The sequence below is a fragment of the Schistocerca nitens genome, chromosome 1, assembly GCF_023898315.1.
Source record: "Schistocerca nitens isolate TAMUIC-IGC-003100 chromosome 1, iqSchNite1.1, whole genome shotgun sequence".
NCBI classification, from domain to species: domain Eukaryota; kingdom Metazoa; phylum Arthropoda; class Insecta; order Orthoptera; family Acrididae; genus Schistocerca; species Schistocerca nitens.
This window is the reverse complement of record NC_064614.1, coordinates 222,797,541-223,907,038: the sequence shown is the minus strand read 5'-3', so window position 1 is coordinate 223,907,038 and position 1,109,498 is coordinate 222,797,541. Positions and strand designations below refer to the sequence as shown.

Below are 1,109,498 nucleotides of genomic sequence, written 5' to 3'. Positions count from 1 at the left end.
GGATAGCCTTAACAATCCAACATAATGGACAACATATCGAGCGATTCCTATGACTGTTGGTGGTCTCTCGGGACTGTGTAACATTGGCGTAATGTCTCTTCAGCAATAACACACATGCTGCCGAGCGTCCCACCGCTGCCACATGTAACTGGCTATAACCCGAGAATGAATAAAGCTATGTTTAAAATAACAACGCCATTGTTTTTCTGGTGAAATTCTCTATCTGTTTGATATGTCACATGACCACATTCCCATTTGAAACTTTGGAGTTGAATGCAAGATGGCGGCTTTCAAGATGGCCGTCATGTTGGTGGCATATCCTATAAAGTTTCCCCCTTCCCGTCCCTCGTGGGTAGGGACTCTGTTTCCTTGTTTGGTACTCCATTTGAATTTTATGATGGTGTTTCCTTATCTGCGAAACGATAACGAAGTGGTAACTTAATGTCCGCAGCTCGTGGTCATGCTGTAGCGTTCTCGCTTCCCGCGCCGGGGTTCCCGGGTTCGATTCCCGGCGGGGTCAGAGATTTTCTCTGCCTCGTGATGACTGGGTGTTGTGTGATGTCCTTAGGTTAGTTAGGTTTAAGTAGTTCTAAGTTCTAGGGGACTGATGACCATAGATGTTAAGTCCCATAGTGCTCAGAGCCCTTTGAACCCCCCCCCCCCCTTTTGGTAACTTAACACCATTCATGTTCGAGCCCTGGCATTTCGCTACCTACCTGAAGATCAACCGATCATCGTCAGAATCCTTAGAGCACATTCCAGAGGTTCCATGAGTGTATTTCTGAATCGCAGCAAATACAACAGCAATCGTTCATGCACATGACAAGGCATTTGACTAACTTAAGACCACCCAGTCACCAACCAAATCTTATAGAAAATTCAAAGTGTCTCATGAGTGTATTCTCAAATCAGTCTCTAGTGTGGCATCCATTACCGTTCGTGACGAGGTATTTAGCTACCTTAAGATCGTCAGATCGCCGAAAAACCATTACAGCAAATTCCCGGAGAATTACCATCTTCAAAATTTCGTGTCAAAACACTCGAGATTGCGGCCTGTTGCGCGGTGTGCAATCATGTCCCTGAACAGGATTTTTGCTATCGTGCGATCCAGTAATTGCTGTCAAAATGTATCCTGCGAATTTCGGATGTTTCACAAGCCTACTTTCAAAATTTCAAACAAAAAGCCCCAATATTGCTCTGTATCGAGCGTTATGCAGCCATAATCGTGAACAGCAATTTGGCGACCTTACGATCGCCCAATAACCATCAAAATCTGACAGCTTGTTGCAGGTTTTTTGTAACTATTTTCAAAATTTCAAGTCGAAAGATCAAAAATTGCACCATTTTTAACTTCCATTACACTCGTGACTATACACTGATCAGTCATAACATTATGACCACCGGCCTCCTATCGATATAAACTCTTCCAGGCGATAGCAGCGTCACCTGACAAGGAATGACTACTATTCAGACACATGCACGGTGCATGTAGTATGTGATCGAGCTGTCCATGTGGGGAAGGCTTGCAATCTATCTGAGTTTGACCAAGGGCAGATTGTGATGGCCTGGAGCCTCAGCACAAGCATTTCAGGCACTGTACGATTTGTCTGGTGTTTGAGGATTGCTGTGGTGAGTGTCTTCAGTACATGGTAAAGCCAAGATGAAACCAAGTCCAGACATCATGGGGCTGGGTGGGCACCCCTCATTACAGGTGTCAGATGTTGTAGGCTGTGCAGACTGGTAAACCAGGACAGGTGGCGAACTGTGGCGGAACTAACATCAGAGCTGGACAGAGTACACGTGTGTCTGAACACACAGTACACCAAATATAGCTAATGATGGGCCTCCACAGCTGACGACTCATGCGTGTGCCATGACAGTGGCAACTACAATTGAGATGAGCACGTGACCAATGGCAGTGAACATTGACACAGTGGCAGAGCATTGCATAGTCTAATGAATCCTGATACCTTCTTCATCATGCTGATGGGAGTTCACAAATCCGTCGTCTTACAGGGGAACAGCTCCTTGACACTTGTACTGTGGCAATGAGGCAAGCTGGAGGCAGCTCAATTACGCTCTGGGCAACATTCATGTGAGCATCCATAGGTCCAGTGGAGGTCATGCAAAGCACTATGACGGCCAAGGAGTATCGTACACTGTTTGTAGAACATGTACAACCCTTCATGACAATCATGGTTCCTGATGGAAGTGCTATTTTTCAAAAAGATAATGTGCCACAAGTCACAAGGCCAGAATGTTTGGTAGAGTGGTTCAAGGAACACAGTAGCGAGTTCTAGTTGATGTGCTGTCCTCCAAACTTTCCAGATCTGAAAAAAAAAAAAATGGTTCAAATGGCTCTGAGCACTATGGGACTTAACTTCTGAGGTCACCAGTCCCCTAGAACTTAGAACTACTTAAACCTAACTAACCTAAGGACATCACACACATCCATGCCCGAGGCAGGATTGGAACCTGCGACCGTAGCGGTCGCGCGGCCCCAGACTGTAGCGCCTAGAAACGCTCGGCCACACCGGCCAGCTCCAGATCTGAACCTGACCAAACATGTCTGGGATGTGATCGAATGTGGCATCAGAGCTCATCGCTCCCTCCCCAGAATTTACGGGAATTAGGTGACTTGTGTGTGCTGATGTCATGTTATCTCCCTCTAGCGACCTACCAAGGCCTCTTTGCTCCGACGGCATGATGCATCACTGCTGTTATCCGTGCCAAAGGTGGACCATGAGGTAGGTGGTCGTAATGTTCTGGCTGATTGGTGTATACATATATAGTCACCAATTGGGAAAGAGGGAAGCTCAGGTTGGTTCACGGCACTTAATCGCAATCTGTAGAAATAAGAAAGATAGAATGGCATTGAATGTTATCTCAGTTTTTTCATCCCCACTCGATTTGAACTTGGTTTACACAAACTTTCAAATCGGTTAACTCGGTTTGGTGTAAACCTGAGCTGGTTCAACGCTATCTCAAACCATCTATGAAATATGAGAAATGTTGTATACATATATTTCACTCAGGCCTTATCGCTGGAGTGCGCGATCGCAAATGAGAGTGCTACATCAGATCAATGTTCTTAAGATTGATGAAAGATAGAGACCTCCGCCCACTTCTAAAGGAATATTCAATACGTTCGCTAAATTTCATATGCAGCAACATAGTATGTAATATGCAACAAACGTAAAATCATAACGACCCCTAGTTTTCATTGCAAAGTTTTGCGAATGTTGGACAGTGTGCTACTCCCATGCTACTATGACCATTGACAGAATGATGTGCACATCATCATGAAGTTGACATATAAAGCTACAAGTAACCCAAAAACGAAATTTTTTTACAGTATAGTTTCTGAGAAATCGTTTGAGAAAGATTGCAGGGCGTGCGCTTCGATTCTGTAATCGCTGACGAAACGGGGTAAACACTGTCGGCCTCCCCTTCCAAACAAACCAATGAACACATCCAGCCTTTTGGAAGAAAAGAGGTCATTGCGCATCGGCCACTGTACACTCCACTGACTCTACCCGTTAAGGATTCTTCAATGGAGTAAGAACCAATCACATAGTCTCCAATAATTCGCATCAAATGTTTACAATCCGCTACTGTTGATGTTCAAGCTGGCTCAGCCACTTTGTATTCCCAGTGGCTCAATAATATGAATTTCTTATTGCACGTGCATATCAAGTTGACTGCTACAGAAGAACGCTTAAGATTAGATGGATAGATCACATAAGTAATGAGGAAGTATTGAGTAGGATTGGGGAGAAGTTTGTGGCACAACTTGACTAGAAGAAGGGATCGGTTGACAGGACATGTTCTGAGGCATCAAGGGATCACCAATTTAGTATTGGAGGGCAGCGTGGAGGGTAAAAATCGTAGAGGGAGACCAAGAGGTGAATACACTAAGCAGATTCAGAAGGATGTACGTTGCAGTAGGTACTGGGAGATGAAGAAGCTTGCACAGGACAGAGTAGCATGGAGAGCTGCATCAAACCAGTCTCAGGACTGAAGACCACAACAACAACAACATCAAGTTGACACTCGATGCGGTGGCTGATGGAAGCAACGGTAAATGGGATGCGTTATTAACGGTTGTTCCCATCAGCCGCCTTTTATAGCTTTGGTCAGGCGTATTGGCGGGTGGCTGTTAGTGCGATGTTGCCAGACCATGAGTCAAAACGCACTTCATAGTCACATGCACCTTTTTTACTCGTAGAAACAATTTTTCCTTTGGTCAAAAGCAATATAATTACGTTTTTGTAGTGAAATAATGATTTAGGCTACGTCAGTCACAGCATTTCGTAAGCAATTGAAAAACGTTTTAAGAGCCTTGCCATTCAATTTGTTATTTGCAGACTACAGTGGTTAAAGTTATTATGGATAACATCAGGTATTATATGTTTGTATGAAGTGTAAATGTACGTAAATCATGACAAAAATTCATATCACGGTAAAAAATATAACTTACGGAATTCAAGCAAATTATCATGCTAACTAAAATGCATAATGGGTCAAACTTAGCTTTGTTCACTTCCAAACACTAACCTTCTGACTTTTTTTTTTTTTTTTGCTACATCTGTAAACTAATTTACTTTCCTTAAGAAAACCAGTCTTCGTAGTGACCCAACAAGGACATCGATCAATCTGGCCCGTTTCCCAACAGGTACCTTAAGGATCCCACTTTGGTTGAATTCAGCCAGATGCACTTCAGTGAATGGTTTGAGTAACCCAAGTTTCATCCAAATGGAATATATGACTGATGAATAAAAACAAATGAAATCCATACCTTTTTAGCTGCTTACAGGCATTGATGAATATCAACGGGGAGAGTTGAAAATGTGTGCCCCGATCTGGACTCGAAACTGGGATCTCCTGCTTATATGGCAAACTCTCTATCCAACTGAGCCATCGAGGATACCGAAAATAGTTCGACTGAAGGGACTCATTTCTGGCACGCTCCACATGAGACCCACATTTCCAACTTATTGTTCATACAATACATCAGTCGGATAGAGCGTCTGCCAAGTAAGCACGAGATCCTGGGTTCGAGTCCTATTCAGGTCACACATTTCCAACTGCCCTAGTTGATATTCATCAACGCCTGTAAGCAACTACAAAGGTCTGGATTTCACTATCATTTCATTCTCCGAGAGCTGCAAGAGCACCAATGGTATCTGTTGTTTTGGACATGCCCGAAAGGACAGATAACATCTTCATATAGATAAGGCTTACCAGCCAATGACATTCTTCAGTGTGGATGCACTCACATTGCCCAAACCCCTACCAGAATTGTCGGATTGACTGCTGTGAGTAATGAGTATAATGGCCACAGGCACTACCAATATAGTGTGTGGACAGTAAGTTGGAAATGTGGGTCTCACAGGGAGCATGCCCGAGATAAGTATCTACAGTCACACTATCCCCTATGTCTAGAATGAAATTTTCACTCTACAGCGGAGTGTGCGCTGATATGAAACTTCCTGGCAGATTAAAACTGTGTGCCGGACCGAGACTCGAACTCGGGACCTTTGCCTCACTGATACATGGGACCGAATACATGGTGATCAACCTGGATATACGTATGTCACCAGTCATTCAGCAAGTCCTCTTGACTGTGCCTACGTTTCCAAAGGAATCGTAACTACAACACTTGACACTGAGTTATGGCCTACCGCCTTCTCCGACCACATCGCCTACATTTGCACTCTTTCGCTCCAGAGGCAAAAGGTGTGGCGCGGTCGAGGTCTGTGGAAGCTGAATGTCACCCATCTCAAGGATCTGGAATGCTGGCAAGTCGTAGAGACGACGAGGAGCAACTGTGGGAGACGCCTTCCAGCGTATCCTTCAACACTCCAGTGGTGGCTCGATTGCACTAAGCCTGTTTTACTTTGTTCGATGATGAATTACGGTCACGACAAAATACTGTGGCAATGACATACCATGGAACACTATTTCACAATTCTCTGGGAACTCTCAAACCATGCCCCCTCTGTTCAACGAAATTCAACGGATTAAGGTGAAGATAATTTCTCTTACGCGTCACCGCCTTGAAGGCACAATAGTACGCACAAGATGTCATGATTGTGTACTAGGAGAACCCCCGTCCATGCATTATACTGTCCGAGAGAAGCAGAGGTGTCGGAGAAAGCTGGTCAGCCGGCCGAAGTGGCCGTGCGGTTAAAGGCGCTGCAGTCTGGAACCGCAAGACCGCTACGGTCGCAGGTTCGAATCCTGCCTCGGGCATGGATGTTTGTGATGTCCTTAGGTTAGTTAGGTTTAACTAGTTCTAAGTTCTAGGGGACTAATGACCTCAGCAGTTGAGTCCCATAGTGCTCAGAGCCATTTGAACCATTTTTGAACCAGAACATGGCGGTAACGACAGATGCCCTCTGTTCCTTGACATGCACCCTTGACTGGGCTGCTGTGGAGATTCTCACAGCGACAACTACGGCTGACGACGTCGCTGATGTTCTTCATAAGGGAGCAGTGAACGAAGCCCCAGGTCCCAACAGGTTTCCGTTGGAGTTTTACCGCACATTCCACGACATCATGGGCTCACACTGGACTGCGATGAATGAAGAACTGATGAATCCTGATCTTCCCCTCCCACCCGAGTTCGTAGAAGGCTTGCTTTCACGGTCCCCAAGCCATCGGGAGTCAGGGAGTTGGACATTATCGGCCGTTGACCATGTTAAACTGTGACTTCAATATTTTTACCAGGATTCTTGTGAGTCGCCTTCGGCGCGTCATCCCTCAAGTCATTTCTCTGGATAAAACGTGCTTTGGTGGTGACAGTAACATTCAGACGGCACTCAGCGATTACTGTGACGTCATAGCCCTGGCCAGGACCTGCCGCAGTCGCGGTGCCTTAGTGACAGTGGACTTCGACCATACCTTTGATAGAGTGAGTTATGACTTTCTAGGAAACATAGGCCGACAGATGGCCTTCCCTCACAGGTTTATACAGATCGTCTTGCAGCTCCTCTGAGTTGCCACGTCGCGAGTGGTAGTCAATGGCCGTGTGGTGGTTCCTATTAATGTCATGTGGTCGGTCCGTCAAGGATGTCCGCTGTCGATGATCCTTTTCGCCATCGCCCTTGAGCCACTGTTACACGGTTTGAGGCGCTGGCTGACAGGGATAACGATGAGGGGGAATGCTTTCATCTGCCGCACCTAAGCAGATGATGTGGTGTTCTTGGTTCTATCGAAGGATGAAGTGTGAGAGGCACTGACTTGGATCATCCAGTACGGGACTGCTGTGAGCAGCCATGTGAACCTGACGAAATCTAGTGCTATATTCGTCGGTAGAAGCATTCCAGCAGGGGGTGTGACTCCATTGCCATTAGTGGACAAGCTCAAATGTTTGGGGATCACCATCTCACGTGATAATGCGCACGATCTCGTTTAACTATAAACGCCTGCTTCAAGCTATCAGCACGAACGTTCGTGGTAATCTCCTGAGAGGATTGGGCATGTTACAACGGGTGGATTTTGTTCACTCATCTGGTCTCGCGACTACCCCATTTAACACAGATTTTGCCGATGCCAAAGGCAATGGCCCACAGACTTCAGGCAGCGTTCGGCTACTTTGTAAGCGCGGGTCTTACCTTCCAAATCCGCTACGACACGCTGACAGTTCCTCCTCGAGATGGCGGCCTCGGCCTTGTCAACGTCCAAGGGAGAGCAGCTGCCCTTTATGTAAGTACGATGATTAGATCGTGGACCCGCCGCCGAACCGGATTATCGGGAAGCCTGATTGACGAACTGACCCCACCCTCTCGAGTGACACCCGTTCCAGTTGCCCAAATTTCTTCCTCTCTCTCACATGTCAGGACCTCGTTCATCGAATACAGTTACGTCCATGCCGACTTGCCTAGTACCAGGAACCCTACGGAACGTGATGTTTACCGCTGAATGATGAGAAATCATTCACTGAATGTTGTGGAAAGCTGATATCCTACGATTGCGTGACCCATGCTTTGGCGTTCTGTGCACCATGTCCTCCTCGACATGAGCGCTCGTGCGACCTGGTATCTGGTCGTTAATGGAAAATACATGACACAACTTCGTCTGCATGCCATAAACATGACAGATTCGCCACTGTGTCCTCGTTGTCACACGCTTGATACGGACGAACAACGACTGATATGTAGATCTTCTGCAGAGGTGTGTCAGCTGATTCAGAAGATGCTTGCCTTTCTTCTACGTATGTACGGCTCCCCATGCTATTACACCAAAATCATTTCTGTTCCCAAATGAGACATACATCCCACGTACGAAGACCAATGCTGTGATCTGGATAAAAGGCCTCTCGATCTCTTATTTGTTCCACGAAGGTGATAAGAGTGTTCTTGATTTTTGGACGTTCCTGCAAGATCGCTTTACTTATCTCTTGCACCATCCGCGATACCGTCAGTACTATGCCAACTTTTAGGGTGGTGCCTTCTTCGATCCTCCCTACAGGTGGGGTGTCCCAGGTATGAGAAGGTGATTTCAGTGTGATTGTGAAATACCAGAAATAGGTCCAATGTACCGGCAAAATGAAATATTCTTCGTGAAGACGTGCCTGGAACATGCCTGACTGCCTTCGGATTCAGAGTACGTCTACCCTCAAGTTGGCGGGACACGGATGCCATTTCGTTTGTTCTGCCAGGAGGGCGTTTTCCTTAATTTCTTTAATTCCCTTTATGTTTTGTTATTGATGGTAATTACACATCATTACTTTTCGCCTGGAGGGCGTCCTATGTGATCTCAACAAATACAAAAATTGTATAAAAAAAATTGGTATGATACATGATCTGAAAAAAAACTTATGTTGAAAGAGTATACTTATTTACCTTTTCAAGAAATATATTTTTTAATTTTATGAAGAAGACCGTCATTTATTTTAGTACACCAGAGATTTTTATTTGCTTTGTCATTATCTAAGACATTTTACTCACCAAGTAGGAAAAAAAAGGAAGTGGGTAGGGCAAAAGAAATTTAAAAAAAGGGTGGCACGGCGGCCGGTCGTTATTGTTGGGCATTCACGGCCTGCTCGGATAGTGTGTGTTTGTTTTCGTATATCGCTAATTTATACACCAATGTTCGTTCCTATTGAAGAAACTTCAGAGTTGGTTCGGAACTACACTCCTGGAAATGGAAAAAAGAACACATTGACACCGGTGTGTCAGACCCACCATACTTGCTCCGGACACTGCGAGAGGGCTGTACAAGCAATGATCACACGCACGGCACAGCGGACACACCAGGAACCGCGGTGTTGGCCGTCGAATGGCGCTAGCTGCGCAGCATTTGTGCACCGCCGCCGTCAGTGTCAGCCAGTTTGCCGTGGCATACGGAGCTCCATCGCAGTCTTTAACACTGGTAGCATGCCGCGACAGCGTGGACGTGAACCGTATGTGCAGTTGACGGACTTGGAGCGAGGGCGTATAGTGGGCATGCGGGAGGCCGAGTGGACGTGCCGCCGAATTGCTCAACACGTGGGGCGTGAGGTCTCCACAGTACATCGATGTTGTCGCCAGTGGTCGGCGGAAGGTGCACGTGCCCGTCGACCTGGGACCGGACCGCAGCGACGCACGGATGCACGCCAAGACCGTAGGATCCTACGCAGTGCCGTAGGGGACCGCACCGCCACTTCCCAGCAAATTAGGGACACTGTTGCTCCTGGGGTATGGGCGAGGACCATTCGCAACCGTCTCCATGAAGCTGGGCTACGGTCCCGCACACCGTTAGGCCGTCTTCCGCTCACGCCCCAACATCGTGCAGCCCGCCTCCAGTGGTGTCGCGACAGGCGTGAATGGAGGGACGAATGGAGACGTGTCGTCTTCAGCGATGAGAGTCGCTTCTGCCTTGGTGCCAATGATGGTCGTATGCGTGTTTGGCGCCGTGCAGGTGAGCGCCACAATCAGGACTGCATACGACCGAGGCACACAGGGCCAACACCCGGCATCATGGTGTGGGGAGCGATCTCCTACACTGGCCGTACACCACTGGTGATCGTCGAGGGGACACTGAATAGTGCACGGTACATCCAAACCGTCATCGAACCCATCGTTCTACCATTCCTAGACCGGCAAGGGAACTTGCTGTTCCAACAGGACAATGCACGTCCGCATGTATCCCGTGCCACCCAACGTGCTCTAGAAGGTGTAAGTCAACTACCCTGGCCAGCAAGATCTCCGGATCTGTCCCCCATTGAGCATGTTTGGGACTGGATGAAGCGTCGTCTCACGCGGTCTGCACGTCCAGCACGAACGCTGGTCCAACTGAGGCGCCAGGTGGAAATGGCATGGCAAGCCGTTCCACAGGACTACATCCAGCATCTCTACGATCGTCTCCATGGGAGAATAGCAGCTTGCATTGCTGCGAAAGGTGGATATACACTGTACTAGTGCCGACATTGTGCATGCTCTGTTGCCTGTGTCTATGTGCCTGTGGTTCTGTCAGTGTGATCATGTGATGTATCTGACCCCAGGAATGTGTCAATAAAGTTTCCCCTTCCTGGGACAATGAATTCTCGGTGTTCTTATTTCAATTTCCAGGAGTGTATCTTATTTTCTGTAACAAAACAGATTTATCATTGGGGAATGAATTTATTGACCTAGTAGGCCTATCTCTTTCATTTGATTATTTTTCCTTGAATGGACATATTTTTTGTCAAAATGACGGCTTGGCAGTGGGCTCTTGCCTTTAAAAAAAAAAAGTCCTGGTCAGGGCACACATTTTCAACTGTCCCCGTTGATATTCATCATCAACGCCTGTAAGCAGCTACAAAGGTCTGGATTTCACTGTAATTTCATTCTTCGAGAGCTGCAAGATCCCAATGGTGTCTGTTCTTTCAGACACCATATTCATATAAATGGCATATAGGTCGCATGTCCCCTGAAGTACACGACAAATTCATCGAGCGCAAAAATTTAATTCTGAAGGCCACTATGTCGTTGTGGTCAATCTGACGCTTGTGTTCAAATCCTATATCGTTTCACAAGCACTTCTCAGGTCTAGCAGATGCAGTAAAATTCGTGCCATGTAAGCAGGAGATCCCGGGTTCGAGGCCCCGTCGGGGCGCACATTTTCAGCTGTCCCCAGCGAGGTATATTAACAACACCTGTCGGCAGTTAAGGGTTTCAATTAATTATCATTTATTCTAGAAAAGATGCACGGTCATCAATGGTATCTGTTCTTTCGAGAACAGTTACTATCTTTATATAGTTAAAGGCTACCCAGCCATTTACCTTCGTCTGTGCGAATGCACACAGGTTGCCCGAACTCTTACGGGAATCGCCAACGTGTGCGCGAGTAATGAGTGGATAGCCAAATATCTATTACGTACATTACATATGTAGAATTGTGGACAGTTGGGAGTGTGGATCTCACGGGAAGCGTGCAAGGGATAAGTCCCTGCAGTCGCGCTATTCATCTGTGTTCTCGATAACTCAGATGGATAGAGCGTCTGCCATGTAAGCGGGAGATCCCGGGTTCGAGTCCCGGTCGGCGCACACATTTTCAGCTGTCCCCAACGAGGTATATCAACAACACCTGTCGGCAGCTGAGGGTTTCAATTAATTATCATTTATTCTAAAGAAGCTGCACGGTCATCAATGGTATCCGTTCTTTCGAGAACAGTTACTATCTTTATACAAAATTCATTTGTTCAATTAACTTTTTTCTCAGTTTTTCTGATGTTGGGTACTCGGCATTGTCGAAAAATTCACAGACTGTCCGCCTTACAACGTCTATAGCAAAGTCTTTTAGTTTGGTTAAGAGCTGTTTTGTTTAATATTTTTCCTTCGAGAATTGCTCGTTGGGGTTTTTTCTAACAAAGATTGTTTTTCTCTGTAAGATATTACTGCATTTCTTGGTATCATCGCTATTGAATATGTCTCACTTCTGCAAATATTTCCTAATGAGCGAGCATGTACAGGGTAACAATTCATCATCGTTGTCTTCAAGAAGTTATAAATATTTATGGACAATGTGGATTATGGATTTGCTTTGCCTCTGTTACTCAGTTGCCTTTTTCAGTCGCATTCTTCCTGCAGTGAAACTCGTCTTGTTGCAGTTGTTTGGAAACCTGACCCACACGGCACATCGAAAATCTCTCTCTCTTCCTGCTTTTCTATTTTCAACTTACACAAACACTTACGGTCAGTAAAAAAATTGCACAGTCAATACCGCAAGATACAGATTTTTACTTCGAGTACAACTCCCAAAACTAATAACTCTACGTCCACATCTATTATCTGCAAACCACCGTGAGGTGCATGGCAGAGGGTACGTACCACTGTTCCAGTTATTAAGGTTTCTCCCTGTTCCATTCACGATGGAGCACGGCAATTATGGTTATTCGAATGCATCTGTGCATGCAGTAATTACACACATCAAAAAAAGTTTTGCATCACCTCGGTTCCAAAAGTTCCGGAACCTGTACAGAAAATTGGAATAGATATCACCATAAACATCATTTCCGCCCTTTTTATTGGTCACGAAAACCACACATTCCATGTTGTACCACCATACAGCGAGACCTCCAGAGGTGGTGGTACAGATTGCTGTACACACCGGTACCTCTAACACTCAGCAGCACGTTCTCTTGCATTGATGTATGCCTGTATTCGTCGTGGCATACTATCCACAAGTTCATCAAGGCACTGTTGGTCCAGATTGTCCCATTCCTAAACGGCTATTCGGCGTAGATCCCTCAGAATGGTTGGTGGGTCACATCGTCCATAAACAGCCCTTTCCAATCTACCCCAAGCATGTTCGATGGGGTTCACGTCTGGAGAACATGCTGGCCACTCTAGTTGATCGATGTCGTCATCGCCGGCCGCGGTGGCCTAGCGGTTCTAGGCACTTCAGTCCGGAACCACGCGGCTGCTACGGTCGCACGTTCGAATCCTGCCTCGGGCATGGATGTGTATGATGTCCTTAGGTTAGTTAGGTTTACTTAGTTCTAAGTCTAGGGGGACTGATGACCTCAGATGTTAAGTCCCATAGTGCTTAGAGCCATTTGAACCATTTTTGATGTCGTCATCCTGAAGGAAGTCATTCACAAGATGTGCACAATGTGGGCGGGAATTGTCCATGAAGATGAATGCCTCGCCAATATGCTGCCGATATGGTTGCACTATCGGTCGGAGGATGGCATTCACGTATTGAACAGCCTTTACGACGCCTTCCATGACCACCAACGGCGTATGTCGGCCCCACATAATGCCACCCCAAAACATCAGGGAACCTACACCTTGCTGCACTCGATGGACAGTGTGTCTAAGGCGTTCAGCCTGACCGGGGTGCCTCCAAACTCGCCTCCGACGATTGTCTGGTTGAGGGCATATGCCACACTCATCGGTGAAGAGAACGTGATGCCAAACCTGAACGGTCAATTCGGCATGATGTTGGGCCCATCTGTACCGTGCTGCATGGTGTCGTGTTTGCAAAGATGGACCTCGCCATGGACGTCGGGAGTGAAGTTGCCCATCATGCAGCCTATTGCGCACAGTTTGAGTCGTAACATGACGTCCTGTGGCCGCACGAAAAGCATTATTCAACATGGTGGCGTTGCTGTCAGGGTTCCTCCGAGCCATAATCCGTAGGTAGCGGTCATCCACTGCAGTACTAGCCCTTGTGTGGCCTGAGCGAGGCATGTCATCGACAGTTCCTATCTCTCTGTTTCTCCTCCATGTCCGAAGAACATCGCTTGGTTTCACTCTGAAATGCTTCGACACTTCCCTTGTTGAGGACCCTTCCTGGCACACAGTAACAATGAGGAGTCAATCGAACCGCGGAACTGACTGTCTAGGCATGGTTGAACTACAGACAACACGAGCCATGTACCTCCTTCCTGGTGAAATGACTGGAACTGATCGGCTGTCGGAACCCCTCCGTGTAATAGACGATGCTCATGCATGGTTGTTTACATCTTTGGGCGAGTTTAGTGACATCTCTGAACACTCAAAGGGACTGTGTCTGTGATACATTATCCACAGTCAACGTCTATCTTCAGGAATTCTAGGAAACAGGATGATGCAAAACTTTTATTGATGTGTGTATTTTAATCTTATCCTCATGATCTCTACGTGAGCGATACATTGGGGATTGTAGAATATTCCTAGAGACATCATTTAAAGTCGGTTCTTCAAACTTTGTAAACAGATCGTTTACGCGTATGTTCAAGAGTCTTCCAGTTCGATTCTCTGTGACACTTCTCACGGATTAAAGAGACCTGTGACCATTCGTGCTATCCTTTCAGTATCCCCTGTTAGTCCTGTCTGGTACGGGTCCCACACACTTGAGCAACATTCTAGAACCGGTCGCACAAGTGATTTGTAAGCAATCTCCTTAGTCAAATCAAATGGCTCTGAGCACTATGGGACTTAACTACTGTGGTCATCAGTCCCCTAGAACTTAGAACTACTTAAACCTAACTAACCTAAGGACATCACACACATCCATGCCCGAGGCAGGATTCGAACCTGCGACCGTAGCAGTTTCGCGGTTCCGGACTGCGCGCCTAGAACCGCTAGACCACCGCGGCCGGCTCTCCTTAGTCGACTGACTGCTCTTCCCCAGTATTCTACCAATAAACATAAGCCTGCAACCTGCTTTACCCAAGGCTGAACCCATGTGATCATTCATTTTCATATTCCTAAAAAATGTTGCAGCCAGGTATTTATATGAGTTGGCAGAATCCAACAGTGACTAGGATACTACGTTTTTTCATTTTGTGAAGTGCAAAATTTAGCACTTCTGAACATTAAGAGGAAGTTGCCAACCTCTGCACCACGTTGAAATCTTTTCAAGAGCTGACTGAATGTTTATGCAGCTCCTTTCAGATAGATTACTATAGATAACTTCATAATCTGCAAAAAGCCTGATTTTATTATTGTAACTCAGTATGGAATGGAGTACAAAAACTGCGAAAATCTACAAGCCATCTCGCTACTGACGCTCAACTAGCTCTCGAATTTGGGCAACTACGGACGATCGGCGTTGCCATTTTCGAATATGTGTGTGTGTGTGTGTGTGTGTGTGTGTGTGTGTGTGTGTGTGACAGAGAGAGAGAGAGAGAGAGAGAGAGAGAGAGAGAGAGCTGCGTGAGACTATTACCCATTTCATAATGACTGACTCCTGACCACATCACGTGACGAACATCGATGTTTTATACCTTGCCGGAATCTTGGCAATATCTACTTTTATTTGTTGTGTCAATTTTTTGGCTAGTGTCAAAAATTTATGAGTCGTAGAAAGCAGACCGCAATTACGAGAAAAATTTCCTTTGCACAGTTTAAAGATATAACTATACTCAACTTCCAGACGAACTGTCGTTGCTTTCCAATTAGTCGTTATGTTCTAATAATGGTGGGCGTAGACTGCTGCAATTCCCTAATGGTGATACAAGACAGAGAGTATAAATGCAAGCTCTGTTGTTGCCTTTCACGGCTGTTATGTTTTTATGCACGTAAATCTACATAAAGCGCTAATCTCAAATCTTTGCTTTTGCATTTCTGTGCGTTGCGTGTGCTATGTTGCCGGACCTCCGGACAGTATTTCCATTTCATTGTTCATTGCCGTAGTGTCACATCTCGGCTTCCCATCGTATTAGAAAAAATCGTGCTCCCATACGTCGTTGTGTAGTTGTGCGGAACAGCGCTCATAAGATAATTAGTTGCCTTATACTTGTGTGAAAGCATGCATTATTTACGAAGTTGTGAAAAGTCTATGGTGATCAGTGCACGTGCTTACTTTGAGGCCGAAAAAGAACAGGGCGCGAGCAGTTCCGTATCATCGCGAGTAAAGAGAACTGAATGTCTCATGTCTCGTATCACCAAAAACTAGTTCTGACAGGCGACAGAAGTTTGTATTGGACGAGTTTACATAGGGGGTCTTAAGAAGACAAATCCTGTGCTGGTGAAAAATAACCAAGAAGCAAGAAAAAGGGACCAGTTGCCAGCCGGAGTGGCCGAGCGGTTCTAGGCGCTACAGTCTGGAACCGTGCGACCGCAACGGCGCTGGTTCGAATCCTGCCTCGGGCATGGATGTGTGTGATGTCCTTAGGTTAGTTAGGTTTAAGTAGTTCTAAGTTCTAGGGGACTGATGACCTCAGAAGTTACGTCCCATAGTGCTCAGAGCCATTTGAACCATTTTGAGGTACCAGGTATTGTAAGAAATAAAGACATTCGCGCAACAATCGATGGATTATTTATAGTAGAGTCTCGATTATCCGACCTAAACCGGCCGCGGCAAGGTCGGATAAGCGGGGAGGTCGGATAACACGGAAAATAATACAAAAAACACAAAAATTAAACTAAAGTAGGCAAAATGTATTTCAACATTTAATACAATACAAATCAAATTAGACTAAATAGATATTTACTGTTTGAAGAAGTTAGTAATTGTCTTTTGTTTGCCCGCTGTTTGCCGGGTTTTTTTTTTTTTTTTTTTTTTTTTTTTTTTTTTTTTTTTTTTTTTGCCGCCAAATCACGTAGTCTCTTAAGAAGTAAAACCTCGGTAGACGATGATTCCTCCAGTTTCTCTACATATTTTAAAGCAGTATCTAAGGCCTTGTGTCCTTCGTTGTGAGAAATCTTGGGCGCACATTCCTCCGCTACATCCGCTTCTTCGTCTTCTTCTTTTTCGTTTACCATGTTGACTATTTCTTCATGTGTCACTTCAAATTCTTCATCTTGAACAACCGATTCATTTATGTCATCTTCTGAGGCATCAGCACATCCCGGAACTTTTCGTAATAATGAAAGCAGGGTAGTATTTTCTGGTTCGGTCTGCTGCTGTACATTTTCATTCATCTGGAGAATTTTCTTGATTTTCCTGTAGCAACATTTTCCAGGATTTTGCAATTGTATTTGCTCCAACACTCTCCCAAGATTGGGCCACGTCATGAGCTACGTCTTTCAAATTAATACGGCGCAACTGCTCTAGCAGTCTTCTCCCTTGTTCATAGCATTAAAGAGGAAAGCAAGTTTCTGCGGTAGTTTCTCTTCACTGTCTCTAAGGTCCCTTGGTCCATAGGGTGACATAAGGATGTGACATTTGGAGGCAAAAACATGGCCTTTATATCTTGATCTTGAAGTTTATCTTTATTAGGATGACAAGTGGCATTGTCTAGAAGCAACAGTGCTTTGCGGGGCAAGTTGTTGGCTTTCAAAAACTTTTCAGTTTGTGGCACGAACTCGTTATAAAACCATTCTTTAAAAATGTCTGAGCTCATCCAAGCATTTTTTTGGTTGTAATATTTCCACGGTAAAGCATTTTTAGATACTTTTTTAAATGCTCTCGGTTTTGTTGGCTTACCTATCATAGACAGTTTCATTTTCAAATTTGCTGTGGCGTTACTGCATGCAAGAATTGTCACTCTTTCTTTGGTACGTTTGTAGCCTGGCGCTGCCTTTTCGGCCTCTGACACTAATGCTTTTTCCGGTAACATTTTGTAATTGAAATCAGTCTCGTCGCAGTTAAAAATTTGATCGCCTGTTAAGTTTTCCTTGTCCAGTACCTTATGAAGTTTATTCCTAAACAATTGAACAGCTTCAAAATTTGCTGAAAACCTTTCACCACAGACATTAAGTTGCTGAATTCCGTATCATTTCTTCCATCTGTCGAGCCAGCCTACACTAGCTGTGAAATCAGGTTCACCTTCGTTTAGTTTCGTTACGAAACTTTAAGGCTTTTTCCTGCAAAATAGGTCCCGACATGGGTACACCTTTATCTCTATGTTGCGTAAGCCACAGGAACAAAGCTTCACTTACTTTCTCATAATCACAATTTTTTCATGGTTTTCCGATCTTCCAAAACAGCCGAGCTTGCTCGCTTAGAACACCACTTCTCAATTTCATTGCGGTTCCTTTTCCAGTCTCCAACAGCTGTTTTCCCGACGTTATAATCTTGCTCCACTTTTAATAAAGTTTCACCATTGTCCATCATTTTTAAAGCTTTAAGTTTTTCTTCCATTGAAACGACCACCTTTTTCCGTTTTGAAGTCATCACCACAAATTTTTACAATAAACAAAGTGCAACACGTCCACTCCACAACAGATCTAAGTTAGCACTGAGGAGTGAGGAGTAGCAGACGGCGAGAGTGAACTGAGTATCAACAAACAACACGCTAGTCACTGACCTGTCGTCGGCTGGCGCACGGCCGGCACGGTGAAAGGGTTGGATAACACAGAAGGTCGGATAACCGAAGATCGGATAATCGAGACTCTACTGTATTACACTGATGAAAGTTGGCGTGGTGCAAATCATTCCAGTATGTTTGGTTGGCAGGAACAAAAAATGCCTTGTTGTTGTCGTGGTCTTCAGTCCTGAGACTGGTTTGATGCAGCTCTCTATGCTACTCTATCCTGTGCAAGCTTCCTCATCACCCAGTACTTACTGCAACCTACATCCTTTTGAATGTATTCATCTCTTGGCATCCCTCTAAGATTTTTACCCTCCATGCTGGCCTCCAATGCTAAATTTGTGATCCCTTGATGCCTCAGAACATGTCCTACCAACCGGCCCTTCTTCTAGTCAAGTTGTGCCACAAACTCCTCTTCTCCCCTATTCTATTCAGTACCCCCTCATTAGTTACGTGATCTACCCATCTAATCTTCAGCACTCTTCTGTAGCACCACATTTCGAAAGCTTCTATTCTCTTCTTGTCCAAACTATTTATCGTCCATGTTTCATTTCCATACATGGCTACACTCCATACAAATACTTTGCATGGGGGCTTAATTATATAAATGTGAAAAATGCAATTATTTTAGTCGCTGTGTGTCCGGTTACGAAGTCTTGCAACCGGTTGGCCCTGACTAGTATTAGTACGTAATCTGACTGCATAAAATGACAATAAAGAATGAAAGGAAATTTCCGTTAACACGATTAATTAAGTCCCCAGCGCTATAAAAGCTACGAAACAACAAAGCACAAGTGTAACTGTTCTGTGTGTGGAAGTGTGATTCAACGTACACGTATCTGGCACGGTTCTTCCTCAATACGACAAGATATCACCATTTACAATGAAGTAATTAAAAAAACCAGAAATACTATAATTGCACACAGAAACCAGAATTACAGTCTAATACATGAACACGAACCAGATGCTTTGTTGACTGGACCTGTGACCAAGAGGCAGTGTTATTTAGGAAATTTGAAATAAAAATTTTTTTGTTACCTTCATATATATTGACGAAAAATACAGTGTGATCATTGCAACATCTTCCATCTATACATTACACCAACCGAACAGCATCTGCTGTCTCGCCCAACAGAACAACTGCACACAACATGCTCTCAACCAGTACTGCTCTCGACATCCTCTCAACAAGCACTGCCCACGGCAACCTCTGAACTACAACTGCCCTCGACATTCTCTGAACCCGTGTTGCCAACTCTAAAAAACCCAAGTCGCTAGATTCAATATCAAAAGTCGCTAAAACTGATTTTACTAGGGGTCTACTGAAAATTCGTGCTATGAATGGTGCAGTAAGCCAGTGGGGGGGGGGGGGGGAGGAGGTAATAAAATATTAATAAAAATTGTCTCATACGTAATTGCTATATTGTCTTAATTAAATGACGCATCGCTTGCAACAACATACATATAAAATATGCTAACGTTTAATTAAACATGTTATCATAATTGACGCAACACATAAATTGTTGTTTCAATCACACTAGTCAAATACACAACTATATTTGTAACAAAAGAAAGCAAGAACTCAAATTAGGTTACAAAATATATACATACTGGTATGTGAGGTATTCATCGTCGTCACTCAGAAGATCGAATAACTTCTGTTTCATGCTCTGACAGAACTGTAGTTGATGTAGAGGGGTGAATGTCGCTCAAAAGATGATGTTGCAGTCCGACTGGTTTTGTCGCAAAAGAATAACTTTTGTTCGTTACAATAAGCTTCAATACGTCTGACGGTATGTCAAAAGATGCACAATCTTTATTTTGATCATACAATGTAAACTTTCACGGCCGGTATTGTCTTTACTTAAAACTTCCGGGCTGATAGGCCGTGGTCGAAGTATAAAACTGTCTCCTAACGTTTCGTCTCCGACTGCGGGAGACATCTTCGGAGGTAAAGCGGGGAACTGGCAGTTCGCCGCTTTACCTCCGAAGATGTCTCCCGCAGTCGGAGACGAAACGTTAGGAGACAGTTTTATACTTGACCACGGTCTATCAGCCCGGAAGTTTTAAGTAAAGAATCTTTATTTTGTTTCTTCAGCTGGTCTCTCAATATGATCAAAGCATTAATTGTCTTTAACGATAATCTGTTACGTTGTTTAGTTTTTATAATGTTCATAGAACTGAATATTCTTTCCACTTCTGCATTTGAATGCGGTAGGTATAGAACAGTCATTGCTAGCTGTGAAATCAAAGAAAATGGCTTCTCCCCTGCGGCATTTTTGTACTGCAAAACCCCACTCCAAAATCGAACAGTGTTAGTAGTGTTATTCCACCTAATGAAGTTGATATTATGCCATTCTTGCAGCATACCGTCTATGAAATCGCAACTAAAACCCAATTCTTTGGCTACATCCGCTACAGCATTATTTTTATTCACTTTTAGTGTTTCTTCAACATTCAGCATTGACATTTTTTTTTCAGGATCGTAACGTTACTTGGCACTCTTTGTAGAATTTCTTTTATGAGCTTCAGACTAAACTGAATGCATCTGTTCTTCAAATAAACTTTATTTTCTTCAGACAAACTTGACTCAGACAATTTCTGTTGAAACATAAAGCCAAGGTTCGGATTTGCGTACATACATTCGCTTGGAACTGGTGTTGTCAACAAATCAACAGTTGGAAAAACTATGTTTTGTCCGAGTGACTGCATGAGAAATTCAAGTGTGTCTAATAATTTAGTGGGGTCATTGTCTTCTCCTTCAAAAGCTTTTATTGCTATTTGCGCGTCTTTTAAAGCATGTTTAAGGTAAAACATGTAAAGATGATTTGAGTCGCCACAATACATCTTGTACAAAAGATCGGCAGTGTAACAATTGTCTTGAACCATGGCAAGTGAAAAATGTAGCTTTAGTTCTTTCCACTGCTCCAGAATTCTTTGTATTGCTGGTTCAATTGAAAGCCAACGTGTTGCACAGACCTTCAAATTTTTTAGTGGCTGTTTTCCACAATTTATTGTCTCATAAACCTTTTTATATTCCCCTTGTCTTTTGGGTGAAATGGAGAACCAATTGTAGGTTACCCGTACAAGAAACTCTATGTTTCTAGGCACGGTATTCACTGAGGCGTGTGAAACGGCAAGCTGAAGAGTGACAAATGCAACGGATCAATACCAAATGCTTCAAACCATATTCTCTCCTGAGTTTTTCGAAAAGCCCATTGTTTATTCCAACCATTGCAGAAGCATTATCTGTGCCAATTCCTACACACAGCTTTACGCCTCGCCTGGGCCAGCCAACACCGACATTGGACTGTTGGTAACTGGAAACATGTTGCCTGGTCGGACAAGTCTCGTTTCAAATTGTATTGAGCTGATGGACGTGTACGGGTATGGAAGTTTGAGATCTTTCAAAGAATTCACAAGAACAGCAGCAAGATTTCTTGCATCTGCAGTTTCTACTACAGCGAGTTTGAGAAATGCTGATCTAATGGTTTGGTTGTTTACACGATAGTACCGCATAACGATACCTAACAAAAATGGTTCAAATGGCTCTGAGCACTATGGGACTTAACATCTGTGGTCATCAGTCCCCTAGAACTTAGAACTACTTAAACCTAACTAACCTAAGGACATCACACACATCCATGCCCGAGGCAGGATTCGAACCTGCGACCGTAGCAGTCGCGCGGTTCCGGACTGCGTGCCTAGAACCGCTAGACCACCGCGGCCGGCGATACCTAACATTTTAGATATTTATACAGCTGTGGATTCATCTATTAGTACACTGTATTTTTGGTTACCTATATCTTTAACCAATGATTGTGTAAAATATGGAGCCAAAAATTCAGTTATAATGTTAGTGCATTTTGTACGATGTAATTGCATGCTTTTAGCGCCCTCATCACCGGAAAACACCTTCTGGCACAGTATTCCTAAATGATCTACAGCTAAAATGTTCAGCAATAAATAAAGAGGGGCGCCTTCCGCTCTGCTTGCTATTCTAACTGTAGTTTTCGGGACAATTTTCACAGGTAAGGTGGTTTGTGTTTTTTTTTAAATCAATTTTTTGTTTATGCTTAATAGTTTCCGAATGCTTTCTAATGTCACACATTTAGTATAAAACCCTGTTGTACATACTTGACATCTTGCCTTGGATAAGTCTCCAACGACTGGTTTCAGCCACCCATTGAATTCAGGTTCTGATTCGCACGCATCCCGATATTTTTGAGCGTAAGCCACCACAACATAAGTTTCACCAATTTATATTCACTGAAAATACATTAAAACTCAGGCGAACTAGAGGTCATGAAACAATCTACTCACTCGGTAACTCGATATCAGTCCTATTGTTCATTGTTTAAAATGTAATAATACCCCCACCGAATTGTTCTTGCATTACCACTGTGCATGTGGTAATAATTTGACTGCGAGTTAACATTGCGAAAAATTAGAGGTTGCTGGACAGAAATGTATTTTATTATATATAATATTACGTATGCTTTTGAAAATTCGAAAAATTAAGGGAGTTCAAAAGTTGAAGAATTATAAATCGATACGCTATCGACGATAACAGGCTAGTGGGTAATGAATAACGAATTTTCTATAGTCAAGATTTTCTTACTCTGTAGGCAATTCCCACATTCAGGGTTACTAAATGCTGAACAATGCTACATGATCTGCTAAGAACTTAATTTAACGTAAATCTAGAACTAAGTCAGTGTAGTACTCATTCTATAGTTAAAATCTTAGTTTTGTTAATGAAAATACTGGCCCAAAATAGTTGTACTTCAAAAGTCGTCAGTACTCCAAAAGTCGCCAGATAAGTCGCTAAATAATTTTTGTCGCTAAAATGTTTTTTTTTGTCGCTAAGACGAAGGCAAAAGTCGCCATTTCTAGCGACAAAGTCGCTAAATTGGCAACACTGCTGTGAACACTGCCAGTGGAGGCGGCGGAATAATAAATACTCTTTGGCGCAACCTCTGGCGCCGTGACTCAGTGTAGCCACCCTTCAACTTTCAGAAACGACTTCCTGACACTTAAACCTATACTTGATGTTAGCAAATTCCTCTTCTTCAGAAACGCTTTCCTTGCCATTGCCAGTCTACATTTTATATCCTCTCTACTTCGACCATCATCAGTTGTTTTGCTCCCCAAATAGCAAAACTCCTTTACTACTTTAAGTGTCTCAATTCCTAATCTAATTCCCTCAGCATCACCCGACTTAATTCGACTACATTCCATTATCCTCGTTTTGCTTTTGTTGATGTTCATCTTATATCTTCCTTTCAAGACACTGTCCATTCCGTTCAACTGCTCTTCCAAGTCCTTTGCTGTCTCTGAAAGAATTACAATTTCATCGGTAAACCTAAAAGTTTTTATTTCTTCTCCATGGATTTTAATACCTACTCCGAATTTTTCTTTTGTTTCCTTTACTGCTTGCTCAATATACAGATTGAATAACATTGGGGAGAGGCTACAACCCTGTCTCACTTCCTTCCCAACCACTACTTCTCTTTCATGCCCCTCGACTCTTTATAACTACCATCTGGTTTCTGTACAAATTGTAAATAGCCTTTCGCTCCCTGTAATTTTACCCCTGCCACCTTTAGAATTTGAAAGAGAGTATTCCAGTCAACAAAAATGCCTTATGCATCAAAAAATTCTAGAGGAAATGTTCAACAGTGGAATGACTGGAAAGGAGGAATTTAAACACTGTCCGGTTCTGGAAAGAAGATTATAGTGTGCCACATTGGGAACGCGGATGGGTTCGTGCAGTATGCTTGCGTATGTTTTATCGGCAAAAAGGAGGTGCACATTATCATTCTGAAATGAATGCCAGACACTATGAAGAGTGGTTTAGGAGCTTCTCGAAAAATCACCGAACAGATCTGCGATTGTTTTAGATCAGGCTCCATATCACACGGTGATAAATCCAGTACGACAAAATCCACCTACGAAATGTAGAAAGTATTTTATTGTTGAATTGAAGCTGGTCTACTTGAACACGCACGACCGCACATCAGGGTGCGGGAATACCTTTTCGGAAGTGTATTGCGATCAGTGAACAAGGAAATTAAACTTCTGAGTTGCGAGTAGCGCACCGCGAACTGAATACCATTGAACTTATTTGGGCATTTGTCAAGAACAAGTTAGCAAAAGAGAACAAGAGTTTTAAAATAAATGATACTTTATAGTTGTGTCAGTCTTGCTATATTGAACAGACGGGGAGGTCTGTCTGCACCAAACTTAAAGAATAATACTGAACCTGGAGACTGAAGAAATCTGATTCAGCCTTTGCGGAACATTGCTTGAACAATAACCACAAATTCATAATAGATGTACAAGTCTTACACGCAGAGGAAAAGGCGGCTAAACTCAACCAATTAGAAATTTTAGAAATTCAAAAACAGTTGTGTACACCGCCACACCTAGTATTGGCTCTGAGGACTATGGGACTTAACAGCTATGGTCATCAGTCCCCTAGAACTTAGAACTACTTAAACCTAACTAACCTAAGGACATCACACAACACCCAGTCATCACGAGGCAGAGAAAACACCTAGTATTAAACGATCAAACCCAGTTCAGTTATTCACCTCTTTTAGATGCCATCTTCAAAACGTTTAAGGCTAACCGGCTGATGACCTTCTTCAGTGCGGATGCACACGATTTGCCTGAACTCTTACGGGACTCGGTGGATTGTCTACCGCGAGTAATGGGTATAATGGCAGGGACACTACGAATGTAGTGTGTGGACTATAAGTTGAGAATGTGGGTCTCACGGGGAGCGTGCCAGCAATAAATCCCTGCAGTCGCTCTATGCTCTGTGCCCTTGGTGGCTCAGATGGTTGCCGGCACGGTAGCTCAGCGTGTTCGGTCAGAGAGCTTCTTGGACTCTGTAATAAAATAACTGAGTGAAAGGATCAACAACGAACTTGAACGGATGTCATGTGACGTCCGCAACCACCAAACATAACGATCAACAATGAAAAAAAAAAGAAGATGGTTAGAGCGCCTGTCATGTGAGCAGAAGATCCTGGGTTCGAGTCCCGGTCGGGGCACACATTTTCAACTGTCCCCGTTGATGTATATCAACGCCCGTCAGCTGCTAATGGTATTGATTTAATTGCAGTTCTATTCTTTTAGATGAGATCACAATCCTAGGATAGAAGCAAAACTTTGGACCTCAATCCATCAGTAGGCAAAAAGTTCTTGGCTGATGCATAACTTTAGTCCTGTCATATTAGTGTAATTGCTGAATTGTGTAAATATATATGTAATATGTTAAAAATGGTCACTGACGTACTTTTACATTCAGCTGTGGACTGATACCTTAACAAGTTGAGATGATTATCTTTGCCTTATCATCATGTTTATCTGCATATTATCATCTTTGGGAATCAGTAATGTGCCTGACAATGGGCTTATAAACCAATACCTAGGTTGTGCAGTAAAATCAATAATAAAATTTGTGAACAAGGCAAAAAACGGTATTTCTTTAGTTAATTTACACTGTTTCACAGTTGATTCAATTAAAATGAAATGTTCAATTATTGTGATCTGTTTCTATTCGAGCATTTATTTGCAGTTTCCAATATTATTTCCCTCTACTAACAATAACTGAACGCGGTAATGCTGTACTGGAATGCGAGTACGAAGCTGCCGTTCGTCGCTGATGAACAGTCAGTCGCTTATGGCATATTACAACAATGGCGGCCCGCTAGTGTGACTACCACGCTCCACCACAGCCTCACATATGTACCGGGTGATCAAAAAGTCAGTATAAATTTGAAAACTTAATAAACCACGGAATAATGTAGATAGGTAAAAATTGACACACATGCTTGGAATGACATGGGGTTTTATTAGAACCAAAAAAAAAAAAAAAGTATTGCCAGACGCGTGTAAGATCTCTTGCGCGCGTCGTTTGGTGATGATCGTGTGCTCAGCCGCCACTTTCGTCATGCTTGGCCTCCCAGGTCCCCAGACCTCAGTCCGTGCGATTATTGGCTTTGGGGTTACCTGAAGTCGCAAGTGTATCGTAATCGACCGAAACCTCTAGGGATGCTGAAAGACAACATCCGACGCCAATGCCTCACCATAACTCCGGACATGCTTTACAGTGCTGTTCACAACATTATTCCTCGACTACAGCTATTGTTGAGGAACGATGGTGGACATATTGAGCATTTTCTGTAAAGAACGTCATCTTTACTTTGTCTTACTTTGTTATGCTAATTATTGCTATTCTGATCAGACGAAGCGCCATCTGTCGGGCATTTTTTGAACTGTTGTATTTTTTTGGTTCTAGTAAAACCCCATGTTATTCCAAGCATGTGTGTCAATTTGTACCTCTCTATCTACATTATTCCGTAATTTATTCAGTTTTCCAATTTATACTGACTTTTTGATCACCCGGTATATTGCAGCTGCTAACGCAGTTGCTTTACAAAATGTCGCAACAGTTACAAGGTAAGCTAAATCGCGCAGACTTGCGTTTGACATCACAGCGGTGAAACGAGTAACCAGAAAATAACGAAATTCGCCTAAATGGAAGAAGGTTGTATCTTTAAACTATGCAAAGGAATTTTTTTCCTAATTACCCTCCGATTTTTATGCCTCCTTTAACTTGACAATCGCCGAAAAGAGCTAGAAAAGAATGGTTTGTCTTAAATATTAACTCGTGTGTCGCCCCCAATGTAATATTCTTACACTAAATAAAAGTAGACATTTCCACGATTCTTGCAAGGTATGACACATCGATGTTCGTATTACAATGTGACCAGAATATGAGCTCAAAGTCTGGAGTCAATCATTATAAAACGACTAATAGACACGAGTACTGCATGGGTGCGCTTGCAGGCACACGCCGCTAAGCCTGACCAGAGCTATAGTGCTGTGCAAATCAAATTTCGAATGGCAGTAAATAGTACTGCTCTAAAACCGGTACAAGAGCACATTTAGAGCAGCGTTTACGAAATTTGGCACTGGTGATGTCTTCGAAATAATGAAGGCGAAACGCATACTGCGCGGAAAACAATTTTTTCAGTTGTAATTGGACAGATTAAAAGTGATGATTATCAACACAATATTACAAGAAACTGGGGCAAGAAAAGTTAACCCTTAACTCATGAGGTGACTTTTCTGTAATGTATACTGCACGTTGGGTTCTCTGGGACCCCTACATTTAAATCAAGTTCTGAGATGCAAATCATTTGAAATTTTTAATTTAAGTTACATAACATTTATTTTTACAATTATTTATGTATTGTTTAAATACTTCTTGTTGATTTTAATGTACAAAAAAAGCCTGCAGTATTGTACTCTTTATCAAACAACATCAGAGACTTTTGTGCGGTTTTTTAAATAGTACACATAAACAAACTGATACAGAATTGAATTTTACGTTCTGAAAATTATAGTATCTCTGTAGCCAGCAAACTGTTACATAAAACTAAATTCCAGGGTTTAAACTTCACATAAAAAGTGTCCACGGTAGGTACAAAAAGAATGTCTGCAAAATTAACGTTCAGTGCTGTGATGCACATTTTTCTTTATCATTGCTCAGAGCTTAAAAATTTTATTAGATAAACAGAAAGATCCGCATCCCGAGAGTGCTGAAGTTCTTCCTCTGAATTATCCTCCGCCAGCAGAACTGTGGCCACTGACTACTATAAAATCACCGTCTTGTTCGTCTGTTTCTGACTTATACCACTGGCATCTTCCTCCATCCCCTCATTAATAATTCCATCAAACTTAGGACCTTTGAAACCGTCACATTCCAACGAACACGTTTTGTACTGTACTGAAGAAACCAGATACGTAGTTCATGAGGGTCTAGGGGACCCCAAACGTGCCAGTAACGCGTATCAGCAACAAACAGAGAAAGCGATAATGCAACCGACAACAAAACGTTGTAGGGTTGGCAATTTAATGAGGTAAAGGGGGAAGCGGATACCGAGCGTACCGCCAGAACTGACCTTGGAGAGCGAGCACAAAAATTTTACCGCGGTTCGTGAAACCACACACGTCGGGAGTGAAGGGTTAAAAATGTAACTCAACAGCTGTCTTCGCGTTTCTTCTGCTGTCTCCATAAAGACGTTTCTCTTATTCTGTGAAAGCCACTTATGTTTTCTAAATAACCAGCAGTCGACACATGAACGACACAGACAGAATGAAAGCTACATTTCCTCTGTTCCCGTATTATACGGGTATCGTGACGGTGCAACATCGTTTCTTCCTTATACGATGTGACGTATTTCTTATTTGGGTATAGAATCACGAACTCCCGTATAAGACAGCAGTCGGTTTCGTGTTAAGTTCCAAATACTGTAATTTCTCCGAAATTGTTTCTCGGAATTGAAGAATGAAACTCATTTGAATTTGTCTCTTTAACAACTACGATACTAGCAACAGAAATTACCATTGTTGTATTTGAAAACGTGAAGTTGATGCTGGTATTTCTGTAATTAATACAAAAATGTAAAGAAAGTAAACGCCGTTTCGTGATAGCTTTCTTACTGTTAATCTCGGTTAAAACGGTATTACAACGTCTCTGGAAATATTTGAGGTCAACAGTGTAGCTGAATCACTTTATATAAGCCGGCCGAAGTGGCCGTGCGGTTAAAGGCGCTGCAGTCTGGAACCGCAAGACCGCCACGGTCGCCGGTTCGAATCCTGCCTCGGGCATGGATGTTTGTGATGTCCGTAGGTTAGTTAGGTTTAACTAGTTCTAAGTTCTAGGGGACTAATGACCTCAGCAGTTGAGTCCCATAGTGCTCAGAGCCATTTGAACCATTTTTTTCACTTTATATAGCGATTTCCGAGGGGGTAGTTGAGGTTTGGACCAAGGGCGCCAATACCTGGGGACAAGGGAGAGTCGACCCTTCTCCCGTCCCCCAGCTCTCAGGGAAATGAAACCATATAATCAGGTGTTGTTCTTTCAAGACATTGATTTAAAATCGGTACGTCAGTTTTTAACAGGGTCGTAACGGGAAATTTTTTTTATGCTTACTTACAAGTCGCCAACCGTCTTTGAAAATTTTAAAAACACTCCATACTCCCACGTCTCCCCCTCCCCTACAAACCATCCTAAAAGGGCCCTTGGTTGGTGCCAGTCAGCACAGCTAAACATGAACTGCAAGTTTTGCTCAGTATCATGTCCTGCACAATTTACCGCTATTTCATTATACCGCCTGTATCTATATACTAAAAAACGTATCGTCATGATAACTTTCATCTAATGCCATTCTCTCATTGATTCCGCCATCTTATGTATTCAGTGTGTTACCAACTGTCATTCCGAAATTCGCGTATGTTTTTCTTCTTTTTTATTTATTATTATCGTACGTATGGAAAGTATCATGATTTCAGTGATAAGACATACTTCTTGTCTACAGTTTAATGTCGCATACATTTATATCATGCAATTTTTTTGGACAACTGCTAAAGTTTTACCGCATTCGAAATACAAATAAGCTTGTATGCGAACTTAAGACTTCATAAGTATTACAAATATTTCTCATAAGAGTCACACACTAAACTATTTTCGAAAGAGTTTAAATTTGGTTCTGCTCGATATCTCTCTGATTTGATACCTTCTGCCTGTATTGTTGGTGCATGTTCGATGCTACATAAGTGTATGATTTGATGTAGTGGTAGTCTCCTGGGTTTTCATCCTAACAAAAGACTTGTAGAAGTACTAAATGAGATGGTCTTTGAGTTCCTACCTTCTATAACCGGCGCATGTTCACTGGAAGCTGACCACGGATTACACAGTTTCCAAAAACACGTCATACCTTCCAGGATTTTGCAGCCGACAACCTCTGTTCATTTGTCTCTGCTTCAACTTCCGCCTTATCATTTGTTTCAGCCGTACTTGTAATTCTAGCCATATTTTTAGTTACACATTATAATTATGGTAAATACGAAACTTTTTTTAGTTCTAGGAACAAAAAATAATTATTTGTAACATCGGCGACAGTTTGCAGTGAAAAGGTTCTTGAAACTAGTGTTCTCCGCAGACCGGAAGTACCGATAGCATTATATAAATATCCTTCGAAAATACAGTTTGTCTGGCTATGATTTAGTTACATTTTCTTCATTTTCTCGTTATCGGTTTTATTTCACTGTATATGACATTTTGTTTCGCTTCTAGTATGAAAGTGTAAATTAGTAATGTCTCAGGTTTATGAGTAACTTCTGAGGTTGCTTTGAATGGACTGAATCTGCAAGGGAAGAAAGTGCAAGCAATGGTTTGCCGGAGAAAAGTACATTGTAAAATTTTTCCGTACAATATACAAACAGCCTAAACAACCGTAAAAGCGAGTACCGAAACTTTGTTTCGTTCTTTCACTATTGGATAAGGTCATCCGCTTGTCCACAAGTGATACTGAAAATAAATGTGAATCGGAAATGTTTCTTTCTCGTGCTGCTGTGAAAACCATTATCTACTATTTGCACGGTTTTTATGTTGATTTCTCAAGCGCTATCTACGCAATAACCTGTATATTGGTGAATTTCCGTCAAACATAAACATCATGCAATGAGGTAGAGTAATATCAGTTTTTGCCAATCCGATTTACCATCGATGAGACGTTAAAGTAGAAGAAAGATGTAGCGCATGGGTTTATACTTCCTTGAAACTTACGCTAACTTGTGATTCAGATAATCTTTGGATATTTTCATGAAGGTAGGTGTTTATTCCATGTAAGACAGTGTTTCTGTTTAACGTTATTTTGTGAAATATTTCAAGAAAAGAACAAAGTAAATAAACCTTCGAATACCACGTGTATTTACGTATAATTACGACTGACTTTACGGTCGACAGAAAAATGGAACGACGACAAGAACGTCATCACAAAACCTCACCAGGGGGGGTTGGCGCTGTTAATGTAGAAATATCGCATGACGAAAACCAGAGGCCGAAGAAAAAATGGTATCTACGACTGCTTGGTACGTATTTCATGTCTTTCGGCACACACTGTAGTCCGTAGTTTGCTCAAAACTATTTTCTGTGACTAATGAGGACAGGTATAAAAGTCTTCGCTACTGCATTCCTTTTAATGGAAAGTTTATAGTGCACAAGATTTCCAACAAACGACACTTTTATTTACGTAACAGTCACGATTGTCATTCAAAGGTAGCTTTTTTTTACTTTTTTAGTTTATTTTACTTGCCAATTGGAAGATAAACACCATAAAGTCATACAAATTACAAGGACCATACACATCGACCAGTTACCAATATTTCTGAAATATTCATTTCCTGAAACCTGAGTATCTATGCATTACGCGTAAGAGCCGTAAAGGATGTTGGTATAAACATGAGGCAGACGGACACCTACTTCTCTCAAATCTTACATAAAAACCTGTCGTCAACACTGTGTTTAGAACAGGTGAAGAAAGTATGATTCAAATCAGCATAGGATATACCATCACGTTCACAATAGAGAGAATTCAAGATTCGTAGTCGGTTAAGATGTTATGGAATTTATAGATCATTAAAAGTACACTGGTGTGCCAAACTTTAAGATGAAAGTGCTTTTTGGGGGATGTGTCAATGCCAAGTAACATAGCTCGATGAAACTTGGACCATACGTAGAAAGAACTGCTACAGTATAGTGCAGAAGGTCACTCAAAGGAATACGCAATGAGACGAACAGAAATTAAGTTTTATTCAAAGACAAGACAAAAGTACACTGAAGTCACCGTGATTTTTGATGCTCCTTTGGACGCCATAAAAGGAGGGGCATGTTTGTTAATAGGGTATGTGGCCACCATGGATAGTAGGAAATGCGTGTTCTGCAACGTGCTCCATTTTGGCCACAAAGAGTTCTTATGGTACGGCGTTCATTATTTCACCAGCGCTGTTGACAACTGGCGGACGCTCGTTGGTGCATGTCGATATGCTGCGAAGTGATAACTGAAATGCGTCAGGCCGACGTCAAAGAAACGTCAAACAAAAATTTTTAAATATGCGTAACATACACTATGTGGGAAATAGAAAAATGAGAGATAGCAAGAGCAGTGGAACGAATAAAGACAGTGCAAGTATTTTAGTACTAATAAAGTATTTTATAATATAACTTTTGCCAAAAATTATTTTTAGTACATTTTTTTGTGACTGTCAAATGCAGCAAGGGGTCAACAGAAAGGTCCGATCTTACTCGTCGGCTTTGACCCGTGACGTAAGCGTGTTGTGGTGTGTGACGTCATTACGGCGCGGAAAACCTAATACATGGTTTGATGTACTCTTGTTTAAAGAACATGTATACGTAATATGAAGCAATTTGATGAACATATTGATCTGTAGCGTAGCCCACTTGAGGTTAGGTTGGGAGTTTTTTTTTTGGAATGCGGCCGCGGCAGCGGCCGCCTATGATTCGAAAATATTGATTTGACACTAATGAAGCCTGTGGGGGGATGGGGGGGGCACTGTAGACTCCCCCCACCGCATAACGACATATTTAGTTTCTCCCCACCCAAAAACCCCCAATTTCCCACGCTTGTCCCGTTACAGTCATTAGGCTTTTTGTGAAACTTGTGTATTTCAGTGTTTACAATACGTATTCGATGTTTTTATATCCGCCATATTGGAATTGTTGTTTATGGTCGTTTCCGCGGTATTTGTGACGTCATGGGTCAAAGCCGACGGGTAAGATCAGACGCTTCTGTATTTCCGCAGCAAGTGTACTAAACCTCTACCAGTTCAAGCCACCAAGGAAGGCGTCACGTGAATTTTTATCTGCTTTTTTTTAAATAGATACGTTTTGCGTTTATGTTGGGTAGGCTTGGATGTTACGTTATTCAGTCTTGTTAAAACGACCTTGTGGTCACTAATTCCTTTATCCGCCGTGATGCTATTTGCTCAGGACTGATTGTTGCTAAGAGGTCAAGTATGTATGTCATTCATTATAGTTCGAGTGGGCTTGGCAACTAATTGTTCAAAAAATTTTCGAAGAAAGCATTCAGTAAGATTTAGGACGACATTTAGTGGCCACCACCGAATTTAAATATGCATTTTCGCGAGAATACCGAGGATAGGTTGAAGTCACCGCCAACTATAATTCTGTGAGTGCGGTGCCTATTGGAAATGTCACACATGTTTTCTTTGAACTGTTCATGGACCATATCATCTGAGTTGGGGCTCAGAACCAGTTACTAATTTATTACCGTCCTCAAGTATAACTTCAACCCACATTAACTTTCAGGAACTGCCTTTTTCAATTTCACTATAAAATAAACTACTTTTAACAGCAACAAACTCGCCACCGCCAACTCTGTTTAATCGACCCTTCCTGGACGCCGGTATGTCCTTTGTAAAAATTTCGACTGAACTTATCTCCGGGTTTAGCCAGTCTTCAGCATTTACAACGATCTGAGCTCCAGTGGTCTGTATTAGCACTTGGTTCTCTATTTCTTTCACACACATCTATATTTTACAACTACAGTACCAATTGTTGCTAGGTCTACCATCGTCCTGCGTTTGACCTGCACCCTTCGAGACTGAACCTCTTTCTGCAGTTTCCCTAGACCATCTAACCTAAAAGAACAACCAGTCCACGCCATACATCCCCCGCTACTGGTGTAGCAGCCTCCTTTGTTTAACGGACCCCTGACTTATTAAGCAGAATCCGAAACTGCACCACCCTATGGCACAAGACGAGGAATCTGCAGCCTACAAGGTCGCAGAACCGTCTGAGCCTCCGTTTCATATCCTCCATTCGGTTCTGTACCAAAGGTCCACAATTAGTTCTGTCACGATGCTACAGATGGTGAGCTCTGCTTTCATCTAGCAAGTAAGACTGGCAGTCTTTACAACTTCAGATAGCCACCCGAAACGAGAAAGAATATCTTCCGATCCAAAGGGACACATCATTAGTGCCGACATGAGCCATCACAACCATCACCTGCAGTTCACTGCAACTTTCGCTGTTCATGGCATCCAGCAGGATCCGTTCCACATCTCGAATGCTCACTGGATTTCTCCCTGTCCTTGGCTGACATGTCCCTAAGGCGACCCACTACAAGCCTAGCAGTGGATCTCCCAACTACCAGTAATCATACACTCTGTGAATGCCTGGAACATGCAGGCAGAGAGGCTTCCTCAGAAACAGGACAAGCGAATTCATCTGGATCATGAGCTTTGTCAGCCACAGATAGCGCCTGAGACCTGCTTAACAGATGAACTGGGGGGGGGGGGGGGGGGTGGAGATTTTCAGTTACCTCCTCCACCCCACCCCCCTCCATAAAGTCGTTCGCTACCAACCACGCTTTGGAACGATATCCCACTTGCGCATGGGTGAGGAGTCTACTTTAGTACAGGCAGTAATCAGGTGAGCCACACAGTGGACCAATAGGGAGCCACGAGGGACATACTGGGTATCCCCTATATGCCCACACCTGGATCCCCCACACAGTGATACCCATTGGCAACATTCTCAAGCTGCATGACTGAAGCCAGCACACATCGAGCTGTGAGCAAAGGGTCACAGACACAGCTACTGCAGTCTCCATCCATACTAAAGATGGAGGAACTATACACTACACAGGAAGACCCTACCCGAAGTTTCTACTTTATAGGTGTCATTTCGCCAGGTTTTGAGCTGTGTAATACTTTTGATGTCCTCCTTGAAATATCCATTGCTCCTCAGAATACATCCCAAGTGTTTTTTCTTTTTACCTTGCATCCAAGATGCTGCAGCTCACATATAAGTGTACTAATCGTGCTCCTCTTTTGGTTTGTATGTTGATTCGTAAGGTTAGGTAACTATCAACCTATAAGTGTCACCATTCCTAGTGACTATCAACTGAAGGAAATGTAGCCATTTGTGCTTCTCTGCTTTCATGTGAGACTAAATGCTGGTATGAAGTAGTAACTTCCTCCTCTTAAGGATAAGTTGAAATTTCATTGAAATGTCATACTGCATCTAATCTTTCGCCAATGTAGAGTCTCAAGGGATAACAGTAAGCCGGCCGTTGTGGCCGAGCGGTTCTAGGCGCTTCAGTCCGGAACCGCGCTGCTGGTACAGTCGCAGTTTCGAATCCTGCCTCGGGCATGGATGTGTGTGATGTCCTTAAGTTAGTTAGGTTTAAGTAGTTCTAAGTCTAGGGGACTGATAATCTCAGATGTTAAGTCCCATAGTGCTCAGAGCCATTTGAACCATTTGATAACAGTAAACAACAGCAGTGAATGGGCATTTGAATATAATTAACGAAGTGAGTGATAATTAAGAATCGATACAACTAGTGGAACAAAGAGAGTTCGTTCTCAGATTGCACTGTTGCCAGATCTCCCCCTTCCTTCTAGGCCAATTCCCTTAGGTATATACGGCGGGAAATTCAAAACTGGAGATGGGGTGTTGTCCCATTAGTCTCAGATTCAAAATTGGAGATGGGCTGTTGTCCTGTACACCTCACATACTGGCACAACCTGAATGATTACGAGATTTCCCATTTATATTTAGACCGTTATCACTATAATTTATGATGACTGCCTCTATCTTTATGTCACCCTTAATTTTATTATTATAATTTATTGTCCAAGATGACCACCTCTATAGATTTATGTCACCCTTTCTTTATCGCTATAACTTATGACATAGCCACCACAATGAAAACATGGATGCCCAAGATGTTAAAACACGTTACAGGCATCATCAGCTCTGTATTTAAGAAAATACTGTTCAGGGCCTCTACTGCTCCACTGACCATGCACTGACAGATGGCTTCATGTACGGTCGAGCGCCACCATTACTGGTTAAAAGTAACAACATGTTGAATGCACTACACTGCTCAGCCTACAGCGAGCGAAAGCACACACCATGTTGTATCTAGTTGGATGGCTAGCCTGTATTGACTCTTAACAGCGTGATCTGCCGGCAACACTTGTGCATAAATGCACATGAATTACCACATTGCGTCCAATGCCAGGAGGAGATAATACATGTCCCTGAACTAGTTATTGCCAACACTCGCACTGCCCAGCCCTGTATCAAGCCTTCTGAGATGAATATTACTGCGAAGAAACAAGTAGTGTATTAAGCTGACTCTGCCTGCCAACTGCTTCATAACCACGAACTGCAAGGTTCCAGTGAAGTTCTGGTTTCAATCACTGTCATGTGTAATTCTCTAAAAATACATCTTTTCTCAACACATCTAATGTTAAGTATGTATTAAACAATCTTAGGTTACAGAGCACCATATTATTAAGCAATCGTGAGCTGCAGACGAATTCTACCACTTTGTTATATGCAGAGCATTCCCACCCTGACTATGATTCCATGGCTTGACGAATCCTCACATGCTCAATATTTATTGCACAATACTGAATCCAGAAAAGGACTGCAGAGCTTTAAAAACATTGACACCCGCTCAATATATAATGCAGTGTACCTGTATTGTACCATGTGAGGCTAGTACTGTACAATAAATATCAGTTCCCGCCATGATCTAAAAAAATTGAATTCGCTCCAAACGAGTTTCCACAAAGAAGTGAAAAAAGTAAACGATAAAACGTCAGGAAATGTGCTGGAGGATGTATACAAGAATACCATGTGTTACTTTGAGAAATGAAAGTCTTGACTGTTTATTAAACACTCAATACCTTCTCTACAATAGCAGAGAAAACTGAAGATCATGGTGTCATGACAGTAAACAGAAATGTTTATTTTACTTGCAGCATTTTTCAAGGTTGGCAAAAAAGATCTGGTCAGCCGTCTAGTGAGCATACATGTTAATTTTTTCCTAGCAACAGTCGTCAATCACTGACTTGAGACCAAGTAAGCTGTCAATCCATAATTAGTAAATAATTGTTTTAGTTAGTTTGCAGCACTTGTTACAGTAGAGAAATCATAGCAAACAGTACATGCACACGATAAATTACATTGTTAAATTGTTTAATTTCAAATTAGTTGTTGTTGTTTACAAATCTGTCCTGCAGTGAACGAGGCCCTGGTCAACTGAAATGTTTACTGGAAACTATGCAGTTATTTCGTCCATTCCGCATATAGGTTTTCAGCTAGGAGTAGCCAATTGACACATGTGCATTGCCAAAGAAAATCGTGGCTGGCAAGGCTGAGACATAGATGTGGGATTTGCGACCATTTGTCTGGTTCACTGGTCGTGTACACGTTCTGTTTTCTTTGATTTCTCTACTGTGACAAATACTGCAAACTAACTAAAACAATTATTTACTAATTACGGATTGAAGGCTTACATGGTCTTAAGTCAGTGGTGTGACAACTGCTGCAAGAAAAAAATAAACATGGATGCACACTGGACGGCCAAGCAGATCTCTTTTGCCAATCCTGAAAACTGCTACAAGTAAAATAAACATTTCTGCTTACTGCCATGACATCATGATCTTCAGTTTCCTCTGCTATTGTGGACAAGGTAGTGGGTGATTCCTAAACAGTCAAGACTTTCATTTATTCGAACACACACATATGCAGGTTTCTCATCTCAGCATTATAAATGGTATTCTAGACAATTTAAGTATTTTGTTTAGATGTAGGGTGGTGTAATATTCTCGGGGATTCTCTTGGAATCTCATCACGATGCAATAGTACCATTCCATCAGATAGAAAACTGACTATGTAGATTGATGTCAAAACAAGAAAATGAAATTCTAAAACTACATATATAACTCACTGATTCCGTAGAAAAGGGAATGAACGATTTGCCTCACTACCTTTACCTAATCAGTGCTTCCATCCTCCTCTCTTCTGTTTACAATAGGCAACATTAGAAGCTCCATGTACAGTATGACTGCCATAATACCAGTCCCACATATACAGTACAGATAACAGAACAAAGCCACACCAAACACGTGGAACACATCACGAATAAATGGAATAATACATAAACAACGCACTTGAAAATCGGAATAATTTCCCAAAACTTATCATAAAAATGATAAATAAAAAGAAAATCATGACTAGTTTTACGAAAAAAAGCTATTTTATAAACATGCCCATTAATTACATTTTATTCCGAAGATGAAAGTTGTGCTACATCAATCATTTGACCTCTGTCCCTGTTCCGTTCGCGAATGGCATGTGGAAAGAATGAGTGTCGGTAAACCTCTAATTCTTAGGATTTTCTCGTTGTGGTCATTTTCCGAGACATATTACGGAGGGAGCAACATGTTGCCTGGAGTGCACTCTCTCTGATTTTCTACAGTAAACCTTAATGTGATGTACAACGCCTCTCTTGAAGTGCCTACCACTGGAGTTTATTTGGCAGCTCTATAATGACCCCATGCATGCTACTCCACTTTGGATTTTGTTTACCTCTCCTATTAATCCAGCCTCATGAAGGTCGCAAAAGGATGAGTAATACTCAAAAAATCGGTCAGATAAATGCTTTGTAAACTGCTTCTTTCATGGATGGCTTACAATTCCTTAAGATTCCTTCAGTGTGGCACTCTGTTTTATGTAGTCACTCCACTTTAGGTCACTCCACATAGCTACTTCCAGGTATTTTACGATTGTTACTGTTTCTAGTGATTCGTCGTCAATATTGGAACTGTACAGTACTGGATTTCTAGGACTATTTATGTGCACTGAGCTACATTTATATACATTCTGTGGTGTCACCGCCAGACACCACACTTGCTAGGTGGTAGCTTAAATCGGCCGCGGTCCATTAGTACATGTCGGACCCGCGTGTCGCCACTGTCAGGATCGCAGACCGAGCGCCACCACAAGGCAGGTCTCGAGAGACTTACTAGCACTCGCCCCAGTTGTACGACGACGTTGCTAGCGACTACACTGACGAAGCCTTTCTCTCATTTGCCGAGAGACAGTTAGAATAGCCTTCAGCTAAGTTAATGGCTACGACCTAGCAAGGCGCCATTTGTACCATTGCATGTATCTCAAGATAGTCTCACTTGTATCATCAAGAATGTATAAAGGCACATTTGCATGCCGAGCGTGAGTTTCCGCGGAAACGCGAAATATTAATTAAATAAATAATCAGTGACTAATAAATAAAGCCTATGGCACACAACTGCAGCGCTGTGTCGCTGATAAAGACAAAAGAATAATTACGTTACTCTTATGTTTGATTAAGAAAGGGGAGAGCTCAGGTAGAAGTGGTGCGAGAAGCACGTATTTTTTTTTATTGTCTGGCACACCGCCATATTTTCATGTTATAGAAGAATACTGCGAGTTGCAACCACACTAGGCACTCGATTCTGTAATGAATTTATATTTATAAAAGTAAGTAGGATTATGAACTGTAGGCTATTTCATTGAATATATCTGATTTAACTAACTGTGTAACTTTTTTATGTTTAGTAGACAATCACCTCTGTACGACGTATTGGCATGGCTGGCAAATCATTGTAATATTGAGATTAGATCATGAGTCCGTACCTACCGCAGCAGTCTTTGGAAATGATTTAATTACGAAGTCCGATTATTTCAGTTTTCTTTCACGGTCAACTATGAGTTACATTGCCTTTTCCAAATAGCCATTGTCAAGCGTCTGATACCGAATAATTAAACGTCCACGTTCCAGATAAGCAAATACCAATTACAACCAATCATCATACATACAGAATAATTAATCATTAATATTTTATTCCATTTTATTTTTATTTATTTTATATTGGCGACCGAACTTGTAAACTTGTACATCCTAGACTATCACGATGGGCAGTTACACTTCAGAACTACTCTTTTGAAATTAAGTACATAAAAGGTAAGGACAACACCATTGCCGACGCTTTGTCTAGACTTCCACAAGGTATGAATGAAACCAACAGTGACTTAGAAAATATAAATGACTACAGGATTCTCTTAATGCAAGACAAGCAGTATCACCAATATTATATTGATATGTGCAGAAACATGGCTAAATTACAAAAATCTGATCCTCACTGGTATAAGATAATAACATTACAGGTAGAAAAACACAATCATCCTTTGACTAAGTATTACAAGTTACACAATGATGTGTTACTTTATCGCCGACATTCAAATGCTACTAACTGGTGTGTATGCATTCCCAAAGAGTCTGAACGTAATCTAATTTGGCACACACACTTAGTTTGGGGTCATTATGGGACGAAGAAGTGTTTAGCAAAGCTCAGCACATACTGTTATTTTAGCAATATGAGAAGAAAAATTTACAGGGAACTGAAAACATGTGTCATATGTCAAAAATCAACACCTCAGAATTTATCCACAAAGACAGATTTACATTCTATTTTACCCAGTAAACCCCTGGAAATTCTGTGTACTGACATCAGTGGACCGCATCCAGCAAGCTCTGGAGGCGTCAAATATATCTTGGCTTTTTACGATATATTTTCTAAACATGTAAAACTTTATGCTTTAAAATCCGCCACTGCAAGTGCTATAATACGAAGATTCTCAAGTGATTACCTGACGCACGTGGGAAAACCTAAAGCAATTCTGTCAGATAATGCAGCATACTACTCTGGGTACAAATGGACAAATTTCTTGAAGGACAATAACATTAGAAGTATATCTATTTCAAAGTTTAGTCCACAATGTAACGCGACTGAGAGACTTTTCCGAGAATTAAACCGATTCATGAGGACCTATATTTCATCAAAACATACTAATTGGGTGTCCTACCTAAGTCTTTTCGAAGACGTACACAATAACTTAAATATTTACGATACAAATTACACACCTAACGAGATCATGTTCAATTGCAAACAGAACGATCAGTGGATAGAACCATTACCTAAGTTGTCAGACAAGGAAATCACACCTGAACAGAAAATAAAAGAAGTTTTGACTACGCTGACACATCACGCACAGATACGAAACAAACATCACAGAAACATAATAAAAAGAAAACAAAAATTCGAGGTAGGAATGCTTGTACTACTTCGTACTCATCATAAATCTGTAGCACTCAAACGACGCAACGCTAAGTGGCGTCTGCTATATGAAGGACCTTATATAATTGTTAACATACCGCATCCTGGTGCGTATTTGTTACAACATCGTAGAACTAACAAAATTATTGGGCTATACGCACACCGAGATCTTAGAGCATTTCATGCGGAATAATGTCAAAGTCACATCCATCAAAACATTGCTAAGCAACTCCAAAAAACTCTGTTGCTACAACACAGTAAGTAGTATAGAAAATTTCATTTCAGCGGTTCCAGTGACGCAGTTGAAGGCAGAAGAACTCTTCTTTCAGCGCGCGCCACCACCTGGAAGACGGAATATTAAAATAAAATTTATGTTTACGTAGCAGTGAATGATATATTAATTTTTTCACGGAACATTTGTGACTGTAGGTATCACTGACTTGGTGTGACACCTGACGAACCGACAGACGTCATCTGTGAAGCGAACTTTTACTTTGAGAAATAGATTAGACGCACATCTCTCAACACGAAAAGCATCTATCAGTAGTCAAGGCCACACAGACACTATACACACACGCACAAAACGCGAGGAATCAAACATTTTCTCTCTTACTATTTTGAATATTTATTGAGTAGTGAAAATGCCTGGTCTTGCCTACTGATGTAATGAATGTTGTGTCTAACCTATCTTAATTTCAGATGACATCACAAAATAAACATCGATAAAATCCCAGCAAAACCCTTAAAGAGGACGTAATTATCTGCAATTCATGTAATCAAATGTGACACAATGTAATAACCCATAGCTATGTAATAATGATGTAAACATGTTTATGTGCAACTGTATTATATTTATGCTAAGAAAATATGTGACGTGTGTATGTATGATTACTTATATTTTTTTTCTTCTCTTTCAATGATGTATAATGTAACTGTTACTATGTAAAAGAAATTTGAACAAAACGAGTGCCAAAAGGACATTGCATAGTGAACCATTGAACACGGACATTAATGAACATTACTAACTCTGCAACTACGCAGAAACCTATGTGAAAGAAACTGTTAATGACATTCATTATGCATCGTACCTATGTAAACGCGATGAACCATTTCTTTGATTAATAACTACGAACATTTAGGTGAGCTATATTCAGCAAAAAACTGAAAATGTGAAGTGCATAATTCGTGCATCGTCTAGTGACAATACTACAGTACCTAACTTCAAGATGTCAACTGGATTAAACGGACACAAAGTGCCTGTCCAGAAAACAACACGACGGGTGGAAGAATTTTGGTTGGAACTTCAGGGAATGAAATGTTCTTGAAATGTGACGGACACTCTTACCTGGACTGTCCAAGGATCCACGCCAGCTATGTGCCGTCCGAGGTTCTGCAACCAAGCTTCCACGGAATGTAAAAAACGAACTGCACGTGGACCAATTACTAACGGGTCACGTCAAATCTGTAATAAACAATGTTTTTTTGTCACAACGAACTGCATCACAACGACTATAATGGAAATGGAAATGGACACGCTTATGTTTTAATCACGTTGTTATACAACGATGATACTAACCTGTGAAAAAATTATTGTGCAGCAGATGAATATGAACTGTAATAACGACACGATGTGAATAGGTCGACGCACCTGAAACATACGGACATTTTTCTTTGAAGTATTTCAAAACAATACTATGTAACTAAGAACATTCAACAATCTGAGTTGTATTGTGATATAACAAATATTGTAAATTTAAAACTAAGTTACCTGTTATAGAATGTAGTCTTCATATGTAATCTTGGTTGAATATTTTCTTTGTGCAACGACTAAGATACGCGCGCACACGAACAATATGAACTGCATTACTGTGCCGCGTGATCTAACTGTATGATATAACGGCACTGCCGGAGTCACACAGACGCTTCTGCGCATGCGCGCACTCTATCTGCCAGCATAAGAACTTTTACGACGCACCCGCATCATTCAAATTTTGTATATAATGTGTATAATGTGTGTAATGTAAGTCATGTGAATAGTTGTAGATAACTTAGATTTTCTTGTGCCTTTAGGTGAATTGCTCGCCTGCAGGTGTGTCCTTTCGCCTCGCAATTCAGGGGGCAATATAAAGGCACATTTGCATGCCGAGCGTGAGTTTCCGCGGAAACGCGAAATATTAATTAAATAAATAATCAGTGACTAATAAATAAAGCCTATGGCACACAACTGCAGCGCTGTGTCGCTGATAAAGACAAAAGAATAATTACGTTACTCTTATGTTTGATTAAGAAAGGGGAGAGCTCAGGTAGAAGTGGTGCGAGAAGCACGTATTTTTTTTTTATTGTCTGGCACACCGCCATATTTTCATGTTATAGAAGAATACTGCGAGTTGCAACCACACTAGGCACTCGATTCTGTAATGAATTTATATTTATAAAAGTAAGTAGGATTATGAACTGTAGGCTATTTCATTGAATATATCTGATTTAACTAACTGTGTAACTTTTTATGTTTAGTAGACAATCACCTCTGTACGACGTATTGGCATGGCTGGCAAATCATTGTAATATTGAGATTAGATCATGAGTCCGTACCTACCGCAGCAGTCTTTGGAAACGATTTAATTACGAAGTCCGATTATTTCAGTTTTCTTTCACGGTCAACTACGAGTTACATTGCCTTTTCCAAATAGCCATTGTCAAGCGTCTGATACCGAATAATTAAACGTCCACGTTCCAGATAAGCAAATACCAATTACAACCAATCATCATACATACAGAATAATTAATCATTAATATTTTATTCCATTTTATTTTTATTTATTTTATAAATGCTGTATACCAAAGGACGATATAAAAGTTAAGTGTTCTAGTAACTACGTTCTTTTCTTTATCACATTCATTACGAATCCTGTTCCAGACTTCGCGCCAGTCGGCGTGAGTGTACGTGTGCCCTTTCGGCTACCCGTCTCTGTGGACTGGCTGCCTTGTCAGCCCACTACATTGGCGACGAGTCTCCAAAGGGACTTTAGCGTTCGTATTGTCTTAATTTGCTTGTGTCATGGCTTCGCCACATTCTCCAGATGTACTGTCCGAATTTTATCGCTTGCAGAATCAGCAGACGCAGGCCTTACTGGATGCCCTTGGACAGCTCGTCCAGGGTCACCGTGCACTGCACACCGATGCGGCCGCCGCCGCTTCACCGCTACCGCCGCCACAACATGCCGTTGCACCCCCGTTTCGTGGCTTTGATGCAGCCCTTGAATCTTGGACGGAATGGTCCCGACAGTTTGGATTTCATCTCGCCGCCTACAGAATTCAAGGTAATGAGCGGCAGCCGTTTTTGCTTTCGTGTGTAGGTGTGTTCACCTACCGTGTGATAGTGAAATTGTTTCCCCGACGCGACGTAGCAACTCTATCCTATGAAGAAATTTTGTCGGCGTTAGATGCCTATTTCAAGGAAACAGTCAATTTCGTTGCAAAACGGTATACGTTCTTTCGTACAAAATGTACGGCCGGTCAGACAAATAGGGAGTGGGTTGCAACTTTGCAAGGACTTACTAGGGAGTGTGCATTTGAATGTGACTGTGGACTCCCTTATTCAGATACTATGGTGCGTGATGCAATAGCACAGAACGTTTCCGATGTTCGCATACGGGAACAGATTTTGAAACTAGTTAATCCCTCCCTTCAGCAAGTGATAGACATATTAGATAGGCAAGACACACTTGACTTTGCTCAGGAATCATTTGCAACTTCGCCAGCCGTGTGTCACATTAACCGGCCCGCCGGGCCCGCTGCACGGAACGCTAACCTGCCCTCGCGCACGTCCGCGCAGCCACGTGTCCCGCGCAAGCAAGCAAATGCAGTGAAATCATGCCCGTGGTGTGCAACTAGACATTCGTGTGAGAATTGCCCGTCACGCCAAGCTATTTGCTTTTTCTGTCATAAGAAAGGGCATGTTCAAAGTGTTTGCCAGAAAAAGCTCAGATCAGACAATCACAACCATTCCAGGCCCTTTGCTTCGCGCCGGATTCGAACCAAGGACACTCAGGCTCGGGAACCTTCGCCCATGGACATTCATGTAGTTAATTCCACCCCGTCCGGTGCCACTATCTCACACAGTGACTGTGTTCGTCCCACAAAAAGTGTGCGTCGACGTCGACGCAAATCCCGTCACGTCGCACGTGATTCTGTACCAGTGTCTGTTCACGTTGCACAAACCAGTCGCTCTTGTCGTCAGCAGGACAATAAACTTTTTGTAGATTTGGACTTTGCCGGACAAGTGATACCGTTCCAGCTCGATACCGGAGCTGCAGTTTCATTGCTCAATCACGCCACGTACAAACAACTGGGCGCACCTCCATTGCGTGGCGCAAATGTTCAGTTAAATAGTTATTCCGGACAAGCTATCCCTGTATTAGGACAGTGCACTCTTCTTGCCACATACAAGGGACAAACAAAACTTGTGTCTTTTTACGTCCTTCGTTCTTCTTCTGCAGTGAACTTGTTTGGTTTAGATTTATTTCAGTTGTTTAACATGTCTATAGTAAATCGGGTACTATCAGTGAACCAGACTGTGCCTTCCGCCAGTGTTTCTAGTCTATATGCAGAATTTGCAGACATTTTTGCACCGGGCCTTGGTTGCGCTACGAACTATGCAGCACATTTGGAAATGACAGTAAACGCGCAACCGCAATTTTTCAGAGCGTGCAATGTTCCCCACGCATTGCGTGATGAGGTCGCCAGCCGCTACATCTTGTATCGGTCCACTGCTAAGCACGGCAACGCTGATGCGTTGTCCCGTTTGCCTGTTGCTGAGGATAGAGCATTCGATTCTTCCGAACTTGCTTGCATGTTCATTGACTCGGAAACCGGTGACGTGGTCGAATCGTTTCCGATTGATTTTCGTCGTGTAGCTACAGCCACAGCTTCTGACCCCGTCCTTGCTACCGTTTTGCGTTTTGTTGCTACGCAATGGCTCTTGTCGAAGTCACGGATCGAGGATCCGCTGGTTCACCGATTTTTTGCTCACAAGGAGAGACTTTTTGTACGACGTGGTGTTTTGTTGTTGCGTTCTGATAATGATCAGTCCAGAGTCTTGGTCCCACGTTCGTTACAGTCCTCTGTCTTTCGGCTCCTTCACCAAGGACATTGGGGTATAGTGCGCACGAAACAACTTGCTCGTCAGCACTGTACTTGGTTCGGAATCGATGCTGCGATTACGAATATGTGCTCTTCTTGCATGGCGTGTGCCGAACAACAATCCGCACCACCACGGAAATTCTTTGCGTGGCCAAAAGCCACTTCCCCTTGGCAACGCTTACATATCGATTTTGCTGGTCCCTTCTGGAATGCTCGATGGTTGGTTGTTGTCGATTCCTTCAGTAATTTTCCATTTGTTGTCCGGATGTCTTCCACGACGTCTTCTGCCACCATCCAAGCATTATCCGCTATTTTTTGCATTGAAGGTCTTCCGCAGGCTATTGTTTCCGACAATGGCCCACAATTCATGTCCGCAGAATTTCAGTCCTTCTGCAAGGCCAATGGTATTCAACATCTGACATCCGCGCCGTTTTCGCCTCAGTCAAACGGTGCCGCTGAACGATTGGTCCGGACTTTCAAGTCACACATGTTGAAATTGAAAGAGTCGCATTCTCGGGAGGACGCGTTGTTGCTCTTTTTGTCTTCGTATCGCTCTCAGCCCCGCGATGGTCGCTCGCCGGCTGAGTTGCTCCACGGTCGTCCTCATCGAACCTTGATGTCTTTGCTGCGTCCGCCGCATCAGGTTCCTGTGCAGCGGCAGACTCCTGCTTTTGCTCCTGGCGACGTTGTCTTCTATCGCAACTTTCGAGGTTCACGGCGTTGGCTCGCAGGGCGCATTCTTCGCTGCCTCGGCCGCGCGATGTATTTGGTTTTGGGGGCCTCTGGTGAGGTGCGTCGGCATCTCAATCTGCTGCGCCTCTGTCGTCGCCTGGGTTCTGCCGCTCCCCGTCTGCTTTCAGCGACGGTGCCATCCGGTCAGCGCCCTGGGGACCCATCTACTGGCTCGCCTCATCCCCAGGTGTTACCGACGCTGCCTTCCAGTTTGCCCCATGGCGACGCGCCGCCGCCGCCCGTTCTCCCGCCGGCGCCGCCCGCAGCGGATGCGTCGCTGCTGCCGCCGGGCGCCTCCCTGGGTCACGCGCCGCCGATCGCTTCCCGTGACCAGCCGTCATCCGCCATGAAACTATTGCCCGCTCCGGACCAGATGTCGTCTTCGCCCGTCGGGTGCCCCGACCGCATGGAGGTCGACCCTTCGGCCCCTCCTGTCTCATTACGGGCGCATACACCGCATGTTGACGTGCACCCTGAACTAGGTTTTCAGGCGTTTCCTAGCTCCCCTCGGACCAAATGGCAGGGTGCGGGTGGCACAGCCTCGCCTGTTGTTAGGCTCCCCACCTCATCGCATACGTCAACATGGGGTCGTCCCCACGGCGGGTGGAAGCCTTATCACACGACCGTTCGCCGATTTGCGGGGGTGGAATGTGGTGTCACCGCCAGACACCACACTTGCTAGGTGGTAGCTTAAATCGGCCGCGGTCCATTAGTACATGTCGGACCCGCATGTCGCCACTGTCAGGATCACAGACCGAGCGCCACCACAAGGCAGGTCTCGAGAGACTTACTAGCACTCGCCCCAGTTGTACGACGACGTTGCTAGCGACTACACTGACGAAGCCTTTCTCTCATTTGCCGAGAGACAGTTAGAATAGCCTTCAGCTAAGTTAATGGCTACGACCTAGCAAGGCGCCATTTGTACCATTGCATGTATCTCAAGATAGTCTCACTTGTATCATCAAGAATGCTGTATACCAAAGGACGATATAAAAGTTAAGTGTTCTAGTAGCTACGTTCTTTTCTTTATCACATTCATTACGAATCCTGTTCCAGACTTCGCGCCAGTCGGCGTGAGTGTACGTGTGCCCTTTCGGCTACCCGTCTCTGTGGACTGGCTGCCTTGTCAGCCCACTACACATTCACTGTCAACTTCAGTTCCTATACCGATCATCAATCCTCTACAGGTCTTCCTGCAATTCGCTACAGTCTTCTGGCGTTGTTGTCTTCTTTTCATAGTGAACCACATCGTCTGTGGCCAGCACCATGGAGCTTCTGACATTAGCCACTGCATCATTTACATTGATTCAGTGGCTTCGCGGATCAGCCACAATCAATCAACCCTGCAACAAGATTTTTGGCAGTACCAATACGTGACCTTTGAATATTTTTTCTGTTGAAGAATAATGAAGATACAACAGCAGCATGACTAGTACATTTTGATAAATAACAATATAAGCAATTTTTATTTTAGCACATGATCGACTATTTCCGTTTGTGATCGGAGATCTGTAATAATACTTGCACATTACGAACAACTTTAGTTGGAAAGACCACATAGATAATATTGTGAGGAAGGCGAGCCAAAGGTTGCGTTTCATTGGCAGGAAACTTAGAAGATGCAACAAGTCCACTAAAGAGACAGCTTACACTACACAAGTTCGTCCTCTGTTAGAATATTGCTGCGCGGTGTGGGATCCTTACCAGGTGGGATTGACGGAGGACATCGAAAGGGTGCAAAAAAGGCCAGCTCGTTTTGTATTATCACGTAATAGGGAAGAGAGTGTGGCAGATATGATACGCGAGTTGGGATGAAAGTCATTAAAGCAAAGACGTTTTTCGTCGCGGCGAGATCTATTTACGAAATTTCAGTCACCAACTTTCTCTTCCGAATGCGAAAATATTTTGTTGAGCCCAACCTACATAGGTAGGAATGATCATCAAAATAAAATAAGAGAAATCAGAGCTCGAACAGAAAGGTTTAGGTGTTTGTTTTTCCCGTGCGCTGTTCGGGAGTGAAATGGTAGAGAGATAGTATTATTGTGGTTCGATGAACCCTCTGCCAAGCACTTAAATGTGAATTGCAGAGTAGTCATGTAGATGTAGATAAGCAACTTACCTCTGTTTTGTACACATGTTGTTACTCTCCACCCAAAAACACCTCCTTAATTAGAAAATTTAACAATTTAGATATGTTAAAGTGACACTTTCATTGTAAATTGATAGCATGATTGTGGAGCAAAGCGATACATAATGCAAAGTCCCAATATAGTGAAACGTTTCGATGATTGTGATCCCATACAGCAATCATTGTCTAGTAGATGAAATGTCCACAAATGTTACAGCTATTACAAAATGCGTGCTGTGTGGAGGTCTGCGTCATAGAGCCATATTGTAGATTACGTAGCATATTTAAAAAATCTTGTACTGTAAAATGCCCTTTCCTTACAAGAATCGAAGTAAACTACTCTCACTTTATTATCTATCGAACACTGCCACATTGCCACTGATCGCTTGCTTATAGAAACAGCTCTTTACCTACTTTCAGCCAGGAAATTCAAAATAGTATTCCTCCCTGCCACTCCACAGTGATGTGGGGCCTCATGACTGGTAGACAACAACTGATGCGGGAGGGGCTGGGGTGTACAAATCCCATCAGGTCGCCCATCTACTTAGCTGTAGAAGCGATGTTGCTTTTCATAGGTAAATTTTATTTGACCACTTGCGGATCGAAACACATTAATGTTGGAATGGCGTCAGACATCAAGTTTTCCATCGTAAATTGAAGTAGAGATTGTGCAAGAATGCACAGCTGATTAGTCAAGCCAAACAGAGTGGAGAAACTTGTCCTAGAATTTGCCATACATCAAGAGCCAACTCTTCCCCCGATACAACCCATATGGGGTCATAATTATTATATCTAGCAACAGGAGCAGCGACTCCACCAGAAGCTGCTACATTATTGCCTCAGTAGTAACTGATTTTGGTGGTACTATGCTGAACTCGTATGCAACTAGGTAGTACAACAGTGACTGATAATATTCTTGTAGATAGCGCTCAGTCGGAAAGAATTAACGTGTACCCAGTAGTCAATGGGCTATCTGCTCATGCTGCACAATTAATAGAAATAAAAAATATAGAACCGTGCAGCACTGTGGGATGTTGATGCAATGCAGTGAGGCTTATTAATGAGAACAGGACACAATGTTTTAAGAGTAAGATAAAAGAGGTGATATAATATCAAATTCAATTTATTCCATTATAAATCAGTATCAATATTTCAAAGAGGTTTTCCTAAAAAGTTGTCCAGAAAATAGAACTAAAAAGCAGTGGGTCATGATAACTAAGGGAATTAAAATCTAATGTAAGAGGAACAGGGAAATTTATATATAGGCCAGAGTAAGTCAAGATCCAGCATAACTCATATACCACAAAAAATATTGTAATATTTTAAGGAAAGCCATTAAAACGTCAAGATATAGGTACATCTCAACCGAAATTAATGACTCAGAAAATAAGATAAAAACTATATGGCATATTGTCAAATGGGATATAGAACAGCCAGTCGGTGTACAAGATACCATGTCAGTTAAACTAAATGACAATGGTGTCACTGAAAATTCACACATTGCAAGTACTTCTAACTACCACTTTTTAAATGTAGCAGCAAAAATAAGATTAAATAGTTCAGCTGAGGCAGCAAGAGAATATATTAAAAATCTCATTACAGAAAACTTTAAGGAACTGGAAACAGAACCATCATCTTTCACTGAAATTAATAGAACTATAAAAACTGTAAAAAAAAGCTCAAGTGATGTTGATGGAATTTAAAAGATAATTTTGGAAAGTTGTTATAACTTAATAAAAAATGTCCGAGTGAAATATACAATGTATCACTGGTACAGGACATTTTTCCAGACTGATTGAAATGTACAGTTGTTAAACCTCTTCATAAGAAAGGTCACAGGAAAAACTTAAATAATGGGAACTTCATGACAGATTAAAAACTGTGTGCCGCACCGAGACTCAACCTCGGGACCTTTGCCTTCCGCAGGCAAGTGCTCTACCAACTGACCTACCCAAGCACGACTCACGCCCCATCCTCACAGCTTCACTCTGCCAGTACCTCGTCTCCTATCTTCCAAACTTTACAGAAGCTCTCCTGGTTCATGTTATTATTAAACTAAGACAAGGGTGCCAACTCTTGAACGGTCCACTAGCAGGATCAAATAGTTATTCTGCATTGGTTTATATCTGTTGTGTGGCAGAAGCGGAGCTCAAGGGGGGGGGGGGCAACAGTGTCTTTCAGTATTCTGATACAGTTTTTTTCGAAATTAGGAGAACTCTACACCTCTCCACCCCAGCACCTCACACAAAATGGCGACCCTACCATTCATGTCACTGGTTGACACTGAGAGTCAGTCATTTTAATTCATTAAAATTGGCAATTTTTTGATCCTTTTACTTTCGTGGTAGAATAAGCTGTAAGCGCGAATTTACTAACTTGTCTTCTTTCCAATTTCATTTAATTATCTTTTTTTCTTCAAGTCTATTTAGTTTCTGTACCACATTTCATTTTTTTGCGCTGATAACTGGAGTAACCAACAGTGTTGTTGTCTAATTTTGGAGGGGATATCAATCACTTGTACTGAAATTGTATAAAGACATGTTTGTCAGACAGGAAAAGTATAAGTTTTCCTTTTTTTCACGTTATTTACTAGATATCATGCATGGATTTTTTTGCATGAATGTTAACACATAGTAAGGCGGGAGTGTTACAAAGTAGGTCTCAGTTTTAGAAGGAGCTAGTATGATTGACTTCGTGCTGGACAGTGATAGAAATGAGTCAGAGGATGAGATGGTATGTTTTCCCTTGGAGCAGGGAAAATAGTAGAAAAAAAAGAATTTACTTACAGATTGTGATGGTTCGGATGAAATACGCGGTATGAGTGAGGAAGAAGACACGGTCTAACGTGAAATGCAAACTGATGTTAGTGTCCACACCAGTAATGACATAAACGAAAGAGAATATTATACAATCCTGCCATGTCGGAGCAGTAGCGCACATGAAATGCATGTCGTGTCACCAGAATGAGGGACACAGCACAAGCAGGAGCCGAATTTACTGTTTCAAATTCTGAGTGGAATGAATGTTGCTGAAACATACAGAAAGTGTATAGGAAGTACGAAATGCAGGAATTAAAAAGGAAACATTAGTAAGAAATACACGAATTACAAAGGAAATGTAAGCAGGAAATGCAGGAATTAGAAACTTAATGTGAGGAAGTAGCAATGAAACGTGAGCAGGGAATGCAGGAATCAGAAAGGAAACTAGAGGAGGCAGAAAAGAAATGTGAGCAGGAAGTGCAGGAATTAGAAAGGAACTGTGAAGAGGGAAAGCGATTGAAGGAACACACAGAAGAGACGATTAATGTACTGAACAAAATTAATGAGTACATAACCCAAGTAGGGAGGATCAGCATTAAAGTGAGGCACACTCCTTTAGTTGCGAAGAAGAGTAGAAGCAGCAGGTGCCAGGAAAACAGCGGGCATGGCAAATAATCGTGCCAGACTAGTCAGATGTACTGCAAACAGCAATAAATGTGCTATTACAGAAGGGACAGAAGGCAATGATGGGGAACTCACAAAGGTTCGATAGGATGGAGGAAAGGCTTTTTTAACTGTAACAGGAGTTCCACAAGGTCACCTCACATTCAGATGAAATCAAAGCAGCACATAGAAGCTCGCCATGCACAGTGTCGGCACAAGGTAACAGACCACAGGGCACATCCTCCAAGATGTAAACCAATCTCTCGCATAATTGCAGCCCAGACAGGAGGTACAATGTGGATTTCCAGTACCACCACAATGATGCAGCAATTGTTGGTCAAAGTACTCGACATGAAATCCCAGGACATGTGGAGAATACTAGAGTGTCTGATTCTGGATCAACTACGAGCCAGAGAAGTGAACTGGCGTTTGATTACAAGCATTTTCACTCAGTGCTAAAATTCCATAATTTTTGCGAGAATAAAAATCCACTTCACCCCAACATCTGGCTGTCGCATTTTAGTCATTCATTGCCTGCATCATGGCCATTGGGGGCAAAGTTATAATTTATGTGTGGACATATTGAGAGCCCAACAACAGAAAGAATGCGTGGAGTAGTGGCAACCTGCCGTTTATATCAAGAATTCAATGACGCATTTCTCGGGGTATGCTGGTTGCAAGAAATGCAGAAGAGAATAAAACAGGAAAAAAATCTTTCTGGTTCTTGTATCATTGGGACACAAGAGCTCCACAAAGTTATTTGAATGACTCATTAAAGGGAACCAGTTCTTAGATGTGCCCTATGGTGAGAGCGAGATAATTAGATTTTGCTCCTCGTAACTACCAAGTAATTACCATCCATTACTGATAGGAATATGTGGGACAACATCGAGTCATTTAAGAGCCTACTTCATGAGCTCGGGCTTATATCTGAGACACAATCTGCGCGAAATCGAAAGGCAGGAAGTCAAATTCTTGACAGTAATGTATGTAACCTGTTAGTTCAGATTTCTTTTGTGTGAATATCACACTATCCCTAATCTGAGTGAGTCAATCATATAAAAAAATAATCTATTGTGAGTGAGGGGGGGGGGGCATGAAAGACGAAAAGGCCTCACTCACTGACTTGTCGGCTTCCATTTTTTTTCTTTTTTTCAATGTGACTGACACCCACTCGAAACGTTCCCATTGGGAGCAGGTCGTGTAAGGTCACACAGTAACTTGTGATTGGATAATGAGAGCTCTAATTTCGTTTGCTCTCATCAAATTACTTGGGTCATAGCACTTGTTTCTTTCCTATATTTTCGTCTGTGGGTACTTCTGGTGACTCTGAAGGCAGTAGCACGCTGACGAAGGTCGTAGCAGTTCAAGCAATGCGTTCTTCCTCGAACTACCAGACGCTGTGAATACCGAGTCGTCGATAAAGGCTGTCCCTAGGGACCCTCCTGCGCCACGCCATCATATCTGGCTGCATGGACGTCACACGCAGTCAGCACATGTGAAGACGATTCGCTGGCCCCTCACAGTAGCTTTACTGCCGACAACAATTCGCTGGCCGCCGGTTGGGTGCTCAGTGGTTGCATTGTGAGGGCGGCTTTCTCAGATTTAGATGTCTGCCTCAGCGGGAGCTCCGTCCGTCTGGCGCCCACATACACATGCCGTTACTTCCATTTCTCAGGTGCAGTTCTCAAGCTATTGGAGCAGAATTGTTTGTGTCATTTTGGTGGGGTCGTCCAGCATACTGCACGAAATTTGATTGGTGTGTCATTCCATGCACAACCACAATTGCAGTGCGACCATGTGCACAAAGCTGTCTACTCATGAGCCGATCTCACAGTTCGTAAAATATTTGCTGCAATGGCAAAGTGTGTGCTCTCAGCAGACAGAAGAAGTGGACAGTGCTAAATTCTTGGGATTATAGTTTGATAATAAATTGATAATAAATTCAACTGGGAGGAGCACACCACAGAATTGCTGAAGCGTCTTAACAAATCTCTATTTGCAATGCGAATTGTGTCAGGATACAAAAATGAAAAAGCTGGCATACTATACTTACTTTCGTTCCATAATGTCATATGGGATTATTTTTTGGGGCAATTCACCAAGCCAAGTTTAAGTTTTCCGGGCATATATACAATATAACTTCTGCACAATTTCAGTGCAGTAATGTGTTCATTGCAAATAAGTGTATATATATATATATATATATATATATATATATATATATATATATATATATATATATATATGTGTGTGTGTGTGTGTGTGTGTGTGTGTGTGTAAGTACAATCTAACTTCTGCACCAGTTCAGTGGAGTAAAGTGTTCACAGTAAATAAGTATTTAGTAGTTTTATTACACATTTATTACCTTATAAATAAATAAAAAACCTTTTTTTATTTTAAATTCAGTGCATTAGTATTTGTAAAATGATTATTTCATATGGTGTTCATTAAAAAATGACGACCATGCCACTTGGGACCTGTGGAATGGTACATTAGCTTATTTGCTTAAGTTGTAAAAATCCTCACTATGGATCAATTGTTATGAAAGTAAATCTAATCTAATTTAATCAACAACATGTACATACACTTCGCCACCACAGCAAGCACCATTCGCGTGTTGATTACCATTCGCTAGCTACCCTATCACTGTTGTGTAATAGAATCCATGTTCATTCTCTTAGCAAATTTTCTCAAACTCACAAAAAAGCAATAGGTGCCATAATTATATCGTAGGACTCCATTTTTACTTAGGCAGTAGCTCATGCTATTAACTCCCTGTGCTTGTATTTTATATTCAGCTATAGGGTCATATGGTGAAGTATTTTAAAAAGCTCAAGTGAATAAATATAATTGTTATACCAAAATTCCTCTATCATTTCTATGCTTACAACATCCACATTTAATATCTAGTCCTTAACATATAATTTTGAGAGATATCAATTACTCGTTGTATTATTAAATTATTAAATTTTGACAAGAGTGCCAAATCTTGAACTGTCCACCAGCAGGGCCAAATAGTTTTTCTGCATTAGTTTTTATCTGTTGCATTATAGGAAGAGTGGCAGTTCAAGGGAGGAGGGTAATATATATCTGTATGCTGATACAGATTCTTTGGAAATTAGGTGAACTTTACATCTTTCCAACACAGCACCGCACATACTCTTCTGTTTTGCATATAACAATGGTTATTGGTAGGTTGTATATATATTAGTTGATGGGGTTGTATAGATTCACTTTCTTTAATGGTTGGTCGTGTTTTACATTCTTCTGGTTTATTAAATATTATTTATGAACCTTTAGGTTGGTGAAGATTATTAATTAATAATGCCACATTTAATCTTATATGTAGTATGACACTTTGATGATTCCTTGTAAGACAATCAATTATAGCAGCTCTTAATTCTTTAAATTTACTAGGTGAAAGTTTGACCACTAGAATTATCTCTTGATCTTGTTTTAGATTTCTGATATTAGTTTTCTTGTCTTTTGTTAGGTCGGTTTAAGCATTATAATATTATGTTTATTAATCTAAACATAGATCTAATTGTGCTGGTTTGTGTACTTGTTCTATTAGATATTTGCATGAATATCACCTCTTATTTTTACATTGATTACTTTTAAATCATCTTTGTTTAAAGGTGAAAAGTTATTTCATTAATTTTGCCTAATTACTTTGATAAAAAATATCGTTATGTGGGGTCAGTGATAAGAAGTTTTTCATCTTAGGCCAAGTATTATTTCTGTTTGTTCATTATGATTTTTTATTTTTATCATGAATTTAAATCCTTATTTTAGATATTTACTATTTGATGGTTAATTATAGAGTCTTGGTTAAGTGAGAACTTTTTAATTTGAGTGTTATAGAATGTTTATCTCTTATTTTTGTATGTTTTGTTGCATATACCTCTTCTTTATCTATTTATTACAGAGAAGCATGTATGTCTCACGAAAATAAGATAAAGCGTTTTATTATTATTGATTTAATGTTTATTCTTTCAATAAACTTTTTAGTTATTAGTTCAGATTTTATTAGAATAGTACATAGCTGAGGTGGGGTAGGATTAGTTATGTATTGTTTTGTTATTTATTTTCCAAATGTAACATCTTGTAGTGCAGGTACATTAACTGCTTCATCAAATCATATTGGTGATGCTAGTATTTTAATTTCGAAATAGTAGAATGGATGTCTTTGTCTTGGTCAGCAGCTACAGCAATACATATGCATATAAAACTTTCTATTTGTGGTCACACTTTATTATTACCGATTTAGATTATGCATTTCAGCTAACTTCCATTGTAGGATCTAGCATGAGGGAAAAGGCAGTTGAATAATTTATGTTCTTGTGTGTGACTGTGTCGCCACCAGTATGTGCCTACTCTTCTTACAAGTATGTGCTGTTCATCGATTTGTTTTGTACCGACATTTTACAGTATTTGGTATGTATTATACATGTACATTACTATATGTGTATGGTATAATTATGAGTACTTTTCATTTTGTGATCTACTGAAATAATTTGTATCCTATGGTTATTCCTTTCCCCGTGAAGGTAAAAATATTCTTGTAGTAATCACAATGAGCAAAGGAATTTTATATCTGATGTTTATACTTTTTGTCTCATGACAGAGCTGATGATGGCAATTAGCCAAAATGCATTATCTAAATCAGAAATAATAAATTTGGGTGAAGGCTGAAAAATTTTGTGTACTTGTGCTTTTCAATTTCTACAGCTTGGATGCTAAATACAGGGTTATTACAAATGATTGAAGCGATTTCACAGCTCTACAATAACTTTATTATTTGAGATATTATCACAATACTTTCCACACACATACAAACCTCAAAAAGTTTTTTTAGGCATTCACAAATGTTCGATATGTGCCCCTTTAGTGATTCGGCAGACATCAAGCCGATAATCAAGTTTCTCCCACACTCGGCGCAGCATGTCCCCATCAGTGAGTTCGAAAGCATCGTTGATGCAAGCTCGCAGTTCCGGCACGTTTCTTGGCAGAGGTTAAACACTGAATCTTTCACATAACCCCACACAAAGAAATCGCATGGGGTTAAGTCGGGAGAGCGTGGAGGCCATGACATGAATTGCTGATCATGATCTCCACCACGACCGATCCATCGGTTTTCCAATATCCTGTTTAAGAAATGCCGAACATCATGATGGAAGTGCGGTGGAGCACCATCCTATTGAAAGATGAAGTCGGCGCTGTCGGTCTCCAGTTGTGGCATGAGCCAATTTTCCAGCATGTCCAGATACACGTGTCCTGTAACGTTTTTTTCGCAGAAGAAAAAGGTGCCGTAAACTTTAAACCGTGAGATTGCACAAAACACGTTAACTTTTGGTGAATTGCGAATTTGCTGCACAAATGCGTGAGGATTCTCTACCGCCCAGATTCGCACATTGTGTCTGTTCACTTCACCATTAAGAAAAAATGTTGCCTCATCACTGAAAACAAGTTTCGCACTGAATGCATCCTCTTCCATTAGCTGTTGCAACCGCGCCGAAAATTCAAAGCGTTTGACTTTGTCATCGGGTGTTAGGGCTTGTAGTAATTGTAAACGGTAAGGCTTCTGCTTTAGCCTTTTCCGTAAGATTTTCCAAACCGTCGGCTGTGGTACATTTAGCTCCCTGCTTGCTTTATTCGTCGACTTCTGCAGGCTACGCATGAAACTTGCCCGCACACGTTCAACCGTTTCTTCGCTCACTGCAGGCCGACACGTTGATTTCCCCTTACAGAGGCATCCAGAAGCTTTAAACTGCGCATACCATCGCCGAATGGAGTTAGCAGTTGGTGGATATTTGTTGAACTTCGTCCTGAAGTGTCGTTGCACTGTTATGACTGACTGATGTGAGTGCATTTCAAACAAGACATACGCTTTCTCGGCTCCTGTCGCCATTTTGTCTCACTGCGCTCTCGAGCGCTCTGGCGGTAGAAACTTGAAGTGCGGCTTCAGCCGAACAAAACTTTATGAGTTTTTCTACATATCTGTAGTGTGTCGTGACCATATGTCAGTGAATGGAGCTACAGTGAATTTATGAAATCACTTCAATCATTTGTAATAGCCCTGTATATTATATAGTTATATTTATTATTATTGTGATGTTATTTCTAATTCTTTTGGAACAATACTTATTAGTGTGTTGCTTGCTTTGCAGTTGTAGCTATGAGAGCTCACATTCCTTTTTCTTCTTGAGTTCCTGCAGCTATAAGGTGTCTTACTTCTATATCTGCTTTGGTTCATTCATCTACTCTTGTTACTGCTAGTGTTTATTTATTAATTTGTTTTACTTGATACTTACAATTGTTGTTGACTTTTATTATTAACTAACTGTTTACTATATTTATAACTGATCTTGAAGCAGTTTTGAATTTGACGTGAAGAAGAGTTTAGCTTCTTTTATGACAAGTCAGCTTGGATTAATGAAAAGGCTTGTGGCAAATGTTTATCCAAAACTAGGCTTTCTCCATTCATTGACGGATGCGTTATGTAAGGCGTTATAATTTATATGTGCAGCCCAGCAGTCCATAATTTAAAGGATTCACAAGATCTCGTTTTGTGGGCACTATTCTGAATTTTATGCCTTTATCTTCTGTTTGCTTTAATGTTTCTAGATTTTCTTTATGTGGAATGCCTTTTTTGGCTGAGTTTTTTATTCAAAGTATAAGTTCTTGAACTGATTTGTTTGATATGAATTACTTGTTTAATATTTTTAATTTCTTTCCTACTCGTTTAATAGCTTCATATTCATTTTATTTCATTTACAACATCCAGTGATAACAATTTTTATTGAAGCTTTTCTTTTCATGATGAGAGTTATTATATTCCTATTGCCACAATTGGTTTATTATTTGTTGCCATTTTTATGATAGACTTTTATTTTGCTTAGTTTTTCCTACTACTCCCATGATTCCTTTACCATATCATTTAAAGTATTTAACTATTACCATGTTCATTGGAGGTTCTCATTTAGTTTACCTTATTTCTAAATTTGATTTATCTCACAATTTATTTTCTTTAAATGTAAGGTCTTTTGTTACTTTTGCTGGTTCTGTATGATTATTCCTTTTCTTTCAAAAATGTTTATCAAGTAATTACATTTAAAAATGGGTTATTATTCATCAGAGTCTTTTGATTGTAGGTTAGGTGAATTATTATGTGGTCATGATTTATATTGCTTGTTTACTTATATAATTAGTTATATCTAAGGACGATATTACTCAAATTTTAAGATTTATCTTTTAACATTTATCTTTTGAATATTTATTTTAATTATATTATTTTTCTTAGAATACCTAAATTAGAGTGTATCGCTGAAGATTTTAACGAAATATTCTTATATTTGATGTATTTATAAATATAAATAAATTATTTTTATAGTGGAAATATGTTTTTCAAACAATGTAATTATTAGAAATGTTAACAAATTTAATCACTAATACAAAAATTTAGCAGCTTTTGTAATCTTTTCATGTCCTTAATTGGAACTTAATACTTCATTTAAATTATTAACAGTAATACTCCTTTCTTTTTCTTCAGTTAATAGAGAATAAGGCTATAGTTACCAGACATTCAGGTCAGAACTAACTGCTATAATTCACTTCTTATTCAATGTAAAGTTGGCTGACTCCATACCTTTTGAATGCAACCCAAATGTTACAGTTAACAAAAACACTTTATTCTGCTCATGGAAGAGCTCCTTGATTTCATTCATGGTATAGTCCTCCTAAAAGGACTAAGATAAACAGGGTTACTGATATTGTTCAGATTCTATTTATTGATGTTTCATAAGAATTGGTAGAATTGATGCAATTTGTAAATCAAATCTTATGAAAATTATTGCAATTCAGAAGAATCAAAGATGGAATGTTATTGAGGCTGAACTTTTTGGTCAGATCCATATTTGAATGATAATCTTTTTGCTCAGCCATTAATTAATTTTTTTGGTAGATGATGGCTAGTAGTATAACATTTATTGTTACAATAAATCTAATAAAAAGTCTTGTAGATAGAATTATAATTGTTTTTGTTGATTAGTAACCAAGCTTTTTCAATAGACGTCGAGTGTACTACTTACACAAGAAAATAAATTGTCTCCATGATTAGTGAACTGAAATATATGGGAACAATAATACTATATTTACAAAATGTCCATATCATGCAGCAGCTTCAAATCGAAACCATAAACCTTTTATAAAAAACTATAAGAATGTGCATGATAAGGAACAAATTGGGCGACTTTCAGTCATTAGTGACGATTTGGTGCAGGATGTCTATAAAAAAAGAGATTGAGTACTACACAGGAGAGAAGCTGATGACAGTTTTAAACTTTCATGTCATCATTCATAAATAACTAATTACACAAGAACTCATTTGCATACACGTTTTTCTGTTCCAATGCACATTGAATAATAGAGAAAATGTAATCTTAATGAATGTCATGAGGTTGTGGATTACAAACGTAACTGTTTCATAATTAAAATTGTCAACAGAGATTACAGAGATTACTTTTATAGTGATAGATTAAGGAGTTACTTGCGCGTCATCTGGAATCAGTTGTGTACTGGCAAATGGGCTTACAACCCAACCTAGGCTATTTGAAAATCAAGTTTTGTAAAGCAAGAGAAAAAATTATTAACTTATAGAACATACAATGTGTCACCAAGAACCCACAGCTGAATCAACTTAAATTGTAGAGTATGATTTATTTAAAGGGAGATACATTTTTGTCAGAATAATATGAAGATATGAAGCCATTGAGACTTTATCTTAACCACAATCATTATTTCTTGCACCTCTTAGAAATGACAGTAACATCAATTTTTCTGTGCCTGATGTATTTTTGCTAATACATTCAGCGACTGATTTACAGTAAAAAAGATTCTTTAAAAATTGTCTGTTATTTGCTCATTTTCCAGACTTATGGACAACAAGGCAAATAGCTAAAAAACGAGGGAAAGAAGCCGAGGTAAAAGCAACAATCAGAGAATTCTTCATTTACCTATCATTTTTAGTGACTGTGCATTTTGGTAAGTATTTGTTTTATTAGGACATAAGTTAAATGTGATACTATGCATCATCACTGTTTTTATATTTACATGATTATGTCGTGTGCAAGAAATAAAACTAAAACATACATACAGAGGGTGAAATTGATGTCTCAGACAATCATTTAGCCTACAAGGAAAAGAAACAGTAAAATGATGTTGCAATGTGCTCTCATCGTAACCCACATATGTATAAACTGAAAAAGAAGATAACAAAAGTACAAAACAAATGCCAAAAAACTTGCTGTATAAGGATTAATAGAAAAATTCACATATTGTGCTGTCATAAAATGGAGTTACTATAACGCCTTTCACTGCTGTTAAGCAAAGTCATTGTTTTTTTATTTGGCAAAATCATTAAACTGAGGTGTACATGCTGTTATGGTGCCAGGATGGTTTGATAGGTATTAATACTGTAAATGACAGGATGGTGTCTCAGGATGGTGAGGTGGGCATTAGGTGTGAAGAACCAGTATCTTGGTGGTCGTGGAATCAGAACTGCAGCAGTATCAACATCATATATTAAACTCCGCCCTAACAAGCCATGAAGGCCCAATGGTGCCGATCGGCCGCCGTGTCATCCTCAGCCCACAGGCGCCACTGGATACGGATTGGAGGATCATGTGATCAGCACACGGCTCTCCTAGTCAATTTTCGAGACTGGAGCCGCTACGTCTCAATCAAGTAGCTCCTCAGTTTGCCTCACAAGGGCTGAGTGCATCCCGCTTGCTTACAGTGCTCGGCAGACCAGATGGTCATCCATCCAAGCACTATCGCAGCCCAACAGTGCTTAACTTCAGTGATCTGATGGGAACCTTTGTTACCATTGCGACAATGCCGTTGGCTAACATCATGTATTATTCAGCCAAAACTCATACAACTGCTGAAGATGGCATCTCGGTGGTGTGTGTTGACCTTGGGAAGCTGAGTTTGCCTTAGCAAAATACACAGTAGCGCATCAGAGTGCAAGTGTGACAGTCAGACCACAGCTCACAGTAGGTCAGGTGCCAGATGCACCTGGGCACAGACAGTGAACTGAGGAGCCCACTGTAGGACACCAGTTCAAGCCTCGGCAGCATCAGATCAAGGTGGGGGGTGCACAGCCCAGCGGCTAGCAGAGGATGGATGGCCCACATTGGGTTGACATCTGGAATGGGGTAGTTACTCCTGCAGGCAGCAGTCGAAAACACATATTGTTGGGCTGGAGTGGACAGTATTTATACTCACTTGGCTAGGTTCTATTACGATAAGGCGCCTTTTCTGGACCCACCAAGGGGCCAGGATAGTGGAGCTTGAGGTGATACAGCGCTCCACTGCGATGGGCTGGAGGCTTACATCAGGTCGTTTCAGCCCTTTTCCAGCCTTTACATCAGGTTTATGCAGGCAGCACACTGGCCTGTCTGCCCCTCAAGGAAGGTGTTGACACAACAACTTTCTGCACTGCTCAAAGTTAATCTGTACTTACATATGAATCTGGAATATATCAGAGCTTCATATGCATCTACACGCAACTGTATGAGTTGCCTCTGACATCATTAGCCCTTTGGTTACTCTTCTGGATAAAGGTATCCCTTGGACTTTTTCATGCATTACAATCTGCAACTATTTGCATCCATAATCCTCTACATAATTTAAAATATCATGAACTCTTCTTTCCCATCAGCATTGCCTTGGTCCATGTATTAACCAAGCACCTGGCTACATGTACTACGCACTTCAGTTCTCTTTTATTTACATCTTCCTCTCCTGGATGCTGTCTGATCAAGATGATTATTTTCCTAATTTTCTTACTAATTCCAAACGCGCATCTCTCCTATTCTTGCTGAGTGACCTTTATTTTTTGAATGATTTTCTCTTTAAAAGCCCGAGACTCCCTGTCAGAATCAGATCATAAACTTTCCTTTTCAATACATTGGTACATTCGTTTCCAAACTCAATTTAGTTTACCAGATACATGTTAGACCAGTTACCAAGTGAGGTGGCGCAATAGTAAGACACTGGAGCTGTACTTTAGAGGACGGTGGTTCACACCCCCGTCCTGTAATTCAACTTTATCCTTTCCGTGGTTTCCCTAAATGGCAAATGGCAAATGTCGAGATGGCTCACTTCAAAAGAACATTGCCATTTTACTTCTCTATACTTTACCAATCCAAGTACATATATCAAAAAAAGTTTTGCATCACCCCAGTTCCCAGACCTCCTAAAGATAGACGATGAATGTAGATATTGTATCACAGACACAGTCCCTTTGACTGTTCAGAGATGTCACTAAACCCGCCCAAAGATGTAAACAACCATGCATGACCAGCGCCTATTAGATGGAGGGGATCCAGCAGCCAATCAGTTCCAGTCATTCCACCAGGAAGGAGGTACACCGCTCGTGTTGTCTGTAGTTCAACCATGCCTAGACGGTCAATACCGCGGTTCGTTCGCGTCCGCATTGTTACTTTGTGCCAGGAAGGGCTCTCAACAAGGGAAGTGTCCAGGCGTCTCAGAGTGAACCAAAGCGACGTTGTGCGGACATGGAGAAGATAAAGAGAGACAGAAACTGTCGATGACATGCCTCGCTCAGGCCAAGGGCTACTAGTGCAGTAAATGACAGCTACCTATGGATTATGGCTCGGAGGACGTCGTGTTACGACTCAAACTGTGTGCAATAGGCTGCATGATGGACAATTTCACTCCCGCCGTCCATAGCGAGGTCCATCTTTACAACCACGACACCATGCAGCGCGGTACAGAGGGGCCCAACAACATGCCGAATTGACCGCTCAGGATTGTCATCACGTTCTCTTCACTGATGAGCGTCGCATATACCTTCAACCAGACAATAATCTGAGACGTGTTTGGAGGCAGCCCGGTCAGGCTTGAACGTCTTAGACATACTGTCCATCGAGTGCAGCAAGGTGGAGGTTCCCTGCTGTTTCGGGTGGCATTATATGGGGCCGACGTACATCGTTGGTGGTCATTGAAGGCGCCGTAACGGCTATACGATACGCGAATGCCATCCTCTGACCAATAGTTCAACCATATCGGCAGCATATTGGCGAGGCATTCGTCTTCATGGACGACAATTCGCGCCCCAATCGTGCACGTCTTGAGAATGACTTCCTTCAGGATATCGACTTCGCTCGACTAGAGTGGTCAGCATGTTCTTGAGACATGAACCATATCGAACATCCCTGGGATAGTCTGAAAAGGGCTATTTATGGACGACGTGACCCACCAACCACTCTTGAGGGATCTACGCCAAATTGCCGTTGAGGAATGGGACAATCTGGACCAACAGTGCCTTGATGAACTTGTGGATAGTATGCCACGACGAATACAGGCATGCAACAAAGCAAGAGGACGTGCTACTGGGTAATAGAGATACCGGTGAGTACAGCAATCTGGACCTCCACCTCTGAAGGTCTCGCTGTATGGTGGTACAACATGCAGTGTGTGGTTTTCATGAGCAATTAAGAGGGCGGAAACGATGTTTATGTTGATCTCTATTCGATTTTCTGTACAGGTCCCGGAACTCTCTGAACCGAGGTGATGCAACACTTTGTTTGATGAGCGTATATTCTCCATCTCCAACGGCCTCATCGTCCTTAAGTTCTGAGCTTCCTTCCTTTTATGTAATTTTTACCATTTTGTTTACATGAGGTACATTCAATAATTAGAGTGTCAAGCTGACACAGAAATGTAACAGTTTGTAGGAGGAGTTTTGTACTTGGCATCACTGAAATACTAGAGCTAACAGCCGTTAATAGCGTGTCAAATGCAAATTTGAACCATCAGCTGTTTTTATTTTAAACCCAAATTCTACCGGGTTTGGCCTAGGACCAGCTTCACGTGTGAAGGGTTAAAATGGTTTAAGCCGCCATAATGCATTAGCCATTACTTAAAACGAGTAGTGCGATTCATGAATATAAATATATGACATAGGACTTTAAAAGCAAACATCCAAATACAAATTGTGTACAGAGCAGTACTGTCAAGGAATTTGTGGAAAAGTGGCTCAGACAACAAGAAAAAGACTTCTTTCCATCAATTATTAAAAAACAAGTTCTTTGTTGAAAAAAGTGAGTTAATATTGGTGGGGATTCTGTTGAGAAGTAGTAAGAATCTCGTTTTGTAAAACACACAGTTTTTTCCTACATCAGTTTGTACCTTTAATTAATGAATGTCACACGTATATTCTGTCATAAGTAGTTACCGATAACCGAAAGAATTTATAAAAATAAAGAGAGTAAATCCCTACCATATTGCAGCGAGAAAGTAAAAAATACCACTTTAGAAATCAAGTGAAGTGTAGTTACCTCAGATCACAGGTAACTCCACATCTATCCCTTGGCAATGTTGCAAACGAACAAGACCAGAAAGACCCCTCTCTCCAGTAGATCGCTACCTGTTGCCGCTCAAGGCTGGGAGTGTGTGCGGTTGTGGGACGCGCATTATGGAAATTAACGAGCGGGACGAAAGTACATATTATGTGATTACGGTTATTTATGTTGTTGTTGTGCAGATGAGGAAAAAGTCCACCTTTAAGTGAGGTGCAGGGCTTTTTAAGTGCATGATAAGTGGTGACACCAAAGCAAGTGTCATGGAGCAGGTACAACAGGAACAAGAACAACTGGAACGACTACAGCAACAACTAAGCACCAGGAACAAGTGGTACAACAGCAGCAGCAACTACTGTGACATCAGCAGCATCAGCGCGTGGAAGATATGGCCGCCTCCAACAGTGAAATCTGCAGCAGCTACGAACACGGCCAGAAGCAGAGGGATCGCCTACGGTGAAACTGCTAGAGCTGCCGCAGTCACACAGATAGGAATGTATGTATCCAGGTACCCCGTCGTCACTTACTAACTGCCCGTCAAGGATAGCATCACCCTACAAATGCAACGGGCGTAAACATGCAGCCAGAATTCTGGCGAGTCTTTATTACCTGTCACCACCCCACGGGACTGTCACAGCAGTGCAGGCGAACGGTGCGGCATTTAATGCACAAGTCTTCTGGGTACATCGTCTCTTACTTTCGTCCACAATCATCGGAAACCATTTTGTCACCACCGGAATAACTCAAGACTCGATCAAAAATGCACATGCGATGACACTATTAGCCGCACCGCCAGTTAGGTTAGCAACATTATGACAGAACCACCTGCCACAGGAAAGTACAAGTTACTAAAACGCTTTCCTTCATTAACATGCAGAGCTTAGGAAATTGTTGCACAGGGAGAAAACTGCCAACAGGAAGCCGTCACACTTTCGCACCTTGGCCGTATCGGACGTCCCCGACACATTCCTACGTCTAACCTCTTTCTTCTTTCTTTTAGTGTTCCACCCTGAGGTTGGTTTGCAGCAGAGCGCCATTCCTCTCTTCTGTATGCCTTCCTCTTCATTTTCCCGTATGTGTTACATCCAACGCCATTCATGATGTATGATATCCTTGGTCGCTCCCGCCGATTCCTTCCCTCAATAGCTCCTTCTGCTATTGTTCCAATGATGTTGTTGTGTCGTAGGATGTGCCCTACAAGTTTGTCTCTTCTTGTTTGGTTGTGCCTCCACAGGGATCTGGTTTCCTGTACTCTTCTAAGCACCTCTTCATTTGGTACTTTGTCTCTCCAGCTGATATTCATCATCCTTCTATAGCACCACATCTCCAGGGCCTCTAGCCGTCTCCTCTCTTCTCTTCCAATTGTCCAAGTTTCACGTCCGTATAGGGCCACACCCCAAACGAAATCTTTTATGATACGTTTCCTTATTTTCAGACAGATGTTGCTGCTGGCGAGTAAGTTCCTTCTCCGATTAAATGCAATTTTGGCCTTTTGTATTCTGGTCGCAATTTCTTTCCGGCTTCTACCATCTCTTGCGATTTTGCTTCCCAGGTACTCTACCACTTCCAGCTCCTCTCTTCCAATTCTCATTCTCAGAGGTTCATATTCTGCTCCTGTACTGCTTACCTCTACTTTAGTCTTTTCTTGTTTGTACTCATTCCATACTGATTTCATATAATTATTTCCATTGTTATGAGGACTTCCTCTAGATCTTCTTTTGTCTCCGTGACTATAGCAATATCATCAGCATGACGTAGCATGTCTATCTTCTGCCCATTAATTTTGATCCCCACCTCAGTAGATTCTCGAACTTTGTCTATAGCTTCCGGATGTAAGCATTGAATATAAGAGGAGAGAGAGCACATCCTTACCTTACCCCTTTTCTAATATTTGCTTCTTGTTGCTGGTGACAGTTCCTTATTACTGCCACCTCATTCTTATAGAAAATGAGTATCACGCGGATGTCTTTGTACTTTATTCCACTTTTTCTCAGCACTCTGAACATCTCTTGCCAGATAACGTTATCAAATACCTTTTACATGTCTACAAAGGCAATATAAGTTGGTTTATTTTTCTGAAATTGCTTTTAGATAACGAGTCTCAGTGCCAGAATCGCCTCTCTTGTTCCCAATCCCCTTCTGAAACCAAACTGATCTTCACTCAGCATATCCTCCACCTTCTTTTCAGTTATCTTCAGAACTATTTTTATGAGAATTTTTGATGTATGTGATATTAGGTTTAGAGTTCGGTACTGTTCACATTTTGCAGCTTCTGCCTTCTTTGGTATAGGAACAATTATACATTTCTGGAAGTCTGTCGGTATCTCGCCTGTGGTATAGATGGACCTAATAAGTTTAAGCAGCATCATTTTCATGCTGTCACCAGCATTCTTTATTAGTTCTGCAGGAATGTCATCAATACCCGTTGTTTTGTTGTGCCGTAGTTCTTTTAGAGCTCTGTCAAATTCTTCATTCAGAATGTCATCTCCCTTGTCATCTTCGTCTACTTGCGTTTCTCTTCCTATTACTTCCTCCGAAAGAGGTGTTCTGGCGTACAACTCCTCTATGTGTTCTTTCCATCTCTTCACCATGTCTTCATCGTTTCCCCTTCATTTTCTATTGTGCCTGAGAGTGCTGTTTCACATTTGTTAAAAAGATTGATTTCCTGTTCTGTAGGCTAAATCAGTTCTTCCGTTTTGCATATTTTCTTCCACTTCTCTGTAAATTTCTTCAAGAAAATTTTCTTTTGCTTTCCTAGCTTCTCTATTAACTAAGTTCCTTAGTCTTCTGTATTCAGCTTTTCCTTGTTCATCAGTTGAATTTTTGTATAATCTCCTGTTTTCTATAAGCTCAATAATATCTGCTGTAATCCATTTCCTCTTGTTTTTGGGTTCAGTTCTTCCAACTGTCTTTTCTGATGCTTTGTATATACAAGATTTAATTTGATCCCAGTCTTCATTTACTCCACCATGTTGAAAATTCTTAGCTAGGTTGTCTGCTTCATGAGCATAGCGTTTTGGCCGTCCCTCAGTTTCTAGTTTTTCTAGTTCCCATTTAAGTTTTACTGGCTTCTTCTTCAAACGTTTGAATCTCAGTGAACTTTTCATCAGGACCAGTTTAGGATCACTGCCTACGTCTGCAGATGGATAGCTCCTGCAATCTTTTATCTGCTTCCTAAAACGTGCTTTCACTAGAATGTAATCAATCTGTTGTCTCCTCAGGTCTCCAGGGGCCATCCATGTGTATCTTATTCGTTTGAGATGTTGGAAAAGTGTGTTTGCAACAACCAGTTGGTTCCTCGAGCAGAACGTCTGACCTGCCGGAGATATATTGCGCGCTGCTTTCGGTAGCGCAAGATGCGAACTTGAGCAAGCTGGCAGAGATAGTGGACTAAACATCCGAGGACGCCGCTCTGCAGGTGTTTACTACAACGCAAATCAGAGACAGGCGAGACCACATCACCTATTTGTCTCGACTAGTTGACACGGCAGGTCAACAATCGATGAGACTGCACAACACCACGCAGCGAGCACTCGCCGCCCTTGCCTGACAGGAATCAGCGTTTTTACCATCGGCGTTTTGGTGACAGTGCACTTAAAGACGTTCCTCTGCGAGAAACGCGAACGGCAGACTCCCACGCCCAGCAGGTAAATCCGCCAGAAGCACCAGCATCAGCCAACGTGACGTTCAGTAATAACAGACAGGGCCACTAATGTGCAGTTTCTCTGGGTAACGGCTCTGACTTGAGTGTGTTTCGCAGGTGCCTGCTGTGGCAACCACGACAGCGCGCAGATTATGACTGCAAGTGGAGGCGACGACTTTATGATCTCATATTTACTTCAAACTTTGTACACCTTCAGTAGGCCATTAAAACAACATAATATACAATTAGTAAGGTGCACTACTCTGACAGTTCCGTAAAAATCGGAAGAGAAGTTCTACGTGTCAGTTACGTAACTGATGTATCCCTACATAGTGGACTGGCGTCAGTTCATCGTGCTCAAGAGATGCCGGCACGGTTGCTCAGCGTTTCGGTCACAGGGCTGTGCGCCCTCTGTAATAAAACAAACTGAGTAAAGGAATCAACGATCAACTTGAACGGATGTCTTGTGACGTCCGCCCAGACCAAACGCTATGAACGAAGAGTGATTAGTGTTCGAGCTATGTAGAACAAAGTGTACGAGGCGACGATTCGATTCCTGCTTAAGCATAATTTTTAATCCATATTTTTTTCATCACTGCTCATACTGTGACATTTAAGAGGTAATATAATTTTAAAAAACCACCCGCCAGGATAGCCGAGAGCGCTAACGCGCTGCTTCCTGGACTCGGGTAGGCGCGTCGGCCCCAGATCGAATCCGTCCGGCAGATTTAACGACGACGGCCGGTGAGCCGGCCAGACTGGATGTGGTTTTTAGGCGGTTTTCCACATCCTCCTAGGTGAATACCGGGCTGGTCCCCACATCCCGCCTCACTTACACTACTCGCAGACATTTGAAACACATTCACACTATTTCACGATTTACACTAGACGCAGACAGCTGGGATACACTACTTCCATCCTGGGGGGTATGGGGTGGCGGCAGGAAGGGCATCCGGCCACCCCTTAAAAACTTAACCATGCCCATTCCGTACTTAACCCTGCCGACCCTGCGCACAATGCGGGATACAGGAAGTAGCAAAAGAAAGAAAGAAAGATAATTTTAAAAAACCATATGTATTTGCATGCAGATTTAGCAAATTTTCGTGTTCTTTGACTACTTACCATTTTTAATTAATTTTAATTATTGAACAAACATATTTATAATTTTTGGCAAGTAAAGCGTATAGAGTTTTCCTGAAAATGTGTTCTTGTCATGATTCGCGAAATCTCTTATACATGCCATCTAGTAACGTACATGGAACTTCAAATGGTTCAAATGGCTCTGAGCACTATGGGACTCAACATCTTAGGTCATAAGTCCCCTAGAACTTAGAACTACTTAAACCTAACTAACCTAAGGACATCACTCATACCCATGCCCGAGGCAGGATTCGAACCTGCGACCGTAGCAGTCCCGCGGTTCCGGACTGCAGCGCCAGAACCGCTAGACCACTACATGGAACTACTTTTCATCTCGACGCTTTGAGCTGCGGACACATAGGCAGGCCCCATTTGGTGTGGCAGTGAGACGTTACTATGTAACAAGAACAAACAGTGTAGGTGCAAAATTTTTCAGTATCATAGTTTTTACACTTGTACTACAAAAGTGAAGGTTTGAGTGGAAGTCGAACCACAGCCTCATACACGCGCGTCTCACGGACGTCGAACACTAACCACTGGACCACCATAAACTCTGACGTCCACTACCTACGCACAGATATATGAGTTGCGTAATAGACGCGTAAAACTTCTCTTGCTATTTTCTCGGAATTTCCAGAATAGTGCATATTTCTACTTGTAAATTTTGTTGTTTTAATGGCCTACTAAAGGTGTACAAAGTTTGAAAAATCCGTGATCCTAACATTGTGGCTCCCCTCCTTAGTAACTCATAGCTACAGATGCGCTCATGACTTTAAATTTGAACACTGGTTTACGGATGTCATTCAAGTGGCGATTTACAGTCGCAGATGTGATCCACTCTGTCATCGAGATAAATTTCCTGTCCTCCTATGATCTCATTCTGCATGTGAGGAACACTACCATTTCGGACCCCGTCACATCATCGAAGGTTGCATGCCAGCCCATACAATACAGCGTCTTCTAAACGAGTTCCCATCACCGACGCGACATATTTGAGTGATGCCACCCTGTTGCTCAACAGTGCATAACATCAGGACGACGCCCGATACTACTGCTTTCTCGTAGCCTGGACAGCTGGCCCCCAACAAACTCCGCACTGCAGTGACTGAAGCAGGCATGGAATAACCGTCAGAGAGCAACTGGGTTTTCTCCCCTTCATCAGGTACCAAAGAAACCGAATGACTGTCTACCTTGTGGCGAATTAGAGGACTTAGTGCCCGGAAAATTGTCGACCGGTATCCTATTCGCCCTATCGGGGATTTTTGCATGCTACATGGTGTGGCATACCATTTTCTCGACGTCGGACGTAGTAAAACCCTATAACAAAATACCTATGGCAACAGGGGACCTCCATAAAACTCCAATAACTACTACCTTTGGACTACTTGAATTCCCATATGTGCCATATGACCTACAGAATGCAGTAAAGACTTTTCACCACTTTATTGATGAAATTTTGCGTGGACTAGACTTCTGCTTGGCTTACGTCGATGATATGTTGGTGGCATCGTCATCCTGAAACAAACACGTACGAGGTCAACGCATGTTTCTCCAAAGTTTGATGACTGTAGAATCCTCAAAAATCCAGCTAAATATGTCAACGGTACTAACAAAGTGTCGTTCCTAGGATTTTGTATGCTGCAGTTGAGTGAGTGCATTGCCGCACTTGCAACTGACAGTCTGAAAGTAAATTTGTCATTGCTTCTAAAAGAGAATATGGTTCCCCATGTGACACATATGAATGCCATATGAATCCACACCCGTTGGTGATTCAACGACAGAAGAAGTGTCAGCAGAGGAGAAATGACGAATACACAGGGCGCTCAGGAAGAGAGAATAACAGCAGGTTGGCGTGCTCAAGGTTATTTGTGTATGCATCATGACGGCAGATGAATGTGTACTGACAGTGTGGTCCCCAATGGAAGTGAATGAATTGGCACATAAGACTAGTGTGTCCGTTATCCTTGAATGCCTATAGCGTGTGTATGGTGAAAAGGTCATTTCTGATCACATGGTGTAGTGCCCCCAGAATTTTACGAACGTCTGGAGACACTTGTGTTCCAGCCGTTTCGAACACGCGTTATTTTAAAGCAGGGCGTAAGGATGAGCATGGGATACTGCAGTTGGGTTGTTTGGGGAAGGAGACCAGACAGCGAGGTCATCGGTCTCATCGGATTAGGGAAGGATGGGGAAGGAAGTCGGCCGTGCCCTTTGAGAAGAACCATCCCGGCATTTGCCTGGAGTGATTTAGGGAAATCACGGAAAACCTAAATCAGGATGGCCGGACGCGGGATTGAATGGGATACTGCACCCATTTATTGTTTGTGCAGGCGAAACTGGGAGGGAGATAATTCACTGGCGCTGGCAAGTGTTCAGCGCGACCTGCCAAGAATAATCAAATACGGCCCGGAAGCTCCTTGGCCGGCTGCAAAGAGTAATGTAGTTTTGTATTGTTGAAAAACAAATGGAGTGACTCGAGATAGTGACTGCTGTTGAGAGTACGTGGACTGGACGTGGATAGTCAGCCACGATAAAAGCTTATGTATTAATTGTGTTCAAAAATGTGTAATTAACTGCTTCTGGGTGCCCGGTAATGTGTGGGCTTACGTCATAAAGTTTAGTTGTTTTTTTGTACAAAGTGGAAATAAATATGTTCTGCTGCATTGAATGATATTCCAAGAGTAGCGTATTTTTTAAATAAGAAGAGAGAGAGAGAGCGAGAGATCGAAAATTTCCCCTTCCTAGCAGTGAAATCTTCGGAGAAGCGTCCGGTGCTAGCAGAAGACATCGACGCTGCAAGAAAGCAGAACCAGCATTCTTCGACAAGTAAGTCCACGAAAACGCTTAAGCTGAATAGAGAGAGCTTAACATTACATTGGGCCACCGCAATGGTTGGTCGCTGGTGTTGCGTGTTCAGAGATGGAAGGCAGAGTGTGGAGAATGAAGGTCCAAGTGAGCGTCTAGCCATAGCCACAAATGAAAACAACATTGCTAGCGTACAGGACATGGCGTTATTGGAAGGTTCGTTAGGGTGTCCGACTTGGCATCCACACAGTGTACTGGCGATGCTCAGGCCCACCACATGCTTCATGGTAATTTGGGTTACTAAAACGTGTCTGCAATATTGGTGTTGAGTAACCTAACCCTGGATCATAAGAGTGCAAGAATGGGAATCAGCATTGATCACTTGATGTGGTACATGCAAGAGGGAAATGAGTCAGAATCATCACAGGCAATGTGACATGGGTGCACCTCTTTACTCCAGAAACCAAGGCCACCTCAATAATGTGGAAGCAACCAGTTTACCATTGAGGAAAAATTTCTAACTGTCACCTTCCAAAGAAAAGATTATAGCCACAGTGTCCTGGGATGCGAAAGGCGTGATTCTCCTTGATTTCTTCCATCAAGGCACCATCAATGTGGGGCGCTACTGTGACAACCTCACCAAACTCAGGTCTGCTATTCTACGAAACAAACCTGGGCTGTTAAGTGAAGGTGATGTGCCCTTGGATGACAATACAAAACCACACACAGCAAGAGTTCGAGTCTCGGTCGGGCACACAGTTTTAATCTGCCAGGAAAGTTTCATATCAGCGCACACTCCGCTGCAGAGTGAAAATCTCATTCTGGAAACATCCCCCAGGCTGTGGCTAAGCCATGTCTCCGCAATATCCTTTCTTTCAGGAGTGCTAGTTCTGCAAGTTTCGCAGGAGAGCTTCTGTAAAGTTTGGAAGGTAGGAGACGAGGTACTGGCAGAAGTAAAGTTGTGTGTACCGGGCGTGAGTCGTGCTTCGGTAGCTCAGTTGGTAGAGCACTTGCCCGCGAAAGGCAAAGGTCCGAGAAATTTAGCACTGATGCTGTGGCAGTTTTATGTACCGGTATTTTTAGCAAGTTATTAGTAAAAAATAAAAATAAAATATTATAACCGAGATCAAACAAATACGGACTATTCCGAACCAAAATGCCGGGTATCGGTTTTAACCAGTCAGTTTTTCTCATCCCTAACGAAAACTTACGTACAGAAAGTGCAATTCTGTTTCGAGCGGCAGGCATGTCGTAGCTCAAATTAGTTAATTTTTTTTCTTTGCCTTATGGAAGTGTTTTGTAGCTACCTCAGTTTGCAGGTTGCTCCACACATCTCCACTAGCAGCTTCGCAGACGACCAGTACCGTAACGAACCCGCTCTCCAGCTCACAGTATATTGGTACTATCTCATCGCGCGGACCGGAGTGTGTGTGGTTGCTGGACATGCATTACGGACAGTAACTGGCGGCACGATAATACAAGGTGTATCAAGAACCATCGTCCCATTGCACGTCTATACTTCCGAAACTAATAACTATATACAGAGAATTTCGTTTTTTGATGAACAGGAACTCAAAAAGTTTTTTTTATACCTTTTCATAGGTGTTCAATATCCCCCCCTTGAGATGCACGGCATATGTCAATGCGGTATTCAGATGCTTCACAAATTGCAATTGAGCTACAGCTTCCACAGCTGCTGCCATGAGATGTCTCAGTTCATTCATTGTTGTTGGTAATGAAGGCACATAAACAGAGTCTTTTATGAACCTCCACAAGAAATAATCACATACAGCCAGGTTCTGTGACCTTGGAGGCCAGTAATGTAAAGCAGTATCATTTGGTCCAGTGTGACCGATCCATCGTTCAGTAATCCTTTGGTTTAAAAATTCCCGCACTTCCATATGCCGGTGTGGCGGTGCCCCATCCTGTTGGTAAATGAAGTCTTTCGAATCAGTCTCCAACTGTAGGAAAAGTAAGTTCTCAAGCATATCGAGATACGTTCTCGGCAAAGAAACATGGACCATACGCCTTTTCCCGTGAAACTGCACAAAACATATTAAATTTTGGAGAGTCCCTCGCATGTTGTTCAATTTCAAGTGGCTGTTCCGTATCCCATATTCTCACATTATAACGGTTCACCTTTCCATTTAAATATAATTTTGCCTCGTCTCCAAACATTAAGCATGGGAGAAAACTGTCATCCTCCATCTTGTCATGAACGAAATTACAAAACTCCACGTGTTGTTGTTTGTCACCTTCACGAAGAGCTCGCAGTAGCTGAATTTAAAAAGGACGACTGATCGCTGAAATCTATAATTTACAAGTCAATATAACAGTCGCTGAGTGCAACAGCTTTCCCAATGGAAGCTAACATGATGAAAATTTGTGACTGAAATTTCATGAGAAGATCCCGTCACAACGAAAAATGCTTTTGTTCTAATGACTGCCATCCCGATCCGCATATCAACTGACCTCCTTTGAAATTTTTCGAACTCGGTATTCGCACTGGTCGGGATTACACGACTGTCGCGTGAATACAGAATCGATGTGTTGATGAGGGCCATACTCAATCCTAAGCAACATGTCAATTGCCGCACACAACTAACGCCCGAGAGAACGACATATTGTGCGAGCGGCTGTGTGGGATTGTGCAGCCGTATCACGTACCTTGTGTCAGGAAATGAGCTTGTTTGCAGTAAGACAAATATCCACAAGACGAGAGCGATGGTGTGTGGAGCACCACGGACTGTCAGCATGGTGTCCATTGTTGCAGCTTTCTCTGGCGCAGCAGCAGGGAGGAGCGCCTAAAATGATGCGTTCCACGACAGCTCTGGACATATAGAGTGGCACCACTTCGTCTTTGAAGATGAGTCGGGGTTCTTCTCACAACACACTACGGATCTATCCGTGTATGGAGCCTCCGAGGAGAATGAATAGATTACAAGTTTGGGTCAGGTGATGAAGGATGTAGGTTCACTTTGCAAAGACTTCACAAAGGAAGACAATAAGGTAATAGTGGATGGGACGGGCAACAGCATAGATAGGGACTCTAATTATTCAATTGATGGTGACCAAGTACAGATAGCTTCAGCAATGAGACATACTGGTATTGGGCTTGTGTCTGTTCCAAGGCACCATGAGTGGCCTCATTTAAAACCATCTGTCGGGATGGTCAATTTAGAGACAATTTAGAGATGGAACAGCTGCTTGGATCTGGTATGGAATCTCATATTGGTGTGGTTCCTGTTGACTTTATCAGTAGGTGGGACTATACTAGGCATGGCCTTCGCCTCAACAAAAAGGGAAGAGAAAACTGTCTGGCTAACAGCAAATAACTTATGGGGGGGAGGGGGGGGCATCATCACATGTGGTAAAGAACCAGTGATTACAAGTGACAGAACAGCACTTTTTAGGGTTGGCAGGGCAGAAATAAAAGATTTTCAGATACAGGCTGAAAATGACATTCACATTTAACAGGCTGCCAGAAAGCAAATTTTAATGTACACAGTTCAGACAAACATCCCCTGATTGAAACCTGAGATTTGTAATTCAGCCAATGCACAAAATCAGTTATCCTTAGTGCATCAGAATCAGAGGACTTGAGGGGTAATCTTAATGAGTTGCTTATTTGTGTTGAAGAATTAGAGGCGAGCAAACCAGCTGATATGCTCTGCCTCTCTGATCATCATGTGACCACCGGTATAGATATGTTAAATGTTACAGGATTCAAGTCAGTCTCTTACTTCTGTAGAGAAAATATGAAGAAAGGAGGAGTTGCCACATTTGTCAGAAACTGTTTTAATTTCAAGAATATTGATATTAATAAGTCTTGCTCAGAACAGGACTTAGAATCTTGCGCAACAGAAATAATATTTCGTAATAAGTATATGTAGAGCACCTTCAGGAAATTTTAAACTCTTCATAAAAAAGTGGAAGCTCTGTTGTCCCATATCCCAGTAAAAAAACAAGGAAATAGTGACAGCTGGTGATTTCAATGTCAGTGAATAATTATTGATATGAGTAACACTGTCATTCAGTTTAATTCCTACTGCGAGATTTTCAACTAGAGTAGATGCTCTGAGACTGCTGTTTATAACATCTTTGTAGACAAATATAGGGTAAAAAATCATACCACCAAACCAATATTCTATGGAATATCTGATCATGACATGCAGCAACTTGTGATAATGTTGAACCTTGTCAGGATAAAAAATCTATTAAGTCCAAGTACAGGGGAGTAGTAATCAGTCAAAAATTGAGAATTTTAGGAGATTGCTCAAAGACATGAATTGGATACATGTTTACAATACTTCTGACTCAAATGAGAAATGTTGTCGTTGTTGTGGTCTTCAGTTCAAAGACTAGTTTGATGCAGCTCTCCACACTGCTCTATACTGTGCAAGCCTCTTCATCTCCGAGTAACTACTGCAACCTATATCCTTCTGAATCTGCTTAGTGTATTCATCTCTTGGTCTCCCTCTACGATTTTTACCCTGCACGCTGCCCTCCAATACTAAATTAGTGATCCCTGATGCCTCAGAACGTGTCCTACCAACCGATCCCTTCTTTTTGTCTAGTTGTGTCACAAATTCCTCTTCTCCCCAAGTCTGTTAAGTACCTCCTCATTAGTTACGTGATCTTCAACATTCTTCTGCAGCACATTTCAAAATCTTCTACTTTCTTCTTGTCTAAACTGTTTATCATCCATGTTTCACATACATACATGGCTACACTCCATACATATACTTTCAGAAAAGAATTCCTTGCATTTAAATCTATGCTCGATGTTAACACAGTTCTCTTTTTCAGAAAGGCATTCCATGCCATCACCAGTCTACATTTTCTATCGTCTCTACTTCGAACATCATCAGTTATTTTGTTCCCCAAATAGCAAAATTCATCTATTGCTTTAAGTGTCTCATATCCTAATCTAATTACCTCAGCACCACCTGATTTGATTCAACTACATTCCATTATCCTCGATTTGCTTTTGTTGATGTTCATCTTATATCCTCCTTTCAAAAGACTGTCCACCCTGTTCAGTTGTTCTTCCAATCCTTTTGCTGTCTCTGACAGAATTACAATGTCATCGGCAAACCTCAAGCTTTTTATTTCTTCTCCATGGATTTTAATTCCTACTCCACATTTTTCTTTGGTTTCCTTTCCTGCTTTTTCAGTATATAGATCGAATAAAAATCAGGGATAGGCTACAACCCTGTGTCACTCCCTTCTCAACCACTGCTTCCCTTTCGTGCCCCTCGACTCTTTATTACTGCCATCTGGTTTTTGTACCAATTGTAAATAGCCTTTCGCTCCCTGTATTTTACCCCCATCAACTTCAGAATTTTAAGGAGAGTATTCCAGCCAACATTGTCAAAAGCTTTCTCTATGCCTATAAATGCTAGAAACGTAGGTTTGCCTTTCCTTGATGTATCTTCTAAGATAAGTCGTAGAGTCAGTATTGCCTCACGTGTTTCAACATGTCTACTGAATCCAAACTGATCTTCCCTGAGGTCGGCTTCTAACAGTTTTTCCATTCGCCTGTAAAGAATTCATGTGAGTATTTTTCAGTAGAGCTCACATCTCCCAAAGAAGTAGCATCCATCATAAAATCCTTAGGTATTGTAGTGGTTATGGTTAAAATATCAACGAAGTTAATCAAAGAGTGCTCATGCGAGTTGAGTACTATCTTAAGTTATTTGTCTGGCCAGTCTCTTATCAGCAGAACATATCGAGACTGGTTAAAGTATGCTGAATTTAACCACCTTTACGAGGATGAGGATAAAGAAATACTACAATCAAACTACTGACCAGTTTCACTCTTGCTGCCTTTTTCAAAAATATTTGAAAGATTGTGTTCAAGTGTCTCCTTAACCATCTGACTGCAAATAATATATTTTCCAAGTCACAGTTGGGGTTCATTAAGTGTTCCGATATAGAGGAAGGTATTTATACTTACAATGAGAATGTACTTAATTCATTAGATAACAAATTAGAGGCTACCGGCATTTTCTGTGACCTGGCAAAAGCCTTTGACTGTGTGAATCACAGCAGTTTCTTAAGTAAATTAGAATATTATGGTGTAACTGGAAGTACTGCGAAATGGTGCGAGTCTTACATAATTAACAGGAAACAACGGACGTCGTTGCGAAGTACTTGTGCAGTAAGCAGTCAGTCTTCATCTGGGTGGGAATTAATTACGCATGGTTTTCAAGTTTCCATCTTGGATATGTTGCTTTTTCTTGTATACATTAATGACCTCTCGTCTGTTACACTGCCAGATAGAAAGTTTGTTTTGTTTGCAGATGATCCAAACATTTCAATAAGTAGCAAGTCAAGTACATATTTAGAAATGGATGCTAATCAAATTTTGACTGACAATAATAAATGATTTACAGCGGATTCACTGTCATTTAACTTCGAAAAGGCCCACCATATGCAGTTCAGAACCTTTAAGAGATTTCCTTCCAACATGTGTATGAAAGTGTTAGATTTCTGGGATTACAACTCGATAATAAATTCAGTTTGGAAGGGCATATAACCGAACAGCTGGAGCACGTAAACAAGTCTGTACTTGCAGTGACGATGATGCTAGATGTAGAAGATATAAATATAAAATAAACTTGCTTACTTTCATTCAATTATGTTACATGGAGATCGTATTCTGGGGTAACTCATCAAACCAAGCAAAGGTTTTTAGCGTGCAAAAACATGTAAAAAGACTCGTTTGTGTTGTAAATTCAAAAACATCATGTGGGAATCTGTTCAAGGAACATTGTATTCTAACCACTGTTTCTCAGTTTATTTGTCCCTTAATGAAATTTGTTGCAAGTAATATATCTCTGTTTCCAAGCAATCTTCTGTGGCAATCGTACTTCACAGACCATAACACAGTGACTTTTATTGTTATTCATTAATACCGTTAAACAGTAAAATGTAGAATCTTCAAAGTATTTCAAGACCCTCTTATTCGGTAATTATTAGCTTTATACAACGACTACAGTAAGGGATTTTCTCATATAAATGTGGCGATTAGCGATGCTGAAGTATTCATAAAATTATTTCGTAGACTGAACTGTAGTAAGTGAATGCAAAATCACCTAACATTTTTTGCCTAAAGAATGAATAACAATCCTGCATGCAGATCAATATGAAATGGATCTTCTGTCGGTCTGCCAGTTGTTGATACCAATTTAGTTTATTATCCATATAGAGCAAGATATTTTACGTTTGGCGTGTTTTAGTGCAAGACCAGTAATATCTGTTTCTATAATCTTTAAGTCACTATCAGTTGTTTTTGATTACAGAATGTTTATTTTTATAAGTTTAAGAGTTTGTGTTAGCAGTAAAGAACTTACAAATATATTCAGCTATCAGATTAGTTGTGTTTCATGTGATCAATTTTGATTCAATGGTCTGTATATCAACTCTGTCATCGTGTATTAGTTTTTAGAAATTTCCAGTATCGTCTTTCGTACATGACTTAGATATTTTTATTGTTTTATTAAATGCAGCTGTAGTTGCACCAAGATGTTTTACGTGACCGATTTCGGCTCTTTGGCCATTCTCAAACATTCACAGCTGAACAACAGGAGTCCTTTTACCAATTGGCGTTCTCAAGACACACTCATTTACGTATGTCAAGAACATTAAATCTAAAACTGCTACTCTGAGTTTACTTTTATTCCAGAGGAACGGTTTGTATTTGATTATCTGACTATCTGTTCAGTATTTTCGGAGTGTTCCCCTTGCTAGTATTTATGATACAGTATGAAAAGCTGTGATTACCTGTGGCTGTGTTATTTACTTGGACACATTAACCGCAAGATATTTTCGTTTAGTATTTAGTAGATAAAAATTTTATAGTATAAATAAGCTCACTGGACAAAATGTTAGTTACCCCCCTTAACAGAGCACACTGTTCGCTTTTGGGTGCTGTAGATGGGCCATAACTGACACAAGACAGTCATAGGACCCGCCAACGTTGGTGTAAGTCATGGTAACGAAGCGGTGTGTATGTGCCAGTCGGTTGTATGTAATCAATGGAGTAAGATGGGTCAAAGTGGAGACGTGACAGAACAGCAGAAACATGCTATCGTGTTTAAACAAGTCCAAGATGTTTTGGTTTGTGGGGCGCTCAACTGCATGGTTATCACCACAAAGTCCCAATTTTTACACAGTTCAGTTTTTACACAGTCCAATCTAGTCTCTGTCACGAATAATGATGATGATGAAATGATGAAGACAACACAAACACCCAGTCCCTGGGCAGAGAAAATCCCCATCCCCGCCAGGAACCGAACCTGGGACCCCGTGATTCAGAGGCAGCAGCCCTAGCCACTAGACCACGAGCTGCGGACTAAATGTGTCCATGATCATACTGTTAATGAAATGGGCCGGTAGGTTAATGTATTAAAGCGGACTACCAAACGAGTCCACAAGGCATTGCCTTACAGCCATGTAAGATGACATCACAGCAGCAGTCCAAAAAGACTTTAACCAGTAGGGAATGGAGACGAGTGTCACGCATTGTCAATGACAATTGGTTTCAAACCCAACAGCAGTTGCTCCTCTCAGTAAATGCAAGTCCGTCTCAACAAAACACTGCGAAGGGAACTGTATGCAGTTGACATCTAGGGTCAGCTATCCACCATAATGCCATTGTTCACAGCAGTACGTCTCCATTGGGTCCGACAACACAGACCACTGGACAGTAGCTGATTGAAGGCTTGTAGTGTGATCTAAAGGGTCATGCTTCAAATAATGATAATAATGATAATAATAATAATAATAATAATGATAATAATGATAATAATAATAATAATAATAATCCAGTGACTAAATGCGACTCTTTCAATTGGACGCCACTTCAGCGACTTGTGTGTTCCTATCTATCACCCTTATTTAACCGGGGAAAGGGACCTATATTTTTTAACGTGGAATCCGAATTACATGCTGTACCTGGAGACTAACCTCATGGTTGAGACGTGAAGGCTAGACTTAAGGCAGCCTGAAATTTTCCTTAGTCCGGCCGAGTTTCTATCCCATGCCTTCTCAGTTACCAGACACGCACTTTACCACTAGACCATAAGATTCAACAGACTTTTGTCAAATGTAAGATGTCGAGTGCACTGACTGTCCAATAAGTCTTCTAGCCCGATGTGTGTAGACGGTTTAGTTCAGGCCTGATGTGGTTGTGTGATGTTTTGGAAGCACCACGCAGGCCTTAACACAGAAGGTGGAAGACAACTTCCCAGTGGTGGCATCGGACAAGGAGTAGGTCGAACTAGTGACGGTAGGGCTCGCGTGGCACAGATACGTCGTTCACCACACGAGGATCGTGTAAACACCAACACACAACCACCTATCGCCATCAGCAACGATAGAAGAGTGGTGCCACTATGCGGTCAAGGAGCTCCATCAGCGCAGCTACGAAGCTGCCATGTCAGCCAAACCTGGGCCTTCTGCTGCGCCCAGTCACGACTCATACAACACATCGGAGGGAGAAGGTGGGGAGGGGGGGGGGGGGAGGCACAGTAGCTATTGACACTGCGGCTCAGATTCTGACAGACACCTCATTTCATCCAGGGACCGTACAATACATTGCCCAAAGGTTTTAATGGCGTTAGCTGCATTTGGGGATTGCAATGAATCAATGGTAACATTTGAAAATTTGTGCAGGAGCGGGACACAAACTTGGATTTCTCGCTTAAGTCGAGCAGTCACCTTAACCAACTCGGCCATCAAAACACACTTGCCATCTGACCCAAATTACTACCTATTACAAACTACTCCTGAACCCTTTACTCATAGTTCCTGATTTCCTTAAGAGATCGGTCATGATGTGCATAGGCACTGGAAGACAGGACAACTGGTCATCGACACCCTATTGATATACAGGGTGGTCCATTGATAGTGACCGGGGCAAATATCTCACGAAATAAGCATCAAACGAAAAAAACTACAAAGAACGAAACTCGTCTAGCTAGAAGGGGGAAACCAGATGGCGCTATGATTGACCCGCTAGATGGCGCTGTCATAGGTCAAACGGATATCAACTGGGTTTTTTAAAATAGGAACCCCCATTTTTATTACATATTCGTGTATTACGTAAAGAAATATGAATGTTTTAGTTGGACCACTTTTTTCGCTTTGTGATAGATGGCGCTGTAATAGTCACAAACGTAGAAGTACATGGTATCACGTAACATTCCGCCAGTGCGGACGGTATTTGCTTCGTGATACATTACCCGTGATACGAGGTGCATTCAAGTTCTAAGGCCTCCGATTTTTTTTTCTAATTAACTACTCACCCGAAATCTATGAAACTGGCGTTACTTCTCGACGTAATCGCCCTGCAGACGTACACATTTTTCACAACGCTGAGGCCATGATTCCATGGCAGCGGCGAAGGCTTCTTTAGGAGTCTGTTTTGACCACTGAAAAATCGCTGAGGCAATAGCAGCACGGCTGGTGAATGTGCGGCCACGGAGAGTGTCTTTCATTGTTGGAAAAGGCCAAAAGTCACTAGGAGCCAGGTCAGGTGAGTAGGGAGCATGAGGAATCACTTCAAAGTTGTTATCACGAAGAAACTGTTGCGTAACGTTAGCTCGATGTGCGGGTGCGTTGTTTTGGTGAAACAGCACACACGCAGCCCTTCCCGGACGTTTTTGTTGCAGTGCAGGAAGGAATTTGTTCTTCAAAACATTTTCGTAGGATGCACCTGTTACCGTAGTGCCCTTTGGAACGCGATGGGTAAGTATTACGCCCTCGCTGTCCCAGAACATGGACACCATCATTTTTTCAGCACTGGCGGTTACCCGAAATTTTTTTGGTAGCGGTGAATCTGTGTGCTTCCATTGAGCTGACTGGCGCTTTGTTTCTGGATTGAAAAATGGCATCCACGTCTCATCATTTGTCACAACCGACGAAAAGAAAGTCCCATTCATGCTGTCGTTGCGCATCAACATTGCTTGGCAACATGCCACACGGGCAACCATGTGGTCCTCGGTCAGCATTCATGGCACCCACCTGGATGACACTTTTCACATTTTCAGGTCGTCATGCAGGATTGTGTGCACAGAACCCACAGAAATGCCAACTCTGGAGGCGATCTGTTCAACAGTCATTCGGCAATCCCCCAAAACAATTCTCTCCACTTTCTCGATCGTGTCGTCAGACCGGCTTGTGCGAGTCCGAGGTTGTTTCGGTTTGTTGTCACACGATGTTCTGCCTTCATTAAACTGTCGCACCCACGAACGCACATTCAACACATCCATAACTCCATCACCACATGTCTCCTTCAACTGTCGATGAATTTCAATTAGTTTCACACCACGCAAATTCAGAAAACGAATGATTGCACGCTGTTCAAGTAAGGAAAACGTCGCCATTTTAAGTATTTAAAACAGTTCTCATTCTCGCCGCTGGCGGTAAAATTCCATCTGCCGTATAGTGCTGCCATCTCTGGGACTTATTGGCAATGAACGCAGCCTCATTTTAAAACAATGTGCATGTTTCTATCTCTTTCCAGTCCGGAGAAAAAAAATCGGAGGCCTTAGAACTTGAATACACCTCGTAAAATGGACCGTTTTCCAATTGCGAAAAAGGTCGATATCGTGTTCATATATGGCTATTGTGATCAAAATGCCCAAAGGGCGTGTGCTACGTATGCTGCACGGTATCCTGGACGACATCATCCAAGTGTCCGGACCGTTCGCCGGATAATTACGTTATTTAAGGAAACAGGAAGCGTTCAGCCACATGTGAAAAGTCAACTACGACCTGCAACAAATGATGATGCCCAAGTAAGTGTTTTAGCTGCTGTCGCGGCTAATCCGCACATCAGTAGCAGACAAATTGGGCGAGAATCGGGAATCTTAAAAAAGTCGGTGTTGAGAATGCTACATCAACATCGACTGCACCCGTACCATATTTCTATGCACCAGGAATTGCATGGCGACGACTTTGAACGTCGTGTACAGTTCTCCCATGGGCACAAGAGAAGTTACGGGACGATGATAGACTTTTTGCACGCGCTCTATTTAGCGACGATGCGTCATTCACCAACAGCGGTAACGTAAGCCGGCATAATATGGACTGTTGGGCAACGGAAAATCCACGATGGCTGCGACAAGTGGAATATCAGTGACCTTGGCAGGTTAATGTATGGTGCGGCACTATGGGAGGAAGGATAGTTGGCCCACAATTTATCGATGGCAATCTAAATGGTGCAATGTATGCTGATTTCCTACGTAATGTTCTACCGATGTTACTACAAGATGTTTCACTGCATGACAGAATGGCGATGTACTTCCAACATGATGAATGTCCGGCACATAGCTCGCTTGCGGTTGAAGAGGTATTGAATAGCATATTTCATGACTGGTGGATTGGTCGTCGAAGCACCATACCATGGTCCGCACGTTCACCGGATCTGACGTCCCCGGATTTCTTTCTGTGGGGAAAGTTGAAGGACACTTGCTATCGTAATCCGCCGACAACGCCTGATAACATGCGTCAGCGAATTGTCAATGCATGTGCGAACATTACGGAAGGCGAATTACTCGCTGTTGAGTCGAATGTCGTTACACGTATTGCCAAATGCATTGAGGTTGACGGACATCATTTTGAGCATTTATTGCATTAATGTGGTATTTACAGGTAATCACGCTGTAACAGCATGCGTTCACAGAAATGATAAGTTCACAAAGGCACATGTATCTCATTGGAACAACCGATATAAAATGTTCAAACGTACCTACGTTCTGTATTTTAATTTAAAAAACCTTCCTGTTGCCAACTGTTCGTCTAAAATTGTGAGCCATATGTTTGTGACTATTACAGCGCCATCTATTACAAAGCGAAAAAAGTGGTCCAACTAAAACATTCATATTTCTTTGCGTACCACACGAATATGTAATAAAAAATGGGGGTTCGTATTTTTAAAAAAACGCAGTTGATATCCGTTTGACCTATGACAGCGCCACCTAGCGGGCCAACCATAGCGCTATCTGGTTTCCCCCTTCAAGCTAGACAAGTTTCGTTCTTTGTAGTTTTTTCGTTTTACGCTTATTTCGTGTGATATTTGGCCCGGTCACGATCATTGGACCACCCTGAATGTATGTTGCGTCTGTTCCTTTGGCATTACCGAAAGAACAGATACCTTGTTTGATCCAGAGGCCACGCAAATAATACCGCAATTAGGAACTGAAATAAATCAATGACATGTGAAAATTGTGCCAGACCGATATTCGAAATCGGACCTTCCGCGTAGCGCGAGGGGTCGCTTCGGCCATCAGAGCACACTTCCCATCTTAGCAGAATTCCCACCTACCCACGAACGCTTCACTCGCCATTTCGGACTCCCGCAAGAGATTTGGCTTGGTGTGCATCTGCACTGAAATAATGGATCTTTGGTCGTTGCACTTCGTGTGTGTGTGTGTGTGTGTGTGTGTGTGTGTGTGTGTGTCATGAAAACCTTTGAATGGTATTTGTGTGGCAGCTGGATCACGTAAGGTGTCTGTTCTCCCGGATTTATAAAGTGAGACGAACAAAGATCCACACCAAGACCCATCTCCCGTGGCAACCTGAAATGTCAAGTGAGGGGTTCGTGAGTAGGTGTGCAACAGGCTGGGAATTTGGGCCGAATTGAAAGTGTGCACAGATATCCGAAATTGTGAAGCCGACCGCTCGCGTTAATCGGGAAATCTAGATTTGATTCCCGGTCTGGCACATTTTTTCACTTTTACCATTTATTCATTTCTATGTGCAAATGCGCCTAACATTATTAAAACCTTTGAGCAATGACCTCTTTATGACAAGCAGCAGGCTGTGACACTGGTATCGAGCTGTATGATACCCGCTACTAACATAATCTATCCTTGCATGATTTGTCACAGATGGCATGCAAGAAGACTACTATCCTTAATACCCATCTACACTGTCGCAGAGGGTTTTTTCCCACGGCGCTTCCATGGCACATTTTCCCTATCCCCTAAACCCACGATTTCTTCGTATGTTTATGTCCACTATTATCTTCTGATGGGCCCATATCAGTCGGTATTCTCAACCAGACTTATGGACCCACAATTTCTTTGATGTTTATGTCCACTATTATCTTCTGATGGGCCCATATCAGTCGGTATTCTCAACCAGACTTATGGACAGCATTACAGTTCCACCTCCTGTGATCTCCATGATTCGAATAACTAACAAATGCGGAGGTGAAAGCAGAAATTTTTGTGGTCAACGTGCTAGTGTGGGCGTGGCGGACGTCTCTCGCCATCTATAACAAAATGCTGGTTTTCGTGCACTCGTTTAGAATACCGTGAACATGAACCAGGATGTTTCCGGAATCATATTTTCACTCTGCAGCGGAGTGTGCGCTGATATGAAACTTCCTGGCAGATTAAAACTGTGTGCCCGACCGGGACTCAAACTCGGGACCTTTGCCTTCCGCGGGCAAGTGCTCTACCAACTGAACTACCCAAGCACGACGCACGGCCCGTCCTCACTGCTTCAATTCTGCCAGTACCTCGCCTCCTACCTTCCAAACTTCACAGAAGCTCTTCTGCAAACCTTGCAGAACTAGAGCACTTGCCCGCGAAAGGCAAAGGTCCCGCGTTCGAGTCCCGGTCGGGCACACAGTTTTAATCTGTCAGGAAGTTTCGTGAACCAGGATGTTTACTTCAACATTTTCGTTGACCAAGTTCTGCCTTTTCTTCTACATTTTCATGATGATTATGCTGTGGACATTCCCATCTTCCAAGATGACAACAGTCATGTACACAGTGTTGCGTTTCTTGTTTGACGAACACTTGGGCACCCTGTTGCTCCTCGGCTGGCCATTTAAATCACACGATGTTAATTCCATAAAAAAACTAGGACTATTTGGTAACAATCAACATCGTAGCTTGATATTTCTAGGTGTCTAATCATCAATGAAACGTTTCCGCTCGGAATTACTAACTCGAGAAACTTGTGAACTCTGTTGTTCGGTGTTACACAGCATTAACAAGATGCCTCGCGGGGTGACTAATTCTTTGTTCGGTGTGCTTATATTTATATGTATTATGAATAAATAACAGTTCTTTAATTACCTCCTACTTCTAGTGACGATCGGTGCTGTGAATCGGTCAGCGTACTATTACACGGAGCTTCTGTCACTTCTGTTTCTACAGACTCCATTTTCAGTAGGGAACAATACAAGAATAGTTACATTTGATGGCGTGTCAACAATGCGTCATTTTTGGGGGGTAAGGAAAATCCTTTCAACATAACAGTAGCTACAAATACTCACTAATCGTTGCTAATCAAGAAATTCTTATGTTTCAAGTTTCTGGAAAACCCAATGATTGAAGGCCTCTACAGGAGTTCCGTAATTACCACAACGAAAGCAGAAATAGCAGGGCAAGACAGAAAGGTGTTAAACGAAAATAAGGTGCTTGGAGTGCCACGCCTCAGACAGGTAACAATGTTGCATAAAATACATTAGTTTCAAACCTGCCATACATTGCTTTGGTTACCAGTCAGTTGAAACGATCAACAATAGTATGATTAGGAACCTTTTTTTCACTTTCTTAGCGACATTTATTCTATGAGATTCCTCAGAAACAATATTCACAACGACGTAAATACGGAAAATGTCGTTCAAGGCCGGTCATTAACGGAACTGTTGATTTTCAAAGGGCAACAATGTGAATTCAAGGCAGTTCATAACAATGTCCTAGCTAACTGGGCGAATATGTTCAAAACAAGGTTGTCTGGGAAATTTCGTAATTTTCCGATCTCCGTGGTTAATGTGTAATGAAAACTCTTTTTGGGTGACAGTGCGTGAAAGGGTTTGAAGAATCGATATTATATAATTATAATCATGTAATTAAAAACCCGTGACACTCGCGCATTTCGTGTAAAAGGAGGGCTTCTCATGCGTCACTTGAGTTTTCTGTTGTGTTAAAGTGATTGTAGTACACTGTGTACTGCTTCTACGGTGTGGTAACAAAGACGAGCAGCATGAAAACGATGCTTACGAAATTTGAAAAAGCTTTGGTCTCCATACTACAAAGTAAACGAACAGATAACAAAGACTGCTTAACACATGATGGGTCCAATGAACACATAAAATTAGTAAAAGAATCAATGGAAGACATAAACTTTATGACTAATGAAAATGAAGACCGATAATGTACTAATAATTACTAGTTTGCAATGTCTGTTGCTCACGACAGATGACTAGGTTCTATGGACCCATACGTTCAGTACATGCAGAGTTTTTAATATGAAGACTTAAGTGCATTTGAAAATGTATAATCAAATCGCGAAAGGCAGTTCCAACTAGGACTGTTGTTATCTTTAAAAATATCGCGAATTCGGTATACCTATATTTAAATAATGACATATCGACCGTCATTTCATCGAAGAAATATATTGATATGTCGATGGAAAAAATATCTACTTACCTGCCTATACAAATATCGGCTGTACATTGTAAATATATTGCCGTTTTTAGAGCTGTATACTTAGGTATTGATTTATTATTAGAGATGCTGTACATCAGCGGTAGCTGCCTTCTTATTCATCTTAGAGCGAGGATTGAAAGGAAAACGATGCACGTTCACGCTTGGCAATAACCACTTTTCTAACAATGGTAACTGCATGTAAGTGGCACAATATAACGTGTCCGATGGGTCAGTCGTTCTGTTTCGTCACAAATCCGATTTGTCCGGAACACTTCACGTCGACTTCTCTATTTTTTTTCATTTCTGAAACGTCAACGAAGTAGCAGTTGTGTGAAAATTACATGGTGAAGTTAAACGTTGCAGTTTTTGTTGGTAGCGCCGAGCGCCGATTACGTCAGCGATTCCTCTCACACGTTTCCGTCCACCGCAAAGGCTAATCTGTGTCACTTGGATTATTAATCATCATTTTCAACAGCTATTTTTGAAGAAAATCAATGTGAAGAAATAGCGCACTAGTTACCTCAAAAACTGTTTTTGACGCAACTGGTATGCTATTTCTTCACATCGGAAATCTTGTTACTACATTCACGCTGCCACCCAATCCCTCATCCCACCAGTACAATCGGACTTCTTTGTACCACGTATACTTGCTTCACACGATCAAAGAGAAAGATTAGACGTAATGGAAGCTCAAAAAATAGTAAGACTTCTTTACCCAGTGAAAGAAAAATTACTTTCTACTATAATTTCAAAAGAACGATTTCAAATGTTGTTGTGGTCTTCAGTCCTGAGACTGGTTTGATGCAGCTCCCCATGCTACTCTATCCTGTGCAAGCTGCTTCATCTCCCAGTAACAACTGCAACCTAAATCCTTCTGAATCTGCTTAGTGTATTCATCTCTTGGTCTGCCTCTACGATTTTTACCCTCCACGCTGCCCTCCAATACTAAATTGGTGAATCCTTGATGCCTCAGAACATGTCCTACCAACCGATCCCTTCTTCTAGTCAAGTTGTGCCCCAAATTTCTCTTCTCCCCAATCCTATTCAGTACCTCCTCATTAGTTATGTGATCTACCCATCTAATCTTCAGCATTCTTCTGTAGAACCACATTTCAAAAGCTTCTATTCCCTTCTTGTCCAAACTATTTATCGTCCATGTTTCACTTCCATACATGGCTACACTCCATACAAATACTTTCAGAAATGACTTCCTGACACTTCAATCTATACTCGATGTTAACAAATTTCTCTTCTTCAGAAACGCTTTCCTTGTCATTGCCAGTACACATTTTATATCCTCTCTACTTCGACCATCATCAGTTATTTTCTCCCCAAATAGCAAAACTCCTTTACTACTTTAAGTGTCTCATTTCCTAATCTAATTCCCTCAGCATCACCCGACTTAATTCGACTACATTCCATTATCCTCGTTTTACTTTTGTTGATGTTCATCTTATATCCACCTTTCACGACACTGTCCATTCCGTTCAACTGCTCTTCCAAGTCCTTTGCTGTCTCTGACAGCATTACAATGTCATCGGCAAACCTCAAAGTTTTTATTTCTTCTCCATAGGTTTTAATACCTACTCCGAATTTTTCTTTTGTTTCCTTCACTGTTTGCTCAATATACAGATTGAATAACATCGGGGAGAGGCTACAACCCTGTCTCACTCCCTTCTCAATCACTGTACAAGTTGTAAATAGCCTTTCGCTCCCTGTATTTTACCCCTGCCACCTTCAGAATTTAAAAGAGAGTATTCCAGTCAACATTGTCAAAAGCTTTCTCTAAGTCTACAAATGCTAGAAACGTAGATTTGCCTTTCCTTAATCTAGCTTCTAAGATAAGTCGTAGGGTCAATATTGCCTCACGTTTTCCTATATTTCTACGGAATCCAAACTGATCTTCCCCGAGGTCGGCTTCTACTAGTTTTTCCATTCATCTGTAAAGAATTCGTGTTAGTATTTTGCAGCTGTGACTTATCAAACTGATAGTTCGGTAATTTTCACATCTGTCAACACCTGCTTTTTTTGGGATTGGAATTATTATATTCTTCTTGAAGTCTGAGGGTATTTCGCCTGTCTCATATATCTTGCTCACCGGATGGTAGAGTTTTGTCAGGACTGGCTCTCCCAAGGCTGTCAGTAGTTCTAATGGAATGTTGTCTACTCCCGGGGCCTTGTTTCGACTCAGGTCTCTCAGTGCTCTGTCAAACTCTTCACGCAGTATCATATCTCCCATTTCATCTTCATCTACATCCTCTTCCATTTCCACAATATTGTCCTCAAGTACATCGCCCTTGTATAGACCCTCTATGTACTCCTTCCACCTTTCTGCTTTCCCTTCATTGCTTAGAACTGGGTTTCCATCTGAGCTCTTGATATTCATACAAGTGGTGCTTTTTTCTCCAAAGGTCTCTTTAATTTTCGTGTAGGCAGTATCTATCTTACCCCTGGTGAGACAAGCCTCTACATCCTTACATTTGTCCTCTAGCCATGTCTGCTTAGCCATTTTGCACTTCATGTCGATCTCATTTTTGAGACGTTTGTATTCCTTTTTGCCTGCTTCATTTACTGCATTTTTATATTTTCTCCTTTGATCAATTAGGTTCAATATTTCTTGTGTTACCCAAGGATTTCTACTAGCCCTCGTCTTTTTACCTACGTTATCCTCTGCTGCCTACACTACTTCATCCCTCAAAGCTACCCATTCTTCTTCTACTGTATTTCTTTCCCCCATTCCTTTCAATTGTTCCCTTATGCTCTCCTTGAAACTCTCTACAACCTCTGCTTCTTTCAGGTTATCCAGGTCCCATCTCCTTAAATTCCCACCTTTTTGCAGTTTCTTCAGTTTTAATCTACAGTTCATAACCAACAGATTGTGGCCAGAGTCCACATCTGCCCCTGGAAACGTCTTACAATTTAAAACCTGGTTCCTAAATCTCTGTCTTACCATTATATAATCTATTGGAAACCTGTCAGTATCTCCAGGCTTCTTCCATGTATACAGCCTTCTTTTATGATTCTTGAACCAAGTGTTAGCTATCATTAAGTTCTGCTCTGTGCAAAATTCTACCAGACGGCTTCCTCTTTCATTTCTTCCCCCCCAATCCATATTCACCTACTACGTTTCCCTCTCTTCCTTTTCCTACTACCAAATTCCAGTCTCCCATGACTATTAAATTTTCGTCTCCCTTCACTATCTGAATAATTTCTTTTATTTCATCATACATTTCTTCAATTTCTTCGTCATCTGTAGAGCTAGTTGTCATATAAACTTGTACTACTGTAGTAGGCGTGGGCTTCGTGTCTATCTTGGCCACAATAATGCGTGCACTATGCTGTTTGTAGTAGCTTATCCGCACTCCTATTTTTTTATTCATTATTAAACCTACTCCTGCATTCCCCCGTTTTGATTTTGTATTTATAACCCTGTATTCGCCTGACCAGAAGTCTTGTTTCTCCTGCCACCGAACTTCACTAATTCCCACTATATCTAACTTTAACCTATCCATTTCCCTTTTTAAATTTTCTAACCTACCTGCCCGATTAAGGGATCTGACATTCCACGCTCCGATCCGTAGAACGCCAGTTTTCTGTCTCCTGATAACAACATCCTCCTGAGTAGTCCCCGCCCGGAGATCCGAATGGGGGACTATTTTACCTCCGGAATATTTTACCCAAGAGGACGCCATCATCATTTAACCATACAGTAAAGCTGCATGCCCTCGGGAAAAATTACGGCTGTAGTTTCCCCTTGCTTTCAGCCGTTCGCAGTACCAGCACTGCAAGGCCGTTTTGGTTAGTGTTACAAGGCCAGATCAGTCAATCATCCAGACTGTTGCCCCTGCAACTACTGAAAAGGCTGCTGCCCCTCTTCAGGACCCATATGTTTGTCTGGCCTCTCAACAGATACCCCTCCGTTGTGGTTGCACCTACGGTACGGCTATCTGTATCGCTGAGGCACGCAAGCCTCCCCACCAACGGCAAGGTTCATGGTTCATGGGGGCGGGATTTCAAAAATTTACCGAAAATTGCGAAGAAAATGTTGTTGCGGTCTTCAGTCCAGAGACTGGTTTTATGCAGCCCTTCATGCTACTCTACCCTGTGCAATCTTACTCATCTCATCTCTTGGTATCCCTCTATGCTGTTTACCCTTCACACTGCCCTCCAATACTAAATTAGGGACACCTTGATGCCTCAGAACATGTCCTACGAACCGAACCCTTTTCCTAGTCAATGTGTGCCACAAATTCCTCTTCTCCCCTATTCTATTCAGGACCTCCTCATTAGTTATGGGATCTACCCATCTAATTTTCAGGATTCTTCTGAAGCACCACATTTCGAAAACTTCTATTCTCTTCTTGTCTAAGCCGTTTACCATCCACGTTTCACATCTATACATCGCTACACTCCATAAAAATACGTTCAGAAATGACTTTCTGACACTTAAAAGTCCGCAGCTCGTGGTCGTGCGGTAGCGTTCTCGCTTCCCACGCCCGGGTTCCCGGGTTCGATTCCCGGCGGGGTCAGGGATTTTCTCTGCCTCGTGATGACTGGGTGTTGTGTGATGTCCTTAGGTTACTTAGGTTTAAGTAGTTGTAAGTTCTAGGGGACTGATGACCATAGATGTTAAGTCCCATAGTGCTCAGAGCCATTTGAACCATTTTTTTTTTTGACACTTAAATCTATACTCGATGTTAACAAATTTCTCTTCTTCAGGAACGATTTCCTTGCCATTGGCAGTCTACATTTTATATCCTCTCTACTTCGACCATCATCAGTTATTTTGCTCCTCAAATAAAAAACTCCTCTGCTACCTTAAGTATCTCATTTCCTAATCTAATCCCCTCAGCATCAACTGATTTAATTCGACTACGTTCCATTATCTTCGTTTTGTTTTTGTTGATGTTCATCTCATATCCTCCTTTCTAAACACTGTCCATTCCATTAAATTGCTCTTCCAGGTTCTTTGCTGTCTCTGACAGAATTACAATGTCATCGGCAAATCGCAAAGCTTTTATTTCTTCTCCATGGATTTTAATTTCTACTCCACATTTTTCTTTTGTTTCCTTTACTGCTTGCTCAATATACAGATTGAATACCATCGGGGATTGACTACAACCCTGTCTCACTCCCTTCCCAACCACTGATTCCCTTTCATGCCCCTCAACTCTTATAACTGCCATCTGGTTTCTGTACAAATTGTAAATTGCCTTTCGCTTCCTCTATTTGACCCCTGCCATCTTTAGAATTTGAGAGTAATCCAATCAACATTGTCAAAAGCCTTTTCTGAGTCCACAAATGCTCACTAGTGGGTGTTCCAACACTTCTACTGAATCCAAACTGATCTTCCCCGAGGTCGGCTTCTACCAGTTTTTCCATTCGCTTGTAAAGAATTCGTGTTAGTATTTTTCAGCTATGACTTATTAAACTGATAGTTCGGTAATTTTCACATCTGTCAACACCTGCTTTCTTTGGGATTGGAATTATATTCTCCTTGAAGTCTGAGGGTATTTCGCCTGTCTCATACATCTTGCTCACCAGATGGTAGAGTTGTCAGGACTAGCTCTCCCAAGGCTATCAGTAGTTCTAATGGAATGTTGTCTACTCTCGGGGCCTTGTTTCGACTTAGGTCTTTCAGTGCTCTGTCAAACTCTTCACGCAGTATCATATCTCCCATTTAATCTTCATCTAACGTCTTCTTCCATTTCCATAATATCACCCTCAAGTACATCGCCCTTGTATAGACCCTCTATATATTCCTTCCACCTTTCTGCTTTCCCTTCTTTGCTTAGAACTGGTTTTCCATCTGAGCTCTTGATATTCATGCAAGTGGCTCTCTTTTCTCCAAAGGTCTCTTTAATTTTCCTGTAGCCAGTATCTATCTTACTCCTAGTGAGATAAGTCTCTACATCCTTACATTTGTCCTCTAGCCATCCCTGCTTAGCCATTTGCACTTCCTGTCGATCTCATTTTTGTGACGTTTGTATTCCTTTTTGCCTACTTCATTTACTGCATTTTTGTATTTTCTCGTTTCATCAATTAAATTCAATATCTCTTCTGTTACCCAAGGATTTCTACTAGCTCTCGTCTTTTTACCTAATTGATTCTCTGCTGCCTTCACTACTTCATCCCTCAGAGCTACCCATTCTTCTTCTACTGTACTTCTTTCCCCCATTTCTGTCAATTGTTCCTTTATGCTCCCCCTGAAACTATGTACAACCTCTGGTTCTTTCAGTTTATCCAGGTCCCATCTCCTTAAATTCCCACCTTTTTGCAGTTTCTTCAGTTTTAATCTACAGTTCATAACCAATAGATTGTGGTCAGAGTCCACATCTGCCCCTGGAAATGTCTTACAATTTAAAACCTGGTTCCTAAATCTCTGTCTTACCATTATATAATCTATCTGATACCTATTAGTATCTCCAGAATTCTTCCCCGTATACAGCCTTCTTTCATGATTTTTAACGAAGTGTTAGATATGATTAAGTTATGCTCTGTGCAAAATGCTACCAGGCGGCTTCCTTTTTCATTCATTACCCCCATTCCATATTCACGTACTACTTTTCCTTCTCTTCCTTTCCCTACTATCGAATTCTAGTCCCCCCATGACTATTAAATTCTCGTCTCCATCCACTGTATGAATAATTTCTTTAATCTCATTACATATTTCTTCAATCTCATCGTCATCTGCCCAACTAGTTGCCATATAAACTTGTATTACTGTGGTAGGCGTAGGCTTCGTGTCTATCTTGGCTACAGTAATGCGTTCACTGCGTTGTTCGTCGTAGCTTACCCGCGCTCCAATTTTTTTATTCATTACTAAAGCCACTCATGCATTACCCGTATTTGATTTTGTACTTTCAACTCTGTATTCACCTGACCAGATGTCTTGTTCCTCTTGCCACCGAACTTCACTAATTCCCACCATATCTAACTTTAACCTATCCATTTCCTTTTTTAAGTTTTCTAACCTACCTACACGATTAAGGGATCTGACATTTCACGCTCCGATCCATAGAATGCCAGTTTTGTTTCCCCTGATAACGACGTCCTCCTGAGTAGGCCTTGCCCGGAGATCCGAATGGGGGACTATTTTACCTCAGGAATATTTTCCCCAAGAACTGTTTCCCCTTGCTTTCAGCCTTTCGCAGTACCAGCACAGCAATGCCGTTTTGGTTAATGTTACAAGGCCAGATCAGTCAGTCATCTACTCTGTTGCCTCTCAACAGATACCCCTCCATTGTGGTTGCACCTGCGGTATTGCTATCTGTATCGCTGAGGCATGCAAGCCTCCCCACCAGCGGCAAGGTTCATGGTTCAAGGGTGGGGGGGGGGGAGATCATACAAAATAAAAATATCGGCACTCGACATTGCCATTTCGATATCGATATGTCGGTGAATTAAACATCGCCCATATGGATCAATATTTTTTGTAAAAAATATTCATATTTCGATATTTTATCAACTGCCCTAGTTTCAATCAATAAACTATGTGGCTAAGACAATTTGAAATTTTGAGTGCACATGGCCGGTAGGTTTCATACTGAATTTTTGCAGATCATTTAAATTTCACTGGCAGGTGACGCTCGTATAAGGGGAGCGTCGTGCATCATGCAAAGATTTATCGATAAAATACAGAGGAAGTACCTTCCAAGAAGTCAGGCAACTTCTTACTTCGTTCTACGCATTTCAAAGAAATTCGAGCTTAACCCACCACCACGCATCCTAAAACGACTGTCGAAGTATAAATGTATACATAGACTAAAGTCAACTGCTGTCTTTTTAAAACAATTATTTAACCAAAAAATGATCTGAATTATAGGTAATTGGTTTCAGTAATTTATCCAGCAACTAGTGAAAAATGCATTTGCCTTTATAATAGCCCATCAGATCAAACACTTTCGAGACTGATTTAATAAAATAATAGAGAAACGTTAAGAATGCGGTTTCAATGCTTTAGGTGTTCTACGTAATCTCCCCCCCCCCCCCCCCCTTGAGTATAACGCACAGGACGTTCATACACAAGCGTGGGAAAATCCAGTAAAGCCTTTCTTTGTGACGTTCAACCCTTCATGTGGATTTCTGCACTTCGTCGTTGTGCAGTAGGTTCGTATTGATAACTTCAAATGCTGTCACCCACCAAGATTTTTTTCAAAAAAAGGTTGTCCACATTTTAAGTTTTGGTCATGTTGCGGTAAGCGCCCACTCGTCATGTTTGTTCAGGAGTCAAGGAATGTAAGACAAACTTTACACACCAATATCTGTTCTTAAAAACACTATGGAGAATATCTTGAACGCTTGATTTAGAGATGTTGCTCCATTGTGATTTGTGATGTAACAGTGTTGGATAACTGCGCCCGACGATCACTACATAATACTGCCTGTTCACAACTGGTCGAATGCACATTCGTTGTTTACAATTGTTGGTTCAAGCTGTCATCATAATTACTTCACTCACGTCACTTATACACCAGGAATAAAATCAGCCGCGGAATTTTTGGACGGACGGTGTAGCCGGCCCTGTGGCCGAGCGGCTCTAGGCGCGTCAGTCTGGAACCGCGCGACCGCTACGGTCAGGTTAGAATCCTGCCTCGAGCATGGATGTGTGTGCTGTCCTTAGGTTAGTTGGGTTTAAGTAGTTCTACGTTCTAGGGGACTGATGACCTCAGATGTTGAGTCCCATAGTGCTCAGAGCCATTTGAACCATTTGAACCGACGGTGTAATTAACAACAGTTAACCATCGGAAGCGGACAGCAAAACAGACGCATTTATCGCAGAGAGAAATAACTATTCAGTACGGCAAGAGGGATAAGTGGAACTAAGGGGCTGCAAAGATTATAAAACTCTTCGCGTAATGGAATTCGCCTTATAGACAATCGTCCGTGCAATGCACGTGTTTGTACTGTTTGTATAGTCTGAATGAAACAACTGTGAACCGTAGTTAAACGCAAAAACCCTGAACTCTACACACTAAAGACAGCTTTTCTCTGAACATTCGATAAAAGTTGATCTGCCGCATGTGCTGGCGGTGCTGCTGAAGTCGTCGTTACTCTGATGTACAAGTGCTAACCCAGAAATGCTGGAAAATCACGTAATATACACTGAGGTGTCAAAAGCCTTGCGATAGCGGTATGCACACAAGGTATAAAAGAGCAGCGCATAGACGGAGCTGTCATTTATAATCAGGTAATTCATGTGTTGGGTTGCCATATCTAACTGGGACCTCGACGGGACACACTGAGGTGTAGAAATGAAGTAAAAATTTTATTCAGTATAACTGATTTTTATTTAGAACAAAATTACAAGGAACTTGTTACGACGTAAGTAGTTTGTACTCCATATTGTTCGGAAGATTTCACTTTTTTAAGAAGTCTTTTTTCTCTTTTATAAAACTCCATGCGTGTCAGCTTGAAGTTAAACTGGCACTGTAAGATTGATTCCACAGTCCCTGGCAGCAGTCGATTCCTTTCAATAGTCGACTGGTCCGACTTCAGCGAAAATACTCTTTCCACAGTACCGTTGTGTGCGGGAATAGAAAACAAACGCTCGTATAATTTTAGCAGTTGTCATTTGTCTTCCACGGAATGTTTAGACTTCCATTCTACCAAATCACGCTTAGCTTCTAAAATTCTCTTCAGTTACATATTTTCCTGAAAGTAATTGCCTGAAATCTTCACACCATTTTTCGTCAGACATTTACTAGTATTCTCAATCATCACCCAATCTGGGCTTTCAGATAGCGTCATACAATCAAATACTTGATATTTGTTAAAGAATAGCTCATTTCTTTAAGTAGTCAAAGCCTATGGTGCAGAAAGCCATTGTCTTTTTCTCAGCTTTCGAAATCAAATTAATGATTTCTTAGTTAAGGTTCTCATTCTTTAATTTGTTCAGATTCATCTTGGTTTGCGTGCCAATAAAATTGGCAGCTTCCCTTTTGTGCAGACATCTTTGGATGTCAAGTAATACACTTATTATTTCAATTATTGAGAGTTTAATCTTCCCCATGCCTTTTATTATTATTTTTTTTTAAACAGAGCCACGTTTGACTTCAGAAACGTGATTTCAATTTCACTGATCGGACTATAGAACAAATAAAATTATTTTAGGTGGCCTGTCTTCGGCGTCAAAGAATTGTTTTAATGTTACCCAAAGTTTAAGAATTCCCTCAACTACGGTCATTAACGACAGACATCTTGTTTTTGAGTGTGGTGGAATAGTCTGATGATTGACGTCAACGTATAAGCAGAACTACTTCAGTTTCTCTGTCCTACCCGTGTATATTGAAAAATAAGTAAATATTTTCTTGACGATTATTTCAGTGTCGACAGTTAACCCTTCAGAGCGTTGAACATAGTACTGAGAAAAATATGGGCAGGGCATCCAATTCCTTCTACATTTTTTCCTAGTTCTTATTTAATCCTCTATATACTCCTTCCACCTTTCTGCTTTCGCTTCTTTACTTAGAACTGGGCTTCCATCTGAGCTCTTGATATTCATGCATGTGGTTCTCTTTTCTCCAAAGGTCTCTTTAATTTTCCTGTAGGCAGTATCTATCTTGTTGTTGTGGTCTTCAGTCCTGAGACTGGTTTGATGCAGTTCTCCATGCTACTTACCCCTACTTTATCTTACCCCTAGTGATATGCGCCTCTACATCCTTACATTTGTCCTGTAGCCGTCCCTGCTTAGCCATTTTGCACTTCCTGTCGATCTCATTTTTGAGACGTTTGTATTCCTTTTTGCCTGCTTCATTAACTGCATTTTTATATTTTCTCCTTTCATCAATTAAATTCAATATCTCTTCTGTTACCCAAGGATTTCTATTAGCCCTCGTCTTTTTACCTACTTGATCCTCTGCTACCTTCACTAATCCATCTCTCAAAGCTACACATTCTTCTTCTACTGTGTTTCTTTCCCCCATTCTTGTCAATCGTGCCCTAATGCTCTCCCTGAATCTCTCTACAACCTCTGGTTCTTTCAGTTTATCCAGGTCCCATCTCCTCAAATTCCCACCTTTTTGCAGCAATGATAAGGTAAGTTTATTATACGATACGGTTAACAATAACACTTTAGTCATCGAAGTACACTTCACGGCTTATAGACCTGCAGTAAACACTTCAAACATTACCAACTTGCACTCGTTGTTCGTATTACGTTTGGAAAGACTCGTCTTATCAGATTGGCTACTTGAACAGTTCCAGCTACGTACTCCTGGAGAAGTCTGGTATTTTCTCGAATGATGGCGCTAGATCTAGAAGGTGCTTGCATCACTGATAGAGGATACGCAGCTTGCAACTTCATCTGTGAGACGACCTTGTCAAAATACACTTGTCGACACAAGCCGGCCGATGTGGCCGAGGAGTTCCAGGCGCTTTAGTCTGCAACTGCGCGACCACTACGGTCGCAGGTTCGAATCCTGCCTCGGGCATGGATGTGTGTGATGTCCTTAGGTTAGTTAGGTTTAAGTAGTTCTAAGTTCTAGGGCGCTGATGACCTCATATGTTGAGTCCCATAGTGCTCAGAGCCATTTGAACCATCTGAACCATTTGTCGACACAAAGAAAACTAATTGGGGCTGCCTTTATATGTTGCGGTAACAGGTGATGTTACTTCAGTACTTGAGCCAATCTCATTACAGTATTTTGCAAAACCAGGACAAAGCTGGGTCTTGTCGGGCTGTCGGGACGAGAAGGTCCATAATGGTGATGGTCCCGATACATTTGGACGGATGGCAACCCTATTCACGTGAAAAGGTTTTCGACGTGATTATGGCCGCATGACGGGAATAACAGACTGTAAATGCGTAACGGTAGTTGGAGCTAGATGCTTGGGACATTCCATTTCAGAAATTGTTAGGGAATTCAGTATTCCGAGATCCACAGTGTAAAGAGTGTGCCGAGAATACCAAGTTTCAGGCATGTTCTCTCGCAGCTGCCGACGGGCTTCGCTTAGCGACCGAAAGCAGGGACGTTTGCATAGAGTAGTAGTAGTATGGTATCCTGCCTTACGGCAGGTCTTGTCAAGGGTTAAGCCTCTTCCACTTTTGTCTGTTCATAGCCAGTCTTTTCATTTCTGAATATTTGCCTCCTTTGATACCGTCCAGCATTTGATATCTTCTTTTTCCTTTCCCCTTTTTCCTTCCACCTTTCCTTCTATTCCTTCCTTCAATAAACAATCCCTCCTCAAACAATGTCCAATCCAGTTCCGTTTTCTCTTTCTGATGACTTTGAGCATGTTTCTTTCTTCTCCAACTCTTCTTAATACTTCTTCATTCCTTACTCGGTCTTCCCATTTCACTTTTTCCATTCTTCTCCATATCCACATCTCTAGTGCCTCCAATCTTCTTCCATCTTGAAACTTCCTGGCAGATTAAAACCGCGTGCCGGACCGAGACTCGAACTCGGGACCTTTGCCTTTCGCGGGCAAGTGCTCTACCATCTGAGCTATCCAAGCATGACTCACTCCCCGTCCTCACAGCTTTACTTCCGCCAGTACCTCGTCTCCTACTTTCCAAACTTCACAGAAGCTCTCCTGCGAACTTTGCAGAACTAGCACTCCTGGAAGAAAGGATACCGCGGAGACATGACTTAGTCACAGCCTGGGGGATGTTTCCAGAATGAGATTTTCACTCTGCAGCGGAGTGTGCGCTGATATGAAACTTCCTTCCTCAATGTCCAGGTCTGTTCACCATATAGAGCAACGCTCCAGATGTAACTTTTGACTAGTCTTTTCCTCAGATCTTTGTTTAGTGGTCCGCAAAGTAATTTCTGTTCCCTCTTGAATCCTTCTTTTTCCATTGCAATTCTTTTCCTAATTTCTGTTGAGCAATACATATCATCCATTATTACACTTCCCAAGTAATTGAAGTTATTCACTTGCTCCATTTCCTCTCCCACTATTTTCACACGGCATTTTCTCCCCTTTCCTCCAATTACCATGTTTTTCGCTTTCTTCTTGTTAATTTTCATTCCACATTCTTCTAATTTTGTGTTGAAATCATCTAACATTTGTTCCATCTCACTTACACTCTCTGCCATCACAACCATGTCGTCTGCAAATCTTGTACACTCCACTCTCCGATCCCCTATACAAACTCCTCTCCTTCCATCAAAATTTTCACTAATAATTTCCTCCAGGTATATATTGAACAGCCAGCCGGAGTGGCCGAGAGATTCTAGGCGCTACAGTCTGGAACCGCGCGACCGCTACGGTCGCAGGTTCGAATCCTGCCTCGGGCATGGATGTGTGTGATGTTCTTAGGTTAGTTAGGTTTAAGTAGTTCTAAGTTCTAGGGGACTGATGACCTCAGCAGTTAAGTCCCATAGTTCTCAGAGCCATTTGAACCATATATTGAACAGTGTTGGTGATAAACAACAACCTTGTCTTACATAGAGTAGTCAGGTGTTAACATAAAAGGAGCATTGCGTGAAATAATCGCAGAAATCAATATGGAACATACGACGAATCCATACGTTGGGACAGTGCGGTGACATTTGGCGTTAATGGGCTGTGTCAGCAAACTATCGACGGGAGTGTCTTTGCTAACAGTATGACATCGCCTACAGTACCTCTCCTGGGCTTGTGACCATATCAGTTGAACCACAGACTTTTGGAAAACTGTAGCGTGCTCGGATGACTCTCAATTTACCCAAGTTGTCAACAGGGCACTGTGCAAGCTGTTGGTTGCTCCATAATGGCGTGGACTGTGTTCACACGGAATGGACTCTGGTTCATTTGAACCTACCATTGACTGTTCCCAAACAACGATGGAATTTTTATGGATGACAGTGCGCCATGTCACCGGGCCACAATTGTTCGAGGTTTGTTTGAAGAAAATTCTGGATAATTCGAGCGAAAGATTTGGGCAGCCACATCGCCCAACATGAATCCCATCGAACATTTATGAGACATAATCGAGAGGCCAGTTCAGGCACGAAATTCTACACCAGCAACGCTTTCGCATTTATGGGCGGCTGTGGAGGGAGCGCAGATCAATATTTCTACAGGGAACTTGCAACGAGTTGTTGAGTGCATGTCACGTCGAGTTGCTCCAGTAAGTCAAGGAGGGCCGGTACGATATTAAAAGGTATCCCATGACTTTTGTCATCTCATTGCAGAGGCGGCTCTACCGAGGGGTGCTAGAGGTGCACCGCATCCGGGCGTCGGTTCCAGGGGAGTGCCGCATGCTGAACGATCGATCGATCACCCGGCTAGTTACTAATTTGTACTCTCAGGCATCTAAACACCTGTGGCGCATATACGAGAGTCACTCCAAAAGAAATGCACACTATTTTTGTAAAAATACAGTTTTCATTCTGCATGTGTGAAAGTTTTACAGTGTGTAGATACATCCTTCCCGCTTGTTTTCAAACTTAGTTCAACCTGTTCCCTTGAGTGGCTCCGTCACAGCATGTCTTCAAGATGGCTGTTACACTTGACGTTCGTCAGAAGCAACGTGCTGTCATACAATTCCTGTGCTGTGAAAACGAGACAGTCGGAAACATCCACAAGAGATTGAAAAAGGTGTATGGAGATGCTGCTGTCGATCGCAGTACAGTTAGTCTGTGGGCAAGCAGGTTACGTGATGAAAGCGGGCACGACAATATTAAGGACTGTCCTCGCAGCGGCAGGCCTCGTACTGCACACACTCCAGACAATGTGCAGAGAGTTAACGAATTAGTGACTGCTGACAGACGCATCACAGTGAACGAACTGTCACGCTACGTTGGGTTAGGGGAAGGAAGTGCTTGCGGAATACTGAAAGTGTTGGCGTTAAAAAAGGCTTGTGCCAGGTGGGTTCCCAGGATGTTGACAGTGGCTCACAAAGAAACAAGAAAAACGGTATGCAGCGAACTTTTGGAACAGTGCGAGAATGGTGGAGATGAATTTCTTGGAAGAATTGTGACAGGTGATGAAACATGGCTCCATCATTTTTCACCAGAGACGAAGAGGCAATCAATGGAGTGGCATCATGCAAATTCACCCAAGAAAAAAAATTCAAAACCACACCTTATGCTGGAAAACGTATGGCTACGGTGTTTTTCGATTCCGAAGGGCTTTTGCTTGTGGACATCATGCCAAGTGGAACCACCATAAATTCTGATGCATATGTGACGACACTGAAGAAACTTCAAGCTCGACTGAGTCGTGTTCGACCACATCGGCAAAAGCAGGATGTTTTGCTGTTGCACTACAATGCACGGCCACATGTCAGTCAAAAAACCATGGAAGGGATCACAAAACTCGAATGGACAACACTGAAACACCCGCCTTACAGTCCTGACCTGGCTCCATGTGACTATCATCTCTTTGGGAAACTGAAAGACTCTCTTCGTGGAACAAGGTTTGAAGATGATGACTTCCTTGTGCACGCTGCCAAACAGTGGCTCCAACAGGTTGGTCCAGAATTTTACCGTGCGGGCATACAGGCGCTGGTTCCAAGATGGAGTAAGGCAGTTGAGAGGGATGGAAATTATGTGGAGAAATGAAAATATTGTCCTAAAGGATGTATCTACACCCTGTAAAACTTTCAAACATGTAGAATAAAAGATGGATTTAAAAAAAAAAGTGTACTTCTTTTGGAGTGACCCTCGTATTTATTTGGGCCTTCCTGAAAATACTCGTCTTCTGCACTGGATACAGCCTCCAGTTTTGTACGGAGAGGGTGGGAAACGGCCGTTGGGTCGAGCCAGCAGAAACCGGCGCCGGGCTGTGGACTTCATCCGACAAACCTGCATTGTTTCCGGGTTCCGGTCAAGGTGACACGTGAGCATCGGCGTCCGTAGTGGTATGAGGGTTGTCAAACGTACGAGGTTTCTCGTACACATGCGACATTTGTGGTCTGCTGTACGAGCTACGAAGACACGGGTAGGCTAGAACAGTTATGTACGAGATTCCGACATAGGAAACTTTAGAACATGATTTTTTACTGTGGGTAATAATTTATAGCGTAAATGGGTCTTTACACTTTGGCTACATTGAGTGTGAAACATGAAAAGTAGACGCATTGGGAATATTCACGGATTTTTTTCATTTTAATGTACCTTTTGAAGTTTTCCTAGTTCGAAATTGTTTAGGCTTTCGTGGCCACTTGTTGACAAACTGCCTATTGGCTTATGTCTCGGGTTCTTCGGCCGACGTTCATCTGATGATTTTACTGACGTTTCGCCAGCACGAGTGGCTGGCATTGTCAAAGCTTCACCCTCCATTGCCGGTGGTGAACTGGAGCCGAGCTCGTGGCCGCCAATGCCAGCCACTCGTGCTGGCGAAACGTCAGTAAAATCATCAGATGAACGTCGGCCGAAGAACCCGAGACAGAAGCCAACAGGCAGTTTTTCCTAGTTCCCTCAGCTCCCTCAGTTTTCCTCAGAGCTCGTCGGAAGAGACCGGAATGTACCGTAGTTTTAAGCACTGCTGCCAACGAATGCGATATGCAGTGTGCAGCACAACAATGAACAGAAGTTCAGAGTGCAGTGGACGCGAAAATGTTAATGATGATGATAATGATGATGATGTCACTGAAATCTAGAGTCCAGAAGAATGCGGTGCCTGTGACTGACTTGTTAAAGATTGCTCTAACTACACACTGCCCCTACCTCATACAAATGCTGATTACGAGCGCGTTTTCTGTAAGGTAAATTTGATAAAAACAGACATAAGAAACCGGCTAACTGTGGAAAGTGTGAACGGGACACTTCTTGCTGCAGAGAGCGTGAAAGGACCAACACGTACTGGAAACTACGTCAATTTAGAACTGTAAAAGACATGTATAGACGTATGACTATGGAAAAATTATACGGCAACATAAGAACGATGTCCGTGAGACTAAGGACGTACCTGATACTATATTTGGAGACATAAACTAAGACTAGAAAATACCACAAAAAATTTCATAGTTGTACGCAAATGTAGTTTAGATGGCGGCACAGTTGAGTGATCTGTGGCGGTGTCGTGGCCTAAGTCGCTCCTCTCATGGCAGAGCAGGAACAAAAAACACTTCAACGTCACCAAACATTCGCCAAAGCAACGAAGAGGTTTTTCCCGCCAATGAGAGGGGAATATAATCCAGTCAGCTAACAACACAGTTAACTAAAGTACCTTAATGGCTCTGAGCACTATGGGACTTAACATCTGAGGTCATCAGTCCCCTAGAACTTAGAACTACTTAAACCTAACTAACCTAAGGACATCACACACATCCATGCCCGAGGCAGGATTCGAACCTGCTACCGTATCAGTCGCGCTGTTCCGGACTGAATCGCCTAGAACCGCACGGCCACCTAATTGTTGTATCTCGTGGGAAAATTATTTTTTGATATGCGCTGATGTGCATTCTCATTTAACCTCAATGTATAATGCGCTTTTGCGAATCCTTGTTACTCTGTTCCAGTACGTCTCATCTCACATCTGTTCGACGTCCCTTCTTGAAAACGGGGATGACCTGTGCCCTTTTCCAATCCTTTGGAACGCTACGCTCTTCTAGAGACCTACGGTACACCGCTGCAAGAAGGGGGGCAAGTTCCTTCGCGTACTCTGTGTAAAATCGAACTGGTCCCACGACACTCCCCTGCGGCACACCTGAAATCACTCTTACTTCGGAAGACTTCTCTCCATTGAGAATGACATGCTGCGTTCTGTTATCTAGGAACTCTTCAATCCAATCACACAATTGGTCTGATAGTCCACATGCTCTTACTTTGCTCATTAAACGACTGTGGGGAACTGTATCGAACGTCTTGCGGAAGTCAAGAACACGGCATCTACCTGGGAAACCGTTCAGATGGTTCAAATGGCTCTGAGCACTATGGGACTCAACTGCTGTGGTCATTAGTCCCCTAGAACTTAGAACTACTTAAACCTAACTAACCTAAGGACATCACACACATCCATGCCCGAGGCAGGATTCGAACCTGCGACCGTAGCAGTCGCACGGTTCCGGACTGCGCGCCTAGAACCAAGAGACCACCGCGGCCGGCTGGGAACCCGTGTCTATGGCCCTCTGAGTCTCGTGGACGAATAGCGCGAGCTGGGTTTCACACGACCGTCTTTTTCGAAACCCATGCTGATTCGTACAGAGTAGATTTCTAGTCTCCAGAAAAGTCATTATACTCGAACATAATACGTGTTCCAAAATTCTACAACTGATCGACGTCTATAGTTCTGCACATCTGTTCGACGTCCCTTCCTGAAAACAGGGATGACCTGTGCCCTTTTCCAATCCTTTGGAACGCTACGCTCTTCTAGAGACCTACGGTACACCGCTGCAAGAAGGGGGGCAAGTTCTTTCGCGTACTCTGTGTAAAATCGAACTGGTATCCCATCAGGTCCAGCTGCCTATCCTCTTTTGAGCGATTTTAATTGTTTTTCTATCCTCTGTCATCTATTTCGATATCTACCATTTTGCAACAGCAAAATGATGATGTGCAAATGGTAGCATGTACTTTGTTTTTAACATACACTAAATTTAATTGTGCAAGTAAGCCTTGAACCAATTACAGACGCAAGGGCAAAGTGAAGTCAATAGTGGCATTTTTCAAAAGAAGTCCTCAGGCACTTGAGAAATTACACAATATTCAGAAGCAAACGGGCTTTCCTATTTTAATACAGATTGCCTTACGAGATGGAATTCCACGTACGAATGTTTGACAAGCTTTTGAATATCAGAGAGCCTTTTTAAAGCACCCTCACCATCCTCAGTGTGGATTCACAAACAAAACTGTCCAATGAAGACTGGTCAGTTATTGAAAAATCTTGTGAAATACCATCTAACTTCGAGCAAGTCACAACAGAAATTAGCAGTGAAAGAAATGTAACCTTGTCTTATTAAGCAAACGCTTACAAAGTCATTGTCTGCGACTGAAAAACTCAGATTACAGCAATGAAGCCATTAACACAGTAACTGCTAAACTTGAGGATGGAATCTGTACCCGCCTCGTTCAAAACTTTCCAGATAAACCAATTGTTTGTGAAGCAACATTATTGAGTTCTCGCTTCAGGGAGAAAATATTTCCAAAAACTGGGCATCGATTAAAAGAAACAAAGGAGGCCATAATTATTTCAAGGGCCACAAGGGGGATAGGTGAAAAAAGTTAAATAATAGTGATTCAGCTTTTGACTTGTGAGCTGACTCAAGGTTCTTTGGTAGGTGCATTTCATGTCTTTAATATTTTCATTGTGCTGTGACTGTTTTTGCGAACATAGTCCAAACAGTGCAGTGCAATACAATAGAAATCCACTCAGTGTTCTACAGACAATCCACCACCAGCCAAACCAGTTGTGGTGAGCACATCGAACTCCAGCAGTAGGAACATTTGGCAAGATTTTTCCATGGTGTAGGAGGCTTGATCCAAAGTGTAGACAATCCACCTGCTGCAAGTATAGTCGAGCTTTATAAATATATGAAGATGCCACTGATACACAGATCACAAGATCTATTGCTGTGGTGGAAAGAAAATCATATTTTGTTTCCCATTTTGTTTGAAATAATGAAACGACGTCTTTGTACTATGGGCACCTCTGTCGCAAGTAGGCGCCTATTTTCAAAGCATGGGTAAACAATAACAGATAGACGATCCCGTCTCCCAAGTGAAAAAGTATCAAAAATGATATTTCTAAACTACTACTTAGAACAGGTACAGTTGATCTACTCAGAAATGAAACAGTGATATTTCAACTGATATTGTTCTCATCTCGACAAAGTTCACTGATTTAGTATTTGACTGTATTTTGTTTAGTCCACAAAATCTTACTTGTAGTTGCCTTACAAGAACATTTTTCTCAAATTTGTTGTACACAGAACATACTTATGTTTTTGTTCAGCATTCAGTGAGTTTAATTTTTTGAATGTGTTATTTATTTAAGTGTTTGAGAATAATTATCTGATTTATGTATGTACACTCCTGGAAATGGAAAAAAGAACACATTGACACCGGTGTGTCAGACCCACCATACTTGCTCCGGACACTGCGAGAGGGCTGTACAAGCAATGATCACACGCACGGCACAGCGGACACACCAGGAACCGCGGTGTTGGCCGTCGAATGGCGCTAGCTGCGCAGCATTTGTGCACCGCCGCCGTCAGTGTCAGCCAGTTTGCCGTGGCATACGTAGCTCCATCGCAGTCTTTAACACTGGTAGCATGCCGCGACAGCGTGGACGTGAACCGTATGTGCAGTTGACGGACTTTGAGCGAGGGCGTATAGTGGGCATGCGGGAGGCCGGGTGGACGTACCGCCGAATTGCTCAACACGTGGGGCGTGAGGTCTCCACAGTACATCGATGTTGTCGCCAGTCGTCGGCGGAAGGTGCACGTGCCCGTCGACCTGGGACCGGACCGCAGCGACGCACGGATGCACGCCAAGACCGTAGGATCCTACGCAGTGCCGTAGGGGACCGCACCGCCGCTTCCCAGCAAATTAGGGACACTGTTGCTCCTGGGATATCGGCGAGGACCATTCGCAACCGTCTCCATGAAGCTGGGCTACGGTCCCGCACACCGTTAGGCCGTCTTCCGCTCACGCCCCAACATCGTGCAGCCCGCCTCCAGTGGTGTCGCGACAGGCGTGAATGGAGGGACGAATGGAGACGTGTCGTCTTCAGCGATGAGAGTCGCTTCTGCCTTGGTGCCAATGATGGTCGTATGCGTGTTTGGCGCCGTGCAGGTGAGCGCCACAATCAGGACTGCATACGACCGAGGCACACAGGGCCAACACCCGGCATCATGGTGTGGGGAGCGATCTCCTACACTGGCCGTACACCACTGGTGATCGTCGAGGGGACACTGAATAGTGCACGGTACATCCAAACCGTCATCGAACCCATCGTTCTACCATTCCTAGACCGGCAAGGGAACTTGCTGTTCCAACAGGACAATGCACGTCCGCATGTATCCCGTGCCACCCAACGTGCTCTAGAAGGTGTAAGTCAACTACCCTGGCCAGCAAGATCTCCGGATCTGTCCCCCATTGAGCATGTTTGGGACTGGATGAAGCGTCGTCTCACGCGGTCTGCACGTCCAGCACGAACGCTGGTCCAACTGAGGCGCCAGGTGGAAATGGCATGGCAAGCCGTTCCACAGGACTACATCCAGCATCTCTACGATCGTCTCCATGGGAGAATAGCAGCCTGCATTGCTGCGAAAGGTGGATATACACTGTACTAGTGCCGACATTGTGCATGCTCTGTTGCCTGTGTCTATGTGCCTGTGGTTCTGTCAGTGTGATCATGTGATGTATCTGACCCCAGGAATGTGTCAATAAAGTTTCCCCTTCCTGGGACAATGAATGCACGGTGTTCTTATTTCAATTTCCAGGAGTGTATATGTTTGTGTGTTTAATTTTGTACATGTGCTATGTTTGCTTATTACACATCTTAAGACTTGTGTATCATAAATAGTTCTCAGGTAAATCAACAATGATACTTTTGATTTTGGCGTTCAGATATTGTGGTAGAAATCGCATTTCAACAGCAACTTAACTTCATTTCTGATTTCCTGGGGAAGTTTATGATAAAATGATAATATATCTGCTTGCTGTGAGTACTTGAGGGAACTCCATATACCTGTAGGTCATACAAACTTGTTTAGCAAGAACGGTATGTGGTGTAAAGCCAGATCAGCCATGACGTACGTACCACAAAGGCATTACGCTGTATGAACTGTTTTCAATTTTAGTCTGGATTTTTTACTTCAGGGAAACATACCGAACTCTGCATTTCAGTTACCTTGAAATGTTAAACATGTTTTCCAGTTCTATCAAGTGTTCATTCTATGAGCTTTATCCACCTGACTTGTGAATGTTAGATGAAAAACTGCCATACTTGACAATTGTGTAATACGCACCAGTCGGTAATTTTTTGATCAGTCACTTTGTAGTCCTGCTCTGTGTGACAAACAATGAAAAATTTAACTGTGTGAGAGTGGCACAATCATAAATATTAATTCGGTGCCTCGCTTCCCAGAACGCAATCACAGCAAATTATATCTCATGATACGCCTTTTCAAGAGCACATACAGATTATCCCACATAAAACCTATCAAAATTGGGAACTAGAATACAGGGAAACTAGTTTGGCAAAATCTGTTATGTCAAACATACAAAGTCTGTCCCCTGCCAATTGGAAAGTTTGAAAGTGACAAAGTGAAAGTTTCATACTTTTTGCAGTATGACCGGCGCTCTCGCACCTCATTTGTTTTTATGACAATATTTATGCACCAGACACTCAAGATGATATAATGTGAAGGCATCACGATTACACAACAAAAACTATTCCATTGTTAAGAAAAAAATCACCTTATTTGCTTTTATTCGAATATTCATGCAGCAAACGCTCAGGGTAATATAATGCGAAGGCCGTTACAAACAGAACCTATATCATTATCAAAACCCGGCCATATCATTAAATTCATTTAAATTTTATGATGCTGACAACGTAGTCCGCATCATACAAAAATTTTATAGGACTGACAATGCAAAAGGACATTCTCAGAGTTGAAGTTGCGGTATATAACAAATACATTAGCAAGTGCGTTGCTGGGAGTGAAGTATTCTCTTCACAAATTGTCAGCAGATATGGACACTTATTCCAATTTACATAAGCATCTGGAAATAAGTAAGTGATATCGATAAGGAGATATCTCTTACTCTCAGTATTTTCCTGCTGAATTACTTATTGCGATATCCAATACTCAGCTGATGCGTGCTGCACTGCTGCTCGGTGTCGCCGACAGATGTCAGTTCTACACGCTTCCGGGAAAACATCGCAGTTGGCCATCATTTTAACCCCGTCTCTTGCTGCTGTCTGTAGTTCGTGACTACCTGAACTCGAGTCACAGAGTATGTGCAGCCACATTGACCGTACTCAGAGTGTTAACTTTTAAAACCTCCGTATGTGATCAAGTAATTTGTCAACCTTCGCTATTTAAGCCAAACATTTGACAGTATACGGAGTTATTTGACGTTTTCGTCAAAGATCGCGTTTGAAGTGTTTTCCGAGAAATTTTGACTGACAGAGTGTGACAGAATGGCAGACGTTGTTCGTATCGGTGTTTCACCACATATGTTTAGTGTAAAATAGTATATACACGAATCAGAGGGTTGGATTCCCTCATTCGAAGGCGCCGGATTCCAAAGCCTGGGCTACTCTCTGGTTGGAATCTTCGCTTTCGAAGATTGTGTCTGTCTGTCTGTCTGTCTGTCTGTCAGCCCGCCGCTTACTGTTGTAGCTGTTCGTCCGTCCGTCCGTCCGTCCGTCCGTCTGCATGCCTGCCTGCCTGCCTGCCTGCTCGCTGTCCGTCTCGCCTGCTGTCCGTCCGTCCGTCCGTCTGTTCGCCGCCGCCGCCGCTCCGCCAGCCGGTGCTCGCCGCCGCCGTCGCCGCCAGCCGGTGCTCGCCGCCGCCGCCGTCGCCGCCAGCCGGTGCTCGCCGCCGCCAGCCGGTGCTCGCCGCCGCCGCCAGCCGGTGCTCGCCGCCGCCGTCGCCGCCGCCGTCCGCCCTGGTCTGCGTCCGTCTGCGTCTTCGCCGATCTTCGTCCATCTGCGTCGTCGCCGTTTCCCAGTTTGTGTCCTTTCCTTTTCGTGCTGTGCGTTTTTTCTTCCTGTCGTCATGTCCGCCCCCACCACCACCGTCACTACTACCACCACCGCCATCGTCTATACATCCCCTTCCGCCGCTTCCACCACTATAACTTGGTGTGCCCAGTCCCACCCCCCTCCTTCCATCCCGCCTCTCCTCACTCTCCCTTCACCCTCTATCTTTGTCGCCCCCTCTCCCGCTTCTTCCTCTCGCTCCTCTCGTTCTGATCCTTTCCCCCCACTCCCCCAGCCTGTCACTGCAGCTCCGGCTAGGGTGGTGGCCCGTCGGGCCACTGCCCACGCCCAGCTCTCCCCGTCCCCTTCGCCATCACCGCCACCACCATCTTCATCGTCGCCGTTTCCATCGCCGTCACCCTCGCCTGCACCGTCACCGTCACCATCTCCGGCGCCGACTGCTGCGTCTACACCGGGACCTGTCCCTTCCCACCACTTCCCCGTCGCTCCCGTCCCTCCTGTCACCACCCGCCCTTCTGCCGCCATCAAACGCCCTAGTGGCACCCCCGCTTCCTCCGCCCCCAAAAAGGCCCCACCCCGACCTCTATCCCCACCCCAGGGTGCCATGGATGTCTCCCCACCAGACCCCACTCCCCCCTCCTCCTCCTCCTCCCCACCCGGTTTATACAAATATCTCCTGTCCCGCCCCGATCCTTCCTTTCTCGAGGCCCGGAATCTCTCCCTCCTCCTCCGCCAACATTTCCCTGGTGCCCCCATCTCTCTCCTTACCCCCAGACGGGACTCTGTTCTCATCTCCTCCCCCAGCCCAACCCTCCATTCTGACATCCTCTCCCGCCTCCCCATCACCCGTTTTGGTCCTAACGCCTCCCTTACCCCTGCTCCTTCTCCGTCTCCTACCCGCCAACCCCAACCCCCGCGTCGCCCGCCGACCCTCACCGCCGTGATCACTCGGCTCAGCCCGTCGATCACGGAGGAGGAGGTGTTGGCGGAGCTCAAGGCCCATCCCACGCTGGAGGTGCGGGCGGTCCGCTGCATTTTCAACGCGGCCGGTCCCACCCGACTTATGCGGGTTTTCTCTGAGGACGCCCCCTCCATTGACCGACTCCTGAAGGAGGGTGCCCTCCTCTTCAATCAGCGGTACAAGGTCGACCCCTCCCGTTCCCCTCCTCAATCCCTGCGCTGCCAGAGGTGTCTGCGCTATAATGCGCATCCAACAGCTGAATGCCGCGAGGCCCCCACCTGCCCGCATTGTCGGCAAGCGCACTTCCTCCGGCAGTGCCCTAATCTCCAATCCCCTCCCTCCTGCAATACCTGCAACCTCCCCCATCCCACGTACTCCCAAAAATGTAAAGCCCGACCCCCTCCCACCACTCCTGAACTCACCGTCCCTGTCCGTCCCCTGGACGCCCCCACCCCTCCTGGCAATTCCCTTCGTCCCCCCCCCCCCACTGCTGAGGACATCATCAGGTTCCTCACCATCGTCCTCCAGAATGTCCATCCCTTTCAGCGCCCCCACACCCTACAACAGATCTCCCTCGCCGCCCGTTCCATATTCCACCTTAAAATGTTCGCCACCTATTCCAATAACCAGGCCCATTTCACCTTCTCCCGCCTTGACACCCTCGTTTAAATCCTTGTCATGGCGCGACAGCATCGTATCCTTTTCAACAACATCCGCTCCCTCCCTGCCAACAAGAACCTCTTTCTCCATACCCTTGCCTCCCACCGCGTGGATGCCTTCATCCTTAATGAAACCTTCCTCCAACCCCACCACACCGTCCACACTTCGCCCTACCTCCTCCACCGCTCCGACAATCCCCTCCCCATTGCGCGTGGCGGAGTTGCCATTGGGCACCATCGCCAGATCCCCGTTCGGCTCCAACCTCTCCTTCCCGACCCCACCGAACACCTGATCCTTAGTCTCTTCTTCCCTGGCCTTACCGTACCTGCGCCACCATCTATGTCCGCCCTAACGCCCCTATTCCCTTCGACTTTCTCTCCCACATTGACCGTACCTTCTCCTCCTACGTGATCGCCGCCGACCTCAACATCCATAGTCGTTCTGCCGCCCAGTTACGGCGGTGGCATCGGTTCCTCTCCTCCCTTCAAGGCGACCTCATTCCCATCCCCCAGCACACCCGTCCCGAATCCAACTCCACTCCTGATGTTATCCTCTCCTCCCCCAACCTCCTTGGCCGCATAACGGTGGATGTCCTGGAGCCTATTGGTAGCGACCATCTCCCTGTCCTCCTCACCGTTTCAGACGGTCGTCGCCCTCGCCCCGACCCTCATACTGACCCTCCCCCTAAGTATGTCCACGACTATTCCCGCGCTGACTGGAATGCCTACCGGGATACCCTTTCCGCCCAGGTCGATAGCCACCCTCTCTCCTACCACCACCCGGACGATGTCACCCAAGCCGCCTCCTTTCTCCAGCAGACCTTGTCTGAGGCCGTGGAAGCCCACGTCCCTACTGTCGCCATCCACCCCCACCCCCACCGTCCTACCTTGCCCCCACAGGCCGTTCTCCTCCTCCGTGAATCCCGTCGTCTCTACCGTGCCTTCCTCCGCACACGTGACCCGGACACACTACGACGCCACCGGCAACTCCAGCGACACATTCGTAATTTGCTCGCGGCTACGAAACGCCGGGACTGGCGGCAGACATGCACCCGGTTAAATGCTACCCTACTAATCAACTCGTCCAAGTTCTGGTCGGCCTTCCGTCGCCTTACCGGAACTAAACCCTCCCCCTATTATCCTCTTCTCCATGATGATCACCCTTTCCCTGACTCCCTTAGTAAGGCCAATCTCTTTGCCTCCTACCTCTCCGATGTATTTTCCATCCCCGATGATCCCCAGTTCGATTACTCCCTCTTCCCGGATATCCGTGATCGAACTGACACCTCTTCCCCTCCCCTCGCTCCTGGTTTCCAGTACTTGGACAACATTGCACACACGGAACTCAATGCCCCTATCACTACACAGGATCTCATTGCTACACTCCGCACGAAACGCAACACCGCTCCTGGTCACGATCGTGTCACCTACCGTCACCTTCGTGAAGCTCCTGTCTCTTTCCTCTCCACCCTGGCCAGGCTCTACAATGTAGTCCTGTCCACCGGTTACTACCCCGACCTGTGGAAAACCTCCCGTATCCTCATGTTCCTTAAACCCGGCAAACCACCGTCCGCCGTCTCCTCCTACCGCCCCATCAGCCTTACCTCGGTCTTCAGCAAGGTCCTGGAATCTATCCTCACCCGCCGCATCCACCAGCATCTCCGCCAGCACCGCCTTCTTCCCGTTACCCAGTGTGGCTTTCGGCCGTCCTTCTCTTCCAACGACCTTCTCCTTCACCTCACTCATCTCCTTTCCGAACAGCTTAATTCCCGTCGCTCCGCAATCTTCCTCTCCCTGGACCTCGAACGTGCCTATGACCGCGTATGGCATTCCGGTCTCCTCTTCAAGCTCCAAACCTTCGCCCTTCCTATTAACTACGTCCGTCTGATCGGCTCCTTTCTCTCCCGCCGTCCTTCCTATGTCACCATCCATAACGCAGATTCCTACACCTTTTTCCCCTCTGCCGGTGTGCCCCAAGGCTCCGTCCTCTCCCCCCTTCTGTACCTTTTGTACACAGCGGACATGCCGCCGCCGCCAGCCCCCGTCCACCTTCTCCAGTTTGCCGATGACACCGCCTTCCTTGCCCTTGCCCCCACCCTGCAACGCTCCCAACACCTTCTCCAATCCCATCTTGACCGGTTCACCGCTTGGTGCAACCAGTGGTTGCTCAAGGTCAATCCCTCCAAAACCCAGGCGATCATTGTAGGCAACACCACCCCTTCCTTCCGCCTCCTTGATTTCTACATCACCATCTATGGCCGTCCTATCGCCCTCACTCCCACCCTTAAGTACCTTGGCGTCACCCTCGACCGTCGCCTCTCCTGGACTCCCCACCTCCGGACAATCCAAGCCAAGGCACGCTCCCGACTCAGTCTCCTCAAGCTCCTCTCCGGCCATACGTGGGGTCTGGACCCCTCCACCATCCTCCACACCTATAAATCCCTCATCCGCCCTATCCTTTGTTATGCCCATCCGGCTTGGATCTCCGCCCCCCCTCCCTTTTATAAATCCCTCCAAATCCTTGAACGCCATGCTCTCCGCCTCGCCTATCGCATCCGTCTCCCCTCCCCCACGCGGATCCTGTATGATCTCATCCCCTTCCCCCACCTCCTCCTTTTCCTTGAAAGGATACGTATCCTGTACACCTCCCGTAAACTCGACCCTCCTCACCCGCTCGTCTCCCCGATCCTCTCACACCCCCGCCCGCTGCCGCGCCGGTATTCCCACGTCCCGCCCGGTCTCCATCTGTCCACCCTCCTTACCCTCTCCCAAGGTGGCTTCCGCCAGCTCCCCCTCCCTGATGATGCCCTCCTCCCCTCCATCTACCCCTCCTACCAACTTTGATCCTCCCGCCCTCCTCCTGTGCTTGCTCCTCTGGGCACCCTCCTCTCCCTCCCTCCTCCTTCTCTCCCCCCTCCTCCCCCGGGCCTCCCCTCCCCTGTCCCTCTCCTCCTGCCCCCGTCTCCTCCGCCATTGGCATCCTTTTTCCCCCCTCTCCCCCACCTCACCCCTGTTCCCCTCTTGGCAGGTCCCCGGACTCGCACACGCTAAGTGGACATTCGCGCGCCGGAGATCACCGTCATCAGTGTTTCGTGTGTGCCGTCGTGTTTAGTGTTCAGTGTTCCCCGTCACACTCCCTCGTTCACCAGTGCCATCGTCATCTTCAGTGTTTGTGCGTCGTCTCATCAGTTAGCAGTGTGGTTTATCGACGAGTGTGAACGGCTCCGTGTTTGTCTCTCTGTGTCTCCTGTTTTATTGCCCACCATTCTGTAACTTATGTGTCTTCACCTGTTTACTGCTTGTATATTCTATGGCTGAAGAGCAGCGCAGTGTGCTGCTGACAGCCTGCCTGTTGTCCGGGCTTTAAAATAACAATAAAGTAAAAAAAAAACAAAAAAAATAGTTTATATTTTACCTAACTGTGTCGTAGTGGCGGCCACTGGAGCATGAAATTGGTGGTGGAGGAGAAACACTTTCGTTCGTTAGCACCAGTAGCATTAGGAAATTTCTGTTAATAATTCCATAATATATTTATCAAATGAAATGCTATGGAAACAGAAAAAAACACTTATTACAGCGGCGCGCTTCTCATGTGCAGTAAGAGTTTCGCATTCCTGGAGAAGATGATGGGGAGCGTTTGTATACGATTCCGAAAAGAGAGCGAGGTATGGTGGGCGGGAGTTTGCTTTACTATCTTTTTCTCGCGTCTACCTGAGAAATAAAACATAATTTTCTTTCTTTATTGTAATTTCATCCCCCTGCCCCCTGGACAGGTGAGGGCTGGCAGCAGCACAGTCCAGCGCTCTTCAGCCAAACAGTTTTACAAAAAACATGAAAGGGGAACTATTACAAAAAAAGGGGGATGAAAGGGGGACGTAAAAAACAGAGTAGATGGAGATGATGGGAGTTAAAATATACACCAATATGGGGACATGCATTGGGGGACAGTTAAAACGTCGACATAAAGTTAAAAGAACACAGTTGGCAATTTCTTGCGCACTTAAAATCACAGGAGTCAGACACAAGTTAAAAGTCCGTCACAGTATGAAGATACACAGAGCGAGATGCTTAAAAAAAAAAAAGACAACTGGAAGCGACAGAACACTCACAAAGAATAAAAACCGCTGGTAGGGACCTGCCGAGAGACTGGAGATCAGAGAGGAGGGAAAAAGAGGGGAGGGGGAGGGGGGTGGGAGGAAGAGGAAAAGGGGCGCACCAAGAGGCAGGAGATGGGCAGGGTGGGAGATGAAGAGGGAAGACAAGGCAGGAGGGAGTGCAGAGACACAGAAGGGGGCATAGGAGAAGGAGGGGGTGTAGGAGGGGGTAAGCTGCTCAGGGGAAGGGAGGGGGAGGAGAGGGAGGCCTGAAGAGGAGGGAGGTCAAAGGTGGGGTTATAGTTGGCAGGAGGGGTAGATGTCAGGATGAAGCTCATCATCTGAGGGGGGTAGGTGCAGGAAGTTGCATTGGGAAAGGAGGTGAAGGGTGTGGAGATGGAGAGAGGGTGGGATACAAAGGTAAAGCCACGGCAATGGGCTGGGGGTGGAGAGGAAGGTGGACACCAGGGGGTGGGGGGGGATCGAGTCAGCAGATGGTATACAGGGTGCGGATGTGTTCGAGGACAAGGAGAAGGTGGGAGAAGGGGATGAGGTCATAGAGGATGCGCGTGAGGGACAGAAGACGGATATGGAAGGCGAGGCGGAGTGCATGGCGTTCTAGGATTTGGAGGGCCTTTTAGAACCTGGGAGGGGCGGAAATCCAAGTGACACTGGCATAACAGAGGATGGGGCGGACCATGGATTTGTAGGTGTGAAGGATGGTGGAGGGATGCAGTCCCCATGTCCAGCCGGACAGGGGTTTCAGGAGGTAGAGTCTGTTGTGGGCTTTGTGTTGGATTGTAAGGAAATGGGGAGTCCAGGTAGGTAGAGGGCAAGGGTGAGGTTAAGGTATTTGAGGGTAGGAGTGAGGTGGATAGGACAGCCAAACATGGTTAGGGAGAAATGATGGAGACAGAAGGAGCAGGTGGTGTGGCCTATGATGATCACCTGGGTCTCAGAGGGGTTGATACGAAGGAACCACTGGTTGCACCAAGTCGTGAACTGGTCGAAGTGGGTTTGGAGGGTATGTTGGGACCATTTAAGGGTAGGACAAAGGACCAATAAGGTGGTGTCATTAGAAAAATGGAGGAGATGAACAGGTGCGGGAGATCTGGACATATCAGCAGTGTACAGGAGGAAGAGGAGAGGGGAAAGCGTGGAGCAATGAGGCATGCTGGCAGAGTGATAGAAGGTACAGAAGTTGGAATTGTGGATAGTTACATAGGAGGGATGACGGGAGAGGAAGGAAGCAACGAGATGGACGAAATTGATAGGGAGAGCATAGGTCTGCAGTTTGAAGAGGAGCCTGGGATGCCAGACACAGTCATAGGCATTCTGGAGGTCAAGGGAAATAAAGACAGTGGAGCGATGGGAGTTAAGATGGAGGGAAAGAAGACTGGTAAGGTTAAGGAGCTGGTCGTCAGCTGAGAAGGAAGGTTGGAAGCCACACTGGGTAAGGGGAAGGAGGTGGTGCTGATTAAGGTGGTGGTGAATACAGTGGGAGTGGATGGTCTCGAAGACCTTACTGAACAGAGGTGAGACAGATGGGACGATAGGAAGAAGTATCAGAGGGGGTTTGTTGGGCTTAGGGAACAGCAGGACATGGGATGTCTTACACAGGTTGGGGTAAAAGCCAGTGGCGAGCAGGACGTTGTACAGGGTAGCAAGGACAGCAAGGAGGATGGGGGGGGGGGGATTCTTTTAGGTAGTGGTAGGTGATGCAAACATGACCTTGGGCAGTGTTGAATTTGGAGCGGAGGACGAATGTTATGTCGAGTGCGGTGATGAGAGTGTTGATGTCTGAGAGGGGTAACTGATCCAAGTACTGGAAACTAGTAGCGAGCGGTGGAACATAGGTATCAGTGCGGTCAAGGATGGTGGGGAAGAGGGAGTAATCAAAATGGGGATCGTCAGGAATGGAGAAGACCTCAGAGAGGTGGGAAGCAAAATGGTTAGCCTTACTGAGGTTGTCAGGGAAGGGACGATTGTCGTGAAGAATAGGGTAATGCGTGGTGGGATTGCTACCAGTAAGGCGCTGGAAGGCTGACCAGTACTTGGAGGAGCTGATAGGGAGGGTGGAGTTGAGGCGTGTGCATGTCTGGCGCCAGTCCTGGCGGTTCTTTGTTGTAAGGAGGCTCTGGATTTGTCGTTGTAATTGCTGGTGGTAGATGAGTGTATTCCAGTCACGGGTGCAGAGGAAGGAGCGGTAGAGCCTGCGGGATTTGCAAAGAAGAAGGACGGCCTGTGGAGGAAGCGTAGGGCGGTGAGGGTGGATGAGTTTAGTAGGGACGTGGGCCACCACAGCGTCACAATAAAACTTAACAGCAAATCCTAAAATCTATCTCGTACAAACAAATGAACACGCTTGGGCTGTGTTCACAGTGGCGCCGACAACGGTCGTCAGATGCCGTCATCAAAAGGTAGCCCGATATCGTCGGCCAACAGATCAGTAACAGTGCGTCCGATCTCATTCGTCAGTTTTTGCTGTGTCCAGGAAGTTAGGTTAGTTTAGGTTATAATCTATTTTGTGTGTGAAGTAGTTTAAATTTTAGCCTTTTGGGGTGTGATGGGTGCCACGATGTCCCTGCGCTTGGAGACGAGTGCTACAATGCGGCGGTTGCTATTAAAGAGGTGCCTGATGCGTGTAAATGAGTTATGTTTGTCTCGAAGAGAACGTGGCCAGTCTGTACACTCCGTCCCCAGTTACTGGAATTACCAGACAGGTTTCACGAATACATGAGATGAAGAGAAAAACGCCATGCTACAAAAGTTACTAACGCTTTAACTTTGTGACGCCACTTTCCTCCTCTCACCATCGATTAGCGTCAGAAGCTAACAACATGCCGTAAGTAATCTTTGATTTATTTATTACATAAATAAGTAGCAGATATATGGTTTCACGGCAGCTACATCTACATCTATACTGTGCAAACCACCGTGGGGTGCATGGCAGAGACTGCATCCTATAGTACCAGTTATTATGGTCTCTTCCCATTCGTTTCACACAAGGAGTGAGGGAAGAACGCTTGTCTGAAACCGTCTGTGCGTGCTGTAATTATTCTAATCTTATCTTCACGATCCCTATGTGAGTGACACTTAGGGGGTTGTAATACGAAGGTCTTTTTTAACTTCAGAACCGATTTGTAATGGACTACGAGAAACTTTATTTATCAACGTAAATTGCATCACAAACTACAATGTACGCATTTTTTCACTTTTCATAAAAGACACCGTGAATATTTAATTATTTGTCAAGTCGTGGACATAGAGTAAATATCTCTGGAGTGAGCATTCACATCGCAGAACAGATTTTGTGTTGTCAACATACATTGCCGGCCTGGTCACGTGTTCTCGGGACGTCGTGTGTTTGTCCTTATAGCGCCCTGTATATTTAGAATGTCACTACATCCCTAGTACAGACGGATTCTTTTCGTATGTGTCGTGGATTATTTATGTATGTTGCGCAGACATTTTAACAGTATCCATTTGATACAGGGAATAAACCACCTATGTAACTTTTAAGGGCAAGTGATATTACTTCCTGCTCCTTTGCAATAGGTGTCACAGTTCAGATGCACTCGAGTTTTGGTAGTTTTCGGTATGATACGGCACTCCCATGAACCATGGACCTTGCCGTTGGTGGGGAGGCTTGCGTGCCTCAGCGATACAGATAGCCGTACCGTAGGTACAACCACAACGGAGGGGTATCTGTTGAGAGGCCAGACAAACGTGTGATTCCTGAAGAGGGGCAGCAGCCTTTTCAGTAGTTGCAAGGGCAACAGTCTGGATTATTGACTGATCTGGCCTTGTAACAATAACCAAAACGGCCTTGCTGTGCTGGTACTGCGAACGGCTGAAAGCAAGGGGAAACTACGGCCGTAATTTTTCCCGAGGGCATGCAGCTTTACTGTATGATTAAATGATGATGGCGTCCTCTTGGGTAAAATATTCCGGAGGTAAAATAGTCCCCCATTCGGATCTCCGGGCGGGGACTACTCAAGAGGATGTCGTTATCAGGAGAAAGAAAACTGGCGTTCTACGGATCGGAGCGTGGAATGTCAGGTCCCTTAATCGGGCAGGTAGGTTAGAAAATTTGAAAAGGGAAATGGATAGGTTAAAGTTAGATATAGTGGGAATTAGTGAAGTTCGGTGGCAGGAGGAACAAGACTTCTGGTCAGGTGACTACAGGATTATGAACACAAAGTCAAATATAGGTAATGCAGGAGTAGGTTTAATAATGAATAGGAAAATAGGAACGCTGGTAAGCTACTACAAACAGCTTAGTGAACGCATTATTGTGGCCAAGATAGATACGAAGCCCACACCTACTACAGTAGTACAAGTTTATATGCCAACTAGCTCTGCAGATGACGAAGAAATTGAAGAAATGTATGATGAAATAAAAGAAATTATTCAGATAGTGAAGGGAGACGAAAATTTAATAGTCATGGGTGACTGGAATTCGAGTGTAGGAAAAGGGAGAGAAGGAAACGTAGTAGGTGAATATGGATTGGGGCTAAGAAATGAAAGAGGAAGCCGCCTGGTAGAATTTTGCACAGAGCACAACTTAATCATAGCTAACACTTTGTTTAAGAATCATGATAGAAGGTTGTATACATGGAAGAAGCCTGGAGATACTAAAAGGTATCAGATAGATTATATAATGGTAAGACAGAGATTTAGGAACCAGGTTTTAAATTGTAAGACATTTCCAGGGGCAGATGTGGACTCTGACCACAATCTATTGGTTATGACCTGTAGATTAAAACTGAAGAAACTGCAATAAGGTGGGAATTTAAGGAGATGGGACCTGGATAAACTGAAAGAACCAGAGGTTCTACAGAGTTTCAGGGAGAGCATAAGGGAACAATTGACAGGAATGGGGGAAATAAATACAGTAGAAGAAGAATGGGTAGCTTTGAGGGATGAAGTAGTGAAGGCAGCAGAGGATCAAGTAGGTAAAAAGACGAGGGCTAGTAGAAATCCTTGGGTAACAGAAGAAATATTGAATTTAATTGATGAAAGGAGAAAATATAAAAATGCAGTAAATGAAGCAGGCAAAAAGGAATACAAACGTCTCAAAAATGAGATCGACAGGAAGTGCAAATTGGCTAAGCAGGGATGGCTAGAGGACAAATGTAAGGATGTAGAGGCTTATCTCACGAGGGGTAAGATAGATACTGCCTACAGGAAAATTAAAGAGACCTTTGGAGAAAAGAGAACCACTTCTATGAACATCAAGAGCTCAGATGGAAACCCAGTTCTAAGCAAAGACGGGAAAGCAGAACGGTGGAAGGAGTATATAGAGGGTCTATACAAGGGCGATGCACTTGAGGACAATATTATGGAAATGGAAGAGGATGTAGATGAAGATGAAATGGGAGATACGATACTGCGTGAAGAGTTTGACAGAGCACTTATAGACCTGCAGTAAACACTTCAAACATTACCAACTTGCACTCGTTGTTCGTATTACGTGTGGAAAGACTCGTCTTATCAGATCGCTATTGAAATGGGACCTGCCCGAGTCTTACGCGTGTGGCTACTTGAACAGTTCCAGCTACGTACTCCTGGAGAAGTCTGGTATTTTCTCGAATGATGGCGCTAGATCTAGAAGGTGCTTGCATCACTGATAGAGGATACGCAGCTTGCAACTTCATCTGTGAGACGACCTTGTCAAAATACACTTGTCGACACAAGCCGGCCGATGTGGCCGAGGAGTTCCAGGCGCTTTAGTCTGCAACTGCGCGACCACTACGGTCGCAGGTTCGAATCCTGCCTCGGGCATGGATGTGTGTGATGTCCTTAGGTTAGTTAGGTTTAAGTAGTTCTAAGTTCTAGGGGGCTGGTGACCTCATATGTTGAGTCCCATAGTGCTCAGAGCCATTTGAACCATCTGAACCATTTGTCGACACAAAGAAAACTAATTGGGGCTGCCTTTATATGTTGCGGTAACAGGTGATGTTACTTCAGTACTTGAGCCAAGCTCATTACAGTATTTTGCAAAACCAGGACAAAGCTGGGTCTTGTCGGGCTGTCGGGACGAGAAGGTCCATAATGGTGATGGTCCCGATACATTTGGACGGATGGCAACCCTATTCACGTGAAAAGGTTTTCGACGTGATTATGGCCGCATGACGGGAATAACAGACTGTAAATGCGTAACGGTAGTTGGAGCTAGATGCTTGGGACATTCCATTTCAGAAATTGTTAGGGAATTCAGTATTCCGAGATCCACAGTGTAAAGAGTGTGCCGAGAATACCAAGTTTCAGGCACGTTCTCTCGCAGCTGCCGACGGGCTTCGCTTAGCGACCGAAAGCAGGGACGTTTGCATAGAGTAGTAGTAGTATGGTATCCTGCCTTACGGCAGGTCTTGTCAAGGGTTAGCCTCTTCCACTTTTGTCTGTTCATAGCCAGTCTTTTCATTTCTGAATATTTGCCTCCTTTGATACCGTCCAGCATTTGATATCTTCTTTTTCCTTTCCCCTTTTTCCTTCCACCTTTCCTTCTATTCCTTCCTTCAATAAACAATCCCTCCTCAAACAATGTCCAATCCAGTTCCGTTTTCTCTTTCTGATGACTTTGAGCATGTTTCTTTCTTCTCCAACTCTTCTTAATACTTCTTCATTCCTTACTCGGTCTTCCCATTTCACTTTTTCCATTCTTCTCCATATCCACATCTCTAGTGCCTCCAATCTTCTTCCATCTTGAAACTTCCTGGCAGATTAAAACCGCGTGCCGGACCGAGACTCGAACTCGGGACCTTTGCCTTTCGCGGGCAAGTGCTCTACCATCTGAGCTACCCAAGCATGACTCACTCCCCGTCCTCACAGCTTTACTTCCGCCAGTACCTCGTCTCCTACTTTCCAAACTTCACAGAAGCTCTCCTGCGAACTTTGCAGAACTAGCACTCCTGGAAGAAAGGATACCGCGGAGACATGGCTTAGCCACAGCCTGGGGGATGTTTCCAGAGTGAGATTTTCACTCTGCAGCGGAGTGTGCGCTGATATGAAACTTCCTTCCTCAATGTCCAGGTCTGTTCACCATATAGAGCAACGCTCCAGATGTAACTTTTGACTAGTCTTTTCCTCAGATCTTTGTTTAGTGGTCCGCAAAGTAATTTCTGTTTCCTCTTGAATCCTTCTTTTTCCATTGCAATTCTTTTCCTAATTTCTGTTGAGCAATACATATCATCCATTATTACACTTCCCAAGTAATTGAAGTTATTCACTTGCTCCATTTCCTCTCCCACTATTTTCACACGGCATTTTCTCCCCTTTCCTCCAATTACCATGTTTTTCGCTTTCTTCTTGTTAATTTTCATTCCACATTCTTCTAATTTTGTGTTGAAATCATCTAACATTTGTTCCATCTCACTTACACTCTCTGCCATCACAACCATGTCGTCTGCAAATCTTGTACACTCCACTCTCCGATCCCCTATACAAACTCCTCTCCTTCCATCAAAATTTTCACTAATAATTTCCTCCAGGTATATATTGAACAGCCAGCCGGAGTGGCCGAGAGATTCTAGGCGCTACAGTCTGGAACCGCGCGACCGCTACGGTCGCAGGTTCGAATCCTGCCTCGGGCATGGATGTGTGTGATGTTCTTAGGTTAGTTAGGTTTAAGTAGTTCTAAGTTCTAGGGGACTGATGACCTCAGCAGTTAAGTCCCATAGTTCTCAGAGCCATTTGAACCATATATTGAACAGTGTTGGTGATAAACAACAACCTTGTCTTACATAGAGTAGTCAGGTGTTAACATAAAAGGAGCACTGCGTGAAATAATCGCAGAAATCAATATGGAACATACGACGAATCCATACGTTGGGACAGTGCGGTGACATTTGGCGTTAATGGGCTGTGTCAGCAAACTATCGACGGGAGTGTCTTTGCTAACAGTATGACATCGCCTACAGTACCTCTCCTGGGCTTGTGACCATATCAGTTGAACCACAGACTTCTGGAAAACTGTGGCGTGCTCGGATGACTCTCAATTTACCCAAGTTGTCAACAGGGCACTGTTCAAGCTGTTGGTGGCTCCATAATGGCGTGGACTGTGTTCACACGGAATGGACTCTGGTTCATTTGAACCTACCATTGACTGTTCCCAAACAACGATGGAATTTTTATGGATGACAGTGCGCCATGTCACCGGGCCACAATTGTTCGAGGTTGGTTTGAAGAAAATTCTGGATAATTCGAGCGAAAGATTTGGGCAGCCACATCGCCCAACATGAATCCCATCGAACATTTATGAGACATAATCGAGAGGCCAGTTCAGGCACGAAATTCTACACCAGCAACGCTTTCACATTTATGGGCGGCTGTGGAGGGAGCGCAGATCAATATTTCTACAGGGAACTTGCAACGAGTTGTTGAGTGCATGTCACGTCGAGTTGCTCCAGTAAGTCAAGGAGGGCCGGTACGATATTAAAAGGTATCCCACGACTTTTGTCATCTCATTGCAGAGGCGGCTCTACCGGGGGGTGCTAGAGGTGCACCGCATCCGGGCGTCGGTTCCAGGGGAGTGCCGCATGCTGAACGATCGATCGATCACCCGGCTAGTTACTAATTTGTACTCTCAGGCATCTAAACACCTGTGGCGCATATACGAGAGTCACTCCAAAAGAAATGCACACTATTTTTGTAAAAATACAGTTTTCATTCTGCATGTGTGAAAGTTTTACAGTGTGTAGATACATCCTTCCCGCTTGTTTTCAAACTTAGTTCAACCTGTTCCCTTGAGTGGCTCCGTCACAGCATGTCTTCAAGATGGCTGTTACACTTGACGTTCGTCAGAAGCAACGTGCTGTCATACAATTCCTGTGCTGTGAAAACGAGACAGTCGGAAACATCCACAAGAGATTGAAAAAGGTGTATGGAGATGCTGCTGTCGATCGCAGTACAGTTAGTCTGTGGGCAAGCAGGTTACGTGATGAAAGCGGGCACGACAATATTAAGGACTGTCCTCGCAGCGGCAGGCCTCGTACTGCACACTCTCCAGACAATGTGCAGAGAGTTAACGAATTAGTGACTGCTGACAGACGCAACACAGTGAACGAATTGTCACGCTACGTTGGGTTAGGGGAAGGAAGTGCTTGCGGAATACTGAAAGTGTTGGCGTTAAAAAAGGCTTGTGCCAGGTGGGTTCCCAGGATGTTGACAGTGGCTCACAAAGAAACAAGAAAAACGGTATGCAGCGAACTTTTGGAACAGTGCGAGAATGGTGGAGATGAATTTCTTGGAAGAATTGTGACAGGTGATGAAACATGGCTCCATCATTTTTCACCAGAGACGAAGAGGCAATCAATGGAGTGGAATCATGCAAATTCACCCAAGAAAAAAAATTCAAAACCACACCTTATGCTGGAAAACGTATGGCTACGGTGTTTTTCGATTCCGAAGGGCTTTTGCTTGTGGACATCATGCCAAGTGGAACCACCATAAATTCTGATGCATATGTGACGACACTGAAGAAACTTCAAGCTCGACTGAGTCGTGTTCGACCACATCGGCAAAAGCAGGATGTTTTGCTGTTGCACTACAATGCACGGCCACATGTCAGTCAAAAAACCATGGAAGGGATCACAAAACTCGAATGGACAACACTGAAACACCCGCCTTACAGTCCTGACCTGGCTCCATGTGACTATCATCTCTTTGGGAAACTGAAAGACTCTCTTCGTGGAACAAGGTTTGAAGATGATGACTTCCTTGTGCACGCTGCCAAACAGTGGCTCCAACAGGTTGGTCCAGAATTTTACCGTGCGGGCATACAGGCGCTGGTTCCAAGATGGAGTAAGGCAGTTGAGAGGGATGGAAATTATGTGGAGAAATGAAAATATTGTCCTAAAGGATGTATCTACACCCTGTAAAACTTTCAAACATGTAGAATAAAAGATGGATTTAAAAAAAATTGTGTATTTCTTTTGGAGTGACCCTCGTATTTATTTGGGCTTTCCTGAAAATACTCGTCTTCTGCACTGGATACAGCCTCCAGTTTTGTACGGAGAGGGTGGGAAACGGCCGTTGGGTCGAGCCAGCAGAAACCGGCGCCGGGCTGTGGACTTCATCCGACAAACCTGCATTGTTTCCGGGTTCCGGTCAAGGTGACACGTGAGCATCGGCGTCCGTAGTGGTATGAGGGTTGTCAAACGTACGAGGTTTCTCGTACACATGCGACATTTGTGGTCTGCTGTACGAGCTACGAAGACACGGGTAGGCTAGAACAGTTATGTACGAAATTCCGACATAGGAAACTTTAGAACATGATTTTTTACTGTGGGTAATAATTTATAGCGTAAATGGGTCTTTACACTTTGGCTACATTGAGTGTGAAACATGAAAAGTAGACGCATTGGGAATATTCACGGATTTTTTCATTTTAATGTACCTTTTGAAGTTTTCCTAGTTCGAAATTGTTTAGGCTTTCGTGGCCACTTGTTGACAAACTGCCTATTGGCTTATGTCTCGGGTTCTTCGGCCGACGTTCATCTGATGATTTTACTGACGTTTCGCCAGCACGAGTGGCTGGCATTGTCAAAGCTTCACCCTCCATTGCCGGTGGTGAACTGGAGCCGAGGTCGTGGCCGCCAATGCCAGCCAGTCGTGCTGGCGAAACGTCAGTAAAATCATCAGATGAACGTCGGCCGAAGAACCCGAGACAGAAGCCAACAGGCAGTTTTTCCTAGTTCCCTCAGGTCCCTCAGTTTTCCTCAGAGCTCGTCGGAAGAGACCGGAATGTACCGTAGTTTTAAGCACTGCTGCCAACGAATGCGATATGCAGTGTGCAGCACAACAATGAACAGAAGTTCAGTGTGCAGTGGACGCGAAAATGTTAATGATGATGATAATGATGATGATGTCACTGAAATCTAGAGTCCAGAAGAATGCGGTGCCTGTGACTGACTTGTTAAAGATTGCTCTAACTACACACTGCCCCTACCTCATACAAATGCTGATTACGAGCGCGTTTTCTGTAAGGTAAATTTGATAAAAACAGACATAAGAAACCGGCTAACTGTGGAAAGTGTGAACGGGACACTTCTTGCTGCAGAGAGCGTGAAAGGACCAACACGTACTGGAAACTACGTCAATTTAGAACTGTAAAAGACATGTATAGACGTATGACTATGGAAAAATTATACGGCAACATAAGAACGATGTCCGTGAGACTGAGGACGTACCTGATATTATATTTGGAGACATAAACTAAGACTAGAAAATACCACAAAAAATTTCATAGTTGTACTCAAATGTAGTTTAGATGGCGGCACAGTTGAGTGATCTGTGGCGGTGCCGTGGCCTAAGTCGCTCCTCTCATGGCAGAGCAGGAACAAAAAACACTTCAACGTCACCAAACATTCGCCAAAGCAACGAAGAGGTTTTTCCCGCCAATGAGAGGGGAATATAATCCAGTCAGCTAACAACACAGTTAACTAAAGTACCTTAATGGCTCTGAGCACTATGGGACTTAACATCTGAGGTCATCAGTCCCCTAGAACTTAGAACTACTTAAACCTAACTAACCTAAGGACATCACACACATCCATGCCCGAGGCAGGATTCGAACCTGCTACCGTATCAGTCGCGCTGTTCCGGACTGAATCGCCTAGAACCGCACGGCCACCTAATTGTTGTATCTCGTGGGAAAATTATTTTTTGATATGCACTGATGTGCATTCTCATTTAACCTCAATGTATAATGCGCTTTTGCGAATCCTTGTTACTCTGTTCCAGTACGTCTCATCTCACATCTGTTCGACGTCCCTTCTTGAAAACGGGGATGACCTGTGCCCTTTTCCAATCCTTTGGAACGCTACGCTCTTCTAGAGACCTACGGTACACCGCTGCAAGAAGGGGGGCAAGTTCCTTCGCGTACTCTGTGTAAAATCGAACTGGTCCCACGACACCCCCCCGGCGGCACACCTGAAATCACTCTTACTTCGGAAGACTTCTCTCCATTGAGAATGACATGCTGCGTTCTGTTATCTAGGAACTCTTCAATCCAATCACACAATTGGTCTGATAGTCCACATGCTCTTACTTTGCTCATTAAACGACTGTGGGGAACTGTATCGAACGTCTTGCGGAAGTCAAGAACACGGCATCTACCTGGGAAACCGTTCAGATGGTTCAAATGGCTCTGAGCACTATGGGACTCAACTGCTGTGGTCATTAGTCCCCTAGAACTTAGAACTACTTAAACCTAACTAACCTAAGGACATCACACACATCCATGCCCGAGGCAGGATTCGAACCTGCGACCGTAGCAGTCGCACGGTTCCGGACTGCGCGCCTAGAACCAAGAGACCACCGCGGCCGGCTGGGAACCCGTGTCTATGGCCCTCTGAGTCTCGTGGACGAATAGCGCGAGCTGGGTTTCACACGACCGTCTTTTTCGAAACCCATGCTGATTCGTACAGAGTAGATTTCTAGTCTCCAGAAAAGTCATTATACTCGAACATAATACGTGTTCCAAAATTCTACAACTGATCGACGTCTATAGTTCTGCACATCTGTTCGACGTCCCTTCCTGAAAACAGGGATGACCTGTGCCCTTTTCCAATCCTTTGGAACGCTACGCTCTTCTAGAGACCTACGGTACACCGCTGCAAGAAGGGGGGCAAGTTCTTTCGCGTACTCTGTGTAAAATCGAACTGGTATCCCATCAGGTCCAGCTGCCTATCCTCTTTTGAGCGATTTTAATTGTTTTTCTATCCTCTGTCATCTATTTCGATATCTACCATTTTGCAACAGCAAAATGATGATGTGCAAATGGTAGCATGTACTTTGTTTTTAACATACACTAAATTTAATTGTGCAAGTAAGCCTTGAACCAATTACAGACGCAAGGGCAAAATGAAGTCAATAGTGGCATTTTTCAAAAGAAGTCCTCAGGCACTTGAGAAATTACACAATATTCAGAAGCAAACGGGCTTTCCTATTTTAATACAGATTGCCTTACGAGATGGAATTCCACGTACGAATGTTTGACAAGCTTTTGAATATCAGAGAGCCTTTTTAAAGCACCCTCACCATCCTCAGTGTGGATTCACAAACAAAACTGTCCAATGAAGACTGGTCAGTTATTGAAAAATCTTGTGAAATACCATCTAACTTCGAGCAAGTCACAACAGAAATTAGCAGTGAAAGAAATGTAACCTTGTCTTATTAAGCAAACGCTTACAAAGTCACTGTCTGCGACTGAAAAACTCAGATTACAGCAATGAAGCCATTAACACAGTAACTGCTAAACTTGAGGATGGAATCTGTACCCGCCTCGTTCAAAACTTTCCAGATAAACCAATTGTTTGTGAAGCAACATTATTGAGTTCTCGCTTCAGGGAGAAAATATTTCCAAAAACTGGGCATCGATTAAAAGAAACAAAGGAGGCCATAATTATTTCAAGGGCCACAAGGGGGATAGGTGAAAAAAGTTAAATAATAGTGATTCAGCTTTTGACTTGTGAGCTGACTCAAAGTTTTTTGGTAGGTGCATTTCATGTCTTTAATATTTTCATTGTGCTGTGACTGTTTTTGCGAACATAGTCCAAACAGTGCAGTGCAATACAATAGAAATCCACTCAGTGTTCTACAGACAATCCACCACCAGCCAAACCAGTTGTGGTGAGCACATCGAACTCCAGCAGTAGGAACATTTGGCAAGATTTTTCCATGGTGTAGGAGGCTTGATCCAAAGTGTAGACAATCCACCTGCTGCAAGTATAGTCGAGCTTTATAAATATATGAAGATGCCACTGATACACAGATCACAAGATCTATTGCTGTGGTGGAAAGAAAATCATATTTTGTTTCCCATTTTGTTTGAAATAATGAAACGACGTCTTTGTATTATGGGCACCTCTGTCGCAAGTAGGCGCCTATTTTCAAAGCATGGGTAAACAATAACAGATAGACGATCCCGTCTCCCAAGTGAAAAAGTATCAAAAATGATATTTCTAAACTACTACTTAGAACAGGTACAGTTGATCTACTCAGAAATGAAACAGTGATATTTCAACTGATATTGTTCTCATCTCAACAAAGTTCACTGATTTAGTATTTGACTGTATTTTGTTTAGTCCACAAAGTCTTACTTGTAGCTGCCTTACAAGAACATTTTTCTCAAATTTGTTGTACACAGAACATACTTATGTTTTTGTTCAGCATTCAGTGAGTTTAATTTTTTGAATGTGTTATTTATTTAAGTGTTTGAGAATAATTATCTGATTTATGTATGTACACTCCTGGAAATGGAAAAAAGAACACATTGACACCGGTGTGTCAGACCCACCATACTTGCTCCGGACACTGCGAGAGGGCTGTACAAGCAATGATCACACGCACGGCACAGCGGACACACCAGGAACCGCGGTGTTGGCCGTCGAATGGCGCTAGCTGCGCAGCATTTGTGCACCGCCGCCGTCAGTGTCAGCCAGTTTGCCGTGGCATACGTAGCTCCATCGCAGTCTTTAACACTGGTAGCATGCCGCGACAGCGTGGACGTGAACCGTATGTGCAGTTGACGGACTTTGAGCGAGGGCGTATAGTGGGCATGCGGGAGGCCGGGTGGACGTACCGCCGAATTGCTCAACACGTGGGGCGTGAGGTCTCCACAGTACATCGATGTTGTCGCCAGTCGTCGGCGGAAGGTGCACGTGCCCGTCGACCTGGGACCGGACCGCAGCGACGCACGGATGCACGCCAAGACCGTAGGATCCTACGCAGTGCCGTAGGGGACCGCACCGCCGCTTCCCAGCAAATTAGGGACACTGTTGCTCCTGGGATATCGGCGAGGACCATTCGCAACCGTCTCCATGAAGCTGGGCTACGGTCCCGCACACCGTTAGGCCGTCTTCCGCTCACGCCCCAACATCGTGCAGCCCGCCTCCAGTGGTGTCGCGACAGGCGTGAATGGAGGGACGAATGGAGACGTGTCGTCTTCAGCGATGAGAGTCGCTTCTGCCTTGGTGCCAATGATGGTCGTATGCGTGTTTGGCGCCGTGCAGGTGAGCGCCACAATCAGGACTGCATACGACCGAGGCACACAGGGCCAACACCCGGCATCATGGTGTGGGGAGCGATCTCCTACACTGGCCGTACACCACTGGTGATCGTCGAGGGGACACTGAATAGTGCACGGTACATCCAAACCGTCATCGAACCCATCGTTCTACCATTCCTAGACCGGCAAGGGAACTTGCTGTTCCAACAGGACAATGCACGTCCGCATGTATCCCGTGCCACCCAACGTGCTCTAGAAGGTGTAAGTCAACTACCCTGGCCAGCAAGATCTCCGGATCTGTCCCCCATTGAGCATGTTTGGGACTGGATGAAGCGTCGTCTCACGCGGTCTGCACGTCCAGCACGAACGCTGGTCCAACTGAGGCGCCAGGTGGAAATGGCATGGCAAGCCGTTCCACAGGACTACATCCAGCATCTCTACGATCGTCTCCATGGGAGAATAGCAGCCTGCATTGCTGCGAAAGGTGGATATACACTGTACTAGTGCCGACATTGTGCATGCTCTGTTGCCTGTGTCTATGTGCCTGTGGTTCTGTCAGTGTGATCATGTGATGTATCTGACCCCAGGAATGTGTCAATAAAGTTTCCCCTTCCTGGGACAATGAATGCACGGTGTTCTTATTTCAATTTCCAGGAGTGTATATGTTTGTGTGTTTAATTTTGTACATGTGCTATGTTTGCTTATTACACATCTTAAGACTTGTGTATCATAAATAGTTCTCAGGTAAATCAACAATGATACTTTTGATTTTGGCGTTCAGATATTGTGGTAGAAATCGCATTTCAACAGCAACTTAACTTCATTTCTGATTTCCTGGGGAAGTTTATGATAAAATGATAATATATCTGCTTGCTGTGAGTACTTGAGGGAACTCCATATACCTGTAGGTCATACAAACTTGTTTAGCAAGAACGGTATGTGGTGTAAAGCCAGATCAGCCATGACGTACGTACCACAAAGGCATTACGCTGTATGAACTGTTTTCAATTTTAGTCTGGATTTTTTACTTCAGGGAAACATACCGAACTCTGCATTTCAGTTACCTTGAAATGTTAAACATGTTTTCCAGTTCTATCAAGTGTTCATTCTATGAGCTTTATCCACCTGACTTGTGAATGTTAGATGAAAAACTGCCATACTTGACAATTGTGTAATACGCACCAGTCGGTAATTTTTTGATCAGTCACTTTGTAGTCCTGCTCTGTGTGACAAACAATGAAAAATTTAACTGTGTGAGAGTGGCACAATCATAAATATTAATTCGGTGCCTCGCTTCCCAGAACGCAATCACAGCAAATTATATCTCATGATACGCCTTTTCAAGAGCACATACAGATTATCCCACATAAAACCTATCAAAATTGGGAACTAGAATACAGGGAAACTAGTTTGGCAAAATCTGTTATGTCAAACATACAAAGTCTGTCCCCTGCCAATTGGAAAGTTTGAAAGTGACAAAGTGAAAGTTTCATACTTTTTGCAGTATGACCGGCGCTCTCGCACCTCATTTGTTTTTATGACAATATTTATGCACCAGACACTCAAGATGATATAATGTGAAGGCATCACGATTACACAACAAAAACTATTCCATTGTTAAGAAAAAAATCACCTTATTTGCTTTTATTCGAATATTCATGCAGCAAACGCTCAGGGTAATATAATGCGAAGGCCGTTACAAACAGAACCTATATCATTATCAAAACCCGGCCATATCATTAAATTCATTTAAATTTTATGATGCTGACAACGTAGTCCGCATCATACAAAAATTTTATAGGACTGACAATGCAAAAGGACATTCTCAGAGTTGAAGTTGCGGTATATAACAAATACATTAGCAAGTGCGTTGCTGGGAGTGAAGTATTCTCTTCACAAATTGTCAGCAGATATGGACACTTATTCCAATTTACATAAGCATCTGGAAATAAGTAAGTGATATCGATAAGGAGATATCTCTTACTCTCAGTATTTTCCTGCTGAATTACTTATTGCGATATCCAATACACAGCTGATGCGTGCTGCACTGCTGCTCGGTGTCGCCGACAGATGTCAGTTCTACACGCTTCCGGGAAAACATCGCAGTTGGCCATCATTTTAACCCCGTCTCTTGCTGCTGTCTGTAGTTCGTGACTACCTGAACTCGAGTCACAGAGTATGTGCAGCCACATTGACCGTACTCAGAGTGTTAACTTTTAAAACCTCCGTATGTGATCAAGTAATTTGTCAACCTTCACTATTTATGCCAAACATTTGACAGTATACGGAGTTATTTGACGTTTTCGTCAAAGATCGCGTTTGAAGTGTTTTCCGAGAAATTTTGACTGACAGAGTGTGACAGAATGGCAGACGTTGTTCGTATCGGTGTTTCACCACATATGTTTAGTGTAAAATAGTTTATATTTTACCTAACTGTGTCGTAGTGGCGGCCACTGGAGCATGAAATTGGTGGTGGAGGAGAAACACTTTCGTTCGTTAGCACCAGTAGCATTAGGAAATTTCTGTTAATAATTCCATAATATATTTATCAAATGAAATGCTATGGAAACAGAAAAAAACACTTATTACAGCGGCGCGCTTCTCATGTGCAGTAAGAGTTTCGCATTCCTGGAGAAGATGATGGGGAGCGTTTGTATACGATTCCGAAAAGAGAGCAAGGTATGGTGGGCGGGAGTTTGCTTTACTATCTTTTTCTCGCGTCTACCTGAGAAATAAAACATAATTTTCTTTCTTTATTGTAATTTCATCCCCCTGCCCCCTGGACAGGGGAGGGCTGGCAGCAGCACAGTCCAGCGCTCTTCAGCCAAACAGTTTTACAAAAAACATGAAAGGGGAACTATTACAAAAAAAGGGGGATGAAAGGGGGACGTAAAAAACAGAGTAGATGGAGATGATGGGAGTTAAAATATACACCAATATGGGGACATGCATTGGGGGACAGTTAAAACGTCGACATAAAGTTAAAAGAACACAGTTGGCAATTTCTTGCGCACTTAAAATCACAGGAGTCAGACACAAGTTAAAAGTCCGTCACAGTATGAAGATACACAGAACGAGATGCTTAAAAAAAAAAAAAAGACAACTGGAAGCGACAGAACACTCACAAAGAATAAAAACCGCTGGTAGGGACCTGCCGAGAGACTGGAGATCAGAGAGGAGGGAAAAAGAGGGGAGGGGGGGGTGGGAGGAAGAGGAAAAGGGGTGCACCAAGAGGCAGGAGATGGGCAGGGTGGGAGATGAAGAGGGAAGACAAGGCAGGAGGGAGTGCAGAGACACAGAAGGGGGCATAGGAGAAGGAGGGGGTGTAGGAGGGGGTAAGCTGCTCAGGGGAAGGGAGGGGGAGGAGAGGGAGGCCTGAAGAGGAGGGAGGTCAAAGGTGGGGTTATAGTTGGCAGGAGGGGTAGATGTCAGGATGAAGCTCATCATCTGAGGGGGGTAGGTGCAGGAAGTTGCATTGGGAAAGGAGGTGAAGGGTGTGGAGATGGAGAGAGGGTGGGATACAAAGGTAAAGCCACGGCAATGGGCTGGGGGTGGAGAGGAAGGTGGACACCAGGGGGTGGGGGGGGATCGAGTCAGCAGATGGTATACAGGGTGCGGATGTGTTCGAGGACAAGGAGAAGGTGGGAGAAGGGGATGAGGTCATAGAGGATGCGCGTGAGGGACAGAAGACGGATATGGAAGGCGAGGCGGAGTGCATGGCGTTCTAGGATTTGGAGGGCCTTTTAGAACCTGGGAGGGGCGGAAATCCAAGTGACACTGGCATAACAGAGGATGGGGCGGACCATGGATTTGTAGGTGTGAAGGATGGTGGAGGGATGCAGTCCCCATGTCCAGCCGGACAGGGGTTTCAGGAGGTAGAGTCTGTTGTGGGCTTTGTGTTGGATTGTAAGGAGATGGGGAGTCCAGGTAGGTAGAGGGCAAGGGTGAGGTTAAGGTATTTGAGGGTAGGAGTGAGGTGGATAGGACAGCCAAACATGGTTAGGGAGAAATGATGGAGACAGAAGGAGCAGGTGGTGTGGCCTATGATGATCACCTGGGTCTCAGAGGGGTTGATACGAAGGAACCACTGGTTGCACCAAGTCGTGAACTGGTCGAAGTGGGTTTGGAGGGTATGTTGGGACCATTTAAGGGTAGGACAAAGGACCAATAAGGTGGTGTCATTAGAAAAATGGAGGAGATGAACAGGTGCGGGAGATCTGGACATATCAGCAGTGTACAGGAGGAAGAGGAGAGGGGAAAGTGTGGAGCAATGAGGCATGCTGACAGAGTGATAGAAGGTACAGAAGTTGGAATTGTGGATAGTTACATAGGAGGGATGACGGGAGAGGAAGGAAGCAACGAGATGGACGAAATTGATAGGGAGAGCATAGGTCTGCAGTTTGAAGAGGAGCCTGGGATGCCAGACACAGTCATAGGCATTCTGGAGGTCAAGGGAAATAAAGACAGTGGAGCGATGGGAGTTAAGATGGAGGGAAAGAAGACTGGTAAGGTTAAGGAGCTGGTCGTCAGCTGAGAAGGAAGGTTGGAAGCCACACTGGGTAAGGGGAAGGAGGTGGTGCTGATTAAGGTGGTGGTGAATACAGTGGGAGTGGATGGTCTCGAAGACCTTACTGAACAGAGGTGAGACAGATGGGACGATAGGAAGAAGTATCAGAGGGGGTTTGTTGGGCTTAGGGAACAGCAGGACATGGGATGTCTTACACAGGTTGGGGTAAAAGCCAGTGGCGAGCAGGACGTTGTACAGGGTAGCAAGGACAGCAAGGAGGATGGGGGGGGGGGGATTCTTTTAGGTAGTGGTAGGTGATGCAAACATGACCTTGGGCAGTGTTGAATTTGGAGCGGAGGACGAATGTTATGTCGAGTGCGGTGATGAGAGTGTTGATGTCTGAGAGGGGTAACTGATCCAAGTACTGGAAACTAGTAGCGAGCGGTGGAACATAGGTATCAGTGCGGTCAAGGATGGTGGGGAAGAGGGAGTAATCAAAATGGGGATCGTCAGGAATGGAGAAGACCTCAGAGAGGTGGGAAGCAAAATGGTTAGCCTTACTGAGGTTGTCAGGGAAGGGACGATTGTCGTGAAGAATAGGGTAATGCGTGGTGGGATTGCTACCAGTAAGGCGCTGGAAGGCTGACCAGTACTTGGAGGAGCTGATAGGGAGGGTGGAGTTGAGGCGTGTGCATGTCTGGCGCCAGTCCTGGCGGTTCTTTGTTGTAAGGAGGCTCTGGATTTGTCGTTGTAATTGCTGGTGGTAGATGAGTGTATTCCAGTCACGGGTGCAGAGGAAGGAGCGGTAGAGCCTGCGGGATTTGCAAAGAAGAAGGACAGCCTGTGGAGGAAGCGTAGGGCGGTGAGGGTGGATGAGTTTAGTAGGGACGTGGGCCACCACAGCGTCACAATAAAACTTAACAGCAAATCCTAAAATCTATCTCGTACAAACAAATGAACACGCTTGGGCTGTGTTCACAGTGGCGCCGACAACGGTCGTCAGATGCCGTCATCAAAAGGTAGCCCGATATCGTCGGCCAACAGATCAGTAACAGTGCGTCCGATCTCATTCGTCAGTTTTTGCTGTGTCCAGGAAGTTAGGTTAGTTTAGGTTATAATCTATTTTGTGTGTGAAGTAGTTTAAATTTTAGCCTTTTGGGGTGTGATGGGTGCTACGATGTCCCTGCGCTTGGAGACGAGTGCTACAATGCGGCGGTTGCTATTAAAGAGGTGCCTGATGCGTGTAAATGAGTTATGTTTGTCTCGAAGAGAACGTGGCCAGTCTGTACACTCCGTCCCCAGTTACTGGAATTACCAGACAGGTTTCACGAATACATGAGATGAAGAGAAAAACGCCATGCTACAAAAGTTACTAACGCTTTAACTTTGTGACGCCACTTTCCTCCTCTCACCATCGATTAGCGTCAGAAGCTAACAACATGCCGTACGTAATCTTTGATTTATTTATTACATAAATAAGTAGCTTCAGTGACACATCACATTAAGGTTCTCTCCCGAACAGCATTATTCAGAGTATGGTTAATTATTTTAGAATAGCAGGATGTACTACTTCAGTGTACGGTATAAAGGTTTTGCCAATGAGGTTACGAGCACATAATCGTTAATTTATGTGGTGAAAGAGGGATGTTTCTATTATATGATGCATGGATAAATTTGTGTGTGAGTAAGCAGATATATGGTTTCACGGCAGCTACATCTACATCTATACTGTGCAAACCACCGTGGGGTGCATGGCAGAGACTGCATCCTATAGTACCAGTTATTATGGTCTCTTCCCATTCGTTTCATACAAGGAGTGAGGGAAGAACGCTTGTCTGAAACCGTCTGTGCGTGCTGTAATTATTCTAATCTTATCTTCACGATCCCTATGTGAGTGACACTTAGGGGGTTGTAATACGAAGGTCTTTTTTAACTTCAGAACCGATTTGTAATGGACTACGAGAAACTTTATTTATCAACGTAAATTGCATCACAAACTACAATGTACGCATTTTTTCATTTTTCATAAAAGACACCGTGAATATTTAATTATTTGTCAAGTCGTGGACATAGAGTAAATATCTCTGGAGTGAGCATTCACATCGCAGAACAGATTTTGTGTTGTCAACATACATTGCCGGCCTGGTCACGTGTTCTCGGGACGTCGTGTGTTTGTCCGTATAGCGCCCTGTATATTTAGAATGTCACTACATCCCTAGTACAGACGGATTCTTTTCGTATGTGTCGTGGATTATTTATGTATGTTGCGCAGACATTTTAACAGTATCCATTTGATACAGGGAATAAACCACCTATGTAACTTTTAAGGGCAAGTGATATTACTTCCTGCTCCTTTGCAATAGGTGTCACAGTTCAGATGCACTCGAGTTTTGGTAGTTTTCGGTATGATACGGCACTTTATAGCATTACAGAGCCTGACGTACATTTTTGCAGTGGTAGTCTTGCAAAACGACTTGACAGTCCGCTATTACTTTTGCAAGTGTCCGAAAAACACCCAATTTGCCACACATTAGCAATTATATCCCTGCTAATTCGTCCTTTTTTTCTGCTATTTCTGCGTATTCATTTTCTCGTTTTTGCGACCTAAAGCACAATTTTTATTACTGGTGACACTTTGAAGTATTTATTTAACGCATTTTACGTACTTGCTCCCAGTTTATTAAATAAATAGTAGACTGAGTAATCTATATACATAATCGACATGTCACTGATAAATGCATGGAGGATAGTATTTGCTGAAACAACTAACCATTCCCTTTCCTGTTCCACTAGCAAATTTGCGAGAGGAAGCGATTGTTTGTAAGCTTTTGTAAGAGCCGTAATATCTATTATATATTCATAAAATCGTAGAAAAAAAAGGTCTACAGAATCAAGCCTTAATTATAATGCGTCTCGAAATTTTTAAACATATAAAGTGTCTCTTACTAATATGATGACTATAATTAGAGCAACATGGTATGTACCCATGAAAAGTTACTATCCCTCCTTTCACATATTTTTCTTTGCATCCGTAGCAACAACAGTAATTCACCATCGCTATTACACTATCAACAAACGGTGAAACACAACAAAAACTCTTGATATTATGAACTTCAAACGCTGCAGAAAGCACACACATACACAGCGAAGTCCCGAAAACACGTGACAATCCTGGTTTTAATGTTGACAACATGCGCAGACTCTATGGTCGTGGCACCAGCTTTTGGATCCCAGAATCACAGAACTCTGCGCCTGGGCGTTAAATCAACTAATAACAGTTTCTTTCAACATCTCATCACTTTCGTTTAGTTCAAGAAACAGATGAAATTCAAATGGTGCTTAGTCAGGGCTATATCGTGGAGATCGAGTCAGGGTTGCCAACTATAGAACTTTCTTCCTCGTACATAAACAACTAAAAATATCGTACCTTGGCTTTCAAACCTCGTACATTTATCAAACCTTTGAAATGTCATATAACAAAAAATAAGAACTATTAAATGAGTATGAGTTTAGCAGGCATTTGTTAATTTAAAAATTTTGAGTTAACGTAATAAAATGTTACGGTGGCCATATTTTCAAGACCCAAATTCTGAACACTCGTCTCGGGTGTTGAGGCGGTTAGATGAGACATACTGAAATGCGGTGAGTGCTTACTTAATATCGATTAACAACTATGATATCATTTTATTTCACTCTCGGAAGAAACAAGGATTCGCAAAAGCGCATTATAATTGAGGTTAAATGAGAACGCACATTCATAAATAATTTCACCACGAGGTATAACAATTAGGTGATAATTCATTAGTTTATGAAATTACACAGATACATGATATATTATTATTAGTTAGACGATCTTTAAGGCATTTTAGGTAACTGTGTTGTTGGCTGCCTGGAATATACTCCCCTCTCATTAGCCATAAAAACCTCTTAGTTGCTTTGGCAAATGTTTGGTGACGTTGAAGCGTTTTTCCTGTCTGGTCTGTTATTAGAGATGCGACTTAGACCACGACAACACCACAGATCACTCAACCGTTGCACCATCTAACCTACATTTGTATACACCTTTGAAAATTTTTGTTGTATTTTGTAGTCTTAGTTTATGTCTCCAGATAAAATATCAGGTACAGACTCAGCCTTACTGACATCGTTCTTATTTATTTTGCCGTTTAATTTTTCGCTAGTCATACGGCTATACATGTCTTTTCAAAATGGACGCAGTTTCCAAAACGTGTTAGCCCTTTCACGCTCTCTGCATCAAGAAGTGACCCGTTCACACTTTTCACAGTCTGTTTTTATCAAATTAACCTTACTGAAAACTCGCTCGCTGTTGACAATGAAAGCCATCTTGTCTGAGATGGCTTAAGAATTTTGTGGGGCTCCACTTCAACAAACGACTGGAAGTTACAAAAATCAAAACTGGCATTTATCACTGTGTTTAAAAAAAGTTATAAATATCACGAGCTAGTTGCTCTAAACTTTTAGGTAAATGTTTACATGCTTCGCTGGCACACAAATGGGCTGAGTGACAAACACATTTCACTATTGTGATTCCTTTAAAAATCACATTTTTACCGGGTCGTTTTCACTCATCATGACGTTACATCCATCTGAAACAAAGCCTATAACATTTTTCAGTGAGACATTATAGCTGGTGAATGGATCGATAAGAGATCTGCATAAACTCTCGGCACTGCCTGTGGGAATATCATCAGCATTGGCTCTTTCCTTGTAAACGTTGTGCAACTCCCAAAATGTGCTACATATTTTTTGAGCTTCTTGATCAAAATACTTTACCACAACGCAAGTAGTTTTGACCGTCGAAATGTCGATTATCTCGTCCTTTATGACCGAAACTATATTTTTTGTAGATTTTGGGCTAATTCTGCTTTATGATCTTCTTCAAGAACGTTCTTTACCACTGCCATTGCCTCAGTTCGTTTGAGCGCTATTTCCTTAATTAATTTAGTGTCCGTCACACCTTCTTTTAATAAAGGTATCCAGTGGTTAGCAACCGAAAATGCAATGTTATGAAAAAAAACAGCATGTTTAATTTCTGCACGTGCTTTTTCTTTATTTTGTGGAGTTATACCTTTTTGGAATCCAAGGGATTTTAATGTTTGCGTTTTTACGCTAGAACCGGGTTTGTTGTTTATATGCTTTTTGGTAATGGCGTGAGTTTTCAAATTAGATATTTCAGCTAGCATCGATGTTCCCGGGCAAAATGCACACTTAGCTTTAGTTGAATCATTGGTGTCTGGCATAAGCCAGTCCTTAAAAGGCAGATTCTTTAACCGCTGATGTCTAAAATTTTGTGAGCGATGCTGCGATGATTGTTCGTTCCTTTTTTCTTGTCTAGCCGCCTTTTCTGGGTATTTTTCTTGGTGGAGTATAGGAGTACACGAACAGTCGCTGTCTTCCTCACAATCCCTTATAATTGTAGGTAAGTAGATAGCACAACACCACACAATACTACACGTATGGAACAGAGAAAAGTAGATACTACATACGGAGGCGGGCTAGTGGCAGTGCCGGAAACACACCTGCGCTGAACTGTTGATGCACTGTGAGCTCAGAGCGCCGTAGCGATCGCCTGATTTCGTTACAGAGCGTTGCATATGTGTTCATTTTAAAATGTGTAGCTATTATCAAATACCTACTGAAATCATACCGCATCACGCATTGTTAGACTGCATATGTAGCCGGCCGAAGTGGCCGAGCGGTTCTAGGCGCTACAGTCCGGAACCGCGCGACCGCTACGGTCGCAGGCTCGAACCCTGCCTCGGGCATGGCTGTGTGTGATGTCCTTAGGTTAGTTGGGTTTAAGTAGTTCTAATTTCTAGGGGACTGATGACCTCAGCAGTTGAGTCCCATAGTGCTCAGAGCCATTTGAACTGCATATGTTGGCAGCGCTACGATTTCAGTTCGGTAATTGTCGGTAAGCATCGGAGGAAGGGGCCCTCTATTCTTGGCTGAGTGTCGCTTTTGTGATAGTCTGAGACGACAAATACTAAGAACGGAATTTGTTCCTCGCGGATTCTCGGCTAACCAATCATAAAGTACACTGCTTCTCTTTTTAAATGATGACATATTTATTTAGGGATACGATTGCAAGTGTTACGTCAATTTTTGTGTGACTGAAGGCCATTGAAAGGAAAATTAATATCAATGAGAAAAAAATTATTTTACTTTCGTTGGACTTTCTCGTGCTCATTGTCATGTACTTTGGTGTGCAAAATTCGAAACGTACACTCCTGGAAATGGAAAACAGAACACATTGACACCGGTGTGTCAGACCCACCATACTTGCTCCGGACACTGCGAGAGGGCTGTACAAGCAATGATCACACGCACGGCACAGCGGACACACCAGGAACCGCGGTGTTGGCCGTCGAATGGCGCTAGCTGCGCAGCATTTGTGCACCGCCGCCGTCAGTGTCAGCCAGTTTGCCGTGGCATACGGAGCTCCATCGCAGTCTTTAACACTGGTAGCATGCCGCGACAGCGTGGACGTGAACCGTATGTGCAGTTGACGGACTTTGAGCGAGGGCGTATAGTGGGCATGCGGGAGGCCGGGTGGACGTACCGCCGAATTGCTCAACACGTGGGGCGTGAGGTCTCCACAGTACATCGATGTTGTCGCCAGTGGTCGGCGGAAGGTGCACGTGCCCGTCGACCTGGGACCGGACCGCAGCGACGCACGGATGCACGCCAAGACCGTAGGATCCTACGCAGTGCCGTAGGGGACCGCACCGCCACTTCCCAGCAAATTAGGGACACTGTTGCTCCTGGGGTATCGGCGAGGACCATTCGCAACCGTCTCCATGAAGCTGGGCTACGGTCCCGCACACCGTTAGGCCGTCTTCCGCTCACGCCCCAACATCGTGCAGCCCGCCTCCAGTGGTGTCGCGACAGGCGTGAATGGAGGGACGAATGGAGACGTGTCGTCTTCAGCGATGAGAGTCGCTTCTGCCTTGGTGCCAATGATGGTCGTATGCGTGTTTGGCGCCGTGCAGGTGAGCGCCACAATCAGGACTGCATACGACCGAGGCTCACAGGGCCAACACCGGCATCATGGTGTGGGGAGCGATCTCCTACACTGGCCGTACACCACTGGTGATCGTCGAGGGGACACTGAATAGTGCACGGTACATCCAAACCGTCATCGAACCCATCGTTCTACCATTCCTAGACCGGCAAGGGAACTTGCTGTTCCAACAGGACAATGCACGTCCGCATGTATCCTGTGCCACCCAACGTGCTCTAGAAGGTGTAAGTCAACTACCCTGGCCAGCAAGATCTCCGGATCTGTCCCCCATTGAGCATGTTTGGGACTGGATGAAGCGTCGTCTCACGCGGTCTGCACGTCCAGCACGAACGCTGGTCCAACTGAGGCGCCAGGTGGAAATGGCATGGCAAGCCGTTCCACAGGACTACATCCAGCATCTCTACGGTCGTCTCCATGGGAGAATAGCAGCCTGCATTGCTGCGAAAGGTGGATATACACAGTACTAGTGCCGACATTGTGCATGCTCTGTTGCCTGTGTCTATGTGCCTGTGGTTCTGTCAGTGTGATCATGTGATGTATCTGACCCCAGGAATGTGTCAATAAAGTTTCCCCTTCCTGGGACAATGAATTCACGGTGTTCTTATTTCAGTTTCCAGGAGTGTAGTTAAAATGAAATCCAGGGAAGGCTTTATCAACTATTTTTTGTGAATTGCAAATAAATAAAGATTGATTAATGCCATTATTACAATAAAAACTTTAATTTTTTTAGTAATAGGGAAGTTACAGGCATGTTGTGTTTATGTCAAAATTTTAGAAATTTAAATTGTAACTAAAAAGTACAAAAATCTACCAACAGAAGCGCTAATTTTAGATAACACTGCGCCATATTTAGGATATGAACGAGTCTAATGTATTACCATGGAGACTAGATCTATTCTCCTTGAGTATTACATTCAACAGTTTTTGAATTGCTGAGTAACAATTTGTTTTACATGTGTAATTCCCATGCAAATTAGAAGTAAAACTTATAATACGCATGGTCATGGGCCACTATTCCTTGTAAAGTTTTTCTAGTTTCCTGGGATGAGGGGGAAGCGCGGCAAGAAGGAACGAAAGGAAAAGCCAACGCATAACAGTGGAAAGGTTTCTTCGCAGTAGTGCCAACGGGCACGCAGTCCTCGCTTATTGTGGTGGAAAGAGCACGAAAGTAAACACATTTGCTGAAAGAGCGTATTTGTGCACGTTCATAATAAGTTACGGTTCTTTTTTATATCAATGAATATGAAATACAGAAAAAAGTAAATCACGATGTGACACAGTTATTCAATGAGCGAGATATGAATTACATTGAAAATCATATACAAATTTATTTTAATACTCAGAACAGATATAATCATTAACAAGTCAGTCGTAGGCACTGCTTTCTACTGGACTCTAGATTTCAGTGTCATCATCATCATATCATCCCCATTAACACTACCGCGTCTGTTCATTGAAGTGCTGCACATTGCGAATCGCATTCGTTGGCAGCAGTGCGTTAAACTACGGAACGTTCCGGACTCTGCCGACGAGCTCCGAGGAAGACTGAGGGAGTTCTAGCAGGAAAGCTTGTGTGAAGTTTGTAAGGTCTGAGACGAGGCACTGGCCGAATTACAGCGGTGAGGACGGGTCGTGAGTCGTGCTTTGGGAGCTGAGTCGAGCATCTGCCGCCGGCAGTGCTGCGAGGCGGTCACGCGCCAGAGCGCTGCGGGCGAGACGCGCACGGTGTGTTTGTGTTTACTTCGGCCGCTGTAAGTGCCGCTTTTCCTTCTAGACCACCATGGCGCACAACTATCGGAAAAAGACATTGCGTTTCAACTTTTGTTCCGACTTCGCCCGACCCAAGGTCCTGGAGGTAGAGCGATTTATTCGCGACGAAGTTAAAATACTAATTGGTATCCACCTGTCTATAGTTAGCAGTACCGTATACGTCAAAACGATGCGGCGTGCGACGAGGTGCTTCAAGAGGCAAAACGTGGCCCGCGTTTCTGTCATTCCGACGGCAACGTCGGACCCGTTACCGTCTCGGCACACGAACGATAAGGATCTTCGAACTGCCGTTCGAACTACCTGCAGACGTCGTCATCGCGGCGCTTCGTCCCTATGGCAACGTTCTGGAACATTTCGCCAAACGATGGGTACAATTTCAAACCTATCCCGTTTTAAACGGTGTCAGACAGGTCTGCATCGAGTTGCAGAAAACGTGCCTTCCTATGTATCGGAGGCTGCCGTGCCATTATAATGTACGACGGCCAACCTCGCACCTGTTCCGGCTGCGGGAAAGAAGGTCATTTACGGTCTGAATGCATTCAACGACGTGTCGCGCAGCTCCCGTTGTCGGAAGCGTCCGTCACACCCGTGATGACCAACCTACCTGTCACTTAACGCAGCTGCTCTCGCCACTTGTACAGTTTCGTCCAGCCCGTCGCCCGGTCCCTCCGATCGGCACGTCCCACTGTCCCATTCACCTACGTAAGGTGCAGACGTCCCACTTGATAACTTTGCCGCTCAACAGGCTCCCGCACAGGACGCTGAGGAGACCAGTACTTCTTCACAACACCTGTTTGACAATTTGATTGTACCCACCGACGCCTTCGAACCAGGTTGACGCTCCTCCTTGCCGTCGTCCGACACTGAGGAACACGTACTCAAACGTCTGGAACCGCGCGACCGCAACGGTCGCAAGTTCGAATCCTGCCTCGGGCATGGATGTGTGTGATGTCCTTAGGTTAGTTAGGTTTAAGTAGTTTTTAGTTCTAGGGGACTGATGACCACAGATGTGAAGTCCCATAGTGCTCAGAGCCATTTTTTGAACGTACTCAAACAACGCTCGCCACGTAGGCGCAAACGCCGCCGCCGTTGCCCCACGGGCTATCAAAGCGTCGCCACCCCAGACAACGAAGAGGACACCCAACCAGCTGACATTTCCACACAGAGGTCGGCGGACAGCTTTCACAATGAACAAGACGTTTCGCAGGACGGGATCACCATGGAGGTCGCCACGCACAATGAAACGATCGGAGCGCAGGTTGAGACGCCTGTCTCCCCGCCGACAGCTCCAGATCTCTCTCACCACGATGTCATTCCCGTGGACATTGGACAGACCCACGGCACAGGAGAATGGGCCGACGACGTTGAGGAAGGTACGCCTCCTCCTCCGGATGAGTTGCCTCCCCAGGACGAGGCTGCCTGTTAACATCAAAAGCGAGGCACTGCAGATGATGGGACGGGTCTTCCAGTCGGTGCCATCCTTGTACTCCCCTTGGTGATAGTAGATGTATATCCACCGCCACTGAAACAAACGTACCGGTTTGCCACACTGAACATCAACATGATCGGCACTGCACCCAATCTGCAGTTCTTATGTGACATGCTTCGGGCCTCTGACGTCGACGTCGCCCTTCTTCAGCAAGTTCGCTTTGCCACACTACCACCGGTCTACGGCTACGACTCATACACGTCCGCCGGCCGAGGTGGTCAAGAGGTTAAAGGCGCTACAGTCTGGAACTGCGTGACCGCTACGGTCGCAGGTTCGAATCCTGCCTCGGGCATGGATGTGAGTGATGTCCTTAGGTTAGTTACGTTTAAGTAGTTCTAAGGGACTGATGACCTTAGAAGTTAAGTCCCATAGTGCTCAGAGCCATTTGAACAATTTCTCATACACGTCCACATGTGATCAATCAGGGCGTGGAGTGGCTTTCTACATATGCGAAGGAATCCCACTCACGGACACGACAATCCTTCCCTCTGGTAGGGGCATGACTGTTTCCATCTTCGACACGCGCGTCATCAATATCTACGCTCCGTCTGGCTCCTCGAACTGTCTGCAGCGGTCCACTTCTTTTGGACATGACGTGACGCCCCTGTTTTCTGGGCGCTATGATCGCCTTATCATGGGAGGCGATTTCAACTGCGTCCTCCATCCGCAGGACCAAATGTCTGGTTATTCGCCATCCCCGGCGAAGATTTTCATCTAGTGGACGTTTGGGAGAAAATTCATGGCAATCCCCCGGTTTTACCCACTATACAGCACATTCTGCGAGTAGACTGGACCGGTTTTATGTCTCTGCCCACCTTGGCAACGACGTCTCCCAAGCAGAAAGCTGCCCCCTTGCATTTTCGGACCATTGGGCCGTTATTTGCTCCCTGGCTTTGCCACAGTCAGTATGCCGCAGCAGAGGTTACTGGAAGCTTAATACCTCCCTCCTTAATGATCCACACTGCCGATAATGTATTGCCACTACATGGACGTCTTGCGAACGACGCCTTCCGCAGTACACATCCACTTTTCATTGGTGGCTCAAATGTGCCAAGCCTGCGATCAGAAAGGTCTTCATGCAGTGTGGCAAGGAAGTAGCAGAATGGCATCGAGACACCACAAATTTTCACTACGCCGTCTCCGTGAGCTCGATGCGCTCCCTCCATCACCTGAAACCCATAGGCAACAATAGCGTACTAAAGCTCGTCTCGTCTCTCTCCAACGTGCACGACTGTATGGGGTTGTGGTGAGTTCCTGACGACAGGACTACCTCCACGACGAAACACCATCCAAAATACATGCCGCATCCGACCATCGTCGTTGACGTCGACTTTTCGTCCCCACGAGGCACAACACAGGCAGCAATGGTGTCTGTCTTTGCTGAACATTATAGCCAATTTTATTACGACGAACCCATGGCAACGCCAATTCCTGATGATCTTCATCCTCCTCCTGATCGGACCCTCACCGTAGTGGAGTCAACGTCCATGCTGTCTGCAATCACCGCAGAAGAGGTGATAGATGCGATCAACAAGGGGACCAAGAACACATCACCAGGACCGGATGGTCTCCCCGTGGAGTTTTACCGGGCGTTCACCACGTTAATGCTTCCTCACTGGATGGAAATGATTCCAACTGTATTCGTCACTGGCATTCTTCTACCTGTGCCTAAGGCGAAGAGAGGGTCTCATGTCTCTGCATATCGCCCCCTTACATTAATGAATGCAGACTATAAAATCTATGCACGCCTCTTAGCAGCGCCCATACGCACCGTCTTGCCTACAGTCCTTTCACCAGAGCAAACTGCACGTGGTTGTGGGGCCACCCTACAAACAGCCCTAGGAGAATGCCGTGACCTCATCGCGCTGGCGGCAGTTTGTCGCCTTCGTGCAGTACTGGTATCCAACGATTTCACGAGCGCCTTTCATCGTGTTCGACATCCATTCCTCCTCATGGTGGCGACACGTATGGGGTTCCCATTACTCTTTGTCAGTGCCATTCGCCGGTTACTACTTCCCGCGGTTTCTATGGTACAAATCAGTGGGAGGCTTGTAGGACCGATTCCTATACGCCAGTCTGTGCATCAAGGATGCCCTATGTCTACTTTACTATACGCCATTGCACTTGAGCCCCTCATCACTGGTCTTACTTTTAGACTGCAGGGTCTCACTTTAATGACTGCACCTTTCACTGCAGTGTTTATGCGGACGACCTCCTCTTTCTCATCTGCTCCTCCACGGAACTCAGTGACGCCATCCAATGGATACTCCAGTATGGACGTATTTCGGGTAGCATTCTTAATGTCCGCAAATCGACTGTGATGCACATTGGGCGTGGCCTGAGGTTATGGTGCCGACCCCACTCCCAGTCAGCACCACCCTTCGTTACTTGGGTATCGAATTTACGGGCTCCATACACCGCACAGTGGCTCTCGCCTACCGGCGGCTTTTGCAGTCGATTCGACACCATGTTCGCGGTCAAGTGCACCGTAACTTAAACCAACTCCAACCTGTGTCTCATGTCAACATGTATGTCGCTCCTAAACTGGTACACGTCGCCCAGATCCTACCAATGCAGTTACACCTTGGCCGCTGCATCCAATCAGCCTTTCGATATTTCGTGTCAGCAGGGGCACTTTTCAAAGTCCGCTACAAAACTCTAACACTGCCTCCAGCAAAAGGTGGCCTCGGACTCGTCAACGTGCGAGCACGATCTTCTGCACTCTTTTTCCATAGTATGTTGTGGCACTGGCGGGGGCCGGTCCCGTCCTTAACACTCAGTTTCTTAGATATCCTCCGACCACCTTCTCTCGATCCACCGATCAATGTGGCACCTATTTCTCCATTATTGTACCATGTAGCCAATTGTTTCATAGAACTCAGCTACGTTCGGGCCGATCTTCCAATCACCCGTCCTCCCTGTACAAAAGACTATTATCGTTTGTTTACGCTGTCCAACCCTTGCGACCCCATGGTGCTACAGCACCCTGACATTAACTGGCGAACGGCTTGGTGGTGTGTGCATGCGCCCTTTTTACCGTTGTCTGTGTCTGCGCTCTGGTATGTTTTAGTTTATGGCAAATTCCCGACTAATAGTCGACTTTATCGCATAGGACTGGCCACCTCCCCACTCTGCCCTGACTGTCAGCTCGAAGACACCGACGAGCACCGTCTTAAGTACCCCCTAAAACGAAACGTATGGCTTCTCATCCAACGAATCGTTGGCTTTTACCTCCGTGCACCGCCAACGACGGTAACCCCAGATTTTTTGTTGTTGCCCAGACACTTCACTACCCTCTTGATAAGCACCATACACTCACCTGGTTTCGAGGACAGGCTTTAGAATACCTCTTTCAGAGTGGTCCGCATACGGTCCTCGACTTCTGGTACAAAGTTGTGACTGCGCATAGCACCCTCACCCGAAAACCGTCTTACCGACAAACTTTTGCCGGTTATCTCCACAGCGTCTTCCTTGAACCCCTCAAAGTTGGGGTGTGCCACGCATACCCGTCACGTGATGCAACACCCTTATCTACGTTCTTATACATCGACAAATAAAAAAAGAAGACACAATGTGTTATATTTTGTTGTATTTAATGTTTTTCTAATATTTTTGTTTAACTAAAAATCATTTGTATATGTTTAAATTGTACCTTGAAGAACTGTTGCATTGTAAATGTATATGTACTGTTAATTTGTTCAATCTATTCTGAAGAGAGACTAGAGTACACTATTAAAAAAAAAGTCGGTAGAACACTTGCACGCAAAGGCAACGGGCCCGAGTTCGAGTCTCCGTCCGGCACACAGTTTTGATCTACCAGGAAGTTTCAATGTGTGGAATATTGTTCATTTAAACAATTTACAGGACACAATTTGGCGTATGGAATATAGTTTATTTACAGAATTTGTCAGGAAATCGTATGTAGCACGTGGAATATTTAAAAAACTGCGGCGCTTTTTCATTCTAATCGCGTAAGGAAACACATAATTACACTGTCACAGATCGAAAGATCGCTTAACACTAGAAGTAACCTGTGGGTCATTTTTTACCCACGATGGTTTTTCGAGGGTTGTAGCCCCCTCCATAATCATTGCAGGACCAAACGCTCCCGTCGCTTTTCATCATTTGTAGGGTTGTACAAAAATGGCTCTGAGCACTATGGGACTTAACTGCCGAGGTCATCAGTCCCCTAGACCTTAGAACTACTTAAACCTAACTAACCTAGCGACATCACACACAGCCAAGCCCGAGGCAGGATTCGAACCTGCGACCGTAGCGGTCACGCGGTTCCAGACTGCAGCGCCTAGAGCCGCACGGCCACACCGGCCGGCTAGGGTTGTACAACGCACCAAAATTTCATCCCCCTAGCTGACTAAGAAGTATGAAAAATTAACCTGTTGTACCAGTACTACCATATGGGTAATTTTTCAGCCATACATTTTAATGCAATTTGATATCAGTAACACCGGTTTTCAGACACTAAATGGTTTCTGGGCGTGCCTCGACGATACTCATGACGGATTTTATGATACTTTGGGGCAAAAATAACGTGAAATACGAAGTATTAGGAGGTGTAAGATACTTTACACAGCGCGGCTTTCAGTTTTCTATGGACTGGCGGCATGCAGACCTACGCAGTGACATGCGGAAGCTACAGAATAACATATTATACAGTTTGGAATCCCCCCGTCCCCTTCTAAACTGCTGTCAGGGGCAATGCTAACAGTTCTCTTTACACAACAGCAGATTGCAGGCGCGTCGCCCTTACATAACGTCATGACTGACAACTTCTTCACCTCCGTGAAAGTTGCAGATGAGCTGAAACAAAATGGAAGAAGTTTAGTTGGCACTCTTCGGAGATCACTCAAGGAGGTCCTTCCTGCAGCACGAAGTGGAGACGACACATGGTATGCAACACACTTACAACTCAGGTGACAATCTTCTCACAGTGTACTAAGGGAAAAAGAAAAAAAAATCCGTGTCCTGAGGAACATGGAATAGGAATTAAAATACATGTAGGAGAAATAAAGACTTTGAGGTTTTCCGACATCACTGTAATCCTGTCAGAGACAGCAAAGGACCCGGAAGAGCAGCTGAACGGAATGGACAGTGTCTTGAAAGGAGGATAAAGATGGACGTCAACTAAAGCAAACCGAGGATAATAGAATGTAGTCGAATTAACTCAGGTGATGCCGAGGGAATTAGATTAAGAAATGAGACATTTGAAGTAGTAAATGAGTTTTGCTATTTGGAGAGCAAAATAAGTGATGTAGACTGGCTATGGCAAGGAAAGCGTTTCTGAAGAAGAGAAATTTGTTAACATCGGGTATAGATTTAGGTGTCAGGAATTCTTTCTGAAAGTATTTACATGGAGGGTAGCAATATATTGAAGTGAAACATGGACGATAAACATTTTACACAAGAAGAGAATAGAAGCTTTCGAAATGTGGTGGTACAGAAGAACGCAGAAGATTAGATGGGTAGACCACGTAACTAATGAGGAGGTACTGAATAGAATTGGAGAGAAGAGGAATTTGTGCCAAAATTCGAACAGAAGAAGGGATCGGTTGATAGAACGCGTTCTGAGGCACCAAGGGATCACCAATTTAGTACTGGAGGGAAGCGTGGAGGGTAAAAATCGTAGAGGGAGACCAAGAGATGAATACACTAAGCAGATTCAGAAGGATGTAGGTTGCTGTAGTTATTCGGAGATGAAGATCCTTGCACAGGATAGAGTAACATGGAGAGCTGCAACAAACCAGTCTCTGGACTGAAGACCACAACAAACAGCAGCAGTTTGCCAGAATGTTGCACTCAACCCCATGGTTTGACAAAGTTCCAATATAGTTTTGTTAAAAATATTTGTTAGAATCATTGTCCCAAAGTCATTTGCCGATCAGAAGTTCCCTGCTCATTTCGTTAAATGTAAATTTTGTGTCACTCTGTATGGTCAAAAGATCATAGTGAGTGGTGTTACGACATTCTTGCAGTGTCATATAAAAGTAACTTCCAATAATTATTGTTTACTTTCAAACTAAAGGAATAAGAAGTTTGGTCGTTTCGATATATCATTGTACATTTCAATTTAATGAGATTTCTTACCTTTAAAATTGCTTCATCAGAGCATTAACTTTACATAATTACTCAACTTAAAGATGGCAGCCATTAAGCCACGTAAGAATACCTCAATCTACATCTACATCTACATTTATACTCCGCAAGCCAGCCAACGGTGTGTGGCGGAGGGGACTTTATGTGCCACTGTCATTACCTCCCTTTCCTGTTCCAGTCGCGTATGGTTCGCGGGAAGAACGATTGCCGGAAAGCCTCCGTGCGTGCTCGAATCGCTCTAATTTTACATTCGTGATCTCCTCGGGAGGTATAAGTAGGGGGAAGCAATATATTCGATACCTCATCCAGAAACGCACCCTCTCGAAACCGTGGACAGCAAGCTACACCGCGATGCAGAGCGCCTCTCTTGCACAGTCTGCCACTTGAGTTTGCTAAACATCTCCGTAACGCTATCACGCTTACCAAATAACCCTATGACGAAACGCACCGCTCTTCTTTGGATCTTCTCTATCTCCTCCGTCAACCCGACCTGGTACGGATCCCACACTGATGAGCAATACTCGAGTATAGGTCGAACGAGTGTTTTGTAAGAAACCTCCTTTGTTGATGGACTACATTTTCTAAGGACTCTCCCAATGCATCTCAACCTGGTACCCGCCTTACCAACAATTAATTTTATATGATCATTCCACTTCAAATCGTTCCGCACGCACACTCCCAGATATTTTACAGAAGTAACGGCTACCAGTGTATGTTCCGCTATCATATAATCATACAATAAAGGATCCTTCTTTCTATGTATTCGCAGTACATTACTTTTGTCTATGTTAAGGGTCAGTTGCCACTCCCTGCACCAAGTGCCTATCCGCTGCAGATCTTCCTGTATTTATCTGCAATTTTCTTGCTGCAGCTTCTCTGTATACTACAGCATCATCCGCGAAAAGCCGCATGGAACTTCCGACACTGTCTACTAGGTTATTTATACAGGGTTATTACAAATGATTGAAGCGATTTCACAGCTCTACAATAACTTTATTATTTGAGATATTTTCAAAATGCTTTGCACACACATACAAAAACTCAAAAAGTTTTTTGAGGCATTCACAAATGTTCGATATGTGCCCCTTTAGTGATTCGGCAGACATCAAGCCGATAATCAAGTTCCTCTCACACTCGGCACAGCATGTCCCCATCAATGAGTTCGAAAGCATCGTTGATGCGAGCTCGCAGTTCTGGCACGTTTCTTGGTAGAGGAGGTTTAAACACTGAATCTTTCACATAACCCCACAGAAAGTAATCGCATGAGGTTAAGTCGGGAGAGTGTGGAGGCCATGACATGAATTGCTGATCATGATCTCCACTACGACCGATCCATCGGTTTTCCAATCTCCTGTTTAAGAAATGCCGAACATCATGATGGAAGTGCGGTGGAGCACCATCCTGTTGAAAGATGAAGTCGGCGCTGTCGGTCTCCAGTTGTGGCATGAGCCAATTTTCCTCGGGCTACGCGTGAAACTTGCCCGCACGCGTTCATCCGTTTCTTCGCTCACTGCAGGCCGACCAGTTGATTTCCCCTTACAGAGGCATCCAGAAGCTTTAAACTGCGCATATAATCGCCGAATGGAGTTAGCAGTTGGTGGATCTTTGTTGAACTTCGTCCTGAAGTGTCGTTGCACTGTTATGACTGACTGATGTGAGTGCATTTCAAGCACGACATACGCTTTCTCGGCTCCTGTCGCCATTTTGTCTCACTGCGCTCTCGAGCGCTCTGACGGCAGAAACCTGAAGTGCGGCTTCAGCCGAACAAAACTTTATGAGTTTTTCTACGTATCTGTAGTGTGTCACGACCATATGTCAATGAATGGAGCTACAGTGAATTTATGAAATCGCTTCAATCATTTGTAATAGCCCTGTATATATTGTGAAAAGCAATGGTCCCATAACGCTCCCCTGTGGCTCGCCAGAGGTTACTTTAACGCCTGTAGACGTCTCTCCATTGAGAACAACATGCTCTGTTCTGTTTGCTAAAACCTCTTCAATCCAGCCACACAGCTGGTCTGATATTCCGTAGGCTCTTACTTTGTTTATCAGGCGACAGTGCGGAACTGTATCGAACGCCTTCCGGAAGTCAAGGAAAATGGCATCTACCTGGGAGCCTGTATCTAATAGTTTCTGGGTCTCATGAACAAACAAAGCGAGTTGGATCTCACACGATCACTGTTTCCGGAATCCATGTTGATTCCTACAGAGCAGATTCTGGGTTTCCAGAAACGACATGATACGTGAGCAAAAAACATGTTCTATAATACTACAACAGTCGATGTTAGAGATATAGGCCTATAGTTTTGCGCATCTGCTCGACGACACTTCTTGAAAACTGGAACTACCTGTGCTCTTTTCCAATCATTTGGAACCCTCCGTTCCTCCAGAGACCTGTGGTACACGGCTGTTAGAAGGGGGGCAAGTTCTTTCGCGTACTCTGTGTAGAATCGAATTGGTATCCCGTCAGGTCCAGTGGACTTTCCTCTGTTGAGTGATTTCAGTTGCTTTTGTATTCCTTGGACACTTATTTCGAAGTCAGCCATTTTTTCGTTTGTGCGAGGATTTAGAGAAGGAACTGCAGTGCGGTCTTTCTCTGTGAAACAGCATTGGAAAAAGGTGTTTAGTATTTCAGCTTCATGCGTGTCATCCTCTGTTTCAATGCCATCATCATCCCGGAGTGTCTGGATATGCTGTTTCGAGCCACTTACTGATTTAACGTAAGACCATAACTTCCTAGGATTTTCTGTCAAGTCAGTACATAGAATTTTACTTTCGAATTCACTGAACGCTTCACGCATAGCCCTCCTTACGCTAACTTTTACATCGGTTAGCTTCTGTTTGTCTGAGAGGTTTTGGCTGCGTTTAAACTTGCAGTAAAGCTGTCTTTTTGCTTTCGCAGTAGTTTCCTAACTTTGTTGTTGAACCACGGTGGGTTTTTCCCATTCCTCACAGTTTTACTCGGCACGTACGTGTCTAAAACGCATTTTATGATTGCCTTGAGCTTTTTCCATAAACACTCAACATTGTCCATCTCGGAACAGAAATTTTCGTTTTGATCTGTTAGGCAGTCTGAAATCTGCCTTCTATTACTCTTGCTAAACAGATAAACCTTCCTCCCATTTTTTATATTCCTATTTAGTTCCATATTCAGGGATGCTGCAACGGCCTTATGATCACTGATTCCCTGTTCTGCGCTTACTGAGTCGAAAAGTTCGGGTCTGTTTGTTATCAGTAGGTCCAAGATGTTATCTCCACGAGTCGGTTCTCTGTTTAATTGTTCGAGGTAATTTTCGGATAGTGCACTCAATATAATGTCACTCGATGCTCTGTCCCTACCACCCGTCCTAAACATCTGAGTGTCCCAGTCTGTTGTTGTTGTTGTGGTCTTCCGTCCTGAGACTGGTTTGATGCAGCTCTCCATGCTACTCTATCATGTGCAAGCTTCTTCATCTCCCAGTACCTACTGCAACCTACATCCTTCTGAATCTGCTTAGTGTATTCATCTCTTGGTCTCCCTCTACGATTTTTACCCTCCACGCTGCCCTCCAATGCTAAATTTGTGATCCCTTGATGCCTCAGGACATGTCCTACCAACCGATCCCTTCTTCTAGTCAAGTTGTGCCACAAACTTCTCTTCTCCCCAATCCTATTCAGTACCTCCTCATTAGTTATGTGATCTACCCACCTTATCTTCAGCATTCTTCTGTAGCACCACATTTCGAAAGCTTCTATTCTCTTCTTGTCCAAACTAGTTATCGTCCATGTTTCACTTCCATATATGGCTACACTCCATACAAATACTTTCAGAAACGACTTCCTGACACTTAAATCTATACTCGATGTTAACAAATTTCTCTTCTTCAGAAACGATTTCCTTGCCATTGCCAGTCTACATTTTATATCCTCTCTACTTCGACCATCATCAGTTATTTTACTCCCTAAATAGCAAAACTCCTTTACTACTTTAAGTGTCTCATTTCCTAATCTAATTCCCTCAGCATCACCAGATTTAATTTGACTACATTCCATTATCCTCGTTTTGCTTTTGTTGATGTTCATCTTATATCCTTCTTTCAAGACACTGTCCATTCCGTTCAACTGCTCTTCCAAGTCCATTGCTGTCTCTGATAGAATTACAATGTCATCGGCAAACCTCAAAGTTTTTACTTCTTCTCCATGAATTTTAATACCTACTCCGAATTTTTCTTTTGTTTCCTTTACTGCTTGCTCAATATACAGATTGAATAACATTGGGGAGAGGCTACAACCCTGTCTCACTCCTTTCCCAACCACTGCTTCCCTTTCATGCCCCTCGACTCTTATAACTGCCATCTGGTTTCTGTACAAATTGTAAATAGCCTTCCGCTCCCTGTATTTTACCCCTGCCACCTTCAGAATTTGAAAGAGAGTATTCCAGTTAACATTGTCAAAAGCTTTCTCTAAGTCTACAAATGCTAGAAACGTAGGTTTGCCTTTTCTTAATCTAGCTTCTAAGATAAGTCGTATGGGTAGTATTGCCTCACGTGTTCCAACATTTCTACGGAATCCAAACCGATCTTCCCCGAGGTCCGCTTCTACCAGTTTTTCCATTCGTCTGTAAAGAATTCGCGTTAGTATTTTGCAACTGTGACTTATTAAACTGATAGTTCGGTAATTTTCACATCTGTCAACACCTGCTTTCTTTGGGATTGGAATTATTATATTCTTCTTGAAGTCTGAGGGTATTTCGCCTGTCTCATACATCTTGCTCACCAGATGGTAGAGTTTTGTCATGACTGGTTCTCCCAAGGCCATCAGTAGTTCTAATGGAATTTTGTCTACTCCCGGGGCCTTGTTTCGACTCAGGTCTTTCAGTGCTCTGTCAAACTCTTCACGCAGTATCTTATCTCCCATTTCGTCTTCATCTACATCCTCTTCCATTTCTATAATATTGTCCTCAAGTACATCGCCCTTGTATAAACCCTCTATATACTCCTTCCACCTTTCTGCCTTCCCTTCTTTGCTTAGAACTGGGTTGCCATCTGAGCTCTTGACATTCATACAAGTGGTTCTCTTCTCTCCAAAGGTCTCTTTAACTTTCCTGTAGGCAGTATCTATCTTGCCCCTAATGAGACAGGCCTCTACATCCCTACATTTGTCCTCTAGCCATCCCTGCTTAGTCATTTTGCACTTCTTGTCGATCTTATTTTTGAGACGTTTGTATTCCTTTTTGCCTGCTTCATTTACTGCATTTTTATATTTTCTCCTTTCATCAATTAAATTCAATATTTCTTCTGTTACCCAAGGATTTCTATTAGCCCTCGTCTTTATACCTACTTGATCGTCTGCTGCTTTCACTACTTCATCCCTCAGAGCTACCCATTCTTCTTCTACTGTATTTCTTTCCCCCATTCCTGTCAATTGTTCCCTTATGCTCTCCCTGAAACTCTCTACAACTTCTGGTTCTTTCAGTTTATCCAGGTCCCATCCCCTTAAATTCTCACCTTTTTGCAGTTTCTTCAGTTCAATCTGCAGTTCATAACCAATAGATTGTGGTCAGAATCCACATCTGCCCCTGGAAATGTCTTACAATTTAAAACCTGGTTCCTAAATCTCTGTCTTACCATTATATAATCTATCTGATACCTTTTAGTATCTCCAGGATTCTTCCAGGTATACAACCTTCTTTTATGATTCTTGAACCAAGTGTTAGCTATGATTAAGTTATGCTCTGCGCAAAATTCTACAAGGCGGCTTCCTCTTTCATTTCTTCCCCCCAATCCATATTCACCTACTATGTTTCCTTCTCTCCCTTTTCCTACTGACGAATTCCAGTCACCCATGACTATTAAATTTTCGTCTCCCTTCACTACCTGAATAATTTCTTTTATCTCGTCATACATTTCATCAATTTCTTCATCATCTGCAGAGCTAGTTGGCATATAAACTTGTACTACTGTAGTAGGCATGGGCTTTGTGTCTATCTTGCCCACAATAATGCGTTCACTATGCTGTTTGTAGTAGCTAACCCGCACTCCTATTTTTTTATTCATTATTAAACCTACTCTATATCTGGTAAATTGAAATCTCCACCTAAGACTATAACATGCTGAGGAAATTTATGTGAAATGTATTCCAGATTTTCTCTCAGTTGTTCTGCCACTAATGCTGCTGAGTCGGGAGGTCGCTAAAAGGAGCCAATTATTAACCTATTCGGTTGTTGAGTTGTAACGTGCGCGTGGGGCACACAATACTCCTTAAAGCCTGTACTATGGTAAGTGAACGGGCTTCACCTTATGAGAAAGGATTTTCGTATAGATATCGACCGCGTGTACCTGAATTGTGGCAAATCAGACTTACACCCACTCTGTAATATCAATGATCCGTCAAGTAAGTTCAAAATGCAATTACACGTCAGTATGGAACAAAAGTAACACTGAAGATGCTACCAATTTGATAATAATACGGTCGCCAGCCTAATTAGGCATTAACTGAGTTTCTTCCCTGTACAAGTTGGTGTATATTCATGCAAAACGACACGTAGTAACACTGCATAATGTAGTAGAATTTTAGAACCAGAAAATCTATTGAACTGATAGTTTCACGTTCTGTACTGATATGGAAAAACCATAAATACATAACACTACACTATAATGTATACTACAAAACTTCGTACTATCTATTGATCTGATTAAAATCGGGCATAGGTTACCCTAAAAATAGAACTTTCGGATCACACACACAATGTCAATTTTGATAAAGATAAAACACTGATAAATTTTGGCTTTTATATTGACTTTAACTTTTGCTGGTCAAATCAATTTAGAACACTTCAGAATTCAAATGAATAAAAAAAAGGGGGGACCCTGAAACTGTTATGATCACTGTATTAAAAAAATTGATTACTGAAATTATTATATTTCCAGTATATGAGTTACTACTCTTTTTATCTTATTTCCTGCTCATTTAAATACCATTATATCTGTCTCGAAATAATTGAACTTCATTACTATATCAATATTAAAGTTATCTTTCAACTTCGTTAGACCTTCGTTATTCATTTACTGGTTCATTAACAAAATAGTTCTTTAAACACCATTCTAACATAGTTAGGTCTGCAAGTAATTATTATTAACACAAAATTTAATGTTTCATTTCGGGACACTCGGATTGCACAACATTTGTAAAGGACCCTGTCTAGGTTAGTTGTGAGGATAATTAAATGATGGGAAAGTTCTGGTATAATTTTGGTTGTTATTGAATAGTTCACTCTCTGGTCCTTATGAATACAATACTAAAAGTTTCAACCTGCTTGTATCGATGCGGCAGTTGGCGGGCGGCGAGATGGCGAGGCACAGAGCACACATACAACCACAGCTATGGCTCTTGACGTATCGGCACTTTATTTCTTCATAGCGTCGCAATACTTTTCCATTTAGTGCCTATGGAATTTTGCCGTGTTGTGTGGGCGTTGGAACGGCATACCCGAGGCTCAGTGAAACTACGTCTTCCAGGAGAGCCTCCTCGCTCCAGAAGGTGTTGCTCAAACCAGTGCCAAACTCCAACTACTACTGCTGAGCCCGTTGTGCCGTACAACGCCCGCGTGCATTTTCCCGCGCTCGCCTGCCATCCACCTTTTACCGCTCCCTTACAGACAGGGTATTCACCCGAGGTTTTGCATTCTACATATCCTAACCCATTGCCTACGTATGGACCAGACGCACAGTTACAATTTTGAACCTCTTACAACAGTTTCAACATTTGTTACATTTCAATTCTATTACAATATTGCTTGACATTTGACATAAACATTAATTTTCACATTGAAACTCGATTACTGTTTTCTTAACACAATGGCATGAAACAAAAAAGAAATGAAAGCAGAACATCAATTACTCAAGTTTATCGAAAAATCAGAAGGAAAAAAAATTACTTATTTGTACAATAGTACAGCGTTGTTGTTGTTACAGAGTGTAGCCTCCACCCATAATACACTCCTTGAAATTGAAATAAGAACACCGTGAATTCATTGTCCCAGGAAGGGGAAACTTTATTGACACATTCCTGGGGTCAGATACATCACATGATCACACTGACAGAACCACAGGCACATAGACACAGGCAACAGAGCATGCACAATGTCGGCACTAGTACAGTGTATATCCACCTTTCGCAGCAATGCAGGCTGCTATTCTCCCATGGAGACGATCGTAGAGATGCTGGATGTAGTTATTAACAGAAATTTCCTAATGCTACTGGTGCTAACGAACGAAAGTGTTTCTCCTCCACCACCAATTTCATGCTCCAGTGACCGCCACTACGACACAGTTAGGTAAAATATAAACTATTTTACACTAAACATATGTGGTGAAACACCGATACGAACAACGTCTGCCATTCTGTCACACTCTGTCAGTCAAAATTTCTCGGAAAACACTTCAAACGCGATCTTTGACGAAAACGTCAAATAACTCCGTATACTGTCAAATGTTTGGCATAAATAGTGAAGGTTGACAAATTACTTGATCACATACGGAGGTTTTAAAAGTTAACACTCTGAGTACGGTCAATGTGGCTGCACATACTCTGTGACTCGAGTTCAGGTAGTCACGAACTACAGACAGCAGCAAGAGACGGGGTTAAAATGATGGCCAACTGCGATGTTTTCCCGGAAGCGTGTAGAACTGACATCTGTCGGCGACACCAAGCAGCAGTGCAGCACGCATCAGCTGTGTATTGGATATCGCAATAAGTAATTCAGCAGGAAAATACTGAGAGTAAGAGATATCTCCTTATCGATATCACTTACTTATTTCCAGATGCTTATGTAAATTGGAATAAGTGTCCATATCTGCTGACAATTTGTGAAGAGAATACTTCACTCCCAGCAACGCACTTGCTAATGTATTTGTTATATACCGCAACTTCAACTCTGAGAATGTCCTTTTGCATTGTCAGTCCTATAAAATTTTTGTATGATGCGGACTACGTTGTCAGCATCATAAAGTTTAAATGAATTTAATGATATGGCCGGGTTTTGATAATGATATAGGTTCTGTTTGTAACGGCCTTCGCATTATATTACCCTGAGCGTTTGCTGCATGAATATTCGAATAAAAGCAAATAAGGTGATTTTTTTCTTAACAATGGAATAGTTTTTGTTGTGTAATCGTGATGCCTTCACATTATATCATCTTGAGTGTCTGGTGCATAAATATTGTCATAAAAACAAATGAGGTGCGAGAGCGCCGGTCATACTGCAAAAAGTATGAAACTTTCACTTTGTCACTTTCAAACTTTCCAATTGGCAGGGGACAGACTTTGTATGTTTGACATAACAGATTTTGCCAAACTAGTTTCCCTGTATTCTAGTTCCCAATTTTGATAGGTTTTATGTGGGATAATCTGTATGTGCTCTTGAAAACGCGTATCATGAGATATAATTTGCTGTGATTGCGTTCTGGGAAGCGAGGCACCGAATTAATATTTATGATTGTGCCACTCTCACACAGTTAAATTTTTCATTGTTTGTCACACAGAGCAGGACTACAAAGTGACTGATCAAAAAATTACCGACTGGTGCGTATTACACAATTGTCAAGTATGGCAGTTTTTCATCTAACATTCACAAGTCAGGTGGATAAAGCTCATAGAATGAGCACTTGATAGAACTGGAAAACATGTTTAACATTTCAAGGTAACTGAAATGCAGAGTTCGGTATGTTTCCCTGAAGTAAAAAATCCAGACTAAAATTGAAAACAGTTCATACAGCGTAATGCCTTTGTGGTACGTACGTCATGGCTGATCTGGCTTTACACCACATACCGTTCTTGCTAAACAAGTTTGTATGACCTACAGGTATATGGAGTTCCCTCAAGTACTCACAGCAAGCAGATATATTATCATTTTATCATAAACTTCCCCAGGAAATCAGAAATGAAGTTAAGTTGCTGTTGAAATGCGATTTCTACCACAATATCTGAACGCCAAAATCAAAAGTATCATTGTTGATTTACCTGAGAACTATTTATGATACACAAGTCTTAAGATGTGTAATAAGCAAACATAGCACATGTACAAAATTAAACACACAAACATATACACTCCTGGAAATTGAAATAAGAACACCGTGAATTCATTGTCCCAGGAAGGGGAAACTTTATTGACACATTCCTGGGGTCAGATACATCACATGATCACACTGACAGAACCACAGGCACATAGACACAGGCAACAGAGCATGCACAATGTCGGCACTAGTACAGTGTATATCCACCTTTCGCAGCAATGCAGGCTGCTATTCTCCCATGGAGACGATCGTAGAGATGCTGGATGTAGTCCTGTGGAACGGCTTGCCATGCCATTTCCACCTGGCGCCTCAGTTGGACCAGCGTTCGTGCTGGACGTGCAGACCGCGTGAGACGACGCTTCATCCAGTCCCAAACATGCTCAATGGGGGACAGATCCGGAGATCTTGCTGGCCAGGGTAGTTGACTTACACCTTCTAGAGCACGTTGGGTGGCACGGGATACATGCGGACGTGCATTGTCCTGTTGGAACAGCAAGTTCCCTTGCCGGTCTAGGAATGGTAGAACGATGGGTTCGATGACGGTTTGGATGTACCGTGCACTATTCAGTGTCCCCTCGACGATCACCAGTGGTGTACGGCCAGTGTAGGAGATCGCTCCCCACACCATGATGCCGGGTGTTGGCCCTGTGTGCCTCGGTCGTATGCAGTCCTGATTGTGGCGCTCACCTGCACGGCGCCAAACACGCATACGACCATCATTGGCACCAAGGCAGAAGCGACTCTCATCGCTGAAGACGACACGTCTCCATTCGTCCCTCCATTCACGCCTGTCGCGACACCACTGGAGGCGGGCTGCACGATGTTGGGGCGTGAGCGGAAGACGGCCTAACGGTGTGCGGGACCGTAGCCCAGCTTCATGGAGACGGTTGCGAATGGTCCTCGCCGATACCCCAGGAGCAACAGTGTCCCTAATGTGCTGGGAAGTGGCGGTGCGGTCCCCTACGGCACTGCGTAGGATCCTACGGTCTTGGCGTGCACCCGTGCGTCGCTGCGGTCCGGTCCCAGGTCGACGGGCACGTGCACCTTCCGCCGACCACTGGCGACAACATCGATGTACTGTGGAGACCTCACGCCCCACGTGTTGAGCAATTCGGCGGTACGTCCACCCGGCCTCCCGCATGCCCACTATACGCCCTCGCTCAAGGTCCGTCAACTGCACATACGGTTCACGTCCACGCTGTCGCGGCATGCTACCAGTGTTAAAGACTGCGATGGAGCTCCGTATGCCACGGCAAACTGGCTGACACTGACGGCGGCGGTGCACAAATGCTGCGCAGCTAGCGCCATTCGACGGCCAACACCGCGGTTCCTGGTGTGTCCGCTGTGCCGTGCGTGTGATCATTGCTTGTACAGCCCTCTCGCAGTGTCCGGAGCAAGTATGGTGGGTCTGACACACCGGTGTCAATGTGTTCTTTTTTCCATTTCCAGGAGTGTAATTCACAGGAACTATCCACATCTACTTCAGTACAGGATAAACTACTACTAACAGCGACAAACACGCCACCTCCGGTTGCATGCAATCTATCCTTTCTAAACACCGTCTGTGCCTTTGTAAAAATTTCGGCAGAATTTATCTCTGGCTTCAGTCAGCTTTCCGTACCTATAACGATTTCAGCTTCGGTGCTTTCTATCAGGGCTTGAAGTTCTGGTACTTCACCAATGCAGCTTCGACATTTTACAATTACAATACCGATTGCTGCTTGGTCCCCGCATGTCCTGACTTTGCCCCACACCCTTTGAGGCTGTTGCCCTTTCTATATTTGCCCGAGGCCATCTAACCCAAAAAACCGCCCAGTCCACGCCATACAACCCCTGCTACCCGTGTAGCCGCCTGCTGTGTGTAGTGGACTCCTGACCTATCCAGCGGAACCCGAAACCCCACCACCCTATGGCGCAAGTCGAGGAATCTGCAGCCCACACGGTCGCAGAACGGTCTCAGCCTCTGATTCAGACCCTCCACTCGGCTCTGTACCAAAGGTCCGCAGTCAGTCCTGTCGACAATGCTGCAGATGGTGAGCTCTGCTTTCATCCCACTAGCGAGACTGGCAGTCTTCACCAAATCAGATAGCTGCCGGTAGCCAGAGAGGATTTCCTCCGATCCATAGCGACACACATCGTTGGTGCTGACATGAGCGACCACCTGCAGATGGGTGCACCCTTTACCCTTCGTGGCATCCGGAAGGACCCTTTCCGCATCTTGAATGACTCCCAGCGGTATGCACACGGAGTGCACATTGGTTTTCTTCCCCTCTCTTGCTGCCATTTCCATAAGGGGCTCCATTACGCACCTGACGTTGGAGCTCCCAACTACCAGTAAGCCCACCCTCTGTGACCGCCCGGATCTTGCAGACTGAGGGGCAACCTCTGGAACAGGACAAGCAGCCATGTCCGGCCGAAGATCAGTATCAGCCGGAAACAGAGCCTGAAACCGGTTCGTCAGACAAACTGGAGAGGCCTTCCGTTCAGCCCTCCGGAATGTCTTTCGACCCCTGCCACACCTCGAGACGACCTCCCACTCTACCACAGGTGAGGGATCAGCCTCAATGCGGGCAGTATCCCGGGCAGCCGCAGCCGTAGTCCGATCGGGGGATGTGTGGGACGAGCTGGCCGTCCCCGACAAACCCCCATCCGGACTCCCACAGTGATGCCCATTGGCAACAGCCTCAAGCTGTGTGACCGAAGCCAACACTGCCTGAAGCTGGGAGCGAAGGGATGCCAACTCAGCCTGCATCCGAACACAGCAGTTGCAGTCCCTATCCATGCTAAAAACTGTTGTGCAAAGAACGTCTGAACTAATCTACAGAGAGCACAAACAATTCGACACAAAATTTAAACGGTTATTAAAATACAAGATTGCCTAGTAAATGCAGTAATGCTGCTACTTGCGCACTGCTGACACACTGCTCGGCGGCAGAAGGAGACTACGCGATTTTACACTATTCAGGTACTAAACGCGATGCTACAACTCTCAAATACTATAATACGCCCGAAATTTATGAATTAAACAATGCAAGTACCCAAAAACAGGCAAAGAAATTAAGAATTGGTCCCCCCGTGAACCATGGACCTTGCCGTTGGTGGGGAGGCTTGCGTGCCTCAACGATACAGATAGCCGTACAGTAGGTGCAACCACCATAGAGGGGTATCTGTTGAGAGGCCAGGCAAACGTGTGGTTCCTGAAGAGGGGCAGCAGCCTTTCCAATAGTTGCAGGGGCAACAGTCTGGATGATTGACTGATCTGGCCCTGTAACACTAACCAAAACGGCCTTGCTGTTTTGGTACTGCGAACTGCTGAAAGCAAGGGGAAACTACAGCTGTAATTTTTCCCGAGGGCATGCAGTTTTGCTGTATGCATGGAGAGCTGCATCAAACCAGTCTCAGGACTGAAGACCACAACAACAACAACAACAAATAAGTGAGCTAAGAGTATACGACTTGCTGCTGGCAGCTGCTTATCCAGCGGCGGCAGGGAGTACACTGACTGTGACCTCCCTCTTGTTCGCATGTAAAATTGTTGCCTCAAAAACTGTTAAAGTAAATTTATTTCTGGTACTTTAAAGATAAACTGGCATAAAGTACTGAAATTGCTCCTTCAGAACTGGATAATTTGCCCTCCCATTCTATAATGGGTAATTCGCCCTCCATTTTTAGCAGAAGCACGTTTTTAACGATTCTCATTATTTATGACGTTGGATCTCCTGAACTGTTTGCTGTGCAGTGATATGGTGCTACAGGTGCATTCAGTGATATATGTAGATACTGTATAAGAAATGTGTTGCGAATAGCATTAGTAGTAAAGAAGTAATAAATTGAAACGTCATGGCAGATGTTGAAGTTTTACTGTACGCCATTGTAAACATAAGTTACATTTTGATGTGTGTAAGTGTCTATCATTTCATACCCTCTGAACTATGTGCCATACAGTGATAAAATTTTGCAGGTGTGTTCAGTGATATAAGTAGATACTAAATGGAAAATATGTTGCGAATAGCATTGGTTACAAAGAAGTAATAGATGTAGGCGTCATGGCAGATGCGGAAGCGTGATCGCATGAACGGCCAAAATGTAGTAACCGATGAACTTTTTCCTTCCATCATTTTGTGGAGGGTGTCAGCGACAAAAGTCTCGTGAAGGTTTGAAATTATTGTGAATTTTGTTGGAAGTCGCTACGTTTTATCATTTTTGAGTAATGGATGAACAAAGTTGGAATAACATCTTGGGTTGTCGGATGTTCTGCCGGATATCAGTGTCGAACTTGCACGATATTTCGGTAACGTAGCTCGTTACCTTCATCTGGTGCGACCTGAGACTGGACCAGGTCCACTCGAGTAATAGTCTCAGGTCACACCTGATGAGGGTAATGGGCTACGTTACCGAAATATCGTGCAAGTACGACGCTGATACCCGGCAGAACACCCGGCAACCCAAGATGTCATTAGATCTCCGGGAAAGCCTGAAGAATTAGAAAGTTGGAATATTTGAGTGCAGTTAGCTTCACACAAATACACAGTTTCTAATTGTGATACTTGTTGTGCCGGCCGAAGTGGCCGTGCGGTTAAAGGCGCTGCAGTCTGGAACCGCAGGACCGCTACGGTCGCAGGTTCAAATCCTGCCTCGGGCATGGATGTTTGTGATGTCCTTAGGTTAGTTAGGTTTAACTAGTTCTAAGTTCTAGGGGACTGATGACCTCAGCAGTTGAGTCCCATAGTGCTCAGAGCCATTTTTTGTGATACTTGTCTTATCGTGTTAATCGTAACACAACATTTTAGCTATTAATTTGAAGATTGTGACAGGATGTTAAATTCTTAAATTCGACCAATAATTAGGCGAAATATTGCCTCTGGAATCCGCTAGACAAGCCACGAGTGTCATGACATACACGTTCACGACACACCAAAAAACGGGTTTCTATTGCAGATAGTATAGAATATATTCAGTAGAGCATGAACATATAAAATTTAATGTTTATAGATGGCTGAAAGTGATCGGAAAGAGAAACTTTCTGATGCACAGAACAGAAAAAAAAACTGGAGAAAGATGAGAATTTAAAGAAGGTTACTAGTTTCATAGAAAGATTTCTTCACTCCTGTGAGTTACCCTATAATTTAATCGACTACATTCTGCTTAATGCCTACGTTTCCTGGCTTCCGACTGTAATTTTGAGTTACGTGTGGCTGTGCATTTTTTGTATTTAATAATTTACCTAGACACCAATTTGGTGACAATAAGGGTCTGTACAGTATATTACCGAATCTATTTGCTTTTATGTCTGTAATAGGCTCGTCTTCTACTTCCGAAGATCTGAAAGATCTGGTTAAAGAGGACAATCAAAAATTTACTTCTTCAATGTCGCCGGTAATTGTTGGAACTGATTTCTGTGAAAGTGGTGATGAGTAATCTGGAGAGCTGATCAGTTTTCATGCAATGACTGATGCTGCGTTATGGCCTCAAGCGATAGCAGATAACTTCAGGATGTGTTTAGTAGACCATGGACCAGTACAGATAAATAAATTTGACTATCCAGCCAATACTATTCAAGGAAGTTATCAAATAACGAAGCCGTTAAAAGAGACTGCCATATATATTCAATATCACTTGATTCCGCTTATTGTTTTCACTATAAACTTTTTAATGTCAATGTCACTGCTTTCCATGACAAAACGGGTTACAAAGATTGGCAGCACTTGTCTAGAAGCATAGAACGCCAAGAAAAAAGTATAGGACGTCTGTTGAGCATCAAAAAACGCCTGGATTTGAAAATTGATATTTTTAAAGGAAGGAATGTAGATTCCATGACCCAGTCTGAAAGTGAACGCGAGAAAATAAGATGGATGGCTATAATAGAAAGGATAATTCATCTAATTTACATTTTAGCACTACAATGTATACCGCTAAGAGGGAAGTCAGAAAAACTTTCCCAGCCTGATAATGGATTTTTTTTTTTTAAACTGATTGAATGTGTTTCTAATTTCGATGAAGTGTTAGACGATCACGTCGCTCGCTCCAAAAAGCTGAGTCCTGAATTAAACATTATCTCGGTCATAAATTCCAAAATGGAATTATTTATTAATTGGGAGAAAGAATGAAAAGCACTGTTATTTTTAACTGAAAACAATCAAAATATTTTTCTATTATTTTACATTGCACACTCGACCTAGTACACGAAGAACGGATTTCAATACTGTTTAGATTCGTTTTCCTTAGTTACTTTACAAAAAAAGCTGATGTAAAGGAACATTTTTTAGGATTTTTTGCTATCACATGATCTACCGGCCAGGGGCTAACTACATTTCTGTTAGATTTCTTATCGATATGTAATATTGATTTACAAGATATTAGCGGTCAGGGTTACGATAACGCCGCGAATATGAGAGTTAAAAATATTAGTCTTCAGAAAAGAATACTAGACCTTAACCCACGTGCATTTTACATCCCTTGCGCGGCAAACAGTCTCAATTTAGTAGTGAATGACGCTACAAGTTCACTAGAAATAAAAGCTTTTTTCCCTAGAGTTCAAGAAATCTGTGTGATTTTGGCCGCGTCCATAGCACGTTGGCAAATACTTATTAGCGAAGTTGCTGATTTGACTTTAAAGCCGTAGTCCACTACCCAATAGGAGAGGAGAGTCGACGCGTTGAAAGCACTTCGTTTCAACACAGTAAAGATCTGTAACGCTTTGTATAAAATTTACTCTGATGGTAATACAGGTACTGAAACCAGAAACATGACCAATTCTTTAATAGCAGAGATAAAGTCGTTTAATTTAATCTACTCCAAAGTTATCTGGTACGACATACTGTCCAAAATTGGGAAGCAAAGCTTTTCAAAAATCAACCTCTGTTGTTTCAGAAGCGGACAAAATGATATCGCAAGGCCGGCCGGGGTGACCGAGCGGTCCTAGGCGATACAGTCCTTAGGTTAGTTACGATTAAGTGGTTCTAAGTTCTAGGGGACTGATGACCTTAGAAGTTCAGTCCCATAGCGCTCAGAGCTATTTTTGATATCGCAAGCTAGAAACGAATCGCTCGCAGTTCGGAATGAATCCGCGTCCAGAGAAATGATCAGTAATTCAAAAGAGGTATGGTAACTGAAGAGCTTGAAGTCGGGACAAAATTTTCCGCACCGACTCGTCCCCGTCCCAGGAAAAATTATTTTATCTATAAGTGTACAGATGAGCCAATAGTAGACCCAGAAACATATTTCAATACACATTTTTACTATTACCTGCTGTACACCGTTATAACAAAATTTGACGAACGTTGCGAACTTTTAAATGAAAACCACGCAGCTTTTTCCTGTCCAGAAAACTTATGTCATTGGAGAAAATTAGAATGAGAAGAAAGAGGAGGCTATGTTCAAGTTTAAAAAATAAACTGAGTAGCAGCTTACATTCTAAGATTGATGAAAATGATCTGTTAAATGAAACAGAACTTTTACAGTTATTCGTAGGGACATGAAAAGGAAGCAGTGACTGGGAAGGGTGTGAGACAGGGCTGTAGCCTATCCCTGATGTTATTCAATCTGTATGTTGAGCAAGCAGTAAAGGAAACAAAAGAAAAATTCGGAGTAGGAATTAAAACCCATGGAGAAGAAATAAAAACTTTGAGGTTCGCCGATGACATTGTAATTCTGTCGGAGACAGCAAAGGACCTGGAAGAGCAGCTGAACGGAATGAAAGGAGGATATAAGATGAACATCAAAAAAAGCAAAACGAGGATAATGGAATGTAGTCGAATTAAGTCGAGTGATGCTGAGGGAATTAGATTAGGAAATGAGACACTTAAAGTAGTAAAAGAGTTTTGCTATTTGGGGAGCAAAATAACTGATGATGGTCGAAGTGGAGAGGATATAAAATGTAGACTGGCAATGGCAAGGAAAGCGTTTCTGAAGAACAGAAATTTGTTGTCATCGAGTATAGAGTTAAGTGTCAGGAAGTCGTTTCTGGAAGTGTTTGCATGGAGTGTAGCCATGTATGGAAGTGAAACGTGGACGATAAATAGTTTAGACAAGTAGAGAATAGAAGCTTTCGAAATGTGGTGCTACAGAAGAATGCTGAAGATTAGATGGGTAGATCACACAACTAATGAAGAGGTATTGAATAAAATTGGGGAGAAAAGAAATTTGTGGCACAACTTGACTAGAAGAAGAAGTATGTCGGTTGCAGTAGGTACTGGGAGATGAAGAAGCTTGCACAGGATAGACTAGCACGGAGAGCTGCATGAAACCAGTCTCAGGACTGAAGAGCACAACAACAACAATTGCACAACTCCATTGGACATATTAAGTTACTTATTTTCCAACAGTTTAATTCCTGTAAGATGAACATCAACAAAAAGCAAAACGATAATAATGGAATGTAGTCAAATTAAATCGGGTGATGCTGAGGGAATTAGATTAGGAAATGAGACACTTAAAGTAGTAAAGGAGTTTTGCTATTTAGGGAGTAAAATAACTGATGATGGTCGAAGTAGAGAGGATATAAAATGTAGACTGGCAATGGCAAGGAAATCGTTTCTGAAGAAGAGAAATTTGTTAACATCGGGTATAGATTTAATTGTCAGGAAGTCGTTTCTGAAAGTATTTGTATGGAGTGTAGCCATGTATGGAAGTGAAACATGGACGATAACTAGTTTGGACAAGAAGAGAATAGAAGCTTTCGAAATATGGTGCTACAGAAGAATGCTGAAGATAAGGTGGGTAGATCACATAACTAATGAGGAGGTATTGAATAGGATTGGGGAGAAGAGAAGTTTGTGGCACAACTTGACTAGAAGAAGGGATCGGTTGGTAGGACATGTTTTGAGGCATCAATGAATCACAAATTTAGCATTGGAGGGCAGTGTGGAGGGTAAAAATCGTAGAGATAGACCAAGAGATGAATACACTAAGCAGATTCAGAAGGATGTAGGCTGCAGTAGGTACTGGGAGATGAAGAAGATTGCACAGGATAGAGTAGCATGGAGAGCTGCATCAAACCAGTCTCAGGACTGAAGACCACAACAACAACATTTCCGAATTTCTCTACAGCACTTAGAATTTATCAGACATAACCAGTCACAGTACCCCACAGTGAAAGAGCTTTTTCTAAATTAAATATAATAAAAAAATTACCTCAGGTCGATGTTGTCGCAATGTAGACTAACCTATTTATCTTTAATTAGTATTGAACATAATATCAGTGTTGAAATCAGTGGCTTTGTCAACGATTTTGCGAAAACAAAAGTCCGGAAACTGGATTTTCTGTAGATTTTTATTGTTGTTCTCTTTTTAAATTGAAAAAGCAATACTGCTTTTGTTTTGTATGTGAGATAATAAATGAAGATTCAGTAATATGTGTTTTCCCTAAATCCTAAAACGAAATTGTGCCACTAATTTTTTGAGTAGTAGAAGTGAATTAGAAGCCCCGCTAGTCAACTTAACCATCTGATGGGGTGGAGAGGGGAGGGCACCATGATAATGCTCGCACCCCGGCGACGGATACGCTAGGGCCGCCTATATCTCAGTGTGTAATAGTATTCATGTTGTTATGAAATATATGTACTAGGCATTTATGAGTGCCGGTACAATTAAACAGGGGATGTAATCACTGTGTGGTCTGTTGCAGACCATCAGTTAATATTGTTTTATTGTGAGTATTGTGAGTTTAAAACATTGTGCTTCAGTAATGGGGTAGGCAAGCCACAGGACTGAGAGGACTGTCTGTTGCGAACACGTCATAAAGGAAAGAAATTAGATTGTGTTATCGTTAAAATAACTCGGATGCTGTTTTAATAAGCTACTTTCACTCCAACGTAACTGAAATTATATTCACGGCGTGTCTAAGCGCGTTATTCTTTTTCAAGCAGATCAAGGCCCACAATGGTGTATCCTGATGTGTGATTTTCTTTTCCTGTTGCAGCTAAGGGTTCGAAATGATTCTTGTGAAGTACCAGCTATATTCACCAGAACTTTTTCTACCTGTTACGATGCATACTCTTCTGCTGCAGAAGAAAAGGAGCCATTCGGGCCGAGGGACACTACAGCGTAGGTGACAATGTCTGTCTTTAAAACACTTTTACATGTTTTTACTGCCACTGTACTTATTTCTCATAACCAGTCCGTCACCTGTCATTGTTCTCCTAACCCAATTTCCATATTGTGCATTTTCAGCTGGAGATACACCTCTAGTGAAGAATTAGATGGTATCAGTTATATGGGAACTATTTCAAATTATCACGGAGGAGGCTATTATCAGGATCTGTCCATTGTACCAAATGAGACAGTAAATATTGTGGCAAGTTTGAAAAAGAATCTATGGATTAACCGATCAACCCGAGCTGTATTTTTGGATTTTACCGTATATAACGCAAACATCAATTTATTCTGCGTAATAAAGTAAGAGGCTTCAGACCGCACAAGCCTTCCTAACACATTACAATTGTTACTAAAATCTGATATTTGTATTTTATTATGTTTCCAGGCTGCTCTTTGAATTCCCGCCGACGGGTGGTGTCCTGAGCTCTCATGACTTCACAAGCATGAAGTTAATACGTTATGTTGAACCATTAGATTACGCTGCAATGGGCTTTGAATTTTTATTTCTATTTTTTGTCCTTTTCTTCACTATGGAAGAAGTGATAGAAATGATGTTTTTCAAATTACAATACCTCTTTCACTTCTGGAATTACATAGATTTGGTGATTTTACTGGTATGTATTAATGCTTAACAAACGTTACCTTAAGTAGTGTAAACAAGGAGGAGAGAAGAGGGATACGCCAGAATTTGAATGTTCTTGTTATGGTCTTTGTTGTGGATTGGCAGGAGAGCCAACCCAGGATTATAGAGGAAGCCGAAAGGCACGCGTTTTAGCTCACGCAGGCTGGCGTGAGGTCTGGAACAGGACAAGGAATTTAGACTTTTAAAAAAAAGGATGCAGCTGGTGGAATACTTAACTTTAATCCATTAATGTTGAACGTAGCTCTTGTCTGTACATTATTTACAATATCAATAGTAACTGAACATGGCGCCTTGCTAGGTCGTAGCAAATGACGTAGCTGAAGGCTATGCTAACTATCGTCTCGGCAAATGAGAGCGTATTTTGTCAGTGAACCATCGCTAGCAAAGTCGGTTGTACAACTGGGCGAGTGCTAGGAAGTCTCTCTAGACCTGCCGTGTGGCGGCGCTCGGTCTGCAATCACTGATAGTGGCGACACGCGGGTCCGACGTATACTAACGGACCGCGGCCGATTTAAAGGCTACCAACTAGCAAGTGTCGTGCCTGGCGGTGACACCACAATCTTTAATCCGGAGACTGATTTGATGCAGCTCTTCACACTAGTCTAATCTGGACAAGCTTATATGTGTCTGAGCAACTGCCGGTACTGGACCCTACAGTTGAGTCGATGCAAGCTGATCCCTGACAATTACAGTGGACTGGGCACCGCAGCTTCGCGCGCATTCCTCAACCAATCACGTAAAGTGATTTTGTGAACGCCTCTATAGCAACGCCACAGTGTTGCCACAGCTATATAGACGACTATTGTTTTCACCTGTAGCCGTTAGCGCTAGGCAGATGAAATCTAGCAGCAGCGCTGTCAGCTGTCAGGGTTCATTTTATACCGACTCGACTGTGCACCCATTTGAATCCGCTCGCTGCACTCACTCTACAATTTCAACCCATCACGTTTCCCTCGATTGACTTTTTTTTCTATTTATTGGCTATCGGGAGATGCCCTTTTATCCAGCCCAACAACGGAAGATCAATTATAACGAAACGAATTTAAGAACAACAAACCCCCAGTCCCCGAGCGGAGAAAATCTCCGACCAGTCGGGGATCGAACCCAGGCCCTTTCGCTTGGCAATCCGCAACTGCCAAAGTACAGGGTGACCATAATTAAAGTTAAATTTTCAAAACGTTTTAGAAATAACACCATTGGTCAGAATGACGTCAATTTGAAACGGAATATTATCAGAGAAGGGGGCAAACGTATGGCAGAAGACAAAAAATAGTGAGAAAGTTGATCAATAGATAGCGCTGTATGTGTCAGAATACGTAAATGAAAACACCTGCCATGCGCACGACCCATTGAAGTTGGTATAACACGCAGGGTACACGGCTTTTCCTACTTTCGCGTCTGCGACGTTCGCCATGACTATCTCAATGCAGGATCGCGCTCTGCTTGTAATGCTGTATTACAGGAATGATGGCTATGCACAAGTCGCTCTGCAGAAGTTCCAGACACTGTAGGGTTTGAAAAGAGGCGTTGGTCCAATGACTGTCTTGGGTCTGGAGAAAATGGTTCGGAAATTCGAAAAGATGGATTCTTTTGGTGTGCAATCTGGTAGGGGGAAGAAACGAATTGATTCGACGTCAGTGGAAGCAGTGGCCACAGCAATGCAGTTGGAGAAGAATGGTGGTTTGCAAACGTAGTGCATGGATGCATGGAGAATTGTCCGAACTTTGGACATACCAGTGAACACGGTGCGTAAAATCCTTCGAAACATCCTTCATTGTTATCCATTCAAAATTACCCATGTGCATAAGTTGCTTCCTGTTAACCTGCCAGCAAGAGAGATCTTTGCTTTAGAATTTCTTGCCCGCATTGAGGTGGACAATGATTGGTCATGGAAGATTTTGTGGACAGACGAAGCCCACTTCCATCTGATAGGATATGTCAATACTCAGACCTGTCGAATATGGGAATCGGAAAATCCACACGCAAATCAACCAGTACCACTTCATCCTGAAAAGGTCATTGTGTGGTGCAGGTTTATGGCATCATTTATCGTAGGGCCATATTTTTTCGAAGAGACAGGTGCTTCCGGTCCTGTTACATATACTGGCACTGGTAAGCGCTATGAGTGTCTTTTGTGCAACCACGTCATTCCAGTTCTCCAACAGCGTGGATGTGAGGATGGGATCATTTTTATGCAAGATAGCGCCCCTCCAAACATTGCAAATTGAGTTCAGCAGCTGCTGAAGCGCCATTTCGGAAATGCTAGAATTATCAGCCGTCATTTCCCTACAGCCTGGCCGTTTCGATCATCTGAGGTTAATCCGTGGTACTTTTGGCTGTGGGCCTGTCTGAAAGATGTGTTCAGTGTTCCGATTGTAAACTTAGGTGCTTTGAAGGCACGCATTGCGCAACACAGAAAGTCTTCGATCAGTTGTGGAACATGCCTTTTCTCGATTTCAACTTGTTGCAGAAAACGGTGGACAACATACTGAACATGTTTTTACGCCAGTCACACGGAAATTAATAATCCGATTTGATTTTGATTGATGCTTTCTATGCAGTTTTTGGCCTCAGGACAATTAAAAAACCGATGTGATTGATGCTTTTTATGCGATTTTTGGCCTTAGGACACTTAAAAACCAATGTTTTTTATGCGGTTTTTAGCCTCAGGACAATTAAAAACTGATTTTTCCCATCCGATGTGATATGACCTTGCTGTGATGGATGGGCTTACCTAAGTAACACTGTCACACCTGTACACCCATGCACACTGAGTAGCACAGTTTTTTAACATCAAACTTACACCTTAGGAATTGTTGTATGATTCATTTGTCATTTGTAGTCGAGTACTATTAAATTATGTTGTTGTTGTTGTTGTGGTCTTCAGTCCTGAGACTGGTTTGATGAAGCTCTCCATGCTACTCTATCCTGTGCAAGCTTCTTCATCTCCCAGTACCTACTGCAACCGACACCCTTCTGAATCTGCTTAGTGTATTCAACTCTTGGTCTCCCTCTACGATTTTTACCCTCCACGCTGCTCTCCAATACTAAATTGGTGATCTCTTGATGCCTCAGAACATGTCCTACCAACCGATCCCTTCTTCTAGTCAAGTTGTGCCACAAACTCTTCTTCTCCCCAATTCTATTCAATACCTTCTCATTAGTTATGTGATCTACCCATCTAATCTTCAGCATTCTTCTGTAGCGCCAAATTTCGAAAGCTTCTATTCTCTTCTTGTCCATACTATTTATCGTCCATGTTTCACTTCCATACACGGCTACACTCCATACAAAAAATTTCAGAAACGACTTCCTGACACTTAAATCTATACTCGATGTTAACAAATTATGTAGAGAGCCTATATAGGGAGAGAGTGGCCAATCGGCCCGTGGCCGCCATGTTTTTACCATATTGCGCGCGGGACATGCAATTTGGTAGCGACGCAAGGAGAAAGCTAGCCAAAATTGGTTCAAATGGCTCTGAGCACTATGGGACTTAACTTCTGAGGTCATTAGTCCCCTAGAACTTAGAACTACTTAAACCTAACTAACCTAAGGACATCACACACATCCATACCCGAGGCAGGATTCGAAAGTGCGACCGTAGCGGTCACGCGGTTTCAAACTGAAGCACCTAGAACCGCACGGCCACATCGGCCAAAAGCTAGCCACTTCACGAGTGAAATAAGGCATGTGTTTGACGCATGAGACCAAAGCAGATATTGTCGCTTAATACTCGGTACATGATTAAAACAAATGCCATTCGTCTATGTTTATATAGGCCTAATAAATTTGTGAACAAATGGAAGCATCGTGAAGCAGTGTGTATGTCTGCCGAATTAATTTCTCGGTTGATTTTCGCTGTCCACTGTTTACGTCTTTCTTCATTGCTCGGGAAAACTAGCATCATATATCCATCTTCTCTTCGATTTTTGCACCCAACAGCGGAGCAATGCATTCCTCTTGACTGTCCTTGATGATTTTGTAATTCATATTATTAGTGACACTCAGTAAACCATTTTAAATAAAAATTTTGTCTCTAAAATTGCAGTGAAGTTGTAAAAGTATTGTCATAGATCCGACCAACAAAGTGGCTGTAAGGTAATTTACGTAAATAGAACCGACAGAGAACATGCAAAAGTCCTTCAGTACCTACCGTATTACAACCTGTACATAATTGTACAATGGAATTGGCGTTCGAAGCGTTGGAGAGAACCAATAATACAGAATCACACACAGTATCTATTTATATTCGTACCAAGTCAGCGTCAGTTTGTTCTCAGCCAATCAGCGACGCTATCACCCTGGCCACTCTCTCTCTCTCTATATATAGGCTCTCTAAAATTATGATGCTTACGGCGCCTTCTACTGCTACATTTTGTAACCATTTATTTTTCTTATGCCATAAGTTTTCCCCCTTCTCCGTTGCAATTTGGCGCCATTCTGACCAGTGGTATGATTTCTACAGCGGTTTGAAAGTTTAATTATAATCACCCTTTAAGTATTTGTTTGTGCATTAGAGTGTGCCCTATCAATCGCTCCCTTTTTTAGTCAAGTCGTGCCATAAATTTCTTTCCTCCCCAACTCGATTCTGTACCTCGTAATAAGATCTATCCTTCCAATTTTCAGCATTTTTCTGTAGCAGTACTACATTTCAAGAACTTACATTCTCTTCTTTAAAATTGCATAATAAAATACATAGCTGTACCACACTTTATTACTGAACACAATCGATTCGGTCCAACATCAAAGCAAATAAGCTAAGCATTTTCTCAGTTGCGCCACCACATGTAACTTGTAGACTGTTCCTTTACCATTATTAACTATCTCCTGGCAACATCATAGATAGATCTTGCAGCCAGAGATGGTTGTCAAACCATCTCTGATTCTGACAAGACATGAAGATTGCGAATAGACGGTAATAGTAATGGAGCAGTTTATAAAGTACAGGATATTGCAGCTCTGAGAGAGTTCATAGCTGAGTTGCTTTTGAGACCCCAAGATGGTCTGATGTTGGACGAAATCGATTGTCTACAATAAAAAATATTGGTACAGCTGCATAATTTCTTCGTAAAAGCTAGTCAACACCGTCTATGCAATATTTCTTCTTCTCGTCTTGCCTGTGCTATTTACGTCCACTTTTCACTCTCGTATGTTACATTCCAGACAAATATTTTCAGCAAATACTTCCTAACACTTCACTTCTAACAAATGTGAAGCTCTCTGGCAGATTAAAACTGTGTGCCAGGCAGGATGGTTCAGTCGCTAAGGTTCTTAGTCGCGAAAGGCAAAGGTCCCGGTGTCGAATCTTTGTCCAGTACAGTTTTAATTTGCCAGAAAGTTTCTTTTTCAGAAACAAGTTTCTTGTCATTACCAGTCTGCATTTTAGATCCTCTCTACTTGCGCCATCGCCAGTTATTTTGCTACCTAAATAACAGAATTCGCCTAGTATTTTCAGTGTCTCGTTTTCTGAACTAATTACTTCAGCGTCACCCAATTTAATTCGACTACATGAAATAAACCTTTTTAGGGTTCCGTAAGTAAATCGGTGAAAACGGGATAGGATCACAACGTTGTCTGTCTGTCTTTCTGTCAGGACCCATTTTGCTGAGGAACAAGTAGAGATATCAAGTTAAAATTTACGTCAATACTAAGGTCTACGGTCCCTTGGCGGTGTGAAACATTTAAGCTTCTAAGTCAATGCAGTCAAAAGATAGGACCATTTACACTACTGGACATTAAAATTGCTACACCAAGAAGAAACGCAGATGATAAACGGGTCCTTAGGTTAGTTAGGTTTAAGTAGTTCTAAGTTCTAGGGGACTAATGACTTCAGATGTTAAGTCCCATAGTGCTCAGAGCCATTTGAACCAATAATTCGCTTGGAGCGTTTCTATATTTTCTCATTTCTTCAGTTCAATGCTGAATCTCATGTTTTACCTAAGGATTTCTATTGGGCCTCGTCGTTTTGCCCAATGGTTCCTGCTGCGCTCACTATTCCATCTCTCAAGTCTACACATGTGTCTTCTGTTGTGTCCCTTTCCCCTCTTTCAATCCGTAGCTGCCTAAAGCTCCCTTTAAACTCTCAACAAACTCTGATTCTTTCAACTTATCCATTTTCCATTCTTCAATCTTATATCTTGAAGGATTTTCGGTTTCAATCTATAATCCATAATCAAAAAATTGTGGTCAGAGTCCACATCTACGCCTTTATGTGTTTTACCGTTTAAAATCTTGTTTCGACATTTCTGCCTTACCATTAAACAACACAGGCCAACGAAATTTAAAAAAAAATTTTTTTTTTCCTTTGATAGATGATCTTTCTAGATTTTTATGAGCTGAATCCAAATCTAGCTTTAGTTTTCTTTGCATCACCCATAGTTTTCGAGCAATATACTTTTTATTATATAGTGTAAAAATCCTATGCTATATAGTAAATGGGGAAATTAATCAAATGCTTTGTTACAACATAAGCATGGTTTGTATTTACAGTAAGCTACTTAAAACAATGATATGTGTGAATAGAGCCTTGGTAGCGTTTTTCCATCACTTTAATGTCCTGGTGAAAACGCTCTCCTTGCTCCTCACTAACATCTCCCATATTGTCTGGGAAGTAATCAAGGTGACTGTTCAGAAAGTGAAATTTCAGGCTCATTAAACATCCTAATGTTTTAAACTTCTTTAACAATGTAGCTATAACAGAAACATATTCTGGGTCTTTTTTATGTCCTAAGACCTTTGTAACGACTTGCTTGAATGATACCCTTACTTCTTTCTCATTTAAGGTCATTGTGGATTCAAAGTTAACATCAAACATCAGTTTTCTAATGTCACGTTTGACAAAGACGCCTTCTTTTAGTTTAGCTTCTGAAAGGTGTGGAAACGTTTGGCAGAGCTACTTAAACATGGTCCATCTTTAGGCAAAGCCTTTACAAACTGTTGCATTAGGTCAAACTTTATATGTAAAGGTGGTAGGAGTACGTTTTTTGGATCTACAAGATTTTTGCTTAGAATATTCTTCTCGCCAGGTTTTAAAGACTCCCTCACAGGCTAGTTCTTTCTGCACCAGTGTTGATCCCTAGCCCTACTGTCCCATTCACACACGAAACATGTTAATTTGGTAAAGCTAACTTGCTGACCAAGGAGCATGCATGTTGCTTTTAGATCGCCACATATCATCCAGCCATGAGCAGAATAGCTTATTTTATTTAGCACTATTTCTATGTTTTCATAGCTTTCTTTCATATGTACAGAATGTCCAACATGTATAGATGCATACATGTTACCACTGTGTAATAAAACAGCCTTTAAACTAGTTTTGGATGAATCAATAAACAGCCTCTAGTCTTTCTTTTTGTATTCAGTACCAAACTCATTCATCAGACCTGGAATGTTTGAGCAGTACACTAAATCACCTTCTTTTTGAAGAAACTTGGAAAATTGCTGCTCTCTCTTTCTATACATGTATATGCTGGTTCCAACTGACAATAAGTTCTTTTCTTTTATCTAGAGCCAAGCAGTTCAGATTTTTCTTTCGTTAAGTCCAGATCCCTAACAAAATCGTTAAGCTCTGTCTGAGTAAACAATTTGGGCTCTAGACTTTCTGTATTACAATGGAATTGATCATCATATGGTTCATCTAAATCACGCTGTACATCAGAAAATACTTCTGTTGGAATAGAATTTCAATCATCCGGTGGTTCAGGAACCAGTAAATCTACACCATGCCCTACTGGTTGAATGGCAGATGGAAGGTTAGGGTAGCTTATTACCTTCTTTGTTTTCGAATTATGACCAGTAATATCAATACAGTAAAAGTAGCAATCATCAGAATGATTTCTTGGATCCCTCCATATCATAAGAACAGCAAATCTAAAGGCTTTTTTTCTCCTTTTCGGACCATTTTCTCAGATCTTCAACACACACATAACATACCTTACGCGGCTCCCAACATTTATCTTGATCACCAAGTTTAGATCCAAAGTATGATAGATAAACCTTTTTCACAAAGTCTGTAATGTTTCTTTGGTGTTTTTTAATCACGAATTCACCAAAAATATAACAAAAACTGTCAGCAGAGTTTTTACAAACACGATTAGACATTGTACTGAACACATGTACAGGAAACAGGAAATTGAGGATAGGTTGACAGTAAACAAAACACCACCTGCTAACACAAAAATAGAATCGACCTTTTTTTGCCAACAAATGTTTTCCAGCAGTGCTACCATCGTCATCTACAGTCATTACACCTCCTTTTTTAATTATTTTAACTATATAAAAACTGTTAAATTCTTTAAAAATCGCTTAATTTAATAAATTTATCTGTAAAATGTGAAGAAATAGTAGGTGATACAGTTTTTTAAGTATCATATTTGGATTTCCTTCCCTAAAAAACGTATGAATAAGGTATTTTCAGCAAAGAAGTTTTTCCATCATTGGCCTGTGTAATCTATCTGAAACCTTCTGGTGTCTCCAATTTGCTTACACATACACAATCCTCTTTTATGACTCTTGCACTGACAAAAATTAATTTTAGCCTCTCTTAACTATTTTAATAAGTTAGTTAAGCTCATCTTGCATTATTTCAGTCTCTATATCTTGTGGAGCTAATTGCCAAATGTAGTTGTTTGACTATTGTGGGTCTAGGCTTTGTGTCTGTCTCTATTGTGATAACTCTTTCACTGAACTGTTTGTAGCAGTTCTCCCACATTACAGTTTTCTTATTCGTTGGTAGACTTATCCCTATTTCACTTTGTGTTGACAACACTTTACCTGCCTGACCAGAAACAAAGCTCTAGCAGCCACCACACTGTACTAACAAGGGAACCTCCCCATCGCACCCCCCTCAGATTTAGTTATAACTTGGCACAGTGGATAGGCCTTGATAAACTGAACATAGATCAATTGAGAAAACAGGAAGAAGTTGTGTGGAACTGTGAAAAAATGAGCAAAATATACAAACTGAGTAGTCCATGGGCCACATAGGCAACATCAAGGAGATCGTGAGCCCAGGAGTGCCGTGGTCCTGTGGTAGCGTGAGCAGCTGCAGAACGAGAGGTCCTTGGTTCAAGTTTACCCACGAGTGAAAATTTTACTTTCTTTATTTTTGTATAGTTTTTATCTGTCCGTTCGTTCATTGGCGTCTCTGTTCACTGTAATAAGTTTAGTGTCTGTGTTTTGCGACCGCATCGCAAAACCGTGCGATTAGTAGACGAAAGGACGTGCCTCTCCAATCGGAACCGAAAACATTTGATCGCAAGGTCATAGGTCAACCGATTCCTCCACAGGAAAACACATCTCAGATATTCTATACGACACTGTTCACGACATGTGCGTCACATGACAGGAATATGTTGTCGACCCACCTAACTTGTACACTTGGCGTATGGGTAAAAAGATTCTTCTACCTTGCCCGATTTAGGTTTTCTTGTGGATGTGATAATCACGTCCAAAAAAGTGATGAAAACATAAGAGTTTGTCACATAAACTGAAAATAAAAAATTAAAGTTTTCACTCGATGGAAGATTTGAACCAAGGACCTTTCGTTCCGCAGTTGCTCACGTTACCACGAGACCACGGTGCTCCTGTGGGCCCATTGTTCTTGATGTTGCCTATCTTCCCATGAACTACTCAGTTTGTATATTTTGCTTATTTTTTCACAGTTCCACACAACTTCTTCCTGTTTTCTCAATTGATCTGTGTTCAGTTTTTCAAGGCCTATCCACTGTGCCAACTTATAACTAAATCTGAGGGGGGTGCGATGGGGAGGTTCCCTTGTAAGTACTTCTAGACCTAACTTCAACCTACTCATTTCTCTTTTAAAATATCTATCCCATGTAACTGATTAAGTGATCTAACATTCCATGTGCTAACCTATATAACATCAGATTTGTTATAAAAGTAACGAAAGCAGTCTTCTGTCTATAAACACCTTTGCTCATATACAGTTTTCGTCAAAGTGCCGGGCGAGTTCATTCGTCTGTTCGAAGGGGAGGCCGACATCGTTTGCCCGCTTTCAGCCAGTCAGCTACGTGCTGCAATGACAGAACAAAGGATTTTTAAAAAAAACTATTTGGCGAAAAAAAATTATTTTTGCGTTACTTATAGTTTTTATGTCAGCTTCATGTTGACATGTCCATCATTTCGTTAATGGTGATAGTTACTGTGATATTTGCATATAAATAAGACACTAAGTAAAATTCGAAAAAGTTTGCGATGAAAAACAGGGGGCGCTATGATTTTGCTTTCGGTGTACAATACATCACATGTAGCTGCGTATGAAATTTAGCTAAAGTATTGAATTTTTCTGTATACTTGGGTGGAGGTCCCTATTCGTCACCAGTCTCAAGAAAATCGATGTGATGTAGCACACTCATTTGTCGACATGCACACCAGCGATACAGCGATAATGAAATATCCACAACATTCCTCATATTTTGTAAACGGTTTTAGATATCAAAATGAAAACTTGGCAAATGATAACACGTAAAAAGGACAATATTTTGCCATATAGTTCCTATACAAAAATTGACTACCTACTAAGTTACGGTATTCCACTAACTAGAGACTATTTCGATGAAAGTATGTAGTGTTTAAGGACCATCGATACATGGCGAAATGAGAAATTTGGTGAGTTTTGGAACAGCATAAGTGAAGACATTACACGTTTACTTTCTACCAAGGATGTGCTTTTCATAAGCTATAGACCTTACCTTTCCTCAGTTCCTCACTTGATAAATCATGGTTTCAAATTTCTCTCACAACAGCGTCTGCACTGCATGTTAGTGAGGTTGCATTGTGTAAACTCCACAGTGTGTGTTTGTGTGTGTGTGTGTGTTTTTTTTTTTTTTTTTTTTTTTTTTTCAAAAGAACAGATTTTAATATGGCAACAAGAGAAATGTAGGTTTTACTCAGAATTCACCATTCATGACGCTTCTCTCAAAGTTACCACTGGTTAACAAGCCAGGCGAAAATAAATCACTGCTTTTGTTGCATTTTCAAAGGAATTCTTTTTAGATACCAACCAAAGTAGAGATGACAGATCTTTTCCTTTTAGAATGGTCACCGTGCACATGTTGGCTGGGAGGGGTTCCAGATAATATTTACAAAAAATTTGTGAGCATGGGCTTCAGTTTAGAATGGCATTTCCCTCCAGCGCTCGGCGTTTTCCCTTCAGTGCCTGCACCTCTGCACTCCCCACGCTTGCCCTGCCGATTGCGCATCTACCGGCTGCGTTATTCTGTGCACACACTACATTTAGTGTTGAGTTTGGCTTTTGATATGAACTCAGATCAGGAGCTGGCAGAAGTGTACTTCATGTACGGTAAGGCAGCGCCGCACTGACTCGTCGTTTGTGCAAAGAGAGGTAGCCGCAGCGAAGATGTTCAGATTGGCAAACATTTGAATGTCTCTGTCGCCGTCTTTGTGCTCATGAGAAGTTTATGTCTCCTGCTTTGGAAAGGGGACGACCGAGATCTACAAGTCCATACACAGAAGATGAGATTCTGAATTCTATGGACGATTCCTTCTATCAGCATACGAAGGACAGTGATGCAAGTGAATTTCCTCATACAACTGTCTGGAGACTGTTGCTTTCGCAACAGTTGTATCCTAACCATTTAGAAGATGTACAAGCCAAGACATCAGCAGATTAAGCTGCATGAGTTATGTACTGCCAGTGGTTCTTTCAGCAGTGTGTTGCAGATCTGAACTTCTCTGCCTAAGCATTATTCACAGATGAAGCACAGACACATGAGATCGCATTAAAAAAATTCCACAATCAGTTTGCAGTGGCACTATCTGCGGGAAGACAAACATTCAGTGAATCCCACTGTTTTGAAGGCCATAATTCGGAAACCAAATACACTACTGGCCATTAAAATTGCTACACCAAGAAGAAATGCAGATGATAAACGGGTATTCATTGGAAAAATATATTATACTAGAACTGACATGTGATTACATTTTCACGCTATTTGAGTAAATAGATCTTGAGAAATCAGTACCCAGAACAACCAGTAATGGCCGTAATAACGGCCTTGATACGCCTGGGCATTGAGTCAAACAGAGCTTGGGTGGCGTGTACAGGTACAAGCAGCTTCAACACAATACCACAGTTCATCAAGAGTAGTGACTGGCGTATTGTGACGAGCCAGTTGCTCGGCCACCATTGACCGGACGTTTTCAATTGGTGAGAGATCTGGAGAATGTGCTGGCCAGGGCAGCAGTCGAACATTTTCTCTATCCAGAAAGGCCCGTACAGGACCCGCAACATGCGGTCGTGCATTATCTTGCTGAAATGTAGGGTTTCGCAGGGGTCGAATGAAGGGTAGAGCCACGGCTCGTAACACATCTGAAATGTAACGTCCACTGTTCAAAGTGCCGTCAATGCGAACAAGAGGTGACCGAGACGTGTAACCAATGACACCCCATACCATCACGCCGGGTGATACGCCAGTATGGCGATGACGAATACACGCTTCCAATGTGCGTTCACCGCGATGTCGCCAAACACGGATGCGACCATCATGATGCTGTAAACAGAACCTGGATTCATCCGAAAAAATGACGTTTTGCCATTCGTGCACCCAGGTTCGTCGTTGAGTACACCATTGCAGGCGTTTCTGTCTGTGATGCAGCGTCAAGGGTAACCGCAACCATGGTCTCCTAGCTGATAGTCCATGCTGCTGCAAACGTCGTCGAACTGTTCGTGCAGATGGTTGTGGTCTTGCGAACGTCCCCATCTGTTGACTCAGGGATCGAGACGTGGCTGCACGATCCGTTACAGCCATGCGGATAAGATGCCTGTCATCTCGACTGCTAGTGATACGAGGCCGTTGGGATCAAGCACGGCGTTCCGTATTACCCTCCTGAACCCACCGATTCCATATTCTGCTAACAGTCATTGGATCTCGACCAACGCGACCAGCAATGTCGCGATACGATAAACTGCAATCGCGATAGGCTACAATCCGACGTTTATCAAAGTCGGAAACGTGATGGTACGCATTTCTCCTCCTTACACGAGGCATCACAACAACGTTTCACCAGACAACGCCTGTCAACTGCTGTTTGTGTATGAGAAATCGGTTGGAAACTTTCCTCATGTCAGCACGTTGTAGGTGTCGCCACCGGCGCCAACCTTGTGTGAATGCTCTGAAAAGCTAATCATTTGCATATCACAGCATCTTCATCCTGTGGGGTAAATTTCGCGTCTGTAGCACGTCATCTTCGTGGTGTAGCAATTTTAATGGCCAGTAGTGTATTTACGGACACGTTGAAATGAACATTTTTATTGGAGGATACATACTTGAAATTATGCCTTCAATTTTTCGAACATCCTGTATATTGCCTTTATTTTTTTACATGTTCAAAAGTCATGTTACTTCACTGCGTATTACGTTACATTATTCAAATAGCTGTTACAGCATCGTACAACATTTATTTCTTGTGTTACTCAGCTTTTTCGCCCATCTGCACTAAAAGCAGCAAATATTCTGTAAGGTATTTGCAAAATGGATTGCCCTTTCTTATTGGTGTAACATTTAGTGACTGTTACATCATTCAAAAGTCGCCACCTTTATGAAAATTAATCTTATTCTGATTGTATGATTTCTCTCAAAAGGAATCTGAGCTTACGCTCTCTTTCCACTGATCTCGTGGTTGGTGGAATGTTAAACCATAATCTTCCTTCCTTCATTTGATATTTTACATAAAAGTTTCACCACGAACTTGTAAATGATGATTATTTTCTCAATAGACTGAATGATTATGCAATATAACAATTTCCATATAACACTTTAATGTAGTGTTTTGTAGTGCAATCTGCAATCTACCGCAGCGAATTTTATCCAGTATGTACATACTGGGGTGGAAAACTTCAAGATAAAAGAATTTTCGTATGATATGTTGCTGTCAAGTAACATTGGTTGACGCAACTTGGACCATGCATCTACATCTACATCTACATCTATACTTCGCAAGCAACCTGACTGTGTGTGGCGGAGGGTACCTTCAGTACCTCTGTCGGTTCTCCCTTCTATTCCAGTCTCGTATTGTTCATGGGAAGAAGTATTGTCGGCATGCCTCTGTGTGGGCTCTATCTCTCTGATTTTATCCTCATGGTCTCTTCACGAAATATATGTAGGAGGGAGCAATATACTGCTTGACTCCTCGGTGAAGGTCTGTTCTCGAAACTTCAACAAAAGCCCGTATCGAGCTACTGACCATCTCTCTTGCAGAGTCTTCCACTGGAGTTTATCTATCATCTCCGTAACGCTTTCGCGATTACTAAATGATCCTGTAACGAAGCGCGCTGCTCTCCGCTGGATCTTCTCTATCTTTTTTACCACCCCTATCCGGTACGGATCCCACACCGGTGAGCAGTATTCAAGCAGTAGGCGAACAAGTGTACTGTAACCTACTTCCTTTGTTTTCGGCCTGCATTTCCTTAGGATTCTTCCAATGAATCTCAGTCTGGCATCTGCTTTACCGACGATTAATTTTATATGGTCATTCCATTTTAGATCACTCCTAATGCATACTCCCAGATAATTTATGGAATTAACTGCTTCCAGTTGCTGACCTGCTATATTGTAGCTAAATGATAAGGGATCTTTCTTTCTATGTATTCGCAGCACATTACACTTGTCTACATTGAGATTCAATTGCCAATCCCTGCACCATGCGTCAATTCGTTGCAGATCCTCCTGCATTTCAGTACAATTTTCCATTGTTGTAACCTCTCGATGTACTACAGCATCATCCGCAAAAAGGCCTCAGTGAACTTCCGATATTATCCACAAGGTCATTTATATATATTGTGAATAGCAACGGTCCTACGACACTCCCCTGCGGCACACCTGAAATCACTCTTACTTCAGAAGACTTCTCTCCATTGAGAATGGCATCCTGCGTTCTGTTATCTAGGAGCTCTTCAATCCAACCACACAATTGACCTAATAGTCCATATACTTTTACTTTGTTCATTAAACGACTGTGGGAAACTGTATCAAAACGCCTTGCGGAAGTCAAGAAACACGCCATCTGCCTGGAAACCCGTGTCTATGGCTCTCTGAGTCTCGTGGACGAATAGCGCGAGCTGGGTTTCAGAAGATCGTCTTTTTCGAAACCCATGCTGATTCCTACAGAGTAGGTTTCTAGTCTCCAGAAAGTCATTATACTCGAACATAACATAGTATCTTATAGTACAGAAGGTAGTATAGTATAGTGCAGAAGGTAACTGAAAGAAATAAACAATGAGACGAACAGAAACGGCACTTTTATTCAAATACAATTTCACCCTCAAGTCACCGCGATTTATGATGATCCACTGGACATTATTAAAAGTGGGATATGGTTCTTAATAGGGCGTGTGATCACCACGGACGGCGATGCATGCTCTGAAACATCCTCCCATGCCGTTAGCACCATTGGTAAACGAGCTCATGTGGTAGGCCGTTTCATTTCTCCACCAGTGCGGTTGACAAATGCTGGGTAGTCGTTGCTGTACGCCAACGTCTCCCCAACACATCTCATACGTGCTTCGTGGGATTTAAGCCGGAGGAAGGGCAGGCCAGTTCAACCGCTGAATATTCTCCCGTTCCAAGGCCTCCTCCAGCTGCGCTGACGAGGTCACGCATTCGTTTCCTTAAAAGTGGAATCAGGGCCGCATAGACCCTTGAAAAGACGCATGTGTGTCACAAGAACGTTGACCGGCAAATGTGCGAGGGTCACTCCAAAAGAAATGCACACTATTTTTGTAAAAATACAGTTTTCATTCTGCATGTGTGAAAGTTTTACAGTGTGTAGATACATCCTTCCCGCTTGTTTTCAAACTTAGTTCAACCTGTTCCCATGAGTGGCGCCGCCACAGCATGTATTCAAGATGGCTGCTACACTTGACGTTCGTCAGAAGCAACGTGCTGTCATAGAATTCCTGTGCTGTGAAAACGAGACAGTGGGAAACATCCACAAGAGGTTGGAAAAGGTGTGTGGCGATGCTGCTGTCGATTGCAGTACAGTTAGTCGGTGGGCAACCAGGTTACGTGATGAAAGCGGGCACGGCAATATTGAGGATTGTCCTCGCAGCGGCAGACAATGTGCAGAGAGTTAACGAATTAGTGACTGCTGACAGACGCATCTCAGTGAACGAATTGTCACACTATGCTGGGATAGGGGAAGGAAGTGTTTGCAGAATACTGAAAGTGTTGGCGTTAAAAAAGGCTTGTGCCAGGTGGGTTCCCAGGATGTTGGCAGTGGCTCACAAAGAAACAAGATAAACGGTATGCAGCGAACTTTTGGAACAGTACGAGAATGGTGGAGATGAATTTCTTGGAAGAATTGTGACAGGTGATGAAACATGGCTCCATCATTTTTCACCAGAGAGGAAGAGGCAATCAATGGGGTGGCACCATGCAAATTCACCCAAGAAAAAAAATTCAAAACCACACCTTCTGCTGGAAAAGTTATGGCTACGGTGTTTTTAGATTCCGAAGGACTGCTGCTTGTGTACATCATGCCAAGTGGAACCACCATAAATTCTGATGCATATGTGATGACACTGAAGAAACTTCAAGCTCGACTGAGTCATGTTCGACCACATCGGCAAAAGCAGGATGTTTTGCTGTTGCACGGCCACATGTCAGTTAAAAAACCATGGAAGCGATCACAAAACTCGGATGGACAACACCGAAATACCCGCCTTACAGTCCTGACCTGGCTCCATGTGAGTATCATCTCTTTGGGAAACTGAAAGACTCTCTTCGTGGAACAAAGTTTGAAGATGAGGACTTCCTTGTGCACGCTGCCAAACAGTGGCTCCAACAGGTTGGTCCAGAATTTTACCGTGCGGGTATACAGGCGCTGGTTCCAAGATAGCGTAAGACAGTTGAGAGGGATGGAAATTATGTGGAGAAACGAAAATAGTGTTCCTAAAGGATGTATCTACACACTGTAAAACTCTCAAATATGTAGAATAAAAGATAGATTTTAAGATAAATAGTGTGCATTTCTTTTGGAGTGACCCTCGTACCTTGTTCAAAGATTTAGGTGCAACATTATGCATCTGCACGCCGTACACCTGGATCATCAAACTGATCATGTCTGACAATGCTGGAGGTACCCTCATATGGCGAGAGATTGGAACACGTAATGCACCCATGAACAATATCGTACATCTCACTGTTCAGGAAGAGCGATAAGAGAAAGATTTCAGGTTACGTGAAAGGTCAATGCGAAAATTTAATCTCTAGCACCTACAATGTTCATCATCAATGGGCAAAGCCCTGGTGCAATGCAGGTATGTGCCGAGCAAAATTTTGAGGGATGGAATAGACCCAGCATGGTACAACAACCATATTGAAATGAAATGTCGTGTGGCTAGGGCCTCCCGTCGGGTAGACCGTTCGCCTGGGGCAGGTCTTTCGATTTGACGCCACTTCGGCGACCTGCGCGTCGATGGGGATGAAATGATGATGATTAGGACAACACAACACCCAGTCCCTGAGCGGAGAAAATCTCCGACCCAGCCGGGAATCGAACCCGGGACCTTAGGATTGACATTCCGTCACGCTGACCACTCAGCTACCGGGGCCGGACAACAACCATACTAAAAAGCTGTTACGGAAGAAAAAAAGAGCTTCACTGCAAATAGTCGTAGCCAAAATCTCACAGACAAACAGAAATTAAACGAAGTCGAAATTAGTGTAAGGACGGCTACGTGTAAAGCCTTAAACGAATTAGAATGAAAAATTCTGTCCACTGACTTGACAGACAATCCTAAGAAGTTCTGGTATTACGTTAAATCGGTAAAGGGATCGATGACATCTGTTCAGATACTCTGGACCATAATGGCATTCAAACACTGGATGGCTCAGAAAAGGATGAAATACTATAGGCCTTTTTCAAATGTGCTTCACAGAGGAAGATCGCACTGCAGTCCCTCCTTTCAGTCGTCGCACGACCTACAAAATGTTAGATTTTGAAGTACGGTAAGTGTTTAAAGAATAGAAAAGCAACTGAAATTGTTCAACAGAGAAAAGGCCACTCGACCTGACGGGATACCGTTACTAGCCTACACAGAATATACGAAAGAATTTGACCCTCTTCTTGCAGCAGTGTACCATAGTTCTCTAGAGGAGTGAAGCGTTCCTAATGATTGGAAAAAAGCACAGGTTATTCCTGTTTTCAAGAAGGGTCGTCAAAGAGACGCACAAAACTATAAGCATTCATGTCTGACGTCGGTCTGTTGTACTCAGGCCGAGCGGTTCTAGGCGCTTCAGTCCTGTAGCGCGCTGCTGCTATGGTTGCAGGTTCGAATCCTGCCTCGGGCATGGCTGTGTGTGATGTCCTTAGGTTAGTTAGGTTTAAATAGTTCTAAGTCTAGGGGACTGATGACCTCAGATGTTATGTCCCATAGTACTTAGAGCCATTTGTTGTACTAAAGGCCGTATTTAGGGAGGTGCAACATCTGCATGTGCACAGGGTGTCAAAAAGTTACCATCGAAATCTTTTTAAGTAGAATTTTTATCCTCACTGCATCAGCATTCAAGTATTCAATAACTCATTGACAAAGTGTTGACAGAAACTTGTATCTGTCATTCAACTCGTATTTTACTACTAGTCCATTTCTATGACATCTTCCATGTACGAGCGCATTAAGGCTCTATCAAACACGGAGCGCGCAACCTGTTCGGGCACCCTCTACGGTCCTTTGCCCATCTGGGGCTACACGTCAGTGCATGGAAGTACTTCACCCTCGCCTTAGTGGCCTCGGGCTGCAAGAAGAAGGTGATTGTGGACAACACCGTCACCTTCATGGCCAACAACGCCATCATGCTAGCTCTACGCGTGTGTGAGGCCTTGTTCAGAACTATGCTGTGGCATAGCGCACAAAGATGGAAATGCTCCTCTGTACGAAAGAAGCGGTTCTAGGCACTTCAGTCCGGAACCGTGTGACTGCTACGGTCGCAGGTTCGAATCCAGCCTCGGGCATGGATGTGTGTGATGTGCTTAGGTTAGTTAGGTTTAAGTAGTTCTAAGTTCTATGGGACTGATGACCAAAGATGTTAAGTCCCATAGTGCTCAGAGCCATTTGAACTATTTTTTTGTAAGAAAGAAGAGAGTCCTCAGCAGTCAAGGCATAAGAGACCAGCAGTTCTACCCATCGCCAACCCTGGCAGTGCCATCATACGCTCGAAGATTTAGTAGGATGCACAACACAATGTTAGCACCCAGGAGGAGATAACCGAGAACTCTCGCACTTTGAAGTCTGCTTGAAGAGGTCTCTCGCAGATTGAAGGGACCATGGCACCCTCCAGTTTTAATGTGGCCGATGTAAAGTGGCTGCAGTACTCCTCTTATGGTCGGTGCCTCTTCTATCCTCACCGCCATCTTCAGGAACAGCTGGACATCGTCACCCAGGCTCCCCTGAAGCCGCAACAGCGCCTCTAAGTCCTTCTGCATGTGCTACTGCCAGGCCTGTAACATGGGCTGGCCCTCAGTCGCACCCAGATCAGTGTCCTGAACAACACAGACAAAGTGGTGCGAGCCGCTGTCAGGAGGTGGTTCCGCCTCCCAGCAGATACCTCCTTGGGCTACATCCACGCTCGTGTGGCCCATGGGGGACCTAGCATCCCATCGGCCCGCTGGGTGGGTCCAACTCTCCAGTGATCCCGACTCCTGATGCTGCAGAAGATAGGGCCAACTGTGGACGATGCGGGCTTGGGGAAGGTACAGCATGAGGTTGCAGCGCTCGAGCGGCACTTGCCGTGTGAAGGCCACCTCCTGCAGACAGGAGATGTGGGCAGCTCGCCTTAATTGCCTTCGACAGAGAGGCCTTCTCGGCGTCTGCCGCCATTCGGGGGCATTACCAGTGGGTCGCCAACAGCAGTCAATTCCTGTCTATGACTATATAAATGCCATCTGCGCCCGCATAAACGCCTTGCCCTCCAAGGCGTGGTGTAGTCGTGGGCGGATGACCAACACCCAATGCCGTGCGGGCTGCAGAGTCGTCGAGACTGCCAACCATGTCAAGACAGGCTTGCAAACAAATGAGGGGGTCCCACGTGAAACATGCGTGGACTCGCGCAAAGGGGCTTCGACGTCTCAGTGGAGCTCCTACTCCGTACACAAGGACTCTGCAAGCTGGACATCGTCACAGTCAAAGGCAGCCAAGGCCGCATAGTCGACACCCAGATAGTCGGCGACCAGATATTCAGCGACCACCTCTGGCTCGATTGGTGCCACAATGAGAAGGCGACGAAGTACAACTCACCGTCCATCTGGCGTGCCATCTTCGACCTGTGTCCAAGCGTCATGGAAGTGTCCTTTACATCGGCCACGTTGAACTGGAGGGTGACATGGTCCCTACAGTCTTCGAGAGACCCCTTCAAGCTGGGCTTCGAAGTTCTCTGTCATCACCTCCCGGGTGCTAACATTGTGCTGTGCATCCTACAAAATCTTCGAGTGTATGACGGCACAGCGTCCAACATCCAGGGTCGGCGATGTGTAGAAGTGCTGGTCTCTTATGCCTTGAGTGCTGGGGACTCTCTTCTTTCTTACAGAGGAGCAATTCCGTCTTTGTGCTCTACGCCACGGCATAGTCCCGAAGAAACAGGAGGCAGGCACCTACGCTAGACTGCCATTGTCTGTGGTGCATAACTGGCAGATTATGATTTTCTACTATGTCCATGGCCATCAAGTGTGCACAAGATGGCGGCAGAAACAGAAAGACTGATTGAGCTGGTGCGTGCAAATGTACCTCTGTACGATATACGACACTGTGATTATAAAAATGTGGTGGTAAAAAGGCGACAACAAGGAAGACAATTGACGCAAGTGTATACCAAACAGATGTTTCCTTTGTTTATAAATAAATGTGCAGTTTACAATAGGACCTATAGAAGTAGGAGAATATTGTAATGTACAATACAGTTCAGTTTGAAATAATAATGTACTTGAACAATCTAGTGGTGACATTGTGGTACAATTTAAGCAACAAATATGCTGCTTTGACAACAACTTCTGGAGTATATTGTTAAGTCTATAGGCCTTAAAAAGACTTATCACTCTTGAGTGAGTGTACCGATAGCATTTTCCACAACACGATGGCTTCTGACTTTTTGTTTATTGAAAATTGCATTTGGAGGATCATCCAAGGTTGCTGAGTTCAGGAAAGGGATTGTCAGCTAGGTTTCTAATTTAAGCTCTTCATCGCCCATCATCACATGAGGATACAGGCATTTCATGACAGGCAATGACTGCAGAGGCAGAATAAATTTTCCACGTATCAATTTGCGTAAAAATGCAGTTTTAAAAACTTGTGCTGCCACAATGTGCGCCATAGCTACCCACGTCGATAACCACACAGTTGTAATCATGATCAATAACTGCAAGTATGGCAATTGAAAACAAGTTTTTGTAATGAAAATAATTTGAGCCACTGCTTTTAGGGCACTTTGTTCTAACACGCTTCCCATCTAGGCTAGCAGTTCAGTTACGCAAGTGCCACCGTTCCATCAACCCCTTCTCAATTTCCTTCCAGATTTCCTCTTCTGGTTGATGTAAATACTGTGGTTATAAAACGTTATAAAGGTCTTGACACAGGCATCTGACTACGCTGGAGACGGTTGTCCTTCCCATGCGGAATCAAAAAGCGATGGTATGTTGTGAATCACCAGAGGCCAAATATTTGGAAAAAGTGTACTATTAGTTAATAATAAATGCATCACATGGAATAAAATAATTTGCATATGGCTTGATTTGCAGGTGAGGCTCTTTGAGCAAAACTGAAGAATCTAAGAGGCTCCTGTAATAAATACCTCAAATACGTAAAAGGAGCCACAGATTTGGCCAAGAATTATCAGAACTGGCCATGGGCAGGTCATTTGGTATTTCTTCCTGACACACATTTTGTATATTACCAAATGTTGAAGAGTCAGACAACCATTTCCTGGTGACGGGAATCGAGTAGCAGAAGCATTCAGCGAGAAAACAGAAACGAAAAGAAACAGATGAAGGTGTAGCTGCAGTCAACAAATTATCAACATACCAGAGAAAGTAACACGAGAGAGAAGCGCGACCACGACTGTATAACAACTTATTTTTGAGTTATGCACTCGTTCATCACATTCCTAGCTCGAACACAAACTCATTTAAAAATGTAGTTGGCACAGTATTTGAAGAGATTGAACTTGTGATATTAAACGATGAAACACCACCACGTCTATCCCTCTCAGTCCTTGCATCACCCAGTTCAGTGGTGTCACAAGGTATTGCAGATACTATATCGTAAAATGAAGTCATCAACGAAATTTTGGAACCAGGAGAATCGTCAAATGACGTTTCTAGCGCCACATAAATGTATGAGAATGCAAAAATTTCGGTGTAGACGATTGACTTATAGCTCACACTTGGTTGTACACCTTGTTTACAATATTACTAGTTCCATGTTTTACGATTACTATGATTTTCGTATATACAGGGTGGTCCATTGATCGTGACCGGGCCAAATATCTCACGAAATAAGCGTCAAACGAAAAAACCACAAAGAACGAAATTTGTCCAGCTTGAAGGGGGAAACCAGATGGCGCTATGGTTGGCCCGCTAGATAGCGATGCCATAGGTCAAACGGATATCAACTGCGTTTTTTCAAAATAGGAACCCCCATTTTTATTACATATTCGTGTAGTACGTAAAGAAATATGAATGTTTTAGTTGGACCACTATTTTCGCTTTGTGATAGATGGCGCTCGCTGTATTAGTCACAAACATTTGGCTCACAATTTTAGACGAACAGTTGGCAACAAGTAGGTTTTTTAAATTAAAATACAGAACGTAGGTACGTTTGAACATTTTATTTCGGTTGTTCCAATGTGATACGTTTACCTTTGTGAGCTTATCACTTCTGAGAACACATGCTATTACAGCGTGATTACATGTAAATACCACATTAATGGAATAAATGCTCCGTCAACCTCAATGCATTTGGCAATACGTGTAACGACATTCCTCACAACAGCGAGCCGTTCGCCTTCCGTAATGTTCGCACATGCATTGACAATGCGCTGACGCATGTTATCAGGCGTTGTCGGTGGATTACGATAGCAAATATCCTTCAACTTTCCTCACAGAAAGAAATCCGGGGACGTCAGATACGGTGAACGTGCGAGACACCGTATGGTGCTTCGACGACCAATCCACCTGTCATGAAATATGCTATTCAATACCGCTTCAACTGCACGCGAGCTATGGGCCAGACATCTATCATGTTGGAAGTACATCGCCATTCTGTCATGCAATGAAACATCTTGTAGTAACATCGGTAGAACATTACGTAGGAAATCAGCATACATTGCACCACTTAGAGCCGTCCGGGGTGGCCGAGCGGTTTTAGGCGCTACAGTCTGGAACCGCGCGACCGCTACGGTCGCATGTTCGAATCCTGCCTCGGGCATGGATGTGTGTGATGTCCTTAGGTTAGTTGGGTTTAAGTAGTTCTAAGTTCTAGGGGACTGATGACCTTAGAAGTTAAGTCCCATAGTGCTCAGAGCCATTTGAACCATTTTGAACCACTTAGATTGCCATCGATAAAATGGGGGCCAATTATCCTTCCTCCCACAATGCCGCACCATACATTAACCCGCCAAGGTTGCTGATGTTCCACTTGTCGCAGCCATCGTGCATTCTCCGTTGCCCAATAGTGCATATTATGCCGCTTTACGTTACCGCTGTTGGTGAATGACGCTTCGTCGCTAAATAGAAGCTGGCCGGAGTGGCCGTGCGGTTCTAGGCGCTACAGTCTGGAACCGCGTGACCGCTACGGTCGCAGGTTCGAATCCTGCCTCGGGCATGGATGTGTGTGATGTTCTTAGGTTAGTTAGGTTTAAGTAGTTCTAAGTTCTAGGGGACTGATGACCACAGCAGTTAAGTCCCATAGTGCTCAGAGCCAAGTAGGAGTTGCTAAATAGAACGCGTGTAAAAAATCTGTCATCGTCCCGTAATCTCTCTTGTGCCCAGTGGCAGAACTGTACACGACGTTCAAAGTCGTCGCCATGCAATTCCTGGTGCATAGAAATATGGTACGGATGCAATCAATGTTGATGTAGCTTTCTCAACACCGACGTTTTTGAGATTCCCAATTCTCGCGCAATTGTCTGCTACTGATGTGCGGATTAGCCGCGACAGCAACTAAACCCCTACTTGGGCATCATCATTTGTTGCAGGTCGTGGTTGACGTTTCACATGTGGCTGAACACTTCATGTTTCCTTAAATAACGTAACTATCCGGCGAACGGTCCGGACACTTGGATGATGTCGGAAGGAGGAGATTAGTGTTTAACGTCCCATCGACAACGAGGTCATTAGAGACGGTTGGATGATGTCGTCCAGGATACCGAGCAGCATACATAGCACACACCCGTTGGGCATTTTGATCACAATAGCCATACATCAACACGATATCTACCTTTTCCACAATGGAAAACGGTCCATTTTAACACGGGTGATGTATCACGAAGCAAATACCGTCCGCACTGGCGGAATGTTACGTGATACCACGTACTTTTACGTTTGTGACTATTACAGCGCCATCTATCACAGGAAGATCATTCGCGATCCGGTATAAAGAACATAAAGATGCGTTCAGGTTAGGAAATTATGAGAAATCAGCTGTTGCGAACCATATATATATATGAAACAGGCCATCCCCTTAATAGCTTAGAAGATAACGTAGAAATATTGCATGTAGAAAAGAAAGGGAGGAAACTTGATTTACTAGAGGAATTCGAGATAGCTATCCATGAAAATAAACAAAGCAATATTCTAAATGCACAAGATAATTTTAAAGAAATGAGATTTTTTAGCGGGTTTTTAGAATTATTTTAGGGTAGGTATGCGACTTTTAACTTGTGGCATGACACTGACGGAGTTGCGAGAGGCTAACGATGGCAGACCAATGCAATAAGGAAATAAGGCGCCCAATAGCATAGCGTTACCATCAAGCACACGGCTGTAACCACGCCACAACACCTAGGCACGTCAGTCCACAACAGCTCCCGAGCCGGCACAGTGTGACAGCATACTTGGTAGCTATGTGACGGCCATCGACTTGTGTCAACAACTTCAATGTAAGACGAGGACCCACAGTCCAATATACTTTTAATTCTGTTTTACTCTATGGACTTCCCAACTATTTGTGATGGTATTTTGTCTTTTTAGTCCGTTTAATTTCATGACATAGACTTTACAACCTGATGATGAGAGCATTGTCTCTTGAAACATGTTGTTAAAATACGAGGGCCGTTCAGAAAGTAACCTCCGGTTGATTTAAAAAAATACACCAAGTTAAATAAAAATATTTTAATATATACATCTTACAACTACATCTTTGCACTATTTTTCTACATAGTCTCCATAGCGATTGAGGCACTTATCGTATCTCTTCACAAGCTTTGAAATTCCTTCTGCATAAAAATCACCCGCTTGTGCCTGGAGCCAGCCTGTGACCGCATCTTTGAGCTCTTCGTCGTCATCAAACCGCTGTGACCCGAGCCATTTCTTCAAATGCATGAAGTGATAATCACTTGGCGCCAGGTCTGGGCTGTAAGGTGGATGGTTGATAACGTCCCACTTGAAGGACTCAAGAAGGGCCGTTGTTCTGCGAGCAGAGTGAGGACGGGCGTTATCGTGCAAAAAAACGATACCGGAAGTCAGCATACCACGGCGTTTGTTCTGTATAGCCCGTCGTAACTTTTTTATTGTTTCACAGTACACGTCTTGATTAATGGTCGTACCACGTTCCATGAATTCAACCAACAACACCCCTTTGGCATCCCAAAACACCATTGCCATCAGTTTTCTGGCAGAAAAATCTTGCGAGGCTTTTCTTGGTTTGGTAGGCGAATTTGAATGTGCCCACATCTTTGATTGTTCTTTTGTCTCAGGGTTCACGTACTTAATCCAGGTTTCGTCACCGGTCACGATTCTGTTTAACAATGGTTCTCCTTCGTCCTCATAATGTGACAGAAAGTCTAATGCAGAGGCCATTCTTTGAGTTGTGTGGTGGTCGGTAAGAATTTTGGGCACCCATCGTGCACAGAACTTACGGTAACCCAATCTTGCTGTCACTATCTCGTACAAGAGAGTCTTAGAAATCTGTGGAAAACCAGTAGACAACTCCGACATTGAGAAACGTCGATTTTCACGAACTTTTGCATCAACTGTCTGAACGAGTTCGTCAGTCACCAATGATGGTCTACCACTCCTCTCTTCATCATGAACGTTTTCTCGTCCACTTTTAAATAAACGTACCCATTCACGGACAACTCCTTCACTCATAGCTCTTGGTCCATACACGGCACAAAGCTCACGATGAATAGCTGCTGCAGAATATCCTTTGGCTGTAAAAAACCTTATGACAGCACGCACTTCACATTTGGCGGGGTTTTCTATTGCAGCACACATTTCAAACTGCCACAAAAACTAAACTAGCGCAGGTACGACGTTCACTCGACCACGGCTTGATGCCGACTGACCTGTTGAGTGCGTGAACGCACAGATGGCGTCGCTACTCCCCCCACAACCCGCACTGTGACCAGTCGGAGGTTACTTTCTGAACCGCCCTCGTATATGTATAAGAATCACGGTTGAATGATAACAGTGATAACCCGAAAGTTTTCTTGTATGTTAGTGATGAATGCAGTATTACATGCAAGTAAACTTTTAACTGGGAAGTGACCCGGACAAAAGTGTTGCATACCTGTGTAATGCAGTTTATTTTCTTTTCATCTAAGCTGTACTTACATCAATGTAAAATGTATTGGTTTTTTTGTTTGTTTGGTAAGTGTGAAAGTGTCACAGAGATGCTCAGTCAACCTCAGTAGAGGACACTGCAGAGAGGCATTCTGCATCACACTATGGTCTATTGTTAAAATTCTGAGAGCGTATGCTCCTAGAAGAATCAAAATACTTCCTCCTATGTATATCTCATGAAAAGACCGTGCAGATAAATTAGAGAGATTCGAGCCCACAAAGAAGTTTGCCAGCAATCGTTCTTCCCGCAAACCAGATGCATCTGAAACGGAAAAGGGGAAGTGAAGTGGTACACAAAGCACCCTCCGCCACACACTGTAAGGTGGCTAGAGGAGTATAGATGTAGATATAGATGCAGATGTAGAAGGGTCTCTCAAAAACTGGTTATATATAATGGCAGTCAAGGGTATCAATGTTTAGCATTCAAATACCCGTGACTGACAGTGGTAGTGGAACTGTGAGCAATGAAGCAAAATTACACATACTGGTCCCCCCATTCAAATGTTCCTTAACAAAGGAAGCACCAGGAGTACAGTCCATTTTAATTCTAACACTGCCACAAATATGAGTGATACAGATATTAGTTGCATTGAGATAGTTAAAATCATTGAAATCAAACAAGGCCACAGGGCACAAAGGAATCTTCATTTATTTTATTAACACATTCTGTAGGACCATGTGAGCTGAAGCTACTTGCTCATACAATGAGTTATTACATAGTTTACAGAATGCTGATACGAAAATTTATAAACAAAGAGCAATAAAACACAAAAAGTGTACCATAATAAATAACACATTTCAGAGAAAAGTTCTCATCTACTCTGAAGAACTCCTGTACAGAACAGAAGGCAGGGACCACAAAGAAACTTTTCAACTTGGGTTTGAGTACTATGGGTTTATCATGCAATGTTTTCAGTTCTACTGGCAGCCTACTGAAAATGAATCCTGCTGAATAGTGCACACCTTTCCATGCAATGCTTAAGGAAGTGTTATCCAAATGTATAGCATTTTTTGTACATCATTTTTCTTGCAGTGTTCGCTGAATAAATATTGCAGTTTTTTCTGAATGAGACAATATTGTCAACAACAAGTCCTATGATGGAATATATGTAGAGGGACAGCAGAGGTAGAATTCTCAACACCTGATCAACAGCCTACACAAAGTTTGTGAACTGATAGTGCAGATTAGTCTGACTGCTCACTTCTGGGCAGTGTGCGTGCACAGGTCAGGTGAATGAGCAAGCCATTTGATGTTCCCAAATTGAGAAATGACTTTGCTGGGAAACATTTCATTCGGGGCTCCCATGGAAAGAAGTGTAGTATGGGCCATGGCTCCATCTTGCTGAAATCATAGGTGACAATGGGGACACAGAAATGTTTGAAACATGGCTGTGTAATGCTCAGAATTTACTTTTACAGTATGGCCCCAATTTTCAGAAAAAATCAGACAGTAATGCACTTGAAGGAAATGGTGCACCATACTGTCACTTTTGCACTTTGCATTGGATGTTCCAGTAATTCACGTGGGTTGTGTGCAGCCCAGAACTGACAGTTCTGTTTGTTTACATATCCAGAACAGTGGAAATGGGTCTCATCTGACTGTAACCTGTTCACAGTGTACTCTGCAATTTACAGAAGCTCCTAGAACTTGTTGCAAAATTGAAGTCTCATCACATTGTCCCTCTCAGTGAGCTTGTGGACATCTTGGATCTTGTACACACGATAGTGAAAATATTTAGACAGGATATGGTGAACTCTGGTATCTGTCAATCCAAGTGAGCTCCCTGCCATCGTTGGATAAGCAGCAGCCAGCAGCAAGACGCCCTCTTAGCTCACTTATTTGTTTCATAGTTTAATTCTTAATTTCTTTGCGTGTTTTTGGGTACTTGCATAGTTTAATTCACAAATTTCGGGCGTATTATAGTTCAAATGTTCAAATGTGTGTGAAATCTTATGGACTTAACTGCTAAGGTCATCAGTCCCTAAGCTTACACACTACTTAACCTGAATTATCCTAAGGACAAACACACACACCCATGCCTGAGGGAGGACTCGAACTTCTGCCGGGACCAGCCGCACAGTCCATGACTGCACGTATTATAGTATTTGAGAGTTGCAGCATCGCGTTTTACTACCCGTATAGTATAAATTCGTGTATTCTTCAGTCATCTGTTTGTTTTGAACGGCTTGTGAGATAAAAGAGGAAAAAAATTGTTAGGGATGGATAGGGACTGCGCCTGTTGTGTACAGATTCATGGGGAATCGGCCACCGTGTTTCCCATGGTCGATAGGCTCCAGGCTGTTGCCCTGGGCTACGGTGACATTGGGATACCCTAGGCGAGCGCTTTGGTGCCTCTGGAACCTGTAGAATCGCCTGGGATCTCTGATGCCACTGCGCCCTCGGATCCGGACGTGCCTGCCGGCTGACACTTGACTGACGGTGATTGGTGAAATGAGGCAGGATCATGAATCCCTGGGTGGAAGGCGAAATTTGGTGCTGGCCGCAAGGCTGTACCCTTACGCCTCCGTAACAGGTTTGAGGTACTACCCACTGCTGAAAGCACTTCTGAGCCAGAAAGGGCGGCCAAACCTGTTGCGGCAGTGGACGGTCTTCCTGAGAGGTCCAGACAAGCGCAGAGGGTGGGATTCCTTGTCATTGGAAGTTCCACTGTTAGGCGGGTGATAGAGCCCCTTAGGAATAAGGCATCTAAGGACGGGAAGAAAGCCAATGTGCACTCCGTGTGCATACTGGGGGGAGTCAGTTATCCAAGATGTCGAAAGGGTCCTTCCGGAGGCCATGAAGGGTACAGCGTGCAGCCAACTGCAGGTAGTGGCTCATGTTGGCACTAATGACGTATGTCGCTATGGATCGGAAGAGATTCTCTCTGGTTTCCGGCGGCTATCTGAGTTGGTGAAGACTGCCAGTCTTGCTAGCGAGATGAAGGCAGAGCTCACCATCTGCAGCATCGTCGACAGGACCGATTGTGGACCTTTGGTACAGAGCTGAGTGGAGGGTCTGAATCAGAGGCTCAGACGGTTCTGCGACCGTGTAGGCTGCAGATTTCTCGACTTGCGCCACAGGGTGGTGGGGTTTCGGGTTCCGCTAAATAGGTTAGGTGTCCACTACACACTGAAGGCGGCCACACGAGTAGCAGGGGCTGTGTGGCGTGGACTGGGCGGTTTTTTAGGTTAGACAGTTTGGGAAAAGATAAAAAATGGCTCCAGTCTCAAAAGGTACAGGGCAAAGAAACGACGAGAATTGACCAAGCAACAGTCGGTATTGTAGTCGTAAATTGTCGTAGCTTTGTTGGAAAAGCACCAGAGCTTCAAGTGCTGATGGAAAGCACTGAAGCTGAAATCTTTATAGGCACAGAAATCTGGCTAAAGCTAGAGATAAATTCTGCCAAAATTTTTACAGAGGCGCAAACCATGTTCAGAAAGGATAGGTTAAATAAAGTGTGGTGTGTTTGTGTCTGTTGGTAGCAGTTTATCTTGTAGTGATGTTGAAATAGATAGTTCCTGCAAATTACTATGGGTAGAGGTTATACTCAACAGTCATACGAAAATAATAATTGGCTCCTTATACCAACCCCCCCCCCCCCGACTCAGATGATATAATAGCTGAACGGTTCAAAGAAAACTTGAATCTCATTGCAAGTAAGTACCCCACTCTTACAGCTATAATTGGTGGAGACTTCAATCTACCCTCGATTTGTTGGCGAAAATACCTACACTCCTGGAAATGGAAAAAAGAACACATTGACACCGGTGTGTCAGACCCACCATACTTGCTCCGGACACTGCGAGAGGGCTGTACAAGCAATGATCACACGCACGGCACAGCGGACACACCAGGAACCGCGGTGTTGGCCGTCGAATGGCGCTAGCTGCGCAGCATTTGTGCACCGCCGCCGTCAGTGTCAGCCAGTTTGCCCTGGCATACGTAGCTCCATCGCAGTCTTTAACACTGGTAGCATGCCGCGACAGCGTGGACGTGAACCGTATGTGCAGTTGACGGACTTTGAGCGAGGGCGTATAGTGGGCGTGCGGGAGGCCGGGTGGACGTACCGCCGAATTGCTCAACACGTGGGGCGTGAGGTCTCCACAGTACATCGATGTTGTCGCCAGTGGTCGGCGGAAGGTGCACGTGCCCGTCGACCTGGGACCGGACCGCAGCGACGCACGGATGCACGCCAAGACCGTAGGATCCTACGCAGTGCCGTAGGGGACCGCACCGCCACTTCCCAGCAAATTAGGGACACTGTTGCTCCTGGGGTATCGGCGAGGACCATTCGCAACCGTCTCCATGAAGCTGGGCTACGGTCCCGCACACCGTTAGGCCGTCTTCCGCTCACGCCCCAACATCGTGCAGCCCGCCTCCAGTGGTGTCGCGACAGGCGTGAATGGAGGGACGAATGGAGACGTGTCGTCTTCAGCGATGAGAGTGGCTTGTGCCTTGGTGCCAATGATGGTCGTATGCGTGTTTGGCGCCGTGCAGGTGAGCGCCACAATCAGGACTGCATACGACCGAGGCACACAGGGCCAACACCCGGCATCATGGTGTGGGGAGCGATCTCCTACACTGGCCGTACACCACTGGTGATCGTCGAGGGGACACTGAATAGTGCACGGTACATCCAAACCGTCATCGAACCCATCGTTCTACCATTCCTAGACCGGCAAGGGAACTTGCTGTTCCAACAGGACAATGCACGTCCGCATGTATCCCGTGCCACCCAACGTGCTCTAGAAGGTGTAAGTCAACTACCCTGGCCAGCAAGATCTCCGGATCTGTCCCCCATTGAGCATGTTTGGGACTGGATGAAGCGTCGTCTCACGCGGTCTGCACGTCCAGCACGAACGCTGGTCCAACTGAGGCGCCAGGTGGAAATGGCATGGCAAGCCGTTCCACAGGACTACATCCAGCATCTCTACGATCGTCTCCATGGGAGAATAGCAGCCTGCATTGCTGCGAAAGGTGGATATACACTGTACTAGTTCCGACATTGTGCATGCTCTGTTGCCTGTGTCTATGTGCCTGTGGTTCTGTCAGTGTGATCATGTGATGTATCTGACCCCAGGAATGTGTCAATAAAGTTTCCCCTTCCTGGGACAATGAATTCACGGTGTTCTTATTTCAATTTCCAGGAGTGTATATGTTCAAAGCCAGTGGTAAACAGAAAACATGTTCCGAAATTGTAGTAAATGCTTTCTCTGAGAATTGCTTTGAACAATTATTTCATGAGCCATCACGAATTGTAAATGGTTGCAAAAACGCACTTGACCTCTTAGCCACAAGTAATACTGATCTAATAGAGAGCATCATGACGGATACAGGGATTTGTGAACACATGGTCATTGTAGCGAGGCTCAAAACCATATCAACTAAAACCACTATAAATAAACGCAAAATATATCTATGTAAAACAGCAGATAAAAATTCGCTGATGCGTTCCTAAGAGAGAGTCTGCATTCCTTCCAAGCTAATTATGTAATTGTAGACCAGATATGGGTCAAATTCAAAGATACAGTATCGACAGCAATAGATAGATTCATACCACATAAGTTAATAAGAGACGGGACTGATCCACCACGCTACACAAAACACGTCAGAACACTGTTGCAGAAACAACGAAAAAAGCACGCCAAATTCAGAAGAACGCAAAATCCCCAAGACTGGCTAAGTTTCACGGAAGCTCGAAATTTAGTGCAGACATCAATGCGTGATTCTTTTAATAGTTTCTACAATGAATCATTGTCTCAAAATATGGTAGATAACCCACAGAAATTCTGGTCGTATGTAAAGTACACCAGTGGCAAAAAACAGTCAATACCGTCACTGTGCAATAGCGATGGAAATGTTACTGGTGAGCGGAGTTACTAAATATAGTTTTCCGTAATTCCTTCACGAAAGAAGGCGAAGTAAATATTCCAGAATTTGAAACCAGAACAGCTGTTAGCATGAGTGACATAGAAGTAGATATCTTAGGTGTTGCGAAACAACTCAAATCACTTAGGAAAGGCAAGTCTCCCGGTCCAGATGGTATACCAATCATGTTCCTTTCAGGGTATGCAGACACAATAGCGCCTTTCTTAGCAATCATATGCAACTGCTCCCTTGACGAAAGGTCTGCTCCTAAAGACTGGAAAGTAGCCCAGGTCACACCAATATTCAAGAAAGGAAATAGGAGTAACCCATTGAATTACAGACCCATATCATTAACCTCAATTTGCAGTGGAATTTTGGAGCACATATTGTACTCGAACATTAAGAATCACCTTGAAGAAAATGACTTATTGATACATAACCAACATGGATTCAGAAAATATCATTCTTGTGCAACACAGCTAGCTCTTTATTCCCATGAAGTAATGAGTGCTGTCAACAAGGGATCTCAGATCGATTCCATATTCCTTGATTTCCAGAAGGCTTTTGACACCGTTCCTCACAAGCAACTATTAATCAGATTGCATACATATGGAGTATGATCTCAGTTGTGAGACTGGATTCGTGATTTCCTCTCAGAGAGGTCACAGTTCATAGTGACAGACGGTAAATCATTGAGTAGAACAGAAGTGATACCTGGCTTTCCGCAAGGTAGTGTCATAGGCCCTCTACTGTTCCTGATTCACATAAATGATCTAGGTGATAATCTGAGCAGCCCCCTTAGATTGTTTGCAGATGATGCTGTAATTTACCGTCTGGTAAAATCATCAGATGATCTAGAGAGAATTTCTGTATGGAGCAAAAAGTGGCAATTGGCACTAAACAAAGAAAAGTGCGAGGTCATCCACATGGGTACTAAAATAAATCTGATAAATTTTGGGTATACGATAAACCGCACAGATCTGAGGGCTGTCAGTTCGACTAAATACCTAGGAATTACAATTATGTGCAACTTAAATTGGAAAGACCACATAGATAATATTGTGGGGAAGGTGAAACAAAGACTGCACTTTGTTGACAGAACACTTAGAAGATGCGACAAGCCCACTAAACAGACAGCCTATGTTACACCTGCCCGTCCTCTGCTGGAGTATTGCTGCGCAGTATGGGATTCTTACCAGGTACAGGGTGTTTCAAAAATGACCGGTATATTTGAAACGGCAATACAAACTAAACGAGCAGCGATAGAAATACACCGTTTGTTGCAATATGCTTGGGACAACAGTACATTTTCAGGCAGACAAACTTTCGAAATTACAGTAGTTACAATTGTCAACAACAGATGGCGCTGCGGTCTGGGAAACTCTATAGTACGATATTTTCCACATATCCACCATGCGTAGCAATAATATGGCGTAGTCTCTGAATGAAATTACCCGAAACCTTTGACAACGTGTCTGGCGGAATGGCTTCACATGCAGATGAGATGTACTGCTTCAGCTGTTCAATTGTTTCTGGATTCTGGCGGTACACCTGGTCTTTCAAGTGTCCCCACAGAAAGAAGTCACAGGGGTTCATGTCTGGCGAATAGGGAGGCCAATCCACGCCGCCTCCTGTATGTTTTGAATAGCCCAAAGCAATCACACGATCATTGAAATATTCAGTCAGGAAATTGAAGACGTCGGCCGTGCGATGTGGCCGGGCACCATCTTGCATAAACCACGAGGTGTTCGCAGTGTCGTCTAAGGCAGTTTGTACCGCCACAAATTCACGAAGAATGTCCAGATAGCGTGATGCAGTAATCGTTTCAGATCTGAAAAATGGGCCAATGATTCCTTTGGAAGAAATGGCGGCCCAGACCAGTACTTTTTGAGGATGCAGGGACGATGGGACTGCAACATGGGGCTTTTCGGTTCCCAATATGCGCCAGTTCTGTTTATTGACGAAGCTGTCCAGGTAAAAATAAGCTTCGTCAGTAAACCAAATGCTGCCCACATGCATATCGCCGTCATCAATCCTGTGCACTATATCGTTAGCGAATGTCTCTCGTGCAGCAATGGTAGCGGCACTGAGGGGTTGCCACGTTTGAATTTTGTATGGATAGAGGTGTAAACTCTGGCGCATGAGACGATACGTGGACGTTGGCGTCATTTGGACCGCAGCTGCAACACGGCGAACGGAAACCGAGGCCGCTGTTGGATCACCTGCTGCACTAACTGCGCGTTTCCCTCTGTGGTTGCCGTACGCGGTCGCCCTACCTTTCCAGCACGTTCATCCGCCACGTTCACAGTCTGTTGAAATTTTGCAAACAGATCCTTTATTGTATCGCTTTTCGGTCCTTTGGTTACATTAAACCTCCGTTGAAAACTTCGTTTTGTTGCAACAACACTGTGTTCTAGGCGGTGGAATTCCAACACCAGAAAAATCCTCTGTTCTAAGGAATAAACCATGTTGTCCACAGCACACTTGCACGTTGTGAACAGCACACGCTTACAGCAGAAAGACGACGTACAGAATGGCGCACCCACAGACTGCGTTGTCTTCTATATCTTTCACATCACTTGCAGCGCCATCTGTTGTTGAAAATTGTAACTACTGTAATTTCGAAAGTTTGTCCGCCTGAAAATGTACTGTTGTCCCAAGCATATTGCAACAAACGGTGTATTTCTATCGCTGCTCGTTTAGTTTTTATTGCCGTTTCAAATATACGGGTCATTTTTGAAACACCCTGTAGGATTGATGGAGGACATTGAAAAAGTGCAAAGAAGGGCAGCTCGTTTCGTGTTATCACGCAATAGGGGTGAGAGTGTCACTGACATGATATGCGAGTTGGGATGGCAGTCACTGAAACAAAGGCGGTTTTCTTTGCGGCGAGATCTATTTAGAAAATTTCAATCACTAACTTTCTCTTCCAAATGCGAAAATATTTTGTTGACACCCACCTACGTAGGGAGAAATGATCATCATAATAAAATAAGAGAAATCTGAGCTCAAACGGAAAGATTTAGGTGTTCCTTTTTCCCAAGTGTCATTCGAGAGTGGAATGGTAAATAAGTAGTATGAAAATGGTTCGATGAACCCTCTGCCAGGCACTTGAGTGTGAATTGCAGAGTAACCATGTAGATGTAGATGCGACAGCTTGCCGCCAAGCTGACCATTGAGGACTATGCAAAATTGCATCCTGTACACGATTCATGTTTTCTGGTTTATGAACTGAAGGAGGTCAACTTGTAAACTCCTGTACCAACACGATGCAGTGTTCCACAGATCAGTGTTCCAGCTCAAGTAAAAGAATAGTGCCCATAATAGCGCATGGTACTACAGCAGTGCTTAGTGAGTGTCCCATGAATGAAAGTTTAAAAACTGTAAGTTGTTTCTGTTGCACCCTGTATAACATGATATGATAAAGTAGAGTGAAAGTAAGCAAAGTGAACAAAGTCTCATGTAGTATCAAACACAGTGGAGGTAATTGTTATTGCAAAGACAGAGGCTCATTTTCTACACATCATCTTGAATGCAATACTTTCAACAAAGCCTTCCATCTACCCTCTGTCCTAAGAATTTAAAATGGTTAACTTAACTGTCTGTTTGGCCACCTTTGGACAGTAAAATTTTGCTTTTAGAAATTCTATATAGAATTTTGGAATGATCTGGACCCCCATTTAACCCATTATAAACCATACATCCCTTGAACAAAAACCTGTGGCCAATAGTTGGAAGAGAGCACAGGTCACACCCATCTACAGAAAGAGTAGCACAAATTATCCACAAAACTACCATTCTGTATCATTGACATGCATGTATTGCAGAATGTTAGAACATATTCTGAGCTCAATGTAACGAGCTTGATGCACAGCAGAATCACAACAATAATTTGCCATTTGACTGTGGAAAAAGAAAACTCATAATGGCTTGGTAGTTCTGCATTCAATTTGACAGAGCTATTGTTGTGTATCAGAAGAACCAGCCATGCTATATTGTAGATGTGTACATATTTGGCTGGCTCTGAGCACTATGGGACTTAACTTCTGTGGTCATCAGTCCCCTGGAACTTAGAACTACTTAAACCTAACTAACCTAAGGACATCACACACATCCATGCCCGAGGCAGGATTCGAACCTGCTACCGTAGCAGCCACGCGGTTCCAGACTGTAGCGCCTAGAACCGCTTGGCCACCACGGCCGGCTGTACATCTTTACTTAATCACAAACACATCAGTGGAAAAAATACGATTTTCTGCGCTAAAAGAAAAGGAAGAAAGAATGAATTTACAAAGTGGAAAGAATGTGCTCTCCAAGATTAGGACTTCCTTATAGCCTATAGGTGCTAACAGCACTACACAGAGCTATGAATTCTGCATTCCAGTTGGCGTACTATTCAACAGTGACATGCTGGAGTGACAGGGTTACCTTGCTGGAGTCTAGCCTGCTAAATGTTCATTCTACCAGCCAACTTGAGATAGCATTTTGGAGGTTTCTTACATTCGACTAATCTTATTTTGGCTCTGGGCCACGCTTTCCCTAATCAACCCCAAAAATATGGCTTTTGAAACACATTTTGTTCACCTCCGGTTATGCCTGCCAACACTAAAAAACAGAAATCATGAAAGCATTCCAGTAAATCCATTGAACAGAAATGAAATTTTATAACCAAACAAAGGTATGTATAACAGATAACATCAAAGCTGAAAAGCCATTTTTAAAGCTTTTCCCCCAAGCGTCCTCTTCAAGGGGTATTAATGTAATAGCATTTTTGTTGATATCCAGCTGGATTTTCTCAGTCATGCTGACTACTTTCACAATTTCTGAATTTTAATTTCAACCTAATGTTATGGGAGAATGAATAAATGTTTTTGACAATATTTTTAGCTTTTTTTCTTACCTTTTTCCTTGGATACCTACCCTGGATTTAATCATATATGGGTGTGATTTCAGATCAATGAATCAAAAAAATAAATTAATTAAATAATTAAAAAAAATGGCATCCACATTTTCATTAGTAACACAAAAAATATGCTTTGCATATACAATTGAAATATACTTATCATTTTGTACCAAAGTAATCTATACAAAACCAAATAAGTAACTAGCAGTATTTTGAGATACAAAAAGTTTTGTGCAGACCTACTTATTTTCAAATTTAATTCATTGTGCATAACACATTTTGAAACTCATCCAATCTTTTATGGCAAAACTCACAATTTTGTTTCTTGCCCACCTCTTGAAACATTTTCTACAGACATTCATTACAGGGTCCAACTGCAGTGGGCATTCCGTAGTGTTCAATCATGGGCTTATAACTGTTCTTGATATATATGTTACTGTAATGTCCTCCATTTTATTTGAATTAGGAAGAAAAATTAATCCTTTTTGGAAGAAGATGTGAACATTATTGTCAAGTTGACCAATGAAGCATCCGCAGGGAATAGAGTAAATGATGTTTTTGTTATAGTTCTTAGCTAGTTTTGCACAAATTGACTAGCTTTAAAAACACCATACAGCCCATCCAGTTTTGTCACATTCTGTGGCTGTACAGGGCATTTATAAATGAATATTGGGGTTTTAACATTTTATAATATCTATTGCATTAAACTTACAGTTATAAATGATATGTCAAATGAAAAATCAACTCAAACAGTTTAACCAAGAACCTTATAAATGTTCCATGTGAGCACCATTTATCACTCGGCACATATGATCTATAGTACATGGAACTAACTAAATATCTATCTACATAATCCAGTTCCAAAGTTAGAAAAAGTTATGGGCTTATCACCTACAACAGGAACATATGTAGTAAAGCACTGTGTTCGTCAAACTAACCTTCAGGTTATGGATGGCTGTACTTTACTTATACTCTTCTACAAAGTTTACATTTATTTTCCTTCATCAAGTTCTGTCTGTTTAAACAGCTCAGGAACATATATATACAATTTTCTTTCAATTTTTTATGATTAGCTGCACATGTACATAATCCTGTGAGCAGTTGATACCATCTATACCATCCATGAGCTATCAGTTCTCCAGCTGATGGAAAATTTTGCCTTGCTTTTTGTTTAAACTCCTCTAAGCCACTATAGCATATAATGAAACAACTGAAGGAATAAAGTGATATTCTGCCAACAGTACTGTCAAACAATATTTTCATTGTGTCTGTCTGCAACTCAGTGTCCTATATTTACAGTGAGTAGCAATCTATCCTTTTCATAATATTATTGATATTTCAACCTGGATTTTTCACTGTTTGATTTTGTTCTGTCATTGGTGTTTGACGTGAACAAGGAAGAGGGAGAAACTGGCTTAGCTCTTCTGGAGAAACTGTTTGGAGATTCACACATAAATCACTATGATTTGGCATCATTATTATATGAACCCAGTGCCTACAGAGGACAAAACATCATTTTATAGTTGCAGCCATTATATGTTCTATTGGCAAAGACATTTGTGAACATTAGCAAGCAAAAACTTGGCTCCTCTCTCTAGATTAATCTACCAGATTGTTCACACTGAAACAGATTTATAGTTCAGTGAAACCACTGACAGATTAAAATCTTACTCCATGCATAGACTTGAGGTATATGGATCTAAGTCACTTGAATAGAAACTGTATGAAAAATACTATGACATATCTGATGAGATTGAAGGGACCTGCATAAGTTGTCTGTGATCACTTAGTTATTTGATTACCTAGCTCTTCATTAAAATTCATAAGTTACATGAGCTACATTATTGTTGAATCTCCATAACCATACAAATGTAGCATTGTATTTATAATATTCTCTTACTGATTATTTCACAAGAGAAATATTTTAACAGAAAGAAGCATGTTCACTTCCTCATTATGCAAGGAATTGGTGTAGGCCTAAATAATGTATTTCACTTTTTTATACAGCTGTCATACATCTCCATTGCCTACAGCTTGCATAAACTTGTCATCACAAGAGGTGTGTTGGAAAAATTAATAGAAAATACAACTGAATACTCAAATTTAGAGTATGTAGCATTATGGGAAAAACAGTGTAATGCTGTAGCTGCCTTTCTTGTTTTCTTCGTCTGGATAAAAGTATTGAAGTATATTAACATAACCCACACAACAGCTCAACTGAATGAAGCACTTAAACGGGTACTGTAAAGCCTTCACATGCCATATGATGATTAATAAATATTATAATTTTTAATTACTGAGCTAACAAAACAATATAATCTTTCCTTTTCAGTGTGCTAAAGATCTTGCTGCTTTTGGATTACTGTTTTTCATTGCTATTTGTGCATATGCCCAACTGGGATATAGCCTTTTTGGAACAAAGGTAAGTTGTAAAATAAAAGTATTCAGCTATCATTATACAGGAATCCCAGCACACTCTTTTGTTCTGAAATTATATGCCATTCAGACTTGCAGTCATAATGTCTGAGATAGGTCCAGAAGCAAATATTTGCAAAACAACAAATACAACTACAAATTTTGACTCTTTGTTTTTCTCATCATGTTAGTTCAACATTTTTGGATCAATATTGTTTGGTTATCATCAATTTTATTGTGCTGCACTGGATATATGTGCTTCCTACACGTGCCTCTCCAGTTAAATACTGTAAGGTGGTTGTTGGCGTTTTTAATTGTAACACTGTGAATGAATAAAGGCATAAGAAAATCTTGTGGCAAGTTCATTAGAGGTAATATCAGTGAAAGCAAAAGTAGCATGATTTCTGGTTCCCATCACTTAGGTGGCAAACAAATCAATAAAATTAGTGTGTGAAAACAACAATACTGCATGCCACAAGAATCAGGTAAGATAAAAGCTGCAGTAGTGTACTTTCACAAAAATATTATATGAATATATATTGGTCATTTAGTTTTCTGACCCCGTCCATAAATTATGAATTTTAATTAAAGAAGGTCACACATCACAAGATTCACAAGTGAAATTTTAATGAGTTGAGAGACACAGTAATGCATTCAGTCATTCATTTAGTCAGTCATTCACACTCCATAATGAAGGAGAGCCTTCAGGGATGCAGAACAAGTCAACTTATCCATTAAAAGGCTGAAGCTGCAATATCAAGCAACTTCTGTAAAGAAAACGATCAACACATTATGGCTAGTGCTAATTTACTTACACTGATTGGTTCATATGTCGGTGTGAATATTATGATAAAAACAGCTGTCATACTTTGAAATAAAGCCAATGCTCCAGCTCTTGCACAACTCAACTATTGTTTTTAATATCCATATCACCTACCCAATCAAGAGGGTACTGCAAATTTTTATTGTTATTTCTATTTTTTTTTCTCACTTAATTTTTCTCTGTAATGTCTGAGTACAATTTGTTGTGGCCTATGTGCTGAGTACAATAGCTGCTTGAACAGAGGTTGCTTGTTCTCATAGAACATACTGACCAAGTTGCTGTGCAAAACTTTGAATATTTAATGTTGGCTGCAGCTCATTGCTGGAACATTAGTCCAAGATTGGGCCCTCTGTTGGCTCCAGCTTTCAACTAACTATGATGTGAACCATATTTTCTCTCTCCTTATTGTTCAGACTTTGTTTTAACACGTTTCCATGAGCACCTTGGCTAGCTAATGGCCTCACTTTCCAACTCTGAACTGAAGAATATGCTTCCAGATCAACTCTTTTGTTTAAAAAGAACTCCCTTCAGATGCTTATATCCTCATATGTTCCGGCCAGAGCCTTTCTGCACCTGCACAAACCAGTCCCATTAGTGGGATCCCCCCATTTGCAACCTATAAGGGAGGCCATAATTTTTGTGGCAACATTTACCATGAATTAAGCATCAAAAGCTACATAGGACCAGTGAGAAACAGACAAAGCCATGAGTTGATATGCAGTCCACCACTACCTGCCTGCTTCTTGCCACCACTGATCTCTGTGCTATTGGGGTCAGCAGATTCCACAATATCACCTGCAGTAGCCTCACCATGCTTCGTGCTGCTGACAGACAAGCCAACCCAGCCACACAGAATGTAGTAGCCATGAGGGCCTGCATCTTTCTATCCGGGATGTTAGCATCCCATTGATGCAACCTCATCTCAACATCGAAACAGCTACTGTAAGTGATGCTAAAGTACCATTTTATAGCTCCAAACTGCTGGAGATGCAACAAGCATTGGAGAAGAAAACAATAATTCTGTGATTTAGGTGCCAAGCCCAAGAGAGAAATCACAACATATCTTCATGTTTATGATTAAAATTTTCCTGTGCATCTCTTGCACTTCATAGATGAGCAGTAGTGATCTACTTCTGCTGAATTAGATAGTGACCCTTGCTATTAAGAACTTACAACTACTGGAACAATTGCAAGCAAAACAAGAGTTGCTATCTCATCAACCACTAGATTTAACTGAACAAGCAACTATTGAAGATTCCGTGACATGTGCTGAAATCCTTTTTCCTATATTGCAATCCAGTGTGTTCAGCAGTTTTCTCACTGTTAACTTCTTACCACCAAATGTTGGCCTGATGGGTTTCAGTTGTATATCAAGCACCTGGAGTTAACTGGAGATGCAAGGTCCTACATAGACTCAGTAGAGTTGTTGCACAGTTCAAAATGTTCTAATGTGTGTGAAATCCTATGGGACTTAACTGCTAAGGTCATCAGTCCCTAAGCGTACACACTACTTAACCTAAATTATCCTAAGGACAAACACATACCCATGCCCGAGGGAGGACTCGAACCTCCGCCAGGACCAGCCGCACAGTCCATGACTGCAGCGCCTTAGACCGCTTGGCTAATCCCATGCAGCTGCTGTGCAGTGTTAGCAGTTTTGGTGTGTTGGCCAAAGGATTAAGTAATGATATACTGGCAAAAAGGATGTGAGTTTTTAGCAAGGCAAGCTGTCCACCTTCTGTCAGTGGACTAGGGAAGATTTTGAAGCTTTTGCCGACTGCATCCACTCAGTTTTGTGCCATACCTATTTTGTGCTGTCAAGTAAAGGGAGAAGTGATGTGCTTCTTGAAAAGGCAGAGGCGAGAGCTGTGGAAATAAAATTTACATTACCCCATCTTTGCAAGAGGCAGACATTGCAGAGAAAAGGAGTTAACCATTTTGTCTAGTCAAATGTCTTGTGGGGATGGCTCCCATAAAATTTTCACTGCCGAGACCAATTGTAGGCATTGTAAATGTCCTGTGCTCACAGCCGATAGGGTTTGGACCCCCCCCCCCCCCCCCCTGCTGTTCTCACTGTAGAGAGATTGGTCACTGAAGTGCTGAATTTGACCATTTGTGGATAATGTTAAATAGGGGTCACGGAGGATTTTGAGATCGAGGAGGTGGAAAAGGAACTGGTGTTGCCACTGCTCAGTGCTTCCATTAAAATTGATTAATCTCATTACATTTCAGGGAGTAACAGAGGCAACAAACATGATTGTTAAAGGCAACATAAAAGGAGAACTGGTAATGATTTTAATAGACATGGGCACTCAGATAAACCCCCATGGTAATAAACATCATTGAAACCATCTCACTGCCACATCAGTGGATTGAATACAGAAATTATTTATCCATTGGGAACATGTCATGTCAACATGGAGATGGGTGAAGGAGAGTATAAATTTGTCATAGAAGTGCTTAGTAAAAGAGGACAGGATTTTATGTTATTCTTGGGAATGATTTCCTGTGCTACTTTTTGGGAGTTGTAGATTTTAGGGCACAACTTTTTAAATTGTTGACTCAGTGCAACAAGTTGACTGTGACAGCATTGCAAAGGCATGAGTTACCAGGGTAAAAGTCCTGTTCCCCGAGTTTACACCAAACCACTTATCATAGTGTTGATAGTGCACTCCCCTGAAACTATTTGTGGTGGAACAGGGGAGTTCTCTGGATAGCACCCAAGAGCCTGTAGGAACTATCTTTCTGGTCAATTTGCTCACCAGAAACAAAGAGCTAGATCACCTCCAAGTAAAGCTTTAATGTAAAAATGTGTGTTCCTATGTGCTTAGATAACGTTGGGACACAAAAGGTAATAATTCCAATTGGAGGCAGTGTGCAAGAAACAGAAGAAGTAGCTATTGGACAGTATCAACAGGAAGAAATAATATCAGGAAATTTCAAGAACTCACAATTGTGTTAGAAGAAATAGTAAGTGATGTGATGTGATGTGATGTGTGTTGCCAAAGTAAGAAGTGTATACAGTTATGCCATCTACCAAAATCCAATTGAGAGATAAATTAATACAGTTGACAGAGCTGGATAGGAACCTGTTATTTCCAGTGTTAAGAGGAATTGGTATGGCTGTTTTAGGAAACACAATATTCACTGGTCACAGATTTAATGCAGCTTTAAATTCCAACTAGGGATGTGCAGCTAATAGCTCAGAAGTCATACCACATTTGTTGTCATTTAGTCAGTTGTAGAGGGAAAGGATTGAACAGCAGTTAAATGAGGGTATAAGGGAAACTTCCTCTAGCTCATGGACTTGTTTATTTTCAGTTGCCAGTAACTACACTTAATAACAATGTGGCTGGAAACTTGTCCTTGGAACAAATAAAGTGGACTTTAAGTGATATTGGAAATTTTAAAACAGGGAAATGCATAGAAAATGGCAGGTGAAGTTCAGTACAATGTATTTCACTTTCTGAGACATCAATAATGACAGTTCTGTCCAATAATATTTTTGTGACAGATTTCTTGTCAGACCTCTCTAGGACCCACTTGCCAACACCCAGCAGCAGCTGCCATAGCAGAGCCGAGACCCTGCGTCAAAGGCATTGGCTACCACTCATTGCTTTGGAAAGTATAAAATGCTTACTGTTGTTGAGTGATGATCCACAAAAAATATCTACAGTATGATTTGCATTTCACACTTGAGAGCAATGGAGACAAACGACACATTTTTATATGAAGAGTAATGTAGACTCTAAGGCAAAACAATGATACACAAACTGGTCACAAATTGATATTCATATAAGTATTGATGGAAAATGCAAAACCATAAAAACTGGTGGCTTACGGGTGAATGTGTGATGCTGCAGCACAATTTCAACATGCAGCTGCTAGGAATAGGAGAAGGGGACTGTCAATACTAGGGCATAAAGTCTTTGTGAATTTCACTCCATGTACTCAGTTGGGCATGAACTGTGCATTTCAGACAAGTGCGTCAACAATACATGCAGATGTCAGCATTTGAGACAGGGTGTGTAGTTGGGTTCAAAGCAGCCAGTTGGAGTAATTGGCAAATTGCTTGAATAGGAGTGATATCACTATCAACAATATAGGCATAAACGGGGAACCTTGCTTGAATACAGTGTTAAGAAGGAATTGATCAACCTAGAGCTATGACAGAATAAGAAGACTGAGCAATCTTCAGAGAGGTACTCAGGGAGCCCCAGATTCACCATTGTCATCAATCTGATGTGCAACTGGTGTTTCAGTGACCTTGAAGAGCATTTATAGGTGGATCACATAAACAGGAGCTGAGCTCACAGCACCCCTTGTGCTGACTGCTGTTGACCTCTGAACACCAACAAGCCCATTTGTGGTGGTGTCGGGCACCTTTGGTCTGGTATCTCATTGACTGGAGTAGAATTGTCTTCATTCATGAGTACCACTTCAAATAAAGCCCTAATGAACAGCAAAGAATGTCTGGAGAAATACCAGACAGTGGCTGGATACTAACCTGATTGTCAGCTGCCATATGGCCAGAGAACCAGGAATGATGGTCTGGGGTACCACTTCATTTCATACCAGGATTCCTTTGATTATTACCCATGGCACTCTTACAGCACAGTGCTACACTGAGAATATTCTACACCCCATGTTGTTCCCCTTCATGGCAAGCCAACCTGGGCTTACATTTCAACACAATGCCCACCTGTGCATGGGAAAAGTTTCTATTGCTTTTCTTCATGCTTGCCAAACCCTACCTTGGCTAAGAAAGTCCCCAAATCTCTCCCCAACTGAGAACAATTGGAGCATTACGAGCAGGGCCCTCCGATGAGCTTGGGTTTTTGATGACCTAATGCGCTACTTTGGTGGAATTTGGCACAATTTCCCTCAGGAGGACATCTCTCAATGCCAAACAGAATAACTGCTTGCATAAGAGCTAGAGGTACACCAACACATTACTATTTTGCTCAATTTGTGAAGTTCTTTCTCTTGGATAAGTCGTCCAATTTTTCTGAAATTGTAATCATTTGTTCGTCTGTACATGTACAGCATATCTACCACTTTCTGGCCCATTCAGATAATTCCCTCATGGTGTAGCATTGTTTTCTTTATGTCTTAGAGAGTATTTCATTAATATACAAGACATGATTATGGCTTTAAATTAATTTTATAGTTCACAATTCAATCAGAAAACCTCACTACATTGTTTATTGCTGCTATTAACACTTTATATCTCATTTATTGTCCTTTTAGAAGTGATGCTTCATGCAGTTTTTCGTCAGGAAACCATATATTTTCATCAAGCCACAATCATAAACTGTGATGTAATGAGTTTTACTGTCATTGTTTGATTTTTTACAGTAAATGTAAATGGTAAGCCATCTGAACACCTTGCAGTGCATGCTCTATAACAACACAGGCACACTGCACATTTTGAGGTCCACATAAGGGTTCATGAAGGACTTAACACTGATCAAAAGTGATATTTAAGGTATTGAATTAGATTTAAATCAACAAAATTGCTCATTTTTTTAAGCTACCCATAGATGGTAGAAGTTGTTACTGATAGTGTCAGCAAATGTCTACATGACTGCCTAATTGCTATCACACAGATTAAGCACATAGGAGCTACTCTCCTTATGTGTGGGTCCTAAATAATGAAAAAAAAGAAAAAACACACACACACAAATTCGAGTTGTTGACGGTTGATTCAAAGTTCTTCAGAGAAGTTTGTGCAGTGAAGAAGATTGATATTCATAAAATAGACATCTGTGATCACTGACACAGCTTACTGAGTTGAAATTTATAGAACACACAAAATGGGAACCTAGAGTGCACTGGTCTACACCATGATTAGAACTAAGAACTCATTAACACAATTTATTGCACAAGCCTTGGATAACAGGATGGCAGTTTCTGGATTTGTTCTTGACTTATCCAAGTTGTTTGTCAAAATTAAGCATGCAGTCCTGCGAAGGAAAGTACAGAACACTGCTATTTGTGGTCAAGCAGCAGACTGGATAACACATATCTCAGCAACGGGAGCAAATATGTAACCATTAACAATTTATACAAATCAGAAGTTAGAAACATTAACTATGGTTTTGCAATGGGACCTATCCTCATGAATTTATTTGTAAATAATGTACAAACATATGGAAATGAAAGTAATATATGGTCTGCAGAGGATATGACTATGCAAAATCTTTCCAACACTTCTGAAGCACTTGAGAAAAACAATACAGAACAGTGGCTCATGGGTAATGAGTTAATTCTTAATCTTAAAAAACTATGTACATGGTTTTCATCACTAAACAAAAAGAACAACACGCAGATGTTTCTCTAGGTGAAAGAGAACTAGAGGGAGTAACTTCAGGTATGTTTTTAGGTGTAACAAGAGACAGTAAGCTTAACTGAAAGCAACAGATAAATATTGTTTCCAACAAGCTAAGCTCAGTGATATTTGTAATAAAACAACTGACTCAGTATGCATTGCAAGACCTCTTGTGCAGTCTCTATCATGGACTTTTTGAATCATACATGCAATATGTAATCACAGTATGGGGGAACTCAACCATCACAGGAATGAAACAAATATTTGTACTAAGAGAAGAAAGCCATTCAGATTATATTAAAAAAGAATATTTGATTTGATTGTAGAAACTGTTTCAAAGATCTTAATATTTTGACATTTTCATCACTGAATAAACTCAAGACAATTGTGGCTACTTTATGAGATCCCACAAAACTGGGGACCAATGAGACCATTCGTCCTTGTAATACAAGAAACAGAAAAGAATTGTGGTATGTTTCACATAGACTTCTGATTTTAAGAAAGATCCTAAATACTTCAGTATAAAGTTAATACATACATTACCGAGAGACTTCAAAACTTAGATGTTTCCTACAACCCTAAAAAAGTTTCTAATAGAAAAAGAATTCTGTAGTGTGACTGAGTACATGAGCGACAGTGAGCAAAAGTTCATCCTGTGGGTGATAAATTTTATGTACCATATTGAGTGTTAGGAAGTAAACAAGAATTAAAACTACTCATGTGTGACAGTTTATGTCACAAAATTGTATTTTTAGCTCTGGTGTTTGCATTATAAATTATTGATCACGATATAACACTATGTATAATATTACAAAAAGGAAAGTTTCCACTCACCTTACAGCAGAGATGCTGAGTCTCAGATAGGCACAACAAAAAGACTGTCACAAATAAAGCTTTCAGCCAGTAAGGCCTTCGTCAAAAATAGATAACAGATATGTACACACACACACACACACACACACACACACACACACACACACACAAACACACACGCACACACTCAAGCAAACGTAACTCCAAACACATGACCGTAGTGTCAGGCAACCATTGCTTCAGACTACAGTCACGTTTGTGTGAGTTGCATTTGCATGAGTGTGTATGTATATCTGTCATCTATTTTTTATGAAGGCCTTAACTGGCCGAAAGCTTTATTTGTGACAGTCTTTTAGTTGTGCCTATCTGCTACTCAGCATCTCCGCTATAAGGTGAGTAGCAACTTTCCTTTTCGTAATATTGTTATATTTCATCCTGGATTTTCTATATGTACAAGGTGTGATTGGAAAGTTTTAAGAATGGATCTGCTACTTTTTACTGGTTTGGCGGGCAGGTACACGAAGGGTGGGGAGTGAGTCTTTGCCTTGTCCTTGAAAGCCCTCTGACAGGAAACTGTGTTTCCTTTATTCAGTTCATTGTGGCAGTTGGTTGAGTGCAAGTTAGGGCTTGTTGCCGGATTCTGTCTGTGTGAAAATGGATGTAAAAATGGAGCAACGAGTTTGTGTAAAATTTTATTGTAAAACTGGGAAATCAGCTTCTGAGACTTATGAACTATTAAATCAACTTTTGGAGATATTTGTATGAGCCAGTCAAATGTCTTTGTCTGGTTCAACAAATTTAAAAATTATGTGAAGATCAACCACAATCCGGCCATCCTTCCACCTCAAAAATGAATGAAAATGTGAAAGTTCATGACTTAGTGCAACCTGATCATAGACTTACAATTAGAGAGATGGCTGATGAAGTTTCTATGCAGTTCAGTGAATTTTAACTGACGATCTGGACATGCATCGAGTGTCCGCAAAATTGATTCCAAAAGTGTTGTCACGTGCCCAGAGACAACAGTGACTAGAAGTGTACCAAGAACTGATTAATCAGACTAAAAATGACCCAGATTTGTTAAATAGGGTAATTACAGGTGACGAATTGTGGGTATATAGATATGATCCTGAAACCAAAGTGCAGTCTTCGCAGTGGAAGACTCCAGGTTCACCACAACCGAAAAAAGCACGGCAAAGTCGGTCGAAGGTGAAAACAATGTTGGTGATTTTTTTTTATTCTACTGGTCATGTGCATCATGAATTTACCCCTGGAGGACAGACAATTAACCAGGAATACTATAAATGTGTCCTTGAGCGTTTAAGGAAGAAAAGGTCTGCATTGTGGAAAGACAGGAGTTGGGTGCTACACCATGACAATGCTCCAGTTCATTGTGCCTTCTCCATCGTTGAATTTTTGACCAAATTCAAAATTCCTGTGCTTCCTCAACTGCCATATTCCCCTGATTGATTTGGCCAGTGTGGACTTCTACCTGTTTCCTAAACTGAAATTTTCACTGAAAGGGAAGCGATTTGACTTGATTGCAGACATACAGGCAAATAAGGAGAGTGTCCTTAACACACTTCAGGAAAACAATTTCCAGATATGTTTCCAAAAGTGGAAACACCATTGGAGTCTGTGTGTTCAGTCAGAAGTAGACTGTTTTGAGGGAGGTGCATCACAGTAGCATGTAAGTACCACCATTGTACAATTGCAAGCCCATTCTTAAAACATTCCAATCACACCTCATATATACTGTGCAAGCTATTATGAGTATTTATTGTGGAACCTGTTACCTTAGGGGGAAAAAAGGACGGGTATACACTCGCACACACACACATATCCATCCACACATATACAGACACAATCAGACATATTTAAAGACAAAGAGTTTGGGCAGACATGTCAGTCGAGGCGGAAGTGCAGAGGCAAAGATGTTGTTGAACGACAGGTATGAGTGGCGGCAACTTGAAATTAGCGGAGATTGAGGACTGGTGGGTAACAGGAAGAGAGGATATATTGAAGAGCAAGTTCCCATCTCCGGAGTTCGAATAGGTTGGTGTTGGTGGGAAGTATCCAGATAACCCGGACGGTGTAACACTGTGCCAAGATGTGCTGGCCGTGCACCAAGGCATGTTTAGCCACAGGGTGATCCTCATTACCAACAAACACTGTCTGCCTGTGTCCATTCATGCGAATGGACAGTTTGTTGCTGGTCATTCCCACATAGAATGCATCACAGTGTAGGCAGGTCAGTTGGTAAATCACGTGGGTGCTTTCACATGTGGCTCTGCCTTTGATCGTGTACACCTTCCGGGTTACAGGACTGGAGTAGGTGGTGGTGGGAGGGTGCATGGGACAGGTTTTACACCGGGGGTGGTTACAAGGATAGGAGCCAGAGGGTAGGGAAGGTGGTTTGGGGATTTCATAGGGATGAACTAACAGGTTACGAAGGTTAGGTGGACGGCGGAAAGACACTCTTGGTGGAGTGGGGAGGATTTCATGAAGGATGGATCTCATTTTAGGGCAGGATTTGAGCAAGTCGTATCCCTGCTGGAGAGCCACATTCAGAGTCTGGTCCAGTCCCGGAAAGTATCCTGTCACAAGTGGGGCACTTTTGTGGTTCTTCTGTGGGGGATTCTGGGTTCGAGGGGATGAGGAAGTGGCTCTGGTTATTTGCTTCTGTACCAGGTCAGGAGGGTAGTTGCGAGATGCGAAAGCTGTTGTCAGGTTGTTGGTGTAATGGTTCAGGGATTCCGGACTGGAGCAGATTCGTTTGCCACAAAGACCTAGGCTGTAGGGAAGGGACCGTTTGATGTGGAATGGGTGGCAGCTGTCATAATGCAGGTACTGTTGCTTGTTGGTGGGTTTGATGTGGACGGACGTGTGAAGCTGGCCATTGGACAGGTGGAGGTCAACGTCAAGGAAAGTGGCATGGGATTTGGAGTAGGACCAGGTGAATCTGATGGAACCAAAGGAATTGAGGTTGGAGAGGAAATTCTGAAGTTCTTCTTCACTGTGAGTCCAGATCATGAAGATGTCATCAATAAATCTGTACCAATCTTTGGGTTGGCAGGCCTGGATAACCAAGATGGCTTCCTCTAAGCGACCCATGAATAGGTTGGCGTACGAGGTGGCCATCCTGGTACCCATGGCTGTTCCCTTTAATTGTTGGTATGTCTGGCCTTCAAAAGTGAAGAAGTTGATGGTGGTGAGGAAAGAGCTTTTAGGTAGGGTGGCAGGTGATCGGCGTGAAAGGAAGTGCTCCATCGCAGCGAGGCCCTGGACGTGCGGAATATTTGTGTTTAAGGAAGTGGCATCAATGGTTACAAGGATGGTTTCCGGGGGTAACAGATTGGGTAAGGATTCCAGGCGTTCGAGAAAGTGGTTGGTGTCTTTGATGAAGGATGGGAGACTGCATGTAATGGGTTGAAGGTGTTGATCTACGTAGGCAGAGATACGTTCTGTGGGGGCTTGGTAACCAGCTACAATGGGGCGGCCGGGATGATTGGGTTTGTGGATTTTTCGGTAAGTCACATCTTCTTTGTTTTTACATATATTTTTCCCACGTGGAATGTTTCCCTCTATTATATTGATATCAGTAATTTGAACCCAACAATTACGTTTGTTATTGTCACTATTGCAGTTCGAAATTTTTTCTGTCGTCTTATTTTCTCTTTCTGTTTCTGCCAGTAGTTTCACTTTGTATTCACCTTCTCCTTTTTACCGTAATCTGCTATACAATTTTATCCCGCCTATATATCCTTAATAATACGTAACCCACTTCCAAACCATAACAAAAAAAAAATTTTTTTTTACCGCTTTCAACACTACCGCCGCTATAAAATCCACCATTTCTAGTTCACAAACAGTTCCTTTCACCTTTTAAACAACCATTTCGGCTAATTCTAATAACTTTCGCTTTATTTCCATATCCGTTTTTCCCACATCACTGATAATTTTTATCCGCTTCCCACAGGTTTTAACGTCATTATTTCCTCGTCAGACAATTGTTAGCCTCATTTTCATAATCTGCCACCACAAACCACTCCTTTTAATATATTACACGCAGTTTTTTCGAAATTTTCCCGAATTTCTCCGTCCTTTAACGTGTTTTGGCGGCAACACAACCACCTAACCTTTGTGCACATCGTTGTCTACCAACCCAAGTCCAACATAGCCCAGCTGTAACCAACACCTTCTCACCTTTTTTCACACCAGATCTCCAGTTACTTTCCAGTCCACCTTTATCTCTCCCCATATATTTTTATTTTCATTTTCATTTCAGCCTCATGTTACACTTTCCACCTTCTAATACCATGTCACCCTCACATCACCCCCACAACGACCCCATTAAGTTTTATTTACATTCCCTCTGCAAACATGCCTTCGCCCTAGACAGATTACGCTCCCATATTCTATTTTCTCAGGCTTGTCTGACATTTGGCATTACCCCCTAAGGCCTCACACTTAAAGTTCCCATCTCTGGCTGCAACCCTTCTTTCCATCAGCCCCTATACCAGTTCCAAACTGAACAATCCATTGCCCTCACCCACCTAATCCTTCACCTACACATCAACTCAGCCAATGAACACACCCGTCAACTCCTATCCTTCATAAAAGTCCTCAATCTTTCCTCTCCCACATCCACACCAGCTGTTCAGAGCATCCTCCTACAGGCCAATCGCAAATTAGAACAACATGCCACCCTCCACCTCAAAAAACTATCCAATCTCCTGGTTTCCCACCTCCGGAAAGGCAACTCACTCACCCTTCAAAACCTTTCCAGCAAACCTCAACCTCCTCTCATTGCACACAGACCCAGTCTCTCCCATCTATTCAATCTCCCACTTTCAGCTCCACTCCTCCCAAAACCTCAAAACTCCAATCAACACAATCTGGAACCACAACACTCTAATTCAGTAGTTACCCTTCCCTCCAAACCTCTCTCCCAATCCGAAACCTCTGTCCTATTCAAAGGCCTCACCTTCAGCCCCACTCCCAGATTCAACCAAACTGCCCTTGTCGAAGATTTACTGTCCTACACCCGTACTCCCTTCTGGAAATATCACTTTGCCACGAAGAAAAATGATCCTAATCCTACTCCTAATGGTCCAAATCCCCAAGACACTATCCAAATTGAACCCTGCCTGGAACAGTTCCGTCCTCCGTCACAGCGGGACCCACCTCCTCTTCCTCAAAATCACCCTCTCCAAACCTTCCAGGAATTTCTGACTTCCAGCCTTGCCTCTCAATCCTTCTTAGAAAACCTCAATCCTACTCCCAACATCACCACTGCTGAAGCCCAGGCTATCCGTGATCTGAAGGCTGACCGATCCATCGTCATTCTTCCGGCGGACAAGGGTTCCACGACCGTGGTACTTGATCGTCGGGAGTATGTGGCTGAGGTACTGCATCAGCTTTCAGACAACACTACATACAAAGTTTGCCAAGGTAATCCCATTCCTGTTGTCCAGGCGGAGCTTCAAGGAATCCTCAGAACATTAGGCCCCCTACAAAACCTTTCACCTGACTCCATCAACCTCCTGACCCCACCAACACCCCGCACCCCTACCTTCTTCCTAAAATTCACAAACCCAATCATCCCGGCCATCCCATTGTAGCTAGCTGCCAAGCCCCCACAGAACGTATCTCTGCCTACGTAGATCAACACCTTCAACCCATTACATGCAGTCTCCCATCCTTCATCAAAGACACCAACCACTTTCTCGAACGCCTGGAATCCCTACCCAGTCTGTTACCCGCGGAAACCATCCTTGTAACCATTGACCCCACTTCCTTATACACAAATATTCCGCACGTCCAGGGCCTCGCTGCGATGGAGCACTTCCTTTCACGCCGATCACCTGCCACCCTACCAAAAACCTCTTTCCTCATTACCTTAGCCAGCTTCATCCTGACCCACAACTTCTTCACTTTCGAAGGCCAGACATACCAACAATTAAAGGGAACAGCCATGGGCACCAGGATGGCCCCCTCGTACGCCAACCTATTCATGGGTCACTTAGAGGAAGCCTTCTTGGTTACCCAGGCCTGCCAATCCAAAGTTTGGTACAGATTTATTGATGACATCTTCATGATCTGGACTCACAGTGAAGAAGAACTTCAGAATTTCCTCTCCAACCTCAACTCCTTTGGTTCCATCAGATTCACCTGGTCCTACTCCAAATCCCATGCTACTTTCCTTGACGTTGACCTCCACCTGTCCAAAGGCCAGCTTCACACGTCCGTCCACATCAAACCCACCAACAAGCAACAGTACCTCCATTATGACAGCTGCCACCCATTGCACATCAAACAGTCCTTCCCTACAGCCTAGGTCTTCGTGGCAAACGAATCTGCTCCAGTCCGGAATCCCTGAACCATTACACCAACAACCTGAAAACAGCCTTCGCATCTCGCAACTACCCTCCCGACCTGGTACAGAAGCAGATAACCAGAGCCACTTCCTCATCTCCTCAAACCCAGAACCTCCCACAGAAGAACCCCAAAAGTGCCCCACTTGTGACAGGATACTTTCCGGGACTGGATCAGACTCTGAATGTGGCTCTCCAGCAGGGATACGACTTCCTCAAATCCTGCCCTGAAATGAGATCCATCCTTCATGAAATCCTCCCCACTCCACCAAGAGTGTCTTTCCGCCGTCCACCTAACCTTCGTAACCTGTTAGTTCATCCCTATGATATCCCCAAACCACCTTCCCTACCCTCTGGCTCCTACCCTTGTAACCACCCCCAGTGTAAAACCTGTCCCATGCACCCTCCCACCACCACCTACTCCAGTCCTGTAACCCGGAAGGTGTACACGATCAAAGGCAGAGCCACGTGTGAAAGCACCCACGTGATTTACCAACTGACCTGCCTACACTGTGAAGCTTTCTATGTGGGAATGACCAGCAACAAACTGTCCATTCGCATGAATGGACACAGGCAGACAGTGTTTGTTGGTAATGAGGATCACCCTGTGGCTAAACATGCCTTGGTGCACGGCCAGCACATCTTGGCACAGTGTTACACTGTCTGGGTTATCTGGATACTTCCCACTAACACCAACCTGTCAGAACTCCGGAGATGGGAACTTGCCCTTCAGTATATCCTCTCTTCTCGTTATCTGCCAGGCCTCAATCTCCGCTAATTTCAATTTGCCGCCGCTCATACCTCACCTGTCTTTCAACAACATCTTTGCCTCTACTTCCGCCTCGACTGACATCTCTGCCCAAACTCTTTGCCTTTACAAATGTCTGCTTGTGTCTGTGTATATGTGTGGATGGATATATGTGTGTGTGTGCGAGTGTATACCTGTCCTTTTTTCCCCCCAAGGTAAGTCTTTCCGCTCCCAGGATTGGAATGACTCCTTACCCTCTCCCTTAAAACCCACATCCTTTCGTCTTTCCCTCTCCTTCCCTCTTTCCTGATGAGACAACAGTTTGTTGTGAAAGCTTGAATTTCGTGTGTATGTTTGTGTTTGTTTGTGTGTATCGACCTGCCAGTTTTTTCGTTCGGTAAGTCACATCATCTTTGTATATGTGTGTGTGTGTGTGTGTGTGGAGATGGCCATTTGACCATCTTCTTCTGTGCGGATGCGCAAACAGTGCCCGAACTCTTACGGGAATCAGCAGTAAAGCCGCGAGTAATATGAGTGTGATGGGCAGGGGCACTATGAATATAGTGCGGGACAATAAGTTGCGAATGTGGGTCTCATGGGAGGCATGCCAGAGATAAGGCCCTGCTGTCGCACTATCCTCTGTGTCCTGGGTGGCTCAGATGGATAGAGTGTCTGCCATGTAAGCAGGAGATCCGAGGTTCGAGTCCAGTCAGGGCACACATTTTCAACTGTCCCAGTTGACTTTTATCAACGCCTGTATGCAGCTAGGGGTATTCATTTCATTGTAATAAAGTTGGAACTGATTTCAAAATCAGCTACCATTTTAGAAAGTGAGCCCTTTACAACTAAGCAGACAAGGCACTGCTGGAGTAAACACTCTCTCATTGCCATAATCATAGCTTAGGCAGAAGCATGAAATGTGTAAGATGAGAGTAGGGTTAGGTTATGCATGAAATAACCTTTTTGGATTCAAAAGGTTTTACTTTACTAACCCAGTATGGTATCATAAGTGGAAATTATTCATATTATTTCATCAAGCTGACAAGGAAAAGTAAAACAAATTTAGCAGGCTCAATAAGCCCTACACTCGCAAATATCTACCATGACAACAGAATTGGCAAACAATGCTTATGATGATGCAAAGTCTTAACTGCATTAGTGGCAACTATTTTTATAGCTGGAATTTTGCATGATCAGATCTGGACAACCAATCTAGCATGAGACAATGTGCTGCGTTGGAAGTCTGGATCTGAATATGTGAAGGATATGCAGAATTGCACATTGCCCACATTTATAGTTTAGTGTCCATGTTAATGAACATAATTATCAGTTTCTTTTCTTCTGAATCGTCAAATGAATTGATTGTTGGTCAGCATCGAATAATTGGTTAACCGTGTTTTTTCTTGCTTCCATCCCCAACAAAATACTTCTGCATTCTTGCAGTAGTTGTGAAATTCTGTTTGTATGTTGCACAAGACTGCATATAGACACAATTAATTGTGAGGTGCAGAGTGTTTGATATCTTACTGATTCATGATGTGTAGATTGAGCTTCAGTTACTGTTTATTCCACTGAAATAAGTTTTCACTTAAAACTATCAAAGTAAGTGTTTTATTTGCTTGTGTTTTGTGGAAATTATGCAGTGATCATGATGGAAAATTATATACCTCAATATTTCATATGCTTTATGCTGTATGAGTGGAACCTAATATCACTAGCTTTGATATCCCTCCTCTGAAATTGTCTACCACTGGCTCTAACAGGCCCCTTCCACACCAGAAAGCTTCAAAAATGAGGAATTTTAGATTAAATCTAATTCAATGTCTTAAATACAGATAGCCTGAAAGGTGACGTTAGAAAGTATTGGGAGGTAATGCTGCATAAAAACCTAATGCATTGCATCTCCCCCTCGAGAGCCTGTCTGTGACGAGCATGACAAGCATTTTGCCACATAGCTGCCCCCAGCACAGCTAAGGTGTAGCACCATGGTTGAAAATATTGGGTAATCCTTGGATAGTGCATTTACTTATGCTTGTAGTTCTGAATTGTGCCACTAAATTCACTTGGGACTCTCTTTCCACTTATGCTACATAATTCTCATGTAAGATGAGACACTGAGACGTAAAGTTTAATTTTTTGGTTCCATGCCATACTTCAGGGTAAGTAACAGCTGTTTTTATCTTTAATGTTGTGTTTGAGGCTCAGTGACCAACAATGTGATGAGGGAATCTGGCTTCCAGCAGCCTCTCATTGGCTCAGTGCTTCACCTCACGTACTGTGATGCAAGGTTGGAGTGAGTTCTTAAAAAATAAAAATTCTGCTGGGTGGGATGGGACACCAAGTAAAGTGATTAAAGCAGTATATGACATAATAGCACCCCCACTGGCTAAAATAATCAACCAATATTTTGAACAGGGTTGCTTTCTTGATGTGTTAAAATATGCCGAAGTGAGACCTCTGTTCAAGAAAGGGTTGAGAGAAGATATGGGAAACAATCACCCTATTTCTATTCTCCCAATCCTGTCAAAAGTGTTAGAGAAAGTAGCGGCAAATCAGATCAAAAATTTTTTCGTAAAAAATGATATTACTGTAAGTAACCATTTTGGATTCCAACAAAGAAAAAAACACACTGGATGCAGTAAATAACTTTATTGAGAAGATACGCAAATCATTGGATCAGAGGAGTAAAGTCACAGGTATCTTCTGCGATCTTTCAAAAGCATTTGACTTAGTGAACCATGACTTGCTTATCTACAAATTAAACAAATATGGGATTAAGGACAAAGCTCTGAAACGGCTCACATCATACTTGCACAACAGAAAGCAAAGGGTAAGTGTCACATCAAATGCAGCGAATTATTATTCTAATGGAGTACAGTATCACAAGGTGTGCCTCAAGGCTCCATTTTGGGGCCAATCCTGTTCCTATTCTATGTAAATGACTTGCCCATAAATATAAATTCCCCGTCAGTTCTGTTTGAGGATGATACTTCTGTTATAATTGAAGATGATGCAGAAAACATTCAGAGCTTCATTTGAGCACAATGGGTACTCTAGAAAACTGGTTCCAGTTAAATGGCTTGAAACTGAACATTGCAAAAACCAATAATGTACATTTCAAAACCAAACATTTGAAATGTGTGGATCTTAAAATACATCATCACAATCATCCTGTGGAAGAAGTTAACACAGTCAAATTCCTAGGACTAAATGTGGACAACAACTTAAACTGGAGTACACATATTGAGTTCCTATCAAATAAACTAAGCAGCTTTGCATTTGCAATGCAAATACTAGCAAACTCTACTGACATGAGTACACGAAAAATAGCATATCATAGTTATTTTGGATCTGTCATTAGGTATGGTATCATTTTCTGGGGAAATTCAAGTAGTGTATCTCGAATACTGAAACTGCAAAAGAAAATTATAAGATACATGTGTAGTGCACAACATACAGAATCTTGTCGCCCATTAGTTTGGAACCTGCAAATTCTAACAGTTCCCTCCATATACATCTATGAAATTATAATCTTTGTACACAGCAGACAAAAAGTATTTGAGGAAAATCATTTTAACCACACATACAACACAAGAAATAAAAATAATTTTATGTTACCCACACACCATTTGAAATTATATGCGCAAACTCAACAGTATATGGGGATGACAATATACAACAAGCTAATGGGCAAAAATATATTTAATATGAAGCCAGAGAGTCTAAAAATAAGGCTATAGCAGATTCTGTGGGAGAAATGCTACTATTCAGTAGAAGAATTCATAGAGGATGACATGATAATTTGAGCAAGGGGTAATTAATTGTTAGTCTTTTATTGTATGTGTAACAAAATTGCATTATTATTATGATACCATTTGTTAAAATCAGTTGTAATTAATTGTTAGTTTTTTATTGTATGTGTATTTTTATATTGTATTATTGTTATGATACCATTTGTTAAAATCAGGTGCTGTATGTATATGGTAAAACTTTGACGTGTCTCCTGTGCATGAATCAAATGATTTATATTATGTACGTTATGAGACTAATAAACCACAATTCACAAATCACAGTGCAGACCAGTACACTCTAGGTCCCCCTTTTCCATTTCATTAAATGGAGCTGTGAACTGTTAGGAGAAATTCTTGAACAAAATCTAAAGAAAACCTTTACACATTAAGTGTTCTCACAAGCTCAACTCAGAAAGCTGTGTTAATGGTCACAGATGTCTGTTTTGCGAATACCAAGCTTTGCCACTATACAAATGTCTCTGAAGAACTATGATTAAACCATCAACAACATGAATTTGTTTTGTTCATCTCATAGGACCCAATTCAGAGGAATGGTTATGAAATGAATATAGTTACTTTGTGCTAAATCTGTTTAATAGCAATTAGGCACCCTTGTAGATTCTTGTTGACACCAGCATTAACAACTTTCATCCACCCTGGGTAGCTTCAAAAATAGCCATTTTTGTTGATTTAAATCTAATTCAGTACCTTAAATATCACTTTTGATCAATGTTAAGTTCTCCATGAATCCATACATGGACCTCAAAATGTGCTGTGTGCCTGCATCGCATAGAGAATGCACTGTGAAGTATTCAGACAGTTTATCACATACATTTAGCATAAGAAATCAAACAACAACAGTAAAATTCATTACTCTACATTTACTCGCTGTGGCTTCACAAAAGCATACAAATTTCTGACAAAAAATTGCATGAAGCATCATTTCTAAAAGAGAAATAAGTGAGATATAAAGCATTAATAATAACAGTAAACAATGTAGTGAGCTATTATCATTGAATAACAAACTAGAAAATTAATTTTGAGCCATACTCAAGCACTGCATATTAATGTAATACATTATTCATCATATAAAAATGGGTCGTCTGCCTCCATTGCCATTGAGCTTGAAATGCAAATCATACTGTAGGTATTTTTTGTGGAGCATCACTCAACAACAGTAAAGTATTTTATACTCTCCAAAGCAATGAACAGTAGATGATGCTTTTGACACAGGGTGAGGAAGTGCAGCTCCTCTGAGCAGCCACTGCCAGCGGCCACCAATTGGGCCCTGGAGGGGTCTGATGCATGTGGCATTCGAAGGCAGACAGTCTGCTAAGAGATCTGCCATAAAAATGTTATGGGACAGAACTGTCATTAGTGACTTGTCAGGAAGTAAAATATATTGTAGCTGTACTACCGTTACACTCAGAATGGTAGCATTCAGATGAAAGGTGCTATAAACATTTAGGCAACAAGCAGTTTTTACTGCAAGATGCTGTTTACCGCTAGACTATGGGTGTATATGTAGAATAACGACTGAAAAAAAAAAAAAAAAAAAAAAAAAACAGACTTCCTCCAGGAATTTCCACAGCCCATAATGATGCCAGATTGTGTAGATTGGAGGACTTAAGAGTATTATCAACGTGGACACATTATTTATCCCATGTCATGATCAGTGCAGGCATAAACCTTGTAACAGGCAGCTGCTGGCCAAGTTTTATGTCCAGTGGTGTATGTCTACACATTTGGGGCAAGTTTTTTACTATCTCTTAAATGAAAATTGTTTCAGAACTTTTGACTTTTTCTATATTCATAGGAACCATTTCACTTAGTATCAGTGGAATAAACAATAGCATATCTCTTCTTTTTTAAAAAAATATTTGTGTATTATATATTCCCATGTGTTGACATGTTCACCATCCTCGAGGATCTCTTCATGATGGATATAGTGAACAAAAAGTATGTGTAACTGGTACATTTGATATGGAAAATATTGTATTATCTATCTGCTCCATTTTTCATGAACATACTTGTCTTGTTTTTATGAGTGATTTTTCATACATTCGCACAATAAGTTTGCCAGGTGCACTTACACACACACACACACACACACACACACACACACACACACACACACACACACACACACACACACTATCATGTATTTGGAGGGGGTGACAGACAGAGGAAGAAGAGACACTGGGACGAGGGTGTGGATACAGGGTGAGTGAAGTAGGCTTCTGATGGGGGAGACAGATGGAGCAGAGGGCTAATGGAGACTGCAGTAATGAGGGTTACAGGAATGAGAGATCTGCTGCAATGAAAATGCCCATCTGCATAGTTCAGAAGAACTGATGTGGGTAGAAGGATGCACATGGCATGGTTGTGAAGCAGCCATTGAAATGTTGAGTGTGTGTAGGACCTCCATGAGGCCAAGGGAAAACAAGTGAAGTGCATGAAATTGAAAATTAAGTTTTTGAGAAGTTGGATAGGTGTTGGAAAAAAGAAATACATGAGAAAGAAGGGAAATGAAAGTGTTAGGAAAATAATACAAAAATAAAACACGCTACAGGCTAAGACAGAAAAAAGGATTGAAATGGTATGAGTATGTGAAGAGCATGAAGAAGATGGTGCCTAGTAAGATGCACAAGAAGGAAAAAAATGATGAGAGATCAATGGGAATTCCAAGGAACAAGTGGCAAAGAGGAGTGGAAGAAAGCATTCAGAACTGAGGAAAAGACTGAGCCACAGTGATGACAGAGAGGTTGTTGGATGAACAGAAGTGACGGAAAGACATGCGTTCCAAGCCGACTCTGCCGGTGAGTGGAGGTGAACAAGATGATGATGACGTTTACAGTTCAGAAATGGTTTGGAGGTATTATTTATGAGCACAATATTTTTTGTACTAGAAGTAATGCAGCTGTTTCTTTGAACTGTTTTTAATTTTGATTGTGTTTGTAATACAGTGTATGGCAATCACAGAGAAGTTGCAATAAATGCTTTTTACTCTATGCAGAATGTATGTCACCTGAGTATATGAGAATATGTGACAAGTTAAAACTGCCTGTTGGAAAGGTATTTGAAACTGAATTGCTGCCTTTGATGGACAGTGCATTATGCCAACTGAGCATGCTTCTCGGGCCAATTTTTCAATTTTTAACATGTCATATTCTGGGGAGAGAGAGAGAGAGAGAGAGAGAGAGAGAGAGAGAGAGAGAGAGAGAGAGAAGTAAAAAAAATATTCTCACTTTTCTTTATTGACACAAATTATCAGTAATGACCATTTATGAAATGAAGCAAGTAGTATAGGCTAATGATACAAATGTTGATGACTCTATCACTAATATGTGGGTGTCCTATTAAGACAAACATTTATTTATCTTTCAGGCAAGGGACTTCAGAGGAATTGGAATATCTGTGGTGACTCTTTTGCGGACTATTGTGGGATATAATATTTATGAATCAATTCAGAAAGCTGATTGGTTTTTTGCTCCTATATACTATATTGCATATGTAGTATTTGTTTTCCTCATATTATTGGTAAGGCTACTTAAAAAATTATAAGAATAAGTGTTTCAACAGCCATGGTGAATGTAATTGTGAAGCAAATGCCTTATATTTTCAGAATATGTTTATTGCAATTATTGTATATTCATATTCAGAAGTAAAAGCTGAGATAGCTGTTATGGATGATGATTTACATTTAACTGACTTTTTGAAAAGACACTTTAAAAATGTGATGGAGAAGTTTGGCGTATACAGCACATATGAGTCAAAGTCTAAGGACAAAGAGAAGAAGCTCACATATAATGATATAAGAGAAATTTTACGAGAGTGAGTGTGTTAAAATAACAGTACAATCTGCATTAATTCCAGTAACTTATCTCATTTCTGACTTTTGCTTCATTCATTTTTGTTAAAGGTGCAAATTTACAGATTTGGAGATAGAAATGTTTTTTGCAAAATACGACATCACAGGAGAAAGAATAGTAACTGAACATGACACACACAGAATGTTACGTGATATGGGATGGGTGGACAAGGAAGACGAAGGTTGGTTACGACTCAGATTTTAATTAAGGCCTAGTCATAGGGGCAGTTTGGTAATTCCCAGTAGTTAAACAAAATTCAATTTGAAAATCAAAATAAAAATATCATTGAGCAAGTAATTCATTACTGGGTAAAATGTGTTTGAAATTATTTTTAATTATTCAAACATCATTCAGCTATTCAAATTTGTATGGCACGCCCTTCAAATTATATAAAGTTTGACCTCATCACTTATCCCCAATAATTGTCAGTCTGTAAAATATAATGTACCTTTTACTGTATTATTCAAGCACTTGTTAATTTTGCAACAAAAATTGATAGTTTGATATATTTCTGTGAGAGATTTGCTTCCATGAATTTATGAAAGAGGCATTGTTGACTTTGAATCAGAGAATTTCTCTATAATAAAGTACCATTCTGGTGTGATTTATTTCGTACCTAATTGAGAATTTCTAAAGTTTTCCAATATTTTTGATTCAATTTTTAAAATTTTTCAAGCCTCAAATAATATTTAACTTAATACAGGCATTAATATTAGAGACAGTCATTTATGTTAAATCTCATGTACCCTAATACTTACATATTACCATATTGGTTTACAGATGTGGAACCAGAAGAAGATTCTGGTGTGTCTGCAGATGAATTTGAAGAGTAAGTATGTTGCCTAGAAAATATAACAACACTATATTCCATTTATGTCGGTGCAGTTATTTTAACTAAATTGTTAAGTGACAACAAGCTGTTGTTTAATTGAATGGTCTCTGGGGTGTGGAAAGAAATCAAAGATGTACATTTTACTTCATTTATTTAATTTAAGTGCTACACAGTAAAATAACTTCAGATCACTGTATTACACAGTGATAATTCCTAATTATGAACTAAACTAAGACATTAAATTTAAGAGTTCCTGCAAAGATTCTTTTCAATGGAGCAGAAGGAGTTGCCAAACAGAAAGTTCTTCAGTTCACTCTTAAACTTGACCAAATTATCTACATTGCATTTAATGTGCTTTGGTAGGTTGTTGAACACATGTGCATCCATGTATCTGTTCTGTAATAATGTTAGCCCTATGCAATCTTTGTCGGTGTTACTTTTGGTCTTTATCTTATAAATGCTTTTCATTATTTTTTTGGAATAAGAGATATGTTGGTGATGATATATTGTGCAATAGTTGTTAAAATACCCAGTTTTGAGGTCTCTGCAGGATTTTCTAGAATTAACACCAGATACAATTCTTATTACAAACTACTGTATTTTGAAAATACTGTCCTTGTACACTGTCTCCAGAAAATGAGTCCATGCCTGATTATGAGTGGAAGTATGCAGAATAAAGTAGTTTCTTCATTTTTAAGTCAGCTATAGCAGTAATAATAAAAGAAAGTATTTTAAAATTCAATATCTTTCTAAAAATATAGCTGTTTTTGGACAGGTCAATAGATGCATTTGGGGACATGGAATAAAGCAAAATAGCACAGTTTATTGCATCGTTTTGCACCTTTTTGTGAGCTTACTACATCTATTCCATGCATAAGCACCTTCACTCCCCCTCCCCGCATTTTCATCTTCATTTTGAATATTTTTTTCTCTCCTTGCACAAGACTTTAAGATTTTTGTCTAATCACTATTCAACAATGGTCAATAAATATTTAAATCTAATTTGTGGGATACACCAGTAATTATTCATACCCCGAGCAACAATGGCCAACCTCAGCAGTAATAGTCAACCTCAGTAACAATGGTCAACCTGCAACTGTGAAATTAAATAAAATTTAAACAGTGATAATGCAGCAGTTGAAACCTAAATTCAGTTAGTGCTGGCATGAAATGAAATAAAATGCTATGTGACGAGGGTCTCCCATTGGGCAGACCAGTTGCCTGGTGCAAGTCTTTTTGGCGACTTGCGTTTCATGAAGATGATGTAAGGATGGAGACAACGCAACACTCACACCATGAGCAGGGAAAATTTCTTATGCAGCAGGGAGTTAAACCTGGGCCCCTTACATCGCATTCTGCCATGCTGACCACTCAGCTATGGAGGCGGACAGTGCTAGGATGAATTTAATGGTTTCTATATACTGATTGCGAAATGACAGGGCTCCACATTCCACAGTTTCTTTTCATCGTGAGTTGTGGTTCTTGGATAAGAAGTGCAATTTTCTTGTGCAAAAACTTTGATAAAATCAAATACTATAGTTGCGTCCTGGACTCAATGGACACAGAAGCCATCAAGCAGCCCCAACAATTAGTCAACAATAAAGACCTAGATAAGAAAATTTTTGCATTGTATGACCAAATATTTGCCTGATGTGATTCTGAGTTTGGAAGAAGAAGGTTGGGGAAGGAGGAACAGTGGGAGAAGTTAACGAGCATTAGGGACTTCCTTGATGGATTTGCTAAAGATAAATTTGAAGAACAATCCAGATTTGGAAACATTTGCAACTTTTACTGAACTTCCTTTATGGGTACTGGCAAGATACGCTCCATTACTTTTTGTGGATGTGAGTGGAGTTTCTCCATATATAAGGAGTTATTGAGCTTAAAGTGCCAGTGACTTAGTGTGAAAAATATTGAAGTGATGTATGTAATCCACTATAATGGAACATTGTAACTGAGACAAAGAACTTTAAGGTAGTTGGCTTAAACCCAAATAATGTAATTTTATCAGCGCCTTTTTGCACATTTTTGCATGTATTTTCAGAACATTTTCCCCCCTTTTATGACCAGAATTTGCATCTTAAAATCCCATCATTAGTAATCATGCACAGTGCAAACATAACTGATCTCAGGCGCTTCATTTATTACAGGAAGTGGGTTTCCCAGTTAAAGTTGTGATCTATCTACAATCACAACAACATTACCCTATGTCCTGTATTTCATTGTTTGACAAAACCTGTTTTATAGTGCATGGAGTGATTTGAAAATTACTGAACTATTTGTTCTGAGTCTTGTCAAAATTTAATGATAATCCATTTGCCTAGAACTTCCTGTTAACATTTCTTGTATATTTCATGAGCTGCCTTTCCAGTAAATGCACTGGTACTGTTGTTTATTCCTATTCCTATGTGAATATCATCTGCAAAAAGAACAAAATCTGCACCTCCTGAAACTGCAAGTGAAAGATCAGTTATGTATGTCAAAAACAACAGCAGATTCCGAACCAAACTGTCTGGCACACCATCACTGATTTCTTCAAATTCTGAGTGCTTATTGGTACGTGTGTGATGTAACTGGCACACATTGCTTCCCGTCACTAAGATAAGATAAAAACCATAAGCCTGTTGTGTCCACTACTCCATAATATTTTAACTTTTCCATTAGGATATCACAGTTCAATAAGAGGTGTTAGTCAAGTACAAAATAATTCTAATGGTAGTAATTTCTGGTTTATTCATTGTAGTGTAACATCTGTCAAGGTAGATATATCCCAATCAGTTGAAATCTGAACTATTTGCTACTGAGTGTTTTTTCCTGTATTGAATGTTTATAAAATCTGTTGTACATAATATTGTAAAATTTTTTTGAGAATACTTACAGTAATGTGGTGAATCAGTAACTCTTTACCAATATTTTGTCTCCTTTCCTCTGAAGTGATGTGAAACAGTATGTTTAAGTCTTTCTGGGAAATTAACACAGTGAAAATATTCATTTCATAAGTAATTCAATACATTATTACCCACCAAATAGAGAAGGTATTGCTCCACAGATGAGCACAAAGAAAAGAATACTAGAAATATTCAAGCTTTCAGACAGAATTTTTCCTCAGAAGCAGAACTCATGCACCTTCACCCAGCAACAATTTACACACACATGGCTACTGTCTCCAGGTACTAGGGCCTGACCAGACTTTCCATTGTTCAATACATAAATTCAGCTGAACAACATTTCATTATTTTTCTGCTGATTTCATCATAACTGCTTGAGCATTTATCTTTATCTATAACAGGCGGTGTCCTGATTGACTGACTTACTCGTTCAGTGACTCATCATCGCTTGCCCAAATCACCAAGGACATAAACTTGAAATCTGCAGAGGGTGTTGATTTTATACTGTAGATATAGTTTAAGAAGAGATTTTTCGATATTCCATCCCTAAGCGGGTGAAATAGGGGGTGAAGCGGTTTTGAAAATATTTTGCTATTAAGGTTATTTTGGAGCTAGACCCACGAAAATTGGTATTTGGATTCTTGATCAGAAATAAAGGAATATTTGTTTCAGTATTTCTTGAAATTTAACCCCATTGTGGGTAAAATAGTGGTTGAAAGCTTTTTTGAGAACATCATGATAAAGAACTACTAAAATATTTTTAAAGCTACATCTATGAACATTGGTATTTGACTTCTCAGTTACAAATGAAAAGATATGTGTTTAAGTGTTTTTGGAAATTCAGTCCTTAAGAGGTTGAAATAGAGGATGAGATTTTTTATGTAAGACTTTCATTATGAAAGCACTGTTAAAGCGAAATCTATAAAAATTCGAATTTGGGTCTCAGTTAGAAAAAAAAATGTGTTTCACTTTTTTGGAAATTCAATTCCCTATGGTGGTGAAATTGGGGATGAAAGTTTTTATGGAAATATTTCATTATGCAAGCATTGTTTAAACTGAAGCTATAAAAATTTATATTTAGCTTCTCTGATAGAAATAAAAAAAATGTGAGTCACTATTTTTGAAAATTCAACCTGTATGGGAGGGAAATAGGGGGTGAAACACTTTATGAAAGTATTTCATTGCAAAAGCATTTTTGAAGCCAAATCTTTGAAAATTGGTGTTGGCTTCTTGGTTGGGAACAAAAAAATGTGTGCTTCACTATGGGTGAAATAGGACCAGAATGATTCACTGATTCATCATTGCCTAGCCAAGGATAGAAACATGAAATCTGGAGAGGGTGTGGGTCTCATACTGTAGGTATCATTTAAGAAGGGATTATTCAAAATTGCACTCCAAATGAGGGAGGGGGCGGACAGGGGGATGGGGGGGGGGGGGGGAATGAAAGGCTTTTTTGAAAATATGTTACTATTAAGGCAATTTTAAGCTAGAAATGATATTTGGTTTCTCAGTGATAAATAAAAAGAAAAACATGTGTTCAGTTATTTTGGAAATTCAACCACTAAGGGTGTAAAATTATGGGTGAAAGTTTTTTGAAAATAAATCATTATTAAAGACCTACTAAAACATTTTAAAGCTACATCTATGAAAACTAGTATTTGACTTCTTGGTTAGAAATAAAAAACGTATGCGTTTCAGTGTTTTTGGAAATTCAACCCCTCATCCTCCCTACAGTCCGGACTTGGCTCCATCTGGTTTTTACTTCTGAAGGTCCACCTGCAAGGTAAAACATTTGATAGTGAGAAAGACCTCATTTCCTGTGTCAAGCAATGGTGTAAAAGTCAATCCCCAGAATTTTACCAAAGTGCATTTACATCATGGAAAGAGCATTGGGTCAGATGCGTCACAGCTGATGGAGGCTTCATGGATTAGGCTCAATGTATAGCTAAATGTTCCAAGTATGTTCACAAAAAATTTCATTCTCCTCCTGCAAAAAGTAAAAAGATTAGAGATGACTGCGCAAAACTTTTTGAGCGCCCGTTGTGCATTTGGAAAAGACCAAGTTTCTATGGCCTTAATTAGTTTGAAAAGTTTTGTTTTGTGAGCTACATAAAAATTTGATTTAAAAAAAAAGAAAAAAACAAAAAAGTCAATGCATGCCATACATCTACACAAGAAAAGCAAGCTAGTTCTTAATAGAGTTGACAACAATGAGAACTTTTTTGGAGGGCTAGGATGAAGCTGAATTTTATCTAACTTGATAAATGAAAAGTTCTAGTTTGCTTTGTTCTACACTATTACTTTTATTCTGTTAACAAGTTTTCATCTTACAAGGCCATCTTTAGTAAATATCTGAAGGTGGCCTTGTAAGCTGAAAACCTTTTAACACAATAAATGTTATACTGTAGAACAAAAGCAAACTAGTGCTTTTCGTTTATTGTAATGTTGTTCTACTGAGAACCAATAGAAGATTCAGTTATCTAACTTCTTTTTGATGGCTTTTGTTTGAAACTGTGAGCTTTCTGCTAAGAAAGTGTTCAGAACTAGTAATCTGCTACTGACAGCAAAAAATTACTGGAAGTTTCTGCCATAAATTTAATTTAAAGGCATTCACTTTCTTACGTGTATTAATGTTTCTGTTGTTGTACCATCCAAAAATAATTAGTATGGTCTTAATATTTGCTAGCTTGTAGTTCAGTGAAGAAAACAACCTTTGTAAGTTTCACTTACTGTATACATTTGTTCACATATAGGCCTCTCACTCCTCTGTTCAGAAATTTAGTTTCTGAGTACATAATGCGAGAGAACTCAATGTCCTCCCTTTATTTGTGTCAAATGATGCTTACCTGGCATGATAAAAGAATGTTACTAATCCTACAGTACATCCACATTCATTAACCTGCCTTCCACAAGCAAAATACCCATGCACAACAAAAAGGTACAAATCCCCAAATTCACTGTTTTGTAGAATACTGGGATTGGCCTTTGACAAAGCAATCTCATTGACATATAATCTATGCGAACACTGTCAATGGTCCTTCCTATGATGTTTTGAATTTACTGTGGAGTCAATGGTGCAGTTATCGTGTTTTCCTTGCATCCTAGTGTTATTAGCAAACATCAATGCACACCATATAAGTCTTTTTGGCTGATAACTGTTTTCACAGCAGTTCATCATCAAGTTTAATTACTGATACCAAGATTACATTAGCATCATGAGTTGACCCATTTGTAACATCAATTTGGTTTGCTGCTAGTATTAGATTTATGCTTAATTGGTAAAATGAGAAGGCTTATCTGCCAGTGGAAGTATGTTGTGAACTCGATCTACTTATTCTTCTGTCATTTTTACTATTCTTAGTGGCATCTAGCATAACTGAGATGCCTCATCAGACTTCTACTAGGAAGGTCCTGGGGAAATGGGAATTGAACATAATTCATTAATGCACATTTGAATTACAATTTATCAAGATTTCAAGATTTCACATAAATCAGCAAACTTAAAAGGATGGTCCTCAGAAACCAAAGAGTATAGTTACCAATTTCTGAACTGAGAGCAGTGCAAATGTTCTTCACATCAGCGAGCATTTGAGAGTAAAATTATGTAATCTGAATGGTACAGGCTTTAAATAAAATCATACAACTCTGAAAAGCTTTTAGCAGTGCATGAAACAATGTACACAAACTCACAGTAACACCCAACTGAATTTAAACTGGGCACATAATACAGCATTTAAATCAATTTAAATAACATTTAGAAAAAAGATGAATACAACATCTATAAAAAGAAATTCCAAACAGCCTTCTGGTATTGCAAGTGGTTTTCGCATGGCAGTAGAACCCATGACACTCCACAAGAACACGACCAAGTAATATGAATTAACTCAGTCTAAAACATACACAAGAGTATTATTACAAACACAATAAAAGTAACACACGAAACATAGTGTGGCAACAAAGAGCTGAATTTCACACTGTGGGAATTGGATTTAGGGATTAGCTGCCCGCTTCCTTCAGTACCATTCTGTTTTACAATGTAAGAAATGACAAGTAAAATCTTTCTGGTACTAAGGGATATAGTAGAGAGATGCAGTAAGTTACTAAAATATTGCTTGATTTACAAGAAATAGAAAATTTTTGATTGAAAGACCCATACTAACAGGCTTCAATACACAATCCCATTAATAATTAGAGAGCCCAAGCTGGGCCAACTCCATAAGGATAGCCACAAGAACCCACATGGAGTTTCAAAAGTCACACCAAAACTTTATGTTGCTCACAATAGCAATATTTACTAAAAATAAGATCACACTTCCTTTGGCCGAGCGGTTCTAGGCGCTTCAGACCAGAACTGCACTGCCGCTAAGGTCGCAGGTTCGAATCCTGCCTCGGGCATGGCTATTTGTTGATGTCCTTACGTTAGTTAGGTTAAAGTAGTTCTAAGTCTAGTGGACTGATGACCTCAGATATTACGTCCCACAGTGCTCAGAGCCATTTGAACCATTTTTGATCACATGCCTTATCCACTTGTCCCACCAAAGGACCAATGGAATAAACAACAAGCATGTAATTAGAAGAAAGTTTTACTATGGGAGGCTAAACCTTGTCAGAAAAATCAAATAATTTAAGTAGCAAGATGACAATTAGTGGGTATCGGTGTCTCTCAGAGGTCTGTCCAGTTAATGAGCATTACCCTTGTCAGCACACCTTGCAAGACACTCAGCTGGTGTAATGTGTCATAAGTGCAGTTACAACAGTTCTGCTGAAATGCTAAACACAAGCAACCACTTCAAAGCTCCTCATTGGGTATTAATGGAGAGACGTAAACTTGCAGCTTGCAGTTCTGTGGCAGCAAGTAGCATAGAACTTTGGAGCAGAGGGCAGTGTGCAGTACCAGTTCTTAGGCTGCAGTGGAAAAGGTTTCCTGTGATACCACCTGCTATGGCGAAACACGTCAAACGTGCCTGTCATCGAAAGCACAGCCACCAACCGCAGACCATCAGGTGCTCCGCACACGCCACGAGTTTTCCATCTAGGCACCATCTGCCTCCTTGCCAGCGACCTCTTACAAGCTACTTACAGACACACTCTAGCCGAAGATAAGTGTGCACAAAAGCCATGCACAATATGTCGATTCGTGACGTGGTTCAATAACATTTTTGTAGCTGGGCGGGTCAACATATCAAGTGTAACCTGCTCCTTGGGAGGGACTCTGTGACTATATATGTGTGCTCCTACCAAGAGCAGTCTGTCCCTTTCTTCAGTAGATACAGATAACTTTGAGACACCACATTGACTGGATATTTGTATCAGAGCAGGTGGCTTTGTAGTGCCACAGCAAGCAGATACACTGTGTAGTTCAAAAAATATAATTTTTTATACAAAATACCTTCTTTATAATTTATGTTAAACTAATGATAGGGCAGAAAGTACTTCTGTACTAACATTCAGAAACTGAATTAATGACTATGGGACACACTCAAGCAGTTGGAAACTGCTGTGAACATGTTAGAAGGTCTCCAGAGAGTCATGACAGAGGTACCTCAAGTACTATCCTCTCCTGTGGAACCTGTCTCCTCTACAGGAAGTAAGAGATCCTTCAGTACTCAGTCCAACACTACTCATCCACTTGACTGTGGGTGGCATGTGATTGATAGTGCTACACATCCTGTACAAGGAAGATAAAGTCAGAGTGAACTCAGGGTGGAAATCCCGTCCCTCTAATAAAAAGTTCGAGGTGATATCCTGCACTGAAACCAAAACTGAACCGGTGAGTTAATAATTAGCAGTTTAAATGTATTGCAAATAATGGAGCTCACTAGAGAAATGGTAGTAAGGGACAGAAAGGAAAACCATGTACACTGAATGTGTATGCCTGGAGCCTGTAATGTTACAGAATGATGATGATGATGAAGATGATGATGTTTGGTTTGTGGGGTGCTCAACTGCGCGGTTATCAGCACCCATACAAATTCCCAACCTTTGCTCAGCCCAATCTCACCACTTTCTTGAATGATGATGAAATGATGAGGACAACACAAACACCCAGTCCTCTTGAGGCATGTTACAGAATAGGACAACACTTAATGAAAACTACGATTCTGACCATAACAATAGTGTGAAGTTTACAAGAAGTTACATAAATGCAACACTTTGAGTACTGTATTGATGAGAATAAGTCAACTTATGGTGAATTGTTATCAGTTAAGTAGAACTGTAATTAATTTATAAAGATATTGAACTACAAACTAAAAATTGTCAAAAATAAAGCAAACAAAAGTCCAATTTATCATTCACGAATTTTGTACATAGAAAAGTGAGGGCAATTACAACAAAGCCAACTGTAAAGACAAAGGAGTTATGTCAGGGACTAAAACCAAACTGTATTTGTAAACTAACTAATGAAAATGATTAAGACTTTCTTATAGATATGCATTGCACATAATTCTGATATGAAATTATAATATTTCATCATGATAATGATGCAATGAATTGTAAAGCCAAGTTCTATAACTTGTTTTGTAAAAGCATTGAAATCTTAATTGTAAAATGAAATAAGTTTGATTGAACCAACATATAATGTAAGTTTGCAATTGCTGAAAACTATATAAGCAGCCGCAGCAGTAGCCAAATTGAGTTAGCATTGCTTCAGTTTTTATATCAGTCCTACATTATGTTTTAGGCACAAAACCAGTGTAAGTTTATCAGTGTTGTGATACAATAAACATATTTTAAAAGTATTCTGAATGTTTCAGCTATGTTATTTATCTTATTATTTCAAATCAAACAATGGAAAATCCAGGATGGAATGTAGGCATGACAACCAACAAGCTGTCTGTTCACATGAACGGCCATCGACAAACTGTGGCCAATAAACAAGTGGACCATCCTGTTGCTGAACACGCTACCAAATGTGATATCCCTCATCTCAGTGACTGCTTCACAGCCTGTGCCATATGGATCCTTCCCACCAACACCAGCTTTTCTGAATTGCGCAGGTGGGATCTTTCCCTGTGATACATCCTATGTTACCATTACCCTCCTGGCCTCAATCTTCATTAGTCACTGTCCTCACCCATCCAGCCCCCTCCCTGTTCCCATTCCAGCACTACACAGCTGTCATTTCACTGCCACACCCAGTCTTTTAATTTATATTTATTTCTCTCCTTTCTGCTACTTACCCCCTCCCCCCTCCACACCTTCTCTCTTGCCCTCCATCTAAACTGCAACACTTCACTGTCTGCCACTCCCACCATACTATCCCAGCCTCCTCCTTACCCCCACCCAGTCACCACTCCCATCATGGACTGGTGCTGCTGCTCGCAGTGTAGTTTCAGCTCTCTGAGACTGCAGACTTGTGTGCAAGTTGTGTTTGCGTGAGTGTGTATGGTGTGTGTATATGTGTCTACTGCTGACAAAGGCCTTAATGGCCGAAAGCTATAACGGTGTGAATCTTTTTGTTGTACCTATCGCGACTCAGCATCTCCGCTATATTGTTATCTGATTATTTATCTGATTAACTCAACAAAAATTGCATGAAATCTGGAAACTGGATCCAGAAGTTATTTTAGATGGAGGAAATACAACAAATCTGATTTACAACCCTCAATTGAGATCATGAGTTGTCAGAACTGAAATGTAGCCACAAAATTAGGTTATTTTTTTAACATCGTGATTGGAGCTGGAACACATTGAAAATGTCAGGATAGCCACATTAATCAGCTTTTAAGTTTCATACTTCCATGCATCACAAAAACCAAATTTTAAGCAAAAAATTCAAAATTGTGGGAATGGACGATGCTGGAAAAAATTTAAACATCTAGTGAGTGGATTCACTGAAATAACATCTAGAATCTCTTATATGAGATTGAAGACCCAATTCTGAAACTACTCATTGATCAATGTACATGCACCCACAGAAGTATCAGATGACCAGGATAAAGACACTTTCTTTGATTACCTCGAGAGGACTTATGACAGATGCCTTGTGTATGACACTAAAATAATTATTGAAGACCTCAATGCACAGACTAGCAAAGAAGACCATTACCTCCCAGCAATAGGAAAGCACAGCCCCCATGCCACAGAGTCATTCAGTTTGCACTGTCACATGACATGGCTGTAGGTATCACTATGTTCCCACACAATAAAATTCATAAAGCAACATGGCGTAGCCCTGATCAGCTTACCTTCAACCAAACTGATCATGTAATTATTGATGGCAGGCATTCCTCAAACTTACTAGATGTATGTACTTACAGAAGCGTTAATGTAGATTCAGACCACTACCTTGTAATTGTGAAACTAAGAGCTCAATCCAATACAAGAAAAGTCAAATGAACACTTCAAAGTAAGTATATGGTATCAATGATAAAAAATGAAGACATCTCTACAATGTACTCTGAGAAGGTTGCTGAGAATCTTGCATTATACACCCCTAGTGTAAGTGATAATCTGGATCAGGGATAGAACACCTGCAGGGATGCAGTCATTAAGGCAGCAGTAGAAGTGCTACGGAAAGAAGGAAAACAACTGAGGAATTGCTGATTTGTTGAAGAATGTAAGAGAATAAGTCAGGAGAAAAATCTGGAATACAGGAAAATGCTTGATAAATCATATACCCGTGTAGTGGTAAGAAATTATCAAGATAAAAGGAAAGAAGAGAAGAAAGAAAGCAGGTTTTTTTCCTTCTATACTGTAGTGAAAACAGTGGTTAAGTCATGTGAACTATATTTTTTCTAATTGTTGTGTTAAGGAAAACTGTTCAATATGGAAAATTTATCCGAACAATTCACCAAGCTACTGACAAAAAACTAAAGTAACAAAGTAAAGAACTAAATAACAGTTTGGGTTGTAAAATCATGGCAGTGACATGTGTAGCAACAACAGGAACAATAGCATCAAAAGTTGAAGATAATCAAACCAGTCAGAATCGATAGAGAGAAGAAACAAACTTTGCCAGACAAAAGACTGAGAAGGGTGGGTTTTTTGGGAGAAAGGAGTTAGTGTGTTCTGGTAGTGCAATGTGTTTGTATGTGTCCTATGTTGTGTGAAGCAGCATTCAGTAAAGTAGTTACTGTCCATCATCGTGTCTGACCATCATTAGTTCTGGCCCACTAAGATATCAGTAACTAAAGTGGTGACCCTAAGTCAGCAGATACTTCACAATAAGAAATGCGCAACACCTAACATTGGTCTGCAATGGATAACTTATAGCACCAGCAAATAGTGGAATTTGACACTCAGGATGCAAACATAAATGGTGAATTGCACACCATTCTCATCCCATCAGCACAGGACAAAGAAAACTGAAGGATTACAGGATTATGTACCTACAGACTACACAGAATATGGAGGTTGTAGCAGACAAACCCAGCAGTGACTCTTGTGTAGTGTGGGAGCGAACATGTCAAATTGTGCCTCAAATCTTGTACAAGATGTTGCATGTGAAACACTTTCAACTTCAGATTCTTTCATTACAAGACACCACCATGTTGGATTCAACCACACAGGAACTCAACCTAACATTTCTGCTTGCATTGGCATAGCTCACGACCATTCAAGCCAAGTGATGGATGCTTCAAATTTACTTCCATGCTGGTTCTAACCACACAGGAAGTGAGATGTGCACAGGGTGCACTACTATGTCACAGGTGTGCCAAGAACTTTTGCCATCTGAACCTGGCCTTCCGACAGTGTTCAGCGACAAGCCACTGAGACAAGGAAACATTCCTAAATTACCAGCATTGCAGTCCAATCGTCCTCAGACACAGTTTCAAATTGCCAAATTAATTCAACAAAGTTACAGAATAACAGATGATACTCAAAAGTTTATATCAGTGCTGGGCAATTTTGCAGAATATTCTCAACTCAATAGCGATATTATTGCCTCTCCACCTACATAAAACAAGTTTGATGTGACAAGAAAGGCTTTATTGTTACATTTTTCAAAGATATCTGAATATCAAATACAAAAGGACTAGTACAAAGAAGAAATCGGAAACAGGACTGGTACAAAGAAGAAATCGGAAACAGAACTATGGTGACACCTTCGGCAAGCTATATCATCAGGCATCTTTTCCAGTGTCACCTTATGGAGAGTGTGGCTACTAAAACTTCCACCTGCACTAAAAGCTCACTTATTTCAAGAGAGCAGGAACCAATAAAAGTCAAATTGAACCTGGCTAACAGAATGCATGCAGTATCTCAGCTACATAACGATATGGCTTGTGCATCAAATATTTTCCCATGTTACACAGTCAGCCATGTTTGTACAGCAAGAAGGCTGTGGACCTGGTGAAACATGAACATTTACGGCCTCGTCCAAGGCTGTCAAGGCAAGGCATGACTGTGGGACCCACAGAGATGATGGGTAATGGCAATTCGCCAAACTGTCGTGGAAGCTGCTGACCTCTCACAAATGCAGCATGTAATCTTGAGGCCATCAGCCTCATGATGGAAACACAATAACACAATACATACGAGCAACTTATTTCTGTGACAAATATTTTGGTATCATAAGAAGTTTGGTACAATGGCACGTAAATGTACATCTACACCTACATGACTACTCTTCAATTCACATTTAAGTGCTTAGCAGAGGGTTCGTCAAACCACAATCATACTATCTCTCTACCATTCCACTCCCGAACAGCACGCGGGAAAAACGAACACCTAAACCTTTCTGTTCGAGCTCTGATTTCTCTTATTTTATTTTGATGATCATTCCTACCTATGTAGGTTGGGCTCAACAAAATATTTTCACATTCGGAAGAGAAAGTTGGTGACTGAAATTTCGAAAAACGTCTTTGCTTTAATGACTTCCATCCCAATTCGCGTATCATATCTGCCACACTCTCTCCCCTACTACGTGATAATACAAAATGAGCTGCCCTTTTTTGCACCCTTTCGATGTCCTCCGTCAATCCCACCTGGTAAGGAACCCACACCGCGCAGCAATATTCTAACAGAGGACGAACAAGTGTAGTGTAAGCTGTCTCTTTAGTGGACTTGTTGCATCTTCTAAGAGTCCTGCCAATGAAACGCAACCTTTGGCTCGCCTTCCCCACAATATTATCTATGTGGTCTTTCCAACTGAAGTTGTTCATAATTTTTACACCCAGGTACTTAGTTGAATTTACAGCCTTGAGAATTGTACTATTTATCAAGTAATCAAATTCCAACGGATTTCTTTTGGAACTCATGTGGATCACCTCACACTTTTCGTTATTTAGCGTCAACTGCCACCTGCCACACCATACAGCAATCTTTTCTAAATCGCTTTGCAACTGATACTGCTCTTCAGATGACCTTACCAGATGGTAAATTACAGCATCATCTGCGAACAACCTAAGAGAACTGCTCAGATTGTCACCCAGGTCATTTATATAGATCAGGAACAGCAGAGGTCCCAGGACGCTTCCCTGGGGAACACCTGATATCACTTCAGTTTTACTCAATGATTTGCCGTCTATTACTACGAACTGCGACCTTCCTGACAGGAAATCACGAATCCAGTCACACAACTGAGACGATACCCCATAGGCCTGCAGCTTGATTAGAAGTCGCTTGTGAGGAACGGTGTCAAAAGCTTTCCGGAAATCTAGAAATACGGAATCAACTTGAGATCCCGTGTCGATAGCGGCCATTACTTCGTGTGAATAAATAGCTAGCTGCGTTGCACAAGAACGATGTTTTCTGAAACCATGCTGATTATGTATCAATGGATCATTCCCTTTGAGGTGATTCATAATGTTTGAATACAGTATATGCTCCAAAACCCTACTGCAAAACTGACGTCAATGATATAGGTCTGTAGTTAGATGGATTACTCCTACTACCCTTCTTAAACACTGGTGCGACCTGTGCAATTTTCCAATCTGTAGGTGCAGATCTATTGGTGAGCGAGCGGTTGTATATGAGTGCTAAGTAGGGAGCTATTGTATCAGCGTAATCTGAAAGGAACCTAATCGGTATACAATCTGGACCTGAAGACGTGCCCGTATCAAGCGATTTGAGTTGCTTCGCAACCCCTAAGGTATCTACTTCTAAGAAACTCATGCTAGCAGCTGTTCGTGTTTCAAATTCTGGAATATTCCATTAATCTTCCCTGGTGAAGGAATTTCGGAAAGCTGCGTTCAATAACTCCGCTTTAGCGGCACAGTCGTCGGTAACAGTACCACCAGCACTGCGCAGCGAAGGTATTGACTGTGTCTTGCCGCTTGTGTACTTTACATACGACCAGAATTTCTTCGGATTTTCTACCAAATTTCAAGACAATGTTTCATTGTGGAACCTATTAAAGGCATCTCGCATTGAAGTCCGTGCCAAATTTTGCGCGTCTGTAATCTTCGGGATTTCGCGTTCTTCTGAATTTCGCACCATGTAATTTCAAATACCAACAACAGCCTACTATAAGAACATTGGACAGTGTAAGGCATGAAGTCAACAGGTCGCAAGAGGCAATTGACCAATATAATCTTACGACTTCTGAAATTGTCCCAGCATATTTCTTCTTCCAGTAATTTTCGGGTTTGAAGCCAGATCCCAACATTGTGTCATGATACTTTGGCCCCGAGACATCTGGCCATCCTCAGATGAGTAGACAAAGTACTGAGGACACCTGATGCAGTCAGGGTATTTATAGCAAATTCCGTGCATGCGAATCATACTGATGGTTTATGGTGCATGCGTTAAGTGATGACATGAGCGAGGCAGCCAGGTTGTGTGTGCTGCCCTCAGTGGTGAAGTAGGAACAAACTAATTGCTGAGTACTGACTGAGCATGTCAATTCCGTTGTGACCACATCATTTTAATAACGGGATTCCAATTTTTATCATGCTGAAAGCTGTAGTCATGATTCATTAAATTATCAGCAAGATGTATTTCCAAGGATTCTTTAATTACAGAGTCCCAGAAGCTGGACACCGGTGCTAAAATTTTGGCATTATTGTATTCAATTGACTGTCCCATGGAAATGCAATGTTCTGCCACTGCTGAGTTTAAAGGTTGCTGCAGATGGGTATGTCTTTCACGTTCTTTACATCGTTCCTGGACCATTCGTGTCATCTGACCTGTATATGCACACACTCACACTCCTGAGTCTGCCGTCTTAAAGCCTACAGTTTTCTGGTGGTATGTAGATGATACTTTTGCTGTATGGCCTCATGGCAGACAATAACTGGAAAAATTCCTTTCTCATTTAAACTCTTTACAGGAGAACATCAAGTTTAATATGAAGATTGAGAAAGATGGGACTTTACCCTTTGTAGACGTGTTAGTATGCCATAAGAATGATGGGTCTTTGGGACATTCGGTGTACAGAAAACCCACACATATAAATCTATATCTTCAGGTGTCCAGCTGCCATCACCCCACATTAACCACCGGTGTTCTCAGTACTTCAATTCATCGGGCGCATGTAATTTCAGATGCTGATAGCCTTCATGAAGAATTAATGCATATGGAAAAGGTTTTTAAAGAGAATGGCTATACTTCACATCAAATACAGAAGGCCATGCACAATTACAATAACAAGAAGCAATGCTCTGAGGAAACTGATGATGACTATAAATCAACTGCTTTCCTTCCAAATGCTGCTGGGAACATGCCTTCTAAAATAGGCAGATTGCTTAGGAAGAATAATATTAATGTCGTCTTCCATACACCAGCAAAGAGTAGGGCCTTAGTTAGATCTGTTAAATATGATTTAAAAGCTGGGTGTTTATAAAATGCCCTGTGAATGTGGTCTGCATATATAGGTCAGATGACACGAACGGTCCAGAAACACTGTAAAGAACATGAAAAACACACCTGTCTGCAGCAACCTTTAAAATTAGCAGGGGCAGAACATTGCCTTTCCATGGGACATTCAATGGAATACAATAATACCAAAATTTTAGCACCGTTGTCCAGCTTCTGGGACTTGTAATTGAAGAATCCATGGAAATACATCTTGCCGATAATTTAATGAATCGTAACAATGGATTTCAGCTTGATAAAAATTGGAATCCTATTATTAAAATGATGTGGTCACAATAGAATTGACATGCTCAGTCAATACTCAGTGATTAGTTTGTTCTGTCTTCACCACTGAGGGCAGCACACACAACTTCGCCGCCTCGTGCATGTCATCACCTAACACATGCGCCATAAACCATCAGTACGATTCACATGTGTGGAATTTGCTATAAATACCATGACTGCATCTGGTCTCTTCAGTACTTTGTCTACTCACCTGAGGATGGCTGGATGCCTCTGGGCTGAAATATCGTGGCAGAATGTTGATGGTATCTGGCTGCAAACCGGAAAATTACTGGAACCAAATAATCTTACTGTCTATCAGCCTGTGGATCCCAGAATTTTTGTGTGGGTTTGAGAGCTAGGCTACAGGTTCCTGGTGGACTCTAGGTCGGCAATTAGCACATTGCAATCAGGGCAAGCTTGTCTGGACTGCAATTCAAAAGAGACCTTTCTGTGTGCTATTAATGACACACTTTTTCATCATTGTGAAGTAAGACATTTGACAGTAGATTTCAGACTCCAGTGCAAATACAACTTTGTTATAGGGGATGAACCAGTGCAAATTATAGGGGCAGACTTTCTTTGCCATCATAAACTGTTAGTAGACTTAGCTAGGAGAGTGATTAGTTGCACTGTGACAGGACAGTCAGTGGGAACCTCCAAGGAAACAGACGCTTTAGGTTCTCCAGCACAAGAAGAGAGTAAATACAAAATCTTGAATCTCTTACATATGATGAAACTGGAGGTAACCTCCATTACCAGCAAAATAAAGGAAGTGGTACAACAGAAAGTATTATTAGGTCAAGAGAATACAGAACTATGAGTTCAATTAAAGCATCATCAAGAACAGTTGGGTATTATTCACAAAAGAGTAGCCAACTTGTTGGAACAGAAACAGCTGCGTCAACTGTTGGTGGTGCCAAGTAACAACACACAAAACCAACTGTTGTGGAACACCAGATTAGTGTAGTGAAAGTTGAAAGTAATTCACCCAGGCAGAGTGACAGGAGCCAAGAAGATTCTTGCACCACTGTAAAGATGAGTGATAAACAATTTAGTGTCCAATGAAACTGATCAAAGCTCCAGGGCCCAATGTAATTCCTATCATATTCTATGCCAGAGTTGTATCTAAGTTAGCCCATATTTTAATCATAATCTGCTGAAGAGCCTTTTGGGAAGAAAGCAGAAGTCACACCTATTTACAATAAGGGTAGCAGAAATGATCCATAAAAATACCATCCAGTATCCTTGGCATCCATTTTCTGTTGAATCTTAGAACATATTCTGAGCTGAAATGTAACAAGGAAGCCTATGTTGAACAGAATGATCTCTATGACAACCAGCATGAATTCCAAAAATACAAATCATATGAAACCCAACTCACACTTTTCTCACATGACATCCTGAAAGCCATGCATCAAGGGAGTCTGATAAATGCTATGTTCCTTGACTTCCGTGAGGCATTTGACTCAGTACCACACATACACTTATTGAAGATATGATCATAGAGGTATCAAGAGAGATTTGTGGCTGGATTGAAAATTTTTTGATGTGGAGAACACAACATATTATCTTGGATGGTGTCATTGACAGAGACCTAGAGGAGAGACTGCTGGTGGCTATCAAATGTGCCTGGGTGCAACTGGCTGCAAATCATGGCTCATGTCAACAAGAATGACATGCCAGTTGAGTTCTGAGGCCATTCTCAGTTCCTTTCTGTGACTGGCTGATTTGCTGAAGACAGCTAGCATGACACAGGGAGTGCAAGCTAAGCACATTATTTTTAGCAATATACCCTGAGTCGATTGTAGTCCACTAGTTTGGAGCAGAGTGTGAGGTCTAAGCCAGAGGCTAAGATGATATTGCAATGACAGTGAATGCAAATTTTTCAGCCTCCACTGTTGGGTGGAGAACTGTAGGGTATCCTGCAGTAGATGAGGGATGCAAGAAGCAGTACTAGGGTAGCAGAATTATCTGTGGAGTGCACTTGAGAGATTTTTAGGTTCATGTAACTGCCTCATTGTGATCAGTGATGAATTGTCTGCAAAAGTCACAGACCAACTGACCACATTATACTCAGAGAAAGTTAGTCCTCGCAGATCATACATAGTGAAGGTTAATATGGTATTAGCAGACATCAGGACCCTCTATGGTGAAGTCCAAGACTTAGTATCACTTATTAAAGGTAATAATGCCCACACACTATTAAGAACAGAAAAATGGTTGAAACCAAAAAGAATAGTAATAAAATCCTATATACAGATTAGTTATTGATAAAATTATTTAGTTGGGCAGATAAAAAATCTACTCTCCAAGTAGCAGCAGAACACACACATAAAAGACTGGCAATCACAATAGTCTTTTATGTGTGTGTTCTGCCACCGCTTGGTGAGTAGATTTTTTATCTATGCAATTAAATAAATATAGGTTAGAACATTTAGATTAAGGATAGGTTAGACACCAATAGTTGCAGCATATTTATAGCAGTAAAGGGTTTGATAACATCCAGTGAAGTTATTACCAATTCTGGATTAGAAGTAATCTGTGTGATGCTAAGCATCAAAGATGCATTGAATATGGGAATTGGATGCTTTTTCTATATTGCCTGTGTCAGGAGCTGTAGTGGCAGAGCACTTCAGAGAACTTGCAGAATTACGTGAACAACGTTCCTAATCACGCCACTATAATAGGGGGAGACTTCAACTTGACAGCTATAGAATGGGAGAGTCATGTGACCAAACCTGGTGCCAGAGACATAGATTTGTCTGGTGTTATTCTGTTTTGTATGAAAGTTACTTTGAGCAGATAGAGAACCAACTCACAATGGTAACATCTTATACCTCCTAGCAGCAAAGAGATCTGAACTTTTCAAATTAGTTAAAGCAGAGGAGCATGTCAGTGATCATAAGGTTGTGATAGCATTAGTTTCCATGGGTGTTATAAGAACTATTAAGAATGTTAGGAAAATATTTTTACTAAGCAAAAGTGACAGGATACAAACTGCAGAATATACAAGTAGTCAACACCACAGTGCTGAGAATGAGGATGTGAAGCACGAACGGACAAAATTGATAAGCATCATACCATACATCTTAGGCAAATATGTTCTGAGCATGGTTTTAAGGGATGGGAAAGACACACCATGATTTAATAGCCTGGTTAGAGAGTCGTCACATAAACAAAGAGATCTTCATGACAGATTTAAGAAAAGTCCAAACTTATCTGACAAACAAAAGCTGAATGAAGCAAAAATGAACATAAGAAGAGCAACAAGAGAAGGGTTCCGTGAATTAGAAAGAAACATTTTGCCAACAAATCTGACTAAAAACCCTAAGAAGTTTCAGTTTTAAGTAAAAGCTGTAAGCGATTCAAAATCATCTATTCAGTTCATGCTGGTAAGAAAATGGATGCAGAGAGAAGGCGGAAACATTAAATTCAGTCTTTTGACACTGTATCACTGTGGAAGATTGTAATATGGTCCCTCCTTTCAATCAACACACTAATGTCAAAATGGCAGATATTGGGGTAAATGATAGCGGAACAGAAAAGCCAAAAAATTTATTAGTAGAGGAAAGGCAGATGAGATACCAGTAAGACTGTACATACATTATGCAAAATAATTTGCACTGTTTCTAGCAGCAGTTTATTATAGGTCACTGGAGCAAAGAAGGGTATGTAGTGACTGAAAAAAAAGCCAGGTCATCTCTGTTTCCACAGAGGATCATAGGTAAGATCCACATGAAGGTAGGCCTGTATCACTGATATAATCTATTTTTCATACTCACATATTAAAATTTTCTTTATCTACTAGTTTTCAAGAAAGAAGGTGGTAGTGTTGTCACATGGTTTACCGAAAACCCAAGCACACAGACCATTACCTACACTGGGATGTGGATCACCACCCAAAACAAAAGTGAAGCATCATAAAAACATTGGCAGATAGAACAAGGAAAAGCTGTAAACCAGGGCTGCTTGATGCAGAATTAAAACATCTCATGAATGCATTGGTCAAGAATGGTTATTTGTTCACTGTGGTAAAGAGAGCATTAAGACCCTGTAGAAATTAGTGATGCTCAAGCGCCAGTGAAATCAAAAGTTTTCCTGCCTTTCATTAAGGACGTTACTGACCGCAGAGGAAGAATCTTGAAAAAGTTGAACTTCACAGTAATCTACAAACCCACGCAGAAGATACAAGATCACCTAAAATCAGCCAATGATGCTTGCCAACGACTGGAAAAGGCAGGAATTTATAGGATTCCATGTAGTTGTGTGGAGGTGTATGTGGGTACTACAAAAAGATCAGTCAATAAACAACTAGAAGAGCACAAGGGCAATTGCAGAAGAGAGGATATTGACAGATCAGCTGTTGTAGAACATGTTTTGCAGTCAGCAGGCCACCATATTCATTTTGATAGGACTCAAGTTCTGGCAGACATAAGCGGATACCATGAAAGGCTATACAGAGAGGCCATAGAGACTGTAAAACACCCAAGGAATTTCAATATGAAGGAGGAGTGCATGAAATTGAATCTCATCTGGATTCCATTGCTGTAGAAGATGTATACCAGTCTTCCACCATGTGGTGATAGCAACAGGGGGTGACAGCAGTCGACAATAGCCAATTGCGCTTGCATATTCAAAATGTGATGTCACACCTCTGCATGGAACCATGCAGAAGGAGAATTTTGCTGCTGTTTATAGCAAGCCAGAATGTGAATTGGACATTCAAAGAAGCTACAACCCCCCTTGAAATTTTCCTCCACAGAAGGGGACGAAACGTTGGGTTTTAAGGTGAAATCCATTCGACCATGGCATAATAACCTGGAAAATTTTATTAATTGTGAAGGCAGGGCTTGTCAGCTATGAGGGGATGCAGGGGAGGTTTGGAGGTTGTTGTAGAGGTGATGGATAGAGTGGTAGAACAAGGCAGGAGTGGGAAGTGAAAAGGGTGGAGAGTTTTTCTAGATGGCATTGTGCATGCTGGTCTAGTTCCTGGAGGGCAAGAGTTTTAATGTGTGATGTGGGATCCAGGAATTTGGGATTGCATAGCAGGAGAATGTTATGGATGTAGAGCAGGTAATGCAAGAAGATTTGACCCTAATTGATATGGTTTTGCAGGTTTTTGTTGGTGAGGGTTAAGGACTGGGGATCTGAACAGATGGAGGTCATTGTGGAAGGAGGAGTTGCAACTGGAGATGGGTAATTTGATTCTAAGGTCATTTGGGAGATTCCAAAAGCCAAGCAACAACACAGGAACAGTACGTGGGACTGGGTTCTGGCTAATGATAAGCAAACTTTTCTGGATTGATGCAGATGGAAGGAGCAAGGATTCATGGTGGAAGATAAAAATGCATAAAATACGAAAATAATGTAGAAATACATCCAAAAAATTGGCAAAAATACACCAAAACAAATGGGAAAATCACAAAAGGCCTCATGTTCTGCCCCATTCCCAAATTAAATCATGCAATATTCATTAAAGACCATCTCTCATTCTCCTGGTCCCTATAGTGGAGACACTTTTTACCACTAACCCAACCAATCAGATTCAACCAAAGACAAATGTTGAACCCTGCCTGACTCAGTTTACTCCTCCATCCAGCTGTGATCCACCCCCTCTGCCCCCAAATCACCTCCCGCTAACTTTTCAGAATTTCTTAACCTCAAACCTTGTGCCACCATCTTTCCCCAAATCCCTCAACATGCAAGCTAACCTTACATCTACAGAAACAAAAGCAAACCACCACCTAAAAATTGATCCTGACCTTATAATCCTACCTGCTGACAAAGGCTCCACCACTGTTATTGTGAACCACAAGGATCACCTGGCAGAAGGACTCTGCCAGCTTTCAGATTCATCCATCTAAAAATCCTACCACAGTGACTCCATTCCAGAAATCCAGCAGGCTCTCCAGTCTCTCCTCAAATCCTTAGGCCCACCCTAGAACCTCTCCCCAGAGTCCATCCCTCTCATCACCCCTACCACACCCTGCTTTCCTTCCTTCTACGTGCTTCTTTAAGTCCATAAACCCAACCACCCAGGATTCCCCCAATTGTGCCCGCACTGAGACAAACACCTCCAGCCTATTATCCACAACCTACCCTGCTATATAAAAGATACGAATCATTTCCTAGACCAAATCTCCACAGTTCCTGTTCCTTTACTGCATGGCGCCCTGCTCATCACTGCCATCTCCCTTTATACTAATATTCATATTGACCATGGCCTCACCACTACTGAACACCACCTTTCAAAATGCCCAATGGATTCCAAACCTACAGTTTCCTTCCTAGTTGCCATGACCAACTATAACCCCACCCACAATTAATTTTCTCCTTTGAAGGCATCACCTACCCACAAATCTGGGGCATGGCTATGGGCACCTGCATGGCACCATCCTATGGCAACCTATTTATGGACCATGTAGAGGAATCCTTTCTAACTACCCAGAATCTCAAACACCTCAATTGGTTAATATTCATTGACGACATCTTCGTTATCTGGACTGAGGATGAGGACACCCTATACACATTCCTGCAGAATCTCGACAGCTTCTCCTCCAATCGCTTCATCTGATCTTTCTCAACCCAGCAAGCCACCTCCCTCAATGTTGACCTCAACCTCAAAGATACCTCCATCCATATCAGACCTACCAACCACCAGCAATACCTCTACTGCGACAGCTGCCACCCATTCAATACCAAGAAGTCCCTTTTATACAGCCTAGCAACCTGTGGCTGTTGCTTCTGTAGTGATGAGCAGTCCCTTGTAAAATACACCAAGGGTTTCACTGAGGCCTTCACAGACTGAAAGCACCCCCCCCCCCCTTCCCAGCCTTGTATAAAAAACAGATCTCCCATACCTTATCTCTCCAGTCACCCACCACCTCCCAAAGTCCCACTGTCTGGCCACAGAAGAGCATTCCCCTCATGACTCATTACCAACCAGGACTGGAGTAAACAAATCGCATTCTCTGCCAGAGTTTCGACTACCTCTCATCATGTCCTGAAATGAAGAATGTTCTACCCATTATCCTTTCCACTCCTTCCACAGTGGTATTCTGCTACCCAGAAAACCTACACAATATCATTGTCATCCCTACACAACCCCTGTTCCCAACCCCTTGCCTCATATCTCATATCCGCCACCTCCCAGTCACAAGCACTTACCTCATCAAAGGTAGGGATACCTCTATAGCAGCCATGTGATCTACAAGCTAAGCTGCAACCACTGTGCTGCATTCTTTGTGGATATGACGAGCAACATGCTGTCTGAACTGAAAAACTGTGGCCAAGAAACAGCTGGACCATCCAGTTGCTGAGCAAGCTGCCCAACACAATGTTTTTCATTTCAGTGACTGCTCCACAGCCTGTGCCATATGGATGCTTCCCACCAACACCAGGTTTTTCCGAATTGTGCATGCAGGAACTCTCCCTACAATATATCCTAGGTTCCCGCAACCCTCCTGGCCTCAACATTCATTAGTCATTATTAGTTTCCTTTACCTACCTGTCTTTTTCGTTGTTCCAGTTCCAGCACTACACAGTCCTCTATTCCACCAACACACCACAGTCTTTTCACTTTCTTCTTTTCTGCTGCCTCCGCCCCCTCCCCCTCTCTTCCATTATCCTCCTGACTACACGCAGCTGCCCTACCCTCTCCCCAGCTCATTCCTGTATGGTCCCACAAGCAGCACTTTACCCTACTATCCCTTCCACTCCTCTCCCCAGCCTCCTCCTTGCCCCACCATTGTGTTTGATTCTCTCATCGTGTGCTGCTGCACACAGTCTGGCCTTGGCAGCCAGAGACTCTGACCATGTGTGTGTGTGTGTGTGTGTGTGTGTGTGTGTGTGTGTGTGTGTGTGTGTGTATTCTGAAGGCCTGTTTAGCCAAAAGCTTTGTTTGACAGTCTTTTTGTGATGATCAGCATCTCTGTTATTTGGTGAGTAGCAACTGTCCTTCTCATAATATTGTCATTATTCCATCCTAATATATTTGCCTCACTGTGCCTCATGCAAAGTCCCACTGTGCACCAGGGTGTTCTAATGTCAGACAAAAAATACCTTATCCTAGTTTCTGTGAACAGTAAAGCAACTAGTAAAGACAGGTCATTCTTGAAACTTTTGGAATGTCAACTAAAGATCAAATACAGTTCCAACAAATACTCAAGTCAGTAGACTAAAAACTTCCAAATTCCATTGACAATTACAGTTTTTTTAATCTGATAATGGTAAACTCTCCCCTATTAAATAGCACTGACAGTGGATACTGAACATGAAAAGAGAAGGGCAGCATGAATGGTCACAGGTTTGTTTGATCCATGGGAGAATGTCACAGAAATGCTGAAGAAATTGAACTGGCAGATGAATGAAGATAGATTCAGACTATCCATAAAATCATAATTACAGAGTTTCAAGAACCAGGTTTAAATAATTAATCTAGGGATATAACACAATCCACTACTATCACTAACCGTCTTATAGGGATTGTGAGGATGAGTTAAGTGTATTTCCTGAAAGACTGAAATAGGCAGTAGTAACACCCATTCATGAAGTTAAAGGTAATCAAATGACCTCTAATAATAGACCAATGTCCCTCCTTCTATTGTCCCTCCTTCTCTTGTTCCTGTAATGTTTGATAAGATATTATATAAAAACTACTGATCAACTTTTCTTCTAATAAGCTTTTAACAACTGCTCAATTTAGTGTCCTAAAGAATTCTCTACAGATAAAGCAGTACATGTTGTCATATACTCGGTTATGGTAGAACTAGTCAATTTCCTGAAGACTTTGGAAGATTTGTAATAACTGTTATGTTTACTGATGATACAAGTATTCTTATAAAGGACCCAAATACATCCACAGACAGCATTTCACCATACAGGGCTTGTTATAATTGTTGCTCTGTTGTTTTTGATAGTCTTTGTAACAGAACTGTATTAGCTGTATTGTATTTATTTTTGGTGGGTGGTGACAAGATGACTTCACTGATTAAGTCAGTATGTTCCATGAGATTACTGAAGAGTGTGACATATTTGGTGGTGTTGTTGTAACTGAACATACACTAAGTAGTGGCAAACCATAGTGCCAGTTGTTCTGTTCTACACAAGTTGTGTGAATGCGAAGGTCCAAAGGATAGTGTAATCACAGTTGGCCAGTTCAATTTTGAAATCACAGGAAACTATGCTGAGGTAATGAATGTGGAATCCAGTGCATATCATCACACTCAACAGTCTGTGTCAGCAGGCGTGATGTGGGTGGACGTAAGTTCAGACACATTACATGCTGTGGGATGCATGGACAATTTGTGAAACATACCACAGTTAGTGACTAGTTCCACTTGACGGGTCAGTACACACTGATGTGAACAGTAACTGATTGTTTGGGGATTGGATCTACATCTACATCTGCATGATTACTCAGTTAGTTTGTCAGTTACGTTTTTGAAACAATTACTGCTGTCTGTCAGACATTTTATTTCATGCGGTAATTTATCAAAAAGTTTTATTGCAGCATATTTTACCCCTTTCTGTGCCAAAGATAGGTTAAGTAAAGGATAGTGTAGGTATTTCTTTTTTTTCTGGTATTGTAATCATGAATGTCGCTGTTGATTTTAAACTGGTCCATGTTGTTGAGAAAAAATTTCATTATTGAGTAAATGTACTGTGAAACGGTTGTAAGAATTCCTAACCTTTTAAACAGATGCGTACAAGATGTATGACTCTGAACCGCTCACATTTTTCTAACTACTGTCTTTTGAGCAGTGAATACCTTTTGCCTAAGTGTTGAGTTGCCCCAGAATATTATTCTGTATGACATCAGAGAGTGGAAGTATGCAAAGTATGTTAGCTTACTAATTTCTTCATCCTACAAATTGCCAATTATCCTGATTGCAAAAGTTGCTGAACCTAGTCGCTTTAGGAGACCCAAAATATGACTTTTCCAGTTAAGATTCTCATCTATATGTACACCCCAAAACTTAGTGTGCTCTACCCTAGCTACTGACTCCTACATTTATTGAAGGAATTATACTTTTTGCAGCAGAAAATTGGATGTACTGTGTTTTTTCAAAGTTCAGAGCAAGCCCATACGCAGAAAACCAATTAATAACTTTTCCAAAGACCTTATTTATATCATTTTCTATCGGACTTTCTTTTACTGGATTAATAATTATGCTTGTACCATCAGCAAACAGTGTCAGTTCAGCATCTTGTTTCATATATGAATGGAGGTCATTCACATATATCTAGAACAGGAGGGGGCTCATGATTGATGTGATTTACTAAGTATCCCATTACTGTTGAGATGGCTAACCACTCTTTAGTACATTACTTTCTCAAAGATTTTTGAAAATGCTGTAAACAAGGATACTGGCCAGTAATTATTGACATCTGTGGTTTCCCCCATTTTGTAGAGAGAGCTGACAATGGCATATTTTTAACCTGTCTGGAAAAATACCCCGATTCAGTGATGCATTACATATGTGACTCAAAATATCAGCTGTAACTGCTCCATGTTGTTTTAATAACTTTTTAGAGATGTCATCTACTCCAACAGAACATTTATTTTTCAAAGATTTAATAATTTTCCTTATTTCACAAGAGGTTGTTAGATGAAACTTAATCTGACTAAAGTTTTTCAAAACTGACTCTTCCATGTACTGCCTGGCTTTTTCTTTTGAACTATTTTCACCAATTTTTTCTCCTACACTTAAGAAGTGACTGTTAAATACATTGGCTACCTATGTACTATTGGTTAAGATGGTCTCATTTTCTTTAACAGTAATACTACCTACACCAGTGGTTACTTTTCCTGTCTCCCTTCTAACAACATTCCATATTGATTTGATTTTATTGCTGGAGTTGTTAATTTCTGCAATTTACAATTAAGTGCCTGGCAGAGGGATCACAGAAACACCTTCAAGCTCTTTCTTTACTGTTCACCTCTCAAATAGTGCACAGGAAAAATGAACACTTATGTCTGTGTGAGCTCTGATTTCTCTCTCTCTCTCTCTCTCTCTCTCTCTCTCTCTCTCTCTCTCTATTATTATTATTATTATTATTATTATTATGATCATTCATCTCTATCTAGGTTGGCACCAACAAAATATTTCCACAATCTGAGGAAAAAATTGGTGAATGAAATTTCAGGAAAGATCATACTGCAATTAAAAATATCTTTGTTTTGACGAAATCTATACCAGTTTGCATATCATATCTGTGGCACTCTCTCCCCTATTTCATGATAGTATAAAATGAGCTGCCTTTCTTTTTTTGATGTGCTCTGTCAATCCTGTTTGATGTGAATCCCACACTGTGCAGCAATACTCCAGAGGAGGGCGGACAAGTGTGGTATAAGCAGTCTCTTTAGAAGACCTTTTGCATTATATAAGTGTACTGTCAATAAATCACAGTCTTTGATTTGCTTTCCCCACAACATTATCTCTGTGCTCATTCCAATTTAAGTTATTTTAATTGTATTTAGTTGAACTTACAGCCTTTAGGTTTGTGCATTTTATCCTGTAACTGAAATTTAGTGGATCCCTTCTAGTACTCATGTGGATGGCTTCACACTTTTCATTATTTAGAATCAACTGCCACTTTTTACACCATACAGATATATTGTTTAAATTGTTTTGAAATTTGTTTTAATCATTTGATAACTTTATAAGACATCATCCAAACAATCTAAGTGGGTTGTTCAGATTGTCTCTTAATATAGTTCAGGAACAGTGAGTGCTTATAACACTTCCTTGGGGAACGCTAGATGTCAGTTCCCTTTCACCCAATAATTTTCCATCAATTACTAGTACTGCAACCTTTCAGACAGGGAATCACAAATGCAGTCATACAGCTGAGACAATACTCCATACGAACACAGTCTGATTAGAAGTCACTTGTGAGTAACAATGTCAAAAGCCTTCTGGAAATCTAAAAATATGGAATCAATTTGACATCCCATGTTAATAGCACTCATTACTTCATGAGAACAAAGATGTGGAATGTGCGAATGTTCCAGAAAAACACTCGTTGTGGCAGGGTGTGGTAGTTTCGTGAACTTTAACATTATTATACACAGTTGCTGATTCACTGGATTGGAATGTGAATGCACAGGGTAATCTTGTGTAAAATCTGGCAGTAGGTTGTCTGTCTTTGGCCACTGTCATGGCTTGATGATTGTTGATTCAGTGGTTGGTGTATTATTTAACATTTCCCATTCTATAATTGGGTGGTTTTGAGCACAGCAATTACACTGTCAGTGCATTTCACATGAGATTAGTCAGATGTGGACGTGCATGGAGCTGGTGGCATTGAGAATCCAACAAAATATGGCTGCACTGTTAGTGAGTGTTGGCCATTTGTGATGAAAATTGAGGTATTGTGTGTCACGGTTGTACCCAGGGTCACCACTTTGGTAGAATTCACTATGAGGTGGTAGGAATGTACCAGTAATGAGACAGGAGTGATGATATAAAATCATGTCCATACCCAGACACAGCTCGGAATGCACTGCCATCTTTAGTCAAGTATTAAGTCTGTAAATAGTGGAAGATTAATTTTAAATCTTGTACATAATCTGACTGTTCTTAACTGAGGATCACTGAAATGAATAATTTACTTTAATTTTTGACAATATTTGGTTGTAATAGCCAAGAAACTAGCAAATGTTTGAATGATGGATTTAATTAAAGCAGATGTAAGTACTAAACCTGTAAATTAAAATTAATGAAACTCAAGTTTTTCTAATTACATTTTTGTAATGTGTTTATCTGACATGCTCCACACCCAGGAGGATTCCCTCTTTTATGGGTCTATGGAATGAATAATTAATCTAATCTTATCTGATCACAGACATTGCAGTCCTTGCCTGTTACCGATGATTGTACATATCAATATCTCCACAATTTAGTAACAGTACTATGCAAGAAATGCATATGGACATAACTTACATAAATCTTTGTGCACTGTTCTACACTGCTAAAGTCCCAGTCTTAGTCAATCCACACAACAGCTGTAGCATTCATCAGGAAAAGACAACTTCCCCAACATGAGCTCCTGCTTACTTTTCAGTTTACAGACAAATTACATTTCCCTAGAACTTCACTTAGCACATATGTATACAGTGAAGTTATTTTCAGTTTATTAAATGGGTACTTACTTGCATTGTTAAGTGAGCTTTTATGTAAATACTTTCCTGTAAATGATGTCTGAGAAGTGTTTAATTTTTAAGTGAGATGTTCAGTGACCTATATAGTGTTGGTGAGAAAGGGATTGTATTGATAAATGTGGTACCTTGCAGCTGTCTGTTGTTGACAGCATATTGTAAAGCTGTATAATTGTGTTGTAGTCATTTGGTTGTGAATTAATGAATGACTAGAGAGGTACTGCTCTTCTCTCACCATTAATTTGTTACTGTTAGATAAAAGAAATTTCTTCCAGTCTGGAACTACTTACACTTGTAGATTGGGCTGCATGGAGTGGAACAACTTACCACACATCCACAGCACATCTTCCAAAACCGATGTGAATATTTCTGATAAAATATGACTGATCATGTTCAAGTGTAAACAGTAATCTGCTGTAATGCATTGCTTGACATATGTTCAAATGCCTCGAGTTCCATAATACCTAGATGACTCACTTCAGTTACAGAGTGAGCTAATTTAAACTATCAGCCTCGTCAGATGTGAAAGAGTTGAGGCAGGAGTGATGCATTTGATACCCCTCATGCTGTGAAAAGTATTACAGCTGATGATAGTGAAGACAATGAAATCAACATTGTGGAATATATTTTGACAGCTTTTTACTCTGGGGCGGGTCTCTTCAGCATGGTAGACAGATGGCAGCTCCAGCGGTTGAATATTTTTACATAGTAGCTCTCTTAACAACTGTAAATAAGTACTCAATTAACTGAAAATAACTCCACTTATAAACATGGTCTCAATGAAATTATCTTGCCTACTCACATAAGAGTACTGGCCAGGATATACTTAGGAGGTATAGTCCGTCTGTAAACTGAAAAGTGAGCAGCAGTCACAGTGGGGGAAGTTGTTTTTCCTGGAAGAATGTTACAGCGATCATACAGGATGGCTAAGAATCGGTTTCCTCTTTAGCAGTGCATAACAGTGTGCAGAGACATGTGGTTTCTGTTCAAATGCGTTTCATGTATCGGTATTATTAGTGACTCACATTTGCATTCTGTCTAACGTTAATTCACTTTGTGGAAAATAAACAGCCCTGGGCACATCTGCAGACTGCATCGCCAGTCATTCATAAGACACACTGTCAGTTGGTATAACTTCGTGAAATACACTGCAGATGCTTCTTGTGATATCGTTGGGTAGATAGATTAGGAAATCATTGCATATTAGTGTGAACCTGAGCAATGTATTACAGCAGTGCTGACAGCAGGTGGTCATGGGATGTTGTCATTATAATAATTCAACATAGCTAGTGCAATATTATCTGTGCCTGCTTTACACCTACCTTTGCTGTTTACCAAGCCTGAAAACTATTTCTGTGGTCAGCCAGAAAGCAATGGAGAACATCATGATCATAATGTCCAGTCTGCAAGTCCACATTTCTCTTTGTATGCAGTGAAAGAAAATGTCCCTAATTGCTATTTACTCAGCAGCACTGCACAGACTAGTGCAGCAAGGGTCAAGGCTGGTTTTTCACACACACAATGGCATTGGTGTTTTAGGATACCTGATTGGTAGTGGTAGTGGTAGTGGCACATACACACAACAAGTGCACGGCTACTGAGTGCATGTAATAGTCATTTTTGTAATAGAAATATTCTGAGTCTCACAACCCAACCAGGAGGATGGGGCTGTGCCAGATGAGAATGCCACGTGGACCTACAATCAGAAGTTGCATTGTGGGGTGGCAGGTAAATATCCTAATGGTCAATGCTTTTGTTATGGTCGATACTTTTCCTATGTCCTTATGGCAAGGCACTTAAATTTGTCTGTGCATGCTTTAAACCTACTTTTGCTGTTTACAAAAAATCCTGAAAACTATTTCTGCGGTCATCCAGAAAGCGATGGAGAACTGAGCATAATTTCCAGTCTGCAAGTCCACATTACTCTTTGTACTAACTGAAAGAAAATGTTCCTACTTGCTATTTACTCAGCAGAATCGGGAACTATTATTATAAATAAAAGTTTTGAGTTCTAACGGATTGACATATTCTGTGAAAGTTCACACATACAAAATATAATAAAGTCCATAAAAATAATAATAATAATAATATCCCCATCAGAAATAGTACTATTAATAATTAACAGTTCAGAGGTGCCCTCTACAGGAAGTTCCAAGTAAAATGGTCTATCACCCTGACTTCTAATTACCAAAGTTAACTGCTTGCCTTAAAAGTGGAAAATAATCTTGCTACTTGACACACGGTTTTCTCAATGTTCAAGCAGCACACAGACAGTTACTTCTGTGAAATCCAAGTGATCCAGGACAGTGTACTGGCCTCATAAGTTCACTTCCTACTTTTACCAAAGATGCTTTTGGTAGCTAACTGACTCTGACGTCATCCGATGCACAGAACACACAGGTATTTGACTGATGTGGACATATTAATATCTCACTGTGAAGCCTATTTCCTCCTGCCTCTCTGGCTGTATTTATATACAGGTACAGCAGGTCACCAAATAAAACATCTGCTGTCAACCACCCCAGGCACAGGTAGCAGTACCTAAATGGCTCCTTCCTCAGACAAGTATTAATTAATAGCTCTATCATTCAACCGTTTATAGTCTTCTTAATTTTTATATAAACAGAGTTAAGATTACTTTAGTTATTGAGAAGGTTTTAGCTCAACTCGAGTTAAGCCTTGCCAACAGTAGAACATGACCTCTGATCTGTCTCTTTAAGATTCCTTGTAATTATGATGGTTTACAATACAGTTTTGAAACTTGGTGCAGCTGTATTATTGAGTTATTGTAATAAAGAGCTGCAATTAGAAATGACACTTAATCTATCATGAATAAGGACGTTTTTGTTCCAGATTTGGTTTTTAGTAAATCTTGAAAACTAGTAGAGGCAGCTTTTCGATGTCACATAGTTAATGTTTTTATATGAAACTAAGACTACATATGAATTTTCATCTTTCTGAGTCTGGGATCAATTTTTTGTAAAAATGCCAATTTTGACCAAAATATTGCTCTCAACAACTTGAGACTTGTAACTTTTTAATTGTGACGTACATTTGCATATTATGAACAATTTCAGCATTGTAGTCTTATTATTCAATGCCACTTTTTTTTCTTAAGATCATATATTTTGTGTAACATATTCATTTCGTCATTCTGGGACATAACTATGTTAAAATTAATATGCTGAAGCATACACTGATGAACTTTAGAGAAGTTATTTTCATTTTTAATTTCACTCTCAAATTATGGTTCAGTCCTTTGCATGTCAACACAAATGCATTATGAACTTGAGGCACTGGTAGCAGTGAACTGGGGTAAGCCCTGGCATACTTGCTCACCTCTGTACCTCTTACAATTACACAGTGCTTGTTTCACCCCAACCTGCCTGAAGCCACAGCAGGACAACAACTCTATGCACTAAGCCCTACCCAGACTTAGTGCCATGGCACAGCTGGCCATCCCAGATCATCTCTAGCAGCACACCTGACTCATGCCAGTGGGCATTGGGTCACACCTGCGCACACTAACTGCCATCTGCCCTCACCAGATGGGCATCTGCACGTGATGGGAATCCCCTGCCATGGCACAACCATGCTTCACCCAGTACTGTAGCAGACATGCCATCATCAAGAACATGCCACTGGCATGGACACTGCATGGCCTGTTTATGTGATGAGGCCGCTGGTGTGGTGGAGTACTGTGTCAGCATAGCGGGGCATGCAGAGAGCCAGCCCAGCGGAATTCAGTGCCCACCTGGCTACTGACCCATGTGTCAATAAGAGAAGTGTTATGTTTGCAGCTGGCTTTCTCTGAAGACACCTGCCTCCAATACCCGCTTGCACAATCATGTCTCATAGCCACCCCACCTTGCACCATGGGGCACTATAGTTTGGTGTCAGAACTGGGATCTTCAAGCTCATCACCATGCCAATTGGTGACAGTTGGGGGAGTAGCAACATGTACAACCACCATCCATGGGTGAAGAAGATGACTCAAGTACTGCACAGGTGCAGTTTTTTTTTTCCAGCAATAGGTGGGATGAGTGTAGACTTTCTTTCTCTCTGTATTTCTTCTTGGCAACTGGGTGAACAATATTTTAGTGGGAAAATTAAGGTATTTAAAGGAAGCAGTGATGTACAAATTCCTGAGAATAATAATACAGTGATGTTAAGAAGACTAACGTGGAAGTATCAGCTCTAGTAGTATGTGAAGTTGTGGAGTCTGAGGTAGCAGGATTGGGTGTGGACAGTACCAGAGTGATTAAGTATGGGGACAGCAAAATGGGTGATTTAAATGCAGTTGTATCTGCCCATTGGGTGATAATGGGTGTTGTGTTGAGGCTGGAGAGCCCGGGCTGGAAGCACTGGGAATTCCATATGCTGGTGATTTTTCCATTGTGCAGAGTGGAACTGCAGGCAATGTTGTTTTAGATACTAAAGGGAATGCACAAGAAGCTGTTGATGGTCATGTTGCAGATATTGTGGCAGGAGGTGGTACAGGCATGTATATTTCCTCAGAAGCAGGGAGAATGGGGGCAAATAAAGAGTTCATAGAGCAGATAGCCAAGTCAACAGGGTTGAATCTGTCAAAGAGTGTATGCCAGAGATTCAGAATGTAGTGTGGGTGCAAGTACTGGGTCACAGCCTTGCAGGGGAAGCAGCTGATGTGTACAGTGATCTGTTTACAGCACAGTCACAGTCTTGTGTATACAATGAGTATGATGTGGGTGAAGGGTAACTGTTGTCGTAAGGACAAAGTTCTGAAAGTTGTCCCTCAACAGAGGGTTAAAATATCACCAGATAGTCAGAAGGGATGCCAAATGTAACAATTTAATAGTGCCAGACCATGTATTGTTAAAGGTGATGTGTTAAGGATAATTTATTAAGAAAAAAAGAGTGTCATTTGTAAGTGTGGAACAGAGAGTTAGAAGTTGTGTGTGCATGGCAAGAGGTCCAGCAGGAAATATGTTTCATAGTGTTTGAAATAATGAGCAAGGCAAGGGATCCTTGAGAGATGTTGTGAGATTAAGAAATATGGGGAGAGATTCCAAGGTGGTAGTAACATTTAGAAAGAGTATGAGGAATATTGTAGTATTGGAGAGAAATGTGTTTTTTTAAAGTAAAGATAAAGGTAAAACTGCCAGAAGCATAAAGCAAGTGTGATAAGTAGACTCATAAGCAAATAGCATAAGAAGCATAGCAAGTGAGATTGGATGGGAGCATCTGACTCATGTGGGCACATCACCAGATGTTTTAGTTATAAAATTTCTCTGTATTTTGGATGGATGTGTAGTGTGATATGAAACTAGTTTTAATATCAACCTGAGGACCACGTCTGGTTAATAGAGTGGTTAATGAAGTGTAACGTTCTAATATGGGTATATTAGTGTGATCATGAGTGGTGTATTGCATCAGTGCTGACAGCAGGCAGGCACGGGATGTTGTCACTGAAATAATTCAACATGGCCAGTGTAATGTTGTGAGATAGGTTAGCTTGCTGAAACACTAAACTCAGCAGTGTTGCACAGATTAATGCAGAAAGGACAAGGCAATGGGGTCTTAAGATTGTGACTCATACTGCTGACTGTAAGCACTGGTCATTTTTGTAATAGAAATATTCTGTGTCTCACAGCCGAACCATGATGATGGGACTGTGCTGGACAAAATGTCACAAGAACTTGCCTGAAGAAGTCACCACTTCAAAGCCATAGCAGTGCATCAGTGCTACACACTAAGTCCCTCCCTGGACTGAGTGGCATGACCAGCTGGCCATCCCAGGTCATCTCTAGCAGCACCGCTGGCTCCTGCCCGGGGGGCTCCATGTTGCACCCGTGCATGCCAGACACAACACCCACCATCAATGGGTGGGCATCTCCATGTGACAGGCATCAAATGTGTTGCCAGGACCATAGCAGGCATGTCATCATTGAAAAGACACTGATGGCACAGATACCGTGTAGTTGGTGGATATAATAAGGCTGCCTGTGCAGTGTAGTGCATGTCAGCATAGTGGGGCATGCAGGTAGCTAGCCTACTGGAATTCAACTGCGAGCCAGCTGCTGATTTGTTGTATCAAGCAGAGCAGATGCAGCAATAAAAGTATTTGTTAATTTACAGCTGCCTTTCTCTAGGGCCATCTGAGCACCCAACTCACCTGCAACACCAGCTCACACAATCCTGTCAAACAGCCACCCCACCCTGCACCAGGGGGCACTGTATCTTCCTTCATTTTGCAGACATTTGATGGAGAGAAGTGCGTGACCACAATCCAGTGACCTAACTTCCCTTCCTCTTCTTCTTTCCACACCCCCTCCACCTTGTTACACTCCATGAACACATTTTATGTCATAATACAGGTCTAATGCACTTATACATAGTACACACCTTTAATATTTGTTCTTACCCCAGTGAATTTAACAATAAAAATTAATTTTATACCATTAAAATACCATTTTTAATAGTCTACAATTTTTCCATCTGTTCAATGTGGAAACTATTAGTCCTAGAAATAAAATTAATAGGCCCTCATTTATAGGAAATTTAATGTAGTTTAATTTTGTATATGGAATCATTTTCATAGAAATTGGCAACTCTTTATGGACCTTTTTTGATCTTCATCTTGGGCTATTAGTTCCTGTGCTTTCTACCGCAACTCAAAAGTATCCTTTTATAATCTGTCTCACAATCAATTTAAAATTTTTCATTTGTTCCCTGATAATGTTATTCTTGATCATTTTTGCTTTATTCTTTTAACCTCATTTGCATTTTCCAGATATTGAATAAATAAAACAAAGTTACCTTATCTTAGCACATGATAATTTAATTCTAGATGTTAGACAATCCTTCTGAAGTATTTACATTCCATTAGTGACCGATCCAGTAATTCTTTAAACTAGCATACAGGCATTCTTCTTCTGTTTTATGTGCTATCAACTTTCAGTACACATAAAATTAATGGCCAAAGATTTTTTTCTTTTGTCTCCAGCTAGACATATAGTGTAAGATAACAGTTGAATTTTGCAGGCTGAAGATGCGAGTAGCAAGCATGGAACAGTTTATCGATAGACTTGGCAAAAAGATAAATACTGTTCTGGAACGATTGGAGCGTAAAAAAAGAGAAAGATAAGACCCTGTGGAAAGTAAATTTCACAGCTGTTTAGAAAAAGAAGATACTGCAGCTATTTGTGTTCAGTGTGTGTGTTTTGAAAGTTTAGATTAAGTAATGTTTTTATCTCCTCAGTATGTCTATAAAAGTCATTATATGTCAATAGGATATGTACTTTGCTACTAGAATTGTAGATTTTATTAAAATATCATTCTTTCATAACTGCTTCCTGTTTGTTAGCTTAGTCTGGATAATGCCTTGTGGTGGTTATCGACTGCAAGAGTTGAACGTCTCATCTTTGAGAATGAACTTCTTTGAAAACTGTGACTCAGTGTGTTCTGAACTCTGTATTCGAGCGGATATGTTTGTACCGACATTATCAAAATAAAGTTAATTCATTACAAATGAGTGAATACTTTATGTTGGGTTTGATATTACCGTACGTAACATCTCGATCCCCATACTGGTGACCCTGATGCTCATGAACGCCGCTTAAGATGCCAGAAATGTGTACTGGAACATCGCCATGGACAAACAATGCAGCAACCCTTTGTTGGATTTCTACGTTCATCTACTTCGCATCACGCCGCATCTGGATGCAGTGTACAGGAAGTGTAATTAGTGTATAAATTCCCGACTCTTGTGTGAATCGCGCTTTTTGCTAACTTTTGTCACCTTCTCACACATCAACAATGCAACCAAGGCACACATGTCGTCTGTCAAAACCTGCTCAACCCGTCGGTAATTTCACTTCTGGACAGTGCAGTGCTCCTTCGCCGATTAATTTGGACAATTTTGACTTGCTTTTGTGTGATAATTATTACAGTGACATTCGTCAGTGCAGTTCTTTGACACTGGACAATCATGGCAAACAATGGACTGCAACAAACGGGGACTATGTTGCAAATCCCAGTTCACAAGAGCTCCGAACTACGGCTAAATTGCATGCCTGGTCGAACTCACAACGCCCGTCACAGCTACTGCGTCTTCTGCACCATGTGCAAATTAGTTTGACCCGGTTTCCGCACAGCCCATCTTCCAGAGTTCGAATGTTCACGCCAACTTTTCTGCAGCTTCTCCACACTTGTCCCTCATTTGCACCATTCAACTACCAACATTTCTCTTGGACCAACTTCCAATGTGGTTCATGGCCGTGGAGTATATAATCTCCTATTATGGCATCACCGACAAAAGTGAAAAATACCTCGTACTCTTCAGGCACCTAAAGGACTATCATTACATAATTACGGACATTATGTGTGACAATTTGAGTGACAAGTACACCAGAGTGAAAGCCGCTTTAATTCAGCACCTGTCACCAACATCACAGGAACAATTTCATCAAGGACATCCTACCAATCAATGACAATGCACCAATTATACCAACGACAATGCCGGCTGTTTCTCAGTGCAACGCTGGATGTGCCACACCTCCCTCTATGCAGCACCTGAGCCGCACCGACTCTGCTCGACCGCTACTGACAGTGACGTCACGGTCGCCGCCTGCTGGCTCACTGACCTCGACCCAGTCAAAACAGACAGCTGCGCGACATACGATCCTGCCACGGCTACCACACCCGCATCTTGCCAACATCTCGCCAACACTATGCACGCTTACCGCCCGGCCGTTCATTACTCGATCGCGCCTGCAGCTTGTTCACCCATCCCAGAAGACGATTTCAGCTGTATCAATGCTTCATACAGCAGTGAAAGTGTTCTCACCCCGCCGCCACTGAGTACTGAGTTTCACATTCGCAATCACGCATACAATCTCTTATACTCAAACTGTTACGTCAATACTGTGCCACCGACCTTGTCTTGTACACCAGGTTACCCTTTGATAGATATGGATTCTGATTTCGACCCCATCTTACTCAGTGATACACAGCAGACTTGTCCGCAGCTGTGGTCTTGCGGTAGAGTTCTCGCTTCCCGCGCACGGGGTCCCGGGTTCGATTCCCAGAGGGGTCAGGGATTTTCTCAGCCTCGTGATGACTGGGTGTTGTGTGTCTTTCATCATCATTGACTCGCAAGTTGCCGAAGTGGCGTCAGCTAAAAAGGACTTGCAATTTTGGCGGCTGAACACCCTGCATGGGGTCTCCTGGCCAACAATGCCGTACAATCATTTCATTTCACAGCAGACTGCTTCACGACATACATTTTCACCTGAACAACTGCAACAGCTACGTGAGTAAATTGTGACATACAACTTGTTGGTATAAGATCAGTTACACATGCTGCAGCCGACACCGACTGAGCATGACATGCAACGAGGTGCTCCTGTCATTGTTCCACCTCCGACTGCTGAAGATCCTTTGCCGTTACTTCCAGCTACAACTAATACCCTGACGATCACGCTACATGGATCTATGTCCCAGATGTCACAACTGTCATCATCATGCCGCCTCAAGTGGAAATTCTACGTTACTGATGTGATACAAGCAACATATTTACACCACTGCCACCTTTCCTTGGTAGATCCAGACACTTCATTTCTGTACCACGGCATAACCAGCTGCATTCCAGTACCGCTTGCTTTGCCACCCTCTTCACTACCTCCGCGGGTACGACCAACACATCTGCAGTTTCTGCTTCGACAAGTGAGCATCTTTCCGCTCCGACACATGACCATGCAGCAGATTCGCGCAAGCAGCTTGCAGCCTTAAGACTCGACTGCAGCACTGACAGCAACAGCACACATGCAGCTCCAGTTCCATCGAACTGTGTCGCCTCTCCGCCACAGACCAGTTGTTCATCTGCCGATTCAACTTCTTCACGTTCACATTACGTCTCATCGCCTTCCTGCTCTGACCACGGTTTCACCAACCACATCCACCTTCCACCACCTCTCGCCATGTCTCATGCACAGGGCTCATGGCCACGTCACCGAACCTTCGATCATGGCTGTTTCGCACATCAAAACACTGACACTGTCAACTCCACTTGGAACATCCTGCCATCTACCACTGTAACACTCTCACCGTCCACGGGCTCTGAGGTGACGCTTCCGTCTACACCGAAGTCATCCACCGCAAAGGTCAGTCATGTGCAGCTTGCTTTTTTCTCCCCTGCTGCGACATCAAACGCCTCTATAACTCCGTCATTACTGTAAGTGTTGCTCATCCGGCATCTCTTACGCAACCTATTAAGCCACAGCATGCTTGCTCCTTTATGTCATACGGCCAATAACAAACTGTTACCGGACACATTACACTTACTGCGCGCTCGCCGGCAAGTACTTTGACAATACATCACATCGAATCTTCGACGCATTCCGCGCCTTTGATCGGATCAAGACCCTGCTGCGCTGCACGTCCTCGGCACTACGATGTTCTCCCCACCGACACGTCGCCGCCTTATGCTCCCACCGTGCCATCAGCAGCATGGCACGGTCAACCTGTGGACGCCTTCCGCGCCTCCTTTCCTCCGCCGGTCGTGCCTACTGAGACATCGAGAAACGGTCCAATCGCGCCTCGCACTAGCGCCTGCCATGACACAATTGGTCATGTGCACCTGCGCCATCAGCCGGCCGGGTGACACACACGCCTCTCATCATCCTTACCGTGCTCCGCACTACTGGCGGGGGTCTCTGTGGTGGTTATCAACTGCAAGAGTCAACCTCCTCATCTTTGAGAACGAACTTCTTTGAAAACTGTTGATCTCAGTGTGTTCCGAACTCTGTATTCGAGCGGATGTGTTTGTACCGACAAGATCAAAATAAAGTTTATTCATTACAAACGAGCGAATACTTTATGTTTGGTTTGATATTATCGTACGTAACATCTCGATCCCCATAGCTTAAAATTCAGATGTACATATGTTGAACACAAGCTGTGCTTTCTTCCAGGCACTATTCTGGTGTCATTGCAGTGTCAATTTCTGAGGATTCTTTCCTATCATGGGTCTGTTACTTCTTTTTTTAGCTGGATCACTTTCTTAATATCACAACATTAATTTGATTTAAGAGGAGTGCTATAGTATGAAATGTATGTCTGCAAACCAAAAATATTTCATTGTGTGTGTTTTTGTTGTAACTCTTTGAGGGTGTGTCCTTGGGGCAGAGGAGAGTCAGCCTAGCTTTCACTTGCATGGATGTGGGAGACTGCCCAAAAACTACATCCTAATGGCCCTTTACCTGGCACATAGATTCAGTCAAGATCTCATTCTTTGCCAATTTCTCTGCTATGTATATCTAGCAGTTTTCACTGTTACATTCAAAACACAAAAATAATTCATAATGATGAATACATTTATAATTCAGCTAATAGATCAAAGGCTACGTGGAGTGTTGTAAAAAAATAATCTAGAGAATACAGACAATCTTGGAAAAATATAACACTATGACAAACACATAAAAAAGTAGGAAACCCCTTAGAAGTAGCCAACACATTTAACAATTTTTTCACAGGTGTTGCTGATAATATGTTACACTCAAACTTTAAGAGCACCCAGGTAAATGAATATACGAGGGCAGTTCAATAAGTAATGCAACACATTTTTTTTCTCGGCCAATTTTGGTTGAAAAAACCGGAAATTTCTTGTGGAATATTTTCAAACATTCCCGCTTCGTCTCGTATAGTTTCATTGACTTCCGACAGGTGGCAGCGCTGTACGGAGCTGTTAAAATGGCGTCTGTAACGGATGTGCGTTGCAAACAACGGGCAGTGATCGAGTTTCTTTTGGCGGAAAACCAGGGCATCTCAGATATTCATAGGCGCTTGCAGAATGTCTACGGTGATCTGGCAGTGGACAAAAGCACGGTGAGTCGTTGGGCAAAGTGTGTGTCATCATCGCCGCAAGGTCAAGCAAGACTGTCTGATCTCCCGCGTGCGGGCCGGCCATGCACAGCTGTAACTCCTGCAATGGCGGAGCGTGCGAACACACTCGTTCGAGATGATCGACGGATCACCATCAAACAACTCAGTGCTCAACTTGACATCTCTGTTGGTAGTGCTGTCACAATTGTTCACCAGTTGGGATATTCAAAGGTTTGTTCCCGCTGGGTCCCTCGTTGTCTAACCGGACACCATAAAGAGCAAAGGAGAACCATCTGTGTGGAATTGCTTGCTCGTCATGTGGCTGAGGGTGACAATTTCTTGTCAAAGATTGTTACAGGCGATGAAACATGGGTTCATCACTTCGAACCTGAAACAAAACGGCAATCAATGAAGTGGCGCCACACCCACTCCCCTACCAAGAAAAAGTTTAAAGCCATACCCTCAGCCGGTAAAGTCATGGTTACAGTCTTCTGGGACGCTGAAGGGGTTATTCTGTTCGATGTCCTTCCCCATGGTCAAACGATCAACTCTGAAGTGTATTGTGCTACTCTTCAGAAATTGAAGAAACGACTTCAGCGTGTTCGTAGGCACAAAAATCTGAACGAACTTCTCCTTCTTCATGACAACGCCAGACTTCACACAAGTCTTCGCACCCGAGAGGAGCTCACAAAACCTCAGTGGACTGTTCTTCCTCATGCACCCTACAGCCCCGATCTCGCACCGTCGGATGTCCATATGTTTGGCCCAATGAAGGACACAATCCGTGGAAGGCGCTACGCGGATGATGAAGAAGTTATTGATGCAGTACGACGTTGGCTCCGACATCGACCAGTGGAATGGTACCGTGCAGGCATACAGGCCCTCATTTCAAGGTGGCGTAAATCCGTAGCATTGAATGGAGATTATGTTGAAAAATAGTGTTGTGTAGCTAAAAGATTGGGGAATAACCTGGTGTATTTCAATGCTGAATAAAACAACCCCTGTTTCAGAAAAAAAATGTGTTGCATTACTTATTGAACTGCCCTCATAAAATAAGTGCATGCAGAGGATTAATGTACATCAGTTCTGTTTCACAAAGTGAAGTAGCTAAAGCAATAAAAGGACTAAAAAATTCCAGCTCTGCAGGCATTGATGGTATACCTGCAACAATATTAAAGAAGGGTACATCAAATCTAATTGAAATACTCACACACTTTTGTGGCTGCTCACTTCAGGCAGGCACTTTCCCTGATGTATTGAAAACATCAAAAATTATTCCAGTGTACAAAAAAATGAGAAAGATAATGTAAATAACTACAGACCCATCACATTTTCCTCCTGTACCTCTAAAGTATTAGAAAAAGTTAGGTATGACAAACTTACGAAATTTATAAATGAAAAGAGCATCCTTTGTAATGAACAACATGGATTCAGAAATAAGAGGTCAACAACAACTGCTATTTATGAGTGCATCAATTCAATCCTAAACCTAATGGACCGAAAACAGGAATCAATAACAGTGTTTATTGACTTGTCAAAAGCTTTTGACATTGTGGATCATAAAATTCTGCTATGAAAGCTTGAAAGATATGGTACTCAACGTCGGCACACAAATAACGAACTAAAAACTGTCAAATGTGGTGTACCCCAACAATCAGTAATGGAACCCCTTCTTTTCCTTTTGTACATAATCTACATCTACATGACTACTCTGCAATTCACATTTAAGTGCTTGGCAGAGGGTTCATCGAACCACAATCATACTATCTCTCTACCATTCCACACCCGAACAGCGAGCGGGAAAAACGAACACCTAAACCTTTCTGTTCGAGCTCTGATTTCTCTTATTTTATTTTGATGATCATTCCTACCTATGTAGGTTGGGCTCAACAAAATATTTTCGCATTCGGAAGAGAAAGTTGGTGACTGAAATTTCGTAAATAGATCTCGCTGCGACGAAAAAAGTCTTTGCTTTAATGACTTCCATCCCAACTCGCGTGTCATATCTGTCACACTCTCTCCCCTATTACATGATAATACAAAATGAGCTGCCCTTTTTTGCACCCTTTCGATGTCCTCCGTCAATCCCACCTGGTAAGGATCCCACACCGCGCCGCGATATTCTAACAGAGGACGAACGAGTGTACTGTAAGCTGTCTCTTTAGTGGACTTGTTGCATCTTCTAAGAGTCCTGCCAATGAAACGCAACCTTTGGCTTGCCTTCCCCACAATATTATCTATGTGGTCTTTCCAACTGAAGTTGTTCATAATTTTTACACCCAGGTACTTAGTTGAATTTACAGCCTTGAGAATTGTACTATTTATCGAGTAATCGAATTCCAATCGATTTCTTTTGGAACTCATGTGGATCACCTCAATACTTTTCGTTATTTAGCGTCAACTGCCACCTGCCACACCATACAGCAATCTTTTCTAAATCGCTTTGCAACTGATACTGGTCTTCGGATGACCTTACTAGACGGTAAATTACAGCATCATCTGCAAACAACCTAAGAGAACTGCTCAGATTGTCACCCAGGTCATTTATATAGATCAGGAACAGCAGAGGTCCCAGGACGCTTCCCTGGGGAACACCTGATATCACTTTAGTTTTACTTGATGATTTGCCGTCTATTACTACGAACTGCGACCTTCCTGACAGGAAATCACGAATCCAGTCGCACAACTGAAATGATACCCCATAGGCCTGCAGCTTGACTAGAAGTCGCTTGTGAGGAACGGTGTCAAAAGCTTGCCGGAAATCCAGAAATACGGAATCAACCTGAGATCCCGTGTCGATAGCGGCCATTACTTCGTGCGAATAAAGAGCTAGCTGCATTGCATAAGTATGATGTTTTCTGAAACCATGCTGATTACGTATCAATAGATCATTCCTTTCGAGGTGATTCATAATGTTTGAATACAGTATATGCTCCAAAACCCTACTGCAAACCAACGTCAATGATATAGGTCTGTAGTTCGATGGATTACTCCTACTACCCTTCTTAAACACTGGTGCGACCTGCGCAATTTTCCAATCTGTAGGTACAGATCTATCGGTGAGCAAGCGGTTGTATATGAGTGCTAAGTAGGGAGCTATTGTATCAGCGTAATCTGAAAGGAACCTAATCGGTATACAATCTGGACCTGAAGACTTGCCCGTATCAAGCGATTTGAGTTGCTTCGCAACCCCTAAGGTATCTACTTCTAAGAAACTCATGCTAGTAGCTGTTCGTGTTTCAAATTCTGGAATATTCCATTCATCTTCCATGGTGAAGGAATTTCGGAAAACTCCGTTCAATAACTCCGCTTTAGCGGCACAGTGGTCGGTAACAGTACCATCGGCACTGCGCAGCGAAGGTATTGACTGCGTCTTGCCGCTTGTGTACTTTACATATGACCAGAATTTCTTCGGATTTTCTACCAAATTTCGAGACAATGTTTCGTTGTGGAACCTATTAAAGGCATCTCGCATTGAAGTCCGTGCCAAATTTCGCGCGTCTGTAAATTTTAGCAACTCTACGGGATTTCGCGTTCTTCTGAACTTCGCATGCTTTTTCCGTTGCCTCTGCAACAGCGTTTGGACCTGTTTTGTGTACCATGGGGGATCAGTTCCACCTCTTACCAATTTATGAGGTATGAATCTCTCAATTGCTGTTGCTACTATATCTTTGAATTTGAGCCACATCTCGTCTACATTTGCATAGTCTGATTGGAAGGAATGGAGATTGTCTCTTAGGAAGGCTTCTAGTGACACTTTATCCACTATTTTAAATAAAATTATTTTGCGTTTGTTTCCGGTGGATTTGGAAGACACGGTATTGAGCCTAGCTACAACGACCTTGTGATCACTAATCCCTGTATCAGTCATGATGCTCTCTATTAGCTCTGGATTGTTTATGGCTAAGAGGTCAAGTGTGTTTTTGCAACCATTTACAATTCGCGTGGGCTGGTGGACTAACTGCTCGAAATAATTTTTGGAGAAAGCATTTAGGACAATCTCAGAAGATGTTTTCTGCCTACCACCGGTTTTGAACAAGTATTTTTGCCAACATATCGAGGGAAGGTGGAAGTCCCCACCAACTATAACCGTATGAGTGGGGTATTTATTTGTTACGAGACTCAAATTTTCTCTGAACTGTTCAGCAACTATATCATCGGAGTCTGGGGTTCGGTAGAAGGAGCCAATTATTAACTTTGTCCGGCTGTTAAGTATAACCTCCACCCATACCAATTCGCACGGAGTATCTACTTCGACTTCACTACCAGATTAACCACACTGACAGACACAAACACTCCACCACCAGTTCTGCCTAATCTATCTTTCCTGAACACCGTCTGAGACTTCATAAAAATTTCTGCAGAACTTATTTCAGGCTTTAGCCAGCTTTCTGTACCTATAACAATTTCAGCTTCTGTGCTTTCTATTAGCGCTTGTAGCTCAGGGATTTTCCCAGCACAACTACAACAATTTACAACTACAATTCTGACTGTTCCTTGATCCAAGCATGTCCTGTATTTGCCATGCACCCTTTGAGATTGCAGCCCACCCCGTACTTTCCCAAGGCCTTCTAACCTAAAAAACCGCCCAGTCCACGCCACACAGCCTCCGCTACCCGTGTAGCTGCCAGCTGAGTGTAGTGAACTCCTGACCTATTCAGCGGAACCCGAAACCCCACCACCCTATGGCGCAAGTCAAGGAATCTGCAGCCAACACGGTCGCAAAACCGTGTGAGCCTCTGATTCAGACCCACCACCCGGCTCTGCACCAAAGGTCTGCAGTCGGTTCTGTCAACGATGCTGCAGATGGTGAGCTCTGCCTTTGTTCTAAACTTAAATGTTGATAAACATAAAAAGTCGTATTTGCAGATGACGCCACAATCCTACTAAAAGGAGACAGCAATGAACAGTTACAGCAGTCAGTAAACGTGCTCATGAAACAACTTAGCAGCTGGGCACAGAATAATCAGCTTGTAATAAACGATTAAGAAACCATTGCACTAAAATTCCACAGTGCTCCTAACAAGGACATGTTTACCCCATTGGTCTCTGTCACTGATGAACTAGTTGGTAACAGTACTGAAACCAGATTCTTAGGACTTTGGCTGCAAAGCAACATCAAATGGAATAAGCATATTGAATGTCTCAGTATAGAACTGAGCAAAACATGTTACCTTCTTTGCTCACTAAAATCATGCTGTAGTGAGAAAACAGTAATGAATGCATATCATGCGTGCTTTCATTCTTGTTTTAGATATGGGGGCACCTTCTGGGGAAACTCTAAAACAGCTAATAGCACTTTTTAACTACAAAAAAGCGCAATTAGAATCTTGTTTGGGTGCAAGCCTAGAGATCCTTGTAAACCTCTGTTTAAGAAATCTGGTATTTCTCCATTACCAGGTGTATACATTATGGAAATTCTTCCATTCTTTAAAATAAATGTAATAGGCAAGGACAGCAGTTTGTAAAAAACTATGATATACATGATCACTTTACCAGACAAAACAGAAATCTATGTATAACCCAAATCAGCACAGTTCTGTCCAAAAAGGTACTTTCCAGATGGGAATTAAACTTTATAACAAACTTCCCAAAAACATAAAAGCTATTACTGAGGTCAGTACCTTTGGAAGATCTGTAAAGTCATATTTACAGCATGACTGGTTTTACTCCATTGAAGAATATTTAAACTTATGAAGTGTGTTTCCTAAATATTTATGTATAAAGTGTATTATTGTAACCTTAAATACGTATGCCTAGAAATGACTTTCAGCTGTATATTTATAATTTGACTTGCCCAATGTCTTATGCTTAAACTGTTTTGTAGACAACAGGACCAATAAATACAACAATAACAACAACAGTTCTGGATTAAAAAGAGATGAAACCAAACAAGAAATTAAGAATACTAGTCTTCTAAAACCAAAAATTACTTCCTAAGAATCTAAGACAAAAAGAAAGAAAGGACAGAAAATGACAAAATGTTAAAAAAGAAAGCATTCCACGAAGAATTTACCTCAAAGCTGCTGTGCAGGATAAAGGTCAGAATTTCAACACACCATGATTCATACTTGTGAGAAGATAATAGATATTTCAGAAAAAAAGGCAATAAAAAAGTGAACAATAGTAGCTTTGTTTACAGTGATATGACAAACTAACACTCAGGTTGGAAAGTTGTGGAATCCTGATACAAACTTCTGTTCACCAGGAGAAACAGAAAACAGATAATGATCAGCTGTTTGGGAGCAACTGTCTTTTTGTGCCCCTGGTCAGTAGAAACACATGTGGCACTCATCTAGGGTATAGGGCTTCTGTCATTTTAGCAGCTGTGCTCAGTTATTTCTACCATGTTTTTTCTGCTGCATGTTCTCTTTTCAAAATATGTTTTGATATTCAGACAAAATTGGCATTAATTCTGCCAATACTTCTACAAATGCCACAAAAGAGTGTAGGTAACACTAATCTTTGGTATTGTAATCTTATCCATATTATGGACTTTACTGATACAGAGGTTATTAAATTAATTGTTATACCTATTTTGCAAATGACATGCAGATGGCAATGTTAATACATAGGTATGCATTTTGAGAATCACACTCTCATCATATGAATGTTTGTATTTAAATTATCAGCCAGAAGTCCTTCAATAGATGAATGAGGGTAAAAGTCCTGCTTAACATCCCCTCAACAATGAGGTCATTAGAGATGCAGCACAAGCTCATATTAGGTAAGGGAGGGGAAGGTAATCAACCACACCATTTCAAGGGAACCATCCCTGCATTTGCCTTAAGCTGTTTAGGAAATCACAGGAAACGTAAATCCAGGTGGATGGACAATGATTTGAACTGTCATCCTTCCAAATGCAAGTCCATTATGTTAACCACTGCGCCACCTCACGTGTTGTGGTTATTTTAGGCAGACATAGCATTTTTATATGGGAATAACCCTTTTCTTTTTGTTTCCCCCCTATAAGTCCAGACTTGAGTGTGTATAGACCTCAGCTAGCAGATTACTCCACACATATCCACTGGCAACATTGTGAACAACCAACACAGAAAAGACCGAGCTCTCCATGAGGCGATACATTGCTGCCTGCTGTGTTGCAAGGTTGAAGTGTGTGTGGAAGTCACACACACTTTACAGAAAAGAAACATCAGGATGATAATATCATATTATGTGGTAATAGGTATTTATCCTGTTTGCTGCACAGACCAATAAAGAGTCTTATCCATATGCTGAGTAGATAAAAGTCATGGGATATCTCCTAATGTTGTGTCAGATCTCCTTTCACCTGGCACTGTGCAGCAACTCGACATGTCAGGCACTCAACAAGTCATTAGAAGGCCCCTGCAGAAATATTAGGCCATGCTGCCTCTATAACTGTCCGTAATTGTGAAAGCATTGCCAGTCCACGATTTTGTGCATGAAGTAAGCTCTCAATTATATCCCATAAATTTTCGACGGGATTCATGTCAGGGAGTCTGGGTGGCCAAATCATTTGCTCAAATTTTCCAGTATGTTATTGAAACCATTGGTGAACAATTGTGGCCTGGTGACATGGTACACTGTTATCCATAAAAAAAAACCATTACTTTTTGGGAACATGAAGTCCATGAATAGCTGCAAATGGTCTGCAGATGGCCGAACATAACCATTTTGAAATCAGTGATCAGTTCAGTTGGAGCAGAGGGCCCAGTCCATTCCATTTAAACACAGACCACATCATTATGGAGCCACCAAAGATTGAACAATGCCTTGTTGACAACCTGCATCCATGGCTTCATGAGGTCTGTACCACACTCAAACCATACCATCAGCTCTTACCAACTGAACTTGGGACTCATCTGACCAGGCCTTGGTTTTCCTGTCATCTAGGATCCAGTTGATATGGTCATGAACCTAGGAGAGGTGCTACAGGTGATGTCATGCTGTTGGCAAAGGTACTCACATTGGTCATCTGCTGCCATAGCTCACTGACACCACATTTTGCCACACTGTCCTAATGGATATGTATGTCACACATCCCACATTGATTTATGTGGTTATTTCATGCAATGTTGCTTGTCTGTTAGCACTGACAACTCTACTCAAATGCTGTTACTCTCGGTAATTATGTGATGGCCATCGGCAGCCGCATTGTCTGTGATGAGAGATAATGCCTGAAATTCGGTATTGTCAGTACACTCTTGATACTGTGGATCTCAGAATACTGAATTCCCTAATGATTTCCGAAATGGAATGTCCCATGTGTCTAACTCCAACTACCATTCTATGTTCACTCTGTTAATTCCCATTGTGCACTGGAAATCACACTGGAAATCTTTTCACATGAATCACCTGTGTGTGACAGCTCGACCAATGCATTGCCCTTTTATACCTTGTTTACATGATACTACTGCCATCTGTATATGTGCATATCGCTATCCCATGACTTTTGTCACCTCGGTGTATGTGAAGTGTTTCATTTATTATGTACCCACAAAGTGGTGACCCAAACAAAGTATAATGGAACAGTTAAATTATCATTTCCCCCAAATGGGACAACTGTTACAAGAATTACAGCACAAGGAACAAATGATACAACAGCTGCAGCTGCTGCTGCTTCTGGGTAATCAACCGTGGTAGCGTATGGAAGAGATGGCGACATTGCAGAGTAACACAAGGTGCAGCTATAAACACAACCAGGAGCAGAGCGACAACACTCTGCCGGTCTGCACGCATTGACGGCTGGCGATAGGATTGACTGATGGTGGTAAAAAGTTGGTTTGCTGAAATATTTACTCTTCTGGACAATGCCATGCAGCTGAATACCCAAGAAATATTCGAAATTCTTCCTATGCCAGGAAAATCCAACATCCCACATCAAATAACTCTAAAGGGAGAAAATGCACAGCAAAATCAAGAAGCTTGACAAGCTTTGTAACAAGAAGAAATGCCTTCTAGCACCCCTTGTCTTTCTGCTGAGATGCCAAGAAGACAGAAGCATACCACCTTCAGCAAAGGTTGTTTATCACATCAGAACTCCAGTCGCCAACTCGATTACAAGAGCAGCCAGCCTAGTTCTAGTCAATGAGAGGATCCCCTACACTTGACACAGATTTGATGAGACCACATGTGAACTCTTTTCACTCCACCTGCAGCTGGAATCAACACTCTTTCCTGACTCGTATGTGGATGGACACAATTAGGTGGTCTCAAGCCAATGGAGCATAGCAATAAGTCACTTGCTGACAGCCACTAAATATGGCTTCCTTGGGGTTAAACCAACACAAGAAGAGCCTTAGGGCACTGTCATCAACTTTACAGTGAACATAATTGACAATACTACATTATCTGTATGAAGATGGGGTCTAAATATTGCATTGACATTGATTATCCTACTAACAGTGTAATTTATCACCACAGTGGATTGAGTTGCTCTTGCACTTCCATGGAACACCATGGAGAAAGTATGAGGTGAAACATCCTGTGCACTTACCAGGGCTTTTCCACCAAAGCCATACATCTCCAAGGAAGAGAGGAAAATTCTTGAGCACCTCCAAGAAGACTCCAAGACAGTCATCCTCCCAACAGCCAAAAGAAATTCTACGGTCCAACTACCATGTTCAGAATTCATGTAAAAAATATGTAGCATATTTGAGGGTGAAGCCTACAGGAGAAAAGGTGATGTTCCTACTAAACAAGTGAAGAGGAAGACCACTGAGCTGCTTCAACACACTTTCAAAGATAAGGAGATGGTAAAGGGACTTTGCCCAAAAGTAGCAGGACCTTCTAAACATTATGGACTACCTAAAGTCCACAATAAAAGGCATGACACTCCACCCATTTCGTAGTAACACTGGCACAGCAACATATGAATTAGCAAAACTCCCAACAGCAATGCTTAGGCCTCTCTGTGGACAAATGCCAGCACAAGATACAGAATTCTGTGCATTGAATCCAGCAGCTCCAGAATGCATGTTGTGCTTCAATGTGGTCTCTCTTTACAAGGTATCTCTAAGAGACTCCCTAACTCTCACAGGAGAAAAGTTAGGGCCAGCACTATGTGCTTGCATCAACTTATTTTCTATTCAACAGAAATTACTATTGACAAACAGATGGAGTGGAATGGGTTGCTCGCTATCACCATTGGTGCCAATATGTTTATGGAGGCCTTTGAGGAGGGGGGCAGGGGGGGGGGAAGCAAGCACTGGAGTTAATAGTTTACAAGCCCTCTCCCCTCTCCCCCCCTCTGATATGTAGCTCATATGTTCATAATCTGGAATCTGGCCACATGGACATCATCAACTACAAGACTTCTTTCTTCTGCTTTCAGTAAATCTGTCCTCAGGCAGGCATCAACTGGATGTCCTCCATATGTCTCTGTCCTAACCATCCTCCTACATTTGCTTTTAACTTGTTCCTCTCTTCACATCTGTTAGCATTTCAGATCTTCTTCTTCTTCCCATCCCTCTTTTTCCTTCTACTCTTCCATCCACGGTTGTCTGTAATAGACAATTTCTGTGAAATATATGTCACATCAAAGATGTTTTTCTCTTCTGTACCATTCTCAAGAAGCTCTTCTCTTCTCCTACCCTGCTCAGCACCCCCTCATTCCTCATTCTGTCAGTCTATTTCACTTTCTCACATTTCAAAACTTTCTAAATATTTTTGTTCTTTCTGTCAGTCAGCATTTCAGAACCAGAAGACACCACATTCCACATAAAACATTTCGTGAATCTCTTCCTAAGTGCCAACAGTTTGTAATCCTGTGGGCCTGCTGCATAATAAATGTCTTTCAAGGATGTAATAACTTTTGTATAACTAGATATGCTGCTATGGATGTTGTTTTTTTTTTATTTGAAATATAGGCTTATTTCAGCTATACAGCCGTCATCAGGTTATCTGTAATAGAACATTTTATAAATTTTGGAAAATTTGTTGTACAACATGAGTTACTTATGGATAACCTGATTTTACATACATTTTCAAGTCCTGATTTCCATGCAGTATCGTCAATTCTGTCGCTGTATATTTTTTTAGTGACTATATTCTTTCATTGTTATTTTCATAGTAATCAGTTGTGTTTCTGATGACACTTCATTAACAATGGTCAGATATAAATTTAATTTACAGTTGAAATTCCATTACAGCAATTATGTCAGATGATCAGTGATATTGTATGGTTACATTTTCTCCCCATCACATCTAGAATAAACTTCCCTGCAGACAGAAGGGGACGGGGCTATACGAGCTCAGCGGAATAAAGCCGAACAAGTGAATGCCAGTCCGCAGCTCGTGGTGGTGCGGTAGCGTTCCCCCTTCCCGTGCCCGGGTTCCCAGGTTCGATTCCCAGTGGGGTCAGGGATTTTCTCTGCCTCGTGATGACTGGGTGTTGTGTGCTGTCCTTAGGTTAGTTAGGTTTAAGTAGTTCTAAGTTCTAGGGGACTGATGACCATAGATGTTAAGTCCCATAGTGCTCAGAGCCATTTTTGAGTGAATGCCAACCACTGTTTGCTTATGTTTTGACCAGGTTTGCAAATGATCCGCATTGTTATAATTACCAGCGAAGTCCATAGCTTCAGACTACCAGAGTGGGAATAAACGACTAATAGGAATAACAGGTAAGAAAGATTGTGTATTATTTTGACAGAAAATTTTTGGCCAGACCGCTACACTAGTAAGGGCCAGTTGTACAGAACCCGGTAACAGCCGCCTTTCTATTCATGGGAGTAGTGCGGAAAACATGTTGTACGAAGACCTAATAACGCCTACCTGGAGAATAAACGCTGTATAACTAAAATGTTGAATGTGGCAGGGTTAGTTAAGTTAACCAGAGAATAAGTTTTGACACTGACAGGAATAGTTACAGAATTAATGATGACAAGACGGTTTGTTAGAATGAGGAAGGAGAAGAAAGGGGGACATCAGACAAATTATGGAAGAATATGATGATTTCAAATTTATATAAAAATTTCGTACTACTACTTTTCGATCTCATGCTTGAGAAGTTGGAGCGTATGAATGTAATGAGAAACTATTTCTGAACATAAAGCTTTTTTCTTGTAGTAGGCCTAATAGGCATTTGATATTGGTACTTCGTAAATTGTATTATAAAAATGAGCATTTGTGCCAAAACAGTCTCGTTTCTTAGGTGTTTGTTACAATTTGCTGCAATAGTAGATCGGCCTATTTCATTTTATTTAGCAGACAGTCACAAAATACACGTAATCAGATTGAGAAACCACACCAGTCTGGGGTATTATTTGTGTAAACAATTTTTTCAGTAGTAGACAATGACATTTCGTTTTTTCATGTAGCAAAGCGTTTGACGAACTTTGATGCGGTCATGGATTCTTCCCCAGAAAGGAAAGCATGTTATGTAAAGCTGTAGCAAGATAGAGAGAAAAAAATTCTAGGACTAGGGATTGAAGAAATTTGTACTGTCTTGCTTGTCTCCTGTCTTTACTGGTTTTGTGTATTCTGTGTTTAATTTAATGTCACACAAGAAAGCAAGTTATGAGGTAATAGGCAATGAGGAGTGCAAATTTTCTGAAGAGTTCTTGTTCTCCCAGTCACAAATAATCCCATCCAATATTAATTACGAGGGTCTTTTTCTTTTTTTAAAAAAAAGAAAAAAGAAAAGAGGAGCTGGATGTCAAACTGGCCGACTGGAAGCAGGAGAGTCACCACAGGACTTTCAATTTCCACTGCCCTGAATATAGTTTGATGGCATCCATTACAAAATATTACACATCTGAATTCCACAAAGTGAAATACAGTGAAGTGCAATAGAAGAACACTGTGTGAAGAGACGTGGCAGTGCACTTTGGCACACTTGAGACCAAATAACACGTCTTACATTTCTTCGAACACATATGTTTTATATATCAGACTCTTCAGAAAGGTGTGCCCTACAAAATGAACATATTTTTGAAAAGACGATTTTGTAAAATTTTTGGCATCCTACCTCAAACACACTATGGAGGGGGGCAGGGGGGGGGGGGGGGGCACCACTATCTAGTATTGCTGCTGTTCGGAAATATCGCTGATCCGGAGCTGATGCATAGAGCAGTCTGAGTTGTAGTGGGAAAGTGGATAGTCTCCACATGCCCCGTGTTTACGCTTAGTGATTTCGCTGTTTCCTCATCGATTATTTCTCTCATGTCAAATGAAAACAAAATGGTTTTCTGTGGCTGGGAGCTATCAAGTGAATTAAAATACATTCACATAATTACAGAAGGCTAAAATGTGTTATTATTTTCAGATTTTATTTCCACCATTCTGACAGTCAAGCATTAATTGCCTTGCAGGATAGTGAAGTTAATTTTGTCGGTTTGCTAAAGAAATTTGGCTTTTATTTATCTTTTCCTCTGAGGCAGTCAATTTATTTAAAACGAAGTGTTTAATTCCACACTATTGGCTAGTTTTCACTGTTCACTGCATACCAAAATTGCGTGTTTTCATCTTCTAGCAGGTGTGGCATTATGCCATAATAAAGAACCAAACATAAGATAATACAGTACTGGTACTCCAAGAAAATTTACATCCGAATGTGGATACACAAATAGGCACTTTAAGCCGAATTATGAATTGTAGTATGGTTCACGAAATTCCGATGCTCTTGGAGTATTCTCCGATGTCTCGTTTCTCTTATGACATAATGTAACATCTTGTAATGTTTTACAGGTAATGAACATAAGGGCTTCCTGCATCACCATAGCTGCGCAAGCGAGGTGACGCCTGTTATCTGGCGCTCTCTGACAACTGCTGAAATGAACCTATTTCTAACAGGTCGGGGGAAAATATTGTGAATGGCTGTTTGAAAAGCATTGCTTTCAAAGTAAATTTCCTTTTATGCAAGATGAACTATGTATGAGAATGTATGATGAATTTCTAAAATCACAGAGCGTTTGACTCTCATATAAAAATCAACTCTTTGAGGATGACCATTAAGAAAAAATTTGAGACCAGATCAGACATTTATGTCGTTATTAAAAATTTTACTGGCACACTTATATGACGTATCTTAAAGTGTAACACGCGCAAAAAATCAACATAATGTGTGATAGCTTAGCCTCTCTTTCAGCTTATTAATCTTCGAGACCAATATTATATGTGAAAGCTGTGCTTTTCTTGTTGCGACACTATGTATATTAATTTAAACAATTAATTTTTCATATATTTGTGTGTACGTGCTACTTAACAGTGATATTGCTATTGACTGACTATGGTACATCACGTGTCCTGTGCTCTGTATATCCTGTGTCATCAGCTGGCGTATCATGTGAATGAGCTAGAACTGGCTTACAAAAGTGCATCGCAATCTCGATTTCAACGATTCGGATAGTAATATGCAGTGTTTGGTGGAATTAGAATTTTTACTTTCGTAATACAAAAATATGCAGCGTACATGTTGCTGCTCATGAAAGATCTTTCCAAGAAATGTTTTTTTTTTTTTTTAGTTTTTTTTCTGAGTTTCGTTTTCTAAATGGCGGGGAATTCTACACCAGTGTATAAAACAATAACCATTCAAAGGATTGAAAAGTTTTACAGTTCTGAGGAAAAGTATACTGTTCTTAACACGGAAAAAGTGTATTTTCACTCAGAAGAAAGTGTATTTTTAACTGAGAAATCCGGGAATTTTTTTTCTTGTCCGTGTATAAACCCTGCTAACTCTTCAAAGGTTGGATGAATGGGCAGAGAAGAGAGGTTTTAAGTTTTCAACTGAAAAATCTGTGGGTATTCTTTTGACATTCACACTCTATTTTAAACTTCCCTGAATTGAGACTGAAGGACACTATTCTCGATTTTGAAGACATGGTGAGGTTTCTGGGCCTCACATTTGGTTGCCACATCTTAAGGACTTGAAAAGATGGCCCCTCAAAGCACTCATTATTTTAATATGCCTTAGACACAATTTGTGGGGGCAGACATGACTTGTCTTCTCTAATTTTACAGAGCCATCATGTGATCTCAGCTTGATTATGGGTGTGCAGTGTATGGGTGTGCAATACCATCTTATTTAAAAATGTTGGACGAGGTGCACCATGAAGGAATCTGGCTAGCCATTGGGGTGTTCCAAACAAGTTCCATTACCGTGCCCCTGCACTGAGGCTGCTGCTTCACAACAGGTGATAGCTGCTCATTGTGTGCCAGCTATATAACCCCCCCCCCCTCCCCCCCCACCACCATATACACCCTGTGTATCCTACCACTGCTCAGACTCGGTTGGAAAGGATATTTCATAATTGGCAACCAGTGATTAGGCCCTATGGGATTTGTGTGGAGGGTCTCCTGTTAGAGGTGGATGAGCTGGTTTTAACGCTTTACACCAAGGATGGAGCATATCTCCACCGTAGCTCCTAGAGGGGCCCAGGATTACTCAAGATTTGACAAATTTTATGAAAAATTGCACTCCCAGTTTTATATTTCAGTCTCTATTTTTTTAACATTTTAGCAAGATATCACGGTTTTATCATTGTGTATACAGGTGGGTCCTAACAAGGTGACGCTCTTGGCTGCTCCATTGTCTTCCCTCACCAAGTCTTCAGGATTCACCTTCCCAATACCCGTACTGTATTTTCTGCAAAGCTCCATGCATTTCTGAAGGCAATGGAGTAGGTGAGGTATCTTCAGTGCAAACATTTTCTCATCTACTCCAATTCCCTTAGTGCCCTGCAATCATTGCAGCACATGTACTCAACAGAGAAATTGGTGCAGCTGCGAACCAATTGTGCTGCCCAAAGCGGCAGGGGAAGAAGGTATCACTCTGCTGGGTGCCAGGCACGTGGAATGCGCCATTCCCTCACAGGCTGCCCTCATAGATCCCTGCAGTTACGGGAGGAGAAGTGGCAGGCAGTCGTGGACAATAAGCTGTGGTTATTGAAGCCAACTTGGTTGGTTGGTTGTTTTGGGGAAGGAGACCAGACAGCGAGGTCATTGGTCTCATCGGATTAGGGAAGGAAGTCGGCCGTGCCCTTTGAAAGGAACCATCTCGGCATTTGCCTAGAGCGATTTAGGGAAATCACGGAAAACCTAAATCAGGATGGCCGGACGCAGGATTGAACCGTCGTCCTCCCGCATGCGAGTCCAGAGTCTAACCACAGCGCCAGGTTTGAAGCCAACTGTCTGGCCTTGGGGATCGTAATGCCGATTGATCTGAGGCAATGAGGTGGCTCTGACCAGCCTCCACATTGAGAACTGTCCCCTCACATGTGGCTTTTTACTCCAGCGAGAGGACCCTCCTTTCTGTGACATCTGTGGTGTAAAAGTCAGTGTATGCCACATTTTAACTGAGTGCATTTTATTTCATGACAAATGTGCAGAAGCAAGTTTAGGTGGATATCTGCCCTCTACTTTCTCTGATGATGAGACGAGTTTGGTGAAGCTTAAAATTTTGTGATATGTCTGGACTCTGACCTAAGCTTTTAGGCTGGAGGTGTTAGTGTGTTGCAGAATGGCTGGTTGACACCCTTTTCTTCCAGTGATCAGCCAGCCATAGGTATCTGCTGTCTTATTTTGATTCCTTCCACTGCTTTTCCCCTCATTTGCCTTGTGTTGGATTTGACAAAGTGATTTTCATCGCTTTTTGTATGTGTGTTTAAGATTTTTAGGAGATCCTTTACGTTTTTGTTCCCAGTTTTCATGTTAGTAATTTTATGATATTCCTCCACACTTGTCTCATAACATTTTATTACGGGCACTAAAGATCTTGCAGTCACGTGCCCTCAAAACCTTATCATCACCACCATCATCATCCATTTCTACTAGCACAATCAAATCATCAGTGTACATAATGATTTTTATGCTTTTTCCTCCCAATACAAGCCTTTTTGATTTTTCCAAGGTTTTATTGGCCAGCTTTCCTGTCTCTCACCTCATCCACTACCCACCTCTTCAGTTTCATTTTCTTCTTCTCAAACTACCACTTTCTGTCCCATATTTGTCCACTCTATACCAGTATCTTTCAGAATCTTCAGTGGCATGCACCAGTCAATTCTGTCAAATGCTTTTTCCAGTCAACACAACAAACATACAGTTCTCTGTTCACTTCCAAAAAACTTGCTGCGATCATCCTCAGACAACCAGGTGCATCTCTGGTCCCTCTTCAGAATGGCTGTGAGCACTATGGGGCTTAACATCTGAGGTCATCAGTCCCCTAGAACTTAGAACTACTTAAACCTGACTAACCTAACGACATCACACACATCCATGCCTGAGACAGGATTTGAACCTGCGAACGTAGTGGTCGCGCAGTGCCAGACTGAAGGGTCCCTCTTCCTTATCTAAGTATGAAGTGATATTCTCCTCTATTTTCCTTTCTATTCTTCTCACCACTATTCTGCTCAAAACCATGATAACGTGGTATATAACCTAATTGACCCATAATCTTTACATTGATTGTCATTGCATTTCCTTGGTGAGGGAACAATCGTGGTTTTATAGAGAGCTTCATGCCAGATACTTGTGTTATATATTCTGTTTATCAAATTTGTTATTGTAGTTATATCATCTTGTCTAAGGTCTCCAGTACCTCAGATGATATTTGATTACAACCCATCACTTTCCTTTCCTTAAGAGCCTGAATCACTTTCTCCACTTTTCATTTTTCTATTATTGGTCCCCAGTGATTTCATCACCTTCTTGTTCATCCTGTAAGACTAATTCTTCATGATCAGCCATGGAGTCCATATTCATATTATAAATGCAAAAGTAACTCTGTCTGTTATGCTTTCATGACTAAATTGCTGAACTGATTGTGATAGGAAGAACACAAGCTACTTTAGAAAGTGAGTAGTACAAGATATTTGTTGATTCAAAGAATACAGCGTGAATAATTATTCTTTGAGAAATCTATTTACTGTTTGACTTTTATAATATTTGTGAAACCTCTTATGTTGTTTGATGTATTCTACAGAATATGATTCAGCGTAATGAATATAATGCTTGTACAATCCTCAACATGTTTAGCCATACTTCCATATCAATGTCAGTCACAAACCAATCACATTTCATCCGCTTAGCTTCAGGCATCTCTTATAGCTTCTGAGATGTCTGAAGGCTCATGACGATGACGTAATTTAAATGCTGTATGGGAAACAGAGAGACATTGTGTCTTTGTTTGCAAAATGTGGGAGGATTTTAGTGAGGTGGCATTTGATTATGATAAGCAAGCACAGCCATGGGTAATGTGCAGACATGCGAAGGGAACTGATGTTTTTACATGTACAAATATAATATTTGCACTGCACCAAACTTTAAATAATTTATGTTCTTTCTCCTCCCCCCCATGAACCATGGACCTTGCCATTGGTGGGGAGGCTTGAGTGCCTCAGCGATACAGATAGCCATACTGTAGGTGCAACCACAACGAAGGGGTATCTGTTGAGAGGCCAGACAAACATGTGGTTACTGAAAAGGCGCAGCAGCCTTTTCAGTAGTTGCAGGGGCAACAGTCAGGATGATTGACTGATCTGGCCTGGTAACATTAACGGGCCCAGCGGTACCGACTGACTGCCGTGTCATCCTCTACCGACGCCGTTATTTGATGCGATATGGAGGTGATTTACCCCCCCCCCCCCCAAAATGAACCATGGACCTTGCCGTTGGTGGGAAGGCTTGCGTGCCTCAGTGCCTCAGCGATACAGATAGCCGTACCGTAGGTACAACCACAACGGAGGGGAATCTGTTGAGAGGCCAGACAAACGTGTGGTTCCTGAAGAGGGGCAGCAGCCTTTTCAGTAGTTGCAGGGACAACAGTCAGGATGATTGACTGATCTGGCCTGGTAACATTAACCAAAACGGCATTGCTCTGCTGGTACTGTGAATGGCTGAAAGCAAGGGGAAACTACAGCCGTAATTTTTCCCGAGGGCATGCAGCTTTACTGTATGGTTAAATGGTGATGGCATCCTCTTGGGTAAAATATTCCGGAGGTAAAATAGTCCCCCATTTGGATCTCCGGGTGGGAACTACTCAATAGGATGTCATTATCAGGAGAAAGAAAACTGGCGTTCTATGGATCCGAGTGTGGAATGTCAGATCCCTTAATCGAGCAGGTAGGTTAGAAAATTTAAAAAGGGAAATGGATAGGTTAAAGTTAGATATAGTGGGAATCAGTGAAGTTCGGTGGCAGGAGGAACAAGACTTCTGCTCAGGTGACTACAGGGTTATAAATACAAAATCAAATAGGGGTAATGCAGGAGTAGGTTTAATAATGAATAAAAAAATGGGAGTGTGGGTAAGCTACTACAAACAGCATAGTGCACACATTATTGTGGCCAAGATAGACACAAAGCCCATGCCTACTACAGTAGTACAAGTTTATATGCCAACTAGGTCTGCAGATGACAAAGAAATTGATGAAATGTATGATGAGATAAAAGAAATTATTCCGATAGTGAAGGGAGAGGAAAATTTAATAGTCATGGGTGACTGGAATTCGATAGTAGGAAAAGGGAGAGAGAGAAACATAGTAGGTGAATAAATATGGATTTGGGGGGGGGGGGGGGGAGAAATGAAAGAGGAAGCCACCTGGTAGAATTTTGCACAGAGTGTAACTTAATTATAGCTAATAATTGGTTCAAGAATCATGAAAGAAGGTTGTATACATGGAAGAAGCCTGGAGATACTAAAAGATATCAGATAGATTATATAATGGTAAGACAGAGATTTAGGAACCAGGTTTTAAATTGAAAGACATTTCCAGGGGCAGATGTGGACTCTGACCACAATCTATTGGTTATGAGCTGTACATTGAAACGGAAGAAACTGCAAAAAGGTGGCAACTTAAGGAGATGGGACCTGGATAACCTGACTAAACCAGAGGTTGTACAGAGTTTCAGGGAGAGCATAAGGGAATAATTGACAGAAATGGGGGAAAGAAATACAGTAGAATAAGAATGGGTAGCTTTGAGGGATGAAGTAGTGAAGGCAGCAGAGGACCAAGAAGGTAAAAAGACGAGGGCTTGTAGAAATCCTTGGGTAACAGAAGAAATATTGAATTTAATTGATGAAAGGAGAAAATATAAAAATGTAGTAAATGTAGCTTGCAAAAAGGAATACAAACATCTCAAAAATGAGATTGACAGGAAGTACAAAATGGCTAAGCAGGGATGGCTGGAGGACAAATGTAAGGATGTAGAGGCTTATCTCTCTAGGGGTAAGATAGATACTACCTACAGGAAAATTAAAGATACCTTTGGAGAAAAGAGAACCACTTGTATGAATACCAAGAGCTCAGATGGAAACCCTGTTCTAAGCAAAGAAGGGAAAGCAGAAAGGTGGAAGGAGTATATAGAGGGTTTATACAAGGGCGATGTATTTGAGGACAATATTACGGAAATGGAAGAGGATGTAGATGAATATGAAATGGGAGATACGATACTGCTTGAAGAGTTTGACAGAGCACTGAAAGATCTGAGTCGAAACAAGGCCCCGGGAGTAGACAACATTCCATTAGAACTACTGACAGCCTTGGGAGAGCCAGTCCTGACAAAACTCTACCGTCTGGTGAGCAAGATGTATGAGACACGTGAAATACCCTTGGACTTCAAGAAGAATATAATAATTCCAACCCCAAAGAAAGCAGGTGTTGACAGATGAGAAAATTACCAAACTATCAGTTTAATAAGTCACAGCTGCAAAATACTAACGCAAATTCTTTACAGATGAATGGAAAAACTGGTAGAAGCTAACCTCGGGGAAGATCAGTTTGAATTCCGTAGAAATATTGGAACATGTGAGGCAATACTGACCTTACGACTTATCTTAGAAGCTAGATTAAGGAAAGGCAAATCTATGTTTCTAGCATTTGTAGACTTAGAGAAAGCTTTTGACAACGTTGACTGGAATACTCTCTTTCAAATTCTGAAAGTGGCAGTGGTAAAATACAGGGAGCGAAAGGCTATTTTCAGTCTGTACAGAAACCAGATGGCAGTTATAAGAGTCGAGGGACATGAAAGGTAGGCAGTGGTTGGGAAGGGAGTGAGACAGGGTTGTAGCCTCTCCCCAATGTTATTCAATCTGTATATTGAGCAAGCATAAAGGAAACAGAAGAAAAATTCGGAGTATGTATTGAAATCCATGGAGAAGAAATAAAAACTTTGAGGTTCACCGATAACATTGTAATTATGTCAGAGACAGCAAAGGACTTGGAAGAGCAGTTGAACGGAATGGGCAGTGTCTTGAAAGGAGGTTATAAGATGAACATCAACAAAAGCAAAACTAGGATAATGGAATGTACTCAAATTAAATAGGATGAAGCTGATGGAATTAGATTAGGAAATCACACACTTAAAGTAGTAGACGAGTTTTGCTATTTTGGGAGCAAAATAACTGATGATGGTCGAAGTAGAGATGATATAAAATGTAGACTGGCAATGGCAAGGAAAGCATTTCTGAAGAAGAGAAATTTGTTAACATCTAGTATAGATTTAAGAAAGTAGCATGGAGATCTGCATCAAACCAGTCTCAGGACTGAAGACCACAACAACAACAACAACAACAACAACATGTTCTTTCTTCACCACTTTAATGCTATTTAATAATTTTAGAAAGTCCAATTTTAGTTTTGTGCTGTCACCATCACTCATTGTAACAAAACTAGTGATATGAATCAATAGCTCATGGTGTTGTGGTTAGCACTGCTGACCCTACATTGTGGGGTCCAGGTTCGAATCAGAGCTTGGTCAGAATTTCTCCACTCAGGACTCGATGTGCATGTGTTGGTCTCAATATTCTTTTATCATTATTGATGTGCAAGTCTCTGAAATTTCTTCAAATGAAATGACTTGGGTGGTAAATGGTCACTACAATCCTATGACTTTTGAGAGGACTTCATATTTTGAGAAGTCTGTATGTACTCCAGAGTAGGACTTGTAATTTATTCTGCATGATTTACAGAACTGAGAATAGACAGAATATGAGTTACTATTCTTCATATCACATGTGTTAATTTGTGAATCATCATGTTGAACTCTGAACTGTCTTGAACAGTCGAATCTTTCATGTGTTGTGATCATGAGGTGGACTTAGTTTTTATGAGTCTTTGATGACTATTTAGTTTATGGATTTTGCTACCATTCTGTATCAATCTCAACATAACTTACTGCATTTGATAAGGGTATTTTCTGTATGCGTTTTAACTGTGTATTGTAGGACCTCTTCCCATTTATTTGAGATGTCCTTTCTTGAATAAACATTATTTAACATAATTCTCTGTCATCTATATCAATTACAGGCATTAGAACAGAACCCTTGTTATTAAATTAATGGTTTCACTTTTTTGTATTTCTGTGTATTTTACTAATTTGCTGTTCTAGCCAATGTGTAGACTATTTGACTGCAGGATCGCAGCTATAAATTATTATTTGCAGCATATTAGTTGTGGGTCATGAAAACAGACATGCACAGCTGGGTAATAGCTAGAATACAATGCACAGACAATCCTCAATGTGTTTATCCATACTTCCATACCAATACTATTAAATGGGAAGTAACTCTGTTGGTTCCATTTTCACGACTAAACTGCTGAACTGATTTCAATCAAGTTTGGTATGGAGATAACTTGAACCCTTAGGAAGAACAATAACAGTAGTAAAAAAATTGGCCATTAAGAAGGTGAAGTAAGGAATGGAACAAGTTTTTTTTTCCTTACATCAGCAAACATAAAACATATTAAAAAGTAATTAAATTTGTTACATAATGTACACATTGTATGTAGTACACACATGCCCCTCCGCTCACCAGTGACGCAGCACTGGCTATGTCATCATGTGTTGTTGCAGTTGGGGGTGCGGCGCATGTCGCAAGCTATGCTTACCTTAACAAGCAGACTCATGAGGGCAGCTGATATTATTGCACATATAATAGCTTACTTACTCACTACAAAACATCATAACAAAACTACTGATGTGCGGGCACAGCAGTGGGCAGCAGCTATTTATACGAGGGCGGTTCAGAAAGTAACCTCCGATTGGTCACAGTGCGGGTTGTGGGGGGAGTAGCGACGCCATCTGTGCGTTCACGCACTCAACAGGTCAGTCGGCATCAAGCCGTGGTCGAGTGAACGTCGTACCTGCGCTAGTTTAGTTTTTGTGGCAGTTTGAAATGTGTGCTGCAATAGAAAACCCCGCCAAATGTGAAGTGCGTGCTGTCATAAGGTTTTTTACAGCCAAAGGATATTCTGCAGCAGCTATTCATCGTGAGCTTTGTGCCGTGTACGGACCAAGAGTTATGAGTGAAGGAGTTGTCCGTGAATGGGTACGTTTATTTAAAAGTGGACGAGAAAACGTTCATGATGAAGAGAGGAGTGGTAGACCATCATTGGTGACTGACAAACTCGTTCAGACAGTTGATGCAAAAGTTCGTGAAAATCGACGTTTCTCAATGTTGGAGTTGTCTACTGGTTTTCCACAGATTTCTAAGACTCTCTTGTACGAGATAGTGACAGCAAGATTGGGTTACCGTAAGTTCTGTGCGGTCACAGGCTGGCTCCAGGCACAAGCGGGTGATTTTTATGCAGAAGGAATTTCAAAGCTTGTGAAGAGATACGATAAGTGCCTCAATCGCTATGGAGACTATGTAGAAAAATAGTGCAAAGATGTAGTTGTAAGATGTATATATTAAAATATTTTTATTTAACTTGGTGTATTTTTTTAAATCAACCGGAGGTTACTTTCTGAACGGCCCTCGTATATATTATGCTTTCCATACATCTTTGTTTTTTTCAGTAGTCATTGTTACTTTTCGGTGCTTTCTTAGCATTCCTTTCTTGCTAAATTTTCACCATTCTTTCATTGTTATATACTTTGCAGCTCCGAACATTTGATCTATTTTTCCTTGCCTTTCTAACTGTTCTGCTTCCCCACGTTGCTCTTTCATCTAATCTTCTTTTGCTTTGTCAGTAGTCTCCTCAGTTCATTGTTCAGTACTCTATATTGCCAATATCCTTCTTCTGAAGAGTTACTTTTCCATTTTGTCCACTCATCCATTTTATCTAATAAAGTACTCCTGTGAGACCCGTTCCTTTGCATTTCTCCTTTTTTTTCACTTTACCAACTTCTATCTCTAAAGTTTCTAGCATTGTGTGCTGGTGGTAACCCATTTTTCTGTTATATCCAAACCCAGTCTCACCCTTCCCAAGTTTCCCTCCACACTATTTGTAAAGAGCTCAGCATCTTCGTTTTTCAGTTTTGCCAGATTCCACTTCTTTACAAGTTGTTTCTTTTTAACACATTTCAGAATATTTCTGATGTCTGCTACAAGCAAGTTGTGATATGTATTGGCATCTACTCCAGTGAAGTTAGACATCCCGATCCTGTTTTTAAATCTTTGATTGGTTAAAACATAATCTCTCTGGTTCCTGGCTTTATCACCAGCATGTTTTGATATATACAGTCTTTGTTTATGATTTGTGGCCCAGTTGTTGGCAATACAAAAGCGAAGATTCTCACAAAACCCTATCAGTTTATCACCTCCTTCATTCTGTTGTCCTAGTCCATAATCTCCAACAACTTTTCCCTGCCTACATCTTCTCAACAAGCTGTTTTGATCTCTCATCATCACTGTTCTTATTGACCGTCACCATTTTCGTCAAACATGTCTTCTATTTCTTCCTCATCCTGCTTCCAATGTTGGCATATGCACTTAAACAAATAAGGTCAGGCTTTCCCCACCACTGAACTAGGTCCATAAGGCTGATGCAAGGCTGCTAATGGTGGTAATTGGATATAAAGGTAGTGCACAGCAGATCACAGTCAGTCATCAGGAATGACTGAAGATGGCAGGGAGCTCGCTTGCTGAAATAACACACCATCTGGGTGATGCCATGTGGCTAAATACGAGGGCTATCCACAAAGTATATTACGTTTTCGTTTGTGTCCATTAGGGGCAGGGCTAGTGCAGCCATCTTGGTGTCATGGCATTCCGCAGCTCAGTCAGCATCCTGCCGTGCTAGTGAGAGGTTCGTGCTGTACTCCGTTGAGTTACTGTGACAATTTGAAATGTCAGCGTTAATTGAAAATGCCGCGAAGTGTGAAGTGCGTGCTGTAATAAGGTTTCTGACTGCAAAAAACTGTACACCGATAGAAATCTATCGGCAGCTTTGTGAAGTGTATGGGGACAACATAATTACTGAAGGTGGAGTGCGTCAATGGGTCATAAAATTTAAAAATGGCTGAACTAACGTTCACGACGAAGAGTGAAGTGGAAGACCCAGCATAGTGACTGCTGAACTTGTCAAAAAAGTCGATGCCGCAGTCCGTGAAAACCGTAATTTCACAATAACTGAACTCTCTATGAGTTTTCCACAAATTTCACGAAGTTTGTTGCACGAAATCATTACCGAAAAGCTTGGTTGCCACAAGTTTTGTGCAAGATGGATACCAAAAATCATGACAGAGATTCACAAAAATCAGCGAATGGCTGCAGCGTTAACGTTTTTGGACGCTTATGAGAAAGATGGCGATTCATTAGTCGATCGCATCGTTACTGGTGGCAAAACATGGGTTAAGCATGTGAACTGCGAGACAAAATTGCAGTCAATGCAGTGGGGGCACACAAATTCCCCCCAAAAACCCAAGAAATGCATGCAGACAATGTCGGCAAGGAAGGTGATGGCGACTGACTTTTGGGACAGAAAAGGTGTGATTTTTGTGGATTTCCTGGAAAGAGGCACTACAATAAACTCTCAAAGGTATTGCCAAACTCTGCACAACCTCAGAAGAGCAATACAAAACAAGCGCAGGGGAAAGTTGGGCTCAAAGATCTTGCTGATTCACGACAACGCCCGGGCCCACACGGCAAATGCCACTCGTGAAGTTCTCGAATCTTTTAAGTGGGAGTTGTTTCCACATCCGCCGTACAGTCCCGACCTGGCACCGAGCAACTTCCACTTATTCCCAGCAATGAAGAAGTGGTTGGCTATGCAGCGTTTTGATGACGACGCACAGCTTCAAGAAGAGGTAACCACGTGGTTGAAGGCACAGGTGGACGAATTTCACGACAAAGGAATTTCCAAGCTTGTCCATCACTACAATAAGTCCCTTAATTTAAATGGCAACTACGTAGAAAAGTAGTATTTAAGTGTGGCTTTCATCTGTATATAATTTAAAAAATTTCAAATTCTTTATTTATTTTTAATTCCAAAATGTAATGTACTTTTTGGATAGTCCTCATATGTTAGACTCTCAACTATCTGGCCTAATGTGGAAAAAGGTTAAGCCGGATAACAAAAACACTAGTTAGGCTGAACTTCTGTAAGCTCTTTTTTTCAACTCCAGTCATACCTTTCAAAACACTCTTCTTTTATACCCAAAACCAATTTTGTCAACATTCTCTGACTTCTTATATAATACAAGTTAGATATGTGTTTGTTTTGTACTGTACATATTGTGTCCTTCAAAAAGTATTACAGGAAACAAAACGATCTGTAGTGTGAACTATGACTGTATGATTACACACATGTAAAAAAACCAGGCCTAACAAAAAAGATGAAACTTACAAATTGGAGGTTTAAAAATAGTCTTTGATAGGTGACTTTTTTCCTCCTTTAGCCCTCTTCTGTGGTGCAATACACCTCTACTTACCCAAACAGATTACAACAACAGGCATTGCTTCCTCCTTCTCACTAATGTACTGCAACACTGCGTCAATATTCTTAAACCCTTCTGAATGTGAGATGAGATTTTGCCTGTCATCTAAGTTTGCCCCGTCCCTCTTGTTTTACTTCCCCTGCATCACCACTTCCACAATATTGTTGTTGGTTAGTTCATCAACTTCATCATTTGCCATCCACTCTGTGATATATTCTGGACTGACATCCTCACAGCCCAGTATTTTTTGAGCAACACAATGGTATCATCATTTTCATCTTTGACTTCAGTTTCACAAATGGATTCAAAATTAAAATGTCCACCTTCATGATCCAAAAGAATTTTCCAAGACCTTACAGGTATTATGTTATGTTATGTGGTTTATTCATCTCATTACATACAATTTTCAAATCATTTGATTTGATGTACAGGAGACATGTCAAGGTTTACAAAAGAAACTTTTTTCACTTTTTTTAAGAGAAATACAAAAGTTTACATTATATTTTACATTTCTAAGTTACAGCTACACATGTACATAATATAATAAATGTATTACAATCCCTGTGTTCAGATTGTGAAGCTGTCCTCAATGAATTCATCGACAGAATAATAACACTTTTCCACCAGGAGAGTAAAGAGCAATCTTTTCAGTGAACCAATCTCCATTTTAAATATATTATTGCCTTTTATTTTATTGAAAATTTTTAACCCCATATACTCTGGCGTTTGGGCATAAAGTTTTAAACGATGTGTTGGAAGTTTGAAGTTATCTCTGTGGCGAGTGCTGTAGTTGTGGTCAAAACGGAAATTGTCTAGTGTATGTTGATTTCTATACAGAAACACCACCATCTCATATATGTAAAGTGAGGGGATAGATAGTACTTTTAAATTTTTTAACAGTGGTCGACAGGATTCCCGTTTTTTTGCAACACACATGTTTCTAATTACTTTCTTTTGTAATACTAGGAGCCTAGTGACATTTGCTGAATTTCCCCAGAAGATTATGCCATAACGAATAACTGACTCAAAGTAGCAGTGATAAACTATCTTTCTGGTATCCATGTTTGTGGCACCTGACAAAATACACATTGCAAATGCTAAGTTGTTCAGTTTATTTGCTAAGTAATCTATGTGTACCTTCCAATTTAAATTTTTGTCAAGATTTAGGCCTAAGAACTTCACGTGGTTTGCTTCTGTGATATCCTGATCATTGCAAGTTATCTTTATTTCACTCCTTTCTACTGATTTAGCTTCAAATTGCATCATTTTGGTTTTAGTTACATTTAGTTTTAGTCCATTTTGATAGAACCAAGATTCAAGTTTTTCTAAAGTATTTTTGGCTTTTTCTGGAATATTTTCAGATACCTCATTTTCAATTAGAACTGATGTATCATCAGCAAATAAGACAGAATGAACATCAATAGCAAGTGGTAGGTCATTTACGTAAAAAAGAAACAGATAGGGACCCAATATCGAACCTTGTGGGACTCCTTGGGGAACTGTTTTCCAGTCTGATGAATAATTGGTTCCATTTGAAGTTAAAGTTACTCTTTGTTTCCTACCTGACAGGTAAGAGCTAAACCATTTTAAAGCAGTGTCTCTGATTCCATACATCTGTAATTTGTGTAGGAGTAATGAATGGTTCACTGAATCAAAAGCTTTAGTCAGATCACAGAATATACCTGTGACCTTTCTACCTTTATCTAACGTGGAGCATATTTTTTGGATAAACTCATTTATAGCATTCGCAGTGCTTTTACCCTGTTGGAATCCGAACTGGTTTTTAAAAATTATATCATTTACAGTCAGAAAGTTATTAATTTGTTTTGCTGCAATCTTTTCAAACACTTTAGAGAAGACCGGCAAGAGAGAGATAGGGCGGTAATTCCCCATATCTTCTGTCGATCCTTTCTTGAATAGAGGTTTGATCTCACCATATTTCAATACCTCTGGAAAGCATCCCTGTTCATAAGATTGATTTATAATAGTTGACAGTGGTTGGGAAATAATATCGTACACATACTTGATTACAGATGTTGTTATTTCATCCCACCCATGTGAGGTTTTGTTTTTTAGAGACAATATTTCCTTTTCCACATCCCTTTGGGTTATTTTTTCAAATTGTTTAAAAGATGTGTTCTGGCTGTTTTCCAAGTTTGTGATGCCCTGATAGAATGTCATATCCACATCCGATCTTACTACGTTTAGGAAGAATTCATTGAAACAACTTGACATCTGAACAGGGTTTACTATAATTTCATTTTCATGTCTAATTTTCAAAATCTCATGAATTTTTACTTTGGCTCCTAGTTCAGACTGAACAACTGACCACACTGCTTTTGTCTTATTTCTGTGTTCTCGTATGAATTTATTATTTGCCATTTTTTTAGCTGCCGCTACTACTTTCCTAAATACAGCTTTATACTGTTTGACATAAATAACAAAATCTGGATTTCTGTTTGATTTTAACTCATTGTGGAGCTCTCTTTTTCTGGCACTAGAGATCTTTATTCCTGTTGTAATCCATCTGAGTTTACCATTAACCTTCTTTTGCTTATATCTACGAGGAAATGATTCATTAAATACCTCTAAGAAACAATTTAAGAATTTGTCATAGTTTATCGAGCTTGAACTATTGTAGTCTACAGGCCAGCTTATTATACTTAATTTACTGCGGAATAAATCCATTTTACCTTTACTGAGATCCCTTTTTATACACACTTCTGGAGGCTTTATGTTATTTGCTTTTGGGAGCTCAACCTTTCAAAATTGTCTTCCTTAGTTTTAGTCCACTTCCACTAGCTTTGGAAGCACACCAATTTTCAGTTTCTGTCCATTTTTCTTCCAGGCTCCAATTGTGCTTCTCCCTACCCCTAAGTTCAGAGCAATAGTTTTGGTGCTGCCCTAGAATCCAGTCACATTACAGCAGATAATTTCTGATACACAGTCACGGCAAGATTTTCTTTCATTTTGGAATCTTAATTAAAACACAAACAAGTGCACAAAACAACAGTTTAACAATGCATGTACTTTGGGAATCTGATATGCAGCTGAAGAAACAAAGAACACAGGTTTGCCAACAGAGCTGCTCTCTGTGTGTGTTTATTGTTGTTTGCGAGTGCTGAAAGGGGGTTCTAAATATTTTGTTGAAGAGGGTTCCAGTAATTTATTCAGTATTAACAGTACAGTATGTATCTTATAACTGTGATAACTGTTATTCCAGATGTGCTAGAAGCATGAAAGATGCATAAAACATTTTGAAAGGCCACACAGCATTGTAGCCAGCACTTGCTTGCTAAAGCTTTTTTTTTTTCTTTAATGCAGTACTCACAATGAATTAAACCCCAGTTTATCAAGGAGAAGTATTATTATGATATAACTTAAGTAGGTTGGACAGAATGAAGGCTAGATGGTCATGAAGTGCATAGTAAAGACTTTACTGTACTCGATAAGTATTCATCTACCCCTAGTTTTCCAAAGGTTTAAAGACTGAATAATCCTCATAAATCTGGCTAAATCCATTATTGGTGATAATGAAGTGATATTTCTGGGATTTTGTTGTTTCCATGACTAGTATGTATCCACCAGCTGAGCACATCATCACACTTACGTATTTCCTGGCTCTAGGAACTGTGTGTGAAGTACATCATTTCCTTGGGATGATGAACTTCTGCCATCGTTTTTGACCCCAACAGCTGAGGCCCAGGCACCACTCCATGCCATCCTTGCTGGCCCCATAAGCCATGGTTTCATGCCTGTTACTTGAATTAACAAACTAGAGGCAGCATTTTTTATGTGCATCAGACAAGCCACATGCACCTCCTTGCACATCTGATCACTGATATCCCATTTGCAGTTTTCTCAGACACATTATACCGCACTGTCAGTGCTGGTGCTGTGCTACAACACAATGTAAAGGAGCACTTATAGCCTTTGGGTTTCTTCTCCAAGAATGTCACAGAGAAGTAACACTCTTGGCCACAATTTTACACAGAAATCTTAGCAGTCTATAAAGATGTTAAGATACGATTCTTGGTAGAAGGTCATGCCTTCTCTCTCTATATATAGCCTATTGGCCACTGATTTTAGTGTTTTGCAGCCATGATATAACTATTCCCCAGTTCAAATAAACCAAATAAATTTTATTTTGCAATTGACAATGGGTTTTCAATTCTCTACTCATACACAGCCCAAGCTATGAGGGAACTTGTAACTTGGCATTTTGTATCATCTAGTATACAGTAGGACTGCTGTCCAACAACTTGGACCCACATTCCCTACTAGAACTGCAAAATGACATGGCACATATGATTTCTTCTCAGAAGTTTTGATGTCCCAGAGACACAATTCTCACACATCCACATGGACTTGGTAGGACCACTTCTGGTTTCACACATAGCTATTGGTACTGCCTCATGGTGATCAACAGATACTAGGTGGCCAGCGGTATTCCCATTGGAATAACAAGCAGCCGAAAATGTGGCATGAACTTTTACCTGCACTTGCATTGCATGTTTTGGCTGTCCCCAGTGAGTTAGTCCTGACCAGGGTCAGCAATGAGAAGCACAAATATTAAGTGCAATGGCCTGACTGCATGGGATACACATTACTAGAAAGCCACTATAACATGCAGCTGCAAATGACATTGTGGAGCATCTACACCATTTCTTGAACGCCATTATAATGTGCCACATGATGGATTTGTGGACTGCCACATTCCAACTAGTGCTGTTGCAATTGCATCAAAAAAGACCCTCAGGCCACCTCAGTGGAGCTGGTGTATGTCAAACCTCTGTGTCCATAAGGAGAATTTTTCAGCTACAATCCGGGCCTCTGGAGGCAAATGAAGGTCATGCAACTGAGTGGAACTGTGTGGCACAGAAAACAGGCTACTTTTGTCTGTAGTTACGGGATGAGCTGATAGGACACTCATCCTCTGTGTTAAATGGGTAGACACAGTAGTGTCCACTGACCACTGCAAGCTTACCTACGTGCAGAAGATGCCACCAAAATGCTGGCCACCATTGGACAGAGAACATTAGCCTCAGTGCAGCTGCTGGCACCAAATGTCACCCAGAACAGTACCATCCAACCTGGAAACTGATCAGCCACTGTCAACCCAGAGGCAGCAGTTACCTCCAACGCCAGCTCACCCACCAGCATTGAGTCACAACAGATACTCATTACAGACAAAAAGTGAAGTTATATATCGAGCCAGCCAACATTACAAAGCAAGCTATTTTTTTTTCTTTTTTCTTTTTCCTTTGTAAGAGTATGGCGTGGTGATCTCAGTTCACAGGTCACTCCACACTTATCCACTGGCAACATTGCAAACGACTAACACCGGAAAGACTGAGCTCTCCAGCAGAGAGTACATCACTACCTGTCATAGAGCAGGGATCAGAGTGTGTTGCGGAGAATAACCAGTGTGATGACAATAGTGTACATGTGATAATGTGCAGACCAATAAAGAGTCTTATCTCTGCAATAAGTGTATCATTTATTAAGTACCCTTGGTATCTATACGTGTTTAAGTCAGGAAGCTGTTTCTTTCAGTGTTACAACAGACTATAAGATTTTTTTAAACAGCATTACTACAGTCTTTAGTCCAATGGTTTCATATGTTGCCATAGTGTGTGATCCATCTTGTTGTCCTAAATGGCAGATACATTACAGGCATTTCATGTATCTATAGCACCGTCAGATAGTACACCCTTTTTCCTGCCAATAACTGACCAGAGAAGAACTTTTGTCAATGGCTTATGGCACAAGCTGGCAAATCTATAGTTTGTATCTTCAGAGTTGTTACACATAATGCAACTTTTGGAAGACATGAAACAGAATTTTTTTTTTTGTGGATGAGACAGCACTCATGTCACCGTTTGACATGTCCTTGAGCAGTCCAGCCTGTGTATTACAGGATATTGAACTTCTGAAGATCACCTTTCTTCAGACTTGATGGAAATTTCATACTATTTGATTTTTCACTTTTAGAGCAGGAAATGAAGCATTTTACCATTGACTGGTGTTTTTGGGCCCATAAGTGAAATATATTTCAGCATCTACTACAATTACTCTGGCATATAAATTTCAGTGTAGTCACAGCAAGCTGCCACAAGTCTAGGCTGTATACAGAGAAGAATGTGTGGTCCTGACTAATGCTCAGATTAAGTTGGGTTAGGGCGTAGGTAGTGCCCTTTCTGTGAATTGACCAGGTATACTGTGTCCTAGTTTATGTTATGCTGGTGAGGAAGGAGAGGAGTGTCTAGGAAAGTGGTGGCGTGTTCAGGCAACAAGGTTTTGGACAGGTAATTTCCTGCAGCTCAAAAGGGTGTTTACAAATAAGTGACACGAAAAAGTTTAGGGACTCAGTTTGATATTGTTCCACAAAGGTCCGAAACTGTCTTCATTGTAGGGTGACAATTAAATCACCATAAAAAGAAATGACAATTTGCCAATAACAGCATGACAAGCAAATAAATATGTTTATGTCACGATACGGGACACATTATTTCCAGTCACACTCAGCAACATAACCCCATGATTTATTACGATCATGGGCAGTCATTTTTAGAAATGCATGATAATTAAGTAATAAATAAAAAGTGTGATCCCAGATACCAGGAGAGACAAGTGCTCCCTATGGCATTTCTTCGGGGTTATCTATGTGTGCTCCAAGAAGAAAGGTCACTACTCCAGTAGGCGACAAAAGTGGCCATTTGAGGCAAAAGTGTTCATACACGATGTGTTTTCAAATGTCCCCCAATACAAACAAAAAATTAATATTTTTAGGACAGGGCTGTTCTAATATTCAGATCACAACCAATCCACTGATTATGGGAAGTGTGGTTGAGATGTAGGTTCAAACATATGGTAAAATGTGGAGTAGCTTCATCACGCTGGCATTACCTTACACACTGTATGTCCAATTGCATGTCTTCTACTAATTAACATATTTTTGAAAAATGCAAGCAATTGCTTCCTGTCACTTGTTTCTCCTACAAAGGAACAGCACACCAAAAGCAAAAATCTCCAATGTATCTTAACGTTCTCTAATCAGAAACCTGTCAGATAAGAGATTTTATGTTTAATTTTTGTCACCACCTCAGCATACACCATGTAGGACGGGACTTCGAAAAGTAAGTTACAAGAGTGTGAAAAGCTGTGACAACTGGAAATGTACTCCAAAGCTGAAGTACACTGGACAGTAGTATTCTTGTCAGTAAACTGCTCACAGACTCTCAGTAGAATTCTGGTGATGTATGGACCAAGTACAGTGTTTTATTCAGCCTCAATGAAATGGTTCCAACAATCTGACCAAGGCTGCACAGATGTGGTGATGCTGATTAGGAAGGAAGACCAATGACATTGATTACAGACGGCTATATCCAAGCAATCAAGGTATTGATTAAGTCACAAATTTTCCACCGATGAGGACATTCACACAGTGGTTCTAAAAAGGCTCCATAACAGAGGAGCAAATTTCTAAAACTGACTGTTGTTTATAGAAACTTTGTGGATATGATGAAAAATACTGTCAGGTACCTTTGTCCCTCTGAAGCATAGAGCTGTATCCAGTAAAAGCTACTTGGGCTGCCATAATAATATGTAACTAAAGTTCCCAAGTAGATTTTAAGCAAAATCTTTTAGACATTAATTTCTTTAGATCTTCTTGTCGCAGGATACCATTTACCCTTACCAAAGACTCTCATTGTCCTTTCAATAATATTCTTTTTGGACATTTCCACAATCACCATCAACCTCAGACACACCCTGTTAGGCTACACCGATCAGCCAGAACATTATGACCACGTACCTAATAGCTGGTATGACCACCTTTGGCACAGATAACAGTGGTGGTACATAGTGGCATGGAAGCAATAAGGCCTTGGTAGGTCACTGGAGGGAGTTGGCACCACATCTGTACACACAAGTCACTTAATTCTCATAAATTCTGGAGGGGGGGGGGGGGGGGACTATGAACTCTGATGCCATGTTCAAATCACCTCCCAGATGTGTTCGATCAGATTCAGATCTGGTTAGTTGGGGTGTCAACACATCAACTGGAACTCATCATTGTTCCTTGAACCACTCCACCACACTCCTGGCCTTACGACAGAGAATTATCTTGTTGAAAAATGCCACTGCCACGAAGGGGTGTTGTGGTCTTCAACCGGTATATGATACTCCTTGGCTATCACGGTGCTTTGAAGAGCTCCACTGGACCCATGGATGCACATGTGAATGTTCCCCTGAGTATAATGGAGCCATCACCAGCTTGTCTCTGTCCTGCAGTACAGGTGTCAAGGAGTTGTTCCCATGAAAGATGACTGATTCGCACCCTCCCTTTGGCATGAAGAAGGAGGTATCAGTATTCATCAGACCATGGAGCACTCTGCCACAGTACCAATGTCCAGTGTCAGGGGTCACATGCCCATTTCAGTCGTACTTGCCTATGCTGTGGCGTTAACATTGGCACACGCATAGGTCGCCGGCTGCAGAGACCTATTGTTAGGTTTTGTCGATAGTAAGTCAGTGATCATATTGTTCTGGCTGATCAGAGTACATGTGTATATTACAGCTCTACTGTACTATTCACATTTCTCCTGCATTCCTTATAGACAAGTAGTATACCTTATAGCTCTTCGTTAGTGAAATAATCAGCAGTAGACACATGTGAACTACACAGGCATAATTTACAGCTGCATTTCATCTCTTCCCTCTTTCTATTAGACTACTCCTTATAGTAACATGATGAATGTCCTTATTTGAGTGTGAACTAATGAAGTTTTTTATAAGTCAAGGATCAGTTTGATGTTCAAAATGGAGAAATTCTAAATAAAGTAATTCTCTGAAATTACTTTCAGTATTGCCAAGAGTAAAATCCCAATGTTACAGATCTGCGAGAAATTACTATTGTTCTATTTGGAAAAAAATATTCGAAAAGTAACTTCCGATCAGCCACGAAATGGAAACCACTGTGAAAATCCAAAATGTTGTCTTCACAGCCAAAGGTTCATGTGAGCAGAAGGTGGCTGAGAATTTTCTTGAAGAACAAAATGCATGACAGTTATGTTATGTGGGCTGCATAACTTCAGGAAATATTTCTCACCAGGACCTCGTACTTGGTGGAAGACACTATTTTCTAGGCATGTTTACATTCTCAGAACTGAAAAGAGTGATGTGACATGATCGACAGATGTACTAGAGACACTGCTCAACACATCTGTGCAAAGCTTCATCAAAATTTCACAGTGGCTTCCATTTCATGACCAGCTGGAAGTAACTTTCTGAAAAGCTCTTGCATTTGTCATTTAGGATGGCTTCCTTATAATTTATCTGGGTGAAAAACTATTATATCATCACAAACAGTTCCAAAAATTCTGTAATTGAGGTTAACAGCTTAGATGACTCACTATGTGTTTTGAAAATTAAATGAAGTGGCTGCCAAAATCCCAAAACCCATAAATTACTTCTTTTGCAGTATTGTCAATTGCCACTGTAAAAACAAAAGAACAATCACATGAAAATACTGAGCAGAGGATTGAATGTATCATCATTAAAAACTAAAAAATCTATGTATCATTCCAAAAAGTGTAAGTCCAGAGGTACTGAAAGCAGATGATTTTTTAAATAGTGTAACATAGCCAACTATAGTAGGAAAAATTAGTCAAGAAAACAGTTAAATTATAGAGAGCAGAATGGCTGGCAAATGCATACCATAAGGAGGTGAAATTCCTTGTACTGCTGATAGAAAGACTTTAAAATTAGAAAATACTTTACTCTGCTTTTGGTAGGGAGGGAAGAGAACATTGTTGGGATAGGTAGGAAATATATATATTTTTTAATGCTTACACTCATTTCCCAGATCATTTTCATCTTAATGTTATTTGTTGATAATATATGAGGGATGACTACAAAACAATTTACACACAGCCTCATAATTTACCTCCAGTAATACTTTGCAAAGAAACCAGGCTATTCAATTAACTCAGGATATTCAATGAAGATGATATGACTTTAGTGACTTCCTGCTCCCTTCTTACCCGTTAAGGAAGGAACATCCAAGTTGCAAAGGCTACAAATAGTATTTTCTAAACCAAAATATAGTGTTCTTCTCTAGGTTATTAGTTTGACACTTAGTATACCAGTGTCTATTTGAAAATATTTGTGGTTGTAGCTTGTGATAGGTGTGTTTAATATTCACTCACAGATTTGTTATAAGTCACTGCATCCCACAGACACAGAAGGAAAGTGGAATTAGTTACATACACCATCTCTGCTAATAGTTTTGAGTGTGTTTACTTCGATGCAACTAAATGAATAAAAAATAATAGTAACTAATTTGACACTAAAAGCAGATGGCAGTTATAAGAGTCGAGGGGCATGAAAGGGAAGCAGTGGTTGGGAAAGGAGTGAGACAGGGTTGTAGCCTCTCCCCGATGTTATTCAATCTGTATATTGAGCAAGCAGTAAAGGAAACAAAAGAAAAATTCGGAGTTGGTATTAAAATTCATGGAGGAGAAGTAAAAACTTTGAGGTTCGCCGATGACATTGTAATTCTGTCAGAGACAGCAAAGGACTTGGAAGAGCAGTTGAACGGAATGGACAGTGTCTTGAAAGGAGGATATAAGATGAACATCAACAAAAGCAAAACGAGGATAATGGAATGTAGTCAAATTAAATCGTGTGATGCTGAGGGGATTAGATTAGGAAATGAGACACTTAAAGTAGTAAAGGAGTTTTGCTATTTAGGGAGCAAAATAACTGATGATGGTCGACGTAGAGAGGATATAAAATGTAGACTGGCAATGGAAAGGAAATCGTTTCTGAAGAAGAGAAATTTGTTAACATCGAGTATAGATTTAAGTGTCAGGAAGTCGTTTCTGAAAGTATTTGTATGGAGTGTAGCCATGTATGGAAGTGAAACATGGACGATAACCAGTTTGGACAAGAAGAGAATAGAAGCTTTCGAAATGTGGTGCTACAGAAGAATGCTGAAGATAAGGTGGGTAGATCACGTAACTAATGAGGAGGTATTGTATAGGATTGGGGAGAAGAGAAGTTTGTGGCACAACTTGACTAGAAGAAGGGATCGGTTGGTAGGACATGTTTTGAGGCATCAAGGGATCACAAATTTAGCATTGGAGGGCAGCATGGAGGGTAAAAATCGTAGAGGGAGACCAAGAGATCAATACACTAAGCGGATTCAGAAGGATGTAGGTTGCAGTAGGTACTGGGAGATGAAGAAGCTTGCACAGGATAGAGTAGCATGGAGAGCTGCATCAAACCAGTCTCTGGACTGAAGACCACAACAACAACAACAACAACAATTTGACACATATTACAATGTTCTGAGATTGGCACTGACAGGAAAAGAAGTTACTTCCTATATTCTTTGAGAGACAATAAACTGTACAAATCAGAAAAAGCAAGAGATTTTCAGCTGTTTCACAGTCACACAGCCAACTTCTAGAGAAACCTTAAGTCTTAAAAAGTTAATGGCACATATTCCCCAGAAAATCATACCTTTCAGATCAATTGTATATACACCACATAAGGTATACAACCACACATCTTAGAGGCCTCATTTAATACCCTGATAGTCTTACATTCACTTTCTAGATAATTTACAAAATGTTATTTGATATAAATAAGCAGATGTTTAACCGCACTATTGATTTAAAACCATTATTACTTTGGAAAAGAAATCCAAACTAATACAGAGTAGTCAGTTAAGATGCTTAGCACAAGATTCATTCCACTGGATGCTAATGATATCAGCACAAGTATGGTGCTTATTTCTCCAAGTACTACAAAATGAACTTTAATTACTCTTCTGAAGTCCAGATGTAGAAAGTTTTTCGAGGTGATCATTACCATGACAGTATAGTTCACACACGCCTAGATAGAATGTCATGCTGTATAATGACATATGTGAAAGATTGAAAGCCATGTATTAGTATCACTGAGGCAAGCAGTACCTGGAGGAGTTAATGCATCCTCAACAGAAAGTGGAGTAAGCAAGCAGATGGCACATCATTCAGACAGCCACAAAAATAGCCAAATATCCCCACATTCAATATATTTTTACTCAATAAATTTTTGTAAGAGCTACAAAAGATTCCTTCCACTCAGTTTATCTTATAGAGATCTGTAGTCCCTGTACTCAAATTCTTGCATCACAGCACCATAGCAGGGTGTGACGAAGCAAGCTGTGATCTCTTTACTTCCTCTCATTTTGCCATCTGCCTCCTTAAATTCATTTTATTTTCATTTTTGCCTAATTACTATTAACATGTATGAGTATAATCTGCATTTCCACAGAAGAGAAAGGCTGGCCCTCAGTCTTAAGGAATATAGCACCAGGTCTAATTTTGGGCTTAGTTTTGTGTATGTAATTAATTTCCTAATTTTGACCATTCCTAGTTAATATATTTTGCTACAGATCATTATACAGAGAAATGAGTAATTGTTTTGCGACTTAGATTCTATTGTTGAATAATAAACAAATATAAATTCTGTACCAACTATAAAAATTTGAAAGAAGAACTACTAGGAGTCTTAAAGTATTTATTTGGCTCCATTCGAAAACATATTAGCAAAGCCAGCCTTTAATTAACTCCAAAACAATTACCAGGTTTGTCAAAAGTATTGCTTGTATAACTATATCTGTTAATTTCATTATTTAAACAAATAATACAGCCTAACCTTTGTGGTAGAAGGAACTGTTAAAAAGGAGGAATTTTTCTATGTATTCCGTTAACTGAATGAGTTATGTTTGAATTGTAATTTCTGTAATGTAAACATCAAACAATTTATAGTTTCAGTGCCCATTATTGTGAGGATATATAAAGGACCGATGTTTGGTCCCAAGACAGTCAGTCCACAGCCGATTTTCAGATGTGAAACAGTGGAATAAGTGCGACACAAATAGGCCGTGTGTTAGAACAATTACTGAAAATGTCTGTTTAATTCATTCGAAAAATAGTGTCACAAATACCATATTATTCTGCAAGAACTGTGAACTGTGTGGTTAGGTTTTTACTGATCACAGATGTTCAACAGCAAACTATTATAGTAGTATGCTGGTGCTGCCTGCAAACTGTTAATGAGGCTTATCAACATTTACCAGTAGTGAACTGGCCATAAAACTGTATAATATTGGGGTTGTGAACAGTGAAAGTAAAGAACTGTGAAACGCAATTCTGCAACTGCCGGCTACATCATTTACAGGAGTCAATGTTGAACTTACACCTCCCATTTTTCAGGCAGTTTAACAATGCAATACGTTGACATCGAGGACTATCAATGAAGAAATACAGGAGGCGAATGTCACAAGGGGGAACGGAGAGAGTGAGAATGAGAGAGAGAGAGAGAGAGAGAGAGAGAGACTCAAATACATTCAAAAGTTCTCTAACCAAACAAAAGAGATTCATACCATCAGAAACAATATGTGAGGTGAAGTAATAGATTTAGTGTTCGAACTTTAAACCACTTTGCTTGACTTCTCTCTTAATTGATCTATGTCTACTTTTTGCACTCTAAAAATCTTTATTTTCTGTTGCTTACTTCTGCTGTCAAATTTCACACTAGGTGCAGGCACAGTATTAATATGATTTCAAATGGTTCAAATGGCTCTAAGCACTATGGGACTTAACATCTGACGTCATCAGTCCCCTAGACTTAGAACTACTTAAACCTAACTAACCTCAGGACATCACACACATTCATGCCCGAGGCAGGATTTGAACCTGCGACCGTAGCAGCAGCGCGGTTCCGGACTGAAGCACCTACAATCGCTCGGCAACCACGGCCAGCTATTGATATGAATTTGATAGGAATGATTACAATAATGAAAAATCCTGTGTTCTTATAAATATGTAAATACGACTGATACAAGGATAAAGTCCTCTTAACAGGATGAATAAGTATTGTCATAATGCATAATGAGCTGTTGCTTGAGAGTGGCACAACACCCACTGTTGCATTTATATATAAATAATCTTACTAACTGTCTAACAAAATATGGTTTCACTTTTAAAAAGAGTAAGTTTATATTCACTAGATCACTGTTGGTGGAATGCATGCTGATTCACATAAACAAGATTTCATCCTCCAGAAAGATCGTAATACCTGTGTAAAGCATGTTGGAGGATGGTTTCCAAGTTCTTCCACTGATACTCCATATCTTCATCACGAAGAATGAATGCTTGATGTGAATGCTAATCATATATGTTTTCCTATATTTCCTACCAACTGTAGTTATCGATGCTTAAAGAGCCTTATGTTCACTGTTTTTCTACTTTATGGTGAATGAATAGAAACATTTATATCTCTTGGTTACTAGAAGACCTAAGATGTTGCCCTCATGGTATGGTTATCTAGCTCACTGCTCAATGTAATTTTGAGAAAGATAGTTGAAAAAAAAAAGTCTCATACAGTATCTTGCCCCCAGCATTTGTTTTACTCATGTTACTCTCCCATTATACAGATGGGGAACTGAAAATTTTCCTTATTGTAACAGATGATCAGCAAATTTACCAACAGTACTGTCCAAGTATCCTGTCACCACAGCTCCTGAGATGATAGTCTACAAAACCATCCAATTACCACATTTGCTCCACTTTTGAAACTTAATCTTCACTCAAACTATTTTGCATTCAGATCTTTTAATAACTTCAACAGATATTACAGCAATTTTTTACAGCATTAAATAAGGTGCCACCACTGGCATCCAGACTCTTCTTGTAATATACAGGCTGATTCAGGTAATAATACTCTGGAATCGTTTAAGATATTGAAATTCTGTTTTCACACATATAAAGAGAAAGCAAGTGCTCATTCAATTATGTACAGTCTTTCTCAAAGCTGTATTAACAACAACAGTATTGGTATTAACTTTGCTTTTCAGCCTTAACTATTGTAATTACTCTTGTTTCTATTTACTTAAAATTCTCACCTGTCAAAAAACAGCACATTAAAAGCAGCACGACTTCACCTTCATTATATTACTCTCACAAGATATGACTTAACCATAAATCATTACAGTCGTCGTCATCACTGTCATTGCCGCCGCCACCGCCACCGCCATAGCAGCTTTTAAACCACAATTTACCACAATAATTTAAAATGATATGAATTGCACTGGCAGTGCAATGAAACCAAACCACTAAGGTGAGGAGGATGTAACTGAAGTGTCACAGATTCAAGGCCCATTATGGATATGGTTGTAAATATTGATCTGTATAATGCTTATCTGTGTGCTTTCTATAGTACTGACTTCTTGTAATACCAGTAATTATGTGTAATACTAAGAACATTGTCAGAGGTTTGCTTGTGTGGTTATGTCTTGTGTTTTCTAAATTTAAGAATCCTGAACACATATGACATAAGAGTACAGGATTAAGGATGTGTATTTAGTTTCTTAAATGATAAAAACAATGCACTGTGAAGGAATTATCCTAATGGGACAGAAATTTGTAGCTGTGATGTACATGTACAGGTAAACAAATCATTTACAATTTCAGAAAAATTGGACAATATATTCAAGAGGAAGAGCACTTCACAAATTGAGCAAGTCAATAATGCATTTGTCCACCTCTGTCTTTTATGCAAGCCATTATTCAGCTTGGCACTTATTGATAGAGTTGTTGGATATCCTCCTGAGGCTGGATTCTTGCACTAGACTGTCAAAATCCTGAGCTGGTTGGGGGTCCTGCCCCTATTGCTCCGAACATGCTCAGTTGAGGAGAGATTTGGTGACCTCAATAGCTAAGGTAAGGTTCGACAAGAATGAAGACAAGCAGTAGAAACTCTCACTGTGTGCAGGCAGGTATTATTTTGTTGAAGTGTAAGCCCTGGATGGGTTGAAATGAAGGGCAACAAAACAGGGCGTAGATATAGTCGACATACCACAGTGCTGTAAGGGTGCCACAAATGACAACTGCTGTGGTCCCACTATGAAACGTAGTGTTACACCAGACCATGTCGGGCCATACCACTGGCAACAGTATGGTAGGTGTCCAATCGTTGTCGGAGCATCTCTAGACACATCTTCACTAGTCATCAGGGCTCAATTCGAAGCATGTGGCTGAAGATGTGCCAAGACAGCAGTGGGACACCAACTGTACTGTCGCCCACAATATGGCCCAACAACCATGAGTGATGGTCAAGGGTGCTGTTTCTTTTCTCAGCAGAACCCCTTTGGTTGTTATCTACAGGATCCTTACAGCACAGTGATATGTCGGTGATATTCTCTGCCCCATTTGCTACCCTTGCAAACCATCCTGGGCTTACATTTCAGCAAGATAACAGTTGCCCACACATAGCGAGAGTTTCTACTGCTTGTTTTCGTGCTTTTCAAACCCTGCCTTTGCCAGCACAGTCATCATATTTCTCCCCGATTGAGAAAATGTGGAGCATTAGAGGCGGGCCATCCAACCAGCTTGGGATTTGTACCAATTGGACAGAATCTGGCACAATATCCCTCAGCAGGACATCCAACAATTCTATCAATCAATACCAAGTCGAGTAACTACTTGAGTAAGGGCCAGAGGTGGTAAATCATCCAGTTTTTCTGAAATTGTAATAATTTGTTTGTCTTTGTATGTACATGTCATCCACCATCTTCCATCCCAACTGGGTAATTAATTAATGATTCTTCTTCTTCTTCTAATTCTTCCTTAAGAGTGTGCATTCATATAATTACCTGATAAAAGAAGTTTTCCTTAGATGAAAATTATCTGCTATGTAGACTGTCCTACTCATAACAGATACCATTAACTGGGTTGAACTCTGCTGAACTTTCCAAATTGTGTACGACTAAGTTTGCTTCTCCATTTTTTTCACTTCAAGACAAGCAGAACTAATACCATATTCAACACATGATAAACTTCAGGAAATCTCCTCTTTCAGAATGAATATTAAGGATGAGTAATGACAGACACATTTAGGAATGCTAATATTCAGTACATTTATTTGTTTAATTCGTAATAATTTACACACTTTTAATATTTACACTGTTCATATGATACACAAAACATAAAAAATATACACAACATTATAATGTATGTGATTGTATAATGTATAATATATCACATGTATAACAACACATAATTACAATCCACAAATACTTTACCAAGCTCTCAAGATGCCAAGCAACCACTTAAGCTCATAACCAGAATTCATGTAAACAATAATACAACACACATTCACTCAAGACTTTCCTGAGCACCAATGGAATGAATTTTCATATTCTTGCTGAGCTATTCCTTGAGTTATACAAAAACTACCACTATTCAGATGTGAAATTCCACTTTTGAGTATTTTGGATATAAAAATCTGAAACCTAATTCTTACATGCAGATAACATTCATTGCAGCATCAGAGCTTTATAACCAGTTGTTCTAACAACTGAAAGCCAGAAAAAGTCGAGCCAAGTCTAAGTTCAAGTCCATCACCTTCTCTGAAGCTTGGAGATAAGGGATATATAAATCTTTTTCTACTACAAAGATACATTTTTGGCATTTCTTATCTTATATGTCATGTTATTTTCAGTGACATGAAGAGTGGACAATCTTTCTAAATGTAATAGTACATATCACTTGCTTAAAAAAACAGACTATCAGCTAGTTTTAGAAAAAAAAATGAGTTCTTTGCCAGCTATAATCTTTGCAATGGGATGTACAGAATATAGTTCTTGGAGCCATACTCAAACAGCGCAGTCCATGTTTATAATAAATCGTACCAACTTCCAGAAATAGAGGACAACATAGAAGAAAAAAATATACATAAATAAAAAAAGAGACTAAAGATACAGCATATACTCATGTTAATGAGCTTTGGAAAGATACATATGTAATACTTTTGGATCCTGTCAGTCACTCAGTCAACATTTAACTACACTGGGGGAGACCATGTTTTATAAGCCGTTATTACTACTAATAAAACAATGTCCTTTGGTAGTATTTTGTTCTTGAGGTGGAAATGGCATGTGTAAGAAAGGAGGTTTGGGGGGGGGGGGGTGATACTACCACAGTATATTACTATTAATCCTTGTCTCGCTGTAAAGGTAGCTGCTGCTTTTAATAGATCATAAGAATGCTGCATACTTGAAGGTAAAAATGTACTCTTTGATTCATTTACCAAACACAAATGTTTAAATTATGGTGGCTATAGCAGCAACAAATAAGCACTCTCACTCTACTCTTGGACTAAAAATGGGATAGTATGTCACAACACACAAAAACAAACTCTCTACAAAAGGTATGCTTAGATACAACAATTTATTGCTTTACTACCATGATTTAAATAACTTTGTAGAAACTAATATCAACTGGTGAAAGAAGATACAGCAATCAGTTGCAACTCATAATTACTGTAGCAGATCTACATTTCAGTCACTGAGTGACGATCTTCATTGTACCAAATAAAGAGTTCAATTTCAACTTCTGATGTGTATAGTACAAGAAAGACTATGCCAAATAATGACTAAAATGTGTTAACTTTATACTCTGTGTTGAAGATGGTTACTCAGTGACCAAAATCTGCTACAATAATCCCAAGTTGCATTTCATTACTGCACCTCCTTTTACCACTCGAAATAAGTATGTTCACTGAGCACTTCCAGGTTCCAGATGAAGTCAAATCTAAAAAAGAAACTAGTATTTTCATCTTTTATCCAATCCAGTATCCATTACAAGACTGCATACCATATTGAAAGTGTTAGTTGTATGATTTTATTTTCACTCTCATCTTAAGAAAAACTGGAACAATGATTTTCTGAAACACTATTGAAACTTTTGACAAAACTGTTTTTTCTTTTGTTCCTTGTTTGTAAGTTGGTAGTCTCACAAAATCATAGGATTTTTACATTGAATTCCAAAAATATATACACATCAACAATTTTTTCTCATTCGTACTGTGAACAGCTGCTACAGCCATCTAATGATACTTACAGGAACTAAATTTTATTGCAGTTCAGTCTTGTCTGAACAAGGAGTATAAATCTTTTAACAAATACTGTTAAAAACATTACCACAATTACCCATGAATGACAATCTGAAATAATAAAAATAACAACGGAGTACTAAACTTAAGTACAGAATTTCTGTCTAAAGCAATCATAGGTTATAATTCGGTAAGGAGCAGACAGAAAAAGACGAAAAGACTGGTTCCAACACTCACTCTCTCTCTCTCTCTCTCTCTCTCTCTCTCTCTCTCTCTCGCATGCATGTGCGTGCACACACACACACACACACACACACACACACACACACACACACACACACACACACACACACACACACACAAAAACAGGAAACTGAAACATATCTCTCAATATTGTAATTTCAAGTATACTGATATGAAAGAGTTCCAACAGCAACGAAAACATATTTCTAATTCAGTTTTCTGAGATTTAACATGCAGGTGTAAGTATATTTAGCAACTTTTTCCAAGGCTCTCGTTTATTTGTGCCTCGTGTATATTCAGTGTTAAGAACCTGGTTCATAAATGATCTAGCACAACTAACAAAACATACCTTAAATGCATGCAGTGTCTGGAAATACAGGGTTAGATTGAAACTAATATGTACTCAAAACTACAGAGGAAATGTTTTTGTTAACTGTTTTTACAGTCACTTGCCTATCACAACTAGCTCCTTTGAATACGTATTTCAGTTAATGTGCCATTGAGAGGGTGCTATTAACCATCAAAGCAAAAATAGTGAACATAATGTTGGCAAAATCAAACAATGGAAATGCCAGGTAGGAATATCAACAATGTAGGAAAAGACAGATTGCTACTTATCATAAAAATGACACGTTGAGCTGCAGACAGGCGCGATTAATAGACACTTACACATAAGCTTTCGCTTTCTCTTTTTCCAATGAAGGCTGTGGCTGAAAGCTCAGTAAGTGTCATTTAATTGTGCCTGTCTGCAGCTTAAAGTGTCATCTTTATGCTAGGTAACAATCTATCATTTCCTACAATGTTGAACGTAAGGCTGGAATATAATTGGAAGATGCCCTAAAAATGTTTAAACACAGGAAAATGAGAGAACCCAACAGCCATCTTATTGAGATACCTTGAAATCTCCATAAAAATCATCAACAAAATAAGTACTAATCTAGTTTTATGGCAAATATGTGTGTGCTTACAATTCAGTAATTAGAGACCATTCCTATTCAGAAAGGAAATGTGTTAGAGGGAGGGGGAGGGAATGAGAGAGAGAGAGAGAGAGAGAGAGAGAGAGAGAGAGAGAGAGAGAGAGCATCAGTGCAAACATATCCACAGTGGCATATTCTCTTCTTCCCAGTTCATGGGAAAACAATTTTCAAATTGATAAAAAGTAAGCACCAGACATATAAAGCACCAGATGTATACATGAATTTATTTGAAGATGGGAAATTATTTTTTCATTAAAACATTATATGTGCATTTTGTTGTTGATGACTGGTTCTAACAGTGTCACCATATATACTTAGTTCTCCAGGACGTGACTTGAAAGTAATTGATTTTGTGTAACAAATATGCCAGATTTAGTAAGTCAGGTGTGTAAAGAAAACACACTAATATTGTAAAAACAGATGTCTTAGCATGGTTTACAGCTGTATATTGTAACACCAATATAACAGCTGTAATAAAAAGAAAAGATGCACTGACAGTTGCAAAAAGATATTCCAGTAATTATATTAGCATTGGAACATCCACAATAAATAGTTTTCAGAACTGCCACTGTTTTTGAAAAACTGAGTGCTGTCAGGCTGGAATTCTCTGAACCTACGGAACACCTATCTAGCATGCTATGTTATAAATACACTGAATGGAAGAGGAGCAAGGTAGAGGTGTGGATTGGGGGGGAGGGGGAAGGGGGGAGGGAAAGCTACTGCTCTACTTACCAGCCACTTAACTTTGACTCACCCCCCTCCCACACACACACAAACTTTCTCCCTCTATTCTCCCACTGGTATTAATGTATTAATTTGCTCCCCTTTCCTTATCTCAACCTCATAACCACAGCACACATTGCGTAAGTATGAACTAACAGTCACATGAAATGCTCTAATATTCATAAATAAATGAGTTAATACAATTATGTTCAGTTCATAGCTCACAGTTTTGATTTGTGTTGTCATAATATTTCGTGGTTGCTTGTCTGGAAGAAAAAAAAAAAAACTCGCCTTGGGCTTATAGCCATGTCATTTCAAAATAAATACTTGACTTCTACAGTTGTTTGGGCCATAATCAGGAGTAACACTAATGACCACAATGACTATAACAATTTTCCACTCGTACAGATGCTACAACAACATCTGGTATCTTCCAGGGAAGGTGCAGGCATCATTCTGGCTCCTCCTGGAAAGATTCCAGATGTTGCTCCCTCACCTATATATGTGGAGTACTGTGCCAGTAACAGCAATTTTATCCAGTCAAAATGATGTGAGTTGAAACACTGAAAATTTTACTCATATTTAAAGATATTTGGTGCATCTCTTCAATATCAGATACCATACTACAACTCACATGACTTCAGCCTGGCTAACAGTTCTCAAAATATAAATAAACTTTGTAGGAGAATGAAAATTGAATTAATGACCAACTTAGACATCTGTGTTTGTTTCAATTAATTTGTCTTGGGTAAAATGAGTAGAGAACAATACAAAAGAGCAAATAAATTTAGCAACTGACAGCGTATTACTTTTCTAGAAAGGATATTGGCATATTTTTCATAAATGGAAAGCTTTTCATCTTATGTTTTTCTCTCCTCAATTATTTACATGTTTTGTTTGGATTCAGAATACAGATACATGGAATTATGTAGCCAGTATACAAAACATGTTTAATTTATGCATGGGGTCCCATGAAACACATTACAAATGAAACCAAAGAATAATGATAAAGTTTCCTAAAAGGGTGAAGGAGGTTACTGAGTGACTTTCTTCCTGTTCTCTGCGAATTTCTGTACTGCGCATCTGGCCTATTCTTCGTCTCACTTAAGACAAAAAAGTGTGAAGATTCTTTTTAGGATAACTACAGTCAGCAAAGGCAAAAAGCTTTGCTTGGTTTCATAACAAAAGCCAAAAGTCAAACTACATCAAAGATTTGGAAATTATCTTACAAAAGCAAAGTCTAAACACCAGCAAATGCAATTAAATGCTCCATTAAAATATGGATTACAAAAGAGCACCATATTATGTCACCAAATTACTAACATCCAATTCAGAACATCCATTACACAAATACAACAGATGTATTTTTAGAAAATTTTACATCAGTAACCATAAGCAGTACTAATTAGAGATGGCATCCCCACATACTTTCAACATTCTATCATGCAAACAGTATTCTTAACCACCATATTCCTACTAATCTGTGGTTAAAATTTCATTTGCAATAGACATATCCTGCACATTAACTGTTAATGTCTTTTCACACAGTAGTTCATGGTTGTAAATAGAATGAAAGTGTCCACCATTAGAAGATTAGAAAGGAAAACAATTCAAATTAATTTCAGTATTCAGTATGTTGACCTCCTGGTGCGATACAAAAGTTTCGCGTAGATATTACTTTTGACAAAAATTTTGTTGGTGTATGAAATGCTTCTATCATCATTTCAGGTGCCCTGTTCTCCAATGAATCACACTCTGTCAATCCTTCACATCGTGATGAAGTATGCAGGTGGTGGTCTTGGATGTGTACATTTTTGCTAGATACAATTTCATTATTCAATACACTTTCAGAGTCATTGATACTGTCAAAAAATTCAGATGAGGAGGAGTTGCCATCAGCAATAATGTTACTGTCACTGTTTACATCTTGGCTTTGTAAGTTAAGTTGAGATGTCAAACTTTTGAAATCAATCTCATCACTTGTTTTTGGTGAAAGTTCCACTTCTTGGTCAGGAAAATGGTTGAGGGAATCCGAAAATGAATCTGCATCATGATGATCATCATGGTGACTGCCATGTGTCTCTCCTGTTGCGGAAGAACACTGTTTTGGCTCTAGACTATCAGATGCGGTTAAAACCTGTCAGCAGACACAAGAAAGTAAGCAAACAAATGTCACAGATTGCAAACATGATGCATAAGTTTGATGGGTTGAAACAGTTAAAGCTATTTTAACCGTGTGTGTCCCTATTACAATTATTCACAAGATAATTCCCATTCCAAAATAAATGTAAGTGGTCCCAGTTAGAGAAGTTAGAAAATTAAGCAAGTCTTACTGGTTGCTCATGAAGTCCCTTAGTTATATTATGTAAGCACTTAAAGACATCTATTTTATTTCAATCAAGTTCCTCGAAGCCAGTGATCATCTACAGACCCACAGCAAGATTTAAAACACTATATCAGCATATCTACATTGTTCTATTATTAGTAAGTGCAAGTTGGTTCCTGAAGCATAAGATTCTGTCACGCAAGAACAAGGGTGATATAGCTTATGCTAAAGCATGTGAAATTTATTCTCTAAAGTGTATGTGGAAAGCGTGAAAATATCATGTGCAAAACAGTCGACACCATTATTTCTTTCCTACTATGCATTACATTAAGCATAAAAAATATTTGCTATAAAATCAGGAGCATTATATTGCCACAGCACTTCCAGCCACCAAAGATAACAAATATAACATTTCTTATCATTATTTCACTTGGAGCATTGAATAAATGCTTAATGAAATTTCCTACAAGTTCTTGGAATTAGATTTCTATCAAGCGGAAACTCTACTAGTTAAAAAGCTATGAATGTTCAGTACTAAAAATTTTACATGAACTGTAACATTCTATCATTTACAGGTTGTCTTATAACATAAACTCTGTTGTGCTGCATTAAAACTTGTTTTGCTGAGATAAATTAACAGGAGAACTATAGTAAGAGTCCAGTTGTGGGCATAAACAGATGTTCTTAGCAGTCATCAGTTGTGAAAAAAATATTAAACAACTACAGGAATAATATAGCAACAAAAATAATCAATTTTTGAAACTATAATGTAATTGGCTAGACCTAGACAAAAAAATCTATTCACCAAGCAGCAGCAGGAGAAAACAAATATAAAAGTGATACAAATGTGCAAGCTTTTACAACCAGTGGCTTCTTATCCTGGCAGAAGGGCTGAAGGAAAGGGAAGAGAGATGAAGGAAAAGGCCTGGTGAGGTTTATAACACAGGGAGGGTTATGTAAAAATCATCCAGAGCCCCTTCTCACCCTGTCCAGTAAGCCTTCCATGACCCAGAATTCTGGGTAACTTTTCTGTAACTCTCCCCACTTCCTAAAACTGTTAAGTTCTTTTTCTTCATACCCTTCCTTTCCCTTCCACCCTTCTGCCAGAAAAAGGAGCCACTGGCTCTGAAACTTGCACATTTCTATAACTTCCGTGTGTATCTTCTATTGCAGCTGCTTCAGGAGCAGATTTTTTATCTATCCAATTATATTATATATCCAGCTAGAAAGACTGATAGCGTTTACAGAAGCAGCTTGCATGAAAATAAAACAACTATGTACAAAATATACCAGCTGGAGGGCACAATCACAACTGAAAATACACATGAAAAATAAGTATATCATTCATATTTTGACTGCATTCTTTAACTTCTACCCTGCACCCCCTACACATCTCTTTTAGCTTGAAATTAGAATAATTTGCAAGTTTTTTTTCTATTTTGTTAAAAATACTTCGCAGTATCATCAGTGCACTTTTCGTCTCTGGTATGCAATATATGATGCAGTTTTCTCTCCAAAGCAACTGGCGATGCTGATTATATTGGCTGACATCGACAAACCTGACTCAGTCCGAGAGCTCACAAACAGAACTGGCAAACAATGGAAAGTTGTGTGAAGCAAGCCAGAAAGGGAAAGACCCTACAGTAAGAAAAAATAGTAAAACAAATGACTTCCAGAATGTAGGTGGAAAGACTGAAAGAATAGTATTCTTGTCAGTTATACACTCACACATACGTAGCCTACAGATATGAGTTCACAGCTGTAGTGCTAAATAAAATACTGATAACACCAAGGGCACACTTCAATTTTGTATCTTATAAATTACAATGTAGTCATTTTATGAGAATTTGTTGCTGTTGTATTGCCTAGACCAGCTATGTGACACATGTCTTCCTGAAAATTTCAGATGAATGCTTTTCAAGTGTTGTGTTTCTCCAAACGTCAATTTTTGTGAAGTTGAATACTGAGCACTTCGGGAAAGAGGGAGAGGGACTGTGGGAGAATCAATATGTAACTCCCTTGCCTCCCCAGAAGAGATGCATGGATATGTGCCTGGTCACCTTCATACTGTCTCTCGCTCTAGTGCCAGGAAAAACAAACTAAGAATACAAATGCTAGACACTACTAAATTCAGAATTTTTATGTTTTTAGTCCTGATTCAACAGCTCTTGCATCAGCATCTGGAAACTAAATACATTTACACCACCTATAGATCACAGATGGGACACATGGCTCCCAAACACAATGGAAGTTTGGGGGGAGGGAGCGTTCCTACATCTTTCAGTTGTAGCTGAGTGGCTGCTCATCCTCATTTTTTTTCGTTGTTTTGCAGTGGGAATTTTCGTAACAACAACATTTGAATTTTTTCACAAAAAATAAAAATATGTTAAAAATGTAGAAGCAGTTTTCATTTTGAAATACTCTGATAATTGTTATCTGTGACTCTGTAAAAACCATTTTGGAAGTGCTTTTTCAGATTTATGTCTTCTTCGACTGTCTTACTATATTAATAGCAATTTCACATGTGCTATATTAATAGCAATTTCACAGCAAATTGTGAAGTTGATCCAGGCTGGAAAAAAAGGCTTTACACTGAATTGGAGGAGGAGGAGCATATTAGCAGAGGCCCCAAATGCAAAAAGTATTAGGGTCTACTGCAGCAGATATTAAAAAAAGGTTTGTATTTCATACAATTATTCATAAATGAGTCATTATGTGTTCATTCATTACTTCACATGTAGTCAGTTACTCCAGATTATCTTTAAAGTCAAATGATTAAGAAACTGCTAGGTATAGTTTTAATTTGCATTCCGTTATTTCATATTATTATGGGTATGGCTAAGCAAAAATACTTTTTTTAATATCATAGTGAGTATGACATGGTGTGCAAGTGTAATTTCATACAAATATAATTACAACGTATAATTACTAATATGAAAATTCAATTAGGTTCAATACAACGCTACCAATGAACAGCACATTAGATTTCTGTCGATTGAGTTCACACTCGTGACAGTAAAAACGATACAAGCAATGTTGAAGTAAGAAAATAACAAGAAATTGAAAATCAGCTATGACGAAACATGTAACAGGGACATGAGGAGACATCATGATATCTGCATTACTCTCAGTGGGAGCTTATCAGCACTGACACCACTCGAAATGATGGAAGTGTGAAATTAAGTGTTGCAAAAAGCAGACCATTTACATCAACTTCACTCTCAAAGGACAAGCTTCTGCTATGACATTCTGTAAGAAAAAAAGTGTCCTGTCCTATTCTCTCTTTATTTGAAAATGATTATGAAATGTTCATCAATATTACACTGTACAAACCCCTTTTCACATATCAAAATGGATACCAGCTGCTGAAGCAAAAAATGCAATATTTATTCCAAACCAGTGTAACATTCTGGTAGTAGTTGTAGATAGGAGTTCAATAACTTTTGAAATATTCCCCCTAAAAATAAACATCATTTCTTTTCATCAAACAGAAATTTTACAGTATGTTATCACTTCTGTTGCCACCACCAACACAAGTTACATATGTACACTTCAACAGATGACAAAAGGAAAAACAGGCAAACAGACATAATGCAAGGTTTTCCATGCTCTTTGACTAACAAATGATTGAAAGAGCAGTGCTGACAAGTGAGAAGTTTTTCACATGTGACCACGGTATAATATCAAACAATGCAAAGTTCAGAATGGAATAACAACAGTGTGAAACGATAGACTGCTACTCACCACAGAGAGAAGTTGTGCATCACAGACAGACACAATAAAAATATTACTGAATATTGAGTTTTTGGACAAGAAAGGTCTTCTTCAAAAACAGAAAAAAGTTTAGTAGTCTTTTCATTGTATATGGCCATGACTGTACATGACCTCTATGTGGTGAGAAGCAATCTATCCTTTTCATACCAAAATGAAATGTTAACATTCATACTTAAGAGCTTTGCTGTCAGAAGTGGGTTTCAAAATGAGCTACACATCAATAATTTTTTTAATAGTAAACAATTACAATAAATCAAACTGACCAGGCTACATGATATACAGTTTTGTTTAAATTTTTAATCCTACACCTTTAGTTCATTTTTCAATATTTAGGATTATTTGGCATGCCTGGAACTTGCAAATGTTGTAATTGTATGTATGCATGTATGAATAAAGTGAATTTAACATACGATAGCATTGGATGTAGCAGGAACTGAAGAGCATGTGATGGTTATATATATATATATAGTCTGTGTGTGTGTGTGTGTGTGTGTGTGTGTGTGTGTGTGTGTGTGTGTGTGTGTGGGCGGGGGGTGGGGGGTGGGGGGTGGGGGAAGGGAGCCTTGATAACAGCATCATAAGCATGCTGGCTGGTGCAGAAAAATAATATAAAAATGAACACACAATATCCTCAAATACACACAGCTGTCATTCTAGACTGTTTGTATAAAGAATTTACAATTCATAGTTAATTTACAGTTGCTATGCTAGAGTTACTGCTGAATAACTCTTCAAAAAACAGATAAGAAAAGTTGTTCTGTCAGTTATTTGCATTACTACTATCAATTCACTGAATTTTTGGTCATGCTGCCTGAAGTTTAAAGTGTTTCTGTTTCTTTAAATACCAGAAGGACAATTATCTCTCTTTCTTTCTTCTTCTTATTTTTTTTTTTTAAAGGAGCCCAGTTCCTGGGTAGCAACAGCGAACAACAAATATCTAGTCCAGAGCTCGACATTACCTCTACATTCATTTACTTTTGGCATGTTCTGCAACATTCTAAAGTGGAAGTTGTCACAAAAATCATAATCTCCCTACAAGACAAAGTAACTGCACCAAAACTGAATTATGGATAATTTGTACAGAAAACTCATTTTGTTACAATACCTGAAATTCTGTTTTAACTACAGTATGTACTCATTGCATATTACCCTAGATGCTGAAATTTCTTCCACCTTTGCCCAATCTGATGGGACTAAAAAAATTGTAGAAAGCAAACAAAGTTCCAATTGACCAAAAGCAATAGCAATCTTGCTTTTGAAGATCAAAAGATTTACAGTTTCTTAAGGGATTAGTATTTATGAGAACAAATCTGTTTTATGTAACAAATGTGTCATCCTTACTTTTATTACTGTTCCTTACTTTTATTACTGTATTTGTGGGACATAAATGTTTCATTTCATATATTACGTTTTTTTACACAGGCAAAATAATAAAACTCATTTATCATGTTCCAACTACTCATCTCTGCCACGAGATGTGCTGCGTAACAATGTCATATTCCAAATATTCAGTTATGTTTCTTCAAACAATTTACTCAGCTCATTGCTGTGATTAACTTCAACACTCTTACACTCAGTATAAACAGCGTTCATGAGGACTGAACAGTTTCTGCAGGAGTAGCTAAGCAAATATGGCTGTTGTAGGCTAATGTACTAGTGGAAAATACACGAATATATTCCACTGAAACCGATTCTACAAAACCAACCAAATTACTGTCACTAAAATTGATGTCTTAATTTCAGTACCTCAAATATGAAATGGTGTTACAGGAAAAAAATACAGATGTTGTTGGGGATACTTCACAGTCCTGTTGCAACATATTTCAAAATAAGTTCTATATGTAACCCAAATTATTTTCCAAAGAAGAACACTTTGGAATCCAAGAACGCTCTCCATCTATCTGACAGGTCTAGGCATTTTACATTTAATAATTTAGTCACAAGGCAAATGGACAACAAGCTTTGTAACAAAATTTAGTGGGTAGCATAAATCAAATATCTGTACACTACATTTCTTTATTGACATGCAAAAATGCATAAAAATGTATTGTAAGTGTAGTACACAAAGTTACTGCCTGGAAGTTCAGCTACCAAAGATGACTGCATTGAATTAATTGCCAAATAACATATTTAAATACACTTTTGAAAACTTAATAACACTGTACTCTCCAACAAATGTCAGTCAGATGCTGAATGTAACTCATGCAAGAATGAATGTATGACATATGGAGATACAAAAGAATGGAATGAGGGGTAATATTTAGTACTTATGTTTCTTGCTTCCCTACAATGGCAGGATATTTAAAGAATCCAGTATCTCATATGGACCCCCTTTACTTTGAAACCATTTCCAGATTACAATAAATGTAGACTACAAAGTTTCATACAAACATGCAATTCAGATTTAGCTTAAAATTTTCAGAAATCCTGACAACTGATTGGTTTTCATTACCACAAGTAACTTAAGTTAGACAAGTATTACTTAAGTCTCCTATCACACTTTTTCACTGTACAACTGACAAATAATACCTCAATAAGAGGTCCTTTGATGTTTGTAGTGGAGGAGCAGGTTACATCTTCTCAAAGTTTTATTCACAATGGCACAGCAAACATACATAATTCGCCAACCGTCACCAACACCACCATCACCAAAAGAGATACAGATGGAAAAAGTGAAATAATAAGAACTGTGGATTATTTTCTTTTATTGAAAGGCATTCTTGTTATTGGAATGTGAGTTTACTGTAACAAAATAAAAAAAGAGAAAAGCCAAAATTACTGTGTGCTCAGAAAGAAACAGCTCAAAAATAAATATAAAGAGCTAGGAAACAATTTTAAATGCGTGCATGCTCAAACATTGCATATACATATAGCAAACAGAAAATAATTATTACATACAATCTAAATTACAAAGTATGTTATATATGAGGGATGTACTGTATTTGCAGGAAACACATACAATGATTGTAAGTTACACACAAGCTTCAATACTACAAACGAGCGTTTTTACAGACAGAGTTACTCATACATAGAAACATACAATTTTATGAGATTTATTAATGAACAAATCATTAGGAGTAACAAAAATTCTAAGTTTCCTTGAGATCAGTCAAACAGTGCTTCTGATATGCTGTTCTTCCTAGTATAGAAAAATCTGAAAAATCAAATCAGCCACTTACGAGGAACTATACTTCCATTCCTTCTCATTCTACTCAAATGATTAAGAAACTCTCAAAAACACACTAACATATGTCATCATATTCAACTGTCTGATTAACACTGTGCGACAAAACTACTGATATCATATTGTGTCAATTTAACTATATTCTAAGAAGGACCATTGTCAAGAATTTTCAACCAGTTGCTCCAAAACGAAAGCTTAGTCGGTCGTACCTTAGAGTTACGATCAGCTTGATCAATCACGTTGCCTCTTGTGATGCTTGCACTACTGGCCCTCCTCACTGGATGCTGACTTCCTTTCCACCCACTGGATGATGAGAAAGAAGCTTCTCTGCTTTTTCCAGAAAGAGAATCTCGCTTATTAGTATTCGATGCATTTGATGAGAAACTATTTTGACTATGACCATCCCTCGACCTAGTAGAAACCATTGTCACTTCCACAGCTGATACTTTTCGCCCATTTACTGAGTCACTACGAGATTTGCTCAGAATGGAATCTCTAGATTTACTACCATTTAGTGATTCTCTACTATTGTTTCTCGCTGAAAGAGAAGAGTTCCTAACCACAGAAATAGGTTCTCTGCTCTTGCTTCCACTCAGAGAGGCACCATCAGCCTTGCTTTTCCATGAACTTTCCCGGCCAGATTTAGCTGACAGAGAATCTCTGCTCTTATTACAATGTGCTGCCGTGATAGCACCTGTCTTCCCAGATGGCGGTCTGGGTGCACAGTACGATTTAGTTCCCAGTAAAGGTATCTTGCTAGGCCTGCGACGGGGAGAATTAGATGATTGCACACGGCGCTGTTCAGTGTGATCGTGTGCTGACTCAGTACTACTGCTGTGGTGCTGGTGGTTGTGGTCATCTGAACCAGCTACTGGCAATGCTAGTAGAGGCAGGATTGGATTGCACGTTTCCTCTGGGGGAAGTAGAGGAGGCTGCTCATCATCTGTTTCTGTTGACACTGCTGCAGTGTTCGTTTCAGCTGCCTTGCCTTGCCGTTGCTGTAATACTCGCATGCGTGCCTTGGTTCCCTCCAGCTCTATACTCTTTTCTGCAAGCTGTCAAAGAAAGAAAACAATATCCCTTAAACACAATGTATTTAGGTTCTACATTACAGTTGTTCCATTGTTTATAAACTGAACACCTGTTTCTCTTGAAATGAATAATTGGCAACGAGAAGAAGTCATGTGATGTAACAAATATGACATAAAATTTTAATAATGAATGACTGTATGTTTACTGCATTATATTCAAAGTAAGTGACAAATTCTTTCAATCGTTACAACTTTACCTGAAATCGTAGATCATCATTTTCATCTTTCACTTTATCCAGCTGCTCCAGGAGACTAGTGTGCAGCTTTGCTGTCTTCTCAAGTCGATTCTGCAAAGCCTGAAAAAAAAAAGTAATTTTTTCATACGCACTATTCTCACAAGTAAAATAGCTGTGGCCTAAGCACAAAGTTTCTGTTATAAAGGATTCTAAGTAAAAACTAATTAAAAACATATGTCATGACACCAGTATCAAGGTTTGACTTTCAGTTATAATCATTCACCAATAAACTGAGTATATGTATACATATAATTTATATGAGGGGGAGAGGCAGAGGGGAAGAGAGGGGGAAGAGAGGGGGAGGAGGAGGGGAGTGGGGGGGAGAGGGAGAGAGGGGGGGGGAGAGAGAGAGAGAGAGAGAGAGAGAGAGAGAGAGAGAGAGAGAGAGAGAGAGAGAGAGAGAGAGAGAGAGAGAGAGCGCAATATGAGGCCAATATATGACACGCTGCATGAAAAACAAAATGTGATACATAAAGAATAACAATGACAAATTGCTGCTGGATTTAGTTTGAGGATAACAAACAAATCCCATATAGTGAAACGAAGTGATAGACGATCAACAATATAGCATATCTCTGCCTGCAGCACAGTGAACAGTTTGTATGGTAGGACGGTATCTGATCTATTACAATATAAGTTATGGATCCAAAGTTCAGAAGTAAAGACTTCAGGAAGTTTCAGAACTTTAAATCACATTTCAGCATAAACAAATACTTATCATATGGCTTAAAAATCATATGGTAGAACAAAATACTCGTCTTGAGTAATAACTCTATCAGTACAATTACATATCCAGTGACAAATTGTGAATCACTGAATTAAATGGTAAAGGGTACTTTTTAGAGTAAGAAGTTTTCATGTTCCTTTCCACCACTCATGGATCGAGTCTGGGATGAATAACTGCTTGTATGCTTTATTAGTATTATCTGCACAATATTGCCATGAATTGTGGTGTGTGTGCAGTGTAGTGATTAGCATCTCTGGCTGGCAAGCTGCAGTTCAAACCCGACAACCAACAATTACTTCTCATTTAGAATATATCAGTTCTGGGAGGTTCCTGAAATATCTTAGCTTTGCAGTACTTGTATATTCAGGAATATTTGATGTACGTATAAATACTAGTATTGTGGAATATTTGATGTTTGTAAAAATAGCTGCACACATTGTCCAGGAAATCAGTTTTGTTTTAGCTTTATGTTGGTGATCTTAATATGTGTGCTTTCAGTGCTAAGTGTTTTATTCCACTGACAACCCTGCTTTCGAATTTGGATTTGATTCTGATTACGACACGAGACCGTTTGGTGGAGACGTCAGATATTTCAAAACATTTACATCACCTTGGCTCCAATTAGGCAACACAGCAAGTGGGATGACATGATACATCTGGCAAAAGAATTCCTTTACTTGGATGGCAGCCCAGCAGTGATTTGAGAACAATGAAGAGAAGCTCAACAGCTGGTACAAAGCCCAGCACAAAGTGAAGAAAATGTTCGGCAACACCAGCAGCGAGTCCACTTAGCAGAAGAACAACTGGGTGTAGAGCCCAAAGTCATGAACAAACAACACAGTTGAACATACAGAATGTTCTGGCCCTCTGTCATACCACAAATTCAAATGCGACAGAAGCTGACAAAACCTCATACTCGATGAAGGGAATGACAGAAGCCAGATACCAAGTTGTTCTTGTAAATGACGTCACAATGACATCACAATTCATCAAGTGATTCCAGCAAATTGAAGAAACACAACAGAAAATAGTCGGATGAAAGCAATATGACCAACTGCCAAATGTATTTCCCTATAGCAGTCATGAAAGACCACACTCATTCAGTCTCTCTCTCATGCCACAGAATAAGAGAAGAGATACAGCAGTGTATGGCAGCCAGAAATATCAGACTGATTACACAAGAGAGAGGGGCAATGAGTGTTGAACTCATATGGCAGAAGGTAACAGATTATGTCAAAGAGGAGGTTTATTGATCTTTGGTAACAGTCTCCACCATCGGTTGAAATTCCTTGGAGAATGGACTCTACCAACTGAGATCCATGCCACTGCTGTCAAAACACAGCATCCAAGCAACACAGGCACAAACACACAACACCACCAAGTACATCATCCTGCAGATGATCAGACATAGTCAACTTCAGGCAATATAGTCAACCTGTAGGTTGTAACTCATCTCCAAACCCTGAATGAGGTCTCTGCTCAACATGCCATCCAGCGTCTTACAGAGGTACCTGACACTCACCTTGCTGTCAAATTCAGGAAAACTAGGCAATGCTGCTACAAATGAAAATCCTCTATGGACAGGATTTACCAAGATGGCACGAAATTTCACTGATGTCATCACTGACAGCCAACCTGTCAAGTTGCTAGTCACACTCATGGGCTTATTTTTCTGTAACATTGCCAGCTAAAACAGGCTATGTCCTATGATATGAAAGTGACAGTGCTGAACATTGCAAATGGAAAATATGTACGGCTGATAGAAACGTGTATTGCAACAACAACTATCACCTACTGCATCGATTTAATGGAATATACTCACGAATTTATTCTTGGACGGGGCACAGCTCACAGGGACAGGCTGCTCCAAATTGATGAAGCTATTCCAGCAAACACACATAACAAGCATTCCTCTGGGTGGTGGTTTGCCATGGAAGACAATGTTACCCCATGGTCTTCAATGAGACTAGTTTCTGTCATCAATTGAGATGCTCTGTTAAACTCTGCAAAGGTTTTGACAGGTGCAAAATGCTACTACTATATACAATGTAGGGCAGGAAGCTACTATTGAACTGGCCACAGGACCCGACATGGTTCAAATGGCTCTGAGCACTATGGGACTCAACTTCTGAGGTCATTAGTCCCCTAGAACTTAGAACAAGTTAAACCTAACTAACCTAAGGACATCACAAACATCCATGCCAGAGGCAGGATTCGAACCTGCGACCGTAGCGGTCTTGCGGTTCCAGGCTGCAGCGCCTTTAACCGCACGGCCACTTCAGCCGGCGGACCCGACATGATCAACTAACAATGTCAGTGCGTGATAGCCATACTGCATCAATTTTTCATGTTTCCATATCTGGAGAGGAGGAAAAACAGACCACGTGACCCATGGCAAAACATATCAACATTGTGCATCATTAGCAGCCCTCATATACTGTGCCATTGGCTGAACAACAAACAATCTAGGAGGAAGTGGAAAAAATGCTACAAGATGACATCACTGGAACTTTGGAGAGGCCTTGATCCTCTCCTCTGATGAGACCCTAGAGTGCTTGAAAGGGCCCAGTATGTCTCAACTTTGGACATGCAGACAGGCTACCGGCAATCCAAGGTTCATGAGGCAGAAACTCCTGAAAGCCTCTATTGAGAGTAAAATTATGCTACATGAACTGCAGAACACTCCAGCCACCTTCGATCATATGATGGAAACCTGCTCCGATGCCCTAAATGGTCAATATGTCTCTGCCTTCTGGATGACACTCATTTTATCAAAGACATTTGGAGAACATCTAAGCTGCCTGATAACCGTGTTGAATCATGTCCAGAGTGCAGGCCTCTGCCCGAATTCAAAGTAGTGCCTTTTTGTTGTCCAAGAAATAAAAATTTTGGGGCACCTAGTAAATGACAATGGCGTCCATCCTGATCCTCGGAAAGTAAGAACAGTCACTGATTTTCTGACTCCTTAGCACATTCCTGATATGAGAAGTTTTCTCAGAGTGTGCTTGTATTACAAGCAATTCATAAAGGGCTTCTGCAAGAAGGCACATCCCTTGCAAGAACTAATGCAAGGAGGTGCCAAATTTTCCTGAGAAGAGGTGCAACACAGATCTTTCCTTGTCTTTAAAGAGGCACTAGCACTGTATGACAAGAATGCCATTACAGAACTAGTGGCTTTGAAATAGGGGCAGTTGTGATACAAACTCAGGAAGGGGTCTGGAAAGGTAATAGCTTACACTACCAGAGCAGAGTACTCTCGAGATCCAAGATGAACTACTCTACAACTGCACGAGTATCTTGCAATTGTTTGGAACGTCAACAATTTCTGACTGTATTTATTTGGCAAACCATTCACCATTGTGATGAACGATCATTTTCTATTCTGGATGACTAGCTTGTAGGACCTGTCAGGTTGATTGGTGAGATGAAAACTGAGGCTTGAGGAGTACACTGTCACAGTGATATACAAAACAGACACAAACACAAGGATGTCAACTGGCTTTCATAAAATCCTTTAGCAGAAAACTGTGGCATAGACAAATTCTCTATCGTCTCCACATCAAATGACATTGCTGCTGAACCAAATAAGCCTTGAAAGAGGAGGAACTGATCAAAGGAGAAAATCCAATTAATAAATGGATCTCTTTATAAGAGGAACTATGATCCAATGGGGGTGGAAATGGTTGCTCATCATCCCTACTAATCTATAGCAATCTACCCTGAAGTATTTCCATGAGTCTCCAACACCTGGTAACCTGGGATTCATGAAGGCCTTGGGCAGAATCAGACACAGGCATCACTGGTCAGGTGCCCACTAATCCATTTGACACTATGGAAGCCACTGTGAGGAATACCAGTGATGGAAGTGAGTGCCTCATTTACCTCCAGGGCCTTGGGTACAAATCCTGCCTGCAACACCGCCCTTCCACCAAACTGGACCTCTTTGTGTGCTTCCTGAACCCAAAAAATGAGAATCAATGGATGATCAATGTTGTGCCAACTACAAAGCTCCAAAAACTGTGTTAGTTGTAGAAGAAATAATTTGGAAGCACGGAGGACCACACGTGATGATCTCTGATTGTGGGAAAGTTTTCCATTCAAGATCAGTATCACAGAATTTCATGTTGTAATATTATCCACAAGATGACAGCTGCCTACCACCCACAAACGAATGGCCTGACAGTACTCTTTAATAAGACTTTGGCAGACACGGTCTCAATGTACGGTGATATAGAACAGAAAGACTGGTATAGAGTACTTCCCATCATGACATCTGCACACAAGAAAGTGAAGTAAGATGCTACATGCTTCACACCGTTCTTCCTACTCCACAGTTTTGAGGCCAAAACAACAATGTATACACTATTCCTGCTTCAAACAGACGACACTCAGGTTGATGGTGTGAAACACCTCAACAGCGGAGCTGAACAAGCAAGTTAGTTGGTTCATATACAGACCCTGGATGCCCAGGGTAAAGACTAGGAGTGCTGTAGTAAGTGAGATACAGACCGGGAGACTTGGTATGGATTTCTACTCCTGTATGGAAAGTGTAACTATCGTAAAAATTACTAAAGCACTACTTTGAGCTATGTCGTATCCTTCATCACTTGTCGGATGTTACATACAAAGTCTAAGATTATGACCCTTCATCAACAAGACAAAATCACACAGAGACATCATCCACATCATCCGTATGACATGCTACTACAGTCCAGAGGCGCAAATCAATAATGGGAGGATCAAGGAAACTGAAGACCCAGTCAATAATTGCGAAGCTTTGACAGCGAAGAGGATGTAACAACATGACCAGAACATAAGGATTCGTCAGTGCCGCCATATAGACGACCATTGACAAAATCTAGATTCAGGGGACTGTAGTTGGCTCCAATGAGAACTTCTGAAACAGCACGTCACTGCTTTGGAGAAAATGAAGAATTTTACTAATAAATAACTGAAGGCTGATATAGGGAAAGACATCTTTGTATTTGAAAATTATTTGTATTCTGTTTTAATCTAGATTTTTTTAACTAGTGGCAACAACACAACGGTTTGGTAATCATTTATTAATTTTTTTACCTCCTTTTGTGAAATGGCTTGACGACAGCATGGGATACATAAGATTTTGTAGTTATTACGTTAAATTACTTTTTGTTCCATAAATCCATAATGAGGAGATCCTCTGAAGAATGTAAAACATGTCATAAAATGAGAATACATAATACATATTTACAAATAAAAGGGAGATGCTAATGTCTCTTTCATATATTGTAAATCAAATGGTCCTCATGGAAGTAGAAAAAGTCAAAAAATTCTTGAACATACTTTCATTTAAGTGATAATAACAAAGTAATTGCAGAACATGTAAATGGAGAAAATCATATTATGACACATATTTTCGTTTATTTCATTACTGCACTGAATATTTGCAGAGGTCAGATTTTACGTAATAGCTTACCCACATTATTTGCTGTTGTTAATAACATGTACATATCAGTTGCTTTTACTAATAAAGGCATCAGTGAGAGAATGGAGCAGGCCACCAATAAACCCTTCAAGTTCTTCTTAAATATAATTTTAGAAACAGATGCTGGCAAGCTATAGAAAATGTGTATTCCTGAATAATGGACCAAAGTAAGTGACTTTTTATGAAGATTATCTTTATTTTTCGTATTTATTCTATGAACTGAGCTGGTATTTTGAAAAAGTAATATTATTTATGGCAAATTTCATCAAGCAATAATTATATTGGGAAGAGGAACACTAGTATCCAAAAGTTAAGCATTACCACAAAAGCACGCAAATGGAAAGAATAACGGTTAGGAGTCAACCAACATCACCGCAAATATTTACAAACGAACCCATTTGTTCATTCTGTATAGGAAAGTAATACTGTGTGCTGTGAATAGTGGCTTAACCAGGTTATAAACACAAACAGTGCACGAGACCTCTCATTTCTATCTGTTCTTGTCTGTTCATAGCAAGGAGGGTGTAATCTCTTGGTTAAGTTGACAATGTAATGATACCACAAAAAGGACCTTTTGACCTTGTTTTGAAAAGGTGGAATACTCAGCTGCCTGGAAGCAGGTTCGACACCGACTGAAGTCTCAGTATTCTTGGATGTGCCACAAAGCGTCATTTCAAGGCTTTGGCGACAGTTTTGAGAAACAGGGGATGTTTGTCATAGGCCAGTATAAGGTCAACCAAGAATAACTACCACACAGCAGGACCGATATCGAGCCGTAGCTGCCCAACGAAATTGGAGTACATGTGCAAGACAGTTGTCAGAAGAGCTTGCAGCTGTTTCCTGACAACTGTGCATCAGATGCTGAAAACAAAATTACTGTTTGCTAGACATCCGGCCCTGTGCATCCCGCTAACTCCAGCACTGAGAAGACAACATTAATATTGGACCAGGAATGAATGGAAGTAAGAGCCATTCACAGAGGAATCACACTTCAGTTTGCAAAATGATTGACGTTGCACAGTACTCTGGAGAGAACACGTTACCTGATACAACCTCAGGGAAATTGTGGAAAGAGACTGGTTTGGTGGTGATGGCATCACAGTGTGGGGAGGGATCGTGTTGCACAGGCGCACGGAGCTGCCCATCTTCGTTGGTGGTCAGAGGAATACTTAAAAGCTCAGAGGTACAGTCTGAGGCATTGCTACCACATGTTTTCCTTTTCAGAGGTGCAGTTGGTCCAGACTTTCTCTTTATGGATGATAACCCCCACCTGCATCGAGTTGCTCTAGCGGATCAATTTCTTAAAGGTGAAGGTATCTCTTGCATGGATTGGCCAGCGAGATCCTCGGATATGAATCCTATAGAACGTGCCTCGGATGCATTAGGGAGGCTAATAGCATCCCATCAGCGTCCACCACGGACACTTCCAGATCTCCACACCACTCTGGCTGAGGAATGGGATCGACCGATAAGAGATCTCTCGAACCATCTTGCAGAGAGCGTGCCACGTCGCTGTGCAGCATGTGTGACTGTTAGGGGTAGCCCCATTCCCTATTAACAGCTTCATTTGTTGTGTAATAAATTTCCAAATTGTGTTATTTTCTTATAACCGTGTATGTTAGTTGTAAGAACTTTTCTAACATTATGTTTCGGGCACCACTGTATGCCAAATATTTTTTGATGGAGTTCTATTTTCGTGATTTCGCTTAACTTTTGGAGACTAGTGGAGTTTGCATCTGCAGTTCCTTGAACAGGCCTGTGTAGGACGTTTTTGAGTTCGAACAATAAATCACTCTTATTACACGCTTTTGGGCTCTGAAAAATTTTGCTTGACTTCATGAGTATTTGGTTTCCAGCTAAGGCAACGAGAAATGGAAGCGAATAACAAGGAGGAGGTGATGTAAAGAGGGGGCCGAGAGAGTGATTTGGTACATCCAGGAAGCACTGCGAAGAGTGCGGGAGCAAGTTTGCGCACGCCTCGCCGAATGACGGCGGTTGGCACGGCTACGGCGGCGCCTGTTCTGGCCTGCAGAGAAATCGGCGGCTCGCGAGCCTCCAGCCTCGCTTTCCGACACGGCCAATTCACAAGTGTGGCGCTGCTCTTCCCAGTCCACGTGCCTGCCCAACACGTAACAGTTCCGACGACACCCCCGCAAGACAGGTACGTGCCGAGTAAAACTGTGAGGGACGGGAAAAACCCACCGTGGTTCAACAACAGAGTTAGGAAACTACTGCGAAAGCAAAGAGAGCTTCACTGCAAATTTAAACGCAACCAAAACCTCTCGGACAAACAGAAGTTAAACGATGTCAAAGTTGGCGTAAGGAGGGCTATGCCTGAAGCATTCAGTGAATTCGAAAGTAAAATTCTATGTACCGACTTGACAGAAAATCCTAGGAAGTTCTGGTCTTACGTTAAATCAGTAAGTGGCTCGAAACAGCATATCCAGACACTCTGGGATGATAATGGCATTGAAACAGAGGATGACACGCGTAAAGCTGAAATACTGAACACCTTTTTCGAAAGCTGTTTCACAGAGGAAGACCGAACTGCAGTTCCTTCTCTAAATCCTCGCACGAACGAAAAAATGGCTGACATCGAAATACGTGTCCAAGGAATAGAAAAAGCAACTGAAATCACTTAACAGAGGAAAGTCCACTGGACCTGACGGGATACAAATTCGATTATACACAGAGTACGCGAAAGAACTTGCCCCCCTTCTAACAGCCGTGTACCCCAAGTCTCTAGAGGAACGGGAGGCTCCAAATGATTGAAAAAGAGCATAGGTAGTCCCAGTCTTAAAGAAGGGTCATCGAGCAGAAGCGCAAAACTATAGACCTACATCTCTGACGTCGATCTGTTGTAGAATTTTATAACATGTTTTTTGCTTCCGGAAACAGCGATCGTGTGAGACCCAACTCGCTTTATTTGTTCATGAGACCCAGACAATATTAGATACAGGCTCCCAGGTAGATGCCATTTTCCTCGACTTCCGGGAGGCGTTCGATACAGTTCCGCACTGTCGCCTGATAAAGTAAGAGCCTACGGAATATCAGACCAGCTGTGTGGCTGGATTGAAGAGTTTTTAGCAAACAGAACACAGCATGTTGTTCTCAATGGAGAGACGTCTACAGACGTTAAAGTAACCTCTGGTGTGCCACAGGGGAGTGTTATGGGACCACTGCTTTTCACAATATATATAAATGACCTAATAAATAGTGTCGGAAGTTCCATGCGGCTTTTCGCGGATGATGCTATAGTATACAGAGAAGTTGCAGCATTAGAAAATTGCAGCGAAATGCAAGAATATCTGCAGCGGATAGGCACTTGGCGCAGGGAGTGGCAACTGACCCTTAACATCGACAAATGTAATGTACTGCGAATACATAGAAAGAAGGATCCTTTATTGTATGATTATATGATAGTGGAACAAACACTGGTAGCAGTTACTTCTGTAAAATATCTGGGAGTATGCGTATGGAACGATTTGAAGTGGAATGATCATATAAAATTAATTGTTGGTAAGGCGGGTGCCAGGTTGAGATTCATTTGAAGAGTCCTTAGAAAATGTAGTCCATCAACAAAAGAGGATAATGGAATGTAGTCGAATTAAGTCGGGTGATGCTGAGGGAGTTAGATTAGGAAATGAGACACTTAAAGTAGTAAAGGAGTTTTGCTATTTGGGGAGCAAAATAACTGATGGTGGTCGAAGTAGAGATGATATAAAATGTAGATTGGCAATGGCAAGGAAAGCATTTCTGAAGAAGAGAAATTTGTTAACATCGAGTATTGATTTAAGTGTAAGGAAGTCGTTTCTGTAAGTACTTGTATGGAGTGTAGCCATATATGGAAGTGAAACATGGACGATAAATAGTTTAGACAAGAAGAGAATAGAAGCTTTCGAAATGTGGTGCTACAGAAGAATGCTGAAGATTAGATGGGTAGATCACATAACTAATGAGGAGGTATTGAATAGAACTGGGGAGGAGAGGAGTTTGTGGAACAACTTGACTAGAGCAAGTGATCGGTTGGTAGGACATGTTCTGAGGCATCAAGGGATCACCAATTTAGTACTGGAGGGTAGCGTGGAGGGTAAAAATCGTAGAGGGAGACCAAGAGATGAATACACTAAGCAGATTCAGAAGGAAGTAGGTTGCAGTAAGTACTGGGAGATGAAGAAGCTTGCACAGGATAGAGTAGCATGGAGAGCTGCATCAAACCAGTCTCAGGACTGAAGACAACAACACAACAACAACAACAACAACAAAAGAGGTGGCTTACAGAACACTCGTTCGACCTATACTTGAGCATTGCTCATCAGTGTGGGATCCGTACCAGGTCGGATTGACAGAGGAGATAGAGAAGATCCAAAGAAGAGCGGCGTGTTTCGTCACAGGGTTATTTGTTAAGCGTGATAGCGTTACGGAGATGTTTAGCAAACTCAAGTGGCACACTCTGCAAGAGAGGCGCTCTGCATCGCGGTGTAGCTTGCTGTCCAGGTTTCGAGAGGGTGCGTTTCTGGATGAGGTATCGAATATATTGCTTCCCCCTACTTATACCTCCCGAGGAGACCACGAATGTAAAATTAGAGAGATTCGAGCACGCACGGAGGTTTTCCGGCAGTCGTTCTTCCCGCGAACTATACGCGACTGGAACAGGAAAGGGATGTAATGACAGTGGCATGTTAAGTGCCCTCCGCCACTCACCGTTGGGTGGCTTGCGGAGTATATATGTAGATGTAGAAGATAGCAGCGCACACATCCGCCCCCTAAGCATTGTCTTCCAAGCCCTTCTAAACTTAGTCACACATTATGTTCTAACTACAGTCAACCGAAAAAGAAGAGGAACAATAAAAACGTGGGCAAAGTACAGTACAGATAGTAATACAGAGGTTGGACGAGAACACGGAAACACCGCTACAAATACAGGTGCTAACCAAGCCTGCAGGTTTCGCTGTTTTATTTGACCACGAACGGCACCTGCGCATTGTCCTCGACATGTGTCAGTTGTGAGAAAAGGGTTCTGTGTAGTCGTGAGTACATTATGCCGGAGTCAAGCGAAGTCGAACTTCGGAAAGTTTTTCGAATGTTGGGTGCTTCCGTGGCCAAGAGGACCTGTGTTGTTCGTTTCAAGAGCGACACATCGCATCGATGATTTATACCACATACATGGATAGCGGGATAACATCATCCAGCAGGTAACAACTCGAACGAAAGTGTACTCTGACGATCGTGACGGACGGTCATTCAAGAGGATTGCGAGGACGAAAGCTGCAGAAGTCGCTGCAGAATGCTATGTCCCACTCGCAAACCCTGTAAAAAAAACCGAAAGGCGCTTCATACGCAGGAAATTGCAGGGCGAGCTGGAATTCTATCACGCTTACCAAATAACCCTGTGACGAAACGCGCCGCTCTTCTTTGGATCTTCTCTATCTCCTCCGTCAACCCGACCTGGTACGGATCCCACACTGATGAGCAGTGTCTTGTCTCACATTGCTTCCAACTTCTGGCCGAGTTGCGTCCCAACGGTGAAATATGGCATGAGTTCGGTGATGATTTGGACAGCCATATCGTGGTGTTCCATGGACCCCTTGGGTACTCTGCAAGATCGCCCCAAAGTCAAGGATCATGTGACTATTCCGACTGAACCGGTCCAACCCGCAGTACATCTATGTTCGCAAAGGTTGCATCGTCCGAGACTGGTTTTGCGAGGAGGAGGATGAATTGTCGCATCTTCCCTGAACACCACATTCACCAGATCGCAGGCCGGCCGCGATGGTCTAGCGGTTCTAGCCGCTCCGTCCGGAACCGCGCGACTGCTACGGTCGCAGGTTCGAATCCTGCCTCGGGCATGGATGTATGTGATGTCCTTAGGTTAGTTAGGTTTAAGTCGTTCTAAGTTCTAGGGGACTGATGACCACAGATGTTAAGTCCCATAGTTCTTAGAGCCATTTGAACCATTTGAATCAGATCGCAATATTATTGAGGCTTTGTGGCCTGGTTTGGAGAGAAGGATGCATGACCGTTATCTACCTCCATCTTCGTTACATGACCCTGCCAATATTTTCGTCGAAGAATTGTATAACATTTCCTCCAAAACCATACAGAACCTGATTATCTATCCATTCCGAGACGATTGGAAGCTGTCTTCAATGCCAACGGGTTTCCTCCACCATATTATCCGTGGTATCGTGTCGTGTTTGCGGCGTTTCTTGTCTTGGGAACTATAGGTTACATTACAGAATATATTACATTTCTCACTGACGTCAAGTGAGTTGCGTGCATCTTTCCAGCGTGCTAATACAATTTGTTTTTCATTTATTAGTCCTCAGTTCCTTTTTCATCCATTAGCTTAACAAAGCATTTACAAAATTTGTTTTGAAACCTCGATTTTTCTATAGAATGCTCTTGTTATAAATTGTATGAGGGAGAGTTAGACTGTATGAAATGACAAAGGCTGTACATTAGATTTGTCCTGATCATTTAAATTAAAATGGCCTCTTATTAATACGGTACGCCATTCTGTTAGAAGTTAAAAACTTCGTGAACTTCCCACAATTCCAGTTCTACAGCAGAAGCCTCAAAATGTTAATCACTTCAAAATTGGAAGTGTATTTAGTATTACTTCTTAATGAAGTGGCAAATGTGATCACAGTTTCACTTCTTAGAGTGGTTCGTGCTCCCTGAATAGCTATAAATTTAAAGTTCTTACTCAACGAGGGCGAAACGAAACAAAACGAAAGTACACAACCACACAAAACAAGTTAACCATTGCTAACCAGCCAGGCAGACGTACTGCATATACGAATCGCATGCGATCCATCAGTTGTCTGGGATTTCCATGCGATCAACGATCAGCAACCGATCGCTGCTATTTGCCCACACACGTGCTATCTACGAAGCGATCGCATGCCCAAGAGACGGAGCGTTGCGATTCGTTGCTCGTGTGGAGCCCTCGAATGAAGTTTGCTTCACTCGCAGCAATTTAAGCTGAGATATTATGTCCCAGCCTAATCAGAGCCTAGGAAATCGCGACATTCGCAAAAATCAAAATATTTGCACAAAGAAAGATTATAAATTCACCCGCAGCAATTTAAGCTGTGTTATTTGGTCCGAATCTAATCACTATCGTGGAAATCGCGACATTCAGAAAACCAGCCAAAGATTTGAGATAACCAAGATTATAAAACTGAGCGATTATCATTGGCTACTGTATACTATCAGCCGACCGGTAACAACCAATGATAACGAATTGCCTACAGCAGACTGAACAGAAAAGCAGCTAACATCCAAGCCGAGAATTCTACAACAATTGTGATATTAAGTGACCGTCTCATGCAAACGGTACTGATATTCTGATGATAGTCAACACACTGAAACGCGTACGGAATGACAAACAAATGATTGTGTTTGGATAGAAAGAAATTTCTGTCACGTTGGAGACCACAGTGACTGACTGTTTTGAAATTATTTTATCATCCGGTACAATCACATCTACTTCTAACTAAATGAACAACTTCGGCATCCATCTGTCATCTTCATATCATAAAACACGGGCCATGGTTCCATCCCACTACGTCGATGATTCTTTGACTAATACTTCACCGCAGTTTCATGTCTTCTGTCGTCACAACACTCCCGATAACGATGCTAGTTTCTCAGCGATTCTTTGTTATTGTCCTCTTCATAAAAGCAGTCAGGAGAGTTATGTAATCCAGACAAAACACTCCCAACCTTATACGACAGTTACAAGAACCATGTTTTGGAATGTCTTCAAGAAAAGGAATAACACCGCAAATTCTTCTTTTATGGTTCACTTCCACATCACCTCCGAGGCTCCACAAAGAGAAAAGATAAGGAAAACTGTTCAGACGCTCACATATTTTGTAACAATGTTCCAGTGCACAGATATTTTGTCAAGGATGCAGCGAAAAACTGTACGTTGCAGCATCAATGCTGTAGCACAGATTCGGCATCCAACAACTTAAAATCCTTCGTGAATGAAGGTCAGCGGGAAGGTCGAATAACGTCTCTTCCATGAGCTGCTCCACCTGCGCTGTTCGATGCGATCGCGTGTGGTCAACCATAAAAATAAAGGTATGGCCGACTGTAGCCCTGAAAAGACGCACATGGTGATGGAGTACGTTTCACAATAACCTTGACTTGTTAAAAGATTTGCTCCCATGAAACATTATGCCCCCCCCCCCCCACACCACAACACCTGGCCTACCAAGGGCGTACCCACATACGGTGCGAGATGGGAGCTCGTACTGCATCCAGGAATACTGTCGAACATGACTATTTTGGTAGTCCAGGTGTTATGCCGTGGGAAGGCACGATGTTGCGTATGCGTATTGACATCAAAATCTTTGAACACGGTACATTCGCCAGTCAATATTGTTGTGACACTATTACTATCCCATGTGCGTCATTTCAGGGGTACATACGGCTCTGATTTAATTTTTATGGCTGACAATGCGCAACCGCATAGAACAGCGCAGGTGAAGTAGCTCCTGGAATCCTGGGACGACGACATATTCTGCAAATGGCTGGTCTGCAACCCCCCCCCCCCCCCCCCGTTCCTGGAGGAATGGAACGCCGTACGACACGAACTGCTTGTAGCCAGCACGGGAGTACACGGCAGATCATGCACGCCGTCCGTGGCGATCACACATACCCTGTTAAGGGGAGGTTTACTGGGTTGGGTTGTTTTGGGGAAGGAGACCAGACAACGAGGTCATCGGTCTCATCGGATTAGGGAAGGACGGGGAAGGAAGTCGGCCGTGCCCTTTGAAAGGAACCATCCCGGCATTTGCCTGGAGAGATTTAGGGAAATCACGGAAAACCTCAATCAGGATGGCCGGACGCGGGATTGAACCGTCGTCCTCCCGAATGCGAGTCCAGTGTTTAACCACTGCGTCACCTCACTCGGTGGGGAGGTTTACTATCTTTTGGTTAAGAAATCGATTTTTTTAAAATTGCATTTTTGGATCCATAAAGGTGTTTAGAATCCACCCCTGAAACCGTTCTTCCGAATACCGAACGGGAATGTTTGTTTTTGCGGTTGAACAAAAAATTCAGTTGCCTGAAATCGGCCTTTTTCACGCAAGGGATTTTTTCTTTCAGAGGACGAGCTATTGTACCGGTGCTAGGGAGGAAACACACAAAATTCAAATGAAACTTTGAACGGGTGTGTTTGGAAGTTAGCTCCCAAGCATTTACATTTTGGTGCGAACACTGTGGAGATTGCGACATTCCTGGCAGCGAGCAGCTTCAACAAAGGGTACTCAGCAATTCTGAAGACCATGACAACGATGGACTTCACCCTGGGACTCTATTCGACGCAGTTCGCCAAGCAGTCGGACGACCACCGAATTCCAGCGGCCGAAAGCCGCTTGTCACCGGCAGTACGGTCGCAATGGACCAAATGATTCAGCCTTACATTACTGGCCTCCAAGGTCACCGGACCTGACTGTATGTAATCATTTCTTGTGGAGGGGGGGGGTCTATAGAAGACTCTGTTTATGTGCCCCCTCTACCAACGACAATGAATGAACTGAGACATCGCATAACAGCAGCTGTGGAAACTGTAACTCAAGACATTTTTGCTTCAGTGTGGGAACAATTTGAATACCGCATTGATACACTATGTGATCAAAAGTATCCGAATACCCACAAAAACATAAATTTTTCATATTAGGTGCATTGTGCTGCCACCTGCTGCCTGGTACTCCATATCAGTGACTTCAGTAGTCATTAGACATCGTGAGAGAGCAGAATGGGGCGCTCCGCGGAACTCACGGACTTCGAACGTGGTCAGGTGATTGGGTGTCACTTGTGTCATACGTCTGTACGCGTGATTTCCATACTCCTAAACATCCGTAGGTCCACTGTTTCCGATGTGATAGTGAAGTGCAAACGTGAAGGGACACATATGGAACAAAAGCATACAGGCCGACCTCGCCTGTTGACTGACAGAGGCCGCCGACAGTTGAAGAGGGTCGTAAATTGTAATAGGCAGACATCTATCCAGACCATCACACAGGAATTCCAAACTGCATCTGTGTCCATTGCAAGTACTATGACAGTTAGGCGGGAAGTGAGAAACTTGGATTTTATGGTCGAGCTGCTGCTCATAAGCCACACATAACGCCGGTAAATGCCAAACGACGCTTCGCTTGGTGTAAGGAGCGTAAACATTGGACGATTGAACAGAAGAAAAACTTTGTATGGAGTGACGAATCGCGGTACACAATGTGGCGATCCGATGGCGGGGGTGTAGGTATGGCGAATGCCCCGTGAACGTCGTCTGCCAGCGTGTGTAGTGCCACCAGTAAAATTCGGAGGCGGTGGTGTGGTCGTGTTTTTCATGGAGGGGGCTTGCACCCCTTCTTGTTTTGCGTGGCACTATCGTTGCACAGACCTACATTGATGATTTAAGCACCTTCTTGCTACCCACTGTTGAAGAGCAATTCGGGGGTGGCGACTGCATGTTTCAACACAATCAAGCACCTGTTCATAACGCACAGCCTGTGGCGGAGTGCTTACGCGACAATAACTTCCCTGTAATGGACTGGCCTGCACAGTCCTCACCTGAATCCCACAGAACACGTTTGGGATGTTTAGGAACGCCGACTTTGTGCCAGGCCTCACCAACAGACACTGATACCTCTCCACACTGCAGCACTCCGTGAAGAATGGGCTGCCATTTCCCAAGAAACGTTCCAGTACCTGATTGAACGTATGCCTGCAAGAGTGGAAGCTGACATCAAGGCTAAGGGTGGGCAACACCATACTGAATTCCAGCATTACCGATGGAGGGCGCCACTAACTTGTAAGTAAGAGTTGAAGCTAAATCATACTCTGCACTCAGCATATTTGGGAGTCACCAAGCGTGATGTACACGCCTTGAATCCAAGTTCGACCAATCTCGGTAAGTTGTGAGCGGCGGTTGATCGGTCACGGACCATGAAACTCACCCAACGCTTTTGGTGTTTAATGCACGTATAATATTTGTGGAATTCCAACACAGCGTTGACAGAGGGCCCAGGAATTTCATTTAATATTTTCATTTCTTCAATATTCTCTTAGTTGCCTTCACATTTGAGTTTCTAACGTATTTATTCACTTTCAGACATTACTTTAGCGTATGTCAGCGTTATTCGACAAAACGAAGAAGAAGAAAAATAATCTAAGACTTGTGTCAGCATCGAACTCAAGTCGAACTCAAGCTAAAGCGTTTGCTGTGCGGAAAAACACCGACACAGGGAAGGTAATGATCTGAAACTAGTTAGCGTTTACTCAAATGCGAACGCAACTAAGACAGGAAACCAAGGAAACAGTAAAGTTATTCATATTCGTTCTCTGGAGCTAAAAAAATTAGTGTTATCGGGAGTTAAATGCGTAAGACTGAATCTTTCTTGCTCCCCGGTATTTTCTGCAGAGAGTAGCAAACAAGAAATCGAAATAGTTTTTGTGTTTCAAATTTTCTTTGTAGCAAACTTATATTTTTATTGTTTAGGCTGGATGTGCGAAACACACAGAGGAATTCCTCAAAATTATCTGAGATTAAATTTACGAAACAATTATTATTGACAAGTAAATGAAGGCAATATTAGTGTTGATTCAGGGGATGTAATTGGGACAGAAGTGGCACCGTACGTTTTTTATCATCATTAAATGCGCTAGATTCGCAAATTAAGTTCCAAACCTCAGCGCGGCCCCTCTTGGCGTGAGAATACGTCACATTGCTGACAGCGACCCATCCACCGAATGGAAACGATAGGTACCCCACCCGACTTTGTGTTATTCGAGTGGAGTGGACTGTGTGTTGACGACTATTTTATTGGCATCGTTTCAGTGCTAGGTTACAAACCCACCCTCCCTTCTTATCTCTTCCACTGTATCCAAAGCCAGGCATTGATTACGGGCCAGACGATGACTTCTTACTTATTTATAATAGTTGGATAATGTTTCGTGTGATTGTGTATGCTGTTAGGTACCACAAGTGGAGTTCTATGTCCCTGAAGATATGTGCTGCGTGAATGGTCGAAGTTTGTGAACTCATGAATAGTAAGAGGATGCAGAGGAACTGCCCCAAGGCAGCCGTGTCCCTTGCTTTACACTCCGACGACGCCGCCGCCATTAATACCGGAGGAACGATAACTGAAGATGAGTCCAATGTGTTAACTGTGCCACGCTGAAATCAAAGAGGTCACGTTTTCCTTCCTACAAACGGACAACGTAAATATTGGTGTAACCCAATCGGTTTGCGGACCCTACGATTATCGTCGACGCGACGGCATTTGTGGCTGATAGAGAAAGAGCGACTTAAGTGTGGGAAAGCTATTGAAGTTAATTTATACAGACAAGGCTACTGAACCCGATAAGATACACATGTTCTATATCGGTAAGGTGATGTAACTGGTCACTACGGTATCAGTCGTTTAATGATGTTCGCTGAACTGTCGGCGTTTGTAACGCACGCAGCCCGTTCTAGCTTACAGGAAAATTATAGCTGCGTCAACGTTTTGAACTTTCTCGATAATCTTGTACGTTCCACAAAACGCGGGAGTGCAGAATACAGTTCGCCCTGAGATACAAGGGGGTAAATGCAAACAGCGAACAGCGGTGTTCAGGATCATATGTTTCTCGGCTTCCACAAAGCGTTTGATGAAGTTATACTCTGCCACTTAATAAACGAAACACGTGCCGATTGAGTACGGGACCACATATACGACTAAACTGCTGATTTTCAGGTAAACAGAAATCAAAACGCCGTCCACAATAGGGTGACGGCAGAAGCGAAAGTGGCGTTACACGTGTCTGCAGGAAGAAAGACAGTTCGTGGTCGACTTCCAGAGCGAAAAATGGCATTCAAACGATTTACTTAGTCCACAGACGGTACTTCGACTTTGCAACGTTGAGACGAAGAATTCGTAGAAAGTGAAACTCGAATGCGAAGAAGGTTACTCGAAGATAATTATGAAGTAATGTTACTCTGTCCGGAACATACTTATCAAGCTACATTATCGAGAGAACGGCAAGATTTGTCTCACAAATTTCAACACAAGGCCGTATAAGAAAGAGGACATTCATTACTGAAAAGATTACAGAAGACGGGACACTTGTATTCGTTGCAGCCTATTTCCTTCGTAGAGTCACTGAAGCAACTTCAGAATAGTACAGAAAGTAAGTATCAGTAGAAACTTTTTAAGAACACCAGAAATTAGCTCCAATGACCTTCCAAATTCAAGAAAGAATATCCCAGTGCTGGAATCCATAAAGCTTGAAGTCAAGTGTGGTTAAGAAAGAGACTGATATCTTAGTATGTTAATATTTAGTTAGCAATTACTAGTATCTTAGTAATTAATGAATTATCTGGAATTCAACATCTCTTCGAAAGAAGTGTCAAATGAAATTCTGGTAATAGATGTTACACACAGTAAAAAGCTATACGGTCTGCGCGGCTCACCTTATCCACCTACACCCACACTTCCCCCTAGTTAGCATCCCCGTAAGTAAAGTCATAAAACCCAAGGCTGGTTTGAAAACCTAAGTGCTTTACTACGCATGATCGTAATGAAAGAGACATGCCCGTGGTTCTCTGAGATTTTACCTCTGACCTGACCTACCCAGTCAGTTACACGGGCGGTAAGGGGGAGGGGGGGGGGAGGGACACGACCTACAGCTTAACGTCGATTTCAAACCACGAGGCAACTTGGTATTTTTCACATTAACAAACACTGCCACAAGTAAAAAAAAAAATGGCAAGTGATGTAACAATTCTAGGAATGACGGGGACTGAACTTTATTATTTACTACAATTTCCACGACTGCGATTTGGATCGTATGTCATTTTCAAGTGGTAAGCTAGAATCAACATAAACACTAAAGGTAGACGTTCTACTGACACGAAGCATGTCTGTTTCATAGTACATTCACGAAAAATCTCAACTGAGAATTAACAACAGATGAGCACATGATGACCAAAAAGCAGTAGTCAACTTTCTTCTTCTTCCGCATTTGGTGGCTGGATGCCCTTCATGAGGACACGATTCCCTCCTCAAGAAGGAACCTACGTACTCCATCTGCTGCATCTACAGTAGGTTTCATGGTCAAGTTTGGTAACGTTTCCTAAGGCTGCGGCCACAGTGGCATTGATATCGGCGGATTCCGTCGACGACGGCCATCGGCGAAAGAAGGCCAATCTTTCCGAATCAGTACGCCAGTATGTGCGCGGTCACATTGCAGCCGATCTCATCGCCCGAACGTACAGACTTCGGACAACAGTCGGTGAAATTCGAATAAGTTTTGGCATATCGACCGACACGATGAGAAATATGGACTGTGAGAAACTGGTAAGGTTAGTCTAAGAAGGAGTTTGTGGCATCTTGAGGAAGAAAAATATCGCAATCGGGATATAATCGGAATCTATCAACTGAAATCGCTGCTTCATTGGAAACCACAATCAGACAAAATTGCTATCGGAAATTTTAGGCGCCCATTACAACCTCAAAAAATAGTTTGTTGAACTGAGTCGAGTCGCATATTTTAAGCTTAAAATTACTTTTGTTGTTGTTGTTGTTGTTGTGGTCTTCAGTCCTGAGACTGGTTTGATGCAGCTCTCCATGCTACTCTATCCTGTGCAAGCTTTTTCATCTCCCAGTACCCACTGCAACCTACATCCTTCTGAATCTGCTTAGTGTATTCATCTCTTGGTCTCCCTCTACGATTTTTACCCTCCACGCCGCCCTCCAATACTAAATTGGTGATCCCTTGATGCCTCAGAACATGTCCTACCAACCGATCCCTTCTTCTGGTCAAGTTGTGCCACAAACTTCTCTTCTCCCCAATCCTATTCAATACTTCCTCATTAGTTATGTGATCTACCCACCTTATCTTCAGCATTCTTCTGTAGCACCACATTTCGAAAGCTTCTATTCTCTTCTTGTCCAAACTATTTATCGTCCATGTTTCACTTCCATACATGGCTATACTCCGTACAAATACTTTCAGAAATAACTTCCTGACACTTAAATCTATACTCGATGTTTACAAATTTCACTTGTTCAGAAACGCTTTCCTTGCCATTGCCAGTGTAAATTTTATATCCTCTCTACTTCGACCATCATCAGTTATTTTGCTCCCCAAATAGCAAAACTCCTTTACTACTTTAAGTGTCTCATTTCCTAATCTAATTCCCTCAGCATCACCCGACTTCATTAGACTACATTCCATTATCCTTGTTTTGCTTTTGTTGATGTTCATCTTATATCCTCCTTTCAAGACACTGTCCATTCCATTCAACTGCTCTTCCAAGTCCTTTGCTGTCTCTGACAGAATTACAATGTCATCGGCGAACCTCAGAGTTTTTATTTCTTCTCCATGAATTTTAATACCTACTCCGAATTTTTCTTTTGTTTCCTTTACTGCTTGCTCAATATACAGATTGAACAACATCGGGGAGAGGCTACAACCCTGTCTTACTCCCTTCCCAACCACTGCTTCCCTTTCATGTCCCTCGACTCTTATAACTGCCATCTGGTTTCTGTACAAATTGTAAATAGCCTTTCGCTCCCTGTATTTTACCCCTGCCACCTTTAGAATTTGAAAATTACTGTACTGCATCTTTTTTGGGTTGTTGTAGTTGGGCTTTAGCTGTCTACAAATTATTACTACTACTTATTGACCTTTTTATGCCAGTAGTGTCGTGATTATGCTCCTGAGATCGTTTGCAAATTTGTTGAATGTTTTTGCCCTTTTCAGTACTTGAGATGTTCTGAGTATCTTATTCTGAACTTTATATCTTTCATGTTTATGCTGAGTGACAATCACTGGAGGTTAATTATCGTAGGTCTGCATACTTCAAATAAATTCAGCAAAACAGGTTGTTTGTAATCTAGCTTTTCAGGGTCACCACGAATAATCTCGAGTATGTAACAAAGTTTCTCCCTTCGTCTCACATACTCGTAAAACTTGTCTGATAATTCCAATAACTGATCACCGAGTTTACAGTACTTGCCACGTTATTTCGAGACAGGTATACCTCATTCAAATGCATTCCGTATTTTTTTAATAGCGAAAGCAGCATACACAACCTACTTCATACACCGAATAGATTGTAGCCTAACATAACCTCCTTGATCCCGCCAAGAACTGAGGGAGGAGATCGGGTGCACTGTGACCAAATGTTATCGGCCGACCTACGGCGACGTCGTCTGACGACCGTTATCGGTGTCACTGTGAAAGCAGCGTTAAGTGTTTGCGTAGTGAGTACCTGAGGCCGGACGTGGGTACTACTAAAATGTTTACCCAGCTGAATGTACGTACCGCCTAAAAACCACAACCACGCTGCCCGACCCACCAGCCCTCGTCGTTATTTCACTAGGCAGATTCGATACGGGCCTGGCTCGCTCCCCGTCTGCCGAAAGCGGCCGCTCTCAGCCCCCGTGCGGACCCTTTACTGGTACGTAAATTTCTTGAAACTACATTCGTGGTTTCTGCAAATGTTAGTAACGAGCACTGTACTGCCCAAAAACAGGAGGGAACCAGCTTCAACGGATTTAAATAATTTCCAAGATCTACATTTTTCACACAACATGAACAACTTTTGTTATTTCTCAATCCACATTTTTCACAGATGTAATGAGAAACACATACGAGGACTGGCAAAAACACCTGGATTAGGGACACGACATGCTCTACCATTCCTTCTTCATAGCTTCTGCATTATTCCCTTCAAAATACTCCCCTCCGCGATCCTTACACCGCTCCACGACAATTTCCCACTGCTCAGAGCCGTGTTTGATGACCCATGATGAGATTTAACCAGAATTTTCTGTACAACCTGTAGCTTATTTATGATTACCTGTACTGCTTCCCCGTCGGTGATTCTCTCGTGGATTTGGTGATCAGACTTCAATTATTTCTATCTGTCGTGCTGGACTTGCCCTTCCAGAATTGTGCCACTGTGAATTATGATGTTGATTGAAAGCATGCTCATAGTCTCCATCGCCTTTTCTTTCACGACTTCAATTATCTCAAACACCATTTCTTGTAGCGCAAATTTCACTTTCGAGAACAGAATGAAGTCACAAGAAGCAAAATCTGATGAGTAGAGGGATGTTCCAACACATGGGGTCCCCCGCTAAGCCAAAAACGACTTGCCAGGCAACAGGTTCTTGGGCAACATTTTCGAACAAACTTCCCTTATTTGAAAACGTTAATCTAAATCTGTCGAACTGTTTCTTTGTCAATTCTTACAATACCAGCAGCCACACGAATACTCAAACGAAGTTCTTTTCGGATTAAATCGCCAATTGTTTTCGCACGATGTTGAGGTTGAGGGTGCCCTAAATGTGACTTTTCTTCAATCCCTTCTCGTCCCTGTTCGAACGGCTTAAACTACTCAAAAACTTGAGTGCATGAAAGACGTTCATCACCGTGCCCTTGTTTCAATGAAGAATAGGCCTCTGTCCGACAGTCTTTCCAAGCTTCACTCAAAATTCCACATTAATCTGGAGCTCTTTCAAAATTATTTTGAAGGGCTGCGCATACACAGTAGGACACAAAAAGGCCATCTTCCGACAGAAGGGTCGGCAGGAGAATGACCAAAGGTTAAAGTCTGCGCGGCTCACCTTATCCACCTACACACTCACACTTCCCCCTACTAGCAGGTGTGAGAAGTGACGTCAGAATGACGTGCAAATCTATCCTACAAACTGCGTACTGGTTGAGTCGTATATAACTTGCAGTGTGCAGTTTCAATGCCACGGCCCACTGACGATGTATCAAGTCTTTGGTGTAACGTAGTGGTTAAGGTCGTAGATTTGTGTAGTACTCTATTCAGTTTTTCTTCGTGTTAGTATTTTTAATAAAGCTGAGACTTTGTTATGAATGCAATCCAAATATCCTCTGCAATATTCGATGTTATTTACATATAAGAGCGCCCTCTCAGAAATGAGCTGGTTCGATTTTGTGCCTCGAAAACGAAAGATGAAATTGCTGAGAGTGAAACGACCAGCAGTGACATTTGTATTCCTGTCTGTCACTAATGTTTGCCTTTTTTCCGAATAAGTCGCCATTTCCGAGTGTGTGGTTAGGCAGCAACCTAGGAAGACAGCTACGAGCAACAATAAAATTCATATTCTTACTTGTCGCGAATATTTGGCTGTTTACTTCCGAGTATGTTGCGATTTCCGAAAATGTGGTTAGGCAGGAACGTAAGAGGACAGCTCAAATTGCTGCGATTGACATGTTTAGGTGTTGTCTCTGCGATTTCACGGGCGTGACAGTGCTCCGTCTCCAGTCCAGCGAACAACCCCCCTCCCCCGCCCTATACCTTCCGGAGCTGCGCAGGTTTTAAGCTCATGTAGCTGAAAGGACAAATTCGATGGATAGAGGAGATTTCACATGGCTCTGCAGAGTAGCGTTTCATCGTGAGGCCCACCCGCGCTGTTTGTCCACTACAAAATCAGTTCCGTTATTTTTTTGCCAGACCTCGCATGCCTGATGTCAGTAGAATATCCAACTTCAGTGTACAGGCCTTAAATTGATTGTAGCTACCCACTTGAAAATGACTTTAGGTCCCAACTGTGAAAATTGTAACAAATAGTACAAAGGCGTATATATGCAGACTGAAGCGACGAATGAAAATTTGTAGCAACGCCACGGTTCGAATCCGGGTCTCCTGCTCACTACGGAGATTTGGTCACCACTACGCCACCCTGGCACAATGGGTTTGCACGACTGCACGGATATACTAGCACGATTCCCTCCTAATGCAAATTCCCATTCACGCCTGAACGTAGTGGTATTCCCCATTAGCCCAAATGGCATTGCAAAGGACCTATAACTGTATTCGAATAGCGACTCAGCATCGAACCAAACGGGAAATCATGCCTGAAACCCAGGTACAGGTAATTTAATCAAATGAAACTTAACGATTCCAGAGACGTTTCCAGGTCTGAAACATGTATACAAGCAGGAACCTATGCCTGGGTTTTCAGCAGGATCCCCAATTTTGCTCGATACTTAGGTGCTATTCCAATACAGTTGGAGAGCCTCGGAAATGCTATTCGAGTTTAGGAATACAGATCTACTACACATATCTACTAAAGAGACTGCTCACACTACACTTGTCCGCCCTATTCTGGAGTATTGCTGTGCGGTGTGGGATCCGCATCAGGTGGGGCTGACGGATGACCTCGAAAAAGTTCAAAGAACGACGGCTCGTTTTGTATTATCGCGAAATAGGGGAGATAGTGCCACAGACACGATACGTCAAGTGGAGTGACAATCATTAAAACAAAGGCGTTTTTCGTTGCGACGGGATGTTCTCATTAAATTTCAGTCACCAGCTTTCTCCTCCGATTGCAAAAACATTATGTTGGCACCCACCTACATAGGGAGAAATGATCATCACGATTCCAGCGCGCCATTCGAGAGTGGAACGGTAAAGAGAGACTGCTTGAAGGTGGCTCATTGAACCCTCTGCCAGGCACTTAATTGTGAATAGCAGAGTAATCACGTAGATGTAGATGAAGATGAAGGGGTAATACCAGTGGCTCAGGCGTGAATGGAAATTTGCACTGAGGAGGGAAGCGCGCTAGGGTAGTACATGCAGTTGCACATCGCCACTGTGCCAGTGTGGTGTAGGGGTTAGTGGGTCTGCCTAATAAGCAGCAGACCCGGTTTCGATTCCTGACACTGGTACAAATTTTCATTTGACACCTCAGTCTGCATATAGACATCACCGTTGTTTGAGACTTAAAAGGCCTCTGGTCTACATAGTTTCATTTTACGAGGGTCACTCCAAAAGAAATGCACACCTTTTTTTAATCCATCTTTTATTCTACATGTTTGAAAGTTTTACAGTGTGTAGATACATCCTTTAGGAACAATATTTTCATTTCTCCACATAATTTCCATCGCTCTCAACTGTCTTACGCCATCTTGGAACCAGCGCCTGTATACCCGCACGGTAACATTCTGGACCAACCTGTTTGAGCCACTGTATGGCAGCGTGCACAAGAGAGTCATCATCTTCAAACCTTGTTCCACGAAGAGTGTCTTTCAGTTTCCCAAAGAGATTATAGTCACATGGAGCCAGGTCAGGACTGTAAGGCAGGTGTTGTCCATTCGAGTTTTGTGATCGCATCCATGGTTTTTTGACTGACACGTGGCCGTGCATTGTCGTGCAACAGCAAACAATCCTGCTTTTGCCGATGTGGGCGAACACGACTCAGTCGAGCTTGAAGTTTCTTCAGTGTCGTCACATATCCATCAGAATTTATGGTGGTTCCACTTGGCATGATGTCCACAAGCAAGAGTCCTTCGGAATCGAAAAACACCGTAGCCGTAACTTTTCCAGCAGAAAGTGCGGTTTTGAATTTTTTTCTTGGGTTAATTTGCATGATGCCACTCTATTGATTGCCTCTTCGTCTCTGGTGGAAAATGATGGAGCCATTTTCATCACCTGTCACAGTTCTTCCAATAAATTCAGTTCCACCATTCCCGTACTGTTCCAAAAGTTCGCTGCATACCGTTTTTCTTGTTTCTTTGTGAGCCACTGTCAACATCCTGGGAACCCACCTGGCACAAACCTTTTTTAACGCCAACACTTTCAGTATTCTGCAAACACTTCCTTCCCCTATCCCAACGTAGCGTGACAATTCGTTCACTGTGATTCGTCTGTCAGCAGTCACCACATTGTCTGTCAGCACATTGTCTGGAGTGTGTCCAGTACGAGGCCTGCCGCTGCGAGGACAATCCTGCCCACTTTCATCACGTAACCTGCTTGCCCACCGACTAACTGTACTGCGATCGACAGCAGCATCTCCATACACCTTTTTCAACCCCTTGTGAATGTTTCCCACTGTCTCGTTTTCACAGCACAGGAACTATATGACAGCACGTTGCTTCTGACGAACATCAAGTGTAGCAGAGCCTGTGGTGTCACCGCCAGACACCACACTTGCTAGGTGGTAGCCTTTAAATCGGCCGCGGTCCGTTAGTATACGTCGGACCCGCGTGTCGCCACTATCGGTGATTGCAGACCGAGCGCCGCCACACGGCAGGTCTAGTCTAGAGACACTCTAGCACTCGCCCCAGTTGTACAGCCGACTTTGCTAGCGATGGTTCACTGACTACATACGCTCATTTGCAGAGACGACCGTTTAGCATAGCCTTCAGTTACGTCATTTGCTACGACCTAGCAAGGCGCCATATTCAGTTACTATAATCTGAACAGATAATATTATCTCACGTCAGTATAGTCCTTCCGTCCTCAGCGCAGCCTGCGTGAGCTTAAACGCGTGCATTTCGGCCTCCTCTAGTAACACGGTGTTGGCTCTTCTGCCAACACTACACAGCCATCCTGAAGACATGCTGTGATGGCGCCACTCAAGGGAACAGGTTGAACTAAGTTTGAAAACAAGCGGGAAGGATGTATCTACACATGCAGAATTAAAACTGTATTTTTACGAAAATAGTGCGCATTTCTTTTGGAGTGACCCTCGTAACAAAATGGTGAAGACGTCATTTAAGAAATTCATCGCGAATGTAATCTCAAAATTAAAAACAAATTGGGTAAATAGATATTGCTTCAGCGGCTATTTGAAGGTGTTGTCGAACAGAATCCCTGCTGATGAGAAAGACGGAGAGGTGGTACCGACCTGGTTGTGTGCGGTGGTGGTCAGCAGGTGCCTCTGCAGCTCCACGGGGTCCAGCTCTCGCAGGATGGCGGCCACCTTGCGCGGGTCGGGGCGCGCCCTGGGCAGCGTCGCGGGCGCGCTGAGCACGGCGTCCAGAGCGCCCAGCGGCCTCCGCGGGCGAGGGGTCGGTGGCGGGGGCGGCCGCTCCTGCTGCTCGGCGGCGGCGGCGTGGGCGGGGGCAGAAGGCGCGGGGGCAGAAGGCGCGGGGGCGGCGGAGCCCGCGAGGCGCTGCTGCAGCTGCGCCACCTCGTCGCGCAGGCGCGTGCCCTTGCGCTGGATCACGTCCAGCAGGTTCCACAGCTCGTCCTCCGCCTCGTCCACCACCACCGACGACGAGCTGGCCTGCGGACATAGCGCATCGCGGCTCAGCGGGCGGGCTGTCTGCGTCTGCGGAGGCCGCCGGCCGCGGGCGCCGAGGGCCCGCAACACGGCAAGGTAGGGAGGGGCTGGAGAGGAAAGGAGGGAGAGAGGCGACGTGACGGTCCGCTGATAACGCCCGCGCTGAATCACTGGCGCGGCCAGCTCTTACCGCCCCCAAGTTCGCGCCTCGCTGGCACGCCGCTCCACACGGAAACTTTCACTGCATTCCGTCCTGCGCAAGCTCGCCTTACTTCTGAGCTACATGCCCGCAAGACAGAAACGGTAATTGTTTTGAAAAGCGACGTATACCTCACCTAACTACACTACTGGCCATTAAAATTGATACACCACGACGAAAACGTGCAACAGACGCGAAATTTAACCGACAAGGAGAAGATGCTGAGATATGCAAATGATTAGCTTTTAAGAGCGTTCACAAAAGGTTGGCGCCGGTGGCGACACCTACAACGTGCTGGCATGAGGAAAGTTTCCAACCGATTTCTCATACACAAACAGCAGTTGACCGGCGTTGCCTGGTGAAACATTGTTGTGATGCCTCGTGTAAGGAGGAGAAATGCGTACCATCACGTTTCCGACTTTCAAAAAGGTGGGATTGTAGCCTATCGCGATTGCGGTTTATCGTATCGCGACATTGCTGCTCGCGTTGGTCGAGATTCAATGACTGTTAGAAGAATATGGAATCGGTGGGTTCAGGAGGGTAATACGGAACGCCGTGCTGGATCCCAACGGCCTCGTATCACTAGCAGTCGAGATGACAGGCGTCTTATCCGCATGGCTATAACGGATCGTGCAGCCACGTCTCGATCCGTGAGTCAACAGATGGGGACGTTTGCAAGACAACAACCATCTGCACGAACAGTTCGACGACGTTTGCAGCAGCATGGACTGTCAGCTCGGAGACCATGGCTGCGGTTACCCTTGACGCTGCATCACAGACAGGAGCGCCTGCGATGGTGTACTCAACGACGAACCTGGGTGCTCGAATGGCAAAACGTCATTTTTTCAGGTTCTGTTTACAGCATCATGATGGTCGCATCCGTGTTTGGCGACATCGCGGTGAACGCGCATTGGAAGCGTGTATTCGTCATCGCCATACTGGCGTATCACCCGGCGTCATGGTATGGGGTGCCATTGGTTACACGTCTCGGTCACCTCTTGTTCGCATTGACGGCACTTTGAACAGTGGACGTTACATTTCTGATGTGTTACGACCCGTGGCTCTACCCTTCATTCGATCCTTGTGAAAGCCTACATTTCAGCAGGATAATCCACGACCGCATGTTACAGGTCCTGTTCGACTGCTGCCCTGGCCAGCACATTCTCCAGATATCTCACCAACTGAAAACGTATGGTCAATGGTGGCCGAGCAACTGACTCGTCACAATACGCCAGTCACTACTCTTGATGAACTGTGGTATCGTGTTGAACCTGCATGGGCAGCTGTACCTGTACACACCATCCAAGCTATGTTTGACTCAAAGCCCAGGCGTATGAAGGCCGTTATTACGGCCAGACGTGGTTGTTCTGAGTACTGATTTCTCAGGATCTATGGACCCAAATTGCGTGAAAATGTAATCACATGTCAGTTCTAGTATAATATATTTGTCCAATGAATACCCGTTTATCATCTGCATTTCTTCTTGGTGTAGCAATTTTAATGGCCAGTAGTGTAGAACAGTATGCAGTTACGTGAAGAAAGTCGTGGGATAGTGAGATGCATATATACAGACGGCGGTAGCATCGCGTACGCAAGCCATAAAAGTGCAGAGAATTGAAGGAGCTGTCATTTGTACTCGTGCGGTTCACGTGGAAAGGTTTCCGACGTGATTATGAGCGCACGACGTGAATAACAGACTTCGAACCGAAATGGTAGTTGCATCTGAACGCATGCGTCACTTCATTTCGGAAATCGTTTGGGACTTCAATATTTCGAGACCCACAGTGTCAAGAGCGTGCCGAGAACGCCAAATTTGGGACATTACCTCTCACCACGGACAACACAGTGACCGACGACCTTCAGTTAACGACCTGCAGAACAGCGTTGGCGTAGAGTTGTCATTGCCACAAGACAAGCAACGCTGCGTGAAATAACCGCAGAAACCAAAGTGGGACGTACGACGAAGCAATCTGTTAGGACCCTGTGGCGAAATTTGGCGTTAATGGACTACGGCAGCGAACAGACGCTAGTGCCTTTACTAACAGTACGACATCGCCAGCAGCGCCTCTCCTGGGCTTGTGACCATATCGACTGAACCCTTGACGACTGCAAAACCGTTCCCGAGTCAGATGAGTCCCGATTTCAGTTGGTAAGAGCTCCTGGTAAGGATCGAATGTGGCGCAAACCCCACGAACCCATGGACCTAATTTATCAGCAAGGCACTGGTGATGCTCCATAATGGTGTGGGCTGTGTTTACCTGGAATGAACTGATTACTGACTGGAAATGGTTGTGTCGGCTACTTTGAGACCAGTTGCAGCCATTCATGGACTTCATGTTACCAAACAACGATGGAATTCTTATGGATGACATTGTTACATGTACTGGGCCATTACTGCACGTGACTGGTTTAGAGAACATTCTGGACAATTCGAACGAATGATTTGGCCACCCAGATCGCCCCATATGAATCCCATCGATCATGTATGCGACAAATCGAGAGGTCAGTTTGTGCACAAAGTCCTGCACCGGCAACACTTTCGCTATTATGGACGTTACAGAGGCAGCTTGGCTCAAAATTTCTGCAGGAGACTTACAATGACTTGTTGAGTCCATACCACCTCGGGTTGCTGCACCATGCCGGGCAACAGGAGGTCCAACACGACATTACGAGGTATCCCGTGACTTTTGTCAGCTCAGTGTATGAAAGACAGCAGTACCGTATTCTAAGTGAAACTCTAAACGCAACTATGAAGAGCAGTCGAGCGGAAACGAGGCAGATCGAAAAAAGTATGTAAACTGTTTATTAATATAAAAGTAATCGCTGTAACTGTTAATACATTTATTACACTGTGAGACAAGACGGTCGACCCCTTCGTAGAAAAATGTTTGCGGTTGCCTACGGAATCATGATTATGCCCTGGAGAGCACCTCTTCGTCCGAAGCAATTCGACGTCCACCAATGTCTCTCTTGTGGGTTCCAAAAATGCGTGATGAGATATGGAGACTGTACGGAGGAAGTATACGGGCTTTCCAACAAAACTGCTACAGCCTCGTCGAAACAATCTTGGCAACATGTGTACGGGCCCACGTTTTTCCAAACTTGTTTGGATTACGCTGCAGAAGTTTCGCTGGGAAGCCCTTCACACAGTCTCGATTTCTCCCCATGCGATTCCCATATTTTTGGAGTCTTACAGAAAGACATTCGTAGCCGTCGATGTGCATGCCTGGGTACAATGATACGTACGTCACCATTTTTCCATTGAGGCACTGAGCGTATTGTGTGACAGTATGATGTATTAACAGTTACGGCTCTTACTTTTCAAATAGTAAACAGGTTACTTACTTTTTTCCATTTGTCTAATTTTCATTTGACTGCCCCCTTATAGATGCCTTCAAGATTCTTTGTTACTCTTAACAACACAGTGGAGAGCTAAGGCAGACCCCTGGATATACCATGGGCGGAGAGGGCCACAAATCAAGCAAATCTACAAGACTCCTGATGTCTGAAAAGACATCAGAAGAGCAGATTTGGAAACCTTTTGTTACGATTCGCACCACCCTTATTACAAACATGAAATCAGAGTTAGGCTACCTTGCAGAAAGACTTATTCTCTCTGCAGAGGGGGTTCTGGAACTTCTTGGAAGGTTGAAACTGTTTGCCGGACCGGGACTGGAACTTGGAACCGTGCCTTTCGTGGGTAGTGCTCTTACCGACTGAGCTACCCAGGTACGACTTAAGGGGGGTTTGAACACTTGTGCGGAGTGACACTTCTGCGGAGACACAATTCTGTGCAGCCTAGCTCTCTTGCTGCGACACTAAGAAATTGTTTCCTCTTTAGCAATGCAGCGCAGCGTGCTGTAGTCTACGATACGTTTTAAAACGAGTTAGTTTTAACGTATGTTGAAAGGGTGAAAAAACTGCAACGAGTCACATTTTTATGATAATTCGTTTCGCTTTTACCAGTTTCAAATTGGTTTGCTCATTCTTCCGACGAGATCTATGTTAGGTTGAAAGACGATAGTTCGTCTGTGAGTTGGCGAAACCATCAAAGGTGAAAGCAATAAACTTCCTGAAGTGCCTCAGACTCCGAAGAAATGACAACACACTCCAGTACCGCACCAGGGTCAGTCAGCAGAGCTGTCATATTATACTCCGACTCACGACCCACCTCGTACCCCTTTCCTGTCTTCCACGTTTCACCGAAGTTTCCGGGCATACTTTGCTGAACTAGTACTACCGATAACACGGATACTGCTAACAAATATATTATTCACAGCCTCGGGGACTGTTTTCAGTAGGTACTTCTTACTCTGCAGTGGAATGAGTCCTGTCTGGGTAGCTAGTTCGGTACAATCATTACCCGCAAAAGGCAAGCTTCCGGATCCGAAGAGCCCCAGTCCGGCACACAGTTTTACCTTTCTCGTCAGGAAGTCTCAATTGCTATAGCTCTGGATAGCTTACATTAGAGAAGGCAAGAGAAGCTATAAACAGTCACGACAAAGTCTCTCGGGAACACGGTATTTATCCTGTAAGTGACACTTTCCGTCTTGGGAAAAAAAAGATCATGTTCTTAAACAAAGGTCACACAAGGTGTCTAAATGTGTTTGGAGATTAAAATTAATACAATTTTATTTTATAATTAGAAGCCTCCGACAATGAATTATTACAAAGCAGAAATAGGGCCAAGACATTGGACTACTACTCCCCGTATTGGCAACCAGAACAGATACGGATAACACCTTTCGAAACACGAGATTATGGCGTACGTTTTTCAGGAAGCTCAAAGGGATGCGTGGAAGAGAAAGGGACTGTGCAGTACACGTCAGATAAACAAGGAGACAATTGTCGTACGTATTGCCATTTGATGATGATGGTGATGACGATGATGATGCTGAAATGATGAGGAGAACAAACACCCAGTCCCCGGGCAGAGAAAATCCCCAACCCGGTCGGGAATCAAACCGGGTACCCAGTGATCCAGAGACAGCAAAGCTAGCCACTAGATTACGAGCTGCGGACTATTGCCATCTGAAACCACAGGTACATCCACAATTACGATACAACAAAAATAAATCTTCATAACTTACGACTTCGTTTCAGATGGAACTGAAAGACGCTGGAACATAACTTATTAAAATCTACTGTGGAGGTAAAGCTAGTACGCTTCTAAAAGGTAACAGTGTAGTTACACACAAGTTTCCTCTAGTTCTCGATATCTGTGGAACGTGTAAGCAACTTGCTGATAACGAATGTCTGACGCACTTTCCGTTACTCAAACTTCCAGCATTGACTGACTCGTCTGTTCTAAGAGGAATTCTAGTTTAACCTGGAGGAACATTAAGGCGAACTAGGTATGTCTGACGCTGTGTGTCGGAAACGTAGTACAGTACGCAGTAAACTTCCCGGCAAAGAACATTCGCAGGTACAAGCACGCGGAAGGGAAAAAGTAATTAAATTAAAAAAATCACGAACAATAATGAGAAAGCGCAGCACAAAAGCACAATGTAAAGAAGGACGACGAACTGCAGATGGTAAGGCCGAAAAATTTACAGAAAATGTATTGCAAAAGCGCAACAAATTTACCTAAAAACCAGCTGCGTGATTAGGAATTACTTATGTTCTCAGAAAAGTTCTCTCAACGCATGGGCTTTTCCGAAAGTAACATTCTGGGATCCTCCAGTTAATGTTGGGCGGTTTGCTTCGTGGTAATTCGGGAAATAATCGTCCTGCAAAGGTTTCATGAAGATCGTTATCTCTTATGCCAGTGGTACCCAGTCGTCCGATTATATCCGAAGTCCATGAGTTCCATCGGGTGTCCCATCTGTTCTCGGTTACTGTTTAACTGGACTGTGAGCGCTACCTGTGTGCTCTACGGAATACGTGACATAACCTTGTCTGCAGCACACTTCCTGAATAGTCTTCACGTATTTCTGACCAGACGCGATAACACGAAAGAAGACTAGACGACGCCAAAAGCTAACCAGTTAATTAAAAGGAAAGAAAGTTAGGGTTTCACTTCACATCAACAACGAGCTCATTAGACACGGGGCACAAGCTCGGACCGTACAAGAACGGGGAAAGAAGTCGTCCCTGCCCTTACAAATAAACCATCCTGCGTACCACCTTCACCGACTTATGGCAACCATAGAAAAACTAAATCTGAAAGGTTGGATGGGGAACTGAACCCCGCAAATTTAAGTCCTATGTCTTAACCAATACATCAGTATATTGTACCAGCAGCCTCTCCTCGGTAGTATGTAAGATGTTTTAACAAAATGCTAACGTGGCTTAAAAAGTCATTAGACTTTTACTGTGCAAAAAACAAACTGGTCTTCGAAATCGACACTACATAGTTTGCCATCTGCGTATTGTAAACGACGTTACAGGAGGAAATAATGAGTATGGATAAACACTTTATAGGAAATTCATTGATGTCAAAAAGGTTGAAACAAAAAATTTAATAAAATGAAAGGCAGAAAAGGGAAGGAGAAAATGGATACAGTTACAAAGTAACAGGTTAATTGGGTAACTCATTACGAAAGACTAACTGGTGGTGTACAGGAACTGAGCCATTAGTAATAGCTGAATCAAAATTTATTCAAGCGAATATGAAAGTTAATCAATTAGCGTACTCACAAGCGATTGATACAGCAATAAACAAACAAAAGAAAAAAATCTCCTTGCATTTCATTTGGAGAATAGAACACAGCATTCAGAAATTAAGTTTCCAGTGTGCCTGAAAAGAGAACAGATGCTTCTCCACGTACAGATGCTTCTAATCTACGGCAATGAGATAGGTATCGTAAGTGTGCAAACCGGTCAGTTAACATCGGATAACGGATAGAAGCAATTTGGGACGACAATAAGGGAGTGGAACAGAAGTAAGACGGCGACGGTAAAGACATGAATCTGCGATGCTGTCGCAGTTGTTACAAAACTGGAACAGAAATGATGTGGCAAACGCTAGTGTCTAGATAAATTCAGGGAAGGAACTTATCTGCATGCGTTCCACGATACGAAACTACCTGGGTGACGAAGTAGGTAAACGACACCAGGCAACAACCAGGAAACATTCGGATTCATAAGGGTGAGTAAGTATGGAAGAGCCTTTTTCCAGCAGCGCATGAACATGACGACGACGACATGAAACGATAGTGAAAACAGTCGGTCTGGAGTAACCGAAGTACCCCTAAATTCATCGCTCGTGAGACCTGAGGAAGACGATTAGGTCAGTCGTCGTAATATTACGCAGAAAATTGTAAATACATCTTCTAAATTAAATAATGGAAAAGAGGAATGGAAAAACTGGTAGAAGCAGAGTTCGGGGAAGATCAGTTTCGATTTCGGAGAAATGTGGGAACACGTGAGGCAATACTGAACCTACGGCTTACAATATAGGTTAGGGAAAGAGGAAACCTATATTTACAGCATTTGTGGACTTAGAGTGAGCTTTTGGCAGTGTTGACGGGAATACGCTGTTTGAAATTCTGAACATAGCAAGGATAAAATACATGGAGTGAACCACTAATTACAAGTTGTACAGAAGCCAGACGGCAGTTTAATGGTCGAGGGGCATGAAAGGGAAGCAGTGGCTGAGAAGGGAGTGAGACAGGGCTGTGATCTATAGCCGATGTTATTCAATCAGTAAACTGAGCAAACAGTAAAGGAAACAAAAGAAAAGTTGGAAGTAAAGTTCAGGAAGAAAAAATAAAAACGTAGAGTTCTGCCGATGACATTGTATTTCTGTCATAGACAGCAAAGGACGTGGAAGAGCTTTTGAACGGAATGGACAGTATCTTGAAAGGAGAATATAAGATGAACATCAACAAAAGCGAAACAAAGATAATGTAATGTAGTCGAATGCTAAGGGAATTAGATTAGGAAATGAGACAAAGTAGTAGATGATTTTGCTATTTGGGCAGTAAAACTGATGATGGCCGAAGTAGAGAGGTTATAAAATGTAGACTGGCAATGCGAAGAAAAGCACTTCTGAAGACGATAAAGTTATTAACATCGAATACAGATTTGAGTGATAGGAAGTCTTTTCGGAAGGTATTAGTCTGGAGTGTAGCCATGTATGGAGGTAAACATGGACAATAACAGTTTAAACAAGAAGAAACTAGAAGCTTTTGCAGTGTGGTGCTACAGAACAATTCTGAAGATTAGATGGGTCGATCACGTAACTGATGAGGAGGTACTGAATATAATTGGAGAGACAAGGAATCTGTGGCACAACTTGACCAAAAGAAGGAATCGGTTGATAGGACACATTCTGAGACATCAAGCGATCACGAATTTAGTGTTGGAAGGAAGTGTGGGTGGTAGAAGTAGTAGGGGGAGAGCAAGGGATGAGTTCGCAGGCAGATTCAGAAATATGTAGGCTGCAGTAGTTAGTAGGAGATGATGAGGCTCGCACGAGATAGAGTAGTAAGGAGAGCTGCATCAAACCAGTCTTTGGGCTGTAAACAACAAGAACAACAACAATAAGTTAAAACTTTGATAAAATCGAGGAATTGTATCTCTTAAATGATGAAATAAGTTAGAAAATGATGTTTATACTACATCGAGCTCTACGGAGAATATGCTAATAAAGATTACGATTTTAGTAAAACCACTGTTAGTTTTTATAGGCACTGGTATTTCAATCGTCCTCGTAACGCTCCAAGAATGAGAGGTGATGTCCTTCATAATGATAGTACCATGAGTGATCCCGGTGTAGATGCAGGGTGGTGATACTCTGACTAAAACCGCTTCTTACTTGGCGTTTGTCGGAGGAAGGGATAAGGTTTTTACGTCCCGACGACTGCGAGGTCATTAGAGACGGAACAGAAGCACGGGTTACCGAAGTATGGAGGAGGATATCGGCCGCGCACTTTCAAAGGAACCACTCCGGCATTTTCCCGGAGAAATTTAGGACAATTACGGAAAATCTAAATCTGGATGGCCGGACAGGGATCTGAACCGTCAAAGTAGTTGACAGCAGCGCTGAAAGTCTTCAACTGGTAGGGTCTTTAACATGTCGTTCAAATTATTTTGAATGTACTCCGGAGTCCCAAAATTATGTCGTTTTACGACATTTTTCAATTTTTGGCACGGAAAAACGTCACAAGGTCTCATATCAGGCGAGTAGGAGGGCTGTGGAACAACAGCAATGCCTTTTGAGGTCAAACATTCCGCGATGGAAGAGGCCGTTTGACGTGTGGTGTTGTCATAACGAAATATCCATTTGTCTGCGATGTCGGGTCTCACTCGATTAACCCTTTTCCTGAGCCTTTGAAGGACATCTTTGTAAAAAAAAAAAATTTTCGTTAACAGTTTGTTCTGGAGGAACAAACCCTTTATGCACGATACCCCTGCTGCCAAAGAAGCAAATCAACATTGTTTTAATTTTTGAATTGCTCATCCGAGCTGATTTCGGTGGAGGAGATGTCTCAGTATGCCACTCCTCACTTTGCCGCTTTGTCTCAGGATCGTACTCAGAAAGCCAGGATTCATCACCTGCGATCACACGACAGGACCATTCGTGGTCACTGGAAGTCCTCTCAAGAAGATCAATGCACACCCTTTTTCGACTGTCCTTCTGCTCAGTTGTGAGGTTTTTCGGCACCATTTTGGCACAAATCTATCGCACGTGCAAATCTACGGTCAAAATTTGACGGTGAAAGAGTTCAACAGGTCAGCCATCATCCTTATTGACACGCGTAGGTCTGATCTCACAAGAACAGGCACACGTTCTACCTCCTCGTCGGTTTTTGAAGTTGAAGGTCACGCTGAGCGAGGTTCATCTTCAATGTGTTCTCGGCCTTCCAAAAACGTTCTGTGCCAGCGAAAAACTTGCGCTCTTGATAAGGAGTGCTGCCCATAGACCTGTTTCAACTTTTCAAAGGTCACACTCAAGGATTCAAGTTTAACACAAAAGTTGATAACATAACGTTGCTCTAAATTCCGCCGTTCCATTTTCGTAACACGCAACTGAAACACAACAACAATGACGGTGGTCTCAATCATCATGTGATGGCTGTACGGAGCTAAAACTCGGACTGAGCATCTGGAAGCCACGTACCACCAGTCTACACAGGTACAGGGGTTGGGTTGGGTTGTTTGGAGGAGGAGACCAGACAGCGAGGTCATCGGTCTCATCTACATCTACATTTATACTCCGCAAGCCCCCCTACGGTGTGTGGCGGAGGGCACTTTACGTGCCACTGTCATTACCTCCCTTTTCTGTTCCAGTCACGTATGGTTCGCGGGAAGAATGACTGTCTGAAAGCCTCCGTGCGCGCTCGAATCTCTCTAATTTTACATTCGTGATCTCCTCGGGAGGTGTAAGTAGGGGGAGGCAATATATTCGATACGTCATCCAGAAACGCACCCTCTCGAAACCTGGACAGCAAGCTACATCGCGATGCAGAGCGCCTCTCTTGCAGAGTCTGCCACCGGAGTTTGCTAAACATCTCCGTAACGCTATCACGCTTACCAAATAACCCTGTGATGAAACGCGCCGCTCTTCTTTGGATCTTCTCTATCTCCTCCGTCAACCCGATCTGGTACGGATCCCACACTGATGAGCAATACTCAAATATAGGTCGAGCGAGTGTTTTGTACGCCACCTCCTTTGTTGATGGACTACGTTTTCTAAGGACTCTCCCAATGAATCTCAACCTGGCACCCGCCTTACCAACAATAAATTTTATATGATCATTCCACTTCGAATAGTTCCGCACGCATACTCCCAGATCTTTTACAGAAGTAACTGCTACCAGTGTTTGTTCCACTATCATATAATCATACAATAAAGAATACTTCTTTCTATGTATTCGCAATAAATTACATCGGATTATGGAAGGATGGAGAAGGAAGTCGGCCGTGCCCTTTCAAGGAACCATGCCGGCATTTGCCTGGAGCGATTTAGGGAAATCACGGAAAACCTAAATCAAGACGGCCGGACGCGGGATTGAACCGTCGTACTCCCGAATGCGAGTCCAATGTGCTAGCCACTGCGCCACCTAGCTCAGTCACAACACAGGTAGAACAACACAGTGTTGCCAGATCGCTCGCAGTGTTGTCAGTCTCATTACGTTTCTGATACACCTCGTATATGTTCTTGAGGACAATATTATGGAAATGTAAGAGGAGGTAGATGAAGATGAAATGGGAAATATGATACTGCGTGAAGAGTCTGACAGAGCACTGAAAGACCTCAGTCCAAACAAGGCCCCGGGAGTAGACAACATTCCATTAGAACTAGTGACAGCCTTGGGAGAGCCAGTCCTGACAAAACACTACCCTCAGACTTCAAGAAGAATATAATAATTCCAATCCCAAAGAAAGCAGGTGTTGACAGATGTGAAAATTACCCAACTATCAGTTAAATAACTCACAGCTGCATAATACTAACGCGAATTCTTTACAGACGAATAGAAAAAACTGGTAGAAGCCGACCTCGGGGAAGATCAGTTTGCATTCCATAGAAATGTTGGAACACGTGAGGCAATACTGACCCTACGACTTATCTTAGAAGAAAGATTAAAGAAAGGCAAACCTACGTCTCTAGCATTTGTAGATTTAGAGAAAGCTTTTGACGATGTTGACTGGGATATTCTCTTTCAAATTCTGAAAGTGGCAGGGGTAAAATACAGGGCGCGAAAGGCTATTTACAATTTGTACAGAAACCAGATGGCAGTTATAAGAGTCGAGGGACACGAAAGGAAAGCAGTGGTTGGGAAGGGAGTGAGACAGGGTTGTAACCTCTCCCCGATGCTATTCAATCTGTATATTGAGCAAACAGTAAAGGAAACAAAAGAAAAGTTCAGAGTAGGTATTAAAATCCGTGGAGAAGAAATAAAAACTTTGAGGTTCGCCGATGACATTGTAATTCTGTCAGAGACAGCAAAGGACTTGGAAGAGCAGTTGAACGGAATGGACAGTGTCTTGAAAGGAGTATAGAAGATGAACATCAACAAAAGCAAAACGAGGATAATGGAATGTAGTCGAATTACGTTGGGTGATGCTGAGGAAATTAGATTAGGAAATGAGACACTTAAAGTAGTAAAGGAGTTTTGCTATTTGGGGAGCAAAATAACTGATGATGGTCGAAGTAGAGAGGATATAAAATGTAGACTGGCAACGGCAAGGAAAAGGTTTCTGAAGAAGAGAAATTTGTTAACACCTAGTATAGATTTAAGTGTCAGGAAGTCGTTTCTGAAAGTATTTGTATGGAGTGTAGCCATGTATGGAAGTGAAACATGGATGATAAATAGTTTGGACAAGAAGAGAATAGAAGCTTTTGAAATGTGGTGCTACAGAAGAATGTTGAAGATTAAATGGGTAGATCACATAGGTAACGAGGAGGTATTAATAGAATTGGGAGAAGAGGAGTTTGTGGCACAACTTCACTAGAAGAAGGGATAGGTTGGTAGGACATGTTCTGAGGCATCAAGGGATCACCAATTTAGTACTGGAGGGCAGCGTGGAGAGTAAAAATCGTAGAGGGAGACCAAGAGATGAATACACTAAGCAGATTCAGAAGGATGTAGGCTGCAGTAGGTACTGGGAGATGAAGAAGCTTGCACAGGATAGAGTAGCATGGAGAGCTGCATCAAACCAGTCTCAGAACTGAAGACCACAACAACAACAACAATGATCAAAGAACTTTGACAGCGCAATCGGACTTAACTTGCAAGGCGCTAAGCGTGAAGTGACAGGCAGTTTTAGGGAGACTGCAGCAGCATGCGGCTGGGTTACCTGGTGGTGGTGAGCGGGAGGGAGCACGGTGGTTGCGGAGGCGGCCTTGCTGGAGGTGGTCTCGGTGCCGAAGCCAGAGTCCTGTACGGCGCTGCTGCCCGCACTGCTCGTGCCGCTGCCGTCGCCGCTCTTGGGCTGCTTCCGATGCGTCGCGCCGCTCGACGCTCCGTCGCTGCCTCCTACAACCCCATAGCAACCGTGACATTTGTGCAAATAAGGGGAGAGAGACAGAGAGAGAGAGAGAGAGAGAGAGTGTGTTTTACTACTACTACTACTACTACCAATAATAATAATAATAACCAAAGTGTGGTATTTTACCGTACCGTTTTACCAAAACAATTCAGTTCCAAATAAGTCTTCCGTCTTCCCTTTTCTATGACAGGTGACTTCATTCACGCGCACATACGCTCATTCACACTAACATAAAGCACGTACTAATACGAAATCAGAGTAGTATTGTACACCTACACTGATAAGCCGAAACATTACGTTCACTGCCCACCGCGGCGTTCGATGCCGCCTCGTGACGTTGTGTGCATGTGACGCGGTAAGGAAGTATTTAAGCCGAGCAGAGACGGAAGATATTGGCTGCATATGGAGAAATCCACTAAGATAAGCGACTTTGTCAAAGGAGGAACCCTGACAGCAACGCCACCATCTTGAACAATGCTTTTCGTGCAGTCATAGGACATCGTGTTACGACTCAAACTGAGCGTAATAGGCTGCATGATGCGCAACTTTACTCCCGACGTCCATGGCGAAGTCCGTCTTTGCAACCACTGCAACATGCAGCGCGGTACAGGTGGACCCTAAAACACACCGAATGGACCGCTCAGGATTGGCATTACGTTGTGTTCGCCGATGAGTGTCGCATATGCCTTCAACCAGACAATCGTCGGAGACGTGTTTGGAGGCACCCGGCCAGGCTGAACGCCTTAGACACGCTGTCCAGCGAGTGCAGCAAGCTGGAGGTTGCCTGCTGTTCTGGGGTGGTATTATGTGGGGCCGACGTGCGCTGCTTGTGGTCATGGAAGGCGCCGTAACTGCTGTACGATACGTGAATGCCATCTTTCGACCCATAGTGCAACCATATCGGCAGCATATTAGCGAGGCATTCGTCTTCATGGACGACAATTCGCGCCTTCATCCTGCACATCTTGTGAATGACTTCCTTCAGGACAATGACATCGCTCGACTAGAGTGGCCGGCATGTTCTCCATATATGAAGCCTGTCGAGCATGCCTGGAACAGATTGAAAAGGGCTGTTACCCATCAACTACTCTGAGGGATCTAGGCCGATTCGCCCTTGAGTGGGACAATCTGGACCAACCGTGTCTTGATGAACTTGTGGATAGTATGCCACGACCAATACAGGCATCCATCAATGCTAGATGACGTGCTGCTGGGCATTAGAGGTACCAGTGTGTACAGCAATCTGGACCACCACCTCTGAGCTCTCACTGTATGGTGGTACAACATGTAATGTATGGTTTTCATGAACAATAAAAAGGGCGGAAATGATGTTTACATTGATCTCTACTCCAGTTTTCTGTACAGGTTCCGGAACTCTCGGAACCAAGATGATGCAAAAGTTTTTTTTTGTGTGTGTATTATTACGCAGACCCTGTGAACGGGTATCTCAAAAAAACGAAGCCGGTCCAATGTTCATGTGGTACTGTCGTGAGTGTCTATAGAAAGCAGTAAAAGGGCAGTGAAACTACCACTAGCTGCTCAGTGGTTGGACGTGCACACACACAGAATGTGGAGTTTGGAGGCTTGTCTGTTCTGTAAAGTAGAATAGATGGCGAAAAAGCACAATGCCTATGGACGCACACGTGTTTCAGAGCACACCATTCAGCAAACGTTGTTGAACACTATGTTTTGCGGCAGAAGACCCCCTGCGTGTTTACATGTTGGTCCAACGACATCAGTTACGATTGTAGTGGGCTCGGGATCATCGTGATTGGACGGCATATCAGTGGAACCGTGACCACTCGTCAAATGACTCGCGCTTTTGCTACACCAGGTCGATGAACGTCTCCACAAATGCCATCATCCAGGCGAACGGTTCCTCGAAACGTCCACCGCGTCCCAGACACAGGCTGGTGGGAGTAGTATTGCGCTACAATGTGCATTCTCCTGCGCTTGCACAGAATCTCGCGTCCATTCATGATTTATGTCTTCCCTGAAGACGATGTCATCTTTCAGCAGTATAACTGTCCGTGTCTCGAAGCCAGAGTCGTGCTACAGTGATTCGAGGAGCATGATAGTGATATAACGTTAGTGACTTGCCCACAAAATTCGGCTGATGTTAATCCGATGGTTACCATCTGGGTCGCCATCGAGCGCCATCATCGCGTACACAAATCAGAGGCCAGGTGGTGGTGGTGATTGGTTTGTGGGACGCTCAGCTGCGCGGTCATCAGCGCCCGTACAAAGTCCCAACTTTTACACACTCCAATTTTTTTCACAGCTCAATGTAGCCACTGTCACGAATGATGATGATGAAATGATTAGGATAACACAAACACCCAGCCCCCAGGCAGAGAAAAATCCCCAACTCGGCCGGGAATCGAACCCGGGACCGCGACAAATGTATAGGGGTGATAGATCACGTTATGGGTAACAACATTTGTTGGAGACTAAATGTTCACTGACACTTCCCAGCGCTCTAGGTGTTCTTTTGGATTGGTTATTCTCAGAATATAAATACCTATGCAGTGAGCATTCGGATCTGTAGAACAACAGTTCTGTCCGCAACATCTGCATCTCAAGTCACATGATTTTGGGACGGCGGATTTTAATCCGTGTAGCGCTTAGCATATTTTGAGTCTTACTAATTCGCTGCTACGGTTAGATCACCTTCAGAAGTACCGTGAAACTCTGATTACGCGTTTAACAGAGATTTTCACAATTTGATAGCAGGAACTGAAGTTAGCTGAAAGATGTGAGGAGCAATACATTTTGTGCTTTTTCACTGCAGTATCATAATTCATTTTTTAGTTTTTTTACTTTTCTTCGGTATCGAGATAGGAAGTGACAGCCAACAATATTTTGTTTTTAAGTTTTCTAATGCACTTTTTCATATTGTGGAATCTCTGTTCTCATTAACAATGTTACAATGACAGTGTCTACGAAACTGTTTCGCACAAGGGTTTGAGAATCCGCATAAATTGGAGGAAATTAACCAGTCACGTATAAATTTTGTCTGCATATGAACATGACACCAGTATGCATACACTGACTGGCGGTTTACTCAAACACACTTGCAAATTTATGAAGCACTTGTCTCGTAAACACTAAGCCATGAAGTCGCAAAAAGTATCTCAACAAAACAATACTATAAAAAATCCCGTGTCTCGATTTTTTTAACATATAAAGCGCCTCATATCAATTTGACATTCATAGTTATGCATTTCTCATACACACCTGTGAAAAGTAACTGGTCCTCCTTTCACATACTTCTCTTTACATTCGTCGTAAAGACAATATTGTATCATAGATGTTACTAATATTCAAACGTGCAACAACGTACATAAAACAAACGTATATAAAACAAGGCGAATTCGTGTAATATTCAATAATCAAACATCCAACAATGTATATAAAACAAGGTGAATACGCATAATCTTTAAGTTTCGCTATTGCCTCAAATTGTAGACAAGCAGGGTCGTCCCAAAATCACGTGACTAGCCCGGTTTGATGTTGAGAACGTGCACATTAAGATACGCTCACTCCATAGCTATACATGCTCTATGGTTGCGCATCTCAGAGGCGGGAGGGCGTACGCATTCTGCGGCGCGTGTATGCATTGCGTGTTGCCTACGATCCAGTCATCTGCTCCGCGTGAAAGATGGCAGCCCGAGCAAAATTAAAATTTCTGACACGCATCTAAAAAATGTTTCTCTGTTTGGAGACACTTAGTCTTAATGTTTTCTTGTTGGAAGTAACTCCATCAGTTTACTGCGGTAGCTGATAAGCAGCTCACCTGGTTAGGAAATCCTTCGAGTTCGGTAAACTCTCGTTGTCACAGACCTGGCGAAAATTAAACGACGCCTAGGAATGGCCGGGAAGTGCCAGTAGCCATTTTACATCTACGAGGTGCGTTCAAAATATAACACCTTTTTTTTCCTCACAGAATAATCACAAGAAAACTGTGAAGCTTGCGTCACTTCTCGATGTTATCTCCCTGCAGCTCAAAAAATCGCTCTGAGCACTATGTGACTTAACATCTGAGGTCATCAGTCCCCTAGAACTTAGAACCACTTAAACCTAACTAACCTAAGGACAACATCACACACATCCATGCCCGAGGCAGGATTCGAACCTGCGACCGTAGCGGTCGCGCGGTTCCAGGCTGAAGCGCCTAGGACCTCTCGGCCATACCGGCCGGCAATCTCCCTGCAGCACTACACATTTTTTACAGCGTCGACGCCACTATTCCATGGCCGCTATGAATGCTGCTTTAGGAGACTTGTTTCACCACTGGAAAAACCGCTGATTCAGTGGCGGCACAGGTAGTGAATGTGTGACCACGGAGAATGTCTCTCATCGTTGGAAACAGTCGAAAGTCGCTAGGAACCAGGCAGAGTGAGCGTGGAGCATAAGAAATCATTTCGAAGTTGTTATGAAGAAACCGCAGCATCGCGTTCGCCCGACGTGCTGACGCTTTGCCTTGGTGAAAGAACACACGGGCAGTCTTTTCCGGCCGTTTTCTACGCAGTCCTGAAAGGAGCATCTACAGGTTGTATACGTGGACAAGAATAAAACATTCCCGGATTTTCCCATTAAAAATACACTTTTTCGGGGTGAAAAAGCACTTCTTCGGGGTGAAAACGCACTATATCCCGGGTAAAAGTAGATTTCTTTCCGTTATAAGTGACATCCTTTCCCAGGAGCTGTAAAACCTATCAATTCTTTGAACGGTAAGTGTGCTCATAACCGGCGTAGAACTTCCCGGCACTCCCAACAAACAGTAGCACATTTTGGAAAGATCTTAAATGCGCGACAAGATGTATACTGCATATTTTAATATTACGGAAGTATAAATACGAATTCACCAAATACAGCACGGTAGTTTCCAAACACAGAACACTGACATACCAGAAGTGGATCGCCCTGCTACGATACGGAAACAAGAAACCGTAGTAGCGCTCCGAAAGGCCTGGCACTGAACTTCGAAATCGGGAAAATATGGTGCGATAATGCGTATTCTTGCTTCGCGAAATACAACCACTGGATGATATTTTTCATTAAGAAAATTTCACATCTAATTCTGACCGACAAAATTTTTTGCTGTTTTTTTTTCTGAGCGAGTGGTTGAGCAGGATTTTAAGAGCACAACTTAAACTGCAACAGCTGAATATTTTTGACAAGCACTAGCCGCGCGGAGTGACCGCGGGGTTTGAGGCGCCATGTCCCTCCCGCCGGATGTTCAAGACTTCCGTCGGGCGCGCGTGATAGTGAAGTGGAAACGTGAGGAGACACGTACAGCACAATAGGGTACAGGCCGACCTCGTATGTTGACTGACAGAGACCGCCGACAGTTGAAGAGGGTCGTAACGTGTAATAGACATCTATCCAGACTATCACACAGGAAATCCAAATTGCATCAGGATCCACTGCAAGTACTATGACAGTTAGGCGGGAGGTGAGAATACTTGGATTTCATGGTCGAGCGACTGCTCATAAGCCACACATCATGCCAGTAAACGCCAAACAACGCCTCGCTTGGTGCAAGAAGCGTAAACACTGGACGACTGAACAGTGGAAAAACGTTGTATGGAGTGACGAATCTCGGTACATTATGTGGCGATCCGACGGCAGGGTATCGGTATGGCGAATGCCCGGTAAACGTCATCTGCCAGCGTGTGTAGTGCCAACAGTAAAATGGTTATGGTGCGGTCGTGTTTTTCATGGAAGGGGCTTGCATCCCTTGTTGTTTTGCTTGGCACTATCACAGCATAGGCCTACATTGATGTTTTAAGCACCTTCTTGCTTCCCACTGTTGAAGAGCAATTGGGGGATAGCGATTACATCTTTCAACACGATCGAGCACCTGTTCATAATGTGCGGCCTGTGGCGGAGTGGTTACACAACAATAACATCCCTGTAATGGACTGCCCTGAACAGTCCTGATCTGAATCCTGTAGAACACCTTTGGGGTGTTTTGGAAGGCCAACTTCGTGCCAGGCCTCGCCGACCGACATCGATACCTCTCTCAAAGCAGCACTCCGTGAAGAAAGGGCTGCCATTCCCCAAGAAACCTCCCAGCACCTAATTGAACGTATGCTTGCGAGAGTGGAAGCTGTCATCAAGGCTAAGGGTGGGCCAACACCATAGTGAATTCCAGCATTACCAATGGAGGGCGCCACGAACTTTTAAGTCATTTTCAGCCAGGTGTCCGGATACTTTTGATCACATAGTGTATCACTCCTAGGGGACTGATAAATATTTGTAATCTGGTCATAGTATTCCGGACTGCTAAGCTGAATGGTAACAGTCCTGATGACATCCATAGAGGTGTGTGTGGGAAAGCAATAATATGTAAAACCTAAGTGTGGAATCTGTCCAACAACAACAAACTTTGAGCTCAAACCACATACTACTTACAAAAACATAGAGGGTAAGACTTATGTCAACGTAGGAAGCTGCTGAGGCGGGAAACAAAATATGATTAATATTAGCGACTTAGGAGTTATTGAGTGTTTGGTTACATTCGCCATGACACTTCACCCCAACACGTTGTGTAGGGGGTGACACAAAAATAACCACGTGACACCGCATAATCAGTTAGTCAAGTAATAAGAAGCGGCTTCCAATCTTAGGGGCTGAGTGGCCAACATGTTTGCCTGTCACACTCTGAACTCGGGTTCGACTCCTCGTACTACCAAAAATTTCTCCCTTGGTGGATGAAACGAAAAGGTGTCCAGTCAGCCTCGTGAGGAGCTACTCTGAAAACGACTAGCAACAGCTATTTTTAGGGCCGACACTAAAGATGGGGGAGAGGTGGGAGGATCATGTTCCTCCATACTGACAGCCCACGGCGCATTACGTGGGGCACGGAGAAGTGGTCGTCGGTCGACGGCAAAAGACCCTACATGCGAAATGGTCTCAGTCCAGCATAGAGTGGCACGTGTAACTCGCGAAGGAAACGTACGCTGGTACCAGTCACCCACTAGAGGCGATCGCTCCATAATGAACGGCTGTACGACAATGTATTGCCTGAATACAAAATGAGTCTCCTCGCATTACTGGGAAACTATCTCGTCATGGCGTATTACCTTGAGTCCTGTCCTACGGCTGTACGAAATATCAAAATCGATCTACTCAATGGCAGTAGATGAGCAGTTTACTACCAATATGTTCTTGCGATCCGTTGCAATGCTAAATCGGCGGAGATCCCACGCAGCTCAGGGAGAAAGATATACAGAAAGGCCTTGAGCACTTGAAGGAACGAATCCAGTGATATGCGAACGCAAATGGACCTTACTTTGAAAGTGAGCACCGCTAGATGAACTTACAGGGTGTGGGACTATTATAGGTACAGATCTACCGATACGACGCACGCGTAAGTGCAGTTATGACAATGTTAAAACACCATTTATGTATGTACGTTCCAGGTGACAGCTCCCACAGTGAAAGGCAAATGCAATCTGTACGTGTAGCATTTCAAGCATTTCCACACAGATTTGCAAGTGAAGAAATGGCTGATATCCATTTCATGTGATGGCCTGCTAATGTCTGTACATAGGATGCAGCATGGTTTTAAGACAAAGCATATCCTCAGAGGAAACAGCCAGACAGCAGAGTGTTCACTACATCCCATCAGCATCTGCGCGAGACCTGTTCATTTAAACCCAGCATGAACGTGCAGGTAGACATGGAACAGTGTCGACACCACGAAGGAGCGTGTATTACAGCAAGTGGGCGCAATGGCCGGCGTAATTACGAGAAGAATTGCTGCAGATGAACACGTTCCGCCCACCACCAAATGGAGCATATAACAAGAGGAATAGGTGCACCCGTATCATGATCAAAGTGTGCAAACCCTGTCGGCACCAGTCTTTCTAGTCAGTATTGCCTTGTACCAATAAACCCTTATGCAGTGTGCGAATGATTAACAGGTCTCTCGTTAATGTGTTATTTACAGACAAAGCATGCTTTACCCCAGGCAGTATTAAGAACATCCACAGCACACAGGTTCGAGTTTATGGGAACTCGCACCTTACCACTGAGACAGCACATTAGGGAAGATATTCCGTTAGAGTCTGGCCAGCTGTTTTTCGTGGTACGGTCACATTTCCTATCCTGCTGACTTACTGAAACACAAACGAATCGACAATATGCATGATGTTCCTTACGGTGAAAGGATGCTTATGAGGTACATGCATGATGCACCGGCACACTTCCACGTAGTTGTACTGGAATACGTGGCGCGAATCTTCGAGACGGTGTTTCGGCCGTGGTTCGCCAACAGCATGGCCTCTTACGTCCGCTGACTTCAATCCGTTGGATTGTTTTGTGTGGGAATATTTATATTATTCTAGACCTGCTGATAGTGTGCTGAACTCTGGGAATGCATTGTGGACAGTTGTCGGTGCAACTGGGATTTTTGAACGTGTAACGACATTGATGAGGAGACGTGCTGAAGCGTGCCTTCAAACGAACGGTGGTGGCTCTGTGAAACAATAATTGTAATATGTTTGTGCTCAAGAGCATACTTGCAGCTTTGATCGTCGTGGACTCCGTTACAAGGTTTTTCATGTATTCGGTCGTAATCCGTCACTTCGGAAACCATGTCCAAATAAAGAGTACCTGGTTTTTCATTTTTGCCTTGAAAAATTAAACAGTTACGTTTTCTTAATTTAAGCAACTTTAAAGTAGCAGTCTTTCATAAAATATCGATAATTAAGAACTTATATTTGAACTGAAAACAGGAATTTCGTGTGCAGTATGTAATTAGAAACAAGGAGGCGTTCATTATTCATAAAAATAATGATAAATTTTACAATTATGGGATGTAGGTATTTCAAATTGAAAGAGAAAAAAATTATTCAGGCGAGATCAGAACCAGCGAACCATAAACTGCAGATGGGACATTACATAATGCACGTGTCCTTGTTTCTAATCTACCATGCTACGGATTCCGCTATACGTCGAATGTGTCTGCAGTGTTTCTAATACAGTTCCTCGCAGAACTTCAACATTTATGAAAAACATTACGAACAACCTATTTTAAGGCACTCTTTAACCGTGTTCCACACGCGTGTTTCACTACGGAACAGAAAGCAGCCTCAGCCATTTTCATACTGCGCATTAACGGCGCGACAATCAGAGCACAACAGTGCAGAGGCTGTGACAGTAAACGATTTTTGAAATAAAAACTACACAGCTAAAGCGTGATTAAGAAAAACGTTGATGGCTATTAATACATTTGAAGTCAGGAACCGCGCGGCTGCTACGGTCGCAGGTTCGAATCCTGCCTCGGGCATGGATGTGTGTGATGTCCTTAGGTTAGTTGGGTTTAAGTAGTTTCTAAGTCTAGGGGACTGATGACCTCAGATGTTGAGTCCCATAGTGCTCAGAGCCATTTGAACCATTTTTTTGAATACATTTGAATATTTTAAAGTATTGTTTAACGTAAGTTAGTAACAGTAACAATAAATCTAATACGTAACTAGGATCTACTTCCAAGATCCTGACAACACTAGTGTACGTGTGCTACGGCTTCTGACCAATCATAGCGTTTGTGTTTTGTTTATATCAGGTTTATTCTTATGCTGAACGGAGTATAGTACGTCATGACAAATGGTTCTTCCGCATCCAAGTGCATCATGAGACATTACTAAATTATCAAGCCTGTGAAGCATAAACAAGAAACCCACATTAGCCGCAGGTCGCTTCCAGTCTTTCCATATTACGATGGAGGTGCGAGAAAAAGTTTACTTCTACATCGAATCCATGATTCCTGCGTCTGAAACGGCCCCGTGCGGTGTCACGGCACCAAACAATGCGCCCGGGAAATAATTCTGGTGAAGCAGTGGTCGCGGTGACAGCCGTCACGTCTTCTATATGTTATCGTTGGCAAGTTCTCAGAGTACTAACACAGTTACGTAAGTCGCTGGATACCAAGAAGTGCTTACAGTCCTAGGAGACCATGTGATTATGTTTAGCGCTTTTGCGTGACGGGAAAAACCATTTCAGTAAGAAATGTTCTTTCGTCCGCCTAATGAACAAGCTATGGTAATGCGTAAAGGGTTGCTACAGCAGTACTACAACTTGCCTGACCTGTTAAATCGTCCAAACTGCAGCACATGTCAGAAACTTGTCGACAGCTAAACTGTCTTCCACACCTCGCTGTAGTAAGCAGCGCATGAGCTCTCTTGAAAGCTAAAAAAAAAAAAAAAAATTCAAATGGCTCTGAGCACTATGGGACTCAACTGTGGTCATAAGTCCCCTAGAACTTAGAACTAATTAAACCTAACTAACCTAAGGACATCACACACATCCATGCCCGAGGCAGGATTCGAACCTGCGACCGTAGCGGTGGTGCGGTTCCAGACGGTAGCGCCTTTAACCGCTCGGCCACTGCGGCCGGCTCTTGAAAGCTCACACTAAACAGCTAGTGTCCTTCAAGCAGGAATAGTTATTGTCAGTGCTACGTAGGTGGCGTTTGCGATAATACGACACACATTAATTTCGCCAAAAATGAATAAAAACTGAACAAGCGCGAGTAGAACTCGCGTTCTGGGGGCTCCATACAAACTTAATTATGTATACAGATAGTTGATCTACAGGTTTTGATGAGTGAGTTTGCGAGTATGAAAATATGCCATATATTGCCGTCTCTTTTCATTGTACTGACTTAGAACCTTAAAATCTTTTTTCATCGTGAAGGGACCGTATGTAGACCTCAGTACATGACAAACTTCAAACTTGATACCTCTGCCTATTCCTGAGAAAAAGGGGCCTTAACGGACAGGCAGATTAAACTGACAACAAAGTGACCCTATAAGAATTCCGTTTCTACCGACTGGGATACAGAATCTTAAACACAAACAGAACAGTGCTTATATTTTCCACAATCTTCGTAAGAGTGAGTGACTGCTGTATTTCATTCCATTTGCCTATGTACAACCTGATATCCTTCCCTCCACTTCTGATACAATGTAGACCCATGTTAGACACTATCACTTCATATTACCCCAGACCTGATAAATTCATGATTTAAAATTGAGAATGTGTCAGGTACTTGCACAATTATCTGCGAAAACCTTGATCTCATGTAGACAGTTCAGGGCCTTGCTGCCGTATTCGGTACACCAAATGGGTCCAATAATTCTGGTTACACCTACATTCCACCTCTACCTCGTTAGCAACGAAATCCATTCCACACACTATCTGGCTTATCTGATACCGCGTAAGTTGTCCGGGTACGCCTACATGGCAGTACTGCACACTGTTTTAGGGTCTTTCGATCTCGTTCTCATATTAATTTTGTGCTTACAGAGCTATGAATGATACTGGGTGACAACGTTTTTCGCAGACCCACAAGAATCTCACCGAAATTGGCCTTAAAGGTACTATTTCCCCGAACACGAACCGGGATTTCCGGTTACCGCGAACGGTCATCTTAAATACTTCGGCTATCCTGTACCATTCCAAACTACCATACGTAAAGTTGTCCGTATCACCTATCCTCGCACTTTGTGATTCCTACACATGGAAGGACGGCTTTTTAATGTCGTTATTTTTGCCGGTCGAGGCATATATTTGTATACCAATGATTTATACAATGTCTGTTTCTACAGTGTCTGCATAATACATTCAGTGTCCTTCAGGCAAGCACTCAGAAACCCAATTTCCTCTTTCAGCAGACAAAGTATAATAGTATTACAATCTACCTCTTCTTTCACGGAGGCTAACAACAAACTAAGTTGCGTTCACAGAATGGACGGTTTCGTGGTCGGTATTTACGTCCTCGGTGATTTTCATTATACGAGCGTAAGGCCTCGGTGTAATGCACGTTTTGTGCCTAAAGCTTCGTCTCCAAATACTGCAGACAGACTTAGAGGTTACAAAGGCTTCGTTAGTTGATTTTAGATTTTGCCGAGTTGGAAAATGAACAAACTCTTTCTAGCCTCTGAGGATGTGTCAAGATTAGGAGACGAAACGTTACTCACGGAGACACGCCTCCGATCACCGCTTGAAGCATATACGAGGGTTGGAACTTAAAAATAGTGGCAACTATTTATTCACAAACGATACAAAAAGAGTTACATGTTTGAACCTGTCACTGTCCTTCAAAGTTGTCACCAGCGTTATGTGGATCCCGTTGCCAGCGATGTGGAAGGCGTAGTATACCGTTAGCAGAGCCTGTTCGGTTGATGGTGCGAATGTAACGGTCTACTACCTGTCGGTTCTCTGGAACAGTTCTGAAGCTAATGCCACTAAGTGGTTCCTTCATCTTCGGAATCAAATCAAAGTCAGAAGGACTTAAATCCGGGGAGTAAGGTGGATGGTACAGTACTTCCCAGTCACATCGACCGAACAGAGCAGTCACAGCTTGGCGTGTAAGTGCCCGCGCATTGTCGTGCAAAATGATGGGCGGGTTGCATAGAAGTCGCCGCTTCTTTCGCAAAACTGGTCGCTGGTGATGCTCCAAAAACGAACAGTAATACTGTGCATCGTCGGTCTGCCGTGGAGGAACGTAATGAGTTAGCGTAACACCATCACAGTCGTACGCGAGAATCACCATAACTTTAGACCGCTCCATTCGCACCATCAACACAACAGGCTCTGCTAACGGTATACTACGCCATCCACATCGCTGGCGACTACTTTCAAGTACAGTAACAGGTTCAAACATGGAACTCTCTTGTATCGGTTATGGATAAGTAGTTGCCATTATTTAAGTTACAACCCTCGTATATTTGAGAAATAGAATTAAAGAGGATGTATACAGAGCGACGTGGCCGCTACAGTGAGCAGGCCGTTACCTGTGATCTCCTTGTGGTGCGCGGCGCCGTGCAGCAGCTTGCGACGCACGCGCACGCCCGGTTCCCAGTCTGCAGCCGGCGGGCGATGCCGGGAGGCGGCGCCGGAGGGGCTGGCGGAGGCGGCGTTGGAGGCGGAGGCGGCGGCGTGGTGCAGCTGGTGGAGGTGCGCCGGCGGCAGCGTGGCCGCCGTGGAGGAGGCGGTGCTGGTGCAGCACGACGACGAGGAGCCGCCGCGCTCACTGGCCGCCAGCTTCTGCCGCAGGTGCGGGAACGTCTCCATGACCAGGTCCCGGAACTCCAGCAGCGCGCCCACCTCATTCTGCAGCTCCTGCGACAACAGCAGGGCGTCACTAGGGGCGGGCTGGCAGGCCAGGCACACGAGGGTGTCGTTAACACCAACACAGTTTGTGACTTCTTAAACAACTAGGAAATTGATATCTGAAGGCAGCAGACATCAAAGGCATTGGAAGGGTGCGCTATATCAACGTGTCACATCAGTAACGTGATCTAAAATTTAAAATGTAATATATGTCAGCAGTATGTGTAGGGAAGGGTTCGGAGAGATGGAGAATGTGTGAGAATATGAGAAAAGAAGGGAGGTAAGAGAGAACAGAAGGAATGAGGAGAGAAAGAGAGAAGCGAGTAAGGGGGAAGAAACAAGTGAGAGACAAGTAGAAAAGAGAAGAGAGAGACGGAGGAAACAATAGGCGAAATGGGGGTAAAGAGGAGGCAGAGAAAGAGGCGGGAGAAGATGTGGAAAAGAGGCGGGAGAAGGTGTGGAAAGAGGCGGGAGAAGGTGTGGAAAGAGGCGGGAGAAGGTGTGGAAAGAGGCGGGAGAAGGTGTGGAAAGAGGCGGGAGCAGGTGTGGAAAGAGGCGGGAGCAGGTGTGGAAAGAGGCGGGAGCAGGTGTGGAAAGAGGCGGGAGCAGGTGTGGAAAGAGGCGGGAGCAGGTGTGGAAAGAGGCGGGAGCAGGTGTGGAAAGAGGCGGGAGCAGGTGTGGAAAGAGGCGGGAGCAGGTGTGGAAAGAGGCGGGAGCAGGTGTGGAAAGAGGCGGGAGAAGATGTGGAAAGAGGCGGGAGAAGATGTGGAAAGAGGCGGGAGAAGATGTGGAAAGTGGCGGGAGAAGATGTGGAAAGAGGCGGGAGAAGGTGTGGAAAGAGGCGGGAGAAGGTGTGGAAAGAGGCGGGAGAAGGTGTGGAAAGAGGCGGGAGAAGATGTGGAAAGAGGCGGGAGAAGATGTGGAAAGAGGCGGGAGAAGATGTGGAAAGAGGCGGGAGAAGATGTGGAAAGAGGCGGGAGAAGATGGGTGAGGGAGTGAAGAAGGGGGAAAAGAGAAGGAGAATAGAGGGGATGCAGAGACGAAATCTCCGACCCGGAAGTGAATCAAACCCAAGACCACACAATCTACAGGAAGTGATGCTAACTAGCATACCATGAGCTGCGGACAATAAATAATAACCCTACAAGTCATTTTTATTTTCTTCATGGAGACGTTTCGAGGGCTTATACACTCAGTTTCTGGTAGATCAGTGGATTAGATGTTGATTTATTTTTCTGAATGTAGCCAGTAGTCTGCCTTACCCTTCTTTTCACTGCAAATTACAAGTAGTTTTTATTTGTCACTTGTTATCATGATATGGCACTCAAGCCACACACGATATACATTAGCAAAGCTGAAACTTCCTGGCAGACTACATGTGACTGACCCACGACCTCTGCCTTTCACGGGCAAATTGTCTACCAAGTGAGCTATTCAAGGACGACTCACGGTCCTTTCTCACAGCTTTACTTCCGCCATTATCCCATCTCCTACTTTCCAAACTTCACAGAAACTCTCCTGTGTAACTTGTAGGAGTAACACACCTGAAAGAAACGGTATTGCTGAGACATGGCTTAGCCATAGCTTGGAGGATGCTTCCAGAATGATTTTTCACTCTGGTACAGAGTGTGTGCAGATATGAAACTTCCTGTCAGATAAAAACTGTGGACCGGACCGGGATACTAACAAGTTTAGAAGTTAGGAGGTGAGGTACTGGTGGAAGCAAAGCTATGAGGACGGGTCTTTAGTCTTGCTTGGGGAGTTCAATCGGCAGAAGGCTTGCTCGCGAAAGGCAAAGATACTAGGTACTGGGCCAATCCGGTAGACAATTCTAATCCCCCCAGGAAGTTTCTTATCAGCGCACACTCCGCTGCAGAGCGAATAATTCATTCTAGTAACGAAGCTGCCTACCGAGATGTGCGTTTGTTTTACTGTAGGGCATGCAAACACGAAGTAAAAACAATCCAATCATTGCACCCGTACAGAAATACGGTGCGTTGTAAGTCAAACGAACTAACTACCATTTCACACTGCGAATCAACGATAGTGAACATCCACAATGTCTTTACATCTTCGTAACTCACCAATATAGCCGGCCGTGGTGGCCGAGCGGTTCTAGGCGCTACAGTCTGGAACCGCGCGACCGCTGCGGTCGCAGGTTCGAATCCTGCCTCGGGCATGGGCAAGTGTGATGTCCTGAGGATAGTTAAGTTTAAGTAGTTCTCAGTTCTAGGGGACTGATGACCTCAGAAGTTAAATCCCATAGTGCTCAGAGCCATTTGAACCATTTTTTTCACCCATATAAAATTAGATTTCTTTAAAGAAAAATAGCTGTTAAGGGTACTTACAGTGATTGAAATTACAAATAGCTGGTAGTCAAGGCCAAACATTCAATCCGAATCATCATGATATTTATACAAACAATTCATATATGTATGTTGTCTCTATATCCACCCCGCAATGTAAGCTCGTAATGTACATTGAAATTGCGAGTAATGCACCGATCATCAGAAAATGAAGGTGTAAGCCTTCAAAACGCGTTTGAAGAAACAACAATGACGATGCCGGTACTCATTTAGTTTTTATTTCATAAACCGTAGCAATTTCCTAATTACAATCCCGGATGAACGGCAAGCTCCTTGTAGGGATGTGTCGCCCTTGTTGTTAGAGTGATTGAGTTAACGGTTGTTATGAACAACGCGAGTGATATGACAACTAATTTATGTTATTTACGTTGTCATAATTAACCTCTTTTTGGTATCTTTCATACTCAATCCTGAAGGGAGAAAATGAGTTGATGAGAGAGGTTCCAATTTAAGTTATTAGTAACTGTAATCCTTCAGTATTTGACAGCCTTTAGATTTGCGTGTTTAATCGTGTAATCGAAATTTAGCGGATTCCTTTCAGAACTCGAGTGGATGACTTCACACTTTTCATTACATGAAGTCAATTACCGCTTTTCGCACCACACATATATCTTGTCTAAATCACTGTGCAGTTGGTTTAGAACTTCCGATTACCTTTCGAGGCGGTAAATTAATTTAATTATAAATAAAAGAATCTAAGAGGGCTGCTCAGATTGTCTCCTGAATCGTTTATATAGATTAGGAAGAGCAGGGGGCCCTAAAATATACGTGGGGAACGCCAGAAATAACTTTTGGTCAATGACTCACCGCCAGTAACTACAAATTGTGACCTTCCTGACAGGAAATCACGAATCCAATGACACAACTGAGACATTGTCCAAACCCTTCTGGAATTTCGGTAAACCTTGTTTAGTAGCACCGCTTTAGTGGCACTCTGAAACATTACCGCTACTATCGCGCAGTGAAGGTATAATTTGCTCCTTGGTGTTGGTGAACGTCACATACGACCAGAATCTCTTTGGATTTTCTGCCAGATGTATGTACTAATGTTTCGTTTGAAGCACCGTTGATGAATCCTTTAATTGCTTTTGAGAGTCTTAGTCGTCATCTTCCTTTTGCTATGATGCTGTAGTATTCATAATTAGTCAAAGATAATTAGCTTATTGCTTAGTCTCATCATTTTAATTTTACGTCTTGTCTTCTTGCCTTAAAACGACACCGATGTCGTTCAAGCGGAAAATTACGTCTCATTTAGGGAGTTTATAGAGGCTGCGGACCCACATCACAAGAAGTTCGTCGAGTTTGCTGAATAGACTGTAAAGAAGAGGAGAATGGTTTGATCCGTTTGGAGTGTAAGGCCATATCGCGGTATGCAGCACTATTTGCGGTACTCGGACAGCAGTGTTAGACGCGTTCCGGACGAGGCGCTGCGAGGAACGCGCTGTAACAGCATTCTTGACGCCTCTGTGCACGAGCTTGGCAGGCTTCGGTCTTAACGCGACCTCCGCGCCGGCCGTGTAAGCTGGTCAGCCGTCACACTGAGGCAGCATATCGTAAATAGCCTGAGGCTTCGCGAAGCAACACCTGTGCAGCCACCGGACACTTGCTCTGCAGCACGTGCTTGCCGCCTCCTCGTAGCAAGGCAAAACCCCCAAAAGCCATCATCTGCGACTTCGCAGGGCGCCCCTTAACGTGGTTACGATTCACATCCTGCCCTAGAATTGACGGTTGCATTCGAGCTACATGAACTGCTGTACCCTCTAGTATCAAATGCTAATTGATTTATTAATTTTAGCACAAGTACTTACTTACGTATTAAGCGTCCAATATATTTGTATGTTCCTCTTATTGCTGTGAACACATTTCCGTACGCCTATATGTTCTTTTAGATATATTTTCGAGCATGTCCGATGTTTAAGTGCGAAATGCATCCTCAACAGCATTGCCCAGTTCTTCGTTTGTAGCTTATGGACGTGAAGATACATGCACCTTAATGATTCCCCATACCGAGATGTCAGGTGTAGTTGAGGTCATGCCTTCTTAGTGGCCATTTCAAGGGAGCTGACGTTGCTGATAACCAGGACCTATCCACCGAACTGGAAAGTGTTCATTTAAGAAGTCATGCACTGCAAGAGAGTAGAGAGGAGGCTCCCCGCCTCGTTGCTACCGTCCACAGCTCGTGGTCTCGTGGTCGCCTTCTCGCTTCACGCGTCCCGGGTTCGATGCCCGGTGGGGTCATGGATTTTCACCTGCCTCTAGATGACTGGATGTTTGTGTTGTCCTAATCATTTCATCATCATTCATGAAAGTGGAGAGTTTGGACTGAGCAAAGGTTGGGAATTTGTACCGGCGCTGATAACCGTGCAGTTGAGCGCCCCACAAACCAATCATAATCATCATCATCGCTACCATACGCTTTCTGTGAAGCCCCTTTCCTAAAGCTGAGGTATTAACCATGTTTCTAGTATGTCTAAATCATTTGCGCCATTCACAGTCCCTTCAAAGTAGATGTTATTCACCGCCGGCCATGTCACTACGTCAGATGGACTCCTTTCAAACTCGACTGTGTAATGAGTATTTTCTTTGGCACAACCGACAATATTCCTAGCCCGTGAGCTGCGATAAATAGCACATTTATCTCGAAACATAACCTTGGCACGGTTTAATGCATTTGGAAATTCAGTACACAAAGCACGGCATATTAAAACGCTCATTCCGGTCTACATCCGGTAAGGTCTTTTTTGCTGTTATATAGCACTGTTCTCGGTATACCGATTTTCGAAACACTTTTATGTGTGGATTTCATACGAAACTGAACAATCGAAGAAGTGACTCCAGCGCACATTTCGTCTCGTGTCTTCTTCCTTCGCCGCCCGCTGTGGCCCAGCGGTTCTAGGCGCTTCAGTCCGGAACCGCGCTGTTGCTACGGTCGCAGACTGATGACCTCAGATGTTAAAGTCCATAGTGCTTGGAGCCATCTGATTTTCTTCTTCCTTCCACTCCGCGGCCTGTCTTTAACACTGCCAAAAGCAAGAGCACGTCTTTCCCAATCCAGAAGTGTTGCCTTTAGCGATGGAGCCTTATTAAATCTTTTCTGGAATTCTCTTATTATTCGTCTCATTGTCTACCCTGCGTGTCGTCATTCACGCAGCCACACACTTCTCACTAGGCGCTCCTCAGTAGTTTTAACTATGACCGCTCACATCTGCCATGGCAACAGATTAAAACTCGACTGCGAGTACGAAAACAAGCATACATGAATGCCAACAAATGACTCAAACAACTGATAAGAATTTGCGTAGCTACCAACCTGCATAAGAACATTTCGTAGTAAACAGGGGTTACAGGGGTAAAGCGACTTCTCGCTCACCCTGTACTGTCAACTACCCTGTCTATGAAGTTTTTGAGAATTATCACGAATAATAATCGGAATTATAAATTAACATTCCATAACATGAAGGAGGTATATTATTTTTTCATAGGAAATATAGGATGTTGATACTTAGTTACAGAAACAAAGCAAACCTTTGACACTGGTGGTTTGCCTGATTCTCATGAACATCTCTCTTTCTCAAAACTTTGTGTGTTTGTTTTGGGCTCTTATGTTTCTCAGTGCCTCAAGTTTACAGTATGGTTACAGGATTGCAGGAGGCTGTGGTGGTCTAGATTGCAGAGTACATGTTTCCAATCCTGAAAGATCTACATTCAATCCGGTATTAGGAGCGAGGACTTTTCGTCTTTCCAGTCCCTCCAGGACAGCGCCAGCCAGGTCCACTCAGTATGCTAACAAATGAGTATCATGGATATTTTGCGGGTGTAAAATTGCCTCCTAGTGCCGCAGCGAAGAAAGCCTGCACTGTTATCTACAGCGAGGGCGATAGCCCGCTCACGGGCTTGTGCCACACACTTTACTTTTTTTACACGGTTGCAGGACTGTCACTGCAAGCAGTCACATCCATTAAAAAACACCACCGTGTTCACTCAAAAACGCAACGAGAACGCATTATGTTCGGGCAGTGTGGGTTACTGAGTGGTTGCAGGGTCGGCTCCTACGTAAGCGTCACATCTCGCTACTGCGCACACGCCCCACGATGCTTAGCGTTTATTCTAAAGCAGTGGTTGCTACACTTAATCCGTGAGTGCAACTAGGTATTGGCTGTTGCACCCACCCCTCTCTTCCCCAATGTCACCAACATTAGCGCCTAACATTACAACGAAAAAGATTTTTGTTAACAGTTCTATATCTTAAATAATCCCAAAAGTAAGGCCTATTTTTTTATAAGTACATATACCTGTTTATTTTTACAATGGTTTACATCAGTTTAACGCTTGAACATTTAGCTATTTTTCTGAATAACCACCATTTCTGTCGGTACATTTTTGTAGACGCCGTGGCAGTTTTTGTATGCCCATGTCATACCAGCTCGCCGCCATGCTGTTCAGAAAGTTATGAACTTGCGTGATTGTTGCTTGGTCTCCGGTGTAAAGTGGTATGCCCAGGTTTCGTCACCCGTGCCAATTGAGTCCAGAAAGTTGTCCTGTTCGGCTGCAATGCGGTGAAAAAATGCGCGGGAAGTATCAAGTCATTGCCAATTGTGGTACTCAGTCAGCATGCGTGGCACCCATCTTGCGCACACCTTCCGGTAGTTCAACGTTTCCGTTAAAATTCCGTGAGCGGTGCTTCGGGAAACCTCAGGAACCAACGTGCAGAGATCATCCAGGGTGATCCACCGATCTTCATGCATGCTTTGCTCAACCTTCAACACTGTCTCCTGAGAAATTGACGGTCTCCCGCTCCTTTGTTCGTCGTGAATTTCGGTCCGACCAGCTGCAAACTCTCTACACCACTTACGAATATTTTTGAATTCCATGCACGACTCACCATATATTTCCGTCAATTGGCGATGGATTTCAATGGGCGCAGTGCCCTTTGCGTTCAAAAACCAAATAACTGCACGCAATACGCAATTCGCACTTGGCGGTAACATGCAACGGGAGCTCCATTATCAACGGCTGCCCTGAGCACAAGTGCGGCGTGCGCATGTTTACACACAGCGCGTGAAGAACTCTTCATAAGTGTGGACCAACTGCCACACAGAGTTCTGTACTTATAAAAAACATAGGAGACCTTACTTTTGGGATTACCCTCGTAATTTTAAGTAATATTTAGTTCTTGTAAATGTTTCCTTAAACCACGGCCTAATGAGTGAATGAGACAACTGATACTGCTTATTTCTAGAATGGTGAGCAATTTTCAGTGGATCGCGAGTGCTTCCTACAAACCTTCGCAAACAAGAAAGCTGTCTACATTGACAGTAGACACTTCTTACAAAACATGTTACCTGTGTACCAAGCCTCTACCTCACGGCACTTGCTAGAACCCCATTTAAAATCACGCAAATTAGAAGTAGATCTACTGTTTCCAAATCACCTAATTACTTGCTTCTGAACCGTCAGAAACTAGACCATTTCAGGCTGCTAATGCATAGGGTCTGGCCAGTGTCTAATAATAATAATAATAATAATAATAATAATAATAATAATAATGTGTAGATATAACAACAGTTTAGTGGTCATACATATCTGGTGTTCTGTTGTACTATCAACTAGTTCGTAAACTGGAGCATGTACTGTCCTATTGAGGGAACTAACTTACAAGCTGGAGAAGACATTTTCATGGGGTATTTAAGCAAATGTGATCGACGTGTTTCAGTTTCTCTGTCATCGCACACAGTCAAAGTGCACTGAGGTGACAAAAGTCATGGGTTAGCAATATGCATAGATAGAGATGGCGGTAGCATCGCTTATACACGGTATAAAAGGGCAGTGAATTGGCACAGCTGTCATTTGTACTGACGCGATTCACGTGGTAAGGTTTCCGACGTGATTATGGCCACACGACGGGAATTAAAAAGGCTTTGAACGCGGAATGGTAATTGGAGCTAGACGCATGGGACATTCCATTCCGTAAACTTAGGTAATTCAATAACCCGAGATCCACAGTGTCAATAATATGTCAGGAATACCCCATTTCAGGCATTACCTCTCACCACGGACAACGCAATGGCCGACAGCCTTCACTTAACGACCGAGAGCACGCCGTTTGCTTAGAATTGTCAGTGCCAACAGATAAGGAACACAAAATGAAATAAACGCAGGTTGAATGTGCGACGTACGGCGAACATATCCGTTAGGACAGTGCGGCGAAATTTGGCGTCATTTGGGCTGCGTATGCCAGCAGACGACCGACGCGAGTACCTTTGCTAACAGCACAACATCGTCTGCAGCATCTCTACCGGGTTCGTGACCATATCGGTTGGTCCGTAGCCGACTGGAAAACCGTGGCCTGTGCAGATGATTCCCGATTTCAGTTGGTAAGAGCTGATTGTAGGGTTCCAGTGTGCGGAAGACCCGCCGAAGCCATGAACCCAAATTGTCAACACAGGACTGTGCAAGCCGTTCTGCCTCCATTATGATGTGAGCTGTGTTTACATGGAATGGACCGGGACCTGTGTCCAACTGAACCGATCACTAACTGTAAATGGTTATGTTGGGCTACATGGTGGCCATCTGCAGCCATTCATGGACTTCGTATTCCCCTGACAATGTGCCACGTCACCGGGTCACAAATATTTGCGAGTGGTTTGAAGATCATTCTGAATAGTTCGAGCGAATGATTTGGCCACGGAGATCGCCCGACACGAATTCCACCGAACATTCATGGGACATAGTCGAGATGTCAGTTCCTGCACGAAATCCTGCAATGGCGACACTTTCCCAAATATGGACGGCTATAGAGGCAGCATTGCTCAATATTTCTGTAAGGGACTTCCAACGACTTTTTGAGTCCATGCCACGTCGAGTTGCTTGACTACACCGTGAAAAGGATGACCGACACGATATTAGGAGGTATCCCAAGGCTTGTCACCTCAGCGACTGTATCTACACTCATGCTCATAAATTAAGGATAATGCAGATACATGGTGAAACAAAGCTCTGGTGGGCGGTTTTCGGGTTTAAATCACCTCGAAGTATGACCATGCGGTGCATTTCACCTTGGGTCGTCGCACGGTGGCGCTGGCATCAGTCCACATACGCAGAGGTGTGTTGGTGTATGTCAGAGTACAGTGTAGTGAGTAGGTCTGCAGACGTTTTCAGGCGTGCTGATGGTGACTGTATGTTGAAAATGGCTCAGGAAACACATACTGATGACGTTATGAGGGATAGAATACTAGGGCGATTGGAGGCTGGTCAAACACAGCAGGTCGTAGCACGGGCTCTCCGTGTGCCATAAAGTGTGATCAAGATTATGGCAACGATTCCAGCAGACAAGAAACGTGTCCAGGCGGTACAGTACGGGACGTCCACAGTGTACAACACCACAAGAAGACCGATATCTCATCATCGGTGCTCGCAGACCTCCCCGGAGTACTGCAGGTAGCCTTGTTCGGGACCTTACCGCAGCCACTGGAACGGTTATCTCCGGGCACACAGTCTACAGACGACTGAACAGACATGGTTTATTAGCCCGGAGATCTGCGAGGTGCATTCCACTGACCCCTGGTCACAGGAGAGCCCTAAAGCCTGGTGTCAAGAACACAGTACATGGTCATTGGAACAGTGGTCCCACGTTATGTTCACGGACGAGTCCAGTGATTCTCACTGGGTTTTTATCTGGCGTGAACCAGGAACTAGATACCAACCCCTTGATGTCCTTGAAAGGGGGCCTGTATGGAGGTCGTGGTTTGATGGTGTGGGGTGAGATTATGACTGGTGCACGTACATCCCTGCATGTGTTTGACGGAGGAACTGTAACAGGTCAGGAGTATCGGGACGTCATTTTGCACCAGTATGTCCGCCTTTTACGGGTACCTTCCAACTGATGCATGATAACGCACGGCCCCACCAAGCTGCCATCGTGGAGAAGTACATTGAAACAGAAGATATCGGGCGAATGGCGTGGCCTGCCTGTTCTCCAGGCCTAAACCCCATCGAACACGTCTGGGATGTTCTCGGTCGACGTATCGCTGCACGTCTTCAAACCTCTATGACACTTCAGGAGCTCCGACAGGCACTGGTGCAAGGATGGGAGACTATACCCCAGCAGCTGCTCGACGACCTGATCCAGAGTATGTGAACGCGTTGTGCGGCCTGTGTACGTATGCATGGCGATCATATCCCGTATTGATGTCGGGGTACATGCGCAGGAAACAGTAGCGTTTTGTAGCACATGTGTTTCGGGATGGTTTTCTCAACTTATCACCAATGCTGTGGACTCACATATCTGTGTCGTGTGTGTCCCCTATGTGCCTGTGTTATTAGCGCCACGTTGTGTGGCACCACATTCTGCAATCCTTAATTTATGAGCATGATTGTAGAGGGTGCTATGTGAGGAAGATGACGTTCACACATTGGTTTAACAAGCTGATCTTCCACCTTATAGTGCCACACGTTAATGCTAGAATTTGTAAAAAATGTAATTAGTGTTTACTCATATGATCGTACTAGAGAGTGATGACAGTAATGCTCTATTAAAAATAATCTGATTTCTTTACCGAAATACCATTGTACCCATCTTTTCATCTCGTAAGTAATTATCCTCAGGTTGGGAAACACTGTCCTATAGTAAACGCGGACCATCAGTAGATCGGTGATAAGCAAGCATACCTGTAGTGCGACGAGCGACTTGGCCTGCTCGTGCATGAGGTACTGGAATGGCCCCGGCGGCCGATGCGGTTGGTGCGCATGCGCCGGCTGGAGCGGCATGCAGTCCATGCCCCCGCTGTCCGGAACCTGCAACACAAACACAAACGGCTCACGTCAGCACAGCTGTCTACTCGCAAAAGACAGCAAGGCCGCGCCGCGACCCGACACTGCCCTGCAGAAACAGAAAAAAAAAAGAATGCCATACAAGATACTACGCGCTGTATTAAAAAAATAACGGAAATTTTTGTGTTTTTAAAACAATTTTATTTAATCGCGTACATCAACATTACCCCATTCAAAATAGCCTAAAAAAAAAAAAAAGAGAGAGAGGTTCAAAAGGCTCTAAGCACCATGGGACTTCCCATCTGCGGTCATCAGTCCCCTACTCTTAGAACTACTTAAACCTGACTAACCTAGGGACATCACACACATCCATGCCCGAGGCAGGATTCGAACCTGCGACCGTATCAGGAGCGTGGTTCCGGACTGAAGCGCCTAGAACCACTCGGCCACAGCGGCCGACAACACACAACAAATTTGTACGAAAGGTTTTTCCCAGTTACCGAACACTACCAGAACTTTATTTCTGTGATAACTTCTGGCTATTTCAGCGATGTCTTTTTAATCTCATTCCCCTTTAATGTTTTCTATAATTTTCGGACAGAGAAAATGCACTTGAGAACATTTCTGGCGAATATGGAGGATGGGACTTCATTAGAGTATTGTTTTTGCCAAAAAATTTACGAAAAAACGTGCATGTGCATTATCGTGGTGCAACAGCTACGAATTGTTTCGCCGCAAATCCGGACCTTTTTTCCGGATTGCTTCACGCAAACGGCGTTGAACTTTTAAGTAGTACTCCTTACTGATCGTTCGTCCTTGCAGCAAGAACTCACCATGCCGGTAAAATCGAAGAACACACTTCCACATCTGGCCGCGCTTGTAGAGTTTTCTCCGGTCTTGGCGGTCCAGAATGTTTCCACTGGCACTTTGAGCCTTAGTTTCGGAGTCAAACCCGCAAAACCTTGTCTCATACTCTGTTATGAAACGTTTCAGTAATTCTGCATCCTTGCTAACTTCATCTAGTGGGTGCCCAGCAACTTGCATTTGTCGCAGTTTTTGTTCGTAATTCAACAGTTTTAGAACAAATTTTGCTGTCATGCGTTTTATACAAAAAAAAAAAAATCATGTCATGTGACAGTTGATACGCGAACAATAACATCAGCCGTTTCTCTGATTGTGATTCGGCTGTCGTTGACTAACGTTTCTTTCACTACTTTTATGACTTAATTGGTTGATGATGGGTTGGGGCGCCCACGGCGAATGTTATTTTCAACGCCTTCACGGCCTTTTTCGAAACGCTTACGTTACACGTCAATCTTTGTTTTAAACGTAACAGATTCACCAAAAGGAATAATGTATTTGACATTTCTAAAATTTTGCTGCGCTTTATTCCGTTCTCACATCAAAATTTAATACAAATTCTCTGATCCATTTTTATACAAAATAATCACCGACTCTACCGAAAGACATGTAACCTTCGTGACACCTGACAACCACCTAAACATTCAGTATTGTCAGCATTATATAGATACTTTTGAGACATTTTTACTGGCCAAACAACGAAATAATCGTACGAATCGGACTACTAAATTACAAAATATCCACACTTCAAAAAATATGTATGTAACCTGTAACTCATGTAACACAAGTATGTGTAGACCAGTGGTGCAGTTTCAGTACTAAAATACCGTCACAAGGTAAGTTCTGAAACACAGGGTGATTCCGTGATGATGAAAAACAACTTTCAGGTATGATGAAAATGGGTAAATGTATCTGAGGCGAGAGACGTCGGGCCAGGAAAACCGAATCGTTCTCACCGAAAATCGTCCTGATATCAATGACAGAGGAATTACCTTCGATTTTAAGGTAGGGAACTTTCGGAGGTGGTAGTATGGGAAAAAGCTTCGTAGACCTGGGCTCTTAAGAGCACTGGTTCAGTAGAAGAGATGATTCAAAGAAGCGACGATGAACAAGTGCTTTTTCTTAAGGTATGCAATTTAGAGCCCATGTTTAGAACGCTTCTTTTTTTGTTTTGGTCCATACTATCACCTCTAAAGTTGCCTACCATACAATCTTAGCAACGACGGTACCGGGACAGTGGTACATGTACTCCATTGCCAGAGGTATCAGAGCTATTTTCGCTAACAACTTTCTACTCTTGTCGTTTCCGAACCATGGTTCAAATCGCTCTGAGCACTTGGGACTTGTCCCTAGAACTTAGAACTACTTAAACCCCGCCAACCTAAGGAAATCACACACACATCCATGCCCGAGGCAGGATTCGAACCTGGGGTCGCGCGGTTCCAAATTGAAGGGCCTAGAACCGCTCGGCCACACCGGCCGGCTCCGAACCATGGTCTCTTACTTCAAACTGGTATATCTACCCCTCTCCATCATCCATGGTAGTTTGTAACACCGTAAAATCACCCTGTATATGCTACATAACAGAGAAAGTCGATGTTTCCTAATATGTTTAATTCATTTCTATAACACTACCAGTACCAAAGGGCGTGAAACAACAGTCGCGTTATCGCATCAATATTCTGGACGGGTAGTTTCTCAGTTCCTTAAGGCGAATACCGTGATGCTTCTTTCACGATATACGCAGCAGATAACCCTAAATTTCCTCAACATCACTGCTGTAGTGCTCTGTCTACCAACACGATGTTGACGAGGAAAACTTCAGTCTTCTTCCTCGGGGTTTCATTTTGTTCCCATACACATGTAATCGATACTCTATTTCTTTCCCCGCCCTACAATGAACAGCAAGGACAGTAGACAGAAAAATCTTCCTGCTTCCCCCTACAAATACCCAATACCAATCACTGGAATGTTTCAAACGTTTTGTTTGATGTAAGCAAAAAGCTTGAGAGAGTGATCACTGAAGATCGCAGCGGCCATACTATCCAACCACCAGGCGCTGTGGGAATTGTTCAAACAAGCAATCGGGAAGGGTAATGGTGTAGGGGAAAGACCTGCGTTTATGTTGGATAATAACACTTGTACATTATGGTTACGTCTAGTCACACAATCTGGATGACACAACTGACTTCGAGAGAGAGAGAGAGAGAGAGAGAGAGAGAGAGAGAGAGAGAGAGAGAGAGAGAGACGCGAAGAAAATAAATTGCCCGATCACCAGATCTTACCGTTAAAAGTTTCGGGTTAAGAAAACAGTTCATGTATATGGTTTGCCTACTTCATCTTTTCGCTCTGGGCTCTGTCGTTCACGATCGGAAGAAGCCAGTAGTGACAGAGAATCCTTTATTCCAGGGAGTGAATTTTCCGCGGTGAGTGATTGTGGTAAGTTAAAATTAGGAACCGAACTGGGATTCGAATTCTGGTGCCTTGGTTTCGCGGGCAGTGCGCTACTACTTACGTCATCCGAGAACGCCTGCGGGACGGACTCGAAGCAGCAAATACTCTGAGTAGTCTCCCGGGCCTTGCTGCTGGATTCTAGAATCAACATGACTCGACATTTCGGCGATTCATCTGTTCATCTTCAGGTGAGACTCTGTTACTGCTGCTGACTTCCACTGAAAACTCACGCCAAGGCTGGAAAACACCTTCTTATGTAGGCTCCCGGGGCATCTCCTGAAGACGGCGCATCGATAGATCACCAAAAATTCGAGCATGTTGATTTTAGGACCCGGCAGCGAACTCAAGAGACTGCAAAGAGCTACTGCCCGGGAAGCCTACGCAGCAACATTATATACTCTACACAGATTACAACAACGAATTCTCAACAACTTTCAAGACGTGGATAAGCCAGAGTCCCCGCTGAATCTTTTCTCTCCGAGTCGCTAGACTAGCGATGCTGGGGGAATCATCTGCAATATTTGGGAAGGAAGGGGAGGAGCACGTATCTAACTGAAGCGTTGGGTCTGTGCGGTATGCGTGTCCAGATGAAACAACTGGTGGCGCTGTCTGTAAAATACTGGGATTCGAGTTCGAGTACCAGCCCAGAATACAATTTTAACTTTTCATAATTAGTCAGAAGTCCGTATTTAACGTTTTGCCAACCTTTAAGAACACTTAAGGCGATCTTGCAGACTCACCCTTTCTAGTTTCTTTCATACTTATAGAATCCAACACGACGCAATTAATTTGTGTATACCAGGGATTTCACGATTAAGTTAAGCGCACGGCTTGAAGTGACGCTAGCAGCAATTTTTTTTTACTTTTCTTGCGTTAAATTTTTATTAAAAACTAAAATGTTAATTAAAAATATTGAACCATAATTCTTAATAAAAATATGTGTTTTTAATTAGTAATAGCATGAAAATGCAATTAATTGCAACAGATTAAAATTTTATGTAAAAATGCGAAAAATAAAAGAGAGAATACAACCCTCTTTATTTCTAAAGTGAACAGTAATAATTTTCCCTCATTTCACTATATCGGATAACACATGTCTGTATCTAATTGTTATATGTTTTTATACAACCAGTAATTAAAAATAAGAAGATATTTTTATTAAAAATTATGATTCAATATTTGTTAATTAGCATTTTCATTTGATAATAAATATGGCTGGTAACACTAATCGAACCAGGAACTTCACAATTACAAGACGCTACGCACTCAGCTATCGGTGAATACGTTAACACGTTTGAAATTTTTGTACTTGACAGCGCTGGGAAAGCTCATCCTCAGAGCCGTTTTTTTACGAGTGTTTTTGAGCAATGCGTCGTGCTGCTTTAGGAAATCGATGTCCCGGCGCTGGTCAAGAAATTCTGTAAACGTGGAGAAAGGCCAATGTCGCCGTTCCGTCAGGTACCCCTGTTAGAGCTACTGTTGTGGAATATTGTCTTCTGCTTCGTGGGTTTAGAGTATTCTACTCAGACCGGCTTTGAATCTATAGTTGCTCAGAATGGAGGACGAAAACACAACTGCTGTTACTTATATTATGTTGAAAGCATTGCTGTTTCTTAGGTTATGTTGAAAGCGTTGCATTGGACGGGGGGTAGCCGTCTGTTGGCCGCATCCCTGTCTGAGACCCTCAAAGACACTGTGAACGAATCATTGTCTTGCTAACACACCAGAGCAGTTTAGTTAAGTGCGAAAAGAACTAGAGTAGCACTTGTATGTGCGTAAAGTAGCAAGTAGAAAGCACAGCCGACAGTATTGCTCACATACGTGACTCTACGAGTTAACTGATAATTTTGCAAGTGCTTTGAGAAAGTCCAACACTACATGAATAAGTAGGTTAGATACAGACAGCACCACTACCACTTTACGGACAGTACGTAAACAGACACGCGGGACAAATGGCAGTGGGCAGCTGCTGTTCTCTCTGAGGGCTGACGGGTGTGGGTCTTTTGTGCGGCGCTGACAAGAGGCGCGCGTGTATCCGCCAAGTTCATTAGCCGCAGCCGCGCCGGCGCAGGAAGTCGGGTCGGGGTCCTGCATAAGCAATGCGACGGGGCGCTGTCATCGTACCCGGCAAACTTTGGGACGTCTTCCTCCCGACGGCCAACTTCGAGGATCACCTCGGAGTCCCTCAGTTAATGCCCCTGCGCCTGTCTATGCTCGCCTCACTAAATAACACAGGTGTCCATACAGGACAAGTGTAAGCACGAATGAATTATCTCTTTTGTATTCCTACCAGCCACAGTATTTATTTTGCATTAATTTAACCTCTTGCTACGCGTTTCGTGCACCAGAAGGTGTTTCATATTGCATGCACTATAAACGTTGTGTAGCTACAGAGTTCTGCTGTGAAGTTCACAAAAATCTGCAGCAAACGACTTGGTTCTCAGCGCTTCTAACGTTGTGATCCAGTTCTTTAATAAACTCTAAGAAGAAAATAACGAGCTACGTGTCACAAAGGAATTATCCGAATGGAAGTAAAAGCGGTAGGTGTGATGAAAATGCACAGCCAAACAAATGATTACAATTTTAGAGCAACAGGATGATTTAGTCAAGAGAAAGTGCTTCACAAACTGAGCAAGTCAACAACTCGTTGCTCCATATATGGTTCTTATGCGAGCAGATATTCGGCTTATCATTGAATGACCGTGTTGCTGGATGTCCTCATGGGGGATATCGTGCGAAGTTCTGTCCCAATCGCGTTGTTGTTGTTGTTGTTGTTGTTGTTGTTGTTGTTGTGGTCTTCAGTCCTGAGAATGGTTTGATGCAGCTCTCCATGCTACTCTATCCTGTGCAAGCTCCTTCATCTCCCAGTACCTACTGCAACCTACATCCTTCTGAATCTGCTTAGTGTATTCATCTCTTGGTCTCCCTCTACGATTTTTACCTCCACGCTGCCCTCCAATACTAAATTGGTGATCCCTTGATGCCTCAGAACATGTCCTACCAAACGATCCCTTCTTCTAGTCAACTTGTGGCACAAACTTCTCTTCTCCTCAATGCTATTCAACACCTCCTCATTAGTTATGTGATCTATCCATGTAATCTTCAGCATTCTTCTGTAGCACCACATTTCAAAAGCTTCTATTCTCTTCTTATCCAAACTATTTATCGTCCATGTTTCATTTCCATACACGGCTACACGCCATACAAATACTTTCAGAAACGACTTCCTAACATTTAAATCTATACTCGATGTTAACAAATTTCTCTTCTTCAGAAACGCTTTCCTTGCCATTGCCAGTCTACATTTTATATCATCTCTACTTCGACCATCATCAGTTATTTTGCTCCCCAAATAGCAAAACTCCTTTACTACTTTAAGTGTCTCATTTCCTAATCTAATTCCCTCAGCATCACCCGACTCCATTCGACTACATTCCATTATCCTCGTTTTGCTTTGTCGCGTTAGGTCGTCAAAATCCCGAGCTAGTTGTGGGGGGCCTTGCCCATAAGGCTCCGAACGTTCTCAGTTGGAGAGAAATCCGGCGACCTTGCTGACCTAGTTAGTGTTTGGCAAGCACGAAGACAAGCAGTAGATACTCTCACCTTGTACAGGCGTGCATTTGCTTGCTGAAATATAAGCCGAGGATGGCTTGCCCTGAAGGGCGACGAAACGCGGCGTAAAATGTCGTCGACGTACCGCTGTGTTGCAAGGATGCTGCGGGTAACAACCGAAGGAGTCCTGCTATGAAACGAAATGGCACCTCAAACCTGGCTGTTGGGCCGTATGGCCGTCGACATTCAAGATGATATCCGACGCTGTCTGGGGAGTCTTCAGCCACTTCTTCGTTGGTCATCGGGTCTCAGTTCGAACCTGGAGTCGTCACTGAGACAATTATACTCCAGTCAGAAGTATCGTGTGAAGGGTGGACACAGTCGATATTTATGTCCACTACTAGGTGTCTCGATACTTTTACAATCAGACAGCTTATGTCACGCAAGTCCAGAAGACCGTCTGATTAAACACAGCTTTAACACTTCCGCTGTTGCTGAAAACGAATTGCCGCACGATACTCCAAGTTGTCAACGCTCTGTGACATTTCGTTTTACCTTCTCTAGCGATGTGCTACGATACTGTGGAACAGGGTTTTCAATGCGTCGAAAAGAAACATGGAAACAGAAAAGATTGTAACAAATACAGAGGTATCTCTTTAATCAGCGTTGTGGGTAAAATCTTCTCAGGTACTGTTGAAAGTAAAGTGAGAGTATTAGTTGAGAGCAAATTGGATGAAAATCAGTGTGGGTTTAGGCCTCTTAGAGGTTGTCAGGACCAGATCGTTAGCTTACGGCAAATAATGGAGATGTGTTACGAGTGGAACAGGGAATTGTATCTATGTTTTATAGATCTAGAAAAGGCACATCACCGTGTTCCTAGGAGAAAATTATTGTCTTTTCTACGAGATTATGGAATAGGAGGCAACCTTTTGCAAGCAAATAAAGGTCTTTACATAGATAGTCAGGCAGCAGTTAGAGTTGACGGTAAATTGAGTTCATGGTTCAGAGTAGTTTCAGGGGTAAGACAAGACTGCAACCTGTCTCCACTGTTTTTCATATCATTTATGGATCGTATGTTGAAAACAATAGACTGGCTGGGTGAGATTAAGATATGTGAACACAAAATAAGCAGTCTTGTATATGCGGATGACTTAGTTGTGATGGCAGATTCGATTGAAAGTTTGCAAAGTAATATTTCAGAGCTAGATCAGAAATGTAAGGACTATGGTATGAAGATTAGCATCTCCAAAACGAAAGTAATGTCAGTGGGAAAACAGATTGAGTGCCAAACAGGAGGAACAAAGTTAGAACAGGTGGACGGTTTCAAGTACTTAGGATGCATATTCTCACAGGATGGCAACATAGTGAAAGAACTGGAAGCGAGGTGTAGCAAAGCTAATGCAGTGAGCGCTCAGCTACGATCTACTCTCTTCTGCAAGAAGGAAGTCAGTACCAAGACTAACTTATCTGTGCACCGTTCAATCTTTCGATCAACTTTGTTGTATGGGAGCGAAAGCTGGGTGGATTCAGGTTACCTTATCAACAAGGTTGAGGTTACGGATATGAAAGTAGCTAGGATGATTGCAGGTACTAGTAGATGGGAACAATGGCAGGAGGGTGTCCACAATGAGGAAATAAAAGAATAACTGGGAATGAACTCTATAGATGTAGCAGTCAGGGCGAACAGGCTTAGATGGTGGGGTCATGTTACACGCATGGGAGAAGCAAGGTTACGCAAGAGACTCATGAGTTCATCAGTAGAGGGAAGGAGGAGTCGGGGTAGACCAAGGAGAAGGTACCTGGATTCGGTTACGAATGATTTGGAGTTTAAAATCAGAAGAGGCACCAATGGTAGCACTGAATAGGGGATCATGGAGGAATTTTATAAGGGGGACTATGCTCCAGACTGAACGCTGAAAGGCATAATCAGTCTTAAATGATGATGAAAAGAAAGTCATTGTGTAATACTGTTTTTGTGAGACGATAGTTTAAGCCATATGACCATTTATCTCGATGTTACATGATGCGTGTTACAGGCAATGATTTATGACTTGCCTTTTTTATACATTGCCTGAAGACAGATGACAGTATACAGTCCTTTTCGCCGTACCGGAACAGAACAGCGGAAGACTGGTGCCTAACCATCCAACGCGATAGCGCAGCGCTACGAGAGAACTCCGATGATAGTATTTACAGAAGACGTGCTAGTTCCGCTGCTTGTAATCATCTTGAGAGTCCTCGCAGCTAAACAGGCTGCGGCGACGAGCAAGCGCCAAAGAGGCGCAGAGGCGCCGAACAGGGAGGGGGGAGGGGGGGGAGGGGAGGGGAGGGGAGGAGGTGGGAGAGAGGAGAGAGGAAAAAAAAGAGGAACTGGGCGAGCAGGCAGGCTCTCTGCTAAATGAACGCCGCCGCATTCAGATCGGGACGGGTGGAGGCAGATGAATTCGAAGTGCTTCAAGCTCAAGGGCTTAAGAGTGTCAGCTTGAAGCTAGCGAATCGCAAAATGTCTAGCTAGCATTCCGCCTTTTGCAGATGAATGTACGAGGTATGCCAGCACAGCGCACCACATCTTACTATATCACCGAGTACCGGTACTTCGCTACAATCGAGAAGACCATTTCATCTTTAATCATATGAAACCGTATCGTTCCACGGACCTTTCCAAGCCCCAGACATCTACGACGTGAGACTTATGAAAATCTGTACCAAGGTGAGGACTCTAAGCTGAGTCTCCCGCTCACAACGGCAGCTGCGCTGGCCATTACGCCTTCCCGGCACTTTGTAAAACTACATCGACTACTCTAGCACGCGTCTCTCCTAAACTCAAATTTCCATTTACGCCTCAGCCCGCTTAGTATTCACCGTTAACAGTTCGTCCGATGCTGGGGTTTCATTCCAGTACAGTTGGAGCGCCTCTTCAACGCTGTTCGAGTTTAGGGGGAATACCAAGTGGGTTGAGGCGTCAATGCGAATTTGCATTGAGGAGGGAGGCGCGCAATAGTCCGTGCAGTTGTGCAAAGACCCTGTGTCACGGTAGCGTAGTGGTTAGCGCATCTGCCTAGTGAACAAGAGATCCGGGTTCGAGTCCTCGCGTTGGTACAAATTTTCATATTTCGCTTCAGATTTAATTTTTGATCGTAGGTAAGCTGTTTGTGTCCTTTGTAAAACCCTCTGTCGCTGTGTGCTCTTTATGTAGTACTTCAGTGATCGAACGTACTATAGAGTACTTAATGTCGAATTATATATACACTCTACTGGCCATTAAAACTGTTACACCACGAAGATGACGTGCTACAGACGCGAAATTTAACCAACAGGAACAGGATGCTGTTATATGCAAATGATTACCTTTTCAGAGTATTCACATTAGGTTGGCGCCGGTGGCAGCACCTACAACGTGCTGACACGAGGAAAGTTTCCAACCGATTTCTCATATACAAACGCAGTTGATCGGCGTTGCCTGGTGAAACATTGTTGTGATGCCTCGTGTAAGGAGGAGAAATGCCTACCATCACGTTTCCGACTTTGATAAAGGTCGGATTGTAGCCCATCGCGATTGCGGTTTATCGAATCGCGACATTGCTGCTCGCGTTGGTCGAGATCCAAAGACTGTTAGCAGAATATGGAATTGGTGGGTTCAGGAGGGTAATACGGAACGCCGTGCTGGATCCCAACGGCCTCGTATCACAAGCAGTCGAGATGACAGTCATCTTATCCGCATGGCTGTAACGGATCGTGCAGCCAGGTCTCGATCCCTGAGTCAACAGATGGGCACGTTTGCAAGACAACAACGATCTGCACGAACAGTTCGACGACGTTTGCAGCAGCAGGGACTATCAGCTCGGAGACCAAGGCTGCGGTTACCCTTGACGCTGCATCACAGACAGGAGCGCCTGCGATGGTGTACTCAACGATAAACCTGCGTGCACGAGTGGCAAAACGTCATTTTTTCGGATGAATCCGGGTTCTGTTTACAGCATCATGATGGTCGCATCCGTGTTTGGCGACATCACGGTGAACGCACATTGGAAGCGTGTATTCGTCATCGCCATACTGGCGTATCACCCGGCGTGATGGTATGGGGTGCCATTGGTTACCCGTCTCGGTCACCTCTTGTTCGCATTGACGCCACTTTTGAACAGTGGACGTTACATTTCAGATGTGTGACGACCCGTGGTCTACCCTTCATTCGATCCCTGCGAAACCCTACATTTCGGCAGGATAATGCGTGACCGCATGTTGCAAGTCCTGTACGGGCCTTTCTGGATACAGAAAATGTTCGACTGCTGCCCCGGCCAGCACATTCTCCAGGTCTCACACCAACTGAAAACGTCTGGTCAATGGTGGCCGAGCAACTGGCTCGTCACATTACGCCAGTTGATGAACTGTGGTATCGTGTTGAAGCTGCATGGGCAGCTGTATCTGTACACGCCATCCACGCTCTGTTTGACTCAATGGCCAGGCGTATCGAGGCCGTTATTACGGCCAGAGGTGGTTGTTCTGGGTACTGATTTCTCAGGATCTATGCACCCAAATTGCGTGAAAATGTAATCACATGTCAGTTCTAGTACAATATATTTGTCCAATGAATATCCGTTTACCATATGCATTTCTTTCTTGGTGTAGCAGTTTTAATGGCCAGTAGTGTATATAAGCTTATGCGAACATTCTTGAAAATGAAAGCTCAAGGTAGGTGCCGAAACACATTTCAGTAACAAGAAACACCACGGTGGTGCTCGTATTGATAATTTACTCCTTCAATCAGTGCGATAACAATACGCTCTGAAATCCCTATCCCTCCGAGCGAAATGTCATTCAGGCTGTCACTATTCCATAAGCCTAAAAAACTATGGCTTCGACACCATGCTATTTTTCCATTATTTTTAGATACGACCCCTCCACTCCCGTGTTTTAGGCGTGTGTTAGCCTAACATGAGATTTTTTTTTCCTTTCTTTCTCCCCAGTTAGTAAGTCGGATGCGTAGCCAGTGTACCCAGATTGGTTGAAACCGCTCCAGTTCCCGAGCTACGTTGGAAAGCGCGCACTTGTATGTGTTACGTCAACGTACTAGCTTATCGACTGCTAAATAATTACATAAAATGATCAGAAGTTAGGATAATTCCTTCGTTCGCAGAAAAGAGATGCAGAAAGTACTCTGCAATGTATAGCGTAACCTGGGATTAGCATGATATCTCTACATATTAAAGGTAGTGTCCTGACTGACTCATCTTCGCCCAGCCCAAACCGCTAAGGATAGTAACTACAAATTTGGAGGAGGTTTGAATCTTACACTGTAAGTGTCGCTTAAGAAGAGATTTTTCGAAATTCCAACCCTCAAGGGTTGAAATAGAGGATGAAGGATTTTTTAAGCTAAATCTATGAAAATTGGTATTTCGCTTCTCAGATGTAGAGAGATATTTTTTACGGGATGAAAGTTGCTATATAAATACCACCACAAGAACGCAGAAGGCATTATTAACAAAAAACTTTGGATACCAGCTACCACAATAGCTTTTTGGTCAGCAGTATTTGGCCTTAATTAGCGTGAAAAGCTTGTAAGATGTTGCAATATGTGAACAACATAAAAGTTCGATTAAATAAAAACGAAAACAAAACAGAACTCTGCAGGCCATGCAGTCTACGCGAGCGAAGTAGCGGACGCTAAGCAAGTGTTCAAATAAGAGTTCCGCTCACAAGATGAGAACGGGAGTTTTGCAAAAAAGTTCAAGCAAGTCCATTCGCTGACTGTAGAACAAAGATTCGTATCTCAAGAAAAGAATTCTTTTCAAGATTTAAACCTGACTGTTAGAAGCTCCCCTACTTATTTATCAGATAGGGGTTGAAATCGTGGTCTCGGATAGACATAAGACGTTCAGAAAATGATGGCAACAGCTCGTTGGTTTTATATTACATGAATCATAGTACGATTAACCGTAATTATGTGGAACAAGTCATTTTATATTCACATTACACATTCGTGTGTAGATATGGCTACATGTTAAACCTTTACAACTGATTTTTTAAAACAAATATGGGAATAATGAACGTCAGTTTTTCTTCTGGTATTGTAATTACGTACGTCACTGTTCCTTTTGAACTGTAGTCGGTTATTTTCAAAAAAACTTCATGCAGGAATAAATATACTGTGAAGTGGCAGGCAAAAAGCTAACTCATTAAACAGACATCTACAAGATGTTCCTGTGTGTGCTCCACATATTATTATTAGCACGTTTTTGAGCAATGAAGACTTTCTTTCTCGAGTACAAGTTACCGCAGTGAATTATTCTATATGACTACTGAATGAAAGTTCGTAAAATATTTAAGCTTGCTAATTTGTCGCTCCCCAAGATTTTCAGTTATTTGAAGTGGAAATTTGGCTTAACTGCGTTATTTTAGGAGCTAAAAAAATTCCTTTTTCCCGTCTAAATGATCAATACGGACATTATAAATTTCGACTTTTCGACTCTAGTTGTCATTTCCTCACATCAGTTACATTTACCATTGGCGTCTTACTTCAAGATGTGCAGAAATGAGTAAGTTGTGTCTTTTCGAAATTAAGCGTGAGACCATTTACAGAAAAGCAGTTAACAATACTTTGAAGAACGCTATTCACTATCTCATCTGTTGCTGTATGTATGTTTGGTTTGCTTAACGTACTACTAGTGTCATCTGCGAAAAGAAGTAATTCTGTTTATTGTATATTAGACGAAAGGCCGTAAACAGTAGTGGGCCTAAGACGGAGCCTTGTGGGACCGCGTAACTGATATCTACCCAGTCAGCATAACCTCCTCTGATTATACTGGCTGAATTATGAAGTACAGATCTCTGCATTCTTCTGGTTGTGTGTGAAATTATCCACTGGTTGAGCACATCAGTTCAATATAACCTCGGTTTATCTAAAAGGATATTATGACTCATCTACAGGAAATCCTTTTTAGAACAAATTATTTGTTGTATTAAACTAAAACAGTACTTTGTGTGTGTCACAGATAAGAGCAAAACCAAAGTTCTGTGCGATTCGTTGGCCGGTATTGTTGACGCTCCATCCTCCCAATGAGGCGCTGCAGTACTCACGTCTCTGGTGAGATATTCGAAACCCGATAGGGACGCCATGTTCGAGTTAATAAGAGGACCTTTCATCGACAGTCACAGGTAGCAACTGATGTGATAGTGGGAGGAGTTACACGACAGGTGACTGCGTGGGAGAAACAGGGCAGGTGAAGGCCGGGGGGGGGGGAGAAGGGGAGGGGTAAAGGAGAGGGGGGGAGTGCTGCCGTGGGAGAAAACCCGGCGGCGGAAGTAGTCGTTCGCTTCCCGGACTTGTCGTCCCAGTGCCTCCTTATCGTGGGCAGGCGGGCATGCTCGTAATATTTTGTCTACATGAAGGTACAAAGACGTGTAACAAACAAATCGTTTTCTGCTACGTCATTTCCACCCACTACACAACACTCATCGACTCAGCGAGTTTTCCAATAGCCCCTTTTTTTCTTAATTAAAAATCGTGGAAACTCTTCCTGTAAACATCTTTCGGAGAAGTACACACATGGCATGCGTTTATGGAATTCATCGTTGTCACTGTAACTGCGGAATCAGAAATAAATCTGGACACTTCTTCCCGCCTAATATGGGATAATTCTAGGGGGCTCCCCTTTGAAGACTGCGTTAGTGATATCGACACTATCAAGAAAAGGGTCAAATGAGCAATCAAAACTATACAAAGAAAATAATAATAATAATAATAATAATAATAATAATAGATCCAATCAGAGAGGTAAAGCACGCACAGCGAATTCAACACGAAAATCAAGTCACGTCTCGGATAAGAACTGAAAGTGAAGCAACCGTACACATAAGACCAAATTCTTAAACCGTCCTTGTAAAAAATTCGTAGCTATCAAATATTATCCTCGAGCTCTTGCTCTCTATGATCTAGGCATTTCCGAACCTCGTGTTTTAAATGTCATGCCGTATTTCTCTCAACTTTCCGTATCAGCTGTTCTATTTCCTTTTCTATTCTACTTCGGTTAGGACAGATGTGAGGCATCTTCAGATATTTACTGACAGATATTTGTACAGCCGAGCAAACGTACTCGCGTTCCAACGAGCTCGATATTTACCGATAAGCAGCAGCGTTCGATACAGTATCGAGCTTGTTCGGAAAGTCATGTAACATTTGACTCGCGCGGCGCGAATGCATGGGATACGCAAGAAACAACGAACTAGCCACAACAGTAACCTATGGGCTCTGCATAAATTTCACAATTTCGTGAAACAGTGGAGGAAACAACATTAAATCCTACCACTGAACAAACTCCTACTGCCTTTGGACATACTCGTATTGCCTTTGGACAAATTTACAATACCCGTTCTTATAAAATATGTACGGATATAAGAAAGATTTATGGCGATTTTTAAGCAAAGATAAAAGAGACTAAACTGTCGTCCTCTAAAAAATGTTGCTTCACTGAACCAAGTATAATATTTTATTTGACTAAGAGAGGCAGTAACGATTTACCAAGTAGGTTGCAAATGAGCAATTCATTCCCTGTTGTCATAATTGAATAACAGATAAAAATTTTAACATATTTTAATCTGTATGAAAACCAGATGGCAACATACAGAAGAAACAGTCAAGACAACAAATCAAGAATTAAATGCCAAACAAACGAGCCGTATCGTAATAAAGCGACTGTAATTTTTATCGCGTAAATAAATTACAGCGGAATGACCCTCTTGAAGACAGTGCCATCAAACCTCACCAGGTATAGGGACGATCGAAAGCTCGAGAATTACACAGAATCGCGATTGCAAGCTTTTAATATTTTCCGTTGTTATGTATAACCTGCACCCTACAAGCTATGCGTGTTTCACAGTTATTTTTATTGTTAAAATACACAGTGCATTTTTAATGCTAAGGCTAAGACAGGTCGTTGTGATTGTACTAAGGTCATTAGATCGCATGGCGATCAAAAGATTGAACAGAGCCCGTTATTTCGCGAACTGAGACGTAAACTGTTCGAACAGTTCACAATGTTCCAATACAGCCCTAGGTATTTGTAATGGTCTAAACACCACTACTCTCCTTGGATGGTTACTACTGTTTTGAAAATAAAGATACACAGGAATATAGTTTATGCATATGTTGCTCATTTATCTCCTTTTCTGTCTCACAAACTTCCTGCGAACATACAAATATTGGTTACCATTGCCTAACATGTCAGTGGTCTAGAATAGAAGTACTTGTCCACCACAGCTAGACAATAAACAAGACGGAGCATAATTTGAAAGCCACTGGCACTGGACAGCTTCCAGCACTATAAACACATTAAAACAAACACCGTTGTAATTTCCGTAGCGATATGTCAAGTAAGAATGGTATTAGACTGGTTCTTACCAAGTGCTTGTTCCTCACGATATCGCGTTTCATTCAACACCACTTTACCACATATGAGACTAAACGTAATCATTAATTCAGTCAATCAGAGCGTACTACTGCTGTTTCAGACCTCAAAATAGTTGTAGTGGGCGCTGAGATCGCGTCACTTTTAATATTCGACGCACAGAATAAAATAACATGGATGAATCGCGAAACATGAGAAACAAACCAATAGCCATACAAGAAACGAAATAATTAAATCAAAAAGAGCAGGGATAACTAAATAAAAACCGGTAGTCAGCGTGTAGTTCGAGGCCTACGTGAACTTTCATCTTCGTGACGCACGTCCGTTTGTCGTCAGACCCGCCATTTGTGTTGATTTGGCCTGTGTGCACAAGCTGACAATGCTATCTCTGAGAAGTCGTCTAGAGTCTGTCACGGAGTCCCTTGTAATTGCCTTCAGACAGCCCTGTCCAGTCTCGGCTATTGTATACAAAGGTGATTTAGGGAGAAAGGAACTGTAGCTGTTCCTACGCCCCCTTATAGTAGACACAAATTCACTGTGAACGTTTCGAACGTATCACTTCACATTATCTTATGACATCATCATAGCTAGGGACATGACTACTAAAGAAGATAGATGCTCCTGATTATCAGCGTTCCAAGTACAAATTATCACTCGTCCGTTCACAAGAAGAGAGATATTCTAGGACAGCGTAAGGCAGGGCAACGAAGCGTCTCAGTAAGACCGGAAATCCATAAGCAGCCATCTTGAATGAATGAAATGAATATGTAAACATAATCTACACTGAATCACTGAAAATTAAATTCCACTGGTGGTTTTAACTGTAAGACTGTTTTACTGTATCTCTTCAACAGCCAGATGAACAAATTGAATTATTGGGAGAAAGACTTTGTTAGGTTTCAACTTACAATTATAACGACGGTTCGTTACCTATCTTTATACCTCACTTAATTCCACTGAGGGATGAAACGCAATTGGCAGCACACACAGACTTTTTTAGTGAGTTTTGATTCTGAGGCTACAACAGCCTTCGAGATTACGCAATATTCCACATTAGACAACGAGACTTAAGCCTTGCGAAGTACTGTTTCAGAGAAACTAGTGACAAGCATTTCAAACATACGAGAATGAGTCGTTTTAATATGTCGTTACACCGAAGAGAATGCCATACGTGCATATGACACCATCCCCAGATTCAGTTCGAATTCATTTAGTTTTATTACACATCGTTCGGTGGTGTCAGTACTGCTAAAGAAATTTGCGATTCTGATTTGACTTCTGACATTGCTTGGGATCTAGCGGGAGCTCGGTTCCCTCTCCATTAGCGCATGTTTTCATCGTACGTAATTCTTCACTCACGAAGTGCCATTACGAGTCTTGCTAATCACCGACGCCACGGATACTTTCATCACGCAAGCAAAACTCTGAAGATCTTTTTACAAACTTTGTCCCGTTAATCACCATCTATGTAACTGATCCCATTCAAAATCGAGTAGCTTCCGATTCTGCATTACCCCTTTGTACTCACGTCGTATTACGCTTTCAAGTGTGTCCGAGGGTAATATCGTTCACTGCAGTAACGAACGAGTCAGAACCCTCGAATAAAAAGTGTTTCCTCTTCACAGATATGCTGTTTACTGCGAAACAAATGTTTTGTTTACACTGAAACATCGGCAGTGATTGCCGGTTACAGAGCACACTTCATGGCGATGACAGTCGGCTGTGTCGATTGCTGCACAACACTCATTGTTGTCTTGCGCTCTTCTCAACTGATGTCCGACATCGCCGTCAGAATGCAAGTAGTTGCGTCTGGCCGCAACGACATCGTTACTAAAGCGGTTAGTGCCGCTGACTCTCGTGCGGACACACGCAAAGCAAATGACGAGGTAGTTCCGCGCCTGTGAGGTCATCACAACGCTTACGACGCCATTAAAGAGAGGCAGCCCATGGCATAAAAAAATACGGCTGTTTTACAGGCGGTTTGTGCGTCCACTGCAGTTTTTAATGCAGATACTCCACCATCCACAGTCTATCAGCTTTTGCACGATGGAAGAGCGGGTGAAGTCCTCAGGCGTACGTAATTTGCGGTACTGCTCTTTGCTGCAGTTACCCAAGCTCAACCACGCCTCCGGAAATGGCGTTATCATTTAGGAGACTAATTTCGTAATGGATTGCAACGTCAGTTGGCGCCATTTTTCCGGAGACGTGAGTTGATATCTTGCACGAGCTCTAAAATCTGTGGTAGCCGCTGTCATTCGACTAAAGAAAATTCCATTCTGAAAAATGAATATAGTAAAAGTTGAGGAATGTAGTGTCGTAAATTGAGGTACACTTGTAATCTGGATCAAAAAAGGCGTACATGATTTACTTAAAAAGGAAGAAATTACAATAACGTACAGTGTATTAATTAAAAGGAATATATTCCAGAGAGAACTTACCAGTTCTACAAATTGAATAAAGCAGCGAAGTTTGGACGTAAAAATAACAATCACAAGGCCACCAAAGTCACAATGGCAGAATGAAAAGAACAAGTTTACTGCTAAGTAATAAATTTTCTGTCATGGAAAATACGTGGCGTGGATAACCCAGAAGGTGCTCTGTGTAATGCATGTAACAGTGGTTCTAGGTACTTATAAACGATTTGCTTTGTTTGCCTACGACACAGTAAATCGTATGTAAGTACCTAAAAACTCTGTTACATGCACCATACCGAGCACCTACTGGATTATCCGCAGCGTGTGCGGTCGATGAGAAAATTTCTATAATTCACAGCCGCCTCATCACTGAAGGGTCAACGATGAAGATAGGAACGTTAGTGCAGCACAACATCCAATCCCCGAGCAGAGAAAACCTCCGACCCGACCGGGAAGCGAACCCGGACGCCTTTGGTCAGCAATCTGCGCGCAGCTACCGAGACGGACAAGAGAACAAAGTTTAGTGCTAAACTTACGGATTCTGTCATATCGTCTGAAGTTCCAAGGATAATACTACGAAACGGAATGGAACGGGACGAAGGCGTGAAAACAGTATTATGGGTGAAGACCAAAAGACTTAGATCCGTTGCTTGTGTTATGAGAAGGCGAGGTTCATCTGTAAAGACAATCGCACACCTGACGCTACTGCGACGAGTTCTAGAATAGTTCTCCAGCCCTTTGAGGTGTTATCAGGCCGCTGAAGTACCTGCCACCATGAACTGTGCAGTTGCTTGGAGAGTATATATAGGCCTACACTTAGCAGCCGGAGCATTATGACCACCTACCCAATAGCCGATATGTCCATCTTTGGTACGGATAACAGCGGCGAAGCATCGTGGCGTGGAAACAATGAGGCATTGGTAGGTTGCTGGAGGGAGTTGAAACCACGTCTTCATACGCAAGTCACGTAACTCCGTAAATTCTGGGGAGGGAGGCGATGAGCTCTGACTCCACGTTCAATCGTATCCCAGATGTGCTCGATCAGGTTCAGATCTGGCAAGTTGGGGGGGTCAGCACGTTAATTGGAACTCGCCACTGTATTCCTCGAGCCACGCCATCACACTTCTGGCCTTGTCACATGGCGCATTATCTTGTTGGAAAATGCCACTGCTCTCGGGGGACATGATAGCCATGAAGGGTATACGTGGTCTGCAAGACGTGTACACCCTCGTGGTACCTTGCACGAGCTCCACTGGACCCATGGATGTCTACGTGAACGTTCCCCAGAGCAAAATATAGCAGCCGCCGGCCTGACTCAGTCCCGCATTGAAGGTGTCGAGGAGCTATTCCCATGGAAGACGACGGACTCGCACCTTCCAATCGGCATGATGGAGAAGGTATCAGGATTCATCAGACCACGCAAGGCTCTGTCACTGCACCAACGTTCAGTGCCGATGCTCATGTGAGCATTTCAGTCGTCGTTGCCGATTCAGTGGTGACAACATTGACACCTGCATGGGTCGTTGGCTGCGGAGTCCCATCATTAGCAGTGTTCGGTGCACTGTGTGTGTCATGTCCAGAATTGAAGTGTGATGTTTGTTCCGCTACAGTTCGTCGCCTCTACGGTTTTACCAGTCTGCCCAGCCCCAAGACGTCTGGATGCTGTGTGTTGATGACATTCACCACAGTACTCGAAAACCTGACAAGTCGGGCCATCACAATCTGCCCTCGGTCAGACTTAGATCGCGCGCCTTCCCCATTCTATACACGGCGGCACCCTCACTGATTCTATGTGCACCATGGGTGTGTCCGCCTAGCAGTCATTCCTCGCCAGGAGACGCTGCTGTCGCCTGGACGAGAGTAGGTAGGTGGTCATAACGTTCTGACTGATCAGTGTATGTAGATGTGATGATAATGAAGATTTAAACGTCTCCTGTAACTATTCTCCAGCGATGATTCGTGAATGGTGGTGTGATGTTAGGGGGGCTGTATGATAACACAATTTCGGACACAGCACTGTTTAAACTTAGAACAACAAAGACATTTCTTAGCACTGTGATGGTTACTGCGCAACGGTACGAGTATTGTTGGTAAACACACGTATTTGTCCAAGGTGTTTAGATTTCTTATACAGCTACATGTTATTCAAAATGTGAAAGCTCAAAACCATCCCTCAGCGCTGCTTTGGGTTCCTCCGTTTGAAGTATTTGCTTACCATGAGCCTCTAAATTTACTAGGGTGAGCAGTCGATGCTGAGAAGTCTGCCGTGTACACGCTCGCAAGTGGCCTGTGGCTGTTTACAGACTTTCAACGCGTACACTGCGTAGAAGCCGTGGGTAATCAGCAGTGGAGCAAACTGCCGACGGAGGTAGCAGAATTCAGCCTGAAATTGTCTGTCACATTGAAGAAACATTCGCAGATTCTTCTGTCTACGGCTGGTAAGTCCCTTTGATAGTTCGCCTGCTCCCTTCTGTGCGTATGTATGGGCTAATCTCAGCATTTTGATTCGATTTTGACTAATAAATAGCAACGAGCGGCCGCGGAGCCTTTGACGAAAAGCTCGCGTTGTTAGCGTGTTTCATGCCTTTAGGTGTTGCAGTGGCGTGTGTTGCTTAAATCTTTTTAATTTATGTGAAAGTGAAACCTCTACGCAGACAAGTCGTCCGACCAAGATACTTTGACCAGCCCGTGCGAAGTCTAAGGACTACGATAATCTTACAACCAATGCGATAGTTGCCATTTGTTTTCCGTGTAAGGCAGCGGTTTTTCATCAGTTAAATGCCTCTAGGATGACATTCATCCGCCCTTCTAGCACCAATTATTCGTATCACTCGAGAAATTCCAAAGTCACTGCACCTATTACAAAGATGTTTCGGAGTTATGCGTCTACTGGCTGCTTTCCTCTAGATCTTGTTCGACGATTATACACCAGGATACTCTTGCTTTCAGTTCAGAGTCTTTAACATGTTGAAGAAGCGTTTCGCCCACCTGTAATCATTCATTCTTCTTATGCTCGCCACACAAAAAATTAGTCACCCCAGTCCGCACGCACAGATGAACTGTTAAGCCTCTACAGATGGCGCAGCAATAGAGTCACGTTCTCAACCACGCATGCACGTTTACGTGAGCGTAAGGCAGCAGCGATAAGAGAGACTCTGATGTTTCATGCGGACACTGGACGTGAACATGACAGAGTGACAAGAAAGATGCATCTTTCCCATGGTCATAATGTGCATAAAGTATCTGAATTGGTTGGTGTTTCGCGACGGACTGTTCCACATCCACGAACCGGGGTTTAACAAAAGTGGCCATGAAATACGACGTCGGAATCATGGTCGGAAAAATATCCTGACAGAAGGGCCAGAGACGCGTTTCACGGCCTGTCAATCACAGCCGCTTCCAAATCTAATAATAAATGCCGCAGGCAATGAATGAAGGTCCTTTCCAACCTGTTAGCGGGAGGACATCGCGATGGGAACTGCCTGCCATGAACACATCGCGTCTGTCACGGCACAAGTGGCCATTGCTCACACAGGCACATAAAGACGGCAACAGTAAAGGTCATCGGGAAGGAAGAATGTGAGACTGGTTTCCTGAACACTCCCCCACCCTCTCACATCTCGAAAAGCCTGCAAAATCACCTGACTTGAAACCCGCAGTAAACCCCCGACCTCAGCATCCCCGCAATTTGGTGGAACGATGCAATCAGAGCCTCAGCCAGTACTAACTGAGCCTGGGTGCTACGTACCTACACAACCTTGTTGATTCACCTGCTAGCCCAACCCAGGCGGTTATCACGTCCAGGGGCGATATTATACCGAATTAAATAATGCTTGTAATGATTTCTCTACGGGTAGCTAATTTCTGAACTGATGTGCTCATATGGCCTTAAAGATGAACTGTACCCTGGCACAGTGTGTTTGTAACTTATTTTCTTCTACAAATACAATGTGCTAGGGCACAGTTCAGCTTTAAGGGGATACATTTCTTTGATGAAATCTATTTGGCTTATCAGTAGCGTCGCGGCGGCTTGCGGTCGCAACGTTTCGACGAGTTTCCTACACATGATCTTCAGGCGAAGACTTGTCGAAATGCTGCGACAACACGCCGCTACGACTTTGCTTAAAGCCTGAGTCAATTTCATCACAAACTCACCGAGAAAGTCTGCATTACCACATTTAATATAATTGTTTTTTTTTTTTTTTTTTTTACATTTCTAATGTAGAACCGTTTTTACGATTTGCACCCAATGTACCGAATAACATCTTCCTCTCTTTTCCTTGTACTATACCGCTAACACGCATCTCTCGGAGGCCGTAAGACTCTTATAAGCATATAGAAAGAGATGTAACGATGAATTTTAGTATTTATGGGAAGGCACTTCCGCTGTAAACGCTTCGCGTGGTTTGGATACCTAACTATTTTTTCTGGCTCTTGTTTGTAACGTCTGATAATCACTGTAGTTTTTTTTCCGCACTACTGAAGAGTTTTGCGTTTGGTCATCTTTCTTGAACCAAGACAAGGCGATACGTTTCGTAATACACCCAAAATTATCAATAAAGCTGTTGCGAGAAAGTTGCCTGATGATGGGTGTAACACCCAAGCATCGAAACGCCGCGACTCCTCATTGCAGACGACTCCGAAACTTGAGCGAGACTGGGAACGGTTTGTGCAGCCGGGCTGGCCTGGTGCAACGCGGACAGCAGCAGCAATAGCGACGGCAGCTCGTAAGCGTGGGTCAAGCAGCGCTTGCACCGGAACAGCGGTCCGCCGCACAGCCCGCCACTGACCCTGCAGGCAGCGCAAGTAGCCCGAGGTCGACAGCAGCCGTACCGTACAGCCGCAGTTAACATGGGCCGGCCTCGCACTGTGACCGTAACCCGACACGAAACACGTATCAGACACTACATCTACACTCCGCAAGCCACTTTACGGTGTGTGGCGGTAGGTACTTCCTACACCACTATCAATGCCCCGCCCCCCTTGCCCTGCTGTATTCCTGAAGCGCCGTGGGAAGAACGGCTGTCGGCAATCCTCCGTTTGAGTTCGGAAGTACAGTCGAGATTATTTCGTGAGGAAGTAATAATTTTGCCTGACTCGAAACGCACGCTCTTCGAAACTCAACAATCAGCTTCTGCGGGACACACAACGGTAAGTGGGGATTGACGAGCACCTCCACTACGCTCTCGAGCCTACCAAACGTTCCTGTAAGGAAACGCGCCGCTGTTCCATGCATTTTCTCTATCTTTCAACACAAAAAACAACGGTGCATATGTACATTACTCACCGTAACGTACACTACCCAGACATGAGCAGGGCGATACAGGAAGTCCATCACCAAACGAGCCTTCAAAAATATTTTTTTGAGTGTTTTGGTGTAAGAGGCTCTTAGCCTCTCGTGGTTTCTTACAGAGTAAGAATTCAGTTTGTTATCTCAATTATCTTTACTTCTGCGAAAAACCTTCACAGCAACAAACAACTTGCGGTATGTAATTACCAAAACATGAAACACACATCGCAGGTTTCCCCGGTGTAATAATTCTTGACAGGCTCCTACGGTTTACTGCCGGGTCCTAAATTCCACATGATTGGATATTTCGCCGATTTTTCCCCCTAAGTCATGACGTCCAAAAAAGGACTGCCTCCCATCACTCCAGAGAGAGAGAGAGAGAGAGAGAGAGAGAGAGAGAGAGAGAGAGAGAGAGAGAGAGAGAGAGAGAGAGCAGTGTGTGCGAAAAGTTGCCATACACCGTACCAACACAACAGCGTCCTTGGTACACAGAGCTTACGCGGACAGTTCAGTCCGAGAACCTCAATATTTGATTATGTTGGGAAATTGATATTCTGATAACACATTCGTAGGGCTGTGGATTTTGGACCATTCCCGGAAGAGCATGAAGAGTAGCACAGAAGTATAGTCTTAATGTTTTTTGCTGGGGGCATATCGTTTAAGATTAGAAGAATTTGAGGAGTTCTAACGTTAAGAATTTGTTCTGCCCACCTTCAAGAATAGGGCACTGCTCGGCTCTGTTAAAAATGATTTTAGACTCAGGAAGCCTGGCATACACGTATAAAATTCCGTGTCAGTGTGGGAAGGCTTACATCAGCCGTTGGATGTTGGCATCAGTTTTTAACGGGATTAAGCAGCACGAGCACCATTCTCCTGAAGATGGCGGACAAATGGATGGCCGAAATATCGAATCATGTTGATTTTAGGATCAGGCAGGAAACGCGAGGAAACTCAATGAAACACACACAATTACGCAGAGACACTCTGATGCAAAAGCAATGTGACGCCTCTGCGGGAACAGTTCAGCATAGCGTCGTATCAGCCGACTCTTCATTAGTAAAAATACCCATCCTGTTGTGTATCACTGTTAACGTACAACTTTCTAGCACTGCTGGAAAACAAAACCTAGACAGGACAGGACAGCACCGAACACAAATTTCAGGGCGGAGAGTGAAGTCGCCATCAGCAATTATTCTGAATGAATGGAACAAGTTCGTTCCCAAACGAAACACAGAGCGCATGCAACCGAGACGTGCACTGTTTCCACATATTTTTAGTTCAATACAAATACAAAAAGTGGGTAAAAATCTAAATGAAATGCAATTGCTCTGTCACTATAGGACGATTCACGAACGACGGCGTTTAGCGATCTCGAGGCAGGGACGGGGATTGCAACGTTGCCTGTTCCGAGTGACAGTAGCGATACGCGCGCGTTGTGCTCGAAGGAGACCGTATGCTGCAAATTATGTCTCTGGCTTGCTTACCGCCACTATCAGTTACGGCAACTCGCAATAAATAGAGTATAATTCACCAAATAACCGCTATGATAACGTTTAATGCTCGTCCTTGCTACTACATTCACAGCAGAGCTCTCAGAACACTACTGAACGTAAATTAACTGTCGGAGAATGCGTGACGTAGGTGCGCAGAACAAGCCTAAACTCGACGCCATCGTTCGTGAAACCTTCTACAGTCATCGGAGAACATGGGGCATTATGCCAAAATACTGAGGCTGTCCTTGTACAACCTACGAAATTCTGTCGAAGTTCAGTTCCTGTGCACACCCCGCAACCTACCTTGCGGTGTGTGGCGCAGGGTACTTGCTGGATAGCTATTAGAATTTTGCCCCTTCGTGTCCTTTCGCGAAAGGTGTGTGGGATCAACGATTGTCGGGGTTTCTCCGTAAGAGCTCTAACTTACATTTCAAAAGCTACAGCACAGCCACAATAACTAGGAACTTCCTGTGGCGCAGAAGTAGTAAAATTAATGTCTCCTGCATACGGCGAGGTTTCCATGCTACGAGTTGCAGCAGTACGACACATGTTCCAACAAGTTTGTTCTGGTGACCCCTCTATTTTGTTAGCTATACGTACTTTCTTCTCAAGAAGCCGGCTGGACCATGCACCCGACACGTATCTTATCTAATGGGTATAACAAGTTTCTCACACCAACCCCACAATGTAGAAGCCTTAGCATCAGTAATTATGTTTGTGCAATGACTTTCGCAAAAACTGAATATGGGTCAATGTGTGTAATGTCTAGCTGTTTCTTCTATACTGACATCAGCTTGATCCCTGAATAAAAAAACATACCTCAGACCTTCAACGAGCTGTCATTCAAATGTGAGATGAAAATCAGGTTACCGTTACGCCGTTACTTTTTTTCGTTACTGGGGTGACTCGAAAATTAAAAGGGATGTTGGCAGCATAAATTACACATCTTGACGTCGATGATAACTGAAGCATCTCAATTATTACGTCAGAATGAGACCAGCTGGGTTTTAAGCCTGTGTAGTTTACGGGTGCTCTTCGGCTGGCAGGGGAACGTTATGTTGCACGCAACGCAAGAGAGTGGCGCGGAGAAGTCTGACGTTACGCATCAAGGCGCAGTGTTGAGGGATCGGAAGTCCCGATGAATGCACCTTTCTTGCACCTCATTTACGTTCTTGCATGCTTTCTTTAAATGCTTGAAGCATTTCACTAAATAACGGCTTTTATAGCCCTGTAACACTCGCTTTTTCTCTGTGTTGTGAATGTTATTGCCATGATCCCAGTCCCAACAAAAGATTTGAATACTAACGACTGCGATTATACGTGGAGGAATACAGATTCAACTATGCCTTAGTGTGAATAAGTACACTGCACAGGATGCATTAAACAGAAAGGAAATACAGTTATGAAGAGCTGCGAACAACATATAAAAATAAACTGAGGTAGGCCACAACAGAAAAGAACTAAGGATAAATGCATCAAAAACAGCTGTGAAGTAGTAACGGCAACAATCTGGCGTCTGAAAGAGTAGAGACAAAATGTTAACAGATTCAGTAAAAGAAAATATTCAATGCATTTATAGGCGTCCACGGCACGAATCCGCCCGGCGGATTAGTGTCGAGGTCCAGTGAGCCGGCCAGTCTGTGGATGGTTTTTAAGGCCTTTTTCCATCTGCCTCGGCGAATACGGGCTGGTTCCCCTTATTCCGCCTCAGTTACACAATGTCGGCGATTGCTGCGCAAACACTTTCTCCACGTACGTGTACACCAAAGTTACTCTACCAAGCAAACATTGGGGTAACACTCGTCTGGTGTGATACGAAGTAAATCGCAGTATGCGGAACGAGGTAATCTTTCTACCAATGTGTCATTCCAATGTGGTTTGGACATTGTGAATAATCGAAAGAAAGTATTTTTATTGTCGAGAACTCTATTCTCTAGCGAATGGTAAGTACTGTTGCTCACAGTGTTTACATACACGTGCATATGAAATACTAGCTGCAGTGCCCGGCGTTGCCCTGCGTGTTTAGTATCTGCCACAAAAAGTGATTGGCCCTGAGCCTTGTTGAGATTCATAGGGAATCAAAGCCGCATGGGAAACTGGAATTACTTTAAGTCGAAGGAAATACTGGAATCACTGAGTGTCATCAGAATGCGACGAATGAGGAAGTGTTTACTTGTAGGAAAACATGATTAGTTTCGCCATCTGTCGTTACATTTTGCGGTAAGTATCTCATTACGTTGCTGAGAATTTCTTCTATTGTTTCAGCTCAGATTTCACTGTTTCGAGTAGAGCTGTGTTAGATCACGACTCGAACTGTTCGAGCAGTTTACGTCAAAGACAGGTACATCTCTGATTCTGTTGGATTTTTTTACCAGCCCGCAACCTACTGACTTCTGTTGAGCCTACATCCACAGCCTGCCTAAACGTTTGAGTGGCACTGTGGATTTTTATAATAGAAATAACAGTGAAACGCGGACTAAAATATCTTTCAGGGTAAATGTCACATGTAGCAACGAGAATTAATCCATAAATAAGAGTTTGCAATCATGTTTCTAGTGAAGCCTGATAGTACTACATCCAAGACTAGTATTGCCGCTGTAATTTATTCTCGCGATAGGAATTACTGTCAGTTCACCACGATATACTTCGATTCTTAGGTATTTAGTTTTTCATTAACTTTCTTCAACGTTTCATCCGAATGTAGGAATTTGGAGTGAATCGGCAAAAAACTTTTGAAAGATTTTTCGTAACAATCTTTCCCCTTTATACATTACATACATGCTGTATGTTGCAAGGCAGACTGCGAAATCTTACGTAGATAGTGATCTTCCCCTTTTCTTGCGGTAAAGGGTGTAAAATTTCATCAAGATCGGAATAAAAACATCACTTGATTTAACTCTACAACTGTGTTATTTTTGTTGATGTTAATGTTACATCTTTCTTGCCAAGTAAGCAGAAGACCTGGATTCGAACCTCGTCCAGCACAAATTTTTAACTTTCCCCGTTGATTTAAATCAATGTCACACTCTTGACTTCCGTAGATGTCAAAGTACAGGGTGCATCAAAAACAATCATCCGATTTGGCACGTCTATATTTCTGAAACTAATAAACAACATATATTTTGTTTTTTGATGAACGGGAAACTCAAAAACTTTTTTTTTTCCCACGCCTTTTTCGTAGTGTTTAATTCGCCACCCTTGAGATGCAGGGCGTATGTTAATGTGGTATTCAAATCGTTCCCACACTGCAGCGAGCATGTCTTGATTTACAGCTTCCACAGCTGCTGTTACGCGATGTCTCAGTTCATTCATTATTGTTGGTAACGGATGCACAAATGTTCGAATGTGTGTGTATCCCTAAGGGACCGAACTACTGAGGCCATCGGTCCCTAGACTTACACACTACTTAAACTAACTTACGCTAATAACAACACACACACCCATGCCCGAGGGAGGGCTCGGACCTCCGGCGGGAGGTGCCGCGCAGTTCGTGACATGGCGCCTCAAACCGCACGGCCACTCCGCGCGGCAAAGGATGCACATAAACAGTCTTTTATAGAGGCTGGTAATGTAAGGGTGAATCATTTGGTCGAGTACGACCGATTCAGCGTTCAGTAATCCTTTGATTTAAAAATTACCGCACTTCCCAGATGACAGTATGGCGGTGCCCCACCCTGTTGGCAAATGAAGTCGTTCGAATCAGTCTCCAACTATGGGAAAAGAAAGTTCTCAAGCATATCGAGTTATGTGCGTCCTGTAACAACGTTCTCGGCAAAGAAAAATGGAACGCACACCTTTTCCCGTGAAGCACTCCGTCTTCAGGCCACAAGCGGCCCATCGGGACCATCCGACCGCCGTGTCATCCTCAATTGAGGATGCGGATAGGAGGGGCGTGTGGTCAGCACACCGCTCTCCCGGTCGTTATGATGGCTTTCTTTAACCGGAGCCGCTGTTATTCGGTCGAGTAGCTCCTCAATTGGCATCACGAGGCTGAGTGCACCCCGAAAAATGGCAACAGCGCATGGCGACTGGATGGTCACCCATCCAAGTGCCGGCCACGCCCGACAGCGCTGAACTTCGGTGATCTCACGGGAACCGGTGTATCCACTGCGGCAAGGCCGTTGCCTTTTCCCGTGAAACTACACAAAACACATTAAATTTTGAACAGTCCCTCTCATGTTATACAACTTCATGTAGTTGTTCCGTACCCCGTATTCTCACATTATTACGATTCACCTTCCGATTTAAATGGAATTTTGCCTCGTCACTAAACACTAATCGTGGTAGAAACTGTCGTCCTCCATCTTGTCAAGGACAAAATTAAGAACTCCACACACTGTTGTTTGTCACCTTCACGAAGAGCTTGCAGTAGCTGAATTTTGTATGGTTTCATGTGTAAACGTCGACGCAACACACGCCAGACGGACATAGGGGGCATGTTGAGATGTCGAACTGCACGGCGAACGGATTGCTGCGGACTCCTTGTGAAATTATGGTAGATGCGTTGGATGTCTGTGTCAGACACTCGGGGACGGCCGGGCGATTTGCCTTTACACAAACAACCTGTTTGTCGGTATTGTTGATGCCGTCGCCTAATGCTCTGTGCTGTAGGAGGAGCCACACCATACCTAGTACGGAAGCCATGCTGAACAGTTATTACTGACCCGCACTGCGCAAAACGTAGAACACAAAACGTTTTCCGTTGTCCCGACACCATTTTTACTATAACTGAAGTGGGCGCTCACTGTTGCTACTTAGCAGGAACCAGGTAAATCTCTAGAGTTTGCTCTGTCTAACAGTACCTTGTTCACGCTCGTATCTCAAACAACATAATGGTTACGATTTTTTTTAATCGGATAATTTTCTTTTTGGTGCACCCTGTATTTCTACTACTGCAGTGATAACATTGCCGAATTCTACACACTGCCTGACCGTACCCCTGTTCCAGATTCATCTGACGCATTTCCAGTCACGCGCAGGGATGTGATGGAAGCCAGGTGCGTTCCTAGTTGTCAGCGACACTCCTCGATAACGCTCTGCAGGCGCACGTTGCCACAACGTGCCCTCGCACAGGTGTGTGTGTGTGTGTGTGTGTGTGTGTGTGTGTGTGTACACGTCGGACCGCAAAGCCACTCACAGCCCAGCCAGTTGTCGCCGTATCTCGTTTCCTCTACAACGGCCTGGAACAGGTTAACGATGCACTCCGTCAACTTCAGCTTCTACCTCGCAGCGAGGCGAGCACCTGCCAAAGGAACGACATATAATCTCCCCCAATCCGCTTATGTCACTCGAAAGGCGTTCTCGTTTATATTTTCCCACCAAAGGCAGTGGCAGCTACCACTGCCGCGCCTCCTGCTCACACTATTTAGAGCCCACATCCAAATGCAAAGCTATCAACGCCGTTATGCGGCTTTTGTGACCCTACAAAGATGAGGATGAGCATTTGTTATCACGATTCACTGCACCATGTAATATCAGTATTGCTATAACAAGATTCACATCATATCTGTTCGTAACCATGTGTCAGACCTATCATGCCATGTAAATGTAGTTATTTCCAAAACGTTAAGTTGTACGGTCTGTAATACATATCATGGCTACGATTTGTACGCATTACTACACGACAGTTGCAACAGAGCAGTAGCTTGCGACATAGTTCGTCGTCCCCTCGCGGATAGAGATGTAACAACGCATTTTCCGAACCAGTGCCTACAATTGTTTTGACATTATTGGCCGTATGAAAGTAAAGGCCATTCTACACTGAGGTGAAAAACGTCATGGGACATCTCCCAATATCGTGTCGGACCTCCTTTTGCCCGGCATAGTTCAGCAACTCTTCGTGACATGAACTCAAGAACTTGTTGGAAGCTGTGACGTCCCTTCCCTCCTCCTTCACTCACCGGGATGAGACGCGACTCGTAAAGATGTTCGTCCCCGTCGGTGTGACGTGGAACAGCACCTGTAACTCTCGTAAGAACACAATTCCTCGCGTGGTTTAGAAATATTCTGTTATCTGTCCGCAACAGTCTCCTCAGTTTGTGCGAACTGGTAAACTGTAATCGTTTATTTTTATTTTTTATGCCCGGTTAGTTCCGTGATGAAATAAAATCTTAATTCTTGATTTCATCATTACAGTCGTTTTTTACATCATACATAGTGAGGATGAAAAATTTGCTGTCTTCTATACCGTTGCTATGTCCAGTTATTAACAACGGTCCGACGTAATTCCAGAGATAACTTACGTTGGACTAAATTTTTTAATACGCCTTAATACTGGTTTAAACTAATCACTCTTCACTGTTCATTATTCATGTACTCACTTAGTCACTTAAAATGTTTAAAGACTTAGGCGACACGTAAGATTTATCTTTTTGACTCAGATTTTATTGTTCTTTCTGTAATTAATCAACACACGCACACCGATATGTCATTCAAGATTAGGGCCTAACTTTTGGACAGTAATCGTGACGCTGACGACAACTTTTTGACTAATCGGCGTACTTGTCTTTCTTCCAAATTGAACGAAAACGAGAGACCATAGTGATTTGAGCAGCTTATCGATGGGTTGTACCACATTAACATTCTTCAATGCATCTCATTTTTTAGAAACGACGTAACTGTATTACATGCAGTTTCTCGGAAAACTTCAGAACCTATTATTCCTGTAAACGTGTGTAAAACATTAAGAACAATCTGTTTCTCGACACTTTTTAACTGTGTTCTTCGGATCAGGAAGGGACGTCAGCCGTTTTCGAACTGCATATTAACAGCGCGTCAGAGTACACCAGTACAGAGACCGCGACTGTACACGATTTTTGAAATGAAAACTACATAGTTAAAGCGTTATTAAGAAAAATGTCGACGGCTGTTAATACATTAGAATGTTATTAGGAATGATTTACCGTAACTTATCAATAACATACCTACTACATAGGTACGACCTACTTCAAAGAGTGTATCACCACCAGTGTACGTGTGCTTGCTGCTGCTGATCAATCATCGCATTTGCGTTTGTTTACATCAGGTCTTATGATGAACAAAGTACAGGAATTTTTCAATCCAGTGACACCGCTGGTCAGACATTCGGTACGCTCTTATTTCGTCCATCACGCGATCGAGAGGAACTATGCCAACGCGTTCCGGAAGTCAAGCAACAAGGCGTGAATCCGGGCGCGGGAATCTACCGTCTGCGTGTCCTGTGGACGAAAAGAGTGAGTGGGGTTTGACAGATGGATGTTGTGGTATCCATGCTGATTCCTGTACAGGAGACTGTCAGTCTCCAGCCAGGTTACAATACAAGAGCGTAAACCCTGTTCTCTACAGAAAAGTTCACCGCAATGCTCTGCGCCCACTCCTCTCCAAGACTGACACTAGTCACCAAGTAGCATTCATAGAAGTAACTGTTATCGCAAAGTCACTGTTTCTTAAATATATAGCGTTTAGCAAGAAAATGAAAGAGCAGAAATGAAGACCTGACGTACAATAAAGCTATTGGTAATAGCTACTTCAGTCCATAGGCACACGTTGTAATGCGGAATTTGTTTTCATCAAAACCTGAAAGCAAATGATGTTGCAAAAGGAGGCGAGAGTGCAAACAGTACCAACTGACTTTATCTCCGTCGGAAGCAAGACGGATGCGAAAACGTGGTCCACCACTGAAGGGCATTGGGTAGTGACGCAAGCATCGGCCGCCGAGAAGCGGTCGATACAGCCACGCGATACAACTGCCAGGGATTTTCGGCACACTGTGAGTCACGTGACATGTTCTGTGTTCAATCACGCTTTCATCACAGCTAACGAAATTTCATGAGATACGAAGAACTTCCATTTACACACACACACACACACACACACACACACACACAAACACAAACACACACACACCAGTCAAGAACGTCACATCGCAATTTCTGTTATGTGCGTTTGCTTTGATTGACCTCGTTGACAGTGTGCTCATTAAAGAAAAGCTAAGGAAACACGTCTTGAGGAAAAAAAATAATACCAGCATTCTCTTGAAATAAGTTACAAGGAACCACGATTACAACACGAAATAAGTACAAAACATGTAGTCTGTATCGCATATACGGCAGGCGGAGATTTTGGGAGTCAAAATCTGTCTAGTTAATTTGGTAACGAAGATGTGTGTGTGTGGGGGGGGGGGGGGAGTATGGAGGTAGACTAACAATCGCTTACAGTAAATAGATTCAAAAGGATGTCGATTGCAGTGGTTATTGAGAGATGGTGAGGATTGTGCAGGATAAACTAACATGAAGACGAGCTTAAAATTAATCTGGCAGAAGAAGAAGACAGCAAAACAACGAACGTCCGCCTGGATAAAATACTTTAAAATCATTCAGCATTTTTTTTATTATACACATACGTTACTAATCACTCTTCTCTCATGGACGGAAGTAACGTCACTACGTAAAACTTATATCGGCAGCCTATAGCTATGACGTTACGATGCAAAATGAAGGAAGACTAGTAGATCTATCACTCAGACTGCCAGAAATGGCAGAGGACAGACAAGCTAACTGTCGCAATTTAAGTTTTTCTGACGCACCGCTTGGAGTGGGATGTTGTCATGTCAGTACTTCAGTAGCTGCTCGATATCCTTAATAAAAACCAGAGGAATGGTATAGTCGTTTACTGGCACAGAACAATATTATTTCAACTTTTAACTTCCCAAACGCACTGCTTACTGCGTGTAGCAACGGCAACAGTTCTAGACTAATTTTAGAACATGTGAGTTGTCATATGGGATCTACGTAGCACGAAAGGAGATGAATCATCGAGACTGTATTTTGATATTTTATTTGAAAATTAAACTCGCTTAGCTTTGATTTCAAAATTTGTGAAAAAATTATGCTTGAAGCTAGTTACCGAAATAAGCTGCCGGCCGGTGTGGCCGAGCGGTTCTAGGCGCTTCAGTCTGAAACCGCGCGACCGCTACGGTTGCAGGTTCGAATCCTGCCTCGGGCATGGATGTGTGTGATGTCCTTAGGTTATCTAAGTTTAAGTAGTTCCAAGTTCTATGGGACTGATGACCTCAGATGTTAAGTCCCATAGTGCCCAGAGCCATTTGAATGTTCGAAATAAGCTAGATAAGAAAATAAACAATTTCACAGGAAGAAGGTCTTACAAAAAAGACAAATTGTACCACAGTCATTTAGTACAAGCTAACACAATACTAAGCCTCCTCACTTCCAGTTTGGTGTGGCACACAAAATCAACGGCGAAATAAAAATAAATGATTGACGCAGAAGACTTTTTGTGTTTATCACTCGAAGTCGTGGTGCCCTCGTTTATAGACGAAATAAATAGAAACCTCCACTTCCTAAGGGTCCTCCCAATAATGCCGGTCTGGTGTAAATTATTAGTTTACAGGATCTTTCCAGCTCTACAGTCCTGGATATACGAATGTTGACATATATTTCGGTAACTGATCACAAACGGCTTAATGAAACAATTTCGCATATTCTCTCCGTATCACATTCGCTATTGTTTAGTTACTTGCCAGATTCAGTACGAAGTTTTCAGCATTACGCAACAATTTTTCAGCGACGTGCTTTCGCTGGCTTACCAGTAGGTCGGCCACGAACAGCCTAAGAACGTCAGCGACATCAGCTACCTCGTGGGGAATGGCAGGAAGTTGTAAAAATTTCACAGGGCTCTGTTGGGACGCTTCTGTGGATGCAATGTGAGTTTCGCTAAGTACTGCGGCGAAGCACAGTCCCCCCCCCCTCTCTCTCTCTCTCTCTTGCTCACTCTCTCTCTCTCTCTCTCTCTCTCTCTCTCTCTCCAGTCGAGGTGAGGCTGGTTGTTACCGCCAGCCCGCAAGGTCGGCAGCCTTGCTGACTCACAGGGGCGTCCCCGGACGGCGGTCGGGTCTCGTTAAGCTTTGTGTCGAGAGAGAAGGGGGGAGGGGCAGGAAAAGGGGAAGGGGGGGGGGGGCGGCTCTGCTCGTTGTGGCTGCTAGTCTACTGCAATACGACAGTCCTGAATGGGGCCGGGCTAGACCATGACTTGGCCGCCGTAACAGCTATTTCTGTGAATGCTACATTTCGGTCAACGGTGTTTTCAGTTGTTTTATATCACATTTTACGAATTCACTATCTGTATCCCTCCGCAATCCACCAACGTTAAAATGTACTTGCTGCTATTCATGATCGTGTGAGGACCTATCATCACAGTTTTCAGTAACACAACCGACAAAAATTTAGGAGAGAGAATGTTAAAATTTGCAAACATTCATCCTCAGTTGTTACACGATAAAAGTGACGTGAGAAGTGAGTAGTAGTAGTAGTAGTAGTAGTAGTAGTAGTAGTAGCTTTATTCATCAGTAGATCTCTCTTTACAAGGACATAGGACAAGTCGAAGTATTTACAAATTTAGATCAATTTAAAATAAGCTAATTCGTATACAAATATATTTACAGGCTTTTAGTTAGGACAATCATTAGATTTACTCATGGTATACAATAATTTTTTTACAAATAACTTATTAAATAATGTAATGCCACATTGTTCACTCATATCTCACTATCAGTCATTGCACACTCTATACACACATTGTTTCATAACACATCACCCCCCCCCCCCCCCCACACACACACACACACACACTGGTGATCTCTGGGCGATTTTCTGAACCGCAACTTCCCACTGAGTCAGCATCCCTCCATAATGGGTGAGGTGTTGAGCTCAGAAAGAGGAAGAGGTGGTAGAATTGGCTATGCATAGCTTAGGGGGTAAGTATTTCTAGGAAAAAAAAGTGAAGGTGTTATGTGAAATGTCGGATATTTTATAATAATAATAATAATTATTATTATTATTTATTTGTATAACATTTTTATCAAATCTTTACTCTGTTTTAGCTATGTAATCCTTCAATGTATACAAAGTATTGCACAACAGGTACTTTTTAGCTGTCTTTTTAAATGAGAGTATTTTTGCAATTTCTTTAATCTCTTTTGATAATTTATTGTACAGTTTTATTCCTTGGTAGAAAAAGTTGTTTAGAGTTTTATGTTTATTTTTTCTTGGTAAATGTAAGTTGAGTCTATCTCTTGTTGCATGGTCATGGACAGAGCTGTTTGTGCAGTATTTACCAACGTTATTTTTGATGTGTACAACTGACTGGTAAATGTATTCACATGGAGAAGTTGAAATCTCCAGTGTTCTGAACAGATCTTTACAATGAGCTCGACTAGTATTTTTGGTTATTATTCTTATGGCTCTTTTCTGGAGTTTGAAAACTGTGTTCATATTTTGTGCATTTGTTCCCCAAAAAAGAATACCATAGCTAAGAAATGAGTGTACATATGAATAATATGTAACTAAAAGACACTGCATGTTACACACTGATGATAGGATTCTAAGGACATAACATGCTGATGACATTCTGCTTGCAAGTACCATTGTGTCTTCACACAACTTCAACTGAGAATCAATATCCATTCCTAGAAATTTTGCATAGAGGTGCCATCTACATTTAATTTAACATTGTCATTTATACTCTTCAAACTGAAATTCATGGCATTAGTTTTCTCTATGTTCAATGCCACTTTATTAGTTATTGACCAATCATAAACTTCCTTGAGAGTTTCATTTACTTTCTGGGCACGCTTGTGCACAGAGAAAATTTCACCCCAACAACACAGTCCGTAATAATTACGCTCTATAACATTTGGTGGTCTTTAGGCTTTAAATTTTGTTGATATGAAACAAGAGTGAAAATATTAATAGTGTAATATTGAGAATCATAATTCACGACGTAACTTGCCACACAGTACAATACGAGTTCGTGTTTGGAATACCAATTCTACGTGCTTTCTCATGGCTTTGTCATGCTCACAGCTGCCTGTGAACCACATTTTCAATCTCACTCGACAGAGAGAGAATTCAGAACATCATTGACTGCAGACCTGGAGAAGATGTCAACGGTCCTTTACACCATCTTCTTCTGAAGAAAGATCAGTTTTTAAGTTTGTGAATGACCTTAAATGAAATTGTTTATCGCAAGTGTGAAGGCCTACCTCGCTCAACTTCTTTCGTTACCGGAAATATTACTTCTTGTACACTGTGACTAACATTGCTGGTCATCAACCTCGAAAGTTTCCAGACGCAATTTCCATTATTGATTAATGGCTGCCCTAAGTATCCATGCACGTCTAGGTGAGAGAATCTTGAAGGTTCAAAATATTCATCGGTAAATGTTATAATGCTACTAGTACTGTCCTTGAGAACAGTGGAAATAACATATGTCTTCCGTTGTAGTATGAATGCGGTAAAACAATGGCGCGCAATCTAGTTGCGACTTAAAGTCACAATCAGTTGCTTTCGTGGAGGTTTACGCACATGGCTGGATTTGCGACAACAATTCCGACACGGTTCGATAATCTACAGATAGGACCGGTAAAGCACAGGAAGGTGAGCAATGCAAAACAGGGACAAAGCCTGAAAGACCACAAAATCAGAAAGACTGACGTTCCCGATGGTTGGCAGAAACGACTGAAACGAGAAGCATTTCCTTCTCCCTTATTTACACGCTCTCGCATGTATAGCCTGCAGACCTGTGTTCACAATCGTCGGACTACGTCAAATACTGACAATGGTGGGTAAACTTAAGTCTCGTATACAGGCGCTGGCGGGCCCAGCGGTACCGACCGACTGCCGTGTCATCCTCTACCGACGCCGTTATTTGATGCGATATGGAGGTGATTTACCCCCCCCCCCCCCCCACCCTCAAATGAACCATGGACCTTGCCGTTGGTGGGGAGGCTTGCGTGCCTCAGCGATACAGATAGCCGTACCGTATGTACAACCACAACGGAGGCCAGACAAACGTGTGGTTCCTGAAGAGGGGCAGCAGCCTTTTCAGTAGTTGCAGGGGCAACAGTCTGGATGATTGACTGATCTGGCCTTGTAACATTAACCGAAACAGCCTTGCTGTTGTGGTACTGCGAACGGCTGAAAGCAAGGGGGAAACTACAGCCGTAATTTTTCCCGAGGGCATGCAGCTTTACTGTATGGTTAAATGATGATCTCTTGTATAAAATATTCCGGAGGTAAAATAGTCCCCCATTCGGATCTCCGGGCGGGGACTACTCAGGAGTACGTTGTTATCAAGAGAAGAGAAATTTGTGGCACAACTTGACTAGAAGAAGGGATCGGTTGGTAGGGCATATTCTGAGGCATCGAACGATCACCAATTTAGTACTGGAGGGCAGCGTGGAGGGTTAAAATCGTAGAGGGAGAGCAAGAGATGAAAACACTAAACAGATTCAGAAGGATGTAGGTTGCAGTAGGTACTGGGAGATGAAGAAGCTTGCACAGGATAAAGTAGCATGGAGTGCTGCATCAAACCAGCCTCTGGACTGAAAACCACAACAGTGGAGGTGCTTATTGCCAGCCTACCGATCTCCCGACCTTTGTTCTCGTAACCTGGAGAAGTTACTATTCGGCAGGTAGCTCCAAAAGTGGGTTCAGGAGGCTGAGTGCACCCTGTTCCAATCCTAGCACCAAGTAAAAACAAATCCCTGGCAGTACCGGGAATCGATCCCGGGTCCTCCGCATAGCTATAATAGTGACTGCCTACTTCCATTTTATACCGCGTAAATCTGCTTGTTTAGAGCGGAGATCGCCGTCGTTTTTAATCACTTCGAAGTTTTATAATTAGCACACCCACTATTTGACGTAGATGTGGACATTACTTGCCACTGATGATGGGCTGTGTTCCCGAAAAACCGATGTGGCAAATAACACTTTTGAAGTGCATTTCATAGTGTGCAAGAAGATTTGCTTTATCAAATACATGCTGGCCGTAGGTTTTCAAATCACTGTGTTATTGTGACCCAGGTACAATGAGCGAATGCGAGAGGGGCGAGTGTTGCCCGCGTCCAGGTCCAGCAGGTGCGTTTGTATCTGGCTGGTGCTGTCTACGGACTGGCAGCTGCTCGACGGCAGGTGGTGCGCAGAAGTGGCATCGGCGGCCCGCAGTTAGAGCGGCCACCGGCAAGCAGCTTCGCTACAGCTACACAGCAGAGGAAGGGCAGGGCCGCAGTGGCTGTGTCCGCCTCACAAAACAGGGCGCGCCGTGACCAGGCGCCACTCAGCTGGAAACGCGGCCCGCCCCCACCTACCGCGCGCCACCTGCCAAGGCTAGGTGCAGCTGCTCCTCTCTGCTATACCCTAAACGCCTCTGCGCGCCCTCTTCAGCGCAGCGAGTGATGCAATATAGCCAACAAAGGGCAATGTCGCCTCGCACCCGCACCCCCCCCCCCCCCACTCACACACACTCTACAATTTCAAATACTGATGAGATGGCTCTCATATTCAAGATGCGCGCTTGAACGAATTAACAAGAAAATTGGTTACAAATGAAAATTCAAGTGCTCCTGTATGTAAACAGTAAAGGTCTTAAGACAAGAGTACAGGACATCCAAGACCTTGTACACTTATTATCATTATCGTATGCATCAATTACAGTAACACACATTTAGCAAAACAAATATATATATAAATGAACATGTGAAATTATATACGGTACACATGTTTTAAAATGGCTCAGACTACACTCACACTCTGATGTTGATGGACTCGATCCAGCGGAGTGCCTCGTGCGATGCTTCATGGATCTTCTCAATGCCACCAGGGAAGCGTCTGATTGGACATTCATTCACAATGTGGCTCATTGTTCGGGTGTCACCACAGTCACACACACTGTCACTTGAAAAGCCCCACTTGTGCATGTTGTATTTGCACCTACCCTCTTCAGTCCGATATCTGTTTAACTGCACACTGCACACCTCCCTCGGTTGATGGAAACCTGGAACCGGAACTGTTGGATTGTCTACAAGTTCGTGGTTTCGGGTTCTTGTAGCTTGCAACTCACGTTTCCACTCTGCGTTCTGGTCGAATCCTGTGGATAGCATTTGGACTGCCATTTCATATGCTGGTCTTCTAGATTTGAGGCGTTTCCTGGGCAGTGATAGCAAATCGTCATGAAGAGGGATCGAGTTGTTTTCCGAAACTTGCTTACAGAGGTTGTAAAGAGTAGCCTTTCGACGGAGGTCTGATTGAAAGCACTGGTAGCCAGCAAGTAGGTGTAGACCGACTGTACCACTAATTACTCTCATAACTGAGTTCAGTTGGACGTCTACTTTCACTACGCGGGCGCTTCGGAGCCAAACTGGTGCTCAGTATTCTGCTGCAGAGTATACCACTGCAAGGGATGCTCCTCGGAGGACTGATGTGGTTGCTCCCCATGTACTGCCTGCCAGCTATCTCACAACGTTCACTCGTGTTTGTATCTTCTTGGCCAAGTTAGAAAGGTGTTTTTTGTATGTTGAAGTTCTGTCCAGAGTGACTCCCAGGTATTTTGGGCTTTCGTTGTATCTGACTGTGCCAAGGGGGCCGAACTGTGGACTGATCTTTGCTGATGAAAGGCGATTAGAAAGGTGGAACAGGCTTACCTCGATTTTAGAAACATCCGGTTTCAGTCGCCATGTATCACAATACTCATAAAGTTTAGTAAGATTGTTCGTTAGGTGTTCTTCACATTCAGAATGGTCTTCACTCTGATATGAAATTGCCAGGTCATCCGCATACTGAAATTTTCGCCAGGTCAGCTGTGTAGAGGTTGAATAACACTGGAGCAAGAACAGAGCCCTGAGGTAATCCGTCATTGAGTACATGCCATCTGCTTTTCTCTTCTCCTTGATGTACTTTAAACCGCCTATTGCTTAACACGTTACTTAAGAGGTTCCTAGAGTTTTGCAAGGTATTGCTCTCAAAAATCTCAAAAATTTCAATAATAGGCCCTCCCGCCACGCCGTGTCATAAGCTGCTGACAGATCACCTTGTAGACTGAAGAGACGAAGAAACTGGTACACTTGCCTGATAGCGTAGAGCCCCCGCGAGCACGCAGAACTGCAGCAACACGACGTGGCATGGACTCGACTAATGTCTGAAGTATTGCTGGAGGGAACTGATACCATGAATCCTGCAGGGCTGTCCATAAATCCGTTAGAGTACGAGGGAGTGTAGATCTCAACTGAACAGCACGTTGCAATGCATCCCAGATATGCTCAATAATTTTCACGTCTGGGGAGTTTGGTGGCCAGCGGAAGTGTTTCAAATCAGAAGAGTCTTCCTGCAGGCACTCCGTAGCAATTCTGGACGTGTGGTAAGTCGCATTGTCCTGCTGGAATTGTCCAAGTCCGTGGGAATGCACAATGGACGTCATGATCAGACAGGATGGTTACGTACGTGTCACCTGAGTCGTACCTAGACGTATCAGGCGTCCCATACCACTACTACTGCACACGCCTTGCACCATTACAGAGCCTCTACCAGCTTGAACAGTCCCCTGCTGACATGTTGGGTCCATGCATTCATGAAGTTGTCTCCATACCTGTACACGTCCGTCCGCCCGATACAATATCTGAAACAAGACTCGCCCGCCCAGGCAACATGTTTCCTGTCATCAACAGTCCAATGTCGGTGTTGACGAGCCCAGACGATGCGTAAAGCTTTGGTTTGCACGCTGACACTTGTTGATGGCCCAGCATTGAAATCTACTGCAATTTGAGGAAGGGTTGCTCTTCTGTCACTTTGAACGATTCTCTTCAGTCGTCTTTGGTCCCGTTCTTGCAGGATATTTTACCTGCCGCAGCGATGTCAGAGATTTGATGTTTTACCGGATTCCTGATATTCACGGTACACTCTTGAAACCATCGTGCGGGAAAATCCCCACGCTACCTCGGAGATGCTGTGACCCATCGCCTCGCGCCGACTGCAACACTACCCAAACTCACTTATATCTTGGTGACCTGCCATTGTAGCAGCAGTAACCGATCTAACAATAGCGCCAGACACTTATCTTATATAAGAGTTGCCGATCGCAGCGCCGTATTCTGCCTGTTTACACACCTCTGTATTTGAATACGTATACCTATACCAGTTCCTTTGTCGTATCTTACCATTAGTTATTGGATCTACCCAACTAATCTCCAATATTATTGCGTAGCGTTACCTTTCAATAGCTTCTATTTTCTTCTTGTCCGGACTGCTCATACTTCACGACTCAGTTCCGTACAAGGCTACACTCTTGACAAGTACCTTTAGAAGAAATTTCCTAACATTTAAATATATATTAGACGTGAAGAATATCCTCTTTTTTTCAGAAACGTTTTTCGTGGTGTAGCCAGTCTGCGTTTTACATCCTCTCTACTCCGACCATAATCAGTTATTTTGCTGCTCAAATAACAAAACTTGGCTGCTACGTCTAATACATCATTTACTAACCTAATTATTTCAGCATCACTTGATATAACTCTACTACATTACATTACAACAGTTTTATTTTTGTTGACGTTCACGTTACATCCTCCATGCAAGACCCGTCTATTCAGTTCAAGTGCTCTTACTAATCTTTTGCTGTCTCTGACAAAATTACAATGTCGTCGGCAACCCTTCCTAAACTTTAATTCCCTTTAAAAAAATTTCCTTGATTTCCTTCCTCGGCCAGGTTATAGATTAAAGAACATTGGGGATAGGCAACAACCCTGTCTAATTGCTGAGTTCCTGCTTCCCTTTCATGTCGTCCTACTCTTGTAAGTGTAGTCTGGTTTCTGTACTAGTTGTAGATAGCCTTTCGCTACCTGTATTTTACATCTGCCATTTTCAGAACTTCAAAGAGAGTATTCAAGTCAACATTGTCAAAAGCTTTCTCTAAGTCTACAAATGCTATAAATGTAGCTTTGCCTTTCCTTAACCTATCCTCTAAGTCGTGGGGTCAGTATTGCCTCACGTGTTCCTACGTTCCTCCGAAAACCAAACTGATCTTGCCCGAGGTCGATTTCTACAGGTTTCTCCGTTCTTCTGTAAAGAATTCGTCAATTTTGCAACCATGGCTTATTAAACTGACAGTCTGGTAATTTTACCACCTGTCAGCAACTGCTTTCTTTTGAACTGGAATTATTACATTCTTCTTGAAGTCTGAAGATATTTCGCCTCTCTCGTACATCTTGCGCGCCAGATGGAAAAGTTCTCTCATGGCTGGCTCTCCCAAGGCTATCAGTAGTTCCGACGGAATGTCTATTCCCGGGGCCTTGTTTCGTCTTTTAGTGCTCTGTCAAATTATTCTCGCAGTATCAATTTCCCATCTCATCTTTATCAACATCCTCTTACATTTCAATAATACCTCCAAGTTCATCTCCCTTGCACAACCCTCTATTTACTCCTTCCACCCTTCAGCTTTCCCATTTCTCCCACTGGTTACCTGGTGACGATCGCAACTGGAAGGGCATCAGCCAACAAAGTTGAAATAAAACAAATCTGCAGAATCATGAAAACAGCGGGTAAATGCCAAGGAGGAGAGCGCGTTTCGGAATTCATCATGAACTGTTTCACCTGCAAAATCTCGGAGCAACTCGATTCACTTGTTGTCAGTTTCGCAAATAAAACTCCCCGTATGGGGAGTAAATTGTTTTAAAAGAAGAGAGGATGTTCTTTCCCACCGGACATTGCTCTCTTTTTTATGGCAGATAACGGGAATCTCGCGAGAAAGTCTACCGTTGAAATAAAATGAGAGGCTTTTACTCACTCTGACGGAGTCGCGTGCATGCACCTGCGTGAGCCTCAACTCGTTAACCAGCCACCAATGCAACGTGCATTGTCCGTAACAGAAACCAATCGTTCGTCTTTTAAAGTGGAAACACTTGAGCTCCGGAGAACTGCCAAAGACGTCGCCACCTTCATTTGAATATGAACACTGCGGCATATCTCTTATCGAATATTTGAATGCAATGTTCCGACGCCGTTAAAAAAACATTAACGGAATATGTTACTTCTGTGACTAACATGACCTGCTTTGTAAACAAATGGATGTGACACCCGTGTCTACTGAAGGAAAGACGCTTTGTGTTAAACCGTTATGGAATTATCAGCTGATGTTCCAGCGATTTACTTATTTATCAAAAAAAAAAAAAAATGGTTCAAATGGCTCTGAGCACTATGGGACTCAACTGCTGAGGTCATTAGTCCCCTAGAACTTAGAACTAGTTAAACCTAACTAACCTAAGGACATCACAAACATCCATGCCCGAGGCAGGATTCGAACCTGCGACCGTAGCGGTCTCGCGGTTCCAGGCTGCAGCGCCTTTAACCGCACGACCACTTCGGCCGGCCACTTATTTATCACATTTATTCATTGAACACAAGAAGGAATCTACCAACAGCGTAAAATCGACCCTATATTATTTCAGTGTCTCGAAACTATACTTGTAGGATACAACTTACGAAGATTAAACAAATTAAGAATTACAATACAGCGAATCTGTTGATGATTTTACAACTTTTTTTTAATTTCTGCCTCGAGAACAAGTGTAAATATATTTTTGACTGAACTAGGCCGTTAGAACGAAAAGTAAATGTATGGCAGATGGAAACATTAACGTCTCAAATCCAAATCACAGTACTTAGTTCGACTAAACTAGGACTTGTCATAGGGATTGGCGTTAATCGACTAACTGCCTCAAAAACTTCCCATTCGATACTAATATCGGCTGTTTTCGATTTTTTTTACATTCTCCCCTTACCGGTGCAATGATTGTTTTCCTTTAAATTATTAGTGTTCGAACAAATTATCAAACTGTGCTGAAGTCTTGTATCATACGCACCTCCCTTGATTGTAGCACAGTTACAGAACTTACAGCATTCGGTTCATGAAGCACACCTGACAGATCTCTGAAGATGAGACAACATTGTCTTGAAATCGACTGTACGTACTAAGGTTGGATAAAAAGTAGGGGTAACACTGACTTAACGTGAAGGATGTGCATCCATCCATTTGCGTGCGCGCTGTCTGTGGTTGATAGCAAAAGGTCAGTCAAAGTAGTGCATTGAGCGGCAACAGCTGTGTTTGAATCAATTGCAGTGTCTACTGTCTGGAAGTGGGGGTGGGGGTGGCCCGTTCAAGCGCCCTAATAGTATGCTTATGAAGCACGAACAACATGCGTGGATCAATGCTGAAATTGCACGTGGTCGGAGCGCACAACAATGATTTCAGGTACTGCGTGAGGCGTGTGGTGATGCAGCATTCACCCGTATCGCCACCGTACGATATGGGCGAAGTGTTTCGGGATGGCAGGGACGTAATTCCAGATCGGCCGCCTTCGCCCCCCCTCCCCCACCCCTCCAATCATGGACAATGTGACAACAGAGCTCCCTGCTGTATGTGGATCGCTGACGAACTGCATCTCATCGTCCTCCATGACAATGCACGGCGCCACATGGCTCCTGCTTGTTTGGGGGTGGGAAATTACGGACCATCTACAGTATTCATCCGATGTAAGTCCGTGCTGTTACGATCTATTCGCCAAAATGAACTCTTCGTGGCATCCGCTACAACAAGAGAGACATCATCCGTGTTATAGGCGGTCCTCGAGAGGCATCGACAGAGATGGACGCGCTGGCGCTGTAAGATGCCTTCCATCTGTGTGGGGGAAGGTGATCGAGATGCGGGGCGATCATGAAGACGACATGTACTAAGGCGAAAGGCTGTCAGTGAAGTACGGTATGAATTATAATAATGTTGCCACTACTTTCCATCCAACCCATCTACGTGACATAGACATCAAAATAAAATGAAACATATAACTGCAAGGAAATTAACTTTCATTGGAATAAGTCGTATGGAGATTCGGGACTTAACTGACTCGACGAAACAACATAACATCAATGTTAAAGCATCAAAAGACGTTTTGTTCATAAACAAGGATGTTTGCCTGCTGGAGAGTTCACCGTGCAGCACAAACTGCAAGTGTCATATTAAGGACGTAACAAAGCTGCGCTGTCACCGATTAAGATATGACATATGTATGATCCGATTTACTAAACTCGACGTCGAATCATGTGTTTTCGCTCTGTGAAGAAAGATCTGGCTTATCTTAAATTCCAATATTTCCATTGCATTAGAGCCACAACAAGAGAAAGTAACAGAAGACCGACGTACACGAGATTTACGCAGCTGGGAAAACAACAAAGTCGGCGAAAGTTGATGTGGAGGCTGCGATCAGAAAGTGTTGTGAACGAAGGCACGGACGCTGCCTGCTAGCGCGGGTGTCACACCGGTTTTTCTGCCCAAGACTCCAGCGTGGGCCGCCCATCTGCATTTCAAAACGAATCCCGCCAGCCTCTCCCATAACACTGCGCCAGCTGCGCACACAGGGCGACCAGCAAGTCCATCTTTCCAGACACACACACAGACAGCGCCGTAGTTCACTCACAGTGCATTCCTTCTGCTACTATTTTAGTGAGCCAAGACATACAGGTTACTGTAAGCTTCCATATACAGGTTTTTCTTCTCCTTTCATCACGGTCTTTGCACAACCACAAGTAGTCCCTTGATGAATTGCATTTTCTTCTTATTCTCCCAAAACCTATTCATCCTTTCCCTTCTCTCCTCCCATTGTTCAACAGATATCTTCAGTACTGTCTTGTCTGCTCCACTGATGACACTATATCCGTTTCCCGTATCCTCTTCTGACGTTAACCTCTGGTATATTGATCAATGTGTATTTAAATTGCTTGTTTTCCTTGCCTTCCACCTTTACCCCAGTGCTGACCACATCCGAAAGGCCGTCAATCCTTTCTTAACTCAACAACCAATAAACACCGAATTTACGCAGCAACGAAAATCTGCTTAGTTTCTATCTTTACTCTTGACCTTCCTTTTTTTCCCATTCTATTTTGGTATATTTATCCACATTCATCCATCTTGATCACAAATCCCGCAAATCATGTATTTTTCAGTCTGGTTTCTCCTAGATCGTCCTCATGCTCAAGTACATTTCTACGTCTTTCATTACTTTTAGAGCTCAGTATTGCTCTCTGCTTTTTCTCTAGTTGTTCTGCATCATGGCTTCGTAGTATTATTGTATCAGCAACATATACTTACGCATTTCTCACAAATACTTTGCAGTGCCTGAGCTTTACGTCTGTTGATACATTCATTTTATTGAACAGATTTTTCTTACGAAAATTTTGTCCGAAAATAATAACGCATTCAGTAATTACCGTTCGTGTGCAACACAGTTTTCTCTCTTCATTCTCTGTGTAATTAAACAGTATGCATAATCGAACAATTAAAGAGTCCAGATCCTTACGAATCCTGCCAATCGTCGCCGTCGCATTGAAGTACTTACTGGTAAAGTTAAATGCACTCTGAATATAGAGTCAAACACATGACTGATTCGAGAAATTCTTGACGAATAAAACCAGTTACGTTGGACCATAGCACAGTGCGTAAACAGAAAACAAACGCTCCAGCTTTATCCATTTTTTGCATTTGTGGACGTGACAATATTCAGTACACAGAAAGTATGAATAAAACGCCTTCAGTCACAAAAAATTCCGTATTTCATCAAATCATACGATACATTTCAGACCCTGTGGGTCCATCATCAAGTGCAAATCGTTTAATAAATTACTTAAGCCTGGTCCTGAGTGATGTGATGTAAAAAGGTTAGATGATAAATTTCGAAATATACGAGTAATCTCAAAAAATGGCCCTGAGCACTATGGGACTTAACTTCGGAGGTCATCAGTCCCCTGGAACTTAGAACTACTTAAACCTAACTAACCTAAGGACATCACACACATCCATGCCCGAGGCAGGATTCGAACCTGCGACCGTAGCAGTCGCGCGGTTCCGGACTGAAGCGCCTAGAACCGCCCGCTCGACCACGGCGGCCGGACGAGTAATCTCAGTGTTTCCACGTATGTTCCGTTATGATTGGCGAATTTCTAAGTGTTATCTAACCTTCTCATAAGGGGAACATACATTTTTCATTAATTCACGCAAGAGCAGAAGTAAATTATGTAATAAGAGATTTGCACCTGATGATGAACCATCAGGGTCAGAAATGAATCATGTGATTTAACAAAACATAATTTTTTTTCTTTGATCTGAAGGCGTTACTATTCACACTTCCTGAGAAGGCAAACGTCCGGTGGCAACCTATTACATCAGCAATGATATGCCAGATGTAATAAATATCTGACTAACATTCAGAACCAGTTACAGGTAGAACTAATGAGGCGGCTTGAATTTTTGGGAGATTACTGGGAGTATGTAGTGCTTCCACAGTTTCATACTTTATCTAGTCGCGAATACTGCTTGAATGTCTGGAATCCTAAGGTGGGCGATGGAAGAGATCAAGAGGTCTAGTTCTTTGCTGCAACTTGCTAGATTTTAAACCAGTTAATTTAGTCAAAACGAGTGTTTCGGAATGGATTTAAAGAGCTTGGTTGTAAAGTATTCTACTGTCTAGTGCTTTTAAGAGTCGTTTAAAGTCAGTACAAAGATATAAATGAAGGAACGCATGGAAATTAAGCCAGTCATTTCCAGTAAGCTCCATTCGTGAGTGAAAGAACAAAGAGAATGTCTAATACAAGCGTGAAATACTATCCACCTTGCGAGTCAGCAAATCCACGAAAAATTTAATTCTGGATGGCTGTAATTTAGTCTCAGGCTACGCGTACTACTCAGTCTCTGGCGTTAATTGAAAATAAGCAAGCGAAAGAGAAACTATTATACTTGTGCAAAATTTTCAGCCACTCAATGTGAAGGTTACTATGTTGTTGTTGTGGTCTTCAGTCCTGAGACTGGTTTGATGCAGCTCTCCATGCTACTCTATCCTGTGCAAGCTGCTTCATCTCCCAGTACCTACTGCAACCTACATCCTTCTGAATTTGCTTAGTGTATGCATCTCTTGGTCTCCCCCTACGATTTTTACCCTCCACGCTGCCCTCCAATACTAAATTGGTGATCCCTTGATGCCTCAGAACATGTCCTACCAACCGATCCCTTCTTCTGGTCAAGTTGTGCCACAAACTCCTCTTCTCCCCAATCCTGTTCAGTACCTCCTCATTAGTTATGTGATCTACCCATCTAATCTTCAGCATTCTTCTGTAGCACCACATTTCGAAAGCTTCTATTCTCTTCTTGTCTAAACTATTTATCGTCCATGTTTCACTTCCATACATGGCTACACTCCATACAAATACTTTCAGAAAAGACTTCCTGACACTTAAATCTATACTCGATGTTAACAAATTTCTCTTCTTCAGAAACGCTTTCCTTGCCATTGCCAGTCTACATTTTATATCTTCTCTACTTCGACCATCATCAGTTATTTTGCTCCCCAAATAGCAAAACTCCTTTACTACTTTAAGTGTCTCATTTCCTAATCCAACTGCTCTTCCAAGACCTTTGCTGTCTCTGACAGAATTACAATGTCATCGGCGAACCTCAAAGTTTTTATTTCTTCTCCATGGATTTTAATACCTACTCCGAATTTTTCTTTTGTTTCCTTTACTGCTTGCTCAATATACAGATTGAATAACATCGGGGAGAGGCTACAACCCTGTCTTACTCCCTTCCCAACCACTGCTTCCCTTTCATGTCCCTCAACTCTTATAACTGCCATCTGGTTTCTGTACAAATTGTAAATAGCCTTTCGCTCCCTGTATTTTACCCCTGCCACCTTTAGAATTTGAAAGAGAGTATTCCAGTCAACATTGTCAAAAGCTTTCTCTAAGTCTACAAATGCTAGAAACGTAGGTTTGCCTTTCCTTAATCTTTCTTCTAAGATAAGTCGTAAGGTCAGTATTGCCTCACGTGTCCCAGTATTTCTACGGAATCCAAACTGATCTTCCCCGAGGTCGGCTTCTACTAGTTTTTCCATTCGTCTGTAAAGAATTCGTGTTAGTATTTTGCAGCTGTGGCTTATTAAACTGATTGTTCGGTAATTCTCACATCTGTCAACACCTGCTTTCTTTGGGATTGGAATTATTATATTCTTCTTGAAGTCTGAGGGTATTTCGCCTGTTTCATACATCTTGCTCACCAGATGGTAGAGTTTTGTCAGGACTGGCTCTCCCAAGGCCGTCAGTAGTTCCAATGGAATGTTGTCTACTCCGGGGGCCTTGTTTCGACTCAGGTCTTTCAGTGCTCTTTCAAACTCTTCACGCAGTATCGTATCTCCCATTTCATCTTCATCTACATCCTCTTCCATTTCCATAATATTGTCCTCAAGTACATCGCCCTTGTATAGACCCTCTATATACTCCTTCCACCTTTCTGCTTTCCCTTCTTTGCTTAGAACTGGGTTTCCATCTGAGCTCTTGATGTTCATACAAGTGGTTCTCTTATCTCCAAAGGTCTCTTTAATTTTCCTGTAGGCAGTATCTATCTTACCCCTAGTAAGATAAGCCTCTACATCCTTACATTTGTCCTCTAGCCATCCCTGCTTAGCCATTTTGCACTTCCTGTCGATCTCATTTTTGAGACGTTTGTATTCCTTTTTGCCTGCTTCATTTACTGCATTTCTATATTTTCTCCTTTCATCAATTAAATTCAATATTTCTTCTGTTACCCAAGGATTTCTACTAGCCCTCGTCTTTTTACCTACTTGATCCTCTGCTGCCTTCACTACTTCATCCCTCAAAGCTACCCATTCTTCTTCTACTGTATTTCTTTCCCCCATTCCTGTCAATTGTTCCCTTATGCTCTCCCTGAAACTCTGTACAACCTCTGGTTCTTTCAGTTTATCCAGGTCCCATCTCCTTAAATTCCCACCTTTTTGCAGTTTCTTCAGTTTTAATCTACAGGTCATAACCAATAGATTGTGGTCAGAGTCCACATCTGCCCCTGGAAATGTCTTACAATTTAAAACCTGGTTCCTAAATCTCTGTCTTACCATTATATAATCAATCTGATACCTTTTAGTATCTCCAGGGTTCTTCCATGTATACAACCTTCTATCATGATTCTTAAACAAAGTGTTAGATATGATTAAATTGTGCTCTGTGCAAAATTCTACCAGGCGGCTTCCTCTTTGATTTCTTAGCCCCAGTCCATATTCACCTACTACGTTTCCTTCTCTCCCTTTTCCTACACTCGAATTCCAGTCACCCATAACTATTAAATTTTCGTCTCCCTTCACAATCTGAATAATTTCTTTTATTTCATCATACATTTCTTCAATTTCTTCGTCATCTGCAGAGCTAGTTGGCATATAAACTTGTACTACTGTAGTAGGTGTGGGCTTCGTATCTATCTTGGCCACAATAATGCGTTCACTAAGCTGTTTGTAGTAGCTTACCCGCGTTCCTATTTTCCTATTCATTATTAAACCTACTCCTGCATTACCCCTATTTGACTTTGTGTTTATAACCCTGTAGTCACCTGACCAGAAGTCTTGTTCCTCCTGCCACCGAACTTCACTAATTCCCACTATATCTAACTTTAACCTATCCATTTCCCTTTTCAAATTTTCTAACCTACCTGCCCGATTAAGGGACCTGACATTCCACGCTCCGATCCGTAGAACGCCAGTTTTCTTTCTCCTGATAACGACATCCTCTTGAGTAGTCCCCGCCCGGAGATCCGAATGGGGGACTATTTTACCTCCGGAATATTTTACCCAAGAGGACGCCATCATCATTTAATCATACAGTAAAGCTGCATGCCCTCGGGAAAAATTACGGCCGTAGTTTCCCCTTGCTTTCAGCCGTTCGCAGTACCAGCACAGCAAGGCCGTTTTGGTTATTGTTACAAGGCCAGATCAGTCAATCATCCAGACTGTTGCCCTTGCAACTACTGAAAAGGCTGCTGCCCCTCTTCAGGAACCACACGTTTGTCTGGCCTCTCAACAGATACCCCTCCGTTGTGGTTGTACCTACGGTACGGCTATCTGTATCGCTGAGGCACGCAAGCCTCCCCACCAACGGCAAGGTCCATGGTTCACTAGATTCTTAGGAATTACACTGTTGAAGTAGACTAGCGAAAGAAAGCACGTTCCTGCCATTCCCATGGTATAGATTAATAATGTAATTAAGTGTTCCTGGTTTCGAGTCCAGACGTTTCGTAAAGAAGCTTCCACTTCGCCCACATATTACACTTTTTCCAAACAGAAATATTCAGCGAAAAAAAGAAAATTAGTCCTCCGTCGCTCGACGGTGAGAATGTCCCAGATGGGTAATCAATTCCAAACAAAACTGTGAGTTAAAGTGGTACGAAGTAAAAGAGGCACAAGAGAATTTTCGAATAACTCTCCCGTATATTCTCCCTGTACTTCGCTGATGGATGTCTCACTATCTCTCGTTTCTGAAGACTTCACAATTAAAAGCGAAATATATAAACTGATGATAATGTCAGGGAAAGTAACCCTCTAAGCACACCGATGGAGATATGCAAGAGTTTATGCGAAAAGATTATTTTGGTCTATACTAAATGCGAGATTTTCTTAACCTACGCATTCCCGCGAAAGTATTGCCTATTAGTAAGAGCTCAAACGCACTGAGCAGCTGGGGAAAAGGTAATTCAGTTGACCACGGCGATCCGGGGTGGCTTCTGCGCAGCATGGCTGCAAGCTGTTATAATACGTAGCACGTGTGGACAACGTGAGGGTAGCTGCGTGCAGCAGACGGTGCAACCTTAAGAATCCGGACCGGCGACGTGTTGTGTAACAGCGGCCATGGTGTTAGTCTCCTCAACTAAATTATCACACCATCAAAGCGCATGCCAGGAAAACACTCTCAAGGAGAAAATCCCCGTCTGTATATTATTATTATTATTCTTTACTTTCTCAGACGTTAAGTCTGGTTAAAAATGAAAAGTGACGCGGACCTTGATCAGGCGTCACTTCCTTTTAACTGTATGGTATGTGTTATATTGCATTTAGGAACTTTCGGGTAATTGAACATGTATCAATAATTACTGATTTCTGTAGTTGTATATATACGTTTGGATGTAGCTCTATTGCATTGATGTACTGGTGGATATTGTGTGGTATGACTCCTGTAGTTGATAGTATAATTGGTATGATGTCAACTTTATCCTGATGCCACATGTCTTTGACTTCCTCAGCCAGTTGGATGTATTTTTCAATTTTTTCTCCTCTTTTCTTTTGTATATTTGTTGTATTGGGTATGGATATTTCGATTAGTTGTGTTAATTTCTTCTTTTTATTGGTGAGTATGATGTCAGGTTTGTTATGTGGCGTTGTTTTATCTGTTATAATGGTTCTGTTCCAGTATAATTTGTATTCATCATTCTCCAGTACATTTTGTGGTGCATACTTGTATGTAGGAACTTGTTGTTTTAAAAGTTTATGTTGTAAGGCAAGCTGTTGATGTATTATTTTTGCGACATTGTCATGTCTTCTGGGGTATTCTGTATTTGCTAGTATTGTACATCCGCTTGTGATGTGATCTACTGTTTCTATTTGTTGTTTACAAAGTCTGCATTTATCTGTTGTGGTATTGGGATCTTTAATAATATGCTTGCTGTAATACCTGGTGTTTATTGTTTGATCCTGTATTGCAATCATGAATCCTTCTGTCTCACTGTATATATTGCCTTTTCTTAGCCATGTGTTGGATGCGTCTTGATCGATGTGTGGCTGTGTTAGATGATACGGGTGCTTGCCATGAAGTGTTTTCTTTTTCCAATTTACTTTCTTCGTATCTGTTGATGTTATGTGGTCTAACGGGTTGTAGAGGTGGTTATGAAATTGTAGTGGTGTAGCCGATGTATTTATATGAGTGATTGCTTTGTGTATTTTGCTAGTTTCTGCTCGTTCTATAAAGAACTTTCTTAAATTGTCTACCTGTCCATAATGTAGGTTTTTTATATCGATAAATCCCCTTCCTCCTTCCTTTCTGCTTAATGTGAATCTTTCTGTTGCTGAATGTATGTGATGTATTCTATATTTATGGCATTGTGATCGTGTAAGTGTATTGAGTGCTTCTAGGTCTGTGTTACTCCATTTCACTACTCCAAATGAGTAGGTCAATATTGGTATGGCATAAGTATTTATAGCTTTGGTCTTGTTTCTTGCTGTCAATTCTGTTTTCAGTATTTTTGTTAGTCTTTGTCTATATTTTTCTTTTAGTTCTTCTTTAATATTTGTATTATCTATTCCTATTTTTTGTCTGTATCCTAGATATTTATAGGCATCCGTTTTTTCCATCGCTTCTATGCAGTCGCTGTGGTTATCCAATATGTAATCTTCTTGTTTAGTGTGTTTTCCCTTGACTATGCTATTTTTCTTACATTTGTCTGTTCCAAACGCCATACTTATATCATTGCTGAATACTTCTGTTATCTTTAGTAATTGGTTGAGTTGTTGATTTGTTGCTGCCAGTAGTTTTAGATCATCCATGTACAGCAAATGTGTGATTTTGTGTGGGTATGTTCCAGTAATATTGTATCCATAATTTGTATTATTTAGCATGTTGGATAGTGGGTTCAGAGCAAGGCAGAACCAGAAAGGACTTAATGAGTCTCCTTGGTATATTCCACGCTTAATCTGTATTGGCTGTGATGTGATATTATTAGAGTTTGTTTGGATATTAAGTGTGGTTTTCCAATTTTTCATTACTATGTTTAGGAACTGTATCAATTTAGGATCTACTTTGTATATTTCCAATATCTGTAGTAACCATGAGTGGGGTACACTATCAAAAGCTTTTTGGTAATCAATGTATGCGTAGTGTAGTGACCTTTGTTTAGTTTTAGCTTGATATGTCACCTCTGTATCTATTATCAGTTGCTCTTTACATCCTCGCGCTCCTTTGCAGCAGCCTTTTTGTTCTTCATTTATAATTTTGTTCTGTGTTGTATGTGTCATTAATTTCTGTGTAATGACTGAAGTTAATATTTTGTAGATTGTTGGTAGGCATGTTATGGGGCGATATTTAGCTGGGTTTGCTGTGTCTGCTTGATCTTTAGGTTTCAGATAAGTTATTCCATGTGTAAGTGTATCAGGGAATATGTATGGGTCTGCAATGTAACTGTTAAATAATTTAGTTAGATGTGAATGTGTTGAGGTGAACTTCTTTAGCCAGAAATTTGCTATTTTATCATTTCCAGGGGCTTTCCAATTGTGCGTAGAATTAATTGCTCGGGTGACTTCATGTTGCAAAATTATCACTTCAGGCATTTGTGGTATCATCTTGTATGTATCTGTTTCTGCTTGTATCCACCGTGCATGCCTGTTATGTTGTACCGGGTTTGACCATATGCTGCTCCAGAAGTGTTCCATGTCTCTTATGTTTGGTGGATTGTCTATTTTTATGTGTGTGTTATCTATTGTTTGGTAAAATTTCTTTTGGTTTGTGTTGAATGTTTGGTTTTGTTTCCTTCTATTTTCACTTTTTTTGTATCTTCTAAGTCGTTTCGCCAAAGCTTGTAATTTTTGCTTCTTTTCATCTAATTGCTCTATTGCTTCTTGTTGTGAGATTTTACCTAACCTTTTTCGTTTTTTGTCTGATATTTCATTTCTTATAAATTGTGTTAACTGTCCGATGTCTTTTCTCAGTTTTTCTATTCTGATCTGTAGCCTGTGTTGCCATGCTGGTTTTGTGGGTTTCTTCTGTGTGTTGGTTGGTTCTGATATCTGCCTAGTGTGTATATTTAGTGTAGTGAGTGCTCCTACATAAACCAGTAGTTGTAACTCTTCCATAGTTGTGTATTCATTTATTTTGTTGTGTATGATTGTGTTGATAGTTTTTATTGTTGTTTCGACTTGTGGGCTATTTGGTGGTCTATGCAAGAATGGTCTAATGTCTGTATTTGTGTCTTTGTATTCTATATATGTCAACTGAAATTTTTCTTCTATATCTAACATGTGTGTCACTCCGTGTTCTATTTGTGCTTGTGCTGGTGGCTGTCTTAAAATTTCATTTTCCTCTGATTGTTTAATTGATGCGTGTTGTTCTTTGTTTGTTTGCTCTGGGATGTTTGAGTCCATTACTGTATTTTCTTCTTCTTCTAATTGCACATTATTTTGTTCCAGTATTTGTTGTACTTGTTGTTTGATGTTTTCTAATTCTGACTGGGGTATCCTGTTATTTTTTATTATTACACGAATCTGATCAGCTAGACGTTGTTCTGTTAAAAATTTTAATTCTGGGTATCTGGTAATAAATGTTGTGTATACTTGTGATCTGTATCCAGTTGTGTTGGTTCCTAGGTTTGTTGCTTGGTAATAACAGAACATGAGGTGTCGATTAACTTCATCTGACCATCTCATCCTCTGTCTTTGTTTTCCTTCTAGGGTGGTTGCAGGAAGCATATCCTGCAAAACACCTCTATTTGGATTTAAATCATTTTCCAGTTGGCTAGCAGTGTCATTACCATTGTGGGCGGGCATAGGGTTCAAGCGCCGTCCCCGACCATGACGGCGCTTGTCCGAGGCTTCTTTAGTTCTGTCCTGAACCAAGTAATCACACTAAAAGGGGGGTTAGCCCTATTAGTGGTTTGTTCTTTTCGTCGCCTTTTACGACTGGCAGAACATACCGGAGGCCTATTCTTTTCCCGGGCCTCCACGGGGTTTATTATTATTATTATTATTATTATTATTATTATTATTATTATTTCTTTCCTTTCTCAGACGTTACGTCTGGTTAAAAATGGAAAGTGACGCGGACCTTGATCAAGCGTGACTTCCTTTTAACTGTACGGTATATGTTACATTGCATTTAGGAACTTTCGGGTAATTGAACATGTATCAATAATTACAGATTTCTGTAGTTTTGTTTGGATATAGCTGTATTGCGTTGATGTACTGGTGGATATTATGTGGTATGACTCCTGTAGTTGATAGTGTAATTGGTATAATGTCAACTTTATTCTGATGCCACATGTCCTTGACTTCCTCAGCCAGTTGGGCGCATTTTTCAATTTTTTTCTCCTGTTTTCTACTGTATATTTGTTGTATTGGGTATGGATATTTTGATTAGTTGTGTTAATTTCATCTTTTTATTGGTGAGTATGATGTCAGGTTTGTTATGTGGTGGTGTTTTATCTGTTATAATGGTTCTGTTCCAGTATAATTTGTATTCATCATTCTCCAGTACATTTTGTGGTGCATATTTTTATGTGGGAACGTGTTGTTTTATTAGTTTATGTTGTGGGCAAGTTGCTGATGTATTATTTTTGCTACACTGTCGTGTCTTCTGGTGTATTCTGTATTTGCTAGTATTGTACATCCGCTTGTGATGTGATCTACTGTTTCTATTTGTTGCTTGAAAAGTCTGCATTTATCTGTTGTGGTATTGGGATCTTTAATAATATGCTTGCTGCAATATCTGGTGTTTATTGTTTGATCCTGTATTGCAATCATGAATCCTTCCGTCTCACTGTATATATTGCCTTTTCTTAGCCACGTGTTGGATTCGTCTTGATCGATGTGTGGCTGTGTTAGATGATACGGGTGCTTGCCATGTAGTGTTTTCTTTTTCCAATTTACTTTCTTCGTATCTGTTGATGTTATGTGATCTAAAGGGTTGTAGAAGTGGTTATGAAATTGCAGTGGTGTAGCCGATGTATTTATATGAGTGATTGCTTTGTGTATTTTGCTAGTTTCTGCTCGTTCTAGAAAGAATTTTCTTAAATTGTCTACCTGTCCATAATGTAGGTTTTTTATGTCGATGAATCCGCTTCCTCCTTCCTTTCTGCTTAATGTGAATCTTTCTGTTGCTGAATGTATGTGATGTATTCTATATTTGTGGCATTGTGAACGTGTAAGCGTATTTAGTGCTTCTAGGTCTGTGTTACTCCATTTCACTACTCCAAATGAGTAGGTCAATATTGGTATAGCATAAGTATTTATAGCTTTTGTCTTGTTTCTTGCTGTCAATTCTGTTTTCAGTATTTTTGTTAGTCTTTGTCTATATTTTTCTTTTACTTCTTGTTTAATATTTGTATTATTTATTCTTATTTTTTGTCTGTATCCTAGGTATTTATAGGCATCTGTTTTTTCCATCGCTTCTATGCAGTCACTGTGGTTATCCAAGATGTAATCTTCTTGTTTAGTGTGTTTTCCCTTGACTATGCTATTTTTCTTACATTTGTCTGTTCCAAAAGCCATATTTATTATGTTATTTATATTATTTATTATATTATTTATATTTATTATTATTATTATTATTTACTGTTATTTGATACAGTAAACTACCCGAATTGTTATAGCATCTATTTTGTGTCTTTTGCGTCCGTCTTCCATTCTGCCAACCGTCATTTCTTTTGGATGATAATGGAGATTTCAAACGGTAGTTTGTCCTTGGGTTCTGCAAGTGCTTACAACGTACGTAACTATTATTATTTCCTGAACGCCATAGATCCCTCTGTTTTCACGTGTCTATAGCTCTACCTCTTGCTTATAGGCACAACCGAGTAACTCATTTCAGTCAGGATTCCGCACACCTTCCTCCTTTACTACCCAGTGGCCTTTGCCACAAAGGCGATCCGTTGAAGTCATTGTTTTGTAAACTTAAATAACTTGTTTTACCTACCTCTTCTCTGAGGAGAGATTTTAATAACTTCCCCCTCTGCCAGGCCCTTAAGTGTGATTGGCAGAGTACCGGGGTAAATGTAGATTATCATCCACTCTAAGACAAGAGGGGCTCTTTGAAGTCCGGTGCAATGGAAGTGAGGATCAGATTTGTTCCTTCAGGCATGCATATAAAAATGTCATCATGTTGAAAACGAAGTTCCCATTGCTAGTTTAGCACATGGTTTTACGGTCACGTGTCCAGTTCAGTCGTAGTTACCAATGTCTTGGTGTTAACATTGCCACTTGCATCGGTAGTCGGCTGCGGAGGCCCATCATTAGCGGTGTTCGGTGGACTGTGTGTTGAGACACACTTGAACTCTGCCGAGGATTAATTCTGATGTTAGTTCCGCTACAGTTCGTCGCCTGTCCTATTTTACCAGTCTGCCCAGCCTACGATGTCCGAAATATGTAACGAGGGGTGGTTGTCCAACCCCACGACGTCTGGACATGATTTCACCTCTGTTTCGACACGTGTTTTTGTTATGGTTTTAGGGCGCAAAACTGCTACGGTCATTAGCGCCCAGATTCGACACGTGTTGAAGACACTCACCACAGCACTCTTCCAACATCCGACAAGTCGTGCAGTTTCCAAAATGCTCGTAGCGAGGCTCTGGGCCATCACAGTCTGCCCTCGTTCAAACTCTGGTAGATCGCGCACCCTCCCCATTCTACACACGGACTGCACGTTCACTGATATGCACCATGCGTGTGTCTGACTAGCAGTCATTCTTCGCCAGATGACGCTGCTATAGCCTGGACGCGTTCATATCGACAGCAGGTCGGTACTCATAATGTTCTGGCTGATCAGTGCATACCGCAGTGTTGCGTGCACTTCCACTTTAGAGTATGTTTCCAGTTGCTGCGTTATTACAAGCGCACAGTGTACTGCATTTGTTACTCGTACTGCAGCTGAACTGTGCTGCAGGAAATCCGGAATACGTACTCTTTTCTGACAATGCGCCTCTCATGTTGCGCAACGGTCTTATCGTGGGACTACATGCGTAATTACTTTCTGAAGTTCCCATGTACACACAAAAAAATTACAAATTTCACTGTTTGATACGTCAGAGACTTATGACCGCTTTTTGCAGATACGGAAGGAGAGAAGGAAGCAAGGAAGGAAAACAAGATTTTAATGTCTCTTCGTACAGATGACTGCTGATGTTGAGCTTCTACTGTCTCAATGTTGTAATATTTTTTGACAAGGGAATTCGCCTTTCTGCAAAGTTTTTCCAAAGTTTATTTTGGTACGGGGCACATTTAAAATAATATAGAAGTTTTTTAAGTAGCAGATTCCCTTCTTTGATGCTGACTTTTGCAAAGCCATGTACTAAGTTTTGCCGAGTATCTGAGTTTCCTTCTAACCACATCAGAAAAATAGTGTTATTCTTGACTTTCGTTATCAATTTCACTTTGAAATAAATAACAAATGTTCTCCGATTTCCGCTTCCAATGCTGTAGTAGCTGCGAAGCACTTCTTCAGTACTAGAATTAATGTTTTGCTCAGTTTTTATGGTTCTGTGCATAAATTATAGAAATGGAACCCTTACAGGATCACTTTTTTGTGTATGTGTCTGTCCGCCCGGCTGTTTGAAAGTATTTGTCTCTCAAGAAAAGGGTAGACATATCAAGTTTAAATGTATGTCACGTACCGAGGTCTATGGTCCATTGGCGGTGTAAAGAAATGTAAGCTTCTAAGTAAATACAATCAAACGATACGGCCATGTCACATATTTTAATACTTCCAAACTCACTCATCAAAATCTTCAGTGTACTTCCCGTTGGCCTGGAATCATGAAACTTGGCAAAAAGGAAGCTTTCAAATACAATCAAAGGAAAAAAAATCCGGAAACTATAAATTTGTAATTACATCACAAGAAAAAAAATTATAGTTTCTTATATGTGTCTCTGCCTCTTCGTTCGTCTCTTAATACCACTTTTCATTAGGAATGGACAGACAGACATACAAAGTTGAAATTTATGTGGCATACTAAGGCCTACGATCCCTTGGCGGTATAATAAACGTTAGATTATACGTCAATGCAATCAATAGGTACGGCCATTTATTTCACTTATGTTTATACTCGCAAACTCACTTATCAAATCCTACCGCGTGCTTCCAGTTATTCTACAATGATGAAATTTGGTAAGAAGTAAGTTTTCACTTCACACGTAATGAAGAAATCCAAAAACTGTTAATTTGTAATCATATAACAAAAAATTGTTCTCTTATTTTTCATCGGACGCCAAACTTGAACTTAACAGACTCATTAGTTCTGAATTCTGACTGACTACGTGGCAATGGTAAAAGTACGAGTAAAACATCAGGGGAGGAATTACTTTATTACTCAAATGGCGCATTTAGGAATTTATCTACCATTATATATCCAGGAGCGATTCCTGCACGTAGACGTGGCGTTTCAAGTTGTACGGGAAATAAACATTCCCAGACTACTCACTCACAACTTGAAACGGCACATCTACGTGCAATAATCGCACCTCGCTATATGATGACAGATAAATTCCGAAACGTGTCACATGAGCAATACAGTCATTCCCTGCCTGATGTTTGACTTTTAACCATCACGAGCCAATCAGACTGAATGGAGAGCTACTTACTACTGTCGTTTGCCTCCTGCATGCGTTTATATCACATTCACATAATTGAAATTTAAAAAGAATTCTCCAAGATCTTGGAATCCCTGGGATCGATATGTTACCAGTATTAATGTCGATAGCAGGCAAAAACGATCGAGATTCTCGATTCCCGAAATGGAAGAACTGTGTGTATACATAATTAAGTTCGTACGGAACCCTCAGGGCCCGAGCCCTACTCGCACCTGGGCAATTTTCATTTTGTTCCAAACCACTGCCCACTTATCGTGGTAGCTTGAGTATAACGGTTTGCGTAGCGCGGTCCTATTGGAATTGGTAGGCACTTGCCTCCTCCCCCCGACTGAAAAACCCACGCAGGAAATCATGCACGACGTAAAATGAGTAACACGAACATCAAAATGCGGTTAGCCCTGCTAGTTCTCATTTACATAAAAGCGTTTCCAAGGACTTTTTAAACATGGACGTGGGCTTCGGACAAGGCGTTCGCCACTCGCGGACAGCCGGCGTGTCGAGGAACACGGAACGTAACGTCGTCGGCGCAGCAGCCCACGGGGCGGATGTCGGCTCACTTTCCCGGTGCATCCGGCGCAGTGATTCTGTTGTGTTTCCGGCGCCGCACGCGTAACTCACTGCCGACTTTCCCTGCGGCTGCCCTGCTCCGTGATCCGTGAACCGCGCACGGCTGTCTACGGCCGATTATAGCCGCGGAGACCGCGAGCTGAGTTACTCATATCTCGTCGTGACAAGTGAGGGCGGCGCTTTCTCCTCTTCCGCCAGATGCAATCGCTCTGTCCTTTCACACGGAAGACCGTTACAAGTCGGACCAGGTCACTCCACTTCTTAGCGACGTCTAACACACATTTTGCTTCCGCTGTTAACGGATAATTGATGACCTGCTCACCAGCCCGAACGCGAGCTTTGTTGTCATCATCACCCGCTCCCCGGGGTACAGTTTACATGTCTCATCTCGTCCATTAATGTAACGTGGTCAAACACGTAACTGCAAGCCTCACTAGCATGCATGGTCAAGCGCTCTGTGCAAGCGTGCTTGTCTGTAAGGGTAATTTTGTAGAAGTATTAGGACTGTTCAAGCTATCTGAGGCTTGATCGATTTTCAGTTATGTAAGTTCGTGCGAGAATACCAACGCGCACACGCTTAATGAGTGTACCGACAATGTGCAGGCCTGTACTAGCAAACATCTCTTGTGAAGCAATCTTACTGGCGGCGCTGTGTAGAGCGAGGTGAAGAAAACAATAACTGCAAATTGCTGGAAGAGTTTCTTCGAGTATACCGAAGCTAGCCTTATTTCGTGAGTCTGTCATGCTAAGGCGAAGTAACGTGTTCCAAACTTTATACTTTTATAAGGAAATACGAAACAAACGACCCAGTCACAGTACTGGCATTTCGTTATTATAAACTACCTTAGAACCAAGTCTGTCTGTGTGGCCATCCTCCGCAGCAAGCATATAAATACTTGTTTTGTAAATAAAACTGCCTTTTCCTGCTGCAAGTTACTTTATTTATCCCATACGCGTTTCGCCTTCTCCTGCTCTTAGGCATCATCAGCGAGATCTATAACGATACAGTTTTGTTAGTTATAGATTATCAAACAGTCCACTTCGCGATTTTTTGTAAAAAAAGTAATTACTTACGATTTGCTGATCTGCGTTTCCTCACGTGTGGTCTGGAGGTCGAACTACCACTTTTATCACTGCCATATAATCACTGCTTTGTGTTCTCGCCTTCCACACACTGTTCACCATGTTTTTCACTCTTTTTTGTGGTGGACTATTGTTCTCTTGTGACTCGATACAACTACTTCGTCGTACACTGCTTTTCACAGCGTAAATATTGCCACTCCATTACGTGTTACATCTTCTTTGGTATACTTACCTATTTGTTGCCAACATAACGAAGTATATGTTCGACACTAACTTCTATTTATGAAGTTTATACTGTGTGTGTATGAGAGAGAGAGAGAGAGAGAATTATTATTATTATTATTATTATTATTATTATTATTATTATTATTATTATTATTATTATTAATATTACATTGGACAGTATTATTCTATTAATACTTTTCGCGAACGTTATTCTATTATTTTATCTATTAGTGTAAATAATGAATTGCTTGGCATGTGTACTTGAATACCCAAGTACACCGGACCTTGACACAAGTCTGCCGGATGGATTCGTGCCGGGGACCACGCGCTCCTTCCCAGTCCGGAATGCCGTGCGTTAGACCGCACGGCTAACCGGGAGGGCTCGCTTTCCCATTACTTGTCACCTTTTGTGCCGGAGTAGTACTCTACGAAATGAGCCATGGTAGTCAATATAATTAAATACGTCTAGAGATTAAAAAGTAGATGCTTACAGGTGTTAAGAAGGGGTAATGAAGTTAGCAATTTTTCAAGTTAAATTTCCTGTTGTCTGCGTATCATGAAAAAGTTGGAAAGATTATGCTGTCTTTTGAAACAGGAAAAGTGGGCTTCTTCTCTGAGCTAAATTTAATGGGTTTCCAGTTACTCGCGACCATCTTGCGTTTCAAAGGTGTTGTCGATTTTTCAAAAACGCTTATAATCTCCACATGTAGTAACAGACAACACACGCTGTTTTCCATGACAGAAGGAATAGTTAAACGTTCTGTCAACTGCAGTAATCGTCCACTTGGGAAGGAAGATACGGGTTTGTCGTCCCGTCGACGATGAGATGATTACGCATGCAGCACCAGCTAGGATTGGGGAAGGAGATCAGACGTGCCGTTTCAAAAGATTCATCCCGGCGCCTTCAGGGAAATCACGGGAAATGTAAATCTGGACGGCGGGAAGGGGATTTGAACCGCCGGATTCTCAGTCTCATTACTGCTCCGGGAAAGTAAATGTTGGTGGTGCTGGTGAAGGAATGACACATACATTCGTAGAATCGACGGAGAACCTGAATCAACACGGTCCGTATGAGATTTGAACCTCGAACCTTTCAGAATGCGAAACGAAGTCCTTAACCACTGCTCACTTCGCTCGGTCTGCTTCCCAGAGACCGAGTAAACAAATGCGTGTGAATACTTCAGGATCCTGCAACCGTGACTAGAACGGCTTATCCGCAGAAGAGGGATTCGCACGTACACGGACTTTCTCCCCGTTACGTCTCTGCGCAGCTGCGCTGCTCCCTGGTCCGTGAAAATCACACTGCTCACATTAATAGCGTGTCCGCCGGCCCTCTTTCAGAGGCCACGTCTCGTTACAGCCCGCTGCGTGTCCAGTAATAACGCGGCTTTCTAGCTCTTGCTGCTACAACAGTTGTCCTTTCTAAAGAAAGGGCTCTGCGGAACGGGCAACGATGAAATCGAAATTCTTGAAACTGTTTCGGCAACGAGCATTAAACAGAACGCAAATGACTGTCGCGAGACACTGACGAAGTTAAGCAGGAACGAGAGAGACATCTCCTTTAATGTGGCTCACCCTTATTGGAAGGCACGCGAAGTTATACGCACTACATAAGATACTAGAAAAATTAGTGCGTAACAGTTTAAAACATTACATTGGGGCACGAGTCTCTACCTATAGAAGAGAATATAAATACAGCCACGCCTTCAGTCACCAATAAAAACACCAAGGCATGATCACGATAATGATGATACTGTTGAGGCATTTGGTGTAACCGTTCAAGACTATCCGCTATTTTACTGCATGAGTAAACTGTCTTATACCACTGTGTGATACGTATTCTGAACAATCAATAAGGGTCGGCCGCGGTGGCCGAGCGGTTCTAGGCGCTTCAGTCCGGAACCACGTGACCGCAACGGTCGCAGGTTCGAATCCTGCCTCGGGGTTAGGTTTAAGTTGTTCTAAGTTCTAGGCGACTGATGGCCTCAGATGAAAAGTCTCATAGCGCTCAGAGCCATTTTTGAACCAATCAATAAGGGAGACTTTAGGCAAAGGATGTCCGCCAGGCTATGTCTGCGGACCAGTTTAATAAGACATTTGCTATATACAATGAACGAAATAAGATGATGATGGCCTCAGATGGTAAGTCTCATAGCGCTCAGAGCCATTTTTCAACAATAAATAAGGGAGACATTAGGCAAAGGATGTCCGCCAGGCTGTCTGCGGACCAGTTTAATAGGACATCTGCTATATACAATGAACGAAATAAGACTGTCCGGGTAAGCAGACGATCATCATCACTATCATGTTTGGTTTGTGGGGCGCTGAACTGCGCGGTCATCAGCGCCCGTACACATTTCCAATCTATACACAGTCCAGTCTAGCGATTTCCATGAATGATGACGGAATGATGAGGACAACACAAACATCCAGTCCCCGTAAGCAGACGAATTTTACCTCTCAGCTAAAAATTCTCAGACATACACATAGAGCCTAGAGATCAAGCTGCTTTCTTGTGTTCTTAATCATGAATGACACACCATCCTGGAAGAAAACCGTAATTACTGGAGAGGGTCTTTCATATCATCACTGTGAGCACTATGAAGATGGCACGTAATAATATCTGTATTCCTGTCAGGTACTGTGGAAGTATGAATAGACTATATTTCTGGCAAACCTAGCGCGAAATGACATACGTTCAGCAAAGCAATCTTGTAAAATTAATTATCAGTGCTTCTGAGACGAAACCTGCAGATGTGTAAACTGTTGTTCTGCGTGTATGTGCAGAAGATCTGAAAACCAGGAAATAAGTGGTATAGGAGGAGAAACAAAGCCGTACAGTAATCTGTTGAACCCTAGGCACAATGAAGAAGATAAGAAAGAGGAAACTGAAGAACGCAAATGATATCTCTGGCAGTGACAGTAGGAAAGGCAGTAAACATATGTCGAAGCATGCTTCTTGCCTGTAAGAAACACCCTCCCCCACCCCCACACACGTATGAATTCGATGTAAAAAATGAATAAAAATTAAAAAATCCCAACCCGAAGTTTCTCGAACAGTCAGAATCCTGTAAGTGTTTTCATATTGTGGGTTGTATATACTTGCCTTCCATCGTACCCTGGACTGACTAATCGCGCTACTTACAGAAGACACAGTTACATGTGCACTCCGAACCAAGGTGTGACTTCGTATTTCTGATGCATACAAAACACTGTCAGTTGTGAAACAAGGTATAATCTCCCAAAAGCCAACAAATACTAAAAGAAGGCAGAATCACTTTTGCATATCAAGACGCGCGCGCGCGCGCACGCACGCACGAACGCACACGCACACGCACACGCACACACACACACACACACACACACAATGAAGGAATTATCTGAAGGGGCGGAAATCGGTAGATGGGATAAACATGTGCAGACAAGTAATTAGAATTTCAGAAAAACTGGACGCTTTATCCGAGAGAACGAGCTTCACAACTTAAGCAAGTCAATAACGCGTTGGTCCACCTCTGGTTCCTTATGCAATCAGTTATTCGGCCTTGACTGATACAGTTGTTGGATGTCCTGCTGAGGTGTATCGTGCCAAACTCTGTCCAAGTGGCGCGTTAGTTATATCGTCAAAATCCCGAGCTGGTTAGAGGGCCCTGCCCATTATCCTCCAAACAACATCAATTGGGGAGAGATTCGGCGCCCTTGCTGACCAAGATGGGATTTGGCACGTACGAAGACAAGCAGTAGAAATTCTCCCCTGGTGCGGGCGGGCATTAGCTTGCTGAAATGTAAGCCCAGGATGGCTCGCCATGAAGGCCAACGAAACGGGGCGTAAAATACAATCGACGTACGACTATGCTGTAAGATTGTCGCTGATGACAACCAGAGGGTCCTGCTATGAAATGAAGTGGCACCCAAGACTATCACTCCTGGCTGTCGAGCCGTTTGGCAGGCTACAGTCAGGTTGGTATCCCAATGGTGTCCGTGGAATCTCCAGACACGTCGTCGGCCTGGAATCTGATTGACAGGAGTAGAATATGTCTTCAGTGATGGGAGATCCACTTCGACGAGAGCCCCGATGACCAGCGAAGACGTGTCTGGAGACGTCCCGTACAGCGATGCGATACCAACCTGCCTGTGGAGGAGGAGGAGGAGGACGATGATGATGATGATGATGATGATGATGATATTGGTGTTTAACGTCCCGTCGACAACGAGGTCATTAGAGACTGAGCACAAGCTCAGATTATGGAAGGATGGGAAAGGAAGTCGGCCGTCCCCTTTCAAAGGAACCATCCCGGCATTTGCCTGGAGTGATCTAGGGAAATCAGGGAAAACCTAAATCAAGAAGGCCGGACGCGGGATTGAACCGTCGTCCTCCCGAGTCCAGTGTGCTAACCACTGCGCCACCTCGCTCGCTCAGCCTGCCTGTTGCCCGACAAACTGCCCGATAACCAGGAGTGATACGGTCTGGCGTGCGATTTCTTTTTCAGAGCACCACGCCTTTGGCTTTCATCCGGCTGCCCCCTTACAGCGCATCGGTACGTCGACGATATTCTACGACCCGTTTTATTGCCCTTCAAGGCAAGCCATACTGGGCTTACATTTCAGCAAGATAATGCCCAGCCGCATACGAGAGTTTCTACTGCTTGTCTTCGTGATTGGCAAACCGTAACTTCGCCAGCAAGAGCGCCGAATGTCTCACAAACTGGAAATGTTTGGAGCATCACTGGTTGGGCTCTCAAACCATGTCGTCATTCTGACGATCTAACGCGCCAATTGGACATAATTTGGCACGATATCCGTCAGAGGGACAACCAACAACGCTATTAATCAGTACCAAGCCGAATAACTACTTGCATAAGGGCGAGAGGTGGACCCAACACAGTACTGGTTCAAATGGCTCTGACCACTATGCGACTTAACTTCTGAGGTCATCAGTCCCCTAGAACTTAGTACTACTTAAGTCTAACTAACCTAAGGACATCACACACATCCATGCCCGAGGCAGGATTCGAACCTGCGACCGTAGCGGTCGCGCGGTTCCAGACTGTAGCGCCTAGAACCGCTCAGCCACTCCGGCCGGTCAACGCGGTACTGAACTTGCTCAGTTGGTGAACCTTGAGTATTTCATCGATTTTTTTTAAAATTGTTATCATTTGTTTGTACATGTGCATCGCATTGACCGATTCCCGTCCCATTCGAATAATTCTTTCGCGGTGCGTCTTCTGCCTTAAGAGTATTTTAGTAAATGCTAACTTTTGTTTAATTTCTCTGAGTAGTAGAAAGTGAAGCAGGAAGCGCGGGATGTGGGAGGTACCGCAAGGCAATGTATCATCTCGCGATACGGCACCAGACGTCACCCAGCGAGGAGGCTGCAGAACAATGGTAGGCGTGGAGGCGGCAGACAGACTGGCAGGCGGGCGGGCGAGCGGCCACGCACCCTCCCCGTATGACTCACGTCCCACACAGACGCCACCGCTGGAGCGGGAGCAGATTGACACGTCAGTGATCCCCTTAATTCTGCAGCCCGCTCTGCCGATCACATGACGCATCGCACGAACCTGAGGGAGCCGTGAGCGCCGAAAGAACAGAATGAAGTAGCGGCGAGCGATAACAGCACATTTTGTCTGTGATGAAGTCCAGTGTAGCGGAACTCCCTGGATTAATTAATATTTTGTAACCTGGGGGCGCCTTTACAGCTCCGGCCGCGCTTTCAGATACGCCGCAGCGTTTCTCACTGCCGCCACCGATGCACGATGGCCCAGCGGCTGGTGTACGTAAGTTCGAACATTTATGCACTGAGCCTATTCTGTGTGTTTGCCAGATGAATAACATTTGCAAACTTTCATAGTCGGCAGTCCTCGTGATCTACTAAATACACCACTGGCCATTAAAATTGTTACACCACGAAGATGACGTGCTACATACGAGAAATTTAACCGACAGGAAGAAGATGCTGTGATATGCAGATGATTAGCTTTTCAGAGCATTCACACAAGGTTGGCGCCGGTGGCGACACCTACAACGTGCTGACATGAGGAAAGTTTCCAATCGATTTCTCATACACAAACACAGATGACTGGCGTTGCCTGGTGAAACGTTGTTATGATGCCTCGTGTAAGGAGGAGAAATGCGTAACATGACGTTTCCGACTTTGATAAAGGTCGGATTGTAGACTATCGCGATTGCGGTTTATCGTATCGCGATATTGCTGCTAGCGTTGGTCGAGATCCAATGACTGTTAGCAGAATATGGAATCGGTGGGTTCAGGAGGGTAATACGGAACGCCGTGCTGGACCCCAACGGCCTGGTATCACTAGCAGTCGAGGCGACAGGCATCTTATCCGCATTGCGGTAACGGATTGTGCAGCGACGTCTCGATCCATGAGTCAACAGATGGGGACGTTTGCAAGACAACAACCATCTGCATGTACAGTTCGACGACGTTTGCAGCAGCATGGACGATCAGCTCGGAGACCACGGCTGCGGTTACCCTTGACGCTGCATCACAGACAGGAGCGCCTGCGATGGTGTAATCGACGACGAACCTGGGTGCACGAATCGCAAAACATTTTTTCGGATGAATCCAGGTTCTGTTTACAGCATCATGGTGGTCGCATCCGTGTTTGGCGACATCGCGGTGAACGCACCTTGGAAGCGTGTATTCGTCATCGCCTTACTGGCGTATCACCCGGCGTGATGGTATGGGGTGCCATTGGTTACACGTCTCGGTCACCTCTTGTTCGCATTGGCGGCACTTTGAACAGTGGACGTTACATTTCAGATGTGTTACGACCCGTGGCTCTACCCTTCATTCGATCCCTGCGAAACCCTACATTTCAGCAAGATAATGCACGACCGCATGTTGCAGGTCCTGTACGGACTTTTCTGGATACAGAAAATGTTCGACTGCTGCCCTGGCCAGCACACACTCCAGATCTCGCACCAACTGAAAACGTCTGGTCAATGGTGGCCGAGCAACTGGCTCGTCACAACACGCCAGTCAGTACTCTTGATGAACTGTGGTATCGTGTTGAAGCTGCATGGGCATCTGTACCTGTACACGCCATCCAACCTCTGTTTGACTCAATGCCCAGGCGTATCAAGGCCGTTATTACGGCCAGAGGTCGTTGTTCTGGGTACTGATTTCTCAGGATCTATGCACCCAAATTGCCTGAAAATGTAATCACATGTCAGTTCTAGTATAATATATTTGTCTAATGAGTACTCGATTTTCATCTGCATTTCTTCCTGGTGTAGCAATTTTAATGGCCAGTAGTGTAGTTATTGTACTGACGACTAATTAGTAAACCTGCGTTATCCGTTTATATCGACAGCTATTGTTAGCAACTGACGCTGCTACTACAGCAAGAACGTTACGTATTATTTTTACTCTTTGATATCAGATGTAGAATAAATTAATATCTGAATTCTCTGTTCAGGAACGGCATCCTTTTCTCGCTCCTGTATCCACTGAAGAACCACACAGCGTGCAAGGAAGTTACAACAACAGCAAAAACCGAAATCCTTCCGAGGATGCAAAAAGTACTTACAGTTTCTCCTCAACATACAAAATTCCTAGCGTAAAGGGCGTGCCCCTAATAACTACAAAAGGTTTAAAATATCAAACTAAAGCTTTCGGAAAGTGGTAATATGTGCACCACGCAATCTTTTGCTGTATGGCTGTGACTTTTATCGACGGATTTACTACAAAAAATATTTTTAATAGAATTACGTATTTTTTCCCACTTGCTGCTTGCATTAGGCGCGTAGCCTTAAGGGGTTATAAGGGATCGTAGTTTCACCCTAGCCCCTTAGCCGTTACGCCAGTGCCCACACCCGAAACGTCCTCATTGATGACGTTGATGCTCTCCTGGTTCCGGTGACGGACGCAACGTGCACGATGCCCTGAAACATGGGGGCGGGCCACATATTGATCTTTTGGGCGTAATGTTTGTTTTCCCCTGCACTTACTGTTGAAACGAAATATCAATCTTATCTACTGGAAATTTGAGGTTTACAAATTATCTATCGAAATTCAAGGAAGTTTAAAGATGACATGGAATATTAAAGGTGAGTTGTGGATTCCTGCCACCAAAGGTCCTGGGGAGGGCGGAAGGATACCTCGGAAAGACATCGAACCACGCACCCGCAGTTGGGCGATATTGTTGCGTAACTATGTACGTACTTCTACGTTACAGCATTTACGTGACCCTAGGTTCCATAACTAGTCACAGTCGATGGACTAAGTGATTATAGTCAGTGAAGCTACCGTCGCCGTCATCTATATTATTGCTTAGATCAGTTTCCTCATCTTCCTCTGAAGTGCCGGTCGTGCAGTTCGTTCATTGTGTCTTGCGTCAGGTCTATTTCGTGGTTCATGTGTGTACTTTAGGTGCTGGTCCTTGAATATCGAGTACGCCGTACTGTCGTTTCCTTTCCATGTTGTTTCGTCTCGGATCGCACTGTGTAAGTTTTCGTATGTTTGTTCAAGTCGTCTGGCCTGTGTGAGAAGCGTGCAGTGTACTACGACGTGGTCTGGGGAAAGTCTCAGCTCACAAGTATATTTTTCCCTTTGACTGAGGTGCAGATGGTGTAAATGCACTGGGTAAGGACCGTGTCTAGTCAGGAAAAGGAAAAATGCCTCACTGGAGTCGACGTTTCTCATTCCTAAGCGCTTCCTGACGCTGGGGAGTAAGAAACTGTGTGAACTACCGTACTCGTGAAAACCAGCCAAATACATCAATTACATAAGTCACCGATAGTGGCCGTATACTCCCTCCTACACCGGTGCTGACTGGTAGCGTTGATGCAATGTAAGATTTCGGCACGTTGCCCGAGGACCCGATGGTAGTGCCGAAAACGTGAACAGGCGGAAACAAGCTTTCGCCAAATCCGAGTAAGCGCTAAGATATTATTTCACAAATATTGAGGCTTTCGTGGCCACTTGTTGACAAACTGCCTGTAGCTTTGTGTCTTTGGTTCTTCGGACGACATTTGTTTTACGATTTTTCTGGAGTTTCGCCAACACAAGTGGCTGGCATTGTCGAGGATTCACCCTCCATTGCTGGTGACGAATTGCAGTCCGCAGGCCGCAAGCGACGGAGGTCAGTAACTGCGACTGTCTCGCCGAAAATACCTTGTGCTGTACGACGTTTTCCGATATTATAGTACATTTTCGCATTTTGAACTCCTTTATATTGTTGTGATGAAGTTGGATTCTACCTCATGTACACATGTATTTCTCGAAAGAAAAGTAGTTGAAAAAATTGGTTTCCTAAAGCCAACAACCCAGCCATATGGGGCTGATTCAGAGTATCAGAGATACTCAACCTGACAAATGCAAGAGTCATTTCGACGCACTTTTAGGTGCGTACATTAATTTTTGTTAGCACTCAATAGTTGATGCAGTGCAATGGTCGTCAAACCTGTGGCCCACGGTTCTCAGCCGTTTTTTATAATAATATGCTTCTCGCAGCTAACAGCAGAAACCAAAAATATCAATTAAAGTAAAGAACTTATGAAGAGAGTAGTTTTCCTGCTCAGTACCAGAGAAAAGTTTTTACAAGGACTGTAATATTTTAGAAGGTACTTAATTTTAATTGACTTTGGTAGATTCGGCCGTGAGCTAAGTGATGTATCTCTTTTTTTACTTCAGGGGTATACAGAAAATTAGAGAGCCGCTGTGGGATAGAGGATGCGAGAGGCGGAAGGTTTTAGTGTTAGTCTTCCACTACTGAAAACTCAGCGGCCTTTGCGACTCGCAACGATCAGATGGCACTGTAACACTTCTGACCCGGATGTAACATGGATTCGTAAATGCACATTACAGAGACGGTCATCTTCACATGGGGTACTTATTTCCAAACCGAGCGAGGTGGCGCAGTGGTTAGCACACTGGACTCGCATTCGGGAGGACGACGGTTCAATCCCGTCTCCGGCCATCCTGATTTAGGTTTTCCGTGATTTTCCTAAATCGTTTCAGGCAAATGCCGGGATGGTTCCTTTCAAAGGGCACGGCCGATTTCCTTCCCCATCCCTCCCTAACCTGAGCTTGCGCTCCGTCTCTAATGACCTCGTTGTCGACGGGACGTTAAACACCACTAACCTAACCTAACTTATTTCCAACATGGAATACGAAATTAAATTAAAGCTGTAGTAAAACAGTACAATAAATAAAGGAAAAATGACATTGGGAACATTCAGTAAGCATCTGTGATCGTGTCTCATATTGCATTATGAATTTAAATATAAGTAAAATTAGAGCTTTTAATCATTTAACCATCTGCTCAGACAGAACACACAACACTTCGTCAGTAAATTACAGTGTCGCAACTTTGGGGTCCCAGAGCGGCAGCAATCTGAGAACGAGAACTGCCGACACTAAATGTTCCGAACGTTGCCGACTTTTGACGATCAATACTTGGGGTGCGGCGGACAACTTATCGCGCCATTACTACAGCTAGTCTGCTGGGGGCTCATAACATAGTAATTTGTGTACGTTAGCAATTAATAATAAAATCGCTGCATATGCGGTCCAAGGTGACGCGCCACGTTGTTAGTACACTGATGAGCCGAAACATTATGACCACCTGCTTATTACACTGTCCGTCTTTGGAATGAAATGCATCACTGATCTTGCGTATCAGGTATACGAGTTTCCTAGTAGTTTTGGGGAGCCATGTTGCATCCTCAGGTATGTAATTTGGGTAAATAACGGGGCGCTGATTTGTGTAAGCTGTGATGGGGTCCGATATCGAGCCAGATGGGTTCCATACGATTTACATCAGGCGAATTTGTACTCCGGGACATCGGCGTGAGTTCACTATAATGCGCCTCAAAGCACTGTAACACGGTTCTGGCTTCGAGACACGGACAGTTATACTGCTGAAAGATGACATTGTAGTCGGGGAAGACATCAAGCATGAAGGGATGCGTGTGGTTCGCAGCTGTCAGCGTGTCTTCGATCGATTACTACCACAGATCCCATGCAAGCGCAGGAGAATGTCTCCCATCGCATAATTCTGCTCCCACCAGCGTGCGGCCGTGGCGTCATGCATGTTTCGTGCCGCTGTTCACCTCGATAACTGCGTTTGTGGAGATGACCATCGACCTAGTGTAGCAAAGAAAGAGTGATTCACCCGAAGAGCCGACACGTGTCCACTGACGGACAAATCACGATGCTCCGGTGCCCACTGCAATCGTAATTGATGACGTTGCGTCAACGTGTGAACACACACGGGTGGTCTGCTGCGGAGCTCCATGTTCGATAACGTACGATTAACGGTGTGCTCCAAAACACTTGTGCGTGCACTAGCTTTGTGCTCTTTCGGCAGGGATGCCACAGATCGCCATCTATCCTACTTTACAGAGCAGACACGCCTCCGATCTCCGCGTTCTGAGAAGTCGTGGACGTCCAACCATTTAGCGCCTTGTGGCAGTTTCACTGTCCTCCTAGCTCTTTCTGTAGATGCTTACGACAGTAGGAGGTGAACATTCGACCAGGTTCACCGTTTTCAAGATACTCGTTTACAGGCTCTGCCTAATAATATTCTGCCCTTTGTCGACGTCCCTTATCTCAATGGATTTCCCTATTTGCAGCCCATATCTTCGCTACGGTTATGCCTCGTTGGTATCTGCTCCGCTTACATACTTTAGCTACCGCCTCACGTTCCTGTAACGCCACCAGGCTGCATCGAATGTCGCAGTGTGCCGTGGACATACTGTTTTGGCTTATCGGTGTTGGGCTCTAGAGCAAAAGAGTTTGACAACCACTGACGTAGAGCACATGACACAGCAAACTGTACTTTAATGTAATTTTTACGAACTGTGGGCATCATGCTACAGAAACAAGGCAAGTAACGCGTAAAAGCATTTCATCAGCACGAAGATCGTCCACCAAGCTTACATTTTTAGCCATGGGGAGGGGTTTCGAGGAATTGTAATTCACAAGGTTTGCAGCACAAATGCTGGGGTACGTGATTCTTTCACGGTACAGTTTCCTAAGGTTTTTGACGCGGTCCTCGGTCCACTCCTCCACCATATTTGAAGCAATTAAAATTTGCTGTCACGTGGAAAATACGGAAAAACTGACTGATTATCTGAACGTGACCCGTCGCAGAAATCCGCTCGTGCGTTGCCAACTAGGGAGGGGGGATCGGCGGTTCCGAGAACTACAGGTTATGGCCTGGAGGTCGTGTCTCGACTAACACACAGGCAGGGCTAGCAGCGAGCTTGCCAAAATCCGCGGGAAATATTTGCCGCCCGTTCTAAATCTGCCCGTGTGTGACGAGATATTATGGGCGAAATAGCTACACCGAGGACAATCCTGCAGGCAACAACATGAACTGGCAGCTTAGAACTGGCGCCAAGGTAAAATTGAATCACTTGTTACTACAAGAGGATAACTTCTCAACCACTATAAACGCAGATTTTGTTGGTTTCGGTTTCGTGCGACACAGAAGCATCGATGAGAACTAAAGCGGGGTAACGTCATTGCCTTGCTGCTTGCAGAGGGTGAATTTAATTCTGCAATTGTTTCTAATAAGAGACAACTCCAGGAGTTCTCAAATTTTAGAACTAAACCTGTGCCAGGCCTGAAATTATGCTGAACCAATCGGTAGACTTTGATGAACTATTCCGCAGATAGTATTAACATGAGCAGCTTCGAGTTCGAGGTTTCAAATTACGATGAAAAATCAAGAAAACGAGAGGAAAATAAGCTCGATTACTTTTTTGTATGCTGTGGGTTTTTAATTTTGATATACACAATATGAAAACAAGTGAAGGTATGTTTTATTGTTATCATAAGGGCTAAGGCACGGAAGGTCCGAATAAAGTGTGCACCCTTCTATAGCACTGTATTGAGAATTTTGGCCCCAAAAACAGAAGTTAAGCCCATTAGTTCAGCGATGCATGTTGAGGCCATGGTCGCAATAATATGGCTATAAGAATGTAACTGTTCTGTACAAACGGTTGCAGATTTGACGAAATCTACCTCCTTTTCACAAAGGCTATCACTCTTGTCTATCATCTGACTGCTGTTTAAGTGTCGTCAAAAGAAACGAATGTGCGGAGTGTTTATTCCGTATCAGTAGGCATCAATTGTCACCGAACGCAACCGAAGTGGTCACTTGAAATCTTATGCAGCAAAAACAAGCAAATGGTGGGTTTTCGAACACGATGTATTCCTTTATATAAAAAAAAGTCGTCATCTCGGCTGAAAAAAATGGGAAGAGAGGATAGAAAATAAGACAATGTATCATTTGCCCCCCAATAGTTTCTAGACTATGAGTACTATTCGAAAAAGGAGGAGTAAGTAGTTGCTAAGCTCTATATCGGAGGACTCTTAAGTCCATAGCCTTACTTGGTGGAAGTCAGGATGTAATTTACGATCAAGAACATTGGGCTTTCACAAAAGGCAGGGATTTGATTGGAAAGTTCCCAAAAACAAGAAGAAGAAACATGATATTGAGGAACTCCTGATGCGTATTACATATATCCACAGTATCAAGTCTTGTATAATCAGCTGAAGGTGTGGCTTGCGAAAGAAGTGAATGAAAAGAACTGTGAAGTGACTACAACCAATCATATTTTGTAACATGTTCCACATTCATATTTGTGTAAACGTAAGACCATTTTGTGAACAGGTGGCCAATCATCTTTTGTAAAAATTTTCGTATCCATTTTGGTATGAACTTAGGACAGTTTTGGAAGCAATTAGCTGTAAAGCTCATATATAAAGTGAACAACAGTTAAGGTTCAAAAGCAGTGGGAAACAGTAAGTTATTTGATTAGCACTTGGATTTACTTCATAACATTATAATGGTCGGTAATAATGGGTGTTTCTGTGTAACAGTGGGCTCAAGACATTACATTTATTGCGCTCGATATACTGTCAAGAATTAATTGTAAGTTCTTACTTTCACGTAATTTAAAAAAAGTGCCTTAAAATATATTTGCTTGCGCGTTTATTGCTATAAGAGGAGAACACCAGGTGATGAAAATCACCATAGCATCTACAAATATTTTTCAAAATAGCTAATATTAGCCTTACAGATTCTAGAAAATGAGCTGTTTCATATGGCAGAAAGAAATTGTGCTATGAAACAAGAATACAGGGGAAAATTGTGGAATGTTTTTTCTTCCTTCTGAATAATGTGTCAATCGTGAGTTGTCCCCTTTTAGAAATATGCGATTCGAGTTTAGTTTCGAAACATAAGCTAGAATTTATCCCAAGTTTCTATTTTCGCTGATGTCAAGGATATAATAGCGTGAAATCGACTGAATCTTTTCGACAGATCCTGAACAATAGTTACGGCTACTACAGAAGGAATAAAGGATGCCGGATGTGACTTCGAGCCTGTAATGAAACGGCGTTCTATGAAGCGCACGCCGGCACGGTGAGGTGGGTATGTGTGTGACCTCCAACGAGCCGTTACTTAAGAGGCCGCCGGCCTTCCAAGGCCGTAACCGCAAAATCGCTACGCGCCGGTAAAGCTTAGCAAGGACCTAGAGCGACATTCACCGGCCTCTGCATACGGGTTCTGGACTTTCATTTATTGTTGCAGCAGCAAAACTGAGGTTTCTTTCCACTCTCTTTGTGAAGCGAGAACACCAAAAGTATCAGACAAGCACGGGAAATCTTGCTGACTAACCAACCATATAAGAAGCTCCATAGCAACTACTTTCCCAGGACCTGAGCTGTGAGGGGATGGGGAGAAACGTAAGCTGGTTTCGCGGTGAATGAGGACATAGTTTTGAAATTTCACCCCCAAACAGCTCCAGTCGTTACTCATTACATGTTCTGCATTTCTTCAAACTGATGCAGAATTCATGTTTGCCTGGTGGGGCAGAATAAGAGCTCGGTTTGCAAAATTTCCTTCCTGTGCGGGTTGGGGTGTGGTGTTGTGGGGACAGCTCCCCTCCTCTAACCCTCACTCGAAACCTTTCTCCGCAGCGGAGGTTGTCAACGTCGTAAACTCTCCGTTTGGTAGCAGCAAGTTCGAATCCTGATGGAGGAAGCAGGGGTTTATATGGGCAGAATTTGGCCGGCAAGGAACGAAGGCGTGATGAAAATTTGTGGTAAGATCTTATGGGACCAAACTGCATAGGTCATCGGTCCCTAAGCTTACACACTACTTAATCTAACTTAAACTAACTCACGCTATGGACAAAACACACACACACACACACACACACACACACACACACATGCCCGAGGGAGGACTCGAACATTCGACGCGGGGAGCCGCGCGGACCGTGACATTACGCCTGAGACCGCGCGGGGTAGCCGGGGTAGCAAGGAGTGACTTCGTGACATCAGTGTACGGGTCTAGGTCCTGAGCCAGATTCTGAAGTAGTGGTTGTCAATATTTCTGAGACCTACTGATGCGATGGTATTACGTTTTCCTGGAGACTGGTGAGTCTCAACTTTATCTTCGACAAGGATAGAAGCTTAAGCAGCGACTTGAAAGCGGATCTCCTGCTCAGTAGGCAGGAGTGTTAACCATTACACTACTGTAGCACTGCAGATGCACGGACTGCTCCAATGCCCTCCCTAACAAACTTCAGTTCATACCTTCAGCACACTTTGCCCTTCTTAAATCGTCAATATTCACGAGGTTCTTCACAATTTTGGAGTAGCATCCCAGCTTTTTACGTAATGGGGAAATCCTGGGGTGCCATTTCAAAATCTGGGAGCCTCAGTAATACTGACGATTTAAGAAGGGCAAAGTGGGCTGAAGGTGTGGACTAAAGTTTGGTCCATGCAGCTGTGGTAGCCACAATGCTAAGGTGGTGATGTATTTAGCACATCTGCCTATTAAGCAGGAGTCCTGGGTTCAAGTCCCGGTCATGGCACTAATTTTAATTTATGCTTTAATTTCTATCCATCTTTCTGAGACCATTACCCCGAGTGCAATCAAATATTATCTACTAGTAACACCTCCCCCCCCCCCCCAACACCACAACCACACTAACAATCACACCTACCACCAAAACCACCACCACCAGCACACTAAAAGTTCACAACGAAATGAATTTTCTTTGAACACTTCCATTTTTAGAATTATGAAAGGTAATTGATATTTAATTTTTGTAGCTGTTTTACTAAATCATAAATTAATGCGTCATCAGACGACTGGTACCGCGTATTTCTAATAACTCTTTTTTATGGAATGATGAAGCACTTTTCAGTGCAAAGCGACTGCTATTTACAACTCCCTCCCAGATAAGAAAGCTGTCCACACTGAGCGTAACCATTTGTTACAAAGCATGCTTTCTGTAGACCACTCCTCTTCCTAGTGAGATTTGCTTCACCCACACCCTGCACACCCATTTAAAATCAACGGAGTTAAAACTGATGCACAATACAAGTTGTTTGTAAATCACTTAATTTCTGGATTCCTTGTCTCTGAACTAGCAGAACTTGGAAGACTTCAGGCTGCCAATGCTTTGTGTGCGATCAGTGTCATAATAATAATAATAATAATAATAATAATAATAATATGGCTGAGGAAGTCAAGGACATGTGGCATCAGGATAAAGTTGACATCATACCAATTATACTATCAACTACAGGAGTCATACCACACAATATCCACCAGTACACCAATGCAATACAGCTACATCCAACCATATATATACAACTACAGAAATCCGTAATTATTGATACATGTTCAATTACCCGAAAGTTCCTAAATGCAATATAACACATACCGTACAGTTAATAGGAAGTGACGCTTGATCAAGGTCCGCGTCACTTTCCATTCTTAACCAGACTTAACGTCTGAGAAAGTAAAGAAATAATAATAACACTCTGTAGGCCCTACACCAGTACAGTAATTATGTAGTTACTGTTGTGTTCTCAATTACGACGTCTACTGTAGCGAAGTGAATAATTAGGCAATTTGTGGCCAACTGCAGACACTACTATAAATCGGAAAAGGCTTTCGAACAAGATATTTAATCACATATATGAGTATGTGTGTGTCCATTACTAATATAGATGTATAGAACTAAGTATGTACGTAGTGGCTGGACTATGTGAGGCAAATGATGTTTATAAATTCTATATTAATATTGAAGGATCAAGCTGGCCAAGATCACTAGTAAGTCTTTTTATTACTGTTACCGGTTTCGACAAATCTACATTGTCATAATCGGAGATTGTAACACTATTAGATGTACATGCGTTTTACGACACTGAAAGTCACATAGTGATGTTGAGTCAAATTTTATTAAAAGTGACAGGAAATGCCAGATGTCACGGATAAAATACCACACTATTAGCACATACAACATGTGCTGATGTCCTAGCATACACTGCTTGTGGTGTAAGTGATCAGTGTATGCTGAGGCAACAGCCAACATGTTGTAGTATGTTCTAATTGTATGGTCTTTTAGCAGTGACATGCTGGTGTTCCCTCCCACTTTTGGTTACTATTTGACGCAACATCACTATGTGCCTTTCAGTATTGTGAAAAGCATGTACATATAATAATGTTACAAGATCCGATGATGACAGCATACATTTGTGTGTAACCTGTAATAGTAATAAAAAGAATTACTAGCGATCTTGGTCAACTTGATTCTTCAGGATTACATGCTAATGGCAGTATCTGAAATACGTGTAACTATTGGTAACGTATGCAAACAGTATTACTGTCTTACGAAATAGTTATAATAGTAATTATCTTACGGACAATTTGATTTCTTGAACGAACGCAACTGAACCCTTTTGTTTTTACCCCTCAGAAAATTTCATTTTATCCTTCAGAGGGTCATTACCCCGAGCTTGAGAACACAGCTGCCAGCATTCTTCCGTCGTGGTGCTATTCTAAGGCGGTCACTGCACTGTCATAATACCACCAAAACAATACCGAACCAGTATATATTACAGGTATCCACAAGATACACACAACACACGGCAGCACATAACGATTTGGAGGAATTTGCGCATTGTTCCTACAACTCACTTATGACATGGGGTCGAATATAGTTTCTGATTAAACCACAAGAGACTAACAATATTTCAGAATCTGCAGGCGCTTCAGCCAATAGCAGGTATTTTGGAAACGGTACTGCGGAAGCTCATAAGAATCAGCTTTCACTGCGTCCCTCACAATATCTAAACTGCTGCAGATGGTTAAAGTTCGTTGTCAGAAATAACTATGTACAAATGTGGGTGGAGGAAGATAGGTAGATAGATAGAGAGAGAGAGGGGAGGGGGATTAGTCACAGTTGTTCACAAAGAGGGTAGAGCAGATCAAAGGCTGAGCAAGGAATCGCGTACAACGGCTGGTAATTGCCAGTACTGCTAGTAACGGAGATAGACGCATAGAGCACGACCTGAAACCACTGATCGCGTCAGTGATTCGTTAGAAATAACAATGGAACTGCGGCAACGAATCACCTTCAACTGTAATCTACTTCCAACAGCGCAAGGCGAGCAGAATTATCCGGACTAGCTGTAACAAGCAGCAGATACACATCTCGTCCCGATCAATGCCGCGAATTTCTGCAATTAATTTCCCGCGAAAGTTCGCTAGCTGCCAGAAGCGGATGGCCTTGTTAATCCTTGGTGGTGAAACCTCGTTAAAAGTTTGTGTCTGGCTAAAGACAGGGCGGTAAATAAAGAACACGGCCACTGGTTGATTACAAGCTGCGCGCATTTCTGTACAGCTGACTGTACGGATATGAACGAAGTCGACGAATATGTCATTGTTTTCTTGCGATTTTGAACTGTAGTGTGCGTCCTCTGCCTACAGTGCCCAAGATATTCCTCATGTCACCATCTAGTGTCACGTTTCCCCTGCGTTCCGTTTATGGATTTCGTGGTGTAGTTGGACTTGGCAGTTGTGCTCAGTATTGATCCAGATACCGTCGAAAAGCTCGCCCTATGTACACTCCGTGAGACCTCCACATACTTTTTTGTGTTTCCACTAACGGCCTCGAAACAAGCCGTCACTCAATTCTGTTATCCGAGACAGTTGAGTGAATGCCAAAGAATTGTGAGCAAAATAGACACTGATATAGGTAAACATAATGAGCACGGAGTTCAGTGGATGCATAAGTTCAATTAAGTCACTCAGGACTTTTTCTCGAATACTTACGTGGTGGTCTACGTTCTTGAAATGCTGTGTACATATCAAAAATTTCAGTCTGCTTTGTCATTCCTATTTTAGTTTACCTCTGTAGCTTTCGCTATGGCTAGGTACATAGGTCTTCTTTTCATTTAATTCTTCGAAAAGTTTTATGACCAACTCTCAAATTATATATGTTTTTCTTTTTTGTTCTTAATAGATGCAGTCACGAATGCTGAGACATAAATAAAGATAGGTCGAAAATACCAAAGAACTAAGAAAAAAATGATGTCTATGGCTAACTGGAGACGCGCAGTGACTGACTGTTTTGAGAATAATTTACTGCCCGGCACAATCATACTGCCTTCAATCACGGAATCGGTTTTATATGACAAAAAGTTATACCAGAAACCGGTTTCCGTTTTGAAATTAGTGTGATTGTGCCGCATAATAATTATTTTCACAGAATTATTTGTTGTGGCGTATAAGCGTGGTATCCTTTTTTTACTTTCAACTATATTCTAACGTTGTGTCAAGTTGAAACCTTTTCTAAGAACTTAGAAGTAGTGGACGAGCAATTTATTAAAGACGTGTCCTTACGATCATCTGGAAAATGTATACGAGAACTGACACAAAATATGCGCGAATGACGCTGTAAATATGTGTACTCCGTCCGAGGTCAACATAGACTGTCGTCGTAACTGCCGTCTGCTTCTCGTCTGCTGTGCAGCGAGCTACGTTAATTTAAGTATTAACTGTATTTTTCTTACTTGTCACTTCTTCTTCCGTGTGTTTTTGCTCTTAGGAAGCTTTAATTGTCGAGTGCTAGTAATAGTGTTCCATAGATTTCGTGTTTGTTTTGAATACAGTCAGAGAGAGTCCCTTTAGTCAACCATAGTGCCAGTAGTGCTAGTGTTTGTTTTCAATATAGTCCAGAGACAGGTAGTGCTATTTTCATTGTTTTCTACAAGAAGTGGCTAGCAACCACAGTTTAGTCAACAATCAACCGCCTTTAGTGAATTAGCAGTCTAGTTAAAAGTTGATTAACTCTCTACAGTAAATTGATTTCTTAGGAGGGATAGGATGTGTGACTGCTGTGTACGGACGCAGGAGGAGCTGGCCACTGTTCGCGAACAGCTGAGCGTGTTGATGGCCACGGTCAGCCGTCTTCATGCTGCTGCCTCGGAGTGTAGCGGCAGTGGGGAGTCTGGTGCGTCGCATGGTACACCCCAGGTGTTACATGCTTCACCCACTGTCCCTGCTGTCGAGACATCTTCGCGGGTACCGGGCGCGGTTGGGCCACCCTCTCCCCAAGGGGAGTGGCGGGTTCAGCGGCGATCACGGCGCACGAGGCGGAGGGTTAATATGGAGGCTGGCCGTGTGGCATCGCCCGCTCTGCCTGTGAATGGACATGTGGCCGCTCCTTCAGCAAGGTCCGAGCAGGCACACGGGGGGGAGGGGTTTATTAGTTATTGGGACCTCCAACGTTAGGTCGGTGATGGAGCCCCTTAGGGAAAGATCGGGGAAGAAGGCCAGTGTTCACTCTGTCTGCTTGCCGGGGGGTCTCATCCGAGATGTGGAGGAGGCCCTGCCGGCGGCGATAGAGAGCACTGGGTGCACCCGACTGCAAATTGTTGCTCATGTTGGCACCAATGACTCCTGCCGTCTGGGTTCAGAGGTCATCCTTAGTTCGTACAGGCGGTTGGCGAAATTGGTGAAGGCGGAAAGCCTCGCTCGCGGGGTGGAATCAGAGCTAACTATTTGTAGTATCGTTCCCAGAACCGATCGCGGGCCTCTGGTTTGGAGCCGAGTGGATGGCTTAAACCAGAAGCTCAGACGATTCTGCGGAGATCTGGGGTGCAAATTTCTCGACCTCCGCTATCGGGTGGAGAAATGTAGGGTCCCCCTGAATAGGTCAGGCGTGCACTACACGCAGGAAGCGGCTACAGGGGTAACACATGTGAGTTTTTTAGGTTAGAGAATTCCCTCCCTAGGCCCGACAAGACGCCTCCTGAGACGCGGCAAGGTAGGAGTAGGCAAAATGCAACAGGGAATAACAATATTAATGTGCTAATAGTAAACTGCAGGAGCGTCTATAGAAAGGTCCCAGAACTGCTCTCATTAATAAACGGTCACAACGCCCATATAGCACCAGGGACAGAAAGTTGGCTGAAACCAGACGTAAACAGTAATGAAATCCTGAACTCAGATTGGAATGTATACAGCAGAGACAGGCTGGACAGTGAAGGGGGAGGCGTGTTTATAGCGATAAGAAGTGCAGTAGTATCGAAGGAAATTGACGGAGATCCGAAATGTGAAATAATTTGGGTGAAGGTCACGGTTAAAGCAGGCTCAGACATTGTAATTGGATGTCTCTATAGGCCCCCCGGCTCAACAGCTGTTGTGGCTGAGCACCTGAAGGATAATTTAGATAATATTTCGAGTAGATTTCCCCACCATGGTATAGTTCTGGGTGGAGATTTTAATTTGCCGGATATAGACTGGGAGACTCAAACGTTCATAATGGGTGGCAGGGACAAAGAATCCAGTGAAATTTTTTAAAGTGCTTTATCTGAAAACTACCTTGAGCAGTTAAACAGAGAACCGACTCGTGGCGATAACATATTAGACCTTCTCGTAACAAACAGACCCGAACTATTTGAAACAGTTAACGCAGAACAGAGGATCAGCGATCATAAAGCGGTTACTGCATCGATGATTTCAGCCGTAAATAGAAATATTAAAAAAGGTAGGAAGATTTTTCTGTTTAGCAAAAGCGACAAAAAGCAGATTATAAAGTACCTGACGGCTCAACACAAAAGTTTTGTCTCAAGTACAGATAGTGCTGAGGATCAGTGGACAAAGTTCAAAACCATCGTACAATATGCGTTAGATGAGCATGTGCCAAGCAAGATCGTAAGAGATGGAAAAGAGCCACCGTGGTACAACAACCGAGTTAGGAAACTGCTGCGGAAGCAAAGGGAACTTCACAGAAAACATAAACATAGCCAAAGTCTTGCAGACAAACAAAAATTACGCGAAGCGAAATGTAGTGTGAGGAGGGCTATGCGAGAGGCGTTCAACGAATTCGAAAGTAAAGTTCTATGTACTGACTTGGCAGAAAATCCTAAGAAATTTTGGTCTTATGTCAAAGCGGTAGGTGGATCAAAACAAAATGTCTAGACACTCTGTGACCAAAATGGTACTGAAACAGAGGATGACAGACTAAAGGCAGAAATACTAAATGTCTTTCCCCAAAGCTGTTTCACAGAGGAAGATTGCACTGTAGTTCCTTCTCTAGATTGTCGCACAGATGACAAAATGGTAGATATTGAAATAGACGACAGAGGGATAGAGAAACAATTAAAATCGCTCAAAAGAGGAAAGGCCGCTGGACCTGACGGGATACCATTTCGATTTTACACAGAGTACGCGAAGGAACTTGCCCCCCTTCTTGCAACGGTGTACCGTAGGTGTCTAGAAGAGCGTAGCGTTCCAAAGGCTTGCAAAAGGGCACAGGTCATCCCCGTTTTCAAGAAGGGACGTCGAACAGATGTGCAGAACTATAGACCTATATCTCTTACGTCGATCAGTTGTAGAATTTTGGAACACGTTTTATGTTCGAGTATAATGACTTTTCTGGAGACTAGAAATCTACTCTATAGGAATCAGCATGGGTTTCGAAAGCGACGGTCGTGTGAAACCCAGCTCGCGCTATTCGTCCACGAGACTCAGAGGGCCATAGACACGGGTTCCCAGGTGGATGCCGTGCTCCTTGACTTCCGCAAAGCGTTCGATACAGTTTCCCCCAGTCGTTTAATGAACAAAGTAAGAGCATATGGACTATCAGACCAATTGTGTGATTGGATTGAAGAATTCCTAGATAACAGAACGCAGCATGTCTTTCTCAATGGAGAGAAGTCTTCCGAAGTAAGAGTGATTTCAGGTGTGCCGCAGTGGAGTGTCATAGGACCGTTGCTGTTCACAATATACATAAATGACCTGGTGGATGACATCGGAAGTTCACTGAGGCTTTTTGCAGATGATGCTGTGGTGTATCGAGAGGTTGTAACAATGGAAAATTGTACAGAAATGCAGGAGGATCTGCAGCGAATTCACGCATGGTACAGGGAATGGCAATTGAATCTCGATGTAGACAAGTGTAATGTGCTGCGAATACACAGAAAGATAGTTCCCTTATCATTTAGCTACAAAATAGCAGGTCAGCAACTGGAAGCAGTTAATTCCATAAATTATCTGGAAGTACGCATTAGGAGTGATTTAAAATGGAATGTTCACATAAAGTTGATCGTCGGTAAAGCAGATGCCAGACTGAGATTCATTGGAAGAATCCTAAGGAAATGCAATCCGAAAACAAAGGAAGTAGGTTACAGTACGCTTGTTCGCCCACTGCTTGAATACTGCTTACCGGTGTGGGATCCATACCAGATAGGGTTGATAAAAGAGATAGAGAAGATCCAACGGAGAGCAGCGCGCTTCGTTACAGGATAATTTAGTAATTGCGAAAGCGTTACGGAGATGATAGATAAACTCCAGTGGAAGACTCTGCAGGAGAGACGCTCAGTAGCTCGGTACGGGCTTTTGTTAAAGTTTCGAGAACATACCTTCACCGAAGAGTCAAGCAGTATATTGCTCCCTCCTACGTGTATCTCGCGAAGAGACCATGAGGATAAAATCAGAGAGATTAGGGCCCACACAGAGGCCTGCCGACAATCTTTCTTTCCACGAACAATACGAGACTAGAATAGAAGGGAGAACCGATAGAGGAACTCAGGGTATCCTCCGCCACACACCGTCAGGTGGCTTGCGGAGTATGGATGTAGATGTAGACATGCTAATACCCTATAAGAAGTAGTACCTTGGAAATAAGACAGTGTACATTACTGCTCAGTCTTCATAAGGTTTCGATTTTCAGTTCCAATACACTTAAAAAATAAACGTCATTATATCGTTACTAGAGCTTCACATCCTGCTTTAATTAGAGGCCAGCTCTGCTGTTTAACGGCTCCTCGATGTAATAAATATTGGTGAGGCGATGGGGCGTTAGTGTCGGACTGCCAACTAGCAGCTTACAACTGTCGCCAAGGTAAATGTTTTTGCGCGAAGGCCCGGAATGTTTGATTTTGGCGACTATAAACAATTTTCAGGTTACAGTGTTCTTTTAAGTTTTGTTGGAAATCGTTTAAATCGAATAAGGTGAACATGAGTGAAAAACAACTGGTCGAGAGGAAACGTTTTCATTTATTTCTGTACTTTTTTTTATTTCTTGTGGCACGGTTAAGTGATGTTTTAGATTTTTCTTGGTAGTTAGTGGATCCCGAAAATGGGAGTATCGTTTATATTCTTAATTTATCGGAAATTGAAGTTCGGGAATATGAGTGCTTCTTTCGTCTCCAGTCACTTTCTTATTCTTGCATCCCCTTGAGTGGCCGGCTTAATTAAACAGTTGTGGTATGCCTACAACCCCTTCCGCTTTTTCTTTCTTTTCCTGGGGTGTGCACTGTAGTTTTGGCCTTTCCAGCAAAAAAGCCAGGATCGGACCAATTAGCACGTGGAGTAAGGACTACGGATAAGCATGTGTTTGGCAGGCGTACGGCATAGGTTCTCAGATACAGTGTGAGAGTGGTTGAAAGGCTTCTTAAGTAACAGAAACCATTGAGTTTCACTGGAACGGCGAGTGCTCACCGGAGATAAAGGTATCGCCAGGGCCGCGCGATCTAGGGCGTCTTGTCACGGCCCGGGCGGCTGCCCCAGTCGGAGGTTCGAGTCCTCACTCGTGTGTGTGTGTGTGTGTGTGTGTGTGTGTGTGTGTGTGTGTGTGTGTGTGTGTGTATTGTCCTTAGCGAAGGTTAGTTTAAGTTAGATTGAGTAGTGCGTAAGCTTAGGGACCGATGACCTCAGCAGTTTGGTCCCATAAGACCTTACCACAAATTTCCTTATCGCCAGGAGTGCCGCAGGGAAATGCGGTAGGACCACTCTTGTTCTCTATATACATAAGAGATCTGACGGCTAGTGCGAACAGCAATCTGGGACTATTTGGCGATGACGCCACAGTGTACAGGAAACTGTCGCCGTTGGGTGACTGTAGGAGGATACAGGGGTGACTTAGAATACTTCTTAGGTGTGATGGATGGCAGCTTGCTCTAAATGTAGAAATAATTGTAGGCTAATGCACACTAGTAGGAAAAAATGTTCGGATACAGTGTCGTGTGATTAAGGTCTCCCGTCGGGTAGACCGTTCGCCTGGTGCAAGTCTTTCGATTTAACGCCACTTCGGCGACTTGCGCGTCGATGGGGATGAAATGATGATGATTAGGACAACACAACACCCAGTTCCTGAGCGGAATAAATCTCCGTTCCAGCCGGGAATCAAACCCGGGCCCTTAGGATTGACATTCTGTCGCGCTGACCACTCAGTTACCGGGAGCGGACTTCGGATACAGTATTAGTGGTGTACTAGTTCACACATTCATACAGATTAAAGATCTATGCATAATGTTGCGAAGTAACATGTATTGAAAACGTAAGGTCGGGTAAAGGAAAAGCGACAGGTCGACTTGCGTTTGTTGGGCGAATTATAGGGAAGTGTAGCCCAACTGTACAGGAGATAACGCACAAAACAGTTGTTGGACTCATTCTGAAGTAATGCTAGAGTGTTTGAGATGCCCATCATGTCGGATTAAAGAGACAGAAGAAATTCATGACGGTGCTGTTATTGGTTACCGGTAGGTTCGATACGTTACGGAAATCCTCTGTGAACTCCGTTGTACGCTGGCGTGAAGTCACAGCGAAGCGTGCGTCGCTTGTGAGAATCCCTGTGTTATCATCTTGGGCTACAATGTAATAAAATAAAGCGTAAAAAATCGCAAGCGGCAAAGCAGATCCAAACACAAGCGATTTTAATAACAACATTTACAATAGTGTTAAAGGAACTATAAAAATAAGTTCATTCTGTAGAACTTGAATTATTTTCATTCAGGTTTATAACAAAACGCTCTTCTCTCCTCCCCAATGCAGTCTAATGTCCACATCTGAGTTTAAACTTTCTTCACCACGTGAAAGACATTTTTTTCACTCTACTGCAGTCACTGTTTGTACTGCTTGTTCTAATAGTTCTGTAATTTCCGATGTCATGGGTGACTGTTTTTTACTGCAACATAGCCTTTTCTTCTCGACGAGAATCGTACGGCGTATTATCAAGAACACTTAACTGCGTTTTCCTGAAGCCAAGAAAGAACGCCTTGAGACCACTTCTCGAATGTATCAGAGTTTATCACAAAAATCACCACTGTTCTTGGGTTCGGAAGTCCACAAACCAAACAGCCTTCGAGAAATCTTGGTTTTCTCCAAATGCGTGTCATAATCAAGCATCTCCTTGCGAATCGGCAACAAGGTTCAGTGGAGTGACAATACGATGATTAAGTTTTCTACTTTGTTCTTCACAAGCGACTTGTAATCAAACTGTGTCCCCTGGGGGTATCGTCTCAGATGTGCGACTGGGTTTGTGATTGCCGATCAGAAAGATCACAGTTCGTAATAATTGATGTAATGTTCCTACTGATACCGAAGCTACACTAGGGTTTTCCAAGGAAGGGTTAAAAGATCCTGTGCTGTTTATAATCAATAGAAGCGTTTAAGGAGACAATGTAAGTGGGCCTCTTAGCTCGTTTGGAGGTTATACTGTCGTTTATCGTCTATTAAAGTCATCATAAGATCAAAAGGAATTGCAAAATGAGTTACACAAGACATCGGCTTGCAGAAAAGTGGGAACGGGCTCACTAAGTAACCAAAACAGAGATCTTCCATAAAAGTATCACAAAAGTTCCGTTAAATTTAAAGGATGTCGATTCAAATAAGTAGCCGGGGATTACAATTTGAAATAATTTAAACTGGGTCCATCATATGGAGAATGTTATGGAGAAAGACTATATACTATTGACTAAGCACTTACAAGATGGAATACATCTGAGACTGCTTACGTTATGGTTGTCCGTCGTCTTCGGAAGTATTGCTGCAAGGTATGACAGCCACAACACGTAAAATTGACGGAGGGCATGGAAAAAGATCAAAGATGGAAACGTCGTTTTGTATAACCGCGAAATAGAGGAGAGAGTTGCGGATGCGATAAGCGAAGTGGGGTGGCAATCATTAAAAGGAAACCGTTTTTCGTTGTGGCGGGACCTTTTCACGAAATCTAATTACCAACTTTGGCCTCCGAATGTCGAATTACTTCGCAGACTTACGCTTACACTGGAAGAAATTAACATCGTAATAAAATAAATAAGAGCTCACACGGCGAGAGTTAGGAGTTCATTTTCCCCAGGTACTATTCCACGTAGTCTGAAAGTGGTTGTATGAACCTCCTCCCAAACACTTAAATCTGAATAGCGGAGCAATCATGTAGATGTGGAAATTGGAATGTGCTCTACAAAAAAATAAACAAGGTAACCAAGACAGTCGCAGTCGTTCAATTGGAAAAGGCGATGGGATTACAGGGGTTTCAGGAGGAGCAGGGGGAGACTAAACAAAAGTAAAAGCATGATGTTAAGAAAACAGGAACAGTTGACCTTCCTTGTCGAAAGAGGGGTTCCAGGGTTCTTAAACTGCACGTAGCAGCAAGAAGGTACAACACTGCCAGGGGCAGGTCTGACTTTTCATAGGTGGGTAACGCTGCACCGGAGGTTTCCTCGTACTGTTTCTAATAGGTGCAGTGTGTAAAATTGTTCTATTGGCTTTCAACTTCGAGCTCTGTTAGACACACACACTGATGCTCCAGTTTCCATGTAAATCATTTCAATCGATCAACTTTCCCTTCTTCACATTTTGAATTGAGTGAGAGGAGGGAGAGAGTGAAAATAGTAGAGAGAGACCAAAAAGCAGGTTAAAGTGTATGTAGGGAGGCGTATTCTTGCAGATACGAAGACATCTGTCAGTAGACCATCGTCAGACAATATTTAAGGCGTCGACGACATGGCCTTCAAGGGAATACCGAATGGTATCAGGGCCGTGCTGAGCAGAGGTCTAATGATTGCCAACTGATGGAAAACGTTAACATTAAATACACGTGACTGAGCGTGTTTGTATTTTACAATAACGCCGAATACATGTCTTCTTTCGTGACGACCTCGTAGTACGTCAACAACGCATAAGAGCAGCCCTGGAGTATAGCTGAGCAGCAGCCTGCGGGCGCACACTGTGGAGCGGTGTGGCGCCAGCGTCGCCGCCGCTCATGCGTGGAGCGGCGTCCGCAGGGCAGCGCCTATTGAGCCAAGTGGCTCAATTACTTGCCCGCATTTGGCGCCGACCTGAGTGGCAGCGCACACAGCGCCGCCCTATAGCTCTCCTGCCACACAGCGACAGCGAATCTCTGCACAGTCACTCCACTCCACTCGACTCGCGTAACATCTGTGGACACTACACAATAACTGTGCAATGCAGGGTTCAGAAGTGCGATAAACTGTGAAGTCTTTCGAGTTTCTGTCTGCGCCGGCAAAACTCAGGCCAGGTTATGAACTCATGCGAGGGCGGCGGGGGAGCTACTTTTCTATTTTTGAAGGTCATTACTATTTATATTGACTGTCCTCCGAGTTACCAAACAGGGTATTGGAGGAACATTTTTCCGCGCTTGTCAGTTCTTTACTCTGAAGCACGCTATATTAACTGGTACACAGGCTGAACAATTTATGTTTCTGAAAGAAAAGTAATGAGAAAAATCTGGGGACCTGTATTAGAGAATGGCGTATGGAGAATTCGAAAGAACAATGAAATTTATCAGTTAATGAAGCAACCCACTATCATCCAGAAATTAACAAGTAGGAGACTGCAATGGGCTGGACATATGGCCAGAATGGAAAACAACAGAATCACCAAGAAAGCATTTGAAGGAACTCTCCAGGCAACAAGACCACTGGGCCGACCTCGTACAAGGTGGAAAGATGACATAGAGAAGGACATCGCAGCATTAGGAATTTCCGCAGGGTGGAGAGAGGCTGCGAGAGATAGAAGGTGGTGGAAGCAGATGGTTGATACAGCATGTGGTCTACAGGGCCTGTGATCGCTGAGAAAATAAAAAGAGAGAGTGAGAGAGAGAGAGAGAGAGAGAGAGAGAGAAATATGTGGTCTAATTGGCCCGTGACTGACGACATTCCCGGTTGCGAATAAAACGTTGCATTGATACGGTACTGACAGAAAAGCGTAACATTTTTCCTGATTGGCGTTTGGGGGCAGACTGGAGCAAACTGCCAGGGAAGAAAAAGAGACAGTCTTTGTTTGATTGTGGATGGAGACAGGTCGCTGGTTCCAGATGTGGTGGTGCTTGGGGGTGTCCGAGTACTGACGAGCGAGATTATTCTGATTCTCCACTACGACTACAGTACTCCGACTTACCGCCACCGCAGATTGGTGGGGGTATACAGCAGTACGGCTCACTAGATGGGGGTTAATGTTTAGATCGAAAGCGTACCGTTGCCTCAGCTCCGCCAAACGCGATTCATGCCTTAGTGTCGTTTGATGTGGTATTCAATCGACCACTCGAGTCTCTAAATTAATCGTTGGGTTGTATTCGATTAAGGATTTAAATCTGCAGCCAGGACATGATAGCCATCCCTCCGACTGCCTATCTTGTTAACTGCTGACAACAATTAACTTTGTTTTTCATAGAATGTTGATGCCAATACTCTGTAATTGATAATATAATATTCTGTTATGTTTCATTTGCATTTTTATTTGAAGAAGGACGTAGCTCCCTCCAGTTCCGTGATTTATTCTACTGATTGAAAGGATAGTTAGATAGTATTACTATTGCAGTTTCCCCACCTTGTGATTTTATGGTAGGGCATTTCAGGAAAGTCATTACGTTGCAGAATTTACGATTAACATGGAGTCTTAATGGGAGTCCGACGGAGGGCTGGGTAGGTCCATTACTCTGATAGGTTTCACAGTCTCACACACCGCGGGATATTGCACCGAGCGAAGGGATAAACAATAATAGGGAACACTTGCAAAGTATATTGGATCTGCAGAATGAAAACATGCTTTGGAAGAGATCTAAATTTCAGGAAAAGAAACTTCCTTCGTGAAGGAAAAGTGTTCAGTAATCAGTGGGGAAACTAAAAGATTCTGGAGTACTTTGTTGGAGACGTTCAGTGCACTCTGTATTTACGTATAAACGTTCATGGTTGTAAGATATTTTGAGTCCAGTGGCGAGGCTACGGCAGCGATCGACGGATATTTTGATACCTCAGAATTTCGCTCCAGGCATCATACACTGGAAACATGTTGAAAAAATTTGTTCTCAAAGGGTACTACGCCGAAAACTAGTGTATTCTGGCCTAAAAAGAATTAACCGAAGGAAGGAAGATAAGGCTTCACTGCCCCTGGATACCGAAATCATGAGAAACATAAAACACACTTTGGAGAATGGCGTGGAAGGAAATCAACGGTGTCTTTTTCACAGGAACGATGCCAATGTTTCTCTTAAGCCATTTGGGAAAATTACATAGAACTTGCAACTAGGTTGCTAGATAGGGATCTGAATCGCAGTTTTCACTATGTGCGCCCAATGTCTTGGGCTTGTACGCTATTGTGATTGTATTGCAATTTCAGACGTTAGAAATGACTTTTCTTCATCATTATCATCTATTCACCATTCACTGTTGGGTGTGGGGATCTTCCAGACTTATATGTAAACACCTCCTTCGGTGCCCAGCGGAGAACCTGTTGTCTTGCTTAGGTACATTGCCCTGGAGACCACTTTTTCTTGGGCCGGTATTACACTATCATATTTCTTTGACAAAGATCTTCGACGTGGCGTTAAGGAGGGGGTATGACACTGTCACCGTATCTTTCGTCAAATGTCAAGATGGCGGACAACTTGTCATCATGCGCTGCAGTTGATAGTATCACACTTGCAATGGGCGTGTATTTGGAAGAAAAGCGATGGAAAAAAGGAAACATACTTAGATGAAGCCATAGGTATTACGTCGAGATGATGAAAGCATTCAGCAAAATTTGTTACAAGAGCTGCAAGTGGAGGGAGTCAAGGCTTAATATGGATGAGAGTGTATTTCAGTATTTGCTCGGTACAGTGGCTTCTCGTATTACAAGACAGGATACTCTCTTGAGAAATGCTGTATGTGCAGAAGACAGGAGAACTGTGACACTGTGATTTCTCGATACTGGAGAGAGCTACTCTAGTTTACAACACAGCACTCGAATACCACATTGCACATTAACAAAAATAATTCCATAAACTTGTGAAGCTATTTATAAAGCACTGAAGGGGGAATATGTGAAGTTAAATTAATGTTTAGTACACTATAAAGGCCATAAGAACTATTTTTATTTTTGAATAATTCATTTAATGGAATTAGTGTTCCAACAACTACAAAATTAACAAAAAGTATGAAACAGATAAAGCGCTCTTTAACTTGTGGCATCCATAGTTCAAAAATAGACCAAGTAGTAGCTAAGAATTTTTTTTTTATTTTAGAGTGTGGCCATATCCTCTATTCCGGCTTGCTGTAAAGCTGTCCGGATGTTTAAAGATGTAGAGGTGGATGGCTGTAGCTGTGATTGTGGACATGAAGTCGCCTGCAGCGTATTACACTTGCCCATCAACATACAATTAATAGCATTCACTGTGCCTCTTGCTGACCCTCTACCCTAGTCAAAGCAGGTTTATTACAAAAAAATAGTCGAAAGAACACACTACCTTTGAAGCCATGTTTACAAATACACTATAGGGACGTCTTATAGCTATAGCGACGCCAGCGCTCCAAGCGGTTACATTTCACACTGCAGTGAAGAGAAGACGAACGACTTCTATGATCAAATCTATGGAGAGGCCCTAAATCTGATATTACACTACTGGCCTTTAACATTGCTACACCAAGAAGAAATGAAGATGATACACGGGTATTCATTATACTAGAACTGACATGTGATTACATTTTCACGCAATGTGGATGCATAGATCCTGAGAAATCAGTACCCAGAACAACCACCTCTGGCCGTAATAACGGCCTTGATACGCCTTGGCATTGAGCCAGACGGAGCTTGGATGGCGTGTACAGGTGCAACTGTCCATGCAGCTTCAACACGATACAACAGTTCATCAAGATAGTGACTGGCGTATTGTGACGAGCCAGTTGCTCGGCCACCATTGACCAGACGATTTCAGTTGGTGAGATATCTGGAGAATGTGCTGGCCAGGGCAGCAGTCGAACATTTTCTGTATCCAGAAAGCCCCGTACAGTACCTGCAACATATGGTCGTGCATTATCGTGCTGAAATGTAGCGTTTCGCAGGGATCGAAGGAAGTGTAGAGCCACGGGTCGTAACACATCTGAAATGTAACGCCCACTGTTCAAAGTGCCGTCAATGCGAACAAGAGGTGACCGAGACGTGTAACCAATGGCACCCCATACCATCACGCCGGGTGATACGCCAGTATGGCAATGACGAATACACGCTTCCCTGTGCGTTCACCGCGATGTCGCCAAACACGGATGCGACCATCATGATGCTGTAAACAGATCCCGGATTCATACGAAAAAATGACGTTTAGCCATTCGTACACCCAGATTCGTCGTCGAGCACACCAACGCAGGCGCTCCTGTCTGTGACGCAGCGTCAAGGGTAACCGCAGCCATGGTCTCCGAGCTGATAGGCCATGCTGCTGCAAACGTCGTCAAACTATTCGTGCAGATGGTTGTTGTCTTGCAAACGTGCCCATCTGTTGACTCAGGGATCGAGACGTGGCTGCACGATCCGTTACAGCCATGCGGATAAGATGCCTGTCATCTCGACTGGTAATGATACGAGGCCGTTGGGATCCAGCACGGCGTTCCGTATTACCCTCCTGAACCCACCGATTCCATATTCTGCTAACAGTCATTGGATCTCGACCAACGCGAGCAGCAATGACGCGATACGATAAACCGCAATCACGATAGGCTACAATCCGACCTTTATCAAAGTCGGAAACGTGATGGTACGCATTTCTCCTCCTTACACGAGGTATCACAACGACGTTTCACCAGGCAACGCCTGTCAACTGCAGTTTGTGTATGAGAAATCGGTTGGAAACTTTCCTGATGTCAGCACGTTGTAGGTGTCGCCACGGGCGCCAACCTTGTGTGAATGCTTTGAAAAGCTAATCATTTGCATATCACAGCATCTTCTTCCAGTCTTTTAAATTTCGCGTCTGTAGCAAATTATCTTCGTGGTGTATCAATTTTAATGGCCAGTAGTGTATTTATTTGACGACAGGAGAGATTTGACGAAGTACCCAGGAATTTTCATGGCCAGTAGTGTATTTATTTGACGGTAGGCGAGATTTGACGAAGTACCCTATTACGACATCAAATTTCTTTGACATAAATATTTTACATATCAAGTTTGACAAAGAAATACGACCGTGTAATACCGGCCATGTTCTCTCTAGAATGAAATACTGTGCGTTGAGTGGGTGCGGGCTGCGCTGCACAGACCCAGTGGCAGAGTTGGCAGACACGCTGCCCCGCTCGCGCAGTGGTGAGCACAGAACAGCCGAGCCCCGCGTCGCGTCAGCTGTGTCGGTATTGATCGCGGGGCGGCGCGCGTACTACGGCGCTGCAAGCGTCGCTGAGCGCGCCCGGGACGCGATGCAGCGGACCTGGGACACGCCCACCGGCCGCCACCTGGCGCTGGCCACGTGCCCTCCCTGTTCATACGGGAGCGTGGCTGACCAAAGTGACATCTGAAACACGTAGCTGTACGCCATTCACCGAAGCGAGAGACAAGCCGCTGCCGTCGAGGGATGAACACTACAGGGAGCTGATGCAGTTGTTAGCACCCTGGACTAGCATCGTTGCGTCCGGCTATTCCGATTTAGGTTCTCCGTTATTTCCCTAAATCGCTCCAGGCAAATTCCGGGATGGTTTATTTGAAAGGACACGGCCAACTTCCTTCCCCATTATTGACACAATTCGGGCTTGTGCTCCGCTCCAATGACTTCAGTGTCGACGGGACAACCCAATCTTGCTTTTTTCGCTCAGTGTGGCCGCGTCCGTTGCGAGTATCAGCTACTTAACTGTCTCCTGAAACGCTTCTATGGATTAACAACACTAGAGTCCCTGGAACACTTCCTCGGGGAACCCTACGTCCAATTTTGGTATCACTAGACGACTTCCGTCAATTATTACCAACTGCGACCTTTCTGATACGAAATTACAAACCCAATCGCACAACACACCATACTCCAGGGGCGTGCAGTTTGATTATTAATCGGCTGTGAAGAACAATGTCACAGCCTTTTGGAAACTGGATTCAACTTTATAGAGTCACAAGCATTTCGCTTGTAGATAAGCAGTAAAACATTAATCGCCGCGCGGGATTAGCCAAGCAGTCTGGGGCGCTGCAGTCCTGGACTGTGCGGCTGGTCCCGGCGGAGGTTCGAGTCCTCCCTCGGGCATCGGTGTTTGTGTTTGTCCGTAGGATAATTTAGCTTGAGTAGTGTGTAAGCTTAGGGACTGATGACCTTAGCAGTTAAGTCCCATAAGATTTCACACACATTTGACATTTTTTTAAAAACTTAACCGTCGTATTGCCATTCCTCTGAACAGAAGACATAGGTGACTTCGAACACGGAGCGGAATGAAAATAGTTTACTAATGCACTCTACTAAACTGACGGTGTTCATACACGTCCAACAGCGTGCTTGTCGTGAGTCAGTTATTGTTGTTTTTCCTGTGGATGGTGATGATGATGATGATGATGATGATGATGATATGATGCAGCCTTACGGCGCTCAGCATCGCTATCATCAGCGCCTGTACGTTGATTGTCTGAGACGAATGTGGTGAGTGAGATTTTCTTTTCTTTCCTTCCAGACAGCACTCATTCAGCCAGTATTTTAATGCATGAAAACTGGAAAAAGCATCTTACACAATGCCCAGCGGCTAAAAAGTTTAATATGTATTTATTTATCAGCACTTCATTGTTGCTAGCAGGTGTTTTTAATTTGTGGTAAGATCCTATGGGACCAAACTGCTGAGGTCTTCGGTCCCTAAGGTTACACACTACTTAATCTAAGTTTAACTAACTTACGCTAAGGACAACACACACACACACGCCCGAGGGAGGACTCTTACCTCGGACAGGGGGAGCCTCGCGAACCGTAACAAGGCGCCTGTAGACCGTGCGGCTGTTAAGCAGTGTCCTCACACTAGTGGTTAGCTGTTGTTCACACTTCGGTGGGCTCTCCACTAAATGAGTCGCCTCTCGTTATCACAGAGGGCAGGCAATAACGATATGATTAATTTTCTCTGCGCCACGTTCGCGCAGAGGTAGTTCACTCCACGGTAGCTGGACGAAGCTGCTACGTGAAACTACCTTTATCGATGCGTAAGCAGAACGTTGTCACGAGAAATTTCCTGTGATCCACGCCAAGGTCATATCAAGGCCGTGATGTAATGATCGCGACTATTAACGTGTAGTGCTGTCTGTTACACTGGTATGAAAGACGCCGTTTGCGATTCCAGGCAGCTCTTTTTTGCAGCCGCGCATGATGGAGTGGGTTTGCATGTGGAACATGCTGAAATTTATTGACCCATTGTGCACTGACTCCTTTACTAGGGTGTGGACAAATTAAGTTCCCATTACGCCACTGTGCCCCTTCCGTCACAATACAGTTACAGGTCTGCATGGATTCGGATATTTTTGGTAATTATTGCTTTGCAGATAAAAGTGCATGCTAAGCTGAAAACTTTAGCGTTATTGCAGATTTCTGCAGTAATAATTACCTTATGGTGAAAGACTAAATGATGATGTCAATATTACGATGTTCGTCTATTTGGATTTTGTGTGACAGTAATAATGGTTGTGAACTCACTGCTGCAATCCATTCGGATTCAGATTCACTATGTCAGGTGTAATGTGATTATGTCTTGGGTAGGTCAGACGTACTCTTGATCTGCAGGGAGTATGGCGTTCTTCCCGTGTTTCGCCACAATTACATGTAGGTGCGATGTCCGTCTTACCAGCAGCTGCCTTATGCCTGGAAAAGTCCTGATTTGTTTGTATTGTGCAGTTACTGAAAGCTGTCACAAAACAACATGAAGGCTGTTCCTACAACACTCCATAGTTCGAAGCCTCCACTTCATGTTCTGAATCCTGTTTGCATTTCACGTAACACATAAAAAGCGTATTGTATGAAATTCAGTCAGTTTCTCAACATTTCTTTTTAACTATATCTGCAAGTACACATTTTAACACTTTACGGGGAATTAATGTACTTTTGATCAATAATCTGCATTACAAACATATGACAACATGCAATATGCGACGATAACTTGCAACACCTTCATATGACTTCCCGACGCAGTGGAAATGTTAGACAAAATAATTCACACAGTAAGTTTTAGTAATAGCCTCAGAAAACAGCAGCTTTTGGAAGGTATTACGAATACGACAGGCTATGTTTATTAAAATGTGGCCATGATCGACCTCTACGGTTAAGGAGACTTGCGAATGCGAGGATGCGGATAGCATTTCTCGTCTTTTCGCATACCTCTAACCACAGTGGTCTATCAATCATGACTAAGTAGTTCCACGGAGGAAGCTACTTGACAGGTTTCAATCCCAGTAACTGGATTCGGCCTAGTAAACTACTTGATTAAACAATTTTATTCACAAGCGTTTAATTACTAGATCACTCGCAACGTGACTGAATTAGTTCAAATGGCTCTGAGCACTATGCGACTTAACTTCTGAGGTCATCAGTCGCCTAGAACGTAGAACTAATTAAACCTAACTAACCTTAGGACATCACACACATCCATGCCCGAGGCAGGATTCGAACCTCCGACCGTAGCGGTCGCTCGGCTCCAGACTGTAGCGCCTAGACCCGCACGGCCACTCCGGCCGGCGACTGAATTAGTGGCCTAGTGAGAACCAGCCGTAAGTGATCAGCAAACACTGGACACACAGTAGCTGTGCTAGCCGCAGCCGACGTGAGGTGACCGGCCGCCGAGCCGCGCTACTGGACGAGGCGCAGCTTACATGCTGCGGCGACAGCTGTCCGCGGCAAAAACACGTCCGCCGCGCTGTTTGGTGAGTCAGAGGCGGCGCGGCGCCTGACGCGGAAGTGGAGCCGGGCTCAGCACAGCCAGCCGCCCTCTCGCCTGACACACTTACCCGCCTCATACGTGAGGCTCCACTGAGCGGCCGCTGACCACAGAGGCGCTACGCGGGTAACGATAGCCGTGGGTTGTCGTCCAACACCGTCTAAAGCCGTCGTCACAAGGACCGCACATTTCTGACGTCATAGCGTGGAAAAAGTATGTCGGAGGGTCTTTCCGAACATGGAGAGCAATATCAAGTATGACATACAGGATGGTCGGAAATTCCCGTTACAAACATCTAGGACTTGCAGAGGGGAGTGAGTAGATAATATTTTGAATAGGAACCCATGTCCAGAAACGTCATCCGACGAAGCCGCAGAGCGTTGAAGTTACAGACGGCAGCGCCTTTTAATTTATGTATGTAGAAGATGATTCCGTGATGATGTTACAAACTTTCTAGAATTATGCAAAAGGATACATGTACGAATATTTAGTAAGGATCCCTCTACTGGAAACGAACGAGTCGAAAGTTATAAGCAAAATCCGTTCTGATTCATCTGATTGTGCAATACGTGTACTGGTACTGTTGTTGCTAAGATTTTATGGTAGGCAACTTCCAAAGTTGGAAGTATGGACCAAAACAAGGAAAAAAAATGTGCAGTCAACATGGGCTCTAAATGCATACCTGACGATCTGCGAGCACGTATTCGTCTTCATTACTGTGCAACAGGTCTCTTCTATTGAACAAGTGCTCATAGCTCCTCAGGTGTGCGTTTTAGAGCCCATGTTGACTGCACATTTTTTTCCTTGTTTTGGTCCACATTACCAACTCTGAAAGTTGCCTACCATAAAATCTTAGCAACAACAGTACCAGTGCATGTATTCCACAATCTGATGTATCAGAACGGATTTCGCTTATAACTTTCGACTCGTTCGTTTCCAATAGAGGGATCCTTCCGTCATATTCGTACATTTATCCTTTTCCATCAGTCCATAAAGTTTGTAGCATCATCACGGAATCATCCTGTACATACATAAATTAAAAGGCGCCTCCGTCTGTAACTTCAACGCTCTGCGGCTTCGTCGGATGACGTTTCTGGACATGGGTTCCCACTCAAAATATCATCTACTCACTCCCCTCTACAAGTCCTAGAAGTCTGTAACACGACTTTACGACCACCCTGTATATCCTGAACACGCAGATTAACGTAGTCCAATAACATGGGAGAACGCCACCTGACTCACATGCACGTCATATCTTTTCAGTGCTGAATTGGGAGCCGCCTTATTGGCTTTCAGCTGAGGCCCATTTTCGTGGGTTTTATATTATAAATGAATAAATGCAGTTTTAAAGCACCGGTAAATTCAGGTTCGCTTTTAAACCCGTCGTTTATCGGTACAATAAAATGCCGGGAAAAGACGTATTGGTGGTTAAAGAATTTTCGAACTGTAGTTTGTGTATTATAAGACTATGCCGTCTCAAGGCAAGGCATACTGAAGATTCATAAAAAAAACACTGTCTTGGTACGATCTGCAACAATTAAATGCCAGGCAACAGCATACCCAACAATGGAAAACCCAGAATAGAATGTAACAATATAATGAAAAGGATAGTAGTTGCTACTCATCATATAGCGGACGAGTCGCAGAAAGGCACAAGAAAAAGACTGTTGGAAAGTTAGCTTTCGGCCAACAAGGCCTTTGTCAAAACAGACCCCCCCCCCCAACCCCCTCTCCCCGCACACACACACACACACACACACACACACACACACACACACACACACACACACACACATTATATATATATATGCTCCAGCTGCCTTTCGACAGTCCTTTTTGTTGTGCCTTTCTGAGACTCATCATCTCCACTATAAGGGGAGCAGCAACTGTTCCTTTCATCACATCTGCCATTAAAGGCTCCACACATAGTAACGTTCAAGAGAAAGGCAAGTATTACGGGAGTTCAGGGTAGCATAATGAGTAGAGGCGCAGAGTAAGAAAGTAATGATGACTAGGTTTAGTGGGCGCACCACACAAGGTCTTTAGCGCCTGAATTACGAAGTGATGTGTAGCTGGTTCGTATCTGACTACAGCCGAGGTTCGAGACTTATTAAATTAATAGAAGTATAATCTACAACGGTCAACGGCCGCAGTGGTAATACCGGTTTCCGTCAGATCACCGAAGTTAAGCACTGTCGGGATTGGCTAGCATTTGGATGGGTCACTGCCCGTCTGCCGAACGCTGTTGGCAAACTGTGTGCATTCAGCCCTTGTGAATCCAATTGAGGAGCCACTGATTCAGAAGTAGCGACATCGGTCACGAAAACTGACAACGGCAGGGAGAGCGGTATGATGACCACACGATCCTCCGTATCGACAGTCGGTGACGCGTAAGGGTTGAGGATGACACGGCGGCCGGTCGGTACCGTTGGGCCTTCACGGTCTGTTCGGACGGTGTTTGTTTCTTACATTCTACACTATTCGATGAGACACAAATGTAAGTCTGCCCTTCCTCATGAATGTATGTGATCGATTCGCTGTGTCTATAATAGAGTTGCACTACCTGCAGTAATACATTTGACACTTCCCTGTTTAAAGTCTTGTATTTCACATGTTCTAAAGATTCTGCTACTGAATTGAAACAATGATCTTGTAAGAATCACCTCAGGGTTTTAAAGTCTTGTATTTCACATGTTCTAAAGATTCTGCTACTGAATGGAAACAATGATCTTGTAAGAATCACCTCAGGGTTTTAAAGTCTTGTATTTCACATGTTCTAAAGATTCTGCTACTGAATGGAAACAATGATCTTGTAAGAATCACCTCAGGGTTTTACTACAAAGTGAGAATGATGAAATAATTTTATCATATAAGCAAGGCTGGCGTAAACGTGTATCGCGCAATTCGCGAAGGAACTTTTAAAAGCTTATTTCCTACATTTCGGACATGTAACTTAACTTTTTGACTTACGACATGACTATCATACAAACATGATGAAATATTGTGCGTTTTAACAGAGCTAACGTAACAATTTTGCACTTGCGTAATTCCTGAACAAACTGTGTGATTTGCCAGCCAGCACCTGGAGCACGCTGCGATCGCATATACCACGCTGAGGCACACGTACCGTATCGAAAGTTAACCTATTCTCACTCTAATGTTAAGAAGAACCACGACAGCTGTGTTACGGTACACTTATTATCACAAGACACTTTTCTATCAATGATCATCGGATGACGCTATCCACAGTCTTCGTAACAGAGTCTCACAAAACTGTGCCGATATGTGACTCATTAAGTCTAATCGTCTTAACGTAACGCACATGCCTTGTGGATCATGTGCCTTCAACGTTACTCTGGACGATGAGACTTTCCGAATCGTGATATCGGCACAGTTCTGTGAGGATCCGTTACGAACACTGTTGGCGGTGTCACCTTATGATATTCATTGAACCCACAATCAAGTTATCACCTTTCACAACCGAACCTATACCTCGGGCTATGCAACCCTTCACCGCTCAACGACGAAGATTCGTCTGGAACGACATGTGCTTAGGATTCCACGTTTCTCTCTCCCCGGTAATATTAGTGGTGTAGGCTACGGACATACAAGTCACCAACGTGGCTTCCAATTTAAAAACTTGCACCACGCTGCTGGGCCACAACGAAATTATCAGCAGAATGTTATCCTGAAGTAACAGGAATCTGAACCACACATTTGACACCTAACAACAGGCAGACACTCTGATTTACAGAGTGTCACTAGGGATTGATTACTTAGCTATTATGTACGAGGATTGGAACTTAATAATAGTGGCAACTATTTATTTACAACTTATACACAGCAGACACATGTTTCTAAGTTTTACTGTTATTCTTTAAGGTATTCACCAGCATGGTGTATAACCCGTTCCCAGCGAACTGGAGGTCGTAAGAAGCTTGGCAGCACCAGTTGTGCTGATGGTTCGAGTGAAGCAGTCTATTGTCCAACGAATCTCTAACAGTTCTGAAGCGAATGCCAATAAGTGTTTCCTTCCTTTAGAAATCAAGTTGAAGTCACAAGGGCTTAAACCTGGAGAGTGTAGTGAGTGGTATAGCTCCACCGATCAAACAAATCAGTCACAACTTGCCCATATGTTCCGAGCACTGTCCTGCAAAATAATTGGGCGGGGTCTTCCAGGAAGTATAGACCCTGCTTTCTCTGATCGCAGGCTGAGTTCCGAAAATGAAGAGCTTAGAGGAGGAAGCGGCGACACTTTCTGCACGACCTGCTCATTATTTTGCTGGACAATGGTCGGACGCATGAAGCACAAGTTGTGACTGATTTGGTCGATCGTTGAGGCTGGGAAATGCTGCACCACCCACCACACTCCGGGGACGTAAGAGCTTATGACTTCAGCTTGATTCCTAAATTGCAGGAAGTATTTCCTGGCATTCGCTTCAGCATTGTTACAGAGATTCGTCGGGGAGCAGACAGCTCCCCTCGTATTATCCACAACTGGCGCTGCTAAGCGCATCCTATGATTTCAATATCCCTGGTAACGGGTTAAAAACAATGCTGATGACTACTTTGAAGGGCAGCAAAACTTAGAAATACGTATCTTTTTTATGTAAGTTGTAAACGAATAGTTGCCATTATTAGACGGCTAACCCTTGCAGAGGCAACTATCGAGCAATCGAGCAATTCCCTGCAAACAACCGTCTGTGTGCCGCAGCACGTCACGCCAGTCACGGACCGTTGCACATATTGGGCCGGCAAGGCGATGTACCTCGTGAATGTCCGCTTTCAGGAGCTGAAGCAACAAACCAGCAGCCGTAGCGGATCAGGCGTTCCCCAGAAGCCGCCGCGCGGTCAAGGTGTGACTCGACAATAATCGCCAGCCAGCCAGGCAACTCCCGCGTCGCCCAGCAACCGCGCGGGTTTCCCAGGCCGAACAGCAGCAGCCAACGGCGACGGCGCCGGCGCCGGCAACGCCCCTCATTCAGCGCCGCTGGAAACTGACCTGGCCGTCCCGTCGCCGGAAATACGCTCATCTGGCTGCAGGTAACAATAGGCAGCCCCGCCAATGGAACTGGTTTCTGCCGCTGCTTGCTCCGCCGTCGTACCAACCGAACGTGCTCAAAGTCGCTGCAGTAGTGTATCGAAGCGCAGGGAAGTGTAGTGGATTCGTTCTCAAGAGCTTACGGATACCCCATTATATGGCCATTGGGATTACTTATGACAACGACGAAACAAATCTCATGTATAGGTCGTCTGCAGTTCGGTTAGTTACTGGTTTTGATACTTAGCACGAACTGTAGCTCTTGCAATACTGTGTGTCCGCTGAAAGTAAATATATCCGTAACGCATAAAATGCAGTTCACCACCTAACCTAGAGTCTGACTGAGTGGTTCTGAGGGCAGATGAGAGGCATTCTACCTTCCTGCGCCTACCTCTTCATTCGGCTATCTACACTGTAGTATATAGATTACTGCTATCATTATGAGTACATTTTTTCTGTACAAGGACTGCCTTTGCGACGAAATAAAGGTGTTTCATTTGTTTCGCAAACAGCGTTCCACTTCTTTTATTTACGACACTTTTTTTTTAATTCTCTCATTCACATCCTTGCCGTAGTGAGTGAAACGCGTATAGGGTGCATGTAAAAGCCTTTTCTCAAGTAATAGAGACGGTTCTTATACTCGAAGAATGCAAATGGTCAAAAGGCTCTGAGCACTATGGGACTTAACTTCTGAGGTCATCAGTCCGCTAGAACTTAGAACTACTTAAACCTAACTAATCTAAGGACATCACACACATCCATGCCCGAGGCAGGATTCGAACCTGCAACCTCAGCGGTCGAGCGGTTCCAGACTGCAGCGTCTAGAACCGCTCGGCCACTCCGGCCGGCTCGAAGAATGCAATCACAATTTATTGACTAAGAAACGACTCTAGCAGCGACAGCAGACATACATGATAATTATCATTTTATTTCCCTAGTTACGATTTGCGGATGGCGCGCAGGAAGAATGACTGTTACTAATGCACCCCTGTACGCCCGAATAGGTATAATTTTGCCGTTCCTTATTGACTCGCTTTGGAATGTATGAACTCGAAATTTTAAGTCTGAAGCCTGCGTTACCCGAGGACCGAAACAGTGGACAATCGCCTGGACCGTAACTGGGTAGTACCTGTGATTGGAGTGTAAACTACACAGTCTGTGCGCCGTGTTAGGAAGATATGCAGATGTATTGGTCAGTTGACGCGCCAGGTATATTAACGCAATGCGGTCTAGACAAACATCCATTCGTTCGCTCGTCGTGGATCACACGACTTTCTGTAGCATCTCCCACCGCATACAGTTGAGCATTTCTATGAAGCTCTCGTGATGGCTACAGAAAACAGTGGCAAAAATTGCAACTTTTCTTTAATACCTCTCTCTTTGATCCATCCTTAAAAAGGTATTTACGGAACAAATTAGCATATTTTCTAGAAATTATTTCCGACGTCTCTGTTGTCTTTCACCCGTAAAATGAACGAAAGACGGGAGAAATTCGTCATTCTTCGGAGAGAAAATCGACTTCGCCTTTTCGGTCAGCTGTGACTGTTCGCCGTCTTCTCACAGGCAGCATCGAGAAATGGATGAAATAATCCACTGAAATAAAAGAACGTGACACTCTGAACTCGCGAAGGACCAATAATATACTGTACTCATACTATGAACGTCATTTCCATGAATGGACGACATACGCGAAACCACAAACACTGCTTGATGATGTCTGCCGCAAAGAGGAAAGAACTGCCCATCCACAAGTGAAAAATCACTGCTCGATTCCCGGCCGGAAACGCAATTTTAGACTAATAGGTAATTTCCTTACAGCGCACACTTAATTGCTGAGTGACAGGTTCGTTCTGGTAACGGTACCCGAGTACCAATGACCACATCGGAGAACTAACTAGTTGAACTGCGTTTTCATTTACCTCCCACCAACCTTCTTAAACGACCAGTTATAACTCCCGAACGCCACTGAATGAGGGCTATTTGGAAAGTAAGGACAGATCGGGCGCGAAATGGAAAGCGCCCTGAAAATCCGATGAAGCTTTGCACAGGTGTGTTGGCCAGAGCCTCAAGAATGCCTCAGATTGCTCTTGATGCACACTGAGCACATAAAGCCTAGAAAATAGTGTCACCCGCTAAGTACGAAGGCCTGGTCAGAGATCTCGCCTGATGTCATGCAGGCCGCGTAACGTGTCATGCGTTTCCTTCATGCCATTTCTCGCCCGCACTCTGCAGGGCCAATAAAGATGCCCCTGCAGTGTATTCGACGCGAAGTGTTTGATCTCCCACAATACAGACCGTGGTTGGTTCCCCCTGAGGTTCATCTCTGCTCATGTGAACCGTTGGCTATGGAGATAACATTTTGGCATAGGCAACGAGCCCTACACCAACTTAGAGAATTGGCGGAAAGCACAGGAGGCTGCCTTCTACGACGAGGGTATTAGAAGGTTGGTACAATGCTACGACAAATGTCGGAGCTTCGACAGTGTAATGAAGTAGCTGAAAGGTGTACCTAGCTGTTGCAAATACAACATCTTTGATTTTTCACAATGGTTTCCATTTCGCGACCGATCGGACCTCACTTTCCGATCTTAGTCTCACGTCTCAAGTAGGTCCAGATCATTACCAAAGGAGCATTAGTTCAACTATAGCACGGGGTAAGCAGGCGTCTGAACTATCTAAGGAATTATCCAAAAATTCGTCTAAAGTGACTGTTGAAAATCCAAAGAAATCAGAATGGCTGTAATGCGAATTGAATTCCGTTATTCACGAATGTAGTTCAGTAACTGAAGTGCTGTGTGATATCACTATGTTGCAGTGCACCCCTTAGGTTCTACAAGATACACCACATCACAACTCTCTCATGTCATGACGATTGAAATCTGCAAGCAACGGGAACGGTGATACTTCGCACGGACCAATTGGAAGTAATATAAAAAGGCTGAAAGAAACGGAAACACGCACGTCTGTATCAGCCCTGGGAACCAAGCTCTCGACTTAAAGCAATACGAATGATGGCGTGCCTCAAACTGCTCTTCGAACACAGCAGCGATCAAAAGAAAACATACCCACTGAGGGCCATCTGCTGCTGGGCCGCGCGAAACGGGCAGATGGCGTCGCGGCCGGGAGGTCTTTTTAAATACGGGGCAGCGGAGCAAAAACCGCGACATGCGGTCTCCGCTAGTGCCTCAGGACGCCACGCTACAACAGCCGCGCCGCCCCCGGCGATCTGCGTGCTCACAACTGACAGGGTAGCAGCGCTTCTGTCTCCTCTAACGAAAAGTTGGTCGATGCGGGTAATCAGAAGCTAGAGTGTAACAAAAATCTACGATATCTCTTATATCAGAACGGTATCCACGAACCGCACAGTGGAGGCACCACGAATTGGTCGGAGATGATGCAAAAGAGGGGAATTCAACGGAAGCAAGAAGGTCGAAAATACAGGGACGAACATTATTCTAAGGAGATAGACAGCACGAAAGGTAACGAAGGAAGATAAGGGATCGACGTCCTATCGATGATGAGGTCATCAGAGGCGGAACACAAACTCAGATTGCGGAAGGATGGGAAGGAAATCGGTCCCGTCTTTTTCAAAAGGAATCACTCCGGTATTTCCCCCGATCGATTTATGGAAATGACAGAGAAGTCCCAGTCCGAATAGCCACACGGTGATCTGAAACCCTATTTTCGTCCGCTTCGGCAGCTGTGGGGTGTGAGCGCGGCAAATTGCTAACAGAAACGTTCTGAATTCCATTCCCGGTTGTATTTGCTTTATCCTCGAATCGTCGTGACTAACATGAAAATTGTCCGCATGGTGTCACAGGACAAGATTAAGGCTAAATGGTTCAAATGGCTCTGAGCACTATGGGACTTAACATCTGAGGTCATCAGCCCCCTAGACATAGAACTACTTACACCTAATTAACCTAAGGACGTCACACACATCCATGCCCGAGGCAGGATTCGAACCTGCAACCGTAGCAGTCGCGCGATTCCGGACTAAAGCGCCTAGAACCGCCCGGCCACAGCGGCCGGCCAAGATTAGGTCTATGTAGCTTCGTACCAGGGTACGGCTTGACCCTAATGAATATCCTCAACTGTAGAAGCTCATTGTCGTATCGTCTTCCCACTGCTGAGATGGCAGTCTAGGCTTGCACCGAAACCCAGAAATTTTTAAAATAAAACATAAATAAACGGATTTTATAGAATGAGGGCTCACTGCTTAACCACTGCGCCACATTGCCAAGCCTGTGGTAACGACCACGTTGGTCAAAGTAGCGTCGCCGTCGGCAGCAGCGGCAACAACAACAACAACAAAATTGACACGATATAAAAAAGAGAAACGGATGCAAATTTGGAGATTTGCAAGCCCTTCGGCTACAGGACGGTCAGGAGTATTCAGTGAAATAGAAACTTTAAACAGACGTCTGTGGACGCTGAAAGATCGGTAGTTATAGAGCTAACAAATGATAGCAGCAGTTTTCAATGTCTGAAAACTGAGGCATCTTGTAAAATGAACCGAAACTACGTAAGCAGTCTCTGTCGGCACTCAAAAGAGAGCACGTAGTCAGGCACGCACTAGGAATAGTTTTATCCAAGCCGTAGAAAATAATATAAACGGAATGATCACGAAGTTTACTAGTAGTATGAATGACACGCGGACATTCTAGAAAACCAATATTTCAGTAGTGAAGGTCCTTCCCATGCAGCAATTCTTCAAAGATCCGTCCTCACATTCTAACTGAAAATACTACAAATACGACAAAAATATTCGAAATAAACATTCTGGACTAGTAAGAGAACAGAACATAAGCCACGAAAGTAGTGATTCAGGGCGGGAGGGGGGTGGGGGTGGAACAGCAGTAAGAAGACAAACTTGGCATAACGTTTTACTACAGTCTGACAAATAAGAACGCAGTTAAAATAGTCTGTAGCGCTATGAATCGCAAGATCTGTTTGCATACAACACTGCACTGCAACAAATGGACCTTTTGTGCGTGGTATGACCTTGACTTCCTCCGAACGTAGAAACAACCTGAGTTCACCCTGTCAGCGACCAATAGCTTAACGTGGCATCCACACCATGGTACAGTTTCGGATTTTCATACACTCAACATAGTCCAGTACTATCAAAATTCGAGGACGCGAAGCGCACGTTATGAAATGCAAATGGAAAGATAGTAATCGTCAGAGACTAAAAATACTTGTAATTTGAAATTTTGTCGTGTGTATCTATTGTTTTCTATGATGATAATATAATAGTTTCTTGGGTTTCGGAGGTTACACTCTACTTGAGATATGCCACTGGAACAACAGTCGTCTCCCTAACACCTAGTAGCTGGAGCGAACTTAGCGAGGTCGAATGCACAGACTGAGAGCTGGAGATGCACAATCTCACACTATGAACGATTTCTTTATGCTTACATTTGTAATAGAAATATTGGAACACGTGAGGAAATACTGACCCTACGACTTATCTTAGAAGCTAGACTAAGGAAAGGCAAACCTACGTTTCTAGCATTTGTAGACTTAGAGAAAGCTTTTGAGAATGTTGACTGGAATATTCTCTTTCAAATTCTGAAGGTGGCAGGGGTAAAATACAGGGAGCGAAAGGCTGTTTACAATTTGCAGAGAAACCAGAGACAGTTATAAGAGCTGAGGAGCATGAAAGGGAAGCATTGGTTGGGAAGGGAGTGAGACAAGGTTGTAGCCTATCCCCGATGTTATTCAATCTGTATATTGAGCAAGCAATAAAGGAAACAAATGAAAAATTCGGAGTATGTATTAAGATCCATGGAGAAGAAATCAAAACTTTGAGGTTCGCCGATGACATTGTAATTCTGTCAGAGACAGCAAAGGACTTGGAAGAGCAGTTGAACGGAATGGACAGTGTCTTGAAGGGAGGATATAAGATGAACATCAACAAAAGCAAAACGAGGATAATGGAATGTAGTCGAATTGAGTCGGGTGATGCTGAGGGTATTAGATTAGGAAATGAGACACTTAAAGTAGCAAAGGAGTTTTGCTATTTGGGGAGCAAAATAACTGATGATGGTCGAAGTAGAGAGGATATAAAATGTAGACTGGCAATGGCAAGGAAAGCGTTTCTGAAGAAGAGAAATTTGCTAACATCGAGTATTGATTTAAGTGTGAGGAAGTCGTTTCTGAAAGTATTTGTATGGAGTGTAGCCATGTATGGAAGTGAAACATGGACGATAAACAGTTTGGACAAGAAGAGAACAGAAGCTTTCGAAATGTGGTGCTACAGAAGAATGCTGAAGATTAGAAGGGTAGATCACATAACTAATGAGGAGGTATTGAATAGGATTGGGGAGAAGAGGAGTTTGTGGCACAACTTGACTAGAAGAAGGGATCGGTTGGTAGGACATGTTCTGGGGCATCAAGGAATCACCAATTTAGTATTGGAGGGCAGCGTGGAGGGTAAAAATCGTAGAGGGAGACAAAGAGATGAATACGCCAAGCAGATTCAGAAGGATGTAGGTTGCAGTAGGTACTGGGAGATGATGAAGCTTGCACAGGGTAGAGTAGCATGGAGAGCTGCATCAAACCAGTCTCAGTACTGAAGACCACAACAACAGCATTTGCAATCACCTAAAAAATCAAATATGGCACTGCCGAATACGCTGGACCTACGATCCTTTCCAGATCAATTTTAACTGGGGCATTTCAAACATTTGAAGTTGCCTGTGTGGTGTTTCGGGACTAAGGATAACGCAACATTTTTTTATAGTGATGCGAAATCCTACGTAGAGCACGGCACGCGCCGCAAGTTCTGAGAGAAGTGAGCGATGACGGCGGCCGTGACAGGAAACAATCCAAAAAACAAACGAAAATTTCTGCACGACACAAAACGAGCAGCAGGAAGGGGCGGCGCTGAGAATCGGAGCCGACGGTCGCCCTTGCCTGGTTTTTCTCACTGGCTGCGGCAGTTACGCAAGACCCTCAGGTGTCGCGCCAAGGACGGGCCATCAGTCTGCAACATCGCCGTCTTGGGCAACAGTGCCGCTGCCAACACTTTCGAAAAAGTAATATTTTTTGTGAAACAAGACGTACAACGCCGGAAAAAATAGTGCACCTGGAAAGAGGATGTCGACTTTGGTCCGATGACGGCATATGCCACCAGAGGGGTAGTAGATGTACTGATGATAATGGTTTCAACGTCTCCGCCAACAATCAGCGTAGTGTCATAGCAACCAGAGCGCTATCTGTATCTACCCTTTAAAAGAGAATGCTCAGAGTCAGAAGACTCAGTCTGGTGCAAATCTGTGCAGCAAGCAGGCAACCACGCATTCGTGCCTCGTACAGCCAGTGGGACAGTTTGAAAGGGTCGAATTGTGACGAGTGGCGGGATGGTCCTTTCGAAGAACTGGAATACGAGTTGGAAGTGCTGCGTCTGGAAAAAACACACTGAGGATCTGCTGAAACGTTTGAGTTCAGCTACTTATGCTATTAGGGTCACTGCAAATTTTGGCGATATACATCTGAGTAAATTAGCTTACCACGCCTATTTTCATTCTCTGCTTTCGCATGGCATCATATTCTGGGGTAACTCATCATTGAGTAAAAGAGTGTACATTGCACAAAAACGTGTAATCAGAATAATAGCTGGAGTTCATCCAAGATCATCCTGCCGACACTTATTTAAAAGAGCTAGAAATCTTCACTGTAGCCTCGCAATATATGTATTCACATATGAAATTTGTTATTAACAATCCGAACGAATTCAAAAGTAATAGCAGTGTACATGGCTACAACACTAGGAGAAAGGATGATCTTCACTACTCAAGGTTAAATCTAACTTTGGCTCAGAAGGGGGTAAATTATGCTGCCACAAAAGTCTTTGGTCACTTACCTAATAGCATCGAAAGTCTGACAGATAGCCATATAGCATTTAAAACGAAATTAAAAGAATTTCTTAATGGCAACTCTTTCTACTCATTAGATGAATTTTTGGATATAGTAAGTGGGTATATATATATATATATATATATATATATATATATATATATATATATAGAGAGAGAGAGAGAGAGAGAGAGAGAGAGAGAGAGAGAGAGAGCGTGTCATGTAATATTTTGTCTAATGTAATATCTTGTATAGACACCTTTCATTAACCTGAAACGTTCGACATCATGACGAAGTGTCGTATTCATGATCTATGGAACAAGTACTAATCTAATCTGGTCAATTGTGCAACGATGCTGGTATCAGTGGTCACGTGAGCATTCTCGAAAGCGTAGACAAGGTTCTGGGCATCCACACAGCACAGACGCCCGCCGCGATCGTCGTATTGCTAGGGCAGCAGTGGCAGATCGAACAGCTACCACAGTGCGGAAAAGGGGACATGTGAGCCCAGATGTCCAAACACAAATCGTTGCGAACCGTTTACTAGCAGTGGGACTATGGGTCCACAGCATCTAAGTGCATGGGTCAACTGGTGCCGTCAGTCACTTGGAAGATGGAATGGCGTGGCGTGGTGCTCAGAGATGACAGCAGATTCTGTCCGCACGGAAGTGATGGTCGTTTGCGCCTAAGACGTAGACCTGATGATCGCTGTCTCGTAGAGTGCGTTCGTCCAAGACACACTGGCCCATCCCAGGCCTTATCGCCGGCCGCTGGTGGCCGAACGGTTCTGGCGCTACAGTCTGGAACCGCGCGACCGCTACGGTTGCAGGTTCGAATCCTGCCTCGGGCATGGATGTGTGTGTTGTCCTTAGGTTAGTTAGGTTTAAGTAGTTATAAGTTCTAGGCGACTTATGACCTCAGCAGTTGAGTCCCATAGTGCTCAGAGCCATTTGAACCATTTTTGAACCAGGCCTTATCGTCTGGGGTGCGATGAGCTACAACTCTCGTTCACCTTTGGTGCTTCTGCAGGCACGCTGACCAGCGCTCGGTACATGATGGATGTTGTCAGGCCTATTCTATTGTCGTCCTTGCAACAGAAAAGTGATGTGTTGTTCCAACAAGATAATGCTCACCCACACACTATTGTGAAACTCAATGCTCCTGGTCAACACGGTCTCCGCACTTGTCTCCAATAGAGCAGGTTTGCGATATAATGGGAAGAGAAGTGACTCGTGCGACTCGTCAACCAACCACTCTTGCAGAACTACTTGAAGAGGACGAGCAGCCGTGGCATAACGTATCCCAGGACAGTATTCGCCTCTGTATGATTGACTGGATGCCAGAGTCAGAATTTGCGTTGCCGCCAATGGAGACTCCACCACGTGCTAATATCTGTGTTTCACCATTGGTACCTCAGAACGGCTTGTTCTACTGATCTTTAAATGTAATCGTTTCACATACTCCACATGCACTGTTGCAACAATACATCTTGAATGGGTTGGAAACCTGGACAGGGTGTACTATTTTTTTTCCCGGTAGTGTATTTTCGAACTTCACGACGATTATCCAAGCATAATAATTTGTTACGTTTCGAGAACCATAGCACTGGACATCATCCTAGTGTTGAACACATCTTTTTACACTCTATTCATCTCCCCCCCCCCCCCCCGCTGATTTTTCACGCTTTTTTAATGTTTGATTTAAACGGGCGAAAGTATGGAACACCGTTGCCATAGCTGTTCAGTGTTTCAAAGAGATCTTGTCACCTATAGTTCCAACAACCTGGACTTCGCAATCAGATCATGCACGGGTGAAAACGAGAATGGAGAATGGTCTACTTGGTTATCAAACAAATAAGAAACTAAGACAATGGCTTTCTTTTGCCCGATCCAGAGACTTGGTGGGCGCACCAAAGCGACCTATCCTCAAGAGGAGCTTCTCTACGTGCAACCAGTCTATTTCCACTTGTCGTAACCTTCATAGGAAGCTCCATCGGCTTATGCAACGTCGAATTAATATTATTTCTTGCTTTCTAGATTTTGTTTGATTACATGTAATCCTCCACATCACAGACACATCTTTAGAGTTTGAAATATCATCGTAGACTTCGCATAAATACAAATGCTGAACTACGACTGTGGGGCTTCCAGACTAGATAACAAGGATGAAACAGGAAACTGGCCATGCGATTTCAAGAAGGAATGAACCCGTCTACATCAAGTTGGACAGAAAAATGAGAAACTCTTGCTCGATGGGATAATTTTGAACAAGCAATACTTTTTATTTGAAGGATCATAATGTTCATTTGTTCGGTAACATATTAAGGTATATAAACGCATTGGCGTTGGCATTTGGCACCAGCAGCTGTCCCCTGTGGCAATGATGCGGTTACGTATGTGGGAAGCCACTGACACACTCGAGTGAACCCGCTACCATCACGGCTCTAGGAGGCATACTACAACTTGTTCATTCGCGCAGGCCGACTGCTTGCGTGGGACTACTGCGTTTCTGTTAACATCTTGCCTCGTTGGGACAACAAAAACATCTGAGACCTTTTAGTGCGCGCCCAGACGTTGAGACATGGACATCAGTGTTTATGGAACAGTAAGAAACAGAACCATAATATCAGTTAAAGTGGTGTATACACCGCTATCAAATTGTCAATAAATGCCATATGGACACCGTACCCCCCCCCCCCTCCCCCATTACACTAATTAACGTTTACTTCTAGATTCCCCATCCATGCGATCTGATCTTTAGTAACAAATAAGATTGTCTGCAGCCAAGACTGGTTGTTGAAATGTTTTTACTTACTCGATGATCGGTATCTGTCATCTTCGGATCTTCTGGGACTAATATTACAGTGGTTGGATCAAATTCAAATGGCTCTGAGCACTATGGGACTCAACTGCTGAGGTCATCAGTCCCTACAACTTAGAACTACTTAAACCTAACTAACCTAAGGGCATCACACACATCCATGCCCGAGGCAGGATTCGAACCTGCGACCGTAGCGGTCACGCGGTTCGAGACTGACGCGCCTAGAACCGCACGGCCACACCGGCCGGCAGCTGTTGGATCGTTTAACCATAATAAGAACACAATCTATGTATGAAACGAAAGCTCCACACTGTCTTGTCAAGTACTCTGTTTTATGTATTTGACATGCCACTGTGGCAGTATTCTACGTTTGCCCATCTTCGCCTCTGCCGCTGTCGCCCAATCTACTACCACAACGACTGTTGTATGTCTCGCTATTATTTTCTGTGGTGTCATCCGTTGCCTGTCCTTGTTGCCGCCTGTACTCGTCAAGACAGCGCCCTCGATATTCTCTCTGCAGATTCACTGCGATCGATCCAAAAGGTCAGGTCTGCAAGTGACTGTGTTAAGTCGTCGTGTGTGTGTGCCAGTCGTCTCTCCTGCGACAAACGATCGTAGTGTAGAAGTATACGTTCTGGAGTGCCCCTCTTGACACAGGTACAGTCAGCCTCGTGACCGGGTTTTACACGCAGCAAAAGCTACATGTACGGCCCGTAGCCAGTTAATAAACAAAGGATGCGTGGCTGGGATGTCGCGGAAGAGTACATATACCCCGCGGGCCTTTTAGCTGTTGTCCCACTCCGTTTGCCGTGGATTCACTCTCCAGGTTTTGAGCCGTCTCAGGGCCTGCGAGTAGGCGTATCACCGTAGGTGGTCTGCCCGTTTTCAGCGAATGTGTTGCTGCTTCATAACGGTCATGTCTATTGGGTATATCCCGAACACTACACACAGTGCCTCAACTGACACGGTGCCACCAGCGGTGCGGAGTTGATGTGCCCACACACTGGAGCAAAACTTATTCCTTAACAGAAGAAAGCGTAGTGGTAAGTTCTTAGAAGTGGCATTTATACGTAAATTGAACACATTTTTCTCGGCCAATTACTGTTTAAAAAATGCGGAATTTGCTGTGGGGCAACGAGGAATATTCCCACTTCAGCCCCTATAGCAGTGCATCACAGATATTGAAAGAGGCTTGCAGAGTGTCTAAGGAGACATAGCAGTGAACAAAAGCACTGTGAGTCGTCGGGCGAGGCGTCTGTCACCATTGCAACAACGTCGCGCAAAACCTGTCCCATCTCCCGAATGGCTATGACTCCTGCAATGTTGGAACGAGCGGACACACTCACTCCAGGTGACTGATAGATCACAAATACATGGCTGCACAAATGGACGTCTCGTTGGTAGAGCTGACACACTTGTCTAGCAATTGGGGTACTCAGCGGTGTGTACTCGGATCTCGCACCTTGCGACCAAGCAATACATGGATGGTGGGGAGGTTATTGATCTACATCTACGTGATTACTCTGCTATTCACAATAAAGTGCCTGGCAGAGGGTACAATGAACCACCTTCAAGCTGTCTCTCTACCGTTCCACTATCGAACGGCACACGGGAAAAACGAGCACTTAAATTTTTCTGTGCGAGCCCTGATTTCTCTTATTTTGTCGTGATGATCATTTCTTCCTATGCAGGTGGGTGCCAACAGAAGGTTTTCGCAATCGGAGGAGAAAACTGGTGATTGAAATTTCATGAGAAGATCCCGTCGCAACGAAAAACGCCTTTGTTTTAATGATTGCCACTCCAATTCACGTATCATGTCTGTGACACTATCTCCCCTATTTCGCGACGATACAAAGCGAGCTGCCCTTCTTTGTACTTTTTCGATGTCATCCGTCAGTCGCACCTGATGCGGATCCCACACCGCACAGCAGTACTCCAGAATAGGGCGGACAAGCGTGGTGTAAGCAGTCTCTTTAGTAGACCTGTTGCACCTTCTACGTGTTCTGCCAATGAATCGCAGTCTTTGGTTTGCTCTACCCACAATATTATCTATGTGGTCGTTCCAATTTAGGTTATTTGTAATTGTAATCCCTAAGTATTTAGTTGAATTTACGGCCTTCAGATTTGTGTGACTTATCGCATAATCTAAATTTATCGGATTTCTTTTAGTACTCATGTGAATAACTTCGCATTTTTCTTTATTCAGGGTCAATTGCCACTTTTAGCACCAGACAGACATCTTATCTAAATCATTTTGCAAGTAGTTTTCATCATCTGATGACTTTACAAGACGGCAAATGACAGTATCATCTGAAAACCATCTAAGACGGCTACTCAGATTGTCTCCATGTCGTTAATATAGACCAGGAACAATAGAGGGCCTATAACACTTCCTTGGGGAACGCCGGATATTACTTCTGTTTTACTCGATGACTTTCCGTCTATTACTACGAACTGTGACCTTTCTGACAGGAAATCACGAATCCAATCGGACAACTGAGGCGGTGCTCCGTAAGAACGCAGTTTGGTTAGAAGACGATTGTGAGGAACGGTGTCGAGTGCCTTCTGGAAATACTCGTATAAAAATATGGAATCAATTTGACATCCCCTGTCGATAGCACTTATTACTTCATGAGTATAAAGAGCTAGTTGTGTTTCACAAGAACGATATTTTCTGAATCCGTGCTGACTGTGTGTTAATAAATCGTTTTCTTCGAGGTACTTCATAATGTTCGAATACAGCATATGTTCCAAAACCCTACTGCAAATCGACGTTAGTGACATAGGCCTCTAATTCAGCGGATTAGTCCTACTTGCCTTTTTGGGTATTGGTGTGACTTGAGCAATTTTCCAGTCTTTAGGTACGTATCTTTCTGTGAACGAGTGGTTGTATATAATTGCTAAATATGGAGCTATTTCATCAGCATACTCTGAGAGGAACCTGACTGGTATACGATCTGGACCGGAGGCCTTGCCTTTATTAAGTGATTTAAGCTGCTTTGCGACACCGAGCATATGTACTTCTATGTTTCTCATCTTCGCAGTTCTTGATTGGAATTCAGGAATATTTACTTCGTGTTCTTTGGTGAAGGAATTTCGGAAAACCGTGTTTAATAACGCTGCTTTAGTGGTACTGTCATCAGTGACTTCACCGTTGTCATCGCGCAGTGAAGCTATTCTAGGCGCTACAGTCTGGAGCCGCGCGACCACTACGGACGCAGGTTCGAATCCTGCCTCGGGCATGGGTGTGTGTGATGTCCTTAGGTTAGTTAGGTTTAAGTAGTTCTAAGTTCTAGGCGACTGATAACCTCAGAAGTTAAGTCCCATAGTGCTCAGAGCCATTTGAACCATTTTGAAGCTATTGATTGCGTCTTGCCACTGCTGTGCTTTATGTATGACGAGAATCTCTTTGGATTTTTTGCCAGTTTTCGAGACAGAATTTCATTGTGGAAATTATTAAAAGCATCTCGCATTGAAATACGCACTATAATTCAAACTTCTGTAAAACTTAGCCAATCTTGGGGATTTTGCGTTCTTTTAAATTTGGCATGCTTTTTTCGTTGCTTCTGCAAGAGCGATCTGACCCAATTAGCAAGACGTTGGATCCGACGCGAACCAGTAGAGTGGTACCATGTGGGTGACGCAGCGTACGGCCGTCGCAATGAACGGAGGTTATGTTGACAAATAGGTTTTGGTTGACAAACAGAATGGGGAGTAATACGGTGTATTAGAATGGTGAATAAAATCAACCTACTGTCCAAAGAAAAAGCGCTGCGTAGCTGTGGAGGCCCCTCAAATGGTTAAAATGGCTCTGAGCACTATGGGACTGAACTTCTGAGGTCATCAGTCCCCTAAAACTTAGAACTGCTTAAACCTAACTAACCTACGGACATCACACACATCCATGCTCGAGGCAGGATTCGAACCTGCGACCGTAGCGGTCGCACGGTTCCAGACTGTAGCGCCTAGAACCGCTCGGCCACTTCGGCCGGTGGAGGCCCCTCTGCTACTGTTATGAGTGATCTGTAGCTTAGAGTGTTGATTCTAGCAAGAGTACAGCTGTAGCCACAGTGGGCCTGCCGGCTCCGTCGGCGCCTCTGTCTATGAAGTGGGGTATGCCTGGTTAGGCGGCAGAGCCGCTCGCCGTATGCAGCCGAGACGGTCCGGCCGACTGTATTTGGAAGCGCCGCCCACGCCCAGGAATGCCGCCTGTACGCCTCCAACAAGGGCCGCCTGTATGCCGCCAGCCACACAGGAAGCGCTGTCCAGCGAGTGCGCGCCGCACAGCGCGTGCGGTCGTCGGCCGTGGAAACGCGTCCCCACTGCGCGCCTCTGCTTCTGCTTCTGTACACCGACACGCCGGAGGAACCGCCTTTACTGATGTCCAGGTTGTATAGCTTCATACTGGAGGAAAAGAAGCACACGTCCGATGAAGTGGAACGTGACGTCGCTGCGTCGGCAGCGGGACCCCCGAGGAATACGGGCCCGTAACGAACTTGTGACGTCACTATAGTCGGTTTGCCTACTGCACTTTGCGAACGCGCGGCTCCGTGCAGGGCCCAAAGGGAAATCAATATGAAACTGAAGGAGCCTGCACGCATTTAAACGCGCTGTCGAGAATTATTAAAATGAAATGAAATGATCGTGTGGCATTGTTGGCAGGGAGGCCACGTCTACGGAAATTCGGCCGCCGGGTGCAAGTCTTGTTTCAGGTGACGCCAGATTGGGCGACTTGCGCGTCGATGATGATGATGATGATGATGATGATGATGATGATGATGATGATGACAACACAACACCCAGTGAACGGGTGGAGGAAATCTCCAACCTGGCCGAGAATCTAACCTGGGCCCGATGCGTGGTAGTCAAGCACGTTACCACTCAGCTAAAGCCGACGGCACACGGACCGTTCTGTCGAACGCTAACGTTGAGCGTGCCGAGTTCAACGTGCTGCTGAACGCTCAGGAACGATGCGACGTGTGCATACGGTACGTGGGCCCCAACGTCGTACACGCGATCACAACGCACTCCAGCGTCAGTTGTGGGATGTTTCTAGTTCGTAGATCACACTGTTTACTCAACGGGCGCTCGCAAAATTCCCACGTTAACTCTATTAAAACGCACATTTCCTCCATCGTCCAAGAAAAGGAAAGTACCACGTCCAGTCAATAAGGACACAGGCTTATAAAAATTCCATTACAAACAGTGCTTTACAAATTTGGAATATTTCTCAGCATAAGATAAACATTATTTCATCATTCCCACATTTTAGTAAAACCACAACGTCAGTCTTACTTGATCACTGTTCCTAGCCAGTAGCAGAATCTCTGCAACATGTGAATTACGAAGCGTTAAAGAAAAAGGAGCAAAATATCTTTATACAAGTAGCGCAAGCTGTCCTGTAGATTAAGCCAATCGAACAAAGTCACCCCTCAAAAAAAGGTGAACTTATATTTGCGTAACATCAAATATTACAGTATATACTTACATTAAACTAATAATAAAGTATAAGAACCTAATAAAAACGCGAATGTTAGGGAAAAAAAATTTGGAAGTGTTAAGACTCGAACCACCGCCCCAACAAAAACGCGTAATTGGACAGAGACGCTACTCATTACGCTAAACAAACAACATGCTCCTTGTTCATAATCATATTGTGTTAGCCCTTGCTAAAAACGTTAATCGTAGATAATTATGTTACTAATTGAAATTGAATTATAACAAATTGTATCAAGAACAATGCGTTTTGGGTGTATCTTCAGCGTGTCACTGCCTTCAAATAGCCTACTCCCATAATACGCAAGTTTCAATAATTCTTTTGCCACGAATACGATGTTTCTCATTATTTTATTGGAACGAATCACGCAACTGTTGGCCGAAGTGGCCGAGCGGTTCTAGGCGTTACAGTCCGGAACCGCGCGACCGCTACGGTCGCAGGTTCGAATCCTGCCTCGGGCATGGATGTGTGTGATGTCCTTAGGTTAGTTAGGTTTAAGTAGTTCCGAGTTCTAGGGGACTGATGACCACAGCAGTTAGTGCTCAGAGCCATTTGAACCATTTTTTTGAATCACACAACTAACAACGGGTTTTCCAGTGATTCTCAATTTGCTGGTGCTCAGAAACGGCATATATACATATAGGCTTGAAATGAATGCCAAATGGCGCCTCACAACTCTGTACTGAAGGGAGACGGGGCGCGTGTGACGTAAGTGGCGTTGTGCCATCTCATTGGTCAACGCTCAGACGCACGCTCAGAATAACTGACATTCCAGATATTGCTCCGCACGTTCGGAAAGACTCCCGAACGTGCTATTCCACGATATGACGTCAGAAACTCGGCACGCTCAACGTTCGGATGCACGGTCCGTGTGCCGACGGCTTAAGCAGGCGGACAAGAATTATTAAATTCATCTGATATAGTTACTCGCTCCCTGCCGGAGACGACTGCTTGTACTTCGTAAGACCGGCAGTGTGACGTGCTGCACGTACGCGCCACGGCTTGTATTTCTCGTGCTCCTCGGTTGGCACCAGAGCCCTGAGTACTTGCAGCGCACTATGCCAAACAGGAACCTTAAGTATAACCGATGTCTCTACCACTTCTGCAAAACCACACTCTTCATCTCTTCGTGAGAATCACCCGTCTTTTTTCGAACTAATCGGCAACAGGCAGTGTGGCACAAAATCGTCCGATTTACCTACGAGTACGAGCAATACTTATACCTCCTTTTTCTAAAGGCACTGCCACTGTCCTCTCGGGCGTTCTTTCACTCCTACCTCCATGTAATGAATGTTAACATTAACACAACTTTTATATAGTCACACTATACCTTCGTCTATCACGCCCATGTTCCTGTATATAATTGCAACCCGTAAACAACTATGAACTTATGAATGACCTGACTTCACTGCCTCAAGCTAAAATTTTTATCAGTAGACATCGTAATTTTATATACCAGTATACTTGCAGATGAAACAGTTGAAACAATAAGAAAGAATCTACTGAAAGAAAAGACAATGAGCAGACTAGAAATAATGGAGTTTATAGACGTATCTAATTTAGTATTTCACACAATTACTTCTCTTTCAACAACAAAATTTACAAGCAAGACCTGGGGCTTGCAAAGAGAAGTCCTCTTCGTGCCCTAATAGCTGAAATATTAATCAACCGTTTAGAGGACAAAATACTGAAAGTAAAAGATACTATCAAAAGCAAAGTTAAATTCTGTAAGAGGTATATGGACGACACCCTTATCATATTTCATGTAACAGGTGATGAAGTGACAACCCTCTTTAATAAATTTAGTAGCCCGCATAAAAATATCTAGTTCATCCTCGAATATGACGAGAACAGAACTATACCGTTTCTAGACATCAAAACAAAAATAGTTTATGTCTTCCAAATTCACAAATAACCTACTGGTGAAGACAACATACTATACCCACCTACTCATCCCAACTCCCCAAAAAAAAGCTGAATATAGATCCATAGCACGTACAGAACACCAAGAAATAGAAACCATAGAAGTACTGTAATGAACAGTTGATATGATTCTTCAATCACTAATACAATATCACAAAAGCTAATAAACAAATGTAACAAGCAACAACGATTTACACTCACTGCTGACAGGACCCCAGCACAGAAATATGTAAAAATTCCACATCTTAGTGTAACACCTGAAAAATTAGCTACGTTATTCAGAAACACAGATGTGAGAATGAGCTTTGGCACAACCACCGCCCTAAGTAGGATCCTATTAACAATATAAAGTCTCCAGATAAAGATCCCGACGCGTCTGGCATTCACAAAATTACCTGCAACCACTGCAACAAACTCAATATAGGCCAGACAGTAATTTCAGAACGCTATTTAAATGACATGTACAGTGCTACAAACTAAAGAAATTTTACAGACCAGCAATACCGACACACATTAAATCAACAGGGCACCCTTTGAAGGCCGGCCGCTATGACCGAGCCGTTCTAGGCGCTTTAGCCTGGAACCGCGCGACCGCTACGGTCGTAAGTTCGAATCCTGACTCGGGGATGGATGTGTGTGATGTTCTTACGTTAGTTAGGTTTAAGTAGTTCTAAGTTCTAGGGGACTGATGACCTCAGATGTTAAGTCCCATTGTGCTCAGAACCATTTGAGCCACCCTTTGGAAACCAAAAACAACCTTGAAATTTTGTTTAAAATTGAAAAATCTAGAAACTACCAGACTGTCAGTATCGTCAACATCGCTGGAAAGAAACTTCTGTATACGCTGCATATTGTTCTTAAAATATACTGTTTACAACTATGGAGAATTGTTTATGCAGACGAAATACATCAAAAATAGTGTTAGATGTATTGTATTTAAGATAGCCTGTCTCCATCTATGGAGAAACCTTTTTTCAGAGAGAATACATCAAAAATAGTGTAAACTAAGCAGTTAAATAGTATAATTTTAAGTAACAGCTCTATCAGTGTAGCAAAGACGCAGATGCAACTTTGCCAGGTCAAAATTGTAAGCAAACAACCGACACATACAAAAGTGTAACACTTTATTATCACGCCAACAACTGATGCAGAACTGTCTGCATCCTGCACAGGCAGTGGTATCGATCGGAACAACGAGGCGTAGTTCCATATCAGCAGAAAGATAACTATGCGCGTTGATTTCGGATCATCCACTGCCGGCACCCTCTCCAGTAGCGACTCCAGCAGGAGAACGGCGAACAAAAACAGATCTTGGTCGATTTAGACGTTTTATCTTTAAGGATTATCGGTATGCCAAAATCTGATATAAGCAAAACATTCTTGAAATGCGTTGCAGTACGTTTAATTAAACATCAAATAAATCTGACAGGTAGCAGGAAAATGCAATTAAGTATTCCAAGCAGTCACGGTTCTTACACTTCGCTAGCATGGCCACAACTGAACTGACCATTGTGAAGCATGCGTATTCAGAGTCTTGAGAAACAAAATCAAAACATAAACTGTACAGCAAGGCAACAAATTACACGTCATGCCAGTCTACTACCGCATATAACCTCTTTATGAGTAGTTATGCTACAATTTAGACAGGCCATTACGCTGCACCAGAAGTAATGGCGAGCCATCACGTCTATAGGACCGCCTCATCATCCCGTAAAACGTTCCTGGTTTCCTTCTACAGCATCTTCCTACTTCCTTATTGTAATTCTTACGTTCAGTTTAGTATAAGGTTGATAGTTTCAATGTTGCAGCTTACAGTACTAGTGAAGGCGTTGCAGCAGCGAGTAGCAATGACTCAGCACACGAGGGCCTGGGAAGCGATTAAAAAGAAGTCATTCTGCAATCTGCTTGTGTTATCAGCATTCGTGAACGCGCTTAGCTGCTACGCACCGCGTCAGCCCGCGCGTTCGCTGTAGTGATAATCACACAGGTGTGCAGATACAGCGATAACACACGTATCAGTAATAACGGACGTGTCGTACAGTTACCCGACAACGCACGCTTTAACTGATCGTACTGGATTTGTCCGATTACGGATTCTTGCAGGAGTTAGGGCCACTTTGCACCAGGTTGTTTCTTCTATCAGCTTACAATAAGTTGTACGTAACAAGCTGCAACAAGAACTACAAACATGCTCTAGTCGCAGTTGATGAGCGATAATGCCGAAAGTTGTCCGGCAAAAAATTTGAATAAATAAAACAAAATAAATGCGAGCAGCTTTTATAAGCATTTATGTGTCAAAAATGAAACTCACAGAACAGCTGAACGGCAGACTAGCTTCAAAGTTCTGTTAAACGTAACTAATCACATGAATCTAAACATATACAACAGTTCGAAGAACGGCACGTTGTTTAAAACCTCTTGAATGGGACCAACACACTGCAGGGCTGTGGAGATGCAGCCTGGGGTTAGATCTCACGGTATCTAAACTGGTTGATTATCAAAAAGGTATTCCTGTACGTCTGAGAAGGAGTCAGTTCGCCTATCACACAAAGTTCTTTGTAATGGATAACTACAAGGGTGAGTCAAATGAAAAGCTTAAATTTGTAATAACAAATCGAAATTTCGCGCCGTTATCCTGTAAGTTGGTAAGCGTGCTACAAACAGCGTGCATGATGGCCTGTAGGTGGCAGCATAGTTCAGATGCACACAAACCGTCCAGTAACAGTATAAAGATGGCCGCCCCACTTGCGACTTGCACCAGGGATGAACAGCGTTCTGTTATTCGGTTTCTGCGTAGTGAAGGTGTGAAACCTATTGAAATTCATCGACGAATGAAGGTTCAGTACGGTGATGCATGTTTGTCACAGCAGAAAGTCTACGAATGGAGTAGGAAGTTCGCAAATGGTGTGACTTCAGTGGAAGATGCTCCTTGTCCAGGTCAGGCACAACGAGTTGACCCCCCTCACAACGTTGCAGCAGTTAAAGCCTTAGTGAAAGAAAACCGCAGAGTGACACTGAATGACATTGCAGCATGTTTACAGATTAGTCATGGGTCAGCACACCATATTGCGCGCGATGTGCTCCAGTTTCACGAAGTGTCTGCAAGATAGGTGCCACGACAGCTGACTCCTGAAATGACAGAACGACGTGTTGATGCTTGTGAAGAACTTCTTCGGCGCTTTGAACGAGAAGGTGAGGGCTGCCTTGCAAGAACCGTTACTGGGGATGAAACCTGCGTTCACTTCCACCAACCGGAAACGAAGAGAGCGAGCAAGGAATGGCGCCATTCCTCATCACCAAAACCAAAGAAGTTTCGAACAGAACCATCAGCAGGAAAGGTTATGCTGACACTCTTTTGGGACGAAAAAGGCGTCATTTTGGAGCATTACATGCCTAGAGGGACCACTGTCACCAGTGCATCGTACACGGATCTCCTAAAAAATCATCTGCGGCCTGCAATCAAATCAAAGCGACGTGGATTGCTGTCAGCAGGTGTCCTTCTGTAACATGACAATGTGAGGCCCCACACTGCCCGTACAACAGTTGCAACAATCACAGACCTGCATTTTGAGTGTCTTCCTCATCCACCATACTCACCAGACCTTGCCCCAAGTGATTTCGTATGTTTGGACCACTCAAAGACGCAATGGGAGGAAAGAAGTTCTGTTCTGATGAAGAGGTACGCCACGCGGTGCGTGAGTGGTTGCGCGGACTACCAAAATAATTTTTTTCTAAAGGAATTTATGCACTTTGTAAGTGCTGGAGGACTTGCATTGAGCGTGGGGGAGATTATGTTGAAAAGTGATACAGCTTTGTACCACTTCTGCACAATAAATAATATTTTAAAAAAATATTTAATGTTTTCATTTGACTCACCCTCGTATCTTTTTTCACTGTGTGGACAACAGCAACTTATCTGTGACATTTTTCGAACACAAACTCTTGCAGTTTCGTGTGATGAAAACAACTTTTGGGTTTAATGCTTCAGAAACATCTCACTACATTACTCTAAAATACAAAGTAATGGATTAGGAAGCAACATTTTTACAGAAATTTTCAAAATAGTTTACAAGGTGTACAGCAACGCTTGGTTACAGGTAACAAGGCTTGCTGCAAACGCAGATCTATACGGGGTCCGTTGACGGACAAAAAACGGCATGAGCGTGGGCGCTCGGATCTCGCTTGCAGTTTCTAACAGAATTCTCACGAATGAAGAACCCGAAAGGACCCAGTAACTCATTCCTCAAGAGGCTTTAAATCGTTTCACTTTTTCCCATGTACTCAAACTCGATGGCTAACACACACACACACACACACACACACACACACACACACACACACACCATAAATATATCGGTGTAACGGTCGGAAGTGGGAAGTGGCATTTCTCTAGAGCGTGGCAGTGAGAGCTGGATGATGAAATGGGACCCCACTCACTTGCCAACCGGGCAAGTAGCTGCAGCTGAGGAGTGCACATTCAATGCGCTTTTTCTACTCATGAAGTGTAACAGGCGGTATAAAGACTGTTAAACATTTTTTCACCCTCTTTAGTTCTTACAAAATGAGCGGCCCTACAGTACCTTGGACGAGGTCTCACATTTACAAAGGCGAACCGAATGAGATCTGTATTAAACCTGGAACTTGGAAGAATTGTTGCAGCAGACACTACAGAAAGGTTGTACCATCCGGTTTCCAATCTCTGTTTTCCACGGTGTTAACAACACACATTCTCTTGTCCATTTAGCTACTAGCGATCCATTCCAGCGTCGCACAGGTAGCACTGTCTACGGTAGAACGACGTGTCTAGCGCAAAGGTAATAGATCACACACACAGATCTTCCTCGTGAATCTGTCTGTCTATTAGCAAAAAGTACATTAAAAGCTCTGCAGTATTTGCTGGCCTTAGCCTTCACGCGATGGAAAATTTTATAAGTTGTATAGATTTCTTCTGCGTGCTACAGAGCAAACCAGAAACATAGGCATCTTACGATATCTAGCGGTGTAATTACGAACGGTGTTCTCAGAATATTATTTGGTATGTGAGCGACTGCTTAAATCAGACCGTCTTCGCATACGAGACAGCTTTTTATGTCAGCAGACGAGTATGTAGTAGGTGAATTTCTCCATGATTCGCGTGAAAAGCAAGTCAATTGTGTATATTAGACTAAAGGTACAGGATCCTTTTTCTTTTCTTTGCATGCATCTCCGCGGAGAGGTCAGTTTTTGTTTTAAGACAATCCGAGGAATTATGCAGGCGGGCTGTTTTCTTACCATCAGCAAAGCGTATCATCTGCAGCAAAACGGTAGGAGAAGGGCCCACTGCGTAACCAATCCAACTCTGATACAATTGGAATTATTTTCATGGGGATGAGGGTGTGGCTGCCCGAGAAGTAGGGAGCTGCGTCTACATCTATACACATACTCCGAAAGCCACCTTACGGTCAGTGGCGTAGAGTACGCTTTGTCACTACTAGTCATTTTTTTCCCTATTCCACACGCAAATACAGCGAGGGAAAACCGATTGTCTATATGCCTCCGTGCGAGCTCTAATTTCTATTGTCTTCGTGGTCCTTGCGCAAAATGTACGTTGGCGGCTGGAGAATGAGCGAGCTGTGCGTAACGGAGAAGTAGCGATGATCGGAACATTAGGGATAGGCGCAGTAGGAAAGACAAAAACGAAAGCCGTGGAAGTTCGCGATGTACACCATTTGCGTGAATGAGGCATTAGGCAGTATATGTGAAGTGCAAAATATTGTTCCGGTGAGTGTCGCATTAAAAATATCGCCCGTATCACATTTAGTTATCGAAGATAATAAAAATTGGTGTGTGTGTGTGTGTGTTAATTACGGTGGACCCTGTAAGTATTGTAAACAGTAGCGGCCGTTACACATTTCCTACAATCATGCGATTAAAATCGCGGTAGTACGGAAAACAGTGCGAAGAGAGGAACCTGCATATAAACAGTAACAGAGTTCAACGGTAGAACCGCGAGCCCTATCGGCATCGAGATCTGCGTAACGGCAGGACTGCTGTGCCGACAGCAGCGAAGTGCGCTGGAAGACGTCGCACGCCTCTGCAGCACGTGTTCGCGACGAGTACGCAAAAAAAGAAAAGTCCCCAGGCGCCGTAGGGAACGCACAGACAGCTCCTTGTGCTCTCAGACAAGTGGGGGAACGGCAGATCCGCGATTTAAATCTGGACAGCGTCACTGGACCAGCTCCGAGCACACACCCGCCATTTAAGCAAAATTCGTCCATCACCAGCGTAATGGCTTTGCTGTCGAGTGCTCGGCGCGAAATAAAAACGACACACGCGGCAGAAAGCCGATACTCGGATGTGTCGAGGACCCTTGTGAGTTAGCGGCAGTTAAAACAGTCACCTCGACGCGGAACTCTTGATAATTGTATGAGTAAGTCTGCATGCAAACACTTACGCCTAACTGTGCAATCAGTATAAAAACGAGAAATATGGGTGTGCAAATATTTTTCTTTGGAGTGCGGGCTTTTGTTGCAATTATATTTCGAATGATAGTGAGAAATTTAACGTCTAAATATGTCTAGCATACAATTTCTTTTTCAGAGCATGGAGTGTTCTTTCGAATGGTTGAGTGCATCGCAGTAACATAACACTGCGCCGACGATGGCTCATATAAAAGAAGGATGGTAAGTTAGAGGCTGCAAGTGCTTAGGTTTCCGCGTCCAGAATAAGTTAAAATAAAAGTTCTCATAAATTAATAAAAGCCAGACTAAGGACACTGCAGATGTGGTCGAAACGTACGTTTTTTTTCGCCCAGCGACAATTGTTTTGCAACAGGACTCCGCTTTATACCCAGAACCCTTTTACATTAAGCTACAGAATCACTGAGAATGCCAGGGGTATTGTGCTAACGACGGGAGTCCGAAATGGACCATGGTCATGTAAAACGAACCATCCTAGAATTCAGTATACAGAGCCCTTGCTAATCCGTATCTGTTACCACGGCCGCAAATTGGAACGCTGTTGCCTCAGAATCCTAGTCCAGCGCCTTTAAACCACAGCACCGCGTCGCTCAATCTGTCGGGTAACAAACTGAACCCGCGATGATTTGCTAAAATACAATTAAATAACAAGTTATATTTATAGGAAACAAAGGTACTGGGAGAATGATTAGCGCTGTAACTACTATTATTCGAGGATCAGTGTTACATGCGTTCAGGTCACCACATTTCAAAAGTAAACTAATTTATTCCGTAGTTTTCGTGACATATTTGTAATTCGTTAGTGAATGAGGAAAGCACATGTTTCGGTGAACACTGATTCATTTATATATTTCTGTCGTTGGCAGAAGGATTCTACTGTTACATATGATTCGGCTTATTTTCGCTTCAATGCTGCTCTGAGTTCTATCTGCCAGAACACATAATAGTAATAATAATAATAATAATAATAATAATAATAATAATAATAATAATAATAATAATAATCACATCCGCATTTCTTCTTCTTGTTGTTGAAACCGAGGAAGAGATACTGTCAACAATAAGTTTTTACCAGAAAAATTTCCTCGCAATTTAGTTTAACTGGAAATTATCTGTGATTCTTATCAGCTACGAATATTCCTTATCAGCTACGAACCTGTCAAACCTTCACTTATTTGACAACGCCTGGTCATTTGGCCAGCCACAAGATAATTAACGAAAGCATAACTAACAAGGGAACCTCCCCATCGCACCCCCCTCAAATTTTGTTGTAAGTCGGCACAGTGGATAGGCATTGAAAAACTGAACACAGATCCCCGTAAAGGTGTATGATGTGGTTCTTGAGTTTCTCCCGGCGTATTTGATAATCAAAATATCCACCGGTGTACTGCCGGTCTACAGTGTCCAACGGGCACAATATTTCGGCGATCATACATGTCGCCATCATCAGGTGAACTGACTGACTGAGCTCCTGTGAACGTGCCGGCACGGAGATCCGTACACTATGGCTGCTCAGGGGGAACTGGGTTCGGTCGCGGCGGCGGCCGATTTAAATACCCTCCGCCCGCGGCGCGCTTACTCCGCCGTCCGCGACCCGCGCCACGGTCGCGTGATGGAACAGATTGCGACGGCGTCTGAGGTGACGTCGGTGTGATGGCTCTGTCCGCCGTGGTCGTCACAACTATACATTTGCTCAATTTACTCTTGATTAACCTAACCGCTGGTTCCCAAGCCTTGCTAAGATTATAGCCACAGTTACGGTTTATGAGGTCGTCATTGGTGCGAATTTCGATGGCCTCTCTAACAACGCTGTCCCAGTATCTCGACGTCTGTACCAGAATCCTCGTGCGTTCATACTCCATAGCGTGATTTTCCGACAAACAATGTTCAGCGACCGCCGACTTGCTCGGATACATCAGTCGAGTGTGCCTCTGGTGTTCACAGCATCGATCCTCGACAGTACGCATCGTCTGACCAATATACGACTTGACACATTGACACGGAATCTGGTACATGCCGGCCTTCCTCAAACCGAGGTCATCTTTGGCGCTCCCCACCAGTGCACGAGTTTTATTCGGAGGACAAAACACAGTTCCGATCCGGTGTTTCTTCAAAAAGTATTAATGGAGAATACTACGAACAAACGGAGGGAGTCGCCATGGGTAGCTCACTCTCACCGGTGGTAGTGAATTTGTACATGGAGAACTTCGAGGAGGAAGCCCTGTCGTCATCCGAATGGAAACCTACTTGCTTTTCCGTTACGTGGACGACACGTTCGTCATCTGGCCACATGGTATGGATAAACTCCTTGACTTCCTTACACATCTAAACTCCATACACCCCAACATCAAATTCACCATGGAGACTAAAACGGAGGGTAAACTACCTTTCCTTGACGTCTTGGTCAAGAGAAGGCCTGACGGCACCCTAGGCCATGGGGTGTATCGGAAGACAACGCACACTGATCTGTATTTGCACGCAGACAGCTGCCACCACCTTTCACAGAGGAATGGGGTGCTTAAAACTCTAGTACATAGAGCGCGCAGTATCTCTGACGCAGAGAGTCTACCCCAGGAATTGGAACATCTGAGAACTGTATTTCGAAAAAATGGGTACTCAGAGTGGCAGATTCAACGTGCTCTCCGCCCACCCACTACAGCACAACCTGTGGATATGGATGAAATCACGAGGGAGGAGGTAGGCACTGCGTTTATCCCATATACAGGCGCACTCTCGGGGAAAATCGCCCGCATTTTGAAGAAACACCGGGTCGGAACTGTGTTTTGTCCTCCGAATAAAACTCGTGCACTGGTGGGGAGCGCCAAAGATGACCTCGGTTTGAGGAAGGCCGGCATGTACCAGATTCCGTGTCAATGTGTCAAGTCGTATATTGGTCAGACGATGCGTACTGTCGAGGATCGATGCTGTGAACACCAGAGGCACACTCGACTGATGTATCCGAGCAAGTCGGCGGTCGCTGAACATTGTTTGTCGGAAAATCACGCTATGGAGTATGAACGCACGAGGATTCTGGTACAGACGTCGAGATACTGGGACAGCGTTGTTAGAGAGGCCATCGAAATTCGCACCAATGACGACCTCATAAACCGTGACTGTGGCTATAATCTTAGCAAGGCTTGGGAACCAGCGATTGGGTTAATCAAGAGTAAATCGAGCAAATGTATAGTTGTGACGACCACGGCGGACAGAGCCATCACACCGACGTCATATCAGACGCCGTCGCAATCTGTTCCACCGCGCGACCGTGGCGCGGGGCGCGGACGGCGGAGTGAGCGCGCCGCGGGCTGAGGGTATTTAAATCGGCCGCCGCCGCGACCGAACCCAGTTCCCCCTGAGCAGCCATAGTGTACGGATCTCCGTGCCGGCACGTTCACAGGAGCTCAGTCAGTCAGTTCACCTGATGATGGCGAATGTATGATCGCCGAAATATTGTGCCCGTTGGACACTGTAGACCGGCAGTACACCCGTGGATATTTTGATGAACACAGATCAATCGAGAAAACAGGAAGAAGTTGTGTGGAACTATGAAAAAAATAAGCAAAATATACAAACTGAGTAGTCCATGCGCAAGATAGGCAACAACAAGGATATTGTGAGCTCAGGAGCGCCGTGGTCCTGTGGTTAGCGTGAGCAGCTGCTGAACGAGAGGTCCTTGGTCCACGTTTTCCCTCGAGTGAAAAGTTTAATTTTTTATTTTCAGACAATTATTATCTGTCCGTTCGTTTGTTCGATGCGAGAACTGCGCCGTAGTATGGGGACGCTACACCTAAACAAACATCGAAACACACGACGTCAGTTGACTACAGCGCACGGAAGGGAGAGTGTATTCCTGCTAACGAGGCTCCCTGGCTGGCAGTTGACTGTTCGCTACTTTGGACGAGAGTGCATTAAATACGTGGGATGTATTGCGTGGACAATATGAGTCCAGCAAATACAGCTCGCGACTTCATTGGAGAGGCACGTCATTTCGTCTACTAATCGCACTATTTTGCGGTGCGGTCGCAAAACACAGACACTAACCTTATTACAGTGAACATAGACGTCAATGAACGAACGGACAGATCATAACTTTGCGAAAATAAAGAAAGTAAACTTTTCACTTGAGGGGAAGACTTGTACCAAGGACCTCCGGATCGCAGTTGCTCACGGTAACCACGGGACGACGGTGCTCCTGAACTTACATTATCCTTGATGTTGCCTATCTTGCGCATGGACTACTCAGTTTCTTTATTTTGCTTATTTTTTTTCATAGTTCCACACAACTTCTTCCTGTTTTCTCGATTGACCTGTGTTCAGATTTTCAAGGCCTATCCAGTGTGCCAACTTATAAATAAATCTGAGGGGGATGCGATGGGAAGGTTCCCTTGTAAGTAAGGTCAGAAAGAGCGACATATTTTTCTTTGTACGAAATCACTTCCTTCAACACCGCACTTGGGCTGACAGTACAGTATATCTCCCCTCCCCTGACATTGTGTGTATCATTCTTCATATTTCATGTCATTCACAAGCAAGATAGATGTAACGACGCATAAATAGGCCATCCTTCAATTGATATACGGTAGTTGTTGACAAGTATAGGACGACAGGGTATCGTTTAATGGTAAGCGAACAGGATGAAATACATTACTTTCCAAGTGATATGTTGCTACCTTCCTGACAGCAATTTCAGAAATACCTTGTGCGTGATGGATATGACACTGATATACATACTTGTCTGCAAAAGAGCACAGACTGCCTGCTGGGGAGAGAACATCACATTCGAAATGTGTCTAGTCTCTGCCATGAGAATAGATACGCTAATGTCGCGAGGGGAACTAGAAAAACAAGCATAAACCTAGAGAGAGTGTGTCAAGTGAGCCTAGTTTTGAAATTAACGTCTATACATCGTACAGACAATGTAAAGGATTTATACTGTTAATCCGCCTACAAAAACGTGTTGCAATGACAATTTTTGTGACAGATTGTGAGTCGGCAGCGATGACTCTTCTAACACTTGAGTGATACGTTAATTTATTTTGTCCCCACTCTTCTCAATTACTGAAGAGACGCACAGTTGTCAAATGGCATATTTTAAGAGCAGACATTTAAAGTATCTTAAAAAAAAGGGACATATTGATTGTTCCTAAAAAGGTGTCTAGATTAACAGCTTTAAAATGTGGTTAACGCATATTGCATAGCTACAAAAACTGAAGTAACTGATAGTTTGATATATCGTAAAATTCAATATATAGTATACTACGTTCGTGTGTTCCTGTCTCTATTTTACAGGCGTAAATTATTAAGTTAAACAGATGGTTGATATTCCCTACAAAACTAAGCCCTAACTGCTATGCAAGAGAGGTAAGCAGAACTACAATGATATCTAGTTCAGTCTATAATGTACTAGCACTGTCATAATATCTATAACTAAGGTGCCTGGTATGAGTGTGGAGTCAATGCGGAAGTACAGTTGCTATGAATTCAGAAACAACATTGCTGATAGCTGGAAGTAATCACTATAGATAAGTGAACTGCATTTTACAGGGATGGGACATTAAGTGCCGAGAAAACATTGCAATCTTAGAGGACCCCAATCGCAAAAATACCTTAGATGGCTAGTACAGTTTACAAAATGCACAACAAGCAAACACGTCTGTCACCTTCAGCTGGATGCAAAATTATAGATGGGGGTAAGATGGCTTTTTCCTTTTTCGAAGGCTAGAAATGAAAAGGCATTTGTGTGTGTTGAAGAAAGCAAGCTATCATTTTCGAAGGTCCAAACACGACGCATAATCAGATTACATCTCAGCGAGGCAACAATGGAAGTAATCGTCTTTAGTACATGCTATTTCATGGCGGTAACACGTTATCACATAACGAAAATTGCTTTACTTGGAATAGTATTCGCCAACAGAACAGAATGTTTGGTTTCTCACGAATCGGCCGCGATAGAACATCAGTTCTTGAAAGCAAGTACTTTATTCGCGTGCCTGTCAGTAGCTGAAGCTGACCTTGGCCTTTACGTGATAAAAACATCCTCCAGCATATCGCGAACATACCCGTCATTTTAGAGGCAATTCTTCATTTTTTTTACATCGTCAATAACTGCTCTGATATTGATCAGAAATAATATTAAATTCTCAAACGTTACACCGATAGAACTTTCTCAAAAATGTAAAATAAATGTTACAATCAGCTGAAAATATTAAAAGATGCTTGGCGACTCGTGCACTAAGATCGCTGCTTACTGATTTGAGCATCTGCTTAATCTGTCGTCGCTAAATTAACTGCGCCTACGATATCTTGTGCAAACTGGAATTTTTTTTAAATTTTTTTTTCTGCCATTGTCAAGAAGTTCAATCTTATCTACGGACTTTCACGTGCAAACATTTACTGCGTGTTAATGCTTCTAACAAACGTTTTTTTCTCAAATACAACTGATAAATACTGAGGAAATTAATCTGTATCTTTCTTATTAGGATTACGGAAAACCTTAGTGTAAGTAGCTATTCACAGGATCAGTTAGCAAATGGTAACTACAGCGGCAAATACACTGGTGTCCAAAATTAAAGCAACAAATAGCAATTTTTCGAAGTTGCATTTATTTTGCCACAAAACATTATAAACAGGTGTTAGTAGAGTAGACAACTGCAACTTGCTTAACGGCAGACAAAAATGTTCTTCGTTTTTCTTACCGGATTTGCACACACACATTCCGACAACTGGTTAATGTGTTCAGTATGGAGACTGACCACCTCTGGCAGCAATGCATGCCTGACAACGACGGAGCATGCTGTGGATGTCACTAAAATATGGTTCAAATGGCTCTGAGCACTATGCGACTTATCTTCTGAGGTCATCAGTCACCTAGAACTTAGAAATAATTAAACCTAACTAACCTAAGGACCTCACACACATCCATGCCCGAGGCAGGATTCGAACCTGCGACCGTAGCGGGATGTCATCAATCTTACATCGAGGCAATAATGCCCATTCTTCTTGCAGAGCTGCTCACAAGTCTTAGAGAATGGTTGGTGGATGCTGACGCGATGCACCCCGTCTCCCTAGACCATCCCAGACGTGGTATATGGGATTCTCGTAGGGAGAGAGAGCAGGCCACGACATGGGTACATAACTGCCGTTCCCAGGAAAACATCAGCCACCTGTGCTCCATGAGTCAAGCATTGTAGTCCATCACTACGAAGTACAGGCCCACACCACCTTGCAACAACCGTAGATGAGGTTCCCCGGATCCCGTCACGGTACCTGACAGCAGTTAAACCTTGCCGATCCACCGTACATAACTGCCGTTCCCAGGAAAACATCAGCCACCTGTGCTCCATGAGTCAAGCATTATAGTCCATCACTACGAAGTACAGGCCCACACCACCTTGCAACAACCGTAGATGAGGTCCCCCGGATCCCGTCACGGTACCTGACAGCAGTTAAACCTTGCCGATCCACCGGTACAACTTCATAAAGAGGTGTTCGAATGGTCAACATAATCCCTGCCAACATCATTAGGGATCCTCCTCCATAACAGTCTCCTTCCACAATGTTTGGGTCCTGAAATAGTGTTACACGTTCCCTCTAGATGTGAATCTGCCGTGAGTCACATTTCAAGCCGCGCGGTTTGAGGCGACAAGTCACGGATTGCGCGGCCCCTCCTGTCGGAGGTTCGAGTCCTCCCTTGGGCATTGGTGGGTGTGTTGTCCTTAGCATAAGTTAATTAAAGTAGTGTGTAAGTCTACGAACCGATGACCTCAGCACTTTGGCCTCTTAGGAATTATCTCTCTCTCTCTCTCTCTCTCTCTCTCTCTCTCTCTCTCTCTCTCTCTCTCTCTCTCTCTTCAAGACCAAATCGGGACTCGTCTGTGAAAGGAACATTGGCCCACTGTCCGCCCGTCCAGGTGGCATGTTGACGACTCCACTGTCGACGTTCCCTTCTGTGAGGACGTGCCAGAGGTACACATACAGCAGATCTCAGACAATGAAGGCCACTCTGCCGAAGCCTTCTGTACATCGTTTGCCTCAATCCAACACGTTCAGTGGATGCTGCGAGGTCAGATGCCAGTTGCCGTGCAGTACTAAGGCGGCACCGTAGTGCCCTTATACCCAAATAACGATCCTGTCTTTCTGTTGCAACACGTGGTCGGCCCTGGCCTGGTCTTCGGGATACGGTATCGGTCTATATAAATTGTCACCACATCCGAGAAGCAGCAGAACGTCTCACATTAAGCCATCGGCCCACATGAGTTTGCGAATGGCTTTCTCCATTCTTCCTTTGGTTCTCCACCGCAGAGAGTCTGGTAGGCGTCATCTCGGTGCCATACTGCACTGTCTGTGACTGTGTACACAGCGAATGTGGATGTGGGACTAACGAGCAAATACTAACCCGTTTGATAGGTGCCCTGACGTCATCGTTGGCTTGGTTGTCCGTTGACCCGAATACCATCTTGAGTATAGAACACGATCGTACGGACACCCGTTGACAGTTTGTATGGTTGTATCGTGAATTAGACGCAGGACGTGGAAATAGCGGTTTTTTGCTTCAATTTTGGACACCAGTGTAGTTTTTCACTGAAAATGTGAAAGCAAATCGACATTTTAACCAATCAAAAAATGTTCAAATGTGTGTGAAATCTTATGGCACTTAACTGCTAAGGTTATCAGTCCCTAAGCTTACACACTACTTAATCTAAATTATCCTAAGGACAAACACACACACCCATGCCCGAGGGAGCACTCGAACGTCCGCCGGGACCAGCCGCACAGTCCATGACTGCAGCGTCTAGAGCGCTCGGGTAATCCCGCGTGGCTTTTAACCAATCACAAATGATTTAGTTAATAATGTGTTTCGTGTTTGAAGTTTTAAACAGTTATCTTACAGACATTCTTTTAACGTATTGTTTTAAGATATTATTTTGCATATTATTTTCAAAACCCGAGTTACTGTCCATCTGAGAAGCTTTGTGGTGTTACAGAAGAGAGCGCTGAACTTATAAAATGCGAATGAGAGATAATGTTCAAAACGTTGGAGTTAAATCCAAAATTTGACGGAAGTAACTGCATTTTAGTTCTAATTGTGCCAAGGAAAGTTAACGCAAATATTTCGCAAACTGTTCTTCTTCACCATTGTTTTCACGGACTCTCACTGTGATTCTTCCAACGCGAGCAATTTGGCACGTGTATAAAATGAGCATGGAGATCGAAGAAATAAAAGTGTTGAGGATTAATACATACAAAAGCTTCACTTTAGAGTTTCCACAATAGAACAGAATACGGACTAATTATAGAGATATCTTTGGCTAACGTTCTTAAATAAGAAATCGGTACCCAAGCGCTCGAAATGCTACGAGTTATACAAACAGTTGAACAGCTATGTACGGGTTGTGTGTTCCAATTTACCTTTACTTTTTTTATCTCATTACTCTATTTCTTAAAGAGCATGAATTATGCCTCTGTATATCTTAATTCTGGTAGGTAAAGTTATGAATTGCGCCGAATGTAGTGTTCTTGAGGATATGTGACTTAAAGGGTACGACAAGTAGTGAACTACTGATCACTGATGCAATATGACGTTTTCTTGGTTTTGCCTTGGCGCTCAACAGTGGATGTACAAAACCAAATTACTTTTGGTGGACACTGCCTACCACGCCCCATGTGAGTGTTCCGCTAGACCCACTTTGCGTGTGGATAGCCATCAGCATGCCGAGCGTGCCGTGGCAGATCCACGTATTGTGGCGACAAGCCTGTGCGTCCGAAAGCGGCCACCTCTCTTCCGCACTTAGTGAGATTAAATTCATAACATGAGCCCATTATCTTCCAAGTCTCCTGACCCACATGTAACACAGGTCGAAACAGCACGTCGAAACGGTGTGTGTGTGTGTGGGGGGGGGGGGGGGGGGGGGGATTGAGGCCGTGTTGGAGAGAGTAAGCGAGTCTGAAACGCATTTATCTTATAGCAATTACTGAATCTGATGAGATTTCACACACACGAAAATGAATTTTCATGGACAGTATAATACACTGTAAAACGTAGATGTACGAGATCCGTAAGCTTTCTCTATATGACTGAACATGCGAAGTGGTAGTTCTTGCAACAGTGCAACAGTCCACAACATAAGTGAAACAACCGTAATGACTTTCTCATAATGCAGAGACACTGATCCGATGAAAGTTTGGAGCTCCTCAAAATTGACTACACTTCAGTACTGAGAAATTTCAAGCGGTACTGGCCATGCTTAAACAGAACATCCAAATAAATTCCATTTGTGTTCAAGAATCGTGTACAGCACATTCAGGCAGCACTCTCATCATGCATATAGTTCATAAACTGGGGAGCTTAGTCCTCCACAAGAAGGAAAGAATTGGTCAAGGTATCAGTTTCAAAGCCGTCGAAAACCAATTTCGGGTGACATGGAAATCGGTACATCCGTCATGATGCCTGTTGACACCATCAATTTGACACCACGATGTAGAATGTTTTCCACACAAATTTTGTTTCACATTTTATGCATGCCGTAGGTGAACATTTTTTGTGCAGAATATTTTTCACACAAACTGTGCTTATTTCGCGTTTTTCACTCGCTACAGAAGAAAATATTTTGTTCAAATGGTTCAAATGGCTCTGAGCACTATGGGACTCAACTGCTGAGGTCATTAGTCCCCTAGAACTTAGAACTAGTTAAACCTAACTAACCTAAGGACATCACAAACATCCATGCCCGAGGCAGGATTCGAACCTGCGACCGTAGCGGTCTTGCGGTTCCAGACTGCAGCGCCTTTAACCGCACGGCCACTTCGGCCGGCAAATATTTTGTTATCGGCTCGAGACTGAATATAGACTCACGAAAGGATTAAAAGTAATTCTGATCAGTGTATCACCACTTGGTCCAATACCTTCGGATAATACGATGTAATGTCTTTTAATAAAACATCTTCTGAACGCCTTTTTCAGAGAGTTTCTTTTGACGTAACGCTTCTTGTAGTTATTTTCAAGGGTGGCTGCAGGTAAGATGTGTATAGTCTTTTCCGACGGACTACGAGCAAAAGGCAATTACTATTCCCGGTTGTCAAATTCCTTGACTGTCTTGTCATTTCAAAAGAAGTCCGTAACTGTAGAATTAAGATCTCTAAAACTCCAAAGGGACTTGTTACCTCAAGTTCCCACCAACCATCTTCTCTACTACCAACGTCTGGGTGTGCCACAAACTTCGGTAAATGGGTCAGCTGAGACACTACACCACTCCAGTACTTTAGTAGTGCGCCGCTTTTCAAACAAGCGGCCAACTCGCGACTCAACATGAGCGGAGCGGCCTCTTTATCAACTGCTTTGTCACTATAGAAACATTTTAGTAATTCCAAATTATTTCAGATGATATGCCAGGCCAGAACACATCGCCCAACCCGTCGTCAAGTCTTCTCTACAGTACTCACGCTTCAGCGCCGCAAAGCATTGTGACCAGGGACTCACCTGCAACAGAGAAAAAAAGAAACGTGTTAATTCGGCAGTACTTTGGAATAAAGTTCAAATCGTTTCAATCAAGAAACTTTATGCGTGACAATATGTCACACGTGACAATTGTTACCAACTCCCGTGCAGAATTACAATTCTGGATGACACAGCATGGTGCAACACAACGAACGGTAAATATAGGTTTTTTATTTTATACAACATAAATAAGAATACCAATAACCTGCACAGGTAAACCGACTCAGCGCTAGTAACAAAGAAGAATGCAAGAAGACCACTTCAGAAAAAGTTGTTGCTGGCTCGTCCATCGGCTCCGCTTCCTTTTGGGCGGAGCTCCGTACTGTGGAGATGGTAGCGTGACCTGCCACGACGCACGGAAGTACAGTTGGGCAAACAGCGCTGTAGAGCAAACAAAGCGCGGAAAATAAAACTTGACGGCAGTAATTAACGTGGCAGCGACCTGGCTGGGAGTTGCGCTCGCCAGCCGTTAAGAGGTCTGCTTATCCCCTCCATCTCGATCGTGACCTTTCTCTTGTCGCGCAGGGCGGGGCGTGGTCTCGACGCGTGTTACGCAATGGTAATGACGTCAGAGAGTCGTGACGATCTAGCAGCTGGCACACCGGAGGTGTTCCTCGTATTCACGTCAGCTCTCTCTCTCTCTCTCTCTCTCTCTCTCTCTCTCTCTCACACACACACACACACACACACACACACACACACACACACACACACACACAGAGAGAGAGAGAGAGAGAGAGTGTGTGTGTGTGTGTGTGTGTGTGTGTGTGTGTGTGTGTGTGTTTACTGGCGCTGCATCACGCGGAGCTAAGTATTCCGAAAATTCCAAGCAGGAGAGGTCGCTTACAGCGAGACAAGTCAGTTGTTGTTGACTGTTGGAATAAAAGAATACAAACGAATGAGCAAGAACTTCTTAGGAGCGGGAGTACACGAACTGTCCTAATAGATGCTGACTTGACGGAGGTTAGTACTATTATATCAATGCTCTGTCAAAACCAATTTGGACACTGACTATGCGTTGGTTAACTTTGACTGCAAAATTTTTTTGTGCAACTTGCTGATTCTGTAGAGAAATTTCTGCATATAAAGTTTGTCCGATACAGAACGTAGCTTTTGGATACAAAACAGCTTTCTGATGTACAGATGAAATCATATTATTTTCCGTAACTTTTCGGTGTATTTCAACCTCTAGGCCTGAAAATACGTCGTCGATCTCGACACACAGCTCTAGAAGTGAACGTGGTAGGTTAGCGCACACATAAGATCTCAAAAACAGACACAGAACGAAATCACAAGATGTCATATCACAAGATTTCTGTGTCGATTTCACGTCAAAGTTGAGAGAGATCACCGGACCACCACCCTTCATAAAAAGTCCTTTGTTGCAATCGATGGGTAACTGGCAGCGCCATCTTGCTCGATCCAGTCCTGAACACACACACTACCGTAATATATTGTAATACCGTTCGGCGTTACCAGTTAAAAGGACTCCGGAGCCATATTCGAAGAAGTATGGCCCATCCGCCCCCAACCCGAATTGCACATCATACAATCATTCGTCATTTATGTAATGGCTTCTTCGTAATTACTTGAGGGTCTTTTGTGGTCGAAATCCCGCAATTTTGTTAGTTCACAAACCTATTCAACAGGAAGTGCGCCTTTTCACTTAACATTATTTTCTTGATGGAATTATTTTCCGCTCTTTGCTTTGCAAGTACCCAATGGGATCTATTACTAACCACAAGGAAAAGGAAAAACGTGCAACTTTGAGTGATGCCAATTTACTAGAACAGACCTGGTGAAGGGGGGGGGGGGGAGGGGGGGAGAGAGCGCCCATTCAAAGTTGCTTCTTTTGTGGGGCACCCTTTGCAAGCATCAGTTATAGGGCGTGTCATTAAGAACGTTAACACTCTGCTTGGCTGGATGCGATTTTTTAGGAATCCTAACTGAATTCTGCATATCCAAAAGCAAAACGATTACTTCACACATGGAAAATAACTATCCCATGACCGAACGTGACTATCTACAGAAGTTAGTTGGTTAGTCAGTTACAACAGATCGTTTGAACGATTCTTTTACCGAAATGATGTTGAACGCGTCAGATTAGAGGTTATGTATACATCATTAGTGTTAACATTAATGAACACATTCTTAGTGCTAGTCATGAAACCTTTTTCACTGGCTATTCTGCTAGACTGACAGAACAACGACAACAACAACAACAACAACACTATATAGGAGTTGGGTTAGGAAGACATTCCGTACCCACCTTATTCACATGATCTTGCATCCTCAAATTTTCACCCTTTCAACTCTGTCGAAACACCTTCAAGGAACCTCCTTTCCCGATGAAAATGTGCTCTGAGCGTGGCTCCACGAGTTCGTCACCTCAAAACCACGTTATTTCTACAGTCTAAATCGAAAGCTTACCCCAGTGTCGGTAGACTGTTGTAAATGTGGAAGGACAATATATTATTGATGACTAAGGTCTCGGGAGAAACGATACGAACTTGTGCAACAACACAGTAATAACCAATTAAAAGACGTGTGGCAATTTCATGCAGTACAATACAAGGTCACACACCATCCATGCGTCTATGACAGTATTACGACGTGTTTCTGACGTTTACCTCATGCGAGAAACACGCTACACATCCCAACTCTGTTTCCTTACATGCGATAGCGATACATGCCTCTAACTTGCTTGGAATAAAATACGACCGAGATTTAATTCTCTGTCCACCTTGTGAGCCGTTGCACAGAATCACACAGTTATATCCATTTACAACAGGTATGTGAAAGATACCTTCAACCTGGTGATGAAAGGGGGGGGGGGGGGGGGGAGATCGCGGAGACAAGTAGTGTATAAATAAATATCTCATAAGAAAGATAGGAACTACAATATTTCAAATTAAATTATCAGAGCAGTCCTAACAATACAGCGCGCGCCATGTTTGAGACTGTACATTTACAGTCCATGACTGACGTCAGGATCTTGGGTCGTATCTTTACACGACAAAACACTGAAAGACCGAGGGTTGTAACACAGCAAAATCCTTGAGAAGGCAAGAACCTATTTCGTGAAGAAGGATCGGACCACATGGACCACTGAATAAGGAATTGATGTAACAGCCGGAGAGAAGTGAGAACACCGTGTCGGCAAAATCATTAAGTGCCCGTGGAAACAATAACTACAAGGTATCATAATGAGTTACACATCGTATCTTCTAAATTAGAGTTGAAGTTTCTCTTAAAGTTTTGTAGTCTGGCTAAACTCGACCACAGACTTACATGGACAAGCAAACCAAACCGTATCGACGTAATCCCAGTGAACAGCATCACAAACAGGGGAACTGACACGTGGACGTGTTATTTAACAGAAGTCAGAGTGCACGGCATGTTGACGAACCAGATGGACCGGCGCTGTTAACCTTAATCGGTTCAACTGGCATCTAACGAAACAACTCTCCGTCCGAACCAGACACAAAACCGTTTGTCCTTCCGACCAAGGGCAGTCTGCCAGCCAGGAATTCTAAGAGCCGAATCATCAAAGTGAGTGATGTCCACGAAACCTTCGGTACCATCTTAATATAGCCCTTACTGCAAAAACAGCACATGTTTCTTTTCTCCAGTGGTCACGATTTGCACTCTCAGGCAACTCATTTCGAACTTAACGCTCTAAGTGCATAACAGAACAAGAATGCCCTCGAATGTCACCTGCAAGGCCACGACCAACGCTTGCCATAATCAGGTTATTCATTTCGAACTTTTCCCGTCATTTCAGATGTAGTAAATACTCTCCATAAGAACCTTAAGAATAGGTCGCCTAAAACGAAACGAGAGAGAAATCAGAAAATGCAAAATATTACCACGAAACGACGGCACTGATGACCTCACACATCCCTCCAGTGCACAAGGCACCCACTTAGTTTTTTAGTGGAAGTGGAGTAGTGCCATACAAAGGACAGTAGAATACAGAGGAATAATCAGCTGCATATACTGGACGGGCAGCGCACCGAAACTACAGTCGAGTCCTAATATCATCAATCCCAATTAGACTGAACTCAGTGTGACTTTTTCGTTCCCCATAGGGTAGCTATAAATTGCAGCTGATGATACTGTGTTTAAGACGAAACTACCTTCACATGACTTTTTTCTCACCCCGCCCGTGGTGAAGTGGTCAGGATGCAGTTCAGTTGTTCAAATCCTTCAGTCAGAATTGTGGTTCATTTTACCATACGGAAAGAACATGGGAAGTAATGCTACGGACCAGGTATACAGGATTAAACAAGAATCCACACACAGAGCACAGAAGTCGATGTGCGGTCGATCCAATTCTTCCTAAAGAGTAGAGTTCCCCCGGTTTGCAGGGCGAAATCACACTATCGATACGTTGTTACTAGTAGTATACAATGAGGTGACTAAAACCGTGAGATACCTCCTGACATCGTGTCGGACCTCCTTTTACCCACCGTCGTGCAGCAACGCTACGTGGCACGGACTCAACAAGTCATTGGAAGTCCCCTGCAGAAATATTGAGCCATGCTGCCTCTATAGCCGTCGATAATTGTGAAAGTATTGCCGGTGCACGAGCTGATCTCTGGATTGTGCCCCATAAATGTTGGATGGGATTCATTCAGCCGACCTGGGTGGCCAAATCATTCGCTCCAATCGTCAGAATGTTATTCAAGCCAACCGTGAACAACTATGGCCAAGTGGCATGGCGCATCGTCATCGATAAAAGTTCCATCGTTGTTTGGGCACATGAATTCCATTAATGGTTGCAAATGGTTTTCAAGTAGCCGAACCAAGCCATTTCCAGTCCATGATTCCTTCAGCTAGACCAGAGCTCCCAGTCCATTCCATGTAAACACGACCACACCATTATGGAGATGCCATCTCGCACAGTGTCTTGTTGACAACTTTAGTACATGGTCTCGTAGGGTCTGCGCCACACTCGATCCCTACCATCACCTCTTACAAACAGTCGTCTTGGGTCCAATCGATGTGGTTACGCGCGCAGGAGAGGCGCTGCAGGTGATGTCGTGCTGTTAGCAAAGGCACTCGCGTCGGTCTTCTGCTGCCATAGCCCATTAACACCAAATTTCGCCGCACTATCCTAACGGATACGTTCGTCGCAAGTCCCACATTGATTTCCGCCGTTATTTCATGCATTGTTGCTTGTCTCTTACCACTGACAACTCTACACAAACCCCGCTGCTCTTGGTCATTAAGTGAAGGCCGTCGGCATCTGCACTGTCCGTGGTGAAAGGTAATACCCGAAATTCGGTATTCTCAGCACACTCTTGCCAATCTCGGAATATTGAATTCCCTAACGATTTCCGAAATGGAATGCCCAATTCTTCTAGCTGCAGCTACCATTCCATGTTCAAAGTCTGCCAATTTCCGTCGGGCGGCCATAACCAAGACTGGAGTAGTAGAAGTGACAGCTCCGCCAACGCACTGCACTTTTACACCTTCTTTACGCGTTACTACCGCCATTGTATATGTGCAAATCACTATCCCATGATTTGTGTTGCCCCAGTGTCGTTCAAAGCAGACAATAATGCATTATGACATACGTTGTTGCATTATTTAAATTATTGTCAAATTCATAAAAGGCTCCCTTCGCGCTGAACAAACTGATCCGCCTGCCAGACATTTCTCCAGTACTTAGTACTGGAGACTCGTTAGGCAGCAGCGCTGACATGTAAGAGCTGACCAAGAGATGGAGGGCGGAAGTCCCTCGAAACCATATGTAACAATCAAACCACGGCCGCAAGCATCGAAAAATTTTACGCAGTAGCCCCTCATAAAGTCACTCCACTCTCGTTCCGGACGGAATCTAACAGCGTAAAATGCTCATATAACTATCGCCTAGGAGCCGGTAGCGTTTCGGAAGACCTGCTCTGAGGGAAGCGTGTCTGGTTGGCTGGCAAGACAAGGCCACGCCACGTCGAGTTGAGTGACGTGACCGGAGAAGAAGCGCCAGCGATGGAACATGGGAAGACACGCGACTGTTCAAGGTCGCGGGGCGATGTTGCTTGTTCTTTGTTCAACATGTACACGCGAATGACGCCCCATTCTTTTACTGCACGAAGGTGGCAGAGTAATTAATTGCTCCTTTCCTTCAGCATGCACCATTCTTCTCTCACCTTGTTCCTGATTTCTGGGAACACCGCCCACTTTATTTTTCCCCGCCGATACTTCACAGAACTTCCCAGGCATCTGGTTTCCAGTGGCTGTCCACCGTCTGACGAGGGGCACGCAGAATCTGCACACTGAACGGTTATGATGTTTCACACTCCCATTTGACAGGTTGCCTATCTAACTGCTTCCAGAGGCAACAGAAATTTGGTTTTCGATATTTCGCACAGTTGCTGACCGAAAGCAAAGCGTAACCTACTGATTGAGAGCTATAGCCCTGCTTTACAGATTTAACCCCTCTCAGTCCCCAAAAAAATGAAAAAATATTATTTTAAACTTTTTCACAAAATTGATCTTTATTATCAAAGTAAGCAACGAGTACAAGACGAAATTGGCAGAAAGTAAACAATCCATTGTTTTAAGGCGATTTTCTTGTGGAACCACTGGTACACACAACTTTAACCTCCCGTCATTCCAAGTGATATATTTGAAAGCAATTTCACATTTTTCCTGGTCAGAATCCCGTATGTCGAAACTCCAATGACCTCATAACGCACAAAATATAGCCCTAAACATGCAAAAGTGGACCAAAAAATGTAATAAATCTATATCAAAAGTACATACTGCCCCTGTGGTTTCATTTCGAAACCCCTCATAAAAGCAATAGAACAGAGTTAAATTTACGTAATAGTAACTTCAGGTATATCTACTTTCACTGTGTACGATCTCCTCAATATGGTTACATGGTTACCACCACCATAAAAGCAATAGTACAAAGTCAAATTTACGTAACAGTAACTTCAGGTTACTTTCACTGTCAATGATTCCTCAATATGGTTAACTACTACTACTACTACTACTACTACTACTACTACTACTACGGAGGGAGGGGGAGAGAGAGAGAGAGAGAGAGAGAGAGAGAGAGAAGGGCAACATGCCACAAGCTCCTTAAATCGCGTAGCGCTATCTGCGCGCCGAGTAGTAAGGTAGGAGACGAGTTACTGGCAGAATTGAAGCTGTGAGGTCCCGAGTTCGAGTCTCGGTCCGGCACAAAGTTTTAATCTGTCAGCAAGTTTCTTAGTAAGCGACTGCTACAATGTACTACATTCGTAGACGTACCTTAGCATACAAGTAGATGACTGTCTTAAAATAATATCGGTGGTTACATGCGAAAAGCTCGGACACTTCTAAAAAAATTAATTAAGTGGTGGTCTGAGGCAGTAACCACTGGTACTCAGAATGTTAACAGAGTAAGTCAAGCATTGCAGTTAGAAACTGTGTACAGGGCCTTTGTCTTGAAGTAGCGTAACTCTCTGCGCGCAAATTACCCAGATTATATTCATTCAATATTTGAAAATGAGAGCTCTTAGCGACACACACACACACACACACACACACACACACACACACACACACACACACACACACACACTGAAAGGGGAGAAAGTTTATCGCTTGCCACACTCCCATTCTCCAGGTTGCGAAACTTAAGTATCCGGCATGACATTTTAATTGATTATTTCTTTACTACTACTTTTATTCCCAACATATTTTGCAGACAGTATCCACTTAGACCACTGAATGTACCCGTACAGTTACATCATTGTACGACTCATACTTCAGCACGCATGATCGGAGAAACTCTGAGATGCATCAAAATCTAGCTCTTGAATTCTTTAAGCAATGCTGGATGTTGGGGGGTGAGGGTGGATGGGAGGGGGCTAAATTACTGGTAGGTACAGAAATACGGAAGACTAGAATTCAAGGTCCCGTCGACAACGAGTTCGTTAAAGACGGAGCAAAAGCTCGGATCAAGGACTTATGGGAAACGAAATCGGCCCTCTTCATTTCAAAAGAACTACCTCAATATTTGCCTTCAATAATTCATGGAAAAATAAAGAAAACCTAAATATGGACGGTAGGGTGTGGTTTAGGACTGTCGTCCTCTCGAATGCGAGTCCCATGTCAGCAATGTCCCATCGTGGTCGGTAAGCTGTCCGCATGTGGCACGTTATTTACAGCGAAAACTAACATAGATTTACTCCTTTTAATTTAAACCTTGACAGTGCCATTAGAGAATCAAAGAACATTAGAGATCGGATCACGTATCTACACCTCCGAATGCGCTCTCAACGTCCCAATAAACGTTTGCATGGTAAGCAGGTAAGGTGATAACCGATTTAAGATTGTGGATAACTGTAGACTGGCCGTGGGATTCAGCCGACAGGGGAAACTCGTTCCCCCGTCCGCAGAGGCAGACAACAAGCGGATCGCCCACGAGCGACGCCCACAAAGCCTGCAAACCGCCTCGCGGAACTGGCGGAGCGTTGGCTCTCGCTGACCACTGCAGCTGGAAAGCGACCCCTCCCTGCTGATCCGAACGACCCTGTGTCAGCAAAGACAGTGAGTGGGCAAGTAATTTAGCAACCGGGCTGCGTCGAATATGTACACAGGTCTGGTTGCGATATAGGAAAGTTGGAACGTTATTCTTGTGTGCCTCCCCGGAATTTGAACATGGGCGTTCAATTTTAGATGTTTTAAAATCAGATTTTTTTAGCTCGCGAAGTATTACACAAGCCATAGCGACTAGCTCTTTCTTGAGCAAAGCCAAATGCACCCCAAATGTCTGAACAATGCAGTCTGTCAACAAGCGTGGTTTAATTGAGCTAACGTGTTATTTACCTGTCTGCAAATAATCTGAACCAAATCTGCATGCACGCACCACAATACATCGCAAGATTGTGTGTGGGAGTGGGTAACTCGTACTAGTAATACTGTGCTACCTTGCTCTCTTCCTTAATAGTCAGACTTTGTCAATGCTGTTTCTGCGTACCACGTAAGCCTCTTTCGCAATGACAAGTTCTAGATATGTTGAAGACAAAGCTTCCAGTGTGACGCGCTACCTTATTTGCAGAGTACCCTACTGAGTTCAATGGCAATCTTCGCATCGCAAACATACCGACTAAATAAATGTGTATCGATTCGTATAGTTCATCTTTCAACTGTTCCATATTCCTCAGTTCATTTAAGACGAGCCAGAAACAAAATAGGCCTACTCAGGATGGAAAGTGCAGGTGTCATCATAGCTACTGCCTTCGCAGAATAGATGCGCTTGCCAAATCTTCAAGTAACAGTCCATTGTTTTCTTCTCCCGCTACGTGAATCACGTGGTCGGTCCATTTTATGCAGCGTCTTCGTAATAGTTCTTACCAAATGTAATCTTCTCCGTACGCCGTAAGCATGTTTCGATCACAGGCTCACAAGTAACTGCGATTTCATGCATCTACAACTACATCCACAGTCCGCAAGCCACCTGGCGGTGTGTGGTGGAGCGTGGCTTGAGTACCTCTATCGGCTCTCCCTTCTATTCCAGTCTCGTATTGTTCGGGAAAGAAAGACTGTCGGTATGCCTCTGTGTGGGCTCTAATCTCTCTGATTTTATCCTCATGGTCTCTTCGCGAGATATACGAAGGAGGATGCAATATACTGCTCGACTCCTCGGTTAAGGTATGTTCTCGAAACTTCAACAAAAGTCCGTACCGAGCTACTGAGCGCCTCTCTTGCAGAGTCTTCCACTGGAGTTTATCATCTCCGTAACGCTTCGATTACTAAATGATCATGTAACGAAGCGCGCTGATCTCCGTTGGATCTTCTCTATCTCTTCTATCAACCCTATCTGGTACAGATCCCACACCCGTGAGCAGTGTTCAAGCAGTGGGCGAACAAGTCTACTGTAACCTCTTCCATTGTTTTCGGACTGCATTTCCTTAGGATTCTTCCAATGAATCTCAGTCTGGCATCTGCTTTACCGACCATTAATATTATATGGTCATTCAATTTCAAATGACTCCTAATGCCTACTCCCAGATAATTTATGGAATTAACTGCTTGCAGTTGCTGACCTGCTATATTGTAGCTAAATGATAAAGGACCTTTCTTTCTATCTATTCGCAGCACATTACACTTGTCTACATTGAGATTCAATTGCCATTCCCTGCACCATGCGTCAATTCGCTGCAGATCCTCCTACATTTCTGTACAATTTTCCATTGTTACAACCTCTCGATACACCACAGCATCATCTGCAAAAAGCCTCAGTGAACTTTCGATGTCATCCACAACGTCATTTATGTATATTGTGAATAGCAACGGTCCTACGACACTCCCCTGCGGCACACCTGAAATCGCTTTTACTTCGGAAGACTTCTCTCCATTGAGAATGATATGCTGCGTTCTGTTATCTAGGAACTCTTCAATCCAATCACACAATTGGTCTGATAGTCCATATGCTCTCACTTTGTTCATTAAACGACTGTGGGGAACTGTATCAAACGCCTTGAGGAAGTCAAGAAACACGGCATCTACCTGGGAATCCGTGTCTATGGATGGCCCTCTGAGTCTCGTGGACGAATAGCGCGAGCTGGGTTTCACACGATCGTCTTTTTCGAAACCCATGCTGATTCCTACAGAGTAGATTTCTAGTCTCCAGAAAGTCATTATACTCGAACATAATACGTGTTACAAAATTCTACAACTGATCGATGTTAGAGATATAGATCTATAGTTCTGCAAATCTGTTCGACGTCTCATCTTGAAAACGGGGATGACCTGTGCCCTTTTCCAATCCTTTGGAACGCTACGCTCTTCTGGAGGCCTACGGTACACCGCTGCACGAAGGGGGCGAGTTCCTTCGCATACTCTGTGTAAAATCGAACTGGTATCCCATCAGGTCCAGCGGCCTTTCCTAATTTCAGCGATTTTAATTGTTTTTCTATCCCTCTGTCATCTATTTCGACATCTACCATTTTGTCATCTGTGCGACAATCTAGAGAAGGAACTACAGTGCAGTCTTCCTCTGTGAAACAGCTTTGGAAAAAGACATTTAGTATTTCGGCCTTTAGCCTGTCATCCTCTCTTTCAGTACTACTTTGGTCACAGAGTGTCTAGACATTTTATTTTGATCCACCAACCGCTTTGACATAAGACCAAATTTCTTAGGATTTTCTGCCAAGTCAGTACATAGAACTTCAATTTCGAATTCGTTGAACGCCTCTCGCATAGCCCTCCTCAGACTACATTTCGTTTCGTGTAATTTTTGTTTGTTTGCAACGCTTTGGCTATGTTTATGTTTGCTGTTAAGTTCCCTTTGCTTCCGTAGCAGTTTTCTAACTCGGTTGTTGGACCACGGTGGCTCTTTTCCATCTCTTACGATCTTGCTTGGCACATACTCATCTAATGCATACTGTACGATGATTCTGAACTTTGTCCACTGATCCTCAACACTATCTGTACTTTGTCTTAATACAAATTTAACAGTCACAAACTGCTGCTTCACTGATCCACCGTAAGACAGCCTAGACCTAGTTTCCACACGTTATTTTCAATTTCGAAGTATGACGAAAACTTCGAGACGAGACTTTTTCTCAACAACAAAGCAAGTGAGTAGTAACGAAATTTTCGCGCAAATGAGATGTTCCTCTATGTCGGGGCCCACGAGAAATACACGTTCTGCAACGAAGTCGCAACGTCACAGAGGCCGCCTTGTCCGCCACACTTTGCGAACGCTAGGCTCTGTGCAGGGCTCACGGGAAGATCAATACGTAATTGGAAAGTACCCAATACAGGTCTTAACTTGGTCGTGGGCTGTCGAGAGCTTCCATGCATTTAAACTCGTCTGAATTATTATATTCGTATGAGATAGTTACTCTCTCGCCGCCGGAGACGGTTGTTGGCGCACGTAAGACCTGTAGTGTCGCATGCTGTCACGTACGCGCCACAGTCTGTATTTTTAGTTGGCCTCGCTTGGATCACGGTAGAAAAAAAAAAGTAATATGATCATCATCATACCTCATGTTGATGTGAGAATGGAATCGGCGACTCCCACGTTCTCAGACACGACATGGTAGCAACTGGCAACGACGGCGGAGAGTTATTCAGCCACTTGCGCTAATGGTACCGGAGATCCGCTACGGCGGCGCGAATCAGCAGCCGTGACCCGGCCGCGTCACGTGACGTCACGTAATGTGACGTCACGATCCGATCTGCCGTGCGCCCCAGGGCGCTGCGTTGCGGTGGCAAATTTAGTGGCTTACGCCTCCGTCCCGCCGACTTACAAGGTCGCGAGAGGCGAACGGAATGCCGGTTGCCCGGTCTCGCAGTACCTTTCCCTGCTCACCTCAGGCACGGGGCACGTCACCGGGAAGGTAACTGCAAGCGAAATGATTCCAGCTCAGCTTCAGTACTGGACTCGTCAGTCTAGGATCCGTGCCAGAGAGGATTGCTTGAGGAAATAAGAGAAGATCCAAAGAAGAGCTGTGCGTTTCGTCACTGGTTCATTTAGCAAGCGTGGAAGTGTGACGGCGATGCTCGGCCATCTACAGTGGCGGACTTTGCGTAAGAGGCGTTCTGCACCACAGTGTGCTTTACGGTTAAGGGGCTCCGGAAAGGCTCAAAATCATGAAAAGTTCAATTTTTACTTTTTTGCGTTTTCTGAATCTGCAGACTATTACCTTTTAACAGATATATAATTTATTCAATTCCGTAGACTACAACTATTTTTAAATTTTTTTTGAAATGTGTTCTACATGGGCGTGACCCACTGTGGCGCTGTTAAACTGCTGTCAAATGGTGTTATTAACGTCCGTGTTCATCAGGTACATTTTAGTGATGTGAGATAAGGTATGTGTTGTGGCTAACCTGTGATGGTTCAATATATATCGCTGGTGTGATTGTCGATTGTTTCATGTTTATTTACTCTGTCGTTATCTCGAAAATATTCGTAATTAATTCTGTTTCTTGAGTCTCTGTTTTGTTGAAGTATTATAATGAGTAAAAGTAAAATTATTAGAAATCCTCTGAAGGTTTTTAAGAAAAGGAGAAATGTTGGAAATCCAAAGGTATGTGTTATTACTGTAAACAATAAAGACGATGAAAATCCCCAACATAGCTTGTGTCCCAAAGAAGAAGACAGTTGGTGTAAATATAACAAAGGATTGCTAACTGGTGAAGTGTACACTCATAAGCATAGTCTGCCTCACGCAATAATGGAGGTGATAAAACCTATTTTCAGAGACTTAGCAGCACCTGAACTGTTGAAAAAGTGTATTCACGGAAAAACTCAAAACCCCAATGAAAGTGTAAATAGTGTTATATGGTCGAGAATCCCCAAGACTGTATTTGTTGGAATAGAAACACTTCACTTTGGTGTGTATGATGCTGTTGCGACTTTCAATGATGGCAACATTGTAAGGTGCAAGGTATTTAGAAATATGGGAATGAAGATAGGTTCTAACATGGTACGAGCGATGCTTGCTGTAGACAAGGAACGCCTTCGGTCTGCAGACAGGGCTGTAAAGAGTCTAGAAATACAAGCAAGAGTAAACAGGAGGAGGAACAAGAGGAAGCTGGAGGAGGAGTTGGCAGAGGATGAAGATAATCCATCCTATGGACCTGGAATGCACTAAAAAGTTAATCCAATCTTTGTCGCTCGATTCCCAAAACTTTTATTTTCTCATACTAATTACATGTTTTCTAAGGATCTTTCAAACATATTTGTTCCAAACTTTCAGTAAATGTTACACAGTACCTTCTGCATAATTTAACACAGCCTTTTTCCAAAAAACTGTATATTTTTGAATATATAAATAAAAAAATTGCAAAAAAATGTTGTGAATTTTCATTACAATTGAAAAAAATAATCTTTAATAACTGAACTAAAATTTTATAAAATCCCTGTGTTAAGTTGTAGCCCATATTCCAATAAATAATCTGTAAAAAGTTCAACTTCGTACCTCAAATACTTTGTGAGGAAAGATGTAATTTATAAGCGTTATTTTAACATTGCAAGTATAGGGCGTTCCGGAGCCCCTTAAAGCTCCGAGAGAGTTCGTTCCCAGAAGAGTTAGTCAATATATTGCTACCTCCTACGTATAATTCGCTGAAGATTAAGAATGTAAAATTATAGATACTAGAGCTCACACGAAGACTTACTAACAATCTTCCTTCCTGCGAACAATTCGGCAATGGAACAGAAAAAGGGAGAAGTGAAAGTGGTACACAAAATACTCTCCGCCACAAACACTGCGCAGTACAGTAGATGTAGTAAGACACAACAAAAGCCAGCCGTTTAAAGAAATGGCCACAGAACGGTTTCTCCATAGCACATGTTGATACTGATGGCATCACAGGGATTAACTACACCAGGTATTGTAATACACATTTGCAGTTTGCGGGATCTGTCTGTCACCTTACCAATGAAGGTAACTGTCGACAATGAAAAAATCTGAATGCCATGAGACACCGTAACAGCTTTGTGTAATACATGCAGGTACAAGGGACGTCTCTTACATCTTTCTAGAACCATTGAAATATAATTTTTTTTTGTTTTTTTTTTGAACGATTCGATACGAAGATACTCAAAATGTGTTTCTTTAAAGTACAGAGATTTTTGCAAGCTTTCGGTACAATTCTCGACACATTTTTCGGTTATGATATTGGTAGTAAGAAAAAAAATCATGGTTTCTGGAGGTTTTCAGCAGCATATCTTGATGTAATCAAAATCGGTGACCACAATTTTTTCCTGACAAAGGAACAAAATGCAATCGTTGCGCGACAAATCAGATTAACAGGGACAATGAGACATTTATACAATTTTTTCTCCTCAAATAATCGATTAGCTGGCGTGTGACAATTGGCGCTGTCATTATGAAGACTGATGAGACGTTTTCGGTTGTTTTAACCGATTTCGTCGATGACTTGTGGTAAACAAATGGTTGTATACTATTCAGAATTAACTGTTCTTAGGTGTTCTGAGGCAATGGATGCGATATGTACACTGTACTCAAAGAAACAAGCGAACGACCCATTTCTGTTGGTGTCAAGTTACCTTTCAAACACCCAGACGATTCATTGCTGCTTGTTCTCAGGCACTTGCAAATATACCCCAAGGTTCGTCTCCTGTTACGATGCTGTGTACGGACGTTACAGCTCCTTTTTGACAACAACCGATTTGAGCCGATCTTCAAGAAATTTATCGCTGAAGGAAGCACGGTCACCACGAAATTCTGCAAACCAACTAATTGTAAGCAGTCTTATCTGAAGATTACTGACTATCACAAGTTGAATGAAATGATTCAAGGCACTGGTTTGAAGTTAGGCCGCAACGACATTCGTAAAAATATCATCCAGCGAAAATTTCCACGTAAATTTTCAACTTTTCACCGCACTGTTTCTTTACATGCTCAATGTAAATGAACAATTTCTAAGCTGTAATTGTTATCAAAGTGAAAAAATGACATTTTTAAACAACTGTAATCTCACGTTTTAATAGCGCCACCTTGCGGACGTTTAGGAAAACTTGGCGTACTTTAAGTGCGTCGGGGACAGGTTCGTACGTTTGCAACATTGAACATTGATTTTCGGAGTCGCATCTTTCAGCTGCTGCAACTTACTGTTGGTGGAGCAGCACACTTACTTTTCCCGTCTACAGTTTGGAAGAAACAAATTCTTTCTGCAAAAGCAAGTTGGACTGACAGTTGTCAACTGCACGCCTATATACGTAACAATTAAAACTTCAAAACTTCGGAAGACGGAAACCATAAAAGATACGAATGTTATTCTGCAGTTGCTTGAGAAGGAAGAGGGGGAGCTGGATATGTGTTCTGATAAAAATGATAATGAAATTGATGACGTGATGGTAAGTGACCACAATAACGAATCGGTAAAAAGATGTGAATGCTGAGGAAACTAAATCCATTTCGTCTAAGGTGAGTTATGAGGATACAATCAGTTTTTCTCAGTTGTCACGAAGGTGGTTGTGTGTGTGTGTGGGGGGGGGGGGGGGGAGAGATACGCTTGAAAAATGATTAAATTTTAGGTACAATAAGCATGCTCTATTCCCCAAGTTCATACTGAAATAACGAGAAGGGGCCGACTGTTACTTGGTGTTGAGGAAGAGGAAAGAGTCGATGTTGAGAAGCCATCAGGCTCCACAGGACGGTGTTATGCGTGTGGAAGGTGAAGAGGAAGAGACAAAACTACGAGGAAGTGGTGTCTGAAATGTAGGAGATGGGTTTGCAAAGAACATCTCTTAGACATTTGTGTAACATGCTTAGAATCAGTCCAGCGGGCATGAAAGGGAGTCCTTCATATTCAGCAAAACCCGCGAACAATCGATAATATAGCCTGTAATTAACCTTTTTGTCAAATAAATGAAGGAATCATTTCAAAATTGTTTTCCTTATTCTATATACATGACAACTACCAGTAGCGCATCTAACTGTAACACAAGCGTACGCACCCAATGCAGGCTAAAAGGATGAGCCTTGTGAAGAAAGGCAGATGGAAAAATTTATGGAAAAATAACGAGGAATGGGACTTCAAATTAACTGTACGAGTACAAGGGAGAATAGTGGAAAGAAGGATACTTCCATTTTTGGACGTGAAGTGGGGAGAAGGGCGAAGACACGATAGCTTTTGATATTAAGAAAACTTGCCCTAAAAGATGAAATTAGGTGTAACTGCTGATTAAAGTAGAAGCAACAAAGAAACCAGCAGGACAGTAGCCGTTAGCTGCAGCTGAAGTGGACCAGGAAAAAGAACTACCTTGTGCATACAACGCGATATAGAGGAGGAGAGACCTTGCAGGGGAAGAAGAGAAAAAACATATTTACAAATAAATCATCCACCAGATAAAGAAGACTATATCAAAGAAGCAATACCAATAATGAGAAGAGAATTGGTAATGAATTATTTTAATAACAGGAACAATCTCGACTATCGCCTGAAGTCATTTAGGGGAAGTGCGGAAAACCTCAACCAGAATGGAATCTTCTCTCGTAAATAAAGGAAGGAGGATTAGGATTTGCCGGCCGCAGTGGTCGAGCGGTTCTAGGTGCTTCAGTCAGGAACCGCGCGACCACTACGGTCGCAGGTTCGAATCCTGCCTCGGGCATGGATGTGTGTGATGTCCTTCGGTTAGTTAGGTTTAAGTAGTTCTAAGTTCTAGGGACTGATGACCTCAGATATTAAGTCCCATAGTGCTCAGATCCATTTGAACCATTTTTGATTACGATTTAGTTCTCTATCGATTCGAAGTCATCAGATACGGAGCATCCGCACAGGTGCGGTAAGGATGGTGAAGGAAACATTCGCCTTAAAAAGACTTAGGGAAACCACGGAAAACCCATGTGGATGACCGGAACGAGGTCTGAAGACCCACTTCTCCTGGTTTTGAGTCCACTACATTCACAACTGCAGTAACTTGCTAAGTATTTGTAATCTTTGCTCTTATATATGGAGCTTACAAACTATGTTTATACGCACGTAAAATTTGTTTCTGTAGGTGCTTTAATTACCTTAAATCGGGTACGTTTATACTGAAAGACAGTCTCTTACACAATAAGACAAAAGCGAATCGGAACTATTTCGAGAGAGATACAGCAACTAATAAGTCTTTTCCCTTGCAGCATTATCTAACATAGCATGAAGCGTTAACATAAGAAGCCGGAACACAAGAATAAGAGTGATGACTCAGTGATCGCTACCAATGTGAGAGGATTACCAGTTCTCCAAGTAGTGTAGACATCAAGCGGATTACACAAAGTGACTATTGATAAGAACGTTTTTGAAATACATTTCCAGTTAAACTCGCTCTCTGTGGAAATAAAAGATTTGGTGAATTCTGAACTGAACTCGTGAGTCAGTCAGAGGTGTGTGTGTGTGTGTGTGTGTGTGTGTGTAGAACACGCTGAAGATAAGACAGATTTCGAAATAACAGCACCGACACGCATCCCAACAACACGACTGTTCCCGATTGATAACGGCAGAAATGAGATAACAGACTCCCTCGGAGATAGCAGAACCTATCATCTCGGACAGGTGACTGAGGTTACTGCCTTCTTATTCTGAGTGTCCTCTGTGGCAATTATGTGCAGTGCTTAATATATTTACAAAACGTCCTCAACGAAACCTCCCTATAAAATGATTGTGTAAATATTTAAAACGTCGAAGTCGTGAATCCGCGTAGTACACTACACTACATGTTGGCCTAATTGTCGACTTCACCATGTTACACAACACTACGTCTTGTTATTTTTGCTCGTAGGTATACCGACCGCGCAAAAAATTAGAAATAGCTCTGATCTTCAAGTTCCGACTAACTTTTTCGGGAGGCGCTCTTGGCTGTAAGGGCGTAAGGCAAACTCTGAAACTGGTAACTCTCGCCCATATTTTCCCAATTTTAAATCCCTTTGCCCCACTTGCAAGTTTGCTTTGATTTGGCTGAAAGTAACTGAGTTTTACAGCGAGCTAGATCTCGAACAGCCCGCCAAACATTAGATCAGTAAAAAAAAAGAAAAAACAAAAAAAAGTCGTAGCTACAAGCTATATGCATAAATGCTGTAGCAAATCACGGCCTAGTGTTGTTAATAACGAAAATTCGGTTCTGTTTCTGATATAGACCCCCCAACAACACACGCTTTTAAAAAATCTCGAGGAGGTAGGGGTCTCTGCAGCTCAAAAAATTTCTAGATTGGATTTTAAAAAATGATTTTGGTGTTCTACTCATTCACCCATCCCAAAAAAGCTTGATTACAACGCACAGAGTTTTCATATAACTATGTGGAACCGTCTGAGAAGTCCACTTTAGGATGATGTTCAACTTGGGCGTCACACTGTCTTGAATGATTGTTACGTCGTCAAAGCGTTTACTCCTCATGTGAATTTCTGCACTTTTGTCGTTCTGTGGTAGGTTCGTATTGGTAAGAGCACGACTCGCCAGGCCTGATGATTTTTCTAGAAAATAACTGTCCGCGTTTTTCTTTTCGGTGACGTCGCGGCTGGAGTCTACGCGTCTCAGTTTTTGTTAGGGAACCTACCTGTGCGAGACAAACACCCCACGCACTTTTCTCTTGTTCTTAACGTTCTAGAGAATGCCTGAACAGTTTAGAGATGTTCAGTTCGTTGCTCCACTGCGATCTGTGACACCACAACAACGTTGGCATACTACTGCCTCTTCTCGATTGCACATCTGCTGTTTACAGTTTTTACTAACTGCGATGACGTCGCTTACACACCAAATCAGTCTGGAAACATTCCGGACAGACAGCATGCAGGAATGTTGTTCTTGTTCCTAACTGCAATCAAAGACTCTTACGTTTCCGTATAATACCCTGACAGGGTTCTTGAAAACTGAAACGAAGTACAATCACGTATTGTTCGTTGAGCAAAGTCTCCCGCGTTTTATTCGAAACTTGATTACGGGCTTGTAAATCAGTAACATTTGTGTCAAAGAGGGGGGAAAAACCGGTGCGATGCTCGAACAGTGGTTGATTTCGCAATAATCAAGCGTTGTGTCGTTGAGAACTAACTCTCTGTAACATTCCTCACAAAAAAGAGGGAAAGGTTACCGCCTAACGTACTGTCGACATTAACGACGTTAGAGATGAGCAGTTCGTCTGCCTGAATGAGGAAACAAACGCACCTCACCTCAGGAAAGTTGTACGGGGAATACGAGCCAGTTGCCTCAATCGTCGCGTCACCCATTCGACTGTACGAGGAAGAAAACCTAGATCAAGAAAGTTGCATGGGCAATACGAGCCAAGTGCTTAATCATTGCGCAACCAACTCTGTGTAGATTTTTAATTTCTTAACACCAAATAACGAATCACAACTAAAGAAATGAAGATATCAAAGGCGCACGATTCAATGGTCATGGCGAACTTTTCAGTACGAATTCCGACCTTCCAAACAGATGTAAAGCGTTATTGGTGATTTCAAGGGTATCGGCTGTGATCTAAGGCCGCGTTTCTCAACCTTTTCTTTCTCTCTTTTCTCTTTCTTTCTTCGGGGGCAAACCACCGTACGTTTAAAACTTTAACACGTGACTGTTTTCTTAGATGCAAAAAAGTTATCACAAAGTACATACAATACTCTTTTATTATTATGCGTATAACGATGGGCAACGTCTTACAAACTGAGCTACTCCAAGAAACGATTTGCCGGTAGTTTTTTTTAATGTTCTAGATATTTTATCTGCGGGAGATTGGAAGACATTAAAAATCTCGCGACACATCTGACATGTAGTCGCGACACACCAAGTGTCGTGACAAGGCGGTTGAATGCTCAGCCGAAGAGCCATACGTTTGCTGTTGTATTCTACATGTGATATCCTTCATTACAAGCATTTGTAGCGAGAGAATCAATTTGTAGTGAGAGAGAACGCTTTCTGCATCTGCCAGCATAATAGTCCATCCAGCTAGCAACATCAGAAATCTCCTGTCTGCCAGGCACACGGCAAAGTCAAGCCCGAATAGGCCGACAGATGTTCGCTGTTATCTGAACGCTCTCCACGTGTCCGATACCAGTACGTCTGCAGTAAATGTCTGGCAAAAATAGCTCGGATTTACGACGCAGACGCGAAGCTAAAACTTGATCGTTACCTCTGATTATGAAATCGTAAAACACACTCCGTACAACGACTTACTTTCCATTTGGTCCCTTTAATCTACACCGAAAAACATACCTCCCACACTAGGAAAGTGCTGTACAGTTTTATCATCATTATTTGCTTTTTTGTGACTGCTGAATCACATCACTTCCTGAAGAAAACAGAAATGCATGTCCACCAAGATTAGTATTTGAAATTGGCAATAATTACTTCAAGCGTATAGCACCACGCAGTTAACAGCAGCAGGAGAAGACACTAATTTCGTGTGTAATAGTGGCTGCGACCGTCTGAGTAAGACGACGCCACAATCTTCTGCGTGCAGCAACGTGATGTGCGTCACACATTGTGGGAACCTCTTCTGGACTTTTAGTTAAAGAAAAGTAACTGTCTAATTTTTTTAGTTCTTTTGCGTAAAACAATGTTGCTGCAAGAAAGTCTTCAGGGAAGTGTAACTACCTGAAAGCTTCTCAACTTTTGCTATTTGGTTCTTTATATTCTGTGTTAAGACTTTATAGCCTCTCCAGACTGCAATGAAGAGACTTTAAAGGCCGTTAGAGAGAGTAAGTAAAACCGTTTGATGTGCACTCTACGCTAGCTCTCGAACTACTTTCTGACTGTGCGGCTGGTCCCGGCGGAGGTTCGAGTCCTCCCTCGGGCATGGGTGTGTGTGTTTGTCCTTAGGATAATTTAGGTTAAGTAGTGTGTAAGCTTAGGGACTGATGACCTTAGCAGTTAAGTCCCATAAGATTTCACACACATTTTTAGAACTACTTTCTGGAGGAATGACATGGGGCTGATGGAGCGAGGTTCTTTGCGCTATCCTGTTCAGCGCGCGTCTCACACCTGAAAGTGGTACCCCAGTCTGCATGGTGAAAAGAACTCTGACAGTTAAGCAATATAAGCGAACCGTGTAGAGTCTATCGTTATTTATTTGAAGGTTGCGCTTTTGAGATGATGAAAGGAAGAATCTTGATGTCCTTCCAAACGGAACTAAGAAAGCTAAAAACCAGGTGGCGATTGTACTAAACTATTTTATAACATACGTCAATCCGTTGCTTTGAGTTAGTCCACGACTGATAGATTCACTTAAACTATCGCTTTTAGCATTACGCTATACGGACAGCTTACGGGGTCTGGCTATACCAAGAACACAAAAAAAATTTTCCGAAGAGTATCATTTGGCGTGTCGTATACTGCAGTACATTCTTAAGCTGTGAAACATCTGTTGCCGGCCGGCCGCGGTGGTCTCGTGGTTCTAGGCGCGCAGTCCGGAACCGTGCGACTGCTGCGGTCGCAGGTTCGAATCCTGCCTCGGGCATGGATGTGTGTGATGTCCTTAGGTTAGTTAGGTTTAAGTAGTTCTAAGTTCTAGGGGACTGATGACCACAGCAGTTGAGTCCCATAGTGCTCAGAGCCATTTTGAACCATCTGTTGCCCCGATGGATTCTGCACAATTTGGTGCAAGGAAATGAACAAGAAGAAAAAAAAATTGATCGAGGAACACAAAATTCGCACACTGCTTAATTATGATACGAAACATGGGTATGATGATACGAGTCAGAAACTAAGCAGCAATGAACTGTTTGGGTATTCACGATCAGCCGAAAACAACAGAAATGCTTCGCTCGCGAAACACTTATCAGAAGATTATCGCTTGTTTCTTTGGTCGCAATGGACTTGTCGAGATTACTGTTTAGCAGGATCAAAGAACTGTTGATGCTGAATGATGCACCAGAATTCGTCACAAGTCCTCGATAAGATCTGGAGAAGCAAGCGAAAACGTCGAAACATTCATCATGATGTCAATGAAATCTGTCTCTCAGCATGTGGAACCACTGCGTATTTGACGGAGAAAACATCGGATTAATGCTAAATGTCCGATATTCATCCGATCTACAGCCTACTACTTGTACGGGGCACTACTTCGACTGTGGTATGACGTAGTCATCGCATCCTTTGCGCATCGGTGGTTCTCGGGAACATTCGAAATCGAGCGCGCCTTTTGCTGCAGGAGGCATTGTTTCGATATTTCGTTCGACAATGGCCAAGCGCTGCCTTTTATTGGAGTGGCGAGTGAGACGCTGTTGAGATTTCGCATGGAGCGGCCGTAAACAGTCGAGTCACAACAGGAGGAGGAGACTAGGGTTTGACGTGCCGTCGACGACGAGTTCATTACAGAAAGAGAAGAAAAAAAAATGGGTCTAGTCACTGTTAGGAAATGTGGTACTTATGAACTCAATAAACGAAGTAAATGGTATTAACTATTAACCTTTTAAAGAAAACTTTTTCACTTGAAACTGAAGAGCTTGCAGTGTTGAAGTGACAGAACGCTTTTTCTAGCATAACAATATCAGTATTTTCTCTTTGGAAACAGCAGTATATAAATCTGCTCTTTTTTTTTTGTATCCCGCCTGGAAGGCGGCGCGTAGGTCTGCTCCTGTAAACTGTAGGGCAGGCCGAATGTAGGAAGTGAGTAGGAGCAGGAAAAAGTGAAATGCTTCGGTACTGCTGGTAGATTTTACAATTTTACTATAGTCAGAATTAGGATTACGTTAGGCTTACTTAACTTTGGCTGAGATGAGCACGTAGGTGCGATGCCGTACAGGTATCAAAGTTAACAGCTACGAGTAGTGTACAAACTATCATTGAAGTAACTGACTTAACAAAGTCTGTAATGGCTAATCCCCTATGAAGTAGAAGCTAACTTGCTTGGTCGTTGGTTGGGAATCAATTGGGGACAATCTGGAGCGGCGCTCGGTTGCACAGCGCCGGCTAGAGGGCGCTGTCATAGGTGTCGTAGTGTCAAACTAAGAACTTTTACCTACGCCGTGGCATCTTAGCTATCGATACCACAATTTTAATGTATTTTTGAATCTACGATAAGGTGTGAGGTGGTAAATATTCATACAGTGTTAATATTCATACAGTGTTAATATTAGTAAAGGAAAATGGAGGCATTTTGTTTTAGGCAACACGGTCAGGTTTCGTCCGAAGCTTATTTTATCTGTTAACCATCCCCTTACACGTGTGTCCGATCACTGCAAGGAAAACTGTCAGCAAAATACAGGGGAAGGGAGTTGCATACTTCATTTCTTTCTCTTACGCTAAACAAAAAATGTGTGTACAGTTATTTCATTCGCTACAAGAACCTGCTGAATCATTCGAAAATCGTATTTTTCAGATACCAACATCAATGTGGATGAAATTTTCTAGAATAGTTTCAAACGCACGAAATAAAAACAAATGTGTGAATTGCTACGGGACCAAACTGCTGAGGTCATCGGTCCCTAGACGTACATAAAACTTAAATTAACTTTAACTTACGCTGAGAACAACACACACACCCACGCCCGAGGGAGGACTCGAACCTCCGGCGGGAGGGGCCCCGCCATCAGTGACATGGCGCCTTAGACCGCACTGCCACTCCGCGAAACGCACGAAATAATTATAAATTTTGAGGTGCAGTATTTTGAGAGGCAAAAATAACTATTTGTGCCAAAACATGTTCTCTCCATAATTTTTGTAAAAACTTAAAAGGCGATCCAAGTAAATGAATGTACACATTAACAGCTGCACGATGACCAACAGCGTGCTGTGGAATTTACATTAAGGAAACCGGCGGCTGCTTTGAACTTCCATTGGATTCTCCAGGAACGTTGGCATTGGTTTATGGTAACAAAAACGGCCTACAGAACATGAAAGAGGACTCATTCACGTGGTCGTTTGCGGAGCACTTTGCGTGACGGCTGCGCCGCATGTTGCGTACGCCGACTGTGCGGCAACAGCTGCCATGCGAGGCGGTCCCGGCGAGTGCTAGTCATTGTGTGTGTGTGTGTGTGTGTGTGTGTGTGTGTGTGTGTGCAGGGACGAGGGACTGGCCCTTCCGAGCGGTGCCCTCGCTACCTCAGTACCGGGCCAAAGCGGGGTAGCGCAGCTGCGCGCCAAGACCACTCACTCATACACTTCAAAGCGGCGTTTCACTTGCCCTCGCCTATGAGATCATTCCGTTCCTCTCACCGCGGTAAAATTTTCTTACGCAGCTGTGACTCAAATTCTACCCGGAACGATCTAATCGGTTTTAATATCACTCCGTCTCTCTCTCTCTCTCTCTCTCTCTGTCTCTCTGTCTGGCCGGCCGGGGTGGCCGAGCGGTTCTACTACAGTCTGGAACCGCGCGACCGCTACGGTCGCAGGTTCGAATCCTGTCTCGGGCATGGATGTGTGTGATGTCCTTAGGTTAGTTAAGTTTAAGTAGTTCTAAGTTCTAGGGGACTGATGACCTCAGAAGTTAAGTCCCATAGTGCTCAGAGCCGTCTGTCTGTCTGTCACCCCCCCCCCCCTCTCTCCCTCTGCCTGTCTGTCTCAACTTGGTATCATGAATCTGACTGCATGTTTTCGAACTTCTAGTCCAATGATAACTTCATTTTGTATACAATATTTCGCTATCAATCATACCTCGCAGTCTTGTTGGAGTCCATTCAAGCAACAAGCACATCAAAGGGCCACTGCTCTAGCCCCATAAGGACAACGACGACGAGGGTAGTTGTCGAAATGTGAGCAAAATACTCCTCATGTGCTGTCAATCAGGTAAATCAGGTCGTAGCACCTTATCGTGTGGAGTTTGTCAGTATATGGAATGCTACTACACCAAGAGATAGGCCTTGACAAAATTTCGCGGCTTACCGACTGTTCAGTGAAATTATAGGCTGCTGCAAACAATTTTACGATACGTCAGGGTGATCGACTGTGCTATATAGTAAAGAATAACTCTTAGCAGCAGCTGTGAGGTTTTAAAATAAGACCTGTAACAAATATGTACGAGCTGGGGGCATCTCTTCCACAGTATATACTAAGATATGCGAAAACCGCAACATCAAGGTGGAGATTTGATTGCAATGTAATTTGTTCCAGAGATTAGGGACACGACAATACACAAATGCTTAGAATTTCCGAAATGTACGTGCAATTTGCCCTTGAGAATACAGTACAGGGTGAAACCGTCACCTGCTGTAGTGACAGCCTCCAGAAGTCGTGGTAGGGAATTAGAGGACCTACATATGGTGCTGGGGAACACGTTGCCATGCTGTTTTTAGGAGCGTCCATATAGCATCGACAATGGTTGCAGGAGGACCAGAACGAACGAAGTGCCGACCGATCATATTCCATACAGGTTCCGTGGGTGACACGTGAGGCGAAGGCCAGGGATGCAGTGGTACCAGTTGTCTTTGAAGAAGGCTTGCACATTCCTCTCCATATGTGGCCGGGCATTATCTTTCTGAAATATGACACGTGGCGCTGCCTAAAGAACGGGTATTGCCTTGGGCTCTAAGAGGTCCCTCATGTAGCGGCTGCTATACATATTTCCATCAGTACTTAGGCGAGACCGCATCTTACAGCCAATGCTGCCCCAACCATCGCATCTGGCGTTTGGCCGCTCAGCCACGCAGTCTTCCGGATATCTGTCATCACCAGGACGCGTTCGAGAATTCGTTTCCATCCACATGAGTTAACACTCGAGCGCCCCTCTTTCCCCCTTTCCTCTTACAGTTTCAACCCTGTCAGTTTTCGCTACTAATTCTAATACGCACTGTATACAAATCTTGCCCCTGGTGTCCGGCCTTGGTGACAACCGTGGCGTCTACCACGTGTGATTCAGACACTGTAGGACAAACTGAAGTGGGACTCGGTCGAAAAAACTAAATTTTGCGACTCAGCACGCCAGTGACGGCATTCACGTGTCCCATAACACTCTGAGGCGCTAATGGTATCTGAACAATGGTATGCATGCCACCAGTCCAGACTTCACCAGAAAGCGTCAAACTGTCCAGGCAGACACTCTCTCTCTCTCTCTCTCTCTCTCTCTCTCTCTCTCTCTCTCTCACACACACACACACACACACACACACAACACACACACACACACACACACACACACACACTCCAATTGTAGTGCTGCAACTTCGAGCCAACGCAGTGGACGAAGCTGTTGTATCGGTTACTGCCACGCGGACAACACGGCGGTCAGCCCGCACTGTGATTTTGAGGTCCGCTATCATCTCGTCACTGTGTACGACCCTCTCCTATCCACTGGTCCGACACATGCATCACTGTCAAAGAAGCGTGCCCTGTACGAGCTGCAGTGTCACGGTACGATTAACTTTTCCCGGAGACCAATCATCCTGCTCCGTTCGAACTCACGCGCATGCAGATACTGTGTCCTTTGACGTCGACGAGGCATCATGGCACTTGGTTGCCAATCTCCACTTCCTTTGATGGCTCTGCACCGACTGAGCGTGGCTTGTCAATGACCTGTTTGGGCGCGCAGCTTGTCTCTGCAATAATAATAATAATAATAATAATAATAATAATAATAATAGGCGCGTCTCCACATGGCGGGACGTGTGCGCGGAGATGGTTGCTGGAGAGAGTTGTAATCAACCACACTCAGACAACTAAACCGAACATAGTGACGAAGTGGCCAGTTCAAGACCCACCTTAAGGAATCAAATGGTTGTGTCATTAAAAAGAACGCAGCAAAAACAGACAAATAAAAACAGACAATTAAACAAACAATTTAACAAACAAACAATTAAACAAACAAACACAATTAAACAAAAACAATTAAACAAACAATTAAACAAACAAACAATTAAACAAACAAACAATTAAACAAACAAACAATTAAACAAACAAACAATTAAACAAACAAACGTAAACATGGTCCATAGTAGGCCATAATGCGATGTTTGTTTATTCGTGCGAATAGCTAACTTCGACTAAGCGCCATTGTCAAGCACATTTGTAAGATCTGCATATCATGTTATTTTCAAATCGCTCCTATTTACAAGTAAAAAGTAGCCATATTCCGTCATTTTACGGAAGGATCGACACTACAGTGACACTTTTAACAACGCATTCTGAACTGTGTTCTACGCACAACAACATGGCAACTAACCAAACTATCGTACATAGAGCGAAGTTCAGAATACATTGTTAAAGGTAGCATTGTAGTGTGAATCCTTTCGTAAAATGACGGAATATGGCTACTTTTTACTCGTAATTAAGAGTGATTTGAAAATGACATGAAATACATATGTTACAAAAACGTGCTTGGCAGAGGCACTTGGTCAAAACTAGCTAATCGCAAGATTAAATGAAAATCCCATTACAGCCTACTGCGGACCATGTTTACGGTTATTAAGTATCTGGAGGCTGTGAATCCCCACAAATACAAAATTTTAAACAAATATATCACTAATTATGGCTCTACGGTTCCGCACATCGTACGATTTTGGAGTGATTCATACTATATTCTTTATGTGTGTTCAGTTTTCACAAACAGTATTGTGTACTGGATCTCTCCGTCGTTTCTACACACAGCCCTCGGGTAGCAAGGATGTAACGTTTCCGCAGTGAATGGAAGCAGTACGGGGCAAGCTGATTTCGAAGTAACGACCGGAAACCTGGCCCGCTCGCGTTTCGGCTGGCTCCAGCATCACTGGGCGGTAGTTAAGAGGGGGCACAAATTAGGTGTGCGGTAATAAGCGGCAGCTGGTGCCAGCGGAAGTGCAGGGCAGCAATCAATTGGAGCGGCGCGGATGACGGCCTGCTCCGGATGACTTGGCGTCCCGGATCGGCGAGTCGGTGATACGGGTCTCCCCGCGTCGCGCCCCGCTTTCTAAACTCGTTCTCGGTTTACAGTGCGACATGAGCAGCCGCAGCCGCGAGCTGCGCGGATCCGCAGCCGCCCGCGGCGTTCCACGTGGCCTCCATCTCACCTCGGCTCCTGAAGACCTGTATCGGGGCCTCTGCGTGTCACACACTCTATGTACATCCAGGTGTTGTCACTGTTCTCGAAAACCAGTATTCAGAGAGACAGGAGCGCAATGCTGGTCACGAAGAGGCGACGCAGAAAAATGTCAATTACCAAGCAGGAAATCCGTTCGTGCATAATCAGAGAATGGTTATGTCGTATGATCGTATGACTACGGCCTTCCGTCCGGTAAACCGTTCGTCGGGTGCAAGTCTTTCGATTTGACGACACTTCGGTGACTTGCGCGTCAATGGGGATGAAATGATGATGATGATGATTATTAGGAGAACACAACACCCAGTCCCTGAGCGGAGAAAATCGCCAACCCAGCCGGGAATCGAACCCGGGCCCTTAGGATTGAAATATGAGACAACGGTAGGAGGACTGCGACGCAGGAACAACAGGACCATGCGTATTTGTGTTCTTCCCCAATATGCGCGAAAGGCTTCATTTGAAGCATGTTCCACCCTCGATAAGTATGATCCAATTTCTTATAGGACATTAAGCTTACCGCACATATCTCAACAGAATAGGACGTCGACTCCACAGTGACTGTTACTGTGGACAAACTGGAACGTCGGACGTGTCGCCCAATTCGTGGTGGACATTTTACTGTACAGGGTAAATGCTCGATATTCAGGGATAAGAGAGGAGCAATCATTCGAAGCAAAAAACCTACTAAACATTGTCTCTAAAATGCATACCCGAAGACCTATGACGAGCACCTCTTGGTCCTCGATACTGCGAAACATATCTCTTCTACTGCATGCTTTTCGCTTTCAGTATTTTGAGATGAGGTAGTATGGACCAAAACAAGGAAAAAATCTTCTAGCCTTGAAAAGCATACCTTAAGAGCTATGGGCACCTATTCAGAGAAATACACGTGCTTAACAGTAGCGTTAGATTCTAGCTAGCAGCCTTTTTGGTGTAGCCAGACCTTCACTAAGAATCAGGCGTAGTCTCGAAAGGGTTAACATTATGACAAAACAAATCAATCGCAAAAAACAGAATCACATACAGTGTTATTGTCGGAATCATTTGAAAACACTGTCACCTTACGATTCTTTACGAGTCTGATTATGTCACTGGACGCGTTCAAAAATGTTCAAATGTGTGTGAAATCTCATGGGACGTAACTGTTAAGGTCATCAGTCCCTAAGCTTACACACTACTTAACCTAAATTATCCTAAGGATAAACACGCACACCCATGCCCGAGGGAGAACTCGAACCTCGCCGGACCAGCCGACTGGACGCGTCCTCAGAACCATCAACACATTCATTCACACAGTCTTCTATATCTTATTTGAACAACAGTCGTCAAAAATCTCCCAAAGTATTTCAGATTCGTTTAATTACTTTCGCCTTCTGAATACGCCATCTCTAAAAGCAGGAGGAACTCCAAGACGGACGAAGTAACTACTTGAAGTATCAAAATGAAATGAAAATGCTAATAAGCATAAAGTATATGAAGGAAATCAGGATTCATGCAATGAATACTAGTGTAAACAACTAAACAGACGAAGTAATTAAAATGCATCACAGGAGATGACATCAGCAGGCAGCGTCTAGAAAACACGAATTATCTCGAGATCCATACGTAACGGATGGCACGCGAAACTGGAGTAAACTCGACATCTGTCCATAATGTGTCAATGAAATGTAAAGTACAGTTTCTTGTTCATTACGAATGCGACGGAGACAAGATAAACATATACTCCGCCAGCCACTGTACTAGGGGTAGTCACAAAGTTTTGAATACCGCATAAGAAAAATTAAGCTAACTCATAAATTTTTTGTTTGTTTGCAGGTGAATGCACGCTGTCCTGGTAAACAGTGAAGTACCAAAGCAACGTACCGAGCCAACCCTTTGATAAAGTGGAGAATCGCTCCCCCCCCCCCCCCCCCCGGCCTACACCACCTATCGTATTTCGGGGATCGTGTTCATTAGTTACATTTCATATTATATCAAATTAACACTCAGTAACTTGTTCCTTCTGTGATTCCGAAACGGGAAGCTGCCACAGAAGCCGCCTATAAGAGGGAAATGTAACCCATGGATGATTTACTCGTAAGTCACCTACAAGTCACAATAACGCCTGTTTTGTGGTTGAACTGCCTTGGAAGACAGTCGCTGGCCACAAAATTTACGATCTACGTGTGTTGACTAAGATGTACGACATTCCTGCTCGTAAACGATGAGAAGGTGTTATTACATCACCACACACGTCAGACACTGTCGCTCACTCACAGCTCCTATGTGAAACATTCAACAAGCCTTTTTACGCTTTGCAGGCATAAGCCAGGAAGGAAAAAAACAAGAAATGAACTCTAAACACCCGTTTACTACGTGAAAAGGAAGGTTTTCTGCAAATTCAGTGGGAAAGAACGAGGTAACGCTTTTCCCTGTGTTATACATCTAGTCATTAACCTTATGCCTCTTCTCCATGCTGACTGTTCTCTTTGCAGCTGCTGCAATGAAAACGAGGCGACTTTCGATAATTGGCGTATATACTGAGGGAGAAATGCGTCCGTGTCAAGAACCGTACTTACTAGCAAAATCTTGTATTGGAATGAATCAGCAAATGTCCAAGTTGGAAGAGCCAACTTAAATATGTCACTAGTCCACTTGGAGTAACACTGGCTTGCGTTTGGTTCCCCTTGATTTTAAATTTATACTCAGGTATGATTCCGCAAGCACTTTCAGAAACATGGATTACGAGATTGTGCGTATTTTGACATTATGAAGTACGTTGAAGATTCTTCGGCGTCAGCAGGTTAGGTGGAAGATCTTCAAGAACTATTATACGGAATAACTAAAGTGAGTGTTACGGTTTACACCCAAGTAAAGAAAAAATAAAAACTAAGGACTACATTACTGAAAGGCACTTCTGAACGGTGTTGGGACTGAAAAGTTTATGAAGTGACGTACGTAGAGATTGCTTCATTTCAGAATCGAACAGCAACTTTAAATTTAGTGTTCTATAGAAAACAGGTGTCTAGTATTCATAAAATTAACAATACATCACTTGAGGAATCAGATGAGGCTAGAGGATACGAAAGTGTTACTTTCGTACAATAGCGGGGCAGTCTCACGGCCAGCGAAAGAGATCGCAATGAAAAAAAAAAAATAATAAATAAAATAAATAATGAAGGCTTTTGATATGTGGTCCTGTAAGTTCACACTCAACGTCTCTAGGAATGAGTACTTTCTGCACCGTGAGCCTGCATGAAGGTTGAAACTTCAGAATATAGAAAAGAAAAAACTCTTAAAGACTTAATCCTCTGCAGCTGACACATTACAGTAAAACAGTTTTCTGAAGATGTGGAAGGATCTCACAACTAAGAAATTGTAGACGTTATTTTCAGAATCTAGCGGCTTTCTCTAAGCATTGATAGACAAAGACAAAATTCATCTATGGACTGCGAACACCAGGCAACAGATCAACACTTGAAGAAGAATGCCTTTATGTTGATACCAAGGAAACTGCCTTATGTCGGAAGTGGGCGCGAAGGCTATAAAGGTGCGAGACCGACGAACACGCAGCGATTCGTAACGCAAGCGCTCAGACGCAGGACAGATGCTGCACAGACCACGTCACAGAATGACGACCTCACGCGACACGGCTGCTGCTAGCGCCTGTGCTGACGTCACCGAGCTCCATTGTCTGTAGCAACGGCGAGCGCTGCTGAACCAACTAAATATACTCGCTAGTACATTACGGACCATGCATCAATACGAAGTCGGAATACCGCTTAATCGATCATCCTTGCAGAACGACGAAATATTATTTCAGGTAGGCGATGTGCCATTCGAAAAATTGCAATTGAAAAGTCATATTTCAGAATCGCTAACAGATGTTGATGAAATAACTCCATAGTAACTACCGATTTCAGCAGCTCTCGAAGTTATATCGAAAAACGCTTATTCCTACGTTCTTAATATATCAAATAAAACTCCTCTTACTCTCACTGCCTTCAATAGTAAAATGTGGAGTACCATATGATCGGAACCAGTAGTTAATAAAGATTCATCTCATCAGCAGCTCCCAGCGCTTTCGAAACATGAATTTTTTCCAAATCTGTACGATCAGCAAAAAAATATATTCGAAAAATTATATCATGTGGCTTTGGTCCGCCTTATGTTCTTGTTTGGTGGCCCCGCAGTCTCTTCTAGTTCTGTATGCGAGACCTTCGTGAAAGAAGTCGTCTCCAGTTGTGGAGAGAAGTCTCTCCTAAAAAGACATAGCTGCACAAATGGCACGTGACTGTTACTGATAAAAAGGAATTATACTTGTATGAATGGTACGCCATGAACTCCAAGAAAGTCGTCGACCACTCATTGCTGAATCTGTCACTTGTTAGTGTCCGCTGATGCAGAAACTGAGGATGCCTGTCGCTTTAGTGAAGCGCGCTCAAATGGTGAAACATTCAACTTCTTCTTCTTCTTCTTCTTCTGTCGTGGTCAAGCCAAGGATTGGTTTGCAACAGCTACAATGGCAGCTTGTCTCCATTCTGTGCGTCTTTCAGCTTTTCTCTTCATTTCTTTATAGGTGTTACATCCCACATCTTTCACGATTTGATCCATGTACCTCAGTCGTAGTCTTCCTCTTGGTCTTTTTCCCTCGACATATCCCTCTATGATTGTGTTCAGGAGTCCTTTATGTCTTAATAGATGGCCTGTAAATTGCACTCTTCTTTTAACAATGAAACTCCAGAAGCTTCTCTTCTCACCTGCTCTTTCCAGAACCACTTCGTTTGTGACCTTGTCGATCCATTTTATTTTGAGCATGCGTCTATAGCACGACATTTCAAATGAATTTAGCTTCTGGTCTTCCCCTGTCCCGAGAGTCCATGTTTCACACCCATAGCATGCCACACTCCACACATATGATTTCAAAAATCTTTTCCTGATTTCAAGGCTGATGCTCTTAGATGTTAATATGTTTTTCTTCTTGTTAAAAGCAGCCTTTGCGTGAGCTATTCTACTTCTCACTTCTGCCTTGCTCCTTCCATCCCTGGTAATATTACTGCCCAGATAAGTAAATTTATCAACTTAACGGACAGAAATTCGAGTTCGAGTTAGGCATGTAGTTACAATTGGCCAAATATAAATTGCAGGGAACACGCCGCCACTGTGTAGCAAATTATATCCCTTATGTGACTGGCGAAAGTGAACGATCGTCCCGAAAAGCGTTTATGTTTTGGTGAGCAAGAAAATCAATTTTGCGAACTAGAATCTATGATAACAGAGCAGAGCTCGGTGACACTGCAAGGAACTGGAACAGAGGTTCTGCAAACATTTTCAGTTAACCATCAAACACATCTGGCATTTTTCTCGAGCTTGGGCCGTTAGACACATTCAGGAATGTGATCTTTCATATGCTGGTTTGCTACCACCGATACTGAAAAATATACTCTGGACGAAGCGGAGTTGTAAGCAATAATCCGCTGGATGCACTTGGGGGATCCAGAACTAAGCCCGAACAGCCTCCCTAACTTTTTCCGTAATTTCCAAGTTTCTCTTTTCTCCAGTGTCGGGACAGATACTTCAAGCGGTCATGACCGGTTCCATGTCCATTATAATTATCTGGGCTGTTATGCCGTGGTCGGTTGATGAATCCTGTGTCAATCCCCAACGTTTCGTCCCCGTCTGCGGAGGACATCTTCAAGTGGGTCTGTAGGTCGATGGAAGGCCCAACACACACACTCGCTCGCTACTGACTGCCGCTAAATTCCGTGTCCGCGCGCTCCCGCGCCGAGGCGTGGCGTCACGTGTTTTGAAAATGTCAGTGCAATTGGCCGCTGGCCGCTGCCGTCGATCGCCGTTGCCATCACCCAGTAGTGGACGGGTGGTACACATCTTCTTTAACACCGGCATCCATATACAGTTTAATTTCACGCCCTCCTCCTTTCGATTGAAATTATTAGGGTGTTTGGCGATTTCAATTGCCTCCCTGTAGAGCCTTTCGTAATATCCGCTTGTGGCCGCTAGTACTTGCGTCTCCTCGAAACGAATATGGTGGTTACCTGGCTGTAAAGCATACTCCGCAACAGCTGATCGTTCCGTTTCTCCTCTTCTGCAATTGCCCTTGTGCTGTTCCAAACGTTTTGAAACGAAGACGGGGACGAAACGTTGGGAACTGACACAGAACTCATCAATCGAGCATGGCATAACAGCCCGGATAATCATAATGGACATGACATTTCCGGCCGTGAAAGTCCACATTAAAGTATCATGACTGGTTCCGTCGACATTCTCAATGTAATTGACTCTTGGCATACCGGTATTTTGGAGATAACACGTACTTACGGAGACTGGATTAAAGAAAGGAAGACTTACAGGAAGAAAATGCATTTATGCCCATGCGTAACCATAATCTGAAGAAATAACTCCCATGTTACAGCCACTACGGATCACAACACTGGCCGACCGGGGAGACCGAGCGGTTCTAGGCGCTACAGTCTGGAACCGCGCGACCACTACGGGCATGGATGTGTGTGATGTCCTTAGGGTAGTTAGGTTTAAGTAGTTCTAAGTTCTACGGGACTGATGACCTCAGAAGTTAAGTCCCATAGTGCTCAGAGCCATTTGAACCATCATAACATTCGTAAGGGAGTAAATTTTGAAAACAGGAAGGCTCGAACGTGGAGCGAGGATCGGCACTTTCTGTGAGCTAGTGAAGGGTAGGATTTAAGCCGTGGCAGCACTGAAGTAGAAAGTAAAGAGCTGTTAGAGGAGTAATGCGGTCAGAATATTAAGCGAGTTCAACAAGCGACTGCGCCGTGATTTCCGATAGACTGGGGGTGAGGTGACCGCCGACAGCTCCCAGGAGCCGGGCTGATCGATGTGTGGCACGCCTGCCGCCTTTAACTACGGAGCGGCGCGCTAATGGAGAACGCGCGGGATAAGCGGAAAGTCGCCGCCTCGGAAAATCTCATCTCGCCGCCGCCAATTACGGCGCTCCTTGCCCCAGAACGGCCCGACATTACGGGAGCCTTGCGGCCGGCGGCTGCCGCCGCCTCCTCACTTACCGTGTTATCGCGCGAAGCAAAAATAAACGCAGAGATGCCGCAGCAGGCCCCCATCTGGCACCAACTCCTACCGGATCACTCATACGTCAAAGCCACGAACAAAACACTGAGGTCTTCCCTCAAGGGCTTGGCTCTGCTTTCTAGTATGTAACCTATGTCCATCAGAACAAACCTCTCACAGCGCACACTGAAAGAAAGAAGTCACGTCGACGTTGACGTCATTAGAGACCATGGACGAAGGGTATCAGACGAATGCCATACTCCTTGATTTCCGGAAAGCGTTTGACTCTGGGCCCCACTGCAGACTCCTAACTAAAGTACGAGCATATGGGATTGGTTCCCAAATATGTGAGTGGCTCGAAAACTTCTTAAATAATAGAACCCAGTACGTTGTCCTGATCGTGAGTGTTCATCGGAGGTGAGGGTTTCATCTGGAGTGCCCCAGGGAAGTGTGGTAGGTCTGCTGTTGTTTTCAATCTACATAAATGATCTTATGGATAGGGTGGATAGCAATGTGCGGCTGTTTGCTGATGATGCTGTGGTGTACGGGAAGGTGTCGTCGTTGAGTGACTGTAGGAGGATACAAGATGAATTGGACAGGATTTGTGATGGGTGTAAAGAATGGCAGCTAACTCTAAATATAGATAAATGTAAAGTAATGCAGATGAATAGGAAAAAGAATCCCGTAATGTTTGAATACTCCATTAGTAGTGTAGTGCTTGACACAGTCACGTCGATTAAATATTTGGGCGTAACATTGCAGAGCGATATGAAGTGGGGCAAGCATGTAATGGCAGTTGTGGGGAAGGCGTATAGTCGTCTTCGGTTCATTGGTAGAATTTTGGGAAGATGTGGTTCATCTGTAAAGGACACCGCTTATAAAACACTAATACGACCTATTCTTGAGTACTGCTCGAGTGTTTGGGATCCCTATCAGGTCGGATTGAGGGAGGACATAGAAACAATTCAGAGGCGGGCTGCTAGAATTGTTACTGGTAGGTTTGATCATCACGAGAGTGTTACGGAAATGCTTCAGGAACTCGGGTGGGAGTCTCTAGAGGAAGGGAGGCGTTCTTTTCGTGAATCGCTACTGAGGAAATTTAGAGAACCAGCATTTGAGGCTGACTGCACTACAATTTTACTGCCACCAACTTACATTTCGCGGAAAGACCGCAAAGATAAGAGAGATTAGGGCTCGTACAGAGGCATACAGGCAGTCATCTTTCCCTCGTTCTGTTTGAGAGTGGAACAGGGAGAGAAGATGCTAGTTGTGGTATGAGGTACCCTCCGCCACGCACCTTATGGTGGATTGCGGAGTATGGATGTAGATGTAGGTGAGTTAACCCAGTTCGATTAGGAAGGGACAGGAAATCTACCGTATCTTTGTTGAAGGAACCATCCCAACATTCTATATACTACAGAAACACCCCCCCCCCTTTACAGGAAATCACAACCACCCAGCAATCACGCTCGCCCCCCCCCTTCCCCCCCCCCCCAAGCAACAGCCTACGGCAAGAGTGCTTTCGCACAAACCACACAGGTCCTATCACAGGCTTCATGTGTAACTATTCGCTGTCACTTCGGTAATCCTGCAAGGTAAAGTAACCAGCATCCGCTACAGGCTATAACCCCCGTTCTGCTGCCATTTCTTCGAAAGGGAAATGACTTGCTTATTCGGCAGGAAGTGCATGTTAACATACGGTTTCTGCGACGCTTCGTCCTCTTCGTGGTGCAAAACAACAGCCTTGGCGAGAAAGATCACCAGATCTCTCACCAATTGAACGTGCATGGGACATGATGAAGCGGGAACTGACTCGTTCTCCAGGGCATGCAAGAATCAGTGCCGAATTGCAACAGCTGAATCAAGAAGCATGGGACAATCCATTGCAGGATGCCATTCGGCACCTTTGCATGCTAGAACATGCACTTGCGTTGCCACCAGAAGGGGGTACCCTGCCCGACTGATTGGGCACCATTTACAATGAGGTGTGTTCCACTTGGGTCTGAATCTATTATCTTACACTCCTACAATAACGACCTACCTGTCACCTCAGTTGTCAATAAAATGATCATGTCCTCGATGGTGTTGCATTTTTTCCGGCAGATTTGTAGGTCGTTAGTATTACAGTAAGTGGAGCTATATGCGAGTAGCAGAGCAAATTTCAGTAATTGGACAAACGGGAGCGGTGCATAAATTCATGAAGATATTCTTCTCTTAATCTTATGTCAATTAGCTCTGTCACTCAGTTTAAAAAAGAAAGCTCTGTGTCTATTTACCCTCCACTGACGGGCTACTGATAACAGTTATCATCAATAGCCAGTCAGTGGAAGGTAAATAGAAAACGTACTGCAAATTATTGGTTAAAGGGAAGATCCGTGGAAAAGATAAAAGAAATAATCGGTACATATCTAAGCAACGAAAGAGAAATAAGACAAGAAGTAATTGATATCTGGCAAAAACAGTGGGACGAATCAAACACGGGCAGAAGAACATATGCCAAATGCTAGAGAAGGGTCAAAATGAGACATCTAAAATAGTACCAAGCAGAGAAATGGTACATTTCCTCACTGGACATGGTCCCTATCCCGTGTATTTGCACAGTTTTACACTGTCCGTCTCTTGCGCCACAAGTAGAGGACTTAAGAAGACAATTAGTAACAACAGAAGCAAAAGATATATTGCAAAATATAGAACAAGCAGTTCAGTTGGTTGTATTGGGGGGGGGGGGGGAGGGGACGAAAGAGCGAGGTCATTGTTCCCACCGCATTAGGGGAGGATGGGGATGGAAGTTGCCCATGCACTTTCAGAGGAACCATCCCGCCATTTGCCTGAAGCGATTTAGGAAAATCACGAAAAACCTAAATCAGAATGGCCGGACGCGGGGTTGAACCGTTGTCCTCCCGAATGCAATTGCAGTGTGCTAACCACTGCGCCACCTCAGTCGGTATATAGAATAAACTCGAACACTCGACACATTACTAAACAAGGTGTCAGATAATGTATATACCCAGTAAGTAAACAGATGACGCTCAAAAAGCATCGCACAGGACAGTGAAGTTGGGGAGGGAGGCGGGGATCGAGATGGTCGTTCCCTCCCCTACACTGCACGGGGTAGGAGTGGATGGTAAGAAGTCGGCTGGATCATCGTAGCGCGGGCTGGCCGCCTGGGTGTGCTGGACACCACGGCATGCCCGCGAAGGGTCCGGACGCGGAGAACTGGAGAGGTCCCGCACCCAATTGATGGAGGTTTCCTATCTATCTACCGACTAGGACAGATGTAGATGTACGTGTAGTAAGCGGCGCGAGTAGAACAGTAGATCAGTATAGTAGTAGTAGTAGTAGTAGTAGTAGAAGCGCCGCAACAGTACACGTAGTCAAGTAGTAACACTTGTAAATCAAAAGTGAAACAAGAACTGACACCAGTGGTTATCAGAATAGTAGCCGGTTCAGGTCCTCGCTCCCTAGGGACGGTAACCTGTTGGGATTATACAATGACGGCTTTCACGACCGGATGTCTCAGCTGCTGAGAATTCTTCCGGGTTGTATGGCCTTAGTCCATGGAACTCTTCAGTCCCTAACGTTTCGTCCAAGGCTACGTTGGACATCTTCAGAGATACTACTGATTGTGCTGAGTCTTGCCGACTGACCACAGTCCACATACACTGAGTTTCAAGAGCTAAAAGGATTTGTACGCCAGAACACCTGGTCGCCGAGTTGGCTTTTGAGAAGAATGGGTACTCCAGTAAGGAAATAGTGTTTTGCGACCGAATAACACGAGGCCTAAGGACTACGATATGACACAGCGATGGAAGAACACGGTTTCTCTACCCTTCATCAAAAAAGTAACGGATCAAATCAGCCAGATTCTAAGGAAACATGACGTTCGACCGATTTTCAGACCAACTAAGAAAATAGACCAAGCACTTCATTCTGTCTGCAAGTGGTGTATGTAAGATTCCGTGTACATGTGGCAGAGTCTACATTGGAACTACAAAGAGGAGTGTGAATACACGGTTGAAGGAACATAAAAGTCTTTACCGACTATGGAAAATAGACAAATCAGCCGTGGCGGAACATGCCCCTCAATCAGGTGATCACGTAGTGAAATTTTCAGAAACTGAAGTTTTATGTACTATGACAAATTATTATCCACGGCTATACAGGGAAGCCATCGAAATATATAAACCTGTGGATAATTTTAATAGAAAAGAAGAAGCCATGAAACTCAGTGATATATGGACTGTGGTGCTACAGAATCAATGAGAAGTTTTTATCTTTGATGTACTATGATTGATAGTTAAAAATAAATTATCTTTGACAAGGTTTATCTCTGCTATGACGTGAAATCCACACCACGCCTACCTTCTACGGTATTTAGGCCGCTCTTCGATGTCCGACTCGTCAGTCGGCAAGACACAGCACAATCAGGAGCACCTCCGAAGATGTCCAACGTAGCCTTAGACGAAACGTCAAGGATTGAAGAGTTCCATGGACCACGGCCATACAACCCGGAAGAATTCTCAGCAGCTGTTGGAATTAGCCTACAGAGCTAAGTTGACCGGAAATTGAAAACATAACATAAAATAATGTAATGTAAAAGAATGAAACTATAACTGAGACCACTGTAATAAGTAAGATTAATTTTTAGATTAAAATGTATGTAAAACTGTAATAAAGTCCATTACTTGTCATAAGGGAATGGACTTACTGTAGTAACATGTAAAAAAACATGCCTATTTACCCTAACATCTGTCAACACCTGCTTTCTTTGGGATTGGAATTATTATATTATTCTTGAAGTCTGAGGGAATTTTGCCTGTCTCATACATCTTGCTCACCAAATGGTAGAGTTTTGTCAGGACTGGCTCTCCCAAGGCTGTCAGTAGTTCTAATGGAATGTTGTCTACTCCCGGGGCCTTGTTTCGACTCAGGTCTTTCAGTGCTCTGTCAAACTCTTCACGCAGTATCATATCTCCCATTTCATCTTCATCTACATCCTCTTCCATTTCCATAATGTGGAACCAGATGGCAGTTATAAGAGTCGAGGGACTCGAAAGGAAAGCAGTGGTTGGGAAGGGAGTGAGACAGGGTTGTAACCTCTCCCCGATGATATTCAATCTGTATATTGAGCAAGCAGTAAAGGAAACAAAAGAAAAATTTGGAGTAGGTATTAAAATCCATGGAGAAGAAATCAAAACTTTGAGGTTCGCCAATGACATTGTAATTCTATCAGAGACAGCAAAGGACTTGGAAGAGCAGTTGAACGGAATGGATAGTGTCTTGAAAGGAGGGTATAAAATGAACATCAACAAAAGCAAAACGAGGATAATGGAATGTAGTCGAATTAAGTCGGGTGATGCTGAGGGAATTAGATTACGAAATGAGACACTTAGAGTAGTAAAGGAGTTTTGCTATTTGGGGAGCAAAATAACTGGTGATGGTCGAAGTAGAGAGGATATAAAATGTAGACTGGCAACAGCAAGGAAAGCTTTTCTGAAGAAGAGAAATTTATTAACATCGAGCATTGATTTAAGTGTCAGGAAGTCGTTTCTGAAAGTATTTGTATGGAGTGTAGCCATGTATGGAAGTGAAACATGGACGATAAATAGTTTAGACAAGAAGAGAATAGAAGCTTTCGAAATGTGGTGCTACAGAAGAGTGCTGAAGATTAGATGGGTAGATCACATAACTAATGAGGAGGTATTGAATAGAATTGGGGAGAAGAGGAGTTTGTGGCACAATTTGAATAGAAGAAGGGATCGGTTGGTAGGACATGTTTTGAGGCATCAAGGGATCACCAATTCAGTACTGGAGGGCAGCGTGGAGGGTAAAAATCGGAGAGGGAGACCAAGAGATGAATACACTAAGCAGTTTCAGAAGGATGTAGGCTGCAGTAGGTACTGGGAGATGAAGAAGCTTGCACAGGATAGAGTAGCATGGAGAGCTGCATCAAACCAGTCTCAGGACTGAAGACAACAACAACAATTTACCCTAACGCAATAAGAAGGAAAAGTAGTCACGTTATTAAGCTCACGTCATTTTCAAGACAAAAAACTTGTTATACCTCTAACAGAGAATATTTTATGTTGTTTTTACTCTAATTTTGCGAGTCGTGCACTCCAGGTGCGCAGCACATTTTTCCAGCCCACATGTCACGTTTACAGTATTTCCGAACACAAACATGGGCCTAGCTAGAGCCCCTTATCCGTCCATCGTGCGCCGCAGGAAGCCTGCCAGGACCGCAGAGGTGGCTCCCGCTGTGACTCGCCGCCCAGATGGAGGTCCCCACCGCCGCCTTCCGCCACTGCGATCCGGAAAGAGGCGGATGACCCGGCGTCCCTTAGCTCGCGGCCACGCCCAGGCGCCCTTTCACATTTCGACTGTTCCAGCGATAATCGCCCTGACTGGACGACGCGCCTCCCTTCGGCCCAACCAGCGATGTCTGTGCGAGCGGACGCGTCGCCAATGTGGACGGCATGGACATCGAAAACACCGAGCACATGGAATTCACACCACCTCCGGAAAGCCGTGAATCGAAGCATTCAGGTACATGCCGTATTGCTCGATTTCCGAAAAGCATTTGTCAGTGTCACAGCGACGCTAATTATCAAAAGAACGATCGTTTGGAGTTATCAAGCGGAATTCGTGACTGGATTGAAGATATTTTGACAGGAAGGGTGATTTGACGCTTAGTGTTCCTGTTGTATACAAATGATCTCGCAGACAGTACTACTAGTAACCTCAGACTTTTCGCAGCTATCTACAGAGGGGTCCAAAAAAATGTATCCACTGTTTAAAAGTCCATAACTGGCAAACTAATAGACGGAGTTGTCTCATCTTTGGTAGTGTAATAGTTTGTAGTTCCGGCAATCGCCACACAAGCGTTGTATTGCGTTGTATTGTTTTGTCAGATGACAGTCGCCAGATAGTGTTTTCTTCTTAGTTGCACAGTTACCGGTGAGGTGTACCTTCACAAGCTTCAGACATCCATTTTACTTGCTATCCTAGCCCACTACCAAAATCGTGTTCGGGCGTATCTCGACGAAAATCCACCAGGAAGATGGATAGGCCGTAGAGGTGCTGTGGAGTATCCACCACTTTCCCCAGACCTAACTCCTCTGGACTTTTACCTGTGGGGAAGACTGAAGGACGTCGTTTATCGACAAAAGCCACGCACATTGGATGAACTTCGAGAATCCATCGTACATTCATGTGCAAATATCCAACTGAACGCGTTGCCGTCAGTAGTTCGTGCTGCAGTTCGGCTGCATCGTTTGTGTGTGGATGTTAATGGTGACCATTTCGAACACCTACAGTGATATCTTAAGTTGGACTTTAAGCTACACTTTCACCAAAAATGAGAGAACTCCGTCAATTAGTTTGCAATTTCTGGACTTTTAAACAGTGGATACATTTTTTTGGACCCTCTGTACAAGCATGTTTTTATGCTCCGAACCTTTTTCCTTCCCACTTTGCCTTGTTTTCCCTTATTGTTGAGATGCAGTATCAGCCTGATACACAGTGAACTCACAGTAGTTACGTCTTGAAATCACAGTTTCCGATCAAATATCTACAATTATTATAGTGACGGAAGACAGACAGTGCATCGCAGCAATAAGGACAAACAAGATAAAAAGTGGCAAGAAAGCAGTTCGGAACATAAAAACATTCTTACGTTTCGTAAATAGAGGTGTAGTGCGACCGCCAGCACGTGACAACATGACGCGACGAGATGCCACCCAAAAACGAGAAGAACTATCCCACTGACGACGACGTTACGTGAAAAAGGCGAAACGCGTCTGGGAGAAATAAAATACAGTGCAGCAAGAAAAAGTGGCTTTTCTGTACAACACAAATATTTGGTTTGCTACTTTCGATTCCACTCGAAATAATGAAAATAAATAAAAAAGGCGCGAAAGAGCATGAAATACTTATACCGGCGCGTGTCTCCTGAGAGTAATCAGGTTCGTTATCTCTGGGGTTTCGGCAGATATTTATAATTTCGTTTTCGCCTTGTATAGCTGGAGTCAGTCCACACAATAGACGTGATAAGTCTTTCACGCGACGCCCAGTGTCGACGGAATGCGTTCAAAAATGGTTCAAATGGCTCTGAGCACTATGGGACTTAACATCTGAGGTCATCAGTCCCCTAGAACTTAGAACTACTGAAACCTAACTAACCTAAGGACATCACACACAGCCATTCCCGAGGCCGGATTCGAACCTGCGACCGTAGTAGCAGCGCGGTTCCGGACTGAAGCGCCTACAACCGCTCGGCCACAACGGGCGGCACGGAATGCGTCCGTTTGTCTCCCGTTAAAAAGAAAATTATTTTTAATGGGAATTGTACGTCCCACACGAGAGAGCGTTCCCGAACCAGTCTGGCCCGATATTCGTTTTATCGACATTTGTTGACAGGGACAGTAAAACACCGAGAATAAACTGCAGTCCAGCCGTGAATCAGTAGCGCTGGACGTCATGCAGGAGCAGCCAGCGCGCTTTAGCTGTAGCTGCTGGAGTACTCTTCACTCTTCGTATTTTGCAGTCATGTTGACACATATCGATAAAACGAATATCGCACTACAATAATCTGGGACCACTCTATCGAACGGGCACTTAAAATTCCGCTTTAAAAATCATTTTCTTTGTAACGGGAAACAAACCGACGCTTTCCGTCAACACAAAGTTACACGAAATACATGTTGGGAACTATTTGTTTGGGCTGATTCCAGCTACAAAATGCAAGAACGAAACTCCATGTATCTGGTGACTAATAATAATGTACTCCACTTAGGGAGACGCCATGCCGTTAACTCTGGCTTCCGGGGGCCACGGTCCATCTGCGACACACATTGCGTCATGTGAAAAGCTTGTCCACTGCAACATCTGCGCTCAGCCCTCCCTCATAGTAATTACTGTGTAATGTACGCGCCCGCTGTCTGGGTACAGTCTCGGTCGTAAACGCCGCCGACTCCGGATAGCCGTCTCTTGCCATGTCGCTCTCTTGAATATTCATGACCACTTGCTTTTTTAAGGTCGCCATAAAAATCTCCGTCACTCCAGAAGTCTGCTACTGCCGGTAATGTTGCGGACAATACGTGCCTCTTGCCGTGTCCTTTTGCAGAGAAGTTCGGAGGAACTACATCTATCATAATTTGATCTACAATCGGCGTTCGTGTCATCAAAAACATCAATGATGTTTGTTTTCGACGATCCCAAGAACTGAGAATTACACACAGACTTATTGTGCGCATGGTTACGACATTTAACACACAGAGATAGCAGCAGCTACGGAGAATTATTTTTGTGACTGTTGAAAGGTGTGATAGCTTTGTTTCACCTACTTTCTAAAGTATATTTGATCTTTTTTCCCTGGAAAGCTTTGTAAGGTTACGATAGTGAGTCACTGACGATTACGGTTTGTGCATTGAAAAACCTGCACGACTTCAGTAGAACTGATATTAGACGCAGGACAAAGTGGTGCGTGAATACAAAGCAACAGTAGCCCGCATGGCTGGTTTCTCGGTTCACTTATTTCGTTAAGACAATATATTTTATAACTTCCAATATTTCTAGGATTGATTCACTCCATGCAAATCTCGCGAACGACGAATATCTAATGCTGTAATTACGAAAGTAAGATGTAACTGAGGGATGTATCAGAAATAACTTGTCGTTATCGACCGCTATGTTTTCATAAAATTGACTCAAATTGCAAGTTACGACTTCAGCAGACTAAAATTCAAGCAGGGCCACGTCTATCGTCATAATTCCAGCCTACCGACTAGATTAAAATACTTCACAACATATTAATATCGGCGGATGCTGATAGATGATTTCGAGGTGTGGACGGGATATGACTCTTGCAGATGCGGATAGCATCTCTTATCCATGCAGATCTCTACCAACAACCGAACAAACAACGCTATTTTACTCCATAGTGTATTTAACTCACAATCCCAAATGACATTTTCTGTCACATCCTAAGAACCAGGATTTCTTCCCCGTTATGTCCATATTTAGAACACAAACAGTAGAGCCACTTGAGCAGACTATTTAGAATGTTTGTCTCTCGAAAATATTTATTCCCTGGAGTACTTCAGTTTGGAAATACGCTCTTCAGATACGGAGTGTCCCATCTTCTTGGCGACCTGAAATACATTTTTGTCCAGAATGAAAATAAAATTAGCTACCGGGGAACATTACCAGCATGATCGCCTTTCTAGTAAGTTTGTTCGTTACGATGACATGAACAGCAGCGCATGGTTTTTGAATAGCATCCTATGTTTTTTATTCGGTAATCCTTTCGTCGCGGCATGATTAAGAACGTATCATAGTGTCACATTTAGGGCCCTATATAAAAACAAGATTTTTAAAAAGTTAACACAAAACTGACTGATTCTCCTATATTGGTACGCAGTGCCACGTTACCTGGGGTAACATCACTCTTCCACTTGCTGGTGTCGGCAGAAAACAAATGGATAAACAAGGAAAATGCGCATCCATCATTCAGTCAAGCGTCTTCACAACAATGTTTGCGTGAGTACAAGGCAAACCAAAGAAGAGAGGTAGTGATGCTACTCCTCTACGGAGTACCTAAGTTATCGGAACAATAACAGAAATTATGTTTTCTTATTTACAATGTAAGTACGTTCAATATACAGTACTATAGTACTTTTTAAGCAATATTTTTTGCACTTACACAAACGTTCTACTGGAGATGACTGACTGATGACCGGTGTGCAGTTTCCTTGTGTTTCCATTTGTTTACTGTCTGTCGACTCCAGCAAGCGGGCGAGTTACGTTAGGGTATAGGTATTTGTGGCAAGGTCTCATGGGACCAAACTGCAGAGGTCATCGGTCCCTAAGCCTACACATTACTTAACCTAACTTAAACTATCTTACACTATGGTGGTGGTGGTGGTGGTGGTGGTGGTGGTGGTGGTGGTTAGTGTTTAACGTCCCGTCGACAACGAGGTCATTAGAGACTGAGCGCAAGCTCGGGTTAGGGAAGGATTGGGAAGGAAATCGGCCGTGCCATTTCAAAGGAACCATCGCGGCATTTGCCTGAAACGATTTAGGGAAATCACGGAAAACCTAAATCAGGATGGCTGGAGACGGGATTGAACTGTCGTCCTCCCGAATGCGAGTCCAGTGTGCTAACCACTGCGCCACCTCGCTCGGTAACTTACACTATGGACAACACACACAACCATGCCCGAGGGAGAACTCGAACCTCCGACGGGGGAAGCCGCACGAACTGGACAAGGCGCCTCAGACAGCGCGGCTACGTTAGCGGACGTCCATTAATTACGTAAGCTCAAAAACTGGGGGGGGAGGGGTCCGGCAAAATCTCACCAGATCACATTAAAGGGCAATTAAAATCTCACATCAACTTTTTCATTCATTCATTATTTTAACAGATAACGTTTTGTTTTATATAATAACCCCGAGCACACACAATACTGTCAACCAACCTTAAAGGTCTCTCTGAACTGAACGCTTTACACGCGCGCGTGCCCGGGTTTCCCCAAATTGAAACAAGTGCCTCGCAAATGTAAGATTTCATTCGAAGAGTTCTCTGCCGCGCCAATGCGCATGTTAAGCGGCATGCTGACCAGTCTAAACACACGCGCGAGCAAGAAGTTAATCGTTCGTGTAAGAAACCTAAGCTGATGTTATATGAATGCATGGTCTCTCTTCTTTCGGACATGTCCGAAAGAACAGACACCACGCATTCATGTAATTTCATACGCCTAGCTAGACAATGGATCGACCTCCTTCAGTCTTTTTTCTTTCTTTCTTTCTTTCTTTCGCTGGTACCTTTTCCCGCAATGACGCAGGGTCGGCATAGTTAATCGGAATTGGCAAGGTTAAGTTAAGGGGTGGCCGGATGCCCTTCTTGCCGCCACCCAGTACTCCCCCGGGACGGAATTAGTGTACCCCCAACTGTCTGCGTCTAGTTTAATCCATGGAATAGTGCGAATGTATTCAAACGTCTAAGAGCCGTGTAACTGAGGCGGAAAGTGGGGACCAGGCCGGTAGTCACCTAGTGGGCTGTGGAAAACCGCCTAAAAACCACATCCAGGTTGGCCGGCACACCGGCCTCCGTCGTTAAGGCGCCGGGCGGATTCGATCCGGGGCCGGCGCGCCTACCCGAGTCCAGGAAGCAGCGCGTTAGTGCTCTCGGCTAACCTGACGGATCCACCTTCTCCAGTGCGGATGCACAAGTACGTCCGACCACCTGTGGGAATCTCAGAGTAGGGAACAGCTGAGTCAATGAACAGGGACTGCCGTTCGGTGGGAATGTGGATCGGTCGTGAGGCATGCTGAGATAGTCCGCGCAGTTGCGTTAACTCTGTGTCCTGGATGGTGCAGTGTTTAACGCACTTGCCTAGTAAGCAGAAGATCTCTGGTTCGAATCCCGCTCCGGTACACATTTTCGCTTGTCGCCGCTAATTTCGCGTAACATCCCACTGCAGCTGACAGCACCGATCTCCTTCAATTTACATAAGCTGAAGCTCACGGACAAGAATTTTCTTGGTTACCAAATAAGTGACCAGATCCAAAAACTATGTAATTATACGGCTCAAAAGAAGATACAAACAAAGTTTTCTTTCATCTGCAAAGTAAGTAAAAGTTCAATGACATTTAACGTATAAAACATACCAACAAAAGGTTAATATTTTATGGATGTGCCAAAACAGTAAATGCTACTTTAGTGGAGCCTTTTAGTCCTTGTCTGTGTCTGTCGGTCCGTCGTTCCGTCCGTTCGTCCGAATATTAGTCAGGAGTAGTATGTATGAACTAAAGTGTTCTAAATGGCCTATTTCCTACATTTTATAAATAGAACATGGTTTCATGAAAGTGTATTAATTAATGTTTAAAGCAAATAAAACATTCATTTTTTTCATATTTTTACCCAACTACGGGATAAACCTCACCAAAGTGGAAAACGGGGTGTCCAAAATTTGAACAAAACTTCTCATGTAGTTAATGCACGCCCCTTGCCCCAGGAACTGCCAGTGTGTACTAGTACAAGACAGTCAAAATCAATATTAAACTTCCTGACAGATTAAAACTGTGTGCCGGACCGAGACTCGAACTCGGGACCTTTCCCTTCCGCGGGCAAGTACTCTACCAACTGACCTAACCAAGCACTTGCCCGCGAAAGGCAATAGTCCCGAGTTCGGGTCTCGATCCGGCACACAGTTTTAATCTGCCAGGAAGTTTCATATCAGTGCACACTCTGCTGCAGAGTGAAAATCTCATTCTGGAAACATCCCCCTGGCTGTGGCTAAGCCATGTCTCCGCAATATCCTTTCTTCCAGGAGTGCTAGTTCTGCAAGGTTCGCAGAAGAGCTTCTGTGAAGTTTGGAAGGTAGGAGACGAGGTACTGGCAGAAGTAAAGCTGTGAGGGCGGGGCGTGAGTCGTACTTGGGTAGCTCAGTTGGTAGAGCACTTGCCCGCGAAAGGCAAAGGTCCCGAGTTCGAGTCTCGGTCCGGCACACAGTTTCAATCTGCCAGGAAGTTTCATATCAGCGCACACTCCACTGCAGAGTGAAAATCTCATTCTGGAAAATCAACATCATGTTTGCGTAAATAGTACACTATGATTCGCATTTGAACAAATTTTGAGGAGTGGAAGTGTATTACCGGATCACAAAAAAAAACTACTCTTTAAAAAAGGACGCACTGTTGCTCATATCTTGGTAACGAACAAAGTTACGAGAAAGGGAGTTATGCTGGTTAGTATCCCCTAGATAGCTAAACAAAATTTACTTCATACATTTTAATATTTTAAACATAGCTGCACAACAGCAACGGTTTCACGTAATAAAATTATAAACAGCCGACCAGTTGCAATGGATAAAGAAACTCTTTACCTAGGTTTCGACAAATATAAATTTGTCTTCTTCAGAAGGTAACCAAAGGACAATGAACATCATAGCTTACATTAGAAAAGTATGAAACTTTTATACCTAGGTAAAGAATTTCTTTATCCATTGCAAGTAGTCGGCAGTTCATAATTTGATACATTGTTATTTTGCTTCTGGATAAAAAGCTCTTAGGGTTGGTCAAGATAGATGGGAACGCGAAACAAAAGTGCTGGAATGGTTGCTCACAGGACACGAGGAGGGTTGAGCGCAGGTGGATTCTCGGTGCAGCCGCCGTGGAGGTCCGTGTGTGAGGCAGGCGTTTGGCCCGGCGCCGCGTGACGGCTCACGGACCGGTCCGGGCGCAGTGCAGCGATGCGCGTCCTGTTAGGAGCAGCCCGTCCTCGCGTGACCTTCGCCAAAACCGCAAGCTGCGGTCCGGACTAACACCGCTTCCTCACCAAACTGCCAGGCGTTTTCTGAGCAGCACTGTTCCTGCCAGATATCGACGCTTTCTCCTGAGGCATCGGCGAGCTCTGCTCACGTTACCCAAATTCAGTTGTGCACTTAAAACATGACCGACACGAAGGAAGAGGACGGAAGATCAGGGTTTAATGTCCCGTCGACGATGAGGTCGTTAGAGACGAAGCACAAGCCCGGATCGGAGAAGGAAACCGGCTGCGTCCTTTCAATGGAACCATCCCAGTATTCGCCCTAAGCGATTTAGCGAAGCCACGGAGAACCTAAACCTGAGTGGCTGGACTGGGAACGAACAAATGTCCTCGCGAATACCAGTCCAGTAACCTAGCACAAATAGACAAGCCCAAATCAGAAACGACGGCTTGTGATAATCAAGAGAAAGCCTAATTCGAATATACGTAGGTAGTGAGCTACCTGAGCAAGTTGACTGATTCACTTATTTAGGAAGTAAGATCAGTAGCGGTGGAGAGGGCAAAACAGAAGTAGAATTCCTCAAGCAAAAATTGTCTTCAACCTGAAGAATATCTTAACTTCAGAAAGCACCAGCCTTGGGGAAAAGGTTTCTCAGAGCCTATGTTTGTGGTGGCATGCTATAGCTGACAATTCTGGACTCTTTGGGCTGAGGGAAACAAATCATTTCGTGATCTGATGATGTACACTCTTCCTCAAAATAATGTGGAGTGACATCTTTACAAGTGAAGGGATCCTTAAAAGGAGCGGATGAGGAAAGAAGGCCGTGGAGTGTTGTCAAAAGTAGAGTGAACTTATTGGTCAGCTAATGAGACGCGAGGGACTCCTCAACATAATAACAGAGAGGTATGTAAATGCAGAATGAGTTAATAGGAGATCAAGACTCAGGTATGTAGACCAAAGCCGGCCGGAGTGACCGTGCGGTTCTAGGCGCTTCAGCCTGGAACCGAGCGACCGCTACGGTCGCAGGTTCGAATCCTGCCTCGTACATGGATGTGTGTGCTGTCCTTAGGTTAGTTAGGTTTAAGTAGTTCTAAGTCTAGGGGACTGATGACCTCGATGTTAAGTCCCATAGTGCTCAGAGCCATTTGAACCATGTAGCCCAAATTATGATAGATGTATGATGTAAGAAATGCGGAAAAATTAAGTCTTCCAACTGGTCATTACACAAAAGAAGTCTGCACCGATTCGCTAAGTGGAACTGCACATGGTCTTAAATTTCTTTTTTTTTTTTTCTTCACGCAACTACGAAGATCTACTCTTTCCGAATAATCTACTGCGCGCAATCAAATTGTTTCACATTTTTTGGTATTCCATTTGGTTTGCTAGCTATTGTTTTTAATGACCTACAGCGATAATGCTGTAATGTGAAATTCCGTGTGAAAATGGAGAAAAGGTTCACAAGCTGTGGTCGGTCAGCTGTAGGGGATCCTAAAAATCAGAAAATTAAGAGTCTGGTGGTAGCCAATATTTGTTTAACGGACGGACAACTCACAGAAGATGCTGAAATCTAGATCTGTTCGTGTCACGAGATACCGACCGAGAAGTTGAAGAAGCATTGAGGCACAGCAAAACTACTTCCTCGACTGACGACTTAAGAACTGAAAGAACATCAATTGATACTGCACGGAGCATCTTGACGGAACATTCATGCGAAAGAGGAAACGAGTGGCGAATTTACTGCTACGACAATGAGATACAAGTGATCAACAGGGACGATGTCGCATACCCAGCATAAATATCGTTAAATAAAGTTCACGGGAATAAAATTATATCAGCGAATTCGTTCAGAAATACCACCACATGTAGAGCTCTGCTCTATTTTAAATTGGAGAACTCAGATTCTGTTGTTCGGAAAAAAAAACGAGAGGAAAAGTAAGTGGCATTCAATGTTTGGTTCGGTTCTGGGTACGAGCTTGGACTGCCTAATTGGTTAAGACAGTCGCAGTTATAATCAGAAGATAGGGCTCGTATTCTGCTCGGGCAAAAATGTCATACTCATGCTCAGAAGACGCAAGTGGGTTGTAGCGCCTCTGATTTGTATACGATACATTTTTTAAGACTACTGTGGTAACAACACACTCAATTTCGGAGCCAGTTTGTTTCTCTGGGACAGTGTTGGTTGTCCCGTAATGTACAGAAGCTTCTGTAAATAAGAGTTGTTCTGGTCCTACGAAAAACAGTGATACTGACATGGACGCGAGCAGCAGTCATTCATAGTTATGCTGCCGCCCCCACCGTCACCATCATCATCCCATCATCATCCCATCATCATCCCATCATCATCCCATCATCATCCCATCATCATCCCACCATCATCCCACCATCATCCCACCATCATCCCACCATCATCCCACCATCATCCCACCATCATCCCATCATCATCCCATCATCATCCCATCATCATCCCATCATCATCCCATCATCATCCCATCATCATACCACCACCATCCCATCATCATACCACCACCATCCCATCATCATACCACCACCATCCCATCATCATACCACCACCATCCCATCATCATACCACCACCATCCCATCATCATACCACCACCATCCCATCATCATCCCACCACCATCATCATCCCACCACCATCATCATCCCACCACCATCATCATCCCACCACCATCATCATCCCACCACCATCATCATCCCACCACCATCATCATCCCACCACCATCATCATCCCACCACCATCGTCATCCCACCACCATCGTCATCCCACCACCATCGTCATCCCACCACCATCGTCATCCCACCACCATCGTCATCCCACCACCATCGTCATCCCACCACCATCGTCATCCCACCACCATCGTCATCCCACCACCATCGTCATCGTCATCCCACCACCATCGTCATCGTCATCCCACCACCATCGTCATCGTCATCCCACCACCATCGTCATCGTCATCCCACCACCATCGTCATCGTCATCCCACCACCATCGTCATCGTCATCCCACCACCATCGTCATCGTCATCCCACCACCATCGTCATCGTCATCCCACCACCATCGTCATCGTCATCCCACCAACATCGTCATCGTCATCCCACCATCATCGTCATCGTCATCCCACCATCATCGTCATCGTCATCCCACCATCATCGTCATCGTCATCCCACCATCATCGCCATCGTCATCCCACCATCATCGTCATCATCGCCACCACCACCACCACCACCACCACCACCACCACCACATCCATCTTTGACTATTCGGTCGACTTCTTTTCTTCTTGGTGGCCTCCTCCTCGCCAGTCGCACGGTCATCGTCGTAGACGTAGTCGTCCTCGTCGCCGTGTGTTAATATGAACGCTGTAGTCTGGGGAGTAGCCTTTCTCGCTTGGAACCGAGGGGAACACGAGGCTGGAGAGAGGGGCGCCCACGCTGCCCGCTTGTGACCGGTTCCTCCCACGCGTAACGCAGCGGCGCGGTATATTTAGCGGCCCGTGACAGCCAGCAGTCTGGGAGGGTCGCACAGGGGCGTGGCTCGGCCTTGCCCGTGGACGCCGCAGTCGCAGCCGCCCATGCGTGGCGCAGCTTACCCCGCCCACACGTGTCACGGCGCGAAGCTCTCACCCTGCGCCCACACGGGGCACGCTACTTTACGCCTCAGCAGGGTAACACTACGCTACGAATACTCGGTCTCCCATGTGCTCGCTATCTAACACTGTGCTAATGCCGGTCTAAGGTCAAGAAAATGTTACTTCGTCGGCGGTTCAAATAGCATTTACTATAAACAGCAGTGACGTCATTTCAAAAGCGTTTTCAAGCATCTTTGAAGAGGTGAATTGTGGAGCAGTTTATGTCTGACCATAAGGGCGCAACATCAGATGTTCGAAGTTCGAATCGAAGTCTTATTTTTTTCTTTATTTTGGGAAGAGGCGGCAATGAGAACAAATGTAAAATCATGCTACGCAGTTCTTCAAACTTTTTTCCTTCCTCTTGCAGCACGGAAGTGCTGTCTTTTACGTTTCCTACTCCCATATACGAATTACGTACACAATCCTGTCTCACAACTCATAGTTTCGTGTGTAAATTTTGTTGATTTTGTATCTCTATAGTAGACAGTGTTTGTAAGCTACGATACAACAACCCTCCTGAACAGTGATCAATAACACATGCTGGTGACTAAAAGCTTGTTTTCCCCTGTTGAATACGTTTTATCGCATTGCGTACTGAAACGAGAAGGATAATTGACTGCCTATAAGCGTTGATACCCTGCTTTAAGGTCTCTTAATCTAATGAGACACACGATGGAGGAAACGGAAATGTCGCACCGTATTCCTCGAATAACGCTTCTCTAAAAACGTACTCGTAACTGCGTTTCGCGTGAAGAACATAGCATTTCTTCCAAATATCACAATTGAAATTCCCTGACCATCTCTGTCACATATTTTTATGTATCCTAGCATGGTGTATGACAGTTCTTTCGATGTCTGCTTTCGTACCTACTTGCTAAGAAGCACTCCACACGTTGGACCACAACTCGAAGTTTGGCAACACAAGCATTTTTATGCCTTTTTTACATCTGCTCCCTAGTAACAAATCGAAGTCTTCCATTCGCCTCATCTATTACAGATTTTACAGCTTCGATTTGTTCCACATGGCTTATTAGTATTAACCCTACATATTTAAATGGTGTGAAGTTCTCCAGATGTTCACCCACCACAACTCTTGTAATCGGATGTTATCTGGTTCTTACTCTTTGTTACAGGCATTATGAACAATTCATTAACATTGAAGGAGGGCTTCGATTCATCACACGAAGTGGAAATTTAGTCCAAGTATCGCTGGATTTCGCTCCGACGCCATTCAGACAACAATCTGCTAGCGTTGCTGAACTTCAAGACACTGGTTCAACCTGATGAGCGTGCGGCAATCCTTGGCTCCATCGAGTCCACGCTCAGAGTCCTTCCAGAAACCTTGAAGTTATTTACCTCTCTTTACATCACTATTCAGCAGATCTCTCGTTTTTTCCAAATCCCAAATTTTCTCGTTTTCCCCCTATCTTACACAGTCTGGTTCCCGATGAAATAATAAAACCAGGGGGAATTTACACAATTTAGGCAGCAAGGTGTGTCATGGCAGGAACTGGAAGCGGGGTGATACCAGCGTTTGCAGGCATCTGCTGGCTATTGGAGGAGGCAGCTTGTGGGCGTTTTCCAGCCACTAACGGCCTTCAGCGTTGGCGGACAGGATAACCTCGCAACTGCCGCACGGCAACCCGGTTAATCGGCGTTTCACGTCATCGACAGGAAAGTGCGGTACCTTTCGCTCCAAGATACCCTTCACCGTCATTTATTTATTACGTACCCACTGATTCAATTTACTAATTACATCACTGGCGTCTCAGCACACTTTTGGGCAAAAAGCCTGTGTAAATACACCGCCCTGTCTGTAAGGCCGCGTCAAGAAAAGTTACTGCGGCTTGTTATAATTAATACCTTGGGATTTTTTAAAAACAACTGAATAAAACAAATTTCTTGTGCCATAAGCGTTTCGCCTGTATTCTACGCAAGACATCCTCAGTGGCATATTCCTTACAAAGAATAAAGGCGAAACGCACAGGGCACAAAAATGGTATTTTATGCAGTTGTGAGTAGACGGGGCCAAACCAATAATTATCAACATACCGTAATACAGGGTGTTTGTAAATGAATATCGGGGGTTTTAACGCTTTATAATATTTATTACATTAAACTTAGTTATAAATGATACGTCAAATGAAAGAGCAACTCAAACAGTTTTACCAAGAACCTTATAAATGTTCAATGTGAGCACCATTTGCCACACGGCACACAAGTCTCTAGCCGAGCGCTACATAGGCCGCAAGGGGCCCAATGACAGGGCTTGCTCTGCATGGCCTCCCACGTTCACCAGACCTAACGCCATGCGATTTTTTTCTTTGGGGCTTTATCAAGGATCGTGTGTACGTGCCTCCGCTACAAGCAGACCTCCCTGAATTAAGAAACCGGATTGAAGCAGCTGTTGCTACAATCACTGATGACACACTTGTCAACGTTTGGGAAGAACTCGGCTATAGACTTTATGTGTGCCGTGTGACAAATGGTGCTCACATTGAACATTTATAAGGTTCTTGGTAAAACTGTTTGAGTTGCTCTTTCATTTGACGTATCATTTATAACTGTAAATTTAAAGTAATAAATATTATAAGGCGTTAAAACCCTGATATATATTTATAAACACCCTGTATTACACGCAACCGAACACGAAAGGACAACACTAGTGAAGATACGACGATATTGCAGTGCCGGTGTTATTCTGATTACGATGCAAAGTTCCGTTGGACAGGATCCAAAGGATCAAGGCATCGTAATAAGAATATCATAGGCACTACAATATCCTATTTATCTGCCGATACCGAGCAAGCGACTTTCAAGGTACAACGTCTGACCTGTAGGGGAATATGCATAGTTGATGTGCGAGTACAAGTCGTGGACGCATGGTTGACGACGTGTGGAAGTTTGGGTTTGGCCGTGAGTCGTGAACGGATAGCGAAATGGTAAGGCGACAGCTCGCGGTAAGCAGGAAATCCGGGTTCGAGTCTCCACCTGGCACAAATTTTCATAGTCGTCGTTCCTTTCTGCAGCTGATAGTAGTCCTTATTCGCAACTGCGAATTCATTTGACACAAATGAAGATGTTCAAGGAAAGTTAATCTGTCAGAAAACGACGCTAAACGAACTGTCTGATGCAGAGATTACTGGCGAACGCAAGAACAGCCAGATTCGCTAGACTGTTGTGAGTAGTAGGTAATATCAAGGTGGTGGTGATGATGGGGGACGACGACGGGAGAGTTGTACGCAAGTGCAGTGAGGTGTGGGAGTTAAGTAACTGGCTGACGGGCCGATGATCGCTGCCTTGACGAACCAGAGCCATGTAGTCCATGGCCAGCGGCTGTAGAGGTCTTACACCGCACTGCAGACAGCTCGGCTTATATGGAGTCGCGGCTCTCGTGTCACCTCGAGGGATATTGTGAGCGCCCTATATAGACACCGCTCGCCGCAGCAGGTGCCCAAACAACGAAAGGCGTAGAGTGGGTGAAAGAAATAAAAGCGTTGCAGCTCAACTCGCTCAGCGACATTCCTGCCGTGACACGCACCTGCTTGGAGCGCAGAGAAAATTTTTGCGGGCTCTGCAGCGAAACTTGGCGGCGCTGACGTAACTATATGGCTGCTTCAGTGCGCCGTGTTGCGTTTGAAAAGGCCAAGTGGCTGTAGTTCCGCTGCTCTGTTTCCAGCGCCGTGTCCACTGGGGAAAGCATGGCTATCCCACATGGCGGAGCAGAAATGTGGCGCTTTCACTCCCTTAAGTCGCATCTGCACAGCGGCGGCCTCTGAATAATGGAAGCCCAAGGGTACGTAGGGGAGTTTCACGTTCTGGGCTAAGGCGCATCTGCTGGTATCTCGAAGGCTGGAGCCGTAGGAGTGTCTGCAGCGAGATTCAGCAGGCACCTAGTGAAACTGACGAGAGTTCGTTTTGTTCTTTTTATTGAGATTTAACTGGAATACAGCAAATGTCAGAGTAGCTAACACTGCGGATATCACTCCCAACTTTCCGCCAAACTTCCGTCAAAATAGAGGGGTTACCCAAAAGAAACCGAACTAATTTTTGGTGGGCACAGCTTTTCTAGTATCGCGTTTTGCCGGCAGAAGCGCACAGAGTGAACATTCCAGAGTCAATAAGCCGAGCTGCGTCGTTTTGTGGTGTTTTTTTTTTAATGGCTTTTCATCGTGAACAGCGTGAGGCAGTGAAATTTTGCTTTTTGCTCCGAAAAAGTGGAAAACAAAACTCTTGAAATGTTAAAAACTGCGTACAAGGACGATTCTATGGGGGGCAAGGGGAAGAGACTTAAGTGTGTGAGACGTTTTGTGAAATTTCAACTGACGACAAACATATTTTTACTTGTCCTTCCACGGCCCGAACACATGAAAATGTTGAAAACATGCAGTCCATTGAAGAAACTGTCGAGCTGTCGCGAACAACTCTAAATTCAATGCAGAGAATTATGACAGAAAATTTGGTAGTGAAAAAGGTGTGAGTCTCCTGCCACACCTTGTTAGACTTGACGACCTTATGTTCGCCCTGAAGATGGCCTCTGCGATGGGCTGAAACCGGTCGGCACTAAATAAATAAAAAACGGATTAAGACTTTTCTTAATACTAACTTGCTGACTAGTACTGTCCAGTCAATGGGCCCGTTGGATACTATGAACCCGCAGTACGCCCCTAGGATTCGATCAGTTTGGACACTTTTTACTTTTACATGGCAACAGTTAAGAGTTCAGTATTAAATTAATGCACTGACCAATATTCATTGTCAAACATGTTCATAAACTTTCGTTCTACAATACATTTGTCTGTAAGTCGACTTCTTTCACCAGAAACAGTATCATTTAGAGACGCTACCAATCCTTCAGAACCCATAGAACTTCCTAATAACGATACGTATTTTTGGACCACAAATGACAAGACTGGCATACACCTACTGTGTCCCCCCCCACCCCCCACCCCGCCAAAAAACACTGGTTCTGGGTAGCAAAGGACAGTGCGTAAACTGCTGTCTCAGCAATGCTGTACCGATTCTTATGCCATGCGTTTGTTTCTCGTTTCTGTCGTCGTTATTAGAACAGCTCTGATCGCTTTCCCCAAACTCTATAATAATTAGCAATGGAAATTTTACGAATAAACCTTAGTCTTTTTCAAAAAGACTTAATTGAAAATCATGACAAACTGCTATAGCGGATTTTTACTAGGTTATTTGTAAAACAACATCTGTAATAACCGAGACCAAACAAATACCGAAAAATATCAGTTATTCAGAACTAAAATAACGGTATCTGTTTTAACCGGTCCGTTATTCCCGTCCTTACTTCCAACTATCTTCCATGCTGCATAAGGCACCAAGAACAGGTACACGATCACAGGGCGACCCATGAGACAGCTTTCACTGCTAAACACACAGTCTCTTCTCCGTGGATAAGATGCGTCAAACTTGATGAGCAACCCAAGATTTGAATGACTATTATCGCCATAATCATCTTGAATAAAGCTAACTGTCGGGAACGAGATGTAAAAAGACTTCAGTGTTAAAGAATGCAATTACCACTTGTCAGCGTGTTCTCCAATGGCTGATTTAAGGGAATCACCGTCACACCTCACCAATTTAGGATTTTCGCACACGATACAAGTGACAGTTCGTGCTGGTCCTCAGGAAATGTTTGGCGGTAAAGAGATGTGAATCATTATCGTTATGTTTAATACGGCGTGACGGTAAAATAGCGGAAGAAATGGATGTTTTACACTCACCGAAAATTGACCTCCGCTCCTGGATTTTTCTGCTGAGGTGGTACCAGGCCAATTCTGCGGTTTTGCCGGCGGAGCGTATCGCTGGAAGCTTCCGCTTCGAGGGCGCAGGACATTGCCCGAACTCAATGAGGGAACAGGGCTCTGTACTGTGCAGGTCCCTGTTCACGCTGGCGATGCAAATTTCATATCGCTTTCATCTTGGTCGCAAGTGGAGCCGCTTTGGTCTCTCCCTGACGTACATATCCTATTAATCTCATCGTAATTCTCTAAGCATCTATAATGAAGATGGAAGACAACAGTTCTGCACTACTGAAATCACCTTGCATTTAGTGAAACTTTGTTGCTACTCTGTGGTTTCTTCCGTAGAATGTTACAGGCTGCATGACTTGTTCGGCGTCAAAAGGATTTATATGTAGATTAGGACATCAGTATTGGTCGAATTCCCTCGTGGACAGGATCGTTTCTGTATTATCAAGAACGTTATCCCCGTCGGAAAGTGAAGAATGTGAGCGAGTGTTTCGACGAAAGGGGAGTGAATTGAACTTAAACAACTGTCCACAGTGCTTTGACCTCGGTTCAACTGATCATCTACTGGGTTACATCTAACGCGGCTGATAAACACACACACAGCTACTACAAGACTTTTACCAAAATCCAGTGTGAACAGAAGAGAATATCTGGAAGTGCCTATGAGAACGTACTGGAAATTCGTCGAAGAACAACACATGTACGTCACAGTTTTTCGAGACGCGTAATTTACTCCAAGTGCCCGGACATTAATGACAATATAATTTGACGGTACTATCGCATGTTTCCTGTTTCCCAAGACAGATGATCATGAGACAGCAAACACGAATAACGTAACGACTTACATATCTTTTTTTTTCGTACGCTAAGTAATGATACAGAGTTAACGACAGAACTGCCAGTGTGTTTCTTTCGGAGTACCTTGTTTACTAAGATAGCTCTGTCACTATGGTTTTTACGTTCACTGGTCAAGAGGACGTCAAGTTAAAATGGCAATATGTAGTAATGCCTGTGTAGATGATATGAGTTCACAAAAAGATGCATCGTTACATCCTATAGCGTTGTAACTGGGAGAGGAGGGGGAAGGGCAGAGTCGACTGTCAGGAGACGTCTCTAGGTTATTTTTCTTCGATTCTTGGAATGTGAAATTTTCTGGTTTAAGATCAAAACAGAGTCGGCGTTCGCCTGCCTACTCAAAAAGCCCTTTACCCTGAGAAGACACTCAGAGTGGGTTCAAATGGCTCTGAACACTATGCGACTTAACTTCTGAAGTCGTCAGTCCCCTATAACTTAGAACTACTTAAACCTAAGTAACCTAATGACATCACACACATCCATGCCCGAGGCAGGATTCGAACCTGCGATCGTAGCGGTCGCGCGGTTCCAGACAGTAGCGCCTAGAACCGCTCGGCCACCCCGGCCGACTTCATCGTGGGCATTATTAATAAAGTTCGTTTCGACACAACACGTTCCTTCGAACACAGTATTTTGGTTCTGTACTCTCGGAAGGTAGTAACGGACGGAGAGAGAATTCTGTATACAGAGCACGTGGCAAAACTTTGTAACTACTTTCATCCTCATCGTTCGCGATGACTGAAGAGGGATAGCACTGATCAAATACAAGTTTCGTGCAATGTTCACACGCAAGAACAATTTGAGCAAGAAATTTTGTTATGGGACGCTGTGATGAGTTCTGTTTCCAGGTAAAGCAATTTATACAATGATTCCACGCGAATTGAACACGTTCAACAATCTCATGTGACACTGAACTTCCTGAAATTTGTTTGTATTCTTCAAGAATGTTGTAAAGCAGACTAAGTGAAGACTTCATGTGCTGAATTCTGTATTCTTGAACCTATTAAATACGTAGAAGACTGACAGGTTCATGAACGGACTCTAGAAAACTTTGTTAAATGTAAACTCTTTGATGAAAGAGTTAAGTAATCTAACAGGAACCAACCAAATCCTGTGACACCTAGAAGCAACCGTGTAAGAGGAATGTTTGTATGGGTTCAGTAAAGATAAAAAGAATACGCTTATTGATAGGGGTACTGGAAAATTCCATGACTTCCAGTGAAATACTGCTCGAGTTGATGGAATACGTATAAAGTCGAATCAACATTGGATATGCCAAGCGTCTTGAGAGGATGCATCAGTGTCACTGGTTGAAATGGTCTGAGGGTATTACACAATTCTTCAAAATTTCCTATATTCGTAAACGCATAACGAACGACACCAAGTGACTGCCCAAAAATCTCATGAAATTTGACGAACAGCCGGCCGAAGTGGCCGAGCGGTTCTAGGCGCTACAGTCTGGAACCGCGTGACCACTGCGGTCGCAGGTTCGAATCCTGCCTCGGGCATGGATGTGTGTGATGTCCTTAGGTTAGTTAGGTTTAAGTAGTTCTAAGTTCTAGGGGACTGATGACCTCCGAAGTTAAGTCCATAGTGCTCAGAGCCAGCCATTTTACGAACAAGTACTCAATAACAGATTCAGATAGGTCTAACTACGGGACGGCCAGAAAATCTCACGTCACGTGCAACTATTTCACTGTAACTTTAATACGACAGTTATTTGTCCAACACGTTCGTATGTGCACCGCCATTATCCATGCAGAGTTTGATACGCCTCCGGTGGTTTAAGTCACCGTCCGTAGGTACACTGATGGACAATGGTCGGAATGCTTGTGCGCCTGAGTGCATTTTCATGTGATGTTTTATTACTCTGCTTTTAATTACAAGTTAAGCAGCAAGCTTTCCTCTTCGATTTATTGCTTGAACGCATCGCTGGCGCACTAACTGCAGCACATGTGCCCATTCGGATTAATGGACGATCACAGCGGGGGCATCCAAAACACTTCCCAGCTGAAAAACTTTCTTCTCCCACGTGATCAAAGTGTGACGACTTGGTAGCTCCTTACCGAACTCTAACTGTTCACGAAACCTGTCCATCGCCTGTGTCATATCCTCGTTGTTGTGCTTTCGTTGATGGACCAGCACACTCTTCACTAAACGCTCCTCCAAAGTGAAGTCGCTGGTATATACGCCTTCGTTCTTCGCCACACACGAAAGACGAAAAATGGACTGGTCAATGCACAACCTTTATTCTCCTCCCCGGGCAATCGCATGGCAGTTATGCATCAGTCAGGCTGGAATTCGCGTGACCACTGTTTTCATATCAACGATCAAGGTGGGAAGCTCGAATCTTAAATCGCTTACCATATTACACTGTTACATGCATTTAGCTTAGGTGTAAAGAGACTGTCTGATCACCTTGTATGTATGCTTATGAAAGGAAGACTGAAATTCAACCTCTTGTCGACATCATTATAGATGTGGCACCAGCTCATTTCGAAATGGGTGATGAAGCCGGCCTAGCCATATTGAAGGAATCATAGTGATATTCGACAACAGGAGCTTAAGAGCATTACAGCACAATTAAATCACATGGGCCGACCCGTATGGGATTCTGCTCCTCTCGAACGTAAGTTCAGTGTCGTAATCATTGTGCCAACGTACTGGGATAAAAATTGCAAAGAAATGTCGCATAGAGGCCAGCCACTGAGTGGAAGGAAATAACGAGCGGACGATAGTGTTATATAGGGTGAGGCAGGGATTTATCCGTAACTGTAAAAATTAATACAAGAAAAACTAAAAACGCTACGAAACATTTATTTATTATTTCAATAAAATTAAACTTCCAACTGTACTTTATTAAGTTTTGAACATCAAATCTTGACAAGTGGCGCTCTTCGTTGTCAATACACAGCTGCAGCCGATTTGTGAATTTCTGCATCAGTCTATGAAGCATTTGCTGTGGAATACGGCCTATTTCAAGACGTACAGCATCCTAGAAGGCTCGTAGGATCCTTCGGCGGTGTTTGAAAACTACAACTTCGAGATAATCCCAAAGAAATAAGTCGCACGGACTTTAATCAGGCGAGCGTGCAGGAATGCAATGTCGCAGTCCCGTGAGAGGAAACGACCGACAAAGATTTCCCTTAAACACTCATCGAATGTCGAACAGTGTGGGCCATGGCACCATACTGCTGAAACGAAACGAGTCTCAGATGCAATTGCTGAAGCATTGGTTCAAAAATGTTTTGGAACCGTCCACTATTGACGAGAACAGCATGGTTTTTCTCCTACAGAAAAAAGGGTCCAATGATTTCCTCAGTAATGACTCCACACCAAACTGTGACCTTATCACTGTGGAGATGTCTCATGAATTTCTCAAGGATTCACACAACTCGAATAACTCATATTTCGAGTCAAATTACTAAACACAAAAAAGCAAAATTTATTTGTGACATGTGCTTGCTTTACTTCAATAGCAAGCAGAGGTTGGATGATCACACATCAAATTGTTTGACTAAGAAGCCATTAAAAGTAGAAATGCCAACGGAAGTATCATATGTACATTTTAAAAATTATCAGCACACGCAGACAGGTCCTTTCGTTATTCATGCTGATTTTGAAAGTTAGCTTTTGAAGATGGACAACTGCCAACCGAATCCAAAAAAGTCGTATACAATGAAATATCAGAAGCATGAATCGAGTGGCTTCTGCTACTACATCAAATACGTTAATGGACACCATAAAGACCCCGTTGTATACAGAGGGCGAACTGTCATAAAAAATTCATAGAATGCATGAAGCAAGAGGTTGAAGAGATTGGAAGAATTTACTCTGAAGAAATGAGGCCATTAACTCCTGAAGAACAATCAAGATATAATAAATCCAAAGTTTGTACACTGTGTAAATGTTATTACTCACAGAAATATAAATAGGTCCGACATCATGACCATTTGACTGGAAAATAAATCGTTCCATTGTGCAGTGCTTGCAATCTCAAGCTAAAACATCCAACTGTTTATAAACAAATCCAGAAATTTGAATGTGGACCTCATCATTGAAGAAAATGAGCGCGTCTTGAGGAACTTTTTCAATTAAGTCTTCACAAGCTTGTCGTCGATTTTGCCGGTCCTGTTGTGCAGTTCTTGAGAGTTCACCATTTTATGCGGATGAAACTGAAGGTCTTCATACAGAATCCGACGCACAGAGCGGCTAGACAGTGCAAGTGACGACGCATGCCTGCGAGCAGAACGTCTAGGGGACTGCAACACAAAACTTCCTTACACGCTCAATGTTTTGAGAAGTTCTAACGGTCCTTCGTGCTCCTACTCTCTTTTTCATAACACTGCCACATCGACGATATTTCTCTACCCATAACAGAATCGACTTACGGTCGGGAACAATGTTTCGAGGGGGGGGGATTCGACATCGAGTACGCGTAACACACTGTACTCCGACTGTAGATCGGTTTTCGGAAAAATAGGTTTCGGCGGCAAAAGCACGTTGTTCGTTCGACAACGCCATGTTTGCAGTTTACAGCGGTACCAATATAAACGTCCATTGCCACTGTGACCTTGGAGCATATCCCCACTCCTCTACAGTCCCCTCTCTCTTCGCAGTACCAACTTAACATTTGGGCTAAATTCCTGCCCCACCCTGCACACGCACTCAGGCGCGAGTCACACAGCGAACATGCAACAGGAGGAGACCCTGCACGCTATGCTGGAACTGCATTTGAAATGGTCTGCTCCAGCGCGCTCAGTAGCAACACGTTTCTCCAGACCCAGTGGCCATTGTTTTTAACGGCAGAGCAGCGCTATCCGGCCGCCGCCGCCTCCAGAGGTCACGCGAGGTGAAGGGCGCCGTACCGTACAGCTGCCACAGCGATACGCGCCAGCTACTGTGTGACGTCACCCAGACTAGACCGCCTCGCCAGCTCGGTCGGTCGGTAGCAGCCAACGAACCGAAGCAGTCCACTGCGTTTTACAAGCTGTGTACAATCCATACAGTAGCTTCAAGAGACAAATGTACATGGGTTTGTCTTCTTCCACCGATTTTTTAATCATAATTTTGACTGCTCACTATCGAACACTTGGTAACACGTGGGTCATTCCAAAAGTTCTGCGAGACTGACCTGAAGAAAATAATTCATTTTACTAAATTCCTATACAAGCCTTCAGCATGAACTCCACTCTTGCGGCTGTTACAACGTACCCTGGGGCACTCTACAGCTATAGCTCCATTCGTGTCATACGCAAAGATCATTGTTAGTTTCAGCGTTGATTGCTGGTGGGATTTTTTTCGGGCGTGGCTTGTCGGCACTTTTCCATTGTGATGACTGAGGCTTCAGTTCTGGCTCAGCATCTGTATCCAGGAAGTGCAATAATCCTTTTCAGAAACTCTTTTCCTTCTGTTCGACAACGTTGAAGCAGTTCTCCTGCGATTCTTTTGCGACCTGCTTTCTGCTCTTCACTCAGATCACGAGGAACCGAACTGGCATCAACTTCTCTCATTTAACTTTTTAGTTATGATTGCGTAAACTGAAGTGACAGACATTTTGGCCCATATGCAATTTCTTCGTACGTTTTTCGTCGTTCCTCTCTCAAAACGTCATTAACAATAACCTGAGAGGTGTAGTGTGTTGCAGTTGGTGGCCTTGTACTTCGTGTGTTGTCCTCAGTCATTACCCGACTTTCACGGAAACGAGCAGACCACCGTGATACTGTGCTACGATCGATTATACTAGTTCCATACACCTCTCTCAAAGCGTTGCAAATTTCTGTTGGGTCTTTTCCCCTTTGGGGATTCGATTTCTATGTACGAACGCTGTTCACTAAGTGTAATCCGATCTGACTCTTGTTTAAGATTCTATTTTGAAACTGAATTACGATACAACCACGTGAATCAGAAAATGCCCCGTCAAGCCTGAAGTCTCGCTCGCAACTGACCTGAATTTAAACTTGATCACGCCAACGTACTGTCGCGCATGCGCAGTGTGCCGGACTGTTGAAATGACCCTCATATTTAACTCGAGTTAACTGTGTAAACATGCGTTCTGTTGTTTTCATTTAGCTTTAAGTAAACCAGACTAACACAGTACGTTGCAGAGCAAATATGAGATTGTTCGAGATGAAAACTGGGTGCAGTCCTCATTCCGAATGTTATGAAAAAAAGAACTATCCGTAACAAAATTGGAAATGCTGTAGTAGGACGCATAACGCAAGGTAGACGATCCAAGATACGCTTTAAATTCGAACCACAGTCGCTGTAGACCAACAACGATGTTATTGCCAAGTAAAACATTGTGCTTCTCAACCATATTTCACGGGTTGAGGTCACACTACTCGGATGAGGAAGATAGGCCTATCTACCTACAGAGAGAGACAAGGTCCCCTGGTGTGGACCGCAGCACAACAGTTGACGAAGGTAGGCTGTACTAGAATCTAGCTTGTAGTACCAGATTCGGGACAAAATCCCAAACTATCCTAGATTTGAAAAGCCCACTTAGTATGATGGCCTATACGCTGTGTCGATTAACAGTGACTTTACGTTGTCACACAAAACTTCTCGCATTCTGTTTGAGATATTTCGTAATAGCAAGTTTTTTTTTTTTAATTTGCGCTTCATTTTATTTTGAACGACACATCTAAATTTTCTCACTGATATCTGCATTTTCTTGATGTATACCTTACTCCTGTATATACACTTTCCCGCTGGAATCTAGCCATTAGATAATAAAAGGTGGAAGTAAGCTAACACACGAGAGTAAGAACATACCATCCGTTGTAAAAGCACAGGGGAACGTGTTCAGTAAGTACTGCACAGCAATAAAAACACAGGGGAACGTGTTCAGTATGTACTGCACAGCAGATGTAAATAAAGTAACAAATCAACAATAAATAAACCATGCGGGAGTAATTACTTCCCTGATACTTACATCGATACTGCAAAGAAATTTCCTATTATACACTTTCTTTTCTATGCTAAACCATTTGAACATTTATCTGGTTTATCAGAACGTTAAAAAAAAAGAAAAAGAAAAAAAGCTCTATGGCGTGTTGAGACGTGAAAGTCACGGTAGTATGTGCACTGGATAAGTAGCCCTTTTTCCTATAAATGCGTGCTGTAAACTCATCCAAGTAATTATTACGTAATGCATTAAAATCATCTGACAACCTTAGTGTGAAATTCGCGCGTGTGTGCGTGTCACATCTCCTAAACCACTGGACTGATTTCAACCAAACAAGGTACACACATCCCTTAGTCAGGCAACAATCGCTGTCGCGGTAAGAACCACCTACCTATCATGGCTCATGAGATATAAATAATGTGAAGTATGAAACACTGGCCCTTCATGCATGACATTTAAATTGATTACTTCTGTGCTACTAATATGCATCTGCAACATTATGTCATGGTACCAGACATACTTCAGAGGATACGTATTCATGGACATCGAGATGCGTGAAAAACTGCCACAATCCGCATGACTTGAATTTATTACTAACTCCATTCGCAAAACATTTTGCAGGCAGTATCCACATTTGCCGCTAAATGTAACTACAAAATTATACCTCTGTATGACACATAGGTCAGAGGATACGACGTCATCAACACTGAGATGCGTGAAAAATTCCGCGTCATGCATTAAATTTTAATACATTTCTTTTTTACGACGACACTTCTACAGTAGAGTGAAGTTAAGAAAATCCCTGACACCTGGCAGTCTCCTCAATGTCAACTTTGTGTTGTTAGCGGTAGTGCGACGTCGTGGTACAGCGATTACCACATTTACATCAGGGCGAAAAATAAGCCGTTTACTTCATCGATCGATCCTTTTCCAGAAGGTTTTCCCCTTGAGGTGTCTTTCGTCACGACGTATACCGAATGAACGAGACCGCCGACAGGGAACACCCAGACAGCGAATTAGTGACGAAAGAAGTACTGGGAATTGAGGTTCTTTCATCAGCTTCTGCGCCGTTGTGTGTGCCACGAGATAGGGTGAAACAGGTTGTTAAGAAGAAGATTCGCAATATTGCGAGCTATATACAGAGGAACTCCTTGTTAGAGCTATTTCAACGGAGTGGACTACAGAAGGCACTTGTTTTATTCTTCGCGCGAACTGTCAGCTCCGAACAAACGCGCAGTTTGCAGGAGGAGTTAGCGCAGAGGCAGACAGCATCGGAGAGCGAAGTGTGGAGTTACCAGGCGGTGACTTGCACCGGCGCTTCTGGAGCACACCGGCAACGCGGCTGCCGAGCTAGAAGAGCAGCAAGTTGTTAACAATCGGAGCGACTACGCCAGGAGACGTTCAGGTCCGCTGCGCCAATCCCCTTTCGGTACGGATGTTTTGTCCGCTTGGCTACTGCGAAGGGCAATTACGGGACTGGAAGGCACAACAGACTCCGGATTAAAAGCCCAGTCGCCCCGTCAAAATAAACAACACAGCCGTCTGGAACGCTTCAATTCTCCGGCGTTGATCTGAAGTGCCAAGAGTAGCACCAGCGTCCGCTGATGGCCCCCTGAAACGAACGTGTTTCACAAGACTGTATTCTGCCCAGATTTCAATACCCGCACAGGATCCTTGCGGCGGCCACATGGTTTTAAATACCAACAGATTTACGAAGGAGTCAAAAATAACAAGAGCGAGAGTCTCGCCAGTTGTGTATCGGTATCGTCACAATATCATTTGACATCCACTACTCGATAAAGGCCTAATTTGAAATTTACATTCTACAATCTGCAACTGTAATTCGTACAGCCGGACACGACAGTGCGAATACATTTCGTTCCGAGAATATCTTCGGTAGAAAATGAACGCCAAAGAAAGGCAAATGGCTAATACTGTAATCGAATGGACGGCAAGTATCTCGGCCGGTAGCACGAGAAGTGAGTAGGATTATCGGGTTAAGGTATCCTGAAACAGAAGACACTACAGAGATGTGAATGAGTAGCAGAAAACTATACCTGCATCCCGCGTCACACATCAAACTAGTAATTACCTTTACGCTCCACTTCTAAGGCATATGTAATACATAATTAGAACCACGCCATTTTCACCACCAGTATCTTCGAAGAAAATGCTAAGCAGTAAGAAAGAAGCGTTTCTGCAAGAAGAATTTTCCAAGTGCTGACGTACTGAACTTGCACTTAAGTTAATTTTCTGAGAATCTGCTCCAAAAAATCGATATTTTGTTTTCCGTCTTAAACTGATCTTTAGAGATTTTTGGGAAAATGGTTAAAATAAATGAATTGGTCATCTGGAAGTTGTTTCAAAATAATCTTAAAGATACACTACTGGCCATTAAAATTGCTACACCACGAAGATGACGTGCTACAGACGCGAAATTTAACCGACAGGAAGAAGATGCTGTGATATGCAAATAATTAGCTTTTCAGAGCATTCACACAAGGTTGGCGCCGGTGGCGACACCTACAACGTGCTGACATGAGGAACGTTTCCAACCGATTTCTCCTACACAAACAGCAGTTGACCGGCGTTGCCTGATGAAACGTTGTTGTGACGCCTCGTGTAAGGAGGAGAAAAGCGCACCATCACGTTTCAGACTTTGATAAAGGTCGGAGTGTAGCCTATCGCGATTACGGTTTATCGTATAGTGACATTGCTGCTCGCGTTGGTCGAGATCCAATGACTGTTATAGAATCGGTGGTTTCAGGAGGGTAATACGGAACGCCGTGCTGGATCCCAACGGCCTCGTATCACTAGCAGTCGAGATGACAGGCATCTTATCCGCATGGCTGTAACGGATCGTGCAGCCACGTCTCGATCCCTGAGTCAACAGATGTGGACGTTTGCAAGATGATAACCATCTGCACGAACAGTTCGGCGACGTTTGCAGCAGCATGGACTATCAGCTCGGAGACCATGGCTGCGGTTATCCTTGACGCTGCATCACAGACAGGAGCGCCTGCGATGGTGTACTCAACGACGAACCTGGGTGCACGAATGGCAAAACGTCATTTTTTCGGATGAATCCAGGTTCTGTTTACAGCATCATGGTGGTCGCATCCGTGTTTGGCGACATCGTGGTGAACGCACATTGGAAGCGTGTATTCGTCATCGCCATACTGGCGTATCACCCGGCGTGATGGTATGGGGTACCATTAATTACATGTCTCGGTCACCTCTTGTTCACATTGACGGCACTTTCAACAGTGGACGTTACATTTCAGATGTGTTACGAACCGTGGCTCTGCCCTTCATTCGATCCCTGCGAAACCCTACATTGCAGCAGGATAATGCACGACCGCATGTTGCAGGTCCTTTACGGGCCCTTCTGAGTACAGAAAATGTTGGACTGCTGCCCTGGCCAGCACATTCTTAAGATCTCTCCCCAATTGAAAACGTCTGGTCAATGGTGGCCGAGCAACTGGCTCGTCACAATACGCCAGTCACTACTCTTGATGAACTGTGGTATCGCGTTGAAGCTGCATGGGCAGCTGTACGTGTACACGCCATCCAAGCTCTGTTTGACTCAATGCCCAGGCGTATCAAGGCCGTTATTACGGCCAGAGGTGGTTGTTCTGGGTACTGATTTCTCAGGATCTATGCACCCAAATTGCGTGAAAATGTAATCACATGTCAGTTCTAGTATAATATATTTGTGCAATGAATACCCATTTATCATCTGCATTTCTTCTTGGTGTAGCAATTTTAATGGCCAGTATTTCCATCTACGTCCACACCCTTATTTACACTCCTTTCACATGTCAGTGTTGTCTTTAAATTTCTGTTCGAGAAACTTAAAACTGTTTTTGAAGTTGTCAGCCCTGTTAGAAGATATACTCTGCCACGCTCTTACGTTTCCCTTGTATATACACTTGAGCCGTGCTCCGACTCGCGTTTGTGCCTTTGACAGGTCGGCGTCGTGTATTCGGATTGTGACCTCTTCGTTTTCTTAGTGAGTTCACTGGCGCCACTACGTTTGCTCGCTTTGTCTGTCCGTGAGTGGCAGCAGCGGTGTTTATTGCTAGCGAGTACTGTGGTACTATCTTTGGAGCGACCTCTAATATTTCCGGGTCGTCGTGTGTCTGGAGGGGGGGGGGGGGGCAGTTCAGTTGGGAAGGAGTAGCGGTTAAGTCCGACAGTGCCAATACTCGCCGAGGGAACTGGCGATAAAAGCACTGCCCGATGGAAGGATGTGGTCGCGAGAGTGCACGGTCACGTCGAGGTCCGGATTCAGCGAGTTTAAGTTGAATGGATCGTTATGTTCGAGTAGTGCAACTTTCGTGTGTGTGTGTGTGTGTGTGTGTGAGTGACCTCATGCCATCAAGCTGTCGGTTGGTGGTTTTATACTCCGACGTTTCCCTTGCCTGACTTGAATGGCAACGACCGATGGTTGGTCGTTCGGCCGGTCGTCTCATTGGACGACGTGTATCTGGTCTTTCGACCGTTACTGTATTCTTAACGTTCATGTCTACGTGCAATTCGTCTTGTTGCTGTATAGTGACTGTTTTAGCATTGTTTGAGTTGCGGTTCCATGTGCATCAAGTCAGATTTTGAATAGGCAGTTTGGTCTGAACCCTGTCTGCATACTAGGATTTGGTGGAGTCAACTTGTGTAATTGAATGCTCGTCATTTGACGATGTTAACTGTTATTCTATCGTGGTATTGGTTATCGCACCTTAGGTGGATTTTGCGAGTGTGCTGGTCGGCGTTCAAGCCGTCCCTAGTTTGAGTTGCCATCCTGTTACGTGAGCATCACTCTTGGCTGCCTGCCTCACCGCTTACGCAGCTGTAGGGACTTTTTTCAGGCCGATCCTTGGAGTACTGTCTGTGGATCACTCCCTTCTTATTTGGTCTGATTGTGTCAATTGTTTAAAAACACTATTTAGTTTAAATTATTCCTACTGATTGTGGCCTTCAGCCGCCAGTGTAGCTGGTGTTACAGTCCAATTTTTTAAATCATTGTTTTAAAAATTATTTTGGTATTTGCACCGTGAAGTTGTCTTCCTCACTTGCAATTCAGGCCTTCAGCGGCTAACTGTTCTGAAGTATTGCTTGTGGCCTTCAGGCGACAAATAATTTTGAATTCTTTCTTAATAAGGCCTACAGACAGTCAATTTTTTTAAATGATCGTTTTAAAATTATTTTGGTGTTCTTAATGTGTAATTGTCTTCCTAATTTTTAATTCAGGCCTTCAGCCGTTAATTGTTTTGAAATATTGCTCGTGGCCTTCAGCAGACAAATAATTTGAATTCTTTCTTAATAAGGCCTTCAGCCATCAATGTAGCTTGTGTTACAGTCAAGTCTTTTTTTTTAATGATTGCTTTAAAAATTATTTCCTTAAATTAAGTATATGTGTATACTGTGCAAACAATGGTAACTGATTGGGCCCCGTCCACACCTTTTCCTGCTTTCCGAAAGTTCCAAGATTCAACACTGACGAAGGAATGATCGCAACACCACGAAGGAGTTGTTCGACATACACGAAAGTTTGTAAGCATGATGTCTCTTGAAATTTCGCGCCAGTCGCATGAGAGTTGCGTCAGTAGCGCCACTATGAAGATGTAAATCAGGTTTGCTTTGAATGCAAGCTGTTTACCTTTGAGATGAGACATGGTGAGCTGATATTAGTCAAGAATGCCTTAAAGGTGACAAAGACGCCATTATCTACACCTCACTGAGTATGAACGAGGTCGTGAGATAGGTCTATGTGAAGCTGAATGTTCCTTCTGCGAAACTGCACAAAGAATTGGCATGAATACAGCCACTGTACATGATAGCTGGCAGCGATGGTCACGAGAATGCACGGTCGCAAGGAGACCGGGCTCAGGACGGACACGTGGCACTACCGAGAGGAACACCATCGTTTTCGGTGTATGGCTCTGGTACATCGCACTGCATCTGCAGCAGCAATCTGAGCAGCAGTTGGAACCACACTGACACAACGAACTGTTACAAATTGGTTACTTCAAGGACAGCTCCGAGCGAGACGCCATGTACCGTGCATTCCACTGACAGCGAACCACCGCCATTTGCGACGTCAGTGGTGTCAAGAGAGAGCTCACTTGAGGTCAGGACAGACGTGTGTTGTGTTTTCTGATGAAAGCTGGTTCTGCCTCTGTGTCAGTGATGGCCGTGTGCTGGTTAGGAGGATGTCAGCTGAGGGTCTGCAAACAACCTGTCTGCGTGCTAGACACACTGGATCTACATCTAGAGTTATGGTCTGGGTGCGATTTCGTATGACAACAGGAGTACTCTCTTGGTTACCCCAATCACCCTGACTGAAAATTTTTTTTGCGTCAATCTGGTGATTCGATCTGTCGTGGTGCTAGTCATGAACAGCATTCCAGGGGGTGTTTTCCAACAGGATAACGCTCGCCCACATTCCGCTGTTACAACCCCACATGCTCTACAGAATATCGACATGTCCGTTGGCATGCTCGATCACCAAATCTGTCAGCAATGGAGCACATTTGGGGCATCATCGGAAGACAACTCCAGTAATGGCCCCTGTCGACAGGGGATCTCAAGTTGATTCCGTATTTCTAGATTTCCGGAAAGCTTTTGACACCGTTCCTCACTAGCGACTTCTAATCAAGCTGCGGGCCTATGGGGTATCGTCTCAGTTGTGCGACTGGATTCGTGATTTCCTGTCTGGAAGGTCGCAGTTCGTAGTAACAGACGGCAAATCATCGAGTAAAACTGAAGTGATATCAGGTGTTCCGCAGGGAAGCGTCCTGGGACCTCTGCTGTTCCTGATCTATAAAAATGATCTGGGTGACAATCTGAGCAGTTCTCTTAGGCTGTTCGCAGATGATGCTGCAATTTACCGTCTAGTAAGGTCATGCGAAGACCAGTATCAGTTGCAAAGCGATTTAGAAAAGATTGCTGTATGGTGTGGCAGGTGGCAGTTGACGCTAAATAACGAAAAGTGTGAGGTGATCCACATGAGTTCCAAAAGAAATCCGTTGGAATTCGGTTACTCGATAAATAGTACGATTCTCAAGGCTGTCAATCCAACTAAGTACCTGGGTGTTAAAATTACGAACAACTTAGGTTGGAAAGACCACATAAATAATATTGTGGGGAAGGCGAGCCAAAGGTTGCGTTTTATTGGCAGGACACTTAGAAGATGCAACAAGTCCACTAAAGAGACAGCTTACACTACCCTTGTTCGTCCTCTGTTAGAATATTGCTGCGCGGTGTCTGTTCCTTACCAGGTGGGATTGACGTAGGACATCGAAAGGGTGCAAAAAAGGCAGCTCGTTTTGTATTATCACGTAATAGGGGAGAGAGTGTGGCAGATATGATACGCGAGTTGGGATGGAAGTCATTGAAGCAAAGACTTTTTCGTCGCTGCGAGATCTATTAACGAAATTTCAGTCAGCAACTTTCTCTTCCGAATGCGAAAATAATTGGCTGAGCCCAACCTACATAGGTAGGAATGATCATCAAAATAAAATAAGAGAAATCAGAGCTCGAACAGAAAGGTTTAGGTGTTCGTTTTTCCCGCGCGCTGTTCGGGAGTGGAATGGTAGGGAGATAGTATGATTGTGGCTCGATGAACCCTCTGCCAAGCACTTAAATGTTAACTGCAGAGTAATCATGTAGATGTAGATCATACAAAAACAGCATTAACAGTACTTGTACTGGCCGACTAAGTGGCAACAGGCGTGTAACTCCATCCCACAAACTGACATCCGGCACCTGTGCATGCTTTTATTCGGTATTCTGGCGATTACACCCGTTATTAAGTACCAGCATCTCACATTTACAATTGCCGGTACCTTGGTCTAACGTTAACCTGTGATCCTTCAATGGTAACCTCTTGGCTATGTTACCTAGGCAAATGAGTCCCGAAAGTTCATTATTCTACATTAATTATTTTTTGGTGCTTCGATTTTTTTTCCCAATCAGTATTTGGTTTTCGAGAGTTACTTTCCCTATAAAATTTTCTGTAGTTCTAGTTCCTGGTATTTTGTCATTCTAGAAATTTATTATGCCTGTACTTTGTTTTAATGGGGGAGGAGGGCAGTTAGCAGCTGTGATGCTTTAGAGTCACTAGGAATATATTCTGGGTTTAATATCAGACAATCACTGTTGGCAACTGATTCCATTAAAGTGGCCGAATCTGAAAAGTGGGTATTCAGACAACTGAAGACGCTGGAATAACAAGGAGAAACAACAAAAGGAAGAAAGAAAATGAACAACTACACTGACAAAAATTATGCAACTTGAATGTATTAGGAATAATAGAGGTCAGTCACGGATGAAATATATGTTTGAATTTATCGAGCGGACGCCAGAGAAAGAACTGGAACACCGAATCGGTAGCGCTCGCGGCAGAAGGTCACAGGTGACCGCAAGGGAGAGACTGGTACTGCGCACAGCGTCACCCATCTGCAGAACAGCTGGCAGCGGGACCAGGTCGCTCGTCGATACAGGGAGGTGGGGGGGGGGGGGCAGTTCGTAACAGCCTGCGCCGGCGTCCAAGGCTGCGGGCAGGCGCCTAGGCGCAAGCAGAGCTGGCTGGCCAAGGGCTTCATGTCGCCTAAAGGTAGCTAAGCTGCACGTGTCACTACGTGCTTGACATGCATGCATGAGCGTTCGTAGTGTAACACCCCACCCGTCACGTATCTGGTTTTGGCGTGTGTTCACCCCAGCTAATTGACTAACAGATCAACAGAGTGTGCAAAACTGCCGCAATGTCGGATAACGCAAAAAAAGTAATAAGGCCCTGTGACTCCTGACTGAACTGCGGTGGCAATGTTGACATTAATTGATTCAGAATTGATCACTTTTAATTAAAAAGGAGTGCACATTGATGTTATATTCAGCTATTGAACACCAGATGCAAGCCGGCCGCGGTAGTCTCGCGGTTAAGGCGCTCAGTCCGGAACGGCGCGACTGCTACGGTCGCAGGTTCGAATCCTGCCTCGGGCATGGATGTGTGTGATGTCCTTAGGTTAGTTAGGTTTAAGTAGTTCTAAGTTCTAGGGGACTGATGACCACAGATGTTAAGTCCCATAGTGCTCAGAGCCATTTGAACCAGATGCAAATGTTGAACATAAAATTGATTAAGAAAGTGACTTGGGATTTCAACTACTTGATTGAAAACAGATGCAGTCGATTAGCACAAATTTATTTTAACTCCCGAACTTCCATCATCACATTACATGACTCTCCGATCAGGCAGTGGTAATAAATTGCGTTTACGTGGAGTAAAGCGCGATAAATCAAAATTAATTCCTATTGACTGACCCAGGCGTAATGTGAAGTGCGAGAAGAATTCCCGAATACACGGCCCATGAAACCCTCGGGGAAACTTTGCCGACGTGATCCAAAAAATTAAAGTGGCCTAATTCAGGCCGGAGCGGGTGCAAAATCACCGAATTCAGCGTGGCGGGTTGTCGTCGTCGTGAGGACGTCGGCCGGCCTCGTGGTGTTGAAAGGCTGCGCTCGTCTGTTCATTCCTAGCTATCTTGCTCAGTACATAGCTGAACCAAAACTTCTTATTCCAAGCTCAATCGTTCCATTTGCTAAGTCCTAAACTGCAGAGATGCTCACTCTTTCTCAGGCAAGCTGAGTCAAGAACGCCACGTCTGCACTCTAGGTAAGCTGGGAACGGAAGACCCCTACGGAGACTTCTCCCAGTCGGCTCTTCGCCTCGGTTTCCCCTCCAGCAAAATCACTTACGCCAATTGCAGCGCAAGTCGCGTTAATTATGTGTCGCTTCCCAGTGCCGACCAATGCCTGCTCTGGGAAGTGAACAAATTCGCACAAAATTTCCCTTCCTCTCTACTTCTGCTATTTAGCTCCTCCCAGGCCACCCATCAAGGTTAGCGTCTGCACACCAAGTTTCCTGGAATTCTGACTCCAAAGAGAGTACTTCAAATTCCTCGGTCCTACGTTCCTATCGGAGGCCGGAGTATTTCATTCTGTCGCTCTTCACCTGATTTACTTCAGACTCTGTGGACCGTGAATTCAGCGTGAAGTTGCTAGTCACGAACACACATATTTTGGCCTCTGTTGACTGCTCCACCATAGCTTTGCGCGGATTTCTCGCATGTTTCACTGAAAACAGGACTATGGACATTTATCAACAGGCGTACAAGTTCTCCGTCTGCTTCCCGGTACACCAGCATGAGGTCAACCACCCACTCACTGTCACTCATCTTAAGGCAGTTGGAGGCCGTGCCCCGTTACTGCTTTCTCAGAGCTTGAGCCGCCCTAAGCTGCCTATTGTTGCTTCCCTTCGCCGCTCCCCAGCCGGCCACGTTCAACTCTGAATACTTCCTTGGATAAACTAGCCTCCAGTAAATCGACGCGTTTCCACAAAGTTTTCATGTCGTGTGAATTACTTTACATCACCTGACATTAATTATTCCAATACGTCCATACTATACCCTCTACAAGATGCATTGTGCCTTGTCAGTCATTTTTGCTCAGCCCTACTGTTCGCTCAACGTGAGTTAGGCGATCTTTAATGACTTCATGTAAGGGGCATAGTTCTTGCCATCTTACAGCAGCATAAATTTGCGCATTCAGCAGGACTTAACGGGAGGGGGCGTTCACTAAGTAATGAAATACTTTTTTTTTCCTCGACCAATTTCGGTTGAAAAATTGCAGAATTGGGACATAGTGGAATATTCCCGCGTCAGCCCCTGGAACACAGTCTCCTGCTGCGTGAAGAAGTCTGTAAATTCTCCAACTGTCTGCCGCACATCCTCGTCCGACAGAAATCGTCGGCTCTTCAAGGCGTGATAATCGCATGGGACTATAGGGCGGGTGCTCGAGAGCCTCCCATTTGAATTGCTGTTAACTTCTGCATTACGACATTCGCGATATGCGGACGCGGGTTATCATGAAGCAGCAGCAGCACCCCCAGTCGCAGTTTTCCGGAACGGTGGGTTTCGACATACATGCTGCCTACAGGTGTTTATCCTTCGGCAGCCAAGACAAATAATAGCAGCACGTTCGCCCTGTTTGGACGCATTCGGTAGCAACATCGCCATAGTTCAAGTTCCCGCATTTACCGTACGTATGTCGAAGAGACACGAATGCTACACTAATGCCTTGCCTATATGTCGGTGATTATATACCCGCATCGTCGTTGGCTGTATTGCATATACGCTGCAGCAATGCCCTCAAACGAAACATTTTTGATCGCCCCTTGCAATATTCATACAGAAAACCCGTTGCTCACCATACTCTCCATGCAGCAACTAGGTTATGAATCGCGACAAAAACTTACACACTCTTGCTCCTGACGTTTCAGGAATGCTGGAAAGTGTGATGCAAACCTTCGTCAACATTCACCATTGTCACTAAATTCTGGGAATATAATGTGGCTTGAGGCAAGTTTATACGGAAAGTAGGATGAAACAAACTTTATTGCTCAAGTTGATCACATAGATGTACACAAAATACAAGGCAGATACGGAATACACACAAAAAATATCAATCTTCAATCTTTTTTGCACATATGTGCGTACATTTGTGTGTGTGGTGACGCCAGAAAGCACATCTGGCCACTCACTACCACGAGCACTGCCAAATCCGTAATAACACGCCTACCCGTTTCAGACAAGGGATAAGGCCACGAAGAAGAAGACTGCTGTATTCCAGTCTGTACTGGAAATACCGTTCCGAATAGCCGCTACTGAATTGGGCTGGAACGTCCACTCTGCAGATGAAAGCGGTTTACGAAAGCCAGCATTCCACAACTCTGCAACGCGCACTGATGTTGCCGACAAACGATCCTCCGCGCTTTCAAACAGCAATTGTCTGCAGTATTCGTGTGCTTGCCGTCCTCGGAGTTAAAAGGCCTCGACGCTTTAACTTCGTCACGGTTATTCGCGTCACGTTTTACATGCAGCTTTCCAGCATTTAACGTACGTCTCTTTGTTGGGTAATTGCATGAAAGCTTCGCGTATTCACCCGCAAGCTAAAATATTTAAAACATTGCTGGGTGACTAGCGCGATCGTTATAGGATATATGCAGATAGGGAAACATGTCGACACTCCGAATGATTCCACACTAGACTAAACTCTATCTACTGCCACAGGAGAAAATCAAGTTGTTTTAAAAAATTGCACAGAATATTTATTAATCTAATTAGTCCGCACCTCAACGTGTTACTGCGGCAACAGGTTTTATACAAACATATTAAGCTATATAAGCCGTAAGAATTTTACTTCCCGCACTTTAAACACAACCAATTTTATGTATTTTCCGTTAACTTCTCTCGAAGCTATAATTAATAACGAAGGCGAAGATCAAAACGCAGCCAGCCTCTTTTCTCCATTGTTTTGTTAATCGGTATCGTTTCAAAGCCAAAAGAAGATCGCGCCGAAACGTTGCGGTATCTCGACACTGTCTTCCACCAGCAAACCCGAGAGCTTTCAATCAGTAGAATACGCTAGGAAAGTCTATATACACATACCCGAAACGATCTCGAACATCGGAAAACATTACTCAAGGAAAAAAAAATAATAATCAGCGTGCAGGTAATTCGAACAAAATCGCAACACCAGTTAGCTATGCCCGTAACAAATACAAGACCGTCATGTCAGAACATATTATATATACAATCTTGAGTAATGAGTGCACAGCATTCAAAAATTGTTTCAGCTACGACATGGCCGTTTATATGGGAGTTTATATTGTATGGTTTGTTCTGCGATTTCACCCTTCTTTGAAAATCGTCAACAGTTGCATAATGTTACGATTGATGTTTGCAGCACAATTTCTGGACAAGTTTTATTTTGACCACACCGCTATGTCTATCTACGAGAGCGTATTGAAAAGTAATGCCTCCGAATTTATGTGAAAATTTCAGTTTTTTTTTACATAAAACAGACTTTCTTAACTTTTAACATATTTATTCTTCATTTCTTCACATCATTAAACATCAGAATGAAACATAACAATGGAAGAAGGGTAGTGACAGTGAACCGAAGATGGTAGAGACCATTTTGTCAACTGATATGGTGTCAGCAACGTTGGGAGTTCCCAAGGAATAATCCTAGATTACTTGGAAAAAGGCGGACCGTATTATGCTTCGTTGTTGGATCATTCGAAACTTGCCTTGGCTGACAAACGCCAAGGTTGGCACGCAAGAAAGTGCTCTTTCATCAACATAATGCACCAATGCATTATTTCACCCCCATAGGGATTAAGTTTTCAAACATGCTGAGACACGTATTTCTTTGTTTCTGCCGAGAAACCAAATATCAATTTTCGTAGGTCTAGCTACAAAATTGCCGTAATAGCGACGTATTAAGAAAACCTTCCATTTCGTATTTCACCCCCTTAGGGGTGGAATATCGAAAAATCTCTTCTTACACGACGCCTAGAGTTTAAGGTCAAAACCCTTTGTAAATTTGAAGTTTCTGTCCTTGGTGGTTTGCGATGGGGAGGGAGTCAGTCAGCCAGTCAGTCGGGACATTGCCTTTCATGTACAGTTTTGTTCTCGAAAAAGGGAGGACTGCGAGAACACGAGCAACGGGCTGAAGCAAAGAAACCAGTCTTCTTCAAGAAACTTACTCAGCTAGCCGAGTAACTAACTGCTTGGTACAAATCTCACTAAACACCTAGTTGCGATGTGGTTATCTCCATTATTACATGCTAGTTTCTGTCTGCTGCAAAGTGGCTTTCCGAAGGAACTTAGTATTAAAAAGATTGTTCTGCGGTGAGAGTTTCCTGGAGCGTCTCGAAGCGAGTTGTAAGTAGCACATGCGAACACGTGAAGCTGTGTCAAAATTGTCTACAGCTGTACGACCATCCCAGCCCTCACGAAATTACGCTTTCGCAACGTCCGTAGCACGCGACGCAAGAGAAATCGCCAAGGCGCGCAGCACAGTAACACGTCTCTGATCCCCGAACTGGATCAGCTGAGAGACGAGGTGGCAGCCAGCTACTCACCATTCTCGCCGCGTCCCCCGTCATTACCCGTAGGGGCGGTCACATCTGATATGGTGGCGGGACCTGGGCCCCATACTTACAGATTACGTGGCCCGCAGCATGGCAGAACGCCGCAATGGCTGTTCTCCAGCACGCCGCAATGGCTGTTCTCCAGCGGCAAAAAAAGCTGCGACTGCTACTGTCCGCAGCGCCTCGCCGCGCCTACTCCATGGTTTCCATTGTCAGTGGTGCCGCCTTTCACTAGCTGCTGCCGCGAAGGGAAGCTGCCGCCCGCCGAAAACGAGTTTATACTGCAGAGTTGCGTAGCTCAGTTCAGTCACAGGCGTGGCGTGACCAGGAGCTTTCACGATAAACGCCGAGCTTTTAATGACCCGGGGATGCAGAGCATGAAGCAGAGCTACTGGTCTGACGCGGAATTCGAATCCATCTCTCTCTCTCTCTCTCTCTCTCTCTCTCTCTCTCTCTCCCTCGCTTTCTTCGCCAATTCCAAGGTTAATGACAGGGACGACGAGCGGAAGTGAGAACTGAAGCGTGTCGATAATTCCAAAACGTCGTGAGTGTGAAAGTCCGTCGCCTATCCAGCAAGCACAGAAGCTCCATCACCAACACACAGATCTTAAAAGGCAGCGTGTGGAAAACCTCTAATACGCACAGAAAGAGTATGACGAAGCCACTGTTCTGTTAATTGAAACCTGGTCCTGTGAAAGTCGTTCCAAACTTACAGGCTACAGTCGTAAAAAGAAATGACCGGCTAGCAGACCCCGCCGAGAACGTTCAACGGCCCAACTGGAAACTTTTTTCTTCCTTCACGAACAATAGCACTTCTTCCCTTGTCAGATATAGGTGACTAGAATAAGATTTTCACTCTGCAGCGGAGTGCGCGCTGATATGAAACTTCCTGGCAGATTAAAAATGTGTGCCGGACCGAGACTCGAACTCGGGACCTTTGCCTTTCGCGGGCGAGTGCTCTACCAACTGAACTACCCAAGCACGACTCACGCCCCGTCCTCACAGCTTTACTTCTGCCAGTACCTCGCCTCCTACCCTCCAAACGGGGCGTGAGTCGTGCTTGGGTAGCTCAGTTGGTAGAGCACTTGCCCGCGAAAGGCAAAGGTCCCGAGTTCGAGTCTCGGTCCGGCACACAGTTTTAATCTGCCAGTAAGTTTTTTAGGTGACTGTTGGGTAAATGTTACGTAACGGACGCCCCTCCCCTTCCCCTTGCGTTGTTCGCAGCTTATTTACGATAAACGTACATAATATGCGTCAAAATATTCTTTGGAGTCTCATGCATTGTCTAATGCACGTTTTATGAGTTTACGTTGCAATTTTGGTTTTCATGACGCAAAGTGAGTTAAATGTGGAAGAGTCCTTTAAATATGCAGTGATTGTGAACATTAGGGTACACCACGGGTCAGTCTGTTACTACATCCTTTAATGGGCATCCACGTTCGTTACATACTCCAACTCTTAGTCAAATTACACCTTTCAGCCTAAGCTAGATATGAGGCAACGCCACAAATCACTCTCTCATCACAACCAATATTTCAGGAATGTTGTGGCGGGGTGCGGGTGGTAGGTTTGCGGGTGGGGCGGTGGAGGAGGGAAGAGTGCAATCACTTACTCCAGCCGACTGTTGACTCCACACGTACACTATTGCTGCATCAGTCGTGCTGCTGAAGATGTTGCGAGAAGGGAGTAGATGAAATGCAGTGCCAGAAAATAGTGCACTCCTCTAGAATAGAGCCAAGGGGCCGCAGAGCTTAACGCCCCCATCCGCTAGACCAGTCACTGTCGACTTAAAAGTATCCACCGCTGGAGAAATCACGCATAAGCAAATCATTTATCTACTCTAAGTTTGACTTCTGAAATGTACTATGATGGAGGTGATATGTCCTTGTCTAAACTTGACTTGTGAACTGACTCAGCCAGTAAATAATGTGTAGAGGAGAGAAGTTCGGAAGCAAGGGAGTGGGGACGCATGTAAAGTTCTATCGTTTAACGTGGCAATTGGACCACAGGTTTGACATTTCTCACATTTGCTACAGGCAGAAGTGTAACTTATGTAAGTCCAGAAACAAATGATAAAAAATAAAAATCGCGACTGATTACAGAAAGGTTTTGAAAAAAAAATGCACAAAAATGCTACTATCAAATTTTTATGTGAAAATTAGAAGCTCTGCATGGAGGGCAGATGAAAGTATGTATCCATTAGCCGAAAGAGATAATGAAACAGACAGAAACAGACAGTTCAAATGCTCTCTTCAAGGCGAAGCGCTTGTATTAACCTTACTTTCTAAAGCATTCTTGCACAGGGCTGCAAATATGTAGACATAAAGAATAAAGATTTAGAATGGCAATAAAATTGGTTTTATTTAACACGCCTTAAGAGATTTCACATAAAAATTCGTAAGCATTACTTTTCAGCACGCTCTCGTAAAATGGAAGACGTGCGTTTTGGCTGACTTAAACAATGTGTTGGAAAGCCGTCGCAGCATGACTCAGACGTACAAGTCGTAAACCTGCGTACCTATTGTGACTCGTGGGAACAGCTGAAGTACTCACAACAGCTGTGCTCTCGTCTGGAATGTGCACTCAAGTACGGAAACGCACTAGGCCACAGTCAACCTTAGCAAAGACTGTCAATAAATTATGATCAACGAAAGGCGTCGAATCCCTTTACAGTATGATTATTACAAGCCGCTTCTGCGAGGCTCCATGGTAAAAGGGTTGATGAAGTTAATTGCGTGATATTTCCCTATACATTATCCTCCTGTCTTCCAATCTCTTTACAACTAAAAACTGATTACTCATATGAAGTCCACAATACGCCAGGAACAAGTGCTATAATTATTTGAACTGTTGCTGTCACTTCATACTGAGCAATACATTACGCGATTTAGCCCTTTCCGGAAGTCACTTCCGATTCAGATAAAAAAGGCTTTACTTCGAAACTGAAGTATTGTGATTAGCAAAAATATTCAGAATGTAACGTGTGATAAAAGAAAGAAATAATTAACTCAGGAAAACCACCAAGTAATTGTCTAAAGGGCATATCGCAGAACACGATTAAATGAACACTGCCAAGCCAAATTCTAGCGTTGCTTGGAGTTTTCGCATCTGACTAGGGCAAAGAGGAACGCATTAGAAATTTGGCATTAAAACTGTGTGGCACAGAAACGTCGTGTAAGAACAGGGCGCAGTCCGTGGGAGTAGGTCTGGGCCGCACACTCAGCTTGAACACCGTGAGAACGGGAAACGGAAAAAAGACCACACAATAGCCTCATACAGAAGCTCTCGTTACCGAACTGGATTAAAATCGCTGGTTATTTCTGCGCTTCTTCCTAGTGCTAGTGTACTACGAAATATATGTACTTCTTGTAGAAAAGTTCCTCTCACAAGAAGATAAAAAATTCATTTTAGCAAAGACAATGTTCTTCCTAAGAAATGTTTGTGTCGGCCGTCATTCACGAACAATACCTGTGGTCGAGGGACAATTTTGTGAACAATACTATAGGTATGGTGAGAAACTGCCTTCGGATGTTGTCTATTAGTGTCCCTAATAAGGTCGCACGATAGCGATAGACTTGCGACTTCAGGTAACACCACAATCGATAATCACACGGATTGAGATTCGGGTCTTGGGAGACCAGGCATGACGGAAGAGGCGGTGAGCATGCGATTCACACCAAACGACGAGCGCAAGGGATCTATCCCACGTATAGCAATATGGGACGGAGCACCATCCTGCCTAAGTGTCGTACCATCCATCAGGCGTTTGTCAGCCAGGCTAGGGATGAAGCATTTCTGTAACATGGCGCACCTCACCACTGACTTATTGGTCCGCCTCTAGCAATCCATCGGTCACCGAATCTGTTGTTGAGAAGCGTACGAACACTTCGACTGAAATGTGCAGGAGCCGGCCGGTGCGGCCTTGCGGTTCTAGGCGCTTCAGTCTGGACCAATTCCATGGCCTCCACGCTCTCCTGACCTCAACCCTCTTGACTTTCATTTTTGGGGGCATTTGAAAGCTCTTGTCTACGCAACCCCAGTACCAAATGTAGAGACTCTTCGTGCTCGTATTGTGGACGGCTGTGATACAATACGCCATTCTCCAGGGCTGCATCAACGCATCAGGGATTCCATGCGACGGAGGGTAGATGCATGTATCCCCGCTAACGGAGGACATTTTGAACATTTCCTGTAACAAAGTGTTTGAAGTCACGCTGGTACGTTCTGTTGCTGTGGGTTTCCATTCCATGATTAATGTGATTTGAAGAGAAGTAATAAAATGAGCTCTAACATGGAAAGTAAGCGTTTCTGGACACATGTCCACATAACATATTTTCTTTCTTTGTGTGTGAGGAATGTTTCCTGAAAGATTGGCCGTACCTTTTTGTTATATATATATTTATATATTATGACTTTTGAACACTATTAAGGTAAATACATTGTTTGTTCTCTATCAAAATCTTTAATTTGCCAACTATGCCTATCAGCAGTTAGAATCTTTTATTTAGCTGGCAGTATTGGCGCTCGCTGTATTGCAGTAGTTCGAGTAATGAAGATTTTTGTGAGGTAAGTGATTCATGAAACGTATTGGTTATTGTTAGTCAGGGCCATTCTTTTGTGGGGATTATTAGAAGTCAGATTGCGTTGCGCAAAAAATATTGTGTGTCAGTTCAGTGATGATCAGAATAAGTAAAGAGAGAAATGTCAAATAACGTAAGAGGTTTACCAGCACAATCATTCATAAATTTTTCTAAGGGGACGTTTCAGTATTGATAACCGTATGCAACAATGTGATAAGTGCCTTATTTTGAATGGCGATTATGTAGAAAAATCTCTTAATGATGTACCTTTAAAATACACACTGTAAACTTGGTTTTTCCGTATGGTTACTTATTTTAATTTCATAACGTCCTTTACTTTCTGGACAGCCATCGTCGGTAATACCGGTCTGTGCTTCTTGTACTCTGAACCCCGCTCCGAAATTCTGCTACTTCCCTTTTAAAGTAAATTTTCGGAGTGCAGATAAGGCAGCGACGTAGTGGGTACCTTCCGCGTTCCGAGCCAACCCGACCCGCAGTGCTGGAGGTCAGAGCCGCGTGTGCCGACCGATTGCCGTCGGCCTGGGGACGCACGCACGGCGGTGCCGGGCCTCGGGAATAGCGATACAGCCAACGCAGTGCGGCGCGGCGGGCGCCGAGCGAGCGGCCGTCGCAGCCAGTCGATAGCGGGGGTGGCGGCCGACCCCGTACCAGGGACGGAGCGCCCCGCTGCCCCAGCCGGTCACGATACAGCGGCAGCCGACGCCCGGGCGAATTTTGCGGACCGATGGCTGGCCTCCAGCAAATGAATTTCTGGCACGCACGGCCATCCTCTGACGCAAGGCGGTCGCGAGGACACTGTACCCAGTTCCCGAGCACAGCGGAATAAGACTACGTTGACATCCAGCCAACTACGAATTTTTTTTCCTATCTTACACGCACTGCAAACTGAGATCGTTATTCACCAATGGATATACAATTACTGATAAATTTTATTTCGATCATATACAGGGTGTTACAAAAAGGTACGGCCAAACTTTCAGGAAACATTCCTCACACACAAATAAAGAAAAGATGTTATGTGGACATGCGTCCGGAAACGCTTAATTTCAATGTTAGAACTCATTTTAGTTTCGTCAGTATGCACTGTACTTCCTCGATTCACCGCCAGTTGGCCCAATCGAAGGAAGGTAATGTTGACTTCGGTGCTTGTGTTGACATGCGACTCATTGCTCTACAGAACTAGCATCAAGCACATCGGTACGTAGTATCAACAGGTTAGTGTTCATCACGAACGTGGTTTTGCAGTCAGTGTAATGTTTACAAATGCGGAGGTGGCAGATGCCCATTTGATGTATGGATTAGCACGGGGCAATAGCCGTGGCGCGGTACGTTTGTATCGAGACAGATTTACAGAACGAAGGTGTCCCGACAGGAAGACGTTAGAAGCAACTGATCGGCGTCTTAGGGAGTACGGAACATTCCAGCCTATGATTCGCGACTGGGGAAGACCTAGAACGACGAGGGCACCTGCAATGGACGAGGCAATTCTTCGTGCAGTTGACGATAACCCTGTCAGCGTCAGAGCAGTTGCTGCTGTACCAGGTAACGTTGACCACGTCACTGTATGGAGAGTGCTACGGGAGAACCAGTTGTTTCCGTACCATGTACAGCGTGTGCAGGCACTATCAGCAACTGATTGGCCTCCACGGGTACACTTCTGCGAATGGTTCATCCAACAATGTGTGAACCCTCATTTCAGGGCAAATGTTCTTTTTACGGATGAGGCTTCATTCGAATGTGATCAAATGGTAAATTTTCACAATCAACATGTGTGGGCTGACGAGAATCCGCACGCAATTGTGCAATCACGTCATCAACACAGATTTTCTGTGAACGTTTGGGCAGGCATTGTTGGTGATGTCTTGATTGAGCCCCATGTTCTTCCACCTACGCTCAATGGAGCACGTTATCATGATTTCATACGGGATACTCTGCCTGTGCTGCTAGAACATGTCCCTTTACAAGTACGACACAACATGTGGTTCATGCACGATGGAGCTCCTGCACATTTCAGTCGAAGTGTTCGTACGCTTCTCAGCAACAGATACTGTGACCGATGGACTGGTAGAGACGGACCAATTCCATGGTCTCCACGCTCTCCTGACCTCAACCCTCTTGACTTTCATTTATGGGGGCATTTGAAAGCTCTTGTCTTCGCAACCCCGGTACCAAATGTAGAGACTCTTCGTGCTCGTATTGTGGACGGCTGTGATACAATACGCCATTCTCCAGGGCTGCATCAGCGCATCAGGGATTCCATGCGACGGAGGGTGGATGCATGTATCCTCGCTAACGGAGGACATTTTGAACATTTCCTGTAACAAAGTGTTTGAAGTCACGCTGGTACGTTCTGTTGCTTTGTTTCCATTCCATGATTAATGTGATTTGAAGAGAAGTAATGAAATGAGCTCTAACATGTAAAGTAAGCGTTTCCGGATACATGTCCACATAACATATTTTATTTCTTTGTGTGTGAGGAATGTTTCCTGAAAGCTTGGCCGTAAATTTTTGTAACACCCTGTATAACGCTCTTTCTCGCAAATTGTCAAATGGTAATTGGTTTCGATCTCTCAATGACCTTTTCAGACCTATTAATAATAAAATACTAATAAGTATGTAAGTAGATAACATGGATTGAAAGTATTAAAAATATGAAATTCTTAAAATTATACCTGTCTAATAGCAAGTTTTGACTTCTCACACCTCGTGATTCATTGCTTATAATTTTACAACTTATCTACCTAAATAGGAGCTAGCATCAAGGCAGACGCTGTGTAAGAGTGTTGTGCCAGTTTCAAGCATGATACGGAAGACAGGACGTATTTGCCAGGAATATATGAAGATGGAAGATCACACGCTGGTCAAGAAGATACGGAGTGCAATATGCTAAACGGGGAGCAACTGGATGAAAGAAGCCAGGGGGTATCGCAAAACACCGCAATAAGCGAAAAACATCAACACGGTAGATGCAGTTACAGCATTACAGTGGACGGTCATAGGTGGACTCATACCAGAATCAAAATTAATGTGATGGAAGCAGGGGCAACCGGGAGCAGCTAGAGAATAATAGGGGTACAGGAAAGAAAGAAGACGCACTGAACAAGCTAACCGTCATCCTGAAGTATCGAAATGAACCAAACAAATAAATATACACGTGGCGTCAGTTCTTTCGGACATGTCACAAAGGGCAGGCCCGGCATGTATAGGCAAAGGGAGGCTGGCCAGTGATCCTTTCAGTGCAGATGCACACTGTACTCCAATTCTTACGGGACTCTGCGAAAGGTCGCGAGTAATTAGGACAATGCGCATGAGCACTACGTCAGTAGTATGTGGATAAGTTGAGCATTAGGGTCTGACGGGAGGCGCACTAGGGCAGTCCGTGCAGTTGCGATGACCACTGTGTACGTTGGCTCAGTAGTCAAGCGTATCCGCCTAGTGAGCAGGACACCCTGGTTCGAATCCCGGCCCAGCACAAATTTTCAACTTTCCCCACAGATGTCAACCAATGCCCACTAGCAGCTAAACGTGATTAATTCTTTTGTCTCCCGAAATAAATAAACAGTTCTTAATTTTTATTTACAGATTTGGAGACGATCATTAGATGGTCGAAATAATTGTCATTTATCAAATGATACATATTTTTTAAACTTTTGTGTTGGATATTTTAATATAGGTTGGGATGTAATCTTCTGAACCAGGAAATGGGGAATATTTTTTTCAAATGCAGCATGCTTAAAAACGGAAAAAAGGACTTCTTATGTAAGTTTCTATGGAAAATGGCTATGCGAAGAAACACACTCGAAATTGAAGACTGCATTTTTAATATTACGCAAAATGAAACACGTCGGACACTGACCAAATGACATTTGAATAGGTGACAAAAGCAGACCTAGCACGTCTTGCACGACGAACAAATGACTGCGGATGGCCAATTGGCACGGAAATTAATCTAAGACTGTCTCCCTATTCGATAGTTTACACGCAGCTTCGACGCAGATGATCATTCGTACGCGTTCACGACCTACCAAAGGCGCTACATTGGTGCCATAAGAAAATTTGGTGGCGTATCACTGACCAGTTCTCACAAGCACTCTGCAAGTAATCTGTAGATGGTTGTGGTGTCCTTAGGAGATAATCACACGAGATGTACTGATGCAAACATGTCAACGATCTCTTAATTGTAACACGCCTCACTAATTTCCCTCTCACCGAACATCCGTGTGACGTACGACGGTCCATGAGTTTAAGTATCAATTCGGAAGTGGGACGGGAACGAATAACTTCAATAATGATGACAAAACCAACGGCTGTATTTCAATCTAATGTCATTTATTATTTTTCAAACATGCTACCAGTTTCGACACCACATGGTGTCATCCTCAGGCCCCGAACGCAACAAGCCATCCACAAACGTTTTCACGTACAATGAACGGAATCGTATACAGCAAGCCAAAATTAACTGGATTCCGAACCTTCCGTAGGAATAACAAGCCCAGAAGGAAGAATGTTGGTGCCTACGGGGGTCGACCTAGTTGTAGGAGGGAAAATTTTAGCAACGACCCATGAGACGTGTGTCTTCCGGGAGCTTCATCATCGGCTTCCCATTTCTCAGACTCCAGAAAGCTTACCAATACCTACAAACTGGAAAAACATTAACGTGACGATCCAACCGCGAAACCGGGCGCACTATTCACAGGGTGACAACTGGAACGCCAGTAACCCACCATCGCCGTTTGGCCAGTCAGTCACATACCCCCTCGGTCCAAAAAATTTCGTAACTGGGTTAATAAAAATATGAAACCTTAAAATGGTGCTTTTGCTGCTTCTGGTGTTCTGCGTAGTCTCCACCCTATCGAGTAAAATGCACGGAACCTTCATACAACCAAGAGAAACTGTCATAGACGTCCTTGTTTTGCGATGAAGTTCAAATCGAGCGCCACAATGGCTTGACTGTGTGTTCTGTCGTCAAATCGTTCACTGTCCATGGGAATTTCCGCACTTTGGTAGTACGTGGTAGCTTCGTGTTGACAAGACCATGTCCCGTCAACCGTGATGATTTTTTCCAGAAAAGAATTGCCGTGTTTGCGTTTCAGTCAAGTCGCGGGTGGCGTCAATTGTCTTTTGTGCGGGAGCCAAGGCGTGCGGGACAAACTTCGCACACACTTGTCTTCTTCGTAACATTCTTGAGAATGTCTTGAACATCTAATTTAAAGATGTTGCTCCACTGCGATTTATGACACAACAACTTAGACAGACTAGGGCCACTTCTTAACTGTGCCTGCTCAGAACTAACTGGTCAAATGCACAGCTTTTGTTTCCAGATAGCACCGCAGTTACTGCGGTGACATCGCTTATATGCCATGAATAAAATCTGTCCTGTAACTTTTTGGACGGACGGTGTACGTCTTGTTACACGTTCAACGAGACAGCCAGTGCATTGTGGCACTTCCGTGGACAAGCTGAATATTAAAAGTTCACTCCCTATGCATGCAGTTGGCACCCTTTCCGCCAAATACACACTCATGGAATTTCTCTGTTTCGGCACGCCTGGTGACTTTTATCCAAAGAGGTTGTCAAAGGGATGAATACCACGTGTTCTATTTCAAATGAAAGCGACTCGATGACCGACCAAGCAGATGACACATTGGACTCTCATTCGGGAAGACGACGGTTCAAATCCCCGTTCGGCTATTCAGATTTAGCTTTTTCCGTTGTTCTCCCAGGTCGTTTAGGGCAAATTGAGATTAATCGTTAATTAAATGACAACAAAAAGTGACCAGCTGTTTGATGAGGCCGGAGCAAATGAAAGTAATGTCTGCTCTCTTGCACGGATCAACGCGTTTTCACTAAGATGTTAGATAGTTGACAAAGGGAATTAGGCATAGCTGTCTGACATCCTCCGCGGCGGGGAGTTTCACAGCAGCAGCAGCAGCAGAAGCAGCAGCAGCCGGGGCTCAGCTTACGTAAGAGGTGGCTATGCGCTGTCGCTGCGTCGGTAATCTCTTCTCGGAAAACAGACGTCTCTGCCGGCGGCGAAGCAAAGTCACGCGCATGCCAGAATACTGTGCACTCCAGAGGGGAGAAATATCCGACAAAATACACTCGTGTCGGCAAGAACGAAATGAAATTTTAGCCCAGCGGGAAACGTATAGTGATTGATTGTTTTGGAAATTGATAATGTGGTTTCCGCCGCCTTGTAACTGATCCAAAGCACGCGTTTTACGATCTGACAATGGCCGATGCCGGCCGAAACAGGTCACTTCGTCTGAAACTATTGCGGCTGTGCCTGAAAATAAACTGCTTCCAGAAGACTCACACTCGTAAAACTAAAAGTTACTACGTTATTTGTTAATCGCTAATGCAACTCCAACACGCATTCCCTGTACATCGCTTCGTAAAGCTTCTAAGCGACAGCGGTCTGCCTAGATCTCCGTTGCCAGTTCCGCATCACATTTTAAACTCAGCGCGACATGTCTCATGTTTGCGAGAAATTGTTCTCTCTCTCTCTCTCTCTCTCTCTCTCTCTCTCTCTCTGTGTGTGTGTGTGTGTGTGTGTGTGTGTGTGTGTGTGAGAGAGAGAGAGAGAGAGAGAGAGAGAGAGAGAGAGAGAGAGAGAGAGAGAGAGATATGTACTGTAATAAAATAAATTTTTTTTATTATTTTGTGACTATTAGCGTAATGTAATAAAATAAAATATAAGCCGTGACTTACACAAAAAAAGAAACACACATTAATGCCATGGCTCAGCAAAAAAGAGAAATACCTAATGTAGGAATATTATTAACAATGTCATATGTAGTTTAATTTAGCCCGACGTGTATAAGCACTCAGTAAACTAGCTCAGTTCTCAGGGTAGTTACGTAATCGTCTATAATTAATTGTCCTTTTCTTATTTATCCGACACTAGGCTCGTGAGAAGTCGCGTGCTTATTGCACCAGAGAATATTTGCCAAGTCTGTTCGATGTACACTACCGTAGTACGTAACTTAATGCCGTGGTTTCGTCGCCATTCCCCAATATAAGATAACAAGAGCAGCATCTACAAATGAGAACTTGTAATATAACTGTAATCCTGTGACCAGACCTTTTCTGCCTGGGATGTTATCCCGTTATATAAAGAAAATCTGTAAGAAAATTGTTAAATTATTAGTAGCTGCCTCCGATCTCGTGGGATCTGAAATAAAGTTAATTGTCCTAACCGACGGCACGTCTCGCAGATGAGCTAAAAGAAAAATGTTAAAGATTTTTCTAAGATGGCGCCTAACAACGAAAATTCTTTGTTAAGGCCCGTATCTACTTAAGGCAGTCTAGTTATCAGACTAACAATAGAATGACTACATACACAAAATTCTTTTGACAAAATAACCATTATATTTTTCGGGTTGTAAGAATAACTTACATTATCAGCTGGTACAGCAAGATGAGCTTTACACAAGAATCTCCTCTCAGGTCCGAATCCAAGCAAATAAGATAAGCGAATGACAAAGGAAAGATAGTTCATGCATAGAAGCGCAAGAGTCCATGGAGTAACATGTCCATTGTACTTCTATCTCTTCTTCTTTGGCGTACTTGTCTATGATTTATAAAATTTATCGTAATATTTAGTTTACATTTTTTAAAACTCAAGTCCACCCAGGAGAAACAGTACAGAGAGCAGAGAGAGAGAGAGAGAGAGAGAGAGAGAGAGAGAGAGAGAGAGAGAGGGGGGGGGGGGGGGGCTGAGTCAGCAACGCTCCATAATAAAAATAAAGAACTTTCATGAACTGCCCTGGAACTTCCCTACGGCTTTCTAGCTACACTACTTTACTTCAAGTAGCCTCTAGCTACACTACTTTACTTCAAGTAGCCTGTTGCTTAGTATGTACGCTGTAAAGCATTTAATACCTTATAACTGACAGTCCAAATACCTATTGCTGCTGTTAGAAGTCACGCGCTACCTACGCCAACATCTTTTCCTCATTGGAGTTTGAGATGAAATACCATCTTTACTGCTCACTTTGTCCTTAATGAATTTTTGATCGATCAGTTCCTCACATGTATCTTCTAAACTTATTTTATTCCTTCTGTTCCACGACAGTAGACTTCTCAAAACTTCCCCGTTTATTTAGCAATTGCGTGGCACTGTAATGACCCCTAGTGTTTCGTGTATCTTTCGGTTGCACTGATGTTTCTTTTCTTTTAATTTCCATTTGCAGCGGAAGGGAATATATATAGTTTATGTAGCAAGAGTGTCATCATTAGCACTTTGTACACCACCACCACCACCACCTGCTGAAAATTTTAGCGGAAGTGCAGCTCATGACACTGACCAAGCGGCGCACCTCTTCTGCCAGGGTGAAAGAAACATGATTTGATACTAATAAGGCAGTCACAGCACCGAAAGACAGCTCCTACTCTATACGGGGACACTGAGGGGGCGACGGCCTAGCTTGGGGCTGAACCAACGACCTCTTGGTGTGGCGTGCTAACAGCCGCCGACTGCACGAGTTAACGGAACGTCTCCGTGCCAGGCCACAGCTGGCAACGTGACTGCAGAAGATTGCATCTGAAGTCAATAAACACGAACGCCGAGTTTTATTTGCACGTGGCTAGAACGTTTTTAAGTGGTCTACAAAAGCGCGTTTGGGGTACCGTGGATATAGCAAGCTCCGTTCACAGAGTGCAAGATTCGTCAATGAACATCGTATACCGGATAATATACAAACTTTCGCTCACACTGAAGATGACGGAAGGGTTGTTTTACTAAAAAGTTTTAAATACGAAACGCAGTAGTCGGACCACAATATTACTGCACCTGGCATTGAGGATGCTTCGATCAGCTTGTCGTGAGTCAGCGCGTAATCAGTGTTGATAGTATATGCAGACTGACGTGGAAGCATTGACACTACCATGTGTTTCCTTAGTCACCACTGTACTTGGTCTCTCGTAACATCACCGCGTGTGTCTCACAACGGCCAAGTAAAATAACATATTGGTTGAAAAGCAACATTCGCGCAGGTAACAGAAAAACTTTGGACTTCTGCAGCATCTACACGCATACTCCCATACTCCACAAGCTACCGTATTATGCGTGGCGGAGGGTATCTTGTGTCACTAATAGTCATTTCCTTTCCGATTCCAGTCGCAAATGGAGCGAGGGAAAAACGACAATCTATATCCCTCCGCGAGAGCCCTGATTTCTTTTGTCTTCGTGGTCCTTAGGCGAAATGGGTGTATTTGGCAGCAGTGGAGTCAGTTCGCCATGTTACTTCATCTAATTTCATTTTAGATACGTATTAGCAACATGGGCGTATCAATCCACAGCTAACTTATGATTGCAGCACTGGGAAAATTAGCAAATAACGAAATTTTCAGCGAAATCTGCATATGCAATAGAGTAGGAAGAATAACGGATTAAATTTCTAAATTTTTGGTGGGTATACAGGGCGCGAAATTCGGTTTTTAAAGCTGCCACCTCTGCAGTAACAAAGGCTCCTGTTTGGCTGGGTATCGAGTCGAACTGCTTCAATGACAAATATGCAGGGTGGCCAGCAACAGTATGAAGAGTTTGTAAGAGTGCTGCATGATAGAATGTGCTGAGAAATAACTGATAAGAAAAAAAAATGGTTACGTTGCGCCGATGAAGTTAGCCAATTAGACCTTTGCCAGCATCGATTCGAGCAGCCTGCATAAACAGAGTCGTCAAACGTGTTCTTCGTTTGATTTACTCAAAGCGACAACAGAGCGGTACAAAGATAGGGCAATGGACAGTAGTAAGGTTCTAACCCTTTAGCATCCAATGGTTTCTCGTTTTTTTAAAAAATTTGTACTCATTTTCAGCTAAAAAAATCAAAATCTTTGGCAACAGCGTCCCAAGCAGGCTGCCTGGATTTGCACGCGCAACTACCTGACTGGGTAACTTCAATGCTCACTAAATCGGAAACAGTGCGACGTATCGAATTTTTTTTCTTCCCAAGTTTTTATCGAGACAACATACCCTGTAGCACCCTTAGAAGCTCTTCAGACCATTCCTGACGATTACGTATAGGTACCTCTTACTACGCTGCTTCAACTAAATATCAGAGTTGCTGACTGACTATAGGTGGTGTACCAGCCTTTACGCAACGCCTGACCAGATGTCTTCATTGAGTGGGAGATAAGGCGAACATATTGTTCATGGCAACAATTTAGCACCGTCCATATCGAAGTAGGTAAGGACAGTACAGCCAAATTCGACCTTGCGTAGTAGTAGTTGTTTTTGGTGTTTTTGTGTTCAGTGCGAAGACTGATTTGACGTACCACTTCTCGATGCTATCCGCTGCAAGCTTCTTAGTCTCCGTACAACAACTGCAACCTACATCCCCTTCAACCTGCTCGCCATATTCATCAGTTGGTACGTCACGGAGACCTCGAAGACTGGGCACAGCCGCAAGCCTTAACACGTCAGGAATGTTACGTTTGCTGTCCGAATTACCGGCTATGCGAACCAGACATGATTGTCTTTTGTACCCAATGGAATGTCGTACCGTCACACTAGGTGTTGGACCCGTATGGCTATGATGAAAGCAATATGGCAACGTTCGACCACCTCGGAGCCTCCACACATGGATACATCCATTGCTAGGCTGTCCGCAGAACCACTCTTTAGCCCGGGGTTGTCATCGGGCCCAACATTGTTGCCGCGTCATCAGACGACGCAATAATGGTCGCCTGTTGATAGTCGGTGAAGCTTGAGGTGTTGCAATACAGTACTTGTTGTGTTGCAAACACACCCGTCACCTGACTCAAGTGACGAGGCAATACGATCCTGTACGACCGAGCTAACAATGTTTGTGTCCTCTCGGGCGCCAGGCGCTTGGGACCTTAATTATCCCGCATGGCGATGAGTACGGCCCTTCTGAACCCACCGTTTCCAATTTCGCATGACAGTAGTGGAATCCTGGTCATCGCGAACGGCAATAACGTGAAACGATAATCGACTGTCTCAATAAGATGAGGCGTAACACTACCTGCTCTCATAGAGTGTCAACGTCCAAGTGCGATTCGTGCATAAGAAACTCAATGTGTATAATCCTTCCTTATACAAATAATGTACACGACATTACTCCTAACTAAGCTGCGGTTGCACTGCAGCTTATAATTTGGATATCCAACCATGTAACACACTCTGAACCCGATTTGTAGGTGGGTGCTTGCCAGCTTCCTGTGTACCAATTTTAAGTGCCAGCAGTATACTATTTACATTAACAGTATCCGTTTATACCGGTGGACAAGTGGATTACCTAGTAACGCGAAGCACTCGGTTTCATTCTCATGGCGGCAGTGGTGACAGGAACTTGCAGGGAACATCGAAAAGTTCCTCCATCCTCTCCGCGTACATCCGCGAACCTTTTGATAGATTTCTGCATCGTAAGGGAGCGGTGCGAACAACGCCGGGCTATTCTGAATTCAGATGCAGAACACAAGTGTCTCCCCGCAATGACACTGCGTCGCGCCGTCGAACCCGGAGCCGCGGGTGCCGGGTAGGTACCGTTACCAGCGGAAACAGCTGTGCGCCACCCAGCCGCGCGTGAGAACCGGGACAGAGGTCCCCGCCCGTGTCCCAGAGCTCTCCGGGTAGCGTGCAGCGAGCAACGCGTCGTTCCACTACTAACACGCACCCACCCCACAGCGTATATGTCTGTGTCTATTGCTCCGCCATTACGGGAATGTGACTCGGTACTAGATACGAGGTGCGGCTAGAAAAAAACCGGATTGATGCTGGAAAAAACATTTATTTACAATTATTTACAATTTCATGTTATCTCCTTCAATGTACTCTCCTCCTCGGTCTCTACACCGCTCCATACGAATTTTCCACTGTTCATAGCAATGCTACTGATCATTTTCGGTAAGTCCATACATTACTTCCGTCGCTTTTTCTTTTACTGCTTCAACAGTCTCAAATCTAGTTCCTTTCAAAGCTGACTTGACTTTAGGGAAAAGAAAAAAGTCACAGGGGGCCAAATCAGGTGAGTAGGGTGGATGATCTAAGATGGTAATGTTGTGTTTTGCCAAAAACGTCTTCACTGACAACGCACTGTGAGCTGGGGCATTGTCTTGGTGAAGGATCCATGACTTTTTTCTCCACAAATCGTTCCGTTTTCTCCGTACTCGCTCACGTAGGGTAGCCAGGACGCTAATGTAGTAATGCTGATTCACTGTTTGTCCCTCTGGTACCCAATCAATGTGCACAATCCCTTTGATGTCAAAAAAAAAAAACAATCATTGCCTTGAATTTCGATTTTGACATTCGTGCTTTTTTTTGTCGTGGAGAACCAGGAGTTTTCCAATGCATCGATTGGCGTTTAGTTTCGGGATCGTAAGTAAAAAACCACGATTCATCGCAAGTAATAACATTTTGTAAGAAGGTGGGATCACTTTCAATGTTTTCCAGGATGTCAGAACAAATCATTCTTCGGCGTTCCTTCTGTTCAATTGTGAGACACTTTGGAACCAATTTTGAACACACTTTGTTCATGTTGAAACTTTCATGAAGAATCTGCCTAACACTTTCCTTGTCAACTCCTGTTAACTCAGACACTGCTCTGATTGTTAAACGGCGATCTTGTCGAACAAGTTTACCGATTTTTTCAATGTTTGCATCAGTTTTTGCTGACAATGGTCTGCCAGTGCGAGTGTCATCACTGGTGTCTTCGCGGCCATCTTTAAATCGTTTAAACCACTCAAACACTTGTGTTCGCGATAAACAATCATCGCCGTACACTTGTTGTAACATTACAAACGTTTCACTTGCAGATTTTCCTAGTTTGAAACAAAATTTGATGTTAACACGCTGTTCTTTCTGTACACTCAACATTTTCCGACGCACAGACAAAACGTCAACTACTTAAAACAGACGCCACGGGCAGACTGAGTGCAGGAGGCAGATGAAACTCGAGCAGTAGGCGGAGCGAGAGTCACGTGACAGGCCACGCGACTTTCAGCCTTATTGCATTCGTTTTATTGTTTCACCAGTACTAGTCCGGTTTTTTTCTAGCCACACCTCGTACATCGGCGCCATGCATTAAAGTCTTAACTGCTTGCTTTTTTTTTTTTTCTTCCTTGGTACGTTCACAATTCAACCAGCATCGAAACCAAGAATTTAATACAAAACTAACTTGTGTAAATTAACACGTAGATGTATATAAAGCAAGGAAAACAGGATAGTTGGGTGATGCGAGGAAGATGACACTAAAAATCGTACATCAGTTCTCTCATTTAGGCAGCAAAACAACTATGACTGAAGCAGAGAGGATATTTAATTGCATACTGGCTACAGCAAGAAAAGAAATTCTGAAAAAGAGGAACTGGTTAAAACAGAATACAGATTTAGTTATATATGAAAGCGTGATGTCCGCTCCATCGGAAATTAGCAAGCAAGGCCGATATGGACGGAGATGCGGATAGGTGCAACTAGGCGGGAGTGTGGGTCAACGGGGAGCGTGCCGAGGTAGTCCGCGCATTTCCGAAAAACATTCTGTATGGGTGACGCAATGGTTTACGCAACTGTATTGTAAGTAGGAGATCCCGTGTTCGAGTCTCGGTCAGGCACACATTTTCACTCGTTGCCGCTGATTTCGCATAAAGTCCCGATGCAGCTGATATCATCTCTTCTAACCTCTCCACCTCCAATTTACATAAAACAGATTTAAGTAACTTGCAATCTTCTGTGCCTGCTGCGTAATAAAAGTAGATGAGTCAAGTGTTTTCCAAGTCAAGACTTGAAAATATAAAAAAATGACTGAGCACTGTGAGACTTAACTTCTGAGGTCATCAGTCCCCTAGAACTTAGAACTACTTAAACCTAACTAACCTAAGGACATCACACACAGCCATGCCCGAGGCAGGATTGGAACCTGCGACCGTAGCGGTCGCGTGTTCCAGACTGCAGCGCCTAGAACCGCTCGGTCACCATGGTCGGCCTTGAAAATATAACCTGATGATGGCTGCATAGGCGAAATAGGTCTGTACTTCAAATAAGAATAATATAAATAGCAGCGTAACTATATTATATGTCCTTGATAGTTCTAAGTGTTAGGAAACCTTCTAGTAGATATTTGTCGGGAGTGTAGCCTTGCATCGAAGTGAAACGTTGACAATAAGCAGTTCAGACAAGACAAGAAGTTTTTCCAGATGTGGTGCTACAGAAGATTGCCAAAGGTTGGTTGTTTACATCGAGTAACTAATGAGATACGGAGTCGAAATAAGAAAAAAAATAAATTTATTGCACAACTTGGCTGAAAGAAGGAATCGATTGATAGGACACAATTTGCTACTTCAAAGAATCGTCATTTGGTAATAGAGGGAAGTGTGTGTGTGTGTGTGAGTGTGTGTGTGTGTGTGTGTGTGTGTGTGTGTGTGTGTGTGTGTGTGGTGGTTAGTGTTTAACGTCCCATCGACAAAGAGGTCATTAGAGATGGAGCGCAAGCTCGGGTTAGGGAAGGATTGGGAAGGAAATCGGCCGTGCCCTTTCAAAGGAACCATCCCGGCATTTGCCTGAAACGATTTAGGGAAATCACGGAAAACCTAATTCAGGATGGCTGGAGACGGGATTGAACCGTCGTCCTCCCGAATGGTGTGTGTGTGTGGGGGGGGGGGATTGTAGAGGGCGACCAGCACTTGGCTACAGTAATCTGGCTCATGTGAGTGCAGATGGCGACAATGGCGTTATTTCAGACGTCATGGTGTGGGAGAGTGGGGTCATGGGGTATGATTTCAGGTCACAGCTGGTAATCACTGAGGGAATCTTGACAGCATAGTGGTATCTCTCAAGCAAGAGTATTGTGGTGCTATTTTCCAACAGGACAACGCTCGTCCACAAATTTCACATGTATCTGTAAGATATCTGTGTGATGCTGAAGTACTCTCGTGGCCACCAAGGTCCCAACACCTGTGCCCGGCCAGTGTGTGTGTGTGTGTGTGTGTGTGTGTGTGTGTGTGTGTGTGTGTGTGTCAGTATCCAGCAAACCAAGTACCAGTTACAACAGTTATGGGTTAGTTTGTCTCACGAGATGCTACAACGGCTCTATGGCAGCCTTGCCAACCAAATCAGTGCATATATCCAGGCCGGGATAGTTGCGACTTCATACTGACAAGCGTGTTCTTAGTGCCAAGTTCTTAGTCCTCCCTGTCTGGAGCTTCACTCTTGTTAGTCAGGCAGAGTATATTAACTGGGTGATTACATTGGCGTCATCATTCATGGATCTATCAAATGTCAGATAAAACGTAAAACAGCACACAGCGAAGGTCCGACCCACTGAAATCCTTTTGTTGTGTTTGTTACGCCAAGGCCATGAAAAAAGTGCCATGATCGGTTTCGAGTTCTCAGTAAGTTATCATCAGAGTATCTCCTCTCATCCAGATATGTTCACAGAGTCAGTGCCTCTTTTGGTGACTGGAGGCTGAAAAGGATAGGGTGCGCATACAGTCTTTTCTTGATTACAAAAAAACTATTTCTAAGGGACTATGCCAGACAGCTATACGGTTTGCTGCAAATGACAGCTTAACTTATACAATTTTTTATGGATACACTTCCACATGTGCTCCGTTTGTTGCTTCTAGAACGTCTAGGCAATACTCAATTTCTCTCCATGTCTTTGCCAACATCTCTTCCCTCACCGCCTCTACAGCATATCGTATTCTTACCGTAAGAGCTTTCACATCAGTAACTCGTGAATTGAACAGTTTATCCTTAGCTTAACACCACAAAAAAGTCTAGAGGTACTATGTATGGTCAATACGGTGGCGTGATGATGTGCCATCTCTACAAATCCATCCATCTGGAAAGGTGTCACTCAAGAACTGGTGAAAACAGCCCTGTGTGTGGTGTACCGTCTCACTGAAACCCTACCCGTCGTTAATATTCCTTTACCTGAGGTGCAATGTGAATTTCCAACATCCCAGGTTATCAGCTGCCGTAATGGTATATTTAATGAGAAAAAGGAAAAAACCGGTCCAGTATTTGCGTTGTGCATCAAGCCACAGCAGACATTCACTTCCCGGCTGTCTCTTACCAGCTGTACCACAATATGTGGGCTCTCCGGCGCCGACAGTTTGCCTTCCCGAGATGTGGAAAGTCGCTTCGTCAGAAAAACAAGTTTTATTATGGTCGTCATCGTCAGCATCGATTCGTTATAGTATGTTCCTAGAATATCCAACACGCCTGGGCCTATCGTCTAGCTGTAAAGCTTATATGAATCGCACTTTACATGCGCGTAAACGCAGCTGGTGGAGTAAAATGTTCACCACAGTGTTCAGAGGTATGCCTGTTCTGAAACAAGACGCGGCGATATCCACGGACTGCGCTGACATGCTGTACGAACGGTGTCCACGATGTCGTCACACTCCAAGTCTAGCGCTTCCTGCCATTTCACCAACACTGCTATTCTATTTAAACTTCCCTTTGAAACTCTTTTGACGCTCTTCACATTTGGCGGATATCGACAATAGGCACTTCGGAACTGTGGCGGAACTGTGACAGGTGGACGTAATTCGTGAAGCAATAAAACAGATTGCGCTTTCTCCTGGAAAGACATCATTGTGACAGCAGCACTCTTGAATTACGCTAACTGTAATAAGAGAGACATAAAAGAAATCAGATACTGTCAGAAATGTACCCAAAAGAACTGCACGAGTTACGTTACAATCTGCAAAAAAAACACAGCTTCATCTAGCGTAGTTGCTTAGAAGTAATTTTTTGTAATCACAGGAAGACTTCATGCTCACACTGTACAACAAATGAAGTTCGTTTTAAGTCGGTCACTGTGTTAACCTTAGTCAGTATGCCTGGTCAGTGCTATATCAATTGTTCTCCTCCTAAATTAATGCCCTTTTACTTAAATCATGCACCATACAAAGGACAATAAATAAAGCCCACTAGTGGTAGCGCTCTTACACTAACATCCTTTTCAGCTCCCGACAGAAATCCCGACATGCGAACAATGATCCACTTAAGAAAGCAACACCACTCCTCGCGTGAGGAGAAACCCGTCAAGTGATTTCCATTCGCGCCGTGTCGTGTCGCTGAGTTGAAGTTCAGCAAATCGACAATAGAAGCGTGGTCTCCATAGAAAGCGTTGTGAATCGCTAAAGCCTACGTGCTTGCGTAGTGGTGCATTGTACTCGGTTAGCGGCTGCATTTAGAGAGCAACGAAAGCTGGCTTGCAACAGTTGCTGAAGCCTAATGGAGAATGGAAATAGTAATAAGCAACGAGAAGGCATAGCGGCACGTGAAAACTAGCAACAGAAACGCTCGCTCGCTTGCCTCGCCCAGAAGTTACATTCGGCAAACATCCGTGCTCCAAACGCGCTGCGTGACGACTGGCTGTGAACTGTTGGTGAATGTTCAGCCGAACAGCAGCCGTCAGCTTTAGCACCAGTTTAAAATGAAGTTCTATCGCCAGCATAAAGGTAATGTACACCTTTCGCACAGAGATATAGAAATACCTTTAGTCACGACGGTACTGCGAATCGACGTTTTACTACCGTTTTTTTGGGCCGTTGCTGAAAGCAGTCCTGATATGGCTATTTTTAATTATTCGTTAAATCTTCCATTTACAGCCTGCGTGCGAATAATTGCCTGTTAACTATTTCTTAGAAGCCTTTTAGCTCAACTCTCGTAGGACGAAAGAGAGGGTCGGGAGGGAGTAAACTGAAAGAAGAAAAAGAAAAACCGATTCGTTATTAGCAGCACGTACACTATCGCATCCATAGTATCGGGATTTCGCTTTTTTTTGTTACTGCTCGCATAACAACTAATATATTGATAAATGCATGAAGTAAAATATGTTGCTACGAAAAGAGCCCTGAAATACTTTTTTGGGATGCTGTGCTGTGACTTTCTTTGTATCATTAATTTTCAACAAAACAAAATATATTATGTTATTATTCTGGATCTGGCTTTCTATAAAAGGATCATTGATCCGTTACTGTAACTGGCTATAAAGCTCAACATATCTTTCTTACTTTACAGTTATTGAAAGGGTTACTGAAAATTATTTCGTTATCAATACTGATGTTACAGTAAGCAATGTTTGTACAACATCAAAATTTTGCAGTGGATTTTTGTTAACATTAAAACACCAACAAGTACCACGAATAACATGAGACTATTATTAGAGAAAAAAATGTTTTTACTATAATGTTTGCCAGACCAGAACTACGCACAGCAAGATTTCTTGTATGTCATGAAGGTAAATTATCTTTTTGCACTGTTAATAATATAACATCCGCAGCCCGCGTCCACCTGTAAAACACATCATAAAATCTGCTGCTCTGCCCTGCAATCCCGAAAACTGTAAGAAATAATTTTAGTTCACTATTAGCTGTCCGCTTCTTTGCGGTATGATTGGTTTCATTTAATGCAGTTTGAATGGGCCGCGGCAGCGGCTCGTTCGTTCGTAGCGCAGCTCTGCACCACGAGTAATATCTAAATAGCTGAAAATCTGTTAAAAGGATGAGAAAAATACCAGGCAAGCTTATTACAAATCATAATCCAAGTCACTAAGTAACTCTACTCAAAACATTTAGACGGATTAAATTCTTACACACCTTTACAAATCAATGCCTAATGGCGTCCTTCTCTGTATCTTGACAAAAGCATGCTACACAAGCATACAATATAGCGTCACAGGCTCTGCCTGCTCACGTCACTCCAAAAGGACGACAGAGAAATTAATGCTCGGTTACTACTATTTATACTCGGTTTAATATATTTACATATTTGTTTGATATTTAATAAGTATCGTCTGTGGCGGTTCCAGCACTCGCCGACACAGATATTATCTTTAAAAAAATCGATACATAATACTATACAAGTATAAAACATGACACACAATGGTTTCTCTTTATTACATTAAGTTCACACAATCATTGTCCATGCAGAAATAAAATTACAATCATCCAGTTCAATTATTTTTTTTACCACATATGTGTTTTGCCAGGAGACGTTACACGGACAATCTTACGTAAGTCACGAGAGGTGGACTCCCTAGTACAAAAGTATGCGGGGAGTGCTGCGTTGGCAGTAGGCAAGCAGCAACAGCAGAAAGGGCCTGTCAATAGAGCTGAGTGACTCCCAACTGTGGACTAGTCGTTTGATGTCACCTGACTAACAAATACGACAGTGGCATTTCAATCCTTTTAAAACTGCTCAAGTCGCATGTTGGTGATGTGACTGTAAAATGGTAACGTGACGGTACAAACACAGCTAAAACAAGACCAAGCAAGCCTCATTTACTGATGGACAAGGACCATCTAACACAGCCGTGGGGGGCTATAAAACATGAAACCAGCGGAGATAATCACTCCTGCTTTTCCGAGTGCTGCACGAGCCAGAATAATGGGTGTGCGTAGGGAATTAAAAAGTATGGGGTACAACGATCGAGCAGCACCTCGCGAGCCATACATGTATGAGGTCAATGTTACGCGAAGCTTACGGTAGTAGAAAAAGTGATGCTGTTGGACAATGGATACATGAAAAGAGAGTGATTTGGAGTGGTGAATCATGCTACACCCTACGACGATCATACGGCTGGGTTTTGCATTTCGCGAATGCTTGGAGAGCGTCGGTAAGCGTTCTATACCCGAAAACTTATCGTAGCGTAATCAGAAAATCCAAAAGGAATAAACGAAGGAGGACAAAATATAATTGAGATTTCTTTCAGTCTGTTGGTTTGTGACAGATTTTTTACCCTGAACTGCGTCCTTACATTGTGGTGATGATGATGAGTTCGGTTGAGGGGGCGCTCGACATCACGGTCATCAGCGCCCTGACGAAAAGTCAACATGAAATCTCATGGGTGGGGACGAAGGCTGTCCCCACATGCAGAGCAGTTTATAACGTACTGAAGTCTGCCGCCCTTCCCCACCAGTTTAGGGATGGGGCCTGACAGTTCACAAACGTTCACCACTCTGTTAACACTGGTATCGGTATCTGCGAGGACGGTGGGCAGATCTCCCGTGAGACCACGGGCTGCCGTAATATCAGTATAAAGGACACACGTAGCCACAATATGCTGAACTGAAAGTGGCACGCCACAAACTTCACAGACAGGTGGATCCTCCCCCCGGAGGAGGAAGCTATGTGTGAAAGAGCTATGCCTGATGCGCAGTCTGGTAAGCAAAACCTCCTTCCAGCGGCCAGGCTTTTGTGGTCGGTTTGAGCGACCGCAGTTTGTTGTCCGACACCTGCAACCATTCAGTCTCCCACTGACGCATGATGCATCTGTCAGAAAATGAGATAATGGCGCGCAACGAGATGGGACGTTGATGGACGGCACCATCCCAACATGCTTCCTTGGCAGCTTTATCAGCCATCTCGTTACCCTGCATCCCAACGTGGCCACGTACCCAGCAAAAGATCACCTCCTTGCCACGGCGTTGGAGCCGCTGTAAACAGTCATGGATGAGCTGAAATAGCGGGTCTACCGGGTACATTTGGTGAAGCGCTTGCAGTGCACTAAGAGAGTCTGAACAGACAAGAAAACTCGTACGGTGATCCTTACAATTTGATAAGCTTCCTCAAAATTGGTCAACTCTGTATTACTGGACGAATTATAAACTTACTTTTGGGCTCCGCTGGAAGATAAAAACAACGGCGTTTCTGCGCATCGTTAAAGAAAATGGCATAGAGAGCCGTTTTGAGCGCTGGAACGAACTAATACAGACCTTTCTGCAGAGACAAATAGGTCCTACTTGGAATGTCACGCCGGCCGAAGTGGCCGTGCGGTTAAAGGCGCTGCAGTCTGGAACCGCAGGACCGCTACGGTCGCAGGTTCGAATCCTGCCTCGGGCATGGATGTTTGTGATGTCCTTAGGTTAGTTAGGTTTAACTAGTTCTAAGGGACTAATGACCTCAGCAGTTGAGTCCCATAGTGCTCAGAGCCATTTGAACCATTTTTTTGGAATGTCACCACCAACAACAACAACAGAACAAATCAGTGTAAGTAAACAAATTTTCGAAGACAATCTTTGTGCAAGAACTTTTATTAATTATTTTCTGGCAGGGCGCAAGGACATGCCTGTAACGAATTAAGTAAGAGGGCAATTCAAAGCTGAAAAACAACCGTGGACTACTACAAATTCTTTCTAAAGAATTCTACAGATTTTCTTTAAGAGCGTAGTATATTGGAAAGAACAGACCTACGCGAATGGTAGCAGTGTATTTAGCGCTGTAAAGTATTGTGCGAAGTAGTGAAAAATACCAGTATACAATACGAAACAATCTGGTTAAAGATGTGTGTGTGAGGTCGTCAAAGATATTAATCCACATCGTCATTTGAATTCCACGACAAACTAAATGCATCTTTATAGCTGGTCAGTTCAGCTGCTTCAAAGATCTAAAAGAAAGAAGGAAAGAAATGGTTAGGGTTTAACATCCCGTCGACATAGACGTCATTACAGACGGAGCACAGGCTCGGAATATTTCAAGGATCAAGTAAGAAATCGGCAAGTAAGAAATCCGGGCAGTTGCCTGGACCGATTTAGGGAAATTATGAAAAACCTGGATCTGGAGAGCTGAACGCGGATTTGAATCATCGTTCTTCGGATCACCGTGCCACAAATAGCTCTACGTTATAAGCCTAGAGCACAAAAATGCAAGAATGCTGTAGTAGCAGAGCACCTGAAAAACAAGTACTGACCTAGCATATTTTTCACACCGATGCGGGAAAATGTTTCGCTGATTCCACGTTTCAAATTCCGAAAGGGTGAAGTTCGAAGAAACAGAGCAGTAGACGTACTTTACTCTCAAAGAAATGATGGTCGTGATGTTTACTTTGCTAGTTTAAGATAAGGAGGCAGTGTCAGGATTGGCACCACGGTATATAAGGTAGTGGTAGACCGCTAATGGTTCACAGAGCACGGACCCTGCCACGAAAGAGAGAGGACGCCAGGAAAACGAAATTTTTGCCGTCTCCGCCATCGTACTCGTCGTTGTACTTGTTTGATCATTACTGCAAGCGGAACCCCAACTCCACAGACAAAATTTCGTAGTTTGTTCAGGGATATTCTCGAAGTATTTTGGTATAAGGGACCCGTGGTCGGTGCAGTTTCTGTTCAGCTAATATATGGGTAAAGAAGTTACAGAAAAAGCTACTGTGCACTTCTAGTTTCTTCAATGCGTTCTACACGCACGAGCCCGTATATACTGCATAATTTTGGACTAAAATGAAGTGATCTATAATACAGTGGTGGCTTTCCAGCGACCGATAATTTAATTATGAACATAGATTGCTGGGGCATCACTATTCCTAAGAGATAGATAGATAGATAGATAGGTAGGTAGATACCGGGATGCTGACAGACTTCGTGTCCACGTGGATTTGGCAAGATAGCCCTGCAGCCAGTGCTTACGAAAGCGAAGCCATCCCAGGCCGTCGTCGCGTTTCGTAACGAGCATTCCGGCCAAAAGCCGCTTTTGAACGAGCTTTAAAATATTATCTCTGCACGCGTCCTGACAGCCCGCTGAGAAATACAGCGTCACCCGACCCTCCAATTCTTCGTTCACCGCAGCGCAGTCGAATAAGCTGTTCAACCATTTCAGCACGTTGACACTCATGACTATGTTTCGTCTGGTAAATACTCTGTTGTTTAAATCATTAGTCGATTTTTCAGAAGGCACGCTACTCTAGTGTGAGTCACCGCTAGTAATCGGTTTCAGTACGATACTTCGTGCTTAAATACACGGAGCTAGACACATTTTACTTACAAGGGAACCTCCCCATCGCACCCCCCTCAGATTTAATTATAAGTTGGCACAGTGGATAGGCCTTGAAAAACTGAACACAGATCAATCGAGAAAACAGGAAGAAGTTGTGTGGAACTATGAAAAAATAAGCAAAATATACAAACTGAGTAGTCCATGCGCAGGATAGGCAACATCAAGGATAGTCTGAGCTCAGGAGCGCCGTGGTCCCGTGGTTAGCGTGAGCAGCTTGGGTAGCGTGAGCAGCTGCGGAAAGAGAGGTCCTTGGTTCGATTCTTCCCTCGAGAGAAAAGTTTAATTTTTTATTTTCAGACAATTATCTGTCCGTCCAAAGTAGCGAACAGTCAACTGCCAGCCAGGGAGCCTCGTTAGCAGGAATACTCTCTTCCGTGCGCTGTAGTCGACTGACGTGTGTTTCGATGTTTGTTTAGGTGTAGCGTCCCCATACTACGGCGCAGTTACCTCGCATCGGACGGACGGATGGATGGACAGATAATAATTGTTGAAAATAAAAAATTAAACTTTTCTCTCGGGTGACGACTTGAACCAAGGACCTCCCGTTCCGCAGCTGCTCACGCTAACCACGGGACCACGGCGCTCCTGAGTTCTTAGTCTTGATGTTGCCTATCTTGCACATGGACTACTCAGTTTGTATATTTTGCTTATTTTTTTCGTAGTTCCACACAACTTCTTCCTGTTTTCTCGATTGACCTGTATTCAATTTTTCAAGGCCTATCCAATATGCCAACTTATAACTACATCTGAGGGGGGTGCGATGGGGAGGTTCCCTTGTTAGTAAGGTGTACCGCCCTCTTTCTCATTCATGACGGCAGCCACAAGCGACCAAAACTCAAGGAGATTTGTCGAAAAGTAGTCAAACGAGTGCATATCTCGCCCGATGGCATCCCACATGTGCTCAGTGTGACTGTGTCAGTTGGCCGCACAACTACTTTTATCTCCTTTAAGTATTCCTCTACTCCGATACAATCTGGAATGTTTTTCCATTATTTATACCCAATAGCGGTGATCCTGTGCCCTTACTTCGTGCGCTCTTGCATTGCATAGATGACACTTAGCTCTGTCTTCAATATTGTGCAAATAGCGTAAAGAAACTGAAAACCAATAGCTCTTTCTATTACTGTTAGATTAGTATCTATAGTGGGATATCGTACTGAAACAATGCTGAAGTCATTTGGTACTTTCACTGAAACGAAAGTAACTGTCCTGATTCATCAAGAAACTATGACCAATGTGTGCTGGAATACACAGTGTAATTTTAAAGAACACAACTTATTGCAGAACCACTCGCAGCATTTGCTAACTCTGTCAAGCTGGGTGAACAGGAATTTGAATCCAGCATTGAGGCTAGGGCTATTTAACTTTTACTAAAAGTTTCGATTTCATGGTAGTCATAGTGGCTGCTCTTGGCAAAACCGAGACAGTGAAATGGACGGAAAACTCAGTAATATAGACTGGCTACCTTCTTTTCAGTGGCGTTTTTTGGCGCGGTAAAAAAAGTTGATACCTCAATCTTAAAATGCTGTAGTAGAAATTTTCGCGCACTTTATGAACTGTTTCTCTCTCTTCTCAAAAAACAGGCAATGAACCCAAGTGTAGCGTTTCCTACAGCAATGTGAACAACATATTATTCAGATACCGAAAGCAAGGTGTCTCAATTCATACAGTTAATTGCTATAAAAAAAGTAAGAAAAAGAGGAGAAAGAAAGTTACGCCTTAGTAACGCTTCGCTGGCGACAGTGGTGAAATTCTCAGTCTTTCAACACTGTGCGTATTCCACTGCAAACTGTGGCCTTTACAATCACAAGAATCCCCATCCAAATTTCTTTGTGATACTAAATACTTTTTTAAATCTTAGTATCAAGAAATCAGGTAGTCCTAGACTGTCAAAGTTAAGCTCCTTGACTGAACAGCTTTCACTGTACTAAACCAAGAAATTTCCACAGGCAGTGACGCATCTAGACAGACTCATCTGAGAATCCCGGTGCTCAAGATAGGCCTGAGACACGTATATGGAAGCGTCACCGTATTCTCCGGATCAGGTGAACTTAAGGCCACATAAATAGCTCGACTTCCTGTGGACCGACAACACTGTGTAAACAGAATTCAAGGCGCAGCAGTCGGAATGTGGCCCACTGTGTGGCAGCTGGCGAGAGGGTAAGTTAACATATCGCTGTGGCACTGATTCGCCGGGACCTCCCTCCTGCTGGAGACAGAAAAACTCCCGCGTCGAAAGAGTGATGGCGTCTCACTCTAGCAGTCAGTGTGGGAAAGAGCGTCGCGACGCACGGAGGAATAGACGCCACGCTACCAATGCCTCTTGCAGCTTCCTACCGCACCAAACCCTTGCAGCATAATCAGTTAAGTTTTATTCCTACGTTGAGAAGGTGCCTGAGAAAACAAGAAAACCACAATGCTCATCGAATAACAAACCAATAACAGCATCCACACTCTGCAGCGGAGTGTGCGTTGATATGAAACTTCCTGACAGATTAAAACTGTGTGCCGGACCGAGACTCGAACTCGGGACCTTTGCCTTTCGCGGACAAGTGCTCTACCTTGTGAGCTACCCAAGCACGACTCACGACCCGTCTTCACAGCTTCAATTCTGCTAGTTTCGCAGACGAGCTTCTATGAAGTTCGGAAGGTAGGAGATGAGGTACTCGCAGAATCGAAGCTGTGAAGACGGGTCGTGAGTCGTGCTCGGGTAGCTCAGATGGTAGAGCACTCGCACGCGAAAGGCAAAGCTCCCGAGTTCGAGTCTCGGTCCGGCACACAGTTTTAATGTGCCAGGAAGTTTCAATAACAGCATACCCGTCATGGACGTTTGCTTTCTGTGCAAATCTCCCAGGAAGTTTCGTATCAGCGCACACTCCAGGCACACTCCACTGTAGAGTGAAAATTTCATTCTGAAAACATGCCCAGTGAACCATACCACCGCAGTATCCTGTTATGTAAGATATGCAGGAGAGCTTCTGTGAAGTCTGGAAGATAGGAGATGAGATAGTATCAGAAGTAAAGGTGTGATGACTTGTCCTGTGTCATGCTTGGGCAACTCAGCCAAAAGAGCATTTGCCCGCGAAAGACGAAGGTCCCGAGACCCAGACTCGGTCCAGAACTCGCTCAGGTTTAATCTGTCGGGAAATTTCCTATCAGCGCACACTCCGCTGAAGAGTGAAAATTTCATTCTGAACACAGTGCTGGGTTTAAAAGGAGTTTATTTTCATGGAATGCTTTGGCCCACCCGGTGATTCCGAGCCACTGAGAATTGCTATGTTCCACTGTTAGGCCATCACGCCACCCTTGCCGTGGATTACAAGTACACTATCAAACTCTCAATTTCTAGGATGTTACTGCGCCTTATCATGGACGAAATAGTGTTCACAATTAGCTGGCAGCTGCCGAAGTTGGAAGATCCTGTTACCATTTTTACGAGTTTTCGAATTAAATTTAGTTTTTAAACTCTGCCTTCTGTAAAAATAAGTTTCCCTTCCATGTTCTTTACCCAAACATCTTTCGAAACGTGTCATCTTCAGTGGGTCTCGTTTTAGTTTTGCAAAATATTATACAAATTTTTGATTGGCTTTTCATTTTAGGCGTGAAGACTACAATAAGTGCATTTTATTTTGTTGTGGTTGCTGGCCTGAAGCTCTATTAATTTTATGAACTGGACTGTACCACAATTTGACCTGATTTTACGCAATTTCTGGCTTGACAGCATGACAACACGTCATCTGCAGAGTGATAGGAAAAATGTTTCTTTGTCCAGAGAAATGAAAAAGTTGTGAAAAATACTATGTATAATTTCAACCCACAAAGAAACACATCAAGGCTGTGCAGTGTGACGGAAAATAATCATAGAACACTTCCTAACGTTAATCTTTGGTAAAGTACGCGAAAAGTGTAACTCCTTGAATGAATAAAAAAAATGCTACGAAGCCGTAAATCGGATGAAAGCAGACTAACATGTACAATCCTATCTTTAAAATTAATGCCCTGCCACGTTAGCAACCACAACAAAATAAAATACACATGTTATAGTTTTTAGGCCTAAATAGGATACGACGCTGAAGTTTGTATAGTAGTTTTCTGAAATGAAATGACACACACTAAAGATGAGGTACAGGTGTCGAAACTTACTCTGGCAAAAAGGCAACCTAGATAGGCAGTTATTAACTCATCTGAATGTGTTTGGGAGAATAATGGATGGGCCACTTAGATCGACGACGTATGTCTCACAACCATGCAATTATGGCCGCCTGTAAAAACTGTGTGGCTGAATTCGACTGGCACATTCAAGACCAGCCCACTAGCAGCGCCTGGATGAACTAACGGTGGTGTAAGACGACGTTTGTCAGGTACCTCACGATGAAGGCCTGTTTGTGCAATAGCTTTGGAGACTTCTCCAGGAACTACGGTGTCAGCTACTCGATATGATGAAACCTTATTCTGACAGGGGCAATCCCAAAGAGCTATCCACTATGCTGCATGCTAATAACCGTTTCGTCCTTGCATGAGAGAAAACAAGATGGGCTTGATTTTGTTTTACAGACAGGAGCGGGCAAGGACGGCGCGGTGCAAGCCTGCACTGAGTCAGCAGCCGGCGTGGTCGTGGTCCTGGCGGTCGTGGTCGTGACGCACCGGGAGCGTGATCAAGCCGCCACTGCTACTTTCACAGCAGTCTCCGCCAGAACAATAGAGTCCCGTCCCAGCTACTGCAAGACCGCGCATGTGATCCACTTACGTCCTTGCACTTTTTAGTCATGGACCTGCCGAGGCAATTCACGTCGATAAAAACCAATCGACGCCTGAGGGCTAGCAGATATTCTCCCGTTCACTGCGATTATATCCAGTAGCTAAAGAAAGCACTTTACGCCTCGACATAATGTTTCCCTAGCAATGCCTCAGATGTATCGCCAATTCTTCTCGTTACGGATACGTCCGCAACGTCCCACATGATTTCTGCGGTAATTTCACGCAGTGTTGCTTGTCGGTTAGCATGACAAAGATACGCAAACACAGCTGCTCTCGGTCGTTAAGTGAAGGCCGTCGGCCACTGCGTTGTCCGTTAGAGGTAATGCTTGAACTCTGATATTCTCTGCACTCTCTTGACTCTGTCCATCTAGGAATATTGAATTCCCTAACGATTTCCGAAACGGAATGTCCCATGCGTCTATCTCCAACTACCATTCCGCGTTAGAAATCTGTTAATTCCCGTTCTGTGGCCATAATCACGAGTCACTTGAGTACAAACGACTGCTCCGCAAATGGACCATCCTTTTATACCTTGTGTACGCGATACTACCGCCATCTGTGTTATGTGCAAATCGCTAGCCCATGACTTTTGTCATACAACGCAACCGGCAAAATGAGCAGGTATACTGTAAGTCTAAAAAAAACTACATACATTCCTGGGTCAATTTCTGTATATTTTAGTACAACTTCGCAAACTGTAATTAAAAGTGCACTTCAACTTCCACATAAACGTGTTTCTTCTTGGTGACATCGCACGAAGGTCATTTACATATCAGCTGAAACCACGAAGATGAAACTGTGCTTCGAAACATACACTGGTGAAGTAAAAACGTAATTAATAAGATGATATACGAATACTGTTAAGTTTTCCATCCGCTCACTGTCTCGTTTTCCTGAGAACAACCACTGTGACTATAACTAAACTGGTTTTTACCTTTTTTTCCCAAGAAGTATTTTCACTTTACCTACAGGTCACGCGTACAACAAGTATCTCCATGTCACCAATCTGGTAGCTGTTTGTAAATTACGTTCGGATGACCCCTTGGCCACGACAGCACCATTTTAACACGAGGAAGAATGCAGTGTGTATCTAAGCTCGAACAGTAACTGTGTCTGCTGTTTCTAATGCAGAGTGGGAAACTAGCCGAACACTCGACTCTATTGACGTGAAAAACCACATATCGTACAAAACTAGCCAGTGTACCAGATCAACAGTCGTCAACACTATACCGTGCGAGTCTCGTTCGTGTCTATCTCTTCCCCGTCTCTATAGATCAGTGCTATACCTCTTACGTATGGTACACTAACTATAACAAACAGTTGAGCAGAAATGAACGTTAAACTTATCATCATTAATACTATACGTTGGAATGGGATTCGAACCCGGAACCTTGCCTTTAGCTCGCGATGATTCGGGAGCGAAGCAGCGACAGAATGGGAACTTTAAAGCCCGGCTGTGAGTCGTGTCTGCATAGTTCAGACGATCACAGCATTGCTGTCCAAGGGGAGGGTATGGGTTCGCGTCCCAGTCAGTTACAGGAGAAAAAGATATGAGAAGTCAGTTAAGATGTAAAAATTTTTCATAAGGTGGGTGGGACAGTGGTTGCCCAATGTAAGTGGCCACAACTGCGAAAGCACCCGACTTATCTTGCACTGGATTTATTTTCACGTGTGTGTGTGTGTGTGTGTGTGTGTGTGTGTGAGAGAGAGAGAGAGAGAGAGAGAGAGAGAGAGAGAGAGAGAGAGAGAGAGAGAGAGAGAAACGAATGTATTTTAAAGAAATGATCCGTGGATGTTTGTGGAGGTCGAACTTGCGAACAAGTTGCATATGAGTGGAGCACGCTAACTATCCATTCCGCGCGGCAGACTCGTTACGGAGTTAGAGCAAAAACGTAACTCATTTAAGCAACATCGGTTGCCCTAGAGGTCAACAGCAAATGGCCCGTACATTTCTGTACGTGACTCACGTTGTGAAGGCTGATTGGCGGTGTTGTGTAAAGCAAATTCTGCAGGTGCCTCCATCGATATGTGACACTAGTGAACTTTAGACACGAACAGCGAAAACAGAGCGCCAGGCGAATTTTCTTTTTGCGCACAACGACATGCAAAGCAATCACTGTGAAACGCTTCTCTGCTAAGGCAAGAGTGTCACGCAACTGTTGCCAAACCTGTGTGCATTTTGCGAATGATTTGTTCACAAGTAAATAGTAATATTAAACAATAATAGCATACACAAATTCGGCGGAGAGATGACGCGATTACATTTCCACCTTTGCCTCTTCCTGGAATCACTTAGAGCTTGTAACAGACACTGTACGTCACTGATTCCATCGGCGAAAAGTTGAAACATGTTTTTCGCTAAATGTAGCTACTAGTAATCAACACAATATTCTGGATCTTTTAACTTTTCCTAATGTCACAGAGTCGGTGCAATTGTTCCAGCGAATAGTGATGTATCGTAACGGGTCAAATTCACGCTTCATATGCTACATGTGAATGATCTCCGATACCACATTTCTTTACTATCTGTACCTCCATTCTGTCACATACACGTTCACCACATTTCATGGCGTAAAACGTAGAAGTGGAGCCGACTTCTCGATTCGTGAACGCAAAACGAAACACACAGAGCACTATGCATGGAAATCAATAAAGTGTTTACTACACCTATAATTTGTTGAAATTTTTTGCGTGGATACAAAGCTGGGCGTCTATCTTTGGCAGGAACAGTAATGCTCCATAAACAAAGTAATAGAGATCTACTACCATGTTTAACGGCAAAAAATTCGTAAAGTTTCCTTCAGTTGTGACTAAGAATGTACTCTTAGGTCCATGAGGAAAACAAGAAGGATGTAAAAGTTTCTACAAAAGCCAAAAAATCACATGTAAAAAAATAATCATACGAGTCTTTTATACAAGAATGAAAGGGAAAATTTGTGAAGCACAGTTCCCTATAAGCGTGCAATGTAGACAATAAGGAAAATTGGTACGAAAGCATAAGAATTATTATTTGATTTTTTTCTTCTTAAGCGTACTGGAGTTTCACAGTTTTACACCAGATGCGTTTCGCTTTTCTTCACAAACCACCATCAGTGGTGGTTTTGCAAATGTGTTATACGTAACACGTTTCTACACTTCACTATTTATAAACACCTTGGTCTTTCCGTATGTACAATGTTTGAGTGTCTTGCTCTATTTCTCGTGGAAACACGTAGAAATTAATTCGATTAGAATGTTTGAAAAGAGGCTTTACAGGTGACTTGAGTATCAGGTTGATCAAGTAAGGAATGAAAACGTTCTGAAAATAGTGCACGAGGGAAAAAAAGAACATAACGAATCAATTAATTAGACCCGTTAGGTGCGTATTACGACATGAGATGTTGCTGAAATTGTAGCTGAGGGAATGTTTGGAAGGAAATAATCGTAAGGGCAGTTCTAGAAACGAGTACACAGGCTGTTTCAAAATGTATCTCGGTGCATGCATATCGCTTCTTAGTACAGGGACATGTGCCCGCCAGAAGTAGCCAATGTGACCATTCTCACTGGCGACAAACTGCCAGCCAGTTTCATGGAATGTGGCGTCCGACGCAGAACGTCTATGTCTTCGAGCTAGCGCTGTGAATATGAACGTAATAAGGAAAAATAATAGGTGACAGGAAGGTATGTGGTGGGTGCGTAGCTTTGCCAGTAAAGGGGCTAGTCATGGAGCTCACAGTTCAGTGATAAGTGACCTAAAACTTCAAGACAGGGTTCCAAAAATTTTGATCGTATGTCAACGACTAACTTGAAAGTATTACTAAATATGACAGCTGAATATTACACATTAAAGGTCACAAATTTTCGAGGAGCTGCAACACTGCCGAACAACTTGCCGTTACAGTATGCTTTTTAGCTACTGGGGATTCGCACGGCTCCTTAATGTACATGCATAGTATTTCCAAATCCAAAAACGGTGAAATAATACCAGAAGTTCATCAGGCTACGATGAAGACAATTCACGGATTTACTCATCTTCATAAATCGCTACTGAATGTATACAGCTGATCAGTGTAACAAACATGCAACACCAAGAGTCTGCATCTGAACTGACTGCGTATGCGCAGTAGAAAATGTGTCATGGATTTGTGGCTTGTTTTCGATGAGCTTACGGATACAGGCACATGTGCCAGAACAGAAGATTTCTCCAAAATTCTAGCGTCTGTGTAGCAGGCATATTGCGCAGGAACTTGCAAATTGTGCTAGACCTAATCGGCTACATGTGCCGGGGTCAAGTCTGCGCGACAGATCCCTGTGTGAACGTAGCTTAAGATCCGAAAGTTGTGATAAATCGGAGATGATAAACTGGTAACAGGAATGCAGAACCGGTTCAAACCAACCTTAGCAGGCTTGATGGCGGAAACAAAACCAATATTGGTAATGAGTACGGTAGCCGTAGGAACGTGAATGACACCGGGTCTAGAATGACGTGACGTCCCCTCTCCCCTTTTTGTTGACGCTGTTGATGTTGATGTTGAGCCGCTACTGCCACAGCTCGGTCGGTGGAATGGAGACGCGACGCACAGTGATGGTTGTCCCCGTCGGATAACGTGGATCAGCACCTGAAACTCTCTAAAGAAAATTGTTCCTCGCGTAATGTATGAAAGTCCGTTTGCGAGTCCGCACAGTCTTCTCAGCGATGCGAACTGCTGATTTTAATTGTCTATTATGGTTTTATGACGATTTGCTATGCCCGGTTAGTTATTGCAGTATTGAGTGAATCATTCATCACAGGCGTCGCTTCACACCACTGAAGCGAGGAAACATTCATTTGCGGTTCAGTATCAGTAGTAGTTGTTACGTTGCTAGGCAGAATTGTTCACTACGGCACGACGCAAATCCAGAGATAATCTATAATGCTATCTTGCTTTCGCGCGTCGTGATATTATTTCGGCAAAACACTCCTTTCAATGCTCAATGTTCATCAAGTCACTCAATTAAAATGTTCACAGTTAATTAATTTTGATCATAAACTATCACACAGTTCAGTTAATGATGGAGCCAACACGTGAAATTTCCATTACTGACGAACAATTTTATTGTTACTTCTTAGCAGTTAGTTTACAATCATCACACACACGCACACCGATGGATCAGATCAATTGCGATTCTTTTCAATTCGGTGATCGTGACAATTACGACAACTTTTACAATCGGCGTATTTGTATTATCTTCGTGTGGTCGTATTAATGTTTCCTACTGCAGGCTAATCAGGTATTGCAGTCTTCGATACTATGTCCATTCTTCGTTGTAACTGCTCACTTTGATGAAGGTTGAGTCCAACAATAAGATCTCCAATATCTGAAGTTCATTAACTCGTCGTACACTATCAGAATATCACTTCAAGTTCTCAAGTCAGAATAACTGAGAACAAAGTCCGCGCATCTCTATCACACAATATTCCTAAAAAAAAAAGAGAGAGAGAGAGAGAATCTCTTAGCGTTCCACTTGTGGTACTATAACGGTGCTCTCTCTCGACTTGATGGCAAGCAAGCTAGCAAGCGACTAACTTTTTCCATGATCGAGCATTGTAGACGCATTGAATTTCCTTTTCGCAGCGTTTACAACTCTCTTTCACAATAAATGTAATCTCTGACTTGGGGCTTAGCTTTTGTCGTACTGATTTACAGTTATTACTGAGATGATTGATAGCTAATGAAAAATAACCGCCGGCCGAAGTGGCCGTGCGGTTAAAGGCGCTGCAGTCTGGAACCGCAAGACCGCTACGGTCGCAGGTTCGAATCCTGCCTCGGGCATGGATGTTTGTGATTTCCTTAGGTTAGTTAGATTAAACTAGTTCTAAGTTCTAGGGGACTAATGACCTCAGCAGTTGAGTCCCATAGTGCTCAGAGCCATTTGAAAAATAACCTTTCTTTCTTTCGTCTTACCTTTGTATCATGACATACTCAGTAATTATTGAAATTGGTGTTCATCAAAACTTTAACACCCACTAACACTCCGTCTTCAGGCCACGAGTGGCCTACCGGGACCATCCGACCGCCGTGTCATCCTCGGTGGAGGATGCGGATACGAGGGGCGTGGGGTCAGCACACCACTCTCCCGCTCGTAAGATGGTATTCTTGACCGAAGCCGCTATTGTTCAGTCGAGTAGCTCCTCAATTGGCATGACGAAGCTGAGTGCACCCCCAAAAATGGCAACAGTGCATGACGGGCTGGATGGTCATCCATCCAAGTGCCGACCACGCCCGACAGCGCTTAACTTCGGTGATCTCACGGGAACCCTTGCGGCAAGGCCGTTGCCCGTTCATCAAAACTTTAACGTGTTATATTATTGTCGAAGTTGTCGTACCTGTCAGGATAACACTGTTCCCTACTATAAATTATCGTGACATTCTTATTTGTGTTTTTGGGTTTCTTGGGGTGTTACATTTCGTAGCGCTGTGGCCTGTCACAGTGCCCCCATCCCTGCCGTCCTGGGCCGGCTGGACCACAGAGTGTAGCTAATCGCCGCCGAGTGCAGAGGGCAACGGCCGCTCTCTAGACGGGCTGCGGTCGCGTCCACGGCTCAGGTTTCTAAATACGGACCGCAGCCAGCTCTAGGCTCACTCGCGGAGACGTTGTCCGGAGCGTCCAGGCGAGTCACCGACAGCCGCACCAAGCACTGATGGCAATCGGTGGCCGCTCCACAACCAGTCTCCCTCCACAGAAGCTGCTCTCCCCGCTCAGCAGCGCAAGGGGGGAAACTCCCAGTGCGGCAGTCGCGCAATTCCACTACACTATCCACTGAGACTTCCACATGACGTCAACCATGTGTCTACAACCTGTACTCGTATATACATTACGTATATTCTCGTACATGTCACACGTTATACTTTAAACTCGCTTGCCCTGTATCGAGAGATAAATATGATATACAGTATCTGAAATGTAAGCGAGTATACATGATGGATGTACAAATATAGGTCGTAGAGGCATAGTTGACGACATATGGTCATTTGTGTCTGGCCACGAGTAGTGCACGGATAGCCAAATGGAAAGGCGACCACTCGCGATCGACACATGCACTCCAATATCGTATCTAAGGATCCTGAACGGTAGTTTTGTAGATCACTTCTGCTACCCTTCTTCTGTTCTTCTTTCACCACTTTGTCTCAGACATTTTTTCGATTGTTTCATGAGCTATAAAAATTGTAAGTCTTCCGCCGTCTTTTCATTTTACTACCATGTAAATGCACACTATTTTTTTAAATATCCATCTTTTATTCCACATATTTGAAAGTTGTACTGTGTGTAGATACATCCTTTAGGAACAATATTTTCATTTCTCCACATAATTTCCATCCCTCTCAACTGCCTTACGCCATCTTGGAACCAGCGCATGTATACCCGCACGCTAAAATTCTGGACCAACCTGTTGGAGCCACTGTATGGCAGCGTGCACAAGAGTGTCATCATCTTCAAACCTTGTTCCACGAAGAGTGTCTTTCAGTTTCCCAAAGAGATTACAGTCACATGGAGCCAGGTCAGGACTGTAAGGCATGAGTTGTCCATTCGAGTTTTGTGATCGCATCCATGGTTTTTTGACTGACACGTGGCCGTGCATTGTCGAACAACAGCAAAAAATCCTGCTTTTGCCGATGTGGGCGAACACGACTCAGTCGAGCTTGAAGTTTCTTCAGTGTCGTCACATATCCATCAGAATTTATGGTGGTTCCACTTGGCATGATGTCCACAAGCAAGAGTCCTTCGGAATCGAAAAACACCGTAGCCATAACTTTTCCAGCAGAAAGTGCGGTTTTGAATTTTTTTCTTGGGTGAATTTGCATGATGCCACTCCACTGAGTGCCTCTTCGTCACTGGTGAAAAATGATGGAGCCATGTTTCATCACTTGTCACAATTCTTCCAAGAAATTCATCTCCACCATTCTCGTACTGTTCCAAAAATTCGCTGCATACCGTTTTTCTTGTTTCTTTGTGAGCCAGTGTCAACATCCTGGGAACCCACCTGGCACAAACCTTTTTTAACGCCAACACTTTCAGTATTCTGCAAACACTTCCTTCCCCTATCCCAACGTAGCGTGACAATTCGTTCACTGTGAAGCGTCTGTAAGCAGTCACCAATTCGTTAACTCTCTGCACACTGTTTGGAGTGTGTGCAGTACGAGGCCTGCCGCTGCGAGGACAATCCTCAATATTGCCGTGCCCGCTTTCATCACGTAACCTGCTTGCCCACCGACTAACTGTACTGCGATCGACAGCAGCATCTCCATACACCTTTCTCAACCTCTTATGGATGTTTTCCACTGTCTCGTTATCACAGCACAGGAATTCTATGACAGCACGTTGCTTCTGACGCACGTCAAGTGTAGCAGCCATCTGGAAGACATGCTGTGACGGCGCCACACACGGGAACAGGTTGAATCAAGTTTGAAAACAAGCGCGAAGGATGTATCTGCACACTAAAACTTTCACACATGCAGAATGAAAACAGTATTTTTACAAAAACAGTGTACTTCTTTTGGAGTGACCCTCGTAGCTATTCAATACTGCGTTTACTTGGGTTAAACGTTTTTAGATATGGCGATCTTAATCAGATCGTAGTACAAAAAAAATGGTCAAATGTGTGTGAAATCTTATGGGACTTAACTGCTAAGGTCATCAGTCCCTAAGCTTACACACTACTTAACCTAAACTATCCAAAGGACAAACACACACACCCATGCCCGAGGGAGGACTCGAACGTCCGCCAGAACCAGCCGCACAGTCCATGACTGCAGCGTCTTGGACCGCTCGGCTAATCCCGCGCGGCAGATCGTACTACACGACCAAGGTCGAGGAGACGGTGTGTCATGGGTTCACTTCCTTGTGCATATTATACATGAATGCTGATACAATGAAGCTAACTACAACAGACCTATAAGAAAATGGCGTTCAGCTGAAAAGATGGAAATAAGCACTGAAATGCGCATATTTCAATACCAGCGGGTTTTCGAAAGTGCGAAGACGCAATCAAAATTTTTAATCTCACAATTAATGACGACCGCAGTCACGGAGGAGAGGGAAAGCTTTTGAGCTATCTAAGACTTTGAGCAACAACTCTGACTGGCCTGGAAATGGTCAACCATACAATCAAGAATTTCCGTATCCGCGCTTGTTACTGGGAATCCGCACCTCGCCGCAGCGAGAAGTAGTGCTTTCAGCATCAAGATCTGTAGCTCTGTGTGGGGAATTACGTCGCTACCGTTAACTTAAAACACACACACACACACACACACACACACAAATTGCCGAATGAAGCAACAGGCGAACGAGAGGTGCTGAGCGCTACCTCCGATACGATCGCCAGCGGTCACTATAGTGGGCCAAGCACACATTGGCCAGCTCCTACGCTTCGTGCGGACTGGGCTTAAGAGAACGTGCAATGGACCACCTGGAAGGATATGACGTAAGGCGTAACTGTGTTTTGCAAAGAGCAACGGGTTTTACTCAAGCGCTCGCCCCTCCGCTGATTTTCTGTGCAGTACTTCGTCACCGCGAGAATAAAGCTTACGTCGCGGTAATTCAGTCGAAGACCGCACCGCCGTTAACAGCCGCCCCTCCATTGTGAAACAGCGTGGAAAGCTAATGAGTTGCGCGATGCTGCGACAGACGGTGCATAATACCGGCAATGCATTTCAGAAATGAGGGCGTATTACAATCACCCGCATAAAAAATTGCCTGTCACGCTTCGCCTCGAAAGCTCTGTGTGTTTGAGTTCGACGTACCCTTTTGTGTCGGTATTATGCTACGAGAATCATTCTTGTTGGGGGGTCGGGAATCAGTAACGTACGGAACGAGCTTTCGCAAAAGTTGGCTGTAAAATCATCGTTAGCTAAGTTGCTAACCCTTGTGTAGGGGAATACCGTGTGGTCAGATGACTGCACAAAAACAGCCAAATTTCAACATAACAAATGTGTAATTCTGAGCTCTTTGAACAGCAGTTATTAGTTTTACTGCTCAATAATTTTTGTACATCACTCTATTTGCTGCTTTAACCGTTGTGAATGTTATCGAACAATCAGCTAGTGTAATCAATCTTCACCGAGCCGCCTCTATCAGGTTAACGACAGAACATGAACCATGACTACAAAACAGTCTTTGAACAATAAGTTTGGGCAATCACTCGCATCAATTTAGCTGTCACTGAACCAGCTGGAACAACGTTCATTTATCTGTTTTTTCTTGCAGGACAAAGGACTAAGTAACATTTTTTTCATGTAAAAATTATGGTGTAAACTTTCAGTCTTCAAGTATCACATGTAAAAATAGAACTGTATTATTTGCAATTAAATCCACTAAGATGCCTTTGATACTCTTCTTGAACGTAAACAAAAACGAAAATGCAGCAAGAAAAATGCATTTCCATTTATAAAACGAATTTTCTTTCATGCTTTTTCCGAGAGCATTTTCAGAAATATTTCGACTTACCTCCTTCGTTGCGTAAGGCATTAAAATCAAAGGAAGACTATTTCGTAAACTTCATTTCTTAATACTTGCTTAGCTTAGATAACGGAGGAATGTACTTCGGCTTGCAAAAGCGAAGCATGTTACGAACACAATATTTAAAAATAATGAATGACAGCTACAAACAGTAAACAATGTCCTTGTAATTTTTTTCTTTTCGTAAGTGCAAGAATTCGTGGATCGACTCAATAGAACGATTTCTGTAACGCTGCATTGTTTCTTGATTGAAAGAGTTTTCTATATGTGTGATTATTACTACTTCCACTATGCGACTTAATGGAGACGCAATAAAAATCACAAAAATTACAACCCCACTGGTATTTCTGACGTGATTAGACTTTTTGCTTATCACTGTATGAATGAGAGAGTTAAATGCAGGACAACACTAAGCAGTATGTGGCACTCACTTTCTCATCTTGCAAAAGACAACCTGTTTGTGCTCTTCGCTTGTCGATGAAAATGTTTGTAGACAATGAGACTGACTTTCACGTAATTCTGGATATTAGAAATCAGTACTGATGCATAAAATTGTTTCAAAGAAGACTTTAAAAGATTTTATTACAAGCCGTAGTCTTCTTATTGCAGTCCGATGGAGAAACTACATACATTATTTCCCAAAGTATTACCTCAACGTAAAGGTAACTGGACTGCTGGCATTACTAAGAAACTATGTGTCGTCGCACATTATTGCGGAACTGTTTACGTCTTTGAACTGTATTCTCAAGCTACGACAAGCTTCAATAAAGTCTATCAATCTGATGACAGCAAACGAGCGATTTACTACAGTTGTGTTATTGCACTCCGCCGGAAAGTACAAACGGGCTACGATACTGTGATGCTTCTTGGAAAACGACTTACGAAAATGTTTTATGCAGTGGAAGCAACAAATGCAGATGTGTGTAGAGTCAAATGAGCTGTTACTTCAAAGGCAACCAGTACTTGGATCCCGCGTGTTTCGTAACAGAATAGGTACACATTTTCCGGCAGAGCGCAAGACCCCGACTCCGGGTAAACTGCTTGTCCACTGGCACTGAATGATATAACTCATCATCGTGGAAGTAAAAATTGGAATGCTGAAAAATCGTCGCACATTAATACACTATCTCTTCGTAAGTATCCTGACATCCTTACGTAATTGCGTAAATGTCATCAGAAGCGGGTCTTCCAGTATAAAAGGAAGTTGAAAGTATTTTGTTGTTAGTAGATAAGCGGTGATGGCAGAATGTGTCGGTAAGGAGATCTTATTGACTTCGAACGTTAACTACAACCGGATGGCATCTGGGTAACAAATCCGTCAGGGACATTCCAACCCCTCTAAAGCCACCCAGTCGACTGTTGGTGGTAAGATCGTGAAGTGGAAACGGGAAACAATTACAGTTAAAATAAGACAAGGCAGAGCACATGTAATGTAGGACAGGGATTTTAGAGCATTACGAAGGGTGGTTGTAAAAAAAAAAACCACGTGAAAACAATGGAAGGGATCACTCCTGAGTTCCAAACTGCTACCAGCAGTCCAGCTAGTGTGGTCCCCTTATTGTGCGTAAGACAAAAATGCGGGAGGATATGAACACATTTTACAGCAAAATAACAGTTCGGAGACGATGATTGACTGCATCAGTATGACAATGCATCCTGTCATATAGCAGGATATGTGAAGCAATGGTTTGTGGAGAATAACATTCCTGAAATGGACTGGCTGCCCAGAGCCCAGATGTGAACCCAAAGGAACACCTTTGGGATGAGTTAGGACGCCCTTTTGGTTCCAGACCAGAGCGTATAGCCTCACGGCCTTCCCTGGTTGTGGCTCTTGAGGAAGAATCGGCTGCCATTCCTCTACAGACATTCAGGCGCTTAGTTGAACATTTCCCAAGTACAGTTGAAGCCGTCGTTGATCCGGTTTCGATTCCCGGTACTGCCAAGGATTTTTCCTTGGTTGGCGGACTGGACCGGGGTGCACTCAGCCTCGCGATTCCATTTGAGGAGCTGCCTGATTGAGAGGTAGCGGCTCCAAAGTTGGAACGTCGACAAAGGCCGGAGGGTGCGGTGTGCTGACCCCATGCCCCTCACACTGCATTCGTTGATGAATGAGGATGACACGGCGGTCGGCTGACTATCGCGTTGTCTTCAGGATCTGAGCAAGGGGTATCCTCCTGTTTAACAGGTGTTCACATAGTTCTGATCAGACTGTTCTCCAAGATAGAACTCCATTAGTAATATGAGAAGATACATCACTTCTGTGTCGAGGTAAATAACCGACCTCAACACATGTCTTGTAATGTGACTTCACCGGGGACCTAGTGCTGCTCTGTGACTGCTAATCTACACAGAAGCGAAGGTTGACATAAATGTAGCTACAGAAAAATGATGTGGGTCGTCTCGCAGGGCTCTGCACTGAGCACGTTGTTCGCTGTCGCTGTCACACCGACGCGTTTTGCAACGCCCACGTGAGTTCCCGTGCCGGCTCAGACGCGGCACCCACAGATTGCGGCTTCTGATCGCCCGGAGGGTCGGCGTTAGTCACAGCCGCCTGACCAGCCAGCCTGTCTGCGCAGACGACGGCCTTGCGAAAGAGGGCGTCGGCTGCGGCCGTTTGCACAGCAGGGCGCAAGTAGCGTACCAGTGGCAGCGCCGCCCACCCACTAGGTCACCGGGGTCTCGGTACTTACCGGAGTCAGTTTGCGAATCTGGCAGCATAATCTCTCGGTGGGAGCGGTTTTATTTGTCCTGACGGCATCGCTACCAGAAAAGGTGTACTGGTGGTTTTAAGTTGCCACGAGCCGTGTGGGATTAGCCGAGCGGTCTAAGGCGCTGCAGTCATAGACTGTGCAGCTGGTCCCGGCGGAGGTTCGAGTCCTCCCTCGGGCATGGGTGTGTGTGTGTGTGTGTGTGTGTGTGTGTGTGTGTGTGTGTGTGTGTGTGTGTGTGTGTGTTTGTCCTTAGGATGATTTAGGTTAAGTAGTGTGTAAGCTTAGGGACTGATGACCTTAGCAGTTAAGTCCCATAAGATTTCACACACATTTAAACATTTAATAAAAAAAATAGTTGCCACGAGTTAATCGGCGCCGTAATCTAAGAAGGAATTACGTGTCATTCGATGTCGAAATTTTATTCACTGTGCTGAGCCTCCGCCAGAAACTGTACACAGCGTTACCTACAACAGGCAATACCAACATGGCCTCGCCTCCTCGATGGCGTTCATACCAGCAAATATCTAAAGTCTCCTCTCATGACATTCAAGTAGGCCACTCATCCGCCAGAAGTTACGTCTGCCACCATTAGGGAGCGCTGAAATCTGGAACTATTTCTCTGCTTCCGCCAAATGGCCCACAGGATGACATTCATACGCCGAGAACGTGATTTAACCGACCGCACGCACGCACACAGTCTGCCAAATCATCGCCCAGTGACCACATAGTTGCTGCTCAGTTCCAGCAGTTCCTCAGTTTTACAGTTGCCTGAAAGTTGCCCGCAGTGCCAACTAGTCTATCCGTCGGACAGTTTACGCCGAGTGTCTAACATCACTCAAAGTGTCTGTTTACTGAGACAGTGAACTTATAGTCTCTCCATGCTGAACTTCAGATTTAATATTTAAATGATCATCTACTGTGCCAGTTTAGCTTAGGTGCAGATTTTATATCAGTGCCAGGCCTTCTCTGGAAGCCAAAGCTGAGTATATAGGGTGTCCCTGGAGGAACGGTCAATATTCAGGGATATGACAGGAACGATCATTCGAAGCAAATAAAGTCCATTAAACATGGGCTCCAAAATCTCTTCTACTGCAAGGTATCTGCTTTCCATATTTCAGGTCGAGGTAGTATGGGCCAAAACAAGAAACAATTGTCAAGTAAATATGGGCTCTAAAACGCATACCTTATCTCTGAGAACTTATCCAATAGAAAAGATTTGTTTCACAGTATCGGAGAGGACGAAGGGCTCATAGTTCGTAAGGTATGCATTTTACAGCCGATGTTTACTAGGCTTCTCTGCATCGAATGATCATTCCTGTCATGCTGCTGAACACGGATCATTACTCCTGGGACACCATGTATGTTGATTTACATTATCTGAAAAATTATTGTTATTGTTTCTCAAATGTTGTCCAGTTATTCCGTTTTAGACATACTGCCCTGTGAAGAGTTGTAGATAGCGTGCAACCAGACCCCTCCCATTTAGCTAAGGAAATCTATGGCAGGCTGTTCGCATCCTGCTACCTTCATATAGGGACTAACCTTTGGTGTACGTAAGATAGTGAAGAGCGAGTAAACATCGCAACGTGTTTGCTGATGCAGAAATCAAGATGTGAGACTCCGACGGGAGCCCATGTAATCGTGGCAATGAAAAAAGTCTGAAGTGTTCTAGAGGCAAAAGCGTTTCCGTGAAGAATAAGTTAAGTACTCAATAAATCCAGTTTTCTCACATCGCTGGCGCAAACATTGAGCCCACAGCTGTCCTGGCCTGGAGACCGTAAAATCACACTGGATAGTTAGCAACACTTTTGCGTATTGTTTTGAAGATGAACCTGGTTTGTTTACAAACAGAGTGTTCTTAAGAGGAGAAGGAAGGGTTGTGGTCAATGGCGAATGATTCTATTACTGAGGTAACTACATTTCTGAAGATACTAGCTTGACTTGGGTTTAAACATGTTATTACCAGCACGATATCTAGAGAGAGGGTTAATCAGTTGAAACGAATGGCGAAACATCTCCCGGGAATCAAAGAGCTTGTAGAAGCACGAGGAAAGTGATTTTGGAGAAGTTTTTCTATCATTCATCTCTCATTCACTACGAATTCTCTCCAAAGGAGCAGACTACAACTGAGAAACATGGCGAAATTTAGAAGAATTGCACAAATGGACCATAAGGAAACTGTAAGTACAAATTCTTCTAAATTTCGCCACTAACTTCACAAAAAGATCGACAACCAACTAAAAATCGCGTGTTTTCTAACATATTGCAGTAAAGCCAACGAAATGAAGCAGAATCTCACACATCGACAACGTCACATAGGAATGAGATGATAAACACAAAAAACGCACTTGAAAATGGTAATCATTCCCCGAAACGCGTCGTGCGAAAAATAAAGAAAATCGTGACTGGTAGCAGATGAGTTATTCATAAACCTATTACTAATATTCTAATTTACTCTACATTTTGTTTATATGTCAATAGGCACTGTTCCATTTAGAAAAGTGTAGGTTTGCACAAGAAATACACTTCCTGAGTATTATTAAAATCTGTTTATTGGCTAAGAATACGAGCCCCTAACTACAAATCCATTCTGTGAAAATAGCATCAACAGCACTTTCCATTTCCGCTGTATTTGCGGTGCAGATATTGGGCGATTCATCCTGTATAACCAGGCGAGCTAGCACCGTGTGCCACTGACGTCGACGGAAGGTGGAACTCTCTCCTCGTGGTGCCCCTCTATCTGACGTTCGCGCCCTCAAGTGCTCGGCGCATCCGCACTGGGCTTTACGACTCATCGAATTATATTACTCAGACTGCGTCGTAAACGGCAGTAGGTGTTCACCAGCTTTCGCAATAACGTTGCACGAACGGCAGACGTTTCGAAATGGGCGTCACGATCATTTTAACGATTGGGTAAGCTGCAGAAGTCGCCGACAGGCAGCCGAAATGCTATCGAGCCACAAGTTTACTGACGTAGTGGGATCGTTGTATTCGCCCATCTTTCGGTGCCACTTACTACAGTATAGCAGCCGTCTGTCTGATACATGTCGACAATAAAGCAGACCGGCACTTGTCCGTCACACAGCAACACGGCTGATGGTCTGTCGTCGTACCCAGTCTGCTTTGATCCTCGGTCGCTTATTACTTATGCTGACCTTAGTGTTAGTTCAAGATATCTGAATGCAACTTCCTTTCCTTTTTATGTCTACAGTTAAAGGAAGGCTGTCTTTGACAAATCTACATTACGCCTATTCTTGAAGAGACCTGCTTCGCTTCACACAGGTAACAGAGTTTCGACGCGGAAGCGAATACTGCTTAGTGCTCTTAACTTGCCACTCACAGCTACGACAAAAACAATGCTGTATTCCAGCTCCCGTCGCAAGCTTTCCTTCTTGCCTTAATTTCTAGCGTCAACTTTTTCGTTTGTACTACTTTTAAGAAGACTGAAGAAGATATGAACATGTGTCCTCCTAAATAACGACTCCAATGCTCTCCTCTAAAGATTTAGCAGGACAAGGAAACGCTTTGAAACATCCTTACAGATTACAACTATAATCCCGACCGGGATTCGAACCCTGGACCTTCTGTTCATTCCAGTTCATTCTGGGAATGAAATGCTTTGGTTATACTGTAATAAGCGACGCACAGATGGATGAGACAACGGAACAATAGGAAACAGTACGAAATTGCAGAGACAAATACACATGACTATACAAACACACAGATCACGTGCACAAGGTGTCATTTGTACTCAGATTTTGAACGCAGAATGGTAGTTGGAGCTAGACGCATGGGAAATTCTATTTCAGATATCGTTAGAGTGTTCAATATTTCGAGATCGACAGCATAGACTGTGCCGAGACTACCAAATTTCGGGCATTACCTCTCACCACGGACAACGCAGTGGCTGGTTGCCTTCGATTAACGACCGAGAGCCCTGGGGTTTGCGTAGAGTTGTCAGTGATAACAAACAAGCAACACTGCATGAAATAACCGCATAAATTAATGTGTGACATACTATGAACGTATCCGTTACGACAGAGCAGCAGAAACTGGCGTTAATGCGCTACGCCAGCAGGCGATCGACGCGAGTGCCTTTGTTAGCAGCACAACATCGTCTCTACTGGGCTTGTGGACATATCGGTTAGTCCCTAGAAGTCTGGAACGCCGTGGTCTGGTCAGTTGAGTCCCAATTTCAGTTGGTGAGAGCTGATGGTAGGGTTCGAGTGTGGCGCAGACACCATGAAGCCATGGACCCAAGCTGTCAACAAAGCACTGCGCAAGCTGGTGGTGGTGGTGGTTCCATAGTGGTATGGACTGTGTTTGAATGAGATGGACTGGGTCTTCTGGTCCAACTGAACCGATCATTGACTGCAGGTGGTTATGTTCGGCTCCTTGGAGACTATTTGCAGCCAAACAACGATGGACTTTTTATGTGTGACAATGCGCCATGTCACCAGGCCACAATTGTTCGCGACAGGTTTGAAGAACATTCTGGACAGTTCTAGCGAACGATTTGGCCACCCACATCGTCCGACATGAATCCCATCGAAAATTTATGAGCCATAATCGGGAGGCCGGTTCGTGGACAAAATCGAGCACTGGCAACACTTCTCAACTATAGAGGCAGCATGGCTCACTATTTCTGCAGGGGACTTCAATGACTTATTGAGCCCATGTGAAGTCTAATTGCTGAACTACGCCGGGAAAAAAGGGGTCCGACACGGGATTAGAAGGTGTCCCATGACTTTTGTCACCTCAGTGTGTTTCTTTCCTTTAATTGCGGTGACAGTGATCTACGTTCATAAGCGTTCGCGATCTTCATCAGTCCGAGTACAATATTATATGTTGTTAAGATACTTTATTTTCTTTTCATTTGCCTTCATACACAACGTTTCGGCCTCACTGCAGCAATCTTTCTCTAGAGTCCCAGTTCTGAAGATGGCTAAAGATCCATGCAGCTAAACAACCCAGAATACGTACTTTATTGGAATGATACTAGCTAGCAGGCTGTCATGAAGACATAAGAGAAATTACAGTGATAGAATTAGGTCTGCTGGAAAAAAAACGAAGGAATAGGGCCTTGTCTTTTCAAAAAAATCTTCAGTGACAGAGCTGTAAAGATCGATGGGAAATCACAATACGAAAGGGACGGGGGTGTAGGGGGCGGACGTTACGGGGGAGAGGGAGGGAGTGGGGAGAGGGGGGAGGGAGTGGGGAGAGGGGGGAGGGAGAGGGGGGGGAGAGGGGGAAGGGGGAGGGGGAGGGAGTGGGGAGAGGGAGTGGGGAGAGGGGGAAGGGGGAGGGAGTGGGGAGTAGGAGTGGGGAGAGGGGGGAGGGAGTGGGGAGATGGAGTGGGGAGTGGGGAGAGGGAGTGGGGAGAGGGAGTGGGGAGAGGGAGTGGGGAGAGGGAGTGGGGAGAGGGAGTGGGGAGAGGGAGTGGGGAGAGGGAGTGGGGAGAGGGAGTGGGGAGAGGGAGTGGGGAGAGGGGGGAGGGAGTGAGGAGTGGGGAGAGGGGGGAGGGAGTGGGGAGAGGGGGAGGGAGGGAGTGGGGAGAGGGAGGGAGTGGGGAGAGGGGGGAGGGAGGGGAAGGGGAGAGGGGGGAGGGAGGGGAGGGGGAGAGGGGGAGGCAGGAGAGGGGGATGGAGGGGAGGGGGAGGGAGGGGAGGGGGAGGGGGAGAGGGGGAGGGAGGGGAGGGGGAGGGGGAGAGGGGGAGGGAGGGAGGGAGGGAGGGAGAGAGGGAGAGAGAGAGAGAGAGAGAGAGAGAGAGAGAGAGAAGGGGGGCGGTGTGACTGGAAGAAATGCTTTCTTCTAAGAAACAGTCCTCGTATATTACCTATAATTAAATGTATTGGAGGTAATGGAAGCCCTTGGATCTAAATAGGAAATTATCAAGTGACTGAAAGCACGCAACAGAAGAGTGTAGGTGCTACGTGGCTTTGCATTTCACACTACGAGCAGCAGCTTATTAGCGTAACGAGTGGGTCCCGCGGCGCAATAAAACCCAGCAGACGCCGGGGCGGGTAGCCTGTTAGACGGGTAGTGGTGATGACACAGTCAGTACTTGCCAGCGCCGGCGGCTGAAGGACGCTACGCATGCAGGCCACACGCCGCTTGCGTGCCGCCCGCGGGGAGAGAGAGCGCTTGTGAAATAGGCGGCAAGGACGCGCAACCACCAGCCACTTACCTGCAACAAAAATAAAGAGCGAGCATTTACAACGAGCACTCCACTGCCGCTTAATTATACAGCTGCTTAAGGTACAAATTTACATAGGCAACTGACACACATCTTAAGGCAAAGTTCAGAAATACTCTTTACATATTTATGAATTTATTTCGTTAAAGAACAAGATTACTGCTTCTCCCTGGTGCCGAAGTGTAGCAAGTTCTCAAAATTGTAGGCTGTCAGGTGGAATAGTGCCCACGACAATCTCTGACTGAAGAAAACGAATACATTGTTTAAAAGATGTCGCATTACCGCCTTCGACTGTTAAAATTAATTATTAATAAAGTCCGTGATTAGCAATATCAGCGTTTGACTATCAAACCGTGAATATGTGCAGTAGTTGGCTGCTATTTGTGCAAAGGACGTTAAGACAGGATGTAAGAAAGCCTTACAGAGACTAGTGATCATTCTTAGCATTCACACACAGAATTTGCCTACATCGCGTACAGACAGTCATAATCAGAAAAATTAAATATTGGCTAGAAGCGGGTAGAACTCCCGCACTGAGGGTTCCATACAAAATTAATTATCCAGAATGAAATTTTCACTCTGCAGCGGAGTGTGCGCTGATATGAAACTTCCTGGCAGATTAAAACTGTGTCCCGGACCAACGTTCAAACTCGGGACCTTTGCCTTTCGCGGGAAAGTGCTCTACCATCTGAGCCATCCAAGCACGACTCACGACCCGTCCTACGAACTTCAATTCCACCCGTACCTCGTCTCCTACTTTCCAGACTTCACAGAAGGTCTCCTGCACAACTTGGAGAACTAGCACTCCTGGAAGAAAGGATATTGCGGAGACATGGCTTAGCCACAGCCTGGGGGATATTTCCAATATGAAATCTGCATTGGAGTGTGCGCTGATATGAAACTTCCTGGCAGATTTCGAGTCTCGGTCCGGCACACGGTTTTAATCTGCCAGGAAGTTTCATATCAGCACACACTCCGCCGTGGAGTGAAAATTTCATTCTGGAAACGTCCTCTAGGCTGTGGCTACGCCATGTCTCCGCAATATCCTTTCTTCCGGGAGTGCTACGTCTGCAAGGTCTGCAGGACAGCTTCTGTGAAGTTTGGAAGGTAGGAGACGAGATAGTGGCGGAACTGAAGCTGTGAGGAGGGGTCGTGGGTCGTGCTTGGGTAGCTCAGATGGTAGAGCATTTTCCCGCGAAAGGCAAAGGTCCCGAGTTCGAGTCTCCCTCCGGCACACAGTTTTAATCTGCCAGAAAGTTCCAAATTTAATTATTTATACAGACAGTTCATCCATCCTGGATGTCGAGTATCTCTACGATTATCTATTGATAAAACGAAGATAATGGTCCCAGGGATTCCAAGACTTTCTAGAATGTTTTAAGTTTTAAGTCGCATAATAAATGACAAAAGAAATATTTTTTTCGTATGACGTGATGACGTGATTACGAATTAATTTTCTAAGTTTTTCCTTTACTTGTACAGTGAAACCTTGCTTATTGGCAAATTTCATGGTTCTATATCAATGGAAAGTGCCCTACAGGTTTCGATGAGTGCGCTTGCAAGTATCAAAATATGCCGTCTATATGGCCGATCTTCTGACTGCAATAGCTTAGAAGTTTCACTTTCTTACATCGCCAAGGGACCGTAGACCTCAGTATGTGACATGAATTTCAATTTGGTGAGTCCACTCATTTCTTAGAAAAAGGGCTTGAAAGAGTGTACCAGACTGACAGACAGACATACGGACGGACGAACAAGAAAGTGGCACTGTAAGCTTTCTGTTTTTGCTGGTTCTTGTACGGAATCTTAAATACGAGGATCGATACACTGTACGTCGCCAGAAGCTGTAATGTTCAGTATAGCTTTTTTTAAGTGACAAAAAATGTCACGTGGGCACTGTTTCCCCACTATGGGTCGCTGAAAATTTTGACGCTAGTGATGTTGAGGGGCAGAGGTCAAACTGCCGTGTGGTGACTATTGTTTCAGAGTTGTTACCTCACTATTATGGATTTCTTTTCATGTGAAGAAATGAGGCACTTGGAGTACTAGTATAGACACACAGGCAGTGCTGGTTGCCTGTTTGGTTGTAACTGCAGCTATTTTGTGTAGTACCAACAGTGAAGTACGGAGGAAGTCGTGTTATCATATGAGAGGGTCTTTAGTGGTTAGGATGTCGCTTCTTAGCTGCGCTTAAGGAAACGCTGAATGCGGAAGGATATGAACACACTTCACAGCATTGTGTCCTGCGTACAATAGAGGAACATTTCGGAAGGATCTGGGATTCGTATCCGGTAGGGCCGATAGAGGAGATAGAGATGATCCAACGAAGAACGGTGCGTTTCGTCACGGGATCGTTTAGCTACAAGAGAGCGTTACGGAGACGCTAAACAAAGTCCACTGGCAGACGTTACAAGACAGGCGTTGTGCATCAGGGAGAGATTTACTACTGAAATTTCGGGACAACACTTTTCAGGTGGACTCGGACGACATATTACTTCCCCCCACATACATCTCGCTTATTGACCACGAGGAAAAAATTCGAGAAATTAGAGCCAATAATACAGATGCTTACCAACAATCATTCTTCCTGCGCACTATTCTCGAGCGGAACAGGGTTGGAGGGATCAGACAGTGGTACCGATAAAGTACCCTCCTCCACATACCATTAGTATTATGTAGAGGTAGATGAGACAATAATTGCTTATATCAGTACGACAACGCACCCTGTAACGAACCAGCTTCTGTGAGGCAATAGTTTGTAAACAATAGCATTCCTGAAATGGACTGGCCTACCGACAGTCCAAACGGAACCTAATGGAATTGGTTGCGCCGCTGATTTTGCTCCAGTCCCCAGCTCGTGTGATCTCGGGTCTTGAGAAAGAATAGGCTGCAATTCCTCAAGAGACATTAGACACTTCACTGAAAGTGTTCCCAGAAGACATCAAGACCCACCAATATAGTGTCCGGATACTTTTGATCAAATAGTGTTCACTGGTTGATTTATTTTTAATTCCCATATTCCATATCAGGAAATTTTTGAACTTGAAAATTATCGACGGCAGGAACAGCAATCGTGGACTTCATAAATAAGTAATTTTAACATTTGAAAATAAGTTATGTCCTTTAACATGTTTTATATAACTACGTACTTCACCAAGGAAAGATAAACTGAAGATGCTAATTGCCTTTACAATTAACTTTACGTTACGTTTCTAACAAAATGCTTATCATTGAGTAACGATTTAAGTTACCACCACCACCACCACCACCACCACCACCACCACCACCACCATTTACGGATCAGTTTCTGGCTTAGTTTCATCTCCTGATTAAGATTTCATGCTCATGTATGTAGTATATCAAATAAGTGATCGTTTGAAGTGCACGCCCTTCACATACACGCTGCCCTGTTGAGCATCGTTGTCATGACTTGGTAGTAAGCAGAGGCATCGTAGCTGGGAACACAAACAGCGGTTATACAAGCTTCAAGTGAGCCAATTACGTAATGACAGTGTAACATATCATTCCCACATACGCCCTGGGATCGTACTCTTGACAGTCAGGGATGAAAGAGCGGGCATCGGATGAAGTTGGACTTCGTCCAGTACACAGCCGATGGGCTGGTCCCCCTAATCCGTTTGCGGTTTGTTTTGATCGGAGCCTACTAGGTCGGCGTACGGACCGTGGCTTTCCCAAGATGACAGACGTAGTTCCACTACTTGTTGGAATAAAACTAGAGAGGAGTACACACAGGGAGGGGCACTACGAGTGCTACTATTTGGAGGCAGAAATGACCAACTAGAGTGCTTCCATGATGTTCTCGAATCTGACTGTTTTTACAGCCTTAATGTTTAACGTTTCTCGGGACTTTTGGCATCTCATGCAATCGAAGATTCTGCCGGCAGTCTTCCTAGATGTAGGAGATAAATTGTGGCCGTCTTGGTACGATCACCACAGCGTCATCAGCAAACAGCCAAAAACTGCTTGTGACGAGTACGACGATTTACAAGGTAAACACGACGATCGAGGGACAGTACAGTGTTCAGTAGAAACAATTCACAGTTTTCTTTTACTGAATGTATTCAGACATTACGCCCCTGCCAAAATTTGTTGAGAGCCACGCGAAACGACATAATTATTGCTGTCGTTCTAAAGTACTCCCATTACGCATAAATTCGAAGCTTGAAGCAATCGCATTACTTTCACTTTGAACTGTTATTGTGATATTCCATACATAGTAGCACGACGCGAACGAATCTGCAGGTCTACCGTGCCTTGCCGCTGGCTCGTGCCTGCAGGTGTTGCGAGGCCAGGGTGCGTGCGATGGCACTGATGCGTAGGCACGCACGCACTTCCGCTGGCCTGCGTGGCTAGAGGACGCGGCCGGCATCGCAGTCCCAATCTACGTGGTGAGGGTGAGGGTGGGGGCAACCACCTACTGCTTGTTACTGCAACAGCCCACTCTTAAAGAAGGCCCACCAACGAAGTAAACCCACGCATCTACAGGACTGGACAAAAAAATGGAAACACGAAAACCAACACACATTACCATTCGTAATTTGGTAAAGGAAACTCGCTGGCATTCGAAACTACTTCGTTGTTTCGGAACGGATAAATAGTGGTCCTGTGTGGTTTTAAAAGCAATCTTATACCATTCTTCCAGTAAAATAGTGGTAAGTTCAGTTAACGACGATGGAGATGCAAAGCGATCACGCAACTTTCTCTCCAATGTACACCACGAAGGCTCAATAATACTGCCATCTGGTGACTTTGGTGCCAAGGGCAGAGGTTACAATTCATCCTGTGCTCAAAATCCAGTTCTGGGTGATGCGAGCTGCGTGAAAAGGGACCCTGGCGCCTTGGAACATGGCATCACCGTCGGGGAACGAACATTGTGCAATGGGCACATCGAATACCTCGATATAGCTGCCAAAATTATAAGCAGGCCCACCCGCCTTCCGTTCTTGGGACGTATAATTGGCGAGAAGTTTGAAATAATGTGGAACAAGATTCGTTCAAGCGAATTGCTCCGTAGTCCAGGCTTTATGGCTTCGACACTACCTTTTCCTGTTACAGCCATTTGCGTCACTGATGTGTTGTTTTGGAATTCCAGCTGGCCCTGAAATCCCCGGCTTATTGGGCTCCATTACTGTTGTTTTGGTGCTGACAGGGTTCCCGAGTGCGGTATTCAAGTTATGCAGTACTTTTAGTAACAATCCTCTTCTATGACCGTGCGCCACGATCAACCGCACACTTCCGTCTGCGTTGTGACTTAACGGATTATCTTTCTCGATTTCCATGTCTGCAGTGTGAATCTTAGATACTGCGTCTCTTGAAGCACCGAACACTTAGGCTCCGTTGGTTGCGAAAGCACCAACAATGTGCCCACGTTCCAGTTCACTTAGCCCCGACACAATGCGTGCACAGCTACAGAGAACACTGTTTGACCACAAGTGACACTTGCACACAAGCCATTCGTGGACACAACATCGAAACTTGCAGGCTGGACAAGCTTCTGCATTTACGTTCAAGTACGCAGTTCTCGTGGTGTTTCCACAATATTTGTTCACCCCTTGTTAAGTCACCTTTTTCACTTCCCTACCAGTCGTGTTGCCAACGAGAACCGATACGTTGAAGTGCCACATTACCACAATTTTCTACTACGTAGATATATTTACGGTCGCAACCAGTTATTTAAAATTGCAATGCATATGTTTCTACTGCCTATATGATTAGATAAGTGTAGTTGTGACGTACTTTTCGTTCCAATACATTCGCAGTGAGGAGATCCACTAGGACGTAGAACATGCCAAAGAAATCTTAACAAGGAAAGAAATATATGGTAATGTATCTTCCACATATGCGAACTGAAATGGTCCTCATGAAGGTAGAGTCATTCAAAAAATCTTTAACTTATTTTATTTAAAAAGTAATAAGAAAATTGTCACAAAACATGGAAGTGTTCAATACACTGAGGTGCATATGGTAGCTGTTTGTTCTTAGAACCATACATCGCGAACATTTTACAACATTTATATTGATCGTATTACTACACGAATTTTTGCAGAAGTCAGAATGAACATAGTACTTCCATTATTTGATATTATTAATAACAACATACACACATCAGTCGGTTCTGCCAAGAAACACATCAAAGATATTTAAAATGAGTGTTCCTGAATAACGGACGCGTATCTGGAGCAATCTAAGTCACTTTCAATCTTTACGAGTATTATTCTGATATCTAGTATTGATACCATGAACTGAACTGTTGGTTTGAGAAAGAGATACTTTTAATGATAAATTTCTTTAACTAATATATACACTGTGAGGCCGTAGTTAGCATCCCCAGTCCCTTAAATAGGTCTCTGCAGGAACATCTTGAGTTCACACCGTAAATAATTTTATTACACGCATTTATGATTGAAAGGTGGCTACACTGAGTCACAGCGCCAGAGATTGGGCCTCCACTGGTGCAGTAGTAGTTCAGAGGATGTCGAGGGCAGTAGTTCTGTTGGGCGAGGGAGTAGATGCTTTTCGGTTGGTGTAATGTATAGATGGAAGAAGTTGGAATTGTCAGACTGTATTTGAGGAGATGGGCTTTTGATTTATGATGCTGGTGTAATGGAAAATTTTCGTCAATATAAAATGAGGTAAAAAGGTATTACAGTTTTCTTTAATGACAATGCCTCTTGGTCACAGGTACAGTCAACAAGGCATCTGGCTCGTGTTCATTTATTAGACTTGTAATTCTGGTTTTTATGTGCAGTTATAGTATTTCTGGTTTTTCAATTAGTTCATTGTGAATGGTGTTTAAAATATTTTGTCGTATTGAGAAAGAACCGAGCCAGATACATGTACGTTGAGTCACACTACCACACACAGAACAGTTACACTTGTGCTTTGTTGTTTCGTAGCTTTTATAGTTGCAGGGGACTTAATCAATTGTGTTAATGGAAATTCCTTGCCATTCTTTATTTTTCTTTTATGCAGTCAGATTGCGTGCTAATAATAGTCAGGGCCAACCGGCGGTCAAACAGCTAGTAAAATTATTGCATTTATTCATTAATATTGGTACTTTCTTTTTAATGAAGCCCCATGCATGCTCTGAAACATGCCTTTGTGAGTTCCCCCAAAAATGACGCCTTATGATAAGCTGAAACTTGGCAGAAACGTTCAGGACAATGCCCAGACCAATATCCCCCCTCACCACCATCACCACAAAAAAAGGAAAAACCACTTAGGGGAAAAATCCGCCAGCTTGGAAAGACCGCCGCCATCTTGGAATTTTCGAGGCTTAGCCACAATAACTGAACCATTTTGGGATAAAATTAATGAGTTTACGCACCGCTATCGTCTAAAATGATAAAATTATTTACTATAGTCCAGTTTTGCCCTTGTGTATCTATCCAGTTTTGCTCTTGTGTATCTACAGTTTTTCTGAGGAAATTGTTCATGGTTTTGTCAGAAGATGTATATAATTCCCAGTTGCAGCTATCAAAGGTGTCACATTTGATTGCGCATCTATGAGAAGGAGAAAAACAAACAAACAAACACACTCACTATATATAAATTAAAATTGGAGTGAACAGATGATATTATGTGGCCTGTTGCAACCAAAAACATATAGCTGTAGTCGCGGGTAAACAAGAGTCACGATGATTCACACTGTTTCTTTCAGGTACTGCTTAATAGTATCATCTCTGTCACTAAGCGTAACTAAAAATCTGACCTCAGCCCTACAGCCAGATAAACACCAAAATGCTTTGTTGACTAGGCGTGGTCCTATTGGAAGTGGTATACTGCTATCTTCAATCGACTTCCGAATTAACTAACGTAACCAGTTATAAGTGGACCTTCCGGTTAACCTGGATTCCGAACCACTGTGCAACTTGGCATTTTTCACATTAACTAATAATTGTCAGAGGTTAGAGAAGCGATAAACGACACAAAAATTTCGAAATCTGGCTGTAATTGAACACCGGACCTTTGGCTTTGAAGTCCGGCACTCACTGAGCGATGAGTAAGTCTCAGTATAAATAACTTATTTGAAATAGGGCCTAGTAGTAGCTATTGCGCTACTGAACAGGAAGTTGCACAGTTGGTAAAACTATCCGCTTTGAAAGGTCACCAGCTAAGCGTTTAGACGGAACTACAACCATTTGAATGCCACTGTCTTCGCACTTCTTGTGTACGGAGCAAGGTAAGAAAAATGAACATGACCACAAAGAAAGCTAAACGGCTCTGAACCATGGAGGTACAGGCATAGACTCCTTATCTCCCGGTATTTCCAAATTGCAAGACAGTGCCAATATTTGCACAGCATTATCAACGTAAAGGCTAAAGACAAAGAGAAAACTTTGATTATTTCGTTCGGGGGTTGAAGTATCATGTAAGGCACAGACTAGTGCAACTAACAATTATTTCATTACGTTGCAGATGTGGATATTCAAAAAGAATCTGATTTCCCTGAAATTTAAGAAGAAAGGTCATTAGTGACAGAACAAGCTCGGACAGGACGATGACTGAGGAGTGTTCGTGTCCATTTCAGAAGAGCCATCCCAGCATTCAGGAATACGCAGGAAAACCTGAATCTCTGTTGGCCAACAGGTATTTGTGTCACCCTCCCCCAAAAAGCGAGTTTTGCTTCTTACGCACTACTCCACCGAACACGGTGGAAATGTAAGGAGTTAGTTTCAGGCTGTATACCACGACCTACTCCGAATGATGGTGAACAAAGACTAAATTACAATGTGCACCTTCAATGTCCAGTCATGGATCATCACTTTAATTACTAAGTAATACATTAGTATCAAGTAAGAAACGTTTATCCTAATTTTCTGCAAAATAACTTTTATTTGGTCACGTATCGCACCTTTCGGCTTCTTAGGTCATCGTGAAGTGACAACAGTATGTCGCGAACCAGATAAAATGACGTGCGACTTACGCAGATGTTACTATTACAGAAGATAAGAAAAGATGCCAAAGATGACAACATTTACTGTGTTTACGAAGGGCAGTATTGCATTTTTTTCGCCAATCAAAAATACTTACATTTAACTTTAATTGAAATCTAAACTTTTTATATAGACATCGCTGTATTCAGAAACAGATTAAAGGTAAAATTGAATTTACAAATGTAATCAACTATTTGCTGTATAACAAGCTTAATTTGACAGAGAGATGGGAAAAGGAAAATTAGTTTCGTCATGTAAAATTAAGCTGGCATTGTTTCCAGTATTTGAAGTAGGATGATCTTTGTTTTCCTTAGTAGTACTTAAAACATCACGAACTACAACGTATACGTGGTTTTCTGTTACACTATGTACAGTATTTGTTGAATCCGTCCTTTCTAGTAACCAGTTTCTCTCATGTTCCGGTAACCTCATTGCCGCAGCTCGCAAGTGATTTTGCAAAATTGTAAAACCAGACTTTGGTTTTTCCCAGAGTTTGTCACCACAATCCCTGTCTAAGAACTCTTTCTTGAAGGCTGTATTTTGTCTTAGTTCTACCTTCCTTTTTAGAATTCGTGTTAGTTAAGAGTGGTGCAGAGCGGTGGTTTTCGTACAGCAAGTCGCTTTTAAGCTTAAGATACTCCAACAGTTTTCCTAGTGAATTATCTAACCACAACATTTCACTCTGCTCGCAAGGTTAGCCGGTTTTGACCGATGTTTCCTATCCATCGTTCGGATTAATCACACACCCGTAGTAACACTGCGCGCACAAGTAGGGTAAGCAACACCTGGTGATGATATTCGCTATCGCTGTACTTTATGCCTGTACCTATTACCAGGCTTCTGCTTTCCCGTCGCTGTGACAGGCGCGCTCCGAGTCGCTGGAGAACGGCTGTCAAATTGCTGCCTACCTTGAGCTGTACAGACGCATCCACCTGGGTCATGCTATCGCGCCCGCAGCCCGCACGACGCTGTCGTGCATACCAGCCAATGGCAACAAGGTGAAAGAAGAGTCCCGCACACTGAAAACCAGGGGAACATGCACTATCACCACAAGTGCCCTTAACCCGGTGGTCGGCGATAGCTATTCAGCAAGTAGCATCGCATCGTTATAATGTACAATGAGAATGGAACTGGATCTATTTGGTACGATATCAAGATGGCGGCAGTGTGTTGTAGAAGCGATGTCGTCCTGAAAGTCTCTTCTTTTACTTGTAACTACAAGCACAATCTATTTCATATCAAGGAAAACAAAATGTCAACAATATAAACGTCAAACCCCAACGTAAGTGAACTACACAATACGGGAAAATGCAGGAAAAAACACACACGAGACACGAGGGGGGGAGGGGGGGAGGGGGAGGGGGAGGGGGAGGGGGAGGGAGAGGGAGAGAGAGAGAGAGAGAGAGAGAGAGAGAGAGAGAGAGAGAGAGAGAGAGAGACAGACTGCCCTCGCCCTATGACGCAAAATAACCAACGCCGCTTCGAGACGCTGTTAAAGAATCATGAATACCAGTAAGTCCTGTTGCTTGATTAATAAGACAAAATTAACAATTTTTATGTAAAGGCACCTTACTTGAAAATTGCAAAATGAAAAAACTGCATTCGGAATGTTCCACTAATGCCCAGTAGTAACACAGCAGTTCATTACGAGACACTCAAAAGTGGACGCTTGAAGGCAGATAGTATAATGTGAAGCACGGAAGAACGTGCTGATTACCACGATAAGCTGCTATTTGAATACAAACCTTTTACTGATTGCTACTGTCGATGATCATCCAATCATCATCAAGTCCCCAATACAAAGGCGACCTACAGGGACCAGTGTTACATCAACAGAGTCAATAGATGGTGTTTATTCAAGTAGCAGCTTTCAGAACGAAATTTCTCCTGGGTAACCAGCAAGACTAGCACTCCTGTAAGGAAGGATATTGCGGAGACATGGCTTAACCAATGTCTGGGGGATGTTTCCTGTTTTAATCTGCCAGGAAGTTTCATATCAGCGCGCAATACGCTGCAGAGTGAGAATTTCATTGTAGAAACATCCCCTAGGCTGTGGCTAAGCCATGGCTCAGCAATGTCCTTTCTTCCAGGAGTGCTAGTCTTGCTGGTTTCCCAGGAGGACTTCTGTGGAGTTTAGAAGGTAGAAGACTAGTTACTAGCGAAAGTAAAGCTGTGAGAATGGGTCGTGAGTCGTACTTCGGTAGCTCAGATGGTATGGTACTTGCCCGCGAATGGCGACGTTCCGAACATCGAGTCTCTATCCGGCACACAGTTTTAATCTGCCAGGAAGTTTCAGGTAACAGCTTATCCTGGTTATCATGACAATCTTTAAATATTTTCAAGAAGTCTAATACAATTTATGCAAAATTTACTGTCAGAGACTGAGCTTACACTGTGAAGAACCGTTGTGGTTTTCAAAACGATTATCCGATTGACGACTGCTTACTTTCTTACGTTTACACTGTGAAAAATAAAACGCTGTCACTTATAATAAAGATTGCATACGGCTTTGGTCGTAACCTATCGATCGGACCGCGTTGTAACGCAACACTTCCTCATATGGCGTTCCGACGTCCGCTGTGGTTTTTTCCTGAAGTCGAACTGAATTTGAGAAGAACTTTGTACTTTAAATTTGAAGGACTATAGTCTATCATTTGTTAAGACAAACATGGAGTGCAAGAGGAGTAGCTGCTGTGAAGTAAATACTCTAAATACGTTGCATTTTACTCAATTCGGAAAAGAATTGCGCACATACGTAATTTTACAGCAGCGGCTTTCAGTGAATAAAGAAAGATAACTCTGCTCATCACATCCTATCATTTCAGTTGAAAAGCTGGCAGTGTTAAGCATTTTGGTTTCCACAAATTAGCATAATACCACATAACGCTACGCTTACATGGTGGTTTTTCCTGCTGTGGTATTTTAAACGTACGTTGATTTTCAATGAAATATCGAAAACTTGAGATATAACAATGTATTGAGTGAAGAGTTAAATTCGAAAGATGTTCAATAAGTACAGCAACACACCTTTTTCTCGATCAATTTTGGTTGAGAAAATACGGAACCTTTTGTGGGACATCGCGTAATATTCCTGCTTCCGCCCTTATAGTTTGATGGTGGCTCTATACATAGCTTTCAACATAGTGCCTGCAACAGAGGTGCATGCCAAGCAGGAAGCTGTCACTGAATTTCTTTTGGTACAAAACCACAGCATCGGAGAATTCTTAAACGTTTTGAGAGTGTTTACAGAGACCTGCCAATGAACAAAAGCACAGCGAGTCGTTGAGCGAGGCGTCTTTCATCATCGTAACAAGGTAGCGCATACTTTTCCAATCTCCCGCGTGCCGGTAGGCCAGAAACACCTGCGACTCCTGCACTGTTGGAACATGCGGAAACATTCATTCGACGTGAACGCCCACCAGTTGGGGTACTCCAAGAGTGCATGCACACTCGGTTCAACGCCGCCTAAAGGAGCAACAAAGGACCATCTGCGTGGAATTGCTTGCGCGTTACGAGGTTGATCGTGACAATTTTTTGTCGAACAGTCACAGGCGATGAAACGTAGGTTCACACTCCGAACCGGAAACAAAACAGGAATCCGTGGAGTGGTGTCTTACCACCCCTCTTCCGAATAAAAAGTTCAAAGCCATACCCTCAGCGGTAACGCCTTGGTGACGGTCTTCTGAATTCAGGGTAGGTTATTCTGTATGTTTCCCCTCCTGGTATAATGATCAACACTGAGGCATGTTGGGCTATCCTCAAGAAACTGAAGAAACGACTTCATCAAGTTCCTCGCCACAAAAATGCAAACGAATCTCGCATTCTCCCTGACATCGCAGGGCCTCACCTAAGTGAGGGCTCACAAAACTTCATTGTATCGTTCTTCCTCATTCACCCTACAGCCCTGATCGCGTACCTTCCGACTTCCATCTGTTTGGCCCAATGAAGAATGCACTCCACGGGAAGCAGTACGTGGATGATGGGGAGGTTACCGAGGCAGTAAGACGTTGGTCCGCCGTCGACCAGTAGAATGGTACCATGTGGGCGTATAGACTTCTCGGAAGGTGGCGTTGACACCGTCGCATTGACCGAGCGAGGTGGCGCAGTGGTTCGGGAGGAAGACAGTTCAAAGGCGCGTCCGGCCATCCTGATTAAGATTTTCCGTCATTTCCCTAAATCGCTTCACGCAAATGCCGGAATGGTTCCTTTGAAAAAGCACGGCCGACTTCCTTCCCCGTCCTTCCCTAACCCTATGGGACCGATGACCTCACCGTTCGGTCCTCTCCCCCAAACCAACCAGCCAACCGTCGCACTGAACGGAGATTATGTTGAAAAATAGGTTTTTGTAGCAAAAAGGAGTGGGCAATCTTAGTATGTATTGGAATCCTGAGTGAAACAAACCTGCTTGCAGAAAATAAAAATTATTGCAGTACTTACCCAACGGCCCTCGTGATTCCGCCTCTTTTCACATTACTGTGCCACACTTTGAAAGATAGAAACTGTGAACCACGGCGAATTACTTCAATAGCTTTGCACAAAGTGAGAAAAAATATTTTTAATAATCTAGTAAATTATTATGAAATAAGCCGTTAACTGAGCTACCCTAAGGCAGCTCGTGCGACACTGAATACTCCTGAAATGATTCAATAATTACAACTTTTTTTCATAGCTGGAACTATTACGCACATCTACCATGAAATCCGAAGCGGCTATGGTACTACTGGACTTCGGCGAGTGTCGCACAATAGGCAAGTTTACTCTCTAAAATCCTTCCTCAAGCGCAAGAGAAAACACTGCACGCATAAACTTACAAAATAATACAAATGTTACGTGGAATGTCGGACTGTGCCAATGGAGAGTTGTTCGAAATTTGCTTTCTCGCATACAGATGCCTAACCAGATGTTGGGTGACCCGACCGGGAAGAAGCTCTCTCGGTGAAAGTTCACAACGAAATCGAGTTGTCACAGCGCTTTCATAGGGGACTCCTACAGCTGCGCACGTGACGTGGGTTCGCGTCTGCCAGCTGTGTCGCAGCGTCCAGACCATTAAATGACATCCACAATATTCCTCTCACTTCCTACTGACATTTTCTTCTGTGAACACACCAGTAAATGCGGTGGTGAGAAAGCGTACTCGCAATCCTAAGGCCGCATGGCGTCTTACGATCTTGCCGATTTACGTGCCATCCACGGGAGAAGCAAGAAAAAATAGGGTTTCACGTGCCGTCGACGATGAGAACACAGAAGCTCAGATTTTTGGAAAAAAAAACGAGGAGGGAAATCGGTGGTGTCCTTTTCAAGGCATTTCACGCAAGCGAGTAATGGAAAATACGGGAAGCTACATCTGCATAGCCGGAAAGGGATTGAGCCGCCGTGCTCCGGAATACGCTACAGTGCCTTACCGGTGCACCACCTCGCTCGGTCACGTTTAACGAAACTCGCTTCAGAGATGCCACTTGATCATCTAGTCACTCTCTGTCGACATTGATAAATTATAACTCTTTATCCTACCCAGAGTCCTCTTCACCTGCAGCATTTCTCACCCAGGAAATTTAGTTGAAAAATGAAATAATCGGCGAAAATGCAGAAATCATCTTGCCTGGTAAGTATAATAAGCATTACGAAATACACTCCTGGAAATGGAAAAAAGAACACATTGACACCGGTGTGTCAGACCCACCATACTTGCTCCGGACACTGCGAGAGGGCTGTACAAGCAATGATCACACGCACGGCACAGCGGACACACCAGGAACCGCGGTGTTGGCCGTCGAATGGCGCTAGCTGCGCAGCATTTGTGCACCGCCGCCGTCAGTGTCAGCCAGTTTGCCGTGGCATACGGAGCTCCATCGCAGTCTTTAACACTGGTAGCATGCCGCGACAGCGTGGACGTGAACCGTATGTGCAGTTGACGGACTTTGAGCGAGGGCGTATAGTGGGCATGCGGGAGGCCGGGTGGACGTACCGCCGAATTGCTCAACACGTGGGGCGTGAGGTCTCCACAGTACATCGATGTTGTCGCCAGTGGTCGGCGGAAGGTGCACGTGCCCGTCGACCTGGGACCGGACCGCAGCGACGCACGGATGCACGCCAAGACCGTAGGATCCTACGCAGTGCCGTAGGGGACCGCACCGCCACTTCCCAGCAAATTAGGGACACTGTTGCTCCTGGGGTATCGGCGAGGACCATTCGCAACCGTCTCCATGAAGCTGGGCTACGGTCCCGCACACCGTTAGGCCGTCTTCCGCTCACGCCCCAACATCGTGCAGCCCGCCTCCAGTGGTGTCGCGACAGGCGTGAATGGAGGGACGAATGGAGACGTGTCGTCTTCGGCGATGAGAGTCGCTTCTGCCTTGGTGCCAATGATGGTCGTATGCGTGTTTGGCGCCGTGCAGGTGAGCGCCACAATCAGGACTGCATACGACCGAGGCACACAGGGCCAACACCCGGCATCATGGTGTGGGGAGCGATCTCCTACACTGGCCGTACACCACTGGTGATCGTCGAGGGGACACTGAATAGTGCACGGTACATCCAAACCGTCATCGAACCCATCGTTCTACCATTCCTAGACCGGCAAGGGAACTTGCTGTTCCAACAGGACAATGCACGTCCGCATGTATCCCGTGCCCCCCAACGTGCTCTAGAAGGTGTAAGTCAACTACCCTGGCCAGCAAGATCTCCGGATCTGTCCCCCATTGAGCATGTTTGGGACTGGATGAAGCGTCGTCTCACGCGGTCTGCACGTCCAGCACGAACGCTGGTCCAACTGAGGCGCCAGGTGGAAATGGCATGGCAAGCCGTTCCACAGGACTACATCCAGCATCTCTACGATCGTCTCCATGGGAGAATAGCAGCCTGCATTGCTGCGAAAGGTGGATATACACTGTACTAGTGCCGACATTGTGCATGCTCTGTTGCCTGTGTTATGTGCCTGTGGTTCTGTCAGTGTGATCATGTGATGTATCTGACCCCAGGAATGTGTCAATAAAGTTTCCCCTTCCTGGGACAATGAATTCACGGTGTTCTTATTTCAATTTCCAGGAGTGTGTTTGATGACGAATGATACATACTAGGTCCCACTTCGTGAATGCTTCAAGACGCAATTAATGCTTACAATCTACCTATTGGTTTTTCCTGTTCACTTTCCAAAAGAGTTAAAGAAACAGAGAATGAAGGATAAAAAAAGATTAAGGTTTACATGGACACACGCAGTACTGCCAGCATAAAATTTGCTTTATGTTACTCTCCAAACGGACAAACAATGGTCTGCCCTCCAACTACAACAACACAAAAAAGCGACTTCCACACTGGTCGTTTTTATCTATCAAAGTACGAGGAGACTAGTACAAAACGTTGATTGGGCCAGCAACAAGAAGCCCATTTGTAATTTGTTACTAAAAAGTAGTTGTCACCTAGGTTACTGACGGGTCTCTCAGCTAGAACAACAATTTGCCACCTACCTCAGGGTGATACAAGGAATTTTGTTTCTGCTCTCTGCTGTTTTGCCATCGTGTTTGACAAGCTAACCTCTACCGTTTTGATTTACTTTCACAGTTGTCCAAAGAGCAAGTCGTTGCTCGGTTTACGTTGTTCTTCCACGCACCACAGCTCTGCTAGGAACCCTAACAGAATCAGCCAGCTACGGCCGTGTAAAATTCAGAACGGCCTTCATACCAATAAAAAGGTTTTGTAACATTGGTACACGCTGAACAATAACATTTACGAAGTGTTAAATTGATTCGAGGAACAGATTTAGTTACGTCACTTACGAAGGTATTAGTCCTCGGTGTGTGTACTTCAAACCGATACACTTTAATACCGTGCCGCTAAAAGGAAATTTATTTCTGAAATGTTTCTCGTCAACGGAAATTTACCCAATGTTGGTGATGGGTCATAAGGAGTCGACTTGTTCAGATCCAACAAGTAAGAAATGATCGACTTAAATGTGGCTTGGGGATGATTCACGTGACATAATAACACTGCCATGACCGATGCAAATACAAAGACGAAGCGAATTATAACACTGCATGATCGACGATTAAATGTGTATACGTGTGTGAACTAGCTGCAGCCGTATCACTAGGTACCGTACACCGTCTGCTTTATGCGTTGAATAAACTATCAGGGGGCTTATCGTGGTGCTATGAGGCGTTCTCTGGAAAAACGACTTAACTGAAATATGCTGAGACCGAGATATACAGCGTCAAACGTTTTAAATAGTGTTTCTATTAATTTCTAACTCTCGTACATGGACTAAATTTCAGCCAAATATAAAGCAAATATTGCGGTTTCAGAATATATGACGCGATGGCATAATATGTAAGACCCACCGACTGATTTGGATTTTGGTACGTCGCCGTTCCAGTGAACGCCTCAGTTGTAGAACACTGACCAAAAGAAATTGGAAAAAAAAGGTAAATTCTCAACTACGTTCGAACCGTTTTAAAAAGAATCCCACAGATTTTATGCGTCGATGTGTTACTGCAGATGAGACATTGGTGCCACATTTGTCGTAAAAATGAACCAACTATCACTTTGCTTAGCGAAAGCCGGTGGTCCTACACCAATAATAGCGAAGCTGTCTTCAGGTGCCGAAAAAGATTGAGACTAGTGTTTTCTTGGATGCAAAATGCTTTCTCCTTCCTGATGACCTTGCAATGTGTAGAACAATAACAATGCGAATATTAAACATGTCTTCTACGTGGTAAGAACGAATCACTCAAACCTTGGAATGTACAAGGATAGTAAAAGTGAGGAATACGCAATCTCTCATAAGGAAAATGGAAGATGTTTCAGCAATGCGAAAACCGTGATATTTGAAGTACAAAATGCTGTTGCCTCTCTGACCTACACCAGCTCTCTTGCAAAAAGAAATGTGTGGCTGTCTTTTTTTTTTTTTTTTTTTTTTTTTTTTTTTAAATCTAATGAAGAGATTATGGGATCCGTATACGGGTATCCTACAGGCCTTCAACAGTCTCACCTCATAGGTGGAAGCTGCTGACGGGGAAAATGGTGGAGGAAGTGCACCGTCCTGAAATTCGATTACATTGTGACTTTTTATCTCAAAACATATTCTTCAATCCAGGCAAAGGAAATTTCTCCTTGCCCTCGTATTCGTTTACAACTTTAATGTAATATGGCTGTATACAGCGGCGCTCAGATTTACGAACTGTGGAAAGCGTATGATGTTCTTCATTCTCTCAAGCTTACGGTATATTGCATCAGCTACGCAAGCGGTCAGACCCAAATACGTCGTCCTCACTAGCGGGACGTCACTGGAAGTGAAAGGTGGCGCCGGGCGCCCCACTAGGAAGTGAGAAGGAACCGTTGCCATTCGAGACGTATATTGATGACTCAACGGGTGACGTCGGTGTCACTATTCGCAGAGGACGCTGTTATACGTATTGGCATTAGCAGATTGTTGAAAAAACCCTGGAAGACATGTTGATCGTCACTGAACGAAGTTACGACATATTTGACAAGATAAGGACTTACGAGAGGACAGGACCAAATGAGAAGACCAGAAACACGTATCTAGGTTTAGAGGATGAAATTTTCAGTCTGCATCGGAGTGTGCGCTGATATGGAACTTCCTGTCAGATTAAAACTGTGTGATGGACCGAGACTCGAACTCGAGACCTTTGCCTTTCGCGGGCAAGTGCTCTACCAACTGAGCTACCCAAGCACGACTCACGCCCCGTCCTCACAGCTTTACTTCTGCCAGTTCCTCGTCTCCTACCTTTCAAACTTCACAGAATCTCTCCTGCGAACCTTGCAGAACTAGCACTCCTAGAAGAAAGGATATTGCGGAGACAAGACTTAGCCACAGCCTGGGGGATGTTCCCAGAATGAAATTTTCACTCTGCAGTGGAGTGTGAAGTCTGTAAGGTAGGAGATAAGATACTGGCAGAATTGAAGTTCTGACGACCGTCCGTGAGTCGTGTTTGGGTAGCTCAGTCTGCAGAACACTTCCCCGCAAAAGGCAAAGGCTCGGAGTTCGAGTCTCGGTCCGGCACACAGCTTTAATCTGCCAGGAAGTTTCACGTATATAGGTATTATCGTCTGTAGCGACTGAGAGTGGAATGATCATGTAAATCTGTCGCAAATGCAAATCTAAGATTAATAGGAAAAATTCTAATAACTCCTACGAAGGTGACTCCTTGCAAAACTTGCGCTGGAATTTCTTCTTGCACACTATTTCTCTGCCTGCTTTCCTTACTGGAAAGAACTGGAAAACGAGGAGGACAACTGAAGAACGAGGAGGACAACTAGGACAACTGAAGAACGAGGAGGACAACTAGGACAACTGAAGAACGAGGAGGACAACTGAAGAACGAGGAGGACAACTGAAGAACGAGGAGGACAACTGAAGAACGAGGAGGACAACTGAAGAACGAGGAGGACAACTGAAGAACGAGGAGGACAACTGAAGAACGAGGAGGACAACTGAAGAACGAGGAGGACAACTGAAGAACGAGGAGGACAACTGAAGAACGAGGAGGACAACTGAAGAACGAGGAGGACAACTGAAGAACGAGGAGGACAACTGAAGAACGAGGAGGACAACTGAAGAACGAGGAGGACAACTGAAGAACGAGGAGGACAACTGAAGAACGAGGAGGACAACTGAAGAACGAGGAGGACAACTGAAGAACGAGGAGGACAACTGAAGAACGAGGAGGACAACTGAAGAACGAGGAGGACAACTGAAGAACGAGGAGGAGAACTGAAGAACGAGGAGGAGAACTGAAGAACGAGGAGGAGAACTGAAGAACGAGGAGGAGAACTGAAGAACGAGGAGGAGAACTGAAGAACGAGGAGGAGAACTGAAGAACGAGGAGGAGAACTGAAGAACGAGGAGGAGAACTGAAGAACGAGGAGGAGAACTGAAGAACGAGGAGGAGAACTGAAGAACGAGGAGGAGAACTGAAAAACGAGGAGGAGAACTGAAAAACGAGGAGGAGAACTGAAGAACGAGGAGGAGAACTGAAGAACGAGGAGGAGAACTGAAGAACGAGGAGGAGAACTGAAAAACGAGGAGGAGAACTGAAAAACGAGGAGGAGAACTGAAAAACGAGGAGGAGAACTGAAAAACGAGGAGGAGAACTGAAAAACGAGGAGGAGAACTGAAAAACGAGGAGGAGAACTGAAAAACGAGGAGGAGAACTGAAAAACGAGGAGGAGAACTGAAAAACGAGGAGGAGAACTGAAAAACGAGGAGGAGAACTGAAAAACGAGGAGGAGAACTGAAGAACGAGGAGGAGAACTGAAGAACGAGGAGGAGAACTGAAGAACGAGGAGGAGAACTGAAAAACGAGGAGGAGAACTGAAAAACGAGGAGGAGAACTGAAAAACGAGGAGGAGAACTGAAAAACGAGGAGGAGAACTGAAAAACGAGGAGGAGAACTGAAAAACGAGGAGGAGAACTGAAAAACGAGGAGGAGAACTGAAAAACGAGGAGGAAGATTCGAATTCGAAGAACAGCTACGAGGTTCGGCCTGGACGAGACTTCTTGTTGTTACTGTAACATTTGAAGTGTATAACTGTGTTTATAAATCAAATTATGATGTCTACCAGCGGTTTTTATCACTTCCTGTGACAATGTTTGCAAGGAAATTCCAAGTAACTACCGTAGTCTGATCCAATTGGAAACACCTTTTTGCGACAATTCTGAGAAAGTGTAGCATGTCTAGAAAGGTGACACAGTCAATATTTCCTTGCATCCAGTTCTTGAACACTATTTGGGAGTCTCAGGCTCCTCACGAAGTATGGTTTAAACAAGAGGTAGAGACGAGCTGTTAAGTGTTGTGATCAGTCGCTTTAGTGCACACTGAAGTTGCTTGGTTGGTTTGGGGTATAAAGGGATCAAACTACAGGGTCATTAGTCCATTTTTCCTGAAGTAAGCAAGGCTTAAGGTACAAAAACACCCAAACTACGTTTGAGAAAGTAAGAAGGGCAAAAGGAATAGGAAACCACACCTAAAAAGAAAACTAACGGAACGAACAAAAAACGGGGAAACATACACAACAAGGAAAAGTAGAAGAAGGTATTAAAACCATAAATCAGATGGTCTGGGCTGGCTGATCACAATAATAAAAGAGGATGAGCCAGCCACTCTGCAACACACTAGAATGTCCACCCCAAAAAGACATGGCGAGATGAACACATGTAGGGAAAAGATGATCACCAAGACAAGCAAGTGCAAAGAAAGTGCGACAGAGTTGAAATGGAGGGAGGGTGGCGGCCTCGGAGAGAATGCTGAATGCCCACCCTTAGATGGTAGTCTACGATCACACTGAAGTATTACAGAGATCTTCAGCGAAAATAAGTGACACTTGTTCAATGAAAGGCTGTCACAAAACGCGGACTGGTAAATGTCTAGAACCCATATTTCAGACTTTCTTTAAAACATTCCACCGTTCCCGTTCTTTATTGCAAACAAATAAAAAATAAATCAATTAAAAAATGACAAGAGAGATTAGGTCTCATACGGAGGCATTCATTTGCATCCCGCAATATAATGTAACAAGGATGTGAATGATAAATAATGGGACCAGAGTCAGAGTAATTGCTTAGGTTTTTTAACGTCCGAATAGGATTAATTTCTCACTGTGCTGCGGCGCTTACGTTCTGATAAAACCTCCCGTCAGATTACAGCTGGGTGCTGGACCAGGAATCGAAAGCAATGTTGGTGCAGATATTTTTCCGACACACGTACCTAAAGAAGTGTAGGAGTATGAAAACTGTGATTACTGCGTAAGGTTGTTTGCAAACAAATGTTACTGATGCAGACGTTTCTTTGGAGCAGTTTTTCAAGGTAACCAATGCATGCGCAAGAATGACATGTTTGTTTGTCAGAAATATTGATTAGAGGAAATCTTTGTCCTTCGGGTAACGAATAACATTAATGATTAGTGTTCGTTTGTTCTCATTGTTTTGATTTATAGATTAATTTTTATATGAAGCTTACAACAGTAATGACAAAATATTCTGTATTTAATCGACAGTGAGTATTCACAAAATAACCTAACCATTATTGCTGTATAATTCCTTCTATACGCCTACTTCAAATTTTGAACGTTTAGGTTAACAGAAAATATGTAGAAGGGCGACCTCCCAGCAGCTATTGTGCCATAACAATGGTTTTATGTAATTACATTCTGGTAAGCAACTCCTTTATCAGGCCCGTCTCGACGTATGCATGGTGAAGGAAAACTCAAAAATTCATCTTCGCTACTGTGAAACATCTCTTCTACTGAACGAATGCTCATAGCTTTTAAAGTATGCATTTTAGAGCCGATGTTCTTTCGGTCCGCCGCATCCGAAAGTTTGTCTATGGAGTTCTGGTTCACCCTGAACATCGGGAAACAATTGTGTGTATTGTTTACATGACGCCATGGTACTTGGTAACAAGTGCTACACGAGTTGTGCACTGGTGGGCGTTACAGCACATGACAAAAATAACGTACTTCAACCCATTCTATTTACTTCGCATGTGCACTGGAAGAATGATCATAGCAAGAAAAGCGATTCAAAACTGTTTTCTACTAGTTAGATATATGGTTTATTGACACTGTTTAATGGCTAAAAGTGGCTGAATGGCCTTCAGACCTGAAGATGACGTCTCAGAAGTCGAAATGCGAATTCAACTTAAATAAAAATTTACTGTCAACGATGGCTGGGACTGATTTAAAATATACACAGAAGACTTTAAATCAATAATTTTGATTGTGCATAAGTATCAATGCGTACTATGATAACTGAGAAAGTCTCTACACAGGTCTGCAGCAATATCAATTTCAGCTGTAAATAATTGTCAAATCGTTACATTGTTAAAGTCACACAACACAGGACGCATAATTCAAATGTTCCTGAACACATTATCAAGCTGCACTGCTCGACACAGATCGCATTTTATTTTGCGTTCACTAGAGAGCGTGAAATTACACGTATTTGACGCGGAAAGTGTTTCAGCAGAGAACTTTCCTGCGTAGCCGCCCACCCGCAAACCGCAGACGGCAAACAGAGATGACCTGGAAGACGGCGACAGTGTCTCTCTCTCTCTCTCTCTCTCTCTCTCTCTCTCTCTCTCTCCCCCCCTGCAGCCCTTATCTTACTTGTCCACCGGATCGTGTCGCGGCGCGTAGAAAGCCCGCGACGGGCGCTTTTGTTACGGTTTCCATGCCACAAATTACGGTCCGCGTCCGAGTGGCTGCCGGTGGCTGGAAACCGCAGTTGGCCGAGGGTGGCAGGAAATAAGAAGGCAGGTCCTCTTATTTGCATCCGGGAAAGCCCGAGCATCATCCCAGCCGCCGGCGCTTGGCCTGGCCTGGGATGCGACGGGATGGGATGCTCTACTTGCTCAGCCGGCGTGATGTGTGTCAAGCGGCGTCGGACTCCCACACAGCGAATATCTGTTGCAGTTTGGAGGCTGAGAGACAAGGGTCCCACAATAAATAACATCTTCGTTCAGTAGACGCGAGCAAAAAGTGTATCGCGAAAATTAGATAGCCGTACTTATTGCGGATGCTTCTTTAGAGATTGCAACCATCAATGTCTTTCTATACACACTGTCTGTGTCTTCACAAAACGCTGAGGCGACTAAAGAGACACTGAGGCGACTAAAGAGACACTGAGGCGACTAAAGAGACACTGAGGCGGCTAAAGAGACACTGAGGCGGCTAAAGAGACACTGAGGCGGCTAAAGAGACACTGAGGCGACTCCTAACATCGCCTAGGACAACCTCCTGCCCTGTGTAGTGCAGCAACTCCATGGTATGGACTCAAAAAGATTTCAACTTCTGAGGACGCAACACTTCAGAAGAAAAATTTACCACACTTGATTACAATTAGCTTTGCTGAATAACATTTTCACATTAATATTGGCTATTGTTAATAACGAACTGTTAATTAGTAACTATGAATAAGCCCGTCCGGTTAGCCGTGCGGTCTAACGCACGGCCTTCCGGATTGGGTAAGGAGCGCCTGGTCTCCGGCACGAATCTGCCCGGCGGACTCGTGTCGAGGTCCGGTGAGCCGGCCAGTCTGTGGATGGTTTTTAGGCGGTTTTCCATCTGCCTCGGCGAATGCGCGCTGGTTCCCCTTATTCCGCCTCAGCTACACTACGTCGGCGATTGCTGCGCTAACAAGTTCTCCACGTACGCGTACACCACCATTAATCTACCACGCAAATATAGGGGTTACACTCGTCTGGTTTGAGACGTTCCCTGGGGGGCCACCGGGGGCCGAACCGCCCAATAACCCTGAAAGAGTGGTTTGGTGTGGGGGCGGCGGAGGGGTGGAGTGGACTGCGGTAGTAGTCGTGGGGTTGTGGACCACTGCGTCGTTTCCAGGCCCCCCGTTAATACATAGAACTATGTATATGAGGTTGAAACAGTCAATAATCACCCTCACCATGTGCTGTCGGGTTGAGATACAGGACTGTAAAGAAACAAGTTTGGTCCGTCAACGCGTCTGTCCGTACCGGGCTTCCGCTTCCACTGTGGGCACCTGCGCTGTAGTCTTGGTGTTTGTTGTCATTCCGACAGTCGCCCGACATTGGGTCCAGAGAATTACGGGTGAAATGTAGCTGGGCGCCGGCACCGCGTCGTGGGAAGCTGTCTTATGACGCGCGCTTTCGGTCGCCCCATGACTAGTGCGTCGCGTCGCATCGCATCGCTTCCGGGGCGGCCCAGTTGCGCGGCCGGCCGTCGCATCCTCCCCTTTGTCCGTGCACGCTTCCCGTTAATCAACTGGACTGCGTCGGGTCCCCTGGACAAGCGGGTTTGGCGACTGCCCTAAAAAACGCCGCGGATAGCCAGCTGCCGGCCCTACCGCCGCTCTCTAAGCGCTGTCCCGTCGGGAGATGCTGAGCGGAAGTCAAAAGATAGCCACGAGAGGGCCCTATGGTCTACACCGACCTCTATTCTCACCAAGCCAACTTACGGTCAGTGGCAGAGGGTACTTCTGGTACCAGTGTTTTCCCTCCTTCCTTGTTCCGTTCGAGAATGGTGCGAGGGAAGGAAGACTGTGATGCAGAAAGACCGCCAGAGGTGCAACTAAATTTGGTATATATTTAGTCTTTGACCGCATCGGGCTACGCCCATTCTCAAACCAACCCATGTTTGCCAAATAAAATGTCCGTCAAAAATACACTACTGGCCATTAAAATTGCTAAACCAACAAGAAATGCAGATGATAAACGGGTATTCATTGGACAAATATATTATACTGGAACTGACATGTGGTTACTTTTCACGCAATTTGGGTGCATAGATCCTGAGACACCAGTACCCAGAACAACCACCTCTACCCGTAATAACGGCATTGATACGCCTGGGCATTGAGTCAAACAGAGCTAGGATGCCGTGTACAGGTACAGCTGCCCATGCAGCTTCAACACGATACCACAGTTCAACAATAATAGTGACTGGCGTATTGTGACGAGCCAGTTGCTAGGCCACCATTGACCAGACATTTTCAATTGGTGAGAGATCTGGATAATGTGGCCGCGGCAGCAGTCGAACATATTCTGTATCCAGAAAGGCCCGTACAGGACCTGCACCATGCGGTCGTGCATTATCCTGCTGAAATGTAGGGTTTCGCAGGGATTGAATGAAGCGTAAAGCCACGGGTCGTAACACATCTGAAATCTAACGTCCACTGTTCAAAGTGACGTCAATGCGAACAAGAGGTGACCGAGACGTGTAACCAATTGCACCCCATACCGTCACGCCGGCTGATACGCCAGTACGGCGATGACGAATACACGCTTCCAATGGGCGTTCACCGGGATTTCGCTAAACACGGATGCGACCATCATGATGCTGTAAACAGAACCTGGATCCATCCGAAAAAATGATGTTTTGCCATTCGTGCACCCAGGTTAGTCAGTACACCACAGCAGGCGCACCGGTCTGTGATGCAGCGTCAAGGGTAACCGCATCCATGGTCTCCGAGGTGACAGTCCATGCTGCTGCAAACGTCGTCGAACTGTTGGTGCAGATGGTTGTTGTCTTGCAAACGGCCCCATCTGTTGACTCAGGGAGCGAGACGTGGTTGCACGATCCGTTACAGCAATGCGGATAAGATGCCTGTCATCTCGACTGCTAATGATATGAGGCCGTTGGGATCCAGCACAGCGTTCCGTATTGCCCTCCTGAACCCACCTATTCCATATTCTGCTAACAGTCGCTGGATCTCGACCAACGCGAGCAGCAATGTCGCGATACGATAAACCGCAATCGCGACAGGCTAAAATCTGACCTGTATCAAAGCCGGAAACGTGTTGCTATGCATTTCTCCTCCTTACACGAGGCATCACAACAACGTTTCACCAGGTAACGCCGGTCAACTGCTGTTTGTGTATGAGAAATCGGTTGAAAATTTTCCTCATGTCAGCACGTTGTACGTGTTGCCACCATCGCCAACCTTGTGTGAATGCTCTGAAAAGCTAATTATTTGCATATCACACCATCTTCTTCCTGTCAAATTTCGCGTCTGTAGTACGTCATCTTCATGGTGTAGCAATTTTAATGGCCAGTAGTGTAGCTGTAAACACACACACACATATATGCACCCACTTTATTTACTGCTGTTTCTGACGGACATTTTTCTTGACAAACATTGCTTGGTTTCAGAATGGACGTAACCCGAAATCGGTCATCGACTAAAGAAACAGCAATTTCAGTTGCTAATCTGGTTCTCTCTTTTTGTACCGTAGTGTAAATTTTAATGAAAAATAATTAAATTATCATTATCCTTCGTTACGTAGATAATGGCCACATACGAGGCAAAACTGGCACCATCGCTTGACACTTAGCAATCAACTGATCATTCACATCGGATCAGTACGCGGCTTCTTGTCGCAGCCAACAAGGTGCATAGCGCAGTTACTGTTCACTGCTGTCTGACAGGCTCGTTTACCGCACTCGTTTTCTCCATGATTTGATGGTATCTCCTGGTTACTTTCTTCGTGCCCATACATACGTAAGTCCGTACTAATAGCTACATGATTCATAACGAGTTTTTATAAAAAATTATTTATCTTTTCAGGGTTCCGATGTTATGTTTGATACTGTGCTTACGCTCCATCCAATTTTTACTTTTTGACTAGTGCGGTTTACGCTGTCTAAGGCAAGATCTTCCTATGAACTACGGAAGTCAGTAGTTACCCAGACTCGGTGGCACAATTTCATGTAATACATGCGTTACTATTAATTTACTGAATTCTGTAGATGCGCCAGCAGTGTGAAACTCATCGACGTTCCTCTCATATCGCTGAACACCGACTGACAGCCTTGGGAGAGCCAGGCCTCACAAAACTCTACCATGTGGTGAGCACGATGTATGAGACAGGCGAAATACCTTCAGACTTCAAGAAGAATATAATAATTGCAATCCCAAAGAAAGCAGGTGTTGATAAATGTGAAAATTACCGAACTATCAGTTTAAGAAGTCACGGCTGCAAAATATTAACACGAATTTTTTCCAGACGAACGGCAAAACTGGTAGAAGCCGACCTCGGGGAAGATCAGTTTGGTTTCCGTAGAAATGTTGGAACACGTGAGGCAACACTGACCCTACGACTTAGCTTTGAAAATAGGTTAAGGAAAGGCAAACCTACGTTTCTAGCATTTGTAGACTTAGAGAAACCTTTTGACAATGTTGACTGGAATACTCTCTTTCATATTCTCAAGGTGGCAGGGGTAAAATACAGGGAGCGAAAGGCTATTTACAATTTGTACTGAAACCAGATGGCAGTTATAAGAGTCGATGGGCATGAAAGGGAAGCAGTGGTTGGGAAGGGAGTGAGGCAGGGTTGTAGCCTCTCCCCGATGTTATTCAATCTGTATACTGAGCAAGCAGTAAAGGAAACAAAAGAAAAATTCAGAGTAGGAATTAAAATCCAAGGACAAGAAATAAAAACTTTTAAGTTCGCCGATGACATTGTAATTCTGTCAGTGACAGCAAAGGACCTGGAAAAGCAGCTGAACGGAATGGACAGTGTCTTGAAAGGAGGATATAAGATGAACATCAACAAAAGCAAAACGACGATAATGGAATGCAGTCGAATTAAGTCGATTGATGCTGAGGGAATTAGATTAGGAAATGACACACTTAAAGTAGTAAAGGAGTTTTGCTATTTGGGGAGCAAAATAACTGATGATGGTCGAAGTAGAGAGGATATAAAATGTAGACTGGCAATGGCAAGGAAAGCGTTTCTGAAGAAGAAAAATGTGTAATATCGAGTATAGATTTAAGTGTCAGGAAATCGTTTCTGGAAGTATTTGTATGGAGTGTAGCCATGTATGGAAGTGAAACGTGGACGATAAATAGTTTAGACAAGAAGAGAGTAGAAGCTTTCGAAATATGGTGCTACAGAAGAATGCTGAAGATTAGATGGGTAGATCACACAACTAATGAGGAGGTATTGAATAGAATTGGAGAGAAGAGAAATTTGTGGCACAACTCGACTAGAAGAAGGGATCGGTTGGTAGGGCATATTCTGAGGCATCAACGGATCACCAATTTGCTAATTGGTGGGCAGCGTGGAGGGTAAAAATCGTAGACCAAGAGATGAATACACTAAGCAGATTCAGAAGGATGTAGGTTGCAGCAGGTACTGGGAGATGAAGAGGCTTGCACAGGATAGAGTAGCATGGAGAGCTGCATCAAACCAGTCTCAGGACTGAAGACCACAACATCAACAACGAGTTTGTTGCATCTGTTGTGCTGTCCCGCTTCGTCAGTGGTCACGTCATTCGGACCGCGCTGTGAGAGGGCGGGCACCGCTGCCCCACGAAGGCAGTCAGGCCACAGCGGAGTGTGCAGTCTACGCCGGGCTGATTAGCGACGGCGCGGCCGTGCTGGCGGACGTGGTCCTGCTCACGCCACGCCGCCTCGGCAGCCGCCGCTAGCCGGTGAGTCACCCGCCTCTTGCGGTCCCAGACAGCGGCGCGCTCTGCGCTCGCAGAACGACCTTTGGGAGCGCGGAAAGAGTGAAATGTCCCAGCCAGCGCACACACACACACACACACACACACACACACACATGGCAGTAAGGCGAGCCCGGCAGTACGGCGCAGGGAAAGCCCGCTCTCAGCAGTAAAACACACACAGCGGATGTCACTGTGTCGAGCCGTCACGGCTGCAAAGGCCACGAACCGGTAGCACGCGGCACGTTTAGTGCGCGCACGCGCGGCCGCGTAAACATTTACGCCCAGCTTTCCAAACGGTTTCTCCTGCCTTCTCGAACGCTACGTGTTTATCCACTGGCGATAATCCTTTAACGCACAGCACACAGCTTCATTTACTAACAAAGGCGTCTTAACGCTTTTACAGGCGGTAGAACTGACTTTAGATTAAATTCAGTTTCGTTCCATAGACCCAAAAACATGACATGGTTCTCAGAGAGTGGAACATATCAGAAAGTCTAGCATACAAAACATAAAACATTTCAATATAATATTTACTACCCTGGTAATTTATCGAGAGACTGCATTCTAAATTATAGCTCTCCCTCTTATGTCTTCGACGATAGCCGGATGTTAAATCCATTTTTTCTATTTTCTTTCTTGAGTCTGGATGGGATAATCAGAAGCTAATGACAAATGAGTTATTGACCGTCAAGTGTCGCCTGCTGTCACAGGACAGGCCGCAGTCCATTTCCACAACCAGGCGGCCGTGTTAGCGGCCCACATCCCGCCACCCCCTCATCACAAGGCTCTGGCCGACCGCAACAGACGCCTGGCAGTGCTTCGCCGCCTCGCAGCTGCCGCTTGTCTCCACCACAAGTGTCTTTTCGCCTCCCCCTCCTGCTCCGCTGCAACAGCGCCCACTCACCAACTGACATACAAAATTAAACACAACAGCTGCTCGCCACACTTAAACCTTTGTCTGGGCTTACAGGGCCTATTGCCAGCATCTGTAACACTCCGGTTGTTTGATGAACGATACCCTTATTCTTTACGTTCCCTATCCTCTTTTTGTTGGGTTGTTCGGAGGCCTTATCCTTCCCACCGCCCTCCCTCCAAAACACACGCATTTTTTCTGTATTTATGCTTTTCGCACTGAAATCCTTACATGCAGAGTAATTTGATGGCACTTGGCAGCAACGTCTGTGGCTCTGACGCCGTCTACACGCATACAACCAAGAATTTCTGCCCATCCCCTAGGTGCAATATTCGCTGATGTGTCATTTCAAACTTGGGGAGCAGTTTTCTTTACTTGTCAGTATGACCTTATAGATCATGACATCTTAAAGCCTAATTCTTATTGAACTAAAGATGTTACAACCATCTCACCTAAATAAAACTTAAGAAGAATGCAAAAAGTAGTACTAGGTAATTCAAACAATACCATAAGTAGACAAAAACTCTGGTCACTGAAAATAAATAAATAAATAAAACTGAGACCCATAGGCTTCAATTTTGGAGCCACCTCTTAAACACCAAACTCCGTGTCACAATGCTCAACTGTAGGCCGAGCAGATTTCCAAGGGAAAACACCGGGATACTTGTATTTATAACTAACCACATTACTACAGTTACACTTGGCTATCAGTTAACTTGATATTCTGAAATCGATTAACAGGCCTATGACGATGCAGTAGCTGAAATACCCATAGGAAGAACGTATCTTCATTCTGAGAGTTGGAAAGCAAAATGTAGGAACATTACAAATAATTAAAATTATTTTCTTCGAAAATAAAAAAAAGACTGATGTATACTTTTTGATTTTAACAACCCGCATATGTTTTTCTCAATATTTAGTCACTATGTACTTAGATACAGTTTGTTAATCCTGAAAACTATGTAATATTACTAATCAGTAACCAGATACAAATTATATATTTCTTACTAAAATTTAAGATTCAGTTTGACCACAGACTCTTAGGGCAAGCGCGCAAACAATCAATAAGCACTGCTAACACGTTGCAGCGCTCACATTCTTCACAAAAGTAAGTTCCATACGGCTGCAGTCCCGCTAGAAGAAATGGTTTACGTGAGTCTCCGTTATACTTTCTTTTGTTTCCGTTTTACTAGTCCCTTAAGACCATACAGTGGAAGGTCGGAAAGTTAGGCGGGAGGTACGTAATACCTGCTTTCGTTTTGAACGTATCTCGTACTATTTCTTTAGGCATAAGACTAGTTAAACCAAATGTGATAGTTCTATATATTGTGAAAATATATTCAGTCGGGAACCGCGCTGCTGCTGTAGTCGCAGGTTAGAATCCTGCCTCTGGCATGGATGTGTGTAATGTCCTTAGGTTGGTTAGTTTTAAGTAGTTCTACGTCTAGAGGACTGATGACCTCAGATGTTAAGTCCCCATAGTGCTTAGTGCCATTTGAACCATTTTTTGTGAAAAAATATATTTTTATACCGTTCTACTTCTAGGAAACTTGTTTTTCTCTAATACTTAGATATGTTACTGCACATATTTTATTCTCGATTCAAAACCGGAACAATTCTGTGTCCCGACTATTTTCTTGGGACACTACGATATTTACGTTAAAAACGGGACTCTCCGGGGAAAACTGGATGTCTGGGCAATCTACCCAGCTGCGACGACCAACCGTCGTGTCATCCTCAGGTGATAGGCTTCACTGAATGCGTGTATGCAGGGACATGCGGTCAGCGCACCGTTCTCCTGGCCGTTGTCAGTTTTCGTGACCGGTGCCGCTACTTCTCAGTCAGGTAGCTTATAACTGGCCATATGGATTATAAGCTAAAAAAAAATATCATCCCTTGTAATGTAATAAATGTCCCATTCCGTAGAACAGGTGTTATGTACAGAATAAGCTGGGGCACCACCGCCAATATCTGTATTATTTGGTACGTAATACACTCCTGGAAATTGAAATAAGAACACCGTGAATTCATTGTCCCAGGAAGGGGAAACTTTATTGACACATTCCTGGGGTCAGATACATCACATGATCACAATGACAGAACCACAGGCACATAGACACAGGCAACAGAGCATGCACAATGTCGGCACTAGTACAGTGTATATCCACCTTGCGCAGCAATGCAGGCTGCTATTCTCCCATGGAGACGATCGTAGAGATGCTGGATGTAGTCCTGTGGAACGGCTTGCCATGCCATTTCCATCTGGCGCCTCAGTTGGACCAGCGTTCGTGCTGGACGTGCAGACCGCGTGAGACGACGCTTCATCCAGTCCCAAACATGCTCAATGGGGGACAGATCCGGAGATCTTGCTGGCCAGGGTAGTTGACTTACACCTTCTAGAGCACGTTGGGTGGCACGGGATACATGCGGACGTGCATTGTCCTGTTGGAACAGCAAGTTCCCTTGCCGGTCTAGGAATGGTAGAACGATGGGTTCGATGACGGTTTGGATGTACCGTGCACTATTCAGTGTCCCCTCGACGATCACCAGTGGTGTACGGCCAGTGTAGGAGATCGCTCCCCACACCACGATGCCGGGTGTTGGCCCTGTGTGCCTCGGTCGTATGCAGTCCTGATTGTGGCGCTCACCTGCACGGCGCCAAACACGCATACGACCATCATTGGCACCAAGGCAGAAGCGACTCTCATCGCCGAAGACGACACGTCTCCATTCGTCCCTCCATTCACGCCTGTCGCGACACCACTGGAGGCGGGCTGCACGATGTTGGGGCGTGAGCGGTAGACGGCCTAACGGTGTGCGGGACCGTAGCCCAGCTTCATGGAGACGGTTGCGAATGGTCCTCGCCGATACCCCAGGAGCAACAGTGTCCCTAACTTGCTGGGAAGTGGCGGTGCGGTCCCCTACGGCACTGCGTAGGATCCTACGGTCTTGGCGTGCATCCGTGCGTCGCTGCGGTCCGGTCCCAGGTCGACGGGCACGTGCACCTTCCGCCGACCACTGGCGACAACATCGATGTACTGTGGAGACCTCACGCCCCACGTGTTGAGCAATTCGGCGGTACGTCCACCCGGCCTCCCGCATGCCCACTATACGCCCTCGCTCAAAGTCCGTCAACTGCACATACGGTTCACGTCCACGCTGTCGCAGCATGCTACCAGTGTTAAAGACTGCGATGGAGCTCCGTATGCCAAGGCAAACTGGCTGACACTGACGGCGGCGGTGCACAAATGCTGCGCAGCTAGCGCCATTCGACGGCCAACACCGCGGTTCCTGGTGTGTCCGCTGTGCCGTGCGTGTGATCATTGCTTGTACAGCCCTCTCGCAGTGTCCGGAGCAAGTATGGTGGGTCTGACACACCGGTGTCAATGTGTTCTTTTTTCCATTTCCAGGAGTGTATTTTGCAAACATGACTTGGAGCAGTCTTATTCTGTATGCTTCTCTTCAGATTTTAAAGTAGATACCATTACACTTTTCAGCAAATGCTTACTGGAGAACCGAGCGAGGTGGCGCAGTTGTTAGCACACTGGACTCGCATTCTGGAGGACGACGGTTCAATCCCGCCTCCGGCCATCCTGATTTAGGTTTTCCGTGATTTCCCTAAATCGCTCCTGGCAAATGCCGGGATGGTTCCTTTGAAAGGGCGCGGCCGACTTCCTTCGCCGTCTTTCCCTGATCCGATGAGACCGATGACCTCGCTGTTTGGTCTCTTCCCCCAAACCACCCAACTCCCTTACTGGAGAAATTTCTCTTGCTACCTAATTACTGCAATGGCTCAAACAGAGGTACGTCACGAAAAGATAATTCTGGTATCCGTAGATATTTTGTGGAAAATTACATCTAATGCGAACGCTGTCAACAGTAATTAGTTAAAATACCGAGAGAAATAACAATTCTTGATTTTTATGGTTCAGTATCTCAATCGATAAAAACGGAATCCTTATAGGATCATTACGCTGTCCTTACGTCCATCTGTACGCCCGTCAAGACCCATTTTTCTCAGGAACGGGACAGGTATCAAGTTGAAATTTATGTCAAACTGTAGGGACTACGGTCCCTTGGCGACGTATGAAATTTAAGCTTGTAAGTGAATGTAATCAAAAGATACGGCGATTTGCGTCACATATTTTGATACTCCCACACTCACTCAACAAAACATGTAGATCAGCCCTCCAAGTACATTTCGTACGGTACCCTCACAGCCAGAGTCCTACTCACACTCGTCTGGTTTCTTTTCATTTATGTCGCACGATTTACAGACCTAATTTCGAGTTTTCAGGGTACAATAAAGAATTATTTTCAGTTGTACAGCCTTGCGTCGGCAGTAACATTACAACATCCATGTAAACAACTGTTTTATCTATGGACCACGGGTCTCGCGCGAAACTTTTGTACTTCCATAGTTTTAAATTGTCTGTATTTGGAATAAGAGTCGTCGCTGGGATAAGGGAAAGTTGTGGGAATGAAGACAAAACATTTTTAAAAATGAACCGAACGAAGTGAAACAATTATCATGAATTTGTCATACATCCTTATATAGACATTTCTATGCACATTATTTTGAACAAAATTCTTTACCGAGCATTACATTACCTTGGAGTAAACGATATTTGACACAAGAATGTAATCTTCGTGAACTTCAATTTTTTTTTGTTTTCTTCAAGAGATTTAAAAATGTTAGTTGATTTAGTTACCCTTGGAAATGCTATATATAAACTGCCCGTGGGAAAAGACGGTATTCGGTAAATACAATCCTGGTCCTGCGACTTGTTTATAGTGATCGGAAATGCAATTTGAATAGTCAAGTGTCTTCTTGTCCATTGAGAAGCCTGGTTCGATCAGATTGCGTCAAGTTCAAAATGGCTCTGAGCACTATGGGACTTAACTTCTGAGGTCATCAGTCCCCTAGAACTTAGAACTACTTCAACCTAACTAACCTAAGGAGAACACACACATCCATGCCCGAGGCAGGATTCGAACCTGGGGTTAAAAAAAATGTAAACTAAATAATACGATAAATTTTATAAAGAACCGACAAGTTACGCTAAGGAAGAAGAGATAGAACTACAATGGATATGTTATTCCATGGCATCTTGCGCTTCTTTGCATGAACCATCTTTCCTTTGTCATTCGCTTATCTTATCTCCTTGGATTCGGACCTAAGAGGACGTTCTTGTGTAAAGCTCATCTTGCTGTACCAGCTGATAATGTAAGTTGCACTTAATACCAGAAAAATATAATGGTTATTTTGTCAAAAGAATTTGTGTATGCGGTCAATCAATTTGTAATCTGATACGTGGGCTGTCCTAAGTAGATACGGGCCTTAAAAAACAATTTTCATTGTTAGGCGCCATCTTAGAAAATCTAACATTTTTCGGTTAGGACAATTAACTTTCTTGAAGATCCTACGAGCCCGGCGGCCGCTGACAATAATTTAGCAATTTTTACTTACAGCTTTTCTTTATAGAACGAGATAACATCCCAGGCAGAAAAGGGCTGGTCCAGTTCCATTACAGGATTTCATTTGTAGATGCTACTGTTGTTATCTTCTATTGGGGAATCGAGGCGAAACCACGATATTATGTTACATATTGTAGTAGTTAACATCAAACAGACTTGTGAAATATTCTCTGGTGCAATTAGCACACGACTTCTCACGAGCCTGGAATAATATCTGTGGTGTTGGGTAAAGACGGAAAGGACAATTAACTATCGACGATTACGTAACTACCCTGAGAACTGAGCTAGTTTATTGATTACTGATCTGTGTCGGGCTAACTTAGAAGATACTGCACTATTAAGAACATTTTATGAGTCATTTTCAGAGAAGTGTTTTCAGCGGCTACTACTGAATCATTAAAAATACGATTACATTAGCAGACTGCCGTATATTTTTTACATATCACTGTTTTTAAATTTTTACATTACAAGTATACTACAGTGTTTGCAGACTACGTACACCCCTTCATGGTCACCGTGTTTCGCGACGGCAGTGGCAGTTTTCAACAAGATAAAGCACCACGTCACAAGGCCAGGAGTGTGACTGAGTGGTTCGAGGAACACAGTGGCGAGTTCCAATTGATGTGCTAGCCCGTCCAATTTGCCATATCTGAACCCGATCAAACACATCTGGGATGTGACAATGTGACGTCAGAGCTCATCGGCCTCCTCCCCGGAATTTGTGGGAATTAGGTGACGTGTGTGCCGATGAAGTATCAACTCACTCGAGCGACCTAGCCAGGCCCCATTGCTTCCCTGCCGCTGTTACCCGTGCCAAAACTGGAGGTACCGGTTATTAGGTATTTGGTTATAATGTTCTGGCTGATCAGTGTTTATGATACATTTCTTCAAGCGAAATTCTCTAAATTATCTCTGCCATACTTTTATCGATACATTTAGCCATTCTTTTATCGACGCATTTAACTTGTAACAAAAATAACAGCTTCATGCAAAACAACGCAGGTTCCGGAAGAGAAGGTAAGTTCTGAAAAACAGGAAAAGGAGATTCATTCACAAAGCAGGCGGCTGAGCTCGCCGGTCACAGGGCAGCCGCACAATAGCTGCCTGCTTGCCGGAAACGAGCATGGCGGGAATGCGGAAGTCGAGGGGCAGCCCGGCTCCGGCACAATTAATGCTTAACAAGGCTGCGTCAGCGCAGAGAGCAGGATTTGTGCTCTGACAGCAAAGAAGAAAGTAGGAGCGCCGGGCGTAACGACCAGGAGTCCGCAGATGGCACCGTTGGCTCCAGAGGATCGCAGGCGGGGTGCCGGCCGGCCGCCCGCCTAGCGGACCACCGGCTGTTGCCCACGGCAGCTGCGGAAACGTCGTATTCTCCCCCCTTTACTCTGCAGACGCAACCCGTCCAGTTCGTTGACTCTGCAGTTTCGGTTTACCTTGCAGTTTACGCAAATGAATTAAAGATGTGCTACAGCTAAATGTCTTCCTCGAGTACTGAAACTGAAATTCATTGCCGTCCGCATCTGGTGGTCGTGCGGTAGCGTTCTCGCTTCCGCGCCCGGGTTCGATTCCCGGCGGGTTCAGGGATTTTCTCTGCCTCGTGATGACTGGGTGTTGAATGATGTCCTTAGGTTAGTTAGGTTTAAGTAGTTCTAAGTTCTAGGGGACTGATGAACATAGATGTTAAGTCCCATAGTGCTCAGAGCCATTTGAACCATTTTTTTGAAATTCATTGCCAAAAGTTAGTACACCATTTTACAGGTTTCCAGTTCATTCAAGATTTATTCTCGCAACAGTTCATATGGCGTACATGAATTGATTACATTTAGAGATTAAATAGCAGTAACACTTCTGAGGTTCAGGTATCGACCCACGCTGAAACACATACGCGGCAATGCAGGCGCTGACTCTGCGTCCAGTCGATCGTACAGATGACGAATACCATCCTTGGGTAAGTTACGGCACACCTGCTCTAACTGTTCACGTAGCTCATGAAGAGTTGTTGGCTAACGTGTCGCATGAGTCACTTCTCGTACCACCATATCGTACACCTGTTCGACTGGAAACACGCCTGGAGATCGTGCTCGCCTGGGAGGCTGTTGCAAGTACGGCAGAGCACGTAGAGTTTCGCGGGCAGTGTGTGGGCGAGTATTATCCTGTTGGAATGACAGATCACCTTGCTGTTGCAAGAATAGCAAAAGAACAGGTCTAAGGACATCCTACATGGACCAAGCGCTGCCTAGTGTCCCCTCCATAAACGTCAAAGGGGAACTAATGTTTTAGCTTACCGCACACTAGACCCTAAGGTCTGGGGTGAGATGAGGCTAGTTTGTCTTGTAGCAATGCACTCTACGAGACAGCACTCACGCGGTCTACGTCGTACATGCAGACGACCATCACTTGCACGCAGGCAGAACCTGCTTCCAGCGCTCAAGAGCAGGCGCGCTCTTCCAACTTCCACGTGATCCTCTTGCGGCACCGGTCGAGCAGTGCACGTCGATGATGTGGTGAGAGTAAATGACAGACTAGAGGTGTGCGTGCCCGTAGTCCCAGTGCTAATAACCGGTTCGTAACAGTTCGTGTCGACATGTCTGGGCTCACAAACCCGCTTATCTGTGCTGTTGTAACTGTACGATCTGCCACTAATGTCCTCACAATACGGTATCCTGGCGGGAGTCGGTGCTACGTGGACGTCCGTAACCACGTCTCCACATGTGAGGATGTTCATGGGACCAGCATCGTTACGTAACAGCATCGTTACACAACTGACGCACGAATTCCATATGCGGCATTACGTAGACTAAGCTGCGAACTGCCCTTCCATCACGGATAATTAGAGCCGAAATCTGAGAAATACTCTGAACTTGACAACGAGGCTCATTCCTTTGTTTGAACATCACCACCAGATTTATGGTCAAAGGTTTCAAGATATGTGCGTGTGTAATAGCGCGCATGGTAATAAAATACTCCACTGAACTCGGGGAAGACTCATTAGAGGGCTGGTACTTATTTGTAATTTATCTACAATACATCGCAATAATACACTACTCGCCACTAAAATTGCCACACAACGAAGTTGACGTGCTACAGACGCGAGTTTTAACCGACAGGAAGAAGATGCTGTGATATGCAAATGATTAGCTTTTCAGGGCATTCAGACAAGGTTGGCCACGGTGGCGACACCTACAACCTGCTGACATGAGTAAAGTTTCCAACCGATTTCTCATACACGAACAGCAGTTGAACGGCGTTGCCTGGTGAAACGTTGTTGTGGTGCCTCGTGTAAGGAGGAGAAATGCGTACCATCACGTTTCCGACTTTGATAAAGATCGGATTGTAGACTATCGCGATTGCGGTTTATCGTATCGCGACATTGCTGCTCGCGTTGGTCGAGATCCAATGACTGTTAGCAGAATATGGAATCGGTGGGTCGAGATGACAGGTATCTTATCCGCATGGCTGTAACGGATCGTGCAGCCACGTCTCGATCCCTGAGTCGACAGTTGGGGACGTTTGCAAGACAACAACCATCTGCACGAACAGTTCCACGACGTTTGCAGCAGCATGGAATATTAGCTAGGAGACCATGGCTGCGGTTACCCTTGACGCTGCATCACAGACAGGAGAGCCTGCGATGGTGTACTCAACGACGAACCTGGGTGCACGAATGGCAAAACGTCATTTTTTCGGATGAATCCAGGTTCTGTTTACAGCATCATGATGGTCGCATCCGTGTTTGGCGACATCGCGGTGAACGCACATTGGAAGCGTGTATTCGTCATCGCCATACTGTCGTATCACCCGGCGTGATGGTATGGGGTGCAATTGGTTACACGTCTCGGTCACCTGTTGTTCGCATTGACGCCACTTTGAACAGTGGACGTTACATTTCAGATGCGTTACGACCCGTAGCTCTACCCTTCATTCGATCCCTGCGAAACCCTACATTTCAGCAGCATAACGCACGACCGCATGTTGCAGATCCTGTACGGGCCTCTCTGGATATAGAAAATGTTCGACTGTTGCCTTGGGCAGCACATTCTTCAAATCTCTCACCAACTGAAAACGTCTGGTCAATGGTGGCCGAGCAACTGGCTCGTCACAATACGCCAGTCACTACTCTTGATGAACTGTGGTATCGTGTTAAAGCTGCGTGGGCATCTGTACCTGTACACGCCATCCAAGCTCTGTTTGACTCAATGCCCAGGCGTATCAAGGCGGTTATTACGGCCAGAGGTTGTTGTTCTGGGTGCTAATTTCTCAGGATCTATGCACCCAAATTGCGTGAAAATGTAATCACATGTCAGTTCTAGTATATTTGTCCAATGAATACCCGTTTATCATCTGCATTTCTTCTTTGTGTAGCAATTTTAATGGCCAGTAGTGTAAAACATTTGAGCAAGTATTGGGAAAAAATTTAATACGCCGTTTATGTGACGTACAACTTTTCTCCATCGAGTTTCCTACCCCCACCCCCCCCCCCACCCCCCCCGTAAAAAATAATTCAAATATCGGTTCGGGTTACTACAATATACTACGTGCGGACAAACATTAATAAAGCGAATGCGTTACTTGTAGGAAGATGGAATGCAGGACATCTCTTGTGGTCCCAAGCAACCTGAAGAGATTGGTGTGGTAGGTAAGTATAGTGCCAAACAATAAAAGAAACAATCATGTGTAGTTACCTATTTGATTTCTATCAAACATCAGCGACCTTTTTGAATATATATGTAATGTGATGTGCTGTGCTTTCGGAATTTCTTGCAGAACAGCTACTATCACCGAACACCAGAGCACTGGTTCGCTGTCGGCGGAGTGGTGCCCAGTGCAGCAGTGGTAGAACATTGTGGTCCGGCCGGACGCCTGGACGTCTATTTCGGAAGCTGCGGGTCGCGGCCTGTCCCGACCCGCCTAGCGTTCCTCAACGGCACACTGCGTGATCAGCGCTCCACAGTCCCTCTGGACCCGCCAAGGGAGAACACGAATAGACCTTGCCACCACTATTTCAGTCCGCCCAGCTGCTCTATCACACGAAAAGTACGTTGCTCTCTGTTCAGCCAAAGTCTGCATCTGTCAAGAAGTACTGTAGAGAGCACCGATGTAGTATATAACGCAGCACATGATCTTCAAATGAATTAGCCGATTGTTTCCACTATTACCACGACGCCAAATTGGAATTTGGTTTCCCTACGGAATTCGCTATCCGACGATCTGTGGGCTCTTCCTTACGAGGAAGTTGGTTCGAGACACAACGTTGGAACCCAACTGCATACGCATACGAAGACTGACAGTGTTTGGTACATTGTACTATTCACAATTTAATTTTTTTACTACTTGGCAGCAATGACGTAAGATGAATTGTATACTGTTTGACACCACAGTTCTAATTTTGCTATGGAAGCTGTTATAAAGGACTGAAAGACACTTGATTTGAAGTGTTGTGAATAAAGAGGAATTTATTAATAAAATAAAAGAACTAAATGTCGTAGGATCCCGCGATGATTGTGAATATTTTGTGAAAAAAACCGTAGATACTGCCGTAATTAAGATCAAAAGAATGTAAGGAGCGAGATGCTTTCGCCTTACATTATCAATATACAACAGATTAAAAAATTGGCCAAGTGCAAGCATGACTAGCGATCTGAGAGTTCCGTACAAACTTTACTTATTATTAGCATCGCTACTGATATGAAATCGATCCCAGGAATTCCAAGACTTTCGAGAATCAAGACATGAAGGAATTAAAGACATAAGCTGCCTCTGGGCATTTATTTGTATGAAGCGGCCAAGTTGAATAATTCTACCGGACCGGGATTCGAATACGGGTCTCCTGCTTAATAAGCAGATGCGCTGACCATTACGCCCGATAGCGCATCTGCCTAGTAAGCAGGATACACGGGTTCGAATCTCGTCCGGCACGAATTTCCAATTTGCCCCGTTATATAAACAGATGACCACTGGCAGCCAATGTCTTTTAAGTCCCCTTCTGTCTTTTTGTTCATAGTGGCTGCAGGATCAAAATGGTGTCTGTTGTTTGCAACATGTCCGAGAGAACAGACACCAAATATATGTAACTTTTGAGATGTTTTAATATAAAATTTTAAACTAAATTTTTTGTATAATTTCGCGTTTTCTATTGTAGCTGTTCAACTGTGTCATTAAGTCTGACGTTATAGTAACATGCTACGCTAATTAGCGAAACTAATTACCTTTTTTTTCTTTACCTATACTGCAAAACCGTCCTTGCCAAATTTCAGGCTTCTGGGTCATCAGGAAGTGCCACATAATTTTTGATGAGTGAGTTTACGAGTATCGAAATATGTGATACGAATTGTATTTTTTGCTTGTTTTGACTTAGACACTTCAATGTTTTACATCGCCACGGGACCATTGACCGTAATATGTGATGCAAATTTCAAGTTGATGCGTGATCCTAATGAGGGTTTCATTTTCAACTATTGTGGTGCGGAACTCTTAAAAGTAAACACTCTAACGGTGGGAACGGTAGCGTACTGACGACGCACTTAAAAAGGCAGAATAAGATCAGGTACGTGAATGCATGTAACTGTTGCACAGAGCCCCAGAAGAACATGCCTTAAACATACTGGAGGACCCAGAAATTTTTATTCACAAAAACGTATCTCTACAAATAAATTTGAAAGAACAGAGTGAATTTAGCCGTAGCTGCTTTTTGGCGTTTTTCGAGCACTGCTGGTATGACGTATGCTGACCATAGTGTGCTCTCCGTCGGCGACTGGGTCACAGGTGGAGCTGCCGATTTTTACGCAATGAACAGTGGATCAAGTCAAGTCATCCTTTCGCAAGATGGAGCTGCCTTATAAAATATTTTAAACAATAATTAGGTTGTTTTGTTCTTTGTGATTGTTTTACGAGGCCAGACATTTTAGTACATTGTTGCACGAAATTTTGCCAACAGCCTTGCCGCAGTGGTGACACCGGTTCTCGTCAGGTTACCGAAGTTAAAGCGCTGTCGGGCTGGGCTAGCAGTTGGACGAGTGACCATCCGGTCTGCCGAGCGCTGTTGGCAAGCGGGGTGCACTCAGTCCTTGTGAGGCAAACTGAGGAGCTACTTGATTGAGAAGTAGTGGCTCCGGTCTCGTAAACAGACATACGGCCGGGAGAGCAGTGTGCTGACCACATGCTCCTCCATATCCGCATCCAGTGACGCCTGTGGGCTGAGGATGATACGGCGGCCGGTCGGCACCGTTGGGCCTTCCAATGCCTGTTCGGACGAAGTTTGGTTTCAGTTTTTTTTTTTTTTTTTTTAGTTGCACGAAATTTTAGTTCATAGGGCACAATTTTTATATCGGACAAGCGAAATTGTAGAACAAATACAACTTTTATAATCACAACATCATGAATACAGATTAAACAAGAGTTAACAAACATTTGTCCTAAAATTTTGGTGAACTCCGTTCTAAAGTGAGGGAATTCTTCAGACGAAAAAGTCACTCTGGGAGTGCCCCAAGAGAGTGTTATAGGTCCATTACTTTTCACCGCATATGTATAAATGATATACTAGAGAACATCACGAGTCCCATGAGGCTTTTCCCAGATGGTTCTGCTTTACGACGACAAAAAACTGCAGCGAAATCCATGAAGACCTGCAGAAAAAAAGACGTTTGGTGCAGAAAGTGTTAATTGACTTCAGCATAAATATAACATACTGCGTGTAAATATACAGAAAGACCCATTTCTTCATGACTACACGACTGCCGAACAATCACTGGGAAAAGTTCCCTTCATAAACTGTCTATGAGTATGCGTATGGAGAGATATAAAATGGAAGTATCACATAAAATGAATCGTGAGTAAGGCCGACGCCAGACAGATTCATTGGAATAAACTCAAGGAATGTAGTCCGTTCTATAAATGTGTTCCAAAAAATTTTGAAGGGAAGTAGCTCACAGAACCCTCTGTCTAACAAAGCATGAGTGCCGCTCATCAGTATGGAAGCCGCAACAGGAAGGCTTGACAGCGGAAGATCCAAAGAAGAGCAGCGAGTTTCGTTACAGGTTCGAACAGCAAGCGGGGAAGCATCACGGCGATGCTCAACTATCTCCAGTGGCAGACGCTTCATGGGAGCTGTTCTGCACCACTGTGTGGTTTACCGTTCAAAGTTTCGAGAGCGTACCTTCCTAGGAGATGCGACCAAATACTCCTTCCTCTTACACCTACGTCGCGGAAAGATGATAAAAATAAATTAAGAGAAATTCGAGGCCACACGGAGGGTTACCAGCAATCTTTGTTCCCGTGAACTTTTCGCGACTGGAACAGGAAAGGGGGAAACTCACAGTGGTACATAAAGTACTCTCTGCCGCACACCGAATGGTGTGTCGAGGAGTGTAAGTGTAGATAGATGGACGGATTTGAAAGCTAATTTTGTGACTGTGCAACTAATATAATTTTGATTGTGTTTTATAATTTGTCTTCGAACGTTTGTAATTTGAAGACGGTGTAATTATTTAAGTGTGACGCGGTAAAAAAATTGGACGTAACATCCCGCCCTCTGCCGGTTAAACCTTACATCTTTGTAAAATTTCTTCAGCCTAGTTGACGATCGAGGCCCCAAGTACGTATGGGTTTTATTGATACTGACATCGAACCTCCTACAAGTTCTAAGCTTTATGAGAACTTCCTGTAAAACATTAACTTTACAATTTTTTGCCTGCTGTAACTTCATAATCTATAGCAAAGGCATCTCGTTTTTTATCTTCCTTTAATGGAAATGGAAGAGAATGTAGATGAAGATGAAATAGGACATATGATACTGCGTGAAGAGTCTGACAGAGGACTGAAAGACCTAAGTCGAAACAAGGCCGCGGGACTAGACAACATTCCATTAGAACTACTTACAGCCTTGTCAGAGCCAGGCTTAACAAAACTCTACCATCTAGTGAGCAAGATGTATGAGACAGGCGAAATACCCTAAGACTTCAAGAATATGATAATTCCAATCCCAAAGAAAGCAGGTGTTGACAGATGTGGAAATTAGCGAAGTATCAGTTTAATAAGCCACGGCTGCAAAGTACTAACGCGAATTCTTTACGGACGAATGGAAAAACTGGTAGAAGCCGACCTCGCCGAAAATCAGTTTGGATTCCGTAGAAATGTTGGAACACGTGAGGCAACACTGACCCTACGACTTATCTTAGAAAATAGTTTAAGTAAAGGCAAACCTACGTTTCTAGCATTTGTAGACTTAGAGAAACCTTTTGACAATGTTGACTGGAATACTCTCTTTCAAATTCTGAAGGTGGCAGGGGTAAAATACATGGAGCGAAAGGCTATTTACAATTTGTACAGAAACCAGATGGCAGTTATAAGAGTCGAGGGGCACGAAAGGGAAGCAGTGGCTGGGAAGGGAGTGAGACAGGGTTGTAGCCTAACCCCGATGTTATTCAGTCTGTATATTGAGAGAGCATTAAAGGAAACAAAAGAAAAATTCAGAGTAGGTATTAAAATTCATGGAGAAGAAATAAAAACTCTGAGGTTCGCCGATGACATTGTAATTCTGTCAGAGACAGCAAAGGACCTGGAAAAGCAGCTGAACGGAATGGACAGTGTCTTGAAAGGAGGTTATAAGATGAACATCAACAAAAGCAAAACGAGGGTAATGGAATGTAGTCGAATTAAGTCGGGTGCTGCTGAGGGAATTAGATTAGGAAATGAGACACTTAAAGTAGTAAAGGAGTTTTGCTATTTGGGGTGCAAAATAACTGATGATGGTCGAAGTAGAGAGGATATAAAATATAGACTGGCAATGGCAAGGAAAGCGCTTCTGACGAAGAGAAATTTGTTAACATCGAGTATAGATTTAAGTGTCAGGAAGTCGTTTCTGAAAGTATTTGTTTGGAGTGTAGCCATGTATGGAAGTGAAACATGGACGATAAACAGTTTGGACAAGAAGAGAATAGAAGCTTTCGAAATGTGGTGCTACAGAAGAATGCTGAAGATTAGAAGGGTAGATCACATAACTAATGAGGAGGTATTGAATAGGATTGGGGAGAAGAGGAGTTTGTGGCACAACTTGACAAGAAGAAGGGACCGGTTGGTAGGACATGTTCTGAGGCATCAAGGGATCACCAATTTAGTGTTGGAGGGCAGCGTGGAGGGTAAAAATCGTAGAGGGAGACCAAGAGATGAATACACTAAGCAGATTCAGAAGGAGGTAGGTTGCAGTGGGTACTGGGAGATGAAGACGCTTGCACAGGATAGAGTAGCATGGAGAGCTGCATCAAACCAGTCTCATGACTGAAGACTACCACAACAACAACGACAATCTTATAGTTCTTATAATAGCAGCAGACGAAACATCGCTATAAATAAAGACACGTATTAAGCAATCTACATGGTTTTATTCACAAAATGTAATATTTATTTGCACTTCCTGTTGGCTGAACGCGTTTTTAAATACTTACGAGCTTAGCAGCTTTCCGAAATATATCTCTTTATATAAGAGCTATAAAAGCAAGTCACGTAGGAGACGCTGTGACTGTGATCGCGAGGCCGTGTGCGCACCTGACGTTTGCCAGCTTCCTTCGCCACCGGCGCTGACGCGCGTGGTTCCGCGCCCATTCGCAGCCGCTCGCTAACCGCCCACGGCGGGCGCTATGGACGCCGCAGTTTCCTGCTTGACGCAATGCACCGCCAACGCTCGCTGCCTGCCTGCCTGCCTGAGAATTGCGCAAATCCGCGGCTAGCCCTGCCCAGCCCGTGCTTACTTCCCGTAATTAGCGACCACAGCCGAGTGGAGTACAGTTGACAGCCCCGCTTCTGCCTGCACTGGGCACAGCTGCAAGCTCGGCCGCCTCAGCGCTGATTCATCCTTTAAGTCATGACGCGCCGTATCAGGACAGCAACTCTACGGGTATTTGGCCCACACAACGGCAAGCAACTGGTGGTGCTTTGTGATTACCGGCAACGGGTTTCACACTCTCCGTTCTCTCTTCATCTCTAACACGAACATGACACTACACACACACACACACACACACACACACACACACACACACACACACACACACATTTGTACAGAAATCAGATAGCAGTTATAAGAGTTGATTGGCATGAAAGGGAAGCAGCGGTTGGGAAGGGAGTGAGGCAGGGTTGTAGCCTCTCCCCGATGTTATTCAATCTGTATACTGAGCAAGCAGTAAAGGAAACAAAAGAAAAGTTCGGAGTAGGTATTAAAATCCATGGAGAAGAAATAAAAACTGTGAGGTTCGCCGATGACATTGTAATTCTGTCAGAGACAGCAAAGGACTTGGAAGAGCAGTTGAACGGAATAGACAGTGTCTTGAAAGGAGGGTATAAGGTGAACATCAACAAAAGCAAGAATGAGAATAATGGAATGCAGTCTAAGTCGGGTGATGCTGAGGGAATTAGATTACGAAATGAGACACTTAAAGCAGTAAAGGAGTTTTGCTATTTGGGGAGCAAAATAACTGACGATGGTCAAAGTAGAGAGGATATAAAATGTAGCCTGGCAATGGCAAAGAAAGCGTTCCTGAAGACGGGAAATTTGTTAACATCGAGAATAGATCATTTCTGAAAGTATTTGCATGGAGTGTATCCATGTATGGAAGTGAAACGTGGACGATAAATAGTTTGGACAAGAAGAGAATAGATGCATTCGAAATGTGGTGCTACAGAAGAATGATGAAGATTAGATTTGTAGATCACATAACTAATGAGGAGGTACTGAATAGAATTGGGGAGAAGAGGAGTTTGTGGCACAACTTGAATATAAGAAGGGATCGGTTGGTAGGACATGTTCTGAGGCATCAAGGGATCACCAATGTAGTATTGGAGGGCAGCGTGGGGGGAAAAAAATCGTAGAGGGAGACCAAGTGATGAATACACTAAGCACATTCAGAAGGATGTAGGTTGCAGCAGGTACTGGGAGATGAAGAGGCTTGCACAGGATAGTGTAGCATGGAGAGCTGCATCAAACCAGTCTCAGGACTGAAGACAGCAGCAACAACATATGTGTTAGTCACCTACATCTAACTAATACACCTACGCACACAGCTGCCATACTTCGCGATAGAAAGGCGGCTAGACGCGTCAGATATGGAAAAAACCTTTCCAATTAAGTGGCTGAAGCTGCCCTTCAGGGACTGGCAGCCATTCACGCCACGTGAGGTGGTGGAATGGGCTTCAGCACAGGCAACCTTAATACCGGACTGGACGAAACTGTCCCAGTAACGACCCTCATTGTGTGGTTTAGCTGCCCATCTACCAGAATCGTGTGACTACTGTTTATCCAGACAGGGCTTTCGTATTCCGCCGCTGACTAGACAAGTTGAATGGCAGATGATCGTAAGATCAGAGCTGCATAACCCTACCTTGTAACACTCAATTTCTGCAGATAATTATTTATCGAACTCAATTTAGCTGCAGTATTTGACATTCTGTCTGAATGACAATGTTGTGTTGTGTCAAGTCTAGCTCCAAGGTACCTTGGGTATTTGTTAAGAGCCAGGCGATTACCCTCGAAATATACAGGGTGATTCTTATCAATGTTTAAAAACCCCGAAGCGACGCAGATGCAGCCGAGTAAAGTAATATAATGTAAGACACATGGGGTCGCAAATGTCGGTAAATACCTCAAAAGTGAGTTACAAATATGGAACGTATGACGTCACCAGATGACGTACCTCGCCGCACGTGTAGCGGTTGATCCTGTCCAGCTACCCTCGCCAGTAGGGGGCAGTGCTACACACACTGTTTTCGTTCTCGCATTAACCAAGGTGAAGCAGTACTACTCGCAAATAGCAGCAAGGTAAAAATCATGTCATACCTCAGATCTTGTCTGATTATTAACCTGGATTTCAGAACACAGAATGTCTGACCATTGTGCAACTTCTCCCGAACATATGATTTTGCCTTCACTAATCACTACAGTGCACGGTTCCTGTATCATGCATTCGGGGATTAACAACAGCAAACGATAGGTGATAAGGTAAAACACGCTGTGGGAAAAGTTCTGCGCAAATACGTTGTGCTGCACGCGCCTTGGAATTAGCAGCACTGTAACGCAGACTCATGTCTGAAAGCTCGTTAAATGTAAACCGGTTCAAATGTGTGTGAATTCCTACGGGACCAAACTGCTGAGGTCATCGGTCCCTAGACTTACACACTACTTAAACTAACCTATGCTAAGATCACCACACACACACACACACACACACACACACACACACACACACACACACACACACACACGCCCGAGGGAGGACTCGAACCTCCTGTGGGAGAGACCGCACAATCCGTGGCATGGCGGCCACTCCGCCTGGCTGTAAACCAGTTCATTGTAGCCTTGCATTTCCATCACCTGGAGCGCTATCGTATCACATCGGATAACGCAGAAACGAAAACAAAGGAGCCTAGAGGAGCGATGTGGAGCACTGCTTCCTGCCGCCGAGGATAAGATTATGACTACTGTAACATGAGCTGCAGTGTCCGCCATGTTTTTCCCTATGTACAGAATATTCATACTTATTTACATGAGAGTCACAATGCGAGAGGCGATTTCTAAGATTCACGTTGCAAATTGAGATTTCTAATTAAATGTATTTAAGAATTTGTTGTGAATATAGGTGGCCGCTAAGCACTGAACTGCACTAACCATTGTAAAAATGGTTTTCGCATGTTTAAATTTCCAAGTGGCCACGAACGAATAAAAAGATGGGCCATAAACTGCCGGAAAGAGAACTGGGAACCAGGACCTGGCGCTGCGTTTCTTCCACCAGTCGAAAACCATAATGAAGCCATTCTAGTCAAAAATTTTCAATTCCTGAGATATTTTCGCAATTGGCAAGTGGGGATGAATATTTATGATATATTTATACGTCATCGTCATAAACATACATATACAAACTGAATGACACCTAACATCATTTCTTATATACCTGTATGTACCGGTGACATACTTTTATAGCGGATTCGTCATTGTGAGGGAACCTGCACAAGTAACATAGTCTTCAAAGAGTGAAGTTTTTACCACAACTCAACTAGCAACAAACGTATCATGAACTACACAAAATTAATACTGGTTAAATGTTAGATGGAAATGTTAATAAAATTCTTCTCACTGTAACGTGCAACTATACTTTTCCTCTTTCTGCACAACATAAATTTCATATTTCTCTAACTACCTACAAATGATTAAAAAATAAATAACACCTTTACAAGTGCCTATATTCGGATAAAAACTAATAAATAGGCACAGGTTGTTATTGCGTAACATTCACATTTGTAAGCACTGGTACCGAGTTAACTCATTACGTTTAATATTTACGAATCACCACGAACGTTCCAAGCTGACATTTCTCAAGGTGTATACGCGGACAAGGAGAAAAAAAAATATTCCGTGTTTCCCAGTTAAGAATACACCTTTTCCCGGGTGAAAGTACATTTTTCCGTGTTAAGTGACAATATAACTTCCCTCGACGCTGTAAAACTTATCAATCCTCTGAATAGGGAGGGTTTTATATACCGGCATAGAAATTCCCAGCCCTTTAGGAAACGAAACCTAGCAAGAAACACCATGCTTCGTTAAGATTTTTGATGCGCGGCAACATTTACGGTGCATATTTTCCTATTACAGAAGTATAAACACAAATTGCACCAAATACAAGTACACCACGATAGCTTCCGAAGCACTGAAATCTAGATTGCGACGCGCTTTTGTCAGCCAATTACAGCTCATATCACGCGATCTCGCCAGCCAATGACAGCTGATATTCAGAGCAATGCACATGTGATGCAGTCAGCCAACAGCAAATAACAGAAATAACAAAAGTTAATGGTTTAAATTAACATGCATACATACAGCTACAAGAACAGCTAAACTTTCACACGTCATATTTATTGTTAAAAAGTTTTTGCTGCTTTTTCTGACAATGTAGTTAAACAGTATCCTAAGAGCACAGCTTAAATTGCAGCAGCGGAGTATTTCTGAGGAGCACAACAATAAATTTCACTGCTGTGCATCGAACATTTCGTAGGTTACCTGGCTGAATACATGTTCGTCAACTCTTACGTAAAAAAGCGTACGTGTAAAATTGCTTAAGAACTGACTTTTTCACTTTTTTGAAGGCTATTTACATCACTGCCTAATTTGTAATCTATTAAAGAATTAAAAGAAATATGACAAACTAACCTTCAAACTTGGTCTTTTTTAGCGTGCGTTACCCTTTAAGACATGAAACATAAATGCGCCAGCAAAATTGTAACTAACTGCATAAACGGCCCGAAATTTTTCCAAGTGCCTCGTCCTCAATGTTAAATCGTGAATGGGAGTGTAATGCTCCGTCATTCAAGAAATTCATCGTACATTCCCGCACGTAACATAATTCATCTTACTTAAATGGAAATTTACTTCGAAAGTAACCCATCTCAAACCACCATTCGCAACATTTTTCCACAACCTGTTTGAAATGTGAACAGTTGTATGGTCACGCTCATCGAAACAAGGCCCGCGAGAAAGACGTATCAAAAGCAGTTTGTTGCTACGAAGTACTGGGTAGTCCGTGACAGATTTTTCTGTCGGCAGACACTTCTGTGTGCACTGCGTTTTGTTGTTATAAATGGCGCATTTTCTTTGCAACTTAAGTTTTATTTCGGCGTTATTCTCTCGTTTATGTTTTATTGTTGCAGTATTATTGTGCAGTAGCGAGCTAAAGTAAAATTCTTTGCTGGAGTGTCAGTTCTTACAAGTCAAAACTACAAAAATTTAACTGGAAACTAAGACAACGAAAAATTCTCGGAATTGTAAAAAATTCCCGCGCTCTTCCCAGATTTCTCCCGCAGAAAAAAATTCCGTGGTTTTTCCAGGTTGTCCTGGGGCACGGACAACCTGAATTCTTGGTATTACATTTCAGTTTCTCTAATAATCTACATGAAAAGGGCATTCTAAATATCTGTACACACAATAATTACAATTATGTACACTTCATACATGCGATATCAATTATTTTATAAGAAATAACTGCAAAAACGTGTGTGAATAGGTCAACCACCTACAAGGTAAAGATTGCGGAACTTAAAGAGTTGGGGGAATAACCGGCGGACGATTCAGCCTGTTATACACGAGCTCTACGCATGATAGACAGGCCCAACCGCTGCACGTGCTGCGAGGTACGTCATCTGGTGACGTTGTATGTTCAACATTTGTCATCCATTTTTGGCGAATTTCCCGATACATGCGGGCCCATGTGTCTCAAATTATTTGTCTCAGCGTCATGTACGTCGCTCCGGGGGTTTTAAACGTTAACCCTGTATGTGCAGTTCACGGTTGGCTAGGGTATTACTTACATGAAAGTTTGTGAATTCACTTTCGTTGTTTACGGGGCTATCCCATGTGTTTAGGTCTTTTCGTAAGAACTAGAAAAAATGTCAGAGATACTAAATACCAATACAATATGCTTCAAGTTTGTGCAGGGCTATCTGAAATTTATTTATTTCTCAAGTAAAGACCTGCTTTCTGCTGGTCGTGCACTGTGTGATTTTACATGTTATATCACACAAATTCAGTTTTATTAGCAGTACATTTTTCGTTGAAAATTTTACAAGAGGATAAATTAAAAAATATATACAACTTATTATATATCTTATTTATTATCAGTATCTAGATTATACGCTGTTGCTAACTAAAATAATTATAATAAATAAGATACATAATAAGTTTTGGATGTATTTTAAATTTAAATTAAAAGTGTATTTAATGGAAGCAACAAGAGATGACAATTTGACTTGGATATGATTTAACAGTTCTTCCATTTATACCTTCCGCGTGTATGGTTACATCTGTTGTCTTGACGGTGTTAACACTTAGTATATTGATTAGTTACGTTATAAAGCGTTTCCGAACTTAAGGTAACAGTGGAGATTCAAAGTTGATTTAAGAGGCCATAGTCAGCTGCATCAGGTGCGAGTGCTCGGTAAAACTTCGTGCCAGACACATCTGATGGAGCGAAAGAAGAAGAAATGTCACATCTTCTGATAGTGTTACATCCTATAAAATGGTACAACGAACAGCTACACATAGTGTTAAATTTTCCTATAGATTCGATTTACTGATTTAGAACCTTCGCTTACTTTTGCTATGTTTGTATGTTTATCTCGTTTTCATCTACATCTACATGGATACTCTGCAAATCACATTAAAGTGCCTGGCAGAGGGTTCATCGAACCACCTTCACAATCCTCTATTATTCCAATCTCGTGTAGAGCGCGGAAAAAATGAACACCTGTATCTTTCCGTACGAGCTCTGATTTCCCTTATTTTATCGTGGTGATCGTTCCGCCCCATGTAGGGCGTGTCAACAAAATATTTTCGTATTCGGAGGAGAAAGTTGGTGATTGGAATTTCGTGAGAAGATTCCGTCGCAACGAAAAACGCCTTTCTTTTAATGATTTCCAGCCCTAATCCTGTGTCTTTTATGTGCCACTCTCTCCCATATTTCGCGATAATACAAAACGTGCTGCCTTTCTTTTAACTTTTTCGATGTACCCCGTCAGTCCTATCTGGTAAGGATCGTACACTGCGCAGCAGTATTCTAAAAGAGGACGGACAAGTGTAGTGCAGGCAGTCTCCTTAGCAGGTCTGTTACATTTTCTAAGTGTCCTGCCAATAAAACGCAGCCTATGGTTAGCTTTCCCCACAACATTTTCATGTGCTCCTACCAATTTAAGTTGTTCGTAATTGTACTACCTAGATATTTAGTTGAATTTATGGCTTTGAGATTAGACTGATTTATCGTGTAACCGAAGTTTAACGAGTTCCTTTTAGCACTCATGTTGATGACCTCACACTTTTCGTTATTTAGGGTCAACACACACTTCTCGAACCATTCAGATATTTTTTTATCGTTTTGCAGTTTATTTTGATCTTCTGATGACCTCATTAGTCGATAAACGACAGCGTCATTGCAAACAACCGATGACGGCTGCTCAGAGTCTCCCAAATCGTTTATATAGATAAGGAACAGCAAAGGGCCTATAACACTACCTTGGGGAACGCCTGAAATCACTTCTATTTTACTTGATGACTTTCCGTCAATTACTACGAACTGTGACCTCTCTGACAGGAAATCGCAAATCTAGTCACGTAAGTGAGACGATATTCTGTAAGTACGCAATTTTACTGCAAGCCGCATGTGTGGTACAGTGTCAAAAGCCTTCCGGAAGTCCAGGAATACGGAATCGATCTGAAATCCCTTGTCAATAACACTCAGCACTTCATGTGAATAAAGAGCTAGTTGTGTTTCACAGGAACGATGTTTTCTAAACCCATGTTGACTGTGTGTCAATAGACGGTTTTTTTCGAGGTAATTCATTACGTTCGAACACAATATATGTTCTAAAACCCTGTTGCATATCGACGTTAATGATATGGGCCTGTGATTTAGTGGATTACTCCTACTACCTTTCTTGAATATTGGTGTGACCTGTGCAACTTTCCAGTCTTTGGGTACAGATCTTTCGTCGAGCGAACGGTTGTATATGATTGTTAAGTACGGAGCTAATGCATCAGCATACTCCGAAAGGAACCTAATTGGTATACAGTATGGACCATAAGACTTGCTTTTATTAAGTGATTTGAGTTGCTTCACTACTCCGAAGATATTTACTTCTACGTCACTCATGTTGGCAGCTGTTCTCGATTCGAATTCTGGAATATTTACTTCGTCTTCTTTTGTGATATAGTATCGGATTCGATGTCTGCCTGTCTTTGTGTGTGTGTGTGTGTGTGTGTGTGTGTGTGTGTGTGTGTGTGTGTGTGTGTGTGTGTGTGTGTCGTTTACTATGTACTGCTGACTTGTGCGATGTAGAGCCTGTCTTATACTAGTGAATGGTCTCAGGTTTGTATTCCGCATACAGTGCTCGCTGTACTTCGTCCGCGATGTTTGTAGAATTCCAGTCATCTTGTCTGCATATTAACTGTCCTGTGTGCTGGTTTCCCAATCCTGGTCTTGTGTGTCCTGGGCAGTGTGCGATTTGTGCTTTTACCAGTGGGGGGGGATGTCTTAGGGGGTTAGTACAATTATATATGTTACTAGCTTTGACCGTGGCGTTACCCATGGTTAAACAGTTATTTATAAATAGATGTTAATGCCGAAACTCACTATTCACGCGTATGCACTATCAGAAAAGCCATCCCTTGTTACATCTTTAAAACTATATTATAGGTGAAGCTTATTTACAAAATCATCTACATACAGGTATACGACGGGAATTCAAAAAGTAAAGGCACATTTGTGAAAAGCTGTACTTATTCTGATGATAGAAAACTGAAACATGCGTTACTTTTCTACGTAACCACCCTGGACTTCAATGCAGTTTTCCCGACGTTTTACGAGTTTTTTTTATTTCATCAGAAAATACGTTCATCGGTTGCATCTGTAACCAATTTTGCACAGCAGCAATGACGTCTTCATCACTTTCAAATCTTCTTCCCTGTAGTGCTTCCGTTAAGGGTCCAAACATGTGAAAATCGCTTGGAGCCAGGTCTGGACCGTATGGTGGATGTTCCAGCACCTCGAATCTCAACTCCTTTATTGCGTCGGCTGTCCGTTTGGCAGAATGTGGGCGAGCGTTATCTTGCTGCAGGATGACACCTCTTCACAGTTTTCCACGACGTTTGGATCTGATTGAAGGTTTTAGTTTCGTACGCAACACATCACATCCACCATACAATACAGACCTGGCTTAGAAAGCCTCGTTTACGCTGGGGCGACGTCTTGCAACATTGTGGCATGCTACGGAAATGTGGCGTGCGTCGTCTTGTCATTTAGTTCTAAATGTTTCGAAATGTTACCTACTACATAACACTTTTTCAAAATTAATAAGCGAACATATTAATAGTAGTAATAGTAAGACAGTATTAAAAACTTTCAGTGTTCGGCTCCACAAATTTAAATTATATGTAAAGTTTTACTCCAGTGCATGGGAAATAAACATCCCAGGTTGGGATGCATAAACTAAAACCAGAGGAGGGTATGGTCTGATGCAGAGGAGGGGAATCCCCCCCATCCCCCCTGCAAATCGCACACTGGTCCTGGGGTACTATCAGAATGCGGCAGCCCTTCAGCGGAGACCACTAGAGACGCGCAGCCGACACTGGCACGACGCCCGCCGCGCGGTCTGTGAACCGGCGAACGCCCGCTGCGATGGCACGTCCCACATCCAATTAGCGCGCCCGGCGGGGCTGCCGATCGCGCCCGCCTCCACCAACTCCACCTCCAGGCGGCGCATAACGCGTCCCTCACGACCCGTGCAGCTGATGCCGCCTGCAGATAGCAGCCGCCGGCGCCCGCTATCTCCTCCACTGCCACTGTACCAGCACGCGTCGAGCGTACACGGGACGCAACTCGCGACCACATAGCGGCAAGCAATTACAGCGGGCCGCTACACATCTACAGCTGCGAAGCAGGCAATTTGCAGCTGTAGTGCCGATCCTTTCGCGGCCGCTGCTTGAGCAACAACCATTACAGGCTGAAAGTCCGACAGTGTATCACTCTTCCTCAATGGAGTTCGTCACCCTACGATTTGAACATGCACTTGCAAGAATAATATGTGGCGTTCGTCTGCGGTCGTCAAGTAGGTACCTCGTCAAGTCGTTAGGCATTTTAACTGCATCATCACAAAACGTATTCGTCATAAATAATCTATCACAATTTGAGAAGAATAGTTATTTCCACATATTCAACAGCTGAGGGAAAAACTGGCATTACCCATTATTACGAATGTCACTGCCTCAAAAAGTTCATTATGCAGCAACACAAGTGTTTGGTCATTTTCCCAATTAAAAAAAAAAAACTGACGGGTGATTAAGCAAGTTTTAAATCTAACCTAAAATCATTTCTCCTAGACAGTTCCGCCTCTTCCATGGATGAATTTCCATTCAAAATCTGTTAGCGTGAAATAATAATAATAATAATAATAGTAACAATAATAACACTTTGTGTGTAGTGCTACGAGCAAGAACGAAAAAATGTCATCGTTAATTATTGCCAACAGTAATCACGTATAGATATGCTGTAAACTGACTCGTTCTACATCATATCGATAAAATAATGATGCTAAATGATCTAAGGAACACGTAAATAATTAATTGACTAACTAGCTAACTTCATCGACTTTCATCTATGACAAAAGTTCGTACAAAAGCAACGTAAATGTTGAAGGAAGTGTCGATGACAATATCATTAAGAAGGCAGGACAAACTCGTACTAGAGAAACTGGTGACAGATCTGAATGAGGAATCACAATCAAGAGAAGTTGTGATTAATGAATTTAAGACCAAATACCCGAACATCACAAGAAGGTTGAATGCCCACTTCCACAGACTCTCAGTGGTTATTTCTGGTTTTTAGCAAGCGCATGGTTTTGAATGCTTATGTAGGTTTCTCCACCAAGGAAACAAATGATGAGGATAATTTCAGGACCAATAAGTTAAAATGGAACGTGGACGACGATTAAATCTAAGGACGTTAGCAAGTAACAGAATAAAATCACAGATACATTCGGCCGTTACAACTTCATAGTCATTTACTTACAAGGGAACCTCCCCATCGCACCCCCCTCAGATTTAGTTATAAGTTGGCACAGTGGATAGGCCTTGAAAAACTGAATATAGATCAATCGAGAAAACAGGAAGAAGTTGTGTGGAACTATGAAAAAATAAGCAAAATATACAAACTGAGTAGCCCATGCGCAAGATAGGCAACATCAAGGATAGTGTGAACTCAGGAGCGCCGTGGTCCCGTGGGTAGCGTGAGCAGCTGCGGAACGAAAGGTGCTTGGTTCAAGTCTTCCCTAGAGTGAAAAGTTTACTTTCTTTATTTTTGCAAATTTATGATCTGTCCGTTCGTTCAATGACGTCTCTGTTCACTGTAATAAGTTTAGTGTCTGTGTTTTGCGACCGCACCGCAAAACCGTGCGATTAGTAGACGAAAGGACGTGCCTCTCCAATGGGAACCGAAAACATTTGATCGCAAGGTCATAGGTCAACCGATTCCTCCACAGGAAAACGTCTGATATATTCTATACGACACTGGTGACGGCATGTGCGTCACATGACAGGAATATGTTGTCGACCCACCTAACTTGTACACTTGGCGAAATGGTAAAAAGATTCTTCTACCTTGCCCGATTTAGGTTTTCTTGTGGATGTGATAATCACTCCCAAAAAAGTGATGAAAACGTAAGAGTTTGTCATGTAAACCGAAAATAAAAAATTAAAATTTTCACTCCAGGGAAGGCTTGAACCAAGAACCTCTCGTTCCGCAGCTGCTCACGCTAACCACGGGACCACCGCGCTCCTTAGGTCACATACTCCTTGATATTGCATATGTTGCGCATGGACTACTCAGTTTTTATATTTTGCTTTTTTTTCATAGTTCCACACAACTTCTTCCTGTTCTCTCGATTTATCTGTGTTCAGTTTTTCAAGGCCTATCCACTGTGCCAACTTATAACTAAATCTGAGGGGGGTGCGATGGGGAGGTTCCCTTGTTAGAATGAACAATGGGCCCACTAAGAAAATTATGTTTACTTACCGACGAAGAACCGAATCAACTGGCCAACAAAAATTCATGAAGACACAAAGGACCTTGGCAAACACGAAGAAATCCTCTAGGGTAATTAATGTCTTCGAGGATAACCTCAAGGTAAGGATCAGGTATCGTGTCACCTATGCTTATGAGGCATGGACGCTAATAAATCCTGAAAACGACAACTTAGAATATTTATTGGAAGAATCTTCCGAAAAATCTATAGGACGATTGAAAGAGATGGCACACGGAGTTGTAGAATAATTACCGAGCTCTACCATATGATACAAGGGGTTGACATTGCTGATAAAAGAGCAGAACAACAGCATGATTGGCACATGTTCTAGAAACGGACAGTGAAACAAAATGGGTGTGTCAATGAAGAGAAATTGGAAGAAGACAGAGGGGAATACTTTGGAAGCGATTATTGATGAGGTGAAGGAGAGTACAGTCTGGTAGCGTGCGATAAACCGGCCCCGAGTACTAGACTGCTCATCGTCGCCCGCAAATTGTCACCTTCTGTTTCGTAGCTGTTGCGGCTACGTTTTGTATTGTACGAAAGCCGTTTAGATTTGGTTAAGACGTGTGAAGTAAATACCTGCTAGTGGCGGGCAACAATTGGTGCGTAAGTGGCGAGCAGTCTGTACTAAAGGGCGGTTTTTCGTGCGTCACTCTTGAACTATGCAAGTTAGGGAAAGGAGAACAACCATCACTGGCATTGGAGAAAGGACAGACCCTATTGAACAAACTGAGAATTACGTAGTCATAGCGCAGTAAGGAGCAATACCTCGAACTGGATAAGAATGGGATGGAAATCGGCAGCGCCCTCTTCGAAGGGACCATACCGCCATTTGCATAAACGATTTACGGAACTAAGAGCAAAAACTTAAATCTGGGGATTACGAAATCGCTCCTCCTAAAAGTGTGATTAGTGTACTAAGACTGCGTCACCTGGCACAGTAACTGGACGGATGACAAGCATTCAACGACAATGTACTCCTGGTACGACTACGTCTACAAGGGCACTGCAATCAACTCCTGGTGAGACCAAGTCTACTGCAAAGTTCAACCCCAATATCTGCTTGATGACCGACCGACTTCTGAACTGCACGGTTACTAGAACTTAAAAGTAGGTAAATCCCTATGTACTGGCGATCGGCGAAGTATTATCGACGGTGTAGTAATTGATCATCTGCGAAAGTCAAGCAGTGAGAGCGGAAAGCAGGTAGTTATGTGGTCCACATTATTTGTAAATCATCTTGCTTTAATAAACCGTAACGGAAGCATAGCCAAATGATTTACAAGATCTATGCAATTCGGTACGAACCCAAAATCTATTTCAGTTATCTTAGAAAATAACATCTAAGACAATATCTTGGCCGCGCGTTTAGCATTGTCCGTTGTTTTAGTTCCATGAATGGAATTATGACAAGCTCAACATTCAGATCTTTGTAATAATCAGTAAGCAGCAAGTTGGGCTGTACCAGTGGCGTCATACACACAGAGCTCTCTTCCGATGTCGGAAACACACCTGTGCGGGCGATTGATACTAGCATCGCAATTTCAACATGCTCACAACTAGAAACTAGAGAAATCGGGTTGCATGATGATTACAGTAGGGCAGCATTTTTCACTACACGTCGTTCATGAGAAAAGATTCGACTTGGCTACTTAAGAGAGGCGACGGCAGAGTTACACGGTTATTTCTGAGCAATTGCGGCGATTTCACGGCACACAAGAACAAGGTATACTCGGCGATGCTTTCTTCCGAAAGCGTCTTCGGCCCCGCCGGATGCGTGCCGGTAAGGGTTGGCGCATCTCACGGCTTCCGACGCTGCGGGTCGCCGCAAATCCGCTGGGCTGCAGTTTAGTCGGCATTTTTGTTGCAGTAAGTGCTCGCTTATAGTCGTGAAGCATTAATGCGCGTCTTCGGAATGCGCACTGCGAGGAAAAGGAGAAACCGCGACTTTCTAGGCGGAGTTGCGCCTGCGAAAGCATGTTGAAACCGAGTCTCAATTACTGTATCCGCTCAGCGCGGCAGAACCAACTGCGCACGCGTGTCGGGTCCACCGCTTGTCTCCTCATGGCTATTATCTGACACTGTGTTCGTAACGACAAGGGTTGTATGCTGACTTTGACAGAACGCTACAGGAACTAATTATAATCTAGCCCTATGAATCATGGTGTCGATCGTTCAAACACTAAAAAGGAATTTTTTATGAGTGGAATGTAATGTGAAGAATTTGTTGATATTGTAGTCTCCGATCAAAGTGATGCAAATTACATCGCTATATTGATTTCTTAATGTCGGGCGTCAAATGTTCAATTAATTCCAAGGGCAGCATCATTTATTTAGTGTTGAGTTAGATTACAATTTTTTATTCTAACTGGACAGCATTTATGGAGGTGATGGTCTCCTCTTGGGACTTCACTATATATGTAGCTACATCACCGCTCTAAGTAACTTCAATATTGCGTCTTTTCTTAAACGTGAACAGTGTATGCGATATTTCCACTACTCAACGTTCGGTTTTTCGATTCCTGATAATTACGAGACGGGAACAAGAGTATAAAGGCCTTGAGGAATGTAGGTCAGAATCTGGAGCGTCTCGTCAACGTCGAGACCTTGAACAGGTGAAGACAGAGTTCATTCGGAGGAGCTGGGAGACAGATAAACACTACTGACTGTTTGAAGAATAACCAAGCCATCTCTCGCCGTGATTTAAGAGCACCACCGAATATCTATAGCACCAAGAAGACTAAACCAAGTTTGAAGTTCACGCCTCCTATATACCAGTCCCATGTTTGACATTGCTCCTCCTCCGTCGGTTGGAGCTAGATAGGCCTACCGAATAAATGAGTGAATAGTCGTTAACTGATGTTCCTTTGATGCAGACCACCTATTAGGACATGCAGACAAGACAGAAAAATCGTGACTTGCAATCCGAATATTCATCAAATAGACATGATCACAGATTCCAAACGTATCAACGACTCTCCACACACAGAGACATACAGTTTGGATGTAAGCGTTACAGTTAACGAAAAGTCCGACAATCGCTTCAGCACTTAAGTTTATATACACTATTTTAACAGTGACGGTTGTCACCAGGAGAAACAGAAGTAGCTATTACCAAAAGAAAATGGATACGTTTATAATCCAAGACCTATACCCACAGGGTGTCCCAAAATAATGTATAAACTCTTTGAAACAGAATATCTCTTTAATTCAGTACGCCGACGTTGGAGAGTTGAATTTGGAACACCACCACCGACAAGAGTAACAATTACAAGAATCAGAGATAAGGTTGAAGTCGAAGGAACGGTGCCCGATATGAAGAAGGGACGTAGCGGACGAAAGCGAAGTTCAACAGACAATGAGAGTGTTGATGCAGTAATCCAGGCATACACACGATCCCCGAAGAAATCTGTGAGGCAATGCTCTCGTCAGACTGGGATCTGCAGAAACAGTGTTCATAGAATTTTGCGGTCTCTGAACTTCAAGCCTTACATTTCAAGACTTCTCCATGCTCTTAACGAGGATGATCCTGATAGATTAAGCGAATTTTGTGAGTGGTTCGTTAACAGATGTGAAGAAGAGCAACATTTCCAAGATCGAATTCTGTGGTCAGATGAAGCGATATTTAAACTTAATGGAATAATTAACCCCCATAATTACGCGTACTGGGCCAGGGAGAATCCATACGTAAACGAGCAAAGGCATGTTAATCGACCAGGAGTAACAGTCTTGTGTGGTCTGTCTTCTAGATGGTTATTCGGGCCGTACTTCTTAGACAATACTGTCACGGGCGACTCGTACTTGGAAATGTTAACTCCTGGTCTTAGCGTTGTGTTTGGAAATGAAGATTATGACTTTCAACAAAAATGGCTCTGAGCACTATGGGACTTAACATCTATGGTCATCAGTCCCCTAGAACTTAGAACTACTTAAACCTAACTAACCTAAGGACAGCACACAACACCCAGCCATCACGAGGCAGAGAAAATCCCTGACCCCGCCGGGAATCGAACCCGGGAACCCGGGCGTGGGAAGCGAGAACGCTACCGCACGACCACTGACTTTCAACAGGATGAGGCGCCACCTCGCTTTCACCTGGATGTGAGGGCATTTCTCAATCGTACATTCCCTGCCAGAAGGATACGACGAAGAGGGTGTGTGGAGTTATCCCGCTCGATCCCAAGATTTAACTCCTCTAGACTTCTTTCTGTAGGGTACTCTCAAAAGCACAGTTTATGCTGCGAAACCAGACACATTGGATAATCTTAGAGAGCAAATTGAGTAAGCCTGTGTTGCTCTTCCGTTGGAAACGAAGTTGACACGTCGCTCAGTCGTAAGTCGTTGTCGACGGTGTACTGCGATGGACGGACACCAGTTCGAACATTTACCACCTTAAGTCGGACAATGAGGCACCTAACACCACTAAAATTGTATTTGTAACCTCTTTCATTAAAGAGATGTTGAGTTTCGAAGAGTGTATACATTAGTTTGTGACAGCCTGTATATCGGGTCTCGAAATAAACTCGGGACAGAAGTGTACGGGTGGATGAAAGATTGGAGGAGGGAGGGAGATACGGATAGACAGGTAGACAGGTAAGTAAAGAGAGAGAATTAGCAACTCTGCGAAATATTTAACTGCAAATTAGACTGCACCTTCACTTACGTCACAGTTACAAGAGACTCATCAAAACAACTCGTACTGGTGGTGAGTCGTGATGCTGACATGTTATCGTGCTTGACACTAACGGCTCGCTAAATCAGCTTAAATGCAGCCGGCCATAATTACCGTTGCTGTTACGTACATACAAAATATTACCAACGCAGAAACGCGAATTGTTCGTTTCTTCTTGCTCTCCGTTTAACACAGTCGCATTTCTTGGCTCAGCAGTGCAGGTGACAATCTAAATGTATCCTAGGGAAGCACAGTGTACAGGTTTTTTTGTTCAGTTAAGCTAAAGGAAGATGTCTATAATAGGCTCTACTTAAAAACGTTTCTCGTCGTACACTGTGAATAACAGCAAATCGCTTTCACGTCTTCCTGAGAAGGCGCCGAAACGATTCATGCCAGCGCGTCCTTGATAAGTTCTGAAGGCATGCCAGTCACGTATTTCTCTCAGTTGTTATAAATACTTCAAGTGACTTAAAGGAGCTGGAAGGCTTCACGGGACATCGCAATCCTGTTCTATAAAGCATTGCCCTTGTCACAGATTCCTTTCTTCATGCACAAATTTGCGCAGGTTCCAAGTTCTCGAGTGCAACAAGTACACACTATGCTCCCAAACAGTGAGATGTATTCTGAGCAGACCGTAACTGTAAGTTAAAATAAGAACGCTTACGCGGAACAGTCACAGATATCAGATGCGGAAAGAGACAGCCCCGAGTTGAAATTAAAATGGAAGTTTGTTTAGCCGGTAACTGTTTCGAGCTACGCCCATGCTCAAATCAACCTAAAAATTACGATATATCCAAACATGTTTACATTGAATACGAGTGCAACGCATAAATGGATAGCATATCTGAACCAGTACATGCCGATGTTTGCCAAGTAAAATGTCCGTCACAACAGCTGTGAAACGAAGTGCTTACATAAGCGTATGGTCCCAACTAAAGCTCGTTAACCAATGATACTGGTCGAGTTGGAAGTTACAGGAAAGCTAGGAGAGGTGGCGCCCCCTTCGGGCTGTGATTCTTGTATTTCAGGAAAGGTTGTTTCCATAGCAATCCACAGTCTTAAAAAACAAGCAGTATACAATACCACTGCATAACATACATGTCACATGCATATGATTTGTAAGTTAGCGTATCTACACAAATAATACAATGTAATACTACGGTCTGACACATAGATCCAGAGAGGGTAAGATCTACGTGCCATAAGCATTGAAAATGTCAACACGTCGTCATAGAATTACAACGCAGCATTGGTGCATTGTAGCCTACACAGCATTGCCATTTCGTGGGATAACTATGGCAAATTCGCCAAACATGAGCATAAACCGCAAACGAATGTTCAAACAACGCTTAAAAACCATGATATTAAAAGATATCCACAAGCCTAGTCATTTTTTACACTTTTGAATTAAAAATAGACCTGTCTACGTCATGCATAGAGGGAGATACAACAGCAAGATCACATGCAGAAGTAATTTCATAAAATAAACGTAATTATACGAACAGTAGCATCTGAGGAAAGGACCAGCGGAAGGAGGCGAGGGGGTAATGGAAAGGGGAGACGGGAAGGAAAGCAGCACGGAAAGGAAGTGGAAGAGTCAGATGGGATGAAACAGTTAAAAAGGGGCGGGAAGAACTCGGGGAGGTGGGTGGGGGGAGGAGAGGGGAGCGAAGGTGGCGAGGGAAGCCTAAATTCAGAATTCTAGCAAAAGTAAGCTGTAAAGCCTGTATGCCTATTTACAAACTAATGATGAGCCTAAAATATACGCAATGCATTATGAAAATATTTTGTTCTCGACAGTAAGAACACTGAAGCTCCTTAATCACACAGTCCGTTAACAAAGAAATAAAATCATGATGTGCCTCACAACATCCCTCCAAAATACTGTACGAAACACGACTAAAAACTATGTAACATGCAGAAAATAAAAAAAGTAATACAAGGCACATAAACGGTGACAAATTTTAATTTTCAGTTCTAATAAATTATGTACGCCTGGCATCAATAACAGCGAGCAATTTCTCAGAAGCTGAATAGACACACAAAACTTTCAGGGAAGCAAATGATATAATTAGACATACTCAAAGAAATTTGGCTGTACGAAAACTAAAAACAAAGAAAAACGTGCGCAGAATAATTATTGTGCGACAAATCTATTAGGAGAGTATCTGGTTTCTTTTCAAGTTAGTCAAACCGAAGGTTGAAGGAATTCTGAAATTTACTGCCAGAACGTTAAAAGAGCGATTTAAAGAACATTACTAGGTCAATGGTTTTAAACTGGAATAGTTGCCTGATTTTGTGCGCCAGAATTTGAAACACACATTTCTGTCGTTTAATCGTACGTTGAATAATTGACAAGGGGACCACAAGAACAAGGAAACAAACTATAACGTATACGAAGTTAATAAGTTGGTTTCCCCTCATGCAGGATGGGACTGGATGAGAAACGAAAAAAAATGGTTCAAATGGCTCTGAGCACTATGGGACTCAACATCTGTGGTCATAAGTCCCCTAGAATTTAGAACTACTTAAACCTAACTAACCTAAGGACATCACACATCCATGCCCGAGGCAGGATTCGAACCTGCGACCGTAGCGGTCACGCGGTTCCAGACTGAAGCGCCTTTAACCGCACGGCCACACCGGCCGGCGATGAGAAACGACAGCAACTCATTATTTATTAAATACGTTCAACCACACGCAAAACGGTTCTTGTCGAAATACGTTTTAGAAATGGGAAAACTTTCTTTTCACGAGAATCAGTATACTCTAAAACAGTTTAATACTATTTCATAGGTCGTTTAACGCAGCTCATTTTTTCGGGAGCCATTGCCTTTTTGTGGTCTTTTGATTTTAGCGCTTTGATGATAGGGGACTCATCAAACCACATCAAATGAAGCGTCGGTAACTTGGGCCGTAACGCCTCCATCAGTAGTCACTCGAAAACATTTAAAAACTCTTATTTTATACTTATTTATATTCAGTGATAATTGAAATGCACAACTTTTCTAACATGCGAGCATATGAAACAGGAAATACCGATAAGAATTCCGTGAACAAACATGATATGATATGATGTAGTTTGTATCTCGTTCAGGGAGGGATCGTTAACTTAATTCATCGAGTTTCGGAGAAAATTTGTAATAGTGCGATCGGTCTTTTTCAGTCAAATCCACAGCGTCTGTATAACACACTGCCAGCCTCTTGCATTTATTTGCGATGACTTTGGGTACACATTCGAAGCAACGTTGGCCCCGGGTCCGTAAACAACTCTGCTCTTAAAAAACAGGGCTATTTTCCGTTCACGCAGGCCGTTATAATGCTGATCAAATCGTCAAGCTGATTATTGTGCACAGCACAGCAAAATACTCTCACTGGGAACAACGAAAGACAGCCTGGAGTTCCAAGGGTGAGAAGGAAAAGCGCATTCCAGCGAACGCCAACTGCAGCATTCGACTGGAACCAGCGACCTCACGGTACTAGTCAATCTCCAGTAATGTCATGCACTTCTGTCAGATGATTCTAAAGGAAAGATTCGTTGTATTAAACATAGTAAGACAAGAGTGGTAACACATTTAATGAAAAAGGTAGTGGTTCACCTTTCAAGATGAACTCCGTCAGAAACATCATCAACCTATAGCTACAGTTCCGACTGAAATCACTGTTTTGTTTATACGAATCGTACTTTGCTTCGTATCTGAAGATAATCACCAAATTAGGCCAAGGAATTTTTGAAAGGTTTTTTCGTTGAGGAATACAACAACTGATGTAAGCAGTCAGCAAACATTAATAGTGTCTAAGAAATGTTAGACAGTTTATCTACTAACGGTTTTCCGTTTCACGCCCGGCGATAGTCTAGTCCATCTAATCCGGCACTGGGAAATGTTAGTGTAGGCGAGTGATTCCCGACCTGGAGTAATTACCTCCTGAGGGATAAAATTTAATATTCTGACTGGTAAAAAAGAAACGGTGTTTTCGTCACGAAACTAAATTATTTTTAAAAGATTATTACTATTATCACTATCTCCTAAGACTGTAAGACATATTCCATAAGTTACCAAGCGCGCGCGCGCGTCTAGGAGGGGAGGGTGGGGAGAATTAGCTAGCATCTGATTGCATTCAGGGGTAACGGTCTCGGAAATGTTGGGAACCACTGCAGGCGAACCCAACGTAACACGCATTTGTCACAAGCCGCACATTCGCCACCATTTTCTAATTTAAAACTACTTACAGAAGTATTTCTCAAAAAACACACACACACACACACACACACAAAGTGTACTGGCGTTTAATGCAGCTGGCAGAAAAATATGCAGAAGCAGATCTTTCTAAAAGGATAAGATTCTCAAAATAAGAGACTGCAAGTACCGTACTATCGTTAAGAGACAGCTTGCGACTCAATATTGGTCTTCTGATGGTGTTCTGATCTTGTATCTAGTCAAGCATTTACTGCATTTATCCTATTAAGTCAACTATATTTCAGGCGAGAGCAGGTTTTCAAAATTTCATTGAGATCTCTTGTAATTTTGTTTCATTGTTGCAATATCTGCAATTGTTACAGCAGAGCTTTTATTTAGGCCCAGGTCACAATACACGTGGAAACGCGACAGGTGGAACTACTGTAACATTAAACGCGAAACGTATGACGCTTCTGCCACAGCAGCAATGTTGCAGGAGACAAACTGTGATTGGAACCTTCCTGCATAATTATTTGTTTTCAAACATGCGCAGAATCGCCGTAATCATGAAATCAGCGTGTCACAACCGAGAGAAAATTTTTATGTTCGTAGTACCCACTTGGCTGCATGGGTGTTTGGTTTACTTAAAGTTCGATCAATGCCAAAATTGCCGTTGTTTGTCTTCAGACGGGTCTCCCTGATTATTTTCTTGTTCTTTTCCCCGAATTTAATTCTTTTTGTCTCTACGTCTGTCCCATGAAAAAATAATTTTAAATACCCACGAAACTTCTTTTCCTTTACGCACACACTGTCAGGCAGTACTTCGCAATGTATTACAGGCACTGGATACTTTAACTCTCATTGCATTAACGCCTTTCTCTTGTCATTATTCAAATTCGGTCCTAGCACGACTCGACAGTGGCGGAAAAACCGCAGTTACAGAACGCCAACTCTCCCAAGTAAACGGCTTCAGGGCACTGCATTTACTGGTCGGACAGAAAAACTCCAGCGAAGCGCAACTGGCCTCTCTTCGATTGCAGTGGCACCAGAGTACGGAAATGAAATACCCATTCAGCGTGCACTTTCTCCCTGCCATCTCGCTGACGGTTTTTGCTCGGAGCTGGAGGAGGACGAGGAGGAGGAAGGCTTAATTCAGGTAAGTACCCTGCGGTCGCGTCGTTCGCGGCCGGCACACTGAGCGCCATCTTCCAGAACGCTGCCCTTCCTGCTGGCCGGGCCTGTCCAATTCACAATACAAGTGGCCGGTATTTTTAGATGCAGTGAAAGCGCCGTGGGAAGCTGAGAGTCTCAGCAGGAGGGTGCCCCGTCTGCGACAGCACTTCTGCGCGCTGCGAATATCGGTTACTTGCAGGCCTCGAACAGGAACTGTCAGCCTCAGCAATGTCGCCAAGCGTGGAACCATTACGCGTAACAGACTGTCCCCCAGCGAACATTCGCCAGTGCAAATTCTGTGTACGCATAGCAACAAGCTTAAGAGCAGAAGCAGGGCAAAATAGCGAAAAAACTGGAATCTTTTTTAATTTCTTAGATTGATACTTTAAGAACATCTCAAAGTTTCATAATCGAAATCCGCCTAGAAACTTTTTTTAATTTTTTTTAATTCTTTGACCGCCTGCGCCTGACACACCCCCTGTTTCCGTGCTGTGATCCACACCTTCCCTAAGCTAGACTATTCTTGTATTCATTTCTCGATTACACACTCGAAACAAACTGCAGATGTATCTAGAAGGCTGCGAAAGGAATTAAGGACAAGGAATTAGAAAATGGAAAGCCAGTGGGAAGTGCTAACAGAATTTCAGGCAAAGAAATTCACACATTACAAATACATCACAGAAAAATCGTCAGGAGCAATGTAAATAATGTGAAAACAATGCAGCAAATAGTTGTGAGCGATGTTCTTTCAGTAACTTTCTCTGCGACATATCGTGGTGCAAATATCGTCACGCAGAAGCCAGAGGAAAACCGTACACCCATAAGCATGGTCTGCCACCTTCTGTTTTAAATGTTATAAAACGAAGTTTCAGATACCTCGCCAACCCTTTACCGCCGAAAAAATGCGTACAAGTGAAAACACAAAATGCGGATGAGTCCTACAAATGCCTTAGAAGGAAACGTTGTCCAAAACCAGTATTAATGCTGCGAAGATAGCTGCATGTGATGCCTATGGTGTTTAATATTGACTTGTAGGTAGGATTCAGTGCCTCGACAGATAAGGTTTCCATCCACGTTCATTCACACTGGAAATACTCAGAAGCACCGATGAATCATGAGTTGACAAAGCTAAAGCAGCAGAAGGGAACACGCAAAAGTTAGCTAGGAAAAGGAGGCAAGGGAAGATAATGAGGATTATGGTTATGAATATGATAACTGCTATTGGTAAAAACCGTTATTGGTAAAAACTGAAATAAAAATTTTAAATCAGATTTTCCGAAGAGTGATTTTTTTGAGCTTTACCTTTCAGCAACTTTAAAAGCTAACATCTTGATATTTAGCACAATTCTTCAAAATCACTTACTGAACAATCCTGTGCAGTACTACTTCAGGTGTGTAAGAACAGCTTTCCTTTACTACATGGGCAATGTTGAGCAGTTGCTTTTAACATAAAACTGAAAAATTAATTTGAAAGTAAGTATGAGCTTCTAAGACGTGTATATTTCTATTGTGTATTTCAAATCACTATTTATGAAAGATGTTTATATTTTATTAATAGGATTAAGTAGGAATAATTAATATTTGTCATGTTGGAAATAATTGTGGTAGCAGGGAATGTCTGTACCAAAGTATTGTTGACAAGAGAGATCGCAAATTGATATAATTTTAAAAAGGGCGGGAGAGACCGCGTATGGATACATTTTAAGAAAAGAGCGGGAAAGACCGCGCATTGATAGATTTTGTAATGGTAGCAGGGATTGTCTCCACCAGAAAGCATTGTTGGCAGGAGAGACCGCACATTAGCGTTCGTAGGAAGTCAGTAGTAAGCGAGAAGTGAAGCGAGTCGGTAGCAGGTCTGAAGCGAGAGGTTGAGAGGAGCGGTGTGCCTGCCAGCCATTAGCTATGATTTACAAGAGATTATAAACGGATGTACAGAGACATCAGCTAACTATTATAATAAGAGGAACTAATATTACTGAATTTTTTGAGTTATGTTTGCGCATTGCTAGTTGTAAGATTATTGTAAAAAGTAAGTCCCATTTGAACGCTTGTAAAATCATTTTCATTCAGAATATAATTAACTTTTGCCAGCAATGTTGCATTTCTAATTATAATCCATCTCAGAAACCAACGTACAACTTTGCAAAATTTTATTGTTGTCAAGAAAAAGTGTAACTATGAATTACGTAACTTCAGTCAAAATAATTAAAGAATAATGTCAGCTTTGGTAATAAATACAGCCACTTATTATGAAAGCCCAGCAGATAATAGAGTATAATAAAACAGAGTAAGTATATTCATGTCGCAGTTCGATGTAGCGGTCAGATGGCGATCCAGTAAAAAAAAAAGAAAGAAAAAAAAAAGGTTAAGAACAGTTTTGGGTTATTGCAGATAACGACTGAGGGGCACACGACGACGACACATTCTATGTTTCGTCGAAATAATCCGAAAATCACTTTTAAAAAGCAGCAAATAAATTTGTATGCGAAGATTGAGAAAGAGAATAAATTTCAATGTAAAGATTTCATTTGTTATTATTAAGCAAGAGATAGAAATCCTAAGGGAAGGTTACACAGGTTATTGTAAAAGGGAAGGTTGCGTAACAAAAGAGATATAGAGGAGACGGGAAGGTTTCAAGCTTAAAGAAAAATGCGTTGCACACGTTTTACCATTTACCAACCTTTTATGCATGTGTAAGCTTTCAAATTTCAACTTTAATGCTTGATTAGTATATGAGAAAAGGTACAGTATATGTACAACGGTAATTAAAAAATTGAAATTCATATGAATGAATGTCAAAGAAAATGATCAAATAAAAGCAGCACAGAATATGATGTACTATGTTCTCAAGTTTTAACATTTTAACTGTAGTACCGTAAGAGATATCTACGTTTAAACGTCAATTTGAGATGTGATGCTACAGACGAATGTTTAAAATTAGGTTGACTGATATGGTAAGGAATGAAGAGATTCTGCGCAGAATCGGAGAGGAAAGGAATATGTGGAAAACACTGATTAGGAGAAGGGACAGGATTATAGAACATCTGTTACGACGTGAGGGAATGACTTCTATGGTATTAGAGGGAACTGTAAAGGGCAAAAACTGTACAGGAAGACAGAGATTCGAATACATCCAGCAAATAATTGAGGACGTAGGTTGCAAGTGCTACTCTGAGATTAACAGATTAGCACAGGAGAGGAATTCGTGGCGGGCCGCATCAAACCAGTCAAAAGACTGATGAAAAAAAAAATTAAAAAGAGGCAGTATTCGTGTTACTGGTAAAACAGAATCAAATTTATGCGACTGAAAGGGCATCTCATCTCATTTCATTGCGGAACACGTTTGAGAAGTTAGATTCAATGGCTCCGTCGACAGAGTTGCCACAAAATCGGGCTAAAGAAATTTATCGCTGTCTTATAAACGGTATCACCCATCATTCGCCTAAAGCCGTTTACGGAAATCCCAGGAAACAGAAGCAAGGCAGTCGAAGGAGTATTTCAATATTGATCAATCTGAACACGAGCTCAGTGCCGTTTCTACTGAGACAATTCTTTTTCAAAGTGTAAACGTTACAAATACCTAAATAAGGTACGCACTACGACCGTAGTTCGTTCGTAAACAGTTATTCGCACACACTGCAGCACATTCAAAAATCAACAGCTATGAAGAAAGTGCCACTTAAAGTAGCTGCAATGTTTGTCGACGGAAAGAGCTGAGCGCCATATCTGAAGTCACGAGCACGTCACAAAACTCACATCGAAATGGCCATATCATTTTTAGCGCCAGATGATTCAGTTATCCAGTTATAGCCACCACGAGTACCACAAAATGTGCCATTTCTTATTTTCTTTCTCCATCCTGTAATATAACATATCACGAATCTAAAGAAAAGAAAATAGTCGAGCGTGATCGCTAACGAAATTTTTTCGATACAATGTCATAAAAATGGAGAAAAAACGAAAACCAATAACGGAGGACACGATAGAAAGGTGTCGTTTGCTTTTGCTTTAGTCTTTTATTTTCAGCAGCTCTCCGCGCGTTTGGGATCGCTCGAGATACGACAAGACATTAACTGGAACTAGCTATCCGATCTGTAATGTGATGACACACTGGAGAAACCTCATCGCATTGTTTCGTTATCCTCTTACCGCCGAAAAGCGTCGCTTTTTGGCAGCGGAAGTAGACTAAAAAATTTACGACCAACGCGTCTCTCCAAAGACAGTCGGTTATCTTAGTGGGCGATAAGGAGATTTCCGCTTAACAGGATTCGCGGAAGAGCACCCAAGATAATCGACGTAACAGTTCTTTTCTGCGGGCGCGGCCATTCTGAGACAACGACTGTGACCTGTATTGACTTACTAGTGACTAATCATTTTCACTGTCCTTACGTTACGAGTAATTCTGTTCACCTGGCTCTGCAGAACTGTACATAAATTCCAATTGTCTTACGATGTTCTGCACACTGACGCTCCTATTTATTTATTCCACGGCACGTTTTGACAGCTTTTAGTCCCTCATGTTAAGGTGGACGGTACTATTAATTGAGAAGTGTAGGTGACGACTTTATGACAGTATGCTACATCTGTCCTATGTTTTGTAACAGTCACAGGTTTCATATCAAATCAAGTACGGAAGTTATTAAATTACTAAGTTCTGTTGACTAACGCGAGCATTTTGCAAGAAAAAGATCATTCTTTAGACTTAACATTACCGCAAAACATTTTATTCTTCGAAAACATGTTTCTCAGTCATTAGCCACTACTTTGTGTTCGTAGTATACTTAGTCTAAATTGACATAGACGGTAAAGCTAATGAGTATAGCATCTGTAAGAATGCAGTACCACACGGTGCTTTTCTTACATCAGTCTTTAAGCTAATTATATTGCAAATGGCAGAAACACTGTCAGCTAGTCTACGTGTTACGATACATATGCCTTCGAAATAGAAACGCACAATCCGACAAACTAGAATTTTTGCATCAAAATCAGGAAACCTAAACACCTGATATTGTGGATTCCCTTAAGTGTTACTTCTTTTGGCTCGTTTGCTTCGCATGAAGCAGAAGATTGTTCCTCATGTCGTCCCCAAACGCGTTGAGTTTCGGTATGATTGTATCGTCGTCGGGATGGGGTTTTCACGAAACTAGAAATTACTGAAAACATAACAGGATATATAAAATTGTTCAAATGGCTCTGAACACTATGGGACTTAACTTCTGAGGTCTTCAATCCACTAGAACTTAGAAGTACTTAAACCTCACTAACCTAAGGATATCACACACATCCATGCCCGAGGCAGGATTCGAAACTGCGACCGTAGCGGTCGCGCGGCTACAGACTGTAGCGCCTAGAACCGCTCGGCCACTAACTGGATATATTGAAAGGTCTCTGTTGGATTCCTTTCATGTTTAATTTCTCAAATTTGTTGTCTTTTAAGGAATAAATTCCTCTTCTAAATTTACTGTGGCGTTTCTGACTATCTGGGAGGAGACTGAGTAGTGGAACGTGTTACTTTTACACGTAAACAAGAACGATCTCTCACACTACTACACTTTAAAGCACAGTTTATATGTAATTCTTATATGTAATTCATGTCACACAGTCTCATACGGAACCTACATCCGCTTTCTTTTATATACTGTGTATGATAAGATACTGTCATCCCCCTTCCCTTCTGTGTGAGAGGATGAATGATCAAATGTGTTTGTAGCTGCATGCTTGAGGGTAGCAGACAAGGCTGTCTGCTAGAGAACAGTAGGACCAACGTTGAAACAGGTAGCTACGGTTCCTAAAAGCAGAGAGGTTTCCATTCTTAGTATGGTCCGGTCCGCCCCCTGTCATGTTGGTATAGGAAGCTGCCCCTCTGGCGCCTTCCGTTGGTCTTTGTGAGCGACTCTCGGGAGCACGCTGGGTAGTTCAGTGGGAGTCTGGCAGTTGGAGAGTAGGCAGTTGGAGTCCAGTAGTAGCGCAGGCCAGTCCAGCAGTAGCAGTCTGGCGGTAGCGAGCGTCTGAAGTGGTAAGATCTCCGGCCAAGCGCGTGTCTGTTAAGTCCATAGGACAATGGATTTGTTAAGTTCAGCTTAACTGAGAATTTAATCATTTTATTTCGGGTTAGCTTTAAAATAGCTAAGGTTATCTTTAATTGCAGCGGAGTGTGATTCTCGTGTCCAGTTCAGATTATTTGGCGGTAGTTGCTTTGTTACTACTTTGTGAGTAAAGTGGAACCACGTGTTGGTCAGTAACTCTAAGTAAGATCGATCTTAAATGCAAATGCTTGTGTGATTATAACGTATCGTCTTGAAAAGATATTGAATATACCAACTTTTCTTTATGTTCAACCCACGTGGCGTGTACTTTGTGAGACCAGTACCACGTGCTAATATAACTGTTTGACCCATCAGGTTAATAGTAAGACGTTAGTAACCAGTTCGAGGTTTTTGTTTTGTAATTTGCTTTTTTATCTAATTTATTTTTATTATCTAAATTATTGCGGAGTTATACGCTTTCTGTAAACCAAGTTGACCACGTGAAGGGTAATTACAAGACGGACAGGATTGTGCTACGAAAGTAATTTCTTTAACTGAAAAATTGAACCTATTGGTTGTGGTTAACTTTCTGTTGCATGTGTTTCAATGTTCTTTGTGTGTTGTTTTATGAATGCAGTGTTGTACCCAGTCTCCCAATCTTGGCTCCATATTTTGTGTGTTCCGTAATATTCCAATCTCACAGTCTCACAATCGTAAATAAGGCACCAGCTCAGTTATAAGTCACGTATAATATGCTGAAATTTCAATGAACAATCTTTAAAATAAATTTGCAAATATAAACTGATTTCTTTCTTTTTATTTAAATTCTCCTTTTATATAGATATATTACCGGTTGTTGTAGGACTGTAAAAGATTATAATCAATGTTAGCCTGAAAAATTATTCTGCGTTAATACTTGTCCTAGAAAAGCGACGTTTATGTGTTTTGCTGATGCTGTGAGCATTACAGCCTACTGTTTTCGCTGGTGCGGGATGCACTGCAGCCTATAGGATTTGTACTGAGGAAATTTCCCTCTTGAAGGTAGAGGATGATTAAATAATTTTGATTATGGGAACGAAGGAAAGCTTGGTTTAAGGTAATAAGGATTAAGCAAAACATTTGTCATTTAAACCACAGGAGGATTCGGGTCTTTTGTGTCTGTTGTAAGTTCAAATATGTAAAGATGAAACTGTTTTTACAGAATAGAGGTGACCACAATTTTGCCATTCATGGGAAATGAATCCAGAATAACCACCACAGGCGAAATAACTGATTTGAAAGCGAAAGGTAACGTAAAGAAGGAACGAAATCGAAGCAAAATGGGTAAGAAAATGTAATATAACCTGTATAATGCAAATAATTTAACCTTCTCAGAGCCATCTGTGTGATTAATTCTTGTAATAACGTAATTTTAGATGAAATTTTCTTACTGTGTTATGTGTGAATATATGAGTATGATAAATGTATAATTGCGAGTCTCTTTTCAGGTGTGCGAACTGGTATAAATGTTTTTGTGTGTAAATAACCATTGTTCTTTTTACTGTGTATGTTTAAGGAAGGTTTCTCCATTTATCATGTGACAAGACGTATGCCGCGAGCGTCAAGAAGAGGGCGAATTAGAACATTTCTGTAGTGGTGTAAACACTTTGTTGAAGTAGCATTGAAGTGGCTTGTGGGATTAATTAGTAGTGGATAGAAGTAGAATTTTGAGTAATGCATGTTTATGGGTAGTTAGTTTGTAGAATAGACAACAGGTGTGCATGTGTGTGTGTAAATAACATGTGAACCCCATGCTCTCCTAACCTATACTTGCGCAAGGCATAACCCTATTCATTTTAGTGAATTAATAAGTGGCATTTGATTTATTAAAACACAAGTGAACCACATTAGTGATGTGAATTTAAATATTATATTGTCAGTTCATTTAATTTTTATATTTTTACATTGTAAAGTCATTTCACTTTTATTTTTTATATTGTCAAGTCATTTAACTTTTAATTTTATATTGTCGATTCATCTAACTTTGTTCTTAAAAATTGTGAAAGACAATACTAAGTGATATTATGTATGACATTGTGTAATCACATAAGGATGATGAAAAAATTTCTGTGAATGCAGATGAGAACGTGAAAGCGAACCGGCAAAACTCTTAAGAGACAGCGGGAGCAGCCAGGTAGTTGTAAACTGGCGGGTTTCCCAGCGGGACACGCTGTCAGCCAGGCCACTTCGGGAGCGCGGCCGACAACAAAAGACCCTACGCCGCAAACACTTTCCCTAATACCTGCAGCTAATGGGCGGCCGCCCCGCGCGACCCTAGCTGAAGGGAATGACCTGAGATGGGCGAGCGGTCCACCGCGCGGAAATCCATCTCCTGGCAACGCACCTCACGCACGCGACCGTGACGAGACGGCTGCGGTGTAACAACACAAAGGGCGTGGAGCCTTTTGACAGGTACTGTCCAAAGAAACTTGCAGACGTCAACGACGCCTATCGACATTTCCTGACGGATGCCTACTGTCAAGCGACAGTAATTCATGGTTAGATGTTCTCTGGTCGCTAAGGGTGACACGAAGAAGAGCCATTGAAGTGTCATCCTTGCCCAGGAATATCAACCTGGCATGTCAATCGAGGATACTGCACGAATTTGACAATACAAACATGGAACAAAATCGAGATGTTCGTGACACAAGAGAAACTTCATGAGAGGGCAGAGACGGCGGGATCGCACGCAACAGATGGACAAAAATCCCTACTGACAGCTGCGGCGACGAACCCCCTCCCCCTCCCCTTATATTGTGCCACGGAACAGTGGAACTAGTGAGTGTATAAGTGAACAGTGATTATACGGTTCTTAGTTCAATGCATATACGTGTGTTTCTGTCACAGAAACTTTGACTCGTGTGTTTTGCAGGGACTCGATTTATTGGTGTTTATTAAACTCTGACTCTTGTATTTTGCAGGTGTTCTATATTTTTTTAAACTTTGACTATTGTATTTTGCAGGTGTTTTATTTATTGGTGTTTTGTTTTAGATGTTGACTATTGTACTGTTTTATTGATCAATGTTTGTTCTTGTGTTAGGTATTAGATTTGTGATATTTTGTTTCATAAATTCATTACTGTGGCACTGCTTCCTTTATCAGTCAGATTGCTATTCATTCTCATTGGGCTGTGATCGATTAGCCTTTGCATGGGGCATATTTATTGTGAGGAACCCCTTAAGGGTAACAATCACACAATTATTGTAGTTTCAGTATAATGACACAGTGCTCATTGTTTGCTAACTAACTGAAATATTGTAGAGTGATTAAATTAGTGCCACATAGTTAGGTTAATCCTACAGATTATTAGTTTTATAAGATATAGAATTTTTTTGCGATAACCACTTAGTAAAACATGTTTTTTTTGTCGATTTTTTGCTTTTGCGAATTGTGCATTGTAATGTTCTACTTTATGATACTGATGTTATTTGATGTTCTTTTTTTAATTGCTGTGGCACCTTTGCTATTTTCATAAATTTTGCCTGTTAATAAACAGTCATAAATTTGCCTGTGATCAGTTGGCTCTTGCAATGAGCAAATACTGGTGAACTCCATAAGGGTAACAACCAGAAATTGTTTTCATATTAATGACACAGGAACCATTGTTTTTACTTGCTGACCGATTTAGGTCTACATGATCTTTTAAATAGGTGTCACAGATTGTGTGTTTTTTTTCTCTCTTTGAAATTGGTAGATTGTAAAGATGTTTGAAATTATTGTGTTTTAGCAAGTAGCTGGTGACCTTTTGCCTTTTTCTTTACACTTTTGGTTTAAGTAGGGTGTGAGAAGCCTGCTTGGGAATGTCCTAGCATGGCCAGAAAATTCCCTGCACAGTCTTTTCCCGGAGCGTTGGGGTTATGAAAGGTCTCTGTTGGATTCCTTTCATGTTTAATTTCTCAAATTTGTTGTCTTTTAAGGAATAAATTCCTCTTCTAAATTTACTGTGGCGTTTCTGACTATCTGGGAGGAGACTGAGTAGTGGAACGTGTTACTTTTACACGTAAACAAGAACGATCTCTCACACTACTACACTTTAAAGCACAGTTTATATGTAATTCTTATATGTAATTCATGTCACACAGTCTCATACGGAACCTACATCCGCTTTCTTTTATATACTGTGTATGATAAGATACTGTCATCCCCCTTCCCTTCTGTGTGAGAGGATGAATGATCAAATGTGTTTGTAGCTGCATGCTTGAGGGTAGCAGACAAGGCTGTCTGCTAGAGAACAGTAGGACCAACGTTGAAACAGGTAGCTACGGTTCCTAAAAGCAGAGAGGTTTCCATTCTTAGTATGGTCCGGTCCGCCCCCTGTCATGTTGGTATAGGAAGCTGCCCCTCTGGCGCCTTCCGTTGGTCTTTGTGAGCGACTCTCGGGAGCACGCTGGGTAGTTCAGTGGGAGTCTGGCAGTTGGAGAGTAGGCAGTTGGAGTCCAGTAGTAGCGCAGGCCAGTCCAGCAGTAGCAGTCTGGCGGTAGCGAGCGTCTGAAGTGGTAAGATCTCCGGCCAAGCGCGTGTCTGTTAAGTCCATAGGACAATGGATTTGTTAAGTTCAGCTTAACTGAGAATTTAATCATTTTATTTCGGGTTAGCTTTAAAATAGCTAAGGTTATCTTTAATTGCAGCGGAGTGTGATTCTCGTGTCCAGTTCAGATTATTTGGCGGTAGTTGCTTTGTTACTACTTTGTGAGTAAAGTGGAACCACGTGTTGGTCAGTAACTCTAAGTAAGATCGATCTTAAATGCAAATGCTTGTGTGATTATAACGTATCGTCTTGAAAAGATATTGAATATACCAACTTTTCTTTATGTTCAACCCACGTGGCGTGTACTTTGTGAGACCAGTACCACGTGCTAATATAACTGTTTGACCCATCAGGTTAATAGTAAGACGTTAGTAACCAGTTCGAGGTTTTTGTTTTGTAATTTGCTTTTTTATCTAATTTATTTTTATTATCTAAATTATTGCGGAGTTATACGCTTTCTGTAAACCAAGTTGACCACGTGAAGGGTAATTACAAGACGGACAGGATTGTGCTACGAAAGTAATTTCTTTAACTGAAAAATTGAACCTATTGGTTGTGGTTAACTTTCTGTTGCATGTGTTTCAATGTTCTTTGTGTGTTGTTTTATGAATGCAGTGTTGTACCCAGTCTCCCAATCTTGGCTCCATATTTTGTGTGTTCCGTAATATTCCAATCTCACAGTCTCACAATCGTAAATAAGGCACCAGCTCAGTTATAAGTCACGTATAATATGCTGAAATTTCAATGAACAATCTTTAAAATAAATTTGCAAATATAAACTGATTTCTTTCTTTTTATTTAAATTCTCCTTTTATATAGATATATTACCGGTTGTTGTAGGACTGTAAAAGATTATAATCAATGTTAGTCTGATTGGTAATGTGGTAAACCCAGACTAGTTACCCAGTCGTGAAACAGTGGCCCAGTAAACGCACGGTTAACCTCCCAAGACAGCTCACAGTTTTAAACCGCTTTCATGGTCTAATTAGCACCCGATTTCAGCATACCAAATTCAAGTCACAATCTTACGCTATTCAGCAAAGCAAATTAGAGTTACAATCTTTCAATATAATTAAGCTTTTAGTTAGCTGCGACTTAAAATTTTCTTTTCTACATGCTACATCTTTCGCTTTATAAAATATTGGTTTTCACAGTGTTAAAAATTAGACGTAACAGTTTTAAAGCATCAAAACGTAACTGCTTCACGTCTTTGCGTTTTACACGATCGAAGCAAGCGCACAGTCCGTATGATGAAGACGACATGCTTCATGTAATAAATACACGAGTCTAATCAAAGTGTAACGTAAAAGCTCAAAGAAAATAACAAAGTTTTTTTCCTTCCAAGGAAACTGTTTAACATCCCAACCGAATCGTTTTGGAGTTTTTACTCCTGCTTGAAGTGTTGTGTCAAAGGAAGGTGATTACTATGGAAGTTGGATGCGGAATCTCGAGCGGCGGTAGAATTCGGAATTTCTGGAGTACCGTACTATTCGTCGTATAACTCATGTATTAGTTAAAATGTAACGCGACCTTTGAAAATCATGATTTCTAAGGGCCAGATCCTCACCCGATAGATCTCTCAACTAGACACGGAAGACACACTTCCCAGAATTCATAAAGAAGGTTGTAACACCATGGCTCTAATGCTGTACTGATTTATTTTGCTTTTGTTTCATTTAATGTTGCATTGCTGAGCTTTTGTAAATATTGTTTCATTGAATCGATAACATAAAATTGTATACTCCCTTCTTTGTACAAACTTTGATATCATGGTTTGGTTTAATGCAAAGTAGCATATCTGTCATTTAAACTCTTTGTCCCATTTGGAGGGAACAAAACTTACTGTATATAATTGTAATTTTGTGTGAATAATTTTTTGTAGACATGTTAATATGTGCAAATGTTCTGTTTTATTCATTGCGTTTGTTTGCTGTTATGTAAACTGCTGATCCTCACTTAGGAATCTTAGTAATTTTGTGTATAAGAGGTAGTGTGGTTCCCCTCGGGAACGGAACTGTGTAGCGCGCGCAAATTGTGGTTGGCCTAGGTGGAAAAGGTGGAACTGATAGTCAGTCGGAGACGAGCCAGCAGTTGTGAACAAGCTACGAGTCGGGGACGAGCTACGAGTCCGTGCACTGCCATGTAAAAGGTGCATATGGTGCTAGTTTTGAGAGAGGCTTTTCCTGCTACTTTCCAATGCCTCGGATGGATGGATAAATAGCTGGAACTATTCTGGAATTTGTATCTGTCGTCGCCACCAAGAAATGACAGAGTCCAGCAATTCGGTCTGCGAATCCACCTACCAACATGCAGTTGCCACTACGTTGCGCAATCACTGTAACGCAATACTATAATGATGTACAGTGAAGGATCAGCTTAATGGAGGTGTTATTGTGCTCAAATATAAGGTAATTTATATCTGAATTTATGTACCAACCTTGATTTTTCTCCTCATCATAACACCTCTCAGGTTCCTTTCCGTTTGAACTAAAGTAATCACCGAGTGTCCCTACTGAAAGAACTTTTATGACCAATGTTATGCTAATTAATGCCTCTTGAACTTAGTAAAAAGAAAGTTCAAGTTAATGTGGCAAGAGAGTGAGTTAAAGTAAATGTTTGCTGGAAATAATTTTCCTATTAAAACTGTTTATTAAAGTGCTGTTGCCAACTGCAAAATTAAAAGTTCTTAAGACCGAGGCTTCTAAAGTTTTGCTTAGCTAATGATCACCTTGATATCTGTAGTAAATTCTAAAAGGTGAGCCAGTTTCTTGCAATTTTGTTAACATTGTGTTTATATGTAGTAAAAGTGAGAAAGCTACTGTTGTGAAACGTTATACACTCTTGTTTGCTAAGTGTTTGTCTCTCTTGTGTTCATATTAACAGTATAAAGACCACTCAGTTTGTGTAAGCCCTGAAAGTGATAGCGTTTTTCTGTACCTGTTATAATTTTGCAAATAGTTTGTGCTGCTCCAACTGTTAGTTTCAATCTTACCGTAAACATATGAGTGTGTCAGAGTTCATTGCACTCGCGTGTGGCCAAGTATAGGTCGTGTTTATCCGTTAAAATTACTAATAACTATTTTCTTCAACGAGAATGTTAATCATTCTTTTGCCTAGTTAGGCTGGCGACCGTTTTCCATTATCAGTTAAACAGTGCAGATAGGCAAAATTTTGTTTGTTACTGTTTAATTATTTACGTAATTCTGACTTTCACTTCCGATAAGCCACTCCCATTAGGAATAACACGGTCAACACAACAAAATTCCTCTCAGAGGGTAACACTGCTCTGTTGCTTTATACCATAATCGCTATAGCAAAATAATTCTGTTTGGCAAACTGACTCCTACTTTAAGGTTATGGTATAGCAGTAGCGGAACGGGAGTGTTATACGTGGCTTTTCCGTGACAGGACTATTTGTTCTGTTGGGGCATACTACGTAATAAACCAAATTTGGTAGTTGACTACGTAAGCTACGTAAATGCTGTTGCAGTGTTATAAGGTGACTAAAGAAAATAAAGGAAACTTGACGTAACTTAAGCCGGCCGCTGGTGGCCGAGCGGTTCTGGCGCTACAGTCTGGGACCGCGCGACCGCTACGGTCGCAGGTTCGAATCCTGCCTCGGGCATGGATGTGTGTGTTGTCCTTAGGTTAGTTAGGTTTAAGTAGTTCTAAGTTCTAGGGGACTTATGACCTCAGCAGTTGAGTCCCATAGTGCTCAGAGCCATTTGAACCATTTTTTTGACGTAACTTAAAATACATAATCAGGGAAGCATTACATCATTATGCTCATGAGACTATGACGGCATACACAGTCGGAATCTCTAGGATCTTGTCCAAGTTCAGACTACGTTCAGAAAGCACAAAAGGCAGTCGGTCGCTTTCGGTACAGGAGTTAGCGGATCGTTGACGGTAGCAAGCAGATACAAAAGGATAACAGCGTCCCGCTCTGGCGAGTCATCGCAAAGGGGGCAGACTCGGGAGGTTGGAAACTGTTAACCGCGCTCCGAGACTTTTCAGAGCGACTTCCTCAGCGGTACATCATTCTCGTTCTAGCTGCTGCAAAAATTTCTAACAAGAAATACTGCAGGTCTACCTGAGTAACCACAACGTAGAAGTTTTTGAATACTACGTGATTTCATACTCCAGAATCAGATTTACATTGAAAACTGAGTAGACAAAATTTAGAATACAAATTTACGAACATTTATTATTAAAGTATAACAAAACCTAATGTTTCAATCTCCTTGACCAGACGGGTATTACATTTCTACTGCGTCATTACGTTTGAGTGAGTGAGAAAGCAGCAGATTTGTTTAGTGACCAGCTGAATGCAAAACAAAATGGCGCTCGGGATAAAACTGTGTCCGTTCATTTTCGATTGTCAAGCGAGGCACAATTCGTGGAAAACGAGCGTGGAACTGTTTGCACAACAGTTTAAGACTGCAGGTATTTTGGCAAAATCTCCAGCCATGTCTGCAATCTAAAACTCAGTGGCAAAATGGCGCGAAACGATCTCTGTAACGAACAAACGCCGTAACTGTCCGAAATGAGTTCGACCACCAGGAAATATTGTCGAGTGGAAGAATACCTGGAAATCCATTCCAATGGAATCTCAATCCGTGCAAGTGGAACGCAACAGATCGTCGTGTCGAAACATTATCGAGAAGGTTCTACATCTATACCATTACAGATTTACTGCTGGACATGACTTAAACCGTCAAGAGGAACTTTCACGTGTTGAGTTCTGCCGGTGGATTATAAGTGGAATCACGACTTTTGAAACCTCAGTTTTTCATTTCTTAAGTTGAGGTCTGGTTCATCCAGCCAGGTTTAGTGAGCTCACAGAACACACCCCATTAATCACCATTACTGCTTTGAACAGCCGCAGCTTCGCCTCAAAATTGGTGCTTCATGCGCAAAACCTGATTGCCCACAATGTAACACGGCGGTATCTCCGACACGTCAGTGATAACTGGTATGTCGCGAAACTGTTTGATACATATGTGGATCAACAGACAACACAAGATGAGCGAGTCATCTCGATCGCCAAATCTTTGTCCCTGTGATTTCGTCTAAGAGGAAAATCGTTCGAACACAATGCTGAACAGAAGTCAACGGTGGTCACTACCAACATCATCTGCTATGTTCATGAAGAATCGTGAATCCCTCGTTAGTCTAATTGTAAATATTTCCTGGCTATTTCTGTTGTCTCTCACTGTATAAAGCAATATAGTTACTACAGGCAACTCTTGTGCAAGGGGCCTTTGAGAAAAGCTGAGTACAGCAATCGTGTTGTAAATATAGACCTTTTCCTAAAAAATGTTTCCAGCTGGAGACACTTTAAATTTCGTAGTCTGAGTTAAACTGTTTCTCCGTCGATTAAGTTTTTCCATCCATTTATGTTGTTGCGTAAGAATAATAAGACATACGGTAACGTTTATTAGCGTCAAGGAACCGGTAGATGAATAGGTAGTTTATTGGTCGCTTGTTCAAAATACGTATTTGTTATATCCTAGCCAGTGATGCCAACCGAGCCCGCTGCCAAAAAGGTTGGCAGCATCAAAGTCCGGACGCCGTCCGCATAAGCAGCGCCAGCGATACAGGAAATCGCCGCAAGTCTGCGCGCGCCACCGCTGGCTTCTGGCTTCTTAAGCGCTGGAGTCGCGAGCGCTAGGACAGTTCTGGATTCGCCGCTCAGTTGTATACTCGCCACCGAATTGTGTACTTGCTAGTCCGTTGTGTGTTCATCGCAGCAGAGTTGCTGTTTGTCGTCAGCCGACGCTGACCAAGCCGCTCCGACTCGAACTAGACAGATTTCTGTAGACCATGTTCACCACTGTGTTCTGTATCGTCGTTAATAAAGATAAGTACCGACTTTCATTTAATCCGAGTGTTTGGGTTTTCATCTTTCTGTTCACTGTTCCAGCGGACCGGTCGGCCCGCTATTAAAAGTGTGGCGGTGACTTCGTAGGCCGTTTCTACAGCGAAGTGTTGTCGCTACGAAGGCCGTCACAAAAGTATTTTTATCCCACATTCAACTACATCCGCCTGAAAAAGACTGCATCTAACGAAACGTTTCATTGATACCACAAAATTTAATGTTGCGCAAATTACTTTCAGCAGATACATGTCTTTATTTATGCTATGTCTATTATTTGTTGAATCAAACACGTGAATTACGACTGCAAACTAAAGAAAATAATGTTAGGGTGACGGTATCAACACCGTTGCTATTTACAGGACACAGGTAAGATATGACATTCAAGAGCAGAAAAATTAAATGACGTGTGAAATGTACAAACTAACTATTATTATGCCACTTACGTTTGCTGACCAGGCGCATGGCGAGAGCAAATTCACAGGGGTACAGCAAGGCATGAAGAGCAACGAAATGGATAACCTAAGCGTTACTCTGCGTCGGCACAAGCTCGTCCCGAGTCGGTCAGAAATTGGGTGCGCCGTTTCGTTACTTCATCGACTCGGCTCGCTGAGACGTACTGTTGGAATACGGCAGTCGAGTCTGACACGAATTTGCGGGCAATGAAAACATACCACTAACGAAACGTTTTAGGGAGTAGCGAATTGGTACTTCGAGTCTAACGAATAGAAACGATATGCAGTAAATCTACCTGTATGTGGAGTATAGCCGCTCCACAGTGGCCCTCACACGTTCAGTATTACTGGGACAATAATATTGCGTCGATACAGTGAGCGAAAGCGCAAGACCAAGAATGCGCGCAATATTTATGCCTGGATCGCGGAAGTTAAAAATTCTGCCTTCACAGCAAACATGCCTGCGATGTATTGCTACCGAGTTGTTTGCCTTGCAACACACACACACACACACACACACACACACACACACACACACACACACACACACACAGCAATTGTGAACAATGGACTAACCATGTCCGACAAGCCTTCTGTGACTGTTTGTATGGACCAGAGGCTCTTGCATTGCATCGCACCTTCGAAAACGACAAAAAAGTCTACTGCAAATAAAAAAGACGAGAGTATAATTTATCGTGTTCATGTACTGTTTTCTACGCATTCCTCTGCCATAACTACTCTTGCACATGAAATAAAATAATTATGCTTACTAAAAGCTTACGTGATCGTATGTGTGTGTATTGTGACAACTCTTGCCAAAAAAATAAATACGTATGCTCGCTGGACACCTGACCTTGTCTTATCTGTCAATTCTGACAACTGCTACCAGTAAAACGAACATCTCTGCCTACTCTTATGACACCATGATTTTTACTTTCCTCTGCTGCTGTGGAAAACGCAGTATGGGGCATTTCCTGGTCAATCAGGAACTTCATTTCGTCGAAGTACCACATAGTGTTTTCATATACAGCTTCCAGCCTACTTTTCATTTATATTTTTCAGTTCTTTTACGGGAATTCATCCAATGAACGAGTGACAATCTGCAGTCTCTAGAACGAAATTTTCACTCTACAGCGGAGTGTGCGCTGACATGACACTTCCTGGGAGATTAAAACTGTGTGCCGGACCGAGACTCGAACTCGGGACCTTTGCCTTCCGCGGGCAAGTGCTCTACCAACTGAGCTACCCAAGAACGACTCACGCCCCGTCCTCACAAAAATGGTTTAAATGGCTCTGAGCACTATGGGGCTTAACATCTGTGGTCATCAGTCCCCTAGAACTTAGAACTACTTAAACCTAACTAACCTAAGGACATCACACACATCCATGCCCGAGGCTGGATTCGAACCTGCGACCGTAGCGGTCACGCGGTTCCAGACTGAAGCGCCTAGAACCGCACGGCCAGCCGGCCGGCCCGTCCTCACAGCTTTGGAAGGTAGGAGACGAGGTATTGGAGGAATTAAAGCTGTGAGGACGGGTGTGTGTCGTGCCTGGGTAGCTCAGTTGGTAGAGCACTTGCCCGCGAAAGGCAAAGGTTCGAATCTCGGTCCGGCATACAGTTTTAATCTGCCAGGAAATTTCAATCTGCAGTGTTCAAGATCTGCAGTCTCCTTCGACGTATTGAAGAAACCGGCAACACCGATATCAGATACTGTGCAATAAATATTGAGCGTGTTAGGGGCACACATTTGCGTTAGTAACCTTGGCTAAGAGAGCGAGCACGAAAGGAAAACAACGACTATAAATACAGAAAACTGCCATTTCCCCGCATTTCAATTAAAACAAGATAAACGCATGCAACGCCTTCCTGTTTACCACAAGTTGCGTCAGTATTCTACGCATGCGCCGTTTCCACCTGGGTGCACCCGTGGCTAAGCCCCGACAACAGGCTGGCCGGAAACTAGTAATGGCCGCCGTCCGTCCGTCCGCGCGGCAGCCGTATCCGTCACCGTCAAGGAGAGCCTGCAGGGAGAGAGAGATCCACGTGGCAAGCTGCGGCATGCACGTGCAGCCGCAGGCGGAACACGCGCCGCCGCCGCTACCCGCACGTGTAACTGATGCCAGCAGCCCGCTTTGAGGACTGCACGTTCCACAGTTGTCGCCCCACCCTATCACCCTGGCGCAGAACAGGTTGCAGATCACGTGTTGAGGAAGAGGAGGAGGAGGAGGAGGAGGAAGAAACACGTGGAGGGAGATGAGAAGTCACAGCCTCATACACTGTGCAGACGTACGCAGAAACACGTGAATCCCGTCAGTTGCTGTCCCTTAATTAACAATACATTTTGTTTCTAGAGTTAATGAGGACTACTTACCAGACTGAAATTATGTCGTTAAGCTGCACGATAATTTATCAACAGTCACTAAAATATAATTGTGTGACATCCAAAATTAATATACACCAAGCTGACAAAAGTCATTGCATACTTCCTAACATTGTGCCAGACCACCACCTGCCTGGTGGCATGGTCTCAACAAGTCGTTGGAAGTCCTCTGTAGAAACATTCAGCCATGCTGCCTCTATAGCCGTCCATATTTCCGTAAGTGTTGCTGGTGCAGGATTTTGTGCACGAATTGACCTCTCTATTATATTCCATAAACGTTCAATCGGTGCCCAAACCATTCGCTCTAACTGTCCAGAATGTTCTAACAGGGCGCATTTTCATATACACTACTGGCCATTAAAACTGCTACACCAAGAAGAAACGCAAATGATAAACGGGTATTCATTAGACAAATATATTATACCAGAACTGACATGTAATTACATTTTCACGCAATTTGGGTGCATAGATCCTGAGAAGTCAGCACCCAGAACAACCACCTCTAGCCGTAATGACGGCCTTAATACGCCTGGGCATTGAGTCAAACAGAGCTTGGATGGCGTGTATTGGTGAAGCTGCCCATGCACATTCAACACGATACCACACTCGTCAAGAGTAGTGACTGGCTTATTGTGACGAGCCAGTTGCTCGGCCACCATTGACCAGACGTTTTCAGTTGGTGAGAGATCTGGAGAATGTGCTGGCCAGGGCAGCAGTCGAACATTTTCTGTATCCAGAAAGGCCCGTACAGGACCTGCAACAAGCGGTCGTCCATTATCCTACTGAAATGTAGGCTTTAGCAGGGATCGAATGAAGGGTAGAGCCACGGGTCGTAACACATCTGAAATGTAACGTCCACTGTTCAAAGTGGCGTCAATGCGAACAAGAGGTGACCGAGACGTGTAACCAATGGCACCCCATGCCATCACGCCGGGTGATAAGCCAGTATGGCGATGACGAATACACGCTTCCAATGTTCGTTCACCGCGATGTCGCCAAACACGGATACGACCATCATGATGCTGTAAACAGAACCTGGATTCATCCGAAAAAATGACGTTTTGCCATTCGTGCACCCAGGTTCGTCGTTGAGTACACCATCGCAGGCGCTCCTGTCTGTGATGCAGCGTCAAGGGTAACCGCAGCCACGGTCTCCGAGCTGATAGTCCATGCTGCTGCAAACGTCGTCGAACTGTTTGTGCAGATGGTTGTTGTCTTGCAAACGACCCCATCTGTTGACTCAGGTCCGCAGCTCGTGGCCATGCGGTAGCGTTCTCGCTTCCCGCGCCCGGGTTCCCGGGTTCGATTCCCGGCGGGGTCAGGGATTTTGTCTGCCTCGTGATGACTGGGTGTTGTGTGACGTCCTTAGGTTAGTTAGGTTTAAGTAGTTCTATGTTCTAGGGAACTGATGACCATAGCTGTTAAGTCCCATAGTGCTCAGAGCCATTTTTTTGTTGACTCAGGGATCGAGACGTGGCTGCACGATCCGTTACAGCCATGCGGATAAGATGCCAGTCATCTCGACTCCTAGTTTACGAGGCCGTTGGGATCCAGCACGGCGTTGCGTATTACCCACCTGAACCCACCGATTCCATATTCTGCTGACAGTCACTGGATCTCGACCAAGGCGAGCAGCAATTGCGATAGGCTACAATCCGACCTATATCAAAGTCGGTGATGGTACGCATTTCTCCTCCTTACACGAGGCGTCACAACAACGTTTCACCAGGCAACGCAGGTCAACTGCTATTTGCGTATGAGAAATCGATTGGAAACTTTCCTCATGTCAGCACGTTGTAGGTGTCGCCACGGGCACCAACCTTGTGTGAATGCTCTGAAAAGCTGATCATTTGCATATCACAGCATCTTCTTCCTGTCGGTTTAATTTCCCGTCTGTAGCACGTCATCTTCATGGTGTAGCAATTTTAATGGCCAGTGGTGTATAAAAATTTCATCGTTGTTGGGAAGACTAAGTCCATGAATGGCTGCAAATGGTCTCCAAGTAGCCAAACACAAACATTTCCAGTCAATGATCGGTTCAGTGGGACAAGATGACCCACACCATTCCATGTAAACACAGCCCACACCATTATGGAACCATCAACAGTCCGCATAGTGACTCGCCGACAACTTGGGTCCAGGGTTTCGTGGGGTCGCTGCCTTACTCGAACCCTACATCAGCACCTACCCACTGAAATCGGAATTCAACTCACCAGGCCAAGATTTTCCAATGTTTAGTGTCCAACCAATCTGGTCACGAACCCGTGAGAGGCGCTGCAGACGAGTCTCAATAATAAGATTCATATAGCAACATGTCATGGCCATGTGGTTCATAGAGTCTGTACAAAATTCCGATAAAGAAGCTAAACGACATCGTGCGCGAATAGGAGCTGATCAACTAATTATTACCTGATCAGCTCCTGTTCTGGCTTGATGTCTGCCCTTTTTTCGCTTCTTTACACAAAGTTTTTACAGACACTATGAACCACATGAACATACCAGTTTGCTGTATGCATATTGTTACTGAAATTCGCAAATAATGCGATAGGTGTAACCTTCTGAAGAAGGGCACACAGTGCCCGGAACGGGTAAAGAAATTAAATTTCTTTTATGCAACTGGTTATTTATTATTTCGTGATATACGTCTACAGTTGCTGAGGATGGATAAAATGCTACACTAAGATGTTTCCCACTTAAGTAACCACATTGGAACACTGATTCCTGTATGCGCCACTTCAATGCACCTCCACAGGCGTCAAATCTCATACTTGGTCGGTCAGCTCTGCGCTATTATGTCGCTGACAGCAGAGTACAATACCCGAATAAAATATTTCCTTTCGTTTTCCTTACGCGCCCAGATTACTGACTGCTGCAACTTGTGTAACATTGTAACGACATCTACCGGTCGGGAAATTGCTCCTCCAATGTTATCTGTAAGTACAGCTTGATTGATGAAGCCGTCACCAGGATTCTGTTCCGCCATTAGCGATTTGCCTGTAGCAGGTGTCAGACGAGTTTCAAAGCATTCAGCGGAATTCCCGCCAACTTGCAAGGGGCTTCAGACTGATTCCGCGGTCCTGGGTTGGAACACCGCATCTTCATGTGCATTGAGCCTGGACTCGTCCTCTGTGCGTGCACCGGAATCTCCGACATGGGCAGACATCTGCATACATTACAAACGGCTGTTGATGTGGCGATTTTTCCATCCACAGTAGTTTCTCTGTATCTCCACTCAACTGACTGCAGCAAGTATAACTGTACCCATCCCTTTGTGCAGAACTACAAGAGTGACGTCGTCTCGTTTTAGAGCAAAACATATGCAAGTGACTGCTTCCGTGACAGGAGAAAACTACAATAAAATCGTTTTGGGGTAGCCTTTGTCAGTCCGTAAGATGAAATAAAAACCGATGTTTCGAGCTACTTCAACGGTCCCTGCAGGGCTCCGAGACTGCTGAAGAAGACCGTCTTACCAATAGAATCATCACCTTTTATTTATTTCATTTTACACAACGATGAGGTATTATACTCAAAAGCACTTTTTCGACATCGACACAATAAGCTGCGTACCAAGGGCTGCCAGTAGACAAAATATAATAATCATTACAAATCGTACTAGAGTTCCACTTAAGTGAATCACAACGATCAGTATAGCGCGAAGAAAGGGCAATGTTTCTGAAATAAGAAAGAAAAATATGCTCGTGAATATCATACCTCAAGTTCGTCGAACACACCTTCGGACTGCGAAGAGTGGATTGGTTACTGGACAGTTCATGTCGGATACGTTAGTCTTTACGGGAACACCGGGAGATATAGCCGAGTAACGCAACTGCGTTTTTCATCCGGTTAAGGATGAAAGCGACCGATAGCAGCAGACGTTTTTCTAACGCACCTAATCATGGCTAAATACAGGAGGATCTACAAAGGACGGTAATTAGATACCGGTAAAGGGACCGGCAGCCGGTACTCAACCTGAACACAGACAGAAGGGCCTGATTCGCGATCATACGATGGAAACGGTAACAAACGTAAAATATCCAGGAGGATGCATCCGGTACCACGTCACGCGGAACTATCATATAAAACTGGTGGCAGGAAAAGTAAATGCCATGTTGGGTTTCACTAGAAGAACTCTAAGAAAATTTAATTCGCCAATGAGCGAATCAACTAATAAAAGGCTCGTCGTGCTGAGCCATTACTAGGTAAGAATAGTACAGGAGATGTAGTACCACGGCAACACTAATCGAAAACCAGTAGCAGACGGTACAGGAGAGACGCTGCATTTGATAGAACAGAGGAAAGGGTGGGGGAGGGGGGAGGGGGAATTTCAGTGGCAGTCGAAGTACCTAAGGCCACAAACCGTTCAGTTACCTGCGGATTACAGCTGCACATAATGTATCAAATGGTTCAAATGGCTCTGAGCACCATCTGAGGTCATCAGTCCCCCATAACTTAGAACTACTTAAACCTAACCAACCTTAGGACAACACACACATCCATAACCGAGGCAGGATTCGAACCTGCGACCGCAGCGGTCGCGCTGTTCCAGACTGAAGCGCCTAGTAACGCTCGGCCACACCGGCCAGCCTATAATGTATCCCATACAAGGCCACTGTGCAGATAACGTGTGCTGTATTGTTTGCTTCTAATCGAGAAGCGTAAGCTGAAGAACAAGGCGACCAATGCTTCTGGACGCCAAGTCCTAGGAGGAAGAGTAAAAAAAGAATAGCAGTAAAACAGCTTTAGTTTGCGCAAGGATACGATAACGTAACTAACAGAAAAAAACGGCAAAATGGAGTTTGCTCGTGTTCATGCGGCTTTTCAGTGGGTAAACTTTCAACTTTGACTTGCGAAAAGGATGGAGTACCATATGGGAACACCGTCACTCCACTCAAGGCGAAGATGAACGATCTTGTTTTTTGCCTGTCTTGTTCGTACCATCCCGTAGTAGTCTCCCACAAGGAAAGAAGACGAAATATTTCAGTGCAGGCCTCAAGAAGGAGGTGTTAAATCACTTTTGACTCGACAGTGACGGTCATGTCACGAGACAGAGACCTTGGGCGTGGCCTGTTTGACTCACGAGTGTGACTCCACCCGGGTAAAGTCGCGCAAAACAGCATGTAGGCGTATTTCTTTTTCCCTGATCTGAGCGTATGGAGCCGGTAATGATCGGGTTAAAATCATAATGCGAAGCAAATTAGTTTCACTTCGTGACCGAACGCAAGCTGTACGCAGGTGCCAATTGCTGAGGCTTTCATATGAGCAGATTAGAAGCGTGAGTCGGCAACACCTGCAAGTGAGCTCATTAAAACGCCGGTCCGCGGTCTATCGCGCATTCTGAAATGCACGACTTCGAGATCGTGACGCCACTCCGCCACCTACTCGTTACACAGCGCTACAGCAAGTCGATATCACAAATTTTCCAATATATCCCATGACGGACAGCATGTCTGGACAATGTACGTGGCATTAGTTCCATTACCAACCGGGGATCATTTCAAAACTGCGTTTACAGTCGAGGACAATGTGACTAAGAACGTCCTAAGCCACAATTAAAATTTGAAAATTAAAAGTTATCGTTCTGTATATCAGCTGCTTATGAGCTTGTCGTAGTACAGCATCTGGAAACAATACGTCTACATCAGTACTCTGCAACTCACAATTAAGTGCCCGGCAGAAGGTTCATCGAACCACCTTCAAGCCATTTCTCTTTTCTTCCACTCACGGACAGCGCGCTGGAAAAACAGATACCTAAATGTCCCCGTGCTAGCTCTGATTTCTCTCATGTTAGTAGGATGATCGTTTCTCCCTGTGTAGGTGGCTGCCAACAACATGCTTTCGCATTCGATGGAGAAAATTGGTGACTGAAATTTCGTAAGAAGATCCTCCCGCGACGAAAAATGCCTTCGTTTTAAAGTTAGCCAACTAACTCCCCCCATTTCGGGATGATAAAAAACGAGCTGCCCTTCTTTGAACTTTTTCTATGTCCTCCGTCAATTCTATCTGATGCGTATCCCATACCGCGAATCAGCGCTCCAGAAGACGACGGACAAGCGTTGTGTAGGCCGATCTCTTAGTCGACCTGCTGCATTCTGTAAATGTTGCACAAATAAACGCAATCTTTGGTCAACTTTCAAATATTCTGTGCTTTCAGTTATTAAACTCACAACTCACAAAGCACATAAAACGCACAAAATTTTCTAAACATTTGCTGTTATTTTCGATTATGAATATAACAGGTATCAATGGCTTACATGAAGTAAAGCAACTGACAATCCGAAGGTTAGTTTAAAAACTACAGTACTTTGCCGGACACGGCGTTCTGAGATGTAAGAAATCTTTCACCCACTCAGTTATTCTGACACTTTTAGATTAGAACAACACATGCGTCACATTTTTTTTTCCCATACAACATTATAACGACTGATGAGAAACATGTTACATGGCACGAAATGTTGAAAGATTTGGGCTTCTTGTGTGAAACTGAGCGACAGAGTAACTTTAATAATACTTATAAAGTATTTTAAGCACCTGCCCTTTCTCTTTCATAACTGATTCACTGTGAATCATTGCAGTCAGCAGTTCTAGGTAAATTACAGTTCCACATTCCCCAAACGATTTTTTAAATTCAGTCCATCCGTGAAATGACAACATTATTGTCTGACGACTCCAGTCGTCCAGTTCTATTCACGATCGGTTTCGTTATGTGATTTCGTTTATTTACAGGAAGAATGGACAGCTCTGGACTGCTACAGTGTCAAATATTATGGCACGTTAGTATGACTTAAGGTGTGTGCTACGGCACTTCAGTTTAATATGGCTCCTATAGTGCGAAAAGGTTACTTTTTTCTATTGCAATTCCGTCACAGTTTCGTTTTATTAAGCTGGCGACTAGTTCCGATCTACCAAGTTGATTTTCAAGCCAGGGCAACTCGGTGGTTCGAAACTAGTTGCCATCTTAATAAAACGCTACTGCGAGAAAATTACAATACAAAATTTGTTACCGAAGTAGCTTTTGCTGCTCTGATTTCATACTGGAAATACATGTAAATGTTAATGTTGTAATTTAGTCACGGTATTGCCAAACTGCTTGAGAATGGCTGTTCGTGGAATAAAACGGACATCATATGCCCACGTCGTATGGCGAAAGTGGTGTTATTTAATGAATACATTGCGATTCTGACAAAACAAACAATATATTTGTGTAGTCCTCGCAGTTGTATTCCTGAACTTTGCAACCCACAGTGTACTAGTTACTGAGGCAACTACACTCCTGGAAATGGAAAAAAGAACACATTGACACCGGTGTGTCAGACCCACCATACTTGCTCCGGACACTGCGAGAGGGCTGTACAAGCAATGATCACACGCACGGCACAGCGGACACACCAGGAACCGCGGTGTTGGCCGTCGAATGGCGCTAGCTGCGCAGCATTTGTGCACCGCCGCCGTCAGTGTCAGCCAGTTTGCCGTGGCATACGGAGCTCCATCGCAGTCTTTAACACTGGTAGCATGCCGCGACAGCGTGGACGTGAACCGTATGTGCAGTTGACGGACTTTGAGCGAGGGCGTATAGTGGGCATGCGGGAGGCCGGGTGGACGTACCGCCGAATTGCTCAACACGTGGGGCGTGAGGTCTCCACAGTACATCGATGTTGTCGCCAGTGGTCGGCGAAAGGTGCACGTGCCCGTCGACCTGGGACCGGACCGCAGCGACGCACGGATGCACGCCAAGACCGTAGGATCCTACGCAGTGCCGTAGGGGACCGCACCGCCACTTCCCAGCAAATTAGGGACACTGTTCCTCCTGGGGTATCGGCGAGGACCATTCGCAACCGTCTCCATGAAGCTGGGCTACGGTCCCGCACACCGTTAGGCCGTCTTCCGCTCACGCCCCAACATCGTGCAGCCCGCCTCCAGTGGTGTCGCGACAGGCGTGAATGGAGGGACGAATGGAGACGTGTCGTCTTCAGCGATGAGAGTCGCTTCTGCCTTGGTGCCAATGATGGTCGTATGCGTGTTTGGCGCCGTGCAGGTGAGCGCCACAATCAGGACTGCATACGACCGAGGCACACAGGGCCAACACCCGGCATCATGGTGTGGGGAGCGATCTCCTACACTGGCCGTACACCACTGGTGATCGTCGAGGGGACACTGAATAGTGCACGGTACATCCAAACCGTCATCGAACCCATCGTTCTACCATTCCTAGATCGGCAAGGGAACTTGCTGTTCCAACAGGACAATGCACGTCCGCATGTATCCCGTGCCACCCAACGTGCTCTAGAAGGTGTAAGTCAACTACCCTGGCCAGCAAGATCTCCGGATCTGTCCCCCATTGAGCATGTTTGGGACTGGATGAAGCGTCGTCTCACGCGGTCTGCACGTCCAGCACGAACACTGGTCCAACTGAGGCGCCAGGTGGAAATGGCATGGCAAGCCGTTCCACAGGACTACATCCAGCATCTCTACGATCGTCTCCATGGGAGAATAGCAGCCTGCATTGCTGCGAAAGGTGGATATACACCGTACTAGTGCCGACATTGTGCATGCTCTGTTGCCTGTGTCTATGTGCCTGTGGTTCTGTCAGTGTGATCATGTGATGTATCTGACCCCAGGAATGTGTCAATAAAGTTTCCCCTTCCTGGGACAATGAATTCACGGTGTTCTTATTTCAATTTCCAGGAGTGTATTTAGCTAATGCGAGAAGCCAGCGCACTCCACCTTTGCGAAACTTCCATAACCGCTGTACACGGTCCCACCGCTTTCCGTCAGTCACGGAAGGCACGCCAGTCACGACTTCTTTCGGCTGGTCTATTTGACGTTGATTGGACGGCCACACGCAGCATCAATATTTTATGACAGCAGCCGGCAGCAGTCCTCAGCGAATCGTTTCCCTATACCCGCTGCTGACAAAGCGTCCACTTACAGTATTTTCCACAAAATATGCTGGCCTAACGTTTGCTGATTTTTTTCTGGGTGTGTTATTGCTAACAGTATATCCAGGCACCCTCAACGACCTGTATTACTAAACGTCCACCCCGGTCCATGATTCATCGTAGAAAGACCCACTGGAAAGTTGCCTCAGTAACGCCCTCAGGTGCCAACATAAAACTGATTTACAATATTTCATTCAATTTCAGACCTGATGTGAAAATTTAAAATACTGTTATGATCTGCTCATTAAGAGGCACAATTTTATGTTGAAGGTTTAACGCAGTAAGGCAAGTATTACGGTTAGGAGCTGTGTGTGTGTGTGTGTGTGTGTGTGTGTGTGTGTGTGTGTGTGTGTGTGTGTGTGTGGAGTCAGCGTTAACTAACAGCGCCCAAATACCCACATTATATTCATCCAGTTTTTGAGTATGACAGCACTCTGTGACTTCCAACAAACTTTACACGACCTTTACGAAACTGTTTATCGCTGACATCCCCACAAAATGATCTACGTCTACATGGATACTCTGCAAATCACACTTAAGTGCCTGGCACAAGGTTTATCGAACCACCTTCACAATAATTCTCTATTACAAAAACCTCGAATAGCGCGCGGGAAAAACGAAAAAGTCTATCTTTCCGTGCGAGCTCTGACTTCCCTTATTTTATTATGATCATCGTTCCTCCAAATGTAAGCCGGCCTCACCAAAATATTTTTGCGCTCTGTGGAGAAAGTTGTTTATTGAAATCTCGTGAGAATGTTCTGCTGCAGCGAGAAACGCCTTAGTTTTAATTACGTCCATCCCAAATCTTGTGTAATGTCCGTGACACACTCTCCGCTATTTCACGATAATAAAAAACGTGCTGCTCGTCTTTGATCTTTCTCGATATACTCCGTTACTCCTATCTGGCAAGAATCCCCGACCTGGCAGCAGTATTCCAGAAGAGGACGGACAAGCGTAGTGTAGGCACATCTACGAAGTGTTCTGCCAATAAAACGGAGTCTTCGGTTTGCCTTCCCCTCAGTATCTTCTGTGTGTTCTTTCCAATTTAAGTTGCTCGTAACTGTAACTCATAGGTATTAAGTTGAATTTAAAGGATTTACATTTGACTGATTTATCGTGTAACCGAAGTTTAACGCATTCCTTTTAGCACTCATGTGGATGAGCTCACAATTTTCATTACTTAGGGTCAATTGCCAATTTTCGCACCATACAGATTTTTTTTTTATGGTGAAAGTAAGTTCATCGCAGTAAAACTGACGCATAAAGAGTGATGTTAACTTATTAGTTCTTTGTTAACTACTCTGTCCGCGACACACTTTGCAGACATTATTCACATGCAGCACTGAATGTCGCTGTAAAGTTACACACAATTGTACGACACACAGTTCAGGACTTACAACGTCATAAACAGGTGAAAACAGGTGAAAATCAGATTTTGCTTACAATGGAGCACAAATTACTCAGACTACAGTCATCCAGTATTTCATGCCAGCACTTCCAACAAGCTTTAAACACGGTTTCAAACATTTCTTGCTTACATGTTTAACGTCAAATATTTAGTATATCAATTCATTCGTGAAGTAATCAAAAATTTTAATTTCTTTTACACATGGGAGTTAACTGGTTTTATACCAACGGATTTATGAAAGGCGAAGTCCGTATAGTAGACATCTGAAGCAGTGAACTGTTATTTCTAAATGAAGTAACAGCATCGAGTGTTCTCCTAAATAGTCCTACTTCCATTACACACATTGTAAAAATCGCTCACTAGATCTGTGTAACAATTACTTGAATTGCTGTCGCAATTGATCTCATCATCATCATCATCAACCTTTAAACAGGCTCCAGTAGCCATGGACGACAATTTCCTCTCCCTACAACTCTAGTTTTGGCACTTATGCGAATTCGGCATTTTTTCTGATTATAATTAACAGCAACAGCAGCCCCTGGTCGCAAAACAGAAGTCTTTTGACCCAGGTATCGGCATTGCTATGAGTGCCTTCATCAGAAATAAAACTATCAAATTGCCATGTCACGTGTCAAGCGATAAAGCTTTACTCACAATATTTGTAAAACAGAATACATAAAAGGCAAGCCACTAAGGGGCTATGCGTAGAGCTACGGTAGCCTCAGACTAACAACCCAGTGGGCGGGCGTGAAGACAGCAGCACACAGCCCAGTACTGTCAAAAATTTCTAGAAAGACAACCTGCTTAAGTGTCTGCGTCAAGAGAAACTGCAGGTTCCTATTTCTTTACTCCTTAGACGGTCGCGAGTTGTGAAACGACCCGTCGACGCCGTGGTGATTAGGACCTAAATGCGGAGGATGATGAGACGAGGCATCAGCAGTGAGCTTACGGCACGCACTGTCCCTCGTTATTTGCTAAAGGAATCAAGGAATGTCAGGGATTTGAATTCTGCTTAGCCTAAATGCCAGTCCAGTGTGCCATCTCGTTGGCCGTTTTGTGTCCATGATGACCCGCCTTGAATTAAAAGGATCAGACGCAGTAACTTCTGATTCGAAGACATAATGTCGCAGAGGATAGATATTAAACAGTAGTGAAACTCGTCGAAGGTCTCAGTACTTACGGCACGGCGAACAAGAGCGTACAAGGGAGCTTACCTGAAACAGAAAGAATTAAATTAATAATCTATTTATTGACGCAACAGTGTTACATACGATATGAGACACAAACAAAAAGAAAACATACCAATATAAAATCCTACTGAGTAGTTGACTCGCAGGAAGAATAAATATGTTGTACATCCCAACACATTACACTATCGTTTTCTCGAACGACCAGTACTGAAAGTACAACTGTGGCACACTAACTGAAAGCAAACATGGAAAAAAGAGGAGTAGGTATTTTCTATGTCAGTGCTAGTTTCAAGGGAGAACATTAATCGGAAGAATAAGTATGTTAACGGTACTAAGGAACACTCGTAAAACCACAACTGAGAGGAAAACGCTTCCATAACAGATTGAGACGGGCACTTCTTGATCTTTAAATTTCGTAATTAATTATGCGGACAAGCGTAATTCGTAGCCAGCAAATTTTACTTAATATTCCTAATTAGTTACTTATGATGAAACAATCAGTGTAACATGTTTTGTGGAGGTCAAAAAGTTAAATCAGGGTGGACCATCAAACTGTCTTTACCTATGGACATCGACGCGGTTACCAATGAACTATCTGAACATGACATCCCACTTAGATACGGTATTTCTTTCTGAATGCTTGTTATGAACATATAATTACGTTGAGGGAAAAATGTATTCGAGATCTGTGGTTATAAAACAAATAATCTCGTTTTTGAGTGACAATATAAATTTCCATACCTGTGACCTTACGCCCTTACGCTTATTTCTGTAATTTTTATTGCTTTTATTTTATTTTTGCTTTCCAGAGGACTACAGTTCCACTTGTTGCTCTCAATGGCCTTAAACGTGCACTATGCTGCTTTGTAAGAGTAAATGGGATATTTAAAGTAGTTTGTGTAACTCCATTTCAGGTAGCCAAATACAGAGTTTCGAGGCTGATTAACTTAGAACCGAAAAGAATAGGTACTGTAATTAACGTTACATGTGCGTGCAGGATATTTTAACCTTGCTCCTTAACATTTCCTGACTAAGAACAATTACTCTGCACCCTTTACCCGCAATTAAATAGAATTTCCCTTGAAGTAAATTCGTAGTCTATGTTCAGCCAAAGTACCTTGATTCCCTTTTGAGCGCTGCTATGTTCTTCGTTCCTTCGTGATCGAGTTCAGTCTTTCTGTATTTCTCCTACATATTACACAGCTTACCGTTTTTAGTCCTAATGTTAGTACTATTCAACCTTTTTAACTACATGCGGGGACGACGAGAAACTGTGTTTCAGGGAAAAAGAAATCGCTTCAAAAGTAATTTGTTGGTCAACAGACAATTATTGAAGACCATAGGTAAACGCTTACTCATGTTACGAATACATACGCTTTCCAGAAAGCCGATGTGTTATGGTGTTTCCTAAGTTGTCAGTGGAGGTGGGGCGACATGAAACTGAGAAATACGAGTGGGACACTTTGCAAGCAGCGAGAGCCTGTTTTTGACTGCTGACGTAGCTACAACTTGTTAATACGTGCAACCAGCTGTCCTGAATTGTTGCTTCAGTTACTCATGCAGATAATAAAGTTCCTTCTTTTGCAACTGAATGTTTTACTTGTGTCTGCCAAATCTATTTCGCCTATTAATGCTAGGTATCATCAGTGGTCTATATAAAAAACAAAATATGTAACTATATGTATTTTGATGTTAGCTGATTTCAGTTACAGAACTATTTAGAAATATACAGTTTTTTAGACTTACATTAATTTTTATGTCTGTTTCATGTAACCTATTCCTGTGTCGTGTTCTGTATGTACTAGATGCACATACTGTGTGTGTGTGTGTGTGTGTGTGTTATTGGAAGTTATTAAGTAGTGAGAATATTGTCCTCCTGTTTCTTTTTTTTCATGTAGCGTATTTTTATTTATGGCATTCTCTACGAATATTTTTCCTGCAGAGTGAGCATTTTACTTTGCCTTAAGCTTCACAACCAGCTGTTGAACGTGTAACCTACTATGGAAATTTCGTGAGGCTGCTTGAGTGAGAGACTACAGATTCAGAGTTCCTGGTTTGTATCCTCGATCGATCCCAGGAATTTTTTCTGCTACCACTGTCAATGAGTTTTGTTTGTGACAGACGCCAATTAGCACTTTCGCTCGTAGTCCTCGCTAAATTCTTGAATGCAGCCAAAGTTTAATTTCCTTGAGGCTGAAAATTTTCCGTCCTTAGATCAGAACGGATTTAGGCAGTATAGCTATGAGCGAAATGATGCTTGCCGTTTTCACACACGACATCCTGCGAACCATGGATGAAGGGTAGACAAATTCAATATTCCTAAATTTCCGGGAAGCGTTTGCGACAATGCTCCACTTAAGACTGTTAACGGAGGTCCGAGCTGTCGGAATAGGTTCTCAAATACGTGAATGGCTCGAATCCAGCATGTTCGCTCAACGGCGAATGTTCATCAGAGACAATGGTCTCCTTGGGAACACCTCAGGGAAGTGCGATAAGACTTCTCTTGTCCTCTATTTACAAAAATGATCTGACGTACAGAGCAAGCAACAATTAGCGGCTGTTTGCTGATGACGCTGTAGGGTACTGCAAAGAGTCGCCGTTGGTGACTTAAATTTCTGTTTGGTGTGATGCACGGCTGCTTGCTCTAAACGTAGAAAAATTTAAGTTAATGCCGATTAATAGACGAAACAATACTGTAACGTTCAAACAGAGTATTAGTGATTTTCTGCTTGACACAATCACGTCGATTAAATATCTAAGCTTAACGTTGCAAAGCGATATGGAGTGAAACGAGCGCTGAAGGATAATAGTAGGGAAGGTGAATGGTCGACTCCGCTTTACTGGGAGAAATTTAGCGAAGTGTGGTTCACCTATAAAGGAGATCGCGTATAGAAAGCTAGTGTAGCCCATTCTCGAGTATCGTTCGAGTGTTTGGGAACCCGAATAGGTAGGATTAAAAAGGAGGATATAGAAGCACTTAAGAGGCATGCTGCTAGGTTTGTTTCCGGTAGGTTCGATCAACACTGAAGAACACTGTAAGACAAAAAAGGAGACTCGCCTTGAAGGAATTATCCGAATGGAACGGAAATCGGTAGATGTAATGAACATGCTCCGAACAAACAAATGATTCAGAGAGAGAACTTCCAAAGTCAATAGCGCGTTGGTCCACCTCTGGTGCTTATGGAAGCAGTTATTCGGCCTGGCATTGATTGACAGAGTTGTTCGATTTCCTACTGAGGGATATCGTGGCAAATTCTGCCTAATGGCGCGTCAGATCATCAAAATCCCGAGCTGGTTCGAGATCCCTGCCGATAATGCTCCAAATGTTCTCAACTGTGGAGAGATCAGCGAACTTGCTGGCCAAAGGTAGCGTTTGACAAGGACGATCACAAGCATTACAAAATCTTGCCGTGTGCAGGCGGGCATTATCTTACTGAAATGTAAGCCCAGGATGGCTTGCCACGAAGGTATACAAAACGAGTCGTAGAATATCGTCGACGTACCGATGTGCTGTAACGATACCGCTGATGACAACGAAAAGGGTCCTGCTATGAAAGCAAATGGCACACCAGACCATCATTCCTGGTTGTCGGGTCGTAGGGTGGGCGAGAGTCAGGTTGTTATACCACAAAGGCGTCTCCAAACACATCTTCGAAGCGTGTCTCATCACTCAAGACTATTCTACTCCAGTCAATGGGAAGTCAGGCCGAAGATGTGTCTGGAGACGCCCCAGACAGCGGTGGGACTGACTGTCGTCCACCACAGTAAGGCCCAACAACCAGGAATTATTAGAATTATATATTAATACCTTCAGCTGCTGGCAGGCGTTGATATATATAGCAACGGGGACAGGTGAAAATCTGTGCCCCGACCGGGACTTGAACCCGCGATCTCCTGCTTATATGGCAGACGCTCTTTCCATCTGAGCCACCGAGGGCACAGAGGTTAGTGTGACTGCAGGGACTATCTAGCGCACGCCTCCCGCGAGACCCACAATCTCACCTTGAATGTCCATACACTACACTGGTAGTGTCCCACCCCAACACTCTCATTACTCGTGGATGACATTCTTACCAAGTCCTGTAAGAGTTCGGGGAATGTGTGTGCCTCCGCACAGAAGGAGGAGGTCATGGCCAGTATTGCCAGAACTATATACATATATGGATATGGTGTCTGTTCTTTCGGACATGTCCCAAAGAACAGACACCATTGACGACTTGCAGCCGTCTAGAACGAAATTAGAATTAATTTAATAACTTTAGCCGCTGACGGGCGTTGATATATGTAGTCCCTGCAGTTGCACTATCCTCTGTGCCCTCGGTGGCTCAGATGGATACAGCGTCTGCCATGTAAGCAGGAGATCCCGGGTTCGAGTCCCGGTCGGGGCACAGATTTTCACCTGTCCCCGTTGATATATATCAACGCCCGTCAGCAGCTGAAGTTATTACATTAATTCTAATTTCGTTCTACACGGCTGCAGGTCATCAATGGTGTCTGTTCTTTCAGACATGCCATCGATATAGGTACCAGGGGCGACATTTCCTTTCACGACAGGACCTCTTTGGTTGTCATCCGCGGCGCCCGTACAGAACAGCAGTACGACAACGATATTTTTCGCTCCGTTTTGTTGCCATCCATGGCAAGCCATCCTGGGCTTATATTTCAGCAAGATGATGCACGCCCGCACGCGGCCACAGTTTCTACTACTTATCATCGTGCTAGTCAAATCCTACATTGGCCAGCAAGACCGCCGGATCTGTCCGAAATTCAGAACGTTTGGAGCATTATAGGCAAGGTTCGCCAACCAGCCTAGGACTCCGACGTTCTAATCCGCCAATTGGACAAATTTTGGCACTATATCCCTCCGAAGGACATCCAACAACTTCACTAATCAATGCCAAGCCGAATAACTGCTTGCGTAAGGTCAAGAGGTGGGCCAATGCGTTATTGAGTTGCTCAGTTTGTGAAGCTCTCTTGAATAAACAATCCAATTTTTTCTCAAATTGTAATCATCACGTCTACCGGTTTCCGTCTCATTCGGATTATTCCTTCGTGGTGCACTTTTTTTTTCTTTCTCTTTCCTTCTCCTCCTCCTCCGAGTACATTATGGAAATGCTCCGTGAACTCTATGGGAATTCTTGGAGGGAAGACATTCTTTTCGCGAAACGCTACTGAGAAAATTTAGAGAACCGGACCGGTATTTGAGGCTGAATGCGTAACGATTGTACTGCCGCCTCCATACTTTCCGCGTAAGAACCCCGAAGACAAGGCAAGAGAAATTAAGAGTTCGTACGGAGGCGTACAGACATTCGTTTCTCCCTCGCTCCGTTTGCGAAAGAAACAGGAAACAGAATCAAAAATGGTTCAGATGGCTCTGAGCACTATGGGACTTAACTGCTGAGGTCATCAGTCCCCCAGAAATTAAACCTAACTAACCTGAGGACATCACACACATCCATACCCGAGGCAGGATTCGAACCTGCGACCGTAGCGGTCGCCCGGTTCCAGACTGTAGCGCCTAGAACCAGCGAAAGAGAATCACTAGCAGTAGCAGTAGTAGTAGTAGTAGTAGTAGAACTACAGGTCCTCCAATAACAGGCTGTTTATATGAGTCCAGAGGTCAGAGGAGGGAGAAGGCATACGATATCCAATTGGATTAAACCTAGTATGGCATTGCCGAGTTCAGACCAACCTGGGGGTTGATAAGTATGTTTGAACGATATTGCTTCCGAAGGTTGCCAGGTAACCACTTTGATAGTAGGAATACATAGCAGGAGAGGGCAGCACAGCACGCTGCTTCTTCGGGTAGGCCCTCCTAGCCTGGACCCACCCCTCGGGAGGACGGGCGCGGGCAATCAATACGCGGCAGCGCAGCCTCCGCAGGTGGACCGCCGCGAACAACGCATCGACCTCCCCTTCCTCCCAAACGTCTACTCAATACATCCAACGAATCGCGTTCTACGTTAGCCGCCCACCTGCTTCCCCATCACTAACAGCTAAGCGAAATTCTGCATTCGGTGATCGTTACCTGTGCTGCGATCTTCTTTGAACTCTTTAACTTCTATCTCGACTTACATGCAGCGGCCACCAACATACTACACGTTTTCGCGGGACTCATAAGGCGCAATCTTTCTACTGAAAGATATTTCGATGGTTTGCAAGTCTTAAGATACACGATAACACACAGGATAGTGGCTGGAGAACATTGCTAATCTGCATCGAAGAGGAAGATTCGAATATCACTAGACTGGGAAACATGCGAGACCTGTGAAGTAGACGACGAAAGCAATACATTTGGATCTAGTACGTGGTAAGAAACGTAGTAATCTCAGCAAAGGCGACATTAGTACCACGAATGTAACTGAGGAAATTTCTCCGTTGCTCTACAATACACATTTTACAAGCGATAGGTAGAATGACAAAGCACATTGGGGAACGGAACATTTCAAATTTCACGCAGTGCTAAAACTGAGTTATTGCATGCACTCGTCTTTGGCCAAGTCTGCACTGATAGTCTCTTGGAGCAGAAGTCTATTGAGAAATAACAGGGGTCATTAAAGATTAGGAGGTATAGCGTAACATGTGAAACTACTTGACGTCCAGCATATTCGGACAAGGAGCCTCAGATCACTCGAATAATATAGTATAAATGCATAACCTTTCATCGTTTAGATGACTTTAATACCCCACTGGTCAAAACAAACAACATAAATGGGTAAGATATATTTGAAGCAACTATGTGAAATGAAAAAATTGGACTTGAAATATACTCCTCTTTTAGCGCAGTGATTGCAAGACCACTGTTGTTACAAAGGGATGTTTTTCGCGGAAAACTTTCGGGAAACGTTGGTAAAGTTCTGCCAAAGACACATCCGATACATTTTGCTCCCCTTAAGCAAATGGCCCACTTTTCCTCACTAGTGATGTCCTCATCGACTGGGTCTTCTTGAACTACACCATACCTCAAATCCCTCCATCCCTAACGTCACTAAAAAAAGACGACTGCATCAACAACACTACACACATTTCGTCAGTGAAGTTCTATTATCAAACAGTTTTATGGAGAGATCATTACGTGTCTAGTTTTATTTCATCTGACTGTGTGTTCTCATCCTATGTCAAGATAGGTGAATCACCAAGTTGCTTTTCAGATAAAGCTGTCGATAGTGGGAAAACAACTGTTTATGTAACTTCAGGTGTGTCGCAAGAACATGCTTTGCGATCGTTGCTTTTCATGCTGTATATCAATGATTTAGAAGGCAATATTAATAATAGCTTAACACTTCTGCAGATGATACAATTATCTACAGTGCAGTGCTGTCTGGAAAGAGATGCACAAATATTCCGTCAGATATCGATAACATTTCAAAATGGTACAAAGACTGCCATCTTGCTTGTAATTATCAGTAATGTAAAACTGTCAGCTTCACAAACCGCAAGAACGTCATAAATTTTACATATATACATATATGTATGTATGTATACAGGGTGAAGCGAAATTCGCGCACTCGGGCTTCAAAGCGCGACTCCTCACACGCCAGCGATAAAAAAATGTCTATCCCAAGATTTCATCCGGCGAGTACATCTGGCAGAAAGAGGATGTTAAAGAGCGGCAATCTGGCAACACTGTAACCACATGAATGGTAACTATCTCTGACAGCACATTTTACTTGCCCTGTGCAATTCGTGCAGTGGATAGAGTTTTGGGTTAGCATGCAGCAGGTCGAGGGTTCAACCCTGGGTTGCGGCGCATTTTTTTTTTTTTTTTTTGATTTGCTAATTTCATTCTGACATTTCATACTGTAATATATACCGTTTCTTATGTCACATGTATCCTAAATTTACAACATTTTGTAATGCTGAACACAACAGAAACGGGGTTAGACAAATAAGAAATAGACAGTTGAAACAATTAATGGAACCATGATAATAATACATAGAAATAGTAATCGAGTTTGGACATTATTTGCAAAGCATGTTCCTAGTCCTGCTGATAACGTTAGGCCTTAAAGAAATGCAATGGACCGCAACGAGGCAAGAATAATAGTTGGTACTAACCTATGTGACCATTAGATCAAGGTACAAAGAAAATACGTTTCGCATCTAGTAGACGAAGTGGTGCGAATAAGTTCGATGCCACAACGTGGAATGGGCTTCTTTCAAAGCTGACCATGTTCCATTTCTACCATTGTATGTTAAGTGCAAATGTTTTCCAGAGGACCCGCTGCAATCGCTGCAGACGATTAAGATGCCAGATACCGCACCACATGGACTACATTTACCAAATAAAAAACATATGCGTGAACCCAGGATCGAACCTTCGACCTTCTGCATGCTAACCCAAAAAATTATATACTACACCATCTGTACAGCGCAAGTACTGAGTGTTGACAAAGGTAGTTATTGTACATGTGGTTAAAGTGTTGCCAGATTGCCACTGTTTAACGTCCTTTTTCTGCCGGATGTACTCGTCGGACGAAATTTTCTGAGCGACATTTTTTTATCGCTGGCATGCGACAAGTCGAGTGCGAAGCCCGAATGCGCGAATTTCGCTTCACCCTGTATATGAAGATACTATAGGTGACCATGCCGCTCGTTAGAATGAAATTACAATAAAATGAATACCCCTATCTGCATACAGTCGTTGATCTAAGTCAACGGGGACAGTGGAAAATGTTTACCCCGACCGGGACTCGAACCCGGGATCTCCTGCTTACATGGCAGATGCTCTATCCATCTCAGCCACCGAGGACACAGAGGATAGTGCGACTGCAAGGACATATCTCTGGCACGCCTCCCGTGAGACCCACATTCCCAACTTATTGTTCCGCACTATATTCATAGTGTCCCCGCCCATTATACTCATTACTCGCGGCTTTTTGCCGATTCCCGTAACAGTTCGGGCATTGTTTGTGCATCCACACAGAAGATGATGGTCGAATGGCCGGTGAGAAACACACACACACACACACACACACACACACACACACACACACACCATCTGTTCTTCCGGACATGTGTATGAATATAGTGCGGGACGATAAGTTGGGATCGTGGGTCTCACGTGAAGTGTGCCAGATGTAAGTCCCTGCAGTCGTACTATCCTGTGTGTCCTCGGTGGCTCAGATGGATAGAGCGTCTGCCATGTAAGCAGGAGATACCGGGTTCGAGTCCCGGTTTGGGGCACACAATTTCAACTGTCCCCGTTGACTTATGTCAACGCCTGTATGCAGCTAGGGGTATTCATTTCATTGTAACTTCATAAATTATGACTGAAAGGTACCGAGTTACGCACTATTGTAATCACTCAACTCATACAAACACCTGCGTGTAACAGCTCGCAGTTGACATACGCCGTTCTCTCACGGGGCGTGTTTCAGATCGTGAAGCACGCCACACATTGTGTCTGCTACATGCTATGAGAAGACGTATACTACATCACACAGAACGTGCTCCTCACCGTGATCTGCGACCACAGCGCTGACCAGCAGCAGCTGTCGACTGCATCTAGCGCGCGCTGATCTTGTTTACGGAAACGAATGGACGTAGAATAGCTGCCTTAACTACTTAGCGACCATCGCAGAAGGACGGAGGAAACTGCGAAGACGACGCTGAACTCGTCGATGCCTGCACAGCAGACGTACTAGTAGTGGTTGTTCGTTAATTCAACTGAATTTCCATCACAATTTCAGTCTTAAATTGAGCATAGTTTAATTGTAGTTTTTAATGTCTCTTTCCACACGCTATATCAATATGTCGACGTCGTACTGACTACCATCAATGTGAAGTGACGTTCGAAGCTACCCGCCATAATTGAAGGAGATATTTACCGGAAAGATACAAACATATATCGCTTGATTTTGTGGACTGTTCAAAATGGTTCAAATGGATCTGAGCACTATGGGACTTAGCATCTGAGGTCATCAATCCCCTAGAACTTAGAACTACTTAAACCAAACTAACCTAAGGACATCACATACATCCATGCCCGAGGCAGGATTCGAACCAGCGACCGTAGTACCGAATACAGAGTTCAGTTCCATGACTTGATACAATATCGCGTCACCTACTTTCTGCTTGCGACGCGAAACCGACGCTGCATCTCATTGGCCACGTTCCTCTCCACGAAGGAAAAATCTCACATGGCCGATTCATCCTTTCAACGCCACGCAATGTAGTGGAACGTGAAATTCCACGCTGTAGCGTCACAGGCTTCTCGGCAACGAATGTTTTCACGTCCCGTGAGAGGGCACCACATTCGTGGGCAAAGTGGTGGCAACCATCGTTTCATTCGTAGGATAGTGGGAAAATGCGCCGAGTCCACAAAGCAAATTGTTTATAAAACACTCATGCGATCCATCCTGTATCACTGCCAAAGTGTCAGATCTGTACCAAATAGGAAGAACAGGGGATTTGAACGTACGAAAAGCAGATTAGCACTAATGGCCACAGTGTGTGTGACCAACAGGAAAGCGTCACAGAAGTTGAATAACTTGAACTGGCAAACGCTTGAAGACATACAAGAACTGCCTCGCAAAGGACTACATCTACTTGGATACTCTGCAAATCACATTTAAGTGCCTGGCATAGGGTTCATCGAACCACCTTCACAAATCTCTATTATTCCAATCTCGCATTGCGCGCGAAAAGAATGAACACCTATATCTTTCCGTATGAGCTCCGGTTTCTCTTATTTTATCATGATGATCGTTCCTCCCTATGTAGGTCGGTGTCAACAAAATATTTTCGCATTCGGAGGAGAAAGCTGGTGATTGGAATTTCGTGAGAAGATTCAGTCACAACGAAAAACGCCTTTCTTTTAATGATGTCCATCCCAAATCTTGTATCATTTCTGTGACACTCTCTCCCATATTTCGCGATAATACAAAACGTGCTGTTTTCTTTGAACTTTTTCGATATACTCCGTCAGTCCTATCTGGTAAGGATTCCACACCGCGCATCAGTATTCTAAAAGAGGACGGACAAGCGTAGTGTAAGCAGTCTCCTTAGCAGGTCTGTTACATTTTCTAAGAGTCCTGCCAATAAAACGCAGCCTTTGGTTAGCTTTCCCCACAACATTTTCATGTGTTCCTACCAATTTAAGTTGTTCGTAATTGTAATACCTAGATATTTAGTTGAATTTACGGCTTTGAGATTAGACTGATTTATCGTGTAACCGAAGTTTAACGAGTTCCTTTTAGCACTCATGTTGATGACCTCACACTTTTCGTTATTTAGGGTCAACAAACATTTTTCGAACCATTCAGATATTTTTTTATGGTTTTGCAGTTTATTTTGATCTTCTGATGACTTTATTAGTCGATAAACGACAGCGTCATCTGCAAACAACCGAAAACGGATGCTCATATTATCTCTAAAATCGTTTACATAGAGAAGGAACAGCAAAGGGCCTGTAACACTACCTTCGGAAACGCCAGAAATCACTTCTGTTTTCCTCGATGACTTTCCTTCAATTAATACGAACTGTAACCTCTCTGACAGGAAATCACAAATCTAGTCACGTAACTGAGACGATATTTCAATAGCACGCAATTTCACTACGAGCCGCTTGTGTGGTACAGTGTCAAAAGCCTTCCGGAAATACAGAAATAAGGAATCGATCTGAAATCCCTTGCCAATAGAATTCAACACTTCATGTGAATAAAGAGCTAGTTGTGTTTCACACTAAAGATGTTTTCTAAACCCTTGTTGACTGTGTCTCAATAGACAGTTTTCTTCGAGGTAATTCATTACGTTCGAACACAATATATGTTCTAAAATCCTGCTTCATATCGACGTTAACGATATGGGCCTGTAATTTAGTGGATTACTCCTACTACCTTCCTTGAATATTTGTGTGGCCTGTGCAACTTTCCAGGGTTTGGGTACGGATCTTTCGTCGAGCGAAAGATTGTATATGATTGTTAAGTATGGAGCTAACGCATCAGCATACTTCGAAAGGAACCTAATTGGTATACTACGTGGAACGTTTCAGGAAGTATTATTACGTATCGCTGCTGTGGAGACCGCAACGGCAATTTCTGATTGACGATAGCACGCACAGAGACATTTAAGCGGTCATTATTCCCGGCACTCGATGGAACGGGAAAAAATTTTAATATGCGGTAAAGAAGGAAGTATCATCTGCCATGCACTTCGCAGTAGTTTGCAGAATACAGATGTAGAATTCTGGCGCAAGGCTTCTTTTAGAAGTATCCTCAATAAAGGCAACCCATCATCCCGAGACATTAATTCAAAGCGTTGTTCCAGAGTTTTGCATTGCATCCCGCACCCAACATTACATTCGTAACAGCGAAGACAGACACGTGAGCAGCGCCTTGCACTGGGCAAAGAGTTTCCCCAATCTTTCCACGAGCTGTTACGTGGCCATCCAGGCAAGCCATTCCCGGTAAGGCGACCGCTCCAGGAGTTCTGAGAACTCTTGCTGCAGCCAACCACGGCAGCTCGACACACACACACACACACACACACACACACACACACACACACACACACACACAGTACGGTACTGCATCCTCTTCGCAGGCCGCACAGGAAGCGTTGGATCAATCTACAAATGAAAAACCGGTGCTCAATACAGCGTTACAATGAGGTTCAGCGAACCGTATCAGCTTGCACAAAAGAATCAAATATTGGCAATTCCGACGATAGAATGAGCGCACAATGGACCCTCAGAAATACTGGATTGATCCTCAGCCGAATTCAGAAACTAGTGCTAAGCAGCCATGCAGGATAAACAAATTAGGGACTGCAATTACAATATTTCAGCGTGAAACGAAACATTACTAAATACTCAGTCGGTGCTGTATTTGTTTTTCATTATCTGCGCTCCCAAAATCTCCGTAGAAGACATTTGGGAAGACAACTATGAAATTTTTTCTTGACTGTTCATCTCTGGTGCACCTTGTAATGGAATTGGTTAATGACACAATCTCAGTTTCTCGTAGAGACTTCGATACACATTATGCGCTTCGCGATCCAATAACATTTCTCAGAACACCATTATTTTTATTTACATCCATTCAGTGCCGGCGAATTAACGATGAGGATCGGTGTGCCGGCCAGTCGGGATGTTCTTTTTACGTGTTTCCCACATCCCACTGGGTGAATACCCGGTTGAACACCCAAGTCTCACATTATCTACACGATCGAACTAGTTTGTCAAATTCTCTCTTTTCTACCCACGGGTCTGTCAAACACGCACCAAGTTTTCAAGCAGAAGCTGTTCGTGTCATGAGATGTATTGACGCTAGTGCCAATGGCTGTAAAGCAGATAAAGCGTTTCTTGAATTGGTTATAGCACTGTGTATAAAGAAGAAAAAGGAAACAAATAAGCTGGTTCAAGGAATGGTTGAAACAGAGAGAAATATGCTCACGAAAATGCGCTAAAGGAAATATTACACTCGGACCCTGATGATCACATCAACTTTCCCCGAATGGACAGTCAAACTTTGAATAACATTGTTATTTCACCCTCACATTAAAAAAAAACAAGTATAAGAAAATTTATTTACTTTTACTTGGTCCTCTAAGCCAGTTCTTTAAAACACCTCAACGTGGGAACATGTACGTCGTCCGTGGAAGAACAGGGGAGCTACTTTTTTTTTATTTTATTGTACCCCCGCTTACATGTTGTGCGTCGAGTATTTTTTTTTTCTTAACGTCTTCCTGCATAATGTATGGCTGTTAAAGACGCAGCACCTCTGCCATTTTGGTCATTTCCACTGCTATTTTCTTTTTGCCCTTGATCACAGTTTCCATACGTGTGTTAACACACGATACAGTGAGATTAACTGCAACAAAGCTTTTCCCCTAGACATGTGCGGGGAAACACCGAGCACGAACAACGTTCGCCGTCTTGTCAAATATGCCTCATCGAAAGTTCTCTGAAACACATCATTCCTGTTCTATGTTGAGAAACACGTAAAAGATTACCACACAGTGTCAAAAATTTTTGACAAACCTAAATCGAATGAAACTGTATGGTAACAGACACCTTTTCAAGTCTCAAACATTTATGACATAATATATGCAGACTGAAGTGATGAAAATTTGCACCAAGGTCAGGATACGAACGCCGGTCTCCTGCTCACTACGCAGACGCGCTGACCACTACGCCATACTGGCACAGTGGCTTTGCACAACTGCACGGAATATCCTAGCACACCACAGATGTTTGAGACTTGAAAAGGTCTCTGGAAATATACATTGTTTCATTTGATTAAAGCGCTTTTGTCTGGGTTTCAGGCAAGATCCCCTGTGTCTTTCGAAGCTGGGGTGCTGTCGTTCGATGCTGCGGAGCTATTCCCATAAAGGTGGGGACACACTGCAATGTTGTTAGAGATTAGGGAGAATACCCGGTGGGCTGACGCGTGAATTGGAATTTTGACTGAGGAGGGAGGTGAGCTATTGTATTCCGTGCAGTTGAGCTGAGCCACTGTACTAGGGTAACGTAGTGGTCAGCGCGTCTGCCTGCTGAGCACGAGACCTGGGATCGAATCCTGGCCGTGATACGAATTTTCATTCGTCACTTCAGTCTGCATACACAGGGTGGTCCATTGATAGTGACCGGGACAAATATCTCACGAAATAAGCGTCAAACGAAAAAACCACAAAGAACGAAACTTATCTAGCTTGAAGGGGGAAACCAGATCGCGCTGGCCCGCTATGTGGTGCTGCCATAGGTCAAACGGACATCAACTGCGTTTTTTAAACAGGAACCCCCATTTTTTATTACATATTCGTGTAGTACGTAAAGAAATATGAATGTTTTATCTGGAGCACTTGTTTCGCTTTGTGATAGATGGCGCTGTAATAGTCACAAATATATGGCTCACAATTTTAGACGAACAGTTGGTAAGAAGTAGGTTTTTCAAATTAAAATACAGACTGTAGGTACGTTTGAACATTTTATTTCGGTTGTTCCAGTGTGATACATGTACCTTTGTGAACTTACCATTTCTGAGAACACATGCTGTTACAGCGTGATTACCAGTAAATACCACATTAATGCAATAAATGCTCAAAATGATGTCCGTCAACCTCAATGCATTTGGCAATACGTGTAACGACATTCCTCTGAACAGCGAGTAGTTCGCCTTGAATAATGTTCGCACATGCATTGACAATGGGCTGACGCATGTTGTCAGGCGTTGTCGGTGGATCACGATAGCAAATATCCTTCAACTTTCCCCACAGAAAGAACTCTGGGGATGTCAGATCCGGTGAACGTGCCGGCCATGGTATGGTGCTTCGACGACCAATCCACCTGTCATGAGCTATGTGCCGGACGTCCATCATGTTGGAAGTACATCGGCATTCTGTCATGCAGTGAAACATCTTGTAGTAACATTGGTAGAACATTACGTAGGAAATCAGGATACATTGCACCATTTAGCTTGCCATCGACAAAATGGGGGCCAATATCCTTCCTCCCATAATGCCGCACCGTATAATAACCCGCCAAGGTCGCTGTTGCTCCACTTGTCGCAGCCATCGTGGACTTTCCGTTGCCCAATAGTTCATATTGTGCCGGTTAACGTTACCACTGTTCGTGAATGACGCTTCGTCGCTAAATAGAACTCGTGCAAAAAATCTGTCATCGTCCCGTAATTTCTCTTGTGCCCAGTGGCAGAACTGTACACGACATTCAAAGTCGTCGCCATGCAATTCCTGGTGCATAGAAATACGGTACGGGTGCAATCGATGTTGATGTAGCATTCTCAACACCAACGTTTTTGAGACTCCGGATTCTCGCGCAATTTGTGTTCTACTGATGTGCGGATTAGCCACGACAGCAGCTAAAACACCTACTTGGGCATCATCGTTTGTTGCAGGTCGTGGTTGACGTTTCACATGTGGATGAACACTTCCTGTTTCCTTAAATAACGTAACTATCTGGCGAACGGTCCGGTCACTTGGATGATGTCGTCCAGGATACCGAACAGCATACATAGCACACGCCCGTTGGGCATTTCGATCACAATAGTCATACATCCACACGATATCGACCTTTTCCGCAATTGGTAAACGGTCCATTTTAACACGGGTAATCTATCACGAAGCAAATACCGTCCGAACTGGCGAAATGTTTTTTTTTCTTTTTGTATTTTTTTCTTTTTTTTTCTTTATTGAGTTTCGATTCCCCCAGAAGGCGGAATTTGTTTTAAAAAGATGAAGATAATAACTAATAAAAACAGGCGATAAAATCGGAGATTTAAATGGTAACATGGCGGAAAATCGTGGAACTTAAAACATAGAACAAAGGGTTGATGATGCTAATAAAATACTTATGAAGCAACAGGTAAAATAGTAGACAGTTAAAAAACACGGCGACAGTCTGGTTTCTGTTCGCAAGAGAGATAAAATTCACACCCAGCGACAGCATTATTTCTGTTCGCAACACTTTGGATAGACGAACAGCACTGAACATTCACTTGAACACTGCACTAAAAAGTTGGCACAAATATGACATCCACAGCCGAGGGCAGACGGAGTGTACCTGGATAGATGATGGGAAAGAAAAGTGGGAAGGTGAAAAAAAACGAAGGGGGGGAGGGGGGAAGGAGCCGATGGTTCAAATGGTTCAAATGGCTCTGAGCACTATGGGACTCAACTGCTGTGGTCATCAGTCCCCTAGAACTTAGAACTACTTAAACCTAACTAACCTAAGGACATCACACACATCCATGCCCGAGGCAGGATTCGAACCTGCTACCGTAGCAGTCCCACGGTTCCGGACTGCGCGCCTAGAACCGCGAGACCACCGCGGCCGGCAAGGAGCCGATGGAGGACGAGGACCCGTAAGAGGGGTGACTATTACGGCGCCATCTATCACAAAGCGAAAAAAGTGGTCCAACTAAAGCATTCATATTTCTTTACATACTACACGAATATGTAATAAAAAATGGGGGTTCCTTTTCTAAAAATAGGCAGTTGATATCCGTTTTACCTATATCAGCGCCATCTAGCGAGCCAACCATAGCGCCATCTGGTTTCCCCCTTCAAGCTAGACGAGTTTCGTTATTTGTAGTTTTTTGGTCTGACGCTTATTTAGTGAGGTATTTGGCCTGGCACGATCAATGGACCACCCTGTATAAACTTTCTAAAGTTTGACTGCAGACTCTGGTTTCCAGCTAATACCATCAAATACAAGAAACGCCACAAGACAGGGTACTGAACCACGTCGTGCGGGACGGACATAGAGCGCATAGTGAGCATGCCAATTTTTTCACCTCAACAGAACCTATACCGCGCACCCTCCCTCCTTCGTGAAGTCCAGTATAGGCGACCACGGCGAGCAGGAACTGTCAAGAGTTGCGTGAGGAGTCCTGGAACGACTTTCCCGAACGGCTTTCCGCCACGGGCGGCGACTTGAAAGCGGCGTCGGCAGAAGCGCCCGCCGCGGTAACGGCCCGCGGCACGGGAAGCCGAGCCACTGCACATCCGGGGGCCGGCGCAGCGCACCGTTACCAGACCAGGCGCTGCGCTGCGCTGCGGGCCTCTCCTATTCCTGGAGGCCGCCGTCAATCTCTCCGGGCGGCGGTACCGGCTGTCAGCCGGCGCCGCGGGCGCACACCGCGTCTCCAGCCGAGCGACAAATTATGGCGCGTCCACCGTGAAACGACGACACCTCTCCCGCCGTGCAGAACGCGTTTTTCTCCGTGCCGCGGGAACGAGGCGACACGGATAACAGCCTCCGCTGGAAGAACTCGTCGGGTCGCTACCGAAACTGAAATCTCCGGGAAAAGCGAACGGAATAAAGTCAGCGGAAAGAGATCACGGGGGCTTTGGCAGTGAAGATGCTGGGCGGGGACGATTAGTGAAGAGACTTAATTGCTGCGGAGTACCACAGGGCTATACGGGGGCTGCCCCTACCTAAGGGTTTTATGCAACCTGCAACACCTTCATAAACTACCCATTAATTTTTATACTCTCTCTCTCTCTCTCTCTCTCTCTCTCTCTCTCTACGCACAAACCATTAGTCCTACGGAAAAAAAATCGAGAGGATCTTTCGGTATAAAATTGAATGTATTTGAATTTTTTACTGGGATCTGTTTTTGCTGAAAGCCACAGTTTTCGCATTATTTAAGAAAAAATGTGTTTGAAGGTAACTTTCCAAGAATAACGTATAAAAGTTACCTTCAAACGCATTTTTCTTGAATAATGAACATCAACAAAAGCAAAACGAGGATAATGGAATGTAGTCGAATTAAATCGGGTGATGCTGCGGGGATTAGATTAGGAAATGAGAGGCTTAAAGTAATAAATGAGTTTTGGTATCTGGGGAGCAAAATAACTGATGATAGTCGAAGTAGAGAGGATATAAAACGTAGACTGGCAATGGAAAGGAAAGCGTTTCTGAAGAAGTGAAATGTGGTAACATCGAGTATAGATTGAAGTGTCAGGAAGTCTTTTCTGAAACTATTTGTATGCAGTGTAGTAATGTATGGAACTGAAACGTGGACGATAAATAGTTTAGACAAAAAGAGAATAGAAGCTTTCGAAATGTAGTGCTACAGAAGAATGCTGAAGATTAGATGGGTAGATCACATAACTAATGAGGAGGTATTTAATAGAATTGGAGAGAAGAGAAATTTGTGGCACAACTTGACTAGAAGAAGGGAGCGGTTGGTAGGGCATATTCTGAGGCATCAAGGGATCACCAATTTAGTATTGGAGGGCAGCGTGGAGGGTAAAAATCGTAGAGGAGGACCAAGATATGAATACACTAAGCAGATTCAGAAGGATGTAGGCTGCAGTAGGTACTGGGAGATGAAGCTTGCACAGGATAGAGTAGCAAGGAGAGCTGCATCAAACCAGTCTCTGGTCTGAAGGCCACAACAAAAACAACAACAATTCGGAAACTACGGTCTCTTGCGAAAACGTACCCCAGCACGAAATTTACCTTCACTAAACTCTTACAAAAAGAGTCCTGTTTACTTTATCTGTACGGCTAATAGGCTGTGCGTAGCGAGCGAGAGAATATGAAAATGTTGTGCGTGGCTTTGGAAGGCGTTGCGGGCTGTATAAAACCCACAGGTAGGGGCAGCTGATTCACACTCTATACCTACAGCTCTAATATTCAGACTAAGTACAAAGCGTGATGCCAGGTGGGCATCTTGGAAGGAGCCAGCACTCCGTACGAAGTAAAACTTTGACAAAACTGCTGACGCTACGCCAGTGCGGTAAGGTCTAGCGAGGGCAACACCCACAGGCGCCAACGTGAATAGCGAACAGGAACCTACAGCCAGAGTGTTCGAGAAACTTCCATAAGGTTCTGGAAAGAATTCGTTCGTTTGAAAGACCTTCGACAGCGTTTGGAGAAGGCAATGCTGTTAGAGAAACTCACCCAGCAGTCATTGAACAATCAATACGTAAGCGACTAGTGCACAGGAACAAGGCAGTCGCAATCATTCCCTTGAGTTAGAATTAATCACTACCAGAAAGCAGCTAGGAGCAGTACAGGAGCCGAGTTGTCGGGAGCAGTCACTACGAAGTGACACTTTGATGCTGACGCAGTGGAAACTACAAGTAGTTCGTATACATTTCATTTGAGGGAGGACAACTGAGTTTTCGACACGCATTCAACAACAGTTATTATCCAAAATGAAATTCTGTCCCGAGTTATAGTCCGGTCCGGCACACAGTATTAATCTGCCAGGAAGTTTCATAACAGTTATTATCTTCAGTTTTCTGCCTGTTAAAAGATAGCAAGCTCTGTGCACTTTGTGTCTAGTAGTAGCAATAACTAATATTTAAATTTTCTGTGTGTCAGAATAGAGGGAGGAAAGCACTGACTCGCACTGGTCTCCTGTTGTAATGAAAGAGTATAGTCACGACGAGTAATATTTGATACTTTCTGTGCGCCAGAACACAGAAAGGAACAAGTACTGTTTTGCACTTGTCTCCCACTGTGGTACTGTATTGTCAGAGCAAGTTGCAAGCAGAGTGATCGTCCCTGATGCTGAAATACGGAACGCAGTCAGGAGCCGGGAGTTACTGGGAAGGACTAACATATGGAGTGGCAGCGTATGCTGAGTGATTTGCAAAGATCTAAAGCCACTGTACGACAGCTCTCCGCATAAGGAGGAACTATTGGAAAATAAATTGCCGGCCGGGGTGGCCGTGCGGTTCTAGGCGCTTCAGTCTGGAACCGCGTGACCGCTACGGTCGCAGGTTCGAATCCTGCCTCGGGTATGGTTGTGTGTGTTGTCCTTAGGTTAGTTAGGTTTAAGTAGTTCTAAGTTCTAGGGGACTAATGACCACAGATGTTAAGTCCCATAGTGCTCAGAGCCATTTTTTTTTAAATAAATTTTTCCTTAAATTGTATCATTAAGTGTTTGAACCCTTATTCACTTTCTATGAAGCCAACAACTTTTCCTCTCGTTTTCAAACTCAACCCGCTGAGCATACTAAGACTCTTCTTCCTCCTCATTCCCGTAAAGGTACCTTAGTAGACCTCACAGCCCACATCCTGCCAAGCAGGATGCACTTTCGTCAAATTCTGGTGGTAGGACCTGCGAAGGTACTTGATGACACGAAGACTAAAAGCATGGATGTGCAGAAATGGATGTCAGTATACCTAATGTGAGTCTGTTGCAGGATCATACACGAAAGTTTACGAGGATGCATAAAGTCAGTTCAAAATTGTAAAGATATCAATCTTGGCGCAGTGCAGTATCTTAGAAGTAGAAAGCACTGTACTCGCACTGGAGCCTGTCCAGATAGTTTAAGTATTAACTGACTTTTTCAACTTGAGATAGTCTGGTCTGTAATATAGGTGCTTGCGGAGTCAGGCGAAGATTATGTTCGTTATTTTGTTGATGTAACGATGCCAATTTCGTGTATCTTGTGATTGTCAGTACTGAACTGCCTTCGACACTGAATACAAGGCTACATAAATATGTGATACATAAAAAGGCGTGTTCAGTACTAAGAACGGTAGAAAGCCCGCTCATTCAGCACAAGTCATTCTTGTACATAGTTTGAAATTATTAAAGGTTCTTGGAATAACGAGAGAGACTCCGCACGGTAGAGCGACGCTGTGACTTTACCACAACGTGTTTACAGATCTGTGAAATAATAGAGACGGCCCTGCTGATCCATACGTCTATCGGTCGAGAGTAAGCAAATCAGTGCCATCGATGGACAGTATACATGGGTCGTCAGTACCATTTTATCTCGTGCTCTGCAGGTATTAGCAGCTTCTTTTTTGCAATGTGCAGCTGGAGTCATCCCAAAGCAGTGATGTTCATCGCGTCTTTCATGCGTCGCCCAGCGTCTACTGAAAGCTTCGATTTGTTTCCCATTACAAACTAAATGATTTTTGAAGTGGAATTTTACGTGCCCATTCGATAGAGCAGTACCAGATTAGCCTTGTGCGTTATACGTTGTATCGATATGTTCTAACAGGAACGCCGCAGTGGTAACACCAGTTCCCGTCAGTCCATCGAAGTTAAGCGCTGTCGGGCTGCGCTAGCACTTGGATGGGTGACCATCCGGTCTGCCGAGCGCTGTTGGCATTCGTGGTGCACTCATACCTTGTGAGGCACGCTGAAGAGATGCTTGACTGACAAGGGAACCTCCCCATCACCCCCCCCCCCCCTCAGATTAAGTTATAAGTTGGCACAGTGGATACGCCTTGTAAAACTGAACACAGATCAATCGAGAAAACAGGAAGAAGTTGTGTGGAACTATGAAAAAAATAAGCAAAATATGCTAACTGAGTAGTCCATGTGCAAGATAGGCAACATCAAGGACAGTGAGAGCACCGCGGCACCGTGGTCCCGTGGTTAGCGTGAGCAACTGCGGAACTAGAGGTCCTTGGTTCAAGTCTTCACTCGAGTGGAAAGTTTAATTTTTTATATATCAACGTCGCTCTCCAAAATTCCAGGACGTGTTCAGATTTGCTTTGACATATGCAGGATTTGACTATCTACACGCGGAAAAATCTGAAAACGTTAAAAACATATGTTTTGACAGAGCACAGGGAAAACTGTGCTACTGTGAAACTGTTGCATTCATTTGTTGCAGTTTATGTGACAAACTCTTATGTTTTCATCACTTTTTTGGGAGTGATTATCACAACCTAAATCGGGCAAGGTAGAAGAATCTATTTACCCATTTGCCAAGTGTACAAGTTAGGTGGGTCGACAACATATTCCTGTCATGTGACACACATGCCGTCACCAGTGTCGTATAGAATATATCAGACGTCTTTTCCTGTGGAGGAATCGGTTGACCTATGACCTTGCGAACAAATGTTTTCGGTTCCCATTGGAGAGGCACGTCCTTTCGTCTACTAATCGCACGGTTTTGCGGTGCGGTCGCAAAACACAGACACTAAACTTATTACAGTGAACAGAGACGTCAATGAACGAACGGACAGATCACAACTTTGTGAAAATAAAATTTTGACTCGCGGGAGTACTTGAACCTAGGACCTCTCGTACTGCAGTTACTCACGCTAACCACGGGACCACGGCGCTCCTGGGCTCACATTATCTTTGACGTTGCCGATCTGCACATGGACTACTCAGTTTGTATATTTTGCTTATTTTTTTCATAGTTCCACACAACTTCCTGTTTTCTCGATTGATGTGTGTTCAGTGTTTCAAGGCCTATCCACTGTGCCAACTTATAACTAAATCTGAGGGGGGTGCGATGGGGAGGTTCCCTTGTGAGAAGTAGCGGCTCCGGTCTTGTGAACTGACATACGGCTGGGAGAACTGTGTGCTGACCCACCACCACTCTAGTTGGTGGTGGCTGACCACGTGCCCGTCCATATCTGCATCCAGTGACGCCTGTGGGATGAGGTTGACACGGCGGCCGGTCAGTACCGTCGGGCCTTCACGGCCTGTTCGGGCGGAGTTTTGTTTTAGTTTAATAACACGAGAAAGAATAACCATTGCGACTGAGCAGCGCTTCTGCAAGACGGCAGCAGTCACCTCGGATCAGGGTGCTGTTGTCGCTGCTGGAGTACTGGAGTACTTCGTGTATTACTGCCCCTATCAATACATATCGATAGGAAGAATATCGCACTAGACTAATTTGGGACCGCTCTATCGAATGGACCATCAGAATTACACTTTAAAAAACCGGTTGTTAGTAACGGGAAACAAACCGACGATTTCTGTTGATGCTAGGTGTCGTATGAAAGACGTAAGGAGCAGGATGTGTGTGGACTGACTACAGCTACGTTGCAGAAAAGGAATTGCAAATGTATGCCGAAACAACAGAGGAAACGCGCCAAGCGACTCTTAGGAGAGAGACGCTGTATTAGGGGATATACGAGGTGCGACAATAAAGTAATGAGACTTATTTTCTTTGCAAGATGTGGCAACCCTGCAGGCTTGCGTAGCCACAATATCCTTGACCTTGGTCTATAAGGTACAGGGTGATTCAAAAAGAATACCACAACTTTAGGAATTTAAAACTCTGCAACGACAAAAGGCAGAGCTAAGCACTATCTGTCGGCGAATTAAGGGAGCTATAAAGTTTCATTTAGTTGTACATTTGTTCGCTTGAGGCGCTGTTGACTAGGCGTCAGCGTCAGTTGATGCTAAAATGGCGACCGCTCAACAGAAAGCTTTTTGTGTTATTGAGTACGGCAGAAGTGAATCGACGACAGTTGTTCAGCGTGCATTTCGAACGAAGTATGGTGTTAAACCTCCTGATAGGTGGTGTATTAAACGTTGGTATAAACAGTTTACAGAGAATGGGTGTTTGTGCAAAGGGAAAAGTTCTGGACGGCCGAGAACGAGTAATGAAAATGTAGCACGCATCCAGCAAGCATTTGTTCGCAGCCCAGGAAAATCGACTCGCAGAGCTAGCAGAGAGCTGCAAATTCCACAATCAACTGTATGGAGAGTCCTACGAAAAAGGTTAGTTATGAAACCTTATCGTCTGAAATTGGTTCAAGCACTGTCTGCAGCTGATAAGATTAAAAGAATCGATTTCTGTGATTTTATCCTTGCTCAAATGGAAACAGATGAATCTTTCGTTTCAAAGATTGTGTTTAGTGATGAAGCAACTTTCCACACTAACGGGAAAGTCAACCGTCACAATGTCTGTATATGGGGCACTGAGAATCCGCGGGAAACAACTCAGTATGAACGTGACTCGCCTAAGGTGAACGTTTTCTGTGCCATTTCGGCCAATAAAGTTTTTGGTCCCTTTTTCTTCGAAGGTGCTACTGTAACTGGACTACAGAATCTGGAGATGTTAGAGAATTGGCTGTTCCCTCAGCTCGAACACGAAGCACAGCTATTCATATTTCAGCAGGATGGAGCGCCACCACATTGGCACTTATCTGTCCGTAACTACCTGAACGTCAACTATCCGAGGCGATGGATCGGCCGCCAGGCAGCCCGTGACAGAGCACTTCATCACTGGCCTCCAAGAAGCCCTGATCTTACCCCCTGCGATTTTTTCTTATGGGGGTATGTTAAGGATATGGTGTTTCGGCCACCTCTCCCAGCCACCATTGATGATTTTAAACGAGAAATAACAGCAGCTATCTAAACTGTTACGCCTGATATGCTACAGTGTGTGGAACGAGTTGGAGTATCGGGTTGATATTGCTCGTATGTCTGGAGGGGGCCATATTGAACATCTCTGAACTTGTTTTTGAGTGAAAAAAAAACCTTTTTAAATACTCTTTGTAATGATGTATAACAGAAGGTTATATATGTTTCTTTCATTAAATACACATTTTTTAAGTTGTGGTATTCTTTTTGGATCACCCTGTACTTCTAGTCAAAGCGGCACATCGATGCAACTGCTCAGTCGTGAGTTGTGCTGTAGTAAGTTAACACGTGTTTGTGTGTCTCGTCACGGAAATGGAACCGCATAATATTGCGCAACGGTATGCCATTTCTTTTTGGGTTAAATTGAGTGAAAACGCGACGACAACTTACGGTAAGCTTCAAGGGAGCACGAATGTTGAAGATGAAGACCGGAATGGACGACCATCAACCTCACGGACGGATGTCAACTTGGCCAGGGTGCATGAACTCGTACGATGTGATCGTAGATTATCCGTGAACATCAAACGAGAAACGGTTCATCTAATAATAACTGAAGATCTTGGTATGAGAAAGATTTGTTCAAAAATGGTCCCCAAAAATCTCGCAACACAATAGCGAGAAACAAGGAAAAATGTGGCAGCCGATCTGTTTGAGCAAACTGAAATCAATCCAGAATTGCTGAGCCGTGTTATCACTGGTGATGAAAGTTGGTTTTTTTCAGTACGTTCCAGAGACAAAACGCCAAAGTTCGCGATTGTGCTCAAAGGGATCACCCAGACCAAAAAAAAGCTCGCATGTCAAAGTCAAAAGTGAAATACATGCTTGTGTGCTTCTTTGATTGCAAGGGAATTTTTCATAAGGAGTGGGTGCCTCCTGGACAAACAGTTAACCAATATTACCAGAAAGAAATTTTAGAAAGACTTCGTAAAAGAGTTCTTCGTGTCCGTGCCAACATTGCTGATAATTGGATTCTGCACCATGATAATGCGCCATCCCATACTGCTCTGTCAGTACAGCAATTTTTAACCTCAAAACAAATTTCAGTACTACCACAGCCACCTTATTCACCAGATATCGCTCCGTGCGACTTTTTTCTATTTACAAGAGTCAAGACGGCGGTCAAGGGACACCATTTTCAAACAACACAAGATATCCAAAAAGCTGTGACGAGCGTCTTGGAGGATATTACAGAAGACGAGTTCCAGAAAAGTTACCATCAATGGCAGAAGCGCTGGAAAAAGTGTGCGCAATCAGAAGGGAACTACTTAAGCAACTTTTTTTTTCGCATCAGTCGCATTACTTTATTGTCGCACCTCGTAGAAGCAGCATATAATCATGCCCGGTACTAGAAACTTTAAATGTGACAGCCAATAACCATTTTAATTTGCGTAACAGTGAACAGAAAATACAGAAATTTAACGGATTAGTCTGATTACAATGGTCTTTCTTTGTGTGTCCTTTCGTCGTGTAATACTTAAGAAAGGAATTTATTAGAGGAATGAGATCAAATGAAAGGCCTACGCTGCAACAGGTTGGAGGCGATGAACTGTTTTGAATGGTAGCAGGCCGTTGCCTTCTAGACGGCCGTAAGGCCGAACGAAGGAAAAAGAGAGAAAATGGCGTGTGCGTGCGTACACACACACACACACACACACACACACACACACACACACACACACACACACACAGAGAGAGAGAGAGAGGGGGGGGGGGGGTTGACTAGAGGAAGTACAGTGGCGACAAAAGGGGCTGCGCGAACAATGCCGCTAGTATCGACTTCACTGCCAGCGTGGAAGAGTTGCGGGGCAGGGCTGAGCTCTTCAGAGCACTGCCTTCCCGGAAGCCGTCGAAGAGCACGCCACGTCGCGTCGTAATGAAAACTCCCGCAGCCACTGACCTGGCGGTGGCAATCCCCGTAAAGCCCGTTACACACGAACGGCTTTCCGGTGTCTCGCGGTGGGTGTGCGTCACAGGCCAACGTGTAAACCAGCCGCCGACCACGTCGCGAGTGGGCCAGGGACGTCAGTAAACAACTGACAGCGCCGACAGCCGAGTTCCAAAAATCCTGAGGAAGCTGAAGACTATTCATAGGCGAAGGCAGCTGACCCGGGGACCGTCTGCTAACTGTGGAAGTTAATCTGTACTCGCCGAGATCGATCGTGCGGCAGTGAGGGATTTGATGCTTATATGTCTTCTTAATCTTCATTTTATTGTTTCCTTTGTTTTCGTGACACGCTGCAGAAGCTGTATGAGGATTTCATATTTTTCCCACTAACATTTTCCAAGAGAGATACCAAATAACTGAAAACTTTCCTTTATACAATACGTGGTCAAAAGTAAAGCCTATACTGCGCGTACGTAAGACCGTAAATAAATGATTGTTAATAAAAACTGCTTCGACAATGAAAAACTCTTATCTGTTGTACTAGAAGAATAATTTTTGACGTTATTCGGCACTCAGAAGCAAAAAGAGGCAAATAAGATGTAAAAAGCCGTTGTTTACTGCCTTCTCACAAGGTAACCTCCCCATCGCACCCCCCTCAGATTTAGTTATAAGTTGGCACAGTGGATAGGCCTTGATAAACTGAACACAGATCAATTGAGAAAACAGGAAGAAGTTGTGTGGAAGTGTGAAAAAATAAGCAAAATATACAAACTGAGTAGTCCACGGGTCGCATAGGCAACATCATGGACAAAATGAGCTCAGGAGCATAGTGGTCCCGTGGTAGCGTGAGCAGCTGCTGAACGAGAGGTCCTTGGATCAAGTCTTCCCTCGAGTGAAAATTTTATTTTCTTTATTTTTGCATAGTTATTATCTGTCCGTTCGTTCATTGACGTCTTTGTTCACTGTAATAAGTTTAGTGTCTGTGTTTTGCGACCGCATCGCAAAACCGTGCGATTAGTAGACGAAAGGACGTGCCTCTCCAATGGGAACCGAAAACATTTGATCGCAAGGTCATAGGTCAACCGATTCCTCCACAGGAAAACACATCTGATATATTCTATACGACACTGGTGACGGCATGTGCGTCACATGACAGGAATATATTGTCGACCCACCTAACTTGTACACTTGGCGAAGGGGTAAAAAGATTCTTCTACCTTGCCCGATTTAGGTTTTCTTGTGGATGCGATAATCACTCCCAAAAAAGTGATGAAAACATAAGAGTTTGTCACATAAACTGAAAATAAAAAATTAAAGTTTTCACTCGACGGTAGACTTGAACCTAGGACCTTTCGTTCCGCAGCTGCTCACGTTACCACGAGACCACGGCGCTCCTGCGTTCTCAGTCTCCTTGACATTGCATATCTTCCCATGAACTACTCAGTTTGTGTATTTTGCTTATTTTTTCACAGTTCCACACAACTTCTTCCTGTTTTCTCAATTAATCTGTTTTCAGTTTTTCAAGGTCTATCCACTGTGCCAACTTATAACTAAATCTGAGGGGGGTGCGATGGGGAGGTTCCCTTGTCAGTACTGCTTAATGTGTTCGTATGCACATATATCTCGAGCAAGGACGTGAATTTTTTGAAATGTTTGGACGATACTTTTCCCATTCTTTCAGTTATCAGCACCGTGAAGAATATACCATACTGTCTTTGTCAGAATCATTGACGCTTAATTTTACTTTGTTCATTCATAAACTCTGTTGTCACCACCATTTCCTTAATGCTGTTGCAAGACTACGACTATTTTTGAAGGACGGTCTCTCATAAAACCAACGTCACCGTTCAGGAGCCAAACTTTACAACAGGCAGCAATCTCAACAAACGTAAATTTGACGTCGACGTGTACACAAAAACTCTCAACAGGCGGGATTCAGTACAGGACTAATACGTTAGGGACGCTACAGTCATCTCACTAGCAACTGATAGTCGGCTGACAACAGAGAAAGGCGCGGATCCAAGGCGAGGGTAAATTTACTAATTTACTTTTAGCCAACGTATGGAGAATAATGTTGCTTAAATAACAATGATCTTGATAATGGCACAGAAGAAAGATAAATCTTTCCCAAAAGATAGAAGCAAAGACCATACTCCAATTTACACACTTCCACAGTCACAGTGTGCAGACCAATGTTCAAAATCGTTGTGCTACGTGAAATACTGATAGCATTGAATCCACATTTCGATTTTGTATTGTGTAAATTATGACGTTGGCAAAGTTGTCAAGGCTTGCTTCTATGAAAATCCTTAAATTAATTGCAATATCCACGTAATGTCTCGAATTTCGTAAGAGGTCCTTTTGAAACGACGTAGTTTTCTGAATTTCAGATTCCTGTAAGTCACGCTATAGCGATTGGCATGTGTGCAATACTAAAACTTGAAGTAATCGCAAGTTATGTTCGTAGGGATGGATTTGGAGAGGGACGCAGAAACTGTTGACATGGGGGACGCACAGCCAAGGTAACTTACATACTAGACAGGACGTTCAGGCGTCACTCTCATCGCACTCCCCCCCCCCCCCCCCCAACAGACACGCCGAAGACGACACACTTTGAAAATCACCCTAAATCAAGAACTATGTATAACCTCCACCAGAATCGATTCTTGGATCCGTGCCTGATAAAGCCGTTCGTGTTAAGCCCGTTTTACACGAGACTCACTCTCATTCCAAGCATTTATCCCGACTTGCAGGGTCTGCTGGTTAATCGGATGTGGTATGTTAATTTGAAGGGGTGGCCGGATGCCCTTCCTGTCGCCACCCCATATCCCCAGGAAGGAATTAGTGTACCCCAACTGTCTGCATCTAGTGTAATCCATGGAAAAGTGCCAATGTGTTCAGATGTCTGCGAGCCGTGTAACTGAGGCGGAACGTGGGACCAGCCCGGTATTCATCTAGTGGGATGTGGAAAATCGCCTAAAAACCACATCCAGGCTGGCCGGCACACCGGTCCTCGTCGTTAATCCGCCGGGCGGATTCGACCCGGGGCCTGCGCGCCTACCCGAGTGCAGGAAGCAGCACGTTAACGCTCTCGGCTATCCTGGCGGGTTTTTACATGGGCGAATATGTGGTCAAAATCGACTACTCTAAGTGAGCGCGACTTTCGTGCCTGCATGTAAATCAGCAGCCAACCGCGTTGCTAGTGTGTGTATGACGTCAATGCTCTATAGACTGTGCAGAGTGCGGAATTCTAATTTCTGTGAGTGCTATATAATGTACATGCGCAGAGACAGGCGACTGTGAAGGCGATTGCTAACATCGGAAAACCAGTTCTGTCCCAGCTAACAACTATTATAGAAATAGGTTTTGTGCTATTGTGTCTTCTTAATATAGTGTTGTTTGCTTTGCTTTTGTGACACACTGTAAAGGTTGTATGAGGCCCTGACGTTTTTCCTGCTAGAAAATCCACAATTCTGAAACCAAACCGTAGAGGCGACAAAAAGTTTTGGTGAAAGGCCGCAGTCCAGAACCTTTTCGCCACTCGCGCAAAATCTCCGTGAACACCGACCTGCCAGACTGAGGACACCTGTTTGATAAACACCGTGTCCTGCTGCGAGGAAAAGTGCGTAATTGCATGCTCCACATCCTCGTCCAATTGGAATTGTCGACTCTTCAAAGTGTTTTATTTATACCGGCATTTGTCCTTTGGAGGCCAAGAAAAGAATACCAGCACGATGGTCCTGTTTGGACGCATTTGGTAATAATGTCGTCACAGTTCACGTTTCCGCATCTGCCGCACGCACCGAGGAACGATACGAATGTCACACTAATCCCTTGGCTACGTGTCAGTGCTTATATACCCTCATCGGAGTTGCGTTACTTTGCATACGCGCTGCAGCAAAGCCCTCAAGCGGAAAATATTTGATCGCCTGTTATAGATATTTACGTTTTACAGAGATAAAGTCTGTAGTAGGTGTAAATAAGAAAGTAAACAGATATACGAGCTTTAATGAAAATTATTTGAATAGTGAAAAGACAGAATTATCTGACGAGAAAAATAATTTTCGATATTATTCGGCACTTAACAAGAAGAGAAGCTAATAAAGGATACAGTAAAAAGGCGCTATTTACAGCGTTATAGATACTGTTTAATGTGTTTACAAGTACACTACTTGCCATTAAAATTGCTACACCAAGAAGAAATGCAGATGATACACGGGTATTCATTGGACAAATATATTATACTAGAACTCACATGTGATTACATTTTCACGCATTTTGGGTGCATAGATCCTGAGAAATCAGTACTCAGAACAACCACCTCTGGCCGTAATAACGGCCTTGATACGCCCGCGTATTGAGTCCAACAGAGCTTGGATGGCGTGTACAGGTACAGCCGCCCATGCAGCTTCAGCATGATACCACAGTTCATCAAGAGTACTGACTGATGTATTGTGACGAGCCAGTTGCTCGGCCACCACTGACCAGCCGTTTACAATTGGTGAGAGATCTGGAGAATGTGCTGGCCAGGGCAGCAGAAGAACATTTTCTGTATCCAGAAAGACCCGTACAGGACCTGCAACATGCGGTCTTGCATTATCCTGCTGAAATGTAGGGTTTCGCTGGGATTGAATGAAGGGTAGAGCCACGGGTCGTAACACACCTGAAATGTAACGCCCACTGCTGATAGTGACGTCAAAGCCAACAAGAGGTGACCAAGACGTGTAACCAATGGCACCCCATACCATCACGCCGGATGATACGCCAGTATGGCGATGACGAATACACGCTTCCAATGTGCGTTCACCGCGATGTCGCCAAACACGGATGCGACCATCATGATGCTGTAGACAGAACCTGGATTCATCCGAAAAAATGACGTTTTGCCATTCGTGCACCCAGGTTCGTCGTTGAGTACACCATCGCAGGCGCTCCTGTCTGTGATGCAGCGTCAAGGGTAACCGCAGCCATGGTCTCCGAGCTGACAGTCCATGCTGCAACAAACTTCGTCGAACTGCTCGTGAAGATGGTTGTTGTCTTGCAAACGTCCCCATCTGTTGTCTCAGGGATCGAGACGTGGCTGCACGATTCGTTACAGCCATGCGGATAAGATGCCTGTCATCTCCACTGCTAGTGATATGAGGCCGTTGGGATCCAGCACGTCGTTCAGTATTACCCTCTTGAACCCACCGATTCCATATTCTGCTAACAGACATTGGATCTCTACCAACGCGAGCAGGAATGTCGCGATACGACAAACAGCAATCGCGATAGGCTACAATCCGACCTTTATCAACGTCGGAAACGTGATGGTACGCATTTCTCCTCCTTACACGAGGCACCACAACGACGTTTCACCAGGCAAAACCGGTCAACTGCTGTTTGTGTATGAGAAATCGGCTGGAAACTTTCCTCGTGTCAGCACGTTGTAGGTGTCGCCACCGGCGCCAACCTTGTGTGAATGCTCTGAAAAGCTAATCATTTGCATATCACAGCGTCTTCTTCCTGTCAGTTAAATTTCGCGTCTGTAGCACGTCATCATCCGGCTGTGGCAATTTTAATGGCCAGTAGTGTACATATTTTCTCGAGTAAATAAATGTATATGTTTCGAACTGTTTGGAAGACATTTTTCCTGCACTTTTAGTTCTAAAGAGTGTAGAGATTTTACTACACGACTTTTGACAGGGACGTTCACAATGAATTTTGCTTTGGTGATTCGTAAACTGTATTGTTGCTTGTTCCTTTATTTCGATTTATTTTGTAAAAAAAAATATCGTCCATCGTAACGCCACTTTCACCGCTCACGTGACACTGCACAACAAGACAGCTGTCGTGACACGCGCAATTTTGGCGCTGACGTGTAAACGAAAATGACCACTCTAAACAGACAAGACTCCGAACGGAAACAGAACCCCAGGGGCGCTGCATTAGACGCATTTGTCTCGAGTAGTAAATTTTAACAAGGAAGTCGACCGTGTAAAATGAGGCTTTCCAGGGGTTGAAGAGCGCGCCGGTCATACGACCAAGTGTGGGACTGCCGACGAAAGTGTCGGGGCACGAAAGCGGAACGACAGTCGGGTCCCTAGGACTGCGTGCCAGCCAGTCGTCATTTCTGTGGACGCAGCCGTGTTCCGCGTCTGTCCGGCAGATACGCTCTCTCACGCTACCCGAGCACGTGTTGCATACGCTTTCCCGCGACCGGCTAACGAACTAGACACCACTGCTTTAATTAAATGAACCCTTCTCCTTCATATTTACCGCAGACCGTGCGTCGGGGAATGTCTTTGTAGAAAGTGGAAATCATTCTCTCGAAAACGTGTTTTGGTGAGAATGCACTTATTTCCAGCACACCTCGATTTCAACAGAGGTGGAAATCTGCACTTGAGATCGATGGTTGAGATGCTTCCCAGTTACAAAACATCGCTGCCCCTATATAAAACGCATTAGCATCACGCTGTACACATCCACTAAGTGAACAATACTTCAGCAGTCACACAAAAAATTGATGTTACGTAACATCATTTATAAACCTGAAACCTCAACTGAACAAAATAGGATATACATTTTCTCGTCTTCTCCGACGATGACAAATGCGCCGAATACGTTGCCTTGGTCGTCAACCCTGAGCTCGGTTTAATTCAGCTCGACATTTATGTAGTTTGCCAGTTATCCTTTCATTTCATAATACCTGCAGCAACCTACATCATCAATCATCAGGCTTACGGTCTCATATCTACGTCTGCCCCAGCGACTCCTTCCTTCCACCGTATCTTTAACGACAATGTTCCAGGAACGACTCGTGCTATAACAAACGATAAAATTTTCCCTCTCATTTATTATTTTGTTTAATAGATTGTTTTGCTCATTGACTCAGGCGAGACCTCTTTATTCCTTATTCGATCCCACTATCTGATCTTCAACTTTAAAGTCCTGGCATTGTTTCATTTCTGTCTTCCCCAATGTCCATGTTTCGTACCGTACTTTCCGATTTTCTGTCTTTCTCGTTAGTTATTCATTTCTTTTGTTCCAGTGAAATGAAGACAGGAAACAATTCTACGGTCTAATGACTCTTCGACTACAAGATTATTAAGACTGAGCATTTCGGTTCAAGAAGGAAGGGAGAAGAAATTGGTCATAGTTTATATGAACTCCGCAACTCCAGAATCTGAGTCCAGTGCCTCAAAAACAGGAGCCACTTCACTCGATGTCTGTCATCAATTTTGACAACTCTATTGGCTTCCAGCTTACTCACAGAGCACATCTTTTTTTCGTACGTGCAGCGTACATCATAAACAGCTAGTTTATATATAACCAAATTATCCCAGGAATCTCTACACTACAATGAAAGCAAGAAGAAAATGTTGTTGTTGTGGTCTTCAGTCCTGAAACTGGTTTGATGCAGCTCTCCATGTTACTCTATCCTGTGCAAGCTTCTTCATCTCCCAGTACCTACTGCAACCTACATCCTTCTGAATCTGCTTAGTGTATTCATCTCTTGGTCTCCCCCTACGATTTTTACCCTCCACGATGTCCTCCAATGCTAAATTTGTGATCCCTTGATGCCTCAAAACATGTCCTACCAACCGATCCCTTCTTCTCGTCAAGTTGTGCCACAAACTTCTCTTCTCCCCAATCCTATTCAATACCTCCTCATTAGTTACGTGATCTACCCACCATATCTTCAGCATTCTTCTGTAGCACCACATTTCGAAAGCTTCTATTCTCTTCTTGTCCACACTAGTTATCGTCCATGTTTCACTTCCATACATGGCTACACTCCATACAAATACTTTCAGAAACGACTTCCTGACACTTAAATCTATACTCGATGTTAACAAATTTCTCTTCTTCAGAAACGATTTCCTTCGCATTGCCAGTCTACATTTTATATACTCTCTACTTCGACCATCATCAGTTATTTTACTCCCTAAATAGGAAAACTCCTTTACTACTTTAAGTGTCTCATTTCCTAATCTAATCTCCTCAGCATCACCCGATTTAATTTGACTACATTCCATTATCCTCGTTTTGCTTTTGTTGATGTTCATCTTATATCCTCCTTTCAAGACACTGTCCATTCCGTTTAACTGCTCCTGCAAGTCTTTTGCTGTCTCTGACAGAATTACAATGTCATCGGCGAACCTCAAAGTTTTTACTTCTTCTCCATGAATTTTAATACCTACTCCGAATTTTTCTTTTGTTTCCTTTACTGCTTGCTCAATATACAGATTGAATAACATCGGGGAGAGGCTACAACCCTGTCTCACTCCTTTCCCAACAACTGCTTCCCTTTCATGCCCCTCGACTCTTATAACTGCCATCTGGTTTCTGTACAAATTGTAAATAGCCTTTCGCTCCCTGTATTTTACCCCTGCCACTTTCAGAATTTGAAAGAGAGTATTCCAGTTAACGTTGTCAAAAGCTTTCTCTAAGTCTACAAATGCTAGAAACGTAGGTTTGCCTTTTCTTAATCTTTCTTCTAAGATAAGTCGTAAGGTTAGTATTGCCTCACGTGTTCCAACATTTCTACGGAATCCAAACTGATCTTCCCCGAGGTCCGCTTCTACCAGTTTTTCCATTCGTCTGTAAAGAATTCGCGTTAGTATTTTGCAGCTGTGACTTATTAAACTGATAGTTCGGTAATTTTCACATCTGTCAACACCTGATTTCTTTGGGATTGGAATTATTATATTCTTCTTGAAGTCTGTGGGTATTTCGCCTGTCTCATACATCTTGCTCACCAGATGGTAGAGTTTTGTCATGACTGGTTCTCCCAAGGCCATCAGTAGTTCTAATGGAATGTTGTCTACTCCCGGGGCCTTGTTTCGACTCAGGTCTTTCAGTGCTCTGTCAAACTCTTCACGCAGTATCTTATCTCCCATTTCATCTTCATCTACATCCTCTTCCATTTCCATAATATTGTCCTCAAGTACATCGCCATTGTATAAACCCTCTATATACTCCTTCCACCTTTCTGCCTTCCCTTCTTTGCTTAGAACTGGGTTGCCATCTGAGCTCTTGATATTCATACAAGTGGTTCTCTTCTCTCCAAAGGTCTCTTTAATTTTCCTGTAGGCAGTATCTATCTTACCCCTAGTGAGACAAGCCTCTACATCCTTACAATTGTCCTCTAGCCATCCCTGCTTAGCCATTTTGCACTTAAGAAGAAAATACGACAGAAAAAATATTATGAAAAAGTAAGAGGCAAATGCTGAAAAACTGAAAAACGTCGCCGCAGTTACGCATATGTGACTAGAATACGCCATTTCACCATAAAGCAATCATCATTTTATCTGCAGAATTTTTTTTACAGCAAAGAAACATACAATTTAATAATACAAGTGAACACGGTATCACGGAGATCTGCATCTGAGGTAAATTGGATCGCAGATGTTGCAACTAATATGTCTCAGCACTTCAACACAAAATCTAGCTTCACAAATAAAGGATCGATCCAGAAAATTTACAGTCACAAAATCACGAAGGCATGGGAGAGTCACATGAACAGCAGCGCGACAACATGCGGAATTCTGTGGCCATTATGAACAGCACCAGTATTCCGTGAAACACCAGTAGTTTACAGAACACTTAGCTTTCTTCTTTTTTCTGGCACGACGTATATGCCATTAGACGCACCTTTTTGTCTGATGTTCCTGTTTACCTGTAGCAACGCTGTGTCAGTCTTACCCCAACGACATCGTACTTAAATATCCTACTGGATACCATAAAATCAGACTTTATACACATCACGTAGTATAACATATCAGCTAGTATGGTAGCCGCCGAAGCAGTCTTCTAAATGTACAGCAGCGCCTCACGTTTTACACTGCCAAGCGCTTCAAAACTCTCTTCTGCGACAGCAGCTCCTCGGTTAATGGGACTGGATTAGTGTAATCTATGTTCAGCTGTCGTATGACGAGTTACGCAGCAACAGTATTGTGTGTCTGTATTCGTGGCAAATGGAAGACCGGTGCTGATATTAAATCTCTACTGCAGTGCCCCATTCACAGAGTTCTTACCGTAAAAACTTCGCCCAAACAACAAACTGTAAACAGTAAAAAACGTGTACCTGAAAATTTGTTGTTAAGTTCCGGACAGGGTTGCACGAAATTATTGCACTAAATTGTAAATGCTTAGAATGTACAATGTTTTTATACCATTATTCTCCACAAATCCCGTAAGCTCAACCTCAAAAGTGTTTTGAGGGTCAGAATGAATAAAATATTCTTGAGTTCTCGTTCTCTACCAACTACTGTAGTGTTTATTCGCATACTTAGAAACACACAGCTTGTCAGTCTACTGAACAATTCAGTATGCAGGCAACACGTTTTCCAGCTGTTATTAGGCGATTATCTTCCAAGGTTTCTTGTGTGGGCAGAGGTTACGAAAACAACATCAGCGTGAAGATTGATCTGTGTGTGGAACGTGGAAAATTTTCTCAGCCATTCTGTAGCAAGAATTTACACACAACTGTACATACATGCAACATCCTCTGTTGAAATACAATGACACATATATCACGTTCCCCATGGGCTGCCTTGCACGTCTGAATTTGCATAATGTGGGACAAATAGATGTCAACACTGTCAGCCAAAAATTCAGTACAGGGTACATCCTGTTCGTAGCCACATACGACCACGGGGCTACAAAAGCTTATTCTTGTTTAAACTGCGTTCTGAGGTGTGCATTTCCTGCTGCTTTAGTTCGATGTTTTAGTTTGTCACTATATTTTACCATCAGCTGCAGCATATTTGCTTCGCCAAAGTACAGTAGTTGTACACAGGAGTGAAGAGTGTGATGTACAGTGTGGTGCTTGAACAGAATTCTGTTCTGGATTAATATCTCCATGGTTTTCTTAATAATACCGCGTGTGGTTGCTATCTTTCATTTACTCTATTCTTCCTTTTTAGACCATATACCGATGAAATCTTCACTGCTTCCTACAAGCACTTGACACACATCCCTTCGGAGTGCCAAAGTGCTGCGGATTTACACCGATAGGATGAAAAGTCACGTAGTAAGTCTCCAGCATACCTTTCGAGCAGGATAAAATATAGCAGCCCTCAGCGAAATCTAATTTTGCAGTCACTATTGTAGAGTTGTTCGGAGAATTGTGTCAGGTACACAACAGATGCTTATTTGTAAGCGCAATTTGTCCTACATTATCGAAATCATATTGTCATTTTAAGTGGTTCACTGCGCCCTGTAGGAACAGTCGACATCGACAAATGCTGCTTTAAATTACATTCTTCACAGCATCATTTTAGTGCTTCTGTAAGAAGAGATACCGGTATCTCGCTAGAACTTTACCTCACATTGAATAATGCGAAACTGTAGAATAATAATGCACAGTTTCATGACGTGATTCTTTGCGTAAGCTGTGCGGTGTGTTCTTTGTAGACGTTCTTGTGTTGGCAAGTCATAATGTCACATGTAACTCTAGGAAATGCAAATGACATTCACTGCAGTTATTTGCTTGTTGTAGACGTTTCCACCACACGGAGAGGACTGTAACTTCACCAAGAAACATTTTTGCCTTGTCGGCTATCAAGAGATTAATGACTGACAGAGAATGAAATATACTCTGAGACCACATAAATAGTATTTTGAGATAATCCCACTTCTAACATAAGCTGTTTGCAGGCATCTTGAACACAACTCGTGAAGAATGAACAAAAACCCGTTGCTAACTGCGCTTTATCTTCAAAGTTCCTCCAAGAAGGAGAGTTGTAAATGTCTTCTAAAGACGCGACACATCAGTTCGTTTAGTCGACATATGAAGGCGATAAACAGTGATCATACTACTGTAGTAGTTGTGTTACTGGTAATCTGTGTATTTTAACAACAGGACTTCATGAAGTGTATGACATCCTAAATAATAACCTAATATTCCAAAGATTTTAAGTATTTTTAAGCATCACAGATGATTTCATGAATATGTCTCACTTAAAGCTATTTTATACGGAATAAGAACTGGTGCGGTCTTGTATGAATTGAACCAGTTGCCTCACGGCAACGTAAATGTAAGCTGAAGCCAAATTTCAGCGTCCTTTACAGCGATATTTTATTCTAATGGAAGTTAAAGAAGTCTACTTTTTTGTAGTGAATAATACCTGAAAGTGCAATATATTACTCGCAACTCTTTTCAAGTCGTTGCATCAGTCATCATGGAGTACAAATTTCGAAGAAAGAAAAGTGTGCAGTATTGTTACATTTTAGGTTTTTAAACAAACATGAAATACGGGAACGTCAGTGACATTAATGTCAATACGTTTGAAATACTGTGTTAAACGTATCATTCCATGATCAACATTCATTTTCAAATTTATTGCGTACATTTTGTCTTTCAGTGTTCTGTAACGCATTTATGGAATATGCGTAACAAAAACAAAGCAAAAAATCAACACACTACATTCAGCAATCTTAACTCAGTATAACAAGGGCGCAGACTGACTCGGCTATGGTCTCGTTCACAGAAGTTCTCTTGGAGCGTTCGGCGAAAATATGTAGAAGTGAAATACGCATGACAAGACGGGGTTTTATACACTCCTGGAAATGGAAAAAAGAACACATTGACACCGGTGTGTCAGACCCACCATACTTGCTCCGGACACTGCGAGAGGGCTGTACAAGCAATGATCACACGCACGGCACAGCGGACACACCAGGAACCGCGGTGTTGGCCGTCGAATGGCGCTAGCTGCGCAGCATTTGTGCACCGCCGCCGTCAGTGTCAGCCAGTTTGCCGTGGCATACGGAGTTCCATCGCAGTCTTTAACACTGGAAGCATGCCGCGACAGCGTGGACGTGAACCGTATGTGCAGTTGACGGACTTTGAGCGAGGGCGTATAGTGGGCATGCAGGAGGCCGGGTGGACGTACCGCCGAATTGCTCAACACGTGGGGCGTGAGGTCTCCACAGTACATCGATGTTGTCGCCAGTGGTCGGCGGAAGGTGCACGTGCCCGTCGACCTGGGACCGGACCGCAGCGACGCACGGATGCACGCCAAGACCGTAGGATCCTACGCAGTGCCGTAGGGGACCGCACCGCCACTTCCCAGCAAATTAGGGACACTGTTTCTCCTGGGGTATCGGTGAGGACCATTCGCAACCGTCTCCATGAAGCTGGGCTACGGTCCCGCACACCGTTAGGCCGTCTTCCGCTCACGCCCCAACATCGTGCAGCCCGCCTCCAGTGGTGTCGCGACAGGCGTGAATGGAGGGACGAATGGAGACGTGTCGTCTTCAGCGATGAGAGTCGCTTCTGCCTTGGTGCCAATGATGGTCGTATGCGTGTTTGGCGCCGTGCAGGTGAGCGCCACAATCAGGACTGCATACGACCGAGGCACACAGGGCCAACACCCGGCATCATGGTGTGGGGAGCGATCTCCTACACTGGCCGTACACCACTGGTGATCGTCGAGGGGACACTGAATAGTGCACGGTACATCCAAACCGTCATCGAACCCATCGTTCTACCATTCCTAGACCGGCAAGGGAACTTGCTGTTCCAACAGGACAATGCACGTCCGCATGTATCCCTTGCCACCCAACGTGCTCTAGAAGGTGTAAGTCAACTACCCTGGCCAGCAAGATCTCCGGATCTGTCCCCCATTGAGCATGTTTGGGACTGGATGAAGCGTCGTCTCACGCGGTCTGCACGTCCAGCACGAACGCTGGTCCAACTGAGGCGCCAGGTGGAAATGGCATGGCAAGCCGTTCCACAGGACTACATCCAGCATCTCTACGATCGTCTCCATGGGAGAATAGCAGCCTGCATTGCTGCGAAAGGTGGATATACACTGTACTAGTGCCGACATTGTGCATGCTCTGTTGCCTGTGTCTATGTGCCTGTGGTTCTGTCAGTGTGATCATGTGATGTATCTGACCCCAGGAATGTGTCAATAAAGTTTCCCCTACCTGGGACAATGAATTCACGGTGTTCTTATTTCAATTTCCAGGAGTGTATTCCGCTCTGTCACTTCATCTGCATGGAATTCTGGTTCGGAGCTTCATTCAGACGGTGACATTTTCTAGGGAATGAGGGCTAGTTTCTGAAATTGTAAGCTTTGGTGAGCAGATCTGTGGTAATTTAGTTACGGAAAGTTCGAAACTGACATTGTACCCGTCTTTGGGCTTCTAGAGTTTGTGTCCTCCTCCCGCATTGCGAATCTAAAATTTTATTTCAACCCGCTATACATTTATTAATTCAAATCTAACTCTGCACCAAAATTTATTTTGGAGCTTAAAAAGCGGCATCGTGCACGCCATTTCTCAGAACTTACAAATCAATCGTCACCAGTGACACCATGTTACATGCTTCTTGGTAAAATTAATCGAAGTTTTAGCATGCAAGTTTTTAGTCACGTCGGTCTTACTCCACGCTAGGATAAACAAAAGAGTGGGGGACCGAGGTTGGGAGGAGGAGGAGGAGGAGGAGGAGGAGGAGGAGGAGGAGGAGGAGGAGGAAAACAAGAAAGAAGTATCCGAGAAAGTAATCATCTGGAAATGAAAACTAAAACGTATTTCGAAAATTTGCCACAACACGAGAGGTTTGTAATACGAGAGAAAAACAAATAGTACGATCAACAAACAAAAAGTTGTAATTACGCAAACCTCCTTGAACTGGAAAAAAAGACGACAAATGCAAACAGTTCTATGTACGTGGTATTCCTCAAGCCACACGTTGCCTCATAGCATGAATAAAACCTGAGTGCACGGCTGAGCATTTTGACATTTTAATGACAGTCCATTTCTCAAACCTGCTACTGATATATACGACCATCCATTAGTTTTACTGGGTGCAGCTCTGCCCACGCTGTGTTAGAGGCAAGTGAATCGGAAAATTTCTTCTTGGCTCCGTGCTTCCCACTCGCTTCTAGTCCTCATTTCCCTGATGCACACGGGTGGGTGGTCGCAAATGGATCGGCGCTATTTGCGGCACGTTCGACACCAAGCAGCCCCACACAACTCAGCAGTCTCTTCAGCCCAGATCATGAGGGGCCGCTCACTCTTTGGTACACTTTGGAATATACGTAACTGTATTCATTTTGATTCCAGAGTGTCCTACGGACAAGCACAGCGTCTGGAAAATTTCCAACAGCAGACCTGCTTTACTGCTTAGGTCACCATAATCTCCTTCCCCACTCTTGTCCAACAGCAGCTTGTGCTTCACCTTTACTGACGTTTTATGGTCACGGGGAATTAAAATATTTATCTTTCTTTCACAAACCTTGAGACCAAGTTTCATGGGTGTTCCTGGAGAATACTGAAATACACTGAGGTCACACAAGTCATGGGATATCTCCTATATCGTGTCTGACCTTTTTCCCCAGCACAGTGCAGCAATTCGACGTGGCATCGACTCAACAAGTCGTTGGAAGACCCTTTGCAGAAATATTGAGCCATGCTGCCTCTATAGCCGTGCATAATTGCGAATGTGTTACCGGTGCAGGATGTTGTGCTGTAACTATTATGTTCAATAAATATTCGGTAGGATTCATGCAGGGGGATCTGGGTGGCCAAATCACTCGCTCAGACTGTCCAAAATGATCTTCAAATCAATCGCGAACAACTGTGGCCCGATGATATGGATCATTGTCATCCATAAAAAAAAGTCGAGTGATAGCCGGCACGGTAGCTCAGCGTGTTCGGATCGAGAGCTGGTTGGCCTCTGTAATAAAAAACTGAGTGGAAGGATCAACAAACGAACTTGACCGGATGTCATGTGACGTCCGTAACGACCAAACACAACGATCAACAATTTTTTTTAAAAAGTGGCCAGCGCGACCGAAAGTCATTCCTAAGGGCCTGTGTTCGATTCCCGGCTGGTTCGAAAATTTTCTCCACTCAGGGACTGCGTGTTGTGTTGTACTAAACATTTCATCCCCATCGACGCGTACGTCGCCGAAGTGGCGTCAAATCGAAAGACTAGTACCCGGCGAACTGTCTACCCAACGGGAGGCCCTAGTCACACGACATTTACATATTATCCATAAAAATTCCATCGTCGTCTGGAAACATGAAGTTCACGAATGTCTGCAAATGGTCTCCAAGTAGCCGAACATAAACGTTTTCGCCCGCATCTCGTGGTCGTGCGGTAGCGTTCTCGCTTCCCACGCCCGGGTTCCCGGGTTCGATTCCCGGCGGGGTCAGGGATTTTCTCTGCCCCGTGATGGCTGGGTGTTGTGTGATGTCCTTAGGTTAGTTAGGTTTAAGTAGTTCTAAGTTCTAGGGGACTGATGACCATAGATGTTAAGTCCCATAGTGCTCAGAGCCATTTGAACCATTTGAACCATAACCGTTTTCAGTCAATGATCGGTTCTATTTCACGTAAACACAGCCAGTACCATTATGGAACCACCACCAGCTTGCACAGTGCCTTGTTGACAACTTGGATCCCTGGCTTAGTGGGAGTCTGCGCCACGTTCGAACCCTACCGTCAGCTCTTACCAACTGAAATCGGAAGTCACTGACCAGGTCACTGTTTTTCAACCGGCAATGGCCCAACCGATATGGTCAGGAGCCCAGGAGAGGTGCTGCAGGCGATGTCGTGCTGTTCAAATGGTTCAAATGGCTCTGAGCACTATGCGACTTAACTTCTAGGGTCATCAGTCGCCTAGAACTTAGAACTAATTAAACCTAACTAACCTAAGGACATCACACACATCCATGCTCGAGGCAGGATTCGAACCTGCGACCGTAGCGGTCACGCGGTTCCAGACTGAAGCGCCTTTAACCGCACGGCCACACCGGCCGGCGATGTCGTGCTGTTAGCGAAGGCACTTGCGTCGGTCTTCTGCTGATATAGCCCAATAACGTCAAATTTCGCCGCTCGGTCCGAATGGATACGTTCGTCGTACGTCCCACATTGATTTTGCGGTTATTTCACGCAGTGGTGCTTGTCTGTTAGCACAGACAACTGTGCGGAAACGCCGTTCTCTTGCTCGTTTAAGTCGTTGCACTGGGTTGTCCGTGGTGAAATCTGGTATTCTCGGCACATTATTGACACACTGTGCCTCTCCGAACAGTGAATTCCCTAACGATTTCCCAGCTGGAGTGTTCCATGCGTTTAGTTCCGACTACTATTCAGCGTTCAAAGTCTGTTGATGCACGTCATGCGGCCATAATTACGTCGGAAACTTTTTCCTGTGAATAAGCTGAGCAGAAATGACAGCTCCGCCTATGCAGTGCCCTTTTATACCCGGTGTACCCGATACTAAATCGATCTGTGTATGTGCGTATCACTATCCCATGACTTTTGTCACGTCATTGCATGTTTCCGTTTATTTATTTGGTGTAGTCTACTCTTATGTTACTTTCCTGTAGTTATGCGTTATTATGTAACAAAAGGATATAAGAGGGAGAAACCCAGGCACATCGTACAGATTAATCCCACTTAACAATATTGCCCTCCAAATAATTTATGATTGCGGTGTACTACGTGAAGAAAATCTCGAACAGCAATAAGAAGGCCGTTGAAGTTAGTTTCGCTGACAGACTGAAGCACCACAAACTATGCCTGAGGATTTCGCCACTGCACTAAAGTGCATTAGCAACGGCAATACCAGTTTTAAGAGTTCAGTAACGGCGTTCTACATTACTGAGCAGTCGTAGTAGTATCATAAATTTATTACACACGCATATAATCTCATCATCAGTCACTTTTTTTTTAGTAACTGTGTGTCCGTAACACAGTCATAATGGAGTATGTCAAAATTTGTTTTTTCAGCAACAATACGACGCAGTTGGATGAATTAAGGTAATATGTGAAATATTTTAACTGTTACAGCTTGTGAGTAAATTAACTCAATGAATACTGAATATTGGAGGAAACAGATTTATTCTAACGGATATACTCTTAAGAAACCAGTACTTTGCAATACTACTGGAAAACAAATGGGCTTGTTGACGCCTTCAGATATGAGAACATTTCTGAACGAACTAATCTCATTTTAGATAAATAATCGCAACACTGCACATAACAGTCTTTCCCAATTAACATTACCACTGCTGTTTGTGTGTTCTATTAAAAGAGAGCGTAGTGCTCCCTTATCACGTTATCCAGTATCGCTGCAAGCTTTATGATACACCATGACTGCCGGCCGAAGTGGCCGTGCGGTTAAAGGCGCTGCAGTCTGGAACCACAAGACCGCTACGGTCGCAGGTTCGAATCCTGCCTCGGGTATGGATGTTTGTGATGTCCTTAGGTTAGTTAGGTTTAACTGGTTCTAAGTTCTAGGGGACTAATAACCTTAGCAGTTGAGTCCCATAGTGCTCAGAGCCATTTTGAACACCATGACTCACAGAAACACATAACTTACTTACATCACAGACAGGCATCGCCCCACTACAACAAGTTTGTTCATGCATTGCACGTGTTACTTGATTTTGAGTTGGGGACTGGGTAGAAACCCATAACAAAATACACCTTATCTCTCCAAAGGCGACAACACATTATCGACACTAACACCGCAAAGATTTTGCGATTTTTCAGTCAACGGCGAAAGCCTGAGGGTTCGTTCGCATTTTCTAAACCACCTTTCTTAGAACACACATCCCACCGATTGCTGACGACATGACACAGCTACGGCGGTCGTAGAAATTCACTGATATTCTGGAATGCCTAAGTTACAAACCTCTGTCAGTCAGTTAAACTTCAGCGACTCTAACTTCCTTTCCACACACCATCTTACATAAGGCCAGTGGGGATTGCTTAAAAATCAATATATTCTTAACTAATCACAAGAAAGCGCACAACCTCTATAAATCTCTCCAACATAACTTACAAAAATTAATAATATTAATACAGTTTGAGATGGCAAGTGGAAACGGACGAATTACTGCCCACGCTAAGGAAGTTCTCACAGAATTTAGAATGTGCTGATCTGCCATGTACATCAGAATGGAAACATAGAAAATGTCGAAACGGACCTTTACCCAGTAGTCTCCTCATGGTCAATACACGAGGCACCTGTAGGACTTATACTGATAGTGAAGGGCGCTTCTGGAGCTTAAATGAGGTAGAATGAAGTCAGAAAGTGTAACAGAGTCTGCATATTATCAAGCCTTGTGGAAGAAGAACTACAAAAAAGTTATAACGAAAATGAATTCAGACGGTAAACATCGACTTTGCATACTCTCCGATCACAGGCAACAATGTATTTAACTATTTTATTTTGGCGGAAAGTGAATACCTAAAGGAGGACAATAAGGTTTGCTCATACCTTTAATGGCAAATATCCAGCGCCATATGAGGACGAGATCTCTCCAACAAATGGCACGATCAAATCGACTGTGTTGACGACAGCTGGACGTAACTTTATCATGTACGAGCAGGTAATTTGAGTGCATACAGGCCGAACTCTAGCAGACAACAAGCCTGACACTGTTATGTCAGCCAGACACAAGAACCGGCCCCTTTATCGATGTATCAGTACCATGTGATGGTAACATCAATGACAAGGTGGCTCAAAAGTAATTGAAATGTAAGGGTGTGAGCACTGACGCGAGTAGAATGTTGTAAGTGATGTCATACCTTTCATCGCTGGGGCTGTGGGTTCAATGCCACATAGCTCGAAGACCGCTCTGTTCTGAAACCCGGGGGTGTAGTGCAGGCAATGAGATACAAGATATAATACTGTTCGCAACGGTCTGTACCATGCGTGGGGTATTCTAAAGATATTCAAATCACCAGGACTACAGAGGAAATTGGAAGTAACCTGTAGCAGACCTCACTACATCCCTCAACACACTCGCCATTGTGAGAAAAAAATTTAATAATAATAATAGTAATTATGATGCTGTAGTAATAGTGGCAGCAGCAGTATTCTCATGAAAACTGTACGAGACACCGACGTTGGAGAGATTTACTACAGAATCGCTCAAACATCGCACACAACTCTCCGAAAGTGGGCGCAACTGAGTCCACTACGAAATCGTCTCCGTCGAAGACGGCTCAAGAATTCGTAACAGGATTGAGCTAAAATGGTTTACGGAAGCACACCATCATATCTATGGAGTGCTCAGCCTATTCTGGCGGTATCTGGGAGTATCGGGGAAATGGACTGCCTGAGATGTGCTCCAGCTAAACAAATGGACGTACATTATCAGGCAGTAGGTTCATATTCCGGCGAGTGACTCGTCAGCGGCCGCATTTCAACCCATGTAAATGTTTCCTACACGTGAATAACTTCAACAGCTATTAGTTCCCTGTTGGCAAGGGGACACATTGACTCAATGGTTTTCGACATACTGCACACTTCCATGCTGCCCGTGGACGTTTCCAAATGTAGTGCGACTAGACAGCCCAAACGAATTTTTTTCCGTGCTTCGGGCTCGTGTACCTGTGCCCCTGCGCGAGTAGTTATCTCTTTCCCGTGTGAGATGCGATGAGCCGAGGTATACGTATGAGGAGGCAGAAAGTTTTTTTTTTTTTTTTTTTTAATTTTATTTTACCGCAATGTGTGGAGTTGGGTTCTAGATGCAGGGTCCGACAAATGGCTCTTGATGCGTTCCACTTCACTGTGAGCGGTGTATCCGCTGTTACACCTGTCGAAAGTCGATGGCAACCCCTGTCATCAACAGGTCGTCAGCACTATGGTGGCGGCAGTTTACCCCCCCCCCCCCCTCCCCCGCCCATCGAAGTACTCACGGCATTACCTTGACACGCTGGTGCCTGCATGATGTCAGAGATGGTGTGTTCTATACGTTTAGAGTCCACGACGTGTCCGCTAACATCGCCCATGCACGCACTACCGCTGGAAAATGGTAGTTCTATGCAAACAGGATTGTTGCAGCTGAGGGACGTTTTTCGAGCGAGCGTTTTAAGCTTAACTTACGTCCCATTATCTCAGGAGACAGTTTTTTCCTTCTTCGGTGTATTATAAAGTGGAGTGCGATCGCCGGCCGCGGTGGTCTCGCGGTTCTAGGCGCGCAGTCCGGAACCGTGCGACTGCTACGGTCGCAGGTTCGAATCCTGCCTCGGGCATGGATGTGTGTGATGTCCTTAGGTTAGTTAGGTTTAAGTAGTTCTAAGTTCTAGGGGACTTATGACCACAGCAGTTGAGTCCCATAGTGCTCAGAGCCATTTGAACCATTTTTGGAGTGCGATCAACTTCAGTGAACGAGAGAGAACTGCCTGAGGCGGATTTCGGTGCAGACAGGGATGGGTTTGCAGTTCCCCGCCGGATCTCAGCGGGCTGAGAACAAGGAGACGGCGACCAGCCACCCACGGCGACATTATATGCTAATGCTACTCTGCGCTGCGGTGTGGTGTGCAGGCGACTTCCCGCGGCTAGAGCGCATTCTGTCCACCTGGACCGCATATAACACACGGTATTCCTGCACTGTAAGACGTCGTCACCCCTTACTATTCGCCAAAAGGGTATTATGTTGCGTTCTACCGCACACTGATTTCTGAAGCTGCAAGGTGCCTGACCCAAAGCTTCCGCCTACAAATCCAGAAGTTCCGAACCAGACATTAAGATTTGTTTTTTTTCTGATAGTCGCTGTGTCTTTAATCTCTAGTATTGCTGTAAATTTGTAGCAATAGTCACCCTGCGTCGTAGTACGGATTTAAGATTGATCTATAGGTTCCCGGCGATAGTCGAAACAGGGGAGAAGGATAGAACCTACGAAACGACCACGCTCGGTACTGTTGTGTTGAAAACAACCTGGTTGATCATATTTTGTGCTTAGCTGACTACGTAGTACTGTTTACCACCTCCGTAACTGACTGGTCAACGCGTCTGACTGCCACGCAGACCATCCGGATTCAATTCCCGGCAGTGACAGCAATTTTTCGTTGGGAGGAGGACTGGGAAGTGGACCATTCAAACGCGCGATGACAGCTGAGGAGCTACTTGCATGGAAAGTTGGGACTCCAAGTTACGTAACGTCGAAAACGGCCGGGGGAGCGGTGTACTAGCCCCATGCCCGTCTCCATAGGCATCCGCATGATGCCGTATGGCAGAGCAAGACAGGGAGAACGGTTGGCATCGCGCGGTCCTGTGTTCCTTTACGTTATGCAGGACATTTAAAAAGACGTACCGTGACTTGCCACTACGCACTGGTGTGAAAGATAAACCTATCGTCAACCCGTACGTTGGTTTGAACACCACAGTGCTTCACTAGGCATGGGAGGACCTACGGGAGGCGGTACATTCTTGTCTTCCACAATCTTTGAACTGACTTACCCTGCCAGTTACACCGGGACGTATAGTTTATTGCGGTCTCAGAACTATGGGTAACACGACATTTTTCAAATTAACAAACATTACCAGAGATGAAAAATAGGAGAAGTGGCATAAAAATCCTATGCAAGGAACGTATTCGCAGTTGCGAAGACGGACAACCATCAGCTGTATAATGTAATGACAATGAAAATTTATGGCGAACCGGGGTTCGAACCCGGATTTCCCTCTTATCGCGAGTGGTCGCCTTACCATTTGGCTATCCGAGCACGGCTTGCAGCCAGACCTAAACTTCCGTATGTGATCAACCATAGGTCTACAATCTGTGCTTGAATATCCATCATGTATATTCCCGAAAAGGGAAACATTTTACTTGAAAGCCGCTTGCCTGGTATTGCGGGATAAATATGATGCATTCATGTCCGAAGGAACTTTCGCATCGTAATTCGTAATAACACATGCACTGCAATATCGTATTTATCCGCCAATACCGGGCATGTGACTTTCAAGTGAAATGGCTGTTCTGTACGGCTACACACACGGTGGATGTACGTGTGCAGGATGTTGACACATGGTTGACGATATATGGAAGTTTTGGCCTCGCTGTGAGACGTGCTCGGATAGCCAAATGGTAAGGTGACGGCTCGCGATAAGCGGGAGATCCAGATTTGAATCCCAGTCCGGCACAAATTTTCGTAGTCATCATTACATTATACAACTGATGAATGTAGATATTCACATCTGTGAATACATTGCTTGTATTTCATAACGGCTGTAGTCGACGCAGTGCCCGTTCCTTAGGACAAGCATGCATGTCCGAAGGAACTTTGCATCGTAATACGTAATAACATCTACATCCATACTCCGCAAGCGACCTGACAGTGTGTGGCGGAGGGTACTTTGTGTACCTCTATCGAATCTCCCTTCTATTCCAGTCTCGTATTGCTCGTGGGAAGAAAGATTGTCGGTATGCCTCTGTGGGGGCTCTAATCTCTCTGATTTTATCCTCATGGTCTCTTCGCGAGATATACGTAGGAGGGAGCAATATGCTGCTTGACACCTCGGTTAAGGTATGTTCTCGAAACTTGAACAAAAGCCCGTACCGAGCTACTGAGCGTCTCTCTTGCAGAGTCAACCATTGGAGATTATCTATCATATCCGTAACGCTTTCGCGATTACTAAATAATCCTGTAAAGAAGCCCTCTGCTCTCCGTTGGATCTTCTCTATCTCTTCTATCAACCCTATCTGGTACGGATCCCACACCGGTAAGCAGTATTCAAGCAGTGGGCGAACAAGTGTACTGTGACCTATATCCTTTGTTTTCGGACTGCAATTCCTTAGGATTCTTCCAATGAATTTGTCTGGCACCTGCTTTACTGACTATTAATTTTATACGGTCATTCCATTTTAAATCACTCATAATGCCTACTCCCAGAATTAACTGCTTCCAGTTGCTGACCTGCTATAGTGTAGCTAAATGATAAAGGATCTTTCTTTCTATGTATTCGCAGCACTACAATATCGTATTAATCCTATGGTTGATCGGAGATCGAACCCTTGACGTTTGGATCCATAGTCTCACACTTCATCACTGAGCTGCCGAAACGCACACTAAAAATGAACAACCCTGAATAATTTACTGATGCCGGAAGTCGTTCCCAAGAAACTTTGTAACGTCGTTATTATTTGTGAATACGCTCACTGTATAAAATGATACGATACGAAGAGTGGATGTAGGGTCCCCTCACTATCGAGGCACGAGTGTTTTGCAGTTTGTTACAGCGAGCGATCCATCGCTACTATTTCGTCAGTGCCCGATGACGCGCCGAGGCGGTGAAAGCACGTTGCTTCTCACTTCCTGCGTGATGGGACCGGGAAGTGCGCTAATTACGTCGAGAACCGGAAGTGTGTACACGGCGGCAACGCACGTCTGAAAATTCGCTCCCGAACTTGAACTGCAGTAACTCGAGCGAAAAGCGACAGTACCGAGGCTACGATACTCTATATCTTGTAAGGAAGTATTCGAGGTAATTAAGTGGATCCTGCGTTCTTAGATTTTAAGAACATCGGTACTAAAAAATGACTATTGTCTGATGGAACGCATTGTCAACAACGAATTCATTACAGACGAATCATTACCTCGGACAGAACAGGATGAGAATCGCTAGCGTCCTATTCAAAGGATCCATTCCGGTATTTACGTTGAGTGATTAGGGAAACACGGAAAGGCAAATCTGATGACCGTAGGGGTATTGGAGCCTCGCTCCTCCCGCTCGCAGTGTTCCTAAGTCATACCTAGCCGCATTTGTGGTTGAAATGGCCGCTTCTCGACAGACAGAATTATATCTATCACGTAAGGCCGTCAAACAGTTACATGTGAAAAATCTGCTGCCATATTTGATAGCAGTTATACATGGGATGAAGTAATACTTGTTGTTTAACTGGCATAGCTATAAAAATTTAATTTGAAAATACAGGTTACTTCATGAGTGTTAAAGAGTTTTTCACTCCATGTAATATGGTACAAAGAACCAAAGAGGAGATAACGAAGCGTTTGAAATATACTGCTACAGAACAAAGTTAAATATTAAGCAGCGAGATGGAAGTATAATGTGCTATTGAATAGACTAGAAACAATATGCGTGCAAATTTATCAGAAGATGACATGTTAGGAAGACATCGATGCATGAACAGCTAACTTGATACTTAAAGGTACAGCCGTAAGTGACAAGACGAAGTGGCTGACAAAGATTAAGATACGGAACACCTGAGCCTTGGGTGCAGTAGAGACGCATTGATTAAAAAAACAACACTGTAAGAGATGCAAGGTTAAATAAAACCAGTAGGAAAACAGGTGACTTAAAACAGAAACCTAGCGCAAACACAATAAAAAAACTTATGGAACAAAGCCAATTTTTTTATGCTACGTGAACTGAAACTTGCTCTATAACGAGAAGATCGCATCCCTCCACTTCGTTAGAGTGCAAATGTCTGAGAATAATATTGCGTGTCGGAAGGGGGGTATGGAAGAATTCTCAGTTGGGACACTAAGAAACTGCCATTTGTCGATATTTTCTTAAACATTTCTTCAGTTCGTTCTTTAATAGACTTATGGCATCAGTAGCTAATTGTGCTAGCTGCACTTACCTAAATAATACGAATTTTGCGCAAACGATCATAAATTTGTTTTAGTTGACTGACGAACAAAAACATCCACTTCACCGTGAACAAATCTGACACAAATGCCTTAGGCTACAAAGTTTGGGAGAGGAGTGTAGCAAAATCTACAGAAAACGGAAAACTGGCCGTGATTCGGTCGCATGAAGAACATCAGATTAGTCACACAAAAGATATACACAGAAGTACAGTCAATGTACTGCATAACAGGAGGACATTTACAGAGTCAGAAATAGCCTCCAACGCACGTATGTAACCTATTTGTTACTGAGCACATGTCAGAGGGAATTATCCCAGTGAAATTTACCCAATGAGCAACGTACTTTCAGACAGTGAAAGCAAGCATTTAGACCAGATCACCTTTTGCACACTCGACTCTCGGCAGGATGTGCCCACGCAGAATAAAGTCTGACTGTACCATTAACGGCCTACGCAGGCAGTTCCCCTTCTGCTAGTGTTAGCGGCGTCCAATTAGATACCATGACCAAGAGGTTCGGACAGAGCGTGCGTTAGCAGCAAGGCGTGGTGTGTATGTTTATGACACAGATTTCAAGCAGTCACTAAGATCTAAAGATACGACGCAGTTAATCAGATTATAGGAAAGTGTCTGACTTCGTGATGAGCGACGCGCAACAGTTATTTGAGAGAGAACTTTCTACTCGTGTCCCCTCTATTCTTGCTGTGCTTCTTGGAAAATACTACCAGCGTTCGAGAACTATAAACATCCCATAGGAGCGCTAGAAAGACTGTGTCACAGACTTAGGCCGCGTCAAAGGATTCGTTTACAAGAAACCCTTACCGTCAACCTACTTTCGATGAGTCTTAATCGAGTCATAAGTTCTCTAACCAAAGAAAACAGTAAAGCACTAAAACCTGCACACTTGCCAACCGACTGTTGCGGTATTCCTGCGTCTCCCTTTCTAGTCAGTTTCTCACTTTCATTTTAATGACTTTCCTTAATCAAAATTTATTTTGAATCTATAAGGATTGAAGTATCCGGGGGAAATAAGTGTGTCAGACAGCAAAAATTTGAGAAGGAAAGTTTTTATCCTCGACAAGCGTAGACGAATGCTTTACAGAAGTAAGTAGTCAGTTACGTACGTGTAAATGGCTAATAAGAAAGAACACGTGGCCCTGTTGCAGTACGGTGTAACTTTTGTGCAAATCACACGCCCTATATCACAACACGTAGCTCGTTATGAAATAGCTAACCCACGAAGAAATGGCTCTGAGCACTATGCGACTTAACTTCTGAGGTCATCAGTCGCCTAGAACTTAGAACTAATTAAACCTAACTAACCTAAGGACATCACACATATCCATGCCCGAGGCAGGATTCGAACCTGCGACCGTAGCGGTCGCTCGGCTCCAGACTGTAGCGCCTAGAACCGCACGGCCACTGCGGCCGGCTAACCCACAAGACATCGCAACAGAGGAAAACAACACTTTACCCCTAGAATTTTAGACTGAATAGCGAGGACGAGAGCTACAGCGCTTTTATGTGTGTGTGTGTGTGTGTGTGTGTGTGTGTGTGTGTGTGTGTGTGTGATAGAGCGAGGCAAGGGGGGCTGTTACGGAGATACCGCAGTCCCGCTCTATCAAGAGACTCGGGAATTCCAGGAATTCCCTACACCCATGAAGCAGTGTGGTGAGCTGATCCAGCGTTTACGTCTTAGCTTACTGACTCAGCCACAAACGTTTCACTAGAAACAATAAAACATACACTACACGGAAGTGCCACGCGGGCCTACAGTTCTCTCTCGTTGACTATTCGCCTCTCCTCGCGCAGAGTGTCGATTACAAAGGTGAACGCGAATACCTACCCCACCATGACGCACAAAGTATGTCATTTTTTACGACACGCATAAAGTTCACACTCCTGGCGGATGACAAGTATTGAAGGACTACGTCAGATCGTCAGTACATACTTCAATTTTGGTTTCAATCATGAGTAAGAGGAGCAGAATACAAGAGAGCCTTCCCGATTACTTCTGAATTTATGATAATACTACTGCCTTCTCTCTCCAGCTAATGTGAACGAAACAATTGGTCTTGTCAATGTTGTTACACAGAATATAACTCTAGAATTAGCTACCTTGCGGGATATTTTGTTTAATGTAGGGATTCTTTATGTCATGAGCAGTGTACCTTAACAGTACTGGTTTACGATTGAAAGAAAGAAGCTACATACTACTTCTCCCGGTCTTCCAGTTGTTTCGTTCCCACACAATGTACAGTAACGCGCTACCATCTGACAACTTAGCGAATAACATACGTTTGCTCTTTTAGTTCTAGCTGCAATGAGAGTACTTTTTATCTTCCAACAGTTTCTTCGACAGAACATCACCCGCTCCCATTTTATCGGCTTATTTGAAGGTATAGCGAATTCCTCTTGTTATTGGATCAGTTTGTCAAAAATGTAGTAAGTACTAGTAAACATCATAAAGACAGGAAGAGCTCGGTCATAAAGCAAGTCTCGAATATTGCTCGTCAAGCTGCGATCCGCAACAGATAGGATTGCTAGAGGATACAGAGAAGATCCAAGTGGAGCAGTACGTTTCATTACAGGTACAGTTAGTAAGGGCGAAGGCGTCTCGCAGATGCTCAGTGAACGCCAGTGGCAGTGAAGGCAAGAGAAGCGTACTGCATCCCCGTATGGTGAACTGCTGTAATTCCCAGGGTGTACCTTCCTAGAAATGTCAGATAATATTGCTTCATCCTACGTATAGCTCGCGGAAAGACCAGGTAGACAAAATCACAGAGACGCGAGCCCGCAGCTATTCACTTACGAATAAAAGTGCGTTATGCGATCAGGACTGTTCTACAAAATATTTTATTACTAGTTCATTGCTATCGCTGCTGCTCCCAATATATTTACAAAGATAACCGGCGAAAGTAAGGATGTGATGGCCGGTCAGGAGTCGTGCCTGGATCGCTCAGTCAGTATGAGCATAGCCCGCAAAAGCTAAGGTCCTGTGTTCGAATCATGGTCTGGTAAATGGTTTTACTCTGTTAAGAAGTTTAAAAGACGAAATTTCGTTTTCTATCTAGTTGTTGCAAGTATGACGTTACATGCCACATCGTTATCATATATTGGGTCTAGCAAACGGTGTCACTATGGTTCAACCCAATCCCAGAAGACGACATCCAAAAATTTACCATTTAGCTAAGTCTAGATGGTCTGCACGGTGGGATTCACCACAGCTTTAGAGTTCATTTCTCCAACGTTTCACCCAAGTAATGTAGTACATAGTGTACATATGATACCTCCCTGATTCCAGATTGTAATTAAAAACCAAAAAACTGGATCACATACATAGTTGGAGCTTGCGACATCATGCAAAGTAATTGAAGTCTCTAGCCAAAGGGGACAGACAGACAAGCTCAGGTATAAAATGCACGTCTGATGAAATGGTATAGGAGGAGGAAAAAGGAAAAGAAAAAGACAACACCCAAATCGCCAAGCATTACGTGAGCTTAATATCCCTTGCTCAATAGCTCACAAGGTGCTACGTAAATGGCTTCGCTTGCACGCTTGCAAAGTTTAAATTGACCGAGGATTGAAGGCAAACGTCTTGCAGCTTCGCCACGAATTTGCTGCTAAGGTGTAGGGCTGGATCGAGCAAAAGAAACCAACCAGGAAATGTCGTTTCCTCTGACGAAGCAACATTTAACGCATGTGGGAAGGTTAATCGGCACAACATTCGCATCTGGGGCTCGGAAAACCCACACAGTTTCCGGGAACATGTCAAAGACAGCGAAAAGGTTAATGTGTGGAGTGTGCTAATGGAAGGCACCATAGATGGGCCATTTTTCTTCATCGAGTAAGCAGTAACAGGAACCGTTTATCTGGACATACTTCAGCAATTTTCTGGCCCTCAGCTTCTTCCGCTTAAACCAAATGACATCTTCAAGTAGGATGGTACACCACTGTTCTCTAGTTTACGCGTTCGTGACTTCCTGGACCGAACATTTCTACGGCGATGGGTGAGACGTGATGACCTAGTGGTCACTGCGATCTCCAGACATAAGCGTTCTGGATTTCTTCCTGTAGTGTTATGTGGAAGATACAGTTTACGCTTCACTTGTACGTCGTCTTGGCGATCTCCGCAGAAGAACTGTTGACGCAACAGCTTCCATCACTCCAGACATGCGTGTGTTCACGTGGATTGACACAGAGTAATGTCTTGACATTTTACGGGTTATGAAAGGAGCCTGTGTAGAGGCGCATTAATTTTTTGTACAAAACTTTGAGTTACTTCATGTGATCCCGCAAACCTCAATTATCTACGAGGGGCGTTCAATAAGTAATGCATCCCTTTTTTTTCCTCGGCCAGTTTCGGTTGAAGAGAATGCGGAATTTGTTGTGCGGCATAGTTGTATACGTATTCCCGCTTCAGCTACCATAGTTTCAAGAAATTCCGATATGTAGCGGCGCTATAAGTAGCCTTCAAAATGGTGTCTGTAACCGAGATGCTTTCGAAGCACCAAGTTGTCATTGAATTTCTTTTGGCGGAATACCAGAGCACCGCAGATGTTCATAGGCGCTTGCAGAATGTATGCGGAAACCTGGCAGTGAACAGAAGCATGGTGAGTCGTTGGGCGGAACAACTGTCATTATTGCACCAACGTCGTGCAAACCTGTCCGATCTCCCACGTGCCGGCCGGCCGCACACAGCTGAGAGTCCTGTAATGTTGGAACGTGCGGACACTCTCACTCGAGGTGACCGACGGATCACAGTTGGACACCTCGCTACACAACTGGACATCTCTGTTGGTAGTGCTGACACACTCGTCCACCAGTTGGGGTACTCAAAGGTGTGTGTCTCCTGGGTTTCTCGCCGCTTAGCTGAAGACTATAAAGAGGCCGTCGCACTGAACAGAGATCATGTTGAAAAATACGGTTTTGTAGCCAAAAAGAGTGGGGGGAACAACACGGTGTTCTCAAATCCTATATAAAATGAATCTGCCGTACTGGGTAATGCACCCTTGCAGCAGGTAGGGCCGCCAGCTGGACAGGAGCGGAGCGGCCAGTAATCCGCGTGCCGTGACCGGCCGGCTTGTCCTCGGCGTGGGTGTCGGGTTGTGGTCCTGCGGCGGGCACTGCCTTCGGCGGGCGCTCGGGTTACCTGGACCTGCGGCTCGCCTTTCCCTGGCAGCCTACAGCCGAGGGGCCCAGACCGTCGGCAAGGCTTCTCCTCTCTTCGTTACGGCAGTCGCCACTTCACCTACCACACGTCCACAGCTCCGAAGAACTGAGTCAGGTGAGCAGGAAATCGGACAATGAACCGAAACAGAGGAAGTTTGAAATGAGTGATGTTTGTTCACTATCAGCTTCCCTTGTCACTTGGATACACAGACGGCAGTCGCGCTTGCTTTGTTTCCCAGACAGCGCGCAATGTCATCTGCGACACAGCGCGTCTGAAATAGCATCTCTGCTGGTCGCAGAGACTGTCAGTCTGCATCGTGTAATCGTTAAATTACCCACGGCTTAGAATGCGGCATGGCAGGAATGGTGAAAATTTATCACAATTGAGAAAACTGATTTTAAAATACTGTTTCTGATATCTTTACTGATTGATTGATTGATGAAGACTTCACACTAAGACAATAATTTTCGTTGCTTTAACTGTGAGTGAGCTGCTACCTGCACACCATTACAACAATGTAGTATCCAACAAAGAACTTTCCCCTCTTCTTAATTACGTAACACTGGCAATAATTTGGGACGGATTAATGTAAAGTATTGTAATCTATGATGAAGATATATATTTCGTAATAATTCTTTGAACATGACACTGTTAAAGAACTTTAAAATACTTTCAGAGTTTGTCATTTCTTTGCAATTCTTGATTATAATGACGAGTACTTTTGTAAAGTAACTCTTCTAAATCAATCAAAATTGACGTAATTTACCATGTCATCATCCATTTCCCAATCTTTGTCATTCACAAGTTAAAGATTCATGATCGCCATTTAAAATGCAGACATTATGTTGACTCAGTTCACACCGAATTTACCTGTACTATTACGGAAAACACTGCACCTTTTATTATGAAAAATAAAGGAAAAAAGTAAAGTGAACGGTCTTTTGCTACGAACGATAGAAAAATGAAACCTTGCTCATTTCTGAAATGTTAGAAGAGAGATTCGGGCATCATCAGTCAGCTACGCAAAATATTTTTGCCAAACTCATGGCAGCCTACGTACTGGCGAAGTAAAGCGTCATATCGACCAGAGTTAAAGTAACGTGCAAATTGATTTTTTATAGCAGCTACTTTTCGGAGAAAAATCTTTTCCTGAAAAGATAAAGTAGTGAAAACTATGGCGAAGAGCGTGATGGCTCGAAGTGCGCTACGTCGAAACTGAACAAGGATAATTTGAAGGGAAACGACGAGAACTGTAAGGTGTAAGGAATTAGTTGGGACCCAGAAGGTACACAAGCAAAACGGAAACTTGTCACATTTCAATAATCACAGCTACGGATGAAGGTACAATAATAAGGAAGTCGAAATATGTCAAAAAATAAATACACTTACAGAAAAGAAGATGACACAGAAACGAACACATGATGAATGACGTAAGCGATACAAATGTCCTAGAAACGGGACTAATGGCAAGTGCATAGCGACACAGGTGGAGCACTGATGGTGCCTGGTGGGACTATACACAGCATAGCGCTTGCTGGGTAGTGGGGGAGGGTTGAGGAAGGGGAGGATGGGTAGAGAGGGGGAGCGGGTTGGCAGCACTGGAGGCTGCCGCTACCCCCTGCGTGAGACCCGGCCATCCGGCGACCCCATTATCGCTACAGTATCTCTAGAACCAGGTCACTGCCAAGGGTGATTTGCAGATACACTAAATGGACGGGACGGTTTGTTACCGTATTCTGTTCGTCACCGCCATCGTCGCAACTTAGGCGATTACGGTACAAACTGAAATCAGGACAAAACTTTTACTTGTCTCAGGTAACGATCTTCAGTTTATGTTCTTGGAGACAGTCCAAGATACCCAACTATCCAATCTATTAGTTACAGCAATAACCTCTGCGCTTATGTGCAGGTAACAGTTGCCCATCATTCTGCAAATAACTTTTAAAAGAACTGCCTGAGAAACAGAGACCCTCCGCTCAGTCTTTCAAACTGTACGTAACGGTAACACTGTGTGAGTTCTCGGTTACTGTGTTTCTGAAAGACTGATGTAATCACAGTTGAGTGAATGAAGATTCGGTACCGCTGTCTACGTTTTAAGAATACTAGATCGATATATATTTTAAGAAGCTGGTGCCCCTCAGCTCGGAAATATTTTAAAAATCGAGATTCACCGCCAAGAGCTGTGGACAAAAAATTTATTACACTACCAGTTTCGGTCCACAGAACATCACCATGTACCATAAAATATTTGCAAGGACTTATAAGATGATATACAATCAATGGAATAAAATAATATAAACTCCTTGGTTCGTTGCTGCTGTCAAATAATAATTAAATTACACCATCAACGGTAAGACCTTACTAGACACGTGTCTCCTGCATGGAACACTAACATTCAGCTCACAAAGTTGAAAGTAGATTGTTAATACAACATGAAGCAGAGCGACGTGAAACTTAAAACTTCTTCAGTCGATAGTTTCTCAGTCATTAATAGCAAGGGCCAGTAATAATGACTTACACAGTGGTAGTACCGGTTAGGACACATGGTCATGACTACTGAAAAACGAGTACGACCTGTGGATGTAAGCTCTCCCAGTAATTACACAGTCGGATCGCCAAAAATTAATTAAATTGCAATAATTTTACAAGCAGAGAGCTTATAAAATACACTGTACAAGACGTTCGAAGAGAAACTTTGAGTAAACTTGTACCACAAGGCAAAGACATTCAGATCCTTGACTGGGATTACACTGCCAGATAAGTAAGTGAAGTCCCCGTAATTGCGGGCTCGAAACGAAATGGAACTTCACGAGTTGAGAGTGTGCGTACCGTTATTGCAGTGATTGAAAATCGAGTCTAATTTACAACGAACTTGGAGTTTAAGCCTACTTATCAGTGTGACGTTGCACTTCCTCTGGCCTAATACTTGCACTGATTTGGTTGGCTATGGTGTCATAATGCAGTGTAGACAAAGGGACAGCGATATGCACAAATACAGATGGTGGTAGTATCGCGTAAACTGTGTATAAAAGGGCATTGCATTGGAGTAGTTGTCATTTGTATTCAGATGATTCATGTGAAAAGGTTTCCGGGGTGATTGTGGCCGCACGACGGGAATCAACACACTTTGAGCTCGGAATGGCAATTGGAGCTAGACGCACGGGACACTTAATTTCGGAAATCGTTAGGGTATTCAATATTCCGTGATATATAGTTTCAAGAGCATGCCGAGATACCAAATTTCAGGCATCGTCTTACCATAGACAACGCAGTGACCGATGGCTTTCACTAAACGACCGAGAGCAGCGGCGTTTGCGTAGAGTTTTCAGTGCTAACAGACATGCAACAAAGCGCGAAATAAACGCAGAAATCAACGTAGGACGTATGACGAACTTATCGGTTAGAACTGTGTGGCGAAATCTGGCATCAATGGGCTATGGCAGCACGAAATCACCTGCAGCGCCTCTCCTGGGCTATTGACCATAACGGTTGGCCCCTAGACTGGTAAACGGTGGCCAGGTCAGATTAGTCCCGATTTCAGTTGGTAAGAGGTGATGGTTGGGTTCGAGTGTGGCGCAGACTCCTCGAAGCCGTGGACCCAAGTTGTCAACAAGGCACTGTGCAAGCTGGTGGTGGCTCCAGCATGGCAAGGTCTGTGTTTACATGAAATTGACTGGTTTTTTGTACCAACTGAACCAAACACAGATTGGAAATTGTGATGCTCGACTACTTGGAGACCATTTGCAGCCATTCATGGACTTCATATTCCCAAACAACGAAGGAAATTTTATCGATGACAATGCGTCGTGTCATCGGGCCGCAATTGTTTGGGATTGGTTTGAGTAACATTCTGGGCAGTTCGAGCGATTGGTTTGACCATCCATATGGCCCGACATCAAACCCATCGAACATTTATGTGACATAATCAAGAAGTCAGTTCGTGCACAAAATCGTATATTTATTGAACATAATAGTTACAGCACAACATCCTGCAACGGCAATACTTTCGCAATCATGGACGGCTATAGAGGCAGCACGGATCAATATATCTGCAGGGGACTTCCAATAACTTATTGAGCCCCCGTCAGGTCGAGCTGCTGCACAGAGCCGGGCAAAGGGAGATTCGACATGATATTAGGAGGTATCCCATGAATTGTCACCTCAGTGTATATTCTCGGGGGAGAAAACTTACTCAAAACTGTGCGAACTGATCCTTGATATCCCGGATATCGGTACTAGGATGGAGTTTATGTTCAAACTGGTCCTGTACATGTTGTATCGGGGACAGATCTTGCTGCCCACGCGAGTACCTCAACACGACACAGACATTTCATACAGACACAAGCCATGTATGGACGAGCACTGTCTGGTGAAAAACGGTACCACAGCACTGTCGTGTGGGAGGTAAAGCATGTAGACGCAGCATGACGAATCGTTGTTTGGTGACTTCTCAGTCACTAGCAGCCGTGATCTGAAGTCATACCCGATAGCTCCCTACACCAAGACACCAGGAGTACCTGCGCCGTCCCTCCCTGAAGTAATGGAAGAATGTAACCTTTCCCCAGGTCACCATCACATACGTCAATGGTAATCCTCCAGAATAGGGCAGAACCACGATTCATTGCTGATCACAATTTCATAAGCAGTCCATGGTTGCCGGTCAGGCGACCATTTCAAACTCATGGTGTGGTATTGTGCTGTGGCAGAAAACACCTCGAACGGCAAGACCGTAGTCGGGCTGCTGCTGGTCTCTGACCAATGGTACAGGCTGTGAAATTATGTTGCATGATATCTATTACTTGTTCTTGGATGGCAGGTGCTTGGTGCACAATACGGCGATCCTACTTTGTGTATTAAAATCCATGGAGAAGAAATAAAAACTTTGAGGTTCGCCGATGACATTTTAATTCTGTCAGGGGCAGCAAAGGACTTGGATGAGCAGTTGAATGGAATGGACAGTGTCTTGAAAGGAGGATATAAGATGAACATCGAAAAAAGCAAAACGAGGATAATGGAATGTAGTCGAATTAAGTCGGGTGATGCCGAGGGAATTAGATTAGGAAATGACACACGTAAAGTAGTAAAGGAGTTTTGCTATTTCGGGAGCAAAATAACTGATGATGGTCGAAGTAGAGAGGAAATAAAATGTAGACTGGCAATGGCAAGGAAATCGTTTCTGAAGAAGAGAAATTTGTTAACATCGAGTATAGATTTAAGTGTCAGGAAGTCATTTCTGTAAGTATTTGTTTGGAGTGTAGCCATGTAGTTTGGACAAGAAGAGAATAGAAGCTTTCGAAATGTGGTGCTACAGAAGAATGCTGAAGATTAGATGGGTAGATCACGTAACTAATGAGGAGGTATTGAATAGAATTGGGGAGAAGATGAGTTTGTGGCACAACTTGACAAGAAGAAGGGACCGGTTGGTAGGACATGTTGTGAGGCATCAAGGGATCACAAATTTAGCATTGGAGGGCAGTGCGGAGGGTAAAAATCGCAGAGGGAGACCAAGAGATGAATACACTAAGCAGATTCAGAAGGATGTAGGCTGCAGTACGTACTGGGAGATGAAGCAGCTTGCATAGGATAGAGTAGCATGGAGAGCTGCATCAAACCAGTATGTGGACTGAAGACCACAATAACAACAACTTTGTGGTCAGACGTGGGCGAGTAGAACGTTGACTACGACTATGCCTGCTCCCACGTTCCCTTTTTGGTGCAACGTCGGCCCACGGTCGCATCCGATTGTCCCACAAATCTGAATACTGCACGACTCGACCGATCGGTGAAATGGATATCTAGAGTGAGGTCCCATTCGAAATTTACCAGGCGCTGGCGATTCTGTCTCAAACGCGTCCGCGGCATCGCCGTGCTCTTCCCAATGGTCACTGACCATGCGACAGTGTTGGGTATACCCTACCAGGACTAGTAATAACACTGAATAAGAACACCACTAATGCACTCTGGTGGCCGCTCTACTTGACAGCGAGCTGTAGCTCTAAACACTTACATACCCATGGACGCTGTGAGTGCGTACGAAGTTATATTGCCATTCGAATGTGTTTTCTGGATGCTTCCCTGTTTTAGCCCAACAGTGTATCACACGGACGAGTCACCGACACAGAACGGGCAGCTAGGTGCGGCAACTTGTACCGAAATGAAACGCGATCGCTCAAGTCCGTACCAGAAGAACGTGGGAAAATTACGTACTGGGGACGCGGAAGCGCACGGGAGGAACAGAAGCACATTCTTGTTACGTAAGGCCCGCCAAGGTTGGGCGCCGCCCCCCTGAGTGATGTGTGGCGGTGAGTAACGCCGGCTGGCAGCAGTTTTTGTTGGCAGCGGCCCAGACCTTGCGGCACGGCGCGTCCGTCGCGAGGCGAACGCGACGCGGGAAGCGCAGTCTGGAGACAGTGCGTGGCGTGGGCGCCGCAGACGGCCTTGGGTCCTCTGCTCTCCACACGGCGACGCCCGCCACGCCCACCCGACGGCAATCCGCTAACGAGGTCCTAACTCTCCGCACCCATTGTCCGCGGCGCATCGACGCCTCTGGCTGTAAACTCTTCCTCATCACGCCGCCAAACAATGTGTTACTCTCTTCCTCGCTCGAGGTCGTCAGAGGGCGGATGTGCATCAACCCACGCTTCGCTCTACACAATGGTGGCTGGCCGTCTTGGGTGATTCTCCCATTGCTAGCAAGCGTTAGGAGTGTCGTTCCATGTATGAGACGGAGTATGCAAAAGATCTTCTTACTGCAATAGTACTGTAGGTCGCTAGAGGAGTGAAGTGTTGTTTGTAATTGCAAAGTGTCGTCGAAAAGACGCACCAAACTATAGGCCTACATCGTTGACTGACAATCGGCTGTAAAATTTCTCCTTAACTTATTCCATCTTCACTGAAGCCATCTTCTTCTCGATCGACCTGTATCTCTTTTTTCTATTGCTTTATACTCTATTTCTTGTTTAACTAATGTCTTTCCCCATTATGTTAAAATGTTGTTTCCGCTTGATGTCTCCTTGACCTGTTTTGTCATTTATACACAGGACCGGTTGGAAAACATCTTTCCACACAAGCGAAATATAATTTGGCGCCACCTCTCCATTTTTTATGTAAGCGATGTATCATTTGGCGACCCCCCCCCCCTCCTTTGCCTTCCTCCCCCATATGTTAGGTGCCGTTCCTTCATAAATCAATCTGAACCTAGCGACCGTCGAAATTGTTTACGTTATTAACTATGATACACCCAGTGTAAAAATGGCACGATGCTTGTGATGTACTCAACAGAGACGGTACCTTTGTGTTCATCAACTTTAATAAATAACCTACATTTACGGAACAAACACAAAATAATTGGTAATTTAACATTCGTGTACAATTTAAATACTATTATTCTGGAGCATCGGTGAATATGACATCTGAAGTCTGAAGAAGTAAATAACCTTCCAGATTGTACCAAAGGCGCAAACTCGTCTCACGCAAAGACTAAAGAACCAGTCATCTGCACGACGTGTTTCGAAGCGAAGCAAACGACACAGCTCTTCAATAATGCTTGTTCAACAGCTTCTCGACGATTACGGTTGATTAACACTGACGTACACTGATGAGTCAAGACCTTGTGACTGATTAATAGCGTGCTGGTCCTCCTCTGGGACGTAATACGGTAGCTGTTCGGTGTGGCATGGATTCCACAAATCCTTGATATGTTTCCCACGGTAAGTAGCACCAGATGTCTACACACGAGTCATGCAATTCCCATAAATTATGGGACAGTAGTTTGTGGAAACGGAGCAAGTGCCTGCCAGTGTCCAAGACGCGTTCCATTGACTTTAGATCACGTGAATTTTGTGGCCAAGGCATCAGTGCGAGTTCACTATCGTGCTCCTCAAACAACTGTAGCTCTATTCTGGCCTTGTGAGAAGGACAGTTATCCAGCTGGAAGATGACATCTCCTTCGGGGAAGACAAGCATGAAGGAATATAGGTGATCCACAATACTGTTGATATAATGAACAGCTGCCACGGTGCTTCCGATTACTATTCCATTACTACCACACGTCCACTGGAAACTCAGATAAACGCCCCTCGCAGTACACTATTGCCTCCACCAGCTTGCATTCTTGACATGTATGTGCTTCGAGCAGCTCTTTGCCTCGCTGACTACGTATCCGGACTCAGTCACTGACCTCATGTAACAAGAAACGTGATTCAGCCACCTAGGTGACAGGTCTGCATTGATCCGAGGTCCATCTCAATGATCCCATGCCTCTGGCTTCTCTCACAGCACAGCGCCAAGTAGCCGCTTAGGCCTTAAACTGGCCCTGTTTATGCAATACATATATAGTTGTTCTCCCGTAATATGCTTTGTAAATTATCTCTGAGAGTCCATCCTTTAACTTTCCATAAAAATTTCATTTTAGAAGACGTTTTATGCTTAGGTATTACGACACTTCTGCATACTGAAAATCTCCGCTGTGGGCATCACTACGGTCGCATACAATGATTGTGTTGAAAAACAGCTCAGTTCTTTGTCCACGAGATCCAGAAAGCAGTACACGTAAACACCGGCGCTCCGGTTGACGTCTGCAAAGTTTGCTTTATAGTTCCGCACTGCCGCCTAATGAACAAAATACGAGTGACAAACTGCCTATTGGCTTCTGTCTCGGGTTCTTCGGCCGACGTTCATCTAATGATTTTTCTGACGTTTCGCCAGCACGAGTGGCTGGCATTGTCAAAGCTTCACCCTCCATTGCCTCCACCGGCAATGGAGGGTGAAGCTTTGACAATGCCAGCCACTCGTGCTGGCGAAACGTCAGAAAAATCATTAGATGAACGTCGGCCGAAGAACCCGAGACAGAAGCCAATAGGCAGTTTGTCAACAAGTGTCCACGAAAGCCTCAACAATTTTGAAAATACGAGTGTGCGGAATATCAGAACAGCTTTGTGATTAGATTGAGGAGTTCCTAGCAAACAGAATGATTCAATACAACACATCACTCTTAACGGAGAAAAAGTTACAGACGTAAAAGTAAATTTGTTACTTTTCACCCTACGTAAATACGACCTAGTAGATACCGATGTTACACGAGCCTTTTAGCATATGATGAAGTGGTATATGCAGAGAACTCGCACAGTTAGAAAATTTTAGCGAAATGAAGGTAGGCCTGCACAGAATTGACGTTTGGTGCACGAATTAGTAATTGACCACCAACATAAAAGAATATAACGTATTGTGCATGGACAAGCCGAAAGATCTATTACTCTATGATTACACGACTGTAGAACAATCACTAGACTCAGCCACACTAAAACAAGGTATTTAGGAGTAGCAGGTGAGACAGATGCCAAACAAATTTGTTGGAAGAATTCTCTGGAAAAGCAGCCGCTCAACGTAGGAAGAACGTACGAAACACTCGTTGGACCAATACTCGAATACTGCTCGTCAGTCTGGGACCCGTACCAGAAAATATTAATAGAGGAAATAACGGAAGATACAAAGAAGAGCAGCGCTTTTCGTTACAGGCTTCCTAGCAACCGTTCTTCCCTCGCAGCACTCGCGGCTGGTACGGGGGGGGGGGGGGGGGGGGCGGCGGCAGGGGGGGGAGGGGACAGCGGTACACTAACCTTCACCATACACAGAAGGATATGGTATGGATGGATTCTTCACATATGTAGTACTGTGGCGGTGTGTACCACTACATCATACCAATATTACCGATTTTTTCTCCTATTCCACTCACAAATCGAGTGCTGGAAAAGTGTCCATTATCTGCACCCACGTTATCTTTCGTAGCTTATTCTCATAATCCCTATGTGAGATTTACGATGGCGACAACAGAATGGTCGCACCATTTTCAATCATACCGATTCTCTGAATGTACCGAATTGGCATTAGTGCTAACTAAGTTGTCTTTCTTCCAAACGTTCCCATTTAAGTCCTCAGAGTATCTCTGTTACATACTATACCGACCTGTTACGTTTCTAGTCCCTGGAAGTAAAGTTGGATTGTAGCCTCACTTTCAGATTTCACTGCCTAGAAAGAAAGCCAAAAGTCTACCCGGATCACCACCACCACCACGGTCCCCTAAAGTTACTCGCACCACCTGGAGCTCACAGCCAAACGTGCTCCTTGCATCTGTCCTGGCACTATGCTTCGCTGCAGCAGAGTACGCGGAACCAGTCTGGTGAGATTCCACACATGCCGAACCGGTTGCGTGAAATGAGTGTCACCAAAATTTTATCAAATTAAGGGTACTTGGCCACCTGATGTCCACAAGAGAACAGTAGCAGAAATAGAGACGCAGGAATCGGCCCTACACACCCCCTGTCCGGCCATGAACCACAAAAACCTAGGTTGAGGACAAGGAGGAGCTTCATGTGCATAACAAGAGCAACAAAAGCAATTTCATCAACACCTCGAACGCGCCCAACAAAGCTATGGCGAATTTCATTAAGTGAAAGCGTTGGGGTGAACGTCAAAGACGAAGCTGCTGCGGGATTTCCATCTGCTGTATGATACATGGAAGGCGCTAAACCGACTGAGGTCATGAGGGTCACGAGGTAAAGCGAACAAGTGGGGCTTCATGACTGTGAGGGCCCGTAACATCTACTGGTTTGCAGAAACCTCTCCGATCCTCGTACCGTAGACGATCTATATGCAGCAAGTGGTAAGGCATTCAAGACGGCGGAATTCTGGAGCTTACGGTCCATCTAACAAAAAATCAGCAGAGCGTGGCAGAGTTCTGTTATTCTTTTTATTATTTCGTATTATCTAAGTTTTAGACACTCAAAATAAACAATTAAATAAATACACTCCTGGAAATGGAAAAAAGAACACATTGACACCGATGTGTCAGACCCACCATACTTGCTCCGGACACTGCGAGAGGGCTGTACAAGCAATGATCACACGCACGGCACAGCGGACACACCAGGAACCGCGGTGTTGGCCGTCGAATGGCGCTAGCTGCGCAGCATTTGTGCACCGCCGCCGTCAGTGTCAGCCAGTTTGCCGTGGCATACGGAGCTCCATCGCAGTCTGTAACACTGGTAGCATGCCGCGACAGCGTGGACGTGAACCTTATGTGCAGTTGACGGACTTTGAGCGAGGGCGTATAGTGGGCATGCGGGAGGCCGGGTGGACGTACCGCCGAATTGCTCAACACGTGGGGCGTGAGGTCTCCACAGTACATCGATGTTGTCGCCAGTGGTCGGCGGAAGGTGCACGTGCCCGTCGACCTGGGACCGGACCGCAGCGACGCACGGATGCACGCCAAGACCGTAGGATCCTACGCAGTGCCGTAGGGGACCGCACCGCCACTTCCCAGCAAATTAGGGACACTGTTGCTCCTGGGGTATCGGCGAGGACCATTCGCAACCGTCTGCATGAAGCTGGGTTACGGTCCCTCACACCGTTAGGCCGTCTTCCGCTCACGCCCCAACATCGTGCAGCCCGCCTCCAGTGGTGTCGCGACAGGCGTGAATGGAGGGACGAATGGAGACGTGTCGTCTTCAGCGATGAGAGTCGCTTCTGCCTTGGTGCCAATGATGGTCGTATGCGTGTTTGGCGCCGTGCAGGTGAGCGCCACAATCAGGACTGCATACGACCGAGGCACACAGGGCCAACACCCGGCATCATGGTGTGGGGAGCGATCTCCTACACTGGCCGTACACCACTGGTGATCGTCGAGGGGACACTGAATAGTGCACGGTACATCCAAACCGTCATCGAACCCATCGTTCTACCATTCCTAGACCGGCAAGGGAACTTGCTGTTCCAACAGGACAATGCACGTCCGCATGTATCCCGTGCCACCCAACGTGCTCTAGAAGGTGTAAGTCAACTACCCTGGCCAGCAAGATCTCCGGATCTGTCCCCCATTGAGCATGTTTGGGACTGGATGAAGCGTCGTCTCACGCGGTCTGCACGTCCAGCACGAACGCTGGTCCAACTGAGGCGCCAGGTGGAAATGGCATGGCAAGCCGTTCCACAGGACTACATCCAGCATCTCTACGATCGTCTCCATGGGAGAATAGCAGCCTGCATTGCTGCGAAAGGTGGATATACACTGTACTAGTGCCGACATTGTGCATGCTCTGTTGCCTGTGTATGTGCCTGTGGTTCTGTCAGTGTGATCATGTGATGTATCTGACCCCAGGAATGTGTCAATAAAGTTTCCCCTTCCTGGGACAATGAATTCACGGTGTTCTTATTTCAATTTCCAGGAGTGTAGTATCTCCGAACTCTTTCGATGTCTACTGTCAGGTTTATTTGGAAAAGATTCCAGTCGCTGGAACAACAGTTGTCGCACTAGTCTCTCACATGCAATTTGCTTGACAAATCCACCGCACTTCACGAGAACCCTTTCAAGAAATCAAAGTCTTCAACTCCTCTAATCCCATTTCCTATCGCTTCTTAATATAACTGTAAATATTTCAACGACGCGACGTAATCCAGATATTCGCGGCTTATCTTCAGACCGGATAATATCGGGTTCTCTGTCTGCCATTTATCCACATTGCCATATCTAGAACTCGTTCCACCGAATGAAAATTTTCGCTATATAGAAGGTGACTGGGCAAATCACTTACCTGAAAATAACACAGCAGTACAGACACAAAAATGGAACCACTTCTGCGCGTTGTAAAGGTCGGACTATATTCGCTGCGCATTTGGATTTTTATGTCCTCTCCTACAGTATCAATTCAAAATAAAAATAGCTATGTTAAAGTAATAAAACTGTTTGCATAGTTACGGAATAAGGGGTACAAGCTGGAGAAAATCATTTTATTGTTAGACTACCAAACCGCTACTCAGCTGCTCACACCGGCGAAGACGACGCGTGAGGGGCGAACCCAAAAAACAATAAGCAGGGCAGCAATGAGTTTATACAGGCTGTTGCCGAATTAAATGAATACTTAAGTAAACTTTGCAAACGCTAGTCTCTGTATTATCATTCTTGAATCATGTAAGTATTTTATTGCGTCATGTCACCAGGCCAAATTATATAATTTGAAATTTAACACTGACACTGAATGAATTTCTTTTGCAAGACAGTATATTACAAAGTGCAGTTAACGTATTTTATTCTGGAAGAATAGGTCAACGGCCTTGCCGCAGTGGTTACACCGGTTCCCGTGAGACCGAAGTTAAGTGCTATCGGGCGTGGTCGGCACTTGGATGGGTGACCATCCGGGCCGCCATGCGCTGTTGCCATTTTTCGGGGTGCACTCAGCGTCGTGATGCCAACTGAGGAGCTACTCGACCGAACAGTAGCGGTTTCGGTCAAGAATACCATCGTAACGACCGGGAGAGCGGGGTGCTGACCCCACGCCCCTCCTATCTGCATCCCCAATGAGGATGACACGGCGGTCGAATGGTCCCGGTAGGTTACTCGTGGCCTGAAGACGGAGTGTTCTGGAAGAACATAGGTGGCCATTTTTGTATTTAGGAATTCACTATTTTTTTACGTGAAGTGAGAATCGGTGATGACTTATTTTTCCTTAATTACAGAGTTACGCAAATTCTCTCATTATTTAGTGAATGTTTCGTGAAATGCGGAGTGGTACTTACTCATTGATTATGGTGAATTATTCTATGGATTTTTTTCCACGCCCAAAGGTGCAGAACATTTGGGACCAATAACGCAGCCAGATTACAAATTTTATGCGCAGTAGGCCGTTACGTACTGGATAAGTTCCGATACTCCGACATTTTTATTTCAGGCCCCTATTAATGTCACATGACCCGAGCCAAATTAGCAAAACTGATATTAAGGGACTTTTGAGCTCAGGAACGGGATCTGTCCCCTAAATCCAATATTTCCGGCTAAATATGAGAACTGCTGCAGCTTTCTCATTACTGCTGTATACAGCTCATTAATAACAGGTAAAAATAGCGTCGGATATTATGTTGCGCGGACCTCGTATACGTCCAATTTTCGTCGGTAACTGCGTTACTGAAACTTCATTACTGCATGTCGCTAGCGTGATTTTCAGACTACAGCTTTCAGCGACGTCCTCAATTAATACCGTGGAATTCTCTGAATACGAAGCTCTAAGGCGGAGTATGACGTAGTACTAGCGAAAAGACTAGTCCTGTAATAAAGACAACAGCAGAATTAATGCAAGCAGTAAAGTGTGCGCCGCTTCAGGAGAAACGAAGGTAAGGACAATCGTTTCCTGGACAGGTCCGGTCTAAAGGCTACAGAACTTTTCAGTACATCAGTTCCCGCCATGGGGAAAATTTTTCTGGAGTGGATGTACCCTTCCTTCCTGTGACATCATTAGGTTGTTTGTCTACAACTTATATAGGATATCCCTGAAGGAATGGTTAGTATTCCGGGATATGACAGGAACGCTCATCTGAACCAAAAAGCTATTCTGAATGTTTTCCGAGATAGAACACATTCAGTGTAGATTTGTCTTTGGGCTGGTGGCGCGCACCTATGTGTCTTATCCATCCAGCCTCTTTAACGTTTGATTCCAGCCCAGATTACCTCATTGCTTTCCAGCCTCTTTGCTAGAGATGTTTTTCTGCCATTAAACTAACCCGGTTAGCTTGCAACTGCCCACGGCGTGTTTTGAGTGAAGTAGTGTGAGGGATTGTGAGCGTGTCAAGGAGGAGAATTAGTTAACTGTGTTAATACACGTGCTGGCTAAAATGCCACTTTTCTACAAACATGAAGAATATGCAAATATGGTGTATGTTTAAGACTTCTGCAATTGAAGTGCTGCTGCTGCTGCTGTTGAAAAATACAGTTGGCGCTTCCCAACACGTCGAATTCCTGGTCGTAGAGAGTTTACCAGCGCTTTCAGCACACTGCGAGAAACTGGTATTCTTCCGGTTCCCATTTTTTTCCTCCATGTGTAGTTAAAGATCCTCTGCAAGGCCAGCAATACGTTAAAATGGTGCAGCGTAGACCTATTACCAGCACACGGTGACTTTCTGCACTTTCTGTCCGATAAACAAGTGTAAGGCGTACATTACATCCGAAAGAGTTGTACCTATTTCACACACTGTGTCCGTAATATTCACATCGGCGGCAATGACACACGACTTGAATTTGTCACTGGTTAAATGACAGTCGTTTCCATTAATAGTGTTCACTGATGAAGCCATAAAGCTACGTCTACACGCAATGGAATCAACAACACACGTAATTATCATTGATGGCTGCAGGAAAATCTACACGCTACAGTGGAAACACTTTTTTTTAATTCGTTTTTTGAGCACCTTGAGGATGTCCCTTTGGCTGTGAGGACTGCAATGTACTCCACATTTTAGCAGATGTTAGTTAGCTTCCTGTTCCAACAGCCATCATCATTGAAGTTCATTTAACTGGGCATCAAGATAACCGGACCTTACGCATTAGATTTTTGTTTATGGGGTTGGATGAGGTGTGAGGTAAACGAAAGGTGAATACGCGAGATGATCTGCTTGGTCGCATCGTGGATACAGGCATTCAGACAAGCAACACATGTTCTTCCAACAGTGAACAAATGCACTGAAGTTGACGGCGGGTAGTCGAACATTTATTGTGAACCGTAATGTGACGTGTGCGATAATGCTCAGAGAGGAATGTGTAAAATATGAATTTTTGAAATGAAAAATTGTAAAACGCATGTTGGAATATTAACAGTGACTAACAGGTATCTTCCGCATATAGGAAGGGTACAAGACTGAATCCGAAAAATTGCAAACCAATATCCCTAACATTGGTTTGCTGCAGAATCTTTGAACATATTCTCAGTTCGAATGTAATGAATTGTCTTGAGACGGAGAAGTTTACGTCCGCGAATAAGCCCAATTTGAGAAAGCATCGCTCGTGCGGAACTCAGCTTACCCCTTTCTCACATGATACACTGAGAACTATGGATGAAGGGCAACCGGCAGATTCCATATTTCTAGATTTCCGACCCGGCGGCCGAACTTCCCCGGATGGGGCCTCCCGCCCAACAATACCAAACGCTCATTTAATTTTTTTCGGAAAGCATTTGACACCGTGTCACACTGCAGGCTGATAACGAAGGTACGAGCATACGGAATAAGCTCACAGATAAGTGAGTGGCCCGAAGGCTTCTTAAATAATAGAACCCAGTATGCTGACCTCGACAGTGGGTGTTCATCAGAGACAAGTGTACAGTCAGGAATGCCCCAGGAAAGTGTGACATGACCACTGTTGTTGTCTATATGCGTAAGTCATTTGGCGGACAGGGTTGGCAGCAACCTGCGGTTGTTTGCTGATGATGCCACGGTTTACGGTACGGTGTCGAAGTTGAGTGACCGTAGGAAGATAGAAGACGACTTAGACAAAATTTCCAGTTGGTGTTATCAATATAGAAAAAAGTAATGCGGATGAGTAGGAAGATCAAACCTGTAACGTTCACATATAGTATTACTAGTGTCCTGCTTGTCACAGTCAAGTAGTTTAAATATCTGGGAGCAACGCTGCAAAGTGATGTAAGGTGGAACGAGCGTGTGACAACTGCGGTAGGGAAGGTGAATGGTCGACTTCGGTTTATTGGGAGAATTTCAGGAAAGAGTGGTTCACCTGTAAAGGAAACCGCACGTAGGGCGCCGGTGCGACATATTCTTGAGTACTGCTGGAGTGTTTAGGATCCGTACCAGATCCGATTGAAGAAAAACATCGAAGCAAATCACAGACGGGCTGCTTGGTTTGTTACCGGTAGGTTCGAACAACACGCAAGTGTTACGGAGATGCTTCGGGAACACAAAAGGGAATCGCTGGAGGGAACACGATTCTACTGGCGCCAACAAACACTGAGCGTAAGGACCACGTAGGTAAGATACGATATATCAGGGCTCATGTTGTTGCTGTGGCCTTCAGTCCTGAGACTGGTTTGATGCAGCTCTCCATTCTACTCTATCCTGTGCAAGCGTCTTCATCTCCCAGTACTTGCTGCAGCCTACATTCTTCTGAATCTGCTTAGTGTATTCATCTCTTGGTCTCCCTCTACGATTTTTACCCTCCACGCTGCCCTCCAATGCTAAATTTGTGATCCCTTGATGCCTCAGAACATGTCCTACCAACCGATCCCTTCTTCTAATCAAGTTGGGCCACAAACTTCTCTTCTCCCCAATCCTGTTCAATACCTCCTCATTAGTTATGTGATCTATCCATCTAATCTTCAGCATTCTTCTGTTGCACCACATTTCGAATGCATCTACTCTCTTCTTGTCCAAACTATTTATCGTCCACGTTTCACTTCCATACATGGATACACTCCATACAAATACTTTCAGAAATGATCTATTCTCGATGTTAACAAATTTCCCTTCTTCAGGAACGCTTTCTTTGCCATTGCCAGGCTACATTTTATATCCTCTCTACTTTGACCATCGTCAGTTATTTTGCTCCCCAAATAGCAAAACTCCTTTACTACTTTAAGTGTCTCATTTCCTAATCTAATTCCATGAGCATCACTCGACGTAATTCGACTACATTCCATTATCCTAGTTTTGCTTTTGTTGGTGTTCATCTTATATCTTCCTTTCAAGACACTGTCCATTCCGTTCAACTGCTCTTCCAAGTCCTTTGCTGTCTCTGACAGAATTACAATGTCATCGGCGAACCTCGAAGTTTTTATTTATTCTCCATGGATTTTAATTCCAACTCCGAATTTTTCTTTTGTTTCCTGTACTGCTTGCTCAATATACAGATTGAATAACACGGGGATAGGCTACAACCCTGTCTCACTCCCTTCCCAACCACTGCTTCTCTTTCATGTCCCTCGACGCTTATAACTGCCATCTGGTTTCTGTACAAATTGTAGACAGCCTTTCGCTCCCTGTATTTTACCCCTGCCACCTTCAGAATTTGAAAGAGTATTCCAGTCAACATTGTCAAAAGCTTTCGCTAAGTCTACAAATGCTAGAAACGTGAGTTTGCCTTTGCTTAATCTAGCTTCTAAGATAAGTCGTAGGGTCAGTATTGCCTCACGTGTTCATACGGAGGCATATAGACATCCGTGTTTCCCTAGTTCTACTTGCGAGTGGAACGCGAAAGGAAATGACTAGTAGTGATACGGGTATCCTCCGCCTTGCATCGCACGGTGCTTGCGAAGTATGCTTGTGGCTGTATATTTGTAAACCTGAGAATGAATTGACTAGTAAAGAATATGAGTTGCGATCTACATTAAATGTGTTCTATCACCAAAACCATTCGGAATATGACTCATGTCCCTGCGAAGCCTTCAGCTTCAAATGATCGTTCCTCCTGTCATAGCCCAGAAATCTGGCCATTCCTTCTAGGACACCTTGTATCCAAGTCGTCGAGTCTCCGCCCTCATTGGGGGAAAACTCCGGGAAATGAATGCGGACGCAGTGACTACGGAGGTGCAGCACGCCGAGGTCCGGTGTGCACAGTATAGACTTACGTACTGTGTACGTGGGCGTCTGGCCGGCAGGACTGCTCCCACGCCAAGTAGGCGAGCGGCAGGCCGCGAAGGCGGCCGTTCCAGCAACAAAGGCCGCCGATAGCATCTCGCGCCGCGTACGACCTCCAGGCTGCATGCAGCCAGGACACGCATCTTTATGAATTCTAATTACCATATATTCATGTCACCCATTGTTTCGCCAGAGTTATGTCTTGTCGATTACCGTCTCTAGTCTGGTCTCTGCGCTGAGGGCAAGCGCACTGTCTACGGAGGCGGACTGATCCCTTTCAAGCACTTCCAGCTGTTCCTCGGCGCGGAGTCCTGCGAATACACACAGGAACAGGGGAACTAATACGGACGTTTCTCTGCTGAAGCTTACACGCACACACCAAGGCACACAGTCTTCTACCGTATGTTTTAACTTCCATATTCGAAAGTGAGTGTTTGCCTAGACAAAATCAGCTTTCAAAAGGAGAATCAGCGGATTTACGGTTCCGTCGCTGACGCGGTCATTACTGCCGGGGGGCGGGGGAGGGGTGGGAGTAGGGTACATTCCCAGAGACAGTAAAGACCGAGAAGGCAATAGCCTGCGTCGTTTCCTAGAAACCGGACCAGCATTTGTCTTAAGCACTTTAGGGAAACATAAACCTACTTATGGATGGCCTGACAGGTATGGTGCTTATTGTTGTAACGGCGACAGCTATCCAGGGGCGCCGCTATTGGCCGCTGGGACCACCTGTTCAACTGTGGGGCCCTCACACTAAAAGCAGGCCAGGAGGCGCGCGCCGCCACACCTTACGGCGCGATGGTGCAGAGACCTCTGGGGGTCTTCGACGTCCATGACGTCTGGCGGGGATTCAAATTCCGCGGCGCGCGGTACCAGACTTATTACGCACCAGTTGTCGCAAATGAGTTTTATTCAACAAAAAATGTTTCGCAACTACTCCCTTCCGTTATCAAGTACTATAAAACTAGGAAACAAATCATTATTTCGCATTAATGCACGTACTAGCACACATATAATGTAGAACTACCTACATTGTCCTGTAATATTATATATCTTAAAATTAATATGCCATTAGTCACAGGCGAAAATAATAAGGAAGTAGTAAATATGCGCTATCAAGCAAATAACACAATTCCATGTGCATGCCATGGTGTCGGTCTCACCCAGCTCAATTCATTAACTTATGTCAACTGCCGGCATCTATCAAAGACCGCAATAATTTTTACGTATATATTACAGCTAGCCGTCGACAGTAAACTGTTTGAGCGTCTGTGTGTCAAGTCGTAGCAAATCCTAAAAAAACAATCCTGCACCTGTTTTGTAGTGTTTGCGTCCACTGACAATAACCAATGTGAAACATTAAATAATGAAAATTAAGGAGATTAGTTCTCTTGATAATGTTATAATGTAATTAATTATGTTAAATGAACCACCACTTTCAACAGCCGGTGCGTAATAATCTTCGCATTGATTCGTATACAGTTGTACGACGGCTTCATAACAGATGACCTGAGAGGTACTTAAGCCACAAGTTCCCGTGTGCGAGTCCAATGCCATAATTACTGCAACGTCTCGCGCCATGTTACTGCTCCGAGTCAGTATCATGACGAAGTTCCTGATAACACTAATCAGCTATTTTGGAAGTCACCAACTATTTGAGTCAGATTAAAACGTATTTGAATATGTCGACGTGTTTAAAGAAAAGGAAAGTGGCACATAAAATTATGGCTCATACATACTTTGTTGAAAACTGATGCCATGAGGTAAATTCTCATAAAAAGTAATACATGGAACATAGTTTCGCGTTCCCTTCAATCATCAATCAGCCTTCACGTAGGTGGTTTTGTTTTACGAAGAACACAAATTATTTTTTTAGTCAGATAGTCCATTTGGCTGTATTGCGAATAAACATGAGTAACACCATGACATCCTAGACACTACTTTCCTCTGAACCATTAATTCGTCGTCTTAAGCGTTTTCGTCGATCGCAAAGATTTTTTTTTTCTGTGTGCTGTCAGCAGTTCTCGGTTTCTGGATGGTTTAAAGATTAAGGACACGGCTTTAGGTTGATGATGATCTACTCCGTTATAGGCAACAATTTTATGGATCAATTCCTAAACAATTTTATTTCTTTGTTCTTTTTATCGGAGATCATTACCTCGTTTTCACATTTTCTGCCAGTTCGGAACTGTGTTGATGTTTAAAATTTATCTTTTTTTGCCGTCTCAGTTCCACATTCATTTTTATGATGCGAAGAGTTTCGATCAAAGCCGGTCACCTTCAGATCTACGTAGAGGCGTAAGTATCTTTCGTATCCCAACTGAAGCTGTGTCCTTATCCTTCAACCATCTAGAAATCGAGAACTGCATGACATCAAATCCAGGCATATTAAAAAAATAAATGAGCAACTGAGATGGCAAACCGAATGAAATATTTTAAGTATCTTCCAGTGGCTTTCAAATTATACATCACTGGCACCCTGCCCGAGCTTCACACGGGAGGCACTAAGTGTCTAGTGAAGCGGTAATACAATATATACAAGAACCTTTCTCGTGAATCACTGTCAGTGAATCGTATAAAAAATTTCTGCAGTAGCTCGTGATATTAACCTTCACATACAGACAGAAAAACGAGCGGGGCGGCTTTAATTTCGTAAGATGGAACATTTGATTTAGTGTGGCGAAGAATTTTGATAGCTCATATCCTATAATTTACAGGTCACCTATTCTTTATTTGTCTCCAGTCGGAACGAACAAAATAATGCGAACACTAATCGTACGCGGTTCAGATAATATTAACTAGTGAATACTCACACGCCATTGCAGTTCAAATGGCTCTGAGCACTATGGGACTTAACATCTGAGGTCATCAGTCCCCTAGAAGTTAGAACTACTTAAACCTAACTAACCTAAGGACATCACACACATCCATGCCCGAGGCAGGATTCGAACCTGCGACCGTAGCAGTCGCGCGGTTCCGGACTGAGCGCATAGAACCGCCATTGCAGTTCAATATTATCTAACGAGGTGGCCCAGTGGTTAGCCGAGTGGACTCGCATTCGGGAGGATGACGGTTCAAACCCGCGTCTGGCCATCCCGATTTAGGCTTTCCGTGATTTCCCTAAATCTCTTCAGGCAAATGCCGGGATGGTTCCTTCCCCATGCTTCCCTAACTCGAGCTTGTGCTCCGTCACTAATGACCTCGTCGCCGATGGGACGTTGAACACTAATCTCCTCCTCCTCCAGTTCACTTCTGTTAAAACCACGATCTAGGCTAAGTGTCATCGTTACAACTTCGTTGCGCAATCTCAATTTTCTGCCAAAGGTAGCACGAAAAACATAGAGCCTATAATAATGTGAATTAAAAGAGCACCGATGCGTTGGTAAAAAAAAAAAAAGTGAGCATTGAATACGAACGAAATGAGAGAATGATTGCTCGGCATCGGTACCGTGCAGTGCGTCATTATGGGAACAAGAGGGCGCTAATTGTGTCGCGCGCGGGCGGGGCGTGACGCAAGCCGAGGCGGTGTGCGAGGCAGATTTCACGCGTCCAGCAGAGCGGTACAGTGGGACAGTACACACACACACACACACACACACACACACACACACACACACACACACACACGGCTCAGCCGCTACTTTCACTGGCTCTGACGTCGGCGCTCGCGGCCATACCACTAACCCACTGGCCCGGCTACGGCGGCGGCTGCTCCACCACAACACACAAATCATACGCGTGAATTGATTCTGAACGCATCTCGATGTGTTTAGCAGCGTGCACTGTTCCTCTTCCGTCTTATACCGACGAGTTTGTTCATAAAATTAACGTTCCGCCACCTGTCACGCTTTTTTATCTACACTACTGGCCGTTAAAATTGCTACACCACGAAGATGACGTGCTACAGACGCGAAATTTAACCGACAGGAAGAAGATGCTGTGATATGCAAATGATTAGCTTTTCAGGGCATTCACACAAGGTTGGCGCCAGTGGCGACACCTACAACGTGCTGACACGAGGAAAATTTCCAACCGATTTCTCATGCACAAACAGCAGTTGACCGGCGTTGCCTGGTGAAACGTTGTTGTGATGCCTCGTGGAAGGAGGAGAAATGCGTACCATCATGTTTCAGACTTTGATAAAGGTCGGATTGCAGCCTATCGCGATTGTGGTTTATCGTATCGCGACATTGCTGCTCGTGTTGGTCGAGATCCAATGACTGTTAGCAGAATAAGGAATCGGTGGGTTTCGGGAGGGTAATACGGAACGCCGTGCTGGATCCCAACGGCCTCGTATCACTAGCAGTGGAGATGAGAGGCATCTTATCCGCTTGGCTGTAACGGATCGTGCAACCACGTCTCGATCTCTGAGTCAACAGATGGGGACGTTTGCAAGACGACAACCACCTGCACGAACAGTTCGACGACGTTTGCAGCAGCATGGACTGACAGCTCGGAGACTTGCGATGGTGTACTCAACGACGAACCTGGGTGCACGAATGGCAAAACGCCATTTTCTCGGATGAATTCAGGTTCTGTTTACAGCATCATCATGGTCCCATCCGTGTTCGGCGACATCGCGCTGAATGCACATTGGAAGCGTGTATTCGTCATCGCCATACTGGCGTATCACCCGGCGTGATGGTATGGGGTGCCATTGGTTACACGTCTCGGTCACCTCTTATTCGCATTGACGGCACTTTGAACAGTGGACGTTACATTTCAGACGTGTTACGACCCGTGGCTCTACCCTTCATTCGATCCCTGCGAAACCCTACATTTCAGCAGGATAATGCACGACCGTATGTTGCAGGTCCTGTACGGGCCTTTCTGGATACAGAATATGTTCGACTGCTGCCCTGGCCAGCACATTCTCCACATCTCTCACCAATTGAAAACGTCTGGTCAATGATGGCCTAGCAACTGGCTCGTCACAATACGCCAGTCATTACTCTTGATGAACTGTGGTATCGTGTTGAAGCTGCATGGGCAGCTGTACCTGTACACGGCATCCAAGCTCTGTTTGACTCAATGCCCAGGCGTATCAAGGCCGTTATTACTGACTTCTCAGGATCTATGCACCCAAATTGCGTGAAAATGTAATTACATGTCAGTTCTAGTATAATATATTTGTCCAATGAATCCCTGTTTATCATCTGCATTTCTTCTTGGTGTAGTAATTTTAATGGCCAGTAGTGTATATTTTGTACGGCGCGTTTCGGGCAGTGATCCCTATTTGCAAGCGCGTCTTCTGTGTGCTATGCCATTTATTCCTGATGTATTAGACGAGTGATGATGATGATGATTGGTTCGTTGGGCGCTCAACTGCGCGGTCATCAGCGCCCGTACAAAGACCCAATTTATTCACAGTCCAATTTTTTTTCACAGTCCAATCTAGCCACTGTCACGGATGATGATGATGATGATGATGATGATGATGATGATGACAACACAAGCATCCAGTCCTCGGGCAGAGAAAATCCTCAACCTCGCCCGGAATCGAACCCGAGACCCCGTGACCCAGAGGTAGCAACGCTAACCACTATAAATGACCTTGTGGGTAACATCGTATGTTCACTGAGGCTTTTTGCAGATGATGCTGCGGTATATCGACAGGTTGTAACAATGGAAAATTGTACTGAAATGAAGGATTATCTGCAACGAATTGACGCATGGTGCAGACAATGGCAATTGAATCTCAATGTAGACAAGTGTAATGTGCTGCGAATACATAGACAGAAATATCCTTTATCATTTAGCTACAATATAGCAGGTCAGCAAATGAAAGCAGTTAATTCCATAAATTATCTGCGAGTAGGCATTAGGACTGATATAAAATGGAATGACCGTATAAAATTAGTAGTCAGTAAAGCAGATGCCAGACAAATTCATTGGAAGAATCCTAAGGAATTGCAGTCCGAAAACAAAGGATATAGGTCACAGTACATTTGTTCGCCCACTGCTTGAATACTGCTTACCGGTGTGGGATCCTTACCAGATAGGGTTGATAGAAGAGATAGAGAAGATCCAACGGAGAGCAGAGGGCTTCTTTACAGGATTATTTAGTAATCGCGAAAGCGTTACGGATATGATAGATAATCTCGAATGGTTGACTCTGCAAGAGAGACGCTCAGTAGCTCGGTACGGGCTTTTGTTCAAGTTTCGAGAACATACCTTAACCGAGGTGTCAAGCAGCATTTTGCTCCCTCCTACGTATATCTCGCGAAGAGACCATGAGGATAAAATCAGAGAGGTTAGAGCCCACACAGAGGCATACCGACAATCTTTCTTTCCGCAAACAATACGTGACTGGAATAGAAGGGAGAACCGATAGAGGTACTCAAAATAGCCTCCGCCACACACCGTCAGGTGGCTTGCGCAGTATGGATGTAGAAATAGACCACGAGCTGCGAACTTCGACGAGTGAGGGGCTATATTCGTCTGTTATCTTTACCGTTTTCTTGTGATCCCTTGTGCAGAACCTCCGACTGACACGATTTTCTGGACAGAATACACAATTAAAACAGCGAACATACAAAAAAAGCCAGTTACAAACATATGAATTTTATTTGCAATTGCGCAACTTCCTGATATTAGCTGCATTAGGTATGAAGATATCACCTATTGCTGACACATGAAAATTTGTGGCGGACTGAGACTCGAGCCAGCATTTCTAGCTTATCACGGACGGTCGCCTTAACTAGTTCGGCTATCCGAGAATGCTTCCAGGACTGTCCCATACTTCTACATTTCACACCAACTACGACCCCATCACTTGCATTCCCAGTCACAGGGTTTCAACGAGACGAACGTGTTCAACGTTAGTATTACGCTCGTCATTTTGCCCATAGAGGCAGCTGCAAGATCGTCACAAATTTCTGTTTTTTTTTTCAAATACTGCTAAAAATAAGTTACAATGATATTTTTACATATAGCCGACAGAGATAATCCATGGAGAATGTTTTGCTATTCTTTCATACAGATGGTATTTGTCTTAAGAATATGGATCATTCTTTGCTTTACACATATTTGCGAAGGTACTTATTTATAACCGGCCGCTATGGCTGATAGGTTCAGTCTGGTACCGCGCGACTGCCACGGTCGCAGGTTCGAATCCTGCCTCGGGCATGGATGTGTGTGATGTCCTTAGGTTAGTTAGGTTTAAGTAGTTCGAAGTTCTAGGGGACTGATAACCTCAGATGTTAAATCCCATAGTGCTTAGAGCCATTTGAACTTATTTATATGTTATCACTATTTTTACGTGAATACCGTATACTATAGGATCTTCTGAAGAAATTCATTGATTCACTTTCTAGTTTTTCCATTTAATACTTTGTCTTCATATTTTTTATGGGAATGTATATTTCTTCCAACAGATCCGTATCCGTTTTATATCATTTACTTAGTCGGCGTACGAAAGAACAGTATATCATACATGGATCACTTAGAGCATAATCTCTGTTGACTGTGAAAATATCTGTTTAACCTTTTCATGCTTAAAATCTATTTTGCCTGTATTTGAAAAATAAAAGTTCAAAAACTGACTTCAGGATACATGTGTCCCAAGAAACTAACTAGATTCATGTTTTCATGTGCATCTAGGATTTTCGGAGTTGAATTGTTAAATTCAGAATTATTTTTCCAGAATGGCAATTATGGAAAAAATATAACAAATCAGTACACCCAAAACTTTTATTCTCCTGACAAAGACATGAATTATTCCAAATTAACATTTGAAGATTGCTTTGACGGATCACATAGTAATGCTTTCTACATTCTACGAAATTTTCTGGGGCACATGCCCCATCACATACAAATTATGTACAAATCAATAGAATTAATAAGGTGTGTAGTAGTGTTTCAAAACAATATTTACGATGTGCAAGATAGAAAATCAGTTATTTCAGACATTCTTGGAATTAAGAAGATTGTGATCTGATCTGATTTTCGTGAAACCGGCACGCTATAAACACACGCCGCATCAAATGACCGCTAACAGCCTGCTATACATCCACCCCATCGTCCGTAGTAGTTTTCTCCAAGTTCCGAAAGCCTCTCGCTAGATGCTAGCACTCCACTGATATGAGATAAAGTCGCCCCTACGCTCGTAACTGCTTATTACTTTAGTGGGCCACACACTGGTAAGCCGAAACATCATGACCACTGCTCACTGCAACGTTGGGTGCCGCCTGTCGGTGTTGAGGACACGTGACGCGGTAACAGAAGTGTAAGCGGAGCCGACACGGTCGGTGATCACCCTAGCAAAGATACGGGCTGCAATTGGGGAAAATCCATTGAGATAAGCGGCACTGACAAAGGGCACATTATCATCACGATTTGAACGAGTCTCTCGAAATCGGCAAAGCTGGGCGTCTCGTTCGCATCTACGGAAAGAGAGAGGACGACAGTGAAACTACCACTAGGCCCTAAATTGTTGGACGTCCACGACTCTTCACAGAACGTGAGGTTCGGAGGCTTATCTGCTCTGTTAAATAGGATAGATCGTGATCTGCCGAAAGAGCACAATGCTGGTGCACGCACAAGTGTTTCGGAGCACACCGTTCATTGTACAGGGTGATTCAAAAAGAATACCACAACTTTAGGAATTTAAAACTCTGCAACGACAAAAGGCAGAGCTAAGCACTATCTGTCGGCGAATTAAGGGAGCTATAAAGTTTCATTTAGTTGTACATTTGTTCGCTTGAGGCGCTGTTGACTAGGCGTCAGCGTCAGTTGATGCTAAGATGGCGATAGCTCAACAGAAAGCTTTTTGTGTTATTGAGTACGGCAGAAGTGAATCGACGACAGTTGTTCAGCGTGCATTTCGAACGAAGTATGGTGTTAAACCTCCTGATAGGTGGTGTATTAAACGTTGGTATAAACAGTTTACAGAGAATGGGTGTTTGTGCAAAGGGAAAAGTTTTGGACGGCCGAGAACGAGTGATGAAAATGTAGCACGCATCCAGCAAGCATTTGTTCGCAGCCCAGGAAAATCGACTCGCAGAGCTAGCAGAGAGCTGCAAATTCCACAATCAACTGTATGGAGAGTCCTACGAAAAAGGTTAGTTACGAAACCTTATCGTCTGAAATTGGTTCAAGCACTGTCTGCAGCTGATAAGATTAAAAGAATCGATTTCTGTGATTTTATCCTTGCTCAAATGGAAACAGATGAATCTTTCGTTTCAAAGATTGTGTTTAGTGATGAAGCAACTTTCCACACTAACGGGAAAGTCGACCGTCACAATGTCTGTATATGGGGCACTGAGAATCCGCGGGAAACAACTCAGTATGAACGTGACTCGCCAAAGGTGCACGTTTTCTGTGCCATTTCAGCGAATAAAGTTTTTGGTCCCTTTTTCTTCGAAGGTGCTACTGTAACTGGACTACAGAATCTGGAGATGTTAGAGAATTGACTGTTCCCTCAGCTCGAACAAGAAGCACAACAATTCATATTTTATCAGGATGGAGCGCCACCACATTGGCACTTATCTGTCCGTAACTACCTGAACGTCAACTACCCGAGGCGATGGATCGGCCGCCAGGCAGCCCGTGACAGAGCATCACTGGCCTCCAAGAAGCCCTGATCTTACCCCCTGCGATTTTTTCTTATGGGGGTATGTTAAGGATATGGTGTTTCGGCCACCTCTCCCAGCCACCATTGATGATTTGAAACGAGAAATAACAGCAGCTATCCAAACTGTTACGCCTGATATGATACAGAGAGTGTGGAACGATTTGGAGTATCGGGTTGATATTGCTCGTGTGTCTGGAGGGGGCCATATTGAACATCTCTGAACTTGTTTTTGATTGGAAAAAAACCTTTTTAAATACTCTTTGTAATGATGTATAACAGAAGGTTATATTATGTTTCTTTCATTAAATACACATTTTTAAAATTGTGGTATTCTTTTTGAATCACCCTGTACATTGTTGAACATGGAGATCCGCAGCAGACCACCCCTACGTGTTCACATGTTAACCAAACGACATCGTCAGTTACGATTGCAGTGGGCACGGGATCATCGGGATTCGATTGTCGATCAGTGGAAAGGTGTCGGCTCTTCGGGTTAATAACATTTTTGCTACTCTAGGTCGAGGGTCGTCTCCACAAACGCAGTCATCGGGACGAATGGCGGCTCGAAATGTGCAGCGCACCACGGACGCAGGCTGGTGGAAGCAGGATTATGCTACGGGAGACATCCTTCTGCGCTTGCATGGGACCTGTGGTAGTAATCGAAGAAAGGCTTACAGCTGCGAACCATCTGCATCCCCCTTCGTGTCTGATGATGTCTTCCCAGAAGGCGATGCCAACTTTCAGCAGTATAACTGTCCGTGTTCCGGGGCCAGAACGGTGCTCGAGTGATTTGAGGGTCATTACAGTGAACTCACTTTGACGTCTCGGCAACCAAATTCGCCTGATGTAAATCCTATAGAACACATCTGGGTCGCTATCGGGCCGCATCATCGCGTACGCAAATCAGAGAATTACATGACCTGGCGTAGACGTCTAATGCCACGTATCTCCAAAAACCTACCAACAAATAGTCTGATCCCTTATACTCAGAATCAGTGATGTATTTCGTTCCGAAGACGGACAAACAAGCTACTAAGAAAGTGCTCATAATGTTCTGGATCATGAATGTGTCTATCCCATGAACCACGAAAGGTTTAACTCTAAGAAATAACACCACTGGTCAGAATGACGTCAAATTGCAACGGAATATTATCGGCTTCTTTTGGTGTGCATCCTGGTAGAGGGATGAAAGGAATTGTGTCGAAGTCAGTGCTGTTTTCATTGTGTATTGACACAGAACACTGTGTGTGGTGGTTAATTTGGAGTTTCTGCGCGAGTGGAGCACAAGGAAATCTTAAGTAAAAATTCTTTCCAAATTCGCCACCAACTCATTATTAATTAAAAATTCACATTTTTATATATTCCGGTAAAGACAACAGAACAATACAGAACCTCACACGTCGACAACATCCAGAATAAATGGCATAGCACACGAAAAACGCACTGGAAAATGGTAACCATTTCCCGAAACATGTCGTGCAAAATATAAATCTAAAGAAAATCGGGTCGGGTAGAAGTTATTTTGTAAACAAACCCATTGTAAAAGTCGCAGGCTTTCATCAGTCATTTCTAATGGATGGAATAAAACATTTTTATCGACTTGCTAATGCACTTCAACTGTTTCAACATGGTACCTAAATAATAGAACCATGTGAACTGGAGACCGACCGTCCGAATCACGGAAACATTTACGGCAGAACAACTTCGGTCCCAGGGAGGTAGAGCTCTTGCTGTGAGGTTTATTTAAAATCTGCGATTCGAAGAAAACCGCTGACTGCACCGATTGCTCTGCTCTTCTGTCAGCCTAACCGTGTCCATCTGAAGCGTTTTGGAAAGGCTGCGTTAGGTTGCCAGACACTGGCTTCTTCTAATGGCCAGAATTGCTTCTCCGGCACTTCTCTGGGTGTATTCATTCGCAGAAGAACTAAACATTCGCTCTATAAAGGAAGTGTAATCGCATCCCCCCCATCCACCCACCTCTCCAACACAATTCTGGATAATTAACAGTGTCTGCTCACGACAGCCCTTCGCTGTTCATCTATGTCATCCGGGCGTGTATGTCGGAGCAACTCTAACGTTGCAATCTTAGCGGTATTCTCTACAACAATTTGTACTCCATGGAACCTCTACTGCGTGTCTTGCTGAACACGCCCCCTAGAGATATGTGTAGTGTCGATATATACTCTTTATTTTATTTATTTAATGACTTGGCATGTGTTCCCTGTACATATTCGTATACTCAAAATTCAAGTCCTGAATTGACAATGCAAGCGTTTTGGCTTATAGTAACAGGAATTCCAAGAGCAACCAAAATACGTACCGCTCACTAGCTCATCGCAACCCAGAATAGGAATAACAAAAGATAGAGTAACTTCTAACACAAGCGCTGGGACATAGACTCGAACCAGCGATACGATTTCTTGGTCCACAGGGCCGGAAATAATAAACAGATTTTTAAAAAATCATCAATAAAGAAAATAAGTTCTCAATATTTATTTCATAAATTTAAGCAAAACTGAAATGGATACTACCTAGGCTTGCAGTAGAGACCGTAATTTTATGGTCTTACAATACATTAGTTTCGTATAAATTTATAAGACTGTTGGGTGTAGCAGTGCGTTCTAAAATGTGAATGAATACGGTTATAAACAAGGAATTGAAGGCCGAGACATGAGAAACACAGGAACGCTGCGTTCGGAACCAAAATCTAGCCAGCTAAATCATGCCTGTCGAATTCAGAGCAGTACTGCACGCTTTGTGGAGAAAAATTCTGCGAGTCAAGTGCATACCGAAATGCTTTGTATTTTACCTGAATGTTTTTCGCTGCTCTCCATTACATCTCTAGATAAGACTGATAAGATAAAGCATCTCAGGAGGTGTTTTGTGCATTTAGTGACACGTAGTAGTGGAGGAATGTAGGTTGGTAAGATGTCAATTCTACTGGCACTGACAGGCTTGCAGGCGTATATTACGACAGTACCTGGCGGCTAATCCGCAGCACGATGCAGCAGCAGTAGCAGCAGCACAAATCGCGGGTTCCCGGTTTATGCGCTTGCTAGAAGCGCTTACCGGCGGTTGCTGGAAATGACTAACGGGCAGCAATGCTCTTACAGTGACGGTGCATTCGTAAAACGTGGCTCACGACCGACAGTTCCCATTTCTACTGCAAAGCTCGAGAAAGCTGGTAGCTTTTGCAGATGGTGTATAATGTCAAAGTGCACAGAAAGGTGGATTTAAGACCTACGATGCACCACCGCAGGCGTCTCTGAGTTAAGAATCGTAACATTTCTCCTTCTCCTCTCCACCTTAGCCTTCTCTCCCTAGCGATAGTCTCGCGGTTATGGGATTCGACTAGTGGAGTGTGGCGTTTTATGGTCCGGCAGTTTATTTTAACTTTTATGATAGGGTATCCCTCCGTGTCGTCAGTTAACTAAAGGGAGGAAATCCGCCCTCCTGTGTCAGTGAATCGTGTAGACGAAATTATGCTTCATCTTGGTTTAACTCTTTTCTGAGGAGGGATTCTCAACTCTCCAGCATCTGCTAAACAAGCATGGAGAAAAAGCGTAAAAACTACAAAGGACTCATAGGTTTGCCTGAGTGATGGATGCTAAATCGGCGAGCTGATCCCATCCATGCCCCTGTCTCACACCCGTGTCTTTTAATTCGGCGCGCTGCGCGTTAAACTGCGCGAAAATGTCGAGGGGGCTATCTGTGGGTGAGCCAGGTAGTCTACTTTCATTTCGTACCTACAGAAATATGGCTTCACTGTTATTCACTGCAAAAAGACGTGTGTTGTTGGCAGATGAAAGATTCACTGTAAAGTTATTACAGTCTCTCGATCCGCTTAATGTAATCCGCCGGTACCCTTAGCTTTCGACGTATCACAGATGCCTCGATTTTAACAATGAAGTATATAAAAGCTTATAATAAAATAATAATTCCAAACTTTTTCAGATTAAAACTGTGTGCCGGACGAAGACTCGAACTCGGGACCTTTGCCTTTCGTGGACAGGTGCTCTACGAACTAAGCTACGTCAGTACGACTTACGACCTATCCTCATAGCTTTACTCAGCTTTACTTCCGCCAGTACTTCGTCGACTGCCTTCCAAATCTCTCGGCTCTCCAGCGAAACTTGCAAGAAGAAAGGATATTCCGAGAAGAAAGGATATTGCGCAACACGGTTTGGTCACAGCCGTAAGGATGTTTCCAGAACGAAAAAAAAAAAAAAAGCTCCGTCTTTAGGCCACAAGTGGCCCTTCCGGGACCGTCCGGCCGCCGTGTCATCTTCGTTTCCAGAACGAATCTGTCCGAAAATTTGAGAAGTACGTGTCTCATGCAAATTATTTAAGAACTCTGACAGGAACAAACGCTCACCTTTGACGTCAAAATGCACATTTCACGAAGTCGAGGTGTGCATTAAGTGTTATCAGTATTTGACTTAGCATTGCGATAATGGACACAGATAAGCAGACTATGACCGTGCAGGCGTGTAAATGAGTAAAATGATGTTCCTTTGAGTCATTTCCTCCAACATTCGCGATGTCAGTCTTTGGTACTTTTTTCTCATCGAATGGTTTTCCACCTTTTTGTTTTGCCTACTCAATTTACTATGGCTTTTGTAGGTGAATAAAGTAACGACCCACACGTATTCCTATGGTTTTCCGGCTGAAACTGTAGAACCATTTCACATTTGTTGTCGGTAGAAGGGATGATCATCCTGCGAGCGGGCGCTGTTTTTCTGGTTGGAATTTTCTCCGCAGGCGGTCAGGACGCAAGGCTATCCATGTTGGGAAAAATAATAATAATAATAATAATAATAATAATAATAAGAAGAAGAAGAAGAAGAATTTTCCTGTGTTAATTATAGTCTACAATTTCTCTAATTCCTTAGTTTACATGCTACTTTATTTTCCGAAACTTAACCGAGAAATTTGGAGAAGTGTATGTGGATAAATACAAACACTTTTACTATTTTTTTTCTTTGGGCCAGTGTGGGTGTGTGTCGAGGAGGGGTTCATGGCCCCCGTAACTCTCCCTCCGCGAATCCGCGTCTCTCAGTACCTTCCCTAATGTAACTTCAGTGTCTAAGGACACATTTACACGGAGCATAAAAATTGCACATTACCGATAATATAGTACAGCAGTGTTGTCCGGCAACATGCTGGCCATAAAAATTGCAAAAAAATGTTCGACAACATCACCGATCATTATTGCCCAGCAATGTTTATGAAACCAGAAGTGTTCACAGAGGAAACACTTCAAATGGTTCAAATGGCTCTGCGCACTATGGGACTCAACAGCTGTGGTCATCAGTCCCCTAGAGCTTAGAACTACTTAAACCTAACTAACCTAAGGACATCACACACATCCATGCCCGAGGCAGGATTCGAACCTGCGACCGTAGCAGTCGCGCGGTTCCGGACTGCGCGCCTAGAACCGCGAGACCACCGCGGCCGGCGAGGAAACACTATGGCAGCGAAATGGAAGAAAGCGAGCTAGTGGCAGTGTATTCGGATCTCGTGCATTTACATGTTATAAAAAAAAAGTCAAATCAGTTTTGTGAAGCCATTCTTTAAGTAAACGAACTGCTTCCGAAACTTGAACTTGTGAACTGATACTGAAAAGCTGAAACGCAATATAAAGTGTATCATTTAATAGCAATTTGTCTGCGAATACTTAAGACGAATACCAGTATGAAGAGCTGCATACAAGTGACAACCAAACTGGTTATCGCTCTTCCTTTTCCGACTCTTGATGGTTCGTAAGAAGGGATTCCTTCACCTCTTTCAAGTTCACTTCTCATCGATATGCCGCAAGAAATTCATTACAGTATTTACAAATAAGAATCAAGTGCTTATGTTATAATTTTATTGAGGTTCACTACTACAGTGATAGAAATAAGGATACGATACAAACGGTTCAAATGGCTCTGAGCATTATGGGACTTAACAGCTGAGGTCATCAGTCCCCTAGAACTTAGAACTATTTAAACCAAACTAACCTAAGGACATCACACACATCAATACCCGAGGCAGGATTCGAACCTGCGACCGTAGCAGCCACGTGGTTCGGAACTGAAGCGCCTAGAACCGCTCGGCCAACGCGGCCGGCCAAGGATGCAATACATCTGCGATCTGGCTTATGGAACATGAAAAGTAATTTATTTAAAGATCGTAACAGAAAAAAAGACAACTGGCGAGGTAATATCCATGACAACAGAAAAACACGTGATGAACCTTCAGAAATTTTAGAAGTCTTCTGAGTCCACGAAGAATAAAATTATGCGTTATTATTGCAGATCATCTGTGACGGCAGCAGCGAGAACGTCCTTTGCAGATTGGAGTCTTAGAATTATTACTTCTCGTCTCGTTTGTTCACTTCTGCATTCCTGTAGGCAACAAACAAATGCAGTGACTCTACATATGCGCGCCATCCTTCAAACTGAAGCGAAACACTAATGTTTCACCGCTCGTATTGTGTGACTTGGCACTGTAGCGCAATCGACGTGAGAGAGAGGAAGCAACACACACACACACACACACACACACACACACTTTATAGACAAGTACAGGGGTAACGTGCCACGGCGATCCGAAATATTCCCCATCCTCCGTGGACACCAAAGGCACCTAGGGTCCTAGGCAGTACGTCGGCAGCTGCTTTAAGCTGCCTCCTCCATCAGCAGTTTTACCGTGCATTGCAGCCAAATACCACCAAAGTTGAAGGCAACACTGTTGCGGCCATACATTGCCGTACATGGCCCGCGAAAACGCACCCAAGTCGCTGCGCAACGTCGCTAAGTGGCGATGCTGAAGAAAAGAGTCCAGAGAAGCTGGGTGATTCGGTAAGTCAGTGACATTGCGGTTCAATAGCGGTTTAACTGACATCAGTAAGACATTCCGCGATTCACTTTCCGACTTCGAACTGCAGAACATTTCCAGCGTGTGCTGCGGTAAGCGCCTGCAACCCGCGCCTGAGACTAGTCGGTGCCCTGAGAGCAGGAACCAGTCCTGGCAAGTGTTCCAGTGGGACAGCGGCTGGCTAACAACTGCCGCCGGCACACGCGACTCTCCCCGAAGATCCTCCTTTGGCCAGCTTTTTCCGACCGCCGCGCCGTCGCGTCGTGCTCTTACTGAGGATCACAACTCGAAGAACCGTGTACACTAATAGCACAAGAGCACTAGGACAGAAACTTTGAACACTCCAACGATACGGATGGGCATCCTCAGACAACGACTGGTAGCCAGAATAGAATCCTCTCTGCTGTGGTGAAAGGCAAACTAGATCACAGAACCGGTATACGGCGTGCAAAGTGACACTGTATATCTATACAAAATGGTTTAAAAGACGACGTGAACGACACGTAAGAAAAAGTTACCGTATTTGAGAGCTCGAAAGTACGCAGTATACCTGAGGATGCTAAATTTGCTGTCTTGTCAGTCAGCCCGTCAAACGTGTACGTGGATAGTGAAGGAGACAAACTAGATAAAAACAGTACCTGCGGTTGGTTCGATTACCACATGTAGATCGTTTAACAACCGCCAGTCCACCCCCAAAGGCCAATCTCAGAACGGCACTAATAGGTACTTTGAAAATAAATCGCTCACCCCGAAACAGTTATACGAGCCATTCGCATGCAAAACACACGTGTTCTCTATTAGCGCCATTCACGTTGGCACAATGTAACTCCATTAACAAGTACTTACTCTAGCTGTAATAGCAGTACGATTGCAGTAGCAGACCATCTTTTGCAGTGTTCGGTTATCTGCTAGTGAGTACGTAGTGTGTATCTTTATCATGAGGCGACTTAATCCATAGATGTCAAAACGAAGTCGCGACGTACTACGCACCAGAAGTATACAATCGTCATTTCATCATCACACCTCACTTTGTGCTATATAGTCAACTTTCTGTACAGAAGTACAAGTCTGTGCTAAAATGTTTGGCAAAAGCCAGATAATGACACTGACATACCAATTTCATCGTTTGAAACTCAAACTATTCTGGCGTTCGGTATTAGAATGCTTCAATGTAGAAACGTTGAAAGTGTCTTTAGTCGGATCGCATATTACTCTGTTCTATCTGGATCATTTCATTAAACTACCAGACCTGCACTCTGAAGAGTGAATACCTGTGCAACGTTATCAAGTCAGTAGTAGTTTGTTGTTCAGATAGCGTAATTAAGCACAGGGTAAATAGCAATAAGTCACGACTGAAATGTTTGTGCTTTTGGTCCTATTATATCGATATTTTGTTTCAAATCTTAAACATGGCTTCGAAACAGCAATTTGAAGTGGTTGAACAGCAATCTGAAGAGGTTGAAAAATCAGCCAACCAGTTGCAAATGAAAGTTTATTAGCCCTTGACCACGATTTCGACATTTGTAAAAATATCTTCAGAAGTAATGGCCTTACATCACATGGAGGCATAATATTTTAAATGAAGCCGAGAGGCTCTTGTCACAAATAAAATTGATAAAACAAGAATTATTGCAAGCCAAGGCTTTTGATAGCGCCAGATTACCTATATCGTCCCTTCTGCCAGAGACTAAGGCGTTAGTCTCTGGCATAAGTACGATATAGGTAATCTGGCGCTATCAAAAGCCTTGGCTTGCAATAATTCTTAATTTATCAATTTTGTTTACGACAAGAGCCGCTCGGCTTCATCTACATTATTGTGCCATCAGCTGATGTAATAAGGCCACTACTTCTGAAGACGATATTTTTACAAACATCGAAACCATGATCAAGGGCTAATAAATCTTTATTTGCAATTGGTTGGCCGATTTTTCAACCTCTTCAGATATTTTGTTTCTTCGCGATACCGAAGTTCCTCTCTTAGACACTGAACAAGAGATCATTCAAACGTGTCTCGTGGTAAGACGCGCTGTTATGAATATGAATGACTCTTCCCATTCTTTCTTGGGTGAGCGAGTGGAGGTTCCCTGATGTGTTGGGGTGGCATTATGTGGGGCCGACGTATTCCGCTGGTAGTAATGGAAGGCGCCGCAACGGCTGTACAATACGTGAATGCCATTCTCCGACCGTAGTGCAGCCATATCGGCAGCATATTGGCGAGGCATTCGTCTTCGTGGGCGACAATTCGCGCCCCCCTTCGTACACTTCAGGATAACGACATCGCTCGACTAGAGTGGCCAGCATGTTCTCCAGAGATGAACCCTATCTAACATGCCTGAGATAGATTGAAAAGGGCTGTTTATGGACGACGTGACCCACCAACCACTCTGAAGGATCTACGCCGAATCGCCGTTGAGTAGTGAGACAATCTGGACCAAAAGTGCCTTGTCGATAGTATGCCACGACAAATACAGGCATGCATCAATGCAAAAGGACGTTCTACTGGATTTTAGAGGTACCGGTTTGTACAGCAATCTGGACCACCAACTCTTAAGGTCTCGCTGTATGGTGGTATAACATGCAATGTGCAGTTTTCACGAGCAATAAAAAGGGCGGAAATGTTTATGTTGATCTCTATTCCAATTTTCTGTCCAAGTTCCAAAACTCTCGAAACCGAGGGGCCGCTAAACTTTTTTTGGTGTGTGTATGTTGGTGGTATGATTCTCAGTGAACCTCTATATGAGCACTTATTTACCTCATTTTATTATCGTATTCGTTTCGGGAGGCATATGTAAAAAAAGAAAAAAGAAAATAGCGTTCTGTCCTGGATCGTACAGTCTCGGAAATTCTACAGTAAACCTCACCGTGACGCACAAAGGCTTTGTTGTAATGTTTGCCACCGGAGATAGTTCCGCCTCTCAGCGAACCCTTGCATCCACTTAACGATTGCGCGCGCGCGAGTGTGTGTGTGTGTGTGTGTGTGTGTGTGTGTGTGTGTGTGTGTGTCGCTCTACCTCAGGAATCGCTCGAAGAATTTGTAGGCCACTTGTTTCGTGGACGAGCTACATTCCTTGAAGGTGCACATTCTTTCTCACGCTTTGTTTAGTTTACGTGGTCATTCCACATTACGTTTATGGTGATTTTTCGTCGACAGCATAATCGAACAATGAAGAACATCTTCGCCATTACATTTATTTACGTTCAGAGTCAACAAGCCAATCCCTGCCCAATCACCGATTCTCTGGAGCCTGTTCTACATTTCGATACAGTCTTCTCGCGGGAGACATCTTGGACGAAGCCTCCCACGTTCCTCTTCTGTTACATCCCGTTTTGCACTCTGTAAATATGGGAAACGTCTACGCCCGAGGCCGAGAGATACCGGAAGGTGGGTGCTACAGGCGGGAAGACACGCCGGACCTTGGCCGGAAGGAGGAAGACGTTAAGCACCATCACCAGCAGAGGAGTACTCGACACACCGTAAAGGTGTGTAAACAGGGGAGACAGTAGCGAGGCCTTGTTTCCCTGCCAAGCGACGACGACGAGGGCGGAATAGGGGAGGAAACGGCCTCCTGTCGCAGACGGACGCTTCCTGCCGCTCGCAGCTTCCCGAGAACAAGTTGCCAGGGACCAGGGAGGGGAGGGAACTTCGTCCGTCTTGCCACCTAACGAGTGAGTTGTGAGCTCAGTCTGCAGGGAAACAAAGGAACGCTCCTTGCAATAAACAGTGGCTGTACGGCGTGGCAGTATTAACGGGGGACGTCTTTTAAGTCGAAAAGTCCACCTGGAATCCAAAATCGGTTTTACGGAGAGTACTCTGTGGCACTGAACCTTCACTAAGCTTGCATTTACAAAGAATATCTCGCCCAAAGCAAAGCCCCGCGCGACTTAAAAAACCGCATGTGACCACTTACGAAAGGTAAAACGAACGGACCCGCAAAATTACAGACGAATGTTCTTAACAACGGTCTTCTGCAAAATCCTTGAACATATTCTCAGCTCCAATATAATAAAGTTCTTTGAGAAGGAAAAGCTTCTGTCCACGAGGCAGCACGGTTTTAGAAAGAATCGTTCCTGCGAAACTCAGTTTACCGTTTTCTAATATGATATCGTACGAACTATGGATTAAGGGCAAAAATGTTTCTAGATTTCCGAAAAGCGTTTGAGATGGTGCCGTACTGCAGACTTAACGAAGATACCAGCGTTTGGAATAGGTTCCTAGATATATGACCGGCCCGAGGACTTCTTAAGTAATAGAACCCAGTATGTTGTCCTCGACGGCGAGCGTTCATCAGACACAAGGTGTCGTCAGGAGTGCCTTGGTGAAATGTGATAACGATAGCTATTAGTCTGTGTATACATAAATGATCTGATGGACAGGTTGAACAATAATTTGCGGTTGTTTGCTGATGATGCTGTCGTGCACGGGAAAGTGTCGAAGATGAGTGACTGTAGTAAGATACGACTTAGACGAAATTTCTATCTGGTATGATGAATGGCAGCTAGCTCTAAAAGTAGAAAAATGTAAGTTAATGCAGATGAGTAGGAAAAATAATCCCGTGTTGTTCGAATACATCAGTAGTGTGCTACTTGATACAGTCAAATCGATTAAGTATCTAAACGCAACGTTCCAAAGCGATACGAAATGGAACAAGCATGTGGAGATTGCACTAGTAAAGACGAATGGTGGACTTCGGTTTACTGACAGAATTTTATGGAAGTGGGGTTGATCTGTAATGGAGACCGCGTATAGAACACTGGTGCGACCCATTATTGAGTACTGCTCTAGTTTTTCTGATCCGCCGTCGGACTAAGGAAATACATCGAAGCAGTTCAGATATGGGATGCGAGATTTATTACGTTCGACAAACACTGAAGAATTACAGACATGCTTCAGTAACTCAAACGGGAACCCCTGGAGGAAAGGCGACGCTCCCTTAGAGGAACCTTATTGAGAAAAATTTATAAAACCGCCATTCGAAGCTCACTGCAAAACGATTCTACTGCCGCCAACATACACTTCGCTTAAGAACCTCGAAGACGAGAGAAATTAGGGCTCCCACGCAGGCATATTATACACAGTAATCTTTCCTTGCTCTGCTAGCGAGTGAAACAGGAAATGAAATAACTACTTGTGTTACAAGGTACCCTCGGCCATGCACCGTACGATGGCTTGCAGAGTATGAATGCACATGCAGATACTTCATTTCGATAACTGTACCCAAATACCTAAAGATTAAGCCATAAAGACTCCGCAATCGATTGCAAATAATGTGAACAACAAATGCAGCTGACGAGAAAATTAGTACGGAAATACCCAGTGCGCTTTAGAGCAAGAGGAAAAACTTCTACGTTATTAAGGACGAAGCAAACGTCCGGAATAAGGCAGGATGGGTACGAAAATCGGTCGTATCAGTTTCAAAGGAATCGCTCTGTCATTGTGTTGAGCGCCTAGGGTAAACCACGGAGACGTTAACTCTGTACAGCCTGAATGGGGCTTGAATCTCCATCCTCCAGAACGCAAGCCCAGTGTCTAAATAGGCCCACACATGTTCGATATTTATTGACAATACTAGTTTGTCAAACCGTGAAGATAATGAAGCAACCTCACATCATAGATAATCGTGCCAAAATTGTCAATTGGGAACACAGTTTTGCAAGGTAGAACACCCAAAAGAAAGCGTGTGTTGCAGTTATATTAGTAACAGCTTTCAAGCAACAGAAAACGTCGAAAAAGAGGAGATGGGTCCGAGAATGTGATAAAAAAAGAAGCGACTGGTCATATGTTAATTTATTGACTGACATCGGACCATGGACACGAAATCCATGGTAAATTATTTACAGATTAGTCTTGCATCGTAAAAGTTTTTATTCATGTTGATTCAAGATAAAACAGACAAGCAAAGTACGTTAATGAGAGAGGCAATCGCAGTCGACGAGAGATTGGAGGTAACTTCGAAATTTCTGGTGGCAAGCAGGTCATTCCGATGCCTAAAGGTAAGTTCTGCAACATCAGCAGACACCATAATTAAAATGCTATGGTAACCAGTGAAGCAATTTTATGTCTGCCTTGCGAAGAGAATCTCAGCCGATTACAATAAAACATCACCTTACATTTTCTGATAATTTGCTGAAACTGTAAAGCATTTCGCATACCTCCGACTAGTCGTTGCATATACATAACGAATTTGTTATGAAGAGGAAGCGTTTTCCGAACTATTATGTAATCCATCAGCATATAACGTATTATTAAATTAATTAAGTACGCAGTATCATAGAGAACTCTCCGCTAACTATCGTGGAATCGTATATACAATGATTACTTTTGCATCGGCCTATTAAAATTATTGTGTGTTAGAAGACTAATTCAAAAATTGAATCTGAGGTATGATATGCTCAAAGGCGAATTGAAAATAAATAGTGCACTCTAACGCCGTGTGGTTAGTTCATAAAGCTCGGTCAACATATGAATAGAGAATATTGTGAAACCGGCAATACTTGACGTCACATGTCCACTAGTTATTGATAATATTGAGAATAATTTTAGGGCCATCAGTACTGCTCGTAATATTTCTAGTATTAACAATACGTTAATACGCGCCCTCAGACCGTCACTATATTGACGATTTAACAATATTTCTGAATTTGTGAGGGGCCCACCGCTCAGTATGCGAAGAGGGATGCCACGAAATTAATGTCCAAGTGAAGGTTGGTTGTTAGTGTTTAACGTCCCGTCGACAACGAGGTCATTAGAGACGGAGCGCAAGCTCGGGTTAGGGAAGGATTGGGAAGGAAATCGGCCGTGCCCTTTCAAAGGAACCATCCCGGCATTTGCCTGAAACGATTTAGGGAAATCACGGAAAACCTAAATCAGGATGGCAGGAGACGGGATTGAACCGTCGTCCTCCCGAATGCGAGTCCAGTGTGCTAACCACTGCGCCACCTCGCTCGGTTCCAAGTGAAGGGTATCACTTTAAACACATACAAAAGTATAGGAATTACAAAATAAAATGCATCATAAAGAAAAACATTCTCGTTCGTGCTTGAAAAAAAATTTATTTGTTTGGCTCTGAGCACTATGGGACTTAACATCTGAGGTCATCAGTCCCCTAGAACTTAGAACTACTTACACCTAACCAACCTAAGGACATCACACACATCCATGCCCGAGGCAGGATTCGAACCTGCGACCGCAGTGGTCGCGCGGTTCTAGACTGTAGCGCCTAGAACCGCTCGGCCACCCCGGCCGGCGCAGTTATTTGTTTCTTTGTTATGAATTACACATTTCTCGTTTTCTCACCCGAAAATGCTGTCACCACCTTGAGACATCATCTGAGGGGTGCCTGCTTCTTCATGCGCGTAATCTACGTTGTCAAGAAATTGTTACGCATAGAAATAGCACATACACACTGATCTCTGTAGCGGCAGTCGGAAGAAAGTTGTGCGCAATGGAGTAGCGTGTACAGCTGTTTCCGTTAAAACAGCTGCTGCCACGGCTCGTATTTCAGCAGACGCAGACACGCAAACACGCACTTCCTCTCGCACCACAACTAATTCCATTTTCGTCACATTTCCGACTTCTCGTACTTTCGCTTCAACTTTCATCGTGAAATCATCTCAACTTTCACTGAGCCCCTTACAAAGACATGCTGACGCTCGCGTGTATTGGCTCCGACACGCATGTGTCTGCATAAACACACAAGAAACGTAGAAAGGAACTACTTGTCCTGACGTATTATTGAGGCATTATGTTGCGCCCCCACTCTCTGGACCACAAATGGGAGAAGCCACTGGCATGAGAAACTTTGGCGACGGGCAGATTGTTATGCCTGGCGCCTGGGAATGGTCATCTCGGAAACGGCGAAATCGGTCGGCTGCCGTGAGCATCTTTGAGAAGTGGTTGAAGGACGATGAAACTACGAGAAGATGACAAGGACTTGGACGTCCTAACCTGTATAACAGGCGGCGATGTATGGCAGATCTGACGACAGTTCAATGCTGGTGAAGACACGAGTGAGTGTGAGTACACCGTTCAGCATAAATTGTTGAAAATTGTGCTCCTAAATTGTTGAAAATTGTGTTCCACAGTAGGCGACTTCTACCTGTACCCATGTTGATCCAAAGACACTGTCTATTACGAATGCAGTGTGCAATTCAGTGGGGCAGTTTTTTGCTATGAGGGACATTCACCTGGGCTTCCATTGGACCTGTGGTGGTACTGAAATGCACCGAGACAGTTGTGAGGCACATAAACGTAACTTCGGATCACCTGCTTCGCTTTACGCTTGATGTCAAAACAAACAGCAAAACGATTTGAAGAAATATCGAAATGGTGCGAAAAGTGGCAGTTGACCTTAATTAACGAAAAGTGTGAGGTCTTCCACATGAGTGCTAAAAAGAACGCGTTAAACTTCGGTTACACGATAAATCAGTCTAATCTAAAAGCCGAAAATTTAACTAAATACATAGGAATTACAATTACGAACAACTTAAATTAGTAGGAACACACAGAAAATGTTGTGGGGAAGGCTAACCAAAGACTGCGTTTCATTGGCAGGACACTTAGAAAATGTAACAAGGAGACTGCCTACACTACGCTTGTCCGTCCTCTTTTAGAATACTGTTGCGCGGTGTGGGATCCTTACCAGATAGGACTGACTGAGTACATCGAAAAAGTTCAAAGAAAGGCAGCACCTTTTGTATTATCGCGAAATATGGGAGAGTGTGTCACAGAAATGATACAGGATTTGGAATGGACATGATTAAAAGAAAGGCGTTTTTCATTGCGACGGAATCTTCTCACGAAATTCCAATCACCAACTTTCTCCTCCGAATGCGAAAATATTTTGTTGACGATCACAAAGATAAAATAAGGGAAATCAGAGCTCGTACGGAGAGATATAGGTGTTCATTCTTCCCGCGCGCTATACGAGATTGGAACAATAGAGAATTGTAAAGGTGGTTCGATGAACCCTCTGCCAGGCACTTAAAAGTGATTTGCAGAGTATCCATGCAGATGTCTTCTGCAATGGTGACGACACGTTCCGGCGGGATAGCTGTCGCAGTCACAAGGCCAAAATCGAGCAACAGTGGTTTGAGCAAAATGATAGTGAACTCACATTGATTTAATGGCCACCAAATTAGCTTCATGTGAACCAAAAGGAACACATACGGAAAACTACAGGCCGCAAGCTCAGAGTCCACAAATCTCTGGCCCGTTATGTGCGAGGGATACGTAACCTGTCCGTAGGCGTCAGGTCCCACATACCTCCGGAAACCCACCCAGGACTTGTGGGGTTCATGCCACACAGCATCGAAGAATCACCGTTTTATTGAGTTCCAAAAGCTGGAACATCTCCCTACTACGCAGGTGGTCTTAATGGTTTGCCTCATCAGTGAGGTCCTTACTCTCTGACATGTTTCAATGAAAACGTCGGCTGCAGTGAACGAGCAGTGTAGTACAGTCTTGCTCTTGCATCCCACTGGAAAATGACGTCAACGAGAATTAGGAAAGATGCTGCAAATACGTGTACTTAAGAATTTCACTTACGTTCAGCCAGCAATGGCTTTCGTAGTATGACGCATCTGACACCCCTCAGGGCTGCATTCGCTTACTTCAGGGCTTAAGACGTTTTTGCACGTCGCCTTCCACGAATCTGCGCAAAAGCTCTGCTTTTTTGCGTTCCAGTGGAGGGCAAGGACATACGTGCTTGTAATTAACTGCTCGTCAGCTGCTAACGACCTGATCGGTTCTGATGAAAGGTGACAGCCTAAGAACACAGTCCAAGGTCGAAAAACAAAGACTCACTAATATGCCAGAGGAGACAGTACACTAGTAAAGCGAGCAATTTTGTTTATTTCATGTTGCTGCAATTACTGCGGGAAAACACGCGTCAGCACGCGAGCTTCAGGATGGCAATGTATGAGTCACAGTGAAAGCTCAAAGTTGAAGTACGTCACCCTACTACTTTCCTGAGCATGTAAAAGTAATACACAAAGAATAATGAAAATTTGCAGTAGTTGACAATCCAGAATAATTCAACAAAACGTTTATGTTGTGGATTTCGAATGTTCGTTTACACATGACACACCATCACGTCGCTGAAATAAATACCTACAATAAACTCAACAAGATTACATTTCTCTCATGTCCATCGAAGCCAATATCACGACCACTAAGACCTTATAAAGTCAGAGCTAGTAAATAACGTAAGATACAGATCCCCACATTGTTTATTCCTTGTTAAGTCCTCTGCATGTGATTTCCAATGTGTTCGGTACTGAAGACGCTGATATTCCAGATAAAAAGTGAAACTGCTCATGGAATTTATGGAACAGCCTGAGAAGTGAATCAGCCGTTAACCCAACCTGAATATCAAAGAGAGACTGCCTCAATGGAAAAAATACTGTCTCAGTTTCCTTCAATCTGAGTATGAGTCCCAGTGCCAACCTTTGCTATGCCTTCGTACTTCTCATGTAACACACTGACGGGGGGGGGGGGGGGGGGGGGGGGGTTATCTTAGGGCAGTAAAAATTATCGCAAAGGTAACAAGGGAAATTCCAAAGATACTCATTACTTACACACATAAATTAGCAACCCTAATTATTCTGCACTGCATTGACTTCCAAACTGCGCTAATGACTGAAATGACTGTCATTTCTTACCATGGATAAGAAATACACCTTACTAACTGGCACACAGCTTTTAAAAGCGTTTTTTTCGAACTTCCCAGACAATCTTACAAGAGTCTGGAAGGCAGTAAAGACAGGATACATGTAAGAGGTTCTCGGTGATACGCCAGAACCGTAAAATAGTTTGGCCTTGTACTGTAATGTGACAGGCAATAGTACACAGGATCCCTGCGTTTGGCCAACTCCACACATATTGGGCACAGTATTCAGACCCACAAAGACGAGATTTCGACGGGCCATTATACCTATTGTCATACTTTGAGACAGGTAAATGTCGACGTCAACAAAGTGGTTGACAGAATGACACCATCGGCCACCTGGGATTGTAGGAGTGGCTATAGGGACAACACTACATCGCATTGCTTGGTATATCAGAGTGGCAACAACGTTTGATAATGTCCAGAATCAGGCACCGTAGTTGGAAAGCCGCAAATCTACGTGAGCAAGCTTGCGAACCAGGTGTCACACGGCAGTTCGAAGCACTGTCACAGGTCCCTTGGCATTGCCAAATGAGTAGTGGTACATAGTTGTATTTGAGTACGGCTGTGTCTCAAAGCTAGATTTATACAGGAGGTGCTATCTTCGTCTAGAAGCGTTTTTATGGAATGAAACGGGGCAGCTAGTATTTCTGCCGTCACCGGTGGCCGAAAGGCACACCTTCCATCAGATAAGGTAGTCTCTTTTTATTCCCCTACAAGAAACAACAGCACGCCAACACGACAAATGAGACAACGTACCGCTCCTGAAATGTAACAGTCGTTCCAGGAACACTCACGCCAGCACTTCCTCTTGAGGTAACGGACTCTTAGTATTATCCCGCTCGGCAGGGTTTACCGATCAAACAAATGTTGTTTACAAGTCCTCAGATAACGTGGTACACCAGAATTGTATCTTCAAAAGGCAGAACGAGAGCTGCAACTAAGTTCAGCACAGATCGACGAAACGTTCCATAAATAATTATTCACGCAAAGGTAAAGAATATGTAATCAATATGTCATGGAGACATACCTCCAGGCGAGCACTTTACCTTCACTATCAATCTAGGCACTGTTCTGCATAGTCAGAATATAGTCTGACAAGCGGGAAGATGTGCATCTCGACAGCAAACATTACGATCACGTCATTTTAAGTCATCAACCAATTCGCAAATTTAAAGCGCCTGCCTGCAGATGATACAAGTAGATACAAAATACAGAGAGGTATCTGCCAGTTCACAGCTGGGGAAGAACGAAATTGTGATTCCTCAATCCGGCGACGAGAAAGAAGAGCCTGATTTTAACGTCACAGACGCAGCCGACACTACGAACGGCGATCGACATGCACGCAGATGCGTGAAATGGAGACGAAAGTGAGAAGAGAAGGAAATTGGCTGTATCTTCGAAGGAACTTACCAACCATTTGCGTTTATTACGGATGACACGAAAAACTTAAAGGGGGACTTTGAACTCCGTTCCTTTGCACATGTGTAAGAGTACAATTTTATAACTTATGGCAATACCTGACACTTTTTCCTTCGCAATGTGCAGAGAACGATGAGATAACTTGTTGATATTTTTGTCAAGCAATTTATTGGGTATCTTTACTGATACGTCTAGATGCAATTGCATTGAAAATCGAAGACTTGCTCTTCAGAAAAAGAGGATGGCAACTTGTTATTGTCTCATTACGTTCACTGTTTGTTCATGTGAAACAAAACATTCAGGATATTGATTCTATTTAGAAAGCGAGGAGTTACACTATAAGAGATGCCTTGATCTTACAGTGAACGTTCTCCTGTGTTCAGTTCTGCCCGATAGACCCTCTAATCGACCGGGACTGTAACCGTAATGAGTACCAGAAAGATAAAGAACATCAGTGGAAAGGCGTAATGTCACGGAGAGTAATTCCTCATAATCTACGAGATATGAAACATTTCCCTTCTACCTCCTACATACACGCGGCGTTCTGAGTACTTCGTGGGTCCAGCACTCCAGAAAGAGAGTGTATTGCTAATAAGTGCCTTATCCGCAGCGTAGGGGATTGTTTCCAGAATGAGTCTTTCATTCTGCAGCGGAGTGAGTGCAATTTTGAGACATCCTGACGCATTACAATTGCGAACCGTTCACGTCAACCTTCGCAGTCAATACTCTTGTCTTCTGAGTTACCCAGGCACGACGCATGACCTGCCCCCTCTCAGCTTTAAAGCTTTGGTATGGATCCGGGTTCGAATCCCAGTTATAATCTGCCAGGAAGTTTCGGAAGTGCGTACACACTGTGCAGAGTGCAAGATACATTCTGAAAACACAGTGTTGCTATATGCCACCGGCAATGCACGACAAACTTGCGCCAGCGCTCATTAAAGGCCCCTTCGCAGACACCAATTTACCGATCGATCGACCGACCGACCAATGCCGTGGCATTCTACACATGTCCCGACCGACTGTGCTTAGCGATTACACCGCCGACCTGTTGCTGTGATTTGTTTGTCTTTAGTTCATTGAATTTATGTTCTTCGAGATCCTGCTCGGTTTACACAGAAACATATTTGCCTTGGCTGATTTAGAGGTAAAAAAAAGAGGGCATGCTATGTGCAAAGAAGTGGCTAATGCGGAAAAAAGAAATAACCCATAGTCTGTTACTTAAGCAGCTGCGAAGCGATGATTTTCGTAATTATGTAAGAACGCACGAAACATGCTTTTCAGAGCTGCCGAAATCATCAAAGTATTCTTAACGAAAACGAATACAGTGAGAGGCTGTAAGCTGCGAGGAGAGGTCGTTAGCTACATTGCGGTTTCTAGCCATTGACAGAAGTTATGAGGACCTCAAATTCAGTGTTGTTGTATCCCTACAATTATTATCTAAAATGAATTCCTGAAACCTGCAACGTGATTGATAGTTGTTTGCAGAAATAAAGTAAATAAATAAAACGAAAGCTGTTCATGTAAACTTTATTAATTTATATATCTATGTAGCATAAAAGATGCCCCTGTGATTTTAGGAAACTCGCTTCAAATGAGAATACATCTAATACATACAACAGGTATATAAGGAATGAGGCATTTAGCAACTATTAGGACTCAAAAAAAAAAAAAAATTCCCACACTTTGCTCTTCATAGCAGAAGGTTTGGCTGCAGGCTTGGTCTTTGTTTTTTATGAAATTAAGACCTAATCTGTCGGTATTTCGGGTTTTAGATTTCATTTCCCATGACTATCGGAAATAAAAATCTAAAAACAGAAATACAGGTCGACGGATTTTTATTCATATTATATATATCTTTTACTCGTTCTATGTTGTTGTGGTCTTCAATCCTGAGACTGGTTTGATGCAGCTCTCCACGCTACTGTATCCTGTGCAAGCTGCTTCATCTCCCAGTACGTACTGCAGCCTACATCCTTCTGAATCTGCTTAGTGTATTCATCTCTTGGTCTCTCTTTTCGATTTTTACCCTCCACGCTGCCCTCCAGTAGCAAATTGGTGATCCCTTGATGTCTTAGAATATGCCCTACCAATCGATCCCTTCTTCTAGTCGAGTTGTGCCACAAATTTCTCTTCTGAATTCTATTCAGTACCTCCTCATTAGTTATGTGATCTACATCTACATTTATACTCCGCAAGCCACCCAACGGTGTGTGGCGGAGGGCACTTTACGTGCCACTGTCATTACCTCCCTTTCCTGTTCCAGTCGCGTATGGTTCGCGGGAAGAACGACTGTCTGAAAGCCTCCGTGCGCGCTCGAATCTCTCTAATTTTACATTCGTGATCTCCTCGGGGGGTATAAGTAGGGGGAAGCAATATATTCGATACCTCATCCAGAAACGCACCCTCTCGAAACCTGGCGAGCAAGCTACACCGCGATGCAGAGCGCCTCTCTTGCAGAGTCTGCCACTTGAGTTTGCTAAACATCTCCGTAACGCTATCACGCTTACCAAATAACCCTGTGACGAAACGCGCCACTCTTGTTTCGATCTTCTCTGTCTCTTCTGTCAACCCGACCTGGTACAGATCCCACACTGATGAGCAATACTCAACTATAGGTCGAACGAGTGTTTTGTAAGTCACCTCCTTTGTTGATGGACTACATTTTCTAAGGACTCTCCCAATGAATCTCAACCTGGTACCCGCCTTACCAACAATAAATTTTATATGATCATTCCACTTCAAATCGTTCCGTACGCATACTCCCAGATATTTTACAGAAGTAACTGCTACCAGTGTTTGTTCCGCTATCATATAATCATACAATAAAGGATCCTTCTTTCTATGTATTCGCAATACATTACATTTGTCTATGTTAAGGGTCAGTTACCACTCCCTGCACCAAGTGCCTATCCGCTGCAGATCTTCCTGCATTTCGCTACAATTTTCTAATGCTGCAACTTCTCTGTATACTACAGCATCATCCGCGAAAGGCCGCATGGAACTTCCGACACCATATTTCGAAAGCTTCTACTCTCTTCTTGTCTAAACTACTTAACGACCATGTTTCACTTCCATACATGGCTACATTCCATACAAATACTTTCAGAAACGACTTCCTGACACTTAAATCTATACTCCATGTTAACAAATTTCTCTGCTTCAGAAACGCTTTCCTTGCCATTGCCAGTCTACATTTTATATCCTCGTTTGGCTTTTGTTGATGTTCATGTTACATCCTCCTTTCAAGACACTGTTCATTCCGTTCAACTGCTCTTCCAACTCGTTCTATATGCCACATAAATCGATAAGGGTTTGTTCAAAATGAAACAAGTGCTCCATTCCTTGAATGTCTATTGCTATACTTCTCGCACGACGGGCCTCGAAAACGTCTCCAGTCTTTACGTTTCTTCAGAAGCTTTGTAAAAGTTTCGTCCGCCTCACAACAGTATTAATCCCGACAAATAAAAACAAAGCTTTTGTCGGACGGTTGGCTCGACAGCGCTACACACGGAAAAATTGTTGGATGGAGTGGTGGTGGGGGTCGGGGACTCGGCTGTCATGTGATCCTAGCCTCCCGACATCCCGACATGGAAAATTCGTGGCTCGGTCGATCAAAACGCCTAGACACGGTCGGTCGGTCGGACAATTGGTCGGTCGGTAAGTGCATTTATAGGGCCCTTTAACATTTCGCAGATGAAATCACACACACACACACACACACACACACACACAGACAGAGTACAGAAATGCGCCGGCAACAACTAGTATGCCTACCTGGCGATTTATCTCCAAAAGCGGAGGTCTCTGGGACAGAGAGCAGCAGCAGCGGTGCTGGTGGGCGCCTTCGCTTCACGCTCCAGGGCTGGGTAGCGGCACGGCCAGACAACGGTATGCAGACGGCGCACAGTCACTGGCACAGGGCGTGTGCACAGCGTGTGCCTAACAAGCCCGCCAGTGTTCACCTGCGGCACGCAATTAGCGACTGCGAGTGCAACTGCGGACAGAACAACAGCGCGTACGCTCACGTCAGTTTGCGGCGGCGTGAATGCGCTGTTCATCACGGTAATACGGCTGCGCTCAGTCCCTAGCGGCGCCAACCGAGTGCGAATAAAGGGCCCAACACACGCACCGACCGACCGACAAACAGCACGAGTGTTGGCGTTTTGACCGACCGACGAACATTCCTTGCCGGGCTGTCGGGCGGGCAGCATCATCCGACAGCCGGCATCCGGTCACTCGCACTTGTGAACTGTGCCGGCCTCCGAAGTTCATCTTTTGTCAGCGTGCGTGGGATTAAGTGCTGTTCTAATACACATGACATGGTGTGAGGCAAACAAAACTTTGACAGGTTTCTGGAGAAACTGAACGACTGCAGATGTTTGTGCGACACGTCGTGCGAGGAGTATAGCAATGTAAACGCAAGAAATGAAGTACTCTTCATTTTGTTCAACGAGTCCGTAATGGTCTCGTGTGGCACATGGAGCGAATACTTCCTCTTTTCAGGTTTTATTTCCGATGCTGATTGCAAATGAAATCTAAAAATCGAAACATCTACCTTCAATGCTCGTTAATTCATAAAATATACTTGCTTCAGCGTTATAATGCACTGTTGATGGCAAACCGCTAGAGACAGTATCTACCGTAAAATATCTACGAGTAACTATCCAGAGCGACCGTAAGTGGAATGACCACATAAAACAAAGAATGGGAAAAGCAGATGCCAGACTCAGATTCGTAGGAAGAATCTTAATAAAACGTAACCCATCCACGAAAGAAGTAGCATATAAGGCTCCTGTTCGACCGATTCCTGAGTATTATTCTTCTGTCTGGGATCCATACCAGGTAGGACAGGTAGAAAAGATAGAGCATATCCAACAAAGAGCGGCGTGTTTCGTTCGCATGCAGCAATCGCATCATCGGCAAAGGCTACGCAGTGTAAGGCGATGCTGTGTTCTATCTTGTACCCGATTTGTACGCCTTTAATAGCCATGGTTTTATCAAGTCGTTTCCACTGTTTGATTATTTCATCCAGCAACAAGTTGAACACAATCGGTTACAACCCTTCTCCTTGACGAACTCTCGTCTTTATTTCAGTGCTTTCCGACATCGAGCTTCGGTACTTTAATAGCAGTTTTACCTTTCAAAGTGTTCCTTATCAATTTGTCTACAGAATCGGAAGCTTTGGTTATGTCCACTACTATCACTACAGCGGTTTTACCTTTCCTGTGACGATGTTGTAATATTCTTTTGAGTCCAAAAATCTGCTAGTTACAGTTCCTACCTTTACGGAAACCAGCCTGATAGTTTCCAAGGCTTGACTCGAGATGCTCTTCAACTCTACTGAACAGCCTATGGAGTACCTTGTACCTGAAGTTCAGTACTGAAATCCCTTTAGTTATCCAATACCTTGGGATTGAAATGTTATTTTTTTTGTCATCAGCCTTCTGACTGGTTTAAAGCGATCCGCCAAGAATTCCTCTCCTACGCCAACTTCTTCCAGTCGGAGCAGCACTTTCTTTAGTTCTACTATTCGCAAAAGAACACACTTTGTAACACCATTTATCATCACATATACAACACTGAAACATATACCCATTCTGACAATTTAAAAAATAACATATGTTTACTGAAAATATATTTTCCGAGCTTCAGTATTCGCAAAATTCTTCAATTTGACTCAAACGAAGGCCAAATTAAACATGCAATTCACAAATGTTTGGAATCTGTTTCTCGTGTTTATTAAGTCAAAATCGTTAATATTGTAGCTCTGAGAACAAATTAATAATTAGCCTAGTAACGGATCGTGGGCTCAGCCTCCAGCGCTTTCTGCAGCCGGCGTGCACCTCTGGAAGTACCCTCCACTAGGGACTGCATACTGAGTTGCATAGTGTATTTGTAGATCGACGTTTTGGACGCTTCTCGAAGTGAAACAATGCGACATTAAGAAAGTTCACTAGGGAATCACCAAACGGAGCGATCAAAAGGAATAATAATCGAAATACGAGTACTTGTCAATTTAGTTCGTCTCTCACCTCCAAATAGTAAGTACAATTTGAATAAATACCTCTCCGTTCATTCATGTGACTCACCAGTTTCAGTTAACAGATGCCAGGCTGCCAAACACGCAGTCGCTCAGATGACGCCCCTTCGACAGGAATGGCGATCGCCTAACGTACTGGAGCACCGTACAATGGGGAAGCTGCGGGCTTAAAGCTGGCATACTGTCAACCGCAGGGGTCTGCACGCAACACAAATGAAGACTGCAGCTCTACACTTCAGTTCGGGTTACGCCTCCAAAGAACAAGTGCATCTTGGCTAAAGACATTTCGGCTGCGTAATCTTTACAAACAGTATCAGCTGAAAGAAGCTGGTCACGTAAATCCTTGCCAGACCGCTTCCAGTACTGGGGTGCGACGCAGGCATCTGTTTCTCGTTGCGACGACTGGCTGGCACAGTGTGAGCAGACGCTTCTCTTAACTCCCCATTAGTCACAGTACGTCAACTGCGTGATACCCTTCGTCCCGAGAAAACATCGGCTTCCGCCCACATCAAACACTCGACAGGAATTTGAACTCTCCCTTTGCTGTTTCAGAGTTGCGACTTCTCTGTATACAACAGCATAAACCGGGAAAAGTCTCATGGAACATCCGACTTCTACTAGATCATTAATATATATGCTGTGAAAAGTATTGGTCTAATAACACAGTCATGCGGTACGCCCGAAGTTACTTTTGCGTCTGAAGATCTCTCTCCTCTGGGAAACCCATGCTGTGTTCTCTTTGCTAGAAGGTCTTCAATCCAGTCACACAGATGATATGATGCCTCTCTTGAATTCTGACGTTAAAAGAACAGCAACAGTTCTTACACAGTTCATTCCACGACAAAAGAAAATTTATTACCATTTTCCCCGCCCCCTTTCTCCCTGATAGTGTACTCCAGCAACACCAAAGAATAATCAACGTAGTGTAACGAAATTTCAGGAACACATTTTCCTAGTTAACATATTTAAGTGCTTAACACTACAAGATGACAGGTTAGGTTAATGTAGGCGTGGATAAGTCATCGCGTATGCGAAATGGTGGTAAATTAAGGGGAGGTTTACTACCTTTGGCCCGAAAAAAACATGTTCATTGAGAATTTTTCTCGGGATGTGTTATAGATATCAATGGCAAATTTGGTCAAAACGTTTATTGATATTTCCTCTACAAACTGGAATTTTTTTCGATCGGAAATGTCGAAGAGCAAACGCGGAAGTGCCGTCGGAACGAAACAAAATTTCGATGTAGACCTCCACGCGCGGTATGTCACAGGTCAGCCGGCTCGTCTGAAATCAAAATTGAGTTGACCTTAGCGAAGTATATAAGATTCTGTAGGAGTTGTACCTAGCTTAACTTATTTGGACCATAGGAAACAAAATGGCGGTCATTTGAAAAAAAAATGGTTTTTTCATCGATTTTTCGACTACGTCGGACAAGTAAAAATATTTATAGTTGATGGATCGGAATAAAAGTGGTACAACTACTAGACATTTTAGAATCATGCCAATCGGTTCAGTAGATTTGAAGTTACCATACTGCGCAATAAAAAAACGTCATTTCTAGAAAAACACGTTTGAAGTTCTGACTACATATAAATGCAATATTACGCGACGTACGTTCAATCTGTTATTCCGGGTCCATAAACTAGTCCTTCCTCTTCCTCTCAGAGGGTGTTCTACTCGATCTGGGGCAACCTGCGCTGCTCCAGAGCCGCTCGTACGGCCGGTGACAAGCGGTTTTCGGCCACTTGAATCCGGTGGTCGTCCGAATGCTTAGCGAAGTGCGTCGAATAGAGTCCCAGGGTGACGTCCATCGTTGTCATGGTCTTCAGAATTGCTGAATACCCTTCGTTGAATCTGCTCACTGCCAGGAAAGTCGCAATCTCCACAGTTTTCGCACCAGAATGCAAATGCTTGGGGACTAACTTCCAAACACACGCGTTCAAACTTTCATTTGAATTTTGTGTGTTTCCTCCCAAGCACCGGTACAATAACTTGTCCTCCGAAAGAAAAAAACTGGTGCACGAAAAATGCCGATTTCAGGCAGGTGTATTTTTTGCTCAACATACTGAATACAAGATGTATACGGAAAATGAATTCGAGAAAACACTTAAGTATCAGAATCACAATAAGAAATATGGTAACATGCTCCGAATTGTCTTCAACAGAATGGGTATAGGTTAGGAACTGGATTTCTCGTGGGGAGGGGATGGGTTGGGTCACGTTCACGACCATAACCTCACCTGAAAGTCACACATGAAAAATAAATGAGTACAGCAGATACAAGAATACGACGGCAAACATCTGGTGTCTGCTGTAAAGGAAGATCTTGAACTCCCTAAGGATGCGTTTAGAAGGCTGGAACTGACAAAAAATAACAAGGCAGTGAAGGATTTTGCGATGTGTCTGTTCGGGACTGCTCTTCTGTCCACGTAATTTACCCTGGAAGGAACACACATCAAGGATTTACTGAATGATTAATTTGGGTCTGGGAAATGATGATGAGGGAGGCAGCTGAAGGTGACAGTGAAGGTGCTAAATGTGTGCTACTGCTAAGGATTGAGTATCATTCCCATTCTTTGAATGCTGTAATTTATGACTGCAATTATCTGTAACCTTATTTATGGCATTTCATTGTAAGCCAGACATTTGTTACTGTTTTTGTGGAATAAAAAATAAAAAAAACATTCTTGAATAACAACAAGTCCAATATCAAAGGTAACTAGGGCTCACGATCGTTAAGGAGTGCAGTGAAGACAAATTTTACAGAATGAGATTTTCACTCCTGGCAGGTTAAAACTGTGTGCCGGACCGAGACTCGAACTCGGGACCTTTACCTTTCACGGGCAAGTGCTCTGCCAACTGAGCTACCCAAGCACGACTCACGGCCAGTCCTCACAGCTTTACTTCTGCCAGTACCTCGTCTCCTACCTTTCAAACTTTACATAAGCTCTCCTGCGAACCTTGCAGAACTAGTACTCCTGAAAGAAAGGATACTGCGATGACCTGGCTTAGCCACAGCCTGGGGGATGCGATTGGCGTGAAATTTGAATAGCTGTCATGTACTAGATGTAGAAAGACGGCTACCAACTTTCGTTTAGGTCGCAGATCTCAATCTTGGTGTTGCGATTTTCTCTGTCAGTGTATGTTTATTACGTTCATACATTCCTTTTTTTTTTTTTTAACTATATATGACCATGCAGCTTTGCTAGAATAGAAATGATAATTAAATGAACACCCTAGCTGCAAGCAGGCGTTGATACACTTAGTTGGGGACATGTTGAAAATGTGTGCCCCGACCGGGACTCGAACCCGGGATCTCCTGCTTACATGGCAGACGCTCTATCCATCTGAGCCACCGCGGGCACAGAGGATAGTGCGTCTGCAGGGACTTATCCCCTGCACGCTCCCCGTGAGATCCACATTCCCAACATGTCCACAACACTACATTCGTAGTGCGCCTATTATATGTTTGCCCATCATACTCATTACTCGTGGCAGATTAATCTACCAAGTCCCGTACGAGTTCGGGCATAGCGTGTGCGTTCGCACACAATAAGGTCAAAGGCTGGGAACCCATATTTTATTTTAACTATATATGACCATGCAGCTTTGCTAGAATAGAAATGATAATTAAATGAACACCCTAGCTGCAAGCAGGCGTTGATACACTTATAGGCGCACTACGAATGTAGTGTTGTGGACATGTTGGGAATGTGGATCTCACGGGGAGCGTGCAGGGGATAAGTCCCTGCAGACGCACTATCCTCTGTGCCCGCGGTGGCTCAGATGGATAGAGCGTCTGCCATGTAAGCAGGAGATCCCGGGTTCGAGTCCCGGTCGGGGCACACATTTTCAACATGTCCCCAACTAAGTGTATCAACGCCTGCTTGCAGCTAGGGTGTTCATTTAATTATCATTCATACATTCCTATTGAATCGCCGTCGACAACTAGTAGCTGGAACTTGGCGACATCCAGTTTTAAACCATAGTTTTACTGCAGCACAATCGCCAAAACATCTACTCACCAAGAGGCGGCGGAACACACACACAAAAGATTACAATTAGGCAAGCTTTCGGAACCAGTGGCTGGTGAGTAGGTTTTTTATCTATCCAATTACCTATATATATATATATATATATATATATATATATATATATATATATATATATATACGCCAGTGAACATTCTCCTCTGTGAAATTTGTATGGATTAAATTCGAGTCTACCCTCAACCATAGACTTATGATGTAGTGTTTGTTGATCTTTAGACGCATTATGGGTAGTTTGCACTGCGCGTCGGGGAGCACGCATCTGCGGACGCAGAAGCACGACATGCAGAGATGCCGGTGGCCAGATGGCCAGATTCCGTTGCGGCAGGTGCGTGCAGGGACCGGCCGTGCTCTGGTTACCCCACAGCGGTCCGCGATGCAGCCAGCCGGCCCTTCCCTGAACACGGCTCCAATCCCGTTCCCAGCGGCTTCTCTCATATCACCTGCACGAACTGCTCTTTTTCACGCATCAGAATTCCCGGCAGTATTATGGATGCAATCGAGCCGTCTGCTGCTTGGCCGACACGACTTGCGGTGGTCTTTGCGGCTCGCTCCGATACAGTATTCACAGTTAGATCACTAAAATAGTTGGTATTTGGATGAAAAACTAGGGATCTGTCATGTCGAATTGTTGAGGGTTGTTAGGGGCATGTATCTTGCACCCTCTCCCCTCCGAACTAAATTGTCCAAAATTTTAAAAAATAAATATAAAAGGCGTCACGGCAGGTTCGTTACTGAAAGCGATTCATGTGCGCACACGATTATCGATAACGAATATGTCAACTTAGAGGCGAACAAAATTCAGTAGGTGGATACTGAAACAGGTATCAGGAGAAATGTTCTCATGTCATTTGGACACAGTAAGTGAATGAACACACAATATGTTGTGTTTCAACAGTCGTTAGATATTTGTAGTTTCGTTTCTGCAGTATGCAGATGAAGTCATCCCACAAAAATAGTGTAAATCATGTTTCATGCAAAACCCGGCGTCAACGGAAAGCTTCGTTTTGTTTCTGTTACAAACAAAATTACTTGTAAAGCGGAATTATGCGCACACATCTGTTAGAGCTGTCCCAGATTATGAAACTTCCTGGCAGATTAAAACTGTGTGCTGGACCGAGACTAGAACTCGGGACCTTTTGCCTTTCGCCGGCAAGTGCTCTACCAACTGAGCTACCCAAGCACGACTCACGCCCCGTCCTCACAGTTTCACTTCTGCCAGTACCTCGTCTCCTACCTTCCAAACTTTACAGAAGCTCTCCTGCGAACCTTGCAAAACTAGCACTCCTGAAAGAAAGGATATTGCGGAGACATGGCTTAGCCACAGCCTGGGGGATGTTTCCAGAATGAGATTTTAACTCTGCAGCGGAGTGTGCGCTGATATGAAACTTCCTGGCAGATTAAAACTGTGTGGCGGACCAGGACTCGAAATCGGGACCCTGTCCCAGATTAGTTTTGTGCAATATCCGTTTTATCAATATGTATTAACAGTAAAATAAAAGTAACCAGTATTCCAGCTGTGACTGAGTAGCGCTGCTACATGACAATACCAGACAGTGCGGGGCAGCGCGACACCAGAATTGCTGCTCTAGTACTGGTTATTCTTTGTTTTACTGTTTCTGTAAATACTCATCGATAAAACGGATATTGCACAAGAGTAATTTGGGACCGCTCTATCGATGGCCCTGTAAAATTCCGCTTTAAATCATTCTGTTTTTGACGGAAACAAACCAGCGCCTTCCGGTGTCATTGGGTGTTGCATAAAACATATGATACACTCGCACAGTGTTTCTTTGCGACGACTTCATCTGCAAATTGCAGAAACGAAAGTATAAATTTCCTCGCACAGTGTTTCTTTGCGACGACTTCATCTGCAAATTGCAGAAACGAAAGTATAAATATCCTCGCGAAACACCAGAGTGTGTGTGTGTGTGTGTGGGGGGGGGGGGGGGCTATTCATAAACAAGGAAGAGGATTTCAAACATTTAAGCTTCCGAACTACAGGAACACGAAGCAGCTGGTATCTCGAAATTGACTTCACAGCTTCAACAATACGATGTTGTAGACTCTCCAACAGTGTCAAGCATGGGGGGGGGGGGGGAGATAAAGACACGGATAAAAGTCACAAGTTGTGAGATATGGAGACCTGGGAGGCCACCGACGATGAAGTTCATCTTCTGCTGCTCCTCTTCGAACACAAGGTCCTGTAACGATGTCATTCAGATGACGTCGGACGTGCTTAGAGAAATTCTTCTGTGATTGCAACATTCATCTTCCACTTGCACGTCTGTTCTCCAAATGATAGGTAGGTATGCAGGAATTAACACTGCTCAAGTATTGTAATGTTTAGAACCGCTATCTGTTCTCTATGTTTGCACGATACGTGAGCTCCGGCCGCAGTGCAATGCCTGTTAGGATACGTCGTAGTTTACAACACGGCCACGGTGCCGCGACGAGTAGTTCCCTGTTGATATGGCGGTGGAATACGTTGCGAATGGTGTTTCCAATTAGAAGTTATGAAATACTGGCATGTCCTACTCTCTGAGCATGAAGGTGGGGTTCCACGTGCCATTTGATATTCAACGGCAGTTGAGCATGTAGTAAATTACGATAGTGTACCAATTTCTATTCCTCATTTACCGCGCCATCTGTTGCGAAATCAACGAAATGTTTCAGACAAAACGTTTGTAGATTTTGCTCTAGAGTCGTAATCTGCAGTAAAAAACAGAGGCTCCCACTGAAAGATTTCAAAGTTGTCCCCCCCCCCCCTCCCCCCGTCATCCACATACGGGGTGGGGTGCCGGGTCGATACAATGTGTAGCTTCCGAGTATTTCAGTATTTCAATGTCTTTAGTTAAAGTGAACACCGTGTGTGTGTGTGTGTGTGTGTGTGTGTGTGTGTGTGTGTGTGTGTGTGTGATGCTATAGGAACGTTGCTAAGCGATAAAATTACACTGTAGTGCAGGACATCTGCCGAGGATCGATACGACATTTGGTGTGAGGCATGGCAGCCTACCCGCTGCTTAAGTAAATGTATCGTACTTGTACATATATTGGAGGAAGACCCATTACTATTCGATTATGTAATTGGCAGCCATTCACTGACATTAGTAAAATATCTGGGAGTAGCTATCCGGTGCAACCTTCAGTGACAAGGCCTCATAAAATTATACGTAGGAAAAGCGTATTTCGGCTGGAATTCACCGTAATAATCTATAAGAAATTAGCTCATCCACAAAAAAGTTACGAACAAAATAATCGTTTAATCCTTGCCGTTAACAGATAATATTAGCAGAGGAAGAATATAAGTTCCAGCTCTTCCGTACACTTATCTTTTTCCCCCTTGCACCATTCATTCACGAATGTAACAGGAAAGGGAAGGAAATGATAGTGGTACCAGAATTATCCTCCGCCATGCACCATTAAGGTGGCTTCCGAAATTTTGATGTCTTTTCCCATTTCTACTGTAAGGGATAGACGCAAGGAACTTAAATGCGAAAATCAACCAACAGCTGAAGTTGCCCAATGGGCAACGGATAGGCGTATGTTGACAATAATAATAAGTGACAAGATGGCGAATTAAAGAAGAGGAAAACAGTAGGGAGTTCAGGAATTACAGTGACTGATATGAAACTGAATAGGACATGACTGGAGCACTTGTGACATGACCAGCAGCTGTGATAGTTCCCTTTTAGTGGTCACAACCGAAATTAACTTCTGGCAATTCAGTTGGGTTTTGTTAAGAGTGAGGCACTACTGTGCCAGTTAAAAGGCGAGAGCGTAATGTGTTCCCCTCCACACGACAGGTTGTGGCTGTTCTCTCCCCTGGCAGCTGGCAACGCTGCACGCGGTTACTGCGTTTGCTCCCTAGGAAACCTTACGCACTCGGATTGCTAACGCTTATTAACGTCACATCACTTGTGTTTGTTTTATGTCACCCATAATTAACACTGCAGCGGCTGAACTACTACAACACAAGTACATTGCCACGAACAATAAGAGTGTACAGGGTGTCCAGAGAAGGACTCCCTGATTTCAAAATTAAATATCTCGAAAACAAAGATCGATAGAGGAATGCAGTAAACGGTATGTTTATTGTGAAAGCTGTAAGAAGTTCATACACCAGTTTGAAATAATAGTTACAAAAGCTGCTAACAGATGGCGCTGTACGCTGTACAGCTCATATCAGCATACATAAGTGAAATAATCGTATGAAAACAATCTTTGCAAACAATCACATCACAATGTTTCAAAATGTTCACCATTGGCACTACAGAGGTGGCGCAAAAGAAGAATGAAATTCGACATCACATTTCGTAGTGTCTCAACCGAAATGGTTTCACATGCCACAGAGATCGCCGATTCAAGCTCGTCCAGCGTGGCGGGATCCTTCGGGTAGACCATGTCTTTCACTGTGTCCAACAAAAAAAAGTCACAGGGAGTCAAATCCGGCGAATATGGAGGCCAACCCATGCCTGCACCAGTAAATTTGGGATATTCCAAGGCAAGGACTCGATTCTCGAAGTATCCCTCAAGAGAGCGAAACACTTGTTCGGTCGGATGTGGTCGGGCTCCATCTTGCATAAACCATTCAGTACCTGGTCGATCCTTTAACGCTTGCTGTGTGGCGACAAATTGGTCCAAAATTGCAACGTAACGTGCACCAGTGACCGTTTCTCAAATGAAAAAAGGGCCAATAATGCCTCTGCTGCATACTGCAGCCCACACAATAACTTTAGGAGAATACAGGGGTTTCGCTTCACACCAATATGGCTTTTCGGAACCCCAAAATCGCCACTTCTGCTTATTCACGTATCCATTCAGGTGGAAGTGTGCTTCATCTGTAAACCAGATGCAGCCAACATCAAATCCTTCACTATCAATCATTGTGAGCATCTGGTTAGCAAAGGCAACCCTTTGTTGCACAGCTCGTACGGGTATGGCTCAAATGGTTCAAATGGCTCTGAGCACTAAGGGACTCAACTGCTGTGGTCATAAGTCACCTAGAACTTAGAACTACTTAAACCTAACTAACCTAAGGACAGCACACAACACCCAGCCATCACGAGGCAGAGAAAATCCCTGACCCCGCCGGGAATAGAACCCGGGAACCCGGGCGTGGGAAGCGAGAACGCTACCGCACGACCACGAGATGCGGGCTCGTACGGGTATGGCCTGGTGCGTTTGAATTTTGAATGGAAACATGTGTAGGCTCTTTCTCAGTATTTTCTGCGTGCTGGAACGCTTCAAACCGATCTCAGATGCAATTCTACGGACGGATGACATTGGATTTCGCTGAATAATTCCAGAAACTGTGGCGATATTTTCAGGCGTAACTGCGGTTTGCTTGCGGCCAACATGCCCCACTAGATCATCAGTTACGCTGCCTGTTCGTTGAAATTTTGCGAAGAGCGTACGAATGGTTTTCTTATCGGGTCCTTTTGGAACATTAAATCGTGCTTGAAAACTTCGCCTTGTTGCCGTAGGACTCTCTTCTAACCTGTGGTACTCTAGCACCAGAAAAACGCGTTGTTCAATGGAGTGCATGGTTTTAATCTCTTCTTTCGGTGCGCTAACCTCCTTTCACGTTTCAATAGTGGAACTGATCACTCTGGGCTTCGGATCACTATTTATACTAGGCATTACGTACGGCGATTACAGCACCATCTGTTAGCAGCTTTTGTAACTATTATTTCAAACTGCTGTATAAACTTCTTACAGCTTTCACAATAAACATACCGTTTACTGCATTCCTCTATCGATCTTTGTTTTCGAGATATTTAATTTTGAAATCAGGGAGTCCTTTTCTGGACACCCTGTATGTTCTACGTACACCGAAAATTGGAAGCAACATATGCATGATCTTGGCTTCTGTCAAGTGATCCACTAGCCCTTCTTAACGGCTATAGTCACACTACCTAAGGTACAGCCTGACAATTATTGAAATATGTGAAAAAACTTAAATTACTTACAAACTACGGCGTGCACACGCTTTATTCAACATGTAAACGTCACTAAAGATATTCGGATTTAGGTTATGAAATGTTCAATATGCCTGCCATCATTACGATATTGTGATGCAGACGAATAGCCCAACTCTGCATGACCCGCTGAAGTGTCGGAACACCGATGATGTCGATGATCACCTCAATGGCTGTTTTCATCTCAGCAATTTTTTCGGGGCTATTGCTGTACACCTTGTCTTTAATATAGCCCCACAAAAAGGAGTCGCATGTATTCAAATTCCGGGGATTATGGCAGCCAATAGTGGCCCATGCCAGTGGCCTCTGGGTACCCCAGAACCAGAATGCGGTCCCCGAAGTGCTCCTCCAGGACTCTTCTCCATCGATGGGCTCGAGCTCCGTCTTCCGTGAACCACATCTTGTCGTAATCAGGGTCAATTTGGATAATAGGGATGAAAATCATCTTCCAAAACCTTCGCGTACCGTTCGACAGTCACCGTGCCATCAAGGAGTATCGCACCGATTATTTGATGACTAAAGACTGCACACCACACAGTCACCCCCTGATGGTGAAGACACTTCTCGATCGCGAAATGCGGATTCTCAGACCCCCGAATGCGCCAATTTTGCTTATTGACGAACCCTTCAAAATGAAAATAGGCTACGTGGCTGAACCAAACCTTATTCACATCGAAGTCCTGTTCGCCAGTTCTGTGGACAATAGTGCTGGCGAAGCACAACCGATTTCCATGGCTCTGGGGCTTAATCGCTGATGGGTTTAAATTTTGTATGGGAAGCGAAACAGGTCTTCAACAAAATATGTTGCAGTCTCTCCCGATTGATTTCCACCTGTTGTGCAGCTCATCTGATCGATTTCCTGGGACTGGTTTGAAACACAGAGCGTGTCTTCTCGATGTTTCCAGGCGCTTTCACTCTTTCTGAACGACCAATATAGCCAACATTGTCGTTCCGAACGTTACCCGTTCTCTCAATCTTGCGAATCAACTTCTTGATTTTTAGCACACTTGGACCGGTTGTCTTCAGCTTGAACGTGGTCGCAAACTTCCTTTGAGACGCAGTTGGGCTGTTATTGCTCGCGTAGTAGGCCTTCACAAGCGCTGTACCGTCACATTTTCACGTGCATGGCCGCCAAGGCGCGTGCGTACAGAAATTCCCGTCATGCCTCGCCGCCAATCGTGGAGTTTGAACGTCCTAACGCAAACCGTTCAGAAGTTGCGAAGATTTTATTCAACACGGTTCAACAATTGGCGCCCTGTTTATAACAGAGACACCACCCAACCTATTACGTGGACAGCACTCCGAGCTATCTGAGGTCAATGGTAGCTTCGCTGTCTTGCCACGACCAATCGCTTAACGCGATTTTGTTAACGTTTCTATGAAAACGCCTCAGTGTTGCCGCAGTTGTAAGCAACTATAGCTTTCAGTCAGTATTCTGCGAGCCTTTTGCGCTTCGCAGTTGTAAGCTGACGACAAAGGTGCTGGCCGACGGAGGCTGCTCTCAGTGAACAGCATAAAAGTGGTAGACATAAGCGACAGCGTGAAAGGGCTGGTGTTGAATTTGAGGTAGGGGGATGGGGGGTGTTAGGGGATTACTCTTCCGCCTCCTGGAATCTGGTGTACAGACTTTTCAATCATTCTACAACTGTCGCGTATTTATTCAAAAAATAGTCTCATTTTACTAAACTGCGTACTTAGGATTGTCGACAGCAACGGCAAACAATACAAAGATAGGTTAGTTTGGTTGTCAGTGTGCTACGAGATGTTATACCGTTTCCTACGTCCAGAGGCGGTTTCGTCACCGTCCTGCAGCCGACCTGGATGCAAACCTTCGCAGAACATTGCAGACATAGGGTCCCCAATGTTAGCTTCGACGTCTCCTCGTACAGCACTCAATGAACTGGAGAAAGGGACTGTAACACTATGGCACAACCATTCCAGCGCTAGTACGATCATAAAATAAATGTGGCTGCTCTACACTGTCCAACAACCGTCCCTATTCCCTTACGAGGGGACGTTCGAGAAAAGCGCACCCTATTTAAAAGATGCACCAAATTCACAATTTTGAAGATACAGCAAACAAAATCTGTACCATACTTTACATGTAAACATTTACTGTTAAGTTCCTTGGATTTTACTAACACAACTTTTTTTTAATTTAAAAATTTCATTTTCAAAAAATATTCTATGTACTTTTTTCTCGAACTATTCAAAACAATTTTACAACATTTTCTCTGTTTAATCTCTTTGCATGTAATAAGAATCTCTCAAGAGTGTTTTGAATATATCAAATAGGAGAATTTTAATAAATTTTAATTATGATTTTTTAAGTATAGTATTAAACTCGTGCAAAATTCCAAGCACTTTACCCATTATCTCAGCTTACACTCTGAATTTCAAAGTTCACTCTTGACACCGCATTTACTGGGTTTATGGAAATAACTGTAAAAATTTTCATAATTATAGCCTTCACAGAATCCGAGAAAAAGGTACATGAACTTCAAAAAATTTAATTTTCAATGAATGCAATGTGGAGTTCAATGTAACTTTTTTCCTTACGTCACCTCTTCAGAAGGCCTATGATTTGTACTCAGGGTCCTCTTCGCCTAAAGGACTGCTGTTTTCAGTCTTGTTTCCTTTACCAGGTCTTCAACTGACTTTTCAGCTGCGGAGAGGCGCTGTAAACCTCTTTTTCTCAAGATGACTTTAGTGAAATTTCCTATCTTAAAGCCCACTCTCTCTAGAACGTTCATCCTCGCTATGTTCCCATCATTAAATAAAACAACTGCATCATAAGTTGCACTTGCGTAAATCTCCGTCGGTAGCACAAGGCAAAACAAGAATTGCATCTTCATAAACGAAGCAGCTGGTTTGTTATTGTTTCTAAGGTATGGAACAATCAAAAATGATCTATAGAACCAAAGAGCAAACATCAAAGCTTTCTAGATGTATCCCATGCAAGTCTGTTTGAAAACAACCCATGGAAACATTGTTCACTAAGCTAATATTGAAGTGTTGCTAAAAAATAAAAAAAGGGGTGGCGTGATACAGCGCTCGCGTCACACTTTTTTTTCAGTCACTTCGGAAGCGATTTCATCATTGAAACTTTGAAAACTAACTAGGCACGTGTTCTGTGCTATTAAATAAAAAACAAACGGAAAATCGAAATTTTCAATCAATTGCATGAACGTCCCCTCCTAAAGACTCCACCACCACCACCACCACCACCACCACCACCACCACCACCACAACAACAACCACCACCACCACAACAACAACCACTACCACCACAACCACAACCACCACAACCACCACAACCACCACCACCACAACAATAACAACAACAACAACAACAACAACAACAACCACAACAACCACAACAACCACCACCACCACCACCACCACCACCACCACCACCAGATTTGGATAACTTGTGGAAAACTTCGTTCCCTGGGCATCACATGTTCTCAAACTCACCGAATAAGTTGCATGACAAAGTTCACAATACTGCATCCGCTTGTAATATCTCTTTATATTCTAATTATCCCTCCACAATTCTATGAGTGAATTAGGTTTCCTACTTGACCATCTATATACTCGCAGAATCAAATGGTTCAAATGGCTCTGAGCACTATGCGACTTAACTTCTGAGGTCATCAGTCGCCTAGAACTTAGAACTAATTAACCCTAACTAACCTAAGGACATCACACACATCCATGCCCGAGGCTCTGCTCCAGACTGCAGCGCCTAGAACTCGCAGAATCGATGCGCAAAGTAGTACAGTACTATTTCTATTCCGTGAGCGCATAATTACTCTTTGTAATATTCTCTCTGGTGTGTTGAGAGGACTTCTAGGATCTTCTCCGTGCCGAATAGCTGCATTGAATAATTGTAATTTTGCTATCGAGATTACTGGAAGAAAGAGATTGAAAATATATTGTATGCTACTCAAGAAATTATATAGTGAGCATTTACATCAAAGACGTGTAAGGAATTTCATTATATGTATCCTCTAATTGGAAATTTGCACGGAGGTGTCGTTTCGTCGGTAATCAGAAGGGAACTTCCGATGAATTGGAAACGAACCTGCAATTATTAGATCCAAGAGCTCCATTATTTCATCGGATAATTAAACTCTATCAAAGCAAACTTCCCGCTTGATTTGAGGTTTCCCGAGTGACTACGCAACGCAAGAAAACCAAGATATTTTAAGTACACAGGATTGCAGATCGCTTCGAATCATCGAGACTGCGGACAAGGAGGGTCTTCGTCCGATTCTGATTAAATAAGCAAAGCTTAATTAAAACTTTCTTGGGCGACTGTGTGATATGGCTGCTTATGAATGAGATCATTAATAAAATACTAATAACTAACTTTCCTCCTCACCAGCAACCAGTATAAACACAATATTAAATAAACGCTCTCTGATAAATTTCTGCGGACGGCCACGGTAGTAGCTGTTTTCTTTCGTAACGTGTCAGCACGGCTACTGCCGCAATGGTGTGGCGAGCGCGCTGCGGCCGAGGCGAGGCGAGGTTATCAGTGGGCGAGTGCCCCAGCCGTGCCTTATCGCCGCTACCTGCTGGCTGTGAGAGACAGCTGCAGCCAGCAGTCCGCGGGCCACAGCTGTCGAGGCTCTTTGTTCCGCTTTACTGTTCAAAACGGCCAAGCGACTCCGCCGCGGACGTATTACCGCATTCAATTGCAGGATTACGCTGCCGCGAACAGCGCCGTTTCGCTTAATACTTCCTGGAACTGCGGGCGGTTTACCCACTTCCGACATAAACGCGCAGCCTGCTCGTTCACAGCGGCGCGGTGACTCAGGCTGAAACGCAAGACGTCAATTTCTTACACGATAAGTTTATGACATTGTTTTCCGTTCACTTGCGTCGACAGTCCCTCAGTATTTTAGAAACGAAGAATGCAGTACGCCAAATTCGATAAGAAGTAAATGTCGAAGAATCCTGGCTTATTATGCATACGTAACATGTAAACACAGCTGATACGAGGTCAATTTCCTCTTAACTCATTTACCATTGTCCCTTTTTTGGGATGCAAACTTTTAGCTCCAACTGTTATGCCTAAAGGTTGAATTGACTGCTGTACTTTGGACAAGAACAGAATAGCTTTCGAAATGTGGTGCTACAGAAGAATGCTGAAGATTAGATGGGTAGATCACATAACTAATGAGGAGGTACTGAATAGAATTGGGGAGGAGTTTGTGGCACAACTTGACAAGAAGAAGGGGCCGGTTGGTACGACATGTTCTGAGGCATCAAGGGATCACAGATTTAGCATTGGAGGGCAGCGTGGAGGGTAAGAATCGTAGAGGGAGACCAAGAGATGAATACGCCAAGCAGATTCAGAAGGATGTAGGTTGCAGTAAGTACTGGGAGATGATGAAGCTTGCACAGGATAGGGTAGCATAGAGAGCTGCATCAAACTAGTCTCAGGACTTAAAACCACAACAACAACGTCTGCGAATTGAAATGATATAATTTTTCTCTGATTAGTTTATTTTAGGGAAGGAATTAATTTACAATTTTCAATCGTAGCACTTCGCCGCACTGTATGTCTGATGGTAGTTTCTGTACTACAGTGAACTTTGATTTAGCAGTCTGGCTGTATTTGTTATGAACATACGGATCTCCAAAAAAAATCAGCTTGCTCTAAGCACTATGGGACTTAACATCTGAGGTCATCAGTCCCCTAGACTTAGAACTACTTAAACGTAACTAACCTAAGGACATCTCACACATCCATGCCCGAGGCAGGATTCGAACCTGCGACCGTAGCAGCAGCGCGGTTCCCGACTGAAGCGCCTAGAGCCGCTCGACCACAGCGGCCGGCACGGATGTCCATGCAACATTCAGTGTATTTCAGGTTTCCCGAAGTAAGTGCAGTATCAATTTATTTTATACGTCCCAATAATGGGACAATGGCATGTTACACTATGACTCCTTTCTAGGTGTGCCTATTTGCACACATATAAAGAAATTAGTATTTACATCGTTGTGATTTGCTTTCTTTACGCTATATGAATACGTAATAGAATGATGTATTTCCTTTCACATTTTACGTTTTCAATTGGATAAAAACACTTCGTGTGGATTTACAGTTGAAGTTTTAGGAGAACTGGAGAACAATTAAGTGAGTGAAGATGATGCTGATGATTTAAAACTGGAGATTATTCCACCCTATGTATATGAAATAACAGATGCAGAAAACATTGAAGAAAATGCACTGAACAATCACTATACTGCACAAGATGTGGCAGTACTTTAGAATTTATAACCAGAAGGAATGAAGCTAATATCGCCGATTTATCTCCACAAGCATACAAAAACAATACAAATTTAACTGGCATAACTGTGAACCAACGAGCACAAACGTAATACTCCAGGTAAGAGCAACGAAAAATATGTTCGTAACGTCTAGCAAATAAGATAGCACCCTAGGCGTTCGAGGAGTTTTTTCCTGAGGAACTAGTGAATACTATTACAGAACAAAATCAAACTGAAGCTTGCCAATAGAAGAACAAAAAAAATTTTTAGCCCAAGAGAAGCTGAAATCCTTTATAGGCACGCTACTTCTTAGTGATATTATAAGCTTCCCCGAGAGAGTAGAGTACATTTCACAGCGAAATGTGGGGGAAAAAAACCGCAAATTGGCATTTATAAGAAGAACACCAAAAATGGGACAGGAGCGTAATATGTAGGAAATTGTCCACGCAATCTGCCACTAACGATGCCTTGCAGAAAATAAAGGCGAAACGAGGCACTAAAGTTGTGTTTTATTCAGTTGCTGTCAGACGGTCCATAAGTAAAAACTATCAATATATCCGAGTGACTTGTTCCTGTTTCCTAACTTGAAACTTTGGCTTGTCGGGAAGAAATTTTCATCGCGTGAATCAGTGATAGTTGCACTGTACTCAATGAGTACTTTGCAGAGTTTGAAAGGAACAGTTTTTCCGATAGGGTGAAAAAACTAGAAGATCGCGGAACAAGTGTATATCCCTCAAACGAGACTATGTCGAAAAGCAAGGTGAATTGTCTACAAAACAAACGTTTTTCTTGCTTTTTTACCATAGTTATCAAACCACCCTCATACACTGATGCACTTCATGATTAGCTGTCACTTGAGAATGGGACAATACCTGAAATCGCGATTCTGAATAAATAAATAATAGTCCAAGCGGGAAATTACGTCATACCTTGCATAATTCTTTCAACGTAAGAGTCTGGCGCATAGGGTGTACCAAAACTTTAGGGTTAAAATTATACAGGGGCAGAAGAGGCTAGATTGAGTACTTGCAGGAAGCATTGGTCGGAGATGAATATTTAATGAAAAGCACAAGTGGTAGGAATTTCGGTTCTGAGTTGCACCGACATCGGGGCGGCTGACTGGTTTCTTATGAAACGTAAGCAGTTTATGAGGGCGCACGACCCACGCTCCCCGCAGTCAGAAAAAACAGGAGCCACGGACGATAGTTGTAGAAATACTGTGCAGTATAATGGTTTCCTGGATCCGATTGGGTACCGGTAAACGTATCTCCTAAAAAAGCCTTTGTTTACATTACAGTCAAGCGATAACAGGAATCACTCAAGGTGGTCAGATGCCTGGTACTGAAGACGGACGTAGAAACGGGATGGAACGAACACAAGGGCTTCACTGTTGGTAAATCAGAACGAGATGCAATGGACATAAACCGAACGTCCTTGAGTCATTTGTGCGGACTGTGCACCCCCTCGATTCCAGACGACAACGGGAGCTGCAAAAGATACGCGGTTGCAGCAGCGGCGGCGACTTTCTAACTGGACGCGGGCAGAGGGTGAAAGTTTACCGAGGCTCGCATTTTTTTCTGCACGTCGCTGACCGAATTCCTGGCGGCCGTAGCTGACCGGCTTCTGGTCGCTTTATGAGCACCTGCCACTCAAGGCAGCCGCTGCAAACGCAATGAACGCGAACCTAGTAGCACAGATAGATCGTCCGAAATATGAAAACTCCCTTCACCAGCGTGGTGACCTTGTATTTGTAATTATGTTATAGACCACTTTAAATGTCTCAATTCTGATGAAGGCACTCTTAGAAGTGTTGAAACCTTGTTAATAAGACTAAAAATTGTGACCGAGAGCTGATTTGTTTCAATTTTAATTTATAAACGGTCACTGAACCAAGCAGCCATGTATAAAACTTTGCGGTTCCATGTTACACGTTACGTGAATTCCTGTGTACGATACGCAGCACTGAGCTGCCGCTCACTTGTGTTATCGCGGTGGACAATGTCGTGCCTTGCAACATATAATCCTTGAGGAAGTACAAGTAGCCGGTACTGATACTGACATACAGCACCATGACTGGTGTCTATTACGCGGCTGTTTATAGTGCTACTTGCTCCCACATTGTTAATTACGTAAGCCACACTGGCCTACATTGTTATTATGGACCTGTGGTTTAAATCACTGAGTAGTAAATAAAGCACTTGGCTATGTAACACGATTATATAATTGTCATATTTTAGTCATGACACTTTTCGTAAATTCGAGATTGATTGCGACCAAACGATATAGTCCAAATAGACTGCTTCGTATGAAAACCGTATGGATCGTCAAAAACCTGTGTTCCACCTAATAAAAGTTAGTTCTGATATTACATATACGCACTTTCGGCTACTAAACGACAATGTTTGAAATTATGTCACTCATCAAACTGACATTTTTACTTATTTTTATTTTGTCAGCTTTCTTCGTGCGGTTCAAGTTTTCGTATTCGATTTCTCTTTTAGAAACTCCAGCTTTACTAACATGTCTTGGAGGGACTTCTTTTCCAAATGAAAATGCGCTCCGAAGGTGGCTCTACGAGTTCTTCGCCTCAGAACCACATTATTTCTGCAGTTGCGGAATTGAAAAGCTATCTCAGCGTCGGCAGACTGTTGTAAACAGTGAAGGACAATGTATTATTGATGTCTAAAGCCTCTGTTATGTGTACCTGTTGTGTTTATTAAACCTGTGGAAAATCTCTACGAACTTATGCACCAACTCAATATGTAGTTATCACTGTATTAGGTTAACGACCACGAGTGCCACATATAAAATTGTACCATAGTTAAGTACTATTTTGTAACACACTCTTAATAAATGTCATTTGTTACTGTTTTCGCCACCCTTGTGTTATAGTACCTTTCTGTTAGTCAAGTATTTACTGAACATAGCGTGCAATGCGTAACTTTTAGGAACTACATTACAGAAACACTTTTCTGCTACCGTGGGTGTTTGGGCTGCATTAAAAACACCATTCAGTTACTACATTCCTAATCAAAGCGTGCAACTGCTACCTTTCCGCAACTATAGCAAGGAAACGCTTTTCTGCTACGTGGATGTTTGGGCTGAATTAACAGTACTATTCAGTTACTACAGTCGTAATAGCTACCAACAGTTACAGATGTTCTAAAGTGGAGTTGTATTGTTTTCGCCTTGGTTAAAGATGGCAACACGGGCTCACGATGGCAGTAAGCTATACAAATGGCAGAAAAGAAATCTCGTGTTATTGTTTACGTACAGAATAGTAAACCAAAATTACTCGTACTTCTTTTTCAACATATGAACCCAACGACTGTAGCCCTAGACAACAAATGACTACTAGGTAAATATATCCATGAGAGTAGTGGATTTGGGAATTAAGTTATTATTGGGGACTTGAACTAAAGCCATTTAAAATATAAGCGTATCTCAACGACATACAATTACCGATCAAGTATAACTAGCCGATATTGATATTGACACCAGAATAAAATTTTATTTAATAGAAGCTTTTAATGGTATATGAAAACATGTATCGTTAATAGACGTCACCGACGCTATAAAGTCTGACTCGGTATTTTGGCGTAGTGGAGAACGTGCATACTGGAAAAGCATCTGGTAGAAGTGCGGCCACTGATCAACCAAAGACGAACAACACACAAACTACACGTAGATTAATCGTGTACTGTAATAGACGTCTTGAAGGAAGACGAAGCCCTAGACAACAAATGACTACTAGGTAAATATATCCATGGGAGTAGTGGATTTGGGAATTAAGTTATTATTGGGGACTTGAACTAAAGCCATTTAAAATATAAGCGTATGGCCTTGAATAAAACGTGGCATGTTCCTGTGTCGACTTAGTGACCTGTAAGGACAAGAATGTCGAAAGAAGCCTGCTGCTGTTGGTATCCACGGGCCTTGCCCAGATAAGCAACCTGAGTTTCAGCAACGCCTGCCAGGTTTCGCCAGATAAAAGCACGGTTGTGTAGTACTGGGATGCCAGAGTCGCTTTCACGAGAAGCTGCTGTTGTACTCGCAAAGGGGCCATTTTACGCTCGCTAGTCTTGTATTATGTAATAAATGGTTAAGTGCACCGCGGTTAGGGATCCATATTACACTGCAGGTCCTCCTGCAGCACGCTGTGTTAAGTCAGCCGAGAACTGTGATGTCAGAACCAAGGATAGCTCCAGTTAGCACTAATTTTCACTGCGACAACTGGGCCTTCAAAGACACTTCACAAACCAAAACATACTTACTAGACATTTCTCCAGCAGAGACTGTTGCTAGATTGCATATTAACAAAGGCTTAAATAAACAGTACGTGAGACAATCTTTGAACTAGATACGAATATCATAGGAAGGACGACTTAGGTTTAATGTCTCGTCTTACAGGTTTGACAATGCACGGTGCTTGCTTCCTATTTTTGGTTGTCCGTAATGGCATATTAATTTTAGAGTACGTAATACTACATGAAAATATAGGATGATTTTCATTACATGATTGAATGTTAGTATATGCAATAATGCGAATTAACGGTTTGTGTTTGTTTTACCCGGAACTTGATACTTACATAATGTACTCCCGAAACGCGTGTTAAATGTATCAATGAGTTCCGACTAATTGGGCGAAATAATCTTTCTACTGACAACGAGGTCGTTAGAGATGGAGCACAAGTTAGAACCGTGAAGGGAATTGGCTGTCCCCTTCGCGGTAGTAGATTCAGTAAAATCCAATTCTAAATGGCTGAACGAGAATTAGAAACCTGCTCCTACCCGAATGAGTGTGCAGTACTTTAAATATTGAGTCACCGCACTAGGCGCGGATTTAAGGTAGAAGAGAAAAGCGCACAGCAACAATTGCTTTTCTTCTACAATTTTCTTTTCAATAGTGCAATCGAAACACACACACACACACACACACACACACACACACACACACACACACACACACACACTCTCTCTCTCTCTCTGCTTCGTTAGAGCGACATTCACTCCAAATTTTCTAGTGCACTCACGAATCACTGGTAAATGTTATGATTCACCCATCACGCTCACCTACACTGCCTACAAGAAAAAAGGCTCCCTCAGTAACAGCCTATAACAATGCAAAGAAAATGAGTAAAATAATATTTTTAAGAGTTTTTTGAGAAGATAAATTAAGCGGCGAGGCAGGGTGTGGAAAGAAACCGCAAGCTCCGCAGCTGGTAAGGCAATACAGTTCGCGCCAGGCTCGAGGGGGTTAAATTTCCAGTCTCTCCTCCCCCCCCCCCCTCCTCCTCCCACCCTTGCTCTCCGATAACAACCAGTTCACTACCTGACTGCGACTGGACGAGGGGAATAAATTCCGTGCGAAACGAGGCAACTATAGCTGCGCGAAAACACCGCCATATTATTTCCTTATTACATACAGCAGAGTGGATACAACAGACTTATTTGTCAATCTGTATTGACATTTTCTCTGTGGCTAGAAACATAGGGCGACTGTCGACAAGCTGAACAATCTGCTGCGAACGCTCTGCTTCGAGAGCAGATTCATTTTTGATTTTGTAAAACAACAAGCCACTTCTCAGCTGTGAACAAACATGAAGCCATTCTGTAATTCACATACTGGGTGGACTTTTCGCTAGTAATGATGACGCTAACTACAACATTCTCAGCTCTTTAGTGTCCAGCATTATCATGTTTTGCATCCGATCTATTCTCTTTGTGTATAGCTATTGGTACAAGTTAACCTACGCAAACGGTTTATCTTAACTTCAAACACAGAGAAGTAGTTTTAGAGACTTTAGAACAACTGTGTGCTGAGAATGGCGCGTAACAGGCGTTTGCAGATATACGCCAATTATTCGGCTAAAGCCTACTTACAAACATTTGCAAAGAAGTGTAACGAAAGTTCACACAGTTTAAAAATGGCCGGACGGAAGTTGAAGTTGACACTCGTCCAGGACGCCTTTCGACGTCTACCGACAACGCTCATACCAGGGACGTCAACGAAGTTGTGCCTGCCAATCGTAGACCGACTGTCAGAGAGAACGCAGAAGAATGTTAACATTTCAGTTGGATCACGGCATGAAATCCTGACACAGAATCTTGGAATGCATCGTGTTGCCGGCAACGCCGTCCCAGCGCTAATGAGTCAAGACCAGAAAGAACTGCCAGCCGCTGTGGCCGAGCGGTTCTAGGCGCTTCAGTTCGGAAACGCGCTGCTGCTGTGGTCGCAGGTTCGAATCCTGCCTCGGGCATGGATGTGTGTGATATCCTTAGGTTAGTTAGGTGTCAGTAGTTCTAAGTCCAGGGGACTGATGACCTCAGATGTTAAGTCCCATAGCGGAAAAAAAACCTTTGCCTCACGATCTGTGAAGAGCTTTCGGGTCGCGCAAGTGAGAACGAGATGGTTCTTAAGAGAAATCATAACTAGTGATGAGACGTGGGCCTACGGTTATGACGCTGAGACCAAGGTTCAGTCTTCACAATGGTCGGGAAAGGTTCTCCAAGAAAAAAAAGCTCGTCAGGTCAAGTCAAATGTCTGAGCCATGCTGGTAGTTTTCTTTGGCATGGTGAATGAGTTGTTCATCACTAATTCGTGCCGCAGGGACAAGCTGTTACTCGATGATTCTGTCGGGATATCTTGCGACACCTGCGAGAAAATGTGAGAAGGAAATGGCCTGAAATTTGGCGAGTAAATTCATGTCTCTTGCATCACGAAAATACACCAGCACATTCATCCCTGTTGAGGTGTGACTATTTGGCAAAAAACGAAATCACTGTGCTGCCTTATCCTCCGTACCTGGCCATTGTAGACTTTATTTCCAAAGTTGAAAACCCCTTTGAAAGGACGAAGATTTGCTGCGATAGATCAGATAAAAGAGAATCCGCAAACGGCGCTTCGCGCGGTCCAGCAAGAGGCGTACCAAGACTTTTTCCGGAAGTGAAAAGGGCGTTGGGAGACATTGTGGAAGACAGTAATGCAAAGGAGACCATGCACAATAAGGTAAGTGTAGAAAAATTCTGTGGACAAAGTTCCGGAATTTTTTGAACAGACCACTTGTAGTGTCCTTGTTGGAATTTAATTTGGAAACTGCCATTGTTTGTGACACAAAAGACAAATTAAACCAATTATCGGCTTCACGCACTCTCATTCTATCCCACGATGCGTTTCGAGACTTACAAAATCAACAACCTGTTACTCAATGGCATGAGAAATTTTGTCGCAGATATTCAGATTTCTAGCTTACAATTCATTTCTACCAAAACGAACGCTGAGGATCATTCCAAACTCACTTTTGTATTAACAGACACACGCTATTCGGTAACACAAATGTATGTACACTATCTGATCACAAGTTTCCGGACACCTATTATCGGACGTCAATATGGCGTGTGCTCACTATCTGCGTTTATAACTGCTTGAACTCTGTTGGGGACAGTGTCAATGACGTGTCTCAAAGTCGGTAGAGGAATGACAGCCTGTTGTTCCCCAAGAGCCGAAACTAGAGAAGATAATGATATTGGGTGCTAGGGTCTGGAGCGAATTCGACATTAACTCATTCCAAAGGTGTTCCATTCGGTTCAGGTCGAGACTCCAGGCGGGCCCGTCTATTTCAGGAATGTTATCATCTACAAACTGTTGCTTCACAGATGCTGTTTTATGACATGGTGCAATGTCACGCTGATACAATCAGTTATCGTCTCTGAACTGTTGTTCAGTGTACAGTACACAATGCAGTAAATGTATTCATATCCTTCCGCATTTAGAGTTTTCTGAAGGGCAATAAGGGGATCATAGCCTTATACGAAAAAAATCTCCTACTGTAACACTACGTCCTCCGTACTCCACTGTTGCCACTACATATGGTGGCAAGGTGACATTCTCCTGGCAATCGCCACACACAAATCCCTCCACAGATTGCAGTGTATAGCGTGATTAATCACTCCAAATCATCCGTTTCCAGTCATCCACTGTCCACTGGCGTCGCTCTTTACACCACCTCAAGGGTACCGCATCAGTGACTACAGAAATTCGTCGGTAATGAAACGCCGCTCGACCATTGCAACCTATTCCTTCTAACTCCCTCAGCACAGCGATTGTGCTAGCTGGGCTGCTGATAACCTTTTGGAACTTACGAATGGTTCCTTCCGCTGACTTCACGCGACTTCTTACAGCCATCCACCGCAACGATCGACGGTCCCTATCAGTCAGTACATGAGGTGTTCCTGGTCTTTGACTACTAGCTGTGGTTGTTCCTTCGCGTCTCCACAATCGCATCGCGAACTGTCAACTTGGGCAGCTTTATAAGGTTCAAATGACTAAGCACTATGGGACTTAACATCTGAGGTGATCAGTCCCCTAGACTTAGAACTACTTAAACCTAACTAACGTAAGGACATCACACACATGCATCCCCGAGGCAGGATGGTAGGTTCGCTGTTGTTTTCTATCTACATAAATGATCTTTTGGATAGGGTGGATAGCAACGTGCGGCTGTTTGCTGATGATGCTGTGGTGCACGGGAAGGTGTCGTCGTTGAGTGACTGTAGGAGGATACAAGATGACTTGGACAGGATTTGTGATTGGTGTAAATAATGGCAGGTAACTCTAAATATAGATAAATGTAAATTAATGCAGATGAATAGGAAAAAGAATCCTGTAATGTTTGAATACTCCATTAGTTGTGTAGTGCTTGACACAGTCACGTCTATTAAATATTTGGGTGTAACACTGCAGAGCGATATGAAGTGGGACAAGCATGTAATGGCAGTTGTGGGGAAGGCGGATAGTCCTCTTCGGTTCATTGGTAGAATTTTGGGAAGATGTGGTTCGGTTCATCTGTAAAGGAGACCGCTTATAAAACACTAATACGACCTATTCTTGAGTGCTGCTCGAGCGTTTTGGATCCCTATTAGGTCGGATTGACGGAGGACATAGAAGCAATTCAGAGGCGGGCTGCTAGATTTGTTACTGGTAGGTTTTATCATCACGCGAGTGTTACGGAAATGCTTCAGGAACTCGGGTGGGAGTCTCTGGAGGAAAGGAGGCGTTCTTTCCGTGAATCGCTACTGAGGAAATTTAGAGAACCAGCATTTGAGGCTGACTGCAGTACAATTTTACAGCCGCCAACTTATATTTCGCGGAAACACCACAAAGATAAGAGAGATTAGGGCTCGTACAGAGGCATATAGGCAGTCATTTTTCCCTCGTTCTGTTTGGGTGGAACAGGGAGAGAGGATGCTAGTTGTGGTACGACGTACCCTCCGCCACGCACCGTATGGTGGATTGCGGAGTATGTATGTAGATGTGGAACCTGCGACCGTAGCAGCCGTGTGGTTGGCCTGAAGCCTGAAGCTCCTAGAACTGCTCGGCCACAGCAGCCGGCCAGCTTAATAAGGAATGAAATGTCCCGAACTGATCTGTTATTGAGGTGGCATCCAATGACTAGTCCACTTTCGAAGGCGCTGATCTGTTTTGACCGTCTCATTGTGTTGTTGCTGCTTCTCTACTGATAACACAGTACTCCCTGTTTCGTTTTATACTGGCGGGTCCTCGTCTCGTGACGTCTACTGGTCAGTTCCGCATTACATAGCGGTATCTGGATACTTTTGCCCAATAGTGTATACAACGGACCTCAGTGTTCTTTTAGCTGGAACTTCTTTGAAGGGAAGTGTAAGCAGACACCTTTCCATAATCAGAAAAAAAGTCATTTAATCCACTGACCCATCACGAGATGAGAATCCACTCCCTGAAAATGCGTCCCAGAAGAAAGTATGCGTAACTGGCGCAGATTGGTGTTTTAATTTGACTTCTGACCGAATAGAAAGGCGCACGCAGATACCGCTCGAGTGACACTCATCTCCTCCTGGTGGGCTTGGCAACGCACCCAAACACCGCCGCATTCAAAAGTGGGCCACGAGAAACAAAAGGCGCTGCCAAGGCAGGCTGCAGTTGAGAAGCCAAGTCCTGGCCGCGCTCCCAGCTGCAGAGCCGTGTGAAGGCAGCCGGCGCGCGAGATCCGCAGACAATTCCGAGAGAAATAGGGGTCGAGGCGAGGCTGGGATCGGATGAATGCGCCCGCAGCGACACACAATGGTGTCCGCCAGGACCCACTTGAGCTGGTTAAGCCGGCGGCTGCGGTCAGGGGCCAGCGGCGCGCGCCAGACAGCCAAAACGGGGGTCTGATGGCTGCCAATGCCGGCGAATCACATCTGCATTCGCTGGTTCACGTGCTGTCTTAATAGAGCGCCGCCGAGCGGGTCAGAATCTTGAAAACCTTGTCAAAAGTACAAAATATGCTCGAATATGGCCAAAAAGGGGTACACTGGGCTTTCTGGCTCTTCTGATAACGATTTTTATATCATAATTGACAAATGAGAAATAGAGGACCAAATATGGCGAAAAGACTCTGGAAAAATTAATGAAGTGCACAAAAAATGTTTTCAATAACATTTACAATTTTAATTCAGAACTTTATTACAAAACTGCCTCTACTACAGTTTATATTACAGACAATACATATTAGTTACAAAAACTGAACGTTTTACAAGTCGTCTTAGTCTTTTTCCTGAGGGAAAATGAAGAATAATTACAGGATCTGTTGAATGGAATGAACATTACAATGGGTACAGAATATGGATTGAGAGAAAACCGAGGAAAAATGTAATGAGAAGTAGCAGAAATGAGAATATCGACAAACTTAACCTCAGAATTGGGGATGGCGAAGTTAAGGATTTCTGCTATATAGGCAGCAAAACAATCCATGACGGATGGAGCAAGCAGGTAATAAACGGCAACGTAGCACTGGCAAAAAGGGCTTTCCTGGCCGAGAGAAGTCTACTAGTATGAAACATAGGCCTTGATTTGATGAAGAAATTTCTGAAAATGTACGTTTGGACCACAGTATTGTTTGGTAGTGAAACGTGGGTTGTGGGAAAACCGGAAGAGAAGAAAATCGAATCATTTGAAGTGTGGTGATACAAAGAATGTTGAAAATTGTGAGGAGTGATATGGTACAGAATGAGGTGGTTCTCTGCAGAGTCGGAAAGAAATATATGGGAAACACTGACAAGAAGAAGAGACAGGATGGTAAGACATGTGTTAAGGCATCAGGGAATAACTTGCATAGAGCTCGAGGGGGTGTAGAGGGTAAAAACTACAAAGGAGGACGGGGATTCGAATACACCCAACAAATAACTGATGAAATGTTTGGCACGAGAGGAATTCGTGGCGGGCCGCATCAAACCAGTCAAAAGACAGATGACTCAGAAATCATTATCTTGTGATTCTTGTTCTTCATGTTCATTTCCTCCGCCACCTTCTTCCTCACCGACACTTGTATCGTCTTCATCATCCTTAGCATCTGATTCCTCGTGTTCCTCTGCAGCAGGTAATAAAGAGGGCAACGGATGCCGAGACAAAGTTTTCACTCTTCTCAGAGATTGTTTCCGCAAAGAAGAAATATTAGGATCGGTTGTTTCCAGAAGTTTCCGGAACACATCCTCCATATTTTTCACGCGAGAAGACTTATGGACTATTCTTAGGCTACATTGTCTATTACCTTGTTTGTTGATACCTGTGCATCTTCCGACAGCTGCCTGATTGGTAAAATTGTAGTTATATTTTTATTTTGTAATAGTTTATTAGCAGTGTTGTAGAAACAGAGATTGTATGATTATGTCTACATATGTTCTTTATTCGTATTTTACTAAAATTTTCAATTCTATTTTCCTAGTGTAAATTACGGCATTTTCCAACTTCCTTTGGCAGAAGCAGCTGGCCGATTCTAATCAGGATTCAATAGTACCAGCACTACCCTACCCAACCTATAAAACGAGATTTCTGAACTCCCAACTTTTTTCCCTTTATTTATGGCCACTTGTTCAGGATTCTGGCCCACTGAGCGCCTGTGTCAATGCAGGCTGGAGGCTCTCGTCGATCCCGTACTCTACAGTGTGTGGCAGTGAGTCCTACGTAACAACGTTTGTTACTCCCTGCTAGTCCACATGCATATGCAAGATGTAGATGGTTTGGACAGAAACATGGAAAACCCCCAAGAAGCGCATGCTTGAACGTAAATATAGATGCCTGCCAAGCTTGCAGGTGATGGTGGCATATTTGACCGCGATCGGTACCTGTGAAATGCCCTCAGTACCTTGCAAGTAGTGACGCAATGATTTATATAAGCAAGGATATCGCACATGGTGAGGCCACAGCTACTGACCAAACCAGTCCCTACCACAAAGAGGAGAGCGAAATGAAATTAATTGTTTGATTTCGTTCACAGAATCGGACTCCTGAAAAAATTCCGAGCAATTGGACAGTCAGCTTAGACCAGTCAGTTTATTAACAATTTTCCACACTTCATTGCGCTTTTTATACTACTCACATTAACATCCCTACGCCAGCAGACCACCGATATCTTGTCTATATGGAGAGCCAGCTGTTGGTTAATATTTAAGTTGATGCCGTGCGGTGGCGGAGGATAGCACTTCCGTGCCTCGTTCTGACAATTCGTGCCCAAACAGGTGTCCTACCCTGGGCATCAAAGGGCGGTGCCGCCCCGTGTGGTCTAGGCTACGGGAACTACGCCTCCAAAATGGTTCGAATGGCTCTGAGCACTATGGGACTTAACTTCTGAGATCATCAGTCACTACTTGCAAGCTTGATACCAGTGCCTACCAATTTTACTTGTACAATACAGCACTGAGGATGGTCATTAAGTGACCGAAAATCGATTTTGTTGACAATAAAACAACAAAATACGGACAATGTTGATTTTCCTTCCAATTCTATAGAAAAAAAATCGATATGTTGCGTCGTTTCCATATTAATTAGCACTGAATTTAGCCAACCAGACCGCTTCGCGCGCAAATTCACGCGGTCCGCAGATACAATTAACGTCAGTTGATCTCATAGCGCCAATGATAGCGCACGAGACTGCTTAGCCTTTCGCTCTGGTTATATGGTTACTATGGCCCATGTCCAATTTTTGCATCGCTCTCTTGTTTGGTTTTAAGAAACCAAATGAAGAACACGTTCGGCTATCCTGTCTCCGGTGGGCCACACAGATTTGCGGCTTAAAGGCATGACTGGCAAACTTCAACGCTCATTAACCCAGAAACGGTCCAACATATCGAAATTTCTTCTTAACAGTTATTTCTCAGCACCACCTACCTTATACAGCCATACAATCTTTTCAGACTTGTTTGTTATTACTCTTCATGTGTGTGTGAGAGAGAGAGAATCAACTCAGTACTGTAGGAGAATACGGTCAATGGGCGTGGCCTCAGCGAAACGAATTACACTATCGTTTGCACCTTGTGGTATTAGAAAACAAAAAAAATCTCGTTTAGGATGGCAAACGGCGTTTCAACCTGAACACAATTTAACAAGAGTCTAGTCTTTTAAACACTGCCACTAACCACAAACGTGTTGCCAAGTAATCATGATACACTCCCTCATTGCATATTTGCTACGGATTACCATCATCATTGTCTACAAAGATTTAACTGTCGAGTAAGCGATTAACGTTGAGTAAAACCTGATTACTTTTTACTGAAGGCTAGGTCTCCTTTTAAATGGTTCAGTATCGTGATGGCTTGTGTATTTTTTTTAGTCCCACCAAATTACATTGTTCCCGATCACTGGTATCAGTATGTGAGTGGAGACTATCGAACTGAACGATCAAGGCTGGGTTCGCCAAAAGATACACAGAAGGTGTCTCTAGCAGTGACGCGTGACTGCTTTTCCTGATCGGATAACAGGTGTCGGGAGATTGGGTGAGTTGGTATAAGAGTATGTATTTCGAGCAGAGTAGGAAATGATAAAAGCTTCTGCATACCAGCACATCTGTCACGTGCAGTAACAGCTAAGATAGTTACGGCAAATAACAAGAAATTAGGAACATGTTTGCTGACGTAAGAAGAATATCGGAGGATATGGAAAAAAGTGCAGCTGTAAGGAGTTTTTAGTTTATAGCCGTAATCAAGCTGCATAGAAACCAATGTTACAGGGATGAAATCTGAAGTCTACAACTATACCAGACCAAGAAGTGCATTTGTAACAGGAACCGTCACAGCATGGGCTCACTGAAACATGCAATTTTTGCTCAGTATAACGTAAAATGGTTCAAATGGCTCTGAGCACTATGGGACTTAACTTCTGAGGTGATCAGTCCCCTAGAACTTAGAATTACTTAAACCTAACTAACCTAAGGACATCACACACATCCATGCCCGAGGCAGGATTCGAACCTGCGACCGTAGCGGTCGCGCGGTTCCAGACTGTAGCGCCTAGAACCGCTCGGCCACCCCGGCCGGCTATAAAGTAAAGTATTAGATTTAAAATCGTTGGTATATCCATTTCAACACAGAGTACGTTGCAAAGCAACAATAAGCCGCTTGTGCACATCAACCATTCGTAGTTCCGTAAATAAAGAATACGAAGAAGTCTGTGTCCAAACGGACACTTGGTTAAGCTGGGCTATACAACTGGAGCATAACTTACATCGCCAACATCACATACTGAATTGTACGGCACCTAAACTCTCAATTGAAAAATTACGATAAGTTGAGACAATTTCAAAAGGAAATACCCCGTGAGAAATAAGAACACATAGTTAAATGAAAGAGAAATAATTTATCTAATACGTAGTGAAGGTGAGATCAATGTTTAACTAATCAGCATGCTTCGAATTTTTTTTCTGTCTCTCTCTGCACGATTGGAGACTGCCGGCTCTTGGAACAAGAGCACGGAAAATGAAATAAATAAAAAGGAAACGACAGGTCCTCATTATGTTGTACTTAAAAGTACTCTTAAAGTCATAAGAACTTTAACATATTAATATCTTCATAAATGGCTCTTCTGTCTCATGTTTCTTTTAATTTCTCTAACCTTTCCTCCTTTCTTAGTGATGTCTTCTACGTCATGTTTGTCATAAAATTGCTTTCACTTGCTGCTCCTGGTAAAATACTTAATGCAATACCTTTTTTAAAGGAATTCTTTACTTTATCAAATCTACAATAAACCAACTTCCGAAGCTAATTTGTGGGTCCTATTAGCATACATGACAATTGCAGCGATATTACACTTCCAACATAAATCATGATACAAGTAATAATAATTTATAATTTGGTTTATTTCTAAGAATTACATCTCCTGCCTGCAGCATTACAGGTTGTGCCAGTGGATATACAAGCCTAGCACAATTTATCGGCCGGTGCCCACCCAGTTAATCTCAGTGGGCGTGCCCCAGGCACTGGGCTGGCCCACAATCCTTCATCACTCACTGCAGTCTTCTTAAAAGATAACTTCCAAACGAAATATGCTTCCCACCTTAAATCTTATTCTATACTAGTACTAAATTAAGGGTTGTTGTTAGGTTCATGATAATCGTCGCACCTTCCCCCTCAACGGACAGGCGCGACCTAGCTGTCTGTGTTCTACTATTGGTCATTTTCCCATGAGAATTCTCTCAAAATCATTTGTGAAATTTCGTCAGACAAGGTGATTAATACGTCAAAAGTTTCTGCTTGCCAGATGGGACTGTGGCTGGAACATGATGCTGTTTGTGCGCAGAGAATTACGATGATTGGTTTGTGGGGCGGTCATCAGCGCCTGTACAAAGTCCCAGTGTTTGTACACAGTCCAATTCTGTACACAGTCCAATTCTGTACACAGTCCAATTCTGTACACAGTCCAATTCTGTACACAGTCCAATTCTGTACACAGTCCAATTCTGTACACAGTCCAATTCTGTACACAGTCCAATTCTGTACACAGTCCAATTCTGTACACAGTCCAATTCTGTACACAGTCCAATTCTGTACACAGTCCAATTTTGTACACAGTCCAATTTTGTACACAGTCCAATCTAGCTACGGCACGAATGACTATGATGAGAACACGAGGACAACACAGGCACCCAGTCCCCGTGCAGAGAAAGTCCCCAACACGGCCGGGAATCGAACCCGAGACCAAGTGATCCAGAGGCAGCAACGCTAACCAGTAGACCACGAGCTGCGAACGCGCAGGGAATTCGCAACGCCAGAAACATGTAGCGAAAAGCGAGAAGGCGTGCATGATTCAGTGATTGGCAGTATCGCGCCACTCTGCGTAAATAATCACGAAGAGACCTTAAATTTCGACTGATGATAAATCCATGGAAAGTCGCAATCGATAAATATCTAGTAATGCGGGCCTGGAGCGATTTAAAATATAATGCCCACATATAACTAACTGTAGGAAAGACAGATGGCAGCCAGAGACTCAATGAAAGAATTGTAAGGCAATTCAGTCACGAACAACAGGCTACCCTCTTTCAACCGTTTCTCGAGTATCGTCTGACAAATTGAGAAACTTGCCACATGACGCTTTGAGGAGTTAAACAAGATACAACGCGCAGCCTGACGTGTTCGTTTAGTAGGCGCGAGAAGGTCACGGTGTTGATCATCCTATCGCAGTGCCAGACACTGTAACAGAAGCGTTGGGCACTGTCGTGGGGCGGTTTACTGTTAAAATTCCGATAGTGTGGGTACCAAGAAGCCAGTTTTCCTTTCGCTACATGTATTTTGTAAACGCGATCGCAATATTGCGGAAATACGATGTAAGCCAAATGGCAGTCATTCTTGCTGATCTAAATACCCTTCGCTTGCACAACAATGTCTAGACGTACTGTTCAGGGAGGTTGAGGTTCAAACTGGCGTCCGGCTGTCCAGTTTTCCGTAGCCCCGCTGAATCACGTCGGGCGCACGGTGGGGTTGACTCTTCAACAAGGTCGCAGTCAGTTTTCTCCACTAAACCATGGCAATCTAAGGTAAAGTACTCGCTGTCTAATGAGCTCCGCGGAGTGTCGAACTAACCTGTATTTTTCTAAAACTATTTCCTATCCTCTTTCCTGCGAATGTCTAGTGTGTCAAGTTAATCGTGCAGTCAGAAAAACTTCCTAGCATCTTATCGCACCTAAAATAGTCCGGAAATACCTATTGACGTTATCTATGGACGTCCTCATGTGTGACCAAACTACACCAGCTGTAATAATTACCCATTACATTACCCCTACTTTACAACAACGATAAGTCGTGTGACGTGAAACAAAAATGGCACACACATTGTTGGCAGTGCTAAAGCTATATATCATGTGATTTTCCCCCACTTTTTTAAAAAAAACTGACTATTTCAATCACACTCGATCATCTTCAGGCCTAAAAACAAAGTAAATTTTCAGTTTTACTTCGTTTTTAGGTTTGAGGATAATCGAGCTTGGTCGAAATTAGTCATACTGTAATAAGAATATGCAACTGGGGCGGAAAAATAACGATGTATAATTTTTGAAAAAAATAAACTGCTTTTATTATATGTACGGCACGTGACAATACACAATGCGCCAAGTGCCGTAGCTCGCCAAGTCAGATGCCGCATCCGAGAGCACCCTGCAGTTTCACTGGGAAACCGCGAAGCTCATTACCAACGGCAGTTTCGGAACACAGGAAAAGTGTCGGAGAAAAGCGGCTACGCTTAGCTGGCAGCGCGAGGAAGGGCGGCCAACCTGCTCAAGCGAACAGACTTGTTTTGTTGCAGCTTAGACAACGGACGCATTTTTCTAGGCAAAGCCGACAGCATGGCACTGCACAAAGTACGCCATATTTACAATTAGATCTGCTAGATCTTTTCCAGTTGTCGCATTTCCATAGAAGGACGATCAGGCATTGTATTTATGAGTGCCCTACAAGCAAACAAAGCAATTACCTTCGAAACTAGGAACAACAAACTACTTATTTATTCTGAAATAAAGTAGCTGATCACTTCAAAATAATCCCGCTGTCAAACGAAGTCATTGTCTCGAACCGACTATGTCGTAGTTCATTTTACAGATTCTCCGACACCGGTTGAAATCCAATATTCACGTATGCAGTAACTGGCCTTTAAGAAGTGCTGGTTTCAACGCTCAAAGAAATACAAGGCGAGCACAAAGTTTTGCCCTGATTACAAATTTTCTTTCTAAGGAACTGTGCGAAATATACCTATGCGGTCTGTTGCAAACTGTAGCTTAACTCAATAACATTACTACCACGCTCGCCGGGCATAACCCTTGAAGCATTTTTGTGGGGTTATGTTAAGGAAAAAGTGTTTAGTTCACCAGCTGCTGATGTACAAACTATTATGCCACGAATACGAGATAATGCAGAGGCGTTGACGCAAAAGATATGGAGATAAAGTGCATTTGACCTAGAATCTAGATGTTCTACAGGCAACAGACAGGGCACAAAATAATCTATGTTGTATCTACCATAGTTCCTTCGAAACAAATTTTCGTAACCATGTAAAGATCTTACTGCTCACCCTGTATTTCACCCATCTTTAGTGACTCATGTTCGTTTTCCGTTGCTGGCAGCTTGCTCGTTAAGTTTCATGCATTCAGCAGCCTTACTTGCTTCGAAAAAGTAATTCACAGCTTATTTCCGAACAGGGCACGTACGATTTTACAAACAGTAGTACAGTTGAAATGTGCGGTGGTGCTAACGTGGAGTAAGTGTGTTATTGTTGTTGAGGTATTCCGTTTGAAGATTGGTTCGATGCAGCTTTTCACGTTAGTCCATCCTATGCAGATCTCTTCACTCTACATTAACTGATGCAGAGTAGATTCACTTGAACCTGACTGTAATCCCACTGCGACTTTAACGACCCCTCCACCTCATCACCACCATTACTTTCCTCATTTACCAACCGACTATTCCTTCATCGTGTCCTATCAACCGATCTCTTCTTTTAACCAAGTTGTGCCGTAACATTTTCTCAGATTTTTGTACATTCTCTTTAGTTATCCGATCAACACGTCTAATCTTCAACACTTTTCTGCAGCACAATGTTTCATTATTGATATTTAAAAATGCACCAGTACTCAGCTCTAAAGGAAGTGCAAAGTATAAACGTTATTGTCTAAAATCGTCGTATGTGCTCATATAAATGAAAGCCAACAGAATTAGACAAAAAACAACAATCACCGAGAAAATCTTAAACTCACAAGAGCTATACCAATATCTGAATTGGGGTGGAAGGGGCGCTACTCATTAGTTTCGTGGTGAATGACTCTGGGTGCACTTGCTATTAATATTATTTACATACTACACTTTTCTTCAGGCTCATACTGAACTGATACACCTGTCTGTGTGGCTTGGCAGGGAGAGAAAGTTCGGTCTCTGAGGCTATTTTTTTCTTTTTCTTTATATTTTATTTTAAAAAGGCGGGTAGGAGCAGCTACCCCCTCCGGATATGCCCATGGTTCCACATGTTATGAAATGTTACTTGGGATATGTAGCCTGGAATTTACTAGCGTCACAAAGCATTCAACTGCACATAAATCTAATTTGATCGAATAGTTGAGTGAAAACAATAGAAACTTTAAAAATTCCACAGTTATTTAAAACTGGGGGAAAGATTTCTCATCGATCAGGATAATTTGTTGCATCTATTTCGTTTAAATTTTCACAACCAAAAATAACACCGAAATCTTGGACCAGGAATTACAGAAAAACTGCTGGCGAAAAGCTAACCACAAAATAATGGGTCTGATACTCATCGAAAGGTAGCGGTATTGCAACACTGATACTCAACTGGAAGCCAGAGGATTTATCAGTGGCTAAGTACTGTGTATCTCGCGGTTTACTGTCCGAAACAATGGCGGGAAACTGGAAGTCCAACAGTAAATTATGTCGCGAGTCAAAACTATTTATGGTCCAGCTGCATCCTGCAGCTTAGTCACATCATGACAGATTAACCAATATTCAAGCTATTATTTGTCATTAAATAATATTTGGGAATGAAAAAGCGTAGGGGAAAATAAGAGGAGAGTAATGTCTTTTTTTAACAACAGGAAGTCGACAGTTTCGTCAGGAGAATGAACGAAACAAGACGGTAGACAAACTGCTGACATGTAAAGTGGCAGGAATGATAGCAACTTCAGCAGCAAAACACACACTGCAGAAGGTCGTTTACTGGGAGGCGTTATGACTGCACCTATCGACACACACACACAAACACAAACACCAGTCCTTAATGAAGTAAACTTGCGGCGCTAAGACAGTTGCCGAGAGTCTAGTGCAGTTTTTAATTACTTTAATGCGGGGAAATAATTTTGTGGCACAGAGGAATACTGAAGGCTCCGACTAACGTAGAATGAATTCTTGCAACACCAGAGCGAAACTATTTTCGAAAATTCGTTAAGGAGAACCTGCCCTCGCGATAATCAAACAAACGTTGAGTTACGGGAATTAGTATTGCATTTAAGAGTTCAAGCCACGATCAGGCAAAGTTATAAATGGTCTTCCTTTGTTTTCTAAGTAGGTAACATGTACAATATTCACCCACGAACTGAAAAAGCTGATTTGCGGTTACGTTGTGGCAGACACTCCCAAGTAGGTTCCGCAACAGATCCCAATTTCGTGCCTCTTCTCATAACTTATATCAAGCAGAGAACTTTGCAAGATAAGAGAAAGCGAGTTTGACAGCTGGGTGTGGCAATAACTGTTATATACCAGCAGTTACAGAACGCAGACGTCTATCAGAATTTATTAGACTAAATGAATTAGCAAGTACCGGTACCACGAAATGATCAGATTCTCTTCAAAAATCGTATTTAATCTGGAAGTCAGTGACTTGTAACATTAAGACGGATTCATATCGCACGAACCTGGTTAGCGAACTCCTTTACGGTCAAATTCGATCGAGGAAGAACCTTGCCATGGAAACATGGCATTCGAAATGAGGTGATTTTCGAAATACACAATAAATCGCGACGAGTATTACAGACCTGGAGTTTTATTTGCAAAGTAACCTCGGCTGATAGTTACCAAGCGGATTATCTGCAAACTCACGTGGTTGAATGGACACACAGTAAATACAGGCTTCGCAACTACGAATTTAATTCCAAAGGAAGGACTACTAAATCTTCCTATATATTTTCAACGAACACGTATCATTTTGCAATGCTAAGTCATTGTTATTAGTTTTTATTTGATACCTTGCATGTTTGTGGACAATGCACAACTTATTTATCTTTTATTAAGATTCAACTTAATGTTACCATGACTAATTGTAATGCATGAACGTGTTTACTACAGTAAACAAAAATTAAAAAGGAATAAATGAAAAAAAGAATAAAAGTTCGGTTTCTTGTTTCATTCTGAACATAAGGTCCTATACTCCAGTTGACGATGGTTGATTATATGGAATATATATTTGTGTTCGGTTGTTTCACAGTGGTCCTAAATAAGTAAAAATCAAAAACAAAAGGTAGATGCTTAACAACTGGGCGTTTGACTCGTTAAAATATTTTTTGTAGGTGTGATAAGCCTGTATGTTGCAATGAAGAAAACCACGGATGACTACTTCCATTTTGACGAGACTGCTGCACGCTCGTAACATCGGCAAGTAGCTCTACAAGGAGTCAAATGTACAACAATGGCATTCACAAAATATGCGGTAGCGTTTGGCAGTGGGCCTGAAATCACACCTGGAAGCAATAATTTTCATGAAACAGAAATACCACATAAATTCAGAGTTGGAAAAACTGAGAACAAGTTTTGACTGCAGAAAGTTGAATAAAACATGAGTACTATTTGATGAAATTTCGGTAAAAACACTAGGCATTCTGTGAGGAATCTAGCTACAGCTTATAGCCCTTTCATATGCTGGTCTACCAGTGCATGCATCGCGCAGAGGATTAGAAAAATTACCGTATAAAGGCATACAAGAACTCGTACGTACTACAACAGTTATGCAGTGTAACATAGTACATTAATAGACTATTTCACTTTTTATACACAATTACTAGTTATAAAAGTGGTAATTAAGCATTAATCGCTGAGGTTTTGTTTCTAGTTAAATTGTATTTCTTTACTTGCGACAATTTATCTCGCGGTATTGTGCATTCCACAAGGAATCATTTGCTGCCATTTGAGGCCGCTAAACTGCTACAAGCACGTCAGGCAGAAAAGAAGTGACAGGAAGGAAAGCGAGAAGGGTCTTGCATATGTGGCGGGCGGTGCCCTGGAGATGCGCCAAACAGCTGACTGCGCAAGGTCGCACCGCCTTGCAGCTGCGATTCGCACCAGGCGACAAACAACTCAATAGCGGCGCACGCATACGCCACACAGCAGACAATATCATCTTCAGCTGGCTGTTTACCACATATCATGGCTTTAGTACTTTCGGTATCCAACCAAACATCTGCTGGCCGGTTGAAATTGTCACGGAGAACAAGGCACCCATTATGAAGTCCTTAATCAACAGGGCACTCCTGCCCGTTAACAATTAAAATGACACAAAACTGAGAAAACTAACACACAAAAGCCTACTTCTGCTCATCGATACAGTGTACGTACGAGTTCTGTATTACTCCCATCCCATCGGCAAACCCTCCAATGATTCTTATCTCAGTTTCAAACAGAAAAAGCTGTTCGACATGAAGATAGCTCCTGTCCTCAGGCATTTGTAGATGAAAAACATTTCTTCTACAATATTACACTTCAGTCAGTAAATTAGTATATAATACCTCGATAAAATTTTGAAAACAGCGCCTCTAAAATAGGGTGGGATGTAATGCTTAATGCCACTTTTGATAGAAATAAAATTTATCTTCTCCAGTCAAAGAAATCCACGAAAATGCACGGAACGTAACATACCACAAGAGAAACATTAAAAATCCAATGTGCACCTAGCATTTGACTTAACAATGGTACAAGTAGAAACCTGCAACAACAGTGCGAAAATATGGCAATTATTTCGTTCTATGTCACTTAAAGTACCAAAATAATACATGTTCACTTGCAAAGCCATCTGTTTCTTCTGGATGATTTGTTCTTATTGAAATACAGAAAGGATGGTATTTTGAGTTCGTACTTACCAAGTAGAGGAACGGCGCACAGGGTACGTAGTACCCACGGCTCATCCTTGAGAATTCTTCGTCTTGCTGGTCTTAACACTCCACATAATCCAAATCTTCTTGCTACGGTTCAGCTAACACAGTATCAGTCGGAATTTTCCACGCCAGGGCACTGCAGACCCGCTCATTTCGTCTCCTCTCAGTCGCAACAGAATATTCACGCCGTTTCCACGAGTCACAAAGCTCTGCCCTTTCTCATTGATAAGCTAACACATAACTGTAAAAGGCAAGCAAAGGTGATAATCTGTCAAATGCTCGCTGCGAAGAAATATCAGTGTTTCTGCTCTTTAAATGAGACGTCCTGTAAGCGGTACGATCCTGAACGATGTATAGAAGCACACTTTGGCCAGTCAGACAATATTTATCCCGCCACGATGAGACAAGTGCCTACACTCACTGTTTACGCACAAAGCGACATGTCGCCATACTGCTCGCCGTCGTGTCTGACTCAGCTCTGAGCGTGCGCCGACTGTTCTGCGACCACCGCGCCACCACTTCCTGTCGCGGCCAGCTGGGGTACTACTCTAGACCAGCTGCAGAACATCCGTCGGCGGCGCGCTTTTTAAGTTCCAGCGGAAGACAGCACCCAGGCAGAGCACATGTGAATCGTGAAAGTAAGTTTGTAGTAGCCCGTAAAGACATGCGCTTAATTAAACAAAAGGAGAAAAAGAGAGAAACTGTGTTTGTTTTCTTATAACTGCACTGGGACTCTGTGCTATTAAGTTACTAACTGTTAGTTCAAGATTATCATCACTAACGAACCCAGCGTTTTTATTTTGTCGTACAGGGGTACACGTTGCAAGCAGTCAATGTTTTTGGTAGTTTTACTGCTCACAATAAGAAGTTCTGGAGAATAATATCAATGTTCAGATGACTTTTTTGGACTTCTTTTTTACTTTGTAACATACAAGTTTGATAAAAACTCTGCAGTCTGGGGACTCTACTGGTCTTTCAGTAGCTGGTATTCTATAGTTGTGGCGTATTCTTTTGAACAGAGAAACATGAAACTATATCCAAGCATGTGTGAATGTAGACTTTCTCGGTGTCTTCGTCAGAAGATGAAGAGTATGTCGCTCGTCGCAACATCGCAGTTTTATAATACCGCCACCCAACTAGAAACTCGAGAGCTTTTCGTTAACTGTATCCAAGTAGATGTAAGAGTTATTTTCGAAGCTATCAATGTTACTCTGGGGTATGTTCTCATAAGTTCCTTGGTAATTATTGGTTATTGTTCATCTCTATGGCAATAGAATGTGCTGACAGTCACTCTCTTTGGCGCTTTCTTTCATTTTTAATGCAACGTGGGTAGAATGTAGCTGCTAATAGTAAACAAAAAATGTGTTTGTGCACACAAATATCGTTAACAGTTCTTTGAGGTTGTGATGCCAGCGTTAACTTTTTAGGTTAGAAATGGTTCGTTCATTTGCAAGAACGTTAACGAGTGTATGAAACCAATTGTTTAAAATAATCATAAACACGTATAAGTATAAAGTAATTTCAAGACACTGGTGATGATTTTTGTGAAAAAAAAGCGAAATGCATCTCGAGTATACAGGGTGTTACAAAAAGGTACGGGGACTGATGACCATAGATGTTAAGTCCCATAGTGCTCAGAGCCATTTGAACCATTTGAACAAAAAGGTACGGCCAAACTTTCAGGAAACATTCCTCACACACAAATAAAGAAAATGTTATGTGGACATGTGTCCGGAAACGCTTAATTTCCATGTTAGAGCTCATTTTAGTTTGTTCTTCCACCTACGGTCATAGGAGCACGTTATCATGATTTCATACGGGATACTATACCTGTGCTGCTAGAACATGTGCCTTTACAAGTACGACACAACATGTGGTTCATGCACGATGGAGCTCCTGCACATTTCGGTCGAAGTGATCGTACGCTTCTCAACAACAGATTCGGTGACCGATGGATTGGTAGAGGTGGACCAATTCCATGGCCTCCACGCTCTCCTGACCTCAACCCTCTTGACTTTCATTTATGGGGGCATTTGAAAGCTCTTGCCTACGCAACCCCGGTACCAAATGTAGAGACTCTTCGTGCTCGTATTGTGGACGGCTGTGATACAATACGCCATTCTCCAGGGCTGCATCAGCGCATCAGGGATTCCGTGCGACGGAGGGTAGACGCATGTATCCTCGCTAACTGAGAACAATTTGAACATTTCCTGTAACAAAATGTTCGAAGTCACGCTGGTACGTTCTGTTGCTGTGTGTTTCCATTCCATGATTAATGTGATTTGAAGAGAAGTAATAAAATGAGCTCTAACATGGAAAGTAAGCGTTTCCGGACACATGTCCACATAACATATTTTCTTTCTTTGTGTGTGAGGAATGTCTCCTGAAAGTTTGGCCGTACCTTTTTGTAACACCCCGTATACTCAAGACCTCAAGACAGTTCCTTTGGCAGAAATGACGGGACCAAAAACTCGACGATTTATTAAGGAAGCAAATGAGGACCAATCAGGTCACTAAACAACCAAAAAACTGTAATATTGTCGACTGATCAGGCAGCAATTACTAAACCCCATAGGAATTATTCCAAATGCTTTGAATTTACCCCACATGTATGTAATTTTGCTGTAAGGTTTTTGACTAATAAATCCACATTATTGCAGGAAATCGGGTACTTTGTGTTAGCAACGTAGTAAAGACAGAGGGAGGACTCCCCGGACAAGTTTATCCGCTAATAGAGAGAAAATACGTAAACAAAGAATGATGGCGTGGGCGAACAAGTTTAGCAACAAAAATGACCTTGTTCAGCCACTTCTAAACAACACCGTAGAAACGGAAATGTTAAGCGGAAGGAGCAAGGAAAGTCAGTATTGATTCTACGAACTTCACTTTCACTCGCTTCCGCTGACTTACCATTCAGCTTTAAAACGCTCAAATATTAAGTAAGATTAACGTACAATAAAGCATAAGGGCAAATATTTCATTGTTGCGTATTGAATTTGAAAGAATCGTGTTTCTCGTACGTATAAGTATGTGTAGCATATTCGCGTACTGAAAACCATGAAAGCTATTCGTGTTTGCATCCGAAAACAAAATACCAGTTGTAGTTTGTAAGAATATACAGTGCTGGCCATTAAAATTGGTACACCAAGAAGAAATGCAGATGATAAACGGGTATTCATTGGACGAATATATTATACTAGAAATGACATGTGATTACATTTTCACGCAATTTGGGTGCATAGATCCTGAGAAATCAGTATCCACAACAACCACCTCTGGCCGTAATAACGGCATTGATACGCCTGGGCATTGAGTCAAACAGCGCTTGGATGGCGTGTACAGGTACAGCTGCTCATGCAGCTTCAACACGATACCACAGTCCATCAAGAGTAGTGACTGGCGTATTGTGACGAGCCAGTTGCTCGGCCACCATTGAGCAGACGTTTTCAGTTGGTGAGAGATCTGGAGAATGAGCTGGCCAGGGCAGCAGTCGAACATTTTCTGTATCCAGAAAGGCCCGTACAGGACCTGCAACATGCGGTCGTGCATTATCCTGCTGAAATGTAGGGTTTCGCAAGGATCGAATGAAGGGTAGAGCCACGGGTCGTAACACATCTGAAATGTAACGTCCAGTGTTCAAAGTGCTGTCAATGCGAAAAATAGGTGTCCGAGACGGCACCCCATACCATCACGCCGGGTGATACGCCAGTATGGCGATGACGAATACACGCTGCCAATGTGCGTTCACCTCGATGTCACCAAACACGGATGCGACCATCATGATGCTGTAAAAAGAAGCTGGATTCATCCGAAAAAATAACGTTTTGCCATTCGTGCATCCAGATTCGTCGTTGAGTACACCATCCTGCCTGTGATGCAGCGTAAAGGGTAACCGCAGCCATAGGCTCCTAGCTGATAGTCCATGCTGCTGCAAACGTCGTCGAATTGTTTGTGCAGATGGTTGTTGTCTTGCAAACGTCCCCATCTGTTGACTCATGGATTGAGACGTGACTGCACGATCCTTTACAGCCATGCGGATAAGATGCCTGTTGTCTCGACTGCTAGTGACACGAGGCCGTTGGGATCCAGCACGGCGTTCCGTATTACCCTCCTGAACCCACCGATTCATATTCTGCTAACAGTCATTGGATCTCGACCAAGGCGAGCAGCAATGTCGCGATACGATAAACCGCAATCGCGATAGGCTACAATCCGACCTTTATCATTGTCGGAAACGTGATGGTACGTATTTCTTCGCGTTACACGAGTCATCGCAACAACGTTTCACCGGGCAAAGCCTGTCAACTGCAGTTTGTGTATGAGAAATCGGTTCGAAACTTTCCTCATGTCAGCACGTTGTAGGTGTCGCCACCGGCGCCAACCTTGTGTGAATGCTCTGAAAAGCTAATAATTTGCATATCATAGCATCTTCTTCCTGTCGGTTAAATTTCGCGTCTGTAGCACGTCATCTTCGTGGTGTAGCAATTTTAATGGCCAGTAGTGTAATTTGAATCAGTTAGATGCTGTACGTATGAGATGACTAACTGTAGTTTTTTTCCCAAGTAAAGATCCATGGAAGCGGGTTCTTTTCATATAGTCATTTAATGTCGTGTTTTTACCACCAGTGTTCTGCCTATACGAGTTATTACTGGTACTGACTTCTGTGGTACACTTTTAAGCCATGTGTAAGCACAAATCTCATTCCAGTCAGAGCAAGCCTGAATAAACCTTTTATGGGTATGTAGCCACAGTATGGTGTACGATACTAGTGGTCTACATCTACATGATTACTCTGCAGTTCAGCCGGCCGGGGTGGCCAAGCGGTTAAAGGAGCTACAGTCTGGAACCGCGCGACCACTACGGTCGCAGGTTCGAATCCTGCCTCGGGCATGGATGTGTGTGATGTCCTTAGGTTAGTTAGGTTTAAGTAGTTCTAAGTTCTAGGGGACTGATGACCTTAGAAGTTAAGTCCCATAGTGCTCAGAGCCATTTGAACCATTTGAACTCTGCAGTTCACAAATAAGTGCCTGGCTGAGGGCTCACCGAACCACCTTCAAGCCATTTCTGAGCCGTTCCACTCTCGAACCACGCGCGGGAAAAACGAACGCTTAAATCTTTCTGCGCGAGCTTCGATTTCTCTTATTTTATTATGATGATCACTCCTGCCTACATAGGTGGGCGCTGACAGAATGTTTTCACACTCTGAGGACAAAGTCGGTGATTAAAATTTCATGAGAAGAGCCTGCCGCAATGAAAAACTCCTTTGTTTTAATGATAGCCACCCTAATTCACGTATCATACACGAGGCGCTTTCTCCCTGTTTCGCGGTAGCACAAAACGAGCTGTCGTCTCTGAACTTTTTCGGTGTCGTCCGTCCGTCCTATCCGATGCAGATCCCACATTGACAGTATTATTCGAGAAAAGGACCCACAAGTGTAATGTAGACAGTCTCTTTCGTAGACCTCTCGCATTTTTTTCATTGTTCTGCCATAAATCGTAGTCTCTGGACTGATTTACTCAGAACATTGTGACCGTTCCAGCTTAAGTTATTCGCAACTTTAATCCTTAAGTATTTAGTCGAATTTACAGTCTTTAGATTTGTGCGATTTATCGTGTAACCGAAATGTAGCGGATTACTTTTACTACTCGTGTGGATGACTTCATTCTTTTCATTATTTCGAGTCAGTTGCCACTTTTCACCCCATACAGATATCTTGTCTAAATCTGTTGACTTACTGATCGTATTCAGCAGGCTTGTTATTTTCTTAAGTAACACTTCTAGTTCACTGAAATGAGCTTCACTATCAAATGCTAGCCCAAACAGCCAATTGGGAAATGAACAGTATCCGCTCCAGACAGAAGACTTCATATGTTGTTGCTAGAAGTAATCACACGTCGTGATCAAATACAACCCAATCCGCTTGGTGATTCGAAGGCTGTGGCTTTGAGTTCTCCAGTTCCATAGGCATAATAAGTGCTGCAGGGATCAACAACAGCCACTACTAACGAAGCACCGAGCGAGGTGGCGCAGTGGTTAGCACACTGGACTCTCATTCGGGCGGACGACGGTTCAATCCCGTCTCCAGCCATCCTGATTTAGGTTTTCCGTGATTTTCCTAAATCGTTTCAGGCAAATGCCGGGATGGTTCCTTTGAAAGGGCACGGCCGATTTCCTTCCCACTCCTTCCCTAACCCGAGATTGCGCTCCGTCTCTAATGACCTCGTTGTCGACGGGACGTTAAACACTATCCACCACCACCACCTACTAACGGAACCTGCTTATGATATCCGAAACACACGAAGTCATCGCGTCTGCTTTGTATGAATTATCAAGTGGACATAGAAAACGAAGCTCTCTCCTAAAGCGATAATCGGCTGACAGAGCGATCTATTGAAAAACATTAACGCACTTACAGTTCACGATCACGCTCCAGCTTTCGTTTTCGATACTGCATTGAATTACCAACAAGACTGAACCTTTGGCTTATGGCCAATGATCCATGTTTTTCCTACGCGACGAACAGAGAGGGAAATTGTACAGACCAGAGTTTCTCCACTTCGTACAACATGGTTCAAGAGTATGCCCTACTCATTAGTATCAGAGTACTTATGTGGTCTTCACAGCACAGCAAGAAAGGTTTCTTCCTACATTTACCAGATACCAAGAGACGTCGACCGCAGGACATATATGGCTTATGATGGTTCGCTAGTTATCCCATGAATCTCTTCGGTAGTAAACACAAATGAATAACTGAATTTGGGTCAAAGGCAATGAAATACGTTGGGTTGGGTTGTTTTGGGGGAAGAGACCAAACAGCAAGGTCATCGGTCTCATCGGATTGGGGAAGGACGGGGAAGGAAGTCGGCATTTTCCTGGAGCGATTTAGAGAAATCACGGAAAAACTAAATCAAGATGACCGGGCGCGAGATTGAACGGTCGTCCTCCCGAATGTGAGTCCAGTGTGCTAACCACTGCGAGTGAAATACGTCAGATGTTTTGTCGCTCCAACACCAGAGTGAGGAGACGCTCTTAATTCAGCTAAAGATACCAGTAGAAAATGATGATCATTGAATGTAATGCGGTAAACCTTAAATTTAAATCGTTTACTTCATTCTACTCCTCGTGAATATTTTTGCACACCTGTAAATGTCAGGCTAGAAATTCAAATGTTCGACGTTCCACCCCTAGTTGATTTGAAGGCCTTTTTTTCTAGAACATATAAGAACTTTCACATGTGCAAATACTCTGTACATATGAAAAATACCAAGCTATACACTGTTTCTAATTTCCCGCTGAACTGAATGCCCCATGATTCAACCATCACCATCATAGGCCATCCTATACTAACGAGTATAGTTGTGTTCCTCAGTTTTTCTTACGATTTTGTCTACATTGGTGACAGTAGAGTCCATTTCTTGAGTTGCAGTCCTAATGACCGCATCTGGCAGAAAATGGAGGGAATTGGTTGCTCGGCTGTCTATCTTTCCCTAGCCGTCCGCTGTCTAAGTCATATTTTCGAATTCCTCTTTCGAAACACTGTGGACCTTCGTGGACAAGACGACGCCATGTTGTCCAACAGAAGCGATATTTCCTGGGCTACCAAAGCTGCTTTGATATTTCTTTAAATTTGACTTCACATCGCTTAGTACGCAATCAGTAAAGCCTTCTTTAAAGAAATAATTTCCATCTATAAAATGTCGCACCTCTCGAACTATGTGTCGCACTGTGAAGCAATTTTGAAGGTGCAGTCAGTGATATACACACATAAAAAAAAAAGTTTAGCATCCCCTCGTTTCCGAGAGTTCCGGAACCTGTATAGAAAAATGGAATAGAGATCAACATAAACATCATTTCCGCCCTTTTTATTGCTCATGAAAACCACACACTGCATGTTGTACCACCATACATCGAGACCTTCAGAGGTGGTGGTCCAGATTGCTGTACACACTGGTACCTCTAATACCCACTAGCACGTCCTCTTGCGTTGATGCATGCCTGTATTCGTCGTGGCATACTATTCACAATTTCATCAAGGCACTGTTGTTCCAGATTGTCCCACTCCTCAATGGCGATTCAGGGTAGATCCCTCAGAGTGGTTGGTGGGGAACGTCGTCCATAAACAGCCCTTTCCAATCTATCCCAGGCATGTTCGATAGGTTTCATGTCTGGAGAACATGCTGGCCACTCTAGTCGAGCGATGTCGTTATCCTGACGGAAGTCATTCACAATATGTGTACGATGGGGGCGCGAATTGTATTCCATGAAGACGAATGCCTCGCCAGTATGCTGCCGATATGGTTGCAGTTTCGGTCGGAGGATGGCATTCACGTATTGTACAGCCGTTACAGAGCCTTCCACGACCAACAGCGGCGTACGTCGCCCTCACATAATGTCACCGCAAAACAGCAGGGAACCTCTACCTTGCTGCACTCGCTGGATAGTGTGTCTAAGGCGTTCAGCCTGACCGGGTTGCCTCCAAACACGTCTCCGACGATTGTCTGGTTGAAGGCATATGCGACGCTCATCGGTGAAGAGAACGTGATGCCAATCCTGAGCGGTCCATTCGGCTTGTTGTTTGGCCCATCTGTACCACGCTGCATGGTGTCGTGGTTGCAAAGATGGACCTTGCCATGGACGTCGGGAGTGAAGTTGCGCACAGTTTGAGTCGTAACACGACGTCCTGTGGCTACACCAAAAGTGTTATTCAACATGATGGCGTTGCTGTCAGGATTCCTCCGAGCCATAATCCGTAGGTAGCGGTCATCTACTGCAGTAATAGTCCTTGGACGGCCTGAGCGAGGCATGTCATCGACAGTTCCTGTCTCTCTGTAGCTCCTCCATGTCCGAACAACATCGCATTGGTTCACTCCGACACGCGTGGACACTTCCCTTGTTGAGAGCCCTTCCTGACACAAAGTAACAACGTGGACGCGATCGAACCGCGGTATTGACCTTCTAGGCACGGTTGAACTACAGACAACACGAACCGTGTACCTCCTTCCTGGTGGAATGACTGGAACTGATCGGTTGTCGGACCCCCTCCGTCTGATAGGCGCTGCTCGTACATGGTTGTTCACATCTTTGGACGGGTTTAGTGACATCTCTGAACAGTCAAAGGGACTGTGACTGTGATACAGTATCCACAGTCAACGTCTATTTTCAGGAGTTCTGGGAACCGGGGCGATGCAAAACTTCTTTTGATGTGTGTATGTCGGTACTGCTCGCAAATTGTGTTGCGACTAGAGTTTCTAGCAAAGAAGTAACAAATTAAAATGTCATGCCTGACGCTGCACTTTTACTGGATGAACGGCGTAAATATAGTAAGCGATAAACTTATTCCTTTCATCGTTGTTGTGGAAGAATCAGCGAGAAAATGTTTCGTAAATGTTTGAAGTGATGTGTAAAGTTTGTGGCAAGTTACCAAATGTTCTCAATCTCAAATATTGGATGAGTATGGTCCTGGTAATTTTCATGATGTGAGTTATGCTCCTCGAGACATATACACAGTTTCTAGATGTTGACTTACTGCGTTAAACCTTTAGCATAAGATTGTAGCTATTAATGAGTTTATTATGACAACTTTTTAAGTTTTTGAATTCGGCCAGTAACTGTATAAAATATTGAAAATCAAATGTTTGTTGCTCGTCGAAGTTGTTATATAGACATCTAGTAAATGGCACCATGCCCCGGATAAGCGCTATAGTAACGAAGTTTGACAGAACTAGGATTATATGGAAAGCAGTGCTTATACTGAAATGACGAGTAATGCGGAAAGCGGCAAGACTTGAGAACTGCGCCAAACCAAACTTAGGACTGATGAACAAAAATAAAATTTTGTCTTCATTGCTGGTTGGTAACCCCCACTTCCAAAACACAAGTCTCACCTTTTCAGTCAAGGGATCTTCTACGTACATAGATGATTGTAACTTACAAGAGGCTTTAGATATTTTCTGTAAGTAATCTGTGTTTCTGGGCCACGAAAAAGAGTAGATATTACTGCAGCTTGACACACATTTATTGTGAACTCATAGCTAATATTGAAACTTTGTGGCAGATTAAAATTGTGTGCCGGACCGAGACTCGGACTCGGGACCTTTGCCTTTCGCGGGCTAAGCCATGTCTCCGCAACATCCTTTCTTTCAGGAGTGCTAGTACTGCAAGGTTCGCAGGAGAGCTTCTGTAAAGTTTGGAAAGTAGGAGACGAGGTATTGGCAGAAGTAAAGCTGTGAGGACGGGGCGTGAGTCGTGCTTGGGTAGCTCAGTTGGTAGAGCATTTGCCCGCGAAAGGCAAAGGTCCCGAGTTCGAGTCTCGGTCCGGCACACAGTTTTAATCTGCCAGGAAGTTTCATATCAGCACACACTCCGCTGCAGAGTGAAAATCTCATTCTCACAGCTAATATTGTTGATGCATCCAGTTCCTTCTTCTCCGTATTTTCGAATGTCCACGCTACACTTCTACGTATACAATTCTACGTCTGAGTTGACAATGCAGGCATGTAGCTTGTTTTCAAGTTGTTACGAGGCCTAAATTTTTTAAGACAGGTTATAACTCAGGACGTATATAATCCTTATATGTCTGTCGGTATAAGGAAGACTGTTTTATGTGGTTTCCTTGTTTTTAGCGCTTGAAAATGGGATAATGTTGTCCCGAAACATCTTGTGGCAGTAATCATAGACTGACATTGGGGCTGAATCTCGTCAATACTGCAGGACATATGTGCATAGGCATATTTTATCCTGTGATCCCGGGATTACCTTTATGATATGTTACAAATATTTAAAAACTTTTTTGTAGGCAATGCTCTTAAAATTCTAAATATTTTAAGAATAGGATCATTTACACAAAAACATTGCTGCAAGGGTATACTCTTAACTCTCGTGATTAATACCTCTCAAATTATCGTCCTCAGGTGAATTATTCATATACAGAAACATGTAAGTTAAGAAAGACTGAAAGGCTGTACACAGAATCTCTCTAAATTTGAAGCGAATACTGACAACTGAGCAGGGTTCATAGGAGACAAAATTAATAAAGAATCATACTGTTGTCAATATAAAACCTTGTTCTGTCTGTTAGATGTTTGCGCCGTAGATGCATCAGCTGCAAACGACATTACAGCAACAGACCTGTCTAACTTTTACGGATGCTAGTCAGAGTTGCTACAAAACTAAACGTTCGATCAGCTTGTATGTGCTACACGGGGAGCCCAGCGATAATCGTTTAGAGAAGTCAAAGAAATCTGGGTAATCGACTGTAGCATGAAGATTAGCCACAGGCACATAGCTGTTACATCTGTGTAAGAGGTACAGGACATAGAAAAGGATACTGTCAAAGGGAGATATTGCCATATAGGTCTAAAAAAACTGAACATAGCAATCGAGCATCACCTGCCAGCAGACGCTAGCTAAAAAACTGAAACTGAAACGTGTTATACATTTGAATACAGACGATCGCTACGCAACATATGATACAACATATGCTTGAAATATAATTAATTATATGAATGTGTGAGATTATTTATACACCCTTTTCAATACTGATAATTTATATGTTTCTTTGTACGTGTAGGTCGAGTTGTGATGATCTTGTCTTTGAAACTAGTCGCTACAATAAAGAACATCTCATAGGAGCAGATTTTTGAAGTTTTACAATGTCCTTCTCCAAATGTTGAGAAGCAATCTTTATTTATTTTACAGTGAAACTATTTGAGCGAGTAGTGTGAATAGTGCGCATGCTTCCATCAGCAATATATAAAATTCTCATTGTTCTTCTACCTCCCTCGAGACGACAAATAATTTGTTCATTATTTGACTCCTTGCTGCAAGAAGTCGTTTATGCACTTCACTAACCACGACATGGTTAGAATGTACGTGATGTTGGTGGCACGATCACTGAAGCGTGTAGTGGATATAATAAAATAGTGACTGGCGCTATATTCTAAGCCAGTTTCACAAAGAGGCTACCCTTTTACCAAGACGGAAGTAGCAGATTGTAATTCGATGAATGAAGTATTTCGTCCTTAGTTTATGACGAGCAGTTCTCTGAGTATTGCGAGCATTTCTTTTCCAAGTCATCGAAGCTTTCACTGTTCGGCGGAACAGATTCCGCAATTCTTCTTCCCGATGCGGTCAATAAATACCTGTCTGCAGCAGTCGTTTGCCGTTAAGAAGCCTCTTTGGTTGGGTGATCCCAGTCCTCTTTACTTCCGGCGTGCTTTCTCCGTGGGCGTTCATTAGTCTTCTTAATTAGTCGGTCTCTTTCCACCGCGCCCGGAAGCTTCGTTGGCCTTTCTTCCGCCTTCTCTGTCTCTTCCCCTCCCCCTCCCCCCTCCCCCTTCTCATTTTGCTATGTTCGATCCTCAGTTCCCTCAAATCTGAATGTTTTTCTCCCTTTCTCTTCTATTGGGTAGCTCTTTTTAATTTACCTTATCCTTTCTAATGATCATTATCGCACAGTGTTATTCGGAATTAATAGCATCATAGAATACCTTAATATAACTGACAGTATAACTACGCTGTCCTATTGATAATACACTACTGGCCACTGAAATTGCTACACCACGAAGATGACGTGCTACAGACGCGAAATTTAACCGACAGGAAGAAGATGCTGTGATAAGCAAATGATTAGCTTTTCAGAGCATTCACACAAGGTTGGCGCCGGTGGCGACACCTACAACGTGCTGACATAAGGAAAGTTTCCAACCGATTTCTCATACACAAACAGCAGTAGACCGCCATTGCCTGGTGAAACGTTGTTGTGATGCCTCGTATAAGGAGGAGAAATGCGTACCATCACGTTTCCGACTTTGATAACGGTCGGATCGCGATTGCGGTTTATCGTATCGCGACATTGCTGATCGCGTTGGTCGAGATCCAATGACTGTTAGCACAATATGGAATCGGTGGGTCGAGATGACAGGCATCTTATCCGCATGGCTGTAAGGGATCGTGCAGCCACGTCTCGATCCGTGAGTCAACAGATGGGGACGTTTGCAAGACAACAACCATCTGCACGAACAGTTCGACGACGTTTGCAGCAGCATTGACTGTCAGCTCGGAGACCATGGCTGCGGTTACCAATGACGCTGCATCACAGACAGGAGCGCCTGCGATGGTGTACTCAATGGCCGGCCGGTGTGACCGAGCGGTTCTAGGCGCTTCAGCCCGGAACCGCGCGACCGCTACGGTCGCAGGTTCGAATCCTGCCTCGGGCATGGATGTGTGTGATGTCCTTAGGTTAGTTAGGTTTAAGTAGTTCTAAGTTCTGGGGGACTGATAACCTCAGATGTTGAGTCCCATAGTGCTCAGAGCCATTTTTTTGTACTCAGTGACGAACCTGGGTGCACGAATAGCAAAACGTTATTTTTTCGGATGAATCCAGGTTCTGTTTACAGCATCATGATGGTCGCATCCGTGTTTGGCGACATCGCGGTGAACGCACATTGGAAGCGGTATTCGTCATCGCCATACTGGCGTATCACCCGGCATGATGGTATGGGGTGCCATTGGTTACACGTCTCGGTACCTCTTGTTCGCATTGACGGCTCTCTGAACAGTGGACGTTATATTTCAGATGTGTTATGACCCGTGGCTCTATCCTTCATTGGATCCCTGCGAAACCCTACATTTCAGCAGGATAATGCACGACCGCATGTTGCAGGTCCTGCACGGGCCTGTCTGGATACAGAAAATGTTCGACTGCTGCCCTGGCCAGTACATTCTCCAGATCTCTCACCAATTGAAAGCGTCTGGTCAGTGGTGGCCGAGTAACTGGCTCGTCACAATACGCCAGTCACTACTCTTGATGAACTGTGGTATCGTGTTGAAGCTGCATGGGCATCTGTACCTGTACACGCCATCCAAGCTCTGTTTGACTCAATGCCCAGGCGTATCAATGCCGTTATTACGGCCAATGGTGGTTGTTGTGGGTACTGATTTATCAGGATCTATGCACCCAAATTGCGTGAAAATGTAATCACATGTCAGTTCTAGTATAATATATTTGTCCAATGAATATCCGTTTGTCATCTGCATTTCTTCTTGGTGTAGCAAATTTAATGGCCAGTAGTGTACGAGCTACGTTCAGTAAGTAATGAAACACATTTTTTTATTGGATAATTTCGGTTGAAAAAATGCGGCATTTGTTGTGGGACATCGTGGGATGTTATCGCTTCACCCTCTATAATTTCATTTAGTTGCGATAGGTGTCGGTGCTGTACGCTGCCTTCAAAATGGCGTCTGGAACGGAGATGCGTTCCAAGCATATAGCTGTCACTGACTTTCCTCTGGTGGAAAACCAGAGCATCACAGATATTCCTAGGCTTTCGCACAATGTCTACAGAGTCCTGGCAGTGAACAAAAACACGTCTGGTCGTTGTCTGTTATCACAACAAAGTCGCGCAAACCTCTCCGATCTCCCGCGTCCCGGCCAGCCGCACACAGCTGTGACTTCTGCATAGATACTCCTGCAATGATGGAAGTGCGGACGCTCTCAATTGAGGTGATCGCCACAGAGATGCAAACGAACTTCTCCGTGACAACGCAGCGCCTCATGTAAGTTTGCGCACCCGAGAGTAGCTCACAAAACTTCCCTCGATTGTTTTCCTCACCTGCCCTACAGCCCGGATCTCGCACCTTCCGATTTCCATGTGTTTGGCACAATTGAAGATGCCCTCCGCCGGGAGCATTACGTGGTTGATGAGGAGTTTGGTTTATTGATGCAGCAAGACTTTGGCTGTGGTGTCGACCAGTAGAATAGTACCGTGCGGGCATACGGGCCCTTCCAGTAAGGCGGTATAAGGCCGTCGCATTGAACGGAGATTACATTGGAAAACAGTGTTTTGTAGCCAAAAGAGTGGGGAATAACATGGTGTATTCGAATCCTGAATAAAACCAACCCGCTTTCAGAAAAAAAGGATTGCATTACTTATTGAACGCCCCTCGCAAAAACGCCGTGGAACGGATCTTGCGATCAGTGGAACGCTAATGTTGATGTTCATTTCATCGAAAATCAGAACATTGTCTAGTGCGAGGTGTCATATCCTTGTCATTCTAGACCTGTAAGTCTGTAAACGTTTGTATGTACGAATTACTTTATTTATGTTGTTCTTAAATTGTAATACTAAAATATGCCCGGTACCTTTCTAAAGGAGATCTGTATATGAATAAAACTACTACTAACTACTATTACTACTTCTAGGATTACCAGTCTTCCTCTCTAGACAATGAAACGAGATTTCGATGTGACTCTGATCACTAACTTATTATGGTGTCCTTCGAACTATATACCATTGCCTGTGCAATACCGACAGTGGAATTCAGTTATGAAAGATCATTCGATCAGTGCAGTTCGAAACAACTCCTTTATCCTAATGACTGGCAAGTTGCACACACAGCAATACGCAAGAAAGTAAATAAGAGTGATCCGATGAATTACAGACCCATACAACTGCTATCGATTTGCAGTAGGATTTTGGAACTCATATTGTAGTCGAACAGCATGAAATGCCTCGAAGAAAACGGTCTATTGACACGTAGCACGGATTGAGAAAATATCGTTCTTGTGAAACAGAACCAACTCTTTATTCACAGGAAGTGATGAGTGCTATCGACAGGGGGTCTCAAATGGATTCCATGTTTCCAGAATGAGATTTTTCACTCTGCAGCGGCGTGTGTGCTGATATGAAACTTCCTGGCAGATTAAAACTGTATGCCGGACCGAGACTCGAACTCGGGACCTTTGCCGTTCGCGGGCAAGTGCTCTACTATCTGAGCTACCCAAGCACGACTCACGCCTCGTCCTCACAGCTTTACTTCTGCCAGTGCCTCGTCTCCTACCTTCCAAACTTTTCAGAAGCTCTCCTGCGAATCTCTCCTGGTAGAGCACTTGCCCGCGAAAGGCAAAGGTCCCGAGTTCGAGTCTCGGTCCGGCACACAGTTTTAATCTGCCAGGAAGTTTTGGATTCCATGTTTTTAGGCTTCCTGAAGGCTTTTGACAGCGTTCCTCACAAGAGCCTTCTAATCGAATTGCATGCTTATGGAATATAGTCTATGTTGTGGTACTGGATTCGTGATTCTCTGTCAGAAATTTCTATGTACACAGTAATTAAGGGAAAGTCATCGAGTAAAACAGATGTGATACCCGTCGTTTCCTGAGGAAGTGTTACGAGCCCTCTGCCGTTTCTAATCTGTTTAACCGTTTTAGGAGACAATCTGAGCAGCCCTCTTATATTGTTTGCAGATGATGGTGTAAAAGTCATTAAAATATTGAAACAAATTAGATAAGATATCTGTATGATGCGAAAAGTGGCAGTTTACTCTAAATGAGGAAAAGTGTGTCATCCACGCGGTTACTATAAAAGAAATCCTTTCAAATCCGGTTGCACGATAAATCACACGCATCTAAAGGCTATCAATACCACTAAATACCTAGGAAGTACAGTTACGAACAACTTAAATTGGAACTGTCGCATAGATAATGTCTTGGGTAAAGGAAACCAAAGACTGCGTTTTACTGGGGGAACACTTAGATCCAGTAGGTGTTGTAAGAGACATCCTACACTATGCCTGTCGGTCCTCTGCTGTGCAGTCTGGGATCCTCACGAGGCATGATTGATAGAGAACACCGAAAAAGTGCAAAAAAGGCCAGTTCGTTTTGCATTATCAAGAAATAGGGAAAGAATGTCACGTATATGATAAGCGAGTTGGGGGTGTTAATCATTAAAACAAAGGCGTTTATCGTTGCGACGAGATGTTTTCAGGAAATTTCAATCACCAGCTTTCTCCTATGAATGCGAAAATATTTTATTGACGTCAGCTTACATAGAGAGAAATGACCATCGTAATGAAATAAGAACTATCAAAGCTCGTACAGAAATATGTAAGAGTTCATTTTTACCACGCAGAGAATGGAACCGTTGAGAAATAGTCCGGAGGCTGTTTAATGAATCCTCAGCCAGGCACTTAAGTGTGAACTGCAGAAGAGTCTTGTAGGTGTAGATGTAGATGTGGAACGTCGAGCGCCATTAGTTCAGCAGAATGTAGCAAGCTCTGACGCATTTATAAAAGTTTTTTGTTACATATTTGCTTCCGACGTCGTTGTAGATGGCTGGCTCTGAGCACTATGGGACTTAACATCTATGGTCATCAGTTCCCTAGAACTTAGAACTACTTAAACCTAACTAACCTAAGGACATCACACAACACCCAGCCATCACGAGGCAGAGAAAATCCCTGATCCCGCCGGGAATCGAGAACGCTACCGGTCGTTGTAGAACTTCGTTGTTTTCAGCCAACTATCCCAGCAGGTTGGCTGTGCGCAGAGGTAATCCCACTTGCTAACTTGTTAGTTTGGAATTACTTTATTTGTGGTACAGTGTTGTCTACGGTCCCGGAAAATAACTGAAATTTTATGTGTGTGGGGTACGCAGATACATGGCATTCTAGATAAACGTGAACGCTTAACGGCCTAACTGTCAAGTCAAGGAACACGAGTCGCGGGACAATATCAGAGCTGTTCCGCAGCATGTTTATCTGTCGCGGCACTAAAGTCGCATGTCTCAGGTTCTACAGACAAACAAGGAACGTGCGACAATCTTACTCGGCTGATGGTGGTCTGTACGTTACCAGAGTCCGTTTCTATTTGGTTGCCATTCGGGTAACCATTGAAAATAATTTAAAATCTTGAGGTCCTCCCATGTCTCTGAGATGTATCAGCAGAAAACTACAAAAACAGAAGCAAAGAAGGCATGCTATGGAGTATTTCGTCTAAAAATACCAAACGGTCACAATACATAGAAAAACTACACAATTTAAAATCCCAATACGGGAGACAACCATGGAGATATGCGACTAAAAAAAAAAAGTGTTTTTCTCCGAAGAAATCGAACTGGTTTGGTTACCACCCATCAAAGTTTCTACGACAAGGCGTGGAATCCAGGGGAAGTCACCTACAAACTCCCAATTAACTTAATGTTCTGTTTTGCTTCTGACAGTATGGTTCACTGACTTTCATCAGTACTGCAATGAGAAATACTGCTTATGTAAGTATACATATGTAAGTATCATTTTGATTAAAATGTATCATTTTGATTAAAAACTATATGTATGTGTAGATATTCAGTAAATTAATATTCCCTCATCCGCATTTTAATATCACATGTTATAATAAATCATTTTCTACCGTCATTGTTGTTGTTTATATTGTCTTTCCCGCTTGATCTCAGTTATTAACCCATTTCTTTTAACATTTGGCCTTTAATGTAGTGTAACTGATTTTGAAGATGTGGAAGCGCGTCTTTGTATAAGGACAGTCGCGGTACAGTGTATCGAATAGTTTGTATATAATTTCGCGGGATTTTGTCGCTAGGTGTGTACAAGGCTTAAGACTTTAATCGCCCTCTACTTTATTTCTAAGTTGTCAACCTTTGTAAAAAATAATCTTTCATCTGGAGCTTAGATTTCTCTTCTATTCTCAACCAGGGACTCGAACTTGGCTCTACGCCACTCACAGGCAACTCTCAAGCAACTCACCCCATCGCTGTCTATGTGGGGTCCTGGCTTGGTTCCTTCGACCCCCGCTATGTCTTTAAAAAATGTAGTTAGTTTCCTCTTGACCTCCCTCGACAGAAACCTCACTTTTATGGCATGAGTTAATGCATTTTATTACGTGACCAATCACTCTATATCTGTGATATGAATAAATGAAGTTCAATTGTTTTATGAAGACTAACGAATATTCTTTGACTGATACTTAACTATTTTATTTACTAAGAGGAAGATAGTTTCGGTAGATCATACAACCAGCACAAATGGGTTAAGCAGTCCAGCCCAAACTGTGATTGTGAAACAGTGAACCAAACCGTCCGGCACATTGTTGAGGAGCCTACCTTGATGACCGAAACGACTTTTTCGTGGCTACAACATAAAGACTTGACGTGGCAAAGAGATTGGACATTAGCACGTAGCACGTAGCAAATGTTTTTTAACGTATTATCTGTATTTGGCGTTCAGAGCTCCCATCAACCGCCCTCGCACTCCTCGAAGACCTTTCACCGATGTCGTGCAGTGTCCTCTGGATACATTTTTATGTAATGCTATACACTAAATAAATAAATAATTAATTGGTTAAATGAGTATGAAGAAGTTGTTTAATTTTGAGGAGCACTAAAGGTCGGAAGTACAGCTTTGATCTCACGAGTACAATATTTGACGGAAAATATTTACGAAAGAATATATTGGTGCTTCAGCAGAAGAAAAAGCTACAAACAACGTGTTAATCAAAAGTACACAGTCCAATTACCTGAAAATTAATCTTATGGAAAATGAAACATATTATTTCCAAGTGTAGGTGCTAGTACAGAACACAACGATTCACTGATTTTATTGAGTGTCTGTTTAAACAGCATCGTCGAACAGACTCAGTAGAAGAAACGGACGACTAACAGTCAACGGAATTATTTATTGTATTCAGAAATGTTGTAGATTTATGATAACGATGTGGGCTCTGACGTAAAAGTCCAATATACGGGGTGTTAAAAGTCTCCCCACTGCCGTATGATTGTTAGCCGCGCGTGCCGTATGCCGCAGTGAATATACCGAAATGAAACTCAGTGAAATACAAATCATTAACTTATTGAATATTCATTTTTACTTACAAATTTTCACATCCTTTCCATTTTGTTGAACGAAATTTTTGAATCATTGACACTAATGCAGTCTCTTGCCATGAGAAGTATTCAGTTCTTGCACGACTGTCACTTTCTATGGGAAAAGTTCTAATTATTTCCTTACAGCTGTGTGGGCCGTTACGACACTAAAATCGATTTCCTGGTCAAATTTTCTTACTGACTTGTTCGGACTCATGGACATTTTATCGGAAATATCGAGTAGTTTATCCTCAGACAAAACGCTAGGACGACCACTTCTCGGCGTATCTGTCACTGAACCCGTTCTTCGAAATTTGTTGATCAAATCTCGCACAGTATCGCGATGTGGGAGTGGTGTCTCCGGGAAAACTGAATTAAATGTTTGACGAACTGAAACTGTGTATTTACTGCCAGATTTGAACACTTGTTGACTAAAAACACACGTTCTTCAATGGTTAGCATTTTAACAGTGACAAAAACGAAAGAAACGAGCAAAGGAACTAAACTTAAATGTTTACGTCAACACGTAACGACGCACAGCAACGATACTAATGACGCTGACTGAGATAAACGAAACATTGGAATGTTGGGGGAGTCCACTTGAAGGGAAGTAACCCAGGCAGGTGAACAATCACACGGCACCCGCGGCTAACATTCATACGGCACTGCAGAGAGACTTTTTGAACACCCCGTACTTAAGAGTTAAAAATTTTTTAACTTGAAGGAGACAGTGAAGTTTTACACTGTCCAGTAACATTAATGTGACAACCTGTCAGCCGGTTCGGGTGGCAGAGCGGTTCTAGGCGCTACAGTCTGGAACCGCGCGACCGCTACGGTCGCAGGTTCGAATCCTGCCTCGGGCATGGATGTGTGTGATGTCCTTAGATCAGTTAGGTTTAAGTAGTTCTAAGTTGTAGGGGACTGATGACCTCAGCAGTTAAGTCCCATAGTGTTCAGAGCCATCTGAACCATTTGACAACCTGTCAAAAACCTGAATAACCACATTTTGCAGCGTGGACAGTTGCGATATGTGCGGGAAGAGAGTTAGTGAGGTTCTGGAAGGCACCGACAGGGATGTTGAGCCATGCCGACTGCAGTGCAGTGGCCAGCTGCACTAGGTTTATCGGTTGAAGATCCATAGCGCGTACAGCCCGATCAAGATAGTCCCACCGATTCTCCACTGGGTTTAAATCCGGGAAGTTTGGTGGCCAGAGGAGCACGGTAAAATCACCCTGATTTCATTGAACCACGCACGTACACAGCGAGCTGTGTGAGACGTTGCATTGTTCTACTGGTAGATACCATCGTGACGAGGAAAAACAAACTGCATGTAGGGGTAGACGTGGTCCCCAAGGATAGAGTTGCTGAGGAGATACTGTTGGTGGCCCCTTGGATCATCTGGGCAGTCAGGTACTCGACAGTTGCAGATATATTCGGCGCTGCACATCTCCGCAGCTGTCGTTCACCACTGTCATCTATGACCGGAGGTGCACCACAGATGCCTCGGCGCCGGTTTTGGAGAGCGTCATTTTGCCACGTACAGTATATTTCAATCACGGCGCCACGCGAAAAGTTTACAAACGTGGCTGTTTCATAAATGCTTCCAGCCTTGGCCTGAAAGCCAATAATGACTCCCTTTTGGGCGTCAGATAAATCGCTCCATCAATATGACAACGGCTGCACTGTTTCCCGCGTCCCCCAGGCACGCTTTATGCAGCCGCCATTGCTAGTGCTGTCACCTGTCGTCTGTGACTGGTTATTCCACGCTGACTTCGAACACAGGCGGTGATCACGTTAATGTGACTGGACCGCGTAGTATCAGATGCAGGTGTGGTAGTTACGGGATAACACACTATAAAGGATATCGTAACAAGCACTCATGTTCATAAATTAAGGATAATTGCAGAATGCGGTGCCACACAACGTGGCACTACACGAAACTGGTGCTAATAGCATAGGCACATAGGGAACACACACGACACAGATCTGTAAGTCCACGGTATTGGTGATAAGTAAACAGTGCTACAAAACGCCACTCTTTCCTGCTCATGTACCCCAACATCAATATGGCATATGATCACCATGCACACGTACACAGGCCGCGCAACGGGTTGGCATACTATGGATCAGGTGGTCGAGCAGCTGCTGGGGTATAGCCAGTGCCTGTCGGAGCTCCTGAAGTGTCGTAGGGGTTTGAAGACGTGCAGCGATACGTCGACCGAGAACGTTCCAGACATGCTCGATGGGGTTTAGGTCTGGAGAACAGGCAGGCCACTCCATTCGCCTGATATCTTCTGTTTCAACGTACTCTTCCACGATTGCAGCTCGGTGGGGCCGTGCGTTCTCATCCATCAGGAGGAAGGTGGGACCCACTGCACCCCTGAAAAGGCTGACATACTGGTGCAAATGGACGTCCTGATACACCTGACCTGTTACAGTACCTCTGTCAAAGACGTGCACGGGTGTACGTGCACCAATCATGATCCCACCCCGCCGGCCGTAGTGGCCTTTCGGTTCTGGGCACTACAGTCTGGAGCCGAGCGACCGCTACGGTCGCAGGTTCGAATCCTGCCTCGGGCATGGATGTGTGTGATGTCCTTAGGTTAGGTTTAATTAGTTCTAAGTTCTAGGCGACTGATGACCTCAGAAGTTAAGTCACATAGTGCTCAGAGCCATTTTGATCCCACCCCTCTCCATCAAACCATGACCTCCATACAGGTCCCTTTCAAGGACATTAAGGGGTTGGTATCTGGTTCCTGGTTCAGGACAGATGAAAACCCGCCTAGAACCACTGTTCACACTATACCTGCACTCGTCCGTGAACATAACCTGGGACCAGTGTTCCAATGACCACGTACTGTGTTCTTGACACCAGCCTTTACGGGCTCTCCTGTGACCAGGGGTCAGTGGAATGCAAAATGTTCAAATGGCTCTGAACACTATGCGACTTAACTTCTGAGGTCATCAGTCGCCTAGAACTTAGAACTAATTAAACCTAACTAACCTAAGGACGTCACACACATCTATGCCCGAGGCAGAATTCGAACCTGCGACCGTAGCGGTCGCTCGGTTCCAGAATGCAGCGCCGAGAACCGCACGGCCACTCCGGCCGGCTCAGTGGACTGCACCTTGCAGGTCTCCGGACGAATAAACCATGTCTGTAGGCTGTGTGTCTGGAGACAATTGTTCCAGTGTATGCGGTAAGGTCCCGAGCAAGGCTACCTGCAGTACTCCGTGGCCGTCTGCGGGCACTGATGGTGAGATATCGGTCTTTTTGTGGTGTTGTACACTGTGGACGTCCCGTACTGCAGCGCCTGGACCTGTTCTCTGTCTGCTGGAATCGTTACCATAATACTGAGATCACAATTTGTGGCACGCAGACGCCCGTGCTACGGCCTGCTGTGTTTGACCAGCCTCCAGTCGCTCTAGTATTCTACCCCTCATAACATCATCAATATGTGTTCTTTGAGCCATTTTCAACACACAGTCACCAGTAGCACGTCTCAAAACGACTGCACACTTACTCGCTGCACCGTACTCTGACATGCACCAACACACCTCTGCGTATGTGGACTGCTGCCAGCGCCACCGTGCGACGATCACAGGTCAAATGCACCGCTTGGTCATACCTCGAGATGATTTAAACCTGCAAATCGCCCACCAGAGCGTTGTTTCACCATGTATCAGCATTATACTTAATTTATGAGCATGAGTGTATATTCTTCAGCAACTTTTTATATCGATTAAGGACGCTTTAGACTGCAACAGTTAACTTGGTAATGGTAGGAGCAGCATAGAGGAAAAACAGAAAGGGCTCACGAAGACTACAATAAACAATAAGGATTGAGTAGGTTATCGGTTGTAGTCGTTACTTAGAGTTGAAAAATTGAACGCAAGGTAGGGAAAGATGGTGAAGTGCATAAAACCAGTCAAAAAGATGATGACTTAAAAAAAATCTTATTTTCTGTTTGTCGAGCACTGTTTATAATTTAAGAACTACCGACTGTGGGTAATGTCTCGCATCCTCAGATCATATGTCGTAGTTACAGAGTAACCTGTCTGATTGGAACTATTAGTTCACTGTCATATTTGTTGTATGTGACAATGAACTGATAGTTGCATTAGCACAGGTTACCCCATACGTACGTCGTACGATCTGAACATGGGCGACATTATCCGAAACCGGTCATTTAGAAATAAATATTTTTGTAAAAATAAGAATTGCGGGTAACAATTTCTGACAAACACGTCCAGTTTTGTCAAAAAAAGGTTGTTGCCTACACTGTCCAGACGAGCGTGGACTAAATTGTTATGTTAAGGAACTAAAATGACAGCGCAATCGAGCAAAGGCATTGTAATGAGATACTGCACGAGCAGCATCGGTAAGTATGCGATATCACAGCTGCATTCGCCGGGTGACACACACATGACAGTTTCGTACCCAGAGTCGCCTGTGCAGCGCGGGTAGCACTAAATCGTGTGTGACATCCCGTCCACCGAATTTCGCTCGCGTCAGGCAACACCTCGTTCGCTCAAGCTGAATCAGTGACGATGTCAGACAGCTTTGTCGCTGTACTTGTTAGGTAGGTTGCGCGCCGAACACTCTAAGTCATATCTCAGAGTGGCTGAAGCGGGGAGAAACGTTGAAACACGTATGTTGTGCGGCAGCGATGCTGAGACATTGTAGAATCTCTGACCAGAGCAGTTGCGCTCGACTAGCAGTAGCAGTCAGTCAGTCAGTGTGCAGTAGTCAGTCCTCAGTAGTGCTTGGAGTCGGTTGCTAGCAGTAGCGGAGAGCAGTCGGCAGGCGTCGGCATCGCAATGGTCGAGATACAGGACGAGGTATAATTTATTTAAATAAATAATCATGCAGCTTTGCGCTCATCAGATAATGTAACGAACAGTCATTGTAATTTAACTTTCAAAAATCGCCCCCAATAATAATTTTGATTTAAAAGCAATTTTAGAGACAATCATTCAAATTTCCTTCCATTTCCTTTTAACAAAGATTTTTAAAAGGTACTTCCAATGCTTTTCATGCAAGCGCCAGAGAACAATAAGAGCAGAATTTTGACATGCAGTTTCACTAAGGTAAGAAATTTATTCTCGTTTCGCACAGGGCAAACACCGACTTTTCGGTTGAATTGAGTTTAGGTTATCATTACAGCTTCATTATCATGGAATTAGCGTTTATTATTTAATGGGAACTTGTACTTGAGTCAGATAGCGAGCTTTCATTTAATTGTCTTTGCCATTAATATTCTTGTGGGGAGTTTATACTTACACTTGGCTCCATTTCTATTAAGTATTGTCCTTTAAAATTTTGTGGGGAGGTTACACTTGGCGACACCCAGTCCAGGATCGTATTTCGTGAGAATCTTTTGAAAAACAATCAGATATCTGCTCTTATTTGCTTAGATATAATTAGAATTGGCGCAACGCTTTTACTAATTTGTGACTTTCTTTCCTTAGATCATCGGCAATTCGTTGCTCTGTTGTGTTTGTGTGTTGTTTTTGCATTGTGCTTATTTGTTTTTGTGAATAATTTTGACTATTGTGAAAATGCCGCGAAAGACTGTGAATAGTGTATCGCGAGGTATTTTGAATGAAATTTCCGACTTAAACATGACCGATAGCAATTGTGACGCGCAGAGTAGTGATGACAATGCTGTGTTCACTAACAGTCAGTGCGTTCCAACCGCTAATGACGACTTTTACCTTAATGATGAACAAACGAACTCAATTGTCTCCTCTATTAATTTGACGACAATTGATGACGCGGGGAGCTCTATTGTAATGAGCGCTGCCCAACTTAACACACCCAGTTTGGAAAATTTAAATAACGTACAGACAAATTTCTCAAATGAAAAAGAACAGGATACACAAAGTACGCCGGATTTATTTAATTCCGAAATAATGTCTGACAGTACACATCCGACTGACAAACCTTTTAGTAAATCTCAAAATAACCAAATGGTTACAGAAAGCGAAACAATTCCAGATCTACCATTAAACAGCACAGATAATAGGATAGGTAATGTTACTGAGGATCCAGTCATGGCATTATTGCGACAAGTTCTTGAAAAACAAGACAAACAGAGTGAAGAGTCCAAACAACAGAATGTAAATCTCAAACAACTTAATGAACAGGTCAGACAACAGAGTGAAGATAACAAACAATTTAAAGACAGTTTCAGACAACAGAGTGAAGATTTCAAACAACTTAGTGAACAAAACAGACAGTTGAATGAAAAATTAGACAACAATTCCAGACAGTTAAATGAAAAATTAGACAACAATTCGAGACAGCTTAGTGAACAAATTAAAGCCGTTGCCGCGCAGTGTCATGACACTAAGGAACAGTTACGCGAGGAAATTGAGGCTTGTTCAAAAAAAAGTAGCGAAGAAATTAGGTCTGTTGCTCATGAATTAAGAGAAATGCAAACAGCCACAACAGAAACACTTAGAGCGGAAATCAGTACAGTCGCGAAACAATGCTCCGAAAAAGCTACGCAATTACGCGACGAGTTTAAAGTAATGACGGTAGAACTTTCGCGCACAATGGATGAAAAGATTGATGCGAAGTTCGAACAACAGAACACACAAATTAACGAACGTCTTAGTCTTCACATAGAAAACAGTGATACGCGTTTCCGCAAATTTATTGAGGATCAAAATAAAGTCAAACGTCAAGTTATGGAAACAATCACTGCTCAGAGACAGGAAGACAAACGTAAAATGTTTGCGAAAGCAAAAACATACGTAGACAACAATATTGCTACAGTGTCCGACAAAATTAATACCATCGAACAGTCAAACACAGAATTAGGTGATGAGATTTCGGATCTTAAATCAAAAACAGATACACACGCAGTAGATATTCAATCAGTGACCGATAGACTCGAACAATTAGAACTAACACAGGATTCCGATGTTACAAAACTGAACGAAACTACACGTAAATTGCAAAAACAGATTAAGGCCACTGACACTAAAACCGAAGATCAGGTTAAAATACTGACTGAAAAATGTGATGAATTGGCCAGTCGTATTGACGTCATCGAAACTACTAATGACAATAAATCAGACGATACTTCACCGGTTTCATTTAACCAAACACCGGAATTTCAAAATTTACAGCAGACAATTAATGAGATCGATTCGTCTAATAACACATTGCGTCGAAAACTGTCAAGTTTACAGCAAGAAGTAACAGAGATGAAAAGTATTTCAGTTAATAACACATCACAGCAGACGCCACTTTTCGAGCATTTGTCAGAGTCACGCAGCGCGTATAATTTGGGTAATCAACAGAGAGTACGGGACGTAGATTCAGAAATGACACAGAGAAACAGATTCTCACACAAACCTGAACGTATTCTTAAAATCAGCGACGAGAACGTAGATTATGAGCAATTTGCATTTGTAAGAAAATCTAAGGAATTTAATAATGACAGAGCACAGATACACGCTTTGAGCTGTATACGACAATTTATTTCTGTACTTCCACGGCTATTATCTGTAACGCAGAAACTAGCTTTGAACTCGATACGACAATTTGCCATTGTATTTTCATCAGCATTGAGTGTAATACAGAAACGACAATTAGCATGGATACAGCAATTTATTTCTGAATTTATACCGCCATTGCCTGTGACGCAAAGGTTAAATTTTATTTGCAGTGCGTAATAGACCTCAGGGGATTCATTACGCTTTAATGAATATGTGCCGTAGCGAGCATAGGGCCCCGAGCTGTAGTAGTGCTGTTTCATCTTTAGTTTTCTGCACTGCTGCCTTCTCTTCTACTATCCTTTATATCTATCAAAACAGCTCTTTAACTATTGCTCTACTTAGAATTAAGAAAAATGTAATGAGAACCCGATAAGACAAAATTTTACCGAATGTGACAATTTTCAATAGGCACTACCGTAATGACAACTAACAACGTAATTTTAATAACAGATAAAATCGTAATCATCAGTATGTGTAAAATTAACAGCAAACGCATTTTTTTTGGTAACAATAGACGTCTTTCACCACAACGGCATGAAAGTCAGCCGCTTAGCATTCCTGACCAACAATGTAATGTACAAGCTTTAATGTTTCGCCGCGTGCACGTATAGTCCCAGCTACAACAAATTGTAACTCACGGCAGCAAAGAAACAACTACGTATAGAAACACACTATTTCAATTCCAATCGCAATGCACCGTATAGGAATGACTATTACGATAGACAAAAAAATAATGAGGACAATTTTCAGCGTACATCTAATAACAGTCGGTCATACCAACAGCAAAATTATCCACAAGAACCTATTCTCATGAATGAACCCGATAGTAGGTATCATCCAGAGCGTAATACGTGTGGAAGAAGTAATGGAACTGTTCAAATAGTAGAAATGCCACAACATCCTCCTGATAATAGTAACACGTCAGATAGAATTTGACTAGATACTGTTCAGGACGCATCTTCCAATAATACAAGCACTACTTTTAACACGCAGAATGTTGTTCATGAAAATGTAATTACTTTTGACGACATCAGAGACACACTTTTGCAGGAAAGACCAGTTGTTCAGAAATTTATTTCACATCCTGTCATCGAAATTAAAATAGGTTCATCGAAATTTTCAGCAGTAATTGATTCTGGCTCACCTATGTCGGTTATTAATGAAGAAACTTTCAACGAGTGTAACAAAGAGAATATTTATCCTACATTTCCTTTAGGCAAAACGAAAGTGAAAGGAGCAGTATCGAGTAAAGGAGTGGATGTAAAATTACAGACGCATTTATCATTTTGTATTGGAGGTCATATTTTTCACTCAAATTTTTGGATTGTTCCTTTATTGACAACAGACGTAATTTTAGGTACTAATTTTCTCGTACAACACGACGCAGTGGTTGATTTCCAAAATTCTTATTTAATGTTAAAAGATGAAAATGTGCAATTAGCTTTAGAATTTCAACATTCACTATCTGCAGAAGAACAAACAATTAACTGCACAGAGGTCATTTCCGCAACACGTAACATAAACTGTAATTCCGCATTGTTCACCGACACGTACGTACATAACTATAACACTCCAGACGAAACTGACTACGATGTAATGCAAATGATTTCTGATAAAGTTAAACAAAGCAGTGCAAATACAGACGACGAACGAACGCAATTACATAAAATTCTTTTACAACAAGCTCCAGTTTTCGACAACATTCCTGGTACTATGTCCGGCTTTATGTACGAATTTCAAGTCAAACAGCACGACACATTTAAAGCAAAGCATTATCCCATTCCATATATCCACAGAGAACAAGTTAAAAAAGAATTGCAGGATATGCTCGATCAAGGAATTATTGAACCAGCAGTTAGCCCGTACATAAACCCGCTGCATATTGTTAAGAAAAAAGATGGCTCACTTCGCCTTGTACTTGATTCACGCCACATTAATGACATTATTATTAATGAAACAGATCGACCACAGACATTAGAAGAACTACTACAGAAATTTCACGGTACAGCTATTTATTCCACATTAGATTTGAAATCGGGATTTTGGCAAATTCAACTTCATCCAAATTGTAGAAAATATACAGCTTTTCTCTGTTTTGGCGACTGTTATCAATTTTGCAAATTACCATTCGGCTTAACCATTTCTTCAGCAGCTTTTATTCGCGGTTTGAACACAATACTTCCGACAGAACTTAAAGACAGAATTACGACGTACGTAGACGACATTCTTATTGCAGAAGCTAACTGGTCTGAACATAGTCTGATTTTAGAACGACTATTGCAAACTTTCCATGCACAAGGACTTACAGTTAACCTCAGTAAATCGCATTTTGGTAAAACTTCTATAAAATTTCTTGGACACGTAATTTCAGCAGAAGGCATTGCGCCTGATCCAGAAAAACTTCAAGCTCTACGTGACATTACTGTTCCTACAACAAAGAAACAATTACGCAGTTTTTTGGGCTTAATTAACTTTTTTCGTAAATTTATTCATCACTCTGCTTTAGACACGCCTAGATTATGCCAATTAACAGGTAAAAACACTATTTGGTCATGGGATAAGCAAGCACACTCTGAATTCGTGAACCTGAAACATGCTTTGTTGAATGCTCCACTTTTATCGCACCCAGACCTTACTAGAAATTTTTCTATTGCCACCGACAGTTCCAACACAGCTTTAGGCGTACACATTTTTCAGGAAATTGAAGAACATGGCTCAATAGTAATTAAAAACATCGCATTTGCAAGCCGCATTTTGTCACCTGCTGAACGAAATTATTCCGTCACTGAACTAGAAACATTATGTGTTGTATGGGCTTTTACGAGATTTAGACACTTTCTTTATGGCAGACATACCACCGTTTACACAGATCACAGAGCTATACAATTTTTACTTTCAGCTAAATTTACTCACGACAGATTAAGCAGATGGAAACTGTATTTACAGGAATTTAATTTTACGATAGTTCACATTCCCGGTACACAAAATGTTATAGCAGACGCACTTTCTCGTTCTCTCAGCAACAATCAGCAAGACGTAGCAACCAACTTCTGCAAAGCAAATTTCAGCGTCATGTACATTCAACAAGTTGCATTTGAAAATTTTATTTCATCGTCATTACAGGACATAGCACGAGAGCAAAGCAAAGACAATGTGTGGAAAGAAATTAAACACCTTTGGCAAGATAAGAATAATGTTACGATTAGAAACCACTACACTGTACGCAATGACATTCTGTTTCGCCGCTCTCATCCTGACAGTAACAATTGGTTATTATGCATTCCTGACGAACTGGTTAACAAATTAATATGGTACACTCATTTAAGCTACGCACATTATGGAGCAAGAAAATGTTTTCTTATACTGAGACAGAACTGTTATTTTACAAATATGGAAAAACGTATACGACGAGTTTTAGCGTCATGCAAAATTTGCCAGAAAGCTAAGTCTGACACAACTTCACACATTCCTCCATTATATCCCATTGTACCTGTTAAATTAAGACATATGGCCGCAGTAGACATTTTTGGTCCAATTCCGAGAACTAACAGAGGTTTTTGCTACATCTTTGTCGCTGTTGAACTCACTTCAAAATTTGTTACCTTCACTCCGTTACGCAAAGCTACTGCTAAAACTGTTTCGAAAGCATTTGTAAAGCATTTCTATTTCATGTAGGGCATGTGATGAAAGCAATTTCTGACAATGGATCACAATTTCGTTCTGCTATATGGACACGCATGTTACGAGCTAGAAACATTTCTCCGATTTATATATCCAAGTACCACGCCTCTTCGAACCCTTGTGAACGACTAATGAAAGAAATTGGTAAACTGTGTAGAATATACTGCCACAAAAGACATGTTAATTGGGACACACACGTACACTCATTTCAAGATGTAATTAATTCCATTCCAAATGAATCCACTATGCTACCTCCGTCTGTTATACTGAAAAACGTTGAACCACCAAACAAAATCAAAGAATTAGTAACATTTCCTACATCTCGTCGATTACGACACCACGAAATAATTGACATTGCGCTGAACAACATCAAACGTGCCGCAGAGCGCCGGAGAAGACAGCAAAAACAGGTTTGTAGACACCGAGATTTTCACGTTGGACAGAAGATATTAGTACGTACACACTATTTATCCAGCAAATTAAAAGGTAAGTGCAGTAAATTTGAACTTCTATACGCAGGTCCATATCGGATTCGCAGCATTCCTCACCCCAATGTTGTACACGTCGAAACTCTGAGAACCAGAAAATCGAAAGGCAACCATCATGTGTCAAACATTAAACCCTTTATCAAATGAAACCACTTTACGATGTAACATGCTATGAGGCCGTTTATACATTTTATGACCACTTATGCAATTATATTCACATGACTAATTACTGATGATTATCGTATTTTTTCTTGGCAAGTGCCCGGCAAGGTAAGGTTAGCAGGTCGTTCTTCTTGTCGTTACACATCAGACCGTGCATATTTTCCAGATGAACTTACACATTTTGTGACCACTTATGCAATTACATTTATGTGACTACCTATTGATGATTATCGTATTTTTTTCTTGGCAAGTGCCCGGCAAGGTAAGGTTAGCAGGTCGCTCTTCTTGTCGTTACACACTAGACCGTGCATTTTTTCAGATGAACTTACGCATTTTATGAATAATTATGCAATTCTCTATAATGACGCATTAATTTTATCAAATTCTCTCTCCATTGAAGTCTTTAATTATCGCATCTATTAACTACACTACATATAAGCTGAACACAACGAATGTCACATTTTGTCTTTCTTATGTATGTACGATTGTTTTCATGTTTTGTTTGTATGCACTGTGAACTAGTTAAGGTATAACACACACCATTTGACTTTGACATTTTGCCTTGTGATATCTCAACATCATGACTGTTTTACATTTTCCTTTTTTGCTGCTGCATTACGATATTCTCTGTACACTTTTTGCCTTTAAACACTGTCTGTGCTTTGAGATATTACGTTTTCTGTCATGTTATGTTGTATGCTTAATTGAGTCACCATTAACCAGTCACTATTTAATGGGTATATGATTTAAATGCAAGACATTAATCTTTGTTCATCAATTTCAGAAATAAATGATGCGTACAGGAAATGAATTAAACAGAAGTGGGAATTTCACCTATGGAATAAACGAAAGAAGATGCAATAAGCTAATGAGGACGAGTAAATGGATCAGAATTAACAAGCATTAACCAGAATATATTATACACATCACAGAATAGCAGTCTTAACTAATTTTTTCTTTCAGAATACAAAGCGATTGATGCAAGCTGTCAGACAGAACTACACATTTTAGTTTTAAGTGATGAAATATGCTAGGGATTGGGAATAGTTGTGTGATGAATAATGAAATGATTTTTGCAGATGATAATGAATGATGATAATGAACAATGATGAAGAATATGGTACTATGAATAATGAAGTTTTTGTTTACAGGTGATGATAATGATGGAGTTATGATGATATGAATAATGAAGTTTTTCTTTACAGATGAGGATAATGTTGAAGTTATGTATTTATGCTATGTAGTTATTTAAGTATTTGTTGCAGTTTACTTTGACAGCAGGTGTTATATTGCGTAGTAGGATGACTGAAGGTTTTGGAAAGGACAGCTATGGAACACATTTTTTATACACATTTCACTACCTGTTAATTCGAAGTTCACTACTTTTCAGCATAGTCTGCGTTTCTTCTTTCAGCTCAATAATCCATTTTGTATTTTTCTTTCAGGAGAAGCTTTTTATGATACTTACTAAACTTGTTACCTATTATACCTGTTCTAGTACTTGCATTTTTTTTTACCCACTTGTGTCTATCATTTATAAATGTGATAACCTTGCTACAGCTGACTCATGACGAATGACGTTACACAATCTTTTCATTTATAGGAACAACCTAGAAGCAATTTTTTCTCTTATTTCTTCTTGCTTTCCCTTATAATTACCTAAAGCAATGCATTGCTAGCAGAAAAAACAAAATGTATTAACAGTCCCAGATAATGTCACTAGTTTATGATAATTCTGAATAACACTGATCAGCTCTGAATAGTATGTCACTTGAATAATGACTTCTTAATGATACCTAAATATAATTGCCACTATCTATTGTAATGAGAGTACTTATTATGCCCATGCTTATTAATGCTACTAATGTTTTGTACTATTCAGTACTTGCTGGCCACTGAGTGCCCATAATTAATGTAACTTATAATGCCCATGCTTATTAATGCTACTAATGTTTTGTACTATTCAATACTTGCTGGCCACTGAGTGCCCATAATTAATGTAACTTATTATGCCCATGCTTATTAATGCTATGACTGTAATTAACTGATTTTTCTAATAATGATTTCTTAATGATATGAATAATACTGAATGATGAATAATGTTTTATACTATTCAATACTTGCTGGCCACTGAGTGCCCATAATTAATGTAATTACTTATAATGCCCATGCTTATTAATGCTATGACTGTAATTAACTGATTTTTCTAATAATGATTTCTTAATGATATGAATAATACTGAATGATGAATAATGTTTTATACTATTCAATACTTGCTGGCCACTGAGTGCCCATAATTAATGTAACTTATAATGCCCATGCTTATTAATGCTATGACTGTAGTTAACTGATTTTTCTAATAATGATTTCTTAATGATATGAATAATACTGAATAATGAATAATGTTTTATACTATTAAATACTTGCTGGCCACTGAGTGCCCATAATTAATGTAATTACTTATTATGCCCATGCTTATTAATGCTATGACTGTAATTAACTGATTTCTAATAATGATTTCTTAATGATATGAAGAATACTGAATGATGAATAATGTTTTATACTATTCAATACTTGCTGGCCACTGAGTGCCAATAATTAATGTAACTTAACGTTTTGTTAGTGTTTTCAATGATGACTTCCCATATTAATACTGAATGATGATAAATATTTTGTACTAATCGAAAGTTGCTAGGCCACTGAATGTTAATAGTTACTTGTAAATATGTCATTTGAATGAGGAAAAATGTTTTGTAATACTCAATACTTGATGGCGATTGATTACCACTCTTGTCTTTAAATTAATTAATGAACATTTTTCTGTAATACTACATTCATGGTACAGAAATGTTCAATGACTAGAGTATGGATACCGCAAACTACTTATGTAATCACTAATCAAGACTTGTGTGTTAGTTAATGTCCTTCACCTTCTGACCTAACTACCTGAAATTATTGTAACATCCATTTGTCTTGTCCATCCTCATTATCATGGAGCACTATATTTGGTTTTTGCACTAATTCTACGTTGGTGTGCCGCCTCTTAAAAGCGTGGTGTTGACACGACATGCTGTCCACCACTGTAGGCGAAGAAACTACTTATGTAATCACTAATCAAGACTTTGTTATGGAGCACTGTGTGCCGCCTCTTAAGAGCGTGGTGCTGACACGACATGCTGTCCACCACCGTAACCGATGAAGACGTTATTCTGGTCCCACTGTTTGGTGTACCTGGTATACTGCCAAATGATAGTATGGAATACTACTACGACGTTTCACTGTCTTGATAAGCTGATAAATACTTCTGGGAACGGAACTGCAGATTGTATCACTTAGTTGTGATTCTGTGGAAAGATATGGACTTTCAGTGCAGCTATGTGCGAACTAAAGTGCTACAACCATGATGCAATCCTTCCTTTCCTATCCTAATAGTGAAAATCATTTTTTTACTAACACCATTTATGTTCATGGCCTATACATTTTTTCTCGATTTGTTGAACTCTAGTGCGAGTACACTTGTGTCACTTGTCGACATGATTTTTGCCATTTGTTGTCAAAATACTAAAGACATTTTCGATTTGTTTTGAAGTGCAGTATGTGTGCACTCTTGTCATCTATATTGTATATACTCTTTGTGATTTGATGATTTTTTCTACTCTTGCGTTTATTTGTTATAAAAATGTTCAAAAGTTTTCAGTGCATGTGCACTTATGTGAATATGTTTTCAACTGAACTACAGTGCCTGTGCACTCTTCTCAATTTTCGATATGATTTGTGTTCATTCTGTATACCTTTTATGATTTATGTCACTTGTTACTCTTGTATATACATTTCGTCTTTTACTGATATGTTCTCCACTGCAGTGCATGTGCACTCATGACACTTGTCAACATGATTTTTTTTTTTTGCCTGTTATGAAACTGCTAAAGAATTTTTTAGTGTGTGTACACTTTGTTATCTGTCAAATAATTTGTATATACATCTTTCCTGATTTGTTTTGTACTTATATTTTGTCTTGTCTGTAATGTTTTGTAATCGGTGCATGCGCACAACATTTAATTCATGTGATACATCTAAATATTTTGTAAATGTTAATTAATTAAAAGAAAAATTTGTTACGATGGCAAGTCCAAATGACTCACCATCGCTGCCAAATTTTTGCCCCCCCAGTGGAGGGTTATGAAACACGTATGTTGTGCGGCAGCGATGCTGAGACATTGTAGAATCTCTGACCAGAGCAGTTGCGCTCGACTAGCAGTAGCAGTCAGTCAGTCAGTGTGCAGTAGTCAGTCCTCAGTAGTGCTTGGAGTCGGTTGCTAGCAGTAGCGGAGAGCAGTCGGCAGGCGTCGGCATCGCAATGGTCGAGATACAGGACGAGGTATAATTTATTTAAATAAATAATCATGCAGCTTTGCGCTCATCAGATAATGTAACGAACAGTCATTGTAATTTAACTTTCAAAAATCGCCCCCAATAATAATTTTGATTTAAAAGCAATTTTAGAGACAATCATTCAAATTTCCTTCCATTTCCTTTTAACAAAGATTTTTAAAAGGTACTTCCAATGCTTTTCATGCAAGCGCCAGAGAACAATAAGAGCAGAATTTTGACATGCAGTTTCACTAAGGTAAGAAATTTATTCTCGTTTCGCACAGGGCAAACACCGACTTTTCGGTTGAATTGAGTTTAGGTTATCATTACAGCTTCATTATCATGGAATTAGCGTTTATTATTTAATGGGAACTTGTACTTGAGTCAGATAGCGAGCTTTCATTTAATTGTCTTTGCCATTAATATTCTTGTGGGGAGTTTATACTTACACTTGGCTCCATTTCTATTAAGTATTGTCCTTTAAAATTTTGTGGGGAGGTTACAACGTTCAGAGGCAAAAGTAACTTCGAGCGAATCGCAAGGGAGTGTTATAGCATCATTACTTTTCACAGTATCTCTCTCTCTCTCTCTCTCTCTCTCTCTCTCTCTCTCTCTCTCTATATATATATATATATATATATATATATATATATATATATATATATATATATATATATATATATATATAATTGCAGAGGATACGCACTTGGGCACTTGGTGCGGGGATTGGCAGTTTGGCGTCAACATAAAGAAATCTAATGTATTACACATAAATAGGTAGAAAGATCCATTACTATACGACTATACGATTTGAGAACAATCGCTGTAAAGAGCCACATCAATAACATATTTAGGTGTGTGCTTATGGAGCAGTTTAAAGATAATCGGCTAAGTCACAGCGCGGACGAAAGTTTGTGTTGAATGATCCTGACAGTCGATCTTTGAACAGGGCTTTGACGAGAAGTAGAAGGACGACAGCTACGACAGTCCCCGCAGAACTGAGTGCCGCACTCGCGAACACTTGCAGCACCAAAACAACACGAAAGGAAGCTCCAGAAACAGCAAATTGCCGGGCGAGCTTGAATTCCAAAAACACATTTTAGTGATGCAAATGTACGTAGCAGGAAACGTGGTGCCGAAGCCGCAAAACGTGGACTATGGAACAATGGAAGAAAGTAATTTGGTCGGATGACTCTTGTTTCAAACTGTTCCCAAGATCTGACCCATTTTACGTCCCAAGAGTGAAACATGGCGGTGGTTAGGTGCTGATTTGGGCAGCCATATCGGGGTAGTCCATGGGTCCCATGGGTACTCCTCACAGTGGTATTACTGCCGATGATTCTTCGGTACTGTATTTGTTCCCCAGTGGTAATGCTGTCTTTCACACAGCTCACATCGTCCAGGACTGGTTTTGTGAGCACGAGGATGAACTGTTACCCTCTCCTGACCATCACGGTCACCAGATCTCAATATTATTGAGCCTTTGTGGTCTACTTTGCAGAGAAGTGTCCGTAACCGCTATCCACCTTCATCATCGCTACCTCAATTTGCCACTACTTTGCAGCAAGAACGGTCTAAGATTCCCTTTAAAACCATAGAGGACGTGTTTCTATCCATTTCGAGGTGATTGGAAGCTGTTGTGACTGCCGACGGTTTTGCTGCACCGTGGTAATGTGTTGTGTTTTTTCTGTTCCCATATTTTTGTCCATCCCTGTCCGTCTTTTATTAACTGACATAAATTTACCTGATAATATACACTCCTGGAAATGGAAAAAAGAACACATTGACACCGGTGTGTCAGACCCACCATACTTGCTCCGCACACTGCGAGAGGGCTGTACAAGCAATGATCACACGCACGGCACAGCGGACACACCAGGAACCGCGGTGTTGGCCGTCGAATGGCGCTAGCTGCGCAGCATTTGTGCACCGCCGCCGTCAGTGTCAGCCAGTTTGCCGTGGCATACGGAGCTCCATCGCAGTCTTTAACACTGGTAGCATGCCGCGACAGCGTGGACGTGAACCGTATGTGCAGTTGACGGACTTTGAGCGAGGGCGTATAGTGGGCATGCGGGAGGCCGGGTGGACGTACCGCCGAATTGCTCAACACGTGGGGCGTGAGGTCTCCACAGTACATCGATGTTGTCGCCAGTGGTCGGCGGAAGGTGCACGTGCCCGTCGACCTGGGACCGGACCGCAGCGACGCACGGATGCACGCCAAGACCGTAGGATCCTACGCAGTGCCGTAGGGGACCGCACCGCCACTTCCCAGCAAATTAGGGACACTGTTGCTCCTGGGGTATCGGCGAGGACCATTCGCAACCGTCTCCATGAAGCTGGGCTACGGTCCCGCACACCGTTAGGCCGTCTTCCGCTCACGCCCCAACATCGTGCAGCCCGCCTCCAGTGGTGTCGCGACAGGCGTGAATGGAGGGACGAATGGAGACGTGTCGTCTTCAGCGATGAGAGTCGCTTCTGCCTTGGTGCCAATGATGGTCGTATGCGTGTTTGGCGCCGTGCAGGTGAGCGCCACAATCAGGACTGCATACGACCGAGGCACACAGGGCCAACACCCGGCATCATGGTGTGGGGAGCGATCTCCTACACTGGTCGTACACCACTGGTGATCGTCGAGGGGACACTGAATAGTGCACGGTACATCCAAACCGTCATCGAACCCATCGTTCTACCATTCCTAGACCGGCAAGGGAACTTGCTGTTCCAACAGGACAATGCACGTCCGCATGTATCCCGTGCCACCCAACGTGCTCTAGAAGGTGTAAGTCAACTACCCTGGCCAGCAACATCTCCGGATCTGTCCCCCATTGAGCATGTTTGGGACTGGATGAAGCGTCGTCTCACGCGGTCTGCACGTCCAGCACGAACGCTGGTCCAACTGAGGCGCCAGGTGGAAATGGCATGGCAAGCCGTTCCACAGGACTACATCCAGCATCTCTACGATCGTCTCCATGGGAGAATAGCAGCCTGCATTGCTGCGAAAGGTGGATATACACTGTACTAGTGCCGACATTGTGCATACTCTGTTGCCTGTGTCTATGTGCCTGTGGTTCTGTCAGTGTGATCATGTGATGTATCTGACCCCAGGAATGTGTCAATAAAGTTTCCCCTTCCTGGGACAATGAATTCACGGTGTTCTTATTTCAATTTCCAGGAGTGTAGGTTTATACCTCTGAAACATGTAGTGGAGATAAAAATGAAATAAACTATGACTAGTTACAGTAGCGCAGTTTTAATTGAATTGTTAAAAGTTACACACTAGGTGACGCATGAAATGGAGGGATACAAAAGAAATAGGACAGAAAAGAAGTCTTAGTAACACATCAAAATAAAAGACCGGTCGTGGGAAGGAATGAACTCGATCTACATCTCCATCTACATGGTTACTCTGCAATTCACACTTAAGTGCCAGGCAGAGGGTTCATCGAACAATTTTCGTACTATTTCTCTACCATTCCACTCTCGAATGGCTCGTGGGAAAAAGGAACACCTAAATCTTTCCGTTCGAGCTCTGATTTCTCTTATTTTATGATGATGATCATTTCTCCCTACGTAGGTGGGTGTCAACAAAATATTTTCGCACTCGGAAGAGAAAGTTGGTGATTAAATTTTCGTAAATAGATCTCGCCGCTAAGAAAACCGCCTTTGTTTCAGTGACTGCCACCCCAACCCGCGTATCATATCAGTGACAATCTCACCCCTACTGCGCGATAACACGAAACGAGCTGCCCTTCTTTGCAATTTTTCGATGTCCTCCGTCAATCCTACCTGGTAAGGATCCCACACCGCGCAGCAATATTCCAGCAGAGGACGGACAAGTGTAACGTAGGCTGTCTCTTTAGTGGGTTTGTCGCATCTTCTAAGTGTTCTGCCAACAAAGCACAGTCTTTGTTTCGCCTTCCCCACAATGTTATATATGTGGTCTTTCCAATTTAAGTTGCTCGTAATTGTAATTCCTAGGTATTTAGTCGAATTGACAGCCCTTAGGTTTGTGCGATTTATCGTATACCCAAAATTTATCGAATTTCTTTTAGTACCCATGTGGATGACCTTGCACCTTTCTTTGTTGAGTACCAATTGCCACTTTTCGCACCATACAGAAATTCTCTCTCGATCATTTTGTAATTGGAATTGATCGTCTGATGATTTTGTTAGACGGTAAACTACAGCGTGGTCTGCAAACAATCTAAGGTGGCTGCTCAGATTATCACCTAGATCATTTATGTAAATCAGGAACAGCAGAGGGCCTATGACACTACCTTGCGGAACGCCAGATATCACTTCCGTTCTACTCGATAATTTACCGTCTAACACTACGAACTGTGGCCTCTCTGAGAGGAAATCACGAGTCCAGTCACACAACTGAGACGATACTCCATATGCACGCAGTTTGATTAATAGTCTCTTGTGAGGAACGGTATCGAAAACCTTCTGGAAATCTAGGAATATGGAATCGATCTGTGATCCCTCGTCGACAGCACTCATTACTTCATGGGAATAAAGAGCTAGTTGCGTTGCACAAGAACGGTATTTTCTGAATCCGTGTTGGTTATGTATCAATAAGTCATTTTCTTCAAGGTGATTCATAATGTTCGAGTACAGTATATGCTCAAAAATCCTACTGCAATTTGAGGTCAGTGATATGGGTCTGTAATTCAGTGGGTTACTCCTATTTCCTTTCTTGTATATTGGTGTGACCTGTGCTACTTTCCAGTCTTTAGGAACAGACCTTTCGTCAAGTGAGTGGTTATATATGATTGATAAGAAAGGCACTAGTGTGTCTGCATACTCTGAAAGGAACCTAACTGGTATACCATCTGGAACGGAAGACTTGCCTTTCTTAAGTGATTTGAGTTGTTTCGCAACACCTAAGATATCTACTTTTATGTCACTCATGCTAACAGCTACTCTGGTTTCGAATTCTGGAACATTTACTTCGTCTTCTTTCGTGAAGGAATTACGGAAAACTGTATTTAGTAACTCGGCTTTAGTGGCATCATCATCGGTAACATTTCCATCGCTATCGCGCAGAGACTGTATTGACTGTTTTTTGCCACTGGTTTACTTTACATACGATCAGAATTTCTTTGGGTTTTCTGCCCTATTTTGAGACAATGTTTCATTGTGGAAACTATTAAAAGCATCTCGCATATTCGATGCAGTAGCGTAGGAGGAAAGCTATAGTGGTAGTCACTGAATAGGCTATGCAAAACGGATTACGGTTGGTGGGGAAGGGGGGGAGAAGGAGGGGGGCGGGCGGAGGTGAAAATCCTAACAGAAGAGAGGAAGATATGATGCATAAAATAAAACACGTGGAAAGACTAACGATTTAAAAATTATTTTGCATGTTCTTAGTGATATAGTGAACAATATGTACATACGGTAGCGTGTTAACTACCCAATGCAGTTTTCATACTAACTAACGACTGCCTTCTTGACACACCGGTTGAGATTCTTCTGAAATATTTTTGCTGTTTTAAGTGGGCTGAGGTGCACTACGTTTAGTTTCGTCATACGGTGCACTGGTGTAGTTGCCTATGCGAGGACACATCATGACATGCAGGCAAGGAATTTTATACCATGAGGCTGCTTCTGATGTGTGGAATTATGGTCATGAGAGAGCTGAGAGACCGAGGCGGACGATCTGACACACTATAGGTCATACAAGTCTAGGTAACGGCTGAATCAGAAGACATTGCTTTCTTTGCGTATATGGAAAAGCATGATTCATAACTGTCTAGTGTAGGAAGTCTTAGAGCGAGGGACAAGTATTACGATAGCAACTACAACGTGGGCTGCTTCTTGGCTGAGGGCCTTTATGCTAAAATTGCTGCTTCGAGCCAAAGCAGACTGCGTGATTCATGGAGGCAAGCACGGATTAAGTCAGAAAATGTTAGCAAGGAAACTAAATTGCAGCACAAGACAGGCTTCACCAGAGAGTATAATTTGAAGCGAAGCAAAGTACAGACAGGTTTCATGACACTGAAGGCAAAAAATTAGATTTGTGATATAAGCACCGCGTAATATTTCCATCACCACTGAGGAGAAACATACCTTGCTTCTTTTTTTTTGATTCTACAGTGTTTAATAATTCCTGTTATAGGCTTCTAGGGGTTGTAGAGAGGACTTGGTAGGTAAAGTTTTGATAAGGAACCCATGTCCGCAAATGTACAGTTGGGATATAAAATAAGTTTGAAGGTCATATCACTTTCAAATCTTCCGCTTCATGGTTACCACTCAGAGAAGAAGGTGCCGTTCACGTCGTAATTATGACGTCACATGCTATTTTCTTCCCAGTACAACAACGGCTGCGAGAAACTGGTATGTTCGCAACTAGGAGAGTCGACTGTGGCACTCCACGGGCGCATCACACTCTAGCCGTTGTAGAAGAGCCGACGACGAGTCCTCGAAACACTGCCCATGCCATAGGCTCCTGTGGAGCACATACGTCAGACCTCGTTGTCACCGCTGTGAGCGCAGCGTGAAGTCGAAGATTTGAAAGTTATCCATTCTTCAAACTTATTTCACATCCAAATGGTGAATTTCCGGACATTGCTTCCTTGTCAAAACTTTATCTACTAAGTTCCCTCCATAATCCCTAGAAGCATGTAACAGTAATTATGAAACACCCGGCATTTAAGTCTGTTATGTCAGCAACGAACGTCATTTTGAGTGCACTTATCGCTTCATACAAATGTTACCCTATTTTTGATGAATGTAATCAGCTGTGAATATGTGCATATGTTGCAATATCTTGTCACTGGGGAAGAAAAATGGGTATTATTTGTGTGCCAAATATTAAAAGTAACGGGTTTTTTGAGGAAAAAATTTGAAGTCCTGTGTGGCAAATGTTTCCCACCAAATTTTCATGTTCTTCACTAACTTTCCCGATAACGTGCGTCTAATGAGTACGTCCACTTCCCTGTGATATAACTCTTTTTTCCATATTATTTTCGCGTTAAAGACGAATCTGAAATACACTGGATCAGATAATGTATATAGAGGTCTTTTGAAGCTAGTGAACGTTTTCAGTATTTTATATATAAAGCATATCTGTTGGCTCAGTCTTATCTTTAAAGAATCTTTTTATAGTACACGTTTATTAACGCTGAGTCCATACAGGACTGTTTTCGGAGGGTTGCAATTAATTAGATAAGGCACAAATAATACCGGTTTTCTGCGTTATTGCCGGCCGGAGTGGCCGTGCGGTTCTAGGCGCTTCAGTCTGGAGCCGAGCGACTGCTACGGTCGCAGGTTCGAATCCTGCCTCGGGCATGGATGTGTGTGATGTCCTTAGGTTAGTTAGGTTTAAGTAGTTCTAAGTTCTAGGCGACTGATGACCTCAGAAGTTAAGTCGCATAGTGCTCAGAGCCATTTTTCTGCGTTATTCGTGAAGGACTAGAAACAACAAACGATTTGTGTAATGCATTTAATATGGTCTGACATAATGTCAATTGAAGGCACACGATCCTTTTTTTATTTAGTTAACATCAACAGTAATTGTAAAAACGTTCACATTACCGGTTTTATCAAGATACAGACATCGACGGATAGAGTATGAGTACTCATAAAAAATTTCGTTCAGAGCTAAAGAGTATAGTTCTCCCAGTGACGAACTCGGGTTTACCAAAATAAAAATACGTTTTAGTGCAGAATATCATAAACCGAAAGTGAAGGTGCATTTATATAGTGAATTGGAATGTCCTTGTATTTTGGTAAATTTGTGTTAATAATCGTAGATGTCATTCGAGCTTGTACGGCTATTTCCTATAGTCTTGAACGAAACGTTTTGTACATAGGAAGTGTGAATAAAAACATCAGTAACAATTTTTTCGTGTTTTATTAAATGCGTTTCGGACCCGACATGTTTCGAATATTCGTATCACATATTTCGATGGAAATGACCGGCAATGTTGACTTTTTTTAAACAATTAGCGATTCCGACTAATTAAAAAAATGTTACTGAATACATTTAATATTTTTTGTGGTGTTTTGTATTCATAACACTACAGAAGGTTTGTCGTCCTTTTCCTTTATAATAATTTGATGAAGCATTGCTGCTTTTGAATTTTAGACCTGGTGTTTCTCATACTCTACAATCAATAAATTTCGCTGTCAACAAGTGGCAGCATACCGGGTATACTAGTGTACTTTCTCTGAATGTGCATCTTGAGCATACTTTCAGGGACAAATTAAGTGGTTAACTTCATATCGCCTGGGACTTTATAGATACCGGACGACGTCATCTTCAAAATTTGAAATAGTGAGACGATATGAAATTAGTGTTGTTAAATATAATTTTACTAACTGAAAATTTTCGCTGAACAAATTATTTACTTCGTTGTGACGATTCGATGGTAGCACAAAGAATATGCATTGCGGTACGCAACAGAACGATCGTTGAAGGAAGAAACCAATACTTTGTAGGCTAATAGCTGTGGTCGAATATATGTTTTTAATGTTGTACTAAAGAAAAACTTTAACTTACAATTTATTATTTAAATAAACATATTTTTACAGTTTAATTTTCTACATTTGTAATTTTTGGAATAATAATATTTGTGTTTAAAAATTGTAGAACAAATTGAGTGTGATCTCCAGTTTCTGCCACTCTCATTTTGTCTTGTTGGCTTGATGTCCTGCAAATAAATATTTCCTTGTCGATAAATTGAGAAACACTGACAAAACTTATGTTCCCTTGATACTTTTTGCAAAAAAGAAATAAGAATACCAATAGCGCCATTTAGCAAGAAGTGGAATGAGAAAGCCGGCCCGTGTGGCCGAGCGGTTCTAGGCGCTTCAGTCTGGAGCCGCGCGACCGCTAAGATCGCAGGTTCGAATCCTGCCTCGGGCATGGATGTGTGTGATGTGCTTAGGTTGGTTAGGTTTAAGTAGTTCTACGTTCTAGGGGACTGATGACCTCAGATGTTAAGTCCCATAGTGCTCAGAGCCATTTTTTGGAATGAGAAATCATAGGTAAGAAACATGTCATCTGATGCCGATTGCAGAGATATTTCGTGTTATCCGAAGTCCACGAAAACGCTACAGGGAAGAGGAGGAAATTATTTTGGACATCTGTTACAGGAGTAGGAAACCGTTGTTTCTTGTACAGACGCTATAGAGACAGCAGCAAAAGTCGCCGAGTTATTTACAGTCCAAACAAATTTCGGGCTTGCAGCCGGTCGTCGTCTAATACATACCACGATATTCCAACTGGACACTTGCCAATAATCTTCAGGTGAGCCATCGAAGAATGACGAAGACTTTCTCCATTCCGCAACATATAGCGTGCTGCGAGTATTCAATGCATGCATCAAAATCAAATTGACAGACGGCCAACACTTCCCAGCGACAGCGCGCTCGGTGGTGGAACGGCGGAACTCAGCTGTTTTCTGCATTACCGCTCGTCGCGGCTATTGGTGCACTCAGCCGTCTTCGATTAGAACAAATAGTGGAGATGACGGGGTTTCATACACTGTCCAACTGGTAGCCGTTATCACAGTTCTGCAACTTTTCCGCCAGGCCTATTTCCACGGATTCTTTAACAAAGGGAATCCCAAAAACATGTTCTGTGTTCGGAGTCATCGTTCTGTCATACTCCATTGAATGCCCAATGGAAATATGGTGTTACGCAATAACAGGCTTGCTTGGTTGCAAAAGGCGAGTGCAACGCTGATGTTCAGTTCAACGTTCTTTCACAGTGCGTGTGGTCTGTCCTGTGCAAGGCATGCCGAATTTACAAGATATTTTGCAAATTCTGGCCTTCCGCAATAACAAGTAATTCTTCACTAGTCTCAAAAGGTCTGCAACCTTAGATGTTAGACGGAAAATCAGTTCCCTCTGAAATTTACGGAGGATTTTTCTATTTTAAACTAAATTCTGCCCACAAAAGGAAGAGAAGCTAAGGATTAAGCAGGCATGTTCTCCTCTTTATCCACTTCCTGATTCTTAGTTTTAACCGACTGTGCCCTGTTAATCTGCCGGGTGGAATATCCATTTCTTCTGAACACTGTCTTTAGATGGGCCAACTTTTTAGGCCAACTATCTAGGCCTGAGACAGTGTGAACTCTGAGTACGAGTGTTTTCAGCACGCTCATTGTTTACGACGGATGATGACAACTTGAGGCTTGCAAATACAAGTCAGTATGAGTGGGCTTACTACAAACTAAATGCCCTAGTAAGCCATCACTGTTTCGTCTAACCAAGACATCCAAGAAAGGCAGACAACCATCTTTCTCTATTTTCATAGTGTACCGAATGTTGTTTTGAATGTACTCGAGGTGGTGAGGAAACTCTGTCAATTTATTTCCTTCATGACGCTACACTATGAAAATATCGGTCACATACCTCCAAAATACAGTTGGTTTAAGGGCAGCAAATCCAAGTCTTCTCTCCTCGAAATCCTCCATAGAAAGGTTGACCACTAAGGAAGACAGAAGGCTGTCAGTGACGACGCAGTGAGTCTGTTCAAAATATTGTTGGTTGAACGTGAAATAGGTTGAGGATAGAGCGTGCCGAAACAAATCAATGGTGTCTACCTGAAACTATGCGATTAGTGCTAAAGAATCTGCGACAGGAAGCTTTGTAAAAAAAATCATTCCACTGGACACGGCTAGCATCGCGAACATCGACACACTCTATGTCGCTATAGCGACACTGGAGGTTAGAATAGAAAGCTTGAATTTATACTCTAAATTGGTGCCGCAAGAAAATCGAGAATACACCAATTACAGAAATCTTAAAATAGACAAATGTGTACTTTAAGACAATTTCTGAACAGGAAAGTTATTTGTAGTTTTATGCTGAAGTAGCTAAAATATTTTTCTTTTAATAGGAAGTGAAAGAAAAAGTTTTTCCCTTACTACATTACAAGATATCTTTTGAGCTCGTGCACTGAACTACAAAATTTCTGTTTTTTTCATTAAGTGATTGTGCCAAATAGGTATTTTTATGATACCATGGAATCGACTCAAAATACCAGAAAAATATCAATAACCAGTTCTCTGTTCATCGGTATTAGCCTAATTTCGTTAGCATTTCCCTGTCTGGAATTCTATAGGTGACCTGGTTTTTGCTTTTTGCTGCAGTTTACACACATTTTGAAATCCAACAATTAATTTGTACTTAAAAGTTTGCCGACATGCATTTCATCAGAAAATGCATAGAAATACCGTTAACGGTAATAGCGGCTGATTAAGTCCAGGGTGAAAAAGACAAAAATTTCATTTCTATTACTGTGTAGTATAACACAGTGGTTGAGACGCTGCTCTCGTATTCTGTTTCTGTTCTCTTAAATCTCTCCATGTTCCGTAAACAATCCGTAGCCGCTTATTTCCCCTAATTTTCTCTTTATCAGAGCGAGCGCTATGTTTGAAACTTAACCCATCTAATATGCAAGCAAACTTAGTCGCTCACAAGAGTCTTGTCACCCATGAGTTCTGATAATCCTTTCCACCCTTTGTCGCAAGACCTAAGCTCTTTTCCTTCTTTTGAAAAGAACTTATGGATAATTCTGGACTATTAATTAGACTGAGCTGAACTTACAACTACAATCTGTAAGACGTCATCGCCACTTCATTCACTAAAGAAAAAAGGTATTTTGTCTCGAGCTTAAAAATAAACTCTAGTATCACTAATAGTTCCCATACTTGATTCTCCAGGGACTTTATAAGGGAGCTCACGCCCGTCTGAACTGCCGACGGATCTTTGTGTGCGGTACATTTGTAATTCGATATTTCCACCATGTCACTCCTGCCTGGGAACCATTATTGTGGCTACGTGCCGATACGTGTAGAGATATCATACCCTATGTTTCGTTTCCTCAATCCTTGCACTCGCTCTTATGTATCTTCAGCTCTTACGCTACTATTTGAACAAAAATGGTTCAAATGGCTCTGAGCACTATGGGACTTAACATCTGAGGTCATCAGTCCCCTAGAACTTAGAACTACTTAAACCTATCTAACCTAAGGACATCACACACATCCATGCCCGAAGCAGGATTCGAACCTGCGACGGTAGCAGTCGGGCGGTTCCGAACTGAAGCGCCTAGAACAGCTCGGCCACCCCGGCCGGCACTATTTGAACAGCACAGCATAAATAATTATTCTCAAAAAAGTCCTCCTTACACTAATGTATAAAGCTCACATGTTCTCTAAATCATTTTCTGTATCGTGAACCCAACTTCGGAACGATCTACCACAAAATATCAGAGAAATTAAATTTCTTTCAAATTTCAAAAGCTATCCAATGGTCCACTTTCTATCATAACAGCTATCTCTTCCATATACTTGCTTGCAGGCTCACTCTTGTGAAACCCCCCCCCCCCCTGCCCCACCACTTTCCTGGCCCCCTCTCCCTTGGCACAGAGTCCTCTACTGAAAATCAGTTCTTTCTTAATACCCATTGTCACTGTCCTTTCGATTTTTCCCCCTTTCATTACTCCTTTCGTTTCTGATAATACCAAACATGGTTTCAAATGTGCTACACTAACTAATACTATTGTTATTCTTAATATCTTTTATTATTATTTCTACTAATGTCAATTATTATAAATATTATTTACTGCTCTTATTTGTATTGGCAATTATAATTTTCTCATAACAATTTCTCAGGTGTATATGAGTGAACTATAAGTATGCATATAAATTGAGAATTTTATTGTAAGCTTTTTGGTTTGCATTGCTCCAGCTCCGATGTAAGAGGAGGTTTTAAGGCATTAACCTGGTGAGAATAAAGAAACAATAAATAAATACATCTCAAAAGGAACTGGTGCTATGTTCCTAATGACCGTCTTGTCGGCCAGAAATTAAGCTTAGATGTTTCTGCATAACACCTATATTATGCATAAAAGCGAAATTATACGACACAGTTAAGTTTTCTGTTTGGACAACGGAAGGGTATATAACATTGGATATAAAGCAGCAATATCGAGCCAGCGCTACCGAGACGCCTGCCACTTATGCAACCTTGCATGACGAAGTGTTCGCTGGGAGGCATGCCAAGGCAGCGTTGTGCTTCATTCTGCTGGTAAATACGTGTCATCATGTTTATAATATTATAAGCTGCATTCATATGAAAACGAGACAGTTGGGGAAAAGTAATAAAGCTGTTTATAATTTCAAAAGTAATCACCATAACTGTCAACACATTTATCCCACTCTGGGACAAACGGTCAATGCCTTCACGTAAAAATGTTTGCGGTTGCCTGTGAGACCATGATTGTCCCCTGGCGTGCAACTCTTCGTCCAAAGCAAATCGACGGCCACGAATATCTTTCTTCATGGAATCATTTATCTCCAATTTATTCCTTCTTCTGCGCAGCAAGAACGCATTTTCGAGAATGAAGCATTCGAACGAGTGGCAAAAAGAAAATATCGATCTTTTATCTTGGGCCGTCTCAAATAACGACACATGTGACCATGTTATTTGCGCCACAACGAATAATGACGCTGTTTCTCTAGTTTCTTTGCGCTAGAAACACATTTACGTACGAATGACTGGCTTTTAATGTTGAATAAACAATGTTGACGATGATTAGTTTATACGGAAATAAATAATAAAATAGGATTTCCACAAAGAAGCTGGAGGAACAAATACTAGTTCACGGCGATCTTCAAAGTGGGACATGATCACCGAAAGACAGTGTAAAGTAGCACTGGTGATACAGCGACCGTAAATAATTTATATTATGAGAAATCAGGACTTCAGCTCACCACAGGCATTGAAAAAATCGATGGTGAACCATGAAAATTTGTGCCAGACAGGTATGCGATCCCGGGTGCTCGACTTCTCTAGAACACTTGCCTTAAAAACCTTTTCTTTGTTCCCATTTTTATCGTTACTGTTCTCGCTGTATGGTCTGGGCAGACATCAGATGACACCTGTTCAAGATGATCGATGAATATTTCACTCAGCTTTTTCTTTAATACAGAGGGTAGTCAGCCCTCTGACCGAACACGCTGAGATACTGTGCTGGTGATGACGTCGGCCATATGGACCCACTTCCCGTCCAACCTAAATTCTCAACCTGTCAAGCGCAAGTAGCGCCCCCATCCATTAGCCCTACTGCTCGGAGCATTCACTTAAGTCCCGCGGGTTTCAGAAGACTTAGGGGCGCCATCAATCATCGATGATAAGGCAAAGAATTTGGTACATGTGCCTAATATCGCGTAGGGCCCCCGCAAGCACACAGAAGTGCCGCAACACGACGTGGCTTGGACTCGACTTATGTCTGAAGTAGTGCTGGAGGGAATTTACACAATGGATCCCGCCGGGCTGTCCATAAATACGTAAAAGTACGAGGGGATGGAGATCTCTTCTGAACAGCAAGTTGCAAGGCATCCCAGATATGCTCAATAATGTTCTTGTCTGGGGAGTTTTCTGGCCAGCGGAAGTATTTAAACTCAGAAGAGTGTTCCTGGAGCCACTACTTAGCAATTCTTGACGTGTGGGATGTCGCATTGTCCTGCTGGAAATGCCGAAGTCTGTCGGAATGCGCAATGGACATGAATGGATGCAGGTGATCAGACAGGATGCTTACGTGCGTGTCGCCTATCAGAGTCCTATCTAGACGTATCATGGGTCCCATATCACTCCAACTGCACACGCCCCACAGCATTACGAAGCATCCACCAGCTTGAACAGTCCTCTGCTGACATGCAGGGTCCATGGATTCATGAGGTTGTCTCCATACCCGTACATGCCCATCCGCTCGATACAATTTGAAACGAGACCCGTCCGACCAGGCAACTTGTTTCAAGTCATCAACAGTCCAATGTCGGTATTGACGGGCCTAGGCGAGGAGCAAAGCTTTGCGCCGTGCAATCATCGAGGGTACACGAGTGGTGCTTCAGCTCCGAAAGCCCATATCGATGAAGTTTCGCTGAATGGTTCGCACATTGAAACTTGCACTGAAATCTGCATCACTTTCGTCACATTGAACGATTCTCTTCAGTCGTCGTTGGTCCCGTTCTTGCAGGATCTTTTTCCGGGCGTAGCGATGTCGGAGATTTGATATTTTACCGGATTCCTGATATCCACGATACATTCGTGAAATGGTCATACTGGAAAATCCCCACTTCATCGCTACCTCGGAGACGTTGTGTCCCATCGCTCATGCGCCGGCTATAACACCACATTCAAACTCACTTAAATCTTGATAACTTGCCATTGTAGCAGCAGTAGCCGATTGCACCAGACACTTGCGGTCTTATATAGGCGTTGCCGACCGCAGCGCCGTATTCTGCCTCTTTACATAAGTTCTTTGGCACTTCAGTGTGTGTTTGTATATATTTGTGTGTGTGTGTGTGTGTGTATGGGTCTGTTCTGTCAGACATGTTAACCCAAATTCTCAACCTGTCACGCAAAAGTGGCGCCCCCATCCATTAGTCCCATTGCTAGAAGAATTCGCTAAGCCCTGCATGGATTCACGAGATTCTGTACATCCCGAGTGTAAATAACTAGAACCGTCCTCGCTCGTATATTTGTGAGCAAGGACGTCTGTAGGTACTTTCAAAGCAGTTGCACCATGTCTTCCGAACAGCTGCGCTACTTAGCGAATGCTACCAGTAGTGGAACTAATGGGTGGGGGCTCTACTATTACCAGCAGTGGAACTAATGGGTGAGGGCGCTTCTTGTGCGTGACAGATCGAGAATTGGTTGGATGGAAAGAGTGTCCGGATGGACGAGACGGCTAAGGCAACAGTTCTTGAAAAGCAGAGCATCCGGGTTCAAGTCCCAGTCCGGTATAAAAGTTCAGCCTTCACCATTTATTTGTTGTAATGCCTATACATGGCTAAAGTCCCGTGTTCTCATAATATACAGGGCTATTACAAATGATTGAAGCGATTTCATAAATTCACTGTAGCTCCATTCATTGACATATGGTCACGACACACTACAGATACGTAGAAAAACTCATAAAGTTTTGTTCGGCTGAAGCCGCACTTCAAGTTTCTGCCGCCAGAGCGCTCGAGAGCGCAGTGAGACAAAATGGCGACAGGAGCCGAGAAAGCGTATGTCGTGCTTGAAATGCACTCACATCAGTCAGTCATAACAGTGCAACGACACTTCAGGGCGAAGTTCAACAAAGATCCACCAACTGCTAACTCCATTCGGCAATGGTATGCGCAGTTTAAAGCTTCTGGATGCCTCTGTAAGGGGAAATCAACGGGTCGGCCTGCAGTGAGCGAAGAAACGGTTGAACGCGTGCGGGCAAGTTTCACGCGTAGCCCGCGGAAGTCGACGAATAAAGCAAGCAGGGAGCTAAACGTACCACAGCCGACGGTTTGGAAAATCTTACGGAAAAGGCTAAAGCAGAAGCCTTACCGTTTACAATTGCTACAAGCCCTGACACCCGATGACAAAGTCAAACGCTTTGAATTTTCGGCGCGGTTGCAACAGCTCATGGAAGAGGATGCGTTCAGTGAGAAACTTGTTTTCAGTGATGAAGCAACATTTTTTCTTAATGGTGAAGTGAACAGACACAATGTGCGAATCTGGGCGGTAGAGAATCCTCACGCATTCGTGCAGCAAAGTCGCAATTCACCAAAAGTTAACGTGTTTTGTGCAATCTCACGGTTTAAAGTTTACGGCTCCTTTTTCTTCTGCGAAAAGAACGTTACAGGACACGTGTATCTGGACATGCTGCAAAATTGGCTCATGCCACAACTGGAGACCGACAGCGCCGACTTCATCTTTCAACAGGATGGTGCTCCACCGCACTTCCATCATGATGTTCTGCATTTCTTAAACAGGAGATTGGAAAACCGATGGATCGGTCGTGGTGGAGATCATGATCAGCAATTCGTGTCATGGCCTCCACGCTCTCCCGACTTAACCCCATGCGATTTCTTTCTGTGGGGTTATGTGAACGATTCAGTGTTTAAACCTCCTCTACCAAGAAACGTGCCAGAACTGCGAACTCGCATCAACGATGCTTTCGAACGCATTGATGGGGACATGCTGCGCCGAGTGTGGGAGGAACTTGATTATCGGCTTGATGTCTGCCGAATCACTAAAGGGGCACATATCGAACATTTGTGAATGCCTAAAAAAACTTTTTGAGTTTTTGTATGTGTGTGCAAAGCATTGTGAAAATATCTCAAATAATAAAGTTATTGTAGAGCTGTGAAATCGCTTCAATCATTTGTAATAACCCTGTAATGAATGTTGGTATTTTGTGAAGTAATAGGTTATGTCTCGTTTAAGTAGGAGAAATTTCTACTATCACGTGTCGGTGTTCGACAGGGGTTAAATGTCTATAATTATTCCACGGCCCTACGACTGTCCTGCGAATATGGAATCGGTGGAGTAGTTTTATGTACCACTGTGAGCAACGGTCTTTCACAAAGTACCCGGCTCCAAGCGTCCATTGTGTCCAGTTCGTTTCCCAATGTTTACTCGATAACTGGTTGAGATGGACATGAATTCACTGGCATTAGCAATTTCTGTCGCGTTTGAAGCCGATTGTCTTTCACAAGGCATGACAACGTCTCTGGTCCTTGTCGGATAGGATCTTTTTACAACCACTGCTCTTACGCCATATTACATGTTGTCTACCAGTCCTTGTAGACACGCTGAACAGTCCGTGTTGATACACATTTGGCAACTTCACGTTTTAAAGGCACATTTGCAGGAGGGGCGTTGCAAAAACATAGATATAAGTTGAGAATACAAATACAGAATTACTTAAGATATTAATTAGTATAAGCGGTTGTATCGATTGCGACGTGCAACCACTGAATCATTAGAATAATTACGCAGTTCAGTTGTCTTTCCGAGAAGACGGCACCTTTTTTGTTCTTGTAGCGGTCTAGGTGGGACGCATATCTGCCATCGCTGCAGATAATTATTTGGCACACCGCCATTATTTCTATTACTGTTTTATTGAGACGCAATCCCACTAGATGTACTCCTAGTTACACACAGCAACAGAGTTAATCTATCCATGTAATTTAATTTAGTGTAATGTTTTGTGAATACAGTGATACTACGAGGGTTGGAACTTTAATAATGGCAACTATTTATTTACAGCTCGTAGAAAATAGATACGTGTTCCAAAGTTTTACTGACCTTCAAAGTAGTCACCGGCTTTGTGTATAACCGGTTGCCAGCGATGTGGAATTCGTAGGATACTCTTAGCAGTGCCAGTTGTGTTGACAGTTCGAGCGGCGCGGTCTATTGCCCGACGAATTTGTAGCATTTCTGAAGCGAATGCCGTGAGGTGTTTCCTTCAGTTTAGAAATCGAGTTGAACTTACGAGGGTTTAAGTCAGGGGAGTACAGTAGGTGGTATAGCACTTAGCAGCGCCACCAGTCAAACAAATCAGTAACAACTTGCACTGTACGTGCTTGAGCATTGTCCTGCAAAATGATGGTCAGGTCCTGCAGAACGTGTCATCACTCCTGTCTCTAAGTTGGTCGTAGGTTGTTTTCGAAAAACGAACAGCATAGAGACAGAAGTGATGACACTTTTTGCAGGACCTGACCATAATTTTGCAGGACAATGCTCAAGCACGTACAGTGCAAGCTGTTACTGATTTTGCTGGCCGGGGTGACCGAGCGGTTCTAGGCGCTACAGTCTGGAACCGCGCGACCGCTACGGTCGCAGGTTCGAATCCCGCCTCGGGCATTGATGTGTGTGATGTCCTTAGGTTAGTTAGGTTTAAGTAGTTCTAAGTTCTAGGGGCTGATGACCACAGCAGTTAAGTCCTATCGTGCTCAGAGCTATTTTTGTTACTGATTTGTTTGACTGATGGCGCTGCTAAGTGCTATACCACCTACTGCACTCCTCTGACTTAAGCCCTCGTGAGCTCAACTCGATTTCTAAACTGAAGGAAACACTTCACGACATTCGCTTCAGAACTGCTACAAATTCGTCGGGCAACAGACCGCGCCGCTCGAACTGTCAACACAACTGGCATTGCTAAGAGTATCCTACAACTTCCACATCGCTAGCAACGTGTTATACACAATGCTGGTGACTACTTTGAAGGTCAGTAAAACATTGAAACACGTATCTATTTTGTACGAGCTGTAAACAAATAGTTGCCACTATTTAAGTTCCAACCCTCGTATTTAATCTTGTGTTTCATTTATGTTGCAAACTTTTGCTCCAATTAAACAGCGTCTTGGCATGGCTAAAGGTTCCATGTTACAAATCTTATGAATGGTACAGCACTAGCCAATGATTTGGAATTATTCAATCTACAAAGTCCGATAAAGGAATATTTTCAGAAGAGTCACTCATCATCAAACTTACAATGAACAGACCTTATGCAAAAAGCCATTCTCAAGCACCCAAAGCTTTGCTGCGGGGTCGGAGGGTCGAACCCAGGACTCCAGATGGCCGAGCTGAAGCCGGAACCCACCACACCGTATTTCGTCAGGAGGCCGAGCAAGTTCAAGAGCGTCAAGGGGCAGTGCAGAGTGAGACAGCGGTACTCGGTAGCATTTCTTTATTCAGCTAATTTACAGTATTCAATAGGTGCAGCGTGGTGTCGGCATGCCGCCCGCAGCGCTGTCCCACGAGTCCAGCCGGCTCAGCAACTCCTGGTATGCCGACGCTGCTGCTGCTGCCATCAAGGCCGCTCAGCTGGAAATCGGCCACGGTATCCCTGGTCACCTCCCGCCGATGCATACCGTCTTGCGCCATGTAGCTGCCCACGATTCTGGAGACTGCTACAGTCCCTGGTCCTCGTCACCCTCCGCCCCGTTTGGCCTGCTCTGTCTGACCATGGGACGAAGGTGGATGTACTGGTCACCCATAGCCCTCAGGCAGCCACTGTCCTCAGGACAGGACCAGACTCGAACCCGCACCCTCCTGGACGCTGTACCACAACTTGCCACTAGTGGTGCTTGCCGGATGGCAACACCCGCCACCATCTCTGGCGCTGCTGCAGCGCTGCTATGACTCACGCAGCGTACACCTCGCCCAGACACCGGTACCCTACGTGGGAAGTGAACGTGACCCGTAGACTGGATTTCAACCGAGCCACTCGTGGACCCACTACAGAAAGCTGTCACTGCTCTCTTTCAGGCAGACCATGCGATCTCCAGGTTCCAGGCTGCCGTTCCATCCCTCCCCAGTTCTGTGTCCCCGGGGCTGGAATATAGCCCGAACAAGTACATAGAAACAAAGTACAAGTTTATGCCCAATACTTAAGGCATTGCTGCCAGACTGGCCCCTATAAGCGTAGACCAGCACAGGTCTGTCCCGACACTCGACTGACCTGGCACACTCTGTCTCTTGCTACTTTTTTTTCTTTTATTGATTTTCAATTCCCCCCGAAGGGGGGCGGGCTGGCAGCAGCTTAGTACGCTGCTCTACAGCCTACAGACTTTTATTTTAAAAAACGGAAGAAGAAAGGAAACAAGAAAAACAGGCGATAAAACGGTGACATCAAGTGTAAAATGGCGGAAAAATGCGGAAAGTTAAAACAGAAAGCAAAAGGAGTTGGCAACGTTAATAAAAGACACAGGAATCAGACAAGTAACATAGCACACATACAATTAAAAAAAAAAACACGGCAACAGTCTGGTTTCTGTTCGCAAGAGATAAAAGGCACACTCAGCGACAGTATGATGGCCGTTCGCAACACTTCCCAAAAAACACAACACGGAACACCCACTGTAAGACACTCACTGTAGAACACTCAATATAGAACACTGCACGAAAGTGGTGGCACAAAGATGACACTCCCGAGCCAAAGGCAGATGGGCGGGGGGGACCTGGAGGAGGGGGAAGAACAAGGAGGGAGGAAGGAAAAAAACGAAAAAGGGGGGGGGGGAACCAAGAAGGGAGAGGACTAATAAAGGGGGAGAAGGGCAGATGCGAGAGGGAATGAGAGGAGGCAGAGGAGGGAAATGTAAAAGACTCGGGGCAGAGAAGGGGGCAAAGAGAGGGAAGGTGGGGAAGGAAGAGGATGGAAGGTGGGGAGAGGGAGCCCGGGAAAAGGACAGAGGAAAGGAGGGGGAGTGAGGATCAGAGTTGATAGGAGGGATAAATGGAGGGAGAGAGGGCATCATTTGGGAGGGGGAGTTGATGGAAGCCACCTTGGGAAAGGAGATGTAGGGTGTAGAGATGGAGGGTAGGGGGGGACACAACAGTGAAGACGTGGCAGGGGGCAGGGATGGAAGGAGAGAGGAACAACCAGGGGGTGGGGGGGTTCAAGGCGGCGGGAGGTGTAGAGGATGCGGATATGTTCGAGGAATAGGAGCAGATGGGGGAAAGGAATGAGATCATAGAGGATCCGCGTGGGGGACGGGAGGCGTATACGGAAAGCGAGGCGGAGTGCATGACGCTCAAGGATCTGGAGGGACTTATAGAAGTTGGGGGGGGGGGGGGCAGATATCCAGGCAGGACTGGCATAACAGAGGAGTCTCTAGCTAAAATTGCCCATCTATATATACGTAGTGTCAGAGAGAGACAGAAACTATGGCAGGGATAAATTCCCACCCGTCAGCCACCTACAAATTGCCCTCCTGGCTCTGGCCTAGTGCCCCTCCTCATACATCGTAATAACTTAAATCAACGCTGCAGCTTTCTAACCATTGTTGGTCCACTCAAAACAAATTGTGCGTGCAATACCGCCGTCGCAGCTCCGCGCCCGTGAGTGCCATATTTACCTTGCCTGGCCTGCTGTCAGTCGTCTGTTACCACACTCTGCCAGCGGCCCCAGATTTCATCGCCCAACTGCGCCTTCATTGAATTTTGATAAAATTTCCCTTTTCCTCAACTAGGACTGACACTAGCGCAGCAGTTTGTATTAAGCACCATTAGAAAATTATGCTCTCATCACGTACTATTATCATTATCTACTGTTATTTGTCTGTTGTCTGATATTCTCAAACCAGACCGGAAAAGCCTATAAATTAAAACGCCCAAACGCGATAGCTCCTTTCTGTCACATGGTACCCTGTGGAGTGAGTTTAAAATTGCAGATATCCAATGTACCATAACTTTTTTTTTACTGGGCGTGTAACTGATGCTCACTTCTTGAACAACACTGATACACTGATACTTGCTTTGGGTCGCGCGTTAGACACGCGTGATCTGCAGCCCTCCAAGGCCATCAGTCCGTTTTTTAAGGGTGTCCGATGAGCTTATGTAGTACGACTATACATTTCACATACTTTATTTTACCTTCTTCTTCTTCATTTTGTGACCTCGGTCTCAGCTGGGTATTAAATCCCAGCCTGCTCTCCTTTGGAGCGCAGGAGCAGCTCGGGGCCCACAGCAACTGCAGCCACGTTGTTCGCGAGAGACAGGTGACGGCTACGCTAGCGACCCGCTGTCAGGTGGCCGCCACGACCGCACAAGGACGTAAACGATCCGCAGCCGCTTCGCGTATGGGCGACAGGCGCAGGTTGCAGCTTGTGGATCGCACGCAAAAAAATAAAATGGCAAACCGGTATTCAAGAGCCGTAGCAAGACCGGGCACATGTCAGCTTGTGTGATCGCGCAAGTTTCCACAGTGGCCAAGGTATCGTTGGAGAATTTTTAACCCAAAAAGCCACTGAATTTATCGGAGCTTCGACAGTAAATAAAACGGAGTAACGGGGACGAAGCTAGGGGAACATTAAAAAAATTTTTACCCTCTAAAGTGGAGCGAAAGACGTGAAATGCTTAGTGTTTAGTAAAAGAAGTAGTAGTTAGAATTCTGTTATTTTCTGCCATTAACATCTGCACAGGATATTGCTTCTATATTTAATGACGCATTACTAATGCAACTTACAGAATTACAGATGGGTTTGGTGCATTTGATCTTAAAAGTTATGAGTAAACGTTATTTTGTACGAGAGTGAGTCAAATGAAAACCTTAAATATTTTTTTTAAATAGTATTTATTGTGCAGAAGTGGTACAAAGCTGTATCACTTTTCAACATAATCTCCCCCACGCTCAATGCAAGTTCTCCAGCGCTTACAAAGTGCATAAATTCCCTTAGAAAAAAATTCTTTTGGTAGTCCGCGCAACCACTCATGCACCGCGTAGCGCACCTCTTCATCAGAAAGGAACTTCTTTCTTCCCATTGCGTCTTTGAGTGGTCCAAACCTATGGAAATCACTTGGGGCAAGGTCTGGTGAGTATGGTGGATGAGGAAGACACTCAAAATGCAGGTCTGTCATTGTTGCAACTGTTGCACGGGCAGTGTTGGCCTTGCATTGTCATGTTGCGAAAGGACACCTGCTGACAGCAATCCACGTCGCTTTGATTTGACTGCAGGCCGCAGATGATTTTTTAGGAGATCTGTGTATGATTAATTGTTGACAGTGGTCCCTCTAGGCATGTAATGCTTCAAAATAACGCTTTTTTCGTCCCAAAAGAGACTTAGCATAACCTTCCCTGCTGATGGTTCTGTTCGAAACTTCTTTGGTTTTGGTGATGAAGAATGGCGCCATTCGTTCCTCGCTCTCTTCGTTTCCGGTTGGTGGAAGTGAACCCAGGTTTCGTCCCCAGTAACGATTCTTGCAAGGCAGCCATCACCTTCTCGTTCAAAGCGACGAAGAAGTTCTTCACAAGCATCAACACGTCGTTCTCTCATTTCAGGAGTCAGCTGCCGTGGCACCCATCTTGCAGACACTTGGTGAAACTGGAGCACATCATGCACAATGTGGTGTGCTGACCCATGACTAATCTGTAAACATGCTGCAATGTCATTCAGTGTCACTCGGCGGTTTTCCTTCACTATGTCTTCAACTGCTGCAATGTTCTGTGGAGTCACAACTCGTTGTGCCTGACCTGAACGAGGAGGATATTCCACTGAAGTCACACCATTTGCAAACTTCCTACTCCATCCGTAGACCTGCTGCTGTGACAAACATGCATCACCGTACTGAACCTTCATTCGTCGATGAATTTCAATACGTTTCACACGTTCACTACGCAAAAACCGAATAACAGAACGCTGTTCTTCCCTGGTACAAGTCGCAAGTGGGGCGGCCTTCTTTATACTGATACTGCGACGGTATGTGTGCATCTGCACTATGCTGCCACCTACAGGTCATTCTGCACGCTGTTTGTAGCACGCTTACCAACTTACTGATTTAAAGAATACTCCAGTATGCTGTATAGTAGCTAGTAGTACATTTTATGGATTCAGCAATTGCTAAGATGTTTCTACCGAGGCAAAATTAGTAAGAAGTGAAGCTTTCCTAGTGTTTGTAAAATGGACATGTCAATCTCGTTTTAAAGAAAGGTTATCCAGCAGACACCCACTACTATAGGCCTACACGACAGTCTGCTGTAAAATTTTAGAACACGTATTATCCTCGCGTGTTATGACGTTCCTGTGGACACAAAATCCCCTCTGTAGGAGTTGACGTGGACTCGTGTGATAGCCAGATCGGTCTGGTTGTTCACGAGGCACAGGAAGCGGCACATACCGGGCCCCACGTTGATGGCACCTTCTTTAACTTCCGGAACGCGTTAGGTATAGTTCCGCATTGTCGTCTAACGAACAGAATACGGGCGTGCTGATTATGAGACAGGCCCTCAACATGAAAAAACGTCACGTCACTGAACGGTGCCTTACGGCTGGACAGGGTACCTGCAGTATGGAAAATCTGCAAAGCACTCATTATTAAGAAATCAGCAGACGGTGTCCTTCAGATCCAAAGACTTACAAGCCAATATGCCTAATAAATACCTTAGCAAAGACTCAGGAGAAGCTACTGTGTAAGCGCTTGCAAACCCACAGAGCTCTCAGGGGCATGAGCCTCCACTAATTCGGCTTCAGAACCGGCAAATCCATATATGACGCCATCAACCATGCTCTACACGAAGTTAATACTACAACACAGAAATACGCCATGGCAATAATGACAGACATTGACTGGGCATTCGGTAACCTCTGCTGGCCCGCAGTGTTTCAGAGGTTAAGACATCCGGAGGTACTGCGTCACTGTACAATTGTTTCCTAGACTACTGTACAGACCAAGTAGCCGAATGGCAGATGGATAGTAGAAAGTAATTTTTAAAAAATTGACAAAGGCTGTCCTCAAGGGTCATTCTGCTGCCCCATCTTGTGGGATATAACAATCGAACTCCTCCTAGAACTTCTAGAAGGGGATATCAGGTCAGAAGAAATTGCCGCCTACGCAGATGACCTATTAGTTGTAGTCACTGCAAACAACAGGTCCCAGCTAGAAGAAGAAGCTTATGGAATACTACAAACAGTTACACGATGACGTCACAACAACAAACTCAGAATAGCCGAAAACAAAACAACATACACATTACTGAAAGGATCCCTCAAAAGAAAAAAAAAACTTCAGTTAAAATAGAGAAAACCCCTCTATCTAGGGGTACACATAGATGAGAAATTGAATTTTCACGCTACCAACAGACAAAGAAGAGGAAATACTACATAACCTCGTGAGACTAAATTCGAAACAGTACAGATTACCTCTACCAGTCATAAGCAGATACCACTGTACGCTCTTCAAATCAATGCTCTGCTTCGCAGCTAGCATTTGGCATAGACTGAATCTGGTCGTCAACAATGCATCAGTCAGACAAGGGTAGAGAATCGTCCTACTTAGGCTATCTGGAGCCTTCGGCAAACACGTCAGGGGAGGCACTATGTGTGATGCTCGGAATACGTCCCATAGGTATCACGATGAAATACAGAACTGGAAGGTATTGGTTAAAGATGGGGAGGCTGGATAGGGTATACGCATTAACTGGTGTACCGATACAGACGACATGTCACCTTAAAGGGTTGCGTTTGGATCCATGGCAAGGTGAGTGGGATGTAAGTGATAAGGGACGTAGAACGCACGACTTACTCCCTGACCTAAGGGAGCGGTTGAGAATGAAACATGTCGATCTCAGCCGCGTTATGGTACATTTCTTAACTGGACACCGACCTTATCCCACGCACTTAAACCGCATGAGTCTGAGACATACACCTACATGCACATGCGGGGAAGAAGGTTCCCCAGAAGACACTGTCTTCGTCTCCGGACAGTACGCGAACAATAAACATGTACTACACTTAGCCTACACAGGAACAGTCATACACACATAAGCAGTAATAAGAGACGAAGAACAATGGGCACAACTAAATACATTTACAGACAGTATTTCAAAAACAACACACGAAGAATACCTGCGCACACGACGTAACACACATGCCTATATGAATGGAACAACAATCTCCAGACAGTGGACAATGACACCCGCAGTGGCAGCGAAAATAGTGACACTGAAGAGGAAGAGGCATAGGAAGACGGCAGGTGCTGTGATCTAGCCAAGAAAGCTTCCAGTGTTGTACACAGATGAACACCTAATGTTAATGCATAGGATTAGCGTTACTACTCTACTACTAACTATACTTTTTGTTGTGACTGATGATCAACAGCGAGAAGAAACCATTCCAAGGTATTCACCGCCAGTCACAATCGGCGATGGCAATAATAAATCTCTCCCCTGTCGCATCATCTTTTTGCATTTTTCTTAAAACAATAAAATTTTATTTATATTTCAATCTTAAATTATTGTTATTTAATAAAAAAGTATTATTCTTTGTTAAATGTTGTAGATAAAAACAAATCAAAAAACCTACGAAAAAGACGACAAACGAAAACTGTGAGATGTACGACCTGTTTTAAAACACCACGTAACAGGTCTTTAATTTTGCAACAAATAAATAAAAAAATAAAACAAATATCGGATCTCCGTGTACCTATTTGCTAAGTTTCGCGTTTTTGCTTTCCTCTCTCTCGCTGCGCTGTTTTCAACGTTCTTGTGTGTAGATGCAGCTGTGGATGTAGATATGCAGTTCCAATATAGATGACTAATTTATTGCGGTTTATCTTAAACAATTACAGCTAGTGTGTTCGTAAAAAAGAAGAAAATTAATAAACTATACTTATTTCGTGTAAGGAGAAGACAGAGGCTTATGGTAATGTTGGCTGAGAGACCCCGAATGCTAACTTCAGCCGCTCAATGGGAGAGGATTTTCCTCCCTCACGCACAGTGACCCGTTTGCCCTCGGAATGTGAGAGTTGCCTGTCCAAGTGTAAGGGCAACTGTTTGGCCACACATGTGCTGTAAAAGAAAAATATATCATGATGTGAGAAGGGAGCGGGTAAAACGGTGGTGGAATATAGTTTATTACTCTCAAATAGTACGAAGATGTCCTCCGGGCTTAACCTTCCCATTCAATGGACGGATGACCATCAATAGCCTCACCTCACTGTTTGAGGCGCTGCGGAGAAGTTAACAATGTAATAAAGGACATCTAAACGAACGCTGGTGATCATGAACTTCATTCCACCACGCATCTTCCCTTTACCGGTGAAACACTGGAGTTGAAAAATTCTTCCAGCATCGGGATTCAAAGCTGCCAATACTACAGAGGTGGGCGATATTTCAAGTAAAAGGCAAGTACATTTACACTGACATTTGAATGTTTATCTCCTTTACTTTATCTTCTTATTTTCGTTAGCTTTTGCCCTGTCTAATTACGGGCTCCTCTGTACTCAATTTTCGGCAAATTTATTTTATTAATTTAACTTCGCGACCGGATGCCTTTGTGTCGCGATAGTCGTCAGTTACCCAAGGAGGGGAAGAAATGTGGGCCGTTTCTCTGTAAACTTTGTTCTCGGCGTGATCGTATTTTAGCTGTTTGTGTGTGGTATTCTCTGAGGCGGAAAGTGGAGAGCTGCATTTGCCTAAACGAGCGTGGGAAACCGCCTAAAAAGCTCACTCAGTCACGGTCGTCGGTCCGTCACAGGGATTCGATCCGGTGGTAGCTCACTTTCCGGTCTTGCAAGGTGGCGCGCTCCGCGTTACGCTAAAAGTGAAGATCGTCGTCTTGCCCTTATGATGCACAGTAACTGCTAGAAACTATTTACCTTTAACTGTGGCTATATGTGACTGATAAATATTCTTCTTTATTGGTGGTCATTTGATAACTTTGCACGGTGGTTAACTATCGTCTTCACGGTCTTCTTCGTGTTCTCCGAGACACAAAGGCGTCAGAGCTATGAGTACAGTTGTCACCAGACTTCAGATCTGAGGATGGCCAGTTCAGCATCAACCTAATTATTTTTCTCCTGATGATGTGAATATGCAGTGTGTCCCAGAAGAAATGGTCATTATTCTGGGATATGACAGGACCGATCATTTGAAACAGGAAGCTTCATGAGGACGTCCGCCCTATTCCGAATGCTTTCCTAGATAGAAACATTTAAAGTACATTTGTTTTTGTGCTAGTGGCGCTACGGTCGCAGGTTCGAATCCTGCCTCGGGCATGGATGTCTGTGATGTCCTTAGGCTGGATAGGTTTAATTAGTTCTAAATTCTAGGCGACTGATGCCCTCAGAAGTTAGGTCGCATAGTGCTCAGAACCATTTGAACCATTTTTTGCTAGTGGCGCGCACATATGCGTCTTACCCACTCAACCTCTTTGACGTTTCACCAAAGCCCAACCTACCTCGCTGCTTTCACCCTCTTGCTCCGGATGTCATTCTACCATTAAAGTAACCCGTTAAATGCGCAGTTGTATTCGGTGTGTTGTGAGTGAAGTAGCGCAAGAGATTGAGAGAATATCAGAGAGAAGCATCGATTAACTGTGTTTGTACACGCGCTGGCAAAAATTCCATTCATCTACACTAATGAGGAATATGCAGATATGGTGTATGTTTACGGCTTCTACGATAGTAATGCTCCCGCTGCTGTCTAAGAATACCGTCGGCGCTTATAGGCGCGTCGAATTCCTGGTCTTAGAGTGTGGACCAAAGTTCACAGCACATTGTATGAAACAGGTACTCTTCCAAGTTCCCATTCTCCTTCTGAACCACACTGTTGAAATGGTACGGCGCAGTGCTCCTACCAGCACACTGCGACTTTCTGCACGTATCAGACCAGCACACGCCGTCTTTCTGTACGTATCAGTGTGCCACGAACTCATGTCTGGGGATCATGACATGTGAAATACTTGCACCCAATTCACATTCAGCGTGTCCACAATCTTCACATTGGCACAATGCCACACGACTTCAATTCTGTCTCTGATCAAACGACAATTGTCATTTGCTTCCATTAATGCTCTTCACTGATGAAGCCTGTGACGGTACGTCACACAAATATTAACATTTTTATCAGTTGTAAACAGTGAACAATATTGTTAAGAGTGAACCAAATATTATTTGTATTTTATGTATCTGTATTTTAAGAACATAATTAGTATAAAAGATAGAGTTAATGTTCTTGAAACAACTGAGATGCAGCGATAATTTAATAGTAACATCTTTATTTAAAACATGTCTATGAAAATAAAAAAGGATCGTAAAGAGACGCGATTGTACTGTTTTGTTTCGCGATACGGAAGGCAGCCATTGAGCGGCTACACATATTTTATGTAAGTTATTCGATATTCTGCTAAAATAAACTAATTACTGTTATCACAAAATGAGTTTCTTTGTAATAGTTGTCACCTCAAATGGTCGCAACGGCAAATTATTTTTAATAAGCATTTTTTCAGTAATTTGCACAGCGAGAAGCTCATCTTCCGATGCAACCTCTGGTCGGCCATTACGCTCCGAAGTATTAATTGATCTTTCAAAGTGTTAACAGTAACTGTAAATGCGAGAGATTTCGTTGTAAGCACCTTTCTAAATTGCAACAGATAATTAATTTACGTTAAAGTTCATTTTTAAATTATACGGATTCCATGAGTTCAGTAAGTTTTATCTTGGCCGCTCCATGGCAACAATCGAAATTCTCTTGAGCCTTGCTTTGCAATCAATAAATAGAAATTAACAAAATTACGTTCAATTCAGTTTACGGCAACTATATTGTAGTCATCACGTTCAAAATCTGAAGCTGGTACATGAATAACAGCGGCCCTTCAAGAACCCGTTTCATATTTGCTCACGCAGGTAAGTAAAAGTGATAAGAAAAGATAATATACCTGAGAGAAAGAATCATGCTCTAGAAAAAGAAAAATTCACCTGATGAATTACAATATATATATATATATATATATATATATATATATATATATATATATATATGTGTGTGTGTGTGTGTGTGTGTGTGTGTAGCGTAACAAATGGTTATGTAACAAGCCACTTGTACAAGAAATGGAATCAACAACATACTTAATAATCATCGATGGTTGCATGAAAATCTACAAGCTACTGTGGAAACCAATTTCCAAGTTCGTTATTGGATTAATTTTTTGTGTGACATGGTCGATAATTTGTTGAATAGTCCAGTCATTTTAGAAGACCAAATGACGGGACAGAATTACTTGCATTTTTTGGAAAATTCCTTTGTTGAATAACTTGAGGACGTTAAGAAAAGGAATTGGGTAGATCTAATGTACGTGTACAGAAAAACCAATGCTTACCATTTCAGAACAATTCGTTGATTCATTCAAGAGAAAGAGCTTCATAAACTGCGCAATTCAATAACGTATTGGTCCACATTTGGCCTTTACGCAAGCAGTTATTCTGCTTGGCGTTGATTGATAGAACTATTGGATGTCCTCCTGACGGACATCGTGCCCAAATTATGTCCAATTAGAGCGTTAGATCGTCAGAATCCAGAGCTGCTTGCAGGGCCCTGCCCAAACGTTCTTAATTGGTGAGAGTTCCGACGATCCTGCTGGCCAAAGTAGGGTTGACAACCAAGAAGGCAAGCAGTAGAAAGTCTCTCCGTGTGCAGATGAGCATTACTTGCTGAACTGTGAGCCTAGGAGGCTTACCATGAAGGGGGCGTAGAATGTTGTCGACGTAACGCGGTGTCGTAACTATACCGTGAATGACAAACACAGGAGTCCTGCTTTGAAAAGAAATTGCACCCCAGACCATCACTCCTGTTTGTCAGACGATACAGCGGGCGACAGTCAGGTTAGTATCTCATCACTTTCTGGAGCGTTTCCAGTCACGTCTTTGGGCTGTAATCTCATTGACTAGAGTAGAATTGTCTTCAGTGATAAGTTTTCCATCGAACTGAGCCCAGACGACCAGCAGAGACGTATCTGTAGACGGTCCGACAACCAGGAGTGATGCTATGGGGTGTCACTATCAGAATCCTGAGCTGCTTGGACAGCCATGCCCCTGAGGCTCCAAACGTTCTCAATTGAGGAAATATCGTGCGACCTTGCTGGCCAAGACAGGATTTGGCAAGACCAAGGACAAGCAGTAGAAAGTATGGGCTATACAAGCTAGTGGTGGCTCCAGTATCGTGCGAACTGCGTTTACATGGAATGGATTGGGTTCTCTGGTCCAACTGAACGGATCATTGACGGGAAATAATTATGTTAGGCTTCTTGGATACCATTTGCAGCCATTCGTGGACTTCGTGTTCCTAAACAACGATAGAATTTTTATGGATGACAATGCGCCTTATCAACGGGATACAATTGTTCGTGACTGGTTTGAAGAACATTTGTCCAATTCGAGTGAACGATTTGGCCATCCAGATCATCCGACAAGAATCCCATGGAACATCTATGGGACATAATCTAAAGGTCAGTTCGTGCGCAACATCCTGCACTGGCAACTATTTCGCAATTATGGACGGCTATAGAGGCAGCATGGCTGAATGTTTCTGCTGGGGACTTCCAACGATTCGTTGAGTCTATGCCATGTCGAGTTGCTGCACTTTTCAGGGCAAAAGGAGGTCCGACACGATATTAGGAGTATTCCTTGCCTTTTGTCAGCGAATGATCTAAGAGACCAATTGTTATGATCTATGTGTGTAGATACGCGAGAAGATTAAAGTTGTTTTTGATGCCAAATGAAGTCCACTACCAGATTAAATAGGTAGTGATACTTTTTTTCGGTGACCGAGCCTTTCACAAAGCTAATTATCAAGTTGAAAATTGTGCTTGTTTTGTAGATATGAGGACAACCAGTGATCAGTCCTGTTAATGACAAGCCCCACATCTGTAATGCTCCAATCGCTCCCCGACCTCATTGTGCTGTTGTCAACTGCACGTGTACATTTCGCAGTGCAAGCGTCCAGCAGACTGATTCCTGGAACTCGACCTATGCTGCACAAACGCCGAAGTGATGCAACAGGAAGTGTGATTCATCTAACCAGACGACTCGTTTACGTTTTTCTACGGTCCAATAAATTTCTCCCGTGGCCACTGAAATCGTAATTGATCATGTCGTTAGGTGAACAATTACTCACCTACAGACACAGATACACGGGTTTCCGCTTCGGAGTATGACTTACAATAAACTATGAGGCGTTTTGTTGTCCAAGACACTTGTTCTTTCCCTGTTGTTTTACTCTGATGTTTATTTACATAATAATTCATTAAGTCAGGATCGCTTAATAATTACAATGTTCACATTATCGGTTTCGGCAATAATTACCATCTTTAGATGTGATTACTCCACTGACAGCTTCGTCGTGATAGACAGGGTGGTTACAGTTAAAATTTCGCTACTGGAGAGAGCCCCCATGAAAATCGACTGATTGTAGGACAATGAAACTTTGTGGAAGCATTTTTAACATATGGAAGAGAAATAACGAATAAACCATTCAAAGAAAAACATTTTAATTTCCACATGTGAGGATAACACACGTTAACCGCGTACAATGTTTGAGTTCCAGGTGACAAACGTTGCTCAATGTGACGACCATCTGCATGCACGGCAGCCTGGAAGTTTGTATGGATACCATTTCACAACCGTTCGTAGCACTTTTCGAACGGTGGACCATGGAAAGTTCAGCTGTCATGACACATCTTGTGCACAGCTTGAAGATAGCACATTCTCAGCCACGGCAACAGTAACTTTTTCAAAAATTTTTGATCCAGCTGGCCGTCTGCCCCTCCGAGGAGCAATTCCCAAATCGACAGTTAATCCGAACTTACGAATAATGCTCTTCAACCTCAGTGCGAAAAGAGGACCTCTCCATACTCAAGGAACCCTCCGCCACACACCGTCAGGTGGCTTGCGGAGTATGGATTTAGATGTAGATATTCCTTTAATGTGTCAACACTCTTGAAGAGCAGCAACACTATTGATGTTGTTTTGATGCAACAGTTTTGCGAGTAAAGCCCTGCTCGTCCGTTCCAGACCCATGCACACTGATGCTTGTGTCACCGTTGCAGTACCGGCACCTTACGGCAAGTCATAACACTAAGACTGTTAATAATGCAAATCTTACGATGCACAGTCTCGACATCTAAGTTGGGTCCTTCTACGGTAAACAGTTTTCCGTCTGCAGCGGCTCAAGTAGTGAAAGTTTAATTACAACCACCATGTCTAACAATCCAGTTATACTATGACGAAGCTGTTAGTGGACTAATCACATCTGAGCATGCCAATCATCTACCAAATCTGGTAATATGAACATTGTAATTTTTAAGCGATCTTGACTTAGTAAAATAATATATAAAGTTTATAAGGCTGTGTGCTTCCGTGGAGGTATGTTCCGTCTATGCAACTAACTGAAGGCAATTTGTTTATTGCCATACGCATTTCACTTCTTTTATTTGTGAAGCATCTTCAGTGCCCTGTAATACATGTTTATTTTTATGCATACAATAAACGTTTTATGTGGTAGATACAGTATGTTGCTACGTTACATTTTGTCGTGTTTTGCTCTTATTTTTTTACGTTAGAAACAACTTTTGTAGCACACATTTCGTAATGTGAAAGTATAGTTCGATGTTTCTTGCGATTTCCAGCGCTATTAACTCTTGCATGTGGTCCTGGAGATACACTCCTGAAATGGAAAAAAGAACACATTGACACCGGTGTGTCAGACCCGCCATACTTGCTCCGGACACTGCGAGAGGGCTGTACAAGCAATGATCACACGCACGGCACAGCGGACACACCAGGAACCGCGGTGTTGGCCGTCGAATGGCGCTAGCTGCGCAGCATTTGTGCACCGCCGCCGTCAGTGTCAGCCAGTTTGCCGTGGCATACGGAGCTCCATCGCAGTCTTTAACACTGGTAGCATGCCGCGACAGCGTGGACGTGAACCGTATGTGCAGTTGACGGACTTTGAGCGAGGGCGTATAGTGGGCATGCGGGAGGCCGGGTGGACGTACCGCCGAATTGCTCAACACGTGGGGCGAGAGGTCTCCACAGCACATCGATGTTGTCGCCAGTGGTCGGCGGAGGGTGCACGTGCCCGTCGACCTGGGACCGAACCGCAGCGACGCACGGATGCACGCCAAGACCGTAGGATCCTACGCAGTGCCGTAGGGGACCGCACCGCCACTTCCCAGCAAATTAGGGACACTGTTGCTCCTGGGGTATCGGCGAGGACCATTCGCAACCGTCTCCATGAAGCTGGGCTACGGTCCCGCACACCGTTAGGCCGTCTTCCGCTCACGCCCCAACATCGTGCAGCCCGCCTCCAGTGGTGTCGCGACAGGCGTGAATGGAGGGACGAATGGAGACGTGTCGTCTTCAGCGATGAGAGTCGCTTCTGCCTTGGTGCCAATGATGGTCGTATGCGTGTTTGGCGCCGTGCAGGTGAGCGCCACAATCAGGACTGCATACGACCGAGGCACACAGGGCCAACACCCGGCATCATGGTGTGGGGAGCGATCTCCTACACTGGCCGTACACCACTGGTGATCGTCGAGGGGACACTGAATAGTGCACGGTACATCCAAACCGTCATCGAACCCATCGTTCTACCATTCCTAGACCGGCAAGGGAACTTGCTGTTCCAACAGGACAATGCACGTCCTCATGTATCCCGTGCCACCCAACGTGCTCTAGAAGGTGTAAGTCAACTACCCTGGCCAGCAAGATCTCCGGATCTGTCCACCATTGAGCATGTTTGGGAGTGGATGAAGCGTCGTCTCACGCGGTCTGCACGTCCTGCACGAACGCTGGTCCAACTGAGGCGCCAGGTGGAAATGGCATGGCAAGCCGTTCCACAGGACTACATCCAGCATCTCTACGATCGTCTCCATGGGAGAATAGCAGCCTGCATTGCTGCGAAAGGTGGATATACACTGTACTAGTGCCGACATTGTGCATGCTCTGTTGCCTGTGTCTATGTGCCTGTCGTTCTGTCAGTGTGATCATGTGATGTATCTGACCCCAGGAATGTGTCAATAAAGTTTCCCCTTCCTGGGACAATGAATTCACGGTGTGCTTATTTCAATTTCCAGGAGTGTATATTCGTTAGTTCCCATGCTCCAGCTAGCCGAATTCTGGCATTCTTTCACCCATATTTGTCACATCGCATATATCACTCGCACTTTACATTTTGTGAACAACATTTGAGTGTTTTCGGTGTGTAGTGTTACCAGTTGTTGTTGTGTATTTATCCGTCGTCTTTTGTTTGTGTTGTGTGCGTGGTTTGATATTTTTCATTTGTTGCGCGCGCGCGCGCGTGTGTGTGTGTGTGTGCATTTCCTGTGCGTAATTGAGTCATTCTTTCTTGAGGGGGTAATTTTTTTTTTAAGTGGATATTTCTGTGTGCCTTTGTGTCTGTATTTTGCTGTGTGTGACTATACCATACTTTCTGAGAGTGCGATTCGTTTTTTAATATATATATATATATATATATATATATATATATATATATATATATATATATATATATATATATATATATACGTGTGTGGAGTGGGGAGGGGAACCGAATGGTTCACACATAAAAGAAGCGATACGCGCCCCCATTTGCTGAGTACGGGCTTGGCGACCCCGGGGTCCTGAGCTGAGGACTGGTCAGCGCCGCCAGTCTCCTGTCACCGTAACCCCCGGACATGCTTCAGCGACCACCGCATGGCGCGGCGGTGGAATGTTGTGTGCTGCGGGGAATGGTAATCTTGGCTTGACCGCCTGGATTGCGAGGAAGGTAAACCTCTATAAAAACCCCTCAATCTTACGGTGTGCTGCGCGCCTATAAGATGCATGGCTGCTGGGGTGGAACAGTCGCAAGCGGGCAACCTCTGGGCACCCGCCGCACCCCAGTTGTATAAGGCTTACTCAGGCACGCGGGGCTCTGTCTGAGCGGACCTTTAGTTCCCTAGCTGCTCGTGGGACCACAATGGACCCTTCGACCTCTACATTTCCCCCTACCAGTGGATTGGGTGGGCCACTGGTAGGAAAACACAACCATCGAAAAAGTGACTTCGTGCTGCGAGTCCTCCAGCGCCTGGTGTTACTAGAGATTTATCAGACTGTAGTAACAGAGCACATGCTGATAAGCAGAATGTGTTTTTGATTGTCAAACGGAAGGAAGGTAGCTTTGAGAGGGTTTCTCCCTTTTACATACACAAGGGTCTTGAGGGAATTGCAGGAACACTGAAATCTGTGAAGCGACTGCGCAATGGGACTCTGTTAGTTGAAATTTCTAGTTCCCGTCAAGTCACTTCTCTTCGGAAAGCAACCTGTCTCGGAGAGTACGCTATCGAGACCGAGCTCCACTCCACTTTGAACTATAGTAAGGGTGTTGTGACATGTAGGGACTTGGTGGATATCCCCAAGGACGAGTTGAAATCTGAGTGGGCTGACGAAGGTATTGTCGACGTGCAGCATATTATGAAACGAGTCGATGGGGACGTATTCAAATCCGACTCGTTTATTCTCACGTTCAATTGCCCGAGACTCCCAGAGCATGTTAAAGCGGGTTTCTTATGTTTCCCAGTACGGCCATATTTCCCCAACCCAATGCGCTGTTTTAAATGTCAGCGCTTTGGGCATACTACGTTGGGGTGCAATGGGATAGCCACTTGTGGTAAATGTGGTCAGCCTGCCCATGAAGGAGCCGATTGTTCATCGCCTGTGAAGTGCGTGAATTGCTCTGGGAGTCACCCTGTCTGGAGCCGGGTCTGCCCCATCTATCTCGAGGAACGGAAGATACAGGAGATCAGAACATCTAAGCGCATCCCCTATGGTGAGGCCAAGAAGCTCTTTAAGGCCATGCAGCCTCCTGTGTTTACATCTTTACCTTATTAGCCAACTCCCCCGCTCATTTCTCCTTCTGGGGGACTTCAATGCTCATAATGTCTTATGGGGCTCTACGACTGGCCGGCGGCGGTGGTCTAGCGGTTCTAGGCGCTCAGTCCGGAACCGCGCGACTGCTACGGTCGCAGGTTCGAATCCTGCCTCGGGCATGGATGTGTGTGATGTCCTTAGGTTAGTTAGGTTTAAGTAGTTCTAAGTTCTAGGGGACTGATGACCACAGATGTTAAGTCCCATAGTGCTCAGAGCCATTTGAACCACTTTGAGCTCTACGACTACTTGCCCCAGGGGTCGCACTCTGGAAAGCCTCATGGCGTCCGAAGAACTGTGCATCCTCAACTCTGGTGCTCCCACTCATTTCTGTACTGCTTCTGGGTCGTCGTCAGCTATTGACCTTTCCTTTTGCTCTCCAGCACTCGCGGATTCTGCTCTGGGGGGGTTGCCGCTGACCTCCATTCTAGTGACCCCTTCCCCCTTTGGATTCGCCTCCTGGATGAGGCTGTGGCATTACCAGTGCCGCCCAGGTGGCACCTCTGCAGAGCTGACTGGACACTTTTCAGCCATTTAGCTGTTTTGGAACACCGTGCCAGCGTTCACGAATGGGTCGACCATGTTACAGCCGTGATCTCCCATGCTGCTGAATTGTCGTTCCCACGGTCCTCAAGTCATCCCAAGAGGCGTCCTGTCCCTTGGTGGACCACTGAGTGCCGCTCAGCCATCCGAGCCCGCCGTGCAGCTCTGCGCCGCTTCAAGTGCCGTCCCCCAGCTGACAATCTTGCGGCCTTTCGGGTGGGAAGGGCCAAGGCGCGGCGAGTGATTAAAGAGAGCAAACGACGGTCATGGCAATCGTTCTTGAACTCCATCTCCCGCTCCACTAGTTCTACGAAAGTATGGGAAGCCATCAGGAGGATTTCCGGGAAACGCAGCCAACTACCGTCACGGCATTGCTGCATCAGGGATGTCTCCTCACGGCGCCGAGAGACATTGCCCAGACACTGGCCATGAATTTTGCGGAATCTACTGCCACTATTAACTGTAATCCAGATTTCTGTCGCTACCGCACTGCCATCGAGAGGGATAACTTGGACTTCCGGTTCCAAATTCTGAACCCTACAACTGGCCCTTCACAATGTGGGAACTGGATTCGGCGCTGTCTGTGGCTCATGATACTGCGCCAGGTGATGATCAAATCCTGTACAGCATGCTGCAGCACTTGTTGCTGCCATCCAAGGAAGTTCTCTTGAATTGTTTTAATATGATTTGGTCATCCGGCACGTTCCCTGACTCGTGGAGGGAGGCGATTTTGATTCCCCTCCTCAAACTGGGAAAGGACCGAATGCATCCCAGTAGTTGTCGGAGTATTGCTTTGACGAGCTGTGTCGGGAAGACATTGGAACGCATGGTCAACCGTCGCCTGGTTTGGCTGCTCGAGACCAGGCAGCTCCTTAGCCACTCTCAGTGTGGCTTTCGGAAATGTCGTTCAACTATAGACAACTTGACCCTGCTTCAGGCGGCCATCCAGCAGGCCTTCCTACGTAACCAGCATTGTCTACGTGTATTCTTTGACATTAGTAAGGCGTATGGCACTACTTGGCGCCGCCTTATCCTCAATCAACTCCATCAGTGGGGCTTTCGTGGCCATCTCCCCATCTTCATTCGGTCCTTTCTTTCCCGCCGCCTCTTTCGATATCGGGTTGGTAACGTGCTATCTGATTTGTTCGTGCAGGAGAATGATGTTCCTCAGGGAAGCGTTTTAAGTGTCACCCTCTTTGCCATCGCCATTAACAGTATCACGTCCACTATCAGGAGTCCGGCCCAGTGCTCCTTGTTTGTGGACGATTTTGCTGTTTTCTGTCCTTCCTCCAGTCTTGTCACTGCTAGTCGGCAGCTGCAGCTTACGATAAAGCGGTTAGAGGCATGGACTGCGAAGACGGGTTTTACCTTTTCTGCAGACAAATGTGTGTGTGTTCATTTTAATAGTTCTCGACGTGGTTTTACCTCCCCTGAATTGCGTCTGAGGGACACCATTCTTCGTTTTAGAGACACTGTGAGGTTCCTGGGCCTCACTTTTGATTCCAAGTTGTCGTGGTTGCCGCACCTTAAAGACCTCAAGGTGCGGGCCCTGAAGGCACTGAATATTTTGAAGTGTCTGAGCCATCGGTCCTGGGGAGCAGATCGGGCGCGTCTGCTGCAGTTTTATAGGGCTTTCGTCCGGTCGCGTCTTGACTATGGATGCACCGTGTATGGGTCAGCGAAGCCTTCTTATCTGAAGATTCTTGACGCAGTACACCATGAGGGTATCAGGCTGGCCACTGGTGCCTTCCGTACCAGTCCGATCCCCAGCCTGTGTGCTGAGGCAGGGGAACCGCCGCTCGCCATCCGGCGGAAACTCCTCATGGTGCGACGGGTGTGTCAATTCCTTGCCTGTCCTACTTCCCCTGCGTACCCTACCGTTGCCCGACCGCCTATGGAACGTCTCTTTTCCAGTCGTCCCAGGGCAACGAGACCATTTGGGATTCGTGCCAAGCATTTGCTTGAGTCCCTTGGTGAGGAGCGTGTGGCACCCCAACTCCAGGGTTTTACCCGCCTGCCTCCCTGGTTGCTCCAGAGGCCCAGCGTAATTTTAGACTTGTCAGAGTACCGGAGGAGCTGCACTCCTGCGTTTGTTTTTACCTCCTTATTTTACGATATTTTAAAGCAGCATCCCGACCATGTACCAGTATTTACGGATGGCTCTAAACAGGGGTACTCTGTTGGTTGTGCTGTTGTTTTCCCTGATCAAGTCGTCAAGTTACGGCTTCCTGTGGCGTTTACCATCTTTGATGCCGAATTGTTTGCGATCTTGCGGGCATTGGAGCAGATGAGATGTGTTCCCAGTCTTAAGTTTCTCATCTGTTCTGACTCCCTGAGTGCCCTTCAGACCATGCAACACTTGTACCCAGCGGATAAGGTCGTCCAAAACATCCATGATGCCCTACTCCACCTGCAACGGCAGGGGAAGGAGGTTTCTTTCTGCTGGGTACCGGGGCACGTGGGTATTAGGGGAAACGAACTGGCGGATGTGGCTGCCAAAGATGCATGTTCCCTCCCTCACGTTGTCGAATGTGCCGTCCCCCTCCATGCTGTTACCTCCGTTTTGCGTTTTCGTGTTATGCGTCAATGGGAAGAGGAGTGGCTGGCAGTCGGTGAAAATAAGCTGCGTCTGGTCAAGGCCACCACGCGGCCATGGCGTACGTCCTACCAGTCCTGCAGGCGGGATGAGGTTCTCCTCACTCGCCTCCGCATCGGGCACAGTCCCTTAACGCATGGTTTTTTACTCCGGCGGGAGGACCCCCCAATCTGCAGTGCTTGTGGAGTCCAGATTACTGTCCGCCACATTTTACGTGACTGTCCTTTATTATCTGACCAGAGGGCGGTGGTTTCCATGCCAGCGGATTTGCCGTCTATTTTGCAAGACGACGCAACGACTGTGGTTAAGGTCTTACGGTTTTGTGTCCTGTCCAATTTGTTGCCTCGGATTTTAGGGAGAGGATTTTAATGTGCTGCTGGGTGACTGGCTCACCCAGGTTTTAGGTAAGAGGTCCGCCAGTCACGATTACCTACTTGTTTCACTTCGATTTCTATTCTCTTATCCTTGTGTTTCCTTTCCTTTTTTAGTGCGTTTCTTTTCCTCTTGTTTTGCCTCTGTATGTGAGGATTTAGAACTGCGTCAGGCCTGTGTCTTTTAGCCGTTCTCCTTGTTCGCTGTCCGTCTTCGTCCCTTCACCGCATGTGTTCCTGTTTCTATGCGTTTGGGCGCTGATGACCACGCTGTTTAGGGCCCGAAAACCTCAAACCACACACACACACACACACGCGCGAAACGCGTATGGCAATAAACAAACTGCCTTTAATTAGTTGCATGGACGGAACATACCTCCACGACTTTAAAGCAACTAAAGAAAGATGGGAAACAGAAAATATGGCAATATGTCAATTCGTAAAAGATTACTCTGATATCAGCTGCGCCACAGATTACTCCCTGCTCTGCTCTACGTGCTTACACAGGCGAAGCTCTTGGGTGAAGAACGCCTTCCCCTTTCCCCTCCCCTTTACCCCTTCCACCCCTCCTTCCACCATATATCAGTGCACTTCTCAGATATCGTAATGACGTGCACATGTAACGAGCTTCGCTGTAATCGTCACACTTCCCGTCAAAGTTCCCAGCCACCGTGCGATTACAATCTGCCCTCTGTCAAAGTCGCTTAGATCATCAGCCTTCGTCGTTTCGCGCTCACGGAACTGTGCGAATGAATTCGCTACATCTCCCTGCAACTGCTCTAACATCCCGCCTTTCCAGACGTCGCGGCAAGCGAGTTACATACAGAGCTCTAGTATGGCCAACTTGCCGTCGACCGCCATATTGGGCCTATCGCGCTGCTGCCTACGGATTGGCCACAACAGTATATTTAGCCATTTTCATTAAAGAAGTAGACTCAGGTACTTCACACATTGTCTATTGGCATTTTCTTCAAAAATAAAATAATATCCAGCTGCATAACAACAGAACGTTGCACATATTATCGATAACTTAACACTAACGTGCACAACTAGCTTCAGTAATATACGTTCCCATCTGTCACACACACTGAAGTGACAGAAGCCATAGGATAGCGATAAGCACATTTACAGATGGGGGTAGTATCGCATACGCAAGCTATAATAGGGCAGTGCATTGGCGGAGCCATAATTTCTATTCAGGTGATTCATGTGGATAGGTGTCCGACGTGATTATGGCCGCACGACGTGAATTAACAGTCTTTGAACGCGGAAGGCCGGCCGCGGTGGTCTAGCGGTTCTGGCGCTGCAGTCCGGAACCGCGGGACTGCTACGGTCGCAGGTTCGAATCCTGCCTCGGGCATGGGTGTGTGTGATGTCCTTAGTTAGGTTTAAGTAGTTCTAAGTTCTAGGGGACTTATGACCTAAGATGTTGAGTCCCATAGTGCTCAGAGCCATTTGAACCATTTTTGAACGCGGAAGACTAGTTGGAACTAGAGGCAAGGGACACTCCATTTGGGGAATTTAATATTCCGAGATTCACAGTGTCAAGAGTGTGCTGAGAGTACTAGATTTGAAGCATTACCTCTCACCACGGACGACACAAGAGTTGTTAACAGACAAGCAATACTGCGTGAAATAACCACAGAACTCAATGTGGGATGTACGACAAACGTATCCTTTAGGACAGTGCTGCGAAATTTGGCGTTAATTGGCTGTGGCAGCAGACGACGGAGGCCAGATCATTTAGTAACATCACGGCATCGCCTGCAGCGCCTCTCCTGGGCTCGTGACTATGCCAGTTGAACCCTGGACGACTGGAAAACCGTTGCAAGGTCAGATGAGTCCCGATTTCAGTAGGTAAGAGCTGATGGCAAGGTTCGAGTGTGACACAGTCTCCATAAAGCCATCGGCTCAAGTTGTCAACAAGGCACTATGCAAGTTGGTGGTGGCTCCATATTGGTGTGGGCAGTGTTTACATTTGATGGAGTGGGTCCAACTGAAACGATCATTGGCTGACCGTGGCTGTGTTCGGCTACTTGGAGACTATTTACTGCGACTCATGGAATTCATGCTCCCAAACATGTCACCAGGCCACAGCTTTCGCGACTGGTTTGAAAAACATTCTCGATAATTCGACCGAATGATTTGGCCACTCACATCACCCTACATGAATCCCATCGAACATTTATGGGAGATAATCGAGAGGTCCGTTCATAACAAAACCCTGCACCGACAACACTTTCGCAATTACGGAGGGGTACACATTCAGTATGGCTCAATATTTCTGCAGAAGAGTTCGAACGACTTTTTGAGGCCATCCCACGTAAAGTTGTTGCAGTACGCCGGGAAAAAGGAGGTTCGATACAATGTGAGGAAGTATCCCATGACTTTTGTCAACACAGTGTAAAGCTCTAGTATGGGCAACTTGCCGGTGCCCACCATATTGCGCCTATCCGACTTCTGCATACAGATCGACTACTTCAGCATACTTATCCGTGTGTCTGTTGAAGAAGCAGGCTCAGCTATATTGCCCGTTAGAGTTATCTTCACAAGTAACGAAATACGTTCATCTGTGGAACAACAAACATTTGTGTACAACTTGTTTCAGTAATACATTTTTCCATCTGTCAAACTGCTCGAAAGCAATTTAGCTTTATATATACCGTATATGAGGTGTGTGTATGTGTGTGTGTGTGTGTGTGTGTGGTGTAAAAGTTACTTCGTTTCATGTATGACAATGGTTTTAAACACACGTAGTGTACATAGGATTTTCGTCTGAGATTGTTTACTGTAATATAGAAACAGCTATAAAAGAGCGATAAATTAAACAATCGGCTAGATCATTCCGATTATATTTATATGACTCTTATGCTTTTCTTGCCCTTTTACAATTCTTTTATTTTTCCTGTAACGATACACTAAACGGAAATGAAAAAAATGGAAAAGTGTGGGTTGAAAATTTCACATTAACTACAAATCGAGATAAAAACAAGTTTTGTTGGCTCAGTTACATGTCTTGTTTTTTGTATGCTTCAAACAAATGCTCCTTAATAAAATCATCAATATATCAAGAATTTAATCTCACAACATTATGCAACAATGAGCATCATGAATTTGTTCGAGTAACAACGCGACAGGTCTTTGGTACGTGATACACTCGCTGTTGAATCTCGGATAAGATAATTTTCGTTGATGCATAAAAATTGTACTTGCTGCTCACAACTGAGCTTTTCTTGTAGGCTGCCAGTTAGTTTTGCCGATTTTCATCGGCCAGATTCTTTTTCTTACTACACCTCTCCTTTCAGGAGGAGCTCCCTTCTGAGCTTGAAAACTACAGCTGAAAGCTCAGTAATGTGGCTATTAATTATCACGCAGTTTGTGGAAATACACAATACTTCCTATATTACAAAAACAACTTAAAGGCCCAATATGGCGCAAAATACCACGTGGCTCGATTTCAGCCAATCACGAACTACAGACGGCGGCAGGCGGCGGGTAAGAGGATGACCTTGGTTGCACTCACATGCAGGCACCAGCTGGTCCGCTACAGGAAACAAATGAACGGTGCGGCTGTTGGTTGTCCGTTGGTATCTTGATGTTGAAGCCTCTGGTCCTCAGGCAGGTCCTCAGTTACAACAGTCTATCTCGCGTTCTAACCCTGGACTTGGATTCTGGATCTCTGTTCCTGTTGTTATTTGACACGATTTCGGCTTTGTTCGTGGGTAGTATTCTGGGCTCATGTTACTACTGTGCTTTCGGCGTCGATCTTGGTTTCCGCACGTTGAATAGTTCGCGGCAGTGGCCTGGCTAGTTTTTTGTCAGGCTACGACTCAAAAACTATTTCTTTGCTACCCCTCCGCGTGATTTACACACAAACATTCAAACAGTACGGGCTGCCATAACATTTTTGCTGAAAAGATTCTAAAAAATTTTGACATGTTACAGATATACATTGCCAGTCAAAGAAAGTGGAGCGTCCAGAAGAGGTGGAAACTAAACATCATGGGATGAGAGGATATGTGATATTATTTCAGTGACTACCAAATTGATTCAAATTTACAATGAACTTGGCAGCATGAGTCCACTTATCAGTGTGACAATGCACCCTCTTTGAACCGGATGAGCCAAGCGGTTCTAGGCGCTTCAGTCCCGAACCGCGCTGCTGCTCCGGTCGCAAGTTCGAATCCTGCCTCGGGCATGAATGTGTGTGATGTCCTTCGGTTAGTTAGGTTTGAGTAGTTCTAAGTTTAGGGGACTGATGACCTCAGATGTTAAGTCCCATAGTGCTCAGAGCCATTTGAACCATTCTAACCGGATGAATGAACTGATTCCGTTGGGAAGAGTGTCATAAAGCCATTGTATCCTCTTCTGATCACAAGTTACGTAACTGGTCTTGATATGCTGTATTGGGGCACTGGGACGTAGTGGACGTCCGATCTGATCACAAATATGTCCCAGCTGGGACGAATCTAGGCATCTTGCTGGCGGCAGGAGTACCTCAACATCACGAAGAAACTTTATAAACACATAAGTATGCGTGGACGAGTATTTTCCTGTTGAAAACAGGCTTCGCGATACTGTCGCATGAGAGGAAACACATGAGGACGTAGGACGTCCGCGGCGTATCTTTGTGCCATCAGAGCTCCCTCAGTCTCCACTATCCGTGAGCTGAAGTCATACTCGAAGCCTCCCCATACAGAGACGCCAGGGGTAACACCTCTGTGCCTCTCGAAAACATTGGGAGAATGTGACGTCTCTCCAGGTCGCCGCCTTACTCGGCAACGATGGACATTCGGGGTAGTGGAGAATCACGACATATGGTGAACTTACAACACAAACATCTTGTGGCTACTGTACGGCAGCTTGTTTTGGACAGTAGTGCTACTGACAACATGACTCGTGCATATGATGTTATTTACATATATTTGACGATGCTGGTGCTGTTTGCATTCAACATTTGCCGATACCACGACGGCTGCAGTATATTAGAACTTTGTTTTTATAAAACAGGTATGCCTCTTCATAGTAAAAGCGCACCAATGCATATATATGTCAGAAGTACTTTTCATTATGGTCTATTTATTGTATTTAAGCTGTAGACATATCTGCGAGTGTATTTATATTTTTTCCCATTTTTTGCTGCTGATCTGGTGATGGTCATTATAGACCGAAACCGGTAATCTGTTAACAAAAGGTTTGTGACCATAGACGTAAATTAAAGGGAACTTATTCCCATTTGAGTTCGCGAAGCATATACGTAACACTTGGGTGTTGTTCAAACCTACCGGTAACAAATCTAGCGGTGCGCCTCCGAATTGTTTCGCTGTCTTCCTTTAATCCGACCTGCTTTGGATCCCAAACACTCGAGCAGTACTCAAGAACAGGTCGACGCACGTCTTGTACTCTGTCCCCTTTACAGATGAACCACACTTTCCTTAAATACTCCCAGTAAACCGATGTCGACTATTCGCTTCCCTGCCACAGTCCTCACATCCTTGTTCCACTTTATATCGCGTTGCAACATTACGCTCAGATATTTACACGACGTGGCTCTGTCAAGCAGGACACTACTAATGCAATATACGAACATTACATGTTCGTTTCAACTACTCATCCGCATTAACTTACATCTTTCGACGTTTAGAGCTAGCTGCCATCTACCGCACCAACTAGAAACTTTGTCTTCAACACCTTACCGTATAACGCAACGTCATTAGCAGTTTGCTACCTGCCCTGTCCGACAAATCATTTATGTATATAGAGAACAACAGGGGTCCTATCACACTTCCCTGGGGCACTCCTGACGATACCCTTGTCTATGCTGAACACTAACACTGCCGTCGGGGACAACATACTGTGTTCTAACACTTAAGAAGTCTTCGAAACACTCGCATATCTGGGAACCTATTCCGTATGCTCGTTTGCAGCCTGCAATGAGGCATCGTGTCAAATGCTTTCCAGAAATCTAGAAATATGGAATGTGCTGTTGCCCTTCATCCACAGCTCGCATTGTATCATGTGAGAAAAGGGCAAGCTGAGTTTCGCACGAACGATGCAATCTAAAACCATGCTGGTTCTTGGACATAAGCCTTGCACCGGGCAAGAGATTCGCGATAAATGCAAGCTAGTAAGGGGCCAATGTCGAAGAGTACTGTTTGTAAAACCGAAGTGGGATTTCATCCGGACCAGGTGATGTATATGCTTTCAAATCTTTCAGTTGTTTCTCTACGCCAGGGATGCTTATTACTATGCCGCCCATACGGGAGTCTGTCCAATGGCCATGTATGTACGATTCACATGCATGACCGATTTCTTGAACTAGAAATTTAAACCTTTGGCTTTTGTTTTGATGTCTTCAACTGCCACGACAGAGTGGTCGACAAGTTACTGGACGGAACCCTTAGACACGCTTAGAGATTTTACATAGGTCCAGGATTTTCTCGGGGCTCCCCGCCGGATTGTTTGCTAAGATATGACGGTGTTAATTGAGTGCTTCAGGCATAGATCTTTTCACAGACGCTCCAAACTCTGCTAACCTTTACTTTTTGTCATTTGTGCATTCCTCAGCATTTTCCGAATTTCGGTTTTAAGCCATGGTGGGACCTTTCCATCCCTAATCGACTTACTAGGCTCAAAACTCTCCAGAACACGATTTGCAATCTGCTTAAGCTTTGTCTATAATTCCTCTACGTCCCTCCTACTGGAATTAAGTGATGTCCAATTGAGATGCCAACAAATACCTATCTGCCCTTTCTAGCAGAAATACCCTCCTAGCCTTCTTGACTGAATTTGTAGCTACAGGGTGTAAGATATTTCCATTGCAGGTGGGCTGGCTGCCGAACTACCTGCTCAAGATAATGGCTCTGAGCACTATGGGACTCAACTGCTGAGGTCATTAGTCCCCTAGAACTTAGAACTAGTTAAACCTAACTAACCTAAGGACATCACAAACATCCATGCCCGAGGCTCAAGATAATGTTCAGAAAATGTGTTTGAAAGTACTTCGTAAGACTGTCTGTCTGTACCCCCTCCCCCCCCCCTCTCCCCGGGTCAAGGGATGGTGGTTAAACCAGAAACAACCGATTTTCGGTTATAACTTTTTTTTTATCCAGTTTAACATGATTGTTAAAATCTCTCAAAATAATCGGTTTCTGAAGTGACCGGTTTCCGATTTTTTATTGCTGCTATTTCTTACAATTCGAACAAAGACTGAACAGTTCTAGTGAAAGTGAAGGAGTAGGAGATCTCGATGATATGAGGTTCCACTGTCGCTAGGAAAGACGCGAAGTTGAAGCAGACGAGCGCGATAGAGAGAACAAAATATCACAAGTCGATGACTTTCCTGCGTCGCCTCGAAGCAAATACAAAACTTAGGGTTCCAAGTTTGTTCCAAGTTTACAGCACGTCAATAAAATTATTTGTATATCAGTCAAATTCACCTTCCCTTCCAAAGGTCACTGTGTATGTTTTCTCCTTATGTTGCCTCCTTCCGTTTTTTTATCTTTTAAAGCAAATGGATCATTGTACTTGACTGTTACCGCACTTCGTAAAATACTTCCAGACTAGGGATTCATGCCATTTTGCGATACAACCGATGTGGGAGGACGACAGTGATAAACTAACATATGGACCAGGTGGGGGCAAGTCTTGCGCTCAGGACGGACACCTGTATCGTCTAATACAGGGGTAGTCCACCTTCTTTACCTGTCACCCACGTCTGTATCTCTGTTAGCAATAAAATTATCTAACAGTCCGCCCGTTCCACTGTAATGGCTATTTACGAAGAAGTCAAGTAATCTTACTTTATTAAATTTATAAAGTAGAGTTTCATAAAGTTAAAGCATATAATAATAATTATAATAACAATAATTACATGCCAAATACTTTGTCAAAATTTTAGGTAAATCTAATGAAAATGTATTTAAATTCTCTATCGCCTACTGCCCGCCACGAAAGCTGCAATGTTCATTAATGGCGTTAGGAAGCAGGTTGACTGCCAATGGTCTGATAGGCCACGCCATATGGCAACAGGTACATTATTGTCTCAGCAATTCTGTACCGACTATTATCTTTTTGTTGCTAGTTCCCAACTGTTAGCATTTTTATTAAAATAGCACTGATCATTTCTTCCATTTTCTGTAATAGCCCAATATTTTAAAGCAATGGAAATTTTAAAAAAATGTTTTATTAAAAACCAAAAATTTTAGGTCTAGAGCTATGGCAAATTTCTATGCCGATTTTTTATCCAGTTATTAGTAAAACTGATAACTTGTTACAGCCGAGACCAAATAAATACCGAAGAATACTGCTTATGCAGAACTGAAATACCGGTTACGGTTTTTACCGGTGGGTTTTTGCCATCCCTGGCAGCTACCAGTAACATTGCCAAAACCGAAATAGCATGCTGATCTCGCGGAGATAGGGGACGAGCCGAAGAAGAAGAAGAGGAAGAAGAACACTCCTCATTTCCGTCAGGGTAAGAGCTCCGCTACAGTTTCAGGATGCAGCGAATGTGGAACTATTTTTACGCCGCGCTTTCCTGTTCCGCCACCCACGCCCCGCGAGCACACGTTGTGCGCGGCGCTGGGGGAAGTCGTAACAACGTAAACGGGAGGCGAGAGGTGTGCGCGCAGGATGCGGGAAGTCGGCCTCAGGAGCAGCAGTGGACGGGGCGGCTGACGCAACTGCAGGAGCGGTCGCAGGGAGAAATTAGCGCCGGCCGGCGGGGCGCTTTTTAGCCGCGAGTTCTCACGTGGCGGTTGCGGCACAGCCTCTTGCGCAAGCCGAGTTTTATTCTAAAAGTCCGCGCGGCGGGCCGGAAGTCGCATTGTCCGCTGCCGGCACAATGACGGAACGCCGGACACGGCAGGCGGCGACACACCGGCTGCCGCCCTGTGGCGCGCCGGTCTCGTCCCTTCTGGAACGGCGCGGCATCCAGCGTTTAAGTGTGACGCCATTTCAGTTTTTTGACAAGCAGAACCCGACTTCTTGATTCGTACAACGCAGTATGGAGATGGAGTGGCAAATCTGGCACATTTCTGTTAAGTAGTGCGTAATTCTACATCTACATCTACATTTATACTCCGCAAGCCACCCAACGGTGTGTGGCGAAGGCACTTTAGTGCCACTGTCATTACCTCCCTTTCCTGTTCCAGTCGCGTATGGTTCGCGGGAAGAACGAGTGTCTGAAAGCCTCCGTGCGCGCTCGAATCTCTCTAATTTTACATTCGTTATCTCCTCGGGAGGCATAAGTAGGGGGAAGCAATATATTCGATACCTCATCCAGAAACGCACCCTCTCGAAACCTGGCGAGCAAGCTACACCGCGATGCAGAGCGCCTCTCTTGCAGAGTATGCCACTTGAGTTTGCTAAACATCTCTGTAACGATATCACGGTTACCAAATAACCCTGTGACGAAACGCGCCGCTCTTCTTTGGATCTTCTCTACCTCCTCCGTCAACCCGATCTGGTACGGATCCCACACTGATGAGCAATACTCAAGTATAGGTCGAACGAGTGTTTTGTAAACCACCACCTTTGTTGATGGACTACATTTTCTAAGCACTCTCCCAATGAATCTCAACCTGGCACCCGCCTTACCAACAATTAATTTTATATGATCATTCCACTTCAAATCGTTCCGCACGCATACTCCCAGATATTTTACAGAAGTAACTGCTACCAGTGTTTGTTCCACTATCATATAACCATACAATAAAGGATCCTTCTTTCTATGTATTCGCAGTACATTACATTTGTCTATGTTAAGGGACAGTTGCCACTCCCTGCACCAAGTGCCTATCCGCTGCAGATCTTCCTGCATTTCGCTACAATTTTCTAATGCTGCAACTTCTCTGTATACTACAGCATCATCCGCGAAAAGCCGCATGGAACTTCCGACACTATCTACTAGGCCATTTATATATATTGTGAAAAGTAATGGTCCCATAACACTCCCCTGTGGCACGCCAGAGGTTACTTTAACGTCTGTAGACGTCTCTCCATTGATAACAACATGCTGTGTTCTGATTGCTAAAAACTCTTCAATCCAGCCACACAGCTGGTCTGATATTCCGTAGGCTCTTACTTTGTTTATTAGGCGACAGTGCGGAACTGTATCGAATGCCTTTCGGAAGTCAAGGAAAATAGCATCTACTTGGGAGCCTGAATCTAATATTTCTGGGTCTCATGAACAAATAAAGCGAGTTGGGTCTCACACGATCGCTGTTTCCGGAATCCATGTTGATTCCTACAGAGTAGATTCTGGGTTTGCAAAAACGACATGATACGCGAGCAAAAAACATGTTCTAAAATTCTACAACAGATTGACGTCAGAGATATAGGTCTATAGTTTTGCGCATCTGCTCGACGACCCTTCTTGAAGACTGGGACTACCTGTGCTCTGTTCCAATCATTTGGAACCTTCCGTTCCTCTAGAGACTTGCGGTACACGGCTGTTAGAAGGGGGGCAAGTCCTTTCGAGTACTCTGTGTAGAATCGAATTGGTTGAGTGATTCCAGTTGCTTTTCTATTCCTTGGACACTTATTTCGATGTCAGACATTTTTTCGTTTGTGCGAGGATTTAGAGAAGGAACTGCAGTGCGGTCTTCCTCTGTGAAACAGCTTTGGAAGAAGGTGTTTAGTATTTCAGCTTTACGCGTGTCATCCTCTGTTTCAATGCCACCATGATCCCGGAGTGTCTGGATATGCTGTTTCGTGCCACTTACTGATTTAACGTAAGACCAGAACATCCTAGGATTTCTGTCAAGTCCGTACATAGAATTTTACTTTCGAATTCACTGAACGCTTCACGCATAACCCTCCTTACGCTAACTTTGACATCGTTTAGCTTCTGTTTGTCTGAGAGGTTTTGGCTGCGTTTAAACTTGGAGTGAAGCTCTCTTTGCTTTCACAGTAGTTTCCTAACTTTGTTGTTGAACCACGGTGGGTTTTTCCCGTCCCTCACAGTTTTACTCGGCACGTACCTGTCTAAAACGCATTTTACGATTGCCTTGAACTTTTCCCATAAGCCGCGAGGGATTAGCCGAGCGGTCTGGGGCGCTGCAGTCATGGACTCTGCGGCTGGTCCCGGCGGAGTTTCGAGTCCTCCCTCGGGCATGGGTGTATGTGTTTGTCCTTAGGATAATTTAGGCTAAGTAGTGTGTAAGCTTAGGGACTGATGACCTTAGCAGTTAAGTCCCATAAGATTTCACACACATTTGAACATTTTTCCCCCATAAACACTCAACATTGTCAGTGTCGGAACAGAGATTTTCGTTTTGATCTGTTAGGTAGTCTGAAATCTGCCTTCTATTACTCTTGCTAAACAGATAAACCTTCCTCCCTTTTTTTGTATTCCTATTAACTTCCATATTCAGGGATGCTGAATCGGCCTTATGATCACTGATTCCCTGTTCTGCACATACAGAGTCGAAAAGTTCGGGTCTGTTTGTTATCAGTAGGTCCAAGATGTTATCTCCACGAGTCGGTTCTCTGTTTAATTGCTCGAGGTAATTTCCGGATAGTGCACTCAGTATAATGTCACTCGATGCTCTGTCCCTACCACCCGTCCTAAACATCTGAGTGTCCCAGTCTATATCTGGTAAATTGAAATCTCCACCTAACACTATAAAATGCTGAGAAAATTTATGTGAAATGTATTCCAAATTTTCTCTCAGTTGTTCTGCCACTAATGCTGCTGAGTCGGGAGGTCGGTAAAAGGAGCCAACTATTAACCTAGCTCGGTTGTTGAGTGTAACCTCCACCCATAATAATTCACAGGAACTATCCACTTCTACTTCACTACAGGATAAACTACTACTAACAGCGACAAACACGCCACCACCGGTTGCATGCAATCTATCCTTTCCAAACACCGTCTGTGCCTTTGTAAAAATTTCGGCAGAATTTATCTCTGGCTTCAGCCAGCTTTCTGTACCTATAACGATTCCAGCTTCGATGCTTTCTATCAGCGCTTGTGATAAATGATGTTATAAAGTAAGACTTTTCCTTCACTCATTCTCATAAATTAAGGATAATTGCAGAATGTGGTGCCACACAATGTGGTACTACACAAAACTGGCGCTAATAGCATAGGAAAATAGGGTACACACACGACACAGATCTGTAAGTCCACGGTATTGTTGATAAGCTGAGAAAACCGTCCCGAAACACATGTGCTACAAAACGCCACTGTTTCCTGCGCATGTACCCCTACATCAATATGGGATATGATCACCATGCACACTTACAAATGCCGCACAACGGGTTGGCATACTCTGGATCAGGTGGTCGAGCAGCTGCTGGGGTATAGCCTCCCATTCTTGCACCAGTGCCTGCCGGAGCTGCTCAAGTATCCTAGAGGGTTGAAGACGTGCAGCGATATGTCGACCGAGAGCATCCCAGTCGTGCTCGATGCGGTTTAGGTCTGGAGAACAGGCAGGCCACTCTATTCGCTCCTCCACGTTGACAGCTCGGTGGGGACGTGCGTTATCATCCACCAGGAGGAAGGTGGGACCCACTGCACCCCTAAAAAGGCGGACATACTGGTGCAAAATGACGTCCCGATACACCTGACCTGTTACAGTTCCTCAGTCAAAGACATTCAGGGGTGTACGTGCACCAATCATAATCCCACCCCACACCATCAAACCACGACCTCCATACACGTCCATTTCAAGGACATTAAGGGGTTGGTATCTGGTTCCTGGTTCGCGCCAGATGAAAACCCGGCGAGAATCGCTGTTCAGACTATACCTGGACTCGTCCATGAACATAACCTGGGACCACTGTTCCACTGACCATGTACTGTGTTCTTGACACCAGGCTTTATGGGCTCTCCTGTGACTAGGGGTCAGTGGAATGCACCTTGTATCTCTCTGGGCGAATAAACCATGTCTGTTCAGTCGTCTGTAGACTGCGTCTCTGGAGATAACTGTTCCAGTGTCTGCGGTAAGGTCCCGAGCAAGGCTACCTGCAGTACTCGGTGGCCGTCTGCGGGCACTGATGGTGAGATATCGGTCTTATTGTGGTGTTGTACACTGTGGACGTCCTGTACTGTAGAGCCTGGACACGTTTCCTGTCTGCTGGAATCATTGCCATAATCTTGAGATCACACTTTGTGGCACGCAGACGCCCGTGCTACGACCTACTGTGTCTGACCAGCCTCCAGTCGTCCTAGTATTCTACCCCTCATAAAGTCATCAATATGTGTTATTTGAGCCATTTTAAACACACAGTCACCATTAGCACGTCTGAAAACGTCTGCATACTTATTCGCTGCACCGTACTCTGACTTGCACCAACACACCTCTGCGTATGTGGACCGCTGCCAGCGCCACCGTGCGACGACCGCAGGTCAAATGCACCACTTGGTCATACCCCTAGGTAATTTAAACCCGCAAACCGCTCACCAGAACGTTGTTTCACCATGTGTCAACATTATCCTTAATTTATGAGCTTGAGTGTAGATGTTTCACTCACACGACTTTAAACGCATCCTCACACGGAACGAGTCAGCTAACGTTGACGTGGACGCGCACGGGGCATCCGATTTCGCGGGAGACAGCTCCATCGGCACACGGGACGAGCTGGTTAACGTTTACAAATGATGTGGTTTTGTTTAAGCCACGCAGGATTTTCTCATTTCGTGGCATATGCACAGCAGCTACATCTGTAACCAAACTTTACATCCCCAAGTGCTGCCATCTAGTAGCTGCAGCTTGAACTACTTCATATGTTTCAAATCTTACCAGTGAAGCCCCCCGATGCAGCCTCCTCAGATTTAGTGGTAAAATGGTCCAGTGGATAGCCCATCAAAACCTGAACACGGCACAAGCACGACAACAGGAAGAAGAGTACTGAACTGTGGAAAAAGAAGCAAAATAGAAACAGAGATCGGTCAAAGCTCAAGGTGTGCAATATTGAGCAAACTGAAAGAATATCAGCGTCGTGGTTTTGTGAGCACGATGTTGGTCTTCACAGTGGGGGATTCGAGTACCCTCGTTCCCCCTTTTATTTCACAAGATATATGGACTTTCCGTCTGGTTAATGACGCATCTGTTCTCCTTCTGTATTCTTGGCAAGAATTGGTTACAGCATGAGTGATGTGGTAAGAACATATTACCGTCGCTGGTAAATGTGATGAATAGAGAGAGCAGGCAAAATGCTACATAAACCTCTCACAGGAATGAAAATAACAAATAAATGGGTGTGAACTGCGTTGCAACAAAGGAGTTCAAGACTCGAGACATCCAAAACGGAACGCAAGACTCATAACGTGTGGTACTTGTGTAGAATAATAGGACAAACGTACGTCTCGAGGTTCCTTCCTTACACCTTGCTGTTGCAAACGTGCGTTACACCACGATACAAACACAAACTGGGATGCAACGAACAGACACATCAGTGACTGGACGATCAATTCATAAGTTTGTGAAAAAAAATTCAAATAAATGGGGCACGAGGGAGATTTGAACACGGATCTCCCCCTTCATAGTCTAATATCTTGATGACATAACCACGATGAATCGGTTATTCGTACTCGCTCGATGTTGCACATTTTCAGCTAGGACCGTTAACTGTTTCGATTTTGTTTCTTTTATTGCAGTCTAGTACACCTTCTTCTAGTTTTTATGCTTGATCTGTGTTCAGTTTTTGACGGACTATCCAATGGACCATCTTATCATTAAATCTGAGGAGGGGATGGGGGTGCGGTGGGGAATTTCCCTTGCTAGCATTTAGACGAGCAAACGTAGTAACCATTTCTGTATTCAATGTACAACTGTCTGTTTTCAAACTGCTATTGAATTTGTCTCTACAAGGCATGTTTTACGCATGGATTGGGTACAAAAAACTATCATGTTCAAATTTATACCCAGTATATTGCGACAATAATTAAATTCATGCACTTGTTTGTGTAATTTTTGTGATGGTTCTTTTTGAAACCACTGCAGTTCTAAGGGCCATATGACTGTCTATACCAGGTTGTTGTATGTCTAGTTTGACACGACTTACTCTCGCAGAAAAAAAAGAAAGAGGAAATTCTGGCGTGCCTTTTGGAAGGGATTTCTTCTGATGCCGATTCAGAGATTCATAACAGCAATGAAAGTAGACGTGATGTGTTAGCTGAAGACAGTGATCTTCATTTGGGGATAGTATGCCATAACAAATAGTATTCCAGACTAATCAAAAAGTCCTGTACACCCAAGAACATCACCCGAACCATTAGGAAAAAAAAAAAGTAAAACTCTTGTTCCAGTTGAAAAAAGTACAACAGAAGGACAGCATCTACCAATACACGACACCTCAAGGAAATGTGCACACTGTAGCACAAAGAAGGAACCTCACAGAATCAGATGGAAGTGTGGTCTGTGTCAAGTAGCCTTATGCCTCTCTGCGGAAAGGAACTCCGTTTTACATTACGCCGGCCACGGTGGCCGAGCGGTTCGAGGCGATTCAGTCCGGAACCGAGCTGCTGCTGCGGTCGCAGGTTCGAATCCTGCCTAGAGCATGAATGTGTGTGATGTTCTTAGGTTAGTTAGGTTTAAGTAGTTCTAAGTTTAGGGAACTGATGACCTCAGCTGCTAAGTCTCATAGTGCTTAGAGCCATCTGAACCATTTTTACATTACCACCAAAAGTAACAACATTTCATGCGAAGTGGCTCTGTTTGTAATCATCCCGTATGTATTCAGTTAATGTAAGTAACACTTGAGTTTCACATTGTCCTGTTTCAATGTATGCCTAATAATCCACTAATAGACGAAAATAATTAAGAAAAGCTAAGTTTCGATATTTCGAGACTGAAAGGGTTAACGTGATTTGCGCTCTCAGATCTCTCGAGCGGCCGTTTTCAGCTTTATTTAGCTCGCAAACCACAAAGTTTATTTACGAAAATATCCGCCCGTAAAATAGCTCAGTTAAATCTGTTAGCGATTGTCGAAGAAGAGCTGAGAAAATCGCGAAGCAGATTCTGGCTCGTCGAGGGCTTGAATACTGAATTGCTAGTACAGAAACAATACATAATGCTGGACAACGATATGAGATACTTGTGTATTGTGTGTGTATTGTGTATTGAACCGGGGACCTAGAAACGTTGGAGAGGCTTCGTCCCGCCGTAGCCCTCAGTGGTTCACAACCCCACAACAGCCTGCAGCAGTCCACCCACCCCACCGCCGCCCCAGGGCTATTGTGCTATTCGGCCCCCAGTGGACCCCCTGGAAACGTCTCATATCAGACGGGTGTAACCCCAATGTTTGCGTGGTGCACGCGTAGGTGGAGACAGTGTTTGCGCAGCAATCGCCGACATAATGTAACTGAGGTGGAATAAGGGGAACCAGCCCGCATTCGCCGAGGCAGATGGGAAACCGCCTTAAAAACCATCCACAGGCTGGCCGGCACACCGGACCTCGACACAAATACGTCAGGCAGATTCGTGCCGGGGATCGGCACGCCTTCTCGCTTGGGAAGCAGCGCGTTAAACCGCGCGGCTAGCCGGGCGGGCTATGAGATACTACTAGAAGCTATTCGTTAGCTCAACTGAATTTTTCATCCCATTTTCGGTTTTAAATTGAATATACACTGAAGCGCCAAAGAAACTGGTACAAACATGCGAATTCAAATACAGAGATATGTAAACAGGTAGAATAGGGCACTGCGGTTGCCAACTCCTATATAAGACCACAAGTGTCTGGCGCAGTTGTTACATCGGTTACTGTTGCTACAATGGCAAGTTATCAAGGTTTAACTGAGTATGAACGTGGTGTTATAGTCGGCGCACGAACGATGGGGCACAGCATCTCCGAGTTAGTGATGAAGTGGGGTTTTTTCCGTATGACCATTTCACGAGTGTACCGTGAATATCCGGTATCCGGTAAAACATCAAATCTGCGACGTCGCTGTGGCCGGAAACCGGAACGGGACCAAGGACGACTGAAGAGAGTCGTTCAACGTGACAGAAGCGCAACCCTTCTCCAATTGCTGCAGATTTCAATGCTGGGCCATCAGCAAGTGTCAGCGAGCGAACCATTTAACGAAACATCATCGATATGGGCTTTCGGAGCCGAAGGCCCACTCATGTACGCTTAATGGCTGCACAGGACAAAGCCTTACACCTCACCTGGGCCCGTCAACACCGACATTGGACTGTTGATGACTGGAAACATGTTGCCTGATCGGACGAGTCTCGTTTCAAATTGTATCGAGCGGATGGGCGTAAATGGAGACAACCTCATGAATCCATGGACGCTGCATGTCAGCAGAGGACTGTTCAAGCAGGTGGAGGCTCCGTAATGGTGTGGGGCGTATGTAGCTGGGGTGATATGGTACCCCTGATGCGTCTAGATATGACTCTGACAGGCGGCACGTACGTAAGCATCCTGTCTGATCACCTGCATCCGTTCATGTCCACTGTGCATTCTGACGGACTTCGGCAATTCCAGGAGGACAATGCGACACCCCACACGTCCAGAATTGCTACGCAATTGCTCCAGGAACACTCTTCTCAGTATAAACACTTCCGCTGGCCACCAAACTCCCCAGACATGAACATTAATGAGAATATCTGGGATGCCTTGCAACGTCGTATTCAGAAGAGATCTCCACCCCCTCGTACTCTTACGGATTTATGGACAGCCCTGCGGGATTCATTGTGTCAGTTCCCTCCAGCACTACTTCAGACATTAGTCGAGTCCATGCCACGCCGTGTTACGGCACTTCTTCGTGCTCGCGGGGGCCCTACACGATACCCAATAAATAAATAATCCTAAGTGCGAGATGGCGGACGCTACTAGCACGTCCCCTGCTGTCACCCGCAGCAAGACTGCAACACACGAGGCGCGAGGATCGACTGCACCCGCTAACTCCACAACAGCACCTCCGGCTGCCACACCCAACACCAACACACCACCTGGGGGAATACTGGAAGCACTATTCCCCCGACACACGACCGTTCAAATCCTTACCAAGGTGCTGACGGCCGTCGCTACACTCATCACCCAGCTCATGAGCGCCGAACCCGGGCAATACTGGGCTGTCATACACACTGCCATCACAACACTCTTCCACACTCTTACATGAATAATATACCACACCCGGGCCATAACGCAGACCCGCATACACTATCACAGATCCTGTTCTGGAATGCAGACTCGATCCACAACAAAAGGGCAGAATTTGCCGCGTTCATGGAGCGCAAGGGAATCCTTGTCGCGCTACTGAGCGAGACTAAACTTAAACCGCACAAACAATTAAACTTTCCTGGCTATTGTGTCTATCGTACCGACCGACCGACCGGGCGACGCCGTGGCAGGTGGAACTGCAATCGTCATACACAAAGACATTGAGCACACAAACATAGAGCTCCCTGAACTGGAAAAAATCGAGGCTACGGCCGTCAGAGTCAAGTTCAACGGAGCCTACACCACACTGATATCGGTATACAACAGCCCTGTAGGCATCTCAACACGCGATATCAGCACATTACTCAACATTTCACCGCGAGTAATAGTCGCTGGAGATCTGAACGCAAAACACCCAGAATGGAATTCACGCATACGAAATCCCAACGGCAAAAAACTGTACGAACATTCACTAGGCAGAAACTACATTATACTAGCGCCGACTGAACCGACGCACATTCCCTATCAGAGGGGACACAGGCCAGACGTGATAGACATGGCCCTCATCAAGGGTATTACAGCGACACTCAACATCGCCGTTGAAAACGATCTGCCCTCAAACCACCAACCTGTAATACTTTACATTGAGGAAACACTGCAGCACACGGAACAACGCAAGATGTTGGACTACGGGCGTGCGAATTGGACATTGTTCAAGCAAACGCTTGATAGCCACATCCCACCTATACACGAAATTAACGAAACAGCACAAATTGACGAGGCAGTAGAAACCCTCACCAACGCCGTCCAGGACGCAATGGCAGGCACCATACCTGATCGCACCTCACAACAACGCAGTGCAGCCCTGTCCCAGGAAATCCTGGGCCTAATCTCAATGAGGAATCGCCTCAGGAGACAATGGCAGCGCACCAGGCGCCCGTACTTCAAACGGCACATTAACAGACTACAGGGCATCATACACGATAAAATACAAACACACAGAACACAACAGTGGAACCAAAAACTCGAAGGGCTGGACACCACACGACCTGGCGTGTGGCAACTAGCCCGACACTTCACCAGGGAGAAAATATACACCCCAACGCTTCAAGGGCCTGACGGACCTGCATACTCAGCGGAAGAGAAAGCAGAACTAATGGCCCGAACATTCGCAGCGTCATTCACACCGAACCTGGTACCATCAGATCCAGTGTTCACACTTGCTACTGACCAAGAGGTTACACGCATTCTAGCCCAACCATCGCGCGACGACATTCGACATGCTAGCACAGCCGGAGTCTCCTGGGCTGTAATGCATTCCGCTGCTAGGAAAGCCCCTGGTCATGATGGCATTCAAAACCGTGTCCTCCAGGAGTTCACGGATAAAGCAACTGAGTACCTAACACACATAACGAATGCCATACTAAAACACCAACACTTCCCCGCCTTTTGGAAGACGGCCAAGGTCCTGATGTTCAGGAAGCCGGGGAAAGACCACAGCCTCCAACAAAATTACCGACTGAGCTCGCTCAGTAAGGTTGTTGAGAAGGTGATTCTCAAACGCATCACTAGGCACTGCATAACAAATGACATCCTGAGACCGGAGCAATTCGGCTTCAGGAATCACCACTCCACAACACAACAACTCCTACGGGTCGTTGAACATATAACACATGGCTCCAACATAAACAAAGCTACAGGGGCAGTGTTCCTGGACATCGAAAAGGCTTTCGACCGTCTATGGCACAACGGCCTCATCCGCAAACTCAGCGACGCGGGATTCCCCGACGGGCTGCTGCGTCTAATACACTCATACCTCACAGACAGGAGTTTCAACACTGACGTGCAGGGAAAACAATCAACACGACACGGTATACACGCGAGAGTACCCCAGGGAAGCATCCTAGGGCCCCTACTGTTTAACCTCTACATAAACGATCTCCCAACCACACACAACACAATGATGGCAATCTACGCGGATGACACAGCCATCCTTGCGCAAGATTGGAAACCATCAAACATTACGTCACGCCTACAGACTGCACTTAGAGTGGCCGAGCCTTGGTTGGAGAAATGGCGTGTTAGAGTAAACGTCGACAAGTGCGAAGCCGTTCTGTTCACTAAAAGACCGAAGCAACTGCGCAAACACCGCTACTGCAGACCAATAACTCTACATGCACGTCCAATACGTTTCCGCGAGAAAGTCAAATACCTCGGTGTCTGGCTGGACCGGAAATTACTCTGGGGGGACCACATACAACACATGACCAACCGAGCTAGCGCGAGGCTCAAACAGCTCTATCCTATGCTCAACAGGCGTAGCACACTGAACAGAAGGGTGTCGAGGTCCATGTACATGACACTTATCCGACCCCTGATGACGTATGCAGCTCCAGTCTGGGGATACGCTGCGCCTACACGCCTGCGCCGTCTGCAGCTCATACAAAACAAAGTACTCAAAATCATAAGCAATGCTCCACGATACACACGCATCGCGGACCTTCACCGGGAATACCGACTTGAGACTCTCACGGAGGTAATCCACAAACTCACCACAAGACTATACAGAAACTCCAGACATTCGCAGAACCCGTTTATTCTGAATCTGGGGAACTACGACCACAACCACAGATGGAAACATAAAAGACCAAAAGACATACTTGCAAGGACATAACATCTATGGCCAAGCATACGCAAACATAACGGCACAGGCGAGCCCCTGTTAATCAAACGCATTTACTGGATATCCAGCTGAAATACACTGCTGAATAACTGGCACCACACAGGGAAGCCGTACCGTACACTGCATGCAAACAAGCTCCACACATCCCCCACACAGTGAGATGATCTATGGCCGATCTTCCACTACTGTATAACGATCTTGATTGTTCCAGGAATGTAGCAGCTGCAGCAACTGGGACACATCGCCATCGCTTGTCACGGTAATGATGCATGATACCTATACTAACAAATCCAACCTTGCATGAGCTATCGCAGCTAGTAAGCCACTACTGCTCTTACTACCCATCCCACTGTCGCAGAGGCTTTTTTTCCCACGGCACGAGCCATGGAACTTTTTTCCCTCTGCTCTTCAAATCGCTACCCTCACTCGCGTTTCGTCCACTATCTATCACCTGATGGACCGTGTTAATGTGTAGCCTTACCCAGACGCACGGACAACATCACAGTCCAGCATCCTGTGATCCACTTACTAGATAACTAACATGTTTACGGAGGTGACAGTAGAACTTTTGGTTTGGTCACCACGTTGGTGCGGGCGTGGAGAGGCCCCATCTCTTCAAGGCAGGTCTACCACTTTCTTTGGCTCTTCAGTATTATATTGAATAAGGATTATACGCCTATAGAAATACGGTATGCACATTTTACGAAAAAAAAACGGAGATGGAAATGGAAACGAACACTGTTTCAGAACATTTCGACAAATAACAATAATCCCTGTAGTTAAAACCAAGAGATTGTTGTAAGTCATGATCTGCCAGGCACTTAAGTGTGAATTGCAGCGTAACCATGTAGATGTAACCATGTAGAAACTAGTGTTTAACAATCTGAAGACAAGACTGACGACTCTTTTCGGCCACAGTTCAAAAATATCGGAAGTAAAAATTATACGCAAGGTCTGTTGGAGCTGCTGCCGTCACTACAGTAAGAGACATACATATCACGGACGGACGAGAATTCAATACATAAGCTGCTGTTATAATTTTAAAAATTTCCTTGTTGCATTCATTGGCACTGACAACACAGTATAAAACAACATTTACATAACGGTAAGAACGTAATATCCGTAAAAACGGGTACGTTTCTTAGCCATTTACAGACAGTTCAGCATGGATTTTATATCACAGGTACTTGTCCAACCATCATGTGCTATCTGAAGAACCTCGATTTTACGACAGAAAGCTCCCATAGGTGGCAGCTAAAATTATTATAAGTTGCACAAATTATTTGTAACCAGATCGGAATACGAAAATGTATTAAGCTAGGAATATAAACGTCTCTCCTGAATCCAGAACATATTTGGTGTTTGGAGTGAAATGTTAACAATTTGCTGGCTTAAACACAACCTTCGAAAACTCAAACTCATTACCCAGCATGTGCTTTGGTCTTAACACTCAGAATAGTATAAATTAGTTCAGTGACATGCCATTGCCAATGAAGTTCCCTGATATTACATAGGCAATGCACCACTGCATTTTTAAAGACCTCTCGATCACAGCGACTGTTAAAAGACTGTAAAAGAAAAGTAGTAGAGATGATATAATAATTTCAATAGAGATTAAAAATATGCATCTTGCTTAAGAGAGTGTAGCGCAACCGAGAGGCGACTCGAAGAAACACGAGAAAAATGTGTACTTTATCTTTACCGTTTGTCGTTTTATTTAATAGTGAATGAAGACCTTTACAAAGCAGCATTTCAGGAAACTACGTGCTATGGTACACAGAATACCTTATATCTAGCGTATATGAGAACATAGACCTTTTTCGGCGGGTTAATGCCAAGTTAGCTCTTTGAGCTGTCCACCAAGTAAACTTGCAGACGGGGCGAAAGTTCCGAAATTCCTGACTTACTTGCTTCAAGTGAAGAAGAAAAAAATTAGAGACTTCGGGAAAAGTTGCGTCTCATTAGCGACTTTAGTCGAGAAGTAATCCTGAAAGATTGCGTCGGAAGCTCCCTACTGTAAACCTTAACTTAAAAGCACACCATTAAAAAAGGAAATAACGTAGATGTAAGTTAAGTGTCAATTTGTATCAGCTATCACTACATGACTAGAATTACAAAAGAACATGAACAACAGAGAAGAATAGAAAGATTCTGTCTAACGCTTGTTTCAATGGGCTTTAAATATCAGCAAAACAGTGATTATTACTAACATTTCTTTAATACCACTTGGTAAAAAAACAGGAGCTGGTTTTTCCATTCCGTATAAGTTTCATTCATGTTGCGACAGAAGGTGGCGTGGGTGCAATATTTTACTGAAGTGGAATTATAATGAATGTGTGTGGTTAATAAAAGTTTCTAAGTCGTCTTGTTATAGTGTGATGTAAAATGATGCATCAAAGAAAATTTCTTAGCCGTTTTACACGTTACATAATTTCTGTGCTCTTAAAGCAGCTAATTTTGCATCAAATCTTCTCCTTCACCCTATATATGGAGTTTATACGACCACTTTCTGTTTACCGCAGGTGTTGACAGGTGTGAAAATTACCGAACTATTAGTTACATAAACCACGGGTGCAAAATACTAACACGAATAAGACGGGTGATGCTGCCGGAATTAGATTAGGTTATGAGACAATTAAAGTAGAAAGATGAGTTTTGCTATTTGGAGAGCAAAATAACTGATGGTGGTCGAGGTAGAGAGGATGTAAAATGTAGACTGGGAATGGCAAAAAATGATTCAAATAGCTCTGAGCACTATGGGACTTAACTTCTGAGGTCATCAGTACCCTAGATCTTAGAAGTACGTAAGCCTAACAAACCTAAGGACATTACACACATGCATGCCCGAGGCAGGATTCGAACCTCCGACCGTAGCGGTCGCGCGGTTCCAAACTGTAGCACCTAGAACCGCTCAGCCACTCCGGCCGGAGGCAATGGCAAGGATAGCGTTTCTGAAGAAGAAAAATTTGTTAACTTCGAGTACAGATTTAAGTGTCAGGAAGTGAATGTATGGAAGTGAAACATGGACGTTAAATAGTTTTAGACAATAAGAGAATGGAAGCTTTCAAATGTGGTGCTACAGAAGAATACTGATGTTGAGATCGGAAGATGACGTAACTAATGAGGAGGTACTGAACAGAATTGGGGAGAAGAGGGATTTGTAGCGCAACTTGACTAGAAGAAGGAATCGGTTGGTAGAATGTGTTCTGAGGCATGAAGGGATCACCAATTGAGTGTTCGACGGCAGCGTGGAGGGTAAAAATCGTATAGGGAGACCAAGAGATGAATACACTAATCAGATTCAGAAGGATGTAGGTTGCAGTAGTTACTTGGAGATGAAGAAACTTGCACAGGATAGAATAGCTTAGGCAGCTGCATCAAACCAGTCTCTGGACTGAAGACCGCAACAACAACAACAACAACAAAGAAAACATGTGAGGTGTGTGTCGAATTATGACTGTCGAAACATACTCAGAATTGACAAAACAGTGCACGGATGTACTTACCCCCATGGCCTGTTCTGTCAACAAATGCGATGGGAGAAACTAAAGACTCACAAAAATGGTTCAAATGGCTCTGAGCGCTATGGGACATAACATCTGAGGTCATCAGTCCCCTAGAAGTTAGAACTACTTACACTTAACCAACCTAAGGACATCACACACATCCATGCCCGAGGCAGGATTCGAACCTGCGAGAGTAGCAGTCGCTCGGTTCCGGACTGAAGCGCCTAGAACCGCTCGGCCACCGAGGCCGGCAAAGACTCACATTCTCAGGTCTCAGTGAGAGAATAGTCAGCAACAGCAGATCCAAGTACACTGATCAGAGCAAAACTTATGACTACTGGTTTCACAACGTATTGGTCCGTCTTTGGAACAATAGCGATCGGCCTTCGTGGCATGGATTCGACAAGTCGTTGTCAGGTTTCCGGAGGTATGTGGCATCATACACTGGGGCTACGAAAGTCACGGGATAGCGATGTGCACGTATACAGATGGCGCCTGTATCGTATACACGAGGTATAAAAGGGCAGTGCATTGGTGGAGCTGTCATTTGTACTCAGGGGATTCATGCGAAAAGATTTTCGAAGGCCGCCTGACATCTTATTTTTGTCACTCGCAAACAATGTGTTAATTATAACCGTCTTAAGAAGAGCCCTAAGTGTCTGAATCTGGTAAAGGAAATAAAATTTCTTTTGTTCAACTGCTTGCTGATTATTTGAACAAATGTACTCGTATATGCTTCGGTGGCCTTATACCACCACAGTGGCTTGCACTTCATTGTTAACAGCGCATGAACGTATCTTGAATACTGACTGAAATAGTGCATGCTGGAAATATAGGGTTGGACAAAAATACAAAACACAACGAGAAATGCAAGCTTAAATATAAATGCAGATTCTAGCCAAGCCCGCAGGTGGCGCTGTTGTATCTGACCAAGATCGACACCTGTGCAATGGTCTCAATACGTTGCAAGTATTATTAGTCGTGGTGGGAACAGTGTTCTGCGTAGTTGTCAGTGCATTATGTTGGAGGTACGTGAGGTCGAACGTGGGTACATTGTTGTTGCTAGTATAGTGGCTGCTCTCGTAGCCAAGTGAGCTTAAATGTTTGGTGTTTCAAGAGGCAACATGTTGAAGATTTATACTGCACACAGGAAAAGCGGGAAAATACCCGCAACAGGAAAACGTACTGCCGAAGTCATAAAACATGGACTATGGGGCAATGAAAGAATGTCATTTGGTCGTATGAGTGGTATTCCATGAGCACTATGGTTACTCTGCAACATCGCATTCCTTTCAAGGATTATGTGGACATTTTGGCTGACCAGGCATTGTACCATCGGGAATCTAGGCGAGCCAGGAATTTACTCTCCACAAACCATTGCCTCAAAGATACTACCTTATGATAGGGTGAGTTGTCATGCTGATATAAACAGTCATCATCTCCGAACTGTTCGTCTGCTGTACGTAGTACACAATGCTGTAAAATACCATATCCTTCTGCAATTAGCGTTTTCTTAAACGTAATCAGGGGAATGCACCATAAAGACGAAAAGTATCCCATAACGCAACACCCTTCGTACTTCACTTTTGGCTTTAAAGGTGATTGCAAATAAAGATCTCCAAGCATTCGCCAAACCCAAACCATTCACCACTCCAAATTGCTCGTTTCCATTCATCTACCACGTAGTGGCGTTGCTCTTTATATCACCCCAACCATCGCTTAGCGTTGACCACATAAATGTATGGCTTATGACGCACTCCTCGACCATTGTATCCCATTCTTTTTAACTCCCTTCGCACAATCATTGTGCTAGGCTGCTGGTAGCACTTTGCGACTCACGACTGAATCCTTACGCTGACTTAATGCAATTTTTACAACCACCCTCCGCAGTGGTCAGCGGTCCCTTGTCCTTCAGTACACGAGGTCTGTCTGCTTTTTGTTTAGCTGTGGTCCTTCCTTTGCCTTCCCACTTCACAACCAAATCACCTAGAGTCGACTTGAGCAGCTTGAGAACGGTTGAAATCTCCCTGATGGATTTGTTACGCAGGTGACATACAATGACTAGCCCTTCTTCGAAGTCGCTATGTTCTCCTGGCCCACACATTCCAGTTACTGTTCCTTTACTGATAGTATTACACTCTCTACCCCATTTTACACTGGTTGGTCCGTCTCTCATGGCATCTAGCAGTCAATTCCACATTACATAGGGTTTCCTAATACTTTTCTCACACAGTGTGTACTAAATAACATGGCCAACTTCATACACAATTGTGTTCAAAAATGGTTCAAATAGCTCTGAGCACTATGGGAATTAACATCTGAGGTCATCAGTCCCCTAGAACTTAGAACTACTTAAACCTAACGAACCTAAGGACACCGCACACATCCATGCCCGAGGCAGGATTCGAACCTGCGACCGTGGCGGTCGCGCGGTACCAGACTGAGGGGGCTAGAACCCCTCGGCTGAAATTGTGTTATTTGTGATTTTTTATAATATCGATTTTCAAAGCAGTAAGTTCGTCATCAGCGTCCCAGTTACAATCGCCAACAAGGCTGGTATGAGCTTTATATTTATACGCACTTTGGAAATCCTGTCTTAAATTTCTGTTACAATGACCCTCATACCACCAGTGTGGATGAACATAGCATTCATATCAATTTGGGTTACAGTATCGACGCCAAAACGTGATACAATCATATTAACATGCACTTGTGCCTATTCGGTATGCAACTGGTAAGATCCGTTGCTGTTTTGTGATACCACGTAACATGTGACTGCTAAGATACTTCGATGAAGTTCATGCACATACCCACAGCTGTAAGCCCATATTCCATTTCATAAATGAAATCCCTCGCCTAAAGCCAGAAAGATAACGTTCACCTTATTGATAACAGGTACCACTACAGCAACCTTACCGACTTAGGAAATTCGGATATGCTGAATCAGTTATATGAAGATAAACCTGTAGGGCCAGAAACGTAGAGTAACTGCAGCAATAAACTAAACTGAAGAGATACTTGTGAACTGACCTCGCCGTGCAGCGACTGATTAGTGTGCAGTAAGTGACACTGACTATACAAGAAAGCAGTGAAATTCTTTTTGGAGATGATACCTTGATGTGTTCCGCCCGATAACGTATCATTAAAGAGAAAAAAAGGATGCTTGTATTCATGTGATTACAAGGTGAACCCTAACACCACCGACAAAATATCGGAGGCTGTTCGGGGATATTTTCTGAGTATTTGTAACATATCTGATCATATATCAGCTTGTAGTTCCCCGGTGGCAGCGATCACGGCGAAAAATTGGCTGTAAATATTGGGGGGTACATCCAATAATTTGGATGACAAACACACATTCGGTTTCACAGGTTTTACTTCCATAAACGTCAAACCCCACGCCCTTCACTGAATTAGTTATGGCCAGTCCGAGTCTTAATTACGCAGTTAAGACTCATTTATCAGGTATGCACTGACTGGACCTTCTAATTTTACGACAATAGTCACCGTGCAGTACAATCTAACCAACCAACAACAGTCTCACTCAGATGAACAACACACGTGGCACTTTTATATTAAAGTTAATCAGCAATCGTTGTTAACTGTCCTAATTCACTATCCGCCTTCTTGTTCACGACAACACACCATTGCACTATTACATCATTACAGTTCAGATTGACATGAGTTCCACACTCGGAATCTAGACACTAACTCACTTTCATATTCAAGTTAATCCGCATATGTTATTAACAGTTCTATTTCACAGTCCGACTTCATATTAAGTTAAAAGCATTACTGTACAAGTACATTACAGCTCTTTTGACAGACACAGTTTCCACTCTCGAAATCTGGGAACGCACTGACTTAAAATCGCTTTAGTCTCAGTGCTCACATAGCTTTGCAAAAATGGTTACTAAAATTTTGCATTATGAAATACATAATTTCGATAATATACGGTTAGAATTTTACATCTCAAATTAACTGAATAGCGCGGAAAAGTTGGTTTTGGTCTGAACTTCGTGTTACGATGAGAGTCTCGACTGAAATAAGCCTTCTCGATGGTTAAAACTGCAAAAATAGCTAAATAAACAATACCATAAATAAACGTGTTAATTACGTGGAAACTAATAGAGTGCTGATGTTCCTACCATCTTTTTTTAATTAGCTTCATGAATAGTTTAAGGGTTTTTATTGGTTGTTTTCCAAACTTTATCAGGACTATGGTAATTACAACTGTTTACATGTCAACAATGTGACTGGGATATGAAATAATTACTGTTAGTTAACTGAACTGAGCTTTAGAAGAACTACTTGCAGATATGATTCAAATGGATTAGGAAATTATACTGACTAATGTAATTTAGCAAAGTTGGGCCTGGTCTTATACTTGGAATCGCAGAATGACAGCTTTATCTTTGGCACATCTATCACTAACACTAATGATAATTAAAGACCCAAAAAATCATTAAAGGGGGCAAATAACAAAACAAGATGGGAACCGGTCCCATATTGCTGCGCTGTATACTCTAGTAAAAGGGACTAATGGTCTCTGGTGGCTTGTTGCAGAGTAGTAATGCAATTGTGATTTATTTGGTTTGTTGCCACCATTACACTTGTTCCTGTGAAAATACCTTTAAAGCATTAAAAAGGGCTGTAAAATGCAGTCACCAAAATGTACAATACAAAAAACAGAGTAATGCAACAGCCTTCAGATACAAAGGTACTATGATGTTTTTGACGTCGCTACAGTACAGCTCAGTATCCCTTCGTTGTGTCGCTATTCCACTGCACCCAATAAACTGATGCATTAAGTACATATCGGCCAATTCTTCATCAGTAAACTTATCAATATTGCGGCGTCTCACTGTTAACGTACAATTAACACTGCAGCAAAAGTAAACCCGAGGCGTGAGCGGAGCTTTGTTGAATGCAAGCTCAGGGACGAAGAATACAGCGGCCATTTCTGTTGTCAGCAACAAGTAGGCCTACAGCGAGCGAACAGAACAAGTTTGTTAAACAAGACACACAACGCATATCGTCTACACTTGCCCTGTTGTGTATTTTCAGGTCAGTACCGTTCTGAGTTAAATGGAGGATAAGAAATCTCACGAAACGCGGTTACGCAGTCGTGAGCCAACTGAAAATGCGGATACTGTATACGAAAATGCTCAGGAAATATTTCCGAACAATCTCCAAGGTTTTGTCGATGGAGTTCGGGTTCATCCTGAAGCCATCGTTGCTCGGCTGCAAGAATTGTAAAACTCTAATATCAGACTGATAAATAATAATTGTGGTGTCACAGCCAGACACCACACTTGCTAGGTGGTAGCTTTAAATCGGCCGCGGTCCATTAGTACATGTCGGACCCGCGTGTCGCCACTGTTAGTGATCGCAGACCGAGCGCCACCACACGGCAGGTCTCGAGAGACGGACTAGCACTCGCCCCAGTTGTACGGACGACTTAGATAGCGATGCACACTGACGAAGCCTCGCTCATTTGCAGAGCAGATAGTTAGAATAGCCTTCAGCTAAGTCAATGGCTACGACCTACCAAGGCGCCATAGCAATTGATAGTTATCGTATGAAGCATGTCTCATCAAGAACGATGTATACAAATGATGGATTAAAGTTAAGTATTCCAGAAGCTACGTACTTTTCTTTATAGCACTCATTACGTATCCTGTTTCAGACCTCACGCCAGCCTGCGTGAGTTAACGCTTGCATATCGGCCTCCTCAACCAAGTAGTGTGCGTAGTGTTGGCTCACTGCTAACACTACAATAATAACGATGGCATTTCAGAAGAACGAACAGACTAGAATATTTCCCGTAAATGTATTTTTCTGACGGGTTGCTGTGCTGGACAGATCTCGGTGATTCCAACGTCAACCAATCAGTGTCAAGTTATTGGCAACAGTGTTTTCCGCAGCACGCCGTACCGTAGTCTGTCCTTCACGGTTGAAACTTTAGCTTTGTGTCCGCATAAAACGAGGACAGCTGACGGCTGCTTGTGGTTTCCATTTTGTATCAGCGTAACAAAAGGACAAAGACAAATGAAGGTTCAGACGGATTCGTAATCGAAGACCGGAACACTTCTCGATTCAGGGACATTGAAATTTGAAAGTGCCGTTGGGCTCACCAATTGAGAATAGCCAACGAAACACTTAAATATATGGGTAACGTAAGATGCCGCACTACCACAATTATGACGCTGTTAGACGTGAATGTGTTTTAAAATCATAGCTTTGAAAAACATAATCTTGAGGAATCCGCCTCGATCAAATTACAATTTTCCCCCCCTCTGTTTAGCTACGCATGTTTCAGTGATGCGACACTATCATCATTGGGTTTCATTTTTTTCTTGATAGCACATTTGGTAGTTCATGATGCTGTCTTGTACAGGGTAGATAGTATTTTTACATGGTTTCATCTACAACTTTGTTATTGGCGCTTGCGATTTTCACAGCTCTATGGACTGTGACAAAATGTGAAAAAACTAAAAACGTAACACATTGCCACCCCTACTACGATGTAGAAAAATCGTTGGCAATCAAAACAACTTCCAGCTGTTCTGTAAAGGATAAATACAGGTCCTGGATACTTTTCAAAGGAATCTTATGCCATTCTTCCTGTAAAGTAATGGCAAGTCCAGACAACGATGATGGAGATGGGGAGCGTTTACAAACCATTCTTTCCAAATTAGATCACAAATGCTTAATAACATAGAGATCTGGTGACTGTGGAGCCCTCGGGAGATGCGAAAATTAATCCTCGTGCTCACAAAACTTGTCCTGGACGATGAGAGCTGTGTGAACAGGCTCCCTGTCGTCTTGAAACACATCACAATTTAGGAACACACATTGTACCATGAGATGGACCTGGTCAACCAAAATGTTCACACAATCCTTGGCAGGAATGCGACGTTGCAGAGTAACCATAGTGCTCATGGATTACCACTCATCCGACCAAATGACATTCTTTCATCGCTCCATAATCCATGTTTTATGACTTCGGCGGTACGTTTTCCTGTTGCGGGTATTTTCCCGCTTTTCCTGTATGCTGTATAAATCTTCAACATGGTGCCTCTTGGTTCAAATCGCTCTAAGAACTATGGGGCTTAACATATGAGGTCATCAGTACCCTAGACTTAGAACTACTTAAACCTAACTAACCTAAGGACATCACACACATCCATGCCCGAGGCAGGATTCGAACCTGCGACCGTAGCAGCAGCGCGGTTCCGGAACAAATGTAATGATGGCAACAAACCAAATAAATCACAATTGCATTATTACTCAGCAACAAGCCACTGGAGACCATGGGTCCCTTTTACTAGAGTACATAGCACAACAGTCTGGGACCCGTTCCCATCTTGTTTCAAATGGCTCTAAGCACTGTGGCACTCAACTGCTGAGGTCATTAGTCCCCTAGAACTTAGAACTAGTTAAACCTAACTAACCTAAGGACATCACAAACATCCATGCCCGAGGCAGGATTCGAACCTGCGACCGTAGCGGTCTTGCGGTTCCAGACTGCAGTGCCTTTAACCGCACGGCCACTTCGGCCGGCCGTTCCCATCTTGTTTTGTTATTTGCCCCCTTAAGTGATTTTTTGCATCTTTAATTATCATTAATGGTTGGTTGGTTGGTTGGTTTGGGGGAAGAGACCAAACAGCGAGGTCATCGGTCTCATCGGGTTAGGGAAGGACGGAGAAGGAAGTCGGCCGTGCCCTTTCAAAGGAACCATCCCGGCATTTGCCTGGAGTTATTTAGGGAAATCACGGAAAACCTAAATCAGGATGGCCGGACGCGGGATTGAACCGTCGTCCTCCCGAATGCGAGTCCAGTGTGCTAGCCACTGCGCCACCTCGCTCGGTATATCATTAATGTTAGTGATAGATGTGCAAGGGATAAATCTGTCATTCTGTGATTCCAAGTATAAGACCAGCCCCAACTTTACTAAATTACATTAGTCAGAATAATTTCCTAATTAACTTGAAACATTTCAAGTAAAAAGTTATTCTAAAGCTCAGTTCAGCTAACTAACAGTAAATATTTCATATCCCAGTCACATTGTTGACATGTAAACAGTTGTAATTACTATAGTACTGATAAAGTTTGGAAAACAACCAATAAAAACCCTTAAAGTATTCATGAAGCTAATTTAAAAAAGATGGAAGGAACATTAGCACTCTATTAGTTTCCAGCTAATTTACACGTTTCTTTATGGTATTGTTTATTTAGCTATTTTTGCAGTTTTAATCATCGAGAAGGCTTATTTCAGTCGAGACTCTTATTGTAACGCGAAGTTCAGACCAAAACCAATTTTTTTGCACTATTCACTTAATTTCAGATGTAAAATTCTAACTATATATTATCGTAATTATGTACTTCATAGTGCAAAACTTTAGAAACCATTTTTGCAAAGCTATGTGAGCACTGAGCCTAAAGCCATTTTAAGTCAGTCTGTTCCGGGATTTCGAGCGTGGAACCCGTGTCAGTCAAAACAGCTATAATGTACTTGCACAATAATGCGTTTAGCTTAACATGAAATCGGTCTGTGAATTAGAGCTGTTAATAACAAATGCTGATTAACTGGAATATGAAAGTGAGTTAGTGTCTAGATTCTGAGTGTGGAACCCATGTCAATCTGAACCGTAATAATGTAATGGTGCTGTGGTGTGTTGTCGGTAATAAGAAGGCGGATAGTGAAGTAGGACATTAACAATGACTGCTGATTAACTTTAATATAAAAGTGCCACGTGTATTGTTCATCTGAGTGAGACTGTTGTTGTAAAATTAGAAGGTCCAGTCAGTGGATACCTGATAAATGAGACCTAACTGCGTAATTACGACTCGGACTGGCCATAAATAATTCAGTGAAGGGGGTGGGGTCTGACGTTTATGGAAGAGCCTAGAACCGCTCTGCCACAGCGGCCGGCGATGCCTCTTGAAACACCAAATATTTAAGCTCACTTGGCTACGAGAGCAGCCACTATACTAGCAACAACAATGTACCCACGTTCGACCTCACGTATCTCAAACATAATGCACTGACAACTATGCAGAACACTGTTCCCACCACGACTAATAATACTTGCAACGTATTGAGACCATTGCACAGGTGCCGATCGTGGTCAGATACAACAGCGCCACCTGGAGGCTTGGTTAGAATCTGCATTTACACTCCTGGAAATTGAAATAAGAACACCGTGAATTCATTGTCCCAGGAAGGGGAAACTTTATTGACACATTCCTGGGGTCAGATACATCACATGATCACACTGACAGAACCACAGGCACATAGACACAGGCAACAGAGCATGCACAATGTCGGCACTAGTACAGTGTATATCCACCTTTCGCAGCAATGCAGGCTGCTATTCTCCCATGGAGACGATCGTAGAGATGCTGGATGTAGTCCTGTGGAACGGCTTGCCATGCCATTTCCACCTGGCGCCTCAGTTGGACTAGCGCTCGTGCTGGACGTGCAGACCGCGTGAGACGACGCTTCATCCAGTCCCAAACATGCTCAATGGGGGGCAGATCCGGAGATCTTGCTGGCCAGGGTAGTTGACTTACACCTTCTAGAGCACGTTGGGTGGCACGGGATACATGCGGACGTGCATTGTCCTGTTGGAACAGCAAGTTCCCTTGCCGGTCTAGGAATGGTAGAACGATGGGTTCGATGACGGTTTGGATGTACCGTGCACTATTCAGTGTCCCCTCGACGATCACCAGTGGTGTACGGCCAGTGTAGGAGATCGCTCCCCACACCATGATGCCGGGTGTTGGCCCTGTGTGCCTCGGTCGTATGCAGTCCTGATTGTGGCGCTCACCTGCACGGCGCCAAACACGCATACGACCATCATTGGCACCAAGGCAGAAGCGACTCTCATCGCTGAAGACGACACGTCTCCATTCGTCCCTCCATTCACGCCTGTCGCGACACCACTGGAGGCGGGCTGCACGATGTTGGGGCGTGAGCGGAAGACGGCCTAACGGTGTGCGGGACCGTAGCCCAGCTTCATGGAGACGGTTGCGAATGGTCCTCGCCGATACCCCAGGAGCAACAGTGTCCCTAATTTGCTGGGAAGTGGCGGTGCGGTCCCCTACGGCACTGCGTAGGATCCTACGGTCTTGGCGTGCATCCGTGCGTCGCTGCGGTCCGGTCCCAGGTCGACGGGCACGTGCACCTTCCGCCGACCACTGGCGACAACATCGATGTACTGTGGAGACCTCACGCCCCACGTGTTGAGCAATTCGGCGGTACGTCCACCCGGCCTCCCGCATGCCCACTATACGCCCTCGCTCAAAGTCCGTCAACTGCACATACGGTTCACGTCCACGCTGTCGCGGCATGCTACCAGTGTTAAAGACTGCGATGGAGCTCCGTATGCCACGGCAAACTGGCTGACACTGACGGCGGCGGTGCACCAATGCTGCGCAGCTAGCGCCATTCGACGGCCAACACCGCGGTTCCTGGTGTGTCCGCTGTGCCGTGCGTGCGATCATTGCTTGTACAGCCCTCTCGCAGTGTCCGGAGCAAGTATGGTGGGTCTGACACACCGGTGTCAATGTGTTCTTTTTTCCATTTCCAGGAGTGTATATTCAAGGTTGCATTCTCGTGGTGTTTAGTATTTTTGTCCAACCCTATATTTCCAGCATGCAGTATTTCAGTATTCAAGATATGTTCATGTTGTGGTAGTACTGAAATGAAAGCTACTGTGGTGGCGTAAGACCACCCAAGCATATACGAGTAAGTTTGCTGAAATAATCAGCAAGCAGCTGAACAAAAGCCGTGTTGATTATGTATCAAAAAAAGAAAACAAAATGGTTCAAAGGGCTCTGAGCACTATGGGACTTAGGCCGGCCTCGGTTGTCTAGCGGTTCTAGGCGCGCAGTCCGGAACCGCGCGACTGTTACGGTCGCAGGTTCGACTCCTGCCTCGGGCATGAATGTGTGTGATGTCCTTAGGTTAGTTAGGTTTAAGTAGTTCTAAGTTCTAGGGGACTGATGACCACAGTAGTTAAGTCCCATAGTGCTCAGAGCCATTTGAACCACTATGGGACTTAACATTCGAGGTCATCAGTCCCCTAGAACTTAGAACTACTTAAATCTAACTAACCGAAGGACATCACACACATCCATGTCCGAGGCAGGATTCGAACCTGCGACCGTAGTGGTCGCGCGGTTCCAGCGCCTAGAACCGCTCGGCCACATCGGCCGGCGATTATGTATCAATAAGTCATTTTCTTCAAATGGTTCAAATGGCTCTGAGCACTATGGGACTTAACATCAATGGTCATCAGTCCCCTAGAACTTAGAACTACTTAAACCTAACTAACCTAAGGACATCACACAACACCCAGTCATCACGAGGCAGAGAAAATCCCTGACCCCGCCGGGAATCGAACCCGGGACCCCGGGCGTGGGAAGCGAGAACGCTACCGCACGACCACGAGCTGCGGACTCATTTTCTTCAAGGTGATTCATAACCAACACGGATTCAGAAAATATCGTTCTTGTGCAACACAGCTAGCTCTTTATTCCCGTGAAGTAAGGAGTGCTGTCGACAAGGGATCTCGGATCGATCTCATATTCCTAGATTTCCAGAAGGCTACGCTTAGAAGAAATAATTACGCTTCATCTTAGAGATCACAATCCTTAGAAGCGAAGAAACGATAGTGATTGACGGTTTAGACTTCAACAGCAGCGGTAACGTGACTGTTAGATGGACACTATTAAAGTGCACAATAATTTAACACCGTGTGGCGGCATTCTCCGCCACCTATCACTTCCTCTAGAAAGCACCATATGTGCTCGATGTCATTTGACATGATCCTACTTGCAGTCATGAATCAAGTAGTGAATGTGAAGGTCGATTAATCAGAGATAGGAAAACAAATATTAAGCACTGAAGACGGGAGAAAAAAGTGCAATAGTATTTTGAACCAGGTTTCACGTGCGATCAACGATCAGTTAAATATTAAAGTGAAAAACTGCTGTCAAGGAAACCATTACACGGTTGAGACGAGCGAGAGAGGGATACTAGTAACGTGGAGCAAGACTGCAAAATGATGGGATGTTGCCCAGCCTTGTATGTCATGGCATCTCGCCGTGTTATGCAGATGGCACCCAGCGGTTATCTTACGGTTGCGTGAATCACGCATGTCATTTACGTCTCGGAAACAGTAAACGTCATGCCTGAATCTCAAAGTCTATCATTACTCATACAGGATATTCGGAAATTCCCTTTGCAAACTTCTGGGACTTGTAGAGCGGAGTGAGTATACAGGGTGAGTCACTAACTACTGCCACCAAGAATAACTCCGGAAGTATGATAGGAGCTGAAAAGTTTGTGGGACAAAAGTTGCATGGGACAACGGGGGGCCATAATATGACGTTGGTTTTTTGTTGCTACGTGGGGTCGCGTCAGAAAAATGAAGGTCAACTTTGTTTTTTTAAAGGGGCGCTATAGTTTGGTAGCTATTTTCTGATAGCGGCTATAGAGACGAATCTAATGATGTGTAACAGTAAGGTCTTTGAAGGTCAGCGAAGGTCAAAAGGTTGGCATGAACGTCCACTTACAGAAGGTGTTCGAAGTGACCATTGGTATCAATGCAGTACTGCAATCTTATTACAGTATCATGGATTGAGTGGTATTCCTTATCACTTTGGCACTTATCGAAGCACATTATCTGACAATTCTCTCTCGCATATCTTCAGGTGTTGTTGGAATGTCTTTATAAACAATGTCTTTTACGAATCCCCACAAGAAAAATTCCGGAGGCGTCAAGTCTGCCGAACGAGCCGGCCAGGAGACGTCTCCTCCGCGTCCAATCCAACGATGTGGGAATTGTATCTGCAACTCATTTCTAGTCATCAGCGAAAAATGTGCCAGACACACATCGTGTTGATACCATATTCTATTCCTTGTTGGCCCCGGCGGAGGTTTGAGTCCTCCCTCGGGCATGAGTGTGTGTGTTTGTCCTTAGGATTATTTAGGTTAAGTAGTGTGTAAGCTTAGGGACTGATGACCTTAGCAGTTAAGTCCCATAAGATTTCATACACATTTGAACATTTTGTTCCTTGTTCCTAAAGGTGATTCTTCCAATAACAGACATAATGTTTCTTGCAGGAATGTGGTGTATTTCCTACTATTAAGATTTCCTTCGATGAAATAGAGGCCTATAATTCCGTCCTCCAGAATCCCACACCATTTATTTAAAGACCACGGTTCTTGGTGTGCAACTTGCCGCAGCCAACATGGATTTCCAGTTGCCCAATAATGCATGCTACGCAAATTAACATTTCCATGGTTCGTGAATGTAGCCTCGTCAGTAAATAAAATTAAATTAATAAATGTGCCGTCGCTCTGAATCTGGAGTTCAGCCCATCGACAGAATTTAAAAAAAAAAATGGTTCAAATGGCTCTAAGCACTATGGGACTTAACATCTGAGATCATCAGTCCCCTAGACTTAGAACTACTTAAACCTAACTAACCTAAGGACATCACACACATCCACGCCCGAGGCAGGATTCGAACCTGCGACTGTTGCAGCAGCGCGGTTCCGGACTGAAACTCCTAGAACCGCTCGTCCACAGCGACCGGCTCAGCAGAATTCAATACAATTCGTATCAGTTAATTCTTGGTGGAGACTGATGTGGTGATGGCGATGCAGAAAACGAATGACACTACTCTGGCTCGTGCCAGATTCCCATAGATTTGACGCGAACTAACACAAGGATCTCTAATCACAGTGGCAAGAGTACCAATTTGTGTTTCCTCGTTAGTAACTTTCCTTTGCCGGGTATGTTCCTGATGCGTTAAAGGTCCAGTTGTTCTCAATTTAACATACACATATTTAAATTTGCAATATGTAGGGTGAGTACTTTAAGGATATTTTTCAGCGTATAAGTCTCTAGCTCTCACTGAATTTCGTTGGAATTCTCCTTAACTGAGAAGCATATAGACTTGTTCTTCGAAGGAATACAACATTCACATTCGCTTGATTCGACGATACTAGTCTCAGCGTTCCTGTTAGTGTTGTATTGCGAACCGTCGAATGGTGTTTACATGTCAATGGCACGTTAGATGGATAATCCGTATTCGGCGAATATTTACTATTTGCACGATATACGAGAGAGAATTGTCAGAGTATGTCCCTCGATAAGTGCCGAAGTGATAAGAAATACCACTCAGTCCATGATAAGAAGATTGCAGCACTCCACTGATACCAATTGTCATCACTTCGAACACTTCTGTAAATGGACGTTCATGCCACCTTTGTGACCTTCGCTGACCTTCAAAGACCTTACTGTTACACATCATTCGATTCGTCTCGACAGCCGCTATCAGAAAATAAGTACCAAAATATAGCATCCCATTTTAAAAAAACGAAGTTGACTTTCATATCTCTGACGCGGCCCCACGTAGCAACAAAAACCAAACGTCATATTATGGCCCCCGTTGTTCCATGCAATATTTGTCCCACAAACTTTTCAGCTACTATCATAATTTTGGAGTTATTCTTGGTGGCAATAGTTAGTGTCTCACCCTGCATAATATTCTGAATAGTAACCCCCTGTCCGAAAACATACCGTTTCGTTCTACGATTGTTTCATTTCATATGTTTAACTCATCCACTTCTGCTTGCAGAACTGAATTCAGCGTGACGCAGCACAGTTATTAAGCAACAATTCGAAAGAAAGCAAAACGAAATAGCCATTCATCACATAAGCACATTTGTTTGTATTAACACTCACACATTATGTGTTTACATTATTCTAAAACAAAAGAAACCCAGCATACTGTACGTACAAAACAGTACTGATACTTTACAACAGCAGCTCAGTGTGGCGACCACCGACGTTCTTACAGACATTGTAAATACGAAGCATGTTCTGGTACACATTCTCCGTTCCACTTGGTGTCTCTTCAGTTTCTAGTGCGGCGGCCAGAACTCGTGCCACGAGATCTTTCTTGTCTCTACAAGAGTTTCTTAAATTGAACTTTGCATACGACTTTAAGTGACTTCAAGTCTCTGTATGTGCTTCTTTTCAGAGATGCTAGCGAGACTCGGCTGTACGCTACAGGATGTCAAATCAAACACCTTTCAGCCGTCTAATTTCCAAACTTATTTTATGTAGCTAGCAGTTTCGGCGATTTACTAAGCCATCTTCAGGCCCCTGACACACGTGAAGGAAGATTCCACCTCGGTCCTGGTCAAAACAGGGGCTAACAGATTATGTTGAAGTGATCGCTATAGTAAGCAGTATTTGAATGCTGACCCCTGTTTTGACCAGAACCGTGGTGGAATCTTCCTACATGCCGGTCAGGCGCCTGAAGATGGCGTAGCAAATCGCCGAAACTGGTAGCAACATAAAGTAAATTTGGAAATTAGACGGCTGAAAGGTGTTTGACTTGACATCTTTAAGTGACATCAGGTGACCGTCTGACATAGTACACGTCGTCCTGTCTACACTATTGCATACAAGGATGTAACATTACGAGTATGTGGGCGAGTTATGTGTCCACCTAGGCCTGGTCTTGATGGGAGATGAATTTGTTACACGGCAGAAGGCTATCGGGCAGAGAGCATGGGGCGCTCCAGCGGCCAGCCTGGCTAGTTGACTTATTCCGACCCAGGCGAGCTCAGGTGCAGAGACAATGAGCACGCCGCTGGAAACGGATAAATTCCAGAGCTTGGAATCTGGACGGCTGATGCTCGCACTGCCTTTGTGCAGAATATGCTCTAGGATATTGCGGAGTGTCTCTCTCAGGTAGACTAGTTACAGTTCTTTGACATTTGACAATATGTCCCATGAAATATTAATACAAATCTGATTACATTTGCGATCTCAGAAAAATGAGGCGCATTCAGTGACACAATAATATCTCAGTATCATTAAAATTACATCTCGCAACGAATTAATATTTTCACAGTGACCCTCTGAGTTAACAACTTTTAATCGCTTCATGCGATTTCAAGAAATGCTATCTCAAATGATAGCATTGCACCATAGCTATAGCTACGCATCTGTATCTATTTTATACATTGATTTACGCCGTCTTTTATATATTTTTCATCACGCAAATGTTTTTCAGATAACCGTATTCTCCACATTTACACAGCAACTGGATGCAGCATGAACACCTCATATTTTGTCATACTTGTGTTTTTATTTAATGAATACTTTACTATGGTATCAGTAATTTTATTTAAATGTTGGTACCAAGTGCTACCACAAAACTTTGCTAATTTAAAATTGGTCAATCGCCTATGTTAGCGGACAGCACAATTGAAAAGAGAACCAAAAGACGCCTCTGTCAAGAGGGCATAAATAATTGTTTAAATAATATTTATTGATAAGCTGTAGTCATTTAACGTGGGGACACTTGCACAAGAATACTACGAGGGTAATCCCAAAAGTAAGGTCTCCTATTTTTTTTATAAGTGCATAGACCTGTTTATTTCTACAATGGTTTACATCAGTTTACAGCTTGAACATTTAGCTATTTTTCGACATAACCACCATTTCTGTGTATGCATTTTTGTAGACGCTGTGGCAGTTTTTGCATGCCCATGTCATACCAGCTCGCCGCCATGCTGTTCAGAAAGTTATGAACCTCTTCTTTCACCCCGTCGTCGGAGCTGAATCGCTTTTCGGCCAAATGTTATTTAAACCTAGGGAACAGGTGATAGTCTCTGGGCGCCAAGTCAGGACTATAGGGTGGGTGGGTGATTATGTTCCACTGAAACTGTTGCAGGAGAGCAACGGTTTGCCGAGCGATGTGTGGGTGAGTGTTGTCATGAAGAATGTGTACGCCCTTGCTCAACATTCCTCTTCTCCGGTTCTGAATTGCCCGTTTGAGATTTTTCAGAGTCTCACAGTATCTGTCAGCGAGGTGAAAGAAGAGGTTCATAACTTTCTGAACATCATGGCGGCGAGCTTGTATGACATGGGCATATAAAAACTGCCACTGCGTCTACAAAAATGCATCGACAGAAATGGTGATTATGTCGAAAAACAGCTAAATGTTCAAGCTGTAAACTGATGTAAACCATTAAAGAAATAAACAGGTCTATGTACTTATAAAAAAATAGGAGACGTTACTTTTGGGATTACCCTCGTATTTTATTTATTGATGAACCACTTATTACTTATATTTGTAAATGAACTGAATGTAATCGAATGTTTATAACATTTCTTTTTATTTCAATATTGGTGTAATATATTAGTTTAGTGCGGGAAAGTGGTCATGTTGAGTCAGATCACGTCTATAGAGATTATTTTTGACTGGGTAGGCCTTTAGCCAGTGGCAAAGCAGAGAATAGCAGAACGCTACGGGAGTCAAGTGAAGACGGACGAAATGGACTCAGTTCTGTTATCGTCCGTCTTTAATTTGGGGATTTTGTTACCGTTCTCGTACCGCTCTCAACGTAACTTTGCTGCACTTGATAAGGGTAATATCTGTATGTATTTTAATTGAATATCGTAGGACCACTTCCTGTTTATTTGATGTGTCCTTTCTTGAATAAACGTTATTCAGCACAATTCTCTCTCGTCTTCACCAATTACATATGTTAGAATAGAACCCTTTTTATTGAATTATTCATTCATCTTTAATTTTATATTTCTGTGCATTTTAGTAATTCGCCGTTCTAGTCAATGCGTAGACTATTTGAGTGCAGACTCACAGCTACGGGTTATCACTTACAGCGAATTACCTGTGAGACATGAAAGCAGACGTGCACGGCTCGGCGCCATGACTACATCGAGCTATTCTTTTCAAACAGAGCTGTGCGTAGTCCTAGCACCTAGAGGTACGAGTAACCACAGGTAAAGAGGCAACTCATTTTCTCATATGGACTGCTGTTTGCAAGAGCAACTACACTCAGCAATAACCGTTAGGTACCATCGCAAGGACAATAACTCTGAAGCTTTTCTGTTTCCCTCAGCAACAACGGCCGCGTTACAGATCTGAATTCAAACCGTCGCAGAACGGACATGGGTTCCTATTCAGAACATTATGTACTCACTTCCCTTTAAAAGTCCTAGAATTTTCTAACGAATTTTTTTTCCCGGACACCCTGTATGATTCTCTGACGCTTTAGAGCCATAGTTTCGCCAGCATGGCGCCTACCACCAGGCCTCTGCGTTGGACCCTGACTACGAAGGCGCTACATATTGGCTGCTGCAGGACAACAACATAAATGAGGCTCAGTGACCCTACCGGGCCCTGTTTAAAAGCTAGGCCTCACCAAGGAAACAGTACAGTGCCAGCGTAGGCACTGTTTTCCATTTGCACCCTAAAAGACCATTCCCTCGTAAAGCTATGTCCTTCTTACAGGTTAGTTCTGAGGAAACGTTCCGTCACTTCGCCATTACCTAGCCGGTACTAACCACCAGCTGACTCTCAAGAAGTTATCCCTACACTTCTATCGTCCTCCCTCCAACCAACGATCGCCGCCATGTTGGTGGAAAACAATAATTACAGTTTGAGAACAGTTGCATTAAAATAAACCTGACACAAAATGTCTCGTGCATGGAGGGCATAATAATATGTCACCTCTGTCTCTTGCTGCAGGCACATATCTAAAATCGGGAGGCAAAATTTTTCTTTGTTGTTACTTATTTTTATAAATTATTCTTAGTTCCCTAAGAAAAGAAATGTAGAATGATAAGCTGCTACATCTGCCCTATGATTTATTGCCACGAGCGGTTTCAGCCAGTCATTAGTCATCGACAGGTTCCCATTCAAAAAACACATTTAGTGTGTGTATACAGAACCAGTTACCCTCTTGAATAATTACTTTTGAGATGTGTAATGACATATGGCCGTGGGTTCACAGTGTCTCTTGCAGATTTGACATCACTTACTAGCACATATGTTCGTTACTACATACGTCAGAAACAACTCCTGTATGTAGATGAAATGTTTTCGCAGTTGCCAATGTGAAACTATGCGGAATGGCCACAATGAAAATTTGTGACGGACCGGGCCTTGAACCCGGATTTCTCGCTTATCTCGAGCTGTCTCCTTACCAATTTTTTAAATCGCATTTTGTTTTTTTTAGTCGTTGTATTTGTTCGGGGGGACGTCCCATGATACTTGTTCAAGTTCGTCGTTCATCCATTCACACTGTTTTTTTGTTACAGAGAGCAGCTAGCCCTCCCACCGAACACGCTGAGCTACCGTGCCGGCTCCCATTAGGCTAGCTGAACATGACTCACGGCTAGACCCAAACTTCCACGTGTCGTCAACCACGCGTCTACAACCTGTGCTCTACATTCATTATATGTACTCCCTTACAGGGGAGACATTTTGCTTGAAAGTCAGTTACCCGTTGTTGGCGAATAAATACGAAATTGCAGTGCCTATGTTGTTCAGAAGTGTTCCTTTGGACATAAATGCATGTCCGAAGGAATTTAGCATCGTACTTCTGAGCAACACAGCCACCGCAAAAATTGTACTACTGTATGTGGCCACAAATGCTCCAGCCATTAAACGTATAATTATTCGCAGAAACCCGATAATGACTATGAGTTGAAGCGGTCCATTGCACTAAATCAAATTGCAGCTAGAGTTGCTGCATAATTATCGTACGCCTCTACAGTTGTGGGATGTCCTTAAGGCTCATAATAATCTTGAACAAAACAATTAGCACTAAGTTACTTGCGCCCACGATGAAAATTAGAATTTCCCTGCGTTCTCCTTAGCGGGAGTACGTGAACGGAGGAAACATTATTCGCGGGTATGTCCTAAGCGAGATTTGATCGCTGTTCCTTCAGACAACATGTCTTGCGTTATACCGCAGCGCAACCTTGCTGAGTGCTAAGCGTGCTATTTCACTGTCTCCCGTGATCTCACGTCAAATAAACGCTCCAGCGAACATCTATTTGCGTGGTTTACTGTTATCTTTGTGACATTAATTAGGCGAGGCAGATTGTAAACACATGCCTAGATAAAACTGCACTTACACAGACACACACACACACACACACACACACACACACACACACACACACATACACACAAGAACAAAGACGGAGAGGGAGAGAGAAATAGATAGGCACCTTTTTGCACCGTTAGAAAATCTTAATCGAACTATTCGAAAGTAAACGCATTTTCAGACTTTTGAGGGTGTGCAACTGGTCGATGATACTCTTTAGCTCATCTGAATCAGTTTTCATCATATTCCAGCAATAGTCAAAATTTAGTAAGTTCAAGGTAATCTGTTCGAGTGCATCTAAGCCTCGTTTCTAGTATCAAAGGCTGGATGAATGTACAAACTCATTTAGAGCGCCTTTGATTCAGTGTGCAACAAGACTCTTGTTCCTTGACTTCTGGAAGGCGTTCGATACAGTTTCCCACTGTCACCTGATAAACAAAGTAAGAGCCTACGGAACATCAGACCAGCTGTGTGGCTGGACTGAAGAGTTTTTAGCAAACAGAACACAGCATGTTGTTCTCAATGGAGAGACGTCTACAGACGTTAAAGTAACCTCTGGCGTGCCACAGGGGAGTGTTATGGGACCATTGCGTTTCACAATATATATATATATAAATGACCTAGTAGATAGTGTCTGAAGGTCCATGCAGCTTTTCGCGGATGATGCTGTAGTATACAGAGAAGTTGCAGCATTAGAAAATTGCAGCAAAATGCAGGAAGATCTGCAGCGGATAGGCACTTGGTGTAGGGAGTGGCAACTGACCAGTAGCGGAACAAACACTGGTAGCAGCTACTTCTGTAAAATATCTGGGAGTCCTTAGGAAATGTAGTCCATCAACAAAGGAGGTGGCTTACAAAACACTCGTTCGACCTATACTTGAGTATTGCTCATCAGTGTGGGATCCGTACCAGGTCGGGTTGACGGAGGAGATAGAGAAGATCCAAAGAAGAGCGGCGCGTTTCGCCACAGGGTTATTTGGTAAGCGTTACGGAGATGTTTAGCAAACTCAAGTGGCAGACTCTGCAAGAGAGGCGCTCTGCATCGAGGTGTAGCTTGCTGTCCATGTTTCGAGAGGGTGCGTTTTCTGGATGAGGTATCGAATATATCGCTTCCCCCTACTTATAACTCCCGAGGAGATCACGAATGCAAAATTAGAGAGATTCGAGCGCGCACGGAGGCTTTCCGGCAGTCGTTCTCCCCGCGAACAATACGCGACTGTAACAGGAAAGGGAGGTAATGACAGTGGCACATAAAGTGCCCTCCGCCACACACCGTTGGGTGGCTTGCGGAGTATTAATGTAGATGTAGATTAAATGAGTTTTTAATTATTTCTTTAGTGTCATATTACGAGTGGGTTTCAGTTCGAAGAGGGCTACATCACTGAAGACAATTCTACTCCCAATCAATGAGATTCCAGTCCGAAGACATGTATGCCTCAGGCAGCGGTGGGGTACCAACCCGACTGTCGCCCGCCATATGATCCGACAACCAGTAGTGGTGGTCTGGGGTGCCACTTCTTTTCATAGCAGGACCCCTTTGGTTATCAACCGTGGCATCCTCACAGCACTGCGGTACATCGACGATATTCTACGCCTCATTCACTTGCCTTTCATGGCCAGCAAGGTCGCCGGATCCTTTCCGAAATCGAGAACGTTTAGAACATTATGGGCAGGTCCTCAGACCATCTCAACATTCTGACGATCTAATGCGCCACTTGGACAGAATTTGGCACGATATCCTCAAGGATGACATCCAACAACTCTAACAATCAGTGCCCAGCCGAATAACTGCTCGCACGAGGGGCAAAGGTGGATCAACGCTTTATTGACTTGCTCAATTTGAGAAGCTTTTTGTCTTGATTAAATCGTCCAGTATTCCTGAAATTGTAACTATTTGTTTGTCAATACACGTACGTCATATCTACCGATTTCCGTTCCATTCGGATCATTCCTTCGTGGTGTGTCGGATTCTTTTTCCTTAAAGTGTATATTGTACTTCGTATACAGGGTGGTCGGAAATTCCCGTTACTGACTTCTAGGACTTGTAGAGGGGAGTGAGTACATCGTATTTTGAATAGGAACCCATGTCTAGAAACGTCATCCAACGAGACTACAGAGCGTCAAAGTTATACGCCTGGGCGCTCTCTAAATTTACGTATACTTGGGATGATTCCATGATGATGTTACAGACTTTCTAGGATGATGGAGAACAATAAATGTATTAATTTGAAGTATGGATCCCTGTAGCGGAAACGAACGAGTCGAAAGTTATAAAGGAAAACCGTTCTGATACCTCAGATAGTTGAATACATGTACCGGTTCTTGTGTTGCGAAGAGTATAGGGCTGGTAACTTTCAGTGGTGGTAGTGTGGAAAAAAAACGAGAAAAAATGTCTAATAAATGCGGGCTCAAAATTGCATACCTGAGGAGCTATGACCATTCGTTCATCTTCGCTAATGTGAAACACATCTCCTCTACCGAGCACGTGTTCATAGCTGTTAAGGTACGCACTTTAGAGCCCACGTTATTGGACATTTTTTTCTCGTTTTTGTCCACACTACCACCACTGAAAGTTACCAGCCCTACACTCTTCGCAACACAAGGACCGGTACATGTATTCAACTGTCAGAGGCATCAGAACGGTTTTCCTTTATAACTTTCGACTTGTTCGTTTCCGGTACAGGGATCCATACTTCAAATTAATACATTTATCGTTCTCTATCATCCTAGAAAGTCTGTAGCATCATCACGGAATCACCCCGTGTATACGTACATTTACAGACGTCTGCGCCTATAACTTTGAAGCTCTGTAGTCTCGTTGGATGACGTTACCGGACATGGGTTCCTATTCAAAATACGATGTACTCACTCCCCTCTACAACTCCTAGAAGTCTGTAACGGGAATTTCCGACCACCCTGTATATACAAAATTGTTAAGGCTTTCGTGGCCACTTGTTGACAAACTGCCTATTGGCTTCTGTCTCGAGTTCTTCGGCCGACGTTCATCTAATGATTAGTGCAACACATTTACTTACAGGAAAGCTTTTCATCCACATTACCATATCCTGCGTGTATATTTACTTAAAATTATTGCACTTCACGTTATATTGCAGGTGATTTTTTTGTCGTTTGTAAGTGCGATGTTCCATGATAAATACAACAACGAGACTTATTGTATAATGTAATAAATATTTGGTCTGAAGCGTTTGTGCACATATTGACGTTAGGACATGTTGCCGGTTATTCAACTAGTAATTCGCACGATGCAATCTTACCGTCTTCGATAAGTAAGCCTCTACACAGTCGCTGTTACGAATAATGTAGATTAACGTGTCAAGTTGTAATTGTGAAAATGTTCAAATGTGTGTGAAATCTTATGGGACTTGACTACTAAGGTCATCAGTCCCTACGCTTACACACTACTTAACCTAAATTTACCTAAGGAAAAACACACACACATCCATGCCCGACGGAGGACTCGAACCTCCGCCGGGACCAGCCGCACAGTCCATGACTGCAGCGCCTTAGACCGCTCGGCTAATCCTGCGCGGCTGTAATTGTGAAGTGGAATGACCAAGTACACAGTCTGCAGTGTGGCGAGGGTAGAGGAGGAGAGGGTGGTGTAGCGAAGGAAGGAGAGAACGGAAGGGCGTGGGACCGTGGTGAACCAATTCCATTTCGGATCCACAAGTAGAATTAACGAGCGCGGCCCGTCAATACCGGCAGCTGAGACTAATTTACAGACAGTTACGGTATTCATTTGGGTGGTAGGTATATTAACTGGCTATCCTTTCGCCCAACAACCAACAAAAAGCATAATGTTGATAATATATAAGAGCAACAAAGCGCAATTTGGCTTCGTAGTACTTTATTCAAAAAGGATCATTACTGGTTTCTAATTATACATTCATCTTCAGGTGGTTGCATACTTTTATCAAAGTACGTGGACATTTGTTTAAAGAAAAGTTACCTTGGAAAAAAACAAAAATTTATAGTTTCAAAAGCATAACAATGTTGGTTTCGCTATAAGCCCGTGTTGGAATGTAACTTACCTGAAGTGAACCCAGAAACATTTGTTTTTATCGTCTTTCCCGAATGAATAACAAATTTGTTGTTTTTCGTGTTTTCACATACACATAGTGCGATTTTCATTAGTATTCTAGTTCATAAAGCAACGACACAAGAGATCTCGACTCGCATCAGATGAAAACCAATACTGGATAGTCACTACGTACGTGAGCGTCAAAGTTGCTGCGACATAGTGATAATGCACAAAATATCTGGCACCTCAAGATAAGGAGCCATATATTGCAGCTAAGTTGGATTGAGATAGTATTTCAGACTAAACATAACGTACTCAACAGAGAAAAAATAGCATTTGGGGATTACTAACTTACTTTACGAAATAGCATAGAAATAAGTGCTGTGAAGTAAAAGTGTGAAGCCACATGTGCTGTCTGAATATCGCTGTCAAATACATTACTAGTTTTTTAATATTTAGTATCATAAAACTTATTTACTATACCAAAGATGGATACAGCATAACCCTGCAGGTTCGTGGAGAAACGTTATTTATAGTCGAGTGTGGGAAGTAACTTCTGGAAACGTTTTAGAAAAGGAAAACTGCCAACTCAGTGTACTTGCTGGGACGTGGAAACGGAAATTGTTTTTGCGCGTGCTTATCTGAATTTGTTCTAACACACTCATGGTGGCTGCCTTATCTGCTTAGTGTAATATCTTCATATTGTTTTCCGTCTTTCTTGTTGAGACAGTTTTTCTTTTGCAGCTCACAACGCCTTTATAATAAAGTACAATAAAACCAAATTACGACTGGTTTCTCTGTGTAGCATCAACATTCTGCATCACACAACAGACACGGTTTTCAAATAATGTCGTTATCTGACATAACAGAACTAACACCAATTTGTAGAAGACACGAAGAACAGCGGATCCATTTATGTCACACATGTGCTCTCCAGTAAAGACGTCACCGCGTCCACAAGGTCCAATAAGGTGAGTGTAGTTGTGAGTGCGCCTAACAAGTACTATACTCGTAGATCAGCCGTGTACTCCTCTTGCAGCTGTACGTCAAGCGGCGCCAATCTCTTCGAATGGGTTGGTTTTCGGCGAACTTGGTCTCACTATATGCCTTCGTAAGTCAGACATTTTACCGTGGCTGACCTTGTAAAATACCTTGTGTATCTGAAGTTCCATTTTTAGCTAGGAAGGAAGAAAATTGCGGTTTAACGTCCCGTCGACGCCGAGGTCCTTAGAGGCAGACCGCACGCTCAAATTGGACCGAGGACATGGTAAGAAATCGCTCCTGTTTTTTTCAAGGCCTTTTCAAGAAAAAAAATTGCCTTTAGCTATTTAAGGAGGTTAGCGTTGCTGTTGGTTGTACGAAGACTGACATGATGGAGCTCCCCCCCCCCCCCCCTCCCTTCACCTTACACACTTCCCTCCATATTCAAATAAACTATTTCTTCATGCCTCAGGGTGTATACTATCAACTTAGCCCTTCTTTTAGTTAAACTGTGCCGTATATTTCCGTTTTCCCCAAATTCGATTCAATATCTCCTAATTAGTTATTCAGTCCACCCATCCACCTTCAACTGTCTTCTGCAGCAGCACACTTCGAAAGCTTCTGTTATCTTCTTTTCTGGCCGGCCGGTGTGGCCGAGCAGTTCTAGGCGCTTCAGTCTGGAACCGCGCGACCACTACGGTCGCAGGTTCGAATCTTGCCTCGGGCATGGATGTGTGTGATGTCCTTAGGTTAGTTAGGTTTACGTAGTTCTAAGTTCTAGGGGACTGATGACCTTAGGTGTTAAGTCCCATAGTGCTCAGAGCCATTTGAACCATTTATTCTTTTCTGAAGTGTTTATTGTCCATGTTTCACTTCCGTACAAGGGTACACTACTTACAAATACCTTTAGAAATTTATGTTCTACATTAACTCTTTCGACTAATGCCATGACATCTCAAAGAACATTCAAACAGAAATTAAAAACGCGTTTGACACTGGCGAAGTTCACGCTACGAGTACTGTACTATGGAAAAATCAGCTCCGTTCGTAAGTTCAGCGGCAAGTTCAATAAGATCCAAACTTCCTAAACGGCTACTGATAACCAAATCTGGCTGCGTGGCTACGACTTCGTAACTAAGAAGCTCCTACTCTGCTGCTAAAAAAGGAACTGTCCAATCTCGTTAGCTACTTGGAAAAGAATTTGATCGCAATGTTCTAAGGTATTCAAGCGAAGACGCGGAGGATCTTCAATAGCAGTCAGGTACTCCATCATGACAGCTCATGACTGTGTTGACTGTGCGTGCATCGTGCAAGACTATGTTGCTAGAAACAGAATGAGAGTATTTCCTCTTCTGCAGTAGCCCCCAAACTTAATTCCAAGTAACGGTTTCTCCTCCAAAACGTGAAAATCAAGCTGTTGTCTGAAGACCTACCTCTCCACCCCTTCCCCCGCGCCCCTAAGTGAAGTGAAGTGCTATTGAAAAGTCTGTGAATACGTTAGTCTGAATGATCGATGCAAATATGAACTTCGATCCTTAATAGACGTGCATCCAGTATCTTAAGCATTGCATCTCCTCACGCTGTGAAAATATACCTGAAGGGGTGAAAATTTGATAAAGTCGGGGAAGAAAAACTAAAAATAATGATTATTCTAACAAGTCACAGGATGAATTTCTCAACTGGCAGAAACTGGATGTATTAGGACACTTTTCGAGGTGATAAACTTTCGTTGCCCTGCCAGAATAAAAGTTTAATTTTTCCAAACATTCAATGTCAAATCTTTGCGTTGTACAGTTATCGCTGATTGGTACCGCAGAGTATAAATAGCTAAGAAGTGAGCATTCGGATTTGCGGAACGAGTATTCTGTCCGCAAATTCTCCCGCAGCTCAAGTCACGTGGTCTCCGGACGGCACATATTAGCCCTTATAGTGCTTAGCGTATTTTTATTGTTGTTACTTCGCTGCTGCGGATAAATTATCTTCAGAAGTACAATGAAACTTCGTGTATGCGTTTCACAGACATCTTAACAATTTGATATACCGAATTGACTTGAAGATGTGAAGAGCAGTGGTATTGTGCTTTTTCGCCACAGTATCATAGCTCAGAGTCCACGTTATTTACGTTTTTTCGATATCGGGATAAGAAATGACAATCAACAATATTTTTTACGTTTTCTATCGCACTTATTCATATTGTCGACTCTCTGTTCTAATCATTTACGTTATAATGACACGGTAGACGGAGCCGAAGCGTCACGAAAAAACAACGCCTCTGGAACTATGAAATTGTTACAGCAGATATGGTAAACTATTTGCTCCACCTATTATAATTTTCAGTTTTTCTTTGTTTACCCTTCTGATTTTTATATACAAATAAGAAATCTATAATATTTTTTCGCCATCTTATCAGAAAAGTAAAACCATACACTAAGCACAAATAAAGTACAAGATCAGTGCTCGAATTTTGGAGTAATAAAAGAAGTCGTAACCAACAATACTTTTTATGTTTTCTATTGCACTGATTCAAATTGTCGAATCTGTCCTAATAAATTACGTTAAAATGACACTGTACAGGAAACTGTCTTATGTAGAAATATTGAAATACACACAAGGGTCTGAGAAGCTGCATAAATTAGAGGAAATTAACCGGACGGCCAGATGTCAATTTTATCTGCATTTGAACATACTATCAATATGTATGCACTGACAGGCAGTTTATGTACTCAAACACACTTGCAAATTTATCTAGCATTTGTCTCGTAAGCACATAGCCATAAAAGGGCAGAAATTATCTCTCCAATACAAGACTATGATACCATGTCTCGACATTTTTCAACACATGAAGTGCTTCATATCAGTATGACATTTACAATTATACATACGTTTACATGCCTATAAAACGTAACTAGTCCTTCTTTCAAATACTGATGTATACATCCGTAGCAACATCAATATTGTACTATAACTCTTACTAAAAGTCAAACAACGCAAACAAGGCAAATACACGCAATATTCAAGTTTCTCTATTACCGCAAATTTTAGACAAGCAGCGTCATCCCAAAATCACGTGACTAGCCCAGTTTGATATTCATAACATGTGTAGTAGACAATGCTCACTCCTTAGTGATGATTGGTATATCATCTTTGGCGTTAGCTGTATAATGAGTAAGACATTGCTGAACTCTGGAGTTAGGCTGTATTAGTTGTGAAGATTAGTTGCGGCATACATGTGGTACATAAAAAAACATCCTGCAGAAGAGATTAAAAATACTCAGCACCACCATAGATAAATTCAACAAAGCAGATATATACCAGCTAACCTACAAAGACTGTTTTCAGTATACATCGGACAAACATGCAGAAATTTCAAGCTAAGATACTCAGAACATTTAAGAGCACTGAAAACCGACAGCACACATACGGCACTTGCATACCACCTCATCAAAATTAACCACCATCCCAGTGGCATTGAAACAGATCTCCAAATCCTAAAACACAGTAATCATCTGTTCCAGTTTTTAACAGCAGAAGAAAATTACCACATCCAAAAAGCTATTACACAGGGCAAAAACGTTATCAATGACCAAACAGTTCTATGCAACAAAACACTTTTCAATGCCCTAAATGAAATGTCGGACGACACAAAATAAACACACGCACACACACACACACACACACACACACACACACACACATAAACACACACGCTGAACGAAAACAAAAGGAACACATTCAAAGTTCGCGGTCGTCAAACCAAAACAAAACAGTACACAAACGACAGTCGGAAGCGCATCGCAAACGTAAATTTGTGAAGTGAAACGTGTGTCCAAGCCACAAAAACATAACAAAACGCATTACTTACAAATGAGCAGGAGAAAATGGGAATAAACACTGTCAAAATAAGAAACATAATCCATAAATAACAAACTACACGGAATAGTTCTCCATATGAAAGCTTTGCAAAATTTTTACCTATGTGTATAGGTCAGCCTAATGACATAAAAACAGGTTTGGCACACAAAAACAAACTTGTCACAGCTCAGGACTGACCAAATACGACAATGGTAAGACCAAAAATTGTCAAATGCCACGATTTTTAGCTGAACATACTTTTTAAAGATTAGATCATTAATAAAAATTCAACGCAGACGATATTCTAACATCCCTCATGTTTGCAGATAACTTGGTGTAGTAATTTAGATCTGTGGCTGATTTCGGTTGACAGCTACAGGACACACAATGTAAAATGAAAGTTAAATTGCAAATGTAATTTAAATAACAATAAAATCCATATTCTCTAATCTAAACATAATCTGTATGTATTATTTCTGGAAAATAAAGTAAAAAAAAGCTCATAGCGGATGGAATTACTGTGTTTGGGTGTTAAAATAAAACAATAATTACGTGTACAAGAACTGGTTTGTGGGTTGAAGAAACGTACAGGGTAAATAAGCTAAAATTTGCACCGCAAATATTGTGGAAATGGAAAGTGCTATTGATGTACGGTTTTCACAGAATAGATTGGTGGTCAGGAGCTCGTACTGGTAGCCAAGAAACGTATCGTAATGAAACTTAGGAAGCACATTTTTTGTACAGACATACTGCGTTTTAAATGGAACAATGTCTATTGATATTAACGAACCTAAGGTACGGCAAATTAGAATGTCAGTGGTATATGTTGTATCATCTAATGCGAGTCGTTTACAGGATACCATATTTTGAAAAGTTCCCACGCCGACAGTTGTAAAATACTTACGACAGCACACACTAAAGAACAACGCAACTGCATATACTAATTATGTGGATTCTAACCAGTAACGAGAAAATTGACCATCACAGGTTGGGTTCAAAACGTCCACCGTCAGCTGCAAATAAACGCTTCCAGTCTGGTATAGAACTACTGCTGCACAGGGTGCTAGCATTTGAGCGGAGATGTCGGAGCAGGTTGCAGTAAAACGTCATCGCATGTCATCGGGTGTAGTTGGTACGTCCTTGTAGACAGATTGTTTCAGTTTTCCCCGCATAAAAAAATCTTCAGGTGTCAAATCCGGGGAATGAGCTGGCCATGGTTCAGGTGCTCTGCGTCCAATCCAACGATTTCGAAACAATTCGTGAAAACGTGCTGTAGTACTTCGTGTACCATGGGCTGGACAGCCGTCATGTTGGTACCACAAGTTCCTCCTAGGCTGCAGGGGAACGTGTTGTAGCATCCGTGGAAATGGTCTGTCAGGAGACTGTGATACTTGTGCGCAACAGTGTTTGGTCTATGAAAAACAGGCCAATGAACTTATTGTTCACTATCCCACACCACACGTTTACACTCCATGGACGCTGACGTTCCACCTGACGAAACAAACGAGGATTGTCAACAGGCCAATTGCGGATATTTTGCCGGTTTACCTAGCCATGATTGGTAAATGAGGCTTCATCACTAAACAAGATACGTGATAGAGCTGGAGTATCCTGTCTTAATGCCCATGTACGGAAATTAACACCATTATCATAATCGTTTCCATGCAGCTCGTCATGGACAGAGATGCAACTGGGATGGAATCTATGTCCATGGAGAATGATAGGACACTTGCCTGACTCATGCCACTTTCTCATACGAAGGAGCGGGTTCTAACGCGCGGATCAACTGCAACAGCAGCAACAACTTTAATTTCCCCCTCTTCTGTCGTCGCTCGTTTCCTTCTGTTATGTTGTCTAGGTGTTTACGTCACCACTTTCGCGTAAATGCTTGAAGAGGTTGATAAATAAGTGCAGAAGTCGTTGACATCTATTGAGATATCTTGCCGCATACACCGTACAAGAACGAACTGCATTGTTCCTTCACTCTCCATTCACCATGAACATATCGGTTTGTTCTACGTTGGTAAATCCATCGTCCAGCCAACACCTACTGCTTGAACTGCCACACACTGACTAGCAAGTAGCACTGCACTCAAGGAACACACAAGCACACTGTAAGCAAACATAACAATATCTTTCCTAGTAAATACGCAGGATGAATAACACAAACAAGTGTCGGTGTGGAAACTTTTCAAAATAGGATATTTTGTAAAAGAATCGCAATAGACTCCTGCAATAAACACCACAGACGCTCTGATTTTTAGTTTTTTAACGTCAATAGGCCTTGTTCCGTTTGAAAAAGTATATGCTTGCACAAAAACTAGACTTTCTAATTATTATTACAATCTGTTTATTGGCTAACAATACGAGCCCCTGAGTACCCATGCACCAATAGCACTTCCCATTTCCGCAATGTATAAGGTGCAAGTTTTAGATTATTTACCATGTACGTTTCTTCAACGCACAAACCAATTCTTGTACACATAATTATTATTTTAACACCCAAACACGTTTCACCACGGCAATGGCATCCGCTATGAGCTTTTTTACGTTTTTTCCAGAAATAATACATAAAGATTATGTTTAGATTAGAAAATATCGATTTTATTGTTATTTAAATTAAATTTTCAATTTAACTTTCATTTTACATTGTGTGTCCTGTGGCTGTCAACCGAAATCAGCCACAGATGGAAATTAGTACACCATGTCATCTCCAAACATTAGGGATGTTAGAATATCGTCTGCATTGAATTTTTATTAATGATCTAATGCTTAAAAAGTATGTTCAGGTAAAAATCGTGGCATGTACTCATTTTTGGCCATACCATTGTTGTATTTGGCTAGTCCTTAGCTGTGACAAGTTTGTTTTTGTATGCCAAACCTGTTTTTATGTCGTTGGGCTAACCTATACACATAGGTAAAAATTTTGTGAAGCTTACATATGGAGAACTATTTCGTGTAGTTTGTTATTCACGGATTATGTTTCTTATTTTGACAGTGTTTATTCACATTCAGCCTGTATGATGAAAAGAAAATAAATCACTGTGCCAGACGAAAAGAGAAGAAATTAATTAACAGAAAAACTAAAAATCATCAGTTCCAGTTGCGGGTATTGGGAACAACTTGGAACCAACATGAAGATTGAAATCAACTGGTCTACAGCGCAGTCGAACAAAAGGTAAGTAAAATATACACTACTGGCCATTAAGATTGATACACCAAGAAGAAATACAGATGATAAAGGGGTACTCATTGGACAAATAAATTATTCTAGAACTGGCATGTGATTGTATTTTCACGCAATTTGGGTGCATAGATCCTGAGAAATCAGTACCCAGAACAACCACCTCTGGCCGTAATAACGGCCTTGATACGCCTGGGCATTGAGTCAAACAGAGCTTGGATGGCGTGTACAGGTACAGCTGCCCATGCAGCTTCAGCACGGTACCACATTTCATCAAGAGTAGTGACTGGCGTATTGTGACGAGCCAGTTGGCTGTTCAAATGGCTCTGAGCACTATGGGACTCAACTGCTGAGGTCATTAGTCCCGTAGAACTTAGAACTAGTTAAACCTAACTAACCTAAGGACATCACACACATCCATGCCCGAGGCAGGATTCGAACCTGCGACCGTAGCGGTCTTGCGGTTCCAGACTGCAGCGCCTTTAACCGCACGGCCACTTCGGCCGGCGCACGAGCCAGTTGCTCGGCCATCATTGACCAGACGTTTTCAATTGGTGAGAGATCTGGAGAATGTGCTGGCCAGTGCAGCAGTCGAACATTTTCTGTATCCAGAAAGGCCCGTACAGGACCTGCAACATGCGGTCGTGCATTATCCTGCTGAAATGTAGGGTTTCGCAGGGATCGAATGAAGGGTAGAGCCACGGGTCGTAACACATCTGAAATGTAACGACCACTGTTCAAAGTGTCGTCAATGCGAACAAGAGGTGACCGAGACGTGTAACAGTGGTACCCCGTACCATCATGCCGGGTGATACGCCAGTATGGCGATAACGAATACACGCTTCCAATGTGCGTTCACCTCGATGTCGCGAAACACGGATGCGACCATCACGATGCTGTAAACAGAACCTGGATTCATCCGAAAAAATGACGTTTTGCCATTCGTGCACGCAGGTTCGTCGTTGAGTACACCATCGCAGGCGCTCCTGTCTGTGATGCAGCGTCAAGCGTAACCGCAGCCACGGTCTCCGAGCTGATAGTCGATGCTGGTGCAAACGTCGTCGAACTGTTCGTGCAGATGGTTGTTGTCTTGCAAACGTCCCCGTCTGTTGACTCATGGATCGAGACGTGGCTGCACGATCCGTTACAGCCATGCGGATAAGATGCCTGTCATCTCGACTCCTAGTGATACGATGCCGTTGGGATCCAGCACTGCGTTCCGTATTACCCTCCTGAACCCACCGATTCCATATTTTGCTAACAGTCATTGGATCTCGACCAACGCGAGCAGCAATGTCACGATACGATTAACCGCAATCGCGATAGGCGACCTGTGTCAAAGTCGGAAACGTGATGGTACGCATTTCTCCTCCTTACACGTGGCATCACAACAACGTTTCACCAGGCAACGCCGGTGAACTGCTGTTTGTGTATGAGAAATCGGTTGGAAACTTTCCTCATGTCAGCACGTTGTAGGTGTCGTCACCGGCGCCAACCTTGTGTGAATGCTCTGAAAAGCTGATAAGTTGCATATCATAGCATCTTCTTCCTGTCGGTTAAATTTCGCGTCTGTAGCACGTCATCTTCGTGGTGTAGCAATTTTAATGGCGAGTAGTGATATGTATTTGCTATTAAAATTTATAATACGTGTGACACATCTGTACACAGCAAAGAATCACATTTAGTTAACCATAAACATTCAATGAAAGTCTTCTTTTCAAAAGAATCCTACTTGAGTCTAAGAACTTTCACACGTCTGTAGTGTAGCGCCGCTGTGTTGGGACAGCGACAGGCATGGAAAGCATGTACTCACCCAGGACCGGCATCCGCTGCAGAGCGCGCTGAGGCAGCTCATCAGACCCTCGGCGTTCCGCGGAACACCTGCCCAGCGGCACTGGAGCGGCTGGAAGGCGACTGGAGGCAACCAGCGTCTCACCTGCGCTATCGTCTTCACTGACCGCCACCGCACTACAGCCGCCACGTGCAGGGTGCAGGGACGATTCACCGAATGTCGCTCTAAAGTAATCGGCACGCACTGATGGAACACCTCGGCTTGTCAGACTGAGAGTAGCATCAAACTACACCCAGATGCCACCCGAGTTTTTTCACACGTCACTCTGATAGCTGGCGGAGGATCTGTCACTCTCAAGTGTAAAGAGAAATCAGACACTTTGATACCATTAAAAATCCTTGGACGACCAAGGTTTGCATGGTAACTGTTAACTTATACGAAGTATAAACATTTCTGGTAACACAGCTGGTATTGTATCAATGACACCCATCCGCTTCCATTGTTGACAGGCCCGATAAAGAGGACGTTAGTTATAGGATGCTATTACGTAAATTAGCTGGTATTGTATCAATAACACCCATCCGCTTCCATTGTTGACAGACCCGATAACGAGGACGTTAACACGTTTGACACACGCCGTTAGTTATAGGATGCTATTACGTAAATTCTAATATATGATTTAATCCTAAAGAGCGTGTGACCGAGTAGCCACTACCTCCATAAACCACTGTCTGGTCGACTATAGTGACATACGTTTGAGGTAATCGTAATCCAAGCGAGTAAAATCGTAGTCCAAGAGAGTAAAAGTTTATGATAGACTCTCTGCAACATCAGCTCTCAGCGTACTTAAGAAAGTTATACCTGGCCTGACACGCTACGTACAACATTTATAAGCTTCAATTTATATCATAAAGATGTATCAAACACCACCACGTAATTTCTCAGGTATCATTACTGTGCTCGTGACGCACAGCTATCATGGATTGAATCAGCGTGATCGGCTCACCAAAGGAACCAGGGAGCATTTTGTCACCTGCAAAAAATAGCGAATTGTTTGTATACATTGAATGCAGAGATACTATTGAGTTGACGTTGCAATGAAGTTATTAGTCTACCATGATATTACTGCACGTGGGAGTAGGGGCGATAAGGTAGGCTTAAGTGTTTGTCATGATTTTTCACGAGAACACGCTGGAACGCTTGATAGTATGTCCGCGCCTGTCTGGAAATCTTCACAGTGCCCTGCGTTTTCTTTAGTCACCACTGTACTTGCTTAATGTAAGGTCACAGCGACTTTCCAGCAACTGACACAGGAAGCGAAGTGCAATAATTTCGTGGCGGGGTAGTACCTCGGAAGCGTGGTGCATCGAATTGTGTATTAGCTTTTAATAACAATGGAGCACCACTGTTAACTTTGACATCGGCACAACCTTTAACTAAATCACAGAAGGACGCAGTGAAGTCGTGTCTTGTAGCACAAGAAGACGGTGAAATTGTTTAAACGTAGCACTGACAGCGACGAGACGCGCTCCGTCGCCGACGGGGTACATCGCGGCTGCTCCACGGAGAGTCGGAGGCGACGCCGCGCAGCGTGGGTGTCGGCGGCGTGCTTCGGCGCCGAGCGTCCGCGAACCACTGAGCGGGCGAGCCGGCGCGCCTGCTGGCCTACCTCTAGCTCGGCTCGCCGTGCTGCGCCGCGGCCGCTGCTGCGAAGCCGACCGAGACGCCACGCCAGGCCGCACACTGCCGCGCCGCGCCGCGCGACCCAAAAACACCGACGTCCGGGCTCGGCGCTCGGCGCTAAGCTACGCCGCGCCCCCCGTGGGTCGATTCCCCCGCCCCCGCCACCACCCCGCAGAGCGACGGGTGGTGGCGGTGCGCCGTCACCTACCCCTCGACGGCCGCCGACCTTCGAGCCCGAGAGGAAGAAACATTTCCTTCTACAAGCTGCTCGTTCAAGGGTGCGACCCGAGTCGTCAGGACTCTATCCGAAGTCCTTGAGAGACTTTGTACCGACCACGACGCTAACCGACGAACGTTCATCTGTTCCACGTGGTCGCCAATGATGAATCCTCGGCCGTAGTCCACGTGCTGCACACAAGATGAGGCGTAAGAGATGGCTCCACGATGCACTCCTGATCACAAGAACAAAGTGATTCACTATTAATAAATATTAGAAGAAAAGCTTTTTGCCACCAGCTTTATACAAGGTCTTGCAGCATTAGAAAATTGCAGCGAAATGCAGGAAGAGCTGCAGCGGATAGGCTCTTGGTGCAGAGAGTGGCAACTGACCCTTAACATAGACAAATGTAATGTATTGCGAATACATAGAAAGAAGGATCCTTTATTGTATGATTATACGATATCGGAAGAAAACACTGGTAGCAGTTACTTCTGTAAAATATCTGGGAGTATGCGTGCGGAACTATTTGAAGTGGAATGATCATATAAAATTAATCGTTGGTAAGGCGGGTGCCAGGTTGAGATTCATTGGTAGAGTCCTTAGAAAATGTAGTCCATCAACAAAGGAGGTGGCTTACAAAACACTCGTTCGACCTATACTTGAGTATTGCTCATCAGTGTGGGATCTGTACCAGTTCGGATTGACAGAAGAGACAGAGAAGATCCAAACAAGAGTGGCGCGTTTCGTCACAGGGTTATTTCGTAAGCGTGATAGCGTTACGGAGATGTTTAGCCAACTCAAGTGGCAGACTCTGCAAGAGAGGCGATCTGCATCGCGGTGTAGCTTGCTGTCCAGGTTTCGAGACGCTGCGTTTCTGGATGCGGTATCGAATATATTGCTTCCCCCTACTTATACCTCCCGAGGAGATCACGAATGTAACATTAGAGAGATTCGAGCGCGCACGGACGCTTTTCGGCAGTCATTCTTCCCGCGAACCATACGCGACTTGGAACAGGAAAGGGAGGTAATGACAGTGGCACGTAAAGTGCCCTCCGCCACACACCGTTGGCTGACTTGCGGACTATAAATGTACATGTAGATGTTTCACAATTCATGTTACATACACTTCTGGAAACTGTAGAGAGAACTTATTGCTCTACTACCCATTAAAATCGCTACGCCACGAAGATGACGTACTACAGACGCGAAATATAACCGATAGCAAGAAGATGCTGTGATATGCAAATGATTACCTTTTCAGAGCATTCACGCAAGGTTGGCGCCGGTGGCGACACCTACAACGTGCTGACATGAGGAAAGTTTCCAACCGATTTCTCATACACAAACAGCAGTTGACCGGCGTTGCCTGGTGAAGCATTGTTGTGATGCCTCGTGTACGGAGGAGAAATGCGTACCATCACGTTTCCGACTTTGATAAAGGTCGGATTGCAGCCCATCGCGATTGCGGTTTATCCTATCGTGACATTGCTGCTCGCGTTGGTCGAGATCCAATGACTGTTGGCAGAATATGGAATCGGTGGGTTCAGGAGGGTGATACGGAACGCCGTGCTGGATCCCAACGGCCTCGTATCACTAGCAGTCGAGATGACAGGCATCTTATCCGCATGGCTGTAACGGATCGTGCAGCCACGTCTCGATCCCTGAGTCAACAGATGGGGACGTCTGCAAGACAACAACCATCTGCACGAATAGTTCGACGATGTTTGCAGCAGCATGGACTATCAGCTCGGAGACCATGGCTGCGGTTACCCTTGACGCTGCATCACAGACGGGAGCGCCTGCGGTGGTCTGCTTAACGACGAACATAGGTGCACGAATGGCAAAACGTCATTTCTTCGGATGAATCCAGGTTCTGTTTACAGCATCATGATGGTCCCATCCGTGTTTGGCGACATCGAGGTGAACGCACATTGCAGGCGTGTATTCGTCATCGCCATACGGGCGTATCACCCGGAGTGATGGTATGGGGTGCCATTGGTTACACGTCTCGGTCACCTCTTGTTCGCATGGACGGCACTTGAACAGTGGACGTTACATTTCGGACGTGTTACGACCCGTGGCTCTACCCTTCATTCGATCCCTGCGAAACCCTACATTTCAGTAGGATAATGCACGACCGCATGTTGCAGGTCCTGTACGGGCCTTTCTGAATACAGAAAATGTTCGACTGCTGCCCTGGCCAGCACATTCTCCAGATTTCTCACCAACTGAAAACGTCTGGTCGATGGTGGCCGAGCAACTGGCTCGTCACAATACGCCAGTCACTACTCTTGATGAACTGTGGTATCGTGTTGAAGCTGCATGGGCAGCTGTACCTGTACACGCCATCCAAGCTCTGTTTGACTCAATGCCCAGGCGTATCAAGGCCGTTATTACGGCCAAAGATGGCTGTTCTGGGTACTGATTTCTCAGGATCTATGCACCCAAATTGCGTGAAAATGTAATCACATACCAGTTCTAGTATAATATATTTATCCAATGAATACCCGTTTATCATCTGCATTTCTTCTTGGTGTAGCAATTTTAATGTCCGGTAGTTTAGATAAACGAATTTAATCAAAGAGTGTTCGAGAGAGTTGAGTTCTACGTTAAGTTATTTGTGTAATCAATCTCTTATCAGCGGAACATTTGCAAACTGGATAAAATATGGCGAAGTTAAGCCTCTTTACAAGAAGAGGGATAAAGAGATGCCATCAAAATCTCGGACAATTTCACTTTTGAGGGCTTTCTCAAAAATGTTTGAAAAGTTTATGCCCAAGCATCTCCTTAAGTAACTGACCCCCAAATAATATATGGTTCAACTGACAGTTCAGTTTTTTTAAGGGTCCTGTTATAGAGAAAGCTGTTACACGTACAGGGAGAATGTACTTATTTCATTAGATAATAAATTAGAGGCTACTGGCATTTTCTGTGACCTGTCAAATGCCTTGGACTGTGTGAACCACAGCATTTTCTTAAGTAAATTAAAATATTACGGTGTCACCTGCAGTGCTGCAAAATGGTTTGAGGCTTATCTAACTAACAGGAAACAAAGTGTGTCGTTGCGAAATACCTGTCCAGTAAGCAGTCAGTTTTCATCTACCCGGAAATAATTACATGTGGTGTTCCTTGAGGTTCCATCTTGGGTCCGTTGCTATTTCTTGTCTATATTTATGACCTCTCGGCTGTTACATTGGCAGATGCTAAGTTCGTTTTGTTTACAGATGATACAAACATTGCAATAAGTAGCAAGTCAAAGTACAGATTTAGAAATAGCTGCTAATAAAATTTTCACTGACATTAATAAATGGTTTAAAGCTAATTATCTGTCATTAAACTTTGAAAAGACCCACTATATGCAGTCCAGAACCTGTAAGAGCTTTCCTTCCCGCATGTGTATAACATATGGAGATGTGCAGATAGATGAGTTTGACAGCGTTAATTTCCGGGATTAAAACTATAATTAGTTCTGTTAGGAAGGGCGTTCCACAGAATAGCTTAAGCGCACAAACAAGTGTTATTTGTAACGAGAATGATGTCAAATGTGGGAGATATAAATATAAAAAAATGCATACCTTGCTTATTTTCATTCTGTTATGTCATACAGGATCGTATTCTGGGGCAACTCATCAAACCGAGCAAAAGTTTTTAGTGTGCAAAGGCATGTAATAAGAACCATTTGTGATGTAAACTCAGGAATATCATGTAGAAACCTTTTCAAGGAACTTTTTATTCTAACCACTGTTTCTTAAAGTTCGTCGTTGGCGTGGCCGCACTGGGGCCTCTCGGTTTGCCGCGGCTCTTTGGCGGCTGCGTGGTGCCGAACATTAGCCAGGCTCCAGGGACCGAGTGGCTGGGAATTCCACGGTGACGGTGTGTCGATGAAGGAGACATGCCGGTAGTGCCAAAGATGGTAGACTTTGTGAAACCTTAATGGCAGCCATTTCACAGTTCGTATAGAAATTAATAGTAGCCAGATGAATCACGATACCGCAAAAAGAAACATGTACGTTACCATTATTTGCACGATGATTCTGATGGTGTAACCAGGTTTTCAATATCTTTATTAGTTTAAAGATTAATATCTGATGATAAATTATACAAGTAACACCCAGCAACGAATTTACAAAATCTAAATGGCTCATCCGATTTTTTTCAATCAACGTGTCTTAAAAAAGCTTTAGGGTAAACCTAAACTGGTATAAATTACAGGCTGTAACTTGAATAGTACATGAGATATTGGAGGTCAAAGTGGCCGATTACTATCGATCGCGTCGGGCCATAAATACTTCACAGTAACACGAAACAACAGTAGCATAAATACACTCCTGGAAATGGAAAAAAGAACACATTGACACCGGTGTGTCAGACCCACCATACTTGCTCCGGACACTGCGAGAGGGCTGTACAAGCAATGATCACACGCACGGCACAGCGGACACACCAGGACCCGCGGTGTTGGCCGTCGAATGGCGCTAGCTGCGCAGCATTTGTGCACCGCCGCCGTCAGTGTCAGCCAGTTTGCTGTGGCATACGGAGCTCCATCGCAGTCTTTAACACTGGTAGCATGCCGCGACAGCGTGGACGTGAACCGTATGTGCAGTTGACGGACTTTGAGCGAGGGCGTATAGTGGGCATGCGGGAGGCCGGGTGGACGTACCGCCGAATTGCTCAACACGTGGGGCATGAGGTCTCCACAGTACATCGATGTTGTCGCCAGTGGTCGGCGGAAGGTGCACGTGCCCGTCGACCTGGGACCGGACCGCAGCGACGCACGGATGCACGCCAAGACCGTAGGATCCTACGCAGCGCCGTAGGGGACCGCACCGCCACTTCCCAGCAAATTAGGGACACTGTTGCTCCTGGGGTATCGGCGAGGACCATTCGCAACCGTCTCCATGCAGCTGGGCTACGGTCCCGCACACCGTTTGGCCGTCTTCCGCTCACGCCCCAACATCGTGCAGCCCGCCTCCAGTGGTGTCGTGACAGGCGTGAATGGAGGGACGAATGGAGACGTGTCGTCTTCAGCGATGAGAGTTGCTTCTGCCTTGGTGCCAATGATGGTCGTATGCGTGTTTGGCGCCGTGCAGGTGAGCGCCACAATCAGGACTGCATACGACCGAGGCACACAGGGCCAACACCCGGCATCATGGTGTGGGGAGCGATCTCCTACACTGGCCGTACACCACTGGTGATCGTCGAGGGGACACTGAATAGTGCACGGTACATCCAAACCGTCATCGAACCCATCGTTCTACCATTCCTAGACCGGCAAGGGAACTTGCTGTTCCAACAGGACAATGCACGTCCGCATGTATCCCGTGCCACCCAACGTGCTCTAGAAGGTGTAAGTCAACTATCCTGGCCAGCAAGATCTCCGGATCTGTCCCCCATTGAGCATGTTTGGGACTGGATGAAGCGTCGTCCCACGCGGTCTGCACGTCCAGCACGAACGCTTGTCCAACTGAGGCGCCAGGTGGAAATGGCATGGCAAGCCGTTCCACAGGACTTCATCCAGCATCTCTACGATCGTCTCCATGGGAGAATAGCAGCCTGCATTGCTGCGAAAGGTGGATATACACTGTACTAGTGCCGACATTGTGCATGCTCTGTTGCCTGTGTCTATGTGCCTGTGGTTCTGTCAGTGTGATCATGTGATGTATCTGACCCCAGGAATGTGTCAATAAAGTTTCCCCTTCCTGGGACAATGAATTCACGGTGTTCTTATTTCAATTTCCAGGAGTGTACATTTATTCATCTATGTACATTTTTTGTTGTACATTAGACATCGAGTGCACTAAAACAGTGAGGTCAAACTATTGCAAACGTAGGGTGTCCCTCCTAAGGGTAGTCAGGCCCATTTTCTCTAATGTTTCGGCAGCTATTTGCAATTTTGTTTTTGCATTGTGTAACTGAACTCAGCTGAACAAATACTGCCCATCACGTTTTTCATTTTACGCCCGGCGTCTATGGAAAGCGTGGTTTTATCGATACATATTAACAGGAACAATAAAACACGAGAAATTTGTGGCATATCTGGTATATACTATTTATGAAGAAAGCACAGAGACATTACGCTACTGTCCCACCTTTTGTTGCTATTTCTTTGATATATGTTTATTTAATTTGTTTATGTATTTAATAATGTTTGTTAGAGCGTGTTTATGGTCCAGCCTTAGGAATATTTATTTAATTTCAAGTTATTTAAATTTAAATCCAATTTTTCGAATGTGTTTCATTCTGTTTGTGAGTGTGCGTTGGCATGGAGACAGGGTGGGAACGCTCTAGCCAATCACAGCGATCGTTCCACAAGCAGTCGCACAGAACACGGTGAGAGAGTCCTGAGCTGTGCGGGGCAGTACGGGAGAGGACACCAGAGGGTTTGGACAGTAAGGCGCAACGGACGCACGGTCGCAGGAGAGACTTGGAGACTGTGGAGCGGTTTGCGCGTGTTCGCGGGAGATAGAAATATTTCGCAGTGCCGACTTGTGCACTTGTGAGATTTCCTTGGCTTCTGCAGTGAAGACGTAATATGCGTTTAGAAGTGAATATCTCGCGAGATATGTTGTTGTTCGTAACTAATTACGTGAAGTAGGAATCTATTGTCTCCCTGTTGTTCAACTTATATTTTATTTACTTGCTGGAGCATCGACACCAATAGGTGTTTTATAGTAATAAACGGCATTATTATAGGTACATCTACTATCTTACTCACCATTTAAAGTCATTAAGTATAGCATCTGCAGATTTTATTTAATTGCAATCTTTCATTTATAAATGTATATTCATTCAAAATTCGCAATTGCCGAGTGATAGGAACCTTCGACCATTCGATTCATGTGTATATTCATATTGTATACTGTAGACTCACCAGTATTAGGACTGTAATGCGGCAACTAAGTATCCCAGCCCCTAGACAACGAAACCAGCCAAAACTTTTAATATTTCAACTCTGAGTCTGAGGGTACGTAGTTGAGGGCCATCACAATACCTCATTTATTTTTGTGAAAGTCCGCAACTGCCATCTCAGGCTACATACCCTCAGATGACCAAAGGGTTTAATATCACAGAGTAAAAACATTAGAAGCTCTGTAATAGAGTCATTGGCAAAGTCAGAGGGAACACTTGCTAACAAGACTATTTTCAATGTTGACATCATGTGGTTATTATCAACAAATAGCATTCTACGAATATAGCACAAGGAAACGGAAGCCTAGACGACGCTACCTTGCAGAACACGGCAATCAAGTGAATTGTACATATCAAAACAATGTCTTGTTGGAGCCATAAAACGATATAATAATAAGACTGTACAAAAGACATTTGTGAATAGTAATTACGATAAATGAGCTTATCATTCAGTGAAGAGAAAGTCCAGATTACATACACTACTGGCCATTAGAATTGCTACACCAAGAAGAAATGCAGATGATAAACGGGTATTCATTGGACAAATATATTATACTAGAACTGACATGTGATTACATTTTCACGCAATTTGGGTGCTTAGATCCTGAGAAATCAGTACCCAGAACAATCACCTCTGGCCGTAACAACGGCCTTGATACGCCTGGGCATTGAGTCAAACAGAGCTTGGATGGCGTATACAGGTACAGCTGCCCATTCAGCTTCAGCACGATACCACAGTTCATCAAGAGTAGTGACTGGCGTATTGTGACGAGCCAGTTGCTCGGCCACCATTGACCAGATGTTTTCAGTTGGTGAGAGATCTGGAGAATGTGCTGGTCAGGGCAGCAGTAGAACATTTTCTGCATCCAGAAAGGCCCGTACAGGACCTGCAACATGTGGTCGTGCATTAGCCTGCTGAAATGTAGGGTTTCGCAGGGATCGAATGAAGGGTAGAGCCACTGTTCAAAGTGCCGTCAATGTGAACAAGAGGTGACCGAGACATGTAATCAATGGTACCCCATACCATCGCGCCGGGTGATACGCTCGTATGGCGATGACGAGTACACGCTTCCAATGAGCGTTCACCGCGATTTCGCCAAACACGGATGCGACCATCATGATGCTGTAAACAGACCTGATTCATCCGCAAAAATGACGTTTTGCCATTCGTACACCCAGGTCCGTCGTTGAGTACACCATCGCAGGCGCTTCTGTCTGTGATGCAGTGTCAAGGGTAACCGCAGGCATGGTCTCCGAGCCGATAGTCGATGCTGGTGCAAACGTCGTCGAACTGTTCGTGTAGATGGTTGTCGTCTTGCAAACGTCCCCATCTGTTGACTCAGGGATCGTGACGTGGCTGCACGATCCGTTACAGCCATGCGGATAAGATGCCTGTCATCTCGACTGCTAGTGATACGAGGCCGCTCGAATCCAGCACGGCGTTCCGTATTACCCTCCTGAACCCACCGATCCCATATTCTGCCAACAGTCATTGGATCTCGACCAACGCAAGCAGCAATGTCGTGATACGATAAACCGCAATCGCGATAGGCTACATTCCGACCTTTGTCAAAGTCGGAAACGTCAAGGTACGCATTTCTCCTCCTTACACGCGGCATCACAACGTTTCAGCAGGCAACGCCGGTCAACTGCTGTTTGTGTATGAGAAATCGGTTGGAAACTTTCCTCATGTCAACGCGTTGTAGGTTTCGCAATCGGCGCCAACCTTGTGTAAATGCTCTGAAAAGCTAATCATTTGCAAATCACAACATCTTCTTCCTGTTGGTTAAATTTCGCGTCTGTAGCACGTCATCTTCGTGGTGTAGCAATTTTAATGGGCAGTAGTGTAGTTACGCTACAATAAAAAGTGGCACCTTCATGACCAATAAAATGCAAGTCAACAAACATAATATATAATCTCATTGGATGCATGAATGCACATTTATGTAATAATGATAATAAAACATTTTTGTTGTACGTTAGATATCGAGTGCTCGAAAACAGTGTGGTCAAACTATTGTACACGCAAGGTGTCTCTTCTAAGGGCAGTCAGGCGCATTTTCTCTGGTGTTTCGGCAGCCATTTGCAATTTTGTTTTTGCATCGTGTAAGTGAATTCAGTTGAACAAATACTGCTCATTACGTCTTTCATGTGACGCCCAGCGTCTATGGAAAGCGTTGTTTTATCGATACGTATTAACAGGAACAGTAAAATACGAAGAATAACGAGTACTGCAGCTGCGACAGTACCGCCCTGGCTCGTGATGACTGCGCTGCTTGGTTGCTGCTGGAGTACTGATTATTCTTCGTGTTCTACTGTTCCTGTTAATACGTATCGATAAAATGAATAATGTGTTAGAGTAATGCTGGGGCGCTCTATCGAATGGCACGTAAAATTCTGATTTATGCCTCATTTTGCTTGTAATGGGGAACCAACCTGCGCACGCTTTCTGTCGACGCTGGGGTCGTGATGAGCAGCGTTTGTTTGGCTGACACCAGCTACATGTTGCAGAAACAGGACTGCAAATATCTACCGAAAAACCAGAGACAATACGTCTGACGACTCTTTCGAGAGACGCCCTGTTTAACACAAAATGTTAATATGCAATTTGTATAAACAAGGGATGTTGGGAATTGTACTAGATAATAGACCTTGTAAAGAAACTGGTTCTCTACTTCTGAAAAAAAACCTTTTAAATAATAAAATATGACCTATACAAGGAATCTGACTACCCCTGTTAGTCATGGACGAAAAAAAAAATGGCATAGTCTTTGTCAGAACGTGCAGAATCTTATGTGGGGCCAATAAGACGTCAATTTTAACCTAAATATGGTATGCCAATGTTTACGTAATAAAAAAATAAATTAGGTAATTCAGTTCAATTATTATATAGATGCGATATATCACTTTAACGGGGACCAAATGAACAATTAAAGTCAATATAATTCCAGTAAACCTGCAAAAGTAAAAAAAAAAAAATATTTTAGGGGCCTGCATAGACATCGCGCATCTGCTAGATGCCCACGAAACACGTAATTTTGTTTTGAAGCTGACAGCCAATGAGAAAATAGGTGCAAAAATACTATTGGTCAGTTTTAATGGCGGACAACCTCAGCTGGTAATATACGTAATTTTATGGTAGCTAATTTTACTGCACAAAAAATAAAATATGTACTCCCTCCAAAAGAAGTTACACACAAACATGATAATAAAATTATGATGAGCAGCAAAATGTCTGAGAAGAATTTTCAAAGAAAATTATTAATTGAACTTGAATTTGGCGGGTTTTCAACACTGACAACAAGACGAAATAATGGAAAGAATATTTATTGGAACTAAACAAAATTGAACCTTGATGTTGTGACAGTATTGTTAAAATAGATAATTTAACTGCAATTGTCTTTAATTTTGAAATGAGAGAGAGCGTAATAATTTTCTTTTAATGTCTTAACTGTTGCTGCAGGCAGTGCTATGACGTCAGCGATGGTCCGCGCGGACGATGTGTGAAGTTAATCCTGGTTCTTGGAGTGAAGATAATGATGGGTCCTCCTATTTCGTTAATATTCCAGATACGGCGGTGGTCCACGTCTCCGTTGTAGTCGAATCAGCTGGCAGCACTGGCGCGATAATAATGGTTACAGTGTGTGCGTTGTCGTTACGCGCGCGACGTTTTATTATTAAAACTTTTTTAATCACGCGGTGCGGTTAGGTCGGAATTATGCAATGTCTTTAGTATGTACGATATATAGCCGGTTAATGCCAATACTTCGCACAGTTCTTTCACCGTGTTGCCACAGGAAAACAGTCACATGTGTTTATCACTATGACAGTCCGTTAAACATCAGTTCAATTTACGTCGTCGTCTTTAAGACAGTTTGGATGATATAATAAATGTTTCTTGATCAAATCACAGCACTATTCTTTTACTTAACATTTTGGTTTGTTCCACTTTCACGCAATTCTAATAGATAGTGTCTCCACACGACAATGGTGTCTGGTTCACGGCTAATTGTCACAAGTTCACACAGTATGTAATATCGTCACCGCCAACAGTCGATATACTTTTCAGGTTTTACTGTTCACTTAATAATGCACGATATCCTGTTAACACAGCGGACGCACTGTAATTAATTGTTCCTTCGCGTATCATCGTCTTTCACGCCGAACTTTGCAACGTTTCTCCACCCACGAACCGGCCACGATACCACAACTCGCACGCGCTCTATCGATAGTCGTTCGCTCTCTCTCTGACACAGTACATCTCCTAGCCTAACCAAAGATTTACAAAGCATATAAAACCAGAACATTTATATTCGTACAATATAAAATATAAAACAGTAGCAAAATGAATGAAGAAACAATGCGACGTATTAACAAATAAAGAATAGTTGAAATAAATGATACATACGTACTATGACAAGGTAATGCACAAAAGAAAAAAAAATATTATCGACTTTCGGGGGAAGCAATGTCTTTATAACCTACATCACAGATCAATAAGATATGTGTGTAACACAGTGTAGACCTTGGGCTACAGACGACATGCTACCAATAACATAAAACTTAGCCCTCGGGCTATGGCTGAAACATAAATTGGGTGTGACTGATTATGAAATAAAACCACACTATTTACGTTTCCCTAATAATACTAAACAGTAAGCTATAAGTGCCAATGTATACAGGAACATCATTTGGTTGCCATTGTGTCAATTACGTGAACTAATCATACAAACAAAGTATGAACAAAAGGCTAGTGTAAAAATTAATCTACATGTTGGTCAGTACTGAACCGCGCATGTAACAAAAATAAACTTCAGGTTACAGATGGCTCAAAACTAAGATCTAGGCTACTAACGGCATAAGGCGTTAGACCTCGGGCTACGACTGAAATATACATTGGATGTAACTGATTATAAATTAAATCTGCAGTCTATACATTACATTAATCATACATTAATATATCTGTCCAGCTGCAGCTACTTATCAACACAAATTATTAATAATATTAAATAGGAAGCACTTCTTAATGATCTGAAAAATTATATTTATTTGGTCACGAACCGACTTTCGGTTTCTTAAGCCATCTTCAGGTAACAACTGAATGTCGCAAACACAGACTGAAGTGATGTTCGACTTACACAGATATTACTTGCACAGGATACACGTGGAGTATTTGTGTAAGGAAAAATTACATTTTTTGTCACATAGAAATAATTACATTAACTATAAAAGGGGGAGAACAATTTTTGTATGTGGTGATACGTTTAATATCTGATGAGAAATAAGATGAATTAGGAAACTGCAACCTGAATATAGTATTTGTGACAACAGTTTAATGTAACAAAGGGGAAAGAGGAAATTGAGTCTCATCATTAAATACTAGGCTGGCATTCTGTGTCATGTGTTTGTTGATTTCCAATATTTCCGGTAGGGTCATAGTTCTGCTTCTCTTAACTGAATGTAAAATTAGATTACCTGAACATGAGAGAAGCTGGAAATTAAGGAAGAAGTATTCAACCTCTGCTAATCATTTTTTAACAGAAAATCGTTTATTGGATGTTGAAAGCGAAGTTTTACGTTCTGTTGAGAAAGCACAAAGATGATACTACTGGAAATACTGGAAATCAACAAACGTATGAGATAGAATGTCATCTGAGAATTAAAGCGCTTCATAATTTAAACAGTTCTGTTTCCGTTTTCCTTTTTGTTAAACTAAGTTTTGATCATAACTGCTAGATTCAAACAGTAAATTCATCCCATTTCTCATCAGTTATTAAACATATCTCCACATAAAAACCTTTTCCTCCCCATTTTTTGTTAATGTAATCATTTCTGTGTGACAAATACATAGTGTTTACATACGTAGACACTCTGCATCGTGACATCTTGAGGTGTCGGGTACTCTGCCGGATATCAGCGCAGTGCATGCACTACTTTAAGATAGCACCCTATGAAGATAACGTGTCACATTGCCGAAATATCGTGCATGAACGACACTGATACCCGGCAGAATACCCGGCACCTCAAGACATATACAGATCGCCGGGAAAGTCTGAAGAATTACGCTCTACGTCACATTTTTATCTTCCGTACAAATACCGTCTATGTAGATCGCATATCATTTTTACCTATGTTAGCAACACTCAGTTGTCACCTGAAGATGGCTTAAGAAGCCCAAAGACGGTTCGTGACTATATAAAAAACATTAGGAGGAATTATGCTATTTAATACTGTACTCGTATTATTATTATTATTATTATTATTATTATTATTATCATGTTCTGTCAAGCATCGACGGAAAATCCAGTTAATTTTATAACGTAATTTACAGTCAGAGATGTGTAGGTTGATTTCTGCCTCCACTCCCAACGTGTCCGTGGCAGCGACAGCTGCGTAATTCAGTACTGAATACTGTCGTACATTTTCCGTTAAACTGTATTAATGAATACTCGCTTCCGTAGCTGTGTACGTCTGGACGTGGATCGCGTCTTGTACAGGGCAACGAACTGCGTTGTGGACATGGTTCGAATATGAAGAGGAAATGTGAACGGATGCATAGCACGGAAACTGTAGCAGCGAAAACAGAGGACAGGAAGTTTTCGGAATGGCTGAAATTGCAAGTGCTCTCTTGAGCGAAGTTGCGGAGCCACAGGGAACATCCGGGCTCAAATGGCTCTGAGCACTATGGGACTCAACTGCTGTGGTTATCAGTCCCTAGAACTACTTAAACCTAACTAACCTAAGGACATCACACACATCCATGCCCGAGGCAGGATTCGAACCTGCGACCGTAGCAGTCGCACGGTTCCGGACTGCGCGCCTAGAACCGCGAGACCACCGCGGCCGGCGGAACATCCGGCAATAAGGTCGAGTGGTGGGAACCGGCCAGGTTGGAATGCTCTGTACCTTCAGTGTACTGACACAGCATGATGCAAGTAAAATTCCCCTACTTGATGTGGTTGCGGTCGAACTGAAGGGTGAAATGATGGATTTCCAACACGACCTTACGTTTATGAAGACAGGGGAGATTGTTACTAGCATTGTTTGTGCTATAGTTGCAGGGTCAAGGCTGTACATAGTGAATTCTGCGACCTCTCAGAAGGAAGGAGAATTATGGTTGGACTTGGTACATCGAAACACTGCTCGGTTCACAGGAATCATTCAGAACTTGGTGAAGCACAGTCCAAATATATTTTGCTCATTGTTAGTAATTCAATTCATATCCTAACGAATGTTGCTTGGGAGCTGAACAGCCCTCCAAAGAATCGTGTCAATGGATCTGGTACAAACTGGTTCCCGGTGCCACAGAAATTAAATGTTGCTCCCACAAGCTGTTATGGATGCATGATTAGATAGCATGGTGACACCAGTTTGGCTCTCACGTCCGGCGTGAATGTGGTAGGATTCAGATAGCTAGATATAAATCAAGATGTGGGGACAGTAGCTGATAAAGAAAACTGCGAATAAGTTCACCAACAAGTACTTCAGAGTGCATATGAGGTCAGAAAATTAAAGGGCTACACATCGTGGGCGACTCGGTTGAGTGTTTCAGCTTTAGCACAAAGCACTTTGCCCAGTACCCATGTTATTCATGTTGTGTCAACACTGGTCAGTTGTTTTCATATTATTAAAAAGAGCCTGTTTCTCTCAAGGTCATCTGTGTCGGGAGAGAATGGAGTTACACTCGTAGTGAAAGAACACCTCAATGCTAAATAAATCTGCTGGTTTAATTTGTGAAGTACAAACTGGTGTAAATGGTAATCTTTGTGTTAGACACTAATTTTTTTTTAAAAGTTATCCAACAGGATATATGCCGACTCACTTTTCAAGCTAATGAAGCATTATTATCATTACATGAAGATATATACATGAGACCTGCAAGACAATGATCTGAAACTCTGAGATAAACGGATCGATAAAAATGCTCTTAAATATTTGTGGTAAAGTTGATGACAACGAAAAACATGCAACAGGAAATTATTTAACGCACGATCTGTCAATATCAACAGTTAGAGTTACATTGATTATACTGAGAAGATAGTACTTACTAAACAAAAATTGCCAAATCTTCTTCCCTCGCCATATTTCGTTTGAAAAATGTTTCATTTGTGCATTTTTATTGTTACAATTATTGACCTATGTACCTTTCTCCAGAGAATTTCAAAACTCAGATGTTGAATGATAACTGTCATCTGAACCTGCTTATCACCATTCTATACTTTACTAGTGCAGAATTTTTAGATATGTAAATACATGTAAGAATAGTCCATTTGTGTCACATATGCGTGTGTTTGTACTTCAGATTGTGTTTTTAATAATGTGCTACTAATGTGTGTACAAGCGGAGGTCTGCTCATGTGGGTGTGCTCCCAACACAGTACTGTGAATTATGTTGTATTTTTATTCTCTTGTGAAAGTGTCGCACAGGCTTTTGTCTTAGCCACTCATGTTTAGTTTTCGTGTAACTAGATATAAAATAATCCTTTCAGAAGAATACAAATTTCTGTACTTTTTCCTTTAATTTAAAACGCTGTTTCATAATTTTTGTTACCATGACATTTCATTAAGCCGTACCTGAGAGATCAATGAAGCAAAATTGCAAAATTATCTAGTAATGTCTCAGGTTTTAAGTATTTACAAAAATATGTTACAAAGAGTATTTACTGTAAAAAATACAAGTGGTTGAGCATGTTGCTCACATTGTAAGTAAATGGATAGTTATAAATTAATGATAAATAAAGAATACTAGAAAACCTCTTGCCTAGCAAAAAAAAAAAAAAGTAAGAGCTGTCGCTAACGCACGCCTGTGCGGTCGTGCTCGACTCGGAGGTAAGCTGGTTCGAATCAAGGTGTTTAAATTTTCACTGCCCCTATTTGGCTGGCAAGGGGAGGAGAGGTGGTGGCGTGAAATCCCTCATCACCATTCATTGTGCAGGTTTCCTGGATTTAGTCCCAACCTCTCCACAGTCTCTCATGAAATGAGGGTATACGAAACTCTTGACGATTTTCGAGAGGAGTAGGCTATGTGGTGCAGTGAGTTTCACCCTCTCCCGTCCATTCGTACGTGACAACATATATCCAATATTATACTGTAAAGGCACTCATCAAAGCCATCCACTCGAAGCAATTACACCAGAGATAGTTCACGACAGATCGGCGGAAAGCAACGGCAAACTAACTCCACTAGTCTCTCGTACAGGACGGCAGTGCAGTGTTACTTCATCTGCTCCCTCGCGCTTATTCCCCTGAGTAACGTCTACTGTATAGCAGAGAGTAGGAACTTAATAGCTTTACTTTTTCTTTGCTGCTCATTTTCCCAATTATCTGCAGATGTTCTTTTGCATATTCTGAAGAAAAAAAGCACATGGAAACAAAACGTACGGTGAAAACGAATCACGACTGTCATGTTAATGGCCGTAGTTGCCACCTGTAGAGCGATTTGACAATGGCGAACTTACAAGGGAACCTCCCCATCGCACCCCCCTCAGATTTAGTTATAAGTTGGCACAGTGGATAGGCCTTGAAAAACTGAACACAGATCAATCGAGAAAACAGGAAGAAGTTGTGTGGAACTATGAAAAAAATAAAAAATATATACAAACTGAGCAATCCTGAGCAAGATAGGCAACATCAAGGATTTTCTGGGCTCTGTAGCGCCGTGGTCCCGTGGTTAGCGTGAGCAGCTGCGGAACGAAAGGTCCTTTGTTCAAGTCTTCCCTCGAGTGAAAAGTTTAATTTTTTATTTTGAGACAATTATCAAAGTTCAGGCACTCACACATAATCAACTTCGCTCTCCAAAATTCCAGGACATGTTCAGATTTGCTTGGACATATGCAGGATTTGACGGTCTACACACGGAAACATTTGAAAACGTAAAAAACATGTTTTGACAGAGCACAGGGAAAACTGTGCGACTGTGAAACTGTTGCATTTATTTGTTGCAGTTTATGTGACAAACTCTTACGTTTTCATCACTTTTTTTGGAGTGATTATCACATCCACAAGAAAACCTAAATTGGGCAAGGTAGAAGAATCTTTTCACCCATTCGCCAAGTGTACAAGTTAGGTGGGTCGACAACATATTCCTGTCATGTGACGCACATACTGTCACCAGTGTCGTATAGAATATACCAGAGGTGTTTTCCTGTGGAGGAATCGGTTGACCTATGACCTTGCGATCAAGTGTTTTCGGTTCCAATTGGAGAGGCACGTCCTTTCGTCTACTAATCGCATGGTTTTGCGGTGCGGTCGCAAAACACGGACACTAAACTTATTACAGTGAACAGAGATATCAATGAACGAACGGACGGATCATAACTTTGCGAAAATAAAGAAAGTAAAAATTTTCAGTCGTAGGACGACTAGAACCGAGGACCTCTCATTCCGCAGCTGCTCACGCTAACCACAGGACCACGGCGCTACTGAGCCCAGAGGGTACTTGATGTTGCTTATCTTGCGCATGGACTACTCAGTTTGTCTATTTTGCTAAATTTTTCATAGTTCCACACAACTTCTTCCTGTTTTCTCGATTGATCTGTATTCAGTTTTTCAAGGCCTATCCACTGTGCCAACTTATAACTAAATCTGAGGGGGGTGCGATGGGGAGGTTCCCTTGTTAGTAAAAGCGCGACCAAGTTTGTCCTCTGGTAGGTTGTTGCTACACTGTCTCATTTGTAAACAGCTATCTGTGATAAAACCGGAAAGAAAAAAGTCAAAGGGTTTGAGATGTGACACTATAGAGGAGTTGTTAAAATTAAGTGGACTAAAATGATAGGGAATGGGGAGGTTCACTACAAAATCACCATAGAAAGGGGCGTGAAAACACTGGCAGGGAGGTGGGTCAGGGTGATAGGACATGTGTTAAGACACCAACGAATGACTTCCATGGTACCATGCTGCGCAACAGAATTAAAGGATCGCTACTGTACAGCCAGAACACATGACGCCGTCCTAGACGCCTGCATCAGGCAACCCCTTTGACACTTCCCATTCCGGATGGCCTGCTATCAGGCGCAAGAGCAGCATTGTTGCCGTGAAAGAGCAGTGGTGTAGCCTGCCTGAAGGCGCCTAGTACTCTCGTCACTTGTTCTATTCGTACAGGTGCTTTTTTAAAATTCTCAATAACGGTGGGCGGTTACTACCGTGGCTTTTGCCGAACTGGGAGGTAGGGTAGGGGTGGGTCTTGCTGTTTTATCCTCGCATGTGTCAATGTCGCATCCCACCGTGATCACAACACAGGAGGGCACAAAAAAGGAGTGCTGAAAGATCGTAAGCACACTTAGCTGTTTCGCCAAATGGTTTTGAATGGTCCCTAGAGGTACCGCCTGTACACGAGAGCAAAAATTGCTGTGGTGCTACACACCAAATGGCTGCAATCACACTCGATGATGCAGCTCCACAACGTGCTGAGAGAAGGGTGGAAATGTCTGAGGTCAAGAATATCCTCCAGTTGCTCATCACTCTGCAAATTGTCGTTTTCGACCACGAAATGTGTGGGAATCAATGACCCAAGGAAGGGGGTGGTTTCATTGACGCCCTGTATGCCACCCCTGCGGCCTTTTCGTGCTGATTGTGAATGACTGTGTCTGTAATGGTTTCCTCGTCACCTCATCAGAAAACCGTGTGATTTCAAAGCTGGGCGTCACGGTTCTGACCTCCATTGCAGAGGCGTCAAAAGAACGAGTTAAATCTGGGTAAGAGGGGATGTAGCGGCCTTCCGATCGTGTGACAAAAACCGTGCCATTGAACAGAATTGCGGTGATATTTGGTGCCTATGTGACATAATTAACGCACCTTACACGTCACATGAACTTCTGAGTTGTGGCCTTTTTTCGCAAGAATCGACATCTTCCTATTTGAAGCGTTGTCAAACCCGAGGGTGACGTCGCAGGGCACCAACCTTTTGCACCTTTGCACAGAAAAGTTGTACGCACATTTGACCTAAATTTGAAACATAAGTGTCGCAAACGATGGGAATTACAGGGTTTCCAAAAAGCGATACTGTAGGGAAGCAGCCTACTCATGCCTTATAAAATTCTCATCAGTCTTTCCATTGTGTGCCAGCCTAGTCCGCTGTAACTAGCTCTGACGTCATAAATGTTGCACAATACTTTAAAAATCAAGTAAATAACCTGAAACGGTTCTAGCATGTCAGGAGTAATACTAAATCAATATATGTTGAATGTCAGTTCAATAACTTTAACCATTTTCGAAATTTGGACGTTTTTCTGTAAAAATCATTGGCGCAACAGAAAAGAGCTAGAGACTTAAAAATTTATATTTAGACTCCTTTTTCGTAATAATTTAGTAGAAACAGTATTCTGGATATCACAAATTAAAATTTTTGTTGAAATTCATGATTTTCTGGTTTTTGTCATAAGAAATTAAGGAAGCAAGATAGAGTAAGTAGGCGAATAAATAAGGCTAGGGTGTTTAAATTTAAGTAGAAGGGAGATCCGCTATAATCATAAAGATGTGAGAAGTTTCAATTGAATAACTATAACTTACAGTGGTGCATTACTAGCCCAGCGGCTAGTCGGGAGAGCAGATTTAATCAGGTGTTCCCTTAGCCGTCCGCACCGCGGCTTTATATCTAAGAACGCTGCGCGAGAAAGATAGGCCCCAGTTCTCTCCAGACGCTGAATAGCACACCACCTGTGCCGGGAGTCGCGTCGCATCGGTATCATTGCTATAAACAGCCTCAGATGCCGTATTAAGTTACTCGGGATACGCGTAACCATGAAATCATTTTCGAGTGAAGTGTTAATTCTGGGATGACTTTAATGATCTATCTTCAGTTTGCGTATGTCGTATTTTCACGTGCCGCCGCGGGACAAACATTCTACCATTATTTAGCGTGGCGTTTGATGAACATTATCATCAAATTATGGCGAGCATTCACTTAAACATTTAATTTGAACAGTTATACTTGTATCAGCGCATTAGACTCTGAACTGCTCTGTTAGTTGGATTGTGTGGATTCTTTTTGGTCTGTGACTTTCAGAATATAGTGAACTTTTTAGTGAGAGTGGTTGTTGATTATGAATCCCAGACAATCTCCTAATTCCTCAGAGCTATAAGCTGTAGCTATAAATGTATTTCTCAGATGAAGTGGGCACTAGGAATTCTAATTATAGGCTTCACGTTTTGCTAATCACTTTCTGGTTGCCAATATTGTAGTTAGAGAGCCAGTGTTGAGAACGGCAAACAACAGCATTAAATAAATAATAGGAACATTTTTACAACAATAAATCCACCCGCCGCCCCACATATGGTTAATCGGCCGGGAAATGCATGTTTTCTACATTACATTCTACACTTTATACAACAATTTATTCCACCAGCTTCCCCACAATACTTTAATTTTGTTGCGGAGTGTAAATGGAGCTGTAGAAGGTAAAAGCTGCAGGGGAAGACAGAGACTGAAATACACCCAACAAATAACTGAGGAATTATGGCACAACTGGTACTCCTGAGATGAAGAATTTGGTGTAAGACAGGAATCTGTGTTGCACAGGGCCAAACCAGTCAGAAGACTGATGACTGAGAAACAGCTGTCAGCCACTTTGTTCTTCTGACGTAGGTACAATAACAGCACTGTCAATGATACAAACATTAATGGCTGCATTCGCATGGAGACATTTTTGCTTAGCTTCAGACCATATTCGTTACTAAAGAGGAAAAAGATTCTCTGGGGGCAGGGTCGCAACAAAATTGGTACTACTATTTGCGAGAGGTCATAAAAGAGGTGACAGATAAGTATAAATCTGGTGACGTGTATGCGTAAGTCAATTTTCAATTATCACTACACGCTCATATCCTTCGTGTATCTTGTGCACTCGTGACTTTCAGCTTGAAAAAATAAATAAAAGTTCTATGCGAGTAGGACACTCCTTACAGTCGTAGGGACAGGGGAGGAGGTAGGGCGATGGAAGGACGTGACTTCTAAACGTAACTGCGGAACGCCTACAAAATTTTCAACCAAAGTTAGTACATACGAAGTGTGTTCAAAAAGCAACGAAAATTATGTTGTTTCTCGGGTCAAATACGATCGATTCCCGCAATTTCTGCGTTGTTGGATTGGTAGGAATGTGTGAGAAATATCTGCACGGTGTTAGACATACCAGATATTTAGTCTGTTGTCAGCTGTCTAAAAGGCTACATTTGTTTTGATAGTATCGGCAATTATTTATTTTGTATTAAAGTTGATCAGAGGATAAGTATTCAATTTTTCTCTAAGAACGGAATAAAGCGGAGCAAAATTTTACAAATGTTAAATATTGCATTTCGTGCGTCTGGTATGATGAAAACACGAATTTGCGAGTGTTATATGCGTTTGGGAGAAGTCCGCGAAGACGTAGATGAGCCACCGAATAGCGTCAACAGACGAAATCGTGGAAAAAGTGAAAGAAATGATTATAAACAATCGCCAGATCGCAGTCAGAGAAATCGCTGATGATGTTGCCTTATCAACTGTTTCACGCCATGACTTTTTTTTATTTTTTGACTATGAAACGTGTGATAGCAAAATTTGTTTCAAAATTGTTTACTTCGAACGAAAACTGCAGCAATGGAAGTTACTGAGGAGTCTGTAGATGAAGTTAACAACGATGTGGAACAGTTGAAACGTGCCATAACGGGTGGTGAAACACGATTTTACGGATATTACGCCGAAACTTAGGCTCAAAAGTCGCAGTAGAAGAAATCTGGATCGTCAAGACCGGAAAACGCTCGGCAATTGCTGTGTTCTTCAGTTTTAATAGCATAGTGTACCATGAGTTCTTGCCGCAAGGTCAACCACAAGGAGTACTACTTACTAGTTCAGCGCCGTTTCGGGTGAAGCACTACGAAAAAAATGTCGGACTTGTGGTGAAACAATTCATGGCTTTTGCATCTCAATATTGGTCACACTAAGGTGTAGGTATTTGGCCAAAAACAATACTGTAATGAAGTACCAGCCCCCATATTCGCCAGAAATGGTCTCACGTGACTTTTTCTGTTCTCAGAAAGAAAGAAAACCATAAAGGACCAGCACTTTGCAAGCACACAAAGATTACAAACGGATCGCTAAGAGACCTGAAAGTTATCGCAAAGGTCGAGTTCAAGAAGTGTTTTGAGGATTACAAAAGTGCTGTCGAACATGTATAATATGTAAAGGAGACAATTTTGAAACCACAACAATGAAGTATAAATAAAATTCCATAGAAAATTCCACAAATTTTGAACACTCCTCGCGCATGGATTACGACGAATGTCATTCCAAAAGAAACGTACGACATTTTTTCACAAAGTTCAACTTTTTTTTCTACGTTTCTGTTATTCATGTAGTTCATAGAAACATTCTTCCTTCTTGTATTCGAATTTTTTTTAACCTGATTCCGCTTGTCGCGCTGCGTTCTGCGCAGCACTCCGTCAAGATAATGTTGATCATGTTGAACACCACAGCTGACAATGTTCATGATTAATAAAAGCCATCTTTGCTGTATTATTACACATTTATTGTGTTACAGCCGGTTTCTTTTGTTGAAAAATAGAAATAAAAAGTTCCACGTCATTACGATTTATCGCGGAAAATGGTCCATGGAACATGAAACTAACTAAGTAACTAACTGAACATCTGCAGGTTGCCGACTTGTGCTTAAGTCATGACATAAATGGTCTGGTTGCTGGGCGTAGGTAATGTTGCAGTTGGTCTATCCATAAAGCAAGCTGACCATTTATGTCCTGATTAGATCCCAGATTTTATGTAATTACATATCGGTATTCTGTTCTATTACATGTAGTTAAAAGGAAAACTAAAATGTCAACGAATCACACTGAAAGGACACTTATTTCAAAATTTTAAATTACATATTTTGAGCTATAATACGTATTTCCCACTATACTACATAACTTTAACTAAACTAAACTAACTCCGTCTACAGGCCGCAAGCGACCCATCGGGACCATCCGACCGCCGTATCATCCTCAGGTGAGGATGCGGATAGGAGGGGCATGGGGTCAGCACACCGCTCTCCCGGTCGTTAAGACGGTTTTCTTTGACCGGAGCCGCTACTATTCGGTCGAGTAGCTCCTCAATTGGCATCACGAGGCTGAGTGCACCCCGAAAAATGGCAACAGCACGTGGCGGCGGGACGGTGACCCATCCAAGCGCCGGCCACGCCCGACAGCGCTTAACTTCGGTGATCGCACGGGAACCGGTGTATCCACTGTGGCAAGGCCGTTGCCCACATACTACATAACTTTACATATTTTAATATTATTGCAGAATTATCATACATTTTCGTGAGTCCCATGCATTTTCGTTACTTAGCAAGAAAGGAAAAGAAATTAGTTTTGTTATTCTGTTTCTCATACTGTCGTCAACCCCAATGGACTAAAAACCACACTGCACAAGTTCGTTGCGAACAGCAGTGACTCGTTTTAAACACTTTCCTTTCTTGTTCTCAAATGCTTCGTACTATGCAACTGTCAGTTGCCTTTAAGTTAACCAAGGCAACGGTTGCGCTATCGTTCTCACCAAAGGTGAAAACATGGATTTCTATTGGCAGTTCTTTAACCACTGATGGTAAAATAGTCCACCGCCAAACTTGCGAACCATATAAAATGTACCATGAAATCTCGAAGTGAACAACATTTACGAAGCAGTCTACATATTAGGAATAAACAACGGATTTTTCTAACGAAACAGGTTCTGCATAGACAGTTGCAGGAACAGCTTGCATCATCTAATAGTCAATTTTACAAAGAACTGTGTTTTGCATTGCTTACAGGGAACACAACCCTGGAACAAACTTCAGGTATCTGGATGTAACCATTTCATTACAGAAGTACTGCAACCGCAACATTCCTGTCGAGTCCACTCTCAGGAGGAATCATCTGGATTCTTACCAGGTTGACATATTAGAGAAAGTCAGGGCTGACATTGGATCTCTGCTGATGAGACGACAGATGCTATAGGTCGTTTCATAGCTAATCTAACGATGGGCAAGTTGGACTCTGAGGTTGTTTCTAAACCCTATTTAGTTTATAGTGAACCTCTGGATACAACAAATAGTCAACAACTGCTAAAGTGATTAATGGACTATGGCCAATTGCCGTAAAAGAAGAGAGAGTCAGATTGATGTCATCATCATCATCATCAGTTATCTGCAGCAGGTCCTTTGCCTCTCCATTTTCTGCGATCCATTGCTTCCTTCTTAAGGCTGCTGTATGTTGTACCGTCCATCATCTCATCCAGTATCGGGATTTCTGTACACAGCTCCATACGTGTTGAAAGCGGGGAAATAGTTTAACGTATTTTATCCAAACTTATTCCCTGCTACATGTACGGCTCATTCATTGCAACGAGTGGCAGAGGCAGTTAGACATCAGTTCCCCGAAGTAAATACACTGATATCAGAAACGAAACAGTTTTCTTGAAATGTCCTTATCGTGTACAACGTTACAAGCAGCAGCTTACTGATGTACCTCTGCCTCCGCATCCAATGGCAACAAGGTGGGCAACGTGGACTGAAGGTGCGATTTTTTACAGTAAGTCAATGATGGAGGCCCTTTCTTCTGATCCTGCAGTGATCGTGAGTGAATCCTTGTCAGCACATAACAGTTCTGCAGGGCTCATTTCAGTTTCATACAACGTGAATCACTTCAGCCGGATTCCCGACTGTATTATGATGATGGATGCTTCAAGTGTGCCTGCCCAAGAGGCTGTGGGAATAATGGAAGACGCAGTTCGGCAGGCCACTGTTATACCACGTGAAGTGGGTAGTTCAGATTCCAGTGCTGAATAAGAACCCTGGATACTCAAATCTTGTTATTTTGTCTCGCTTATTTAATGGTGAAACTGTAGAACCAGTTAAGACAATCCCTCTGTATAAATGTGCGCCGTTGACTTTTTACGAAGATGAGCGATCGTTCTCTATTTATAAAAACGTATTGTAAGACAGACTGTGCATGGCAACAGAACATTTGGAAAAAAATATATTATTATAAGTAATTGTGCATCCCGTTCCATTGTGACTTAAATGCTTGAATAGGCGACTCTTGTACTTGAGTACTTTGTAGCAGAAGTGAACTGCTTGAGAATTAACATGGTATATTTGACTAGGCTAGATGTGTACTCTCCTTCATATTAGCCCATGTGACTACTGTTGCACCTGACTGACAAAACCAACGGGTGCAATTCTAGACTCATAGGCTTGTCAGTGAGAGTACTTGTTGCCCACAGTAACATTCTGTACAGAAACTATTCGCGTCGTTTTGGTACCATATTGTATTACTAGTTACTGTTAATAACAAGGTGTGTGGTTTGAGAATGGACGTGTCAGTCCAAAACCAGTAACGACTGCAGCAAAAATAGTACATCAACGTAACTAAGACGCACAAAATAAAAAAAATTATGCAATTTCGACAAAAAATTGCAAGCATCTTATGAAACCACAGAGAAACGGCATTTAGGAGAAATACTTGGTATGTATGTCGCCCAGATACAGTAATAGGCTTTCCAGGAAGTGCAGTGCGAGCAAACTGAGTATGGGGTAGGTGTCACTAACCAGTATCAGCCACATGTTTAACAAATGTTCTCCAAAAAACAATACCAACATATACAAAAGCAGAAAATTAACCCTATATGATTTCAGAACGTAGTGGGAAATTCAAATGAAAAGCTATTGATAAATGCAGATAACTGAAGAAAAAGAAGGATTAACTTCACTGACTCAGACAAAGACGTGAACCGAACAAAGGGTAGACTTCGCTCACTTGAAAACGCATTCGGAAACCTGAAAATCATGAAATACAGAATTTTCCCGATGCAATGCCAGCAAGCAACGCTCTCCCCAAAAATCCTGAACGCTGCAGCTTACAAGGGAACCTCCCCATCGCACCCCCCTCAGATTTAGTTATAAGTTGGCACAGTGGATAGGCCTTGAAAAACTGAACACAGATCAGTTGAGGAAACAGGAAGAAGTTGTGTGGAACTGTGAAAAAATAAGCAAAATATACAAACTGAGTAGTTCATGGGAAGATAGGCGCCGTGGTCTCGTGGTAACGTGAGCAGCTGCGGAACGAGAGGTCCTTGGTTCTAATCCTCCATCGAGTGAAAAGTTTAACTTTTTATTTTCAGTTTATGTGACAAACTCTTGTGTTTTCATCACTTTTTTGGGAGTGATTATCACATCCACAAGAAAACCTAAATCGGGCAAGATAGAAGAATCTTTTTACCCATTCGCCAAGTGTACAAGTTAGGTGGGTCGACAACATATTCCTGTCATGTGACGCACATGCCGTTACCAGTGTCGTATAGAATATATCAGATGTGTTTTCCTGTGGAGGAATCGGTTAACCTATGACCTTGCGATCAAATGTTTTCGGTTCCCATTGGCACGTCCTTTCGACTACTAATCGCACGGTTTTGCGATGCGGTCGCAAAACACAGACACTAAACTTATTACAGTGAACAGAGACGTCAATGAACGAACGGACAGATAATAACGATGCAAAAATAAAGAAAGTAAAATTCTCACTCGAGGGAATACTCGAACCAAGGACCTTTCGTTCTGCAGCTGCTCACGCTACCACGAGACCACGGCGCTCCTGAGCTCACATTGTCCATGATGTTGCCTATGTGGCCCATGGACTACTCAGTTTGTATATTTTGCTTATTTTTTCACAGTTCCACGCAACTTCTTCCTGTTTTCTCAATTGATCTGTGTTCAGTTTATCAAGGCCTATCCACTGTGCCAACTTATAACTAAATCTGACGGGGGTACGATGGGGAAGTTCCCTTGTTAGAAATGTCCAACTTAGTAACACTACACACAAGACAAAATTTCTGAACTTCAGTAGACAGAACAATGTTAAAATCTGTAGGCGTTCCAGCGTAAGCGTGACTCCTCACGGCCTATTCGAACTTCAAACTCTACACCAAGCAACCTGATTGCCTGACGAGGCTCTGCGCTCAAAGACAGCTAGAAGACTTGCGTTCTTACTACTCGACCAAAGATAAGGCTTCTCTAACAGATGAGAGCATGGACAACAGAGAATGGACAAAAATATGGGAAAATTGCGAGTAATGCATGCTTGAAATTAAATGCGAATGACGGCCAGACATGCAAGTGGCGCTGTCCTGTTTGGCCACGAACGGCACCTGTGAAATGTCCTGAGTACATTGCAAGAGTCAGTCGTGGTCAGAACAGTGTTCTGTGTTGTTGTGAGTGCAATATGTCGGAGCTAAGTGGAGTCGAACGTGGGAAAACTGTTGGTGCTCGTATAGTGGCTACTTCCGTGACCAACGGAGCCGAAATGTTTTGTGCTTCAAGAGGAAACTTATCGAAATTTACCCCGCTTACAGGAAAATCGGCAGAACATCAACCGCTAAATCACAAAGCGCAGGAAAGTGTTTGTTGAGTGATCGTGACAGACGATCACTGAAGAGGATTGTGACGAAAAATAAGAGGGTGACAACTTGAACAGTCATTGCAACCAACTGGTTATCACACTCACGAACCCTGTCAGCACTGGAACAACACGGAGGTAGCTCCATAAGGAGGGAATTACAAGGCGAGCTGGAGTTCCAGAACCACACATCTGAGATCCAAATGCCCATACAAAGGAAATGTGGTGCCGAAGCCATAAAACCTGGACCAGGGAGCAATGGAAGAAAGCAATTTGGACAGATGAGATTTGTTTCACACTATTTGCAACTTCTAGCCGAGTTTATTTTTGGCGTACACAGTCACAAGCCTACGATGCAGACAGCACTGCCAAGAGTGAAACATAGCGGGATATTGATGATGATTTTGGCACACATATCGTACGTAGGTTTCTTTGGGTCCCACGGTTATTCTGCAAAGTCGTAGTACTGTCAAGGATTATGTGACCATATTGGATGATCAGATACATCCCATGACACAATTTTTGATCCCCAACGGTGATTCTGTGTTCCAGGACCACAGTGTCTCTGTTTACACACTCCACATCGCCCCTGATTGGTTTCGTGAGCAGGAGGATGAACTGTCGCAATATCCCTGGCCACCACAGTCACCAGATCTCAGCTTCATTGAGCATTTGTGGTATGTTCTGGAAGGAAGAGAGCACGATGGCTAAGCACCTCCCCCATCGTCACCTGAACTTACTACTACTTTGAAGGAAGAGTGGTATTATATTCCCTCGAAAACGTTACAGGACCTGTAATTATCCTTTTCGGGACGACTCGAAGGCCCGCATCTCGTGGTCGTGCGGTAGCGTTCTCGCTTCCCACGCCCGGGTTCCCGGGTTCGATTCCCGGCGGGGTCAGGGATTTTCTCTGCCTCGTGATGGCTGGGTGTTGTGTGCTGTCCTTAGGTTAGTTAGGTTTAAGTAGTTCTAAGTTCTAGGGGACTTATGACCACAGCAGTTGAGTCCCATAGTGCTCAGAGCCATTTGAACCATTTTTGAACGACTCGAAGCCGTTTCGAATGCTATCGGTTTTCTAAACCTTTCTGTTGTTTTTACGTTTTGTCCACTAACTATATACAGCCTTTGAGCCATACGAATGACTCGCAGCTCTTGTATTGATACATAATATGAAAGAAGTTTCTAGGAGATGGTTTTCAGAGACACTGGCCGTCTACTACTACAGTCCAATTAAAATTACTTGATAGTTGACACTTAGGGCGCTGTAGTTGGCTTCCTCCAGTCGGAACGCTCAGCGTCATGCCGGACCCGTTCGCTGTTTTCAAACTGCCACAAAATTAGTTCACTTCCAGTACCTTGTCCCTCTTCATTTCTTGATATGTTTAGATCCCGTATTCGGGATTTCGTATTTTATTTTATTTCGTATTTCATCACACATGATAAAAACACCAAACACACACACACACACAACAATGCTGATGAAATATACACGTTTCACACACAAGCACTAACCAAACACTACTGGATACTTCCGCACAAGACGCGATTCAGCGTCACTTAGTTATTACAGTCACAGAGATCGGCATCGGCTTACATTAGATAGGTTTCGCACGACACTGCGTGAGGCCGAATTTTTAAGGACTGTTAATTAAGAGACTGCTGCAATGTAAAGGAATAGCGTAATGCTGAGCATATTAAGTTGATGTATAGAAGGTCTAAAGTTTGAATCTCATCAAATACAGTCATTTTTTTATTTTTCTAAACGTAATCAAAATACTACCATTATAATTTTATTCCATTAATTTGCTTAAATGTAATTTTTTATTTATATTACCTTGCAGCGTCATTTTCATCATCATCTCGACTTTTTCACAAGATCTTACTTTTCTTTCTTGATTATCTGCTTGTGTCGCCTGTAATCTACAAACAAATTCCAAGCTGGACTGCTCATCGGTCGGTAACGTGGTATCCCGTGTCGCCAGTGTAAGGATAATTTCTGTTAACCAATGATAACGAGAAATTACTGCTTGTTTTACTGCTGAAACTGAAATTTTGCTGCGAAAGATGGCTGAACAAATAAACACATTATGAAATTTTTCCTTCTTGGGTTTGCTCGTAGAGGTTAGCCTTAAAGGCTCTGAACAAAGAGACCGTGATTTTAGTTCTGCCGCAGACTGTCGATCACTCTTTTCTTGGATACGTTGCATATCACGAGCTTGTGGTTAGGGCTTGAAAACCTGCCGTCTGCCGCATTCAGTCAGTTCATTTTGAAGTGACCTGTCGTGTTTGTTATGTCGCTTTTTATACCGAGCGGTAGCCAGCAGCCGACGTGGCAACACTGTAGCTGCAGGTGACAGAAGTCAACTATCAAGTAATTTTAATCGGACTACAATATAACTATTAAAGCGCTCCAGAGCGAACAGTGTGCTCCTATAATGGGGTGGACACTAATACTTCGATCGGTGAATTTATAATCTAGTAATCGACGGGAATATTTATGATTGTATGATGTAATGTTTTCTTTCGGAAGCCTCTGACTTGAGCGAGAGAATTTCGCGAGCTGCAACATGTTGCGTTAGCCAACCGAGTTCCTCGAACGCCGTTTCCACGCTCACCTGACCGAAACAAATTAAAGGAAACTAACGAAGGCGTGACGCGGAAGGATGAGACAGCAGTTCTGGGCCTCGCAATGCACTGCCTCACAAGATTACCCCGCTAATTATCGCGCCGCTGTGTGATAAGGTAAGAGTTTGCTCTCAGATTCTCCTCAAAACGTCTACCGCATATTACTTCACGGCTGAAGGTTTGTATATGAAGATACTCATAAATTTTTAATTGTTGTTCTGGTCTTCAGTTCAAAGACTGGTTTGATGCAGCTCTCCATGCTACCCTATCCTGTGCAAGCCTCTTCATCTCCGAAAATCCTTCTGAATCTACTTACTGTATTCATCTCTTGGTGTTCCTCTACGATTTTTACCGCCCACGCTTTTTCCCTCCAATACTAAATTGGTGATCCCTAGATGCCGCGGAATTTGTCCTACCAACAGATCCCTTCTTCTAGTCAGGTTGTCCCACAAATTTTTCTTCACCCCAATTCTGTTAGGTAGCTCTTTACTTGTTACGTGATCTATCCAGCTAATCTTCAGCATTCTTCTGTAGCATCACATTTCAAAAACTGCTATTCTCTTCTTGTCTAAACTGTTTATCGTCCACATTTCACTTCCATACATGGCTACATTCCATGCAAATACTTTCAAAAAAGACTTACTGGCACTTAAACCTGTACTTGATGTTAACAAACTTTTCTTCTCCAGAAATCCTTTTCTTGCCATTGCCAGTCTACACTTATATTCTCCCTACCTCGACCATCATTAGTTGTTTTCCTGCCAGGCCGCATTGGAAACACCGGTTGCCGTCAGATCACCGAAGTTAAGCGCTGTCGGGAGTAGCCGGTATTTGGATGGGTGACCGCCCGGGCCGCCATGCGCTGTTGCCATTTTTCTGGGTGCACTCAGCCTCGTGATGCCAATTGAGGAGCTACTCGACCGAATAGTAGCGCCTCCGGTCAAGAAAACCATCATAACGACCGGGAGAGTGGGGTGCTGACCACACGCCCCTCCTATCTGCATCCTCATCTGAGATTGACACGGCGGTCTGATGATCCCAATGGGTCACTTGTGACCTGAAGACGGAGTGCAAATACCAAAACTCACCTAGTACTTTGAGTATCTCATTTCCTAATCTAATTACACAGCATCACGTGATTTAATTCGACCACTTTCCATTATCCACGTATTGCTTTCATTGTTGTTCATCTTATATCCCCCTTTCAAGGCACCTCGAAAAAATGAAATTAACAAATTAATTTTTGTTTGCTTGCAGATACATGTTTACTGTCCTGGTACATGCTGAATTCCCCGCGCCACAGTAGTGTAGCACGCCGCTAGAGGGGCCAAAACAAGCTAGTGAAGTCCCCTGGCGAAGCGGAGTATCGTGCGGTAATTCTTACCCGGCAGCATCGGAAATGTTGATTTGATGCGGCTGGCCACGAATTCCACACCTATGTCAATGTCCTCCAGGGTTGTAATATGTACGAGAATTCTTGTACGCATACCAGGATTTCGTCGTTTGTACGAGGTACGAGGCAAAAGCAAATATCGTACGCAAACACAGGAGAATTTTGCCTAAGGCCTAAGTTTTTACCAACACATAGACGTTTTCTGGGGAAATAATTAATTCATCTTGCATATTTACTTAAATGCACCTAAGGTGTTACGGATTCATGATTAAGAACCATGTCCGCAGCTCGTAGTCTAGTGACTAGCGTTGTTGCCTCTAGATCACGGGCGCTCAGGTTCGATTCCAGGTTGAGTCGGAGATTTTCTCCGTCCGGGGAGTGGGTGTTCGTGTTGTCCTCATCTTATTCAGGAAGTGCCGAGACTGGAAATGGGAAGATTTGGAACTTGTACTGGCGCTGATGACCACGATGTTGAGTACTCCACAAACCAACATCATCATCATCATGGTTAAGGACAATGCCGTCGTCTCTGTCCATCAACAACTTCAGCCAGAAAGACTTGGCGCCGAGTCGCAGACTATGGCTCAACAACTGAAGTCGGGAATGAGGATTCAAAACTTGACCTTGGGGAAAAAATGAAAAAGCTAACAATAACGAATCACCTTGTTTTGTATAGCGTTTTGCGCTCAGTTCGGATTTTTAAGATTCAGAAATAGGCAGCTAAAACGTCATTTCAAACAATACTTTCATATAATCATAAAACAATTAATCCTACAATACTCTGGAATCCCTAGTGGAATTGTTAAATACAAACAACTGTCTTAGTAATAATAACTTCAGAACAGTGATAAGTGCAGTCAGACATAAGTTAGTACTCTCGCCCTCCTTCCTCCCCTTCCCGGTCCCTTCTTGGAACAAGTTTATTTTTAAAATGATCGAAAGATGAATGATATTTAGTTTGTGTGTGTGTGTGTGTGTGTGTGTGTGTGTGTCTTAGAATGAATGATGAAGGACTTCGTGGTGCATCGCAAGTGCTACCCACAACTATCCACATTGAGGGTGGGTTACAAAACATACGTCCCCTGCATTACTCCTCTCCATTGCGGCAGTTGCTTGATCTGCACACCGCAACCTCTTTTAAAATCGGACAGGTTCAGACGCGTGCACTATACTTACTGTTTGTAAATCACTTGATTGCTGCCTGTTAATGCTTTGTGTCTAACCACACTAATAATAATAATGAGTACAGCACTAAAGCAGCACTTATGTAGTTAATTCTGTGTCGTGCTGTTTATTAATTCTTTTATCTGTCTCGAAGCGAGTCATCAAGCAATTTCTGGACTACTGCAGTTACTATCTGCAGCTTGGAGAAGACATTTTATTGATATCTTTAGCTTGTGTTATGTATACATGTATGTCTCACTGGACAATGCACAACATGCGTGTGTAGTGGGTGGTCTATGTCAGGAACCTATAACCTCCACCGCGCTAATGTTTGTTGTTGTTGTGGTCTTCAGTCCTGAGACTGGTTTGATGCAGCTCTCCATGCCACTCTATCCTTTGCAAGCTTCTTCATCTCCCAGTACCTACTGCAGCCTACATCCTTCTGAATCTGCTTAGTGTATTCATCTCTTGGTCTCCCTCTACGATTTTTACTCTCCACGCTGCCCTCCAATACTAAATTGGTGATCCCTCGATGTCTCAGAACATGTCCTACCAAACGATCCCTTCTTCTAGTCAAGTTGTGCCACAAGCTCCTCTTCTCCCCAATTATATTCTGTACCTCCTCATTAGTTATGTGATCTACCCATCTAATCTTCAGCATTCTTCTGTAGCACAACATTTCAAAAGCTTCTATTCTCTTTTTGTCTAAACTATTTATCGTCCACGTTTCACTTCCATACATGGCTACACTCCATACAAATACTTTCAGAAATGACTTCCTGACATTTAAATCTATACTAGATGTTAACAAATTTCTCTTCTTCAGAAACGCTTTCCTTGCCATTGCCAGTCTACATTTTATATCATCTCTACTTCGACCATCATCAGTTATTTTGCTCCCCAAATAGCAAAACTCCTTTACTACTTTAAGTGTCTCATTTCCCAATCTAATTCCCTGAGCATCACCCGACTTAATTCGACTACATTCCATTATCCTCGTTTTGCTTTTGTTGATGTTCATTTTATACCCTCCTTTCAAGACACTGTCCATTCCGTTCAACTGCTCTTCCAAGTCCTTTGCTGTCTCTGACAGAATTACAATGTCATCGGCGAACCTCAACGTTTTTATTTCTTCTCCATGGATTTTAATACCTACTCCGAACTTTTCTTTTGTTTCCTTTATTGCTTGCTCAATATAAAGATTGAATAGCATCGCGGAGAGGCTACAACCCTGTCTCACTCCCTTCCCAACCACTGCTTCCCTTTCATACCCTTCGACTCTAATAACTGCCATCTGCTTTCTGTACAAATTGTAAATAGCCTTTCGCTCCCTGTATTTTACCCCTGCCACCTTCAGAATTTGAAAGAGAGTATTCCAATCAACATTGCCAAAAGCTTTCTCTAAGTCTACAAATGCTAGAAACGTAGGTTTGCCTTTCCTTAATCTAGCTTCTAAGATAAGTCGTAGGGTCAGTATTTCTACGGAATCCAAACTGATCTTCCCCGAGGCCGGCTTCTACTAGTTTTTCCATTCGTCTGTAAAGAATTCGTGTTAGTATTTTGCAGCTGTGGCTTATTAAACTGATTGTCCGGTAATTTTCACATCTGTCAACACCTGCTTTCTTTGGGATTGGAATTATTATATTCTTCTTGAAGTCTGAGGGTATTTCGCCTCTCTCATAAATCTTGCTCACCAGATGGTAGAGTTTTGTCAGGACTGGCTCTCCCAAGGCTTTCAGTAGTTCTAATGGAATGTTGTCTACTCCGGGGGCCTTGTTTCGACTCAGGTCCTTCAGTGCTCTGTCAAACTCTTCACGAAGTATCATATCTCCCATTTCATCTTCATCTACATCCTCTTCCATTTCCATAATATTGTCCTCAAGTTCATCGCACTTGTATAGACCCTCTATATACTCCTTCCACCTTTCTGCTTTCCCTTCTTTGCTTAGAACTGGGTTTCCATCAGATCTCTTGTTACTAATTGGAAAAAAGTAATTATTGATGATTCAGCTTTAGCGTCTTAGAAAATTGTGGTAATAGTAATGATCAATTAAAAATAATTTAGTTTCGTGAATTGTTTTTTACTCCTCAGGAAATTTTATTCTACTCCTATGGGGGTAGTAACACCCAGGTTGCGAACCACGGCTTTAGAATGACACTCTATGAGGCGGCATGGTTACTGCTTCAACAAACGATACTCTCAACAATAAGTGATTCACAGCCGCAGTATCCTCTACTGCATTCGCTTACTATTAAGTTTCTGTGTTTCATGTTACTGCGTGTTGCTGTGAGTGTGTACAAACATGTACATCTACATCATACTCCGCAAGCTACCTAATGGTGTGTGGCGGAGGGTACTTTCGTTACCACTATCTGATTCCTCCAACCCCGTTCCGCTCGCGAATAGTGCGTGGGAAGAATGATTGTCGGTAAGCCTCTGTATTGGCTCCAATTTCTCGGATTTTCTCCTCGTGGTCAATACGCGAGATGAATGCGGGGGAAAGTAATATGTTGTCTGACTCCTCCTGAAAAGTGCTGTTCCGAAATTTCAATAGTAAATCTCTCCGTGATGCACAATGTCTCTCTTGTAACGTCTACCTGTGGAGTTTGCTCAGCATCTCCGTAACGCTCTCTCGCCAGCTAAACGATCCCGTGACGAAACACGCCGCTCTTCGTTGTATCTTCTCTATCTCCTCTATCAGTCCTACCTGATAGGGATCCCAGATAGATGAACAATACTCAAGAATCGGGCGAACAAGCACCTTACAAGCCACTTCTTTCGTGGATGAGTTACATTTCCTTGCCGGCCGCGGTGGTCTAGCGGTTCTAGCCGCTCAGTCCGGAACCGCGCGACTGCTACGGTCGCAGGTTCGAATCCTGCCTCGGGCATGGATGTGTGTGATGTCCTTAGGTTAGTTAGGTTTAAGTAGTTCTAAGTTCTAGGGGACTGATGACCACTGATGTTAAGTCCTATAGTGCTCAGAGCCATTTGAACCATTTTTTTTTTTTTTTTTTTTTACATTTCCTTAAAATTCTTCTGATGAATCTGAGTCTGGAGTCTGCTTTTCCCACTATCTATTTTATATAGTCATTCCACTTAAGGTCGCTCTGGATAGTTACTCTTAGATATTTTACGACAGACGCTGTCTCCTGCGAATAGCCTTAAAGAGCATCCGATGCTTTCTACTACATCATTTATATATATCGTGAACAGCAACGGTCCTATCACAATTCCCTGTGGTACTTCGAATATTACCTTTACATCTGTCGATTTAGTGCTGTAAAGAGCGACGTGTTGAGATCTATCTGCAAGAAAGTCTTGAATCCAATCGCAGGTCTGCTCCGATACTCCGTTAGCTCGTATTTTGTTAATTAAACGGCAATGCGGAACGGTGTCAAATGCCTTACTGAAATCAACGAACACGGCATCAACCTCAGCGCCATTGTCCACTGCGCTGTGGATCTCATGGCGGAACAGAGCGAGCTGAGTTTCGCAGGATCTCTGTTTGCCGAATCCATGTTGATTTTTATAGAGGTGCTGTTCATGTTCCAAAAACGTCATAATTCTTGAACATAAAACCTGTTTCATAATTCTACAACAGATTGACGCCAACGATATAGGTCTATAAATGAGTCGATCTGTCTTATGGCCTTTCTTAAAAACGGGAATGACCTGCTCCTTGTTGCAGTCATTAGGTACCTTTCGTTGCTCAAGCGATCTACGTTAAATTACTGCTAGAAGGGGAGCATGTTCTTTCGCATAATCTTTATAGAACCTTATAGGTATCTCATCTGGTCCTGAAGCTTTTCCTCTACTAAGCGAATGTAGCTGATTTTCAATTCCGCGAGCAGTTATCTCAGTATCTACCATTTCGACGTTCGCACGACGATTGAAAGGAGGGACAGTGTTACGATCTTCCGCGGTGAAACAACTTCGGAAGACCGAATTCAGTATTTTGGCCTTCTCTCTGTTATCTTCCGTTTCGGTGCCGGTATGGTCGCTGAGAAAATGAATAGATGATTTTGATCCACTTACTGATTTTACAGACGACGAAAATCTCTTAGGGTTTTTACTCAGGTCGGTTGACAACGTCTTACTTTCAAAATCATTGAACGCTTCTCTCATTGCTCTGCTTACGCTCATTTTCGCTTCGTTCTGCTTTTGTTTGTCAGCTAGGTTTTTACTTCTCTTGAATGTGAGATGAAGTGCACTTTGATTACGTAACGCTCTTCTAACACGGCTATTAAACGATGATGAATCTTTCCCATCCCTTAAAACCATATTTGTCTAGGCCAGTGGTTCCCAACAGGTGGTCCGTGGACCCCCAGGGGTTCGCGAGCTATGCCAGAGGGGTCCGCAAGATGCTATTAGAATAAAAAATATATTTCGTACGATAACAGACTTTTATTTTTGGCCGTTTCCTGCATGAGCAGAACTTGTAGCGAACGCAAACTTTCTGCGTCTAGCGTCTTCTTAGAGCCAACTGACACTAGCACACTCTAGCGCAAAACTAGAATTAGATAGAGGCAAATAGCTCTGCTGTATGCCGCTAGACTGCGCGTGCTGCCTCTTTGCAGCTGACAACTGACAGTCAGTTTACACAGAAACTCGCATTTCAGACGACAATCGGCCATTATTAATTTATTGCCAGTGCTTTCACAGACCGTGTTGTTTACATATTCAATATTCTGTATTAAAACAGTAGTGTTTGTAAAGCGTTGTTTTTCGCAGAAGTTACAGTTCGCGTAGTTAAAAATGGACCGTTGGTTAAAAAGTGGTCCGTTGGTTAAAAAGTGGTCCGTTAAAACGAGAAAGGCCTACAGATGAAGAGGAAGATAATGCATTTGATGTTCAAGCAATTAAGTCAGTGACTCTCGAACCGAAGTTGTCAGTGTCCATTGAACCTAAATCGTCAGCGTCCCTTGAACCTAACCCTTCCAATCTCAGTGTTAAGCTTACTGGAAAAATTAGAAAATATAACTCTAATTACTTGGAAATCGGTTTTACGTTCACTGGACCTAAACCTCAATGTGTAATTTGCTATGAAAGCGTTGTGAATGAATGTAGGAAACCAGCAAAACTCCGGCGCCATCATGAAACAAAGCACCGAGAGTACAAAAGTAAGTCAATAGATTTTTTCAAAAATAAATTAGGAGAGATGAAAACATTTTGTAAAACAATTACCAAACACTGTGGTGCAAATGTAAATGAAAATTCAACCCTTGCGTCTTACGCGGTGGCTCAGCTTGTTGCTAAATGTGGGAGAAACCGCACAATTGCTGAGGAACTTATACAGCCATCAGCAATAATACTTTTCAAGAGAATGTTAGGTGATGCACCTGCTAAGGTAATAGGAACTGTTCCACTCTCAAATAATACTGTTCAAAGACCAATTACTGATATGGCAGTTAACATCGAAGGAACATTGCTGGCTAGACTTTGCATGAGTGACATGTACGCTCTACAATTGGATGAAAGCACAGACATATCAAAAAAAGCTATAATGTTGGTTTTCGCACGATTCTTATGGGAGGACCAAGTGTTCGAAGTTTTTCTTTTTTCATGCGAACTACTGCATACAACAGCAGACGATATTTCTGCTGCAGTAAATAATTATCTCAATGAACACGATGTCACCTGGAAAAAATGTGTAGGCTTGTCGACGGATGGAGCAAAGTCAATGGCTGGCAAAAAAACAGGACTTCTAGCTCGTATCAAAGCAGTAGCCCCTGAGGTGAAATGGACTCATTGTTGTATCCATCGTGAAGCCTTAGTAGCCAAAAGATTGCCTGAACCTTTGCAAAAGATACTTAACGAAGTAGTTCAAATCATCAACTACATTAAAACTCGATATCTGCGATCCAGATTATTTTCTTTTTGTGTAAAGAGATCAGCAGTGAGCATGAGCAACTTCTTATTCATACGGAAGTAAGATGGCTTTCTCGAGGTAGGATCTTGTCAAGATTTTTTGAACTTAGAGACGAGTTTCGTGTCTTCTTCTTGACACAAAGTACGTGGATTTTCTCACTAACTTCTCTTGGATTTGCTCAGTTGCGTACGTATCTGATGTTTTTGAAAACTTGAATGTGTTAAACTTGAGTTTACAAGACATGTTCAAAGTTGAGGATAAGATTAGTGCTATGGTCAAAAAGTGTCAGATCTGGGCATCAAGGATAGAAAACGAGTCACTAACTTTTCTACTTTAAAACAATTCTTGGAGCCATCAGAGTAGAGTTTGCCTGACCAGATCAGGATCATTGTAGCCGAGCATCTACGCAGCCTAGCCACCACTTTTAGAGAGTATTTCCCTGAACCTGACCCTGATGACAGATGGATTCGAAATACCTTCAGCTGTGAAGAAATAGACAAAATCCAAGGCCTCACTGAAGAAGAGAAAGATCAACTTGTGGAACTGTCCAGATGTGGTACGATGATAAACATTTTCATCGGTGATAAAATTACAGACTTCTGGGCATCAGCATGCAAGGACTACAAGAAACTTGGAGATAAGGCAATGAAAAAGATCCTTCCATTTGCAACCACATATTGGTGTGAGCAAGCATTTTCTTCCATGTGTTTCATAAAAAACAAATGTAGGAATCGGCTCGACATGCGGTCGAATTTCAGGGTGAAAGTTTCAAGTTTGGAACCTGATATTTCAGAAATAATGGACTCAAAGGTCAGATTGATCTCATCTCATTAAGAACTGAAAACTAAAACTAACTGTACACTGATGAAGCACTCTATTGTAACTGTATTTTTTCAAACAAATAATACCTTGTATGAAATTAGTGTTTTCTTATTTTTCACACATGTCTACTCAATGAAATCTCAGGTGTAGAGCAATACAATCAGTTTTAATTTTTTCCTGTCATTTTCAGTTCATACTCAATTTTTTTTAAGGAGTTTGTTATATTAAACACCCAGATTTGAAGACAAAGGTTTTGAGCAAGAATCAAAAATTTAACAGTAACAATGATGGCTAAATTGAAAAACTTTTAAGCTCAATATTTTTTCAATAATGAATATGTCAATGTTTTTCTAAGTACCAAAAATAGAAAACGTATAAAAAGACTCTTGCTTTTTTAGGTACTTGATACTGTGATATGGCAAGGTACTAATCATGCTCGATGAGGGGATCCTCGAGAAAATTTTGTTGGGAACCCCTGGTCTAGGCCATATTGAACGATGCTTTGTAATTTTTTCCATTTGTTCTCCACATCTTCGTCCTCATCTCTGAACATATGATGCTGACTGCTGAGATATTCTGAAATTTGTATCCTGTCACCCTTGCTGAACAAATGTATCATCCTACCTTTTTTAACATTCGTTGTAGGCCCCGTCGTCATAGATGCTGTCACAGCCTTATGATCACTGATACCTTCCTTTACGTTAACTGATTCGATAAGTTCAGGTCTGTTTGTTGCCAGGAGGTCTAAGCCGTTATCGTCACGAGTTGGTTCTCTTTCTGCTCAAAGCAATTTTCGGACAAGACATCCAGAACAATGCCACACGATTCCCTGTCTCTGGCACCGGTTTTGATGGCATAACACTCCCAATCTATACCTGGCAAGCTGAAGTCACCCCCGATTACAACGGCATGATCAGGAAAATTACTAATGATATTCTGCAAGCTCTGTCTGAAGCGCTCTACAACTACAGATCCTGACCCAGATGGTCTATAAAAACATCCGATCACCATTTTCGACCGTTCTTTGATACTCAGTTTCACCCAGATTAATTCACATTCAGAATCCGTGATAATCTCGCTAGATTTTATTGAATTTTTTACCGAAATAAACACGCCGCCACCATTGGCGACTAACCTATGCTTAAGATAAACGTTCCAGTCTGAACTTAGGATTACGTTGTCATTGACGTCTGGCTTCAACTAGCTTTCTATTCCCAATACTATCTGTACATTATACACTCCTGGAAATGGAAAAAAGAACACATTGACACCGGTGTGTCAGACCCACCATACTTGCTCCGGACACTGCGAGAGGGCTGTACAAGCAATGATCACACGCACGGCACAGCGGACACACCAGGAACCGCGGTGTTGGCCGTCGAATGGCGCTAGCTGCGCAGCATTTGTGCACCGCCGCCGTCAGTGTCAGCCAGTTTGCCGTGGCATACGGAGCTCCATCGCAGTCTTTAACACTGGTAGCATGCCGCGACAGCGTGGACGTGAACCGTATGTGCAGTTGACGGACTTTGAGCGAGGGCGTATAGTGGGCATGCGGGAGGCCGGGTGGACGTACCGCCGAATTGCTCAACACGTGGGGCGTGAGGTCTCCACAGTACATCGATGTTGTCGCCAGTGGTCGGCGGAAGGTGCACGTGCCCGTCGACCTGGGACCGGACCGCAGCGACGCACGGATGCACGCCAAGACCGTAGGATCCTACGCAGTGCCGTATGGGACCGCACCGCCACTTCCCAGCAAATTAGGGACACTGTTGCTCCTGGGGTATCGGCGAGGACCATTCGCAACCGTCTCCATGAAGCTGGGCTACGGTCCCGCACACCGTTAGGCCGTCTTCCGCTCACGCCCCAACATCGTGCAGCCCGCCTCCAGTGGTGTCGCGACAGGCGTGAATGGAGGGACGAATGGAGACGTGTCGTCTTCAGCGATGAGAGTCGCTTCTGCCTTGGTGCCAATGATGGTCGTATGCGTGTTTGGCGCCGTGCAGGTGAGCGCCACAATCAGGACTGCATACGACCGAGGCACACAGGGCCAACACCCGGCATCATGGTGTGGGGAGCGATCTCCTACACTGGCCGTACACCACTGGTGATGGTCGAGGGGACACGGAATAGTGCACGGTACATCCAAACCGTCATCGAACCCATCGTTCTACCATTCCTAGACCGGCAAGGGAACTTGCTGTTCCAACAGGACAATGCACGTCCGCATGTATCCCGTGCCACCCAACGTGCTCTAGAAGGTGTAAGTCAACTACCCTGGCCAGCAAGATCTCCGGATCTGTCCCCCATTGAGCATGTTTGGGACTGGATGAAGCGTCGTCTCACGCGGTCTGCACGTCCAGCACGAACGCTGGTCCAACTGAGGCGCCAGGTGGAAATGGCATGGCAAGCCGTTCCACAGGACTACATCCAGCATCTCTACGATCGTCTCCATGGGAGAATAGCAGCCTGCATTGCTGCGAAAGGTGGATATACACTGTACTAGTGCCGACATTGTGCATGCTCTGTTGCCTGTGTCTATGTGCCTGTGGTTCTGTCAGTGTGATCATGTGATGTATCTGACCCCAGGAATGTGTCAATAAAGTTTCCCCTTCCTGGGACAATGAATTCACGGTGTTCTTATTTCAATTTCCAGGAGTGTAAAATTCAATAAGCGATACTAATTCTGAGACCTTTCCTTGGATACTCCTGCAGCATACTAAAATCATATTAATCTTTTCAGGACCCAGATTATCTGAGGTCGCTGTGGCTGATGTAACAGGCAAATCGTGTTTGCTCCCAAGGGAGGGGTCCTCTAACCCAAAAAAAGTCCACGTGCACGCCACACGTACTCTGCTACCCTAGTAGCCGCTTCCTGCGTGTAGTGCACGCCAGACCTATTAAGGGGAACCCTACAATTTTGCACCCGACAGAGGAGGTCGAGAAATTAGTATCCGATACCATCGCAGAGTCGTCTGAGCCTCTCGTTTAGACCTTCCACTCTGCTCCAAACCAGAGGACCGCGATACGATGCTACAAATAGACAGATTAGCCTGCACTCCACGTGCTTTGCTAGTTGCCTTCACCAAATCAGCCAGCCGCCGAAAGGATCCGAGGATGGCCTCAGAACCCAAGCGGCACGCGTCATTCGTGGCAACAAGTGCCAATACATGCAGCCGGTAGCACCCAGTGCGCTCGATAGCCGCCGGCAGGGCCTCCTTCACATCACAGATGAGACCTCCCGGCAAACATACTAAATGCACTTTGGAATTCTTTCCTGCCTTGCCTCCTATCTTCCTGAGGGGCTCCATCACCCGCCTAACATTAGAGCTCCCAATGACTAGCATACCCACCCTCTGTACTTGCCCGGACTGGGCAGGAAAATCAAATGCTGGCCCAACAGGAGAGGCATCCCGTGTTGGCTCCGAGTTATCATTAACACTGGGAAGCAGTTACTAAGGCTAGGGAGCCAGCCGCACGGCCTGCTCCCACTTTCGCCTTCCGCCCAGTGGCATGCGAACCCACCACTGTCTGCCACCCATTCTGGAGTGAGGACGAACCGGTCAGACGTTGGAAACCGCAGCAACGTCCGGGCCACCAGGGGATTCCAGTGGCACCACAGGTGTCGCAGGTCTCGTCACTGGCGACCCGACGTCACCGCAACTTCGAGCATTAGCTAGAAGCTTGTCGACGGTAGCCAACGCAGCTTCCAGCTGTTTACGGAAAGCAGCCAACTCTCCTAGTGTCCGCTTACAGTAAGCACAGTCCCTAGCCATATCGTATTGTGTATAAAATAGATATAAGGTCACAAATGGCGCTATTGAGTTTGAAAATATACCAAAGGAGAATAAAGTTGGTGTGCAGATTTCTCACTGGACTCTGAGACGGCAAGCTATTAAACAGAAATAAATTTCTCTACACGGAAAATTTATACTAGGAAGCCGCCCTACACAAGGATATTCACAAGATTTACGCAAAAACAAAAACTACGATTAATTTTCTAAGCAATAGTCTACATAGTAAAATACACACGTACAGTTCACTTCTTTGCAGAAGCTCGTGAACAAAATAAAAGACTAAATTAATTTACAGTTTTTCACACAAGTGCTGCTGCTGCTCTGTTGCGCGTCCTCTCGGTTCGGCGGTTGGGAAGTGATGGTGAATTTGAATAAAACCCAAGTGAATTTGAGAAAAAAAGCGTCTAAAGAGAGGCGAAACCTGTAAAACCGAACGTCCTGTGCATAGATTGCAACAATTTCGAGGAAAATGACAAAATATACCAGAGATCCGTAATTGGCTGGTGCGTTATAGTGATTCGTCCAGGGCGCAGTGCAGATGCTGTAATGCAAGTACGGTTTCTGAAGTTCAAAACACTAAAAGCCATTCAAAAAGTAAGAAGCATCTGAACCCTTGAAGTCCCAGGTGCGGTCTCACAGACCGCTAGAGTTTATTGTTACTCTGTTGATAATAGCTAGGGGTGGGATAAGAGATTACAGCATTATCTAGTTGTTCTTTTCCGAAGCTTCAGTGCTTTCCTTTGTCAGTAGCCACTTTAATGTGAAGTGAGCCTAGGTTATTATTGCTTCTTTCATATCAGCGATCTCTGAGACCACACTGGGGACTTTGCGTTATGGATTCAAAAGCCTAGTCTTCATCTGCTGTTCATGTTACGGACCCTGACTTTGACGGATCTGTTTTAAAATGGTTTGAGAACCGTTTAGGAAGTGATGTTGGATTAGATAGTGACAACGAAACTGAAAGTGAATATACTTCAGAATAGGATCGGTGCGAAAGTGAAGACGATTTTTTTTGCCACCTATAGAATCCTTCAATGCCGTCCTTTCAATGCGATGAAACATTCTTTACACTTTTCCTCACTATTACGTCGGCACAATGCCTTTCCGCACTTATTTAGAGTCGAATGCGTCATAAAGACGTCTACTTCACATGTTTACAATTAAAACAACCACAACATCGACATATTTCTCAAATACGTCGAGAGGGAACAACATTACACTCACACCTTTTAACAGAACATACGCATGCAGCAAGCAACAGCAACCTATATTGATGATTATGTTGTCTATGGTGTGGTCTTGCATTATGAACTCCAGACTTGCCAACTGGTGTTAAGTTTGAAACTAACTCTTTAATTATTTTTTTTATTAATCACTGACCTACAGAATTTTCTCTGACAAAGACAGCTTAAGCTAATCTATTCATTTATTACCCACGGTATTCAAGCCCAACCCAATCTGACTGCTGTACATTGACAACATGACTTCCAATATGTAACACAAAAGAATGGCCCCGAATTCCAAGAAATCCTAACAATAATACAAATCCAAAAAATATGAGATTAAAGAAATATGAAACTACCTCCAACTCTGTTAATTGCCTAAACTCATTTCAGTCACGAATCCCGCTAGTTCAAACCCCATTATTTTCAATAAGTCACTTACCTCACAGATAATCTTCATAACACGAACTTCAGCAATTACAGCAAACAGCAACTAAAGCCAGTTAAATAAAAAGATTGTAACTGCTATAGACTAACAGATAGGTGGCATAGGTTAGTAAAAGAAAGATTTTGTTCAAGAGTGAACAATTTATTTAGAAAATTTTACTTTTTTCATGTGACATCCAGTTCCAAAAATTATATAGTTGCCAATAATTCCACCGCCTAAACATTATCAACCATACATCCATTATCATACACTTCCTTGCATATTTTCCTATAAACATATAATTTCATCTCACTTTACATGGCGTGTCCTACCAACACAGAGTCTCCACTAAGAAAATTACGTCCATACACTCCCCTAGCCTAACTGCTAGTCCGTCCAATCCCAGAATCTCTTGCCGAGGGAGCAGAGCGCATGCAGCGATATTAACAGTCTGTAGCGCTGCCAACGTACATACAGGCTACTTACAAGTTCAACAACTGTCAGTCAATTCTCCCATCTCCAAACTCAGTGTACAGCTCCTGTACGATACCATGGAACAATACAAAATTCCTTAAATTATTTTCCTTATAGGTTGAAACAAATTTTAAGTAAACATATTTTCATACACTATCACAATATAATTACATAACACGTGATGTTTTGTGTTGATGCAAACAATGACACTGTTTAATCCGACGAGAGTGGTTTATCATCGTATTTGTTTTAGTCACAGCTGTATCCACTGTCTACATACAGCTGGGACATTGCCCTTCGCACTCTGTCAAGAGATCGGTGCTTGCTCACATCTGTTACTACTGACCCGCTTCGGTAATGGCTCACGCTGATTTTTTAAAGTCTTGTTTGTATATGGACGTATGGTGGCTTACAATTGCGATTCACAGATAACATTGAAAGAACCTTTTAGAGTCTTGCTTGAAGCATACTGCACAGTCATTCGTTTACCAAATCGTTGCTTCATTCCACAGTATGAGGTATCATTCCTTCTATATTTGAGTAACACTGTTACTGCAAACCGTACTGTATATTTTATACTGACTTTCATATGAGAGCTTTATGCCACTATGTAATATGTAGTGGCTAATTACCTTATTCTTAACTAGACCTTTATTTTACCTTTCTTTCATATATGAAACCAGCGTGTGTCGTTACTCTCTATACTTCATACTACGTGGCCTTCTATTCCAACCTTATCAGTGTTGTGTCTTACGTCGACAATATGTCTACTCCCTTGTACTTCATAAAATAATTGACGGAAACAACTTAGCACATAAATACTACTTAATGGCCGATTTACACGTCGCCTTTTGCCTTTCCTCTCTTACTCTTAATAAATAATTGGCCGACTTTCCTGTCGCCTAATAACCATTCTTCTACTTTCTCTATGTACATAATTGGCCGAATTTTCTGTAGCC

General features: G+C 43.4%; 2 protein-coding genes, 4 non-coding genes and 1 pseudogene across 6 annotated transcripts; 3 read left to right on the top strand and 4 right to left on the bottom strand.

Moving 5' to 3' along the window:
• Positions 1-88,766: 88,766 nt before the first annotated feature.
• LOC126237927 (polycystin-2-like) lies at positions 88,767-239,449 on the top strand. The gene is made up of 10 exons (XM_049947759.1): positions 88,767-88,883; positions 175,042-175,166; positions 175,293-175,517; positions 175,603-175,831; positions 215,779-215,868; positions 218,917-218,970; positions 238,132-238,284; positions 238,370-238,578; positions 238,667-238,797; positions 239,397-239,449. Exons 1-10 carry the CDS (start codon positions 88,767-88,769, stop codon positions 239,447-239,449), a joined length of 1,386 nt encoding a protein of 461 aa, XP_049803716.1.
• A 90,714-nt stretch (positions 239,450-330,163) lies between these two features.
• On the bottom strand, positions 330,164-927,549 carry LOC126237768 (uncharacterized). Its single transcript, XM_049947751.1, has 8 exons — positions 927,072-927,549; positions 405,007-405,132; positions 393,655-393,982; positions 380,654-380,832; positions 367,330-367,710; positions 339,426-339,524; positions 338,284-339,192; positions 330,164-330,990 (listed from the first exon to the last, which is right to left on the bottom strand). The coding sequence occupies exons 1-8, from the start codon at positions 927,114-927,116 to the stop codon at positions 330,475-330,477; spliced, it is 2,583 nt and encodes an 860-aa protein (XP_049803708.1). The 5' UTR covers positions 927,117-927,549; the 3' UTR covers positions 330,164-330,474.
• Positions 781,793-781,867, bottom strand: Trnai-uau (transfer RNA isoleucine (anticodon UAU)). Its single transcript has one exon. It is a non-coding gene; the product is annotated as a tRNA-Ile (tRNA).
• Positions 876,591-876,663, bottom strand: Trnaa-cgc (transfer RNA alanine (anticodon CGC)). Its single transcript has one exon. It is a non-coding gene; the product is annotated as a tRNA-Ala (tRNA).
• Positions 891,135-891,209, bottom strand: Trnat-ugu (transfer RNA threonine (anticodon UGU)). Its single transcript has one exon. It is a non-coding gene; the product is annotated as a tRNA-Thr (tRNA).
• On the top strand, positions 891,617-891,691 carry Trnat-ugu (transfer RNA threonine (anticodon UGU)). The gene has a single exon. It is a non-coding gene; the product is annotated as a tRNA-Thr (tRNA).
• On the top strand, positions 927,436-1,078,134 carry LOC126237608 (L-lactate dehydrogenase-like; annotated as a pseudogene).
• The last annotated feature ends 31,364 nt before the right edge of the window (positions 1,078,135-1,109,498 follow it).

Bases quoted from the DNA above. Each gene is read 5' to 3' on its own strand.
- LOC126237768 (XM_049947751.1), bottom strand. From the start codon at position 927,116: ATGAGCCGTGGGTACTACGTACCCTGTGCGCCGTTCCTCTACTTG. The intron at 380,833-393,654 runs GTAACGGCCTGC...ATGGGGTTGTAG, and splicing joins GCACCACAAGGAGATCACAG to GAGGCAGCGACGGAGCGTCG. The intron at 367,711-380,653 runs GTAACCCAGCCG...CTATGTCCGCAG, and splicing joins CTCCCGCTCACCACCACCAG to GCCAGCTCGTCGTCGGTGGT.
- LOC126237927 (XM_049947759.1), top strand. From the start codon at position 88,767: ATGATTGAAGGCCTCTACAGGAGTTCCGTAATTACCACAACGAAAGCA. The intron at 175,832-215,778 runs GTATGTATTAAT...TTTCCTTTTCAG, and splicing joins TAGATTTGGTGATTTTACTG to TGTGCTAAAGATCTTGCTGC. The intron at 238,579-238,666 runs GTGAGTGTGTTA...TTTTTGTTAAAG, and splicing joins ATAAGAGAAATTTTACGAGA to GTGCAAATTTACAGATTTGG.